The 1,057,588-nt window shown below is 39.3% G+C and overlaps 99 protein-coding genes and 1 long non-coding RNA gene across 151 annotated transcripts; 46 read left to right on the top strand and 54 right to left on the bottom strand.

Annotated features, from left to right (window-relative positions):
* Positions 1–1,428: 1,428 nt before the first annotated feature.
* LOC115633337 lies at positions 1,429–2,359 on the top strand. Its single transcript, XM_030530769.1, has 3 exons — positions 1,429–1,705; positions 1,767–1,940; positions 2,007–2,359. The coding sequence occupies exons 1-3, from the start codon at positions 1,487–1,489 to the stop codon at positions 2,235–2,237; spliced, it is 624 nt and encodes a 207-aa protein (XP_030386629.1). The 5' UTR covers positions 1,429–1,486; the 3' UTR covers positions 2,238–2,359.
* Positions 2,360–7,725: 5,366 nt separating this feature from the next.
* Positions 7,726–26,731, bottom strand: LOC115633285 (myc protein). Its single transcript, XM_030530694.1, has 3 exons — positions 25,755–26,731; positions 22,903–24,243; positions 7,726–8,894 (listed from the first exon to the last, which is right to left on the bottom strand). The coding sequence occupies exons 2-3, from the start codon at positions 24,182–24,184 to the stop codon at positions 8,044–8,046; spliced, it is 2,133 nt and encodes a 710-aa protein (XP_030386554.1). The 5' UTR covers positions 24,185–24,243; positions 25,755–26,731; the 3' UTR covers positions 7,726–8,043.
* Positions 26,732–56,256: 29,525 nt separating this feature from the next.
* Positions 56,257–57,378, top strand: LOC115633294 (probable cytosolic iron-sulfur protein assembly protein Ciao1). Its single transcript, XM_030530706.1, has one exon. The coding sequence runs from the start codon at positions 56,293–56,295 to the stop codon at positions 57,301–57,303; it is 1,011 nt and encodes a 336-aa protein (XP_030386566.1). The 5' UTR covers positions 56,257–56,292; the 3' UTR covers positions 57,304–57,378.
* Positions 57,370–58,494, bottom strand: LOC115633295 (DNA excision repair protein ERCC-1). Its single transcript, XM_030530707.1, has 4 exons — positions 58,372–58,494; positions 57,860–58,253; positions 57,630–57,803; positions 57,370–57,577 (listed from the first exon to the last, which is right to left on the bottom strand). Exons 2-4 carry the CDS (start codon positions 58,250–58,252, stop codon positions 57,389–57,391), a joined length of 756 nt encoding a protein of 251 aa, XP_030386567.1. The 5' UTR covers position 58,253; positions 58,372–58,494; the 3' UTR covers positions 57,370–57,388.
* A 638-nt stretch (positions 58,495–59,132) lies between these two features.
* Positions 59,133–61,114, top strand: LOC115633293. The gene is made up of 2 exons (XM_030530705.1): positions 59,133–59,269; positions 59,337–61,114. Exon 2 carries the CDS (start codon positions 59,768–59,770, stop codon positions 60,986–60,988), a length of 1,221 nt encoding a protein of 406 aa, XP_030386565.1. The 5' UTR covers positions 59,133–59,269; positions 59,337–59,767; the 3' UTR covers positions 60,989–61,114.
* Positions 61,115–61,584: 470 nt separating this feature from the next.
* LOC115633317 (ATP synthase subunit delta, mitochondrial) lies at positions 61,585–62,662 on the top strand. Its single transcript, XM_030530747.1, has 4 exons — positions 61,585–61,697; positions 61,920–62,121; positions 62,189–62,400; positions 62,461–62,662. The coding sequence occupies exons 2-4, from the start codon at positions 61,923–61,925 to the stop codon at positions 62,521–62,523; spliced, it is 474 nt and encodes a 157-aa protein (XP_030386607.1). The 5' UTR covers positions 61,585–61,697; positions 61,920–61,922; the 3' UTR covers positions 62,524–62,662.
* A 2,898-nt stretch (positions 62,663–65,560) lies between these two features.
* LOC115633385 (loricrin) lies at positions 65,561–66,949 on the bottom strand. Its single transcript, XM_030530829.1, has 2 exons — positions 66,661–66,949; positions 65,561–66,574 (listed from the first exon to the last, which is right to left on the bottom strand). The coding sequence occupies exons 1-2, from the start codon at positions 66,664–66,666 to the stop codon at positions 65,561–65,563; spliced, it is 1,020 nt and encodes a 339-aa protein (XP_030386689.1). The 5' UTR covers positions 66,667–66,949.
* A 9,170-nt stretch (positions 66,950–76,119) lies between these two features.
* On the bottom strand, positions 76,120–77,054 carry LOC115633386 (glycine-rich cell wall structural protein 2). The gene is made up of 2 exons (XM_030530830.1): positions 77,049–77,054; positions 76,120–76,947 (listed from the first exon to the last, which is right to left on the bottom strand). The coding sequence occupies exons 1-2, from the start codon at positions 77,052–77,054 to the stop codon at positions 76,120–76,122; spliced, it is 834 nt and encodes a 277-aa protein (XP_030386690.1).
* A 6,263-nt stretch (positions 77,055–83,317) lies between these two features.
* Positions 83,318–118,400, bottom strand: LOC115633304 (phospholipid-transporting ATPase ID). Of its 4 annotated transcripts, none has more exons than XM_030530723.1 (20): positions 118,292–118,400; positions 103,619–104,026; positions 95,242–95,300; positions 94,966–95,178; positions 94,369–94,905; positions 94,059–94,280; positions 93,696–93,944; positions 89,732–90,022; positions 89,496–89,669; positions 89,159–89,435; positions 88,921–89,094; positions 88,662–88,848; positions 87,113–87,259; positions 86,890–87,041; positions 85,860–86,083; positions 85,575–85,800; positions 85,413–85,516; positions 85,098–85,346; positions 84,912–85,034; positions 83,318–84,822 (listed from the first exon to the last, which is right to left on the bottom strand). In XM_030530723.1, the coding sequence occupies exons 2-20, from the start codon at positions 103,650–103,652 to the stop codon at positions 84,496–84,498; spliced, it is 3,969 nt and encodes a 1,322-aa protein (XP_030386583.1). In that variant the 5' UTR covers positions 103,653–104,026; positions 118,292–118,400; the 3' UTR covers positions 83,318–84,495. The 4 variants fall into 4 exon arrangements, with proteins under 4 accessions (XP_030386583.1, XP_030386579.1, XP_030386581.1 ...); XM_030530719.1 differs by lacking the exons at positions 103,619–104,026; positions 118,292–118,400 and adding exons at positions 95,969–97,055; positions 98,846–98,885; XM_030530721.1 differs by lacking the exons at positions 103,619–104,026; positions 118,292–118,400 and adding exons at positions 95,969–97,055; positions 98,846–98,884 and having other exon boundaries at positions 88,704–88,848.
* Positions 118,401–122,342: 3,942 nt separating this feature from the next.
* Positions 122,343–128,750, top strand: LOC115633307 (regulator of nonsense transcripts 1 homolog). The gene is made up of 4 exons (XM_030530730.1): positions 122,343–122,480; positions 122,588–123,149; positions 123,210–126,590; positions 127,249–128,750. The coding sequence occupies exons 2-4, from the start codon at positions 122,982–122,984 to the stop codon at positions 127,288–127,290; spliced, it is 3,591 nt and encodes a 1,196-aa protein (XP_030386590.1). The 5' UTR covers positions 122,343–122,480; positions 122,588–122,981; the 3' UTR covers positions 127,291–128,750.
* Positions 128,751–129,743: 993 nt separating this feature from the next.
* LOC115633306 (poly(A) RNA polymerase gld-2 homolog B) lies at positions 129,744–137,458 on the bottom strand. Of its 5 annotated transcripts, none has more exons than XM_030530728.1 (10): positions 137,188–137,458; positions 135,589–137,124; positions 133,799–135,522; positions 132,525–133,122; positions 132,255–132,456; positions 132,027–132,194; positions 131,637–131,946; positions 131,459–131,574; positions 131,029–131,390; positions 129,744–130,268 (listed from the first exon to the last, which is right to left on the bottom strand). In XM_030530728.1, exons 2-9 carry the CDS (start codon positions 136,489–136,491, stop codon positions 131,101–131,103), a joined length of 4,311 nt encoding a protein of 1,436 aa, XP_030386588.1. In that variant the 5' UTR covers positions 136,492–137,124; positions 137,188–137,458; the 3' UTR covers positions 129,744–130,268; positions 131,029–131,100. The 5 variants fall into 5 exon arrangements, with proteins under 5 accessions (XP_030386588.1, XP_030386586.1, XP_030386589.1 ...); XM_030530726.1 differs by having other exon boundaries at positions 132,255–132,459; XM_030530729.1 differs by having other exon boundaries at positions 132,027–132,170; positions 132,255–132,459; positions 137,188–137,457.
* Positions 137,459–137,598: 140 nt separating this feature from the next.
* Positions 137,599–139,018, bottom strand: LOC115633388 (NADH dehydrogenase (ubiquinone) complex I, assembly factor 6 homolog). Its single transcript, XM_030530831.1, has 4 exons — positions 138,816–139,018; positions 138,644–138,758; positions 137,953–138,578; positions 137,599–137,757 (listed from the first exon to the last, which is right to left on the bottom strand). The coding sequence occupies exons 1-4, from the start codon at positions 139,016–139,018 to the stop codon at positions 137,676–137,678; spliced, it is 1,026 nt and encodes a 341-aa protein (XP_030386691.1). The 3' UTR covers positions 137,599–137,675.
* Positions 139,019–140,145: 1,127 nt separating this feature from the next.
* On the bottom strand, positions 140,146–141,062 carry LOC115633314 (glycine-rich selenoprotein). Its single transcript, XM_030530743.1, has 3 exons — positions 140,919–141,062; positions 140,773–140,857; positions 140,146–140,714 (listed from the first exon to the last, which is right to left on the bottom strand). The coding sequence occupies exons 1-3, from the start codon at positions 140,935–140,937 to the stop codon at positions 140,498–140,500; spliced, it is 321 nt and encodes a 106-aa protein (XP_030386603.1). The 5' UTR covers positions 140,938–141,062; the 3' UTR covers positions 140,146–140,497.
* A 93-nt stretch (positions 141,063–141,155) lies between these two features.
* LOC115633308 (anoctamin-1) lies at positions 141,156–150,763 on the top strand. 5 transcript variants are annotated; one of them, XM_030530732.1, is made up of 10 exons: positions 141,165–141,261; positions 143,090–143,190; positions 144,149–144,600; positions 146,486–147,151; positions 147,206–147,261; positions 147,348–147,936; positions 147,998–148,607; positions 149,261–149,466; positions 149,532–149,804; positions 149,882–150,763. In XM_030530732.1, exons 2-10 carry the CDS (start codon positions 143,178–143,180, stop codon positions 150,116–150,118), a joined length of 3,102 nt encoding a protein of 1,033 aa, XP_030386592.1. In that variant the 5' UTR covers positions 141,165–141,261; positions 143,090–143,177; the 3' UTR covers positions 150,119–150,763. The 5 variants fall into 5 exon arrangements, with proteins under 5 accessions (XP_030386593.1, XP_030386592.1, XP_030386594.1 ...); XM_030530733.1 differs by lacking the exon at positions 143,090–143,190 and having other exon boundaries at positions 141,156–141,261; XM_030530734.1 differs by lacking the exons at positions 141,165–141,261; positions 143,090–143,190 and adding an exon at positions 141,327–141,436.
* Positions 150,764–152,094: 1,331 nt separating this feature from the next.
* On the top strand, positions 152,095–154,054 carry LOC115633313 (phosphoglycolate phosphatase 1B, chloroplastic). The gene is made up of 6 exons (XM_030530742.1): positions 152,095–152,172; positions 152,237–152,333; positions 152,973–153,136; positions 153,210–153,344; positions 153,413–153,623; positions 153,677–154,054. The coding sequence occupies exons 1-6, from the start codon at positions 152,140–152,142 to the stop codon at positions 153,973–153,975; spliced, it is 939 nt and encodes a 312-aa protein (XP_030386602.1). The 5' UTR covers positions 152,095–152,139; the 3' UTR covers positions 153,976–154,054.
* A 3,269-nt stretch (positions 154,055–157,323) lies between these two features.
* LOC115633310 (BLOC-1-related complex subunit 5) lies at positions 157,324–159,529 on the top strand. Its single transcript, XM_030530740.1, has one exon. The coding sequence runs from the start codon at positions 157,922–157,924 to the stop codon at positions 158,993–158,995; it is 1,074 nt and encodes a 357-aa protein (XP_030386600.1). The 5' UTR covers positions 157,324–157,921; the 3' UTR covers positions 158,996–159,529.
* An 84-nt stretch (positions 159,530–159,613) lies between these two features.
* On the bottom strand, positions 159,614–161,305 carry LOC115633312 (AH receptor-interacting protein). Its single transcript, XM_030530741.1, has 3 exons — positions 161,098–161,305; positions 160,837–161,013; positions 159,614–160,737 (listed from the first exon to the last, which is right to left on the bottom strand). The coding sequence occupies exons 1-3, from the start codon at positions 161,170–161,172 to the stop codon at positions 160,039–160,041; spliced, it is 951 nt and encodes a 316-aa protein (XP_030386601.1). The 5' UTR covers positions 161,173–161,305; the 3' UTR covers positions 159,614–160,038.
* Positions 161,306–162,141: 836 nt separating this feature from the next.
* LOC115633309 lies at positions 162,142–166,226 on the bottom strand. 3 transcript variants are annotated; one of them, XM_030530737.1, is made up of 7 exons: positions 166,017–166,226; positions 165,860–165,922; positions 165,622–165,750; positions 165,244–165,533; positions 164,566–164,640; positions 163,348–164,496; positions 162,142–162,592 (listed from the first exon to the last, which is right to left on the bottom strand). In XM_030530737.1, exons 1-7 carry the CDS (start codon positions 166,056–166,058, stop codon positions 162,310–162,312), a joined length of 2,031 nt encoding a protein of 676 aa, XP_030386597.1. In that variant the 5' UTR covers positions 166,059–166,226; the 3' UTR covers positions 162,142–162,309. The 3 variants fall into 3 exon arrangements, with proteins under 3 accessions (XP_030386597.1, XP_030386598.1, XP_030386599.1); XM_030530739.1 differs by lacking the exon at positions 162,142–162,592 and adding an exon at positions 162,943–163,242 and having other exon boundaries at positions 163,333–164,496; XM_030530738.1 differs by lacking the exon at positions 164,566–164,640.
* A 1,109-nt stretch (positions 166,227–167,335) lies between these two features.
* On the top strand, positions 167,336–205,982 carry LOC115633305 (Ca(2+)/calmodulin-responsive adenylate cyclase). Its single transcript, XM_030530724.1, has 19 exons — positions 167,336–167,554; positions 169,698–169,815; positions 191,110–191,378; positions 191,441–192,175; positions 192,632–192,759; positions 192,821–193,124; positions 193,246–193,494; positions 197,804–198,274; positions 198,336–198,502; positions 198,568–198,678; positions 198,753–198,993; positions 199,544–199,690; positions 199,766–199,850; positions 199,918–200,052; positions 200,119–200,293; positions 200,429–201,746; positions 202,203–203,419; positions 203,481–204,157; positions 204,472–205,982. Exons 3-19 carry the CDS (start codon positions 191,178–191,180, stop codon positions 204,786–204,788), a joined length of 6,678 nt encoding a protein of 2,225 aa, XP_030386584.1. The 5' UTR covers positions 167,336–167,554; positions 169,698–169,815; positions 191,110–191,177; the 3' UTR covers positions 204,789–205,982.
* A 4,537-nt stretch (positions 205,983–210,519) lies between these two features.
* Positions 210,520–211,416, top strand: LOC115633389 (venom allergen 3-like). The gene is made up of 3 exons (XM_030530832.1): positions 210,520–210,657; positions 210,716–211,122; positions 211,182–211,416. The coding sequence occupies exons 1-3, from the start codon at positions 210,520–210,522 to the stop codon at positions 211,414–211,416; spliced, it is 780 nt and encodes a 259-aa protein (XP_030386692.1).
* A 1,935-nt stretch (positions 211,417–213,351) lies between these two features.
* On the top strand, positions 213,352–214,416 carry LOC115633267 (venom allergen 5-like). Its single transcript, XM_030530672.1, has 3 exons — positions 213,352–213,508; positions 213,584–213,978; positions 214,063–214,416. The coding sequence occupies exons 1-3, from the start codon at positions 213,380–213,382 to the stop codon at positions 214,319–214,321; spliced, it is 783 nt and encodes a 260-aa protein (XP_030386532.1). The 5' UTR covers positions 213,352–213,379; the 3' UTR covers positions 214,322–214,416.
* A 3,628-nt stretch (positions 214,417–218,044) lies between these two features.
* On the bottom strand, positions 218,045–218,924 carry LOC115633390 (scoloptoxin SSD976). The gene is made up of 3 exons (XM_030530833.1): positions 218,790–218,924; positions 218,357–218,736; positions 218,045–218,297 (listed from the first exon to the last, which is right to left on the bottom strand). The coding sequence occupies exons 1-3, from the start codon at positions 218,922–218,924 to the stop codon at positions 218,045–218,047; spliced, it is 768 nt and encodes a 255-aa protein (XP_030386693.1).
* A 1,632-nt stretch (positions 218,925–220,556) lies between these two features.
* Positions 220,557–221,215, top strand: LOC115633392 (uncharacterized transmembrane protein DDB_G0289901-like). Its single transcript, XM_030530835.1, has 3 exons — positions 220,557–220,562; positions 220,631–220,816; positions 221,009–221,215. The coding sequence occupies exons 1-3, from the start codon at positions 220,557–220,559 to the stop codon at positions 221,213–221,215; spliced, it is 399 nt and encodes a 132-aa protein (XP_030386695.1).
* Positions 221,216–225,494: 4,279 nt separating this feature from the next.
* Positions 225,495–234,726, top strand: LOC115633393 (loricrin-like). The gene is made up of 5 exons (XM_030530836.1): positions 225,495–225,500; positions 226,388–226,475; positions 226,551–226,598; positions 226,650–226,801; positions 234,220–234,726. Exons 1-5 carry the CDS (start codon positions 225,495–225,497, stop codon positions 234,724–234,726), a joined length of 801 nt encoding a protein of 266 aa, XP_030386696.1.
* A 2,196-nt stretch (positions 234,727–236,922) lies between these two features.
* On the top strand, positions 236,923–237,561 carry LOC115633394 (loricrin). Its single transcript, XM_030530837.1, has one exon. It carries the CDS (start codon positions 236,923–236,925, stop codon positions 237,559–237,561), a length of 639 nt encoding a protein of 212 aa, XP_030386697.1.
* Positions 237,562–238,290: 729 nt separating this feature from the next.
* LOC115633427 (loricrin) lies at positions 238,291–238,933 on the bottom strand. The gene has a single exon (XM_030530887.1). The coding sequence runs from the start codon at positions 238,863–238,865 to the stop codon at positions 238,437–238,439; it is 429 nt and encodes a 142-aa protein (XP_030386747.1). The 5' UTR covers positions 238,866–238,933; the 3' UTR covers positions 238,291–238,436.
* A 3,249-nt stretch (positions 238,934–242,182) lies between these two features.
* On the bottom strand, positions 242,183–242,560 carry LOC115633395 (protein FAM98B). The gene has a single exon (XM_030530838.1). The coding sequence runs from the start codon at positions 242,516–242,518 to the stop codon at positions 242,183–242,185; it is 336 nt and encodes a 111-aa protein (XP_030386698.1). The 5' UTR covers positions 242,519–242,560.
* A 4,774-nt stretch (positions 242,561–247,334) lies between these two features.
* On the bottom strand, positions 247,335–248,825 carry LOC115633425 (vitellogenin-1-like). The gene is made up of 3 exons (XM_030530885.1): positions 248,514–248,825; positions 248,185–248,444; positions 247,335–248,127 (listed from the first exon to the last, which is right to left on the bottom strand). Exons 1-3 carry the CDS (start codon positions 248,761–248,763, stop codon positions 247,453–247,455), a joined length of 1,185 nt encoding a protein of 394 aa, XP_030386745.1. The 5' UTR covers positions 248,764–248,825; the 3' UTR covers positions 247,335–247,452.
* A 2,537-nt stretch (positions 248,826–251,362) lies between these two features.
* Positions 251,363–253,054, bottom strand: LOC115633396 (vitellogenin-3-like). The gene is made up of 3 exons (XM_030530839.1): positions 252,871–253,054; positions 252,546–252,805; positions 251,363–252,040 (listed from the first exon to the last, which is right to left on the bottom strand). Exons 1-3 carry the CDS (start codon positions 253,052–253,054, stop codon positions 251,363–251,365), a joined length of 1,122 nt encoding a protein of 373 aa, XP_030386699.1.
* Positions 253,055–258,260: 5,206 nt separating this feature from the next.
* LOC115633397 lies at positions 258,261–258,861 on the top strand. Its single transcript, XM_030530840.1, has one exon. It carries the CDS (start codon positions 258,261–258,263, stop codon positions 258,741–258,743), a length of 483 nt encoding a protein of 160 aa, XP_030386700.1. The 3' UTR covers positions 258,744–258,861.
* A 1,763-nt stretch (positions 258,862–260,624) lies between these two features.
* Positions 260,625–261,698, bottom strand: LOC115633426 (glycine, alanine and asparagine-rich protein). The gene has a single exon (XM_030530886.1). It carries the CDS (start codon positions 261,696–261,698, stop codon positions 260,625–260,627), a length of 1,074 nt encoding a protein of 357 aa, XP_030386746.1.
* Positions 261,699–266,043: 4,345 nt separating this feature from the next.
* LOC115633398 (glycine-rich protein 5) lies at positions 266,044–266,607 on the bottom strand. The gene has a single exon (XM_030530841.1). The coding sequence runs from the start codon at positions 266,605–266,607 to the stop codon at positions 266,044–266,046; it is 564 nt and encodes a 187-aa protein (XP_030386701.1).
* Positions 266,608–267,074: 467 nt separating this feature from the next.
* LOC115633315 (probable tubulin polyglutamylase TTLL1) lies at positions 267,075–269,476 on the top strand. The gene is made up of 5 exons (XM_030530745.1): positions 267,075–267,538; positions 267,592–267,794; positions 267,856–268,238; positions 268,304–268,644; positions 269,139–269,476. The coding sequence occupies exons 1-5, from the start codon at positions 267,204–267,206 to the stop codon at positions 269,338–269,340; spliced, it is 1,464 nt and encodes a 487-aa protein (XP_030386605.1). The 5' UTR covers positions 267,075–267,203; the 3' UTR covers positions 269,341–269,476.
* An 826-nt stretch (positions 269,477–270,302) lies between these two features.
* Positions 270,303–308,777, bottom strand: LOC115633268 (partitioning defective 3 homolog). 5 transcript variants are annotated; one of them, XM_030530674.1, is made up of 10 exons: positions 288,204–288,244; positions 278,267–278,642; positions 276,185–277,774; positions 275,905–276,114; positions 275,259–275,833; positions 274,777–275,070; positions 274,052–274,701; positions 273,538–273,997; positions 273,091–273,195; positions 270,303–271,341 (listed from the first exon to the last, which is right to left on the bottom strand). In XM_030530674.1, the coding sequence occupies exons 2-10, from the start codon at positions 278,444–278,446 to the stop codon at positions 270,765–270,767; spliced, it is 4,641 nt and encodes a 1,546-aa protein (XP_030386534.1). In that variant the 5' UTR covers positions 278,447–278,642; positions 288,204–288,244; the 3' UTR covers positions 270,303–270,764. The 5 variants fall into 5 exon arrangements, with proteins under 5 accessions (XP_030386534.1, XP_030386533.1, XP_030386535.1 ...); XM_030530673.1 differs by having other exon boundaries at positions 275,905–276,117; XM_030530675.1 differs by lacking the exons at positions 278,267–278,642; positions 288,204–288,244 and adding an exon at positions 307,383–308,777 and having other exon boundaries at positions 275,905–276,117.
* A 465-nt stretch (positions 308,778–309,242) lies between these two features.
* LOC115633286 (protein xmas-2) lies at positions 309,243–314,734 on the top strand. Its single transcript, XM_030530695.1, has 3 exons — positions 309,243–309,477; positions 309,544–311,104; positions 311,499–314,734. Exons 1-3 carry the CDS (start codon positions 309,431–309,433, stop codon positions 314,475–314,477), a joined length of 4,587 nt encoding a protein of 1,528 aa, XP_030386555.1. The 5' UTR covers positions 309,243–309,430; the 3' UTR covers positions 314,478–314,734.
* A 1,060-nt stretch (positions 314,735–315,794) lies between these two features.
* Positions 315,795–319,392, bottom strand: LOC115633206. Of its 3 annotated transcripts, none has more exons than XM_030530589.1 (6): positions 319,374–319,392; positions 318,437–318,734; positions 318,142–318,373; positions 317,301–318,074; positions 316,224–317,243; positions 315,795–316,137 (listed from the first exon to the last, which is right to left on the bottom strand). In XM_030530589.1, exons 3-6 carry the CDS (start codon positions 318,307–318,309, stop codon positions 315,928–315,930), a joined length of 2,172 nt encoding a protein of 723 aa, XP_030386449.1. In that variant the 5' UTR covers positions 318,310–318,373; positions 318,437–318,734; positions 319,374–319,392; the 3' UTR covers positions 315,795–315,927. The 3 variants fall into 3 exon arrangements, with proteins under 3 accessions (XP_030386449.1, XP_030386447.1, XP_030386448.1); XM_030530587.1 differs by lacking the exon at positions 319,374–319,392 and adding an exon at positions 318,935–319,212; XM_030530588.1 differs by lacking the exon at positions 319,374–319,392 and adding an exon at positions 318,795–318,879.
* A 330-nt stretch (positions 319,393–319,722) lies between these two features.
* Positions 319,723–321,681, bottom strand: LOC115633251 (probable fumarate hydratase, mitochondrial). The gene is made up of 5 exons (XM_030530652.1): positions 321,513–321,681; positions 321,323–321,457; positions 321,053–321,256; positions 320,196–321,000; positions 319,723–320,130 (listed from the first exon to the last, which is right to left on the bottom strand). Exons 1-5 carry the CDS (start codon positions 321,651–321,653, stop codon positions 319,793–319,795), a joined length of 1,623 nt encoding a protein of 540 aa, XP_030386512.1. The 5' UTR covers positions 321,654–321,681; the 3' UTR covers positions 319,723–319,792.
* Positions 321,675–326,851, bottom strand: LOC115633252 (fumarate hydratase, mitochondrial). 2 transcript variants are annotated; one of them, XM_030530653.1, is made up of 5 exons: positions 326,650–326,851; positions 323,512–323,643; positions 323,240–323,440; positions 322,378–323,182; positions 321,675–322,139 (listed from the first exon to the last, which is right to left on the bottom strand). In XM_030530653.1, the coding sequence occupies exons 1-5, from the start codon at positions 326,743–326,745 to the stop codon at positions 321,877–321,879; spliced, it is 1,497 nt and encodes a 498-aa protein (XP_030386513.1). In that variant the 5' UTR covers positions 326,746–326,851; the 3' UTR covers positions 321,675–321,876. The 2 variants fall into 2 exon arrangements, with proteins under 2 accessions (XP_030386513.1, XP_030386514.1); XM_030530654.1 differs by lacking the exon at positions 326,650–326,851 and adding an exon at positions 323,716–323,734.
* A 173-nt stretch (positions 326,852–327,024) lies between these two features.
* LOC115633254 (NADH dehydrogenase [ubiquinone] 1 beta subcomplex subunit 8, mitochondrial) lies at positions 327,025–327,907 on the top strand. The gene is made up of 3 exons (XM_030530655.1): positions 327,025–327,179; positions 327,268–327,497; positions 327,559–327,907. Exons 1-3 carry the CDS (start codon positions 327,095–327,097, stop codon positions 327,769–327,771), a joined length of 528 nt encoding a protein of 175 aa, XP_030386515.1. The 5' UTR covers positions 327,025–327,094; the 3' UTR covers positions 327,772–327,907.
* A 663-nt stretch (positions 327,908–328,570) lies between these two features.
* Positions 328,571–331,383, bottom strand: LOC115633361 (DNA replication licensing factor Mcm6). The gene has a single exon (XM_030530802.1). The coding sequence runs from the start codon at positions 331,269–331,271 to the stop codon at positions 328,812–328,814; it is 2,460 nt and encodes an 819-aa protein (XP_030386662.1). The 5' UTR covers positions 331,272–331,383; the 3' UTR covers positions 328,571–328,811.
* Positions 331,384–332,453: 1,070 nt separating this feature from the next.
* Positions 332,454–340,034, top strand: LOC115633362 (luc7-like protein 3). 3 transcript variants are annotated; one of them, XM_030530805.1, is made up of 7 exons: positions 332,454–332,726; positions 333,014–333,927; positions 333,989–334,059; positions 334,127–334,670; positions 336,377–336,479; positions 336,557–336,730; positions 338,921–340,034. In XM_030530805.1, exons 1-4 carry the CDS (start codon positions 332,625–332,627, stop codon positions 334,249–334,251), a joined length of 1,212 nt encoding a protein of 403 aa, XP_030386665.1. In that variant the 5' UTR covers positions 332,454–332,624; the 3' UTR covers positions 334,252–334,670; positions 336,377–336,479; positions 336,557–336,730; positions 338,921–340,034. The 3 variants fall into 3 exon arrangements, with proteins under 3 accessions (XP_030386665.1, XP_030386664.1, XP_030386663.1); XM_030530804.1 differs by having other exon boundaries at positions 336,377–336,730; XM_030530803.1 differs by lacking the exons at positions 336,377–336,479; positions 336,557–336,730 and having other exon boundaries at positions 338,921–339,300.
* An 818-nt stretch (positions 340,035–340,852) lies between these two features.
* On the bottom strand, positions 340,853–353,025 carry LOC115633363 (high affinity copper uptake protein 1). 3 transcript variants are annotated; one of them, XM_030530806.1, is made up of 8 exons: positions 352,945–353,025; positions 352,048–352,174; positions 346,297–346,395; positions 344,525–344,599; positions 344,282–344,451; positions 343,968–344,215; positions 343,507–343,536; positions 340,853–341,822 (listed from the first exon to the last, which is right to left on the bottom strand). In XM_030530806.1, exons 4-8 carry the CDS (start codon positions 344,556–344,558, stop codon positions 341,621–341,623), a joined length of 684 nt encoding a protein of 227 aa, XP_030386666.1. In that variant the 5' UTR covers positions 344,559–344,599; positions 346,297–346,395; positions 352,048–352,174; positions 352,945–353,025; the 3' UTR covers positions 340,853–341,620. The 3 variants fall into 3 exon arrangements, with proteins under 3 accessions (XP_030386666.1, XP_030386668.1, XP_030386667.1); XM_030530808.1 differs by lacking the exon at positions 343,507–343,536; XM_030530807.1 differs by lacking the exon at positions 352,048–352,174 and having other exon boundaries at positions 352,945–352,963.
* Positions 353,026–353,308: 283 nt separating this feature from the next.
* LOC115633320 (zinc finger protein 593 homolog) lies at positions 353,309–354,124 on the top strand. The gene is made up of 2 exons (XM_030530750.1): positions 353,309–353,358; positions 353,437–354,124. Exon 2 carries the CDS (start codon positions 353,560–353,562, stop codon positions 354,049–354,051), a length of 492 nt encoding a protein of 163 aa, XP_030386610.1. The 5' UTR covers positions 353,309–353,358; positions 353,437–353,559; the 3' UTR covers positions 354,052–354,124.
* A 2,407-nt stretch (positions 354,125–356,531) lies between these two features.
* Positions 356,532–362,396, bottom strand: LOC115633220 (cell division cycle 7-related protein kinase). 2 transcript variants are annotated; one of them, XM_030530609.1, is made up of 4 exons: positions 362,183–362,396; positions 361,446–362,109; positions 360,759–360,981; positions 356,532–358,406 (listed from the first exon to the last, which is right to left on the bottom strand). In XM_030530609.1, exons 2-4 carry the CDS (start codon positions 361,861–361,863, stop codon positions 356,864–356,866), a joined length of 2,184 nt encoding a protein of 727 aa, XP_030386469.1. In that variant the 5' UTR covers positions 361,864–362,109; positions 362,183–362,396; the 3' UTR covers positions 356,532–356,863. The 2 variants fall into 2 exon arrangements, with proteins under 2 accessions (XP_030386469.1, XP_030386470.1); XM_030530610.1 differs by having other exon boundaries at positions 362,173–362,396.
* Positions 362,397–363,094: 698 nt separating this feature from the next.
* LOC115633300 (protein swallow) lies at positions 363,095–365,657 on the bottom strand. The gene is made up of 3 exons (XM_030530711.1): positions 365,348–365,657; positions 364,436–365,275; positions 363,095–363,729 (listed from the first exon to the last, which is right to left on the bottom strand). The coding sequence occupies exons 1-3, from the start codon at positions 365,586–365,588 to the stop codon at positions 363,284–363,286; spliced, it is 1,527 nt and encodes a 508-aa protein (XP_030386571.1). The 5' UTR covers positions 365,589–365,657; the 3' UTR covers positions 363,095–363,283.
* A 223-nt stretch (positions 365,658–365,880) lies between these two features.
* Positions 365,881–366,948, top strand: LOC115633319 (calcyclin-binding protein). The gene is made up of 3 exons (XM_030530749.1): positions 365,881–366,012; positions 366,083–366,261; positions 366,324–366,948. Exons 1-3 carry the CDS (start codon positions 365,998–366,000, stop codon positions 366,817–366,819), a joined length of 690 nt encoding a protein of 229 aa, XP_030386609.1. The 5' UTR covers positions 365,881–365,997; the 3' UTR covers positions 366,820–366,948.
* Positions 366,949–367,012: 64 nt separating this feature from the next.
* Positions 367,013–367,789, bottom strand: LOC115633400. Its single transcript, XM_030530842.1, has 2 exons — positions 367,454–367,789; positions 367,013–367,378 (listed from the first exon to the last, which is right to left on the bottom strand). Exons 1-2 carry the CDS (start codon positions 367,706–367,708, stop codon positions 367,013–367,015), a joined length of 621 nt encoding a protein of 206 aa, XP_030386702.1. The 5' UTR covers positions 367,709–367,789.
* A 2,824-nt stretch (positions 367,790–370,613) lies between these two features.
* On the bottom strand, positions 370,614–473,273 carry LOC115633210 (GAS2-like protein pickled eggs). 3 transcript variants are annotated; one of them, XR_003996327.1, is made up of 12 exons: positions 473,176–473,273; positions 465,958–466,007; positions 444,913–444,979; positions 418,825–419,172; positions 383,208–383,404; positions 382,347–382,465; positions 381,995–382,284; positions 376,850–376,957; positions 376,588–376,778; positions 374,702–375,387; positions 372,877–374,209; positions 370,614–371,293 (listed from the first exon to the last, which is right to left on the bottom strand). XR_003996327.1 is itself a non-coding variant. In XM_030530596.1 (11 exons), the coding sequence occupies exons 4-11, from the start codon at positions 418,990–418,992 to the stop codon at positions 372,951–372,953; spliced, it is 3,018 nt and encodes a 1,005-aa protein (XP_030386456.1). In that variant the 5' UTR covers positions 418,993–419,172; positions 444,913–444,979; positions 465,958–466,007; positions 473,176–473,273; the 3' UTR covers positions 370,614–372,950. The 3 variants fall into 3 exon arrangements, 2 of the variants coding, with proteins under 2 accessions (XP_030386456.1, XP_030386457.1); XM_030530596.1 differs by having other exon boundaries at positions 370,614–374,209; XM_030530597.1 differs by lacking the exon at positions 473,176–473,273 and adding an exon at positions 470,323–470,478 and having other exon boundaries at positions 370,614–374,209.
* Positions 403,433–405,265, bottom strand: LOC115633318 (ATP-dependent RNA helicase p62). Its single transcript, XM_030530748.1, has one exon. It carries the CDS (start codon positions 405,263–405,265, stop codon positions 403,472–403,474), a length of 1,794 nt encoding a protein of 597 aa, XP_030386608.1. The 3' UTR covers positions 403,433–403,471.
* A 724-nt stretch (positions 473,274–473,997) lies between the features above and the next one.
* Positions 473,998–476,589, bottom strand: LOC115633277 (anaphase-promoting complex subunit 7). Its single transcript, XM_030530688.1, has 5 exons — positions 476,449–476,589; positions 475,880–476,378; positions 475,155–475,816; positions 474,703–474,983; positions 473,998–474,640 (listed from the first exon to the last, which is right to left on the bottom strand). Exons 1-5 carry the CDS (start codon positions 476,530–476,532, stop codon positions 474,280–474,282), a joined length of 1,887 nt encoding a protein of 628 aa, XP_030386548.1. The 5' UTR covers positions 476,533–476,589; the 3' UTR covers positions 473,998–474,279.
* A 292-nt stretch (positions 476,590–476,881) lies between these two features.
* On the top strand, positions 476,882–478,412 carry LOC115633284 (required for meiotic nuclear division protein 1 homolog). Its single transcript, XM_030530693.1, has one exon. It carries the CDS (start codon positions 476,960–476,962, stop codon positions 478,334–478,336), a length of 1,377 nt encoding a protein of 458 aa, XP_030386553.1. The 5' UTR covers positions 476,882–476,959; the 3' UTR covers positions 478,337–478,412.
* A 166-nt stretch (positions 478,413–478,578) lies between these two features.
* On the top strand, positions 478,579–479,133 carry LOC115633330 (ribosomal protein 63, mitochondrial). The gene is made up of 2 exons (XM_030530763.1): positions 478,579–478,789; positions 478,851–479,133. Exons 1-2 carry the CDS (start codon positions 478,619–478,621, stop codon positions 478,998–479,000), a joined length of 321 nt encoding a protein of 106 aa, XP_030386623.1. The 5' UTR covers positions 478,579–478,618; the 3' UTR covers positions 479,001–479,133.
* A 1,141-nt stretch (positions 479,134–480,274) lies between these two features.
* LOC115633263 (vacuolar protein sorting-associated protein 26) lies at positions 480,275–483,039 on the bottom strand. Its single transcript, XM_030530667.1, has 2 exons — positions 482,653–483,039; positions 480,275–482,429 (listed from the first exon to the last, which is right to left on the bottom strand). Exons 1-2 carry the CDS (start codon positions 482,797–482,799, stop codon positions 480,954–480,956), a joined length of 1,623 nt encoding a protein of 540 aa, XP_030386527.1. The 5' UTR covers positions 482,800–483,039; the 3' UTR covers positions 480,275–480,953.
* A 102-nt stretch (positions 483,040–483,141) lies between these two features.
* On the bottom strand, positions 483,142–485,674 carry LOC115633264. Its single transcript, XM_030530668.1, has 4 exons — positions 485,502–485,674; positions 484,224–484,580; positions 483,484–483,617; positions 483,142–483,396 (listed from the first exon to the last, which is right to left on the bottom strand). The coding sequence occupies exons 1-4, from the start codon at positions 485,658–485,660 to the stop codon at positions 483,204–483,206; spliced, it is 843 nt and encodes a 280-aa protein (XP_030386528.1). The 5' UTR covers positions 485,661–485,674; the 3' UTR covers positions 483,142–483,203.
* Positions 485,675–486,040: 366 nt separating this feature from the next.
* Positions 486,041–487,155, top strand: LOC115633228 (gametocyte-specific factor 1 homolog). Its single transcript, XM_030530621.1, has one exon. The coding sequence runs from the start codon at positions 486,156–486,158 to the stop codon at positions 486,603–486,605; it is 450 nt and encodes a 149-aa protein (XP_030386481.1). The 5' UTR covers positions 486,041–486,155; the 3' UTR covers positions 486,606–487,155.
* A 319-nt stretch (positions 487,156–487,474) lies between these two features.
* Positions 487,475–531,636, bottom strand: LOC115633224 (apoptosis-inducing factor 3). Of its 4 annotated transcripts, none has more exons than XM_030530615.1 (5): positions 531,620–531,636; positions 497,756–497,836; positions 497,514–497,689; positions 488,596–489,569; positions 487,475–488,522 (listed from the first exon to the last, which is right to left on the bottom strand). In XM_030530615.1, exons 1-5 carry the CDS (start codon positions 531,625–531,627, stop codon positions 487,770–487,772), a joined length of 1,992 nt encoding a protein of 663 aa, XP_030386475.1. In that variant the 5' UTR covers positions 531,628–531,636; the 3' UTR covers positions 487,475–487,769. The 4 variants fall into 4 exon arrangements, with proteins under 4 accessions (XP_030386475.1, XP_030386477.1, XP_030386476.1 ...); XM_030530617.1 differs by lacking the exon at positions 531,620–531,636 and adding an exon at positions 502,241–502,388; XM_030530616.1 differs by lacking the exon at positions 531,620–531,636 and adding an exon at positions 498,277–498,447.
* Positions 491,075–491,896, top strand: LOC115633366. The gene is made up of 2 exons (XM_030530810.1): positions 491,075–491,354; positions 491,385–491,896. Exons 1-2 carry the CDS (start codon positions 491,075–491,077, stop codon positions 491,894–491,896), a joined length of 792 nt encoding a protein of 263 aa, XP_030386670.1.
* Positions 502,684–504,492, top strand: LOC115633227 (GATA zinc finger domain-containing protein 10-like). The gene is made up of 2 exons (XM_030530620.1): positions 502,684–503,225; positions 503,844–504,492. Exons 1-2 carry the CDS (start codon positions 502,838–502,840, stop codon positions 504,470–504,472), a joined length of 1,017 nt encoding a protein of 338 aa, XP_030386480.1. The 5' UTR covers positions 502,684–502,837; the 3' UTR covers positions 504,473–504,492.
* On the bottom strand, positions 504,824–505,301 carry LOC115633230. The gene is made up of 2 exons (XM_030530624.1): positions 505,184–505,301; positions 504,824–505,061 (listed from the first exon to the last, which is right to left on the bottom strand). Exons 1-2 carry the CDS (start codon positions 505,294–505,296, stop codon positions 504,824–504,826), a joined length of 351 nt encoding a protein of 116 aa, XP_030386484.1. The 5' UTR covers positions 505,297–505,301.
* Positions 517,805–521,704, top strand: LOC115633231 (probable insulin-like peptide 6). The gene is made up of 3 exons (XM_030530625.1): positions 517,805–518,023; positions 521,118–521,322; positions 521,389–521,704. The coding sequence occupies exons 2-3, from the start codon at positions 521,118–521,120 to the stop codon at positions 521,517–521,519; spliced, it is 336 nt and encodes a 111-aa protein (XP_030386485.1). The 5' UTR covers positions 517,805–518,023; the 3' UTR covers positions 521,520–521,704.
* Positions 523,283–523,972, bottom strand: LOC115633229. The gene is made up of 2 exons (XM_030530622.1): positions 523,753–523,972; positions 523,283–523,684 (listed from the first exon to the last, which is right to left on the bottom strand). Exons 1-2 carry the CDS (start codon positions 523,915–523,917, stop codon positions 523,445–523,447), a joined length of 405 nt encoding a protein of 134 aa, XP_030386482.1. The 5' UTR covers positions 523,918–523,972; the 3' UTR covers positions 523,283–523,444.
* On the bottom strand, positions 528,790–530,423 carry LOC115633225 (T-cell activation inhibitor, mitochondrial). The gene has a single exon (XM_030530619.1). The coding sequence runs from the start codon at positions 530,365–530,367 to the stop codon at positions 528,892–528,894; it is 1,476 nt and encodes a 491-aa protein (XP_030386479.1). The 5' UTR covers positions 530,368–530,423; the 3' UTR covers positions 528,790–528,891.
* A 2,463-nt stretch (positions 531,637–534,099) lies between the features above and the next one.
* On the top strand, positions 534,100–587,630 carry LOC115633255 (putative mediator of RNA polymerase II transcription subunit 29). 2 transcript variants are annotated; one of them, XM_030530657.1, is made up of 2 exons: positions 534,100–534,478; positions 585,661–587,630. In XM_030530657.1, exons 1-2 carry the CDS (start codon positions 534,465–534,467, stop codon positions 586,622–586,624), a joined length of 978 nt encoding a protein of 325 aa, XP_030386517.1. In that variant the 5' UTR covers positions 534,100–534,464; the 3' UTR covers positions 586,625–587,630. The 2 variants fall into 2 exon arrangements, with proteins under 2 accessions (XP_030386517.1, XP_030386516.1); XM_030530656.1 differs by lacking the exon at positions 534,100–534,478 and adding an exon at positions 569,971–571,527.
* Positions 536,069–539,104, top strand: LOC115633367. The gene is made up of 2 exons (XM_030530811.1): positions 536,069–536,302; positions 538,534–539,104. The coding sequence occupies exons 1-2, from the start codon at positions 536,069–536,071 to the stop codon at positions 538,951–538,953; spliced, it is 654 nt and encodes a 217-aa protein (XP_030386671.1). The 3' UTR covers positions 538,954–539,104.
* A 7,939-nt stretch (positions 587,631–595,569) lies between the features above and the next one.
* LOC115633333 lies at positions 595,570–598,476 on the bottom strand. The gene is made up of 3 exons (XM_030530765.1): positions 598,103–598,476; positions 595,770–596,307; positions 595,570–595,701 (listed from the first exon to the last, which is right to left on the bottom strand). The coding sequence occupies exons 1-2, from the start codon at positions 598,415–598,417 to the stop codon at positions 595,780–595,782; spliced, it is 843 nt and encodes a 280-aa protein (XP_030386625.1). The 5' UTR covers positions 598,418–598,476; the 3' UTR covers positions 595,570–595,701; positions 595,770–595,779.
* Positions 598,477–602,120: 3,644 nt separating this feature from the next.
* On the bottom strand, positions 602,121–604,013 carry LOC115633272 (DNA-directed RNA polymerase II subunit RPB1). 2 transcript variants are annotated; one of them, XM_030530681.1, is made up of 2 exons: positions 602,988–604,013; positions 602,121–602,588 (listed from the first exon to the last, which is right to left on the bottom strand). In XM_030530681.1, the coding sequence occupies exons 1-2, from the start codon at positions 604,004–604,006 to the stop codon at positions 602,144–602,146; spliced, it is 1,464 nt and encodes a 487-aa protein (XP_030386541.1). In that variant the 5' UTR covers positions 604,007–604,013; the 3' UTR covers positions 602,121–602,143. The 2 variants fall into 2 exon arrangements, with proteins under 2 accessions (XP_030386541.1, XP_030386540.1); XM_030530680.1 differs by having other exon boundaries at positions 602,121–604,013.
* Positions 604,014–606,982: 2,969 nt separating this feature from the next.
* LOC115633316 (uroporphyrinogen-III synthase) lies at positions 606,983–608,101 on the bottom strand. Its single transcript, XM_030530746.1, has one exon. It carries the CDS (start codon positions 607,870–607,872, stop codon positions 607,051–607,053), a length of 822 nt encoding a protein of 273 aa, XP_030386606.1. The 5' UTR covers positions 607,873–608,101; the 3' UTR covers positions 606,983–607,050.
* A 750-nt stretch (positions 608,102–608,851) lies between these two features.
* On the bottom strand, positions 608,852–613,850 carry LOC115633265. The gene is made up of 4 exons (XM_030530669.1): positions 613,544–613,850; positions 613,096–613,470; positions 611,769–612,420; positions 608,852–610,368 (listed from the first exon to the last, which is right to left on the bottom strand). The coding sequence occupies exons 1-4, from the start codon at positions 613,648–613,650 to the stop codon at positions 609,439–609,441; spliced, it is 2,064 nt and encodes a 687-aa protein (XP_030386529.1). The 5' UTR covers positions 613,651–613,850; the 3' UTR covers positions 608,852–609,438.
* A 556-nt stretch (positions 613,851–614,406) lies between these two features.
* On the top strand, positions 614,407–617,984 carry LOC115633287 (protein MAK16 homolog). Its single transcript, XM_030530696.1, has 4 exons — positions 614,407–614,545; positions 614,605–614,651; positions 614,732–615,542; positions 617,616–617,984. Exons 1-4 carry the CDS (start codon positions 614,531–614,533, stop codon positions 617,745–617,747), a joined length of 1,005 nt encoding a protein of 334 aa, XP_030386556.1. The 5' UTR covers positions 614,407–614,530; the 3' UTR covers positions 617,748–617,984.
* Positions 617,985–621,434: 3,450 nt separating this feature from the next.
* Positions 621,435–622,176, bottom strand: LOC115633221 (enhancer of rudimentary homolog). The gene is made up of 2 exons (XM_030530612.1): positions 622,006–622,176; positions 621,435–621,945 (listed from the first exon to the last, which is right to left on the bottom strand). Exons 1-2 carry the CDS (start codon positions 622,028–622,030, stop codon positions 621,602–621,604), a joined length of 369 nt encoding a protein of 122 aa, XP_030386472.1. The 5' UTR covers positions 622,031–622,176; the 3' UTR covers positions 621,435–621,601.
* A 294-nt stretch (positions 622,177–622,470) lies between these two features.
* On the bottom strand, positions 622,471–624,785 carry LOC115633222 (protein enhancer of rudimentary). The gene is made up of 3 exons (XM_030530613.1): positions 624,642–624,785; positions 624,076–624,178; positions 622,471–623,044 (listed from the first exon to the last, which is right to left on the bottom strand). Exon 3 carries the CDS (start codon positions 623,031–623,033, stop codon positions 622,719–622,721), a length of 315 nt encoding a protein of 104 aa, XP_030386473.1. The 5' UTR covers positions 623,034–623,044; positions 624,076–624,178; positions 624,642–624,785; the 3' UTR covers positions 622,471–622,718.
* A 611-nt stretch (positions 624,786–625,396) lies between these two features.
* LOC115633401 lies at positions 625,397–628,457 on the top strand. Its single transcript, XM_030530843.1, has 3 exons — positions 625,397–625,502; positions 625,996–626,231; positions 628,382–628,457. Exons 1-3 carry the CDS (start codon positions 625,473–625,475, stop codon positions 628,455–628,457), a joined length of 342 nt encoding a protein of 113 aa, XP_030386703.1. The 5' UTR covers positions 625,397–625,472.
* A 289-nt stretch (positions 628,458–628,746) lies between these two features.
* Positions 628,747–629,306, bottom strand: LOC115633223 (NEDD8-like). The gene is made up of 2 exons (XM_030530614.1): positions 629,290–629,306; positions 628,747–629,224 (listed from the first exon to the last, which is right to left on the bottom strand). Exon 2 carries the CDS (start codon positions 629,189–629,191, stop codon positions 628,946–628,948), a length of 246 nt encoding a protein of 81 aa, XP_030386474.1. The 5' UTR covers positions 629,192–629,224; positions 629,290–629,306; the 3' UTR covers positions 628,747–628,945.
* A 29,694-nt stretch (positions 629,307–659,000) lies between these two features.
* On the top strand, positions 659,001–659,662 carry LOC115633424 (protein FAM136A). Its single transcript, XM_030530883.1, has one exon. It carries the CDS (start codon positions 659,081–659,083, stop codon positions 659,543–659,545), a length of 465 nt encoding a protein of 154 aa, XP_030386743.1. The 5' UTR covers positions 659,001–659,080; the 3' UTR covers positions 659,546–659,662.
* Positions 659,663–752,463: 92,801 nt separating this feature from the next.
* On the bottom strand, positions 752,464–753,371 carry LOC115633422 (farnesol dehydrogenase). The gene is made up of 2 exons (XM_030530881.1): positions 752,766–753,371; positions 752,464–752,695 (listed from the first exon to the last, which is right to left on the bottom strand). The coding sequence occupies exons 1-2, from the start codon at positions 753,336–753,338 to the stop codon at positions 752,519–752,521; spliced, it is 750 nt and encodes a 249-aa protein (XP_030386741.1). The 5' UTR covers positions 753,339–753,371; the 3' UTR covers positions 752,464–752,518.
* Positions 753,372–772,626: 19,255 nt separating this feature from the next.
* Positions 772,627–773,291, bottom strand: LOC115633402. Its single transcript, XM_030530844.1, has 2 exons — positions 773,202–773,291; positions 772,627–773,139 (listed from the first exon to the last, which is right to left on the bottom strand). The coding sequence occupies exons 1-2, from the start codon at positions 773,289–773,291 to the stop codon at positions 772,627–772,629; spliced, it is 603 nt and encodes a 200-aa protein (XP_030386704.1).
* A 33,281-nt stretch (positions 773,292–806,572) lies between these two features.
* LOC115633419 (eye-specific diacylglycerol kinase) lies at positions 806,573–857,925 on the top strand. Its single transcript, XM_030530878.1, is given in 17 exon segments — positions 806,573–806,662; positions 807,960–808,785; positions 808,873–809,497; positions 836,227–836,365; positions 837,879–838,287; positions 844,872–845,232; positions 845,297–845,477; positions 845,513–845,946; positions 846,039–846,332; positions 847,259–847,485; positions 848,772–848,990; positions 849,928–849,979; positions 850,847–850,900; positions 851,270–851,333; positions 851,529–851,686; positions 853,089–853,252; positions 853,571–857,925. Coding segments are annotated over 17 exon segments (4,341 nt in total). The 3' UTR covers positions 853,615–857,925.
* Positions 857,926–863,049: 5,124 nt separating this feature from the next.
* Positions 863,050–868,383, top strand: LOC115633403 (protein phosphatase PHLPP-like protein). Its single transcript, XM_030530846.1, has 6 exons — positions 863,050–863,124; positions 863,341–863,436; positions 864,670–864,823; positions 864,916–866,336; positions 867,183–867,977; positions 868,011–868,383. Exons 1-6 carry the CDS (start codon positions 863,050–863,052, stop codon positions 868,272–868,274), a joined length of 2,805 nt encoding a protein of 934 aa, XP_030386706.1. The 3' UTR covers positions 868,275–868,383.
* Positions 868,384–869,710: 1,327 nt separating this feature from the next.
* LOC115633404 (SWI/SNF-related matrix-associated actin-dependent regulator of chromatin subfamily E member 1) lies at positions 869,711–872,035 on the bottom strand. Its single transcript, XM_030530847.1, has 2 exons — positions 870,071–872,035; positions 869,711–869,995 (listed from the first exon to the last, which is right to left on the bottom strand). Exons 1-2 carry the CDS (start codon positions 872,033–872,035, stop codon positions 869,711–869,713), a joined length of 2,250 nt encoding a protein of 749 aa, XP_030386707.1.
* LOC115633405 (transmembrane protein fend) lies at positions 870,985–901,998 on the top strand. Its single transcript, XM_030530848.1, has 6 exons — positions 870,985–870,994; positions 872,662–872,665; positions 890,060–891,654; positions 899,315–899,362; positions 900,073–900,324; positions 901,474–901,998. Exons 3-6 carry the CDS (start codon positions 891,385–891,387, stop codon positions 901,996–901,998), a joined length of 1,095 nt encoding a protein of 364 aa, XP_030386708.1. The 5' UTR covers positions 870,985–870,994; positions 872,662–872,665; positions 890,060–891,384.
* On the top strand, positions 872,336–873,167 carry LOC115633423 (frataxin homolog, mitochondrial). The gene is made up of 2 exons (XM_030530882.1): positions 872,336–872,677; positions 872,764–873,167. Exons 1-2 carry the CDS (start codon positions 872,375–872,377, stop codon positions 873,022–873,024), a joined length of 564 nt encoding a protein of 187 aa, XP_030386742.1. The 5' UTR covers positions 872,336–872,374; the 3' UTR covers positions 873,025–873,167.
* Positions 873,715–878,949, bottom strand: LOC115633420 (uncharacterized protein CG7065). Of its 2 annotated transcripts, none has more exons than XM_030530880.1 (3): positions 878,802–878,949; positions 876,324–878,432; positions 873,715–875,361 (listed from the first exon to the last, which is right to left on the bottom strand). In XM_030530880.1, exons 2-3 carry the CDS (start codon positions 878,392–878,394, stop codon positions 873,806–873,808), a joined length of 3,627 nt encoding a protein of 1,208 aa, XP_030386740.1. In that variant the 5' UTR covers positions 878,395–878,432; positions 878,802–878,949; the 3' UTR covers positions 873,715–873,805. The 2 variants fall into 2 exon arrangements, with proteins under 2 accessions (XP_030386740.1, XP_030386739.1); XM_030530879.1 differs by having other exon boundaries at positions 878,527–878,949.
* Positions 901,999–910,312: 8,314 nt separating the features above from the next.
* LOC115633336 lies at positions 910,313–910,985 on the top strand. Its single transcript, XR_003996334.1, has 2 exons — positions 910,313–910,442; positions 910,506–910,985. It is a non-coding gene; the product is annotated as an uncharacterized LOC115633336 (long non-coding RNA).
* A 3,040-nt stretch (positions 910,986–914,025) lies between these two features.
* On the bottom strand, positions 914,026–926,957 carry LOC115633417 (AP-1 complex subunit gamma-1). 11 transcript variants are annotated; one of them, XM_030530867.1, is made up of 17 exons: positions 925,874–926,217; positions 923,805–923,960; positions 923,313–923,737; positions 923,102–923,163; positions 922,854–922,995; positions 921,665–921,853; positions 920,273–920,511; positions 920,120–920,196; positions 919,411–919,428; positions 918,529–918,785; positions 917,575–918,170; positions 917,367–917,505; positions 916,641–916,923; positions 916,142–916,582; positions 915,897–916,064; positions 915,710–915,817; positions 914,026–914,765 (listed from the first exon to the last, which is right to left on the bottom strand). In XM_030530867.1, the coding sequence occupies exons 3-17, from the start codon at positions 923,327–923,329 to the stop codon at positions 914,658–914,660; spliced, it is 2,844 nt and encodes a 947-aa protein (XP_030386727.1). In that variant the 5' UTR covers positions 923,330–923,737; positions 923,805–923,960; positions 925,874–926,217; the 3' UTR covers positions 914,026–914,657. The 11 variants fall into 11 exon arrangements, with proteins under 11 accessions (XP_030386727.1, XP_030386731.1, XP_030386732.1 ...); XM_030530871.1 differs by lacking the exon at positions 923,805–923,960 and having other exon boundaries at positions 925,971–926,217; XM_030530872.1 differs by lacking the exon at positions 923,805–923,960 and having other exon boundaries at positions 923,313–923,666.
* Positions 926,958–927,459: 502 nt separating this feature from the next.
* Positions 927,460–928,698, bottom strand: LOC115633418 (ADP-ribosylation factor-related protein 1). Its single transcript, XM_030530877.1, has 4 exons — positions 928,308–928,698; positions 927,998–928,250; positions 927,757–927,928; positions 927,460–927,694 (listed from the first exon to the last, which is right to left on the bottom strand). Exons 1-4 carry the CDS (start codon positions 928,398–928,400, stop codon positions 927,610–927,612), a joined length of 603 nt encoding a protein of 200 aa, XP_030386737.1. The 5' UTR covers positions 928,401–928,698; the 3' UTR covers positions 927,460–927,609.
* Positions 928,699–928,902: 204 nt separating this feature from the next.
* Positions 928,903–941,442, bottom strand: LOC115633244. Of its 3 annotated transcripts, none has more exons than XM_030530639.1 (9): positions 941,344–941,442; positions 940,789–941,144; positions 936,377–936,470; positions 936,175–936,278; positions 932,130–932,273; positions 931,839–932,073; positions 929,536–929,656; positions 929,339–929,455; positions 928,979–929,273 (listed from the first exon to the last, which is right to left on the bottom strand). In XM_030530639.1, exons 2-9 carry the CDS (start codon positions 940,879–940,881, stop codon positions 928,979–928,981), a joined length of 1,203 nt encoding a protein of 400 aa, XP_030386499.1. In that variant the 5' UTR covers positions 940,882–941,144; positions 941,344–941,442. The 3 variants fall into 3 exon arrangements, with proteins under 3 accessions (XP_030386501.1, XP_030386499.1, XP_030386500.1); XM_030530640.1 differs by having other exon boundaries at positions 940,789–941,102; positions 941,344–941,432; XM_030530641.1 differs by lacking the exon at positions 941,344–941,442 and having other exon boundaries at positions 928,903–929,273; positions 940,789–941,200.
* A 5,938-nt stretch (positions 941,443–947,380) lies between these two features.
* LOC115633406 lies at positions 947,381–950,160 on the top strand. The gene is made up of 2 exons (XM_030530849.1): positions 947,381–947,414; positions 949,099–950,160. Exons 1-2 carry the CDS (start codon positions 947,394–947,396, stop codon positions 950,158–950,160), a joined length of 1,083 nt encoding a protein of 360 aa, XP_030386709.1. The 5' UTR covers positions 947,381–947,393.
* A 938-nt stretch (positions 950,161–951,098) lies between these two features.
* On the top strand, positions 951,099–952,530 carry LOC115633407 (gustatory receptor 8a). The gene is made up of 4 exons (XM_030530850.1): positions 951,099–952,023; positions 952,075–952,223; positions 952,300–952,389; positions 952,456–952,530. Exons 1-4 carry the CDS (start codon positions 951,183–951,185, stop codon positions 952,528–952,530), a joined length of 1,155 nt encoding a protein of 384 aa, XP_030386710.1. The 5' UTR covers positions 951,099–951,182.
* A 661-nt stretch (positions 952,531–953,191) lies between these two features.
* LOC115633258 (protein GPR107) lies at positions 953,192–956,925 on the bottom strand. Its single transcript, XM_030530662.1, has 7 exons — positions 956,813–956,925; positions 956,501–956,732; positions 956,237–956,347; positions 956,032–956,177; positions 955,153–955,972; positions 954,539–954,672; positions 953,192–954,478 (listed from the first exon to the last, which is right to left on the bottom strand). The coding sequence occupies exons 2-7, from the start codon at positions 956,669–956,671 to the stop codon at positions 953,635–953,637; spliced, it is 2,226 nt and encodes a 741-aa protein (XP_030386522.1). The 5' UTR covers positions 956,672–956,732; positions 956,813–956,925; the 3' UTR covers positions 953,192–953,634.
* A 137-nt stretch (positions 956,926–957,062) lies between these two features.
* Positions 957,063–957,735, top strand: LOC115633259. 2 transcript variants are annotated; one of them, XM_030530664.1, is made up of 2 exons: positions 957,063–957,100; positions 957,187–957,735. In XM_030530664.1, the coding sequence occupies exon 2, from the start codon at positions 957,190–957,192 to the stop codon at positions 957,502–957,504; it is 315 nt and encodes a 104-aa protein (XP_030386524.1). In that variant the 5' UTR covers positions 957,063–957,100; positions 957,187–957,189; the 3' UTR covers positions 957,505–957,735. The 2 variants fall into 2 exon arrangements, with proteins under 2 accessions (XP_030386524.1, XP_030386523.1); XM_030530663.1 differs by having other exon boundaries at positions 957,075–957,092.
* Positions 957,736–957,777: 42 nt separating this feature from the next.
* On the bottom strand, positions 957,778–962,249 carry LOC115633408. The gene is made up of 6 exons (XM_030530851.1): positions 962,168–962,249; positions 961,954–962,103; positions 960,139–960,533; positions 959,900–960,079; positions 958,333–959,850; positions 957,778–958,275 (listed from the first exon to the last, which is right to left on the bottom strand). Exons 1-6 carry the CDS (start codon positions 962,247–962,249, stop codon positions 957,778–957,780), a joined length of 2,823 nt encoding a protein of 940 aa, XP_030386711.1.
* A 1,723-nt stretch (positions 962,250–963,972) lies between these two features.
* On the bottom strand, positions 963,973–973,249 carry LOC115633409 (pneumococcal serine-rich repeat protein). Its single transcript, XM_030530852.1, has 8 exons — positions 973,144–973,249; positions 972,768–973,040; positions 972,328–972,712; positions 971,893–972,265; positions 971,566–971,797; positions 967,556–971,506; positions 965,771–966,614; positions 963,973–964,650 (listed from the first exon to the last, which is right to left on the bottom strand). Exons 2-8 carry the CDS (start codon positions 972,811–972,813, stop codon positions 964,545–964,547), a joined length of 5,937 nt encoding a protein of 1,978 aa, XP_030386712.1. The 5' UTR covers positions 972,814–973,040; positions 973,144–973,249; the 3' UTR covers positions 963,973–964,544.
* Positions 973,250–973,925: 676 nt separating this feature from the next.
* Positions 973,926–976,248, top strand: LOC115633276 (la-related protein 7). The gene is made up of 2 exons (XM_030530687.1): positions 973,926–974,293; positions 974,360–976,248. Exons 1-2 carry the CDS (start codon positions 973,966–973,968, stop codon positions 976,042–976,044), a joined length of 2,013 nt encoding a protein of 670 aa, XP_030386547.1. The 5' UTR covers positions 973,926–973,965; the 3' UTR covers positions 976,045–976,248.
* Positions 976,249–976,524: 276 nt separating this feature from the next.
* On the bottom strand, positions 976,525–977,623 carry LOC115633324 (TM2 domain-containing protein almondex). The gene has a single exon (XM_030530753.1). The coding sequence runs from the start codon at positions 977,454–977,456 to the stop codon at positions 976,635–976,637; it is 822 nt and encodes a 273-aa protein (XP_030386613.1). The 5' UTR covers positions 977,457–977,623; the 3' UTR covers positions 976,525–976,634.
* Positions 976,572–979,392, top strand: LOC115633209 (decapping nuclease DXO homolog). Of its 3 annotated transcripts, XM_030530594.1 has the most exons (5): positions 976,572–976,687; positions 977,930–978,520; positions 978,590–978,728; positions 978,794–979,001; positions 979,074–979,392. In XM_030530594.1, exons 2-5 carry the CDS (start codon positions 977,983–977,985, stop codon positions 979,311–979,313), a joined length of 1,125 nt encoding a protein of 374 aa, XP_030386454.1. In that variant the 5' UTR covers positions 976,572–976,687; positions 977,930–977,982; the 3' UTR covers positions 979,314–979,392. The 3 variants fall into 3 exon arrangements, with proteins under 3 accessions (XP_030386454.1, XP_030386452.1, XP_030386453.1); XM_030530592.1 differs by having other exon boundaries at positions 978,794–979,392; XM_030530593.1 differs by lacking the exon at positions 976,572–976,687 and adding an exon at positions 977,110–977,227 and having other exon boundaries at positions 978,794–979,392.
* A 52-nt stretch (positions 979,393–979,444) lies between these two features.
* LOC115633323 (rab-like protein 3) lies at positions 979,445–980,713 on the bottom strand. Its single transcript, XM_030530752.1, has 3 exons — positions 980,605–980,713; positions 980,037–980,534; positions 979,445–979,890 (listed from the first exon to the last, which is right to left on the bottom strand). The coding sequence occupies exons 1-3, from the start codon at positions 980,642–980,644 to the stop codon at positions 979,589–979,591; spliced, it is 840 nt and encodes a 279-aa protein (XP_030386612.1). The 5' UTR covers positions 980,645–980,713; the 3' UTR covers positions 979,445–979,588.
* Positions 980,714–983,739: 3,026 nt separating this feature from the next.
* On the top strand, positions 983,740–986,481 carry LOC115633410 (probable ATP-dependent RNA helicase DDX43). The gene is made up of 4 exons (XM_030530854.1): positions 983,740–984,270; positions 984,343–984,839; positions 985,457–986,092; positions 986,160–986,481. The coding sequence occupies exons 1-4, from the start codon at positions 983,776–983,778 to the stop codon at positions 986,479–986,481; spliced, it is 1,950 nt and encodes a 649-aa protein (XP_030386714.1). The 5' UTR covers positions 983,740–983,775.
* A 1,782-nt stretch (positions 986,482–988,263) lies between these two features.
* On the top strand, positions 988,264–992,574 carry LOC115633274 (succinate dehydrogenase [ubiquinone] iron-sulfur subunit). The gene is made up of 2 exons (XM_030530685.1): positions 988,264–988,371; positions 990,126–992,574. The coding sequence occupies exon 2, from the start codon at positions 990,172–990,174 to the stop codon at positions 991,330–991,332; it is 1,161 nt and encodes a 386-aa protein (XP_030386545.1). The 5' UTR covers positions 988,264–988,371; positions 990,126–990,171; the 3' UTR covers positions 991,333–992,574.
* A 1,404-nt stretch (positions 992,575–993,978) lies between these two features.
* Positions 993,979–1,011,970, top strand: LOC115633302 (dual specificity protein phosphatase 3). 4 transcript variants are annotated; one of them, XM_030530714.1, is made up of 7 exons: positions 993,979–994,137; positions 994,589–994,855; positions 1,006,306–1,006,365; positions 1,009,198–1,009,367; positions 1,009,875–1,010,003; positions 1,010,458–1,010,582; positions 1,011,510–1,011,970. In XM_030530714.1, exons 2-7 carry the CDS (start codon positions 994,838–994,840, stop codon positions 1,011,713–1,011,715), a joined length of 708 nt encoding a protein of 235 aa, XP_030386574.1. In that variant the 5' UTR covers positions 993,979–994,137; positions 994,589–994,837; the 3' UTR covers positions 1,011,716–1,011,970. The 4 variants fall into 4 exon arrangements, with proteins under 4 accessions (XP_030386574.1, XP_030386575.1, XP_030386576.1 ...); XM_030530715.1 differs by having other exon boundaries at positions 993,979–994,186; positions 1,011,510–1,011,715; XM_030530716.1 differs by having other exon boundaries at positions 1,010,485–1,010,582; positions 1,011,510–1,011,715.
* On the top strand, positions 996,458–997,732 carry LOC115633301 (probable nucleoporin Nup54). Its single transcript, XM_030530713.1, has 2 exons — positions 996,458–997,470; positions 997,536–997,732. Exons 1-2 carry the CDS (start codon positions 996,543–996,545, stop codon positions 997,583–997,585), a joined length of 978 nt encoding a protein of 325 aa, XP_030386573.1. The 5' UTR covers positions 996,458–996,542; the 3' UTR covers positions 997,586–997,732.
* Positions 1,011,971–1,057,588: the final 45,618 nt, after the last annotated feature.

Genomic DNA, 1,057,588 nt, shown 5'->3' on the forward strand with positions numbered 1-1,057,588 from the left:
TATTTCGGGCTGTCCGAAGAAAATGAAATGCTGCAACCGGTCGCTTGACATACTCCTGAGTGGTATTTTGTTCCCCCGTCGTCGTTTCTTTTATATACAAGTATGTATATACATATATTATTTTTTTGGCAACAAACACAGTCGGGTATTTATTGTACACGAATAGTTGCTGTTGTTGGCGAAGACACGCGCGTTTTGCAGAATTGTTCATCTGCATAGATATATGCATATACCTACATAGTATATAATAAAAACCGCAACCCAATCTGTGTCATATTGGTGACATACATACAAGTATATTCATCAATATACACTCATACATACTTCTGATGCATAGAAGAGACTGCTTGCACCTGAAAGAACTTGGAAGCCGCGTTACATTACCAATAAAGGATGGCTTTGGCAAATTTGGCCCAGAAAGGGGGTAGTTTTAAAGATGTCAACAATACGTCATATTGGGGACAGGTAGCTATCCACCTTCTCTCATGTTTATGTGTTTCACAGAATCCTCAAATGCTGATCACTGAGACAACATTTTGAAAGGTTTTTGTGCGTGTTATTTTGAAAAATTTGACCCACATATGGACTAAAATTTCATTTGAAAAACAATGAAAATAGATGAAACAGTTGTCAACAATGTGTCATATTGAGGACATCTACTTATCCACCTATTCTTCGGAAGGCACTTCACGTCTGACTCTTTATCTGTTCATGTTCCTTATAGAATCCTCAAGAGTCAAAAGCTTTTGAGAAAACTTAAAAGCAAACACCTCTGTGTCTTATAGGCGACATCTACTTAGCGGTTTATGTTCATTATAAAGTCCTCATCTTCAAATCAATCATTAGAATCTTATTTTGAAATATTGTGCGCATGACGAGTTGAAAAATTAATGTGTTTTTTTAATTTGACCAACAAATTGGTTAAAATTACAGTGAAAAGCCCCTGATAATAGGGTATCATGGGTGTAAGGCTTTAAGAAGAAAAATTATTTTGTGCAAACAAGTACCAACTTATCACAATCAGCCACAAAATCTCAAACCAGTTTTTCGCACTTGGATTAACCTTCGAAACGAAAATATCCATGGTATCTATAGAAAATAATAGACATACACATATCAAATTTGTAATACACTAGATGAGTGCATGATTAAGAGACGGCTACATGCCAAGTTTGGCATCCCTTGCTGCCATGGCTGAGCAAATATCGAGGCTCATACAGTCGCACAGAGGAACAGACGAACAAACAGCTAAAGATAAAGCGCTGCTCCTGTCTAGAGCAAAGCTCCACTTTTTCGCAACTATAAATGTCAAATATATATTTATTTGAAATACCTTTGTAGAGAAATATTGGAGCAATCTAGTTATCTGGTCATCAGTTGTCTCGCCAGCAACAGAACAGTTTGTGCATTGTGAACAAAATTTACGTGTAAATTAAGCAAAAATTTTACAAAATATTTTCGTTAATACATAATTTTAAGCGACAAAATGTTCAAAATTACGCCATTCAATAACCGATTTTGCCGCCTGGTGCGCAAGTCCTTTGTGCTCGGCGGTAGCGAATGTAATATGTACTCGATCTGGAACTTCTGTCCCATGAGTCGTTGGAACACACTCAAGGACTTGTTATTTAGCTGTGGCCTATGCCGATCCGAATGGTTCCCCATCATATATTGGCTGGTCCTCTCCCTAAGCCTGTTAGGGGCCGTAAGTATCGCCGAAGGCTGTTCATTTCCAGCCGGAATCTAACTAGGATGTTGGCCCCCAGATCTCCAGTTTGGTGGAGTTCGTGCGCATCTACTGCTGCCCCAATTATCGTATCAGCATGTGGAGGGAGCGCAAGTTTTATGTTCTCAGTTACGACGTGTTGCGAAAGGGGCGTCTCGTCGGCTCCTTCATCATGATTAATGCTTGGATAATGCTTTTCTATGGGCTGATGCGTGTAAGTAATAAATGGGGTGTCCTCTTACGTAACATTATCGGCTGTAATATCGGGAGATTCTCTTAGACTTCGCCAATACATATGGTACCCTGGATATCGTTGAATGTTTTCATGCTGAGCTTCGAGTTCACTCTGTGGATCATCGAGGTAATGTCCGGCCGCCTAATTTTGGAAATGAACATGCTTGTATCCCTGATGCTACCATTCGGCACTCTATTGCTAGTCAAATGCATCAAAGGCGTATTCGAGAACGCCATCAGGGATAATGCCGTGGAGTCCTTGCGCCTCTTCTCGTAGCACAATCCAGCCTCCAATCACGGTTATTGTCCACATTATAGTTTTATTTAGAGCATTTTTTACCCATCAAAACGTTTTTATATAACACTTGATATATTTATTAAAGAAGTGTGACTCCATTACTCGCAACTTCTAATCATTTGTATTACAAGTAGATAGGCTGGTGGGTGGTTTTCATATTTCTAATTACTAGATGAACAAAGGCTGTGGAGTACCTGCGTTTATTCCCGTATTACAATCGCTATATCTTTTATTACAAGTACTTCCATACATCTTTTCAAATTCCCCAGCATTCGAACGCTCTTTTAGAAAATAATCTTAAGTATTTTGAAATCGAAACTGAATATACAAGTACTTAGCAATCTGCCAGATGTTCATGTTCTAGAAAGGGAAAGGCTTCCACAACTCCATAGTAGAACAGCCATATCACAGCTGGATCAGATTTAAAATCTAGAACTAGATCATTGTATTTCTATTGATCAAAATATTTTCTCATCCATTTAAGAAAGAATACTTTTCAGAATACCTGTAGAAAATCCTAATTAATTTAAAGAAAATACATCTTGCTGAAAATATGTTCTGATTTCAAGACACAATTCAGTAAACATTTGGAAAAGCAAAAAACATCTATTTAAAAAAAACTCATTAGTTTTTAAGGAAGGATTTCTTAAATTCTATATAATATTTGAGAATTTTTTTCGTCTGAGTGTAGGAGGGCTGCTTGTAGCTGAAGATTTTGAGGCCGGTATGACGCTACGAGTCTATATACATAGCTATATATATAGTGTCTTTCTGTCCTTCCGTTGGAACGCAAGGAACTCCCCCGCTATTAGGGTTATTTCTAAACTCCGTATGTAATTTAATTATTTCACCAAACTTAGTGCGTTCTGCTCAAGTTTCTTAGTGCTCTTAATTGGTCTTTTTTTGATAGGACATTACGCGTGAAAATGTTCAGATCGATAGCGGTTTAGTAGCGCGAGGCGGTAATTGAAAGAGCTGATTAATATCGGGGTTGCTGAACGGTTTTGCACCTATGGTTGGTTTTCGTGCGAAGCACGTAAATGTAATTCCCTAAAAACTTATAAAGAATATATAGCTGTGTAGGTATAAACAAGTATGTATGTATATAGTACGTACTTACGAATGTACTCTGTACTTGATTAGAACCGGCGACAACCAATTATCGTTAAGCACTCTGGCTGGCCGGCCGGCTGACTGCAAAGCCAATGTGATTCATTCCCGGGCATGAATCATGCCTTACAAATTGAAGCTCTGATCATCAGCCATATACTATACGAGTATGGTATGTGGAAGATATATCTTTGCTCTTCTGTGTTCTGTATGTGTGCATGAATGTGGAATTTAAAAATATACACATGTGGGGGATGCTTCTGAAATGTCAATCCCCATTCTGACCATTTCATTGCGCCTAAATTTGGTTCGAGAAACTAATGAATTGAATATACCCGTATATACATACATACTTGTATGCATCCAAATTTGCACCCTTGTCGGCGCTTTTGTTGTATGACGACAATACAAGTATGTCCAGAAATAAACTCCAGCAGGCAGTTCAACGCAAAAGGTTCCAAATAAGAAATATAACATGTGAAGGACGCCCTTCCCAGGAGATTTATAATCTATTTTCAATGGAGTTTTAGTAGAAAACACTGGGTACGCAATCTAAAATCCTATATAAGTGGATTTTGGGTTTTTTTTTAGTCGTTTGTGTTTCATCTTTCATCAAATGATCATCGATTCCTTTATACCCTGAGTACTTGTCGGGATACTGAGCCATCCATAATATCGGGGGTTCCATTCATCTTTCCACTTCATCCTTAAGCAGTTAAGCAACTAATTATTGTTGGTTGAATACCAAGTAGGAAATACTATATTCCAATAAATCTATCGAGCGGTTAATGCAATCTAAAGCTCAGGGAACTACTTACTAGCTTACCATTATGGTAAGGGGGGCCTCCATTAGTACAAGTAAATAGGTAAGTACGACGATATGAGAAAATAAACAGAGTGTACAATCTAGCGCTCTATATAGGCGCCGTAGTGTTCGACAACCGAAGAAGCTTCTAAAGCCGTCTCATTAGGCAATTTTGCGGTTTATTTTTTATTCCGAGTGTGTGGTGTGGTTTAAGAATAAAACTCAATTGGTTTTCGTGGTATTTTAAAAATTTTTATTGTAAAACACCATATAAGCATAAGTTCGACACAAAAAAAAAGGTAATAATAATAGTATAATATTAATAATGTTTCTACATAGGCTGTATATGTACGTGTATGTGCTATATAAGTTGAGCTCGTAATATACATATTCATTGGGTAGATAGATGGATATACTGAACATATAGTATGCATCGGTCAATCCATTCCATAACGAGTTTTAACAGTTTCCAAGTATGTATGTGTGTGTGTGTGTGTGTAGGTGTGTCTCTGTGTGTATACGTTTAATAGAGCATAGCACATATGTATAATAATAATTGTTGGTTAATTTTTTTCGCGATTCGTTTCTAGTATGCAAATAAAAAAAATATATTTATATATTTATATATGTGTGTGTAATAATAAATGAAAACAGTTTTAAGTATCACTAAAGGGGTTACCGAAACAATATATTAATAATAATTTTTAATAATAACTGACGAAACAAACCAATTATTACTTATTGTTTCAAACAACTACTTGGAAGCGTTACCTCCCAGTGTTTTATGTAACAAAAAAATAATTTTGTCTTCTTCTTCTTCTTTTGCAAGTACTGCTCTTTTTTCTTGTTTTCTTTTTCTTTTCTCTTTTTTTTGTTGCTATTACAATATTTTTGAAATAATAATAATAATAGTTTTTTGTTGTTTTGTTTTTAAAAATTTGTTTAGCAACTCTAGTTAGATACTTAGTTGTATATATAGATATATATATATATATATATATGTATATATAATGTGTGTATATATATTTATATATAATATAATTGTAAATATGTATAAAAATTAAAATAAAACATAAAAATATGATTTTGCAGTTCATTAACTTTTTTGTTTCGTTTTTGTTTTGTTTTTTTTTTTTTGTTTTTTGATTAGTTTTAAGATTTCATATGCGAGGATTTAGAGGTTTTGGTTGCGGTTTGTAAATTTGTATTTTTTTTCCATTGTTTTAACGATTTTTGTTGTTGTTGTTTATAGTTGTTTTGTTTTTAGAAACAAAGCGTTTGTTTATGTTAATAATATAAACTTAGAGAATAAAATGCATAAAGTTTTGTTGTTGTTTAAAAGCTAACAAATGGTATATATATATATACATATATAATGTATATATATATATATTTCTGCAAATGTTTTCTCGTCGTTTCTTTCGTTGCGAATTTGTTTTAGCGATAAATTTGTACGGTTGAAATGGTTTATAACTAATGTGTTTGTTTAAATTCTAGGCTGAAAAATAGTGTGTGGTCTGAACATTGAACATTCAGATCGAATCAACTAAATAATATACAAGAAGAGCTAAGATCTAGGGGTCAAAAAAAAAAAGAAACACAAACTAGAAACTAGGAAGCTATAGAGCGGATAAAGCTGTGTAGCATGCGAAAAAGTGTGACTCTGTTTGAATTATTTTTGAAATCTAGATAGTTTTACTTCCATTATAGTTAGGCTAGAGCTAGATCGGGTATAAAACTCTAAGCATATAAACCCACCTGCAAAACAAATCCAACCGACCGAAGCAATTGCTATTACTCTTTAGTTCGCTATTATTATAATAATAATGTTGTTTTTTGTGTGGTTTTTTTTTTCTTCTTTTTCTTCTTTGTTGTAAATATTATATAATATTCAACGAGATTGCTATTTACAGTTATAGTTTGTGGCTTAAACGTTTTTAAAAACATAACATATCTGTTTAAGTCAATAGATAAGTGCTTGTTTAATAGTTTTAGTTACACTATATAGTTATAGTTTAGAATTAGAATTCCTTTTCCAACTTGCGGGCAACATTTTTCATTTCTTTTCCATTACAGTTGCTGCTTTTATATTTTATATAAATGCGTTATTTACACAATCGTAGGTTATATATATATATATATATAGATATAGTTACATTATAAAAAAAAAGAAAGTGTTGGAACAGCACGCCAACGTTTGTACAAACAAACAACAATCCAATCCGACCAACTAATCAACCAACCAGTCAAGCTATATCGTATATATATATATCTAGTATATATGTCTGTTCGACTGACCACCAGCAGCTAGTCAATAGAAAAAATTTGAATAGAAAAAAGAACGTTGTCATTGCTACATATATATTTTATAATGGTTATAACATTTGCTGTTTCGTTCTGTTTTCGTTTGTCATACTCTCTATATATCTAAGTAACAGTAACTCCTAACTATTTACAACTCTATATATGTTTGTGGATTCCTTCATATATCCTTTTGCCCGTCTTACCAACTAACTAGTTATACCGGAGAGTGGGAGAAACAAAGACATCGTCTTACTACGCCTAATTCCATAGCATATAGTAATTCATAATCCCTAACTATCTAGCTATCTTAATATTTATCTGAAACATTGAAAGAGCTTATTGGCAAAAATCGACAGTTAAACAGCTGACAAGGTTTGCTTTGCTGTGCAAAAAAAAACTAGCTAACTACAACTATCATCATATTTCCTTCAAATCTATATCCTACGTATATACGTGTATGGGTTCTATATATATATACAAAAAAAAATTGAAAAAAAAAGAAAGAAAATACACACTTCTCTTGCTTGCTTGCGTTGCTTTTCCATTTCCATTCCTGGTTTTAAAGTATTCCATTTACTGAACATTTCAGGTTCTGTCGTTCCATAATACCTATATGACTTCAATAATCCTTTTCTTCTTCTACACCTATCCACACATCCCATCCTTTCTATACTCGTATGTAAATACTTGTATTCCTTATTCAACTCAAATTCACTTTATTTCTCTCCTGATTCCAACTTTCTTCTCCTCCTTCGTGCTTCGTCTCTTCTCCCACATTGTTCTTCACGTCTACGCACTTGTTCTTCATACATTTAAGTTTGTTGTTTCTTTGTCTGTTTGTTTGCATCTGCTCTTTGTGGCTCATTCGTTGAAACTTCGTCTGCTTTCCGTAATTTGCATTTTTCTTTTTAAATGTTTTTTTACGTTTTTGTTCTCTTTTTCCTTCGTTTGGTATCTTCTTCATTTCTAAGCTAACTATTTAGGCTATATATATACGATCTATCGATGCTATTTATTTACATATGTTTATATGTAGTATGTGCGAACAGAGAAGGCAAATTTCTTGCTGCTTTCTCCATATCCTTCGCAAATCAGAGTCAGAGGGCGACACAGAGAGATAGAGAAAGGGCGGCGGACGAGAAAGGATAAATAAAAAGCATAAACAAAAAATATATCACATTAGAAATCAAATGTAAATCACCATGTTTCTTCAATATATATATATATATATATATATATATCCTGTATCGAAAAGTCTGAAACATTAATAATAATATCGATTTTCCCCCTCACCCCTCTCTCTCCCTCTCTCTCAATTGTTTTCCCATCTCCTTTATGTATGTAATACTTAAACTGATATTGAAGTTCAAAATGCTTACAACTATATGTCTCTATATCTATAACTTTATATATATCTGTATATCTGAATATCTGTATATATATATATATATTCAATGTACAAACGCTGCGCGCTATTCCCCTCCTCTTCTCTTCCCTTACCATCAACTCCCTTCACACCCACATTATATGTCATTATAAAATATACTTAAGAATCATTCACCGCCGTTATGAATCTGCCTTGCCGAGACGGAGACGGGCGCACATATCCTGTCGCCGCTTCAGCTTCTCCTGCAGGAACTGGCGCTGCAGGCTGAGTTCGTGCTCCTCCCGGGTCAGCTGTTCGCAGAGCTTGGCCGCCTCGCGCAATATGTTGACCTTGGGGGCGCGCTCTTTGTCCTTAATGCTGGGTATTTGCTTCTTGAGTGCCTCGAAGAGATTCTTAAGGCCGATCCGACGCTGCCGTTCCATGTCGTTGTGCAGATTCCGCTTCTCGATGGTGTCCGCCTCGTCCACATTGTGGCTGAACTGACGCTTGAGGGCGTTTTTGGCGCCCGAAGCGGCCGCATTGCTGCCACCAGTCGAGGCCACGCTCTCGTCGGGCAACATGGTCGAGTTGACAGCAGCCAACAAGGACTTGCCCCGCTTGCAACGATACTTCGACAAGCTACACGATCCCGATGTCATAAAGTAGCGCTTGCGAGGGTGTCTCACCTGCGAGCTGTCGGCCTTCAGACCCAACCGGGCGATCGGAATGCCTATGCCGCTGTCGTTGCTGCTCTGCGAGGAGGGGGGCGAGTACGAGGGCTCGTGCTGGTAGGGAGTGCTCGAGGGCGAGGGGTAGCGGGAATTGGCCACCGATTTTACTGGACTGCTGCTCGCCGGCGTATATGGCAGATCGAAGGAGACTCGACGAAATTCCATCGCAAGGGGCGGTAAGGTTCGCACCCCCATCTCTGTTTTCACAATGCGATTCGAAAACTTGTCTGCCACTTGGAATTGCAGTGCCCGCCGATCCTTTTCCGAGGGATTTGTCGGCAGTTTCTTGTCATTCAGCGAGACAACATCGATTTCCTCGTCTGCAAACAAACAGAGAGCACAAATTAGCAACTTTTGGTATATCAAGAAGGAAACACAAAAACATATTGTATGCTTGAAAGCAATGCTTCGAGTGGTAGGCGAGGTAGCGACTGTAGAATACCCCGCCCTCTCTCTCTCTTCCTCTATTGCACCTCCTGTTCATTTATAGGGTGTAGAGCTGCATTCCTGGTATTCGTTCAATTACTTACATAAGAACTATAGCATTTGCCCAATTTCAAACTTTGAGACAAACCCTACAAATACCATACTTTAATTCTATCCAATTGTAATTCAAAATAGATTGATGACAAAATACATTTGGACAAAACAGTCTTACATGCCAAGTTTGGGGGGCCTATCTGTTATGGTTTGAACGTTAACGATGTTCATGCAGTCGAACAAACAGAACTACTTTTAGTAGACGTATCACTTTTTTCAGACTACTATATAGGACAATCTGAAAGGTAGAATAACCCTTTTTTCTAGTCAAATATTGATTTTTTCAATAGATGAACATGTCACATTTATATGCATATAACTTGGATACTGCCAAGCCTGCTGACTATTAAATATATTCATTCGCTCCTCCTGGAGTATTTCTTTATATCAAGTCTTAAAAATTAAATTCCTAGAGGCTAATTTAGGTCGTATAACTTGAGAGTTACTTCTTTCAGACATACGAATAGAAGGACACACGTTGATTCTATTTAGAAATCCGCCGCTGTTGATGTTTCTATAATGCCCTGCTGTGACTTTTCATGTTGGGTGTAGGGCATAAAAAGAGCAAAACGTGCACCGCCTGGTACCAAAAAACATAAAAAAAACACTCAGCAGAGGGGGGAGGAGTGGGAACTGTTATATCTCTGTTCCTCGTTCCTTGTGAGTGTGTGTGTGTGTGCCTGCCTGCCTGACTTTGGCCTCACAAATGTCAACGACAGTTCAATGTACGCGCCGCACTACACGGTATATATAGATGTATGCATATATGTATGTGTGTGTGTGCGCATGCAATTCTTAGTGGCAGCATATTGTTACATTATATGTCTGTATTATGTCATCGATGGCTGGCATACGGTTTTCTGGCGCCACCGCGACTAAAGAGGATTACTGTGTCAACCACGCCAACGCCGAAGCCGATGACAGCAACAACGCCAACAACAACGCACCGACAACGCCTATGCACCGCCAACGTCTTTAAGGCCCCCCCCCCCCCCCCTCTCTCTCCTTCACGCCACGACGCGCTCTATTTATGCTCTCGGACATATCAAAATTCAGGAAGCTATAGATTTGCACAGATTGTGACTAACAAAGGGCAAAAGGAAAACCAATTCCAAATACACGCCACCATAAATAAAGACCTACCTATCCGTAAATATATACACAGTGAACGCTCGCTTTGGAAAATGAACAAACGCGCATGATTTAATAGGAGCATTTTTTTTTAAATATCAGATAGATAACTGTTGTAAAGTAATTGTTGAAACATAACTTGTATTTTAATATCATTTCATTTAAAAATATATTTTATTTCCATATACATACAAGTAATTTTAAGCAATTGTCTTTAATGTTCATTCTAACGAAAGATAACTGTACTGCAAGCAAACAACAGAGAAAACGCGTCGCGCCTTTTTCTCTCCCCCTGTCCCTGTGTCCCTCTCTCTCCCACACTCTCGCTCTGTCTCTCTGCTGCTCTCTCTCTCTCTCTCTACTAGTTTGCAAATGACGTCATGGCCGTTAAATGGCAACAACCGGCGTCATCAAAGATTTCGCTACGTTGCGACGCCCAACACACACACGCAAAAATATATCTGTATTCGTAAGAAAAACTCTGGCATGGCAACAGCAAAAATATATGTGAATACAAAAAAACTACTCTACGCCACAAAAAGAATGCGTGACAGAATTTTTTGCGACAGCGACCGTCGTTATGGCGTCGTGGCGCTCTGTTTCCGAGTTGGTGGACCAACTCTGCTGCCAGCAAGTGTGTGTGCAAGTGAGATAGACTTACAATAGTGAAAGTAACAGTTCAGGCTCTCATTAGTTTTTAGTTTTGTGATAAACAGCTGCAAAGTTATCTCGCACACACACACACACATACAACGCGCACATGCTTAGCACACTTATGTTCGCTGTTAAGCCCTTCCCTTCCCACTGCTAAATTAAATACATACATACATATGTACGTATGTATATGTACATATGTATGTAGGTATGTGTTGAAGCTTTGAAATTTTGCTTTCTAAAAATCCTTGCTACTACCACCAAGTTATGTGAAAATGATATCTCTGCCTTATTGCCAAATCAAATCAAATTGATTATAAAAGTGGGGCCTTCACATTCCTTAGCCGGTCATGATTATCTTTTAAGTGTACGGTGGTGAATGGTTGGTTATGTTTCGCGACAAATAAAAACACATTCAAATTTGGCATATCATGCACATATGTACATATATACAGTATATGTATATGTATCTACAAACACACATTTGTGCAACTTCCGGTACTAATTTATAGCGCGCGGTGCGTTGAACTCACGATCGTTGCACTTTTTTATCAATTTAAAATTCTTGCATTTGACGCGTGACTTGACTGCCCAAAAACAACATACATGTATGTATATACATATGTATATCCGTACGTATACAACATACATACATGTATGTACATTCATCTCTATGTATAAATACATGTGTGTGTGTATGTTAATGATGTCTGACTGCAAAAACCTCTCAACGAGGTAGAAGCCTAGTGGCGAAAGCAAAAATGCAATTTCAAATTTCTTGAGGAAAAATATTAATGCAAATGGAATTTTAATAGTAATAATTTAATTAGGAAAGAAACTTGTACAGTGTACACATAGAGGGCATATGTGTGCAAATTTTGGTGTCTATAGCTGTGAGATCTAAGTCGTAAGGCAAATCGACTAATTCTTGTCATTTTTATTAAGAATAGACGCACATAAATATGTATACTTTGTGGGTCTGTCATGCCTGCTTCTACCTGTTAGATTTTCCATTTTACACAAATCTACGCCCTGCACCTTACAGGTACAGAGCATCCTTTCAGGTTTAAAACAATAGCGAGTGTCAGGTCGCGTTATTCCCGATCACGCAAATCACGGATTCGTGCAGTGCCCGTCTCTACTCCAAATATTTCAAATAGTTAAATACTCAATGATAATCAAACACACACACACATGGCCAAAATAAAGCTGCACGCCTCAACAGCTTTGTTTTTGTAACTGTGTAGAAAAAGCCGGCGAGACAAGCATGCGCATGTGTATGTGCGTATGTGTGTGTGAATGTTGGACATTGCGATATCTGCGACGTCGACGTCGGCATCAGCATCGCACAAACAAACAAACCTGCCAAACCCGTTTGCTAGACATGTACAGATGCAAGTATGTATGTATGTACGGATGTGTGTGTGTCTGTGTGTGTGAACATATGTAAATACTAAACCAAACACAGCGAATTTTTTTGTCCCTGGTTGTATGTACATATATACATACATACATATGTATGTATGTATGTATTTTAGTCGGCCAACGTTTGTTGCTAAGCGCGCAAAATTTGAAATCGTTAACTAGCAACTATCATATGTATGTATGTATGTATGTATGTATAAATTTAGTTATTGGTATTGCCCGTCGACATAAGAGGCACAGCCAAGATTAATTCATAATGCCAATACCGTGAATACAACAAAACATGTGAGTATGAAGGCGAAAATGGCAACACAACGACAACGACAATAAGTAATAATACATACAGATATTTACAAATACCTCTGTATGTATGACTGTAGTATGTATTTACGTGTGTATATCAAAATAAAGCGAATGAATGAAAGCTCACGCTTCACGCCTCACACAACACGTCATGCCGGTTTTTACAATCCACAGGTTGCGCAATTTTGTTGGCGTGTGTTGGCCGCCGCCGCCGCCGTAGCCGGTCGCTGCACGTGGTTGTTGGTCCGATACATTGCACAAATACACACATACATACATGTACATGTGTACATGCATGTATAAAGTATAGAGTGCATTATCAACAACGATGCTGCAGTAAAAGCTCTCTCTCTCTCTCTCATCGCTCCCGCTCTGCCGCACTCACCCACTCACCCACTCACGACACAGTCAAGAAATTCAAAAATACTCCAAAGATAAAAACAAAACAGACGTTCATCAACATTGAAAAAACAAATTGTTCTTTATCGTAAATACAAAATGTAGTCAGTTTTGAAAACTGAAGTTTTGGTATCTCTAATACTAATTGCATCTCAAATACGTTGTACTTTACGTATACATACTAGATCAATAGCTATTGATATGGAGATAATTTGTTAATCATTGAAATTAAATTCATACTACAAAAGTGATTAAAATTCCAATACTAATTATTAAAGATGAAAATAATCAATTCAAATAAGTTATTAGTTTTTGTTTCATGCGATTTCATTAAGTAATTATTTTTATTAATATAAGATATGGGTTCATTAATTATTTACTATTTATAGTTCCAATACCTTAAGGATCATTTTTGTATATTAGAAATAGTTGCTCATATAATGTTGATCAAAAGTTAAAATATTTAAGTTTCTTAAGTAACTATTTGAAAATCTTTTTCATATTTTAAAACTTCATTTAGAGGCTTGACTGTTTAGAATTCTGGTACTGTACTCTATCTTTCACAAATTTGAAAGAATTACTGTTAAAATCTTAAGTCAATATTTCAGTTCTTAGCTTATATCTCTGTCTTTTGCGTCATCCCCAACTGGCCTTTGTTTTGAATTTAAACTGTTTAGGCAGCTGGTTGGATGGCTCTACAAATTCTGATCTCTTTTTTCTGGCAATACGCAATTTGTGCACACATTATTAATAATTTTCTTATCAGTTTCCACACTTTAGTCCTTAGGGAAAAATACATAATTTTAATTTATACAAGTATTATTGTATATTCATTTATATTTAAGTATGACCCTCAAGTTATTTGCAAACCAACCACAAAGTCTGATAAAAGAGTGCAAAATGTGAAATTACAATGAACTTAATTCTGATAAACACTTCCGCGAAACTGCTGGGGAGGACTGTGGATCGGTTTTCCCACGCGATAAGCGCAGCCATGGAAGGAAATCACAGCACGGCATACACCATAAACTATACACACCAATACCACGTTTAAGACTCACGCTTGGTTAAGAAAAAATCCGATCCACAATACCAGCTATATATGAGAAGCTGGCTGCACAGACATGTTCACATTTCCCGTCATACTCGTAAATATCATTTCTGGCATTCGGATCGAAAAGAACATATGTACTTGTATGTCTTTTTGTCTGTCTGCTGCCTGCTCCTTTGCTTTCTTTTTGCATTTAACGCTTCAGTGAGAGGAGGACGAAGACGAGAAGGAGGAGGAGGAGGAGTTGAGAACAAGATTTGCTCTGCGGGAACCCGAAAGCCGACCTCTTACCCTTACTGATCATAAAAACTGAACAGCAAGTGCAACTGCATGGCAATATGGTCGCATCGCTTGAATCTCAATTAGTTGGGCTGTTATTCCATTTTGTTTCCATTTCCAAACTACACTGAAAAATCATTACTTTTTATGGTGATTGTTATCTGCTCTAACCGCTAGATTTAGCTCTGGTGTTTGGACGAGTAACCCTGACCCGAGAATTCATTCTCGAAAGCAGCTAAGCAGCTGATACTCGTCTGTGTGCGCTAATCGGAGGAGATTGGGAAACGACGACGACGACGACCTGCAGGTCAACCCAAAATGGTGACGCCACAGGCTAGAGCAGCAGATATGCCAGATTTATAGTATATGTATATGAATGTATATTAGATTAATATATATGGCCTACTAATAGAACATTTTAGATTTATAGCCTAATTCTAATCACTTTGCTGTACGAGTATGTGCTTATCAAGAGAGTCTGTTCTGTGTAAATGAACTTTAAACTTGAAGATACTGCATTTTATTTCCGCTTAGGGAAATTCTCAATTGCATCGCAATCAGGCAGGTGTCAGTCGATCAGTCGAATAGTTTGTATTACTAAGCAAGCATTCAGTTGAGATTTGTTTACAAAGCTGTAAGCGCATGTAAATATTTATATACAATCGTGCAAAGTCGTTGTAATAGTATAGTGTGAAAAACTGTGTTTAAAATTCTAGTTAATTTTTAAATATGGCATTGGGTTTTTACTTGTATGTTGTTATTGTTTGCCATTTTCTAAGAAGCGCCGTCGTCGCTCTGACATATGTACATGTGTCTGTGAATGTGAGAAATTTCTGCAAATGCAACTTTTGAATGCGTCATCAAAACAGCAACAGCAGAATTAGGGAGAAAAGCCCCTCAATCAGACACGAGTACAACAGATTTGAAGCTCGATTGGCATACATAGATACACAAATAACTAGAATTTCGTCGCATTTACGTCAATGAGTCATTGAATCGCCAATTCTGAATAAATGCAGGCCATCAACGAGTGTATATACAATATGTATGTAGATATACACAATATATACAAATATAGAAATACCAGGCAGGCAGGCAGGCAGGCAAGCGCGGGCCTAGTGTCTTGGGCAATAAATTTGCAGCATTGGGCAAAAGTAATAAAAACTAAATACATTTGCATGTACATGTATTGAAGACAGCTTTTACACGTGTTGATTGCGGAAGCGAATTGTTTAGAAAAGACGCGCCGTACACACACACATACATATGTACATCGTACATGGACAATATATACATATGTAATAGGTTAAAAGGCGATACGCAAAAAAGGCAGCAGCAACGAATGTTAACTTCCGATTGACGGACTGACGGTGCGACGTCTCGTCACGCGCAAAAGCAAATATGGAGGCTCGTTGGCGTCGGGTTGTTTGCTCAAGAGAGCAAATACAGAGAGAGCGAAAGCGTCGCGCTAGAGAGAGCGGGAGCTGTAAAGAAAAAAAGAGAGCATAACACTAAGGCGCGCGCGTAGTTGAAATTTTGCGCTCGACCTTGAGCATAACAATTTATTGCTCCACGTGTGCGAATAAAGACACAACAAACAAACAAACGAACGAATGAGCGCAACGCAACGCAAGCAAGCACGCGGAGCACACACAAATTTTCAATGAATATAAAGCTAAAGCTACAGATACAGCAGATACAGGCCCGGCGACGACGACAACCGCATTAATGTTGAGACGCGAGGCGTAAAACGCGCATAGCAACAGCAATAGCGAGAGCGCCAGTAGTGGAAGGCCAGCGCGGTCCATTTACAATATGTACAGACACACACACACACATACACACAGACACATACAAAAACACACAATATACATTATGAAATGTTAACACACGTGTGTAAGCGCTGTTGTATTTATTTATTTGTTTGCAACTGAAACGGTCAAAGAGCATGAGAAAATCGTCCAGATGTGAAGCAGAAGGAGGTAGGTAGGAGGAGTAGGAGGAGGGAGAAGAGACGACTCGATTCGCAAAAAGATATATTCGCGACAATAAAGCTGTCTGATCTGTTCTGATAAGTTGATTTATGTGCCTGTGTGTCTTTTCGGCTGATTTGTTAACCCAACTCCACCTCCACCAGTGGGTGGAAGTGTCCATCTCCACCACACTATTAAACTCGAAGTAAAGTTGCACAACTGTTTTTTTTTTTTTTTTTTTTTTTTTTTTTTTTTTAAACTCTCATATCGAAGGTCTTATAATAATGCATTACATTACAATTACATAATATTATTGCAACATTTAACAATGAAACGCATCTTCTTGAAGTTGTAGACAATGTCGGAAGTGCTTAATGAAGAAAGAAACTATGTCGTAGAATTGTGACTATTTTTAAAATTGATTATTTAATAACGAAATATGAAATCACGCTCCAGTCAAAAAAAGGAACTGGGAAACTACTTTTCAGTCAAAAATTGTGTGGATTAGATTGAGAAAAGTATCTAAAACAAACAACTTTCATCATTTCAGCTCAGTATAAGAGTGAAAGAACGAATATGGAAACTAAACTAATAAACCAAGTATGTTGAAAGTCTAAAAATTGTTCAACTTTCCTACTGCTGGCGGAATGAAATTTAATTCTCATGGCCGTCCGTCTCATTTGTTTGATTTGCTAAAATTGGCGGGAAATTCTTCTCAAGGTTTTTTGTGATAATTTAAGAAATGTTTGTGTTTGCAGGCAACAAAAAATAAGAGAGGAAAAAGAACAACAAAACCCGATAAAGATACATATATAAATGTTTAGTGGAAAATAAACATTTGCGTTATTTCGAATGCGAATTCGTTATGTAAACAAAGAGTAGAAGAGGAGAATGCCGCACTGTTTATGTGTAAGGGATGTTGTTAAACAATTTGTTAATTTTCTTCGCCGTTTGAAATGTGTAACTTTTCTGCTTCTTCTTCTACATTTATTGTGTTAATTGCTGATTATCAAATTTTTGGCCACAATATGCTGCAATTTCAGTAAAATAAAAGCGGCCTTTGGACAATCTGAAGAAACAAACGAGTTTCTTTTTGGAAATGAAAACCTGTTCTCTGAACAATCAGTAGTCGTTGCCATGGCAACAATATAGTATATTCACATGTCTGCATACTAAATTTGTATTTATAAATGCAATTTGATGAGACAGTTTCCAGTAAGAGAAATTAACATTCTCTCTGCTTATCATCGTGCAATACATTCCGTCCATTTCCTGACTGATTTATGCACATTTTATACATATATACATATGTATGTTATATGCCCCTCTCACATTATTATTTGGCATTTCTGCCAAGTTGGAGAATGCCTTTTAATTGAAAGGAGGTTTGAGTTTTTTGTCAACCATTTCACTTCACTTCTTGCAGATGCCCGACACATGTCGCCCGTCGTCGTCGTCGTCTGCACAAAAAACTACATTCAAACAAAGCTGTGTACATATGTACTTATCACACACACACACACACAAACATATGTACATACATATAGATACATACATATGTACATACATAAGTATGTACATACATTGTACATACAATGGAAATACCAAGAGCAGCTTAAAATAACATGAAGCTTTAGAAGAAGCTTTTAATTTTTGCTTTTTTGGGCAATTTATGGCCAAGCGTCGTTTGTTCTCTTGCTGTTGTTGTATTTTTCGACGCTTTGCGACCTTGGTTCAGTTCATTAACATTTTTGGCCAAAGCGTGGCCGCGTTGCGAAGCGCAGACAGAGGTGGTTTTGGTTTCTCAGTCCCTCCCCCCCCCCCCCCCCCCCCCCCCTTCTTCCTCATCATCGTCTCTTGTTGAATGAAAAGTACATTCAAACTAGAGACTGTACGTGAGTGTACGTTGAGAACACGAACGGCCAACATTATCGTGATTCACAACTTCGCAAAAACTTTCAAATTTTAAACTTTAATTAGACTAATACCGATATTATTGTTATTAAATATCAATGTACATAAGTAAATAAAATATCGTATTATATATAAATAATGCAAATATTGATAAAAGTATTTAATAAGTGTTGAAAATATAAATATTATAAGTATTCAAAAATATTATTTAAATTTGGCTTTTCAGCATCAAAATATTAAGAAATATCGATATCTTTTATTGCACAGTATACCTGATATATATTGAAGTGAATTTAGTTTCTACGTAAAATCTTAACAAAAAACTTCCATTTCACATTTTGCCATATTTTGTTTGGGATCCATTCATCCATCCATAGTTGAAAAATGAATACCGATTTCTTAGAACTTTCAAAACTTACGTAAGCGCTTCATTTGGAAAGGGGAAGGGGGGAATGGAATTCTTTTTGAGAGGCAGAATACACACAACACACGTGATACAAACATACTACACGCCATTCGACGCACACACCTCCCTGCTTCTCTCCCTCCCTCCCCCACTGATCATCGCCCACCAAAGTCAAGTCAAGTCAAGTCTGTGTGAATCACACACACACACACACTTGAGAAATGGAAGTGCCACTTCTCCTAATGAACCAACGCACTTTGTAAACACACACACATTCATCCACACACACATGTGTTGGACAACGTGCTAATCTGACACACGCACCACCTGCTCGGTTATTGTTGTTGGTATTGTGGGCTGTGTGCGTGAAATTAAAATGAAGAAATTATGTATGTACGCAGAATGGAATCGGAATTTCGGTTTTTTTCCTTATTGCTCGGCTGGCGACTGTTGCTGTGCTATGTTTGGGGGTACATGTGTGCGTGTGTGTGTGCTTTGCTGATAACAGCAGACTACTTGAGAAGTTTGGAGGCGAGGCGTGCTGAGGTGTGTTGTGGTTGTTGGCGGGTGTCGGATGGGGTGGGGTGGGGTGCGGTGAGTTCAGTTGAGTTGAGGTGAGACGGTCGTTCGGCAACAGTTGAAATCGTCACATCAACAACGTCTTTTTGATATGACAGGCGCCAACAACGACGACGACGACGTTGTCCCCCCAATTGAACACACACTGCATACATACGCTACATAAATGTACAAAAGATTTTGGTTTAAACCAAACTGATTGTTGATAGCAGCGTAGAAAAGGGCAAGGAAGGGAAGGGATTGGCAGTAGAGGGGGCCCTCTTTATGGCTACCATTTATATTTTGTGGCGCTAATAAAAATAGGTCTTGCTTGTTGCACGTTTTAATTATCAAGTCAGAAGGCGGGCGGGCGTGCGGCACTCGTCGGTCAGTTAAAAATACAGACAGGGCCAATGATTATCAAGTTGGCGGGGAATTATCGCGAGCTTGATATACCTTTAATTTTTGACGACCGAGAGGTTCTCATCAACTAAGCTGGCTGATCACAGCCGGCAAATAGTGAATCATACAAACATACATACGTCCATACATACATATGTACTTACGTTCGTACACGAATCAAGTGATAAATAAATAAATATAAATAATATAAAACATCAACGGGCAACTGCTGCCGAATACATATGTACATACATATTTATGTGGGCGTTGCTGCGCGTCGTTAAATGTCTAAAAACGTGGCACGAAAAGTATATACAAACTTATATGTATATTTATTGTATACAGAAAAGCACATAAATGCGCATAAATTCATAAAAATAAACGCCTGGTAACAAAAACACACGCCAGACAGACATCATCCAAAAATAATAATGGGAGCAGCCAACAACGCCACCACCACCAACACCAGCAACACTATCAACAGCAAACCTGGCTGGCGGGGGCTGCTCTGTGCATGTATGAATGTGTGCGTGTGTATATCTCTAGAGGTATGATTGCATGATAGCCCACAGTGGCCCCCACAGTGGTTTTGACGCGCGCCCAGCATTTGCAAAGAAAACGGCACTGTTCAAGGAGGAACATTTGCAAAAAAAAAATATATCACCATTTCCCCTAAAACATTCACCTACTAATCTTTTCCAACAAATTAAATTGGTTTTACCCAAAAAGTATTTATTTGAGCCACTTTTCTCTTTGAGAACATCAAGTTTCGGGTACACAGTTTCCGATTAATGCATTTAATAACAACTCAATGGTAGTAGTTTTCATTTGTTCGGAAAGCAAACAATCCGAACACACTGTGCCTGCCAGACAACGCGAAGCGAATAGACCCGACAATTTGCAATCAACGCCGACCCGGCATCAGTCATCAGCGCAGTGCAGCACGAAGTCAAGCCAGTCAGTCACATTGTGATATTGCAGTATATGTATGGGTGCATAAGTGAGAGTGTGCGTCTGTGTGTGTGCATTGCCGTCACAACAAGTGCGCTTGCTGACGGAGCTTTTACGATGGGATGCTTGCTCGCGCAGACGCCAGCCAAGCTTGTTTGTTGGTGACGTCTACTTTTACCCTTCGGGTGCATAGAGTTTACTAGTTTAGCGCAAGTGCATGTAACATACGGACAGTTACGAGGCGTGAGTGCATGAGTGCGTGCATAAATGTGCGGAAGAGGACGATTTTAGTTCTCAGCTAAAGACGTTTTATTTTACAGTGGATTCTGTAAATCTTCGCATTCACATTGTTTTGCAGCTCATTTAGCTACATATGTAAAAAGTTGTATGCACACATTTATAGATTATTATAACTATTATATTTTGTATTACTATTATTACTGTATTATTTTTTCAGTTTACGTTTTAACATAAAATTGAAAGCCTATTTCTGAACCGACTGCAGTGTATTTTGCGGTCGGACTAAGACATTTTCGCTGTGTTTCCTTTTTATTATTGCTTTTGTTGCAATTTGTATTTGTGTGTTTGCGTGTGCGTGCTAGTGTTAGTGAATGGAGCGAGCTTTGCGCGCCAAACCAAGTTGTACTCACTCGTAAGTGCAATACTACTACTACTACTACTGCGTACATTGTACCGTAATTATACGGGTAGAAGAGTACAGTTTAGTAGTAGCCGACGACTGCACCACACACATACCCATACATATATACATGTACATATGTATGCATGTTCGCAGCTATGTGTACATTTGCATGCGAAATGTGTCGCCAGTTTGAACTTTGTGCAAAAATCGTTTCTATGTACATATTCGTGCATATAAATATATATACATATGCAAATACATATGTATGTGTGCACATATGTGGAGGAGCCCGTTGACTGTTCGCGCCAAAAAACACCTACACTCTTGGCCACAAAGCAATGGCAAGACAGACCTCCTGCATGGAGGGAGGTGGGCGGCAGAGGGGCATGGACGCAGACGTCTCTAAAAGTAGGGTGTTGGCTGCACACATATTCGAGAAATAGAGAGAGCAAGATGTTAACGCGAGAGAGAGAGGATTTTGTTGGGCGTAGTATAGCATTGTTGGCAGCCGGCAAACTGCGCAAGACGCCGGCCGGCTAGCGCCTGGGGCTAGTGCTGCTGCTTCTGCTGTCTGGGACTGTGTCGAAAGAGAGAGGCATAGAGAGAGGAAGTAGTAATGCTGGCGCTACCAAAAAAGGCAATTTTTATGCGGGCCGGCTAATAGTCTGTTAGATGATGACGCCATGCTTCCTCCCGGGGGGTGCCGCCAGTTGCCCCACCAGTTGTTGGGCATAATGAGCCATGAGCGACACGCGCCATGGCAAGCAAAAGGCATGTTGGTGGAGGCCAAGGATGCGTTTGGCAATAAGCACAGCCCGCCCACCCACACACAAATACATGTACATACATCAGCAGCCGACAAGCCGCCGAAAGGCCGTAAAACTTGCCCTTTTGCCGCAAGGAAAAAAAATCAATAAAAGGCAATGAAAGAGAGAGAGAGAGCGAAGAGAGAGAGTACAGGGCGGCAGACATGGTGCATACATATAATGTATAAACATTTGTCTGTGTACGGGTGTAGGAAATTAAACAAGTTTACTACGTTTACTGTTGACGTAGGCGTCGTCAGCAATGGGGGCGAGCCCGAGCCCGATAGTGGTCCACCATGTGCGTATAAGCATCGATTTTTGTCATTTGGGTGCGTCATGGTGGTATGGCTGTGTGGTGTTGGTGGTGGTGTGGGCGCACAGCACTAGTTGCACACAAAAGTCAATTAAGAGGAGAGGCGGGACGCATGGACGTGCTAGACGGGCGTGCAAAATGCAATATAGAAACATATAATTATCTCTGCTGTAACTATTTTTAATGATCGAGCAGACCCGGCCATTCAATTCACTTACTCAGAGATCTTTGAGTATTTTCGTTGGTCGATCACACAAGTACTCAGCATGCTGTTAGTTTTAAGTTAATTTTTAGTTGATTTTTTATTAGCTAAATATTCATAATTTGCCAATTGCTCGAATAAATTCTAGTTTCAGAAATAGTTAAGATACTAAGAGATGACATTTTTCAATTCACTTTGATTTTTAATTTAAATTTTGAATGGATAAACACTTTTTGACGGAGGTAGCAACAAAAACTATCAATATGGAGGGGTAGGAAGGTAGGAGTGGCTTTCAAATGAATCAAAATAAAAGCGATGATATCAAATAGATGGGAATACAATAGGTTAGTTTGGATTTTTGAAAATATTTGTATTTACCGGAATCGGAGGGTGTCTCTATATTGGGGCCATCGTAGACCATATCTTTGCAACGCGTATAGCTGTGATCGCTAATGTGACGCATGAAGAGGCTGTTGTTGCCATCCAGAGAGGCTGCGGATCCACAGCTGGAGTCCATCAGGGAGCATTCACCATCATCTGCTTCCACATCCGGATCGGCGTCCACTTCCCCATCCGAATCACTGTCCGAGTTCAGCGCCGTCATTGTTGATGTTGCTGCTGCTGTCAGGCTGCCATCGATTGTCGACTGCTGCTGTTGCTGCTGCTGTTCCTGATGCAGGACGTCGAGCACCTCAGTGATGGACGGCTCGATGCCAAGGCGATAGGATAGATCTATGTTCTGTTTGCTTGTATTCTGAAGCTCCCGGCTCAGCAGATCTATGTAGGTGTCTCCGGCGCTGGTCAGCGATATGTTGTTGCTGCCCATCACGCAGGCACGCAAATCGACATTGTGATGGAAGGGGGGCAGCGGCGTCGCCTCATCGTACAGACTGTGGGGGGTATCGGGACGGACGTAGGCGTATTTATTAAATCTGTCTGTTATACTCTGCTCTAATGGCGGGAGGACCCTTCTACCATGCTTGTTGTTGTTTGATTTGCGCAAAAGCGAAGCACCTGGTGGTATGTGTTGTTCGCTTTGTTGTTGCTGCTGCAATATGCTGTGCTTCTCCAAATGCCGTTCATAATCTTCGTGCAGCTCGGACTTGATATGAAGGGCAGAATCTAATACGACTGTGCGGTCAGGTTGGTGGCGGTAGTTGTGGGCCATCGGGACAACCACCACTGGGGTGGGGCCGACTCTGGGCCTGCCACCATCTGACGGCATCGGCACTGTCATTATTGGATTTGGACTCATATCATCAGCATCCCCATCCGGATCCCGCTTAATCGACACTACGGAGGGTGGCACAGCAGTGCTCTCGGAATAGCTCGAGGCTGCGGAATTCGTACCGCTGGCATTCCCATTACTGTTGTTGTTATTGTTGCTGCTGTTGCCACATCCGGCACCACCCGACCACATGCAATCCGCATTACGTATCTCAGATTTTATATCAAGAATATCGCTCCTCGAATCGAGAGTTGGGTGTCCCAACTCCCACTCATGTTCAATTACCTTGGCTATATCGTCTTCAATGGTTGAATTCGGTTCGAAATCGAAAAATTCATCGAAGTACATGAGCTCATCCAAAATGAAGCTGCCGCTAAAAGTACGCTGCGGGCTGTTGTTGTTATTACCACTGTTGTTGCAGGTCTTCGCCATGTTTCTGCTCTTTTAAACGATTTATGCTGCTCTGCGATCCTGCTGCTGACGCCAATTGGCTGCAAGAAAACAGATCGAAATAATATTGTTTTTTGAAGAGAGAGCAGAACAAGATTAACATTCATTCATTTATTCAAGTTGAAGTTGAATAATGTTATTAATAATTACATTTGTATTTACATACGAGTATGTGCTGCGGTTGCCGTGAGTCGCGTGAGTCACACATACACATATGTACATACATACATTTAGTACACATAGAACATACGTAATTAGGTAAAGCTGCTAAAATTATCAACAACTGACATTAATGCTGACTGATGCTGACATCAATTCATTTCTCATCTATAAATGTACACACACATATACATATGCAAGTTCTTTAATCTAATTATTTGAAAGCGTCACTGTATTTGAATATATTTCCTGTCTTGACAACAGTTGGCGCCGTCTACATACGTATGTATGTATATGATTGTTCCGAAAGTTGCAAAAAATATTTTAAGAATTTCCACCCAACCAGAAGCAAAAACAAAAATAAATCAAAAGCTGCGGTCTAGTTCATGCTGATTAATATAACTAAAGGATATATGTAATATATAAGAATTACTAGAAAACTTAACAGAATTTCAAGAAATGTTAAAAATTGTGAGCACAAATTTGCAAAAAAAAAAAAAACTGTAAAATGTCCCCCCCTCTAGTCTCGTTCTTTTTCAATTCATTGATGACGCATTTTGGTATTTCACCATTCCAAGTCACAGGCATTGGGAGTAGCTTTTTAGCTTTCCACAATAACAGTAACAGCTGGCGGATATTTAATGAAATGCATGTTGTATTTATTGTGCAATAAAATTGTGCAACAAAATATGCATTTATCTATTAATTTACACACACATATGTACATATATGCATACATACAAACATACATAGGCAGACATTCCCGCTCTACCATTACACACTACCGGCTACGAATGGCAGGAGAAAGGAAGCAGAATCAAATGACCGCAACGAAATCAAAATTAAGAGCGGACGATGACAAATTTGACAAATAAGGAATGCAAGTGCCGTTATGACATACAGACACACATGCTCAAAAGTAACGGTAAGCTTCCAATCTGACGCCGAGACCTGCCGCCAAACATTGAAAGCTGAAAAAATTCCTTCTGCATATGTATGTATGTGTGTATGTACCTCAAACAACACTGACACATGAGAAATAGTTATCTCTTCTTGCGCCTAGCCTACGTTCTCAATTAAAACCGAAAGTACAATTCAATTCCATTTGACATCACACACCACAGATTTTCCTCTATTCTATTTCTTTTTCTATTCTAAGCTAACCCTATGGCCTGTAACTTACATATTGTACATTTGTGTGCATATAAATATGCGCACATACACACACACACACACAGACTTGCATGTCAGTCTAACGGCATAGCCTTTGACTCTGCTGTAATTTTGCGACATGTCTGTCGCATGCATGTACGAGTATGTGTGTATGCATGTAGTCACACTTACTCTCTATATAAATTGTTATGTACTTTATTTTATTTTTGTTCATATTTACCTTAAGTAGAAAACTTAAACATTCATTTACGCTATGCGTATTCAACTTGTTTATTGAATGAAAAAGTTGTTTTTCTCTCCAGTAGGCACCGTTTTCGCGCCACACGTATAATTATTCTTTAAGTGTTGTTGCACACTTCTTGTCAAAACGAAAACACCAAAAAAATATACAAAAAAATATATACATACATATGTATGTACGGTGTAGAGAAGAAAAACTAGCGCGTAGCTGATCAAAACAAAATTATATGATTTTTGCGTATTTCGCTTTCGACTGCCTTTTCTCCACAAATGCACACGCACCGGCACCGACAGACAGTTCGTTCTTGTTTTGTGGCGGCTAGCAGTTAATTATAATGCAAAATGTTTGCGGTTCCGCTTTAACAGAAATTTGTTTTTTTTTTCTTTCTTTCTGCAGTTCGAGTTATTTAGTGTTACACAAGTTTTCAGCGATTTAAGAAACAAGTTATTAAACAATTATTTTACATTGGTTGTATTTCGGCTTAGTTGTTGCTCCGGGCACGGGCACAGCACCACGACCACGTTAATCGAGATTGGGGGCACCCAACAATCTCGCAATGTTGTACAAATTTTTTGTGTTTTTTAGAAAGACGAAAATGTCTGGCAAAGAGCAGTTCTATGTCTCGAAAATTCACCTTACTTTTAGTTTTTAATGGGAATTTAAATAGAAATCTTTCCGCTCCTCTTTTTTCTTATTTCTATGTTTGGTATTTTTGCGCTCTCTGCATTACTTTTTTATTTTATTATTTTGTTGAATTGCTGCTACAATTAGTTGAGTGTGTGTGTTTGTCAGTTGGTTTTCTGTTAATATGTGTGTGCATACATTTCTTTTATAAACAGCAACTATTTCTTCTGTGTTGGTTGCTGTAGTTTCTTACTTGTAATTTCTTTAATTAATTTTTATTTATTTATTAATTTTTTTTTGGTACGGGAAACAGCAATTTCTACGAAGAGCCAAGTACGCGTCGCACGTTCGAACGTTGCGGAGTCACGAGTCGAAGTGTAACAAACATGCCCGGCATTGAATCTAAAATCTAAAAGCACTAGCGGCCGGCATTTTCGACCGTCTCCGCTGTTCTCAGAGAGCACAAAAAGAGAGAGAGAGCGAGAGCGTGCCAGCGTTTTTTTTTTTTTTTTGAGTGAAAATGATTTGAGTGTGATCCATGGCCTTTGGTTAATCTGGCTGGTGGTTGGCCACAAGTTGCCAAATGCAATTCAGTTAATATATACATACGTGTATACATATGCATAAATATATACGTACATATAAATACATACATATGTGTAGAACAAATATTTTGTGAAATATCATACTCAAAGCTCAAAAAGCACAGCATTGCATTTCCCGGCGTAATTCAACACACACTTGCATACACATACACACACATTTGTATATACATACATGCACATGCATATGCCAATTTCGTTTGCCAACGCAACAAAAACGTTTTTGCGCTCTCTGTTTACATTTGTTTTTGGTTTTGAGTGCATTGTGTTATTTCTTTTAATGCCGGCACATGTGCATTTACACATACCCTCTCATGCATATTATATACATATGTATGTATGTATGTATATGTGTGTGTTTTCATGCCTGCGATCGCGGACCACAACCAGCGTGAGAAATAGCATGCCCGCTTTCGCATTTCATGTTTTTGTTTTGCTTTTGTGTAAATATATAAATATCTACATACAATATAAAATCCACCGTGTTTACAAAACACATCGTTTATTTTGCACGTTGCTTGTATGTATGTATATGTGTACATACACAAATTTGTGTTTATGCATGGTACAGCCAAAAGAGAAGTAATTAGAGATCTAGTTCAAATATTCTTATAAGAGTGCAAGATTTGCAGAAATGTGCCCTGGTAAGGATATTCATTTTTTTAAATATACATACATATGTATGCCTATATATGTACATGCATGCATATATAAACATTGATTTTACATATGTACACACACACACACACATGAATAGAAATAGACAAGACCCTTATCATAAACAACGATCTAAGACCATACAACGGGAATCATTTAAAGGAGATCAAGATTTTTAATTCTGCTCTATTACTGCAGAATAAAAAAGCGCACTTTTACAAAATCAATTCATGGACGGTTTTTAACATAATTTTAGTAAATTTTTCTAGTTTCTAAAATGTTTGTAAATTCGTGAATGTTTCATTTTTCAGCCTTCTACACACAACTCTAACATAAGGTGTTGGTGGTCAAAAAAGAGCTTCTAACGGGATCTATGTACATATGTATGTACATACATATCTCTATAAACACTTACATTGGATGTATGTATGTACATATGAATGTACATACATATGTATGTATGTGCTAAGTCTGCAACAAGTGCTGTATGTACATACATACATATGTATGTATGTATATACTTGGATCATTTTGCACCGCCAAGTTCTTTCATACATACCTGTTCATACATACTTATGTATGTACATGCATACATACATACATATGTATGTTTTTATTTCTGCTAAACTTTTATTTAGAATCTGCTGCGCGTTTTGCTTGTTGCGCTTTTTGAAATTGTTATTGTAAAGTGGTAAATGCGCGAAAAAACACAACTGCGTAAATAATGGCAACAGCAAGCAATGCCGCTGGCTAGCTTGTTGGGGAACGGGAACAGGGCTAAGGAGGAGGTAAGAAGTGTGTTGAGAGAGAGACAAAGAGAAAGAGTGAGTGGGAGAGAGCGGGGAACTGTTGGCACTCATAAAAAAAGTCGTCACAGACATCTCAACATCAATAGGTTTTTTTTTCAATAATTTTAGTTAAAGTGTGCGACTAAAAGAATTCGCTGAGCTTTCGAAATTGTGCTGTCGATCGACGGTGGCAGCGGCCGCAACGGCAGCGTTGCCTTTGCTTTTGCAACTAGAGATGGGTAGAAGCCGGTTTTTTGTCAGATCGACACGAAACGGCCTAGAACTGACCTTTTCAGAATAGTTGTTCGTAACATGGCCCATTGAGAAGTTTACGTTAGTAGCACATGTATGTACTATGTGAAAAATGGTTATTAATCGAATCATTGACCGATCATTGTAATCACTATAATTATAAGAATCATAAATGTATATAAAGTTAGTATAAATCCAGATTCTCCCAGGTCCGAGAAAGCACGAGCTTGTGTTTATTTTATAATCGACCGTACATTAAGTGAATTTTTATAACTCCCATAATTCTTGAACATGAGTCATAAATTGGATTTAATTTATTATTAATTTAATTTAATTAAACAATTTTAGCTTAAATAAAGTATATTAGTACTGTTTTTATACAGTTTTTTTTATAGAGTTGTGCCTTCTCAATTCTAGCTTTCCATTCTACTTTTACATTGAAAACATATGTACATATATATTATATTAATAGATATTGAATTTATATTTAAAAGAAAAAAGTAAGCAATTTTATCATCAACCGTGTTAGACCTTTATTTTAATTTCAGTGATGCTTAAATTCGAAGAATTTTACATATCGGTTCTGTAGAGCTAAATCGAGTTTTTTACATATGTATATTCAAATTATTTTTTAATTATATTTTGTACAAAAAATAATAAACTCATCGCTTAGTACGTCATTTTTCCAAAAATTATAAATTCATTAAAAATAAAAATTTAATTATTGATTAAAATTAATGAAATTGACAAAGTAAATATTAAAAATGATGTGTATAAAATTAATAAAAAAATAAAATGTAAAACACGATCACATAACAAGGACGCATGTCCACCACTACAGCAGCGGCATCGGTAGTGGCAGCGACGCCAGCGTCCGCATTGCTATTGCTACGTAACAGTGGCAGTATGTATACTTGATATTTAACGGTTTACACATGCGCCGCTTAGCAACATTGTAGTCGCGCCAAATGCCATTGAAACTGTTGCTGTTGTTGTTCTTGTTCTTGTTGTTGCTGTTGGCGATGGCGTTGGTGTTGTTGTTGATGGAAGGGGGTAATGCATGAGAGGGATAGGTACTGTTGCGTGCGGTAATTGGAGCGCCGCTGAGGCGTTGATAAGACCTCGCTGCCATTGCTGTTGTTGTTGGTGTAGTTGTCCATATTGGTGTTGCTATTGTTGTTGTTGTTATTGCAACGTACATGCATACATATGTACATCTAAATGTAATTTAAATGCGTCGCAGGGCGCCCATGCCTAGTCTAATACCAATACATACCATAGGGTATAGTCCGGTCCCCCAATTGCGTGGTTGAAATAAGTGGAAAATGTTTTTCATTTTTGTTTTCAGTTTTTTTTTTAGGGTGATAAATTTTACAAAATAATAATTTAAGTTTTTAAATAAAATTAAATGGAGTCTTCACATACAGTCGTGCGAAAAATAATAGGGACGCTTGCATTAAAAATGTCATAACTGGAATGAAATTAGGGGAAATGAACCGTTACATCACTTCCTGGCGGGGCTATTGACAAAATATCGAAATAAATTAAATGTCGATATATATTGAAATACTTAACTTCTTTGATAATATCAGCATCGATATAGTATGTACAAGTATGTATATTCATAGGTATTTCTCTGATAATTGAAAATGATCAGTGACAAATCTGCCTCCAACTGGAATGACTTGATGGGAAATGCACCGTTATATCATTTCTTAAATACACATAGGAATTAATTCTTGACCTTAAATTTTTAGTAATTATCAAAAATATGGAAGATATTAATAGTTTTAAAACCAAATATTCTCAAATATTTTAAGTATATCAATAAATTACGCTATAAGTATATTCGCTATTGCTATTTGTTATCATCAGCACTACTCGCTGGAATGTCTATATAGTTAAGAATATTGCAATCTAATGTCAATACCTTGATAATAGGACTACTCGACGATACGTTGGTTGCCTTTTACGATACCCGCTTGTTTGAAATTATGTACTTCCTGAACATTTATTCGTAAGCTCTTATAATTTACAACATTTAGTTGCAGACTACTGAGAAAGTAAGCGGCATCTGCTGCATCCACTTGAAGTGGGAATTCATATTTTTATTATTTATAAGCATTAGTACTAATTTTATAATAATAATATATCAAGTTCATGTTCAGCTTAAATCTGAAAAGTTAACACTTAACTATTAGGTGTAGTTGTAAATAACATATTAAATTTGAAGTTTTACTTTAGATATATGTCTTCTAGAAATATAATTGAAAAAAAAAGGAAAAAATTGAAGTTTGTTATACATAGGTCAAATTTTCCCCGAAAGTTAAATTGGTTGGCATCCAAGAAGTACAAACACAAGTGTTTTTCAAAATGAAAACATCACTTTAGACGCAGTGGAATTATGCGCTTCGTGTGAATTTGTGTGAAGTGTCCCTACTATTTTGCACAGGACTGTCCAAAATTGAAAGTCTGTTATCGTTAAGAAGTTCTGTGTGTGTATGGAATACTCATTTGCAAATGTTAAGTGGTGCTGGGTGGAAATAATCTGTGAACCACTTCACTCCGCACACACACAAATAAACAAATATATATATGTACATACATATGTGCATACATTTGTGAAGATTTGTGTACCAGTTTAGTGTCTTAAAAGAGTTTCGCGCCATTTTTTAAGCTTTCGAAGTCGTCTGTTTGGCATTGCTTTGTAATTCTTTTGAATGTAACGAGGACGGATCGGAAAGTCGTTTTTTATGAGCACCATGCAACACAATTGTGGGTCCAACTCTCTAACGATAAAAGTTCGATAACTTCTTGAGATTTTGTAAGTTTCTTAAACGATCGCTCATCACTTCAAATTCATGTTTGAGTATTTGAAATTTTTGAACGAGACGATATAAAATTAATCGCATTCCCAAAGAATAATGTATAATTACAATTTTTGGCTTGCTTGTTGAAAGTTTGTTAGATTTTTGAAACGAAAAAACTGTGAAACCCCAACATTTTCATGGGTTCTTTATTACACAAAAGAATAGAGCGCCTAAGCTTCTGTTTTCTTTTAGCTTTTATTTTATTTTTTAATTGAATTTTTCGAATTTTCAAATAAATATTATAATATATTCTAAATACATTATATAGCTGGCAGATTTCAAAGTTTATTACGTTTGTAATTGAAAAGCAGCGGCTTTTCCGCTGTAATCGAATTTTTGCCGCACGTTCCTATCGCATGAATATATACCATATTAATACATACAAGTACATACTTATGTACATATATAAATGATATTTATACAGAGATACAGCAGCAGTGCAATTTTGTTCCGCAATGTTGGATTAAACACCGAAACTCCGGCAAATTTTTTAATGAGATGATAAGTCTGTAATCGTTTCAAAAGATCTGGAGTGGCCACTCCAGTGGTATCTATTCGTTTGTAGTTTACTCAGCTCAGAGAAATTATTAGTATTATCTAACGCTGAGTGCCATTAAATAATTGCACCCCAGATATGCTCAAGTATCTGCATATTTATAGTTTTTTGAGCAACCTACAGAGCAGAGCAACACTCTGCCCAATAGATAGATACTCGATCGAAGTTGTCGAGAGTAGGGCCCATATATACTATGTACATATGTAAATATGTACGAGTATGTGGAAAGCTCCCCTCTCCGATACAATACATATAACATTTTTGAAGAAGAATAATAAGTAAGCTCCCAGTATTATATTATAATTTATTATTATTTATTTTATAGTTAAAATTGTTACTCAATTCTGCCAATTCCAAATAGGTGTTTTCACATATTCACGAAACTAATGAAATTACGAATTTTTTTTTTAATTTGCCTCTCAGATAGAAAGTTGCAACCATTACCAGAAAGCTTAGAAATCTTTATCGGGACAATCCGCTCATAATGGGTCTGGTTTATATTATACGGATTGCAAATATTGATTTCTGATGCCTTTCATGATATACAAGTACTTGCTATTTAAAACCTCATTGTTTCATAATACTTTTTTTTAAGTTACACAAATCATCTCTCTGTGTTTTGTCAATTTTTGCAATTGCGGCCACGCAGCTCCATGCCAGAAGCTAACTATGGACGGATAGAAACCACATACATACATATGTACATATGTAAATATTTGCGACTCCCCAAGCAATTGTTTATTTATTTTTCAAAACTAACGCCTTTCCTGACGAGAGAGAGAGGGAAAAGAGTGACGCATCTGGCGGCGCAACTTGATTATACAATCAGGATAATGATCGAGCCAAATAACTATATTTAAACATAGCTCCACATGTTAATACATATGTATGTATGTACATATATACATATACATAGTACATAAATATGTACTTTGGCACAAACATACATACATACATACATATGTACTTACATACAAATGAATGTAACTATGACGAACGAGAATAAGAAGGTTGAGGAGAAGATCAAGCAGCTGCAACAGCTGCTGCGAAACCTACATACATAAATATATACATACATATGTATGTATGTACATGCAAGCATACGAAGACGGCCCCTATAGTACAGTCGCGGCACATTGAAAAACAGGAACAACACATGTATGTACATACATACATACATACAACTTATTTGCAAAATGTGCAAAGATGCACACACACATACATTCATACAGGCACACACACATACATACGTACAACAACTACCAGCTACCACAAATGCACACACTCTTCATAACGGAAGGGACCTGCAGCAGAAAAATAACACACAAGACTTACGCACACAATCGGGCTCTACTTATTTGTATGCCCTGCATCCAAAGAGTGCATTGGGTTTGTGCAAAATATACATACATACATACATACATACATACATATGTACCTATATGACAGGCAGTAAGGAAGCATCTCCATCTCTAATATCGTTACCAACTTTAAAATCAAATGAACGAAATTACGTACACGTAATTTATATTATTAATTATCTAGCTTCATTCCATTTTCATTCATGCATATAGAGTATTTCTGTGTCGACAGTCGTCATGACTGTAGCATTCTCTCTTGTTGTTCGTTGTTCGTTTTGTTTTTATTTCTTGAGTAAAAACACGCTCAAAACAAAAACGAAGAACGTGGTGTTTTGTTTTCTCAAATAAGCTTGCCAAAGCTTGACGTCTATCTCTGTCTAACACACTAAATCGAAGGCAGAGAAGCGACGCCCGGCATTTTGTCTTCTTCTGCTTTCCGGTATTTCACAATATTGCGCACAAGTGTCTGTATACATACACACATACCTAAAGGCATACAATATGTGTATACGTTGTACCTTCGTATGCGTATGTGTGTGTAAACACGTGGAATTACTCGTATTTCACTACAATTGCGACTGTATGGGCGTTAACTAATTATACATGAACTCACACAATTAAATGCCTATAAACATATTTACATAGGCCTTCATATTCGTATTTACATATGTATGTACATACATACACAAAAATTTACGTTGAATCATTGCAAATATCAACAGGAACAGCTCATTCGAGCGCAACCCTTAAGCGACAGATTCGCCACATATTTAATGAAAGCGGCGAATCTGGCAGCGGCAGTCGAGTGCCAGTGAGTGGAAGAGGGTACGAATGTAAGAGAGCAAGCAGCATGAGCAAATGATTTTTGAGTGGCTTTTGTATTTGTTTGAGTGATTTTTGATTGGTGCGCGTGCACCTCATCAACAATGCTGCTGCAACATGTAATGAAATACAACACGGATGTTATAGTATAGGAATTTTGCGTGCATACAAAAAACTCAAACTATGTACATACATATGTACATAAAAATGTAGATATGTATTCAAAAACACTCTAATTGAATACTTAAGGAGTACTATTTTTTTAAAAAGAAGCGGGTAGCAACAAAAACTAACGGCACAACACAGCAATGTTGCCAGACAACAAAGAGGACATTCAACAGTGGCAACAAAGTTACCAATGTGTGTACATATGTACATATGTATGTATGTATGTGTGCAAGTGAACAGACAGTTGCATTCCCGCGTAATTCGCAGAACCGTTAAGCCTTTTACTATTCACGAAATACTTACATACATATGTATGTATATACATACATATGTATGTAAGTACACACATGCATATGTACAAAGTTAATGCAATAACCAAAAAAATGTATATTAAATAAATATACACAAGTAGCATTAATATGAATTACATGCATGCATATGTATGCACATATGTATGTACATATGTATATGTATATATATATGTATGTGTAGGTAGTTCTTACATACACACATTTTTATTGAACTAAATTTTTGGCTTCTAGTGGAAACTTGTTTGGTAAAGAAAAGGTTAAAACATCGGTTGATACCAATTTATGCTGCCAATTTTTTTGTTCCCAAAAAGGTGAAACTTTTGGCAGACTTTGAACTTACGCTCCTTGTGGACATTATTGGGTACAATTTTTGTACCCAAACGGGTACAATACCGTCTACTTGTAAATAAATGATTGTTTGATTCTAACTGTACAATACACTGCTATGTACAAATATATGTACATACATATGTATGTATGCTATTTCGAATCTTGGTTGTACCCAAAAGGTACAATTTATTCTTTGGCATAAGAAAGAGCCCTTTTGTACCCCAATGTATGTACATATACAAGTTTAGTTGATTCTGAATATAGGCAGCAAGTTTTGACTGATCGGATCTGGAACTCATAAGGGCACACTTGCGGCTGATTCCAAATATAAGCTGTCATTAGCATTATTGGAAACCCCAAACATTCGATCGCTTCTAAATAAATGCCGTTCACTGGCATAAGTGCGAATTGTGTTGTAAAGGGTACAAAAGTAGGGTACAAGTAGTTAATATAGATCGGATCGTGAAATACACTGTTCATAGATATTGGTGTGAAGATTTTTTTTGCCTACAAACGTCATTTACGATTACAATATCTCATGATTAGGGGATACCCAACAAGATTACAGTTTCGTTTGTTTCTGATTATACACCATCCGAAAATGTAATTGTATCTGCTTTTGTACCCAATTAGTTCTAATTTCGACACAATTAGGTAACCTTTTTGAATTTGTAAAGTTCTGTTGTACCCAATAGGGTAACATTTTGAGACAATATCGTAAAAGTTGAAGCTATATACAGCTCGTGGGTACCCAAAAAGCTACCCCATTCACATGAATGTGAGTGTATGCTGCTTTTGTGGACCCAATAGGATACAGTTCGGACTGACTAAGTAGGGTATTGGTGTATTGGGGCTGGTCGGTCGAGAGGTAGAGTTGTGAGGTGATTGTTGTTGTTGGGCTGATGTGTTGCCCGCCCAAGTCGGGGTGCGTCGACACTATTCGGACCCATTGGAATTACGATGTGCGGACGCGTTCTACGCATTCGATTTGTACGTAGAATGTGGAGTCGCGCGATGCAGACCTTGATTGATAACTAAACTACACACTACATACGAGCATACATATGTATGAGGTTCGGTTCGGTTCGCTTCGGTTCGGTCACATAAATAGGTAAACTATAAAAATTTCAATAGAGGAAGCGTTAGAAACAAACACAGTCGCCATACGCCATTTGCCATTTGCCATTCGCCAATGCGATATGAGGTTCGTGAGCGTTTTTTTATTCCAATTTTTTTTTTATTGACTAGCAGCGGAAAGCCGAGACTTGAAATCTGTCCTTGTGCGGTTGCGCAGAGTACTGTTTAAGGTTTTCTACAAACGTACATGCGTACACTTATATATATGTATATATAGATTCTTGAAATTCGAAAAACATTAATGATAAGATTCGCAGTGCCCGCATACATTTATTTAAACAAACATTGCATGTAGGATTGCGAAAATGTGCAGATATGTACAAATTAAATGTGGGTACTGGAATACTTGTATTCGCATCGCTCGGCACTTCTTATTCAATAATTTGAATAATGCTGACTATATCCCCCCATAATCAGCGACAATAAGTTATAATTCATTTTTTTGATTTTCGCATTTTTGAAAAACTGCAACGTTTCTTTAAATTGTAGACTGCAAACGCTAGCAAACAATTTGATATATAGCCATACCTATGTATGTATGTACATATATCCATAAATACAAACATATATAATGATTTATATTTAACAAGTATATACATATACATATATATACTTGTATATATGTATCCTCATATCAGCGCAAAAAGCGCCAGTTGTGTTCATTCCGAGAAATCACAGCAAAGAACTGCGAACTAAACCCAAAAATTACAATTTTTCATTTCATGATCATTTATACAATTGCGAATATACAAGTATACCCTACATGTGTACAAGTATATAGTATTCATATACATACATACATGTGTATATCTGTGTGTGTATTTCCGTTTGCAGCAAATCGAAAGACATGTTTGATTACAAAGCTGATTTGAAAATAGAACCACACGCCACGAAGCTATTAAAAAAATTAGCGCCATACCCGCCCATAGGACTATTTAAATCTCAAAAATCCGTTAATAATAGGCCAGAACGTGCGGATATACACACACTCACATACATGCATATATGTATATGCATAAATGACTACACAAATACATACATAGTATATATACATATATACGCGTATCCATGCCTACATAGACGTTTTTCAAGGGCCTCATTAAATAAGTAGAATTGTATACTTATGTAGATATTTATTAGATAGCTCCTACGCAGATACACAGCCCCACACATCCCGATATTCATCTTCCACTGCCCCCCCCCCCCCCCCATCTTGTTCTTCACCGATGCCCGAGGCATTGTTTAAATATTTCAGCGATTTTTCAAAAATGTTTCCAGCACCAATTCAGGCCTTTGTTGCTATGCGCTTCGTCCAAAAACATTTGGGGGCGTAGGTTTGACAGGCAAGTGAAGATTTGGGATCCTCTAAAAAGGGATGAATTCTAGGCCAGTAGCTAACAAAAATTATCTGTCTGTCTAGCAGTCATCATGTGGTTATACAACAGGGTATGACTTGGTTAGGAAGTACTCCCCCATTTTGGGGAAAAAGAGAGTGTTCTTTCACCTGAAGTATTTCAACAAATTTTACAATATTTTATCTCAATAATCTGATTATTTCTAAAGCTACAAGAGATTCATATTTCCTCTTGTTCTTTACTTCATTAGCTAAGGCCTGTTTATCTTATATATCTCATGGTATTATATTTTTCTGTAATGCTTCCAAATTTTGGTGGAATCGTATTATACAAGTATAGTATTAAAATAATTAACTATTTCTACCTACCTCAGGGATAGGTTTAATTTGAGAAGGGGTTCGTTACGTTCTGGCACTTAAAATCACAAGTGTTAGTAATACTTAATATTACTGTCTGAAAATCGTGCTCTCACGTTGGGGTAGAATAGTTGATGTGCGAGGTTTTCTTAACAAACTTAAGTTCCAGTTCAAGATAATATTCGCACTTGCCACTCTCTTTTTTTTTTAGTGCAAACATTCTTACTACGCATCGTTTTATAATAAACCTAACGGGTTTGGACACTATGATAGGTGTTAATACTAAGTATTACTTTGAAGAACAGAACTGTTAATCAATTGGGTTTTTTTTCTCATCTTGAGATGAGGTTCTATTAGTATGACGATAAGGTTTTCCCAGCGATCAGTCTATAGAAAATCTAGACCTTCAGTCTTTATAGAAGTTCTTGGATATAAATGGCTCTTGATCTGAATGTGTTTTCAGACCGTTCCGTACAGTCTTTACTGCTAGGTGTTCCACTTAGCAGAGGTTGGCGTTTATGGGATGGCCTGCAGGGCATCTTAAAGTCGCATATGCCTGACCTTGGCGTTGCTGTTCGCTGCTTGTTCTTGTCAGCGATTTGTTCGCTTCCTGGTTTCCTATTTTTGGCCGCCACTGGATGCCACAACCAATACTATCAAGCACTACAACTAGTGCTGGCGTGTCGAGAACGATTCCATCAAAAACGCATAAATCCAAATGTCTGAGGCTGCGAGCAGGCCGGCTCCGCTTCAAAAATAGTTTTTGATTTGCTGCCAAAATGAAAATGTCGCTAGGCCTATACAGGGCACATCTATTAAGCGAGTATACGAGTAGAATATCCATCCACAAAACTCTCTGCATTAAGTTCTAAGTGTTTTATACAAGTATTGTAAACGTTAGGAGGCAGCAAAATAAATTGTTACTTATGTTTAAAAGCTAATCAGCTTGCAAATTTTTACGGAATTATTGTCACAAGCAACCTCGAGCCCCCATCGCTTCGCACATTTATATGGGAATGTTTTATCTGCTATATAATATTCTGATTATGCGGGCGTACACGCGCTTTAAGTTTTGCCAAGGCTATCGTGAAGAGTAATAGCCTCACTAGGAATTAGTGGTATTTGGAACTCAATCTCTGGGAAGGAAGTTATTTACAAATATGGTTTAGTTTAGTGGTTTAGTTAAGAATCTTTGACTGGAATTCGAATAATTGCAGTTCGTATGAGTTACAGAATTAATGAATGCTTTTTTGTTTATCTGCAAATATATGTTTTGTATAGTGCTGTGTAGCTTTTATCAAGTTCCAAAATGTTGCCAACCTATTCTAATCTAATCAGGTGTGTTCCAGTTTTCACGTTACTTTTGCGATTCGCAAATTCTTTGAAATTTTGAACAAATTCGCAAAGCTGTAGTCTGCATGTGAAGGTGTCTGCTAACTTCGCTATACGAGTATGCAATAGTTTATAGGCCCCAAAACTCGACTTCTAAAGTTATTGACACTATCTACTATCTATTTGATTCTGAGCTTAGTTCTACATTTAAATACGGTTTCTGCAGACTGAGAAAATTGGCAGTTAGAAGAAATATCGTGAAGCAAGAGTAGAGAATTATATATTAATTAGGTGGGAATTATGTAGCTGGAGAAATCAAAGAAATAAAATAAACTCGTGTTGCCGGGGGCTAAGAAGGGTCTACATACCAAGTTTGGTGAATAAGGGTTCAGCCGCTGACGAAATCTAGGCGTTCATCCAGACAGACGGACATGGCTATATCGACTCGTCTCCTCATGCTGATTAAGAATGGATCGGCGATGTACAAAACTAATATGCTCTTTTCACGCTTCGGGTACAGCGTATTAATATATATAAATACGATTAAATGGAATATATATACATTTTCGAACGATTTGCAAGCAATTCAAGAACTAATTGCATGCCTTCGTGCCGGCATAAACGTCTTAATTGCGCTTTTTGTTTAAACCACCTGGTCTGTGGGGTAATTCAATTATTATATAACACTCGAGCGAAAGCTGATAAACGATTTAGGCGAGTTGGGGTTCCCCCGGCCCATCCGTACCGCCCGCTCATCGACCCATGCCACGAAAGGGCCTTAAAACAAAAACAAACGAAACTTTATTTTTATATTTCGGCATTAAGCGAATGGACGGACGGTGGGACGGTGGGACGGTGGACTGACTGTCTGCCTACCGGGGGTGATACATGACGCCTCTGTTTCGGAAGATTCCCAACCCAAAAAGGAAGAAGAAGAAGAGTTCTTGGATAAGCATTTCAGTGCTCGTCACTTTTTTGAAAGACGTGAGAGTTTTGTCTGTAAACATTGTATGTGTGTGTGGTGTGTGTGTGCGGGGAAATGTTAGATCAACACACACACACACAGCCGGAGCTAAATTAAGGGGTCTGATAAGAGGAGAGTGTGTGTGTGTGTGTGTGTGTCGTCTACAACCAACGGTGGTGACAAATATTTGAAAACTTCTAAAAATGATGAGGCGAAGAAACGAAACTTCTTCTATTTTCTGCCCAAAACAGCTGATATCACAACATTTTTGGTTTTTTCCTTTGCTCTAGTGCTTGCTGCTGCTGCTGCTGCTGTTGTTGTTGTTGTTGTTGATTTGATGGGAATGAATGTATGTATATTTGATTTGTTTTATTTGTTTAAAAATTGTTGAAACAAAATTAAAGAAAAGGAGCGGAACAGAACATGGCAGAGCAGAGAGAAAAAACGCTGCGTCGTTATCTGAAAATGCTTCGGAACCGAAGCGCGCACCTAAACGTTTAGAGTTTCGTTAGCGATATACCAATATATATACAAGTATGTATATATATATATATATTTATTTATTTATAAGTGTGTGTGTGTGTGTGGCAATGTAGTTATGTGAATAAATCATATAAATATGTATGTTTCTGCCTCCAAAGTGGTGTGCGCTCTAATTTCTTGATTACACTGCCATGCTCCCTTAACACAGATACACACACGCGCAACTGCACCTACAGATACATATGTATGTATGTGTGTGTGTGTGTCTGTGTGCATTAATTGTAGCACAAGTACAATATTTGTCTTACATATTTACACGCGGAATTATCATTCACATGCATGTTGGCTGCTTGCATCAAAAAATAGAAAAGCCAGCAGCAAAGCCACAGAAATCAAAATGCATTTAGCAACTGGCAACTAATGAATGCACGATTTAGATACAGATACAGATACAGATACATATGTATATAGCTGGTGTATGTTAAGTACACACATTCATACGCGTACTCTCCTATAGTGGCAGAGTAAATATACTTTATCTACCCATCACTGTACCTCGTACCACTATGAGGGATGGCTCCAAAGCGATCAGCCTTAACGGCAAGAAACCAGATTTATACTTGTAGTAGTTCCTCTTCAGTCTGTGGAAAACTTTCCAAAACACTTCGTAGTACTCAACTAATTTTAGATCGAAGTAGCAGCAGCTGGCCCTTATTCCTCGCATTAGCGGCAACAGGAGATCGAATGGAAAATTTCAACAAAACTCAGACAAATTTTTAATTTTGTTTTCGAATTTAATATCGAACTTAATCATTCGAGTAAGTAAATAGTATAATACGTACATATATTTATTGGGAAATACAAATAAAATCAAATAAACTAAATAGTATTCTAATAAAAAAATACTTATGTACTATATACTGGTTAAGCCAAGTCTGGATATGTACATATTTCCATTCATGATAGGGAAAAGCCAAAGGTAGGAGCGCTCTGCAACAGTAAATCAGCCATGATCTGGGATCTGCGATCAACTCTGAGTGGATCCACAGCCCCAAGTCTGATTAACGACCTTTGGTATTGAATCGATTCCGAATATATTCCGGTATCCCAGGTTCCACCTGAAATTTTAAATAAAGGGCAGTTCTTTGTTCAACAATTGAAGACCTAGTCTTCTAGAGGATATGTATCGGGCTTCAAGATCACTATGCGCAGCTGATGGAGCTCTGTTCACCACAAAAGTATGAGCCGCTGCTTGCCTTTTGGCCCATTTTTATGAAATATCAGAATATTATGAGGCACTACGAGTATAAAAAACTTCTGAATACCAAATTTCTTATCACATCTTTTTTAAGAAACAAACATTTGGTATTAAGAGTGTTTCTGCATCGATGGTTCCTATGGCAGCTATAAAAAATAATGAGGCTATATAGGCTTTGGTATAAACTTGCTATGCACAGGGATGAGACAAGTCCTGGCACCAAGTTTGGCGTTCCTTGCTGTTACGGCTTAAAAGTTCTCAATGTTCATACGGACGAACAGACGGTCAAACGAACAGATGGACCATGGGGCATCTTTTCATTGCTATATCGGTATATTTATAGTAGTATGGCACTTGGATCGATTGCATTGACTCTTTAGCATACCCTTTCACCCTTTCGGGAGCAGAATAGCCATATTATATATATATATATACATATATACTCGAACATTCAATTATAAATTCTAAATAGCTACATACATATCTATACTATAATCATGTATGAATACATAAATTCGAGACAACTTTCGATCGCTTCAATTCCACACACACACACACACACACATACTCGTAGATCGAAACGAGTCGAATACATATGGTATGTAAATTAAAATGAAGAAAGAAGCACAGAAAAACCAAAAAAGAAACAATAACAATAACAAAAACAAAGAGTGTGGAGTGGAGAAGAAGGCAAATTTCAATGTACCTGTTACTAACCTGTATTTCAAAGTCCAGCCGGTTGGGGCCGAACTTTAAATCTCGGCGGCATTAGAAGCATTTTGATTATCTAAATCATATGATATGTATGTAAATATATTTAGTTTGTTGCTACAGGTTTTTATTTTCTCTACACCACACACTCAGACTCTTCATCCGACTCTGACTCCGTCGTCATGGAATCCACTGAATCCATTGAGCCGACAGGTGGAATGAAGTCGGCTTCGTCGCGTCGCGTCGCGTCGGGGCTCGTCTGTCTGTCTGTCTGTCTGTCTGTCTGTCTGTTTGTTGGTCCGTCTGTCTGCATGATTATTATGCTTATGGCCGGCCATAGAGACAAACGTTTGTCTCAGGAACCGCTTCGTTAATTATGTGTGGTATGTAAATGCCTATACAGATGGACAGATGGACAGACGAACATACAAACAGACAGACAGACAGACAGACATACATACATATGTGTCTTTGTGTGGATGTTTCGCTTTTAGCGACCGGTCTATATAAACGGAATTTAGTGAATGAGTTAATTTGATTTTATCGCCTAATATACATGCCGCGATGCTACTTATGTGAAGGCATTTAGTGCCAATATTTGCAACAAATTAATTGCCTCGTTCATAAATACTATATACTCGATCTATTCCGATTTCAACCTGTATCATGATTTGGCAAAGGCGCCGTTTGAGGATTAAAAACTAGGGAGAATCGGTTAAATTTTTACTATAAAAGGGGGTGTGTCAAAAGGCAAATAGCTTCGAAGTGGATTTAAGCAACCACTAAATCCCGACTCCTCCAACAGGTTTTAATTTACAGTGAGTGTAGCAGTAATAGAATAATATTCCCGACTTTATCAGCCTTGTAGAAAATATGCCAAAGGAATCAATAATGATAATATAAATAAAAGACCCAATCCAGAAATAACATTTGAAATGGACTTGACAGTTAAAATTTCTACACGACGGTGATTGAGTTCGGCAGGATCTCCAGCGGGAGAAAATGTTATTGAAGTATTGTCGGAAGTCTTCAAGCTTAAAGGAAGAATCGAAGGGGGGATATAGTCCCTCACACTCTTCCTGAGCACAGCGGTGTCTTAAGGTAGTGGAATTTCCAGTAATACAGGACGCCTCAAGACTCCTCTCCCCTTCCCAACTATTGTTAGTAGCAGGTCGGCTTAATAATTCTCGAACAGCCAAGGCCCTTGATTCTGAAATAAACAAATCCAGAAGCAGCACTGACTGCCTTAGAGTTCTTGATTAGATATGTATTAACCTCTTGGCATGGACCAAACAGCTCTCCCAGCTGCGATCGGAGACTACAAGTCTGTGTGTTCGAGTGAGGCGAACTCTAGACATCAAGACTCATACAGCACTCCTAAACATAGAGAGGATTAATATTTCCATAGTAGATATTCAATTATTTCTACAACAACTGGACCACCTTGCCTTAAAGATCTCATAGACTTACCAAAGAGAGGCCTATTCTCTATTAATATATCAACAATCAAAGACAACAGATATGCTTAATGAAGGACTTTTCGGAGATCCTAAGGCACATTCATAATCGGCAATATGGATGACGATCGGTCCAGAATTGTTCGTTAGAGGAAATATTTGCCACAACAGATCTGCCAAGTGAGGGACGTTTCGGAGATCCCAAAGGTCTGCTAATACATTTACATACAAGTATAGATACCAGGTCTGCTAAGTGAGGGACATCCGAGAGATCGTGAGGATCTCCCAATGTATCAACAATATATCACTAACAAGGCGACAAGGAATCCTCATATATTTTCGAATGAGAAACAAACTTTCTGCAGAATCCATAATACAAGTAATGGAATAAGGAAGTGTTCCAGCCCGATCGGACTATTCCTACTACGAACTACGTGTACTTTTCGCTGAGTGTATGCATTTAATGCTTCTGGAATTTTCAAAAACGCCTTATTTTTGGACTTGCCACAAATGTGGGGGGATGGCGAGCTGGGGAATGTTAAGCAGCGCCGCAAAGACATATACTTGTAGTTATGTGTGTGTCTAGATGTTGTGGTAATCTCCATCCTTGCGGCGACCCCCGCGTGTTCAGTTGGATGCGGTTTAATGCTCCGCCGCGTTCTGCGACGGCCGCCTTTATAGCCGTCTGGCCGGTGCCTTTAGGTGTTCCCTATCTTAGAGCCGCGTGTTTACGAGTGTGGGTCTGTCCAGATATCGAATGGCTCTACTTCTGCCTCTGTCTTGGGCTCTGGTCGAGGCACGCATGTCTGTGCAACAGCAAGAGCACCAGAGCCATGGCAGGGCATGTTTGAAGATTACATTTCCCCAACTTAGCTAAGATATAGATAAGCAGGGTAGGAATGCGATTGGAAGCAACAACTATTGACTGAACTTTATAGCGGGTGCAGTGAACAATCGCCAACTAGCTCGGGGGTCAAAGTAACCTTTCCCTCTTCCATATATGCCACCTTCTTCTTCTCCTTCTCACACACACACACAAGCGATTATGTAGATATAACTTGTATGGCAGCAGTTTTTGCCGCGTGATAATGACTCGTTATTTGTGGCTGCTGATTTGGAATCGCCGAAGATTTCGTGGCCTTACACTTTACACTTCTTTCGAATTTTAGTTTCTCGACTCTGTAGACATCGCTCTTGAACTGCCCTTGCTTTGATTCAGATTGTCATTTAGAAACAAATAGAAACTAAAGCACTCCCCCAATTGAGGACTTCTATCACACGTGGTCTATAATAATTCTCAATGCTTAATCGGTTAATTGCAGATCGAGACTAATGATGGCTGAAAAGGTGTACTCAACTCGTTTGAATAAGAAAGTGTGTAGCCACCCCTTTCCCCGCTATGGCAGGTATAGCATTTGATTTAAATGGAACTTCAGAACATATATAAAGACACTATAGAAAACTCAAATGAATCAAAACATTGAGGAATATCTGGTCCCATTAAAAGAAGTTTTGGACTGGCAGCTGTATTAAATAATGATAATAATATATATACACTTTTTAATGAATGCGTACGCACCTAGTCTAGAGTCCCTAGCTCTCATAATTAAAGATTTTACAAAGCTCATACAGTCGAACAGAGGGACGAACGAACGGACGGACGTGTCTCGGATTCGTCGTAATGCTGATCATATAATTCTTTTTCAATTACTGGTAAGCACTGGGTGTACAAATGCGTGGGAATTTAGGACTCTGTCCATCTAAGCAGTATTCTCATAATTATCCAACTTTAGACCGAAATTACTTCACTTTTTCTGAGTATGCATATTTTTCTTGGAATAGACCTTGAAAGTAAACAGAAATGGTATTTCATTAGCACCCTTCATTTGGTCATTTCATAGCCATTACCACCTCCAAATCTATTCTATGAAATTATAGTATTTGCCTGTCCAACTGTGGACTGCCCTTTCAAGAACTCGCTGCTGCGATAGTGGGGTTGCGATCCCAAAAACTGTAACTGCAATAAAACATTCATACACGTATAAGGTGTGTATATATAACTACATATACTACTGCTTATCGTAGCGACCTACTTAAAGCAAATTATTTGTTCACTTTTGGCGATATGGATTCGCCGACGTCACGAAACTTTAATTGAACTCTACTTTGTTGCTAAATTGAATTTATGTGTATTTTTAGACCATTTAGTTTGTGACTCGCAAAATTTGTTTAATGTGCTCATTGGATCACAATGGGGGCTCTTTAATTATTGGGAATGTATTTCCTCATATTTCAAATTGTAATAGCGTTGAAAAGGTGTGTAAAGCTCTCGGATCTACTATACTGTACAGTTCTCAAGTATGCTCCGTGCTGTAATAATTCTCATGCATTGGAAACGGATCGGGTCGGTCCACAAAGAGTTTCTTTTTTGTGGTCTAAACTTTGCTCACAACCTGCTTAAGCGGACTTCTTAGCCAAGTGTAGGACTATTATTGGAGTTGTGTTGGGGTTTCCAAAAAGAGAGACTGATCTCTACTATACTTAGTGTGACTAGCTTAGTGTGACGGCATGTGGAACACCCAGAAGGAGGAAAGTCTGTCTGTCCGTCTGTATGAACGCAAGGATCTCGGGGAGTATAAGAGCTAGAATAACAAATCTTGGAGCCGAGGTTCTCCTTGTTACATTAATTCTAAGGACCTTTCAGGGGACTGGGATTATTGCCCATAGCTACGATTAATACAAGTATACCAATTATTTAAGCACTTCTATTTTGGAGAAAGGCCAAGTTTTGGTGATATTCTTTCGATCCACTTTATTCTCACCTCTCAAAAGGAATCTTGTGTTTCTGAGTTTGTGGGCTTTTGGAGGTAGAGAGAAAGACAAATTCTACAAAATGTCGCTTGTGCCCAGGCTGGGGTACAAAACATCATCTGAGTTTTCAAAACAGTTCTAATTGCCTTCAAATGGTTGGTTCGCAATAATTACGAGCGGCATTGTTTTACGATGCGATGATGGCAGTCGTGGAAGGGAGGGGAGTGCTGGCCTCTGGGGACAATATTTTATTGAGCTTTTACATAATTTCTTAAATTAATGTAAACACACACAGACACACACAGACACGTGGATAGACAGACTCGTTTGTGTATGTGTGTGTGTGTGATGATCTCATTTAGCGCTAATTGAATTAATTTTTTACGACCTTTTGATTTAAACACGCACTCCCCAAATATGTACAGACGTGTACATCTGTATGGGTAGTCGTCTAGGGGCGTCTCTCTATATACATAATACGAGTATGCGCCCAGACTGGTGCTAATTAGCGTACGACTAGTGTTGCACTTGTTCCCTTTGATTCCGACTTGGCCAGACACTCTGTTGGCCATTGTCTTTGTTCGCGTTCCTCCTGTTCCATAATTCAACCAATTGGTCATACTTCAGATACTTAAGCATTAAGCATTAGTAAGTATATGTATCTATATTTGTGTGTGTGTGTGTGTGTGTGTGTGTCTGTACTCGGAGGTCTTTGAACTGTAAACTAATATACTCGTTCAGATCGAAGTGCTTCTAGTGAGAACAATTTTGGGGTGCTAATACTTTGGAGTACTGCCAAATGCGAAATTCGAAATTCAAATGTTTGATGAGCCAAAGACTCGACTGACACCTCACCTCAAATAGCAAATCTACACACACACACACACACACTCATATGTATGTATGGTCCAGATAGTGTGTCTGTATGTCTGGTCCAAAAAATCATTAATCATTAGTGTTTGATGAACACATAACTCTTTGTTGTTGTTGTTGTTGTTGTTGATTTTGTTTTTGTTGCTCTTTCGAGTTTAACGACTTGAGCGGAAAAATGTTTAAGCCAATTGCTATTAATTGCTAAGAATATTTTCTGAAATCAATGAAATTATCTATTTATATGCTATACATATACATAAATATCGTCCAAAGCTCTTATCTTTCCTATCAGCGACGAATAGTTAAGGGTTTGCGATTTATTTTCCAAGATCTGTTAGAAAGCTGTTGTGTTTGGGGTTCCTTGGCGCCATAGGGGAGAGTCCAAAGATCGGCACACCCTTAAGGGCCGACTACTATACATATGATATATCTATTTCCAAAATGATTTAATTACTGTAATGAAGTGCTAAAAAATGAAGGCAAGCTATTCTATATACAAGTATGTATAGTTAGTACAAACTATTTATAATCCACTCGTACTTGTATCTGTCTAGTGTTCTTCACATCTAGGAAGAACATTTCCAGAACATGTTCTGCAGCTCTTTTCGAAAGGGGTTGAAGATATCTGCAGAGGATATTTGATTCAAATACGAGTATACTTGTATATAAGACTTATCGCCCTATCGTTGCAGTCTTGCCTTCGCCAGCAGGTTCTTAGAGGCGTCCAGGGTTACGGGTATACTGTATGTATAGCATGGGTTTCTGTCAATCCTTAGCCAAATATTGATTTCCTTCAAGCGCCCCACTCATGAACTATTCAGTTATACGCCTATGAATGATGGGTGTGCTGGTGATGGTTTATATGGCTTTTATGCTTTGCCTGCCTGCCAGCCTGCCTGCCTGCTCCAATATTTATGATTTGTTTTAGTTGTTGGACTAATTGGTGCCCTGTGCTGCTGATAATAGAAGTAAGCGATATACATACTTGTATACTATACTATACTATACTATACTATACTATACTATATAGTATATGCATGTACATAGAGTAGAGTGTGCGGTGCGAGTAGTTGGTTGGTTGATGGCTTTCAATTTTCGAAATTTTTAAAGGGTTCAATGACTCTGCGGCCACATAGCGCGCACAGACTTTTCTTTTAGTTGCCAACGCCGTGTCACTATCGTAATGTCCACAAACAGACGACACAGATACGCACACACGCATGCACATACAAGTATAGTATATACTATAGTATAGCAGATATAGATATATGTAGAAGTAGATGAAAGTGTAAAAAGTGGCGAGAGGTGGCGAGAGGTGGCGAGAGGCGTCGAGAGTGCCCCCGCACCTACCTATGCTGTTGGCCTATTGTGGAATTGTACGAATAACATTGGCAACTGAGACAGCTGTTCACAGCTCATCAATGCGAGAAATGGGGCGCAGCGGCACAGCACAGCACAGCACAGATACAAGCTACAAGCTACAAGCTGCAAGATACAAGATACACATGTATAAGAATGCCTCTTAACGAGCAATTTCTATAAATGTATGCGACTCGAAAATGGAGTAAAACAGTCGCCGAAAACAGTTTTCTTTCCGAGAGTTTTTTTTTTACCAACGCAAAGAAAGTTTGAACCGCTTGACTTGTGGGGCACGCACACATTGTTGTTGTTGCTTCATATTTAATTAGTTTTGACATAATCTTCTGTTGCCATACTTCCCCCCCCCCCCCCCCCCCCCCCCCCCTAAATCTAAATTCTAGTCGTATTAGCACCGCCGAGATGAATGAGAGATGCTGACTAATGGAAATTTTCCACACGTCTACGGTTAGACAGGCAAATAATTTGCACACAAATTTATCGAATCACTTAGAGGAGGTCGTGGAGTGAGTTTTTTCTTTTTTGTTTTGTTTTTTGTTTCATCCAAAAGATTCGATTTGAAGGGATTTGTGTGCAAACTATTTGTCTGTCTGTCTCAATTCTAACGTGCGAGCAGGTACTCGTATTTCCCAATCACCACTCATTAGCGGCTTAATAAAGTTATAAATAAACTAAAAAAATAGTTCTACGATTTCTTAGAAAAACATTCCTATTCATTGACGCTGTTATAAACAGTATTTGATAAAAATTAATGTACGGAGCTAAAATGTTAAAATCGTTCCCAAGGATATAAGGATATATGTATCCTGTTGCTTGTCCATCTAAGTATTCAAAATTTCACAAATATTTCAATGGTTTTATTTATATTAATTAATGTATATAAGAATAAAAAATACTTGTATAGAATGCCTTCTCATTAACTAAATCAAATAAATAACAAACAAAAATACAGAATTCGTTGAAAACAGAAGCATTCATGTTCCTAATATTTACAAGTATTCCAAGTGATAAGTTGAGACCAGAAATGGCATTGATTTGACCTAAGTGGAAAGAGATCTTAATCTCAAATAAATGATCAGAATGTCCATCTGAGTGTCCTTCCATCATTGGAAATTTCTGAATTATAACAACTAGGGACACGAAGCTCAGCATGTAAGTCTGACATAAAGAGACTCTTATATTTCCTATTAGAATAATAATAATTTTTTTTTTAATTTTCAAACTAAAAACGTGCTTTTTGATCTCGTTATAAGCTTCTATATATTATAATTTATACTAGACACATATACACCTGGCCTTACAAGTAGAAACATGATTTCCTTGTATTACAAAGTGTCAGTAATTTCTTTTACAAATACAGAAATTTGTATTTATTATTTTTTATGTTTATTTTCTCTGTTTAATAATTGACAACATCTCTTCAGCGGAGTACAAGTAAAATCGCTTTTTCGGATACTCATTAGAAAAAGAATGCATTATTGTAGGAGAGTATGAAAGTATTGGGTAATAATACTTGTACTTACTTGACAACAGGCGGTAGAACCCGTTGAGCATTACATTGTGGCATCATTTGATATCTATATTGGAGAGATTAAACTACTATCTCTAAGCTATGTTCTGGCGTTAATAGAATTCAGACACGCTTGACACTAATGTTAATGAGTTTTTTGAAAAACTGAAACTAGTTTTCTCGTATGAGTAGGAAATCGTTAATACGCATTTCTATTTACATAAATACATATGTATGTATGTACGAGTATACATACATATGTACATGCATGCATACATATGTACGTATAGTATTTGTGAGGGGGACTGCATTCTTTTGTTAATTACACTCGCAGTTAGCGAGTCGATGAACATTTGCAAAATTAATAGCACCAGCACCAGCAGCGGCTGCAACCTTAACATCGACTTTAACTTCAGCTGTAGCTTCGGCTTTGCTGCAACTTCAACTTCAACTCCAACTCCAACTTCGACTCCAACTTCGACTCCAACTTCGACTTCGACTTCAGCTTCTACGGCAGCCATATGGATAGCCAATTGGAAAAACACGCAATTTGGCAGGCCGGGGCATGATTACAGACCAAAAACGTAAAACGTAAAACACAAAAAACGAAAAACGAAAAACAAAACCGGATAGGCCAGCACGAACCGCTTTATTATAATTTTATGTTGTTGCTGTTGTAGTTGTAGTTTTTGGCTTGCGGCCAGATGTCAGCTGTTATACTTACTTAATGACTGGTGACTAATTGGCCGATCGACTCGGACCAAGCCTCTCACACACAAATGTGTATATACAAGTAGTAGTAGTATAGTCTATGTGTGCATTACATACTTGTACAATCTGATATTTGTAATAAGTACGTTCCGTTCTCAGCTTCCGAAACCCACCACCCCCCTCTCCCAAGCCGCACATATGAGTGCATACATGAGTGTCCAAAACATGCTCCAAACATAAATACACACTCACATAAGTACCTATACGAGTGTGTGTGCAACAATTCTTAATTCCTCGGCCTAAGCATACACACTCACTCCGACTTACGAGCATACTACTCACATGTTTGTATGTACGAGTATATTAGAGCTCTTCATGAGTCGTTTTCCCCCTCCTTTGTTTGACAACAGTGATTCGAAAGTGCACCAATTAACAACAACAACCACAGAAAAGTCTAATTACAAAAAAAATACACTAGAGTCTGCATGAATCGTTCTTTCTAGCTTCTTTCGTTACAGGACTGATTCAAAAATAAGACTTAGCATCAAAAAGACAGTCTAGTGGTAAAATAAAGCATATATTAAAGGTGTGCGATTCGTTTCTCCCCTTTCCTTGCAACAGGACAAATTCAAATTAAACGAAACAAATTTAAAAATTAGGTAAATACGAGTGCAAATAAAATAAATAATTATAATACTCTTCGCACATCAATTGTTGTACTTTTTTATTTCGAATTCGTAAAGCATAAGGCATATAGTACGAGTATATTAGAAGACTGCATGTTAAGCTTTTTCAATTTTTGTTGGTACAAGATTCATTCAAAACTGCACGAATTAACAACAAAAAATCCAAATCTAAATTTTTCATATTCCGTTTCTTATAATTCCATTACCAAAGCATGAAAGTATTTCTTTAAATTAATTGTCATAAAGAAAAATTTATATGTTATATGCCTATGTTTGATTTATTTCGGTTGAAATTATTATTTAAACATAACATTTTGCCATTCGTCCCCTTGTTCGACTGTATGAACTTCAATAACTTTTGAACTATAGCAGGGACATCATTATTTTACTTAGCCGATCACGAAGTTTAGTATAGTGTCTTATGAAATGCTGATGTTGCATTAAAATCCGCTGACTATCTCATACAAGTATAACATACATAGCTGCTATTGGAAGGATCAGCGCTGAGTTCACTCTGAGTAGTAGTTTCTGTTTATTTCGATATTATAAGAAAGTTTGTTTTAGTTCAATTGCTGGAAACGAAGAGGGTATTCAGTAGTCTGACTGGCACGACTTTAAGATCCTTCTAGCTACAGAGATATTTTTAAAGCGTTTGGACAAATCCACATTACAAATAATTGAGTCCAGAAGAGAAAATGTCTACATTTTTCTTAGCTTCACTGAAAATATAGCAGTTTGTGATTGTGGGCGGACATAAATAAATGAAATGATTTTGAAGGCGCTTATAAATTTCGTGTAAAATGTTCAAAGTACGTTTCTTCGAAAATCTTTTTATGTTCGGGTCGGTCGGACTAAAACAAACGAGATCTGTCCATCTCTGCGCACTCGTTTGTTCCCCTGCAGGTACGAGTATACATAATAGGACGCTTCATTGGATATTTATGACAACAAATGACAATTTCAAGTGTTGTCGACATCTCCACTTACACTCCACTCCACTCCACTCCACTCTGCAGTCACCAAGAAGGGATCATGTGTGAAAACCAATTGGAACCCAGGCCAGCAAATGATCAGATAATGAAATACAGAGCGGAAACTATGGATCAGAAGCGATTTCTTTTTGTAACCGTAACACGCACAGGCAAATAATTTGCTCACAAACGCATCTCATAATGTGATCATTAATTCAATAACTTAAAAAAGGTTCAAATGTTAGGACATTTTTATAAGCAAAAAAAAACGCTTCGAAATCTCATATAGAACTCCTCATTTCCTTTGTGCCAATCATTCCTACAGCTGCTATATGATTTAGTTTATCAGTTTTGATCTAACTTCATAAACCATATTTGATTACGATAGCACAATAGACAGAAAGGTTGTTAGTACTAGAGGGATTTTGGCACTAATTATTCCTATAGGTGCTGGTTGATATAACAAGCCGTTTTTGATGAAATCTTAGATAAACGGTGAGGCACTATGTATAATGGACTTTTAAATATCAATATCTTAATAACTAAAAGGTTATAGAATAAACTTGCTATGCGTATGGATAGGACAAGTCTGCACAACAACTTTGGTGTCCAAAGTTATTGAAGTTCATACAGTCGAATGGGGGGAAGAACGAACGAATTTTGCTGATAATAGAATTATATACATACAAGTAGTATGAAGTATCTGTATCTTACACGCCATTTCGCGCTTAGACTTGCTAGTGTAGCCTTTGATCGAGCGGGTACAGGACACTCGTAGGCCGACCCACACACACACACACACACACACACACATGTACATACACAGGTAAATAAATTGACACGAACGGTAGAAACCGCATTACTTACTTATTTTATGTGTTGATTTTAGTTTGTTTTTCTCCTTCTGGTTCTTCTTCTTCTTCGTGTACTTCTGGGTTTTCTTAAGGGATGGAAAAGGTGCATGCGGAAAGATATAAAGATACTAGATAGTTGTTGTTCACACACTCACACGGACACTAATCTCGAGTACTAAGCATTTCTGAGTCTGTCTGTGTGTGTGTGTGTGTGTGTGTGTGTGTGCTTACGCAAAATACCTAATCAGCGACAGCAATTACAACAACAACAACATTAGAAAGAAGAAGAATAAGAAGAAGAAGCAGGAGTAGCAGAAGAAGATGAAATCAACGCCAAGTAATTTTTTGACCCCCTACTGATTAGAAAAGAGCGTTTTTAGTGTCCAAATGAGCAGCAGAAACATGTCTCAGGCATTATACACAGATCGACACACATGCAGGCAGCTGCCTCACACACACGCACCGCACACACACACAGCACACATAAATATCAGTGTATGTGTGGACATTTTAAGTGATATTTGAGTACAAAACTCAGTGAAGTGGGAAAAGCGGCAAACACTTTCGGACCCATTTACATAAGCCTCGGCACTAAGGATGAACATGGTGTGCGTGTGTGTGTTGGTGTGTGTGTGTGTTGGTGTTGGTGTGTGTTTGTGTGTCTCATTGTAATGAGAATGCCACACACTTGATGCCTGCCGAAGAGCACATTTTACGACTTCAAGACCACCGCCAGCCGGCCGCATAGATAGGTACGAGTACTCGTACTATGTATTAGGAATTATGGCAATAATTACTCGTACGCTCAGACCCAAGCATACATACATACATGCCCGTATGTATGTATGTCGTTCCCCAGAAGCACCAGGAAAATTGCTTAATTCAGCTGCAAACGTATTCCCATGAGATCCTCAAAAAACAACAAATGTGTAAATTAATCCTTATAAATACATATGTCCATACATATGTATGTACCTACCCTACCCATAAGTAGGAGTTAAGGTCTCTTTTTTACACTAAAACATGTTGAGATCATGCTAGTTATGAATATTCGGTGCAGTTTTTGAATAGCGAAGGGTTCTTGAATGGGATTCCGGTCAGCTTACAACGGTCGAGGAAAGTTTTAAATTTTTGATTTGAAATGTATGAAAAGAAGTCCAAAATACTATCAAATATCATAAAATTCAGGAAAATTTTCATTTTCTTTAACCATATATTTTGTACACTATTTGCTCTTTCCAAGACGAGCAGTAAGTTCCCAATTATGTTATGTTAAATCGCTCATGAACCGGGGCTTTCCGGGTTGGAAGATTAGTATGTTGGTAGCCAGGCTAGATCCTTAGATGCTTATCAATTAATAGATACCCTACCATAGGTTGTAGTACTACTATATAAATATGTTGAGATCATGTCAATTAGGAATATTCGAAGCAGTTTTTACCTGGCGAAGGATTCTGGTAAGCTAACAAGTATCACTAAATAATTAGGGGTGTTTACAAACTTTAGAGTCAGTGACAAGTGATAAATAATTACGGAAGAGTCAAAATTGTAGATTGATGATGATTTAAAAAAAAGTGTATGCCCCAAATATATGCAAATAATTGTGAAACCCCTCTGGGAGCATTTCCCAAATCTTAAGAATATCCTCCAGTTGCAAGAATATGTTGCTTACGCAGCCCTTGGAACAGATACTGGCTCGGGAGAAGCTAGGATCTCATTTAGGGCCACTATACTTGCTATGTATATGACCGACAAATATTTTGAGACGATCTCCACAATATTTCGTTTAAAATTAATGTTAGGTGAATATAGTCAGTGTGTTTTAAGCAGCTAATTGTAGACGGTCCTAAAATTAAATTTTCATTTGACTAAATATTTATCACAATTATCCCATTCTCCAGTAATTTTATGCTCTTTGAGATTTCTTTGGGGCAACAGTGAAAAGTGTTTCATAAAAGTTTTTTAACAAAAGTATATATTGCAGACGCAAAAATGTGTATATAGTTTATATAAACATATAATTAATTAAATAACATCTGATTTTGATCAATCATTTACAATTTGTGCATTTATTTAACAAGAAAGTTTAAGAAAGCTTTGTGAAGGCTCTAGCTGGCAACGGTATGTATTTGAAATGCGATAGAATCGATACTTTTCCACCAAAGCATCTTCAAGTGTACTTCAGTGTTGCACAACGGCACACAGTTGCAATCGTCGGCGTTGCCATAGAACTTGAACAGCTGCTGTTGGTATCATGCGCTTTTATTATCAACAAGAAGAGAAGTATATATATATTTAATTAAATCTACTGATTGCGCCGATCTAATTCCATGGGTCGACTAACTCTGGAGCACACGCTGCAGGGCCACAAAGGACGCATTTGGGGCGTTGCTTGGCACCCAAATGGCAACACGTTTGCCTCTTGCGGAGAGGATAAGGCGATACGGATTTGGACTTTGTCGGGTTCAGGTACATGGAGCACAAAGACCATATTGTCAGATGGACACAAACGCACAATCCGCGAGATACACTGGTCACCATGCGGCCAGTACTTGGCATCGGCCAGCTTCGATGCAACCACAGCCATTTGGTCGAAATCTGTGGGGGAGTTCGAATGCAATGCCACGCTGGAGGGGCATGAGAACGAGGTGAAGAGCGTCAGCTGGTCACATTCTGGCGGGCTGCTGGCAACCTGTTCGCGTGACAAGTCCGTTTGGATTTGGGAATTTGCTGGAGACGATGAATTCGAGTGCGCCGCAGTCCTCAACTCGCATTCGGCGGACGTAAAACGTGTTGTGTGGCATCCTAAGAAGGATGTCTTGGCTTCGGCATCCTACGACAATACCATTAAATTGTATAGTGAGAGCGCGCTGGACAGCGACTGGGACTGCACGGCCACGCTGTCCTCGCATACCAGCACAGTTTGGGGTATTGATTTCGACGGAGATGGCGAACGGCTGATTTCCTGCAGCGACGACAAAACTCTAAAGATCTGGCGCTCGTATCCCCCAGGAAATAATGCGGGCATTGCCACTCCAGAGAATATACCTGTATGGAAGTGTGTCTGCACCTTGGCTGGTCACCATTCGCGTGCCATTTACGATGTGACTTGGTGCAAGCAGACGGGACTGATTGCCACGGCTTGTGGCGATAATGCGATTAGAATATTTAAGGAGAGCAGTGATTCCAACAGCGATGAGCCGACATTCGAGCTGGTTACCGCCGAGGATAGTGCTCATGGCGAGGATGTCAATGCCGTTGACTGGAATCCAGTCACGTCCGGCCAACTGCTCTCCTGCAGTGACGACGGCACCATCAAGATCTGGAAGGTGGTTGACTAAAAAAGATTGTCTTCTTTTTTGTTTTTTTTTTGTTTAGACACTAACTATGAAAATAAACAATGTTTGTAGAAATGAGAGGATCCGTTTATTTGCTGAGAAACGGTTCCTGCAGCGTTTTATACAACTTTTTAGCCTTGCGCGGCCCCAAACCCATAACCTGCGAAAGGCGTTCCTCGCCGGCATTGATGAGGTTCTCCAAGTTCCCAAAATTTTGCAGCAGCGTTACAGCATCCGTTTTGTTGACCGGTTTAATATTAGTGAGAGCGGCCACCAGCTGCAATGAAACATATTATGAGATGGATTATAATTAAACCTCTCAAAAGCACCTTTTGGTATGGTTTCGATTCCACGCGCTCCATAATCAAATCCGGCGCACGTTTCTCAAACTGTTTGTAGGTCTCAATCAGCTTGCCCGCCTCCTCTGCGTTCCAGGCCAGCATCACCGTAAGGTCTGCCAGCAGAGCTATGCGGGTGAGGCTCTTCAATGCATTGTGTGGTTCCTGAGACAATTTGTGTTTCAATGAATGTGGATACATAAAGCATAGAGTACCCCTACCGCTGTGTCTACCTGCACGAGCAGGACCCGAAGCTCATACATCTTGCCCAAAATCTTCAGTCGCTGACAGATGTAATCTGGATTCAAATTGTGGTACTTAAGCGACAAATAAAGCACACAAGTGGTACGACCGACAACATAGTCGGGCACAATATCATCTCGAAATTCCAGCGGTACATTTAGGATCGATTTGAGGATAGGATTTCCCCGTTGCTTCGGATGCACCAAAATGCAATGTGGATTCGCTGGAGTGTTCGACGAAACGCTGGCGGCCACTGGATCCGCGCCGACGTCAGTGGACGGTGCCGGTTTCTGCACCTTTGGCTGCTTTGGCTCTGTGGGCATTTCTATTGAAGCCAAAACCTCATCAAATGAGTCGTCGTCGTCGTCCATACTTAAAATAGAAAAATAATTTTAAAAACCAACCAAGTTTGGCGCTTACTTTAAAAGTCTTAAAAATAGTACTAAATGAAATATTTCATCATGGTGGCACTATCGTATCGATAGCCTACCTTTTTTAATCGATAATATTCCGAGGCTGTGATAACAGCAGAATCAGCAGTGCAGCGAATTTTAAAGTTATTAGTGATGGTATTTTCATGTAAGTACTATAGCTATCTAAAAGTTAACATTCTGCAACGTAAAAGCCATTCACAACGAACGAATAATAATTAATTCTTATTGGTAAATCTGCGCAGCGAATGATTACCATTCGACAACAGCTGACACCTTCCCTGAATGTTAACAGCATTTATTTGGTGGAATGAGCGTTTGACGCACTTTCAAAACAAAATGTCGAAATCAAGGAAAACTCAAATTTTATGTTACTGAATCTCTGGAGTGGGAAGAGTGCCACGCTAAATGCACGAAGTAATTGTCGCATTTAGAGCCAAATGTCGGAGAAATTAGCAAAGCCGGATACTGGAGTAGTATATAATCGTACAATAAGTATGTTGGAAATGTTAAAATTTCTAACTGGTTGCTTGCTATCGACTCTTTTGTCCAGACTTAGCTTCGCCTCTTTCTAAAAAAAATAATATTGCAGTACAAATTAGTTACGGGAGTATAAAGATCAAACCAATTTTATAAAGTGTTGATATTAGATTCGAATTCGATTAGAATTAGAACAACGCAAATTCTTCTTCAGGTATTTGTTGTAAAAAAAAAATCGCGCACATAATGGAATAAGCTGAACTAGCTTCGAGGTTGAATAGTTTAAGCAGCAAAGAGCGTACTATTTCTATAATATCGGCACGATCGATACTGGAAAATCATCGTTTCTTTCCAACTATCGACGATTTATCCATTAGTTCTGCAATCTACCATTTGCGGTTAGAAATTTTCATGGAATGTGCGCAGAGCGACCCGCAAACATTAACACGCGACGAAATAATATTCGCGCTTGAAAGGGTACGTACACACACATACACACAAAAACATGCTTAGATTCCATGAATAAGTGGGAATCCATCCACAGCGCCAACTCTTTCTTCCCAATGCCTATGCGCTGCCTCTTCACGAGCTGCTTAACATCTATTACGACTTTATAGTGCCGCGTGCTCGACGCGAGCGTTCCAGATCTGCCAGGGCTGAAGCGGCAGTTGCACCGGCCAAGTCGCCCCCCTCCTCGTCCTCTTCACCGTCTCCATCATCTTCGCTGAAGCGGAGCAGCCAACAAAGCACGGCGATGAGCACAGATGTGTGTTTAAGCGACGCTACAAAGCGGATTAAAATTGATTATGCCTGATGGGGAAAAGCCTACGAAAATAATCATTGAATGGATCTATATATAGCTCTATATGTATGGAAGAAAAGCTGCGATCTGAGCTTTGAGACGCGCTTATCAATGGCCCCTAGAGTGGTGTTAATGGCCGTGAACGGCATGTATCAGTCTAGAAGCAAAACAACATGCGGCTGGAAAGGTATCTGCTGTGGGTATTCGCTGCGTTCGTGCTGCTTTGGGACGCCACTGGGGCAGTTTTCATGGAGGAGCCCGACTTGGATGGCTACCAGGTGGTGCTAAAACGCACCGCCAATCGAGGCGACAAGTTGCAAATCTTTCAGAGCATTTGGGGCGCTATACGCGCCGACTTCCCCGATGACACCGAGAAGGTGAAAGGTCTCTACACGCAACTGAACAGCTTTATACAGAATGAGCCGAGCCAGTGCAGCAGTGGCAGCAGCACAGGACGCACAGCCTGCGAACTTCAGCAGGAGGTGCGTCGTCATCTGCGGCAGCTGTTGGTGCAGCGTTTGGGGAATCTGCTGAACGCCCAGGAGAGCATTGCAGCTTATGGCATGTATATCGCATCAACTCTGGAGCCAGCGCTGGTTCGCGACATTCTCGTGCGCGTGGTGGCTGACGTGTATTTCCATCGCCCCACCGAGGCATTGGCGCTGCAGCTGCAGGATCTGTTCACCGACAAGGACGAGAACAGCTTCAAAACGATGATCGAAGCACAGCTCGCACTCTACTGGCACCATCGGTCGATGCACGATTTAAGCAACGCATATTTGTTCAATGCGGCCTACATCCTCAGCAATATCCGCACCCATTACATGTACGCGAACGTCGACAAACCATTGCAACGGCGCGTCAATGAATTGCAGCAGAACCTGCCCCAAGCGCTCAGAAAGCTGTTTGACTCGCAGGGCTTCTGCCTGTTGAACAAGGCGCATCACGAATATGTGTACACCACAATTACTGACGAGTGGAACTATGGGCTCAATGGACGACAGGTTTTCACGTGGATTCAGCCGAACTATACTGATAGCGCGGGCTCGATGCGAGCCTTCGTTCAGGAACAGCAAAGCGCCGGCCAACGTACGGGGCCTTCCACGCCAATCTTCCTGCTGCGCAACGAACAGTTCCAATGGTACTTCTTCATCGACGCCAGCCAAGGCAATCGGCTGGCTGCGCTTCGCACTGGCAGCCCCAGCTCCACCAGCAGCGCCTTCTCCATCAAATATGACGGCGATGCGGATGCTCTTATCTTCAGGCAGCGCGATTTAACGCTCTGTACCGCTGAGATGCACGACAAGGAAAGGCGGTTCATTAAGCTCCTTTCCGGCCAAACGCAAACGCATCCATCCGACGAGTGCGTCTGGATGCCCGTAAACTGTGCGTAGCCCCCATAGAGGCAGAGATGGCGCTCATTTTAGAATTAGAAAGAGAGCGCATATTAGCTCATGTTCACAAAGCTTTTCGGGTAACACTTTTATGCTCCTAAATAAATGAAGTGTATTTCTCACAGATATCTAAAAGCGTTAACTATATATACACACGTTTTCTGTATAACGCTTTAGGGGAGGTTGCATTTACATTTAATAGCGGAACGCGATGAGGATTAACTAAGAAGCTCGGCAGATAATTGTGTAGAAAATGGTTTGTCAGTCGATATAAACTAAAGTTTTTTAAATATACATATGTATGTATGTCGGCTCAAAGAGAATTCGTTGTCTTTGAAAATAGCAAATTGTGTTGCTTTTTATTGCTTTTATTTGTTCTAATCTACAATAAGTATTACATACATTACATATTAGATTTATTTAATTACTTTTTTCGACTAAAGTGATTTCACGATTCCTTTTAGTGTATTTAAGCCAGTTTAAATTCGGCAGAGGACTGTTATCGTTGTTACTAGTATTAAAATACTTTATGGCTAATACTGCTTTTGGTATTTTTGAATCGTCTGACAACACTGCTGTATAAGCACTGTCGATAACAATAGTTCTGCCAGAGTAGACATATTTACGTATCAGCGGTGCAGTCTAGGGGTTTTGGCAACGAATCGCAGCGTATTCTTTTTTTTCGCAACACTCCAAACAAATTAAAAAGGTAAGCTGCAGGCTAAAAAGGTAGTAACTGCTTTGAAAAGACAAAATCAGCGCTGCATTGTTATTGTGCAGCTGATTGTTGGGCACTGTAAGCGTAAAAAGCCGCCACCTGCCTAACCTACAAAGTTATATAATGTTTGTTGGTTTTGTTGTTCAGTTTCTAACTGGATGCTTTCCAACAATTGCTTCATTGTTTATCTCACCCATGTACTATTTCTTGCAGAACATGTCGTTCGTAAAGAATGCGCGTCTGCTGGCCTCACGCGGCTCCCGTCTGGCCATGTCGCGTGCCTACTCCGACGAGATGAAGCTGACCTTTGCTGCCGCCAACAAGACCTTCTACGATTCTACCGTGGTGCGCCAAATCGATGTGCCCTCCTTCAGCGGAGCCTTCGGCATATTGGCCAAGCACGTGCCAACGTTGGGTAAGTCTGTCACACATATGTATATGTATCTGACAACAGTTTCATCTTCATCCGTCTTTGGGTGCAGCTGTGCTGAAGCCAGGCGTTGTGCAGGTGTACGATAATGAAGGCAAAGTGTCCAAGTTCTTCGTCTCCAGTGGATCTGTGACTGTAAATGAGGACTCCTCCGTGCAGGTGCTGGCGGAAGAGGCGCACAACGTTGAGGACATTGATGTCAACGAAGCCAGACAGCTGCTATCCAAATATCAGTCTCAACTCAGCTCAGCTGCTGATGAGAAAGCAAGTGTTTGTTCTTTATAAATAATTATTGGTTAATAATGTATCGTTTTTTTGTTGCAGGGCAAGGCAGAGGCTGCCATTGCTGTGGAAGTTGCGGAAGCGCTCGTCAAAGCTGCCGAATAGATTTTTGAATAGATCTTAATTAACAACAAGAGATGAGTTTTAAATACCAACACACATAATACAAAATATGATGAAGTGCCGCATTTAAGCTGGCAGCAAAACTGTTATGAAACAATAAATGAAATTAATAACATCCCAACTATGCCACACAAAACAATAATCCAATAAGTGCAGGAAACCTCGTCGCGGATCACAATATCAATTCCATTATATTCTTCACATTTCAATCACACAAGACATTCATTTTGGCGTTGGCATTGGCGGTGGCGAGGTTTTATGCTCCACACAGTGCCTGGATAAGCAGAAGCTTTTATTTTAATTTAAAGAGGCCAAATCGGTAAGATTTTCTTGAACATTTTCAATTTCCATGCTGTTGTGACGCCTCACAGTAGCAAGAATATTAACTGTTCATTACTTTATGGGAAATCATTAATTATATTGCGTAACGGCCTTAAGCCTCCAGGTCTCTAAACAGATGAGTACAAATCAAATTTTGTAAAGTGTCGCAGTATTGTCATTCGAAATGACTTTGCCTTGACTGCCAGAAAGCCTATTGGCGATGTCGGAGGCTGTTGGATCTTCGAGTATTATAATTCGTGCGAGCAAACTTCGGAAGATAGCAGCTAACTATGAACATAATTGTCGCCATCACAGTTCCGACGCGATGCCTTCACTTCTCTGCATTATTCTGTGTCTTTGGTTGGACATTCTATAAATATTTGTAAATACGTATATGCTTGATCAGAATGCGACGATTAGTTGTCCGTCTCTGCCTCCAAGTGTGTCTCATCTGCGTGAACGATAAAGGATTCTGAAAAGTATATCAGCCAAGTGGACTAAACTTGAAATGCAAATTCTCGTCGTCGGTGCGCAGAACCAGTTTGTGGGTTTTTTCTCGCTTCCGGGCTTCAAATTCTGCATAATCCATCTCTTTGTGTAATTGTTTATATTTTAAACAAAATGCTGCTATGCACACAATGCTTAAGATATTTGAACGAGGTTCTTGATTATTATTTAAATTTGAACTAATTTTCTTACAATTAAAAAGCGGACTTCCAGTACGACTATTCTATACTCTGTCAGCAGACCCTATAGGTGCTCGGTTGAGTTAAAAACTATACAAACTATTGAATTGAAAGACGACACCAAATCTTGTAGAGCACTTATTCTGTGTCTCCATTCGAAAAAGAAGCAAATTGTTAAACAGAATCAGTCTGTTTTCAAAGTTGTGCGCTTTAAATTGTCTTTCGTAAATATCGGCAATAGAGGGTTGCATGTAAGCATTCAGACATTCGTCAGCAATTTAAACGAATACTTCTTCAAAGTGTAATGAGAACGCCCCTACAATATTCTTCTTGCAAAGATCTCCACGAAATAGAGTCCGTGCGTGTTAGAGCGAGTAAGAGAGATCTTGCTATTGTCTGTCTTGCTCGCCGCCTAACGCTGCGCTACTCATAACACAGTAGGGCCCTATGCTCTGCTGCCTGTTCTCTTATTTTCCCCACTTGCCTTCAACTCAGTCAGTCAGTCAGTCAGTCAGTCAGTCATTCAGTAGTGTTTTCTCATATTTAACCAATAAATGGGTATTTCATCATTCAGGTACTTATATTCTTCTAAAGCGAATGAGTAGAATATGGAACAGAACAGACTCCAACATACAAATGCAGTCATGCGGATCTCTAATACCAATATTTAAGAATTCGATTGAACTGCGGATTCGAATTTGTACAATATTCGAAATTCTGAAACACGAGCTCTGGAGCTCTCTAATCAGTTATTTGCGATGCTGTAGTAGCAAATTTAGAAGATTTGTAGATAGATAAGGCCAATATCAATCCATATCATATCCATAGCCATATCAATCAAGCGCTATTATTCTATAGCTTGAAGAGAACTGTAGATATGAGAAACGTTGATAATGCTTTCAAATTTAGAGCTTTAAGAGCCAGCAATTGATTTCGCATGTAAACATGAAAGATATATTAATGCGGTTAATGTCGATATGTTGGGAAAACTGCGAGAATCTACAAAAAATTCATGAGAGCTGTAGGAATATTTTTAGCAATGTTTGTCATTGAAAATGGAGTTGGAAAGCGAATTTATTATTATTTAATACCTGACAAATTATTGTGCACAGTAAAAAGGGTATTTTTAGAATGCATCTCCGACCCCATTCTTAATCTGCATCATTAGACAAAGCGATTAAGTCATGACCGTCCGTTCGTTCGTCTGTCTGGATGAACGTCCTGATTTCTGCAACCGTTGAGTCCACATTCATCAAACTTGTTATGTGAACATTACACGTTCTTAGGCAATACGAGTTTATGTTTTGATTACAAACCTACAGAAACTTCATTTGTAAATATATGTTAATCTCCATCTCTCCAAATTGGGCAAATTGAACTGTATTTCAGGTTTAACTTGTTGCAGGCGCAAAGCCTAGTCAGACTCCCCAATAGCAGTAACAAATCGGTTACAGAGATATTAGTGGAATCCGTTTTTGTTGAGTCACTCTTTGTGAAACGAAAAAACATCAAATCAAATTCCCTAAGACGGATACCCTGCAATATACATACTTATGTTTTATGTACCGATTCAATAGGTGAGTTAGTCATAACGCCATTGAAATTCTTCAAGCTGGTGTTATTAATATACGAATTATTTATTGTTGAGAGTTTGGTGAACGGGAGGACCATTATTATGATTTGCATTGTTTCCTATTGAGAGACCTGTGAATGGGAAACCATCTGTATGGCTCTGGCCATGCCGGTTATGCAAAGTAGGAACCATATTTTTTAAAAATTCTTTTTAATTTTCTTTACTTTTCAACTATCGAATTATTATATAAGTGTATATATACATACATGCAAAAAAAAAAAATTAACAAATAATTTATGGCATTATGTTGGATTGTCGTTTGGGTGTTTTGTGGAAGTCGTCGGAGGTCCAAGCAGGACGGTGTCTGTGCGTGTGAATTGCCGTTCCTCCGTAGTTTGTACTACTAAGATGGTTAGGGAGTGGTACACCTGCGAGCCGATTAGTAGGCCGGTGGTCCATAGGTTTGGGCGGGCACGTGACCGACGGGCAAGGCTGGCTCCGGAACGGGCAGGCTTAGGACCGGTGGGGGGGCGAAAATGGGGGCGGGCGCAACATCTGGAACGCTGAGAGCAGGTGTAGGGGCATAAGTCTGGGCGGGTGCGCTGTAGACGGGAGCTGGAGCGGCTACGGGAGCGCTGTAGACGGGAGCTGGAGCGTTATAGATGGGAGCTGGTGCGGCAACGGGAGCGCTGTAGATGGGGGCTGGAGCGGCCACAGGTGCGCTGTAGACGGGAGCTGGTTCGGCAACGGGAGCGCTATAGACTGGAGCTGGAGCAGAGATGGGAGCGCCATAGACCGGACTTGGGGCTGCGATGGAAGAGCTGTACGCCCCCGATGAGGTATCAATGCCAGCACTATAAACGGGAGCAGGTGCGCCAATCGAAACACCACCCGACGCCGAATGCTCGTGGATGACGCGCACCACCTTAGTGACACCGCCGCCGATACTGCCGCCGCCAATGAAACCGGTTGCCGGAGCCACATTGCGTTCGTGCAACACCTTGATGACCTGCGGTGCACTCTCAACGTAGCCGCCGGCATAGCCACCCGAAGAAGATTCCTGGTGCAACAGCTTGATGACCTTGACGGGGGCGGGCGCACTGTAAACGGGTGCCGCCGCTGCGCCACTGGAGATCACCTTGACTTTGTAGATCTGGTGGGAGGGCTCGTAGCCGTAGCCGCCGGCGTAGCCACCGCCGCTATAACCACCACCCTGCTGGTGAATGACTTTCACGACTTGGACGTTGCCGTGTCCGCCGTGGCCGCCATGTCCGTGACCGCCACCGCCATAGCCGCCGCCGCCATGCCCGCCACCACCATAACCACCACCGCCGATGCTGCCACCCTTTAGGCTGCCACCACCGCCGCCGCCACCACCGCCACCGCCACCTCCTAAGAGACCCAGGAAGCCGGCATTGGCCACAGCGAACAGTGCACACATACACACAAACACCTGCAACAGATGGGGTGAGAGAGAAGAGGATTAGTGGATTGGGGGGATTGGAGGATGTGGACCAGCGGTCGGTCTTGAAGACTCACCTTCATGTTAACACCTTTCCTTGACTATTTTCTTTTGGGGGGAGGAGGAGGGAGACTAGACGACTTCCGACAGATGTCCCAGCTGAGGTGCCAAAAGTCTTACTGATGTCGGTTGGATGGCGCCAGCACGCTTTTATACGATCCACAGTTTCCACAACATGATCGCCGATGTTAATGATAATGATGATGATACATAATTATTCAGTTTTTACACACAGACATGCCGAAACATATATTTAAATTAGCAACCACACACCACACCAGCAGCCGTACGGATTTCCAATGCACCCGCAAACAACAACAACAACAACAACAACGATGAGGCAAAACAAAAGCATTTCATTAATAAATTCAACAAACACAAGAAGCAAAGTTGGCATCATAATCATCTTACATCCATCCATCCAGCCATCCATCGAGCCGGCCGTCCATTGATGATGCAAATACGCCAGCGGCTTTCAATTTCATTGAGCGGCCAGCGCTGACGTCGCTGCCGCAGCCGCTGCCGCTGCCGCCGCCGCGCCCATTTGTCGACGCCGCGGCATCAAAACTTTTTATGCGCCTCATACAAATTCTTCTTCATTTCCATTTCCAATTCCAGTTGGCCGGTCCCCGATTTCGTAAAGCCTTGCGTTACATCCACAATCGGCCATAATCGTCTCTTCGATCAGGTCGTGATCATAACTTAGTGCTCCCATCCCCATCGCCATCGCCATTTCCCTCCTAACTGCATTTCCGAAATTCCGAAATCTCATTATTATCTCTGTTTCTGTTTCTGTTTCTGTTTCGAAACTGTGATTGTGATTGTAATTGTGGGGGCTGCGACTGCGACTGCGACTTTGGCTTTGGCCAACTCGATTCGCCTCGACTCTACATTTGAATCTGCATTTGCATTTATGGCTGATAAGGCGCGGCGATAACCAACAACAATGGGCTTGTCATGCATTTACGCACACACACACACACACACACACACATACATATTTGTATATACTTATTAACAATTTAATGCATGCCGTTTGTTGTTCAGCCACTGCCATTGCCACTGCTGTTGCCTCACTGCCCCCTGCTCGCACAGTGGGCCAAATGGCAAGTCCAGCTGAAAAAGATTGCACATTTTCGAAAACAACACAATTCTGTTTTTACACGGTAGATTGGATCCAGAACCAACCGTGTAAAAAAAGACATCGATCATGTGCAAAAATAGGTGATTGGTTCCTTATCTCTAAAGAAATACAAGCATATAGGAAATTTTTCATTTTCAAACCGTGTTATATCAAAATCGTGTAAAAAAAGACCGTGTAGAAACAGAATTAGGTGTATTCCGGTTTGCTACACATATATTATCAATTAAATGAAAACACAAACGTGCTTTGGAAATTTATTATTTGTTTTTCTCATTTTCTTTGTTATACTAAATTTATTCATGCTTTCATTAAAGTTTTACTTACTTTTTTATTATTCACTTTTTTTATGGTTTATTTATTTTCGTATTTTTGTTTTCATTTTATAATGCTAGCTTAAAATCCAAATCTTAAAACTAATCGTAGTCGTTGTGTTAGCAATAGCTTCCGGGGTCTTCAACCAATTTATTGTACAATTATGTTTTTATTTTTTTTTTGCATTTTTTTAATTAAGTTATATTGTTGTATCAACCACTACAAACCGATCAAACCGATAGATAGAGTCTAGGGATTCAGAAATATTTGCCGCAGTTCGTGATCGACTGTGTGGAATCAAATATTCAGTCGGCGATCGATTCGGCCCACTGTGGAGTGGAGGCTCGTTTGCTGACCATTACGGCCCACATGCCAACACATTTTCAAGGTCTGCATCCGAATCTGAAACTCAGCATGCGCCGCGCTTTTGTTCCCAAAAATGTTGTCAACCACACACATACATACAAGGGACAGACAGACAGACAGACAGACTGGCAGACAGATGGATGGACAAAGAGACTCGTTACATAAGATCGACGCGCTTCAAATTTAATAGACGTGCCTGCAGATGCGCCACACACATACCCACACATGTCTGTCTATCCGTCCGTCCGTCTGTCTGTCTGTCTGTCCGCCTGTCTGTCTGTTTTTTTGTAATCGTAAAAGAGCCCAAAAGCCGCCTATAGTTTGTGTTGTAAATCGTAAACGTGGGGTGTTAGTGTTGCCAACAAAAAGCGATTGCAACCTGAGGCCGGCTGGTCGCGCGCCCCGAGGGTCAACAACTGGCTGTGTGGGAAAAAGCGAGATTTATGCAACTTCGAGCACCAAGAAGCCGACGCTGAATGACCATCCATCTTGCAGGCACCCTATGTAGATCCCTTGTAATTGATTATGGGAAAGTATGCTCCACTTTGAAATTGCGCTTCTATTACTTCCCATTATTTTCCCATTTCAAAAACTGGGCTCAGAAAGATAATTGTTTCGATTGACGGGAGCTGGTTTCAATAAAACTTCTGTTAAGCATTGAAGAAGTAAGTTAAAAAAAAAAAAAGATTTCTAATCACTCGCAAAACTAAATTAAGAACCTACGCATCATACTTGTATGTAAAATCGATTCTACCGTATGGATGCGAAACGTGGCGACTATATGGAAACGATCTGAACAAACTCCTGACGCATTCAATAACAAGTGTCTGAACGATATAAACCGAGCTGCGTTCGAATGGAGTCCCCAGAGAGTAGAGGAAGAGGGAGGAGAACTGTGCCTCCAGAATTGGATACCATTCGAACCACGTGGGTACAACTAAAAACATTAGCTTTAAATATAATTACTTGTACAAGTAGATTTCGTAGTTGCTTCCAAGTCGAGTGAATAAGGGGATTTGAGAAAAAAATAAATCTTTTCAGATTGAAGTTTTTATCAGCCAAATGGGGTAGATCCCCACACGAAAGAATATAAAATAGAAATATTATAGTCGAGCAGCCCAGCGCATAGCAGAAGTACTCTTATATAAGATGAAGAAGAGGAGCGAGCCCGGTTCCTATAACTATCTGATTTTAATCAGTTTTAACTAGAGGTAGAGAATTAAATATGGAAAGTCTAGTTTTTGTTGCTTTGAAGTTGTGGGCAGGAGGGCGAAAGGGCGAAATAAATAAATTCGTTTGCCTGCGGACTAGGCGAGTCTACATAAGAAATTTAGTCAAAATATAGTAAGTGTAACAGTTTCAGAAATCCAGGCAGACAGTCGTACCAACGGACAAGTCTAGGAATATATGTTATTCATATATCTACGAAACTAAAAAACTATTTCATTATTAATTAATTGTACTGCGTTTATTTAAAATAACTTAAAAGCGTGCTTATGGAATTAACAAATTCATTTTATATACTCATAGTGGATAAAAATCTATTGGTAGTGTCGACCGGATGGGATCTCTTTAGACTCCTCCTCATGGGTCCGGATTTGCCCCATGTTCTGCGCAGCTAGCTCGTTCCTGACGTCACCAACTTTGGATACTCCTTGGATACTCATGTAGCAGTCAACAAGCGTAATGTTTTCGCTTGCAGGATTCGCATTTTCCCTAGGTGGGATTTTGTAACGATTCCGTAAACCTGAAAACCATGTCGCCAGGTAGGAGCAATACACGATTTCAATAAAATGACTATTTTTTCTAATTTGGTTTATTCTGTCACTCGGGGTCCCTGTTCGCCCAAGTACTTGTAGCTGTTGACTTGCTCCAACAGCTGGTCCTGCAAGCAGACGCCAGGACATAGTTTCACACTCCAGCATAATATCTGTGAGATGAGCACGTCCTTCGTACTTTCAATGGGGATCCTAGAGCGTATCGTATGTGTACAGGGTATACAGAATGGGCCCCGTTTCAGAAAGGAATGAGATAAGGCCATTTGCCAAGGACATCTACTATGCTGTTCTTATCCTTGAGTATCAGCCACAGAGACCCAATTAAAACGATGTTCCAAAATGGATTTCTGTGTGTGCAAAACAAAGCGAGTAATAAAGATTCTAATGATAAGAAATTAAAAATTACTATTATTGTAAAGTACAAGTATGTTAATGCAAAATTAATTGTTATTTTACTTTGTAAACAAATTAATTTATTAAGTAATTAAAAATACTTATAATTAAATAAGTGTTTAGTAATAAGAAATTAATCAAAACTTTTATTATAAAATATGTTAATACAAAATTAATTGTTTATTGCTGTTCCTGTTCTTCTATTTGTAAAAGGAGCTGTCATTTATCCTTAAAATTGTCAGTTACATTAAGGCAAATATTTTATACAGTTCTTTTTTTTCAAATAAAACAACTTTTAAAAGATAACAACCTTTCTTATTTGTTTTTATTGATTTGCTGCAGGAAGTAGGTCCTGAATCCTTCAATTTCAGGCAAATATAAATCAGCAGCAAGTCCTAAAAAGTGACCTTTTTTATTTGCATTCATTTGTACCGCTGCAACTTATTTATTTTCTTATTTATCTAATAATAAATTGGTTTGGAACCGGCTGCAGTTAAAAAAAAGGGTAGCATATCAAACAGGGGCATTATTAAATGTGGAATTTTTAGAAAATTCCTCTTGCTGCTGATTTATGTTCGCCTGGTACATCAGATTTTGGATTTTAGCATTTGCAAGCGATTTGATAATTTTCTTAAAAGCCGCAGCTGCCCTCGGTTTTAGTTTGCAAACTGGCATATTTGCTACGTACTAGGCGAACATAATTCAGCAGGAAGATGATTTTTTAAAAAATTTAAAAATAAATGTAAGCTAGGCTTCAAACCATTTTTCAGCCGGACCTCAAACCAATTTGACAGATTGGTTTGAGCCCCAGCTGCAAAATGGTGTGGAGCCCGGCTTACATAAAAAATTGTGGCATACTTTTAGGCAGCCGAATTTAATTTTAAATTTAAAAAAAATTCACCTTGCTGCTGGTTTCTGTTCGCCTGGTACTTCAGATTTTGGATTTTAGCAATTGCAAGCGTTTTGGCCATCGGTCAAACTGAATATTTTGTATTTATGAGACAGCTATATGAGTCCTTTCTAAACCCACCCTCTTCACCCCCCCTCACCAACCACAATAATAAACACATGAAAAATTTATTTTTAGTCGTTTTTATTTTCTTTTACGCAAAAATTTAATCTATTAAGTATTATTAACGTAAATTAAATACGGACATAGCAAAATTAAAGATAGGAGATAAATATACACGAAAAAGGACATCATTATTTTATTAATATTATACATTTTATTATTATTATAATTTTTGTTATTATTTCATTTAATTTAATTCCTTCGTGTTGCCAGCCCTTCGTGTCGAACATGAAAAAGGACATCCATTATTATAAATGCATTGTATACATATAAATAAATACATACATATATATTTTATTATTAATTTTATAATTAATCTTATAATTATTATAATAAAATCAATTCCTTCCTGTTGCTCCTCGTGGCTTGAACTTTCCATGGCCATTCTAATTAATAAAACCGGCTTCAGCTCGAGACTTAATCTGCCGTTGGCTGATCGCAGGATTGTCCTTGGTGTTTTGTTTGAAAATTTGAAATTGTCGGGGAACGAAACTGTACTGTACTTGCACTTCAGAAGTAACTCACCCGTTGTGACAATTGGCTTTTCGTACTCCTGCCAGCAAAATTGATTGAAAATTGTTGGAAAATTTGACAAAAATATTCTTCAAAATGTTGGAAAATTCGTTAACAAAGAGATGCTATTTCGAAGAAGGGAGGAGCTAGTACCAACTAATTAGCATTAAAAATGCTTTAAATTATTAGGAATAATTTAAGCCATTGAATAATACCTGCCCATTAGTATGAACTAAACGATGTAGAAAGAGGTGGAATTACCGAAACATCAGAGTCCAAGGAAGGAGATCTTAATGTTTTTATTTGTGTGCTTTTAATCCCCGATGCTCTTCAAAAATTCAAGGCATTACTATAATCCGCTGTTTCCTTGCACTTAATATAGCAAATGTTCTGCCTTAACCCTCGAATCGTTTCTATCCTGCAGAAGTATCCTTTTCTCTTATTCCTATGTTAATCCTTTGACAGACTCTGAGAAAGTTTGGCTTCAATCTATGATCTTCATATTTACAATCATTTTATTGGGGGTTTCAAAAAAAATGGGTTAGTTGGGAATAAAATAAAGGAATACATGTAGAGAAAAAAAATTGATAATTGTCGACTTCTTCGCTGCTGCTTTACTTCTGCTTCAACCAGCCGCCATAGGAGAGGGGACTCTCGTAGACATGGCCGACGTGTCCGACGCGGACCACCGAGGGAACAACGGAGCGACGCACATAGACTGGCTGGACAACGCGAACGGGGACGGGGACGGCCACAGGCTCGACCACGCGTTGGACGACGGGCACGGGGACGGCCACTTGGCGCACCACTGGCACTGTGGCCAGAGACAGGCCACCGCCGTAACCACCAGCGTAGCCACCGCCGTAGCCGATCACGCTGCCGGATGTCATGGCCAGACAGAGGGCAGAGAGCAGGAGGCAGACAGTGTAGAACTGGAAAAGAGAAAGGCGCTGAGTCGGGCTTGATTCGAACCCATGGATCGCTGTACTAACCTTCATGATGTTGACTCAATGGATTGTTTGGATACTGCCTGGTAGTTGGCTTGATTGCTCGGAGATTTGTGATGAGCTGTGAATCAAACATTCGCTTTTATAGACCGCAGCACCTAGAACCTTGTCAACGATTCGACTGTAGACTGTAGATTGTAGATCATTAAAATCGGCAGAGCGCAGAACCAGCTTTACTTTCAAATCAAAAGAAGACTCCCAACAATGCTATACATGCGATAGATATATTCAATATTGTGCTATACATAATATGATTTTGATGGTCGCATTATTATTTGTATTTGTATTGATTGATATACCCTTCACTTAAAGCCGACAGGTAGCTGTATTTCGCTTGTAGTCGCTTCTTACGACAATTGTGGGGACAAAATCGTATTCAAAAAGAAGAATTGCTTAATTGCTTGATGAAACAATTTGCCTTGATAGGCACATTTTTGTGGTTTTCTATATTCATATTTAATAGAACCCGACATTGCTTATTTGTTATTATTTTATTATATTATTAACAATTACATCTAATTACCAATGAGCAGTGTTATTGAAGTGAATTTTATGTCTCCTTTCATCCCTATGAAGCGATAACAAAGATATCAACAGATACTTTTGTTTGCTGTAGTTCAAATAATTCTAAAAGTATTTTCAATTTTGAATTCTATACTCGTATATTATTTCTGGTAATTGAGAGACGAAGTGGTCTGGTGTCTGGTTGAAGAACAGCTTAAACCTTCTGCGCCCTTCCTAACAATGAGTTATCTTAGAAGAATCTCTGCTCCGCCTTTGGAGAAAGTTAGTCATTTGGGTGGCTTGGGAAGAACTTAGGCTCATACAAAGGAGACATAACTCCGGCAGCGAAGAGATATACGAGTAAAACCTTCATCAAATATGGACAATAATTTGTTTTAGGGACTCTCAGTCACAAAGGTTTCTTCATAAATCTGAGCTAAGTTTAGCTTCTACTCCACTGAGCTAAGACTATTATGAAGAGTTATGAAACGATGTTGCAACCTGTTGTGCCGATGGTGAAAAGATGATCGAAAGTTGAGAAAGCAAACAACAAACAGAAGAGATGACAAGAGAGAAGTAAGACAAAGAAACTGAGAATTAGCCAAAAGCTTTGGATGCTTTGAACAACAATTAATGATGAAGAAATTCGTCTCATAATTAATAACCGGGAGGGTACTTTATTTCGGCACAGCCGGAGGTAACGTTCTAGATTTGTATTTGATCTTGTTTTTGATTTCTGACGTCGCCATCGCCATTGCATATAACTAATCAAATGTTTGACGCACTCCCAACAGAAGCATACAAAGAAAACGGAAAACAAAAACCAAAAACCCACAATACGCCTAGAATAAAAGAAGAACTCGTTCCCGCCATCATTTTCCGTTCCGTTCTGTTCTGTTCTGTTCAACATGAATATCTGCGAATGGGCGAAGCTCATTTAATTCATTCTATTCATAATCGAAGCTGCGCCAATCTGTATTCCTTATTCTGTAGGCTCTTAAAATGAATATGTAAATAGGAAGCACACACTTTCAAACTGAAAGATGAAAATCAAAAGTATCTACGCTATTTTTGTATCCAACGACTAGGCGAATAATCAAGAGTTTCATCTAATTGATTTGTAACATTGGTAGCTCCGAGTTTCAGCTAAAGATTGGAGATGAATCGAAGTGTAGTCGGACATCTGTCTAGGCTAGGCAAAAGTAGAAGGTTTCCTCTTCTCTATGAGAAGAATGTTGTATGAAATGAGTCCAAGGCTTAATGGAGAGATGAAGATGCCTCTAATGTCTCTAATTGGATTGGATCGTTAAGTGCAACTTTCTAGTTGCTACCTACAACTAAATATGACCTCAGAGGCAGTTGGAATTGTGTGGGCAGCTCTCAGCTTTCAGATCAATTATAAAATAAAATCAATTTCAATCAGCGCTAATTAAAAATTACTTCAGTTAATAATGAGAAACGGGTTCACTATTCGGCTGTTAAAACGTGGTCGGTAATCTAATTGTTGTGTACAGTGGGCCAGCAAATTCAAATCAGTTCTCAAAAAAATGCATTACTCCATAAAATGAGGTAATGTTTTGAAGCCTTTAGTCTTTTTTTCCATTCAGTATAACTATTTCTAAAATGAAAATTGATCGATTGATTTTTTGTTGCTAAACTTGTTTCTTTTCTCGATGTGGCCGATTCCAAATAATCCAAATGCTATAGTGTAGAAAGAAAACTACTTGTATAACTAGAAAGGTTGGGAATTACTGGATACGAAGGGGGAAAGAGCGAAACGACTTCGAACATGCTTTGAAACGAACGAATGGACAGTCGGACATGTCTATATCGATTCGTGGCATTATGCTGATCGTATACCTATAAGATGGAATCTGCCACGCCTCCAACTGCCTTCTTATATACCCTTGAAACGTCGGGTTCAGGGCACAATCAATTTCTGTGGAAACTATTACATGAATGGCATTTGATGAGCACCTACTTGTATGTGTTATACCATGAGAAGATATTTTTGTTACCCAACGGACCGATCTTTCGATCAGTTGAGAACCCAATAGGTGTTAAGAAACGAGTAACGCCCTGAAGCTAAGCCAACAAAGATAATTTCTCAATCTCAATGCAACAATAAAGACCATGAAACAGTTTCGACTCATACGATTTCTCTTTTCTTTAATAAATGCATAACTTAAAATAATTTAAAAGGTGACGAAAGTGAGGTTGAAGTTCAAGATGAAAAAAAGAGTATAGGAGGGCGATGGAACTTACAAGCTGTTTTGTACTTTGGTCACAAAGTAATGATGAGGATGAAAAAAAAAACAACACTATAGTATAATAATAATAAAAAAAAAGTTATCAAATTTGTTTGAACTAGCTAACTAATGGGGCGCCTACCAGCCGGAGGGCGCTGGGGCGGGGGCTGGGTGCGAGCTCCAGCCAGAAGGCGCTGGAGCGGGGGCTGGGTGCGAGCTCCAGCCGGAACCGCCGCCATAGCTTTGTGTCTGGTGTGACTGCTGATTGTCCTGGACGCGCATCACCTTGAGGGTGCCGCGTTGCACCACATGGCCGCTCTTGAAGAAGGCGCCCTGCGCCTTATCGGCGCGCATTATGATGGCCTTGCCCTTGAGGCCGAAGGTGTCGATGAGCTGCTGATTGTAGGCGGCATCGTTGCCTCCGTAGCCGCCGCCACCACCCCCTAGGGCGTCCTCCTGCAGCACCAGCTGTATGATCTGTGGCAGTATGGCGTTGAAGTCTTGGCTGCCGTGAGAGCCATGACTGTGGCCCGAGTAGCCGGAAGCGTACGAATAGCCGCCGCCGCCTCCGCCACCACCTCCATAGGCCACATGCAATGGTGCGGGTGCAGCTTGCTCGATGATCTTATAGATCTGCGCCTGGGGCTGGGGCTGGGGCTGAGCATAGCTATAGCCGTGGCTGACGGCGCCAGCACTGCGGCCGCTGTAGCCACCATAGCTAGGACCGTCCTGGAGGATGACTTTGATGACTTGGGGGGAGGAGGAGACGCTGCTGCTGCCATGTCCATATGCTTGAGCATATCCTCCACCGCCATGTCCGTATCCATGACTAGGCGTGGCTATGACATTATAGGTGGTCTTGCTTCCGCCGCCTCCTCCTCCACCACCACCACCGCCACCGCCGCCGAACAGCGATAGAAATGTGGCATTGCAGAGACAAACTGTGCTCAGTAGACAGATGAATACCTAGACGGAAGAGGGCAGGAAGTGCAGGAAATGCATTTATAATCCATCGCATCCGGCAATTGAGTTGAATGGAGTGGAGTGGAGTTGGGTTGAAAACTCACCTTCATGTTCGTTGCGTTTCCAAAATCGGGGAACGGACTCTAAAGCGACTGTGTGTGTGTGACCGCCGCTGCTCGACAACCAAATGATGGCACTTTCACGCATTTCCTCAACTTTTATACAGCCTCCAATTCCGTCTACCCTACATCTGCAACTTGCAACAACTCTGCTGCCTCCGCTGCTGCTGCTGCTGCCCATGCTGATGATAATGATGAGATTATTATTGACGAAATTGGCCAGCAACAACCACACAAACAACAAGACCAACAACAACGAGCAGAAGCAGAAACGTACCCGTAACTCGGCCGGACCATGCTTGAAGATGCGAACAGAGCGATAGAGATACACGCGATACACGAGATATACACGCATAAGTGGACGAACATTGTGGTAGGTTAACGAAATGCCGCTGCTCGCACACATAATTTATCCGAAATGTTTGAAAACATTTGAGCTGCACCATACAGGGTGATGCCCATAGATGTGGGCCCATTCATTAAATATACCTGTAGTATACTCCATAAATGAGCTCAACAGCTAGCGCAGCAATACAGTTCCTCTAGCCAAGTGATTGATGAACTTTCATTTCATTCCAAAATTCTGTCTCTCAGCTTATCTATTTTCCTTACTTCTTCTTTACAGCAACTACGCGTACACGCCCCACAAGAGTCAACTTGTGCCTTCTGTTCGACTGTATGAGAGCAAGTTGCTCGGAAGGTAGTGAAGATGAAGCTACCAGAACTTATAAGTAGGCCCTTCAAAGCATTGTAAGCGGCAAGTTTATGTTTTTAAACGAATTATGCTTTAAAACTCGCGTTCGTTCAACAAATACCAAATCAACTGGACAGCGACTGTTTGAACATAGACAACTCGAAAGGTGTCAGCAGAATTGGTGTACGAACTCTTCTAACCAAAGTAACGAACAAGTTTAAGTTTTCAATCGGAAGTGGCATCTAAAACTGCGCAGTTTCTCTGCTTAGAAAAGTAGAAAAACAGCACAATTTTAACTTAATAATTCCTTCACTGAAGTTAACCCAACCCAAAAGACAGTTGCTCTGTGCAGCAATGGTTTCCAGATATTGGCACCTACAGAAATCGCCCTAAAACTTGAAAAATTTGCCTTGAAATATATGGGTATGTAGCATGTTATTGCTTCTTGTTTCTTGTTAAAAATGAGAGGTTTTTTAGTGGGAATAGTCCTGGGAGAAGAATTTACGATAAAACTATAAATTTATAAGAAACACGATATAGGGTATAGAAAGAGTCTATTTTATACATCATGTATAAGAAAGATAAAAGGTAAAGCGATATACGGGATAAAAGAGCTGTACGAAATATTATAAATAATATAGATACTTGTATGTATAAGACATATACGAGAAGAGATATAAGAGATAAAACATATGTAAGAGACAAAGCAGGTATTGAAGACAAAAGACGAATAAGTGACTTAAATAATAAATTGCACATAAAAGAGATATAAAATAATACTTATATTTAAATCAAATAATACAAAGTAAGTAAAACACTAGAAATGAAACTGGGCCAAATTTCAAAGAAGAAACAAATTAGGTGAATCAAAAAAAAATGAATTGGGAGAAATGAATAATAGAATTACAACTAGCTCGATTAATAACTATTGTTTACGGGCGCCAAACAAAGTCGTTGAAAGCTCACCCTATATGCTCGCCGAGATGTGTGCTTCGGCTAGAAATGCTTCGAATAACAGGCGCACACATTTTTGTTAGCGAGCGACTGAAGGGCCGACCAACCGGATTTTTGCATATAATTATTGAAACTTATTATTGAAACTGCGGAACCATTGGTCCAATGGTCTGTTTGTTGTTGTTGCTGTTGCTGTTTGTTGCAACAACTTAACTGTCGATTGGGCCAATGGATTATATCATATGTATTTATATTGTGCGTCGCGTCGCGTCGCGTCGAAGCTACTCACAAAACTCGTTAGTTTTGTGCATTTTTGTAAAAATTATTTAACGCTTTGCCTCTCTTTTTCGTTTAGGGTCAATACAACAACAAGTTCAACAACAACACCAACATCAGCAGCAACAGTTATTGGAAGCTATGCAAGAAATTAAATATGTACAGGGGTTTGCCATTTTATCACCTTATGGTGTCACAGCATCATTCCGACATCAATTATTTATCTGACAGACTGTATAATTGAAAAAAATAAGAGGCTAATGCCTTCCCCTTTGCTGGTGTTCTCTGCGATTCTCAAAATAAGTAAAGCGCTCTTTGAAATCTGGTAATCCGGTGGACTGAGCCACCCAGTTTCCCATAAAATATGAATATATGAAATGATCAATAAATTAATGGAGCTATGACATAAGCTGTCATCCATTATGGATGCTCAATGTGAAATATTACTCTGATTATTACGAAAATACACATTTTAGGCAATCAATATTGAGCGGAAATCGATATGCAAATAAATGTTTCGAATTAATGGCACTTTGAATAGCACTTGAATGGGGTGGAGCCTCAATTTTAATGATGAAATCAATTCTTTACTACCAGAGTCATCAGCTAAGGAATTACAAACTCATTAGCATACATTAAGAGTAGATGATTATGAACTATTTTCGAAGCTAGCTCTAACTTTTTTGAGGCAAGTAGATTAGAGATGAGAGACGTAGATCTGTTGTTGACGAGTGTAGAACAGTAGATGATCTGAAATATTGACAAACGTTGAAAGGGGTGGAGAATGTTAGGCTCCTAGTGATGAAATAAATTCTTTACTACAAGAGCATTCAGTTGAAGAATTACGAACTGATTAACATACATGAACATTAGATGATTATGAACTATTTTCGAAACTAGTTGCAACTTGTTTGAGGCAACTACAAGTAGATTAGAGATGAGAGACATAGATCTGTTGTTGACGAGTGTAGAACAGTAGATGATCTGAAATATTGACAAACGTCATACTGTACTAGTGTTTACAACTCTTCCGTTTGTAAGAGCCAAATAATTTACTGTCTTTCTTGTAACTAAATTCCTTATTCTAATGATCTTATTGGATCATAAATAAATCATACATCGTTACCTTCTTAAAATATAAAAGGCACGCATTGCCAAGTCGAAGTTATTTATTAGAAACACTTAGAGTTCCGCGTAAATAAAGACTTGACTATCAAAGTATCATTATATATGTTGAGACACATGTATGTTATACAAGTACATATATACAATTTAATAGCTACATATGTTTTGGTTACGCCGACCTCCCCCCCTCTCCATCTAAATAATTTAATCAATAGCGCTCCATCAATTGCGTTCTATGTATGTTGTTTTTTATTTATTTTTTAAAGATCGGGCCAACGCGCTGTTGGTTGACCTTAAAAATAGTCGACAATTTTGTTTTAAAAAATATATTGCATTTATTGTAAGTACATTCGTTTTTATTTGTCAAAATTTTGTAGAAAAAAAATAGTTCTCTCCTTGTATAGCTACTAACAATGAACAATGTGTTTGTTGATTGAAAAACCAGTTGCCATGCAAAAATATTCTCAATACTTGTAGTTTCTCATATTCGGTTTCTCGGGTTCTTCTTCTTACTTATAGTATTTCATTATTCTATACACATAGGCGTACTACTTGTATGCTCGTAGTATGTAGGTATTATTGTTTGTTTAGTTTCCTTGATTAGCGTTCGAGGTACCCACCCACGGCTCCCTGATATACCAAAACCAGTTTTCTTTAGTTGCTAGCCTTAAATAGTTTTGTAATTCTTACAAGTATGTGTAGATATACACGTACTTGTATAGGTTGGTATTTCGCGATTCACTGTAATTTGTTGACTCAAGCAGTGCCAGTCTAGGGGCAATATCTCTAAGCATGCCAGAGTAGTGCTCGTTAATACTACTTGTATTTACAACATTTTAAAGCTATGTAAGTACACTTGTTTCCTAATTACACAGCACGGCAGTACGCTCCGGTACCAAGACCTGACATTCCCAAACTTAAGATAGTAGTTGAAGCTTCCTTAATCCTTAATCACACAACAGTACTTACAAATAAACGCCAGAACGAAAACAAGAAAGGAATGCTAAAGTCGAACAGGCTCAACTCTTAAATACCCTGTACCACCCCACAAAAAAGTAATTTAATTAATTAATTAATTTAATTTAATTAATTAACTAAATTAATTTAATTAATTAACTAAATATTAACTAATTAAATATAAAATATTCCATGCATGCATACATACATTTACATTTACATCAGAATCGTGCCTTATGCGTGTTTGTGTACTTGTACATATGTATGTATGTGTGCATTGGGCCTGGTTATATGGCTATAACTTTCTTTTTGATCATTCTATCATAATGAAACTTGGTATACGGATATATAATTACTAACCTAATGTGACTACCAAATTTAAGTTTAAAATTCCAAGAATTATGGGAGTTATAGAAAATTGGTAATAGGGGGGGAGTGGGGGGTTGGATCAGAAAAAATGAACAAACTTGTCCTTTCTCGGTCTCAGGAGAATCTGTATACCAAGTTTGGTTATTCTAGCTCTTATACTTTCGGAGATCCTTGCGTTCATACAGACAGACAGACGGACAGACAGACGGACAGACAGACGGACAGACGGTCAGACGGACAGACGGACATGGCTATATCGACTCGGCTTGTCATGCTGATCAAGAATATATATACTTTGTGGGGTCTACCAAGCCTCCTTCTGTGTGTTCCATGTGCACTCGCACAAAACTAATATACCCTTGTACCCTTTGGGTACAGGGTATAAAAAGACAAACGAAACCAACAACCCTAAGCTATAAGCGACAAATTTCGTAAAGCTCCTACATGGGTGCAGATTTGGCATTGTGAAGGTCTAGATCTATGCTCTATAAAGTAACTGCTCCTAAGTCTTAGTACGAGTATAAATGCTAAAAAACGAAACCGACTCTATCAAAAGTTATGCCTACATAAGTACTACAGCGACTAAGGGGAATACCTATTGTGAGTTCAAATGGCACCAACTTGAACAGATTAGAAAATTATTGTTTAAGAAAAGCAATTATGATGCTTTAGAAGGTGTTGGTTGGGAAATTTATGGAAATTATTGTCTATTTGCTGATATCTGCGAAATTTTTGTTTCCATCTGGGGAGCATACATTTATCGTATACATTATCGAGATAGGGAAAGAAGTTATACAAGTAGAGAGGATTGTGGCAATTATTTTGTATTTTCTGACAACTTCGATTGAATTTCAAGAGTTTTTTTAATTTGAATTTAAGTATAAGACTGTGTACTCTTTGGGGAATCGTGCTTACTATATATACTTGTATTCTATATAGGTACCATAAGAGTGCACATAAAGGCATTCATGAATATTGTCACTATACTTTTTACACAACCTTATACTAAAATGTAAGTAAATTGGCCCTGGGAATGGTATTGAAGGGAGAAAGGATTTCTGATTTGGAAAACATCTTCTTTACGTTATCCTCTTCATTTCGTCGGTCATTCCGATATTTTTGATTTTTAAATTGATATCGCATTTGCTGGTCCCTCCCATTTCATGAATAAAAATAAATAAAAAATATAGCTTAGCAATTATATAGCTGCATTAAATCAAACCTTATATACTATATACTTGTATATGTGTGTGCCACAATTCGTAGTGGTTATGAATTGTAATGCGGATGGCTGTATAAATGGGTACAAAATATTATCAGATGGGAAATAAATACTTGATAAAAAGTAGATTTGGTGGCATAATAAATTAAATTTAAAACAGAAACTTAGGCATTAAGTTTAAATAAAATCACTTTCATTGCATTTTCCTTTGAGTAGTAGGTTTGTGACCAACATATCTATAAATAGAGTACGCACCGACATCAAACATAGATATAGACGTTGATGGGGAAAAGAAAAGGCATGCCGCTCTTCGCTTTGATTAGGTCTTAAGCTGTCTTTAAAGTAAATATTTCATCCAAATTTGTCAATTATTTTCCTTTAAAATTCTCATCAAGTAATATCGTGCATTAGAACCAGTTCTACTTTGTTTCTATATTCCGCAAATATTTAACGGCAATAATTGTTTTAAAAATTCTCCACTACCTCTTCTTTTAAAAGTTTACAATTCTTCGAATTCGATTAGGAAGTAATATAATATCAGAAACTGGAGTCAGCTCAAATGTGATGAAGAAATTAAAACAATATCGAAGTTTAGGAAAATTGGAATCTGTTCCTTTAAATACTGTTATTACTGATGTAAATAATTGTTTTAAGTTCATGGAACAAAATCAACTTGGTGAAGGAACTAAAACAATATTGGAGTGAAAAAAATAACACCAATTATATTTTCTAATTATTTGTTTTCACTATCTTCAAAGTAAATATTGAATAAATTAAATAGATTTGCTGACGGAACTTAAAAATGCGGAGTGAAAAAAGAGCCTGTATTTTGTTGTAGGTGCTATCGAAAATATTTGACGCCAACAAGAAAAATTAGGTACTTTTAACTAGAAACGTATTTATTAATCGAGTAGGTCGTTCAAGTGCTTCCAGCCCCACTCTAACTTATAACTTAACTGAAATAAATTTTATTGTACCAACCAGCCCTGATCTTTAGATGGAATTTGCCTCAGATATTTTTATAAATAAAAAAAAGTTCTATATTATGCTTTGTTTCAGCTCTGTTCTTTCCTATTATAGCTGTATCGTGTAGTCCATCGATGTGGATGAAAATTTAGAATATTGTGTGGTACTCTACAAAATCTATAAGGACTACCTTGGACATCTTCATAGGTTATCTTACGAAGATTGATTTTCCAGCGATCAGTCCTGTAGCATCTATATAAAATAATGGTGTGCAATAAACTTGCAAGTTTGGTGTCGCTAGCTGTTAAAATTGAAGAGTTCTCGAAGTTCATACATTCGAACAGGAGAGCAGACAACCGAACAGACAGACGTATCATACGTATTACCTACATTTGACATTTAAGCTTTTTAGTATAGAATTGGAGCCTTGCTGGATATACAATGTGGAAACCAATGGAAATTAAAAGTCGAACAACATCCAAAATTATCCAAAAATATCTTAAGCCAACAACGAGAAGGTAGAAAGGACTGTTAGGGACTGTTACGGGTAGAGTTTAAGAGAAAACGTTCATCATATTATGGGGCAACTTAATTCACAGACACACAGTCATTCACTCCCACATACACACAAACCATTCATACCTATATCTAAATATATGCTAGTATACTATATGTGTAGGATACTTATGCACTATAGGTAGGCATACTAAACCTAATTCGGTTTGGGTTTTCAATTGTTTTTGCTTCTTGTTAGCAACTATTGCACCACAATTCCAATTTTTGGTGTTTTAAAATGTTACGGTTACGCTTACGGTTACGATTACTTCTGGTTTGTTTGTTTGTGGTTGAATTGTAACGATTGGTCATCTCTAGAGATTGATTGTGTCCAGGTCCTGGTAGGGAGCACGCGGACTTATGTCATTTGTGCCATCACTATTGCCCGTAGCGTTATCGCTGCCGCTGCCATCTCGAACAGCCGTTATGTCCGCCATGGACGAATGGTTATGATTGTAACGGGCATTGGTGTTGTTGTTGTTGTAAGCGTGTACCTTGCCCTGATTGTCCTCCGGGGGCTGTGAACTAAGACTATTGTGCAGCATTTGAGTTTTTTTGGTGCCCAGTCCGAGCGGAAAAGCAAAATCCTGTGGCATTTTGTGCATTATCTTGCCAGAAGTGATCAGACGGCCAAAGCCCTCCTGAAAGTGTTGAAAAAATCGGTACGCGTACGGGTACCGGAACCAGTATTGAGTTTAAGGACTCTCCGGAAACTTGTTGGCATACGTACCTGATGTGCGAATGCATAGCCCGAACGAACCGACCGGCGGGCACGTCGCGCCGAAGGCGTTCGTCGCACATCGCTGGAGGCGCGCGAGTGCGTTTTAATGGACTTCTGTCGTATCTGTAAAAGCTAGGGATAAATAAACGGGCTGTACTTTAAACTGGAACTGAACTGAAATTGTTTTGCCTTTACCTTATCCGACAAGCTGGGATATACGTCGAGTAAGTAGAACTTGTAGGCCAATACGGGCGCCATTAGCACCACAACTGTGATCAAGAGGGTCACCCAGAAGGTCAGATCTTCGATGGCTTGGGTCAAGGAACCCACATAGGGCCCGCCTATAACATAATTATAGAAATAGTCGAGCACGAAATACCAAATCAGACTGCCCCAAATGGTTACGTGGTTCACAACAGTCCAATAGCTGGTGTATAGAGCGATCTATGTGACAAATAAGCGGATCAGAAATGATACCAAATGGGGATAAAAATTGTAGGTACTACCCACCTGTGCTGTATTGTCGATGATCAGTATAGTGGCCACGACAGCGCCCAGCGTCATGTGATCGCTAACTATGAAGCCATTGGAGGAGACGCCATCCTTGTAGGTTCCTTCAGAGAGAGTCGGTTAACTGAGAATAAAACCGAAATGGGGCATAATAGAACTCACCATAAGGTATAAGGAACAGTATCAGGGACGTAAAGGCGCCGTGCAGCACGCTGTAGATAAATTCGCGAATGTTGAAGAGTTCGCTCTTCAGACCCGGTGTGTAAAGTCGCGGATATTCGACACTGTCCTTATCCGATACATCCTGCTCGAATACGCCCAGCGCCAGCACCGGCAACGATGTGTAGAATAGATTGTACACAGATATAAACATGGGATCGAACACAGTCTGCAAAGGAACTCAAATTACTAAACTATACTCGTGTACTCCAAAGATATCGGCCTCACCTGTGCGCTAAAGCCGCAAAACAATGAGTACCAACAATGGCAGAGCGTAAATGCAAAGTTCTTATAGAAAAAGTAGCGCAAAAATTTGCACATGCGATAGTAGGACCAGCGACCGTGCACCAGCAACAGACGTTCCAGATATCGAAACTGGGCGATCGCGTAATCACTGGACAGTACCGCCTGTAGGCCCTCCTGGCCAGAGATTCCCACTCCAATATGGGCCGCTGTGATGATGGGAAAATTATATATTATTTGGAATATACGAAAATATATACAATGTACAGCTAGTTGCTTCTTCTTCCCGGATGATGGGAAAATTATATATTATTTGGAATATACGACAATATATACTAAACTTATTTTCGACAGAAAGAGGCATCTGCGACCCCATAAAGTATATATATATTTTTAATCAGAATGACAAGACGCATTGATCTAGAGTCTAGACAGGTCCTTCAGTTTGTCTGTCTGTATGAACGCCTGTATTTCGGAAACGGCTGAGCGCTGGTTTATGTGGTTTGGTATGTTAACTCCCCTAGTCCCTAGGCAATACGAGTTTATTTAATTTTTTTATTTTTATTTTTCCCCCCTATTCCCGCTACAGAATTTTGTCAACACTCCACGTTTCAAAAGCTACATAAACCAGACTTTGAAAACGTCTATCTTTCTTTATCTATCTTTCTTTTAAATTTCATCCAAATCAATCCATTTTAAGAAAAATTATTATTACAATTTAACTCCAGTATTATACTGCAGCATCAACTTTTTATTTTTGCTTCTGATATGAGCGCATACAAGTATATCTCAGTGCCCGGCAGTTTGCTCGACTGTAGCCTTTTCTCTGGCTCTAAAATTAATGGTGGTCGAAACAAGCTTATTGCCTTCTTAAAATTTTAAGTGGGCCCCGATTTTGACTAAACTTTGGATACGACTTCTTGTTCACAACGCTTTCGATGAATGCTACTTCTCTTTCTTGCCTCGTCTTTAATCCGACGTCATTTCAAAATGTAAATCAGCTTTGGATACGTACCCTTGATCATGGAGACATCGTTGGCACCGTCGCCTATGGCCAGAGTGACGGCGTTTTTGGCACGCTTGATCAGTTCAACGACCAGCGCCTTCTGAAGGGGCGTAACGCGGCAACAAATTACGGCCTTACACTGGGAGGCGATTTCGAGGAATCTGAAATGGGACATTTGTGGGATATTTGTGGAGTGCACTATTATCCTGACTATTTCAGCTTCTCTACAAACCTTGTCTCCAGTTCGGGTGACAAGCAATAGACCAGCGAGTGCCCATTGACGACCAAAGCGAATCCGTTGGTCTCATCCAGCGCTAGGGACATGGTTCGGGTGTTTGCGCTTTTCTCGCTATCGGTGAAAATTTCGTTGCATTCGGCACTGTAGTGGCGGCGTGTGTTGGGGAAAGAAACACACAGTTATGGATGAGAACGGGAAAGTTAACATTGAAAATATATAGAAAACAGTAAACTAAGTACAAGTATTTACAGAGCGCAACACACACACGGGTGTATGTGTCATATGAGTATAGTTTGTAAATACATATGCATGTATGGATATATGGAGGGGGGAAGATTATGAGGGGTGTACGAGAATGAATGCTCGTTCTATTGGTACAACCAATTGTTGCAACAGACCGTAAGCATGTTCTGTGAAACAGACAGCGACAGCGCGGCCACTATTCGCATATATTCGCATTTCAAACCCCTTTGATCCGATTTTTCCGGCAGTCGCTGTCGATCCACTTGTGCATTGAGGGAATTCCCACATTTAACTCGTTTGCAGAATACGCTTTTTTTTTATCAAACTGCTGATGAACAGCTGATCGTAGAGCTGTGCTTTCTAGTTCAAATTTCTCTTCGCAATTCTTTCAACTGAATCATTTTTTAAAATGAGCTGAATAACAGAATACGATTTTTACATTGCACTTCATTAAAAGACCCATTTGGGAGTCATACTTGTATACGAACGATTGAACTAAAATGCCCAACTCTAGTTTGTTTGCATCCAAGGAAATCAAAATAAGCAACAAAAAGTGAGCCCTTCCTTTGTATATATATGTACATTTGGAGATCAGTGTTTCTAAGCGTTAAAATTGTTGCATGTTGAAATTTTGGGAAATTTTTTACACCGAATGAGAATGAGGAATCGATCGATAAACAGAGAACAAATGCAAAAGACGACGACAACAACAAAGAGAAAGCCAGAATTTGTTTTGTGTGATTTTTAAAAAGAAATGTTCAAAACGTGTTTTGTTTTTTGTTTTGTTTCTGTTTTACGGGCGGAGCAAGTACCAATAGAGGGTATAATCCTGGGAATACTAAGAAAGTGTTATTAAATATAATTGTATATTGCTTGGGCTGAACGCAGCTTACAATATTTACCACTAGCACTAAAAATATTACGTACACCCATGCTATATTTATACACAGTTTCAATCGAAGAAGCACGGTTAAAGAAAAGGAAATACCATTTTAAAGAAATAGAAAAGAAATTACCAAAAAAAAAAAAAAAAATAATCAAAAACTAAGTTGGAAAACAAAATATATACTCGTATATATTTTCAAAAACTCCTTTGGGGGGAACCCAAAGCTAGCCAGGCAGCCAGGCAGCCAGCCAGCCAGCCAGCTTTTAGAAAGGAAATAATATTGAGAACCGAAAAGAAAAATAATTCAAAGAAGAGCAAAGATATAGAAAGTTGATGTTATCGGAAATTCTAGCATCACTTCTCGACTAGGGAGTGTATATTCTTGAAATTTAGTTTGCTTGGATTGCCCTCTACCTGTCCGGTCCGCCCTTATTATCCTTAATTTTGGCATCCCACCTAAAGGTAACCACCGATATAGCTGGCGGCGGTGGCGATATGGGCGCACTATTCGAATCCTGCATAAATGCGGACGTCTGCGTCATCGTAACGCTCAAGGGATCCAAGTTATTGGCACTGCTCAGATGATTAAACGCCTCGCTGCCTGCAAAGAGTGGAAAAGACGAAAGGAGATCTCAGCCAGAGAGCGGACACATTTAAATTGGCTTGCACGTACCACCAGTAGCACCACCCACACCACCGGGACGAAAGCGATTGAATATTTTGATTGACTCCTTAAATTGCCGAAGCTGCTTCTCCACCTCCTCCATCGAGCTGCCGTCTGCGATGAAGACATCGGCCAACTCATCGGTCAGCAGCTGGCAGGAGTAGCCAATATTGATGGCCGTCTCTGTAAAAATTGAGGCTTAACTGTGGACCTACTGGAACTACAAAAGGGCGGGATGGACACTCACCCTGTTTGTCACCGGTCAGCACCCAAATCTTGATTCCCGCATTCTGCAGGTTGGATATGGATTTGGGTACGCCGTCCTGTAGCTTGTCCTCGATGGCTGTTACCCCAACCAGTTCCATGTTGCTCTCGATTTCCTCATAAACGGCATTCAGCTTCTGTTCCCGCAACTCCATGGACAGCGCCGCTTCCTGTTGCCGCGCCCTCCATTCATTATAGAACTGTTCAGTCAATCGTCGCTCGGCGAGCACCAATGTACGCAGACCCTCGCCAGCGAATCTCTGTGAACAATTTAAAGGGTTTACAAAAGTTTCAGTTAGCACAGGACAGGATTGGCTCACATTCAAATGGTCCTGCGTGCGCGCCTTCATATCCTCTTGTCCACCATGCAGGCGATCGTAGATGACGTTGTCGGCACCCTTACAATAGAGCACCACCGTATTCCCACGGCGCAGGATGACGGACATGCGTTTTCGCACATTGTTGAAATCCAGGATATTCAGCAGCTCGTACTCCTAAAGGGTATCGGGCTAAATAAATGGACTCTCTCGGATATGTGTGACTGTGCTCTGCTCACCTCTAGGGTACCCATCACCTCGATGGTAATACTGTTTGGAGTGCGGGCACGAAACACAAAGCCGAAGTTGCGAGCCGCCGAGACGAGAGCAGCCTCGTCGGGACTTTGTGCCTGATACTCCAGACTACCGTCCACCATCTCGGCCATAACCGTGTGGCAGAGCGCCAGGAGGCGAAAGAAGTTGTGCGCGTGCTCCTCATCCGAGCGCACGGCATCGAGCAGCGTACGATCGTACCAACGAAATTCGGCCTCGTGGTGCGGATTGGCCGAGAAATCCACCGACTCGAGTGCCTTGAAGTAGACGACAGTGAAGGATTAAAGTTATGGTGACCCCGAGGCAGTCATTCATAATATTAGCAAAGAAACGATCTTAACGATCAAGGCAAAGCAACAGTTGCGGGTTAATACAGAGAAAAATGTTTATGGTTAGGAATAGTAGTGATCCAGAAATGTTAAGTATAATATATATAAGAGTTTGGCTTAGCTTGATATATATAGTATGTATATACGATTATTTGGAGGCAATATCTATGTACATATGCATTTGGAAGCGATTCATAGTATGGGATATTCGAACTGCGACATTAATAGCTGTGTTTCGATCACAAATGGAAAGTGCCACAAATTTCATGTACTGTTTTATAAACCCGATATGTTTTTTGTGAATTAAGGTTGGGGGCTAATTTCAGAATATAAGTGTGAAAAGGATATTGTACTCTACGTTCTTGGACAACTTTTATTCGGCTAAAAGGCTGTCTAGATTCACAAAATGTTGGCTGAACAAGACTATTTGTATACCCAGCTATGCAAAACCACTTCAGAATATATGCTTGTAACCAAATTATTTATAAACACGTTATAATGTTCTGTGATTTGATTCGAACACATATTATAGAGAAGATATTATTAGGCTTTGGCTATGACAGTCCTAAGAAGATTCCTAATGCTTCAGGCTATCCTTTCTAAAGGCTTAGCTCTACAAGTGTTTGAAATCTTGAGTTTTGGCTTTTAAACAAATTATTTCCAAACATGTTATAATGTTCTGTGATTTAAATTAATTCCAACCCATGCTAGAGAGATGATATCATTATGTTCTTTTCTTAAGGCTTAGCTAGCTCTACAAATGTGTGAATGCAGCGAAATCTTGGGTTCAATGGTGTTCTATATGTGTATAGTTAACGTTTTACTTGTGAGGGATCGAGCACTTCAGGGATGGAATATATGTATAGCTAGTAGATATAGTGCTCGCCCTAAAGCTACTTTGTTTGTAGTATCTGTAAGTAAGTGACGTCACAAGTGCAGCGCAGGGGAGAAAGGGCTTCGCAATTTAATGCGCCACCTTGCTATGATTACAGAGTGCTGGCTTGTATGTAAGTATGCACTTATAGCTAGGTACGAGTATGTCTGATTATAATCAAAGTAGCAGGGATTTATTTTGGGGGACGCGTTTAACAATCATGCATACGTGCACTTTTTGGTGCGACGATCCCCAATTTGTGGCAACATTGTGTGTGCTTTTGTGACGACTGTGGTTGGTGCTTGGAGGGGGGGTGGTGTTGAAGGTGGTGGTGGAGCTGGAGCTGCTACCGAGGCAGTGTTGTCGGCGCCTCGCGCCCTCCTCCGGTTCAGGGGCAGTGTCCTTCAGGCTGCTGTAGGTTCGTTGGCAGCGCGGTGGCCAACAACCGTTTGAATTTGAAGCGATAGCCGATAAACTGGCGCACGACTTCGACTTCTTCAACTTGGTGCCGTTGCTCCCAGTGGCGATTGTGGTGCTGCTGTTGCTGTGGCCGAGAGCAATGGCGCGTTGGTGGTTGCGGTTAGCAATGTGGCGGCTGATGAGTGTGGTGGCATGACTGAGCAGCAATCTGCCGGCGCTGCTGTGGCGTTGGTGGCGTTGGTGGCTGTTAGTGGCTGTGGGCCGAGTGCTTTTTTTGTGAATGTGGGTGCTGGTATTGGTGTTGGACGTGGACTTGGAGTTGGTATCGTGGTCGTGGTCGGTGCTGCTAATAAACTCATGCAAGATTATTACTTTGTCGCTGCTGGTCGTGGATAAGGTGGAGGATAGCTGGCGGCGCATGCGGACACCGCTGCCCGTTAAATAGCCACCTAGTGTGCCACTTTTGTGCGTAGACGGTGATGGTGACCGGGACGGTGACCGGGACGGTGACGCGGACGCGGACGATGGTGATGGTGTTGGCAATGCCGATGAGGTGCCCGCTTTGGCTCCACTGCTGTCATCAGCTGTGAGTGACGCCGAATAGCGGACACGTTTGCGCTGCACCTCTTCCTGTGGCTGTGCATGTGACTGAGGCTGAGCGTGAGCCTGAGCCAGAGGCAGAGGCAGAGACAGCTGCCCAGCTTTGGGAACCTCCGGCGCCTCGATATCCACTGGACTCTTCTTCGGATGCACCTCGGCCCGGTGGACGAGTATCGTTGGCGGTGGCGGTGGCGGTGGTGCTGGTGTTGGTTGCTGGGGCTGTATTGGTTTGCTTTCTGCTTTGTCACCACTTGCTATGGTCGCTGTATTTGTCTCTACGGTTGTTGCTGTTTCGGTTCTGGTTCTGGTTCGGGTTCTGGTTTCGGTTTCAGGTTTAGTGGTGCTCTTGCTGTTGTTCTTGCTATTTTGGAAAATTGTTTGCTGCTATAACAAATAATGTGAGTTTTCCATTGGCGCACAAATTAAGAACACAAAACACAAAAAGCATTGTTCTCTGCAATACATCTAAGAATGTCACGCCGGTTCCCGTCTCCGATCGAGTTATTCGACTTAAAATAACTAATTTACTTATTTCGATTCCGCATGAGCTGATCCGAATTGGAAACGGGAACGGACCTGTATATTTATGCTATCAAAAAGTGATTTGTGGAAAGACAATTACAGTCAGAACTCAAAATGAATCTAAAGGTTGCTAATCAGCCTATTTATTGAACATTACAATGATAATTGCCGTTGCTTAGGATTAACAATTTCAATAAATTACTGTTTTATCTTTCAGCTGCCTTATCAACTATTTTTGTGGAACTAATTTGTGGTCCGACAGACAAACAATTGGCACACAAACTTGTATTATTTGACAAGTAGAATTATGTTATAGGTTACACTAGTTATTCCGAAATTTTAACAATCTGCACAAAAACAAGGCTATTTTAGTCAAAAAGTCATAAGTGCATTCCATCTGAGATTTACTTTTCATTTCACGAATTTGTGTGCAAATTATTTGCCCAGCCGACCATTTGTTTAATTTTTCATTAAGAATGTAGTATTTAGGCGAGAAAAAATGGGGGGGGGGGGGGGGGGGGGGGGGCATGCTTGTGAACAAATGTTCATTAATTTTAGGAGCAAATCAATGTCTAAATATGTATTTGTATATATAAGCCGTATTAAAACAAATATTAGAAAGATACCAAAATTAGTTCACATCTTACTTATATAAACTAGAAAAGGGTTTAAAAAATATCGTACTAAGTAAAGATAATCAGTTGAAGAACACTTATTGGCACTTATTGTCACATCTGCATATAAAATCCTATTGGAAATTGCAATTCAATTAAATTAAAGTATGAGATATTTAGTAACAATTATTATTTATTAATAAGATCTACTTGTAGATGTTTTGATTAAAGTGTAATGCGTAATCGTAAGAAACAACGCTTCTTCAATTCCCTATTGTCAAAACGTAACTCGTTCTACATAAGTTATTTAATTAATTTAATTTAATGTGAAAACTATTTCGAATTTTCATTTCTTTTTCAATTTAAATCAACAATTAAACGTAATATTAATTGCTATAAGAAGTATTTTGATTTGTAAAGACTGATTGAATTCATAAACTCGTTGACTGGGCAACGGAAAACCACCATTTGGGCTGGCTGATACCCAACAAACGCTAATTAACATTCTTATTGGGATTACCAGTAATAAAATAGTGGTAAATAAGTAGCACTGAGTGACCCATTTACTCACCTCGGTTATTTCGATTAGTTCGCCGGTGCGCAAATCAATGACATCACCATAGGTACGCCCATTAATACTGCACTTGTTGAAAGTCATGATGTTCTGGGTGAGGGTGCCAGTCTTGTCCGAAAATATATACTGTATCTGGCCGAGTTCCTCGTTGAGGGTGGTGGTGCGAGCTTTGGCATATGTATTCGTTCGTTCATAGTACATTTCCTCATCCCAGTTGATAAGGAATGACTGGACGAAGCGTATTACCTGTTGCGAGAGAATTAGTGAGTCTCATTTATACAAGTACATGCAATATACTTGTAGTATTGGGTGGGGTTGCGATTGGGATTGGAATTGGGATTGGGGCGATTTGATGCTTACCTCTACTGAAACGTAGAGGGAAATTGGCACAACAGTATTTAAAACTATGGCGTAGGAGAAGAATACGAGCAGACCAATGACAGTGGCACCGGAAGCCACCAGATCCTTCGGTATGATGTTCTCCCATGGCAGATACACTTGAAAATACTGACCAATCAGGCCCTCCCAGATGGCGCACGCTATCGCGAAGAAGGCGCAAATCGACACCAGAAACAGAACGATCTACAAGGGAGTACAGTACAGAGTGAAGTGAGAAAATAGTTCGTCCATTACGGGACAGGACAGGACAGTACAGGAACATTCGGCTTACACCAATGATAATAAAGTTGAGGAGGCGGTCGACGCCCGTGCTCTTGAACTGCGTCTTGCCCGAGTTCTGCATGAGTTTGGTGTCCACACCGGCAAAGATCACGACACCATAGCACCATTGTGTGTTCCGGAGCACACAGCCACGCAGCAAAATCTTTTCGTTGTCGAGGGCGAACCGTTGATTCTTCCAGATGAGCGTACCCTCGAATTTGTTGAGCAAATTGTTGGGTCGCTCGCAAATTATTTCACCATTGAAGGCCCACAGAGCGTCATGTTGTTGGCCCAATTCCGTAGTCTCTGGCAAGCACTGCTTGGCCTTCAGATTCGTCTCCCCATCCAGCTCCGCCGTCTCAATGAAGCACAACCCATTTGGCTCGGAGGTGGTCAGCAAGAGGATGTCGGCCGCCACAAACTGATTATTATCCAGACGTATAACATCCCCCACCTGCACCTCCGACCACTTGGCATCGATGAGCTTGCCATTCCGCAACGTCTTCGACTTCCGATTGTTCACCTGCGAGTCCGAAATATGTCGTTGCTGGCAGGAAGATAGGATAGATACAAAGCACGTCTAAATGCTACAAATCCTTCAACCTACTATATCATCGTAAGCGTCCTTCACGGCGGTCAACGTAAGCACCCCAATCAAAGGTATAGCTGTCGTCACCGGCGTCAATGAGGATATGGCCGGAATAAGTTGCAGGACCAGCAGACACAGGAAATAGAAGTTGGCCAAACGTTGAAACTGCTCCAGCAAGTTGAAGGGCAGAAATGTTAACAGCGAGTATTTAGAGGTCTTGATGTAGTTGTTCTGAAAAGCCCCGGAAAACCCATAAGTATGCTTTCGTAATAATGCCTAAAATATTACACTTACGTGATATTTAAACTGAGTATTGAACTCTTTGTCATTGGCCCGAATTCTGCGTTCATTGTCTGCAATCAAAAATTCAAAGAAATATATCAGTGGGATTTATGCATTTAATATACTTGTATAAATAATAGCTACTCTATATATATTTGTCCTTAGATATAGCCACATATTTATCAAATGCTCGCATTATAATTGATTGAAGAGGAATTTATGCATGACATTGATTCAAAAAGCATAATATTCTTCCACATTTTTGATTGAAATCCTTTAGGGATACCATTTTTGTGATTATACGCAACCAGAACTTACCCGAAAGGAGGTACTTCTGAAAGATAACTTAAAGCTCTTTTGGTTTTCTTCAGAGTTTTATTTGATTTGAAAGCCCTCTCAGAGTGTTTCCATTCCACAATGGGGCGTTTACTGAGTCTTGTACTATTATTATTATACCTCTCACTGATAAGTACAAGGTTCTATTGTTTATGGTATGCTTGTGAAACCCAGAAAGGAAGAGTGGAGGGTCACACGTTTTAGGGAGATCTATTATCAGCAAGACGAGACGAACCCGAATCGTGATCGAACTATGCAACGAGCCTTCTTTCAGATACAGTTAACTAATATTATGTAACCAGATTCATGTTATGCAGATGGGGACCTGTACGGCTGGTTGGCAGGAGATGCATGTCCACCCTGGGAAAATTCATAGCCCTATTTGGTAATATCCCCACTTTACCTGAAAAATAATAGGAGCTGCGACGACATCGCAATTGTGACAAACGCCTCAGGTTGCGCGCCGAAGATGACCCCGAAAGGGGCTCAAAGTCGCTGGTGACGCTGCGGCTAGTCTGGTGGGGCAACAGTGTGGGCTCTCCACTCGAGTTGCTCTCAGTGCCACTCCGCCTTCTGCGTTGGCGACGTTTTCCCTGCTTCTGGTGTCGCCAAAAGGCCAGCTTTCGCAATACGGACTTAAGTCCGCCAGCGCCCCCGACAGGGGTATCTCTGTCCGCAGGCACTGATAGCTGAGGGGGCGGCTTATACTTCCTCAGACTGCATGGGGGCTGCTGGTGAGTGGTCAGTCTGTAGGGACTATCAGTGTTCTCGGCGTATTCGGGGGTTATGGGCAGCGGAGTAGCTATAGTCTGAGAGGAGTTGCCTATGTTGGTGGCCTCTGGTTGCGCTAAACGGGCCTCGTTATTGCTGGGAGACTGCAGCTGGCGTCGATGCCGTCCCTCCTCGCACTCGTCATCGCTATTGCTTTGGAGCGACCGCCTCTGTCTGCGGGACTTTCGTCCAAAATGGAACCAACGCGTGTGGGTAGAGGCTTTTGGCTGTGGTATCGAAGCAGTTATAGTTTCAGTTTCTGCCTCGAATGTTGCGGCCATTTTGGGCCCAGAACTAGGTACGGATTCATCATGATTTTTCGCAGACTCTGGTACTCGTAACTCATCCTGTGGCATGTCTTCCTCTTCATTGCTAAGTCTTTTGTGCCCGCCTAGCACAATCAGCTCCAACGTGTCCGGTCGATGGTGTAACTGTGTGGACCCCTCGCTGCAATCCTTGCCATCAGGCATGACCGCTTCTTTTCATTTTTTTCGCAACCCGCACCAAACTTATCGTTTTTCGTTTTAAACTAAAACTTTTCCACACAAACAAATCACAAATACTGCCGGCAGTTCGACGACCGACGGTGCGAGGGCACCGCGTTGCACAGCATGTTTAGGCACAGTTATGTTTCTTGAATGTCTATCATCGAGCAACAGTTAAAAAGCAGCAAAACACCGCCTAGGTGAGTCGTTTGGTTACTGGGGGGATCTGTCTATCTAATACAAAATAAATGGGCTTTATTAAGAATGAACCACGGCGATAGTTTCTCGAGACATGATATTTTCGCGAACGTTATACTGGAGAACGAAGTCTATTTAAACTTGCTAACTATCGGCTATATGCCTCTTCTGTATTTCTTTGAGGGGGTTAAGGAGACTAATCGAGTGTTAAAACACATATGCCTATATTCTTACTAGAGAGCAAGTGCTAGAGTCTTCAAAACTTGAAAGAGTTATTTTATATCTATTCCAAAGTGGTTCCACTGTATTGCCAAAAAGCGTTTATAATCGGGCTATTTGCTCATCCGTCTCTCTATGCATTTCTCTTATTTGAGGTGAGGTATTTGAAAATAGGGCAGTGGATAAGAAGTGTCACTCTTGAAAATTGCAGTTTCTTTACTAAAGGGGGTCCACTGTCTTCATTCGGCTGTTGCTATGTCTGTTAGTTTCCGTTTAAGTCTAAGAGTGAAACAAATTCAAACAAATTATTAATTCCTATTACGGACAAGAAGAGACACTATATAGTACTTATTGGTTTCTATTTTTCTAAACTTGGATATATTGTGTAGACGAACTCCCTGCCAATGCATAATAATAACAGCCCTAGCCGTGGCAGAACCAACAGAACTAACAACGAGGTCGTTGCCAGACCCTGGGCGCTGCCTTCTTAGTATGAGTCACACACTTGGCTCTTTGGGGAGGGCGCACTCATAGCACTACTTGGGTAGCTTTCGAGCAGTGCGTCACCTCTGGGGTGGTTCAGGCATCAGCTGGCGGGGCTCTATTGTTCCGAACACGACGACAATTACAAAATTCAATTACAAGACGTACTGACAAGGCCCTTCAGTGGTAAAAAGATCGATGAAGGTGCCAATACTTATGCTACAGCAACAACAAAAGCAACAACAATTCAAGTGAGCAAAGAATACAAAAAAAAAAAACACAGCAACAAAAAGAAAAGCGCTCTTGAAAAAGTGCGGCGCGACTTTTGACTGAAACTTTGCTAAACATTAGGTTTTCATTGACTTTGTTGTAGTCGTTGTTGTTGTTGTTGCTGTTGCTGGTATTGTTGTTGTTGTTGCTGATGCATAAGTACAACAACACAAACAATACATATATCGCATCGGCAGCAACAAGGGAAAGGGGGAGGGCACGCAATAATGACGCTGGCTGCGCTTTTCTGACGCTTTCGCGTAAGTTATTGTTGCTGTTTCTGTTGGTATTGTTGTTGTTGATGTTGTTATAGTATTTTGCAAGTGTATGTTGATTTATATATTCATTTGTTGTTTGCTATTTGGTTATATTTTTAGCACATTTCTTGCATATTGCTATTTGTTGCTGGCGATAGGCGATGGGCGATGTAACCGCATATTGCCGCCGCCTCTTACAGTCAGTCGTCGCTGCATATTTTTCACAAATACGAGTATTCCACTTAAATTTGTTTGAAACAACACTTTCACTTCACATTCCAATACAATTTTTTTATTTGAATAATCGTAATAATAAATAAAAAATGAACAAAACAAATCAGGAGCTGAGAACTTTTAGCAAAACGAACGCAAGGCATGCAGAGTCGACTGACGACGGACGGCGTTGAGTGCGAGCGACCGACCGACCGACCGGACCGACCAACCGCTTGCTCGCTCGTCTCTGAGGAATGAACGGGAACGGGAGCCGAGCGCACCTAACCGAACGACGCGAAGCGACGTGAAAACGAATCCGATAAACCAAACAACAGAAAACCAAAGCAACCATTTCCAACTACTAGGCAATGGCAATGGCAATACCAATATCCACAATATGATGGCGGCCATGGTCGTGCGAGACACGGTCGAGAACCCGAAGAACACCACGCAACAGTCACAACAAGCAGACACGAACTAAATAAGTGAGCGCTAGAAACGGCAACCACGAAGATGTCGCTATTGCTGTTCTTGTTGTTGTTCTTGTTGTTGTTGTCATTGTCGTGGTTGCATTCGGCGTCAGGACAACGGTAAATAACAACAACAGAGAATGAACGGTCAGTGCCAACAGCAATCAAGTGTCTAAACAAAGAGCCTCACGAGAGACGTCCAAGCTAAGTCAAAGCCATGGGCGTAGTGAAGGGGGAAGATGGTGCAGTTAACCAAATCCCGCACCCGCTGCAAATACGTTTTTCTTAAAAAAACACACACACATCTAGTTGTTGCTTGATTAATATAATACATTATTTATGCAAAAGCGTCTCAATTACTTACAGAGTATTTGTTTTCACAACCTTTCTGAATTTAAAGAGAACTTAATTCTTTAGAATGTTACTCATCCTTTATAATAGTCGCAGTAAAAACTTTTAGTGAAACGGAGGCGGGGCAGACCTTACAAAATATACGAGTATATGTTCGTCACGGCATTTGTATAAACAACTATATCTCGGAGAATATAAGAGTTAGAAACACCAAATGTTGGTTCAAGATGCCTTATATGAGTACGCAGGAAAAGTGTATTTTAAAATTTTTCCACTCCCCCGCTATTAAATTTGGCAAATACTTCCAATTAGTGACTATGTGCCCGTTGCGTACATGCTGACACACATATACGCACAGACATAGGTATAGAGTATTTAAAACTTGGGACACTTTAGCTTTTTCACTTTTTTCAAATGAATGTTATTCCTTTCATGTTTATTGTTGAAAATTTTGAGCGTGCATCAGGGAAAATGAACAAGCTCGTCCTTTCTCGGGCTCAGGAGAATCCGGATACCAAGTTTGGTTATTCTAGCTCTTATACTTTCTGAGATCCTTGCGTTCATACAAACAGACAGACGGACGAACAGACGGACATGGCTATATAGACTCGGCTTGTCATTCTAATCCTGCCACGCCTCCTTCTGTGTGTTCCATGTACACTCGCACAAAACTAATATACCCTTTTACCCTTTGGGTACAGGGTATAAAAACGGACCACTAACTCATCAATCACTGAAAATTGACTTGGGAATTGTAAGGAAAAACCGTTTTCAAAAGCTCTTTATATTATATTTGTAGTTCAGATCAGTTAAATAAAATGGCAAATGAACAGGTTCTTAGAAAAAGTATTAGTATAATATATCATTTATATTTGAATGTACTCCAAAGAATCAAAATATGTATATAAATGATTAATGTTCAATATCTGATTGAAGAGTGTCCGGCTCGAGGATATGGCATTACATTGTGTAGCTTTATTAGCAAATTACATTTTTTGTAGACCCGTAAAAACCCAATGAAAAGTCCGGCATCATTTCCGCAAACGTACCGGAAACAGTGCCACAGCTACAGCACTGAACTTCCGGCGCACGCAAACCTACGCCTGCCTCGCCACCTCAGTGCGACTACACTCGATGTGGCTTTTGGGAAATGCACCAACCATTATTGTGACGTAATTCGCAATACGCTAAGTATTATGAACTGAAATTTAGTTTAGAAATGCCGTCGCGCCCTCTGTTGCATCCAGCATGTGTTAATGTTTAACAAAAGGCAGCGCACCCACAGACCCACAAAACCCAAAAACTTTTGGGTAGTCCCTCAAGTCCGCCAGCTGCTCAATATGTACTAATATGAGCTTTTAGCTAATTTTTTTGTTGCGCACTGTCGCTGCGGAAGAGAGCACCATCACCAACACAAATGCAACTGCCATCGCCATCGTAGGCGTGATGTGTCGCACGTGAGACGAACGTGTGTGTGTGTGTGTGTGTGTGTGTAATTGTGTGTGTGAGTGACCACATGAACCTGGCAGCGAGTACTCGCGCTCTCATTACTCATTACCAACCAATTGAGGGCACTACGACGTCAATGTCAGCGTCGCAGTCGGCGTCGTCGTCGTCGTCTTCGTATTCCTTGCCACCCGTTCTCCTCAAATACAAATATATTTACACATGCATACATACATGGACAATGTATATGTATGTTCGCATATGTATTTACACAGGCCTCGCACACAAACACACGTGCCATTTGCATTTGTTGTCATCGCCATTGCCCTGACTTGCTGAGCTGTTGTTTCTTTTGCGGTTAAAATGTATTAACATAATACAACACTAGTCTAAACAAGTAAAAAAGCTAAAGTCGGGTGTCCCGACTTTGAAATACTCTGCACATATGCTTAGAATAATTATAGAAATTAAAAAAAGTAAGAAAACTAAAAAAAAAATTTTTTTATCGATTTTACCTCAAATATATTTATGACTATAACTTCTTGTTAAATCGGTCTATCATGATGAAACTTGGCATACGGACACATAAATACTAACTGAGGGTACTTGCAAATTTAGTTCGAAATTCTAAGAATTACGGGAGTTAGAGAAAATCGCGATTTGCATGGGAGAGAGGGGGGGGAAGGGAAATTCCAAAATACACATTTTCTGCATATTCACATAAGGCATCTGGGACTAAAATTTGGTGTCCTTAGGTCTTATAGTCTCCAAGATATAGGCGATTATACGAATGGAAAATCGGGAAAACCCCCATAGGGGGGAAGTGGGGGGAAAATCAAAAAAATAAAACAAACTTACACTGCGTACACACATAACGCATCTTTGTGCAAAGTTTGGTGTATGAACACAGACGGGCAGACGGACCGACTGACAGCGGACAGACAGACAGGGCTAGATCGACTCGTCTCGTCATGCTGATCAAGAATACTTGTATATATACTTTGTGGGGTCTGCCATGCCTCCTTCTGCCTCTTACATTTTTCACTTCCCACAAACCTAATATACTCTTGTACATTTCATGTACAGAGTATAAAAATTCGAAGCAAAACGAATTTGAATAAGTTAACGGAAACTTGAAAACACCTTCAATAAACTAACGAAAAACAAGTGAAATACTCTGTACATATTGTTGTATGTACATATAAGTATGTTGAATAATTATGCGTGTCCATGCGTGTTTAAGTGTGCATCTCGTGTGCCTGTGCAAAGCAGCAATAACAACAACAGCTGCTGGCAGTGATTATACATATGGCAATAACTTGCTATTAAATCCGCCTATCATAATGAGAGAGGTATTTAACTAATTTGAGTTAAAAATTCCAAGATATACGAAAGTTATGCAAATTTCCGAAATACTAATTTGCTGCATATTCACATAAGGCATTTTTGTCTCTGATATCCAGCTAGACCGACTCTTCTTGTCATGCTGATCAAGAATACATATACATACATATGTACATACTTGTACATACTTTGTGGGGTCTACCACGCATCTATCTGCGTGTTACATTTTTCAGCTCCCGCAAATCTAATAGTAAACTCTTGAATTTTTCATGTCATTATTATTATGGCTATAACCTCATTTAAATGTGACTTATCATGATAAGCACTAAAAGTATGTAATTGTCAAAATTGTAGGTAAAAATTCCATGAATTACGGGAGCTAAAAAAAATCACTAATAACTTGATCTGTCTTAGGGGAACCTGAATACATACCAAGTCTGTTTATTCTAGCTCTTGTACTTGTGGAAATCCTTGGGCTCATAGATATGAATATACGGACAGACGGACTTCGCTTTGTCGACTCATATGTCACCCTGATCAATAATATTATGTATGTAAATACTTTGTGGAGTCTGCCACGCTTCCTTCTGTATGTAACATACATACACCTAACTAGTACACCATTTTATCGTTTGGGTATATGAAACCAAAAAAGACGGTCATCTTTATTAGAGTTAATTGGTTATGTACAAGAGGGAGGAAGCATCGCCGGCCCCGCCGATAACAGTAATCGGTAACCGATGTCACCTATCGATCACCGATACAAATAGTCGAAATTCGACAACTCTATTGGATAACCGGTAGCATGTATCGATCATCATCAACATTGTCGCAGCGAAGGATGTGAGTATTACGAAGGGAAATCTCTATCTGCCACGTTCGTAAGACGACCAGTACCTGGGCTTCTACTCGACCGGATGGTCACTTTCAAGTCTCATATTAAAACCGGCTAAGCTTGACTGGCTACTAGCTGGCAGGACTAGATAGCCACTGCATTGAAAAAGGGGTGGATTGCTTGCAGAAGGGTGCAGAACAAAACCCCACAGATTATAAATGGATACGGCTGATACGTAAGCGGTGATCTAAATCTGGGGACTATAGAGCTTCAGATTAATCAACACACACAGTCGGTAAGTGACCGATTAAAAGCGCACCGCAGCAGGCTGGTCAGATGCCTTCCAGATGCCCTTACTAACCACCCGTCTCAAAAGGAGAGAACCTTAGTTCTAACCTGAAACTTTGTTCAGTGGGGTATTTTGTCAATCAGTGGTATTTTTTGATGGTATATCCAGCACGGAAAAAATTAATAAACATACTTTAAAAAATAAACCACTAAGTTTTTGGAATTTCTTATTAAAGTGTTACTTTAACGAAAGGCACTAAAAACACTTTTGTGGGGCGAGAAACTTAATTACGGATTACTTTTCATAATCCACTCATCAAATTGGACGAGTGTGCGTGCAAATTATTTACAAGTCTGACCGCAGACGATGAATGGGTCACAAGATTACGATAATATTTAATTGAATTTCATTTAAATACACACCTTTGGCCAATTGTGGTTGAGTTTTTGTGCCCATTATGACATGAGACGACCGGCTCCGAATAATAATCACACTCTAATTGGTATTTGAAGAGCGCCAATTGTTGCTTCAGGTTCAGCAGAATATAAAGTACTGGCATGTGCATAGATATGTGCGGTACAAATATGCCGACATCGTAGTATTTATGTAGTTATATTTGTATATATTTGAAAAACTAACTGCACTCATCTGTAGAATCTGTAGGTCCACAGCTACATAGCTGGTGCATATTGTATCTGAGTTCTCAGGACTGAGATTCCTGGTTAGCTTTAACTATTTCGCTGCATAGCGGAGCTTTGTGATTACGTGTCCTTGCTGTTGGGGTCCTTATTTTTTAAAGAGCATCGCAGCTTGCCGTTCCGCGCCGTCAGCTGAAAACACAATAATGGAAAGTCATCGGCATTAGCATTCAAATTTCGAATTTCTGTTAAGCTTTCACAGAGAGATTAAACATTAATAGATAGCTTATAGATACACACTTATACGAATATACATACTTGTATATTATACAAATTTATATGTACATATACATACTGATATTTGTGATTGAAAAGTCATTGGGTAGCCGAAAACCCTACGCGAATAATTTAACAGTTCTAGAATATTCGAGGAGAAATGTTCGCGTTGGTTTGATGGCAAACAGCGCACCTGTTGTTAAAGGACACGCTTTCTCCGCTGGATATATACTCATACAAATATACATACATATATAGACTATAGTGTATCGGACAGGTGTTCTCGTTTCCACACACACGCTTACATCAACCTCGAGGTGGAACTTTTTCTTAATCAACTTTTAAGTGCTTAGATGAGCTGTTAAAACTTTTATTGGGACATCCGCTAATTGTCACACGCTAGTTGGGTTTTCCAGACCCCATACTCTGCTCACCTTCCCCTAAGGGGCGTGCGTATATCCTTTTATATAAATACATATATGCATATTCATAGTCGGTGTCAGAGAGCTGCGTGACTTGCATTATTAAATCAGGGCTTAATTATCTCTAAAAAGATTTCTAAAAATGGTTCTAAAAGAATCCATTTTACTTCTCAAAGATTGCAAAAATGGTACGTAGTAAGATTCAGAGAAAAGATATACTTTTAGAGAGGAAAGAGATTGATTCTCGTTATTAATGGTTCAGATCGTCCAGTAGATATTCCAAGACAAGATCGTTTAAAAGGGGAGCGAATATTATAAAGGCAAAGACCAAAAGTTACGTTAACAGTTCTGGAATTACTGATATTCTTGAAGATATTGAGAATCCGATAAAGCTTCATGTCACATATGTTATATATACTAGTTACTTTGAGAGCTCCAAAGTATATCTACAATATACGAGTACATATTTTATAAACAATCTTTGAAGTGTAGATTTCTCTTACAGATAGCGACCATGGTATTGACAAAGATATTGTTTGAAGTATTGATTCTTCTGTATTGATTCTTCGACGGTGTTTGGTATTTAAAGTACCAATTCATCTAAAATATTGCAAAAATAATATTTGAAGTATTGATTCTTCTGCATTGATTCTTCAACGATGTCTATGTTTCTTGCAATCTTTCCCCTTTTTATCTACGCACTGATTTAACACAATTTCCCACTCAAAAAGCTATATATTTATCGGAAACACTTGTACGCCACTATTTGCTTTTTTCCAATGACAACCTGTTGCCACCTTAACATTTAATTAACTGACAAAAGCGGCAACCGCAACAACAACAACTGTGCTGCGAATTTTTACGAAGCAAATTTTATGGCGTTGGAAAAAAATTAAAAAATACCTCTGAAATGATTACCTGATTATTCACATATTGTGGGGATTTCTGGAGGTTGAACTACGCTTGTCTCTAGTAAAACGAACTTTGACTTGCTCAGTACTTCACTTCCACACATGTTCATGACTTCAATGTAAATTTTACAAAATCTACTGCAATTTACAATCAGGAATTGTATTTAAAAATTTGATGAACATTCCGAAACCAAATAATTCTTAGATATCTGAAGGAGAAGTGCGTACGAATATTTTTTAAAAGACTATAAAACTTATATATTCAAATCCCAATCCTAACAATTTTAGTATTTCAGTTTTTAGGGATAAGAAATATTTTGGTCATCTCTAAAGCTCTTCCTCTTCAAAGATTTCAATTTTATTTAGCTTGAGAGGGTTTATTCGAAATTAGTTTTGAAAATAACAGAAATTTTGTTGCTACACATTACTTTCTAATGTTTTTGTCGCATAAAAGAAATCAACAACCAGCATATAGACAGCATATAGCATATGGGAGTGTGATTGCGTTTAAAACTTTCGTTTAAGAATATTATTAGCCAAGACGGAAGAAAATTGGTGGGCTTAATTTTTGGGCTTCTTGGGTTTACTTAAACCAATTATTTTGAGATCTTTAGATTCAGAATTATCTTCTCGTAAATAAGCAAATATTCTCTGGGACTACTTACAGTTGATTGGATAAGTGGTTTCGAAATTCGACTAACCACCAAATATAACATCGCTTGGAAGTACGCCGAATACAGAAACCAATCGAACAAAGAACGAATAGAAAGCTTTTTAGCGAATTTTTCCACACACCTCTCTCCTACCCCTCTTCCCTACAGCACAATTTTAGCAGCATGGGAGCCACCGAAAAAGTCAAACAATGTTGGCCTTTGTCGCCGCGTACCACTTCGTCTATATAGACAAACCTATAAGCATATTTGTACACATACAAGTATAGGTATGTACAAGTATATATGTATGTGGACGAAAAATATCTAGCCATGGCTAATGAGCACTAAGACATATTCCTATTTAAAGTTTGAAAGACTGGAGTCAATAAAATGTGCACGCAGTTGTAACCATTATAGCCAAATGAATCGGACACATTCGAATAAAAGCGCCCCCGTAGCAAATAATGGATCAATATGTAACTCCCCGCTAACCAATTTTCTTGGGTAATGAACTCAGACGACATCAGCATTAATTACACTCTAGTTGGGATTTGGCTTTTTGAAGTAATGGTGTTGTGCCAGAAATTCCCGATCGCCCGTTGCCATTTAAATGTCAGTCGAGAGATTATTTAACGAATATGCAAAACGAAAGAATTGAATGTGTCGATATCTCTAATCTATTTATACGCGTACATATAAATTTACTCACGCTAAACGGATAGTTCGGAACAAGGAAGAGCACTTAGCGATGGACAATTATATGTAATTGCAGAGATAATTATAATACTTTGCGAACTCTTTACAACTGTTCGAATGGTCGATACATACAAGCATATGCCTCTATACACAATATATAGTATGGCATGACATTATAAGTATACAGGGACGTGTTTGTTATACAAAATGAAGGCACGAGTAGAAAGGTAATTGTCTAGAGTAGAGTTCTCCATTACAAATAAACAAGGTTGCTATCAAATAAGTATTGATAAGTAAGAAAGTGTACAACACCTTCCTTCTCTGGAGAAAATTCATAAACAACACTGAGCAGGATGTAAGAATTGATGCGAGAAACAACCAATAGAAAATACTACAGTCCACTCAAGAATATGAGAAGGAAATATGTATAATCTTAAATCACATTTAAAGAGAAATAGAGAACTAGAGACAACGTTAATGTAGATCGTAAAAAATATTGTAGATCTTAAGTAGCTTCGTAACAAAATTAGTTAACTTTGAATTCAACTTAACTTATCCTATAAAGGCAGCTCTCTATCTGATGAATCAGTGTATAAACAAATAATAATAATAGTGTGCGTAAAGTAAAAAGAAATTTACTTAAAATGTTCCCCCACTTGTGGGTTAAATTTGTTAACCAAAGTTCTTTATTTAATTAGAAAATTTCGAAAAATAATAATAATAACAAAAGTGAAAAGTTTGTGTACAATTATCACCCACTTCTGTGTTGAATTTTTCCAAAATATGCTGTGTATGAAACAAAAAAGAACAACCTTTATTATAATGTGTGTAAACTGAAAGGAGTTTGCTCACAGTTTTCACCCATTGGATTGAACTTCCCACCCAAAGCTCATTATCTACTGAATCAGTTTACGAAACGGTCTTTCAGTCACTAAATTAATAATGTATTGGCTCTTACTTCACCGAATATTTTTATTTAAGCTGACCCGCTTTTGTTCGCTGCTCCAACTATTTTATTTGTTGCCCCAGTCTGAGAATTTATTTATATTTCATAAAATAATAAATATTGTAGCATTAGAATGTTCGTTCGCATCAGAAGAGAAGCATAGGCGTGTCCTTTCCTTTCGTGCGTGCCATTAATGATACAAATATAAATATATGAGCAGCACTGAACCTTTATTAGCCCACTTGGCCCGACTGACATTGCTTGGATTTCATTGTTGGCCTTCAGGTCCTCCTGATGGGTGTAACAAACAACTTGTTGGCATGGCAGATGGCACAAAAAATAAAACTAAAACATTTTCAACGCAATGTGACGTTTCACTTAGCCATCCATGCCCATATACCTAAGTATATAACAATGTATGAATAAGAAACCTATGCTCGCCCATCAATTATTTATTTGGTCGTTAAATGAGGCAGTCGGCACACGGAAAACAAAAATTACAAAACGAAAAACTTATTAAAAACTCCAAAAGTACTAACCCATTCGGAATGGGTATGTGGGTTGTATTTTATAAACATATACAAAACAAAACGTCTTTAGCGAAAGGTGTATCGCTGAGAAACTCAAAGCGTGCTCCAGAGCTTGTGGCAAGTGTCTTAAGGGTCATATATGGACATATGGAGTCATATGAGGCTTTAGAGAATTACGCAAGTTCTTGACTGCCTAAATCATAAAAGGCTTGAAGGATTAAAATCCAATTGTCCCGCTTTTAAATGGCTGTGAAGAGCAACTCAGTGATTTAAAATTGAGGCAGTGTTAGCTTCTCCAGGCTGTATGATAAGGAAGCTAACTGCAAGGTTAATAAATGACTTGGCTTCTGTAAAGCAGAATTTATTTAAATCCTAATGCTTGTTTTGCGTTTTCCTACCGAGAATATATGACGTGAGGCCTAGGAGCATTCGCTCTACTTTTTATCAACCAATCAATTCGTTGTTTTACGAGCATTGCATGTTGATATGTTGTAGCTTGTATGATGTTTTACTCTAGCTCCTACATTTTCGAAAATACTGGAGTTCATACAGGCAGACGAACGGGACTCGTTTTGTTATACTTACTGATCAAGAATATATAGTGCTAAGGCTGTGAAAGTCTCAAATAGAGATTATGTGGAACCCTTTCCTCCCTATTGGGAAGTGTATGCAACACCCGTTTACGGCAAAAGAAAAGGCCTTTACGTGCCACACGAAACCACAGTAGCAAAAAAGAGAAGCAAACACAAGGAGAGGGACTAAAAGCTAGAATGGCGGCACAGCTAAGCGGCAAATGTAAACATTATAACACATATTGGTAGGCCTGTATGGGTTATGGGTTGGCGCCAAAGAGTTTCAAAAATCCGGCATTAAAATGGAGGTAGGAATGTAGGCTAAGTGGGTCCCCAATTACACACACAGGAGGGTATTAAATCGAGACTACATGGCCTTGGATTTGCATTTATAATGAGCCTACTTAGTGCTGCGGTCTAATCGACATATAGCGCCCGAAATGTGACGAAAATAGGTGTACTTTCCTTTCCTAATGCTCAAGTGTACGTGTCGTACATATGTAGGCAACGAAAGTAATGACATATTTATGGATACATCCGAAATATCATTATTGGAGTTACAAATAGTTTCAATAAATTGCCATACTGTTTGGTTAATTGTGTCATATCAAGGAATTCCCATGTGCATTATTCAAGGAGCTAACCTCCAAGCTTTAGCACAAGTGTTTGTATCTTCAACTCAAAACGATGCGGTCTTGAAAGCAAAATTATGGATAATAGCTCCGCGGTAATTACACTTTGTAGCTTGCGTTCGGTTATCGTTCGGCTTAATGGTAGTTTATGGTTTATGGGCTTACGTCTCATTGTAAGCACATCCCTCTTGTACAATCAACGATTGTGAATCGTTGCACATGACAATCAAACGTGCCCCTAATTAATATACACATATATATATTATATATATTATATATATATATATATATATATATATATATATATATATATATATATATATAGATATATATATATATATATATATATATATATGTATATATATATATATATATATATATATATATATATATATATATATGTATATATATATATACATATATATATATGTATATATATATATATATATATATATATATATAATTTTTTTTTTCTTTTTTTCTTTTTTTTTGGGTAGCATCGTTGATGTACTGTCCAAGAATGTCACTGACAACGTTGTCCATTTCGTCAGGACCTTCTAAACTTACTGTCGCTAAGCTCTTCAATTTTCAATTCTACACAAAATTCATAATTAGGGAAACTTTTATTATTAAAAAATAATAGACAAGCAATTTTTTTATGCCATTCTCTTTCCATTTCAGAACGTTTCCACAACAATAACCACCCATTGCATGAAAATAAAACGGCACAAAACTAAATGAAGCTTACTTTTGGAACTCCCACTACGATTGTGCTGCCGCCTATGCTATGCTTGGGGATTTCAATTCAGGACATTCAATTCATCCATAAATCTCAAATAACTGATGCTGCAATTTTGTAATTTTTTAATGTCAAAGCCAGAACAAGTGGAAAAGCTAAGACGGGTGCCTCGATGTTGTGATACTCTGTATAATAATTATATAAATTTTAAAAATAAACAAAATTGAAAAAAGAAAAATACAAACGAAAAGAAGTCCTTGGGCGAAGATAACATTTATGGCTATAACTTTCACGAAAATTAAGCACTAAGTGGAAGTAATTGTCACATTTAAGCTAAGCAGAAAATCCAAGAATTACGGGAGCTATAGAAAGTCACTAATAGTTGGGGTGTGGAGGAAGGAGCAATATTTGAAATGCAGTTGTATTGCGTACACCTATAAGAAATTTGTGTACAAAATTAGAAGTTTTGTGGAGTCTGCCACGCCTCCTTCTTCCTTTTATAGTTTTCTCTTTGCAAAAGGCCAATATACTCGTGCACCTTTCCGGTACAGAATCGAACAAGTAGGGAAGCTTAAGCCGGGTGCTTTGATGTCCCTACGTCTTATAATCTCCGACATATAAGCGATTATACGAACTGTGTTACGGAAAACCCCCCATAGGGGGGAAGTGGGGGAAATCAAAAAAGTAAAACAAACTTGCACAGCGTACACACATAAGGCATCTTTGTGCAAAATTTGGTGTCTCTACCTCTTATAGTCTGTGAGGTCCGGGTGCTCATACGGACGGACGGACAGACAGACGGACAGACATAGATCGAATCGTCTTATCATGATGATAAAGAATATATAATATACTTTCAGGGGTCTGCCACGCATCGTTCTGCCTCTTACATTTTTCGCCTCCCGCAAACCTAATATGCTCTTGTACATTTGATGTATAGCGTATAAAAACTGATTTATGAGGTAAACGAGAAGTGAAAACGGAAACAGGGCTGATTATCAGCACTTCAAGTATAAAGGAATTATTTGGGTTTTAAACGAGGCCCAATGAAAAATATGATATGCAAGCCATATACAAATTGTAACTCCACTCAAAGTATATAGCGCCCCAATTTACGAGTCTATCAGTGTCCGTTGGGAATCGCGTTTGTTGAAAAATGATTTGTGATTTCTATAACTTGATTCAAAATGGGACCGACAAATCGCATTTTGAATTAAATCGACCGCCGATTACTTCGATAACCCACTAATCCAATTCATGACGATGTCTGAGTTTCGGAAAACTATTAGACTTTTTTCATCGGCACTCGCACATTCTATATAATGCGCGGCTTGTCGAAATCCCCGAAATCAAACATGAAATGTGCTGCGATTACCGCGGTAATACGGGGGCATGGCCTAATTGCGGAGAATCATAATAAATGGAATGAAAATGCTGAATGAAATATTTAATAATGTGTGCAGGGTATTTGTTATTCGCATCGGAAAACGGTAACTAAACCGCCATTATACTGCTTGCTCGTTAATACATTTTCGTTGCCACTTCTAACTTTAGGTCAATGCCAATAACAAAGCCTCAGTGAGCCAGTGAGTGGATGAGTGAGTCAGTCAGTCGGTCATTCAGTCAGTCAGTCAGTCTGTCAGTCTGTCCATCTGTCACTCTGCTGGTCAGTTGGTCAGCAAACAGCAAACCAATTAGCCGCGCTGGCCATTAGGGAAACACATACCGCTGGCCGGTATGTAACTGTAAAGCTAAAGCTATGCTCCGACAGGCAATATATATATATATATATATATATATATATATATGTATGTACATATTTGTATGTATGTGCGTGTGTGAGTGTGTGTGTATGTGTTTATGCTTAACATGCAATCAGCTGATGCTCGAACTGTGCCGTGCAAGCATTTTGGTTGTGTGTGTAATTGCGTGAATGGTCTTCAACAATGTCGTGGCGGGCAGGTATTCGATTTTTCACCTTTCTATGCTTTTTTTTACTGTAGCTGTTGTTGTTGTTTTTGTTGTTTTTGTTGTTGTCGTTCGAACTTTCGTTTCGTTTTCGTTGGCCGCGACTCCATTGGGGGCCAAGTGCAGAGCAGACAATCGTGTCGGGGACGAGCAATTTGTCTCTGACACTGACTGGCATGGACTGGAGGCCGCCAATTCGATTGGCAGGATAAACAGACAAACGCTTATGTTCAGCGACGCCGCATAACCTCAACCCACTGCACCCATCAATCATACTTCAAACGCGGAATCAAGTTAACAAAATAATCAGCAGCAATAATCCCAAAGCAAAACATAAATTATTATTATTCCTGTTTAATTTGTTGCATTTGCAACAAGACCAGCGACATCCCACGAATACCTTGCTGCCTTAATAGACAGGACTCTGACCTTTAAGCACACAACCATGGTCCAGCGGTTGGTTCCGACAAAAGCTGGAGAGATAGTGTGGATGTTTAGAAACCCTCTCTCTGTTCATTAAGATGACAATTTACTAGGATAGACTATCCTATATCGAAACACGCAAATAAAGCAAAGAAGCGCCTTGGTTGTCACCCAATAGCATCCTTTATTGGCATTTGAAATGAACAAACTTTTGCGCGAGCTGCGAATACGTTTGCAACAAAGTTTATTTAGAAATTGCAGTACTCGTACTTACAAAGGGAAATGTAGAGCATGTACGGCGGACTGATGTGTAAGTCGATGGACAACATACAACAGAAAATGTTAGAGTACTTGTAGTCCTGGTGCTAGTGGTTACAATTACTGCTTGGGCTTGAAGGTTTCAAGAGAGAGGGTGAGTGACCGGGCGAGTCCTAATTTTCATCCATTTCTAAGAAGTATAAAATGTGTGTTTAGTAAAATATTGCAACTGCCCCAAATTCAAAAGTAAATTTGTTTGATTCGCTGTTTAGAACTAAGAGGGCATTTATAACTTATCTCTTATCTTAGATGTCGAAACCGCTCTACAAATATATTTGAGAGCGTACTGCTTAAATACACAAAGGTGGGCTGATACCAAGCGCAACGATCTTCTCCTTACGCTAAGACTAAACTCCTAGTTTAAGCTGTATTTGTATTTTTCTATAAGTTTAATTTAAGTTATTGGAAATAAAACCAGTATACTTAAAGTTTTAAAATTAAAATAAATCTCTTTACGGAAATACTAATCCAAAGTTATCGGAGCATACTTTTGGGGGCAGTTGCCATGCATCTTTCAGGAAACTTGCGGCTGATTTATTGATTTATGCTCGCGTGATATTTGGGTTACAGACAGAATTCACACACATCATTAAAAGAAATAAAAAAATTGAACGTTTCTTTGGTATTTTGCTATTTTTTTTTTTTTTTTGAACAATTTGGTCCTTCCGCTCTTTTATTATAATTTGAATAAGACCTTTGTAGCAATAATCTGTTATATCCTGTGCTTGAGATCCGGCGTTCACAAAACAAGGGAATTTCTTATTAATAAATATTTGCACATCTATAGGAATTAGGAACAGATTTCCTACTTTGAAGGAATCGGGATATGCAGCGAAATCTTTTACGGAAAAATTGAATCGGATTCGGAAATGTGCTTTCATTTGGTTCTTATAACATAGTCTGTTCTAAAATAAGTTGTACTTTCTCTAAAACAAAACTGTAAAGCTAAAGCTATGCTCCGACAGGCAAATAATTGGCACGCAAATTTTTCGAATCTTACAAGTATGCTATTTTTATTATAACTGGAATTAAAAACTTCAAAAAATAATGTTTTGCTATTGGAAACGGGCTTTGCGAAAGCCCACTAGTGAAAAACGATAAATTTGTGTGCAAACTATTTGCTTGTGCGACCGTAGCTCAACACGTTTCATTGAAATTGTGTTTGAAGTGAAGCCTTTTTGAAAAATAATTCAAAGGTTACACCAAATACGGGTTAGGTTTGAAGAAGAAACGGGTTTGGAAAATACTTTTGGATACAAAAAAGTGCATTTTTCATCCGAATAACATGGAATTGAATAAATTACAAAACATACTGCATTCGTAGATTTTTGAAATATTTTTCGGGGCCTAACTTTTTGGGGCTTTCCCGTCGCAATCGTCGCAAAACTAAGAGCCAGTAAAGTCATTTATTCCTCAAGACAACTAGAAACTGGCAACGGAAGACACAATTTCTGAATTCAAATTTCAAGCCCTATTCTGTCTTCAAACATGCCAGCTGCGCTAAGCTTTCGTGGGCGTGACTGAACCGGTATCTGTATCTGTATCTGAGCTTCTCACAACGAAATTCAACTCTGTACTCGCCGTGAACTGAACAGATTTGTATTATTATTGCGATGCTCGAAAATATGTTAGGAGTACTCACATACTCGTATATATAGTATTTGAGAGTATTATGGTAATCAGCGCAAATGTCAACCTGATGTGGCAAAGATTGTGTCGCAATTGCATCTGATTAATCACCAATTCAGCGACTAATTGTGAACTTATGAAGGTGACGACGCGCTCACTGATTCACTTATAATTAACACTTGGCCCCACAGGTGAGTTCTCGTTCGAGCACACATATACTATACATATATGTACTATATCTACATATTCATATATTCGCCCACCAATTGAAATGCACCTGTGTGTGGCACATTCCATTCCATTTATATGTTGGAGATATTTATAACAAAGTTTTCAAAAATGTAAAGCCCAAGACGAACTCGTCACTTGAATAGGAACATGCCAAGATTAATCATTGAGGAGGGGATAAAATTAACAGCATTGCTACAGTATTTTGTGTTCTTCAAAATCCATCCAAGCATGAAAGATTTCACTGAGAAAAAACAGCATCGACAGCAGAGCAGCCTCGAATTACCACAAGTCTGCATCAACAACTAAATCGGACCTAAAGCGGACAGCAAGCGCTTCGCCAGTAACGCCTGTTGTTCAAACTGCAAAACAGACCAACCACTGAATACCCTGTAATTTGGGATTTTACGAGAAAAAATCATTTATTAAAGCTATGCTTAATAAATAGTTGGCCCGTTCTAGAAACAAATTTATTTGAAACGCTCTTAGTAGTCGTACCAGCTTAAAGAAAGGATTTTGGATATGGAAAGATGATCTTTAATTGGGCTCATGGGGCATGTGTCTTGGGAGTGAAGCATTTCTATGGAAAGAAAAACAAATGCTTTTCTTAAATGCAATTAGAAGGGAGAAGATATATTTTTGTTACTTAACCATAAGTTAAGTTAAGTTGCTCGAATTTCAGAACAACATTCTACGTAAAAGTAGTCATCAAATGCAATACATATAGATAACACTTTAGTGGGGTAGTAGCTATTGATATAAACTAAGCGCAACTATCGCAGCAGCCATACCTCATTACTTTTCTCTTCGTTGCTAATTAACCACAGTGATGGTGTTGTAACATCGTTGTTTTTTGGATAACCCTTTCAACTTTCAATATTATGATACCATTCTTCTATGCTTTCGTTCTCGTTTGAATGACTAAGCAAAATGATGTGTTCAGTACCCATGTACTGCCTCCACATTCCATATTCCCCATAGTTGTTTGTGTTTGGCAAACACTCTCGGAACAAGAGATAAGGATGCGACAGCAACCATTAGATGTGATTGCTTTTAATTAAGGTAACTCAGATAGTGGCAGATAGCTGGGGAGAGACACGAATACTTTTCACGATCGTAGATACATACATATAGAGTGCGTGCGTAAATTTTGAAATGACAAACTGCTGAAAACTTGTTGTATTTCGAATCTCGGTTGCTTGGGCATAGCGGGAAGGGGGGAGAGTCCAACATTTGAACAAATGCAAACTTGTAGGGCATCGGTTTGCAACATTTGGTGTCTCTTGCTCTTATAGTGGCTGAGATCAGTAAAAAATAAACGCTAAATCGATTTGTCTTGCTATGCTGATCAAGAAAATATATAAGAACATTGTGGGGTCTGCACAAACATAATATACTCTACAACCTTTCAGATGCAGAGTATAAAGTGGAAAAAGCACTGCACTGCTCGATTGCAGAAGCAGGTCAGGGCGCCCTGCGATTACGTTTATACTGATGGGCTAGTGCTTGAGAGTTCGGCTTGCAGTTGGAACATTCTTTTGAACCCGGCTAAGTGCAAGAATGTCTGAACCACAAGCAAAAATTCTGAATCATCACGCTAGACAGTAGACTGACATTTAAGCCACACATTAAGACCATAGTCTCCAACTTCCGACAAAAGCAGTCCAGTATATGAAAGCCGGCCTGCAGATAAGGTTTTCAGATTTGGGGATTATCTGCAGCGTTGAACCACAAACAGGTCCGAACAATGCGGACTAAAGCCATAGGGCTTATCGCAAAATACCTAGTTAGAATAGTTAGCCTTGTACTCAATTTTACATCACGATGTAACACTTTTTTCTATGTTTCTATGTAGTGTTATGGTCAATAATGCGGGCTTGTGCTTTAGCAATTGGTTAAAAATACACAAAAAACAGATTTGTTTTAAACATTTCTTTTTATCAGAAGCTTTTCTAGTTTTTTGCCTGTTTTCGCGAATAATATAACTGTATAGACCTAGTCGAAGAAATAGGGAAACAACTGGCTTTTAGGCAGCTGCTGTGTAACGCTGCGTATGAGTAATGTCATCATGCGAAAGCAGCGGACAAACAAGCTCAACAGATAAAAGCATATGCGTTTCGAAACCGGAAATAGTTGTCGTTGCTCAAAAAAAACTGATGCTTTTATTAGCTTTTAGGTGACAATGTAATATATTGTTCTTAATTCATTTTGAATGCACTATACTATGCATGTGGAGAACCTTTGACATTTAAATCATTTTATAGCATCGTCGTAATTTCCACCAAGATGGTAGAGTCGGCCGACATAACTCTTGAATATCCTGTACCCAAAAAAAAAATAAATAAAAAATTATCTGTCTGTATGAACGCAAATATCTCTGAAATAACCTAACCTTGGTGTTCAGATTCTCTGAAGTCCGACTAGTATTCTCATACCAAGGGTCTGCCACGCCTCCCCATATATTTGCACTGAACTGCTTGACCTTTTTACACTTGCGGTTCCAGGTTCAACCTTTATGCATAGAACGACAAAGTCAAGACCTTTGTGCCACTACCAGACATCATTGAAAACAAGAGGGAATCCTACAGTCCAACAAGCCCGACAGAGAAATAACTTTTAACCTATCCAGACAGGCGAATAGATGAACATGTCTAGATCGATTTGTCTCGTCATGCTGATTAAGAATTTATATACTTTATGGGGCCGAGATGTTTTCTCCTGCCTGTTACATGCGTGGCCCAAACCTAATATGGCCTTTTTACCTTTTGGTTTTACCATCTAAGGTTAAGTATATACTAAATAGAATTAACATGTAAATCAGCATGGTCTGTCGATTTTATAAAATATTAGAAACATAAAACAAACCACTTTAATCGACTTATGTATGTACATATGTTTCGTTTCACTTAAGAGGCCGGCTTAAAGCTTTTTGTTTAGATGTTTCGAATCTCACTCTCCAGTATTACTTTGTAGTTTCTGTTACTGCAATTATTATGCTGCCATTCTGTTTTTTTCTCTCTTCTTTTGCTTACTGTCGCTGTTTTCGTTGTTGCCAGCATGTGTCTACATATGTATGTACGAGTATGTGTGTGTTTGTTTGTTATTTGAGAGTAGCTTTTGAAATTTGTATATTTCAGAGCTCAGCTTGGACGGCCACCACAGTCGATTTGGGCTGACAAACCAACATGTACATATGTATGTAAAAACTCATACTTACATACATGCATATGTATGTATGTATGTATGTATATAAGTACATACTTATGTTTGTGTGCGTTACAAATCGTTAATGGTTAATTACACTTACTAAGCGGCATTGTTGTTTGTGCGGCAAAAGGGCACCGTTTAAGCCACACTCGTAAATAAATACATACATGCATATGTACACATAAATACATACATATATATGTAAGAGTATGTACATAATACGAGTATGTATGTATGTATGTTTTTTTGTGGGCAATTGGTAAGGCGTATTAAAAGAAAACAAAAGCAGAGTATGCTGCGTACTTACAGTGAGTGCCAAAACAGCAACAACTAGCGGCGCGTCATTCACAAAAACTTCACACAACAACAACAATAGCAACAATAGGCCGCACAACAACTCACTCACACTTGCATATGCGTATATATATATGCACATATACACTTGTATATGTATGTAGGTAAATTTATATATTCATTATTTTGTGTGTAAAAAAATTAACAAAATGCAAAAAAAATTGTACTACAACACGCAACAACAAATAACATAAGAAGACATTTGTTGTTTTGAACCGCAGCAGCAGTGGTGGTAGCGGCGGCAGCAGTAGCAGAGCAGAGCAGCGCAGCCCACTCACACACACACCCGCGACCGTGCAGGTTCAAACTTCGATTGTAACTGAATAATAACTTGAACTGAAGCGGCGAATTGCTGAAAGCGCAATGCGAAACGACATTGAATTAAAACTGTGTACAAAGCTTTTGGCGCGACGCTGCTGCCATCGACGACGATGCCAACAACTGAAGCACCAACAACGACAACGACTACGACTGTGTTGTACGAAGCTTTCGGCTTTGGTTTTCCCTTTGCATTGCCTCTATGTCGTATTGCCGTTATCTGTGCCGCCCGCCCGACCAATGAGCGTAAATCTGAGCCCGGTGTGTAGCCAAATACTCGTACATACACACCTACGTACATACATAAAAGGTAGGTACGCATGTACGTATATATTGCTCCCCTGTAGTACTGAAAAATTCACTAGTTGCAGTTTGTTTCGAAAGGAACGCTGGCTACGATCGTCGAATTACAAAAACATCATGCAATCATGTTGCTCTTTCTGTTCTGAGAGCGCAGAAAAGCATTTCAATATCAGCAGTAAAAGCAAAACTCAAATGCACAGTTAGAGCTGGGAAATTTTAAAAAATTAGGTAAACAACAAAATAAAGACAAGGAAAGAAAATAGTTTTTTTTTCATCGAGTTGGAAAATCAGTATTAAACGTCGATCAATCTCTCGTCGCTCGCAGTTAAAGTTTTATTTGCTAAAGTTCTAACCTTGGAATTGCCCCCAAATTATGGTACAATCACCTGATTTCATTGATACTTTCCGGCTTTATTGGCGTATAACATAAAAACGCAGGATTGCTAGCAAAAAGAGTGTAAGAACGCTTTGGAATGGGAAAAAAATCACACCAGAATCAAGACAATGTCTACTGGAAGCTATACATCAATGAGGCTATAGTTTGAAAGTATTACAAGTAATTATGCTGCGTCGAAAAGGTGTATGTTGTTTTGTTTTTTCTAAAATAAGTTCGCTTTTGTTGAAGTAAATCAAATAATTGACTTTAACGGATGAACTAACTATAGAAAGTAAATGAACGATGAACGACTGAGCTATATCTTCAAAGTGAACTGATTAGAGAAAGTTCACTAGGGAAAACGTCGTGCTGACGCCCATTACTGCGGGGTAAGTACACATGTACGTACATATTGCGCTTTTGTGGACTTTAACATGCACACACCTTTTTCAAACACACAACTGCACGTGTATTTGTGTACACACGTGTGTTTGTATGTATGAATGTATGTGCAGGGGCACCTATTCTTCAAATGTCCTTGACAGGAGTTGTGGTGTGAACGTGTCCAACTGTTTCGCTGTCGATTCAGTTATTTATTTATCGTCACAGTCCAATTATATTAGGCTGGAAATTTTTAAAAGCATTTACACTGTTTTAAAAATTTATGGACCTCCATCTGTGTATAGTATGTGTGTGTGTGTTTGTCTGAGTGTGTGCCTTCCCCACTGTCAATGGCAGCATGAAAAGGTCATTGCAAAAACAAATGTGTGTCAGCAATGCAAATATTAAAACACACACACACATACAATAGCAACGATAACCGTAACGCACGCGCTTTACGCCTGTGAATCACGTATTCAGTTTCCGTGAGTCGGCGCAGCTGTTTTTGAAACGGTTTTCTGTGTTTTTCAGGACCGTCCCCCTTTTTGATTTTAATGAAATCATTCCTCTTCGTATTCTCTTTGACTGCTTAAATTCAAAAGGAATTCGCAATTTTCAGATTAATTTATACATTTTTGCGGTTTTCGGCTTACAACGCTTATACTTGCCCAACTAGTATCAAAAGTAATTCGCTATTTCGGATTCCCGACTTTTCGGTCTTAAACGTTTTAATTTTTTTTTCTTTTGCTTAAGCATTGTTATATTTAGAATTTTTTATCCCACATAAAAACTATAAATAAATTGGATGAATTAATTTCGTAATTTCGATGTCACGAAATTTATTCGAATTCGGAATTCGGAACAGGTCTAATTGGCACGCCCCTTTCAAAAAAAAAAAAAAAAAAAGCTAAAAGAAATGATTCTAGTTAGACAACAATTTATGAGTTCCACGGCATTTTCTGGGAGCAAAAGGATAAAACGTGCAATTATCAAATGCCAGCAATAAAGCAGGTTTGCGTGTTTATTACGCCATTCTGTTAGTCTTAATTGTTGGCCAAAACTCAAACCACGCGCTAAGCAATCAAGAAAATCGTGTTTGTTTTAAACTATCCGTGCTTTAAAAGACTAAGAAGTGACCAAGAAAGTGTAGAAACGTAGCCAACTAAGCTAACGGAATTTAATTCTGGCATGCTTTCTATAGGGCTAGTATTCATAATATTATTCGTAGACTGAGTTTAAAACAAATACTACAAAGCTAGCCGTACTTAAAGGAGTGCCTAAGCAAAAAATTATGGAACGTATTAAGTGATTTTTTCTGCCTTATTATTTACGGAAATACGGAAAAAATTTATTAAATGAAAAAAATGTATTTTTTGTAGAGTTTTCCACGCATTTGAAAATTAATTTGAATGGAAAACGCATAAAATAAATACATATAATTAATTAAATATCTGAAGTCTGCGGCTTTAAGTTAAAATTAAATAAATAACTATTAAAATGATTAAAATACTTATCAAATATACATATGTATGTATTTGCTACTAATTCTTAGCTATTGAATGTAGCAGAAACACGAAATATATTGATAAGTACATACAATAAAATTTTCACCATTTTATACAAAACTTTGAAAAATGTCTATGTTTTTCTGTTTGAATAAAGGAGCACTTACATTTGTGACGTCACAACGAACGGACGAATGTAACGATCCTGTCCTACATTTCTGACGAAACAACACTTTCTTGCACATACATGGTGGTCCTGCCTTTAAGTGTCACTCGTCGATGCATCCTGGTTTCTGCAACGAAGCACTAAAAGTAGAATGGATAATAAATAATAAATAAATATATATTTACAAACCATTCATTCATTTTTTTTTTTTAATAAAACAAGAATGGATATAACATGTTTTTCAGCATATATTTTTAAATGTAATGAACTATTCCACATATGTACATATGTTAGTGTCAAGTTTGTAAGCAGCTTTTCCCAATGGGTTGGTGGTGGGGACCCAATAAATTAAAATGTTTAAATAATGCACGATAATCATTTATGCATATGATCAACAGAAAAAACTCAACAAATCCAACGCAGTTCCATTTTAGGGCGAAATAGTACGCCATAATAATGAATGTGTCGACTTCAGATTGCGAAATTTTTTAAAGGGGGTGGGGGGAAAGGTAATGGGCAGGCGTACAAACGTCTTGTCATCCTGATCAAAAATATACTTACATACATATGTATGTATGTATAAAATAATATACTTACATACATATGTATGTATGTACATACACATATACTTTGTAAGGTATGCCCGCTGCACACATTCACATTAAAACAGTATTCCCTTTTACCCCTTGGGAACAGAGTATAAAAAAATAAACAGCAATTTGCTTAATATAATCATATTTGCATGTGCATAAAGAATCGAAATGGTTGTTTAATTCGATGAGTAGTAGTCGTTCGACCGCCTTTGAATATAGATATGACGTTTATTGTTTTATTGTGGCGGTTTGCAACACTGAAACAACACTAATATACATATTTACATTGGGGTATCGATGCTTAGTTTACGCGCATATTTCCGTCGACTGGGCTACGTTCAACGTCAAATGTCGATTACAATTTACTGTGTTTTTATGCCAAATTGTTAATGTCGGAAGAAATCACAGCAAACGACGTAAAAAACAGAAAATAACATTTATTTCTATAGTTCGTTCGTGACAAATTCAACCGATGGTCGCAAATCGCGGCACGGACTTTGGTAAGTGGCCATTCATTCGACAGCTGAACGCAACCGAATATTCTGACGGAAGTTATTTCACGCGCAAAACACTTTTTGCTTGCGCGCTGATATTATTTTGTATTTAGTGGCAACTATTTGAGGTTGCAGTTAACGCACGAGTTGTGCAGACGTCCATTGGATTAAAACTGTGAGCGTTGCGTCGAACGTTTTTGTCAGCAAAGGGCAGCCACCAACAACAACAAGAACTACACTTGGAGTGGGGAACGTGAACGTAGCAGAAGAAGTCACTCAGCCACGATCGCACAACACACATCTAACAGCAAACAACACACACTACACACAAACACACACATATATATACATAAATACATAGACACACACTAGAGCAGCAAACGAGACGTATATTGCGAAAAATATCGCATCAGTTGCATTGCCAGTCTTGGCTTGCATTCGCTACTGTCGTCGTCGTCGTCATTGTAATTGTAGTTGTGGGTTCCAAAATACTTCACCCGCAACGTCATGAGCGTTGACACGTACGCGCCGAGCTCGGCGCTCTCCTTCCTGGATATGGATGACAGCGAACTGCTGCGTGGAGCGGACACGCAGCCAACACAATATGATTTTCGTGACTTTACCATGCCGTCCACGCCGCAAAGCCAGACACAGAGCGAGCAACTGGAGGTGCAGGTAAGTCGTCTGCCTTTTAATAAACCTGATTGGTAGATTATTTTCGAAAATCTGTTGCAGACGCGTCGCAGCACAGCTGTGAGCAGCAATGCAAACGATATACATCCTCGACTGGTTTCCATCACCAACGATCTAGCCGATCTGCAGTTCGAAGAGGAGGACGAGGATGCTGGCTCGTCGTTTGTTAAGGAGCTGCCACCGCATGCCTGCAAATACTGTGGCATACACGATCCGGCCACGGTGGTGATGTGCAATAATTGCAAGAAGTGGTTCTGCAATGGACGCGGCAGCACCTCTGGCTCGCATATCATCAACCATCTGGTGCGTGCCAAGCATCGTGAGGTCACACTACATGGTGACGGACCGCTGGGCGAAACCATACTGGAATGCTATTCGTGTGGTGTCCGCAACGTTTTTGTGTTGGGCTTCATACCGGCGAAGGCGGACTCTGTGGTGGTGCTGTTGTGCCGGCAGCCGTGCGCCGCTCAAAACTCGCTCAAAGACATGAACTGGGATCAGGACCAGTGGAAGCCTCTGATTGCCGATCGCTGCTTCCTACCCTGGCTGGTTAAGCAGCCCAGCGAGCAGGGACAGCTGCGAGCGCGTCAGATATCTGCGGCGCAAATCAACAAGCTGGAGGAGCTATGGAAAGACAACATCGAAGCGACATTCCAGGATCTGGAGAAGCCGGGCATTGATTCCGAACCGGCGCAGGTATTGCTGCGATACGAGGATGGCTATCAGTATGAGAAAACGTTTGGGCCGCTCGTCCGGCTCGAGGCCGAGTACGACAAGAAGTTGAAGGAGTCGGCAACGCAGGACAACATTGAGGTGCGCTGGGATGTGGGTCTCAACAAGAAGACCATCGCCTACTTCACGCTGGCCAAGACAGACTCGGACATGAAGCTGATGCACGGTGATGAGCTGCGTCTGCGCTATGTGGGCGAACTCTACAATCCATGGAGCGAGATCGGACATGTGATTAAGGTGCCCGATAACTTTGGCGACGACGTGGGTCTCGAGCTGAAGACATCCTCGAATGCGCCCGTCAAATGCACGAGCAATTTCACCGTCGACTTCATCTGGAAGTGCACCTCCTTTGATCGGATGACGCGCGCCCTCCATCGCTTCGCCATTGACAGGAATTCGGTGTCGAATTACATATACTCGCGTCTTCTCGGCCACGGCCGTACCGATGGCACCGACGAGGTGCTCTTCCGGGGCCCCCAACCGAAGATGTATAGTGCGCCGCATTTGCCCGATCTGAATCGCTCGCAGGTATATGCGGTGAAGCATGCGCTGCAGCGGCCATTGAGCCTCATTCAGGGCCCGCCCGGCACCGGCAAGACCGTCACCTCGGCCACCATTGTCTACCAGCTAGTGAAGCAACACGGCGGCACAGTTCTGGTGTGTGCGCCCAGCAACACGGCCGTCGATCAACTAACCGAGAAGATCCATCGCACCAATCTGAAGGTGGTGCGTGTCTGTGCCAAGAGCCGTGAGGCCATAGACAGTCCCGTCAGCTTTTTGGCGCTGCATAACCAGATCCGTAACATGGAAACCAACTCGGAGCTGAAAAAACTGCAGCAGCTGAAGGACGAAACTGGCGAGCTTAGCTCAGCGGATGAGAAGAGATATCGTTCGCTGAAGCGCGGCACCGAGAACCAACTTCTCGAAGCGGCCGACGTCATTTGCTGCACCTGTGTGGGTGCTGGAGATATGCGTCTGTCCCGCATCAAGTTCACATCGATTCTTATTGATGAGTCCATGCAGTCCACCGAGCCAGAGTGTATGGTGCCCGTCGTTCTGGGCGCCAAACAACTCATATTAGTTGGCGACCACTGCCAGCTGGGACCGGTGGTTATGTGCAAGAAGGCGGCACGGGCTGGTCTCTCGCAGAGTCTGTTTGAACGACTGGTGGTGCTCGGCATACGTCCCTTTCGACTGGAGGTGCAATATCGCATGCACCCGGAGCTGTCGCAGTTCCCATCCAACTTTTTCTACGAGGGCTCGTTGCAAAACGGCGTCTGTGCCGAGGATCGACGACTAAAGTTGGACTTTCCGTGGCCGCAGCCGGAGCGTCCGATGTTCTTTTTGGTGACCCAGGGGCAGGAGGAGATCGCCGGCTCAGGCACCTCCTTCCTCAATCGCACCGAGGCCGCCAATGTTGAGAAGATAACGACACGGTTCCTCAAGGCCGGCATCAAGCCTGAACAGATCGGCATCATAACGCCATACGAGGGCCAACGCGCCTATCTTGTCCAATATATGCAGTATCAGGGCAGTCTGCATTCGCGGCTATACCAGGAGATCGAGATAGCGAGTGTGGACGCATTTCAGGGACGCGAGAAGGACATCATCATTATGTCCTGCGTGCGCTCTAATGAACGCCAAGGTATCGGCTTTCTCAATGATCCGCGCCGTCTCAATGTCGCGCTGACACGTGCCAAGTACGGCATCATTATTGTGGGCAACCCGAAGGTCCTGTCGAAGCAGCAGTTGTGGAACCATTTGCTCAACTTTTACAAGGACCGTAAAGTGCTGGTAGAGGGATCGCTCAACAATCTAAAGGAGTCGCTCATACACTTCCAGAAGCCGAAAAAGCTGATCAACACCATGAATATTGGCGCCCACTTCATGTCTACAATGGTGGCCGATGCCAAGGAAGTTATGGTGCCGGGCTCCGTCTATGAGCGCAGCAGCGGCTACAGCCGTTTTAATAGTGGCGGCGGCGCCGCACTCTCCGGCCCTGGACATGGCCTTAACAACGGCACTCCCTATGGCGCTCCTTATGGCACCTCCAATTTAAGTTATGGTGCCTCAGCGGGCACTAATAGTGGCGGCGGTTATGGCTCTTATGGCTCCGGTTATAGCGGCAACGGCGGCGGCAACAACAACTACTCTCCAGCTGGCGGCTCCAACAGTGGCAACTGGACCGCTGGCCATTTGCATCACGACTCCATCGGTTACATATCCAACGAGCATAGCGCCGCCGCCATGACCAACATGCCCGTGCCCGTCGGCATGTTCATGAATATGAGCAATTTGCCGCCTCGTTTCTATAATCAGCATCAGCAGGCGATAATGGCTGCCAAGCAGAATCGTGCCATGCATCAGCAGCCGGGCTTTGGACCAGCCCTAGTGGGCGCTGGCAGCATTACTGCCTCCTCGACCAACAAGAAGAACAGCAAATCGTCGAAGTCGAGCGCCCGCAGCAACGCCAATGCTGCTTCCTCATCGGCCAACACAAACACCAACTCGAACGCTAATACGAACGCCAGTGTCAGCGCTGCTCCTTTCAGTCAACAGCCCGGCTCCCTGTCCCTGCAGATGACACAGCCGAGCGGCTTTGTATTGTCGCAGCAGCCTGAATTGTCGCAGGACTTTGGTCAAATATCGCAAATGGATGGCCTACTCTCGCAGGATGTTGCATTCAATGTCGTAAGTACTATTTTATGCGCTCTACACACCCGACACGTAGTCGTCTACTAGGAATTCGAAACGCCTAGTGTATGTAAAAAGCCTAGATAGTCGTTGTACATCTTCAACGAGACGAATCGATGTAGACGAATGTCCGTTTGTTCATTTGTCCCTTTGCCCCACTCTATGAACTCTTCAATTATAAATGCTGGGGCCATAACAAGTATATTAATAAAAACCAGTCTAATTATTTTATATAGCTGCCATAGGGACGATCGGGGCAGAAACCACTCCTAGCAGGACTAGTTGTTTGTTTGTGAAGACGTCATAACTTAATTTGGTATTCATTTATTTGTTGCAAAAGTTACTCTGTAACTTTTGCTTATGGAGATATTTTAGTTAATTTAGTATTTATATGATCAGCAAACCCATCGATATAGAACGGTTTCTCCGTTTATCCACCCGTCCGCTCTCGTGTGCGACTGTATGAACCTCGAGAACTTTTGAGCCATAAGGGCAATACACACCATACCATATTTATCCGCAAGATTGTTAAAACCATAAATTTGTATAATGACTTACAATAATCAGAATTTTTGTATTCAAGAGTCGGGCAGGCTCGACTTTCACGTTCTACTCGCTTGACAATTTATTAAAATCTTTTTGAATTGCTTTTTAGACCGGCGAGCGCAGCTTGAACCCGTTTTCACAACCCTATTGAAAAGGCTGAGGCGGCGCGGCACACAACATGCAAACATTTTTGAAAACAAGAACAAGAAAGAACGCAAGAAAGATAGAAAAACCACAACAAACAACAACAAACCAACAACACACACAAACGAAACATTGAATATGAACGCAACTTTAAGAAGTCAGCAGCAACAGGAGCAACAAACAAATACATGTATAGAAAGCAACAACAATGAGGATGATAAGGAGAAGAGGATAAGAGCGGGAAACATCAACTTGACGACTGCAATATATATACAAATAAAGTGTATGAAAGAAATAAGGTGTGCGCCAGCCACACTCTCAAGGTGAAGATGGAATGGCGATCGATCTGTAGATGGAAATATAGTTGGAACAGCCATCCATCCACCGTTGTCGCTCAGCAGTCAGTGAGACACAAATGGAATACAAAACATAGCCAGCCAGCCAACAAGATGATGCAGCGGCAGCAACAGCAGCCGATTAAGAACCTATCGATCTTATATGCATGCCGGGAGAATAGTAAACAGGAACAGGACAGGAACTGAAACACTATCCGTTTTCGTGAGCTGCTGTTGAGCTGGAGCTGCAATTTTCGATGCTCGGATGCGGGGGCACAAATGCATTTCGAAAATGTCCAGCGGCCGTCGAAGGGACGAAGGGAGCATCGTAGCTGTGTGTTGGCCATTTGCCGAACCGGTCAAACCGGCGGCCAATTGGTGGCGAAGCGAACAGAGAGAGCCGTTGAAATTGCAGGAAGAAGCGAACAACAACCAACAGCCACTAGTTGTTGTTGTGTTGGTTTTTGATTTTAATTTTTAAAATAACCTTTTCGTTTCGTAAACAAATGTATATGTATTCTATTTTTTCTACCCAGCCTTAAGAGCCGAGCCCTCCAGCACACCCCAAAATAAAAAACAAAAACAAAAACGAAAAAACAACAAGAAAACCAACCTCCTGTTAATTTACACTCGAAAACAAAACCACAAAACTGTTTTACATACATCTATTGTATTTTGGAACGTTGCTTTACACAATTTATAAAGAAATTTATGCCTGAAAAGAGAGAGAGTGCGGGAAGAAGAAAGAAAAGAAGCGAGGTTGCCAAACAATGTGTGTGCCACAAATAAATTGCTTGAGAAAATGTTGTTTTTCAAATTAAAAATGAATGCATCAAACACTAGAAGTTACCCACAAACACATACACACAAACACACACACACACATACATAAGGCAACAGAAAATGGAAAAATTGTTAAATAAAACAAAACCGATGTGATTTAATTTTTGTTTTCTCTTCGCGCAAACACAAGTGGAGTATGTTAATTGTTTAAAACAGAAGCGGAAGTGGAAGCGGAAACAGAAGCGAAGCAAACGGTATATTTTTTCTATGTGATTTTCCCCCCAAAACTTTTGCAACATTTCAAAAGAATTCTGAAATAAAGAATTACATTATTTTGTTTTTGCTAAAATGTGTAGTTTTTATTTTTAAAATAAATATTTCAAGCCCACCAGAAAATAGAGTGGATGCATTTCAGGGTGCAATTGCTTTATAATGAAAGCGGAAATAGAATCAAAAGAAATATGTTATAAATATTTTCTAAAGAATTCTGATGGTTTCTAACTAAACACAAAAAATATTCACTATATTTGGATGGTAATTGAAGCAACTGTATACGTTTAGTTACAAAAACAATCGATCATCTTTTAAATTTTTCAGAATCAAAATCATCTTTCTTCGAAGGTGATTTCACAAAAATCGGTATGATATGATAACGCTTTTAACATTTCCAACTTTCTATAAAAATCCGCTTTGGTTTAGTTACGAAAAACAATCGATCATCTTTTATATCATCTTTCTTTGAAGGTGACTTCATTGAAATCGGTATGATATGATAAAGCTTTTAATATTTCCAACTTTCTATAAAAATCCGCTTTGGAGATAACATAAATCTAAATCTTCTTAGCACTTCAAATTCTCCATTGCTTTATTCGAGTTGATATCAGAGCCATTTATGATCTTTTTAACTCACCATGAGAATTGCGATAATGTCACAGAAATCAGTGAACCTTTTAACACTCCGATCTCTTAATAAAAATCGGTTTCATTCGACATAACATCGCAGAAATTGATCAGCGTTTTGAAATTCTAAGAAAAAAGTTCAACCTTCTTTCACAAAAATCTACCACGAAAATCCCCTTCCTTTGATATGATTTCACAAAAATGTACATGGAAAAGCGTCCTTTCAGAATTCTTAGATATTTCCATCGCGTTCTTTCGAGATGACTCCATAAAATTTGTAGTTCTTTTGAACTTTACACAAAAATGTACCCTTTATTACGAAATGATATCACAGATGTGTTCAAATTTATTTTTAATTCAATAAACATAATCCCGACTTGTTGCCATCAGTACTACAGTACTAAATTGAGAGATGAAGAAAAACGCATACTTTTTGTACGAATATGTATTTCTTTTTTATTTGGGTGTGATTTTACAATGCTTTTTTCAATTACATGAATACTCGAAGGCTGATACATCTTTTGCGGGGAAAATAAATTCACATAAATATATAGTATTATAAAAAAGCAAATACAACTTTAAAATGATATTGTGGATGTTTACAAAAAATTGAAGAGGAAACATGATCATCAAACATTCCGATGATATAATATATAAATTGTTGAACTTTAGACGAACTTATTCAAATCCAACTTAGTGGTGTGGTTCCAAATGTTAAATTTGAATTTACATACTTAGCTTTGGGTGCCATTTCATGGACTTTACATAAATGGGTATTTCAATAGCTGGGTGAAAATGAATTTAAAGTGCTCTCTCACGGATTGCCCGCACCCTTTTTAGTTGTTGAAAATATATGTGTTTGTATAATATTTGGTTTACTCTATAAAATTTGGAATTATTAACATATTGCATAGCCAAAGTCCTTCTGATTTCTTATAGATCGCTCGCATAAACAGCATTTACCAGCCTAATGATAAGTTCGAGTATATAAATAGTTAATAATGAGATCGCATTTTTTATCACATTTATGGACGGATTAAAGACAACATAAAAATATATATATATATACCTATAGCACAAGATGGAAGTTAGGGTGTTAATACTAGGGGTTCACGATTACGCACATTTACGAAATACTTTTTCTCTCGCACGACATTTACCGAAATTTACGGACATTTCACAGGCACGCACACATATCTTATAGTTCTATTTTTAAAACCGCTATTTCGAACTTTAGCACTTTTATCGTTGTCGATTTTAAAATATAGCTTGAGTTGGTCGTCCAAAAATACACATCTGGGTAGTAGATTTTATGGAACTCATACTACTCATACTATATTTTTGTGTTCAATTTGAGGAACTTCTCTGCTCTGGCTACGTTTACAATAAATTAGTAGAAACTGTATTAATTACGATAATATAATTTAGAGAATTACACATAATTCATATTTGATTAAAACATTTTCTAATTAATACTTTTTTTCAATTTTCTTTTTGGCATATTTTAGTGAACTCACGAATTGCACAAAAATTTCACTAAATCCTTTGTTTTCACTAAATTCACATAATTTTCCACTCTTTTATGGTACAGTCACGCACTAATGCACAACATTAAATCTCGGCTTTTGATTGATAAAAAAACCCACTTAAAACCACTATATTCCACAAAACATACCAAAATACAGAATATTATACTACAAAAGTATGGTAAAAACACACACACAAACCTCTGGGCCAGTAGTTCTTCATAGAGACATCGGTGTTGCGATTATTGTTGGTATAAAGGATCTTAGCTGCTCTCAGGCAACATGCGACGCCGCTGGCGGGTGGCTTCCTAGTGGTGTGCTTCCCATTTTTCCGCCAATACCATCATAATTTTGCATGAAAAATGTCTGTTGTTGCTTCCGTTGTGTTGGATGGTGGTATTGATGCAGTGGAGGGCGCGAGATAGGATCTATGGGTGCGAATATGGCATTGAGATTCAGCGAGTGCTCCAAACGTCGAGCCGAGGCTGCAAAAACACTCTTCACGCGCTCAAACGTAGCGAAATCGTAAACCGAACGTGCAGTATTCGACAGATCGAAGGGCTCTGCAGAAAGCGGTTTGTTCATAAGAATGTACAGATATCAGGCAGGCTCTGCCTACAGTTTGATTTACCCTCAATGTTCAGCTCCTTCCACTGATGCGCATCGTTCTTGTAGCTCTTGGCCATGCGACAGACGGCCACAGGCAGCACTCCACCGGTGCGTACGGATATCGCATAGTTTCGAAAACTGTACGGTAAAGAGTCGTATAAATATATATGTATATAGTTCATCGATGCTTAAATGCATACTCGAAATTGCTGTAGTATTTGAAAAAGCCCAACAAATGCTCTCCCAGAGTCTGGGTGTTGTGCGTAGCATACGTTTCGATGGGCTCGATGAGGTCCAAATCTACGCAGTCCTGCTGCCCCAAATTGAACTTTTCCGGATAGAGGGCATGCAGGCAGGGCAGGACGTGCGGCACACAGCCGTACTGCAGATAATGGAGCACCATTAGGACCAACGAATAGCTTGATATCGTCATACGTTTGGCATCATTGATGTCATGGTACTGGGCCCAAAGTTTCACAATTACGACTAGAGGACGCGTTCGCCAATCCACTGTGGCAGACAATATATACATAAGTATATACATACAGGTATATCGGTGTACATGCTATACGCTATATAATATTACTTACACTGCGCATACAATTGCAGCAAATAGGTGTTCTTGATGCCAACACAGTTGTTGTAATTGAGATCGACTTCGATGCCGTTGAAACCGTCCTTGAAGCGAAGGATCGGCACACGCGCCTCAATTAGATTGAATTCCTGAAATATTTCTACAGATAGGCGGTTGGAAACAACTATTATTTTGTATGTACATATATCCAATAGGGAGCTATGGAATGATTGCAGCAACGTACCCGTCTCCTTCAATACTTCGTGGAACAGGTTCAGGATAATTAACGCCTCGGTGCGTTGCTCGTTATGGTAATGGTACTGATGTGGGGCCGGTTGCTGGGGCTGTTGTTGGGGCAGGAGACACATATCGATATCGGAGGAGTCGGTGCCAAATCCGGTTATTGTCGAGCCAACTAAACAGATGCGGAACCTCGAGAACATTGGCTGCTGCAATGGATGCACCCCTTTCTATGGTCAGGTAGATATATAAACATTCTAAGCTCAACACCTACGTTAATCCAGAGGCAGAGATGACGCCACAGACGCATCTTCAACTTGAACATCTTGTGCGTCTGCTGTGCGGAGCGAAAACGTTTCCAAATATCCACAGACAGTCCATCATATTTACAGTTCCGCACCAAATGCTCCGGCTGCGCTGTCAGTTCCACGTTACGTGCCTGTACCAAGTACCGATCCGGTGGCAGCATCGTCTCGTACCAGCCGGCGAGGGGCATGTTGCTTGAAGATGCCATCGAAGATATCGACGCATTCGATCCATTCGAGTTCGAGCCGCAGCCGCAGTTGTTGCCGCAATAGTGCGGGTGGTAGTTATGTCCACCAGCGCCCAAAAGTGGTGGCGGCCCATACGAAGATTGTTGTTGTGGTTGCGGTGGTGGCGCCTGTAACTGTGCTTGTGGCATTCCATGCATTCCACTCATCCCAGCCAATTGTGGTGACAACTGTGGCTGCGGCAGCGCCTGATGCTGAGGCGAGGGTGTGCTGCTCGAGGATGCCATCGTAGGCGACAACAGATCCATATAGGGCTGCGGCTGAAGCTGGTGGTGCGACTGATGTTGCGGCGGATGACGCTGCATTGTTGGAGCCATCAAGCTGTTTTCGAATTAAAAGCGAAATTATAACAAGTTCGCGTTCTTTGCTCGGCGCGCAAAGCCCTTGCAGATCAAATTCTACGCTCTTTAATAACAAATAAAGATATATGATATATTGTAAAATCGGGTGTCCCGACTTTGAAACTCTCTGCAGATATGTATAGAAAATTAAAAAAAAAAAAAAATCGAAAAACGTAGCGAAATTTCAATATTACACGAAGAAGACGGAGGAGTGAGCGAAATTCCGAAATGTGAATTCCAAAATACCAATTTCTGCGTATTCACATAAGACATCTTGGAGTACAAATTGGTGTCTCTAGCTCTTATACTTGTAGTCTCCGTGAGGTATTAAAAAATAAAACAAACTAGAATAGCCTACACATATAGGGCATCTGTGTACACAATTTGGTGTCTCCATCTCTTATAGTCTCTGAAATCCAGGTGTTCATATGGACGGACGTCGTTCGGAAAATATGATGAGATGAGGCGCTGTAGCCATATAGCATAAAAGGTCAGATATACTTTCTTCTGGCTGTTACACAAACATCCATAAACCTAATATACTCATGTACCCTTTGGCTACAAGACATAAAAAGAAATGGAGTCTGGAAAGCTTTCTTTCTCTCTCTCTATATATAATAGTACATTGCAACAGAAGTTCAAATTTTCAAACATACCGATTGCGATTGCTCCAATGTGGTTCACTGAGCGAGGCCAGCGAGCAGTCGGACGATGCGGGAGATATCGAACTACGCGCGGAACTATCACGCAGTTCCACCTGATTCGGATTAAGATTTTGATGGTGGTTGTGACTGTGGGGCGATGCGCCGAGAGCAGCGAAAGGCGTCTGATAGCACGGCGAGGAGACATGATTCCAGATCGCTGCCGTCGCCGTCGGATAACTATCGGGAAAGCCAAAGATCAGTTGCTGTTGTTGCTGCGGCTGCTGCTGTTGATGGCCGATTGGAGTTGCGGGCAACAGCTGCGACTTAATATTGTTTTGTGACTCCACAGAGACGGGCTGCAGCATTAGCGGCACAGCAGCATAGGTGGGACTCTGCAGCGCAACAACAGTGGCTGCAGCGAGCGGTAACTCTGCTGCTGCTGCTGTAGCATCACTAGCTGCTGCAGCGGTAATCGCCTCGTCCAGCTGGGCACATCTAATCATGTTGGCGGGTGTGGTTGGCGACAGAACGGCAGCATCTCCCGCACCACCGACCTCGGGCGACATTATGACGCGACTCAGTATGGCGGCGTTGTATTGCAATGTGTTTGGCGGCGGCACAAACATGCCGACACCATTCGGCTGTGGCGTTATTGGCTTCGTCAGCGTGATGGCCGGTGTTAGGAGCAATGCTGCCGTCTGTTTGTTGGCCACACCTGTCATTGTCAAGGCCACAGGCTCTCCTCCTCCTCCTCCATCCACTCCACCAGCAGCAGCGGTGGCTGTTGCTGTCGTCTCAACCTGCTGTGGTGAGGCCGTGAGGTGCGTTGCTGTTGGCAGTTGCGGTTGCGGTTGCGAGTCCGTTACATCGACCTTGACGTAGGTCAGGTTGTAGAAATTCTGATGATGTGCCGTCGTAACGGGCCCGCTGGTGGCCAACATTAATGGATGATGCCCATTATGATTAAAATTGTTGGAATAGTTGTTCTTCAGGCGTCTATTGAAGTTGTTTGAAGTTGTCGCTGCCGCCGAAGCACTGGATGTTGTTGCTATCGTTGAGGTTGGGGTGCCGACAGACAAGATTTGTGCTCCTCCTACGTTGCCACTGCCACTTCCACAACCACTTCCATTTGCATTTGCATTTACGGCAATGCTGTAGCCGAAATGCATCTTCTTTCCGATTCCGATGCTGTTATTATTGTTGTTGTTGTGCTTGCGACGATAATTAGCATGTTGCTGATGCATCTGCTGCTGCTGGTGTTGCTGGCAGCTGTGGCTGTTGTTCTGGCTGTGGTTGTTGTTGTGACTATAGCTGCCACCAATATAATGTGCATTTCCGTAACGTTGATATTGTCCCTGTTGCTGCTGCTGCTGCTGGCGTGAATAGTTGTTACCGCTGTGCCTGTTATTGCCAGCGCTATGACGGTTGTTGCTGCTGCTCTGCTCGCTGGCAATCTCATTGTCAGGCAGCAGTTCCTTTTGCAGAAAGGACGCAATTGTCAACTGCTTTGGCTGTGGATAAGAATTTTGATAGTAATGCGACTGCTGCTGCTGCGGCTGCTGTTGTTGCTGATAGTTCGTGCGCTCCAGCTCTGGACTACGGTGCTTGTATTGCAGGCTACGTTGCGACTGTTTATTGTTGCTGCCTACCTCGATGGTTGTGGGCGTTGTTTTCGACATTCCCGATAAGTTGCTAGTCTCCAATTGTTTGGAGGACAGCGCAGACATATGTTGTTGCTGAAACGAAGTGAGAGAGTTGTGGATGAGGAGGAATTATGAAGGAATTGTCAGTCGACTGCTTACCGTTGTCGTTGTCACATATGCTTGTGGCTTCACATAGACTTGATCGCTGGTGTTCCAAAAGCACAGCGATTGCTGGCGAGGTACCTGTTTCTCATTGCAGTTGCTGGTGCCGTTTTGCAGTTTCGATTGCGGCATTGGTATTAGCTGATCTATGACTGCTGAATAACACGATTCTGCGCCAATATGGGCGAGCGCGTTTGGACTTGTTGAAGCTGTGCTCGCGATTGTCGCTTTCTCCGTGCCAACCGCGGAGGACTCTGAACAGCTGCGATAATACGACGACTCCATTGAGGAGGATGAGGACAGCGCATTGCGCTTTTTGTGGTTTTTCGACGTTTTTGTTGTTAATTTGATGCCCGAGTGATTGTTGTTGTCGTTGTTGTTGGCATCATTTGTTTGAATATTTTGATTTTTCATCAAAACGCTGTTGTTGTTGGTGGTGGTGGTAATGGTTGTTGTTGAAGCTGCCGAAATATGTTGCTGCTGTTGAAAATAATGCGGCGACTGCAGATTGGAGTCGTTGCCGCTGTTCTTACGCACTATGGAGTGGTTGTTGCCACCAAAGAGTTGTTGCTGTTGTTGTTGGCGCTTGTTGCCGGTATGATTATGAAACTTGACCGACTGTCGCAGCAGATTCGCCGACTTGTTACTCATTTCATTGGCATTATTGTATTTGGCAGACGTATTATTGCTCACATTCTGCTGTTTCGTTTGCTGCACCAGCACTGTTTGGCTCGGCATGGCAGCAGTTGCGGCAAAACATTGCCTGAATTTCCGCTGCTGTTGCTGCTGCCGTTGTTGCTGTTGCATCCCTGTGGATGTGGCTGTGATGCTCTCATCAGATGACGGAGCATCAATGTTGGTGGCAAATATCTTCATGTCTGCTCTACTCGCTGTGTACATAACTCTTTGTTGATTCTGCTGTTCTGGCCTTTCCTCGCTGCTTCTTTGCTGCTTTTGAGCGTTTGTTTTAGTTCCTACTTAGTGTTTAAGACTAAATATTTTTTGTTAGGCTTTTTGATGTTTAAATTTTTTTTAAATGTTTTTTTTTCTTTTTTCTTTTTACTGAATATTTGTAGTTTTGCTTAATAATTATGATTCAATGGGTTTTCAATACAATTTCTCCCACCGAGTTCGATTATTATTTCTCTGATTTCGCTTTTGAAATTGAATTGAATTTTTGATAGCTGGTGCACTCTTTGTTGTTCTTTCTAACTTTCGCTTAAAATATTATAATGTGTAGTCAGCTCCTTGCCTCGCCGCCGACTAAATACGAAAATATTTAACTTACAGACTGTCACTTAATTACGGCCGCTCTTGTACGAATTTACCGTATTCTTTAACACAAACACAAATTTGTTCGACATTTCACTATACTCGAGTCTCGAGTCGATCTTGATGTGTCCCTCCTTCTTTGGCAGAGCTTTTTCTTTTATGGGGGGTGCGAGTGCGAGAGTGACGGCATTATAAAAACCGTTATAAATCAAGAATGGGCGCAACAAAGTGTACGAGATTAAAAGAAATGGCTTGTTTTTGCTGAAAAAAGTGCTTTTGTTTTTAGCAGCTACAGAGATATTGGAAGAAAATTTTTGGACTCACCATAAATTTCAGCTTAGTTTTAACAGAAATAGAAAAATAAATATATAGCTAATTTCTATTTCACTGGATTCTGCCTCTACAACTGCAAATAATTCTCAACAAAACGGTGCTTCAGCTTGTTGTGCATCCTGCACGGCTCCGTTTTCCTTTTAAACACACAGTGGCACATTTATTAAAACATTTACTTTCGAGTGTGACGCCCTTTTCAAAGATCCCAAACACTTGCTAAACTAAAAACTAAAATTTAAACCGGCGTGCGCAAGGAGCAGATAAGAACTGTTTTTCTCTCTTCTCCTTTTTTTCGGTTTCCTTTGCTAGATCTATGCGCCCACCGGCACTTGACTAATTTGCTTCTTTTTTTTTTTTTTTTTTTGTTATCGATATTCACAAATACATATATACATATACATATGTGTTTGGTTTAGCCTCACAGACTTGACTTGATCGGTCAGTTTATTTCAACAATAAAAGGAACTTAACTTACAGCTTCAAAATTTATTGAACAGCGACTTCCAAAAGAGTCGCGCCGGCAGCATTGAATCGCGTTTTATGCAGCTCGCATGTGTCAGCCTGGAACGGTATTATGGACACAATAATTTTCGTAACAATACTCCCACAATGCTCTGACATTTGCTTCGAATGTTGCTGCAACTAGTGCAATCTGCATATTCATATCTTAACAATATGTTGAAGAAATCATTGTTGCATTGTTTGTTAATATCTAAAGCAAATGCCTGAGCACTCATCAAGCTGACGTTGACTTACTGGAAGTGTGCGCGACGCAGTCTTTCCAAATAGGAGCCTGTGGCAACGGCAGATAGGAAGATTTTACGCGCCACTCGTGGCATTTGCGGCAATAGCTGCCTTGCCAGCTCCAGATGTGTATTTGCCGCACTAGCCACCTCGAAGACACACTCCTCCACAGCCTTGTCGTCGGGCGCGCCTCGTAAAATTCGTTCCTGACTCACGCCATGCCGCACCAACACCTCAAGGGGCACTGCGACCGCCTGCTGTCGTCCAGTGTGTGGTATAGCGCGCAACAGCATCACAATACCTTGCGCCTTGCCCACATGGGAGGCGGCATGGTCCACATTTATGTCCCGTATTCCACTCAGCTCCACCAGCAAATGCATTAGCGAGGCGCAGGTCTGATCCGCGTAATCTTCTAGATCACGCATCACATCGAAGGCCTGGTTAGATGGACGTTCGCGCGCCGTCACTAGCCGACGCAGGTAGACTTTATTAAGCCGCCGCACGCCCACTGTGCGTTGCAGCTCGCGTAGCACAGGCTGGTCCTGCACATATGATTTATTCGTCGCTGGTTCAAAGCATTTATCAATCGAGTCGTACCAGAACTTAAGCCGCATTTTGGTTATTTGAGGCTCGAGGTGCTGCAATGAATATATTGCATATTTATTTCAGTTATTGCAAGCTGGAACCGTGATTTCCCACTCACATGGCCAACAACAGATCGGGAAACTTCGACGTTGAAGGCGCGCAGTGCAAATGCCGCTTGTCGGAGCTCCTGGGGCAGCAACAACGTACTCAGGTAGTTCTCATAGTCGTATTTTCTGTAAATATTAGCCATTAATGTCGCCGGAACGAGCAGAGATTATTTCCCCACTTACTCCACAAGACCCATGCAATATTTCGTTGCGAAAGCATCGCCGTTTTCCGCCGGGGATTTCTGCGCAGGCTGCCGCTCTTTTCCTGGTTGCACATTAGCGTCCACTCCTCCACTTGCATGTCGTTCTAAGCATTTTATTATTATACTATTTTTGTTGGATAACAGTCTGCCGCCATTTTCCCAATTACTTAGTAAACGCCGCATTTGTACTCTTGAGGGATGTGCATAACATCGATGTATCGAGCAACCACAATGTTATTAAAACGATGCATGCATGTTTTCCGATGTTGTTTTGTTTGCGATGAGTCGCTCAAACATGGAACATTTTCATGTATTGTGAGACGGTCGCATCACACAGAAAAATCTATGCTCTACCGGTATAGGTAATTTTGATCATACTGTTTTTTTGTTTGTTTTCATTAAATTATGAATTTTAAGGTATATATTTCGTATTGTTACACATGTTATCTGTGGAAAAGTTTGTGTGTATATTTCTTTGCTTAAAAAGTATGCGTACAGCCACACTTAATTTCTGATTTGCATAAATGTTGAATTCCCCCCTTTTTATCTAATTTTTCGAAACATCGACGACGCATGGTTTTTTTTTTAACCATCGAAATTGATGTATTCACTGCGACTTACATCCCTAGTACTCTCTCAGCTGAGTATTTAGATCGCGTAAATGTTATCGATAACAAATCACATGTTCTCACACAAGTTGGGACAGCGCAATAAGCTGATCATAATGGAAAAATGCTTACTCTGTACATGAAATGTACCAGAGTATACACATAATTGGTTCCAAAAAGAACCGTGTAAAAAGACATTGATCATCTCTAAAAAAAATATGCACTTGTACATACAATGTATACCAATTTTTAATTTTCAAAATCGTGTAAAAAAGTACCATGTAAAAACAGAATTAGGTGTATAAGGTTTGCGCGAGCTTAAAAGTGTAACATGCAGAAGAAGGACGTAGACCCCACAAATTATGTATATATATTATTGATCAGCATAACAAGACGAGTCAATCTAGCCCTGTCTGTGTTGTTTGTCCGTATGAACACCTGGATCTCAGAGGCTAGAAGAGCTAGAGACTCCAAATTTTGCACAAAGATGCCTTATGTGTGTACGCTGTGCAAGTTTGTTTTATTTTTTGTAAGTCCGTATGCCAAGTTTCATTATGATAGGCCAATTTAGCAGGATGTTACATACATATATCATCATCATCATCACAGACACACACATAGACACGCATAATTATTCTACATATGTATATGTACAGAGTATTTCAAAGTTGGGACAGCCCATTTTAGCTTCTCCACTTGTTTTATATTGCATATGTATGTACATATATATTTGTTCAATAAAAAAGTTGCTTACATTTGTATATAAGTATTAGGCATACGTAAGATTCACTATACCGATTCGAGGTATGTATAAACAATTTGAAAAGTAGTACAAATAAAAATCCAAAAGGAAACTTATTAATTTAAATTATACAACTATGATTTGATGTAGCGCCCATATTCCCCAAGTCCAAATAAAATGTTCGACAACACTCCACTTCGGGTAGAGTTTATGAGTGTTGCGTCATAAGTGCAAAATATGCGATAAAATAGGGCTTGAAAATATGAAATTCATGTGTCCAGGCATCATGGCTCGTGGACACTACCACTAAGATCATCCACCTGCGTTACAACTCAAGCTCATTTGTTGTGGTATACGTCCTATGCGTCTGTTAGGTCTAGGGCCGCCGCCGCCGCCCCCACTGCCTCCTCCACCGCCGCCTCCGCCGCCACCTCCTCCACCACCCCAGCCATTTCCCCAACCATTGCTACGGCGATTGTCCCGGTTTTGGCCGTTGGGATTATTAAACGGTGCTATCAGCGTCTGAAAGCTGCATAAGCATGTTAATGATAAACATAATCTGTATAGCAATCCGAAATTATACTTACAACTGAATAATTAGGAACCACAATGCAATAAATATGTCTTTGAAGCGCTGCAAGTCCCAAGGACGTTTCTCCCACACGCGCCCATCTACATAATACGATTGAGAGTTGGACAAAACACAAAACAAATGTCTATTTCATATACTTACTTCGGTCTATATAGACCATTTTCTACAGTTAAGATGCTTGCGGCTCAACTAAATGTGTTGTTTATGAGTATTAAACATTATTGTTATTGACTATTCAAGCTCATTGGCTTGTCAAAATACAATAATGACGTGTCTAAATAATTCCGATAGCTAGTGCTATCGACTAGAAATCGCTTTAAGCGAACAGCTGCTGTTGCCGACGGTATTTTCCAACACTGCAGTGAATTGTTGACTACTGCTGGAATACTCACTACACCTGCGTATGTGCCGGTCTCATCCGCGTAATCGTATTACTAGTATGAATTAATTCAATGTCGGATCGTGGAGCCATACAACTAATAGTGTAAATACCAAACATGAACAAGTGTATATAGATTGGTGTATTCATACGAGACGTAAACATTTGTAGTGTAGAGTCCAGAGCTAACTGTTTCTAGTATTCAACAACAGTGGTACAAAACAACAACTGCGGGCGGAAAGTTAAGCTAGAATAGAAACAAAAACGTGGGCGGCACATGGTGAGACATTAAGGTGGGGGACCAATTGGTTAACGACTCGCACTAATGCGTTCTAAATAAAAAATTCAGTTGTACAAACCAGCAATGCAACTAACTCTTAATGCCATGCCATATCTGCACACCTACATACGTGCATACATACATACATATGTAAATATTTATATGCTACTGTGCACACATAAATATTGGCATACACATATGTACATATTTATGTATATGATACGTATGTTTGTATGCACATGTGTGTGTAAATTTTTGGAATATAAATTAGTCATAGAGGCGGTTACAGTTCGATAGAATAACACAACAACGAAAGGGGAACTCAATTAAGGTGCCAATATTAACTTTGCTTCTTTCCCCAAAAATGTGTGCCTAAAGCACGTAATGCGTATATGTATATACATATATGTAGATTGGTATGTATGTATGAGTTATTTTATCATTCTCGCTTTGGTGAACATACATGCATACTATATAAACAAATCTCAAGGTTCAGAGTGCGGCCAGCATTAGTATTTTATTAAAATTTGAACACACATGTACGTTTAACGAAAATTAAATATTAAATATTAAAGTGGCGCATTCGACTTACGAGCAAATAACAGATATTTGCATTAATTTCACCTAAACAAATGCCTACATATATGCATATAAAAATTTCCATATGTTAAAATAAAACATGACCTAATCGTTGACTTCGATGAAAGCAGAAACCCATTACTGATTCAAAACCGATTCGTTGATCTACATACATATGTACATCTAAGTATTTACTATATATGTATATGTATCTACACAGTTCAGTTTATGCAAAATGTATCTATATACATATGTATATATAAGTTATAGAAGAAGCATTTATTGAAACAATTGTGTGTGCGTTTGAGTGCCTCGGTCTATTTACCGTCAAAAGTATAGGGACTGGCGTTCTGATAAGAAAGCTGGGATCCTATAAGCTGCCACCAGATCGCTTAAGCATTACGCAAACGCTTTCTATTTCTACTTCATTCACTATCTACTACCAGTACCCATGGTAGTCAAATGCCCTTGCACTTGCTACTTACTCTACTTTACTGCAGGGTAATCGATTGGCTCTTACAATAATTTATTTTCTAATGTTATCTCATTCAAAAATCTCTAGCGAAGTAACTACTTATGGGTAGCTAGTTTAGAATGTATTAAATGGTTACTAGCATCCGCAAAAATTCGCCAGTCGAAAACATGGGACTTTTCATTCACTAGCTAGCTCTTACTGATGGGTTTACTTAAGATCTGTATTAATGCGTTTATTTTGTAGCTTTATACTTTGGCGCAATTCTGCTTCAGTAGACGTAGTGCGTTGATTTTTGTCCATAAGCCGTTAGGCTGCTATCAGAAGCGACGAATATTAATAACTTTGCAATCGCTACAACGCCTCAGTCCTAATCTTGTAATGATGGAAACAATAACAAATTTGTTCAACAAACACGCCAATAGCAGCTTTTGGTAAACGTATTGGTATTGGTACGCATTGGAAAAAGTCTGCATAGTATATATACTTTGGCCAACTTTGCATTGTGATGCCGTAAGATCTTCATGTTAGAGTTACGAAATGTTTCGGTGCTTCAACACTCTGCTAGCTTCATGCGCTTACTAAATTGATCATCTTTTCAGGCTCGCTTACCACAGGCCCAAGTCCCTTCTCAGCAACGGCTCCTTTTTTTATTTGTCACATCCTTAACCTTTTCTACTTACAGCCGATATGTATTCTGCGGGTAAATAAAAACTACATAATATCAATAATAATTAGCAAACAAACGCACCAGCACTAAAGCTTCCTCGCTTTTAATAAGTTTATTTAACTTTTTTTTTTTAAGTTGCTTGTTCAGCAAAACGTTGGTATTATTCGTTGCATTCATCACTACATCTATGTGTACTCATTTTTCGACCTAGAGTAGTTTTTAAATAGAACATTATTGATCTAGATATATCCGTCATTGTGTTCGCATTTGTGCCAAAAACGAGAAGAAAGTACAGTACGGGTATGTTACTTTAGTTCCCTGCTAATCTTCTGTTTAGAAAAACTCGCTCAAATATTTGCACTTAAATGATTGATACTTGAGCCGGTATTGCTCAACGAGCTATTGCGGGTATAAGAAGCATGATATGAAAGGCAAGAGTTCTCATAAAATTTAAAAAATTATCCAACCCAGGCCTGATCTTAAATAAAGAATAATACATAAAAAAAATTCATATAGGTTTAATTTTGTCAGTTTCGATCATTCTATGTACATACTTGTATGTCTGTTTCGGGGGCATTTAAGTTGAAACACTTCCTTTTTGATCTTCAATAGATTAGTAGTACGTTGCAGCTATCAATGCTATTTATAAAAAATTGACTCGATAAACCTCGATCTGGATTTATGAACTTTGCCTAAACTTCAGTCATAAATGTTTTCGTTGAACCCCTAACTACTATCCATCTTTTTGGAAGCTCCGTGTTTTGATTTCGATCTTTTTTAATTGTATTATTGTAGCAGCCTGTGAATACGATAAGAATTCGTCTCATATTGGAAATATTTTGTGGCGTTCGATCGTTATGAGCCCACCTTATTTATTTAATTGTTACTCACATTTCGCACAGCTTGAATTTTGTTGTCGGAATTGGTTGAAAAAGTCGAAAACTGATTCGCTAATATCTCACTCTTCTTTTTCACGCTTTCACGCGGACAGTTCGCACCCACGACTACGACTACTATCCCGAATCGGAAATGGATGAGCGCGAGAGCCTATATTTTGACACGATATCGCTGGCCGAATCGGAGGCTGCCGCCGCGGCCGCACATCGCAAATCACTTTCACAATCCCGCAACACCATCTACCATTCAGCCGTGGATTTGGCCGCTGATGAGGCTCGTCACATGCGTCTCGCCTGGCAGCCGGGCTATAGGCAATCCACTGCCTTGGAGCATCTCAATGGCTTCACCGATCAGACAGATTCCGGACGGATGTCGCTGCAAAATGGGCGCACCAACCACGACTATGGCAGCGGGAATGGCAATCGCAATGGCATTGGCAATGAAAACGCGGACGATGAGGTCTCTAGACGTCTTTTAAGACAAAGTAGCACAGTTTCTAACAAAAATAAGAAATTGCCAATTACATACTCCCAGTGGAAACTTAGGGTAAACAATGAATCCAACATCTTACCAACAGCACAAGTCATTCTTTTACAATGAAATCAAGAAACAAATCCACTCACCGACACCGACGACACATGCTTTATTATAACTAGTACGCTCTCTCTTTCACACACACACACACATACCCAGTCTCCCTCTCTCTCTCTCACTCTCTCCTGCTTTCTTTCTCTCTCTGCAGATATCTGATATGCATCATTAGAAAGATGATCTATTCACATACATATCGCTCACTATTCATTATCGTTCACAATGCATCTGTAATCTGTGATCAGATCGGTGATCAGTGATCTTTCAAAAAATCCCCATCACCATCATCAATATTCGACCTGAAAGTGTGCTATTTGCGCGACCGACCTCAAGATACCAGTTGTTTAATGCACATTTTTTCTCTTTTCTCCAGTTTGCTTGCGGGAATGGGTAATGGCAATTTTTTAGTACATAATACATACAACATTCATATATTTACTTAAACAAATATGGACTAGCTTTCACATATTGTTCTACCAACATTTTGTCTGCATTCATGAAATCCGTTGTCCTCAGAATTCGATCGATTTTTACCTACCTATGTATACCTATATATACACGAGTATATGCCCGTATTTCTTATTTTGCATTCCATAATTTTTGTTTCGTTTGCAGAATCATTTACTTGTTGTAGTTCCAAAAATATTACGTGTAGTATTTGTAAGCACTATCAGTATTTAGTTAATCGTTTAATGAAATTATTTCTATATGGATGTTGGGAGTAAAATGTTTCTTTCTATATATCTATATTTATCTATCTATGTATAAAATGAAAGTCAATCTCTTTGTTTACGTGTCCATTTTAGAGTCTGAAAATTCAATCCACAAGTGGGGTAAAATTTATATTCAAAATTCAAGTCACTCTGTTTTTTTTGGGATAACGGACAAATGGTTTCCCTTGTATTCGAGAAATTTTTGGGGTGAGGGCCAAGTAGTATTGCACACGAAAGTATTATGTAGTTTAAACAAATTTATATACAAGTACATATATGCCTATTATTTGTAAGTAGATGCAAAATTATTGTCCCACTTCATACGGCTTTATCGGAGAATTCCACTCTTATCTTAAGGAAGTGAGAACGCATTGGAAATAACACACGCAATTCCTAAAATCAGAAGGTACAGCTGCATAAATACGCCCCACCCTTTATAAAAAATACCACCAGATAGCACATATAAAATATTAGGATGCAGATTTTTACGTTTAGTGTGCGTTAAGCTTTAAAGGAGGTAACATCTCTTAGACCCATGATCTCCGAAATGTTTATTTCGTGCTATCAGGCGCTGAAGGAAGAGCGCCGTATCAACCAATCTGATACTGAGGAAGGAATTAAAAATTCGAAAGCGGTGAAGGAAGAGCGCAGTATCAACCAATCTGATACCAATACCAACCAATCTGATACTGTTACTACGCAAGGAATTATAAATTCGAAAGTAGTTATGATTGTTATTAAGTATAATTGAAAAATGTCTTTGTACTATAAGCATTCCTAGTACCAATTTTTTTTGTATATGTATGTTTCATATAATACCTTATCCCATTATGAAGCTTGGGAGCTTAACCTTTTTTGTTTGAATAATGAATTTTGAGTGATGTTTCCGTATTTAGTATTCTGCAGCTCTAAAAAATCAGTGCAATGTATCATAGAGTTACCATAGAAATAATAACTTTTATTTAAAGGGTCAGGTAAAGGGGTTCCTTCTTGTTTGCGTTACTTTTCTCGTCTCTTTTATGTATACAATTATACTTTAATTTAGATATGGCAACTAATGCTTAGTTTTCGATGCTATTTATATGTATATATCATTATGTGTTGCCATTATTTTGATTGCTTTGCAGACGTACCGCTTCTTTGAGGATAAGAAGCGGTCGGTCGACTTTGTGTTGGCCTACGACAGCAACAATTGTGGCGGTAGCAAGCCCGTAGTTTACGAGGCGAACATCAAGGGGGATGGCCTACAATTGGAGGAAGACCAGAAGCTTGAGTTGGGACGCAAGGCGAAGGAGGAGGAGAAACGCAAACGGAAGATATTCGAGGCGAATATGAAGCGGGAAGGACTGCAGTTGGAGCTCTGTGGGACGCAGTTCATGCAAAAATTCATTAAGATACATGCGCCGGACCATGTTCTCTATCACTATGCCGAAATACTCAAAATTAAGATGCCAATGAAGCCGATACCGGGCCAAGAGCTGATATTTGATGGCAATTTTGAGTTCAAGACGCGCATCACTCGCATGTTCCGACGCCTCTTCAGCTCCGTGCAACTCAGCACGAAGGACTTTGAGGAGCGTGAGCCGCGAATACATATGGAGTTCGCCCGCAAATATCTGCATTTGTTCGATAAAAACCACCGAAACTTTTTCGACGCCAGCACGCGCTATGCAATAATTAACTTTATAATGCAGCGCCAGCATTTTGTGGAGGGCGAGGAGACGCCGGACAACATTGGGATCGAGAAACTGCTCCAAGATGGCGTCTATTCTTGTGCGTATACGCTACACGAAGTGAGTGGATTGTACCAAGCGTATTGTTTATTTCTCAAAATCTTTCTATTGCAGAAGAGCGATCGAGAAAAATTGTTAAAGGAGTGGGCCAACATACGCAAGTGGCATAAGTGAGTATCCGTATAGATAGATATAGAAGACATCGTCTTGAGGAACGATAAGGTTTACAGTAACATGCAATGGCAATTCAATTTAGACTGCAGCCGCTGGACTATATCAAGGACTACTTTGGAGCTAAGGTCGCCTTATACTTTGCCTGGCTCGGCTTCTATACGCAAATGCTCATTCCGATCAGCATTTTCGGCATATTGTGCATACTATACGGGTTTCTGACCTGGAGCAGCGATTCCATTAGCCACGACATATGTGCGGACAATGGCTCGACAATTATGTGCCCGCAGTGCGATCGCAATTGCAACTTTTGGAAGCTGAGCGATACGTGCACGTCATCGCGTTACAACTATTTGATTGACAATAATGTGACGGTTGTGTTCGCGCTTGTTCTGTCCGTCTGGGCAGTCATCTATTTGGAGTTTTGGAAGCGCTATTCTGCAGGTCTGGTGCATCGTTGGGGCCTTACCGGCTTCACCCATCACGTGGAGCATCCGCGACCCCAATATCTGGCAAAAATTGCGAACTCGAAGCTCGCAAAAAAAGGCACGACGGAAGCCTCACTGGGCGCTCAAACAAGCAGCAACGGTCGAGTACCCTTGGACACCGAGGTGCCTTTCTGGAGCTATAAATTCCTGCCAAACTTCACCAGCTACAGCATCATGGTGCTCTTTGTGAGTATTCCGATTTCGTCCACAATTTGCAGCGAATAATTCTCATTTATCCCTCCGCTAGATTTGCATATCAGTGATAGCTATATTTGCGGTTATAATTTATCGCATGGCGCAGAATGCCTCGCACAGCATATTGGGGAACGAGAACTCGACGACCCACAAGATAATGGTGCTGCCCATAACGGCAGGTATAATCGATTTGGTTGTCATCTCAGTGCTGGATCTGGTCTATTCGAAGCTGGCAATTAGTCTAACCAACTACGAGTACTGCCGCACCCAAACGGAATACGACGAAAGTCTGACCATCAAGAATTATTTGTTCCAGTTTGTCAATTACTACTCCTCGCTCTTCTACATAGCCTTCCTCAAGGGCAAGTTTGTCGGTTATCCTGCCAAATACAATCGCATCCTCGGCTTCCGCCAGGAAGAGTGCAATCCGGGCGGCTGTTTAATGGAGCTCTGCATGCAGCTGGTAATCATTATGGTGGGCAAACAGGCAGTTAATTCCATTGTCGAGATGCTCATACCGTATTTGATACGCAAGTTCCACCGCTTGAACAACTACAAGAACAGTCATAAAGAAAAGGTGGTTGTGTGCAGCCAATGGACAGAGGATTACAATTTAATACCCTTCTCGAATAGTTCACTGTATGAAGAGTATTTGGAAATGGGTAAATATTTGATTCTCCAATGGTTGAAATTAGTCGTAGAGATTCTACATAATTTGTTAATATACTTTGTTAAGACGAATTTCCTCTCAAAAGGGGAAGGGAAGATAATTGTCATTTTAAATGAAAAGATGAATGTCATCTTTGAACGGATGATGATTGTCATCCTAAAAGGGAAGATGATTGTCATCTGAATGAATTATATTGTCATCTAAAAGGGGAAGATGAGTGTTATCTTTAAAGGAAAATTATTGTCATCTCAAAAGTGGAGATAATTGTCATTTAAAAGAGATAATGACTCTCATCGCAAAAGAGAAGATAATTGACATTTCAAAAGAAAAGATGACGGTCGTCTTGAAAGGTCATATGATTGAAAAAGCAAAATTATTGTTATTTTAAACAGTAAGATTGTCATCTCAGTAGAGACAATAATTGCTGTTATTAAGATTAAGATGATGATTATCTCAAACGGAAAGATGATTGTCATCTCAAAAGGAAAGATGGTTAGAAAGATGGTCATCTAAAACAATAGATTCCTTTTATTTATAAGCAGATCAGCACAATAAAAAAGCCCTCGAGATATGAGTGTTAACAACTTTACGTAACGATCTTTTTAATCTTTAGTTGATTAATGAGTTCCTAATCTCTCTTTGCAGTGATGCAGTATGGATTTATAACGCTGTTCAGTATCGCCTTTCCGTTGGCTCCGCTGCTGGCTCTACTTAACAATATAATCGAGGTGCGTCTGGATGCCATTAAGATGTTGCGATTTATGCGAAGACCCGTAGGGATGCGAGCTCACGACATCGGCGTCTGGCACAATATCATGTATGTGGTGACACGTATTGCTGTCGCCTCAAGCGTAAGTATCCATACAATAAAAACAAAGTGAGATGATATTGTTTTAGCGATGACTTTCCACGGCAGGCCATGATAATTGCATTTAGCTCCAACCTTATACCGAAACTAGTTTATAGTATTACGAAGGAGGAAACACCCGATCGCTATTTAAACTTTACGCTCGCGTACTTCAACACCAGCGATTTTGAGATGCCACTCACGCTGAATGCCACCCTAAACATTACGCAGTGTCGTTACACCGAGTTCCGCAATCCACCCGAGCACCAAAATCCATATAAACGGCCCATGATTTACTGGAAAATACTCACCGCTCGCTTGGCTTTTATTGTAATCTATCAGGTAAGCGGCACAACAGACATACTATCAATCCCCTCTATACGCCTTTCTTCATCTTCTCACCCTTCTCGTGTGGATAGAACATCATCGGCATTCTGCAGGGAATACTTCGATGGGCTGTCCCAGACGTGCCGGGCAAGCTGCTGAAGCGCATCAAACGTGAAAACTTTTTGCTGCGCGAACATATAATTGAATTCGAGAAGCAACATGCCGCGCAACTCGCTAAAGAAAACGCTTTACACACACCGGAGCAAGAGTTACGACACCGCCAAGTCCCTGCGGAAGATAGTAACGACCAGGCTACGACTTCTGTTTGAGATTTCATTGAACTTCGTGTTGAATTTAAATATGTCTATTTTTTTAACGTTGTGCCCCATGAGTAGTTGAATATATATACGATTATATGTATATATACATGAAATGTCTCCCTCGAATTAATGATTGCAGAAGAATGAAAAGGCATACCATGTTTCGAAATACAGTCGAATTTGTATTAAAAAGTATTCTTATATTTGTTTATTGTAAGACCTATATAAGACTTTTTATAAGACTAACATATATACTGCCCTGTGTGCTTTTTTTTATAACATCACAATTGTTCAGTGTTCAATTAAAGATAAATATGTAAATACTTGTAAAATTTGACACCTATCCGGCTGTTAAAGGGACAATCAGTGCACCATTTATATATGTATAATTTATAATTATCCACACGTTGATTATTATCAAAAAGAGGGGAGGAAGGTTCATTTAATTAGTCATAATTTAAAAATAAAAGTATCTTTTCTTTTGCATCCATTAACAGTTGTTCTTAAATTGTTTCCTTGCCGGACCTCAATCGCTACATACTCGTATACTTAAGACATATATACATTGTTTGTTCTGTTAACCACTTTGAAAATTATTTATAATGTACCTGGTCAAAATAAAATCGAGCTAAAGTTTAGTTATTGTTAATGCAAGTGCCTATTTTTAAGTAGACCCGTAGACTCTACGTCAAATAATAAAAATGTGTTCAAGTGTAAAACAAGAGATTAAGAAGAACTAAAAGAATCGTAAGTATGTGTGGGCTGTAAAATTTTCAGTGTGAAGAGTCATCTAAAGTGGAGTTTTGACTTAATTTTAAACATGAAATCCCATTTCTCCTGGAGTTTATCTACTAATACACTCAATAGCATAGCTACCTTTGCCCTTTAGATTGCGCTTTGCCATCCCAATTGAAAAGATTTGGGCATTTATAAAGCAGCGGTTGGCACGCAATTGTAAACTACTACTACGTGGACAACTGCATGTATTTTGTTTCTTTTGATCTTCTGCTTGTGCGTCTGGCTACCCATATCCTATTTCTAACGCAAATAATATATTCATTTCTCCTTTCGAAATTGCTGACATCCTGCATGGTTTGCTTTCCCTAGATAATTGTTTTCCAGCTGTACACTCCGTACACTACGAAATCATTGTGCATATCCTTAGTTCGCCCTATCTTGGAATATTGCTCTGGTGTATGGAGCCCACAAAACAATGAACAACAAATGTTGATTGAATCTGTCCAAAAACAATTCTTACTGTCTAAACTGGGACCCATAAAGCCGCTTGCCTCCTTATACTTGTATGTACATATACACAATGTCAAACGATACTCGGCTCAAAGTTAGGATTTGCTTCACCCTTTTTTGAACCAGGCAGTTTCATATTCGTTCTCACTGGATGCAGCCTCGTTTTTAACCCATTTGGGGGTTAAATTTGCAAAAGCCCACATTCAGTTTTTCAACTTCGTATTGGGCTTGAGTATTTTCTTTTAAGCAGGCAGAGTTGTATTTACGTCTGCACTAGATTCAGATGTAACTCGAAGTAAAAAACAATGTTAACCCGTTTTGGGGGTCGAATTTCACAAAACCCCAAATACATTTTTCCAGCTAATTCTCAGACTAGGCCCAGTTACATACTCGTATACGTACATATTTTCTCTTAATTCTTATCAAATTAGAACGTGAATATGCGTCTCAATATGTGTTACACCTTTTTACATTTGTAAATATGTTCATATATGTATGTATGTGTATATCTATATACAAACACATATGTATGTATATCATTGAGAAGCGACGTACGCATAATTGAAGCCTATCAACTGTCTGGGCACTCGTAGAGATGAGAGACTCAGTTGTCAAGATGTAATCTAATCTGCGGTCAAATAAATTAAGGTTCTAGCATTGTTTCACGTCTAGTTGCGATTCGGACGCGGTTTAGTGCAACACGAAGATACGCAGGGCGCACGAGACTCCTTAGCATGGGTGTCTAGTAAGTAACCATTGTTAAAGCTAAAATTTAAATCAACATGAATTACCTACAGACCAAAGGGGGGAGCACCGTAAGTATGGGTTGTGATGCGGCTTTCAAGTAGTGATAAGTTTTCATTTTATTTTCAATGACAGTCGACGCCATCAAAACCAAAATACTTGAAAGATTTAAACGCAGAGCAGCTACAAACGTTTTGCACTTCTTTTGATACCGTCTTCTGTGATTGTGATGGTGCGTACGAATTCATACAAATGTACATACAAACATACGTAGTAGCTTAAGCTTATGTTCCCTGTAGCGGAATATTGAATCAATATATTACTTAGAAATAAGTGCTTTAGATAAAGTATTTTCTTCCTATCAGCAATGCAGATTTATAAATTCACAATTTTCGAGCTGGAAGACAATTTTACCCCTTTATGGGGGTCGAATTTGTCCCAATCCTCGAATTTAGTGTTTTTTGGGCCAAACACAGTTGAACATTTATTCTCACTCACTATGAACAGCCTCAATTTAAAAGTTGGAGGACAATTTTACCCCATTTAGGGGCACAATTTTTTCAAATGCTATAATTTAATTCCCAAGCTGATGAATATGAACAGGCTTTATTTCATGGCGATTGGTCCATTGTCGGAAAAGAAAGTGAGAAGCACCGATAAATAGAAGTTTGTTTTTATAGCCGTTAAGTACTTCGTTTAAAATTCCGAACTTGATAAATACTGAGCCACATCCTACGCCTCATTTTCACAATTCCATAATACCCCTTCACTCCTTTTTTTTGGGATAGTCCAAACTCAAGTCTAGACAAAAGCGTGAATTGAACCCGATTTAATGACGTATAGTATATATCCCCGCAACACACTCATGCAGGCGTCGTGTGGTACACGTTGGGCGACTTTATTCCCGGCTCGGCGGATGCCATTAGGCAGCTACAGCTTCAAGGCAAGCAGCTGACTTTTGTGACGAACAACAGCATCTGCTCAGTGGAGCGACATATTCAGAGATTTGCTCGAGCACAGCTGAAAATAGACAAGGTGAGTGGGTCTAGGTAGTTACTGGTAACTTAATGCCCATCACATCACATCCCATCCCATCCAATCCAATTAGCAACAAATTGTACATCCGGCGCAGACCGTTTGCGACTATCTAAAGTCGCAGAACTTTGAGGGCCTCATATATTGCCTGGCTACGGCTTCCTTCAAGGAACTGTTGCTCAGCCAAGGCTTCCACCTGGTTCCAGAGGTGGGTGGCAATCTACATATAAGCATTTTCCATGCTTATACTTTTCAAACTTTCCAACGCAATTTTAGCAACAGGATGGCGTCCAAATCAAGAATCTGTGCGATTTGCGAAGCGCCATCCAGGCAGAGCATCAAGTAAAGGCCGTCATCATTGATGTCGACTTCAACATGTCCCTAGCCAAGATAATGAGGGCCTACCAGTATCTGCAGAATCCTCAGTGTTTGTTCATAGCGGGAGCTGCAGACGGAGTCGTTCCTTTTGGGGCTGGCGAAGTTATAGGTGGGTGGACGCTCTTCCATTCTCCATTTCATGGTCTCAGTATTATTTTGCAGGTCCTGGCGCATTCATTGACATTGTGGCTCTGGCAGCGGGACGTCAGCCTGTGGTGCTTGGCAAGCCTGGCGCCGGACTGATGCCAATATTGCGAGAACGCCATGTGGGCAGCCCGCCCGCTCGTGTTCTCTTCATCGGCGACAGCCCAGGAAGCGACATCGTCTTTGCCCGCCAGTGCGGCTATCAGACACTGCTGGTGCTGAGTGGCGGCGTCTGCGCAGCAGATGTGGCATTGGATGATCAGTCGGCGCCAGACTATGTTACCGATTGTCTGGGCGACTTGACTAATTTTATATGAGGAGGGACTGGCTGGATAATAACCAACGCTATAAACACTCTCCCAAATATACCATCCGAATCGAGAGCCTATTACAAGAATGTCTCTAATAATAATGTAAACCTCTATATCGTAGATTGGCATGTACTCGTGTGTATTTGTAGCTGCGGGTCGAATGAGTTTGTTTTCAAGAAGTACGAAAGTTGTATTCCCTTTTTTGAAAATGTACCTTTTTTAAATAACATACTTATAATCCAATCTGATTCACATTTATCCAATTTGATTTTGATAACTTTATGAACGAACATGTTTGTAATAGATCGACTTTTCTTAGCCTGACCGTTCCTAGAAAACTCGTCCGATTTTACTCAAACTTTTCAAAATTATTGGCTGTACAAAAGTATTTCCCCATCCCTAAATTGGTTCGAAAGCCTGAAACCATTTGCTTCGCATTCGCAGGTATATGTTTTAACTTTATTTGAAACCTCCTCGTTATAGGATTTTGTTAGAAATAGTTTAAGAAACAACAAAGTTATTAGAAAGTCTGTCGATTGTTCCTCTGGCCGCTATATTATATGACTGGGTTTGACCATTCATTTGATTGTAGAACTAAGAAGCCTTTCTACAAATCTGCAAATGAATATCGTTTCGAACAGTGGGGGCCTGCCATCCGGACTTATCCCGAACTTTATAGTTTACGGAAGAATATTTTATTTTTGAAGCAAATTTAACATATACTTATGATTTCTCACAAATAAAACTTATCTAAAAATCTATCTGAAGAAATGGTAATCCATACTAGATCTTGAACATATTTCCTTCTATGGAGAAAAGCTTAAAAAGAAAAGAAAATCTCACATCTTCCAGACAGCGAATAGACTTATTTTCCAAGATTCCCAACTGATGTACTTTTGTAGGTTTCGGAAATATAATAATTTCGGAAATATAATATGTTATATTGTAAGATAAAATTAGAACTAATATAGGCTTAGTTTCTTTAGTGAAATGTGTCCTAAAGGTATGCCACAGTATATCATCATCGCCCAAGAACAGCACTTCTTTGTTTCAGTCAGTTTTATTATAAAAGCGAAATATTTTAGTGCATGTAAAAAAAAGTCTTAGGAACGGGGCATTTTCTTATTCTTAAACTTCTTTTGGTTAATTATAGGCCATTCCTGAGCTAATTGATATTCAATTTCCTGGGGAGTCATATTGCCTAAAGACTGTGGTCCATTTGGAAAGTTCAGCCTCTTGTTGTGGGATCCCGGACGAGCCGAGTTGGTATTCGTATTTCCCGACATGTCGGGTGCAGGTCCTAGTCCACGCTGCGACTCCTGGACGGGTCTATCGCCAAACAGAGACTTGACAGCCTGAGTCGCTTTTTTATTGGCCTGCACATCAAGACGAGTGGCGGGAAGGTGAGACGGCTGCGCATACAACCCAAACATTTCAGTAACCCCGCGCGGCCTAGGGCGTCCTTGACGGCGTTGCTGACCAGCAGGCTTATTCCGCTTTTCACCGCCACCCGATGGATTCGTATCTCCATTTCTATTAGGATTTCGATTGGTAGCAGCTGCGTTCGATGGGGGCTCTACGGTCACAACTAATGCTTGTCCATTGACAGGTTGCTCCTGATCCCGACAATTATTGGAAGCGTGCGGCTTTATCAAACCGTAAGCCTCTGCATTTGCCCAGCGATGTTGCATGAGCAACGTATAAACGCCGCGGAGATGCGGGCAACCCTTCGGCGGCAGCACTTTCTTTGGCTCAGCCGGCTTTTCATCCTCCTCCTCTTCGTCCTCGTCGTCAGTAGCCTGAAAGTTTGGATTTTTCAGGCAAATACCGTAAATTTCGGGTATGGCCTGGAAGAGGGAAAATTAAAGGAACCCTCAAATGTAGCGTTGAAGTGTACCTTCTCCGATCTTTTAGCGCTGTCCTGACGCCTGTCATGAGGCACAAACTCCTCAGACGCAGCACGCAGTCCTTGACCATGATCTTGCCCCTTAAAATCGCTGCCACCTGCTGCCTCTAGGTCGTTGTTCATGCACAAGCGATTGTATAATGTGCCATTGAAATAGAAGTACTGCCCATTATCCTCCCCCGGCTGTATTTCACCAGCCATCGAGCCATTGGAAGCCGGCTCTCCTTCAGGAGACATTTGGCGCAGAGTCACGCCGCCTTGGTGTTGAACTTTCCGAAATTGAATAACGAGCAATAAAGCCACATAGCTCTCCACGTCTTTGCGAATTCCGTGCATACGGTCCAAGAGAGACATACTAGGTAATTCCTGGATTGGTATCAGCGGTTGGATGCGCGGCTTTGGGCTCAGTGACATCATCGTGAAAGATTCTATTTTACTTAAAAAGAAACTCTAGATGCGTTTACCAAAAACTTTCATTCTTTTCAGAAAAAGCAAATCAAACTATTCTTGATGTTGATCTTTTTAAAATCTTCAATCGTATGTCGGAGTCGTTTTTATGTTTGAAGCAAATTTTTACCATAGTTTTTCAAACTACGACCAATTTAATATAAACACATACATACGTACATATATATGTATATAAAACGCAGTGCTATTGCTATGCGCGCATGGCATGCCGGCGACAAAATGTCTGTGCATATGCACGTGCATACACACGTACATGTATGTGAGTATGTACGTGCGTGCGACCGTTTGTATGCGTTTTCATCAAAGTTTCCAAATGCCTTTTCACAAAATTTAAATCCATCAAATTCAAATTTTCATTGAATTTGTCGCTTACAGCAAGAACACCCCTTTCGAATGGTATATGATTTATCAAAATTTGTTTGCTTTTTCATAAACATGTGCGTTAAAAGGAGTAAAAGAAATACATTTTTCTTTCTCATTTCTTTTTACTTTTTTTTAGCCGTACTATGTGTAGAGAAGAGAATTTTTCTATTAATTTGTGTTCTATTTAAGTTTTCTGGTATTCATTAATACATATTTTACTTACAATTCGGTTGGGGCAGTTTTGTTTGTTCTGAAAAGCCCAATTATAAAAATGCAAACCGCTTTTTAAACCTACTATATGCCGGCACACGGGAAACGGACCTTCTGGAAGCAAGTGTTCGCAAACGACACAAATTCATCGATATACACAATTACAAAATATAAAGTAGTGAGTAAAATACCGCCACCAAATACCTTTATATCGAGTACTGAGTAAATATAAAGAACACTTTATTAAGACATATATCGCGTATCGATAATGACATCTATTTTCGATGAGTAAAAGTTTTCCGCAGTAGCAACGCTGAAAGTTTACTTGCGATTACATATTTAGTTCTTAAAACGCACGGGTTTGCGCCGGCGCAAGAGGGGTCTCATTAGAAGGATCATTTGTAGCATTAAAGTGGACATCAACTTAACTCGTAAATTAATCCAAACTAAATTGGAAACAGAATACTGGAACTTTACCACATTTATAAATAGGGGATATACCGCATTCTCTCCCAGCCTAATAAAAATTCTCTGCTTTCAACAATCTAAAGGAAATATTTCAAGTACATAATGTACACAAATAAATAGGCTAACATTAGGCCACTACCTAAACAAGGCCCAAATAACCAAAATGAACGTTATAAGCTGTGATATATGAGACGTACATATGTGAGGTGGTGGAAAGCACCATATAATATACAGCTGTGCAAAAAGGAACCACTTCCCAACACTGCTAAATTATGGCAACATTTGTAACTTCATTGCGAACGAACGAATACATCACACAATTTTGAACCAAAATCAATGCTTATATTTAAAATCATAGTAAATACATAATCGGTGATGCCGTTTTCCTCGTAACTAACGTCGACGGCCAAATAATTCTTTGCAAAAAATCTGCACACCTGACGCAATCTGGTTGAGAGCTAAAAGGAATTTAAAGTCCTGAGGGACATTTAAAAAAAACACATAATCAATACACTCAGCTAAAGAAATCACAACCAAATGGGCGCCGAGCACTCCCAGCAACGCGCCGAGGGAGATGGGCACGAAATATTCGAAGGTCGAAACAGCAGATATGGAAATGTGAGCATGGCTCAAGCCGAACAGCAGCTCAGCAATGCCGCTGCTGCGTTCGGAGATGGCAGCACGATGGCCCTGACAGCAGCCGCAGCAGCTGCAGCCAACAAACGCCGAGGAGCTGGCGCGCAGCGGCAACAAATGCATGGCAATAGTATGGCTGGGAACAGTCATCAATCCAGCATAGTGATTGCAAGCAAGCAAATCATATCGGACACGGCGTCGCCCACAAGCTCCGAGCTGAGTCGCCCGCCGTCGCCACCACTCAGCGTCTGTTCCGACCTACCCTATGTATCGTACACAGATCGACCTATTGGAGACTCGCCTAAGATACGCAATAAGCCGCATATGCTTCAACAGAGTTCCGCCAATCGCGCCGCTGTACGTAAGTCCCATCCAGGCGGTCTTGCCAGCGTGAAGCCAAAGCGGCCACAGTCCACAGCCTCTAGTCATAGCATAGTCATTGTCAAGCCAGGGGCGCGGGATACGCACGACGATATCGATCCGGATTTGGCGCGGTTGCGCAAAATTCCGCAGTTCCTGCCCGTGTTGCGTGAAACCATTACATCGGCCACCTTTACGCGCGATGCTGAAATTCTGGAGCGCCTGCATTCGGAACATCTCTTGAGCATTTGCGTGCGCATGCAGACTCACTTAAATCTTTGCGCCAACCATGTGGCTAGCGAACAGAATCATTTGGTCGAACGCACGAAAGTGGTGAGCAACTCCATTACCACATTGTTCGCTTCGTTTGTGGACATGCAGAAGACCTATGCCTCCTATGCGGAACAGTTCGCCAAAATACGCGGCGTATCCCAACAGCTGAGTCGCTGTAATTCGCTGTTGCATGAAAATATTGCCAGTCTGGAGGCAATCAACAATTTCCTAGACGATGAGGATCGCTTGGAGCCCTTTATTTGGCGCACCGATGACAACAAGCTGCGCGGCGAGGCAGAGGGCGCGGCTGGCGGGAATAGCAGTCGGCTCTGGCGGCTCTAAAATGTTCATATTTCAATCCCATTACGTGTTGTAGTTGTAAGCATTTTATTATTACATTGAATCTGCGGTGTTTCACGAACATACATACAAATTTATGCACTTAAACGCATTAATTGTTAATAACAATAGAATTATTTGTACAAATAGGTACACAAATACTTTTACTTCTACACATAAATTGGACTAGACGAGACTTTGGAACACCGTAGTACATTCATATATTGTATTTCTATTTAACTAATTATATATGTATTTATCCGGGTGATCTCATATTTCATGTAACCTTGTTAAACATTCAGTTATGTATGTAAATACAAATACAGCACTATGTTGTGCATATGTTTACACATAAAAAGACCCTAAAAATGTGAGTTTTTCGTTTCCCTCATTTTCTAAAAAAAACCAATATACATATATACATGTATGAGTTTTTCCCTTCTTCCTTGCTTTTTGATTCTCAGAGAGAGAGTATGCCTATTGCGTATAAATATTACACATATAAATACATTTATATACATAGAGGTATCAAGTTTTGCACTACAGTCCTAATTACTTAATCGTATAATTATTTGAAAAAACCAAACACATTTATATATGGTTTATGATAAGATACTCCGTATTTAGCAAATTAGCAGCAAGCATACATACATATACACACTTAGTTATATATATACACATATATATAGTGATACTTACGACTTAGTTTGAATGGCGAATGTAAATAACGCGAAATGAAGTCATTTTGATGAATCGAAGCTATCTGAAGCTTGCTTGTTGTTCTTCTAGTTGTGGTTTTGGTTTTTTATCCGATTTTGGTTAGCCTACATTCTTCGCTGCCTTATTGTTTGGTAAAGAGCGCGACAGCACAGCACAAGATTAAACAGAGTGCAGACTACAATGAAGCATTGGGAGCAGAGTGGCACGAGACGACAGAGTAGTCCGCAGTCTAACAAAAAGGGAAAGTGTTTGGCTAACTGCTATCGCTGCATAAAACTGCTCCAATAGACGAGGAGCATGAGCATTATGTTAGCGCAACTTATCTTCTAGAAGAGCTTCTGCATGTACACTCGTTCTTGCACGTTGCGCTCCCGCTGCTGATCCTCAATGGCCTTCAGCTCTTTGGCCACTGTGGATTTTAGAGCACCATCCAGACTGAGCGCCTCCTTAAAATCGCGTCGCGCAGCATCGGGATTCCAAGCGCCCGCGTTTGCTTTGGCGCGACGAAATAGTGCCTTCACATTGTTTGGATCTATGGTCAGCACCTCGTTGCAGTGCTCGATGACCGCATAGTAATCGGCAGCGATTAGGCGACACTGCGCAAAGTTCAGTAGCAGCGGTGTCTTCATTGAGGCAAGTTCTTGCCATTCCGGATCGTGTGGTTTCTCTTTTAGCATGAGCTGCTCGATCATGCCTAGAGCTTCGCGATAACAGTTCTCCGCCTCGGTATAATGTTGCACTTTATAGTGACGATTGCCACGCTCGCGCAATGTGTTGGTGGCTAGTAATTTCTCGTCGTCGGACATTTGCCAACGCTCCTTTTCATATTCCTCGGGAAGCTCGATGGAGAAAAGTTCAATAATGAACTCCAGATCGACAGGTTTCTTCAACAGGTCATCCAAATCATCGTATCCAATGCCCTCATTCTGCAAAGTCATGCCGCAACAGTGACGTCGCTCCTCATTTTTCTTGCCAACGCCAATATCCCGCAGGGTCTTCGATATGAATGGATACTGTGTGCACAGCTGTGAAATGTAGCAGTGGAAATTGTGAAATTATATCTGACTTCATCTGTATATGCACATATGCTTGCACATATGTATGGCTGAAGGTCATTCGCTCACCGATTTGTGCACTGTAAATTTTGCAATCTCATTCAAGGACATTTTCTGTACAATGACTTCCCACACCTCCAACTTAAATTTTTTGCCCAGCACCAGCTCCATGGGCTTGTCCATCTTGCGGCTGTCATCGATAACGTTTGTGGAGTTGACACGGCGTGTTTGGAAATGGAACTTCACCTAAAATATTCCGCCCCATGAGATATTTTATACGAAAATTGTGTGGGGGCGGGCGGGCGTTTGCGCGAAGCTGTTGCTGCTTACCCTGGTGCCTGGCTTTAGTTCGATATATTTTTTACCAGCACTTATGATTTCTTTGCGTATAAGCATCGGCTCCATTTTGTTTACGATTTCTGATTTATTGAGCTTCCAATCAATAACGCACCAATTTAAATCAACTATTGATTCTGTGTTTGTCAGCTGAACTGCGTTACCACTTTGGCAAAAAAACACTTGTTGTTGTGGGCGAGCTAGTGATGCACAAAAGCGATTCGATGTCGCTTTCGATAGCGATTACTGCAATCGCTATAATATGTGCACATATATCGAGTCAGTTAGTGCTGGTACGGCTAACAACTGATGGAGAATTTGAATCTGCGAATGAATTGCTTGATATGTCCCAGTATGGACGGAATTTATTCTAGTTAGAAAAAAAAGTGTAAGGAGTGTAGAAATTCGTAATTCATGTAAGCTACGAACGACATGTTTCCCATAGCAAATTATTCAATCATTGCCAAATGTGCATGTGTCAAAGGAATTAATTCTAGTTAGAAAAAATTGTGTTAGGAATTCGAAATTCGATAGCAATTACCTTTAAAGCAGAAGAAGATCGTTAACGGTGTATTCACTTTAAATATAATTTCATTTTCTTGAATTTATTTCTTCACTTATTTACGTCTCCACTGCACACTTGACTTTAGGTAGTTTACACTTTTCAGTTTATTTATTAAGAAATTCGAAACACACTCTGCGTACGAATCGCAGATTATATTTTGATCAAGAAACTTGTAAGTAAATCCTGCAAAGTTGACTTGTCTGCTTGAAACGGGAAATCAACTGCAGGAACAGAGAAAAAACACCATACAGGCTGTTTAAAACGTAAATTGTAAAGTTTAATAGTTTATATAATTTATACAGCTACATGTACATATGTATGTATTTTAATGTAAATAATATGTGTATAACGTGTCTTCATATTTTTAGATCTATTCATTTAATCAGCTTTGTTTGTTTCCTTTTTAATTTGTAGTTTCTCCAATGATTCGATTTGATTTGCTTTTATGAAGAGCATAAATTGTAACATTTTTGTACATGCTAAGTAAACATTATTATTGCACATGTTAGGACATAAACAAACAATCTAATATTTGCTAAATATACTATATAAGTGTATATATATTGTGTGGTGCATGAGCTGATCGGCTTGGCTTTAAGGATATGGTGCACATGTCTCTTGAAATGGTCAGTGGCGTTACTTTAAAACAGCAAAGGCGCACGCGTTGCTCCACCCGCCACGCTAAGCGGATGACGATGTGTTTGATCCTGCTGCTGCTGCTGTTGTTGTTGTTGTTGTACTTCATTCGCGTGGTTGTGGTGCAGATGATGTGTGGTTGTCTTAGTAGTTATTGCTGTTGCAGTTGTTGTGGCCATTGGCGACTTCAGCTCTTCAACAATAATAGCACCGTGCTCGTCCACCAAATGGTTCAACAATAGGTTCTCCACCTGCTCATCAGATAGTAATTCCTTCGGCTCCGAGGATCTGCAAACAAGTGAGATTAGTTTTGATTTTTGAGCAATGAAAACGAAACAACTACAACGGCCCACACAGTTTACAGCACAATGACAATTAATAACGAATGATTAACCAATCGAGTGCGAATGAAGGATTCTCTTGATGATAGTTGCAAATGGAAGTGCATGCAAAAAAACCAAAGAAGAAAAGGAACGGAAACGGAAACAAACAACATACAAAACACGACATACAAAAATGTTTCGGTACATACACCTACGATTTTTGATTTTGTTTTGTTTTTTGTTTTTTTTTTTGAGTAGAATTAGTAGAATTAGAAGCGTGCGTGCAAATGCTGTACTTTAGTAGAGATATGCTTGTTCTTGTAGTAGTAGTAGTTGTTGTTGTACTTGTTGATTATATTATTATATAGTTGTAGTTGTTGTTGTTGTTGGTATTGTGATGGAATGTGTTGTTATTTTTTCAAAGAGCAAAGACCAAATCAAAGCAAATCAATCAATCAATATACGCATACATATTGTATGTATATAGTTATTGTTTGTTATATTGTTGTTGCATTGTTGTTGTTTTTTGTTTGAAATTTTGGAAATGCGTTCGTTCAAATGAATTTGCTCAGACGATTCTGCAATGTGCATATGAGGCCGCCATTTCGACTGCCAGCCGCAACGTCAGTGCCAGGATCAGGAACGCTAGCGACAGTGTCGGAGCGTTGTGACTGCGACTGTGACTGCGACTCTGACTCCGGCTTCTTCACCACTACTGACCTGTTGAAGAGAAAGAAATCGCCGGCACTGGTGCTGCTCACTGTGGACGTCGTACCCGCTCCCAAACCCATTCCTATTCCCATTCCCATTGTGGAGGAGGAGGAGCTGATCATCGATTCTGGCGTTACAGCCGTGCCCTCGCAGCACATCTCCGATTCGCTATTGCGACGCTCCAGACTACGTCCCACCTTCTGAAAGCCGTAGCTGAACACATCCTTCACCTTATCCCCAGCGTCGATGAGCAAATCAAAGCTCTGGCGCCGGCCCGAGTTTTTAAAGCTGTTCGATCGTGATAGCCACTGGCTGAGGCTCTGTTTGCGGCTTACTTGTTGGCCAAATCCACCACCACCACCACCACCGCTGTCATCCTGAAATATGGTTGTACAGGTAACTTTGCGCTTTGGCTCATCCGAGGACGAAGTCGAGTGTTGGGACTGTTCGTCGGCATCCAGCATGGCGCCGCCGCCGCCCCCATGCCTGCCATCCAGCCCGTGTTCGTCGTGCAGCAGCGATTGATTCGAATAGCTGGAGCTGGTGCTGTCCGAATGGGAGAGCCGTATCTCCGTCCATTGCTCGATGTCGTTGTCGTCGGCAGCAGCCGTGGTGGGCGCATCTTGCTGCGACAGACTGCTGCTGCCCGACTTGGCGTTCACATCGTAGGGACCGTGCAGGTCCTGTCCCTGTAAGTCCTGCCCAAACAGATTGTCGCTCGCCGACTTCGGCATGCCAGTGGCCAGCTTCTGCGGAAAGGTCAGTACGGCATCGAAATCATGCAGCAGATGCGGACAGTCGTGGACGTCATAAGTACGATGCGAGGGCGAATCAATTGCCAGGCTGCTGCTCAGGTTATCGGGCATGCGCAGGTATTCCTCGTTCACGGCAGCTTCCGCTTCCAGCGCTGACGTCACACTGCTAGTATCCATACTCGTGGCCTCCACAGTCCCCACCTGACGCAGCATAGCCTCGTAGTTCAGGAGATTTTTGCGCTGCTGCCGCTGCCTGTGTATGTCCTCAGAGATCTGCTCCAGATTCTTCAGCGCCTCATTGTAAGTCAGCTTCGCGGCGGACACCTTCGCCTCCAATTCGTTGACACGCAGCTTTTGGGCTTTCAGCAGTCCGTTGTAATTGGCGCGGGTCTCGTAATACGGCCTGTGTGCAACAAAATGAGGCATACTATATATACTATTTATCCACACAGTTGTGCTCCGAAATACTCACGAACATAAGGGACAATATAAAGCGTGCATAATGCTAAAATATCTCAACAAAAGTAAATTGCGTTTATATTGCAATCTATAAATAAAAATTATGTTGCCGAAAAGGATAAATATTAAGGGAAATAAATCGAGTAGAGTGTTAAAGCCGAGCTGAACCGACTTTTGCATACCCTATACCCGCCACAAACTCCTTAAGCTACACTCAAGCTTGCTGTACAAGGCATTTCCATTTTTAATAAAACTTAATATTATAGTGAAGCATAATACTGAAATATGAATGATTAAGTTCGGCTAAAATATTGTTCTTGGTACTAAGACTGGTTTTTGGAATAGTTTTTTTCCTGGTCTCTCGAAATATGATGATTACACATTAGATTACAAACTAACAAGTTATCTGGCGAAGAGTGATTTTTCAACGGTCCTTCCTATAGAAGGTATAATGAAGGATAATGAAGTAATACATGTTTTGTACTTAACATGCTGTGCGTTTGCTCCAAATAGGACTACATACGAAGTTTGACGTTCCTAGCTGTTTTGGTTGAAAAGTTCTCGAGGTTCATACGGACGGACAGAAGGTTCGGCAGACGACTACATGTTCCTCTGCCTGTTACCATCGTTTGGCGTTTTACCCTGCAGGTACAGGGTATGGAAAAAATGTGGAGGGTGGAACTATCTGTACCTAGAGGCGCGCAGTGCTTGCTTTAGCTGCCCCTGTAGCTTGCCCACCCGATTGTTGGCAAGCTCCAGCTTTAGTTGGCACATCTTGAGCGCGTTGCGCGTGTCCGTGACCTCCAGCTGCGACTGGTTGACCTTGCTGGCTGCATGACTCAACATTTCCTGGCAGGCTGTGTCCAGCGTCGACTTCTCGCCCAATCCCTGTTCGGCCAAGTAGACCATTTCCTTGGCAGCGGCGTGTATGGATTTGGCCTTCTCGTGATTCGAGGCGGCCTGCTGTGTCTCCTTGGCCAGCTATATACATACATGCATACATATATGGCGAATTCAACAATCTGATCGATCCAATGGATTTGCTATTTGTGGGCCGTGGGCCACTTACCTGGGCCGCATAGATGCGAGACTCATAGTAGGGTTTGGCGGCGTCTATGGAGTTTCCCAGCTTGTGCGCGGCGGTCTTAATGCGTGCCACACTCTCTGCCAACAGGCGCTTGAATTCGCATTTCGCCTCCTGTGTGTGTGTGGGCGTGGGTGTGTGGGTTACGGTAAAGGTAAAGCAATTAGAGGGGGTTGCAGTTACATAAAACGCCTACTGGAGAAAAAAATCAATAGCTACTCACATCGAGCTCCACTTCATATTTGTTTATATTATCCGTGGCCGTGTTCAGTTTTTCCAGCTCGATCTGCCAGCAAGAGAAACTCATTCATTAATTTCAAACCAGCTCGACCGACCGACCGACAACCCCTCCTCCATCCATCGTATTATCTCTCACTTACCTGAACCCGCGGATCGACGGGTGTATTGCTTTCCGTTGACATTTTGTGGGCCACCGTTGCTTTCTATTTGATTATCCCCTGCCACTGGCATTTGTCTTACACATTAAATAACGCTTAACTTATTTGTTGCATAGCTCTGCCTTCTTCGATTGCAACGCGTTCTGCGTTTTCATCAACTATGCGAGAGCGTCAATAGCAATAAAAGTAATATCTACATATACATACATATATGTACATACATATGTATAGAAACAGTTAGTTGTGGGGAAAAAGCTTCGCCATATGAATAGCTTTTTCGCAAATCGTTAAGATGTGCAAACCAGCTGACTAGGCTCTCTGCCCCAAAGCTTCCGCCATACAAACATATTTAAGTATGCTGCACAAACATATTTAAGTATTCTGCACATACATATATGTATGTATGTGTATAAACAATTGAAAAATGTTTACATTTTATACCGAATCTGAACACAAATTTCCAACTGGCTACTAATTACATTGCTAGCTGCCAGCCATGGTACAAAGTGAGAAAGCATGGCACTGTGCGGCTCCGTTCTTCGCCGTTCTCTAAGTGACGTCATCATATGTGCAGTGCTGCCAAATACCACATTGTTCCAATTGTGTGTAGTCAGACTGCGTTTAATTATTTATTTTCCTATGCCATTTTATTGGTTTAATGTAATTTAATTTAACAAATTTTTATTTCATTATATTTGTTTTTCATTTAAAATATCCCTACTCTTAAATTTAGGCCCAACCACGAATTTTTTCCCAGCTAATTAGGAATATATGTACTTTATGAAATCGTTGATGTGTTCTTCTGTCTGGCTCAAAAGCCTCATATATCATTTCAACCTTTGCTATAACCCTGTATTCGGGGTATACAAATTACGCAACTCTTTGATTTCAAATTTAGCGCCATAGCCAAAAACTGGCACAATTTTGAACAAAGCACGAAAATCAAATGCCTGTCACAGTCGGAGGAGCAGAGCACGTAAATTTATGGCTGACGCATATAATGACGTAGCTATGCAATGAGCGTAAAAATGTAGTAGTATTTAATTGCAAGTCTTTCAGTTTCTTTGTACTAGTTACCAACGGCCAGCTGCTTTTTTCAACAGTCCGGCGAATTAGTAAAAGCTCTCTCTTACAACTAGGTGGCAGCATTATGCCGTAAAGCGATAGCAACGCACAAACAAAAAACTTTAGATGCGCGTTAGTCTTCATTTTGTTTTTGTTGCGCGCGTGTGTATGCGTTCCGTTGTTATACGCTGGTGTTGTTTTTACCAAAAAAAAAAAAAAACACAGAGTTAAATAAAAAATAAATAAAAAGATAGTTAACGCGCTACCAAGAGGCAGTAAGACCGCAAATGTTAGCTGCTTGCTTGGCTTAAGGCTTAAGCTGCTGAAGGCAGACGCCACCATCGTGCAACATTCTTGTTCTTTAATTTTTTTTTGTGCTGGGGTTGCGTTTCTTGTATTGTTGTTTTATTTACGTATGCGCGCGCGCATCTACAAAGTTGTAAAAATATATTCACGTAAGCCTTTACAAATCAAAATTTGAAAAAAGAAGAAATTAACGCGTAAACTGCAGCGACAACACGCGCGTAAACATACTTGAATTAATTGACTGCACAGCCTGCTGCCACAGCCGCTATTGTTGTTGTTGCTGCTGCCGTAACGTCGCTGCCTGCACGCTGTCAGCAACATTGTTGTTGGTTTTATCTGCTCTTCTCGTTGCTGCACCAAATGACGTCGGCGACGCATTGTCTTCGCCGCTCTTCCTCACTCGATTCGCTTTCGTGTAGTTTTGGGTAGAAGGAGACTCAAAAAAAAAACTATTTCCAAACTTGCAAAGGTTCTTTTTTTGTGCCCTGCATCCAAAATTGTGAAAGGTTATGTTAGTTTGGTACACATGTATGTAATACTTGGTGGAAGCATAAATAAATGCATGCTTGAGATGCTATGAGACCTAGAATTCCCAAACTTTGTATACATTAATTTGTAGGCTAGAGCAGTTTGTGGACCTCTACCACTATTAGATAGATCTATGTATAGGGATTATTATTATTTTTTTTTTTTTTGTGCATATATTGCTTCTAATATTAATCTAGATAGTTCAATTTGGCAATTCGAAAAGTATAAAAGTAAATTACATATGTATTTCCGTTTTTTAATTTGTTTTCTATAGTTCATTAAAAACGAAAATAGAAAAAAATATATACAAGTATTATAATTTGGAAAAAAATGGAAATAGAAAAATATGGGTAGCTATATTTATTTTATGTTGGTCCGCCCCATTATTATTTTTTATTCCTATCCTGCATTTAGTTTAAAAAACTGTTGAAACGTACTTTTACAATGTTTGCAGTTTTGGAACAGTCAGATTAATTCGCCTCTAACTTTCCTTTTTTGTTTTATATTTATATATTTATTTCATTAAAATTGATAGAAATTAAAAAACAGCATCTTTTTAATATATTTTGGTTTTTAAGAATTGGCTCCACTCACAACATTACAACAAATAGTTTTAGAAATTGAAATACAATAAATCAAGAACTAGAAAAACTAATAGCAATTTTTTTTAAATTAATTAAATCGAAATACAGATCCAAATGGATGACTAAAAGAAAACATCTGCATTTATAATTGTTGTAATATTTGAGTTATGTATATGTACTATATTTACTGCGTCTTCATCTTGCTAGGAAAGTTGTTAGGACTGTTTTGTGGTAGGGCATAAAAAGCTGCACCTGCACCCACGGCTGCTGAACCCGCAGACGTCAAAGTTGACGCCGCTGGTGACGTCGCTGTCGCTGTCGGCGTCTTCGTCTTCGTCGACGCTGCGACTGCTGTCTCGATTAGCTTTTATTGGTTTACATTGCAGTTGCAGCAGCGCACAAACCGAAGACAACAAGAAGTAACCAAAAGGAATTTCATTTACCTCTCGCACGCACACAAGCACGCATCAATGTGTGTGCATATGCATGTGTCGTGACGCACACACATGGACAGGGAGAGAGAGACAATCACGCAACCGAACACGGGGCATGGCACTGCAATTGTGATTGTGATTGTGCCGGTGCGTGAGTGTGTGTGCGTGTGTCCCCAACTGTTTGCTTGCAGCAACGCATTAACAACACAGCAACAACAATAATAAGAACTTAAAAGTCGCCAAAGTCGCGGCAGCAAAGAAAAAAATCAATAGCACTATGGGCAGCAACAGCGAAAACGACAACAACAACAACAACAAAAGACACGAACGAGATAGAAAAGTTCGGTTTTTCCTGTACATGTGTGTGTGTGTGTGTGTGTGTCTGTGTATTTTTGTTCTTGTACTTGTACTTGGCCTTGCGCTTTCGCCCTTTTTTTTTGGAATTCAGTTGCATGTTAATACAAATCCGAGTCCGATTCCGAAGCTGCATATTCTACGCCCATGGTGGGGCCTTCTGGCAATGCCTTTTAAGCATTCCATCTCAATATATAGTATGTACATATTTCCGGAATATTATTACATGCCTATGTAGTGTTTGTGTGTGTATGTGTGTTTACAAAGCTAGCGGCAATGCAGCAACAACAATAACAAAAAGTGCCTGACTGCGTCGGTCACAACTATGTTGACAAAAAATAAATGAAATGTGTAAATTTTTTTATAACTGATTTCTTAAACAAACATTTTAGTGCAAATAACTCGCCAACTTTTATCGATTGAAATATCAAACAACAACAACAACAAATAAATAAATACAAACATATTAAGAATTAAGGAAATACATAGCAACACATTTTGTTGCGTTAGGTGAGTTATCCAATTGGAAGAATTTCTTAACAATCGTGAATTAGAACTTTCTTTATGATGTATTTGTACTAGAAGAATTATCTTTTCACTCCTGATAGTGCTCTGAAGGCAATTGAAAATCAAATTACCCTTATTTTCCCCCTTTTCAAGATTGCAATTTCATTTCGAAAATGAAATATAAGGTTACATATAAAATTCCAATATATACTATATGTATAGCTCCCACAAATACATTGTCCAGTCCCAAAGGCGAAATTGATGGAAGGGCATGTTCTTCCGTTTTCTCCTATAAAAAATCTGACTCGATTGGATTCAAAAATGCCCCTATTTTCCTCTTTTGAGGGTTGCATTTTCCAAGAAATTGTTATAAGAGAATGGTGGGGAGTAAGAGTAGAGAAAACATGGTTTTATAAATAACTTTTATACTCTGACCTCAAAATTTGTTACCATTGTTTTCCGGAAATGTTTATATTCCAAGCGATTTATATTTAAATTACCAGATACGCCTGTATTCAAAGAAATTGATTTTAAGCAAATACTTGTAGTTGGCCAAACTTATTAGCTAATTAGTTTGCATTTAGATGTTGAAAATAATATTTTTTAGCTTTTATCCCGTTGAAGTCAAATTCACCTTCTGGTGAATAGCGTTTCTACGGTTTATTTAAAGGAGCTGTTTAATGGTAATGATTGGCATAAACCGATTAATTATTGTAAGAATAAAATTTTATAGTCGACGAGTCAGAGAATATATATTTTGTAAATAAACCCTTTGGAGGCAAATTTGCCAAAAACGCTCTTATAGCCAGGGGCTGTTTAAATTTAAACGAATTAAAACGATGTATTAATATTAGATTACAATTTTCTTAACAATAAGACAGCCAATACCCATTTTGTAAGTAATATTTGGAGGCAAATTTTAGGAAAATGTAAGAAAGCACTTTTATAATTCCTAAGCAGAATTGATTTGCTTAAAATAAGAGATAAATGTATTTTTTGTTTAGTTATGTGGTTTGTATGTAGTATGTGCTTGGCAGACAGAATTTAAAGGCCGCTGGAGGCCGCAGTTTTCTCGGTCGTGCCCTCAGCGAAGACTCGGCACATCTCTCTAAGTGGCAGCTGTTGTGGCTGCCACAACACACATCGCACATCACACATCATCACCAACACTAGCAGCAAAGAAGAAGAAACTCAAAGCGCATTCTAGCGGTTCAATGAACTGCGACCGCTTTCTTGACGATGCGTCGCGAGGCTGAGCGCTTCTATTCTTGCTGCTTAAGTTGGGGCTGCCTTTGCACGCATTGCAAATTTACTCCAAAGTTGGAGGACGTTCGGTAACGACAGCTATGAGCTATGAGCGCAACGAGGCGCACACTCCAGCTAAAAGGCAGCAACAACAACAACTAAAAACTCTATAAGCATCATAACGCTTCATCTATCTTTTGCATCTGAATTCTTTGCAACATGTAGAAAGATATATATAGTACATATGTACATATATAGCATGCGAGTACTTGCTTTTTAGGCAGTCTCACAGAATTCAAATCTCCCTTGAAAGCGAACATGCTCGGAATATTAAGCTCAATATAATACTTAAGCATGTTATTAAAATATTTAACAATATACATAGGTGTTATACAAGTGTAATTGATTGTTCCTCCAACTCATAGCCGACGCTTTTTGTCGTCAATCTACTCGTCTGTTCGATGAAATTGATTAAGCTAGAATGATTAAAATAATAATATTAAATAATAAAATTTGGGTTAATTGAATAATTATGTTTCGATGTCAGATGCTAGTTCAATCTATAGCTGTCTGGTTGTGTCTTTGATCTACAACTATGATTAAATATTAAAATTGGCGTTAAACTAATGAAATGGAGATGAATCTAATTTATTATAATTCGATTGCTCTAGGTCTGTTCATCAAGCTTTTTCGTAGTAAAGAGAGTAGTTGGGTGCTCCAATATTTAGCTGAAATGTCGTCTATGATGTGGAACTATGATTAATTATAATTTGATGAATTTTGATTACAAAATGCTGAGATTAAATATGAAAAAATGTAATGCACGAATAATAAATTATGATTCGATTGCGTCGGAAAAGTTAGAGTACAAATGAATAAAAAATACAATTCATACAATACTTTGATTGCTGTCGATCGCAATGGAGGTCATCTCTTCATCAAGTTCTTCGAATTTAATCGAGCAAGTCGATGTTTCTAGAAATTGCATTTCTGTTGATTTGTTTTTCTTAAGAAATTGCGTTCTCCGGTTTGAAGTTTCTGTGTGTGTTTGTTTCTAATTTGTATAATAAACAATTTGATTTCCGTCAATCACGGCCATAATTCAACTTAATGGCATATCAAGAATGCCAAAGTTTTGAGTCGAGCTCATTTCAATTACTTTTGTGGCGCTGTCTTGTGGGGCTTTCGGATCTAGTAGTCGGCTGACGAAGCTGTTGTTTCTACATACCTATCGTCTTTGGTTCGACGTGACATGTTTCGAAATGTGGCATTAGAAGCACTTGCGTTTAAAAAATGAGCCGAAACGATGGTCCAACCAAAAGCTATATAGCTATATGTACATATATGTATGTGCGTCTAAATAATAATATTTGCATATATGTACACATGCCTAGGATATTGTATTTCTATATCAAAATATAATATAACATTCTGTTTACACATTCTGTGTGCTAAGCAATGAGCAAAGATTTTTGTATCCAATTCTGAAGTATCTTATGAAACACATTTAAAACTTGCACTAACTCTGAAAAACGAATGTGTTTTGAATTGAGATTAACGGCTGAATTAACAGAGATCGACAAAGTTGTTGAAACTCTAACACAAGGTAACAAATCTAGCGACTACAACTATGTAAGTTTAGAGCAGAATTTCTTTCTCTTTCTACAATTGCAATTGTTGATTGCTTGGTCTTCGCCTTAAAATTCGATCGATCTTATAAGGAATTTCTTTCTCATTTTTTCCAATCAGTGAAAACTGTTTGCTACATGTATGTACTTGTATGTATATCTGTAAAGATCTATATTCTAACAGTCAATTGGCAGATCTTACCCATATACAAACTGTATAGCCGTAGCTGTACCAAGAATATATTATCTAGATTTATCTAGAGTCGCTGTCCTGAATGTACTGAAGAAGTCATAGGTCCAGAAGTAGTGTTGTTTGGTATATATATACAAGTATATATATATATATATATTTTTTTTTTTTGGTTTAAGTTAGAAGTTATTGTTTGTTATATTTATACAAATTTCTGCCACGTTCTGTCTGTTCTCTGGAACAAAAACTTCTTTCTCTATATTTGGACATATTTCTACGGATTTTTAATGAATCTTTAAGAAACAGTAGGCATTTGTTAATTGGAACATATGGGATCTCTGCATCTGGAACTGGTTTGTAATTTCTGAAGGTAGTGCTCTTTTGGGAAGCGGTTTGTTGACCCTTCAGAATCAATAGCCATTTCGTAAACGAAAGTAAGAAATGTATATATGTATATTCTCTCGAAGAAGTGGTATGTCTGGGTATAAGTGGTCTGCCCGTAGTAACTGACGTATCTGAGGCAACTTAATCAGATCCGAATCCAATCTAAAGTTGATAGAAAAACTATCAAAATGCAACTTGAACAATTACACATTTTTTAGATATCGTGCGCGCTGTCGCAGCAGTTTGTTGGCGACGAGACTAAACGCAACAGCAACAACAAAAACAAAAACAACACTAACTGGTTCTCACTGGCATGTTTTGGAGCTGTGGTTCTTGTTCTTGTTGGTGCTGTTGTTGTTGTTGTTGTCGTCATCGACTGCATGGTGAGATGCTGGCTAACTGGCGGGCCTATTTGGGTCGCTTACGCGACACACAAACACACTAGAGTTGTGCGCGTGACAACAACAAAAAATTAAGTTATACTCGTACCATTGAAGCATAATTTTCATGCTCTGTTCAGTTCTGTTCTCTCCTGTATTCAAGTTCTAGTGTTGAAAGAAAAATGGTTTCATTTGGTCAATAAATAGATATCTGTTTCCTAACATTATTGATATTCAAAAATGTACCTTATTATTTTAAAAAGCTCTTAGTAGTATTTAGTTCTGGTTAAATTTTGTTGGAATTATACCAAGTCATTACTACAAAATACATCTTTATTTCTTAATAATTCAATAAGTTACAATTCAATAGGTTATAGCTTCAATTTCTTCGCTATAATTATAGATGAAATGTTGGCTAGAGACGAATTTCTTAATGAAATATGTAAACATATTTATATTTATGAACTTTTTTTATGAACTTTTTTATGAACTTTGCTTTTATGGCTTTTCATGCTCACGCGCCGCACTCACGCACAGATCTATGGCACACAAACGTATGCATGATGTATGTATGTATGTATGTACGTACAGATGTATGTTGGCAATACATACATACCTGCACATAGTACATACTCGTACATACATATACTTACGTACATGCACAAACATGCATACAAATACGTTCCAATTGATTTCTAATTAATCAATCTAATTTGGCATAGTTTTCGATTCTCAAACACGCCACACACACACTTCAAACCAAGGTATGTATGCCACCCCCACCCTCACCCTCACTTGCCACCTGGCACCTGGCACCTGCCATCCCCAACCCCACATCTTCCACTGCATTTTAATATCGCATCATTGTCGTCGCCTTCTCCTTCTCCTTCTTCTGCTTCTGCTTCATCTTCTTCTTCTTTAAGCTGTGCACTTGATCCGCTTCCGTTGTAGTTGTTGTTTCTTTTGTTTTGCAGGTTTTTCTTCTCTCTTTTTTCACATTTGATTGCGTAGCCCACAATTACCGTACCGTGCCGTACCGTACCGACGACAACTCACGTGTCTTCTGGGGTTTAACCTTTATTGGGGCGTGGGCGCATGTATAAGCATATGCAGATATACATATGTATGTATATATATATATAGATTTGTGTGTGTGTGTGTGTGTGTGTTTATCCATTACCTGTGGGCCAGTCAGTCTTATTTTGAGGTCAAGCGTTTTTGTTTTTAAGTTTACCGTTTGAATTTCAATTTAGCTTCGTTGTAGGTGGCGCCACTGAGCCTTTTGTATTCCATATGCGATAATGCATTGATTTTGTTTTCTGCCAAATTGTGCCTACAATGTGTGTGTAGGCGCAAAAATTAATTCATTTGCCGCCAAATGTGGCAGACAGCACAACAAATCGACAAATGAGCTAAACGGCCCGACAAATTTTAATATCTAGACACACACATACATACATATATATATATATTCAATACATCTACATATGTATATCTACATAAATACATCGATAGACAGCTGAACAAATTTCACAGATTTAAATATTTGATTGGAGCTACCTACCATTGGAGATTATCCCAAATTGCAATCTCTTTTTATTGTTTTTTGTGTTGGCGCCACCTATGTACATATGTACGAGTATATGCGATCTTGTAACACTTTCCGGCACTCAGTAAAAGTGTCGTGAAAGCGAAGTCAGCCCACAATATGGTGTAATCGATCGATGTTTAAGGTTTGTTCTAAGTTTATTATTTAAGAGAATTGCAGAGCTTACGAAAACCGCGCTGAGTATGCGAATTCGTTGAGAATTCCGACAGCCAGGAAAGGTTTCGTGAAAGCGAAGTTATCGCACGATCGGAAGTTTAAAAAAAAACCTTAAAACTAACTTGTAATGAGTTGGCAGAGTTATTGCTTTTGTAGTAAAGACACATTAGTGTTATAGGTCTGTCGACGAACCCATAATTTAGAGCAAGTACAGACAACTTCAGTAAATTTCAAGTAAATTTTGTTGCCAAAAAGAGCGCTATTCCGCAATATGAAGGCCATTCAGAGGGCTGTGTTAAAGAAAGCAGCAAAATACAAGCTGAGAGAAAACAATTGCGAAAAGAGTATCCTTCAAAAGAGCCACAATAATCAAACGTAATTTTACAAATATATTCACTAATAAGCTAAAGTCAGGCATCTGCAAAAGAGCAATATATATATATATATATATAGCTTCGGTTATTTAACATGCACATACTATATATCAAGTAAAATATGAATATACATACGGTATTCAAAATAGTACATATAATGTAGTAAAAAGCTTTGTGGCTTTATGACATTATTTATGAACACTCGTACGATGTATTTCTTATCTGAAAATGAGGTAATTTTGTTTGCTTTGTTATTTATTAACTGACTGATACATATATAGTGTGCAGTGGTTTTTTTATGGACTTGAATTCCCATACAAATAAATAAACTTTTCTTTGTCCATAGGCAGGAGGAGTAGCTTTCCAGCATCATCTAACCGTATGAAGAGTACTACTATGGCTGCTTTATACTATACATATGACCTGTAATTATTTTATTTGTTGTAGCATCAGTTGGATTAACAATTATTTTATCTAAACAAATCGTATGCGTAGTGGATTTTATAAGACTTGTCTCTGAATTAGTTTGTGAGTTTAATGTAAAATGCAGTACTGACTGAGATCTGTTCCAGATATTTAAAAATCAGTAAAATTCCATTTAACAATGAATATTTTTCAATATTCGAATAAATGGCATACAATAAATGTGAGTTGTCAACGATAATTTGATTCAGTACATTAAAATTTTGGTTTAATTCACTATAGTAATTATTTACGATCCTTAATTTGTGGTCATTCTTTTCATCTATATCATATTCGACTATCACTGGATTATCAATGAGTATAGTTTAGCTGTTACGGGATCTTGTTTTATGATCGATCCTTAATTTCGAGTCATTTTTCTTATCGATATTATTTTAAATCTTTGCATTCTACATTTCTTTATATTTTTATACGGAAATACTATATTGTTTAATATTAGTTAATTGTTGTTAAAGCCCTCTGGAAATTGTTTACTTTTTAGCACTTTCCAAAAAAAAAAAACGTTTCCCAGTTTAGCTTCTGAAATGTTCAATTGAAAAGCTATGCAAAGTTTCAAATTCCATTACATCGATGAACTTTAAGATGAAAAGGCAGGTGAAGAGGAATGAAGAATGATATTATATGCATAACATGTTGCGGGAAGACAATTTTAGTAATAATACTTAATTACGAAAAATAAAAAAACATTTTTGTAAATATATTTATTGCCTTTATATATGTTCTGGAAACGTGTTATCAAACTACTAGTGTGTAGCTATGCTGAAAGCAAACAACTACCCCCCTCTTAGGATGTGAAACCAGTTTTCTTGTCAGGTTCTCTCACGTTTCGGCGATGGAAATCGCTTTCTGCCCACACAAATTTTATAGATTTCCACTCACACATAGTACACATACATTTAAAGTTATGGAAAACGTGACTTTGAAAACTATGCTGTGCCAAGGGGAAAGCAACCAGTTCCGCCGCTCCTAAGCCCATTTCCACCTACCGATGCAGCTATCAACACTTGCAATTCGATTTAAATGGCTTACGAATCATACGAATGAATAATATAATTCCAATATGTTTAATAATCGAAGGTGAAATCATTTTTCCCTGCTTCTATATATCATGCTATCAGATAATTAAGTCAGAGGGATAGGTCCCAAACGTTGGTTAGGTTAGATTCTATAGTCATCTATTCTTTAACAGTATCGCACCCATCAATCACACACAACTAGAATGAAGAATTCTGCAGAATTTCGGCAACAAAAAGTCAGAGCGAAGCTGCCATCGAAGATTTTATTAAACGAACGCGGCTTGGCTAGCAACATTACTTTTGATGATAAATTCGACTTATTGGCTTTAATTAAGCGGCAAAAAACAAAAAGAAAAGTCGTTGGAAAGCAGTTGAAACACAAAAGAGGACTATTTGCAGCAATTCTATTACTATTTTAATTTTTTTCTATCAAAAGAATTTATTCTCGTCAACCTAAAATCTCTAAAACTGTTATTTTCAATACCATACAGAAGTAGAAGAACCACGAAAGAAAAGTAATTTATACATCCTAGGAATGCTTTCAAGAGCTCAATTTAAATTTTCCTCTAACTTGGGCAACCAATAAGTTATCTTTAACTTAAAATCTTTAAATCGTCTTTTAAATAATATTACCTGTCCAAATTTTTTTAAGAACACCTTAATAACTCCTCTTTAAAAGAAACGTCAAATGAAATTAAAATCTTAACTAAATATAAAACAATATCTTCCCCAAAAAAGTGGCGCTAGTCGTAATATTTTGATCTCTTCATTATTCTATATGGGGATTGTAGGATTATAAATATAGGGGTATTGATACAGCGAATGATCTGGGAGAACATTTTTCTCATTCTTCATTTATCATTACATTCAAGGAATTTCATTATGTATCATATTTCTGTAGAAACTAATTACTGGCGATAATATTTTGCGTACATTTATAAGTATTAGTTAGGAATACCTGGAGCACTTGAGCGTTAGGTCTAGAAGGGGCTTTACATTTACCCTTTCAAGTTATTTTGTCGATTTAGAGTCTGCAACCGTAGGTAATGCAATTAATGATCAGCTTGATCACTATTTCATAGGGATGGTTTGTACAACAACGTTTATTTCAGTTATTTTTGTTTAAAACACTCTTTACTCTTCAGGGTATTTAAGAGTCTGGCTGGCAGCATCTTAAGGTTTTACTCATTCAGAGTTGTACCGATTAATTCACATTTTATCTGTTCACTCCTCGGTTAGTGTTATTAACAGCATTGTAGTCTTGTTAATTGTTTTATGTCTGGACAACTATTAGCTGTGAAACGAGTCATAACTGTTGTATAGTTGTATAAATTCCCCAATGGGTTGATCTATTTAATGCTAATTAATTTCAATTGTACACTAATTTTGTGAACAAATAGATGGCTGCACATACTCGCCACATACTACATATCCACTATATACTCTTATGGTAAGTACTATTTGAAAACGAAAGCCAAAAATATCTGTAGAACCAACATCCATCATCCAATCATCGATTGGCAATCGCGCTTACGTAAAGAAACCGCTTTTAAAAAATCAATTCAGCAAACATTTTTATAACACGAAACTACGAATTCATTAAATCGGATGCGCGCGCTTTATATAGAAATGTGAGCCAAAAACTGTAACACTTTGCAACATCGGTTGCCGCAGCGGCCGACGCTCACGCTGACGTCGACGTTGCGCACGCGCAACAAATTTGTAGAGTTCGCGCTTTAAACACTCTCCGTGATTCGCCGTCGCAAGTCGTCTACGGAGACAGACATACTTGTAGATAGACATACTACTAGCTGAAAGGCTGAAGCTGAATAGGGTTTTAAGAGTAGATCTGTTCAAAGATCATCAATAATTTGAGCAGGTTGGAGTGCTCGAAGCGGGCTTATGGAAATACTCTTGATCAACAAAAAATATTCTATTATGATCTTGGATAGTACAGAAGCTATGTTTACCCAATGTGGCATAAGGGTTGTCCCAAAAGCCGCCTTAAAGGATGGAAAAATATTCTAGATTGTTCAATTAGTTTGATTACGGAAATACTATTGATCGATGGAATAACATTCTATTAGAAACTTGGAAAGATCTTAAAGCTAAATCCAAGAAATGTATCATAAAGATTTTTTAAAAGTTTGTTCTATAGCCGTTCTCTTTTATGCGATTTCATTGTACATAAAAATAATCAAGAAGATGTTAGTAAATATTCTCTTAGATTCTTTTTTTCGTGTGTGTGTGTGTGTGTGTGAAAGTTTTAAAGGGTATTACTAGAAAGTGTAAATGCCGACTCATCTACATATCCGTCTGTATGAACACCAAATTTGCAAATCTGAGTACCAAAAATGATTTTGTTTATTACGAGTTACATTGTGGTGTATAGTAATTAACGCTTCTTTGTTTACGCCGACATATTTTGTATCTATTCATTTCGAATAGGTTCGCACCATAATCTGATCAGTCGGTGGAATAATCATTCCTTGAATTTATTTTACTTGTAGGACTGTAGTGGGGAAAACGGATGGGTGCAGTGATTGGTTGTCTGGTCAAATTTTTTTTTTTAATCTGTGCAGTGTATGCATTTGATGGAATGACCCAATTTTCAAGTGTCAAAACATTGGATCTACGCACACACACAAACAAACATTTGTATGTAGATATGAATGGGACCACCTTAGTACTAAGTACCGAGAATATGTGGCTAAACGTGCCGGTGTGCCAATCGGTGAGTTTTTAGAGCGTATTCGCCCTGCCCCAGAGCCACGTAATGTGCGTCATTAAACTAAAACGAAAATTGAATTCCATGTAATTAGCTGGCGAAATGCCAGAAATATGTGCAGCAGCCGCCAACCAACCAACCAGGCAACCAGCCAGCAGTCAAGTGTTGGACAAACAAACAAACCCATAACGGGACAGGCAAGGGGAACGATTCTTATGTTGACGGCCTCAAGTGTGGTTAACGGCCACTCAAACAATCATATAGTATACATATACATACATATACATATGTATATATGTATATACAGCTATACAGATATACACAGATATAAAGTGTTTTGAGGCACAAGCTGCTGGCACTCAAGAGCTCAATTCGTGAATCAAGTGTATACAAATAGAATGCTGCTATCTTCAATTGACAGGCACAAACATGTTACTCTTTGTTATTAGCCCTTATTGCTGATTGGCTGCTGACTGACCGATTCGGTTTTGATTTGAGTTTATACACTTGTTATTAAAACTGTCAAGATCTTTAGTAGAAACAGTCCAAATACATGGTTTTCTGCAAAAGTCATCAGTAGCCGATTCGACTTGAATCTCCTCAATTGCGTTAAAACGCTGTCCCCATAGTGGGATTTTCAATTTATTAAGCTGCCAGAGGTCGCACGGAACTGAATCAGGGATTTATATGCGTCTTTTGTTCGGCGATATGGTCACGAACAAGAAGTCAAGATTTGACTTTTACGATTCACACAATGTTGACTGATCCATTAGAAATGTCGACAGTCGATTTTGAAGCACCAATTCTTTGATTTGCTTATCGTGTTGTTTATTAGTTGATGTTCTTGGTTTCCGTGGATGTGGTTCTTGGGTTGTTTTCAACACTTTTCCGACCCCTTCTACGCTAATAATGAGCTTAGCTGTAGAAATTCCCTTTTTGCATAGCATTTTGCGGAACTTCTTTGTTAAATAATTTCGGATATTGTAAAAATTGAGTTTAATAATATAACATATAATTGTTTATGGTGATTGTATCAACCTTCCGACTTTGGTGTTAACGTAATTCTTTTTATACTGTTCTTCCTACAAGTGGTGGAGAAGGGTTCCCCGGATGCTTCGTTTGCAACTGGGCTCTTTTTGAAGGGCATGGATCACATAACAGCTTAATCCGGGCTCAGTTGGCATTAGTCGGCAACCTCTGGCAGGGTTTAGCCTTGGGAGGGTATACAAGAGTCGTTTACAATTTCAATTTAAGCGCAAATTTTACAATTTCTGCTAAAAACTGTTCTCTGTGCGTCTGCATGGATCTTTGCATTAATTTCGGGTCATAACTATAGGATCAAAGAAATAAATTGCCAATAAAATTGAAGGCAAATTCAAAGAATCCCGGAAATTATTGTCTGTGTTGATTATCAAAACCCACTCATGGCACTCATACCCAGCAGTGAGCAGTACCCAGCAAGTTTTATGTGCTTTCCGGAATCTTGGGAATGGCAATGTCTATATCGGTATCGAAAGAAACAACAACAATCTTATTAGCTAACAAGCGAAGTGCAAGTAACAAATAAGTCAAAGGAAAATACATTTATTTTTATAAATATAGGCATGTGCGCGTGTTGTTTAGGTTTTGTTTTCATCGCCGCAGCAGCCCTCCCCCCACCCCTTGCTTTTCGTCCCGCGACACGTGTTAACCGAACAGAAGTCTATTGTCACAGTCGTAGAGCTCATAAAAATAACAACAAAAATATGGGCAACATATGAACGCAACTGAACAGAACCCTCTATAATTAATCAATTTGTAGTTAAAAGTGCTGCATCCATCTTAAACGTCGCTTCGATAATATTTGTTTAATTTATTACGACTTTTAATAGAAGTGCTCAAGAGGGGAACGGGACGTTCTAAACACCTATTTTATTTAGTTACCCCCTAGAGTGCATCTCTTCGCGGGAGGCTTGTCATTTTTTGTCAAGGTAAAAAGAAAACAATTAAATGAAAAAGTAGCTGAATATATAACTATGGCCCGACTTTCTAGTTGACTCAAGATTCTATAATATTACAAATTTTAAATGAGGAGAAAAATTGTATTTTCTAGAAAGTAGTCTAACTATCTCAGATTAAACACAGATAACCATTTTGCGAGTATTACGATTTAATAATTTGTAACCAGAGCTAAGAAAGTAGAAAAGGAAATTTTTTTCTTAGCCGCCCACTAATCTTCTGATATTTAACAGAAGAAATAAACTTAATTTATTGTGTTGTGTAAAGAAAATGGCCCACCATAAAAACAGTTTTCTTAACAATCCACAAATCTACTGATTTTTAACAGAATATGACAAATTTATTTTTATAGCCTGTACCCAAAGGGTGAAAGGCTATACTAGTTTTGTGCGCATGTATGTAACACACAGAAGGAGGCGTGGCAGACCCCACAAAGTATATATATTCTTGATCAGGATGAGAAGACGAGTCGATATAGCCATGTCCGTCTGTCCGTCTGACCGTCTGTCCGTCTGTCCGTCTGTCTGTATGAGCGCAAGGATCTCAGTAAGTACAAGAGCTAGGATAACCAAAATTGGTATCAAGGTTCCTATAAGCCCTAGGCAGAACGAGTTTGTTTATTTTTTCTGATACACCCCCCCACTCCCCCGCAATTCGTATTTTTTCTTATAACTTCCGTAATTCTCGGAATTTAAAAATCAATTTTGGTAGGTACATCCAGTTAGTACTAATGTGTCCGTGTGCCAAATTTCATCATGATAGGTCAATTCTGAAGAAAGTTATAGCCATAAGTAAAATCGCTGCTCATGCGCTGCCTGCAGCTCTGTCGGCAGCGCTGCCCGCAGCTGTTGTTGTTGCTGCTTTTGTTCAACTTTGCGCTGCATACATACACGCATATGAACACGCATAGGTACGTGATGTAAATGTGTGCTGTTAAAACTGAACATAAACATGTATTCTAATTTAATTTAATTTTTTTTTTTTAATTTTTCCTTTTTGTGGAGAGTACAGGCTATTTTACTGTCGGGCTTGCTCGACTGTAGCGTTCTATCTTGTTATTAAATATCTTTAAGCTAAGAATTCGAAAAGGTTGACGACAGTTGATGGTGGGTTGTTAATCTGAAGAAAACTTTTTAAGTATTCTGGCACTTCTAAAAAGGCACTTAGTGTAACCATAAAGATTATTTATTGAAGAAGAATAAATAACAGAGAATTAAACCCATTCCTTCTTTTTATTTTGTTGACTATTCTTTTATCTGCTCTACAACTCTTCTTCAAGTTTTGTTCGTACTATCTTTTAAGAGGGTTTCGAAAACAAAACTCGTTGGAGTCCTTCAAAAATTGCGAGAAAAATAAAAATAAATAAATAATGAAAAAGAATCAATTAAAAAAGAGTTGTTTATTTTTTTTTTACTAAACTGCCTCGGTAGTTCTTATAACAAACAAACTGGTTGTCTTTGAAACCAATGCCTATTTTTAGGGTCTTTCATTCATACCTTAGGGTGATTTTTTGAAAGAATCAATTAAAAAATAGACCCTTTACCTGTAATAAAATAGCTTCTTTCGTTTATTTTTTTTCATTAAGATCGATTCGCAAATATGCTCGCTTAGAACATATTAACTGTTCGACTGCTTCGTTGTTTGTCTGTTGCGCATGCGCGCTTATTAACCTTTATGGGTATTTTTTGCAGCACATATTTGACATTCAACTAATGCGATGACCGCGAATGTTATGTATATACATACATATATATAGATATGGGTATTTATATGTTAACGTTTGCATATTGACTATTTTTGTAAGGTAGCCGTAGCCGTTGGATCCGTGATCGGCATGCGATACTGCGAACACGTGGCGTATACCGAATGCGAAGATATGCACGAGTCACAGAGCTTATGCGAAACATCGTTTATATTCACGAACCACCCATATTATTAAATACCATTTATATTATTCAATAAGCATACAATCTACAATGACTATTATAATCGGGTTCGATGCAAGTTGTTGCGAAAAATATTGGATATTGAACTCTTTGGAGAGCTTAGTACTTAGTACTGTGCAGCGAAAGTAAAAATCCAGTTCAATTGATGGAACGCTATTATATATAATTAATGAACCTTAACCCCATAGGTCTACTGTTCTGTTTTATGTATTTGTTTGCACAGCAAAACCTTCAGAAATATTTCAGATTACTTCAGAAATCAATATATATGCAGCAAAAAGGAATGTGTAGTATTAAAGCTCCCAGAACTTAAAAACTACTTACGGCCGTACTATGATTACAATTTCGCCGTTAAAGCTGCAATTTAGCCACAAACCCAATTAGAAGTGCAACTGCAAAGTTGCGTGCAAAAACGTAAATATGGGCTTCTGAATTATACAGACATGTGTACACTATACATATAGTATATGGTATACCTATAGATATGCAAATAAATAACCTCTAGACAAGGTGAAAACCTTTAACACAAGCAACTCATCAAATTTTATGACGAACGGAAATTTTTGTAAACAAATTTTCAAATCAAACCCTTGAGATTCGCGGAGGATTTTCGATAAATATTTATGAATAGCGGCATTCTTACAGATCCTCCTCCATTAATGCCATTGCTAGTGTTTATTGAAATGCGTGGTATATGTTATTAAAATTTTGAATTAACACACTTACCCCAGACTTATTGAAGCGTGGTGTAGTTTCGAGAGAAACACATAAATAAAATCGGTGTTGAATAAACATTCCATATCGATATAAAATTTGTACTACACGTATGTTGGTTTTCTTTTTTTTTTTTTTTTTCTTGAGATTTTCGCCAACGTGCATATTTTCTGCCGTTCCCCAAATGGCTATTTGCCAATTTGTTAATTGCAAATCATCGACGTCAGCTTTACGTTATGGCAAGAGTCTAAACACACTAATTGCACAAACACCGCAAATAGGGGGGCGGTTGTGGTTGTGGATGTGTCGATGTCGATGGGTATACTCATTGATCTGAAACCAAAATGAATTCGAAAAACTATAAATGAATGGGGAAAATGCAAGCACGTTTGCAGGAGTAACAAGAGAGAACACTACAGTCGAGCAAGCCCGACAGTGTAATACCCTGTACCCAGGTAAACTTCCGTCACTGAGTTATATGCGCCCATAGCAGCAGCAAAAAGAGGAAGAAGAAGAGCGAACTTGTTGCTGCAGTTTGGGGAGGTTGTACTGGCGAGAATTTGTTTCGCTAATAACTTTTCTTAGAATTGACCAAATTGAATAAAATTTTGAACAACAGTAGACAATTATATATAAATTATGTGTGCAAAGTTTGGTTTAGGTAGCATTTGAAATGTGGACGCTATTGACGAAATTCTGTAGCGGGAGAAGGGGGGGAAAATTCCAAAAAATAAAATAAACTCGTCCTTTCTCGGACCTAGGAGAATCTGGATGCCAACTTTGGTTATTCTAGCTTTTATAGTTTCTGAGATCCTTGCGTTCATCCAGACAGACGGACAGACAGACAGACGGACGAACATGTCTAGATCTATTTCTCTCGCCATGCTGATTCAGAATATATATACTTTATTGGTACAGGGTATAAAAAGCGAATTACATTTATCCTAAAACGTTAAACACAAATTAATTCAAATATTCAGAAATCAATTTAAAATTCCTTTTGATGAGGAACTATTCACAAAAATTTGTGAAAGAACTAAGTCTGTTGTATTCTTTTACTATGAATGGGAAAGGAAAATATATATTTATTAACTCCATTTTGAAAGTTGCTTTGCCTTTGTTATAAATAAATAAACAAATTATCCAGAATTATTTTAATAGGAAATTTTTTATTCCAAATTGTGAAATAAATTTGAATATCAGTTGAAATTTCCAAAGCTTTAAAAATCTAGAAAAGAAACTTCTTCACATTTCCATTTAGGATGATTACTGTTCGAATAAAATAAAATAAGCATTTCTTCATAGAAATCTATAAAACTATTTCCAAAAGCCGATGAAGCAATGCTTCTTCAAGTTGAAAAATTCAGTCTTTCGTCCCTAGGTGGACTATCTATCTAGCATGATAACTGTCCGTAAGATGTTTTATAGATAAACAAGAAAAGCATATTATTTTTTGCAAATTCAGCTCGGTACAAGATCTTTAAGTTGGAAATGGAGTCCTCGAGCTGAACTGCCACATCCAAGCTGGTGGAAAAAAGGCGGATAAAAATATTAAAATTTGTCTTGTGCCTAAAACGTGCTACGAGCTGTTATTGGAATACCAGCAGCTGTGCAAACATGAAATATATCAGACAAATATTTAAGGAAATTATGAACCAACGGCAAATAATCCAATATGTGTGTGTTGGTCTATTTTTAGGCGTATGTATAGTATGAGATGGGTTTGTAAGATAAGCTCAGAGCAGTTTTTGTAAACATCAATGTACATTTTTAATGTATGATCATTCATTTAAATCGGCCGATGTAAACCTGTTCCAGAATGAGCAGCCGAGACGGCATAAAACGTTTGATGTGTCTGCAGAGAATCGAAAAGCTGGTCATGGGTAGACCGACCTGTTTCGACAGCTTTGTGCTACAAATTTCTACCTTTACCCTTTCGGGCACTCAATACTATAATGTTGTATTTTAATATCGAAGTGACGATTTGGATGAATGTACATGAAATTTGGATTATAGTTTAGATCTATAAAGGTAGATAATGCAGCACCTTAATATAGAAGTGGGGATTATGTGAACAATGGATTATTTTATAGGCGAGCTATAAAAATTGATGGAAATGTAACCAACTGCATAATTTCCCAGTCCAATTTATTTTTAGAACCAATATTATAAAGTGAACACATAATCAAGAAGATATAACCGATTGTATTAAAAACTCAAGAAGAATTTGCGATTTTATGCTAGCTAGAGAGCTTTAGAGATAGGGCAATAGGGTAGTCATTAGAGCAATTATGCTCTAGAATCTCTCTACATTCTATATAGTATATAGTATATTCCATTCATAGTTCAAAAATCGCCCTATCTTCCAGTAAAATTAATATTTCTTTAGTAAACTACTGTTCTCTCATTCTATATAGTATAGTATAGTATAGTCCTTTCATAGTTCAAAAATCCCCCCTATCTTCCTAAAAAATTCGCATTTCTTTAGTAAACTACTGTTCTCTCATTCTATATAGTATAGTATAGTATATTCCATTCATAGTTCAAAAATCCCCCCTATCTTCCTAAAAAATTCGCATTTCTTTAGTAAACTACTGTTCCCGTATCTATATACACATATCACATCTAGAAAATCCATTATTTGCTTTGCTAGTTATCGCCTCAACAATTGATTAAATGATTATCTTTAATTTACAGCATGAGCTGCTAATTGTCATTTGACATTTGTGTGATTTTCATTTATGTTTAAAAAAGCTCCATTAAATGAAAATAAATTCGACATTTATGCTAATTAATTATTCATCATAAGCTCATTTGTTTTATTTGACTTGTTTACATGAGAAAAACACAGAGTGTCTCGTAAAACTGTTTATGGTTTTTTATGAATATCCATTCGTTTGATCCAAATTGGATTATCGTGTGTTTTTGCATTTTGTACAGTGTTTTACCAAAATCAAAAGGTTCTACAAAATTGGTGCACTACAAGTATATCATATAGCTGTCATATTAATATGATATTTATGCGATTTTATAGAACCCCACCACAATTTGAAAGTTTCTGCACTCAACCACATACTTGTCATAGGAACGAAAGGTGAAAAAATCGCAGCTAGAATGGATCTTCTTACTAATAGCTAACTTTTTTGTCACCTTATTTGTTATTTATCCTAGGTTCCCACCATAATTAAAGCGCTAGGTAGTATATATAAATGATTGATGCGACAAAGTTGATTTTGATTAAAGGAATGTGAAAAAAGGGGGCGGACACAGGGGCTAGAAGAGTTGTCCTGGCGCTGGAAAAAGCATACACACCTCCTAAACACACCCTGACACGTGGGCGGAGGTGGAATTTATGGAGCAAGCTTAACACGTTTTAAATATAATTTCATCGAATTTGAACTCAACTGGAAAATTTGCTGTGTGCAACAAATGACCTTGATTATAATTAAATGTTAGCAAAGACACATACACATACTATATCATTAAGTATATATATATAGTACACACATAGAGTGTGTCGTAGGAGGCTTAGTATACGGGTATTAGTATTACCGATGAGGAAATGTTACATAAACGGCCTGAATCTGGTCCCTATTTTGGTTCCATTTTGCCATTTTTCCGTTTTTTCCATACGGTAGAGTGTTCAATTAGAAGCTAAAGCTGCTTTCACCCTTTACTCTTTAAAGCACCACTATAATCTGGTCCCTAATTCCATTTTGCCATTTTTCCGTTTTTCCATACGGTAGAGTGTTCAATTAGAAGCTAAAGCTGCTTTCGCGTACACGCAAAGGCCAATTTGAAAAATATAAATACAGCAGCTTTTTAAGCTGATTATTTGGTTCGCTTTGACGCTGACGGTGTGCGGCGAACATATTTTTATGCTTAATTGATTGGATTATCTCAGCATCTACCTCTGTGCGAGTATATCGATTTTGTAGCACGGACATTGGAGATTGTGCAGAAATCAGATTCACTCGCAATCAAATTACTGGACAACATTATTGAAATTTTAAAGGCACTCTTGTGTACTTTGCGCCCTCCCCGCCCATCGTCCAGAGTCCTTTAACTAGAATAAAATTTGTTGCATCAAACATTTCTTTGACAACTGAGGCAATATAACAAATTTTCGAAATAACAAACTTAGTTGCGATGTTGTTGTAAAGAAAAAATTGGTTAGTTCTATCATTGATTTCTGGCAGCTATATGATATAGTGCACCGATTTTAATGAAACTTTATATTAAATACAAACTTTTTCCATTTTAAAATATATTAATGAACATTATTTAGCGCCGATTTTTTTAAAGATGATGAGTTACGGAAGAAACGATCGGTTCTATTGAAGCTACATAAAATAGATAAGCCAAGTCCATATACTGAAAAATTTTGGTGTTCCTAGCTATTTTGGTTCAAAAGTTGTCGAGGTTCATACAGACGGACAGTTTAAAACAAACAAACCAACAAATCTATATATTTTCACGTCACGTCATGCTGTTCTTCGGGCATTTGCCTATAAGAAGGGGTATAAAAGGAAATATACAAAGCATAAATGCCTGGATTTTTGTTTTCGACCACTGTCATAGCTTTGGACAGAGTTGTGGGACCAGATGGCATACATATAGACACATGTGTGCGTATTCCGCGCGCTGACTATGTTCAAATGTATTCATGGGCGGAATATGTGGTGAATGGGAAATGGGATGGAGGCAGCGGCATCTGCCGCAAAAGAATTGATTGATTTCACGTCAACCAAACAAGCAGCCAACCAAAGAACCAGCCAGTGGCGAACACAGAGAGAGCACTGCCCGCTCGCTACTTGATGTCGTTATTTATAGCTAATATCTTTAGAAAATGGGAAATATTATTTTTAAGTCGCATAAGCTGTGTGGCACTGACATAGCGTGTAAAGTGTATAGTATGTTGGCAGTGGTAGGCACAGTATTTTTGTTTCCATGGATTTCGCGCATTGAACATTTTTAAGCATTAATGCAACCCCGTATATCTACATCCTATATGTAAAATACTATATATCTCATCGACCTCATTGCGTTAAATAATTAATTCCGCGGAGGAGCATATGCCATAAAATCAGTCCATGGAAAGCTCTCATAAGCATAACTGATAGGTGAGTTATGGGTATGATGAGACAAATCCACTTAATAGGCACTTAGCCGGTCCCATTTGATTACGTCTGCCATCTGGGATATCCAGAAAAGAAACTATTGAATGATATTTTTTGTTTCGTCGTTGCTTTACATGGAAAATTATGCTGGACTCAACCTTGACCTCTTTCTTCCATTTCCTAAAGAATACAGAAGTTGTGTCGGTTTAGAGTAAATGGAAGTTAATGTTCTATATGTTCTGCAAAGTAGAGTTCTTTGTATTGTTGCATAACTGAACACTTGAAGGGCTAACACATTTTTAGTTTGGAGGTATCGTTAATAACCCTAAAAGTGGCAAATCCGTTAGTTGACCTTGATTTTTTTTAGAATCTTCATATATTTTTCTAAATACTAATGCTTGTTGGACCCTTGAGGTCCATGGTCAAGTTGAAGAAGGAAAAAGAATCTGGTGGTTTCTAAAACCGAAACGGAATTATCAATTTCTAATAAAAGAAATTGTTCCAACGAACTTTTTTTAATATAATGATTTAATATAATTTTTGATGATTTAAAGTACCATAATAACCAAAAAACTGTTGTTCCAATTATAATGTTAAGAATGTAATTGAATTCTGAACGACTGCTGATCTGCTTTGAATATGTACGAGTATATATTATGCAGGATAACAAATTATATGAAATAGTGAGATCAACCGCTGGTAGTCATTCATCCATCAACCTCTGGTAGCAAAATCATCTGAAAACCTAAATGACATTTTCGCTTAAGCAATTTCGAAGTGAACCTATTAATGGGTACTTGAAACCATCAAAAACATGTTTAATTAACATGGGTGTTGAAGAAGCAATGGGAAAAAGAAAGGCAGTCAGAAAAGATAAAAAGATTATAAAGATAATAGATAATAAAACACTAGTACTTAGTCATTTCAAACAGCAAATGATCCATGAGCCATTATTGGTTGTGAATAAAAACTAGGGAGAGTAAGATCGCTAGTAATTGCTTCAGTATTAGATGAGGTGTGTGTTTCAGACCATTATTTAGTGGTTGAGCACTGAAGCTAATCCTAAGCTTTGGTTTGACTGTACTTCGAACTTCGATAATTTTTGAATCGTAACAGCTATGGACATCGGAATTGGCGTGTAGACTTCTCCTATTCTTATGCACTTAAGCAAAGAAAATATAATCTTAGGAAGATGGAACTGCTCATTTGGTCGTTCCTTTTTTCAGTACTTTGAAATGATCGTTCTTCTATATATGTACTATATGTATAGTGTTATCAGATGTTGTAATCAAGTGAAATAATGAACGTTTGTTTTTGTATTTTCAGGGGAAGTGCGTCGCATCTGCTAGACTGAAGACTGGTCGCCGCTAGCGGATTGCCGCAATTGCGGCGCCATGGATCATTCCGTGAATGCGACGCGCGGCCGCCCGCTTAACACGCTGCGGTTCGAGAACGACGAACTGGAATGTCTGTACCAACGGTATACGCTGAAGTTGCAACGCTTCTCGGTGCTGGGCGTTGTGGCGCTGGTCGTAGTGCTGTGTGGGGTCATGGCCGCCCTGTCATTGGCCTTCAACAATGCCCCAACCTTTCATGTGAGTGTCGTAATCGCTGGTCTGTCGGAAGACTTCTCTATATTTTCGATGTTCGATTGCAGAACATATTTAATGGCATTGTTTGCCTGCTGTTCGCCATTGTGCTGGTGCTGCTACAATGCTCCATCATCAAGGATCACCATTTACCGATACTGTGCTACGGGATTTTGCTTTTCACCGCCAGCATCTGCATTGTGTCGATGCCGACACTGGGAAGTGTCTTTCCCGTCGACACCAAGGAGGTTATGGCCGAGGGCGTCTGGCAAATTGTGTTTGTAGTCTTTCTGGCCTATGCCATGATGCCGCTCCAAATCTGGGAGGCGGTCACCTTTGGGATTGTTGTGCCTTCGGTGCATATTAGTCTGACGGTGTACAAAATCTTCACGGACTCGTTTCGCTATTTGGAGTACAACCAGCTGATTGCCAACATTGTGGTATTCATTGGCGTCAATGTCGCTGGCTTGGTGGTAAACATAATGATGGAAAGGGCACAGCGTCGCGCTTTTCTCGACACGAGAAATTGTATTGCGGCGCGTCTCGAAATACAGGATGAGAATGAGAAGCTCGAGCGTTTGCTTTTGTCCGTTTTGCCCCAGCACGTGGCCATGCAGATGAAGAACGACATCTTGTCACCAGTGGCCGGCCAATTCCATCGCATCTACATACAGAAGCATGAGAATGTGAGCATCCTCTTTGCAGATATTGTCGGCTTTACGGTACTCTCGTCTCAGTGCAGTGCACAGGAGCTGGTGCGACTCTTGAACGAGCTCTTTGGACGGTTCGATCAGCTGGCGCATGTAAGTGTGGGATTGGCTCCCTTGCCTATCATTTAAGTCCTTTGTATGGGAAGGGTGAAGCATGTTATATATTTGATCAGCAAACACGAGACGACTCGATACAGACATGTTTCTCTGTCTGTCTGTTCTTTCGTTTGCTCTCTTGTTCGACTGTATGAACCTCGATAACTTTTGAATCATAGCAGCCATGGACATTGGAGTTGACGTGTAGACTTCTCTTATACTTATGCAGAACAAGTTTTTCACAAATCCGTAATTGCTTCATTATAAGCTCACGTTTCATTAAGATCCGTCTGCCATATCGTATAGTTACCACAGGAATAATTGACACTAAATTAGTTCAAACCATTAACTTTTTTGGTTTATCACGACAACATAAAGTTGATGAACACTCTCTTTTTCGTAAATTACTCCCAAGTTGTAAATAATGGTATATTATAAATATTTGTATTGCAGGACAATCATTGCCTACGCATCAAGATCTTGGGGGATTGCTACTATTGTGTCTCTGGGCTGCCGGAACCGCGCAAGGATCATGCCAAGTGTGCTGTGGAAATGGGACTGGACATGATTGATGCCATAGCGTAATGAGACCCCTTTTTCTCTGTCTCCTGGTCTACTGCAATGCTTGTTTTTATTTTCCAGGACCGTTGTGGAGGCCACAGATGTCATACTGAACATGCGTGTGGGCATTCATACGGGTCGAGTGCTCTGCGGGGTCCTAGGTCTGCGCAAATGGCAGTTCGATGTCTGGTCCAATGATGTGACGCTGGCCAATCATATGGAGTCGGGCGGGGAGCCAGGACGCGTGCATGTAACTCGCGCGACCCTGGACTCGCTGTCCGGTGAATACGAAGTGGAGGCAGGACATGGGGACGAACGCTCCTCCTATTTGCGGGACCATGGCGTGGACACGTTCTTCATTGTGCCGCCGCCGCATCGGCGCAAGGTCAGAACCCTCTCTCATTATTATTATTGTCTACCCCTTGAAGCAATTAGTGCTAGTGGACGTAGTTGCTCATTGGCATCCTGTTTTGTTTTCTTTTTCCTTTTTCGTGTCTCTCTTACAGCCATTAATGCTAAGCACGCTAAGCGTACGCTCGGCCATCGGTAGTCGCCGCAAACTCTCATTTAGAAACGTTTCCAATGTGGTCATGCAGCTTCTTCACACCATCAAGTTCTCAGAGCCAGTGCCGTTCTCCAACATAGCCACCGGCTCGTTTCCACCGTCGGCGGGCAGCGGCGTTGTTGGGGCACGTGGCAGCACAGCAGATGCCTCCGCTGCCAGCGTTCAGGTGGCAGAGAAGGGGCTACGAAAGGTAAATTCAAATCACATTCTCACCCAAACGCCCACAAATACAAAAGTAAAAACAAAAACAAAATAAAAGACTAAATAGAAGCACACAGATGAGCTCTCCTAGCCTAGCCTAGCCTAGTATTAGTAGTTTAGTTTTGCATGTCCAGCGAGTGAGTCCCAGGCTTGGATGACCGCCAGCCAATCGGTCAAGGCTATGGGGACCACCAACACCCACACACACCTACTATATATATACTTATAATATATACAAACATTTGGCATTTGGTTTCGTTTTCAATTTCATTTGTCATTTTCATTTCGCCCCATTCGCTTCGGTTTCTTATTGTTTTGATTTGCTTTTGGTTTGTTTTGTTGCCGATTTAGCGATATAGACAAAGTATTTTATCTGCCAGGGACGGTTTTTTCTCAGGTTTTTTCTGTAATTGCTAAAAACAAAAAAAACACTCGAAAAGAAACTCGAATTTCTGCCACTGCTGCGTATTCTTCTTATGATTTCTTTCGTTGATTTCTTTCTTTCTGTTCGTTTATTTACAGGATGCGGTAAGTGTGCCTCTCGCTTTTCCTCAACTAACATACATACTCACATGACATGCATACATACTATATACAAGTATACAATACATACATACATCAAACATTCTCGTGCTGGCTCCAAATTTCTCTCCAATGAGCCCTAACTATACACCACTCCCACCCCATCATATACAATACTATATATATCTACTTTACCACTTTCAAACATAAACTTATATTTACTATACGAGAATATATAAACAGTTCAGTATTGTCTGTATTAACAATTAGCGTAATACTCGTATGTACAAAAAAAAGAAAGAAGAAGAACATCAACAACAACAACAACAACAAAACAAAAAGCGTTATTTTCTTTCCGTGCGTTTGCATAAATGTTGTGCGTTTATTGTGTAAATTACAAATTTGTAAATTGTTAACTAAGCTTTTCAAAATCAGCAGCCAATTGTTCAGCAGCGTTGTATATTCTTCAGTCCCTGCAGTCCCCGCCGAACAGCTAAACGGTCAGACACGCAAATATTTTGCTCACAAATTACAGAAATAAGTATTACGTATCCTTGGTTGGGTTCCAAGGCCGAGCCTTTATACTCGTAGCAATCGTAGTAATCCGGTATTCAATCAAATAGAAATCTGATTGTTCCTCTAGCATATACATACATATACTATATAAAATGGGAGGCTAGGAATAATATCCAATTAGTTTTTAATACTATCTTCACTGAAAAGAGTTCAATAATATCTTATTTTATTGAAACAATTTCCTATGCATGATACGGCATTCCAATTTTCTTGTCCAATTTGGTTCAGATACTTTACAAACAAAACACACTTCTGTCCGATCGTTCTTATGGCAGCAGTATGATCTAGCTCTCCGGTTTGGTTCAAATTGAATATTATGTCCCAAGAATATGTATAGCCTTGGCTTAGCTTTAGAAACAAGGAAGTTATTGATAACTCGGTGGATCGTTCCTAGATAGCTATATGATATAGTAGTCCAATGTGCGCTACTTGGAATAATTAATTGACTAGTATGGCTAGTATGGAAACAGAAGACTGGAAGTTTCTACTATCTGTATCGAGTCGAGGGCTCAGCCACGCCTACTCCAACCTGTTAACCATGGCTGACAATATGATGCCATTTTTTTTGATAAGAAATTTTCTTATACTTCGCATGGCCTATTGCTCGCATTCGAATTGAATGAGTTTGTATGCAGATTGTTTGCCAGTCTGACCGCAATTAAGCTGTTGTGTCTTTTACATTTGTGAAATATTTGACCTCATAACTTAGATTGTTACTTGCTTTTATTTTTGTTAACCTATATCTATCTACAATCTATTTATATCTATACCTTGCCATATTATCTATAAACCATACCATGCCATACTATATGATATACTGTACTATATACTATTCGATATATACTATACCATACCATACTATACTACACTATACTTATGCGTATGTATATGAAATATATATGCATATATGTTGTTCTTCGATTTAGGTAATGCGTCTACAAAAAATTTTACACGCTACCCCGCTACCGCTTGTCGTTGGGGTTGGTGTTGGTGGTGGTGGAGGTGGAGGTGGTGGCGGCGGTGGTGGCGGTGGCAGTGGCGGGGGCAGCGTCCAAGTGACAGTAGGCTCAGACCCCAATTCAACAGCGAGTACGATTAGTCGCATACATAGGCACAATCACAAGAACAAAAAAGTGAGCAGAGCAGCTAAAAAACAAATGATTTATTTCCATTCTGTTGACTCGTTTATGTCGATCGTTTGTTCATCCTTAATTGTGCTTTCTTGTGCTCGTCCTTGCTAATGCTCAGTTGTGTTCCTTTCTTTTCTTCGCTCGTTTGCTTGAAATGTTTTCGATATTATGGAATCGTTTCTATTTTGCAATGGCTTTCCTAATCAGCCACTGGCTTCTATATTAATTCTACTTTTCTTTTCAAATAAAAATAAAAACCATCTTATTCCTACATTTGTTGCTATTATTTTGTATTATTGCAATTTCTTTCGATATCGCCTTACGCAGTCATCATAGATTATGTTAATAGCTTAAGTGCCACTCAGGGTTCATATATTTTTTTTATCAGAACTGTACATATCTACTGTCTTGTATTCACGATGTCAATTTGTATAGCCAGTACCTCAGAGGTGAAAGTGTATACTATGTAGAAGGAGAGGGCAGAAAGAGGTGTGGCAGACCCCATGTTGCAGGTATATATTTATATAGTCGTATGTGATCAGCGTGACGAGACAATCGATGGTTCATACTTCGTACTCCTGTCCAATTGTATAAACTCCAAGACCTCTTAAATCATAATCTGGTAAGAGCAGGTTTATTGCAAATCATACATGCATATAGCCGTGGAAAAAACATTTTTTTTTTTTTTAAAATAGAAAAGGACTTATGGGTACAACAAACTTTATTTTAGTTGAATGTTTGCAACCGGAAAAAGGCTGGGTACAGAGTATTTAAGAGTTGAGATGACACGACTTCAACGTTATAGCTTGTCTTTAATTAGATACAAGTATTATTTATAGAGGAACTAGGTACTTAAGAACCAGTCGCGTGCAATCACATAACATATAAGTAAGCTAATTCTTCTTTTCTTTTTTAACATATCTGTTGCATTATTATATTATTTTAGTCTTCTTGGGTAGTTTGGGATGTTTTCTTGATTTTTCTTTTAGAAATGTGCTAAAACCGACGCCAACCGATGTTTGCAATGCATGCAATTTATCAATTTTAGATTTAAATGTTTTCTAGTTTTTGAAGTAGAATATTTCAGTATTACATTGGCTGTATGCAGTGTTTGGAAGTTTCCATCAACACTACCCTTACCTATGTAGTAAATGAATGCCTATTCGACGTTCTCTTATCTTACTTATTATACGTAGCGCAGACAGGCAAATCATTTGCACACAAATTTGTGGTATATTTTTTTTTTTTTTGGTAAAAAGATTTCTTGTTGTGTAGCATTGTTTCTTGTTCAAGTTTGCATGAGTTTGTGTGCAAATAATTTGCCTGTGTGACCATGACTTTAGTCGCTCTGAGGATTTGCCATTTTGTTAACTGATAGCTGTTGTCTTCTAATCCCGTTTTTACGCATAACTTTTGCAACTTTTTGAAAACACACATAGGTGTTCAGCAACAGTGTAACAACAGTTATATTTAATCAGCATGAAATTTGTGTTCCATACTCAAACACACACACACACACACATATATATATATACTCCCATACACACACACACACACACAGTTATTAAATATACAAATGTATGTACGAGTATGTGTCTAGATCAATAAAATGAAAATTATAAAGCTGCAATTTGCATTTCTAAGCGAGTCCATCCAATTGGTGTTGCTGCAATTTTGCCTTCAAGCACAATCAAGAAAACAGTTTTGAAATCGGTACCCATACATACATAGTATATATAGTACATACGATTACATGCCATCTCCCCTCCAAACACTACCTGCACACGCCACAGAGAGTGGCAGGCATTCACATTTCCAGTCAAATTTGGGAATAGGAAGTCTTACACAATTTCTGAACTGGAAATGTGAATGCTGCTCAGTAGTATCACAACCGGTACACAACAGTATCCAGTACTTTCTTCGATTTTCCCACACACACAACATAAGCATTCAATAGTCGCAGGAGCAGGAACAATTAGAGAAAGAACTAATCCGTTTCAATTTAATATCTGTTCTCGCACTTCCCACCTACAATATGCGCCATCTCCCCCATCCTGCGACTCTGTGCAGTCGTCCAAGGTGGCCGACAAATTCAAGCGACCCTTCCGTAAACGACACTCGGTGGCGGCCCACCATCAGCCCACCAATCGGGTCAATCGTTTCCTCTCGCAGGCCATCAATGCACGGTCCGTGGACTGCGACAAGTCGGAGCATGTCGACAGGCTGACGTTGCGCTTTCGCCAGAGCGATAAGGAGCGCGAATACCACAAAGATTTCGACTTGGGCTTCACCACAGCCATGGGCTGTTCCCTGCTGTTGCTCATCCTAGGCGCGGCTTTGCAAGTTACGGCCTTGCCACGCACCCTAATTCTGCTGCTGCTCTTTCTGACCGCCTTCATTTGGGTGAGCGCCATTCTAATGCTGCTGCTGGCGGTACGCCTCAAATGGATTATATGGGACATATCCGAAAGCTTCACTCTACGCATGGCCATCACGATTTTCACGATCATACTTATATACTCCGTGGGGCAAGTAAATGTGGTAAGTAGACGATGAGTTGTTTTAGACCAGCCGGACAGCCTTTAGTGGCCCTCCATTGCAGTTCACGTGCGTGTCCGACCATCCCTGCTCGAGCAATGGGACCATTGGCACGCTGCCCAGCAAGGATCAGGACTTTATGCAGATCGAGTCACATCGGAAGTGCTCGTTGCCACAGTATGTCTCTCTCTCCGCAGCGTTTGCTTTTCTCTCCGTGTCCGTCTTTCTCAGGTGAGTGGAAATTCCTGCGGGTGGTGGGGTAATTTTTCTACATCCCACTTCTATTTTTTTTATAGACTTCCTATCGTTTTTAAGTCGCTGCTGGTGCTCGGCATGGGCATTATTTATGGCCTCTTCATTGAGCTTTCGCATCAAAATATCTTCGAGTGCTACGACAGTCGTGTCAAGTAAGTCTCTTCCTCCCCTCCCTTTCTCCCACAATGGCAAGAATCCGAACGAGCCTGTGTTGTTACCATTTCAGCGCTTCCATTCCGCTCCATTTGATCTCATTGGCGCGCATTGTCATCTTTATGATTGCAATTTTGGTGCACGGCCGGATGGTGGAGGGAACGGCACGGCTTGACTTCCTCTGGCAGCTGCAGGCCTCACAGGAGAAGAAGGAGATGGACGTATTGCAAGAGTCCAATAAGCGTATTCTGCATAATTTGCTGCCCGCTCATGTGGCTGCACATTTTCTCGATGCACAATTTCGCAACAACATGGTAAGACAACATAAAGGGTGTGCCAACTAGAGGTGTTGGACTGGAAGGCTAGTTGGTTGACAGTTATCAGATATCGATATTTGTGATCGATGATAAGCTTAGGAAATATAAATCATTCAATCAAGAAGATTCTGAGCTCCACGGAACTGGCTCAGCATGACATTAAAAGGACTTTGGCTTTCGTTCCCAACACTTCAACTCAACACCGTGCCTAAGAACTTGAACCCTTCACGTCCTCACTGTATCGGCAAGCAATTAATTGGGACCCGAGATGGCGCATTTTAAAACGAAACGATCTCTACTTCCACTCGAGTCGCAAAAAATATCTTTCGTTTTGGAAGCAACAGCTGACCACCACTGTTGGGTTTCTATCTTTGGATAAGCTTTACATCCTATTCATCCGCCAAATAGAGGCCTAATTGTACAAAACAGTAATCGAGAATTTCGAAGTAGAGTTCTCAATTGTACCCTACACCACTTGTTGAAGCACCCTTTACATATTTGTTTGCACAAACCTATAATGTAATTTCTTTCTCGTTTGCTGCTGTAGGAGCTATACCACCAAAGTTATGCCAAAGTGGGCGTCATCTTCGCCAGTGTTCCTAACTTCAACGAGTTCTACACTGAAATGGATGGCTCCGATCAGGGACTGGAGTGCCTGCGTCTGCTTAACGAAATTATTGCGGATTTCGATGAGGTAGGAAAGACGTTTACATTTATATTAGCTGCCGAGCTCTATTTTTTCTACGTCGTATTTCGTTAAACACTTTAGCTGCTTAAAGAGGATCGCTTCCGAGGCATCGACAAAATAAAGACCGTGGGCAGCACCTACATGGCAGTGGTGGGCCTGATACCAGGTAAGCATCGCACCGTTATTTCTTCTCGTCTCCCTACATCACCCACACTTTCGTATTCCCTTCTCAGAGTACAAGATACAGCCCAACGATCCCAATTCGGTGCGTCGACACATGACCGCTCTCATTGAATATGTCAAGGCGATGCGTCTGTCTCTTCAGGAGATCAACAGTCACTCATATAACAATTTTATGCTGCGCGTGGGTAAGTAATTCATGAAATAGGTCTGTAGACGATGCTCGTACATCTTCAACCATTCCTATAAACCAGGAATCAATATTGGACCCGTAGTGGCGGGGGTAATTGGAGCGCGGAAGCCTCAGTATGACATCTGGGGCAACACGGTCAATGTGGCAAGTCGCATGGACTCGACTGGCGTACCTGGCTACTCACAGCTAACCCAGGAGGTGGTGGATAGTTTGGTCGGTTCGCACTTTGAGTTTCGGTAAGTTGCGTTTAACGCATTAAAGGTCTAGCGGGATATACTTGTACTTGTATGATTATAATCTCTTCATGAGATGCAACTAGGATATTAAGTGCTTTTAACCAAGAGTCTAAAATTGTTGTCCTCTTCTTACAGCTGCCGCGGCACGATCAAGGTGAAGGGCAAAGGCGACATGGTCACCTATTTTTTGTGTGATAGCAACAGCAATGCGCTGAAAAGCGAAGTGCGCAATGCGATGATATCGAGTCGGCCAGCGCCGAATTCGAAAGCCCAAGACACCCAGGCGCTACAGATGTACGCACACCCCACAGAGTATTATCAGAAGAATACTGGGTTCGGTGACAAGAGCTTTCACAATGTTAACATGGACACCTACAGCATTAATAAGGAGAATAGTTTGGGCAATGGGGACGGTGGAAGTATGATGATGGCCAGCGAGGAGCAGCAGCTGCTGCCCAAGCACCAGCAACAACAACAGCAGCAGCAGCAATCAGTTCCCCAGTACCATCATCTACATCAGCAACAGCAGCAGCGACTGAACAGCAAATTCCAGAAGCAGCCCAACTTCATTGCCAATGGTGGTCTGCCGAATATACGAGAGAATGGTAACCACAATGGCGATCACCATGGCTCGGAGTGCGGCAATTATCAGCCTCCGGCACCCTACACCGGCAGCACCAACTATGGACGCGGCTATGCGCCATTGCAGCATAATAATCACCAGCAGCAGCAGCAGCATCAGCAGCATCAGCAGCATCAGCGCTCGCTGTCCTTCAGTTCGATGGGAGCGTGTACAACAACAGCAGGACATAACTCCGGTTCTGGATCCCCACCAGCCCTGATAGCAATTGCACCTCAGTACCAACACCAGCACCAGCTTGAATTCCAAAACGAACTCCAATTAAAGCAGCAACTACAACTACAACAGCAACAACAACAACAACAAGCACCTCAACCCATTCCTCTGGTAACGTTGCGAGAACAATTTAATATTATTGAAAACCCCAGTGGTAAGCAGCAACAGCAGCAGCCCCCCAACTATGGCGGCAGATTTCATGCCAGTGCTGGGCCAACGCTGGGTATGGGTGTGGGTTTTGGTGTCGGTGCCGGTGTCGGTTTCGGTGTCGATGTGCCCGACATAACTGGTGGCATGGCGTTGAGGCACGATATGCATGCATCCCCCGTGGGCGTTGGGGCGCGCAATTTCATGACACCATCGCTGCAGCATGGCCAACTTAACCAGCCTCAGTTCCACAAGCATTCCCATCCACATCCGCATCCGCTATTACATCATCTGCATCACTCACATCAACCTCAAGCATCTCAGCCATCTCAGCCATCTCAACCATCGTCATCGTCGTACAGCATGAGCGGCAATCTGAGCTTAAATTATGGCAACTGCCGCGAAAACGAGCCGCTATTGCATGCCAACGCCGGTGCACCGGTGGCCAAGGTGAGTGATATCGACTTGATGTTGTGGAGCAAGGAGATACTCCTTTAAATGTCCCCCCCTCCGAGACTTAGATCATCATAGATACCATACATAGCGTGCGCCCAGCTGCCATGACAGTGGTTTTGAGGTTCTTTTCTTTTTTTTAACGTTCGTTCGGTCCACCAAAACCCTAGTAGTTCCGACCACACCACACCAGCTGCTACCATATATATCCAACCACAATCCATCACATCTATCCGACACTCCACCTGCTCTGCGGATCGTGTAACTAATTAATGTCTAACTCTATACTCTTTGCATGAACACACCCCCCGCCTTATCTGTATCTGTATTTAACTATATCGTATATCTCTCGCTCTCCGTCCACATGTCTCTCTCTCTCTCTCTCTCTCTCTCTCTCTTACTCTTGCTCTCTCTCTCTCTCTCTGTGTGTGTGTTTAACTCTGCACGTCAAAGATAATACCAATGCAGCATGCGCCAAAGTATGAGCCACCTCGTTACACCTGTCCCAACTCCATGTTGTCACTGCAGCAGCAGAACCAAAAACACCAGCAACTACTACAGCATCAGCAGCAGCAGCAGAAGGCATCCCTGCACTACCAACCGACACAACATCAGCAGTACGCGCTTTACTCGCAGCAGCCACCGCTGCCCGTGTTGCCACCTAAGCCCGCCTCCACCGTTTCCACCGACGCTGCCAAGCACCATACGGCGCCGCAGCGCAACTGCAATTACTTGAAGCCGTTGCCAAAGCTGCCCACCGAAATGGAAGAGAGCCGCGATATGTCGTCCAACGATGATCTCAGCTCGCGTCCCCACTCCCCTTCCATGAGTTCCTCCGATGAGAGCTACTCGAAAACGACTGAGGGCGAGGGGGAAGGAGACAGAGACTCACCTCGGGTAGGCAGCACTCATCTGCAGCGCAGTGTGCTCCCAAGCATGCCAAATCCAAATCCACTGCAATGGCTCTATCCCTGCGACATACAGGTTGATCTCGATGCCACCTCGCCCGTAATAAACATTAACAACCTGAAGGATTACGAGGTGAGCTCCACAACGGAGAGCCACGGCCAGCTACCAACCACAAGTAGCATGCAACATAAGGGTGGCAGCTTTGACTATGAGAGTGCACCACACAAAGCGCTGGTGGCAGCGGCAGCCGCTGCAGCAGCCTCAACTTCGGTCAAGTCACCATTTGAGAGGGAATTACAAAGACTACTAAATGGCTCGGCCCGCACACGACCCGGCGTACCAACGACCTCACCAGCGTTATGTGGTGATGGCAATGCAACCACATCGGCCTCAGCCGACGGCGCTGACCTCACGGGCAACCACAGCAGCAGTCGCCCCAACATGGAACTTTGCTACTCGGCCAGCAACAGCAAGCTCAGCTCCACCAATGGAGTGACGGCGGCTAGCAGCAACGGGAATCTCAGTGGCGGCAGCAATTCAATTAGCGGAAACAATAACCACAAGACGACCAGCACGACATCCATTATGGATGACCTAATGTCGCCCACAAGTGGCACCAGCGGTGTTGGGGGCAGCGTACGACATCCTTCTGGCTCCAAAATAGCGTCCAGCACCAGCTTCATGATATCCAAGCATCCTGTGGGCCTGGAGGCCATCAAAGAGATCACGCGCAACAAGAATCCCTCAGAGTCTAGTCAAATGTAAATATCCCCCAATATATAACCATATTTCAATCACTCAATCAATCATTTGCAATTGCAGGCAGACCTCCGACACTGAATCCTGTGAGATTCTGCACGAGCAGCAGCAGAATTCGCTAGCCATGCTGGATCTGGGCGGACCCGGTGTCGGTTTTATGCTCAAGGAGCACAACCACCATCGCGTGCACAGACAGCGACCGCGCTCCAAGGAGCTCAATCACAGTCATGAGAGTCTGGAAATGTTGGACGGTGGCAATCGTTTCGTGCGACACCACCACCATCATCAGCAGCAACGCGCTCGCTACAATCACGCCGACTATGGTGATCGTGATGATACTGAGGATAACCTAGCCGATGAGGAGTTCGAAGATGACGAAGTGGGTCGCGACGTGTTTCATAAGAGGTCGGAAAGTATTTCCAAACAACAGAGCGAATGCAAAGCATCCAAAGATGAGGATAACGCGCACGAGGAACTCGAGGACGACGATGACGACCAGGACCACCAAGTCGGGGACGTTGCGAAGGCATACAATAATGATGCCCATTTACACAACGGCCAACGGCACGACGCCGACAGCGTGGCGCTGCTCAACAACGTGGCCTCGCGTCTCGAAGCGAATGTGATAAATGATGAGCTGAAGTACGGCGCACCACATCATAACCATCAGTCCATGGACTCTAATCCGCTAGAGAGTCAATCGGAGTGGTCAGACGATGATTGCCGCGAGGAAGCCACGGGTGCGTACTTAGTCTTCCAATAATCACTCATTTCAAAAGCTTATACTAAGAAGTCTGAATGTAATGGAACGATTGAAAAATGTGTAAAGTGCAAAAAGAGGTGTGTCAGATAATGTCTTGAAGGCCAGCTTGTCTCCCTGTTTGACTGTACGAGCTTCAATAACTTTTGATCCATATCAGCTAGCGATAACTAACAAATTACTCCTAACAGGCTACTTTTTTCTGTTTGCAAGAATATCTTAAGCAAATCTTACCGGGTATACAGAAGTTGGTTTGGCACCTCCCTAACACTCTACTCCTTTTCCTTTTTTCAGGTGGAGCCGAATCCACTGGCTATATTACAGACGAGCCCGGTCTGGAAAACATTTCCTTGTTGAACGAAGCCGGTCTAACTGACGCTGAGGGCGCTCTCTCCGATGTTAACTCGCTATATAATGCGCCCGATGTGGACGACACATCGGTTTCCAGTCGAGCCAGCTCGCGTCTTCTCAGTCTCGATTCACTGAGTGGACTCTATGATTGTGATTTGGACTCCAAGCACGAGCTGGCCATTGTAAATGCCTCGCACAAAATTACCAGCAAGTTTGGACCTCAGCAACAACAACAACAGCAGCAACAACAACAGCAATAGCTAGAAACCTCAATACTGAACTGTACTTAAATGATTTGCAGAAAACTTATTTCCATAAGTTTGTGTGCAAATTATTTGCCTGTCCTAAGCTGGAGCGCCATAGACAAGGGTCGCTGGGTCGTTGAAGACCTCAGCCCCCAAACATTTAAACATTCAATGCAAAATGAATGATTTTAAAAATTGAAAAACGAATTAAACCGAGTTTATTTCAAAAAGAAGTTAATATGAAAATATATAGGAAATAGGTAAAAAGAAAAATGGAAAAAATGTGCAAACAAAATCAAAATTAGTTTAAAGTTCGGTATCTCAATGTTAACTCGAAACCTACTTATTATTAAAACGATAATTACATGAATACATCATACACCTATGTATGTATATCTGCACTTTTAAGGAGGATGTGAAGTTTAACTAAACGCATACTAATGATGTTGTACCATCTGATTTAAGATATTATGGTAATTTGTAAGCAAAAGTAACACTCTTAAGTTTAAGTTTATGCTTTTAAGATATGCGTATCTTAAGAGGCAGGTAGATCTTTTTTTTTGTATATTAGTGGCATATGTATGTATGTATATCTCTAAGAATATGTATGTACTTATGTATGTATATATGTAAAAATAAATAATAGAGCGTACAGAGTTGGCTTTAGTCTGTAGAATGTGCTAGATCCATGCCTTTGCGAATATGCCTTTTGTTGGTATTACGTTTATTTTTATACCCTGTACTCAAAGGGTCAAAAGGGTATACTAGTTTAGTGCGAATGTGTGTAACACACAGAAGAAGTCGCAAGTCGATATAGCGTTTTGATAGCAACTGTCCGTCTGTATGAGCTAAATGATCTCGGGAAGTAGAAGGGCTACATTAACACTACTGGGTATCTATGTTCCCCAAAGCCTTAGGCAGATAGAGTTTTGTTTTTTGCACTCCCCGCTCCCGCGCTCTAAGGGATTTTCCAGAATCCCCTCAAGGCTTGCAATTTTTAATTTGAATTTATGTTTTTTTTTTTAATATTATTTTTTTGAATTGGGTACAGGGTATTTAAGAGTCCGATTTTAGCATTCCATTCATGTTTTGTTTTATCTCTTGGTTTAAGGTATAGGCACAGAATAATCCATTTAGGTGACTTCTTCATAATTGATATTTATATCTGGCAATAATTGAATATTGACAAGCTTGTTATTTGAAATAAAAAAGATTTAAGTGTCAAAGCAACACCTATATATACCATAAAATACATTAAAATGGCGAAACTATAAAGAACAACAATTGATTCCAAATAATTGATGTAGGCTGTAAAATGTAGAAAAAAGTACATCTTATTGTGAACGAATTTATTAATTATGGATCAGTGAATATTATTTAAGTGGACTTTGTAAGCACAAAACAGCTGAATACATGCTTCATTTTTTTCTAAAAGGGTAGATCGTGTAGGAGTTGGGCAGCTTCCACTAAGTCTATGCGTCTGTACGAATGTCAAGATCTCAAAAAGTTTGCGAGCGAAAACCGTTAAGCTTGGCAAAACGGCCAACTAATTCTTGGTATACCCTGCACCCAAATCTTGAGGCTCTATTAAAAAGTCTGAATACACCCATGCTATAGCTATATATGTTTGTGTATTTGAACAGCATTATGATATAGCCATGTCCGCCTTTCTGTTCGTTAGCTTTTCTGTCTGTATGTATGAACTCCGGGATCTTTTAAATCAAAACCGAAATGAACATCAAAATTGGCATGCATACTCGTAATTTGCTTATACATATGCAGAACAAATTTACTACAAGCTACATATAGTATATATAGCATAGTATATAGCTCCATTATTTTATAAAGCTGCATAGGAGGGATTGGTGCAAAAGTCAATTTTATAGATACAGCTGTTAAAAACATTTTTACCGAATTTGAAATTTGTAAGTGTTATTTATTAATGTGCCACCATACTCAGAAGTTCTATGCACTATATATCAAAGGTCCTACAGGAAAAATCGAAGAAATATTACTACCATCAAGCTTGAACTGTGGCGAGAAGAGGAGCCGGTACAAGAGTCTTGACATTCTATTAATTTTCTCATTGTTAGTTTCCAGGGGGTAAAGGGTATGCAATAGTCGTGCCAAGCCAGATATAACACCACAAAAAAAGTCCAAAAAAGAGACATATCGTTTGGTCTGTTGACTTCGACACTCATTGTTCGCACGCTGCGTAAACAAAATAAAGCGTATACAAATTTAGAAATCTGACAAGTTCTTTAATTTCCCCATCCGTCGATAAATCAATCGCTTTTTCGCAGATTATCTTTAATTAAATTCATTCACTTTCTCTCAGAGTGGTGGGGTTTGATAATGGGTTTCAATAATCGGAACTGGTGCCTCTGCTTTATCAATATTCGGAAAGCTAAAGCTAAACTAAAGTTTTGATAACGCAACTCATCTGAGACTTATAGAAATGATTTTTTGAAAATTGCAATTGCTGATTCGATTCGCAGCGAAAGTTATTGGAAATTAAAATAAAATAAATTAAATAAATATTGATATTATTATTATTATTATTATTTTTATTTTTTTTTATGCCAAACGTGCCACTCAAAAAATATGGCTTTGAGCTTCTTTTTTTGCACAAATTTCGAATACGTATGTATATTTCGTGGCGCTTCATAGATGTGGCTAATATCTTTAAAAAAGTATTGTATGTATAATTAATTAAATTAATTGCGTAACATTATTAAGTTAATTATGGAAACAATGCACCATTTCTAGTTTGTATAACAAATTCGCTTCATTCAATAATATATTTATGAAATAATGGCTTGTGAGATGTCTGCGTTGCATATATTTGCACAAAATATATACATAAATATATATTTATATATAAACTGTATCTGTAACCCAAAAATATGAGCATAAGTACAGAGTTGAAGAGAAAAGAAATCACAAAACACACATATTTTTGTGCATATAAATATATGAATAATTCAAATTCAAATAAAGCCAAAAATAAACAAAGCAGCAGCAAGCAAAAATAACTAAATAGATGTGTGCAAGAAAGCGTATTATTATTAATATTATTATTAAGCAAAGCATTGTTTAAATATTTCTGTTTTCAAAACTAAATTATTGAAAGAAAAAAACACAATTCGCTAGTTCCAACACAAACAAATACTTAAGAATATGTATATATATATACATGTGGGTTTGCAGAAATTGCTCATGAGCAGATTTGGAAATGGGTTGCTCATGCTCACTTCTGCACATTGCTCAGTGCTCACTTGAGCACACGCAACCGATTCATAAACTTGTCACCCGCCTTTGTTTGTGAGTTGCCGTGTACGAGCAGAATGTGAACCATGGTTTGTGTATACAATATAGTATATATGTATGTATGTATATTTGTGTGTATGTATGTATGTATGTATGTATGTATGTGTAAGTAAACGATATTAAAAATATTTAATTTAACTAATCAAGAGCTTAGCAATGAGTAAGTGAGCAAGAAAGTAGAAAATAATGAATTAAATCAAAAATTTTTTTTGCCAGAAATGCAAAAATGACTAGAGAGTATATATACTTAAGCACGCGTACTTACCCTTTGAATGGCATATCAATGATAAAAGATATTAACACAAAATTTGAAAACAAATATTCGAAAACAAATAAAACATACTTGACTATGAAACCTCTATTGTATATACACATATACATACATGCATACATATGTATGTATGAGCAGATATATAACTATATATATATATATATATATACATATGAATATTATATACGATACTTATAACCCAACAGAAAGTGTTTGCTGTAAATCACATATGGGTCACAACCGACTTACCCTATATAAATAAATATACATATATACAAATATATATTTGTAAAAAAGGTTGTTAAAATGAGAAAATACATTCTTATTTAGCCTCGTAAACGTTTTGGTGTGTTTTTTTGAGATAGTCCCAGCTCCTAAAAAGAGGTTTCAGGCTTTTATCGACCGACCTCTTTCCAGTAATGATCAACCAGGGGCTGCTCTTTGAAAAACGTTCCATAAGTTCAAAATCGTGTGGCTTGATTACCGATTCGACTTCTATCTGTCGAGGTACTTGAAATATATTTCATATATTTGAAAAAAGTTCCCATTTAGCCGCCCAAATGGATATGAGTGTTTTATTCAGATAGTCGAAGCTTATGGAAAGAGGTTTCAGGCTTTTATCATCGACCTCTTTTCAACGCCTTGTGAACGCGACCTACTCGTAAATATTTAGTCATATGTTTGGATCTAGCCGCCTGGTGATCGATACCAAAGTGTTGGGCTCGTTTTCGCCAATAGTAGGCCCTTTCTAAACGCTACCCTGAGTTATTTTATATGTCATCACGAAAAATTTCTAATTTAATATTTAATTTCTCGCGAAGCTATATCGGGGCTATGGAAACGTGCTCCGATTTAACCGTTTAACATTATGTGTTTATAGTTCTACTTATGTTGTGTCTTTATTCGAAAATTTATAATATTTACCATTGAACCCATTGGGTAAATACTTACCTCGTGTGTTTGCTTTTCTTTCCATCGCTAAAAATAAATGTTAAGAGCGGCTTCTCTCCATTCTCTAAACAGTAAGAGAAACTTGCACTTGGTTTTGTTGTTGCTTGGCTCCTAAAAATAGTAAAAAGTTATGACATTGAAAAGCTATGTCTGCGTTTTTTCTTTACTTTCGACACTAATTGTGTGACTATGACAAGCTGGCATAGCGACATATCTCCGGCGACATATCTCCGACATATCTGCGCGGGGATATGTCGCTTTTAGACATTTGACGCTTTCCGTATCTCCGCCTTACTAAAAACGGTCTATCTCCGATCGGAACTATGTCGTTTTAGAGTGTCATAATTTAGTTTGGAGATAAGCCGAGATAAGTCGCTATGGCTGACAAGGTATATGTACAAGTAATATAAGTTAAAAATTGAATTCTTAAAAAAAAACAAGAAAGGAATGCTAAAGTCGAGCAGGCTCAACTCTTAAATACCCTATACCACCCCACAAAAAAGTAATTAAATCGCTTAAAGAGATGACCAAACGAAGAAAGAAGACTAAAAAACAAAGTCTAATCATTTTGGACTTGGTCTTTCATCGTAAAGCTTGATCTTTCATCGAAAAATTTGGATCAGGAAGCGTTTTCTCAGACCAAGTGTACCGTTTGCTGCCTCAGCTAGCTGTGGACAATTATCGCTTTCTGGCGGGCATTGACATAGCTTCCGATTATTTGCCATATCCACATCTGTTTTAAAGTAAAAAGCCAAACAAATACTCGTATGTGAATATCATTGCATCATTTGAAATCTACGTCAGTCGTTTAGCAAATACCGATTGTAGACCAACTGTGCATACGGTCAACAAATCTGTCTGTCATCTCCGACATAGTTATATTGCAATCCTGAAGTTCCTGTGGTTCTCTGTAATATTGGCTGAGTCAGCGCTTGCTTTGGATTTGATTTCTTTTTAAGAAAGGTACAAAGAAGCTACAAAAACAATCCAGCTAGTTGTCTCTATGTTGAGAGAGCGGAAACATAACATTTCTACTTATAGAGTACTTTCTTTTCATTAGCATTTCATAAATCCAGACTTTCCAATTCACAAATACCCAAGAAACAATGTCAGCGAACAATAAAGGACAGGGATTGTCGCTTATTGCTGCAGAAAAGCCTATAAATAGTAATGGGAACTGCCGAAATTTCGTAAATGACTCAACTCTGGAACATGCTGCTGCACTTCTTGCTGTTGACTCTGCTTGTGGCGCTAATTGCGGCGCAGACCAACTACTGCGATCCGGAATGGTGTCGTCGCGGTTCACGGCACATAGCCTGCAACAATAATGGGGTAAGTACGAGCGAGGCACAGCCAATTGGTTCCCCCACAACTACATTGCCAAACGTAGAGCTGGCATGCAGCCTGTCCGACCAGGCCGGCACCCGTACTGGTTCCCATGACGCTGGGTCTGCGTCGCCTCATCCTAAGGGCGCACAATACGCGGCGCAATCAGTTGGCGGGCGGGAATCTGCGCGGTTTTCCGTCGGCGCTTCGCATGGCCACCATGCTGTGGGATGAGGAGCTGGCGCGGCTCGCCGATCTTAATGTGCGACAGTGCACCATGGAGCACGATGACTGCCACAACACGCCGCGGTTTAGAGCGAGTGGCCAGAATCTGGCCTATATTGCCTATCCGGGTCGGCGCCGGGCAAGAAGCGACGCCCAACTGAGTGCGCAGTGCATCGCAATGTGGTGGAACGAGCACAGAGGCGCCACCATCGCCCAGATAAACCGCTATCCAGAGATCTCAGCACGGTGAGTGGCATAATAACGCATGTGAGAATAGCCATTACTTTGATTTGTGGCCTTTATAGGGTTATTGGCCACTTCACGGCCATGGCTCAGATGAACAACACCCATTGTGGCTGTGCGGCGGCACGTTATTTGAGGAATCGTCGTAACGTCTACCTATTCGCCTGTAACTATGCTACGACCAACTGGATCGGTCGACCGGTTTATGTGGCGGGTCGCAGAGCCTCGGCCTGCAGCACGGGCAGGAATATCAATTTCCCAGCCCTGTGTAGTCTGGCGGAAGTCTACAGCGTCTAAAGAAGTTGTTTTTTAATCTTTAAGATTCACATTTGTTTATGAATAAGCACTTGTTATATGTATGTATATAAAGGGTGCTTTTTATGGATTTTTATTTGTATAATAATCTATAATCTTAAATAGATTGCATAGTTCGGGGGAGATCAAAAGGTAAAAAAAAAACTCGTGTAGCCTAGCGACTAGGAGCATCTGCATACCAAGTTTGGGGAATGTGGGTTCAACCGTCTCCAATATGCAGACTTTCATCCAGACAGACGGACAAGGCTATATCGATGCAATAGGCAATTGATATGACTTCTTTCTGTCGGAGCCAGCTTCGGTTTAGGGCTCCGAAACAAAGACGTTCTTATAACATTCTAATATCCTACAATACCAGACTTTGTGAAATAACATTTTAGCCCATATACTAAATGCAGTTACTGCACTCTTGACCAACTCCCACATATATATGCCCTTCTTCTGATATTTAAGACATACTATATGTGCTCCATATTTCCATCAGATAAGTCTTTACACATCTGCCACTTATTGACTTAATGATTGTGGCTGGAGATTTGAACCTGAGAAACATTTCTCGGCATTCTTCAATGGTTCGACCCATCCTATTTTCTAAATAGAGCATTACTTTATAGAATGCCATTAAAATTGTAAACCCTTAAATACATTTCTCAATATATGGTTTGTTTAGTGTCATTGTCTCTAGATATTTTCTAGAATAATGCTTGTGTAGCAGAGATTTATATCAATCCACTATAAAAATTTCTATTTTTTTTCTTGATTCTTTTCTTCCATCTTGTTTCACGTGTAATAAACAATCGAGATACGATCTCACACGTTCATGAAAATGGCACAAAATTTGCTCTTCATTCCAAAATAACCCTCCAAATTAATTTCTTTTTTTGGTTGGTCTAGTTCTATAACTATTAAAAACACCCTATATCACTTTGGAATTAGCAAACCCCTCATGCATCTCGTTACTCACCAGCCATTGAATAAATAGCGCATGGCAAACTGCAGCTGTGAGTTGACTTATCGTTTCGAAACATACACACCTTCGAAAGTGCCGGTACATATACAAGTATGTAGTACATTGTGTACATGAACTTCTATAGGTTTTGTAATGGAAGGTACATATGTAAAGAGATAAAGCTCCATAGTCGTGCACTCCCGACTTTGGGATACCTCCACCATACGTGCAAGTAAATGAATGCCCCTCTCCAGGTTCCCTAAAAGAGATCATACGAAGGTATAGATTTCAAAACGTGCTTTAAATATTAAAGCGTTCTTCGTTTAGCAGATAAACTTTAGAATTTCCACAATTCTTCGCGTACAAAATTTGACTTCCTTTGACTTTGACTTCGACTTCCATAAGAAACAATAAAATTCAATGGAAATTTCACAACGTGAATGCGATTTCGATTAGAATTATCAGAATTATCAAAACAAATAAACAAGACCTCTTATATACGTACTCTCAGTTACGGAGCTAGGCAAAGCGTCATACTTGGGAGGAAGGAAGAAAAACTAAGAAAGAAAACATTCAAAAATATGCCTTCTAGATTGCCGTAAAGAGATAATAAGAAGCAGTGAATTTTAATAGAAATTTCACAACAAAAAAAATGAGATTTCGATTACAAATATCAGTAGATACTTATGTAGTACGTAATCGGGTATACCCGAAATAAATAAACAAGATCTCTTATATATGTACGTACTCTCAGTTACGGAGCTTGGCAAAGAGTAATACTTGGGAGTAAGAAAGAAAAATACGCAAATATTTAAACAAATGTTCCAACAACAAATCAATTAATTCTCCGCCGAGTTGTGGGTGAGCGTTCAAATACTTCCCATTAAGTTGTGTAAGTAATTAGATAAAGCTTGAAAATAACAAAAGAAACGTCGTTCGTTGGCCATATAAAGCAGTAGCCGTCCGCTTGCCAGGCAATTGCTTTCTGAACTAATAATGAGAAAGAACACCAACTTAGTCATCATCAGCTGTGTGGTAGCGATGGCATTCGGAGTGGCTTCGGCCACCGACTACTGCGCCACCACCTGCGGTGGCACACAAAACATTGGTTGCAACAACAATGAGGTAGGTGTGGACCCCAGTGGTTACGTTAAAATATTCATCATCATCCAACTCATCCACTTCATGTTCCCTACCCAGAACTGGGACTCGGCCTGTCCGAGTGACAAGACCTTATTGGATTTGACGACAGCGGATAAGAATCTGATTGTGGCGCTCCACAACGAACATCGCGACTACATTGCTGGTGGCAATGATCCGGAACTTAATGCCGCCTGCCGCATGGCTACCATGAGGTGGAACGACGAACTGGCCTATCTGGCCTCCCTGAATGTGAGGAGCTGTGCCATGAGGCACGACGCTTGCCACAACACCGACGCCTTCAAATTTGCCGGCCAGAATCTGGCCTGGGTGGGCTTTTTCCCCCCCTTGAACGCGACCTCCAGCATCATCACCAGCGTCGACATGTGGTACAATGAAGTCTCTAACACAAAGCAGGCCTACATCGACGCCTATCCCTCCGGCTATAGTGGACCGTAAGTGTTTCCTCTTATACGAGTATGCCTATAGCTGCCATCCATCGATCTATCTATCCATCTTTCCATCTATCCATCTATCAGCACCATTGGCCACTTCACCGTCATGGTTGCCGATCGCAACACAGACGTCGGCTGCGCCGTCTCCACCTACTCTGTCAGCGGCCAGTCCTACAAGGCCTTCCTGATGGCCTGTAATTATGCCACCACCAATATTCTGGGCGTCAAGATGTACAAATCCTGTTCGAGCTCCGCCCAGGAATGCACCACTGGACGCAATTCCCAGTACAGCAACCTATGTAGCGCCAACGAGCAATACGATCCCAACAACCTCAGCTATTGAGTGACGTACTTGCCACAGTACACCCATAAGTATTCATACTTATGACAAACTTATTTGCAAACAATAAATAATACCTATCTAGAAGCTACAAATAATGATAAGAGATACCTAAATTACGTTAGCAGGAAATCGTCAGAACTCAACTTCATAATAATATATGAAGCCAAACGATAAGATCACCGATTTGCCGAGAGGGTTATCATTTATTTATAACTAGCAGGTCTTGCCCGTCTTTGCTGGGCTACGTATCTTTTGCATACAATTGATTTACTAACAGTGTGCTTATTGCCAGACGGGTTTCTAAAGGATGTAATGATATCGGAAGCCAAATTATAAGATCACCGACTTGCGGGTTATCATTTATGTAAAACTAATAGGTCTTGCTAGTCCTGATTGATTTACTATATGATAGTATATCTCTTTCGACACTGTGCTTAGTTCCAGATAGGTTTCTAAGTGAACTATCCGTTCCGAAAGATAGATAGTTACTATGTATACGTACTTACTCTTATGAACAAATATGCATATACTATATGATAGTCAGGTCAATCAAAATTGATTGATTGATTAATTGATTGATTAACTTGTGTTGATTGACATATGATTTTTAATCTAACAAGAGAGAACGAGGGAGAAAAAGATAGAGGAGGGGAAATGTTCGAGTGTGAAGAGGTGATTGGCAATTATCCAGCCCATTCATTGTAGTTGTAGAATTCGTTGCTTGAGCAGAGGTTGGGAGAGTTGGGCGCAATTGGTGCACTCAGAGGCAGGTGGGCCCGACCGATAGAGTATAATTTGCTTAGCTGCCTCCAATACTTTTGAGGCAGCTATGCTGAAAATGCATCTAACATAACTTTAATTATACCCTGTACCCAAAGGGTGAAAGGGTATACTTGTTTTGTGCGAATGTATCTAACGGGGAGAAGAACATGGCTATATCGACTCGGCTTGTCACACTGATCAAGAATATATATACTTTGTGGGGTCTGCCATGCCTCCTTCTGCCTGTTACATACATTTGCACGAAACCAGTATAGCCTTTTACCCTTTAGAAGTGTACCTTTATATGCTTCTGTGTCTATGAACGTCTATGGGTGTGTATCTGTACAGTACAGAGAGAGCTGCTGACTATAACTATTAATCGTAATTTCTTTAATTGTGCAAAAACCGGACAAAAGGCATCGTCTCGACTTGCCAATTATTTATTAAGTATAATTGTGTCTTCCATGCTTACTTCATAACCTTACATTTTGTAAGAGAATTCGCACGCTCTCTTGCGTCTCTGATTGATCTAACTGCGCTCTCTTGGTCCTTTGCGACAAGTTGGGGCGCTCGACCACCAAAAGCTCCAACTTGTTGGTATGTCTTCATACAACAGGCTCAACACACAAATGTAGGACAGTTAGCAATCTGTTATACAACACATTCGGCAAGTTCTGTAAATTGAGTTTTTTCTTTCTCTTTTTGTGCATCTGTTATGTTATGGTGACGTTTTGTCTGCTAATATAAAGGCCACTGAGAGTGAAACCTATTCATACGTGTACATATGTACACACATGTGTATGTACATGCATGAAAAAAATCATTAATATCAATCGCTGCGTACTTACATTTACAAACAGATTAATTGCGATCGCTTTAATAACAAATTCTTTTCAAATTAAACACATTTACTTATTTAAATCACATTTACAAACACTTAAAAAAAAAAAAATTAGGCACACACATACATAAGTATATATGTATGTGCGCAGCACATTAATCGCGCGGTATTTTCGCATTAATAAACACTTGAAGAACACTTCACACACAACTTAATACGTACATATGCTTTTACATAATATTTATAATATTTAAACTATTAATTAAAATTTTCTCACACTTTTCGGCCACTCGAAAAACAAACGGCGCGACGCTTTCAGCAGTTCGAGAAAAACTAAGCTTTGCTCTGCAGACTGCAGCTGCAAGCAGAATGCTCTCTCTTTAAGAATGTAAAAGTGAAGGCAAGGAATCAAAAATCATAACTGTAAATCCGCTCACGCGTCTCCCATACGTATTTCGCTTCATGCAAATTGTCTCACATGAATTTGTTGGTTGATTATTTGTAATTTTTCAAAATGTTTATATAAATCAACAATTAATTCAATTAAAATTATTAAAGGAGCAAGGGAAAATCCAATAATTATGCGAGTTTTGGAAAATCGCTAATTGCGTTGGAGAGGGGGGAGGGAGGGAGTATAAAAACATTTCATAGATGGCGCAGCTAACTTTGAAAATGGCATAAAAAAAATGACTGCCGATATGAGGCGCTTAAGTGCAAAAGGCTATTAAATAGGATGCACCAAACGTAATTATTTTCATACGAAATCCCGTCTTAATGCTGCCAAAAGGAAATTTCATGCAGCTAAGTATCGGGGCAGCTAAGCAAATTATACTTTATAAGTTAATACATTAGAGTGGAAGCCCCAAAGCCCCGATCTCAATATTGTACATAGGACGTCATGCCTTCGGTTGCGATCGTTTCTTTAATTTCCCGCACTGGGGCCACCTTCAATGGCACTTACAAACAAATGCAAAGTTATAAAATAATGTAACGTAACTTCGACTCCATTTTCCACTTAGCAGCTACTAATCCTACTTACAACCTACTTCTCACCGTTCTACTCTAGTGGCGACGCCCTGGGCCTCGTTACATACATATACTTGTAATAGAGAATGCTTGGGCTTATACCCGTATAAAAAGAAAAGGAAGCTCAGACTTATCAAGAGCGCGCGAGGAGACGATTGCTGAAGTTCAAGGACTTTGGCAGGATATACTTGTATCATTGGGAACATTACAAAATTTGGTCAAATCAATTGCTGTACGGTTGAAAAAGGTCATTGATGTCAAAGGTATACTTTTATTAAATTTTTGTTATCCCCACCAATAATAACTCTTTCTTTCAGCCCTGAAATAAGGTGTTGACTAATACACCACACAGATGATAACCGGACACGGCTACTTCAGCTCTTTCCTCCATGCTACTGAGGTGAGTCCACAAAGTAGCTGCGAGTACAATGAAGCCAAGTATGATACCGTAAGTTACCATTAATTTATTATTTATAAATTTAAGATGGATGAACTCAATAAATCAATAGAAATCGCCGCAACAGCCTTATTGTTCTTATGTCGAACTACTTTTGTCCACCGTTGTAATTCCCTGTAAGTTGTGCAAGTAATTAGATAAAGCTTGAAAATAACAAAAGAAACGTCGTTCGTTGGCCATATTGCCGCAAGGCTACCATGAGATGGAACGACGAACTGGCCTATCTGGCCTCCCTGAATGTGAGGAGCTGTGCCATGAGGCACGACGCTTGCCACAACACCAACGACTTCGACTTTGCCGGCCAGAATCTGGCCTGGGTGGGCTTGCTTATGACAAACTTATTTGCAAACAATAAATAATACCTATCTGGAAGCTACAAATAATGATAAGAGATACCTAAATTACGTTTAGCAGGAAATCGTTTCAAGATACGCAAGTTCTCAGAACTCAACTTCATAATAATATATGAGACCAAGCGATAAGCGATTTATTTAAAACAAGCAGGTCTAGCTCGTCTTGATTGATTGATTTGCTATATTCTTATTTCCAGACGGGTTTATAAGGGAACTATCTAATAGTATATTCCTTTGGCAGGTTTCCAAAGATAGATAGTTCCTATCTATCCTATGATTGGCAATTATCCAGCCCATTCATTGTAGTTGTAGGACTCGTTGCTTGAACAAAGATTGGGATAGTTGGAATGACGGCCCGTGGTGCACTCGGAAGCGGGTGAGCCCGACCGATATACGGGATTGTTTATGACGTTCGTGACGGCGTAGTTGCACGCAAGTAGCGTACCCTGCGAGTTGTTGGCGTCCGTATACCGTAGAATGGCGCATCCGATGCGATTGTTGCGTTCATTAATCATGGTCGTGAAGTGTCCAAAGGCGCTTCGAAAGGAACGGAACAATCTTCAAAAGGATTGCACTTCAGACGACCAACTACTTACGGTCCGCCACGCGGCTGATAGTTCTCTATGTCGGCGCTGGTGGCATAGCGGTGCTCATCGAACCAGGCTTCGATGCGCTGTCGCAGGAATGGCTCCACATCGATGTTGCGCGTGAAGAGGACGCTCAGGTTCTGGCCGGCGAACCGATAGGTGTTCGTATTGCGGCACTGATCGTGCTCCATGCGACAGCGCAGCGTGTTGTAGGCGGCCAGGGTTGCCAGCGTCGAGTCCCACGACATGCTGGCCATGTGGGTGGCACTCGGAAAGCCACTCAGGCCACCACTGGCGATCCGATTGCGACGTTCGTTGTGCAGACCCAGTATGAGTGCAATATGCGGATTCACATTCACGAGCTCGGCGCGACAACCATCAGCAAAGCGCTGCACATTTCTTAGGGTAAACAATCAACCACTTAATACAATTAGCAACTTACGCCCGTGCTCTGGCAAGCCACATGCCGTAGCCCGCCGGGGCACAATTGCGGATCGCAATAGTTCTGAGCCAAAGCAAGGAGTAGACTGCTGCCTAAAAGGCAATACCAAATCCAAAAGCAATCCGATCGTGCCATTTTGGACTTAACTGGAGTGCTCTGACTATGCGCCGGCTATATTTATAGGCGAGGCCTAGCAGTGACTCACCAGACTCCCAACTGCAGATGTTCTGTATGGAGCAATAAACAAAAGACTGTTGTTCTTGAAAGGAGCCCCGAATTACGAAAACAATTTTCGTGAATTGCGTGAGGTAATTGCATACATAGGTATGTTCCCATATTTTCGGATAAATAATTCATAAACTGAATAAATTCTGAGTGGTAACTGCCCCGGAATTCATTGGAGAAATCGTTCGTCGCTGAACCTATGACCTGAAACCAAATTATTGTCGCACATAATGTGATCAAAATTTGCCATTTGTTGAGTAACTTAATTGAGTTTATATCAGTTTTATGGTTTTTCTTTCACTTTTTCCCCCTTTGTCTCTCGCATTCACAAAAGTTTTATGTTTATTTCTTTCCATACTCTTTCCTCAACTACGGTAAAATGGTATGCTGGAAGCGAGCAGTCGTTCGTGTTACTTGAAATTCTGAGTAATATATAACTTGTTGTTATGCAAATATTGTTGATAAAATATGCAAATATTGTTTATAAGTCAAATACTTAAAGGAGGTATTTTTTGGGTCTAAGAGATTAACATTTCTTTTTCAATTCAAAAAACTTCAATTAACCAAACATTCTCATGGAAGCTATATTATATAGAGCGCCGATTTTGAGCAAACTTTTGAAAAAAGTAAACCATTATTTAAAACAAGGTTCTGTATGGTAAAGATATTCCGATAAATCATGATGAAAGCTATATTCTCGTACCGATCGTTCCTATAACAGCTATCGAAATTAGTGGGGATATATAAAGATTACGAGAAACTTGCTTTGTGCGTGGTTAAAACAAGTCTACATGCCAAGTTTTGTGCCCCCAACAGTTAGAGTTTAGAAGTAATCGAGGTTCATATGTACAAACAGATGAACGGACGGTTCTTTCTCGGCTCGTCGCGCCAAGCTGATCTTACTTGTATACATACAATGGAGTTTGCCGCGCCTTTTCCACACAAATGAAATATAATTTAACTTTTATTGAAGATTTTTTTGAACTACCTATTTCAGAGTATTCAAGAGTTGAGAACTCACGCCTACAGCTCGCACGACTTTTACTTTTCAAAATTAAAACACTGCGTGGAGGGCATCGTCAGAGTTGTGAAATATAAATTAGGTTGCGCATTAGGCATTCAAGCATCAAGTTAGACTAGGACTAGTCTTACAAGCAACATACTCTCGCCGGCGAGAACCCATCTGGCCGTGGATATGTAGGATTTCCAACTATATTAGATATAGGTTTCAGATCGGGAATAGAGTCGCCAATTCCCAACCACAAATTGATGGCAAGCTGGCTTATTGATCCGTTGATTTAAGCTCAGTTACGAAAGCGCCGATGTCGTTGCTTTCGAAAGGTCAGCTTCATTAGCCTCGTGAACTAGTTAGTTTGTAAGCGGGTCTCTGTTCGAAGCGGGGGTGGAGGTGATGGTGCCATTAACGCGGCGTGTGACCTTTAGGTTGAAACAAAAGTATATATACTTTCGGGTCAAAAGATTAGTAACTAAACTCGCTTCACAGCTTCAACAGCCCCAACAGCAAGCAACCAGCGGAACAAAATGAAGGTAAGGAGTAGGATGATAGAGACAATTCTGGAATGATCTTTCATAAAAGTATTTTTTCTACTTTAAAGTCTCAGCAAATCCTTGTATGCTTTCTGGCCATCGTGGCTGTAACTTATGCTGGCAGCATTGGAGGCGGCGGCTGGAGTTCGGGCGGCGGTGGCTGGGCATCAGGATCGAGTTCTGGCGCTGGCTGGGCATCAGGTGGTGGCTCTGGCTGGGCTTCAGGAGCTGGCTCTGGCGAGACGATTATTAAAGTAATAAGCGAGCTGGGATCAGAAGACCATGGCCATGGTCATGGACACGATCATGGACACGGACAGGCTCAAGAAATTAAAATCATTCATGTGATCAGCGAAGCGGCCGGCCACAGCCATAGTCACGATCATGGTCACGATCATGGTCACGATCATGGTCACGATCATAGTCAAGGATCTGGCGACATTAAGATCATCAAAGTAATTCATGAAGCTGCTGACGATGCGGGCACACAGCATGATCATTCCGCTGGAGATCATCAGGCCAAAATTATTAGTCTTATCACCTCTGATATTGGCAACGCGGGCCCTTCTAATGGTGGGTGGGCAGCAGCGCCAGAGAGCTCAGCCAGCGGCTGGAATGCTGCACCCGCCGGCTGGAGCGGCGGTTGGGACTAAACGTCTGGCATCATCTTGTAATAAGGTTTTCCGTTTCATCCATAACATTTTTTTTTTTATATTTTTAAATCGATCATTTAAAAAATTAAATAAAAAGCGATAAGCTGAGTAGTAACTAAAAATAAACTTTTTTGTTTACTATTGTGCCAATCAGAAAGCAGTTAGGCGGTGGTGTAAAAGCCAGAGGGTCGGTGGATCTGTTTGAAAACTGAGCTGCAATGGTTTTAAAAGATATTTTGAATCTCTTTTCCAGCTATTCCGCTATTCCAGCTGGCTTAGAATTCGATAAGAACAAAGTGGTTTAGGGGCATATTTATTACACTGATAAAAAAGTTGCATTGTACAGGTGAATATTTTCACATTAAATTTCATGTTCTACTATTTCATATTCAAATCAAATATAAACATCGTAAATTTTACTAAAAACATATGCAATTACTGATTTTAATATGAATATTATTCAAAACAAAGTGTAAAACTTCGTTATTAAAGTGTGTCATATTCAATTTAATGTTGAACCATATTAAATATTAATATGCACACACTTCAAAAAACAAATAGTTAAATTTACTATGTATATTCCGTAGTAAATTATAATATTTTTCTCAACTTTAAGTTGGAGTTTCTTGTAGTCTTTTTAAATATACTAGAAATAAAATTCTCAAGTCGGTTTTCAGCGGTTGTGTGGTATAAATACAAAGTGTAAGCGATTGACATACAGATTAGGTAAGTGTTATTCAATCAGATGCTCCTCACTTTTGATGTTAATATTGATCCAAACTATATATCCTTACTAGGCATAAAAACATCAAGATAATTAATTCATAATAACAAAAGACATTTAAAATTACTCTCCGCTAATAAATGGTGTTCTATAGAAAAATAAATTATATATATAGAAATAAAATATGCATCATGGAAATGTTAATATTGAAAAGAGTTAAAAAAAAAAACACAAAAAAGTGGAAAAAATATTTTATAATTGTAAAAAATAAACCTTGGCGCGAATCAAACCCACGTCTCCACATCATCACTTGTGATTTAATATCGTCACACTTTAAATTTAATATTAAATTTTTAAATTTAAGTATGCACACTTTATATTTACTAAAACACACGATGGTGCAAAATCGATGGTAAAAATAGTTAAATCTACGTGTGAATATTGAAATTTCCGTGGTTTTTTTTTTATCAGTGTAGAGAATTAAGGCCCTGAATTGAGTTAAAAAGTGGGTTACAAGTATTGCGGCCAAACTGGAGGCAAAACACATGAAAATATGTTATCTAACTATTTTGAAACTGGTTCGGAGTTATCTTTGGAGACAAAGTGATTTAAGATGATGTTTCAGATGGAAATGAAGTCCTTTATTGGGCTAAAAACTGTGCTACAACAGTTTCAAATGGACAGGTTTAGCTGGTTGCTAGGCCACAAAAGAAAGCTACCCCTACGATTCGAAAGGGCAGTATACAGTATACATTGCCGGAATACTGGCAATCACTCTATGCACTAGATATTTGCTTTGTTCTGATAATGATATATGTAATGATCCCCCCCTCCCCCCTCTCCCTCTTCGACGTCATCTCAGCTGATAAAAGCCCGACCCCAGACGGGAGTTTGGTGCGGCTTGTCTTTCGGTTTGGTTTTTTAAAATTTGACTGCCACTCAGGTCCAGTTCCATGCATATTCCGCAACTTTAAAAGCCAAATCAAATTATGTAGTTCATTTCATGTCATTTCACGACACAGATAGACACATTCGTCCATTTAATTTGATGCTGCGGCAGATGCGTCAGCGCCGGCGCCAGCGTTGGCGTTGACTTTGGCGCTGGCAGAGCCAGTGAATTGGAGTTTGCCGCGTCGGGTGCTTACATAAATTATCGGAGCAGCAACGCCCAGTTAAAAAATAAAGCACGAAAAAAAAAAAAAAATCAAACATATGTGTGTACATACATACTCGTATACTATATGCATAATTTCAGCGAACACATTTGGATAATGGGAGTGAAGTGATTTAGTAATTGGCATGCCTTTAACCCAGCAGTGGTGCCACCCACTCCCTTGAAACTACATTACTACATTTATTACCAAGACCTTGCAGTAAAATGGGCAGCTTTGAAGCTTTTTGAAGACACCACAGAAAATCATCATAAGGGGAAAGTACAAATGTTTACTGATTGATGCAAATCCAATGCCTTCTTGGGGTTAAGGAGCAACGATAAAAGAAATCACAGCATCAAACAGTTCGTAAAAAAGATTATTAAGATACAGGGTTTTGAAGACGACATTGAAAATTATGTTAAGAGAGCAGGTACAAATAATTACTGCAAATTCTATACTATCCTGGGGTTAAGGTTTAGTGGTGATTTAGTGGTTGATATATAAAAAATGTGCTACGTAAAGAGCTACTGAAAATTAAAAGGGTTGATCAGTTAAGCAGGAATTCTTGCAGAACCATTAGATTCTTTTATAAAGAAGAACATTGTATTCCTTCTTCTAACATAATATAAGGCTTAGCTAGAAGTCGAAGCAGAACACGTTCCTACTATAAGAGATACTACATCAGATTATTTGTGCAAACCTCATTTAAAAAGTTGTGTGAACTGGCAACTTCTAACTTCTCAAAAATATATTAAAGTCCTGTTTTATACAAATAATGTAAGATTCCAAACGCATGTCTGCATTGAATATAAAATGTTTATATTAAGATTTTGTAGCAAGATATTAGGATATATAGTTGAAGATATAGTTAAATAAAAAACGCCCACGTGGAAGACAAATGAGAAAGCTATTAAGTGCTCTTCTAAAGTCTAGGCTTCTAGTATTATTTTGTGAAGAAATTTCCCTTTTAATGCGGTATTTGATTTGCGTTGGCATTTCATTCTCCCCAAATTGTAAAGCCTTTGTCGTTGTGAAAAAAAATATAAGGGCTATGCATATTTGGAAAGTCAATTTCCGTACATATTGAGAATTATTTGTTATTACAAAATAATATTATAACTATGATTTATTTATTTATTACCACAATATTATAAATATATCTTAATGTAATACCTATATTCTTTGTCCTGTTTACTCTGTAAAGTGTAATTATAAATAGATAGATAGATCGAAGGTTAGAAAGAAGCATTGTGGTTTTACCTCACCTTAGGGCTAAATTGGTCAGAGAATAAGGAGAACAAACTATAATTCTTATATGTGTAGATATAAACACATAAATAGTTAGATTGAAAGCTAGATAGATAGACCATATTGTTTGCCAGCATTGTTTGTTTTAGGTTCGCAATTCTTTCTTTCTGTCTATTTTTGTACATTTTTTTTGCAATTACAAGGTTTGAAAAGTTTTGAAGAGCCGTCTGCTGTTCGTTCGGTCGCGTTTCGGGTCGACCAATTATAATTATTGATCATTGAGATTTTTCGCTGTAGCATAAAAATGAGTCAAATGTCGTGACTGCGTGTGATTTCGAGCCTCCAACATCGAGTACTTAATTAACGAAGCGAAACGAAAGATTGGGGAAAATTATGTATCGCCCATTCATCCATCAAGTGTCACAGCGAAGGTTTATGTTTTCGGCGGCCCCAACGATTGGCAAATAACGGAATTTATGTATAATGCTTCCAGGTTGCCAGCTTCCAGCTTTATAATGGAATAATGGGTGTTGGGGTGGTCGGCCGCTGTTGCGTTTTGGGCGGCTACTGTTGGCAATCTCTGTGGGTTTTTCTTTTTGTTTTGAGTTTCGGCTTTTCGGGTCATTTGTTTGTTGACCTTTTGATTAATTGCCCATAGAGGAGGGGAGGGGACCATAAAGTAAAATTTCCGTCAAGATTGTTTTAAATTAGCTTAAGTAAAGTCGGGCTTGGGCCTTGGGAAATTGGTAGTGCATGTGGCTATGGGTCGCTTAGCTGCGATCGATTGTGGCCCTGGTGGTGCACTGGTCAGACAGTGGTTGTGACCGAGGCGGCGTCGTCGTGTGGACAAGCAGTTAGAGTGTCATAAATTAGCATATGCTTGTATGCTCGTTGGAGCAGCGGCGGCAACGTCCACGCCGACGCCAACGCCTCAGTTGCGGTAACCACCGCTTCATGATGCTTCATGATGGTGCGATTATGATGATGATGTTGCTGTTGCTGTTGCTGCCGACGGCTGCTTGAGGACCGGCCGCGTTTCATAAAAGCAGACCCAACAGCTCTACAGGGCACAGTTGTAAGTCGGCGCTTGCGTAGATCGCTTAAGGCAGTTACAAACCCAAAACAACCAACCCAATCGGTGCAAAAGTACAACATGAAGGTGCGTATTCCTCCTGTTGTCCTGCTCGAAATATCGTGTGCATGGCTTGGTCTCTTTTCTTTTCTTTTTTTTTTAATGTGTGTGCTCGTGTGTGCTTTTTTTTAACTCTGTGTATCCCGAAGGAGGAAAGTTTTTACTAAAAATGTCAAAATGTATTTGAGAGGCAGAAGAAGGCGTGACAGGCATGCTATGGGTATATATATATACTTAGCAGGACGAAACAAAGCGAAAGAGACATGTCCGATTGTCCGTCTGTATGAACGTCGAGAACTTTTGAGCCATAACAGCTAGGGACACCAAACTTGGTATGTAGACTTGTTTCATCCTTGTGCAGAACAAGTTCATTAAAAATCATATGTAGCTTCATTATTTTGTGTAGTTATCATAGTAAGGATTGGTGTAAAAACAAACTCATAAGGGAAGAAATTTCACTGTTCATACAGAAATTTCTAGCAAACTGGCTATTTACAAAATTTTTGTAGTATCTCATCATAAGCTGTAATTTCGTTAGAATCGGTGTACATATAGTATGACAGCTACAGGAAGGATCGATGCCGAAAACATTCTTAGTAGTGAAAGTTTTTTTCTTTATACAGATATTGTTAACAAATTGGATATTTTTTATGGTCGTCCACTATAATCTAAAGTTTTATCGAAATTGGTATGCTTTATCCTATAGCTCCCATAGGAAGGATCGGAGCGAAAATTAATTTTGCACCAAAAACTTGTAGTTCTATCACCAAATCGAAAGCAGACTTGGTATTCATGAGTTTTCAAAATCATCTGCAGTTATATCATGTACATAGATGTCGGTGCAAAGGAGGCTTAGTTTAAGTATAGGACTATGGCACTAGATTTTTAATATGCCTAATCTTTTCGTCTTTCAGGTATTTCTTTGCTTGCTTGCCGTGTGCGGTGCGGCCCATGCTGGTTTCCTAGGAGGTTCCGGCTACGGTAGTGGCGGCTGGTCGTCTGGTGGCTACGGCGGTGGTAGCGTTGTTAAAGTCGTCAAAGTGGTATCTGACGGTGGCTATGGAGGTGGTTATGGAGGTGGCTATGGCGGCGACTATGGAGGTGGCTACGGCGGCGGCCATGGTGGTCACGGAGCTGCCATCAGCGATGTTAAAATCGTAAAGGTGATCTCACAAGGCTCTGGTGGTTACGGCGGCGGCGGCGGCTGGTCATCTGGTGGCTACGGCGGTGGCTACGGCGGTGGTTACGGTGGTGGCGCCGTTAAAATCGTCAAAGTTATTTCCGATGGCGGCTATGGCGGCGGTGGCTGGGCTCCACAAGGCGGTTGGGCACCAAGCTGGTAAAGCAGCGGACTGTCAGAAATTACCTGAAATGTTTACTTTCGCAGTGGTATGGTTGCCGAAAGATTTAACATACAACTTGTTATTTCCCGCACTCTATTAATTATTTTAAGTTGATGGAATTGTTTATTAAAAAAAATTAAAAAAAAAAACAAAAAACAGGGTTTTCTTATTAATTATTATTAATGTTTGTTATTAATATCAAAGACCTCTTGGCAAGATTAGAGACTTAGTAGCGAAAGTACGACCATAACTCATATCTCACCTTACGTTTTCCTAGCTGGCCCTTTTTGGCCTTACCTAACCTTAGCTAATCGTACCTTTTTTTTTTTTTGGTAGAACCACATACCGATGAGTAACTGCTTTAGTTAGGTCCATATTTTATCGAACTTCTTAATAACCGGACCGATAGAAGGAACTTTGTGTTTGTGACCAATAATTGAACATAACTCAAACGTGTTGTTTTCAATACGATCCTGAAACCAAGCGTCAAAGTGGTTAAGATATCTGCATGAACAAAAACAATTTTATTACGATTTTTAATTCCGGATTGGTTTGGTTTGTTATAAACTTGCAATGTGTGTGGATTAAACAAAGTCAGATACCAAGTTTTGTACCCCCGGCTGATGTGGTTTAAAAGTTCTCGCTAATCATACAGTCGAACAGATGAGCAGGATGACGCACGAATATGCTCTTTACACCTGTGCCTATCACATGTGGTTTGCCCCGCTTCCTTCTATCTGTTGCATTTTTAATTTTAGATTAATTAATTTTAGATCATTTCAGTTATTCAGTTGAGAATAGCGAGCGCGCCTTTTGAAATTAATTAAATTAAAGATATTAGAAAAAAATTAATTTTTATATTTTTTGTTGTCAATTTATTTTCAACATTAAAACGTTAACCTTTTTCGGTGAATTCCGTATTTAATTAACAATTCCTAGTCTGCTTTTCATGCATTATTTTGCCAGTGTTGAGAAATTCGACAACCGGCTGAGTTGTTAAGCAACAAATACTAGCATACTTTTAGGTGCGGAGTCTCCAAACTCGTTTTTCCCAATCAGAGCAAGAAAGTATCGTTTGATCTTGTAATCGATGTAATTCTGTTTATGTAGATTATTTATAATTGTGTTGCTCATTCTTTTTTAGCCCTTGTGTTGCGGCTTTCCTTCTAGTTTTGTAGATTGTCTTATCATCACAAGAGTCTTATTTGCCTTGACAGCCTGAGTTATCATAACTTTGTCTCTACGGTGTTTAAACAATTATTCAGTATTTTTCTATTATCTCGTATTTTAGAAGGAATTTTTTGCCTAAATGTCTACAAAGAGTTCTGAAGCAGTGCTTCATTTTTCATATAGTTGAACCAATGTGCCCTTAATAAATAATTAAACTAAGTTGAAGTTTTATGGTTGAAGAGCAGTCCGTCTTTTTTTCAAACAGCCTAAAAGCAGTCCAACAAAACCGTCAACAAAAAACAAGTAAACAAAACCCTTCCCTGAGCTAAACCAGTTTGGTGCTCTTTACCTACAAATATACATATACGAGTATACGTAAGTACGTGTGCACTGGATTCGAGGGGTTAAGGCAGTTCAATGTCAGGTGAAGATTGTAGAAAGTGAAAGTTGCGTTCAACTCAGTTGCTTGTCAGGAAGTTAAGCTGACAGCGACGTCGTCCTTCAGAGTAGGATTACAAAATTCTTGTTAATTAATTTCAACCAAACCGGTACTAAAGTTGCAGCAATATTTTGTTTTTAATAAGTATAGTAATGCCCTACTTGCTTTTATGTGTGTGGAATAGTACAAAATATTATTACCGTAACATAAAAAAAAAAAGAAACCTTAAGATTAAATCTGCCTCAGGTCTCATGCAGACTTAATTGAAATTAAGGAAAGGAAGTCTTTTGATTTATTATGTTTGTCGGTTAAATCAACATAACGAGTAGAACTTTAAATTCGTGCCATTGCGACTCTTGCATACTCTGAAATCACCCTTAAAACTGCAATAAACTGTGTCCATTTCTATGGCAGCTTTATGATATAGTTAGCCGACATAGATTTACTTAAGACAAACAAGTCTTTTGAGCCAAGATTCATTTCTGCGACAATCGTTATAGAGCACCCATATAAAAGAAAGTTTAGGATGATACCCCAAAGAAAAGATTTGCGTGAACAAACAAGTCATCATAGGAGTGATTTTTTTCATCGTGACTTCATTTTGATGCAAATTCAAGTTTAGTTTTCTCAGCTGCTGTGGCTCAAAAGTTCTTGAAGTTCTCTCACACAGTTGAACAGTTAGAGGAATGAAACGTTTCGATTCGTCTTGTTATATATACATACTTGTATATGTAAGTAAGTGTAGTAAGTATAATTTATTTTTGAAAAATGTACATTTGCGAAACATAGTCATTGCAGCAAGATGAAATACGACGGACGATATTTTTTACCAAATTTTCGATCTTGGGAATTTCACAAAAAATCATTTTCTAATCGCTACATAAAATGTCTTTTTCTCGATAGTTTTTATCCGTTCTCGTTTGACGCTAAGGTTGTAAGCTATGAATGGCTATTTCGCATTGGAATGATTTAATATCCGAGCATCCAATAATTGATAATTTCCATTATTTATTGGTATATGTAATTTTTTCTTAATTGCTGTTGTTTTTTAATATGCCTTTCGCGTGATTGTTTGGTAATAAATAAACCAGAACCGAGGATAAGAAAATATATTGCATTATTCTGCTTGCTTCTAAACATATTTTGCATAGCCTACACATATTACACTGCAAAAAAAAAGTTGTACAAATTCAAAGAAATATATTTTTAAAATAATAAATAAAAATTGTCTTTTATTCTGCTCAAATTTTTATAAAGAGAGCACTTTATTAAGCCCTATATGTGAGAAAGTACAAAAGCACTTTTTCAGAGACTTGCCACTTTTGATCCGTTGATCAGCGATATAATCAGGCGACAATATAATACAACAGATCAATACACTGGGTCACGAACTCGACTTAGAAATAAAAAATAAAGTACATAAATCACAGCTGTTGCAAAGGCTGGTAAGGTGGGAAATAGGGTGTTCGTCAAATCAAGCAGGGGGTAACGAAATAAGCGGTAGAAGTCGCCCTGGGGACCATGGTCTTAATATATGGAAAGTTAATCCTTCTAAGTAAAAAACTTTGTTGTAGGATTGAAGTGATACTTCTTCTCTAATTATAGAATAATTCAAACACGGACTACATATTAGTTACGGACGGAGAAGTGAAAATTCGAAAAGACTTCCAGTAGTTTGCTGAGTTTTTGACAGGAATATTGAGAATAGAACGAACATTTGAACAGTGCATGGCTAATTGCTATTTATAGTCACTTCGCTGCAAATCATCAATTAAATAACTGCAAATTATAGATGCAAATGTTGTGATTTTATGCCACAGACACAAACACAATTTATGTGTGCCATCAACATATGATTGCCTTTTAATCTGCTGCTAAGCTGATTGAAAAATACAAGTCATCAACAACGTATTCGTTACGGCTTCGTTTACGGTCTTGATCGGATCACATACAAGTATATCGCAGAGAAATGGGCATGCTAGCTTCTAGCTTTGAATGCAGTTTGTAAGCAAAATTTTTGAAAATCTTACTTTTTCGATATTTTTTTAAGGAAGATTGGAGTTGTTCATACAAAAACTCTTTTAAGTCCGATTTGATTTAAATTCTAAAATACGTGGTGACGTCATTAGAAACGCTATATATTAAAATTGGTGGAGATAGCTTAAGAGACAAAGAAGTTAATCCGCCTATGGTAGCTATAATATATAACAGCCTTGTGTAAAATTTGATGAAGATAGCTTCAGGACCAAAGAAGATTAGATAGGTCGCTGAATTCTATATATTAGCGGTAAGTGCTATAATATTCAATATCCGGACGAAGTACTAAAAATAGAATATTGGAGAATTAACGACAGATTCTTTTATATTGCAGACATCTGCTTATCGATAGAAGACTTGGAAACACGTAGATCAAATTATCCTATCAACTGGAGACCTCGGAATTGCAATAGATCTACAATAATCATTTGTAGCCAGAAGACTTGAAGACACGCAGCTCAGATCGTCATATCAACTGGAGACCTCGGAATTGCAATAGAACTACAACAATCATTTGTAGCCAGAAGACTTGAAGACACACAGCTCAGATCGTCATATCAATTGGAGACCTCGGAATTGCAATAGAACTACAACAATCATTTGTAGCCAGAAGACTTGCAGACATGCAGCTCAGATCGTCATATCAACTGGAGACCTAGGAATCGCAATAGATCTACAAGAATCTTTTGTAGCCAGAAGACTTGAAGACACGCAGCTCAGATCGTCATATCAATTGGAGACCTAGGAATCGCAATAGATCTACAAGAATCATTTGTAGCCAGAAGACTTGAAGACACGCAGCTCAGATCATCATATCAACTGGAGACCTAGGAATCGCAATAGATCTACAAGAATCATTTGTAGCCAGAAGACTTGAAGACATGCAGCTCAGATCGTCATATCAACTGGAGACCTAGGAATCGCAATAGATCTACAAGAATCATTTGTAGCCAGAAGACTTGAAGACACGCAGCTCAGATCATCATATCAATTGGAGACCTAGGAAATAAAATAGGTGGGCAGTAGATTGTGCGGCAGCCCCCTTGCCGAACCAATAATACTGCTCGCTTAGCACACCTCACAAGATGAAGCGTACGGGTATATTTTACTCAGCATACTAATTGTTGGAAGCTGAAACAAAGAAGCTACAAAAAATCTTCTCATGCTAAGCTCACATATGAATGTATGCATAAATACATATTCATGAAAACAAACACACAAACACACACAAATATATATATATGTGCGTGCGTATGTATGTTTGTGTAGAAAAAAATTATCCGCATAAAACGGGCTGTGAAATGGGACAGTTTCCATAAATCAATATCAAGTGCATTGAACTCTCAAGCGTTTAAACAATTTGAAGTCTGTGCCGACCCAGCATTGTTGCTTTATTTTTGATCCCAAAACAATTTTAGTACCTACTATAACTAAAATACAAACAGATAGATATACTCGTACAGTATATACACATACTTAGTATGTATATATGATTCCGGTACATGTGGCGAGTTTTTCAAACGGCTATGCAAATGTGTGTGCAAAGCTTAGAACGTTTTCGGGCCACACTTCTTTCTGGCTGAGAAGACCTAGAGACCTACGAGCGAGCAACTGGTTTTTGGCATTAGCATTAATTCTAGCAAAAGATACAAGCAAACAAATTGTTGAATGTATTTTTAAGTGATGATGTGCGCGCAACAGCAACAATGGCTACTTATGCTAAAAATTGACAGGAATTATGTGTTATGCTAATGCCAAACAGTGGCCGCCATCTGTCTAAAAGATTTCCTGTTTAGTGCCGACCCTTATGGTAGCCCGACTGATTGCTGAAGGTTAGCTATCGCTATGGCAGCTTCTCCCTCTCTCGCACTGTTCTAATTTCATGAACCGCACGATCATACTACTTTTTATACCCTGTACCCAAGGGGTAAAAAGGGTATATTAGATTTGGGCAAAGTATGTAACAGGCATGGTTGTCCGCGTCTGTCTGTATGAACGCCTGGATTTCGGAAACGGTTGAAGCCACATTCCCCAAACTTGGTATGTAGACTCTTATAATATTCAGACAACACGAGTTTATTTTACTTCTTTGATTTTCACCCCTCTTGCCCCTTTTGCCACGCTACATAATTTCGTCAATAGTGTTCGCATTTCAAAAGCTACATAAACCAAACATTGCACAAGTAATCTATATACAATTATCTACTTTTGTTTCATCCAAGGCGGTAAATTTTTAGAAAAACTTTTAGCCCACAAACTGCAGCATCAAGTTCGCTCTTCTTATTCTTCTTTTTGCTTCTGTTATAGGCGCATACTTGTATAACTCAGTGCAGGGTGTTTGTCTGGGTAAAGGGTGTTTCACTGTCGGGTTTGCTCGACTTTATGGCGTACGCTCTTGTATTAGCAGTGGCGCTGTTATCGGACTGTCTCCTCTTTGAAGTCTCGCAATTTTCCCGCTTGGCGCTGGCCACCGCTTCTAGCAGCAGTCCAGCTGTGCGACAAGTTAATTAAGGCTATTGTTATCGCTATCGCAGCATCTAATAGGCTGCTCCTCTTCTTGTCCCACTTGCTTAGCTGTTCTAATTTAGTGAGCAGCATGAAGACATTGGCACGAGCAGCTGACGAATAGATTTCCTGCTCAGCGCCGGCCGTCCTTCTTATTGATGAAGGCTAACGTTATCGTTATCGCTATCGCAGCATCTCGCAGCCTGCTCCTCTCCTTTAACGTCGCCTGCCCATTACAATTTCATGCACAGCACGAACAACATTAGATAAGTTGACAAACCACAAAGAGAAACAGCAGACAAATAACACTTGGCTGGGTTTGGCCCTCAATTAAAACATATTGTTTGAAAACTACTTGTATTTGTACAAAAGAGCAAACACTTGTCCGGCAAGCGCACTGTGACTGCAAACTGTCCATTAATCAATGGGCCACCAAGTCACTGCTAATGGCTGCGCCAACTCGGCTGCCACTCAGAAATTTGAAAGAATTGTGCGAGCGAGCGCTTCCTCTCGCGGCTCACAAATGATTTTAAAGTGTTTGCCACTGCCATGAGCCTGTTGTGATTAAACGCTAACACTGTTAATTTATTTGACTTTCAGCCAATCAATTGTCAGTCAGTCCGTCAGTCAGTCCGTCAGTCAGTTCCTCAGTCAGACAGTCAGCCATTCGGCCGCGCGCGCGCGCCCGCGATCACTCAATAATTTGCATAAGCTGAGCATTGAGCAGAAGAAGCCGCCAACACAAACAATGCCCGCCAGCGGCCGGACAAGGCACTCACAAATACACAGCACACAATGGCCCACAGCATACATCTGAATGTGGGTTATTATGAGGTGTGTTGTGCCGGCACCGGCAGATCGGTATCGGATCGGATCGAATCGAATCGGAATGGGTATCGCGCATGCGCGCGTGTCCATCAATCGCTTCTAATTGCGAACTTGTTGCGCTGTCTCTGTCGCGCCGATTTGTCTGCCGTATCCAAACAATCAAACAAACCAACAAACAAACATGAATACAGATGTGTGTACACATCTGCATAATATGTGTTAGAGTTCTGCAAGATTTCTGAATATTGAATTTCGAAATTTGAATATTGAATTGAGTATAAATGTGCGTTGATAGTGCGGCTGTAGAATTAGTTGAACTCTTCCGCTCGATTGTTCGCATCGCTACGCACTCGACATGAGATCCTTTGCTGTTATTTTGATCGCTTTCGCGGTTGTGGCCGCGACGAACGCGCACAATGTGCAGAAACGCTCCTTGGAAGGCTTACTCGGCGGCGGTGGTGGTGGCGGCGGCGGCGGCGGCGGCGGTGGAGGTGCCGGCCTGGGCGGCATCGCACAATTGCTGCAAAGCAAGCTTGGCGGACTAGGCGGTGGACTTGGTGGTGGACAAGGAGGCGGCAGAAGCTATTCGGGCGGTAGCAGCTACTCTGGCGGTGGCGGCTACTCCGGTGGTGGCGGCTACTCTGGCGGTGGCGGATACTCCGGCGGTGGTGGATACTCCGGCGGTGGTGGATACTCCGGCGGTGGTGGCCACTCTGGTGGTGCTAGCTATGCTGCACCCGCTGAGAAGGTTATCATTGTCAAGGTCATTAGCGAGGGCAGCAGCGGTGGCTACTCCGGCGGTCATTCCGGCGGCTACTCTGGCGGTTACTCCGGCGGTCATTCCGGTGGCTACTCCGGCGGCTACTCCGGCGGCTACTCTGGCGCTCGAGGCGGAAGCAGCGGTGGCGGCTGGCAAAAGGGTGGCTGGTAAACAAAAAAGCGCCCTACCTGGAAAATCCACATTTAGTGCAAATCGGGAGCCAAAAAGCAACAATTCTTCTGTAGTGTTTAAGCAAAAAAAAAACCACTTCTATTTTTTTTTTAGTTTTTAGATTGGTCCGTTAAGCATTTTAACCACCTTTTTTTTTCAATTCAAATACAAATTGGAGTTTTTGAAACGTAACCTAACAAGTATTTAATTGCTTACCTTCTGATGGTTGGGCTGGTGCCTTCAATTAGAGATGTACGATGCTATCGCACAGAGATCACGAAAAAGAATTGTTATGCCAAATACTTGAAAATATCATTGTCTTAAGTGCGATTTTTCTCTACACAATTCACCAGTTTCACCAATTTCAAAATCGCTCGAGAGTTTATCGGTATTACATTTCTTTTACCTATTTTGATTTCACATAATTTGATCACAGAGCAGGAACCTGCCACGCATATGCACCTCAAACCTATAACACGTTTTTTAGATTTTAGTTGAATTCAAAAAGAATCATTTACATAAATAATTTTTATTATTGTTGGGTTTTAAACTGGAAAAGTCTGCATAGTTCAGAATAATGGTAACAAATAAAATTGAAAAACGCCTCTGCTTTCCTAAAATGGTAAAAAAGAAGTCAACGAATTTTAAAGATTTCATAAATGTGCGTGATCGTCACATCAGTTTCTGTCACGCGAGCAGCTCTACTGGCGATGTCACGCGATCATGATTTGCACCTTTTGGCTTTTGGCAACAGAAATTCTCAAAGATTGCGTAACTCTGACATCTGGTGCAGTTTTTTATTCGAAAATTGATTGATAGTCCATTAGTCAGTCAGTCAGTGAGTCAGCCATCCATTCAGCCATTCAATCAACGGCTTAGTGCACTAAACTGAAGCTGTGCATGGGGCGTGTTGGCTAGCCTCGAACGTGCAAGAGTCAAGAAGTTCACATTTTTAATTTAACTCAACGACCTGATTTGTGCTCCCATTTGGCAACAAGAAAATTGTCAGTAAAGTTCAATTCGTTCATAGAGAGAGAGAGAGAATACTAGATCATAATAACCACTATTGTATACTCGCATAACCACTAACCATCTGGGTCACTAAATAAACAACAATGCTGGGTAAGTGGCATTGATGGTTGGATCCCACCACGTGTGGCCGGCCGCACTTGAATGTTAATTTTAATGTTAATGGTCGCAGGTAGCATTCAAAATAATGGAAAGCGATAAATAAATCCATTTGTCAGGCAAGCGGCTACTCATTTGGTTTGACAAGAGTTTTTACATAAAGCAGTGCGCCAATAAATTGAAGATCGTATTGGCAGTAGAAACAAATTGCTCACAAGTCAGGTGCGCATGCGCATTCGCGACTGCGTTCGCTTTGAATTTGCTTTGGGGGCGATGCAATGAGACGAAATGGTGAGCTGGCTGGCTGGCTGGCTGGATGGCTGGTTTGGGGGGCGTTGCAACGCCATTATGTCGTGCCGTCGTAACAAAGCGTTTGAGACGAAGAGTCGGCACAATAGGCCCACCGCATAGCTTTCAAGCGTCGCGGTTAGCCGATTGCCAGCCAACGCCAGCTCTTCGGTAAGCGAACATTACATTACACTGAGAGAAATACTCAAGACGACCGCATCTTTACAATATTCTTTACAATATAAACGACTCTTCTCGCCGACACCACAGTTATTCATCTAAAACGTACTATATATGGTTCCCATGGGAACTAGAAAGCAGATGCGGCTACCTTATCAGTTTGATGTCCCTAGCTATTTTGGTTTTAAAGTTATAGAGGCTTATACCTACAACTTGGAGTGTGCCACTCCTACTCCTGCCTGTCGCAAGCATTTAGACTTTCTAGTAGACCCTTTCATCTTATAAAGAAGAATGGCACAGACCGAGAAAGTGGGGTTAGGATCCCCTTGAAGAAAACCTACCTTCTTGGAAACTTCAATTCTTTTTCACCTCTGAGCTGCGTCGAATTTCAAGTTCTTTTTATTTTGGTTCCGTGTAGACGCATGGTAGCACTCTGGCTCGCCATTGTAAGCTGCTTGCAGATTTGGCAATTACATTTGATTATACGACTGGGGCTCGCGTCTAGACTCGGCTAGAATCTAATCTCAGATGTGCGCTGCAGTATAAATAGCCGGCTGTGGGCCCAGCAAGACTTTAGTTGTTAACAGAAGCAGAAGCAAGATGAAATCAACACTTCGTCTGGTCGTTCTGGTCGTGATATGCGTTGCCGCCGTCAGCGTCTATGCCAAGCCTCATGGCAGTTGGAGCAGTAGCGGAGGTGGAATCGGTGGCATTGGAGGTGGCGGTTGGTCATCAGGCGCCAGCAGTTGGCCCAGTAAGATCAGCATAAGTGCTTGGCCATCCGGCGGTGGAGGTGGCGGCGGCGGTTGGTCCTCCGGAGGCGGTGGTTGGCCCTCAGGAGGCGGTGGAAAGTCCTGGTCCTCTGGTGGTAGTGGTGGTGGCTGGCCGAAAAGTTCGAGCGGTGGTGCTTCATCCTGGAAGGTCAGTTCAATAGGCGGAGGCCATGGTGGAGGCGGCAGCGGAGGTGGTTGGTCCAGTGCCCTCTCCAGCTTGAGCGGCTGGAAGTCACAGGCTCTGTCCAGCTTGGGCGGAGGTGGCTGGAAGAGTGGTGGAGGTGGCGGCGGTGGCTGGAAGAGTGGTGGAGGTGGCTGGAAGAGTGGTGGTGGTGGCGGCGGTGGCTGGAAGAGTGTTGGCGGTGGCGGCTCCGGCTGGAAAAGCAGTGGCGGCTCCGGTTGGTCCTCTGGTGGAGGTCTCGGCGGTTGGTCTTCTGGCGGAGGAGGTTCCGGCTGGAGTTGGTAATCCCCACAACTTTGCAGCAGACTAAGAGACGTAAAGGAGCCACAATCTAAGCTATACTTAAAGTACCTGGCCTGTGGAATTTATGACAAATTGTACAAGCATTCTATCTAGGAATGTTATATGTAATTAGGGTTTGTAAATAACTTCAGCTCCCAAATGAGAGCTGCAAAGTCTGGCCCCAAGTTGAGAGTTAAACTTTGAAAATAAACAATAAATATTATTTTGCATACAGTACGGGGACAATACTTATTATATATGAACTCCTCATAGTGATGGAATTGCACTTAAATTAAGAGTTCCATCTCTGACTCGACTAGATGAGGACTACTGCTAATCGTTTGGATCGAAGCAAAAGGTTACCTTCTTTCGGAAGCAATCGAAACTAGTCATGAAGACCTGATAATTAATGGTCCTGCCCATCTCAAGAACTATATTTTTTGTAGGCTAGGTGTCGTTCGTCGGATAGTATTGGATCATTGTCCTTCTCTCAGATAGAACTCAAAGCCATTATCAAATCAATGATTGACCATCTCATCTCAACAGCCACCTTTTCAGTATCATAGCACTACGATCGTTGGATTATACGATGGATATTTATGACAGCTTCTTGGTCATCGTTTAGGCCGCCCACTTCTCCAGTTAATAGGAGTCCAGATGTGCTCCGAAGCCAAAACTTTATTGAAGTTAGACTTGGTGTTCCGTCTCCCATTCCTTTTCTCCACCTTTTTTTTTCAAATGCAGAAATACTTTTTATTCAAAGCACAGACAAAGAGCTTAATCTAAGAGTCTCCTTAACATGAGTATATATGAGAATTGACGGAGAGGCGAGTGGTTTGCGTTCTGGTTTCTCGTGATCGTTCAAATTGTTTCTTCAATTACCAACCACCACCACCGCCGCCGCCGCCGTGTTTACCGCCCTGTCCTTGCCAGGAGGTTGAGCTACCACGATGTCCGGCTAGCGATTTGCCACCACCACCTTGTTGCCAGCCTCCTCCACCACCACCTCCTTGCTGCCAGCCTCCGCCACCACCGCCTCCTTGCTGCCAGCCTCCACCCCCACCTCCGCCATTCTTCTGCCAGCCACCGCCGCCGCCTCCACCACCGTTCTTTTGCCAGCCACCGCCTCCTCCACCACCGCCGTTCTTCTGCCAGCCACCGCTACCGCCGCCACCGTGTCCGCCGCCACCCTGTTGCCAGCCACCTCCTCCGTGGCCACCACCACCACCGCCACCTCCAAGTAATCCAGCCGAGGCAACGGCAAACAATAGTCCACAGACGAGCGCAATGAGCAGAGCGTGCCGCATTTTAGTCCTTTGTTGTAGAAAACTTTGTCGCGTATCGATTGTCCAAAAACTGCTAGAACCTGAGCTCCACAGATGCTGATGATGAACTGAGGGTATCGCGGCGCTTATATACCGATAGTCAGAATGGAAATGCAGCGGATCTCTCGACCCAAGCTGAGTCACGTCTGGCATCATGCGGCAATTAAGCATAAAACTGAAGCATCTGCTGCCCACCCGATCGCGGGGGTGGCAACCACTTAACGATGTCTACACCACCAACTAACCACATAACCAACTCAGTAACTCAGTAACTCAGTCGCGCACATCGATTAGCGTGAGGCGCACCCAAAGGTTGCTCCAAAGGCTGAGAAATGCAGAATGCTGCGAACAATTCGAACAATGCTAGTCAAGTGGACTTGAAGTGCGAGTGCGCGGCACACGCGTCGCATACACAGTATCGTCGTTTATGTTGGGAACATTGCGCATACGCCACCGAGCAGGCACTTCAACGCAAATACGCTGAGCCATGTTCGAGTCATTAATTACGGGCAAATAGTGGCGAGGCTGCCTCTGCCTTTGCCTCTGCCGCTACCACTGCAATTACAATTTGTTTTTATAGTTTATATTTAAAAAATTACGAGTACTTAACAACATTTCAGACGTAAACGTTCAACATCCACAATGCACTTTCCCAAAACTATTCATTTGAATATCAAATAGAGGACCACTGCCCTCCGTTTTTTGACGCTTGCTTAAGACTTCATCTCTGGAATAATCCCATTAAACGCATTAATCTACCCACCTTATAATTAGAAATGGCAGAACGTTGCTTTGGTGGTGTTGCGTCTCACTGCCTTCTGGCATTTTACTTCACACTCCGAAGTTTATTTCATTTCATCAAATATTTTCTCATGGACTTGAGTTTAAATTATATTCGAAATTGCGGGCCACATATTTTCTCTTTGAGTTCAAGATAAACATGTCATTAATTTAGAATTCGAATGCTTTTCCTTTCTTTAAAACATACATACAACAGACAAATATTTAAATGAACGCCCTCAATTCTCCACAAATAAATATAATGCCGAATGAAAAGTAAATGTATGTCTTCTTTTCTCTCTTCCTATTTCCCGTCTTTCTCCTCAGGAATCATATCTGTAAGCATTCTATTAATCTCAAAGCCATATTTTTATTTGTACAGCCCTCTCCAGAGACCACTCGGAACATTCTTCCCAACTATCCTTATGTTCTTCTCCAGCAGGCATAGTTTCTGAAATCATCCGAACAACATTAAATCTATCTGTCTATTAACCAATTAAGTTAGTCCCTTCATATTTCCTGTTTTTTCCTCATTCATTTCTGCAAGCATTCCATTAACCTCAAATCAATGGTTTTATCCAGAGAGCACTTCGTAGTTATGTTTCATTTTCTTCTTCGCTTTCCTATCATCCGACAGACGTCTCTGGAATCATCCCATCAACCTTCATCTCATTTGTTCTTTTCCCCTCTCCTATTACCGATAGGCATCGTCTCTTGCATTATGCCATCAACCTAAAATCCAGCTGTCTATTTACATATTCTTTCTGCTCAGAGAGCACTCCCTAGTCGGTGTGACGGTTACATCAGCCAGCATATGTTGCAAATGTGTACAACACGATCTGCGCCAGCCAAACCTCTCACACAAGCACACTCACTCGGCTAGTTCAATGTCAATTGGCAAGCCACACATGGGAAACATCTCCAAGTGCAGTGCTTACCATAAATCTGACTAACCTTGCTTGTGAGCGGCACAGAGACACCCTACCTGGCAGCCATGACACCGACAATCTCCCTCACACAAGCCCCAGAGACATGGACATTACTGCTGACCCTATCTATCTGGTAGAAGAATTATTAATAGGTTGAAGGTACATAGTTGACTAGAACTGTATGTCCGCGCTGCTGGTCTTGAGTCGCTCAGCATTGCTCATAAAACTTTTATTACTAATCTGTTAATGTAGTAGTTTGAAAGCTCGCACATTCATGGACTTCTGGCTGCATCTAAAATGTGCGATTACTTGTATGTGAGTTTCGAGATCAACCAGAACACAAATCGCGCTGCTGAGCAACAATTAAGCCAGCAATTCGTATGCATCGTTCAACGGTGGCTGGCAATTTTAAATATGGAAATGTTTTTAGTATTTAATTGCTCGTCTGTGAAATAAAATATGGCACAATGAACGTGGCTAGAATGCTCGTCAATCATAAGTGCTGTGGTGGAAAAAAACAAAAACAAAAAAAAAACATATTCATACACAAATAGAAAACACAGGTTTGCGACTTTTTCATTTTCGAAAAATGTATATATTTTGCTTGAAAACCCCAAAAATTATGGTTCTTAAAGTGCAAAGTCAACATTTTTAGTTTTAATATTTAGAAAATGGGCAAAAAAATATCCAATTTGGTGGAAAATTAGGGCGATTGATTAAAATAGATTTGTCTAGCCCATATAAAATATCTGCCTCTTGCACTGAAACTATTATTTTTTATATCTATTGCTAATTCCCAAGTGGGGTTTCTGTCAAATACAAGGGATTTTAAATCATTCAAATTAATGATTTGGCAATAATATGCCTTAACTAAAATATAAGCAGGGCACTTGAACGAAATAGGTTTTACTTCAATGTTTTAACGATTCAAAATAGTACCAATGGCTAATCAATCCAAAATATGTCAACGTTTTAAGGAAATAGGTTTTTACGTTGCAGAAAATATTTTCTTCTAAGTATTAAGAAATATTTTCTTGATTTCCTGAGCAATTATATGTTTTCTTTGAGAATATCTGAAGAAAATAGACTGAGAACATTTTTGGATTTAGGTGAGCTGAGGAACACCACAAAATAGAAAACTATTTTGTGTTGCAGTTAGACCTTCGCCACTAGTTCTTTTACTTCGTCGTTGCTCTAGAGCTAAAGGAAAACGTGCTAAGTTCAGCTTCGACGGATCTTCTTCCGAGACATATGTATGTATATGTATGTTTATAACTTTTCTTTGTACGAATATACGATGCTAATATTACTTTTTTAAGGTGCAGGCTGGATTTTGCCACTAGCTCGCCCATTTTCTAAAGTTTCAATTTCAGCTCTGCCTCTTTCGATCCACCAGGAACATATACTATACGTAAAAATAGAAATCATGGAAGGTGTGCCTTTCATTTTAAATGCAGGTTTCGTAATTGTATTTGGTAAGCGAAAAAAACGAGTTTAGTTTAGTTTTACACAAAAAAAAAATCCCTTTTAAGTTTACAGTCTGGCGTCGCAATGCCTTTTGAATGCTGGTAAGGGCTATCAAAAGAGAGATCACCACCAGCCGTCGCTGCCGGACCAGCCACTGTTCCAGCCGCTGTTTCCACCTGACCAGCCACCGCCGCTGCCGCCGCCTGACCAGCCACCACCGGACCAGCCGCCAGTGTTACCCCAGCCTTGGTTCCAGCCGCCGCCGCCTCCACCACCTATTTTAATCACTTTGATCACCTTGGGCGTGGAGGACCAGCCGTTGCCGCTCCAGCCACTGCTGCCGCTGCTAATCCAGGGACCTGAGCTCCAACCGGAGCCGCCACCCCAACCACTGCTGCGTATCAAGCCGGCCGAGGCACAAGCAACGAGCGCACAAACCACAATAAGGAGCTTCATCATTTCACAAATATCGTTGTGGGTATCCTGTTGGTATCCTGCTGATATCGGGGGGCTTCTGTGTGTTAAACTGTAGCACGAATGGCATCAAAATGATACCAAAACGCACGCAGCTGGGGCTATTTATCTGACCGAACCGAACCGAACCACATCACATCACACCGCATCGCATCGCACTTCAAGTTGAGAATCCACAAAATAAATTGTAAATTAAATTTGCATCAGTGCTGCTGGTGAAGGTGGTTTGGGAAGCTGAATGGGTGGAGTGATAAACAAACTAGCAGCAGCGGCAGCGGCAGCGGCAGCAACAAACCACACAACTGGCGGCGCAATGTAATTGCAGTTTATTAAACCACTCTGGCCGATTCTTGACCAGGGTCAACCGCTTTAAGCCCCATCTGCAGAAGCCACCGATAGTAACAGTCGCAACAACCACAATCCGCAATTATAACAACAACAAGTTCAACAATAAAACACAGTCAGCAGCAGGTCGGTCGTTCTCTGAGCCGTTAACACCCGTTCCAAGTAACGCCACCAAAAGATGCCATTCTTCTGCCACACTGAGGCAAAACTCGCAAGTTTCTTCCCCAAATAAAAGGATTTCATCATGATGGAAACGAAAAATCGATCACAGAGGATTCACGCATTGTCTGGACTTGTGGGGATAGAAAAGATATGTACCTTGTACTATAGAGTTTTCAATCGGAATTAAATCGGAAAGAAACGCAGGAGACAAAAGAATTGGCCAGGTTTTTTTTAAGGTTAAAAAAGCGTGGAGACTACAATCGAAAACATCACAGAGTAACTGAATTAAGGCACATGTTTGCACATAGACGAGGCAAATTTATTAAGACTCGTTCGTCTGTCTGGATGAACGCCTGGTTTTCGGAAACAACTGAGCCTATATTGTCGAAACTTGGTATGCGGACTCCCTTAGTCCTTAGACAGCAAGAGTTTTTTTATTCTACACTTTTAGCGAAATTGTGGTACACATGGAAACATATTGCTCATCGTTACTGTATTAATACAATACTATCGCTGAAAAGTTTGAACCAATATCAAAGACGACCTAGATTCTACTTAGGGGTGCTTCTTGTAAACAACAGTCAAATAGTAAGTAACAGGCTTTAATCTTACATCCTTTTTTGTTAGGATACACCTATCCTATGTACTTCGTGGGGTCTTCAGTGTGTTACCTTAATATTATATTATTATTATACCGTAAAATGGCTTGTGTGCATTTTCGAATGCTTTTGTATGTCACTTTGCAGATAATTAATCAAACAAATAACTGTTTGCCCAAATAATAAGAAGGCAGCTTTGAAAAGTATTTAAAATTTTGACTGAAATGCTTGAGGAAATCAGTTTTTGTGATAAAAAAGTGTCTTTTATTGCAGCTTAGAAGTAGTTTGTTTGATCGCGACTTAGAAAAATAAATAGTGTATTTGAAAATGTGGCCAGTAAAATAGTCTAAACTCTCCACAAAAAAGAAAAATTTAAAAAAAAAAAAATTTTTTTAAAATTAAATTATTAAAAAAAAATAATTAATTAATTAAATTAAATTAGAATACATGTTTATGTTCAGTTTTAACAGCATACATTTACATCGCGTACCTATGCGTGTTTATATGCGTGTATGTATGCAGCACAATGTTGAACCAAAGCAGCAACAACAACAACAGCTGCGGGCAGCGCTGCTGACAGAGCTGCAGGCAGCGCATGAGCAGCGATTTTACTTATGGCTATAACTTTCTTCAGAATTGACTTATCATGATGAAACTTGGCACACGGACATATACGCACTAACTGGATGTAACTACCAAAATTGATTTCAAAATTCCAAGAATTACGGAAGTTATAAGAAGAAATACGAATTGCGGGGCGGTGGGGGGTGTATCAGAATAAAAAAAAAAACTTGACCTGCCTAGGGCTTAGGGGAACCTCGATACCAAGTTTGGTAATTCTAGCTCTTGTACCTTCTGAGATCCTTGCGCTCATACAGACGGACGGACGGACGGACGGACATGGCTATATCGACTTGTGTTGTCATCCTGATTAATAATATATATACTTTGTGGGGTCTGCCACGCCTCCTTCTGTGTGTTACATACATTCGCACAAAACTAGTATAGCCTTTCACCCTTTCTTCTAATTGTCATACTTCATACTAATATACTTCGTTATAGTTCGCGTACAAATGTTAAGTCAAATTACAGACCCGGAACAGTGGCATATATTCTTGGATGGATCCACACCACGGTGCGTGCGCGACGGCGTTCTACGAAACTGACATGCTTGATGGATCATTTCCTTGACATGCGTGGCGGAAAGTGTTGCTGCAAAAAAGCCCATAAACATGATTCATCTGCTATAGCTGTTGGCGTACTTATCTGCATGCCTACACATATACATTCCTACATACATGTATATACAAGTAGTATGCTCACACATACTATACATATGTATGTATGTGCGAATGTGCAACAGCTCAGCCGTGCTTAATCACGAAGCTAGCCAGCCAGCCAGCTGTTAAGACGTCACTGCGATTTGGAGCCACCGCGTAAGCTTAACTTGGCTGTAATGATTGCGGCCTACTTCTCACTGCTATGGCCAAGTAACTGCGTACATAGGAAATGCCCAAAATTAAGTGGCAGAATATGGGGAACTTCAATTTGTATGCAAAGTAGACATTCTTAAAGTGCTGCTTAAATTCATGCGCAAATCTCAATTCAAACGGGTTTGCTTTTCAAGAAAAAAGTGTCCAGAACTGTGCCAGGTACACGATCAATTTTCGAAAAATATTGGCTAAAAGCGGTAATTGAATAACAGGCTTGGGTTATAAAGAGTACACAGATTTCGGCGTGTCAACACTGGCATTCCTCACATCGTGTTTTGCAATTTTTCGAATAACAAATCAAAAATAATTAAATTGTCATTGCGCTTAGCTTGCAAAACTAGTAGATGTTGTTTTGCCATATTTTCATAATTTTCACGATGCCACCAACAAGTGAATAAGATTGGAGATATTTCAGCACAAGCCCCTATGAGTCTTTTCTTTACATCTCTCAATTAATACTCCTAACCGAAATAACTATTTATTCTTGACCAATTAAGTTCCTTTAATCATTGAAATCTTTATTCCTTCTAGCCTGGCAATAGAAGTGACATTTTCAATTTCTTCCAACAACAATCATCTCAATCACAATCATTCAGCACTAAGGCAAGAACCTAAAGCTTCATTTACGTTTTGAAGATGACACGTCTTGAAGCTGATAAGTATTATTCGTTTTAATCATATACTGACATTCGTCCCATGCCAAAACTTTATTTCATCGTCTGCATATTCCCAAGACACGTTTAATTCGAACCCAACAAAAGAACATCATTCCGTTTTCAGTGATAACAATAACAACAATCCAGTTGCATCTAACTCAATCACAATCAATCGAAAGTTTGGACAAGCATTAATTAAGATCATTATTGATGAACGTTTTTTTTAATACTCATTGCGAAAATGATAACGCGAAGAAAAACGCAAAACGCTGAATGCAGATTGCCAACAAATTATAAAGAAGTCGATGCCAAAGGGTAAAAGGTTATCTAGAATAAATTTGAATTTTGATATTCAGATTCTCGAGTACCTATTTCCAGCAGATATAAGCAATAAATTCTAAAAGGAAGCATGATTTAATACAATTAGAGCAAAACAAACTTCATTTATAAAATCCCAACTGCCAAAAGATAACTCTCACGATCATTCCAAATATTCTAAATAGTTTTAATTTGGCATTATATTTTCCCAGTGTTCCCAGCTTCCTATATGTACTCGTAAAGAATATTTTGTGAAATTTATTTGTGAAAACATGTAATTTCTAGTCTGGGTTGACTGATCTTAGATAATCGAGCAAACTAATTTGCATTCAAAGTTCGACTTAATGTCCATAAAGCAATTGTTTATTATGTAACGAAATTATCAGAAACAGTTGCATCGCATCTTAAGCATTATTTTGAATAGTGTTATGAAGAAAAAGGTAGGTCCGGAATGCCAACGACTGGTTATACACAATATAGAGTTCCGAAATTATTGAAATATACAGGATTTGTTAAAAATACATAAATATAACTCATAAAAAGCTAAATACCTATCGAATAACGAGTAGAACATTTTCTCTAGCAAAGATTTTCTAGTAAACTGACGTTTGTTGCACCCATTGAACCTACAAGATGGTGAGCCAATTTCTACGAAACTCTGTATTATATTAGAGTATTATAAAAAGGTTGTAAAATCGTTCCTATGTCAGCTATATGATAGTAAACCGACTTTGATGAAACTTCAGATTGTCACAAAGCACTAAACAAACAACACCTTAAAATACCAAACTTCGTTCCTAAATATTTCTTTCATAAGGCTGCCTATGATATAGTGCTTATATGGCATCTAAAAAAAATAATGGGGCTTACTATGATTTTCGATAAACTTTATCTGCACATGTAAAGGACAAGTCGACATGCCATTTTTGGTGTTCGCAGGTGTTATACTTAAAAAGACTTAGAGGCTCATACAGTCGAACAAAAGGACGATCACACCTTGGACATTCATCTCGTCATGGCTATTCTATCTGTTACATAAATATAGCCACGTAACTATGTGGTATACGCTTTTAGCATCTGGCTGCACAGCTGAAATCTATTTTTTCAATGCATAGAAAGCAAGTTATTATTAGCTGGACATTTGATCTGACAATGAGATTACCAAACACCTATCAATTCAGCTTACGCAATTACCTGGCCCTGAGCGCAGCCTCAAGTTCATATCAAGTACGAATCACCAAAACACACAATGTGGGCTGATCTGTATTTTCTTCAACTTAAGATAGTCACAAATTTCTTATATAAAATATATAATATTCGAGTCTTCGAAGGTAAACACATAACTATTATTTTTTCGGGCATACACCGCAATCGGCGTGCCGGGCGGCACGTGTGGTTGAGCCTTGTAAGCCAAAAGGCTCCTTGGCGTTCACCTCCAGAAAATAGTTGCCCCGCAAGTCGTGCGGCACAGCATAGCCCATAGGCTGTGCAATTCCCGGGCAGCGATTCTCTCGCAGACTTGTTAGCGAACTGCAGCGCTTGCCCAGAAAGTTGCGTTCGTTTCCTGGAAATATGGTCTCGGCATAGTAGCGCCAGGCCCTGGCATGGGCACAGGTTACCGAAAGGCAGCCGGTGGGTAGGGGGCTGAGTCCACTAGGATAGAAGTCGACATCGCCGAGGGGATCCCGCTTGCCTAGAACTCCCGGATTACTGTGTATGACGTCGATGAATTTGGCATCGCCGCGCAGCAGACCCGACAGCACCTCACCCTCGTTGAAGCAGGGCTTTGCGGGGTCCAGGCCGGTGATGCGTGGGAGAGTTTTGTTCGTCAACAGCTGGAGGTGTCTGCCCGCAGCACCCACAATATGCGCCCCCAGACTGTGCCCAATCAGATGTATATTTTCCACCGGCACTATTTCCAGCAACCGAACCAGACCCTTCGCAATGCTCTGGCCTATTTCCTCGGTGTTGAAAGCGGACCAAGTGTAAAGAGTATCCACAAAGCTGGCCGCATCCACTGCCTACGAAGAACAATACATAGTGGCAGCTCTACATGGTCAGTCACTTTTTGGACTTACCACAAAGTTCACATCGCCGCGACAGTTGTAGGCTTGGGATATCAGATCGATGGCGTCGGTATCATTAATGGTTGTTGTCCAGCCAGTCGCCATAATGACGACCTTCTTCTTAGCATCGAACTCGGGACTGCGCCACATTCCATCGGCCTTCAGCAGTGGATAGTTGTATTTATTGCAGGCTGTCCTCAGCTGAAAGTTCATCTCTTCTATGTTCGGCGTCACCTTCGACTTGATGGTTTGAGAGGACAACGCTGTGGAGCCTGCAATTGAAAGCATTCAAGACATGGCGCTGCAGTTCGGGCTCAACTTTTACTTTCGCTTTCACTCACATAAAGAATTGATCGAAGTGGACACAAACTCGAAGGGGTAGCCCGCAATCAACTGCTTGCTACCATCCAATAAACCCTGTGGGGTGGGCAGCACATTGGAATTGACAATGCCGCGACCAACACTGCCCACAGAGTCCAGTACATCGGGTAATGTGAACTGGACAGCAGCCCCGGGCGCCGGTAACAGCAGCACCAGCAGCACCAGAAGCTGGCACAGCAGCACTCGAAACATTGGTAGTTGCTTTTGCATTTTGGCTCGATTGGAAATGAAATGGGAATACGGGACTATCAGCGACTAAATTGCAACTGAATGCCGGAAACATCTGACAAAAATATTTATAGTGCGATGCCGACAACGCCGCCGCTCCCACCAACCACTGACGTCTACTACATCCATATGTTTCGCGCGCATCAATCAGATAAGGTGCACTTGTCACTTAATTAGGTTCTACATCTAAAACCGGAATGTTCCCATATGGTCGCTCGCCTTGGCTCACGGCGTCAGTCGCCGGCTGCCAGCGGAGTGGCCTGCAGCCGCATGCCTTACGCTCATCTGAATACATTTCAATTCTAATCGCACCGAAATGGATTACGGCCTGAATCACCACTGCTACGATTACTTATTTACCTGCGTATATATAGTACCTTATGTTCATATGTATGTGTGAACGTAGAGCTCAGATTACGAGAATCACATATTAATGCGCCGGCGTACTCCCCAGATCTGTCCATCACGTAAGCGCCCCTATTATCATGCCGCAAGCGTAGACAGACACACAGCAGCAGAGAAACAATTTAAAATTTGCCTTTATTTCTGTTACCAGTTTTCAGTTCAGGTAGAACATAAGATTATTAAGAGAACATGACTGTACTTAGTGAAGTCTCTTCCAAGAATTTTTTAAAACCCGCTGCGCAAATGAACCCCTAGTGGGAATTTATCAAATTTTAAAATAAAATTGTTTTTGTCAAACCTTTTCTTATGAAATTGAAGAATCTTGAAGTCCCATCTTGAAGTCCTATCTGGAAGTCCTCTCGTAAATTTTTGCATTTTTGACTGCTCTATAACAACATTCTACGTTATGATAAGAATATGAAGCCATAGTAGTAGCTGGGTATGGAATATTTGAAATGTGAATTCGGAAATAGAAAGTGAATTTTTTCGATACAGAATGTGAGATTTATCTCCATGAATTTTCCAAGCTCCTCCGAAAAATATTTGTTTATGCTTTTCATTTGAAAAGTTTTTACCCATGAGCTGCTAAGAACTTCCATTTGTACTTTAAGCATATGTTCAATTTTTGTCACTTTGCAAATCCAAGGTATTAATGATGATGGTGATATTATTTTAAATTACTTTTATATTTTTCTAATAACGATATTATCTTTCAGAACAGCATGTTTTATCTGTTTTGGAACCTACCCTTCTTACCAAATCTTTCCCCAAAACTTTATATTCTTCATTCTGTTAGATCTAACCACGTCTTTCGCTGTACCCGTAGGGTAAAAAGGGTATATTAGGTTTGTGCAAAGTATGTAACATGCAGAAGGAAGCATCTCCGACCCCATAAAGTATATATATTCTGAATCAGCATGACGAGAGAAATCGCTCTAGACATGTCCGTCCGTCCGTCCGTCTGTCCGTCTGGATGAACGCAAGGATCTCAGATACTATAAAAGCTAGAATAACCAAAGTTGGCATCCAGATTCTCCTAGGTCCGAGAAAGGACGAGTTTATTTTATTTTTTTTAATTTCCCCTGGGTACAGGGTATTACACTGTCGGGCTTGCTCGACTGTAGCGTTCTCTCTTGTTCTACTAGATATTATTGCAATTTTATAGGCGTTTAGTTTTATTCACCTACGAACATCAGTGTGTGGACTCGTCACGCTGTGCTGATCACTTGACAGTGAGATATATACAAATGTCGAATAACAAATTAATTGTGGCATATATTACTTCTATTATTAAGATACTTGTTTTGCTCATTTTAATTGCAAATGATGTTTACTCCAATTTGTTGCATTAAGGCACTTATCGAGCCTGGGAAATATATTGTACTAGCCCCATTTTGATACAAAGAAATGAAATTTACACCGATCGTTCCTAAAGTAGCCGATTTCTATGAATATGAATTTCGGAATATAGTGAGATATTATTAACATCTAATAAGTATTAAATGTGACCACAATTTCTCCATAAATAAACAAGTTATTCTACTAGGTGTGCATTTACAGCCGATTGTTCCTATGACAGCTATAGAATACAGTGCTTTGATTTTTTACAAACCGTCAGAATACAGTGAAGCAGTAAAAAGAAAACATAATACCTTATATTTGGGTTCGATATCTCAAAAAGAAATAAAATTTTCGTTCCAAAAATAAATTCTCCATTAATTCTTCCTATCCTTACATACCAGGTTTCTTTAAATATCTGGATCAACAAACAAGTTATTCCTCTAAGAATAATTTATGCACCGATTATTCCTATGACAATAATTCCTATACAATAATGAAGCTACATGTAATTTGTAATAAACTTGCTCCGCATATGGGTAATGCAAGGCTACATGCCACCTTTAGGGTCCCTAGCTGTTATGGTTCAGAAGTTCTCAAGGTTCATACAAACGAACAGTTGGACCGATGGATTATTTCTGCTATGTTTACATACATTTGCTAACTTTTTGGTTTACACTGTAACAAAGTCTACTTGTAAAACAATAATCTTTATACTCAAAATATATGATATGTTTTTATTAAATATCACGACCGATCGAATTGAATGCGTGCAGCAGACTAAGAGTGGAAACAGTTCACATGACAGCTAGTGGGCTCCATCCAACCCATACAGGTATTACTCACAACGCCCGCATGTGGTGCCAACTACATCTATGGACCCTTCACCAGCATTTTGTCCGTAGGGCCGACGCGAATTCACATCCAACATGTAATCGCCCTTAATGCTCATTGGGGTGGAATAGCCCATTGGATAGGCCATGCCTGGGCATTTACCTTCGCGCAAACTGCTCAGCGAGCGACATCGGACGGCCAAGAAGTTGTCTTCGTTTCCCGGATAGATGGACTCCTCAAAGTATTGCCAAGCTCGCTCATGCGAGCAATCCAAATCCAGCGCCAAGCAGCCAGGTGCGATGGGACCCAGGCCGCCGGGATAGAAGTCCACATCGCCCAGTGGACCGCGCTGGCCCACCACACCCGGGCTGCTGTGAATGATGTCAATGAATGCGGCATCGCCACGCAGCAAACCGGACAACACCTCCCCCTCGTTGAAGCACGGCTTGGCGGGATCTAGGCCCGTAATGCGCCTCAGACTGCTGTTGGTTAGTTCTTGATAGTGGCGCCCAGCAGAGCCCACTATATGAGCGCCCAAGCTGTGGCCAATCAAGTGCACCCTCTCAATGGGTACTATGTGGGATAAATGTATAAGACCACGAGCCAGGTACTCGCCAATAATTTCCGTATTGAGTGCCGACCAGACGTACAACGTATCTATGAAGCGTGCCACGTCGAGTGCCTGAAATGTGAAAGTAACGCCAGCCCGATTATTAACCATCCTTTCTCTCTCGAAATAGCCATGTCTCTATGAACACAAAGATCGCAGAAAACTGTATACAACATTTGGCGTCTCTAGGTCTTATAGTCTGTGAGATCCAAGTGTTCATACAGACAGACAGAATAAGAATATATATATTTTTCCTTCTGCCTGTTACAGTTTTTCCCTTCCCGCAAACCTAATATACTCTGGGATCTTTTAGGTACAGAGTTCAAAAGTTGTTGGTATAACATGTACTTTTAAGATGGTCGGCCTTTTGACCACGATATAAGGTCTGCAATAAATTTAATCTGCATAAAAGGAGTCACATACCAAGTTTGCTATCCCTAACTGTTATATCCCAAAACATCTAGTATTTCCCTAGAACATGGGATCTGAGACGCCTACTCAGATGCATTTCCTTCTTTACTCTTCAGGTACAAGGTACGCTAACTTCTTGGTGTGGTTCTTTGGCTTAGCCACTCACCACAAAATTAACATCGCCGCGACAATTGTAGGCCTTCTCGAACGCATCAATGGCCTCCGAGTTGTTGATATTTGTGGTCCAGCCGGTGGCCAAAATGACGACCTTCTTCTTCGGATCAAAGTTTGGACTGCGCCACATTTCTTCGGCTGCGAGCAGCGGGAAGCTATCGCGGTGACAGTTGTTTCGCAGCTGAAAATGCATGCGACTGACATTGGGTTGAACCTGGGACTGTATAATACCGGTGGCTACAACATTGGAGCCTAGACAACGGCGAGGCAGTGTCAATCAGTGTTGGGATCAATCCTCGGACAGGCACTCTACTCACATAGCTTATTTATTACGCTGATTGCGAGAGCAAGCGGCACACCCGCCACATACTGCTCGGTCTGCAGAGCCAGCTCCTGAGCTGCCTGAGTGATGTTAGCCAGAGGCAGGCCCGGCAGGGTCAGCTGAGCTGCAGCCAGAGGCAGCAATATGGCGGCCAGCATCGGGAAGTGTGACAGCAGCATGGTGTGTGGTAAGTACTGGATGGCGTACTACCATCGCAGCCCTATTTATGCACAGAATTATGAGGGTGTCTCCGCCCACATGCAACATGAGTTGTTATCTTTCTAAATTGAGCGACAATATACCCCCATTGGGTTAAAGGGGAGTTTCTTCCACTCAAAGAGTGATATGCAACGGAGAAAGTTTTTTTATAAACTATGCCAATTCTACCCTCAAGTCTGCAATAAAGTTTAGCGCTATGTTTAGTCCCCTATTCTGAACAAATAGATCACAAACTTCCTATGGGTATGTTGAAATGGCCCCGAAAATATGATCCCGAAAAGTGATCTTAAACATATATTCCACTTTCAGTGTGATTTTTATTTCGGGGAATAACGCCTAGCTAGACACTGCATTGCCTGAACATTATATATTTAAATATTATCATAAAATGTGATTTTAAAAATCAACCGAAAGACTTAAGCCTGACATTCAGCTCTGATATTATATAGATCGGTTTTCACATCTCAAATCTTCATCTCACCCACTTCAGATCTGTTAAAAAACCGTTTAGGATGCAGAGACTTTGGGAATTACAAAATTATTTCGTTGAAATAAGTACCACACCTATAACGTTATTCTTCCACTTTAAAAGCTACGCTATTTTTGTGGTTGTGTGTCAGATACAGGAACAGAAACCCGCTTTGGCTTCAATTAACGTGTTTGCTCGATTTGTTGCCCAAAACTGTAGGTATGTTTACACACATGTCACACATGAGTTGCTGCCATGTTTTCTGAGTTGCATGTTTTCATTTCATCCAGATGGATGGATCGACAAACAGACGGATATGTCTAGATCAACTCGACTCAAGGCAAGGCAGTACAAGCTGTGTATGAGCGCAAACGCCTAAGCAATCACATAAAATGTACTTATTTGTAGAACTGAGGGACGCTTCAGTTTAAAAGATAGCTAGACGCTACAAGGAAGTTTATGGAACGGGACGGAACAGAAAGAGAGACGAAAGCTTAGAAAGAGAAGCTCCAATTTCGAATCTTCGGAAAATATTCATTTTAAATTAGAAAATAAAGAAAATATCAAAGAAGTTGATATATGGTTGATATATGGAGGGTTAGACGTCTCACATTAAACTATCTTAATTTCAGGGAAAACAATTAGAAGCCGGGTGTCCCAAAAAACACATTTTCTGCGTATTCACATAAGGCATCTAATATTCAGAAATATATTACTCCAATTGTAAAACAGCAGCCCCATTTCTAGGAAACTAAGTGCGTGGTTGATTATATTTTACTCCTCCACCATCCCAATCCAACCTAAGCGAACCCCTTTGCCAGGCCGACTATTAATTCCTCGAGCTATAGAATGTTTCGAAAACGCTGTCTTAGGTACGGTGCAGAAATAAAGCTTAGTGTCAAGAACTTGTTTATTTTTAAAGATTTGGTGGCAATTTGTTTTAATGATTTTTATAATACCTGGCCATAATCTGCACCAAAAAGAAAAGAACAAACACATGACTCGTTCTTCTCGTTACGTTACTCATAGTAACAGACATATATATTTTATATAGCCGCACCAATAATGTCTCTCCATTGCCATTGAAGTGCACATATGCACATGCTCATTGATTCGCTAACCAAACGATCCACACCCGATCTTTGTTACTAAATTCGTCAACACAAAGCATTATCATTCATTCGTGACCTTCAAATTTTGCAACATTGTCAGATTTGACAGCTACCCGAATATATAGTATATTATAAACATGTCGTCTGAGCGCAGCAATAAAGCCTCATTGCAAAGTCTTAACTAAATATGTTTAGTTGTAAAGTTATGGATGAAATCATGTGGGGCTCTCATATCAAATACCCTACACCATTTTCCTTGAATTGATAGCAATACCCAGCAATTTGTTGAAGAATAGTATCGCTGAGTCAGTCCTCAAGAGCTAAAGCGCTATTAAATAATAGCATCCAATATAAAACGAGAAAGGTAACATCTTAATGGTTATTTCACGTAAAACCAACGAAATACCCTACACCCTTTTCCTTGAATTGATGGAAATACCCAGCAATTTGTGGAAGAATCGCGTCGAAGAATCGGTTTTGCTCAGTCAGTCTTCAAGAGCTAAAGCGCTATTAAATAATAGCATCCAATATAAAAGCGAGAAAGGTAACATCTTAATGGTTACTTCACGTAAAACCAACGAAATACCCTACACCCTTTTCCTTGAATTGATGGAAATACCCAGCAATTTGTGGAAGAATCGGATTTGCTCAGTCAGTCTTCAAGTGCTAAAGCGCTATTAAATAATAGCATCCAATATAAAAGCGAGAAAGGTAACATCTTAATGGTTACTTCACGTAAACCCAGATGTCATGAACTAATATCGAATATGATACAAATTCGGCAGCCTCCAAAAAAAATATTGGCAAATGTATTATACTTTCATGGACCTCCCACCCTCCGCTTACGAAACTCACTTATCTATGTGGGCATTTGGCAACAGTAGCAGCAAACTATTTGGCTGGTCTATATAAATATTTGCTCTAGCTATACCCCCGACATACCTACATTTGTACGTAATTCATTCATACTGATATATATATACTATAAATATACACATACTATATATGTTAGTAGACTCGCGTCGTATTATGAGATACATAACAAGTTGGTCTTTGTGCAATCTTTCGTACATACACACACGCTTTTCGGAGCTACAGCTACAGCCAGAGTCTACAGCTCTGCTTCGGTAAGCTCAAGCGTGTCACGCACCAGCCCAATATACCCATTCCCCACTTATACCGACCGTAGACCCGCATTTCTTATACTCATATTTGCAGTCTGCTATTGACTGAATTACGCTCTTAATTGCTCCCAATTATGAACCAGCAATAACACTATCCAACAGCTACTTGTATTTTGGAGTCGTAGTCATTTTTTCACGACTAACATTATATTATGAAGTGAATAGAAAATACTAAGAATACAGAATAACCCACTACCACAGTCCTTCAACTCTAAGAATTGTTAATATAACAATATAATAAAGTAGGCCGATTTTGGTGAAACTTCAAGCCATAGTGAGGCATCATATAAAACCTAGTACTTGTATTGTGACGGAATTATGGTTAAGAAGGAAGTTGTTGGTCGGGCCCTTTGTAGCTATACAGTAAGATATAGTGCGCCAATTTTGAAAAAACTTCAGACTATAGTGAGACATCATAAAAAAGTCATGAATATAAATAAAACATTGTAAGGATATTAAGATAAATTAAGAAGTTGTGCGTAATCGGAATGTTTTTTACCCTGGTCCTATAAGATATAGTGCGTCGATTTCAATGAAACTATAGTGATGCATCATATAAAGGTCATAAATATCAATAAAGCTCTGTACGGATATTATGACGAAGCCTACTCAGCTTATCGTAATGAGAATGTTTTTGGTAATACAGAGGCATTGAAAAAGTAAATATTGTAAATATAAATTGTAAATAAATTTGGTTATCATAATTTTCAAACAATTTGTTGTGTCAAAACTTGGTTTTAGCACCGATCCTTCCTTCGGCATCTTTATAATATAATACTGCTTTCTTGCTCCTCTTATTCAAAAGCTCTCGATATTCATAAAGACGGACGTCTGTTAGTGCGTAGGTTTCTTTCGCGTCTTCATACTGATAATATATACCCAGATCATGGACTAAGTATTTGCCATTTTTCGTTGCTGTTAGTGTTGCGAATGCGGAAGCACATCATACATTTGTGGCGAGTTGCAAGTGCAAATTAATGGCCAAATACTACGAACACAAAGAGATATTTACGGGCTATACATATGCGAGTATGGACAAATTGTTGCTTTCAGATATACTTGTATAATGGAGCGAGGGCGTTCGAGAGTATGGTAGATAGTTGGATGTATAAGTATGTCTTTTTAATCAGCATGTCAAACCATGCTCGCTATGTTCGTCTGTATGAACGCAAAGTTCTCGGCATATATGGGAGGTAGAATCACAAAACTTGTTGAGCAATCGAATGCTTCTATTTTGATTCCAGCTATCTCTCTCTCTCTCTCTCTCTCTCTCTACTCTAATCAAGTCACCATTATTGGCTTTTTTAGAACTACTGTAATACTCCGAATTAATCGCTACAGCCTCAATATGTAATAGTGCATAAATATTACTTATCGTCCGATCAAATCTAATTGAAATATCATTTGTTGCAATGTCACGCAGTTCTGTTTATTTTGCATAAATCAATCAAAAATATTACCTAGAACATAAATAAATCGAATTCCCGGGACAGAAACACGTTGCGAATTCACGAATTCAATATTTTGCCGAACTGACAATTGTGATAGACTCGTAGCAGTATCAGCTGAAAATGTGTGTATTTCTGATTAATAATGTGGGAGGCCTAATGTGAGGCCAAACGCATACTAATGTGTGGCATAAAGAAACAAAATACCGATTACAAATTACACATGTGAACAAATTTGGTGAACATTTGTTGCAAATGTTTACCCATTTAATGGCCTATTTTTCAGAAGATATGGCAGGGTACTCAGGTCTCAGCAGGATGCCAATAAAATTAAGTTTTTGGCAACACACGTCATGGGGCAGGGCAGGAGCTGTATAAATTATAATGCAATCGAATGTATCGCCGAGTTATATTCATGAAGGCAGCCATGTAATGCTGATGTGTTCGTATAATCACAAATTATCGGTATGCTTGTCTGTGTGTATTGAGGCGAGCCTTTTACATCACAGCCAATCAAAGAGAAGACAGGCACATTCAACGAACCTTCAATACTCTTCACAGGCATATCAACAATTCTATACAAAAGATATGATTTGTAGTTGCCGGAACCGATCAATAAATCGACAGTGAAGGAACAATTTCAAGAGATCTTTTCAACTCCAGTCGCTTGCGGATTGAAATTGTACTTCGTCCAAGCCCACAGTATTTTAAAGAGTATAGAAAGCCAACGAGCCGAATAGTTAGCTATCGCTGGTATTGCTTTTTTGGTTGTTGTTGTTGTTGTTTTCGTCGGTTTTGTTATTGTTGTGGGTGAAGAGAAGGAAAACGAGGAAAATGTGTGCGAAAACAAAGTATATAAGTGGTACATGGTTTGTGGAAAATAAATCAGTTGACTTAAACCAGTTCGCCGTTTCGGTTAGCCCAGCTCTCGAGTACTGAAAAATCTTTGAAGGATGCACGCCCATTGGTCCAATCTGACGAAGCTCTGCATTGTGCTGATGCTGCAGATCCAGCTATCGCGTCAGAGCTATGTCGGCAGTGAACTGCACGCCCCCAGTGTTCATGGACTGGCGGCCGGTATTCTGGGAAACTTTGCGGGCGCTCAGAGTGGTGGGGAGGCGCTCCTCGGCCTGGAGAGCGGAAGTCCGTTGAGCTCAGGACATGAGGAGGTCAGTGAGCACGAGATATCAGGGGCGACAGACTATGGCTATAGCGGTGGCGAGGAATATGCCGAGGCGGCTGCCAGTGAGGGGCATGAGCAGTACGAAGCACCCCAATTTCTGGGCAAGGAGTACGATGCCATCGAACATGGCCATATCGGCGGCCTGGACTTGGAGCTCGACAGTAAGCCGGTGCCAGGCATTGATCATGGCAAGAATGCCTTCAGCTATAGCACGCTGTACGAGTTCAAGGATCGAGAGCACAGCTTCCATTGAGCAGCATACATGTCTCTAACTGGTTATAGGTTTGCTTGCACTCTTTAGTCCTACATTGTTTTTTTTTTCTCGACGCGTATTTAGTATAAACAATAAAAAAACGAACAGAAAGCTGCAAGTCAGAGTGCAATTATTTTGCTTGGAATAGGAATCGTTATGTTGTGGGGATCTCAAGATTCCCAGTATGCCGAGACTGTAATCATTTCCTTGACACATATGTATCGTAGTAAACGGATTTCAATCAAATTTCAGAAAATATTTTAGATAAGGTTTAAAGATTACTGAAGCATATGGCTAAGACAAGTCTACAAACCAGACCAAACACCAAGGTCTCCTTAGCTGTGATTATTCAAACGTTCTCGACGCTCACACAGACGGACAGTCGGAAATGCTATTTATAACATTATGCCATTATCACTTATAAGTAGAATAAGTAAATCTATTAAAAAAAAATTAAGAGTTAAACGTATTAGCCTATCAGCAACCACTTCAATACGTGATACTTTGTATACCCTGTACCCGTAGGTAAAAAGGGTATATTAGGTTTGTGCGAAGAAGGAAGCATCTCTATTCTGAATCAGCTGACGATATAAATCGATCTAAACATGTCCGTCCGTCGGTCCGTCCGTCTGTCTGGATGAACGCAGGGATCTCAGAAACTATAAAAGCTCGAATAACCAAAGTTGGCATCCAGATTCTCCTAGGTCCGAGAAAGGACGAGTTTATTTTATTTTTTGGAATTTCCCCCCCTTCCCAGGCGACATAATTTCGTCAATACCGTCCACATTTCAAAAGATACATTAACCAAACTGCAAACATTGCACAGATAATTTATACATAATAATCTACTTTTGTTTCAAATTTCATCTAAATCGGTTAATTCTAAGAAAAGTTATTAGCATCAAGTTCGCTCTTCTTCTCCTTTTGCTTCTGCTAGGGGCGCAGATACATCAGTGTCGGAAGTTTCCCTGGATACAGGGTATTTCACTGTCGGGCTTGCTCGACTATAGTGTTCTCTCTTGTTGAAGGTCTGTAATAGTGCGGTACCTAGGCAGATTAAAAACCAGCCATTGGAATTGGAAAATGGATCTACAGAATTACATTTTTTGATCCAAGCTGAGGTATGAGTTCGGGTTAATAGCGGGGTAGGCATGCGCATTAAAGTATTGATTTAAAAGTAATTTTTTATCAAGCAGTACACCTTGATATCTGACGCTGTTTTCCCACTTCACAGCAACAGAATTAAGATACATATAGCCACTTGGAAGGTAGATACTTTTCAACTATTTTATTGCAGTTGCAAGGGTATACCAATTAGTCTATAACCAACACCAGCAGATCGTGGAAAAATTCGTAAAGCTAGTAGAGGTTTCTTTTATCGTCGCCATCGTCATCATACCGGAATTTCCATGGCCACCAGTAGTTTGGCGCACGTTCACATTAGCATCTATGTGCTAATTCGTAGCTCACTAGAACACTATGAACCCGACATCGGTGGAAGAAAAAGAGGAAAAGAAGAGAAAAAAAAACCCACAGTGACACAACGTTAAGCGTTCCGGTTCTTCATTACGCAACTTTAACACATTTTTTAAATAAGGTCAAAACAATTTGAAGCCTACTTGTATTATACTTAAAAGGAAGAGGGCATTCATTGCTATTTTATAGGTATTTTTATTACTTGTGTACACAGCAATTATATTGCAAATAACAAAAATAAGCAAAGTACTCGAACTAAACATAGAGATTACAAAAAAAAAAAAAAGGACCACAAAATTAATAATGAGTAGAGAGTGGGGGACAGTCACGCCTTTTTATCGTTAGGCGTAACTACAATGGTATTCGTTTCGTTGGAATTGGGCTCGCAATCCCTCGGATAAGCGCCTAGCAGCCCAATTTTTCCCAGATGCCGCCGCTCTTCCAGCCACCATTGTTCCAGCCGCTGCCACCACTGTTCCAGCCGCTGCCGCCATTGTTCCAGCCGCTGCCGGCGTTGTTCCAACCGCTGGAAGCAGCCGCCGAAGAAGAAGCTGTGGAATAGGTGGTGGCTGCCTGTGGTGGGGGGCCATACGACTGGCTGGGCACATTATTGTAGCCAGCACCGGCACCGCCCTCATCGACAATCAGCTTAATGGTCTTCACATACTGCTGGGGCTGCGGCTGTGGAATGGCCTGTGGCACCACAATTGGCTGTGGGGCAGGGGCGGGTGCTGGGATGCTATAGCTGATGGGTGCAGGTTGCACGCGTACGACGGGCTGTGGTGCGGGAATCGATATTGGAACTGGAGCGGGTGCCGGAGCGGGAGCTGAGTAGGTGATAGCGGGAGCCGGAGCCGGAGCTGGAGCTGAGTAGGTGATGGCGGGCTGCGCGACGGGGGCCGAGTAGCTAACCGCCGGTGCAGAATAGGTAACAGCAGGGGCCGAGTATGTGATGGCGGGTGCGGGCTGAGGTGCAGGGACGCTCACGACGGGGGCGGGAGCAGGTGCCCAGCTTGAACCGGCGCTAGAGCCAGCATAGGAGCTCGAGTAGCTGCCACTGTTGTAGCCACCGCCAGAGTAGCCGCTAGAGCGAGCATAGGACTGCGGCTGTTCAATGACTTTAATGACTTTGATAACTTGCTCGCCACCATAGCCGCCGCCATAGCCGCCGCCGTAACCGCCACCATAGCTGCCACCACCGCCGTAGCTGGCACCACCACCATAGCTGCCACCACCGCCGTAGCTGTTGCCGCTGTACACTGGCCGGCTCGGCTGTGTATAATATCCCTGATTATAGCCACCTGAGTAGCCGCCGTTGCCGTAACTGTAGCCGCCACCGCCACCGCTACCACCGGAACTACCGCCTCCCAGTCCACCGCCGCCAAGTGCCCTTAGAAGCGCCAACTTAGCACCAAGCAGCGCCTGTGCGGGTACTGTGAGTGCCAACAAGGCAACTAGAACACAACAGTATGCTTTCATCTTTCGTTGCAATGTGTGTGTGTGAGTCTCTCTATTTGTATGTATGTGTGTGTATGGTCGTGTGTGTGCTTCCAGGGCCTTCGCCAAAACTAAACTGATGTCCCAAGCATCAATACGCACAAATTTATAGGCCAACCGGTGTGTGAAGTCTCTTGATCGCCGGAGAGGCTGTGACAACCGCAGTGTGTGTCGTTCTAATAATACCGAAAAAAAAAAACATCGCCGCGCCCCTCGTTAGGCGCTCAATTTGGGCTCTTCTGGCATCGACGCCGGCACCGACGCCGGCACCGACACTGACACGCACAATGCGCACACTGTCCCAGAGTCGGGCGGTCAGTCGCGCAGTCGCGCAGCCGCGCAGTCGCAGTCTTTAGTTTCAAGTCGTTCCATGCCCCTGCACCTCGGTCTGGTTATCATTTGGCAAACAAATAGTCTGTTGTTTGTTTAATTCATAAATATGTATATAGTCTCTACACATGTACCTTCATTTATCTACTCGTATATACATAGTATTACTGAATAGCACGCCAATACTGAAACGGCCCAACCTAACTAGCCATCCATCCGTCCATCCATCCATCCAACAGACAGTCAGTCAAGCAGTCAGGTAGTCAGTCAACTCAACTATTTAACCATAAAGTGAGATATTTTACCGCATCTCTGTGCAAACAAAACGTGCACGCGCTCTGCTGTACACCGTCAAACAATTCGCAAGATGGATTTCGTGGGCCCAGCTTCAGTGATTCCCAAAATCATAACTACAGTACCTATACGAATATGCGAGGCACGTTTCAGAGATATAGATATACTCAAATAATGGAATTGGTGCTATAAAGATACGATTTCCTTTCGTTATATTGAACCAAAGCTATTCAAGGAATATACAGCATTTACCATGTTTTTAGTACGAACTTGTCCATATCACTCGACTCGATTTAGAGATTAGGTCTAACTTATAAATACCTCGGATACGAAATCATGATGCATCAAGGAGGTAATTATACTTTGAGGGAATTGTGGACCGACTGTTTCTATGACAACTATACGATATGGCCGATTTTGTGAAGAATTCAAAGTAAAGACAACTATTATATAAAGACCTTAAATACCATGTTTAGTTATGATAACGTAATATACATACAAGGATCTTTGCACTGATCGTTCTCATTGTACAAGTATCTGTATATTGAACTGATTCTGATGAAACTTGGTTGGACACCATAGACAAATCAAAATACCAAATTTATCTTTAAAAGCAAAAAAGTTTATCGTCTATGCTTGATTTTTGCACCGAGCGTTTCTACGACAGCTAAATAAGTATATATAAGGCTATGTATAATTCGTAATCAAATAAATTTGCAAATGTATAAGACAAATCTACTTAAGAAATTTGGTTACCGTAGCTCTTATGGTGGAAAAGTTATCGCGGTTCATACAGACGAACAGACGATCAGGCATGTCTATATGGACTCGCCACGAAAAAAAGTAAAAGTCTTCAAAAATAATTACTCAGAGAACAGTCCTCGTACATACGTGTTCGTATACATATGTAGAGCTGTAAATATACTCAGACTTATATTCACATATTGACATTCATTCAGCGCACTCCCTGAGCCATCTAGCTTCTATTGTAGGTATATATCTCCATACACAAGTATATACATATACATACAAACATACATAACTACACGTAGCATTTGGAGATGATGTGTTAACTCAGCTAACTCGGCAAATAGTAAATCGGTCGGTCTAAGATTGTCAACAAAGTTAACGTTGCGGCTTGGAACGTTTTTTTTTTTTTTTTTTTTTTTGACTGTGCGTAAAGGGCATTATTTCTAAATAAACCTACTGTTTAGAGCATATTAGTTTTATGCTTGAATGGCATGCTAATGTACATGATCTGTATGTATGATCTGAAAACCGATTGTTGTTGAGACACATTTCGAGGACATTACGAGCTTTGAGTTGAAGTTTAGACAAAGCATAGCCAGAAAGAGAATATTCAAGTCCATGCAGGCAAGCAAAGCAGTCAATAAAGTTATATAGTTGTGTCATAATACAGTTTTAACTGGAAGCGGTGCAAATAAATCTAGTCAAGGCTCTATAATGAATGATTTGTGAGTTTCTAAAATGTGGTAGAACATGTCACAAAAAAATGAAAATATATCGCGCATACTTGTATTATTAGCTTCAAATCAAACCAATACGATCGCATTTACTGTGCAATTTTTTGCAGTTAGTTAGATTGCAAAGTTTTTTTTTGAAGTGGGGCTCCTCAACAGGTTTTTACACCCAAGACTAGAGAGAAAAGTAATTTTTTTGGTCTAAGAGACATTGCCTAGGAATACCGTTCATAAGAATGGTGGCGTGGAAGAACATACTCTCTCATATACATAGGATAGAAAAAGACATATTTATTACCAAACAGAAAACACAAAAATAGCAGACCATATGTTATAGAAAAGTCAACATACCTACTATTTGTTACTTTCGCCTTTTAGCTTAACCAAATTATTAAATTTCAAACTAATTGCTTAATTTGTAAAATTTGAAGCCATGTATGGTTGTTTGTAAGAAACTTAATACGCAAACAGATCAAACAAGTCTACTTACCCCAAGCTAACTCTAATGGTTGAGAAGTTATCGAGGTTCATACAGACGGCTAGGCAGCCGATCAGTCTGGCTTGCCAATATCGATTCGTCACGTCATGATGATCATATATATATATACTTGTATGCCTACAACAAAGTGTATAAACAAGTTCTTGATTAATTATATTATTTGTATTTTGTTAAATATGTAGAAATCCACTTTTTAAACATTTTTATGAAGACTTTTTCACTATTGATAATACAGGTAGGTGTTCTACCAATATTGACACTAACACTGACGTACAAGTATAACTACATAAGCAGTATTTTAATTGACTCATACCTCCGACTTTGTATGTCTACGATATAACCACTGAAAACATACTTGGGAATTCTAGTCAATTGTTGTCTTCATGAATGATTGATTCATACTTGATCCCAGAATAGTCAAGCATGAAGAATGGCTCAAAATTGCAATCAGTCTGTTTTCTATATAGATATATCTGAGATGAAAGACTTGGATGTTATATACAGAATTAAAACACCCCTTTTAAACCCTGTACCCGTAGGGTAAAAAGGGTACATTAGGTTTGTGCAAAGTATGTAACTTGCAGAAGGAGGCATCCCCGACCCCATAAAGTAATATATTCTGAACCAGCATGACGAGAGAAATCGATCTAGACATGTCCGTCCGTCTGTCTGGATGAACGCAAGGAAGTCAGAAACTATAAAAGCTGGAATAACCAAATTTGGTATCCAGATTCTCCTAGGTCCGGGAAAGTACGAGTTTATTTTATTTTTTTTTTTTTGAAAACGGGTACAGGGTATAAAAATATTCCATGGGACTATATTTTTCGCTTAATTATTTCTTGAGTGTTCTGACATAATATCATTCATCATTGGATGAACGATTTATCATAGTAGGTATTATTATTTACAGCAAAAGTTCTGTGTTCTGTTACTGAAGCATATCCCAAAGATCATAAGGCACCTCCAATTTATGAAGACTCTTAAATTTGACCAAAAATCGATTTCGAATGAAAAGTACATTTTTGCGTAGCACTTTTTATGAGAAATTCCCTTGGGCTTACGAGCCAAAAAGTTTACAGCCACACATCTACAGCTATAGATCTAAGCAGTGTCCCCCCCCCCCCCCCCCCCCTTCAGTAATAGTCGGTAAAGGCAATAAAAAATCAGCGTTGGATGAAACAATGCGTTCCGATGTTTCGGGGCTTAGCGCCTCATTACCGTGTTATGCCATTGCCAGTACGCTGTGTTTGAAATTGGTTTTATATTTCGACACATTTTTAGCAAGTCGATATGAAATGCTCTTGTGGCTTTATGTCTGCAAGTAGTTGCCGGACACTGGCTAAGTGAATGTGCAAATAGGTGTTGGGGGAGAACGTGGGCGTGGCACGCGGGTGATGCTCACAATTCAATTGGACGTTTTGAAGGTCAGCCTTGTTAGATGGTTGCATGTTTTCCGATTGTTTGCTATTGAGACTTGCAGCAAATTGATGCTACTAGGTGTGAAAAAACTATTCGAAAAGTGTTGGTGGGGGGTGCCATTGAAATTAAAGCTATGGGGGCTCTGATAATTATTGCCCAGCAGCGAAACACGGGAAGCGATTAAAACTATACGACTTTATTTACATTTTATTTATGTTCGTTATAAAATTAGGAATACAAAAAAAAAACCGCACACATTAAGATTAGCATTCAAGTGTAAAAAGTCCATTTCGTTATGCCATTATTAGCACCAAGGGCCGCCACCAAGACCAGCAGGGGCCCCATAGCCCAGACCGAAGCCGCCTCCAACGCCATAGCCGCCACCAACGCCATAGCCGACTGGCAGCGCCGAAGCACCGACGAAGCCGGCACCGCCGGCTAGCACGGGAGAGGCCACGGATGTCACTACTGGTGTGACGACTGCCGATGTGGAGACGGCAGGCAGGGCAGCGCCGGCAAATCCACCGCCGTAGCCGCCATATCCGGCGCCATATCCACCGCTATATCCACCGCCATAGCCGCCAATGCCACCAATGCCGCCGCTGCTGGGTACCACCGATACCTTGATGACCTTTATAATGTTCTCGCCGCCGTATCCACCGCCATAACCACCGTATCCGCCGCCGTAGCCGCCATATCCCCCGCCGTAACCTCCGTTGTAACCACCTCCATAGCCATTGCCATAGCCCACTCCGCCTCCACCAACTGCTCCAGCACCTAGCAGCAGACCCAACTTGCCAAAGGTGGCCTGGCTCGGGGTCACCAAAGCAGCGAAGAGGAGCGCAGCGGCGTAGACGTATAATTTCATATTTAACCTTTTAGTCAGACTCGGACTGGGACGGGATGGCGACACTTCGATACTTGCTGGTTCACTGTTCAACTCTGCAGACCGACCGCGACCATTTATAGACCTCTGTTGGCCCGTAAAGACAATAACCGCATATTGTTCTACTTGGCGGCTGCAATGTGTGAAACAATTACTCAATGGCCGAGGGCCATTTGGCGACCCAAGCACTCGTATAAGGCCGACGGCACACACACAAATATGCCAAAGTCAATAAGCCAAATAGTACTCGTATTTGGTCTGTTTGCAGTTCTCGCTTACCCAGAACTGTGCGACTAACTTGTGATTGAATAAAATTAGCGGTCTATTTTTGTTTGTCAACAATGCAGTGTGCTTTTTCCCTCGTAACCGGAAATGGCCTAAAGTTACGGAGAACATTGCTTTATCTATCACTGCTCACTAAACTTTCGGCTCTAAGCAAACTAAATACAAAAAATATAAATTCAAAAAAAAAAAAAACAACAAAATCAATAAAGTCTTCTGTTAGCACCCTTTGACTGCCTACTGTTCCAAATTGTGGCGCGGCCAATCATACATCTATCTATGGAGGCTGCCTCAAAATGACAAACAACAACAACACCTACGGAAGTCTCATCAAGCTACTGCAAAGCTATCACCACAAGACTGACATCAAAGCCAGCACTAAGCCAAACACTTTGTCGCAGAACAACATCAAAAAGCAAAGGCAGGGGAAGAGAAAAAATGTGAGGGCTTCACAGAAGCAACTGCTTTACAGCACCGACTGGGAGAAGTCGGCACTTGTGAATAATTTCCGTAAGCGTGGCTGGCAGAACGTACCGCCCTCCGATGGTGAATGGAACTTCTATTGGGCAGGCATACAAAATTGTCGTTACATTTTCTGCGTTGATCATCCCTATCGCATGCGCAACGATCAGTGAGTTCCCTAGCATTTAAACCGATCACTCACCGTACCCAGACCCCTTCTAGGATGATCAACCACTTTCCGAACTCGACGGAGTTGTCACGCAAGGACCTGCTGCTGAAGAACATTAAGCGCTATCGCAAAGATTTGGAGCGCAAAGGCGATCCATTGGCCGCCATGTATCCGACTGACGACAGCAAGCTGGGCATAGGCGGTACGCGCTACATCCATTTGGACATAATACCCATGACGTTTGTGCTGCCCGCAGGTAGCTACGAACCACCACCACATCCGTAGCGTACCAATTCAGTTTCGCATCGCATCCGCAGATTACAATTTGTTCGTGAAGGAGTACCAGAAGAGTCCAAGCAGCACCTGGATTGTAAAGCCGTCCAGCAAGTCCCAGGGCGTGGGCATCTTCCTGGTCAATAACCTTTCGAAGCTGAAAAAATACGCCTGCGATGCTCGCACCCTCCATGTACCACACCTCAATCGGGCAACTTGTGTTATCTCCAAGTATATTGACAATCCCCTGCTTATTGGCGGCAAGAAGTTCGATTTGCGACTATTCGTGCTGGTCACCACCTACAATCCACTGAAGGCCTACCTCTACAAGGAGGGCTTCTGTCGCTTCTGCACCGAAAAGTACGACCAAACCGAAATCGATAATCTATTCATGCATCTCACAAATGTCAGCATACAGAAGACGAACGTAAGTATCTCTCCCCCATCCTTTCATGACCACATTTCCATGTGCTCATCTATTGGGGCTTGCAGAAAGAATACAATGACATACATGGCGGAAAATGGCCCATTCAGAATCTCTGGCTCTATTTGGACAGCATTCGCGGCGAGGGTGTCTCCGTGCGACTATGGTCTTTGATTACAGAAACCATACTCCACTCCCTGAACGCCGTCGCTCCAATGATGGCCAACGATCCGCACTGCTTTGAAGTCTATGGCTATGACATCATTATCGATAACAATCTCAAGCCTTGGCTAATCGAGATCAACACCTCACCTTCGATGCACTCGACAACGAACAATGATCGCACACTCAAGTATCGTCTAATCGACAATGTGTTGGATGTCGTATTACCGCCTAGTGGTCTTCCGGAGTGAGTAGTTAGCCCCAATCCCATTATCTGAGTCCAATCATCTGAATATTATCTCTATGCGATCATCTGATTCCCATCATCATCTCAATCCTATCATCTCGATCTTAGTTCCATCATCTCAATCCTATCATCTCGATCTTGATTCCATCATCTCAATACTATCGTCTCGATCTTGATTCCATCATCTCAATCCTATCATCTCGATCTTGATTCCATCATCTCAATACTATCATCTCGATCTTGATTCTATCATCTCAATCCTATCATCTCGATCTTGATTCCACCATCTCAATCCTATCATCTCGATCTTGATTCCATCATCTCAATCCTATCATCTCGATCTTGATTCCATCATCTCAATACTATCGTCTCGATCTTGATTCCATCATCTCAATCCTATCATCTCGATCTTATTCCATCATCTCAATCCTATTATTGTAATCCCATCGGAATTCCGCCATCTCTTAAAACTCTGCCCATCCATTCATCAACAGCATCCACTGGGACAAAACCCCGGACAAAGCTGCTTTGAGAAATTTTACTCTATTGACGTCAGAAACGGAACAGCGCTACAAGAGAATAACCGGCCAATTACGCAAATCCAAAGGAAGAGCGATCACCGATATCAGGAAACGCGTCCTGGTCCGAAAGCTGGCCCGTTCCAAGCCCAACAATCTGACCAGTCGAAAGAAGTAATAATGATCAATAAGCGTACTAGGATTGGATTCTCAATTATCGCATTTAATTCGTAACTTAAATGTAAAAATATTTCAGATAGATTTCGTTATTTACAAATTGGTAAATAGTACAAAACATAATTGGTATCTTTCAAGAATTTTTAATATAGCTACAGCTATAGCTGCCAATACATACTATATGTTATATATATATATCGTATGTTCGTCCGAATGTTTAAATAGTTCGTTCTTTTTTTTATTTTGTCTTCTTTCTTTCGTTCGTTTTTGCTCAAAATATTTTGTTAAGTAATTTACAAAGTCAAAGTCAGAGTAAACAGAACAATTTTAGTTTCACTTATAAATACATATATGAACGGGTATTCGTACCTAAGAGTTATTATATATATGTATGTATAAATAGCAAAAAATATATATATATATTACGAAAAAAAAAAAAAACGCGCTGCAGAAGAAGGAACTGATTTATACAAAAAATATATATATTTACAATGGTTAGCTTAATTGTTAATAATAATTATTAGGTATTATTGTTTCGAGCTTACTTTTAAGTACAAACAAACTGCTTAAACAATTCTTTACAATGCTTTAATAAACTTCTTTGATTCTTTGATTTGAACGGAAACTAAAACTGAGTTCAACAAGAAAAGATTTGCACAATTATTTCTCTACATATATATATATATATATATATATTTCTATGCATATATATATAGTATATGGTTAGCTCAACGTTTGTATTGAAATTCTAACTTATTTGTTAAACTAAACTGAATTTTTAATATTTTAAATTTTTTAGTTTTTACATTTGTGTGAACCCTAATTATTTATCTGACTCTGTAATTCTCACATGTATGGAATGGAAAATTCTCCTGATCCTACAGTATACTCGTATATTTCATGATATCGTCCTGCTATATGATGTCTGTGTTATCCTGTTCCTCTTAAAGCAAAGCGCGTCCCTTTAATAGCTAAATAATTATTGCATTTACATGAAATACTTTGAAGGCTTACAGATAATTTACAATTAACAATATGTTGGTAATGAAGGGTGTGTAGAAATGTTGAAATATGTATAATGTATGTATGTATGCTTAAATACTTAATACACATACATACTACATGTATGTATGTATGTATGTATGTATGTATGTGTATGTTGGTATGTATGTAGTATATCTATCGTTAAATGGTTCATTCGTTGGACACAAGAAACGAAGGCGCAGTCGCAGAAGCAGCCCCAGCCACAGCCGCAGCCACACCCACTTTACTTTGTAATCAACACTCGGTGGCGTAGTAGAATACCTCCACCTCGGTGCTGCTAGTGGTGCTGGTGGTGGTGGTGCTGGTGCTGTTGCTGCCCAGCGGTGTCTGGCAACGCTCCAGAGCGTCCCGTGTGGCGCGCGCCTGCGCCAACACCTATAGTCACACTTTCGAGGCATGCGGCTGAGATCCACCGGTGCCGGAATATTGCGAATGCAAGTGTTGTTGTTGCTGCTGCTGTTGTTGTTGTTGTTGTTGCTGCTGCTTCTGCACCGTCTGATAGGTGGCCTGGGGACCAAGCACGCCGCTCTGTTCCCGTATGGTTACTTGCGTGACGAACGGACCCCGACTCCGGGCGCTGCTGTTGAGGGAAGCGGGCGCATAGCCATTGACTGCTGCTGCCTTCCAATGGGGCTGCGTCTGGGGCGACTGTCCGTGGCTGTGCCCGTGTCCGTGGCCGTGCCCGGGACCGTGTCCGTTGACTGTGATGGGCGAGCCATTCACTTGGGCGTGGCTGTGCTTAATGCTGCCCGCCCGCTTTTGCACCGTCTCGTACTCATAGTAGCTGGACATGGGACGCAGGGTGTTGGCTGACGGTCCACCACCGCCTCCGCCTCCGCCGCCGCTGCTATTTAGACTCGAGGGCGGCAGCTGTTGCTGCACGCTGGCTGGATGATTGTAGAGGCTAATGTCCTGGGAGCGGGCGCTGCGTTGCGAATGATAATGCTGATGACGGCGACTGCAGAAAGAATAGCATAGGCTCATGTATGAATTCGAGTTGTCTATATACATATGTATGTATGTCTATGCATGTACGAGTATGTATGTGAGTGCCACGACCAGAAACCAAAAATCACAAGCAAAAAAGCAAAGCCTACAACGACTCTACGGCAAATGAACGCGATGGGTGTTAGTTTTATGAAATGCCAATTTCCTAGAGTACTTCGAACACACATTTAAACCAAAATGGTCATCCTCAACAGAAATATTTATAAAATGCCAATTGACTCTATTGCCAATTCTGTAGAATACTCTAAAAAGCATTTAACAACTTAAATGGTTAATCCACATTTTCATCTTCAAATAAAACATACATGAACGAATTTGAGTTTCATGAAATGCCTATTTCCTAGAATATTGTGATAAACATTTACAGTGGTAACTGCTTAAAGATTAAACAAAAGAAGCCGTAAATGAGCGAAACTGAACCAAACTTCATCAACCCAGATTCTTCTTTTTCTAGTTATGGCATTCATTTCTAAAATCGGAATCCACAAATTTTTCGTAGTCACAGCCCAACAAAGATTAAGTTTAATTTCATCATCATTTCATAGTCAATAAATTTATTTATTTATCGTAATCATAGAGAACTTTGAGGAAACGCAAGAGATTCTTTACAATTCTTCCTCTCTTCTCATCCGTTTAACAACCACCTAAGTAATTAAGTTGGTTGGTTAACTAAACTGTGATTTAAACTTAATATTTTATGACATGAAGAGACGATTCCCTCAAACTTCACTATTTTTTCTTTGTATGGAGATATATTTACCATTCGGACAACACCTTATTTAACTATTTATTTGTCATCTGCAAACCTCTTTCAAACCTTTCATTGAAAGGTTTATTTGAATCTCGTTAGAACGAACACTTGTGAACTGAGCGGGATCCGGACACTCGGATTGGGTATCTTGTTTGTCTTTAATAAACAAATTATTCTTTTGTCTCCTGGAATCGGATCCTCCACTATTTCTAATCTATACAACTATTTCGTTTAAATTTAAAAAGGCCCAAGACCAGACACTCTCTGATGCATGCGTCTACAATCGCAAGCATACCAAGCGTCTTTAGCTGCAAAAATCTAGACAATTTGTTTATCCCCCTGCGCCTATTTCAGTGAAATCTCATCAATGCGTACGCTTTTTGCCTCTCAAATCTGAACAATTCTTGTATCTACTTGTCGAAATACATTTTACGTATGCATGAGATGATATTAAGATATGATTAAGATATTAATAATCAGATGAATGTGCATAAAGAAGTAGTAAATAAAAATGTTAAATGTGCAGAAGAAGAACATAAATTATTAAAGGAGTATACATATATTTAAGTACTTGTTAGTCAGCGAGATAAAAATCGAACTTAGACAAATGCATATTTGATCAAACATATTAAAAATTAAGTAAATAAGCATGAGCAATTGATATTTATATATAATAACAATTCAGAAATATTTGTAATCTACAATTAGTGTACGGACTATAAGGATATCACAATTAAAGATCAACATTTCAGTTTTGGTTGATGTCTAAACTACAGACAACAACAAAAAAGAAAGTACTTTCGCGCTGTAATTGCGATTCCTTGGCTGTTTTCTCAATACTTCTCAGCCAACTGATGGTGAATTCAAATGGACACTTGAGAAGATAAGTGGGTAAGTAGTGGAGTGTATGTGTATGTGTGTGTGTGTGTGTGGGTGCTTGTGCTTTACCTTTCAGTCTCGACCTTAATGCGTTGCCTGATCACCTGCTGTCGCATACATTCTAATGTGGACTCCGAGAGCACGTCTGTTTGAGAGCTAGAGTCGCTGGCAACGCTACAGGCGCCATTGTTGGAGCGGATCAGCAAGTGAATGAGCGAGCGAGACGAAATGATATTTTTATAGTGGTGTTGTTATCGACAATTGATTATATTTTTTGTGTAAGAAAGAACGTGAAAGAATGGGAGAGTAAGAGAGACGGTAGAAGACAGAGATGAGCCAAAAAACATCCTCCATTGTTATCGTAAGTAATGTAGTAGTAGTAGTAGTAGTTAGAACAAACACAAATCAAAAACCGAACAATATACATATATAAAAGAGTATATATATGGTTATATAGTATATGGCATGAGTTGTTCGTTAGTACGTTGGCAATATGGGGGTAGGCGGGATGCTCACCTAAGCTGATGCTGATGCAAATCTTCATAGTTGGCATAGTGCTGATAGCGATGATTGAAAATATCATTCTGATGTATGCCACCCGCATTGGGACTGACAGAGACATTGCCTGAGATGGGACCGCTGCCATTGGGTGCCGGCAGCGGGGGTGGTGGTTGGTAGGCTGGTGGCTTCGGATTGCACTCCAGAGCGGCGAGGGCCGCCGTCGGTATTTGCTGGGGCGTGGGGGCGGCAGCAACGGCTGTCTCTACGGAGGCATAGGTCTCTACGGGCACAACACCATCCTTGCGGTTTTTGCCAAACCGAAACATATGTCCGATGCCGCGCAATATGCTCGGCTTCTTGGCGCGTGACTTGCCGTGCTTGCCATCGTTCAACGAGCTCTGGAAGGGACCGTTGCGTTGTGAAGCGAACCCACCTTCGTGGTCGCCGTCCTCCAGCAGCCAAGTCTTGCGCGGTTCTATCAAACGATTTGTGTTAGCATTTGTTTTGAAATCGGCAAATCTTTACTTACTGTTGGCATCCGGTTCGCTGACGACAGCCGCCCGCAAACTATCCTCGCGTCCACGTCCGCGTGGCGCCCGCAATGCCGTATGACTGCGCGGCTCATCCGACATTTGCAGCTCCTGCACCATCGTCTGAAGCGACTCCAGGGAGGAGGACTTCTTGAGACCGAGCGAGGGACCCAAATCGCCCACCTGATCACGTGCCTCGGCGGCTAACAGCTGCTGTGTCTCAATGCTAGATGCTGTCTTGGCGTGCTTATAGCCTGGTATCTGTGCATTGGCGCTGGCAATGCGCGCTGTCAGAGACTCGATGGAACCGCCGTAGACCGCCGACTTGGTCAGTTGAATGCGACGCTCCCGTTCGCGCTCCTCACGCAGTTTCTTGTTGCGCTGATAGGTGCCAGTTTCGCGCGCGTCTAACGCAGCATGATGTTTCTCTGAAATGGAACGACGACCGAGTGCGTCACGCGAGAAATGCTCGACACCCGAGTTGTTCGTCTCCAGGCTGAGCTGGGAAGAGTAGGTGGCGTCAAAATTGGGGCATAGGCCAGCACCCGAATTAGAGGCAGTTTCAATGCCACCGCCAGTGGTGATTTGTGAAGCGTTTGCGCTGCCTGGATTGCCATAAGCAGCTTCGTGGTTGCGCATGGGCAGCGTGCTGTAAAGGATCAAGGATCAGGATCGCTCTCTCTCTCTCCCTCTCACTGTCAGCATTTCAAAGACATTTACTTACGGAGACATGGGTTCGGCATCGTCCTCAATCAGCACCGCCGTGTTGCCATGTCCGTTCAGCAGCTGCGCCGGCGACCAGTTGTCGTTGGTGGCCATGCAGTAGCTGTCGTTGCGCAGTGCCACGTTGGCGGCATGGGACGGCGGTAAACGACGCGACTGTGTCTGCTGCAGCGGCTGTGCGTGCGGCTGGGAAAGCTGCTGGGGATGGGGCTGTGAGTGCGACTGCGACTGCTGTTGCGATGAGTTTGAGGAGCAAATGCCACCGGTTAGACGATCCAAAACGGGATTGCTCCATCTGTGGAAGAAGAGTTTATGACTATAAGTAGTTGCTGATGATTTCCGACTCTAGGTAGCCACTTGTACCCGAAAGGTAATGATAATACGGTTTTGTGGAAATGTATGTAACAGACAGAAGGAAACCCTACCGACCTAATAAAGTGGTGGCTTGGCAGAGCGCTGCTTGTAACTAGTACTTGTACTCACCTGTTAACGTCGCTGCCAGCGCTGCCTGTTGTACAGCTACCGCGGGATTCGCGTTTCTCGGGACTCAAATAGATGACGGTGGCTCCAGAGTTATCGCTGGCATTGGAGCTGCTGTTGTTGTTACTGTTGCCATTGCTGCTGCTGCTGCTCGTGTGCTCCAGAATGTCGTTGGAACTAGCGGAGCGCAGTATTTTGCGGCCGACCAGTAGGGTAATAGTGCCCGGATGCTTTCCAGGATTATTAACCATGGCACGACGCAAGGTCTCCATGGCCTCGGCATTATTTTGGCCACGCAAGGAGACGCCATTAACGCTCAGCAGCTGATCGTTCATGCGGAGTCGACCGTCGCGTGATGCCGCACCACCATGAATGACATTTTTCACAAAGATGCCCAAATCTCCGTCGTGTTTTAAGAAGGCGCCTCCATTGCCGCTACCACTTGAGGCATTGAGGTTGGAGCACGTCTTGCCCTTTACGCTAACACCCAGGCCAGCTTTCTCTGTGTCGTGCACGGGTATGTGGAGCGTGAGCTCCTCACGCGAATGCCAAGTGCTGCCAGTGGGTGGGAGGCTCTCCTGTTGAATTGATAAGAAATGAAGGAGTAGCAACAATTGATCAGCTATTTGCCCGTGTGTTAGCTACTTACGTTGGAGGCCGCCGACTCGCTGCCCGCGTCTATGAAATGGTGAGATTCGTTAAGCTGCTGCTGCTGCTGCTGCTGCTGTACGTTGTGTTGCTGGAAAAGGGAGCGAGCACTGCTCGACTTCTGGACTTTGGAGCTGCCATTAGAAGCGGGCACAGACGATTTTGGCGGCGTGTTCGTGCTTGCTGTCTGAACATCCGACTGCTCGGACTGCTGCTTGAAGGATGAGACAGAGACGATTAGCAACTAGGTTTTATCAAAATCAAAAGGATGTCACACTTACCGGGAGCGGTCCACGCACCTCCACCTCAGCGAGCTCCTGCTGGCGCGACACTACAATGCGCACTGTTGCGCCTGATGGCATGCCCCGTAATATGGCCACCACATCGGTTTGAGTCTTGCCCGTCATGGGCGTTCCATCGACCTCAAGCAGCCGATCACCTGGTTTTAGGCGTCCATCCTCAATGGCAGCACCACGTGGCAGAATGTTTTTAATGTAAATGGGGCAATGGCCGCCGGCCGGATTGTCTCGTGTGGTTACCGAGAATCCCAGACCGTTAGCGCCTTTCTTCAGCAGTATCTCGATTTTACGACCAAGTTTCCGGGTGTTTGCCACCTGCAATGAGGTGCCCACGGGCGCCGCATTCGGCTTGCGTGTGGGCGACACCGTCGCCACCTTCGACTCCACACCCGATACCAGTTTCTCTTCCGCTTCAATCATTTCAGCCACCTTGGAGTCGCGACGCCGCTGCTTCTGGTGATGATCGGCGCGCAATACTCGCACCCGCAGCTCGGAGGACTCTAGTGCTCGCCGCAAATACTCCTGCACCTGGCCTTCGGTCAACCCAATCAATTTGGTGCCATTGATCTCCAAAATGCGATCGTTGCGACGCAGACGACCGCGCTCAGCCCGACTACCCGGCTCCACGTGCTGCACCAGCAGTCCTCCGCCGTGCTCATTGTCTGGAATGGCGGTCAGACCCAGCGGACTGCCATACTCATTGATGATTAGCAGCATCTCGCCATCCTTTTCGCGTATGGACTCGTAAGCCTGCCCCAGCGGCTCCTTTCGTTTGCTTTCCCGCGGCAGGGACTTGCTCGAATAAATAGGCGCACCGGCAGCTCCACCGACGTACTGCACCTGCGACTGCGTCTGCAATTGTGACTGTGACTGAGACTGAGACTGGGATGCAATGTGGTTTGGCGGCTGTTGCTGCTGCTGCAGCTTCTCGGCCGCCTCCATCCATTTATAGCCATTGCCATCGCCCAGAAACTGCATGGACAGACGGCCGGAGCGTGCGAATGGCTGATGTGGCACTGCTGCGGCGTGGATGGCGTGTTGTGGCTGCTGTTGTTGTTGTTGTTGTTGTTGGTGCTGTAGCTGCAGTTGCAGCGCCTCGTCATCCTCTTCCCACTGCGGCGACAAATGCCCGCCGGCCTTATCTAGCAGGATACGCTCTGGCGAATCGCCACCTGCATAATGCGGCGCCGCTGCTGACCAACGTTTGTTGCTGCCCTCCGCCTTAAGGGAGGCCAACAGATTTGGATCGCTGCTGCGACGCACTTGGAGGCCCAGTCCGGTCATCGGGCCCGATGTGGTGCTGGTGACCTCAATGTGTGGCGTCGATAAGTTGCGTGTGGGCGCCTCCGTGTTGGTGGGATCGCGAAAAATATCTGGCGAACCGGTGCCTACTGATGAGCTCCCAGAGGCACCGTCACCGCCACCCTGAGGCACACCCGGATCTGGTCCAGAGTCCTCAAAATGTGCCAGTATTTGTTCGCGATCGTCGGCCACATCACGCACACAGTCATCGGGATCCAAAATGCCAGACTGTGTTTGCAAGTGATGGACAGCGACCCAAGAGTCCGGTTCCTGTAGTTTATGAAAAGAAACGAAACAACAAGATCCAAATTAGTTTATTTTCTTTTCTCGAGAACTAGTTAACCCTAGAGCTGCAGCAAGAGGCGTGCAAAGGCCGACAGCTTTAAAAAAATTGCACAGCAACCCACAAAGTCGTGGCGGTTGGCATTCCAGCAAATGCCAAACGCCGAAAACGAACAAAAAAAAAAGAAAAAAAACAAATTCAAAAAAACGCGACTTAGCAAACAAAAAGTTGCATCATGCACGAAACTAGTCAACAGACTGTATGCCCCCTGGTTCCCTAATTCGGAGAACTGGAATAGAGCGAAACATTCCAAACTGTTTTTCCCTACAACTTGATGGCCAGCATATGGATGATTAGTTTGTAACGACATTATAAATGGCTTATGTTATCTCTAAATAGACAACTATACACACATACTTGTATTTCGCATATTTCTCCATTTTAAATGTAACCCCTGAAATGGGGAAAATAGTATTTACCTTCATACACGCATATAGCGGAGAGGGGGGCCTCTTGGGCAACGTCAGCGAGTAGGATTTCTGTAGAGTGCCGTGCGGTATGCCTTCGTGCTTGGCCGCCACTTTGTAGGTGTGGCGCCAGCCGAAGAGGCCGCTCAGTTTGTTGGCGATTACCGGGCACTTGGGCGGTACATCGAACATTTTAATCCTCTCTCTCTCTCTCTCTCTCTTTCTCTATTTTTTTATCTTTGGTTAACTAAGCACTTTTTCACAGTTATTTATCATAATTGTGTATTGATTATTTGTGAATCGTTTTGCATTTTCGACAGTTTTCGCCGCATTTTATATCGTTCTAGTATTAATACTTTGGTTTAAGGAACATGGTGCCGTTGTAGCCCTATAGATGAGTTATACATATATGTAGTGTCAGATCAATGTTTTTAAAAAGACACTTGTCGCCCCAAAATCAAGAACAGGCAGGCAGTAAAATCAGTTACAAACCACTAGACTAGTACTACGTCATAGCATGGAAAAAAATCAGCCACCCATAGATGATGGTGGGTGCCGTGAGGGTGCTGAGGCATGACGAACTAGGAAAGCCAAGCCATAGACATAGCCCGGAAAGTGTTGGACCCATCCAAGCACGATTTTTATATTTCGTTTTGTACACAAACAAACCAACCAACAAATGAACAAAAAGTGCGAAATAAAAAGAAAAAGAAACATTCATTCATACATTATTCATCAGCGTCTTGTTGGGGAATGTCATAAGCAATCGAAAATATTTATTTACTCCATTCATAAAACGAACCATCTAGGTCTTCTTTTAATACTATATTAATCATATTGACTCTACCAATAGATTGCCGTCATGCCGTTCCCATATAGCTATAGTATCTGCCTTGGCATGACCAATAATGTAATAACCAAACGACGCGTCATGCATATAAATATCTTGTGAATGTTTCGCTTCAAGAGAACGAATCATTTTTTCAAACAAGAATAACTCTTTTTTTCTGTTGAATTATTTTGATGGAACTACAAGTATGCACGATCAAGAGGCAATTAGGTTTTCTCATGGAGAGAGTACGAAACTCTGTTCCCCTCCTCCAACCACTTCTCTGCTTCTCCTCCACTCCATTCAGCAATGGGTTTCAACAACCAACCCATCGTCAAGCCATGCGGTGGCAACTTTTGCATACCGTTGCCATTGTTACTCGCAATTCAAACGACGACTACAAGAAAATCCCACAAGACATACAATATCTATGCATAGAAAAAGAAAGGCCGCGCACTGCTGTCATTATAATGCATGTAAGAAAAAAAAAAAAGCAGAAAAAACAGAAAGAGCTACAGCATTATAAAGTTCGCCCATGCAGGTTGTGTGCAACATTTCTGTCTCTCTGTCTGAGCCTAAGGTGCGCATGAAAGGCCAATGCTGTAGGGGTTTTCAGCAATTGCGAATGCATTGGCCATTCAGATTACAGACATCGCTGACACTAACAATCGATGCCCGTCTAAGCATCATGTGTCGAAGACAGTGAATTATCATTCATTCCAGCTGTCTCTGCAATTCTTCGCAAGCCAAGAGAATTGGACATTAATATTACCAAGTAGTTGAGTCGGCAATGAAGAAAGATTTATTAAGCTAAAGAACTCTGCTCAAACTAATTTCAAACCAAAACGCAAATAGAAGTGATGTGTGAAGTCATTATCTTCAATTCTTCCCTACTAATATCTCTCAGATAATTACTTTCAAACCTCAGACTAAAGGAGACCTTTCTGTTGTTATCTGAAGGAAAGAGTATTAACTGCTCTAATTCAATGGAGATCTTTGAAAACTCGGACACTTTGGTTTGTGATTACGAAATTATCCTCAATTCTTCTTATACTGCTCTAAGAGAGTATTTGGTTAGAGTACAGCTTTGAAATCTGTGATATCGTCTGCTTAAGGCAATACCCATTTATTTCTTAATATCTAGCCACTTTGTTTTGGTAATTGCTTTACTTTCTACTTTATCTAAAAGCAAGAGCATGTCTAGCTCTGATAAATCGGAGTGTTAACTGCTTTAGTTTCAAAAGTCTTCTGATGTTATTTGATCTGAGAGGATCTCTGGATTATTTCAAGCCAAATGCTTTCGAGTTATATTTTAGCTGCCAATTAGTTTTCTTTGATCCCAATCTGATCTGAGATCTATCTATCAAATTAAGAGACTCCTACTTGTAAATCTGATGGTGTTTTTGGTTCAAGTCAGTCTTGTGCTTCTCCTTACTTTCTAAGATCTAAGATCTATCCTCATGAAACGTGAGCATCCTTAAATCTCTTAGCGTTATCTGTTTTGAGAAGTTATCTAGATATCAGTTTTAAGATGACTTCTATGACTTTTTGCTTTAATTTATTAGAGTATTTGTGCTGCCTTTTGCTAGCTCGAGCACTATTCTACTTTTTGCTCTACAATAAAGCTCATCATTAGGGTTTTGTTTGTTTGTTTAACATCTCTAAGCTTGGAGTTGGCTTTAATCATACATTTGCGTTGTGTGTGTTCGCCATTTCCGCCAATGTTGCTCCCGCTAGCTAGCTTAGCTCTGGATTTTACTTTGACTTTAAGTCTAAGTCTGGCTGGGCTTGGCTCTTTTATCAGTGCTCTTTGGCCACATTGCCATTCTGGGTTGTGGAAAGCAAGAAAGCAGCTGAAAACACATGGCGGCCGGTCGCTCTTTTTATCAGCAGCCTAAGCAGAAGCGAACAGCGAACACCACCTACCTGTCTCGTTTATTAGTTTACTCAGCAGAAATGTTTTTTCCTTTTATTTTTTTCTATTTATCAGCCAACTGGCATCGCATCGCATCGCATTGCATCGGATCGCAGCGACGCTACTTATCAGTTAAGGTGAAAGCCAAAGTAGTCGGCAGTCATTTTCCATTTAAGGCTATTCATTAATTTCTTTGTAACGCTTTCTACCAAACGTCGTCATTACCACCACTTCGATTGCCGTTTTCCTACACATTCTATATACATACTCGTATACATATCTACCCATTTGTATTTACATAGATGGTGCAGATAAGATCGATGGATCGGACTCCATAGGAAAAGAATTCCGCTTACATCATCAGACCAACTGTCGATTCATTCATTCAATGCTATGCTATGGGGCCGCAGAGTTCACATTTTTTCATTTTTTCAACCGAAGGGTAAAATGGGTATAAGTCCTTCATTCTGTTATTATTTGAAGGAAGCATCCCCGACCCCATGAAATACTAGTATGTATAATCAGATAAATGATTTCGCCTAGATTTCGGATGGTCAAAACGGAAACTCAAAACGTTTAACGGAATCAGAAGCTAGTCTATTTTTTAGCTTTAAATGATTGAAAAAATCGTTCAAATCAAAATTCCGCAAAAAGGCGATTCCTCAACCATTTCGGTACTTGTGCTTTCTTCTTCTTCTTCTTCATGTAACTTACGAAATCTGTTTGCTTAACCATAAAAAAGTAATGCTCTTTGCCGTTTTTTAGCGTCATTTAAATGAGTGTAATAAACTAGAGGCACTTAAAATGTTGAAAACGCTGCGACAGCAGCAACAGAGAAAGAGGAAAGCCGCTTACGAACTTTAATTGCAACAACAAAGCACCGAAACGTCAAGCGCTGAGGGGTAACTGAAGGGGGAAATAATACTGCTATACCTACAACCGACTCCCTCGATACCCATAGAGCAAACAATACGTACAAAAGAAATGCCAACAGACGCTCAGTTGATTGAACCTGCGATTGGGCAAGACGCTCATTAATTGATTTCCACGACGCGGTTTCTTGACCATATCTCCAAATTACGCACTTCTCGTTTATACAAGTATATAATGTACACATAGTATATACTTAGATGTGGGAAAGAAAGTACTACAATTACACTGAAATGGAAATCGTTAGGAAGTTTGAAATTACTGCATCAACAGCAGTTCCAATAACAGTTGAAAATAAAATACGGACAGGATGGAATATTTCAACTGTGTGTAGAATTCTTCAAGGACGTCAAACGAATATAATGTTCAGACTCTTGTAAAGCCTGTAGCCATGCCAGTTATCGAGAACCGATTTCAACAGAATATAGAGGGGTATATCAAAGATATAAATACAGTACCGCAATAAGCATGTGGTACAAAAATCCGAGGCATTAAAAAACCTCAAAAATATCAAATATATTTATGATACTATAAGCAATCGTTTAAATGGCAGCAGCTATATGAAATAGTAAAGCGATATGTGATTTGTAATAAACTTAAGTTGTACAGTTATAAGGCCAGTCTAGCCGCCAAATTTGACTGCTCTAGCTGGTATGGTTCAAAAGTTCGCGAGGCTCATACAGACAGACAGAAGTATTGTCCCTTAACATGACTCTGCCACTACTCCTTCTACCTGTATACACACATTACCAGCTTTTTAGTATACCCTGTTAACAAAGTCGCTACCGCCGTTCAATATTCCCATTTAGATGAGCTTACATACTTTTCTTTTTCTTGTGCTGCTGAGTCTGTTATCTGGCTTGACTGTAAAAAGCGTAGCTGACCTGTAGTCTGTGGGTTCAAAGTCGGGCTAATTGCTATCTGCGGGCCCTTAGCCAAGATATAGTACGACGAGTATATCAAGCAGCGCGCCAGTTAATAGCAAGTGAGTGTAGGTTGGCGAGCAAAACAAGTTTAACACACGTGCGACCGGTCAATGAAGTTAACTGTTACTGTCACTGTCGCTTTCACTGACCAGCTGCTGCTCTGCTGCTCAAGTCTAAAAATCAGATTGAGGTTCATGATGCTGATGATGCCGGGCCAGCGACATTTGTTGGATTAACAAGTTTCGCCGAATGACGAAACGTGCACCAACTTACTTGTATATATATACGAGTATATACCATACGTACATATACATATGTTCGGAAGTATTTATTTTCAACCGCATTTGGTGGCAAATTAGTCTCGTTTTGTTTGATTCATTTGTTCGTCCGATCGTTCGTTCATTTGTTGGGTCGTTAGTTTGGTGCACAGTTACTTTTGTTGCGAGTTACAATGACTTTTTGGTAAGCCACACAATGTGTGGAGCAAGAAGGCACTTAACGGTATTACTTGAACATTTATCATTTGCCCGTTCTGTTCAGTTTCTAATTCTGATTGGCATTTATGTGTAAGGGGAGAGCACGTTGGTCGAGCGGTTGCTTCGAAACACACACAATAAACCACATTCTTTTGTGAAATTCCTATAATGTATTTCTGCGATTTAGCGGCTTTTTTAGACGCCGGAAGGTTCATAACTTATCCAACCCCTCTAAATGAACTCTCTTGTCGTTCGAAGTGACTAAGAAGCCAATGCTGGAATTATCTCCAACACTCTTTTAAAATAATCACACGATTGTCCAAATAAGACCAAATGGAAAACACCATCAGATTACTTATAAAACCCCCTCTGTTTAACGATAAAGACAGTCTCACTACCACTCATTTATATGACTAATGAAACGTCTTTTCGGAAGGAAGAATACACAAATACTATTTGAAGATATCTTGAAATTGAGATTCGTTATCGAAAACACGAGTAACATTCACATGAAATATATTTATTATTAATAATATTTTACTATTTCAAGAGGATTATGTGTCGTTAATGACTCAATGAGTGACTGATTTCTTGATCAAGGCATGCCTAGTAACCTGTGAAGCGATCTTGGAAAACTTCAGCCTCCAAATGAGGTAAATGGTGGTAAAACTTTGTTTAGAGAAAAACTGTGAGTTCATATTTGATCGACAAAGTGGTCGACTAGTGGTCTTATTAGGAAACTTACTGCCGGATATATATACATTTCTTTCCAATTTGTGCAAATCGTTCAGCTTTACAGCCTTGTACAATACTTTTCCATCAGCTGATATTAAATCAGTCAAAAAATATACAGATATCCTCAGCGCTCTATGCAACTTTTAATTACAAAGTAAAAAAATTCCGACAATTGCATCCGGTTGATATTGAAACGTACACCCAGTCTGTGAATGTCTTATTGCAATGACCTCATTGGCAATAATTCAAATACCTTCACCACCTAGAGGGAATTTTGTTTATACGTTCAACTGCACCGTGATATCTGTGGACAGGCTACGGAGCTGAACGCATGACATAAGCCACAAGTATTTTATCAACAAGTAAACCGAAAGTTATTTTATCTATGAAGGACCCAGCCCCGATAAGATTAAACAAAAAGCCAAAACCAGCAGCACAGACTAAACAAACTGGTTGACTACCACTAGGTCAGCTGGGGCCGGGGCAAATCCCAAACATAAACAACTAAAACAACACCAACATAACAGCAGCAACAGCAACAAGTGCTGCTGCCATTAAATCTTAATTGGTAGTTGCATTTCTGATCCGATAAAGCACAGGTGAACAATCCGTATCTATGAGGTTTAATCATATTTTGACAATCTAATTTACTTAGTGGTACAATGGGCAGCAAACTGAGTGTTAGCAATAGGATTCTTCACATGTTAGTACATAGGGTAACAGTTCTGATATATTTTGGTCTCCTAAAGGGTTAATCTAAGGGTGAAAATTTACAGACTAAATGCTACAATGGGGCTACAAAGTAAGTGCTTGCAGCAAAGGTGGTTCCAATATATCTTTTCACATAATCTAGCAGTTCTAATATATATAGGTCTTAGGTGTTGAATTGGCAATCTAATGGGAAAAATGTATCGATTAATATCCACAATGGAGCAGAAACTTAGTGCTAGCAGCTAAATTGGTTCCATCAACATTGAATCCTTTTTTTTGGGACATAAACTAACAATTCTGATGTACAGACCTTAGTCTTTCGAGGGATAGAATTCTTTTTTAACATGAAATCAAACATTGCATCGAATCTTCAAATGTCTTTAGTATGGTCAGACAGGCTAAGGATTTGCGCACAAATTCTGTTAATTACTCAAACCTATTTCTACATCTGAATTCCAAACTTTGGCAGTGTTTTCAAACAGCAAACTCGTTTTTTTGCGTAAGGATGGTAGAAGTGTTGAACTTTGGTCAGATAAACAGATTAGTACGTTCACGAACTCCTTCCTCTCCAGTTCTATGGGGCCGCCTAAAAATCAAAACTTGGGGATTTCATTGAAGTTAGTTCATTTAAACTTTGCTAACAACTAACCTTTCTTCAATCTCAAAAGTTTCTACGACTACCTATTGTGGAGTTGAAGGAAACATGTCGGGTGTAAGTAGTTTCCTTATTTACATAAATACATAGTTATACATATGTACGTACATAGTAATATTTATGTGCGAATAAATATTAAGGAATGCATCAAAGGCAAAGCAAAGCTAATGTCTACACTCACTACCCATTAATGGATATAGAGGGTGCATGTACAGATCATTGTATATTTAGAAAAAACTATTTTAGTCGGATCGTACTTCTAACTCTTAAACATCAATATAAAAGTCTATATAAAAATTGGATTGAAATTGGATATTGGATAAAAGTTTGACCTGATTAAGCTGAATATATGTATACTATTACTAGCTCATATAGCTGGCATACAAAGTTTATTTTTGCACATCTGATCTGATAATAATATGTATTAGAACATACGGATGAAATATACCTTTACTTATGCACAGTTTGTCGCCTCTTTTCCCCCAAATGGGGGCTGAATTGTATTAAATCTCTATCTGCGTCTTACAAATGTAATTCAAGCCATAAAAAGGCCCCCTGTATGGAGGTATTATGGCTGCTTCCTCTTTGCATTGTCTAGGAACAAGCCGAAGGCAAAGCGCACTTGCAGCTCTCTTTATTTTTTACCTCTATGGCATGCGTGTGTTGTGTGTATGTGTTTGTGTGTGTGTGTTTGTGTGTGTGTGTTTGTGTGTGTGTGTGTGTATTTACATGCTTCCTGTTGCACCTTCAATGGCGTTTCGTCATGGGAACATGAGCACAACAGCTACGAACGGAGACAGAAGGCGAAGACAGAAGACGAAGGGAACGGCAAAGGTAATTTGCTTTTTATAAATTCGCCACGCCCACCCCTAAGACAATGGCAGGGGCAGTGCAGGCACTGCATAGCTAGAAATGTACACATACACATGTGTGTATGTATGTGTATATGTGTATGTGTATATGTACTGGTTGGCTGGCATGCTCCAACAACTTTTCAAGTAACCTGCATAACTGCCTGGCATGCCGATGAAAATACTCGTACACACAACCATACCTATGTACAATGGGAATACAAGTATGTATGTGCATACATACGAGTATATGTATCTCTATTTGAAAAGCAGGGCTAACAGCAAAAATTCCGATCTCGTTGGCGATTCTAACAATCTCTCTCAAACGAATCAAATCAAATAACTTGCGGCATTCTGAATGTGAATTCGCTTAAACTTTTGGACCAAGTGGAAGGATATCCAATTAAGCCCTTAATTGAGTTGAGAATCCACCAAATTCTTGTCGATTCTATGAATAGCAAAAGCCTTTCTCGAATCCACAAAATCAAACAGAATTTGAAGAATATGGCCCATCTAAAAACACTTCTATCTAATGATACTAGGGTCGGGCGACTTAACAACAGAATAAATGAAGAATTTGGCAATAACGCCTTTTATGTGTTCAGAAAGAAACCGAACAACTTGAGAAATTACCAAATTATTTCCATGTGATTCTACAACACTTCAATCTTAATATAGCTCCTGAATTAATGGATATGTGGAAAGAAAAACTTAATAATTAAGTTTTGTGGTTATATTTTATACCGTGCACTCGAAGAGTAGAAAGGGTTAAATTATATAAAATATTAAATTATTCAAAATAGAAAATAAACACGACGACACAGTTTAACAGATTTGTAAACTTAATTATCATATAGTAAGTAGTATATGACAGGTGTAATGGCAGGGCTCTTTGTCTAAACAACTATGCTGTTTATAAAGAAATGGGATTCCAATTGGTGGGTTACCATTAAAAACAATCGGTGCCGCAACTTTTTTAAAGAGAAATATAGTATAGCAAGGGGTGCATATAGTGTCGATGCAGCTGCAGATAACTTTCTAATGTAATAGTATCTATGTCTGTAACTTGAAAAGATGAGAACGCCTTTGAAAACGTCACATATTTTGCATCAGATTGCACCAGATAATTCCACTCTTCAAATTATAAAGACCTCGAACAATGTTGCGGATAGATGGTAAAAAAAAAGTCAACCTTTTATATATATACAAGTATATATAAAAGAATTACAGCAAAGGGTGCATATAGTGGCGTTGCAGCTGCAGTTAACTTTCAAATGTAAAGAACAGTTTGGGAATGCGATTCAAATTCTAAGTAGCATGTACTATCTATGTATGTATGTGTGTAACTTGAAAAGTGTGATAAATGGCATCAAAACGCGTCATGCATATACATTTACACATACTTAAATATGTAGAGTATATCGCATATGTGTATATGTGTATGTATATTATCACAGAGATTTTGAGGCAACTTGTTAAAGCTGCGATAAGAGCCATTATTGGCCGTAATTGTTGCCAAAGTTTACATAATAAAGGGTAGATGAGATTCATCAGAATGCAATCAGTTATGAATTATAATAACGAGCGGGACACGAAACTATAACTCCTAACCACTTCTCCACTTTCAAGTTTCAAAAGTTTTCCAGTCCTTTTTGCAAATTTCTTCTTCCAAACACACGGTTGATTTGTTTCTTTTATTTATTTATTTATTTATTTATTTTGTCACCGAGTGCTGGTTGGTTGGCAATAACGAATGAATGAAACAAAACAAACAAACACAATATTTTCGCTATTTCAGCAGCAAAAAAAAAGAGCACAAAAATCTAAATTAACCGCCAACAAAACTGCGTAACGCGACCCACAGGTAAGTACATATATGTATGTATGTATGCACGTTGGCATCATGTATGTATGTAGGTACATAAGTAAACCAACAAGTCGCTGCGCCGACGGCGGCGTTGCTGCGACCGAACGAACGAACGACGGACGACGAGGTACGCTGCGTTTGCGATTCGCTTTGAAACTAAAATGGACTGCGATTGTCACAATTCAACAGCAGCCGCCGTTGCCGACTGGCTGTGCAGTGAAAAACATAGCGAACGAGAGAGAGAGCGAGTGAGCGAGAGTGTGTGTGTGAGAGAGACTGTGAGCAAGATCGCGAGAGTGCGGCTGCACTTGTTGCCATTGCTGGCTGGCTAGCCAGGTAGCTAGTAGCTAGGCTGGGCTGCAAAACTGTGCAGTTTGAGCGCCACAATGGGCTTCACTGTTGGAAACTGGCATGGCATGTGGAAATGGCCAGAACTCAAATGGCCATTAGCAACAACAACAGCAACAGCAATAGGAGAAACACAACAAAAATTCGCTTCAACATAAAAAAAGGTTTGTCAAGCGTGACGCAAAGGCAAAATATTTGAACAAATGCATTCGCCTCAGCATTTACAAAATGAAGTCAAAACATTGAGAACTGGTTCACATCTAGTTTAATGCCAATTATTCGTAACATTGACAATTCTTTCATTTATAAATAAATACAAATCGAAACACGATTAAAAAATGTCAAAGTTATCATAAAATGTAATAATTGTTCAACATAGAACAAATCTTAAATAAAGCTTAAAGATTTACAAACAAACAAAAAAGATTAAGAGCATTTTTCTACATAATAAAGTTGCTGTTTACTAGTCAGTTGGTTTAATATAGTTTATTTATTTATTTATTTATTTATTTATTTATTCGTCTGATATCAACAACTGTAACATCACCCTACCGCGGAGCATAAAATTCTGCAAAGTAAAAGTATGTACATCACAAAAAAAAAAAAACTATGAAGGAGAGTAACAATAAAAACAGCTGACTATTTAGTTTGCAACTTTCGGTATAGATAAGTGTTGACTAAACAGACAATTGCAAACTCTTTAAGATGCCTTCACTTGGAAAGTAAAATTAAAAGTGTTACTTAAAATCGCCAAAATTGTATTCGTCAGTATTTCGAGAATTGCTTTAGGCAGATTATTTGTCATATGAATAATGCGTTCTTTAAAACACCAGATATCCGCCAGATTTTGGATGTGGATAGAAAAATAAATACAAATGCACTCCTAGAAACGTCAAATATTGTGCGTCAGAAATTATGAACAAAGTGTGTATTTTCATAGTTAGTTGCTGTGAAATTTTTAAAACATCTTTGTGTTTGTTGATTTTTTATTGATCTCTCAACTCTTTTCTTCATTTCGTACAAAAGCTATAATTTTAAATAACGAAAATGCAAAAGGTTTTATTAAAGCAATATTTAATCATTGGGTTTATAGCATATATGTATGTATGTATAGTAAAGGGTATTTCAAGTTCAGGGGTTGGCCAACGTTATGGTCCAATTAAACATATATAAAAATATAAATTAAAAATGTATCTGTGCAGCCGCATCTTTCATCAAATCAAATACATTTATTACATACTTTTCTGCAGTCCCTCCTCCTCTTATTCTGCAGCACCAGCGAAGCGCAACATGTGTTGCAACTTTCGAGCCATTGTTTGTGGAAAAGCAAAAAAATATATACAAGTATGTATATATACAAGTATATTTCCAAAAGGCAAACCTGTAAATACTCGTACTACTGACTGCGAAGTGAGGCCACCACAACCATTGATGGCACATTAGTGCTGCTGGGGGGGAACGAAAGCCTCGGACGCCTGCTAAACGGCAAAGGAAACAAACAGCACAAAGAGTGCGGCAACTAATGACCTATGGTGAGGCAATGAGGCAGCGGTCTAAACAAAGTCAATGCTCCAGCTAAATCGTAAGTGTTGAGGTCAAGCGCAAACGGCTATGCAATACCCTTTCTTCAACCAACTACCTGGGCACAACCAGAGAGAAAATGCACAGCTCTGTTTATCTCAGAAGAAGAACTGGAGGAAGTTACACAGAGACAGAGAGAGAGAGAGAGAGAGAGAGAGAGCATCAACAGCAAATGCTAACTCCTCTTGTTCAAATGTAAAACGAATTGAATGTTAAGAGTCGCAGCCGCTCGACTATTAAATACCCTATAACCCTTTTGGGTTCGAAGTGAAGTTAGTTCCCTCTTTCCCAGAAATATTGACATAAATAAAATTTTTTTTTGGTTTCAACATAATTTTTTTTGGAAGCTACTATATAGTAAATAGTAGTTCGATTTTGCTGAGAATTCCAGGGAAACATACAATTTGATTCTTACAAAATTTGTTAAAGAAAAACATATTGTTTGGAGCTCGGAATGGAGCTCAAACTATGTGATATACATATATGCTCCGATATTGACGAGAAGAATTTGGAAGATGGTGATTACTTTTAAAGAGCTTTAAAATATCATATATAGAAAGTTATTTCATTATGATGAATAATATAATATAAATTTTCGGTCTTGATGTCTCGATGCTCTATCTTTTACAGCTCAGGAGTTTTTGGTGTTGATACAGACGGGCAGTTTTATATAGATTGGTCATCTGAAAAAAGAGCTCTGCCACACTTCCCACTGTCTGTTACGAAGATTACAAACGTAATTATACACCCTTTCAATTTACGGGGAAAGAAAATCATGAAAAAAGGGCACCTCTAATGTTGCCCAAGGTTTGGAGTTATCAGATCTCGAAGTACAAATGTTCAGTTCTGCAGACCACTCGATAGGCAGCAACTACTATTAAGAATGCAACATATTTACGTTTTGAGTGTCAGATCTGTAAACTGATTGTTGTAATCTGATTCGCTCTCAATCAATCGGCGCCGTACCTATAATTGGATATACAAGGGAGTACATACATGAAAAGGTATGTGTTTTAATAACAGGGGCAGCAATAATTAATGATTATTTGTTGTTGTTGCTGCTGTTGTTAAAGCTTAGGTTGCTTTGTTTTGGACGCTTCCGTTGCTCGCTGCCTGTTGGCTGGTGGATGTTGCCTCATTTTGCAGCCTCGGCTTTTGTTTCGTTCGCTTTTTGTTTATTTTCAGTTTTCATTTCTGCTATATGTCCGAATGGGTTTTGGGCACTTCAGCTGGACTCGAAAAAGTCGCGTGTTTGTGTTCAGCCGGTGTGGACCGGCTGACCACCGATTGACTGACCGACTGACTGGTCCATTGTTTTGCCATCGCAGAGTGGAAAAAAACGAACAAAAAAAACAGAAACTCAAGCACAAATAAACAAACAAACAAATCATCGCAGTCGCAGTTCATTCACCATTTCACCTAATTTTAAATTTTCGGTAAGATATTTGTTCATAGAACTTAATCACTTCTTGCTCCGATTGACGATGGGCATTGCAGTTAAAGAATGGCTTCACTTGAATGATTTTTTATAGCAAAGTCTAATAATAATAGTTTTTCAAAATTAGTACCAGCCTAGCTACAAATTGCGAGCTGGAAACATCAATTTTGTTGTATCGGCTAACAAATTAGCAATTCTGGACGCTCTCATATTTAGTTTCCGATTTTAATGTGATAAGCATAATCGCATCTACTCAGCAATTTAATGACTCGTTTAATCTGTAAAGTGGTGGTAAGATCTGAACTATTGGATACTACATCTACTCCTCAACTTGTTAAATAAAATAATAATTAATAATAAAATTAAACAGAAATAATAAAATAAAACAAAAGTAATTAAAACAAAGCAAAATTAAAGTAATAAAATTAAAATGCCAAAGTATAATTAATAATATTAAAGTATAAATAAACACAAAAAAAATAACTAAAATTTAAATATGAAGAAACATAAAACAAAACTAAGATTTAAAATGTAAGCCGCTCTTGTAACGTACAATCAAAAAGCTTACGAGTTATTGGAGCCAGCTTTTAAGAAAATATCGAACGCGCACCTAGCGGGCAACTCTATAACTACCGAGTTGCGGAGAGAATATCGATTATTGCTGGCTTCAGTTGGAACTGCACCGGCATTTGTTAAATTAATTATATTTTAATAATAAAGTTATATTTTTAACAAATACTGGGTTTCATTAACAATTAATAGCTCGAAATTTGCCAAACAAAGCTAAAGTATAGCAAGCGCCACCTATCGGTCTGTGAAGCACAACTCACAGCTGGTTGCTGCATGTGCTAAGCTTTGAAAGCCAACAGTTTGCCGACTCGCGCTTTTATCTAAGCTTTTTGTGGTTCAAAAATAATGTGTGGTGTGTACGAATGGTTGGTTATATCGGCAGATCGGCCTGAACAGAACAGAACATACACATATAGAATTCAAGTTCGTATTGCGTGCGATACGTAAATTAAATTCTTGATGGCATAGCACTGCAGCATTTTATTCGTAAACTTATAGTTGAAAAGATATGCCGCTTTATGCAGCAAACAATGCAGCAAATAATCTGGGTTTTTGTTTTTACCACTCTAGTGGCCCATTTACCCCAATAGTTGTACAACTTTGTTGTTGTTGTTGTTATAATTGCGCCGTCACTCTTGCAACATTAATTGATTTGACATTTCGAGTGAAAATATGCGATAAGATATGGAAACCGCCGACTGCAACTGCGACCGAAAAAATTTATATGGTGTGTCTAGATGTGTGTGTGTGTGTGTGTATGCATATGAGTCAGGTGTACGGCAGTTTAGACGACTCTAGGTACCAAATAGGCTAGCACTTGCAATACATTTATTAGCAGGTGTAGTTAGTTCTTTTTTTGTGCTCAATTTTTCTAATACAATGGCGGCATACATACATGAAGCACATTTCGCACTTCCCACTGCCTCCAATACCTTATTGTTGTTTCATTACTTAAAAGGAACTACTTGCGCCAGCTTCTGCCACTTAAGCTGTATACCACTACCGCTCCCGTCCCGCTGGATTGCCGACAACTTGAAGTCGCATTCCTTACTGGCGAGTCATCCCGAATTATTCAAATTGAACATTGCGGACAATAGTAGTTTCTTTTTCTTTCAGATAACAACTCTACAGATTTGAAGCTGGTTTTTTTGGCCCCACATTTGTAAAAAAAAAAAGCTGTCTATATGTATACAAAAAGAAGTGAACAATTAATCTAAGCCCGTTGACAATGTTTAATCGCAGCCTTATAACATGATATGAAATCAAAAAACTGCTTCAAGACACAATTTCTATTCAAAAATTAAATAATAAAAAAATAAGTTATATACATACATATGTATGGTTTGAATAAAACTCTATGTCCATATGGATAAGACAAGTCTAATTTCTCGAATATATATACATTAATGTTCAAAAGCTCTCGAGATTCAAACGAAAATGACTATATCGATGCAACATATTCGTATCTCATACGTATCTCAGACAATATACCATGCTTCTTCTGGGTATATCGTAGATTGCGAACTTAAGCCTATACCTTTTTCCACCCTCGGGCGAAACAAATTTTTTATAAGAACTATAATAATAATATGTATAAAAATATTATATAAAAGATTAAAAAAATTGACTCCTGTTATGTTTCCCAAAACCTGAATGTAGTTAAATATAATGAGGTTATATTACATACGCGTATGTATATGGTTTGTACCACGATGACTACGATAGATCTAAGGCGATTTATCGATCGATATTACGAATGGAGCTTGATACGATGAAGCAAACACACGATCGATAGTCGTTACACATTATCGATAGTTACAAGTTACACATTATGTACTATCGATAGAAGATTGCTCCCAGATTGGTTCGCTCTGGGCGAAAAAACTTTTTCATTAGATACATTTATCTATAGTAATATCTATTGTCTATAGTCTCAATTGCTGGCAAGCCAAGAAACTACTCTCTGCTGCGCTATGAATAAGTGAAGCTATCGATAGTGTTTTCAGCTCATCAAGTCGTTGACATTCCAAGCAATTATTCATTTAACATTTTCCATTTTTTCGTTTGAAGGTGGGCACAAAAATGTAACGCAAACACGCCAGCCAGGCAGCCAGCCAGCCAGCCAGCGAACAATTGCCAATTCTAGTTGCCAACTGGTGCGCGGTGGCAAAAAAGAAACAGTCATGTATGACATATGGCCGCAGACTTGCAGGCGAGTGGAGTGCACGACAAATCCACTTAGGCGTGCAACACGAGCTCAGGGGTGGGCGTGCTGAGGGGCGCTCGAATGTGCCGCAGGAAGCCGCACAAGGTACGCGTACGCGGGTGAAATGAGACGTGCCCGCAATCGGTGTCGGGAACAGCGAAAAGCAACAGGCAAAACCCATTAGAGGGGAAGCCCCCGCTTCAACTAAATAAATCGTCCAATAGCCCTGGAAAAACTGATTTGATGTCAACTTTCTTAAAATACATGTCAAGACTTTGTTGATTTGTTCGCAGAACTAAAAACTTTTTCATAGAAAAATGTGGCGCCTATTGAAGCACTCGAAGTTAAAACCAAGCGTATAGCATAAGCCCATAACATTGACTTTTTGTTCATTATTTAATACCGTTCTCAAATTATAGGAAACACATTTACGATCTGTTTCCAAATTTGATTATACCACGGCGGTCAAATTTCGTTTATAAGCATCCCTTAAGTTACTCAATTTGTATAGTTTAAGCAGCTCTATATTTGGGGGAAAAAATTAAGGCACTAAACATATTTTGCATCCAATTTTTCCCAAGTGGTGGTCAAAATGTCAGAAGAAAATGGAAAGCTAGTCCAAAATCAAAATATAACACATATTCCTAGCCCTAATGGATTCCATTATCTATTTGGCGGAAAATATTTAAGCACTTAACACACTTTGCATCAAATTTCCCCCAATCGGAGTCGAAATGTTAAAAGAAAATGAAATCCCAACCTTCACAAATTAAATTCCAAATATAACACACATTTATCGTGTATAGCTTTGAGGGAAAATATTTAAGCACTTTAAGGGGGGAAAAGTAATCGATACTAAGGAAGGAAATAAAATATTCTTGTGTAGGAAATAAAAATTTAAAAAATTGGCAGTAAAACATATTTCTTGCAGAAACTCTCAACTGGGAAGCTTATAAAAAATATACTTCTGGAGCAAATAAGAGTCATTCCCTCAGTTACTTCATCTTTAAATACTAAAATGTATGATAAGCTGCTGCCAAACAAATAGCCACTGTTGTTCGTGTGTGCAAAAATCAGCTATAGCTGTTACCAATCGGATGTTGCGCAACAAAGCTCTTATACTCTTGTACCTCGATTTCCGCCACGCACAAGAAATAAAAGACTTTGACAATAACAATAAAGACCTACAAAGTCAAATGATTAAGCTAACTAACAACACTAAGCCGGCCCAACAGACACGGGGCACAGCCGGAAAGCGGGGAAAGCGAAGCCTGAAGTTCATTGCAAAACAAGAGCTCACGAGCTGCCTGCTTATGCAAAGCCTCAAATGCAACATCGCCGGCGGGCGAAAGTGTCACAGCATCAACAGGTGGTGGTGACGGAAGCGCTGAAAAGTGCGCCTCTCGTTACATTTTCAAGGCAGTCAACCATTCAATCAATCAATCAAGAAGTCGAGGAAACTAATAAGCCATTGGATAGAGCGCAGTCTCGTAAGAGTTTGGTTTTTTATGGAGAAAAACTTATTCAAAATAAATATCGGTTTCTTAAAAATTAAGATGTCAGTAACTAAAAGGAAAAAGTGTATGTCTTTTTACTTTCGTGCAAATTCCACAAAATGATTTGAAAACCAGCAGAATCTAACTATAAAAATATTTTTTTTAAAAGTTGGCAGCTCCGCAACGGAAAAAGTATATTTATTTTTACTCTTGTATAAAATTCACTTAATATTTTGAAAACCGTCAGAATCTGTCTACGTTGCCAGCGCTTTAATAAATTAAAATAAAAGGTTGGCAACTCTGCAAAATTAAAAGTTGCCATAACAAATTAGTCAACATGGATTTAAGTCAAGCTTTTCCTATTAATTTTTTTAACAATACGTTGGCAGCGTGTCAATGAAAAGTTGGCAGCGCCTCAAAAATATGATGTCTACCTTTTCCTGAGAGCGTCTTATTAATGTTTAGTATTCAAACAGCTAGGCAGTTAATCAGCCTCTTGACATCATCCCATTTGTATATCAATATTCTTCCCCAAACTTTGTCATAAAAGTTGATCTTTATTGGCAGATAATGAACCAAAATATCTTAATATTTATATAGGGATGAGGAAGTGAACAACAAAAGAAATAAATCTTATAGTTATAGAGGAAGGGCAGCGAAATGATTTGAGTGCCTAACCACAGCCTATCAATCAATCCATCAATCAAACTGGCAATCCCTACTACAACAGCAGCAACAACAACAACAGCACGACGCCACACGCAATCAGATAGAGAAAGAAATTATTGTCTGCATATAAAATGTGTAACCAGACTCGGATCCATTTCTGAGAGCCAACAGGTAGAGAGAACAAAGAAAAACTCAGCCGCTCAGAACTCTTTTGTTCAGAGGCACATCCCAAAGCACAAGCTCGAAAAAAACACAGAAGAATGTACACTCTTTAGAGTATATTGGAGTTACTATATTTATTCACAAGCTTTATATCCAGGTAGACACACACAATTAAATCTTATACATTTTATATTGGAGTGCTGTTCCGATATATCATATGGCTGGAGATTTTCAGGAAAGAGATATCCTTCTATTAAGATCCAGTTCTAGCCAGATCCAGTTGGACCAAAAGCAGACGCGTGATGATCATCTATTGTGCTGTTTGTGATGCTTCCTTCCATGCGTTACAAACAGAACTCTAAACTCGCTTTACCCCATTCAGGGATCTCAGATTACGAGACGACAGTCACTGATCGGGATTAAACGGGCTTATGTTTATGTGTGTTTGAGTGAATAGTTGTAGGTACCTTTTTTTTATCACAATGGCGTGCTCTGTTAAGAACTTTCTACTTGAAATATTTCACATATCTCGCACTCGAAAGCTGTCAACATAATTGTTTAGATAGTCAACGAACTGACAAGTGATATATTGTTCCAGTATAAGAATGTTGGTAATAAGTAGAGTCTTGCTGCGCGAAATTATATTAAATGATAGTCAGGGCAGACTTAACCCAAAACCACTAAATCCGAAACAAAGGGCTGCACTTTCGCATGACTAAATACTTTGAAAATCGACAAATTTATATGATTTGTTGATATTTTAACAAACATCATTATTAAAAAAATGCGTCAAATTTTTAGTATTTTAATTGATTACAATTTCGTTTCAAAATAATCAAATATACGCGATAAAATTTTAAAGGACTTGAAGAAAGTCCAATATGTCAAAAATGTTCAATGTTCAAAGAATTTCCCATTACTTAAGCCTCAATTATGGATATTTCGTTGTAAGATACTTTCTGAATTAAACCCCCTTATATTTTATTTGCTGCGTGGATTGCCATTTTCTAGCTTCTTCCATAACTGTACAGTATTTATAATTCGAAAACCTATTTAAAGTATTTTACGAATGTCATACTGGAAATCAGTCTTCCTTCATTCTGTCTTGTCTTGTCTTGTTTTGTCTTCTGTTCATAGAAGTAATTACAAAAAAAAAAATAACTCAAATATTTCGACAAAATAGTTTTTAATATTTGAGATGGATATGCAAATAGTTTTGTCAAATTGTTGTTAAGTATTTTGAATGAGACAATTCAACAGTAAGCAGTAGAGGGTTGCAAGAGAACGCAGGAAACACATCTGCAGATGAGTTAGATTTGTTGGAACTTCAAGTTCATTTCCTAAGTCTTTCGTTTCAGCTTCGAATATCTTGAAGATACTCAATAATGCTTTCAAAATCAGCGAAAATCTCTCATAAAAATTTAAAGTAACAAAATATGTGTTCTACGCTCTTCTTCTCTTTCCCACCTATGGATATTTGTTTATGGTTAGTCAGATTTTTGAGCATACATTGGATTCTTTCAAATCAGTTAGAGGTTGTCTTCCTTGGCTGGGAGTGGGAGCTATTTTTTAAAAAATCGGCCAAAATCTTCGGTGATTATTACTTGAAATGGAATTAAATAACTCAAAAGCAACGATCCATTGCGTTGAAATCGAACAATTAGGTCTGATTCTTGCTTTGATCAGCACAAATTGGCAAAAATGGGGCTCATCGTTCGACACTTGTGACTGATGTTTTGACAAAAATATAATATAAATAATTGATTTCATAAAAGTTATGAAAATAAGTCATAATTGAAGAATGTCAAGAGGTAGTTTATAAAGAATATTAATTTTGGGGAATTGCCAAGATTATATTTATACTCCCCCTAGAAGCCATCCGAAAGGCTTGAACCAACCTCTTCGAGGCCATCCCGGCCAACGAGCTAAAACACTCGTTCGACATGCTTTTAAGCTCCACTCTGCAAGGCCACTGAAGGGGGCGACTATTTTGAATAAAATAAATTGAATTTGGCAAAAATAATTGTTTGGTTTTCTTAGTTTTAAAAATAAAGAAAGCAACTTGTATTTCGTATTTGAAGAAGGATTTGAAAATAGCGAGCTATTCGAACAACTTGGTTAGTCTTTTGTTACAGGTTTTGTTTTGTTTGTTTTTGTAATGCATTCAAAAAACACTCTAGCTGATAGAGAAATCTCTGAAGATCTGTCTTTTCATTTATATAAAACGAATCGGCAACAATGTTGGCTTGAAACGGGAGAGAATTGCTTCCGAGAATTGCCGTTTTGTGTGTAAACTGACAATAGTTTTGGTTTACATTGAACGTTTGATTACACATTACACTCATTTACTTGTATGTCTAAAAGCAAATGTATACATATTTTATATACAAACACTCTATAAAGGGGGGGACCCTGTTGCATGGGTACTCGAGCTTGATACGAATATGGCGTTTCTCCAACTACTAGCAAGTATATATGTACGTGTGTGTGTGTGTGTGTGTGTGTGTTTTCTCGCTGCCACAGTCATTGTCATTGCTTTGTGCATTTGGTTTTTGTTTTTGGCTTTTTACTTTGCCGCCGCATGATTCACGCATAAAATTTCACGTTTAGAGGAAACACCTGGCTAAATACATATGTATACTCGTACATTCATACATAAACAGGCGATACATACACACACACACTCATACATGCGGGCTTATACTTGAAAAAGTTGTTTTGATTATGTTGTTGCTTGCTTGTTTGCTTTTATTTCATTTGTAGTGTCATGGCATGACAATTCGTAGTGCCGCGAAATTGTTACTCAGCATCGGCGTTACAAATCTTTTATCATAAGAGACACACACTCTGACACACTCTGGCACCCTCTTATACCCTCTAATACCCTCTTAGCTGAGAACAATTGTTAATGCTTCCGCATGACACGCTCTTTGATAGAATTCTTCAATTTTTCTTCTTTTTTTCATAAACATATTTCTCGAGCCGTATTATTCTTGTAAGTGGGCCACACAGAAAGCAACAACAAATTGGCCAGATTAGCGGGCGAGCAAAGAAAAAACACTTTCGTCTAAACATTTTTTTAGGAAACTTGAACTCTACTACCAAGAAATTATGAAAAGCCTGAGGGACATCAAGGCAGAAACCGGCTCCTCTTCAAGTCCATTCTCTTAATGCATTTCTTCAGATAGCTTTTCTTGTTACTTCTAATGATGACTAATCAAGATACAGCGGTTACATCGAGGTTAGTCCTTCCTCTACACATATGTATCTCCTGCTGGTGCAAACTAATCCAAACTATGCTTCTAAAAGCGCCGCTTAGTTGTCTGTCTTTCAAGCATTTCCCCTGGACGCTTCGCCAACTACGATCGTTTTTTCACAAAAATTGTTTCTGAATATCGCGTGGAGGGCCAGCTTGTCTTAAGTATATCCTTCCTGATGTAAGCAATGCTTCTAAAAGCGTAGCATAGTTGTCATTTTTTAGCATTTCCCTAGGCAGATAGTTTATCGATAGATACTCTTATTTTACATTTAATGCTTATTTTGCGGTTATAGTCAGGGCTAGCCTGGCATATGTCCTGGTATATATGTTCTGCTGGTCAAAAATAATTAAATCTATGCTTCTACAAAGGCCGCAGTTGCAGCTTTCCACTAGAAACTAACAGAAAACTTATGACTAGAAACGAACATTTGAGTTCCATGAAAACGAGAACTGGCTTTAGAACTTTATTTATAATTTCGGAAGAAAATATGATACACATATAGTTCAATATATATAATCTATACATCAAAAAGAGGTTAATGTATATATTGTGCGTAACCAGACCGAAGACACCACATTGTTGTGTACATATTCCTTAAGGTGATAGCGATATACATTTTAAGCAGAAGGCGTTTTGAAAACACAAATGCTCGTATATTGACAAACCAATATGAAACTTTTCAGTCATTTTGAGGCATTTCCTTTCTAGTGACTTCTGACTGTCGAATCAGACTCAGAACGTATGTACGCTTTGAGAAATTTTCGTTGGCTTTGGCGAACCTACCTCCACAAATGTGGGAGGGGGCATAAACACTGTAACCGGAGCATTTGTCGCAATTTGTTTTGCAGTCAAAGCGCATCGTCGCACACGTTTGTGCCATAAAACGGGTCAGCAAGTCTGTCAGAATATGTCGGGCCAACCAAAACGTCGGGTCGTTCCAAAAGCATCTAAAAATCTCAGTTCCATCACACTTTTTTACTTGCTTTTTTCTTAACTCATAACTTTTCTTTCATAACTTATTCTTCAAATAGTTTGGTATAAAAAAAAATATTTCTAGCCCACATTTGCACTCCAGGAATAAGTGGCTGTTCTACATAGCTTTTTGCCTTCTTGTTCTCGGTATTATTTGTGATAAGAATACTTGTATATGTCTATATATTTACATACAAACATATCATCCTATTAGCCAAGAATATATATTATGGTTTCACTTGAGGGGGAAAGTAAAGAAAAAACCACTTCGACATATTCGTCACCACAAGTTATTGAGTATTGAAGAAGAGGAAGAGAAATAGAACACCGATATGGACGGCATGGGTGGAAAAATCAATTGCGCCCACCTTGGCAAACGGCTGAGACAGTGTGAGCCGAGTTGGCTTTTATGGCAATAGCGTTGCTTAGCAGGCCGTTGATATTGTTGGGCTCCGACTGTTGTCATAGCAACGTGTGTGTACGGATATATATGTACAGGTATATATGAAATATATATACTATTTAGAAGTGGGTAAAATATTAGCTCGTCTCGTCTTGCAAATCGAATGGACAAGTTGGCTCAGCATTCAAATTACTCAACAATCTAGTAAATAAAATAATATTTCGATATGGCATGTTCGTCTGAATGAACCTCGACAGCTTTTAAGCTATAGAGGCTAGGGACACCAAAGCTGGCGTTTGGACTTATCTCAACCAAATGCAAATGAAGTTTATTACAAACCAAATATATCTGTATTATTATATGAACAATCGGTGCAAATAACTCTCGTAGTAGGATAGCTTTTCTGTAAATTAATTTGGCATTTATACCTTTTATATATCGCCTCGCCATAATTTGAAATTTCATCAAAAATCCTTTAAGTAAGTTTAGGGATGCTTACAATTCTAGCCAGGCCACATGATTTGCAGGGCATTTTATTAAAAGAATAAGTTAGAGCAGTGTGTTTATTTAAGCGGAAAAATTAAGAACGAGTGGTATCGTCGGACTCGTTGAACCACTGGGGGCAAAAGAGCTGGCCAGAGTTTTTGGAGTTTGTTGTGAAGATGGGCTACAAATGTTCTAAGTCGTTTTATCCTAATAATTCTGTTCTTTAGTTCGTCTTCTATCAGTTTATATCAATCTAAGTACACAAACAACTTTTCTGTTTAATAAAAACTGGTATGTAGATTAAGATCGAAATCGTCGCAACATATCATAAATCTTCTGTAGGCTAATGTTAGTTAAATGCCTGGCAGAGAGAGGGGGCGATTATGGGGTATACAAGGGCTTGGGCTAGCACGCCTTCTTACAATTCAATTCTCGATTGTGGCGTGTTACGCCACTCACTATGATTTGCTTGGTCGACGTGTCAAGGAACAGATTCCTGCGATGTCTGCGACTCGAAACACATTCCTACACGTGCGGCTCGTTTTTCATTGGAAAAGACAAAAAGAGTTGAGAAGTTCGGCTTCAGGTTGGCTTCTGGCCATTAGGGAGCATGTATTTGTAAGCGTTTATATAGTAATGAATAAATGGTAAATGAACGATGCATACCTTTCTATGTAGATAGATGCATGCCTGTCTCTGATTGATTTAACAATGGGGAGTGTGTTTAGGGAAGGCCCCGAGTGTGCGTGTAGAACAAACGATGTTCCCACTGGAAAGGGAGGGGGAGTGGGGTGAGGAGACATATTGGTTATCAATTAGAGTCACGAATATCTCGAGCATCGTGCATTTGATTCCCCTTCGATCGTAGTGGAGCGTGCTGAGCTCATTTCAGAATATACTTGTAGCCCACGTGCGTGAGTCGTGAATTGAGAAACGCATTTCTTTTTTTCATGCACGTAATTGATGCGATCGATGGATGTACGACTTTGTCTTTATTAACTTTTTCATGAGGGAATAGATACATTTATATAAATATATATGTACATAGAATGAATTCCAAGTGAAGTGTTGGTGTTCTCCTCTATATGTGTATGTGTGTGTGTGTGTGTGAGTGTGTGGGCTGGCACTTAGACTTTGGCTTACATGCAGCAATAAAATGTAACAAAAAACGTAGAAAAACCAACATTTTATTCAATTAAGTTTCTTGCCCAATATGGTCATCCAATATATCAGCCATCGCCTGAACAAGCAGCAACAATAAATAGACACAATCACACACACATACACCTATATAACTATAGTATATAATATACTATATGTATGTATAGCGCTGAGTTGTGGAATTGAACTGCGCTCTAAGCATTGTATCGTAATTGAATAGTTTTGTTATTACAAGGAGCTCAGATCCGAAACCGAGCCATACAACTTAACCGAAATTAAGCGATTGATACATATATAGAGGTAGAGTCGTTGCCAGTAGAACCAACCTAGTATTTAACTTTCCTTGCGTCTGTGCTCAGAGCCTAAGGGTGCAAGGCCCATTGTGCTGGGCAGTGTAGTGCAGCGCACCTGGGCGGGCACGGCATTGCACGCTAGAATTATTACTTCCACTGCAGTTGTTGGTGTTGTTGTTGGTTTATGATGCGTCAAGTTTTCTGCCAACAAAAACAACAAGAAGAAGAATAACAATAATCAGCATTATTAATTGTTGCCATGGCAATGGGCCCAACATTGCTGGACTGCTGACTTTTCATTCAAGTGTCTGAGTAAGAAATTCAAATGCCGGAAAGAGTGTTTCAGGAGCACAAAGGAAGAAGAACTCATTTTTATATACACTGTATCCAAAGGGTATACTACTGGTAGTTTAAGGGGAATGCATGTAATACGCAGAAAGAGGCGTGGCAGACTCCACAAAGTGTGAGTATGTTCTTGATCAGTATGAAAAGACAAGTCGATATAGCCGCCTGTTTGTCCGATCGTCAACTTCAAGGCAAAGAAAAGCTATCCATCTTGCTGAAAATTCTTTAAGGAAACAGCTGATGAACTATTCTGAATGATGACGTAGCTACCTATCTAGTCACCTATCTACCCACCCATCTATGTACATATTTGCAGAGCAAAAGGCCACCCGGAAGCTGACAAATTTCTTCCTCTGTGGAAGAGACGCACGTTTAAATGGGCCTAGTTCCATTTTAGTGGTAACTCTGCTACTGTTAGTAATCACCACACCTATCTACCCACCTTACTTACACAGCTGCAGCTCTCTTCCTGAGCTATACTGCATTGGCAGGGGAAGGGAAGGGCCATTGTGGCCACTCCTGTATTTACAGAGAACCGAAGCAGGGGACGAGGCAGGCATTCTGCGTTCTGATGGTTAGTTGGTGGTGCTTTCCACCATAATCATGGGCCAGTCATGAGTTGGCCGGCACCACCAAACACCGAAAAACCACCACCGTCACCACCGAGTGAGGGAAAGTCATTCTAATTAATTTGATCAAACGACGACTGCTTCGGATCATTGACTGTAACTCTATCTGTGCGGAAACAATTTGAATATCCTTCCTAAACATTAGGCCTTACGCTTTCCAATGGAGCATACGTATGAATTGTATATTTTAATGGCAACAGATTTAAAAAGCTTGTCATGCCATCACATTTATTTATATAGTTACTATATTTAATGTTTAATCGAATAATTCTAGAGAATCTATCATTAGCACAAAGTTGAGAAAACGCTTTGATAATTATACTTATGTGCATATGTCTATGTATTTATAAATCAATCGATGTATGTGGATATGTGTCTGAATGTTTTACGAATTGCGCCAAACAGGTTTTCAGTTGCACCGCCGTCCCCAAGTGTGTGTATGCGTGTATGTGTGTGTGTGTGTGTGTGTGTGTGTGTGGATTGGAATTTAGAACGGCGGAGCATTGTATAGTAGAACCGATCAATGAATTCAGGCTAAGCCCACCTTATGCCAATCCATAGTAGTCGTAATATCTGAACAAAGAAATTGCCATGAAATTTGCATGCCCCGCGCACATACATATGTATAATGATAAGCAACAACGCCCACCGACTGTTAAAACACACATATATACAGACATGACAATATATACAAGTATGTCGAGTATATATTAGTTTCTCCTGAGTCAGTCTAAGCGGAGAATATGATAAGCTTATATGTAATTCGCTGAATATAACAATAATTCAAACATTTGGTGTAGTCGAGAAGCTATATGTTTTATCGATATCTAAAGCTGAACAAACTATAGATTTCAACTACGTATCTAGTTGGAAATTAGGAAATGCTTGAATAATGAAAGAGTAGTCTTTGAAGAAGTTAACCCATCACTTCCCCTTAAATCTTAGAGCTCGACCAAGCCACCTGTAGGGTCAGGTATGGAGTTAGAGAGAATGTGGTATGCCGTTGGGAAACATTTAATTAAAGTGTACAGGATTTCAGAAGACCTGCGCACAAAACATACACTCAGAGCCTTCTTATGAGTATTTCAAACAATTCTTAACAATCGAAGCATATAGTATGTTTCCACATAGTTTTCGACTTTGCAAAGGAGCATGCTCCGAATATTTATTCAACATCAACTAATTTTGTAAACGAAACAAAATGTAGGTATTCGAAGCTATGATTATCAGTGAATCAATGCTACAAAGACAACAACAATATAGGTCGGCATATTTTTGAAAACAAACATTGATGGCATAATATTTGGCTTTAAAAGATAGTGTCGCGTAAGGTACAGCATTTGTTTGCTTCGAAAAATGATTTATGTACATTTTGTAGAGCACATGGTGTTTGAATTTCTCACAAGCATATACATACATATGTACATAGGTATTAATTATATGTATGCTTTCGAAGGTATGCTGAGCCCGTGGCTATGGCTGTGGATGTGGATGTGGCTGTGGTGCCTCGAAAAGCGCTTCGTAATCCATGAGTGAGTGCTCGTATATATTAATTAGCCCACTTCCGGTGCTGGGAATCGGTGTATATGTATATAATTGTCATAAAAGCACACATTCCAACAGCCATAAAAGACTCATCTTTTTTGGCCCTTATAAGTATATCTGAGTTGCTTTCAATAAGCGATCTAGACGGGCCCTTAGAAACATTTTATGTCTTCCTCCAAAGACGAAGAGTTTCTGTCCTTGTCTGGTTCTTGATTAATTAATGTTGTGTGTACGTGTGTGTGTCTGTGTCTTGTACCTGTCGTGGCACGGCCTGCCAAGGCCCTACCGTAACGTTTTTGTTACCCCGAAAAACAAAACTATGCTGGCCGGGTTCAAATGAGTTCAACCATCCAATGAACAATGCAACATTCTGTTTCAATTCTGAATTGCTTTCTGAGTTCGCCTTTTGATTTGTTTGTGTTTGTTGTTGTTATCAAGCAGATCGGTGGCGGCGGCGGTGTGGCGTATCATTAGAGTTGTTGTTGTTGTTTTTTCAATCCCTTTTATGCTTTCATTTTATCTGTCTGCGGTTATCATTATTCAAATATTTTACCTAGCCAGGCCTGGCAACCAGCAGAGAAGAACTCGAACACATTTTCTTAAACGCAATCGGTCGAAGTTCGTCTTCATTTCTTAAATCTACGTATGTGTGTGTGCGTGTGTATGTAATTCTGAGCTGCACCCCTCTTCCAAATTTTTAGTTGTTTTTTGTAATTACGAACAAGGCTCAAGTGCAGCATTTCCGCTCACATACACGAAGGGCAGGGCAGTGCTGCCAATACTTGAGTTACAAAAATGGCTAAAAACAAGGCTAGATGACGCTAAACATAGCTGGCCATGAGGCTAAAAATAGCAAAACATAGTAAGAAATTACTAATAACAGCTAAATATTCCTATATATATAGGCAGAGATAAATAGAAATAGCTAATCATTGCTAGACATAGTTAGAAATACGCCGTAAAATAGCCAAACGTAGCTAGAAATATATCGCAACAACTAGGTATACCTACATATAGGAATATAGGAAGGGGTAGCTAGAAATAAGACTAAACTAAAAGACCTTTTTATCATTCAGCTTCATTCTTGAAAGGACACCAAACTTTTGCAGCAAATTTACTGAACGATCCCCAATACAAAAATATACCAAATATAGCTAGAACACATTTCTTTTTTTCAATATAAACTTAAATATTTTAAAATTAAATTGAACTTCTAAAAAACGTTAAGATTCAATTTTACATTTTAAAAACTTCAGAGCTGGCGATAAAATAGCTAAATTGGCGACACATATGATTCCGAAGAGGTTTTTATTTTAGAATAAAACTATTTTCAGCATAGAGTTCTTATTGGTTACATTTATAGTATTTATCATTTATTTATTATATATTTATAATGCAATATTATTTTTTATTATGAATATTCATTTATTATTTATTTATAATTTAATATCATTTTTTATTACAAATATTTAGTTCTTATTTGTTTAATTTTGTTGTTTTTTCATTATTTATTTAATATTTTGATTGATTTGACGACAATTTATGACTTCCCTGTGAAATTTCATTTATTTGTTCGCAAAATATTTGCATAACTGTTTAAACCTCAAGCAACGTCAGAGTGGGCGGTGGTAAGGGGAAGGGTAAGTAAACATTTGACTCTAAGACTTACCTTGCAGGCGGCTTTCTTGTAGCGACGCGTGGCCTCGATGATCAAATCGCGAACAAGCAGCTCACCAGAGCCGCAGGGCACCAAAATCCGCACATCCCCAAAGCAAACGGTAACTTTCATTGTTGTTGGTGTTTTATAATTATATGGGGCACACTGTTTTGAAGTATTAGCACTTCTTCGGCCAATTCTTCTTCTTCTGCTGCTGTTTAGTTTCGGACGATTCTATTAATATTTTTTGTTTCTCTCACATTGCAAATGATTGGCATTGGAATGTTGGAATTTATTGTTGACGCTGCCAATTCTGTTGCGGTTGTTGTTGTTATTTATTATACTTTGCTTTGGCTTCTGCTTCGGCGTCATCTCCTCAATCGACCAAAAGTGCAGTTACACACACAAACACATATACACGTGCTTGTCTATTTATGGCGTCGGTGGTGTGGGAAGGAAAGAGATAGCGCTCACAAAAACGAAAAAGGACTCGACGTTGCGGCTGCGCTTTCCGCACTTGACAGCTGTACCACACAGTGCCACCACTATTGTAACCGACAACAGCAAAAATATACACACGCACACACCTTAGCTATGCATATATGTATGTATGTGCTGCGGCTATTGTATTGTTCTTTTTTGTTGTATTTTTTAAATTTGCCTCGCGCTCTCAATGCAGGATGCACGCGTCATGTATTATTTTGTCTGCCTCCCTCTCTCGTTCACTATCTGAGCACGTTTACTTCTTAATATTTATTTATTATTTTTCTTAGTATATTTTACTGTATTTCATTTTGCAGCCGTTGTTCGTGGTCGTCGTACATAGTTATATTTTTTTATGTTGCCTTTGCATGAATCACACGCGCATTCGTCGACGTCGCGCATTCGTCGTTATTGTAGCTGCTTTTTGTTGTTGTTGTTGTTTCGCTCGTTATTGTAGTCGCGCGCGCATAAAACGAGTTACAACAAAAAAGGCAAACAACAGGCCAAGATCATCGAAACTTCGTAACAAAACGCAAAACAAATTTCAAAAAAAAAAGATACAAAAAAATAGCGAGCGTAGGCAATTTGCACTGCTGCTGCACCCAACTACAAAGTTTTCTATAAACATTTGTATATTTTTATTATTATTTCAGCCACATAGGCTCTTCAAGCCAACTTTAAATTTATTAGTTTTTATGTCAGCGTTGCCGTCGCAACGTCGTTTTATGGCTATCGCTTTGTTAGCGTCGTTTTGCTTTCGCTGTTATACACTATCTTGCACTTCCACTAAACGCTTGTTTCAGTAGAACCTGGTTCTACAATTAGCGTTAATTCGTTTAAAAAAAAATTAGAATGCATTCGTTGAAGATATATACAAAATGCTGTATATTAACCAAGTTAAGCATGTAACGCAATTCGATCCGAACACACGCGCGCCGCACTACCGGACGACTCCATGTCAAAAACTTGTTTGCCGTATCAATTGTGGTCGCAAACTAACAACTCGCCGCAAAACCAAAATACTCATTCCCTATATGGCGTCAGTTGGCATGGCTGGCAGTAGAGATGTGCCAAATGTGTTGTCAAATATCACAGCATAAATATATATTGTAGAGTTAAACGAAAGTTAAAAGCAAACTTATTCAATTAATAAAAAATCATTTTACAAAACCGAAAATTATGTATCTTTAAAATTAGCCCATTGCACACGATACGAACATAGTGGAGAATGTCAAAAATACAATGCAGTGTATTCGTGCTATAATTCGTGAGAAGCACCCTTCGTTTAAATTCGCAGTAAATATATTTAAATATACAAATATAGCCCTAAATACAGTATGTACTTTAGATGCATTGTGTCGGTCGTATAATAATTAATATCGTGTTTGCTTGTCGTTACATTTCGTTTTGTGTGTGTTGGTGACTAAGTCACAAGTCACACGTGTTGACTCTCCTCTCTACTTAGCGCACACTGCCGACTTGTTTTAATTAGTGTATAAGTTCTGATCCGTATACTTGTTCGCCTTTACGTTATAATTGTTTGTGCAACGCCAACTAAATCGCATGCCCTTGACTCAATGGCAGATTCACGTCCAGGCGATGATTACAACTACAAGACTCTGCTGTAAGTGAATCAAGTCGAATACAGATTTCCATTTGTAATTCGCGCGCTTAAATTCTCGCCTTGCAGCTGCACGAACATACCTGAGTTGTTTTTGGATAAATATGTGGCCCGATCGCACTTCGGGCGGTTCGGCACTTTGGTGAACTTTGTGTTGCGTCCCCGGCGCATGACTTGCACCGTCAGCTATGCGAACGAATCGGAAGCGGCATTGGCCCTGCGGGAGGGCAACTACTATAATGGGCAAAAGTTTGAGATGAGTTATGCGGAGAATGAGACGACACCGGCGCAGAAAACCGAGGAGTGGGTTGACTCGGAGGTGCAGGCGGAGCTCAGCGCACTCTCCGCCGGCTGGCGTTCAGAGTATGGTAGCGGCAAGTCGATGTGGGGCAGCACAGCCGCATCCACCCCTGCCGGAGGCAGTGGCCTCAGCTCAACAAAAGCCATGACAACAAAGTCAACAGCAACGGCTAGCTCTGCGTCAGAGCGACAACGTTCGACCGCCCAATATAATAGTGCGAAAAATGATTTGGAAACGATTATGCGAAAGCCTGCCTTCAGCAGTGAGGAGAAATATCGCGTATTGGACGCACGCGACAAACTGTTGCGCCAGCAAATGCGACGCACCACAGACATAGCGAGTGCAGGCAGCACGTATGGCCACTGTCCCGACATGTGCCCGGAGAAGGAGCGCGTGTTGCGCGAATTCCAACGCCAGGTTGCCGTCTACGAGCTAAAGTCACATTCGGATGAGCTGATCGATCATCGGCTGGCAGTCAAGGAGTATTCGCGCAGTAGTGCCGATCAGGAGACGCCGCTGCTGCACGAGTTGCGCCCGGAGCCGGTTCTTCACATGACCATGGCATACCTAATGCACGAAATTATGGACCGTAGCGAGAGTCGGGAGACAAACATGGGCGACTGGTTCCACTTTCTGTGGGATCGCACCCGCTCCATACGCAAAGAGATCACCCAGCAGGAGCTCTGCTCCCTGGACGCTGTGAAACTAGTGGAACAATGCGCCCGTTTCCACATACACTGCGCCGCTCGCCTGGTGGCCGAGGATCCCAGCGTCTTCGACTCAAAGATCAATGCCGAGAACCTGACGAAGTGCTTGCAAACCCTCAAGTATATGTACCATGATCTGCGTCTCAAGGGCGTGCAGTGTCCGCGCGAGGCCGAATTCCGCTCCTACATTGTTCTGCTTAATTTAGCGGACGCGAACTTCCTGTGGGACATTGCGCAGCTGCCCATTGAGCTTCAAGGATGCGCCCAAATCAAGCATGCCATCAAGTTCTATCTGGCTCTGCAGGACACTAACTTTGTGCGCTTCTTTGAGCTTGTCCGCGATCCCGAAACCACTTACCTCAGTGCCTGCATTCTCCTCACATACTTCACACGCTTACGTGTGCTCGCCTTGCGTCGCTTGGTTCAATCGTATCGCGCTCCACGCCTGCAGGACTCCTCCCTGCCGGTTAGGTTTGTAACCAAGATGCTTGGCTTTGTCAGCGAAGAAGAAGCTATCGATTTCCTGGAGTACTACAAACTTAAAGTCTGGGATGCGCGTGTGGTTCTCGTATGGAGCGCAGAGCCCCCTGATGTCGAGTATAAGCTGCAGCGTCAACTGGAGGTGAGCAACGAAATTCGTTTCATTTCCTGACCTGAAACACTTTGGATTATATAGAGGCCCAGTTCGGTTACATGCTGTTGTTTTCAAGAAGTCTTACTCCATATTACATATATCTCTTTTCATTTCTCATTCATTTCATTTGATCTGAAACTATTAGGTTTATATAGAGCCCCCGTTCGCCCAAATACCGTTTTTTTCAAGGAATCCTACACCATTATTCATATCCCACTATTGACCTCTCTACCTTCTTCCTTCCCTCTCTCTCTCTCTCTCTTTCTCTCAAAGTTTTGTTCTCACAAATAGAACTTAACATTATAATGATATTTGAGTATTAGATGTTCTCGACACCTATTTGCTTCGCAACTAATCCCATTTTCACGTCTTTACCTCACAGCTGGTGGAGTCGAAGCGAAGTCAGAGCGTTGGGGAATGTATTTGTGGGGAACCACTGCCGCCAAAGTCGTTATATAGGAATCATCGGCCACACAACAGCTTTAACGAGCAGGGCTACTTGAAGAGCAGCGCTTGGACGGCCAAAGATCAAATACAAAATGGTGTGGTGGAGCCAGACGAGGAGCAGTATCAGCAGCAGGAGGAGGAACTGGAGGATGAGGTGCACCAGCAGCAGCAACCGGAGAAATTGCTACGCAAATCACCGACAGATAATCTGTTTAAGGTGCCAAAAGTGTCGGTGGTAATGCCGCAGAAGAGCAAAGCTTTTGGCAACCCATTAATGGAGCAAAAGGTGGCGACGTCCGCCAACCCGACATCCATATTCGATGGACTGAGAGCGCAGGCGCCGGCAGAGACGACATCAAAGTGCACCTTTAATGGCAACATCTTTGGCATGAACCCGAGACCGACGACACCCAACATGGCACCCTCAATATTTAGTGCGGTTAAGCAGTCGGAGGACCATTTACTGACCGCGGAGATGATGCGGCGGAGGGAGGAGGAGGCCGCAAAACTGGAGAAACTGCATCAGGAGATTGCAAGAGCTAAACAGCGAGAGGCGGAGCTGTTGGCGGCGAAAGACGAGCGACAGAAAAAACAACGCCAGCAGGAGGAGCAGAGACAACGCCAGCTGGAGGAGCAAAGACAACGCCAGCAGGAGGAGCAGCGACAACGTCTGCAGGAGAAGCAACACCGCCAAAAATTGTTAGAGCAGCAACAGCAACTGGAGGAGCTGCAGCGTCAGAAGCTGCTGGAAGAGCAGCAGCAACAGGAGGCGGCGGCACGGGAGCAGCGAGCAGCTCTCCAACGAGAGGTCGAACACCGACGTGCGCGCCAGTCCGACCAGCTCTTCAATCAGCTCCTGCTGGAGAATCTGCAGGATATCTGCGGCGAGGAGGTACGACTGCATTGCAGCGCCACCGCGGAATACACAAAGCTGCTGGACAGCATCACTGCGCAACTGGTGGCGCAGGAGCTGCACAGAGCCCACTATGAATTGGGTTTGATGCAGAGATTTTGGAATAAGTGGCGCAGCTATCGACGCGCGCACCAGCACAAAGACGAGCTCTTCGCACGTCTGCCACTCAACTTTAATGGCGAGTCGAGCAGCGAGCTGGTGGGCAAGGAGCAGGTGCCGCTCCACATGATACGACGTTATCGCCAGGGCGAGCCCTGCAATTATCGTACACTGCTCGAGGGCATGGAATACGATCATTGTCTGAAGCTGGATTTGTGGCAATTGCTGAGCAAATCGCTGCCCATTGCGCCGGGTGAACGTAAATATTTCAAACTGCTGCTCTCCCTACCCAGCGGTGTCCAAGGCCTGCCTTTCGAGCATGCACTCGATCGTGGCCTGCTGCGCCACCCATTAGAGGGGCCATCGGACGCCAACGATGGCACCTTCTATATACGCGGCTTGGCCCACAATGTGGCTCTGTGTGTGCACAAAATTCAGGGCCTGGACATGTCTGCGTCGCAACTTTTGCATGCCGATGGCGCCGTCTTCTTCGCTCGCAACAATCCTGCCCAGCTGGAGGCGTTGCGCCTCCGCGTGCAGCAGTTGTGCCAGCAGAGTGGCATCAGCTATTTGGCGCTCATTTTCCAGGACGCCGACCAACTGGATGAGATTGCTCTGGGCCGAACGCTGCAGCTTCAGAGTCTCAATCTGCACGCCTATCGCATTTACGGCCATCGTTCTTCGGCCAGAAAGGGAAGCTATCAACGCATTGTTATGCTCCTCCATCGTGCCGTCAAGTTCCTGGCCAGCCAGTCCCAGCACAGCCGCAACATCCTGCAGCAAGTCGAGCTGCGGGAGTGGCTTGTCGGCAGTCTGGGCAATGAGCTCTTCAGCCGTCTACAGCATGCGCTCGAACAGGATGTTGCCTTGGCCCGACATTGCCGCGCCGATCCACAGCTCCCGGTCGCACTATATAACGAGGCGGTAAGGCGGCTTCAGCTAGTCGCTGGCGAGGATTTACACACACTGCGGCAATTTCCCGAGGAGCTGCGTCCATTTGTGGAGCCACTGCCGCCACAAGCGCCGCTTCCCAACCGTTTGGAGTACTTTGTAGCCGACTGGCAGACGGCGGCTTATCGGACGCGTATAGTACAAATTCTGGAGCTGGCCAAGCTGCCTGAAATACCGCCGAAGCCCAAGACATCCGATCTCGGCGAGCATGACATTTGCGAGTGGCTGCTGGCCTACGCTCAAGCCAGTCAGGACGAGGCTCTGGTCGAGACAGTCGCCCTCAATGCCATCCAAAGGCTGGCCAATGAACGGGAAATGAACTACCTGGCCATGGTGGGCGTATTCGCCAAGGAGCGCCTGCAGTTTGTCCTGCGAGGCGCCCGCTCATTGCCGCCCGCCTGTGTATTCAGACGACGCACCATGCAGGCCTATTTTGAGTCCCAATGGTACTATGATTGGCATCGTTCGCTGGACAACAACATCGATGGCAGCTGTCATGAAATGGAGGAGGAAGTGAAGGAAGAGGAGGAGCAAGAGCTATCGCTCAGCATTGCAGCAGCCACTGACGGAGCTGACGAGGATTTGGAGCTTGACTACGAACAGATCATAGCTCATGCCAAGAGCGTGCTCAGGAAGTGCGAGAAACGGCGCGAACGCAAAACACTGCAAGACTTAAATGACACGACACCGACATCCCCCCTCGAAGCCAACGAAGAGACGACGCTAAACTATTTCCTCGGCTCGATCGATGAACCAGAGAACCACTACGTTGTGGGTGGGAACACGTCGACACATCCACATGCCACCACCAAACGCCGTCTCAGCTCACCCACACAAAATGCCTGCAGAATAGGTCCAAATGGCTATGACAACCACGATCTCAGTCGAAACAACAGAAGCCCTAAGATGCGAAAGTCCAGGAACGAGTCTGCGAACTCCTTTAAAATTTAGTCAACAACTTTAAACCGCTTTTCTTGTGTTTTCGAACTTGGCTTCGATTCAGACTAGAAAAATTTACTTCCTCCGCAGCAGTAACAATACAATTTGTGTCTAACTGGTCTGGTCATGATTACGATTGTATTAGTCATGTGAGTTTTTAAGTTTAAGTTAAATGTTTTATTTAAAATTATATTTCAATGGAATTTCAGTTATCAGAAATGTATTAAATTGCCGAATCGCATCTAATCTAATAAAAGAATTTGCCTTAATAATGGGGGAATTTTATATAATCCAATAGACATTTTCTAATTCCTGAATCGCATACCATCCAATGGAACAATTTGCCCTAAAATGAGGGAAGTTTAACAAGAAGCCGAATTGCATGCAGTCTAATGGAATTCTAAAGAATTCTAAAGACTTGACGATGAGGGAAGCTTAATAATAAACCGAATAGCATCTCAACTACTCAGTAAACAGAATTTGCTCTAAAATAAGCTTAATAAAAAGCCGAATTGCATCCGCTGCAATGGAACCATTCGCCCTAAAATGAGGGAAATTTGATAAGCCGAATGGCATCTAATCTAATAAAAGAATTTCATGAATTGGTCAAATCCTTTTCAAATTCCTGAATCGCATCCAATGAAACAATTTGCCCTACAATGTGGCTAATTTAATAATGAGTCGAATTGCACTGAAATTAATGGAATAAAACAACATATTTGGTTGAGAAAGCTTTACAATCAACGGAGATATTGCTGCTCGAAAATATAAGTAGTGATCCGATTTGGTTGGTTTCACAAATGTTTTGCTGACAGAAATAAAATGTGTAGGAGCGAAAATTTGAGGCAATAACTTTAAAGCTGGGATATCGATTTTTGGAGGGTAGAGACCAATTAAATTAATTCTATAATGATGAAAAGCCGCAGCAATATGGTCTATGTACAATCTATAACAATTTGGTCTATAATTATCGGAATATATATATATATAAAAATAACTAAGCAATAAGCCAGAATGAAAGCATGATTATGAAGAGCAGAAGATCTTCGAATTCTTGTTTTGTTCAATTACAAAAAATCAACTTAAATTTAGAAATACATCCAATATGAACTGAGAAGTATATGTGGCAGTCCATTCATACCTACCCCAGGTGAAACTAAAGCGAAACTTTTGTTAACTTTCGGATACAGAGTCGCCGTCTTTTGATAAAAGAAGAACTGACTTAAGACGAAGAGGAGTCGTTATCTCTTGAAGGATTGTTAATAGAAAATGAATATTATATAAATATATATATACATACTCTATGAATAACGCTTCATTGTATGCAGCTACTGTCGAAATTTTATATAGATATATGTATATTATAGGTATCACACGCGTTTTCCATTTGATTTTTTAAGAATAACAAAATAACATAACGCCATTCGGGGCAGCTGCACTTCAAGTACTTGTCCTCCTACGCCTATGCCGCCACCACATTTTGGATCCAATTGAGGGCGCCACGTATGCGACGCAAACGGGCGCGTGCCAGAAAGCTGCAGATCAGCAGATACTCAACGTAGGCGCGTCTTCCGGTTTGCGAAAAGTTGACGCCCGTATTCCCGGTATCCTGATACTGGGGACGGCCCTCGCACATGATTTTCGTTGTAAGAGAAAGCAGCCACTGCAGGATCTTCGGAATAAAGAAATGAAGATGAGAAAAATATGCAACGTGGGCGAGCGCCTTACGCATCACAAATTTGGAACGGCGTTACTTACCTCTGGACTGTTCGGCATGCCACCAGCCTTAAGCCAGTGGGAGGGGGCCCAGAGGAAGAGCTGCAGGACATTGGCTGCAATGTCGGGACTGACGCGCTTCGATGGATTCGGATTGAGTATGTTGTAAATAAGTTGCTGCAGGATTGGCGGACAGGCGTCTGTAAGGGGCGGCAGCTGCTCGTGCTTGTAGTCGCTGTTACGTAACGAATATGTGAGCTCGCCATTGGCATGGGCGAGTCCGCCACTGGACGAATAGAAGGGATTGGGCTGGCCAAAGATCTCATAGGCTAGAGCCCCGCACGCCCACAGATCGGCCTTGCTGTAGTTGAGCACCGTAAAGGGCCCTGGCTGCGAATTGATTATCTCTGGCGCCATAAGCGCCGCATTTCCGCCCTTGTCGATGTCATACGAGGCATATGGGAGACGCAATCCATTCACCTTGTCGGCCAAACAGCAGCCAAAGTCCGAGAGCACAAGAACCGGCGGTGTATCATCATCGTTTAGTTCGATGAGCACATTATCGGATTTGAGGTCACGATGCGCCACACCGTGTCGATTGAGATGTGCGACTGCTTCGAACATTTGGGCCAACAATAGAATTTTTGTGCGCGTGCTCAGCTCGGTGGCGTCCAAAAGGTGGCGCAAGCTCATATCATAGCGTTTCATTAACAAATAGAGCGACATATTCCTGCCATAGCCCTGCGGATTAATGCGCTGCGGCTGAGCGATGGGATACAGCAAATGGCCGTCGGGAAAGTTGCGCACCTCATCGCAAAAGAAGCCAAACATGCACACAATATTAGGGTGTGGAGGCAGACACAGCGTCTGATTCTGCAGCAGACGCTCCCACTCCTCGGCTGAGGCGTTCATGCGACGCTGTCGCGCCGGTACTGTCTCCTTATACATGGCGCGTAGAATGGACAAGGCATTGCTTTGTATATCGTAATTAAACATCATTTTGAGAGCCAAGGGGTAGCGATTAATTGAGGCGCCTGCCGTGCTCGCATCATCTAAAGTATGCTGTCAGTGTCAAGAGTTATGAGCGAACTTTTTTGTTGGGGTACACTGTTCACTTACCATGCCGTAGGCATTGCCATACATGCCGTCCACAGGCTGCTGCTCCTGCTGTTGAAGGATTGGAGTGTCACTTTTGACGCTTTCCGAATCCTCTTCATGCTTAGCCGTTGCCAAGCCTTCGACAAATGCGCTAGCCGCTGAGCGTTGACTATAGCTGTAGACGTTATCGACAGAGCCGCCAAAATTGTGCACGAAACGTGACATATTTTGCAGAGGCGACATCATCTCATGACGCCAACTGCTTGGGTAAGCGGAAGGCAAGCTCTTGTTGTTATCGGCGCTGGTGCTGCTGCTGTCCAAGTCACCAACATCCCCACCCCCAGCCATGCTGCTTTCATTCTTGAAGGCGGCTGCGTACACAACTGCCGCACAGCCCTTTGCAATGGGCGGCCCCACATCCAGATTGTCAATGGTAAAATCCTTGTTTAGCTTCTCAGATACCTCGTCCCGATTCCAGTCGGCCTGCAAACGACTCGCCGCCTCACGTATCTCCCAGCACACACCCTCCAGCTCATCTTCCTTGCTTAAGACGCCCGCTCCAGAGGCCAAACTAACGCCAATGAGTGCAAAAAATGGTGCAGAATCTCCATAAAAGAGTTTGCGCGTCGCACGTTGACGCAATTCCTCCGAATAGTTTGTAGTCACGCGACTCAATATATTATCTATGAAGAGTTTGCGAGCATGCTGGCCAAAGCGAAAGAGACCAGTGCCCGCTTTTGGCAATGCACCTGCAGCCGATGAAGGCGCCGATCTGGCCACCTGCTGTGTAGTGTTCTGCGAAGCAATAATTAATAAATAGAGATTTATATTTATTTATTAACATTTGAGTTAACGTTCTTACTCGCAAAACATTGGACGCTGCTGATGTTGCGACGGGAAAGCCTCGCTTGCTTCGTGTCTTCAAATGACTTTGTTCCAAAATGTTGGTGTGTATTTCACGATTCCAATAGCTGCGCAGAATATAACGACCATGTTTCACCAGCCGCACCGTCAATAGTCGCACAGACATCTTCTTGCCCGCCCTCGCCGACGGTACCCCAAACTACAGCAGATCCGAAGTGCAAAACTTTCAACTGGGAAATATAGAATATATATAGATGGTGGAGAATTTAATGATATCGCAGACATGAACTCACATTCTTTTTTAGCTACGGTGTTTCCTCGCCCTCCTGCTCGCTGTTCACAACAACAACACCCACACAAATTGTGTTTGTTGTGCTCGACATGCGAAGAATCTAAACGATGATCGAAGGGATCGATGGATCAATGAACAACCTTAGTGGGAACCGTATCGGTAAGCTGGGAATCGTAGAACAGCTGCTACCAATGACTGTTTTGCTCGCTTGGCCTTCCAAATATTTGTTTTTGCGTCGCAAAAATGTTTGCTAATTCGCCGTCGTTGTCGTTGTTGTTGTTGTCGCCGCTGCCGTCACGCTGCGTTTATAAATACAGAAGACGTTAGGTTTGGGGAATGGGGAAATAATGCAGAATTACATATGCATGTACACAATTTCCAAACGGTCAAGAACTTATTGTAATACTAGTGTATATTGTAGATGGATTTTGCATTTTTGTTATGGACAGATAATTTTTTAAAGTCAATTAACTTTGCTGAATTGTTTCACTGTGCTTACTTTTTGTTCGAAAATTTGCTTCTCGTGGGAATAAAATGTTCGTTCGCACAATTTGTACGTGTTATGTTTGTTTGTATGTATGTGTTTTTATCGACTACTTTTTCGCTCTTTTGTTTTTATTATTTGTTGCTCCGTTAATACTAATGTTAATGTAGTCTCATACATACATACATACACATGTACTTAATTAGGTAATCGCGACGATTCACGCTTTAAGCCGCCTACAATCTATGTAACTGACAAAAACGGCATGCTAACGGTAAAAGCATGTAAGTAATACAAAATAATTATCACTTCATACAACTAAGTCGACTAGACAGAAAAAACAAAATGTGATGGGGAAAAATAACACTGCACGCTAGTGTTGGATGATACTCATCAAATGAAATTCACTGTCAAAAATATATAACCACACGTACATGTATGTATTTATACCTACTATATATGTAGTTTATTTATTAGATGGGACAGTATTATTTTATCTAGCGACACTGGCTATGTTTATCATGTGTTTGTGGTAGTCTCTGACCCGAACAGCTGTGGCTATTGGAGTGCTGCCAGTCGGCGCACGACAATAATCGTTAAAAATGTATCGAAGTGAAATCGTTTTTAATTATGAATAAGAAATGAAGCACTTTAAATGATTTTATGTATTTTTAAAATGAAATTAAATCAGAAATATGGAAAATAATTATCATTACATAAAACTAAAAGTTTTTCGGTTTAATAGTCTACCACGAACTCTTGTTAAAGTGCTGCCAATCGATCCTTGAAATTTAACAAATCGATAAGTATTTGAATGAAGCGCTTTAACTATTTTTAATCAATATTTAAATTGGTATAGCATGTTTGCAAAAATTATTTGGGCTTGGGTTTGGCTGGTTCTTTGTCTGACTTGGCTGGATCTTTGTCTGACTTGGCTGGTTCTTTGCCTGGTTCTTTGGGGCCAATCATCTTCTTGGGATCAACCCATTCCTTGAACTGATCTTCGGTGACACCGGCCTTTAGGGCTTCTTCCTTCAAGGTGGTGCCGTTCTTGTGAGCAGTCTTGGCAATTGCTGCCGCCTTGTCGTAACCAATGTGCGGATTCAGAGCCGTAACCAGCATAAGCGATTCATTCATGATCTTGGCAATGCGTTCCTTATTGGGCTGAATGCCTTCCATGCAATTCTTGCTAAATGTAACACTACCATCAGCTGCAATGGAGAATATTAGAAATATCATTTATACCATTAGAAAGAGGTTATTTTCGGTCCCTCACCCAACAAACGTATGGAACGTAGCACGTTGGATACAATCAGCGGCTTGAAGACGTTCAGCTCGAAATGTCCGGTTGCACCGCCAAATGATACTGCGACCTGATTACCAAGCACCTGAGCACAGATCATAGTGAGAGACTCGCACTGCGTTGGATTCACCTTTCCAGGCATAATGGAGCTGCCGGGCTCGTTCTCGGGCAGCATCAGCTCGCCCAGACCGCAACGAGGCCCTGAGCCCAGAAAGCGAATGTCGTTGGCAATCTTCATCAGACTACAAGCGATGGTGTTCAGCACACCGTGCACTTCAACCATAGCATCACGAGCGCCAAGCGCTTCGAAGAAATTTGGTGCCGTCACGAAAGGCAAACATGTTAGCTCGGCCACGCGCTTGGATACCTTTTCGGCGAAGCCCTTCTGGGTGTTTAGGCCAGTGCCGACGGCTGTGCCTCCCAAAGCCAACTCATAGACGCGCGGCAGACAGGCATTGATGCGCTCCAAACCATTGGTTAGCTGATGGGCATAACCACTAAACTCCTGACCCAATGTCAGCGGCACAGCGTCCATCAAATGCGTGCGGCCGATCTTGATGATGTCCTTAAAGTCCTCCGACTTGCATTTGATCGCATCGCGCAAATGGGTGATGGCCGGAATCAAACGCTCATTCAGCTCCATTCCCACACAGATGTGTATGGCAGCCGGAAAGGTATCGTTGGAGCTCTGCGACTTGTTCACATGATCATTGGGATGGACGGGTTTCTTGGAGCCCAACTCGCCGCCCATGTTTTTGATGGCCGCATTACTGATAACCTAAGCGAATATTTTATGCCTAAGGATAGCCTCAGTTAAGAGAGGACCTTACCTCATTGGCATTCATGTTGGTCTGGGTGCCCGAACCGGTCTGCCAAATGACCAACGGAAAGTCGCCCTTCTTATAGAATTTACCCGAAATGACGTCGTCGCAAGCACAAGATATGGCGTCGGCTATCTTTGCGTCCAAGCCAAACTCCTTGTTCACCTCGGCACAGGCCTTCTTCAGTATGCCCATCGCTTGAATTACGGGCAGCTATGATTGGGGCATAGTGGAGTATTTGCTAGTTGGTTGGAGGGCAAGAATTTTAATGTTAGTTACCGGCATGCGTTCGCCAATGTCGCCTATGGGAAAGTTGAGCTTGGACCGCATTGTTTGTGCCCCAAAGAACTTATCGGCGGGCACCTTTAGCTCACCGAAGGTGTCCTTCTCAATGCGAAACTTGCCGTCGCCTCCCTGCCAGAAAAAGGTTCCTTACGCTTTGGTAGAAGATAGATCCACAAGTACTTACATCCTTGCCTCCGCCTTTCTTGTCCTCTTTCTTATCCCCGCCCTTGTCGCACAACACAGAGGTTGTGGAAAGGGTGCGTGGCAATCTGGCGTAGGACACCAGATATTGGCGCACATTTACAGATCGCAACGACCGAAACATTGCAAATAATTCAAATACAAATTTTTCTTTTCAATTTTATTCCGGGCTATGTTTTCTGATCGAGTTTGGAAAGGCGAAAAAAATGTTTACCAAACGACGACAATGCTTCAACTGACTAATCGACTGAGTCGAGTCGAGTAGGTCGACTTTGTCGAAGCCTGCTGCCGTTCCCAGTTGTTTGACTTTTTGCTTATGTTCTAGAATGTGTCTGTTGGTTGGACGCCTACTTGGGTCCCAGCATTTCCTCGGGCTTAACCCAATCGTTGAACTGCTGTTCGGTTAAATAGCCCAGATTGATGGCCTCCTCCTTCAGTGTGGTGCCATTCTTGTGCGCCGTCTTCGCTATTTTCGCCGCCTTGTCGTAACCAATGTGCGGATTCAGAGCGGTGACCAACATAAGTGATTCGTTCATGATCTTTGCAATGCGATCCCGGTTGGCCTGGATGCCATTTACGCAGTTAGCCGTAAATGTGCGACTGCCATCGGCTGCAATGAGAGAATACGTTGTTTAAGTCGCACCAGACCGACTCTTACATATTCAGAACCCGCCCTTTTCCCTAACAATGTTAGTTGCCCCCATGGAAGACAATATGTGAGACAAGTCCTGCTGTCCCTGTTGTGGTTCTTGGAGGGCAATCGGTCCGATTCTTTGCACACACTTTCTAGTAAGTCCGTATACCCACTGACGTTAACCCCCCCTATAACGAACCGTTTTTTTACTTACACAGCAGTCGAATGGAGCGGAGCACGTTGGACACAATCAGTGGCTTGAAGACGTTCAGCTCGAAGTGTCCATTGGAGCCACCGATGGTAACAGCCACCTGGTTGCCCATTACTTGGGCCGACAGCATGGTTAAGGACTCGCACTGTGTGGGATTCACTTTGCCGGGCATAATCGAGCTGCCGGGCTCGTTCTCGGGCAGCATCAGCTCGCCGAGGCCGCAGCGTGGTCCAGAGCCCAAAAAGCGTATATCGTTGGCAATTTTCATCAGACTGACGGCAATGGTGTTCAGCACCCCGTGAACCTCAACCATAGCATCGCGAGCGGCGAGCGCTTCGAATTTATTAGGCGCTGTTACAAATGGCAGTTTTGTGAGTTCGGCGATCTTGGCGGCGCACTTCTCGGCGAAGCCCTTGCGGGTGTTCAGACCGGTGCCGACAGCTGTGCCACCGAGAGCCAATTCGTAGACACGGGGAAGACACGCGTCGATTCGCTCTAGAGCATAGGCCAGCTGCTGGGCATAGCCACTGAACTCCTGGCCCAGGGTGAGGGGCACAGCGTCCATTGTGTGGGTGCGTCCGATCTTGATGATGTCCTTAAACTCCTCGGACTTGGCACGGAGCGCATCGTGCAGCGTCTTGATGGCCGGCTTGAGGTTGTTGTTCAGCTCCAGAGCCACCGAAATGTGTATGGCAGTGGGGAAGGTGTCATTGGAGCTCTGCGACTTGTTCACATGATCGTTGGGATGTACGGGAGTCTTCGAGCCGAGCTTGCCACCCAGCAGCTCGATAGCCCGATTGCTGATCACCTGAGCATATAAATAATTGCGTTACAAAACTCTCACAATTAGGCGGTCGCCCCTCACCTCATTGACGTTCATGTTGCTCTGGGTGCCGGAACCCGTCTGCCAGATCACCAATGGGAAGTGGTCTGCATACAGTTTTCCGGAGATAACATCATCGGCAGCTTTTGAGATGGCTTCACTAACTTTCGGGTCGAGGCCGAACTCTTTGTTCACCTCTGCGGCGGCTTTCTTCAGTATGCCCATGGCTTGTACCACCGGTTTCTAAACGAAAATCCACATTATAAGGTCAATTCTTCTGCTGTCTGTGCGGAGGGAAAAGGGGAGATACTTACCGGCATACGCTCCGTGGCTCCGCCAATGGGAAAATTGATTTGGGAACGCATCGTCTGGGCACCATAATATTTATCTGCTGGCACCTTCAACTCGCCAAACGTGTCGCTCTCCAAACGAAACTCTTGTGAGGCCTGAAAAAGTTCACGAAGAAAACATGTTAATTTAAAAAAAGAATAATAATAATTTTTTTGCGAGTCACCAACCATTGCAAAGATTTATGGAATCTTTTTGAAATCAGCTTTTTATTTAACCTGACACCCCTGTTTATTGCTCGAGCGATTGTCTCAGATTGCGGGACATGCAAAGCAGATAAGCCCCGAAACACTAAAACATGAAAACTAAAGTGAAATGAATGGCGAATTCTGCGATCCGAAAGAGCGCGAATACAGGCAGATTTCTCTGCTCAACTTAGGAGTATGGCCTTGCCGAATCTCAGTGTGCGGTGCGACCTCATGGGGCGCTCTGATTTACAGCTGCGCTCAGCCAACAATTAGCAAACACATACGGCAGGGAGGTACCGGACGGAGGGACGGAGGTGTGGAATGAGCGTTACAAAGCACTCTTTATTAGCGTTTGGATTATCTTTAAAAAGAAAAACAACCATAAGAGCGGCCTACATTTCTCTACAAAACATCAGTTGGGACAGGGGAGAAATCATTTCAAGTGCACAGCACTAAAGAGCTCGCAAAGAGTATATTGCCTGTGCCCTGAACTTTGTAGCAGAAATTAGTAAGATGAGACAAATTCATTTAGAAATGGTCGTCTTTCGTCCGTTTTCAGTAGAACAGTTGTGGCAACCAGTCGGAAGAACCACTATATTCTAGAACTGCCATAGGAAGTGCCGACCGATTTTGTAATAGTGTCTATCTCAACCAATATTTACATATATGTTTAGGCTTTATATAATGTTGTGACTTATATTTTGATTTGAACCGACATCGGACCACTATATCTTATAGCTGCCATAGCCACTTTCGGCCTATTTTGCAATAAGTGTGTTGTTTTTTTTAAAGCTATTTCTGCCAAATAATAAACGTGGTGGTTTAATATAATGCCATAACATACACTCTGAAAATGACCACCATAGGAACTTTCGACCGATTTTGCAATATCTTCATTGCTTGCTTTGGTTCCCTAATATAAATCACGAGTAGCTGTCATAGGAATATACTAATTAATTATGTTTATAAAGATATCTGAGCCAAATGAAATAATTGAAAGTCTATTAGTGTTATCAAATACCAAATCTTTCTTGAAAAGCCTTTCTGTGTGATATCGGAATGAAGAGTTTATTGATATAACTAATAATACAGAAAAATTAAAACTTCTTATTTTATAAATATATCAGAACTAACTGAGGTGTTGGGAAGTTTGTCAGCTATAATGCTATAGTAATACAAAGTTTAGATTAGACATAGCTGTCATGGGAACGATTCAAAAAAGACGAACTATTGCGAGGGTATTTAAGCTTCGGCACCACACAGCCAACTTATGTACTTGTCTTAAAATTCAATTAACCAGTTTGGGGAGTCGAAAACCAAAACCGGAGCGTTCTCAATTGCGAGTCGCGAGTGTGAATGTAAATGTCGGCAGTCTGGCTGAGAGTTGATTCAAAACTTGATAAAATTTATTACATTACATGGCCATGACCATATGGAATTGAAAGTCAGCAGTTTTGAAAAGCTTTATCGCAATATAGGGTGGCCCGACATGTAACAATTGCTATAGTTTTCTTGTTTCCAAGCTTCAAAAAAGTTACCCACAAAGAATATGTCGGCTATTCGATCAAATCGTATTCTGATCAAGATACATACATTTAATCAAAATCTTCCAACTGTGGCTTAGAAATAAAAAATTTTTTCACCTATTCGTCCGCCATTTTCAAATGATGGATGGTTTATCTTTCTGGCGTGATGAAACTATATAACTATTTATCGACTGTGAGAAAACTCCTTGTTTATAACTTAAAGCTTACATTAGCGTTATCGTAAGAAATTCTGGGTATATAAAAGTATAGTGTTTTTTCGAAAATTCGACCACTTCGTGGGGTGAGAAAGCAATTATAGTTTGTATAGTTATATTCTTTGTTACTTAAACTAACATTAAAGCTAGGACAGTAAAAATAAAATATAAAAAGTAGGTTTCAGAATAATAGAGCCCTTCGTGGGGTAAAAATGCGGTCATATTTCGTATAATTATATATTTTTTGTAACATAAAGCTTATATCAAACCTATTGTAAGAAAGTCTGGGTATAGAACATTACAAGATGAGTGGGTTTTGCACTTCTGATACCAGTTAATGGGCTCAATATTTTGAAAATTTGTATATATAAATGAAAAAAGTTGGTTTTTGAACTAACGACAAAATATTTATTTATTTACAATCTCATCAAAGTAAAAACTGTCTTTTTATGAAATATTTTGATAATAACGTAATCGAAATATATCAAGAGTTAGGAACAAAAACCTCTTGGAGGAAAAAATTACCATTTTTGAAAAAACCAGCCTCCTCTGTGAGAAACAATTTAGAGTGCAGCAGAAGCAGATATTGTTATTTCGTCCAAATTTTACAGAAGTTACCGTTAATAGCAAAAACTATTACATATACACATTTTTACACTTTGTTAAACCGAAACAATTTGCGGTCGCGTTTAAGGTGCGTGATTGAAACGTATGGATAGAATAATGATTTAACATCGATTCGTTTTTAGAGTTCGATTCTCGGATTTCGAAATTGCTTCGTTTGGCACTAAGATCATAGTTATGAGTATGGTACGAATTTTGGGTCACATCAGAGATTCAGAAATTGTATCACTCATATAATACGTACACGATACATTTTTATGTACATATATATGTATATGTACATATGTTTATAGTTATATATATATTTATGCATACATACATACATAGGTAGTAAGCAAACGTTTGGTTACGAAACGCCGGCGTGTCTTCTTTGGGCTTAAATATGCATTTTCTGGCGAAGTTACGCATTATAGATCAACAATCTTTTATTTAGGAGTAACTTTCTTTATTTGTGTAGATAGAGTGAGAGCTAAAAAGTGCATTGGAAGCGACACAACCAAAACAAAAATTGCAACAATTACATAAGCATACGATATAAAGCCATATCTTACCATCCGGGAGCTGGTAATTGCGGCCAACCATGGTTTATTCAGCTGTTGCACGCTACGGAGCGTAGCTGAGGTGCGCTGCAATATTGGTAGCACCATTTTTCTAGTATTCGGTATTGCTTCGGATAACAAAATAAAGCTTAGACCAACAAAGCCGATTGCCAAAAACCTATCCCCGTTCAAGAACTGTTGCTGGGGACGGACAACAACAACAACCTGGAGGGCTCGATGTGCGATAGTCCGATAGATTCCTAATCGAATGTGTTACATCTAAAGAACATTGCGCACACAACAGCAATCTGTATGATACGATATGCGATTGCCCGATACATTTTGTTATCGACTTTGACACATCCACAAAACAGCTGGGCACGATAATTGCTTCTGCTTGGGAAAAAGTTGTGGGTGATTGAGGTTTTTTTTATTAATTTAAGTCAATCAGCTCATAATGTCCGCATTGATGAATTCTCTGCGTCTGGCACAAAAGCTGGGCGCCTGTAACCCTTTCGTGCAGCGTCAAATTGCGCGCAACCGTAAGTGTTTGGTGCAGCTTTCTGTTTTGTTTACGTAACTTTTTGTGCTATAGCCTGAATAGTGCTCATTCAACACATTGTTTTCTAGTTGCCGGATGGAACAAGGACTACAAGCCAGCTCCATATCCGAAAACTGAAAAGGAGCGTGAGGCAGCTGCCAAGAAATACTATCTACTGCCAGAGGAGTATAAACCATACGCTGACGACGGCCTCGGCTACGGCGATTATCCCAAAGTGGGTTACGGCTTGGGTGTTGAAAACAAGGATAACTACTATCCGTGGGACTTTCCAGAGCACAAGCGCAACCTGCATGAGCCTGTAAGTAAAGTGTAAATTAAGTGTGCATTTGTGTACATATTACATATGTATGTATTTTTAGATTTCGGCAGATCACGATTTGTACAGCGAGGATCGTTTCTCACAAGCCGAAAAGCCACGTTTCAGCAACGCGGAATACTGGCTCTCTTTCCTAGGTGTTATGGCCGGTTGCTTAGCACTTTACTATTGGCTGGACGACAAGAAAATGTATCGCCCAGTGGCTGCCAAGCAGTATCCAGCTGAGGGTGTCAAGCACTACACCTTCGAGCAGTAAGCTGTTAAAGGTTAATGCTGACAGACTCCTGGATTCCCTAGGTCCTGTACATTATGTTTATCGCCATTTAATGAAATCGCACCCATGTATGTAAAATTAAAAATTCAAATAGAAAATTACACCAAATTCGTTATTACACAGTCGTGTTCATTTTTAGTGGCCATAGAATAAAAATATTCAGGAATAAAGGAAATATTTAAACAACATAAAAAGATGCGAGTCGAGACTCTAAAAGTACAACACTGAGTTGAGAGCATTATAGTAGAAGTAATTGTTTAAATATTTAGCTTAAGGCCTCGTAGCTATAGCTAAATATTTGTTCGCCTGTACATTTTACATTGCAGCCGAACTGTTAATAATAAAAAAAATATTAATTTGACCGTGTAGGGAAGTCTGCCTTCAAATGCTGCTTCACTTTGTAGAACGGCGAAAGGCTTTGCAGTTTTCACAACCATTAATTTTGTACAGAGTGGAAATTTATATAATATATGATTTATTCAATTTTTAGCAATCTAAAGGTTCATTATTTTTATAAACAAATTTTTCACGAATTGAATATATATTTAATAAATATACAAAGGGCTAAACTACCCTTTTCTTCATAAAAATATAGATTTTTTTTTAGAATTTAAAAAATGTATTCTCGAATTTAAAAATGAATTTCTTTTTGATAAATATTATTTATGTTAAATTAAAGTAAAATTTTTAAAGTAAAAAACTTATAAAAGGATTGTTTGTTCCCGGAATAGAAATTTTCTACAATAAATAGAGTGTACATTTGAGTAAATTTTGAATCATTCTTACGTCCATTACATTTTTTAGGTAGACCCGTTGATTCAGTTAAAAATGATTTTTCTTTCAATGAACTGAATTTACATAAATTTGTAGAGAATTTATCTATTAAATTTTAAACGCGTACTATATAAATGCGTATGGGTTTTTGTACTTAGGCAAGTATTATTAAAACAGATGAATAGAAATTGCGGCCAAGTAGAAAATGTAAAAAAAAACATAAACTTAACTAACTATGCTGATAAATATTATTCTACAATGTAGTTGGGATGCACAACCAACAACGGATCTTCTTCCTCCTTATCTTCATCGGACCCCCGCTTCGGGCTCTTTCCGAAGGGCTTCAGATCGGATGTCTTGAGCGGTATAATAACTTGATCGTGGTAGATGAGGCGATCAATCAGCTTCTCGATGAGGTTCTTGCGTGAAATTAGCTCATCCTCGGACTCGATTTGCTCGGCCACCTGCTCCAGATACCAGGTGACTACATCGCTGCGCTTCATGCCGGTGTCGGTGCCTTCGACCTCGCAACGGGCCTCTTCGCCGCGCATATGGAGGACCAGCATGGTGGACAGATTCTTGTAGTCCTCGAAGGAGAGCGTAAATTTCTTCTTCTGTACGCCACCGCCCGACTGATCGGCTGCACCAGCATCGGTATTTGCTGCCGCCCCATTATTCTCCATGTCGATGTCACTCTGAATGCCGTCATCGACATCCAGCTCCTCGTCATCGTCCAGATGGATGTCGGGCTGTTCCACCCGTATAATTGATTTGTTTAGCAAACGGAATGCCTCCTTGACGTGACGCTCCATTACTCGATTGGAGCACTCCAGTTTGGCCATAGCCTCGCTCAGACGTATCATGGACTCCAGCTGTCGCACAGTAATGCGCCAAGTGCTGCGTCCGGCCGTGCCAGTGTCCCGCTGCCGCAAATGACCATAATTCTCGACCAATATTTTGCCCGCCTCCTGTCCAATGACGGGCTTGAATTGGCGAGCAAAGGTCACGTAGCGCAGGACCTCCTCACGCGTGTAGGCGCGCTCAACAGACTCTTCAATATTGGAATGCAGGTCCACGATTTTTCGAGCAATGGCATAGTCCACCACTTCGTTGCATTCATCAACGAGTATGAAGAAAAGATCGAAACGCGACATGATGGGCGCCGACAGCTGAATATTCTGCTGCAAACTCTTGGAACGATCGTATCGACCGTTGATCGGATTCGCAGCGGCCAGTATGGAAGTGCGAGCATTTAGAGTGGCACGCACGCCAGCACGAGCAATGGAAATGGTTTGCTGTTCCATGGCTTCATGGATCGCCACCTGATCGCGCTGATCCATCTTGTCGAACTCGTCGATGCAACAGATACCATTGTCAGCCAACATCAGAGCGCCTGCCTCGATGACAAAGTCGAAGCTCTCCTCATCGCGTACAACAGCCGCCGTCAGACCAGCCGCGGATGAAGCTTTGCCGGAAGTGTAAATAGCGCGTGGCGAGAAATCCGCCACTTGTTTGAGGAACTGCGATTTGGCTGTACTGGGATCGCCCACAATGCACACATTGATGTCGCCACGTAGCGAAGTCTTCTCCATTGTGGTCTTGGCCACGCCACCAAACAATTGCAGCAATATGCCACGCTTAACTTCATCGTTGCCGTAGATGGATGGGAAGAGGCTCGTGATTAGGTTGCTGTATAGATTGCGATCCTTAGACATTTCATAGATCTTATGCCACTCAGCATCCGTCATTTGTTTCTTCATATCCTCAGCAGTGACCTCAGACATGGGCAGATCTGTGCCACCAAAGCGAGCGGTTGTCGCCTGCACACTGCAGGCCAGGAAAGCCATGCGATAGTTGAGTTCACGCACACCGAGTGCCTTCAAGCCGGTGATGCCTTCCGAGCCTTCGCCAGCTTTGTGACGAGAGCCGTTGTCAGCCTTCGTGCCTGGAGTGGCGAGCACACTAACATCGGGCACCACAATCAAGGTGCCGGTAAAATCGTAGCGATCGCCCGCCTGCACTGTCTCGACCAACTCAGAGCGCAAGATTATCTCCACGGAGCGTGGAATACAACCGCGCGGCAGCTCTGCTTGCGTCTCCTGTATGCGTATCTTTTGGAAATCCAAGAACAGCGATTTCTCCACATCCAGCATGAAGCGACGACGATTGGAACAGACGGGATTGCGGCAGATCGTCGGATTGGTGAACTTAAACTGCTGCTCAACATTGCGTATCTCGGTCTGGCAGTCCAGGCACATAAAGGTGCCCGAAACTAATTCTGGATGCACTGGATGGGTGCGCACCACCTGCCCGGATATACGAATCAGAGTGCCGATTTTCGATGTGGTTAGATCTCGAACTTTGTGCCGCGTCGGCACTTCCGTAAAGGCTACATAACAATCCTTGTTCGTCTTAAGGCCGATACGATCTTTCACATAATTCGATACGGACTGGCACAAAAACGGATAGACGTGGTAATATTCCTCGATGATGGCAGTGGCCAGATTCTGATCATATTTCTCAACATCTTCGAAGCTTACTTCGAGGGTGCAGCGATCGGGTGATTCCAAATTGGCTGCCGGCCGAGTATATTTTATCTCACCGTCCTCCTTGAACTCCTCGAGGAAGTCTTGGAACAGCTTCTGGGTTCGTATACCCACCTCATCTTTGACGCGCAACTGTCCGATCTGTGCATCAGCAACATCCATGTTTTTTGATTTGCTTTTAAATTTGCACTAACAATACCTAAACAATTGCTTTTGACGGAATAATAAAGCCAGCACGAAAAATGCCGATAGATGCCTTTGCCAACTGCGTGTTTCGCGAATTCGCGCCTTTTTTTGACAACCCCCGGATAGCAACACTGGCCAGATGACAATTCCTGAAGAAGCGCTATGGACGGATTCGAAATTGTCGATGAGCCTAAAATGCGACATTGGTTAATCGAATTTACAGTACTAATAATATGTTAATTTTTGACTAAATTAAATTATTTTTGAAGCATATAACAGACAGATTGCTAACAAGTGCGTAACAATTAATTAATAATTAGCTAGTTCTATGGCTAACATCCGAATAAAGATATTGTCCAGACTAATATTTCGATCCTTTTTTGTACATGTTAGTGGATTGTACAAACTTTTCAAGCTTATTTTTATGTTTTAAAGGCTTTACAGTACTAATAATCTGTTAATTTTTGACTAAATTAAATTATTTTTGAAGTTATTTATAACAGACAGATTGGTAACAAGTGCGTAAAAATTAATTAATAATTAGATAGTTTTATGGCTAACATCCGAATAAAGATATTGTCCAGACTAATATTTCGATCCTTTTTTGTACATGTTGGTGGATTGTACAAACTTTCCAAGCTTATTTAGTTTTAAAGGCTTTTCCTCATTCATGAATCAGGAATAGCACCGAGTCAACTGTTCTCTCATATTAGATGTGTTGTTTGAGGACTTGTACTCACGAATGCAATGATTGCATACAACAGCAAATGGTTTTCCAGCGAACTTTATAAAATGCTTCCACATAACACAATTTTCTCTTTTTGCTGTTGCGCTTTTAACTTCGGGTTCAGAGTCTGTCGTTTTTTTTAAAAGAAGGAAAACACACATTTTATTAACATGAAACTTACTCACTGAAACACTTTAATGCAATTAAATATTAATACTAAAGGCACATGCGAAATTGTACTTTACCAATTTTCTGAATTCCTATTAACGTTCAGTTCTACGAATGAACTATCGATGCTGGCCGTAATTCCATCGATAGTTACAAGAAATTTGAAACTATCGATAGTATCAATAGTGTCATCGATATTTCTCATGCTTTAATCAGCTCTATCGATGTGTGCAAGTGCCATAACATCGCTAACGCGTGTGGCTGCAGAGGAACGTGAATCAATAAATGTGGAGTTACTTAAGATTTGGAAGCTAATCAATCGCGCAAACTGGACATTTAGAACTTTAATCACCCTCTGATTGTGATTGTTTACGTCTAGATATAATCTTGGTAGTAAGTCCCGCGACGGCCTCGTCAAATTTCGTGTACAGAAAATGGTGGACGCTGCACGCCAAATGCTCGATGAGCTAATGGGGCGCAATCGAAATTTGCATCCTTCGGAAGCGGGCCTTAAAGTTAACTGGGAAGACCCAGAGGTGAGTGTATTCTGTAGGTCTTTTTCATTATTTGATATATTAGTTTGCTCGCATCCTTTACCGTAATCTCCCTTTGCTGCTGCGCACATAAAGAAAAAATGTAAGGTGCTCTTAATCTTTTCTTTTTTTGCCGGCAAACACGCGAATACGTATGCATGCGTTCGCATATACATATATGCATGCACATTCATGTTTGTATGAATATGTGTGCATGTTATGTGCTGACCTTGGTAGCCGTTTTCCTTTTTTTTTTGCAATAGCGTTAAACACAATTCGTTTCATTTCAGTTTTGTCAATTTTACAACGTAAAATTCTGCCCACACGATCTCTTTATAAACACTCGAGCTGACTTGGGGCCGTGTCCGCGAATCCATGACGACGAGGCTAAGCACTTATATGAGGACGCACGGCCCTCGACGCGCAAGCGTCAGAACGAAGATGATTTCCTACGCTTTTGCAACGTAATGCTGCATGATGTGGATCGCAAAATACAGAAAGGCAAGCAACGCCTTCAGCTCATGCAAAAGGATCACCCGTCATCCCATCCGGTGGCATCGAAATATCAGGAGCAGCTAACTAATTTGAATGCCCGCATCAACAAATTGCTTGTAGAGGCGGAGGAGGCGGGGATTCGCGGTGACGTGGATCAGGCGCAAGGATTAATGACCTTGTGCGAGGAGCTGAAAGAGGAGAAAGAATCTCTGCAGCAACAATACGAGGCAAATCTCAAAAGCAACAAGCGTGCTGCCTCGCCATCACAGCAAGTCATAAATCCCAATGATAGTCCTGCAATGCCTGCAATTGTACACGGCAATGAGGCATCCACCAGCCCCGGCGCAAACTCAAACGATGTACCCGGCAACGATAGCACAGAATCCAATGAGGCTGCTGATGCAACAACAACAACGGCAACAGCGTCGCTAGAAGATAAATCAGATACAAAATCCCCAGCCAATTGGTCACACGACACCTTGCCCGAGAAACAGATGAAGGTATGTGAGATCTGTGGCGCATTTCTGATCGTCGGCGATGCTCAGCAGCGCATCGAGGATCATTTAATGGGCAAGCAACATTTGGGATATTCCAAGTTGCGTCATGCCGTGGCCGAAATAAACGATAAGCGGCAGAAGGAGCGAGAAGAAGACGAACGGCGTCGTCGCGAAGAGCGCCAACATCGTGGCAACACATACGAGAATAGACGGTAAGCTGACAATCGAAAGTATAACGAACACAACTAAAACCAATGCTCATACACTTTGCAGCGATCAGCGTGATTACAGAGAGCGCAGTCGAGACTACACATCCAGTCGGCAGTCGTCAGAGCGAAGACATCGTAAGTAGGCAGCAGCGCAATGCAAAAACCATGGACGTATTAATTACAATTATCATTTCTATGCCAGATCATCACAAGTCACATCATGGCCATTCATATTCGCGCAGCAGCAGCAGCAACAACAATCGCAGTCGCCACCATTACCGACATGATAGTCGCGAGCGGCAAAGCCGCAGTCGCAGCCGCTACTAAATGCGCCCAAACGGCCATCACACTGTACAGATAATAAAACCAAAAAACATAAAAAACAACAGAAACAAAAATTTGAAAAAGCAAGCAAACAATAAGAACAATTACAACAAACTATGTAAACCTTGGGAATGCAAAACAGAAATACAAAAAACTGCGTACATTTTAAGGACGTAAATATTAAATCAATCAGCAAGCATCATCCTCACATCCACAACTTCGAATGCCAACACATCTGTCGATCACATCGTCAATCAAGGCGGCTTTCAACACCCAAAAAAAGCAATGAAATAAGAGAAAAGGCACCCAAGCTGCCTGTAAAGGATTGAGGTACTCCAAATAATTAACACATTTCAATAATATAACAGACAGTCTAAAAAGTACACATGTATATTCACGGTGAACTTTCCATATGCCAATAGGTGAGTCAAACCTTCTTTTTTTTGATTTATAAAAAAAAAAAAAACAAAATAAAAAACAAAAACCAACAAATATAACCCATAAATATGCCCAATGTGTATTGCACAGCTAGGCGGCACATCTCTCATACTGCTTCCTCTTAAGTCTGAACCATAACTTAGTGCTCCATCCAGTTATGTAGAAAATTATTTATGAACCTAAATCTCTCTTTTTTTGAAACATTGCTCAGTGTTCCTTGGACTGGAACTTTAGTCAAGCCCAAGTCCCCATTTTATACCGTTTTTATGGCGCTACAAAATGTTACCCATGAAATAATGTTATTTATCAATTTTCCAAATGGTTGAAAGTTAAATAGGCAGAAACAAATGTGGTTTTAAATTAAAATGAAAGTATTGGACAAATTTAATTGCATTTTAGAATCGGGCTTTTATATACACGTATATATTTTGATACTATAGAGTTCTTGGCATTTCAAGTTATAAAACGATTTTCTTGTCCTATGCGTAGCATTGCACCTCAGATAGAGTCGTCATGAAAGGCTGATTAACAGATTTAGCTTAAAATTAAATAATCAAACATGAAAATGAAATGTTTATGCAACTAATTAATAAATAATTAGGCAGAATAGTTTGTTGCGTCATCATAACTTAGCTGATTTTATATATTTAATGCAAACATTTGTTATAAGCAACGGAATTGCTTAATGATTAATCAGCTAATTTGTAGTTAAATATTTACAATAGTTTGTTACAATGAGAGACTAAAACGTAGATATAAAAATTAAAAGCAGTATTCGATCATATTTCATATATTTCTCAATGTATTTAAATAAATCGAATATTTATATTAGTAAAGTATTATTTATTGTACAAGGACATATGATGGTGTCAAAATTTAATTTGATTTAACATTTAATCTTAAGAGAATAATAATTTAAAATACTTGGCACCAAAAGGAAACGCACTCGATTAAAGGGTGTTCATATTTAAGCAGCATTTTGCGGTAATTTTTATAGCAAAGACAAATTTCGAATGCTCTACATAGGCCACTAACACTATTCAAAAGCTGCACTCTTTAAGGAATTAGGAACTGCTTTCATCTTTAAGTCGCATTAATGATATTCAATATTTCGTCCCTAATATGTAACCAAGCTTCAAAGCCTTTAAAGCTCTTTTAAAAACTGACCATTTACTTTATAGCATTAAACACTATTAAAAAGCTATATTTAAGTCTCGTTATAAACTAAATCCAACTAGTTGTAACTAAGAATAATTTAAAATACTCTTCAGTCTTTACTTATGCAACTTTATAATTATATATTGTAAATTTTTCATCTTTAAGCAGTTAATCAGCCTTTCGTAAAGAGACTTACAATTCCCCTTGTCTTACGCTTAATTTGTGATAACAATAATGCCACATAACCAAACTTTAAACCCAAGACAATGGTAGCTACAGTTATAGGAATCGATAGTACTATGTATATACGTATATACAGTATTATATCAGCTGTTTGTGTACGTTTTTTTTTATATATAGGGAAACATTCACATAGCAGGTGGTGCGACGGCTGCGAAAGCGACAGGTTAGTTTGATGCTGCGGCAATCGCTTCACAGTTACCATAGTAGAAAGTATCGGTATTATTATTTTGTTCTCTCACTCTCTCTCTTTCTCTATATCTCTCTCTTGCTGCTTATGCATATTTTCTAGTGAGTCAGCCAAACAAACAAACAAACGATTAAATGATTTAAATGAAAGAGAGGGAGTACTTTGAAAAACGTGTCGTGGGTTGCTTCGGGATCAATCATTCCAGGTATTTACCATGCAGTTTTAATTAGTCTAAAACGAAACATTATAACCTGACACACACGCACACACACAAAATCACAGACACATACAATATTGATATGCATGGGAATGCTGCCGATGCTCTCTCTTGGGCTACAATCATGAAAGTCGCTCCTTCGACAGAGGCTTTCTAATTGTTATCTCCCCACCACCACTCCTCACGCTTAACTTCACTTTCCAAGAGCGAAAAGTGTTGTATTGCCAATGCGCCCAGAGGTACGTAATCCTCTCTCTTGAATTTAAGAAAAATATTCTTTAAAACAGACACCACTCAGACACCCACACACACATACATCCCACACCCCATAAACTGGTTTCTCAGATATCAAAAACCCAGGTACATTTTGCTAACAATTAAACCATATTCTTTCCAAGAAAAATAGAAAACGTTACATATGCATATCATTTTTCTTTCTTCCGATATGTCAAATCATATTGTTCGTATAAATCAAGTTTCCTTTAAGGGGCTTTTCAACAGAGCTGCGAAATTGTCGATGCATTAATGATATATTTTAAAATTAATTATTAAGTTCGTTGAAATTGATTGATTTTTATTAATTCGTTGGTCTAGAATTGATCAATTATTTTATTTACTGTCAGCACTATCGATCGTCGTCTAAATTCAACTATAGCCATTGATAAATCGACCATCGATAATTTTGCAGCTCTTTATATCCATTGATAATTGCTATAAGAGCTATCGATAGTTTCCAAAATCGAATGATAAAAACATTGACATGATCGATAGTCTTAAAAATTCAATGATGCTTCCACTTAAATTCAAAGATAGTTACTTGAAATTACACAAATTCTTCTTACCATTTGTTTTTTTAGTTGGAAGTTTATATCAATATGTTTTTTCTGTGGAAAGATTATGGGAAAGCTTCGGCATGCCGAATACGTTTTTGTTCTTGTTTATTGTTGTTGTACTCTCGTGTATATAATAAAATTAATGAATGTGCTGATTAAGCAGCTTCGACATCTGTTTATATACATACTAAACATAGTCGAGTCGAAACATCTGATACACACATTGTTTGTGAGAACATACATACAGTTGAGGGCCAGCAAGCCCTTAAGACACGTTAGACGATCTCAAACTACAACCACACATATAGAACAAGCATAACGCATAATGGCAGCCACGTAATCGAGCAATTGAGCCAGTCAAGAGGTAATTGAAAAACTAAAAAACCAAAACCAAACAAGAAATTTATTTATTTTAACAACGTCCATGTTGAATCGAAAAAAAAAACACTATCCAATAACTAGAAAAAAACGAAGAGAGTGAGAGACTACACAACCACAACAATCTAGCCCTTAGTGATATATATACTACCAACAATCTGTGCATATATGTATATATACAAATATATATCCCACAACAGGTAAATTTATATAAAAACTTAACCAATCGCTCTGGATGCTGTAGAGTTGAGAGCATTATAATAGAATAGTTTAATCATATATCGGCACAATTAACTGTGATTTTAAATACCAAGAAGTTCCGTTCGGGGAATCTAAATATTTTAATTTCTTAAGATTTCATAATCATCACTATTTTTCGTTCGTCTTCGCAATATACAATGATATTACGAGAATGGTTCAATAAGTCTTTACAAAATCAAGAAGATTAGTTAGAAAGCTTTATATATATTCATAGTGAGTTGCCGATAACACAATCGATAGAAATAATTCACTTTAAAAAAATTCAGATACAAAATAAGTTTCGTGCTGTGAATGGAAACTTGTATCTGAAAGACAAGATAGTGAGTGATATTAGAGCCGATTCTTTTAAATCATGCTTCGAATTGGATAAACGTGTTGAAAATGTTGACGGAACGCACAGAACGCTTATCTTACATAGAGCTTAAATGATAAGTGGGTAGCATTAGGCACAAGTTTTAGATCAAATGAACAACCAAAACAAAGAAAAGAAGTGCTCTTCCACCCGAATAAGCATTCGCCTCGAACGAGAAGGCTATCTCCGTAATAGCAACTGAAGAATCAATTTCGTGTTTCTATACTTTTCTGTAAAGACTTATCGAACCATTATATATACATACATATTAAGATTAGTAAACTAGTTTAAGGGCAGACAACAGATACCCAACAACAGAAAAATGTAGGTTCTAAACAGGGAATGAATTGTGGGTTCAGGCTCTATTAAATTCCATAAACATACATATTTCAATTTGTTAGTCAAAACATTCGCTAATGAACCCATGTAGATTGCGTATGACTTCGTTGACAATCCAATCCGAGGTTATATTTTCCGTTCATTTGTTGTTGAGTATGGGATGGGAAGGGGGTCTTTAATGATTACATATGTACGTATTATTGTGAACTGAGGAGAGTCCTTTTTAAAGCGCTGATTCCATTCATTCTTTTTCTCAAACTTTACAGCAAGGCTGCGACGCGGACCAAAGTTTTAAACATACACACACATAAAGTAATGATGTGTATGTGAAGCGACCTCGATTGAACAGAAGAACCAGGTAACTTCTATGCACAGTAATTTCTCTTCATGACAGACAAAGATGGCGCGCCCGTTGATGTCTACACTGTGGTTCAGGATTAAAAAACCGAACCACAACTCCTCCAATACATACATACAACGATTTGTATGTGAAAACGTACTTAGCACGAAATACGAGGTGAATTACTATCGATATTATTCACATATGTCTCCTTCGTTTTCTCTATCCATCACCCACTCTCTCTCTGAATATATCCATCTTAATACCTTCTTCGTTCAAAGTTTGAATAAAATCATTATTGTCACATTTTGTTTCGACTGCCTTTTCTTGAATGTATCCTTCACAAACACCACACGCAAGCAATTTGTATTCCTCAAAACCACCGAAATACCCCGACATATATTTTAGAAGCGTGCACCCAAAATTGGCAATGGGGAGACACATGCGTTATAATGTGTTCTTCTAAAATCATGCTCTTACCTTTTCGGGGACCAGCTCAACATACAGGCCTGTTCCGTTTCCGCGTTCGTTCAAAATTAGCGGATATGATTTCAAAAGCAATTTAGCAATTCGGATTAAAGAGCTCTAGTCTACGCACTCCACTTCTTAAGCCGAATAACTTCAACTTTGTACGAGATTTGAAAAATGTATCAATTACGATGCCGCGCGATTCGAATTCCGTATGCGGAAATGGTAGCCGGTCTGAGGTTCTTTTTTTTTTTTGAAGTTTATAAAAATTCCCCTACATGCAACTAGAGGTTTGTCTTTCGAAAGGTTTGTGAAGGATATCATCGTACTGTGGCCATGCCGTATGTTTCTCGATTCCCTATTGTTTGCATACATAATAATAATAATAATAATATTACAACTTGGTTTAGTGCAGTAATTTAAACAAAAAGAAGAAACCCAGCAAATAATGTAGTCATGTAAAATTGTTTTTAAATTATAAAAATATGAATTATAAGTATCTGCTGAGACTCGCAAAACATTTTTAATAAAAATAATACAAAAAAATATATAAAAAAATTGAATAAAAAGTATATTACAAGGCGTTTTTTTATGGGTGGAATTTGAACACTAGTATATAAATCTGGGAGATGTTCAGACCAAAAACGCGACTATTAACAGATCTGATGTGATGATAATGATACTGGACCTGGCAGGGTACCATCCACGCATTAAAATAAAGAAAAAAGTATGTTTCAAGTGAGATTGAAAGTCCGATAGTACAGATGTTTTTTTTTTAACAATTTGTATATATATATATATTTATTGTTTAGTGTATAGGTATACGTAATTTTTGTATAAATGTATCGTTGCTATTTACTGTATTTTAATATCTACAACATTATCTTTTTATATCATTTTGGTGAAATTTTAACAAAAATTATTTTAAAATCAATTTTCCACTCGCTTGTAAATGTTGAAAAACGGTAATAACATAAAGTCTGTGACATGTGACAGGCACTATTGAAAATATACTTAATATATCTGTGAATATATAGTACAAATTTGATTAACAAAAAACATGAGTGATTCAAAAATATTGTGGATAGTAAGAGGTAGGGGAGAGAAGTGGAAACAAATATAATAAACCAGTTCTAACACTAAATCTTCAGCATTGCTTTAACAATATATATATAGATGATAAATCGATATTGAGCAAATGACAACGAGCGTTTGTTCCCTAAATTTAGACAAAAAAAAAATAGTGTTAGTTATTTATCTAAAAACTTATATACAATCTTTTATATCGCTCTTTCAACAAATAGGTATTCAGGCCTGTTCGCGTTATCGAATTCGATACAATTTATCGTAATGGATTCAATTTATCGAATTCAATAGCAGTTTCTTTTTCTTTTGTACAAATTGGAAAACAAAATAAAAAATTTCCAGAAATTTGATTGCAATTTTAAGACTTGGGCAATGCGTGGGCAAGGCCTAATTCCGTTTTCGAATTCGATCCAATTATTTAAGCAAATTAATCGATTTCTCATTTTGTGCAAATTGGCCAAATACCGCTAGCGGGAACAGGTCTTATTATATATGTATTTTACAAATATGATGGGATATGGCTGGGTTCATAAATTCAAACATTTTCCTGAATCTGGGAGTATGGGTGTAGTTGTAAATTGTCTGTTGGCAGGGATGGTAGCGCCGGGAAAGCATTTGTTCTTTGCACGTTAAGCTTCGAAGTTTTTATGTGTTGGTTAAAAAAAGAAGAGAAATATAATGCCCTACTCTGTTTCACAATAATTGTTGCTTGCCCTTTCTTTTTTTTTCTTGAAAAATTCACAGTTGATCGTATTTGTATATTGTAAAAATATGCTAATATCTAAAATTAGGAGAGTTGTGTTCTTTTTTGTTTGTGATATATATAAATGTGTGTGTGTGTGTGTGTGTGTATAAAGTATATGCATGTATTGTGTTTGTGTGTGTGGGTGTGTTGATATTTCGACAATTCAGGCATTTAGCACAGAGAACATGGCCACCTTACTGGAAGTCGCTGGAAGTCCTCCTCATCCTCTCCTCCTTGTGGATCTCCTCTTCATTCGTTCGCCGGCGCCAGGGGCGCTGTCATGAGACAGCTCTGGCTAGAGACGGCCGCCTCATCGATGGCACTGTGCTAGTGACAGTGTTCGGTGACATCCACAATAACGGATTTCTTCCAGCAGAACAAAAAGTAACCGACGGCCGCACCCAGTATGACCATCAGGCAGAGCCACACATTATAGGTCATGAAGATCAGCATCAGCAGGAAGGAGAGCGTTACTTGGAGCAAGTGGAGCAGTGTCTGGCAGATGTGATTCACCGACAACATTGATGGTCTGCGATGGAAAGAGCGCCAAAAACATATTTCAATTTTAACTCTAATAAATATAACTATATAGTATATATATATAAAACACATACAGAATTAAAAACGCAGGCTGAAATTTAAATTTAATAACTAAAAACATCAATCAAATTAAGAAGAAAATAACAACGTAACAACAAATCTCGGCTGTAATGTGTGTTTTGCCAGCCATTTCATGCGCAGTTGGAGATTTTGATACCAAACAGTGTTCGTTATACACTTTTATTAGATTTATGTGAGATTCTAAGAGTTCTGAAAATGGAAGTACAATTAAAAACGTTGTTCTTGAAAACAGTGAAAAAGAAAACTGCCTTCAATTTAATTTTAATCGAAATTCAAATAATTAGTGCGTTATACGGTGATTTTAAAAGAAGTTTCTTTACAAATACACGCTTATTAGATTTATGTGAGATTCTAAGAGTTCCTAAAATGGCATTACCATTAAAAACGTTGTCCTTAGAAGCCAACTTCCTTCAATTTAATTTTAATCGAAATTCAAATAATTATATGGTTTGAAATATGGTTATTTCGGTTTAGTTTACACTTTTAGCTCAGCTGCATGCCTAAGTTGGTTCTTTAACTTTGTCTTAAGCTATGTTCGGCAAATTTCTTTGGGATTTACTACAAAAAGAGCTAACAAAAAAAAAAACTGAATTTAAATGTAAAATGAAAAGGAAATAATTAAACCTATTGAAAAAATATTTAAAAAATTAATCACTTAGTTTTACTTTCCTTAAATTCTATAGTTGGTATTATTGTTAAATTGTTTTTACTTTACTTTCATAATTGGATTTGACTGTCGTTAGTTACACTTCTTACTATATAGTCTATAGACTTTCTATTTAGTTACATTCCATACTATAAAGTCTAGAGTTTATTTTACTATTGAGTCTTTCTTGAAGTACCTCTATACATAGACATGTGTGTGTTATATATGTAGCTATATACATAAGGATTCTTACAAGATTAGTACTACAGTTTCAACTCTCCCTAGGCAAAAGAATTGTTTCCGAGCTCAAAACTCGGAACACAGCTTACATACGTTCTAAAACCGAATATCTGAAAATTTTCGGAAATTTAAAACATTTAACCAATTAGATTCTGTATTCAGAAACGAAAACATATCTTCAATTTTGAGGACGTTATTCAGAGTAAAGAGGATACTACGTTGATACAATCTGTGATATCTTACAAGTGTTGTTTTCCCAACTAATAGCCATGATTTAAATTTTTGCAGATTCAGTGATTTGCATAAACGAAATCGGAGCCGTTAGTTGGATTTTTCTTAATAAACTGTACAGTTGTTATTAAATAATTTTAGATTGCGGAATAAATCACTACAGGTTCTATTTGATTAGTCAACGAATATTTTAGGCATCAGTGATAACGGAAGTCGCCAGCGATATGGCATCTAATTAACCAAAAAATAGAAACCAGCCAACACAATATCCAATTCCACACTCAATTAGAGGCCATCCGACCAAATGGGATTGCACGAATTCAAATGGAGCGTCTCGGACAGTGCAGGTGTGTGTGTGGATAACAGATTACATTTAACTTAACTTAAAAGTGTGATTGTGTAATTGGAGAGAGAGAGAGAGAGCTTATAATAGGTACGAATAGGAGGATTACAGGATTACAGACTAAGTACTTACGGTTGTTTGTGCACAACCTCGCCAACGTATCTAAGGGAGCGGTTGAAGTGTGTGGCACAAAAAATGAATATATAGATACAGATACAGTCAATCGTTATAGATATTAGTGATCATTGTCGATCGGTTGTTCAGCATAATAATCATAATCGCAAATATTTAAAAATGGTGATTTGTATTTTTTACATGTGGTTTGATTGGTGGTTTCATGGATGGTTTGGTTGATGGATTTTATTTTACATGGACGCCGCATTTATTGTACAGATGATGGCGGAGAGCGAAAGCGGTTGTTGGTGAATAATACACAACAAGATACAAGAACGGCAACGAAAACGAGAAAGAAGAAGAAAGCATTATGATTAATATTTACAAAACAAGAGGGAGAGAGAGATAGAGCGAGTGTAGGAACCAAAAACGAATTACAACACAATGGTGGCAGCATGCATGGACCCCTAAATACTCACTGTACTGGAGAGGCGGCCGCAGCCGCGGGTTGGGGTATCCGTGGTGCCTCCGGATTGCGTTGTGGTCCCGTAACGGGTCTGTACTCCAGCAGGTTATACGTCTTCCAGAACAGATACTCGCGATAGTATTTGAGGCCCTCGTAGAGCAGCGCCAACAAAAAGATGGCAATCATGGAGCCTATCAGGCCGCCCACAGTCTCGATGTGCCACCAGGAGAACAGAATCGTCTCATTGTAGCCAAAATGGAACTGCAATGATCGAAGAGAAGTCAGAATAGAACCCTATAGAGCGATCAGTTCCTCCTCTATTCTTACAGCCATCGACATCATGTGCTCCATGCCAGTGCCTGTGCCGCCGCCCATGTGGTGGTGTCCTGCATGCATTCCCATATCACCATGGGAAGCGGGTGCCGCTAACGGACTGACCGTTGTGGGTAACGTCGTACCCACGGCACTGTGATCGTGATCGTGATGCATGGAATGGTCTGAAAGTACGCAACATATTTAGAAAGTTCGCTTTTCCGAAGCACCCGTAGGGTGATCTGCTGAATTACTCACCGACATTAGGTACAGTATGGTGTGCGTGGTCCATTTTTGAGTTCCCGGCGATGTCGTTCAGTTATTGTGGTTGGCCTGTTTCGGTGAAATTCAAATGAAATTGTAATTAAAAATAAAAGCAACAGTCGATCAATTGCACGAGAAAGCAAACCTCCAAAATAGCCAAACAATGAAAGGCACCTTTCACCTGCCACTAACAATTGGGTCAGAGCGCTGATTTATCCACAGAGGTGGTATCTAGCTCTATCGACATGAACGCTGTTTGTGCTACAATACCACAATGTGGAGCCCTGCCCCTGTTACTATCCAACCAGTTGCGTATGCGCCCACTTTCGCGCCAAACCAAGCCAAGCGATTTCAGCTTCAGCTTGAAGGTCACGTTGCTGGGCCAAGACCAGAAGGCACAATACAGAATTCAAATGAAATTGCTGGCATACTTGTGCGTGACTTTACGGAAAGGTGGTGTGGTGTTGGGTTGGGTGGGCGCGTGTAAGGAACAAAGGAATTCGCAGAATGTTCGCACTATGTGCTTCGAACATTGTCGGTTTTGAATGGGGAATTTAATTGATTATGATATTACGTTAAGTTGAGAGACAGAAGGCAAAGCAATTGTAGAAACTGTGCCAGAAATGAACATTTTAAACTGTGTAGTGGATTTAAGCCTCGGAATTAAAGTACATACGAATATTTATAAGCTGACAGACTGCCAGAGAGAGAAGAAAGGTTGGCTAAGAAAGCAAAAAAAAAAAGGGTTTCAGGACTCAAGAGTTCCCAAAAGCCACATCAACATTGAAGACATATTTCCGATGAGGAATTGTGTATTCAATTCATTAAGTTTCGACATAGCTATATAAATACTTTAGAAATAGACAAAAACGAAAAACACGATTCTAATGCCACACATTTCGCATTTTCACATAGGGAACTCCATTGATTTAAGTGTTGCATGTACATATGACTAAGCCGTGAAAATATATAGTACAACGAGAGAGTAGGCTGGCAAAGAAGACAGGTGCAGCTCTTATTAAGGGGACATACAAAGGGTTATGAGAATGAAAAGAATGTGAAAGATAAGGTTGACAAAAAAGGCAGGAACGGTGTCCATTACAGGAGGCCCAAAGGCGGACATTTAAATTCAATTGGGAATTCAATTCATTATGTTTTCTCTCTTAGCTTATAACGGCACCAGAAGAATAACAAACTTCTTATCTATAGGAACTTTAGCTTCAATGAGAAGCAGTCAGAGTCAGTCAAAGTCTAACAGTGAGCTGAGAGAGGAGACAAGAATCTTTTCTTGTCTTTGGCGGGAATTGGTAATTCAATTCATTATGATGTCTCTTTTAGCTTTTAGGGGCTCTAAAAAGGATAGGAACTTTATTTTCGATGAGAAGGAGGGAGCATTTTTTAAATTCGAACACTGAGCTGAGAGGGGAGACAAGAAAAGAAGGCAGTTCGTATCCTAATTCTTTTCAAAGGGCAATTGTCCTTCACTGTCTTCAACTGATTATGAGTTGCGTTTCAAAAGTAGAAAGATGACAGGAGCTGGGTTTTGTATTCTACATACATCTTATCTCCAACTTGTTGTGTTCTCTGGCAATAGAATGTCTTCAATGAAGCTAGTAATGTAGAGTTATGGAGGCCGGAAACCGTCACTATCATTTTGTCTTTTTATTTCCAAGTTGTTTTGAATGGAACGACAAACTCGGAAGAGTTCCCACGACACACTGACTTAAGTACGTCTTGGGAATTAATGTTAATGGCGCGCAACTTACCGCAAATCGTTGGTGGTGCCTAGTGGTTGGCTGCTTACTGGTAACCGTTGGGGACTGACTGGTGACTCGTGACTTGCCACAGACAGCGCCTTCAAGTGTCTGCAACGAGAGAAATGAAATCCAAAATACATATAGTGCCAAACATTTGTCAGGTCGTTGTAAATGCCGTTACAGAGCACGGACAGAGGAAGAGAGCGAAATAGAGAGACAGAGAGAGATATGAGCTCGCCTCGAACGCTATGCAGACTTTTGTTTTTCTTTGTTGCTATTGTTGTGGATGCCGACTGTGTGGTGCGGTTCACCGCATTTTTTATTATTTTTTTTTCATATTCTGTTGATATCAAGAAACAGCCAAAGCCAAGCAAATAATGATAAGGTACTGTAAGAGGCCGGGTGTGAGGTGCTGCGATATATTTACAAGCAATCAACGGGCTCTGGCACGTAGGAAGAAATGTTAGACCGCACACAAAACACACGCATGTACATATTTCGTGGCCTATCACACAAACATACATATATGCATATATGGGAGCTATTAATTAAATAAAATTTAGGCGCTTTGAGATTTTTGCAAACAAATACGATTCAGATTCGGAGGTCCAAAATGAAGATCGCAGAAGACCTTAAATCAGCATGTTTCAATGTCTGAACGTCTTAAATGCCGGGAGTTTTGGAGATACATAGTAGATCTACAATATATGATATGAACATTTCTCAAACGGGTTGCCATATGAAGCTTGTAAACTAGTCCCTCTTGAGAGCGAATAGCCTTTTGAGCAATAGTAGATCCCATTTGTTTCAAACTTTGTATGTACATAAATATGTATATGCGTACAAGTACATGTTTGCAAGCATGCAATGTTTGAATGTCTGAACATCTTTATCAGAAAGTCTGTTGAAGAGAGAGTTACAATATATGATATAAGGACTTTATATTTATAGTTTGTTTCATAATCCATTTAAGTCTCTGTTTAACTAAATACAAAAATATATAATGTGGCAACCATATTATCATAATTGACTTAGATTCGGAGATTCCATGATAGGAGTCAACAAGTTCAAGGTTAAAGAAGATAAGCCAAGAGCTCTGTGTTTGATTATCTGAGCAACTCAATCTCTAAGACTTTTAAAGATGCAAATACAAAATGTCGCTTGTGCATTCCTCAAAGTGGTTTGTAAGTATGTGCAGCTTTTTTTTGAATATCATCCTTAAATCTATATTCCCTAAGAATGAGTAAATGAAAGCGTTTTGGGCGATGTTGGATATGATTTGTAAAAATAAAATCATATAATGTTAAAAATTTATCAGTTGGCGCAGAAGTTATGGATCGCAAAATCCCATAGATAACATTTTACTGAGCTATGGAGTGTTTGACTGTGTGAACCCCTAAATCTTGAAGACTATTGAAGCCATGCTTGTATCTCAGATGTTTTTATATGAAGCCTATTTCAGATTCAAAGAAAGTGTTTATTTACTTCATGTACCTATAAATAGGTCGGAATACACAACCTTTTCGGACAATGTAAAATATCAAACCACATGAACAAATGGCTGGCAACTTCAGGCAGTTGACCCATCGAGGGGGTAAAAGACTGCGCAAACAAAGTATTGAAACTTGTATAACATTTTTTTACGTACATACATATATACTATATGTATGTATGTATGTATGTATGTATGTGTATGTATAATTAGCCTTATTAAAAAGTGAAAAAGGCAAGCAACTTGTGCAAAACCAGTATGTTGAGCATTGCTGCTCCACCTAGGCAACAAACAGTCGTTTATACCAACACGGAACAGTGGTTCCGGCAGATAAAACCATTAGTTAAAATTTAAGTTCGTTCCAAACATTAGAATAGTAAGCCCAATGAAAAGCCAACATTTCTAAACATGTTTATTTATATCTTCAATCACGCTCTCAACATTCCACAAAGTTGCACATCAGCAGTAGTTTCTGTGACGACTAGAAAGAAAGAAATATTCATACTATTTATTCTATTTGGGCGTAAGAACTGAGTGGCAATAGCAAAAGAAGCAAAAATGTTGAAGCGCGAAAGAAATAAACCATTTCCTCTTAACTTCTCTGTATCTGTTCTATCTTTGGAAAAAAGCCCAAACATTTTTCGGACTTAGGAGATCTTTAATGCAAAGTTTGGTTATTCTAGCTCTTATACTTTCGGCGATCCTTGCATAAATAATCGTAAAACCGGACATGGCTATATCCACTCGTCTTGCCATACTCACCAAGAATGTCTTATCTATGTACTTGTACATTCGGGCGATGCTAGAATGTCTTTTATAATTTTGGTTGCAATAAGCCTTTGTTACAGATAACGTTGAACACTTGAGAGAGTGTTGAACTTTATAGAAAATTGCGAAAAGTTTACAAAATTATGCGTTCCAAATAAAAAGATCTGATTAAACTAGAAATGTCGATCAAATTATAAATCTGATTGTAATCCAACGATAACATTGCACATTTTTAAATAAACAAAATTTGTGGACAATGAAAAACAAATTTTTATCACTGTGCAACGGTCACTCACACTCGATCGCCAGTTCGTGCCATATCACCATTTGGCTCAGACCAGACCAATGAGGAACAGCTCGGCATCAACAATAAGTAGCAGCGAAGAGATAAATAGGAAACCAGTTCTAACCTCTCGTTGCGATAGTTTTTTTAATGCTTTGGCATGCATCCAAATATTTGTTAAATGCCAACTTTGGAAACTGAACAGCAATCAGATTTGCTGTCCACTGTCTTTATACAAAAAAGAAATAACACTTCAACCCTGGGTTAAGCCCCATTTTTGCATTTAATGATCATTTCATCAAGGCAACAAAGAAACCTCAGACATGTGTAATTTCCCAACTAGAATTACGATTGCGCCAAAGAGATAGGAAAGCACAAATCTGCGACACACAACATACATACTATATACCTATACGAGTATGTACTTATTTGTCTACCCTTCAATATGTAAAATGTGCGGTATTAGCTGCGGTCAGGCGATATGACTTCCATTCCAATTCTTGCACAATCAAAAGACACTTGCGGTCTGCATAAAGATATAAAGAAATATGCATATTTCTTGTCCATACACACTTTCCTAAAAATAGCACGCATGTTCAAGGTCTTGAGAGGAATGGCAACTATTTGCAATCCAAACTTAAGCATGAAAAAAAGAATCGTTAAAGCGTTAAAGTAGGGCCAGTTCGGTTCTTGAATACCCTGTACGCCTGCCCTACTTCCCGCAACAACTTTTGAACTAAAATAAACTTTGTTATACCAATCACTTCTATGGCAGCTATACGATACGAGTTTAGTCAACTGGCCTTAACAAAATTTCAACCTTCTTCAGCTTGTATATTTGTAATTGGTCGATACTTAGGTTGTTCGTGCAATTTTGGCAAAATCATGATACTTCCCATAGCCTTGGCAGAGCTAATAATTTTAAAACTACAAGTATCTTTGAGATAAGTTGGCTGGGAAATGGATCTCTGCTTGGGGATATTGTTTGTAGAGCTACAGCAAAAATGATATGTTCTTTTGAATAGTCGGATCATTAATGTGTTTATTTATAATTTCCTTTGTTATATTCAATTGATTTTCTTTTTTGAAGTATCTTTAGTTCATTGTATTTAAATGCTTTTAAATGTTTATGATTATAAAATTGCTAATCGTTGTTTGGCATTTAAATTTTATGGACCTAATTATTATTACTTTCTACCCTAGAAGTTTGTTTTTAATGGTTTCTTTACACCGACAAATAGGGCTTGTCGACACAAATAAACAACACTTTGGTATTTCCCGTTGTAATTGCTTTTATTTTAATTAAAACGCAATGCATGTTTGTTTCTTAAGATTTTTCCCCACCTGTCAACAGCACAACAAGCTCATTATATATTTCCATATAATTTTTAAAATGAAACTTACTCGCAGCATTAGATAAATATTTAGACTTGAATGGAGCGACCAAACTGGTTGTGGAACAACGAAAAAATGAAAGGGCGTGGAAAATGAACGGTTAGAGCCCTAGACACGCATATTGTTATTGTCAATATTAAAGCTTAGCAATAAATTATGCCTTAGCATAAATATACTAAGTTTAACCTATTCACAATACACATTCATTTTTATATTGTCGCAAACAACAACAAATTGAAAGTAAAATTGGGCAAAGTTGCAATAAACCAACAAAAAAAATGGTTTTGGCCCCCATAATAGTTCAATTATAGTGCTAACATATTTTGCAATAGGTTTTTGGGTTTCAACTTCATCTCTTTCAATTATTGGCATAGGATTTCACAACAACACGCAAATGAATATGGGACAACAGCAGCAGCAATCGAACCCAGCATTTGGGTTTTGCAATAAATTGGTGGTTCGACCGGTTTTCTTGCTTTTCAGCTCACACAACACTTTCGATTTCAAATACATAAATATGTAGTTGCATTAACAACTATTCACAAACATACATATCTACATGCACACAATTGTTTGCAGGTGTACATATGTAATTGTATATTGCAGAATGACATTTTGTGGCTATTTATTGAATTCTTTAGTTGCTTTTATTTTATGCAGATATTACAATCGATAACAGCATGCTAACGGAATTCCATATCGATGACGACTGAGTGCAAGGATGACTGCAAAAAGAAAGCACGAAACTCATAAAATGGAAGGCCTTCAGCAGAATTTAAATCAATTGAAACTGTTTTATTTACAAAGTGCAGCAATAATAAACAAATAAATACGAAGCAGCGTTTCAAACTTCAAGTTTGCAATGTATATAGGCACTCATACAAACATGTGTGCATACCCATCCATATGAATAAATATAACGGTATTTGAGGCTGGCTGAAAAGTGTGCAGGTGACACACACACAATGCAACGTAAATTATTCGTAAACGGAACAGACACCCCTCAGACAAATGCAGAGTTAACAAATGTTGGCAGTGGCAACGAACTCGCGATCATTTAGAAGTACATTTTATGTGGGTACGTACATACATACATATGTAGTTTAAATGTTAAATTGTTGCAAAATGCTTAGTCCGTTGGTTAGTAGAAATAACGGAATGCCTTTATTGAGAGTATGTCGCTCTCTTTCGATCACAGTCGCGATCTGCAGTTGCTGTTACATCATATGGCACTGCTCTCGCAGCAGACAATTGCAAATGCGACGCGTGCAGCAGTCTAATTTCGAAAATCGATCACAAAAGATATAAATAAAGTAAACACACACACGTAACATGCGTACGTGCGTGAATATACAACATTCATACATACATATGCATGCACATTTGTATATGTTGACATAATATGTACAAATGTATATATGTATGTATGCACGATTAATGTTGTATCTACAAAGTTAAACTGTTAAATGGGCGAATCAACTGATTAGCCACAAACGCCGCTAGTAATCAGCGTGCAGAAACGTTCTTCGATAGTTGATAAAGGTGTAGGTATGTATGTACATATGTATGTATGGCAGAGGTAACGGCAAAACTACACAAGTACATACACATGTGTGTTGGTCGGTATGGTACAAACTAGTTCCAATATTTAAAAGGAACTACTGAACTGTGCTTAGTTCCTTTAAGTGCTCTAATAAGTTATTTTGATATCTCCTGAACTTAATCCGCAATATAGTGAACTGAATTTACGTGTTAAATTAAATATTATAGTTGTGGTTGCGCACATACATACAATACAACACAATAAAAAAAATATACTTACTGAACTGATTTTGAGAGCTGGTGCGATCAGACGACGCGAACGTTATTGTATTTGAGAATGCAGGCGATGTACATACATATGTATTTATTCGCGAATTATACATATAAAACTTAAGCGGAATGTGTAGCTAAAACAAAATCAACAATAAATAAATAACCAACTACAACAACGACTGTGGAGCGCACAATTGTTGTGGAAAAAAAACTTTTATTCGTATCGTAGTTGGGGCCCGCGAGCTTATAATCACTGCTTTTATACATTGTATTGCAATGAGCTGTTGTTTTGTTTTTGTTTTGTTATTATTCCATTAAACCAGCTCGCACAAATGCACACACACACACACACACCCGAGACAAGAGCTTTTATCATTTAATTTTTTATGCTTGCCGGTTTTTGCATTCAGCTAAATAGGTAGTGGCAGTGGGAAGGGCGATTAAATGGCAGATAATAAATGCATTGGAATGCTACAAGTTGGATACCACATATGTACACACATATGTGAATAAAAGTGCTCCCATTAATATCGCAGGATATCAGTTATGTAAAAGAGTTCATCTATCTCGTAGTAAGCAATCCAGGCACATGCACAGCTATATAGTGAATGGCTCAGCAGACATTGTAAAATCAACAAATTAGAATATTATGCTTGCACACTTGTGAAAATATAATTTTCTAGTATGCATATCTATCTGGCAGCCAAACGCCCCCTCCACCACAACTGGTTATGGCAACACAGCACTTGAAGTTCGTTTATGTCTGTTAAATATTACTTCACTGGGGTCCTGCCTAGAAGGTTTAATTGTTACTCAATCACATAGACATGCTGATCCACACCAATTAGTAGCCTTCATATTGCGCTGTTGTTTATATATTTATCTTATAATTTCGGTTATTTACTTCTTCTTGCCGTGCTGATAAAACTAGAAAACGCACGAAGTCCGCCCGCAGACAACTTGATCGCACGAGTGAATGTTGTATCAATTTGCGAACATATGTTTTATATGCAAAACCGCGATTTACTATGGGCATAGGGGTGTAAGAGCAATCGATAAATCGCACAATTTTATTTATCGCTGCGGCATGGAGCTTCATATTTCTTTTAAGAATGCAAATATTTTGAATAACAATGAATTAAGTTCTTGACTAGTTAGTTAATAATAATAATAAGTGTACATCCACTTGATATCGTAAAAATGTTGACAGTCTGGCAACTTTCATGACAGCTCACGACCAAAAAAAGTACATCTCTAGCACATGCCCAGCAGTGTTTTATACGCAGTTGATAGTTTTTCTTGTTATTATTTGCCACAGGTGGGTTTTCTGCATTTCCCAAATAACTACATTTACTTTAATATTGAAATCTTTGTTGATATATTCACTTGGCCTTAGCTGAATCTTTTGCATTGCACTTTGCTGGCAACGCAAAACAGGAGAAAAAACCAAAACACGTGCAACAACGGTGGTATCAGACGGAAAATTTCTTTTTTAACGTTCAAGCAGCAATAATTCAGGATGGGCATGTGTCAAAGGCGTAAGAAGATGCATTATGGCGACACGCATCTACAGCGTCGCTGGCGCGTACGCAACCGCCGGCGCGATCTCGACCAAATCGATGACGACCTCCGCACCCGGAGCGGCGAACTGATCAATCAGAGCGTCGATTTGGAAAAACCAGGTTTTGCACAGTTCTATTGTGTACACTGCGCCAAGTACTTCATCGATGACACGGCCATGCAAGCGCACTTTCGTACCAAAGTACACAAGCGTCGTTTGAAGGCGCTCGAAACGGAGCCTTACAGCATTGAGGAGTCGGAGCGTGCTGCTGGACGTGGCAGCTTCCAGAAGCCCAAGAAGCGTGTGATGGAAACGCAACCATCCAAGGAGGAAGTGTCGGCTGGCAAACGCATTAAAATCGAGGAAGTACCAGAAGATAGCAATACCAATGATGAACAACCCACGACGTCGACAAAACAGAGCAAAAGATCGCAAAAAATGGAAACATAGTGACACAAAACGGACTTTAAAATCTATTTGTAAATAAGATATAAATGCTGTGCCTCCTAACTAACACACAAAATCGACTTTAACTACAGTCTGACTTGGAAATGATATGGGCACAAATTTTTGAAAAGCGGAAAAGTAAATTCCAGAGTAGGTTTATAATAGAATACTTCTTTTTTTACATAACTTGTAAAATTGGACAAATTTGAGTGCAAATTGTTTGCTTGTCTGACCATACCTTTATTTGGGAAGCTCTAACCAAGCAACATATACTTTGGCAGTCAATGTCAGCCCGATAGCAGTTTCGCTCAGGCATTCATTGCTGTTCATAAACCTCTTACAACCAGACGTGTATAAAAAAGTTTAGTAACAAATTTCGGCTTGTTAAATTGTTTTCTGTAAAAAGTGTTGGACATTGTTTAGATATTCCCATTTCAAATCCAAGATGTACAACCGTTATAACTCGCGCAAAAGGTCCTTCTCGATGGTCAACACAGGATCAAACCATCACAACTCTCTGGTGCAGTACGATATCAATGGACGACGAGTTAGACCCAAAAACCTCGACATGGCGCAGGACATTTCAGAATATCGCCAGGCAGCTGAACAGCAACTCGACCTAAATGCGTCTGACAGCTTACTGAACGAAACGTGCTGCAGCGTGGTTGGAGGTGGAGGCCGGCACGAGCGGGACGAGCGTCCACCGCGCCACAGATCTATGCCGGGCCTGAGTCTGCGACATAAAACCGTTCAGCCACAAGTCGTTGCCCAGTTTTCGGCCACAGACTATATGCCGGCCACTGCCAATGCAGCGAATTCCAACGACCAAAATCTGCACTTGTTACCTTGTCATCGCGTATCCCAGTCCCGGAACTTGCAGCGCTTCGACTACCAGCCTAGTTCGCAGAGTATTAACGTTCTCACGAGTACCTGCGAGTTAGAGCGAAATGACGTCGAGAACATAGCCTTCGAGAAGGAGCGCAATGTCCTGGTGCTACGAGAGGCTATAAAGGAGTTACAGGATCGCATGCGCCAAGCTCGAAGTACGGCCCGAGCATATCGCTCCGTTCTCTGGAACTACGAGGAGTCTATTAAGCTTTTAGAGCTCAAGGTCGCCAAATTAAAGCGGCAAAATAGCTAGTGGCAGTGCTAGGGAGTGAAAGGAGGAAACGATGTAGACTTGATTAGAAAATTTTGAAATTGAAACCTACCATATCAATAATTGGAATCGAAACTTCGTTGAGTATATGTGTGTATGAATAATAACTATTTACATTTGAGGGAAGTTTCACTCGTCTAAATTTAAATGAATTTCCTAAATTATCCCATTGGAAAATATATCCAAATTGATTTCGTCAGATTTTATCGAATTCGGAAAAGGAAACATCTATATTTTTTTTTGAAATAATATTCTTGTTAGGGATATGGGTTGGTTTATCGAAATAAGAGGCTTTCTAGCACATAGAAAATGGAATTGAATTCCCAAAAGTAACCAATTTGTTTCCGGCGTCTTTGTAGTAACTACTTTAAGCCCGATAATTCCTTTGTTAGTCCGGATCGGCTAGAATTCAAGTACATATTATAGAATTGTATAGATTTCATAAATATCTAGTTGAGATAGCTTTCGAAGCCAAGAAGTTATTGTAAGACCGGTGTATTGTTCCTATAGCTGATAAGCTACGCTGGCTAGAAAGAAAGAAAGAGATATGGCTGTACGGCTCGCCAGGTCAAATGTTTACTTACCTGTAACATGGGTCTTGCCATGCCTCTTTCAAAGCTAAGCTCACCCTTTCAGGGCTATAAAAACCAGACTTAATCAGCTTTCCCAGACTGATTCAATATTTCCACTCAAAATTAAACGCAATTTCTAAAAATATTATTATTCGATTAAAGCCAAGACACTCAAAGCTTGATTTCTCGCTCTTTTATCTTTTGTTATTTTTTTCAGTATACCAATTGCATGTGTACAATAAACTCGTAACATGCTAATTGTTTTCACTTGGTTGGTTGGTTGGAGTTTTGGTCTATTCAAACTATACATTGCACATAAATACATCTAATATATGTATGTATATTGAACCAAGAGTTAGGGCAACAAGTTAAATGGTTTCTGTGAAGAGAAGTGGGCGGTGGAATCGCAAAAACTGAGTTATGGAATAGAACTCACATGGAAGATAGATAGATAGATACATTAAAGTCAATTCAAACCATATATATATATATATAGCTCAGTAGTTAATTCGAACTTAATTGAATAAATTTAACAATTTTGACTTCACATAACTTGAAATCGTGGAGGAAATGTGAATGTTTTCATGTCCAAAATATATATGAGTTATGGAGTAGAACAATAGTATAATACTAATTCTGATAAAAAGCTATTGAATTCGATTAATTTAATAGTTTTGACAATTTCGATTTCACTTTATCTGATCGAATTCGGAAACCGGTTTGGTTGTGTTTTCTAATAACTAGTAATCATCTGATAGGCATACATAATAAGTCTTTATTCTAAATTTAAACAAACTTTATATTTAATTAATATTTTTTTTATAATATACATATTGCGCACGTTGTACGGATTTCTCTCACGGATTTCACTCAGACTTCGTCGATCGTCATTTTGCGGCTCTTCTCTCTCTCCCCACCTCTCTCTATCTCTTTCTCCTTCGTAGGATATGCATTGGGTGATAACTGGGCAGTAATGATGTGTATGTGGGTGTGTGTTTTTATGTACAGGACGAATTATTAATATATGTATGTATGTAGGTACAGCTATAAGGATGAAACATGGCTGGATGATAAGACTAGACTTTCACAATTTGTTGGCCACAGGACGTTGTGGAGCGACTCCGACTACGGTTATTGGTCTCGTGTTTGCTTTGGTATTTCCGGGGGATTGTGGTCGCATTTTTTGTGCTGCCACCGCCATGGTGTGGCGTTTACGTGGCGACAGTGGTGGCGACTGTGCCGGCTGGTGGGCAGCGTTTAAGGTGGATCGCTTGCGTGGTGACATCACGCCGGGCTGCCTTGTAGCGTTGCTGGTGGTGGTTGTGGCTTTCTCAACCTCGGTGAAAAAGGGATGTCGGAGTGCTTCTTCGGCCGTTATCCGATTGTGCGGGTTTACTTCGAGCAGACGCTTCAGGAGATCGTAGGCGCTGGCCGGATAGCATTCGTAGGGATCGAGTGGTTCCTCCGCATAGACGCTGTCCTCACAGAGGCAATTGAAGAAGTACTGATCACAATTCCGGCAAAGCTGGCACTCGCCATTGATTGTCTCGTGCTTGCATACCATTTCCGGATCGCTGAAGATGGAACGATAGCGGAAACGGAGGCAAACTTTTCGCAAATTTAGCGGTCGCGCTCGTTGGCTGAGCGTGCAGGTGCGATCAAGGGTGGCCGCCGTTTTCCGTATGGCTCGATCTCCAAATACTGTGACGATCTCGGCCAGCGCCATAAAGTCATTGGGGGCTTTGAAAAACGGATAAACCTGTGAGAGTATGGAAATAAAAATAACGCCGGCGGCCCAAATATCGACTGCTGTGGTCTGATCGGCATATTTCAGCAGCACCTCCGGCGGACGATAGCCGGGGGTGCCGGCCCGGGAGGCATGCATTTCCTTCTTCATCAGACAGCTGAGGCAGACGCTCGGATTGGCGAAGCAATAGCATTTTGTGGTAGCGCCGCCGCCGTTGTTCCGACTGGTGTTGTATTTGTGATTGTTGTTGGCGGGAACGGGTGGCTGTGCTTGCCCCTCGGCTGCTGTTTGGAGTGTGGCCTGCACCTCTGCCGCCGCATTCGGCTTAGCACTGACGACTTCCAGAGCGTCTGCGCTCCTCGTGCCCTGAGCTTTTTCATTGATGGGCTTCAGCGGCATTTTGGTGGCGCCCTCCTCCAGCAGGCGCGGCCGCTTGACGCCCTCCACCACCACATTCGTCGGCGGCTGTTCCACAATAGCCACCTGATCGCCGCCCGCAATTTTTAAGCTGTCCGGATCGTGCGGACGTTTGTAGCTTCCAGTGGCAGCCGCAGTCGCAGCTAACCTTCCAGCCGCTGCTTTATTCTGTTCCATCGACGATGACGGCACATACTGAGCCAGTCCGAAATCGACCAACAAGAATTGGCCCTGACGTCGATTATAGAGGAAATTGCTCGGCTTCACATCCCGATGTATTATGTTGAATTTGTGGACGTGACGCAGCGCGATCAACAGATTTCGCATGTACAGTCGGATCTCGTCAACGTCCATTTTGGTGTAGAAATCGTGGAATCGGTCGTGCGGCATGTACGGCATCACGAAGGCGGCCGAAGAATTGCAGCGCAGGCAACAATTGATGCCAACGACGTTGTCAGTTCCACTGCGAAAGAGAGAGAGAGAGAGAGATTAGTGGCTTTCTTTTCCAGTTCAGCTTATGCTAACGGTACCCCGTTCAGTGTGTGTCTACAACAATGCTGCTGCCTACGTCACACACACACACATACAGACACAAAGCCACACAGACAGTTGGTACTCTTCATCATTATCTACATTGTGACGCAATTTAACGGTGAAATTTGCGCAAATCGCAATACTCAAGGCACGTAGAAACAGACAGCCATCCATATACGTACGTCTACATACATATATGTATATGGGTGTATGTATGTATGTATTTGTTTGGCCGGTCTGACTAATGTCATGCGCGGCAAGTCGAAGGTATGCACACAGATACACACATACATACTTATCTGCGTACGTACTTACGCCTACAATCCACCCAATCATCACTACCACTAAAGACGTCGGTGAATAAAAAAGAAATATGTAAGGAAAATATGAGAAATGCCTTAATGACTGCTGCCAACCCCACACAGTAGTTCGAGCACACAAATAAATTCATAAAAATATTAGCATGACTATAGCATTCCGTTATCAAGGGCTTTTGTTTTTTTTTTTTTTTTTTGGCAAGCCATAAGATTTAAGAATATGATTTTAAAAACTTGAAAAGGTAATGATTAATTGCCCAATGTGCTCAGATATTGGATCTCTACATCCTGATTCTGATTATCTTTCTAAATGTAGATTTTCATTTTTAAACAACGTCACACGATATCGGGTTTACTACTCCTACATTCGAGTACATACATTTATACACTTATTGAGTAATCTTTTGATTTATTTATGTATATTCTTTTCATAGACATATAAACATGCAGCCTATGAGTGCTGATAATTTTTCGTTACACGTATGCATGTACATACATACATATGTACATACTATAGACAATTGCGTAATCATTCGATCTTTTAAAATTGCTGAAAATATACAATTTTGTCGACACTCATCTGAAATATGTGTAATCCTTAACGCTTGTTTGAAGGCACACTCGTAATCAACAGTATTTAACTCTCGCTTCCTATCATTATTTAAAAGTTCAATGGAAAACCTGATTGGTAAGGGCAATCAAGCCGGTTCGTGTTCCCACACTCGAACAAAATATGCGGAATCGAAATTGCTAATGTATATATTTCTTAAAAATAATACATTTGTCTTTTTTCAGTTCGATAATCAATCATGTTATAATCGCCAAATTTGATAAACAAATCGGGAATTTGAACACCAATAGTTTTCAACTTAGTTTTTGTTTAATTATTGGTCGCCTTTTTTTTTTTGGTCAACATAGTAATGAGGCAGAAGCTTAAAATGTTTATTGTTTAAATTTTGCAAAGTCTTATAGTCTTTCTTAAGTTATTCGAATACCTCTTATTTAGGCAGATTTTATTAAGGGGAAAGATTTGTTGTGAAGTAAAGAATGTAAACTTTTTGAAAACTCATATAATTTCGTATGTTATTCAAAACAAGTTTTCCAAAAAGTTTTCTTAAGAACAGATTCTTAACGAAGTCTTCTTAAAATCGTTTTTAAAATATATATTTCAAATCTCTCTCAAAATATACACAGTCGCCGAACCACTGTGCTTAGCCCTCGAGGAGTATTTACTTGCGTGTGTTTTTGCCAGCCTGGCGTTTTATTATTATTTTGGTTCGTCCACAATTTGCCATAAATACGTAAATCCAAAACACCATTGCATGTCCATGAAGCGAGCAAGCAAATAAAGCAAATAAAACCAATTTGCTAATAACACAATAGACTCGCCCCAGTCCCAGTCCCAGCCCCAGCACCACCTCCCCCTCCCACTATCTATAATGCAACAAATGTTTCACATGTGTGGGACACAGAAAAAAAAAGAGAAACAGAGAAACTGACGTCAAATGATGACGATAACCTTGCTCAAGGTAGTTTGGGTTTGAGTGCCTGGAATCGGTGGATATCTAATCAATGAAAGGGTTGCCTAGGAATTGCGACTCTCTCTCTCTCTCTTTAAAGGGGTTTCACTCCCAATTGCCGGCCTTTTTGCCAATGATGTGTAAATGTCAGAAATCTTTGTAAACAGTATTCGAAATGCCGGATAGGGGGTGCAGGAAGCAGACAGCGACTGGGCACGTGAATAGCGTGTGTCCCTCTGTTTGTTTGTGTGTGTGTGTGTGTGTGTGTGTGTAAGTGCAATAAACGTTTTAATGATTTAAATAAATTGCGATGACGTAGATGGTAGAGCGAGCCGAACGCCTACAGCGACGACTGACGTTTGGCGGCTGACGTCGCTAACAAGTTAGGCTGTGACGCAAGCAAGATAAAATATTGAACAGCCTCCTAGTCTGCCTAGAACTTACCCCATTCTGGTCATGCATTGCAGCTCTTTCATAATCCGATCAGGATGACTGGTGGGTATATGATGTTTGATCGCAAATTTGCGTCTCGCCGCCTCCGGCATGCGACCCTCCTTCTTAAGGGTGGCCAAAAGGACGGTGCTGAAGGTGCCATTACCGATCCGGCTATGCACATTAAAGATGCGATCGATGTCGGGTATGCGTTGCAATAGATCCTTTATTGCCTCTGCAAATAAACAGAAAAACTTTCAAATGTGAATCAAAAATTAACAACAAGTTCAGTTAACATCTCCAACTGGAAATTCGACTAGGTCCGTCCGTCTATCTGTCGTCTGATCTCTAGAACTGCGCTTAGTTTTCAATTTACACAAATAGATATCGATATGAATATATGTATATGTACGTGTATATACTATATGTATGTACGTTGGCAGCTGAGGCTGAAACTGAAAACAAATTTAGTTAACACCTTCAACTGGCAATATGACTCTGTTTGTCTGTCTGTCTGCCTGTCCGTCTGTCTGTCTGTCTGGTCTATAGAAGTGCGTTTGGGGGGCAGTAATATGAATAATTTGCCACGCACTCGTCGAGTTGAGTATTTGTGCATAAAAATAGATTTGAAAACCCACACAACTATACTATCTTAACACACACACACACATGATGTATATAAATTACTCTTGTGCGTACCATCGTTTTTGTTGCGCGGCTTTTGTTTCGACGGCAGACCCGTTAACTGATCCAACAACAATGCCGGATTCCTACCCGCTCTGCCAGTCGTGCTATTATTGTTGTTGTTGCTATTGCTATTGTTGTTATTGGTAGGCTGCAGTCCTACGTGAGTTGCCTGCTGTTTGCCGCCAACAAAAACGGCTTTTGTGCTGCCGGACTGATAGGCTCGCACTGGCAATGGCTGCTCCTCCTGCCGGGCACTGTTCCAGGAGTGAACACCACTGCTACCGCTCTGGATGGTTTGTTGTTGTTGCTGGGCAGCCAGTTTGGGACTGGAGTTGCCGGCAATGTGGACCTTCTTTGTTGCCGCTACAAAGGCGTCGTAGGCGATGTGCGTGGCCAGTGGATGGCTGGTGGAATGAATGCGCTCAGCCATTGCCTCTGAGGGACAATCAGCAGTCGTGGTGGTGGTGTGCTGATGGTGGACGGATCGCTTTCGCAGCGCATAGACGTGAGCGTAGCAACCGGCTTTGCTAATATTATATCCTTCTACGTCCTTTCACTCACTCACGCGCACGTCCTTTTTGTTCCGCCTGCCGTCTTCTGAAAATATTTTCACTGCCGCGGATTCCGGTTCTTGCGCCAATATATTGTCAATTTTGTCCTCACGGAGAATTTTAACCTGAAATTTTGTTGTGTTGTGTTACCAAAATTGTATTTTCCACTGACAATTCTTTTTTTGTACCCCAACTCACACTTTCGGCTCCACATTCGTTGACGGCCGCTTTCCTTCTCCCGTGCTGTCGCAGCCGGTATTGTTGTTGCTGTTAGTCTTTTAGCCACAATGTATTATCGTAAGAAATTGCTTATTGGTAACCCAATGCAAAAATCGGCGCTCGAATAAAGCATGCAATTGACTTATTATCTAATTAACAATAAGCGGTGTGTTAACGGCAGCGACTGATTTAGGATTAATCACAGCTAACAAAACAGTATCAGCACGTAAAATGGATGGATTCTGCAGTATTAGATACTGCATTCCGAAACGGTATTTAAATACTTAAATGTTATTTAGCACATTTTCTGTGCATAACGCGACAGACTATCGATAGGCATCGAATTGCTAGTGGAAATTTTGGCTATTAGGCGCCAACATTGGTTTTTTTTAAACGATAGTAAGATTTGCATTTTAATTCGCGTTGTACAATCGATACCCGAAGTTTTGAAAGGCATTCATCCGTGCTTGTTGTTGCGGTGCACCATCTGCTATGTGTAGGCTTTGATAATTATGCGCCATTCTTGTGGATTTTAACTCTTTTTTTTTTGCGTATCATCACATTAATTATCTCGGTAAATATATGTATGTATTTTCAACTTAATAGTCTTTTTACAAACAAAAATTAAGCAAACATTCAACTGTGTTTTAAATCTACAATTAATATGTTTTTAATCGCAACCTTATCACTAAGCTGAAAGCCTGCTTTAGCTTTGAAGCGAATAACACTTTTTAACAGGCACATAATTATTTAAACTTTAAACTAAAAAAAAATCGAACTTAACAACCACATAAATATTGGACTAAAACTTACAAATAATTACAAAAAGATATATTCGAGCAAACAATATTTTTTTTGGACTAAAATGAAATCCGACATTTAAGTGTATAATCGACTAAAACTTGTAAACTACACTAATAAATGTAATAAATAAATAAATTAAAATATAGGCATAGACCAGCAGCACGAATATAAATACAAATAGAAGCATATATACAGAAACGATTGGACAAATACTTTTGCTAACCACAAAAGTTATTCCAATTATTGTCTGCGAAATGCTCGGAAAGAATTGGGTATTCAATGCGAACTGCAGTTTTGTGCGTAACTTTTTCCCAGCAGCGGCATCTCTGAATAAGTTGTTTGATTGAATTCAGAGTTATTCGCATCCTGGCAGCTCACACATGGTCCAAAGATGCGCAAAAAACGCGATCGCAGCGAACGCTTCCTGCGGAAGAATACAACATTTTCCCTCGACGGATCCTCATTGCTCAGGGAACTCACCTTCTCCAGCTCAATGACGCGATTCGAGCGCTTGTCAAAGTAATAAACGCGTTCACGCTCACGTTCTCGTTGATCGGCCACCTCCGTTGGTATAAATATGATAGAATTACGTCGATATCGGGATGCATCGGGTGTCGGCGATCTCAGCTCCACTTCCACCTCAATCGCCGAATCATTGCTGCTCGGATGGCTGTTGCGATTAGACGAGCTGGCAGCTTGAACTGTCCCGGCATTGGATTCAACTGCAAACAGTAGAGATGAGAGGAGTTCGTAAATTATGTTTATACGCGGAGGCTGCCTTTTATATGTTGCGCCTAAAAAACATATCAGTACGCAGACATCAGAAACGTTTTATGGGTATTTGAAATAGTTTTTCCTTCGCTTGAACCATTATTTGAAGCACGTTTTATTTCTATGTTTTGAGACCGTTAATAGTCGGTAATTGGCGCTAACTTTCCTACACATACTATTTCAAGAGTACTCCTTTGCTTGAAACATATTCCTGTCGGGATCGTTCTACGCTCCAAGGGTAGAATCGCAATGACTTGTTTGGAAGTCCTTTCTGGTGTTGGGCTGACTTGTAGTATCAATACAGTCGGTGTTTTTTTTTTCAGACTCGTCTGCTTTGGTCAAATTGTGCTTCAAAGGTCCAGAATGCCCTTATCTCAGCGTAGTCCTCAATTAGACCAGATATGGTTTGGTTATGAACAAGACAAGGCTACATACCAAGTTTGGTGTCCCCAACCATAATGGTTACAAAGCTATTGAAGCTCATACAGTCGAACAGGGGGACGAACGGGCAGATAGACAAGTGTACAACGATTCTTTCTGCTTATTATATAGACATAGGCGCTTAGGCTAACGTGTATTACATTTAAACCAAAGGAGAAGACACAATTTTTAAGCGCAAAATAAAAAAGGAAAAGCGCCCGTGTTTTGAGAACCTACCATTGCCGTGGGAGTCCATTTCGACGCTATCGTTGCTAAAATTCAATGCAAGCGGTTGGATGTTGGCATTAGTTTTCCTGTTAGCATTATTATTATTATTGTTAGGTGCGGGGCCCACACTTAGGAGCGCCACTTCGCTGGAGCCAGCGCTTAAGCCGCTGCTGTCGAACGTAAGATTCTTGGCGCTGGGTGGCAGGGTTTCGGGCAGACTCGGCAGCTGGCCTGGCATCGAGATGTGTTCGGTTTGTGTGCTTTTCTCAATACTGACCGGACAATAGATGAGGGAGCCGAGCGAATGACGTTGTTGGCCACCCCGGGCGTAATTAACACAATTCTGGCGCTTCAGCATCAGCTTGTGGTCATCTAATTCGATACGTACGGCCTCGAAGTTGCGTCTCAGTAATATTTTCTCGTCAAGTTCCTTATGCAGCTGTGCCTGCAAATACTCATTGTAGCTCTGCATGCGATCCTTTTCGTTCAGGAGACGCTCATAGCTCTCGTCTCGATCCGTTGACGTCTGCGCGTCACCTTCGCTGCTATTGTTGTTGGTCGAGCTCGACTCTTTGGCGGTACGCAGCTCCTCGGCACTGTAATGCACCTCTCGGGGCATTGCCTTTGGCGTCAGCGTCTCTGGCATTGAGCGATGCCTCTGAAATGTGTTTGGTTTGGTGCGACGCTTCTGATCCTGTGCCTGTATGGCAGCAATGTATTGCGAAACTTTGCTCGTGACGTGCTTGTAGCGCCGCTTCGTCGCCTTCGAGTGTATATCCTGATAGGAGAACGCCTTTGTGCTCCGACTCGTACCCAGCTGAGCATTGACGTCCTTTCCATCGTCCTCCCCTGAAATGCCAAGGATATATTTAGTTACGCGCACAGCTCTAGACTGTAGGCACCAGCACGGCTCGGACTCACCATCTTCGCCATCTGCATCCGCCTGGTCGAGGCCCGTTGGATCGCTCACACAGGTCTTTCCACTGGTGTTCGCCGCCTCCGTGTAGGAGTGGTCCGCCTCAGAGCAGTCGCTGTTTAAAAATGGCGTCAACGGTCGTCGTCGTTCGGGTATACTACTAAGTTGTGACTCGTGATCGTGCTTTGATCCGTTTAGTTTATTAAATATATCGTCTTCCGGAAAACTCTCATCTTGCAAGCTCATTTTCTCAAGTACAAACAATGCGAATGCGGTTTACAAAATAAATTAGCGGAGCAATCTGCTGATACGTACATACAAACACGCATAACAATTTGAAGAGTATTCGCTAACTGGAAAAGCGCCGTTATAATGTGCAGTGTGGCCACATTTGAAAAAGAATTGGCTCCGATAATTGTTTTTAAATTTTGTTTTTTCGTAGAACTAGCTCCGCGGGTTTAGCTCCAAACTAAACCATCATCATTTGTGTAAAGAACTAGTTCCGATAACAGTAACAACGCGCTTGACATTTTTTAGCACGAACTCAGTAAGCACCGGCGTCATTAAACTTGCTCGAAGTTTCCTTGCATGTTTTTGAAAATTTTGGTTGCACAAAGAAATACATAGAAAAAAATATACAATAAATAAAACAAAGATGTCGCTCGATGAGGTGAGTGCGGAAATTGCCGAAAATACATTTAAGCATCGTTGGTAAACCCATTTTGTTCGATTTCTTAAAGCTGAAAGCCGATGTCGCAGAATTAACCAAATTATTGGAGGAGGCGCAACGTGCGCGCGTTAAAGGCATTCTTACGCAGGCCAAGGCGGAGGCTGAGCGTGAAATTGTGAATTTGGAGATGAAGGCTCGCATTGCAGCCGAACGGTTGGCCGCTGGCACTAATGGCGGCGACGCAAAAAGGTGAGACATACGCACATACATATGTACATATGTATATAGTTGCCAATTGAATGTGATTGTAGATATCTCCATGAGCTCACCGACTATGGCTGGGATCAGAGCGCGAAATTTGTGAAGCTGTTTATAACGCTGAATGGTGTACAGAATTGCTCAGAGGATGATGTCGTCATAAACTACACGGAAACATCCATGCAATTGCATGTGCGTGATCTGAATGGCAAGGATTATGGGCTGACGGTCAACAATCTGCTGCATCCCATCGATATTGAGAAGAGCTATCGCAAACTGAAGACCGATATGGTGGCCATTTACTTGAAGAAGGCCGACGAGGGCCAGAACTGGGATGTTCTAACTGCCATACAGAAGCGCCTGAAGCAAAAGCAAGACAGTGATTTGGCTAAGGACGGCGAGAATCCCGAGAACGCGCTCGTGAACATCATGAAGAAAATGTACAATGATGGCGACTCAAAAACCAAGCAAATGATTGCCAAGGCTTGGACTGAGAGTCAAGAGAAAGCTCGTTCCGGTGGTAATCCCGGAAACTTTGGCGATCTATAGATCGACCGCCTCAACAAATTTAATTTAGTTTTATAGTTATCTTTTTTTCTTCTTGTGCTTACAAGCTAAGCTCCAATTCCAAGCACGACGAAAAATAAAACTTGTGCGCCACATAAGTTAAATAACATATTTATATGCGTATTTTATAATATGAATGTATGTATGTATAAATGCATTTAATCGTTCAACTCCATTAACAGAAGTAAGTGCTGAATCCCGCCTGCAGCAGCGGCGGCGGTGCGGCACAGAATGGATCGCTGACACTCGTGATGGCTGTGGGAAAAGCTAAGATGCGCATATCGCCCGATTCAGTTATCTGCAGGGCATTCAAAACCACCGGCGGAACTGTCCCCACAACCGGCACTGGTCCGACATTGACAGGCCCGCCCGCCGGCGGTGGCCGTATCAGCGAATTCTGTAACTCCCCCGTAATAGGATTGTATTGCGAGCAGCGCGTTTTGGCCAAAATACACGACGTAATGTTGGTGAAGAAGTATATTTGGTCCATGCCCGTTGTGAGATCGAGCGTTCCTCGAGTTTCATTGTAGCAGGACAATATCTGTGGAGGAAACAACAACAGCAATGATGAGAAACCGTCGACTGTCGGCTTGAGCTATTGAAAGCGCCTTCTGACCAGTTGTTGGGTGTTAATCCGCCGCACGCAGCGCACAAATTCGCAATAGCCGCCGTAGCAGAAGCCAGCAGATGCGGGTCCAGCATCGGGTACGGGCCTGTTGCCATCCACAATGGCCTGCAAATTGGTGGCACAAGCCGAATAGTTCGACTGTTGTATGTAGAGCCGGGCGCAGTCGTTTAGCGAGAATAGCTGACTAGGTCCATCGGGGATGCTGCCGGCGCGAAAAAAGCAGCCGTAGCAGGCATCCCGCATCTGCACTGAGCTCGTCTGCGTGGTGTTACACAGCAGATTCAAAAGGGACAATAGTTTGGTGCTTAATAAGGAAGAGGTTTCATTATTAAATATAATTCCAATTCAGTTTAAAGACGCAGCAAAGCATGTCAACCAGATCTAAGCCGCAAGCGATTGAAATTCGGTTTCAACAAATGCTGTGTGGCCGTATCTGCCGAAGGCTTTTTGATCACCTGCAGGAATATCGTTACAGATAACCAGCTGTTGTCCTCAATTCGATAAGTGCGAGGAGCTAGCTATCGATATTGTAGGCGACAAAAAGCTAGTTGTTACGGCACCTGCCTGCCGCATTGTGCTCGCAAATTTGCATTTGGAACTTACTTTTGAAACGCGCAGATCCCTTCCTTATTAACGGACGCTATCTTTGGCCAAAAGCTCGCCTCGCTCTGCTCGCAGTTCACCTTAAATAGTAAGTCCAGCCAGTAATTAGATTAACAAATAGAAATGAGTGTGTGTGTGTGTGTGTGTGTGTGTGTGTGTGTGTGTGTGTGTGTGGAGGACAATATATTTTAATATTAATCACCAGTAGTAGTATTATGGCCGCAAATTGTAAACCAAGCTTAAGCATCGCAGCGCTATGTGGTTTAGAATCATCCAACGCTCGATCCCACTCTGAATATGCATACTTGTACATATCTGTGGACTTGCATATGTTCGCCTATCGTTCCGAACAGTGCGGCCCGTTCCGAGCCTATAACTGTGAAAATTGTCGCCGTGCGCAATTATTCAATGATCTGGTCAGTGCACAACAACAGCCCCAACGGCAACAACAACACAGCTGGTAGAACTATTTAAATGATAAGTTCAAATACCGCATAATTTCAACTTACTCGTCAAGTAAAGTTCTTAACAACAATTTGAACCGAAGAAGTTGTGGCGGTTCCAACCAACCCAACCCTCCCCCACTTCCTAATCCCAGCTGTTCTTTTTATACCCTTTAACCAAAGGAACGAATCGATACAGCTCTGTTCGTCTATCTGTCTGTATGAATGCAAGGATCTCGGAATGTATAAGAGGTAGAATAACGAAACTAGTACACTGACTGATTCTCCGAAGTCCGAGAAAGGACAAGGACATATAAAGGTTTGACATATGCTCGAGCTTAAACAACATCAAACAAGTATATTATGTAGCTGTCATACAAAAGTTCGGCCAATTTCGGGATAACTTCTTTGTTCTTAGAGCCTTCATAATCAAATTTGATATGACATATACTCGAGCTTAAACAAAAACAAACAGCTATAGCTATCATTCGAAATGTCGGCCAGTTTTGGGATAACTTCTTTGTGTTTTAAGTTAATTGAACCAAAGTTTCTATGCGCTAGTAAACATTATTATGGAAGGATTATGGAATTATGGAAGTTATGAAAAATTGCTATTAGCGGCCACGCACAAAGAAATATCGTTATAATGTAGCATATTTTTATGATATTGTAATCCCGCTTGGTCAGACAATGCTAGGTCATATTTATTTACACATCCAAAATAATGTTCCAAAATGGTCTCTTTTCGTTTTCCGCAACCATTAAGAATTTTCTAACATCAACCACGCCTGATATACATAGCTTTTCTTTATCGTTGCCATTTTGCCACTGATTTTCGGCCTAAACTCTCAACATTAATACTTAGATAAACAGCAGGAATATGTTCTATGTTGTAAATTAACTTCAAATCATATTACTTAGTATTTATGTACATATGTATGTTAAATGCAATTGAAATCAAAATCGATTTTAATTTGCATTATAATGCAAAATAAAAGCTTAAATTAAGTTTAGTTTTTATTTTGGGTGCCCTCCTCCGTCGGGCCTTTTTATCGACATTAAAACAAGTACTATTACCTACCAGGTAAACAAAAATGAGTAGTAGGTGAATAAATTCCATGTTTATTTGATGTTAAGCAGCTGATTTTTGCTTAGATCGCTTTTGTTTACGTTTGAAATGCAATCAAAAGGAGAACTTCAGTTTGTTTACGTTTCGAAATGCAGCTGATTTTTGTTTACAAATAAAATGCAGGCTGTTTACATTTTGCAGGGCACCGTAAGGATCGCTTTGTTTACATTTTAAAGGAACCAATAGGAGGGCTTCATTTTGTTTACTTTTCGCAAAGCACCGTTAGGTGCTATTGTGAACCACTGCTTTTTGTATGCATTCACAATATAAATCCCAGCCAGCTGGTTTACTTTCTGCTGATTTATGTTCGCCTGGTATTTGATTATATTAAGTGTACGTAAATTTAAAATAAAAACCGACAAAATTAAAATCCAACAGAGTTGGGTGGGCGTTCTTAACGACACTTAAACCAGCCCTGTCTACCAGGCACACATAAATGAGCAGAAGGCAAATGCATTGCTGGTTTATTTAATGTTAGTCAGCTGATTTTTGCTTAGATCGCTTTTGCTTACGTTTGAAATGCAACCATTTTGTTTGTTTACTTTTCAAAATGCAGCTGAGTTTTGTTTACAATTGAAGTGCAGCTTGTTTACATTTCGCAAAGCACCGTTAGGATCGCTTTTGTTTACTTTTGAAATGCAACCAATAGGAGAGCCCCAGTTTGTTTACATTTCGCAATGCTTCTCACATTCAGATTTTAAAACCCAGCAAGCTTGTGTACTTGCTGTTCACTTATGCGCGCCTGGTGTATAATTCTTTGTGTATGAAAATTTAGTACTGGGAGAGAGGCTGTTGAGGAAACGATATCCGATAACAGCATCATATAACGGCCAGTTAAGATGATTTCCGCTTTCCGAAATTATCGCGATGCTTTTCGGCATAAACCCAAATAAAAAGACTCGCAAATGCTTTTTGGTTTGTTGTTGTTTGTTTCGGTATATTTTATTATTACTCGTACATTGAATTCTCGTGATTAAAATCAGTAATCGCTTTATTTATTCATTCCTTTTTTTTACAGATACATGTCTCGTACTCTATTCCATTTTTAATAGTTAGTTTGCTTGAAATAATTTCATAATAACGGTTAATTGTATTTAAAATACCTTTTATATGTTTTCGATACATGTATGTATGTATGTCTGTATATGTGTTGTTTTATTTTATTATCAATTCTGCCGAAAATATAGTTCAAAAATCAACACCAAGAATAAAAAAGAAACATTTTCTGATGCAAAATCTGATGCATCGAGTGCAGAAGCGTGTGTGTAAACAATTAAATTGTCATTTTGCTTAGTGGCTTACTTAATAGTTTTATAAACAAATCATTTGTGTTTGATTCTTATGATTTATTATGCTTTAATTGCTTGATTTGTTGTCGATATTATTTTTATTTTTATTTTTACTTTACTTTTACTTTCGTTTCATTTGGTTTGCAGTAAAAGCTGAAAGACTTGGCGACTTAAAACTGTTTATCGAAGAGACAAGAAGCATATATGTATGTATGTATGTACTATCTTTATGTATTTGTATTTAAGGGGATATAACATTTAAAACTAAATCTCTGGCCTCCAGTTGTGTGTAGAAATCAAAATTCATTGCCTACATGGTAATTTTGAGAAATATTAATGGCCTTCTAGAAATTACAAATCATATCTGAAGAAAGAATATAAAAAGAATAAAAATTCGTTTGCAAAATGCGTTTTGTGACTCTCGTTTTGAAGTTATAGTTATAATATATGATTATATATATCGTTAGTTGGTGTTACTGTTAGTGTTACAATAATTGTATTGTTGTGTATAGAGGGGTGGTTATAGGGGCTTATTAGCTTAGCATATATACGTATATATGGGGCTATAACTTACGAAACTGTATGTGTGAAAATGGCGATATCAAAGGGCATTTTTAAAACGGATTTAATTATTTATTGTTAGTGTTATTATTGTTATTATTATTTTATAGCTCGGAAAGCACCTAGTTTGTGTCGCTATTCGCCCTTTTCCCCCACTCTCTTGCCCCATTTACTAACTACTATCGATAACTGCAATCGATTTTTGTTAAAATCTTCCCATTAGTTATCGGATCGTACAAAAATAAATGGTTGCTCTATAAAACTACGTCCCAGCAAATAAAAAAATAATAGAGTAATCATAATTTTCGATAACAACAGTCATATTTCATATTTCGTTTCCCACTTCACCATCAAGCGATCGCCTTCTCTCCCTCTCTCTCTCTTTCTCTTTGTTACACATTTCCTATACATTATATATTATGTTCCTTTTATCCATCCACTCTATTTACAAGCTTCTACGGTAGTAGTATCGGTATTCGTAAAAAATATACATCGTTATACATACGTTCCAACACAGTCGAGTCGATCGATTGCTGTTGCTTTGAAAAACTTCTAGAAAACTATGCGCGCATCTAAAACTTTTAGGCAACTCTCTTGAGAAAAGAAAGAAACAGTGAATTGATTTTCATATCACGACGACACATTCTAATGCTCTTTTAAATACATACTTGTATATGTATGTATTATAATATATGTATGTATATAATGTTTAGATCGAAAGTCTTTGTATATATATGTATATACGGCTTATTTGATAATTTTGGTAAAAAAAAAAATGGATTAAAACTTTTTTGCTGCAAGTCTCAATTTTCGGATTGTAATTCGGTAACATTATGAAGCACAGATGGATCCACCAATAACATAAACAAATCGAATCACAATAAGTCCGACTGCCCAGCTATATAGAAAGAGAGAGTGTTAGCTTAATTTGTATAAATAGTACGCTTTATATGGAGAGTAAAGAGAGTATTGAGAGAGAGGATTATACGTGTATATATATAATATATATATGTGTGTATATATTTTGGTCAATAAAATCTGTTCCGAGAGCCGGACTTGGACCTTCGATTTGCATGATTTTCGGAAGATATCTGTGCGTGCATTCTATGTTTTCTATGAGGCAGTTCTGATTCTGATTATAATACTATTATTTAATGATCGTGCGATTACAAAGTGATATACATATATACTTGTATGTATGGAACGGTTCGATCGGTACGGATCGAGTCAACCTAACCTATTCATTTCTTTCCTTCTAGATCATTTGGAGAGACCGAGCGAGCGACGACGACGACAATTCCAGCTTGGCTTTAACACTCTTAACATAGTGGCTAACCTAAACACCCCAGACTCCTACAGACTCCTCGTCCACCCGTCCACCCTCACCTGATCGTTAACATATTCGAAACTTTGGCGCTCTAACGCGGTCTCCGGTGGACGCTCAGCGCCCGTAGACGCTGTTAATAAAGCTCGGTATGATGGCGAACCGGCGCCGGAATTTTGGAGGCACCACGTTCGCGTCTGGGGGACACCACCACAGTCATATCCCGGGAATTGTTGCTCTCACAGGAGGAGGCCGCTGAGCTGCGCTTGGAGCGCGTTTTGGCTGGCGGCGAGCAGCTATTGGAGCGCTCCAGATTACCATTACAGTGCACCCACGCTGTGGTAAAGTCCTCGTAAACGGGTGTCTTCTTGCCCGATCCAGAATTGGAACCGTTTTGGGATTTGGCGCCTTTCGCCTGATTGCTGGCCGCATAGCGCGACAACAGGGTCTTCATCTTCTCGAGTATCTCCGCTTCGTTCTTGGTACTGTTGGCCGCCTCGCGTAGCTGCTGGATCAGTGGGGAGGAGGCGTGATTCTTCACCGGTGAAGTGGTCAGCGAGCTGGTGCAGCCACGCACCCGTCTTCCATTGCTGTCGTAGAGAATCTGCGAGGAGCGTGTCTTCACATTCCGCTCGAAGGGCGATGGAGAGGCGAAGGTGTCCGCATTGATCGTTGGACGCTTCTTGCTGGCCGTTGCCGCCACAGCGCTCCGACCGCTCCATGTGTTGGTCACATCCCGCACTGTCGGCAGATACGAGGCTTTGGTTCGTGGCGGCGGCGTTGGTGTTGGCGTTGCACGTCCCGAACGCTCAGCGGACGGTGGTTTGCGCACCGAACGATAGACGGGCTTCTTGCGATTCAGAGACGATGACGGCAGACCGGTGCGTGACGTCAGATCCTGTAGACTGCCACCGGCACCACCGCAGGTGCTGTTGTCAATGCTGCTGCGACGACGCGGCGGCAGCGGGGAACGCGGAATTTTGCTGCCACTTTGAGCTGCTGCTGTTGCTGCTTCAGGCTTGCCACCATCAATGACATCCTCTACAACAGCACGAATGTTCAGAATCCTGGGGTATAAGACCCCGCGGCGCAGTCCAGTGCGGCGCAGTCCAGTGCTCCCTGCAATATCCACAGTGATCTCATCGTCCGTAATGAAGACGCCCGACTGCTCAAATTTGGAGCTATTGTCGCAGTTCCCTTCCTCTACCTCTACCTGCAGCTCTTCCTCTACCTCCTCCTCCAACTCCTTGGGCAGCGGCAACATAGTGGGCAGCGACAGAGGGCCATCAGAGGGATCATTGGTTGTGAACTCGGCATCAACTATTTCCACCACCTTGGTGGCTGCATCGTCCGTGGGCGAGATCTGCGAGTCGCTGGATGTTTGATCGAGACGCGCTGCATAGCAAAAATCGAAGAAGAATAGAAAAAATATATTAAAAAGGTGAGTTTTTATATTGTATTATTACTTATGATTGTATCATAAAGCACAGATCGAAAGGTATGGAAAGAAAATTTCAGAATTTGTGTTCAGATTTTAAAAAAGGCAAAATGTAACCCCTTGTTATAGTTATAATCATCTAACTGGTTTGTACCAGTTGTAATTGTTTATAATCCTAGAAGAGAACAGTTTTAATTCAGCACTATTTTCTTAACTCTTCGAGGGGTTCTTTTTGTTGCTATGATTATGCAAAAGGTCTATCGAGTAAGGTCTTCATCATACTTCAATATCAGAGACGTATTGAGTCCAGAGGACCAGAAGCAATTCCTAATGCTCTCAATGGTTTAAGCTGAGATCCAAACGTTCTCTTGTCATCATTTTTTTCACTTAATCTCAGCAAAACTCTCTCTCCTAAAATGGGAGGGTTAGGGAGGTAAGGGTGTTCTTACCATTGCTTTCAGCATCTTCCATGGAAGCCTGACTGTGCAGGGACTCGCGTTTCTGTGCATTGGACTGAATGACTCCGAGGCTGCGATAACCCTCGTCGCTGATCTCGCTCCCATTGTCGCTAATGTTCTCGAACTTGTTGGTCTGCTCCCCTCCGTTGCCACCAGTGGTGCTAGTTGTGGTGCCATTTGTGGTGCTCGCCGAGACTGCCACGCTGGCTGATGGAGTCGAGCCAGCGGCGCCTTCGTCCAGCTGAGCGGGGAAGTCGCTGACAAGGGGTGTAGGGGTGTTGTTGTAGGACTCGAGGGAGTTCTGCTTTTTGCGCATATCTATCAGACGTCGGGGACTCGGCGACATGGAGCGTCTAGGAAAGCTGGGTGTGACCAACAATTGGCTTCTGTTCGAATTGGAGCTGGAGTTTAAATTGGTTGATGGCGGTATCTCCTGTGGCCGCTCAGTGGTCGATTCAATGGCAAGTCCAAATCCATTGATGTAATTCCTAAACTTGCGTTGTGGTGTGGGACTACGACTCCGATACTTAGCGGGGCCGGCAGCGCTCGCCAAGCTCGGCGACAGGCTGTTGTTGGTCGTGTTTGGAGAACTCGTATTTCCTGCTATTGTTGTTGTTCCGTTAGGGGATGCCGGACTGTTGAAATTCGATATGATACGACGTGCTGTGGGCGGTGATCTGTAAATGACCAGCATTTCATATAGTCGGGAGTGTATACTTATATATTTATGTGTCTGAAGCACTAAAGATTGCCGTTTTGTGGTTCAGGACCTGAAATATTTGTCCTGACATAAGGTTGACCAAGTTTTTAAGAAATGAGGCGTACAATGTATTCCGTATGCGCTCAAAAATACTGCATGTTTTCACAAGAATTAGGATCCGGGCCTTTTGCTTGCTTTATTAAAAGAAGTGTACTTCATTTTTCAATACACTGTTGGAATTGCTCTGCCACATGGAAAGGATAAATACCCTACCCTAAGAGTCGATAATTCTTTCTTAGTTTTACATATTAGTCGGCGCTTTTTTTCTCTGCGCTGGGCATGCGATTATGGCGATGGTAATTCCTATTATACTGTCTGCACCATCCAGATTCAAGTTTAAGCATCACACTATTTTTTCATATCACAGAGATTTGCTTAAGTGTAAAGTTTGTTGGATGCCTATAAAAAGTTTGACCCACGTTTTACCCCATTTCGAGGTTAAAATTTCCAAAATAGCTTGTTGGCTTCTTTTAAAGTTAGAGTTCAACAGCAATCTGTCGGGACAAATAGTTATAAATAGAATGTTTGACCTACGTTTTACCTCATTTGTGGGTTTTTTAATTTGAAAGTAGTAGTTGAAAGTTGTTTTTGGAAAGTCTTTCTTTTGAATACAGAAGTGTGTTGTGAAGTGGATATAATTATAATTTACAATCTCTTGGTATGTTTTCAAAATTTGATTTTTATACGAAATCGAAAAAATGCATTTACTCCTATACAAGAATTCAGCAAGCAGGATTAACAAGAAGCTTCCATCATGCACACAACTTGAAAGGAGGACCGTCTTGAAATTTACGTCTGTCTGAAATCTTGGTTCGTCAGTTGACAAAAGCCGCACATCTCATCACTTGCCTGGCTGGTCCGCTCTGTTACTGCCGGCCTTACATTAATTTGCGGGCATTTACAAGTATAATGCCTCAGCATCTAGAACTGTGTAAAGACATGTCATTATCGGCTCTATGCATGCAATTAGCGGGCGATAACAACTTAATGCATGGTAATGGTAATGGGCGCTATTTTAATTGCGACAGCCACTTGGCTCCATCATCGACCAAATGGCGGAACATTAGCTGACGAGTCAGTCACAGTTTGGCCGACCATACCCGACTTGTTCACTCACCGCTCGAATATCACCTGCGCCTTGTGTAGCTCGATACCATTGCCAGTTGGGTTTGTGGAGCGCGGTATGAGGCGGGCGGCCACAGATGTACGATGCTGGGCTCGGCAGCGGCACGGATCGTGCTTGTCCAAGTAGTGGGCGAGCGTGTCCCAACCCCCGCCGACGCGCACCATCACATGGGAGCGTAATATCTGCAATGGAGATCCAAAATTCCAGTCTTTCTTCTCCTCTCTATATCTCTATCTGTTCATCAAATACTTACGCGCACAAATATCAACACTTTTGTGTCTCCAATGCGGTATTTGCCCTCCGAAACCCGAACCATTGGGAACTGAGAGGGACAGGTGCACTTCTCAACCAAATCCCTGACCTGTAGGCGAAGAAAAGAGAGGTGGTATTTAAAATATATATTATTTTACGCGTCTAAATCACCGAAAACTCGTGTCTAGAACTTGACAAAAACTCTGTGTCAGCGGAAATAGGATTTAGTACATCATTGCCAAGTTCGGGAATATCTTTTAAGTTAGAAATAAACCAAACAGTTATTTTCTTTTCCGTATAGTCCTTACTAACAATGCTTCTGTTATTGCTCTGCTAGTTTAGAAGTAATGTTAAAGATCGCTGTGAGTGCCAAAAGCATTTACAGTAACATCGTTTTGTTAAACTTTTAACAGCAAACTATAGTTGTTATGATGTTATTATAACATCTCTAAAGATCGCTCTTTTAGCTCTCAGCAGCAAACGCAATCAGAGCGATCCTTAACAGAGCTACAAACGTTTATAAGCTCTGTAAGAAGTAGCTGTGATTGCGATCGCGTTAAGCGTTAACAGAGCAGTGCTACTGTTAATTATTTGGAATAACAGTGCCAAATTCTGTGGTGAGTTCATTTTCCTTCCCGTTTGCGGTGTTTAGGATTCTTGTTTTTCAAAATGTCAATAAAATATCTACGAATTTGTTGAAGAAATATTGGCATAATAATTGCTAAATTAACTCGCAAAGCAGTATTAAACTTTTTCGTTCTTTTTAAACAGTAGGTTTCATAATTATGATTCTTCCTTTTCTAAAATATCTGAGAGTGTTGAGCAAGAATTATTATTAGTTAATTGGAATCGCTAATAAAGTTTGATTGGTGATTGAAAACTCGCAGATTTCCTCACCACTACCGATAGAGCACCATTATTGCGAACTCTGTTTCAGTCCACTGTTTAATCTGGCCCTCTCCCCTTCCCCTTGTCCATTTTTTTTTCCCTTGGCATTGCATAAGATCTGTTTTTTGGCAACAGTCGGCGGCAACTACTTGCTGGCGGGGATCGGGGAGATCGGGCTGTGGAAGCGAGAGTGTTGGGCGAGAGTCTGGTCTGGGCTTTTGCCTACTCGCAGACCTGGGCATCGGACATCGGGCATCGTGGGTCACATTATTTTCACTGAATAATTTCACGCGCCGCCATTGTCCAAACAAATGATCAAGCAAATGAGCGAAATGGAAACGAGTCGACGTCGAAGTCAGATGCCAATTCGGTGCTTGGATCAGTCCCCAACGAATAGTGAATGCTCTACAATTTTGAATCTCCTTCAATGTCTTTTATGACTATTTGTCAGTGATGAGCTATTTTAGGGGTATTATACCCCAATAAACATAAATTAAATGAATAATCTATTTAAACGAAGAGAAGTGGGGGAAAACAAATATAATAAATAATTTTACATTAATGGATTGGTTCTTTAATTCCTGTCCTTCCACTGTTGACAAAAGTCAAACTTACTATTTACACAAACAATAATTAATAAATTTCCAAGCGAAGAATATGAACAAGTTTTAAATTGCCAGTTGAAATTTATTGGCAATTGGAAGAAATGTTGACCTAGAAACCTGACTTCAAATATTATTATAAATTATTTTACTATATTATTTTGATCATATTTTGAAATATGTATGTAATTCTGAAATACATATGTGAAAGGAGTTAGAGGAGAGCCCAACTGCTTGTAATATGAATTTCCCAGATACGTTTAAAGTCAACAATATGGTGATGTCTTACAATTACTAAGAATAGATTGCTATTCATAGCAGCAGCAAAGAAGCTGGCAGAGATTACATTTGTGGCTTTAACTTTCATTACCTTTTAAAGCAAGCCATAATCTTAATTTTGATCATGATTTGTTGAATTCAGCTTTTAATTTTTTGGAGAGCCCTAAGGGTCTAACCTTTTTAAGACCTGTTCCAAATTTGAAGAGAAATTGCAAGAATATACTCGTAGTACTAGGAAGTACGTATTTTCCCAGTGCACAGTTTTTTGAAGTTGTGCTCAGTATTGAAGAAATTCTGTAGCGAAGAAGTTAAACAAACTTGGCTTCCTTTGGGCTTAGTAGAGTCTACAAGTACTTACTGGGTTTGGTTAATATTGGCTTAGTCGTTACCAAAATCCAGGCGTTCATACTGACAAGCAAATACGGCTGCTATATCGACTTATCTGACCATATTCATGGACGTGTATTCAGTTTGTTTCCTTTTGCACTAAACTTGTAATACCCTGCTACCCTTTTGGGGTACAGGGTACAAAAAAAGAAAAACAGCCTATCGAACGAATGCCACTAACAACAACAACAACAACAATAATAAACCAACCAGCTAAGGCCCAAACGATTGCTACTGTGTTGGCGGCATTTTTCTGTCGATGAGGCCCTGTGTCTGTGGCCGAAACTTCGGCCACCACCCCCACCCCGCTGCTGCTGGAGAGAAAAAAGAAAAACTAACCCGAAAATAACAACAACAACAAAACGATGGACAGACAAACAGACCGACAGACAGACAGACAGACAGACAGACATAGCATCGGACAATAGGCAAGAGACGCGTTTGCACCTTTGAACTCAGTTGTTTTGATGTTACATGGAGGCCCGGGATAGACACCTGGGAACTGTGTCAGCGCAGCGTACCGGTGAGTCGATTGGCGGCGGGGCAGGCAAAGGTAGCGCCTGTTGCGAAATGCATTACAGTTGTTGTTGCTGTTGTAGTTGTTTGTTTGTTTGTTGCTCCTGTAGCAGAAGACATAACGATAAATCTTCAGGCGCGATAAGGCAGCGATATGCGCGAACCGCAACGATGATCGGCCGCCGCCTCTGACGCATGCGAGATTAGCAAACAGATCCTGGACGGGGCTTGGACGCGGTACAAACGATTGTGGCTGCTGCTGCTGCTGCTGTTGCACACATAAATCGCATGCGCAACTACAAGGCGGATAGATGAACAGATGGACGGACGGACGGCCGGACGAACAAACGAACGAACGAACGGTCAGGCAGACAGACAAACAGGCATTGGAAAAGACGTCGACGTGCCGTAGTTGTTGAATTGGCAAGCAACGAGGCAGCAACAGCGACAAATGATCGTGGCTAGTTTTGGTGTCTCAGTCTGTCCCTCTGTCGCTCTATCTATTTGTCCGTCTGTCTACCTATCTGTTTGTGGCTGCTCCCTCTGCTGTTGCCTGCCATGGCACATCATTTGATTTTCGACAAGTTGTTGAGGCTATTTACTGATTTGGCAGTCAGCAGCAGCAGCACCAGCAGCAAGCAAATTGATTGGCTGCCTCTCTGTCTAACTGTCTGCTTCTCTGACTGATTGTCTGCCTGTCTGACTGTCTGTCTGACTGACTGACGAGTGGTGGCATGCTTGTAATGTCCATGCGACTATTTGAGCGCCAGGCGTAGCGCGAACTGCAACACTGGCAACACTTTATTGTTGTTGCTTTTGCCTGATGTTGTTGACAATCTTTTGTCAGCATGTGCTATTGCTGCTGCTGTTGTTATTGTAATTGGTACGGTGGAAGAAATCAAAGAAACAAACTGACTGTACCCTGCAAAAGAGTTTACTAGAAAGTCTAAACGCCAAATGCAGAAGGAAGCATGGCAGACCCCATATTATAGGTAACTGCTCTTTATAGCATAACGAGTCGGATTGATTTAAACACGTCCGTCCGTTCGTCTGTTAGGTTGCGCCCCTGTTCGACTGTCTGAACCTCAAGAACTTTTTTGCCCTAACAGCTAGCGACCCCAAAATTCGTGTGCAGACTTGTCTTATCCATACGCAGAGCAAGTTTATTACAGATTTTACAGAGCTCCATTATTTTATATAGGTGCCATAGGAATGATCGGTGGAAAAAAACTCTTGTTCAATTGCTTGCGTGTTGTGACGTCTTAACCAAATGTTGTCTTGTATAGCCTCGTGATAGTCTGAAGTTTTATTAAAATCGGTTCATAGGAACGTTTGGCACAACACAGTGGTGACGGGGTCGTTTACTTTTGCAAAGAGATTTCGTTTGAAGTCCCACTGAGAGCTTCAACGCCAATAAAAAAGCGCAAGCAGGCAGGCAGGCATTTAACGATTTATGCATTCATCGTCGGCAACTATTTGTTGGACCCACTGGCTGGCGGGATGGTTGGTCGGTTGGTCGGTTGGTTGGCTGGTTGACTGCTTGGTTGGCCAGCCTGGGAAGACACACACAACAGCGCATTGTTTTCATCAGTTGCCGCGTTGATGTCAATGTTGCTGCTGGCGTAAGGAAATGTTGCTATGGCTCTCATTAGTTTGCGTTGCCAGCTACGACAACTCCAACACCAGCACCAGCAACAACATTAACACCAACAACACCAATAAGCCGCCGACCTACGATTTGCATTGTCTGCTCATCCTTGGGCGCTAATGTTGCTGTTGCTGTTGCAGTTGCAGTTGCAATTGTTGTTGCTGCTGCTGTCATCGGCTGCAATCGTTGCAGCCATCGCACACACACTTGTAATTGCATTGGTTGCTGCTGTTGTTGTTAGTGTTGTAATTGCTGTTGGCATCTATCTTTGAGCGCCACTGGACATAGCTGCCTGAACATCTTGTCAAATTAATTTACAATATAATGAGCGCATGACATAAGCGGTTCGGCTCTGTTTGGTTCGCTTCGACTTCGATAGAGAGAGCAAAGGGAAGAAAACAATAATGCACAGATGAAGAATTGGTCTCCCCAATGATGATGAGATGTGTCCAGGACATACTCGTATAGAATATAACATGCTTAGCAGATATACTTGTAGTTACAGAACCACATGGCACGACTCCTTCCCGTTAAAGAAGAAGCGCTTTGAGACAAGGACATGTTATTCCTATCATCGTGATATAAGCTCTACTTTCAACGCTTCATTTAGTTTTTAGAAAGCGCTGTATTTCTCATGAAAACAAAGCCTCCGTGTTCGACAGGGCTTTAGAGCCCCACCACATCATCAACAAATCCGGCGAACCTGCTACTTTCTCATTTCACCAAAATTATTCACACGGAACTCGGCTAAGTCCCTCTTAAAGCCCATTTCAGTATCGAATTGTTGGTTAACATTTTGACGTTTTGCAGATTGTAATTCACTTACCATTTCGTCGAGGCTCTTCAGATCGTTTGTTATGATCTGGGGTTGGGGTCCGTACATTAGCATCGGCCCCTCGTCGCTTGTGTCCTCGTTGTCCGAGTCTGTGTCGTAGAGTTCGTTCGAATCGCCCTCGTTCGCATCAGTCACGCCGATCGCATCCGTTTGTGTGCTGCACTCTGTGGCCACGAAGGTGGTCGTTTGGGTGCCAGCGTTGCCTCCGTTTGCTTTGTTATCGGCCGCGATTTCGCGATCGATTTGTCGCTCCATTTGCACGAGCATTGGCGCAAGCATGCCTGCGCAAATCAAAGGCTGGTGTTATTAAGACACGATTTAGGGTTATGGGTCCGAAACTTACCGAACTTGGCACCTCGTCTGGCCACCTCCAGAAGGCAGAGTATAACATGCTTCTCGTTTTTGCGCATGATGAGGTCGTCGGTTTCAAATAATAGGCACTCGATTATTTTAAGGCTCTTTCTACAAATTCAGAAACAGATTTGAGCATGAATTGAGGGACTTCAAAGCGCGGTTTCTATTATATACTATACTCGCATAGATGCTTTTCTACATTCTGAAAAGGCTTTTCCAAATTCTATATATGCTTTTCTGTTTCTTTTCTCATTCATTAAATATATGAAATTCCTTCCAGTAATCTCTACATATTCTTGTTTAATCAGAGAATTCGTCTGTTTATTAAATTTGAGCTCCAAAATGTTAACTGATCTGATTAAAGATCTCGTACATTATTTACAACTACTCTTATTCTAGAGTACCTTACCTTTTTTGGATAGTACCAGATCCGATTTATCACTTATGAACTTTATATACAACTTTTAATAGATCTGTTCCTTAGAACTTTTGAGCAATAAGATTTATGGTTTAGGGCTTATATCTGACATTATAAGATCCGATTTTATCATGAGTTCCACACACTATTCGATAAAACTATTCTAAAAGTAGAGTCCGTCCCTGAGACATTTCAATAATGAGCCCTCATGTCTCACATTAGATTCTCGTAATGTAAACAATCTGAGACCTTGTCTGATTATGGATTTCATATAAGACTTTTATAGATCTGTTCTAAATGTAGAGTATCTTAGAGAATGGTTCATGCATTCTATTCCCTAGAACTATTCTTAAAGTAGAGTTCCTGCGAAACTTTAAATAATTCGATACCCGATCCAATTATGGGTTGGGGAGTTCTTTGGGGGGAACTTACCTGCACCAGGTTATGAAGTTGGAGACGTTGTCGCGTGCAAAGAAGGTGCCGCTTTTGGCCGCCGGCAAGTAATGGACGTTCCCCATAGCAAGTATTGGACCCGCCAAGCCGGAAGTCATTGAACGTGTCATTGATTTGTTGCGCGCCTGACGGCGGGCCAAATAGTCCTCCGCTGCTTGCCGCACATAATTTGCGTGCTGAAACGAATTAAAGAGAACAACAACAATAAATAAATGAGACAACTGCAACAACAACTGCACAACAACAACAACAATCACGCACGCACGCACGCAATGCAACGTGGAATCGCGAGTGAAAGTCAAAAATACATATATATATATATATATGTATATACTTGTATTTCTTTTAGCTTATTTTAAAGCGCGACAAAAATCTAGAAAAAGTTTATTTTTAAGCGCCTCAAGAATTTAGCGCGGCATTTTTAGGCTGGCAGTTGCCGTAGCCGCCGTAGCCACCGTAGCCACCGCAGTCGCACCACCTTAGCTGCCGTCGCGCCGCCATGCATTCAGATTTGGATTCAGATGCCACGGATTGGGGGCGGGGCGGGGCGTGATATTCGCTTAACTGGCTATATGGCTATATGATAATTATAATCATGAGGATGATTATGAGGATGCGGATGCGGCTGGCGCCACGTTTTGCATAATTAATTGACACGCACACACACACACACACAGAGATTGGGAGAGAGAGAGACAGAGAGACATTGTTGCCACCAATTGGCAAACATTGTAATCATCATCGCTGCTTTGCAGGGAGGGGGTGAGGGGGAATTGTTGACACAAATACCAAAACTCATTTGAATACGAGAACGACGGCAACGTGTCGTAGATAGTCGGCCGATATGCTAGCATATATAGTACTATATAAGCCCTAATACTCATATCAACTGACGCGTCCGCAAATGTTGCCACCAGTCAGCTCAGCTCAGTTCAGTTCAGCTCGGGTGAGGTCAGGTCAGGTCAAGTGTCAACCCAATTGTTGGAAATCAATTGCAGATAATAATACTTTGCGCTCATTTTGTTCGCAATTTTCCAAACATTTAAGGACTTTGAGGAAACTTCTGCACATAAGTATAATAATAATAATTGGAAGAAAACTCAAATGCCAAATCATCAGCGAATAATTGTATTAATTTTATCCATTGCATGGGCTTAGTCCAGCAACTCATATAACTCAAAGGATGGATCAATAAATAAAGCAGTACTATCGACCTTCTACTCGAAGAATTCCTTTTTCATTTGGGAGTAAAAAGAGTGCATTAGGTATAAGGTATTTATATATTCTTAATCAGAATGACCAGATAAATCGATCCACCGATGTCCATCCGCCTGTCTGTCTGGATGAACACTTGGATTCCTGAAACGACTGAGCCCACCTGGACCAAACTTCGTATGCAGACTCTCCTAATCCCTTGGCAATACGAGTTTGTTTTACCTTTTGAATTTCCCCCTTTTCCACCTCTTAATACTCTGCCCAATTAAATAGCCACATAAACAAAACTTTTCCATAAGTCTCTATCCCTATTTAAAATTTGATACAAATCAGTTATTTCCAAGTAAAAATTGTAGGCAAATCCATATTACTTGTATATCTACAATACTACGCCCCACAAATTGCAGCAGCGGGTTCACTTTTCTTCTTTTTGCTGCTTTTGGATGCAGGGTATTACTATACTATACTAGCGGGCTTGCTCGACTCCAACATTCTATCTTGTTAACCATTTTATTTCATTTCGAATCGCAATCCTTCCAATTCATCTAGATGTAGTGTTGGTCCCATATGTTTTTTCTTGATGCGCATGGTATATGCAACTATTCTGATTGGTTTATGGAACGAGTGCCCCTAAAGGGCACATAGGGATTCAACAACCGAAACCCGAATCTCCATCAAGCACTTTACGGGTGACTTCAAGCTTGAAGGGAGAGCCAGAGGAGGGACCTACTTCCCGGGCTTCTTGCGTCCTTTGGTTCAGGGGGTCTCGTCTACCCATTCATGGCAGAATACTAAAATCTACCTCGTCTTGTGTTAAGCTTCAGTTCTCATTTACCCTGAGAACAAAGCGCTCATACAGAGAGATGTACTATATAAACAGGCCATGCTTCGATTGACTCTTATTATATTACTGACATATGAATTATTTCATAATTACTCTAAAACCTTTGAGAAAGCTATAAAAAGTTGTCGCATGTCCGTTCTGGCCAGTTTCGTGAGTCTAGCTTTGGTACATTCCCAGTTCTAGGCGTTCATACAGACAGACGGCACTCTGTTACAATTTCTGGCATAGCCACAAATAGAAGAATATTTAATTTTGTAAATTATATTACTATTAATTATGGGTTGGTGGTTTTGGAGCAGCTCCTCTTCCTCCTCCTCCTCCTCCTCCTGGCAGTCAGATCCTGCGATCGTTTGTTGTGTGCGATTGTCTGCCAAATGCGGTCATACATTATAATTGCTAGAGTGTTGCTTGATAACCAACCTCCATGCTCGCCACCCGCTCCGCCCCCTCCTGCGCTCAGTAAATGCCAAAGGCAAATTGACGTTTGAGAGATTATGTCATTCAGCGAGCTCGAGCTCGAGCGACAACAACAACAACAACAACAACGACAGCGACACCATCCCATCATCATTGCAACGCGCTGCGATGCCATGCGATACGCTGCGCTGCACGACGACAACAACAACAACAACAACAATAACAAAAACAACAAGCACTTGCCATGCATTTCCATTTCCACTTCCATACTATACATGAGTGCAGTATATTCATTTATATGCACATTTTTGTAATAATTTTATATTTTAACAGTTTTTTTTTGTGTTTTTTTAATAAATATGGTTATCTCACAAAATGCTTTATTTGGTGTTTATTGTTTCACCTTTTCATACCCTTACTATGCTCCATATAGGGCGACATCGTTATCGCGTGACGTTTGCAGTGCATAGAAGGCAAGATTTCGAGTGCAAGCAAATAATTTCAATGTGTGAGTGTCTGTCTGTCTGTCTGTCTGCCTGCCTGCCTGTGTGTTATTAAGCTATGGGTAGACGGGTAATTAATTTAAACACAAATTTCTCAAATTTCGGAGAAGAATTCCTTACTAAGCCAAAGAGAATGTTAAGCGAAATTAATGTTGAAATGCTTAAGCAAACTTGAAACAATTTTATGAATCCTCTGAGCTATCGGCAAGTCGAGAGAAACAACAATTCTTAGCCAGAATTGGCATTAGAACCTACAGATGTTATATACTCCTATCATATATACATATATACATATATAGTATCAGAATTGTTTGTGAACAACAATTGATGGCTGTACCGCCACAGATTTGCTTCTCATTTGTAGTTTCTCTCCATTTGTGTGTTCAGGCATGAACGATTTAAGCTCTGATAGTAGCTGTAAAAATTTAATGCGAATTAATATCGCAGCTGATCGGCGACACGTTCAAAGTACCGTAATGTCGTAACGCTATTCAAATAGCGTAGGCTCTACTTGTATATAAACATAAGTGTATAGTATACATATGTGTATAGGTTTCTTTCTTACTCCGCCAAGTATAATCATTGAAGCGTCTGCAAAAGCAGTAATTATTATTCATTTTACATTTCTGCAAATCGATTTAAGCAGCGCATCAGAACCGAATGCAGAAACTAGTATACCCTTTTGGGTATAGGTTATACAAAAATTATAGAAACTTACAACGAAAACGCAATAAAAACATAAGAAAGTTAAATGATTGGTGGCATGTTTGTGCCTTGCCTTAAATCAATAAATCTGGTTCATTCTATTCTAAATATATGACTTTTCAAAATTCGAGATAATGAAATCATTTAAGATGATTGTGTGGCATCGGTTTTCATTTTGAGAATTTGTTTTGCGAACTCTTAAGTAGAGCTGCACCCAAAAACCTTTCATTTCTGTTTTTAAATCTATCATTCAACTGATTTTGTGAGTCTCAAGAGTTATTATTAAAAAAAATAGTAATTCCAAAATAAGACCGATATAATATAACTCTTGTATTATGATCATCTGACTAGATTCGTAGCACTGACCTCAATAAATTTAACTGATATTTTCAAACAACTCGTTTGAATCCCCATATCTATTATGCTCATGTGATTAGTTGCCCTACAAAAACGAAGAATTATACTAGTAGTTCAGATTCTAGCTTTCTCCTTCTTCCTATTGTAAGGTCTCTTATATTATGACTATCTCACTCTGCTCATCTCTCTGCAGTGTATAATATAACTGATTTCAGTGAAATATGATGTTGCTATAATATATGTTTTGTTAGGATCATCTCATTAGTTCCTATCCCTAAGGGCAGTCTTTGATCATCTTCCATTGATTCTAGTGTTCTTGAAAGGGAAAATGGGTCTTCACAATAAAATAGATCGATGAATTTGGAATATTGCCGCTATAATATCGATTATTTTGTGATCATCTCACTACAGTCTTTGTTCATCTCTCTTCAATGTATAAAATAATTCATTCTAGTTTTCTCAAAACGCAAGAAATAGTCTGCAAATATATTCAAATGTATCTGTGAATCCTGAATGTTGCTATAAAATCGATTATACCATGATTGTGTCTTCCATTGATTGTAGTATTTTTGAAAGGAAAAAAGGGTCTTCATAGTAAAATAGATCTGGAATATTGTCGCTGTAATGTCTGTTATACATATTGATAATCTCACTATAGTCTTGGCTTATCTCTCTGCAAGCACCAGAGAGCACATCGCCGGCGGTGTGAGGCAGCCATTCGGCATTGAAATACAAAAAAAGGTAAACAAAGAGCTGCTCCGACGATCGGACGATGAGCCGACGGATCGCAAGAGACATTGAGGTCGTCAGACGCCCACGTTGCATTTTGCCAGAGGCGTTAAATGGGTCTGTCTCTGCGGATTGCGCTACGAAATGGTTGGTGGATGGGCATGTGGAGCATTCAAGACACGATAGACACAAACACCGACACCATTGACAATGGCTGTGTCAAGTGATCGGATCGCACACAAGCAGCCCATGATCGGTTCCCCAAATGCCTGCTACCAGACACGTAAGTGTGAGTGTACGAGTATGTCTCGCCCGATCAGTGTCATTGGCTGTTGCGCATGCGCATGCGCATGCTCCTCATCTTCGTTTTCTTCGTTTGTTCGTCTTCTTGAATAATGCATAGGTATGCATAGATCCATAAATATGCATGCGAACAAGCTTTATAGTATTTCTTTTTCGGTTGTCGTCCCGCATTTGCACATCATTTTCACTTTCTGTAGCATTTCACACTTGCATTCGATCTGGGTGGGGCCGCGAATTGGAGCTTATGGAGCGGAAGTACAAGTGTGCGAATGACATTTATTATTCAATCAATCGAATGGGATTTATTTTATGATAGGCGACGTTTTGGGTCGAAACGCAAATACCAAAGAGCGTGATATTGAATGTTTCAGAAGTTAATTCAAAACATTTGCTTTACTGTTGGTATGAGAGGGGCAGTTTAGGTCACAAAAGGGAAGTATAAAGTATTTGTCTGTTGTAGGCTGCAGTTGCAAAATCTATAATGGTTTGTTCAATAATGTACCATTCACCCAAAAAGTTAGATAGTAACAATAAAATTTATACAAATGAGACCCGCACCTATAATTAAACCTTTTGAAATCAAAGTAATCCCTATTCAATTTCCCATCTTCGGAACAGTACGATTCGGCTTGAATGTCCCCAGAGAGATCTTTCAATTTATTAGGAAGAAGAAGTCACACTCGCTCAATCTATTGATTGACTGATTGATGATCAAATATGATGAAATATTTTGGCAAGAACAAAAATGTAAAGGACTACTGAACAATTTTTTGTCAAGAACAGAAAATGTTCATTTAAATACCTTCCTACTGGTAACTAATAAGGTGAAAACATAGGGGCAATAAATACAATTTGAAACATTACATTGTGCCGGGCTAAGACGGGCAATATCTGCTAGCTTTAAGATAATTTTCCTGGAGTTATTTAACAGTCTTGGCATTGCAATGGGGACTGGATGTAGAAGCGGCTCTAAGAAGGGGTAATGTCTACAATTATTGAAAGGAGTTAGGAGTTCCATTCCGGTGCCAAGAAATTGTGTGATAAGCGAGCTAAAACACTGAAATATATAGTAGTAGAGTGGCATAGGCTTTGACTTATGCAACAGTCTTAGAATTGAGATTAGGGGAAGGGGGAGGGGGAAGTGTGGCAATAGGGGTAATTGTAAGGCTAAGAAGGAGCCCTAACTGGCCTGCTCTATGGCCCGGACACAAGGGGTCAACGACAGCGTCAAGTGTTGAGTGTCGAAACAATTAACGCCTGTCTCCGTCTCCGCTCTGTCTCTGCTTCTGTGTGGCAAAAAAGTCGGCTAAAGCGAGGAAAGTGGGTCTAGCACTTGGCCGTGCCAACCACATCCACAACCGCAGCGCAGCATCGACGATGCTCACGAAGATGGCGATGGCAGATGCTGCTGTCGACTGATTACACGCCGCCCACTGAAGGTAGGGGCTAGAGCTACGGCTATGGCCATGCACGTCCATATAACCATTGTACGTGACACAAAACACAGGTAGGCTGGCAGGCAGGTACTAAGTACACACATATATGTATGTGTATACAGAGGCATCGGGAGGATGGGAGGATGGGAGGACTGGCAAAAGCGAAAGCGGCAAAGGAAAAAACTCTTCTCTTCGCTTTGCGAGCTTTATTCACCAAGTGGGAGACGAGGCGGCGAAGGTGGAGGTGGAGGCGGAGGCGGGTGACAAATATTGTTGGGTAATTAGCTTAGATTCTCTTTCTTTTCTTTTCTTTTTTTCTGCTGCTGCTGCTGCTGCAATGTGTGTCAATATGGCGTTAATAACGTTAGGTAAAAAGCAATTGCAAAAAATGAATATGCCTCATAATACCACTTACACATGTCCGAGTATGTGTTACAACAACAACAACAACAGCAACAGCAATAATGGAATCAACGACAAAGTGTTCGCGCGCACAGTGGGAGAGATTGCAGCCCAATGTGCAAAAATTAGAAAAGTTTCAATGAAAGTTTCAAACCAGTACTGATCTTGAATCTATAGAAGAACGGCCCAGGACACCCTACACTGCAGTCAAATCAATGGTAGGTGGGTAAGTAGATCGACACAGAAAGAGGTAGCTTTTTGAATGGAAGAGCAGGACTACGTCAAGCTGGAGCTTATCAGAAGAAACCAGGGTGAACAGGAACCCTCTCTGGATGAACTTGCCTCTCTTGATGGTCTGTAGGAAGGACGGACAATGAAACCACAGCGCCACACACATGCGATTCTCCAGCTCTAAAAGGGGGACGAGGAAACGAAGGTAGGAACCAATTAAATCTGCTGTCCTTCATAAGGAAGGTAGAAGTGCAACACCTATCCCTCTAGCAAGCACATTATGTGGAACACAAAAGACTGCAAAGGGACAGTGATTGGACTTTCCCATTATTATTATTATTATTTATGTATTGTCGAATTTCTTAGTGATATTTAAATTTGTTTAAAATAATTTTTTCTCATATATGTGTACTTTTTGTAAACAATATTTTTTATGCTGTTTGACATTTTTATATATGAGGAGACCACTCTTATAGAGTTTTAAAAACTGCAAGTATTTTTTATTTTATTTTAAAAACCATGCTTTATGCGTAGATGGTAGCGGCGTGATTCGAACCGAGTTCATATTCTCAGGAACGAACTCACATCCTTGTTAGCCCTAATGATTATTTTACAATTAGAAAATAAGGAAAATGAATTTTTGCCAATTCGCACCACTGTGCGTCAATGTGGCTTTTTTGCTTCCGCAAGTGGCAGCCAGCGAGAGAAAAGACAAATTAAATAAGACAAAATTAAAACGAGCATGCGCGCCACACAAAAAAATGACATTGCGAAAATGGCAAATTAAAAATAAAAAATTAGATTTAAAAAAAAAAAACACACACACACAAAGTGTGGAGGAAGAGAGAAGCAAAAAGCATAAATATTTATTGTATTTGATTTTTTTAAATATTTTTTTCTGCCACTGCAATTACAATATAAACACTTTGTCGCCGCGGTATGTGCGTGCGGTGTCTTTCGGCAGCGGGGGGTGTGTTGCGGGGGGCGTTGAGGAGGGGTGTTGAGGAGGGGCTGGGAAGTTCGGTGACTTGGCCGCCTAAGCGGATTTGAACCGCGATGGCGGACCGTTTTCTCAAAAAAAATTCATTCAATTTTATTTGCAGCACGCGGCTTTGTTGGAATTTTGCGCATTATTGTGTGGTTATGTGGTTGACGACGATGTGGTGGTGCTGGAGGTGGTGGTGGTGGTGGTGGCGGTGGTGTTGGCTGCTGCCGCCACCATCCTCACCTCACTATTGGCCATAACACTTGGCATGGCCAATGGCCAACGATTTAAGTAGCTGCCGCCGATTTTGACGGCATTTCTTGTTGTTGTTGTTGTTGTTGCTGTTGTTTTGTTGCTTTGTTGTTCTCCGATTTCCAGTCTCTGATCGCGCAGCAGAGGCGACAACAACACTTCAAAGTGTTAGGTTCAAGGTGGTTCTGAGAGACTTCCTACAACATACATACTTGTATGTTCGTTTGGACATTTCGACATTTGGACATTTGGACATTTGGTGCAGTTGTGGATATTTGGCAATGATGGATTGATTGCCAGCACATTCGACACGCTCGCAAATTGTTTCTGCACATATTCCCACTATACAAGTATGTACAATAATAGCAATGATAATAATAGTAGTAATAATAATAGAAATCATATCGAGAAAAAACTGAGCGGTCACCTACTCTAGCACTGGCACTGCTACTGGCTCTGGGGCCATTCGATCATGGCTAAAACTGTGAATTTGTCTATTTGGTATTGATTAACGGTAATCGCATATTGGCCATTGAACGCAAAAAATTCTGCGTGCATGACTCGTGAGAACAGAGGAGCTCGGCAGCTCGCTGTTATTTGTTTTCAATGGAGAATAATGACATCATTCTTTAAATAACTACGAGTATTCCACCTGGCAGATATTTTTACCCAAAAGGTATGCAAATTTGTGACTGTGTAAGAAAAAGGCTTTGTCTACTTGTACACCTTCTGGATCATTAATTAGGGAACTTTGTGGTTGAAAGAGTGCTTTTTCTGGCATATTGACAATTGTTTAGTTATTGTAACCAACATAAGGATGCTTTGCAAACTCCTCCCAAACTCCACAAAGTGTATATCTTTTTGAAAATCAATTAGTCGGAGCTTGTGGCTTATGGCAGTCATTTGCACCCAAAAGATATCAAATGGTTTGGTTACTAGTGTAACAAGTTATAGGAAGTTTTGTAGATCCCACAAAATGCATAGCTTTTTGATCAGCTAACAGATGAGCTTGTCGAGGAAAGGGTGTTTAAAAATGGGTATAACAAGCATCCTTGCACTCTAAAATATTAAAGACACCAGTTCTTTTATGATGCCACGAAAGTTTTTAAAAGATATGTTTAGACATCATGTGGGGCTACATATGGCTTATATTTTCTGATATGATGAATCCTTTTTTTTAGGTGGTTTCACAATTAAAATGCGAAATATATTATCGATCTATAATTAAAAAAAAAAAAAAAAATATTGAACAAACACCGACTATGTAGTTCATTTGAAATTCTTTCTTAGGAGTTCAAATTTTCCATAGCCTCAGCTACACTGTGAAGAGAAACATACTTTAATTTCCTTGGGGCGTGTGTTGATCCCCAATCAGTCAGTTTATATGTAGATTTTTATAGACAGATTCACTAGTTAAAGAAAGAAACTATATAATAATTGATGTCGAGTGTCGTTTGAATTATGTAATAGCTTTGTGGACGACATTTTCCGAATTGTTTCGGTTCTCAGCTCAGTGAGGTAAGAGAGAAGAAAAACTGCAACAGCCATCACGAATGGCAACCAAAATAAAAACAAATAGGAAAACAGATAAAACAGATAACATTGGGAAAAAAGAATAAAAGTAGTTAACTAGGCAAAGGCAACGCCAATTCCAACTGAACTGAACTGAGCTGAACTGAACTGGTTTTCAGTTTTCGAAGCCAAAGCCAAAACGAATTTTCGAATGTGGGTGAAGTTGTTAAAAATGTGGCAAACGCAATCGAGGCCAGAGCTTTGCCGCTGCCACTGCCTTTGCCTTTGCCTCTCCTCTTGGTTTCTGCCCCAGCCCACAAAGCCGCAAAGAGGTGTACACACAAACACACACATCTATACATACATATAGTATGTATATAGTATCTATGCACTTATTTATGTAAGTACAAGTACGAGTACGAGTACGAGTGTGTATGTAGTGCGCCGCGACTTGTGCCGAATTCGCATATTTAGTTATAAACTTGAATTTAGTCGCTGGTCAAAATTAGAGACTAGAGCCACGCACACCATTAGCAGATATGCCGCAGAAACACAATTAGACATGAATACACAAATTGTACATAGTCTACATACATATGTACATACTTGTACATACCCAGCTAGTAGTTCGCATACACCGTGAGAAGAATTTGGACATTTTTGACTAAAGACGTTACGAAATGGTGATCTATTTTTTCCCCATTTTCATTAACTTGTTTACTCTCGTAATGTTTAACGTTTGCAAGAATAAAACAATGTTTAGATTTTTGGACCCCTGGTTGAATAAAAAACAGGCACCTCAAATAATAATTATTTTTTTAATATTACCTTTTTCGTAATATCCTTCAACAATGACAAAAAGCAACATCAATCAAAATCAACATCCACAAACGTATTCGCTCTTTGTTTAAGGATATATATAAATTTGTATGTAAAGTTTAACTCAGAATTAATCATTATATTCTGAGGGAATGAATATAATTAAGAAAATATCAATATTTTGTAGTTTTTATAATTTGAGAGTTTTGAGCACTTTTTGAACAACAACTGCTAGCAATTGAGAAAACCTAAATGAAAATGGTTTTAAACCTCTTAAATGGGAACTTCTGTATCCCGAAATTTTTTTACAAGTTCGTCCGTTTTTCTGCACTTTAAAATTTTGTATTTCCTCTGTCTAAGATATAATCGCTTCATATAGTTGAAAAATGTTTAAAATACGCAACCTGTTAAGTGAGATTTTTCTTTTACAAAAATATTTCTCAAATTTATGTTGCCCTATGTTAGTTCTTGTAGTTGTACTTATTTCTTCTGTCCTGGGTATAATTGTTCTGTTCTATGAAAGATTCAAAAGGGTATGCTTAGGGTATGGAACCAATTTTAATTTTGATTTAAACTTCGGAGGCATTAATAGACCATATTGCACATTTATTTTTGAGTCTTTTATTTAAAGTTGAAGTTATAACGTTATATATTTATCTGTATCTTTATTATGTAGAACATCTTTATTGTAATTTGTATCGACAGCACAATTAGTTTATCTATCAAAAAATATATATATACGTACATACAGTAAAAACAAAAATGTAAGTTGTTGTTTCCAATTTTCCATGTTGGTGTAGTTTAAGCCTTTGTTCACTCTTTTAAAGAAATGATCTATAGCTTTAAGAAGTGGGTATTGAATACTATATTTGAATACTAATTAATCTTGAAATGAGATGCTTTTGGTTGGCAATTGTTGCTATGCATCTTGTGAAAATATTTGTGCTACAACAACGAATTGATGAGTTCTTCAACATTTCAAGAACAGATTTCTATCGCACTTTTTGAAATTTGGCGTGCTTCCTCTTTCGAATAGCTGTGTTAGTGATGTGAACTCGCCGGTTGAGCTATCCAGTTTTGGACAGAGAATACGCCAACCAAATATATATTATTTAATTGAAACGAAACAGCTCTTGATTTGCCATATAAAGCGATTGGCTGTGCTTAGATTAAATCAGAGCTACTAAGAGGGGACATGCGCTCTATACAGTGTGACTTCCCTAAAATGAAGCTGGAGCTGATTCGAAATTCGAAACACTAACAAATCAAAAAATATTTCATATAAAATATTAAAAATATAGACTTAATATAGAAGTGGACACGAGAAACCATTTTAGGGGAGTGTTGTTGGAAATGTGTTGTTTCCCATCAAGAAGTTTGACTTTAAAATGTACAACACATACAGAGTGTGTGTATGTGTGTGTGTGTTGGATCGTGCGTGGCTTGCATGGATCGTGCAAATGTCTATATATATTTGTCTATTTGTCCATTTTGGACACACACGCAAAAGCGTTTTGTGCTCTCTGTGTGTAAATACGAACATATGTAAATATTAATTTTATTAAACAAACGTGACTTTAACGGAGCTCGCCCGGAGACGTTGACACGATGGAGACGGACACGGACACGGAGACGATGACAACGACGACGCCGACGCCGACGACGACGACGATGACAACCCACACTCGCTAACACACACACTAGCAAGGCTTTTCATACACACACATCCATATTTGGTTTTTCGATTCACAATATTTATGCAAAAAACAAAAAAAACAGAAAAGAAACAACTTTTGTTTATTGTTACTTTTATTGGCTTGACTTTTGGCACACAACAGCGCATGGCTGTTGCTTGAAAACTGACTTTGGCTTTATCTGCCAGTCGTGGTCTCGTTTTAAAGAGAGAAAAAAAAAACAATCTAAGGGGCAGGGTAGGCGGGACTGGCGGGGCAGCCGCAGCGGCAAGAGCGAGCGATGACACCGTCAGCAGCCAACGACGTGCTTCTCAGCCCAGAGTTGCCGCGAATTCGCAGCCGATTGCCACTCAGTCAGTCAGTCAGTCAGTCAGTCAGTTAGTAAGACAGTTAGTCAGCAAGTCAGTTAGTCAGTTAGGCAGTCAACTAGTCCATCAACGTATCAATGCGTGGGAAATGTGTCGGCCTTGCTTTGATGTCAACAAACGCTTTTTGCGGCATTTACAAAAAACAACAAAAATAAACACAACACCAGATTTATTGCACATAGTACGAGCCGAGGGGGATTTCGCGTACAAAGACTGTGCTTACATGTTTCCAAAAGTTTTCAACTCATTATTAGCTCATAAGCTCATTACTCATTAAGTAATATGAGTTACAGTTTAGAAATTAGGGTACAATCATTTTTAAACTGGATGTCCGTTCTAAGCAAAGAAACCCACGCCAGGCAGGCTACAAAAGTCTTCTCACTTAAAACTATTGAAGAAGTATGAGAGGTAGTTGCTGGGAGCGTCACATTACAGCAAGAAATTTCCGGAAAATATTGAAGTACAGAGACAGAGACAGAGAAAAGAAAATCCAAACAGTTCCTAACCTTTAAGGGTAATTACAATAATTGAGATAGCTGGGAAAGAGTGTACAACTTACATATATGAAGATAAGAAGCAAACAAGTCTTCACGATCGGGTTGAGGAACCCTTTCCCTTTTTATTCTATTTAATGTGAAAGATAAATACATTTTATATGAGAACCATATGTTGGGAATGAGTGTATCAACCAGAAGAGGGTGTAACTTTCGAGGGCATTACAGCCTCTCAGCTCTGCATTTCAATTGAATTTAAAAGGAAATACTTGAAAGTTGGGAATGGTTGTAAAGGTGGTTTTATAGACTGGTTTAGGAGTAAGGTTAAGGAGTACTAGACTAGAGAAGTGTATGGCACAGCATTAGACCTATGTCTTCACAAAAAACTATCAGAGTTGGCAAAGCTTCCCAGATTTACGATTTGAATTAAATTGGAATGACGAAAGGAACTGCTAGATGGTTGGAAATTATTATTATTATTATTATTGAGAACCTATTGGACTCTTCAATTGGATTTAAATTTTCTATTGAATTGAATATATCTCAAGACTAAGGAGAATGAACTCGTAGAAGACACTATGGAAGACTACGCGACGACTTTACTTCTTTAATCTGAATGGTATTTTTCTAAGAAGTACAAAAAAGGATAAAAGGGAATTCTAGACTATTGGGGAATATATATATAGCACGTGGAAGAAACAATGACTTCACATAATATTAAAGGGAATTTCGAATAGGAGGGATTGAAACACTTAGCAGAAGAAGGCAAGCACAATTACACAATTTATGGCTTTGCGGTATTCCAATTCTTCGATATAAATAGAATTTTCTAAGAATAACATTTGTATCAAGGGCAGGGCTTAAGGGAATTTACTAGATGGTGGGGCATATACGAGTATGTTAGAAACAGAAAAGAAATGTGGGACTTCATAAGGAGCTATCGGTGGAGTAATATCAAGTCTGCACATGAAACTATCGTAGCTGGCGAAGTTTTCAATTTAAGCAAATAGTTGGAATTAATTTTCTACCCAACACCCCCCTTTGCAAAACGCTTTCTAAGCAACATCTTTTAATTAGTGCTACGCAAGGCGTTGCAGTGAAAGCAAAGTCTTTAAATATTTCTACACATCATTGACGGAGGCCTGAGACCATGTTCAATGGCTAAAATGTAACTGCAAATTGCTGCCATCATTTGTCATCATTAAATCGACAAACTGCCAAAACATTTGACAGCCGACACACACATATATATATAGATATATATATATATTTATCACAAATATGGTATGCCATGATTATACGAATAATTGTGTACTTGACGACGGCGACGACGACAATGAGTGAGCGCTGTATGGCTAGTCCAATGGGAGATACATGCGAGTACTATATAGTATGTATGTACGAGTATGATTCATCAGTGCTGGAGTCCACCACCTTGTCGACAACAACCACAACATGAACAACAGCAACAATAACAATTAACATTGGTTGGCAACCATGGCGGCAATTCTAGAGTTTGGCACGACACGATCGCTTCCGACGACTACGACATCGGCGACAACGGCGGCGAACAAACGAATAGACGAGAGTCGTGCATGCGATACTTCCTTTTTCGGCGATACTTTGGCAACCTATTAGTGAAGTCGTCTCGCCTTTGATGTTTCGCTAACACACACACACACACACACACACATGCATACATACAGCAGATCTATTGTGCCTCTCCCACTCCCATACAGAGCGCAGCTACTCCCTTTTCATATCTCTTCTATAATTCAATAGTGTGGTTATTCTTCTATAATATATACTAGATCTTATAACTTTAAAAGAAGTGTTATACTGCCTTTCGGACTCATTCTGAATTCGAAACTTCAGTATTTGAATAAAATTTCCGCTAAAAGGTCTGTATTCTAGTTTTCTGATATTTTTACTGAGATCAGCTTTAATGCCACATTCTTATATGGCGTTGAATTGTGGAGATTCCTCTTCAATATTATAGCATGGTTTCTATTCTTAAGTTTATTTGTTTATTTAAAAGAAAGAACTATTGAAATTGGATTAGTCGATCGTGTTTGGAAAACAGGAACAAATTTAATCGAAATCGGAAACGAGAATAGGCCTATGAATCCCAAAGAAACGTCGACAAATTCACTTTCTAAAATGTCTAGCAGATTCTAATTGACAGCTTCCAATTTAAATTAACATTTACAAGAAATTTTCATTGAAAAAATTTATACAAGATATGGAAATAATGATCGATTTATGGTATTTACAAGTTCTACATGAAATGGATAAATTGTAACAAGCAGAGGGAGGCGTGGCAAACACCTAGAACACCTAGATTTTAAAACCTTCCTTCTTCTCCCACTCCGCAGCTATTAGTGATTTTCCTTAACTCCTGTAATTCTTGGAATTTGGAATTTGTTTTAGTATTGAACTTGTTAATCAATTCCCATTAGCGTTGGCTAAAATTTATTTTATGCTTTATCTAAACGAATTTGTTCTGTATTTATATTGCATATATAACATTTAGTTTCTAGAAATAAATCTAGACAATATGAATATGAAGGAGCTTTAAGTATAGTTTTAAACGGCACAGTTAACATTCGAATATGAGATTTAAAGAATGCCTCAGACAACAATCTACAGGTTTCGAGTTCGGATAGAGCTCGGCCCCTTTGAGTAAGAGACTTTAAACTTATGGAGATATAATATGACTTGAAGATTTCGACGAAGCTGTCTATATCCCCAACACATTTTCTTTGGAGAATCACCAGCACGCCTTTGAGACATTCTATTTTAGATACGAGCATATGATATACATAAGAAATTCCCTTCCATTTCCCACTGATGAACTCTGGCAATGGTGACGAGACAAGAATGCATTAGATGGGAATTGAAAATGCGCCCATGGAGCTTAAAAATAGATCATGCATACAAGTACGAGTATAGTATATATACAAAGATAGATAGATCAACACAAATCACACACATTAGCAGCTCGATCTTGATCTTCACGGGCCACTGTCGCGACGGCAACGACAAACGGATTTAAAAGTCTCCAGCTAGGTGAGTGGGCGGAGACAAAAAAAAACCGAAAATAGTTTTGGATGGAAGCGATCGGTCACTATTTACAAGAACTTTAACACCCAGAAGTTCAAATTAGTCAGCAACACTCCATAAATCAGACAAGACTAACAAAAATAACAACAATAACAGCAACAGCAACAGCAACAATCATAAAGAGGGGGTCTAAGGCCAAGCCTTGTTCGCCACACGAGCCACACGAACCGAACCACCACCACACGGATAGCGGCAACTTTTGGCCATAAACCAACTTGGCCGATAAGCGGCGGCAGCAGCTGCTGCCCAGTAGTCCCAGCTTCCAAGCTTCCAAGTCTCTTTTACTGCCTGGCTGCCAAGCTCTGGCTCTGGCTTGTTCGGTCGAGCGATTAGCATACAATTTGTGTTGCCGCCACTCGTGTTGTTGTTGTTGTTTTTGTTGTTGCTGCTGAACTCACAGCAATAAATAATAATCGCATAACTGCGAGCTGGCGCGCATATTTTTGTTGTTGTTATTCAAGTTGGCACATAAAACAGAAATAGCTGCACTCAGCAAAAATAAAATTAAAACAAAATTGAAAATGTTCCAAAAATCGGCATTTAATTACTTCTTATCGATATCGATACTCCTTATCGATACCATTTTGCGAAGATATCGATTATATCGGATGAGAATCTGTTAATGCTGTAACGGACTCTTGATTGACTTCTAAATTTTCTTGCACTCGTATTATAAATAAAATCACATGGGTATTCTAACTAATACTAATAACCAAACAAATCTCAGAACTTACTCTATCCAAAGAGTACGAATGTTTCCATGACTCTTAGATTGCAATCGATTCAAAAGTGTTATGTTAACAAAGCTTCTCTAAATTAAGGAACACCAATTTCTGGGTTTAGAGGAAAGATTCTCTCATTTTTAGAATGCTATGTATTGCTAAATACAGTGGAAAATTTCACTCTAATTTGAGAAAAAATATGTGATTTTCTAAATTTTAGAAAAGCCTTTTTTGGGAACTTGAAAAAAATATAGTCATTTCGTAATTAGTAAGATTTCACCCTAATTTGGGGAAAAGCAAATGTGTTTCGTCGGTTTTTAATTTTTCATTTAAGAAAAGCATTCTTTAGGAACCATTTCTAAATTTCAGAATATTTTCTATATTATAACAAGAACAAGCATTCATTTTTCTGAGTGTGGCCAAGAAGGGGAATGGGCGGGGAGCGATCAAAGCATGGTAAAGTGTCGCGGGCGTCGGTCGTCGTACAAATTGCACCGTTAATAAAGTCAAAATCGGATTAGACACGGCCTCGCCCGCTGATCTGCTCAGCTGCGATCTGTTAGTCCAGTTGGCCGGCCAGTTGGCCATTTGGCTGACGGCTGCCAGCCTGCCTCCTCAGCTGAACCGAACTGATCACCTGTGGCCACCACAGATACTGGGCAGCACACACGTACGAGTGTACGAGTAGATACATAGATAGGTGTCTTAGATATTTGATCTTAAAATACAAAACAATAAATTGTTCGCTAATGAATTTGATTCATTTGCTCGTTGCTCGCAACAACTAAATCACCGGTAGGTAGTGTGTGAAAAGCTGACTGAGCCGACTGAGTTGGGGGAGTGGCGACATCTGAATAACAACATATACTCGCATGTATTGCGACAGTCTGGTAATGCGAGGAGTGTACTATACTATATGTATGGTGCTTGGCATTTTAAGAAATCCCTCAGACATTTCCCAAACGTGTTTTGTGCACAAAGGGTATGATCGGTTTTGGCAGCAGACCCTCCACAAAATATGCGTTGGTACGGGGATATTCTAGATCAGAAAGGGAAAGGGTTCCTTCGAGCCGAAAATAATTCCTTACTCCTGTAATAGCCTGAGGAGCCAAGTTGTAGGAACTGTTCAACAGATGAGAAAAAAAATTCCACAGAACGGTGCTTCATTTCCGCCCCCTCTCGATATATATTAAGGACAGAATAAGGCGTGTCATTACAGGTATATGTATGATTTGTATGAGCCTTACGAACTTTTGAACCAGGACGGTTAGAAATACACCTCAGTGTCGGAAGTTTACCTGAGTTTAGGGTATTTCACTGTCGGGCTTGCTCGACTGTAGCGTTCTCTCTTAGGTTTGCGGGAGGTGAAAAATGTAACAGGCAGAAGGAGGCGTAGCAGACCCCACAAAGTATATATATTCTTGATCAGCGTTACAAGAGGAGCCGATCTAGCCCTGTCTGTCTGTCCGTCCGTATGAACACCTGGATCTCCGGGACTATAAGAGATAGAGACTTCAAATTTTGCACAAAGATGCTTTATGTGTGTGCGCTATACGAGTTTGTCTCGTCCATATGCAGATCAAGTTCATTACAACTCTAGCAGAGTGGAAATTTTTTTTTATAGCGCTGTGATAGTGAAGAAGGCACTATAATATTAAAAACTTTGAATTACTTAGCTATTGTACTAAATTTGGTATTAGGAACTTTTTCTTAATCCATAATCCAGCATAATCTAGGAACAATTGGAGAACTCACTTTTTTGTAATAGTAATAAAGTTGATAAATAGAACAAATAAACATATAAATCAGAATCAGATACTATTCAATTATAAAGAAAATATCGTTGAGAGCCCCTTCCTTATAAAAACACAAATGAGCTTGTCATCAGGCTGATGTCTGGCCCATTAGTTATAGTCCAATCGGCAGTTCGAGTAACTCCCATATGGAGAAGCGTGAATCTGTTACCAATTTGGCAAAAAGACAGCGAAAATTCACAATTGCAGCATTGTCTCACGTCTCCGCCGCCAATTGCTCTTTCTGTTTATTGTGGCAATAACTTCTAAAAGGCGACAACGCACTCACCGTCCATCCATACCACTTGGTATGCAAAGGAGTTTCCCAAGCAAGGTCCAAATGCCAAGAAAGTCAAGTAAGCCAAGTTAAACGAACCCACAAGAGCAGTTGAGAATCAATTAAGGCAACGATGGCGATGGCGGCGATGGCGACAACAACGCCAAAGTCCGGCACAATAAAATTGTATGCAGAGGCACGACACAGTCACGATGCAAACGATTGGATTGGGATTGATAAAGAAATATCACACACGATTCGGCCATTACACAATGGGCGCCATAAACAGACGGAGAGTCGACCGCCTACTTTAAACTGAAAATCAACATCAACATGAACATGAACATGAAAGTTGCCACCAAGCTTCAGGAATGCACTTTTATTTTAGTTTCTGAGACGTGAAGGCAATACTGGCAATTCCTTTGGAACAACTCTCCTCCTATCACTGCAATCAGTTCAAGAGCCTAGAAAATGATGAGAATATTGCTAACGAACATTTTTGTCGGATACTTGAACATGCAGTTTAAGGTATTAACATAGAGTTCCTTTACAGTCGAACCTGGAATCTTTCAGTTAAAACCGCTAAACCAGATTACTTCATTTATCGGATACTTGAACATGCAGTTTAAGTTATTAACATATAGTTCCTTTACTGTCGAACCCGAAATCTTTCAGTTAAAACCGCTAAACCAGATTACTTCATTTAGGAGGAGAAGGTGGACTCGGCGTGTCGAATTCTCTTCTCTAGGAGCGCAGCTAAAAGAATTCATCTCAAGCAGCAAAAACAAAACCTACCTTGCTCAAAAGCACACGAAATATATATGTATGTACAATGCTTTTTAAATAATAGCAGGGAAACAGATCCCTACCCAGATGTTAGTTCTACTAAGAAGTATTTAGTTCCCACTGCTCTCTCTTCGGCGTGCGTCTTTTAAAGGCGCTCGTCAATCTTTATTTAACAAAGTTCTTCAATCTGAGTTGAGCCGGCATGTCGCATATAGTATTGTATATATGTGTGTGTGTGTGTGTGTATGTGTGTTTGGGAATTTTGGAGCGTAATGCTTATCGCCGACTTGCGAACGGACGACGCCATTTACTGGAGCTATAAACATCGGCTAGACGACGCAGCTGAGGGTTGATATCTTGGTTGGCCTCGCGGAGCACCTCGATGAGGGGCTGGGCCAAACGGACATTGTTGATGGTAAAGAGGCTGATGGCAGTGCCTTTCGTATTACTGCGTCCGCTGCGCCCGATGCGATGGATGTAACCCTCGGTGGAGTGGGGGAAGTCGTAATTGATAACAAACTTGATGCCGGGCACATGGAGGCCACGCGATGCCACATCTGTGGCCACCAGAATGTTGCAGAGTCCGTTCCGGAAGTCACGCAAAACGAAGTCACGCTCCATCTGGCTCTTGTCACCGTGGATGGATTCGCAGCGCACATCGAAGCTGGCTATGTACTGAACCAAGTCGTCCACGCGTCGTTTGCGCTCCGCAAAGATCAAAATCTTGCCAGGTTCGTCGCTGATATCGTAGATTTCGGTGAGGAACTTCTTCAGTAGCATTAGTTTCTCCTTCTCCTCGCAAACTTCCACCATTTGGGTGATGTTAGGGTTGGCCGTTAGGTCCAGGGATCCCACATTGATGAGCGTAAAGCTCTTCATAATGCCGCGTGCCAATCTCTCCACATTTAGAGGCCAAGTGGCGGACCACATTAGGATCTGGCGATCGGGACGTGTGTCCGCCAGGATGCGCTTGATTTGCGGCGCAAAACCCATGTCCAGCATACGATCGGCTTCGTCGAGTACCAGATAGGTGCAGCGATTCAAACTAATCTGGCCCTGGATCAGAAAATCAATGAGGCGACCCGGCGTGGCCACCACAATCTTGCAGCCGCGGTGAATGGCGCTCAGTTGAACCGTAGTTGAGCAGCCGCCAAAGACACAGATGCTGCGCACCTTGTGCGGATCCGTATAATCGAAGACCACCTTCTGGATTTGCTGGGCCAGCTCTCGTGTTGGCACCAAAATCAGGGCGATGGGTCCCTCGCCACGGCGCAGACTAGGCTGCGCTCTAATGTGCGTCAGAGCCGGCAGGATGTAAGCCAAAGTTTTGCCCGCGCCGGTGCGAGCGATGCCCACCATATTGGAGCTACTCAGTGCCACTGGCCAGCCCTGGGCCTGAATGGGTGTTGGCCCGTCAAAGTTTTGGCGGCGCAGCTTGTGAAGCACATATTCCGAGAACGGTGCCTCCAAGAAGCTCAGAATGGGCTTCAATCCCTTCGAGATTGCATCGCGGCGGTGCCCGCCGCTAATGTGAACAAAAATGTCGTGCTCCTCACGATAGGCGTTTATGACGCTCCTGTGGCGGCTCTTCGTGTACGGATGCTCATCGTAAAAACCACGATTGAACTCCACTAAATTAGCAATCTTGCTGCCGCTGCGTGACTTTCGTAGCGGACTGCGACTGCGTGGCCGACTGCATGACTTGTCGCGCCCCAATTCAACACGATTCTTATCGTCACGCTCACGGCGAAAATCGAAAATCAACTCACGCCGCTTGGGCGAAGACGAGAAAGTTGAGGAGCTGCGCTCAGTGTTGGTTCTGGATGAGCGCTCATTATTCCTCCAAGAGGAACGGCTCGCCAACGATGATGCTACGATTGGTGTCAGCTCACGAGCTCGACTGCGGGCCTGCACGCGCAGCGCTGCGGAGCGCAATTGTTCCGGCACCACTGGCGACACTTTTTCCATCGAACGCTTTTCCATCGATTTGGATTTTCGATTCTTCTGCAGAGCACGTTTAATTGCATAGCCCCTCAAACGCAGCTTACGTCGCGAATTCCGTGGTGCCATTATGTTACAGAACCTCAAATTGTACTATTTTTGACAGTCCAAATTTGTCGTTTGCCGTTTTAAGTTCCTCTTTTAACCAAAATTTGTAATCAGTTGATTGTGTGATGCAAAAAAATTAACAGTCAATCCGTTGCGTTGGATGGCAGCACCGTTGTAAGAGGTGCGAGCAGTGTTGGAAAATTAAGGCTATTAAGTGTTACACAGTTGCGGTTTTCAAGCATCGATACATATTTGGAATCGATATAAGAGAATTTTTGGCCAATCTCTTCGTTCATTATTTTTTTTTAGACGAAATGAATAAATCTTCAGTAACTTTAAAAGCAATCAATCATCAAACTGAGGTTATAAATTCTTAGATTTGAACAATATTGAATATGGTTCTTATATAATTCCTACACTAATAGATTTCGCGTGTACGATGTTAATCATCAAGTTGTTTCACCAATAAATCCCGAAATGTGATTTTTAGGAAACAATAGACGCAATCCCTACCCTTGCTATATAGGAAGTCCTAGGCTTTTAAGAATTACTAGTTTTCGTTCTTAAACCTTCCAGGATTATTTAATGGATAATGTTCAAATATTTGTGGAGCTAATCGTAGTTGCGTACCAATTGAGATTAAAAGAGTTCCTCTTAATTATTCGATTAAATGAATTTTGACGGCAGTAGTGTAATTAAAAAAAATAACCGACCGATTTACATTTTTACATCATGTACGAGAGTATGAAAGGTATATAAGAGTATGAAAGGTATATAACAGGCGAAGGGAAGCATCTGCGATGCTACAAGTATAATTAATTATTATTTAATTATTGAATTTTTTTAAAAATTGCTTTTATAATGCAAGAGAGATTTTAATGTTAAGTTAATGGTAAATCGAGCAACAACATACTAGGGTTTCAGTGCAGAGTCTTCTTATCTTTTTGTTAATATTGTTTTTATTGAGAAATGAGAACTCGCTTATGAGTTTACCCAAAAATAAAAAAGTGTCAATAAATGTTATGGATTGGCAGAATAGTCATTATTTCTGTGTAATTTTACACAATGAATTATTTATTTATTTCTATTTAAAATTCAATGGAATTGAGCCTTGCTTTTAATTATGTTCTTAGCGGCATCTCCAACCCGCTCCTACCGCCTGTGGCGCATTGTAGTTTCTTTTCCTCAATCTATGTGGCAATCAGGGCGCGGCAAGTGTTTGTCTGTTTCGACTTGGACACACCCCACGGGGACGGACGTGCGAGGCGACAGAACAATGCGGCAGCCGATGAAGGATTGCTCTGGTTGCATGGTGCACGGACGAGCTGCATCTTGTGTTTATCACTTAATTGCCGCAAATGAATCAAACGGCAATTGCCTAATAATAGTATGACAATAAATGCTGTAAGCCATAACGGCATTTCCACATACATACTCGTACACCCGAATGCCGATTTATTAAGGGGGAATATATGCTTAAGAAAATTAGACTTTCTCACATACAGGTTGCTCTCTAAAGCAGCAATGACTTTTATAAAAGGAGGAAAAACCAGTTGTAATATTCTAGATTTTCAGTATCCAATAAAATGATAAAAAACTGTTGCATATTTATGGCTGGATGGATATTTCCCTCGGGAGGTTGGTTTATGACTTTACGATTACTTTTATCATGAGAAAATGCCTTTTTAGGATAAACATTTCGGTTCAGCGAATCACTCAAATATTTATTAATTAATAGTCATAATTAAATTTTACGCCAAAAATTTGATCAAAATTGTGAGAATTCCGAGAATTTGTTTGGTTTTCGTACAAAACCGAAACCTTGCCGTAGTCCAAGTGCTATAAAAATGGTATTTTGAAACACCAATTAAATAGAAAATCTTGACTGATCGTTGAATCAAATCACCTCAGACGCAATTATTAAGCTTCCAGTGAGCCAACATGTTTAAAATGGAAACTTGTGGGTGACATGTGGTACATTATTTGTGCTTTTGTGGAACCTTTCTGGAACCTATCATGAAATCTTGGAAGGAAATAAGAAACATCACCATAAACTTGGTTCAACAATTAAATTAATTGTAACTAGAAGCTGGAAAAGCCCTCCAGTGTTTTAAATGAAATATATACATATAGGTGGCGCCACCCTCAATTCGCATCCAAAATTTTTGTTTAGTATTTGAATCAACAAGGCAGTATTGTATAAATTGAAGCTACGTTCCCTGTTCCAGCAATCTCCACTCGACAATTAAATGTAAATACATATCAAAAATGCCAGGTAATTATTAAGAAATTAGCGATATCTCAAATGAGATATGCGAGTACTTGTATTAGCAGATTGTTGTTTGTTCTTGGTTCGCATGCGTGCGTTTGTTCGTTTGTTTGGCAAAATGTTTCCACAAATAAAGTGCTGGAAACTTGCTCAAGAGTTTCAATTAAAGTTCCATTACCGCTTCGCGACACGCACAATTATCAAAAATTAAATTTATGGTTATGACATTTCCGGCAGCATCAGCGCCCAGAAAGAGGCTGCTCCGCTCCGGTCGGTCCCTGGTAGCAGTCCACGCCCAGTCGACAGACAGCCAGTCCCGTTCCATCCCGTCCCGTCCCGTCCCGTCCCGTCTTGTGCCAAATCGCAAAGCAAAAGTGACGCAACGAGCGCGTGTGTGACTAAATAAATAAATGCCATAGTATGATGCGGCGTCATTGCATTTATTTAAGGACAGCAAACTGTGAGAAGATCAAAGAAAGCCCACGATTTGCACAGCATCGTCATGGAAGTGATTGCAACTGTTTGCGACGTGCCGCGTACGAGCTAACCAATTGCTCCAAGGGTAAGGGACCGGACCTCCTAAGAGAGGAGGGCGACTCGAAGTCAGAAAGACACTCCTGGCTTAAGGTAATCGGAGGAGATTCTGAAGAAACTGTTTCGCCCAATACTGTTGAGCAGCCCAATTGCTCCAAGGGTAAGGGACCGGACCTCCTAGGAGAGTCAGTCCTAGGAGTCAGAAACATAATCCTGGCTTGACGTATTCGGAACAGATTCAAGAGACTAAACCAACTAATGCAGGGATACTCTCAGAAAAGACACTCTGGAAAAGATTGGTTGGCTGTGGAGGGAATCCTATTAAAAAGAAAGTCCTAGTGCAAGTGTTTGTTGCCCCCCTCCCTACAACAGCCAAAAACAAATTGGGCTAGTTGGCGCATCTTCGCTTTACATTGGACGAGCGGATTAGAGGGAGGTACAATATGAGTTCTTAGAAATAAAGGCAATCAATCAAAAAATTCGAGAAGAACTTGCATTTCAATAATTCACGAAAAATTGAAATTATAATATTTATAATTTGGTTAGTCAAACATCCCAACAATTTAATTATTCTTTAATTAAAACAATGTAGAGTTCTAGATCCCAACGAATTTTTTGTATATCTTCTTACTGGATTTAAGAAACTAAAGAACAATTCTTATACGCATTCAAGTACAATCCACACTAGAAATAAGTAGTTGAACGACAGCATTAGACAACATTTTCAAAAATACCTTGTACCCGAAGGGTGAAGGGTAGAGAGTCTATTGCCAAATGCGCCTAACGGGCAGATGGAGATCACATATATGATCAACAAGACGAGACGAACCGAAATGATCTACGCAAGTTCTTTCGATTGTTCGACTGTATGAACATCAAGAACTTTCGAACCATAACAGCTAGGAACAACAATCGTGGCATAAAGTCTTATCCATGTACAGTCTCATTACCCATGTATATAGCTTGAGAGCGATCAGAGTAAAAATTACTCTCAGTAGGAAACAGTTCTATGAAGATATCTTAATCAAATCCGATAAAACCGATAAGCTATATCACACAGCTGGCAACGGGCTACTCGCTAACATTAACAAAATTTGTTTCGTAAATGTGCGCCATATCTTTTGTAAAGAGCACAATACTTAATTAATCCTAAATCACAAAATTTGATACATATAAAAAGTATATGTATAGCCAGAGCAACGAAGGCCTTCAGGCTGGTTTTTTTGGACCTAAGTAACAACGAGATGATAAATAATAGTCAAAATATAGCAATATACAAGTAGTATGGTTTAAAGACAGTCTAAGAATGGAATGTAAATACGGCAACGAGTGGTGTTCTTTTGAGCGGCATCTTTCTTGTTAAGAGTATGCTTTTACTTTCGGAATTGCAGCGGCAGTCCATTTCCCAGTCCAACAACAATAACAACAACAACACATACAACTGTGCACACTGCGGGAGACCCTTAGGCGCGATATATGACGCGATGCCGATGCTGATTCCCCGATACAACAATTCCCCGTCTCTCTCTCCCTCTCTCTCTCTGCGTCACTGTCTCCACCGCTCTTCCGCACTAACTGCTTCCTTCATGCCTTTTTTAGTCGTTCGTTCGTTCCGTTTGTTTTATTTTTTTCGCTCGGCTGTCTTCAGCGTTCAGTTGGTCTGAGCATGGGTCTGGGGCCTGGGGCCTGAGGTCTGGGTCTGGATCTGGGCATCCGTCGTCTCTTTTAGCTTGCCGCCAACAACAACAACAACAACTGAAGACAAATTGTCTACGCGTTGAGGTCTTGCTATTGGCCTCCAGCGTGACGACAATCGTTCGTTCGTTCGTTCATTCGGGTATTCGTTGGCTGCTTTGGAGCAGTGTTGGCGCCAGTAGCCACAGGCTGCGCCACTCAGCACCACAATCACAGCAACAGGAACAACAACCACTCTGCGTCATGGTGGCGCACAGGTGGGGGGCAACGATCGTACTGAGGAATAGGCGAAGGAGCTAACAATATACCCTTCACTGTAGGCCACTTGATTATGGGAAGCGTTTTCCATAGAAACTTTACTGTCTACCCAGTTCTACCTATCTATCTATTTGATCGACTAGGAAGCGGTCTTGATATTCTCGGTATTCTACTCGCTTGTAATTGCTTTGTATACAAAAATGATTTGTGGAATTGAATCAAACCCAGTTATATTTCCTAAGCTTGAGGGAGCTATTTGTATTCTTAATAAGTCCAATGGTTCTGAATTTCATTTGAGAAAGTTTCTTATTTTGTAGGAATTGGAAAACAAAATCACATTAGTTGAGAAATATTTGATCAAAATTGAAGAAATATCTGTGTCCATAAAAAAGAAGGCTCGTTGCCAAATATATACCCGATAACTCCCATATTGTCGGTGGAGTGGAGATTGAAACAGACAGACGACCATTGGACGAACGGACATCGTGATTTTGATTTGTCTCTGTATGATAAAAACATGGATACTAACATGCGTACATATGTTTTTTTTTTGGTCTATTACTTGTGGCTACGTCGAGTAGACACCAAAACAATATACCCTTCTTACACTTTTCAGCGAAGGGTATTAAACACAAAGGCAGGGGGCCTGTGGCTGGAACTGGGCTGGGGTTATGGCATGCGCCACAACCACGACCACGACCAGGCAGGCTGGTAACGCATCGGTAATTAAAAGTGGCATAATGGAATTCGCTAAGGAGTTGCACTTTACTCCACTGGGAGGGCTTGCCTGTCCGCATATATCAGCTCCTACACATACTATATGTGTATATATCCACTGATTGCTCTCTTCTAATTAGTTGTCTGTTTATTTAACAGACCTTTGTACTTTTCATTAATATTCAAATATACTCTCCCACATGCGCTTTGCCCTTTTGACCCTCCCCTTTGCCCTTTCGATGAACTTGGTAACTGCTGGCTGACCAAATATCTTTGAAGATATAAGGGTACTTGGCTGGACGCCTAATAGAAGTGATATGTCTTAAGAGTTCTTTAAAACAAAACACTTTACTGCACTGACAAATACATACATATGTACCTTCTCTAGCACAGACTTATAATAACTCCAATTTCATCGACAGTTCCTCATATACAAGTACTGTGGAATTGATTTAAATCGACAAATCCAGGGATTCGCAAGCCGTTCTCGGCTACAGCCGTCGCTGTGAACAATCCATTTAGAAATAATAATAATAATACCAAACAACAACGGCCAAAAACACTCCCTATAGAACAAATGCGATCGGATCGGTCGACCTCCATTTGGTCAAGAAGAGTTGGAAAACAGAACTGCACGGCAAATAAAAAAGGAGGTTGCATCGCACTTTTTTCCAAGTACAATAAGAAGTTCGCCCATTTTACAAGAACAGAAGGCTTCGATAAATCCCCTTCACCCAAAGCACATCTTCTGTGACACGATTCCCAACACTGCTTGCATTTTAAAACACTTGCAGTGGTTTCTGATTTAGCAGTGCCAACTACAAATAAAGCCATTGATTAGTTTAGTCAAAATATTATTAAATAATACAGTTTTATGGCCATAAAAGGACGACAAATTACTTGCAGTCTTGTTGAGAATGATAACGAAATGAATGCTTTTTTTTGGTTTTACCCGTATTTTCCATTAATCCATTGGATCGTAGAACACTATTTAAGACTTCTATGAGCATTACTATTTGCAATCTAAAAAGTTCGTTCAACAAGACTACCAACAGACTAAACTAAAGATGTAAATATCGGTGTTAACGAGTGCCATGCTCCTTCCAGACATTTTCCTCCTGAGCATAGATAATGTCTAGAATAGCCGAGCTATATACGCCCTGATCCATGGCCGCAATACAGAGAGCATTAATGCGCTCGATCTTGTCGTAGAAGTATCCCAATTCTTTGGACAATACACGTCGGGTTGCCTGTAGATCCACCAACTCGGCATACAGGGCATCTCTCTTGGAAGTTAATTCCCCATTATCCTCGCTTTTCTGAGGCTGCTGCCCTGGTTGCGGATGTTGCGGACGTGGCTGATATTTTCCAAAGTTTTCCTCGAGTGCTTTCTTCATGCGGTCTCGCATTTCAATCGGATCGAAAATTGTGGAATTGGACTCTGATTTTTTCAAACATGGGCGCTTTTTCTGATATAGTGGTGGATTATATAGAACAGCATCCAATTCACGTTTACCTGTTTTACGTTTTTCGATTTTTGGAGCCGGTGGTTGTGGGTACTCATCGGCCAGGGGAAATAATTCCATATATGTTCTGATTCTATTCACGTTGTATGTCGTCGGAATGACTTTGATATTCGAAGCACGAGTTGATTGCTTCGTGGCTTTCGATTGGTAATTCTCTTCAGCATTTTTTTGGGTTGGTAAATCGTTCATATTTATATAAAAGGACAAGTTTCGTCGCATCTGCGAGTTATTAGCCAAAGCGTTATCATTCTGTTCTAAGCTCCATGTCTCCTTTCCTGCAGGGGAGCTTTTTGTTGCATTAGTCCAACTCTCGGATTTTGGGGACTCTGGATATTTATCGTGTTGATTGCCAGCACTTTTCTCATCGTACCCCAGAGACTCCCAGTCTGATTCAAATAGCGCCGAAACACCATCGTTGCCCAGCTCCAAAGTTTTAGCTTCGGGCTTGCTGTAGGTTTTTAGAAGCGAGTCTGGGTGAGACTCCTCAGACTCGTCAGCTTCTGAGCCTGAGGGAGATGGCAAATCTACCTTCCGCCAGCTGGACGTTTCAGATGTCATATCAAGTTGTTTCCTGAAAGCTGCGGCCAGTTTTCGCGAGTTGTTGAATGTATCGAAGAGAGCATCCGAGTCCACAGAAACACATTCTGAATCTGAAGATACCGACATTTCTTTGAATTGATTGTGTAAGTCGGCAGCTACATCCTTAGATGATCCAGAAGGACTCGCCGATTTGATAGAAATATCTTCAATATGGGTTGAGTCTGCCATGGGACCGACTCCCCAATCAATTGAAGAACTCATTTCGTTTTTAGGCTCATTTGCGTCAACCGCATAACTCTTTTTCAAATCTGCCTTTACTTTCCGGCTGCCTTGGTACGAATCCGACTGCGAAGATATCGGCGAGCCATTATCGTTGTTCTCGTATTCCGCGTTGAGATCATCGCTCATTTGAGCCTTGTTATATGTCTTAAAAGACGATCCTGCATCCGGTTTTAAAATTTCACCATCTTCATCATCTGAGGTGTATGACAAAGGAGTGCTCCGCCAGCTGGTTGCATTAAATATATCGTCTCTGTTGCTTGCATTTTTGGCTACTTCCTGAAACTTGTTGCATAGTTTTGCGAGATCATGTGACTCCACATAAGCACGTGTGTTCTGCGAATTCTTGTCGGAGGTCTCGATTGGAGCTAATTTAGAGTTGCTGACCGATTTTATTTCAGCCGGAATGGCTGAACATTGCTGTTCGGTGAATGATGATGGTTCACGGCTTGGGTTCGTATTTTCAGCCAGATTACATTTCCTAAGGCCCGGAGTTTCCGTTGAAGAAGACGTGGCGTAGATTTCGTATTCTTGGGAAAACAAGACCCTAGTGGCTTTGCGCTTTAAACACGAGCTATTAGTTTCATAGTTTGGTGCCTCAGCGGCTGCAAGAGTTTCTTCCGGAAGTTCGTTGAACTCGCAATCTTCAAATGCTTCTGTCCTGTTGTACTGATCGAATAAATCGTCGTACATAAATGCTTCTGTTGTAGCGATTGATGTGAATCGTTTGCGTTTCTCGGAAAACGATTGGGAAGAAATATTATCGCTCTCACTGCGTGAATTGAAAAACTCCGATGATGACGATTTGTATTTTTCCCGGTTTTGGAACAAAATGCGAGCTTCTGAAGGATGTTCAGAGTCTGAATAGAAGATGCCCTCTTTCAAATTAACTCGCTCGGGTGCCAAATCTTTTGGACCGTCTGTAACTTCGACAGTTGCATTAGAACGTGCAGTATATTGATTTGATTCCTCCACTGTTTCAAACAAAGGAGCGGCAAGGGCTTTATCGGGCTTTGATTGCTCTACGCTTGAGTTAGCTGCGGATTCCAAGAAGGTTTTTAGTTGTTCAGTGCTAAGAAATCAGTATAGATACCTTCAGCTAATAACACTTGATCTAGATTTAAAATTGGATCTCCCAAAGACTGGGATATTTCGGCCAACGAGACCTCTTGGGCCTTCGTACGAGAATGAGAAGACTTGGGATCTATTAGGAGTTGAATGAATGGTTGAATGGTTGTGTTTTCAGTTTTCTAAAACTCTTGACTTTACCAGACTTCTCTAACGATTTGAATGACGGCGTAGCTTTAGCAGATATCTGCGTCTTCGATTCCTTGAGAATCGAGGAATTGGCTGGAAAACCCCAGAATTGTTTTAGTTGTCGATTACTAGAACCCACAGAAATACCTTCATTCTCCTTGGAATATTCGAAAGTTTCAACTGTTGCCATTTGGCTCGATTTAGTATTGATCTCCGTGGTTAAAGGGATTTCTTGCGCATCCCCATGCAGCTTGGTCTCTTCTTTCTGTTTAGAAAGTGCATTTATATCGACATATTTAGAAGTGGACTTGAATTCGTCCGGTTCACGAGCCTGAGAGGGCGTGGCATCGGTTGGGATTCCAAGAAGCGTTTTAAGCTTATTTTCTGGAACCTTAGAAGGTTCCTTAATCATTGATTTGTCGACACTCGAGTTCGCTAAAAATTTCGAAATGGGCTTAACTGTTGAGCTGTAATAGTTATCTAGAAATACCTTTAGTTGTTGCAACCAAGTGTGGATTTTCGGGACTAGCGGTTTCCGGTACATCCGTACGCAGCTTGGTCTCTTCTTTCTTTTCAGAAGGTGCATTAGAACCAACGAACTTCAAAATTGGCTTTAAGCCTGCTGGGATTTTAGGAAGGGATTAGCTTTTTGGTTTTCTGTGCCTTATGCAGTGCTTTGCAATTTACCAGACTCCTCTTTCAATCTGTATGAAGTAGGTTTCTTGATTTTCGACGTCTCGAGACTTGATTTTGCTAAAACAAAAAATGCAGGCGGTTTTGTTAATTTATACGCATGATATCCATATACTTATATGCACCTTTTTCCTTATGGACCAATGCAATAGCGTCAGAGACTGCCTTTGTTTTGTCTTGAGACGATGTGGGATCTGGTTCTGTCTGCTTTGCGATTTTCTTGCTATCGCCATCAAGTGGGCCTTTATCAATTAAGGTAAGACGATCGAATTGGTTCACCAGTAGCGAGACAGGCGTTAAACACGTCTCTTTAGCTACTTTGCCTTGAACAGTCGAGTCTAGTTCCGTCAAATGCTCGGACCTGCCACTTGGACCTTCATCCAGAGATGAGTCGCTCAATACTGAGGAAGGAGAAGAAGCACGACTTGCGCTTACTTCTGGAGTTAAGACCATTTCCCTTTTCGCGCTTAGATGCTCAATCTGGGTGTCTGGTTTTAGATTCTCTTCCTTTGGAGATCGCATCTTAAGAACCGTACCCAGCAGCTTAATCTGTTGCGGACTTAGGTTCTTAAGCATTGTCGGAGGTGGTCCTATTTTGGTGCGAACATTGCAAAAGGCCGCATCCTCATTCACTTTGGACTTAGGCTGAAGTTTCTGCAAGAGTTGAAGTGCCTTCTCGTTCTCGTCGACAGCACCTTCGATTGGGGGCTCCTCTTCAGCGGATGGTCCTGCGGTGGCGGCAGATTTCTCTGTTGATGCCTTCCTTTTCTTGTCAGGGGTGGGAATGCCCGTTTTCTTACCTGGCTGGCGAGAGGCTCGCTCAGCTACGGTTGATGTTATCGGCCCCTTCTTCTTTTGTGCTGAAGAACTCTCAATTTTTTGAGATGCCTTCTGAATAGCAACCGATTGAGTCGGTTTTTGTTTCGCTACCAACTTTTGCCCAGGATGTTTAACGGGCCGCTTGACTGGCGGCGACTTAACCAGATCGGACTTCGACTTTCGCAGCAGAGCCTCACTCTGCGGTGCAGTAGACTCCGACTCCATAATCAAACTGTATGCCCTAGCGAAGGTGGGTTTCCTACTTATAGGCGGACCACGACCAATTGGCATATTGTCTCGGGCAGCTAAGGCATCGTATTCTTCAGGTTTGAGCGATTGATTGGCTTCGTAAAACTTTATTAGCCATTGCAGGAATTGCAAATTGTCTAGGAAACGTCCTTTGCAAAGCTTCTCAATCGGTATCTGTTTGTCGACTCCAGCCTTCTGGAAAGCCGACTGAAGTATCTTGAAATTTTGAATATATTCGTGCTCTATGTTGGTCATGAACTTGACGCGCCTTAAATTAATCGCCTGCGGACACAGCGAGTGGAAGATTTGGCAGTACGCGGCGCCCGTACAAAAATCGTCAACTCTACGGATACTGCTCCGAATCAGACGATTTACCCATTCCAAAATCTCATGCCGCGATTTGTCCGGCGTCGTATTACTAGTACAATACACGTTCTTCAACATATTGCGATACTATTTCAAGCTTTTTTAAGCTTCTTGAAACTCCTTCAAGCTGTTTCAAATTTCTCGAGACTTTTTTAAACTTCTTTAAACTTTTGGAAACTTTTTTCAAATTATTCACTTTTTTACTTTTTGGAGAAAAAAAAGAAAATATTCACAAATATATTTCAACACGTCCGTAGTCGATGAGAACAAATAAGTGAATGACTATATTAATGCCTCGAAGTGAGAACGTCAATTCAATGCCACCTATGTTTAACACTTAAAATATATCTAAAATTTTTCATGAGCACTTTTGAGCACTTAGGTGCTCGTCGTTATCACAGAGTTCAGCATTTCACAGCACTGCTGCATTTCAGCAGTGCATTCCTCATCCCTTTATGGAGTGCAGAAATAAAAGTAAATCCAAAGTAGTTCGGCCCCAAAGGAGCTCAATGTACGGCAGTAACCCCACAAGAAGCAGCAGCATAGCAGCACTTCAGCGTCCTTCCCACCACACCCCCCATCTCCCTCCTGCGCTCAATGAGCGCACAAAGTGCAGGTGCAGTACCTCGCAATGTGGCCTATAATAGGGGCATATGGATAGTGGCAGGAGGCGCAAAAATCAAAGAGCTGTACAGGACGAAAGGAACAGGCACTCGCAGAAAATAAAGGAGAAACGTTTTTCGTTTTTCGATAATGCTTCGATTAGGAAAAGCGGTATATGACTTCCACATATATATGTATTACCTTTCTAAAGTGATAATATTAAACTGGTGATATTGTTGTAAGTAGTATTAGTGTTAAGATGCTCTCTTCTCATGCAATTGCATTTTAGTATTAAAGGTAACACTAGAGGGTTACACTAATGTAAAACCTAGAATAAGGAAAGAAGAATAAACCGTCCTACAGTGAGAGCCAAACCAATCAGTTGTACCAAACAGTCGCCTCCAAGCTAGACTTTTATTAATGTTGGTATTGTTAATTATTGCTCTAATTGGAACCCCCAGCTATGGCTTAATAAAAACACTCTTAGTCCAACTGACTCATGTCATCATTTGTAAGGAACTTCTTACACTTACGAGTTCTTGAAAAATAGTAATAATATTAAAATCTTGCCTACAATAGTGGCATTTGCTTTGTTCTAAAATTTGGTTGTCTGTGTAAAGATCTGGTCAGACATACAAACTACAATTTGCAAAATCCACAAGTATGTCATAGTGTTTTTTTTTTTACTTTTAAATAAATCTCAGTTATTATAGAAGAGTAGGACCTTTCTTGGTATGTTAACAAAATAATTTATATAAAAAAAGATTTGTCCTGGCTGCCTGATCAACTCACAGCCCAAATGGTAAGAGCTAGGAAGCTGAAATCTTGACATAAGTTTTCGTGCACAGTGCAGGTGAGAAGCTGTTGGACAATTTAATCTCGAAAACGGTGAAAGGAACTCTAACAGTTAGCAGCACTCGATACATCGATTGGATGCATCGAGGCACATTAACATCAATGTTTACTTTCGAGCTTTATGGAATGAAAGCAATTTCACCTTAATTACAACAGTTGTGCTGTTTTTTTGTTTTCGTCACTCCTTTGGAATCCACGTCGGAAATAGATTTTGTGAATGGTATATAGTACAGATCTAGTAGTTGAAGTTTAGCTTTTTTGATTTTTTAAAACTTGACTGAAATCGGAAATGAAAGACGCCCGCTTCGAGAGAAACCAATCCCCCACTTGCACTTGATCTTCAAGTGTATACGTTTTCTTTGACTCGGCACAGGACAGGATGAATGCATGTCGAAAGAGGAGGAGTTGTCGGAGAGCAGCCAAGAGCTGAGCACATCACTTGGATATGCCATTTACAGAGCAGCTTAGCTGCATTGCCAACAGTTGACGAGTTGCCTCAATTTGCGGCACCTTGCTTTGAAGAATAAGCGATTAAATGGCCGGACTTGGATTCTAAAGCAATAGTCCCCCCCTCTTGGATGGCAGTATAAAGGCTATGTGCTAAGGCACACTGAAATGAGAATGAATATAAGCTTTTAACACCTCTGGTAGTGGCACATCAATGAGCGGCCCGCCCACTAATCAGCTGCATGTGTGAATTTCTTTTTATGGCCCTCAAAAGCGCATGCAAATAGGTGAAAAGAGGAAAACGGGGAAAAATCTGTGATGGGGGAAGAACGGAAAGAAAATCACTGCACCCACTTGTGCACGAAATGTGTGCCACAGCCTCTGTTTTTTATGGGCTTTTAAAAACTTTAGTTTTCGAACGAAAAACAGCTGCCCGACATAAATAATACTATTCTGGTCTAAAAAAGACTCACCTTGCACAGTGCAACGCCCGTGTCCAGGCGATCCATGAAGTTATCCGCATTGATTCCCAATCCGGGATATAATGTGTTCATCCATTCGGCCAAATCCTCCTTCATGGCCTCCAAATACTCCTCGCTGGACTTAAAGGGCCTGTAGGGCCGCGCCTCAATGATGGCCATTGCGCCGTCTCGTGTGTCGCAGTGTTGGTAAACGTTAATTCGTTTTGCAGTTTCGTTATTAGTTAATTTCAGACTCCTAAATACTACAACAACAATATATTTCGGAACTAAACGTCTCTATGGGGTCTCAGCACAGCACTCTGCATTGCTTTTTGTCGGACGCTATTTAACTAGAAATAACTGAAATGGGAAAATGTTACTTTTAATCAACATATTGGTATACTTGTATAGTTTTAACATTAAGTACTTCCTTCTTAAATAGATTGCTTTCTTTCTAATGCAGAAATAAAGGCAAACAATGCTTTGATAAACCATAATATTTTTATGAAATTGAAGCGAACCCTAGCCCTAAAATTATATATAGTATATACTAATATTAAGCATGAGTTCATAATATATTTAAAGGGAGTAATATTTTTGTTTTTTATGTTAAAAACAAACCACTTGATGCTTAGTTCTCGTTCTTCGAATATCTTTGTTGTTAAAGTTCAAAACTGAAGCTCTCAGCATGATTCGATTGTAACCAAGCCTGGTATTTCTACGTTTTTTTTTTTTTTATAGTTCCCTAACACATACTTAGAAATGATCGGCTTGAACACTTTTTTGCTTGTTACGATGATATCGTAACCATATTTTTTCATTAATATAAATGGGGTTTTAAAGGTCCACTATATTCTAAAGTCAGATTAAATACGTTCGCTATATACTTATTTTGGTGCAATAATATATCTTTCGTTTACTGTGCAGATATGCATTGGCACTGAATTGATTTAAAGAATATGCCCCCATTTGGGGTAATTGGGCATGAAAGTGAGCGTTTTCCAGACGTAAAACATAAACCTTTATAGTTTTGTTTGCTAGATAGGTAGCCTTTAAAGATTATTATGGTTTTCTGTGCAGATGCTCATTGGCATTGGTGTTGCAGGCATAGAGCTTTGTAATGGTGTTAACTTTAATATACGAGTGTACACATATTTGCAATAAACTGATTGGCCGATGGGATATGGGAAAGGTGCTTTGTTTGCGCAGCAGTCGATGTAATATTGGACCGACTATTTGTCTGCCTGTCCGTCTGTCTGTCTGCCTGTCTGCATAGCTGTAGGTAGGCAGGAATACGAGTATGTAAGTATGTATATAAGTGTGTGTGTGGGGTACACATTAAAACACGGCGAAAATTTATGACTGTGGCAATGCAGCTGACATAATTATGGGATACAAAGCCACAATGGCAGCAGAAACAAGAAAAACAACGACAGCAACAACAACTGCACAAAAGTTATACAAATAAAATCAATAAATAAAACATAACAGTCACTCGCCGTAGTGGCAGTCGGTTACTTAAAAGCCTCCAGCAACAACACCAACTACAAGTACAATGTAACCTCATAAAGCTCTTGGGTGCTAGGTTGTCAGGTTAGTGCCACCAGAGAGTCTCCATCCAATGGCCAGCAGACACGCAGCTCTTTGTGCCGACTACGACTTGAGTACGACTATCACTAATTGGCGTTAAACTCAATTGAACGGCAAACTTATCAGTGTTTCCACAAGAAGGAGAAGAAGAAGGTAGAGGAGGAGGAGTCGTGCCGACGCCCTCATTAAACATATACTACAAGTATACCCGTGTGTAGTTAATGGACCCATCCCGTCCCATCCACATCCATCTGTGGCTGAATATGCCTTAAGAGCTTAATATCAAGCTGCAAAAAGTTGTTCCCCACACTTTTTACTTGTAAATCCAACCAACTACTAATAGGGCCAAGGCTATAAGGGTCATAAACAAAACAGTCTTGGCGAGCAATTACACAGATTTTTCGCACAGGCAGACAGACAATTTGTCAGAGCTAATCTACAGATAGCATCATCAGCACAACTCAATAACATCATCACGACACTTCGAGTGAGACGATATTTCGCGAATGAAGAGGAGCGATTTTACATTGTCAAAATTTGAAAACTTTCTTGTTCTAAGCATTTTAGAAAATATTTTTTAAAAAATCCCATTAATATGGTTGAAAATAATAAATGCTTTAGTGAGAAAAGACCGACTTAATGTCCAGCGTTTGTTAGTAACATATATTTCTGTCAGATCTGGAGTTGAATGTTCCTACTACAGCTGCAGACTGCTCGAACAGCTTATCAAAGGATTTCATAGAACTTATTAAGCACAACAATGACAATTCTTGCCACATGGGAGAGAACCCAAACACTACCCGCACAACCCAAACTCTCTGCTGCCTGTCCCACTAATTTGAAAAGCCGGGGCTCTGAACTTAGTGAGACAGAGATGATCCCTATGTAAAGCCTAGACACCCGCTTGACTACCAGACGTGGTCACTGGAATTGAAAACCTGTCTTAAGGATAAGGTCAAGTCATATCCTAGAGCACTACACTACCGACTATAACCTGTGGGAGGCCATCAAAAATCTTACTATGTAGCCCTAAACCTATTTTTCAATCTGCACCGCCTCTGGAGAATGGTGTCGCTTGGCAAAAGAGAGGAAAAAAACTGCTTAACCTCAAAGCAACTTGTCCAGCAGACACTTTTTCTTAGACAGACAGACAGACAGGGGGCTAAGTAATCTCAGCAGGAGTCCCTTAATCATCCTACTTACTGCCTATAGAGCGGATATGCCCAACCCATTCTCCACCAGCACTTCAGCCACTTTTAAGTTGCATTCTCTCTCATTTCAATTATCTGACAAATGTAATGGTGTTTGGATATTAACAACCATTATTCGATTATTCGATTCAGCCTTCAGAACGATATGCCGAAAGGTAATTTTCCATGTTTGAATATTTTTATGGACTTTCGTGACTTTCGATTTGGGCAAGTCTACAACAATTGAATGCAATATATTGAGCATTAATGAGCTGTGCATATTGCCTTCTCTTTGCAAAAATAATTGTTTTCATATTGAAAATAATATTGCAAAGATCGAAAAATAATGTAACATAATGTTGGCAACAATCAAATAAAAGGCTAATTTCGACAGACAGACAGACAGACAGATAGTCAGACAGTCGGACATGTAACCGTTCGTTAGTTTCTGGGCCATTTATGTAACTCGGCTCGATGACGAGGTCTTAATTAAGCGGCAATCCATCCACTATCCATCCACATGCTACTTACTTAACACACATTGGCGAATTAAAACAAGCAAACCAAATGAAACAAACAAACAAAACCAGCAGAGAAAACAGTCTCGGGTAATTTTTGCTCACTTCATGCACGCACACTCAGATAATATATATACACCGATATTAGGCAGATATACATATTATATGTTTGTAACTTAATTACTGCCATTGATGAGTGCTGACGAGGCAGACAGCGAACTAATTGTTCAACTTTTCTCCACCATGTTTCATTAGTTTTGCAACACAAGGCCCGATTTTTGAATCCGTAATAAGCGCAGATAAAGGTATCATGGAGTCATTGAGTTGAACTTACGACTCAGAAGCAGGCGTGGCAGACCCAACAATCATCATCATTTATCTAAGCGTTCGAAAGCATGAAAATTTGCAGAACTGGAGGTTTTGAAAATTGGGAATAAGTTTCCAATTGAAACCAAAAGCAAAGCACTGAAAAATGAATACGATCTTAAAGGACCCATCCAATTTTTGGATTGTTGGATTAACGCCTATTGTTTTGTGGCTTTTCGATTTTCTGTCTTATACCAAAAATCGATCGATTCACATCGAATGATCAAAGAAAATGCAATCGCTTGTGCGAAAATCGATAAATATTGCAAGATGTTGTATTTTGTGATTTTTGCACCAATATATTATAAAAGCTTTTCAAATACCACATACACTTGCAATATATTTGTTAACAAAACGTTTCTCGTACTAAAGTAGCTATATACTTGTATAATAATGATCTCTTGTAGACTTAGTAAGCATATCTGTAAGAAAAGTCTTGACGCCAAGTTTGGTGTTTTTAGCCATTATGGTTTAAAAGTGTTCAGTGTTCATACAGACGGACGGAGAATTGATCTTCTCATCATGTTGAAGATTTGTATACCTACGGAGTTTGGAATTTGCCATGTTCATAGATTCCCAAAGCAGGTTCGCAGGTTTCCCCCTGATTTACAAATCTATAGAAAGTATTGAAGAATTGTGTGGGAGGTTTATAGTTGGAATGGACTGTACGATTGGCGTATGCTTTGCATGACAAAGCTATAACCATACATAACTACATACATGCTATACATACATACTATACATTGCTGTAAGCGATCGGGCGATCAAAACAAACAAAAACAAATAAAACTTTGCATACTATTGTTTTTGTTTCTGCTTTGATAAATGATTAGCGGTATTTTTGAAAGTAAATTTAATTAAATATGTGAAAAGGATGCGCGCGCCTCACAAATAAGGCGTTGGCTTCGGCTTCGGCTTCAGCGGCGTATACGTAATTGAATTTTGGCTTTTTTGGTCATTTAAATGGGCAGCGACTTTCGAATTGTCGTCGAAGTCTAAGTCGCATATATAGCATGTAGTCTGTACATATTAGCAGCCATACACTTGGAGAAACGCAACTCACATACTTGTATTACACTGAAGGAAGAATTTGTGACATCATTAATCATAATCAGTGATTAATGTTTTAAGTCGTTTTCTATGACCTAAAATGTAAATATGGATCGTATTTGAATATATTTTTTGATGCAGAAATGTATTCTAGCTAGACTATTCTTAATAAGAGATAGACAATTTAATGTACAGATCTGACAAAACGAAAACTATCTCTAGAGACAGTCCCAAAAATACGATACTTATGCAAAAATTAAATGAGTTTTTAAAGATCGGTTTTAAAACAAACAAATGTTAATAGTTGTTCAATAATGAGTATGAAGCTTTTTATTTTCGGTTTTTTATTTATTTAAAAAGGAAAGTCTTGAAGAAATGGAAAAGTTGCATAATAATTCAAACTAATCATAAGAATGTTTTATAGAACCCGTGTCAGGGCTAGCATCTCTCCTAGCTTTTGTTTACAGTAACGGATATTGGATTAGGAACAGTTTTGTATACAATTTAGCGGAACCATCTTGCTCATCGCCTTCCATACAAACGATTGTACCTATTCAAAAATTTCCTGTCGCTCTTCATTTTACAAATCCAGTAGAAAAGCGTGAACTGGTCCCGAATTACAACTACATTTCGCCAATCGTTTAAGCTACACTGGCAGAGAAAAGGATATTATGTTGCTGAGAACAATATACAAGTATATCCCTTATAATTGTTCTTCATTCAGCGTCAGTTTCTGGGAGCTACAAATATTTGAGTCAGTTCGGTTGCTGCTTCTCCAATTAATACATTATTATTAATGTTTAATATCATGGTGGCGCGAAGCTTTTGTTTTCACAGATACGTAATAGCCACAAAAATATAGGGCGCCAGCCAAACTCTTTTATTATCAGACCCCCCACCTCTTGGGTTCGAGCCGTTGTCAAAATGACAGCAACAACAACAACAAAAGAAATATGAATTGAGTGCAGCATTCGAGTTGAAGTCGATTTTTCACTTCGTTTTGTTGCATTTTTCAAAGTTGAAGTGTGAGTTCAAATGACAGCAACAGCAACAACAGCAACACACAATGCAGCTCCGAAAATAGGGAAAATTGTTTGGTATAATGATCATAAAAAAAGTTCAGTTCAATGTTTACTTTTTCAATTAACAATTACAAATGAGTAGAGCTAGAAAGACAGGTGGGGTTGTTGTTGTTATTGTTTCCCAAATGGGTCAAAAGAGTTGCATAATTCCAAAAGTACGAGCATATATTAAACGATCAGCGCGACACTTCACATACGAGTATATAAATAAGATTCCAGAAACAACATCAGTTTCAATTCCATATCAAAGGCACTATATGGTAAGAGAACTTCATTACAAAATCGAGCACAATCATTAACTAGAAAGATATATAGAAGATATGTGTATTTGATGTCATGGCACTTGAGCGGAAGTTAAAGGGGTTCCCATTTTACCAATTGGCGTCAATGGCATCCGCTTGAGAGCTAACACATATATACATACATAAAGAATGCAGTGCACATTCGATAGAGAACTACAAGCGGGAGTTAAGTGCTCGATGGAATGAGTCACTTTTATTGTAGTGTATTCTGCGAGGAACTTATTAACTTTTGACTAACATCTAGAACATTTTGCATTGTGTTGGGTAAATAATTTCGATATTCAGTGATCACTAGGTATAAATAATGTTAATGTAATGTTTTAAAACCATATTTTAAGACATTACCAATACCTACACATATCACGTTTTATTCTGCTTAAGCACAAAAGTTATTCTATGAAGTGAAATAATAGAGCTATGTCTGTTTTGTAATAAACTTATCTATGAAATTAACAAGATAAGACTCAAGCCTAGTTTGGTGTCTCCGGCTGTTATAGTTTTAGAGTTCTCAAGGTTCATACAGACAGACGGCTGAGCATACAGACAGATACAGACACTGCCATGCTGATTACGATTTTTCTACGATTTAGTTTCCAGTTATTGTTGGAGCGAATATTCTCGTCGCTTGGCTTTAATATAGGTTCACGGTATTGAAATCGCACCGTACTTTTGTGTGCTTACGCGCACCGACTCACTCCCACTCCCACTCCCACTTGCCGTTGCTGAGATGCTTCGATGTGGAGCAGCAGCGCAGCGGCAGCGGCAACATTGGCGGCATGAACTTGAAGCGGCGTTGCACTCACATCTGTCAGTTTTCAGTGTCGAGGCTTTTTATTGCGCTGTGCTTCCAAGCATTGACGCCGTTGACGATGACACCCATGGACCATGATTTTGACAGCGTCTGCTACACTATATACTCGCATGCTTATATGTACACACACACATGTGTGTATGTGTGTGTGCCACACAAGTGCCATTGAGTGCGGGAATTGCAGCAACAATGACGATGACGTCGGCGATGGCGACGGCGACGGCAACAATAATCGTCAAGTGCAGAAAGAGTTATTTTCACAAGTTATTATCTATCCATTTATCCATTGAGTCAACAGCACTCCACTCCAGCCCAGAAATGCCTGTCTGCCTGTCTGCCTTCTTTATTCAGGCATCAGCAACATCCCCACAAGATGCACAGTGGTGCCAACTGGTGGACAAAAGGCGAACACATTTAGTTTCCACTGAACTATCAATAGTGTGAAAAATCTAAGACTGCACCCCTCATATAGAGCGCTTCTAGCCCCTTTCATAGTATATCTTAGGCAGGAATATGAGTTATGATAGAGCTATGGATGATAGCTAAGAAGAACAAACGATTGTGAAATAATAGAAGAAACTTTGTAAAAATAAAGGAAATAAATGCAACTAGCCATCCTTCAACACGGACTCTTTTAACGCGTTCTTGAACGATAGAAGTATAGAATAGAATAGAAGAATATTTTAAAAAGAAGAGTATTACTTTAACTCGCTTTTGTTGATCAATACAAATCTAGATAACAGCAACTCTGAAGAAACTGAACCTATAAATCGTGTAACAATAGAAAAACTTCAAGAGGATTCGCATATGCTAGTAGCTTGGAAAGACCATTCCAGTTTATGAGAGGGTTGGATAAAATATTTTTACGAGTACCTTATAAGGTGTGGTAGAAATATGATTTAAAAGCCACTAAGCAATCGAACAACACTTTCTTTTGCAAACAAGCAAAAAAGTTTAGTTTTTACATTTTTTATATTAAGCTACTTTAACGTTTTTTACGTTTGAACTATATTTTTTTTGTTTTAATTAGATTAATCTGTTTATGATAAATATTCCCTTGGAGTTAAATTTGAAATTGTTTAGACCCCTTAAAAAAGCAGCAGAACTCTTCTTTTAGGTGTACTAACAGACGTCAAGCCTCCATCTACCTCCCCAAACTTAAGTCAGTTGGGTGTTGGCATGTGGAACCACTGTGCGACGACGCAAAGCCGCAAATCTGATGGATGCGCTCTACTGGGTGCTGGATGCTGGATGCTGACTGTTAGCTGTTGCGCTTTTTATGCCAATTTTTTTGCGTCTCGTTGCACACTTCGGTTTGCATTCTACGGCGGCGCCCGCCGGCTACCTCCGGCCCTCCTTGCTGCCTCACTTGGCATTGTCATCAACGCCATTAGTGTCGTCACAATCGTTTTTAGGGTAAATGCACTGGGGCCGCGACCGATGCACATCGCAAGAAAAAAAAAAAAACATAACAAAAAAATCAATAGACTGAAAGAGCTCGTCAGGCGGCCAGAGCCAGACCCAGAGCCAGAGCCAGGCAGAGACCCACGCCCACGCCGACAACGGAGTCAGGCAAAGGACAACGACCACCCAGCGATAGCGCCTTCTTGGCTAGTCAGCCGATTTTATAGTTCATGCTTTTATATACTACATATGTACATATGTAGAGAACCGACTTTTATTTTTGTTGTTTTGGCCCGTTTGACAATTTCATTTGCGAATGTCGTCGGCGCTGTTGGCGGCGATGTCGCCGGTTCCGATCCATGGAGATGGGGGTGGAGGAAATGGCGGCAACTTTATTATAATGTCGCGTAGCAGGACAATTGATGAGTAACAGAACATATAGAGTTTTCAATATAGACGAGCAAAATGAATCATATGGAACGGATATGACTGCTTTTCCGTTTCCTGATAAATCGCATAATAAATACATACATACGTATACTCGTATATGGGTGTGTTTGTAAAATGCTCTAGAGGCGTTTCAAACTCACACATATAGGACACAAATATCAATATCGTGTGGATATTATTTGGTGAAAATAACAACAACAATAACAGCAGGGATGCCATTTCGTTTGCTTATGAATATGCTTATGCTAAAAGTGTAATGTATAGTTTGACATGAAAATTGATTAAAAACCACTTAATAATAATATTATCGCTTCAGTTGTATAAGAGAAAGGGATAGGAAACTTTCGTTTACTTAGCAGTACCTTTTGTGTTTGTTTTTCTCTTTACTAAAATTCCCAACTGGTTCTTTCCGAGTGTGTTATAAGAACATTATTTTTTTGCAGTAAATCTAAGTGCAGACATAAAAATAATAAAGAGTGATGGGATTTTAAAGTTATTTATTTATTAATTTTTTGATAGTTAACTTAGAACTCCTAACTTAGCAAGAACAAAAAAATATATATTTTAAAAAAATATATATTACAAGGGAATTTAAGAAATTACATAGCATAACTTAAAATGAAATAAAAAAGGATAAAGGATAAAAGCAAACCATTATCCGTTGATTATACTTGTATATAACGAGGTAACGAGATGATTTGCATGATATCACAATTTCTAATTTATTCAAAAAAGTTTCCATATTACACAATTTTTAAATTTGTTTGATTTGTTTCTTAAATGAGCAGCTAGTCAATGATTCTATGTCAAACCAATGTTATTCTGAACATTTCCAATCGAAACTGCGATTGTCTATTGATTGACATACGTATAAAGTCGTGAATAGATAAACATTATAAGCATCTTTCGACACTGTGGTGGGCGATTGGTTAATCGGATATATACGACATACGACGTGTCAGGGGTCAAGATCGATCAGTTAACTTGCTCGCTACAATCAATGACCCTCCCTCGTCTTAACTGAACTGTATGTTATGTTAAAGATACTTGACGTCGCATCAGATTACAATTATCGCGTGTACATGTTAACCTTCCTTTAGGATCTTGTGAATGGTTGTACAGCAACAAATTTGTTAAGCCTAAAAGCCTATAAAGCTCAACAAGAATAAACACAACGACAACAAGCCATAAACACACACACACACACACACACACAAATATATCTGTAAATAAAAACTTATAGATATGTATGTATGGTGCTTATAAATGTCGCAGAAAACTTAACTTACGATGTTGTATTTGAGTTCAGAAAAGAAAAAAATCAGACAAGTTAAGAATTCGAAACAAGAAACGCAACTTAAGCTGCGTAGGTTGGTTTCTTAAGTAACTTCAAATGTTTTGATTAGACTTTAAATGACAACAACAACAACAACGGCAATGGCAGCAGCAGCAGCAAAAACAACAACAGCAGCACAATAGCTGCGAATGTCAAATGCTATGGCAATGGCTGTTGTTGTTATTGTTGTTGTTGCTATCGGCCAGTCAAGTCATTCGCGCAGCCGCCACCATCGCCAACGCCAACGCACAGTAGTCCGAATTACCCAATCAGTTCGACAGTTGCTTTCAAACAAATACTGGCTGTTCATTATAAGTTTATCTTTCATTGATGCAATTAGGTTTCGATCACAAGAAGATATGTAACTCTGATTGTCGGTTCCAAAGACTCTGAAGACCATTCTTCCACTTATAAACGTCTCTCCTATGCGGCATCTCTGACCCAACACAAAAAAGGGATAGGGACTTTTCGATAAGTGTGAAACGCTGTCTTCCACATCTCTTCTTCGCGGAATCTCTCCACACCTGGTCAGAGATTATTCTTTTTATTATCACTGTATCTTATGGGGTTATCACCAATAGATATAGGACTTGCGACAAAATCTTCAGATCATTTCTTCTACATAAGAAGTTTCTCTTCTTCTTTTGGGCTTAATTTTTGTCGCTTCCTCTCTCTCTCTCTCTCTTTTATTCAATAATGCCCTATTAACATATTATATTTTAGTTACTATTTATTTAAATTTTAATAAAAACAAAAAAAGTTACATACATTATCTTTTACGTTTTATACATAAGAACTAAGATTTTCCCAGTAAGTCAAATTTGTTGGTGATAAACTGATAATAAATCTGAGATGTTATAGGAATTACACATTACTAGAATAACTTTAAAATCATCGTTTTCACTTTTGGGACTTTATTTATTTATATCAATATTCTGCGAATTGTAGAAACCATTCGTACTTTGAACTGATCAAAAACTTCATAAATCTAATTTTCCTTAGTACAATAGGAATACATACTCGTATAATAATTTATTTTAGGTAAAATAGGAAACTTTAAATAGTACTAAAATATTATTGAAGCGGTGCTACTTCCAACGAAGCGACGCTAATAAGAACTATCGATAAGCGTTTATCTTGTTATCTGAATTATTAAATTAATAATCTTTATTTTCCAATCACCAAATGATTTTTGAACATTTGAACAGAGCAACTTACGGGTAATTTTTATCAGATACGATTCGAATTCTAAGCCACCATGCACTGTTAGCGGCGAAGTCGGAGGCGACTAGTGTGGGTTGTCTCAGGAGACTTGAGATTGTCGTTCACAACGATCATTAGTTACCCTTCCCCCACACCCCGTTGGTTGACCGTTAAACAGAGCGACATATGTACATACTATATAAACATAAGTACATATGTATATGCATACGTATATACATACATACATACATGTATGTACAGCATATAGATAAACAAACACACATCCATCGAGTGTCTTAAGTTTAAAACTGTCGCTGTCAACTGCCAAGGCAGTCGGTTGACAAATTGTGCGTTGAGTGGCCAAAAATTTGGCCAAATATGGAGTGATGCTGTTGTTGTTGTTGTAGTTGATCCCATCGCTAAGCAAACAAAAACAACAATACCAACAACAGTAAAAAAAAACAAACGCCAAAAAGTTGTATAGCTGTTGTTTTTTCGTTTTTTTACTCGCATTTCGCATTTATTTGATTGTTATTTCGTTGGTTTGTTGTTTTTGTTGGTTTTTGCGTAATGAGCTGACAAAACCAACAAACAACAAATCGAAAAACGAACGGCTCGCAGAAGTATTTGGCGGGTCGTGTCAGAAGCTTTATCTGAGCGATAAATATTCGATAGCAACAGCAACCACATGGGTGGCATGCAAAAAAAAAAGAGTCAAGTATTGTTGTGTGCCTGTCAGAGGCAAGGAGGGAAAAAGTTCCACCAGCAGTGTTGCTAATACCCAGAGATAGTAAGATCAGCAATTGAAAAAAAGCTAGAAAGAGGATAGCTAATTAAGTTTTCTTGCAATTAAATTTTCTATTCGCACTTGTTTTATGTAGAAAAAGAAAATTTAAAGAATTTAAGAACTCTTACATAATCTTCAATTGTTCGGCAAATTTAAGAGTACTGTTCGTGCGGATGACCTCCATATTATTGAACTGAGCTGTTAAGAGTCGGTCGAGAGTCACAGGACTTAATTGGAAATGCGACTGTCCTTTTTCAACACATTAAGATAGGGTCCGCTCACTTTGAAAGATCGCAACTATTTTCCCGTGTTCAAACACTTCGAAACTAGGGAACAAACTTCATCAAAATTCTTCTTTTTTTTAAATATTATTATATTAATATTTAAATTATGCGCATAGTGTATGAGCAACTTAATAATTGCCATCTCTTGCAAAAACTTTAATTCTGATTTTTTCATGGCTTTTTCTTCCATACTTGCTTTAGAAAAAGTCAAAAACATTTGCATTTTTGTTAGCCCTTTGGAGCTGGCGGTAAAAATAGAAAAAATAGCTAAATAGGCAACACTGGCCATCATCAGTGAGGGGCGACCAACAATTGAAGATGCAAAACGTTTACAAACACATTTACACACACACACATACACACGAGCACATAATATTTAAACGTGAGGCGTAGCTTGGCTTCTAATGCCAGAGGCGTACGAAATGTCTGACACACACACACACACACACACACACACACAGACACGAATACACACACACTGACAAGGTCTGCTCCAGAGCCGACTCGAACCCAAGCGGCGGCGGCATCAAGATGTGCCTTCTTTTGCCACTCATTTCTTGGCTTATTTCATTTTTTTCTGCTTTTTCGTAAAACATTTTATTTTATTTTTATTTCTGTTGACCGTTGTTGAGGTCTGTGATCGTTTGCGGCTCTTTCGACCAACCGCTGCACATCTTTAAAAACGTAAATAAAAAAGCATGTTTAAGCTCGAGTGTGCGTACAAGTATATGAGTGTTCGTGTATGTGTGTGTGTGTGTGCAGCAGACCCGAAGAGCACAAAGCACAGAGCGCAGCTTCGCACTTGACCTTGAACTTGTACAGGTTTTTTACTTTTGTTTTCTTTGGTTCCCCCTGCCCCTGCCCCTGCCCCCTTGGTCATATGCTTCGGATGCTTCGACGCCTGCCTGCTTTTATTTTCTGTTGCCTTTCTTTTGTTGTGTGTTGCTTTTTAGCTTTTTTTTTCCCCCAACTCTGCCTGTCTGCCTGCCTGCCTGCCTGGCCTGCCTTTGTGCTGAACATATATAAAGGCCTAATCGGACTTAATGCCGTTGTCGCTTTATCAGCCTTATGAACGAACGAACGCCGACTACGCCGACGCCGACGACGACGACTCTCTGACTGACTGACTTTTGTGGTCTTTCTAAGAACCTCAGCTTTATGCAGTACTCAGAAATCGTATCTTGGCGCAAAAAATAAAACATCAACGACATATGCAATTTACGGCAGGGCTACATAATTATATGGCAATAGATTATCAATTTTTGACCTCATTCAAAGATATATTTATGATCGATTTCAAGTTTAAAAGTTTTTCTTTTGCAGTTTCTGAACGAATTACAATTTTTCCGAAGTTGTTGGGAGAACATTGACCAACATTTTAGGGACAATGGAATTGGAAGAAATAAAATAAACTTGAACTGCCAATGCCAAATTTTGTCACTCTTGATTCCGCCATTTACGAAATATAGGCGTTCATACAGACAGACAGACAGACGCATGGACAATCAGCTTTTGCATTTTCTAGAAGAAATAAACGATGTTCTTGCTACTCTAAACGTGCTGAGGGATAGGGAACGCATTTTCCGGATTATATTACAGCCTCTAATATCGAATATCCAGTTAAACAAGCTCGAAACTATCTTTTCACTTAATGACTTGCAAGCAGCGAAGGATCTGTGCTCGAGCTTCCAAAGCTCAAAAAGAGAGGAGGATCTAGGGATTAAGATAGAAATCTATACACACAATCGGATAGGTGTCCCTAAACCGAACACGTTCCTGGCCCAATAACGAATAGCAATCACTGCAAATGCGAAACGATTTAGAATTACGAAGGATCTGCTTCAGTTGCGCCTTTCCAGCCCACAATTGTTCTCCAGAGTGGCAAAAACATGTATTTTGGGAAAAGCCTAACTCTGCAAAAATTAGCTGCTCATTCCGACTTCATTCGTAGTGATCAGATCATTTGGATGTAAAGGTAGAACCCACACAAACAAACAGACAAGAGGTGAGAGAAAGAGACGTATGGAAAAATTGATGGCTTACGCTCAAAGGTCGGCGGATTTGAATTGTGACAGCAAGGCGGAAGTGCAGGTGATGGCTTTGTCATCTCCACATTCTCACCGGGGATACCGAAACCGATGCTGTGTCCGGGGTTTGAAGTGACAACATATACATAGATATATGTGTATATATGTGTGTGGCTAATAAGTGGAGCGAGAAGGTTGCCGCGAGCGCGATTCGTTTTCAAGTGCACGATGACGAATGACATTAGAAAACGGACTAGCCAAGGTATGGAGAAGCAAGATCGCATATCAAGTGAGAAGCGAGAACAAAGAGCTGGTGTGACACAGTTTCGAGATATCACCATATCATCAGGGTACAACGAATTCGAAGTCGTACGGTCAGCCAGCAAGTATGGCATCGATTTGATCTCACTACGAAATAAAAGAATTAATTGCGCATAAATAGTTTCTCAAAACTATCACATACTTGTACATAGCATGTAAAACATTTGGCTGTTTATCAAATTTTCACCTGAAGAGAAACACAGATGAAGCAAAACTTTATCGATACAAGTACATTAATATTAAGTTTTGATACGGAATTGATATTTGTAACCGATTTCAATAAGTATTTAGAACTGATCTCTGTTCGGGACCCCACAGTTCTCATAATCTACGAAAATCCACTCGACAAGAAGCCGTCATTTGTGACGTCACGTACGGGAAGATAGAAGCTCGTATAATCTCATATCCACAACTTGTTTAAATCATTGCACCGTGGCACCAAGATATCAGATGACAAACATAACAGCAACAGCAACAACAACAACAACAACAAGAACAAGCGTTTGCTAATTCGCGCAGACCATAGCCAGAGATTGAGATCGAGATTGAGAATGAGACTGGACACGAACATAATTGGCATTGTTGTGAATTGTGAATTTTGTCTCCTGCTCTGCTCTGCTCCCCTCCATCTTTTCGCATGGCTGCCTGCATCTTGAGCTCTGATCCGAACCGATCCGATCTGCTCTGCCCAGCTCAGCTCTGCGTACCACTGTGGTGCAACATTGGCGTGGCGTGGCGTGACATGGTGGCTCAGCTTAGCTCAGCTCAGGTGAGAGTTATGCGCTGTTGTTAATTAACCATTTACGGTGGCATTGCAGCGATCGTTCTATGACTCTGTTTCTGCTTCTGCTTCGGTATGTGTGTGGTAATGAGGTCAGATTTGCTGGCAATATAACCAGGCCATAAACGGTGACCAACTAGCCAAATGCAGGCAAAGTGGAATACAAAACTTAATTTAAACACACTCGGACTATATTTACATATCCATGTACAATTATGTAGTCAGTATGAGCTTTATCTGATCTGCAAAGCTGCGCATCTGGTTTTTGGAATGCCTTGAATTTTCTTTGAAACGTAATCTGCACTTTAAATCCGGCAGATATGATTGAGTTTTTTTGAAGCTTTCCGAAACTTTCAAGAGTTTCATTTCCTTTTTAAAACCCTGTTTACTTTCTTCAGATTTGAAGTGTGGTTTGAAACATATTGTTCACATTTAAAATTGAACCCCATTATGCTTTCCACAGTTTAATATATTTTCTGCGGATTACAAATTCTGCCATAATTATTTAATTCTCGGCTTTCCAAGATGAAAATTTAATCAAAACAACTCAGTCACATGTTATCCTTTTAAAGGTTTCTTAAGTATTTTAAAGGTACCACCTATGATAACCATGGCCTGACAAAGTTACAAGTATATAGATACATATGAATGTCTCTGCCTGCTCATCCATCTGTATATTTATCTGTATGAACGTCAACAACTATAAGGGCACGATTCGTTGAAAATAAGAGTGCGTGTATCCGAAATAGAACGGGAAGAAACCCAAAAGTCCCCATAAACTTTATTATAAAAACAGAAATGGCCCTTTAAATAGGTAAAACAAATATGTACCTTCGAAACATATAACATGAACTGTTTCAGAATTAATTTCATCTGGTTGCATACCTGTTCGCGAAATTCTCGGTCAGGAGATACCAAATTGTCTGATTTACTTTTTAATCGGTTTGTGATTACTTCGACGGATTTAATGGAGACGTGTTGCGTCTGTGAAGAAAAATATTTCTGGCCTAAAATACTCCGCTTTAGACGCGCCCAAAAATGGTGTGCATGTGTTAAATTTTGTTGTTATCTTTCACAAGCATTCCAAGATGTGCAGCGCTGATAATTGAAATGTTTCGATAGGCAGTGGTGGCGCCTCTTTATAATACAGAGATAATCTTTTGAGGCCACAGATATACATATGGTACATATATACATATATATGTACGTATGTATGTATGTATGTATGTTTATGTGTTTGTGGGGAACGCATTGATATGCAACGCGCATACGATTCACTCCAATTTATGCATCGATATGCCACATATCAGCCGTAGAGGAGGAAAACAATTCGAAATGTTGACACTGAGTGACGAGTGCGCGTGACAAACGGTTCTATAAATCTGTTAACTGAAATGTACATTTCAATTTATGGCACTCGTCGACTCCAACTTTTCCAAAATCCCGATACACGTCTTAAATGAATGCATTTTGTTTTTCTTTGCGGGCCAAAACATTATAATAACTACCATACGAGTATCTCTTCTTCTTCGTTCTTCTTCGTTGTTGCTGTCGCGTCGTCTTCTTCTTCTGTCTACCCGCCCCTGCTTTAAAAGCTAACTTCGTGATAGCGCGCACGTGATTTGTAGACAGAACGAGGCATCAGCGACAACAACAACAACCAAAACTACAACAACACCACTGACAATCCCACTCTCTCTCTCCCCAACCCATGATGGCCACAAAACACCGTACGAAATCTGAATGAAGAATTTATGAATGAGAGTGCGTTGTTCGTTCAGTTTTTAGTGCGTGAGCGATGCCGACGACGACAGCCACACTCACACACACACTCGTATATCTATGAGAGTGTGTGTGTTTGTGTGTGCGTGTGTAGAGAGCCACATGTTCCAGACTACTACGCACGTTTTGGCAGCGAAAAGAGGAAGCGCAGGAAGAAGAAGACGACATCGACAAGAAAGAAGCAGCAGCAGCAACAGAATTTAATTATGCGCTACAAACTAATTCGAATAACAGGGAATGTTATAGTCGAGCATGTCCGAAATAGCTAATCCGAATCCGCTCCTGCATTTTTGGGGGGCATACATTTCTTTCGCTTAGAACCTCTCTTAGGGCTCAGGCTTTCCCCAAGGCGGACCGATGAACCGACTAGACCGATCTGTCTTCGTCATGCTAGTATCAGAGATACTTATGTACTTCCTTCCTTTGTATATACCATTTTCAGCCTTCTGGTACATGGTATAATATTTAACAACTACAAGCTGATTATTTTTAAAAATCGCAGGTTTTTGGATCATTTGTAGAATGTGCTGGAGCTATTTCTAGACTAGAGTTGTCTGACGATTTTAGGGATTTACAGTTGAAAGAGAAGCACAATGGTTTGAGTTTTCATAAAAAGAAGTCGAGAAAAATTGTAACTAACAGAAATTGGTACCCCTTTGAAAGTCTTTTTCATAATACTTTTACTTTTCACGACGCCAAGACTTACGTGTTTTATATCCCGTACCTAAAGGCTTAAAAGCTCAATATAGTTTGTCCGTCTGTATAGGAAATCGGCAGCGATAAGGGCTAGTATAGAAAAGCTTGGTATACATATTCTGTCAAGCCCTAAACAGAAGAAATTTTTCTGTGATACACTCGCCCTTCCCCACTCTTCCGCTACCAGTAAACAACAATTTTGAAAAAAAAAAGTTTTTGAATGTCTATAAATGCAGTGCTCTCAGAAATATTTACTAAATTCCTACTCCAAATTGAGTTTAACATATAAGAATCAATTCGAGTTATAGATATAGCTCGAGATGGCTTTCAATTCTACTCAAAAGGCTAGAGAGCAACAGTGTGTTTGTTTTGCAGACAGCAAAAGGTCAGATAAGTTTAATTTGATGATAGCGACGCATTGGCATCGAAATGCTATAAAGCTGAGGTTCCAGCGACAGAAGAAACATCAACAATACAGCAGCTGAGATACGGGTTCATTGGCACGTGATGAACTCCCACACCCGTACACTCGTACACTCGCACAGACGCATTGTGGAGCTATCTCTCAAAATATTTTAGCGTGCATAGTCAGCTGCAGATTGTAAGTGTCAATGAATGAATGAAGTGCCACACGAGCAATAATTAGTAGAGTGCATCAGATATATGGACAGATCAATAACAAATAGCTGCCACCGATATTTTATTAGTTTTTGTGAATGGAAATTGGAGGAGGAGACACGATTTACTTTAACGGGAGCTCAAGCAGAAGCTTAATTTGTTTTATGGTCAGACATGCAAATTATTTGCACACAGCTCGGCTTTGAAAAGCAATGAACATACAATACTATATTTTAGTGTAGAATTCTTTTTAGTTTTCATTTAAGAGACATTCATAAACAATATTTATATTCCATTTGAATGCAAACTATTTGCCAGTCTGACCACAGCTTAACCATCGATGTATCTTAGATAAGGCTTCTAATAATTCTGTAAGATACCAACCTGTCTACGAGTCAGCAATATGCCTTGAAATGGAGACTGCAGACTGCTTATAATTTCATCAAATTACCTGTAAGAAAGAAGAATACATATTTTTAAGGAATTGTCGGATTGTAAATGCAGTAATAAACTATATATGTTTTAGTCCAGAATTCTTAACAGTTTTATGAAATAACACTACTCGTATATCAACAAATTATTTGCAAGTATGAACATCGATTAAGCCTGACCTACGCACATACAGGTATGAAGACTTTGCAAAAAACCATCAAAATACTTTCGACAAGTACATACATTACAATTCTGTCACATATCTGTTATTTATTGTATATATAAATAGCTTGGAAAATCTTCGGTTTTTCAATTCAGAACTTTTTGTTCCACAAAAGGCCATCGAAGTGAAATCAATTGCAATTTCTGCAGTCTTTCAAGAGTTGAACATTGCTTTTTTACAGGAACTTTCCAGAGATCTGCAATCCATTGATGGATAGGTAAGCACACATTTGTGTGTTAGTATCTTTGTTGTTGTTGTTGCTGCTGATGTTAATGCATCTGTATCTGTAGCTGCTTAGCACGCATGTCTCGCGCCTCGCCTGACGCATTGTCGTCTGTAGTGCGTGGCGAACAACTTGAAATTGTGGCATAAACACGTTCTACAATTTCCGGCATGAGTGTTGGCCGTGTAGCTAATGTTGTTGTTCTTGTTGTGTTATTGTTGTGTTATTGTTGTAGCTAGCAACAATAGTTGTTGTTGTTGTTTTTTGTAGCTGCTGCCTGCTACTGTCACAGCTCCTGTCGCTGCTGTTGTTATTTATTATTAACTTGTAGTTTCATTGATCATCATTAACAGCATTTTTTTTGGGCGTATATAATTATATAGATACACGTATGTATCTCTCTTTATTGTATAGCGCATAAGCCGGACTCTTGAATACTCTGCACCCGCCACACTTTTCCCAGCTATAGCCTTTCAACGAACATGAATATTTGTTGAGGCTAAAAGGCTATAGAAAACTTAAACCAATAAGTTATTGGTACCAAGAGTCTATACATAGGATTTGTAATAAACTTGGTCTAGCTATGGATAAGATAACTAGATAGGACAAGTTTGGTGTCCCTACTTGTAATGGTTCAAAAGTTTTTAGAGTTCATACAGTCGAACAGGATTGCTTCTACAGCTATTTCCCTAAGAAAAATTAAAGAAAAAAGGAAGGAAAAGTGATCTTCTTTCATGAGGATTTCAGAATTGTATCAATGAATTTAGTCTTAAATGATTAGTTGTAGTCAAAGGAAAAGGAATTTTCACTATAGATACTATAAAGATACTTTAAAAGAAGTGGAAAATAATCTATACTACTAACAACTATTGGAAACTCACACAACACTGCAGCTGCACTTTAGAGACTGAGACTTAGAAAGCGTTTATAAATCCCCCTTCATCATAATTACTCAGTATTTTCCCATCTTTACTAAACAGCCTACACGAGTGTATTAAATGTACGATGATTGTATGTACGAGTATGTCTGTATTTAGTTTTGTCGCTTTGTTGGCTCTGCACACTTCTTGAGTGTAAACAATAGAACCCCCTTTTGGGTTTGGATCCATTAGCACCTCAACTAAGTACGTGGGACTGAGCTGACTAATTGAAACGTTTGTATCTTTCACACGCAAATCCGTTTGCTTAGCGACAACAATCGCACAAAAATGACGGAGAGAAAGATTTTTAGCTTTACCCCTACTGGTGGCGGTTAGAAAGATCCAAACATTTGACACTTTACATTTCAGAAATATTGTTTATTTGTTCTGTCGCAGCGTGAGAAACGGACGCAAAAGTCCCCCTCCCCTAAAGCCGCTGCTAATGAGTGCTGCGCGTTTAGAACAATTAATTAATGTTTAACTCTCAAGTATGCCCGATAGTTCGATGACAATGGGCGCTTGCTGATCAGATAATCGCTGGCTAGGGCCGACGACCGCTAAACTAGCAAGTGATTGACCTTAGCATCCGCCAGCACCACCGCCCCCGCCCCCCTCTGTGGCGCGCCCAGTGAGCGGTCCAGACTCAAATCTTGACAATAGAGGCTTCGGCGGACGGACGCTAACTGATCGGCAAGTGCTGCGCATGTGCGGTCAGTCAGACATTCAAACAAATTAAATAAATTTACTTTCGATTTTATTTCTATTTAACCAATTTGGAAACAAATACAAACACGCACACACACATGCTCGTATGTGATCCGTTTTAAACGAATTTATGACTTTGAAGTCAATTAAATGTTTGTTTTTTTTTCATGCATACTCGTACATGTATATGTTTTTATCTTTTTAGAAACTATCGTGTCAAGCAGCGACGACAAAAACAGCAACAGCAGCTAGTGGGGCGACATCATCTTCAATCACAAAATAACAATCGGCAGCATAACTTTAACCCTCAAGCCGAGTAACATCATTTGCGATAATGATCCGACAATCAAATAAGCTATGGTGTGAATGCCAAGCCAATGGCATGTCAAATGAGACGACAATCCCCCCTCTGCCCCCTCCTAACCTAGGTTTCAATTTCAACCTTAACATGCAACCTAGTTCGGTTCGGTTCAGTTCAGTTCGGTCAGTTCGGTCCGATGTCGAAACTCACTCACGCACTTAATTTGATTTAAAGTGGGAAACTGTCCAAAACAGAGAAACCCAACCAAACCAGCAATCAACCGAGCGACCAACCGACCGAACGACCCAGCCAATCCTAAGATACCAACAACTTAATACAAAAACTTCACTTAACTAAAACAAGAAAATGAAATAGGGAAACGCCGACTACGAACAAACCTTGCCAAAAACTCTAATATCAAATGTTCTTCAACTGCTCCAATATAAAAGGAAGCGATCCCTTTGATGGCTCTATGGTGGTAAGATCACTCAAAGGCTATTCTTCGGTCGCCATACTTAGAATCTCATTCAATAATTATCGCAGAAGCTGTAGAGCTGACGAAGGCAACCCTTTCTAATCGACCCCATGTAGATACCATAGTTAGAGATCGTAAAAATAGCTAAGTTCATTTAAAAAACGGGTGAATAAAAGCACTCCCAAAATCTATCTCTCTGAAAGGGACATACTTCTTTGCGTACGTGGAGTTAGGTCCATCCTAAACTGTTTAAATATAGACACATTATATTTAACCCACGCACTACGGTCCAATATTTCTGGTTCTCAAGTACATATGTAAGTACAAGTTGACTGTAAAAATTGACAATTAACGCAGCAACAGTTCACATAATTATAATTGAATGATAGTATACTGGTATAAGACTAGAGTTTCAAAAATCAGTTTAGAATTTAATTCAACGAAGAAAAAGATGTTTTCCTTAAGAATCCCCTTCATAGCTGTCATGATGGACTGTTATACCCAGTCATGCCCGTTATCTATTTCCATTGATTTGCTTATTTAGAGTTGGTTGTGGAAAATTCGACCCTAAGTTGGGGAAAAATGGTGCCGCTTGCAATATATTTTCAAAATCATTCTTTTACAACCAATAGATAAAAACTCCCTTGAAACCTCTTTTATATATTGAAGAGCTGCAAATATCGAATTTTTATTAAAACAACTGACGCATCAAAAAAACTCAGTCCGATAACTTGAACGATAACAAAAACAGAGTGTAGATCTACAAAAATGGGGGAAAAACTGAACCTAAACTAAAGTGGTGATAAATCATATTTTCTGAATAAAGTGCTACATTATATATAAAGTGTCACATTATTGATTTTTAAGATTTCGCTCTATCGCTGCGATAAGAAATCGATAATGGTTCTATTATTCTATTAGCAAAACAGTGGGGCGTTTTTATGAGGGCGGCAATACCTGTGTGTATTTTCGCTGATAACTTGCACATAAAATGCAGTGCTATAAACAATATATGACCATTGCCTGCTTAGTTGGCGACTTGGGGCTATCAATTGTTGACATTCGCTGCGGAATTTTCAATTCATTTCCGTGTTCCCCATACCCATTCCCCAATGCATTCGCCAGCGAAACGCGCGCATCGATAGCTTTACCATATTTGCCAACGCCCCATGCCTGATGCACAATGCCCGATGAGGCATTGGGCAGCGAGAGAGCTTTATCATTGTTTGCACTTCTGCCCCTCATTTATCACCAGCAATTGGGCGTCCGACCGACCGTCTCCCTATCTGACAGGAGAGAAGAAGGAGAGGCGATTGGCGCCAACAGCGGCGGCGATCGAAGCGACAATAATGCCCAACGAATCGATTAATTGCCGGCACAGTGCCTGCATAGATAAACAGATGCCATAACGCAATAATACCTCCCTCCTCCTACAAATGAATATGCATGAACTGTGGAAAAAAACTATACTATATAGTATATATATATACATATATATTACAAATTTGTCTGCGGCTGCAACAAAGCTTTTCATCCTCTACTGTATGTTTCATGAAATGAGATTCGAGTTAAGGTACTTCTCTCAACTGAGTAATATTCAAATAAATGCGATCATACTTTAAACATATTACAGCTGTCCCAAGTGAAGGCAGCGAGGGCCAATTAACTGCTTAAAGATGAAACATGTTGCACCAATTTCTCTAATCGGTTTTTATACAAGTTGAGTCTTATTTCGATTTATTATTGTTTCACAAAAAACTTATCTTTTTCTTTCAAAATAATATTGCGAAAACATTCTGCACGTCGTTAGTGAGTTGTATATTCTATTTCTGTGATGAACATAAAATTCCATGATAAATCTGCATACCAAGTTTGGTGTCTCTAGCTGGCGGGGTTAAAAAGTTTTCGGTGTTCATACAGTCGAACATAAACTTAAACAAAACTCGTATGTATGTTTGAGTACAAACTTCCAATTAACTTTATTTCTTAGCAATCTGATCTTGTCGTTTTCAATTTAAGGTAAGGAACTTACGCAGACATATCTATGTATATGGTTACATCTCGTTGTGTGTTACAAACACTCGCACATTCCACACACCCCGCTCTTTATCTTGAAGTACAGGGCATAAAAAAGCACCCCAGAGAGATGAAATAAATTGCTGGCGCTGGAACGAAATGTGCCGTGCGAAATAACAAAGAATTGGCGACGTGAATTCGCAACGCCCTCAATCGAGACGAAAGTGAAATGCCTAAACAGGGGGTGAGGGCAGGCGTAGGAAGAAAATTACATATCCAGCAAAGGATAAATGGGTATCGTAACAAATCAGCGAATGCTCACTTAATGCATTAACAGGATAGAAGTAAATAAATATGTTAATTTAGTGAAAAACTTTTTTCCTTAAAAGTCACATCTGAAACATTGTCGTGTCGGGTCTAAATGTGATTGGAAAAATCATATGAGCTTTATACTTGTAGAACCTTTTTCATATATATTCTTAAGTCGATTGACAAGACAAATTAGCTCGATTGGACAAGTCCATCCATCTGTTCGTTCGTCCGTCTGTCTGGGTGATGAAATTTTTGTTCATCATGAATATATTATAAACTTAGTAATTCTGTTAAAAACTAGTTCATTTGAATATTTCAGAAACATGTACTGCTGAATAACTAATATTTGATTTTTCTTATTCTTTTTTTAGGTTAAATAAAATCTTTGGGTTTGTTTAATTGGGATATACTCGAGGTGGATCTACCACTAAGTACATACTTGATTATTATTGTAGATGTTTTGTTTTTATAGCCTGTACCCAAAGGGTGAAAGGCTATACTAGTTTGTATTTAATTATTGTTTGTCTTTTAGCTTAGCATAGTCTTCTAAATATAAATACGTATGTAGCTCGGCTTGTGGCAACTTCAAAAAATGTGTGTGTACCCCCTCCCCCCCTGAAAACTGCTGCAGTAGGTGTTGAAAATGCAGGCTTTATCGTTCCCTTTGACGTCAGTTGGTGGCCGCTGCCTTAAATGGAGGCCCACCACCAGCAGCACTGCAGCAGTTGGCTGCCAATTTGCCGCTCTCTATTCTACGCTCTCCCTCTCCGCCCTCCTCTCTCCACTCTATGATCTGCTGGCAATGCCGCAGTCGATAAAATATAATCGAATGACGTGCGCGGTAGTTTGTAAGCCGGCCGGCTGGCCAGCCGTCCAGTCGACTGCAGTGACAACCAAAGGAGGGAGGGAGGGAGGTAAGTGGGGACACACACACACACACATGTGTCGGGGCTATTTGTTTGTTTTGTTTTTGTTTTGGTACAAATATTATTCACTTAATGGAATTATTTATGCAAATTTTATGCACAAACGCAAAGTAAGAAAAGTTGTTGCGAACAAAAAGAAAACAAACTTTTATTTTATATTGATAACAACATGCATAAATCACAACAAAAGCAACAACAGCCACAACAACTACAATTGCAGCTCTGTGCGTGTGTTTTTGTGTGTGTTTGTATGTATTTGCATAAAATGCACTTTGCAAGCAAGACGTTCGCAACTTGTTGACTTCAAAATAGCAAACGACCAGGAAAGGTTAGAAGGAGCGAAGGAGGAAGGGAGGGACAGAGATAGGGAGGAAGAGCGATAGCTATAGAGCGGGCGGCAGCGTCGCGACGCCGGCATTTGTCAAAGCATTTGTTGTTGTTGTAGTTGGGGGGGGGGGGCCTGCCAATAGTTTTCCATTTTGCCAACAAATACAAATTGGTTTCAACGAGTTCGACGGCCAGTATTTGTAGTTGTTGTTGTTCTTACGAATGGGACGCATGCGCAGCAAACGCCCGCAAATAGCGCCAATAAATGACAAGCATGCAATTTGAAAAAAAAAAGGAACTAGAGATGTGCGTGAGCTGCGTGACACAGGGAAGTCATTCAAAAGAAATTACATTCTTGTTCATAACATTGAAAACTCATTCAGCATATATGTATATAATAACAATAATAATTATTATTAATTGTACATTTCTGTACATATGCATATAGTTTGCACGCAAATTTGTCTTCTTTTTCAAGTAGATAACTATATCTGAGTGCAGTATTCTTGAATTCTTTTAATTGAGGACACATTTTATTCCATCACTTGTGAAATTTAACAAATTTATATGCAGACAATTTGTACGATAACTCATCTACAATATACAACATTTTAAATTGTTTGATAAAATTAGATTTCTAACCTGTTATGAGCCAGCAATAGAAAACTTCTTTGGAGAAGGTAGACTGCTTACAATTTCATCCAATTACCTGTAAGAAAGGAAAGCGAAATATATTAAATTGGAATAAATAAATAAATAATTAAATAAGATTGATATTTGCAACCCTTTAACAGAGAAATAATTGTATTACTTTTTTATTATTATTGCATTTATTTTTGCTAACTTCATATCGAATATCGATTAAAAGGCAATCAGACCTTGCTTTTAATCCATTCTAGAACTTTCTATTGATTAATATAATTATAATTATAATAATATAAGAATTCCTTTTGTGCCATAGTTATACTCTATAAAAAGGTGCCATAGCTTTTTCAAATGGTTTCAAGATAACTAGAGCTCATAGTTGATCTCATCAATATATTTTCAGAAGAACGTTTTACTAACAACAAATTAGGGAGGTCATATAACCATTGGCCCCAACAAGAACACCTTTTTCTACACCATACCTAAAAGTAAAAATAACTTAAAAATATATTTACTTGCTAGACTGGTATTATAGCAGAAACTAAATTATACTGCTGTAGCAGAACTAACAATAGAGTGTTAAAATAAAATCATTAAATCATCATCTCTTTTTAATTTGATTCGAAGTAGGCTTAAGGAGATGACCTCCAGGTCTTACGACCTTTGATGGACTACTGGATTATCGGTCATTGAGCTTATAGTCTATTATTAGCCTAATGATTTCATTGTCCAACTATATTGGCTTTCGCATAATTACCTAACAACCTAACAAATTAGCATAATTTCATTTAAATCATGCCTTAAAGTAATAAGAAAACAGCTTAAAAATACATTCGATTATCAGATAAGACTGATATTGTAGCGGTTGAAGCAAAAGAACTAACAATATCATCGTGATTAGATTCAATTCGAAATCATTATATCATTTGATTTCAGTTCGAAATATACTTAAAGAGATAACCTCTATGTCTTACGACCTTCGACAGACACGTTGGATTTGTGTGTCACTTTTGGATTTGGTCGGTCATTGTGCTTTACGAGTATAGTTGATTTATTAGCCTGAAGATTCTATTGTCTCTATATATGGGTTTTCGCCAACTTATTGTGAATAAGCCTTAGAGCCTTTGATTCTACAGACATGTTTGAATAAATCTGCATACGTTAACATTTGTAGATTTGTTTGCACATTATTTATATTATACTTGTACGAGTATACGAGTATATATCGTAGTAAAAATTTAATATGCATAAGTATTCGTTTTGCCAATGGCCAATGGACAGTGGCCTGTGGCCAGTTAGTTAGTCACCCAGCGTTATCGTTAATTAATGCATAAATAGCCGCACAGCCAGCCACTAGTCGCCAACCGCCAGCAACGACAAGACAAGAAAAAAAAATCAATTTTAAAAATCAACGACTAAAAACGCAGCGCGACAACTCTGTCAAGTTTCAGTTACTAAATTGAACTTTTGAAATGATTTAAGCCAAATGGCACTTTGCATTCAGGGCCATCGACTTGGCCGGCTCGTGCATGGGTGTCTTGGCTTATGGAAACTCTTGGCTCTTTCTGTTTATGTTTCTTCTTCTTCGACGTTGTCACACATTTGTCTCTTTATTTTAAAATTTATTAATTTTGTATTTGGGGGCAGCTTAACTGAAGCGAAAAGAAGCGCGATAAGATTGTGTGGCGAGCGTTTGTCGTAACTGCTTTATGTTACCCACGGATTATTTAACGCTTATAACGTAACGGCAATTGGGTAATCGTTTAAATCTGAGAACCATATTTTCATTAACGAAGCCAACGTTTTATAAGACTTAAATACGGCGCCTTCTTTCATTATGGAAACGCTCTTTTAACATTTCGGGCTGTATGTACGTTTGTCTGTCTGTATGGCTTAAAAGCTGCAGTCACAAACCGGGCCCTCATCTGAAGTTTATGCAATTGGGAGATAATCATATTTTCATTAACGGAGCTTACATTATTATTAATGTTAAGAAGCTAACCAAAGTATTTCAGTATGAATTGTAGGACCTAGGAAGAACTTGGTGTGTTGATATTAAAATATTTACAACCGTTAAATTGGAAGTTAATATTTTCTCGTCGCCGCAAGCTTTTCATTCAACCATTAACTAAAGGGAATGCAATTTGAAATGCTGTTGAAGCATTCCGTCAACTGAGAGCCATGTTTTCATTAATTTGTATATAACTTTGAATGTTAAACTTATGTACATCTGTTTGCGGAGGTTTTAACGTTTTAAAATATTATTAAAATATTAATTAGCAGTAGCACCGTACGTTCTTTTTGCTTATTGTTATTCAACACGGGCTTAAGAGTCCAGGAGCTGCAAAAATATCAGTATACCCTCCCAAGTATCTCCCTACTATATATTTCGTGAGAAGTAATAATAAATTAAAATAATAATAAATAAAAATAATAAATTAAAATAATAATACCGAATTATAAATAATACTAAATGCAAGAAAAAGAGAAACGTCGGCATAAACTTAAATATGAGGGAGGTAGAGCCAGAAACCTAGGCAAAACAGGTAGCAAACGATTCGAATCCCATAAGGGAGTATCGAACTGGAACTGAAAATTGATAATAATATTAAGAAAAGCCTGTCTTGGCTTAGCAACTAACTTGCTCATGAAAGATAGAGAACGATTCAAGTCCCTTGAAAGAGCACCAGAAGAACTGCTTTGGTCGCAATTCCTCTTTCTTCGCTCTATCGTAAAACTACCTCTCCCATTATAGCGAATATTTATAGAGAGAGAAATGCCTGCCTCGAACGGATCTTCTTTATGATTAAAGTAAGTGGCACGACTGTAGTTCGTTCAGCGAGCTCCAAACTAGGCCCCAAAACTGTTTTCAAGACTCCCCTCGGATTGGAACACCTGCTTAGATAGTGTCTGCGTGAGTGGGTGGGTGTGGGGGTAGAGGTTCATGGTCCAAACACACGCACAATAGCAACAACAACAGCGACGAAAAAGAAATTCGCAGTAGCAGTGAAAAAATGCGTAAAACGATCATATCCGGCAATTTGTCTGATCCGTGCAATCGTTGTAGAATAATATATAAATGGTGCACAATAACAACAACAACTACAACAACAACTACAACAAATATGTATAATGGTAATAATAATGAGAGCAACAACAACAACACGCTGTTCTCTCCCCTCCAGAGCCCAGCGACTGCATGTCTCCCCGACTGCCTGCCACCCTGCCTGTCTGTCTGCCTGTCAGTCTGGCAAGTGGCTTAAATGAAATAAATGCAACTGCAATTGCAAACTGCAAATAGCACGACAGACCAAACAGACAGACAGACGGATGGACGGACAGACAAACAGACAGACAGACAGATAGGCTGACAGGCAGCGCCATTCTGTCGTCGTCTCGTGGCACTTTGCAGTAACTACCGTTTAGTCAAAGCCAATTTTAGTTGAGAGACAACAACGACGGGATGACGAGATGACGGGATCAGCCGGAATGAGTTGGCTGGGATGGGGAGGGGGGAGCCGTTGGCAGGGGATGGGTGGGGTCGGTTCGGTTCGGTTAGATTCCATTCGATTCTGTTCTACTTTTGAGCAAAGGGCACACATCAGGGGCGATTAAATGAAACGAACGAAAGAACCAATAAACTGCAGCGCACGGCTAACTCAATTGGAAAATAAATTTCCATCAATGTAAGATTTCTGGTTACCACCGCCCTGCCCCTCCGAAAAAGGCATGCCAACCCCCTCCTTACAATTTGTTGTAGTTCTTGTTGTGGCAAGCTCACCCCAACAACAGCCAATGGAACTAGAATAGAAAAACTGTTTTTTTTTTAATCTTTCCAAGTTTTGGCACACGAGGAATTCAAGGAATGGCGGAAAGAGCCAACATGCGATTCATTAGAAAATGTTTTCATATATTTCTCAACTCGGCAGCACAGCATCAGGCATCAGGCATCAGCACATCTCATAAAAAGGGAAAATTCTTTTGCGGTGCTGAAAGGTAATAAATAAATGCAAGATGCGGACACGTGTGCCGTTAATCCAAAGGCAGCAGCAGCAGAAACAGCAACGGCAACAGCCACCACCACACCATCACCAGCACCATCAGCATCTTGCCCCGGCCACGCATGGTGCGTCGTTCTAATTAACGTCGTGCCACACACACACACACACACACACACACAGAAAACACAGAGTGTGTGTTCTTGCAGCTTTACAAAAAAAGATGAAAGCACGGAACAGGAGCAGAAACAACCCAGCCAGTAGGGTCATGGAAATGCACAAATGAGTGTGGAGTTGGGACTCGGAGTCGGGTCGGAGATGCAGATGCAGATGGAAATTGAAATGCAGTTACAGGCCGAGTCCAAGTCACACACATATCTACAAGTACTACACATATACGAGTGTTTTACAAGTATATAGTACACACATGTTGGATGCGAGTGAACACTGCTTATAGAAGAACCAGAGTAGAACAGTCCACCAATTATGGTATTAGGATGGTTTACTGCACCGATCAGAATATCACGAGGTACTATGTAATTTATAATCTACTTAAGATATCTTAATAAATAATCAAGTCATTCCAAAAAGAGTGGTTTTTTACTGAAGCTTATATCATTTTTTATAAACTTGCTCTGCATATGAATAAGACAAGTCTATGTTCCAAATTTGATATTTCCAGCTGTCCTGGTTCAAAAGTTCTTCGGGTTCATACAGACAAACGGACGAACAGGCAGGTGGACATGTACATTATATTTGATTCGCCATGCTGATCATACATGTATTTATCACAAGGAGTCTGCCTTGCTTCTTAGGTCTATTACATATATTTGCTGTTTAGATTTTCTGGATCACGCCTCGAGTAAAGAATTTAAAAAGCACCCTACATGCCCAGTTTGGTGTCCGTAGCTGCTATGACTCGAAAGTTATCGAAGTTCATACACTCAAATACACGGGCGGACAAACGAATGTGTCTCTATCGATTCACCTCGTCATCTGATCATACATCTACTTTCTTTTGTCCTAAATATATATCGAATGGGGCGGAAATGTAGCGCCGCTCTAACTGTTAGTTTCCCAATTTTGTTCACAATTCTCAGAAGATGACTCCTATTACAAGAGTTATTTTTCGGCTCGAAGAAACAAAGGTTTGAAAGAGTGCTGGAAGTGAGTTTATAATTTCCAAACACAATTATTTTCGGTTTGGTGCTCCTTCCAATTTACTCAACTTACTCAATTAAAAATTGAATCATTTTTATTGTAAAATATCCCACAAATAACTATTAGAACATTGTAAACTTTTTAAAAAGGTAATTACGATAATTACCGCCGATTAATGCGATATAATCGAATTATAAACAAAGCGAAGGAAAGAATTATAGGTATTGTAATAAGGTTTGGTTGAAATCAACGTTCTTTTGTTTTCCGATTCACACAAAATATGAACGTTTATGGAATTATCTTAGATATTATTATTATATAAAGATTTGCTTATGATGAGAACAACAAATCAATTGGGATATGGAACGGCTTAAACGATTCGGAAACAGAAGGAGGGCTGACGGTAGTTCTAGGAAAATGCTCAGCTTTCGAAACACTTCATTCTTTCTCTTCAATTCGAATCACATTTCAGTTCAATAGACATTAATACTACATTTTACTCCATTGTGCCCTTAAAACGAGCAACTACTGTACGCCATATATATGTATATGTATGTACATAAATATAAAGCATTCACATAAGTAGTACATATGTATATACATTTGCATGGGCATCTTTTGAATTGAGATTTATGTACTCATGTACTATTCGAGTATGCAAGTATGAAAGCAAGCAAGGGGTATTTGGGCATGCGGTTCTGGTGGGGGTCGCATTCGGTCGGGCTCGGTTCGGTTCGGTTCGGTCCGGGAAGCGTGCAATTGACATTCCTTTGCCTCTGCGCAGTACATCTTCAATTAAGGGTTCGGGGCGAGTCAAACAAACAAATGTCAGCAGTCATCGAGAAGTAATAAACACTTCCATGGGTGTGTGTGTGTGCCTCCAGCAGTTGAGTTTTTTCAAGATCCGACCTGGGGGACCAACGCAGACTTCGATGATAATCTAGCTAGGTCTGCTGGAGTGTCATAAATATACGAATCTATTTACATTCGAGTATGTATTTTTCTGATTTCAACTATATTTGAAACATTATTGAAAGAAAATGTTTGACGACGTCCTCAGATGCCACCACTCTCTCGTCTAAGCCCAAACTAAAAAATAAAACGCACCATTTATCTGCCAGCAATCTTGCAATTCCAAGTTAGTCTGTAGGCCAAGTTCAATACAAATCTTTATATCCAATTTCATAAAATTCCATTGCATTTGAAATAGGAATTTGTAATACTTTAATAACACTAAAGATTTTACTGCCAACTGTCATTTATGTCGAAGTTCTTGTAATATATTCTATATCAAATTTCTAGATTATAGATTAAAATTAAAGCTGTTTTCAAATTCCATTTTAATCCGAATAGGAACAGCATACTATTCTGTCATCATCTAAGCCCAAAGGACCTTCCTTTACCTTCAAATATTGGTTTCTAATAAGAATGAGACAAATACTTAATTAAGTTATTTTAGATTTCTAAATGTAATTTGAAGTACTTCTTTGAACAACTTGCTTTCGAAACTGTTTGTGTTTTATTCCATTTTTCACATCAAAGTTATTTCATTTCGGGTGACTGTAACGACGCACAAGATGTCCGCACGAAGCAGTAAGTGGTTTGAATGCATTTTTTAAAAAATACTCCAATAACCCGCTTGTTATATTTCCTTTGAGGCACATTCGTTGCATACCTTAAGGGTTGTTACAGACGTTACGTTGATAATAAATTCTTTTGAAATCATTCTATTGGAATTTGCAATAAAAAAGTTGATTGTAAACCCGACATCTTCGTATTACTTGTATTTTTTTAGAGTTTGATTTGGTTTGGCTTTGAAAAAAGCTTGAGCCATAGCAAGCAGATAAAAGACATCGCAATATTAAGGCAGAACAGGGAGTAAAAGGGCAAAGAAGAGATAAAATAAATAATAAAAAGGTCTGGACGTCTAAAAAGATGATCAAATCTTCAAGAAAGGTACAAAAAGTCGAAAAGACAGAGCGAAGGGAGACTCAGCTGATGAGTAGTCAGGATTGTCTAAAAAGATGATGAGTGTTAGCTTTCTGCATAAGTCCAAAGAAGTTCAGTTCAGAAGCTTGCAGTATCGCATCTGCTCTGAAGAATGTTAGTTTCTTTGTAGAGCTGATTGATTTTAGATGCTTAACATGCAAGGACACTGCTATAGAGCTTCTTCAGAAATAGAGAGAGAAACTACAACACTTCTTTATTAGCCAAATATTTCATTTTAAAAGTAGGAAATAATCTCAATCTTTTCACACTCATGATGACTTGAGACGACTAGCAAATAGACCATAGATAAAAGAAGTTTGCAGCATCGCATTTTCCTCTCGAGAATGTCAGTTTCTTTGTAGAGTTGATTGATTTGATAATCTTCACAAATGATAGCAGATGCTATGGCATTGCTAAGGGGTCTCAATGGGAGAGAATCTAAAACATTTCTACAGTTGCCAAAACGGAACGATCTGCACCTTTCGTGTCAGATGCCTAGTGAAGACGCCAAAGATAAACGCATTCTCTCTTCATTCAGGGCACAACATAACCAAATAGGAGCGGGCCATGGTGTTGGTTGTAAACAGTTTACAAACACTTCATAAACACACTCAGACATGGAGCACACCCCTAGAAACAAACAGATTCATCGCCTAAGCATTGAAACCTTAAGAAGATAAATTGAAGAGATCTGCTGTTGGGATGGGCTGGGCTGGTCTGGTCTGGTCTGGTAACCTTGACCCAAAACCTAAAGATTGTGGTATGTGCTGAAAGCGTGCTAATTGCAAAGAGTTTTCAACACTAAACGCTAGCGAGATCATTGAGTCGAATGTAAACATAATAAAAATGAAAAGCATAACAAATATGTATCCGCAAGATGCTTATGCTATGTGAAAAGCATAACAACAACTACTCGCCTGCCTAAGTGGCTCTGAGTTGTGACTGTCTGTCTGTCTGTTTGTCTGGATCGATCTGCATAGCCTAAACGAAGCAATTGGGACAACAGAGAACAGACAGCAGACAGCAGACAACTCAGCTCAACTCAACTCAACTCAACTCAAGTTAACTCAACTCTTGTTGATAGATACACGTACAGAGGCAGCAATCCAATTAACCTCATAGGGTGCCTCAAATAGAACCACCGATTGAGTAACTCAGATGATGAACATATAGTGCGTAGGAACGTGTGTGTGTGTGTGTGTCTAGTCTAGCGCACTCATTGTCTAATATTTATTGTCTTCGCATGCACACACATCCAAAATACGTGTCTATATAGTATGTATATAGATACATCTAGTTTAGTGTGGAAACCCAATAAACAAACTTAGCCCAAAATAAATAAAACGTTCGCTGCTTGTGATCGACAAAGAGGCGACAACCATTGGCTCCGAGTGTTGGCGTCGCCATATATGTATGTATATGAACAATATAAGGGACACGCACATATATATGCTTACTATACATCCATATACTACATAGTTTTTCCAATAGAGATAAGATAAGAAAGAGCCACGCGCGTTACCAAACCAATATGTGTTTACGTTACACTTCCCATGCAAGTTCCAATGCTGTTTGCCTTGCGGGTCGATTGATTGCTACGAATATAATTCTTGTGGGACAAAAAAAAAAAAAAAGAATGACAAAAACGAACGGGTACTAGTACATACACATGTATATAAGGCTACAGCTATGTACATAAGCATTTAAAAGGTAATGCAAAAAGAACACAACAAATAGAACCTACTGTGCGTTATCAGAGACAAAGAACAGCTGCCGTTTGTCCCAGGACTGTCCATAGCATTAACGGACGGCACCTTTTGAACAGGAAGATTTACTATATCTATATTTTTATTTACAACTCTGTCCTCGTCTATCCATCATGACAGAGCCCTAAATTTGGACACAAAACTCTTGACAACGTTGTGCAAAATGCAACCCGTAGGTGAGGAAATTGGGAGTCGTAGCAACGATTTTACAGTCGTTTTTGTATGCTCTGCACAAAATACGACCCGTAAGTGGGTTAATTTCGGGTCGTAGCAACGATTTCACAGTCGGTTTTGTATGTTGAAGGTGGCTCTACATACACTATCTGAGAGTTTTAGAGATATGGAGGGAAATGTTTGTGTCTTTTTATCCAATTGTGCTTCCTTTCCTGATTTGCCAATTTGATGCCATTTTGGTAAGCTAATCGGAATGAAACATGCTCTAAGATCAATCAATTATCAACGCCTAATCGCAACATTAATCGACTATAATCGATTTGTTTTTGGTATTTTAAGTTATTTTAAAGTTTGAGTGAAGCCTTTTTTGAACGATTTTATCTTTGCTCCATAACACAAGACCGAAATAACTGAAGCTTCTAAAAAATGGTTAGCTTCAAACCCCTCTAAATGGGGGGTGTCTTAAGAATGCCTTTTATAACGATTGCTAGTTCGAAAACCAATCCTAAACTATTTAATAGGCGCATTACTATTTAAATGCCTATCCTACATTTTAACTAAAATCTTAATCAGCTAGAATTTGTGGTTCACACAAAGGGTTTCAATGAAAACTCGAAGTTTATCAATAAAATTCGCAGGATACCATTTTAGAGGCTTTTTATTAAAATTCCCCAATCATAGACTCATGACACGGTGGCCTTATTTAGTTTTCTTTTCTTGGTGCCCATTTCATATCTGATGTTTTAAATTGAAAAACTACATTACACTCAATTTTATCTAGCAGTGAAAATGAAATCGCAAATGTTGAAAAATCCGCCACAAAATTGAATAAAGGTCCAAGAATTTTCTAAACATTTTTAAGGCCTTTTCTTAGAATTCCCCAATCATAGAGCCGACGGCTTATTTAAAAATTTTTTTTATTTTTTCTTACTGATGTTTTAAATTGAAAAAGTACATCTACACACAATTTTATCCGGCAGTGAAATTGAAATCGCAAATATCGCCACAAAATTGAAGTAGCAATTGAAATAAAACTTAATTTTCTAATGAAAACATTTTCAGAAATAAAATGGGAATACTTTACGAGCTGGACATGGATGGAAATGAATGAAAAATGCAAATAACCTCGCTTAAGTAGACGATTGCGGGTTCTTAACTGCTTTTCCCAGACACTGGTTCATTAGGGAGGCGCAAGAGCATGTATATGATGTGATAATAGCTAGTCTTCGTCCATTCAGTCGCTAATGACATGATGTTAGAACTAAGCATCATTTAGACAATAAACTGGATACGTCGAAGCCAAACAGTGGTCCAAAATCAATTCAGATAACTCAACAAATCAACAAAAAAAAAAAAAAAAAAAAAAAAACAACTTTTCTTTGTGAGATACTTGTTTGATTTCCCATTTTGATGGGCTGCTGCTGCCAGCGCGTAGTTTTATGTTCATGTTTTCATTTTATAACTCATATTCGGTAACATTTTGAGTTATTTCTTTATCAGTGAGCAGTGAGCGGTCATTGAGGGAATGGAATGGAATGGAAAGTTGGTCGAATATGCAAATTCAATGGGGATAGTAAAACATCCACAAATAAATAAATTTAATAGACTGGCTGGCTGGCAGTTGTGAATGGCCGAACCGGGCCGGGCCGGACCGGACCGGACCCAATCCGAAACTGTCAATAACGGGGAGCGCATTAAACCGATCATTAAAGTGGGAGGGCGCGTCATCGGCGCACACTACGAATTCATTTCGATGACTTGAAGCCAGTTGCAAAACTTTTACATAACACCTCAGATTCATACGCACTCCCTCCCTCTCCATCACTCATGTAAGCAATGACAAAATAAAAAAACTCTTGTACACTCAAGAATACTTCGAGTAGTTTCGTAAAAACTCACATGAAAGATTTTAAAATGTTTGCTGATCTTTTCACACAACAATTTACAATTTGCCGAACTTTTCGAATTGAATTTTGACGAACTTTTCCAAAATACTAATTTCAATGCGTCTGTCTAATTTCAGATAAATCTGTCACCTAAATGTGTCTGACATATATCGCTTACAAACTTCATTAAAGATCGCTCCTTGAATCAGCTAAGCTACTGAGAAGCAGAGTTCGAAGGATGGACTGATTAGCATGAAGCGGGCTGGAAAGGAAGGCACTGCTGGTCAGCAAATTCAACTTCGAAAGGAGTTAAGTTTTCCCAGACGAAAGCCGAAGCTGCTTTGGTGGATCGCAGAAGGCAGCAATGGTCCTGCCTCGACTAACAACTCGTAGCACGAATATATCTACCAAGCGTGGAAAATTCGCTAAATCTGTTTTTTTCCTAATATTTTGAACAGATGACTACCCACAATAGTTTATGACTAGAATGTTAAAGCTGCAATCTTAATCAACTTTGTGAAGCTATATCGATTTTGTGATGAACCCGTTTTGTGTATAAATAAAACAAGGCAATACACCAAGTTTGGTGTCCAAGGCAGTAATGGTTCAGAAGTCCCGCAGGTTCTTACATGTACCTACTATAACATAGGTGCTGCCCCATTCCTTCCTTCTGCCCATTTAATATCTTTCGTATAACTATTATTCAATTACTATGAATGAAGCTATATTCTATTTTCCCATACTGGTAACAACTTAATAACCTTAGTCAGAAAAATGTATTCCTATCGCTTAGTTATAGTCACTTTTCAGTTCCTTGCAGACCAACAAGGAAATATGTTTTATTCTCTCCCCCTCTCTCTCTCTCTCTCTCTTCCTATTCTATGAAAACTATTTTCAAATTTTCCCCCGCAAATGGTGGCAGATTTTCCTTTCTCTTCTTAAGTAAGATCTTTATTAGAATTAAGTTATCTTGCTTTTCTTACTATTCTTTTTAATTCGTTAGATCTATAACGTCTCTGGCAAAATTGTGAGCATCTGTGAATCGGGACATTGCTGGCGAAATGGCCAATAAAATTCCTTAAAAGACATTATTGTAGACTTATTTTTGCGGCTTTCTTGTTCTTTAAGTGTAAATAATAACTTATTTTTAATCAGTTTAATTTATTGCAATCTGTATCGACAGCCCATATTTGTTGATGTTATAATAATAATAATAAAACACACCCATACTGATCTCAACCGGCTCGACAGAGATTGCTTTTGGGTCCTGCTAGTATTGGGGAGGCCGGCAACAACCTTGTCAAGTAGTCTGTCTCTTTAAAAGTTCAAGTATATTATTAATATGATGATTAACACCATGATGGTTGCACCTTTGACTGACTGCCTGACTGTCTGTCGGTCTGTCGGTCTGTCTGTCTGAGTGGCTGGCTGGGCAATTGTGAGTATCATTATTATTATATTATTAAGTTTGCACTTGACATTCTCAAGATGCCGGAAAATTGGCAAACAACAAACAAACAATTATGTTGAAAAATGAGCAGCAAGGCGGGCCAAATGGCGAACTTAGCACAATGCCAGGCGTAACTCTATATACAAGTATGTACGTAGCTAGCTATATACTTGTTAAAGAATAGAATGGAAGTTGGCTTTGAAGTTAAGTGAAGGCAACACAAACTAAATACAAGTACAACAACAATAAGAAATCCGAGTGTTAAAGGGAGTGTGGAGTGGAGTGGATTGCAGTGTCGCTGTCGGCGGCGGTGGCGGTGGCAGCAGCCCGCTATTAAAAAATATGAGGTAATTCAAGCAACAGACAACAAATTAGATAAATAGTTATCCACCCGGCCGTACAAACAAACAAAAGCAACAACAAAAACACGACCCGCATCGCAATAACAACAACCAAATGACATTGACATAATGATTCTTAGTTAACGTTTACGATTTCAACGTTTTGTTTCGCCAGTCTCTGTCTGTCCGTCTGTCCGTCCGTCTGACTGACTGACTGTCTGTCTCTCCATCTGTCTGTCTGTCTGTCTGTTTGTGCTTACCTATGTATATTGTTGTTGTTGTCTTTGATTTTGTTGTCTTTCTTTTTGTGGGCCATCCGTGTTCCAACATATGTATGTTTGTCTGTCTGTCTGTCGGTTGCGAGATTTTTTCACAAGCAGTTCGTATCTCCTCTTCGATGACTTCAACAACTTAATGAGCAACACTTGAGCTCGAGGCAACTCCAAGTCCCTCCTCCTACACACCCTAACCCCCTGGTGACCCACACCTTGCCAGCACCTGCTGCTGCCCGCCCACCTACCAACCTGTCTACCGCAGAGCAGAGCACAGCAGAGAGGTGGGCTGAGAAGAGGAGATGAGAGGAGAGAAGTGTTACAGTAATACGAAAAGGCCAAAGACAAATTCTTAATTGCGGGCCTTTGGCAGTATTTTTGTTGTTGTGTTGTTTCTTTTTTTTTGCGCCAATGCCGCAAATTTGTACGATCGACCAGCATCGGGTAATGATCAGCCAGATTTCTAATTCAAATCAAAATAAACAGAACCATTTCTGCACCGATCTGCATACTATATGATATAGTCAGCCATTTTCAAATATAACAGACTGTGGTGAGGCATTATAAAAGACTCCAAGACAACAAGATTTTACAAGTAGTATGAAATTTGTATAAGCAAAAAAGTTGTTGGTACTAGGCTTGCTTTCTGCACCGATCGTTACTACGGCAGCTATATAATAAAGTGCCCCGAATTTGATAAAAACTCTAGAACAACCTGAGATTCTATACAAAACTCATAAATACCAAATTTTCTTCAGATATCTTTAGGGACAAAAGTGCTATCACACTAAGAGTGGGTCTTACACCGATTATGAAGCTCTATAATATAATGAAGCTATACATGGTGTGTAATAAAACTGCGTTGCGTATGCGTATACCCGTGAGCCAAGTCTACGTACCAAGTTTCGTGTTCCTAGCTCTTATGGTTCAAAAGTGCTAAAGGTTCATACAGTCGAACAGAGGGACGAAGTGCCAGACGAACATGTTTATATTGATTCGTCTCGTTTTGCGATTAGATTATAGGTACTCTATAGTGTCTGCGATGCTACTTTCTGCCCCTTACTTTTTTTTATTCGTTTAGACTGTTTAGTTTTAATATGCTTCTTCCACCGGAAATAATGTATAACAGAGAGATCCGAATTGATTTGCATTTTTGCTTGTTTGCAGTCTTGAATTAATAAAAAGGGAAATGATAAAGCTGTATTTGATATCTGTCTCTTGATTGATGTCTTAATGGGACAATTACACGAGGTCAGCAAAGTGCCTGCTCTTAAGAGGGGTTATGGAACATGCTCGTCTAGTATAATGTGCTTTGACATTTTAGACATTTCCTTCGACTGACTATGGAATGGACGGTATTTTTCTAGCTCTCTCATTGCTAGTTGCAGCAAAGGTCTAGAGTTTTTAATTCGATAGAGTAGGCATATCTGGAACTGTTCTTTTAAACCGTACAAACAATTCCAGCTAGCTTGTAGTTATTTTGAAAATCTTCATCATGGAAAGTAGTTGTAACTTTTGGCAAATGGTTGCAGACGACTGAGCCACAGTGCCCCTCATGTAGTGATGTAAGCTGCCTAATATATAGATATATGTACATATGGTATATTCATGAGGCTGTACGGTTGGGTTCGGTTCGGTTTGGTTCGCGTGTCCACCATAATTCATAATTTTTGCACAATTTGGCGGCTGCGCATGCGCAGTGATTTCGTATTCGTATTCATCACATTCATTCATCCATCCATCATATGCCATCTATGCCATCCAATATCCATCACAGACGAATGAAAATTGCGTCTATTTCGTATGCACGCAGGCATCTAAAAAACAAACACACACACACAGAGTCGAATGGAATTCGTGTTTTGTTTTTTGTGTTTTTTTTTTTGCAATAATATTGTATTTAATTTTTGTTTTGTTTTTTAATGAAGTTACAACACTTTCGCTCGCTTTGCTGCACAGCTTCCTGCTCGTCGTTTTACAATTGGGACAATCCCCTGAAACAACAACAACAACAACAACAAGAGCAGCAACAAAGGCAACAAAAGCAACTAGTGGCAGCGGCGAGAGAAGAAAATCCGTTTATGATTATTAAACGACATTAAATGTAATAAAATATTTCAGTTTTTGTACTTTTGTACCCCTGACCCAGTAAGCTCCGACAAGCGACGACTAATAAGCGCATATGTGTGTATGTGTAACTGTGTAAATGTGTGTGTGTGTGTGTGTGTGTGTGTGTGTAGTCATCTAAATGTGCTGTGTAGTTAGTTTTTTTTTTCTTATTAGATGCGGCAGCCGCCCGCATTGTGGCTGATTTTTTATTTCTTTCATTTTTTTAATAAGCGACAATCGCTATCGTCATAAACATTTAATCGCCACCCCCTTCCCCCTGCTCGACCGAATTAAATGAGGCTTGCGAGTTAAACAGCCAGAGTGTCGAATTAACGGCATACCATAAAGATTTCACAGATACAGATACAGATACACACACAGATACAATTGGAGGCACGCGCTTCCCCATGACGAATTATTTTGATAAAACTTTATGCTCATCCTTTTATCACACAAGACTACTTAGTATTTGTGTAGGTAAGCAATTATAATTAAATCAGAGGGCGTGGCAACTCCCAATTATTCCATTGTGTAAATAATGTGGAAGCTAAAACTGGGAAAAATCACATTCTCTTCTTATTCTATTCTCAATTATACGATAAAGACTGTGGACGGAAAAGCAAATAATTGTGTTTGACTTCAAATTAATTTCAAATTAATTTGTTGAACACAAAGAAGGATTCTGCTTCTTTCTTGACTTCTATGTACTTTTTTAACTTCCTTTTAAAATTTGTGCATTTACATGCAAATAATTTGCCGGTGTGACCGTTATTCTAGCCATACTTCAGCATTGAGTACACTCCCGGAAATATAAAATGAAAAATTCTAGACCTATTGGGTTGGAAATTAGATCACCTCGTACTTCATATTTTGAAATTTTTATCGAATTTTAGTTTTCTCTACTGTAGTAAGAATCTTAAATTGTAACTAGAGGCGAAAATATAAAAATATAAATATCCCCATCATTTCAAACTCCGTTTACGAATCTGATTGAATTGTGCGCAAAGGAATATAATATATCTATATCTGTACATAAGAACATGACTCCATTTTTGGGTTTAAAGCAATACTGAGAGATTCAAGCGAAATCTTTGCACATAATAGGCACGAATGAGGCTTTGAACTTTATAATAAATGGCTAAATAGTTAAGTTTTCCACAATCCATGTTTCTAATTCAGTGCAAGACCAAATCTCGGGTAATCGGTTGACGGTTATTTTTTGATCAACTTCAGATTAATTAAGCAACTCAGTAAGGACAGTGTGAACTCTTTTAAGTTGGGATTTCGAAAGCAGTCTCTCATTGGTTGACTCTCAGATCCTGCAAAGGCTATTGCTGCTCTAAGGTGATTCGCTGCTTACACTTATCATTTTAGTTGAATGAGGAAGAGTAATACAATATTTTTATACCCAGTAGCCAAAGGGTAAAAGGGTATACTAGTTTTGTGGAAGTGTATGTACAAAGTATATATACTCTTGATCAGGTTGACAAGCCGTGTCGATATAGCCATGTTCGTCTGTCTGTCCGTCCGTCCGTCGTCCGTCTGTATGAACGCACGGATCTCAGAAAGTACAAGAGCTAGAATAACCAAACTTGTTCAATAGGTTTAATGTTCTTTTTGAATTCTCTGCTTTGAACTAGTGCTTCCATTATTAGTAGTTTGCTTAGCCATCAGTCAACTCAGTTTGAAGTATTACAAAAGTGCAGACAAGTTTCTCGGCCACATTGTAGTGTCTTGCTATAAATTCTTCCACTATCGTTCCACTATTGTTATGTTTAGCAAAAACTTGACTTTTCAAAAGAAAATCCCTCACCTGCAAAGGCTACGGCAACTGCTCTTGCAGTTGAAAGTTGACATTTCTTTGTCATCTTTATTTATATGGATGTGTATATGCACGTAGATATAGATGTATGCGGCTTGTTGGCAACTTCAAGGGTTTCTCGCCCACAACCCACACGAGCATCGATAATGAGACTGATGTCTCGATGGCTCGCTGGCAACCATTTGAGCTGCGAGCTGTGAGTTGTGAGCTCTGATCTGCTGAAGCTGTGAGTCGTGTGATCGGGCCAGTAATTAATAAACAAATGAAATGGCAACAACAACAATGCGGGTCCATGACCACATTGTGCCCTGAGGGCGGAGTCGGCGAATTGCGTGCGCCAACAACTAAATTCACAAGCTGTGCGCGGTTTATCCTCCGCTTGGCGGCTGATCGTTGGAAATTGGTGGCGGCTGCTAGCTGCTGGCTGCTGGCTGTCGGCTGGCTGTCGGCTGGCGGTGGCAACAACTGGCGGGCGGTTGCCTGTTGGCTGTTGGCTGTGGCGGCACCAACAACTGAGATGCGTCTGCGTAATTAATTTTAAGCGCAAACAAAGCAGAAGCTGCGACAGCCGCGACAGTGAAATCAGACAACAATAACAACCACGACGATGACGACGACGACACCCGGAGTTGTTGCCATCATTGACGATAATTTAATATTGTAATGCAGAGAGCAATGAGAGATTGGAGGGTGGGGTTATGGCTCCGCAGCGCCATCAGCGACATCGCCCAAGTAGATATCGACAGAGCTGTACAGTTGCGACAAAAAATGGCAAAAGTTATGCGGGCAACTATAATTTATTAATGAGCGAGAAACTCACAATTCTTTCCAATTAAGCACCACAATCTCCATTGAGCTTCAAATAAATTTAGAAGCGTATGCGCCGTTTCTAACTTTATTTGAGGCTCAAATGAGAAGTGGGAATCACTTGAAACACTTGGTTTAATGCTGTTATGGTTATGTTTTGCCAAAAAAGAAATCCAACTTTGTAAAATAAATTCACAATGACGGATCAACCGACTTACTATATACTATATTGTATTAATATATATATTGTATATTCATTTTAAATTCTGCGACTTGCTAAGAAGATATCAAGAAACCTTGAAACAATCTATATACGATTATTGTACCGATTTGGTTCTTCATAAGCTTATATCCTCAATTTATCCTCAATTCTGTGGCAGGAATTGGTTCAAATTCAAATTTGTTTTAAATTTGTGACAAATATTTAATGACAATACTTTTTTGAGAGACTGTCTGATTGCCAATGTTTTTTTAATGACAAGTATAAGCATGTTTTTCGTATCTGCTTTTTGGCACAGAGATTGTGAAAACACAGCCTCTGATAATTATAATTATAGAGCTTTTTTTTTCGCAGCAATTACAATTAGCTCCAGAAATGTCGTGTTCCTTCAGTCACCATATCTGTCAGTCTGAACGTTTGCTCATAATGCTTTAATCGCAGCTTGACATTTACAATCTAGACAACGATCTCTTTAGATTATTGGTGGTCATCCGTCATCCGACAATCATTGGACATTTGAGCCCCCATTGGAGAGTCTCCAAACGCAAACGCGCAAGAAAAGGGAAAACATTCGACGCAATTATTCAATTGATAACAATTAATAAATATTGAATGAAAACAAATCACTTCCCGCACAGTAGTTGGGCAAGCAGCCATCCGGTACACACACACACACACACACACACGTACATAGATACGAGTATATGTCGTTATATCTTCGTTGTACGTGTACTTGTATATGTTCGCCCAAATTGTCTTTAAGTTGGTCGCTTGAATGACAATTCTTGCAATACTCGTACTGTGTTGAAAGTTAGAGCTGTACGCGTGACAAAAAGTTGTTCAGTTGCTGTCACGCTCACGAGGTTCTCAGACTTTCTTTGGGACTGAGGCGAGGCAGTTCCCAAAGCCCCAGATACATACATACTATATGATCAGCACGACAACACGAATCGATAGACAAGCACGTCTCTTCGTCCGAACTGCCGACTGTTCGACTGTACGAACCTCTAGAACTTTAAAACTACAAGAGCTAGGACCACCAAACTTGGTATGTAGACTTGCCATTTCAATACGCAAAGCAAGTTTGTCACCATTTTATATAGCTGTCATGGGTTCAGCACTATGGGTGCATAAATCACTCTTGGTGGCATATGTAACTAAGTTGTTTATGTAGATGTGTATCTGAAGCAAATTTTTTATACAAGTACATGTCAAGCTCATGTACTAATGCCGTACAATAACTAACCTTTCACTATGCGTTAAAGTTTTTATAGAGTCGATAAGTGCAAAAAAAAAAAAAATATATATATATATATATATATTGCATAGTACTAAAAATTTTTTTCTGTGTATTCAGTATGTCTATGGCACTATAGCCTATAGCCTATAGCCATAATATTCTGATCATCAAAATCTATATATCGTATAGCCTCCATAAAAGCGATCAGTGCAACAGAGTTTTATTGTGAAGAGTTGGCGGTCGTAAGTCACGCACGAAAGTCACGCACAGCTCTAATTTAGATATAGAAATAGACATAGACTTGATAAGGCAATGGAATGGTGTGGAGGGACAGTGTGGGGGGGACTTTGAAGTACAGAAATGCTTGCACACGAAACTGTGGAAATGAAATTCGAAATCAAAGTTGAAACTGAAACTGAAATGTGAAAATGCAATAAAAATTATTTATTGGCTTCTTCTTTTCTTGCTGTTGTTGTTGTTGTGTCGTTTTGGCAATAAGTAATAAATAAATAATCGACTGATGGAATGAGTGACTGAATGTGTTAAGAAATGCTGCACCGATATTTATTTACAGTATTTCTTGACCTACACCACACTTATGTAGTATATATCTACGTGTATATAGATATATATATATATTTTTTAAAAATATTTGCTTGTGGGGGGCGTCGTCATCGTACCGTCTTGAAATGACGACACATTTCGTATTTGAATTTATTTCGGTCTTTGCCAACGCACTGTCGAGCGCCACATGGGAATTATGTATATGTACTCGTGTTTTGTGAATCATGCCAACATATCTGACGATTTTCGTGGAATGAGCGATTAGTGTGGGAACAAGCGATTGTTAGATCTACAAATATAAACACAGTTAAGGCTATCTTTGCCTGTTTTTTTTTGCCGTTTACAGATAAAACTTACGCGAAAGTGACGCCAGACTAAGTGGTTTATTTTTCTAACTTCGATAAGCTTGTTAGTCAATCATGTTCTATTTATTCTCCAATGAGGAAATTATGGCTACGACTTGAAAGGACACTCTACAGAATGCCATCATAGAATGGAGGTTCTTTGTCAAAAAAAAGTCATTTGCATTTCTCTATATGGGTTAGATATGTATGTATATACTTGTACTACAGCTGAATCGGGCCTGAACTTATTGTTTCCAAATGAAATTTAAATTACATTTGAAATTGCTGATGTTCTGTCGGTTCTTGTGTTTAGGGATAGTCCAAATACATTTTTGACATTTTTACGCATGCCTGTAGGTCAGACTAAGAGTCCTTAAGAATAACATATAATTTCTATAGCTCAAATATTTCAATATAGCAACTAATATTTGAATATAGGTACTGTATATTATTCTTAAGAGTTCTTGTACGGTCAGATAGGCAAAAAGTTTTTACGCAACTTCGGCGGGTTTTTGTAATTTTGACCACATTTGAGGGCTACATCTTATCTAACCATCTTTGCAAGAAAACGAAAATGAAAAATGCAAGCGTAAATGAAAAATGTCAAACAAAAAAAATGCTATCAAATATTGATTATATATTTTAAAATCTCAATGCTACAGATATGTACATACCTACATATAAACAAAAAATTATGATGTTTGTTCTGATCAAATATTGAAGTATTCATTTCTTACTTCTTCTTTTTTAATTATTGAAGCTACGAGCCACACTTATGTTTGCGTCTTACGAAGTACAAAATGCATGGAGTGGATGATATCAGGGGGATCCCCAAGTGGCAGCTCACACCAACGATTTAAGAGCTCAAGGACAAATATATAACTAGAATCCGCACTTACCGATCTTTTGATGTTGCCGTTAGGCTTTTGCTCGCCCCGCTCAGCCAAATCTGTTGGAATGAAATAACAAAGAAACAGAAATGAGTGAAGTGAAAAAAACGTTGGTACTTGAAGTCAAAAGTGTGACATCAGCAGGCACCACACACACACACACACACACACACACAGGCTGATATGTATGTGAGAAAAAAACGCAATTAGAAAACGGTAAATGGAGTTTTATTTGCTTTTTGTCATTGAACACGAGTGAGCGTTACACACACACACACACACACACACACACACACACACACACACACACACACACACAGATATATACATAGAGACATAGAAACGGGCGCTCTAAACAAATAAGTCAATAAATAAAGGCGTTAACTTGGCTCAAATGGCCTACGTAAATAAATACGTATGCGACGAAGTGCGCGAAAACTTTGATGATGAATGCGCCGTGGGACCGACAACACTAAAAACAACAACACCAATAGAGCTCTCATGTAGGCTTAATTCGCAATCACACACACACACACACATACACACATATGGAGAGAGAGAGAGCACATGTTAAAAATTGGTAATAAGCTAAAAAGCTAACAAATGTTTGACAAGCGGAAATGGCAAAATAAACATACACACACGCACACATACCACAACCATAACAAGAACAACAAGAACAGGAAGTTATTGTCGGATCGTAAATTTATCCTGCAACCGTAGTGGGTGCCCTCCAACCTACCTGCCATCTCACACTTTTACTGTTAAAGTGTTCCATTCGGAGCAGAACAATTAATTTATGTTAAGCAATTATGTTATCTTTCTGTTAAGAGCCCTCCCTCTCTCCCCCGCTCTCTCTTTCGATCTTTGCAGGCAGAGCAGAGCCTTCTTATACCCCGCTTTCAATAAAGTAAGGCTTAATTGAATTCATCGTGAGTGCTTGTTTCTTAAGCATAACTTTTTAGTTATAATACGTGAATGGGTAAATTTAGGTTTTGAACTAATATAATTGTATGTGGCAACTATAATCAATTGAGCCATCGCTTTGGCCATGAGAGCTCTGTCAGTTCGATTAAATCATGCATACTTAATTTCTTAAGGCCTGAATAATATTTTTGCTGCTCTTTAATATATTAACTTTTTTTTAAAAAAATTATTGTAATTCTATTTAATATTAATTTTAATTTTTTTTGTTTCTATCGTTTATATTTAATATCTGAATGCATATCCCATATGTTTTTATGTTATTTTATGTTTCTTGCTTATGATATTGACAGATATTTGTCAAAAATAAATAAATAAATAATAAAAATTGCATACGTTATAAATCAGTAACTTTGCGAGTATAGCTCCTATAAGCACTTTCCGAGATATTTGCGTTTATGCAGACAAATAGATCAACGGACGAACTCTAGTACAAACTATAGTATATGGACATGGTAATGGTAATAATGTTTATAAAGATCGAGCCAAATCCAGTCGGTCGAATCGCATAACAATCTTCTGGGTTATATCCCCATATGTAAAGAATTGCCAAAAATCTAATTTCTCTCCAAAAAAATCAGCTTTCCAGCTGTTAAACCAGATATTTGCGTTCATACAGACAAACAGACTAACGTAATTTAGAAAATAATTAATATAATTAATTTGGGACTCTACAATCTCTAGTCATATCTTAATATGTTGGGGATTAAAATCTATACACTATTCCGAAAAGGGACATACATATGTTTATGAGAAGTCGCGTTTGGCGGTCATATCGCTATTCTCAACAAGGCAAGGTCAGTGCCACGAAAGGCTCTGCTCGTTGACCTTTTATCGGGCCTGCCAGAAAGGACGATGTGTGAGTGTGCGTGCTGTGGGAAGGTCCTGCTAAATGCCTACACATGCGGTCATCAAGGACGCGAGCATGAGTGTGAAGAAAGGCCATAGTTTTCGGCTTTAGTCATCAAACATACTCGTACACGCAACACCCACAATCCAAACAGCTGTTATGACTCAATGCCCCGCTGTGGCTCATTGCACAAATACACACAAACACTCTCGCACACACACGTGTATTATACAACAAAAACAACACTAAGAGGAACTTTTACCGCGACATTGCGTGCTGGGCGAACAAACAGGCGACATATATATACGTATAATGCCCAACCTGGTAAAGTATAGATTTATGACTCATACAAGTTTTCCCAATACTCAATGTCTATTGTCTGCCAAAAAAATGTAGTGTCTATGCTATATCTGAACAACAATGAAGGCAACTATATGTTGGAATTATATGTATGTACATACGTGATTCAAAAGGTTTGCGAATTTGGGCAGACATTTTAAGAAAATGTCCATTATAAAAGTTGTTGAATAGCTTTTCTATAAAAGCTACAGAGTTTCGCTTTTCATATGGGAGACAGATATTTTGAACAACACAAAGAAGTTATCTAAGACAGTAGACTCCGCACTATCTAACCTAGAAATACATTCGTACACATTCGCAAGAAAGGGATTGATCAGCTCTCCAGCAGATCCATTCGTACCCATTGACAAGAAATCTAGGGACTCATCAGCTCCTTAGAAGACTCTGCACAATCTAGCCTAGAGATACGTTCGTTCCCATTAACCATTAATCTAGAGATTTGTCAGCTTACCAGAAGAATCCACAGGAATCCTAGAGATTCCTGCGTACCCTTTAACAAGAAATGTGGCGTTTCAACAGCATTCAAAAGACTCCGCACTCCCAATCTTACCTAGAGATCTATTTAATTTAAGAACATTTTGAAGCTTCCTTAAAAAAAATCTTTAATATTTCCTTTACTAATTTAAGCTGAGTCGAAGGCCCGAGTAGCTAGTATTCGTTAATATAATATTAAATTTAGTATTAGATACTAGATTTAATTTGTTAAAATAAAAAAAATAAAATAAATTTAAGCTACTACTACTAAGTATAATACCATTCACAACTACTAACTAATGTTTCGTATTCATACGTTTTTTTTACTCATAATGCCTTATTGGTGTCTTATTGGTTTATATCTTGATAGCAAATTTGTCATTTATAATTCTATTACTAGTGCCTATCCACAATCCAAAGTTTTATCAACATCGGTAAACTGGATCTGTTCTGTCAAACAAATAAATGGTACAACATTTTACCCGGAAGACTGTAGACTGGGGAGAAACGTGTGGGTGGGGGGTATTTAAGAGTTGGGCAGGCACGATTGTAACGTTATACTCTACTTTTTTTTATTATATTTTATTATTGAAATTATATATTTCCGCGTCCCTTTTATGAGAGAACATTTACTCGCATATAAAAACCAGCATTAAATTTGATCAATTCTCTTGTTTTGTAGAAATCGGAAAAGGCGAGCAGATTTCCACAAATTTAGTTGCTTGCGAAATTGGGAACATATCTGAACATTTCTAAAGACTTCCTTCCTTTTTGCTTCATAATGGTTTCCCATATGCAGCCGACATTCTTGTTTGTTGACACAAATGAAATAAAATAGAATAACATAAATTAAAAATGTTTGTATGTAGATTTGGTTGGAGGGTTCTTGTCGGCTTCTTGTCTGTTTATTTGCATAAATATACATACATACATATGTATACATGTGCATCTGTGTGTGTGTGTGTGTGTGTGTGTGTGTGTGTAAATGGAGGACCGCGCCGAATGGCACTGCTGAGCTGGAACTGAACTGTTAACTGGCAATTGAGAGCTGAGATTGCAATGCGTGGTGTTATTCTTTCTCTTTGTCATTGTTGTTGTTATTGCAACGGCGCTGGCTTTGTTATCAGTTTTGTCTGCACACACACACACGCACATGCACCCATATCTATAGATGTATAAACGTATACGCATGTAAGTATGTATATACATATGTATGTATACTTTATAAGGAATGGGCGTATTTCTTTGCGGTGTAACGGTCCTTTACTCTCAAAAACATAGTTTTTACACACAGCCTTACAATCATTCCATGCATGCGCCTATGTATTAATCGACTCATTGGCTATTCCGTACATTCCTTCACACACACACACGCAGATTTGCACACAATAAAGAATTAAAATAAACGCAACACAACAGCAACAACAATGTTAATGAAAAATTGGGCGTTTGCTTGCCCATTGTTTTCATTTCTTTTTATTTGCAATTTTCGCAATTTTCTTTGATTTGTTGAATCAGATTTTATTGTTGTTGTTGCTGCTGCTGCAGTGATTGTTGTTGTTGTTGTTTTTGCTTTTGTTTAATAACGCGACACGCAAATCGATGGTTGTTACACCAGCCCTAAGAAAAAAAAAAGGTAAAATAAAACGCAAGCAGCACAACAACGGCAGCAACAAAAAGGAAAATACGTTATATTCTGCGCTTACTTTTTCTGCACGCGACGTCAACGTCGGCGTCGGCGTTGGCTGCGAACAGCACAACGGTAAGGAAGCACGTTATTATAACGGTAAATGTGCTAAATTTTTTTATGAACTACACGCGACACACACACCTACACTAACACCCAAAAAAAAAAACAAAAAAAATACCAAACAAAAATAACAAAACAAGAAAGAAGACAACACGACTAAACAGCAACAACAGTGTCGGCGGCGTCGCGGCAATAGTGACGACCACGGAGACAGACAGACGACGACGACGACGACGTCCGTGCAAAGCCGCAGACAAATCGCGAAAACTATGGCGATTGCTCGCAAGGTTTGCAGTAAGGTCCCAGGCTGGACGATTGCCGACCATATGACTGCGACTGCGAGGGCAGCGCCGAGTATGATTCGGGCGGAGGGTCGCAACGCAACATCCATAAAGCAGCTTCCGCGCAAGTCCTGCCGCTCCCCACCATCCATCTCTCTCTCCATTTATAAGGCTGTAATAATAGTTGCCGCACAGTGGCACAAAACAACTCATTGCCCCAGAAATTAACCGCAAACTGAACAAAAGAATCGAAAGCGAAATTGAAGTGGCATTTTATTAGTCAGTTGTTATGTGACACAGCTGTCATAAAATAGGTACAACTCCTCCCAAAAAAAAACACACTTTGTTACAGCTTGAGTAACAAAGAATCGAAAGTAAAATTTAAGTTTCGCCCGCCTCGTCATATCCGTAACCCTTTATTTACTTTTAATTAGTCAGTTATGTGTGTGACACAACTGCCATAAAAAGAACAACTCACCAACCACAAAGAACAAAAATAAGAACCAATGTTTTCCTACTCCCCCATATGTATGTATGTATGTTGATTAATTATAAACATCTTCATCAGCGGTTTAACTCTGATTCTGTTTTTATTATTATTATTACTGGAAATTATGCTATATACTTTTTTTATTTCCTAATCTAGCACTCTCTCTCTCTCTCTCTCTTCCACAATATCCATAATAATCCTAATAATCCATTACAGCTTGAAATATTGTTGAGTCTAAGGACTAGTTTTAAGTATTCATTTTATGTATTATGCTCTCAATTTAATGTTTTAAATGAAATAAATATATATTTATCTTGAGAAAATAAATAATATATATTTATATATATTTCAAAAATACCAGAGACGCTTGAACCATTTGAATAGTAGTTTATATTGCCAGCTTTCAAACAGTTGCTGAGCAACTCAAATATTTTTACAAATTGAAGTCATTTGTTTGTAAATCGTCCTAAGAATGACAGACAATTGCTACTTTAGTGCCACGGTGCATTGATTTCATGCTCTTGTCGAAAATTATTGTATACCATAGGCGCCATCGCCATCTATTTAGTTCTGGTGTGTGCGTGTGTGTGCGGGTGCTCGGTGGCACTGCGGTCCTGGCAGAGCGCATGCGCTGCCAAACAAAAAACATATGACGGAGGAAGCAGGCAGTGAGGCTCAGGCTAAGGCTCAGCACAATTGAGCGAGCAAAGAGCGCTCCATGGAAATCTACGAGAATGTACAACACATGTGTGCATGTGTTTTTGTATTTATCAGCAAGAGTGTGTGTGTGTGTGTGTTTGTGTTTGTGGGCGCATTTGTAACGCACTGCAGCGAGTAGCCAGCGGGTCGTTCGCTTATCAGCTGCATTCGTTCCGTTAACATTTGACGAAATTGACACAGCAGCCGCCCCCTGCTCGGCAACTTTGTGCTCCAGATTCTCTTTGGCCGCTCTTTGACGAACTCTCAACACACTCTCAATGTACTTGTGCGTCCAACAGGCGTAAACAGCTGGCAACTGCTTGACCCACACACGCACGCACGCACGCACATACACACACACACACACATTCAGGCGCAGACAAAACACGCCTTTTTGTTTTGTGCTGTTCTTCTTATCAAAATTGATCCGTTATCGGTTTCTGTTGTTCTCATTCATTGTCAGATTGAGAGAGTCGGCGAAGTAAATGCGTCTCCCCCACCTACCGCAAATCACTTGTTTTATTTGCCGAGCACAGGAAATATTTTGCAAGCTTGCGCAAGCAACAAAATAAACTTTTTAATAAAAACTACAATTACTAGGAATTCTAGTATTGTGCCAGTGTCGAGACCTTCCGAAAGTGTCAAGCCACACATATGTATGTACATATGTCTTTCATGATGAGCTCATGAGCCAGCATTCTTATAAAAAGTTTTGCAAATTATTGAATAGTAAATGGAAACGAAATTTAAATTAATGTACACATGTTTGCACTTGTGTAAGTCGATATGTAAGTATTGTTTTCAATTTTTTGGTGTTCGCTGAGCACGCATCTGTAGTTGGCTGATAAGTTGTATCCAATATACTGACCTGCTAGAAAAACCTACCTATAAGATAGCGGGAAGTATGTACAATATTTTGGGTTTGCAAACGTGTGCGAGCCAAAGATTTTGCGCAAACGTTTTTGCACCACTTATCAAGAATAAGAAACAAACAATTTTTGTTTCGATTTCAGTTTCTGGATGCTACAATCAAATCAAACATGTGTAACCACACATAAGCCGTTACATTTCAGCGTTGCGGAATTTGCGAGAAACCAAAGAAGAAGATCAAAAACCAGAGCAACAACTGTACATAAGCAGCAAAAGAGTTGAGAAACCGTTAATGCTTTGAAAAGCGAAATGAATAACAAATTGCGAATTTCTAAAGCAAATTCACAAATTTTACATAAATAAATGATTCTGCAATCAAAAATAACTCTTAAGTAGGAACAAAACCTTAAAACAATATTTAAATTCAGAATTTAGCATACTTTATTGTACCGTTTAAAAAAAAACTTACCTTAAATCTTTTGATTGGACAATTGATTTTATGTAAATGTGTTTCAATTCAAATGTTAAAAAGACGTTGCGAATTTATGGACACAAAAAGCACAACAATTACAACAACAAAAACACACGCCAACATAAAAAGTAAACAAAAAGTCGTGATCAGGCTCATAAATATTTAATCATCGCATCAAATCTAATTAATTGCAATATATTCGCACATTTCAAAATTGATATTTCGGACTGTGAAATTTAATATGTCCCGTAATTTTTGTTTGCCCCCAGTTTGCAATTTGTATTAAACTGTATTGTTTAAATAATGATCGATTGGCACAGAAAAAAATATACAACAAAAAAAAAGAACACAAATGTCGATTGAAAACAGCGGCAACTTGCGCTCAGAGCGGTGCGCACACATGTACTCGGCGACGCGTTTGATAAACAACTGACTTTTGGCGCGCCAAATGCTCTCGAGTCTAATTAAAGTTAAAGTGTGGCTGCGGAGCGGAATGAGCGTAAATACCAAAAGACTGGCGCACATATGGTTAACGGCACTATTAGGCGCAAAGCTGTGTGCTACGAAACTTCTGTGTGTTAATCGATAACATCGATGAGTGGTGCTACTGCCGCACGATAAAGATTACATTTAAATTTTTAAATAATTCTAACAGATTATTCGAACTTTACTTTAAGAAACAAAAGAATTTTACATGACATCATGGGTTTGGTTTTTGTTTGCCGTTGACTGGTACAAAAATCGAGCAAAGTAAATTGCACGACACTTATCAATAACATTCGATTGAAACTAGTCTGCGAATTAATGTTACACATTTGCTTACATTTTAAAATAATACTATCAAAACAGTTCATTCGAACTACACAAGTTAAGGAAAAATATGCCTACAACTAAATACATACATACATACAATATGATTTAACATGACAACATGGGGTGGGCTTTTGTTTCGTTTGACTGACACGAACTTCCAGCGATGGAATAAATACAGAATGGAATGTGAGATGAATGGGGATTGCAGGAATATCAGAGCAGCCATGCTGGCAAGCTGGCAGAGTCTGGGGGTCGAGCACCATTTCAGAATAGCAAACGAACGACAAATTAGTTTGTTATTTCGCCATCGACATCCTGCCAGAAAGGTTCCGAGAACGTTTCCGATTCGGCGTCGTCCTGCGGCACGGCTGGCGAGGAGGACATTTCCAAAGCATCGTTCGATGTCTCCTCACAGTCCAACAGCCACTCATGGTTTGGTGTGCCACAAGGCGTGGCCATTGTCGCCGCATTACTGCAACTCCCACCAGCTCCTGTGCTGTTGCTGTTACTGCTGCTGCTGCCTTCTCCACTCGCGACCCCGCTCCCACTCCCACTCTGCTCACTTGGTTTACTCGTGCTGCTGGCCGTGCGTGCTGCCTGTCCCAAAGCATTTACACCTTCCAAAGCACGCTGGCAAGTGGGTTCCAAGCTGGGCGATGGAAATGGAAAACTTTGCATTTAATATATCATGCCAAGTGATGTCAAACCTACCCCAGTGCTAGCGTATAATAGTGGAGGGCACTGCTCAGTTCTTTCTCGGCGCTCAACAGATCTCCCAACATGGTGAATAGCTTTGGATGTGGAAATCCCGATACCTGCTTCTTCAGCAATACAATCGCCTCCTGTGTGGCGCCCTCGAATTGGCAAATCTCAACCATCAGTGCTACTCCAGGTGTATAATGCTCGTCTATTTCTAGGGATTTCTCAACAAATTTTTTGGCATTCTTCTTGGCTGTCGGATTCGTCGAATGGAAGAGTGTGCGTCCAAACATCTAAACAGCATAAACGAGTGAAATGTTAAAGTACCTGTCCCTCTCTAAAATAAAATGTAATCCACCGATCGTTCCTAACATTTATATAGTATACCTAGCATTAATGGCTCAAAAGTTCTCGAGCTTCATACAGTAAAACATATGAACGAATGGACGGACGTGAACACTCACCGTGTAGCTGCGCGGCGATGTCCGAAAATAGCGTACGGCCAGGGCACACATATTCTGAGCATCTTTGATGCGCTTCAGATTAACATAACAGTGGAAGAGTCCTTTGTAGACCTCGAAGCGGTAGGAGGCAAAGCACTGGGCGCTGCGAAAGGCGCTGATCGCTTCATTGTGACGCGCAACGACCAGAAAGAGCTTGCCACGCAACAGCAACGCCTCAATGTTCCGGGGATTCAATGAGAGCGCACGCTCCGTAAAGGACAACGCCCGATCGAACTTGGCGTTCATATAGAGCTTCTGGGCGAGTATGAACCAATGTTCAGAGCTAAAATCACCGGTGGTTGTCATTTGGGTGACGAGTTTTTCATGCTCCGGCTTCTTCTGTATGTTGAACGCATAGACAACGGCTAGAGGGCACAAGGCGTCCATGTTGTAAGGATTTATCATCGCCACCATGCCCAAATAATGCTCCGCTTGTGTGAAATTCCCATAATAATACAAACATTTGCCAATGTGGGTGAGCAGATGCTCGTTCTGATGGAAGTTGGTGGTGTCGTTCAGCTGCTGGAATGTTTTGGCCGCCTCCAAATGCTTACGGCCGTACATCTGGGCATGTCCTTTAATCCACATGCTCAGCCATTCAATGTTCTTTGGCGAGCTGGCGGCTGTAGTTGGGGGAGGAGGACGTTTAATGAAAGTCTGAATTTCAGTTTTTCTCTGTCACTTACCATTGACCACCAGCGAGTTTACTTCGTTGCCATCGATGCCCAGCTCCAGGAGCGCCTCAATTGACTTCATGGACATCGGGCAGTCGCGCAGCACCTCCTTATAGACGAGCGCCGCCTCGTTTTTGTTGGTGCCACACCCGTGATGGAGCAGCCGAGCCAGCATCATGTTCAGTTTAGGTGTGCGGGATTTGGCTGGCACCGCCTGCAGTGTGCTGATGGCAATATTCGGTTCACCCATCTCCCGATAGCAGACGGCAACTCTGTAGCGCAGCTCGACATCCGCGAACTCCCTGTAGGTGCTCTCGAGGGCCGCCAAGTAGGTGGCCTTGAAACGCACCATTGTTTTGTGCATAAGGACGACGGCTTCCAGTTGCTTGCAGGCGAGACGATAGTGGCGCTCCTTGTAGTTTGCGCTGCTCATATAGAGCATTACCTGGTACTCCATCTCTAGGGTGGCCAAAGTGCGATCATTCTGCAGCAGAGTACTCAGCAGGCTGGCCTTAATGGGGGACAGAGAAGGATACGGAATTATAAATGGTACTTCCCACGTTCATCTCTTCGTTACTCACAGCTGGGATGACACACTCGTATAGTTGGTGATCGTATAGCTTTTTCACATTGGCCAGCAATGCAGTCTCCATTTTCTCCGTCATATGAGAGCCCCGTTAGACGAGGAGGACGCCGAGCAGACAGAAAACACAAACAATCGACGACAGCGCCAAGCAGTTGGGAATGGTACACAGATTTATCGATTACAGCGATAGCTGCAGCAGCGGCGCATTTAAAAAAAACTGATTATTACTGTTTATTTTAAAAGCACAAAATATATATAACCTAAATCCTGGGTGTATATTATAATTTCCGTATATATTGTTGTAAAGGTTCCTATGATCATTAAATATGCTGCAATAGGGCAGTAGAAGAGAAATTGCCATTGCTGGATGGGTAGCACTACTAATGCAAAAGTGCTGCCCAACACACAGTTTTCTTTTGCCGGGCACAAATGAGTCTACAGTTGCAGGCGCTGTCGTAATTCCATACTAGACTGCACCAAATTATGGAAAATTAACAGTGTAATTCATGAATACAATTCTCAACATGAACTTCGTACGCCTCACCATTCAACAGACGCTCTTAAAGAGTATACGCCCGTCGCTGCCAAAACCGCAGACTTACCTGCATACCCGTAATGTTGCATCAGTCGTGGCCAGCAGCTGCTGGTTCCGAACCACATGGCTACCGTTAGGCAGCAGGACTATGGCAACAACCACAACGCCATCCAATACAGTCGCTATCACTACGCCAGCTAGCGATTCCACTGGAGTCGCCGAACCAAAGCTCAAGACAAAGCAGATTCCGATTGCCGTGCCAGTGGCGGGGGAGCCGCATGAATCCATTTTAACAGCGAGAACGCGTACGCAACGCAAGAAACGCGTTGCCGTCGACGATCTGTCCGCATTGGGTTTTCTCAATGCGCGCGGCTTCACCACCGCCGAGGAATATAATCTGGATGAACTGCACGCGGCACTAAAACTGCAGAATCTGTACGAGACAAAGCGCTATTTCTCCACCGACAACTTGGGTGTGGAGCAGAACGTTTTGTATGTGACGGCCAAGTATCCGGTGGGTGAGCAGCCTCGCGAAATATTCTTCTTTCGCGAGGGCTCTGTTATTTTCTGGAATTGTAATGAGGTCGAGATGAACAATGTTCTGACCTTTCTGCGCCCCTTCGAGCGCGAATCGTACCTGACGGCGCTCGTCCACGGCGAGAGCGAAGCTATGCCCTACACATATATCCCATCGACGGCGGTCGATGTGGAGGGCGATTTGATTGCGGAGACCAGCGATATAAGTACAGCGTCACGTGCCTTTTTCCAAAATGGTAAATTCTTTGTGACAGCGGACGATGATAATTTTTTGTACAAATACACATTCTCCAATGCGATGGCACAGTCCATCAAGCTGGGCATATGGGAGGCCACGTTGGATCGCTACATTGATTCCATGGAGTTCCTTACGGAAGACTTAAAGCGTGGACGCCGGCTGCGCATTTCCCGAGCCGCAGTGCTGCGCAAAACCGGCGAACTATTCGCCCTGCGTCATGTCATAAATCTGTCCTCCGATCTGTTGGATGCACCTGATTTTTACTGGGACCGTGAGGAGCTGGAGGGCCTCTATCTGCAGGTCTGTTCGTACTTTAGCATCTCGCGACGCACCAAAGTTATGAACGAGAAGATCAATCACTGTGTCGAGCTGGCCGAGCTAGTATCGCACAATCTGAACGATGCCCATCACATACGCCTGGAGTGGATGATCATCATACTGATCATGGTCGAGGTGGCATTCGAAATATTGCATTTTATCAATCCTAAAAGCGAGAGTGATCCCCATGGAGCTGGCAAGCCCATGCTGCTCAATTCGGACAGAACCCAATCTCTGTCCACCGCGAATACATAGCTACTACATTGATATACATAAATGTATAAACAGACACAAGAGTTAAGGTGCAAATAAATGTTTAAAAAACAACTTATTGAGTATTACTTTTAATTTTGAAAAATACAAAATGCGCGCTTTAGATAACCGATAGCAGACAGCACTGTCGCGGTACGGTGAGGTACTACCGCCACTAATCGGAGTTATCGATAAGTCCAATCAGCTGTCAGCACGAGCTCGTTGTTACATATGGCAATTGTTTTTTTTATCATAGAGTAAAATTATATATAAATTTAGTGCACAATGCATTTGACGCTAATTAACTTCTTCAAGAAAACCGTTCCCGGTCACATATTTCGCGGCATGCGGCGTCTCATCAAGCCGGTGAGCAAAAACGCGATGGAGTCGCTAAAGCGGGAATACGAGCGCCAGGATCAGATAATGCTCCTACTCAGGCATCCTTACCTTACAGTGGTATGTTTATGCTCTCTCATATATCATATTCGAATTTAAATGATTTTTATCATGTGATTAGGAGGAATCATCAGGCCATGCCAAAGAGCTGCAGAAACGCGAGAAAATGGTGGCCAAGTGGACCGAGGCACAGACATTGAGCAAATTGAAGCCGCATGTCACCATTGAGGAGCGCTTGAATCACCTGAAGGTCAAAGAAACTTGGGATTAACTTTTGAGTGTGTGCGCCTGTTAATTTTTGCATTAATTCATACTAGCAATTAAATATTGATACAAACATATTTACATAACAATTGTTCAAATGTTCCCGTGTCAACTATACCATATATATACCAACAAACTTCGCTATACCCCTTTTGGTTCCGATATACATACATATAAACAAATGTGCGCTCCTATGGCAGCTACAGCATATAGAAATCCGATTTGGTTTAACCACAAGTATATCTTGTAAGTTATTTTAAAACTGACTCACTTCGACATTCGCTAAGATATTATTTAATAATATAGAAGCTACTGCAGCTTTTGGAAACTTATTATTCCCTACCTTTGTCTTCAATTAAATGTTTCCATTGCTGTTAAGAAGCAGTGATCAGCTCTCAAAACTAAAAACGAACCCCGATATACAAGTAAGATCATAACAATATATTTGATATTTGAGTACATATAGAATAGACCCTCAATTGCTGCGAAAATTAGTCCGACTATTTTGAGATTGTATATACTTGTACTACTTGAAGAATTGCTAAGACAGCTGATATAGAAATGATCGCTGTGAAGTATAGTATTTATTATGAGACTATACGAATAAGTGAAGATCTGAGATCGATCGAAAAGAATTGTAATTTGTCGGTTATATTCAATATGTATCCCGACTGGGCACTAATTGTTCACAGTGTGGAGACAGAGCTCTTATTTGGAATGTTAGGCAGTCGGAAACAGTCAGATTGCCTCTAATCGGAAATTCAAAAGAAGTTTGTATTCGCATTTCATCAGAAAAGGTTGGAATATTCTTGGCAATTGAAAATGAACTATTTAGAGCTCTTTCTTGAGGATTTTTGATGGGATAACAGCTCTTGTATTCGTATAAAATACAAGTTTATATGCGTAGGTCCGATCAGGAATAAGTTGGGATATATATATTAGTGTATATCCATTGAACACGTTGTCAAGAATAAGCTTCCCTTTTGAAGATGTCGGGAATGTTTGAGAGGGTCGGAAACACTCTGATTGCCGTCTATACACATCTGCATCCGTCTCGCTCCGTTTCGTGAGTTTTTCTGTTTTGGATTCGGTTTGTTTCGCTTATTTGTTTATTAATTTGATTAATTTTAATACAATATGCAGGGTATATACATTCGTATACACATTGTATGTACAAATGTGCATTTAACACTAATTTATGCGCATCTGCACACACAGATGGTATATTTATATATATATATACTATATAGATATTAATCGGCCCAAATTGTTGAGTTGCTCTTTCATTTGTTGTTTTGTTTTTATTATTATTATTTTCTAAACGTTTATTTAATTGTAGTTATACCCACGCATCGGTTCGTTTTACTTTTAGAAAGCAATTGTTTTTTGTTTTGTTTTCAACACTTCGAATTGGTTTTCTAATTGAAAAATCAGATTTTCCAAGGGGAATGAATGAGTTGGTTGCTGGTTTGGGAGTTTCCCCCCTCTTTTTGGGGCTAAATATGACAGGGCGGGGCAGGGCAGGAAGGTACAATACAATACAATTATAATTTCAATACCAATATTAATTTCTAATAACATTTATGCTCCAACAGAATACTCTTAAATGGGCTGCACGCTCGAATTTGCTGACAGAGATTGGTGATTAGTAGAGGTGGAGCTGGCTTATTGAATTGGTAGTAGGAGTGGGCCAAGTTAGGAGTGCGCGCATAACCGTAATAAAACATTCGTAACAATTTTAAATTAACTTTAAAAAAATAGATATATGCTGCATATTTGTCTCGTATGCGATTATATGCATATGTATATAGATACATATATATATATATATCTCGATATATATATATACTATATACGTTAATAGTTTTTGTTGTTGTTTTGCTGCTTCTCTGCTACACACACACACACGCACACACATCTATCATCGTCATCTTCATCCTCCAGTTCTGGTTTCTGCTCATCAATCGGCAGTCAACGGCGTGGCTGCCACTTTTTTCGCTTCATTTGTCGCCGCCGTCGACGCCACCACTGTTGCTGCCGGCAACGCCACATCAGTCAAATCAGCATCTTCATCATCATCGGCTGCTCCCTTGAGGTTCAGGACAGGGACAGGAACAGGCGCCGCCGCCGCATTATCCGTTGGCAGATCGAAGCTAATCGAAGATAATTGGCCATCGCCGTCGGCGGCGAGTTGTTGAGGAGGCGCCTCAACGAAGTCCAGAGGCAGTAGCGGCGGCGGCGGCGTGCGTGACATAATGGCCACTGGGGAGGCGCTCGTTGTGGCCGCAGCGGCACCATCGCCCATGCCACGTTCGTTGCCGCCGGTCGCCGGTGCAGCGGCGGCGGCGGCGGCAACAGGCTCGTGAGGCGTCAGCGGTGGCGAGCTGGGCAGAGGCGGCGAATCGAGCTGCTGTTGGCTGAACTCCTGGTTGGGGCTCTCGCGCGTAAAGAGACCCATTTTGGATTCGGTGCCCGCATGGGAGGCGCCAGTTGTGGGCGAGGTTGCTATGCCGACGCCGGCAGCCGCTCCCTCGCTGTCAGTGCTGCTGCTAATGAGGGAGTGGGCCACTGTTGGGGCGGCCGGGCCACTCACAAGATGGGGCGGCGCGTGCTGTGGCACATGCTGGTGATGCTGATGATGCACCTGCTGTTGTTGTTGTTGCTGTTGGGCAGCGGCGTGGTAGCGCGGTATATCCGCTTTGCGCCACAATGTGATCTCCTGCTGCTTGAAATATCGCCGATCCTCGGTGTCCATTAACACCAGATTGAGAAAATATTTGACGCTGAACTTTTTGTTAATGTCCCGCATGGTGGGCGTTAAATTATAGCCGGCGAGAAATACACGTATAGGTATGCTTTCGCCCTTAACGGGCGCACCATCCATAATCTCGTACTTGGCGATAGTTTCGTTCTCGTTGAATATATTGGGGCCAGTGCCAGTGGATTCGCGCTTTATGATCGCAATCTCCATGTGTTTGATTTTGATGCGCACGAGCAGGAAATAGATTTTCCCAATGATCGTGTCCTTTAAATGATATTTGCTTTTGTTGTACTCGAACTCAATGTGCAGACAATCCTCGATGCCCACCTCCATCTTGATGGGGTTATTCATCTCCGGGTAGCTGCAGAGTGTGTGCACCGCAATGTCCACCTCGCGAGTAATGTCGCTGATGCGACGCACTATGGTGGCGCGCAGAAAATAGCGCAAACGTACATTCGAGCCGGCATAGACCTCGAACTGTTTCTCCACATTGGGGAAATCAAAGGGGTAGCTGGTGTTCTGTATTAGGTCGCCAGGACGCGCTAACGCCTTGGCTAGGCACTTGAACTCATGATGATTGCCACGATCGTAAAACAGCTCAATTTGGCCAATGAACTCGATCTTGATGCCTTGATGCTCCAGTTTGCTGCCCGGCTTTTTAAGCGTTACGTTCACCTAAAACGAGGACCAAAAAAAACGAGCTTCACTTTTATGCCAGCTACAAAGCGATATCGTATATACGTATACATATATATAGACTGTTATTGCTGATAAACGTTGAATGCGGAGCGGAAATGGCCACCAGCGGGCAACACAATGCAGCGCGGCGCTTCGTCACAAACAAGCAAAGAAAAGAGAACACCTCTTGTGGGAGGCGGCGCCGGCATTTGTCACTCACCTTGCCGGAAACGGTTTCGCCATCGTAGAATAAAAGCATCTTCTCCACTTTGCCATCCTCCCCCTTGACTTCGGCAGTTTTTTTGCTTTCCGCACCATCAAAAACAATTTCGATTTCGGCAGATTGGCCAAACCCGAGAAAATTCATCGTTATGTTAAACGCAACCGTAAATATTCACTTTTAGTTGGAATGTCGTCTGACTTTGGTGTGTGGCTTTTGTATGCGGCCGTTTTTCCTCTCAATTGGTCTATTTTGTTACAAAACTTGTAATTATTGGGCGTTTTGTATGTGTGAAAAAATTGCTATTGCTTTCCTTTTTCCATTTTTACATAGCGATGGCAATCGCAGCGGCTCCAACGCCTATCGATGTGCCTATCGCTGCTACCCGCACTTATCGTCATCGATGCAAAGCCAATTGCCATCGCAGCAGTTACAGCCCTATTGGTACGTTATTTTTTGCTGTCGTAATCAAAAAAAATAACACTCCAATGCTAATTTCGTTAATTATAATTATATGAATTGTTGAACGAATTGACATTGACATTGTTGCTTTAAGGCTCGCGCAGCTGTTTTGTGTACCGCCATCTGTACACAATCAATTCGAATATTCTTCGACAGTTCTGCCACCAGTATTGCATATAATTTTGCATTGTAATGGCCATTCTCAGAAATAGTCCACATTCTTTCTTGCCCCCATTGCTGTCGCTTTGCTGTCGTTGCAAATATTTCAGCATTGCAATTCTTCTATTCAGATGCGAAATTTGTGTTTAACAGCACAAAAAAAAAAAATTATTTTGTTTTTTCTGCACACTTACAAATATTTATGCTTACCTCTTAAGCTGCGCGCTGATACCTTCAATAGCTTTGGTTTTGAGATTTACACCATTAAGCTCCTCCCCCATATTGTGAATCATGGTGTGCATCATAACTGTACGGGATCTCAAAAGCTCCGACTTTTCCTTAATCTGAAAAAAAGGGGGGGAAAACGAATAGAACCGTAAGGTCAAGGCGGACGATCATTACCCGCCCCCTGTCCACCACAGTTCTACAACTTTACGAATGAAATTGATTTATACTTAAGAATATCCGCAGGCTCTTTGAAACAAAACTAAAACTATTAAATGGCAAATTTGGTTACAATACTATATGTAAGTAAATAATAATTTTTCTAATTTTTCTTTCTTTCACCAATCTTTCCTATGGCAGCTATATAAATATATATATGTATATATATATATATATATATATATATATATATATATATATATATATATGTATATATGGTTTGAAATAAAATTTATCTGCATCAGGATCAGACAAGTCTGCATGCGAAGATTGGTGTCTGCAACTCTTATGGTTTAAAAATGCTTTAGGTTCATACAGTCGAACAGACGGACGAAAGAAAGATAGAGACGATTCAACATAGACATGGCCCAGGCGGTCATGTAGAATCTTGCAGATCTACTTTAGTTTTCATATACATTTCGACTTTTTAGTATGGCCTCTCATTCTTTTTGGGTACAGTCTGTAGAAAGGGAGATGGGTAAGGAGCAACTGCTTTATATATTGACCTCTTCGGCCAATTTTTGATTGTGCTCCCTCAAAATCTCGTTCTGTTTTTTGCGCTCGTCGAGGAAGGTGATCATTTTAGTCACTTTCGCTGTTGCTTTAAGCAATTCGGAAGTTTCGCTTTCCAGCCAATGCTTCGTAACTTGCAGGCTTTCGGTTTTGTCGTGGAGCTCGCTGGCCAGTCGACTGTGCTCCACCAGCTGCTTCATCCGTTGAATTTCCAATTCATGCTTCTTCAAGCACAGATCGTACGAGATTCGTTCATTTTCGCTAATGCTTGCATTGCATCTCGAGTTCAAGCTTTTTGTATCGCACAAAATATTGGCATACTGCTGGATCTGCTGTCCCGCCAATGTAATCTGAGAAAAGTGGGGCATGGCCATAAGATGTAACATAAGCAAGTAGCGAAGTTAAAGTCAGCTGTCCCGACTTTGAAATACTCTGTATATAGTATGTGTAGAATAGTTATAGAAACAAAAAAAATAAAATTTTACCTTCCCTGGTATTTCAGGTACTAAGTACACATGTATAGTATGTACATAGAAATTGTGTCTATGTAAGTATATGCGTGTATGCTGCGGGCATTGTTTGGCCTGAGATTATATAAAAATTTGTTGTAGGGGGGCATCGGGCCCCCCTGCGTACGCCCTTGTATGTATATATGGATATCATTTCCTTTTAAATCGAAACTTGGCATATGGACTCATAACTAACTGGAGATATTTTCCAAATTTGAGTTATGAAAAATTACTAATTGCGGGGGAGAGGGAGAGAAATTCCAAAATACACATTTTCTGCGTATTTGGTGTTAATAGGTTTTATAGTCTCCGAGATAGAGGTGATTACACGAACGGAAAATCGGGAAAACCCCCATAGGGGGGAAGTGTGGGGAAAAATTACAAAAATAAATCAAACTCGTATAGCGTACACACATAAGCCATCTTTGGGTAAAATTTGGTGTCTCTAGCTCTTATAGTTTTTGAGATCCAGGTGTTCATACGGCCGGACAGACAGACGGACAGACAGACAGGCAGGGCTAGATCGACTCGTCTTGTCACGCTGATCAAGAATATAGATGCTTTGTGGGGTCTGTCACGCCTCCTCCTGCCTGTTACGTTTTTCAGCCCACGCAAACCTAATACACCTAATTCTGTTTTTGCACGGTAGATTGGTTCCATAACCAACCGTGTAAAAAAAGACATTGATCATATGCAAAAATAGGTGATTGGTTCCTTATCACTAAAGAAATATATATGCAATTTTTCATTTTCACCACTGACCAGTTCCTCGGCTTTATCAGTTTTAGTCTTCAAATTATAGCTCAGTCCACTGAGCATACGCCACGCGGCCAACGAAGCTCGCGATAGACATTCCATAGATTTTCTTCGCTGATCCAAATCATTCCGATTTCCCACAACTATTTCGGGGCTTAATGCCATGTTGTGCAATATACTTGAATATGGACAGAAGTAGACGGTTTAATTTTGAATTTGGAAATGGAATTGGTTTATGCTGAACAGTTTTTCCAAATTTGTCGGAAATAATGACAAAAAATTGAAATATGGCATCTGTACATCGATCACAATCAGCATATAATGGGAGCTCAGTGGAAGGGCTGTAAAGAGTGGCTTTTAATTAAGGATTTGACGTTGCAGTTCAATTTAGAAGGTCGCCAGAGGGTATCTCTGAAAAAATTTAGATATAGATAGCTGTATTGCCAACTCTTCTCTATATATGTATGATAATCCAACTCATCCCTGAGCCAAATCGATTAATGGTCGCCAAGCGATAACTGAAGCTGTCAAAAACCAAAAGATCCTTGTCATTGTTCAAAAAAGTTGAGCAATAAAAGTCCTTGTCATTGCTTCTGTGCAGAAAAAGTGTCTTCGGAGTCTTTTGTGTTTTGTGGTTTTTGGTTCAATTTATTGAGAAAAATGTCGACCAATAAGAATCCAAATGAGCTCGTTACATGTCCTTACAATAAGGCGCATAAGGTTCTGCGCTTGCGACTTGCAAAACATTTGGACCGTTGCGCCCGCACCTCAAACAAGCCGTTGGAGTTGGCGATCTGTCCCTTTTCCACAATCCATCGCATGCCGGCTCACGAGCTGAAGGCGCACATGTTGATCTGTGAGGATCGCGGGGCCATGAGCGTCGAAGAACCGCAATCCGCAGAGCTGCCGGCTCAGAAGGCGCCCAAAATGCCCGACCTGGAGCCTGTTGTTGGCTGTGAGGATTGGGATAAGGACGAGGACGTTCCAACCTACAATCCCCAAGCATACTGCGAGAAAAGTTTGATCGTCCGCTCCAATCCGGGCCAGCCGCTTGCCAAGCGTCGCGAATTCCGCGAAAGCGAGCGCCGTCGCCTGGCTTCTCTACAGTAACGCAGACCAGGATGCGGACCAGTATATGGAGCCTGTTCCATATATATGTACATACATATATAAAGATGTATATAAATATGTATATGTATAACACACATAGACACACACGCTGGCAGCTATTTATGCACCAAAAACTTTGTTTCTCATGGAATACATATGTACATATAGTATACATAGAAAAAACAAAGCCCTTAATGCAATACTATATACATTATATACTATATATTACATTTGTTTACAATAGAATGGAATAGAAACAACTCTACTTCAACTGATTTGTGATAGTTTGCCTAAGAAATTGAATAAATTTTTACACAACAGTCGAATTTTTGTTGCCTAACAATGGATCTGTTATTATATCAGATATTACAACTCATTTTGTGGTCTCAGTTTCCAGATATTCGCCTGCGCCTATATTTCATGATCCACAATTTTGCCGCATATGAGGTATACACCAAAAAAGTAGCTGTCTCTGAACTACTTATACTTAGTAAGCACATTTTTAACATAAAGTGTTGGGTTTAATTTTAAAATAATCGCAAGAGGTTGTTTCTTTATAAAAGCATCTCTAATAACATGATGTATGATGATGATAAGCTTTTGTCTATTATCTAACCCAATTATACTGCAAATACTATATGGACCAGACTTTTGTCACACATAAGGTATATACCCGAAAATACAGTACAATGAAACCTATTTAGAAAACTTATTTTGAGCCTCAAGTGTTGGGCCTAATTTTGAGATATTCGCAAATAGATTTTTGGTCGCTTATGCCTTATCGGCTTTATAGCTTTTCATATCTTCCTATAGCTGTACTGTACAGTATTTCTCCAGGCAATGTAAATAATGAAATGCCAAATTGTAGATGCCATTAAATGCAAATATTTTATGTACACGACGAATACGGATATGTGGCGCATACAAATCCAAAAAAACAAAAAAAAAAAATTACCACAATATGCCGGACAAGGACGCAATTGTGCAATTTTGAGTTTAACAAATCATTAGATTAGAGCTACATATACTGATTACAACATATGGGACGCATTATGGGATATTTATGAGTAGTTGGTAATTATAAAGAAAATATATAAAACAAATCTCTTGCAGTTTCATGCCCAAACGATACGATATCGTCCAGCAAAGTCGACTAACGATGGATCAACGAATTTTGGGCAGCGGCTTCTTAAGCTCTGCAGTCCAGGCCTGACGATCCGATTCGTTTTCGATTTGGGAGCGTCCCAGACACTTGCCCTGCGACAACAGTTCCGAGAATTGAGCAACAACGGGATCGCGACCGCAAGAAGCCACTGCTGTGACCGTATCAGCCGCATTAACAAAGTAGGCGACAAACTTGAATTCCTCGAGGCTGCCATCGATGATGACCTCCTTGTATGATCCATGGCCGGCATATCGTATGCCCTTGCCGAAGAGCATGGTAAAGAAGAAGGGTACAGCCTCTAGTTTCTTCACCGATCCGGTCATGTTGAGAGCCGCAATGCGACCATGATACTGGGCCAGCTGATAATGTCCAATGGTGACACGATCGTGGGCTAAGCCATAAATATGCGCATTGGCGATATCTCCGCCGACATAGACGTCCGGAACATTCGTCTCCAGGAAATCTGTCACATCTACCGAGCCGTTGCTATTGACACGCACCCCCGATTTCTGCATGAACTTGGTGTTGAAGGTGGAGCCCGTGCCCATGATGAGAAGGTCGCAGGGTATGCGCGTCTCATCGGTCAGCTGCACTTCCACCACCTTGCCGTCTTCGTCGCCAATGATTTCGGTAATGCCGCTCTCCATGCGCATCTCCACATTGTTCTCCTGGAATAGTTGCAAGACGCGGGCACCAATTGCTTCACCAAAGGCGGCCTTGAGCGGCACATTCTCGCGTCCGACGACGGTCACCTGCAGAGGGGATACAAGAAGGATAGGAGGGGTTATCACAATCCATTTTTTGTATTGTTTTTTTGTTACTCACACTGGCGACCTTCGACACCAAGAAGGAGGCTGCCTCCAGCGCAATAAAGCTGGAGCCTAGGCAGACCACCCGCAGATCGGGCTGGACCAGCTCCATAATGCTTTGGGCATCCGCGAATTCGCGCACAACCTTCACATTCGCGAGATCAGCGCCTGGTATGGGCGGCTTAAAGGCCGAACAGCCGGTGGCTATGTAGATTTTATCGTACTTAACCACATAACCGTTGGAGCACTGCAGCTCCTTTTGTGAGGTGTCCAGTTTTGTGGCCGCCACATCCTGCCACACCTCAATGTCGTATTCCTTGTAAAAGTCGGCGTTGCGGAACTGTATGGACGCGATGTCGGCGCTCATGTTCTTGGAAACCTTGACGCGATCGTAGGGTAAGAAGGCCTCGCGGCATATGAAGATCAAGCGGCCGCTGTAGCCCTCCTGACGCAAAGTTTCCACGCATACCGCTCCTGACGGGCCACCACCGACGACAATGTAGCAACGTTCGTCCCGGGGATTCCGCTTCACCATGTTCTTCAAGCGCTTGCTCTGCTCCAGATCCTTGCGTTTGGCACGCACCAGCACCTGACCCTCGTCGTTGACCTCCACATTGTAGCAGGGTAAGGAGTCGAGGCCCGGGAAGTCCTCGATATCGCCCGTCTCCAGATTGAAGCAGGCACCATGCCAGGGACAACGCACCCGTCCCTGGCCCAAGACCCCGGTGTGCAGGGGAGCCCCATAATGCGTGCACTTGGCACCCACCGCTTGCAAGCGACCATTCTGCTTGATCAGCAGAATGCGAGTGTCCTCATCGAAGTCCAACTGCTTCATTTCATTCTCCTGGATGTCTGTTGCTTGGCAAACGGACACCGGATCCGTGTATTCCTTTGGATCGAAGACAGGTGCTGCTCCCATCGCCTGGCTAGCCATCGTTTCCTTGTTCCTCTTTGGCGAACTGCACGACTGATACGAGCCAACAGTACCTCCTAAAGAATCGGTGGGGGTTAAAATATAAATCGATTAACGAACGACTGGACTGATTTCTTTACTCAAATATAAAATACGAAATGCTCGAGCTGTTATGGCTTGCTTTTCTTTCGTTTTTATCGCCCATCGAATCTGTCAAGAGCAGGGAAAGTCATCCCAATGGCTTGCTATGCCGATTGAGCAGGTAGAAAGCGGTCAGCAATCAGTGCTGTCTGAGCAGCGAATTTCCCGCTAGGGTTAGCGGTTTTGCCTATCCACAAAAAAATGGCTGCGACTTAAAAGAAAACCATATCTGATTGTATTCCAAAACCAAGCTAATTCGAAGTCAATTTCAACTATCTCTCTCTGGGATAGTCCAAATCAGCGTTTAGGATATAGTTAAGTTTCAATTGGGGATAACAATAAATCGGGACAAGCATAGTTGCGCTTTCTAGGACTTAAAACCATTATATCTCATCTTCAATCATATACCAATGAGATTTATTTAACATTTGTTTGGGGATATAATTATATTGACTGGCATCCCTAATATAAAAAAAAAATTTTTTTTACTTTTCTTATGTATTCTTGGTCTCATCAAGCTATAGCTATAAGATTCTATATAAACATAGCTTTCTTTCTTTTCTTTTTTCTCGAGTGTCCTTTTTCTCTCCATAAGTTATTTGTTAGAAACAACGATTCCCTCCACGTAGCGAAATCATTTCTGCAGTTCCTCAAGAACAAAGCTTAGCTCTATATTAGCTCCCGAATGTTTAAATTTCTTTCGAGATCTTAGTTATTTGTTTTGTTTTGGGGAAAAATCCGCTTAAATGGATCTGTAATAGACTCGCGTACATGTACGAATCTGCCTTATCTAAATATTTCTAGCATACCATATTTAATTCTTATTTGATGTTATTTTTAGGAAATCTATAAAATACTTAGAACGTTACATTATCAGTATCATGCCGATTCTCTCAATAACAAATTTCAAAAACGAGGATACAGGATATAATTTAGCTTCTTCTTCTCAATATTCGTTTTGAAATCTTTCAGTTATACAACATATACTTCAGTTTCTAATAACGATTTGCGATTTATAGCTAAAAGGTATATTTCTAAATAGATTGTTTTAGTAATTATGTGCTGGGATCAGCAAACTGTTGGATAGATAGAGTTTCTAGAGTTCAAATTTAAGCTATTTGGGTTCCTTCCAAGCTGGATTACCTCTTTAACAATTGCTGGAATAACCCGTGTCGACTATTTACTACGTATTCGTTCGGCATATAGCTGAATTAGCTAAATCGGTACGAACCCTATGTTGGATCAGCTATTCCGGATTTTTATTTACGCTAATTCGAGAGTTAAAGTTCAAGCTATTAGAATTATTCTCCGGCTAGTTCTAACCGCTTTTGATGGCCAATCTATGGCAGCACTGTTTCGGGCGCCCTAACGCACACAACCCATGGGTTGGCCGAAGAGATAAAATTTGAGGCGTTTCTCGAACTGTTCGACAGTTTGAAAAATGTCGTGGAGTCGTTCGAACCTAGTCGCTATCATATTCACATTCTCAGGTCTGTTTGTGGCCACGCAGACGACGGGCAGCGGTCATGGCCATTTAACCGCCAGCGGTCTTCGTGCTTTGGAGCTCAGCGCTCTGCGCAGTCACAAGCAATTGCTGCAGGACGAGCTGGCGCGTCTGCTGATGGAACCGGCCAGTCTCGAGTCGCCAATGCTGCTGGAGGAGCTGCAGCAGCGCCAACGTGACATACAAATGAAAATCGACAGATTGGAGACAATGCAGGGTCCCCCAGTCCAACATATAAAGAGCACAGAATTGGGTAAGTCAGAGCAACTGAGCGTCAACCTGACAGCCGACTTTGAGAGACTGCAGCACAAGCTGGACGACCTGAAGTCCCAGGTGGAAGCAATGGACATGCGATTGACTTCGACGACGCATCCGGAGGACAAAGGCTCCGCTGGCCAGTTGGTCAAACAGGAACATGCAGCGCAACCCGCTCTACCAACGAGCTTTCTTTGGACTCCGCTGCTCTCCATGCCCGAATTCCTGCCGGCCAGCGTTGCTGCTCAGCCCGGCAGCAGCGGCGGTGCAGAGGAGAGTCCCTCGCTCATCAAACGTCTGCTGGCGATTCTGCGACCAAGCTCCGCCACAAATCTGCGCGGACATTGGACATCCTCGCCGGCGGCGGTTCAAAGCAATCCCCAAGCAGATCGCGTACTGAGCGCCAACGAACTGCTCCCCCATTTGCAACTTCAACGCCACTATATCAACGAAGCTATCAAACGTTTGGAGCTCCTCAGCTCGACCAGACATGCCAAGGATTAAGGAAGGAATAACTATAGAAATTACGTGCGATTCTAATGAAAAGTTCATCAATAAATTTAGAACCGATATGTTTACGATATGCTTCAATTGGATAATTGGGAAAACCAGCAGCGGCTCTTAAAAGGAGTTCTTTTTCGAGAGTTTGCTAAATTCGATCAATTTCTGGCAAATCATATAAAGCTATATTATTTAAAGCTTAAACTATCCAAATAGAAGTTATAAAGTAGTCCGCTGAAAAAGATTTCCGTATAAAACGATTTAATAAGTTCCTTCCAAGCATACTGTTCTCTACAAAAGTACCTCTAGAAACTGAACGTATACTTCAACTACTATATAATAAGTTTTGCTCTTCACTTTGATGATATTGCTTCTTCGTTGTTGATTCATCATCAATATCAACTAACGTCCTTGTTGAAATGCAGAAAACTACGGAAACTACGTACAATTCTAATGCAAGTTTCATCAAGAATATATTTCAAACAATATATTGGAAAGTTTTCGATTTTGCGCTAAAGTTTCGTAAAATCGGCCTTCGTCGCCTTCTTTCTAAATCAGTTCCCCATCATCTTCGACATTTTGACCGTTGTTTTATAAAAGATAGCTAAGGTCTTGCCAGTAAGTCCCTTTTTTAAATATCTTGGCTTTAACATTAATGCTACTACATGCTACTTCAACTTCACCGCCATCTTAAAAACCTGGAGAAAGTTTGTTTGTTTCCTAACTCGTCTAGGATTTCTGCATTAAGAAATCTAAACTTAATTATGGAAATCCATAGCCAAGAAATCGGTTCTGCTTTGGTTACCCAGCCAACAGGGAATCTTCAGTTCATTTCTCATAACACAATTGTCACAAATTACAACCCCATCGAAGTTGGCATTAAATATCCACCAAATATACTATGTATACAATATTAATGAACTAACCTCCATGTTGTACATGCCCTAGGTATTCAAATTCATAAACCGTTTAAATGATATGCTAATGGATGGATTCATCATCAGCTAGAAAACCCCAAAACAAACAAGTTTCTGCGTCATCTCTTTACCAAACACACACGTCTAAAAGCTAGGCGTGTTTTTTAGAAGCAAGTTTATAAATGACTTACAGTCTACCGTTCGTAAATCAGCATGTACGAGTATATAGTTCGTATCTTGTATGAGTGTAGAGATACATATATTCATTGACGATTTCTCAAGACTATCACCAATCTAATTGAATTTTAATCACCTGCAATAGAATCTAAAGGATCTCCAATTAGCAAGAAATGCTTACTTTATTTCTTAAAATTCTTAAAAGTTTCATAAGTATTTGTTATAGAAACAGAAATATTCTTCATATTTGTGATTTTTTTCAGACAAGAACTGATAAAGGCAACTAATGTGGAGTTATGTTAGCTTCAAGTTTGATCCTAAAACCAATCATTCCTAAGACAGCTATACATATATGTATATGATAGTAGTGAACCTATTTCCAAAAATGTCAGATTGGAGTGCGGCATTATACAAGAGAATAAGACAATCGAATAGATAGAGAAATGGATAAAACTAAATAGGGTTTGTATAGACAAGGCAAGTCTGCATACTTAAAACATTTGATGTCTCTAGCTTTAGTGATTCAAAAGTTGTCGGTGTTCATACAGTCGAACAGATGGACAAACGCATATATCCGTATCGATTCGTGTTGCCTGCTCATCATATATCTACGTACATACTTGATGTTTCTACCCAGCATTTGTTTGTTAGACTTTACAGTGTACCCTTTTACACTTCGAGTGCTCCTGCACTATCTATATAGTGAAGTAATAAGTCCTGCCTATTGACTGCTTTTTGGCAATATCTATATACTTGTATATTAAGGAAGCACGCTAAGGAATGGTCAAAAGTAGAATTCCCAGCTGGCACGCAAATTCTAAATTAGCACTTGACGCAAATTTTTTTATACCACATATAACAGCTGGATATAATGCACTATACATGTGTATGTACGTTTATATGGCGCTTGTTTTGAATCATGTTTGTAAGCGCAAAATATTCCAGATCTGTGTCTAATTAGTTGAACGACTTTGTCTGAGTGGGTTTGCCTGTTTTTGTCAGCTTTATGTTATTTGTTATTTTTCTCTCGCTCTCTCCTTCTTTAATAGCACAAACACAACTACACACTCGAACCGGTTGCCATTGTCACACTCTTACACACACAGAGCTTGAATATTTTGAAACAATTGTTTTTTGAATGCCAGTTGCTTTTTCTTTTTACCGTAAGTTCTCACGTGAAGTTGACGAAGGATTCAGAAGAAGAAGAAGAAGAACTTGCTCTACGCTCCACTCGTTCTTGGCACTTTGAAATGTGCCAGCCGACTGACTACTGAGCGAGAAAATGTTGACACGCGAATAAATACAAGTAGAAGCAGTAGTTGCCGGCAACTGACCTCATCGTGCAAAGCAGTTAAGAGCAGATAAGTTTTGCTCTTCGTGTGATGTCATTAAAACACACTGCTTGCATTGTCATCATTGTTTTTATTTATTTATCAACAAACAGAGCTCTCATTGTAACAAAAGTAATTAAACAAAACTATTTAAAAAAAAAAAAAAGTAAGGCGATGAAACTGCAATAATATCTCAAAGCAAATCCGATACGCCGGCTTTGCGTCGAAGAAGAAGAAATTCAAATAACAAAAAATTAAATAATAACAAATATCAAATAATTGATTTTAAATATACACCTACTAGCGTACTCGACTTTCGTTGGACGCCTTTCGTTCTCAACACAACTTGGATTTATCGGTTCTGCATGCATAATTGTATTTTATATATACTCGATGGATTTTATGCCCCAATAGATAGTCTTACTGGTCTGTTTGTCCGCTTGAAGCTGAATTCATTATTTTCATATTGGAAAAAAAAAATCTAAAAAATCCATTAATGGAGTAATTTACAAGGAAAGCCAAATTCTTGGAAAAATTGAAAAATTCTGTTTAACCAATCACCACGAAACTTCACAGAAGCATCCACCGGACTATTTTGAATATTACCACAAGATTTGATCAAAATCAGTTGATCGGCTTCGGAGTCTGTTGAGAAACATAAAAAACTAAATAACAAGAAGCAAAAAAAAGTAAAAACATTTTTAAAATACAAATTTCTTTAGACATTGATTTTGTCGAACATATAGTACATACTATATATGTAGTTTATAAACATCGAAAAATAACATTACACATGATTATGAAATACAATTCGACACAAAAAAGACAATTCATTGCTCTACTGAAACAGAAGAACTAACTTGAAGGCGTTGATTAGTTGATGTAGACATTTATTTTCGTATTGAAAATAAAATACTTCTACTAGAAAAAGCCCTCATCCATTGCACTTATCTGCCATGTTAGAAATTTATTAGTCTAAAGAAAAATTGCTTCACACTAATTATAATGAAGAGATTAACCTGAACGCTGGCATACATTTTATTATAAATGTAAGTATATGTCTGTTCCCTCTTTTTGGAAAATAAACTGACCACCTAATTAGTTTGATTCCATTATCGAAATTACTTCAGCTGTTTTAAAATCAAGTCTCTTGATTACAATTTGAAACGGATAATCGTAGGTGCCAGGGGAGTTTCTACGAAACCAGGAACAAACTGAGAAGCTCATCTGAATGAATGATCAGCAAGAGCAGCTAACTCGGTATAGATAGACCTCAGAAATCAGTTGCATTAATACCAAGAGAGCACAAAAATCAAATGCCAGCCACAGTGGCCTCCGCTTGTGACGTACCTGCGCAGTGAGAGTACAAAAGTGCAGTCCTTAGTGCCATATCTGCTCTCCTTTTACGTTGTTGCCGGCAACCCCTTCGGCTGTAACGGCCAAGTAAATGAGAGAAAAAAAACAATTACGGACAAGTGTCCATGCGGAAAGCCTTAAGTATGGAGCAAGTGAGTGGCCAATAGACGCCCTGCCCTAAATTAAGCCCCACAAGTCACAATGTCATGTCAAAATATCTACATTATAATTGACTTATAATGGTTGTGGATTTACAACTCGTTTGATTGCTCCGCAAAATAAATTGAAAGACGGAGCGCACCGAACCACACCGGACCGATTGCATGTCCGACAAATGGAGCGCCTTTGGGGCCACTTTCGAATGTTTGCGTGTGACGTTGTTAAATGGCTTGGGGCGTACTGGGGGAGGGGAAGGGGTGCATATGTGTGGCACAGGCGCACTGTGCGTGCGAAGTGAGCGGCTTGGCAGCACAACAGCTTTTTGCTATTAAAAGTATTACAAAAAAAAAAGCGCCACACACAAAACCAATCGCTAACCTTTCTACAAGCCGTCGCACCACCTATTTACATACACATATATATGTATGTACTCGTATGTAAATTATTTCACTTAAAATTTAACAAAAAATCAATTAAACATGTAACGAAACAAATTACTTTCCTATTGTGACTATAAATCAAGAAATATCTTAAGCTATTCCTGAATATAGTTTGTTTTGTAAGCCATCGTGTAGAGCCCCTTTTCCCCTTTTTGGAGTACGAATTTTCTTCACCTATTCATTTATTATTTCCTAGTGCGACCAGAAAAATTCTTATAAATTACTGCTCTAGTCACAAAAACAAACAATTTCCATAGAAAAACATTTACGAAGATTTGATTAACCTACTTAACCTATTTTAGAAAATTTAGGGATTATTTAATGTATTATTTATTACTACGGACATTTCATATTGTTGGTTATTTATTTTTTAAGAACAAATTTAATTTATCCCTGAATTGCGATGCACTAGCAAGAATAAAGGATTGCTTTACACAGAAATGGAAGGAAATTGGAGTGGTTTCGGTTAAGTTCTTTTTATAAGAAACGCGGAAGAGGGGAAATAACAACTTTTTCAATTTACGTATTAACAATTCCTAAATAGCTACGATCATATTTCGGGACTAAAACTGTTAACTTGTAACATCTAACGATGATCTAATTGGTAAACAATTGCGATATGCTATGGTCCTTTTTTTATTGAGGTAGATGACCTGATAACTTGTTTGCTCTTAAGACAGATTTCTATCAGACACTAGAGTTTTGAGAAAACAACTGTCCTCTTTAAGGGCAAAAGTGATAGACTGTAATAGACTTGGGTATTCAAGCTGTTAGGACATCAAACCTAATCGATCAACTCAGAAGAAAATTGAATCAAAAAAATAGAGGACTATTATCCAACTTTTGATGATTTTGGGGATTATTATAAATAAATACTTTAAAGAAATACTAGAGTACCCACAAAAAAGAAACAATTAAAAAGAAAACTGATTAAAGATTAACTAAATAAATAAATTTAATTAAGTAAAATATTTTTTTATTATTTGCTCGACTTTGTCTCTTTCTCTGTGTTTCTCTTGGAATCCAATGCCGATAATCCCACTTTCATTCTGTTAGGGGGTTTACTAATGGTTTTTCAAAGTGGTTTAATTTCAGGATCTACATAAATTTTCGCACACTTTTAGGGAAGAAATGAGGTCTCCAAAACACCTACATATAAATATGTATCTAGGCATCTAGTTTTTACCACATTCATAAATTCTGTCTCTGAAAGCTTTTCCCTCGCTCTCTTCGGGCTTACCTGCTGATTCCGTTGTTTTGGGCGTTGCATTGCCGGTTGTTTTGTACTCTTTGCAATTAATGGAGCCCATGATGTGAATCTGTCGACTGTGTGTAAAGTTGGTGTTAAAATTTCTGAGATCAGGCTTGGACCAATGGCTGTTCCCGAACGCGGCTGTATTGTAGTGTGTCTGTGCCCTGTACCATAAAAATGATCAGCTATCCAATTTACTGCAAATACACACGCTCGTATTTCGTAATTACCTTACGTGGGGGCCAACTTTTGTGTGAATTTGTTTAAATAATTGGTTTTTAAACAGCAGCCGACAGTAGTTGGGTTGAAACCTGAAAAGGGCATGCAGGAGAGAGAGAGAGAGAGAGAGAAATTGTTACCACAATTTACAATTAATAAACATTTGTATTCTCTTGTCTCTTTTTTTGGCACTTTCAAATGTTTTCAAGGGCACTACCAACTCTTTAATCTTGATTAGATTTGTATTTAAAGTGCTGAGTCATTCGGCATTTAATGTTGGCTGAGTAAGAGGGAGGGAGAGGTAGAAATATTCCAAATATGCATTCATAACCGACGACATTGCCATTTATTGCGCTTTTTTATGAGCACAAAATTCGCGTTTTTTGTTTATGCCTTCGCACAAACACGCTCTCTCACTCCCTCTCTATGCTGGAAGCACACGCTGTTGTACTGTTCTTTGCACACACACTCACACACACACACACATTGATGCCAAAAAAAAGAAGAAGAACAGAATAAGGCAAAAACAAACCGGCACAGCATGCAACAGGTTTAATAACAAAAACAACTCAACGACCGCGAAACAACGAGATGCCGACGAGACGAGATGCGATGCGGTGCTCGGCGAGAGAACAAACGTGGACGCGGCGGCACAAGGCGTGTGCCTTGTGGGTTGTTGTTGCAGCGACTGCCACGGAGAATCGGGAGAGAGAAAAAACACGTCCGTCGACCGGGAACTCTGAATTGTATATGCGGCGCGTTGCTTGGAGTCTGACGCACTGCCACTGCCTGACGTTGCCACAAAACTTCGATAATAAACTTGGCCAGAGCCAGTTCTATAGCAAGAGCACACACACACACACTCGCAGACCCACAATCGCACACATGTGCATGCATGGGCACGTGTAAACACAATATATTCACATATATGCTCAGACATACACATTTACACATATATGTACATATGTACATACATGGAGCCAAATAGGCTTCCCCTTGTACTGTGGAATCGATGGCAAATATGTTCACCCAAAAAACGGAAAAGTATGTACTACTGTGCGCAAATATGACTCGCACTATATATTTATTATGTCTAAAAATCCCTATTTATTAATCAAAATATATTTCGTGACAGTGTTGCGAACTTCAAAATATAAATATATGTCCCTGTCGAATCACCCGCTACACAGACTATATATACGAGTATGAACTTACTTATGATATAGACTGTCCAATCCGAATATATTTCTATAAATCTATAGACTGTGGGCGCACTATAGGCCATAAATTCCTGCTAGTATACGAAATGTTCAGAACATTCAAATCAGCCTGTTAGAGGGGGTTCTTGATCTTACACACCCCTAACACCCATACTACATTATTGTACATTATTTTAAGGAAATCCTATTACTGGTACATAACAAACATGACGAAACAGGAAAATAAATACCATATATAAAGAAATGAAAAGTAAAATACAACTGAGAAATAGCTAGGGCAGGAACAGTACCTGCTTCTGCCCTAATGACAAGCAAAATAAGCTACTTCGCGTACCTTATCCCGAAAAATAATGGAAATGGTTTATAAGTATTTCCAAAACTAAGTTAAGTTGATTAGAACTGGCTGATACTTCGATAAAACAAGCCCTCAGAATTTATTTTCTGATTTAAAATAGCGGAACTATACTAAAATTTTAATGAAAAGCATCCTTAAATCTACAATCTAAAGATTAAAGTCAGCCCAGTCGCTAAAAAGTTATGTCTTGATATTGTAAAAATAGTTTATAGTTTGGACATACGAGTATGTGTTCCCGTGCTTTTTTTTTATATTAAATTATCTACTTTAAGAAATGGGCGTTTACTTCCGATTTCAGTTGTAGTGGAAAGTTCGGCCATCCATCCCATGGTAGTCACTTTTTCATCATATTCGTTTGACTAACGAATCGGCACGACCTTGCCGACTATACTCGTAACTGTAGGTACATTATATACGTATGTACCGCCGGTGTTGCAACAAATTTCTATGCCAACCGACCACGTACCGGTTTATAGACAAAGACTGGTGAATGGCCAACAAGCATAGTATTAGCCAGTAATAATAACAACAACTATAATAATAGTGTTAACAATAATGGTAACACACTTGACAGCTAACATTTGCGTTTGTCGGGTCGTTCGAAGAAACTATTCCCAAGGCCCTGCACTGACTCTCCAAGTGTTTCGCGGGCTCTATGGCTTTTGATTCGTACCTGCTGATCCAGTATTTAGTATTATTTAGAATGTTAGCGTACATATGTAAGTCTATTGGAATAATTTTAACCTGATTACGAAATAAGAAGTATGTACATACGTGCGTTTATTGCCTGTCTTTATATTCGTGGCGATAAGAAAAAAAGCACTATCAGACATCACTCAGTCGGTTAAAACAGAAAGCAACACTAAAAACGGTTAGGTTCCCAGCAAAAGTTGGGAATTATCAGGGACTGAGACAACTAATATGCCTTAATTATGACACATCAATAAACATGAAAAAAAAACCCAGTCCACAACAGTATGACTACGACGTTTTACAGTTTATAATTCAGTCCGCGACACAGCGGTATTCTGTGGGGCTACACTGGGTAGTATCTGAAAGTTTTTTCTACTAATTTGAAACATTTTCAGAAGACTTTATTGACCTATGTGCCTTACATAAATAGGTGGTAGCTTTACCAATAGTTTAGATAGATTTTAAAATCATCGCGGCAGTAATTAGTTATATTGTTAACAATTCATATATTTCTATTCAACCTGTATATTAACGCCCCCTAATCAGCTTAAATTTGCAACACTGGGGCTCCCACTTTTAGAAATTATCGAAGAAAAGACTTGGCAGTTTATTTAAACATTCCCCCACTTGTGCGTCGAATTTTCCATACTCCCATCACCAAGGATCACATTTCAGCTACAAGTGGAAAACTGAATAGGTTTTATCGTCAGCTAATTGGTAAGTTTGTTAGAAATATGAACATTTCCTCGCCATTTTGAATAAAAAATATTAACCGTGATCAGAAGTATGTATTCTTAATTTTTCTATGAATTTTCCGACCTTTCCAAAGTCATGATTTATTCACTTTCAGGAAAAACAAAACCATTTGAAAATCTATCAAAAATGTAAAGACCACAAATATGGGAAGCCCATAGAGGAAATATCAGTCATTTTGCTTTTTCAAAAAAAGTATTTTTAATGTACATACATCAGGTAGTAATGCCGCCTGAAAGGTGAAAGCCCAACCCATAGTTAACGAGACTATATAGTCGGTATGCACGTCGCTGATAGTGCGGCTCATGCGGATCGGATACTAAGATAATTATAGATAACTAAGCTAGGTACAAATTTGTCAAATTCAAACAAACAAGTGACCATGGCTTGCAGTTACCTGCTACTTCTACTATAATTTTAAATGTTTATGTTATTAAGGTTCTTAATATTGAAAAGGAATTATTATCCAAAAAATAATAAGAATTACCTACAATACAGATTTTACATTTCAATTTTAATTTTTCACCGAATATACTCATTTATTGCTTATTTTTTGTGTTTTTGCAGTATAATTAAAGCAAATATTGGGAGATAATATTATTTATTTTCAAAGTGGCATTTACATTATCTTTGCAGCAAAAAGTGCCCACAAATATTTGCTAAGAATACAAAGTTGGTCGGCTATTATTTCATTGATTGGGTAGACAGACAAATAATTTGCACACCGATTGGTAGAATTTTACTGAATAAAACAATAATACTGCAAATAAGTTGGATTCAGTAAAATTGATAAAATTGTGTAGAAACATATTTTATATTTAAATTTTTACGAATTCTACCTCATACCTGTTTCCTTTCTGTTCGATTGTATGAACCTTAAGAACTTTTGAATCAAAGAAGCTAGGCACACAAAAATTGATTTATGGAGTTATCTTATCGAAATACAGGACAAGTATATAACAAATCACATATGTATATCCTATCTTAACTAAATGTTGTATTTAGAGACTTGTGCATATTATAAAATGACACAGTCGATGAACTATATCATATATAGTATCTGTCATAAGAACTGGTCCAAAAGGTACTTTTACTAGAAAAGCTCCTAAGTTTCAGCAATTTTTTTTTTGTGAAAAATCTCAAAGTCAGTGCACCGACTCATATAATAAAGCTGCCATGGGAAGGATTGGTAACGATTGGATTAAAGGTTCTACCCGTTTTGTTTATTTTCTAAGGTCGGGGGTTATCTTAAGTTGAATGGATTTTGTTCAGTAAAGCCTATTTAAACTGTAAATTAATTTTTGTTTAAATTATATATACATATATATACATAAATTATATATGCAGTCACACAAGGTATGTATATGTATGTATATTATATATATTGTGTATATTTCGGCATGTGTTTGTGGAGCTTTTTAATAATAATAGAGTTAACAAAAACAAACAACAACAATGTGCGATTTGACACTCACATGCTTTTGCCGGCACAGAGATGGGAAGGTTGCTGCAGTTACGCTACATAGGCTTCGATTGGTGAGTGGATTTGTAAGTAAACTCGATTATTGAATGTATTTAAATAAAAAGTTATGCGTTAAAAAGAAACCGCTCTATTCGAACTGCAGCTTTTAAGACAAAACACATGTTGTGGCAAAATGTTTGTTTCTTTAATCGCCGACAACAGCTGACCGCCCCGCCACGTATAGTGCGGTAAAACGTTGTGGGTGGTTGAGTTTCAGCGCAGCGAGCATTTGTCAGCGCCGTAGCTTGTTTAGTACCTATTTGCACCGCTAGGGGGCACCCCTTCTTGTAATTGAATTTTGAAAATACTAAAAGCGTTGCAAGTTTTCGAAATCATAGTAGGCAGTTAGTTTGTTGGCAATCATCATTTCAGTTTCGCAGCATAGTTCGGGTTCATTATATTTAGTTTTATTCGTAGGCACACACACACACACACAGTCATAAATTTGTTGTGGTCAGGTCATAATCTTTCCTTTCTGTCCCTTGGTTTTAAATTCAAGTAATCAAAGACATCCATCCAGTTGAAAAAATACACACATAAAGTCACGGAAATGTTGCGCAATTTGTGGTATATGCTAAATCCTGGTGGTGTTAACGGAACGCAGCGTCGCCACCAGCAACAACAGCAACCACAGCAGCAACCACAGCAGCAACCACAGCAGCAACCACAGCAGCAGCCACAGCAGCAGCCACAACAACAACAGCAGCAACAGCAGCAACAACAGCCGTTGCAGCCCGGTCTGCTTCGTCCCGATATTGGTGGTGTGCTCAATATTATCGGTGAGTTGCGCCCGGCTCGTCCCGTTCCCAGCAACAACCGCCAGCCACCGGCACAAATGCAGATGATGCCGCACCACCGCATTGATGAGGGCTTGGGGCGTCTACTAGGAGCGCACCAGCGCTTTATTATTGTTGATCTGGAAGAGGGTCGCCAAGCGGGTAAGTGAAGTGTTTTCGAATGAAAACAAATATTAGAGTTGTGCAGCTTAACTCATTTGAACCAGTTTGGTTCAATTCCGATGGAACTAGCAGCTTGGAAATTATGTGTTAAGGCTGAAGCCAAAATGTTTAATTCAAATTTATAATTCACAAAATATCGGGAGTAATTCAACTACTTAGCGAAGGTAATATAAATTTGAACTAGTTCGCATACAGTTCGAAGCTGCAAGCTTTGCTTCGATTCAGATGGAACTATTTAGGAATTAAGAAATGAATGAAGTTCAATTGAACCAGTTTGCCAGAACTTCTAGTAATGAAGCTTAATGGATTGTTCAGGGGAACTAGTTCGCCACAACTTTTACAAATGTGATAGATTAAAGAGTTTTCACCCAACAAATATTGCAGCCGTGCAATTTAGTTCATGTTTCGGAACCAGTTCGGATTGGTTCCGAAGGAACTAGTAATTTAGAAACCTCGTTCCATGGGAAACCAACTAACATTTCGCTTACTTTGCAAAGTGTAAACAAAGAATGCTCAATTGAAGCTGCAATGAATGGCTCAGTTGAACTAGTTCGCCACAATTTCTACTAATATGATGGTTGTAAACAAATTTTTCAGCCATGGCCGACAATTTGGCACGTCTGGAGATGCTTCCGCCGATACCAGCGATTCCGTTAATGCCTCAGTTGCCAGCCGTGCCACGCCTTCGCGTGCACCCACTAGATCAGGCTGTTGTGCCACAAGTTCGCCTTGCCGCAGTGGCACACGCACAACAACAACAGCAGCAACAAGAACCACATGATGTCGACGCTCCAAGTGAATCGGACGAAGAAGAAGAAGAAGAAGAAGAAGAAGAAGGCGATCCACTGGAAGAGTGCCCCAAGCGGCGATCGTGCCACACTCTGCCGCCTCGCGGCATCGATGAGCACGTGACTCAGCCCATATTATGGCTGGCGTTGGAGGCGTTCGAGAAGAAGAAGAAGCGCATCGAGGATCGCAAAGTTGATGCCGCTGCTCCGGCGATCATCGATGGGGCCATTGAGTCTGGCAGAAAAAACAAAAAGGACAACAACGACAACAATAACAACATGAGGAAGAACAGCAGTGAAGACGACGATCACGATAGCGATCTGGACGAGTTCGATAATCCGGCCGAATATGTGGCCAATTATATGTTCAAGCACATGACTCTGGAGGTCTTCCTTGAGGGCAATCAGCCGCGCTACGGCAAACGGTCAATACTTTAAAGGAGACAGCCGTTGAAAATTTGTGTAGTAGTACCCAGTAATAGCCCCCGAACGCCGCCCAATTGTGTCTCCATTTCCCCCAAAATCTCACTTTCTGCCCCCATCAAATTCTAAAACAGTGTATGAAATTCTTAAGCAACTTAGCCAACTTCGCCACAGATGCCCCGACACTTATTTATTAGACAAATAGACGACATTATATATTAGATTATTTAAATCCGAGGCTCACAAATGCCGCCGCAGAATTCACAAATCAAGTCAAAGCATTTATGATTATAATGAATAAAAAAACCAAAAAAAAAAACCAAAAAATTAAAAAAAAAAACACTTAAAAACCTTTGCACTTTTTGTTCAACCAGTTGCCGCCTTCAGCGCTCCATTGCTCAGCCGTGTCCTTGGGGTAGTAGTGGACTCGTAGTCGCTGTAGCGATAGCTAGCCTTATAGCCCCGAGCTCCTGCCTCATACTCCACTATATACACAGTGTTCTGCCCCGGATAGACGTGCTCCAAGATGCCCTTCACATGTGGCACACCCTCAGCGGAGCTGGTCACCCGTTCCTCGCGCCTGTTGTTATCCTTCAAACGAATGCTGCAATACGAATGATAAATCGTCAAAGTAGGTCCCTCCCGATCATCCCTTTCTTAGATCGGAAGAAATTCTTTTGCTCCTTCCTTTTAGTCGACATTATTATTATTATTTTTTTTAATTACTTGACGCTGTACTCCCCATTCTTGCTGGGAAGGACTCCTGCTTTATCGGGCTGGGCCCCAATCAGACCACATAGGCATGCTAGCCATATAATCGTCACTCGACGCGACTGCATTGCTTTGTTGACAGACACAAATTGCTAAACTACGTCTGAAGCGCGTACTGTCTAAGCCAACAATTATAATTTTTTTAAAACACTCTGCAACAAAAACGCATTTCAATCGAACTTAAATGAAAAGTAATCCAGACCACTTAATGCTTTAATTTAGAAAAATTTGCTAGCACTTATAGTTTCAGGGTTTTTAGAGTTCATACAGTCGAACAGACGGTCAATCTCTCTCGCGCACTCATAAACTAATCAAAGCTAGGCTAAGCTTTTGAGTTCATACTGGCAAACAGAAAGACATGCGGACGAACTCAGCTCATCTTTAAATTTCTGCCATCTTGGAGAATTTACAGACCAAATTTGTGCTTGTCGACTTTTTTTGGGGTCATACAGTCGAACAGAGAGACGGGAATGGCTGTATCGAGCACTCTGCCACGCTTTCATTTTTACATTCAATTTATTTTAAAATTGCGCCTTTAAGAATTAAGAACAAGTTATTATCAACAAAACAAAAACCAAACCAAAAACAAACGAAAATCGTGCTGCTTAGTGTTATTACTTTTAGTAACGTCTTGGTGGCATGCAAATAAGAATAGATCCGGTTTAGGATTTTATTTTTTTTTTAAATTTCATTTTAAAGACTGACTGCGCACAACAATATCCCGTTATATGGCATTGGGATCATATTTATGGTGTTAGGTACATTAACACTAATTTTACGCAAATTTTGTGTGAAAGAAATAGGTCTAAGACAAGCAAAAACAATATATATAGTATATAGAGTGGGTGGGCTCGCTCCCCCAAAGAGGGGAGGTTAATTAACTTTGGAAATGAAATATTTTCGTTGAGGAGAGAGTTATGCTATTTATTCTTCATTTATTTGAAGTCCGTTAGTGTTATTATACATATATTTGACATTTTCTAGTGTTAGGAACTTTTAAGCTTACAGAACCAATTTTCTATAACTTTGTAATATTTTTCTTCAATTTCAATGACCATGATAATCAGTTTCTTTCTTCGACCCAAAACTAAGAGGCAGATCAATACGCTTTTTGAAAAAAAAAAGGATTCAGCAAAATACACTTTCTTGATTTTATTATACAAGTATATAATATATTGATTAAACCAAATGGATTCAATTTATCGACCGTATGGATTTTTCCAGCTTTTATGGCGAAATCTTCCGTCCGATTTAGAAACAAAATTTCGAAAAATGCAGAACCTATAAAAATTCCTCTCTTCCTCCCAGACGAATCGCTATAGACAAGCCCGTCTATCTCTTCAACTGTTCGACTGTATGATAACCGAGAACTTCTGCAGCACAAGTTACAATTTTTTTTTTACAAACCATATATAACATCAATATTTTATATATAAGTAGCTAAAAGTCACTCTTAGTTGCACAACTTTTTTGTTTATTAAGTATCTTAAGCCAATCTGGTATTTACGACCTGCATATAGTGTCTAATAATATTCCAAAGTTTCAACACAAAATCGGCTAGCTTTATCACATAGCTGCCATAAGAACGAGCGAAAGAATTGGGGAAAATACTCACAAATTCATGTATGTTGCTATTTGAAGAAATCATTTCCTTATTTCCAATGAATATATTTGGAGAAACTTTCCCAAAAGTGGGCCTAGTTGCCTTTTGAGTGCAATCACAGGCATTCCGTTTTTCTCTGAGTGTAGATGAAAAACAGTTTCTGAATACGAATATAGATTTGTTTTTCTTAAATTGGAACTCTTTGCAAAAAGCTGACCTACAAATGGCGCTGGCCATGGCGCTGGCAGACGAATCGAGTTCACAATTTTTTTTGATAAGAAACTGACAACATTGATGTCGTCGGGAACACTGGCTGGTTGTGGAGCATGACTGATTTGTCAGGGTTTCCCTTTTCAAATCGGAATGCAGCGAAAATTTAATTTCGATTAGAGGCGGCTATTATAATTAACATTTGTTATTGTTATTATCATTATTTGTATTTACAATAATTACAATATAAATACAAATATATGAATGTATATTCTTAAAAATATATTTAGATGGGAAGAGCGAGAGAGAGAGAGAGAGAGAGAGAGAGAGAGTGTGTGTGTGTGTGCCTCCGCACTGCCCGCTTTCCCTTTGCCAATGATTAATTGATGAATGCTTACTTGTATGCTGGAAATGCGGTTAATGATTAATCTTAAATTGTACGACGACGTGGTTCTAATCTATCATTTGTTTACTCTGCCGCTGCCATACATACTATATACATAATACATACTATAATAAAGGTTGCTGTTTACAACTTGTCCACGCTTTGATTGCGTGACACGAGTCGTGCCACCGAATCCTCAGCCAACTCAAATCATGGTTTGTTTGCAGTCGAGTTGGAAGGTCAGCAACAAGCGATGACAACGAACTTGCAACAACCCGTACACTCGACTCTACACGTAACACCATCGACTAAAGTGGCCTGCCCCTGCCTCCGCCCCTGCCGCACATCTATCTGAACAACATTTAGTTCAATGGCCACACTACGACCGCCTACGTACACTCGACAAAAAAGGTGAGTTCTTACGACCGCCTACGTACACTCGACAAAAACGAGTGGAAGAACGGAAGAGTCGTGCCAGTTCGACTCTTGAATGCCCTGAACCCCCCAGCTCTCCCCAAAATAAGCTGATATAGCGAGCCGATTTTTACAAATCTCCAGATTTAATTGAGATGTAAAGATACAGACAAAAAAGTTATTGGTACCAAGTTTAATTTTTTTCCCTGATAGTTCCTATGACAACAGCTATACGCTATAGTGCACCGATATTGATGGGACTTCAAACAATTATGCGGCAGAATACAAATCGTATAAATTGTATATATTAAGATAGACGAAAAAGTTATGCCCAATCGAGTGTTTTTTTTCACCGATAGTTCCAATTACAGCTATATGATATACATAGTGTCATATTTTTAATTAAATTTCATTTTATGATGAGGCCCTATAAAAAACTCATAAATACCTATTTTCGATACGATATCGTAATGGAGAATAAAGTTTTTGGTGCTGGAAGCGATTTTTGCCCCGATCGTTTCTATGGCAGATATACTACGCGTATATACGAAATAATGAGGTCATATGTGGTTTGTGATAAACAGGGTCTGCAAGTAAGTACGATAACTGTGCATGAGAAGTTTGGTTTTCCTAGCTTATTTAGTTCAAGAGTTCTCGCTGTTCATACAGGCGAACAAACGACCAAACATTTCAGGCATATTTTAATACTTGTATTAAATAATTTTTGCTATTTAAGGGCTAACACACGGCTCGTCAATTTGAATCAAAACCTGATATTTTCAAAGCTATGTGTACTAATTAAAAAAGTTTATATTTTTATTTATTTTATTTAAGTTTGGCCGCAAATAAGTATACATCCCGAATTAAAATCGACTGCACTCCTAGGATTTGTATAAATTGTTTATAAAACATTCAAATATAATGTCATAAAATTTGTGAAATCTAAACTTTGATATATGGATGGTACTGATATGTTAGCACCGACTTAATAACCCCCTTTATAAAACAGTTTGCCACGGTTGAGGATTTTTGGAGATAATAACTTAAAATTAAACGAAGGAATAGCTTCTATGGCCTTCAGCTCTCCCAAATAAAAAATAAAATATAACAATTTTTTAAATAAAATAAAAAATTTACAGTATTGTATGTAGCTTTAAATGAAGAACAATAATTTAAGTAATTTTAAAAGTGTACCCTTTAATATAAAGTAGAAGAGCTTAAATAATAGGGACTACATTTTCTGGTTTAGGTATTTAAGGAGTAAGGGATCAATATTACCAAAAACTTTTGATTCCCGATTTCTTCTAGACTTTAACAATTTTTAAGAGTTTATTGAAATATCGTTATATTCCATTGAACTATAAATTATAGAAATTTTAAATACAAGGAAGTCATAAACATTTTTAAAACAATATATGTACTTTTTAAAAAGCCTGTGTAGACACCTTCCTACCGAGATATATATTTAGGTAATAAGAATAAGGGATCAATATTACCACAACTTTTTGATTTCTGATATCTTCTAGACTTCACAAATTTTTAATAGATGCATAAGGCCAACATTTTGATTTATCGATAACACAAAGTTTATTGAAATATCGATATATTCCATTTAACTATAATTTATAGATATTTAAAATACAAAGAAAAACGATATACTCTTTAAAAAGCCTCTCCATAGGCTTTCTAACGAGATACATATCGTGTGGTGATCGGTAACTGTTATTGACTTTTGGGGTTTTTTTTACCGGTTTAAAAAAAATCCTAAATTTTATAAAATAGGTTAAGTTAATGAAATCATTTTTTTTAATGTTTTGTGACTAAGAATTTTTCTTGTCGCACTATGTTAATAATAAATAAATAAGTCCAAAATCCGGTTATGGGCCACTTATTTGAAATCTGAAAGATCAGAAAGTTCTGAGATTCAAAAAGACGATTGCAATACTACCTTTTGATGGGCGATGGGCGACGGGCTGCATAATTTCTGTGCGTGTAGATGGGCTGTTGGGTGGGTAGCTGGGTAGGTGTGTCGTCGTGTATCTGTATTCCAAGGTCATCGCCAGTCGTAACCGCAGTCGAGTCCTGCTACAGCCGGCATTGGTGTGAACTGTGTAGGCCAGACATTGGAGCGTCGCGTCGCGTCGCGTTGGGTTGGGTTGCGTCGCTAAGGACAAGGACGACGCCCCCGTCAAGGCCAGCGCTATCCAACGAGGATGATGATGTCTGCCGCACGTATTGATTTTTCAATGCTCTTGGCACATATACATACATACAAGTATGTATATATATATGGGTGTGTGTGTGTGTCTATGGAGGAGGTGCCGAAAAAAGGCGCCTTCATATTATGCCGCCAGGCTTGCGTTATATTTTGTGTGCCAGACATTGACTTTGACGGCATTTGGCCAACTGCAGTTCATTGCCATTATGGCCAGAATGCCTCTCTCTCTCTCTCTCTCGCTCTCTCCGTCTGTCACTCCGTCTGGGGCGGGCGGCATCCAAAATGCCTGTCTATGTTGGTTAAGGTCGGTCAGCAGCCCAGCCAGTCGCTTCTACTTATTATTGATATTATTGTTGTCATCGCAGAGTCAACGACGCTGCTACCTATACCCATACCCATACCCCTCCTCGTACCCCTACCCCGACCACCAGCCCCAAAAGCTGTGCACTGCGTGCTGACCCCACAGTCGTTTTGTCAGTTTATTGACACGGCCGGCGATAATTTCGTTTCATTTACACTCGCATATACTTGTACATATTCTCTGCTGTTTGTGTGCAAAAATCAAATAAGCTGGCATTGAATAAATAAATAAATATTCAAATAAATAGCACGAGAAATATGAGGATCAACAATTATGAGTAGTATGTTATTCAAAAAATATCAACACAACATGTGTATATTGTTTGCTTTATAGCTTTATGATATACTAGTGAACAGGTCCGAATACAAAATGCAGGTTCGATATCTTTATAAACAAACAAGTTGGTCTTTAAATCAGATCGCTACTATGGCAGCTACACCACTAATATAGTTCGATGAAGTTCAAATTCTAGTATATATTGAATCTTTATAGAAAACCATAACATAATAATTTTTTTTCACGTAGTCTTAAAAGTAAAGAAGCCCCTACCATGCCAGGCTATCTGATATAGTAATCCAGTTTGATTCGAACTCAGATATATATGTAGTATGGTTTGGCATTATATTGTATGAATCTACCAGACTTAAGAGATTTGATAAAACTTACAAAAGAATTTATTTTAAAATCTGCCCATTGTTGCTATGACAGCTATATGATATAGTATACTGATTTGGTTACATTATAGTATATATTATATATTTATAGAAAAAGTATAGTAGTAGTATAGTATCGTTTGCCATTATATGAATCCACCAGATATCAAATCTAGTTGATAAAAAAAAACTTACAAAACAAAAAAGTTATTTCAGAGCTATATCATACTTGTATAGTAGACCGATTTGGTTAAATTCAGCAGTTAATTCAAAGTCGGGTCATATGTAAATACTGTAGATTTGATGATATAAATAGCTGTCCAATCTGGTTTTAATATGAGTACTATATACTTCTAATCTATTTACAGGAATATAAATCCATCTTCGGCAATCACCCTGAAACTGTACAAGTCGAAATTACCAACCATACTCACAATTACAATTCCAATTGCCTTATGTGGGGAAAAATACTTTGTAGAATACTTTGCCAAAGAGGCAAGTGAAAAGATGATGAACTAAACAAACATCGGATACACCGAGATAGCATTAATAGGAACAGAGCAAGTCAACTCAGCTTTCCTTACCTTCCTATCATCATCTCTTAATCTCATTTCATCTCACCCCACCAAAACCCCATCGCAATTCCAAACAAACAAGTGTTCATTTAAAACTGTCAACAGAATGAGAAAAAAGCAAAAAGTTCAATTTGAATATTAATTATAGATCTATTGGGTCTGTGCAACAAAAGGTCGATAAACTGCGAATATGTTACGGCTATTGACATGGCTATAACCACTGACCGGTTTTTTAAAATCTTGTATTTTTAGCTAGCCCATAAATTGTTGATTGATTTTGATTCTGAGAACATTCCTATAAAATAATGTGTGTGGATAAGTCAGTATAAAGCATATTAAACCTTACAGAATTCGGATTCAAAATTAATTAATCATATTTTTGTCTGCCTCTCCCTGTCTCCCTTTTGTTCATTTTTAGTGAACCTATCGATTCTTGAGGCGTTTGTAGGATAATAGATAAGAGTGCTTTTCGAATTGTATTCACAAGTTGTTTCTCCTCGATCTAAACGAATAATTTGTAAGGGTTATAGCCCATTGCCAAAACTGGAGTTGAGTTGAGTTGGCGGGCCTTCAACTCTCTACTCGCTGGTATTATATAGATAGATATTAGATACATGTTATATTTTGTGTGTACTTTTTGGTGGAGATGGAACTCTATGTGAACAATATGCAGTCTAATTGTAATCCTTTGCGAGCCATAAGAACCTTGCCTTGCGGTAACAACCGTATTTATATTGGAATCAAGAATAAAGGACTGTTGGTAGAGCCCAGGGGTGCGGTGTGAAGCAGATCTCTGATTCGGAAAAGGATTCTTTCTGGAGAAGCGATACCTTAATGTAACGATGCAAGCAAAAGGAGGAGAGAGAAATATGAAGCTTTGTTTTATTTTCAAATTTCGACTGAAAACCACACCCAGTCGCTTGGCTATCGTCCCAAAATCGATCAAACAATTTATGGGATACTTAGAATCCAATTTATGGACTACTTAGAACACAATGTTTTAACAAACGGTCAGTGGCCATAAAACTATTGACGTCGACGTACGAAAGGCCCATTTGAAGATGAGTTCAGATTAGCACGAGAAACGGAATGGGTTAATCGAAGCAAGTTGAATTAAGTTGTAACAGTTTTTAAGGTCGATAAGTCTTAAACGAATCTATATCTTTCTGCAAGTTAGTGTGTGCAGACATTTTTTAATAGTTGTTTGCAAAGTTTATACCTTTTTCGAACAGCTCTAAGTAGGAAAAGTGGATGTCTACTCTTTGGAGCTAGGACAGGACCTCAGGCATCTCAGGCTTGTACTCAAGCGATCCAGAGCTAGTACCAGAGCCAGAGCCCAGAGCCATCAACTACGCGCTTTTAGGTCAACAATCTGCGTCTGAGCTGAAGTATTGCTGGCGCCCGTTTGTCGCACATGTCAATCAATGGAGATCCAATTTTAGCACAAGTAAACAATATTTGCGGAGTCAACATTGCCGTCATCGATTCCGATAGATCTATTCGTATCATCAATGCCCGCCCCCAACAATAGTATCAGCGCAAACAGCGTGATAAGCTACGGAGCCTCTGCGAAGACTCCCAGTCTCCATTTTCATTTCAGACCATTGAGAGTGGATGATGAAAAGTGGGATCGTTGTAAATAGGTACCTAAAAACCAAGTCTTTCTCCCTCTTCATCTCTTATTGAAAAGTGATTCTTCACGATGCGCTCTCTTCATTAGAGCTGCGCACGCGCTTTTCTAGACGCTCTCTTAAAATTTTAGACTAGACTTTGCACCTTACACATCGTATATTGTGGCTCTCCCTAATCAGAGGCTTAGCGATAATACTTGAAGAACGTCAATGGTCCCACGCTCTCCCACAGCCAGCTGAGCCAAGACTGTAGCATTTAGAAGAATGTAGACTGTAGAGTGAAGCTCTCTTTTGCACATTGTACTAAAAATAGGGGTCTACGATTGGGCGCGCGCTGTTATTTTTAATTGAAACTGGATCACGTCTCACACACGTTGATGTTGTTTACGTTTTCAACAACAGCAACAACCGTTATCAGACATGGGAGAAACAAAGCTATAGAGGCCGTCTTTGGAGAGCAGAGCTGCATTCACAGAGAACACTCGTATTAATGTTTTAATATCAAGTAGTTTCCAAGGCAGCGTACTCGTAGGAGTGGAGAAACCGAACAGGACCCAGTCTTAAAATCAACCGTAAGACTATGCCGGCCAACAGCCAAATCATTGTTGATTTGTTGATTCAATAAACAATAACAATACTGATCGTTTATATTGCTTATCTTGCGACGACATAGACGACCCATTCAACAGTAATACAAAAAGTCCAAATTAATTGTTTACCTTATTATATTTTTATAAACAATAAAAGCACTTCGAACCATATACGCTGCAGCGTCGACAATGAATCAATCCATGACATCCTCTCCTTCTTTCATTCACTGCTCTTTCCGTTTTAGAGGCTTTTGGGCTAAACCTTCTTAATGCGATCAATTCTTATAATTCTAATTGATCTGCTTGAAGATTATGATTATGCCATGTACCCGAAGCCTGAAACGGTATACTAAGACGTTCGTAATATAGGAGGCGGACGTCTGTCTGTATGAACCCCTATAGCTTTTGAACCATGACAGCTACGGACACCGAACTTGACATTTAGACTTGTCTCATTCATATAAATAGCAAGTTTTCGACAACTCTAATTATTTCGTAAAGCTGCCTATACAGCTGCCTTAGAGGGTTCATTTTCATTCATTTTCTCTATTGAGCGACTGCTTTCATATTTAACTAATTTATTTAACTGTTCTACTAATTAATGTGGTATGTAAAATATAACATTTAAGCGATAATATAATATTTACTAACTGTTGTTTTAAGTTTAAGTATAGTTTTTCTCTGTGGTTATCTGAAAATCTGCCTGTCTGACTACCCGTGGACGTAATCTGATTTCAATAGAGATACTATAATATATAGTAGTGCCGCACAGGTTCAAAATCGTCGTTGTCTATTTCTCTTTTGTTGTCTGTGATGGATTCACTCTAATTGTTGTTCCTCTCGATTGTGTTATTTCTCGGAAACTGATAACGCGCTCATCATTACATCTGTTTGAACCCCTACATATGTATGTACTATGTACGTATGTATAGGTATCACTAATGCATCAGTTTCTATGAAATGATCGCACAGTTATTTATCTATGTACTTATATGATAAATAATCGTATAGTGTTCAATAGAGATTATGTTGGCATTAAACATTCATTCGAAAATTTGAGTTTTCTTTTGGGAAACAGCTATTTATATAAATCTATTCACGTTTTTTTTTGTTTTCAGCTTTTTTTGGGTGTACGATTTTGCGAAACTTGACAAAACAGCAACTAAATACTCTAGAAAGATCTCTAAAACCAAATAAATACGAGTATACGAGTACAATTTGTTTATAGCAAGTAATATTTTCGACCAATCTGTCATAGGTCGACTGATTTTAATCAGTTCGAAGCAAGTGTTTTTCCCATTTCTAGCTAATCATAACATGAAATGTGTTCTTAGAATGTAATGTAGCCTTTAGTAAATATTGTATATCATTGATGTTGAAAACTTAAAAACAACTTTTGAAATCTTAACATCAAACTTGGCACTTCTAGCTGCGAAAGTTTCCAAAATCAAGGCATTCAGACGGACAAACAGATTAGGGTACACGGCAGTCTTAAAATTGCAATGATTTTATGTAAGAAGATATTTCCATTGATGTACATACATACATACATACAATGTATGTACGTATCAATCTTGCCGCAGCTATAGAGGAGGCACATCAGCAGCGACATCTGAAAAGTCGCGACGGACCAGGCGCCGGCAGCTTGATTGCTGACACTGCCAGTAAATCGCTGAGAATTGTTTTTCAATTTGGCTGTGAAACAACAAAGAACTGGAAGTGAACTGATTTCGTGCATATAACAATAACAATATGTACATGCTATACACATGTACATTAGCATTGAAGCCCCAAAGCATATGTACGAGTATGTACTTACATATGTATGTATATACTTCGGCCAATATATAGTACATAAGTACTTAACCAATGGCAGTCCGATTCGATTTCTTTGTTACTTTGAAAAGTTAGTTCAAGGAAAGACTGTCCTGTAACCCGCTCGCTCCCATTATAGCTATAGAATATAGGCTTTTTCATCCCTATGTATATTGTAAGAATATATAGAGCCTGAAAAGGTATTGAAAATAACAAAGCTATTGCAAAATTATCCTATAGTTCCTATGACAGCTGTAGGATATAGCAGTACTTGTTTAAACATAATTTAATATCACGACACGGCGAATTTACTTAACATAATTGTAGAAGCAATTAAATTAATTCAAAATCGTTTGATCGTTCCTGCGACACAGTTATGACATAATAAATCCATTTATGTAGATCAAATGATATAATATCATTACATGGAATATTCCACGCCCCTTATTAGGCATTGGAAAACAAAGGCAAACATTTGCAATTGAAGAAGCTTAGAGAGCATGGACAAGAATACAAAAATACATACTAATACATGTTTTGTTAATTTTTAATTTGTGCGGGCAACACTTTTCGTTTATCTTTGTATGTGTGTGTGTGTAAACGATAATCGTTAGGCAGCGGCAGGAAGTGACAGTGTTGCCAAACAAACAACTGTTCGCTGCAAATTGTCTTTATAATATGTAATAAACAAGAAACATACATATGTATGTATATACATTCATACATACATACACAATTCTACAAGTGCGTGCCCATTATCCATGTGGTAAGTGTATGTGCGATTGTGTGTGCGTGCGCGTGTAACCGATAACGAAGCAATCCAACGAAGCAAGCAGCAGTCCCGGTTCCCGTCCGTCCCAAGCGAAGCCAAACAACTTTAGTCTAATTATAGAATATTGAGCGCTAAAAATACATATGTACATATGTATGTATGTACATTTTTCAATTCACGCCAGTTTCAAACAACTACAAACAATCAACAATAACAACAGCAGCAACAACAAATCTGACTGTGCGTGCGCGCGTGTGTGTGTGAATTATAAGCTATTTCGTAATACGCGTGCGGCTCAGCCAACGAACAGCTGTTGAATTATTTTTACAGAACCCAACAGTGATAACAACACTCGTTGTTGTCGTTGTTGACTCCAAATGTTAAACTTCGGCCAGAGTGGCGAGAGACACCAACGAAGAGAGAGCGCAGCCCGAGAGAGAGAGAGAAAGAGAGAGCGACCAAGGCTGCAAGGGCAGGCAGTCAGAGCGCGAGACTCATAAACGGCAGCGAAGTGGGAGTTTGCGTCGCAGCAGCAGAAAACCAGCTGATCATTAGCAAACTAACTGAACACTTAAGTGGGGGTGGCCACACTGGTTACACGGCAATGGAAATGCATATGGGAATGGGACGCACGTGCAACAAGAAGAAGAAACCTAATAATAACAACAACTAACAAATTGTGAGTGACGGACAGGAACAACAACTCTCACACTCAAACAGCAAGAGCTGAGCTCAGCGCATGCGAGCCGAGCCGAGTCGAGCTATTGCCACTGAGCGGGATTCCCAAAGCGCGCTTTCAAATCAAACCCAGCCGCCAGCCGCATCGTCGTGCGTTCGCTCGATCGCTCGCTCGCTCGTTCGCCCGCTTTCTTTAATCGGCGAAGGCAAGACAATCCGCACACGTCCAACAACCCCATAAGCTAACGCGGCGCTCTTAGCCAAGTTCATAAAAAAAAACACGACAACAGCAAAGAAGTGTCGATACAAAAAATTTAATTTAAATAAATAAAATAAATAATAAAATAATAGGCCCGATGTACCGACTCCTATATTAGGCACGAAATGCACAAAAATCGGAACGCAACACGCGTCGCAAATCGCTGCCATCGCATAAAAACACGCCTTTCGATCGCAAAAGACTCTCTTAAGTAAACATAACATACTATATCTAACATAAGTATTGTTTTATTTTTTATCTTTTTTTTTGCACGTATTACATACGCTTTTCACACAAACTTACACACGTAGCCACATATGATTATTTTTTATACACTTATTGTGATTTGAAACTTTGTGATTGCAAAAGAATTATCTACGAAGAAAGCAAAAAAAAAATTAATAAAGAAAGTTCCTTAAGCAAGTGATAAGTTTCTAAACCGAAGAGCGCACATAAATACGAATACGCCTAAGTATATCACTTAATAACCTCAGCCCGAAACTCAAACGACAAGCGCGACTAATCATCCAAAATACAGGATCAGGATAACGCAGCAACTGATATCAACAGATCAGGCAAGAAGAATTAAAAGATATACCTAATCGACTGCTCTCACATTAAGGATGCAAATGTAAGTACATATAGTTCCATTCCATGCAGAATTACGGACCAAAATGTTCCAAAGTTGTTGTCTCTTTTTTTTACGAAATACTAAAGCTTATTGTACCTATAATGGGATTACCGTTTTTATTTTCGAACCATTTTTTCTCTGCGTAATCTCTGTTTTTTATGCCCTCTACATATTTCCTTTTCGGTCCAAGTATTTTCGTAAGACCCTCCGAAAGAATCGCGGAAATGAAACAACCTAAATCATGAGGGACACATTCGAAAAAGTATATACAATTTTGTTGGTATTTTATGCAAGGATCTTAGAAAGTATAACAGCTGTTTTACTAGTATTTTCAACCAATTTTTGTTAATAACAGAGTGACATTTCATAAGAATATCTCAGGTAATGCAAGAGCCCCTATTGTATCGAATAGTGCTATGACTTTTCGTATTTAAACTATTAGATCTAGCATGCAAACGTCTATAAATAAATTGAAATAACTTTGAAGAAACAATCTACGAAGTAATAGGTGTACTTAACTGAATAATATGGAAATCACATACCACAAAATAAAGATCTAAGTATAGCTGAAGGCCCTGGCAGCCATTGCCAGAAACTATCAGTAAAACAAAATATAAAATTATTATCATAGGTTTTAACAATCCTTTTCCCTAATTCTCTTCAATTACTGCTGCTTTCCATCATTTCACAATATAAACAATTTTTTCGTAAATATCTCTATTTCATCCAGAGGCAATTATTAAAATTAAGAACATAACAAAAACTTATTAATATTCATATATTTTACTTAAATATTTCTTAAATTATTACCTATACCTCTATATACAGAAATATAAGGTAGTTAAAAAACAAGAAAGCATTCGGAAAGCATTTACTTCCCAACATAAAGTGTATAGAAATAATAATTTTCCCATACTGTTCGACTGTATGAACAGCGATAACATTTGAACCATAACAGCTAGGGACACCAAATATATAGGCTTGTATTATACCTACAGGGAGCATTTTTATTACAAACCATATATAACCTCATTACTATATGTAACTGCCATAGGAACGATCGGTGCAAAAATTAAACTTAGTACCAAGCTAGTTTTTGTTGAAAGAGATATCAGAGTTTCTTTTGGTTGAAAGGCTGTAGTGGGAAAAGGGAAAAGGAAAGCTATTCAAGATCGGCAGGTCTTTAACGTTCAACCTGTTTTAGAGTCTTCTTTTATATTACATTCATTTCTTTACTTGTATTAGCATTTAGGACGAAGGATATATAACCGGACTTATTTATTTCCACCAGCTGGAATAATTGGAGTCATTATTTGATAGGAAACGTTCTACCATGAGGTCAAATATCAAGAACATATGTCTGTATGTATTTATATTTATTTGATCAGCAGCGGCAGCAAAAAAAAAGAAGAAAAAAGAAAAAACATTGAAACCCATTACATGCACACCATTTACCAAGTACGAGTTTGTTTATGTATTTATGTGTACATATGTATTGGTTTAAAAAGAATACAAAACAAACATAATAGACGCACACACGCATTTTTATTTCGATTTTATTAAATTCATGTTCCAAATGATAAGAGCTGCTCGGTTTATTTTTAAACATTGAAGTTTATGTAAATATTTCCTGGCCCGCGACACAAACAAAAACAGAATCAGAATCTGAAGGAATGGAATGGAAAACACAATATTTGATACTGATAAGCCCGACCCGATGGCGAAGAGAGCAGGGCAGGGCTGGCTAGACGCGTGCAGGCATAACCCCAGGCGGAGCCGCAGACGGCGTGTTGTCGCCAACGAAGCTCTCTCACGCAGCAGCAGGGCACCCGTCTCTCAGTACGCATACACGTACACCCGTATATATCTTTATCAACACACGCGGGTCGTTCCTAAAGTCCTTAAAAGTCAATCGAAAATTATACATTTCTGCTTTGTTTACTTTTATATTGACACGTTCGCTTTATCGGATACTCTGTCCGTCTGTATGTACCTCCAGAACTTTTAAACCAGCGCAGCTAGATACCCAATACTTGGCTGGTAGAGTAGTCTTGTCCAGCTTGTTTGTTTTATATATATTTTTAGACAAATTTTTTGAGTATTTGCTGCACTATACTATATCATTAGCGTCCATACTACACGTATTTCACAATATTTCACATAATAGAGTCGGACTTGTTTATTTTTCAGCCCTATTTACGATCTCCAAAACATATGTTTGCTCAAAACAGACATATGTTTGTTTCAGAGACAAGAAGACAATCTTTTCGCTTGATATGAGTCTGCTTTTCGGAAACAAAGCTAACAGCATTTCTTGACCAACTGTTTTCCCTGCAGTTCTTTACTCCATTTACCGTTTGACCCTTTTCTAAGAATTGATTAGAAAAAAATGTGTCCTACACTCTCTTGGAAGCCGGATCTTCTATAGAAAACCACCGTTTTGACTGTTCCTTCGTTTCGGAAGTGTAGTGACGAGCAAGCTCAAAAGAAGCGGCCACACGAATGTATTCTTCACTGTATCTTTTTCACTGATTTATATTATCTCGAAAATCTTTCTAAATAACTGTAACCTATAATCTCTTGGGCCTTTCATCTTAAATCAAAGACTCGTTTTCCACTCTTTCTAATCGCTAAATTCGCTCCAAACATTTTAAGCTAAATATAATCATCTTTTTCAAATTAGTACAACATGGGAAACGCAAAAGTAAGAATAAATTCAACATATATCTGAAAATCTTCTTAAAGCTAAGTTCATCTCCAAAGACAAATCAATTTTACATAATTTTTACTAAGAATAGTAAGATATTTAATTCCGTCTTCAAATATCAAGAGACACTATGATCTTCAATGAATTGTACACAAAACTGTTTATCTTTTTTAAAGGTATTTTAATCTTTTAAATAAATTCAATTCTACATAAAACTGTTAAGCTTGTTAATCATCAAATATTATTTTTAGTAGATAATATGTTTGCGATAACAAAACTCATGTAGACTGTAGAATTCGTAACCCGTTTAAGATTCCCCCAACTGGAACTCAATAGACTACAATTAATTGTTATATCCAAATATAAAATACCTTATTTCTTTCTCAGATGGTTCACCCGTTGCCCAAAGACAATCTTTTCCTCCTGGCCACTGTTGTGGTGTTATGCGTAAGCATCATGTGTCCCCTGGCGGTAGGAAAGCCACTGACTTCGAATACCGATGCTGAGCTCAAGAGCCATTGCAGCAGTAATCTGGCCGATGCCATAAATATAATTTGCGGAGGTCGCACACGCTCCCTGACGGATAATTATCGTAAGTACCACTAAAAAATACTGACAACATGGGAATGGCAGCAATAATATTTTTATTCCAAAACAGCCCAGAGTTTCGGCCGGCGGGTCAAGCGAGACGAAATTTTCTATAAACCACAACAATACGGTCCAACCCATAAATGCTGTCAACGTCCCTGCGGCATTACGGAGCTCAGACAGTACTGTGCACCCGATTAGGGAAACAAATGGCGAGGAGGAAGACGCGTTTCCTACGCATCACTCATCAATCACCATCACCCCATAAACAAAACAATTAAACAATATCGAAATACGAACCAATCATTATAGATACATATAAGTGTATACATCCACTAAGTATATTATACTAATTTAAACTATGGTCTAATGCAGTTTTTGAAAAATATAACATCAATTTGAAAACCCTAGACAACAACCAAATCAGTAATGTTGAGGTATATTCCAAATCTCCCAATTCGAATGGCGAATCTGCACCCTTCATGAGCTCCAACCATCAATCCTCAGTCGATTCTTTTAGGGAATACACCCTAACTTACAGCTAACCATAATCAGTTGAACTCTTTTTAGGGATCTTCATTTTTAAAACTCTAAATTTTATATAAAAATTATATATTCTGAAGACTCGAAACCTTTGTATAGGTAATTTATGTTAATTTATCAATTTCTCAATTCAGGCAAGAAAAAAAAAGTAATTCTGAACCCTTCATAATTCTCAACCATCAATTGGTACTTCATTCAAGCATCACCAATTCAACTCCTAAGAACCTTTCCTTACTGAACCTTTGAATGTGTATTTAAGATAAACTTCCCAAGTACATTTATATATTTTTCATGCAGTAATAGTTTTAACAGCAGCTACTGTTAAATCTTAAAATAATATGTCAAAGTCGTTAACCCACTTCACGTGGGGTTCTCTAGATATCATCTGACTAATCGGGGGTTAAGCGAACCGTAAAGAAAAAAATTCAAGAAACAAATCATTTTTATTTTCCACCACCAAAGAACAACTTCTGCCACCTATCCGTTTCTTATTATGGAAGGACAAGGGCTGATGACTTCTACGCCCGACAGACACATTTTTTTAGGTGGTATATAGTAGTGTTATCAAATGAAGGCCATCGGAGTAGGCTGTTAGAAGTTTCGGCTGAAGCTGATGGTCTTTGAGGACGATTTTTTGAGGAATCTTCAGGCTTGGCTTTCAGTGAAAATTACGGATATTATTGGCTCCGCTTATCCCTTAGCTGTTCTTATTGATTAAAGCTAACCGCAAACAGGCATAAATTTGAGTTTGAACAGACTCCGGTCCACTCCCAGATACATTTTTATCCGTCAGAGTCAACTTTTGGCATCGTTAGAGGATTTGCTATGTTCGGTTGTTCCTTAACTAGAACAACCATGGTCCTGGACTAATTTTGAGAACTATTTAAAAAGCATTTCTTTGATGAATCAGGACTGTCTGTTGTAATACTCTCTATATCTCCGCAGTTGGATAGTTTTAGCTTAAGGACTGCATTTCTTGGCTGAGCCAATCCCTTAATCGCAAAGAAGGACGTCTGAGAGTCAATTTCTTGTTAAGCAAAATGTTCATCATCATTGATTTGCGTGTTGCTTATCAACATTATACACATTGTCGATGTAATCGACCAAATGTCATGAACATGCCACGAGTATATAGAATTTGGGGCGTATGCTCGTAAAAAAGGGGGTGGATTGGCATATCAATTGAATTTTGAAACCTATGAAAAGGACTTGCTGACGGGCACTTTTGAGCAGGACACTTTATGTGCGAATGTGGTGTGGTGTGGTGTGGTGTGTGGGTTGCCCGGAGGGTTGTGTACGTGAGCTTGTAAATGGGGTCAGACATGCAGACACCCACGATATACGAGTATACACGACTAGTATGATGGCGAAGAGCAGAGACACATCACATCATCATGATTGAAATGAAACTATTTCGAGCATTTATTAGCAAAGTCATCTTTAAAACGTTTATTTCTGATTAGGCCGAACATGAAAAAAAATGACTGATCATCATAAGTGTGTGTGTGTGTGTGTGGTCGTGTAAAGGTAATGGACTTCGGTCAAAACATCGAAGGCACTTCCTTTCACATTAAATGGTCGCCTCAGCGCTTAGCCAGCACACGGTCGGGCGTACTCTGGGGTCCGAGACGCATATAATAGAGTCCTCGATTGCAAACACCATCCCGTATGCGCAAGGGAGAGTCATTTGTTCGGCTCTTTCCAGCCCTACGAGCCGATCTGAGGGCAGCAGTCTTGGCCGCATCAAATGGTATCATCGGCTCCGATGGCGCCACCGGTGGCAGCAGCAGCGGCATTTTCGACAACTCCAAGCCCCGCGCTCCCTGCCATCATCACACACGTTATATACATATGTATTTAGAAATCTGTTCACTTATCCAATGGAACTTACCGATTTGCCTCGCACGAACAGATGCCAGACGTTCCTCATCAATGCGGACATTCCGAGGCAACCGCCGCATACTTCCTTCTTCACCTCCACCGCATGAGCCGAGGGGCGACGTCGAAGGACACCGAACGCCTGACTCAGCCAACGACGGATAGCACCTTTTGCCATTTTGTCTTATTGTTGTTTTTTAAACGGATAATTTCAATTTTTTAACTTTAAAAAACACATAAAATTTTGCTAGTATTTATAGAGAGAAGAAACCCGAACGAATAAAACCTGAAAACTGACTCTTTTTAGCCCCGAACGGCTGATACTTGCAAATTTTTAAAGCCAAGCCTACTTAGCGAAAAACATTTGTATTCAAGGTGCGTTCCAAAGTAAACAGGACTTTTTGAAACTAGCGCCCCCTGGTGGCGCTATCTGTATGTCGACTGGTGCGTTAGAATCTGCAACCTTTATCGATTGTCCAGTGAGAATTTCATGACATTTCATCGATTGGAAGTGAAGTTATTGCGTTTTAGGTGTCAGTAGGTTTGTGTTATCGGTGCGAAAATGAGCTTCGAACAAAGAGCCAGCATTAAATTTTGTTTTAAAATTGGTAAAAACTTTTACCGAAACGTTTCTATTGATGGAACAAGTTTATGGCGATGATTGCCTATCCCGTAGCAGAGTGCACGAGTGGTTTCAACGTTTTCAAAGTGGTCGTGAGGACATAAATGACGATCAATCAAAATTCGTGATCACCGAAAATTCCATCGAAACTGTGCGTGAATTCAAAAAAAATCAGCCGAAATCATCATTGAAATTGATGGAAATGGAATTGAACATCTCCAAAACATCGATTTATCGCACTTTGTCCGAACATTTGGGCTTACGAAAGGTGTGTGCACGCTTGTTCCAAAAATTGTGACCGATTATTTGACCAAAAATCACATTTTAACCATTAACCATGAAAGAAAAGCGTTATGCAGACGTAGAGGCCATTCAAAAGGCTTGCACTGGCATACTCGCGGCCATACCAGCCAACGAGCTAAAACACTCGTTCGACATGCTTTTGGATCGTGCAAAAAGCTGTATTGAAGCAGAAGGAGACTATTCTGAATAAAATAAATTGATTTGGCCGAAAAACCTGTTTACTTTGGAACACACCTTGTACTCTGTACATGAAGAGTATGTACAAGAGTATATTAGGCTTGCGCGAGTTGAAAAATGTAACAGGCAGAAGGAGGCGTGGCAGACCCCACAAAGTATATACATTCTTGATCAGCATCACAAGACGAGTCGAGCTTTCTTCAATGCTTATCATTAAAGGGGATGTGGCATGCCTCCTTCTGCCTCTTTCAAATCTTCAACCCGTTAAGAAACTGAAAGAGCTTTGACGAAAGACCAAGAACAATACCAAGAACAGTCCCACGGATTACTAGGAATGGAAGACTTGAAAGCCTGCCAAAGTACAATGAATAGCACCAAAGTTTTGTTCTGCAGGGGGACAAATAGTGAGTTGCTTCGTATACCAAAGGAGTTGTAAATCCGAGTGAAAACTTGATTCGTTACGGCTTTGATTTCCCGCAGATTTCTTGGAATGAAATGTAAATGCTGTTTATTCGCACAAACAGGAGACAATTTGGAAATTTTTAAACGAAAAGAGTATTTATAGCAGACAAAGATTTACAAGTACAAATGAATTGGGTGGGACCTTTTGGGAGATATGCGAGGCTATTCTACTCCTAAAGTTACAGTTGGCCTGCAAGAATACTGCCAACGCAAAGCAGAATAATAATATTGTCAGACACTTCCAACTAAAGGCTTTAAATTGCTGTCCTCCTATGCGTATATTGAGCATTATGAAAACGTAAGAATCGTAAGTATTACTACCATGCTAGCTAGCATTGTATGTATGTATGTATGTGTGTGGTTCCTAGATCTGTGTGTGTTTAACACAGCATTGCTTTCAAGTGGTCGTGTGCGGATTCATGCTTCATGCAATAAAAACCCATTTAGGCAAATGATTTTGTTCCCTAAACCTAAACTCAGCTCAGCTCATGCTCATGCTCATAAAACAAAATGTTCGACACCCAAGGCCCATTCCAGCATTGTGCAACAAGCTCATCGCACCCCACATGCCATGCAAGGGAAGCAACAAGAGCCAGGAGCTAACAGCGACAACCACTGTGGTGTGACAGGGAAGAAGCTTTCACAGTTGATATGCGCAAGGGGCGACTCGGTAATATGGCACCCTTTTTCAAGGACTACGGACTTGTAAGCGTGTGTGTGTGTGTGTGTGTTGCTCTGTGCGGAGGAGGCAGACTGGTGCGCACAATCGTTGTTGCTATGAATACGGAAGTCGCGGCTAGGGTGCACAAAACGAAACGAAACGACAAGAAAAACGAGTGTAACTTTAATTCGCGAGAGTGCGGCTCTTGTATACTCTTTAACCTCCCCCAAGAAACTTCAGGATATAGTATTTGCGTAAATAAGGAAGTTCTATTACAAAGAGTTGATTTTACACCGACCTTTGCAATGGCAGCTATGTGATACAGATTCTAATAAAACTACATGTCGTTTGTAATAAACTTCATATGCATATGGATAAGGCAAGCCTAGATGCAAAGTCTGATGTATCTAGCTGCATTAGTTCAAAAGACATCCAAGTTCATACAGTCGAACAGCAGGACAAGTAGATGGAAGGACAAACGGACAAACTTATATAACTTACAAATACTAAATTATGTTGATATACGAGTATCTTTATCTTTGTTCCACTAAGAGGGAGAGGATGATCGTCTCTATGGGAGATCTGTTAAAGTATGAGTCTATATATAGTTTGTAATAAACTTCATATGCATATGGATAAGGCAAGCCTAGATACAAAGTTTGGTGTATCTAGCTGCATTAGTTCAAAAGATATCCAAGTTCATACAGTCGAACAGCAGGAAAAGTAGATGGAAGGACAAACGGACAAATCCATATACCTTAGAAATCCAAGATTTATTTGATATACGAGTATCTTTATTAAAAAATTGTTCCACTAAAAGGGAGAATCGTTTCTATGGGAGCTATATAAATACATGAGTCTACATATGATTTGTAATAAACTCAGTCTGTGTATGGATAAGGTAAAGCCACACGCCAAGTCTGGTTTCCCTAGCTGCTACGGTTCCAAGGCTGTCGAAGCTCATACAGTCGAACAGATGAACGGAATGGCGAACAGATAAACAGACTTGTCTATATCAATTCGTTTCGTCGTGCTTGTCATAGGTATATCCCTACCACGCCTCCATCTGCCTGTTACATACACTCGGGCCTTGTTAGGTATACACCCTTTGCACCCTTCGGATACAGGGTATAACGAGAAGTTTGCTTGTTGTCTGTGCGCCAGGACTATACACAGGCAGCACAGTGAACAGAGAACAGGAAACAGCGAAGACTAAAAGGGGTGTCAGTGTCGTCATTAGAACGGCAACGTTTTTGCTAGCAACTTGTGGTAATGGACAATGGCCAGACTCAGACTCAGAACCAGACCCAGTGGCAGGCAGCCCCTCACAGCGGATATAATCGAACGTAAGTCATATTCTATGTTCCTTTGGAAAGCTGGGAGTCGGTTTCTTAATCACAACATTCGTAGCACAAATGCGCAGCAAAGAAGAGAACTGTGAGACGCAAGTGGAGACCTACTAGCAGTTGAAGTTGAAAGTTAGACTAAAATTTATGGTTAGAGCCATAGAGCAGACGTCGCAGTAGAAGCAGCAGGCAGCAGGCAGAAGTCCTACAATGATGGCAATGCGCAAATGTACAGACAAACAAATATACTCCCACACAGAGCCACAGCCACAGTCCTCCTCACACACACACACACACACACACACACACACACACACACACACACACACAAGCACGCAGACACATATTTTCTTGACTTTTTGGGCAGGGCTTACACAAGCCATTGAAAAGCACTGCATAGGCAAGAAATCGTTAGAAGGATAAGCTTCACAACACAAATACAAACAAACATCCACCTACGTACATGCATGAACATCCAGTCATACATACATATATATGTACATATGTATATGTACATCTGTGTATGGAACATAAGCCCTTAGCCCCAAGACTTACCACCCAAGCCCGCCCCATCCAGCGCGTCCCTGTCGCCAGACAGTGACAAGGTTTGCTTTGCTTTGCCTTTGGATCAAAGGCGACTGACTGAGCGCTGCTTTTCACTGAATAGACTTTAAAATAGCGCCTGGGCGTGGTCGTAGAGGGAACAATTATGGCCTATAATACGTAGTTAACTGCCAATATTACGCAAATTTGGCCAAAAGCCTGAAGTGTCCTGCATCTTGAGTGAACTTTGTGAAAAGAGAAGTCAAAAGCTACTGATTTTCTGAAATGGGGGCCAAGGTTAATACTTTACGAACGATGGTATGGTATTTGAAAGAAAATCTAGGGAAATCTATACTTTGTCTAAAGTTTATCATCTGTAATCTCTCCTGACAAATTATGAAATGTGGAACATAGTGTAGACCAAATTTTACAAAATGTGATCGAATAAACATCTTCTGGTAATAGCAACATCATAGCAAGTGATTGGAGGGTTCCAAGCAGCCTATAAATTATGAAATTTTGTACATTTCCATTAAGAAGAATGGTAAAAGGAGGTCACAAGAGCTAGACATAATTTTAAGGAGCGCTTAACTTCCTCACAAGGCATCAGAATATACAAAGAGAGTGGTAATAGTAGTCAGAACTCTCTAGTCATTTGGAGTTATAAAGTCTCAAGCTGTTAGATAAAATATAGACTTAGAACTTGTGAAAACAGCCAAAGGTCTTAAGATTCCATTATTAAGGTCTTAGCTGAGCTTTGAAAATGTATGCTTACTATATTTTAAACTTCCAAGCAAACCTCGTCGAGAACTGATATATATTGCCCCAAACAAAGATTCGAAATGGTAACAATATCACCAAACAGACTTCCAAATTTGAAAGGCTATATCTTTGGAAGAAAGTACTTTGAGTCGAGATACCAAGAACTTAAAGGAGCAGGGTCTGAACAACATTTGCTTCATTTATTAATCTCATAAACAAACATCATCCAAAGTTTCATCTCAGAGTAAAACTTATTCAATTTCTTTGAACACCCAACTATTGAGACTTGCGCTCTGCTTTCCTGTACATGAAGTCCCAAGGGATGCAGACAATGCCATCCGTCATAACCGAATAGTAGTTGGTCACATGTACGCTAATGTCCCGAAATGATTTCGATTCGCTTTTGAGCAGATGGCGTAGGGTGAGGATCATCTTGTCGGGTGTCACCGAATCATCTTTGGTTAGATTATGCAGACACAGCGTATCCTTGCACTGCTTCCACAACTCGCGCTCAACGGCTCTGTCCTTTTTGTAACGAATCACACGATTGCGCGCTATTTCCAGATTGCTCGCAATAAAATCGATTAGTTCCTGTCCCGAACTCGTCGCTGGCACCAGAAAGAGGCCCGTAAAGCTAACCTTTGGCTGCTCGTCCTCGGGCACAATGGCCAGTTTGTAATCCTTTAACGATTCCGGCAGTTGATCCAAATATTCTTTGGCATTCAAATAGTCGCTTATTGAGTTAATAATCCTTAGCAACCTATTTGCATAAGTCTTCGCCTCAGTGCTCGGTATATAGTTGCGTCTCTTGATCTGTATGCCGCGCAGAACGGCGGACAGAGCCTGCTCATAGAGCGGGACCAGCTTCAAATAGGTCTCGTGCTGTCCCATTGCATTGATGAACCAGAACCAGCATTTGGGCTCATCGCCAGTGAAAAGCATAACATCTCCGTCCAGACTTATGCCCGTATATGGCGCAAACGCAACGATACGATTGCGCAATACCTCCAGCTCCTTAGCATGCTTTTTGGCCAGCTGCTCCAAGCTGATTAGACAGTCGTGATAACGCTCAAGATTCCAGCCGCAATCGTAGCGCGTTGCACGCAATCCCAGTTTCTGCACCAAAGACTTTTCCAAGCCCCTTACTTCTGCCTTAAGACCGGTCAGGTCCTCCGAATTTAGGTGCGCCCTGGCCGCCGTCTCGTTCAGCCACTTATCCAAGTTACTTTGTATGACTTGCTTTTCTACTACTGGCCCACCCTTAATCTCCTTTGGCATGAAGTTGCTTTCCAAACCGGGTTCCGCAGCCGCTGTGGAAAACTCCTCCAGTGCTGGCTTTTCAACCTCCGTGCACTCAGCCGTCAGATTGCAGGTCTCCAGTATTTCCTGGACGACAGCCTTCGGATCCAGCAGATTATTGTTCATCTCAATCAGCACAATGCGAAAAGCCTCGCAATTGGAGCTTCCCACTCGCATGTAGAACTTCAGCACCTTCTTTTCCGGCAAAGTCGAGAACTTGTGATCGCTCAGGGACTCCAAGTGGGCGTTCAACTGCTTCAGCGACTCCTCATTGGTGTGACGTTGTACGGGATATTTGCCAAAATAGTCTGGATGCACTGCCACGACGAAGGGTCGCAAAGCCATCGACAGATCGGTGTTTAACGTCCGACGCAAAGGATAAAGAACGCCTCTATTACGCATCAGTAGCGACGAGATTTGCTGAAAACGTACGAGTCCAAAATTCCACGCCATTGCCCCAATTTCGATACGAACCAATACACTTTGCGAATTGAAAACTGATCTCGGATTGCAATAAAATTAGAATTTAGATGTGCTTTACTTCGATACCGAAATACATATGTATGTGTGTGACAAGTTTTGTCAGCAAATACCAAAAATCTATATGTACATATATCGAAATCGTTGACATAAAAAACAAAGCAAGGCCGAAAATTGTTAATTGTTGTTGGGGATATTTTATTAAGCCTGACTATTCGAAGTACGATGAAGAAGATGCAGATCGTATGATGAGAATACTTTCTGTGAATTAACGATCTAAAACTACGTACATATGTACAGTTTATCCTGATTAACTAACTGTTGAGTAATCAACAAATAGGCCAAAGTTTTGGAAAATTCAAGCTTAAAGGTGAGGAAAATGGACTTCAAACTTTGTCTGCATTGTTCAACCGATAGATGGAATTCAAAATAAACTGCAATCGCCCTCCTCGCTCCACTTTGGTCGCATTGGTCCTGCACACACACACACACACACACACTGTTCTGCTATCGTGTATTGTCCTTATTTTCGTTTGCTGCGCGCAACGAACAATATTAAATTGGATTTTGTGTGGAAAAAGCGTTTTGCTAAAAGTGTTATTTAAGCGGAAAATTTAATAATTTATACGAAAGCCCAGCAAAAGCCTTTCGACGAGTTTTTGGGGACAATTTAAAGCTCTGAAGGGCAGCGAGATGGATGGAAAATTGTTTCAGTGCAGTGCTTGAATGCACTTCTTTTGTGCTTTAATATTTAATTTATTTCATTTCAGTCATGGAAATATTTGCAAACTCTTTTAAAACACCCACTTGAAGGACTACTTAGCCACAATCACCCCGTTCTCGGCATTTAAAACGCTCCAGAACTGGCGGCAAATTAGCAAATGGGCAACACTGTTCCAGCTACTCACAATTAGAGAACGCCACTCGATTAGTATTCATTTATAAGGCTTTGCAACAAAAAAAAAATGCAACACATAAAATATAAAACATAGTTTAAAGGAATAAATTTGCATTTAACACATAAAGTATTAAACAATAATAAAATAAAACATGAATAAATCACATACATATGTATGTATGTAATTTTTCATTGTCCCTTTTATTCATAATGGCGTCTATGAAGCCAATTGGTACACACTGTCATGGCAGTTGTGTAAATAAATGCATGCGAAACAAATGTACAAATAAACATAATAAGAAACGCAATTAATAAATGCTTACTTACACATACATACATACATATGTATGTATGAATACATGTACAAACGAAGGATTGATTTGCATTTATGTACATATTTTTAATTTATTGCATTTAGGCGCCAAACACTACAAATCACATTCACAACAACAAATCAAATCACAAACACAACAAAAAAATGATCAAAAAAAAGGTCGGCATACACACACACACACACACATTTAGGCAACAATATGATTTCAAAAAAACATTTTCATATACAACGACACATTTGTTCTACTAATATATTGTATACCAATATTAAATAATGAATTAAAACATTTATTAATTTTTGTAGGCAGCCAAAAACACACGCGAACCGACGCGACCCAACGTTTCAAACAAAACTACAAGCCATCCATGTTGCAGTCACAAACACACTCTCGCGAGTGTTGCTCTCTCTTAAGATAAAATTGGCGGCAAGCAAATAATAGACAAAGCAAACACAGAATAACATAATAAACATGGTTGTAGGCGGGGTACCAATGATGGTTTAATATACATAATTAAATAGTTATGCTGAAATATTATAAATAAATGAATATAACATCATACATTTTGCTCTTTTATTTTTATAAACAACAATTCATAAATACACATCACATTAATACATGTACATACATATGTACATCACACTAATGCGAAATTTATGCAAATTATCTTATATTTAATTTTATGATTTCTAAAAATATTCACAACTCTTATATTTTGATTTGAAATAGTTTAAAATAAAAGATAATCGCATGAAATCAAACCCCTTTGCTATGATCCTTGGCTACGCCCATACGCCAATACGCCATTAGCGAAGTTGATTTACAGTTATGATTTTTCATTCTTTGCTTTCATTTTTGCATTCTTATGGAGAGCACAGCTGGCAATTGTAGGTCAAGGCTTAGTTTTTCGCGGCATGATCAGCGCATCGGGTCGCTTTTCGTTGGCATTGCCGAGAATTATTGCAAGAAGCCAAAGTTAAATATTAGTAAAATTTTGAGTGTATGAATGAAAAAGAAGTGTTTAAAATTATGTAATTTTTGTTTTTGTTACGCGTCGGATTGCTGCGCGAACTACACCTGCATACATGTACATATGTATGTGCTATGTACATGTGTATTGCTATATGTATGTGTGTGCAGTGTATAGATGTATGTATGTAAATGTATGTATGTATGTCGATGATTTCAAATCAATTGAAGCGCCAAATTTGTAGTTCGTTTTTGTTTTAGTTCTTAAAGTGATTTTAAAAATGTTCTATAGTTTAATGATTATGAATAAAAAGATCGGAATTCATCTGCATATACATTCATATTTATGTACATCTGTTTGTATAGTATGTGTAAGTGTGCAGCTCTTTATCTTTTAAACAAAATTTGACTTTTATGTTTACTTATTCTTATTACTGTTTTAATGCGTGCAATTTAATGCAGCTATTGCTTATGCCTTTTTGTTTTGTTCTCTTTCTTCAATGTCGTCACAGTTGAGCAGACAAAATGTCGCTTTAATAAAACAAACGAATATAAATAAATCTAAAATACATTTAAGGGTCCCTTGCATCAATCATCAACAAAGTATATACATACATATGTGTACATTCATATACGTATGAACAAAAATATTTGTACTTCCATATCTACTTAGTATTTAAGGTATGTAGCTTTCAGTACCTAACAAAGTAATTTGCTACTGCTGGGTAGTTCCTATAGAAACTTCTCTGGAAATTAGCACAGTGTGGAAAGAGAAAAATGTAGTACATATATGTACATATTTATTAAATAAATTATAAATATACTTGTATGTATGTATAGGGCGTAGGCAGGGAACCATTGCTCCCTCCCACCCCCCGTTCCACCACAATAATTTTCGCAATATGAAGTTGGAAACATTCATTATAATGAAGCACTATTTCGCCTTAAAATGGAGCTAAGTTGGATTTGTTGCAATTTTTCTATTGATCATAACCATAACTTATTATTTAAACGCATCCGGCAATATTTCTTCGAAATTCTTTTTTTTTGCTCCCCTCCCTTTGCCAAAGCTGCCTATGCCCTTGGGTATGTAGATACATATGTAGCTGGCATTCAGCCGACCGCAGCTTAGGTATTTCTTTGTTATACTATGTACTCTACGGAAGAATCGGATCTGTTTTTCTCTCTTTAATTGGGTTTCCTTTGAATGAGAAATATTTAAAAGTTTTGCAGCGATACAAAAAAAGTGCAACACCCGTTTTGAACACATTTCCTGTGGCAGCTTCAATCAGCTGATTTAATGCATTTTGTTGTTCTATTCTTTGCTTCAGCAGAAAAACAAAAAGAGCGAAACCTCAAGCGCAATTTTTGCACTTTTCCACACACACACATACACATATATATATATATATAAACACACACTCACACATGCACATGCATATAAAATGTACATTTACGCATATAGTTGGTCGCGAGAGAGCTCGAGAGAACCGCTGCCGGCCGGCGAAGCCGACAGAACCGTTTCGTTCAGTTCGGTTCCATTTGGTTTCGTGAATCTGCTGTTTCGTGCATTTCGCGTCTTTTGTACATGCCCTGTCTGTCTGACCGACTCAGAGGCCGACGAATCGACTATTTACCTCTCGTTGCGTACCAATCGAGTTTAGTACGTTTTTGCGCTGCAAACCTTGCCAAGATGGGTCGTCCGAAGACTGTGAATTTGTCGTCTTTGGTCGAAATATTCCCAGACTCGAAGCGCTGTCGCTGCCTCTTGTGCGGCAACACATTCGTCCTTCACACCAGCAATATACGTCGGCACTATCGCAAAAAACATCCTCATAGAATCATCGAAAAGTTGGAAACGAAACCAGCAAATGCAGCAAATAGTGTAAGTGCCGTGTTATTTCAATTCACATATGGACACAGACATGTATGTACATACATACATAAAGAATGATTTGTTTGGGACAAAAGTCACAGGTCAGTGCAAAGCACGAATAAATCTCGACTCATGCACAGTGGGCACATCAACAATAAAAGAATGCCAAAACTAAAATTTGCAAGGGCTTATTGAATAATTATCAAATAGGTATATGCACATAAAATTTCATACCGTTAAAGTCAGTCTTTAGAGCATTTTTGCTGAATGTGCGTACATATGTGCGATAAAAGATGAAAAGGAAATCAAAAATCACCTCAGACGGACTACAACACTCTCGCACTTGGGTTTCAGCGCAACAGCCGCCAACTGGTGCGCCAGAGAGCCGAAGAGAGCGCGAGAGAACCGTTTGAAATCACGACCGCTTCGTTATGTACTGTTCGTATTAATTTTTTGTTGTTGCGATTTTTGGTACTTGCTGAGAAAATTACTTCAGTTCCGTGCGTTTGCGTTCTTAACGTTAGTTCGTATTATTATCGAACAATCACAACTACGTAGGTATATCTTTATATAAAGGGAAGTGGGGAAAAGAACAAAAAAGTCAACGAAATTCTCAAGTTGACGCATCATTATTTAGTCACTATCTTATAAAGTCTTTTCATGAACTTAACTGTTTTTTGTTAACTTTAATTTGTTATACCAATTTTATGGACTCTTTAGCTACAATACCTTACAACTCACACAGAAAACAAAATAGATCAGTTCACCATTAATTAGTGCTCGACACTGTAAAGTTCCTAGCTCTTACTTTTTTTGCACATTCATTTGGTACCAAAGGAAATACCGTTTTTCGTTTTTGAATGACGTTTACAAGTATAGTAATATAACTGAACAAATATTGTCCTGCAATTAATCTCATTAGGAAACACGCGATCTTTATAATCATATTTAATAGTAATTTAGTAATGGAAAATAGTACATACAATTATTTTGAGAGGATTTCGTACAATTTGCTTATTATATGTCACACCAACGATGATTCCAGCGGTTCTTTTGCTCCAACTTTTCAAACATTATTTAATATTTTTGAACTAACCTAAATATCACAACTTCAGGGAATATTCTTTTGGGACAGCTGATGAATTAAAAACCCCAAAACACCTAGGCCTCTAAAAAACATAACTAGTGACAAATTTCTTATTTTTTTCGTTTTTTTGCCACGCCGTTAGCGAAACGCTGAGCGTTTCAGCTGAGCGAAACGTTCTAAACCGGTTCGCACTGTGTGTTCTTATGTGTGTTGATTCGTTTCGCTTTGCTTCGCTGTGTTGGTTTTCTGTGTTAACGATTCGGACCGTCTTCGAACCGCTCTCTTTACGGTCTGAACGGATGCACACCGAAATGGTTAATGTGTGTGCGGAAGAGCGGGATAGAGAGCGAGTTATAATGTTTATGGTATACTCTGGTATTGGAAGTGGTTCGTGAACCGGTTTAGGTTTGGCTCGCGTTTCATTTAGTTGATGGCCGATATTCAAAGACGACGGTTCTACGTTGCACCATTTTTTCTTATTACTGCCAAACTATTTCTACGATATATGCGAAATGGGCAAAGCGACATTTAATCCAGTTATGGAATACTTCAGCTTTAACCATGAAACATTTAAGAGCACCTGCATGGTGTGCGGTTTTGCGATGGCGGGCAAACATTCCGAAAATTTACTGCGCCATCTGAAGCGTAAACACGTTCCAACCTATGAAGCCGTGATGCATAAGAAACTGATTAAGAGCGGAATGCTGCCCGAAGACGGTAGTTCTTCGGAATACTTTAGTAAAACGGTAAGCGTTGGCGACTCAGCTTTATCAAATATCTTAAACAATTGTCCGGAAACCGTTCCATTAAACCTTGAAATAGTTCTATGCAAAAAATTCGCTCAGTTTCAAAGCTATCGTGCTGAAATTCATCACTTAGATTTCTTCGAAACTACCCGGATCGGACTGTTATACTATATAGTTGTTATAGGAACTATAAACCGAATCTATAATAACTATTTTGTTTAGAAATCTTTTTTAACTACATTTAAGATATATAGAGTTGGAAATACTATGGAATTTCAACCAAATGGCGAGATACTATACTATATATATAGCTATAGAAACGATCAAATAAATAAATAAATAAATAAATTCTTTGTTTCTAGAACTAACTTAACCCTGTAATGTAACCAACTATACTAACTGTCGTTGAAACGATCGGTCAGTTTTGCAAAAACTACTTTGTTTCTAACGCTTTCCAAATTAATTTTAGATATGGTGGTCTTCTAAAGAATTTTTAAATATACGTTAATGTCAACCAAATCCAGCTACTATATATAGTTGTCATATAAACGATTAGTTGCAATAGGTTCTTAGTTTTCAGAGCTAAACCAACCAATTTAAATATGAACCAAATCGAAACTATATCGTGTAACTATCTTTGCTTCCTCAACTTAGTTCGATGTGTTGTGGTCCCGTTAAGCGTTAATTTAAATCGAGATCTATAGTATATAGATGCCATAGGAACGATCAGAAATTGGAATAACAACATGTTTCATTGTTAGGATATCTAAAGGAAATTAGCATCCAAGATCAGATAAGATCGCAAGATACGAGAATTTAATTTTGTTTGAACTGGCTGGCTGCATTTTTCGATAAGGCTGGCAAAACAATAGCGCAGAGTTTCGGCCTTGATTGTGGTCGCTGAATATTTGTAACTTCTGCAGGTAGTACTTGTATATGCGGCTTCTGTATATTTTATTGTTAGAAGCGGACGGACGTACTTCGTTTCTGTGTGCAGATGCGAGTCATGTCGGGTCGTCCCATGCCTGAACAATTTCAAAATATTTAGTGAATCCGCATTTACTGTGTGATGATTACAAATTATAGGCATGGCAACAGGCAGTCTAGTAGCGCACATGAGGGCTTAAGAAATCAGGCAATATGCTAATAAAGATGCTTGTATGATTTCATGTTAGATGGACGAACTATGAAGCAGATAAATCGGCTTTAAGAATTTTATTACAGTGCCTGAAAAAGTAAATAAGATGAATTTCAATCGACTATTTATAAGAAAAAGTGGTTCTATTTCTTGAGAAGATATAGCCATATCCGTCCATCCCTCGGAAAGAACTCTGACACTTTTCTAGCCAAACATCCCCACACGTTCTCGATGATATTAGGATCAGACGAGTATGAAGTAGTGCTTTTCACAGACCAGGGGTGTGTGAATTGGTACATTATCGTGCGGGAAACGATAGTTCAGATTGCTATAAACATTTTGAAAGTGGGAAAATTCAGTTTTTTGAAACGTTGTTGAACGGTTCTGCAAAATTTCAGTTCAAATGTATATAGTAATAATAGTTATTAATATAGTAATAATAGTTATTATTATAGGATATTGCTCTTCATCATATTCCCACCCGGCTGTGGTGGTAATTCTTTCGATTATCCTGAATAGAATAATATTTATATCCTTCGGGACTATGTTCTCGTAAAATCGTTAAATCGGCTTACAGCAACATCTTAACATCTAACATTTGATTAAAATTTCGCTCTCGAAGCGATTGAATTCGTTTCATGGATAAATATGCCTAAAGCACTGCAAACATTGAAAAGGCTATCCATTTTCAAAATCCGCTTGCTAGTTTTATTGAAACGGACTTTATTCCTTCTTCATTGCTATCGAAAGATACTGCTTCAAACAAAGGATCTTAGAGACTTCTTAAAGTGTTCTTTATTGGCTCGCAGTTAGAGGAAAAACTGCTTCAAGTGGTATCCAGATATGTGTATTCAAGAAAAATCCCCAAATCGGATTTAGCAGCATATTTTAGAGCATTACATGGGAAAATAGTGTGCGTGGAACCGAAAAGTAAAGGACACAAAATGTTAATCAGAAAATGGCTATGAGAGAGATTTTTATAATGTCTACATCATCGAAAGCAGTACATTTTCGTCCCTAAAGACTTCATATTTATTTAACAAACTGTACTATATGTATAAAAAAAAAAAATGTTTATATTTTTTATAATCAGAGCAATGGACTGAACGATACAAATACCGAAGAAGAGGAGGCGTCGAGCCATCAATCCTATGAAGAGGTATTCATCGGTAAGTCGGAAATTATCGACATAGAAGAGCCGCCCAATCATTCCGACCAATCCGGAACGCCCGATATTTCAACCACCAACAACAATGCGATCAGCAATGTCAACAACCTGGGGGGTGGAGGTGGTGGTGGCATAACAGTGAAGTCCTTTGCTTCTTCTGCCTCCCCATCCACCGATGATACCTATTTTATGCAATATCTGGAGAGTAAATTTCGCAAATATTCGACACGCACCAAAAACACCGTCCAGTTCCACATCCATCGTGTGCTCTTCAAGGCCGACATGGGCTGTTTCGATAATGCCGAGCCCGGAGCCAATATAGCGGACGAAGTTCTAAAATTGTAATTGAAACCGGAACACGGAAAAGTATTGAATATTTAAACACGAATCCACAAAAGACATTTAATAAAGACGTGCGGAGAAACAGGATTATGTGGTTCCTATATGTATATGTTTATGATAATCTACATTTGTAATACACACATACTATATGATAAAGAATTTAACGTGATTTCCAGCAATAGCTGGTAAGCCAAGAAATTTTGAATTTTCTTGACACTTTTAGCAACTAAGTTCTGTCCCGTGTTGGGAGCCTTATTTGATTAATAAAAAATAAATAAATGATATAAATTTACTTAAGATCTAATATAATATTTTTATACCCAGTACCTGTAGAGTAAAAAGGGTATATTAGATTTGTGAAAAGTATGTAACAGGCAGAAGGAAGCATCTCCGACCCCATAACGTATATATACTTAATCAGCGAGACGAGACGAATCGATCTAGACATGTCCGTCCGTTCGTCCGCTGTCTGTCTGTCTGGATGAACGCTAGGATCTCAGAAACTATAAAAGCTGGAATAACCAAAGTTGGTATCCAGATTCCCCTAGGTCCGAGAAAGGACGAGTTTATATTGTTTTTTGGAATTTTTCCTCCCTTCCCCCGCGCACAGAATTTTATCAATACTGCCCACATTTCAAAAGCTACATTAACCAAACTTTATACAATTCAGTTTCATTTAAAATTTCATCCGAATCTGTTAATTCTAAGAAAACTTATTAGCGGAACAATTTCACTCGCTCGACTGTAGTGTTCTCTCTTGTTTTATTTAGAAAGCAATATCAGTTCCCAGACTCCACGTGTAACATCTCCGATGCCATCGACGAGCACTTTTGCAATACAATAGATTGCTTTGGTTCCGATTTGAAGGAGAACCTAAAACAGAGAGCCATCTATAATAGCTAAATTTTGTAATAAATTATTATTAAATTAGTTCGTGTACCTCGATTAGTGGCAGCTTAAAAAATACAAAATTAAATGGGGCTTTGAAGATTACAATTAAAATTAAATAAGAAGGTCGAGTGGGTTGAGTCTTTCGAGACGTCTGTTCTGTTCGCTGCTATCGAGGAGAACGTTTCCAATAGACTGCTTTGGTTCCGATTTGATGGAGAACCTAAAACAGAGGGCCGTCCAGGCTGAGCTAAATGAGAGAGCACTTTTGTCAGAAATATCAACAATTTATATAAAAAGAAAAAGAATAACATCGGCCTCTATTGCCTATAACCTATGATATGACACTTTTATGGAAAACTTGCTGCCCAGATGCGCTCACTGAGCAAAGGATATTGGCGAAGGGGAGTCCTGCGATAAGTAAAGAGCCACAAAGTGGTTGCTGAATGTTATACTCTGTGTGTGTGTGAGTGTGTGTGTGTGTGCTTGTATCTCCTGCAGCCACACACGCTCGCATTCACACTCGATACGTGTATCTTGTATCTCTGCAGGACTGTCGGACCGACCGAGTGAACAAGCCGGCCGGCCGGCTGTTTCTGCAAAGTTCAAACCTGTGTCGACAGCAGGCGACACACATTCATACATATATATAGTGTGTGTGTGTGCAGTATAGGGGCGCTCTGTGTAGCACGCAGGACCAACAAGGAGAACAACAGCAAGCCTGAAACGATTTTGTGCAGCTAAACGGATATTAAAGGTACATTATCAAATAGGTCTCTGTTTCACACACACACACACATACACACACACACACAAAATACTAACACACAAAAAATACCAAAGCTACTCTTGTGTGTGTGTGTGTGTGCGTGTGCGTGTGTAGGTGCATTTACCTCAGCCTCGGCATTATCGTCACACACCTGCCGCCTTTGGTAGCTCGAACCTGCTGCTGTTTATTTAGCCTTTTCTCTCTCTCTTTCCCTCCCTCTCTCTCTCTCTCTCACTCTCTCTCACACACTCTTCTATAGCCTTCATAAAAGGCCAATGCACCGAAAGGACTACGAACTCCGCTCCATGCCACTCGACTTTGCGTTTCGGCAAAAGAATTGAGGGACGCATTGAAACCCACAAAACAAATTTCATAAAAAAAATAACGAAAACATTGAACTCGAAATTTAGAACCAAGGTATCCCTATCTTTTGTTATATAAAGCTGTGCAAGCCTATACTTATCAGTGTTAAAATAATTTCAATTATTGACATTATTTAAATTATTTACATATATCCTTCTTGTTGTAAAGTTTTTAATAAAATGTTGTGAAAAAGTATTTCGAAGGGAACCGATCTCCTCTCTATGTATGTTCTTCAATTTGTACGGTATATATATATATGTATATATAATGCATATTTCTCAATTCTTAAGGAATACGATAACAACTTTTAAATAACTTAAAGAAATAAAATTAAAAGAATTTGCTTTAGTTTTCCAATTTTGTAATTCCTTCGGTTGTTTGCTTCGCTTAAGAGTAGAAAACAAAATGTCGATGGGAACATATGTGTTCTTAAATTTTTACTCGTATACCTATAAATAATTCTTAACTCAATTCAATAATGCAAGGGAATAATTGTTGATATATATTTTTTCAAACTGATTCTTTCAATTTTATGGCGAACTTCAGCAGGATGGAATGAAAAAATGAAAAAATGAAAAAATCCTGCTCCCCTTACCGAGTTGTTTTGGGTGGAGAGTGGGGGAACAAACTGCTCTTTTGAATTAGATCAACCAAGATGCGAAGACAATCTTCGCGGCTTTGTTAAAGCCAGATATAAATGGGGCAAAATTTGAACCTCATTTAGGGTTTCCTCTGCATATCAGGTGATGTGTGCTGGACTTGAACGTCTCGTCTACTGGAAAACAAGAAGAACTGTTGAATTGTACCGACCAGAATTATTCGCTTTGGCGAATGGCGATCCTATACATATATGGGACTATATATGGAACCACATTTTCGAGTATAATGGGGGAGAGAAGCGAAGGAAAAAGAAGAGCTGGACCATCTGCGGAACCTCATCTTCAAGTCTTCTCTCTCGAAATTGTAGCAATAGGGCAGGTGGAGGAACTTAGTGTTATTACAGCAAAGGATTGGGTTACTACAGGATGTAAGGAGCATGTTGTGGTTCATCAGCTAAGTGGTGTGAATAGCGGCGAATGGGAAACTAACGTTCACGGCAGGTCCACTGTTCGAGCCGGATGGGGTTCTTGTAAGCGACGTGCCTACTTCTGAGGTTGATTGCGAAAGGCTTAACGGCTTAAGGTTAAGGTGATGAGTGAAGTGTTGCTGCAAGCTAGTCTCCTGAAGCTACTATGAACTATCATATAAGGTGTTTATAATATAGGGTTAGAAATAGTTTCAAGCTTGTCATAAATGAAGCGATTTCAAAAGACATATCTCCAGGTACGGAGAGACCGTCCTCCCTTCTGTCGAATGGAACATATAAGTAGTTCTCCGCGGACTTTTCAGCAACTCCAAAAACTGTCAACTGCTTAGATTGAAAAGTAAAATAATTCAAATTTTTGACTCGCCCGCATTTGTTTTGAGCAATCTTTTCCATGTTCCTTCTTTGTTGGATCATATTAGACTTGTGTTTACCTCGAGAGCTCGTTTGTTTTCATTCAAATGGCAAAAAGATTGATGTAATTATGCCACCCCTAGTGCTCGGTAAGTTCAATATTTTCATTTTGGTGGCACAAACGCCATAACGCGCGTGCAGAGCAGTTTTTATTTTCTCCCCTCCCCAAATACTTTATACTTTGTACATGAATTCGAGTTTATTTCCATTTTTCCCATTGCCCTTTTTCCCCGGTGCGCCCGATGCCCTATTTTTCGTGTGTTTTTGTGAAACGAGTTCTTTAAACCGAAAACAGAATTCAAGACACGTCAAATTGATTTTCATCTATTTTATTTACAAGAAAGTAAAGCGAATTACATGGAAACAGCGGGAGAAATGTCAGGCATGCATTCTATATACATAGGTGTGTATGAGTGTGTCGGGGTGTGTGTGTCTGTGTGTGTGTGTGTGTGTGTGTGTGTGTTGGTCTCTCGTCAAGCTACTTGCCATCACAATCACCATGAACCTCATGAACCTTACCACCATCCCTTTTCGAACAGGCTTTGACGACAAATATCCACATGGCTGTCTGGACTGTCTGGGATGCGTCTTTATGGCTGACATCGCGTTGGTTTTAGATTTATGTGAATGTGTGTTTGTGTTTGTGTGTGTGTGTGTGTTTGTGTGCACATATGTGTTTTTATCCCCTGGCGTCGTCATCACCTTTACGAGCTGCTTGAGGAATCAATCACAGCTCTTTTCCACTTCAGCTAAACGCCAATCCAAAGAGAATCGATGCCTAAAATCACAGCAATTTAGACACAATATTTATACATAGATATAAATTAAATATTGGGAGATTGAAAACAATTCAACTTTTATGAATAACCTACATATATACTTAAAAATACTTACTAAATACTTACTATTGTGTACAAGTTGAAAATCTATATTTATTTTTCTTTTGTTTGTAAATCTTTAATCTTCATTTAAGATCTGCCCGAGGCTGGACCATTATTCAATTTTATGATAACTTTGACAATTTTTAAAGATTTATTTATTAAAATCTATTTTTCGCCTTCAAAGTAAGTCGGGTAAGGCCCCTTTTTGAAATGGCCTTCAGTGTCTTCGTCGATTCGGCTTAAATCTGTTCAATCGTATCAATTGGTGTCCTCGGAGTTTTCGAACCATATGCGTCGTGTTTTTGACGAAGTCTGTGTTTTTGGAAATCTGTGAAACTAAACGAGATTTGACACAAAATTTCTCTTAAAATGGTGTTGACAGATCTACAATTATTAGAAATTCCAAACAGCGTCCAGCAATGTCGATGATTTTGGAGCAGAAATTCTTTGATACGCTTAACGTGTTGTTCCACAGTTGAAGTTCTTGGTGGTCTTCAACGCTTTCCCGACACTTTATAATAAAAAAGCCAACTTCTTCGTTCAATAGTTTCGGAAATTGAAAAAACAAACCTTTTTGAAAATCCACAAAACACAAGCAATGAAGAATTTAGACTTATAGTTGTACGCAATATGTTTAGAAACATTGCTTTCAGTTCCATATCTGTGACCACTTTCTCCTAAAACCTAGAACATTTATTCCAGCGTCTTTTATGAATATGCACACATATACATATGTATGTGCATTACTATCTGAATAATTATATTTGTTGCAATTCCAGCTACATTTTCTGTTGATTATAGTGTAAATATATGTATATCAAAAAAAAAAAAAAAAAACAAAAGTTGCCAACAAATTTTCCTTCCCATCACACACACACACACACACGCACACACACACGCACATATACACGCACATGCACACAGATGCATACAATTATTCGTTGAATGATAAATTGTGTAAATAAACGGCATTACTTAAAACTGATTTACCATGACATTTTGATCCAATTCTATAGACAAGAGATTTCATGATAAACTGCCAAATCAAAAGTGGCGATATCAATTAAGGCTGCAGCAACACACACACATACACACACACACACACAAATGTGCATACGAGCATTGCACCCTACCCACGCAGGGTGAAAAGCCAACAACAACTACGAAAAAGAGAGCAAAAAAAAAAAACAAAAACAAAGCTGAATGACAACAACACGACAGTGGCAGCGGCAGAGGCGGAGGCAGAGGCGGAGGCAGACCCAATGGAAGCGATGCTGAAGACGAAGGGAACGAAGGGATGGCGGCGGCGATAGCGACGGCAGTTGCCAGCAGCAATGAACAAATCGTCATGCACTGACACAACAACAACAGCCAGGGCTCTCAGTAGTTACAACAATAATGCTGCTAACATCAGCATCAGCAGCAGCAGCAGGAGTGAAGAGCAACGCGCCAGGGCCGAAGAGAGGAGAGTGTTGAAGAAAACAATAAAGTCGAAAAATGTTCGCGACATGATGCTTGGTAACGGGAATGGGTGCGGGTACGGGCACGGACTCGGCCACGGGCACGGGAATGGCGACGCGGCAGGGCGGGAATGTCTCGAGCACAAAAAGCAACAAATACCAAGAACAACAACAGCTACATACATACATACATACAACCACAAAGCAGGCCATGCCCAGCAGCTTGACGACGAAAACGACGGCACTGAACTCCCCCCTCTCCTTTCTGCTTTTCAAAGTGTCTGGAGTCTGAGCAGGCCGAGAGCCGAGAACAGTTCCCAAAAAAAATAAAAATAAAAACCAAAGGATGTTTGATGAAGCAACTACAAAGAAGCGAATGGGAATGGGAATAGGAATGGGAATGGAATTGCGATTGCGATTGCTTTGCTCAAACAGATTCCTCAACTCCTCAATTCCTGTTGCTTTTGCCGCAAAGGCGCACCAACAACAACAACAACAACAGCAACAAAATTGCAAACTTTTTTACTCAATGTGCCGAGCCGGCTTATCCGGACGAATGTGTAGGTAGCAGCAAAAGAAAAAAGACACAAACACACACTCGCGTATCTGAGTTTTGTAATTTTATTAGCAAGTTGGGCAATACCTGTTAATCACACCTGTCCTTTTTTGCGGCATTGTGACCTCTGACCCTTCTGATGACACATTTTTGGTGAGTTATGTATTTTAAGATTAGAACTGGGAAGGATTCGATCTGAGCGAATGCAGAAATGAAATAAAAATAAAAGGATAGTCTACATAGTTTTGTTAATGAGGGCTCAGGCGTTGATTGAATACGTTGGCGGGTTAAGGGAGGGTTAATAAGTCCTAGAACACTCTTAGCTTTATTTACGATAGTTGAGATGTGAAATATCTTTTTCCGTAGGTCCTGAAATCGTGCTTCTTTCGAAAAACTGTTGCCGCTCAAGTGCGAGAAAAACATCACAACAACAACAACAACAACAACATTAATATCCATGTCCTTTGTGGACACTTTCGTTCCGTTCGGCATAATTAGTGGGCCTTTAAATAAGTGGGTATGTGTTGATTTTTCACACTCGAATGAGCACCTTATGGCCCACGGGCCATGGTCGCCGCAAGACCCTAAACCACCACCACCACCAGCACCATTCTTGCCAGCTGAATGTCAGGCGGTCGCTCACTCTTTCGCTCTTCCGGTCTCCCGGTCTCCCGCTCTCTTTGGCTCTCATGTCTTGCTTGCATTATTGTTGTTGCTATTGTTCAGTGTTCAGTTTAGCTCAATGAGTGCATTGGCATCATCAGGCCGCAAAATCATTTATAGGGCTTTTCTCTCTCATTACGCCCCTTGATGCATGCATGTGTTAGACTGTGTGTGAAGTGCGTGCGTGTGTTTGTGTTTGTGTGTGTTGCTGTTTTCGTTGGTATGTTTGTGCATTCGCTGCGGGCTATGAACCAATAACGGGTGACAGTCACGGATTTAATTGGTTTAAGTATGTCTATATTATGTGAATTCCCTTCTTTTTTGTCAGATGTGATTGCAATTGCCTCGTCGTTGCCAGAATCTTTTCTTTCACACCAACACCTTTTTAAAGTCCAATCATTTCTACGTTATACATACATATGCATATACTTGTATTTAAGTTTGATGAACATCATTGGGTATATCAACTAACTCTCCAATGCACGATTTAACACTAAAAACTAGTTCATACAAAAACATTTTCTAAACCTGATCGTATCTGTGACAGTTATACATACTTGTATTATGTACTCGTACTAGTCCGATCTGAAGCAGACTGTGCAACAGTATGTTTTATCAAGCAGCTCCAACGACTCCTACTTATAACTGATCCAAAAAACCAATATAAACTACACTTTCTTAAAACTATTAAGATATTTTATAAGCTTCTATTTATTAATTTTCAGCTGTGTCTCCTAACGATTTGTGTTGATTTCTAATGAGTTCATGACAAGGCAGCAGCTCCTTCGCCGCCTTTACCTTTGTACTCTTGTTCAAATAGAGCACCATTACATTCCTCGTAGATGTACCCCAACTAAAGTCCAGTCCCTTCATCGAAAATGAAAATAACTATAAATTCTATACAGTACATATGTAGGTTCCTTATCATACTTACAATATTGAGACATCATTGAATTCAATTATTTTTTGTAGAAAATGCAGTTTATTGAAATTCCTGAAACTAGTCAATATAACTAGTCTATAGGTGCTATATTATGTCTATTCGTTTTTATAATCGCCATCGTCAGCCTGTTTAAAGACGCAAACCGAACTAACTCAGCAAAACAGAGGCATAAACATCTCGATCTCTGATGGATTTATTGAAAACTAACCGCTTTTAATATTAATAACTTCTGGAGCTATTTCAACTTGTTCCGAAATCTAACCGATCTTTTCAACGTGCTAATGAATTAGCTAAATAATCCTTCTGCAAATCATAGAAGTTAGCATTTCCCATAAACGTAATTACCAAGTCTCACTGGCGCCGAAGCTCTGAACAATCAAGATTTGTTTTAAGAAACAAATTAAATTTGAATACTAATTATGGATAAATAAGGGATTTGCAGCTGCAAAGCCGATAAATCGCAAATATGTGACGTCCATTGAACGGATTTTTTAAATTTTGCATTCTTAGCTAATCGTAGCTCATCTCTCTTTTGTTTGTTTTGGTTACACTGAGATTTTCGGTGTAGAGAAAGTATCGCACAATGTATTTAATCTTTGTTTCTTCTCCGGATCAGAGGTCTGCTTGAAACACAACTGCACGCCGAACCACAGGGTTCTTCCCGTATTGGAGGTTAACCAACAGTCGTATATTGTAGATTCCAACTTAAATAATACACAATTGGGCGCATTATATGAAGTGACATTCAACAAAATTGCAAATTTTTGTATTTATTAGTTGTATCTTTCAGTACCCTTTTCGGTTTATATTTAAATTTCCTTTGGCTATACTATTAACGTTACATAAAAGGTCAAAATCTTTGATAATTTTACACATTTTTATAATTATTTTAATGAATAATTTCGAGCGTCACCCAAATTTTCTGGAGATATTGTCACCTCTCCAAGAATGTCACGGTCGCAGTCGTTATGTTCGATGTATTTCAGCTGTTCAGGATCACGCACGCTCTCTCGCACAGCTCCCGTACGTAGCCGGCATAACGGCATCAAGTCCGACTGCGACGCCAGCAGCGCAGCTGATGCACCACCAAAGCAGCAGCTGTATTCATTTTTGGGAAGATTTATAATTTATCAGAGAGAAAAAAATCATTCCTATTCGTACAAACAGTGCGCTCTCTCTTTCGCAGGTACTCTCTCTCTCTCTCTTCAAGTGCCTTCGTTCTCTTTGTCAATTTTATTACGTGTGTGTGTGTGTGTGTGTGTTTGTGGTTACATGTGTGAATGTTTGATTTGCTTTTGTTGCCGCCGCTGTCACTACGAGCGCATCTCAAACGCCCACCCAAGCAACACATTTTTGACAACGCGAGTGCCCCCTCGCCCTTCCTCCACCTACATACATACATTTGCTTTAACCACCTCTCTCATCACATGTTTCACTCAAAATCTTCCGAAGCTGCAACAACTTCCGTAATAATGCTATAATAACCGAGCGGCTGGGGGGTGATTGACTGACGACTTGTCTGACCACGGCTGTTGCGTCTGTGTGTTTGTGTATTGGTGTGTAGCTGTGTAGCTGTGTAGGTGTTGGAAACAGTTGTCACATTGTTTGCCGCCTTCCTGCGCGCATCATTTTTTGTTTTCCTTTCTCTTTGTTCTTGTGCTCGAAAGTGGAAACGTTTAGCAGGCAGCAGGGCCGAACAAAACGTTAGTGATAACAAGATATGGCTAAGGAACAGCTGACAAATGCCGGCTGTATAAAGATGCTGCCTTTCAATGTGTGTGTGTGTAAAAATATGTAGCTACCTGCGACTATGTAAGCATTAGTTAACAGCTGCTTATATAGCGCTCTGCCAAGCCACGCGGCATGCCACTTCCCCCTATCGACAAAAACATGCATACACACACATATGTACATACCTATTTACTTATGTATGTTTATGTACTTATTTATAAATACTATGTTATGTTCAAAAGTTCGACTTAAATTGTCAGCGCCTGACAAAGTCAAATGAACTTGTGCCCCACAATACGCGTAACACACACACACACACATATTATATACACACACACATGTACGCTAGCGCTTCGTGTGATTGTGTGTGTGTGCGATCGTGAATTTCGTCACTTCGTCATCAAATTCTTAAATCCCCCAACCCGAACATAATAACGATAATTCTATTATCGATATTAATGAGTAAGCTCCTTTTGTTGCAAGTAATGTCACAAAAATATTTTTAAAACTCTGCATAAGTAGAAGCTTTAAATCAGGCCAGCAGTCCATACATATATACATATATCAATGATAACAATTTTCTAACGATTTCATCTAAATTTAATTTAAAAATCAGCAATTTATCGATAACAATTTACCTCACAATTCAATTTTGAAAATAATAATGTAACAACAATTTGTTAAGTGTGCCAATGCGAAAGATAATCGAAACACCGTATTATTGTTGTTCCCCCATTCAAGGCCGAATTGCTGAGATGACGGGCCATTACGACCCCGACCCCAGACCTTTACCTCACCCCCCCTTCCCCCTCCCATCCTTTTTCCCACCCCCTTCCCATCAGTTGAACGGAATGGAACGCGAGTGGCTTTGGATTTGGCTTTTTCACCTTCGTGTCTGTCTGGACAGCACACGCACTAAATATCCCAGTAAATGCGCGTCAGGCCCACCATCCGTCCATTCCTTCGTTCGTTCGTTTGTCCTTTCATTCATTCCATCCTCTCATTCCTTCAGCCCGCGCGTCCACGTCCACGTCCAAGTCCTTCGCAAACCATACAACGGCACGTCAAAGAGCGCTTTGCCTTTGGCCGCTGGCCTACGTGCTTCAGAGCTCGTTTTGTATGTCGTCGCCATTCTCCGTTCTCCGTTCCCCCCTTTCCCCTTCACACTTCCGAAAACCATACAGAGTTGCCTTTGCCTCTGCCTCCGCCTCTGTGGCCCTTTTATTTTAATGCCGCTATATCTTTGAGTTTGGTTGTTGCTGTTGTTGCCTTGCTTCTACATATCTGTCAGATATCTAAGTACAATACCAAAAACACATCTATAAGATACCCAAACGCATAGCGACAGTTGATTGATATTAATTATGAGGCCCACGATACATACACACACATGCATACATACATATGTACATATCTATATGTGTACATACATATGTACATATCTATATGTGTACATACATATATGTACATATGTATGTAATTGTAGCTACAAAGTTATGTACTATATGTACATATGTATATATTGTATTTATTATATTTTCAAATGACTGAACAAATGAAACCTTAGAAAGTATTTTGCGTGCTGGTCTGGGGTTGGAGGGGGACCCACCTGCTCGCAGGATTAACTCCTCAATTCAGTTTCCTAAGTCTGTCTCGCAGGCGAGAGAAGAGGCAGAAGTAATTCAACACCAAAGCAGGCCAAAAGCCAAGCGCAAAAAAAAACAATAATAAAGAGCAAGACAAACGAACTGAGCTTGGCAAAGTAAGTTTAAAGCGAAGTTGCTGCCTGCACTGTTGCCATACATACTATACATACATACATGCATATGTATCTATGTAGATCGATTGAGAGCGTAGTGATGAGAGAACGAAAGAGAGATAGAGAGAGACCTGTGCAGTACTAGGTGATGGCAAAAAGGCAAGCAGTGGAGGAAGCAATATCGGTGCATTGTTGCAACAGCACGCACACACACGCATTAACATACACACACCCATGTACATACATACATATACATATAATTACATGCTGTTACACACGTTACATACCCAGGCATTTGATTACCGCTCCGTCAGCATTGCCTTCGATTCCATGCTGAGGTGGGCATGGGCCGTGCTTTTGTTCGTTACCCAGCGCGTTCCAAAAAAACACGAACTAAACAAGTATTCCAATACTCTTACTTGATTAATAATGATAATGCTATTAACATTTAAAATAAAATAGAAGCATTAACAGTAACTGTAATAGATTTAACATATTATAAATACTTGCTTGATTAATAATGATAATGCTATTAACATTAAATATAAAATAGAAACATTAACAGTAAGTGCAATAGATTTAACTTATTATAAATAGTATATATGTACATGCGATGCATGTAATGTATAATTAATTTTAAATAATTTGCGCTTTCTGTAAATGCTTCGATCTAATATCAGTATTTACTTAATATCCGTTAATACATGAATTGTTAAACATTTTCGAAATATATGTACATACATACATATGTACATATAAACAACCTCATGTCCATCTCTAAATTCGTGCACAACAAACCAGTATAATTGTACACACACACACACACACACTCAGCTATACGCTCTATAAGTATGCATGCGCTTGTGTTTGGATTTTCTGCGAATTTGTGAGTGAAGGGCGCTTTGCTGGCTGCCTTCCGACAAAGGACGAAAATTTGAAGGGAAACGCGCACTCAACAGACACGCAAGTAAAATTAACAAAAATAATAATCAAATAGCTGCTTTATGTTAATAGTTGCGACTAAGTTGTTGTTGATGTTGTTGCTTTAGTTCCCCAGCCGCGTCGTCCCCGTCTCATTGTAGGCAGTGACGGCCCCACGCATTTGAAAAATGTTCGCTCGTTTGTTTTATTTTGTTTGTGTTTTGACCTCGCGGTCAACGACGACGCCAACTACGACGTCGCTTTGTTTTGCACTCTCTTTAACGGCACGCGTACCTCTCTCTCTCTGTCTCTCTCCCTGCCTCTCTCTTAGCAGCAAACATTATTTATGTTTTCTCTTGCTTCCGCCCTTGTTGTATGTGTGAGGCAGGCGGTTGGCAGCGCATTGACTTGTGCGAAGTCGTCGTCGTCGTCAACTTCGTCATGTTCCGAGCTGTATGTGTGTGTGTTTGTGTGTGTGGTATGGTCTCATTTCAGATAATCGCCACACAAATGTTGTTGTTGTAATTTAGCGGTTTGCTTTGTTTTTCCCCCCTTATGTTTATTTCACTTGGGGATTTTTTAGTTGCTGTGACGCTACGCTACGCACCTTTTGCTGTTTGCTGGTTTTTGTTATCGTCAGTCATATTGCTGTTGTTGTTTTTGTTCTTTTTCGCTATTTAATGTTATAAGTATACATACTATATTGGAATTGTTTCTTTGTCTTGCTGCTTAACCCATTTAATAAAAAAAAAGGTATCTCAGAAGTACATCAATACATAAGTATACATACATATACATATGTATATGTATGTATGTGTGTGTAGCTCTTAGTTAAGGTTGAGCTTTGTTTAGGTTTTTTTTTATGTCAACAGGTTTTGACCCAAATTTAAAAAGGCACATACATAGTATGTACATGTATTTCTTTGATTGTATGGATAAACATACATACATAAATAATTGTACAACATTGTAGATAAATTTGATTATGCATCAAAAATAAACATTCAAGAATATTTGTACGCTATTTTATGCGTGTATGTATGCATGTGTGTATGTGTTTCAAGCCATTTAGCCTGCTGGACTGCCTGCTTCATAATTAACGGCCATCTGAAAATCATTGAAATTTTGACAGAAAAGGACAGCACTTTAAAATGTTGAAATCCCAAGTGAGTTGAATTGGGGTTAAAGGTCATAAAAATAAACATACTACAAACTAAACGCCGCTTACAAATTCAACTCATTTAATACGCACACACACACAGATGTCTCTTCACGCACACAAAATTGTTCTCCTTGTATAGTATATCTGCTTGTGTGCGTATAGCGAGAATTTAGATCAATGCTTTTGATTTCTGCATCATCTACTGCTTTGTTATTGCTACATCTTTTACATTTACACACGTACATATGTATGTATGTATTTATGCATGTACATACCTTACAATGTTTTTGCTCTTACATTTCAGTTGCCGTGCACCTTCATTTTTGGTTTCTTTTCGCCAGTTTCTTCTGACCCGCTCCTCTCTTCTCGCTCACTCCATCTCATACTCTTTTATGCTCTTTCGCACGCTCGCTTGCAGACCTATGACAATGTTATGTAGGCACACACATACATACACACAAATATTCAGCGGCTCACCACAGCTTATTTATGTAAATCAGCTGCTGTTTTATATTAATAATTGTTTCATTTTTTTCTGAGCCTGTGGCAAAATGCATATGTGTGCCGAAATAGTTCACTTGTATGTTTCAAAAAGCCAAAAACTTTGATTTTTTTTTCAAAAAACATTGTACATTGACTGTTCGGTTAGGGAAGCGATCTGTGTACATTTGTTTTACATATTTATGGAATGCTTTTGGTATGTTAAAGAAAACACCTGTCGGAAAACAACTATTATTTTGACATTTGAGTTCACACTAATTTCTTTTTAATACCAACACTGTACTCAAACATAGAAGTGGTTATTTAAATCAACATTATTTGATAATTTCTATGCTTTATTTCCTTTTAGAGTACGAGTATATCGAATGCATCTACTGTATAGCTCGCAAGCTTTATTAATATTGTTTAACCAACAACCGAGAAAAAATGAGGCGTTGGATAATGAAGCGATGGCGATTTTACAATCAAACAAACAACTTTTCTGGATTTGTATTCAATTATAGTAGCAATTTAACTATGCCATGTTGTTGTTGTATATTTGCATGCACTTACAATTTAGCGCACAGTTTCGTTTCCCATATTTATTAATCAATTTGTTTATTTCATTTTTTGTTTTTAAGCCAGATTTTCATGAAATGTGCGAACAGTTTGCTTGTTTATGTTGTTATTGTTTTTATTGTTATTGTTGCACATCGTAACAACAAATAACAGTAACAGACAGTGAAAACAACAACAACAATGAAGATGAGCAAGAAAATGCCGGAAGTAATCGTTGACGGCGACGTCGACGTCGCTGTCACTGTAAGTGAACGCCAAAGGCACCGTTTCGTTCACGTTCACGTTAGCGTCGGCGTCAACGCCAAGAGCGCCGCTTAACAAGAAGGTGCCTTAAGTTGTTGTTGGCAATGTCGGTGACGGTGACAGCGACGCCGACGACAACAGCACTGCTGTTGACAGACGTTGCTGATGCTTCCCTGCAGTCTTCTTGCCCAGCCAGCCCCACTCATTCCGTTCTCTCTCTCTCTTTTTCTCGCTACCCGCTCTTTGAAGACGAGGCTGACGATAACGTGACAATTTTGTTGGCGTTGTTTTCGATTTTCGTTTGCGTTACCGCTTTTTTGCTTGAATGTTTTTACATATGTATGTATGCATATGTACATAAATATGTACCTATATATGCATGTATGTATGGACCTACTATGGTTGCGAAAACAACAATGCACGAAACAGTTATTGTGAAAAACCGATTGAATGATTGTTGTTGCTATCGTTGCTGGTTTTCCTTCTTGTTTTCAAAGTTCTTTATTCAATTGTAAATATGTGTGTATGTTTGTGCATATGTATGTGCATGTATGTATGTATGTACAAGTATGTACATACATACATATGTGTGTATGTATGTATATTTGAAGACATGATTTTATTATTTATTTATTGATTTAAATCCTTTTTAAAATGCATAGGGTCTTAACCAAATTTTTAATTACTATAATTTTGTTTTATTATTATTATTATGAGTTACTACATAATCATTGGATATTCTTTTCTTTGGAGGACCTCTGCAAGATGTGCAGCCATAATTGCCTCATTGAGCATTGTTTCGAAGTTATGATATCTTGCCGGATAATGCCGAATATATGTATGTATTTATCCTTCTTGGTCCATAATGTGCATAGTTTATTTACATTTAACAGAATCATAATTATTTGAATTGTATGTATCTACCTGTAAGCTGTAAGTTAATTTAATTGTTCCATTCCATGTGCATACATATGTAAGTATGTATGCATATGTACTCCAAATTAGTTTCCTTGCCACAAACATTAAATTAAAACTGTTACGTCATTTCTTATTTATGCACTTTGCGCTTCCTTTTCCACTACGTTCGCTCTTCTACGCACAGACCCCCAAGCCTTTACCTTTCCCTTTTCAACACTTTATAAACGCCGTTTATTTTTTGATTATAAGAGCAGCCAATACAACTACAAGTCACTCACACTCATACATACATACATATGTACATACATACGTACATGAAATAGTAACGGCAACCGCATGAAACAGAGATATCAAATGAAAATGGTTGTAAAGAATTTCATAAGGGAAATAAAAATCAGTCGGCCACTCCAAAAAGATACACCGAAGATTTGAGGGGCAGGCAAGGCAGCCGGACATTGAAAACAGTTTTTCACGCGACCACCAAAAAACAGCGGCACTTGTAAGCGCAATGAAGATGGGGACGGACAAAAGCAAAACGGCTTGGGCACTACACACACACGCGAACACACATACACTCGTGCGTTTAGTGTTACAGTTTCAATTCGGAATGAAAAAATGTTTTTACACACACACACACACAGACACGCGGGCGCACGCACTATAAAAAACACCATCATCAATTTCTAAATGCAAAACCGCAATAAAAGAAAACAAGTAGAGAAAAAAGAGGCGCAGCATACAACTTTAGTCACAACGCACACTAAATACTCTGCATAACAGACACTGTATATGCAGCACAATTTTTAACAGACCGCTGTTTCTCAGTCCCAAAATTAGTAATTTAACAGTTATGGTGGGTTATAGAGGGGTATAGAGGCGGAGACGACATAGCAATGAAGTGCACATTTAAAGACACACTCATAGCCATGGCCCAAGGATTGATGAAGACCAAAAAAGCTAGAAATCAAAACATTTAAATAGAATCTATTTCTTTGTTGTGATAGTAGGAATAAAGGTTTTTGGGCCATGTCCGTTACAAACACTATAGCCAAGTGTTAATTGGCAATTCTTGCGAAAGGGTAGAGAGAAGAGCATACGAAAAAAAATACACAGCGCTAACATGAGCAGCGACAGCATCTAAAGCCGAAATAGACATGAATTTCAAAGTCGTCATTGTTGGTTCCGGTGATGCCAATTCTTGACGGTCTGAAGAAGCCAGATTATCAATTGAAAACAGCTAGAAGATAGCAAAAGTAAACTCGTTCGTTTTATTGCTATCTAATTTAAAATTAAAATCATAGCTGTTCAAAGGACACTATAGCATAGTTAAAAAGTCTTATTATAACTTTCTCTAAAAAAATACGATAATGCTTTAAGTCCCACCAATCCGCAATCTGCATTTGAAAAACTCCGAAGCTGGCGGAAAATGGCTAAACTGGCAGCACTGAAACGTGTGGCGACGTCGTGAGTGTCAAACATTAAGAGAGTGAGATGGTGAGAAAGAGAGAGTGCGAACAGCTTCTGTGTGTCAGAGAGACGCGGTTATGGTTGGTTTTGTGTTTGCCTCAGGGGGGGGCTCAGAGGTATAGCATAACGATGCCAATGTTGCTGCTACTGCTGTTGTTGTTGTTGTTGCTGTTGTCATCGAGGGCAACGGGCAGCACGCACGTGTACCGTAAAAAAGAGTAAAACACCATGGATGGTGGTTGGGATATTTGAAAGTATAGTGTGCGGGCGCATTAGTATTTGTTTATGTGTTTGTGTGTGTGTGTGTTGGCATTGCTTCGCAAAACAGTGCCGGGCAGTCAAAATATGTAGCAGGAAACGCGGAGACAGGGTGGCCGTTTAGTGGACAAAATAATTGTTATCTAACGTTTTAGATACGAAAGTGCTTGCTAATAAGGGCCATCCCCCCTATACAAGGCATCTGTTTGACAATTTATGTATGTATGTATGTATATTGTTTAATAAGTTTTCTCCACTTCGCATTTATTGTAGTGTGGGAACTACAAACAATTACCGTTCGATTACACGACAGCTTTTTTTCACAAGCGATTGCTCGCGTGTTACCCCACACTTTTTAACTCAACGACTGTAATATCATATTGTTAATCGAATTATCGTGAAACGCTGCTTAAGATCTATTTTGGTTACATTTCTAACTTCTCATTGCCACTCTTTTTATCCTTTTGAGAAACGTAACAATAATGGCACACAATAACATTATTTTGTCACGCACCCAGCACTTATCGTAGCCAAAATTGTTTCGATTCTTCAACTCAAGCAGTAGAGTATCGAGTTTTCATCATTGGTTGAGGAAAGTATCAAAAGTTTATAAAGAAATTTTCACACGCAATCATATTTACATAGTAAGATGTATACATATGTATATACATTTGTATGTATGTATGTACACACATATGCATATAAACAGACAGCTACACAAGCACTGAGCTTCATTTATAAATTGGTTTCATATGCATATGTATGTATGTATGTATGTACAAACGAATGTAGTATATCTGTTTTGTGTGTGTGTGTGTGCATTCGATTTCAATGTCACGTATCGCAGTTCAATTTCGTGTTTATGCTACAGCCAATATATACAGACATACGTACACACACAGCCGTACGCAAGTACACATAGACACTATCGTTTACATATACATACATATGTATGTATGTATGCAAATGTATTTGTTTGTATGCGAGTGCGTCTTCAACGGCGACTTAATTATTAAATTAAATGCGTTAAATGGCAGCACACGCAAGTGGCAATGAAAATGGAAGACCAACAACTACGACTAAACAGCCGCGCCGTTACACGGACGCACTCACACAGGCATTCGTACATACATACATACATACAGGCAACGACAGCGACGGTGACGGCGACAGCGCCACATGCTTACAACCTTGTCCGTTAAAGCTTCCACTCAACTCCCGCCCACAACAACACCCCGATGCCATTAACAGCGGCAACAACAACAGCAACAGCCAGGCGCTACCTTTTCAACAGCAAGGCAAATCAAATAAATTGTCAGCGCGCATTGCCATATCGCTGCCAACGCTGACGTCGGCGTCGACGTGGACGCTTATATGAGTTCGCTCTCTCTCTCTCTCTCCGTTTCGCTGTTGCCTCATACGTTGGCTCTCTTCAACTTTTTGGTGCTCACTGCGCTGATTATGCCTGCGTGCATTGTGCTCTTTATTTTGACATTGTTGCTTTTGTTGTTGTTGTTGTTGCTGGTGTGTAGCCTCTCCATGCTTTTTATGGCTTTTATGGTCATAAAGCGGCTTTGGCTTTTTCAAATGCGGCTACAGTGGCAGCAACAACAACAATAAGCTAGAGCCAGACAGTGCATAATGAAGGCACAAAAACAAACGCCAGTCAGTCAGTCAGTGGCCTGGCTAAGCTAAATGGCTAAATGGCAACATATGTATGTACATACATACATATGTACATATGCATGTATGTCCGTATGCACAGGCATAGCGAAAGGGGCCCGAGCACAGGTATGAATACAAACATATGCTTATACATGTGTGTGTGTGTGTGTATATTAACGTATCTTTTTTTTCTGTAGACAAGCCAAAGTAAAAAGCGCGCGCGAATACAGGTCGACGCTCGTTGCTCGTCGTCGACGTTGGACGTTGGTAGCGGCAGCAGCAGCAGCAGAGGCAGCAGCTGCGACTGCTGTTGTTATTGCTGCTGTTGTTTTATGATTTCGGAAATTCCATTTCGTGTGCTTGTTTGCTTGCCTGCTTGCTCGTTTCCCCAGATTTTTCGTATAAAATGTAATTAAATTAATTTGTAACAAAACGCGCTTAAATGAATGGCCAATTGCAAAAGTGACGGCATGACGCACCTCCGTACTCACAAAAAAAGAAGAAAAACCAAAAAGGACAACAGCAAGGAGTGCAGAGAACAGAACTATGCAGACAGCCGGACACATTTTTGCCTATGTATGCATACGTATGCATGTATGTATGTATGTGTGTGTACACTTAACAGGCACGTATGCATGTGTGTGTGTGTGTGTGTGTGTGCCTTGCAACTTAATGATGTTGTCTGGCCGTCTGGGGTCTGAGCTCTGTTGGTGATGTCAGCACTGCCTGTCAGTCTCAAAAAGAAAAAATCGGTTGAATTAAAAAGAAAATAAGCAGAAAGGAAAACAATGCACAAAGACGCTCATGAGTTTTGATTTTGTTTTCATTATTGAAGCGCTTTGTCAGAACAAATTGTCATTACGAGGGCGACTCTTTTGTTTTTCATAAATAAATATGCATCGCATAAAATAATGAAACATATACAGTTATTACTCAGTACCTTTACCCCTATTTGATCAATATATGTACATATGTAATTTATAAATAGATTTAAATTTTTTATATGCACATTTAAAATGTCTCATTTACGCGGGGTTTCTTCAACATTATTTATTATATTGATTGTTTTAAATATTGGAAAACCCAACCGATTTTTCATATCAAGAAATTCGACAGAAACACCAACTGTTTAGACCACATAGGAATCAAGACGAATATACTGATGAGTTCACTTTTCTATTGCAGTTAAAAGATTTAATATGCTGTTCCAGAAATGATATGTTACTCAGAAATCAACAATTTCTTATTATTAAGAAAACAACAGTCGTGGTCTTCACGCAATCGCGAATTTTCTCTCTGTGGTTTTTATTTTCTTTGCCAAAAATAGCAGCAATATTGTGGGAAGAACGGGGAAACGGCAATTAGACAAAACAATTCTAGCCAGAACATGATATTGTAATAATAGAAGCCGTAATTACGAACCCCATTTAATTCAATTATAAAATAAGTAATAATCATTTTACGTGCATATGTTAACAACATTCCATTCATTCGTCACCTTATCATAGCATACAAACATATCTAACGCACACAGACACACACACACAGGCACACCCACACGAAGTATAATAATATAACATGTGTGCATACCTGCTGACTCGCTGCTAATCATGTAATTGTTTCTCTCACTCTCAATGTCAATGTCACTTAACCTCTGCTAATCCTTTTGGTTTGCTTTATTAACAGTGCATACATACAAACATTCACATACATACATACAAACATTCTTGGGGTTGCAATGACTTAATTCTGTTTGTCAAACAAGTTCGATACGACAATTGCTTTCATTCGCATGACTCCTTCAATTTGAAGTTTACAAACATAATTTGCGTGTTACACTTGAATATCTGTGTACATACATACGAATTTGATTTGAATATTTCTGTATGTATTTAGTGTTACACATACACACACACACACACACATGTGTCGACATGATTTCCATTTTCATTTATTGTATTCTATTATTGCTTTTACCGACGACGCTGCCTCTACTGTTGCTTTGGCTGTGTGGCCTGCGGCCGCGGCGACGTCGTCAACGACTGCGAACGCCAGTGCGTCTGTTATTGTAATTTCTGTTTGCTGTTTGCGTAGTTTAAACCTGTTGGCTCTGTTGTTGGTCTGTTGTCGGAGCTGTCAGTGCTGTTGTTGTTATTGTCTTATTTTTTTTGGATTATTTGTTCGTCTTTAAAAAGCGAACATCGCAAACGAATGAGCAACAACAACAATAACGAGAGCAACACCATCAAATAGAAACAGACGCTGACGTCAAAGTTGACGGCACAACATAAGCTGCACACACATACGCATCTATCTATCTATCTATACATATGTATGTTTAAGCTTACATACATACATACATGCGACGACTGTAAAACCGACGCACATACACACATACACAACTTTTTATCACCAAGCAGGCGTGCCAATATGTGCAGAATTGTGTTTTTTTTCGGCCGTGCTAACAATTTAAGAAGCTCTTGCACATGCATCATACACATACATACATACATATGTATGTATGTAAAAAGAGCTCGTGCATTCGTTCATGAGTGCAACTACGAATCAAACGCGTTATACAAGTAGAAACTCTGCTAGAAACGTCGGAGTTGGGTGGAGGGTGAAACAACGTCCTTTAAGGTTTAAGGGAATCGACGTTAAGTGTACAATTGTTATTCTACTTATGAAACATTAGATATTGTTTATGAAAAAGTATACATACATACATACATATACAATGAAAACTCCCTTAATGGACACCTCTTTTATCCGGACACTCTCTTCGGCGGACACTTTTTCTAAAAACATTCGATCGTATAAAGTATTTAAGTATCCCCTCAAGCGGACACTCCCCTTGGGCGGACAAAAATTGGCCGACCGTGAGTGTCCGGCCAAGAGAGTTTTCACTGTATTTATGTAAGTTTTATGAAAAGAAGTGGCTTCTTTGTCGATCGAAAAATGATGAGTTCAATAGTAAAGTTATAGTTTTTCTTAAAATATTGATTTATTTAAGGTTCCTTTAAGTTCATTGTATGGGCCATATATTCAATGCAACACTTTTTTTTTGTAATACAAATATAAAGTCCTAAAGTAGTTAAAGGATCTATATTTAAGATGAAGAATGGATCTATAATAAATCTAGTAATATTATTACAAACATACCACAAGTAATATTATTACAAACATACCACTAATCATTGATATACATACATACATACATACATATCTACATACCTATGTACATACATATGTACTACATATACATACATAGATATAACTTGTAATACGAAACAGATGAAACATTTTAAAAATCAAGCAAACCGGTTTCAGTGTAAATCCCGAAATGTGCCTCAACATGTACATACATACAATACATATGTATGCACATATGTATGTAGTACATACATATGTTCGTACATAAGTTTATGCTTATCGATTTGCTTACTTGGCTCTTTGAAGGTTGCGTGGGTACGATAAAAAGTTGAAAAAACGCCTAAACAGCAATTAATAAGAAATTGAATATTTCTTTCTGTCAAAAGGCAAACAAGTCTATAAACATTGTCGCCCCTCTTTCCAAATGACATTTTGATCTGTATTTTTTGTATTAATTTTCGGATCAATATTCGTATTTTTAACATCAATTGCTTACAAAAATATTATTTATCGAAGAACCTTACTAAGTTCGTGGGAAAGACTAAGACAAACCTTTTTAACAATTCATGTTTTCAAGATCCTATTGATTATTAATAACTCATTACAATATGTATAATCGGAAGTATTGGTTTTTGGAGCAAGTTGTTTAAATTCTCACTAGGCCCGCATATGATTATTTAAAAATTCCGCTCACATTTACAAAAATATAAGCCTGCATCATGATTCACGTACGTGGTAAGCGCGGTTTTATAATTTCGATATTTATACATTTTTGGAAATTCCAATTGAAATGATTATTTAGTGATTTAATGAATGCTATGTATGATTATTTATAAATTGGCATTAACTATTTTATATTATGAAATTAAATTTAAACATTAGTATAGTTTTGTTAATAAGCTAATATTTTTAAAAAAATGTTTAATTTACTGATGCTAATATTTGTTGTGTTATATTTTTCCTTGTTTTCCATCATTATTATAAATTAAATAAAAAATTATTTATATATTATTATTTTTATGGAATTAAAAATGAATTTATAAATTGCTCTTGCTGAAAATTTTATTTTTTGTGAATTTTATTTAGAAATTATTCTCTTTTAAATTATTATTTTTATGATTTTTATTTATGTATTATTAAAATTAATTTCATTTTATATTAATTTTGTTCATTTAAACAGTTATTGTGAAATCATTTAAGTTTTCCAATTATGTGATTACGTTTTAAGTTTAAAAAGAGACATTTGTTAAAATAGCTTTAATAATTAATAATAAATTAAATATGTAATAAGTATTAAATTGTGTTTATTTTTAATTAATTATTTGTCAATAAATTCATTTTTGTTGTTATTTGTAACATGGAAACAATTTTGTGAGAATCGTGCTTTCTTCACAATCCACCCCTAGCGCTCATATTCGTACATACATATGTTCATATGTGTGTATGTATGTGTGTATGTACATACGTATGTATACATAAGTAGTATGGCATTATTGCACGTCACTTTGCGGCTATTTATTTTGGCCGTGACTTTATTGAACGTTTCCCAAAACGAATCTACACTCTGCTGACCATCATGGGGCCTTGAACCATTTCTGCAGACGCATTCGTTGGCCAAGTTGTATGATCAGTTATGCGTAGAATTACATACAGACATACATACATACATATGTACATATGTATGTACATACATGCTCTGCTCATTTGCAGATTTACTGCTTAAATATATGCATAAATGTGTAAACATCACACCTACATACATACATATGTACATATATATGTATATGTACATATGGATTTCCATATGTATGTGTGTACATGCGTTTGCTTGCGTTCACTTCAAATCAAATGAAAAAAAATAAAATAAAATGCCCAAGCAAAACAATAACAAACTCAACAGCAACGCAACAACAACAATAATAATAACAGCCAAGCGCTGCAGCAACTGCAACCGCAGCAGCAGCAGCAGCAGCAGCGACAGCAACAACAATAACACCAGCAGCATTGACGACGATTGCCAAAAGAAAATGCGGCAATGGCAATTACATGCTACACGCACACAAGTGCAAACTCACACACATATGTATGTATGTATGTATGTACGCTTACACAGTCGGTCTTGACAATACTTTGCCACCGCGATAAGCTATGCCATGTAAGTAATGGTTGTGTGAGCAGTAGGAGAGGTGGAGAGGCAGCAAGATAGAGCCAGAAGCAAAGCAGACTAGACAACAGGCACAGAGACAAAGAGACGGAGATGACAGCCTAAGCGTACAAGCAAGTGAGCACGAAACGAAGCGCAGCTTCAGCACCTCAAAGCCACAAACACACAAACACACACACACACACAAGCACTCATATGCACGATAAAGCATCCCTGCAGCGAACTGCACTGTTCATTGCCACTGGACGGATTAGTTAACAGAAAGTTATTAGTTGATAAATAATGTTAAAGTTGATTAATTTGTTGTAAATAGTCTATTTCGTATATCAATTAGTTATTAATATTTATTGACTTCCATGCAACATAATACTTGTTTCGATCTGTGGCGTGATTGTTTTAAAAGAAATCCCTATTCCTCTCCATTTGAATTGAACTCTAAAGATGTTTAAAAACAAATCCCTATTCCTCTCCATTTGAACTCTAAAGAGACTAGTTTGAAAAGGCGCTGCAGGGTTACAAACATACATACGTACACGTTCGTATGTGGAGTGCAGTGCAGTTACATACAATAACAATAACAACAACAGCAACGTTAACAGCAACAGCAGCAGCAACCACGATAGCCCAAACAGACATTCTACATGAATATGTACATACATATGCATGTATGTATATGTATGTATTTGTATTGCTTAGCTGTATGTGTGTGTGTGTGTGCAGCTGAAATGGTTTGGAATTGAGACGATGGTCAATGCAGGGAAGGAAGGGAGGGGGGCTTAGCCCAGAAACTCGCCTGGGGTGGCCCTGCAAACAACTACAACTCAACAAACAATTAAAAGTGTTTTCAAGATTTCTGTTAAATAACATTAACAAATCTCTCTTAACGAAAAATGCTTTAAATAGCGACCTGGCGATGGCGATGGCAATGGCTTTGAAGAGTGATGGGAATGTTGTGAGGGGGAACAAAAACACCAAACCAACAACAACAATGTGATTGATGAAATCTGTATGCATGTACATACACACATACATATTTATGTATTGAACGTTTAACGGATTTACGTGAGCACTAATTGGAATTAGAGTTGGAGAAAAAAATGAGTTCGCTTCTATGGTATTAGCTCAGTGTCTCTGCATCCTAAAATATTTCGATTAGAAAATACAGTTTAGGAAAATACACTTTGAAATTAAACATCATCATCTATTAAACATCCATAATATAAGAGCAATGGCGCTACGCTTTCTCCAATGCCATGTTTCTCAGTCATTGAGCTTAGTGCGAATGTGTGTGTAGACATAGAAGGTGGCCTTGCAAACCCCACAAAGAGTTGAATAATACAAATATTTAAGGAATACAAATTTGTACATACAAATACATACATATGTATATGTTTGTATGTATGTATGTATTTTTGAAATAGCCCGGCCTTATTTTTTTAAACCCTCACAATTCCGCAATCCCTCATACTCCAATCCACTCAACTCATAACTCTGAAGCTTAGCAAATGATGCGTTTCCACACCAAAGTTTGCCGCCAGTGTGTAGTCAGAGTACAAAGAGAGAGAGGCATGAAGATGTGGATGGAGGGACGGAGAGAGATGGAGAGGAACAACAAAAGAGTGCGCAATGGTGGGCAGCTACTGCTACTACATACACAGATTGACAACGGTTGGAAGGGGTACGGGTACGGGTAAGGGTTGGGGAAGGGGAAGGGGAGAAGTTGCACGGGGAGACAAAACGCGCTCGACTTTCCCACGTCCACATCCACATCCACACGCACACATCCACTTTTACATCCCATGTCCGACGCCTCGCTTGTCGTTTCGCTTCACTTTTGAAACGCATGCCGATAAAGAAAAAGGGGTAGATGAGAGCGGGAGTGGGGATAGAGGGCAGGTTAAGCAGCTGGGGGGCGGTGTGTGGCAAGGCCGCAATTAATTACAAACTTACCCAGCTATCTGCCTGCCTGTCTGTCTGTCTGTCTGGCCCGTTCAGTCCCTCTGTCCTGTTTATGGGCCTGTGGCTCTCTATGCACGCCTCAGTGTGTTATACTTGTGCCTATACACACACAAACACACACATACATATATGTATGTACATCCATATGTATTCATGTAAGTGTATGCTAGCGTGTATATCTATGTACGTATGTATGTATGTATATCTGTGGCGTCGGCTGCAGCAGCAGCAAAAAGTGGCACGTATCAATGTTCAAAGCATAAACATGAAGAGTAGGTGAGCGAGAGAGAGAGAGAATGAGCGAGAGAGCGAGAGAAGGCAAAGAGAAACATTGGAAATGCTTTCGCCGGCTGCTTTGTCGTTTACCGTTACCCTTTTGGGCCGGCTGAGGCCAAGGTAGAGGCGGCGCCTCCATTCCATAGATTCTGGCAAACTTAGTTGCTGCGGCTGCCCACTTTTTGGCCAAAATTATCATATAAGCATGCAAAAATACAAACATGCTTGATACATACATACATCCATACATATGAATGTACATCTGTATAAAGCATAGGCAAATGGCAACATTTAATATACATACATACATATGTACATATGCATGTATGTACATTGTATGTATGTACATACAACAATTTTTTGTGAAGGGCATGCAGAATTGAGAAACGCGCCAACGTCAATGCATCGTCGTAGCAACAAAAACATTGCTACCTACACTCAAACTCGAAGCCCAGAAAATGAGAAACAAGTTATTTAAATCAAAAAATTATCTGCAAAGTTCAAATGCAATTTCCCAATACTCAAATATGTCTTCATAATATATTTTTTTTCTAAAATTTGTTTGTATTATTTGTGCCTTACGAATGGCAACGCCAGCTTTAACAGTGTTCCCCCAAACACAATTCATTTTTAATGCACACAAATCAACAACAACAACAGCAACCGCAGCAGCAAAGGCAACGCACAACGTGCCAACACGCATACAAACATATGTATGTATGCGTGTACATGCACATTGAATCTGCTGACGCATTTATCACTGATTCTTTATTATTGTTGTTGGTGTTGTTACTGCTGCTTCTGTTGCTTTGACTGGCTGTTATTATTGGTCTTGGTCTCTGTTTCTGTCTCTGCCGCCGTTGCCGTTGCCGTCGCCGCCACCATCAACTTAACAAACTGTTCTCTGCCGCAACGCTGCCCAGAAAGCGCAGCTAAACTCCACACGACAAAGTTGTGGACAAATTTGCTGCTAGCGGGGGAAGAAGACGCCAAAGTCAGAGTCTTCATACATACATACATACATACATACATATGTATGTTTGTATTTAGCAACAACAAAAAAAAACAAGGCAAGCAATGGCTTTGTCTTTTGGAGCACGGGCGCCGCCGCGCAATGGGAGTCATTGATTTTCGTTTATGAGCGCGACGCTCGCTCTCACTTTTTATACGTTCATTCACACGATGCACTGTGGGGCAAGTAGGTAATGCATGCATATACCTACATACATATGTGTGCATACTAGCAGCTGCACAAAGCACATGTATATAAATAATTTTGTTGATTATTAACATTGTATAATTTAAAAACACATACATACATACATATGAATGTGCACCAGCAAATTATTCACAATTAATTCAGATTCAATGCATTCCCACTGTGCATATGGCTTGTTAAAAAAAACGTCTGCTTTGTGGCGTCCGCATTCGGTAAATTCAAGAGAGCGTCGTATAGTCAACTTACTGCTAAAGAGCGGTGAGTAAAGAGAGAGAGTTATGAAAAAGAAACAACAATGACAACGATAACAGCGACGGCGACGGCGACGGCAACGGCAACGCTTAAATATGTTATTGATAATTACGCTAGACTGGCTGTTGTTGTTGATGCTATTGTAATATTTTCGTTGAGTTGTTTAAGGAGGTGGTCGGCGACAGAGGCGGCGGCATTTGTTTATTTGATTTTTACAACATTGATGTGAAAATTGCTGACCAGCAGCAACGTCGAATGTCGGCTTTACGTGATTTGCCTTTAAAAGTGCGAGATGGCCAAAGGCAGACAGCACGAAGAAGAGACTGAAACTAGTGGTGGGAAGGGGCCGTGTATTTATTCACTGCACTGTCTTCAGACGCGCATTCGTCGTTCATGGTACTTCACTAATAAATCATCTTAATTTTAACTAGAACGCCTTAATGGGAGTTATAAATATGTACATACATATGTACATATACAAATAATATAAATAGTATCGACTTGTGTTATTGCTTCGATTTACAACAGAAAAACTATTTACAATTGTACATATAAATCCATAGGAGAGTCCATTTTGTGGCCGTGTCGTATCGGCCCACGTCCATCTCTACGTCAGACTAAGAGACTGAAACACGTCGCAGCCAGCGTCGCTGCCTTTCAACGGTTTTTGTTGCTGTTTTCGTTTTCACTTCCTTTATATTTGTTTGTGTTTGTGCTTCTTAAAAATTTAGCAAAGCCAGATCCTCGCCCCTCGACCGTGTTACCTACTTCACAAAAGTCAAAGCGCGTGCCCCGCTAATCTTGCAAGCAATGGCTAAAGAACCATTAAGAGGAATGTGGCTTAAAAAAAATGAAGCGAAATTAAATAAAATGCGCTGATTTCTTTTTGCTCAGTCAGACGTCGATGTCGGCGTCGCCGTTGTCGCAGGTAGTCGCAGACATGCGTCACGGTTTAGTGTATGTGTGAGTGTGATTTTTGTTGTTTGTTTGCATGTATTGTTGTTGGCTGTGTGCTTTGGGCGCTTATCTTGGCAGCAAATTGAAAGCAATAAATACTTAATTGTTAGTTAAGTTTTCTGCCTACTGCCTAATTACATAATTTGAATTTATCTGCCCAAGAGTGCTTGGGGACAGGGCGAGCGGCCATTTACAAATTCCAACAGCAACAACAACAAACGAACGAAGCACAAACGCACACAAATGTACACATCTATGTATGTATGTATGTATGTATGTACATATGTATGTATGTATATATGAGTGTGTGGTTTTGTACATACAAATGGGTTGAAATACTCTAGTGGGTTATAAACGCGAGTTCAAAAATTTGGGTTAAAGACCCGAACAACACTTACAAAAAATGTACATAATATGTACATACATATGTACATGTTTGTATGTTACGAACCCCGCCCCACTAAACCGTTATGCGATTTTCCATCATTTTCGTAAAGTGTATTAAAATTTGGAAAAATTATGCAAATGAAAGTATACATCTAAAGAAGCATGTGCATATGCATGTACATACATATGTATATTAATTATATTTAATTAAAATTAATTAAAACTAGAAAAGTCAAAAAAGGTTTTTAGAAGTGCACATAATGTGGGAGATCGATAAATTACAGTTGTTGTAAAAAGAACCTCTAGGCTGTGAATCATGCAGCAAGTCAATGATAAAGCTTTTATTTCTGCAGCTAATTTTATGATCATGACTGAGTCATTGGAACGGGGGGATAGTTGTCCATTTAATATCCATTAATATACATACTCATACGTACATACATACGTATGTATGTGTGTATATGCATTCATATGTTTATCATTTTCCGTTTCTTTTCAATTTTTAACACGCAAACAAATTATCACAAACAAACACACACACACACACGCACATAAATACTCGACATCAATTCCAAGGAATTAAAAGTGAACGAAAAACGAGCGAAGCACTAATAAAGGAGGAGGAGGAGGAGAAATAAAAGAATATGTATGTATGTGTGCGCGTTTGTTTGAATTTAGTAGAAATTTGCATTCTTAGTATTTTTTGTATTTGCTCTCGCAGATAAAAGTTTAATGGCAAGTTACAAATTAAACAATAACACACATACATATATATATCCATACATATGCAAAAGCATGTATGTATGTATGTATGTTAGATTTATTTTGTTTTGAAAGTGCGTCCATAAAATTTATAGTCATTGGCCTCAGTGGTCGGTCAGGCCGCGTGCCAAGTGGACAGGCTCTTGGCTATTTCTTTTTTTGCGCACCCCCTCTTCTAGCCACACTAGCATCATAGCAACAATGATTATGTGTGTGTGAGTGTTTGCATTTTTGCTTCCGTTACAAATGGCACAGCAGCGGCAGCGGCTGCGGCAGCAGGCAAACAAAGAGGGAGAGTGGAAAAAAACAAATACAACACCAACTACCAATTTTTCTTATAATTTTCTTTTTATTTTTTTTGCGTCACTTGCATGTCTTCAAACATGAACACACACACAAAACACACACACAACACTCACAAGCACACACATACACGTCATGAACATGTTCGCACGTACGCCACTCGCTCTTTTATCTCTTTTCCTTTGGAGCTGCGCTCTTGCTTCTCTTCGGCTGGTGCTTTTGCAGTAGCTACGCGACGCGACGTTGGCTGCTACTTCCGTTTGTTGCTCGTGTGCCGACTGCGACGCCGGCTGCGCGGCAGTCAGCCGAAGTCAAACATCTGGCTGGCTGTGCGCTTCATTCATGCAGTGTTTTCAGTTCATTTCGAACGCGAGAACCGTGTGGACGTGCTTGACTCGTAAGCGCGGTGTTCGGTCCATTTAACAGTAAAACACAGACAACCAACAGCAGCACCAGTTACAGTTGAAGTTAAACAGAGTCGCGCGCTCACCCCCCCCACTCCAAACCACGACGCTTACTGCACACTGCACACAATTGAAAAGCGAGGCCTAAGAAAACACAAACAAAATTGTCTCAGTTAGTAGCATAATTAAATTGTCGACTCTTTAGCGTGTTGTGACTTTGTGTATGTGTGTGCTCTGCCCCTTTGCTTCCCTCCTTGCACAGTCGAATAAACAAAGCAACAAGGATAAACTTATGCGTTAAAATCTGGCATTTGTTGTTGTAAAATTGTAAAAAGCGTGCCTACATATATCAATTTTTTTGTTATTTTTTTATTGTGTGTGCATCAGCATCAAAACGTTCAGATTCAAAAGTCCTGGATTATTTTGAATTGAAAACGTCAAAGATAGAAGAGGAGATAAAAACACATTACAAATCAAAAGGTTCAATGCAAGGTCAATAATAGGCTGTGTGTTAAAGAAGTATTAAGAGGAAATCGTGCATAACGGTAAACATTGCAATAACTTATACAATAATAATAATAACAACACGCTACAAATGCTACAATTACAACAACAACAGCAAGAAACATAACGGAACAGCGCCAAGTGAAATCTCACGCAAAAAAAAGAAGAAAAACCCCAAACCAAACTAACAGCAGCAGCAGCCAAAGCCAAACGTAAAAAGAGGGGCCAGCAACCAGACGCCCTCTGCCAGCGTCGACGTAGTCGCAGTCGTCGCGTGCCTACCACCGCATAACTGTGTGTGCGTGCGTGTGTGTCAAGAGAGTGAGAGAGAAAAGGAGAGAGGAAGAGCAACACTTGCAAGACTTTATAATGCAAAAAATTGCCTCCTAACGCAAAAGAAAAAGAAAACCAAATAAAAAATTAAAAAACGCCACAACAAGAAATCAATTAAAGAAAATCAACTCGCACTTCGATATATAGATATATGTACATATATACATGCACACGCACACACACACTAAGAGAGCAGGAGATAGAGATATAATCATATGAACAATTAGTGCTGGTGGTTTACCTTGTCAGCATAGAGTTGAAGAATTTCGGCGTTTGCTTTTCCTTTTGCTTTTTGTGGCTGCAGCAACACAAACGACAATACCAACAACAACAACAACAAGCATATAATAATAACAGCCGGTCGCGCAATGACCTTGCCAACCACAAGCTCTGCAAATGGTGGCGCCGGCGGCGGCAGCAGCAGCAGCAGTGACGATGACTCGGACATGTTTGGCCCACCACGCTGCTCACCCCCCATTGGCTATCATCATCATCGCTCACGCGTGCCAATGATCACGCCCAAGCTGCGGCAGCGGGAGGAGCGCAAACGCATCCTCCAGCTCTGCGCCCACAAGCTAGAACGCATCAAGGACTCTGAGGCAAACCTCAGACGCAGCGTCTGCATCAACAATACTTATTGCCGACTTACCGACGAGCTGAGGCGTGAGAAGCAAATGCGTTACCTACAGAATCTGCCCAAGTGAGTAGCCAAACAATTGTCGTTATATCCATTACACATACAAACATACATACATACTATGTACATAGACACATACCTATGCATATGCTAACAGTTATTCATGTGCAGGTGAGTGTTTGTGTGTGTGTGTGTGTGTGTGTGGTTGTGCCTTTTATTGGGCACACACGCTGCCTAATGAGGTCGCAATAATTGCGATGCGCAACTTTTTGTTGCTGTTGTTGTTGTTTGCTGCCCACGCCACCCCACGCTTGTTGATATTGCCCTTTAAATGTCACGCCCTAGTGGGCGTACGGGCTCTTTGTAGCTGAAGCTAAATTGTATCTGACATTTGGATCTCTGAGGCTGTAGAACCGAGCCGAGCCGAGCCGAGAGAGAGAGTGGTGGACGCCGATAAATAGAGTGCTGAAAATGCAGATTGCAACCTTTTATGGATTTACAAATGCATTCAGCTATCAATTGTAAGAGGCGGGAAGGGAATGATATTTATGAGGCCGCCCGCCGCCGCCTTCTTTAGCGCATTATTAGCATATTTTCGTATTTTCCTATTTATGTTTCTGTGTGGGTGATGAAGCCCTTTATTGCGCCCTTTGCCCTTTTCCCTCATCTGTGCGGTTGATATGTGTGGGAGACTTGCTAATAATAGCATTGGAAAAAAACACATCTATTTTCATATTCAATGAATTATTTCTAGGCACGCCACTCGCAAACATAACTCCTGTTTTCCCCTTCATGACTGAATTGTTGTTGAATGGCAAAACATATCTAATGGCACAGTCGCCCCAGTTAGTCGCCTCTACTTAACTTAATTATTTGCTTATAAATTGTTTGATTTTGCCGATTTGAGAGTTTAAAAAGATGTAAATGAAAGAGTAAATATTTTTGATACTTTGCTTTTTAATCAGACATGTTTTGAAAACGTGTTTGCTTACATGTTCAATAGTATTAAAAAATGTTTGCTGATTATATTTATTTATCAATTTTATAACTTGTCATAAATGTCATAAGTATCATAAAACATTTTTTAATGATATTAAAAAACTTGTTAAAGCCAACTTTTTACTTTTTTATTATATTTTTCAATTCAAATTTTTGTTTATAATTTTTCCAATAACATTTATTTCTCTTTTTTTTAACATTTTTCTTAAACTATCTATTATTTTAAATGTTAAATTATTAATTTTAATTAATTAATTAATTAATTTTATTTAGAATTTTTCATTTATGAATTTTTAGTTGATTTTTTTAATAGTTGAAATTTCAAATATTTTGTTTTTTCAAAAGATTTCTTTTGCAACAAAATATCCTTAATATGTTCCTTGTGTTATTTCGGGTCATGAGCAGAGCTCACTTATAAAAGCTTTTACATATACTTGTATACATATGTACATACATATGTAAGCCTGCGGATGGATACGTAATAAAATGAAATACATACATACATATGTACATAAAAATGGCTATTTACATACACATGTACATATTTACATGCACACGCACGCTGCGACTGCTAGTATGTATGTGTGTGTATGTGTGTGCATTTGGTCATCTTCCTGAGCACCACTCCCCATCCACCCCCTCTTCCCTGCGACTTTTTTAACTGCAGTAGTTGCAGCAAAAAAACTACAACAACAAGTTACATTCGACATACATACATACGTAAATAAATACACACAAGCACAGGCAAAGTTACACGTACACACACATAGACAGACAGATAGACAGACAGAGAGACACATAATGACGACTGCGGCATATTTCATAGCGCTGGCGGCAGAGCCGTCGCGGCCAACATTCAGGCCAAGCTCAGGCCAAAGCAAAAGCAAAACGAAGCATAGCTAAACGCAGATATACTCGGAGACATACAAAGCGACAGCGGCAGCAGCAACGGCAACAATAACAACAACAGCAACGATAGTCAAACAGAAACAGAAACGACAAAACGAAACTAAAAACGATGGCGCAGAAAGCAGCAACAACAACAACAGCCAAGAAGAAAAAGAAGGCAACCAGCGACGATGAAGTCTCAAACAGCAAAAAAAAAACAACACACACACACAAACACAAAAGACGAAAATGAAAGAAACAACGAAAAAATAGTTTGTAAAAGGTATTTTCTTTCCACATTGGCAATGCAAGAAGGGCGAATATTGCAGCAGGCAGGCAGCAGAGATTTTGCAGGAAAAACTACAACCAAACAAGGCAAGAAAAAAACAACATTGTTTAATCAGTCAGGAAAGCTGAACAATTGTGCTGCTGTTGTTGTAACGGCGGCGGCGCTTTTCATCTCTTGAGGCCATAATCATCTCATAATTTCGAACCGATAAACGAACGTCGTCGATTGGCGTCATCAAAAACAACGAAAGTTATGAGCATGTTTAACAGCATTTAAAATACATACATATGTATGTATGTACATACATAGATGTAGAATAACATGAATATGTTATGGGTTTATAGTTGGTGTTGTTGTTGTTGTTGTAGATAACAGCAGGCAATTTGTCTTCTCGCATTTATACACATGTATTCTAAATACATACATACATGCATATGTATATTTATGCGTGCGTGTGTGTGTGTGATGCCATATTTGAACATAAATAATAGCTCAAAATATTTAAATAAAATTGAGCATACAGGAACAAAAACAAAACAACCTTCACACATAGAGATTACAAAAACAATAACAACAAACGCATGTCAAAAGAAATCACTTGAAACATACATACATATGTATATACATACATATGTACAATATACATAAAACAACGAAAATAATAAGACAAGAGCGCAGTGCTCGTTGAAATAATCACGTTCCACTTGCAACAAAAAAGCAACCAGCAACAACTGCTGCTACAATAATAACCACAACACAATAACAGCAGCAACAGCAACAACAACAACAACAACTGCATACAACAGTGATAGCTTTACCTGCGCGCACATGCCAAGACAACAACAACAACAGCAACTACAATAAAAGAGAGACGACAGACACACACACACAACCAAATACAAATACAAACACATACGAGTGTAGCATAAGGCGTCGTAGCCTCTCAGTTGATGTTAACGCTGCTTTGGCCAACGCACTGACAGCGCCAGTGTTGCCGTTTTGTAAATCATTAATTTATACCAAAGTATACATACATATGTACATACATATACTACTCTAGCTCCAATCTTAATCGATGTATTTATTAAACTTAATGTTAATACCAACAGAAGAAAAACAAACATTTGATGGGACATTCTTCAAATTTAATTTTCAGATGAATTAGGTTGGCAAGTTCTTAATTGGATACATGGGAAAAGGAAAGAATTATACAAGTAGTTTCGCTTTATTGAAATGACAAAAGTTATTTTAACCCATAATTAATTAATCAGTTGGTTTATTAATTATTGTTATTTTCTTTTCAAATGATGGAGCAATTATTGCTTCTGCAGAGATTTACTATATACAATTGTATACAAAAAACTTGACGATTTACGAGTTTCAATATCAAATGTACAATAAGGCCGAATTCTGCTCTAAAATATACTGAAAAAGTATAAACACATACATATGTATGTACATATATATGGCGTGTACTATAAACGGCAACACTGGACAAAGCACTAAACTTTCAGAGAGTATGCAAACAGACGCACACTTACACACACACACATGCACACTCACAAATTTGGAGAGACGACACGTGCACGCGCGTACAAAATTTAAGCAGTGCTGTGCATTGGTGTTGCTTTTGTCTTACTTTTTGGTGCACGTCCGCCGTCGAACAGTTTGGCCCACTGTGCGATTTGATGTTAAGGCACTCGCGCTGGCGCTGTCTCCGTGTCCGCTGCCTGCGCTGCCTCTGCTGCCAACGCCAGCGTACATTATTGCTGTTGGCTGGTTGGCTGGCTGGCTGGCTGGTTGGCTGTGTCTATTTTTTCTTCTTCAACTTTTTCATTTTTGTTTTGTAGTTTATTTAATTGTCTTGTTGTCGTTGTTGTTCCAGTAGTCACTGTTATTGTTGTGGCTTTGGCTGTTGCTGTTGCTTTTAAGCAACTTCGCTATGCTACTTCCTTTACCGTTAACTTGTAATCTTCGACAGCAGCTGCTGCTGCTGCTGTTGCTGCGTCGCGTCGCTGCCATCGCCACATTATTCGAATTGACTTGTATTTGTTTTTGCACTTGATTCTTCTCTCTCTCCCTCTCTTTTTTTGTTGCGTTATTTCTTTTGTGGTGTGTTGTGGTGTGCTTGTGTTGCATTGCATTTAACGAACGCATGCCAAATTGTATCTGGCAGATAGTCGGCTGTGTCTGTATCTGCTGTGGCGCCAAATGGTGTGGCATTCCCAGCACCTGTACTCGATTAAAGCCAAGCATTGTTGACCACACACTGCACGCCTAACTACACATACCTTTGCTTTCTTTTCTCTTTTTACCTTACCTCTGAAAACCATACATACAATACATATTTCTTACTTGTTCGTTCGCATCTTTCATATAAAGAAACAAAAACAGTTGCCGTTGGAATATACGCGTGCGTTGTAGTCTTAGCTGTTGTTGTTGCTGTTTCTGTTATGTATATGAAGGGAGTGTGTATGTTGTGGGGAGTAGGGGCTAATGGCGTTGGCGCTGAATAGGAGAAAACAAACCAAGTGCCGTTACACACTTTTAAGCTCTTTTTGCGTGCACCCGTCACACCGCACCACCCTCCCGCCCACCAACAAACGAAACAAAATTGTGCAAACTTAATTCGTCGGAAGTTTTTCCTTTTGGCTTGCTTCGCTTGCCACGCTTACCTGTCTTCATTTTCGTTGCTGATGGCTGTTGTTGTTATTTTTTGTTGTTGTTGCTGTCATGCTATTACGTTTTTTCTGCTTTGGGTTTGTTTGCCAGGAAAGCAATAGATGCGTGGAAAAATGTATTAAATTTGTTTGCAATGCATTGTAGAAAGATGTTATATGAATATTGATTCAAATTTACAATTTCAATTCCAAAAAATAAAAATCGATCGGCAACGCTAGTCATAAAATTAATTCTTGTTTAAGTAGTATACAATCGGTATGTGGGTTGTTTACAATTTTCAGGTATCTGGACAGTTTTTGAAAAGCAGGAATTTAAAAATAGTAAAATAATAGAGGTATAATGAAAATCGATATGACTATCTATCGATATCTATCTTGATGAATTATTATAATTACTTTTGAAGAAACTGCCTCACCACAAACTACATTCGATATTCCGTTATCGATTTTCAATTGATAACGTATTTCAAGGCATTTAAATATATGTGTGTTTAGGGAGCTTAAAGCAGATTAAAATATAATTGCAATATCTCTATCGCATTGCTATCGATAGGTGCTATCGATGTTTAAGGCAGCCAACTTTAGAAAAAGACACAATGGAGTTTAATGCAATCGTATCGATATCGAGCATATCTATAACTTTCGACGTGAATATGTATATTCTTAAATATATATATATATATATGTGTGTGCATGAATGATTATGTATGTATAAGAGTGTGTAATAGTGCCTGCAAATTTGTCATGCAATTAACAGAACTAATTGGGGTGAAAAGAACTGGTAGCAGCCAGGTAGCGGTTATCCCCATTAGTGTGGCGATGATCAACTTTGCATACAAGGTTAATCCACTGACCTAGAAGTCTGATCTACATCTACAAAGATATGTATATGTACCTATGATGTATGTGTGCATATATGTACATACATACGTATTTACTAAAATATATGTATGTTTGCTCTTTCTCTTCGTTTTTGCAATATTCAGTCACTTGGCTAATCTCCCTTTCGCCAACTGTCTCTCTCTCTCTCTCAATTTTTCTCGCTCCCTCGCTGCTCTTTTCTTTCTTTTTTTTTGCACACACATTTTGTAACCCAGCGGCCCATTTAAATTTTTTTCTTTTCACTTTGTTGTCGTAATAAATCGCAACGACAACCAACGGGCGACGTTTTATAGTTTTCTGTTATCTTGTCTTTTGTCAGTGCTGTTGTTGTTGTTGTTGTATTTGTAGCCAGGCGTTGCGAAGCGATGATTGTCATGATTTGTTGTTGTTGCTGTTGCTGTTGTTGCTATTGCTGTGTTGCGCATCTCATCTATTCGGTAACACTGCAACTATTGCACCACAACATACATACATACATACACACATACATACACACATACATACACACACACATATATATACATACGTAGCTAAATGGCTGCCCAGCCCACACACACTCATATGTATGTATATATAAGTACATAAAAATTATACACTCGCCCGCGCTGCTGCCACCACCTCTCCTATTAAGCATCTTTATAGTGAGTGCCAGTGTGTGTGTGTGTGTGTGTGTATGTATGTGCATGTGTATGTATTTGTATTTAGCATTCGTGTGCGCTTTTAAAATGTTGTTCAATAAATATCTAGAACAATTAGATTATACAATAGAGACAAGCTGCTGCCTCGTTGTTGTTGTTGTTGTTTTTAGCACTTCCTATATGTTCTGCTGATCGTTCGATTGAACCTTTTAAATAGGTTGTAGCAGAGGAAGGAGGCCAATCAAATGGCGTTCATTGCAATGCTTCATCGTAATAATCTGCTCTTAATAATCTTAACTTGTCTTTGCGAATTCTCTTCTTATTTCTTATATAACAATAATATTGAAAACGGTAGAGGAGGCAAGAATTAAGTGTCTGCTCTCTGTCTCCCCCCTTTCTCCTTGCTGCCTGTTAATTTTCACAACTTAAGCGACTCCCTCTCTCTCTCTCTCTCTCTCTCTCACAGTTAGTTTTTACAAATTTCATTCAGAAAAATAAACAACATTTTCAATATTAAAAGCCAAATTGTGACTTAAGACTACTTCTCTCTTAAATATTAAAAAATTATATGAAAAAAAAAAAAAAATGAATAAGATGAAATTATACAAAATATTAACATTTTTAAAATATAAAATAGCATTAAATATTAACTAAATAAAAAAACAAACTATAATTAAAATGTGAAAAAAATTTAAAATATAATAAATAATAAAAATAAAGAAAAATAAAGAAAAATAAAAAAATTAAAAATATAATAAAAATATATAATAGATAATTTGAAAAAATTATAAAAAAAAAGAGCGGACATGTTTTAAAATATTTTCTGAAATGAAAACATAATTTGGTTTTTTTTTTTTTAATTGCTAATAAAGGCCTCTCTTTAACGCTTTCTTCTTCTTCTTCAAGATTTAGCCTCTTACTGCCGATATTCAGCGTAATTTTTCTTTACATTATACGTCTTTTCTGCCTCTTTAACTATTTCCCACTCTTCTCCATTAACTCTGTTTCTTTTGAAACGCTTTTCTTAAATCGCCATTATTTGTGGCTTGCCTTCAAAAATCAGCCTATCTGTCTGTCGCTCTCCGATATTTGCGTTCTAGGTAGCGTTCCTTTTCTCATTAAATTAAACAAACCTTGAAAATTTGTTGACCCATTTGAATGAGCAATCATCATTTTTTATTTTGAGGCTTTATCCCGTCCCCCCTTTCCCAAGTCTTTCCTCTCTCCACTTTCCTCGCTGGGCATGGCACGCGCGCTGATTTTCTGACTGACTGTTGTTGCTATTTGTAAATGCTTATCTATCAGCATATAGCAAATAATGTTGATAAGGCGGATGGATACACACACACACACACTTATATACACATACAAATGTATGTATGTACATGTACATATGTATGTATGTATGTGTAGGGAATATGCTAACTAACTAAATAGTGGAGCCAGAGCCGCAACGAATTGATTTCTTAAGACTTATGTATAATTTAATTTGCACGTCAACGTAGCGCTTAACGCTCCACTAACAAATTCTAGGGGGAGCACTCGGTCTGACATTATACAATTTATTACTACTCTCGTGCATATACATAGATATAGTATATAGGGAAAGCGCAATGAGTTTTTCTTTGAGGTAATAGAAAATTACAGACTCCTTGCGTTCGCCGTCCCCTATTCTCCTTGTATCCTTTCGAACAGATGCTGTGAAGGCAAAATATATATTGCAGCCATAGATACATACATATGTAAATAGTTTGTATGTGTGTGTGAGAAAATTGTCTGCAGCAGATGTGTGCGTGTGTGCGAGTGTGTGTGTAGATGAAAGGGTGGCTGAGTGGCTAGCAAGGGAGGGAGGAGGGTATAGACCGCGTTATGTTGGCAAAGTCTGAGCTCAGAAAATGAGGCGAACAACTTGCACATTCAGCGTGTGCCCTACATTCATGCCCCCTGCCTTTTTCCCTCCCACCCTCTCCCCTCCTCTCTTCTTTGTTCTATTGCTTGACTGCTTTCCGCCTTCGTTTACTTGCCTCCCTTCTCCCCTCCCCCACTTCCATATTGTGGCTGTACTTGGCTTTGTTTCTTTCGCCGTTTGATTGTGTCATTTCATATTCAAATCAAAGCCCTGAAGTCGCCCAATTAAACAGCCCGCCTAACCCCCACTTTTCTCCACCTCCACGTCTCCACGCACCACTCTACCCAACAACCAGAGACTCCTTTCAACTTTGTTTGCAAATGCAGTCCATAATGCTGGAGGGGGTAGAGCAACAAAGTTATGAGATAAATAGATACGTATCGTATCTGATTCGATTTTCTCAGCACTATTCAATAATACTCGTATACTATATTGTAGGATTATTGATTATTTTGGATATGAGCTTAATGAATTGGAAATATGGACATGTCGATCATATCTCATTCAAACAAATCACTGTGCAACAATCTATTAATAATTATTTATGACATTTTAACGGTTTAATATCGGTTGAAAACTATCGAAAAGTATCGTTATCATCGATGTGGTATTTACAACAATTCTCGATTACTCATTAGTTTCCCCAACTGGAACGTTGTTCATGATTTATTATTTCTCTCCAACTTTTCTATGTTTCGGGAATTAGTTTCGATAAAATATCCACAATATTTATGTAGCGATAACAATAATTCTAGCTTGTTCTTTTTTCGGAAATTTTTTCGATATAACATACTGAGACGAACCGAACAGATATACAGATACATACATATATGTATGTGTATGTATAAAGCTGTCAATTTGCAATTCCAGAGAATAGCACGAGTTGTTGTTGTTGTTATTTGATGATAGATTTGTTTTTCAATATCAAACAATAATAATAATAATAAGAATGTTTTTCTCAACGCTGCTCATGACGTCACTAAAATATTTGCGATTTTCTTGTTGATTAAATAACATACTCGTAAACACACACACACATACATTCGGCCGTACCGCCTGGGCGCGGGCTCGTCTCAACCACTTCTTCACAACCTTCTCTTTACTCCTCTGCTCTACATCATATTACTTGTATATCCTTTTCTTTTCTTTTCTTTCAATAAACGAATTAAAAAAAAAAAAAAAAAAAAACACACACACATACATATATACATACTATATACCTACATACATACATGTGACAAGTTAACGGCTCGCCAGCCCCAATAGGAGGAACAACAACAACAACAACAGCAGCAGCAAAGAGTGCCAACTAATTAACTGAGTGGTGTGAAGTGGTGTGGTGCCCATCAGTTGTGAGTTCCGAGCCCCGAGCTCTGAGTTCTGAGTGTGTTATGTTCTGAGGAGCGTTGATAAACACTGACTGACCAAATGGCAGACTAACTGCACGAGTGTATAACTGATTGAATGATTGACTGACTGAATAAATGATTGACGAATGAATGACTGACAAAATGATTGAACGACTGACTGAACGAGGGAAGGGCTGACTAAATGATTAAATGAGTAAATGATTAATTGATTAAGTAAACTAATTGACTGCCTAGTAAAACTAATTGACCGACTAAATGATTGACTGTCGAAATTAATGATTAACTTAATAAGTAATAACTATTTAAAAAATGAATGATTGACCAAATGATTGACTGACTGATGATTGAAAATGAATGATTGAGTAAATATTTGAATGAAATTAATGATTAAATTAATAACTATTTAAAAAAATGAATGATTGACTGACTGAATAAATGACTGACTGATGATTGAAAATGATTGATTGACTATTCTCAATTGACTGTCAAAATTAATGATTAACATAATGAATAAATGACAATTTAAAAAAATGAATGATTGACTGATGATTGAATGATGATGAATGACTGAAAAAATGATTGAACGACTGACTGAATGAGTGAAGGGCCGACTAAATGATTGAATGAACAAATGATTGACTTAAATGACTTAAGATAATAATTAACTTAATAAATGAATGATTGACTGACGCTCGACTTAAATAAATGAATGACTGGCTTAATGAAGGAATGGTTGACTAAATAATTGATTGACTAAATAATTGATTGACCAAATGATTGAATGAACAAATGACTGATTGACCAAATGATCGATAGACTAACGAAATTATTGACTGACTAAACTGATTGACTGCCCAAAAACGGATAAACTAAGTGATTGACTGTCTAAATGAATGATTTACTTAATGAATGAATGACTATTGAAATAAATGAATGATTGACTGACTATTGAAATAAATGAATGATTGACTGACTAACTAGAACAAGCAACCAAGCACCGACATTGTCTCGCATTTGACGACAAAAGACTCCAACAGTCACACATACACACACCTCACACTTAGACGCATGTAGTGCTTATGTGTGTGTGTGTGTGCGTGGCATGCGGCTGTTGAAACGCTCGTTCGACCGATAAGCAGACGACGCTGTCAATTCGTCGAGGCCCAAAGTGACAATATGAGTGTGCATGTGTGTGTGTGTCCGTGTGTGTGCGTGCGGAGTGTAAAAGCGGGTGGGGGTGTGCGTGCGTGAGTGTGTGTGTGTGTGTGTGTGTGTGTAAATGGCATGGGCAGCTCTTATCTCTGTTTTCGTTTTGCGCACGTTTTTTTTCGATGGTCCGTGGCCATGCGACGGTTTGGCGAAATATGCCAACAACAACAATGTCTACGACGACGGACTGTCTTTGTGTGTATGAGTAAGTGAGTGAGTGTGTGTGTGTGTGCGTGTATGTGTGTGTGTGTTTGCATTGCGGGACAATGCCACACGCGCACACAGTTCAAGTGGAAATTGGGGCATACTATGACGCGACCGACCGCGTGTGCCATATACGCCCCATAAACGCGCTACCCTCTCCCTCGGAGCGAACGTCCTCCTCTGCCTGCTCCGCCTGCTCAGCTGCTCCCCAGCCACCCACCTCCTCCTCTCTGCTGGACAATAACAGCACAAGAGAGGCGTGCGCGAACTCATCGTGCGGTTTCTTTCTTCTTTTTTTTGTTGTTTGCTTGTTAGCTTCTCTCTTTTTTTAAGGTTTCGAGTTCAAGGCTGTCTTTAAATTTCCCTTTTCGTTTATTCAATATTTATGTGCTTATTGTTTATATGTTTGCACTTATCATCGTCGTCTTGTTTTGATTGCTATTTTTAATAGCCTTTTTTTTTTTTTTTTGTTTGCTTACACCACCCTCTGATGAAGGCCGGCCCGTCTCGTGTGCATTCCACTCACATAAAGTAGAACAACAATAATTACCTAAAATATATGTATTCTGCGGATCAGCTTGAAAGATAGATATGCATATGTACAATAATTTTTAATACTTGTAATATTTAGTTAAAAACAACCTATTAACATCAAGAGCTCAGTCAATTGTTCTGCCTCTCTGCCTGTTTGTTATTTTGTTTGTTTGCATGTTTGAACGCCTCGATTTCGATTACTGTTAGAGTTAAAGGCACCAAATGTTGCCTGTGGAATCCTCAGCTTAAGCTGTTGCATGGAACATATATGAAAAGAAAGCAAACGTCTTCACAAAGTTTTTACATGTCAGTTGACTAAGTAGCCCGCTTATAACAGCAGAGCAGGCAACTTTAAATGTATGTACATACACACTGCTTCACTTTTTTCTGGAACCCACCCCCCCTTGCATTTGCTTTGAATGTCTATAAAGGGCTATTCTGTTTGTCTGACTCTGTGTAATCTCATTTGTTTTTGTCAGATTGTTTGCATGTATGAACGCCTTAATTTTGGCGAACGTTAGAGCTAGAGGCATCAAGTGTTGCACGGGACAGTCTATAACAACAATGGCCTAGATATGCTGGTTTTAGGTATATTCTACAGTTGGGTGAGATCGCTGCGTGCAACAACAACAACAAGTAGCAGCAGCAAAGCTACTAACATACTTTTATTTTACTTGTAATATTTCTCTTTACTGCCACCGCCACCAAGTCGGTGGCAAACACGCCTGCCTGTTGGCTTTTGGCCCCCCTCGTCCCGCTCTATTCCAAGCAATCAAGCATATGTATGTATGCTTTCTGGTTTTTGTTTTTATAAGCTGCGCGATTTTTATATACATACACACATATATATTTTATTTTTTTTGCTGTCTTTGGCATTTCGCTTTGTTTTCTACCGATTCCACCATACTTTCGCTTTTTTTCTTTTTCAATTTTGTTTCATGTGGCAGCTGTGCTGTGCTGTGTGGCTGCTGGCTGCCTGTCTGCTGCCCCTTCGACTGTTGCTGTTGTTACTGTTACTTTAATAGCCAACATTGACATGCTTAGCTGCGCATTTTAATGCGTTTGTCGTCGTCGTAGCCGCCGTCCCCGTCCCCGTCGCCGTCTCGCTGTCATTGCCGTCATTTTTTCTACCTTATTTCACATTTCTATTTCAAATGCTTGGCACATTGGCTAGCTGGCTTGGCTGTTGCTATGGCCAAGAGGGGCTTGGAGTGCAGAGCGGCGAAGGGTGGTGGTGGGGAGGGATGAAGCGCTTCTAGCTGCTGCTAGTGTTGGCGCTAGGGCCGGTGCTGGGGAGGCAACTTTTATTGAAAGAGAAATTAGATGAAATTGACTTTGTTGCCGCCTATATAGTATTCGTTGTAGTTGTTGCTATTATTTAGGTATCTTGTAGTGCACAGTTGGCCCAGCTAATTAACACCCCGTCGTCGTCATCATTGCCGACGTCATCGTCGCCATTGTCTTTTCTTATCTAAACAGCCACTAAACCTTGATAGATTCTTGTTTCTTGTTTTCGACAAACATTAAACGGCAAGGTAATTGCTTGGGTACGAAAGGAAATACATACAGACAGACATACATATGGCCGTCATCCAAAATGTGGGACAAAACAGTGCAGGAATTTGCGACATAACGCATACTTGTACTTATCGATAAACTGTAGAATGTAGCGGCACGTACTTAAGTCATTATTAAAATAACCACAAACATGTTTTGATTCCACATTGATTTGAATTGCTCAAATCTATCGACAAATATTTGAGGTCTTCTAATGCGTTTTTTGGTTAGAAACACAACCTAAGAAATGTATGCTTTCTAATTTCCATAATTCCAAACATATTTCAATACATTTATCGTTGATATCGTATGCTAACTATCTATGTAAGCATTTATTGATGAAGGATTAAATAAATCCATCCTCCTCGATTGCATAAATGCCCAACATCCTGTGATATCGATATTCATTAAAATATGTCAAAAATTTTGGAATGTATGTTTCCTATTTATAAGGTGATACTGCGATAAACGTGTAGATAAATGCAACCTCCTCGATTGCATAAATGCCCAACATCCTGTGATATCGATATTCATTAAAATATGTCAAAAATTTTGGAATGTATGTTTCCTATTTATAAGGTGATACTGCGATAAACGTGTAGATAAATGCAACCTCCTCGATTGCATAAATGCCCAACATTCTGTGATATCGATATTCATTAAAATATGTAAAATAAGCTAAACTGTGTGTTTCCTTTTTATTAGAAGATTTTGAGATAAAGTAACAAAACTATGCATTTCTATAGCGATACATATATCGATTTATCGGAATGTCCTTCAATGAACCTATTCCCTTTTATCTTTTCATCGATAAGCTTGCTGTAAGATCTATAAGATTTATCGATGCGACGTTCTCCGACTTATCGATATGTTTTCGTTGCGTTAACTGATGACATACCAGCAGAAAATGTTGCATAGCTACACATATCGATTGTCACAGCTATCGATATATATGTATTTGAAAATGATTATATTTGTGCAGCAATTGTGCAACACACTCATTAACATTTCGCTTGGCTTTCTACTCTTGTTGCAGAACCGATAACACCGGCACTGAACTGGCCCGTGAGAACATCTTTCAACACAATCTGGACGATGCCAAGCCCGCGAACAAAGCAACCTATGGTGATGGCAGCGGCAATGCCAATCCGAATTCCGCCACCTCTGCCAATGCCGCCACACGCACCATTTGCTCCATCGAGAATCAACCGCAGCTCGTCATTGGTATGACGCGTCATGCCAACAACAACAACAACAGCAGCAACAATATTAATAATATTAACAACCACTCGCCCGCCGCCACCGCCAACAACAACAACGCCAGCACAGCCAATGGACCGAACAATGCCGTCGTCGCCCCCGTCGCCCCACGCAAGCGTCATCTCTCGAGCAGCAATCTGGTCAACGATCTGGAAATACTCGATCGGGAACTGAGCGCCATCAACGCGCCGATGCCACTGATCGATCCGGAGATAACGCAGGGCGCCGAACAGCTGGAGGCGGCTCTCTCATCCCGCAAGCGACTGCGCAGCAATAGCGAGGATGAGAGCGATCGCTTGGTGCGAGAGGCGCTCTCCCAGTACTACATACCGCCGCAGCGCTTCATTTCGGCCATCGAGGACTGTCCCCTCGATGTGGTCGGCCTGGGAGTGGGTATGGGCATGGGTGTTGGCGTTGGCGTTGGATTGGGTGTGGGTGTGTGTGCGGGCGCTGGCGCCGGTTCCGTTATCAGCAGCAGCAACAACAACAACAGCGGCGGCGGCTGCAACGATCACGGCCCGAATGGCAAGCGAGCCAAACTGGGCGGCAGCAGCGATCATCTGGAGCTGGTCGACTTCGATATGAATCAGAATCAAAAGGACTTTGAGGTCATTATGGATGCACTGCGTCTGGGTACGCCCAGTCCGACAAGTGCCAGCGATTCGTGCGGCCAAGCGGCAATGATGAGCGAATCGGCGAGCGTTTTCCACAACCTTGTCGTCACATCGTTGGAAACATGAAAGTATCAATAGGCCCATCCGCATCCGCATCCGCATGGGAACTATTCTACTAATCTATCTACACAAAGAGCAGGCATACATATAGTAGTAATGGTAGTACATACATAGGAAATATTATACCTACATACATACATACATCATACATACATATACATACATACTATATCTAGAATCTAGTGAATTAAGTTGAAGCCAGCAATGTCGCTCCAAATCGTCGGAGATGGTACTTTTTTTTTTAAGAAATGCTTTTGCCAAAAACTGTCCTCTCGACCGACATTGGAGACGTTTGTACAAAAAAAAAAACAAACAAAAAAATCACTATTTTTTGCAATTAGCAACATAAGGCGGAACAACAGCAACAGCAGTAAGAGCAACAAAAAGAAAAAATACAACAAAAATCAAAGAATTTGTAGTCAAAAAAAAAGTATGAGACAAAAGAGGAGCAAACAAACTTTCTAAAGGAGTTATAGAAGGAGAGGAAGAAGAAGAAGCAAACAGATGATAACACTAACTATGCCTATGCAATATTACTATCCAAAACTATGCAGGACACACACTATGTACATATATATACATATAAAATACCTATGTAAGTAATGTGTCTGAGAAAGTTTTTTATTTTAGTTATTTTTTTTTTTTTGAAATCCCATTTATTTCGCCTTTCTGAATATGTCTCTGGCCGTGGGCTAGTTGGCAAACACACCTCCCTCCCTCCCGTACACAGAACCGTGATAAAAACTAAATAAATTGCAAATATACTCGCATACATACGATTTATATTCCAAGCTAGCTTTCCCCCAAAAATTGAAAGAGAGAACCGAACTTAATCTCAATTTTTAGTTTTATTTTTTTATTACAGTATTGAATTGAAGTCTCGAGAAAGCATGAGCTTAAGTTAAATAGAAAATTTGTTTCGATCAATTTAATCAGCAAGGGAAAATCGAACTTAATTGCAATTTCTCCTCTATGAGGGAGGCAAGACTCTTTTATACAAGGTTATATATATGAAGACACGTCTTAAGTTAAATTAATGATTGCTTTCGATAAATATAATCGGAAAATCGAATTTCATTTCGAAAATTAATGTGCGTGATAATTTTATTTTATTTATTTAGCGAAATGAATTTTGAGAAAATATTGAGCCAAATCGATTCCGATAAATTGATTCGAAATCGGAATATCAAATTTAATTTCAATGCCCCAGTTGCCAAAATTTAAAAATAACAAAAGATGAAGCAAATTCAACTTTTTTTATTTAGAAATTTTTTAAAATTTTTTTTATTAGACTGAAGCACTTGTTTAGAAAACGCTAGTTTGGTGTATTATGAGAAATATTTGTAATCGATCGCACACGCATGCATTCCAATTGGCATATTCCCCAAACATCCAATATCCAATCAAAAAGAGTTTCCAAGTTGCGCGGCAAAACATCTTGAAAGTTTCACGCCCGCTCCACTCTGTTATTTTTTTTTTATTTATTTTTTTATTTTTTATTTTAACAATTTATTATTTTTTTCAATAGTTCCTGCTGTTTCAGCAACAGTCTGTTTTTTATTTTTCGAATTTGTAATTAAAATTGTTAGTATTTAGAGATTTTGCAGCGTTCAATTAAATAATTAGATTTTAGTATTTACACAAAAACAAAAAGTAAACAAAGCAATGAGAAAGAAGAAGGAGGAGCAGGAGGAGGAGAAAAGAGCCTTCAGCATCGTTCTCCTAGTCACAATTTAGAAACGAAGGAGTAGGCAGGAGGGAACACACTTGGGCCGATTTTTTTTTTATTTTGAATTATTCTTAAAGAGAAGAATGATGAAGTAGAAGAAGAAATTAAAAAAAGAAAGAATAGAAAAAGGTTTCATTTATGTAAGTTAGGAGCAGCTTCTCCTCATAACGCATTTAGTTGCCGTTAGTTTCCGCGCTTTCCGTTTTCGTATGTTCGTATTCGTTGCACAAAGTCATAAAAAATAGGAAATAGCAAAAAAGAAAAAAAAAATACAAATCAAATAAAAACGTAAACTGAAGCAAAACATGGAATATACTAAATAGCAATTTAAATATATATACATACATACTTACTATATACATAGTACATATACATACATAAAAAATATATATACAAAAGTGCAATTAGAATTTTTTAAAATATGGAAAAAGCCTCACGAAAAACAAAACTAACAAAAGTGCATTCAAAAATTGAAAAGGAATTTAGCATGTAGAGAAAAATAAATAATAAATACATAGAAATTTGGCAAATTGAAGAATTTGAACAGAAAAAAAGAAAAAATTGTAAAAGCAAATTGAAACTGTATTGTATTTTTTTTTTTTCATTGAAAATCAAAGGCTGTGATAGAAATTTAAGTTTGGCTAAAAAAAAGTTATCATACAAAAAACAAAACAACAGAAACATAAGAGAAAAGGAAAGCAAAACTTACAACAAAACTAATGTACATATAGTATACATACATATATGCATTATGATCTATATACATACATACGTATATGAGAATTTAATATTAGTGTTAATTCATAAAACATGGTAAAAAAAAAAAAAAAAAAAAAAAAAAAAAAAAAAATGAAATCGAAAGCAAATCAAAGCTAAAGCATTAAACACACAAACAGACGCTCTCAGCAGCTCTCCCTCTCCCGATCTCTCGAGCAACAAAGAGCGAGACGATGACAGGTGGGAGAGCGGGAAGAGCGGGCAGACCAGAGCAGAGCGCCAGCTCTAGCCCAAAAGTTGTGTGCAACTTTCGCTCGCGTCTTTTCTTTCTTTTTCTTTTCGCATATTCGCATTTAGTCAGCCTCCGTGGTGAGCTTTCCATTTTGTTTTGTTTCGCTTCGTTTTGTTTTCGTTTTCAGTTGCAGCGCCCAAAACGTCTTCAAAATAAAAATTAAAAAAAAAAAAAACGAAAAACTTGAAAAAAAAAGTTTAACACATGCATACTTAGCTGTATGTGTGTGTATTGCAATTATGTCTAACTATGCAACTATTTTGATTATTAATTACTACTATTATGTATTAATTGAATGCCTATGCTAATGTTTATTCATTTCGTTGAATCAGTGGCTGTCCCAAAGATTGTATCGCGTTCTGTACAGCCCATACAAACAAACAAACAAACATACCTACATATAGGCATAGTTCTATAACGTTGATTAAGTTGATTATGATTTGATGAATGCTTAGCTATATACAAACATACATATATTCTAAAAAGAAAAAAACAACAAAACGAAAAAAACACGTAACACTTAAGCAATTGTATGCTGTTAATAATTTGTTTCTTTTTTAAACGTTTATTACCTTTTTTTTGCCTCCTTTTGTTGTATTAGAAGAATTTTAGGCGTACGCTTCTAGTTTATGGCAATTATTTCCATTTTAGTTAATAATCATGCTTCGATCGAACGAATTGCAATTCGGTTCCAAAACTACAAAATAAATTATAAAAAAAATAATATAAAAATGGATAAATATTTGGTTTTTTAATTTCAATTACTTATAAGAGTATGGTTTTATCATTTCTACAGCTTTTCATTTATACTCGTAGTCTCTCTATTCTATGTCTATGAAATGGCGATTTAAATCGATTCAACAATCGCTCCCACGATAGCCAACTATTGGAGGACTTTGGTCGAGCTCAGAGATTTTGATAAACGAGCCTTCGTCTGCTTAGCCAGTAAGTAGTGGAGCCTACGTATTAGAATTTCCATGGCAATGGACAAAAGGCTGCTTCAAGTGTATACTTAGCTAGAGCCATAGGGAAGCTACTTTTATAATATTTTCTGATGGCTAGACTGCCATAAATGCTATCTTCTACCGAAGATTGTCATCAGTGTACCACTCCCACGGAATTCCTGGAAATAACGCTGATCAGGCGACACGAGAAGGCTCGTCAATCCCTCCGAACGAACCAGAATGGGGCAAGAAGAAGACATAAAACCTATAAGAAAGATATCCTTACATCCTTGTAGAAGTTGTATTTAGAACGACTACTAATATAAAAAAACTGGTAGAAAGCTAGCACAACTGACCTATATTTTCAGAGACTTTGTCTTAACCTGTGCTAATTAGTTTAAGTTCTCAATTTCCATATTAATTATTAATAAACTACAAGAAAGATCTCCTTAGAAATCTCCTCGTGGTTCTTATGCTTCGATTTTCGGGTCAATTCCTTTTTGAAGTTATTAATAAATGTGATCTTTTTCCACGTCTGGATTCCAAACTAATGTTTCCATTAGAAGGGAAAAATCTACGTACATTCTCGTAGTGCTCTCTTTTTCTCATAACTCTTACAATTCCTACTTTAAACTTTGAGCTTTCGGAACCTTAAACTCATTCTAATCATTTCAAGAACTGAATAGATCTGGAAATCTAAAACCTATTTGAATATTTAAAGTTCTCAATTTTGAGTGAACTTTCAAAGTATACCAAAGGCCTTATATGCCCACGTAGTAGCACTGATGGCATCAACAGTTTTCGACGAAAGTGTCCAAATGTGTTTTTCCTTGAAATTGCCATTGCCATTGAATTCATTAACGGCTGTCTATGCCTTTCGATCAGACACAGAGACACACACACACACACACACACACATGTGCACATATAAATTATATGTGTTCCTATAATATATGTAAAATAAATATAAAAAAAGCCACACATTGCAAACAAATTAAGCAAATTTCGCTGAGCTGAGCCAAGCCGTGCTTTTGACCTGTCTCAGGGTTATACAATTTTTGGGGGTCAGCAACAGCAATAGCACCAGCAGCACCAGCACCAAAAAAAAAAAACATTGTATTTAATATACCTGCTATGAACGAAATCGAGAAACAAAAACGTGCCACACACAACACACACCACACACTCAGAGATGTTTTCGCATCAAAATAAAATAATAACAATAACGAAATTGTTCCGTTGACTGACTGCATGACGCTATTTTGAATGCCAAATTTGTTCGACTTGGGTTAACGCTCTAGCGTGGTGGATTTTGGTTGTTGCTTGTTGGCTGGCTGTTGGTTTTGGTCGCGGCTGTGGCTGTGGCTGCGGCTTCGGCTTTGGTTGGCCAACATCATTTATTAAGTGCTGTTGACTGCTGTTCAATAATAATTGAGGTTAGACCTTTTCAAAACAAAAGCAGGTTATTGCACATTTTTATCTTATTTCTATTTTATTGGCATTGCCCTCAATCCGACGAGAACATGCTCGGCGTAGATGGACAGGAGCTGGCTGCAGGCTGCGTTTGTTTATTCGACTGTATGAACTGCGATAGCTTTTGCGCTATGGCAGCTGGAGACACAAAACTTGTCAAGCACACTTGTCCCATTCAAATGCAGGTCAAGATTATTGCTAAGCAGTTATTGCCCAATTTTTGTATATAGCTGTCATAGGAACGATTGGTGCAAAAATCACTCTTAGAAGCAAAAACTAGTTGGTTTCTTCAGGATATCTTCACCAAATTAGTTATTAGTCTGAAGTCTTATAAACAGCGATCAACCACACATCATATAGCCCTACTATGTTCCTGAGCTCATTGTGTCTTCAGAGCTTTATTTTAAAGCATTTACGTGTACGGTGTATAGTGTAGGAAACCGCTACTATTTTAAATCTGATTTGAAAATATCTATATTTGTGTCTGTCTGGAAACACCCCATTGGCGAAATTATAACCAGCAATTAAAACTTTTCCGATTGCCCTTGTTCATTAATTAGCCGTTTTGAGCTCAGATTAGAATGTTTTCATAAAACGATTTGAAATAATTCCGTTAAGATATTAAAATATGGAATCTTTCAACACCCCAATGGTTTAGCTATCGAGGGACATCTGCTATGGGAGATTATCTCAAGATAATGAAAAATATTGGGACATTGTAGGCTTTTAAAATCGATTTGAATACTTCCGTTAGGAAATGTGAAGAAAGAAAAAATCTGTTAACAGCTCAATTCTTTATTTATTGACTATGAGAAAAACAACTAAGAACAAAGATTAGAATAGAATTTTGGAAAATCGAAAGCCATAAAAGGTTCGAATTCGTTCTGAAGGTGTATCTTCATTAAGAATATAAAACTGCCTAAATAGTTTAATATTTTATGTTCTTATTGGTTTATTAAACGATTACCTTTTTTTTGATCACGGTTTCAGAAAATAGTTTCAACTCGTTTCGTTTGACTTTTTAACTTTGCCTTCAAAGCTTCATTTCGGTTTTCAAGGCATTTGTTTTCGTTAACATTTTCATTTGCATATCACAAGTAATACCTCCTAATCTATGGACCAGTTTAATGAATTTTCTCTGCAAAGATCTATTTGAGTTCTAAACTAAACAACCAAATAAATGTAGAAAACAAAAAAAGAGACAAAACTTAGCTGTGGGCACAAGGTCTACTATCTAGTAACTACATATACATATATAAGTATGTATATACAAATATTGAAAGACCAGATGAATACAAAGATGAAGAAGCAAGCGTAAATGTTTGTTCATCTCTTTGTTTTCTGTTTGTTTTCTTAGAACTTAGTAGCTGGGAGGAGTAATGGAAGATTTAACTACAGACAAGTATATAATCGTAGTTATACAAGGTAGATACCATAAATGCGCATACCTAAGAGAGTTAAGGATACATAAGTGCTTTTTACTGAAAAATATAGACCGCAAAGAGGATAATGAATAAAATAGTAACTAATATTTGTAAAATAGATCAAGAAAATGAATAAATGCAGCAAATGAATAAAAAAAGACAAACATATGAACTATATATACATACAACATACGAAACATATATACAACATACATATATATAAATATATATATATATATATTATACACATAATTGTACGTATTATTATTATTATTATTATTATGAGTTGCTTTTAGTGTGATAAAAAAATATTAAAGAAGAATCCAAACAAAACAAATAAGAGAAATTTGCAATAAATTGTAAGAGAATAAAAGAAAACCTGTTATTTTATTTGAAGGATACCCATAAAATTCATAGATAGTTCTGCACTCTTTGGGATCTTAATCGTTGCACAAACGATTAAAATATTAACAGATGTCTCAAGCTCTTAGCAGCTAGAAGTTGTTGACTGATTGGAGATGAGCTGCTGAAGATGAATTTAAATTTCAGAAACTAAGCTAGATTTCTCTTTAAAAGCTTGCAGTTCTCTCTCTTTCTCTTAAATAAGTAAGTTTCTGGTGATTAATATTTAGTGATGAAGGTGAAATAGATGAAATAAAAATTATTATTTTTTTAATTTATGGGCATACGCAGGAAATTGTAAGACAGTTCTGTATTCTCTCGGGCCTTAATCGATGCACGAACGATTAAAATATTAACAGATGGCTTAAGTCTTCAGTAGCCAGAAGCCGTTGACTGATTGGAGATGAGCTGAAAAAAAGCTCACAAGCTAAGCTAGCATTAACGGCTTCCAGATCTCCCTTTCTTTTAAATAAGTTAGTTTCCGGTTATTAATATTTAGTAATGGAGATGGAAAATGATTGGAAAAACAATAAGCTTGTTAAGATTTAAATCTATAGCTCAAAATCCAAGCGAGCACTCTATTTATATTTTATTTTATTCAGAATATCAACAATAATACTGTCGATTATATTATAAAACTTAATATAACAATTTAAACTAAACTTAGAAGATAAGAAAGCCTAACACAAAGCTGTAGAATGACGTCTATTAATGCCTCCGACACGTTGGGGGAATTTTATTTGCCAGTTGGCCAGCTATGCCCCGATTAACAGCCATATGTGGTCAGAGACATTAAAGACCCAAAAAACTATACAAAAAGTAGATAAAGGTGAAAAATTATGAAAAATTTAACAACTACATACTTAGAAAAAGTACGAAGTAGAACGAGACATAAGTTTTTTCTGATTAATGTTTAGTGATGAAGATAAAAAATGATTGAAAAAACCATAATTTTGGTAAGATTAAAAATCACAATGGACGAATGGAATCATCTTTTGTGATGTACTTTCAAAGAACAGGCAAAACGCGAAGAGTAATTAGTCCGCTTGTTTGTCCACCTATCTGTTGAAGGCCTTTTCCTTTTGATTCTCTATCCTTCACATAAGGGGTAAAAAAAGTATACAACGAATTCCGAAATACGTGTTGCAGGCACAAGAAGGTGTCGCAGATCCTAAGCCCATTTATGTCCCACTGTTCGACTGTATGATCAACGAGAACTTTTGAAACACATCAGTTAGACGCACCATACTTGGTATACAGACTTGTATTATACACGCGCAGATAACATTAATTACAAACCTTATGAGCCACAATTTCTTATAAATATACCAGAGGAACGACAGGTGCGAACATCGCTGTAAGTTCCAACAACTGATCTGGTAATTACAATATCGTAACTAAAAGGGGTACTTATTAGTACATATATACTGAAGTTCCATCAAAATTGGCTGACTATATGCTACAGTACCTTAGGAACTATTGCCCAATTTGTTGAAACGCAAAATGAAATAACTTTTTTGGTTTTTTAAGCTACTCCAATCAAAATGTTTTGTGAAATTGGAAAACATAAATTTTGTATACCTATCTTTAAATAAAACTGTACAGTAAATGAAATTTCTGATGATATATCATAGGAAAATATTAACTGTAACTACATACTTGTATACTACGAGTATATATTCAATATTTGATTACAAACTTGAAGCAATTTACAGAAATTACAGAAATAATAGAAGAAACATTGACTTATCACTTTTTACACCCAATGCGGGCACGTGTAATTGTTTTTCAGCTTAAATTCTTAGATTTATACCTATCTATACAGAAAATTTGATAACAGATGTGGTAAGGTTACACGTCAAAATTGTCAGACTACTTATAACAAAGCAAAGATTACAGCTTAACTATGAACTGAAATCATCTCGGAGATACAGGAGACTTCCAGACTGAAATCAAAATAAATAACTTATGGGAATCAGACCAAGTCTTATAAGCTAACTTAGTGTAACAAAGGATTCTTAGGCATATTTTAAATCAAATTCTTATAACTTATCTATATTTTAAAAAGATGTATTGAGTGGCCGGCGTCATGTGTATATCATCTGTAAAAGTGAATTCGAATAGATGTTACATTTCTAAAAATATACCCTAAAAGAGAGGAAATACTTACAAAAATGTCATTAGGAAGAATATGGTTTATCCAACAGTCCCATATCCGCCTTGTATAGTATGCGATTAAAGTGAAATTGAATGGCATTTCTGGTGCGAGTAGAGTACTTTTTCATTTTACACTCCAAATACTGTATATAGAGCGCCATATCATCGTTTTCCTTACTCTCGTTTGGGACTTGGGGTTGGGGGCATGACGTGGACAATGCGGAATTATTAATGCTGGGCTCCGGCTTGATATCCGAGTCTATTGGCTCCCATTTTAATATCTTATTGTAATTTTTGTTGTCGTTGGGACTCAGTTCTGTAGAGCTTCTTTTTCGGGCATTAGTATTATAAGTCGGATACGCTACATCGTGCGGTTCCAGCGGTTTCATCTTCATGGCTTCAAACTCGGCACGAAACTCTTTAAACGCAGACTGAAACATTTTACTATTTGGTTGGGAATCCACAAATTCACAATCGCTCTCGTTTAGATCATCGGACAGCGACATGATACTGTTGTCCGAATACAAATGGCTGGTGTCAGGGCTTGCAATCTGTAAAAAGAATGCGAAGGTAAATGGTATGCAATATGTTCTTGTATGATCAAATAATATATATCAACAATTCTTTCACTACAAAAATAATTCCAATTTTTTAAATGTTTTCATTTCTCAATGAAGAATATGATTCTTAAAGAATCCTGAAGATTCCTACTATCGGTTCGCTTATACTTTTGTTTTTTTTTATCAACGAACTATATTGATGTATAATTTTCCATATAGTTTTTGGATATGTATTATAAAAAGCATTTAATGTATGTAATATGTTCTTGTGAGATCAAATAATACATATCAACAAATCTTTCACTACAAAAATAATTCCAATTTTTAATATGTTTTCATTTCTCAATGAAGAATATGATTCTTAAAGAATCCTGAAGATTCCTACTATCGGTTCGCTTAAACTTTTGTTTGTTTTTTATCAACGAACTATATTGATGTATAATTTTCTAAATAGTTTTTGTATGAACAGTATTGTTTCTCTTTCTTTTCACCAAAGAGTTATGAGTATGTCTAATTGTGAAAGTTATCTTTTAGTTAAGTAATATACATATACTCGTATATTTTAAGAATAAAATATTGGACTGCATTGTTTCGTTTGCATTTCACGAACTACTCCTATATTCAAGAATATTTCTACTGACAATTTTAAACTTTCTTTGGTAAAAGCTTTAACTTAAGGCTGTTTATGAATGTTATTGGGTTGAATGGCATCACTTAGGTCTTCCAGTTCCATTATATTGAAATGTGTCGATGATAAAAAAAAAACAACAACCGGACTTAAAAGGATCCGAAATTGCTGTTTTAAGCATAGGGAGAAGAAGAGGAAGACGCAGTTCCTATATTTTGTGATTTAAATGAAATATAACATTTGTAATCGTTTTCTAGTTTCATGCACATCCATGAAATGATTTCAAAATTAATAAAATTGTAGCATTTTTATAGCTATAAAGGTTTGGATGTCCGAATCGTTCTGATAGGGTTGTTAACTAACTACATAATAATACTCATATTATTAGCTTTAAAGTTTTCTAAACTTCTTCAAAAGTAGGAGCACAAACAAGTTTTCCTAAAATATACAGTTTTGATTTAAAAAGCTCTTCGATACTGAGAATTAAATCAATATTTTGTAGGGACACTTGAAGCACTTGATGGAAATTAATACAGGGTGCGCCATCTTTTATGTCGGTATGTAAATATTGAGTAACTTTGTCATTAGTGAACCGATTGACTTGAGTGTTGAAAACCTCAGTTCAAGAAATTGTACAGAACCAAATTAAAGAAAAATATCTCATACTTGAAATATCTCAATGTTTACATACCGACATAAAAGATGGCGCACCCTGTATAAACACCCAAGAAGTGATCACTAACTGATCGTATTATTTTTGTGATCAGTCGATCACTGATCGTTCTATTAGACAACGAGATGATCAGTACTTAGTCATGGCACAGCTAAAAGGTCAGAGATATGTTTATGTATATACATAGGTCTATATAAAATAACAAATTCGCAGCTACAAATACTCACGGTCACTGCTCTCTGAATATCTCAATAGAGACTGAGTAACGTAAATCACAGCTTCGCTCGTCGCTCGCCTAGAAAACATTGCCTCTCATGTGTGTAAAAGGTATTCGTGGCAGTTGACTTACTCAATTCTATTTGCCACCTCTACTCTCTCTCTCTCTCAGCTCGATTATAATTTATCAAAGCTCTCTCTCCCTCCCTCTCTCTCTCTCACTCAAATACATACATACACAAGAATAGTAAAACTGTTTTACAACTTACCTGCATTGTTGTAGTATCGTTAGTTTTTAGCAGGAAAGTCATATGTGATGCCCACCAGCGAGGATTCGCGACGCCCTTGCGATGCTGACATCTAAAGACAGCCATAAGCGAGTTCATCTTTCTCTTTATCTCCTGGAAATTAATGCCCATATCATGGGCAATCGCTGCCCACGCAAGGTTCCTCTCATAGCGGTTCTGGTGGCCGCGGTGTTCCGTATCCCAAAGCACCCTATTCAGTTCGTAGAGCTGAATGAGCTTCACAGTGTTGTCGCCATCCCAGACTACAGAACTATTCTTCTTGTTTCTACCATCCATTGTTTCTGGTGGCCTAGTCTGCCTTTATAGTTTTTCAATTCAATAAAGTCACTCGTGACGACTGAATCGAACCACCAACCAACCATTCAACTCAAGCGGAGAACACAAACTGAAACTGAGAGTTTGAATGTTTTGGTGCTGTTATTAACATACTCGTACACACCCGCTCACTCACACACATTCAGGTTGTTATACATACGAGAAGGAGAGAGGGAGATACACACAGTGGGCCTCTTAACAAGATTTCGTAAACGAATTGCTGTTCACGCGGAGTAAAAAGTAGATCAACTTTAAAGCGGCATTTATTTTAAGAATATTCATTTTCTTTTGAAGCTTGTTTCTTTAGTCCTTATATTAAAAGCGAGCTTAGGAGAGCAGTTACGTTCTGCTAAAAATATAGGAGATGTAGTAATAACTGCTTATTAAAATTTCTCTGTATTAATTATTCATTTAAACATTAAATTAAATTCTGAGCAGTTAATTTGTGATTAAAATATATAAAATAATTGTAACTGCTTCGAGCAGTTTTAAAATTTCTTTGTATAAATGAAAATTAATTAATTTTTGAAATATTTAATAATACATACATCTTCATTTTCCATTAGTAATAACTGTTTAAATCAGTTTTTAAAATTCCTCTGTATTAATTCATTTAAACATTAAATTAAATTCTGAGCAGTTAATTTGTGATTAAAATATATAAAATAATTGTAACTGCTTCAAGCAGTTTTAAAATTTCTTAGTTGAAATGAAAATTAAAGCAGTTTAAAAATAAAAAATCATGCATATCTTAAAAATAATTAAGTTTGGAAATTAATTTTTCTTAATATTAATTTATTTTCGTTTCCTTATCCAGAGCTGTGATTGTAAAGAAACTTATTTTTCGGTTTAAATGATGTTAGTTGACTTTCGCCAACCAATACCACTGTGCGGCGTTATAGACAGTCGTGTACACATAAAGAAAGAGGCAGCTATCGCTGTTGCTTTTTAATACACAAACGTTGGGGGTTGAAATTGAATCGCTATGCTGTGTTGTTGTTACTCAGTAAGTGCGTGAGAGAGTTCTCTCGCGTATATGAGAAGAGTGTACACAGTGTTGTTCTCTGTTTATTTTCTCCGCTAACTTACAAACACGACATGAAATACATAACTGTGCTTGCGGGTCGAAAATTGCAGATGTTCGTTTGTACAAGTATGCTTATTTCTACGCACGCTCCATTGATGTTGTTGTCTTTGCTGTGAGAGAACCAGTATACTAATGTATGTAACCGTTGTCAGTTGCAACTATACACACATGTATGTACATATACGGATATCAAATATTTTATTGCTGGGAGAGAGAGACAAAGAGAGAGATAGGGATATAGTGAGAGTGTACGTGAAATCATTTACTCATAACAGACGTACAGCCAAACATTCGAGAGAGAACATACTTACAAGTTCTGTCGTACACTCACATCAGTGGTTTCTTAATGCCCTACACCACATGTGCTACGATTTATTTAGAATTTTTTTGAGCTATCATACGATACATGATTTCAAAATAGTCTACAATATATGTACATACAAGTGATGCAATATTGAACAGATTTTGTAAAAATATTAAATGGAAATACTTTTTAATGTATATATTATGTGAAAATCCATCATCCTATCCTAGTCATTAGTTCGTTGCATTTAAATTGGGAAAGAAGAATGAAACGTGTCTTGATTATTACTTGTATAACAATTAAATTATTTAAGGTTTCAGTTGCCGAAACTTTTCAATTTATTCATTGAGTGTTTTATGGACGGGGATTGGGAAATACAACGAAATATACCTCTTTTAAAATACTAAAAGGATGATCTGTACAGTCACCTTGGAAAGCTCAAATTCTTTTCAAATTAACGAACTTTGCGAAAACTAAACCATTTCCCAAAAAAAAAAAATTTTTAAACTTAATCTGGAGACGTTCTGGCGTTACAATTGAACCTCAGAAAATAAAAAAAAATTTTCGTTGAAAAAAGTGCCTGACTGGAGGGAAAGTTACGACCAACTTCTAAATAATACGAATACTGCTATATTCATGGGAACATTGGCAACGATTGCATTTCATTGAAAAACTCTATTCCGAAATAATTTAATAAAAATATGGATTTGAAAACTGAAAACCAGCCAACCGATTCAAAAAGTTCCATATAAGTATTCGAAAATTGCATCTGCTCTAGATACATTCTGGCATACAGTATTTCTTAGTCGAACACGTCCAACCATTTCGGCTTAAATATTATGCGCATATAGAAAAGAACAAAGTGAAGTGTGAATATTGAGATCAAAATTGTGTCTACACACAGATAGTAACTATGTATATACATACGTATTTACTGATTCAGACACAGACGTACGTTTATAGCATTGGATAAGAGCGAGAGAGCACGAGTTTTTGTCAAAAGTTTTGATGAGCACAACGGCTCTTGCTCAGTTTCGTAAGCTTGGTAGAGTAGTTCACCAAACTGATACCATCATCCTCCAACTTTTTTCGTACATTAAAGCAGCGCCTTCTCTCTATAACAAAAATGCCATTTGACTATTTCGATTTACAAAAAGAAATACATATGTACATATAGTAGACATGAATGCATGAATTGGAAAACCGTTCCAGCCACTATAATTACTTTAGAGAAAGGAATTCCGCAGATTATTATACCCTTCTTCGTTATATCCGCTCGTTCCACACATCCTGTTTAGAGGAACCTCTTAAACTAATATAAACAAGTAAAAAAGCTAAAGTCGGGTGTCCCGACTTTGAAATACTCTGTACATATGTTTACAATAATTATAGAAAATAAAAAAAATTAAGAAAATAAAAAAAAAATTTGATCGATTTTACCTCTCTCGGTATTCGAACTCACGTAAAGGGTGTATAATTGCACATTTACATAGCAATTGCGTCTGTGTGAGTGTATGTATGCCTATGCGCATCAATTCGTGTCTGTGTAAGCATTTTCGCAGTCAACCAAACAGCAACATCAACAACAGCCGCGGGCAGCGCTTGAGCAGCGCTGCAGCAGCGCTGCATCAGCAAATATATTTATGGCTATAACTTCTTGTTAAATCGGTCTATCATAATGAAATTTGGCATACGGACACATAATAACTAACTGGGGGTATTTCCAAAATTTTAGTTCGAAATTCCAAGAATTACGGGAGTTACGATTTGCGGGGTAGAGGGGGGAGGGAGGGGAATTCCAAAATATACATTTTCTGCGTATTCACATAAGGCATCTGGGACTAAAATTTGGTGTTCCTAGGTCTTATAGTCTCCGAGATATAGGCGATTATACAAATGGAAAATCGGGAAAACCCCCATAGGGGGGAAGTGGGGGGGAAAATCAAAAAAATAAAACAAACTCGTATAGAATACACACATAACGCATCTTCGTGCAAAATTTGGTGTCTCTATCTCTTATAGTCTCTGAGATCCAGGTGTTCATACGGACGGACAGACGGACAGACGGACAGACGGACAGACGGACAGACAGACAGACAGGGCTAGATCGACTCGTCTCGTCATGCTGATCAAGAATATATATACTTTGTGGGGTCTGCCACGCCTCCTTCTGCCTGTTACATTTTTCAGCTCCCGCAAACCTAATATACTCTTGTACATTTCATGTACAGAGTATAAAAACGTTATAAGACCCTTGTGTTTGTTATGCGTTTCAATTTTTATTTTCCTATTCTATTTAGTAAGCGGGGGCCGATCCCTGGTTGTTGCATGGAGCTGGTTTTAAAACGCTGTTGCAACTAAGAATATAACTATTGGAACAAGGTGGAGCCGGTATAGATAAACCACCATCAGCAGCTTGGCCGTAATTTGAGCTTCTAGGTGATCCCAACATCTGGCGAGGGGAATACGGTGAGAAGCCTTGCGGTGCTGAGTAACTTTGAGGAGCAGGAGCAGCGTAGCTGGGAGCCGCAGGCGCTGAGTAAGCAGGTGCCTTAGGTGCTGGAGCTGAGTAACTAGGCGCGGCAGGCGCAGAGTAACTTGGAGCAGCTGGTGGAGCGGCTGGTGCTGAATAGCTGGGAGCCTTGGGTGCTGGAACTGAATAGCTTGGCGCCGATGGTGACGAATAGCTGGGAGCCTTGGGTGCTGGAGCTGAATAGCTAGGCGCGGCTGGAGCGGAGTAACTTGGAGCAGCTGGAGCTGAATAGCTAGGAGCCTTAGGCGCTGGAGCTGAATAGCTTGGTGCGGCTGGAGCTGAGTAGCTTGGTGCTGAATAGCTAGGAGCAGCTGGAGCGGAGTAAGCAGGAGCCTTGGATGCTGGAGCTGAATAGCTTGGCGCGGCAGGAGCGGAGTAACTTGGAGCAGCTGGAGCTAAATAGCTAGGAACCTTAGGCTCTGGAGCTGAATAGCTTGATGCGGCTGGGCCTGAATAACTTGGTGCGGCAGGTGCTGAATAGCTGGAAGCTGCTGGAGCTGAATAGCTTGGCGCGGCAGGTGACGAATAGCTGGGAGCTGCTGGTGCTGAATAGCTAGAAGCAGGAGGTGCTGGAGCTGAATAGCTAGGCGCGGCTGGAGCGGAGTAACTTGGAGCAGCTGGAGCTGAATAGCTAGGAGCCTTAGGCGCTGGAGCTGAATAGCTTGGTGCGGCTGGGCCTGAATAACTTGGTGCGGCAGGTGCTGAATAGCTGGAAGCTGCTGGAGCTGAATAGCTTGGCGCGGCAGGTGACGAATAGCTGGGAGCTGCTGGTGCTGAATAACTAGGAGCCTTTGGTGCTGAAGCTGAATAGCTTGGTGCGGCAGGTGCTGAATAGCTAGGAGCCTTAGGTGCTGGAGCTGAATAGCTTGGTACGGCTGGGCCTGAATAGCTTGGTGCGGCAGGTGCTGAATAGCTGGGAGCTGCTGGTGCTGAATAGCTAGAAGCAGGAGGTGCTGGTGCTGAATAACTAGGAGCCTTTGGTGCTGGAGCTGAATAGCTTGGTGCAGCTGGGGCTGAATAGCTTGGAGCGGCAGGTGACGAATAGCTGGGAGCTGCTGGTGCTGAATAGCTAGAAGCAGGAGGTGCTGGAGCTGAATAGCTTGGCGCGGCAGGAGCGGAGTAACTTGGAGCAGCTGGAGCTGAATAGCTAGGAGCCTTAGGTGCTGGAGCTGAATAGCTTGGTGCGGCTGGGCCTGAATAACTTGGTGCGGCAGGTGCTGAATAGCTGGGACCTGCTGGAGCTGAATAGCTTGGCGCGGCAGGTGACGAATAGCTGGGAGCTGCTGGAGATGAATAGCTTGGCGAGGCAGGTGCTGAATAGCTTGGCGCGGCTGGTGCTGAATAGCTAGGAGCAGCTGGAGCAGAGTAAGCAGGCGCCTTGGGTGCTGGAGCGGAGTAGCTTTGCGCCGCTGGTGCTGAGTAGCTTGATTTTGAATTATAATTTGGTGGAGTTCCGTACGCTTCTGGCGGAATGGAGAGCAAGGCACGGATGAGACGCTCACTGAAGTCGTTATAAGCCGCATTCACATCTTGAGTATCCTGAGCGCTCTCCGCCAACTGTTCCGATGCGACAAACGCAATAAAGCAACCGGTGGCCAAAAATGTTAATAATCGCGCTCCGTACATCTTTAGGCTTCGATCATTAAACTACAACTAGTCGGTGTATGAGAGTTGGCCAATTCTTATAATCACTCGAAGTACGAAAGTCAGCAAAAATAAAAATGTGCCACCGAATAGTTCTTGCGCAAATATGCGTTGATGGTTTCACTTCGATCCGTTCTCTACACTCTATAATGAATATACTTTTGAAGACAAGAAGAATTGATATATTTTGACAGCAGCTGGGGACAGGGCTCTTCTGTAAAATGCTCTTTTAATTATGGAATACCCACGATTTTATATGACTTTCTTAGTTTTGTGAAATATAACTGAAACAATTTAGGATTATTTTCCTTAAAATCAGTATCGCAGAGCATTTCATAGTCGGACGAACTAATTATACCCTGTACCCAAAAGGGTACAAGGGTATATTAGTTTTGTGCGAGTGCACATGGAACACACAGAAGGAGGCTTGGTAGACCCCACAAAGTATATATATTCTTGATCAGCATGACAAGCCGAGTCGATATAGCCATGTCCGTCTGTCCGTCTGTCCGTCTGTCTGTCCGTCTGTCTGTCCGTCTGTCTGTCCGTCTGTCTGTCTGTATGAACGCAAGGATCTCCGAAAGTATAAGAGCTAGAATAACCAAACTTGGTATACAGATTCTCCTGAGACCGAGAAAGGACGAGTTTGTTCATTTTTTCTGATCCACCCCCCCACTCCCCCCCTATTAACGATTTTCTATAACTCCCGTAATTCTTGGAATTTTGAAGTCACATTAGGTTAGTTATTATATAACCGTATACCAAGTCTCATTATGATAGAATGATCGGAAAGAAAGTTATAGCCATATAACCAGGCCCAATGCACACATACATACATATGTACAAGTACACAAACACGCATAAGGCACGATTCTGATGTAAATGTAAATGTATGTATGCATGCATGGAATATTTTATATTTAATTTAGTTAATTAATTAAATTAATTTAGTTAATTAATTAAATTTAATTAATTAATTTAATTACTTTTTTGTGGGGTGATACAGGGTATTTAAGAGTTGAGCCTGCTCGACTTTAGCATTCCTTTCTTGTTTTAGTTATTATTTATTTTTGCCCAAATCAATTCTTTCGATCGGATTTTGTTTTATTGGACGAGTTGCTGGTGTTGAAATCTGCTAAGGTAGGAAATGATTAATACAGCGTATGTCAGCAATGCAGTTCTACACAGAAAAAAAACAAGTAGTTCTAATATTATTTGCATCGGATAAGTCTCACAAAAGAGAAAGCAGAAGGTACTGCGACCATATGTGACCCAATGGTGCCTTTCAAGTTAATCCAGGAAGGATTTCTGGTCGCTCTGGTCATCGATAGGCTCATGAGCTTAGTATAGTACTGATCTTGGTTATTTTTTAATTAAAGTACTTTTAAATTCAAATTAAAAGTAATAAAGCAATAATTTCGGTAAAGTGCTATCTGTTTTAGAAAATCAAAATATCATTAAATAAAACAAAAATTGCCCCAAAATGGGTTAAAAATGTTCTTAAATTGAATTTCTTTGTAGAATATTTAAGTGAATTATTGAATAAATTAAAATCATCATCAATTGCAAAGTTTATTAAGTTAGTAAATATTTTTGCAGTGCAACGATCTGCGAACGGCCAATAATACTGCTGATTATATGATTGAAGGTATGTCTATATCTTTATTAATATTATAGCTTTATGGGTTAATAATTTACATTAGTTTATTCTTATTAACATATTTCCTCGGGTCCCCCACACACATACTATATGTAAGCATATACAAATCGGTGTAAAGATTTCTGGGCAATGTTTTTTTTTATTGCTTATGAAAATATGGCATTTTTGACCCAGTCGCTGAAAACCGCATACAAAGCACCCGCTTGTTTATAATTTGTCAAGAAAGTGTTTTTACTGCCCTTTTTCCCCCAATTGGCGATGTATACCATAGTCAGAACTTTTTTATATTAATGTACAAACTTAAGAAGTGAAGCTTTTCCATCTTTTCATTAAAGAGAGGGCTGAAGCAATGTTTTGACAAAAGGGTCCCAAAATTTTCAACTTGGAAAGCGAGACAAGGTTTTAAATATTGAAGTCAGAGAATACTAAAAGGTTCAAATTGTGTCCATCATACGTCCATCTGTTCGACTGAATGAGCTTCGAGAACTGTTCAACCATAATAGCCAAAACAGCTAGAAACATACAACTTGGCGTGTAGACTTATTTTTTTATTTTTCAGCTATATAAACGGGACGATCAGTGGAAAAATCACTCTCTTAGTAGCAACAACTTTTCTTTTTAAATAATAACTAGTAACAACATTTTGTTTTTATAAGTTTTTATTAGTGTCGGTAGATACTTTGAAGTTTTATCGAAATCGCTGCTTTATAGGAACGATCGATTGAAAAATTACTCTTAATACCAAATAGTTTGTTGTTTAAAAAGATATTTTTACCCAAATTCTTGGTTATCAGTATTTAATGATGCCTCACTCCACTGTAATGTTTGATCGCCATAGGAAAGTTGACCTTATTTGAAAGATTATGGTGGACATAGTCACATGGATTTATAAATCCGAAATTGGAGGTATATTTTAGTGCAGTCCATCGAGAAATTTGTTTGATGTTTATATTCTAAACAACAAACAGCTGTAACTTTCCGGTAAATAATCGTTCTTGGCTTTCTAGAGATTGGCTCTTCTCAGCTATTCGGGTGCTGCCTTTCCTAAATATCTGGCGCTATTACTGAGAACAGTTAAAAAGGGTGTACAATAAAATATATTCAACAATTTGTAAAGGTTGTAAAAAAAATTGCATTTAATGCTGGGCTCACAAAATTTTGTACTCAAGAAGGTCGGCCGATCGGGCACAGAGACAATATATGTAAATACATATATCCTCTATGGGAAGATATATATATATATATATATATATATATATATATATATATATATATATATATATATAGAGAGAGAGAGAGAGAGCGGGAGAGAATGAATAAACTTGAATATAATATAAATTCCTAAACAAAACAATTAACAATTAAATTAGGCTGTGTCGGCAGTGGCTGCTGCGCGGTCTCTCAGCAAACGCTCCCGACTCTCCTGCGGATTGAGCAGCACTTTAACCAAATGCTCCACCGTGGGACGCTCGGCGGTGCAGAACACTTTCAAGCCCTGCGATTCGAGTGCTCGCCTTGTGCTCGGTCCAATGGCCACCAGCTTCCAATTGTCCAGCGAAATGTTATGCGCCTTGAAGTACTCATTGGCACAATTAACGCCCGAGGGTGAGAAGAAGGCCAGGAACTCAATGTTCTCCGCCTTGAGGGCCCGTTCCATGCACTCTGCCAGCTGTGGACTGCACTTTGTCTCATAAACCTCGCAAGCATCCACACAGAAGCCGTTCTCCACCAGCTTGGAGAGCAGCGTGTCTGTCGCCAAATTGCCGCACGGCAGCAGCAGAGGCAAGTCCCGCGATCCATCGAATGTGTCCACAATGTATTCCGCCAAATTGCGCGCATTCCCCGTCTGCTTGCCGTGCGTGAAGAGCTGTTGCAGCGAACTCAGCGCCAGATTGTGCGTAACCTCGCCAACGGCATAGTTATGCAATAGTTTCCAACCACCGGGCAGCGGCTGCAGTTGCAGCGCCTCGCAAACAGCCTCCACACAGCGGGGACTGGTGAAGATGATGCCCGCATATTTGTCCGGCGTTTGGAGTTTGGCGCGCAGCTCGACGAGATTCTTGTAACCGAAACTGAGGGTCGGCACGAACAGCGGCCGAAAGTTGTGACCCAGCAGGGTCTCCGCATATAGATCAGTGCTTTCCGATTCCGATTTGAAAATAATCACCGTCCGCTGTTGACTGCTCATTCTGTTAATTTGCTTCTGCACCTTGCGGCCCGATGTCGACGATGCTCTCTGCCGTCTTCGTCTTATTCGCGATCGATCGTGGATCGATGTGGCTTCGATATACCTTCACCAGTCACTGCACTTTGTTGGCAGTGACCGAAAATTGTTGTTCATTACTTTTATAGCGCGCCGGGTCGTGCTAATTTTGTGCAGGCAGCGGTGCTTCAATTTCCCTTGCACTGTGCAGGCCGGTGCTGTTACAACAACAGCAACAACAACAGCCAAACGCACCAGCTGTCCGAAAAACAGCAGTTGCGTTGCAGGCTGGCAACGCCACGAAAGCGCGCCACGCTAAATGGGAATACAGCGGGACAGCTAACTGAATATTTAGTTTATTTTTAATGTTTAAACGTCGCATGCATACTTTGTTTGATATTGGGCCGGCTTGTGCTTATTTTGTGTCGTCTCTTGCAGTTACAACCACAACAGCTCGCCACCTGTCAGCTTTTGAGCGGTCGCCACGACAGCGCTGCCAGCAGCCAAACAGTTTAAGAAAGCGCGCGCTTTTCTGTCGCCATTTAAAAATTCAAAAGTACTGTAGTTTTAGATTGCAAGTCAATATACAAGTACATGTGTATGTATTCCGAATATGAAATTCGAATTGCGTTCATAAACTCGAATGAAAAGTTCATTTAACCAATCAATTTTATTATATTGTATTGAACACTCATTTTACATTGTCATTATACATTGTCTTATTTATAAACTTTTTGTATGAATTGCAAGAAAAATAAGGAAATTTATTTTAAAAATAACAATTGCTTAGTCTAAACATTGCCGTGCCACAAAAAAATAATCTTAAGCCTCCAGTTAGCAGAAAACGAAAGCAATAAAATAGTTAGAAACCAAAAGTAATAGATTCATTAAATAAATTGTATAGAAATCTTATATATTGTTTCTTTAGCTAATTAGTGTACAAATTGATGCGGTAAGCCTCCAGTTAATCGAAGTCCATACTATATGTATGTATATATATTTTGTTATATGTGTAACCAGCTAGAATACATATTACTTAAGGTACATATTTTGTCTTTTCAAATAACAACTATAGCTACGGCAGTATAAATAATTCGTTTGTTTAAATGCATGCAACCAGAGTTTCAAGATTTGTTTATTGTTTTAAATGTTAATAGTTTTGTATATACTGGAAGTTTCAAAAATAAATATATGTATTTATATATTACATGTATGTCATCATATCGAGGCAGTGAATCAATTTCTTCAATCTAGTCACATCCAGTAATCATATCAAGTTTAAATTGGTCAAGTCCGTTCCACAGGCTTAGATCGTAACTATTACAACTAAAGGAAATTTGCAGTGGTTTTCTATATTTGAAGCAGGCCTATTTGTAATAGAATTCAACAATAAAATAATTTATACATAATTTGTCTCTAGAATTGTTGCTAAATTGTTGCATTCCTTTCATTTTTTAGCCTGTCAAATCATAAAAAAGGGGTTCTATTTCAAAATTAAAAGGCTAACAAGCACGTTGATAATCCTTTGAAATACAAACATTTGCCAATCACTTAATTTTTTGACTGCTGCGTTAGCCAATTACGCAACAGATCGCCGGGTTTAATACCCGATTCTGTCGGCATTGAATGACGCTGTGTGGACCAACCATAGACGCCCCCACTGCTGGCCACCGGCTTGAAACCCAAATTCTGCGGCGCTGGTGTATCCATTCGCGGTGTCGCCTGACTCTCGAAGCCCGAGGATTGCGATGAGGTGCGCGAAAGTTTATCCTTACCCGCCGCCGCTTTGGGGTTGTCGCCCTCTCCATTGAACATCGGCCCTGTTGTGGCCAACCAGGCGCTGATTTCCTTATGAATCCGCTGTTGCTGTTGCTGCTCCTGTCTTTTCGTTTCCTGCCCCAGACTGCTAAAATGTGATTGCATTAATACAGGCGGTCTGTGCATGCGCGATCTGAGGCGCTGGTCCAGCACCCGCATGCGACGTTGTCGTCGCTGCTCCGCATCTTCAACCTCATTGCAATTCCAGCGGAAAGAATTTTCACCGCGAAAGGGTCTCTCAACCATCGTCGAGCGCACCGAAGGACAGTCTGGCGGATTGTTTGCCGTCATCGGATCTCTCAGATCAAGGCTGGATCGACTATAAATTGGCGAGCGCAATGTCTTGAGTGGCGATTCCGACAAATGCAACGCGTCTAGGGACAGCACCGACGCATGTTCTGACATTCCCACCCCATCAAAGCAGCTTGCTGGATACGCCGATGTGGGACTGCTTTTCAAACCGCGCTGCTTTTGCTGCTGTACTGAGGAGTTCAAGTTCGTCGCGTTGCTGCAGTTGAGCTGCTCACTCAGTATGCTGATCGACTCCTCGTCGCTAAAGCAATCTTCTGCATAAAGCTTCTGAAAGCTGACAGATTCGTTCAACGCCCAACTAGAGCTGCGATTGCTGGCCAACAGAATGAGCGTAAGAACGCTGCCCAGCAGCTGTAAAATACAAAATAAGATAAAACCGATTGTTATTAAAATAGCGCTTTGCCCGAATAAAACTAACTGCCTAACTCTTTAGGTAAAAATCCCAAACATATTCAACATTTCCAGACCCAAGTGATCCCACCCGAATGCTCAATGTCTTATAATCAAAAACTAATTATGTATGCATTTTAAAGGGAGACAAATTTTGTTATGGTATTGTTTCTTCTAAGATTGGTGGTTCCAATAGGATGTATACTACATCCTACTTCAAAACAAAGCGAGGCCTTACAAATGCTCATAAAAATCAAATTTGGTTAAGATACCTCAATAAATAATAAAGGTATTTTAGTCAAAATGCTTTGTCCACTGGTAGTTTCTATAAATTTCACCGATTCTGACGAAAATATAATGCAGCAATTTAAAATCGTTAAACATCAAATTCGGCAATGATGTCATTTTAAAAAACTGGCATTAGGAGTGATTTTTGCATCTTATTTTTCTATGACAGCTGCAATATAAGTACTCCGATTACAATACAACTTTTGGATATTATGAGGATTACAAAAAACTAATTTAAAACTAATATGGTTAAAATATACTAAAAAACATTAAACTAATAGCAATCTTGTCATAGTGTTTTCCTATGGCTGCCAAATAAAATAATGGGCTAGATATGGTTTCTAATAAACTTGGTTTGTATATTAACTAGACAAGACTTTATTTCAAGTTTGAGGTCTCTAAGTGTTTAAGTTTAAAAGCTTTCGAAGTTCATACAGACAGATGGACTGAGGGGCCAACACAATTTCCACCAAATTGCCTTGCAACCTTCGAAATATGAAATTCATTTGCCATTGGAAGAACTTGTTTTCATTGTTGTCAAAAAAAGGGAATATTTAGAACAAAATGAAGTGATTTACTTTGTAAAGTACGTGGTTTTCGTATTTAGGGAAAACCTAACTATAATAGGAGTTGCCTGGTTAATAAGTTCAATTTAGATCATTTCTATCAAATCATTTAAATAAGATGATAAATCGTACCCTTATAAAAAATCTTCGTCAAATATTTCCCCAATATAGATGAATGACTTCATTGATTTTGTATCGCTATATATTGTTTTGAAATTAAAAACTAACACTAAATATTGGTCAAATACAATATATATAATAAAACGAATATGAAAATAGTTGAGAAATGCCTAAAGATGCTATCAGGCTCTCTTCCTTAGAGGGAGAACATTTTTAGTCTTTGGATATTTTTCAAATTCTACAGCCTTGTTTCATATTCTAAAAACTGACACTTAATGATAAAAAAGGTATTAATAATAATGTTGATTATTTTGAAATGGAGTCTAATGTAGAAATAATCCAGAAAATACTCTATATCTGAAGAAAGTTAATAGTTCTGATACTTACGATGAAAGTTACGCTATTCATGGCTGTCAGTAGGAATTGCGATCCATTCGCATAGATACTCCACAGAACTAGCAGCAATGTGAAGCGGGAAAACCTCAGACGATCGGTAATATTGTGCAGGAAACTGAGCGCCAGCATCACATATGGATAAATGTTGACAAAGCACGAGCTAAACGTGGCATTCTGCACCTGGGGCTGTGTCAGGCCCAAGGAGTAGAGCAGCATTTTGGCAAAGGTGCGAGAGTAGGCTAGAAGTTTGTTCGTAGCGTCGTAATCCAGAGCAGTGCCCGCATAGGAAAGTAATACTCGCACGAACGCCAAAAAATGGGAGTAGCCAATGAAAATCGGATTCGCCAATGTTCCGCCAAGGATCGAGGCAAACTGTTCCCGGGTGGTATGTGGAAGTCCGCACAGCAGACAAAAAATGTTAACCACAGTGAGGAGGGTCATCGATTGCCGGAAGAGACGTAGTTTTCGTTGTTGTTGGGCCTTCGCCAGGCGGTTGAAGTGGGGCTGCTTTAGCAGCTCGGCGCCTTTAATTATAAAATTGAGAAACTTGGACCCCAGCACCATTTTCTTTTTCTCACGCAGCACGCGTTTGACGTGGCTCTCACAGCTGCCGCATAGTCGAAATTGTTTCTCTAGTTCATTTCTAAAAATTAATGAAAAGACCTATTAGAAATATGACGATAACTATGGATATACAGAGTAAATATCGAAAGGAAATTTAATGTGGATATTACCAAGCAATATTCTTGTACAAAGTTTGTTGTCTATAGCGCCTATGGTGGTGGAGTATAGAAAGTTCATACAGTCGAACAATTTGTAATATGAAAGATATAAAATAAACTTGATGTGTTTATAACTAAGAGTAATACTTGAGCACATTTACGCGCTTGTAGCATCTATAGCTGTCTCGAAAAATACGTTCATATAGTCAAACAGATAGTTGTAAGCTCTGAAATTTCAGTGCCGATATAAGAGGGGAACATTTGTTGTCTCTACTTTTAGTACCTATGGTGCCCAAGCAAAAGACGTTCAAACAGTCGAACACTTGCAGGAATCCAAATATTATGTATGTAATACTACCTCCTTTGCTTTACCTAGTGATACAAAATTACGATTACGCTCGATATTTGCTGTGCCTTCTCCACATTAGCCTGCCTATAAAAGGGATAGTATTTTGGTGTCTCTGGCGTCTATAGTTGTCGAGAACAAGGCGGCTATACAGTCAAGCAGTCGCAGATTTCTAATTAGGAAGTCCATAACGACTCTTTTGATATACCTACTGATTAGTACGAGGTACAAGATTGTGGCAATGGCTTACATGTAATGTTTGATTTCCCACTCAAAACGCGACTCGTGCTTGGGCTCGAACTGCGCCAGCTTTTCGACCTTTAGACGCTGCGCTTCGTTGCATTGGTCGCACAGTCCGTTTGATTGGACCGACGGGGCCGAAACCTCCGGGTAAAGGGCATTGGCGCATACGCCGATACCGCTGCTGTGGCTGGGCGATGAGTTCTTGTCCGATTTTCCACTGCGATTGCATTGTAGTGCGCTCATATCCCGATTGTAGTCCCCATCCTTGGTAAATCCATTGTATTGCTCACATCTGCGACATGTCCAGCTGTTTCGCTCGGGATAGGGAACGCGCGAGTTTGTATTGCAGAACCAACAATTTACGCTCGCACTGTAGCGGGAGCTAAGGGGAGAAAAGAGATACGCTATATAGCTCAGCATTGTTGACATCAGCGTCCAGATTTCGTAACACCTACCGCACAGTTATATATAATTTATGGGTGAGCATCGCGGCTACGAAAATTAATGCCAAAATTGGCAACACATTGGAGACTAGTTTCAGCCCAGAGACGCTGCCGAGCATAGTTGATAATTAAACAATAGCGCCAGATCCTTTTAATCCTGTAATAATATCCAGTAAATATTTTTCCCAAATACCGCGCACTATTGCTAATTTTAAATGCAAACGAAAGCTAAAGAAAAAATAAACGCGTCACGACATACGCGGACAAAACAGCACCACGATGCCGGCTACAATTACGGTTTCGCGCTCACACACACACTTGCAAACACATATGTGCATAAACAACATGTGTGAGAGCAAATTCCGCTTCGTTCAAAATACCGACATTGCCCGCCATTTCCATTTCAAAATAGCAACGCGCTGATGCAAGCAACGTGAAATGATGGAATTGAATCAATTGCTATTTTATTATTTTTCATATGTGGTCCGATATTTGTTACGCCCAGAGCGGTATATGCATACATTTAGTGTAAGTTGAAAAGACCTAAAAAATAGGGTAAAAATGCTTCCAGTAGCAACCGCCCTGGTAAGCGTTTTCGAGTGAGTGAGGAGGCGGTCGCTATACCGGCTGCTGTGATGGCTTAACTTTTCCCAATCAAAATGAGTTTAGAGGCATTGCTTCAGAGCCACCACGATTTTTGGTAATGTGGGTAGATATCAGGAAGGGTATAAAAATGCGCAATGTTTCAATTCTAGAACACCAAGATTGTGCGTTACTATTTTGACGCACGTTGTTTCGTTCCCGTGGCCAGAGTTGGCCGCAGCTGGTCACCCTAATTGCTGCTGCCGCTGCTGTGTTGGTGTTGTTGCTGCTTTTGAATATCCACACATTGCACGTGTTGATGAAGTATTTGGTTTGGTTTGGATTGAGTTGAATGCTGAATAGATCGGTGATTTGCTATTGAACAGTTATAGGAGAGAGTATAAATAAATCGACAGAATGCAGACGGACGATGTAAGTAGGAGCGATGGGTGCTTCAATTGTTAATTACAGTATTTGATTCGCACATACAGGTCGTTTGGAGCATCATCAACAGATCCTTTTGCTCGCACAAAGTCAAGTAAGTCTACCCATCAATGGAAATCATATATACATATGTATGTACACATAGTAGTACGATATATTCTATGCGTTTTGCAGAACCGACACCCGCACCTTTTGCCGCCATGAATACAATTTGACGGGTCTGTGCACGCGACGCACCTGCCCGCTGGCCAATTCGCAGTATGCGACGGTGCGGGAGGAGAAGGGCGTCATTTATCTGTTCATGAAGACGGCGGAACGGGCGCATACGCCGAATAAATTGTGGGAGCGGGTGAAATTGTCGCGCAACTTCGAAAAGGCAATCCAACAGATCAATGAGAATCTGGTGTTCTGGCCAAAGTTCATTGTGGCGAAAAACAAGCAGCGCTTCCTCAAGATCACACAATATTTAATGCGGATGCGAAAGCTGAAGCTGCGACGCCAGAAGCTGATAGTGCCACTCTCTAGAAAGATTGAGCGGCGGGAGGCGCGACGCGAGCAGAAGGCGCTGATTGCGGCCAAAATCGATAACCATATTGAGAAGGCGCTGTTGGCGCGTCTGCAGGATGGCACCAACAAGGATATCTATAATATTTCACAGCATGCCTTCAATAAGGCCCTCGAAGCGGAACGCATCGATGGCGAGGAGGAGGACGAAGAGGAGGAGGAGGAGGAGCTGGAGCAGGAACGGGAGAATGAATCCGAACGTAGCAGGCAAATGCTCGGGGACGAGGACGATGAGAATGAGGCCAATGAGCTGCATAACGCGCTCCTAGCCGACGAATTTGTCGAGGCAGATACCGACGACGAGGACGACTATGATAGTGATTCGGGTCTGCGCGAGGATGTGGAAATGGACAGCGATTTCGGCCATTCCGATGATGATGATGACGATGATGGCGGCGATTCAGATGTGGACGATATTGAGGTATTATATATATGGCCGGCGACAAGAAATCGACAACAATTTGACATTTTTCGCGATAATAACTATTTATGCATCGCTAACGTCTGTCTGTCTCTTTCTAATGGCACATCGGCGCTTCTTATTTAATTGCGAATACCAACAACAAATAGTAGTAATAATAATAAGCTGCAATTGCCGTGCCAGCACGTCATTTAATTATACGCCCATGCGGGCGACACGCCCCCTACGCCGGCTATATGTTTGTTTTTGCAATTCATTGCACATTCATGCGATTTATATCAGACATGTATTATTTCGAATTACCATAATTAGCAATCAGAAACGGAACTAGTTAATATATCCAGCTGGCTAGATCACTAAATGACGAAGCTAAAAACGGACAGATTTTGCGGACTAAAAATTCACTATTTAGGTAGGGTTTCCCCAGAATATGAAATCCTTAGAATTTTCAAAACATTATTACGTTATTGACCCAGCAAACCACAAATTTTCGAACAAATCTTTGATTCAAAGCCATCCCCAGAAGTTTCTTTCTTTAAGAAAAGCCAACTTTTATGTTCAAAATGTTCTTAATAAGTCAAAACTCGCTTCTATAACTCGTTGTTAGATTGTACTTTACAGAATTTGTGAACTGAAAAGTTCATTTTATGTCGAGACTGTCCGAAATGTGGAAATATTGGAGTTCTTAAGGCATGTACAAATTTTTAGACAACTGATCAAATCTTCGGTTGCAAAACAGCCCAAAAATAACTCAAAATTTCCATTTTATGTCCCCGCATTCTATGTTTAAATGATTCTTTGTCCGTCTGTTTGAACCACAAGTTTTTCTTGAATAATAACAGCTCGAGACATCAAACTTGGCACACAGCCTTGAGCAACCTACATGCAGAGCAAGGTAATTACAAATAAGCTATGGCTTTCATAGAAGAGATTGGTGATCAAAACAAAAACACTGTTGATTATGATGAGATCGTTAAAAATTTCGTATTTTTTTACAAAATTATAATCGGTTGCCTATACCTAAAGCTGTCATAAAAAACACTCTCAGTAGTTTATGTGAATAATAATTTCAAATCGTTAGTTCCATAGGTATGTTCTTTGCAAAAAAAAAAAAAAAAATCATTCAGTTTGTAAACTATAGGGTATAGGGAAGAGGAGGAAATCGAGTCGCGCTTCTTCTTCTAAATAATCGTAATCCATATAGGTCTCTTTAAGTTTATCCAATGATTTAAATGAATTTTCCTCAAACACAAAAATCATTCTGTTTGCGAACTGTAGGGTATAGGGAAGTGGAGGAAATCGCGTCGCGCTTCTTCTAAATAATCGTAATCCATATAGGTCTCTTTAAGTTTATCCAATGATTTAAATGATTTTTCTCAAACACAAAAATCATTCTGTTTGCGAACTGTAGGGTATAGGGAAGTGGAGGAAATCGCGTCGCGCTTTTTCTTCTAAATAATCGTAATCCATATGAGTCTCTTTAAGATAATTAGTGATTTAAGTGATTTTTCTCAAACATTTTGTGTTCAGCTAAGAATTTTCGCCGCCATTTAAGCTAATTTTTTGAATCATACTGACTGGTCGTGGGAATTAATGATATATCGTGAGCATAGTTGGGGTTCGCACTTGACAGATTAGCAAGCAAAGCACACACGCCTACCTACCTGTGTGCTGCTGTCTCTGACGGCGCCAACAACAGCAACATCAGTACAAACAGCAGCAACGACTTTATGGTTCTTGGCTCGAGTGGGGTCTGTTGCCATAACCATATCGGAGTCTGTCGAGTGAGCGAGCGTACGGGCGAGCGAGCAAGCGCGCGCGCATCTTGACCGAGTTCTGTGGGTCTTTTAGCTTTTAGCTATTGATATCAAGCTGATACTGCGGCGACTCGCAATTCTTCTCGCTGTTGTTGTTGTTGTTGTTATAATTGTTGTCTAATCGCGCCGCGCTGATTAGTGTTGCTACTCTTACTAACGTGTTTTGAAATGTCAAATTATCGTCATTGCTGGATGTAATACATATATGTATCTTACGAATCGAAATTAAAAACGAAAACTGTACAACAATTCACAGGACACGCCCGTGCCTTCGAGCTCTGGCGCGACAAGGAAATCGACTAAAGTACCGGCGAGAAGCAGCAAACCGAGACGGCAAGTGGAATATGAAGTTGAAGTTGCTGCAAAAGGGAAAATGCGCGATTACTGAGGTATTGATATTGATATTGGCACAATGGCTTCGATAATCAATCAATCAATCAGTCAGCAGCGGCGCAAATGAATCAAATATTGAACATATAACTGCATTATGTATAAAGTTATTCTTCTCTCCCCCCCAAACCCAAACCCAATCCAATCCAACCCAAATTTTTTTTATTCATTTATTCATTTGCGTCGTCGCTGTCCACCACAGCTGAATAATAAATAAATGTGCACGCAGCCGAGAGATCATGTCTATTTGTTAGCTAATTAAAGTTAATAATAGTAATAATAATTAAAATAATGTATGTACGAAAGTAAACAGAAAATTGTCCAACTTTTGGCGCTTCAAACAAATTCAAAACGCACCTCCATTCCAGTTCATTTCGTCGAAGCTTGAATGCTCTTCCATAACAATCCAAGGCCATGTTGAAGATTTATAAAAAGTGCTTAAAAAAAGTTGAAAACAAAATGCTCTTAAAAGCGTCGGAGGGTGGTTCCTTCTCTATATAAAAATCTATTAATCGGGTTTTTAAAATAACAAATTGTTGAGATATGATGCATATTGTTGTATAGGTTGAATATTTATCAAAATTTGCTGATATAGACGACCCCAATTAGGCTTTATTTTGTCGAATATTCTATATAATTAAGCAAAGCAGATCGTGTGTGTTGATTGGATTAAAGATTTTTGAAAAGTGCTCGTTAACATAACAGAACGATGCAAAAACTAGCTTGAAACATTTATAGGAAGTGCAAAATTTATGTGATAAGCAAATTATCCTAAAACGAACGCAAGGCGGTTCCTGGTAGTATCTGGCTGTTCCTTCCTATATAAGTAAAATGTTACTTGAAAATATGTTCTGATGTAGCAGAACGATACGAAGAATCGAATGGAAGAAAGTGTTCCTAAATGTGTAACATTGTGTTGGAAGTTATCTTTAAAATGTCTGATATTAAAAAAAACTATGCGAAGAATTGCTTCAAAGATTTATGAGAAGTGCTTTCAAAGTGAAGAATTTGAGAATTCTCTTGAAACCGTCGCGATGGTAGAAAATCTATTAAGATGGTTTTTGCAAATGAAAAGATGTAAGATTTATTAGAAGATTTTTAATGATGCACAATTAGGAAGCAATGGTTTCAAATATTTGGTATAGAAAACCGATGGAAGAAATCAAATAAATAGTTCCATTAAGTTGGATTTTAAAGTGAAAACTTGTTGTGAGCTAAGATAATTTCATGGACTTAAAATATGACTGCAAAACAGTGAAGTGGAGATGAAATTTAAATCCACGTCTAGTTCTTCACTACGTAGAATCGTTTGATAGAACGTGCAGAGAACACATTGAGAATTTGTTCAAAGACATTTTTGGATAGATTGTTCAACATAAATAAACGATCAAACGGAAACATAAGAGAGCTCTTTTTCATATGAGAGAACGAAGCAAAAAATCATCTCAAAATTAAAATGTCTTTTACAGTGAAAGTTATTATAAAACAATGTTCTCAAGATGGTATGTTAAAAGCTTTGCTAATAGAACTTCGTTGATACAAGAAATCAAGATTTCTTAAATTTTATTTAAACATTCTTTTCATGAAAGATTTGTAAATTTTTTTGTTTGTCTGTTTTCGAGTCTGAATCAAATCTGCATAAGTTGGCCAATATTTTCAGGACATTATTTAGGTATTGTGCATGTCCTGGCAATGCTTGGGCAGTAAGCAGTTTTGTTGCAAAATCGATCGAACCTGTTTTTCCTGATCATTCATTATTGCTTTACTATTCTATTCGCAATGGAATGAAATCTAAGTTATACAAATGGTTCGTGGAATTCCTTTTTATATAACAGAGTGTTAGAAAATGAACCTGAAACTGGAAATATGACCAGCTTCCACGCTCGTTCACCCTGAAACGAATCTCGGCATACATATACATACATATGTTTAGACATACAGACGTGCATGTTTCGCTCGATCGGGGGAAGCAGGGGGTTGTAACCAACAGTCAGCCTCCATTGAACTTCAACTTGGCATTGCCAATTGGTGGTTTGGCACACTGTTTATAAAAACAAGTTCTAAGCACTGTTACCTAATTGTTTAAATACTTTATATGTACAAACAAACATACGTACATACGTACGAGTACATAGTAGTAGTAGTATTTATGTATCTGCAATGTCGGGCACTCGGTCATAAGTTAGACAGCTTCAGAGATCTACGAGTGTACGAGTATGCACAATATAAAGCGTAGTATGAAAATATATTTTAGGGCAATTTTTGCCGCTCCATTTGATAGCCTAATTAAAAAGCGACGCTTACGTTTGTAACTTAATAAGAAAATCTGTTGTGCTTTGCAATCAAGGTCGTAATTCTCGTAACTCGCTAATCGCAACTGCTGACAGTAACAAAAACTGAAAACTGTGGTCAAAGTTTCTGTTGTCACAGTGCTAGCCGTAATTGCCATCGAGAGTTCGTCACAATTATGCGAAACAAAATATACATTTAGCCGGCAGAGCACTGCCGGCAAAAGTATAGTGGAAATCGCGTGGCTTAAATCCACAAAAGGTTTACTGTAGTATGAATGACTCGAACGAGTTGCTAGAGAAACTAAAAAATTATGTTTGAAAATAAAAGTTAAAATAAAAGTTTGACTGTACAAACGTCTATTATATTCGGCAATCAATGGAGTCATAAGCATCTTGTTTTTTCATAGAAGTTCTTCCACTTTTATTCTGTTTGACTGTATGAACGTCTGTTACTCGGTAATCAAAGGAGTTATAAGCATCTTGTTTTTTCATAGAAGTTCTTTCACTTTTATTCTATTTGACTGTATGAACGCCTGTTATTCGGTAATCAATGGATTTATAAGCATCTTGTTTTTTCACAGAAGTTCTTCCACTTGAATAGCAATGGCATAGGTTTTATTTATAAAGAAAATAATAGGGGAAAGGAAATACACATATGGTTCAATTAAAATTCTCCACATTTGTAGTTACAATTGATTAAAATAGGTATTACAAATGATTAACTTTTATAATCAAAAGTGTTATAGAATAGAAGGACTTGCAAACGAATTTGTTTACATTGTGGACTAAATTAGTATTATGTTTTTATTTTATTCGTTAAAAAGTGATGTTTAAACCATATTTCAGTTTCATTCGTATTTCAATATTCATATACATATGTATGTATGTATGTACATACATACATACCTTCCAACTTCACAAAGGTGGCCGCAAAGAAACTTTTACGTTAAATCGCAATGAAACATTGTTCATTTGAACTGCTGAATATAAAGATATCGAAAAGGAGCTTGAATTTGAAATCCCTACACAAAATTTTTCATTGCTGCAAAACATTTTTGTATTGAAATGATTGAGTAAAGATTTTAGGAACGTACTTAACCTCACAAAAATGCTTTAATTCAATATAAAAACAGCTACAATAAAAAATCGTTTACAAATCACTGAATAAAATTTTTAGCACGTACTTAACCTCACAAAGATGACCGCGTTACGAACTAAACTCCACTTGTTAACAATTTTCATACACATTTATAAAAAAAGCGAAATAAAGATGCCGGAAACGGAATTGTCAAAGAAAATTATCGTCGTATAGAGCACAATGTTCCGAACGCACTTAACCTCACAAAATGAAAATGGCCGCCACATCACTCAAGAAACGTTAGAAATTTCAAATATTTTCAGGTGTAAAACTAACGTTTTATTGGTTGATTTTTTTTCGTGTAAAAAAACCGAATTGTCTTTTGGGTGTGTGTGTGTGTGTGAGAGAGAGAGAGTGTGTATGTGTGTGTGTACTAAAAAAGAAATGCTCATTCGGGAATGTCCATGGTCAGGCCTGTTGAGCCTAATTGTTGTTGGGGGGCTGTTCATCGAAGGTCTGCAACTCCTGATTCAGCATCTGATATAACTTACTCTTGACCCAGTAGCGATCGTGGGACACATAGGAATGGGTAGACTCCTGCAACACCATACAACTGACATCCACCAGGGAGTCGACGTAGTCCAGCAGCTGACTCATCGAATATGAAAAGTTCGAAATCGGGGAATACGAGTTGTGGACGTGATCCTCAAACATGTTGCGGACCCCGTCCATGCATTCGGCAACAGTGTCGTAGGTGTGGAAAGTGCGACTCTTCGGATCCGGAGCCATTTGCACAAATAACATGACGTGCGACATCTCAACGAAGGCTGCGAACAATTCCAAAACTTCAACACTAGTATTTTGAAAAGCATTTGCATTTTCGTTACCCAAGCCCGGCAATGTAGAGGGCATTTTTGCGTTTATTTTTCAGGAAAATTGACTTCAAAAAAATGGATGCTTTCCTGCCGAATCTGGTACGTCTGTTCGTCAGCTTCCCTTGCAAATGAATGACCCACAAAATGCAGTTTGACAGAAAGGCTCCAAAAATTCGGTCTGTCAGGACTGTCAATGCAGCTCGAGTCTGGACAGTCGTGTTGGAAAACGAGGCACACGTGGCATTAGTTAGACACTTGTTTTTGGGGTTTTCAAGTTTTACGACTTTATGTACATTAGATTAGATTTACATTACAAAATAAAAGAAATCAACGTTCTCCCAAATTCTGCTGTTGTGTATAAATTAATGCTTCTTTTGTTGAAAAAAGGAGACAACGCGCTTTTTCGACAATCTAAGAAGCGGCCTTTTCTTAAGGATTAGTTTCGAGCCCAGCGCCTGTCTTAACAAACACAATTCGTTTCTTTTTCTTCTTTTTTTTTGTACACAACTTATTTACTAATTCTTTAATGACAAGAGAAAAAATATATTTATTTAAAATTAAAAAAAAAATAAACAGCTGCGCCGCACGAAGAAAATGCTCAGTGTTTGAAGTGTGTTGTAGTTGTTGCTGTTGCTGTTAATTATCTCCATGCCGTGCACGTTTATTTGGTTTTACGAAGTCCTTCAGCTGCCCATTTCGCTCAACTGTGATGTGAGTACAGGTGCTTATGCGTTGGGACTGAACGCCGCCTGGCGTAGCAGCACATAGATCTTCTCCTTGATCCAGTCCTTGTTGTAGGGAGCATAGGTGTTGGTCGACTTCTGGTACACCATGCAGCTGATGTCCATGAGGGTGTCGATGAAGTCAAACAATTGGCTAATATCATAGGTAATGGTCGGTGTGTTTGGATTGCGACGCTTCAGATGCTCCTCATAGATCTTACAGACGCCCTCCATGCACTCATTGACGCTCTCATAATCGCAATAGGTGCGAGTTTCGGGACGCAAGCCCGGCTGCACCAACAATATTGTGTGCGACATTTCCGCAGAGTCTGTAAAGAAAACAGATATATCCAAATTATTATATTTAATTCACAACTAATCGTTTCTTAACGAACATTACCCAATTGTGACATTTGCACAAAACTGCAAAAAAAAAAAAACAAAAACAAAACTAACGATTAGCTCGAGGCAACGAACTGTTCGCCGACAAAAATTGAAACGTAATGACGTCTAGAGCCTTTGACAGCAAACGCAACGCCTACTCTAGCTTTAGACTAAAAAGTAAAGAGTGTTCGAGTGTACGAACTTCAAGTACTTTTGAGTCATAACAGCTAAAAACCGCACTTGGCGCATATAATAAATCGAATATAGCCACATAATTTAGAATACTGAGCTGCCATAGAAGCGATCGGTGCAGAAATCGCTTTTAATATAATACATTCTATACATCCTTAGCCAAAATTTTGTATTTCTAAGTATTTCATATTCTGTTGTTTCCTTCAAATCGCCGCACAGCATATACATATGTAGCAGCCATAGGAACTACCGGAAGTAAAGCCACTCTTAGTAGAATTCTTGCTGTGCTTATGAAGAGATCTCAACCCAACTTTTTGTATGTTTATAAGTCTTGTAGAACATCTGACTATCCTACGCGCTTTCATTGAAACCGGCGCATTATACATATAATTAGCTGTTATAGGAAGGACAGATGAAAACGAATTGTTATAACGACATCGCAGCTGAATTAAGTATTTGTGAATTCTTTATAATGTCTGATTATATATTTCGGAGTTTTTGAAACCTGAGCGCAATATCTTATATCTGCCATGGAAACAATCGGTGCCTGGTACAAATTGTTTGTTTCTAAAGATTTCTTCACAGAATGTTGTAGGCATGCCTTTTCGGTATTATCTAAAGTTTCATAGAAACGACCGGTGTAAGAAAATTAATTTCTGTCGAAGCGTTTTGGCGGTGATAGCGTATGCGAGAGTCGTTCTCTTTAAAAACTCGAAGGTTCTACTCGTGTTTGCTTTTTCTGTTAACGATGCTGTTGTTGTGGAGGAGGGGGGCGGCTGCTCACCTTTTTGACACAACTATAATGAATCAATCCGAGACTGCACCTGCACTGGAAATTTGGTTTTGGTTGCCTCTTTCCACCCAACGTTGGACGTTCGCTGTAGGAGCTGCAATTAGTAATTAGGGCAAATTAGTTTTTTGAAGCACTAATAGAACAACAACAAATATTCGCAAGGTGCAACTAGTACGCACCCACACACACACATGCACACACCCACACACATGCATATAATCACAGCAAGCCACACGCACAGCACACAGCTATGCCATGTAGCTGCAAGCTGAGAGCTCCATCCGACACATAATTGCTGTTGTATGCATGGCCGCAACAAATTCAATTTTACATCCTAATTTCGTTAATAGCAAAACATTTACGCCGAAATGCATCGAATTTCGCATGCAGCTGTTTTTGCGGCTCTTGTTTTTGCCGCTTTTCATGCGTGTGTACACACACACACACACGCACAACCGCACATATATGCGTTGTATGTGTGCGTAAATACATAGAAATATGTAGATAAATGCTGCCGTTGGAAGTTTCTAGAAACGCATCGCTTGATATACACTTACCCTCTTGTAGTTGACAAGAATTTAGTACGAGGTGCAAGTTAATTGCAATGTTTTACGCAAAAAATAAGCAATAGCGCTACGCTTCGTTTGTTTCCTGCCTCTTTCTTACGATAGCCAGTTAGTGTTGTACACCGAGCCTGGTGCTGTGGGAAAAAGAGGCGCGGTGCTGCCAACTAGGCGTTTGTTGTGTGGTTAGTGCTGTGCGCAGTGCTGCCACTCACCAGATATTCGCTTGTTTTTCCAACCGGCTGGCAATGTTGTTTAAAAATGATCGACTGGACCAATTGCGACGACTCGACTCGGTTGGGGATAAGTAGGTGGCGGGCAGCGTCGGCAGTTGGTGAAGGCAGAGCGGCAACGGCAGCGGCGCCAGTAGTGTAGTGTAAAATCTTAATTCGGCTGGCTTTGTTATTCTGTGTTTTTTTTTGTTGGTGTTGTTGCTTTTTGTAACAAGTGAAATGTGCATGTGGCAGAAGCATATTAATTGAAAAAGCAAAAAGCACACAACAACAGTTAATTGTGGCGCTGCATGGTGTTTCTGTTTGTTTGTTTGTTTATTTGCTTTGCTTCATCTTTTATTATTGTTTCCCTTGTAACGCCCGCGCAATACGCGCACGTCGGTCGCGCACGCGTCAAACATTTACCGTTTTGTTTTGGTGTCCGGCTAAAAAGTTACAGCGAAGATACAAAGTGTTCTCGTCGCTTGCGTTTGTGTTCGTTGTTGTTCTCGTTGCGGCTGTGCGTGTAATTTCTTTCAATTTACACTTTTTTTTTTTTTTGTTACATACATATTTATGCCGTTTTGTGCTAGCGTATCGCTTGTGTTTCTCAATGTTCTCCGCGGCCAATGGCAAAATAAAGGTGCGCTTTCATCTATATATTTACATATTTCATTTTGTTGTTGGGCAAATAACTGTTCTTAACGTACAGGACGTTAAATGGGAACACACATACATACACAGATATGTACATTTGTTGTACGGCTATATGCAACTTTTCTTTTCGTGAAGATAACTTTGCCTTCCTCGACATTAAATTGCCTCTGTTTTAAGTATGCATCAGAATCGGTTCACTATATCACATAACTGCTATAGAAAAGATCAGTGCAAATATCACTCTTAGCACCAAAAATTGTAGTTAAATATTTATTTAATTATTACGATATCGTAGCTAAATTTAGTTTTTCATCATAATAATTTGATGTTTTAACAAAATTGGCTTACTATATTATATGTGTACATACCTGCCATACCAACAATCGTTGCAACAAACTTAGTGTAGGAAGGGTTTGGGCTTAGTGCTAATAAAAACTGTGTCTCGTGTGACTTAAACGTCCTATTCGTTTTGCTTGCAGTTGCCGCCACAGGAAACGGCCGCCTCGTCCGCCCTCCGGTGTCTGTTGCATGGTGGACCCTTTCGGGATTTACATTTCTCCGTTTCCGATAATCGGCTAATACCCGTCCATGATGTTGTCTTCCTGGACGACGACATCGATCGCAATGTCAAGCCGCTCATTTATCGTCCTGTTCACGCGGAGAGTGCCGACTGGGCAGCGAAGTCGACGTTACCAGCTGTTGTGGTTGCCGCCAGGTGAGTTCTTACTGTTGTTGTTTTTATTCTTATTGACATCATTGGCCTTGAACTTGTTTACTTAAGTCGATCTCCTCTCAGAGAGGATCCTCTCTCTTTTGCTCTCACACACGTTCGCCTCTCAATGCGCTCCAAATTTTTCTTCCATTGCAATGCAATAGGAAGCTTTACCTGGGAGAGAAAGGGAGAGTGAGAGAGAGGGTGCAGGCAATTAGTCGTTTTCAGCCGTGTCCAGTGCTGTCAGTTTGTAGGTTTTTCTCGCCAACTCATTAGTTTGCTTGAAAACAAGCTTGAAAACATGGATTTACAAATAATTAGATTAGGAAAAAATAAAGCGAACCAAAAAAGAAACAATCCAAAAACGCTCAAGTTGGAAAACTTAAACAATCTTAACAATATACATACATATATACTCATCAGTATATCATCATCTTTTATAACAACTGAAAAGAAATTGTACAAAAAAATATCATAATTGAAATATTACTACAAAAGATGTTTAAAAGACCGATAAAATAAGAAAAACTTCGTAACAAATTTATGCTGAAACAGTAATTAAATAACAAAAAATCGCCTTAAAATATCTGTTAAGATGCTGATATGTACTTAAATTAATCATTTTTTCGATAACCTGAAAACCAAACTTATGTTTAAATTTTCTTCGATTTTTTTGAATACACATAACATATTTTTGTTATTAAGTATCGCTGAAATATAACTTATTTTAAATCAAAAAATGTCATTAGCGATCGCTAAAATTGAAAAGACACTACCACGAAAGCTGGGAAAACCGCTGAAGTTTAACAAACTATAGAAAAATTTGACTAGAACTTAAATCATTAACCAGCGCTGTAATTAAGAAAAAACTGTACCTAAAAGAAGTTGAAATAAAATCGAAAAATCGTACCATAACTTAACACAATTCTATTTATTTTCATTATTGGGGTCCTTTATAATTGCAAAATCAGAGGTCGCTAAAATCTATGAAATCGTATCCCAAAAAGATTTTAAAGCAGCTGAAGAGCCTCTAAAATTCAACAAAATATATTTTCATCAATAGGGATCTGATCTCAGAGTTTGTAAAAAAGCTAAATTCGTTGACATAAACACCGACGGAGCTGCCGTAATAATAACTAATTTATTTTTAATTTGTATTTGCCGCTTTGGGACACAGCTGGGGGCGTTTTTACTTCTCGCTGTAGTTGTTGTTGCCGACGCGTTGTTCCCTCACCTAATTATAAGCGTTTCACATGGAGGAGCCAATCCATATCTCATGTTACTCACCATTCATAGTTTAAGCTTATCATTCATTTTTTTGCCCTCGGATTTTCTTGTCGTCGTTGTCTTGGCTAGTTTGTTTGTTTGCTTAGCTGCGAGTGTGTTTTGCTTATGTTTGTTTGTTTGTTTTTATTTCTTATTTCTCTCTTCTAGCATGATTTTATTTACATAATTACTTGCGTTGCTCCATTATTGCGTTTAGCTTCCATTCCCCCTTCCACACGCCCACCTTTTGCCCCAAAGCCCTGCAAGCGTCATCATTGTTTTAACATTTTTCTATGCTTCTTCTGCTCATTTTTTTCTTTCTTCCGCATTCGGTTTTTATTTGCTAGCGTCATTGGATTTGAAGGCTGTCTTTTTTTGACACCTTTTTTGGATGTTTGCTGTTGCTTGTTGTTGTTGTTGTTATTGCTATTGTTATTATTTTTCTTATTGTGATTATATGTATATGTACATATATATTTGTATACACATGTAGGTATACATTTATAGAATGTATTCATAAATTGTCATTTTATAGCTTCACTTATTTAGCTCGATCGCTATTGTGTGTTGCGCACAGTAGCCGGCAAAAGTATATGCCCTTGACATTGAAAAAAAAACTGCCAAACCGGCTCGGCAGTTAAAATAATACATCGACCGCATCAGCAACAATAACAACAACAACAACAACAACAAGACAAGGCCCGATAATTGGCATTAATTTAATTGTCAAACAAAATTGTTGCCCGCCCGGATCGGATCGGCAGTTATCGCCCTCTCTGAACTCCCTTGAATTGCCGCTTCCCATTTCCCATAGCCGATGACGTTAGACATCAATAATTCAACATCATTTTGATTGAGAAAAGAATGCTCTCATTGTCAATGTTCAGCCACTCAGCCACTGAAGACGATTATCGTCGTGGTATCAACTTTCCAGCTCAGAATCTGCAACTACTCATAGAATGACGTTTACATTTACCGATGATATTCGTTATACACTTTGTAGACGTCGAAGACGGCTCTCAGTAAAGATGATATGTTCTTTTCAAGTCAGAATCTACAGTCAATGACATACAAGTAGAATGACGGTTGGATATTTTTGAACAAAGCATTTCTTTTTAACGCTTTAGATATCGAAAGAAAGCTCCTAATTCTCATGCTCATGGTATCATATTTTCAACTCAGATTCCACAGGCAGTGATGTTTATATATCATCAGACACAATGCGTTGAATAGAGCTTAGTTAAAGGAAAAGTATGTTATAATAAGTGTGATATATTTTGTTTATTTGTTTGTCCCACTTGCACTAACAATTTAATTTTGCAGCTACCAATCGCGATGTGTTGTGGTGTTGGGGCAGCCCGAAAAGGGGGAATGGAAATCAGTAAATCTAACATAATTCCTTAAACATTTAACTATACAGAAATTTAAAACGAAGTGGAGCAGTGTATTCTCTAAGGCGTGCCGCCACGCAAGGCCAGTACCAGATGAAGCACCGAGCCTCTTTGCACCTTGTAGTCGGCAACTGTCCGGTCGTCGTTTAGCTGCCTGCCGGAGAAGATCAGACGTTGCTGTTGGGGCGGTATGCCCTCCTTCTCCTCAATGCGCTCCTTTATGCGATCGACGGTATCGGTTGGCTTGATGTCGATCTCGATTTCCTTGCCGGTCAGAGTCTTCACTTTGATCAACATCTTGCACATTTATCGGTATTCACAGTTTCTAAACGTTGAGGACTTCAGAATAAAAAGTTAGTAAACATTTTATTTATTTGATTTTTTCTTAAATATATTTTCCTTACATGTTTATAGTTCGAGTTTTAAATGTAGACTGAAAATATTATTACACAGGCGCGCTGAAGTAAGAGTTTTGTTTGATTTTGGTTTCATAGGCTGCTTTGGGAATTGAAAATAAAACTGAAAAGCGTTTTTTTGCAGATAAGAAGTACAAGAAGCAGCGACATAGTAAACAGACTTAGCACGTGGGATTACTATAACATATAGCTTTCATAGGAACTATCAGATTAAAACTTTGGTTTTGTATGAGTAACTTTTTTGTTTATCAAGGTATCGGATAGGTAATAGGTATTAAAAAGTTGTTGGGTATATCTTAAACTGTTGCAAAATTACAGTCAGATCGGGTTACTATATTATATAGCTGCCATAGGAACGATCAGCTTGAAAAACAGGCTTTGTGTGAACAAGTTTTTGGCTCATCAAAATATTGAAATTAAAATGAACAATAAGGATTTTACAAATAAAACACATTACATTATATTTGAAATTAATCATATATGCTATCGTAGGAACGATCAAGCATAAAAAAGGTGAACAAAATATCTTAACGAAATAAATGGAAAATATGGTAATGGGGGAGTTCTTAATTACAATAAATAACGCTGTGAAGTTTGTATTATATCATAAAGCTGCTATAGGAACGATTAGCTTTCAAGAAATTCTTTTTAGAAGAAATTCCTTCTTTTTTTGTTTATGAAAAAACCGTAATGGGATGAGTGGTCTGTTGGATCTGTGTTTTTATGTTATTTAAAGGCTGAGAAGTGCATTTGTCCCGCGTTTTAAATCTCACGCACACTGTATTATCCGTTCCATTCAAATTTTTCCCTTTCTCCATTATTGAGCTGCCTCAGCAGACATAATGATAGTTGGACTGTGTAATTAAATACCCGTATGGGACTTTGGCACAACACGTCAGCTGTTCTGTTCTGTTCGGGGCTCGGAGCTCGGAGTCAGAGGCACACAACCACAGATTACATTATACTCTTTGCGCCTAAGAGTATACGGTCGATTCCAATTATGCCAGGTATTATTAATTTACTTTGCCACTCCGATTTCAGTTGCATCGCTTGTAATTGCAACTTTGACGCTCTCGGCCCAATTATGGAAATTCGACTGTCCATAGTTTGTGCCTTGGCATGGAAGCCGCTCGATAAATATATGTACATATATACGAGTACATATGCACATATATACATTATGACATAGAAATGTAGTATCTGCGCCTACTGGCTAGCTAAAAAGTGATTTAATTTAATGTTCACCGGAAGCTCAACCAACTGACAATAACAGTTAAAAGTATTAACTATTTGTTTTGGTGTCGCTTTTGCTTTTGCTTTTGATTTGGATTTTGTTTTTGTTAACCTGTATGTCTCATTTCGCCTATGATTCAGATTATGGCTAATAAGCCGGCAAAAAACAAAAGCAACAACCAAATAATGAAGACGACTCACGCAAGGTTCATAAATAGCTTGAAAATCAATATGTAAACACAAATAATTGCTTGCCGCTCATTTGCATGCATGTGTACGAGTACGGCTATATAAATATTTGCGGCAAATCGAGGCCTGTGTCGTCGGTATGGTATAATACTCGCAAGCTTTCCTAAGTCTATGCGATACTACACAATATACCTGATATTATCTAACAACACTTTACTCCTCGAGTTAATAAACAGATCGATTTTATCGCAGACCAACATTCAAAATACATCGATGCTGATATACCTAATACTTCAGACTTACTTCTAAATACATGCTTAATACATAACTTATAACTTATACATAATACTAATCCATAATCCTATACCATAAACATAGGAAATAATACAAAGCATACAACACTTTTAAAGCGTACATCGTATTTTTATTTAACTCCATACAAATTCATGTACAAATATGACCCGAAATTTAGGTATCTCTTTCAAAATTATATTTATTCATTCAAATTTTTTTTTATCGCCCTCCGAATGCAATGCACATAATCCAATGTTTTTTCCCATCCTCGAAGCAGTCCGATAACTCCGTTTCTAGAAATACATTCAGTACCTTCTTCGATCCGGCTTAAATTTCCTCAGGCGGGTGGGAATTATGTTCCCAGAGTGGTCTTTTCAATTTATTAAATATTAAATTTAAATATTGAATATTATTTTCTTTCCGGAGATTGCTGAAAATTATTAAAGAAAAGTATAAAATGTTAAATTTTTCATTTGTACAAAATGCTGAAAAGAGAGGGTTTAAAAGAGAGATTTCGATTGAGAGCAGGTGGAAATTTTCATTACAACTTCATCCTAAAAACTGAAAAGGATTCAGTTGTACACTAATCGGGGAAAAGAGGAAGATAATTTCTTGTAGTTCTGCAAGGAACTGAAAAATTAATACGATCTAAAGGGCAAGGGAATTAATCAATTTGTGGAGGAACACAACTCCAAGGACAGTCTTCCGAGATTTGACTTAAGACGGACTGGACTGATTCATTCCTCCAGAAATGCCAAATGCGTCAGCAAGTGTTCCTGGTTGTCAATCGATTTTTGGTGCACCAATTCCTTGATTTGTTTAACGTGTTGTTGATCGGATGATGATCAGTTCTTGATCGTCTTCCAAGTCTGCAACGCTATCTCGCTTTCTCCAACGCTCCATCAATGACTATTAGACGAGTCGATCGATGGGAGTTCGCCGTGACGGCCAATGAAGTTTTATGATTTCAATTTCTTCTGTAACAAAAAAAGTCCATATATTTGCACTTCATTCTAATTATTATTTACCAAAAAAACAAAACATAACTTGTATATCGAGAGCCTTTTGCATTCTGAACGTTTCGGCTGTAAAATTTTGTTATTTCTAATCTTTTTATACCCTTTACCCAAAGGGTAAAAGGTATATATTCTTGATCAGGATGACAAGCCCAGTCGATATAGCCATGTCCGTCTGTCTGTCCGTCTGTCTGTCCGTCTGTCTGTCCGTCTGTCTGTCCGTCTGTCTGTATGAACGCAAGGATCTCGGAAAGTATAAGAGTTACAATAACCAAACTTGGTATCCAGATTCTGCTACGCCCGAGAAAGAGCAAGTTTGTTCATTTTGGTAGTCATTATATTATTTATCCGTATCCCAAGTTTTATTTTGATAGGTTGATTAGAAATAGAGTTATAGCCATATAACCAGGCGCAAGCTCTGTGCGCCGCTGTATTTGTTGCTGCTTTGACATAAGTATGTATTATTAATAATGTATTTTAATAATTTTATTCTATTTTATTTTTTTTGTAGGGTGGTACAGGGTATTTAAGAGTTGAGCCTGCTCGACTTAAGCATTCCTTGCTTGTTTATAATTTAAAATAATTAGATTTAATTTAAATATTAAGGATCGCAACACCCGCTCGATTTCCGTGTCATTTTTGCACACAATAGTAAGTCAGATCATAAGCTTGGTAAGCTCTAGAAATATTTGATCGCATAGAAGCACCAACCAACCAAGTTGCTAAGCCCATTCTTATGGCCACCATCGCAAAATTGTTGGAGGCTTTCTGGCTCGTGCCAATGTCAGCCGAAAACGAAAATCAAAAAAATCGCTGACCCATTTGAAATTTGAAAGAATGAATGAATAGAAAAAAAAAAAAACAAAACAAAACAAACCAAATCGCTAGTGTCTTTGGACACTTTTTGCGGGCTTTGTCGATTGGCCAGCCAAGCTAATTGAATTAGCAGCTCCAACATCACCTGGCTGCCTTTTCAGGGCAGCACGGAAGCCGTACGACAGGTATCGGCTGTTCGCCACTTGGCGAATAGTCAGTTCAATTGCAATTTCGAGTGCGTTCGGTGCAAGTCTCGTGAGTTGCGTGTGAATCGGTCGGTCGTGGTATCGTAATCTCTTACGATTTGTTACTCATTCAATTTTTTTCTTGTGCCTGCCTGTCTGCCTTGCGATCTATTGATTGCGATTCAGTGAATTGAATCTTTGAATTGACAAAACTAATTATCTAAATAATAATAACAATAACAATGCCTGAGCGAAGCTTCAGTCAACGCGATGCGGATGAGATTGAGATCGAAAGTGATGAGGAGGAAGAGGAGTTGGAGCAGGGCGTGGGGGTGCGGGTGCAGCCATCGCGACGACGTGGCGTCTCCCCGGCTCGTGGGCGCGGCTTTGAGGATACTAGACGGGGAGGCGGTGGAGATAGACGTGATGGGCGTGCCAGCACCAGCAATGGGGAGCGTGAACCCAGCCGCGAAAGAAGTCGCGAACGTTTTGGCGGCGGCGGTGATTGTGACGAAGAGGAGTTCTACGATGAAGATGGTGATACCGGTGATGGGGATGATATTGAAATGGTCGAATAGTGAGTAACAGTTTCTGAAACTTTTACTTCGTTCTCATCTCATTCAAATATCCGTTCTCAAGCTGAGCTGCAAACATCAGTTAGATTTGCTGAACACTCCTTACAATTGCAATTCTTCTAAACACTGCTTTACATAAGTTTATATTTCTTCTTGCGTAAAAATCTCTGTGTTTATCAAAATATTGAAAATATTGAATTGAAAACATAGTTTTTAAAAATGTCACATTTATTTAGTGGAATAAAAATATTAGAATAGTAGAATAGTACTGCTTCTTAAATCGTCTATTTTTTCCCATCAGTATTTATATTTGGAAATAAACGGTTGGCTGCAATAGAAATTAGATTTTGGGGAGAGCATTGTTATTCTTCTCTGTTAAAAATATTATTTTTGCCTGCGCTCGACTGCTCTAACAAGCTTTAACTTTCTTTCTTCTCCTCTTTTTCTCAGCTTATTACTTATTCTGTACTGCTCTCTTACAAGGATAACAGAAGAATCATCCGTCCTCTCTCATTCTATCTCTCTATATAAACCTTTCTTACTATATCTCTCTCTATATACTCCTTCTCTATTACTATACTCTTCTTCCCTCTGTGTCTCTCACATTCTCCATATCTCACTTTAATTCTTTTTATATCTTTCTCTCTCTCCCCCACCATCTCCCCCACTCTTTCTATCACTACATATTTATCACTCTATCTCTTGTCATTTTATTTCTCTTTTGACACCCTATCCAACTCTCTCTCTCTCTCTCTCTCTCTCTGTCTGTCTTTGTGTCTTTCTATCTCTTTCTCTTTCTCTGTCACTTGATCTCTCCCACTCTATAACTCTGTCCCACTTACATTTTCTCTCTTACTCTAGCTCTCACTCTATCTTTCACTCTACATATCTCTGTGACTCTCCATCTCTCATGCTCTCTCTGATACTCTTTCTCAAACCCTCTCTCATAGTCTATTTCTCATATTCTCCCTCCAATGAAAAATTTCTTTGTCATCAGGTCGCTGGTGGGGGTAGCAAGAAGTCCAAAGAGGACCCCACCTTGCGCATGAATTTGACAAATTTTGATTGTTGACTAATTTTAATTAAATTAACGCACTCGCTTTCTCTCTCACACACTTACACACACACGCACGCACACACACAACGATGCGTTTGGCATTTCCTGTGCTTTAACGTTTGGCTTCCTGGCCCATCGTTGTCGCTGTGCTTTTGCTATTGTTGTTAAAGTTGTTGTTGTTAGTTTACATTTACATTTCCATGACTTTTGCGTCTGTTTCAATTAAAGAAATGTGCCTTAAACGGATTTTCTTAATGCGCAGAGTCGTCGTTTTTTGCGCTTTCATTTGTTATTTGATTTAGGCTGCATCGTAAGTTTTCAGCTTAAACGACAAATTGTCCTTGAACTCGAAGGTTTTCTTGGCAATGTGATGAAACTTTTGCTTTCCTAAATGTACGTTTTTGTTGAAAATAATACTTACATTATGGAATTAATTTAATTTCAATCATTCATATTCTTGATACTCCAGAGAATATATAAAAAATCCAAAAGTAATCCAAATTCGCTATGTTATGAATGAAATTCTGGTTGGAAGTATAATTTTTAAAATACAGTTACAGTAAGAGTGCTCATATATATATATATACCTCTAACATGGGGTGTACTACGCCTCTTTCTGCTGTTTACACACATTTGGCATTTAAACTTTCTTTAACCCTCTGGCTTAAGGAGCGTAGAGGCATTCAAATTTTCCAGAAATTTGTTGTGATTTATTTTATTGAAACTTTACAATTTCAGAAAAAATTTTTAAAATAATGATTTACGATTAAACAAGTACTTTCGTTTTTATTCTTCGTAGACTTTTCTAAACTAATGCTTCATAGTATCGACAAGATTGCAGCTCTACTGTATACCCTTTTATTTAAGAGCTGAATGAATGGCAACGTTCTTGCAACAAACTTAATTGAAATTTGAGTAGAATTTTCTGAATTTAAAAGCAAAATGAATTTAAGGAATGTTTCAGAGCCACACACAGAGACATGAATGTTGGACAACATTATAATTATGCACTCATTTTTTATTCATTATCGCAGTTATAGAAATAAGATAAGTACACACACACACAGACACACACACGCACACGCACACACACAGAGACACAAGAAGACACTCGGTGCATATCAAACCAAACCAAACCAAAACATGGGCCAAGTCCAAGGTCAACAAAAGGCCAACGCTGAGTGGCTGCAACTTGATGTTCCGGCTAATACGAGCATATGCATATAGTGTAGGTATAGTACAGGTCTGTGGTTTATGAAATTATGATTAATCATCGCTGCACCAAATTGAATGTTCCTGCATGACATAGAGAGAGGAGAGAGGAGAGGAGAGGAGAGGAGAGAAGAGGAGTAGCCCCGAAGCAAATTATAAATTGAATGCTGCACTGAAAGGCCACATGCAACATGCAAAGGCCGGTCAATCAGTCGGGCGCACAGTGGGCTGAAATCAACAAATAATAATGTGACATGACAGCAAATTAAACTGGTTTGTGTTTCTGCAAATTTGAAGTCAAATATTAAATAAAATTGAAGGCAAAGAAAAGCGTACAAGTACTATAAGTGTGTAGACCTGTAGACCTGTCAATCGCCCTCCTAATGGGGGAACATCCGCAAGCACCTCCTGTACTGTTGAATCAATTTTTGGTTAAGACTTGTGGGATTTCAAAGTTTCCCAGGATATTGATGGTGTGGTATGAAAGAATATTTATTGAGAACAATATACAAGACCAATCATTAACATTATACAAAAAATCAACATATAGCGACTTCAGCTTTAAGTAGTTTTCTTTGTAATCGCAAAATTTGGTAATAACAATTTTTTGGATATAATTGCATAAATTAATTAATAGTTGTATAAATACTAAAACCAATGAAGCAACTTAGTTTCAAAAACAATTTTTCATATTTTGTTAAAAAAAGTAACTTTTAACGGAGCTTGTTCAACATCGAATCGACGACGAAAATTGTAGGAATTCCTATTTATGGAAGGGCTAGTCATCTGCAAACAAAAACAATGAAAAAAAAAAACACTATCTAGGGTTTAATACATTTTACATTTATTTATTTATGTATTTATTTTTTGCGAGCCCCCGGAAATTTCTTCTTCTTCTTTACATCAGCTTCGAGCCTAAGGTGTTAATTGTGGATTGCTACTCCTGATTGTTGATCTTTTTTTATCGCAGTTAACTTGACATTTTTGCTCTGGAATATGTCCTTGCTGGATTACCAGGATTCTACCTATCGAATCGTATATACAGTTAATTTTGTTTTTACACGACTTTTTTAAATGGTTTGAAAATAAAAAATGTTATACACCTAATTCTGTTTTTACACAGTCTTTTTTTTGCACGATTGTGATATAACACGGTTTGAAAATAAAAATTGCATATATACTTGTATTTCTTTAGAGATGAGGAACCAATCACCTATTTTTGCATATGATCAATGTCTTTTTTTACACGGTTGTTTCTGGAACCAATCTACCGTGTAAAAACAGAATTAGGTGGTGTATGTGGTTACACGACTTTATTCCATTTAGCACGATTCATTTTGCATGCGATCAATGTCTTTTTTTACACGTTTTTTTCTTACACGACTTTTTTTAGGAACCAATCTACCGTGTAAAAACAGAATTAGGTGTACAGGGAAACCTCTGTAGGTCGGACACTTGTCGTCGGCCAACTTAAGTCCGAACTTGCGTTGAAAAGTAGACCAAAACGAATGTTTCAAAAAAAGTGGAGTGTCCGGAAAAAGGAGCTGTCCATTAAAGGAGTTTTCACTGTAGGTTCGCTCGATATTAAAATGGGTAATCCTCATGTCAGCAATTATGCCTATTTTTGAAATTTTTCATTCACATTTCAATTGGTTTTTTTTTTGCATTTGGGTCCCAATGTGTGGCCGCCAAGAGGGCCACGTTTGTCAGTCTGTGGCTGCTGCTGCGACGCTGTCTAGTCGAGTGGTGGGTGGTTGGGTGGTTGCTTCTGTGGTTCGATCAGTCAATCTTCATTAAGTGCAGTGTGCGAAATGCTCTTCATGACCATCTAGGGCTGGCACCGCCGCCGCTCGCTACGGCCCGCGTAGGTGTCGCACCCCAATTAACTGACTAAAAATATAGCCGCTTGCAAATATTTACGGTAGCTAACCACACTGGCATCGGCGCGGGCACCGGCACGGGCACCGGCACCGGCACGGGCAGCCGCCGAAAGGATAAAAAGCCGACGCACTTCATTAATTTTAATTAAGCGCCCACAGCATGACAAAAACCGAAACCAAAGCGAGCGACGAGCCTAAAATGGGTGACAGAATCCAGAGCCAAAACCACAGCTCAAAAGTAGATAAACATTTTTGATGTTTGCCGTTTGGGAATGCGTGTGTGTGTGTGTGTGTGTGCATTTGTGTGTGTATGTGTGTGGGCTCCTGCCACCAAAAGTGACAAATTTGGCGCGCAACAACATTTTGACATTGCGCTTTTCGCCTCTGCTTCTACTCTTTAGTTGTTTTTGTTGTTGTTGTTGTTGTTGGTGGTGGTGGTGGGCAACCTTGAGCTTTTCCAGAGAATATTAATTTACATTTTGCACCTTTACATGTCCGCTTCCCCTTCTTCATGTGTGTGCGTGTGTGTCTACTGTAATTAAAACACAACAAGTTTTTTCTTCCTTTTCTACACAAAACAAAACAATATTCATTTGGCTTGTTGGCCACACAAGCCGCAAAATCTTCAAACATTTCAATTTGGGAGCAACGAATGCGTGGAAGGATAGGGTTTTCGGATCGGCAAGATAATCCAATTAGTTATCTTAATGGAGTTTTAAATTAAAAAACATTAAATATCAATTCAATTTGAACTGAAAACTGCCACTATGGACCAAAAGTTGATTCTTTTCTGGCATTCATTTGAAAGTGAAACCATGTTTACTTAGGACAACTTGGCTTTCAGATTGTTTAGACACTCATTAGCCTGCAATGCCATAGATATGTAGAAATGCCTTTAAAATTGGAATAGCAATAGATAAGCACTATGAGTAAGATGCGGCTAAACTAGTGGCATAAAAGAGCGAAAGAAAATCAGTTAAAGATTTGAAAATTATGGAAGTTCTACGATGGCCTAACCCAACTTTTAGATTAATTCATTAGAGTAATAAACGTGTTTAAGGTTGAATTGGAATCTTAGATTATAAAGCATTATAATGGTATTAATACTTTTTCTGCAGAGGACCCTCAAAAGGAACTTATTGCCCCTCTGTCTTCTCTCTGTATAAGCTTGTTTCTAAAATTTAGTTTTAGAAATTATTCCTTTATACTAATGAGGTATACTAATAAGTTGTCTTTATCATTAAATCGTTGAAAATAGAATTGAACGCCTTGTTGCAAACAGCAGTTTTAGTGGGAAACTTATAGCCCGTTATTGAGAATTGAGTTCGTATTGATCCTTGATGTACACAGCAGCCTTATAGACTTCATTGTGGGGGCTGGCTGGAAAGCGGACACCGTTGTTCGATGCGTGGGCACTTGTCATAAGTTTGGCGCTCAGCGTGTGGGTGTCTGCAAATGAAAGCGTGGCGTATCGTATTTCAGGTGAGGCCTCGAGTAGGAGTTAAAAGCCTTCACTGCATTTCTGTTGCTGATACACCGACGACGGCATCTTTCAGCGCATTCGGCGGCACGCGCGAGCCATTTCTGATTGGCCGGCCAAAGGCAGCTGCATAATTCACGAATGTGCCATTTCAATTTCAATGCTCCAGCTACTACTTTCCAACTACTTATTGCTCATAAATATATTATTTTCAACATACTCGTAGAGCTAGAGCTAGATGTTCGCGTCTGCTGCCCAAAGAAGTATGCTATGCTTTCATAAGAAATGCGTACATGTTGCTGCTGCAAGGAATAAAGCACACACACACATCTGTCGACCACATCAAAGCGCTCCTGACAATGTGACTACGAGCGTGTGCATGTGCATGTGTGTGTGTGTGTGTGTGTGTGTGGCTATTGTTGCCATTTACGGGCTTTGTGCGTTGTTTATCAAATTACATAAAATGCGGGAATGCCGTGAAATTTTAAATGCACAAATATAGAGGAGCCGGAGCGGTCACAGAGTTGCTGCCACAGTAGTTGCATGGCAACAGCAACAGCAACAACAACAACAACAGCAATGTTTGCCTTTGCTATGCATCTTGCCGAAATTTTAAGTAAATATGCGCTTAGAATTTGCCTTAAACAAAAAGCGGGCAACGTCAAAGCGAGTAGCAACTAACTTGCCGCTTCTTGTTAGTTTTCACTTGGCATGCACTGCCAGAAAATCCCATCACGCAGAGCGCAAAAAAATACACTGCACAAACATATATCAGTACTCTGATGAACATAAGTTGCAGACTTGTGTTTGTTATTTATCATACCCTGTATTCAAAGCCTAGAAGCAGGCCCCTGTGTACAAATGTGACCCGAAAATAGGCGGGTGTTTCATTTTATTTCCAATTTGGCAGCTGTGTCAAATTTTGTGCTCCATTTTCGTCAATTCTTACATATGTGGGTGTGATTTTTATACCCTGTACCCGTAGCGTAAAAAGGGTATACTAGGTTTGTGAAATGTATGTAACAGGCAGAAGGAAGCATCTCCGACCCGTTGGTATCCAGATTCTCGTAGGTTCGAGAAAGGACGAGTTTATTTTATTTTTTGACTTTTCCCCCGTTACAGAATTTCGTCAATACTGTCCACAAAATACTGTTTCAAAAGCTACATAAACCAAACTTTGCACACGTAATCTATGTATAGTTATCTACTTTAGTTTAAAATTCAATCCCACAAGCTTCAGCATCAAGTTCGCCCTTCTTCCTCTTTTTGCTTCTGCTATGGGCAGTGTCGGAAGTTTACCTGGGTACAGGGTATTTCACTGTCGTAGCGTTCTCTCTTGTTTCGATCTTACAATGTCCGAAAAGATTCCACATAGGGCTTCGGTTAAATGTTTTGAATACTTAGAATGATATTTCAACGTGTAGTTGAAGTATTTGAAATGAAAATACAAGTACTTTGCAAATGTAATCAAGTTCCTATGTTTGCTGTTCATAAATATTAGTGTTATATGTATTTTCTTAATTTTTTTCAAAATTATTCAAGTCTTCTCTGTTGAACAAATTGTGTGATTTTTGAAAGCAATCACATTTCATTCGCACTTTTAAGGCTTAAACGTGTGTGCTATTTATAACAATTTAGTTTTGCTTATCAGTTAATTCGGAACACATTTCATTCTGCAATGCATATTTTCTCGATTATTTGAAAATAAGCGCATCACTTGTACAATGAATTGGTAAGCCCGAAAACACTTTAATACCCATTCAGCAGCAATCGTGTTCTAAACTTATTTAATATTATGAGATTAAACAAAGCGATGCACGACACAACGAGCATCAGCTTAAAAGTTTTAAATTCCAAATAAAATGCAATTCGCCACGCCAGTCACGAACTGACTACAATGATTGGAAGGTAGGTGTAAGGTGGATGAAGTGTGGGTATGTGCTTGGACGTAGGAGGCTCCAAGTATTATATAAATAGTATAACATAGTTTCGTTCAAATCAAAAAAGAAAGCAGTTGTGTTGCTAAGAATAAACAAATATTAAAGAAGAACACTGTTTAGCTCAATTATTGTTTATAGAATTATAGTGTTGTTTTCATTGTTCCGTTCTGGTGGAATGCGTGCTGCAATATAATTCTATAATCTGCGGATCAAAGCATTTTGTCATTAAACTGACACAACTTTCCAAAGAGATGACAGCCAGAGAGTGTTATGAGATTATAGATTCAGAGTTTCAGATTCTCAATTTAAAGATGATACAATGAGTTATCTTTATAGAATTTTAGACAAAACTGGACACGTTTTAGATGATTCGAAAAAGATGAGAGTCACAGAGTTTTATAAAATTGATACACTTATGCTTTAGAAATGTTTAACATTTCAGATTACAAATGATATATATAGTATATATATGAGATATGAGAGTATTATAAAGCCATTCGATTCTTAGAGTTAGTCACAATTTTGCGTGATTCAAATAACTTGGTAATGTTTCTTTGGGAAGAGTTGAGAGTCGCCTTACAATTTCTGAATTTCTTCTTGTTAGGTATTCGATACCTTGTTAAGTATTATTGTAAAAGTGTCACTTGGTCAGTTTCTTTGGGAAGAGTTGAGAGTCGCCTTACAATTTCTGAATTTCTTCTTGTTAGGTATTCGATACCTTGTTAAGTATTATTGTAAAAGTGTCACTTGGTCACATTGATCTTGTGCCCTTTAGCTACACATTTGAATTGTAACACATGCTGGAAATATACGCGGCCTAATACACAACACTTCTGTATACTGATACTGTTGGATACTGTTCCAAACTATTGAATAATTTGTAGTTATTTTTTAGTTATGTATATAATAATGGATTGCTAGTCCTAGTGGTATCATCTGATCTAATAGCTTATACTTATCTCTTTCGGTACCTTGAAAGTCTAGCTTACGTTGCTTTTTAGCTCAGCCCAGTAAGTGGTGTGAAGACTTCTGTCAGCTCTTGTGCGGCAGGACTAGAATTTCGGACAACATTTCTATTATTTGTATTGTTTTATTAATTATGGTTTAAGAATGTTTGAGCTCTGCCTACTAATGAATGTGAATATTGTGATTGCTTAAGCCAGGGACGCTTCTACTTATTGCAAAAAGTTGAAGGAATAGGAAATGTTATGGTTTTTTTCTCTTTCAAATAATTACTTTCCTGCCGACCCTATTGTTTAAAATGCTCTTCAAATGTTTAAATAATTGTGACACGCCTTATACCTATATGAAGTTTCTCTCTAAGAATGAGAAGAATTGAATTAAGAAACAAAAAGTGCAGCCTATATGTTAATCCTGATCGGCTAAGATGCTGGAATATACACAAATAGCATGTTTTTCTCTATGTGTGTGTGTGAATGTGCGTTGCTGAGTGTGTGGGTGTCTTTCAGCTTTACTTGCCCCCTCCCCTTTCTGCCCCAGACTGCATGCCACACATTTTTCTTGGTTGCCAAAAATATTTCATGCCGCCAGCGGCCGTTACGTTAAAGCGCAAAATGGCGACGGTAGTCAGCCATTTTGGGCTGCCAAAGTTGTTATACATATGAACTTATTACAGACACACTCGCACCTACACACACACACACGCGCACACACACGCGCACACACACACGCACACCCACTCCTACATGCTCAACATTTTAAGTGAAATTGCCCAAAAGCACAAAAATTTGCAGTTCAAAGCGCTGGGACGTCGACGTCAATGTTATTTCCACCGCTGCCGTAGCTTCAATGGATTTAGAGTGTGCGCTAAAATGCATTTATTATTGCCCGAGTGGTTGTGTGCGTGTGCGTGTGCGTGTACCTGTGCCTGTGTGTGTGTGTGTGCGAGTGTGTCTGAGTGTGCGTGAGTGTGCTGTGTATATGTTCGCTGTTATTAAGCAAGTGCACATATTTCTGCTACAGTATATACTCGTATTGCTTTAATAATCATTATCTAAAATGTTGACACAAGTTTCCTTTCACAGTGTAGGTGAGTTATGGAAAGAGAGGGGAAAAAAAGCTCCACCGTTTGTATGAAAAATCTACATTTTGCAAGGGGCGGCACACATTTTTATTTCGATACATGGTATTCCTTACTTCTTTACAATAGTTTTATTTAAGAAGCCCAATACATACTATTTTTTGCTTGTTTTTCTAAAAGCACACATGCCACATACAAGCATGTGATACCAAATAGGTTATTTAATTACAAGATTCAAATATTAATGTCAACTATTCTAACACGACATCCACATATACACATATCTCAAAATTTTTCATACGCTTTACTCGTGTACTCTAAGAAAAAATATAAAATTCAATGAGTTGGTTTATGTTTTTTTTTTGATATTCTTTCTTGAAACCCGAACCATTCGAAAAAGGGAATTTAGAAAGTATATGCAAACATGCAGAAAGCAGAAGCTTTTGAACTGCTTTTGATCTCGAAAGAATCCAACTGTCAAGGTTGCTTGCATGGTTCTCTGGAATTACCTCAGTGGTTGGTTGCTAATCAGCAATATTTTGTTTTCAAAAAACCTTTTTAAACTATGGAAAACTTCTTATATTTCTGGTAGCTTTGTCTTGTTGTTGTAGACTAAAGAGAAATTATCCCGGAAGGGGAACCACAGGGCACCACCTCTACTGTGTATACTTGTATATATGGCGGCTTCTAGGGATGGCATTATTCATGAAATTAATCCTGATTTTCTTGGGGCACTATTAATCATTGATAGTTTTAAACAATTTTTTTGTAGACTAACATCTACAGGTGCAGGACTCTAACAATGGTAAGAGGAACAATATCCGGACTTGTGTTTCTGCCTCTATATAGCTTAAGCTATCAGTTTTTCAGAACAATTAAAAACTATCGATAGTGATGAAAACTATCGAAATTTCGTCATCACTATCGACAGCAGTGCCGCTTAGCCAATCTCTACTGTGCAAATCTATGTATAAATACATACTCGTAGATTTGCATGCATGTTTGTGCTTGTTTGTCTGGTCTGGTTTGGTCGGGTCGGGACGGGACGGGACGGGTTGGGGTTGCCTGCCTTGGTTGATATATCAATTTTCAGTTTTGTCGAGAGAGCACCCCAATGCCATTCCCATCCCTTTGTGGCACATTCGTTTGTCAATTTAAAGCCATGCGTTTTAAATGCTGTTTGTCGCTGTCAAGCCGGGCATTGAGCGTACTATTAGTGGCCCAGATGAATGGATAGAGTTTTGTCTTTAATACTAACCAATTCTCTTCTCGTTCTCATGTCCTTTACAGCGCACACATTGAAGGCTTTATCCTTGCTGAAAAAACAGCCAAACTGTTAAATACAACCGTATACGAACAGTGTGGTGTGTTTTGTTTTTGTTTTCGGATAAATCTTTTGTCTGGCTTAATCGTCTATATTGTTTTAGACACCTTTATCTGCCATTCTGGCTGATTGTTTGACCGTCCGCCCGTCGATTAAAGAAATTATATATAGGAATTAAAAAGTACTGCAGCCAGCCTGTCTTTTTGCTTATCAAGAGCTCTTTGAAAACTGAAAACCTTGCTTACGTTTTACGCTTGAGACATGTGCCATCAACTCAAGAAATTAATTTGTTTTTTAGTTTAGGCATTTAGATTGTATGTAACACACAGAAGGAGGCGTGGCACCCCCCTTTCAATTCTTGATCAATATGACAAAATGCGTCATGTCCGTCCGTCCGTCCGGCCGTCCGCCTGTATGTACAGAGGCATCTCGGAAAGTATAAGAGCTTGAGTAACCAAACTTGGTATTCAGATTTCCGTAAGTTCTAGGCAAACCAAGTTTTTTTTTCTTCTATGACTGGGTGACTTTTTTCGCTGACTTTATGCTGTAAATAAATGCTACAAATAAAATATGTATTCCACTTATTAGAGATTAAGTTTTACAGTACGGCAGCACGTCTTTCATTTGCTGCTTCATTTTTATTTTCATTTAAAGTGAAGTCTTGACTTACTATTATTGACATTTATTGCCATTGCTGCTGCTATGATACTGCCATGATTCTGTCGTGATATATATTTTCTGAAGCCAAACTAATGCCTTATTGATTTTTTCTTTCTTTTTCGTTACAGCGATACGTGAGTAACTGTGCATTTCTCTAAATACGAGTACTTAGTATACACCATACCGGATGGGTGAATCGGGTATTAATTGTATCGCAACTGAGGGGGTGGGTGGGGCATCCATGCGCTCATGAAATATGCAACTCATTGCTCAACAGGTAAATAGTACGAGAACAAAAAAAAAACACAACTAATATGCACAAATATGTGAAATGCATCGAATTGTAATTAATAAAATGTTTACGCCATTTTGCATTTATAATGCAGTGGAAATGTAAATCCGCAAGCTTACAACTTGGCCCTATTCTGGGTGAAATGCCAGCAAAATATTGCGTGGGTTTTATACATAAAATCAATTTTGTTGCTGCTGTTGTTGTTGGTAGGAAAATATTTGCTGTTAAGTCGCCATTATTGTTTTTGTACATAAAGCCACCAGAACGTAACATCCTCGTTACACCCCCCTCTCCCACCACATCCCTATCATTGCCGCCTTTCCCCCACCAGGCCAGACCAGACACACATATCTGACAGCCTTCACCTGGCACGTTCTGTCACCCATTGTAATCATATTTCCTCCTGACACACAAAAGCTAAAGCCAAAGCGTGCGACCAGAACCCCAACAACAACAACAATAACAACAACAAAGCCAAAAAATCTGTTAAAAAAGAAGTCTACGTGTGCACACTGGTTCCAAACCCTAATCTTTCTTTAGCCAGAAATTTGAAATGAAAATCATACTTGTAATACTTCGGAGGCCTACTTAGAAATTATTATTATTATTATTTATTAAAGTAAATTATTAACTGATTAAAAACAAATGACTAAATGAAGAATAGAAATTGTGGATACGAAATGGGCAAGTCTTGGGGAAGAAGATTTCTTAATGTTTAGTATTATCTGCCTCACTTTCTTCTGGTTTTTCAATTTTATTTATCATTTGAGTTTTTTAAATGTTTTTTTCCCACAGGGTCGATCAGACACGAATTCCACCTTGTCGCTGTCGACCATTCTTCAATACTCTGCCTTACTTTCTTTTGATTTTTCGGTTTTAATTATCATTTGAGTTTTTTAAATGCTTTTTTCCTACAATGTCGAGTCCACCTTGCCGCTGTCGACCATTTTGAAAGCATTCGTCAGATATCTTAAAACGGATTTAGATCTAGGCTTACCACTGGGCACGCTATTATGGCAATATTTCTATATGTAGGATTGTTATCTTTTTGGCATCATACCTGAAAACCACATCGCTACAACAATAACAAATTATATTTCTAATAACTGAACATAAATATCAGCATTCGCCATAAAAACATTCCTCGGAAATCTTGAATCTTAAGTAACGGCCACTCGAAAACTGACTTTCTATTTTTGATTTTTGTGAAATTCCAAACGTTGAACAAATGGATTATATAAATTCGTTCAAAAACCTTAAAAGGGTTATCTTTAGACAAATATGTATGTATGTAGCTGAAAAGTTTAATACATAGTTTCGGAATCAGAATTCTTATTGTTCGTTTCGATAATAAATGTTTGTCAGTTTTCAGACAAACTTTTCGCCTTGCTGCCGCAAGCACAAGTAGTTTAGATTTCAGACCACTGTGGTTGGGCTGGTGTTGTGTTTTGGGTGGTCGGTGGTTAACGTGCGTTAAAAAAAAAAAACTGAATAAAAGGGCATAGAAGTAATGAAAAAATGTATAGAAATTCAGCGTTAAAACGTTTGCTACGTTTATTCTTTCGTTACGCATACGCCACGTGTGACAAAGAACGATTTGGTTTCTCTTATTTATGTTAAGTTAGCTTTGGGACTAGGCTTTGCCCAACCAAAAAAAAGGTTGAATATATTGATGATATTTTTTAAATAAGTAGTTGGGGCACAGCACTCAACAAAAAAAAAAAAAAAAAGATTCAAATTATGATATGAATGTAAATAAATACGACTTACAACTTTTGTAATTAAATTATTTTTTGTATTTATTTATTTATTTATTTTTATTGTGAATCGCACATAAAGCCACACAGCTCTAGAGTTAAGGAAGTTTGAAGTTTTAAATATTGGGCGAAGTAGCTGCAAGCTCTAATAGCTCAGGTGCTGAAAAATGTCTTCTATACGGAAAAGTTAAGTTTTTATTGATATATTGATGTTTTTCTCAGATAACTGATAACTTGTATATCACTTATACTACTTATAATAGCGTATACCAATACTAGCCTATATACATACATACTATGTAGTATTCTGCTTCGACTTCCTTATTTTTCAGTGTACTATACTACAGAGTCCCTGCCTTCATAAAATCCTAAGAATTTTGCAATATCCTATTCGAATATTCATTACAAACTGTACATTTGAGTTTTTGCTTCGGTTGTGGGTAGGACCATTGGTATTATCTGATCAGCAATTCTTTATCTCTCCAGATAATCATTACAAACTGTTCATTTCTGGCTTCTGATTCGATTCTGAATAAAACCCAGCGTTTTAGCGGATATACTCGTACGATGATGTCTTCTTTGTTACAATCATTATAATGATTCTTTTGCTCTATTTTTGGATCATTTTCATACCTTTGTCAGTCCAGAGACACATACTATATTGCTATAAAGGTACAAAACAGCTTACAGGTTAACCAACTTCTTAAATATTATTTCTATATTTGATGAAGTCCGCAAATAGGGCAAGTAGGGCCTCGCCCACGTTCGTTATCACTGCTCGTGATTAGTGTTAATAATAATTAAATTCCTTCTCTTATGACGAGAAGAATACAATTGCTGCGAAATTGAATTATGCAATACAAGTACGGAGGCTCTGTGCCGCAGCTAGCATCGAGTCTCAAATTGATATTAGTGTGTGTGTGCGAAAAGAAAACGAAAAGAAAATTTAGCCATGAGCGTTTATTTTACGAGCGCCAAACATGGCAGAAGCCGCCGCGACGTTGTCGTGAAAAAGAAGAAGCACCGAGCCACCGAGATACTTGCATGCCGGAGGGAGCTGAGGTGAATCGAGTCGAGTCGAGTGACAAAGCAGGCCAGAAACTCAAACAGGCATGCACACTCACGTAGTGTAGCAGACAGCGCAAGGGTGTTCGAAACGTGTATTTGAAAAAATTCGAATAATTACATATATTACGGATCACTGCAAGAAAAGCAAAGTTTGTTGTCTTCAAATGCTAAGAGAAGTCATTTATTATAAACCCTTAGCAGCTGCTCCAAAACATTACATTGGCTAATAGTTTTCATTGTCTTTAATTTTAATTTTTTGATCCGAAACATTTATGAAATAAAACCACAAACGAATAATGAAGTCTATTTAAGAGAGCGTGTTAAATAGGCTGATTAACTGCTTAATAGATTAAAGATAAGCCCGGTTATTTTGTATCTAGAAATTAATTGTGAAACAGGCTGATTTACTGCTTAAATGGTTAAAGAGGACTAAGTAGTTTTGTAGTATCTGATTAAAGAGAACGCCTGACAAGAAAATGTTAAGAACGGCTAACTGCTTAACTGATAATGTTTCTTGTATCTAGGAAGTAAATATGATAAGAGGCTGATTAACTGTTGAATTGATTAGAGATGGCATGGTTTTTTTTTTAATATCGAAAGGAAACTTTAAACAGAACTGATTAACTGTTTTACACATTGAGGACTAATACGTCTTTTTTAGTGTCTATAAAGCGCTAATTAACTGCCTAACTGGTTAAATGTTAAATGTTAAATGCTTACTTAAAGATGAAAACCTTTTCTTTTTCCAAGGATAAGGAAGTGATTAATTGTTCCTGAATAAATATATTATTAGACTATGATTCACGATGAAAGCTGTTTAGGAATATATAGAATGGACAAGGTTGACTAACAACCTGCCAGATTAAAGATGAAAAAAGTTGTTGTTTATAAGCTAGCCAGAAGTAGCATCGCGTAATTTTTGTTTCTCCCTTTTCATAGACCTCGGTCTTGTTTATGTACGAAAAATTAATTATAAATGAATTAATAGGCATGTGAAAATATGTGATATTAAAATCATTTTAGCTAAATAGGAAAAATGTAACCAAATCACAATTTTACGTATATTTCAAAGCGTATTTTACTATTTTGTGCGAATTGATGTTAAAAATGTTACCAAATTGTTACTGCACTGTACTTTAAGCCTTATTGTGCTTTCAATCGGCTTTTGGAAACTATTTTAAGCAACTTAACAGTTCCCTTAATTGCTGCAAAACGGTTCCCATCTGTTGGGGACGCACCCTGACTCTGACACTTTTTAATGTTGATGGCCGGGAAATGGGAAGGAGGAATGGGGAGGGGGGGAGGGCTCTGGGTACTTCCTGGCGAGTTGGGTCGACAAATGCATACGCAGATTCTGTGACTGTCAAAAATTGTGCGCTTCAGCAGTCCCCAACCCCTACTCGCGAAGCATCCAACCAACGTTCCCCATCGACAATTTTGGAGCCAGCACTCTGGATCTCTGGCTGGCTGGCTAGCTGTCTGTCTATCTGTCTGTTTGTCTGTCTGCCTGAATCGTTGTTTGCCTGCCGCCTGCCTGTTTGTTGATTTGCTTTTGCATATTGCGCATACGCCACGTTGTTCGCAAATTTTTCGCACACATACACATACTCGTATAGTGTTTATGTGTATGTATGTTTTTTTTCTACGCTCTTGTTGACATTGCTGGCGCGTCGTCGTCGTTTGTTGCTGTTGATGTTGATGTTGTCTATTGGATTTAAATTGCACAGAAAACCAAACAGGGACTGTGGCAACAGGCAATCAAATTATGAGCATTGCTCTGACCTTTGCCCACTTTTGTTAGGCTTGTTGTTAGACATGTTTTTGTTGATGTTGTGGTTGTTGTTGTTGTTGTTGTTAATGTAACTGTGTAGTGTTGCCGATAATTTTGACACGCGCTGATTTGATTTTGTTGCGTTGTCTCAAATTTGGATTCAAGTTGCCGAACATTTTGTTTTTCCCGCCATCAGTTTAAATTTCCCTCTGCAGTGAAATAACAATCATCCACACACTCACTCACTCACACACACACTCACACACAGACAGACATATACATTTTTATGTACCTACATATATATATGTATATATATATATACATACAGCAGCTCTTTGATATGTCACAGCTGAACACTTTTGGCGCCCCTAGCTTTGCTACACAAATACGCGCGCACACACACACACACACACACACACGTAAACTCACACACACTCATACTTAAGCGAGAGGCGTGCCTAAAAAGTTCCCCAAACTGAACTGTTTGTGGCTGAAAATGGAGCTACTATTGTGAAAAGCAACAATCTGTTAAAAGGATCTTCAAGGCTCCAAAAATGGTTGTATTAATTGTTGTTTTTTTCATTATTAAATTTATTTTGTCTTGAGTAGTTGAATTAGTTTGTTACATAAATCTCTTCTATTTTTAATATGAAGCTATCCAAAAGAATAGATGCTGCTAACAGTTTATGTTCTTCTGAGATATTTCGGAGTGATTCTTAGCCTTGCACCGAAAGTTAAACAAAAGAACCCTGCATAGATGTCTTTTGAAAATATGCATTGAATTTCATAAAATATCTTGCAATCATTTCAAATAAAAAGATTAAATGCTACAGCCAAGCAAGCCCAAATGGACAGAAAGACGAAAGAGCCCGGCGCTGCAGAAATAATAAATATCACTTTAAGCTGCAAAATATTGAATTTTAAACAACAGCTCCTCTTTTTTTCTGGAAGCCGTTTTCATTTTCAAATTAATGTGACATCCAAACGCAAGAAAATAGGTACAAGAAGCATGTGTAGATGTTTTTACGAGATGCATTTCGACTTTTCAACGAGATATATGTCTGTTTGTGGTATGGTATAGAGGACTTTTGTGGAATGGTATAGAATATAAATGCTTATTATTGTGAAATGTTAATATAAGATTGGAATGAAAGCAGCATAGCAGCGAAAATTGTCGCAACTAACACCAGCACTGACGTTCTTGACTTCCTTATTGAATATTGGGACTTCCATAATAAGATCGAGTCTGCTGTCAATGATTATTATAAGAAACTCGAATGGGCTTTATAGTATAAAGCCTTAACAGTTGCAGTAACGAGTTGTTTTGTATACTTTTAAGTTTAAGGTCTTAAAGCTGTTTTAAAAATATGTTAAAAATGATTGAACGTTCTGCCGCCATTCCTTACAACGTAGGAATGCAGAGAATTTTCAAGAGGACAAAAAAAGTCATTTCCCAATATTTTTCTATGGCTTCTGTGTTAGTTTGCGAACATTCAGAATTGCCCTCTATTCTATACATATATATGTATATGTTTGACGGCTGCCTTCGTTTTTTCTGGGTTAGCATTGTAAGACATTAAAAATTGGCGCCCGCTGCCAAGGCATTAAAAATGCATGCGCTTTAATATTTAATATTACGCATACGACATGAGTTTGGGCGCCTTTAGACGGTCGGCCGTCGCAATTTTTGTTGTCGCCTAACATTGAAATGAATTTTCAATAATTTTTTGGCTCTCTTTTTTTATATTTATATATTTTTTTATTTTTTTAGAGTTAAGGGCAGGCTAGAGCTGCCAAAGCAGATTGCTAAGCACTTAACAGCATTTTTTGCCTCACCGCGCAGCGGGACACTACATGTGTGTGTGTGCGTGTGTGTGCGTGTGTGTGCGTGTGTGTGAGTGTGGCCCCAAAATGGCATTTGTGCAAATCTAATAAACAGCCAACCGCATTAAATTTGCCAAAAGAGAGCGATAAATAGGGAGAGGGAAGCCCAGATGGGCAAGTAGAGCGCCGCCAAAGGCCCTGCTGTACACAAAAATTCATGACAAAAAATAAAATAGAGGCAAATAAGTGCAAAGCTACCTGCGGCCGTGTCGAAGCTCTGCATTTTCTAAACTGTATTTGATTCCGTTACTTTCCCTAGACTAGTTTCGCAGCTCAATTCTCGAAATAGAAAGCCCTACTGGAAGGGCCTTTATAATAGCCATGATAGTCAGTCTATGATAGTCCTACATGGGTAGCTGCTTTACTTCCTAAAACTTCTTATAAGGGCACCTCAATTTGAAAAGAAGCAGAAAGCGAAGACAGCTCCTATACTAGTCGCAACGACTACTATGCTCATACTATGTTTTTTTCTATGCTAAGTATTTCCAGTCATTGTCTAAAATCATATAAGTCTTTGTGCCGACTATAGTTTTAATAAAATAAATACAATAATAAAATAAATACAGCTTTTCAACACTCGTCGATCCCATATCTCTATATACGTGTATACAAAAAGTTGGTCCCTACTGATTTGGGATCAACGCACAGCCCAAACGGCAAGAGCTAGGAAGCTGAAATTTGGACAAAAGTTGTCTTTTATGGTGTTGGTGAGCACTAAAAAGAAAATTACTTTTAAATATTTAAAAAGTTCGAGTGCCAAGGGAAAGAAAACAGGCTCGAAAAATTGTTTAAAAAATCGTCAAACTTGATTTGTGTAATCTGTTAAAGAGTTCAAAAAACTCTGAATATATATGAACATATTTATTGAACTATATACCCTAGCTCTCGGAATGTAATAGAGTACTTTGTTTTTTGGTAGTTCCTTTAGAAACTTTACAGAGTGTCGGAATGCAGAAATACTTAGCCCAGCAAAGACGGGCAGCAGACCTGCTAGTATCTGTATAAACATATATATTTATAATTGTACGAGGGTCTAGCTTGATGACGAAGTTCTCTTTTCTTATGCATTTGAAATGGATATCAGTTTAATTTTATTTTTCCCAAACCTGTTATTAATCTCCATACATTGCGTTCACAATATTAATGTGTTTGGATTAAAATAAATAATAATAATACAAATCTAGGATTTTGTTTGTGAAAAGCGAAGAAATGTACAAGCGCGAATAATTTATATAAATACCTAGCTTTGTGTTCGATTTTTATCGAAATCGGACTACCTTCAAAAAAGTTATTAGCGAAACAATCTTTCGCCCCCCAAACTGCAGCAGGAAGCTCGCTCCTCTTGCAATTTATATTTCTGTTCTTACCGCATATAACAACGCATATAAAAAAGGACATTTTAGGGGTAGAAAGTACGAGTGTTTTAGTGCCGGGCGTGCTCGACTGTAGCCAGTGCTGTCATTTTAGCTTTTTCCCCGTTAGATCTGGCTTTTTTTTAATGCCAGTGCGGAAAAAATTTGAACATAGCTTGAAACAAATTTACTTAGCCTTTTTCTAGCTTTTCTTTATTTTTCACCATATAGTTTTTTTCCTTATCCTTGTCAACACTTCAAATCATGAATATAAGCAGTGATAAACGACTTTCGATAATAAAATCTATCAAAATCACCTCCAGACTCGAGCATAAGCCGTTTTTTAAGATATGTCTAAAATGTATGATCAAAGTGTTCGCGAAGTGGAGCGGGTCTTAGCTTAATCCAAATTAGGAAATGGAATGAATTTAAGTACGCTTAACTCCATTTTAAGCTTAAGTTAGGGTTTTTGTAAGCAGAATAAACCATATTCATAGTTATATTAATTAATTTGCAATTTAAGATACGGACTTAATCGTAAAAACAAAATTATCCTGACGAACAGGCAGTGAGTTTAGATGAACAGCTGTAGAATTTTTAGCTTGATTTTAATGTGAATTTTCTATTATTATTTTTACAAGAATCTCATATTATTATAAATTATGAATTAAGAATATAGAATTAATATGAAAACATTAAAACAGAAATTTCCTTAAATTTAACCAAGAAAATAGTGTTTTCAAAGCCGGCTTGTTTTTTTTTTTTAGCTTAATTTGACTTCGATTTAGCTCTTTTAGCTTTATTTTTTTGGCAATCTAGCTGTTTTTGCTCAACAAATTATGACAGCACTGCAGACTGTAGCATTCTATTTTGTTTCTGTTGTAGTAGTATATGTAGTTTGTGCGCCTGTCTGTCTGTCTGTCCGCCTGTTCGTGTTGCTGTATGTTTATAGCAGCTGTCTGCATATATAAACGTGAGCTTGAAGAAAAATTATCATATCATATCAGGCGTGTCAGTGCCGCAGTGTCACTGGCAGTGTTTGAGGCAAGAGGCGGTCTCAGAACTCAGAACTCAGACCTCAGATCCTCTTCAGAGCCGCATTTGGGAAATGCTTTTCTTGGTTTGTCAAAGTGTTGCGGCTCTGCAGTTGATGTAGTTGTTGTTGTTGCTCTAGTTGTTGTTATAGTTGTTTCTGTTTCTGTTTCTGTTGCTCGAGTTGCTCTTGTTTTTATGTGTATTGCCGTGAAGGTCTAGTTGGCCTGTTTGTTCTACTGAATTGTCCGCGCCAAATGGATTGAATGCCTCGCTGTGAGCATTTGGGACAGAAAATGCTGCAATTTCACTTCCGTCTGCCGACGGAAACTTCTCGAGAGCATTTATTAAAGCCTTATGGCTTTGACATTCGCTTGACAGCTGGCAGAAGTTAATTATTTTCGTATTAGTGTGAAAAAAGCCTTCCTTTTTATACCCTGTACCCGTAGGGTAAAAAGGGTATATTAGGTTTGTGCAAAGTATGTAACATACAGAAGGAAGCATCTCCGACCCCATAAAGTATATATATTCTTGATCAGCATGACGAGAGAAATCGATCTAGACATGTCCGTCCGTCTGTCCGTCTGTCCGTCCGTCTGTCCGTCCGTCTGTCCGTCTGGATGAACGCGAGGATCTCAGAAACTATAAAAGCTGGAATAACCAAAGTTGGCATCCAGATTCTCCTAGGTCCGAGTAAGGACGAGTTTATTTTTTTTTTTTTAATTTTCCCCCCCTTCCCCCGCTGCAGAATTTCGTCAATAGCGTCCACATTTCAAATGCTACCTAAACCAAACTTTGCACACATAATTTATATATAATTGTCTACTGTTGTTCAAAATTTTATTCAATTCGGTCAATTCTAAGAAAAGTTATTAGCGAAACAAATTCTCGACAGTACAACCCCCCCAAACTGCAGCAACAAGTTCGCTCTTCTTCTTCCTCTTTTTGCTGCTGCTATGGGCGCATATAACTCAGTGACGGAAGTTTACCTGGGTACAGGGTATTACACTGTCGGGCTTGCTCGACTGTAGCGTTCTCTCTTGTTTTTTTTTTTAAATATGTTTAATGTTAAAGTTTTTTATGTAAATCGCAAATGAGTTTTATCCACCTCCCCCTCTCCAATTATTGGGTAATAAACATTGCTATTAAAATTATTTGATGTGGAAAATTAGTAAAACACAGAGAAAAATAAAGCGCGATATCCGGTTTAAAATGAAAAGTAACCGCCTGCAATACAAAACTGAAATTGAAGTGAAACGGAAAGGCAAGAAGAGGCACACAACTTTAAGGAAAATGAAAAGCAAGGCTAAAGACTTTTCGTGTGAAAAAAATATTTATTGGTAAAATTTTATTTTATTTAAAAAATCGATTTTTTTATTTTATAATTATTTCGTTTATTGTCGATACAGATTAATATAAGATGTTTTATGTTAACTTAAAATATAGATATAAAATAATATTAAGTATAATATGAACTTAAAACAATAAGAAATCCTCGAAAGAACATTACAATATTGTCTATTAATGCCAGCGACACGTTGGGGGAATTTTTTTTTGCCATTTGCCAAGCTATGCCTTCTTTTATGGAGCTAAAAAAAATGAAACAAATAGATATAGATAGAAGAATAAAACTTAATTTTACTTAATAGCTGTCAAGATGAAGCGAGGAGCAGAAAGAGAAAAAGGAAAATCTATGAAGTTTTAGCCGCAAGTGTGTTAGTAATTACCAATGATTTTAAAATTATAATTTAAAAATTATAATATAATATATATAAATGTTTTAAAACTTGTATTATGTTGAATAGTTTCTTTTTATTTCGAGATGGACCGTTTATCGCTATTTTTTATATCAATTATTGACTGTGTACTATTTTATTTAACACATTCCTAATTCATATTAAACTTATAAAGCTTACAATAAAAAGCCATGAACAACATTTTCTAATAAAATGTCTCATTTTATTAATTTTTTTAAAGTATTAGTAATAGATGTATGTGTGTTTTTTCTGTTTTATTTTACCTTACATACTATATGTACCTTCCAATCTAAATTCCCTACATGTATACGAGAGAATTATCAAACCCAAAAAAAAAAAAAAAGAAAGTATGTACAATTCGGTTTGTTTTCTTTGACTGCATTTCATTTTACATTTGAATTAGTTTTGCAGTTATCATTATAATGCTGCCACTTCGTATCAATTGTCGCTGTCTGTCTAACTTTTCGTTGATTACAACGCCCACACAAACACACGCCGACACACACACACACACACACACACACACACACACACACACACACACACACAAATGCACACACGCGCATTTTTAATTTGTGACATTATTTGATAAGCGCATAACTTTCATTTCATTGTTGTTTTTGTGTGCAGTTGCCATTTCGCATTTCAACTGCTTTTGTTACTCTAGCACTTCCTTTGTTTTCCAGAAATGGAAGCATATACTTACATACATATGTGTGTGTACAGACATTTTCTATTTTCTTTATTTATGTGTGTGTGTGTGTGTGTGTCCCTTTTAACCAAAACAGATTAATGAAAATTGAAATTGCATTTATCGGCGATCAGTTGGGTGTTTTTCCCTCTCTCTCTCTCTCTCTCTCCTATTATTATTCGCCATGACGCCCCCAAAATGTCTGCCACACATTATCTTTAGCAGCTGCCACATGATGCCGTTTTGTTGTTGCCGTTGTTGTTGTTGCTGTTGCTCTTGTTGTCTCTTGCTTCGCCACACAATTGAAACAAAGCGCCAAATGATTCCATTTTAAGTACCATGCATTGAATGCAGGTAATATTTTTGTTTGCTGCTCTCCTTCCATTGTTGATATAATTTTGTTGTTGCATGTAGTTGCTGTTATTATTATTATTATTATTATTGGTATTGTTTGCAATGTTGGTAAGCAGACAATGAAAAGCATTTCATTTGAATAATGTGAAAACATTTTGTTAGACGACGAATCGCCACAGTTGCCATCTTTTTTCTCTATTTTCTTGTTGTTGTTGTCACTGTTTTGTGTCACTTGTTGTTGTTGGTTTTTTTTTAAACTTCCGCCTGTAGCTTTTGTGCTATTCTCACAGCCACTTCCCGCCTACCCCTACGGCCATAGTGTTTTTGGCCCGACGCTTGGCGAAGCGCAGGCTGATTGCTCATTGATAGTGTAGGCCGGCGACTGCCTTCTGACTGACTGACTGGTTGACTGACTGGCTGAATGAATGACGGACGGAGCAGGCCGCATCATATGGTCATTGTGCCATTGGCTGACAGACAGGCGGGCAGGCAGACAGTCTTGTGCAAGATTTCTTTTTGATGTGCGGCATGAATTTTTGTGCGCGCCCCCAAAAGTATGCCACACACTACAAACAAAGACCAAACACCAACACACACACACACACACAAGAATTTACACATATGAAATATGAATTATGTATGTTTGTTTGTGTTTAAGGAGTTATTGTTGTTGATGTTGTTATATTTTGTCATATCGATTGGCAGGCGCGCATATGAATAATTTCTACATTGGAGCATTGGGGCGAATCTAAGCGGTTGCCATTTGCTCTGATTGGGTAAACAAGCACAACGATATAATTGTTTATAAACGATGTTTGCGGGACAGCATTCATTAATAATTGATTACAGCCGCGGCGCGCCGGGGGAAGGGAATGTCGTCGTTGGTCGTTAGACTAAGCATTGACAGTTTGATGATGCATGTACTATATAGTACATATAGTCTTTTTTTTGACACTTTTACTTAGTTATCAACCTCTTTATTGTATTAGAAATGATCGATAACATAGCGATAAATATTACATGATTGGCTAAGATCACCCTTATATCAAAAAATGTATGGCCTAAAGTGCGAAAAGCAATGTAAGTACGTTTATTTTTAGCATATATGTAATCGGTGTATTTTCCATAACGTAGAAAAGTATGTTTGAACGTTCGATAACTGCTGCACCATTTTTGATCGCAATCATATATGTATGTTATCGGTGTATCGATTGCACAACAAATTGTATGATAGATTTGATACATTTTTCATTACATATAAAATTCCAACTTCAATTAAATGGTATATATGTCATAGGGGTACCGATTATCGATATATTAGAACCCAAGCCTAACTGCCTGCATATCTATTAGATAATTGCACTTACTTCCACAACTCTAGAATTAATAGCAAACCCTTTGGCTTGCAAAACACCGAACTAGTTATAAAATGTCTTAAAACCTTTCATATTTTCCATAAATTATATATAAAATGTCTATAATCTAGAAGTCGAGTCGATGGCCAAGGTAGCTAGCACTCCTAATTTGTAATTAGTTTTTATTTTATAATCTCTGTATACCAACTAATGTAAATAAATAAATGTAAGCCAATGTTGAATTATTGTGATGTAAAAAAGCAATACGCTAAACGACTTAGTAAGTTTTATAAAATGTGTGATTGAAGTGTAAAAAAATTCAAAAATTCAATCAAATTTCACTCTTGTGCCTTTTAGCCGACTTCCGTCCAGACCTCAGTCAACAACACATTAGTTAAGTTTTTGAAAAATCTTGGCACTGTGTTTACAGTTTTTTTTACGTTTCATACCTCTGCTTAGTAGTATTATTTACACCCGACTTCCGTAAATAAACACATGCGTTAAATTTCACATAAAAACTCACAGAGACAAATTCCCAAAACAAAAATTGAGTTTGTGGCCGCAATGCACTCCATGGACGACAGGCAGATCTTTGAGGAGCAGCGGGAGCGGATCGACAAGGCGCTCTCCACAGTGGTGGATGACATGGACCGCCAGCATTTGCGGAAACTGCAGCTGGACATGCACAAGTGTGCCTCGACCTGCTGTCTGGATGTGGAGGCGAGTGCTGAGAACGTGCAACGATGTGTGGACCGATGCCACTTGCCGTTGGTGCGGGCCCGAAATTACGTGCAACAGGAGCTGTGCGATTTCCAGACTCGCCTGCAGCGCTGCGTCCTGTCCTGCAACGACGATGTGAAGATGCAGATGCGTCTCCAGGAGACTGGCGAACAAAGGCAGAACATGGCCGTCCAATTCGAGCGCTGTGCCGTCGACTGTGTGGACAAGCATGTCGGCCTGCTGCCGACCATGATGCGGGCCATGAAGGTGGTGCTGGAGAAGAACAACAGTGCCAGTTCTAACTCATAAAAGTTAACGACGGGTAGCGTCTGGGAATTTGCACACATAACGAGACCAGAAGTGTTCCACTTTATAATAATTTTGATTATCAGTTCTTCACTTTAGCGAGTTGTGCAATGAATGTTATGCAGCAACTAATTAGCGAAAATAATAAATAACCCGCTTATCAATGCATTTAACTGACTTCCCGACTAGTCAGTCAACATTATACTTGTATACAATGAGTATAAATAGCTCGACCTACACACTTCAGACCCACACAAAACTTTTAGTCAACATGCAAATTCCAGTGTTGTTTTGTATTGTTTGGGCCTGCGCTGCTTGCGGAGCCGCTGTTCCTGCTCCTGGGCAGAAATCGAATGTTCAGGAGAAATTATATGGCGTCTATCGTACCGCTTGTCAGCGTCTGCTCGAGAAGCACCCCAGCCCTGAGGAGTTTCTGGATCCCCACCTCCAGGCCAAATGGTTGGCGGTTGAGCGCATAGCAAAAAGCCCATTCGATTCCTTTGTGGATGGCACAAATGCTGCTCTGGAGGCCCAGCTGGCCTTCAACAACTATATGGACTCTTCGCGCCTAGCTCGACAAAACCAACCCCAACCCCAACCTCCTATGAAGCCGAAAAAGAATTTGGAAAAGCAAATTCTGGAAATATTGCGCAAACATGGCATCCTCGGCAACGAGGCTAAAAACTTAGTCGATCAGCTCGCCAAGGATCCGGAGCAGCTAAGACGTTTGCGCCAACTGTTGTCGGCCATTGACGACGATGACGATGATTGTAGCATCTGGGATATCATACTAGACAGTCTCATCTAAGTGTCAGCTCTCGAAAAACTTTTCAATATTCTCGAATTATATACGGGTATATACGGTATATACAACTAGTTCAATAATATTCTTCTAATATTTAATTATAAATTTGTAAAAATATTCAAGTTGCACGAATAAAGCGCGCCACGCATTTTCAAATTATATTTTCTGGTACAGTTGCCATAAAGTTTTTGGCGTTTCTTCCTTATTTTTTTTTTGTATGGCATTTTATGGCAACAACAAGTAGCTTTGGGCATAAGACGAACGCCCACACGCTCCTGTAATGTGCCAACTGTTGAGTTTCCTTCCGCTTCCGTCCTGCCGACCAGCCTGCCCGCCTGCCTAGTAAGCGATTGCGCTCTTCGTCCTTATTGGCGAATTTCGTGCTCTACTACTCTGGCTAACAAGCCAAACAAGAGAGAACTGTAGTAGCACCACTAGGCGACTATGGAGTGCTCTTAATCAGCAAATAAAAATGTTTGACAACGCTCTTACTGAATAAATAGCTCCTTAAACTAAGTCTCTAGTGTTTACTTGTAATATTATTTTCAGGCGACTATCGAATGTTCTTTGTTCAAGTTGAAATTGTTTAGAGCGAATTTTACTCTTTCGAGGATTACAATTATCTTTTTTTTTGATTATCCAAACATTAATCAAATGCTGAGTAAACGACAACAATTTTTGGTTTATTTTCTTGAACATAATTTATTTACATATTTTATAAATGAGACCCATTTCTTGGCTGCTCCTTCACCTTCGATTTAAAGCCAAATGTAAATAAACAGGGGGGCAAAAAAAAATAATTGAAATTTGAATAATTCAAAAAAATACAAAAAGAAAGAAAAATAAAAGAAATTGAAATTAATATCAAAATTTTATTTTTTGATTCTGAAATTCTATAATTTTAAAATAATAATTTTGTATTGTTTTAAGAAAATATAATATGAAGATTAAGAAGATTGATTAAGAAGAATTTCAAAATTTGTCCACAATTTCAAAAGTTAATGCCAAAATGAAATAAACAAAAAAGTAGTTTAGAATCTCATCTTTAAAGTCGTTTTTATTTACAATCCCTTCTTATTAGAATCTCAAACATCAAACGTACTTAACCGATTAAATTCTAGTCGTAATCAAAACCCATATTATACCTGTTTTAAAAACCCGATTGCCGCTTATCGATCTATATCCGAAATTAAAAAAATTAACGTAAACATTAAGACGATAGTTTGGTTTCTCTTGAGCACTAGTTTCTCAACTTATGAGTCGATATCATATCAAAAAACGCTTCAAAACGCTGTTCTAAGCTTTGTAACAAATTTTTATGGAAGTTCATTTTTAGTTCATCAAAAATAGGAATTTATATATGGACTAGAACCTCAGCTGAGCATGTAGTTTTTGAGCCGAATCCGAAAGTAAAGGGTATATTTTATCAGTACACTGTTAGCTTTGCATTTCTCCATTTACACAAGAATCAGAGAATTAAGCAAAACAAATGTCTCTGATGAGACAGGTGTGTGTGTGTGTAGGACTTACGGCCGTAAATGGCTGAAATGGGTCTGCTCTTCGGGTCGCTCTCATGAGTAGAGAGTATGAAAAACATTAGGCCGAGCCGGCATTGCTTACAGGTGTTTATCGGGCCGTGCGAGCACGCTTCCTCGCTCTCCCACTCGCCCACTGCCACGCTCCACATACTCTTACATAGTGGCAGTTGCTGGTTCGTTCGTTTGTTCGCTTGTTGGCTCGCTCTCATTGCAGGCGTTATGTTATTCTCTCTTTCTCTGCTATAACCAGCAGAGCGCCGTCGCTCTCGTTGGGCTGTTGCTGTTGTCTTTGTTGTTGCTGCTGTTGCTGCTGTTGCTGTTGGTGGCGTCACGACGCGACGTTGTCGGTGCTTTATGGCAGCCGCAATGTTGTTATATTCCTTGGGCCAATTCTGTTTCACATCAGTTTTATTCGAACGCCCGACGACGACGCGCGTTGTTCGGCCAACGGACAAGCGAGGAACAGAACTCATAAAAGCAAACAACAAATTTTTATTAAAAAACTTTGAGACAGCATTCTTATTTATTTTTTTTGGGTGGCTATGGACCATGTTGAGATACAAGAACAACAACAAAATCCAACAACAACAACAAGAGCCAATAACCAAAGCAACATTAATAAAAATCCAACATTTTGTTTTGTTTCTTGAAAAACTTTAGTCAAAAAAGTGTTTTGAAAATTTAAATTCCAAGTGCGGCGCTTAGTATTTTCCACTTCTCGATTTCTGAAATATTCAGCACAGTAATAGCAACAACAACCTAATCTAAACCACAAGAAATAAAAACAAAACAGAAAATATTTACATTTGGCGCGTTTCAAAACTTTTTGGCGATTGTTCCTATTGTTGGTTTTGTTGTTTTTTTTTTTTTTGAATTTTTTATTGGTGTAAATCTTCCTTACAAACAAAATGTGCACAAAATTCTCGTCGGATTCGAACGACTGAGCAGAGCGTTCCTGGAAAACAAGCTTCAGATTTGCAAATTACGGTAAATATATTTAATATTTTAAGCCAATTATCTGTTGTGTGAAATTTGTTGCGAAATTGTTGAAATTTTGTGTGCATGTTAAGTGATTCGAAGACGCTGAGAATTTTTGAATTTGTTTTAAGTGTTTTTTCGTGCTTGAATGCACAAATGTTGGAAAACAGGGTTTTCAAATTAAATTCCATGAAGTCTGTGCAAATTTCATGAGGTGCTCGTAAAAGTTTTCCAATTTTTAATGTGCTCCTCTGCAATTCCCGGTAAAATAGCAAACGTTTAGTTCGCAATTCTGCTTGCTTTTCAAATTCTCATACCAGTTTTTTGAGAAGGCTACAAAGGCAAGTGCGATCGACTCAGTGTTTCGGTTAAGGTGTGTATGTATTTGATTATGTTAATGAAAATATATATGCAGATATTTGCGATAAAATGTATTTACAAAGTTTAAAAACGCAGTGCATGTTGTATTGTAAAGATCTCTGAGCCAAACTGTAATTTTCTTTGCAGCTACGGCCAGACATGCTAATAGCTTACACACAAATTTGTGCTACACAGATTTTATAATTTTAATTCATTTTCACATCCTAGCTTAGCTTAAAGTGATATTTAAATGCACTTCATGAACCCGGAAATTTTCTGATTTGATTCAAGTGATCGACCGAGATCAGATCGAGATATGTTGAGACAAACAGTCGGAATTTGTATTTACATGAGATTTATTGCCATTAAATGGTTTTTTTGAAAGGGAAATTCCCAAATAATTTGGTGTGGGAGAAAACTAGATTTATTTCGTACTTGTTTTAGGGGAAATAATATTATATTCAAGAAACTGTGCATATTATATGATTTTAATAGATTCAAACAAATTATATTTCATAAATTATATAGTATGACAAAGCAAATATTGACGAGCTTTGAAAGGTAGTTATTAAATTGATAAATGCATGACTAACAGTTGACACTAATTTGTCTCTTTGACGACCTGAGTAGCTGATCCAGTTGCCGAGACTTTTGCGATCATACAAACAAGCACTAAAAAAATGTCAATTTGTAGCAAATATATCTGAAGCATAATAGTATGATTATTCTGATGATAATTTAAGATATAGAGCTAAATCTGCACCTAATGTATGTAATCAAAATTGAATACTAAATATTGGAGAAGACGCTATGAATTATACGGCTAACATTAAGGAAACTAATCAATTTTTAAGTCCATCAACTTTAATATAAATTGTTATAACCATTAGTAAATCCCCAATTGAACTTTCGAAACTATTAATGAGTAGGCTCGTAATATTCCAAAACTACATTAAAACCACCAATATTTCTACAATTGGGATTTAGGCGATATATTGTAAAACTGCCTATAAGAGTCAATTATTTTAAACATTTGGATATTTTCAAAGGTAGATGTCTAACAGTTGTGACTAGATTCGTCTATTTTGAGGCTCCAGCTGCTTCACTTGCCGAAATCTTTGCGATTATACAGACAAACAGAGTAGCAAACAGATAAACGAGCACTTAAAGCAACGCTTTTAATCTTTGATTGTTCAAGCATATATTTAATTGCTACCATATCGATATATGAGGCGAGATTCGGCCATTTGGGGGCTCTAGCTGCTTACAGCCATCACTATGTGTATATTTTTTTGTTTCCCCCTAAAATCTCATATTATTTCTTCAATTCTGTCATTTTGTCTCAAGTGGGCCAAGGCGAAGAACAAATTCATCAATTTTTGATTGGGGCAAAGGTTTGAAAAAGGTGTCAAAAAATAAAAAAGGTAATGATGACTCCGACTCTGACACCCACACTGATTAAGTCTGATTTCGAGCCCTTCCTGGTCCATCATATTAAAGATTGTCGAGCCAATTATGAAGCTTGGGTATGGAAAATGCAATGCCAGTTTGAAACTTTGCCAGTCAGCCTGTTGTAATTTCAACTTTGACTTTTTCGTTGATAACAAAGTTGTAATCTTGGCATTTGAAATTTGGAAATTTTAACTGATGGCTTAAACTTTTTACATTGCATTTATTATGCAGTGAATTCCCAACATTAATTAGCGGCTGCCAAAACGCTGCACTTGCTGATTAGAATTGCCAGAATTGTGTGTGCATTGAATAGTTGACATTTTAAATATGTTTCCCTAATGGGAGCACAAAACACAATTTCTCTTTCTGACAACAAAAGATCAAATTAATCCCTATTCCTATCGTGAAAATTTCTTTCATGACCTGTCAGCAATCGTTAAAAAATGGTTTAATTTATTTCGCTGATGGAAATTCGAGCAATAAATCGTATCGAGCGTTTCTTAGATCCAGCTTTTTATAAGTAGTTGAACACTGCTTTGTGGCAAATTTTGAGACCATTGAGTAATGCTTCAGCTGCTGCCATCCACGATTTTATCGCAACGACGGAAAATTTCCAAATTTCCGACGGGACTAAAATTGCGTACAATTACCTGAGACAATTAACATATTTTATAAAGTTAAAACCACAAAGGAAACATGGTTGTTTCTAGCTGCGACTGCCGGAGTCGTCAGCTCTCTAAAAATCCGGTTTCAAAAGAGGAAAATCTGTCTGGCAAGATGAGCAACAATAGCTTGCAATCGCCACTTTTCATTTCTCTCATATTTTCCGGAGCGTTCCCTTAAAGATCGAATCCTTTCGTATGTTCATTTCATAGAACTCTCCAGGGCTGACACACGCAGACCTAGCAAATAAACACAATATCGTTCGGATTCTACGAAGAAAACTATTAACTATAAAACTAAACTATAAATTATTTATAACTTCTTCAATTTTTTTCTTTCCGAGAGTAGAAACATTTCTGTTTTATATTGCTAGATTCTCCGATCCTGCTCATTCCGTTCCAACCATAGACCCTACTCAAAACTTTATCGTCCAACCCTTATCTTCTTTAATCTTGCCCTAGAAACCACAAAATTAATTGCACAATTGCTAAGAAAATCTCTCAGGAATAGTATGGTAATCATTTGCTATGAAAAAAAAAACAATTGAAAAGGCAACTGCAAATGTTAAACAAAAGCGACTGCAAATATTTGCGCGTAAATCGTTTTGCAAATTGCGAAATGAAATGAGTTGAGCTTTTGTTGCATACTTTCGGGCTCATAGACAGAACACCTGCATCTGATGAACGAATTGGCTATACACGCTATACACTTTTTAGCTCTTTTTACGTACAATTTGTCTTTTTAATTAACTTTGCCAAAACTGTGAAAATTCCAATTTGCATGGCGGCGGTGGGAAGGGGTCGCTGGGAGGGGCAAAAAAGATGAAGAGAGCTTTAAGGCCGATTTGGCTAAAGTTTGAAAACTGCATTGTGCACGTACATACATGTACTCGTATAGAGTGAAAGAAAAACAAATGCTGACCAGCAGGAGCAGCAGCACCTAAGCGGAAATGAACCAACCAACCAACGAACTAACGAAGGAGAGTGAAAAAGTAAGAGAGAAAAAAGTAACAAGCAGTAACGAATGTGCAAAGAATGAAAGTCCCCGAAAAAGGTCATCAAAGTAATGGTCGTTAAACCAGATGGAGGGATGTGATGTTAAACATCAAAATAAATACACATCACGTATACGCCGCCGTGTGCATGGACTTCCGCTGTTGCTTTGCTAAAAAAAAAAACGGCCCCCATTTGTTTGTGGGACAGCAGTGGTGCGGGGGTGCTTAGGGGATGGCGGCATCAGTGTTTGTCCTCTCAACATTGTCAACATGGTATTGAAACTGGCGACCAAGTTTGGTCACGCGCCAAAACGCGCACAATCTTCAACAGACAAGCCTGTGGCAAATACTTATGCGTGTGTGTGTTTTCGTGGGCGGCGTGTTGCAGTTTTTCGTGCAGCCTTTAAACGCAACGATTAGCAAAAGGACACGTACGTAGCAGGCCGCCAACAAACACACACACGCGCACACGTCTCGGCACATACCGCACTCTACCTACTACATCAAATAAACGGCATATCATTTGCGTAGTTGCAACATTTGCGTTTATTCTTTTTACGCCTCTTGTGCCACAAATGAGCAACAGCTTAACCGCAAAACCCTCTATGCTCGATGAAAAGTGAAATATTTATAACTGCGCTAGCGTTATTATTTGACTTGAATAGGCAGCACCATAACAACTGTAGCCGTCGCTTGTGCATACAAACATAAAGGCATTAACTTTATGAGATTTAATGCGTCCAATTAGTGGTTTAAGCATCTTTTACGACGCATAAAAGTTTCCTTTAAAAATGGTGTAGATGGATCCAGCAAGAACGCCTCTAGTTGGAGCATTAATTTTCTGGTTTAATGTTGAGGTTCTTGCCTGTCTTAGAAGTGGTTCGAATATTTCTCAATCCCCGTTAAACATTTCTGCCATTCAGAAATTCGATAAAGCCTGTTTATTGAAAACCTTTCCGATTTTATATTGGGCTTCTTCTTCGTCTTAGAAATGGTTCGTGTTCGCCTTTAATGATTCCTCTCCCTTTTATAAACTTGTTTGCCATTCAGAAACTTGTGTTTTTGATAAAGCCTATTTATTGAGTGCCCTCTGCAACATTCCTAACGTTTTGGCTGCAGACATTTCATACAAACTCCTCTTTTTTGCTCAAAAAAAGTCACCTTTAAAACACAATATAAGCAGCGAAAAAAATGGAATGGAAATGCGGCACATCTGATGGTGACAGTGCTGGCAGCTTACAAATAAAAATACTTGCAGCTTTCGAGGCACCCGCTCGTATCTGTACAGTGCAGAACCTATCAATGGTCCACCCTCAATGAAAGACAATGTTGCTTTAAAAAGTATAATACCAAGCTGATAATTGAAGGCATGTATATACTTTTCCTATTCATTATGTTTAATCTTTAAAATTAGATTAGAATTGGCTTTGTTTAAAAATAACTTTGCAGCGTTGTGATTCACTTTTTTCACAGCTTCTAGAAAAATGAATTGCGTTGAGACTTACGAGAATTAAATATTAATTAGCATTTGGATGGTTAGTTGCAAAGTAGATTCTCTAAAACAATAATTCAAGCAATAATAAATAAAATAAAATAGTAAATTAAAAATGATAAATGATAAATGTTAAAAGATAATGACGGCAAAGGTGTGAAAGCAAAACCGAACGTTGGATTTTTAAACAAATTAAAAAGAATCCCCAAACCAGAAGGAAATTTCTTACATTTAAGCAACCTTACATCAGTGAGAAAAACAAACTTAATTCGTCAAAGAGCAGTAAAGCAATTTCAAAGATTTCAAAATTAAACATGTAGGACCGCAAAAGTAATTTGTAGCTGTGTTCTTTAAACTGTCTATTTGCTCCTTAAAATATGCGAGTATAGCAAATTAATTTCGCACATGAAAGAAAGTCCTGCCAGCTTTACAATTTTCACATTGCCTGTCAAAGCAAAGTGCGCACAAATCTCTCTCTGAATCACATTCCGCCGTAAGCCGCAAATGTGTTTTGTCACAACTGGCCAATAGTTTACCTTATCAGTTATTCCTTCTGACATGGCTCAAAAGTTGTCTACACGCACACACACAGACACACACACTCGCACAGACTCAAGGTCAATCATTTCAATTGAGATCAGTTAAGTGTCAGCATCGTATCCATTTACTTAACGTGCGGCTTAGTGAGTGCTGCAGCTGCTTCGAGTTGGTAATTAGTTAGTTATTGTGGCACCTTTGACTTAGCACTGGCAGTGGCAAGTTACAGTTATTCTCCTATTCTGTTCGACATTGTTTCGTTTCGTTTTGTTTCGGAATTGTGTTTTATGTGAAACACATGTCTTGCTTTCAGACTCTTCGATAAGCCTTTAGACACACACAAAAGCAACAAACTATTACCTGTGGATATCAATCGATGTTTAACAGTTGAGGGGGCGTTGTTGGCGGGCTATTGTCTGCCGAAAGTTTGTGCGAAATGTGCAAGGATGTGTGACTGAGAGTTTAAGTCTGAGTAGTGTCAAGGAAAATGACTGAAGTAGTTGAAGGACCATACATACTTATATACTTAGTTATTAGAGCAAAGCAAAATATAGGCATCATGATTGGTAAAAGCAAGTCGGCCCACATTCTTGCAACAAAATCAAATTAAAAGTTGAATAGATGTTTGAATTTTGAAGCCTAAGCTTTAAGCAAGATTTCTAAGAAATATCTTTATCCGTTTCATAGTTCAACTAGCTCGGAATGTTAAACTAATTAGAAAACTAGTTCTTAGAAAAATGTAAGCAAGGCTACAAAAGAAATTATTTATTTAAATCGTTTAAATCGTTAATCAAAGCGATTCCTTCTGTCCTAATTTGTTCTCTTTTAGCCAGCAATGAAATAAATAAATAATGTTATTTGTATATACTTTTTATTAACCTTTATAAAGTCTTAATTTATAGTCGTTATTATTGGACTTGGAGAAAATAGTTGATTGAAAGCTCTTCACACCTTCCTATTACAACGTGAGCTGTCCTTCTTGCACTTTGTAGATTAAACTGAGCTTCTAATTTCTAACCTTTAGCAAACCGAGCTGTTGACTTCGTTTTTATGTTCATTAATGGTGATGTGAATTAATCTGCACTATTAGGTCATCATAACTTCTCTGTGCCCGGCAAACAGACTAGGAACTATTTACCATTAATATTATGTATAGTAGATGCATAGCTTACTTTCATTCGCGCTGTTCTCAGCTTTTAGTCAACTTTATCAACAACTATCAACATGTAATCTAAAAACATATCCTTTTTAATATTTTCAATAGGGAAAGTACTCGAAATGGGGCAAACGGGCTGCATCCCATTTCTTTGTGTGTATAAATAAATGCGAACTCAGATTCGAACCGGAACATTAACTTAATTTGAGTAATTAGTGGATAAGACACTTATGGACATTATTCACGCATTCATGAACATTATTGAGTTAGTATTATATCTGTTCGATCTCGCGCAGACATTGCGAGTGAAGCGAAGGAGAGACCTCAATGTGCGCCCCACCACATTTGGGTATCTACTTGTATAGGGTATATGGAATGAAAAATAACATACATATGTGTTTGGCAGCCATAACTTAAACGATGCGAGTATCCTCCACAAGGCATTTGTTTCTATGATATACTCGTACGTACACGTATTTATGGATATTATTTGTAGATGGTGTGCAGACCAATAAATTACGTTCCGCAATTATATTTCAAGTTAATTTTCAATTTCTATTAATTGACTTTCGTGTGTGCTTGTGCGAGAGTGTGTGCGAGTGTGTGTGCACCTGCAGTCTTTTTCCTTATTTTTTTTCTCAGTTTTGCCATAAAAACTTGTGCTTGGCAAATATTTGTTGTTCCGCAACGTAAACTTTTGGCCCCGGCGCGATGCATGCAACACACACTTACACACACACACACACACACATGCACACACATTATGGCAACGAAATACAATCCGCAATCAAATGCGGTGCATGTGTTTTCCATTTTCCGCTGCGCCGCCCCGCGGCCACAATGAGCCAAAACACACATTGGGTTGTACGGCCACAACTATTGGCCAAAAACAAATGCCAAAATTCCAAATATCAAATTCGCCATTCAAGCGAATGTGAAATTTCGCAAAATTTAAGTGGATTTCCACCAAACAATTCCGCAGAAGCCGCAATGAACGCGATGGTGAGTTTGAAAAGTATTCGATATACAAAAATATATCCGATACAAAAATATTAAAAAAAAAAAACTCGGCTAAAACTAAGTTTTGTTGTTGATCTGAATAATATAATAACATATAAAAATATACTCTTTCCTTGATAGCCAATCCGATTGAATTAATCACGTTGTTTTGTAGAACTCACACATTTATGATAATATTTGAGATTTATGCTTGCGAATAAATGCTTGAAAGTAAGTTTCGATGCTTTTTGATACTACTTAAATGCTTTGCATTATTTAGTTTCATTAATAATTATTATTTTATGAATTCGAGTGAATTGGGAAAATATGTACTATATCTATGCTTGAAAATAGTTTTAGAAGTTCATGGCGCTTTGAAAAGCATTTCTGCTCAGTCGCTACTCGATTGATAGCATTTCTCGCGACAATTTCACAGTTTTCGGTAGCTTTGAAAAATGTTTGCGCGATTTCTTCGAATCTTGTCGACTCATTAAAACAACAAGTGGAATTTAACAGAAATTTTAGGGCATTCTAATCCAAAGTGCGGGGCGGCAACAAGTAACAAGTAACAAGCGACTAAAGCGACAGGGCCCTGGGGTGAAAAGAGCTCATGTGGTTCAAAAGCGAGGGGCGACGATACCGGCGATAGGCGATATGGTCTTTTGCCCCTGGTTGCTGGTGGTGGGGGAGAAGTGTGTGTGTGTGTGTGTGTGTGGGCGATGGGTGTGGAGTCTGTGGAGTAGCCTGTGTAGCTGCAGCCGCCGGTTGCTTCAAGGAGTACACGAAATTTTTTTTATTTATTTTATTATTATTATTATTTTGTTTTTTGAGAATCTTTATGCGTACTTTTATTGGATTTTGCATGTCAACGTAAAAAGTGGAAATTGAATATTTTATGTGAAAATTCAAACAAAAGCAAAAGCTGAGAAAGAAAAGCAAGACGACGGCGACGTCGAATGGAAAATTATACAAAAACTTTTCAAACGCATTGGGCAGCTGCTGGAAAGCGGGACAGCGAGACAGCGGGGAAAGCAGTCGGGCTGTTGCTGTTCTTGTGGCTGTTGCTGTTGCTGCTGTTGCTGCTGTTGCTGCTGTTGAGTGTGATGTGAGTTGCTTGAAAACGCATGAGTTTTTATAGCCGGCAGGCGAACAAAAATGCGACGCTGTCGACTGCTGGATGCCAACTGCAGCCAACCAGGCAGCTAGCCAGCTAGCCAGGCAAGTGGGCCAGGCAAGCTGCCCACCATTGGAATCACCTTTCGATGAAATGAATTTCATGCTTTTGGGCATCTTTTCACACACAAACAAAGCTTCCCTTCCTTGGTCTGGGGTTTTTTTTTTTTTTTTAATATTCTTTCGTAGCTTTTATTTGGTCAGCAGACTACTGTTGGATTTCGTTATCAGTCTGTCAGTCTTTGTTGCTTATCCTTCGGCAAAACTTCCATTATGCCAGAGACAGCAACAGGAAATGGAATTATTTATGCACACATACAGACACAGACACAGACACACACACATACATATGCAGAAGTCAATGATGTGAATGTGTTCTGAATGCAAACCTACAACCTATTCACATTTTTCAAAGTTGGCAAAAGTTCTTTGAAGTTCACACACACCCACACACACACATACATGTATATATGACACATACATATATCATTAAGAGGCAGAATTTATTGGAGCTTAAGGCAATTCATTGTGTGCTGCCAAAACTGAGCAAAGTCTGCCAATAAATTGTATCATAAGAGCAGAATTACAATTGCAAAACATGTATATTTTAATAAGTTAACAACTTTTGTTTAGTTTGACAACCGATTCGAAATGGCAAACAATGTCTTTAACCTACAGAACATAGTTAGTTAACAAAGCCATCAAATATACATAAATCAAACTCTGTTTCAATCGCAATTCCATTCAGATTTTAATCAGTCGATTGGATGGAACAATTTTTAAAGCAGCTATTTGCCACTAGACGTAGAACTAAAAAACCATAAATCAATAATAATTTAGATTTTCATTTGTTTATTTATAGAAGAGGTTAGTTTAGTTTTTAAAATATACATACCAGGGACTGTAATAATTATAAGTGCTATTGTAAAAATCACAACATAATAATTATTTTTTAATTTTATTCATTCTCTCTTAATATATTATCAATACTTTACAACTTAATCATTATTTTTGAGCAAAACAGTAAAATTCATAAAAAATTGATCATTCTTTTCAAAACTCGTTTTATACTTTTGTCTTTTTCCTTAAACAATGAGTCAATAATCATTATTATAAAAGTTTTATTATTTTTAGATTATTGGTTGGCTTGTAGAGGATGACTTAAAATTAATCGTTATATTGCGAGAGAATGGAAAAGAAATTACATTTTTAAATCATCCTAAAATAAGGATATTGGTATAATCCACCTTTTTACCAAAGTTATTAGAAGTGAATGATATCTTCGCTTCAAAAAAAAAAATCAAAATAATCATTATTTGCGGGCTCTTATAGTCGAAACCTCAAAAACCAGCTTAACATTCAATTAGTTCATAGAATACTCCACTTTTGGATGACAAAACTAACTAAATGACTTTGAACATTTTTATAGGTAGGGTCCCTGTAATTGTGGGGCACTCGATATTAGCTTCCTATTCTTCTATTGAAATATAGTACCAAACTTTTTGGATGTTTTTCTTCATAGCTGAGTTTTTTTTTGACAAGCAGCCTTGGCCACTTCTCGCTTAAGTTCAGCCCAGAGTGACTTGATTCCTCATAAGAGAAAAATGTTATCCTCATTATACGGTAGCCTTACAAATCTATAAATAGTGACAAATTTAATGAAATTCCTTCAGGTCGACGAACATTTCTCTGGCCATTAATACCAAAGAAAAAAAATGTTTCACCTTCCAATATGCACCAAAATCTTGAAAGTCAGTTTACTTGATAGTCGAAATTTCATTCCTTCTCTTGGGCAGCATTGGGAGTCGTTTGGCACTCCAACTCTGACATAATCGCAGACAGGGACTATCAGTTCCTTATCATTTGAAATCAGGCAATGTAGTGCAACAATCAGTTGTTATACTATATGTCAGTAATGCCCATCATATATGGGCATCATACGATAGTCAACTGTCCCCACAAACTCGTATACAAAGTGTTCGCTCAACCATCCGTCATCAATCAGTCGAAATCGCTGATAAAAGCCGCTCGGGCTTTGGACATTTGTATGTATATGAGGTTTTAAGTGGAAAATAGTGTTGTTGCCGATAAGCAAGTCAGGTCGCGTCTAGTCGAACTGATAAGCAGAAAAACTAAAAGTAACTAATGCTAAAATAATAATGATGATAAAATAAATAATCAAAGCAAAGCTAAGCAAAATATTATGACAATTGCATAACAATTTGTTTTCAATTAGTTGCAAGTGCCTCGGGTTTCAGTTGCACAATGCAGCAGCACTTGAGTTTGCAATTGCACGGCTCTTTTGGTGTTGCCTAGCTTTAGGCGCTTGTTCTGGCTTGTTGTTGTTGTTCTCGAGTTGTCACTACTTACTAATTTGAACGTAATGCGACAAAGGTGTGTGCGTTGAGCGAGTGACGTTTATGTAATTCGAATTTGCGAAAGAAAATGTGGTCTTTAGCTTATGGGTACTTGCTGTTATTTAGTTATTGTTTTCTATTACTTGACATTCTTCCCTTTATATTAGGCTTAGGCTAACAACCACTCAAAGGAATTTCTTAGCTATAATATTTAATAATTTTGTTGGATCTTATATGATTGATAACAGCTGAGGTCGCTTACAGGATAATGGCTGAGTCAGCTGGAATTTTAACCTGGCTTGTCTGTCATTTGTAACCTGGTGTTGGGGCTTTAAATTATAAGAGATTTAATGATTTGAATACAAAAATGAACTGATTTTATTCTATTCTTCTATTTTCTGTCTCCGATCTCTACTTTCCCTTCCGGAAGTTCCCTTTAATTTATTTTTATTAGTTGTTTTTTAATTTTTTAATTGATACCTGATGCTTTCACGAGTTTCACGAATTCGAATTATTTGGTATTTCTTAATAATATTATTTTATATTTTCGTTCCATCAACCAATTAGAAAAACCTCACCCCATCTTTATTTAATTTTTAGGAACAGAATAAAGGCCGTTGTATATTTTTTATTTTCCTCCAGTACTCCATTCTCTGTCAATATGTATCTAGTTTTGCAGAAAGAAGGGACTTTAGTTAAAAAGAAATCAGAGCAACTAAAACAGAATTTGTATTTATTTGATACGAGAGTAAAGAGTAAAGGTTTGTGTTTGGTTTTGAAGCCAAATACGAGTACTCCATGAACGCGCTACGTGCTGGAAATTGTAAGCTGATTGAAATGGAATGTGTTTGTTTGATGTTTGCTGCTTTGCTTTGTTTAGCTTAGATTTATGATAGACAAATGAATCCAATTCCTCCACTCGATGCTATGTGCGGCACACATGACGTATACTTTATATGCAGCACCACAACGCCGTTGGCATATGGATAGCCCGATAGAATGAAGACAAGACAAGACAACATTGAAGGAGGTACGACAGCAATGTTGGGGATAGCAAGGATGATGGCAGCCACATTGAAGCAGCCGCGTTGTGGCTCACAACTGTTGTTGCCAATGCCAATTATGAGCCTTTAACAGGCCATGGCAACACAGACAGGATGACAAACGCAACCAACTGGGATAGGTAGCTGGAGTGCTGAAGTGCTTACGCACAGCTGCGGTCAAAAGCGTAGAATGATATCGCCTTAAAACCTGATGTTCCACTATAAGTACTTTCTATTTCTTAGAAAACTTGCTCTCATCTAAATGGCGCTTAAGAAATAATGCAAGAGAGCTGCTATGTTTTGAGTACTATTCTCTTGACCGCAACTGTGTGAACTCATGAATGTGCACGACTAGCCGTAGATGCTCGTATGATGTGTAGTTTGCTCCAACAATTTGGCACTTGTGCGACACGTAAATCCACAAACGGGACAGCGAGCAGCGGGCAGGATGGAGATGAGGAGGGCGTTGTCGACGACGCCATGTCGGCACACATTTGTTGGCCGATATATATTTGCATGCAAAAGTGTTGTTGTTGCTCCCCACATTCATTGTCATTGTTGTTGTTTGTATTATTGGTGGTGTTGTTGTTGCCGTTGCTGCTACTGTTGTGTCGATGCTGCTGTTGCCAATGATAAATGCAAATGGGCGACGCACTGATATAGCCCAGCAACATAACTAAACATTAAGCATACGCCATGTGCGTCTATCACTATGTGTGTCTGTCCCTCTCTCGCTCTGCACCTGCTCTGTGTGTGTATTTTGTTTGTGTGTGTGTGGGTGTGTGTGTGTGAGTCAAAAGCCAAGCGCAACAGCTGACAAAAAGGGGTCGGCGACAAAAAAAAAAGCAGGCGACTTTAAAACAAAAAACGTAATTCAATTGAATACACCTTAAGGATTCATAAAAAATACTGTATATGTGTATGCATATGAGTAGTAGAATATTCTTTCCAAATTTATTTGTCACATATTAGGGGCTTCTTTTCTTTATATTTATTTATATATAATGTACAGTCGGCTTAGAAGAGCGTTAACAGGTTGCGACAATTCAAAAACTGCTTATCTACTCTAGCAGGAAAACAAGGATATACCTAAATTAAATAAAAATTATTTTTCTTATAGAAAAATATGTAACTAATAATATAAAAGGTTCGACAACAAAATTCATTAAGTAGGTTAATCAAATCATTTTAAATTTTATTTGATAAAATTTTATATTTTGTGACTAGTGCCTTAATTTATTGGCATTTTTCTTGCCGCACTAGTAAATAATATAGGGCTGCTGGTCTTCTTTAAGTACACTTTTTTGCGTCTTTAGTTTTGTTTTTTTTTTTACTCTTTTAGCGAAAGCTGGAGGCCTTTCTTTGCACAACAATGTAACCCCAGAAATTTGGAAAAGTAAAAAGTTGAATGTTTATTTTTTGAATTTACAATTACAAACGACAGGAGTCCCACAAGCGTGTAATTAATCACAAAATGTTGGCTCTGTTATTTATTAGTGGGCTGCATAAATTTCAAAACCCTTTTCGCATATTTTCTTAAGTCGTGTCTCAGGACGAGCCAAGCAGACTGCGGCGCAGGACAATGCCCCTGTCAGGCTGTCATTCAACGTGTCGGCAATCTGTGCAATTTTACACTTTCCGTATGGTGGACTGGCATCGTATTACGATATGGCGGTGATTCCGGCTATTTCCACAACTGAATGATTGACTGAATAACCGAATAACCGACTGCCTCACTGACTGCCTGACTGCCTGACTGACCAACTGACTAAACAATAAACCGCTTTAAGCACGTACTGGGGACGCTGCTATTTAGGTGCGATCTAATCGCTAATCGTTAAATATTACACAAAACACTTTGCGTGCCAATGGTCACACAATGGGGACTCACCGCTCAGCTCAGCCCAGCTCAGTTCAGGTCAGGTCAGGTCAGCTTAACTTAACTCGGCTCGATTCGGTGTGGTGTGGTGTGATGTGGTTTGGTTTGGTGTGGTTCGGTTCGGTTCGGTTGGACTCGGCTCGTTTGTTTGCCCAATCCAAATATGTGCCAAACAAAGTATCCAACATTTCGACAATAATCATAAAAAGCAAAGGCGAAAGCGAACAATAAAAATGAAAATATGGTTTGGCTCGCCATTTGCCGTTTGCTCCCCCACTCCGTCGTGTTGACAAAAAAAGAAAAAATATGCTCCAATATGCCTGCACTGCCCGCAAAAAATGGTGCCTGAAACATTAATATTGATACAGTTTCAAAGAAGCGAATGCATACATACCTTTAATTAAATTTTTAATTAGCTAGCAAAGCAGTCTACTTGCCAGAACACAATGATAGTTATAGATGCTTCTCGACATCGATGATAGATGAAGACTTTCTGCAGTAGCTCCACTTTTCAAAAAACGAAACCTATCTCTATTTGTTAGAAAATGCAAAGCTGAAGATGAAGACGGGAGTTAACTTTCGAATCAAATGCGTTTCGCTGAGTGTATGAAACATTAATATTTATACAGTTCCAAAGAAGCGAATGCATACATTTCCATTATTAAATTTCTAATTGGGTAGCAAGGCAGTCTACTTGCCAGAAAACAAAGACATCGATGATAGATGAAGACTTTCTTTAGTAGCTCCACTTTTCAAAAAACGAAACCTATCTCTATTTGCAAAGCTGAAGACGGGAGTTAACTTGCGAGTCCGATTCGTTTCGCTGAGTGTATGAAACCAAAAAAATGTGAAACTCATGGCGAGCGTTGGCGAGTGTTGTGTTGTGCTCTGCTGTTTGCAACAAAATGTAACTGAAACCAGCAATAACCAAACAGCTGGCAACCACCCTACCACCACCATCAGCACCAACACAAGCACCACCACTATGCGCCACAAAATACAGTAACCCCAAAAAGCTGCCCCCGTTTCCCACCTCCGTCGTGGTCATAAGAGACCGCTAACGAATTTCCACAAACCCCCGTGTCATATTTCGCGTGGCTTGGGATTTTCCGCAAAAGTAGCCATCGGGAAATGGAAAATACTTGTATTTGTTTATACATTTTTGTCTCACTGTATTCTTGCTGTGTCTGATTTGTGAGTGTTTGACACTGACATACAAGTACTATGTATGTGTATATGCTGGAGACATTGCCCGACCTTCCTGCCTGCATAAAATCGAGCCTTGACTGGATGGTTAGGCGACGGTTACTTCCTTTCTCTTAGCCACGGAATTCGCATTTTGTAGTTTTTCTCACCTGGCTGGTAGTTTTAGGATTGCCATCACGGCAATTTTGCAGTATTTCGGGGGCGTAGTCCTAGATGAGCTGCACTTAAGCCGAGCTACCGAGCTACCGTCTCTGTCGTTGTATTGGGGCTCTCTGTGAGGGCGTTTTTTGTAAGCTGTAAGCCAACTGAGTGGCAAAGAGTTGAGACGCAAAAAGCAAATTGCAAACAACAGCTGACAACGGTGAGGATAGCTTGGTAAATACTCCTTTCAAGCAACACCCTTACGGGCCAAAAGGACAAAGAGGGGCATTTCGAATATGTGATGTCAGCTGCAAAGCAGAGAATGAACACAAAACTTGCAAAGCAGAGGAAGAAGCGTATTATTAGAGAGAGAATGCCAAAAGCTCATTAACAACAGAGTGTAAGGTGTGAGAAGAAGAGTTTGAGAAGAGTAGAAAAGAATAGAATATTCATTTTGTATTTGAAAGGGATACATTTAACTTTTGATGAATTTTATTTTTAACAAAAGATAATGACAAATCGACAAATGTGTATTCCAGTCTGACCAAAGCTTCAGTCAAGGTCTCTTCATCAATTGATTAACTGAAAATTTTTCATAAATTTCAATATGACTTTCTAAATAAATTTGTATTAAAGTTGTCAAGTCATTATGACATAAATTATGTGAGTACTAAAAAAAATGTATATTATTTTATAATTGAAAGATAAAGCAGACTTCGCATCATCTCCAGATATTTGTGGCTGAAAAATTAACCAAATCACTAATTACTAGTTTTAAATGAAATGCGAATTTTTTGTGGCTCTGCTATGTCTTTATTTAGCATCAATCCTTGATAGGACTTGAACTTACAAATACTTAATTTATGCAATGTTTAAAAAGTTTAAGAGTTCGTTATTACGGAAAGGTGGACCCAGTGAATGGTGCCTCTTTAAACACCTTTGATGTTAACTGTTGCCGATCAGGTTCTGAATATAGACGTTTGGTGATTTTGCAAAGTAATTATGGCTCAAAAATTCATCAAATCACTTCTCACGAGCTTTATACGAAATGTAAAAAGCTCTTAGCATTCATTTTATTTTATTTGTAAATGTACTTTAATTTTTCTTATAATTTTTTTCAATCATTCATCTAATAAATTAATTTTGAAAGTAATATTCACTTTTATTCAGTGCCAAAGAATCTTCTTCAAGTATGCTTGTTATTTGCAGCTGCAATTAAGCAGAATTCGCGTTGAGCAAATATTGTTTGTTAAAGCCTTGTTTTATTAACATAACAAATGCTTCACATTTATGTGATTATGTTTTCAAAATTCCTCGAAAAATTGTTTTCAATTTAAACAATTATTATTAATTTGTGAGAAATTAATTATCGTTGCAAATTTGTGTTATTTATTCAATGATGAGGAATTCAGATTTAACATTCAAAATGAAAATCAGTTTATTATTTATGCCTTGCAGAATCTCTGCAGTAAACCAAAAGTCTACTCATGTCTTTTAATAGAAGAGGATAAATGGGGTATACCTGTTCCTGGGTCACCTGTTCATCTGTTCGATTGTATGAACGCAAAGAACATTCATCAAAATCGCCTCACTATATTATATATCTGCCATAACAATGATCGGTTCAAAAATCAATCTAGGCATTTTTCTGTTTCTTAGAATATTGTGACCAAATCTGGTTTTTATGAGTTTTCTTTGGTGTCTCGCCGAAAATATGTTTACTACTTATGTACATCATATAATTGTCCTACGAATATTTTGTACAACAATATTTCTTTGAGTTCAACACATTTTTGGGGCAAAAGATTAGGTCCAGGGTATTCAAGAGTAGGTATGGTACGACTTAAATGTTATACTTGTTTTAAAATTATAACATTTAACAAAAATTGTGGAGACGAAACAAGCTCCTCAATTTTAAAATATTTTGCTTACAACTTGCTATTCATTTTGAAATTTAGAATCTTTTGTCCTGAAATGTACAATCGTACATATTAATACAAATATTTTCATATTTAATATTCTGGTGAACAAAAGCAATAAGGAAGACAGACAGGCAAGCAGGCGAACCGGCATTTTATTGTATTTATTCAGCAGCATATTTAGACATATTGGTATAATTTATTTCATTTGAAAACGTTTTATTACGACTGTCAATCAGGGCTTAAATATCTAATAAATTATAATCAGTATATAAGTTCGTTTTCTCATTTCATGTGGCCATTAAGTTGGATGCGCTTTGTTAGAGTTAGAGTATGTTGTTGGCTGCGGCATTGTCTGGCAGATGCTATCTGCAAACATGTCTTGTCTTGTCTTCCAGCTAAGCATTGCCAGCTTAAAGCAAAAAACAAAAGGAAAACGAAAATACTTAGCATGCTTTCAGGCGCACGTTGTAAATGTCTTGTTTTATGCAATGCCGAAAATTCTTTAGACTTCGGACGCCTACGCCCAGCAATTTGCGCACATTTTTCACACACACACACATTCAGCTGTAAAAATCTATAGACGTAGGTAAAAAGAAAGAGAGAGAGATAGAGAGAAGGGGGAAGGGAGAAAGATAGACAGACATATGTACACATTGCTTACAAAAAGCTTGTCGTCTATTTTTGGGGCCACACTCATTAATTTTAGAGTCAATTTTTGTCACTTGAAAAAGTGTTCTTTCTTCTCCTTTCCTCTGTCTTTTGTGGGGGAATCACGTAAGGTAGTGCTGCGACAACTAATAATTAGCAAGCGTTGAAATGTCCTGTCCAGAGTTCCATTCCATCTCGTTTTTGCCAACGTGTCGTATGATTGTTTTTTTGTTTGTTTTAAATTCTGCTTGTTTTGTCCACTTGACAGCTACTTCCACCACTTATTCGCATTCTTCTTCTTATTTGCCTGTCGTATTTCCTAACAGCTTATATGCAAATTTTATGAGCTGTCAACGTGCGTGGCTCATGCGTTTAAGCCACGTTTCTACGAGAGCTTCAGGTCTGCTTGCCTCGGGTCTCGAGACTTGTGTGCCGACGCTTTCTAGGCATTACATGTTCAACGCTTTTACTTCAATTATTCATGCGCTAAGCAAAGGTCAAGTGTGTGTCTCGCTCTGTCTCCCTCTGTCCCTCTTACCCTCTCTCTTTCTCTCTGCATGTGTGCCTTTGCAATTAAGGCGCAAAACAAGACACAAACATCACTACATGCATTTGCATCGATGTATGTACGCTGCATATAAATTGGATGGAAATATGCAAAAAGCATATTCACAGCATCCTGTGAAGAGTTGACCGAAGGAAAAACGGACAGAGATAGCGCGAATAAAGAGAAGGCAGAGTTCGAAGAAACACAAAAATGGCAAAGCACTCTTCACTAAAGTGAAGGGCCAAGAAATTCAATGGAAGTAAAACGTTCATTTTATGCAGAGTTGTTCTCCTAACATTCAATAATATTAGTTTATGCTAAAACTAGAAATACTTGTGCAAAAAAGTTCGGGCAGAAAAATTTGCACACATATTTGCTAAATTTATAGCAAACTTTTTATTGAAAAATGTGCCTGTCTCACCGCAGTAAGGCTAAAGCAGTACTAAAATGCAAAGCACTTCACACTTCTACAAATAAATATTATTAACTATGCAATAAACACCGAACACTTTGGATGCTTTGGGGATTCAGATTAAAAAAAATGGAATGTAATGGAACGGTTAATAGTATATGTTATGAGGCAGAATTGAATAGAATGGAAAGGAATTGAATAGAATGGCTAGATAAAATAGATAATAGTATAAAAATAGTATCATAAAATTAAATGGATAGAATATTTATATGGAGCAACAAAAAAGATTAGAATAAAATATCATAAAATTGAACAGAAAAATAAAACCGAAATAAAATGTAAAAAAATATAATCGAATGGAATAGAATAGGTACGAGTATAAAAAAAGAATATATGCATGGAGAAGCTGAATAGATTAGAATATAATAACATAATTGAAAATGAAATGGAATAGAATATATGTATGTTTGGAGAAGCTGAACAGATTAGAATAGAATATCATAAAATGGAACAGAACAAAATAAAATAAAATTGAATAATTTGGAACAGAATATAATAAACTGTAATCGAAATGTGGTCAGAATAAATAAATTCATCGCGAATTGATTTAAAGATACTAACTTTCGGGAGTAGCTCGAATTGCTGAGCTAAATTTGAGAATTAATTTCCAACCTTGAAGGATTCTTGAGGAATTTTTGTTTGTGCACTCAGACACATTCAGAATCCATCCATCCATTTATGCCACATCTTACACACACACACATATATATATAAATTTATATATATGTATATATATATAGTACATTCGTTAAGAAAACTTGCGTAGCATACTTTAAGGCAGCGAGCGCACAATCACTTCTACGTCGAGTCGATGCGATGTAATAGGCTTAAAACGGCACTTTTACTTTCATCAATTACGTTATTGATAGGAAGTGGGCAACGAAAAGAGCGTGTGAGCTGAGACCGAGAGCCTTAGGGGCTCTGCAAGCTCTGCAAGCTCCGCTCTCCGGCTTGTCCGGCTGTCCACCTGCCTGTCATTTGCACACGTTTCAATATACAGACGTGTGTGTATTGTTAAGTGGTTTGACGAGTCGAAGAGACGAATGTGAGAGCACAAATAGACAGGACAGTGAGCTCAATTCACTGTTCGACCAGGTGTGTGTGTGTCTATGTCTATTTGTATGTGTGTGTGTGATTATCAATTTGGTTATGGCACATTATACAATCTCTCCACAATGATTGTTATTTCAGTTCGAGCAATGGAAACTCAATTAAAGCTCAATTTGAATGATATGGTAATAGGCGAGGAAATGATTTCAACGCAGCAATTGCTTCTAACAATGTAAAATAAATTTACGCAATATGAGAAATGCAAAGAGCCATCTGTAATCGAGGTTAATTTTATAACTCTGCACTCCATTCAAACATTACCATCACCTTAAGAAATAATAGTTCTTTGATATTTTTAAAATCCAAAGTCATAAAACCTTTGACTTTCCATTCAAAAATAGCAACTAGAAGTGCCCAATGGGGGGAAAAAGTCATTAAAAGCGGCCCAGTTTTTAAATGCCAAGTTTTATGTCCCCCCAGAAATTGACTCTTTGGTTTACTTTAATTTAGCTTTCCATTCCGAAATCTTGTTCAAATTTAATGTCTTGACAATTTAATGGCTTTCCAAATATCATAAACTCTCGCACATACCCACATATGTCATACGAACTTCTGATTTATTTATAAAATGCCCAATGTGCCTATAAAACAAAATACTTGTACAACCACTGCCGAACTGAGAATAAGGTTTGCTTGGCAAAAGCCATTAAAACTGCGTAAATCAAAGGCTATGCTGATATATAGATATATTCATGTATATAGATATATGTTTAAAGACTAAAGTTGTGGATCTATTATTCATATAATGCTGCAAATGAAAATTTATGTGCCCCAACGAGAGCAGCTCCAACATTTCTGCCAAAATCGAGGCATGTAACTAAAATGTTAAGGACTTGAATGAAACTGTGAAATGAACAGCCTTGGAGTGAACGAATTAAATTCAAGGCTGTTCAAAAGCAGTTCTTGGTGTGATTAAGCTATTTATAATATTTAATCTTATTGCGCTTGTATCTTTTCTTAGAATTGTACCGATAGGATGAAATTGAAAAGAGAGATTTAAATTGGGTTTAAGTTTCTGTTGCTTTGGAACTGTGCACAATATTTAAGAAACTCCGTATCGATAAAAGAAGAAGGGGGAGAATTCGAAAAATAAAATAAATTCGCATTGCCTAAAGTTTGATTATTTTAGGATCAGCCGTTTCTGAAATTCAGGCGGACAGACGAACGGACACTTTTAGATCGATTTCTCTCGCCTTCTTCCTGTTACTTATGTACATTATATACCCTAAGGGTATAAAATGCGATAAAAGAAATAAGTGCTTTCGCTCTGCTTTTAAGTATTTCGAGTTAGTTTAAAGCGCCTATATTTTTTCAAGTATATATATATATTTTTTTTTTTTGGTAGAACCAACACGTACAAATCTAAGTTGAAATTTTAGTTGTAGAATCGAAATAATTATTGCCAAATGTTGTTGGTTTAGCTGCTTACTTTCGCTTTCGCGTAGCTCAGCGAGGTAACAGGAATCCCAGAATGTGAGTTCGTCGCAGTTTTAAATATTCTGTAACAGTGGTCTCTGTCGTGTTATTGCACAAAAAAAAAAAAAAAAAAATTTCACTTAAAGATAAAAAAGCCTTCTTCAATACTCAGTAAATGTTTCAGCCTACCCTCGTTGATATCGTTTTGTAGCACCTTTGGAACTGTCGCAGATAATCCTGACTTGTGATATCAAGGTGACTTTTTTCGTACTTCTTTTTTTTATACAAGTATTCACAATGTCGGCGCTGACATGTGCACAGTTGTATGTCTCTGTTATGGGTGTGTGTAAGCGTACAAACAATTTGCATGCATTTGCTGCGTGCTCCGTGCTCCGTGCTTCATGATCCGTGCAACATGTCGCATGAGTAATTTATTAGCTGCCTGATTTTGGGCTCTCCCTGCAAAATCTGCGGTCATTGTACGCTGACGACGAGAAGACGCTGCTGCTGTGCTGCTGCTGTGTCGCTGCTGCTGATGATGATGATGATGACGACGCCCCAAATATTACACATACGACGCGTTGTCGTTGGCGCACATTAAAATAAAAAACACATTTGTCACGGCCATTGTCTGTTGTTGCTGTTGTTTCTGTCATTCGGCTGGCTCGTTGCCTTTCATCCTGTGTTGTTTTTAGGTGTTTGTTGCTATTGACAATGTCATGGCACATTTTGATGCTTTGGCGGCCGGCCTCCCTGCTGGGGCTCAACTATTTACCCAGCAATAACAATAATAAGAACAACAACTTTTGTAGCCCTTGGACAAATGCTTTGTCAGTCTGACAGACAGCGACCTGCCAGGCCTTATCCTACAAATATACATACTCATGCATATACTTGTACATTTGCGTTCAACTGACTAAGAACAATTTCTCATGTGTACGAGTATTTCGAATGCCAAGCGATAAATTAGAAGGCATAAATAAGTTCACTAAACTGAACAATGTTTTATTACTGCTCTGGTCAAAGGCGAACTGATCAAAAGGCAGACTGACAAAGGCTCGCTACTTTCCTTAAATGGTGCGCAGATGAAAGCTGAAACCTTTGACCCTTTTTGAGTATAGGTATAAGACCTCCTTAACAGCGCCAAGGGTTCTTCCCCGGCAGGTGACAGTGCCGTCCAGCTTATAGTTCAGGCAGCCAGGACCAATCGGGGGTAGGATTAGGAGCACTTGTCGGTAAGAGTCGCGCCTCAGTCTACAGCTACCACCCCAAATATATCATACCCTGTTCCGTTTTTTTTTTTTTTAGAATTAAGGGCAGTGAGAGTTGTTGGTGTCTGGCGACCTCCTTTAGTTCCTCCTCAACTCCGATTCTCACATCAAATGTGAAGCCGCATTGGCTGTTCCCGATTCTTAAATAAATTATTAGATAAATAAATTTAAAAATAATGTTAACGCAAAGATGAAACCTTATAAGACATTATAATACAATTTGTCAGCACTTGCTTTTGCCTTATTTTAAAAATACTTTCATATACTCGTCTATTCGTAGGTTAGATTTCATCATATAAGCAATTGTTCCTATTCAGTTGTGCGGCACTGTATATGATTTTGTCAGCTTGTGCTTTTGATAAATTGCATGTGAGTTCATTTTTTAGTCATGCAACAACAATGTGAGCCGCGTAGCTACAAACATCACAACTACGAGTATGTGGCATCTCGCTCGCACAGTTCAATGTCTCGCAAATCTTTTTAGTTTATGTGTGTACTGTCGAAGGCAACGGCGACGCCATCGTAAAGTTGCCAAAGCAGCGGGTTAGCCAAATAGTAGCTGATAACACAAACATAGGGCGCTCACAACAAACAGCGTCGCACAGTGGTTGAAAGCACAGTACTCGATGGGAGAAGGGGCTCACAAGAGAATCCATGCTATGCAGATCCCATGCCCATAACATGGGCATACATACATGAACAGAATAAATAGCTGGATAGGTGTAGACAAGTTTGTTTGTCCGACCACCTGTTCGACTGTATGAACGTAGAGAACTTTTCAACCATAACAGCTAGGCACACTAAACTTGGTATGTAGACTTGTCCCATCCATACGCAGAGGAAGTTTATTAAAAATCATATTTATATAACTCCCATTGGACTGATCGGTCTATGAAGATATCTTAAGCAGACTTATTACAAAGTTCATTTTAGGCAAAGGATGTGTGCACTCTATTCACTTAATAGTATTCTAAGTGAGCCTTATCTTCAACCCTTTTGTTTGTGTGCAGTGTTTGTCTGTATGAACGCCTGACTCTCGAAATGTATTCAACTCAGAGTCCCGATAAGCGTTTGGTGGCAGTTGTCTTCAATTAGAACTGGTCTAGCTTTGTACCACGGTGCGGCATACAGCTGTGCTTGGTTTTTGCGAATGTAAGCATGTGTGTGTGCGTGTGTGTGTGCGTTTGTGTCAATAAATTATCTGACAAGTCTAACTAGAAAATGTGGCGATAAAAGCCTGGCTAGCTGGCGCATGTCGAAATGTGTGGCAAAGTGGCATCAAAATTGCTGCCAAAAGTGCACAAAGGCGTGAAGAAGGGGAAGGTACGAGTATACTAAGTACATACAAAAAGGCAGAGGAAAAGGGAAAAGCGCAGCAGTAAGTGTGGCAGTAATAGACTGTGTTGCTGGCCGTAATACTCGTATATGAAGTTTGATTTGGCTGCTTGGACGGAAGAGCTGCTGCTGTCATTGACATTCAAGTTGTTGTTGGGGCTTGGTTCGGCTTAGGGTTGACTTTTCTGACCATCTAAGAGTCTCTCTCTCTCTCTCGCCATCTCTTCTTCTAATATTTGTACGATTGTCCAGCCCTGCCTGCTTCGGACCGCACTTCATTTCGCCTGAAGCTACTTGAATGCCTTTCAGCGTTTCATTTCATTTGTTCGTTTATCTATGCGACTGGGTTTGCTTAGAGCTTGAAATTGTAAATGCTTTGCACTTAGCGGGCGAGTTGTTGCTGTTGCTGTTGTTGTTGCTAAAAGTCGCACAATTCAATTTTCCCTCAAAGCCGTGCATTTCATGCACTTTCTAGGTTTGCAACTCATAATGGCTAATGGTGGCCGAAAGGATGCTTTCTGCGCTTAAATTTTTATTCAAAATAATTATAATAATTGGAAACAAGGAGACACATATTTTTTTTTTGATACCTAAGCTTAAATTGATCAACAACTTGATTTTCATTGAATTAACCATATATTTTTCATTTATTACTCTTAAATTATTCTGTTATTACTCTCGTATTTTTCTTATATTATTCCTATTACGCCTATATTACTTTTATATTATAATTTTGGTATTACTTTTATATTTCTCCCATAATATTCTCAACCTACTTTTATGTTTCTTGAATATTACTTTTAAATTATTCTTATATTACTCTTATATCTCTCTGAAATTGCAGCTTTATTATTCTTATATCGATGCTATATCAATTTCATATACCATATTTTATATCTCATTTATATTATTCTTGTATCCTCTTATATAGCTTTCATTACCCAGTATATAAAGCTCTGATATTATTCTCAATCTCATATTACTCTTACTTAACCATAATGCATAATTTCTAAGCATCAAAAGTAAATATAATTCTGTGTAACTATGATAAAATATTATGTAAAGAATCTATTAAAGTCATTCAATAATAATTTCATTGCAATTAAACAAAAAAAAAATCTTAGAAACAATTAAAAAAAAAATGCCGACTCTATTAAAGCTGTAATTAAATTGTTATTAATTTATACATCGTATATTGTGTCACCATTTGACCGCAATTTTAATTTATTTTTTTTCTTTCAATTATTCGTTTGGCTTCACATTGACTTCAACAACAAAAGCCATTAATTAAAGTCATTTAATATGCATCTCTGCTTAGCCATGAATAATACAAGAGAATAACATTATTTTAATCAACATCCACAACATTAAAGCATATTATTACACTAAGTTTTTTGCGCTTCGGGGTACGCGTGGAAGCTCATTTTAACTCTATTAGGTTACAAAGGCGCTGTTTTTTTATGATTGAAAATGATAAAATACTGGCTTCAAATATCGCCGCATCTTTGCAGCATGCAGTTGGCCCACAGGGCGTATGAGTGCCATAACACAGCAGACGAGTTTGTGCAATTTACGTATAAACAACTAAAGGGAAGAAATTGAATAAAATATTTTTCATATCTCTCGATCTTTATACTCTGTAACCGAAGGGCTTAAAAATCCAAATGTCAAATGCAACAGGAAGTAGGAGGACCAGATGTTGATATATGTAAGTTCGTGTGTCCCTTTGACCGTGTTTGACTGTATGAACACCGAGAACTTTTGAAACAAACCAGCTAGAGACATCAAACTTGGTCGGTATGACTTGTCTAATTCATATGCAGAGCATACCTAACCTCATTATTTTATATAGCTGACATAGGAACGATTAGTGGAAGAATCTATGATAGTAGGATAACTATTTGCTTTTGAAAATATTTTAAAAACATAATTTTATCAGTCTATAATTAGTAGTCTAATAAATATTAGACGGTTTAGAAGGTTTTTTCTGGTTTCAGAGTCGACTTTGGTTACTTTCGTCTTAACTCAGTTTGTTCCCCATTTTGGGGTGAAATTTTATAAAAGAAGCTCAGGTTTTAAATTGATTGTTCTGTATAGTAGTATATCCATAAAAGATACACGTAGATTTCTCTTCTTCTTCTTCTAGTAGTATGTTATCAAGATATGTATATATATATGTATATATTTATATACATGTACTTGTGTCTATAATCTTATCTGCTTAATCTTTGAGATTACTCGATTAAAGTTGATGGGCTTCCCATCACAACATTATTTAACATTTATTTCACAAAAGCATACTCGTATAATTTTCTAAATGCCCGCAATCATTTGTTTGTGATGTCTCATATGTGTCCGCATAGTTCTTGTAATCGAATGCGCCAAACAGTAAACAGACACTCAGGGAGTATGGGAAATATTTGAAATGGTGGCGCGTTGGCACATCGATGCGAATAGATCTCGTCAAACGTCCTCATCACTCACAATAAATTAGCGCCGAGAAAACATTTTTGCATGCGAGAACGCTTCATTGACAAATGTATTTATCATTAAAAATTACAGCGAAACAAATGCGATATCGAACGCTTTATATATATATATTTATTTATTTCTCTTCTGCTTCCGCACATTGATTGATTTATATTGTAAATATATATGTTGTTGTTGTTGCGCCATCGTACAAAAATCTGCTGACGCCCAAGTGGCTTTGTTTCAATCGCAAATATTTTGACTATAAATAGCAAAATGACTGCTGACGACAAAATGCCAGAAAGCCCGAAAAATGCCGAGAGATGATATTAATAAGTCTAACAAAGCTCTCGGAAATGTGTGTGCAGTTCAAATGTTGCCATTGTTGGCTTAGCAACAACAGCAACCACAACAACAACAACCGTGGCAACAATCAAGCCACAAGGCATTCAAAAAAATTAGTTGGCCAGCCTAATGAAAATAATGCTGCTTTCCGACATAAAGATAAAAAGGCAGACGGTAACGCCACCAGGTGTTTAAATCATGACGCGATTAAATAGACGAACACGAGTAGAAAGTTCACAGAATAATCCCATTCGAGTGCACACGACAATGGGGATACTCTATACGGCAGATTCACAAGCAAAGCATTGGCTATTGTTGGCAAAAAAAAAACCTGGAAAGTTACATTTAATTTTTTTCTTTTTTTTTATCAAACTAATCCTCAGTGCAACATTTTGTAGTTAAACAATATTTTGAATACATTTTTGGGAATCAGAATCTTTTTTTACATCATAAAGCTTTAAAATTAAAAATTGAGAAATCTGAAAAGCTATTTATGCCTTCCAACTTAAATCTATAATTTGTAAATGCATGTTGTTTTTACAAATTTGATAATTTATTCTGCAATGTCTCAGAATAAATGATATACGATTTAAAAATAAATGTAATATAATTTATGTTCGGTTTAACAATAAAGTTTGTTTTTCCGTTTTACAACACTGTTCCCAATAGTTAAATTGCGGTTCTTATACTAATCCAGTCTTCTGTACAGTCTGTAATGCGTGCCTTCGGCGAAACCTCTTAAATCCGAGTACAGAGTATAAAAACGAATAAAACAACAACTAAATAAACACATAATTTGAAACACACTGTCGAGATCTTAAAGATCGAACACAAAAACAAACACATGAACGGTTCTAATTTTGGACAACAATGCACAACAATGAACGAACGCCTCAATTAGTTTCGAATAGATGGGATAGATGAGTAGATGGATGGATGAAAGGGTGGATGGCTGAATGGCTAAATGGATTGATGAATGTGTAAATTGTTTGCTGCTTGCATTGCACCTCAGTTCAAATCGGATCAGATCAGATATATGCATGATAATGATGCTGTCAATGAGATCGCTCAGCACGCAGTGCCAAATGGGAACAGGTCCGAGTGATTTAAGAGTGACTGCACAGATACTTGTATAAAGGTACGGTTTTAGCAAACACTTAATGCTAGAATGAACATCTAGTTCAACAATTGACAATAATTATAAGAGGCAGAGAGACGCTCTCCTCAAAAAAGAGAGCTTCCCTTTGATTTTTATGTTGAAAGAAGTTAATGAATAGTTTGCAATTGGCAATTTTAATGATAATTCGAATGAAGGATTAAGTAATATTTATAATGTATGTATGCCTATATACAGCAATTTCGATCCACTTAAGAAAGTTTTACGGATAGATTAGTTTTCAATGAGTAAGAAATATTGAGCAAATTATTGGTTTTACTAGAAAAAATAATCATAATTAAATACAAGAAATGTAGAAATATGCGTGACGAACAAAGAAATACACACACACTCACATACACTCAGGGACAAATAAATGAAGGGTATCAAATTATTATTGAAAACAATTAGAAACACGAATTCGAGAAAAAACAAAATTCGATTTAAACAATTTTAGATATAGTATAATAGTGTCATAAAAAAGTGAAACAAAAACGAAATTAAATTTAATTATTTAATTAAAAAACAACAAATTGTAAAATAATACAAATTTGTGAGTAAGAGTTAGTAGAGAGTTATTCAGATTCACATCAGTCTGCCTAAGATTTAAGATTTAAAACGTTCTATTACTAAATTATTCGAAATATACTTGTATTTTCGAACTTACTCCGACCGATCGTATTTGTTTTTATCCTCCAATTATCAACATCCATATGTATATGTATGTGAGTATGTGTGTATGGTGTAGCATCCAAAAAAGAGTGAAATATTAAAACACCAATAGCAGCAACTAAGCACATTGATGCCAAAAATAAATTTAAATATACGTTTATGTATAAATACAATTATGTTTTGCATGCATTTCGAAAAAAAAAAACAGCGCCACAATAAAAACAATAAAAACCACACGTTCAGCAGCTATAAGAGCAACGGCAACAACAACAACAACCACTATAAAACAACAACATTGGGGCACATCCCACAGCACGCGAGCGAGCTTGCGCGGCGGAGATCAAAAAGTTTTCAATGTAAAGCATTTGAGCCAAAATGCCGCACAAAACGCAAAATGCAAAACGCGAAAATTGTGCAGCAGAAGTTGTTGGGAAGAATGCTTCGCATGTGCCCATTAGTTGATGTTGTTGTTTTAGTTGTTGTTGTTGTTGTTGCTGGCCGCTGCATTGAAAGGGCGCCCGCACAACTAACAAACTGTAATTTGGCATAACAAACGTCAGTAAGTGTTGGAGAAGTGCGCGTGACAAGCGACTGCATCCACAATCACGCACGTTCACGACCTTTATTTATTAATTGAGTTGCTATAATTATTATTTACTTAAAAAAGCTTTGTTTTTTCATATTTCCGTTGTGATTTTTAAAAATATAATACAATTAAGTTCGAAAAAAAAAATGGTAAAAATATTGCTAATTAAATGAAATATTGAATTTTTTTTTTATTTACCAATATTTTTTTGTTTTTTTATTCTTGCTTGAGCCCAATTTTCATTTATTGTTAAATTCATTTTTTGTACCTTGATATTCGTATTCTTAAAACATTTTTAAACCTATTTTTACCTTTGATTTCTTGATATTTTTATTGTTATTTAAAATTTTTAAATTTTTTTATATGTTTTTTAATAAATTTCAATTTTATTATATTTTTGTATTATATATTTTTATTTATATTGTTATTAACTTTCACATGTTGACCTCGTCACGAGACTTTTGTTATTTTTCAGAAATTCAGTATCACACAGTTTCGCTCCAACTTTTCTACCCAACTCTAATCGGTGTGTTAGTTGGTGTGTGTGTGTGTGTGGGCGTGGGTGTGTGCGAATGGAAGCTGGTGCACAAACATTTGCATACTTTGCGGCGCTTTCAACGTTGACACCGCACTGCCAAGCAACCTGCAGAACCAACATTCGTATCCGTGTGCAATTGAAGAGCTCAATGTCTCATATTGCCGAGCCCTTGCGTAAAGGGGTCGCGTTGTCTTGACGCCTTCATTATCGTCGCCATTGCCATCGTCTTCGTCGTCCTCATCCTTGTTGTTGCTGCGGGTCCCCTCAGCACGTTTCTCCCGATGTGTTGTGGGTTGCTTTGTAAATAAAACTAAGCTGAGCTGATTGAATGAAACCAGCGCTAGTGGCAGCGTCAGCGCCATCGCCAGCTGATGAGCTTACAGTGGTCCGCATGAGGACACTACGAGGAACAATTTTCTATAATTTGTCTAGCAGGGTGGTTGATATTTTCAAAACTATTATCTGAACTATCAATAAAATGCCTCAAAGTCATCCCCTACGGATGCAATGCAAACAATTTTTCCAATGTTTGGAGTAATTTGAAAAATCGTTTATGGATTTCAGCACTTTCTTCGATTCGGCTTGAATCTCCCCAATTGGTATGCGATATGGGTCTTGTTTTTGGCAAAATGGCTACAAAGAAAGAGTGCAGTGGTGCAATGTTTCCAGAACTAAACGAGATTTGATTTTTACGAAGCACAACAATTCTCCTAAAATAGCGTTCACTGATCCATTAGAATTGTTAACCACATCAGCAATACCTCTCGTAGTCAATCGATTGATCATAAATCTGGAGCACCAATTCCACCAATATTTCGATATAGTTTGTTCAACTCCGTAACGCCAACAGACCCACCTTTAAGAAAATGTACACGAAATTTCAACAAAGTTGCAATTTCGGCGTCTTTAAATGTTTTCCCTGACTTTTTGTTCACTTAGGGCGCTATCTGCTAAAATTTTGCATCAGCTTAGCCACTGTTGGAAATACGATATGCGATTTAAGTTTGTTCTCACTTATTTGATTTTTTTTTTTTTTTTTTTGTTGCTAAGTGTTTAACTGTATAAATAGAGTAGGGTGCGAGGGTAGGGGTGGTAGGCAAGGCACGGGAGTCGCCTTGAAGTGCGCAGCAGTATCTTCTTCTTTTTCGGCGCTAAAGGTTTTTTTTTTTGCAGCTGCAGCTGCAATTGAAGTGCTCGTCAGATGCGCCAGCAGCGATGTCTAAAGTGACGACAAGACGAGGTCGAGCTTTTACTGTTAATCACAGCAACATTCCCAAGTGCAATAAATGCCGCGTTGATGTTCATGTGACGTGTTGACGAGAATGGCGATGAAGATGATGGGGATGGCGATGGCGATGGGGATGGAGATGACGGTGAAGATGAAGATGATGATGAAGAAGATGATGAAGAAGCAGCATCGGCAGACAGACAGAGCAGATGGCAAAACGTTTGGTCGAGATGATGGCATGGCGTGGCATGGCTTGGCATTGACTCTCAACTGTCAACGCGCTGTCTCTGCCCTCGCTCTTCACTCTCTCACACTCTGACTCCTGCTCTCTTGGTCTCACTTTTCAGTTGAAATGTGTGTTGGTGTGCGCCTTCACGCGCTTGTTACAATATTTGCATCATCAATTTTGCGAGTAACAAGAGCAACAACAACAATAACAACAGCAATAGAAACAACAATAAGAGCAATAGGCTACAATAAAGCCATTAAAAAGACTGCGGCTGAGACTTTAAGGCTGTGAGACTGTAAGACTGTAAGAAGACGGCGTTACTTTGGGTCTGACAGTGAGACGACGCGACGTCGCAACTAAAAATAACAAAGTGCTGCACTTGAGCTACAAATATGGCAACGGGCGACAACAAAAAAAAAGCAACAGCAACAACAACAATGACGGCGACTACGCTGTTAAGATGACGCTGACGAATGTGTTGAGCCGGCGGACTGACGTTCCGACTGACACTGAGGCTGACGCTTGGACAGGGCTGTTGTTGTTGTTGTAATGCAGCCCTTGCCATCTCTGAGCATCTTAATTACTGCAGACTGCTTATCCTTATAGTAAGCATAACAGACTAGTAAATAGATCTGTTCTTATTCTAAATTGTTTTTTTAACTTTAAAATTTTGAATGTGAAAACATGTTCAGCGATGGTGAAAGGTTTTTATTGCTTATAGTATATATATTAGACTCCAACTTCAGAACTTCAAAGGTCTGTAAGCAAGCAATTTAATTTTTTTTTTTTTTTTTTTTTTTTTTTTTTTTTTTTATATCGAAAAACAGTAGATTTTAGGAAATCTAGTTGTCCCATGCTAAAATTGGAGAGACTTAAAAAATAATCCAACCCAAAATCTCTAGAGTTTTCTGTGGCACCCCAATATAAGTTTAAGAGGGTAATTGGTTATGAAAACAAACCTAAAACTCATGCCTCTGCTCTACTCAGGGCATTTTTCCACTGATGTGAGTTTGAAAAAATATGTTTTATTCGAAAACATTTTGGCTTTTCGGAGGATTCACGTGACTTAGAATTGACTGACTAATTATTTATTGATTGAAGAATTTTTTTGGATGCACTTCGAAGTGCTTTGTTTTTTGGCACATCTGAACATCGAAGTATACCTCAGCAAATACTGTAGATTCTTTTATTTTATTTGTACAAACTGTATAAATACCTTTTGGATCACAATCCAAGTATTTTCATTGTCTGCACGTCTGAACGTCTACAGCGCGATAATTTTTACAATTAAAGCCAGGATATTTGGTCTGTTGTTCATTTGAAATCATTGTATTGCTATTGAGAGATAACTTTTCAATCTTTAAATGATAATTTATTGCCCTTTTTAGTGTTATGAGAGAGCGTATGAAAATCTATGCCTGGCACTTAGACACATTCCTCTTTCCCTGTTCGTTGCTAAGTATTCTATTCTACTTATTTAGCCCATTTATTCAGACAGACGCGTCGTTCGCTATCTGTCTCTGTCTGTTTCTGTTACACTTTTCAACTGTCAGTCAGTCAGTCAGTGAGTCCGTCATTGTGTCTGTCTGTCTGACTGTCGTTCATAGCTTACGCGTGACATTTCTGCTCGTGCATTTCTCGCTGGTTTTCCCTCTCTCTCCCTCTCTCTCTCTGCGCTCGTTTCGCTGTCTCTCTGCTGTCAACTTGAGCGAATTATTCGTCGTATTTGCTTAAGCATGCAATTGCTTCAAGGGTTCCACTTCCTTCTGCGCTTTAATTTGCACAATTTTGCATATTCTGCCTCGCCCTACTCCCCTTAGGCCCCCCCTATTCAGCCTTAGCCAGCGAGTCAGCCCATTCGGGCCCCAACTTGGCTGTCGCATCATTAAAACTAAAACGTGAATGGCTTTTAGACTCGAACGTTGCAACTACGTTGGCCAACATTGGAGGTAAAAGGCGCGCGTTTTTTAACGCTCCCAAAACGCGCGCCGTTCTTCGTTTAATTTTTTGCGTTAATTACATTAAAAATGTATTAACAGGTACAGCGCAATGAGGTGGAAGTGGGAGCGTTGACGATGGGACGGCTGTAAATAGCAAATTAAAATGATATTAAACTTTGTTCGCTACACCGATAGCTCCCGGCATGGTAATTAATTTTTAATGGAATTATTGAAAATGCATTGAGAACTCGTGGCGGTTAATTTTCAATATGAGCAACAAACAAAAATGAAAAAAAAAAAAAAAAAAACAACAAATTGAGCAGGTAAATATTAAAAATGTAAATACAAATGATTTTCATAAAATTCTGTGCGGTTTTTATTGTGTTTGTTGCTCCCATTGTTGTTGTTGTTGTTGTTGTTGTTGTTATTACTGTTATTGTTGTTGCTACTCCTACATAGTAGCTACACATTGTCAGGATATTTAAATTAACTTTAGCAAATTTTTTGTGACAATGTCAACAAATGACAACGTGCAAAATTTTCAATGTGGGCGCGACAGCAAAAAGTCAAAAAAAGAAGAAGAAGAAGACACAAAAAAAGAGAAATGCTTTAAGCACTTTGCCACTTGAGTTTTCCAGTCAATGATTGTGAAGGAATGCTTCCTGAATGACTCAAGTTAATGCATGATTTTATACTTGACATTGTTTGATACATTTTTCAGGGATGTGCGATGCTTTCAAATCAATAAAAAAAAAATTAAGATAATTGTAGTTTAAATTCGAACCCCATTTTATAGATATGGTGGCTTACTTAAAATACTATATTCCTAACTATTTTTATGGTCAGTCTGTACATATGTATAGAGTGTTTTTAGATAGCAAAAAAAATTAAATTCATTATGTCAAGAAAAGTTCGAGGTTCAGGAAATAGTATTGCTGATATATTTGATATCTGTGCACGATTTAAATTATGAAAAGCGTAATGGAAAATGTTAGTATTACAGATCGTGGAGCAGTCAAAGCTTTTATAAAAGATTTCTGAATTAGCAGGAATTTTTGACTTATCAATTTAACATAGATTAGAATCTAACTTTTGGACAAGAATTATATGCTCGTCGAGAGCAAAATATAGCACAGTAGTGGAAGAGGATAAAAGATCAGGGCTTTCGTGATTATAATCATTTCAAGAAAGATGCGTTAATTGTAAAATAAATAAATAAGGCATATGGTTTTGAAGGAACATAGTATTATACTCAGCTGAACCTACAACAACACCAGTGACTAGTCGGAATTCACGAAGATAGTAAACAGCCTAGCCCAAGTGGGCAGTCGATAGACAAGCCTCCTAGTCATCTTGCAGGTAATTCTATTGACGATTCTGAAATGCAGGAACATGTTCAAGGACAGAGTGGATCAGGTCGTGGAACGAATACGGGAGCGAGGCCTCTACTTCAAATATTTTGAGCTTAACTTGGATTGGACCAAGTAAACCTTATAAAAATTATATTTCATCATTTGGTAAAAGTCGTATATTATTATCATATCCGATTCATAATCGGACCACTTGAAACCTTAGGTTAAACCGGACCATTGAAAAGTTCGTATGTCTATTCCTCAAGCTGGGACTTCTTCCGAATTTCTATTTCTGTTGATGTGCGATTCGGTGCGATTTTGATAGATTTCGAACTTGTTATCCATCCCTGAAAATGTCTTATGTTTTTTCCTCAAGTTGGAGCTTCTGCTGTATTTTTTTTTTATATATATATTTTTGTTGATGCGCGTTGCTCGTTTCTCTTGGCATTTTTGTTTGCTTGGTTGTAGGTTGTTTTCGCCGATGTTATTGTTGTTGCTGTTGTCGTCAGGGTAACGACACACTCTACACTACATCCTTGTATGTACGTGTGTGTGTGTTTGTGTGTGTGTGTGTACAGCTCAGCTCAGCTCACTCGCATCCATTTGCAAGTCAAATGAAATTATTTGTTTGGTGTGCTGTGCTGTGCGTAGCAAGCAGAATGGGTGGAGTACCACTGAAGGGGATTCGTGGCTGATGGATGGGGCTGGGGCTGGGGTCATTGAGGTGGAGTGGTGCGCTGCGCTGAGAGCAGAATATGGAAAAATATTTCTAAATAAGCATATTAAAGCGTAGATAAGTGCCTACAAAATCCATATAGCTGATTGTGCACCTGTGTGTTACCTTTTAGTGCCGACGAGACGAGTGAGCCAAATGAAATTCGTTGCAACTAATTAGTAGAGTTACTTTGAAGTCAAGCGTTGAGTGCAGTGTGGTGTTAAGAGTGTCATAAGCTCTCATAAGCAGTACCTACTTAAATAACAGTCAGTTAAATACAGTTAACACGCCTCGGTGGGGGTGGGAGTGGGGGTGGGGGTGGGGACAGTGGAAGTGCTAGAGGTTGGCGTAGGTGATAAAAGGTGTAACACGTGCAGAGCACTTTTTGGTTTTATGAATGCACATTGCTGCATTACATACACGCGTACACTGGGCGAAAAAACGAATGCCCTAAGTTACATTCAATTTAAATGCAAATAAAGCAAAAATAAATAAAAAAGTAGACAACATTTAAGGCGCAAGAATGCTTTTATTTGTTTTACTGGTAATATGATGGCATAGTTTTTAGTTTTAGGAGGGAAAATGCATTTTTCTGAGTGTGCAGTATATTTTTATGGCATTTCCGTTTTATGTTTGAGTTTCCGTTGCTCGAGAACTCGACGAGTGGAAGGCCGCAGTGCACAGATTTTTGCATTTAATTACTTCATCAGAAACCCACATACACACATCCACACATCCACACAGAGGTGCTGTTGCAAAGCCTTTAAGCTCCTACGCTGCATATGCAACAATTGCCTTTGTCTGCCAACTCTGGCACCAGGAATATACCAAAACCCAACCCAACCCAACCAAAGCAAAGCAAAGCAAGCAAAGAAACCCAACCAAACCGAGCCGAGCCCAAACAGGAACAGCTGCCAGCTACCAAGGTCGTCTAGTTGCTCTCCTAATGCTGGCCAAAATGTATAAATAATTAGCGTGCGGCAATTAGTGTGTGCAGGTGTCCATATCTGTGTGCATACGGGTATGTGTATGTGTGCATCCGGAATCAAATCATAAACAGGAAAAAATGCTGACAACAACAGATCAGCTGCTGCAGCAGCAGCATCAGAGGCAGGAGCAGGGACAGGGGCAGCTTGCAGTGGCAGTGCGAATGGTAAAAACTAATTAGTGCGCCTGCAAGTATGCTACACAAAATAAAACCTACACACGAGCAGTGTTGGAAACTGCAACAATGCATAGCAGCGTCAAGCCCAGAACAAAGAAATGCCAACACTATAAGTATCTACATATCTGTCAACAATCAAATGAAGAACTTGTGCAGTTTCGATTAGAAACGAACGCTTCAATGCGATGAAAACCATCGCTTACCTTCCGCATTTATCCAAAAATCAGTCTGCTGTGAAAATTTGCATTTTTAATTGCGATTCCGAAAAGAGATTTTAACGAAACCCCAAATCTATTCGTTAGCTCAGCAAATTAAACCGCAACTAACTTTATATGAACAACTTTAATTTTTATTCAGCATTTCGTTGTAGCAGTAAACACTTTTTTAAAAATAAAACTAATACCTATTTGTGATCGCGATTTCCGATTTAAAACGCGCTGGAATCTGAATAGTTTTAAATACCGTAAGGCTGCAAGGATTTCATAAGAAATGATAAATTAAAAATGAGCAGTGCCTTGAAGGCTTGAAATATTTTTACGTCTGCTTCGTAGTTAGTTAGTTTAGTTTGAAATTACCCCATTGAAGTCTTTCTATTTAATAGTAAAATTATAAAATTGACAATTTTTCTTGCTGATTAATTGATTTTTTTTTCTATTTTCTTGTATTTATGAGTGCGATGCATCAAAATAACTGTGGCAAGTAGTGTATATTCCACAAATGTTTAATTTCTCAAAAGACGATTTATTAGAAACAAAACCAAGCAACTCCAACTTTTGATTCAAAATTAATTCAGCTTCTGTGCATTTAGAAATTATTTTTCGTTGTTAGATCAAGCTTGCTGGCATGGTCGACTGATTTCCTACCTTTGTAGCTCAGGAGGAAATGTGTGAGTCTTTTGCCTTTGAGTTGGTAGGGTTTTCCAGCGCTTACCAGCTTCACTTCTCTTTGGTTGTTGTTTTCATTTTACCTAAAAATCTTACTAAAACATTAGCAATGATTTGTAAAATTTTTGCATTTCCCTAAAGTGGTTTTCCATACACCCTTTCACTAATGGTTGGCAATTTTTCGTTTTGAAGCTCTTTACAAATTCCCTTCTACACATTTTTTAAGTTGAAACGCTCAGAAACAGAGCTTACACTTACAGGAATCCAGGAAAAGAAAACACCAGCAAAATAATGAAATTCCTAAGTAGTAGAAGGTGATGGCAGGTTGGATGAGACAGAGTAAGAGGAGTGTTAGATGCCATCAACTTAATGTATTGCTGAAGACAATAAACTGCCTAACGCTCGAAAGTGTGCAACAATTTTTTCATCTACTTGATTCTGCCGCTTCCACTTCCTTCGCCCCCTTGTCTGCCGTCTGCCGTCTGCTGTATGCCCAGCTGCTTGACTGCCTGTCTGCTTGGCTGCCTGGTTGCCCGATTTTAATACATAATTCACATGCACGTCGCATGCATTCTCCTATGCTCGTACTGAGGCATTAAAAGGGGAATGTGCAGATGGGCCGGCATGTAGCTTTATAACAAGCCTTATGGCGATTACTCATACGCACCGTGTGTGCCAAACGGATGTCGCCCTGACAGCTGTTGCCTGCCTGAACCCGAACAGTAAGTAAATGCTACATTTTATGTTGACAATGATGAGCGCCACACTCGAGCTAAAATTTTGCTAATTAAGTGTTAAATCATGCCGAAAATGTGCCCACTCATCGTTCCCGGAAAAAACACATTCTATGCAGGCATGCATGTGTTCGTGTGCTTTTTTATGTATATAGTATGTATATACTTTTTTAACTGTGTGTCCGCTGCTGCTGCGTTTACGTTGTTTACGCCTTGAAGCGCCTTTGCCAAGCGACCTTAACCCGTAATTTGTGAGGTTTCTTCATTCTATATTTAATTGAATTTCTTTTTTTTTATCTCTTAATAAATTAATTATATTAGGTTTTTATTATTTATTTATTTTGTCTATTTATATTTATTTGTTATTTATTTATATTTTATTTATTCTTTTTTGTTTATATTTTATTTATAAATTTTTATTTTTTTAAATATTTATTTTAATTAGTATTTGTGTATTTCCTTTTCTTACATACTACACATACACATTGTTTATGTACACCTCCTTCAATTTTATTTATTTGTATTTTTGTATATTTAAAAAAATTGTTTTGTTTTTATTTGTTAATTTTTAATTTTTTTTTCTTAACTTTTATACTTTTTGTTATATTTTTCTTTCAATTGTTGTTGCTGTCGATTTTCTTTATTTTTTCTTCCTTTATTTTTAATTTTTGAATAATTCCAGTTTATTAAGCTGAAAGTAGAAAACAATATTTTTCCGAGTCCCATAAGCTGAAAGTAGAAAACAATATTTTTCCGAGTCCCATAAGGCAAGCTAAGGTGTATTTTAGTTTCGGTTTTACATTCCTCCAAAATAATCGAATAGAATTGGACGTTTTAAGCCTTTGGAACGTCTCAAGACATTTCCGAAAACAGGAAGTACAAGTACTGGCCCTCTTGACCTTTCGATTGTGTGTCCCTCAGTGGGTTAATACCTTGCGTGCTTGTGTATTTATTAATATGCCCCAAGACCGCCAGCTCATGCCACGTGTGTGTGGCATGTCCGTATATACATGTTTGTACATTCTCCTTCCCAATTTTTTGTTGTTGCTTTTTTTTGTTTGTTTGTTGTGTTTTGTTTTTAATGACTTTGCGCTCTAAAGTTTTTGTACACAAGCTGCTGCTTCTGTGTGTGTGTGTGTGAAGTTTCTTTTTCCTGCTTACGCTTTTACGGCCAATTTGAAACTCATTTCATTTCTCACACACTCACGCATACAGGAACACGCTCTCATATACACACACACACACACACGCATACAGCGCCAAAAATAAAACATTGCCTACTTTTTCGGGCGCACTCTCTTAACAATTGCCTGGCAGCTGCCACTGCCACAGCCACAGCCACTGGCGCCGCATCCACTGTGCCGCATCATTAACGTTTGGGTTGAGCTCTTTTGTCTATGGCATAGCCTCTGCCGTTGCCTACTTAAGTAAAATCGTCTTAATATGTTAACAACTCATGTGGGATTTGGCCAAGCCCTACAAGTTGTTACCTTTTCACATTTTCTGCCGCGTCATAGCAACATACGCCGCACCAAAGTAATGTATAATTCCGTTTGCCGAAATGAGAATAAGGCGTCAGGCCAATAACATTCCTTTGCCTCAATATTAGAGGCTCACTTATTAGGGCACCATACTCGTACATTTATTAAAGCAAATGCCAAATGTTTAATGTGCGGCTCAAGTTCTTCAACACACAAAGCTATTAATTTAGCTAAAACGACATTTCGTGATGAGGTGCATTATTTTCTAGTTATAATTGAAGATCGTCCTTGAATATGTTCGATCGTTTTAGTGTTCCAATCACTAAGGATAGTTTTGAGTAAAAACAAAAACAACGTGCTTCTAACCTATTTTCCAAGACAAACAGTGCCTCTTCGAAGATCGCCCTTAAATATATTCGATCGTTTTAGTTTTTCAATCAGTAAGGATAGTTTTGAGTTAAAACAAAAACAACGTTCTCTTAACCTATTTCCAACACAAACAGTGCCTCTTTTCGACACAAACAAGTTGTCTTTGGCTTAAAGCTGAGGAGGAAGAGAATGACATGAATTGTTGACAATGCAATTTATCAAAATATATATGCTGACCACTGTATATTCCAGTTCTCGCCACCGTCACAATTTTCCCTGCACCCACAAAATTTGGTATCGCTCAGTCTGCGCATTATTTATAGACATCACACCACTAGATGGTGGCACTCGGCACTCGATGGGGCGTGGCTGCCGCCTGTTTTGTATGCCACGTGTTTCAAGTGGCAAATCCGCGCTCTAATGTGCATATATAATTTTTCATATACGAGTACACCACGCACAGACCATATCTAGTTATGTTTACAGATGTGTGCGTGTTATGTTTTATTTTGCAGATTTTATTTTTTGTTGTTTTTTTTTTGGTTACGGCGGCACTTAACACTCCAATGAGTTTTGTGCAAGCAATTGACAGCTTTTTTTTTTGTTTTCTTCGGCGGGCTTTTGAAGGTAAAATGTTCACTTGACTCCATTTGCCAGGTTGGTTTGGGAAACGCAGCTGCGCATAGTGGCATTAAAGTTAGTTTTAAACAATGACTAGCATTCTTACATCGCCACAGTAAAGAAACTTACTAAACTTAAGCATCATGGCTAAGACTTCGCACAAAGTGAAGTCGTTTTTGCCTTAAACTTTAATTTATGTATATTTCTACGCTGTTCGGCATAGATTCAAGTATGCTAGAGGTGGTGAGCTCGGAAACAAGATCTTCTACTGCCTACATAGTTGAGAAAGTTTCAGTTTTCTTTGCGGGTGGCTTGCTTGTACTTGGTAGCGCTGTTATAAGTTGTAACTATGCCCACATACGCTAATATATAGAGAAACCTTCCTAAACTCAACTATCATTCAATAGTCGTGTTTTCTAAGGATTTCGCTCATGAAGACACTATGTAGATTACCTCTGTGCTCGATCTCTTATTGAGAAGCCTCTATTCTGGCTTTTCAGAATAGTGAGAAAATTTACCCACGATATGGATGTCGATATAAGTATGTACATCCTTTTATCAGCTCAAATGGAACAGGCTACGTCCGAAGTTGGTGGACTTGGTAGAATAAAATGCCAACTTTTATTCCTACGGCAATATTTTAGTTATCATAATGGAATTAAAGCTAATTTTTAAAGCGGCAAAACAGCCTACAAGGGCATTCAGTAGACCAGAGCTTACAAAATTTAGAATTGAACTTTAAAACTTAGTGAGAAGTTAAAAAAAAAAACAATATAATCGACCAACTGCTTGGGTCAGAGCTGATATACTCGTACCTTTTGCCCATATTGAGCGCACTATTCGAAATAATTGGAAGATTGGTCATGAAGTTTTGGAGATGTGGCATATTCATTTCTGAAACCTTTAATGGTTTTAAATTATTATTATTATTATTATTGAAAATTATCTTACTCGTAAATAGCAGATATTTATATACAGTTGGAAAGAAGTGGCACCATTTATAAATAGAAAGAAGTTCTTCAGAAAAATACGAAACCTAAGCCAAAGCGTAATCCTTTTTTTTTGGAAGTAAATCAAAAATCTGCTGTCACTGTTCAGCGCCCGAAACTATGCAAGATTGCCAATAAAATGAAATGTGTTGACTGCTGTCTGCCTGAAGCTCAAAGCAAAAGTGTGGAGCTGTGGGGCTGTGGAGCTGGCGGCGACGCGACGTAGGCGAGAAACAGACAGACTGCGAGACAGGCAGATAGACGGACAGCGAGACAGGCGCATTATTAAAATTTGTAGCCGTCCTTTCGTCATTCGGGGGCGGACTCTTCGAGCCACTGTTGCTGTAGATGCGGCAACTTTATTAAATGCGCGGCAGGCAGCCTAAAAGTATGCTACTTACTTTGATTTGATGTAAATGTAAATACGCCTCGTCATCATGCTCGTCGTCAACCTGCTTAATTTTTAATGAACCGCCAACAAAAAGCGATTCCCAGCCACTCACACTCACTGGCCCAATTTTGTAACGTAAATCTGGGCTTTATGTTTCATTCGCATTCGCATTCGCTCGCATCTGTCGCGCCTTCTGCTAGCTATGCATCAGTTGCTGCTTCTATTTTGTATATTGATTGTTGCCTCATCAGCAATACATCAGTCTACTTAGTGCGTGTGTGTGTGTGTGTGTGTGTGTGAGTGTGCTCGTATTTATACTAAACATTAGCCAAAATAGGCAGAGCAAGCACCGGAAGCATCGCTTAGCACAGCTGATGCCTGATTAATCATGAATGATTTAAATGAAATTTTCTGCGTTGATGCCGCAGCCGGAAGTGTGCGCGTGCGTGCGTGTGTGTGTATATGTTTGTGTGCGTGTGTGTGTGTGTGTGTTTATGTGCGTGTGTAGGCATACACTTTTCAGCCCAATATTCCACTCTCCTCCTCTTTCTTCCCTCTCTCTCATTTATTCTCTTCCCATTAAGTTTTTCAGTCGATTTTTACTGCATTTTATTAATAGACAGCATTTGTTTCTCGGATTGTGACCGACACTGTATAATGGAATAATTAGAAACACTTGCCTTGCTTTCGATATAGTTCTACCAAAGACAATGTTTCAATGCTATTAATAAAATGGGTCTCAAGTGCTCGTTGATTTCATGCCACAAATAGTCGCTCTGTAAGCATTGCCTTTAGTTCCCTATTTCACCCACTTTTGAGGTGAATTTTTTCACTACCATTCATATTGGTGCGTACTTTAACCCCCAATACATTCTGATGTGATTTTATAAATAAATATATTATAAAATAATCAACTCCTACGATTATATTTTATCGAACAGAAATATCCGCTTTGTAAGCATTGCCCCTAATATTATATTTTATGATTAAAAATCAGCTGTTTCATTTAAATATCGTATTCTGATCAGATCGGATACATTATCTGCATGCAGCAAATAGAAGCGAAGTTTCATTCTTTTTTTTTAAATCGCCCTTGATTATAAATTATTGATCATATCTGAGAATTTTATATTATTTTCATTTTCAATAAACACCCTGCCCTATGTACATACATATGTATAGTATGTATATACATATTTTTTTTGCAGTGTTTATAACATTTTTGTACGTGTCAAGTGGCTGGCAAGTAAACGAAAGTAAGGCATGTAAAGCCAATGCCAACACACATACATGAGTACTCACACACACACACACACACACACTCATACATAGGAGCACGCAAGCACAACGGCACAAATCTGACACACACACACATACATACATGTATAGGCGGCGAAAGCCACCATAGTAGGTCAAAAAGCGCATTCACCTAGCAAAAGGTTTTCAATTGCGGCAAAGCAGAGGAAAAGACAAAAACAAAAGGCGAACACAAAAACAAAGTCGACGCTGACGCAGACGCAGGCGTTGGCAGCAATTGCACAATTCGGTTGAGTGCATTGCACGCTGCCCTGCCCTGTTCCGCTTGCCGCTTGCCGCCTGCTGTTTGCTACATGCCACTTGGCCTAACCGGCATCGTGGCACCAATTCCTCTATACTGGCTCCCGCAAGCCTCAACCTCTACGCCTGCCTCCAAACCCTGCCTAGCAACTTGAAACTTTGCTTTCGCTTTTTCGGTCGGCTTGATTTGGCCTGCGGCTTAAGGTTCTGTCTGCTCTGCAAAATAATTAAGTAAATGTTGCGCTGCAATTAATTAACAGCTTCTGCAATTTTGCGGCTGTCGTCTTGTGGTCGTCGAGTACTAAGTGTGACCAGATTGTTTAAAAACTATTTTAAAGTTAAGGCAACTGCGAGGAAACTACTGTCTAGCTCATCAAGAATGACATCTCCCTCCACTCTTCCTATCCTTTCAACCAGAAACAAGACAATAGAGTGGCCTTTTAGTTCTTATCGATAACGAAACAGACATTGCTTAAAACCTTTGCTGAAGTTAAACAGCGCAGAAATTAATCTGCAACTGTAATGCCATTGTAGTCGATCGAACTATTTGACATCTCCCTCCACTCTTCCTATCCTTTCAACCAGAAACAAGACAATAGAGTGGCCTTTCAGTTCTTATCGATAACAAAACAGACATTGCAGTTGAAAAGACATCCAGCATAGACCTAAAACGCACTGGAAACACATTACCAGATTTCGTGCTAGACATTATGTTTTAAGTATATAATCAGCATGACAAGCAAATTGATAGAGATGTCAATGTCCTGTTCACCTGTTCGACTGTATGAACACCGACAACTTTTTAAACATAACAATTACGAACGCCAAACCGGGCATGTACACTCGTCTTGTCCATATGCAGGACGGGTTTATTACAAACCATATGTATATACCCTCAATATTTTATGTAGCTGCCATAGGAATCAATTTTAGGTCAAAAAACTATTCTGCTTATTTTGGTATCGTAATCACGCCAAGCATTTGGGCAAACTCATATTTATTGGTAGTTCCATGTTTTTATAGTTTCCATGTAAGCGAGTCTAAGAAACAGCCCGCAAAGCATAAGCTTTTGCTATTTCTAAAATCTGGCCACACACACACACAGACACACACATACTAAACACACACTTCAGTTTTATGTTGAAAACTTTTAAAGGTCGTTTTTGCCAATTAAAAAGTTTGGGCTCTTAACCTGGCCGAGAACGGCCTCGCAATCTACCTCCACAAATACTTTAGTCGGCCGCACTTAATTGTTAAAATCTTGGCCAAGTTTATAGCCACACACACACACACACACATACACTTGAGTGCATAGGGTATTAGCCTTCAGCTTGTTGTTGTTTAACACAATTTCAGCTTTCATAATTTAATAATAAAGTAATATGTTCAGTTCTGAAGTAGGTGAGGCAGTTAACAGATTTTAAATTTCGAAATAAATTTAACAAACTGTTAGCAACTAATTAATAACGCAAAAATGTTAGTCAAATGTTAAAAACTGTTTAACATCTTACTTTTTAATCAATAAAGGTTGAGTTTGTTAATAGAATGCGTTTCAAACCTGGCAAGTTTTTTCTATATACTTGTCAAAATATTCGGTCACAACTTAAACCTCCTTCTTACTTATCTGATATAATATTTTATGAGGAAGAAAGGAATGGAAGAAGAATGCGTTGATCTATGTAGATATGTTTTCTTTAAACTCTCCAAACTGGAATTAGTTATATCACAATTAATCTCTTCTCTAAAGTATTATCATGGACGAATGAAAGAATGAAAAAATGTTTTGAAGCAAATAAGAGATTACGTTTTAAAGGCTTAAAATGAACATTTCGTTATAGTTGGGTTTTTTTTTCCGATATGATCTTGATACTGCTATTCGATACTATGACGTTTCACCTTGTATTCGATTAATATTCTGAGTGAATGGGAATGAATGAAAGAATGCTAAGAAAGCATTATAAGCAAAAACCCAAAGAAGAGAATAGGTTCTTTCGTTATGTTCCGCTTTTATTCCACAACTTAACTCTTCTTCTTCGTTATCATCGATATGATTGTCTGACTGAAAAAATGAAAGAGTGCGAAGAATGCGTTCTAAGCAAAACTCTGAAGAATATAATAGTTATTTAGTTATTTTCCGCTTTAATTCCACAACTAAACTCCTCTTCTTCTTTGTCATAAATATTATTGTATGACTGGAAAAAAATTAAAGAAGGCGAAGAACGCGTTTTAATCAAAGCAGCTTAGAGATTAGCTCTTTCTTTTCCATTTCCAAAGGATTCTCTTGGATGGATTCTTAACAACTCAATCCTTCTTCTCTCTACTTATTATGGATGCATTTTTATTAGATTAATACTTTCTAGTTGATTAAACTTTGTGATCCTATCTCAAATAAAAAAGTTAGATTTTCCGAACCTTATATTATTTATAAATAAACAAATGCAAGAGTGGAAATGCAATGCTCATCATCTGGCTTGCTAGTTTCCAAGATAGTGGCTGATGGGAATGTGGCAGACAACGTGCCTTGTTTGTTAGTTTTTGTGTTGTTGTTTGCTTGTCAGTTTAAGAGTTTGAAGCCTTTGGTCCCTTATTTGTTTGTTGACATCGCCCATGCCCCTGTCTTAGTTTCATTTTTTTTTGTCTTCTTGTTTGTCATTGTCTTAGATGCTCAGATGCTCAGATGTTTAGACGCTTAGTCGCTCAGACGGTCGTATTTATTTCATGTCATCCATTCGCACATGCAAAGGAGATTGCTTAAAACATTTAAGAGTTTCCTTTCTGCCGCTTCTGGCTGCCAGATGTTGCTCTCTCTCTCTCTCTCCCTCTCTGTCGACGCGTCGGCGGTCAAATCACGTAGAATGTTAAAGGCTAAAAGCGCATAAATTTCCTTTGTTTTTATGGCCATGCAGGTGTTTCTGCGTACTAAAACAATGGCTTACTTGCCTTTACACAATGGGATCATTTGCCAATACACTTTGACAAAATATGTCAGCCGTATGCGAATTCCGGGCTTTGCGATTCTGCGTGTGCAAAGGACGGTCGTAAAGGGATTTGGCTGCTGAGGCTGCTGTCTTCTCTGATTTGCAATCTTCCCATCCACTCGGAGTCTATAAAGCTCAACAAAATTGTTTAATTTCCCTGTAAGGAAGTAAGTTATTGTGAAAGTTTGTCTTAAAAGTAGCAGAAATCTCAGCTGTTAGCTGAGGTAAAAGATCGGTTAATCAGTATGAGGTGTAAAGCCCGAATCCCGAATATAAAAGTCAAAAAAATAAAAAAAGACAATCTTTAAACCGATGGGGAAGGTTGATAAGCCAAATCGGCAAGCTAAGCTAAGTTGGCTTAGAGATTCCAGAGATACCTGAGAGGAGAGGCTTTAAGAAAAGAAATGATTATTAAGATTAAATTAGGCATAATTAGGCAATGCATCACCAGTTGTAAGTATGTACATAAGAATAATATGAGAATAATTTCTTGCTGCTGTGCAAGGAAGTGAGAAATAAAGACGACCCAAAAGAGCTAAGGAACCTACACGTCCACAAATCCAAGAACAGTCCTCCCATTAGTTAACGATGTAAGGTTAATGAGCAGAAGTCTTCTTGAATAGAAAAAAAAACAAACAAAGGTTCGGATCTCAGATTAAGGCCAGATTAAATCACCAGGAAGAATTGCTTCGAAACCGACTCAACCCGACCCTGGTGACATTTATATTTCAAACAACAAACACATGAGCATTATTCCAAGTGCAGTAGTGGATTGTTATTGGCACTAGTTCATCAAAACTACATGCTACCTTTTTGGTCAATAATATTATGCTGTCCATTGTCTGTGGCTTTTTGTTGCTGTTGCTGTTAAATTTTTTATGCTGCAAGTCGAAATGTGAGCCCAAATAAGAGCCCTAACCCGTTGCTAATGGCATGCAGCCACTGCTGCCGCAGCAAGTGTGCATAAATTGTAGCCCTCAAGCAGAGTTGTGTGGCAGTGTGTGTGTGTGTGTGTGTGTGTGTGTGTGTGTGTGTGTGTGTGTGTGTGTGTGTGTGTGTGTGTGGCACGAAACGCTGCCACTTTATCTTGTTTTGCAATTTAGAAGTCATTCACTTGGCCAAATGAGCAACGAACTCGACGCACTGGCAGCCAACCACAACAATTTCAACAGCAGCGGCAGTCAATGACAGAACAAGGAACAGGCACACACACACAGTTATATACATACATTGTTGTTGTTTGTAGTTCGTTGTCTATTTTATTGTATTTTAATTTATGTTATTTACGCCAGAGTCTGTCTTTCTAAGCAGCGCCCGGCAGTCGCTGAACTTTTTTCCACTTTCTCTCTGCGCTTGTCTATGGCTCGGTGTCGGTGTGTTTCTATTTTTGTGTGTGTGTGTGTGTGTGTGCGTGTGATTGCTTATATACTTGTGTGTTTGTGTGTGTGTGTGTGTGTGTGTGTTTGTTACGGTTGGCTTTGCCGTTAGTGTCACCAAAGGGATTTGTACTTTAATTTCTTTGCTAATGCCAACGCCATCGCTGAACGCACTCTTGCGGCTTTGCTCTCCTCCTGCCCTCCTTGTCCCGTGCCCGTCCCTCTGTATTCACCCTCTTTACGTCACTTGGCGCAGTTGTTCCTTTTGTTGTTGTTGTTGTTGTCCGTTGCCATAAATAAAGACGCGCGTTAAATGGCTGTAAATAACGTTCGCAACACATTTTAAAGTGACTTCCAAACTAAACAAACTCCGGATTAGGCCCGCAGCGTGCGTATTTTGCGGCAAAAAGTCACGAAATGGCAATCATTTACCCAAGTGATTAGATGTGCGGCCTCTTGAGTGCCAAGGATGTGACAATCTTACTTCAAATTATTATACAACTGAGCGATTGAAATGGGTAGACGAGTACAAGTATGTTGATTTATTCATCAGAAATGTGGGCAGCACAATGAGTTGAAGCCAATTTCAATTTGTTGCGATGCGAAGTTAAATTATGAATTGGGTTCCTCTCAAATAAATTGCCTTAAGTTCTATTTAGTTATAATCTGACCTATGAGTTCATGGTTAGTTTATTGACTGTTTATGATTATTATTATGTCCGGGACTGGGAAGCTTTAATTAACTGAACTGAGTCGATGTCTCCAATTCTATATAGTTTTCATGAATACAGATATTTAGATTGCTAGAAAAGCTTTAAATTGAAGAACAGCGTCGACTTGACGACAACAAAGGATAACACGATAACAGTGAAGGTCATTTGTTTTGTATTCACTCTTAGAATATTAGAATTATTAAAACCAAGAGCGGTCAATACGCACTTCAAGAATTAGGGTTACTAATCAAGCAGAAAACACACCTTGCACTACCTTTGCGAAGGCAAATCCTTACTAAGCCGCCCAGTTTCTTTTTCCACACCTGTGGGTTGCATTTTTTATAAACCGTGTCAGCTTATTAGTCTTTATCTTTACCACCTTGACCAGCACTAATTAGTTAATTATTCGCTCAATCAGAAGAACCGTCATATATACATATAATTTTGTTTATCATTCTTCAAATTATCAAAAACTTCATAATTCTTGGCAATTCTTTGGAGCGTATTGCTGTTTGCTGACTGCATATATTTAAGTTTTCTCATTTCTCACCTGCCTGAGTCGCCCTTCCTGGTGCAGCCTTAAAGGCATTCAGAGGAGCATGACGGCCACTTAAAATACCTTTACCGAATGTCAACTTGTTAAATATTTTTGGCCTTTCTTCCACCACCACCACGCTGCTTCCTGCCCGGCTCCAAGTGACTTTTTAATAACTTTTGCATTATGTCTGGGCGCATAACAAAATTGCGCGAAATTCTGACATGCAAATGCGCGTGGTGGGCGACTCTGTTTTTCATAGCCAGGGCTGGAGCAAGCAGCAACAATATTGAAATGAATTATTAATTTGGAACACGAAAAGAAAAGAGAAATGGCCAAGGAATTCCTTTAAAAAGAAAACGAACTGCCTAGATCTCAGAGAATATGTTCAAAAAGAATTCAAGAACAAGAAGGGAAAAAGATGTGACTATAACACAGACACGTTTGACAACAAAATGAAAATAGGACTCGGAAAAAAAGATTTGAAAAAAAGTGTTATTTTTGAATGAGTTCCCGTCGCATTTTACATTTTTGCAAGCGCTGCAGCTGTTCGAAAAAAGACAATATTTGGATTATGTTTTTAAAGCATATTATTTAGTTAGTAGTTGCTGGATGAGCCCAACAAGTTTATAGGCTTTCTAACAAATAAAAAATAATAAAGAAAATTAATTGTAAGAATAAGTATTGCAAGAGGTTTAGTATTTATGAAGAGGTCCTGTACTATCAAATGCTAGAAATGTAGATAACAGACTTCTTGTTATCTGAAACAAGAAAGCTTCCATGCTTTGAATTTTTTTGTTTTGTTTACAAAATTGAATTCCTATTCTAACGCTGCTTGCAGCCCTGGTTCGCTGTTGTTGGTTCGACTCTTTATGTTTGCAGCACGCGCAATGGAAATGAAAATTCTTGCGTTGCGAGCCAACTTGCTGATTTCTTTTGCTAACTATATTTCAACTTTTGCTCGACTCGAGGCCCACCAAAGGGCTCTACGCTCGTGTCACGCTGCCGGCAGAGGCCCCCTCCCCCCAACCCCTACTGACTGCACTCAAAAATACAATGTAAATATTTTTGTGCGTCTCTGCGTGCAACTTTAAAGTTTTTCCTCTATTGTTTCAAAGGCAAATACACGGCAATTGGCAGAGACAGCCAGACAGACAGAAAGGAAGAGAGAGAGAGAGAGAGAGAGAGGGACTGGGTGAGAGAATCTAAAATAGAGCGGCGGTGAGGGACTGCAGAAGGAGCGAATAAAAAACAACAACAATGTTGTCATAAAACAAAGCAGACAACAATAATAACAACAACAGCAGCGACAGTAGCAGCGACAGTAGCAGCAGCCGCAGCTATGATAATATTGGCAAAGTTTTTGGTCTGCTTTTGTTACCTTTCGCTGTGTTTCTAAATTAGAAAAACGAAACGAGGAAACAACATAAAATTAACTGTAAATAAAAGCGGCCGAGACAGTGACCGAAAAACGGCAACTCAAATAACAACAACAACAACAACAAAAATAATAAAAAAAAGAACCCACCCACCAACATGAAGAACAAACAACAACAGTGCTGTGTGTGTGTGAGAGAGAGAGAGAGAGTTGTGGATGAGGGGGAAAGCGGGTGGCGGTTGGCGGCTGGTGGGAGGCCGTTTTGTTGGGCAGACAGGGCATTTGGCAATTTGCGCGGCATTTGTCACACGATGCGCGATGCGCGATGCGATGCGAAACGAAAAGCAAAACGCAAAACACAAAAATTGCTCTAAAATGGCTCCGAGCAGTCAATAACAGCAGCAGCAACTACAACAAGAATAACAAGAACAACAATAACAACGGCAACAACTTGTTGTAGGCATAACAGTTAGAGGCGTCCACCTTCGTTCATCTTCGCTTGCCAGGCTCACTTGTTCCCACGCCCTCTAAGCCGCCCAGCCGCCCAGCCCCACAGACCGCACCCCACTCCACCCACAGCTGTGTCTGTTGACTGTTGGGCTGTTTGGTTGCGCCTACACACGCCCACTGGCCACGCCCACACACCCACCAACCCACCAATTCTGTGTGTGTGTGTGTGTGCGTGTAGGGCCACTAATTTGGCCATTACGGCTTTGCGGGGCGTTGCGGCGGGCCTTTCTGCCATTCCGCACCTGTTGCGGTCGGTTTAACTTTTAACTTGATTTTCATTTTTTCCCTCTTCCTTTTGCTGCTCCTCTTGCCGCTATTTTTGGACTATTGTTCGTATTGCTGCTGCTGTTTTTTGCTTAATGAAAAAAATGTCTTTGCCAACATATTTGGAGTTATTGTTAGCATTGTTACTGTTGTTCGTTGTTTGTGGCATGCAACGTGCGGCACGTATTAAAAAGTTGTCAGCCGGAAAGTATGCTATAAAATTGTTTGGCATCGCACACTTCCTTCAATTCCTTGCCTTCTGACCCACACATACACACTTAATTAATGGAATATATACAATATGGCATGCAACAGAGTGCCTTTAAATTGTACAAAAAGAAAAAGAATTAATTTAAAAAGTTCACAGCAAATATGTTCTGGAATTTGGTTATACCTTTCTAAATTTTTTAAGAACCCATGTTGACTTTTTGCTATACTCGTAATAGAAGTTTGAAAAATGAATGTTCTCCATCGTGTCGCAACGCTAGAGTGTCTGCGGAGTGGTCTTTTCAAAATATGAAATAGCTAGAAGTCACACGTTTTGGCGAAATGGTCTGGTGTTGGTGTTCGAACCAATCACGATTTCTCTTTTACGAGCCACAAAAATTCTCTTGAAATAGTGTTGACAGATCCATTAGAAATGCCAACAGCATTCGCAAAAACTCTAGTTAGTTTTCTTATCGTGTTGTTCATCAGTTGATATTCTTAGTCGTCTTCAATGATAAGATCGCTTTTGTTTATATTTAAAATGCAACCAATCTATACCAGGAGAGCTCTAGTTTGTTTACTTGTCGAAAAGCAGCTGATTTTTGTTTACAATTGAAATGCAGGTTGTTTACATTTTGGAATGCACAGTAAGGATCGCTTTGTTTACGTTTGAGAGATACGAGAGCCCCAGCTTGTTTACTTTTCGAAATGCAGCTGATTTTTGTTTACAATTGAGAGGCAGTTTGTTTACATTTAAAAATGAACCAATAGGAGGGCGCCAGTTTGTTTACTTTTCGGAAGGCACCGTTAGGATCGTGCAGCTATTGTGAACTAAAGCTTTTTGCCTGTGCTCTCAATTTAAATCCCAGCCAGCTGGTTTACTTGCTGCCCATTTATGTTCGCCTGGTATATGAGTACACGAAATGTATTATAAAATGCGAACAAATTAATTCCAGTTGGCGTGTTTAACGACTCTCGAACCAGCATTATCATCTAATCGATAGCATAAATGAGCAGTAGACAAATAAATTCCGTATTTATTTTATATAATCGCTTTTGCTTACATTAAAAATGCAACCAATATAGGAGAACTTCAGTTTGTTTGCTTTCCGAAAAGCAGCTGAATTTTGTTTACAATTGAAATGCAGGTTGTTTACAATTTGGAATGCACAGTAAGGATCGCTTTGTTTACGTTTGAGAGTTTGTTTACTTTTGAGAGTTTGTTTACTTTTGAGAGTTTGTTTACTTTTCGAAGAGCAGCTGATTTTTGTTTACAATTGAGAGGCAGTTTGTTTACACTTGAAGTGCAACCAATAGGAGAGCGCCAGTTTGTTTACTTTTCGGAAGGCGCCGTTAGGATCGTGCAGCTATTGTGAACTAAAGCTTTTTGCCTGTGCTCTCAATTCAAATCCCAAGCAGCTGGGTTACTTGCTGCCCATTTATGTTCGCCTGGTATTTCAGTATGTTAAGTGTACGAAAATTTAATATAAAAACCGACAAAATTAAATTCCAACAGGTTGAGGCGGGCGTTTTAACGACTTTAAACCAGCATTATCTACCAGGCCAACATGAATGAGCAGTAGGCAAATGAATTGCTCGTTTATTTAATGTTAAGCAGCTGATTTTTGTTGACATTTCGGGATGCACCGTATAGATCGCATTTGTTTACGTTTGAGATGCACCCAATAGGAGAGCCCCTGTTTGTTTACTTTTCGAAAAACAGCTGATTTTTGTTTACAATGGAAATGCAGTTTGTTTACATTTCGGGATGCACCGCAAAGATCGCTTTTGTTTACGTTTGGAATGCAAACAATAGGAGAAGACCTAGTTTGTTTATTGTCTCATATATACTTTGTTATGCATTTTATTTTCATTCTAACATATAAATCATTAAATTTAATATAAAACTTGCATTTAAACAATACTTGAAGTACATAGTAAATTTGTCTTATTATTATTAGTTGTGTTAATATAATTTTACATTGCAATTTAATCATTATTATTTCAAATATAATTAATGTATATCTTAACAAAGTGGACAAAGGATTATCTGTTTGAATTTAATTTAAATGCAGCAACAGGATGTTTAGGACCTTAGTTGCTCCCAAGCATGTTCCAGCCAGTCGAGTCGGCGCAACAAGTGAAGCGCTGAGTGATGCGTGCGGATCGGGTTATGCTTATAGATATAGATCTATATAGCATGTATTTATGTTGAAGTAGGACTATGCTTGCCTGCAGGATTGGATTTGGCAAAGTGAGTTCAGACTTCAAAAATGCGACGGAAGTAACAGCTGCTCCTCTCTCTCCCCGTCTGTTCGTCCACACCTGCAAAAAATGTAATTAAATTAATTAAATAAAATATAAAACATTCAACACATAGGTAGAGACATATGTGTATATGTTTATGTGCAATTTTTAATAGAATACACATGCTTGTGTGCATTGCAGAGTTGAGCGAAACAGCAACAACTGTTGGTAGAGCTTGAACGGAGATTATCTATTTGTGCAGGGTAAACAAAACGGAATCAAATGAATACCCCCAATTATGTGAGCCTCATAGTGCATGGGTGCATATGTGTGTGTGTGTGTATGTGTGTGCATGTGTGGGTGTGTGTGTGTGCGAGACTGGCTCATGCTTATTTGTGTTTGCTTTTGTGCTGCTTAAGTGGTTTTCAATGTTCTACCTGCGCCTTTGGAACACATTCGCGCACATCTGGTTGTGGCTGCTGCCACTGCAGCTAATGGCTGAAGTGAATTGAAGTTCGGCCGTTTTGTTATTGATATATAATATACAGTGCATATGTATAAATTGTTGCATAGATATATGTATACATTAAATACACTAGGTTTGTATTTTTACTGAATTCGTTCACTTCGCTTTCAACAATTCAAACACGCCACAAAATACGATATAAAATAATATATTTCTGTTGGTGTAAATAAAAATTCCTAAAAAAATAAATGCACCTAAAATTGTCTTAAAATATTTCCAAAATATTTCATCTGGAATGTAGTGTATATATTACAGTATTTATGCAATTCATGAAGAATGCAGCTACTAGAACACTGGAAAGGAACGTGCACTTTAGCCGAAGGCCTTGCAGCCAACGCTATACCATCTGAGTTAGTTAAGTTTTGTAAACTTTTTCATCTCTTATAATAATAAATAAATAATTAGTTTAGCTTCTTGAAAACTTCTATTTGCAGTTTTTATTTTGAAAAATATTCTTCTTTCTTAATGGTCTTCAACGGAACATCCTTGAACATTGTATGCCATTCATAAACTAATGCTTTTGACATACCCCGCAGAAAATCCATACAACATTGAACCCAACTTTTTTTGTTGAATAATTAAAGACTTGTTAAAAGTTGAAAAACAAAAATCACCTTTTAAGAGAAGTTTATAAAACACAAGCCCACATATTCGTGTGCTCGTAGTATAAAAGCAATTAAGAGAAGATTTGTCCCAATCGAAACACACGCTCGTTAATATGTAGATATACATTTCGGAATTGTATTGAAATCAATTTGTGAATACTTGTTCCATGCATTGCCGTAAATATATATGTACTTATATATATATAAATATTTTTTTACATTTTTCAAGCTCTCTTCAAGCTGCTACAAGCTGCTGAATTGTTTGTCTCCACTGCGTACTGTTCTGTAGCCAATTATTATTGGCATTGCATTTAATAATCCTCGGCATTGTATACTTTGCTCCCTAATGAGGAATCATAAGTACCCGTACATGCTTGTATTTATTATATGGCTTACCTTTGAGGTTGCTCATCGAATGTGGCTCACAAAAAGAAAGGGCAGGGACAGGGACAGGGACAGGGGCAGAGGGATGGTCTTAAATTAAGCGCTTTACTATAATTTGGCATAATTAGCATGGCGCGTGGCCTATTCATTCAGACATTCAATCGTGTATTCATTCATACATTCATAGGTACTATATATGTATGTATACACATACATATGTGCACACGTCTGAGGTTCTCAATGCGCTTATTTCCCCATTACCACTCATAATGAGTGCGCGGATAACGAGAGCACCACAACAACAACAACCGCATCAGCAAATAGTCTATATCCAATGTTTGAGTTTCGAAAATGAAGCTGCCGCTGAGCCGCTTCTTCCGTCCAATCGTCCATCCGTCCGCTCGTCTGCTCGTTCGCTCGTCCATTCGAGAGGCGCGTGTCAGGTGTAATGCGAACAGCAACAAAGCGAGAACCACAACGGCAACGGCAACCTTTGCATATCAAAAGCTGACAGCAAATTAAATTGCATGTGGCGAGACGAAGGCAGTGGCAGTGGCAGAAGCAGTGGCAGAGAGGCAGATGCAGAAGTGTGGTTAGCTGAGAATGGCAACAAAGGACTCGTTTGAAATATACGCGTGTCGTTTATAAACTGACCAAAGGACTTTACAGCAGACGTCAACACTTCTTTCCATATCCGATACAAATTCACAGGCCTATTGATACCCTTCTCCCCGCAATTTTCTATCAGCTTTTGAAAAATATAGTAGATGCCATAGAAGTTTGTTAGTATAGTATTCTGGGTAGATTTTTTGCCCATCAGACCATCAGTTTCCCGACATACTTTTGTTTGGAATGGTTTTGGTCTGCAAGTCAAAAATCGTCTCAAGTAGACGCTAAAAAACTGTTTCTGTTTCTTTATTATTTAGATTATTTGCTCGTCTGGCCATGGGTCGTATGAGTGTTATTTTTTAAAAATAAAGTTCTATTTTTTGGGTGAAAAAAGTATTATAAATAAAATTAAAAAACATTTTTTTTAAACAAACGCTGAACGCTTCTTCGGAGCGTGTAAGCAATAATATACATACTCGTGCAAACTCAATTTGAATAGGCTTGGCATGACCGCTGGGTCGTATGAGTGATATTTTATAACGAAAACAAATAAATAAAACTTGTAGATGAAAACGAAAAGGCTCCAGGCAATCATAAAGCGTAAATAATTAGCAGCACCCAGAGTGCTCCAACTAACTTCCAAGAACTTATTATTGCCTTCTGGAAATAAATAGTGGGCAGACCCCCTTTGTGCTCAATGAGGAGGGAGGGAGGAAGGAAGAAGGAGAAATAGCAAATATATAGCATAAGTACATTATATATGTATGCACATACTCGTATATTTCAATCCGTATATCAGCCACTTAAGTATATGGCAACCACATTTAAATCTTTTTTGTCAATTCCAACACAGGCTTTCGCACTTGGGAGCCGAACAATCAGAATCAATCGAGCATAAGTCCCACAGTAACTATGGCAACATTTTAATTAAGAGAGTATTCTCAGTTCGCAGAGTAGTCGTCGTTTGTGTTTGAATTGATGGCAGCTCGTGAGTTTTTGTTTTAATTAATTTATGTGCACAGTATATGCGAGTACATGAGTGAGGCGTGGTGGGACATATAGTCGTATATACTTGTAGTGTTTGGGAACGCGGATCGCGGGCGGGCAGGCGGGCAGGCAGGCAGGAAGTTGTTGGTGGCCCGAGTCTGAGTGCCTGAGTATGTTGCGGTTTGCGCGCGTTTTAAACATTGCGAGCGCCCGTTAATTTCTCATTAACTTGCCTAGCGAAATGCCCGCCTTTGCCTTTGCCTTTGCCAGGCAGGATGGCAGGAAGGCTCTCAGGCAATGAATTCCCTCGAAGAATTTCATTTACACCTTTGGGCTCCTTCCACCTGTGGTCCTTCACATCAGCTTGCGTGCTCAATTCTTGCCACAGCCGTCAATGTCAATTATGTCAAAAAGCTTACACACACACCTGCACACACACACATGCCTGCTCGAATGCAACTCTGGACGGCAGAGATAGCGAGTGGCCATATGCCTTGGAAACTATTTATACATAATATATATGCACATATGCGAGTATAAATACGAAAAGGAAACAAATGTGCTGTCGAGGCATGTCTTTATGTGTACACTCAGCGAAATAATCAAGTACTAAGCAACTAATTGTTTCCCAATCTCAAAATACTTCATAATGGACGCTTTCTTTTATCTGAAGCAATCGTCTTTCCATTCTCCTTCAACAATATTGTCGCATGCCCACTTTTCTCTAAAGTCTAAATTGAATATTGCGATCAAGATCAACATCAATATCGTTTATAGAAGGCAAGAAGCATTACTGCATTATCCCATATTCTTCATATACTTGCGAAAGTATTTTAAACCAAGCCTCGCTGTCCGAAGCTATGGAAGCTCCACTTTCTGAATCAAGAGGAATTTATAGTTTTCTTCTTCTTCAATTATTCAAAAATATTATTTATTTGTTCTCCAATTTAAATTTCGCTCGTTGCCTATGCAGATGCTGAACAATTGGGAGCCACTGTGGGGGTCGAATTCTGTCGCACTTGGCTGCACAAAACTATTTCATTTAATTACGACGAAAGCTCGTGTAAATGTGTTGGCCAAATTAGATAACGGGACAGGCGAACGTAACGGCACAGAGAGCGGCCGAACACGACGGAGAAGAAAGGAAATGAGACACACTCGTCCAGGACATAAATGGAGACATGTTTGAAAATGTCAAGGCGTGGGCTTTTGGGTTCTATTTAGATATGAGCTGCCTTGCCGCTCCAAGGTGGTCGAGGGGCCGAGCTGCTGACCTGCCAGCCACAATATTGTGACAGCACGCACACACAAACAGACACCCTCCCACACCTACACACCCACACACACACACACACACACACACACACACACACACAGTCTCATCAGAAAGCATGTCAGCTGGAAGTCCCAATGAAAATGCCGGGAATCGCCATTTTCAACAGCTCGGCTAATTAGCATTGATAAACAAGAGTACAAAATTGAAAAGAGGCGCGTGTGTATAATGAATGCTATTTGTGCTTGTTGCCACTGTTGCTGCTGCTGTTGCATGCGAATGTTGCACGCGAAAGATAAGCCCCGCACGGACTACACTCAAAGCAATGCATGCCAACTTTTTCTCAAAACAAAACTCAACAGCGGCAGCGGAAAATTCCGAGAAAATGCATTCTCAAGAACTCGGCACTACAAGAACCCGCCCGTACGTGCGGAGCATTTATTGTTTGTGAGAAAAGCTTTTGCTATCTCTCAGTATTTACAATACTTTTGAAAAGGACACAAATGCCATTACTGGCACAATTCCTGGTACCAGCTTGATATTTCATTCACTGCTTTGACTTTTCTAGTTCAATTGAACTCGGCAATAGGCGACAAGCCGATGTGCTTGAATACAAAGCGATTGAAAAGTTTGAATACAGACACGAGTCAAGAGTGCAGTAATAACAATGGCTACGCATTTTTGTGAGCTAGTTTTGTTTGCATTAAGAAAAGAGCACAAAGTATTGTATTCTGCACTACTATACACTACAATACTATACTTTGATTTAACACGGTTTGAAAATGAAAAATTTCATCTATATGGTTGCTCAATGTGTTTTTTTACACGACCAATCTACCGTGTAAAAACAGATTTAGGTGTATAAATATTTATTGATCAAAGCCTCCTTCAATAATGTTGAGGGCTGATACCAAGCTATAAGTTTTATTCATTTGGAGACACATGTATGTAGAAGTACAACAACCGAACTGTATGAGATTTGAAAACTTTTAGACCATTACATTCCTTTAGGAATTGAGAACGCGATTTCAAAGAATTGTGGCTTTTAAAGGTTACTTTTTCTTTGTACTTCCTGACGCTTGTATATAGACGCTTTCGGAATATTCAAAATAAACGAAATCATGATCCCCAAGTATTTTGCTCTTTAAAATATTTGTTTTCTAGGATGTATGGTTCCAGTAGTTCCGAAAGGGTTAATCAACTATAAGAATGAAAACAAAAGTAATTTTTAAAAAGTAAAAACAGATTTAAATTTTTTATGAGGTATCGTCCCAGTAGTTCCGAAAGGGTGAATCAGCTTAAGGAAAAGTTATTCTTAAAGGTTGGTCAACATTTTTATAAGAAATTCGCTCAATTATTGTCCACTTTGTTGTGTAACTAAATCCGAATAGTTCAGCAGATTTCATTCTCTGCGTGAACTCCTATAATTATTTATAATATTTATTCAATAGATTTTCCATTTGTCTGCTAAGAGTGAGTCTGGAAGGTTTTCATATTTGGAAACAGCAAAGAGAAGAGCGAATAAAACACATTCCTTTATTGAGTTATGAAAAAAGGAAATTTTCGAATTATCCAAAAAGCAGAAATGTTGTCTTCATTCAGTCTCTCAGTCTCTCAGTATCGTAAAGTTTTGGGCAAATGCTTTTTATTTGAAAATGAACACAAATCATGCTGTGGACAACATCAATATTGAAAGCTTCTGTCCTGTCCTTGTCTTTGCAACATTTCAAAAGGATATGTTAATTGTGTGTGTGTGGTTGTGTGGCGGTTACGCACGTAAATGTCATAAATAAATAATTATTTATCGAATGTTTTCAATAGACAGCACAGCACGGCACGGCAAAGCAAATAAGCCTCCCCCACCAACACCACCAACACCACCAGCACCACCACCCCCTAGGGCAGGTCTCAAATATTGAACATTGAACAATTCAGGCAATAAATTAGTCAAAAAGGGTCGTAGCGAGGCGTAAACCGAAAAGCAAATAGAAGGACTTTAGCTAAACTAACCAACTAACCAGTCAGCCCGAAATGTGCGCCTTTTTCCATTCCATGTTCATGTCCATGTCCGTATACTCGTGCTTTCCCGTGGCCGTTGCGTCTTTATTTAAGCTCTCTGTCTGTCTGTCTGTCCGTCCGTCTATCTGTCTGTCTGACTGCCTTTTGGGACTCGCTATGTGATTAATTTCAACGCCTTGCTACAATAAATACGCTGACGTGCGCTAATAATTGATGACAGGCCAGTGAGGGCAAAGGTATGGCAACGGAATTGGAATTGCTGGTAACGAGCATCTATGCCAGCCTTCTCATGCGATCCAATTGTCTGTGCACCGTGGCGTATGCGTAATTTTAGGAATTGAAATTTGTCAAAGTGCAGTCGGCCTTCAATGCACTTTCAATTGCCAATTAAATGAGGATGGCGTTGTTCCTGCCAGAAACCGATTACTGATGGCAGTTATTGAATAAGGAAGTGTGTGCGAGAGAGAGAGAGAGATAGAGAGAGAGAGAGAGAGAGGGAGGGGGAGAAAAAGAGAGTGAGGTGGCGAGCCAAGGAAAAGCAACACATTGTGTAACAACATTATCGATCATTTCGCCATTAGGGTTATTACAAAAACATGACGCGTGTATCGTATGTAAATAGTCAATCAGGTTGTGACTAGAGCTAACCAGGTGTTTTTTTATACCCTGTACCCGTAGGGTAAAAAGGGTATATTAGGTTTGTGCAAAGTATGTAACATACAGAAGGAAGCATCTCCGACCCCATAAAGTATATATATTCTTGATCAGCATGACGAGAGAAATCGATCTAGACATGTCCGTCCGTCTGTCCGTCCGTCTGTCCGTCTGTCCGTCCGTCTGTCCGTCTGGATGAACGCGAGGATCTCAGAAACTATAAAAGCTAGAATAACCAAAGTTGGCATCCAGATTCTTCTAGGTTCGAGTAAGGACGAGTTTATTTTATTTTTTTTAATTTCCCCCCCCTTCCCCCGCTACAGAATTTCGTCAATAGCGTCCACATTTCAAATGCTACCTAAACCAAACTTTGCACACATAATTTATATATAATTGTCTACTGTTGTTCAAAATTTTATTCAATTCGGTCAATTCTAAGAAAAGTTATTAGCGAAACAAATTCTCGCCAGTACAACCTCCCCAAACTGCAGCAACAAGTTCGCTCTTCTTCTTCCTCTTTTTGCTGCTGCTATGGGCGCATATAACTCAGTGACGGAAGTTTACCTGGGTACAGGGTATTACACTGTCGGGCTTGCTCGACTGTAGCGTTCTCTCTTGTTTATACTATTTATATGTACAATAAATATTGTATACACTGTGGGGGAAAACCCCATGACACGACGAGAAGAATCGATAAAGATATGTTCGTCTGTTCGACTGTATTAACGCTAAGAATTGTTGAACCACAACCAGAAGCAGAATAAATTTTTTTTATTTGTATAACTGTGAATGGCATGATCGGTGGAAAAAGCAATCTTAGTACGTTATTTCTTTATAAAGATATCCTAAGAATATGTGGTATTTAAGAGCTGTTTATAGTGTCGCATAATATTCGAAAGATTAATCAAAATCTGTGTAGCTGTCAAAGATCGTAGCAAAGATCGGTGCAGAGTACGAACAGCTCTTTTGTTTATAGAGATATCTCAAGAAAATTTAGTATTTATACGTCTATTTATAAAGCTTCATCATAATCGGGGCTGTATATCATATAATAGTCATAGGAATGATCTGAACTGCACGCAACTTGATCATCAACACCTTGTTTGTTTATCAAGATATCTTGATTAAATAAAGCATTTAACAGTTTGGAAAAGTGCCCCATCCAAAGCTGAAGTTTCATCATAATCGGAGGGCGCTCATATCATATAGCAGTCATTGGAATGATCGGTGCTGCAATTAGGCTTAGTACCAACAACATTTTTGTTCATAAATGTATCTCAAGTACATCTGGGATTGACGAGTATTATATAATGCCTCACAATAGTCCGAATCGGGGGGCTATATCATATGGCTGCCATGGGAACATGCATATATTGCCTTGCAGTTCTTTTCACAGTTGCCCTCAAATTGTTCCATTTTTAATGTTAATTTGTCCGAAGCAATTAGCATTGCTATAATTACTTTATTTTCCAACCATTTCCACTTCCAATTGTGACACTAAGTAGCAGTAATTGTGCTAGGGTGTTATAAATACGTTATGGCTGGTGTTGGGCTTAAGTGCAGGTAATTAAAATCAATGACCACATTTGACAACAGGTCAGCCAATTAGCTGCTCATTTATCTGGCAGCGCGGTCCACTTGGTATACAACTTACGCAGCTAAGAATGCAAAACAAATATTGAATTCGATGTCAAGTGCCTTAAAGCAGCTCCAAAGTCATGAAGAAGAAAACGTCCAACTTCCCTTGACTTTCAAATAATAATTACCTAGTAGCGGCAATATCTAAAGTACTTCTTACAAGTATTCGTACCACGCACGCGTATCGATGAGGTGTATCGATTCGAAAGAACATCAGAAATGCGGAATGGACAGCAAGTACTATTTCCAATTGGCCCATTACAGTTCGATTTGTGGAAAATGACGGGGCGAACTTGAGCGATAATTGAAGGACGCCAAGCGGTTATAACTTTCAGTGTCGATGTGATGCCAACAACAACGACAACGACGTTTAAATTGCTTACCAGCTGCTGCTACTGCTGCTGCTGCTGCTGCTGCTCCCTTCTCCTTAACTCAACTTATTCAATTGGCCAACTTATCAGCACGAAGTGTCAATGTTGCTCTAGAAATTGCTTTATAACAGGCCGCGGACCTGCGGCGATTTATGGCACGCAATCACATAAAAAAACGAAACACAAAATAACGCAGAACACGAAAAATAAAATGAGAAAATGCGCAGGGAACCGCAACACGAAACTAAGCATAGAATACAGGCGAACTTGCCGATAAGAAACAAAGTCGACTCAATTCGAACTTTTGAGTTCTTTTCCAATTTGTTCTCTTTTTGCGTTTTGGCTTTGATTTCAGTTTTGTATCTTATGAGGGATCGTTTGAAGCAGTTTTAGTTTCTTAAGCTTAAGCTCAAAACTTTAACTGGCGATATATAATGTTTAAATCAACCTGCACACCAAGTTTTTTGTCACTAGTGCCTATGATTTCCGAAATTCTAACGTTCATACAGTCGAACGCCTGTTGAGACAGACAAATGAGAGTTAAAACTTATCCTTTTCTTTAATCGAACGATTCCAAAAATAGCATTTTTACTCTGCACTTAACATACGTATGTAGGACATGTGCGAGCATTTGTATAATAAGGTAGAACTTGTGGGGGAATGATTCCAAAAATAGCATTTCACGTGGCAGTATTAGGAGTCTTAGTTATGGCTAGTGATAGACTGAAACGAAAAGAAAAGATCTTTCATCGATTAGTATTGCTATCGAAATTGTTAATCATCATCACTACTTATAGTAATAATGTAGAAGTTCTTGCTTTCTTTCACAAAACAATTCAAAAAAGAAGAATTTTACGAGTTCTTCAGGTTTTCAACTACAGAGAACATAAGATCTTTCATCGACTAATGCTCTGAGCGAAGTCAAGGGTTCCTTGAAGTCATGATATAGGGATATAAAAGCAAGCCATTTAGGCAGCTACAGCAGACAAATAAAGCGCTTGCTTCAGCGCTCTTTATGTGACAACTTATTTGGAAAAAGTTCGGCATATGGAGGTTTTCTGTGTTCGCTATCCGGTACTTGCGTTTGGTGCGTGCGTGTCAGTGAACTTTCGCAATGGCGCCAACAACTTCCGGCGCGCAATTTAGCAGTCTTAGTCCCGGAAAGTACGGAGTGCTGGCGGCTATAGCCGCAGCTTTGAAACATAATATTAGAAAGAGGAGGGAAAAAGATGGAGAAAAAAGTCAGTTGTTGATTATTAAAGCCTTTGATTGAGGCACACGCTTATTATCTTTGCCTTTCAATTGGCAAAAATCAATTAAGAGACTTTTGCTGCTGCTGCTGTTGCCTCTAAAACTTTTCATAAGCGGCCAATTTGTCTAATTGAAAATTTATGAAACTTTCTACACACACACACACACAGTGTGTGTGAGTGTGTGCCAAAGGCTCTGGCGTTGTGTCGTCGACTGCTCGAACTTTAAGCCTGAGGCCGAGGCGACAGAAGTGAAAGCGAAAGCTTATTTCAATTAACTCATGCAGCAGCAGCTTTAAGCAAACACAGCCGCAAAAGCAAAACTTGCCACAGAAACAACAGCAACAACAACAACATAAATAGTCACAGCAGTGGCAGCATCGGTAAAAAGCCACAGCACCTGCCACCGAACCTCTAGCCCAAGGCATTAAATAGCCCTATCTGTCCCTACCCTTGCCTGACCTTGCCACCCCACCCCACCCCAGGCAACCTTCTACTCTCAGCTAGCTAGCCACATTTTTGTTATTTTATAATTGCCGTGCTGTTGTTGGTGCTGCTGCTGCTCATTTCGCCCTCTTTGTAGTTCTCTGTAGGCCATCAGATCATGAACCACCACCACCCCCTTTCTGCCTGCTGGCCCCGCATCTGTTTTCTTCCCAAGAGCTCAGAGGCGAGCAAATTACGACTTACAAGTAACTAACCTAAAAAAAAAAGTTAATATTTAATGCATTATAAATAAAAGATGAGCAGACGTCAGCATTTTTGAGTGAACGCTGCCAGAGAAGGGAACACAACAAAATCAAAACTATATCTCAGCCAATGTCCAACTAAAATATCTTCAGCAGGCTTAAGTACTTGTATATTGTGTATCGACATTGATGTGAACCATAGTCCAAGCTAGAGGCTTTAAAGCTCAGATTATAATTAGTTAGTTAATTGTTGGACCCAATGAGTATTAATAGATTCTTTTTGAAATGGGAACACTACCCACACCCCTGAGACTGCAAATAAATTAAGAACAAAGGGTGCTTGAAAATTATTGTGACTTTTGCAACCAAATAAATTAAATTAAAATTAAATTAAATAAATTAAAATTAAGTAATTTATTAACTACAAATTAAATCAATTAGACAAATTAAATTCTTTAAATAAGTTCGATAAATCAAATGAATTAAATTAATTAATAAATAAATGAAGTATGTTGAATTTATTAAGTAAATTTACTCAAATAAGCCAATTAAATAAAAAAATAAACTAGTTTAAATTATACATTTCAAATAAATAAAATGATAGAAATCCAAAAAATGAGGTAAATTAAACTAAGAAAACAAAAAATTAATTATATAAATATAATTGATTCAAAATTAAATACGTTTTATAATTAAGATAAATTTGATATATAAATTAAATGAAGCAAATTAAAGAAACTAAATAAATAAAATAGATATGTATATAAAAACAATAGATATATAGATAGATAATTAAATAAATTTAACAAATGAAATCAAATTTAATAAAATAAAATGTTACTGCTTATAGTTACTAACGTTTTCTGCAGATTATTATCAAGTACTCTCAATACTATTAGTAGAATTTAACGATTTAGGCGTACTTTAAATGACCAAATTCTTTTCGAGAATTCTTATCGCTTTATCTTTCTTTCATAATAAGTATCATTTTTCCTGAAGTTTCGCAGTTAATCAAATATATATTGCAAATAAATTGTTGTTTAACGTACAGCTAAGTATTAATTATTGTAAATGCAATATGGAGTGATAGCTTAGTGAATCCTATTATTAAAACCACTACGTGTATTACAAACCATTTGTAGTAGCTTCATTATTTGTTGTAGCTACAAAAATCACTCCACTTTTTTTTTTTTTTTTTAATTTGATATTTCTATTATTCGCTATAAAAATTGTTTCATCTAACTACAAAGCTGCCATAGGAACGCTTGGTGCAGATATCTAGCCAAGTACAAAAAAAAAAAAAAATTATCGGCATCAAAATTATTGCTTAGTTTATTAACGATAACTTAAATTTTATTAAAAGTTATGTGTCATTAAAGTTAATTTTCTAAAACTTAAGTAGAAGCCCAGCTGAAAAGGATTTCTTTCCACTTCTCAAACAGACAAATAGAATTCAAAAGTCAAATGAAAACTTTGAGGAATTTACTTGTACAAATTTTCCCAAATTTAGAACACTGCTGATTTTCATGATTTTGAACCCAAAGTTTATTCCCATATTTACGGCATTGTGCCATGAGCTTTAATTGAAATAATATTGAGTTTTTGCAGTATTCTCGAACATACTTGTATCCAAGTGTTGACAATGCCTGTCTTGCGTTTTTTGCTCAGTTTTTCCTGCAAGCTATGCAGCTCAGCTCTACATGTGTTTGCATATGCAAATCTATACGACAGCGGAAATGCCTTGAAACTTTCCCCCCCAAGTCAGAAATGTCAACGACAATGCCAGAAATGGGAATGCGAAACTCTTTAAACGCTTATACATATGTATACGAATGTATGCTATTTATATAGCGAGTTCACGAGGCACGCATCGCTGCATTCGTCGTCTATTTGGTTTCATTTATTTTTTTGTTTTGGTTTTTGTGATTTCAGCAAAATGAAATATGTTTGTATAATAAATTGTCCGGGCACAAACACACACACACACAAATATCTCTCTTTATAAACAAACGAAACGACTAGCCAGCAGTAGCTTAATGTGACATTCAGTGGCATTCGTGCTACTGCGGTTTGGATGGATATGCGAGTATGTATGTAAGTTTGTGAGTTCAGGGACCCAAAAAAGTATGCTATAAAAAGTGACTGCTTTTTGTGGCTACCCGTGTGTGCGTGTGTGCTTGTGTGTGTGTATTTGTTAATGTAAATCACTTAATTACATGTCATGAAAATTCACTTTTGACCAAACACACATCCATGTATGTACATACTCGTACTATATATATACTTTATGTACTATATATGCCAATGTTTGTATGACAAATGTTTGTTTGTCTCGAAAACTAATTCGGGGGCGCTTTCGGCAAAGGAAATCAATTAAGCTAAGTGTTGCAATGAAGCGCCTACAAACAGCAGACAGATTTTGCTTTTCATTTGAATTTTGTTGAACTTTAGCGCCAGACAAGAGTTTAAGACAAAGCAAACTTAGCTGCTGCACAATGGCCCGATGGCCCAATAAAGACTATAGTTTCTAGTCTCCAGCTGTTGTCCGAAATAACAGACACAGCTCAAAGCAATCAAAGCAGCTACAGCAAACAAGCGTTCAGCAGAGCAAAGAGAACCAACAAGAAGAACAGAAAGAACAAGAAAGCAACGTCAACGACAACGACAACGACATGAAAAATGTCTATGAATTTAAAACACACTGTAACTGTACTTTTTCAGAAGCTCTCTTACTTTGTCGCTTAAAAAAAGAAACGATCGAAAAGATATTTGAAAAACTAATCTGTTTAAATGTATCAGAATAGAAGTGGCAATAGAGTATTGGAAGCCCATTGTGAAAATATTATCAAAGATTCCAAGCATAAAATAGAAACAGCAATCTCTTGAAATATATCGAAATTAAAGTGGGAATAGACTACTGGAAATTGAAAATGGAAAATGTTCTCGAAAATAGCAAGTATTTTAAACAGCAAATATATCAGAATAGAAGTGGGAATAGAGTATTGGAAAACCATTATATCTAGAAATGTAGTGGGAATAGAGAAACCTATTGAAAATTTAACCGAAAATTCAAAACAATTCAAACAGCAATCTCTTCAAATATATCGGAATTAAAGTGGGAATAAATGGAAAGTAAAAAGTAAAAGTGTTACCGAAAATTTCAAGCATTTCAAATAGACCAGACAACCAGACATCTTTAGACATAAATATTTGTTATCAGGAGCATCAATGAACGAATAATTTAATAATTGAATAATATTTGCCTATCATTTAAGCTATCGTCTCTGGATTTTTGCTTATAACTAAGTACTTAAAATGCTATCGATTAGTACCATAACTATCGATTGTTTCAAACTTTATGAGTATTTGTATTTGATTTCAGCTTATAACTAAGTACTTCAAATGCTATCGATTAGTCCCATATTATCGATTGTTTCAAACTTTATGAGTATTTGCATTTGTAGTGCGTAAGACGATCAGTTAGTGAGCCTCAATTTGTGGATTTCAGGTACAGCCCGCGTGTCTAATTTAATTATAAATAAACATAACATAACTAAATATGTCTGTTGTGATACAGATTCGCTGATTCATTTAGTGATTCGTTTTCAGTTTGATGTTCAAAGCAGCAATATACTTGTACGTCACTAATCTCCATTGCTTCTGGCCAACTTTGTAGGGTATCGAGGGGCAAAAAACCTATTATTATTTTTTTTCGTGCGCTGATTGTTTCACAAGACTTGTTCAGCAACGACAAGGAACACAACAGCAACAATAGCAACAATAACTACAGATGAATTTAACGAGAGACATTTTTGTTGCAGAATTGTGATTCGTCTGTTTTTTGTGGCGTTTATTTATGAATTTCTTTTTGCCCCATTTTGGGGTCAACGATATGCGTAGGCTGTCGTCCCACAACAGTCAACTTTTTGCAGATACCATTTGCTCCTGCTGCTGCTGTTGTTGTTATTACTAAGTGTGTTTGTGTGTTTTTTTCGCTTATCAATGGCAGCAATGACGCTCATTGACGCTCACTGCCGAGTTGCTGAAGTGACTTTTTTCTCTCTTTTTTCCCACATTTTCTTTTATGATGGCAATTGATTTTGCACCCCCGAAAATGTTAAATAATTATGCAAGAGCCAGCTGTCAGGGCGCGGCAATGTGCTCTGATTATTATTATTATTTGTATGTTGGTTTTTTTTTTGTGTGTGTGCTTTACTGGTTTTAGCTTTTTGTTGCTGCTGCCATAAATTTTCCAAAGCTTGCGAGTCGATTGTAAAACACTTCACATGAATTATTGAATGGCAGGATTGGGCGAACGTAGCAGCTTGATTCAAAGCGAGAGTCTGAGAGCGCCATCCTGCTGCCTGCCAGTCAGCCAGTCAAGTCAGGCAGGCAGTCAGGCAGGCAGTCAGCCTGGCTGTGAATGATTGTCTGCCATTTGAATTGTAAAATGTGCACTCGAGTGTGTTGATGCAGTGAGCATCATACACACATTCAGAATCCACAATCACACATATACTCGTACACCCACAGAGAGAGATATAGACACACTCATTGGCACACTCAGTCAGAATTGGAAATTGATTTCGTTGAATGCTCGTTGTCGATGCGTTGCGCCCCAAACTCTAGTCCCGTCCCCCCGTCCCCCATTGAGCCTGTGAGTGAGCTCTTCAAGTGCGCGCACTTCATGGCTAATAACAAGACATTGGCCGTGCTTATTGGCCAGCTCAAAGCGAAACTCAAGCGTCGAAACATCAATAAACAACATAAGCCCCCGGCCAACAGCTCAATGCTGGCTGGCTCTCCTCTTTATTATTGTACTGTCTCTGTTTCTGTTGCTGTTGCTGTCCCTGTCCCTGTTCCTCTTCCTGTGAAGAGGCCATTCTCGCTGGCACCTTTGTGCTGGCAATTCCAATGCAAATCGCTAGACAGGAAGTGGGCTCAAAACTGTCCCGCTCCACTCCGCTCCACTCCGCTCCGCACTGCACAGCACAGCCGCCAACTACTTGTACATAGTTGTAGGTGCAAACAAATTTTCCATAAATGTGTTGCTAAATACTTAAAGCAGAACCAATTTCCACGAAATTACTGCTTTTTCTTTCAAGCCAACCTCCGACAAATCAACTGCTTTCAAGTAAGGCTCAGACGGGCAGATAATTTGCCAGCATCCTAGGGCTTATTCAATTAAATTAAATGTCTTTTCTATTTAAGACCAACTAACTATTTCGAAGCTAATACCCTTGTATAATGTGGCGCTTTTTCCGCAAGTTATTTGCTTATTTTTATACACATTTGTAATTTTTAAATATTTGTTTATAGTACAATTTTATTTTCCTCTCATATAGTATTTTTGTAAGCAAATTATTTGTTAATGTGTAGCTAAATACTTAAAGCAGAAGCAATTTTGAAGTAATAGCATTATTAGTGCTTTTTCTTTCCAAAAGAAAGACACTCTTTCCCACCGATCAACTGCTTTCAGACAGGCAGATAATTTGGGCTTCTTCTTAGGGCTTCTTCAATTAAATTAAATTCGAACCTCATTTTCATCTAATTTTTAATTTTTAAATATTTCTTCGTATATGTTTATAGTGTTTTTAAAACTTTTTAATTTAGTTTTCTTGTTTTTTAGTTTTCTTTTAAACAATTAGTTAACATGTGAACATACAATAACACCAATTAGCAATGAATCGAACGACTATATAGTGCTCGGCTTATATGCTCATTTAAAATCAGATTAATTCTCAGACCAGCTGATTATCTCTTGGCCATAAAGCTTGAAAGGGCAAGAGAGAGAGAGAGGAAATCACGTTTATATATATGTATATATATATATATATGTATTTTGTATATATAGTATAAGGCTGTGCAGTATTCTTTGGAGCTGCGCTATCGGGTGTTTTTCTCTCTATTTTTTTTTGGACTATTTGCCGTGACGTTGTTATTGGCTGCCAAAATTGTTGTTTGCCTACACAGCGCTATCTACGTAATTGTTCCGGCTTATGTGTATGTATGTATGTATGTGGACTTTTTTCCGGCAAGTCTCGGACATACATACATACTCGTATAATGATGTGTTGGTGTTGGTGTTGGTGCTGGGTGTGGAGAGCAGTGGCCAGAAAACAGCCGCCGACTGAGGCGTCGCTCGTGCATAAAGGACGATGGCGATATCATTGTGACATTGCTCATACGCCCCGTGCGACAAGAAGTCAAATAAGATAACTAATTCTATGGCTAGCTGGCTGCCGCCGGCGGCTCTTTCAAAATGATGTTTGAGCAGGAAGACGACGATGTTAGGCAGGCAGGTAACCACCGTTCCAGCACTTCAGCATATTTCCGATATAGGTTTTTTTCTTCCTTTTTTTTTTTTTGATTTATGTGCGCACTTTGCTAGCTGCTCTTTTTTTCCAGTTTTTGTCCACTTTGTAGCTTGTTCTTTGGCCAATTTAGAAGTTTATTTGTTTATTCAATGTATTGAAGCGTTGTTTTGGGGTCAGCATGGATTTCTTGTTGTAGTAGTAGTTGTTGTTGTTGTTGTTGGTGTGCTCCCAAAGGGCACACAAGCGCACAAGAAAATTTCATTGCCTGTGCCCTGGACATTTAACCCAGCGTCGAGCCAGCTTGGGACACAGTAGAAGCAGCAGCGGCAGCAGCAACAATATTCATTGAAAGCTAATGATGTGAAAAATAGAAAGATGGCCTGCAGTTAGCACACACACACAGAGAAAGAAAGAGAAAGAGAGCGAGAGAGAGAGAGAGAGAGAGCGAGAGAGGGAGGCTGCTTGCACATATTTGTGTTTTGTATTCCTTGGCGCATTTTTAATATAAATACAAAACTTAATACCATATACATATTTGTGTTGAATTTGTTGATGCGCCAAACAACAATGGAATTCAGCTCGAAGGCAAATTCGACTTGGGCCCAGCGCTTTTCCCGAATTGAAAGAAAAGTAAAAACAACAACAAAAATGAATGGCAATTCGTTGCCGAATGCCGTGCTGCTCCTCGCCCTCCTCGCTTAGGCGCAAAGTGTTTCCTCATTTTGCAGCACAAACGAAATGAAATGAAAATCACAAGCAAATGAGCAAATAAACAAAACTTCAGTCAATGCCGCTGCTGTTGCCGCTGCTTTTTGACGAACTCAACGCTGATTGATTTCCAAATGTGCGTAATCAATAAAAGCTCCCCCCCAATAACAACCTGAAGACATTCTATAACAGCATGACGTCAAGCGAAATTAAATTTAAATAAATAAATAGCCTAAAGAGCATCACTAAAACAACAGCATCGCATAAATATCGTATTCGAATTGTGATATCTGTTCGCCTTCCCATCGCTGCTGTTTAAATATGAAAGAATTGTTCCCACTTCAAGCAATTCGGCTTAGTGGCTGCGAGTGGTTCCTCAAGTGGCTTTTCCATTTCCTCCTCGCTGCCCCCCCCCCCCCCCCCCCCCCCCCTCCTCTTCCCCTCTGCCACATAATTGCACGTTTTTGTCAGTTTTCGGACAAGGGTTCCACCCACTCGTCCAGTCGGGCAGCGGGCCATTTAGCAGCCATTCGTTATTATTATTTTTATAATTTAGTATTTGCCATTTAAGTTCTAATGAGTTGTGCTTTTGGCAGGCGGTTCGCCCAAAGGGGACACTCGTCAAACCATTTCTAGTTCAAGCACGGCCTAATTACCCGCCCCTCCCTCCTTCCTTCCTTTTTTTTAGTTTAGTTTGTTGAGTGATTGTTGAATTTTACCCTTCAAACTATAATGTGTCTGTAATTTGAGTTCAGATTGCAACCCTAAACCTATTAGGCATTACGAAGGTAGCTGACAGGCATTTCATTTTGGGGGTATTATACAAAAGAAGGCAGTGCACCCGAAGGACACGTTCTCGTCCGTCCGTCTGTACGTATGAACTTTGATTAGTTTCAAGCCGAAATAGCTAGGGATACCATACTTGGTACTTGGCGTGCAGGCTTCTTCTTATTCATTCACATTATTATTATATGATTGTTGCCTGGTATTTCCATAATCTTTAAAAGCTTCTCCATAAATTATATCTATATACGCGTAATTCTACAATTTGCAGACCAGTCCAATCCCAAGTACTATAGGGAGTATAATTATTAACTATTACGTAAAACCTGCAAGAATTTCAAAGTATTTGTAATATAGCATTAAAATTTATTAACCCAATTGTACCCAGATTCTTAGCTTTTTTATTTAAAATTGTTTTCTCAATTCAGGCGAGCTCAAACGGATAATAAAGATGGATCTTTGGGATCTCTCGCGAGTGGGATTGTGTACTATTTTCATAGCGAATTACTATACTTTATAGCAAGCTATGATTCCGAAATTCTGAAGATCGACGATTAACTTCTAAAGCAATGTTTAAACAAGCATGCGCCTTTGTTGTCTAAGATTTGGTTTATATATATAGTTATACAGTTGTGTTTATTATCACAATACATACAAGTATATATCGGTCTTGTGTGAATGTGTTCTTAATTTTGTTTCTGTTTTTTTTTTTTTGCGTCTGACGAATTTCTAAAAAAAAGTTTACAACTTTACATCCGCCATTTTGAAATTTGTTATTTCAGACTTTAAATCAGGCAGCTATTTCAGTGGCGAAGGTGCCATCTCAGTCTACTTGTAACAGATAAACTATCACAGGTTCGTAAGCTACTGCAGGCACCTATTTGGCAACAATTTCAATTAATTTATTAACAAACTTAATATTCAATAAAAGTTATTGACTCTGAGAGACCGCAAACGGGTGAAAGTGTATGACAGACAGAGAAAGAGTGAAAAAGCCATGTTAATAATGAGCATGGATAGAAAAATTAATATACGAGTATATGTCCGTCCATCTTCGACTGTATGAACTTCAAAAACATTTCAGCTATGATAGCTAGGATTAACGAACGACCTGCTAAATATTCGCACCTGAAATCCATTATTTTTTAATATCTGTCATGGGAAGGAATGACGTTAGAAAATAACTCTTAGTGGAACTGACAACTTTTATTAAATTTACATACCTCTACTAAATGTGTTAGTTCGTTATATAGACATGCTCAAGTCTCTGCTCTCGGTTCATCTCCTCTGTTCAACAGTATGAACTACGATTACTTCTGAACCATACTAACTAGGGTTTGTGAACTTGGCCTTTAGATTTATCTTATCCACACGCACCCTCAAAATTATTAATAACAAATAAGCTTAGCATTTTGAAGATACGTAAATGTGCTCGTTTGTCTGTCCGTTTAGTCCCAAATCAGGCCCAATAATAATACCTCACATTTTGTTTTGATGCTCGTTAAAAATCAGAGTACCATACCGCGTCGTTCTCACCGGACCGGTTAGTGGAAAAATCACTTTGTAACAAAATCCGTTACCAGTACCCGTACCAGTTATTGTATAACAAGTTTATTACGGAATTTCGCTTCACCTAGTGCGCTCAGCGCTTTGTAATCACATTGAAACCATAGAAGGGAGGTGTGACTTCAGTTTATAAATATAAACAGATTAAATGAATATTTAAAGTTAGTAAGACATTTAATAAGAATGTGGATCTCTTGCCGTTCCTGACCTCTTTCTAGAACTTAATGTGCAATGTGGAAACGTCCTGTAGCTTCGTTTTAAATTTGTTTGAAACATAAATGGCAATTACAATAATTAGCTGGGGCCAGGCTACTTAAAAGAGTATTTTTTAATATTTTAGTGCACAGACACACACCCATAGAGAGGTCCTGCCCTGCAACTCTCTTGGCGATTTTGAACAACTTCATCATTGGCGATGATGGTTGAGAAAGGAAGGGAGGGGTTGGGCGGCCGATTGGCAGGAACACGTTACGTCCTTCACGGCGTTATTAGAAATTAAGAACTTTTTAACAAGTTCTGACGCCTGTGCAGCTGCCTCTGCCTCTGCCCCTGCCCCTGCTTCAGATGCTGATTCTGCTGCTCTGCTTCCCACAAATCGTGGGAGTGACAGAACCAAGCCCACTGAGGCTGTAACTGTGGGTGTGACAGAACGGCGAGAGGTCCAATGAGTTGGCCAGTGGGCTGTGTAAATGATACATGACCAACTTGGCAGCTACTGCAACTTTTTGAACTTTTTCCTACACTTTTTTTCGTGCTGCCACTGAATGGTCTATTGCTGTGAGGACGACGGACACATTTCCCCTTCGTTTCCTCCGGCTCCTTCGGCCTGTGCTTGAATGGCGGCTATTTTTGCTCGAATTACATGGAAAGCGCTTCAAATGAAATAATTTTGCGAACATTTGCGCACTTCATCGCAAATGTAAAGTGCGTATTAGAACAGAACGGAATAAACTCAAAACCTAATAGGTCTATGTAGGCATTCAAGTTCTACTCACAATGTTGTAAATGGACTTAAAGCCCACTTATACAGCAGAGGACTGTTGGAGCTGGAGATGAGCCAAGGCACTAGCAGCGATATCTCGCCGACAAAATGCAACGCTGTATTTTAATCGAAAGCAACATTTGACAGCGTGGAATAAATATGTATGTACTATATTGAGGAAGAGACAGAACATCTTCAATTATTTTATCTTCCAAAAATGTGGACAATCTTCAGTTGCTTTAGAGAACGCTTAAGACTCCACTCAACTCCACGACTCAACGGCTTACACTTTCTAGTTATCGAAGAAAAGAGAGTGGAAGACAAGCAGCGAGTTCATAAAATAAGTTATCGATTAATAAATACTTTTGTAACAAAAAATGATATTGACTTAGACTTACAGTCTACATTCATATCAAATCTGAAATTTGTATTCAATTTATATATTTTCCAAGCTATATTTAAATTATCCATATTGGCATAAAGACGAGTATACAAAGCGACTACAAATCGACTCACAAATAGTTCACTCAATTAAAGCTTACTTACCCAAGTGTTAGGATGAACATGATGTTTGTTTGTGCCATAATACTCAAATGCAGGATAAAGTTGTCCCTTGCCGTATGCCTTATTAATATCTGATTCGAATGGGGTTCCGAAAGACGATTTCAAGGTTTCTTTAAATGATTGCAGTGTTTCATTATTTAAATGGTTGATATAGTTGTCCTTCCCTTACATCTCATACATTTCAGCATGAATCACATGATTCGAATGCAATTTCGACGTGCTTTTTTCTTTAAGAGAGTCTGCAAAAGAAGAACTGGTCATGAGTTTGATTTCACTTTTGTTTTTCACTTTTCACATTTAAATGATTGCAAAAACGCTTTTAATAAATTTAAAGAATTTGTAAAACTGCGAAGAAACCAATGTGAAATGAAATGAATGAAAGTGTTTTTTAAATAAAGAAATTCTCATTAAGATTAGTTCATATCGTTTCTCCTCATCTTAATGGCCTTCTTTTTTGAATGTCTAATTCAGTATTAAGTGGTATGGAAAATTATAAGTGTTTCCTTCAAACTTCTGTATGGATGGAAAGTATGGCTGATTCCATTAAATATTTTCGATAGTCCATATTTTAGCCATCGATAACAATGGTTCACATTTTAATTTTGTAGCACAAAAACCTAAAAGGGATTTTTAATAAAAACTACAGAAGAAATCGTAGAACGTTGAAGAGAGAAACATAAAGAGCAGGATGGCTCGAACGATCGCAAACATATCGAAAAAGGCTATCATTCGATAGATTTATCGATGACGCATTCGTTCTGTCTGATGGGTCATAACAATTTACGCAGGCTCGCTGATAATTTGCATTTGCAGCTTTTAAAGTAAACACCAAATAACTTTGGTTCACAAGCTTGGCTCGGTTGGCATTTTAAGTGCGGAATTTACGGCAAAAGGCATTCTCATGCGAGTAGAGTACACATGATAAATGGGATTAAAGCAGCGAGTCAACAGCGATGGTGGCAAACGATAGACGGACACAGACACAGACAGAGTTCGAGTATATGATGATGATAATGGTGATGATGATGAGGATGTGGATGTGGATATGAATGAGGACGAGTGGGGCAGTGGGATGGGGGATGGATGAGGCTGAGAATGGTAGCGACAAGGAGGAATGGCGACGCGTGTTGCAATTGCAATGTTGCTGCCGCCATTGCCATCATTGTCGCCATTGCCGACGACATCGTCTTTGAAAATGGGACGCGCCCTTTCCGTTTCCGCCATTGTTTGTTGTTTGGCTCGTTTAGCCAGCGGCATGCAGACATGGCGTCATCTTTTAAATATAATAAATTTCCAACACTATTAGTAAAGTGTCTATTGCGTCGTTGCACACACACACACGCAGACGCACACACGCAAACATTTACCCACTGGAGAGTGGGGGAAGGGAAGGAAAGGCAGTTGTTCGAGGTCCGTGTTCTTTGCATTGTTGCGACACTTTTTTTTGTTGCGACACTTTTTCTTTTGCCTCCTCTTTTTTTATTTTGCCTTTTCTTTCCTGTGGCAACCAACCTGTTGGTATCATCGTTGCAGTTGCTGCTACACTCGAGAGTGCTGCCAACGCATTAACAGCAATAACAATAACAATAGCAACAACAATAACAACAACAACAACAACAATAGCAACAAATACAAGTGCAGCTTTCCTTAGTGGTTGCTTGTGCCATTTGAGCGTTTCGAGTTGAAAAGTTGATTTATGCAATACTTTTGTTTATTTTTGTTGCCACTCAAGCACCCGCTCGACGCTCGACGCTGCTATTTTTATGCCACAAAATGTAGCAACTGTAGCAGACTCTCCCCGCCCTTCGCGTCTTGCATTGATTTACACACAGAAGCAGCCGCAGCCACAGACGCAGAGTGTGCCTTTAGTCTTTTGTTCTTTTTCCGGCTATTTGCGTCGGCAAACCTTCTTTTATGTCAGCTCTCAATTATCTCCGAGCTAAATATATAAATACACCTACGTATATAGATTTCCGTATTTGGAAAAAAAAGTACTATAATAAAAATACCATTTAGCCCACAGATAATAACGAAACTTCATAATAGGAAGCAAGCAGTTACAAATTTATTTACATTTTATGCCGCTTAAAAATTTTTAATCGATCGTTCCTATGGCAGCTATATAAAATAATGGGGCTACTTTAAATCTGTAATAAACTCGATCTGTAAATGGATTACGCAAGTCTACACACTAGTTATGGTGGCCTTAGCTATAATAACCAATAAGTTTTCGAAGTTCATACAGACAGACGAACATTAGACTCTCTATTTCGAGACCATTTAATGAGCTCTGGCTTCTTCGTATACCCACACATTTACGCTTCGGGCACTGTTTAGAAAGAGTACATTTGTAATTAAAGTTGTGAAAATGTAATCAGCATTACGGATACGCCATGTTGGCTGCATTGAGAATGCTCGTTAAATCGAAAAACGCTGCAAACGCCATTCAGGTGCAGCGAAGCTGTCAGCAGCAGGAGCCGATGCTGATGCTGACGCCAATAATTGAAATGGAGGCGATGTTAAGGCCCCCATTTCTGCCACATCAAAAAGCCAAAAAAGTGAACGGATAAGGAGGAATCCATTACGCGTATTCCAACAAACATTTCCCCTGTTGTCAAGCCGGATGTCCCACCGACAGCAACAACAAGCCGGGGGCGCTGCGTTTACGCAACGGCCGGGCGGACAGGCAGACATGCAGACAGACAGACAGACAGACTGTTAACACTCCGAGCCCGTTTCGATTCGCCAGCACTTTTTTGTGCGACTTTTAAAGGCACGCCAAGACACATAAGCCGCTGCTCTCAGCTCTTTAGACTGGACTCGGCCATAGTTTTATTTAAAATAACATTTTAACAAATGGTAAAAGGTTCATTTTCAATGATTTCTGTGAGTGTAAATGAACACCCGTATAGATTGAGAGAGAAGTTTAAGCTGGCACGAGACAAAGACTTTAAGACTCAAGTATAAAAGCAAGAACGAACTGAAAGTGTCATTCATGAAAATGTCTTTAATGAATGATTAAAAATGCTTTATTTTTAAAGACAGATCTTAAATAATGAATAAAGATTCAAAACAGACAAAACATTTAGCATCCATCATCATTTAATAAAAATAAAAAAAATCATTTAATGTATTATGAAGATATCGGCTATAAGGTATATCGATGAAATGGCAGAAGAAGGACGGATATAATGTACATTATAGAAATACCCTTTCGAAAGTAAATATAAGTGGGTGAGTAGAAGCGATTTAAAAATGTAGAGGAAGCTATGTGGTTTTAAAATATTAATACTTTTTTATACAAAATCTATTAATTGATTATTTTATAAATGGACAAAAAGGTGCAGGGCTATTGAAAACATACTGTTCACAAATGGCGGATCAAAAATATGATTCTAATGATGGCAATTGATGTAATTTGACAAAACTATTAAGAATCAGAAATCATGACGAATCTTTCAGTAGTTTATTGAAGTCTTAAATAAATATGCCAAAGTATTTGGAAAGAAATGTTTTAAATAAACAACATTAATTGGAATGCCTCAATTGCTAAAGCAACTTAAGTATATAAGATATTTGAACCTGTTCGTACAATCTAGAGCGTAAAATAATTGCCTCGAAAAGAAGAATAGCAGTTTTTTTTTCTCTAGGAATAAGTTAAAAATCAAAAGTCGTTAAACCGGCTTAGATCTTTTCGGGAACTGAGCTTAGATCGTAACACCATTTTACAATAGAAGCGAAGCTCGTACGTATTCGGCACAGCCCCACATTTAACACAAGATTATAGTTGAAAGCGTTGAAATTGATTATTGAATATACATCTAGGCGACTATATTTTTTGAGGTAAATTATTGCTGGAACTTTGGAGATCTTTGGACTCTTGGGGCACTCCGAAATGTTGCACAGCTTCAAGATACTATTTAACCTAACGATTTGATTTTGAGTGCTCTGGGCGCTCTGAAATGTTAAACTGTTAATCGAACCGAAAGGATGCTCCTTCAGTAACATTGTCTATCGAATTAATGAGTGCTCCCTCAGTTCCTTCCGAATTGCTTCGCAAGCTCATTTGTGTGCGAGCTCGACACTAGTTTTGAAAACTGAAAACCAACACCTAAGCTCGTTTGAAACGTGCTTACTTGCTTGCCACTTTCTAGGAACCTCAGTGACGCGCTCGTCCTGGAGGGGCTGCAATGCGACTCCGTTTGTTGCAACTTTGAACGCAACGCGGCTATTAGTTGGCTGTGTGGCCGCTGATTTGTGTGTCTTCAAGTTTGTGCCACAAAAGAAGAAAAAATACAGATAGAGAGAGAGAGAAGTAAACCGGAAAAAAATCGACTCAAGCATGCTTGACTAACACCACCAGCGCTGAAAAATAGCAAAGTTTGCGGAACAAGGAAATGGATGTAGAAATACGTATTAAGGAAATGCGAATAGTTTTTGGTTGTGGCGGAAAACTTTTGCCATGCTTCGGCTATTCCCGTACATGTTGGACTGGGGAGGGGGGGTCTGTTAACAATATTGGCAACTTTTGCCGTTATTCTCATTCAGGCAGTAGTACGTCGTTTTGCGCTCCACAGGCCCAGCAAGTCAATGAAAAACTGTTGCATATAGGCAGGCGCGTTGCCAATTACATGAATTATTTAATTAGCTTTGTAAAAGAGCTGCAAATAATCGATAGCACTATCGATAGAGTCGATAGATGAATTAAGCATCACTTGGTAAAAGACATTGTAACTCCCTTTAGAAAAGCTCGGCGCATAATTTCAGAAATAATTAATTTAATCTTCTATATTTGAACTTTCTTGTGTATTTTAGATATAAAGATATAGATAAGATTTAAATTTATGTTTCTTGCAAAAAATGTATTTTACTTTCGACAGTATTATGTATAAATAGTATTTTTTCTTTTGAAATACAGAATTTTGAATAAAATTTCCAGCGAACTTAAAACGAATCGCAAAGACAAATACTTTGAGATTTTGCCTAAAAGTGCAAATGGAAGGCAAACTTCTGTGGCATATACAATGCACAAAACTAGAGACTGTAACAGGCAGAAAAAGGCATAGCAGATCCCAGATGTTATAGATCCACATATCGTCATGATAATACAAATCGATATAGACACGTCCGTCTGTGTGTTTTTGAACCAGAACAGCTAGTTATGTGGACTTGTGTTCAATATTTTCTATAGCTTCCACAAGAATGAATGGTGCAAAAATAATTTTTTTAGGTCTATGAAGATATCTTAAAAACATGGATGGACTATATGATATAACTATCGTAGAAATTATTGAATATATTAGAGATATAAGAATACTTTTGTTTAAAGGCTGCAGCGAGGAACAGATTCCAACTGACACGAATTAAACGTTCTCCTCGTTTTTTGTTTTGCAAAAAATAATTAGCAATTATTTAGTATTCAGTTGCCAGCATACAATGCAGTATTTATTTGGTATTATTTTTTTAGGTCTAGTTTATTTATTTCTTTTCGATTCTCTTAGCTTTTCAGTCGAACTGCATGCGAACAGTTCATAAGTATTTGTGGAGTCAATAAATAAATAAATAGACATTTCCAAATGCAACAGACGGCTTTAACAACCAATTTGTATGCTCTTTGATTTGCTTTTCTTCTTCCTCTTCTTTTTTCAATTATTTTTCATATTTAACTTTGGGGAAATTTGATTGTTTTAAAATATTTGACCAGAGCAGAAGGTCGCACACACTCGCACATAGACAACTGATCTGTATGTACATATACTTGTATATAAATATATATATTTATACGAGTATATATGCATTGTGTGCTTCATTATATAATGCACTCGACGTTGACAATGAACAAATGCCTGCTTGCCAGCCAGCCAGCCAGTCAGCCAGCCTGCCTGCTTGGTCCGAGTGGCAAGGACATTCTCGGCATTGTCAATGGCTTTGTTAACGTCAAGCAATTTTCTCCTACTTTGTTTGCATTTCGCTCACTCTTAGTTTTTCATGTATGTGCGCATGTGTGTGTGGGTGTGTGTGTTTAGCCTAAATGTAGGCAATGAATATTTTATAAATTTGAGCATCCCCCAGCCTTTGATTTTCTCAGTACTCTTAGTACTCTTAGTTATTGCATTCATTGCCATTAATTAAAATATCTGCACCTTAATCACAAAGTGCTTATTAAGCATGGAATTCTTTCATCTCCTCATCTCTTCTACTTCGGCTTCTCCATTAGCAAAATAAAAATAAGAAATTTTAAATAAAATTGAGTTACGGAGGCAGGCTACACTGCAAAAACAAAAAATAAAAATCACTCAAATTTCGTGTGATAATAATATTAAGCAAATTATTTGAACGTTCTTAGACGTACTTATGTGGAATCTGGATCGGACTAAAAATATCCAACAGAGCTGTATAATAAATAATCGAAAAAAAAAAATTCAGTCAAATTGAGAACCGCCTCCCTTTTAAAGTCGCGTAAAAAGTAATTCTCAAATCGATTTCTAAAAATGTAATACAAATGAAAACTAAAACAGACGTCGAATCTGTAAAATAGGTGAATAATTATATTTGTCGGATTCGATAAAGAACTGAAAAACCTGCCTAAGCTATTTTTGCTATTTTTGAAGAGTTACACATATTTGCTGCTTTTTGTTTGCTTCTCCAAGAAGAATTATTATATTTATATTGAGAATAATTTATAGTTTCGTTTAGAGTTGAAGTAGAACTAAATACATTTTAAAAGCGAATGTATCTCTCAGCACTACTGAAACATTGCAATATGTACAAATGCTGAAATATTTTGTATAAATAAAATTAATATTGAAATCGATACTACAGTTTTGAGCGCGCAATTTTCTCTCAGTGTAAATGGTTGAAAAATGCCAAAGCGGCAAACAGGCTGGAAGGCAACCACCAGCATGTGAATTGTCGTGAACAGCACTTGGTTTGGTTGAAAATGCATGTGTGTGTGTGTGTGTGTGTGTGTGTGTTTGTTGTCATAAAGTATATGTCGATAGCAGCAACCGTAGAAACAAGAAGAAGAAGAAGCAGAACAGCCAGCAACAACAACAACAACCATTTAACTGAACTGCACAATTTCGTTGCATTTTGTGCACAGCCGCCTGCTCGCTTACCCGATCTTCTCTTTGTTGGGTCCATCGGCATCAGGCATCCGATGTGTGTGTGTTGTATACGTTTCTGAGTATGTGTGGGTGTGTTTGTGTGTGGGTGTGTGTGAATGAGGGTGTGTGGGCAGCCCCCAGAAAAAAATTGCCTAAAAGTATGGCCCTGCCACAGGCATGACGGCAATAACAGGCCTGTTTCTTTTTATATCCAGCAGCCAGTAGTCTGGGTCTAGAGTCTAAAAGGATATTGGTAGCTCGTTCTATGGATTGTAACATTTTAATGGAGCCATAGCCGACCACAACCAACCGCATCCGCATGTCATGACCAGTCGATCTAAGCATTCTCGTCGTCTATCCACCTGCTGTCCATCTGTTTGTCAGTAAAAAGCAAAAGAGGAACTCAAACTTGATGTGCAGGCTCTTCTAGTTTGGATTTAATTGGTCACATACTACAATACCTTTTAATAATGCCTATGCTTGGCTTATGTGCCTAAAAAAAATGTTTAATGCATTTTTAGTTACAATCTCCTTTTTGCAATGTATTTCATTACTGCTCACATTTTTTATACCCTGTACCTGTAGGGTAAAGAGGGTATATTAGGTTTGTGCAAAGTATGTAACATGCAGAAGGAAGCATCTCCGACTCCATAAACTATATATATTCTGAATCAGCATGACGAGAGAAATCGATCTAGACATGTCCGTCCAACCGTCCGTCCGTCTGTCCGTCCGTCTGTCCGTCTGGATGAACGCAAGGATCTCAGAAACTATAAGAGATGGAATAACCAAAGTTGGCGTCCAGATTCTCCTAGGTCCGAGAAAGTACGAGTTTATTTTATTTTTTGGAATTTTAATCCCCTTCCCCCGCTACAGAATTTCGTCAATAGCGTCCACATTTCAAAAGCTACCCTATAACCACATATAATTCTATATAATTATCTACTTTTGTTTTAAATTTCATCTAAATCGGTTGGTTCTACGAAAAGTTATTAGCGAAACAATTTTACTTCGGTACTACGCCCACAAGCTGCAGCATCAAGTTCGCTCTTCTTCTTCTTTTTGCTTATGCTAGAGGCGCATATACCTCAGTGCCGGAAGTTAACCTGGGTACAGGGTATTAAACTGTCGGGCTTGCTCGACTGTAGCGTTCTCTCTTGTTCCCCTTTATGCCTATTCGCTTTGCGCGCCTTCTGCTTTGCTCTTTGCTGGCCACACACACTACAATGGCAACAGTTGCCATCACAACAACAACAACAACAACAGCAATAATAGCAGCACATCAGCATCGGCCACAACAACAAACAACAGAAAGGACGCTTGACCGCAAACCAGGAAAATGCCATAAACAAGTTGCATATGCATGCGCCATTAGCGTCAGCTAAATTGGTTTACACGCTTTTTTCCTGCCTCGCCTAGAGAGAGAAAGCGAAAGGGATTGTGAGGAGAGTGGGGGAGAGAGAGGTGCGGTGGAGGGGAACTTTTTCTTAGTTCCTTCATTCATTTTCCTTCTTTTTTTTCGCATATGCTGATAAAATGAAACTGAATATGGCCGGAAAGGCTGGCGTTCGCTGCTGGCGGCTTCAAGAAGAGTTGAGCAGCAGCAGCCGCCTGTTAAGGACATGGAAAGTGCGTGTCAGTGTGTGTGTGTGTGTGTGAGAGAGAATATATGCTGACTCATGTTGATTTAAGTGCAATTCCAAAAACTTCGCAGCTCTGCGCGTTGTCATAAAACAATTTCGGTTTTTCGTGCTTTTGTTGCTGGTGCTCTTCTGCTGCTGTCCAAAAAGTTTTTCCGTATGACATTTGTTAGAGAATTTTAATTAAAACAGGAAACAAACACAGCAAAAACAGCACCAACAACAACATCAACAACAAATCGCGTTCACATTCACGACACAAAATGCAAATGCTCTCGAGGTAGAAAAATAACAACAACAAATTATACCACTCGTAAAATAAAAACGCTTCGAGAAGTCTCTCTCTCTCTCTTTAAATTATTAGAAAAAGCAGAAACAATCAAAGGGAATCACGCAGGTGTGGTTCTATTTCGAGGCTGCTTCTAATCTGTTTTCCAGACATCGATGAACCTTTTTATTATACAATATTTGCACTAATTTATTGCCGTACTTCCTCTATCTTATTCAGTAATGTCTTAACTATCGATGCTGTTCATTTCTACTTCATTTCATCAACTTCGACAATATGGAACATGAGTTTTAGAAATATAATTTACATTTATAATTTAAATATAATTTTTAAAAAACAAACAAAATATCATAGAAGTTGACTGTTGATCGCAAACAATGCATTGGCCAGAAGGGAAAACCAATTATCTCCTCATAATAGAAAGAAATTGCTGGAAAAAACTGGAAAAAACTTTGATAGTATCGCTGCTATCGAGTGATGGCACTAGCGGTAGTTTGACAGCTCAAGCACTAGAGATAAACATTACTTCTAATTTCTAAACAATGTATCGATAGTAATAGATATGGCAAGTCAATTCATCGGTATAATTTATGATAGTATTCAGTGAGATTGGATCGTTCTTGAAACAATGTACATTAGATATATCCTCAGAAAAAGCAATCGTTGTTCTTTAATAATCTTTCCTGCCGAATTTGAAATAAACCAAAATTATTGTATTGCTTAGTATAAATATTATTTTCTATAGTAAAAGTTTTATTTACATGTTACTATAAGAAATAACAGTAATACTACGAATTCAGCTCAGGAACAAAGCTGTATCGTTGATGAAGACTGTTCGATTGTATGAACGCCTACAATTCAGTATATTTCTAAATAAAAAGAGAAAGGCTTCCACATGAAGATCTGTTTCAGTCCCTTACTTATCGTTAAAAACTGATATAGAGTGTTAGTCAGTGTAACAGACTGTGCGACTGTATGAAGGCCTACAATTTAATAACTTATTCACCAAAAGATGTCAAGCTACGAGAAGGGCTTCTGCATAAGGAACTGTTTTAGTTTTCTATTTATTCAAATGTTCGTATCTAAGTACATCCTACTATTTGCTTTGCAAGCCCAACAACCAATATAAATTATTTAAGAGTTATATGGAACAACTGTACTTTATTTTGTGAATTTGTATCTTGCTCCTTCTGCTCCTTTGAGTCACACTATTTGGTGTGACTGTTGCCTTTCTTTCGGGCCACATATGTCTTCAGCTGTGTTGAAACTTTTGTAACTGACTGACTGACAGCCAAGCCAGTGGCAGTTGTTGTTGTTGCTACTGTTGCCTAGACCGTTTAGCATTTCCTGCCACATCTTCAGCATCGTCATGAACACGGGGGGAACAGGGGAAACAAGGGGGACAGGGGGAAGCAACAGCCGCAGTCGCACCAAAGACTGAGCAGCTCGAGCTTAAATTTTTGCGGTAGACACACGCAAAGGGCTTGCAAAGAAAAGAAACAAAATTATAACAAGTTTAAAAAGGGTTGCGAACAGCAACAACATGGAGCAAGGAGCATGGGGCATGGGGCATGGGTTATGGGTCTTGGGGCATGGGCCATGGGTCGTAGGGCTGTCATTAAAAAGGTTCAGAAAAAAAATACAAAAACAAAAAATGAAACGTACGAGCACGTGAGCCACAGCGCCCGAAGCAGCCATACCCTTTCTACTGTTTCTCTTAGAAAATCCAGCTCAAATTTTTGGAATATAATAACTATTATTCGAGAAAACTTTCCAATATTTAAATTGATTTCGATGGCTTTTAATAAAGTTTTGTGTGTAAATGCGAACTAATTGCTATATGATGTCGTTATCCGATACAAACTTTATTACATCGTTGATTAAATCAACAAACTTTTCATTGTCTTTTGAAAGATATCCTTAAATGAGCTTTCAAGGAAGTTCATGCATAATCAGCAGAACCTTTCCACAAGTCCAAACAAACAGATGTGTTCCTTCAACTGTTGGTCTGTTTGAACGTACATAATACTTAGCAGGATATAGGACATATCCTACCCTACATCCTAGTATTAGAGGTATAGGCGTAACAGAATGACAAGTACGAGCAGGTACTAGAAAACTTCTGTCGATTTGTCCCTTCAATCTGACCATTTCATGGGTACCATCTCACCCTAAGCCTTTCAAGCATCCCGTATGCCCATTTAAAGGGTATCTAAATGAAGGAAAATAAAAAAGTTTGCTTTTCTCGCTCCCTTGCAACGAAAACACAGACACGTAGATGGAGGGAGCAGCGCGAACAGCCGCAGCCCTCGACACGCTTTTCGCTGGCGGCGCCACAGAAACAGAAGCTGCAAGGAAAGGAAAGTGTAGAAGGAAAGAAAGGTAAAGGAAACGAGCATGTTTAGTTAAATTTAACACACACACACACTCTAACATAGATACATACAAGTATATATGCGTTGCTACATATGCGCCATTTTGGCCGCCATTTTAGACGCTAATGTTGAAAATTTGTTAATTAACATGACGCGACCATTGGCTGTTAAGTGCGAAATTTCAGCCCAAAGGCATCGCTGGCAACTGGGTGGGAATGTGTGAAGGACTCGTGGCCTACCAGCTGTTGGGTTACAACAACAAATCTAAACAAATATTGTTAAATATTCGCGTATATAGACGAGCATGTATATGATGTCTTCAACCATTGCGTGAATTAAAAACAAAACAAATAAATAACAAACCAAATGAAATGGCAAACTTGTGCTTTTAAAGACCAGAATTTGTAGCCTCAGAAGGTAATTCGATGATGACAAATGTTTGTTGTATTTATAATTTAACTTAATTTGATTCAAACTATCGATAGTCTCCAGAATCTATCCATAACTTCGATCATAATTTTTTCAAATAAATATATAATATTAATATTATAGTATCTCTCTGTGAATAGCTCCACATTTTTGGCTTGGTTTAATTTGCAAGAATGTATGGGTATTTATTAATTAATTCACTAATTAACTACTCAGTTGACAATGGGATTGCGAATGACAATTTATTCTTCTTCCTCTGATATTGTTAAGTCACATTTTTAATTGTTTGCTTCAAAAGATGTTCTTCTTGCTGGCCGCTGGCCATACACTGCAAACGATATGTAATTGAAATACCGCAAGGATACTACTTGAATGGAAATAGTCAATGCATTTCAACTCAACGCTTGCAGCAACAGACTAAAAGACAAAATCCTGCCAAGTAGCTGGAAATGTGTTCATTGAAATTGCTAGTTTGCTTTGTGAATGAAACAATTCGATAAAAGTGAATATACTTAGAGACACATTGTTCTTGAAAATAAAAAGAATGCTTATTTAAAGTGTATAAAGCGAATAATTGCCTTAGGAGAAGAGACTCTGTAAAGACATACTCTTGGATTAAACTTAATTTCTTGCATAGAACCATTACTCGAAGAGAACTGAGTTATGTAAACGACAAAATCGAATTTACTTCATCAAGAAGAACTAATAATAAACTAATAATGTTCAGAAAGCTACTTCTTCTTCCCCATACCTTAAAAATAAACAGCAGTGAAATGCAAGAGAATGCAATCTTAAATTTAAATATCTAAATATTTAATGACTAATTTAAAAGTAACCTACATACAACTTGTAAAGCAAGGATAGCGATTACAAAATAAATAAATAAAGCAAATTGAGAGTAAACAACAAAGAAAGTTCACAAATGTATGAAAATATTATTCCATTCAAATGTTCGAAACGCGATGCACTTTTTTTTCGATTTTTATGCACAAAACTTGTTTATTGAATAAACACAAATGTTTGTGTAAAGATTATAAATGTTTAAAACATTTTCACTTCAATAACAAGCTTTAATTGAAATTTTGATTCATGCTATTTCGTTTGTCTTCGAAAAAGAACAGAAAAGCACAAATGTGAATTTTTCCTTTTATTTCCAACAAGTTACAAATTTTGTTTTAATTCAAATACTATTTTGAATAGGTAGTATGCGAATTCACGAACAACTTTTGAAGGCGAGCAATTTACACGAAACCGCTAAGCAATATTATATTTTTGAAAAACGCATTCACATGCGAAAATGGGAAAATAAATGTATAATTTGTGCAACAAACAATCGAGTCTCTAAACGATGTTTGAAATACAACAGGTACTATTATGTTTCAATACAAAAACGGCACCCATGAGTTCAATTTTCCAAATCGCATGTACACTCTCTTTTTGAAAACCGAAGCATATGCGAGGAACTTGCTCGAAGAACAATCGAATCTGAATTGTGTGCTTTAAAGCACCGGAAAATGTTGGAAAACTTAAAGTTTTCCATGAAATTGATTTGATTAAGCAATCCATCATGTTGTGTGAAACCGAAGGCGAAATAAATGAAATGCGGAGCGTGATTTTTCATAATTAAATTTCGTGAAACTTTTTATGCACATATTATCGAAGCGATCTTATGAATAAAACAGCATATTGTTGGCAACATTTGCGCTGTTCTTCGGTTCCGCATAATAAACAAATAATTTATGATAGTGAATTATTTATTAAGCGTGGTAGTTAAACTGGAAAAAGCCAATAATCGTAACCATGACAATAAAGAGCGAAACGAAATGAAACGAAATGACTCGAAGAGACGCAACACGGGAGAGGAAGTTCGAATAGTGTTGGATTCTGAGTATTTGTAGGTGGTTGAATGGAGGGGAGTCTTACTTTTATGTGCGATTGTTATTAAGTGTTGATTACTGAACAGCAACAACAACAACAACAACAACAACAATAATAATAATAAGTACAAGAGACACAACAACAATGGCCAGCGCATTATCTATCTCCTCATATTTGACTTTATTAGTATTTCTATATCAGTTGTTAGTCGCTAGAACCACTCGCCCACCGCTCGTAATGTTATCTCCTGGACCTGGGCATGTGGTGGGGTGGAGAGCGCATATAGCACCGCCTGGGCGATGTCCTCCGCCTGGAGTATAACATCGCCGAGTTGGGCTTTCGTCTCATCGGGCACAATTTCCGTGGACACCCAGCCGGGGCTGATGTTCTGTAGCGTGAAGAAGCGACGAAACGTTTTTATTTGAAAGAGAAAAAAATGATGGAACATTTTCACTCACTGTTGTCTTGATTTTCGTCTGCAAAGTAATCAGCTCCTGGCGGCAAATCTCATTGACAGCCGTCAAGGCAAACTTTGTGGGTGTGTAGACATTCAAGCTGGGGTCCTCCCGTCCCGGATTGTAGCCCGCTACGCCGGCCGTGCTGTTGATGAAGAACAAATGGCCTGCAACCTGACGCTGACGCATGCTGCGGCAGGCCTGCTGTGTGCAATAAATGACGCCCATCAGATTCGTTTGCACCACATCCCGAACATCGCTAATGGGCATGTCCACCAGATGACCGGTGCGGATGGTGCCCGCATTGTTGACCAGCACATCGACACCCCCCAACTGCTGCTCGATCCACTGGAAGGCGCTGCTCACCTGCGACTCGGCACTCACATCGCAGGTACGATAATGGAATCGGGCCTGCTGCTCTGCCGGCAGTGATTGACGCAGCTGCTCCAGGCGCTCGGTGCGTCGCGCCAAGCCCACAACCTGCAGACCGGCGGCCACAATTAGCTTCGCACAGGCCGCTCCAATGCCCGAACTGGCGCCGGTTATCACAGCCACTCGATTCTGCCAACGTTCCATCTTGCTACACTCCCTCTTCTTTCTCCCACAGGGGTTCGATTGCCTCTGGCCGGCCTCAGCGGCGCGGAGATCGCTTTTATAGCTGCGCAGCCGAGCGCTCTCTATCTCCCTTTATCGCCGCCGATGCGCTCTCCCTCTCAGCGCTCTCAAGCTATCGCTCGGTTTTCATGACGTGTTGCTCGCTCACTGCTCGGTGATCGCAACATGCCACCCCATGCCACCTAGACATTCGGATTTTGATTGTTTGTACGTTTATTCCACTCTCTAGCCGTGGGTTAGAAGGGTATAGCGAAATCGATCAGCAAGCTTCTCAAAAAGTCTGGCATTCAGATTTCCCTAAGTTCGGGGAATTTATTTTTTGCAAACATTTGAACACATTTCCAAGCAATAATTTTTAAAAATTAATACGCAGCTATAAAATGTTGTGAACAATTTCAATTACAGGGTATTTAAGAGTCGACTCATTACTTTGCTTGTCTTATGTTTGTTTGGTTCGGCTCTTCAGTGCTGGGTTGTCTCTGAGGCCGGTGGTCGATTGGTTATCAGCACGTCTGGGGGTTCAACAAACGCCGCGCGATAAGCTTTTTGCTCGCCAATGGGTTAAACAGCTTTGATCGTTAGGCAGCGATCACACCCTCAGTTCTTATTTGGTTTAGCATTTTCACTTCGCAAATCGAATGAAACTATCAATGTTTCTGCTTCCAAATCCAATATATGAACAAGATTCGAGCGAGATTCGAAACACATTCGAGCCAAGAAATTTGTAAACTCATTAAAAATACCGAAATACGATTTATATGCTTGGGTTGCAAGTTTTGACTCGAAGCTAGTGTTTAAATTTTTTGTCACTAGCAACTTTTTAAGACGAATTCAAGAATTAGTTTTTTATATTCGGTCGATTTCAGAAACGAAAAATAGAATGTTTCATATTTGTAGTTCGTCAAATATAGTGTAAACATAGCCTATACATAGCAACATACTTGTATTTAGTCTCAAACGATAAGGTTACAAAATTGAAATAACATTTCATTGAAGCAAGTTTCATTTCAAATTTGAAGCAAGACTCGGAATACTACAAGTATTTACAAGTTATAGAATATATTTCAAATTTGTTTTGGTGAAGTATGTATTTATCCCAATCTGGGGTTGCCTTTTCTTACCAAACTTAAACAATTAATCAGTTAAACAATAATGTATGTAGAAATTACACATCAAGTTTTTTTTTTCAAAACAAAAGCACCCTTTTGAAGAAAAACTGAGCCAAACCGTCAGACATCCTGCCCTCTCTCCACATATTTTTATTAATTCATGATTTTTTGTTTTCATTGCCTTTGATCCCCATTTTTTCCCACTAAGAGATTGAACTTCCCTTTCAGCAAATAAAACAGAGCCCCTCTGTTAACCCGAAAATGTTTCACATGCAGTGCGTCTATAAAAAGTTTTGCTGATTTTATATACTATATATTTTAAAATACGTCAATATATTGAGCGATAAAAAGTGAGGCAAGATCGTTTAAACACGCGTACGGGGATATAGGTTTCCTTAATAAGCTGCCGCACAATTACACACACATTCCTTCATGCATGTGCATGTGCATATGAGGCATTAAAAGGGAACACGCGGCACAGTTTAATGGCGTTCAAAGTACCGCACGCCCATATCCTTGCCACCACTCCACTCGTAAATGGTTGGGCTTTATCATACGACACGCTTACAATGTTTATGCGCGCTCATAACATTCAAGAGATACTTAAAAGCCAGCAGCGGCAACGGCAACGGCAGCGGGAACGGGGACGGGGACGGCAACAACATAGCGAAGAAAGTAAAAGCGACTACAGTTTTTTATGAGAGGAGCACCCTTTGATAGTCGTGCCCCACGTCTGCATATTGCAACATGTTGCAGACACTGTGTATTGTGTTGGGCATCAAATCACGACCGCCATTTTGTAGCACTTTATCATGCAATTACAGCAAAAATGATGACCGACACTTAGCAGAAAGGCAAAAGAGAACGCATGCACACAAAAAAGAACTAAAAAATATATCACTACAATGCATAAATTGCTTTTGGACGCCATTTTGTTGTACAAGTAGACAGCGGGCCAAATGTTCATGGTCAGGCCTTCAAATCAGATTAACGCCACGCTTTTGCCGGACCATGACGTCCTCGTTGTCGTCGATGCAGTTATCGTTGTCGACATTGTCGTCTGACGCGTCACATTCTGCTGACACGTGTATCCGAATTACTTACACACTCTGACTTGCTCGTAAATCGCATAAATCGTAAAGTTTTCAAACTACAAGTACGTACGATATTCAAATTGTGTTCATACTGGCACAGTTATTCTATAAAGTTTTTCATCAATCTCACTCGAAATTGGATTCAATTTCTATTGCATTTTAAAAACAATTCAATTTTGCTTTTCTTTTTCCCTTTTTGTCATCTCTTTTATTTTCTTATAAATATGCAATCAATTTTTTCCTTTAATTCTACTCAAAATTCGGGTAAATTTCTGTTTCATTTTACAAAGAATTCAATTAAGTTTTTCTGTCTCCCTTTTTGTTATTTCTTCTATTTTCTTAACATTTTTCAATAATATTCTAAATCAATTTCACTCAACATTGGGTTGAATTTCTATTGTATTTAAAAGCAATTCAATTTTGCTTTTCTTTTTCCCTTTTTGTCATCTCTTTTATTTTCTTATAAACATGCAATCAATTTTTTTTTTAATTCTACTCAAAATTCGGGTAACTTTCTGTTTCATTTTACAAAGAATTCAATTAAGATTTTCTGTCTCCCTTTTTGTTATTTCTTCTATTTTCTTAAAAATGTTCAATAATATTCTAAATCAATTTCACTCAACATTGGGTTGAATTTCTATTGCATTTTAAAAACAATTCAATTTTACTTTTCTTTTTCCCTTTTTGTCATCTCTTTTATTTTCTTATAAATATGCAATCAATTTTTTTTTTTTTATTCTACTCAAAATTCGGGTAAATTTCTGTTTCATTTTACAAAGAATTCAATTAAGTTTTTCTGTCTCCCTTTTTGTTATTTCTTCTATTTTCTTAACATTTTTCAATAATATTCTAAATCAATTTGACTCAACACTGGGTTGAATTTCTATTGCATTTTAAAAGCAATCCATTTTTTCTTGTTTTTCTTGAGTTTTACTTGCATTAGTAAACAATACCTTACTTGTATTTATGTTTTAGTTTATTTTAATATTTGCGACAATATTCAATGACATTTTGAAAAATTCTCAGCTGCATTTTGAATACAATTCAAAAGATCACAGCTAAGAATCAGTCAGTGGGGTGAAATGGGGGTGGAATATATTTCTTGGACTTGGTCTATACTTGGGGAAAATTGTTAAACATCAAATAGGAAACCCAACAACCCTGATCCAATATTTCTCATAAATATTGTGCAGACAAATTCGATCAAGTTTTTAACACTTTTCTGCCAGAAATGTAAATATTTTACCAGCGATAGATTTATAGTCTTCATATAGAATCATTGCTCCTAGCTCTAGATTCACAGACATGTACTGCTGATTGAGCAAATATCATAGGAAAATGTTAATGCTCATCTAAATGCTAGCTAGATGTACGAGTGAGTATTCCAGCCCAACTCCAGCTGCCCTCTCACTAGCTGCTGCCCCCCTTCCTTGCTGTCTGAGCGCTGTGTCCTGCTAAGCTGCGTTCATCAATAAATTTGACGCAATTTCTTCATATTGATGCACGGCAATTTGTATGGATTTTGGTGCGTCTTTATTGAACGTGACGGCAATGGATTCGCTCGTTGGATGGATGATGGGCGTGGATTCAGCCGAATGGGGGGCGGGATAGTGGATGGATGGGTGGGCAGCGCAGACACACGTGCGAGTCAAGACTAAAAAGCGAAAGCACTGTTGCGGCCTAGACTTAACTCTCTAGGACTACCCACAATCCACAATCCACCTGCTGCCTGCTCCTTTCCACTTGCCCCCTGGCCAACCATTTTGGGGCAAACCTGCTGCACGTGCCACCTTTTATGTGCCGCCTTCGTTTTCGTCTGCGTCTTCGTCTTGGTCCTTGTTGGCAACTTGAGGCAAAAGCTTAAGAGATTCCATTTAAAGCAGCATCCACTTGGCTTTAGCAGCCTCTCTATCATCATTGCTGTTGCCAAGGCGCGTGCTTTTTACCACAAACGCCAGCCAACACGCACACAAATACGCACCACAACCGAGCGTGCTAATAGACTAGACATTGGCGCCTGCAAGTATGCAGCAGTTATGTAAATTATGAACATACCCCCCAAATGTTTATAATAATAATAATAATACAACAAAAACGGCATCAATTGATAAAACGCTTCTTCATCCTAGTCTGCGCTCTTGCGTTCCATGTACGGGTATTTTTTGTTTTAATTTATTTTATTTCATGCTACACAAAAAAAAAAAAAAAAAAATGAAAAAAAAGAAAAGAAATGCGAACAATTTTTTGTGCTCGTTGGCTGCCCTTCAGCATCAGGCAGGATAACAAGGACAACAGCAACAACAACAACAACAGCGCGAGCAGAAAAACTTCATTGTTGTTTTTGTAGTCGTGTCTGCGCTTGAAACGTACACAAATAGCAACAACAACAACAACAACAACAATAGCGGCAACAACAGCCATTGGACGCATTTTGTGTAGATTTAATTTAAAAATGTTCCGTTCCTCGCAATAGAAGTACAGCAGAACAGCAGCAACAACAACAATAACAATAGGCGACAAACGAAACGAAACGCAGCGTATGACAAACACGCACACATACAGACACACACACGCACACACACACTTTATTGCACACATGTGTGCATTTTAATAGTATGCGAGGGTATAGTATGTGCAAATTTTTAGGGTCGTCATGACTCCTCGTTTCTGAAACTGAGCCGAAAATGGCAAAAAATATTATTTGCAATTCAAGCTTTTTTTCTCTCTGAAAACCCTTGTCTATTTTCAAGAAATTGCAAATGCAAGGTCTATGGCTATGGCTCTGTATAGGTCTCGAAAGCGAAATTGGTAGCTGCAGGGTGAATGATAGATATCCATGATAGATATCCATGTTATGATCAGCCATGAAGAGATCAATCCATCTCTCATAGACTAGTTTGCAACTCCGTTCGTTTATCTGGCCCGTTTGTTCGACTGTATGAACGTCGAGAACTGTTGAACCAGAACAGTTGGGGACACCAAATCCATACGCAAAGCACGTGTATTATTTGTTATAGTTACAAAAATCACTCTTCTGTTTTTATACCCTGTACCCGTAGGGTAAAAAGGGTATATTAGGTTTGTGCAAAGTATGTAACATACAGAAGGAAGCATCTCCGACCCCATAAAGTATATATATTCTTGATCAGCATGACGAGAGAAATCGATCTAGACATGTCCGTCCGTCTGTCCGTCCGTCTGTCCGTCTGGATGAACGCAAGGATCTCAGAAACTATAAAAGCTAGAATAACCAAAGTTGGCATCCAGATTCTCCTAGATCCGAGTAAGGACGAGTTTATTTTTTTTTTTTTAATTTTCCCCCCCTTCCCCCGCTGCAGAATTTCGTCAATAGCGTCCACATTTCAAATGCTACCTAAACCAAACTTTGCACACATTTTATATATAATTGTCTACTGTTGTTCAAAATTTTATTCAATTCGGTCAATTCTAAGAAAAGTTATTAGCGAAACAAATTCTCGCCAGTACAACCCCCACAAACTGCAGCAACAAGTTCGCTCTTCTTCTTCCTCTTTTTGCTGCTGCTATGGGCGCATATAACTCAGTGACGGAAGTTTACCTGGGTACAGGGTATTACACTGTCGGGCTTGCTCGACTGTAGCGTTCTCTCTTGTTTAACGTAATTTAATTATTCTTCTACTGTTATTCGCTATAAAACTTGTTTAATCTAAATAGGAGCGATGGTGCAGAAATGAAGCCAAGTACAAAACTTGCTTCTTCTTTTTCTTAAATTAAATTTCTTGTATTTGTGTTTTCGTGAACTACCTCGCATGAACTAGGCACGTGTGTCTGCCCATTTGGCCCATTACTATATCTATGCATGTGCTTGCATTTGCCGGCTTACCAGCTGTTTATCAAAGCACCAACAACAGCAACAAGAATGCCAAATATAATTAAATTCACTCGACTGTTTTCTCTGCCTCGGCTTCTGCCTGCACCCTCGCGTGTACAAACACAGATACCTACTTGTATGTACATGTATATAGTATGTGTGAGAACACGCCTGTGTGTGTGTGTGTAGGTTTCGAATTGTTTATTTAGCAGCGAGCAGTTAAGGAGAAACTCTCTATGTATTTTGAACAATTAATGTAAATACTGTGCAAATTATAAGCAATTTTATGATCAGATTTATTGAGAAATTATGGTAAATGTGGGCGTGACACCGCCCATTTGAGCAGAGAACGAATTTCTAGTCGCTCACTGTAAGAACTTCTGGCCAATCGGACCAATAGTTGAGCTGTATTTAGAGAACAAACATGCAAACATTCTATACATTTGTGCATCGAAATATCTCTCAGCAATTATTCAAAATCAGAAATCTTAATTGATTTGAATTAAGCAACTCCACTTGTTGCACTAGGAAGTGATAAACAATAAATAAAAGAAATAAACAAATGAAATTGCTGTTTCCCCCACATAAGGGAACATATTTTATAGCTATAGTTATATTCCACAGCAAATCAGAATTTAAGGACTTGAAAATGTTTGGATTTATTCGAAAATGTAATGTCGCAAACTTTTTGAAATGTGTTTGTACATAAATTGAGTTCAGTGTACACATAAATATAGCATGTTAGCATTATTTGGTGGCGCAGACAACCTTGGCTGTCATCCAATGCCACATATTTGTAGTGGTTTTCAAATAAGCGCGACAGGAACAGCAAAACGGAGGACCACATTTTAGCTGCTGCTCTACTTGGCCATTCATTTCCTTTGCCTCCGCAATTCCTCTCTGCCTGGCCTTGGGCATTGATATTTCGGCTTTGGCTTAACTTAATTAATCATTTAAGTGGAAGCATTACTCTTTCTTTTGCGGCCATTACAACCGGTTGTTGGCCGTGTTAAGAAATCCACGTCTGAGACTCCTAGTCCGAAATAAATACCATTTCGACTAAAGCAGTCGAAGTCATCCAGGAGGAGGCCATTGGCCAGCACAGAAGTTGAGTTTAAAGTAGATACAAAGTATGCAAACTTCAATTTTGAGTTTTATATTCACGTCCTATATTCAAATTGTGCCGATATTTAAGCACAAGTGCTTATATGTGAATGTGAATGTGGGCTGGATTATTAAAAAGTAATTTTGAAATCCGTCTTGGGAATTCTAGTCAATGCTTGTCTCTATTTTACATTCGAATTAACTATCTGTCGAGCTGGATTGGCAATGATGGACCAGTTTTCTAAGAGCACGTCACAAAGCTTCAAACTTTACGGAATACATATACAAAGGATTTTAATGATGATACTCCAATGATTAATAAATTCCGATTGTTTCCGAAATTATATAAAAATTCCACCACATAACTTTCTCAAGTAGATGTTTTTCGTGTTGGGGTTGGATTGCAAAAAAAGCTTCCTTTGACATTCCTAGGGGGCAATCCAACAATCTCTTTCGTTGGCTTGCGAACACACTTTAAAGAAAAGGGTTTACACTTTGTTTTGAATATTATTCATATTTAAATCAGTAATTGAATGGGTTTTTAGTTAAATTTACGCTGTTCATATTAGATTTAAATACGAAATATTATAACATAGCATTGCATGTGCAAATGCTCGTTTTTAATATGCATTCTTTTTTTTTAGCGTGCACATAATTGGTCTCACGAACTTCCTCTCGAGGGTTTGTTTAGTGAGTCGAGAGAAGAGTCTACTACTGAACTGCTGATTATTCTAATTAAAAGATATTCACAAAATTTGGAGAAGTAGCTTTCTTGGCGCTCTCCGCTGCACCTTTTCCTCCGCTGCAGTTTGCTGTTTCTAATGAAATCGTTGCAGTTTTTACAACTTTGGGGCAACAGCTGAGCTGGGCTGGTGACAGAAACAGAAACTTATGGATTTTGAACGCTGTCGGCTGCCGGCTGCCGGCTCCTGGCCTGCTGCTATGGCCTGCAATTTGCTGTTCTGGCCATATATCCATTTAAGTCACATGTGCGCTCGCCAAACTGCAGCTCGCACAGTTTATAGTTTCAGTTTTAAAGCATCCGATGTAATGGCGCCACAAATGACATCACTAAGAGCTTGAACGTAGGACAACAACAAGAACAACAACAAGAATGGCAAAAGTAGAAGCGGCAACTACATTTCACATGCTCGTATTTCCCTTACACTTTTCCCACATATTTCAATACAAAGTAAAGAAGCGAACACTTGGCTTATTGTTTGGCCCCGAGCTGGGCATTTGTTGTTGTTGTTGCTGCTGTTGACCGTCATTTGTAAGGCACACAAAACAGCCATCATTTGGCGCTTGAGTTTACAGGATCTATAAAATTATCATGAACACAAATAACGACGCACTGTCGCAACAATGTGAGTGGCATGCTGTGTCTCGCCTATCTACTATACTTGTATGTATGTGTGTAGTACGAGCAGGGTGTATGCGTGTTTGTGTGCTTGTGTGCGTAATAAAGGAAGTGAAGTAACTAAAGCTAACAATTGCCAACAATGTTGTGCGCGTTGGTCATTTAATAAGCCTCATTACCAGCTTAAGTAAATTTAACAGCCTGGCCCAGCAGCACATTTTGATGGCCAGCATTTTCTCTGTTCCCCTCATCAGCTGCTGCTGCTGCTCCTTGCCTCCTCCTTGGGTCCTCCATCTAACAAATGGCTATAATCTGGACATTAGACCCAGTCAGAGGGAAGAATATCATTTGCAGTTCACGTGTACTGCCTACTCAAGATTTATGCGCAATTTAATTTGCCAAACAAATCGCCAGAGACAGACAGAGACAGACAGAGAGACTGGGTGTTGGAGTGTTGGAGTGTTGCTCGAGAAATTTAGCTTAGATTATCAAAATGTGCAGCGTGTTGGCTTTTAATTAGAGCCCGAAAACGTGCTGCATCTGAGAGTAGCTATTTGATCAGAAAAAAAGCAATCAAAGCTGACATGGGCTTTGCTTCAGCCTGGGCGTGAGCGTGGACTCGTGGGCGTGGACTCGTGGGCGTGGACTCGTGGGCTTACCAACGCCCACAAATAACTGCAAGTGACTGTTCTTTAACCACAAAAGCTAATCAACTATTAGTGGCTTCAAAATATTGCACATACGCCCCGTCACACGCACACATAAACACTCGGAGACATGGGCGGGCGCCAGCACAGTCCACAGACAGGCTAAGTAAGTCGAGCCGACGACCGATAAAGCAGCAGCAGCAGCAGCAGCTGCACCAACGCCTATACACTGAGAAAAACAATTATTAAATGCTTTGTTGGGTTTATTTTAAGCCAATATGCAAATCTCACTTCTTAAATCGAAAAAAACGACTATTGAGGATACATTTATTAGCCTTCTACCTTTCACTTGGCGAAAAAAAAAAAAAAAAACTGCTCGAAAACTGCTGGTATTTTCAACTCCTTAAGGATATTTGAAACAATGTCAAGGAGGGCGTTTTGAAAGACAGAAAAACTAATCTAAACAACCGCTCACTAAAAGAAAATACAACTTAGTACTTTCTTGGCTCATACAGAAAAGGTCAGGGATCGCAAAAATTTGTTTTTTAAAGCGAAAAAATCATTCACTTATAGTCGCTTTTATATCGAAGACGAATCCTTAAAGTAAAGTTTTGAGCTAAAAAAAAACACCCTTAAAACATATTTGTAGGCAAATTTTCAACTTGAGTTTTATATTTGATCAACAAAAATAAAAATTAAAGAATAATCATCACATATAATAATAATCATTATTTTATTAGCTCTATTTTGTTTGCACAAAAACTCAAAATTATTCATTATATTGTAAGAGAATGAATAAAATTAAAAATATCGTAAATCGTATCGTAAGGAAGGAGGGTTTTGAAGAGCCGCGCGCAGCCCTAGTCCTTTTAGTGCTGTTCTTTAGTTGAAACAAAAAATAAAGTCGGTTAATTATAATTTATGATCGCCATTAACTGTGGTTTATTTTGAATCACAGAGATTTCGAAGTTCCATTTCCTAACTTGCATTTGAATAAGACAGAGAGAGACTCAAATATTACAAAAAGGTGCAACTATTAGGGGTTCAATCAGACACCATTTATGGAAGTGATGTTCCCAGTAACACTTGCTCCACTGCTTGATTCGACTTCAGTTTCTTCGAGCTTGCTTTGCCTCATTTTCAAAAATAAAGAATATTTTAGGGAAAGCCCTTCCCAGCTGCAACGAGTTTTTGCTTCGCTTTCACTTTCTTTTTGAATCGTATCTTACATTTTCTAGCTTTCACTGAGCGAAAATATTATTCTTCATTCGCTTTAATTTATTTAGGCTCCGAAACAGTCGTAACTAACAAAGCTTGTAATGAAAGGTTAACAGCGGGTGGTCAGCAATCTCTTCGGGGTCGACATTTTATGAAAGAAGAAGAAGAATGTGAGACTTGAAGAATTCATTGCAGGCTCACAAATTGTGGAGTCCTTTGGTTGCGAACTTATCTTAAGAAATATCTTAACAAATGTTTGAAGAGATGAAGCAATTTAGAGCTTAAGTTGTTGGCCATTTATTTCTCTGAGTGTGATGGTGATGGCAGCACCATCAGCAGTTCTTGCCAGGGCTTGGCACTTTTTACACTTAACTCAATTTGTGTGCCAAATGGAGCAAAGTCCGTTCGTCCGTACGTCCGTCCGACCATTCGTCCGTTCGTCCGTCCATTCGTCCGTCCTTCTGCCCGGCACGCTTCGCATGCAATGCAAGGCATTCAGGCAGAGACAGAGTCTGGGTCTGAGTCAGAGGCAGAGTCAGTCATCCACATAGCCGACCTGGTAGACCAGCTTTATGGGCCAATGGGCCAAATGCCAAGGGACTTTGTTGGGGCGAAAAGGTATAGAAAATTATTGCTCAACGGAAAACAATTATTTCGTGCCGCTTTTTGCCATGCCATTAAAGTGAGACGATGCCAGAGCTGGGCGTGGCACTTGCGATGGGCGATGGGCGTCGGGCGTCGGGCGATGCATGAGGGGCTAGAGGTCGAGTGTAATCTGAATATTGCCGTGACTCGGTTGCAGTTCGTATTATTGTTATTGTTGTTATTGTTGGATGGCTGGCTGGCTGGCTGGCTGGCTATTAAATTGCATTTGGCTTTAAGGGGCGCTTCGCTGACTGCTATTTGGGTTATCGACTCGACGTTAAGTAGTAGAGAAAAAAAAGTATGTGCAGAAATATGCTTACAGTAAAGCCTGTCTATGTAAGACGTTTCTGATGCGCTGATGAAAATATTTTCTATACGAAAGTAAAGCTCTAAGCAATAAGGGAAAATTCGGGAGAACTTCTTGCAATAAAAATGTTTTCAAGACGAAAGGGAATCTCTAAGCAATAAAGCATAGATTTTAGGCCTTCTTGTGGATTTCGGGCTTGCCAGGAATATATTTATTGCGAAATAGAACTGCATTGTCTGAGGCTCTTGAAACCTGGATCGGCAACCATCGATAAGGCCGCGTTTTCCATCTATTTTTTAGCGGGTTGTACAGCTGTTTTTAGAGGGTTTCATAGCTAATTAAATGAACTAAGGTTTTCGTGCGGATTTTCTACTTTTTCCCTAGCTACTTATTATTATCTTTTTTCTTGTCATTTTGTAGCGAATTTTTTACTCCTTTCCTAACTAGCTATTAATGTTTTTCTTGCCATTTTTTTACGGGTTTTCTAGCTCGATAACTGAAAGCGATAACCATCGTTTAGCCTTTTTTAAAGCCAAATTTACATCAACTACAGAAGCAATAGGTGCTAAAAAAAAAGCAGAATTGTAATAACAGGAATGTAAAATATTCTTTTAAATACATATTATTAAAGGGTTTCTCTGACAGCAATTATTGCAGTAGAGAAAATATATCAGCTAAATGTTGTACTATATATTCGTCAGTTTAAAGCTTCGGGTTGATTCCTTAAATTAATTGAAATGGTTTAGCAATTCTGAGTATCAATGCATTAGTATTCTTTTTTTTAATGTACACAATTCTGCTTTATGCCAAATTTTTTGCCTGTCTTTCTTTTTTCAAAAAATAATTAAAACTTGATTGCATTGCCCGAAAGAAATGTATGCGCATGTTTAGTGAAACTCAATATCCTTTCAATTTATTGAGTTTCGCAATCGGCATGCGACTGTTTTAGCCATTTTCAGCACGTGTTCGGTGTTAGGTGCAGTTGAAAGACAATGAATGGATAATTATTAAAAATTTTAGAAATTTTCAATTGAAAACTTTTGAAAAAAATCTGCAAATCGCATAAGCAGAGCTTTGTTTAGGAGAGAAAATATAAGATATAGGGCGGTACATATATCTAGTTTTGAATGTACGGACTTTCGACTGTGTGCGAGAAATGTGTATTCATATACTCGTTGCTGCAATTAGGCGACCACATGGCGTATGTGTGATATTTTGGTAATGCGAGTAATTAAGCAGCTATGGCAGCCGCAGTGATGGCAGAATTTTATTGCTAACATAGCGACGACTTCCGCTTGTTGTTTTGCAGCAAGAACATGAAACTCTAATTATCATAAAATGGCGGAAGAACAAAATAAAGGTCGAAATAAGAGTAAAAGTGAAGCCGAAAAAAAACTATAGCATACATATGTGCGCACCTGGTCAGAAAGGCTCCATTATAACGAATTGCAGACAAATGGCAGCACACACACACACACACAGCCATATAGACATGAGGAACGACCTTCAATTATCAAGCTACGACTTGTTGTCATTATAATTTGCCTAATGTTTAATGTTTGTTCACACGTCGCGCTCTCTTTCTATCTGCTATCTCTGTGGACTCTGATGAGTCTTCTCCTGACTCTCTCTCTCTCTCTCTCTCTCCCCTCTCTGTCTCTCTCCTGGGAGCACACGCAAATCTTTTTGTCTGGAGAGAGAGTTGGGAAGGCGGATTCGTTCGCCTGACCATATGCATAATAATAAATGTTTAATGCGCGTTTAATTCGCCAGCGACGCTAATGACAGCTAAATTGTGTGGTGCTGGTGGTCGACATAATGGACACGATGCCATCTTCGCACACACACACACACACACACGTTTACACATAGTGTATGGCAGCAGTGAAGGTTTAAAGAAGTGGCCAACTAAAATATGCCTGAGGGAAATTAAATGTAATGGCAGACGACAACGATGATGACGACGACGATGATGATGATGATGATGATGATCATAATGATGTGGAAAATGAGAACGATATGTGAGATTGTAATGGTGGGAGGGGGGGAGGGGGCGGACGGGCAAGTGTGTGGTTTTTGCTCGAAATTAGATGGAAACGTTTGCTTTGACAGATTTGCCGTTTGTTACCCCTTTTTTATGGGTGTGTGTGATTGCTGTTGTTGTTGTTGTTATTCTTGCTCTGAGCACAGCGCTTGTTGCACATTATTCATATGCACATTCGTATGACCAGAAAAAAGGAAATAAAATAGAGCGCAAGAAAAACAGCGAAAGGAATGCGAAATATGAAATGCAATGTGCCGGGTCGTGCCTGCTCTTTGTTGTCGTTTGTCTCGCCTTCTCTCTGTTTGGTTGTTTAGTCGTTTTATGGCATTTTATGCGCTGCCAGCCACACACACACACACACACACATACGCACACATAACAACAATATGTAAATGGTGTGTGTGCGAGCTCTTAAATTGCTCTGATTTATGTTTTCATTTAGCGCTGTGCAGACCAAGCACTTATTTAATTTTTTATTCGTTATGGTCCCCTGTTGCTCTCCATTTCTTTTTTCCACTCTAACTGCAAACTGCATTTCAGTATTTTCCGAGCATACACTCGTATATAGTATGTAAATATCTATCTGTATGTAATATTATTTTTTTAAAGGCAATTGAGAAAAAATATGGCATGTGTGGGAGCGCAGCAGTAATTAAAAATAAACGCCCAATAGCATAACAAAACAAACCTTTTATGTAAATTTTCAAGTGAGGGCGTGCGATAAAATAAAATTTCGCTAACTACACAGTTTTGGAAAAAAAAAAACAGCGCATAAATTTTGTGTATACTCGTATGGTATATGCGCACTATTTAAACAACTATTCAGGTAAAACTGATTTGGTCAAGCTGACCTTTTCTAGTTGCTGCACAAAACAAACTTACTCTCATTTAGAAAGCATTGTTTTTAGGTATACATTTTGTACACTTTATGATTTAGGAATAGTTTTCCTTTTTCGTTTTCTAAGTATCCCTAAGTCCTTAAACATCTTGTATTGCTTTCTTATTTAGAAAGCATTATTTTTAGTTAGAGCACCTAAGCCCTTAAGTTTATATACATTTAATGATTTGGGAATAGTTTTCCAGATAAAGAGTAATCTGAGTTTATTTTAGAAAACAAAACTTGTACGATTTTTGAATAACTTCTTTGTTTTTTAAGTATGTTTAGGTCTTTAAATATTATTTTTTGTTAAATTATATAGCAATCCTATATAAAAAACTTTTTGTCTCTATAGATCACTTTAAAAAGTCAGTCAAGAAGCCTTTAATTTCATCATTTGTGGGGGGATTTTAGTTGAAATAGTATTAGCATTTATTATAATTGATTTGCTGCTCAAACCAATTTCTTTAATTTTATTTTAAGATACATGCTCCGCGTATGCGAGTATTGTTGAAACAAATGCAATGTGAATTCCTTGCAATGGCCTTTGCTTGGAAGCATGCCATGGCGATGTGAAAAGGATAATAAACAAAAGGCCTTGCATACCTCGAGGCGTTTAAGTTGTAATAGATTGCCATAAGTTGTGTATCGGATTCTTAAATGACATTATTTTATTATTAAATAAATGTTTGTGGAAGCCTCAATGCGTCCATTTGACTTTACCAAAAATTCCTCAAATTATTCTGTTAAGCAAATTTAATTAAAGAGGTGTTGTTGTTGCTGCTATTGTTATTGTTATTGTTGTTGTTGTAGAGTATTGGTGTTGCAAATGCTTACAATCGAAATGTTGTGGTGACATTTATGGAATTTCATGCGCTGGCAAACAAGTTGTGTGAAGCATTTTGAAATGCACTTTTACTGGCAAGCGACTGCGAAGCGACTCGAGACTGTGATATTGTTGTTGTTGTTGTTGCTGTTGTTGTTGTTGTGGCATCTTTGTTTAACGACAGCCATAAATAACTAGTCGAATTATTTGTTTAATGCCTTTATTTTACGCTTTTGCTGCTGCTGAGAAAGTAACGCTGGCGGCCATTATTGTTGTTGTTGTTGTTGCTCCTGTTGCTGTTGTTGTTGTTGTTTTTGTTGCGTTGTGCATTATTCAGAAGTTCAAATTGCCCTCAACTGCCGCATACACAAATATTCGTATATATAGCCCCATATTTATGTCTCCAGCCACAGCCCATGTGCCTTGTATTGTTCGGTGCCGCAGCTCAGTGGCTCCGTGGCTTCGTGGCTCTAGTGGCTCAGTGGCTCTGTGGCTTGCATGCAAATTTTATGTTTTAATAATAAGTCTCAGGCATGCAAGCGGCGCATATTTTATCCCAATTGCGACGTCGAAGATGGCGCACATGCAGAGCATAACGTCAGGAGTGTGGGGGGAAGGGAGAGGGGGAGCGAGAAAGGGAAGGCGCGACCCATACACCTGAGCCGAACCATTCGAGTACTGTATGTGTGTGTGTGTGTGTGTGTGGTGGGTGTGTTTAGCTTTGCAGCCCACCTAAAACCAAACGTTCGTCCTGCAGGCAACACTTTCAAACTGCAATCGCCATTATGTTGCTTTCCCACTCGCATAGCTGGTTAATTCCAATACGGAATATTAAAGGCATATAAGAATTTGAAACCTCAATTAACTCAAATCGATTAAAGGAATACAAGTTTGTAATTCCTTCCTTCTCAAAGTTGGCTTTTCTTCAATTAAGAATTCTGTCTACAGGATATACTTGTATGTAGATATGTTAGTTCCTACAGTCTAGGGAAGAAAAAGTCGCTTTGTTTTATTTTCTATGCTTTTCCATACAAATTGGGATAATTATTATTTTTGGGTAACAATAGTTTATCAAAAAGCGCAAATCAAAATATGCCCCACAACTAGGAAGAGTTATTCTAATTAAACACTACTTAACCGTCTTTCGAATCACAGCGCATAAAGCATGGCTTTAAAAATTACTTTTAGTATTATCTACAAGAGGTCGAACTGTCGCAACAAATTAATAATAAAACAAAAAATACAAATAATTAATTTTTTTAAATATAAAAAATATATATTTAAGAAATAAAAACAATACAAAAAATATATAAAAAATAGCAAATCGTCATACAAGTAGAAGCGAACTTTTGGTCGGCTGTACAACTTCGTTTCTATTCCGTTGGCTGGTTTTCTTCCTCTTTTTTTTCGCTCACCCACTCATCCACTTAGCCATGCTCTTGCCAATTTCTATGCTCTTTATGTCTGTGAGCAGACATCGGCATAAGCTGCTTATTTTTAACCCAATTGTTTGCGAGGCGTGCCTCTCCCCTGTTCTCCCCTATTCTCCCCTATTCGCCATTGCCGGCTGTCGGTGCTTATAAATCAGACGGTCCGACAAGCGGACAGACAGGCTGCCAGCCACAGTGCTTGCCAAAATTTATATACTCCACTCGCACATAAACAGGTAACATTTTGGGCCCTCCTCATAAGTTCATTATAAATATTTGATGCTGCAGTTCCCTAATCTCGGTGAGTGTGTGCTGACGATTAGGCGTGGCATTATCTTTCATTCTACTCCGGCAGCTGCTTTCCTCTACTCGTCTACTGCGAGCTGTTGTTGCTGATGCTAATTATTATACAATACGAGTATTTCCAAGCTGTGGCTGGAAAATGGAAAAATCTAAGCAGCTTTGCGCTGCACAATAAAAATGTCAAACACGAGCATTTGTGTGTAGTGTGCGAGTGGCGTGCGAGCGGCATGAAAAAATGCACGCAAAACAATATTTTCTTTATTGTTAACGACATCGCCAACATCCGACAGTTGCTCCCAATTCGTACTTCTGGAGGGAAAAGTGAAAGGTGGGAGGGAAATGCAGAGTGAAAGTCTCAAAAGGAACAATATGGCATGCCATGTACTGGTTAGCACAAAATTGTTGCAAATCATGGTTTTAACTCTAAGTGTTTTAAGAATTAAATACAACTTTAAGAAGAGAACGTGTCACTTCCTTTCAACGAACTTGAATCTACTTAAAGAGTTTCGGGATTGTTGGCGTGCTCTCTTGTCTTTCTTTTCTTCTTCTTAACTCTATGCTCTATATGCTGGACGAGCATAGTTTCTTCCATTGCTGTTTGGTTAGCTTCACAATTTGTTTCTCATAAAAGCTCTGATCGTTGACCAACCGATTTTTGGATGCACCTCCCTAACAAGCTCCCTTTTCTGTTGGCCAATTCTGATCGCTTCTTGGCAAGCTCTAGCTTCCCGGCGCTTGATTGTTGACAAAAGAGTTTTGAATTCAATGTCTGGTCATGTGGAAGTAGCTTCTGGTAGATGATGGTAGGCACATCCTGCCCATTCCTGGCTGCTTCGCCGAGCTCTGCAGCATGTGCTGCACTTTTCATCACAAGAATTGGAATGCAAATTCAATCCATTATGTGTTCTGTTGGGATCATTCGTGTTCGTTTTTAGATGAGCTTTTCGTAAACCTGTTTTGTGGTCAATTTTAATCTAGAAAGCCCCGATTTCATCGACGACGACGCAGACGGGTATTTCAACAAACGAGCATTTCTTCTTCCCACTCAATGCTGACTATGATTTGTAAAGCCACTGCATTGTCTTTAAGCTCCCTCTCTTGAAATTGTATTCACTACAACCTCTAATCAGCCCATTGTGCAGACAAGTAATGAAATACTAGAGGAAAAGTTTTGCTCGCAGTTGCTGCGATTTGATGTCAAATGTGGCGGCGTTTGTGCGGCTCTTGCTTCGCATCTCGCTCACAATATTTTGCACTTAATTAAGAGCTCGCGCTGACGTGTGGCACGCACGCGAGGCAAGTGCAGGCCACTGGAGTTGCCACCCTGTTGCACACAGTGCTGAACAAGATGGCATTGTTTGGTTTGGGCAGAAAAATGAAAAACATCGGCTAATCGAAAAATAATAATGACTAATGAACAAATAATTACGTGATTTTTCAATCATGATTTCATCTTTCACATTAAATCTAACGCAACACCTACTTATTACACTGGAAATATTGTTAAACATAATAAACAATGTTTAGAATTTGAATTAAAACCAAAAAAAAAAACTCTTCAACATTTTGTTGATTGATTCTTGACACGATTATAACAAGGTTTCCCTGGATTTTAGAAACGTTTTTTACCAGGTTCATACTATTCTTTTTCTGGTATTATTATATTACTTTGTAGCCTGCGGAAAATCATTCTAAGAACTTTCAAATTGTAGTTCAGCGCTCACATTGTCCTGAAACTTCCCAATTGATTATCGTTCTCGTATGATTATGACTTTTACAATTTGACAAATATTTGAGTTGGCACACAATTTAAAGTACGATGAGAAACCGATTGTAATCTGAAAATAATTGTTAACTTCAGCTTCAATCCTTCTTCGGAAGTATTTTCAGTGCTTAATGAAGATAAAAGGAATAAAACCCCTCCCCAAGAATAATTTTATAGAAATTTGGCAAACATTTCGAATTCACAAATAATTAAGCAAATAAGAATAATTATACTCTTTGGTAGGTTCTTTTAAGTTCGTTCTCAATAAAAAAAAAAAGACGACATATTCAAACATCATTCCACGTATTGGTTTTATAAAAATATGAAAAGCATTTCGAATTCACGTGCAATTAAACAGGAAAAGTGAGTTAAGAAAATTATTTTAAAATAAGGAAGAATTTAAAAATAACTAAGCAAAAAAATAATGAAATAAATAAACTTGCAATACTTTGTGGTACAAATTCCATTTAGGGGGTTTTAGCTTTGAAAGTCCTCGAATTGTATTAAAAAATTTTTAGAGCCACAATACGAATACATAGTATTTAATTGCTTGCTGCCTTCTTGCAGTTTATTTGTAGCTGCTTCGAAAAAAAAAAATTAAAAACAATTAATAATAAAAACTGAGCACAAAAAAATTGTAGTGTATATAGGGAATGGTGGCATCGTCCCCTCAACATGTCTTGAAAATGGTGCCATTGACCTCGTAGCGGCAAAGGCGCGTCTTGGTGACGCCATCCTTCGGACTGAGGGAGTAGACAGTGCCGTGTAGTGTGTAGATGGTGTTTGGATGATACATAAACTTGAGCAATCCAGTATCTGGTGGCACTTGAATCACATTCAGGGCATAGACGCCGGCCTTCAGCGGACAGTCGAGACTGAGATTGCTGGATCCGCTCGACAGCATCAATTGGGCGACATTGTTGAAGACACGTACGCGTTTAATATATTTAAAGAACTCGCACGTTTTCGTTGTCGAGTTGTAGAGAGTGCGTGCGGTCTCGACGCGTCCACTCCGACCACGTGGATGCTGCATTATCGTCAGATGCCACAATGGTATCTGCACATCCTCGTGCACAATGGTTACCGACGACAGCGAGTTGTTCTTCTCGTGCAGGATCATGTGAAGCTCATATTTTGGTGTGTCCCAGACCCGCTGGCCCAAGATCTTCATCACATAGCAATACTACGTACACATATATCTTTAAACTATATATCTCTGGATACAACACCGATCCCATTGCTTACCTGCACGGCCAGGTGCAGCATCGCCGAGACCAAACAGAGCCGCAACATGTGTCGACTAAAGAGGCCCATGGTGGGGTCACAAATGTCCATAATGTGCCACGTTTGGCAACAAACGATATTTCGTACCAACCAACCACATCGGGCCTAATGCGTTTTTAAGCGCTTTATCATTGTTTCGCGCTAGCATTGCTTTGCTATTGCTATTGTTTTTTATCTTTTGAGTGTCTGTCTGTCTGTTTGATCATCATAATTCGTCGCTCGGTCCGGGCTAATTGTTTTCTGCCCTTTGTGCGCTCGCACATTAATTTATTTTATTTAATAACTTACTTCCATTTGCCGCACGCACTCCATTTGCTGCCGCCCACTTAGTGGGCCGCCCCTCTAATTTAAAACACTCCTCTCCCATAACAACCATTTCTGGATAGACAGAGAGGGCGATATTGTTGATATATTTAATATGTTTTGTTTAAATTATGTACAAATTGTTTAACTTTGGGATTAGTTTGAACTATCCATCCCATGCAAAACTCCAAATAAATGAAAAGGAGTGGACATTCGATCGCTTGTCCACCTGTTCGACAGTATGAACTGCAAGAACTTTTGAACTATACCAGCAAGAAACACCAAACTAGGTAGATAGACTTGTCTTATCCATGCGCAGTGCAAGACTTCTTCAAACCACATAAAGCGGCATTATTATATATAGCTCTCATAGGACTGATCGCTCTGAAAATAACTGCCAGTACCAAAACCTGTTCGGTTAAGCCTAACCTAGATTGGTACTTATAAGTTGTTTTCTTTTCTAGTCCCCCACTAGAATATAAAGTTCCATCGAAATGGGCTCACTATATCATATACATAGCTTCCATAAGAACGATCGGACTTAGAACTAAAAACATTTCTGTTTATTTCGACATTGTATCTCTGAGTACCTTATCATTATTCCAAGTGGGATAAAGGTATAAAGGTATTCACGAGTCGTTTGATATCTTATAATGAATATTGTAACTGTCAGTAGAATATTATTTGCTCAACTTTTTAATACAATGATATGATATTATAGGAATCGGCTTGGAAGCATTATTGGTTGGCAAAGGTACAATGGTGCTTTGGCTTTCCACGTTAAATACAGAGGGAATTATGAAGGATGCATAAATTAACTTTGTGCATATATCTTCCTAACCCGAATCAGCAATATAACTTTTAACTTGACTTTCTCAATTCGCAAATACATTTCCACTTTGTTGTCTGCCTCTTGGCTGCAAAATCGAATAACGCTTGACAAATGAAAAAAACAAAAAATTATTTACCGATAAAAGCCGAACATTGTCCCATGCGGGCGTATTATTAGACGTCCTCCCACAGATCGGCCCAACCAGCTAACAACCCAACCAGACAGTCAGCAACCATGAAAAGTCACTGACCACGCGGCAAACACAAACTATAGGGTCACATTTGAGCAACAGCTTGACGCCCTCCTCCCCATCATCATCATTAGCGAGAGCTAATGCCGGGAGCGACAATATCAATATCTCCAAAAATGGATGGCAGCCTCTTCATTTGCAAAAACCGCTTTGCCACAAAACAAATAACTCCCCCATCCCCGCTCTCGCCACAACTCGCATAGTTTTTATGACGTCGAGAGAGAAAAGTTGGTGCGTATATTGGAATGCGAATATGAGACACATAGTATATGGGTATTTTTTTGGTGTTTTATTTTTTAGAGAAAGTCTGCGTCTGAGTCTAAGTTGATTGAAAGTTATTTTTGAAAAATCCAAGAAGTCGTAACTCACATAATCTCTCCTTTAAAATTGAAGAAGTGAAATCCATGGGTATTTGTACTGCTACTCAGCACTAGTATTCATTTTTGCTTGTATTAAAAATTATATGTCTCTGCAAATTAAAGCCCTTTCCCTTACTTTCTCTCTCTCCCGCTGCTTGGTGTCCTTCCTTATATTTAGTTGTTTGGTTTGTTTATTTAGACAGAGACTGTCTGAGCCTAAGTTGAAGATTGGAACATATTTTTGATGGATTCAAGAAGTGTAGCATTAATTTCTGCTTGTATTAAAAATTAAATATGTCAACAAATCAATGCGTGGTCTACTTCTCTCTCTTTCTCTCTCTCCCGCTGCTTGGTGTCCTTCCTTATATTTAGTTGTTTGGTTTGTTTATTTAGACAGAGACTGTCTGAGTCTAAGTTGAAGATTGGAACATATTTTTGATGGATTCAAGAAGGGGAGTATTTATTTCTGCTTGTAGTAAAAATTAAATAGCTCAGCAAATGAAAGAGTGGTCTACTTCTCTCTCCCTCTCTCTCTCTCTCTCTCTCTCCCGCTGCTTGGTGTCCTTCCTTATATTTAGTTGTTTGGTTTGTTTATTTAGACAGAGACTGTCTGAGTCTAAGTTGAAGATTGGAACATATTTTTGATGGATTCAAGAAGGGGAGTATTTATTTCTGCTTGTAGTAAAAATTAAATAGCTCAGCAAATGAAAGAGTGGTCTACTTCTCTCTCCCTCTCTTTCTCTCTCTCCCGCTGCTTGGTGTCCTTCCTTATATTTAGTTGTTTGGTTTGTTTATTTAGACAGAGACTGTCTGAGCCTAAGTTGAAGATTGGAACATATTTTTGATGGATTCAAGAAGTGTAGCATTAATTTCTGCTTGTATTAAAAATTAAATATGTCAACAAATCAATGCGTGGTCTACTTCTCTCTCTTTCTCTCTCTCCCGCTGCTTGGTGTCCTTCCTTATATTTAGTTGTTTGGTTTGTTTATTTAGACAGAGACTGTCTGAGTCTAAGTTGAAGATTGGAACATATTTTTGATGGATTCAAGAAGGGGAGTATTTATTTCTGCTTGTAGTAAAAATTAAATAGCTCAGCAAATGAAAGAGTGGTCTACTTCTCTCTCCCTCTCTCTCTCTCTCTCCCGCTGCTTGGTGTCCTTCCTTATATTTAGTTGTTTGGTTTGTTTATTTAGACAGAGACTGTCTGAGTCTAAGTTGAAGATTGGAACATATTTTTGATGGATTCAAGAAGGGGAGTATTTATTTCTGCTTGTAGTAAAAATTAAATAGCTCAGCAAATGAAAGAGTGGTCTACTTCTCTCTCCCTCTCTCTCTCTCTCTCTCTCCCGCTGCTTGGTGTCGTTCCTTATCTGCCTTTTTGGTTGTCAGTTAAACATATCGCAGATTTCCGTTACAGTTTCTATGCTAACAGCTCACATATGTATGTGCTTGTGTGTGTGTGTGTGTGTGGGAGTGTATGTTTGAGTACATTTGTAAGTAGGTGTGTAAATACATTTGCCGCATCCGCTTTGTTTGGCTATCTAGCCCCGGCCGTGTATTCAGGCTACACAAGTGTCGGTCGGCTGCTGCGGCCAACTAGCCAGTCCCATCATTTAGTCACTCAGTCAGTCACTCAGCCAGTCAGTCATTCGTTCAGTTGGGCAGTAAGCAAGAACAGCAACAACAGCAACAACAGCAACAAACACAATGGCCACTTTTGTCAATTGGCGCGCGTGTGTAACATGTTGCTGTTCTTGCTCTTGTTGTTGGTGTTGGTGTTGTTATTGTTGTTATGCCATGGCTCTCGAAAATATCCAATGTGCAAACACATATGTGCCCCTTTGTGTGTGCGTGTGTGTGTGTGTGTATCTGTCTGTCGTCCAATTTTCATATTTACTTGTGAGTTATTTTTAACAAATATTTACATTACATCTTTGGCATTGACTTTTCTGCTCTCCCTTGCTCTCCCTTCCTCTCCCTTCCTCTCTCCCTGTCGCTCTCTTTGTTCTCGCCCGCGCTTTGTTTGCAATTAGCATTTGTGCTTTGAAGCATTGCAGTTTTTCGTAGCATACTTTGCGACTGCATGTTATTTGCGATTATTTGTGTTATCTCTCTTCTTAGCCACTTTATGTACAAATTAAATCCAGGCTCCTTGTTGTTGTTGTTGCTTATTGTTGTTGCCCGCTGGCTGTTTGCCGTTTTCTGTTCTCTGTTGATTTATAATGTAGCATCATAAACTGCTACACTCAATTTTCAATTCAATTTAACACACACAATGGCGGACACGCGCGGCTGAGCCCCGCTACAATAACAATAATAGCAGCAGCAACAACAACAACAACAATAATAACAACAACAACAAAGACTACATCAGTCACAACAATAATAACGGCAAGCGGCAATGCAAATGGCAGTCAGTTGGTTGGTTTGTTGGCCAAAATGATTGGCCCTTGTCTGGCCAAAAAGTTTTGCTGCCTTAACGGCCGTGAACTGTTTCTGTCCTCTATATATATTCATATACATATATACAGTGAGAACTCTTTTAATGGACACCCCTCTTAAGCGGCCACTCTTTCTAGAGCATTCGCTTTGAAATACTATTTCGAGCAAGTTGCTCTCTCTTTACCGGACACGGACACTATTTTTTGAAAAATTCTAACTAAAGAGAGGCTCTTGACTAGACGCGAACCAGCTTGGAACGGACGCTGTCATCCAATTCTCATTAAAACCTTTCTTGGCAGGGCGCCAACACTTTTCAAATGCATGAAAAATAATTATAATTATAAATAAAAAGTGATAATCTTCATTAAGTGTGGTCATCCGTATCATTCCTTTTATTTCTGGTTGTTTCTTGCCACACATGTGATCTAACTTTAAGATTTTCATAACATTTTACAGGACATCGTTTTTAAATTATTTCACAAGCAGGCTCCGTTTCGCAAGATCAAAATGATGGACAAAAAATGCAAAATAAATAAAATGTTTTGTTATGTAGCTTAGGTATTTTTGCAAAAGGAAAATAGTATTATTTTAGAAAAATTTGCAATACTTAATGAATATCAGTTGTTTTTTTTTTTTGGTCAAGCACTGAATAAAATAAATTAAAAAAAAAAAAAATAAAAATAAATAAATGTCTATGTGGGCTCTTAAGCCGGCACTCCCCTGGGCCGGCCAAGAGAGATTTCACTGTACATATAGTACATATATCCTAAGCAGGGTGCATGTGAAATATATTTTGAAAATAAATATTTAAACAATATCGACAATCTTAGTGTAAAAAATAAATTTAAAAAAATATAGCTTAAAAAACTGATGAAACCGTAGAATTCTAAACCATACTGTCACATATTTTTTGGAATATCTAATATATGTGCAAAACAGATATTTTGAAATATCGACTGACCCTAGTGGGCCGGAACTTTATTAAGCGTTGAATGGCTTTGAATGGCTCTGCGATTAGAGCATAAACAAATTTGGATCTCATCTATTTGGGGTCAAGTACGAGTATTTCTGCCTATTAGGCTTTTTTGCATTTTCGTTGTTAATGGCAAATGAAAAAGATGGGAATGATGGGAATTATTTATTTTATGGTTCGAATGTGCTTCGAATTGTGTTGCCTGCCTCAAGGCGCCTCGGCAGCGGCAGCTGCTGCTGCGTCGAAACAAATCAAGAGCTTTTGTTGTTTGCGATTTAAAGAAAATAAAAAGCAAAATATATGGCTGTGCACATTCTGTTACGACAGCAACAGCAACAACAACAACAACAATAGTCGGCTATATTTTTTTATTGTTGCATTTCGCATTTCTATTCAATTCGTACAATCAATCGATCGCTTTGTGTTTGCCCAGTCATTTGTATTTTGTTGTTGTTGTTGTTGTTGTTGCCTCTGTATGTTTGCTTGTATTTCTGTTGTTGTTGTTGTTGTTGTTGGGTGGTGTGTCGTCATCATACACTCGCACTCCTGCAGCCCTGAAGTATGCAACATTTTATGGCCGGCAGTGCTAAAAGAGTGCTTTAAATAAAAAATGTCAACTTATTCCCTCCCTCTCTCTCCTTCCCTCTGTCTCTGTCTTGTTTTTAATGCATTTCTCACACGCAGCATGCAATATTCATGCAAACAAACACACACACACACTCACACACACACACCTATGTATGTATTTATGAGTGTGTGTGTGTGTGTGTGTATCTTGCTTATCGGCAAAGCCTTGAGCGTTTTATGATTGCACTTTTGAGCAATAAAATGAAAACATATACTCGCGATACAGCAACTTAACACGCCAGGGCACTGAAACTTTAATAGCCCTAGTCGGCCAAAAGGCCGAACGACTGACTGGCCGGCCGTGCCAACAATCCTTCGCATCGGTCTATCCTCATGACTGCTGTGGCTGTTGCTGTTGCTGTTGCTGCTGCTGCTGCTGCTGCCTCCTCTTGCAATAAAATGAGTGCCAGTCGTAAAAACGAAAAACGGGGGGCAAAAAAATGAGTGAAAATAAATAAAATAAACAGCAAGTCGCGCTGCGCTGCGCTGCGCTGTGTTCCTCTGTGCTGTGCTGTTGCATGCTCATGAAAAATAATGCTGATGACACTCACACCTCGCACCAGCGCTTCCTCTCCTAAGCGGACTTTTTCCCACTCCCCAGTCTCCCCATCATGCCAACCTGCAAATCCCCAGATCCAAACACAGTGCAGCCAGTTGTCAACACGTCGCCGTCGCCGTTGCCGTCGCTGCAGCTCATAAACATGACTCGATCCCCCCCCCCTCGCCCTCTCTCTACCTCTCCCTGCTGCCAACACTTGGCAAGCTGTCACTTGTAGTTTAGTTTGCTGCCCTGCTCATTGCCAACTCATTTTTATGACTGGCGAGCTATTTTAGTTCACATTGCTCAGCCAGCCAGCACTTGCAAAGTTTTGAGCGACGACCCCGCCGCCACCTCCTCCTCCTCCTGCTCCTCGTCCTCCTTCTCCTTCTCCAGACTCGTAAAGAGGTGAGCTCAGACATCTTCAGAAAGTATTTCTCTTCAGAAATATTTCTTGAGATAAACCCATATTTCGGGATTTTGAAATTAAAGAAACAAAATTTTCAATTTTGCGGACATCTTTTTAAATCAAGAGAATGTTTTTCTTTCGAGTTTGCATCATTTAAGTAATTTGCCATTTTTCGCTTTAATATTTAATAATATATTTAAGCTATATACGGCAAATGCTTATATACTTAAACATTGCTCAAATAAAAAGATGTTATTCCAAACTCTGATTTTGTAGGCAATTTTAATTAAATAATAATGAAATTAATTAATAATTAAATAAATACATTTCTTATGGGGAATATGTAGATGTTGCGATTTGGAGAATTTAAGGGCTTCTATAGTTTTAGAACGATTTTCTGACCTCTATCCTTAATTACTTGGGGCAGCATATTTTGTATGATTTATTGTTTGTTGTTTTCGAGTTCCTTACAAACATTTGGTTTATTTACCCGTACTGTTTAATTTATTCGCACAGTACGCATTATGAACAGTGCTCCCCCTCCCCTCGCCTCCCCTCGCCACCCCCCGCTTGCCAAGCCAACATCCTTCCTAATCCGCACTTATTCATTCCAACACTCCATGGCCAGAACTAATAAGTGCACATTTGCAGCGCAAATTGTTGCGGTCGTCTAAGTCCCAATACACACACACACACACACACACACACACATACACACACACACACGCACACACACACGCACACACTAGCACATAAGTACCTTTCAAAGTAGGCAAAGGCGGTTGGCTTTTTGGCCTTGACGGGCTGGCATTTTCTTATTCTTTTGTACTGTCTGTGCCACTGTTGTTGTTGTTTTTGTTGTTGCTGTTGCTGTTGAAGAAGAAATTACGCATACGCCACGTACTTCATTAGATCTGCAAAACGCAATTTGTTGTTGCTGTGCTCGGTTTAATTCCCCAGCGTGTGCCCCCTGGCCGAGGCGCAAGAAGACAGAACACACGTCATCAATCACTGACAGCAGCAGCTCCACCAGCAGCAGTAGGAGCACCACCAGTAGGAGCAGCAGCTGAAGCGCAACAGCAGCCGTTCTAGTACCTGAAGACCCGATCCGACCCGCTCGCCACCACCCTCACGCCCCTGTCTGGTCTGGACTGGACTGGTCTGGTCTGGGCGCCCTCTCGCCATTGGGCCATTGGCCGAACTGGAAGTTTGTAGTCGTCGCACCTAAGACCTGAGGCCTATGCAAAATGTTGAGCACCTCTGGTGGAAGGGGGCCCCTCTCTCGATTGATTGTAGACGGACGCACGATAAATTTCATTTAATCACGTGACTTTGATGGACTACGCACAAATATTTAAGTGGACGACACGATACTCCTTGCCACATGGCCATTAAATTGCTCGCTCCTTGCTGTTTGCTAACCGTCCTGTCGCCTCCTGCTGCCTACCTCCTGCACATAAAAAGCAAATTTATTGGCAAATCTCGCCCAACGCATCGTTTTCAGTTCCCACAACTCAACACGATGGGCTTGCTACAAAAAATTGGGTCACCATACGAAACCGATACACTCATCGAAATAACTTAGAAATTTAGGAAATATCAGCAGGTCAACAATCCTAAACATTCATCGAGTCATAAATGAGGGATTTCCAAAATAAAACGCAATTAACGGAAAATATTCAAAAGTTGGGTACAACATTCCTGTCTTGCCGGAAGTCGGTATCATCTATGTCTGCAAGAATCCGAAAAGTCATCAAGAAGAATATTTATTACCAAGTTCTGATCAACGGATAACATTTGTATTTTATGAATTAACCACAAGCTATGGTTTGCAAAGCTTCTTATTACTTGTGTTGAGGCTAAAGTACTGTTATGTTGAAAACTAACTTATTATTATTAGAAAAAAAAAAACGGAAATTCAAGCTCTTTTGAAAAAAAAAAAAAAAATGTTCACACCATGTGTTAACCAAATGTTTTTTTTTCTCGTCTGTTGGTTGGTCTGATTGTTTTTGAAATCATATTGCAGGAGAAAATTCGAAATTGCGGGAAGCGGGAGAACTGGCTTTTTAAAAATACATTTCACTTCTCTTATTCCGCTCTTTGTAATTTTGCCAACATATGTGGCAGCTTTATCTTTATTTTGTTAACATTATTTTCCCATAACAGCGCTATTTTAAGCCATCTTTATCTCAGAAGCTACGAATGCATTTATGTCGAAAGCAATTGCAGGAAAAAATGCTGAGATGTTTGGCTCACTTTCAAAGAAACCCACACGCGTTTCAGCAGAAAAACAAGATTGGTTTTGTTGCTGGCCTGCGTAGCCATCGAAACAAAGAGCAGTTTTGTGCCCATTTGTTGCTCAGCATACAGAAATAGTGAAGCAACTTGTAAGTATTAGATGTTCACCAAGATTATTAAAAACCCGTGAAAATAACATTATTTCACTCATCTTAACTTCTAAAAAGTGGGCAACACAACTATTATTTTGTCCAACTGTGTACAAAAATTGAAACCAAAAGTTCTATACCCACTCGACTTCAATTGAACGATGGCAGCACAGATTGTCCTTTTAGAAGAGGAGTTTAATCTGCTGGACTGCAGCCATCTTTTGGTTCATCTGCTCGTTTATTTGACGTAAGAACACCAAATCCTTTTGAGCCATACCAGCTAGAAGCACCAAGAAGCTACACTGCTAACACGTCCCCCCTCTATTTATATATTTCTGCACTTGGCCGGATCGAATGGATGTGGAATTCGCTCAGAACTGTGTGCTGTAGGTGTTGGTGGTTAAGTATTTTCAAACACCTAGTGTTTCTCCGAGTGTATGAGCAACAGCAACAATACATGCAGCTTCGCTTAATTGCGAGACGACGTGCAACAGTTGGAAAAAGTGGCATCGCAAGGTCATGCAAGTAGGTGTGTGCGTAGGTGTGTGTGTGTGGGTGTATATGTGTGGGTGTGTGAGTGCAAATTTATGTTGAAATTAATTGCAACAAGAGCAACAGGAACAGCAACAGTAACAGTAACAATGACAACAAAAGTAAAAATAAAAGCGGCCATCCAATCAAGCAAGTCAGCGACTTTAATTAGCAACAAAACGTCAGCAGATTCTAAGCAGCAGCAGCAGCAGCAGCAACAACAACAACAATTGGAAGAACAACAATCACACATCCTTGTCATTTCACATTTGCTGCCGCTGCCGCTGCCGCTACCGTGCACGCTAAAATGTATTCATTATGTCCCATGAATAAATAAAAAGCATTACAAATGCAATCATTTCAATCAGCCATTTTCAATTTTCCATTTGCCCCACCCCCCTTCCACAACATTCCACAACAACCAACTTATTCAGATTCCTTAACCACCCACAATTCTTAGCTTTATAGCCTTTTTTAATCGATATCAATTAGAAGGCAAATGCATAATTGATGTCAAAACTGTGCCTAACATTTTGCACTGCCGGCTAGGAAATCGAAATGAACGAAATGCATACGTCGTGAAAATAATTTAAGACTTGAAGTACAAGGTTTGCAATATTTAAGCTAAAATTATGTGCAATCGTTCAAAAGTGTTGTCCAAATCCTTATTTATTTATTCAAATCTATTTTATCGCCAAAAACAAGAGTTGCACTTCCACAAATCCTGCTTTAGCCAAATAGCTTAAAAAACAAAAACAAATAAATAATTAAAAAATTTAAATGCTGCAATATTTAATGATTGTCAAAATCTTTATTTATTTATTCAAATCGTAGCGCCAAAATCAAGAGTTGTTCGAGTTCCCTCAAATCCGCCTTCCTTACACAAATAAACTACACACAAGACTAAAACAATATTCCTTCCACAATAATCGAAGAAAACTTTAAGCAAAACCTTGATTGTTTCTGGGTCGTAACAGCAACATACAAGTAGATCCAACTAACTATGCATTTCATTTTGTCAGTGTATTGCAGACTTTTCCAAAAAATCGAAACAAACAAGATGTGACTTTAACGAGCCACAAAAGTTCCTTTAGAATGATATTGATGGGTCCATTAGAAAATGCAACAGCATCAGCAGTATGTCTAGTTGGAAATCAATTGCCCGATTTTGAAGCAACCATTCTTTGATTTGCTTAACGTGTCTTGGTCTTGGCTTCCTGGCTTTCTCGACCCTTTTTGAACGCCTTATGTCATTCAAACACGTTTGCTTTTGCCTTCTTCTGTTGAAGCAACATTCTAAATATTTCGGCTGCAGAACTTCAATGCTTAAACCGACCTTTTTTGTTGAATAATTTCGGGGATTGTGGGAAAATCATTATTAAAATTAATTTAAGCGATATATAATATATTTAATATAAAAAGATTTGTCCCAATCGAAACAACCGCCCCATATGCTGGTCATTACCGTTCATATTTGTAAAAAAAAAAAATTATAAAATTTAAAAAAATAAATAATATTTTTATTTATAATAAAAAATAAATAAATAAAAAATATATAAATAAATAAAATAAAAAATGTAAAAAAAGAAAGAAACAGAAGAAAAGAGAAAAGAAGAAAAAATAAGAAACAATCAAATAAATTGTGAAACAAATTTTCATCATGAAATGCAATATGTGGTGCCACTGTGCATTCTAAGCCTACAATTATATGTTCACTTTTCAAATTCTCAAACATTTATGAATGTGCATTTGTATGTGTACATATGATATGTGGTTATCATATGTAATGTGTAATGTATAATGTATCCGTTACGACCAATTGTGCTCATTTCAGTCAGCTTGGTGACTATGGTGATGATGACGATGATGATTGCTATCATTATATTAGTATTGTATTACATTTGTATGTATATACTATACGAATCAATATGTAAATAAATATGTTTGGTTGCACAGAGCGCTGGCTTGTCGGTCTATCCTTTAATGCGGCAAATTAATATTGCATACTTATGTGCGCTGAACCTTAATGTCCCCCAAACGCAACTGTGTGCGTGCCCCGCATCCGAATCTAAATGCGACTAATTCCAATAATTTGAGAGCAAACCAAGTATTTGTTGCCAATATTGCCAGCAAAATGCAGTCAAAAATACGCGTTCACGTTTCGAAATTTCGAGTTTCTGGCTTATTCGCATACAAAATAATTAAACGCTGCATGCGTGTGTGTGTTGGTTTTAGTAATTGAATGTATATTGTTTGTATCAGAGTATGAAAATTTATATTTCTTTTTTGCATCTGACTTATTAATAATTCTGTTGATTCACATTCTGTTGCACGTGTGGCGGCAGCTAATGAATGAATGATTTAGATCGCAACTATTTGCATATTTAATTCAATTTGTTGGTCCTCGAGCGGCACGCGACAATTTATTTTTTAAATAATATATAAATGGATGAGAGTGGTTGGAGCTGAAAGCTGTTTGAGTGCATGCCACATATGAAATGAATCATTCAAACAAAATACTTGTAGTTGCATACATAAGTATATGAATTAGAATACTGCGCAGTCAAATCTATTCATTCTGCACCCTTTCTGTATTCATGTTATTTGAATGACTATTCATTTACTTTTGGAATGGATAATCAACGCTAGTAGTATTTTAAACATAAAAGTAATATCCAATAAAATTAGAAAGGACAGTTTTAAAGGCCGAATAAGCGTTGAAATCCGTGTATAAACGTGGAGTGTGTAAGTGAATGAATTAAGTGAATTATTGGCACATGGAACAGTGAATGATCAAATGTATTGGAAAGAAAGAAAGAGAAGGGAGAGATACATATATCTAGATATATAAAACATAGTAAGAGAAAGGGTATTCTATATTGAATTCTTTCGTAATTATAATTATGTACATCATCTGGTTATTAGTCGATGTACTATTAAATGAGTGCACATTGGGTGGAGACTTTAAATGAAAATTTGTTGTAGTGAATGAATAAATGAATCAACATGAATACACTTATAAGTTTGGTTTTTTTCGATTGCTCTCAATATTGCAACAAAGAAATTGTTAATAACAATGACTCAGAAACTTCATTCAATCTCCACTCACTGGCACTCACTGGGATTCATTGTACGAGTAGCTATTCACTCACTCACCTGTCTTCTTCGCAAAGTTACTCAATTACTTGTGAGTAGAGAGCTCGCACTCCATGTACGCAGAAACGCAACTGATATGGTATTTATTTTCCTATTAAAATGCAAAACAACAAACAAAGTTGGACCAACTTATTTTTTCTTGCTTCGTTCGCGTTTTGTTTTTTTCCGCTGCTGCTTCTCTGTTTTCGATTCGGCGTCGTGCAGGGACGGGAACATGGCATAAATATGCCAGTTATCCAGGCGGGCAAGCAACAGCAACAGCAATAACAACAATTGTGTGCCGGTTGAAAAGTTTGTACAACAACTGTGCCGCCACACAAGCTCTCTCCTTGCTCTCAGACACCCACACAAGCGTGCTCTCTCCCCGCTGTGGTGTTAATGGAGTTTGCTGCATACTTTTAGGTGTTTTCCTGAAACTAAGTAAATAGAAATTAAGCGAATTTCTGTTAAAAACTAAACTAAACAACTAGTATAAAACAATAAATGGTGTACAATTGTAAATAAACAGAAACACAAAGTTGATTCCTAGTTGCAATTTTTTGCCACATCTTCGCTGTTAGATGGTTTGCAACAAATTGTAAATAAATGGCCATAAAGTTGCCAAGGACTTTCATTAAAATTTATTGAAGTGCTTGCAAACACACACACACACACCTATGTACGTACGTGTATTTGCATATTTTTTTGTATTTGTTATTGCACATAAATGTTTGGGAAATAAATTGTAACAGAGAAGTTGCTACAAACAGCTTCCAATTTCGTTGCATAAATTCATTTATACTGAACATAAATAAGGGGACCAATGCGAGAACTTGTTTCTTTCTCTTATGGTTTTTTTCTTTTTTTTTGTTTGTTTTGTTTTGTTTTGCCTTACTGTGCGAAACTTTTAATCAACAACGGCACAAGCTGTAAGCAAGGGCGCAGCCAGCAAAAAAATATTTACGATCGAGCTTCTGAAAAATGAACATCGGCTGGTGGAACTTTGCCAGAAAATGCGAAAAAGGCAATAGTTAATCGGAAAATGGAAATGCCAAGTCACATCTCTAATCAGTACATTCAAAAAGAGCTCCGATATGGCTCTACGGTATTCAAATTTGGTGGATCGCCGCAGAATCTAATTATAGGCGCATCCAGGTCCTGCAAAACCGTGCATTGCGGCAAATTACCAACTGCCCCTGGTACCCTTCACCGAGACCTAAACCTGTTCACCGTGGAGGTGCAGATTGGAAGGCATACAAGTAGGTACAGTGACAGGCTTCTGAGGCACCGCAGTTTGCTTGCAAGAGGACTCCTTCCTGCCAGACCTTTGCGAAGACTGAAACGATTAGGTTTTTTCAAAACATTTAGAAAAGCATAAGCCACCACTAACTTATTAATCCTCGTGCGGAAGTGCTCGAGGTTGGGCCATTTTATATTTGTAAAAATGTATTGTTAAGGTGCTAACCTGAATGCACGGCTTCAATGCTTTGATTAAACAGAAAAAACAAAGTACATTCGAATAATAATACAACACTGTTATACACTCTCGTATCTGCAATTGCACTTCAAATTTTGGGGAGTCCTAGATATGCCTTACCTTTCTGCAAATTTAAAGCTCAAAACTCTTGGAAAGAACACCCTTTTTTTAAATTATTATTTTTATTATTTTTTTTTACCTTTTATTATTTGTACATTATTATTTTATTTGCTTTTTTAGTATTCTTTATTATTTTTTTCTTGAATAATATATAAGACTAATGACTTAAGTCCATGCGCTACAAAATGAATAAAACGCAATGTTAACTCGATTTTGGCGATGCTGACTTTTTTAGATTGATGATTTTTGCTTGAACAAGACTGGAATTAGAAAATAATCAACACCAAGGTTGGCACATCAGTCGAAATATTGATTTTTAGCATTACCTCATTTTCTTAAATCTTCTTAAATAAAACTTTTTTCAGATACATTTATTAACGAGGTTAATCAGTATAATTAAAATGATAAATGATTGACTGTGATTGCTACTACATTTTGAAGCCCATTTGAATCTGTCGAACCGAATTATTCTCTCATTCCAATCCAATCCAAATACTGAATGAACTAATCAAGAAGAACTTTGACACTTAAATGTCACAATGTAAATTTTCTCAATCCATTTAAAGTCCTCAATTTTACTTCTGAAGAGGTATACTTGTATAACAGGGTATAAGTCTTGGTAGAACTTACGGCATAAGGTCGAACTAAATTGTCTATAAAAGTGCTATTTAAATAATTGCTACTACTTTTTATTTTCCGTTGAATCAAACACATACTCTATGCTGATTGAAATAATTAAAAAAAAAAAAAACGCTGACCCAGAATTGGCGAGATATTGATTTTTTAAATGACTCCATTTTCGCAATTATTTTTGCAATAAAATATCTCGTTTCAAAAGATATAGAAGAGGCGAAAAGTCTGGGTAAAATAAGGAAGATAATGAATACTGTACAATCTCTGTTTTCAGTTCAAAATTGATGATGCTTGTTGCCACTTAATGGGACATGCTGCGTAGTAATATATGTATATATGTGTGTGTTTCGACACTGCGCAACATAATCTGCAATTCGATTGTGCCGCTGGTCATAAGTTTTGTGAACAAAGAAAAGGGGGCGAGCGAGGGAGAGAGAGAAAGGAGGAGGGAGGGGGCGACTTAATTTGAAAACTATTTGCCAGTCTTTTATTTTATGGATATACTCGTATACTAGGGAAGAAGTGCGCCAGCGGCCAAGTGGTTGGTCAAAAGGGGCTGTTGGGCAAACAACTGGATGGCACTGAGCAGGGCGAATGAATAAGTTAACAGCAAAGGCTGTGGGGAGTGGGGGAGAAATCAGAAATGGAAAACAGATGCTTGGTTGGTTGGCTGGTTGGTTGGACATGTTCTTCTGCTTGATTATGCGCTCAAACTGCTGTGTATGTTTATGGAAATTATTTTGTGGTATCTATATGATGATGGTTGGGCGGCGGGTGCCGCCTAGACCTTCTGCCTTCTGAGCGCTTTAATCCGACTCTCTCGGTCGGATTATCTTCATTTTATGCGTTAATTGTTGTTTGTTTTTGCGCTCTCGGCCTCTTCCATTTACAAACGATAAGTAATGTTTGTTGTTTTTTCGACGGTCGGTCGGTCGGTCGGTCGGTCGGCCGCTCTCCTTGTTATTGTTGTTGTTGCTGTTGCTGTGCATGAGAAATCAAAATATAAATAAAAATATCGGTAATGCGTAGCATGCCACAAAAAACAACAAAAGCAACGCACACAATGAATTTTTCGCTTGAGGAGAAAACGGCAAAAACTCAATGCAACTAAAATTCAACTTCAGCGCTCATTATCTAACTGTTTGTTGGTGTGTGTGTGTGTGTGTGTGTGATGGTGTGTATGTGTGTGCGTGTCGAATGCATTGTTAGTTCATAGTCCTTTGTGTATTGGGCCATATTAATGGAAAAAGTTGCACGAACGAGTAGTGTCCGTTTCTCCTTTTCTACAACCCGTTTGCGACTGCCTTTTCAATAACAACTCATTGTTGGTTAGCCCCCATCTGGCCCCGTTCCCCGCTCCCCTTTCCCCTTTTTCCCCAATCCCCCATCCACCATTATCGCTCAAATAATGGACTATTATTAGTTAGTGTATTGCTCCCCCACCTCTCAGTAGTTTTGCCAACTCTTTTCCTTTCATGTGTAAGCGCTGTGGGTGTTTAGGTGTGGGTTCGTTCTAAAGAAAATCAACTGAAAAATATTCTATAGAATGAATACCTTGTCGACATGAATTCAAAATGTTTGCCTTCTTGGTAAGACAAAAAATGTTCCACACATTTTCAGGCACTCGTTCTGAGAAATTGCATTTACTTGTCTTCAAAAATAGGTTACCTTTGTTGTTAAAACTGATTGAAGCGTTGAGACAAAGTGTTTCGTTCGGCTGTCTGTCTGTCTATCTGTCTTTCTGTCTGTATGAAGAACGCTGTCTGGAAAATACCCGTACTCCCATCCAATTATAGATTTGAAATACCTTATCACACATTTAATTGGTATATAGTAGACGATCGGCGCAGAATGAAGAGCTTACACATATTTTTTTTAAAGTTGTCTCATCAAAATGATCAAAAGCTAATACTAAAAACTAATAGTGCTTTCTTCAATTTGGAACGGAATTAGATTGCTTGTTCGCTATTTGCAAATAGCTTTCTGTAGAAGAGAAAGCCATTTTTCTCAGCGTGTTGGCTTTTGGCCAGATCTAGCGATGATATTTAGCCTAAATGACTTACAAAGACTATACTTTTTGACTTAATTATGATTAAAGTTCTAAAACCAAATAAACCAAACATATTAATAAACAAAAAATTGATTCTATTATGAATCATCTAAAGAACATAGTTGAGTTGAGTTTGGTTAGAAATTGTTAGCCAGATAGATGAAATGAAAGGAAAACTGGCTAAGGAATGTAGCCTTTCTACTGCCCAAAGAATTGTTTAAACAATCTTCAAGTTTCAAATCTAATAAAAAGTAAAAGCAACTGCCGTGTTTTTTATTTTATCTTACCATCTGAAGTAGTTTCGCTTAAAAAAAAAGATGAATTATTTAATACAGATTCAAGTGAGTTTCTTCACGAGATATCCTGCAGCAACGATTTCTTCACAATTCTTTACCTCTGATCAGACAGACAGATTCTTTCATCTAAAGCAATCAAACACAAAGATAATGCAATAAAACAAACGTCCTTTTTATTGACCTTAAAGTTTGTTGGCAAACTATCTGGCTGTCTGACCATAATTTCTGTTTTCACTTTGAGTTTTCACTTGATTCGAAGTTGTGCCAAATGAATGCTACTGACTAGATGAGGCATAGCCGCTTTACTCAATACCACACAAAACTGAATTTGGATTTTGCGCTCAGCTATTCCGACATCTTGCCAACACCATTATTTGTGTATACCCGTATAGTTAGTTAGTATGGCAGGATCAAGATTTTTGAAAGCCAAAAAAAATATATATATATAACTAAAAAAAAAATAGATATAGATTTGTATATTATTAGACGCCTTTCAACCGCTCGGGCTGAAAATTGCCGCACAACTGAATCAACTGACCGGCTTTGGCGTCAATTCCAACTTGGGCTTTGAACAATTTGTCGAGATATTTTTCCATTGCTCATCACAGGTTGTTGTTTACGTTGAATTGGTTTCTTTCTTTCCTTTTCATTTTTTATTTGTGATACTTTTTTCTGCTTCTTTTCCCCTTGTTATAGACATAAACACATGCCAAGCCAACCAACCAACCACATGCAAATCCATTTGCACAATTGTTGTTGTTACGCGGTAGCTGCTTAAAAATTGATTAACGCTTTTCGTATAACAAGTTTCAAATTACCAGAAACTCAAACGGCTCAAATTCTCGACACTCGCACAGTGGTGCAGCAGAGGAAACTATCGGCCAGAAGCAAAACTAAAAAAATACCAATGAAAATGTAAATAGTGCTGAAAAGCCTAGGCGCCGATTGTAGAAGAAGGTGCATATTTAATGTTCGACTGTATGGACCTCAGGAGAATTTGAACCGTAACAGATAGAGACACCAAATTTGGTATGAGCACTTGTCCTATCCATACACATGGCAAGTTTATTCAGAATCACACACAGCGGCAATATTTCATATAGCTGCCAAAGGACTGATGGGGGAAAAATATCTCTTATTGCATAGTTTATTTGTTTATTACGAAAATTTTAACCAAAAGCGTTTAATCAAGCGTTTTATATATTCTATAGTTTCATAAAAAGCGGCTTACTATATTAAGCTTCTGCCATAAAAGCTACAGGTTATGAAAATAAGCTTAGTGCGACCGAGCGCATTTTGAATAATCCAAAATCCTAATTGAAAGAGGTCGCGTTAGTTAATCTGTCTTTTCTTGTTAGCTTTAATTGCTCTTCGAGCAGGTGGCCCTTTATAGGCTACTCATTTGTGGTTTGTCTGCCCCTGAAAGACCTACACTTTGTAGCTTTCTAAGAACTCTAACAAAACGTTGAAAGCTTTTGTTGTCTGATCCAATGTGGGCGTTTCCATATTGCTGCCATTTGATTCCATTGTTCCATGTTTACGATTTTACGACATAAATACCCTTTTATTCTTCTGGTAAACAAAAGTATTAAGTCAACCGCTCAGCATCCCGGTAAACAGAAGAGTCCAGTTAAGAGATTGCTTGCAATTTGTTATGAAATTATTTGCGAGATGGACTTTTGTGGAATGAAAAGCCATTCTACGCCACTGTCCGTCGTTGATTTGTTGGCCACTCTTGCTTCTGCTGCTGCTGTTGTTGTTTTTGTGTGTTATATGCACAACTGTTTAGCACATTTGGTCAGAAGCTGTGTGTGAGTGTGTGTGTGAGTGTGTGTGTGATGTTCTCGTTCGTTAAAGAAAATCCATTGATGCGTCCCGTCTCGTCGCCTGTCGTTGCCGCCCGAAACTTCTCACTTTTTAGTTTTATTGCCCCAACTTTTTAACATACTATTTATTTTTTTGGTCCGTCCTATGCCTAATGCTTTTGTTGTTACTCGTGTTGTTATTGTTGTTGTTATGTTGCCACATTTGTGGCCCCTTTATTTGCTCTGCCTAGGCGCTTTATGCCTCTTCTTCTTCCCATTCTTCTTATTCTTATTGTGTTCTATCTGTTACCAGAGGCGTGTTAAATGCCCTAATTTCTTGCCTCTGCCCGCAGACGTCACCACCGTTAGCACCTGAGTGCGATTTGGTGATTTGGAACTACGAGTATACGTACAAGTATGGCTGGCCAATGGTTAGCTCATACTCGTACCCATTTGTGGCTCCACAAATGCACAAATAACAGACACTCGTCGCCAGAGTCTGTCGGGGCGCTAAGGTCGTCGTGCATCGATTAACCCCTTTCTAGATGTTTCGCAGCTCGCAGCTCGCAGGTTCTTGACTCCCTTGCTGTGCGGGTCTTAGATAAACAATGATCAGAGATCTCATCAATTTTGAATTAGAGAATTAAATAAAACAAAATCTGGCTGCCCGTTTATTTTCCTCCCAGTTCTCGAAGCTTCGTGAAGAACATTGCTGAGAACGCCTACAACTTCGGTTGAGAATTCCCTCAAAATTGTCGAAATAGCAGAAAATACTTCAGATTCTATAGAAAATCTGACTGGCATTTTACTCCCAAGGTTTCGTGAAAGTTCATTGTCGAGAACTCATAGAATTTTGATTTAAAATTCCCTCAAATCTGCTGAAAAAAAATTTAACAATTTGTCGAAATAAAATAAAATAAAAAAAACTTCAGATTGCATCGGAATATTTACTCTCATTTCATTCTCCTCCCAATTCCCGTAAAATTGTCGAATCAAATCTTCTATAATTCGGCGAAATGCAAGAAAATACTTCGGATTGTATAGAAAATCGAACTTTCTCTTCACTTTACTCCCAATTTTGACGCTTCACCAAGAAATCATAGAATTTTAATTGAAAATTGAAAATTAAATTGTCAAAATAAATCTTCTACAATTGGTTGAAATAAAAGAAAATATTTAAGATTTTATATTCCATTCATTTTACTCCAAATTCGAAGCTTCGTGATGGAAAGGTGTCTTCAAATTGTCGAAATAAATCTTCTACAATTTGGAGGGGCTTCATAATCTGACCTATACTACGTGTATATGTCTGCACTTCCAATTATTGTTGAACTGGATAAAAGGTTCTACTATTGCTACGGAATTAAGGAATTCATACGATTTAAAACCGCATTTTATTTTTTTAATTTCTTACATTTTTTGACGAATTCGCAGCACCTTCAAAAATGGATTCCCGAAAGTAAAGAATCGTCTGCATCGATTTGAATTCGACTCTAGAGCCTACGCGGCTTCCTACTTATATCCAAAAAAAAAATGGTACACTAAGACTGCCACGCTCCTCCTCGGATTTCGCCTCTTTCGCAACAGATAGGGTTAATTGCTGCCCAATGCCTCTTTCATGTCACCTGCCACATGCCTCATGCGTCATTTTGTGGCCTTGTTCATGGCCATGACGACTTAAGCCTGTCAATAAACATGAACCGCGGGAATTTGCGCCAATTTGCATAATTGTGGTGCCTGGTGCCACACACACACACACAAACACGAGCACAGAAATATGTGGAACCGCCTTGACTTGTGATTTATGTCTATAAGCATCTAACTAATGCCCATTATGGCACTTGAGATGCTGCGACCTGTTCTCCTTCATAGCATGAGCAAATAAACAAAGTTACCAAACACACTTGACCCAACCGCCCCTTCAATTTACAGGTCCTTAGTAAGAGATTGGGGGAGGTGAAGCCACTTAGAGAAATTGCATGTATCTAGCAGGAAGTTCATAACGTCTTTTTTCTTGCACTGTATTCTTCCTTATACCCTGTACAGGAAGGATATAAGGCTATAGAAAAAGTCGAAGAGCTAAATAGATAGGCTCGTACGTCTGTCCGTTCGTCCATCTGTCTGACTGTATGAACTTCGATAACTTTTTAGCCATAACAGCCAGGGGCACCAAATTTGGGTTGTGAAGGTGTCTGATCCTCATGCAGCGGAAGTTTATTACAAAATAAAGATAATCTTATCACCCATTATTTTATGCACCTGCCGTCCGATCGCTACAAAAATCACGCTTTCTTGCTTATTACGATATGGTTATTTAAATTTGGTGCCATTGATATTTATTTTATTTAAATCGGCTGACTATATCATCAACTATAATAATCGGTGCAGAAATGAACCTTTTATAAAGATATCTCATGAAAATGTGGGACTTATGAGCATTAGTGTTTCATGATATCCTAAAATTATATCATAATCGGTTCACTCTGCAATAAAACCACACAGAACACTAAAAACTCTTCTGTTCTTTCCAGTATTAGTATCTACAAGTGTTCTTATGGGCTTTGCAATAATCTATAGTTTCATTCAAATCGGTACAGACAGCCATATATAGTATATATATAGTTAAATGAAACTGCCATGGGAGTGATTTATACAACGTAGTTTATTTTAGTGGAATGGCCGTATTGAAAAAACAGTGTATTCAACAGTCGGGCTGCAACGACGTCGTTCTGCTCAATTTAACTTACCAGTCTTGCATTTTAATTCAGTCTTTAGTCAATGGCCATTAATAGCATCAGTTGAGTTATTGAAGATTCGAGAAGAAGATGGCTGGGCGGACCATAAGATTAAGTGCCCGAAATGAGGATGCTCTAGAACTTTAAGCTAGACGGTAATTAAGGCAATTTATCTTTTTTTGTACGAGCAGGTTGAGGTCAAATGCAGCAGTTTAAAGCTGCCTTGTGATTAAATCTATGAGTCCATGAGGTTAACCTTCACTTGAAAGCCTTGCAAGCGCACTTCATTTCCACAAAAAAGGGAAATTTGACACGCAGCTGTACAGAGAAACAATTCTCAGAAGCATATTAGCGAGTATATAGTATAGTATATTAGTTGAAGTCTTCAAGTTTCCCTGCTTATCTGGAAAATTATATAGTAGGTGTTGCTTTCAGCCATTATTTTTTAGATAACTCGAATAGGGGTTAGAAGGTAGCCCCGCACTGATGAGCGTCAGAGCATGGCTTGGCGGCTGGAGCGGGTGAACGTCAGGGTTTGAACAGAAACACACACACACACACACACACACACACAAACAGATATAGATACCCAAAACTGTGGCACGTACGGCTCGACAATTTGATTTCCAGGCGGTGCGGCACTTTGAAAAATTGAACCGAAATTATCAGACTTGGGCTTGGACTAAAATTATGCCGTCCTGTTTGTGTACCGTTGTCAAAAATGTTTGCTTCACACAATTATATGTGTGCATGCGTGTGTGTGTGTGTGTGTGCATGAATGTGTGTGTTAACTTACAATACACATTCTTGTGAATCGATAATATACATTGCTAAATATTTAATAGGAGGCAGCCATGAACTTTTTTTCCAAAAAGCGTGCGCTCCTCTTTTTATTTCATTTTGTCAGCATACATTTTCATGTGTGTGTGTCTGTGTGTGTGCGCTTATGTGTATGTGTATGTGTATGTGTATGTGTATGTGTACGTGTATTTGTGTGTTTGCATGTTTCCAAAAGCTTTGCATACATATAATCTACAAGACTGGAGCCCACACACACAGCCACCAAAACAAACAAAAAGTCAAGTAAAAAGCTAAAGACAATTGGAAGACGCTCATTGCTCAGTCAGAACTGACAGCCTATGAATATATAGAGCACATAGACCTACACGTATATATACATATAGTATAATAGGAATGAAGGGGTCAAACAGTCAGCTGTTGTGGCCGAAATCAGCTCATTTAAATGCATTTTCTCTGCCAAATGCCAACTGGTATACATTTTTCCCTCACAGTAGAGAAACGTTTTATAAATCCGATAAAATAGCTTATTAACTATACACCGATATCGAACAAGGAAGTGTTTAACCATATAGATATAACACTGGATTTTTTATGTATGCCACTAGAGTGTTTCGCCAGCCGTAAGACTCACTCAAGAAGGTAATCCGCAATAATAGTAAAAAAAAAAATAATACAATTGTTTAAATATACTTGTATAAATTTATTTTTAAAAATGTTAAAAAAAGAACAAAAACTTGTCATTTTTGAAGTTTCAGTAGAGCGTGTAGCGCCAATTCGAAAAGACTAGCTCTCAAGCTTGCTGAGATACTAGCGTTCATACAGACAGACGGATGGTCAGACGGACAGACAGACAGACAGACAGACAGAAGAAAACTGTTTAACAACAAATTTATTGCGAATCGCTTATTAAAAATCTTTTGTAAATTCCGTCATGGTTTTATTATTTTGTTTAAGAGCTGAGAATGCAGGAAAAAGGATTGTGAAATTCAGACCAAAGGCCTTCCCCTTTCCGCATTCGCTAGAATTATGCGGAATTGAAGTTCATGAAAGCATATAAGTAGTTCTACATCCCAATTGAGTTACTATTTGACAAACAACTTAAAATCGAATAATCGAATTTCTCAAACATTTACCAACTTCCCCTCCGTGTAATGAAAGCAACTCGAAAACAGTATATTTCAACCGATAAGCCTTATTGTTTCCCATCTTGGGGTTCAACATAAATATTTGCATGTCAGTCGGTTGTAGCTTTAACTGAATTCGTTCGCTTTAAGAGTAAAAAGTCCATTACGGCATGTCTATTAATACCCCATGAAGCATGCATAATCATTTTAAAGACATGTGTACCTGCAGAGGAAATATGTGCCAGGTCAGGTGTCAAAATGTCAATTGCATTGGAAGGACTACGTTCTGTTCGGTTCGGTTCTGTTCTGTTCTGTTCAATGAAAAAACTCAGCCAAACGAAAACCGAATCGCTGAAATATCTGCCCTGCCAACAGGCATGCAAACAAATATAAAACCGTACGTATGCATATAAATACATACTTATATACATATATATATATATATATGTATATATATATATGTGTGTGTGGGTGTACATTGTGTATGTGTGTGTGTGTGTGGGAAGCGTATTTATAGGTTGTATGTATATTGCATTTAAGTATTACTTTTTATATCCATGGCCAATGGCAGTAATTTGCGAGCGCGTTTTACACGCGACTGCGACGCGTTTTAGTCGCGACCCTGCAGGATACTGTCCGTACCATACGAATGTTTCAGAAGGACAAGCAGCAAGTCAACAGATAAGTATTTATTATTTTTCATATACATTTGCCGAATGATGATGCTTGGTTGTGGTGCTCTCTGTTGTGGTTTGGTGGTTTTCTGGCTTGGTGGCTGGCTGGCTTGGTGGCTTACTGGTGCGCTTACTCGAACGCTGGCTTTATGCCAAAACCAGCTCACAAATCGATTACGACAAGATTTTCCACTTAACCTGCTCTACTTGCGAAATGTTTTTAGTTGTTGGTTTTTCACGTCACTCTCCTCCCTCCCCCTCTCTGTGTGTGTGTGTGTGTGTGTGTGTGTGTGTGTGTGTATGATTTGTATTCAATGTCTCCCTTCTGCTCTTTCATTTGTTTCAAACACTCTTCATTGCTGGCCTCCACTTGTGGCTTTTGTGGCAACGACTTTTGGCAGAGCATTTAAATTGTGCCACAGGCTGTCGTCGTCGTCGTCGTCGTCGTCGTCGTCCTCGTTGTTGTTGTCCTTGTCGCAATAATTTTGTTGCAAGCTTCTGCTTCTGCTTTTTGTTTGGCTTCAAACATCGTCTCTTTCCTATACCCTGCACCTCCGTTATAGCTACATACGAGTACGAGTACATCCATATACAATCAGCAAGGCGAGACGCATCGCTGGAGGTGTACATCTGTCCATTCGTCCCCCCGTTCGACTTTACAAACTTTGAGAATTTTTCAACCAACATCACACAGAGTAAGCAGAGCAAATTGTTTTTACAAATTATATAAAATCTCATTACTTTATAAACTTAGCTGCCATGGGAACGATCGGTTCGTTACCTGAAAGTTCATTAGAATCGACCAACTATATCATATAAGTATAAGTAAGCTCTCACATGGCTTCTTTTTGTTGAAAGCGTTGAATACAGGGTATTTAAAAGTCAATGCACATTAACACTCTCCTCGTTCTATAGATATGCACTTAAGTTTGCTGTTTGACAGGAAAGGGATAAGCAAACACTAAGAGTATGTGTTTGGCAAGAATTTGTAAGTCAATTTTCAAGCATTTTTTGGCAGCTGGCGACAAAGAAATTGTCGGGGGTTGCTTCGAAAATAAGAAATGTATATAAATAAGCTTGATTCGTCTAGAGGACGAACAAGTTACAGATACATTTAAGATGGCAGCTTTGGGACACAAGTCCTACCTACTACCTACTACAAAAAAGAGTTGAGCATTTTCTGTGTTTGAATAATGTCCGTACTCTGTGTCTCTAAGTAGGTGCCATTCTTTGAACCATTTACAACATGCTGAGTTATAGAACAAGCCATAATGCCACATGCAAATAAACTAATTAAAAAAATATAAGTCGCACAAAAACCTTGAGAATCAGAATCATAAATCGAAATAATATAACAATATTAAGAAAAATATAAATAAAATTAAAAAACATCATATTTGTCAGTTCTATGCTTACCAGAATCCACAATTCGGACATTTACTGGGGTAACACAGAAATCTCTTCCCAAATTTCGCACCACAGCCAATTCTGGATGCCACAGAAATTTTTCAGTTCTTGTCTAGAGATTTGGTTCAAAACACAAACAAAGAGATTTTCCTAAATAAAAGAAAAACATCGACATGTAAACCCTTTGGTTTTTCCCAAGAATCTACCTTAAACATATTTCACTTTTTGTCTTTGTATACTTTTGAATTAGATGCTGAGATGAGTCTTTTTTGTTTGTGAATTAAATGAAAGTTAAAATTATAAAATATTTTTTTAATTAATTTGTGTGTTCACGTATAGTAAGTACCAATAAAATGTGTATTAATTACACAAAGATTGAAAAATGAAATATCTCGCAGTTCTGTGGCAGCGACGAATTTTTCGGGGAATTTCAAAATCAATCCAACCAAATTAGTTAATTAGCAAATTAATAGGCAGGACGCTAACTTGATGTCATGTGAAAAAATGTGCGCATGGTAGAAGAAGGGTATCGACGTTGAATATAGACTACAGCATATATTTATTCCAAAAAAATCCCTCTTATTTGTTGTTTGTTGATAAACATACAAAAGAGCAGCAACGAAATAGGAACAGAACTACTACTGGAAAATGGATAAGGCGCCTTTAAAAACCTTCTTTAGCGCCTTGAACCTGATGAATTGCGAGTTCGAAGAGCGGCTTCTGCGCCCTGAACAATATGAAAAATAAATGACAATTGCAGATCCACAATGCTACAATACAAGTACCTTCGCGTAAGAGTGGCTCGCTGTCGCCCAAGCTTAGATGCCAAAGCATTTAATTTTCAAATATAAGATGTTTTGTATTCTTAATTTTCTTCAATGGACGCACTTATGCATGTCCCTTTATTTTTCTGATTTGCTATATTTTTAAGATGTTTGTTTTTTTTTTGCAATTTTTCAATTGCTTTCGTCAATTATGCTTCAATATTTGACTTGTTTGTTTGTTGGCAAATAAAAGAAATTATGGCCTACTTTCGGGCGTTGTCGCAACACGCCGCATTCAGCTTGCTAATGGCAACAGCATTTAAATAAGTATTTTGCCAATTTTCATGGAATTCTGCCGCATTCTTTGCTCCATCACGCTTCTTTCTTGCGGTCTGCCATTGCCCTACCCCGCCCACAAATCGCCCGACACGCCACGCCCCTTTGTCGCCTTGCCAACGAAATTTTTGTCTGTCTGTCCGACGCTTCGCGTGCTCTTCTTAATAATGATATTCCGGTATGCAAAACGTTGGCGCGTTGAATAATTTTCCAACAGTCATTAAATGCTGCGCAAAAAAAGCTTCTCGGCACTTTATTATGTGGCAGGGCGATTGGGGCAGCATTGGCCCAATGAGTGCCCCACACTTTCGCTCAGCAATTAATTGAAATTAACATTTTTACAATACCCTTCCCCCACCGAACAGCAGGGCTACATTGAGTTGGAGGGTGCATGTGTTTGGAGAAATACAAATAATCACCAGCATGTCGGTTGAAGATTCGCTTTCTTCCTGGCAGCAAAGGATAGCCTTGGGATCATATATAGATAAAGCAGTCCTATTTTTTGTTAACTGTTAATTTATTTTAGATCTGTTCTAAAAGGGCAATTATTCAATCAGTTCTTACAAAATGCAAGATTAAAGTGAGCTTCGAAAATTAAAATTAAAAGTTATTTGGGCGACTCTGGTTGACTCGGAAAGGAAAGTCACGCGGGTGGAGTCTTTGGAGACGTCCAATAAACAGAACTGCGATTCCTTCTCCGGACAAACACTGAACAAACGTATTAATGATGCCAAGATGTAAATGTGGATGCATATTTGATGACCTCTTCATGCTGAGGATGCATTTTTTCTCCATTGTTTTGGATTTTATTTACTCATACGATTGGAAGCACCAAATGAAGAGCTGCAGTTTTTACTGATTTATTGCCAGCCATCCAATATTTAAGAATAGTTGTAGTGTTTGAGGAGGATTATTAGAAGTATTATTGCCACCACTTGCCAGCTGCTAGTTATAACAACAATTGATTTGCCATTTCTTCAACAAACATTTTTCTTCATCAAAAAAAAGGGGACCTAAGGAATAAGTGTGAGAGCTTCAAAAAGCTTGGACCAAATTTCTTTCAAAATTAAAGTTAAGTAATTGAACCACAACTAAAAGTTTGCCTAGAGATCCTGTTCATGGTACCAACTGTTGCTATTTTGATTTTTTTTTTTTTTTTTTTTTTTTTTTTTTGTTTTTTTGTAAATCTGCAATTCTTATTTAAGAGATATATTCTGAATATATACCTCGGCATATTAAACACCATTCGTATAGCCAATAAAATGTTTCAAATGAGCTCGACATATGCACAATATCTAGAGTAGTCGTCGTCCATTACATGGGGACAAGCTGAAATGAAGAGCATATGGGTTCGGCGCAACCGATTATAACCTTCCAGATATTTACGTTTATTTTTGGAAGCAAGTGGCCATTAATGTTCACTGAACCCCCTCTTTGGGCCATAATTCAACTGTCAAGTTGATTTCCTTACGCTGATTTCTCGCCTTCTTCGCGTCCATTTTATTTTTTTTTTTTTTTTTGCTTTCGCTTTCGCTTTGTCGGGCCCCTTTTGCGCTTCTTTCCCTTTGTTCTTGTGCTCTTGTTCTGGCAAAGTGAAAAGTTTACTTTGGCCAACTTTGGTGGCGCATTTTTCAAACGAACCCTACCCTCCCCCCGCACCCCTCAAGAGGGGTAGGCGGGTAGGCGCTCGCTCCACAAACAAAGAACTCAATTAAACCCTTCCGAAGTTGTAAATTGAGTTTGCCGGCCCAAGATATACAAAATAGTTTTCCGAGTGGTTTCAATTGCTCAGCGCTCTTAATTCAACCGTAAATAAGCTAAAAACGAAAAAAAAAACGAGAGAGAACGCTACAGTCGAGCAAGCCCGACAGTGGAATACCCTGCACCGAGGTAAACTTCCGACACTGAGGTATATGCGCCTCTAGTAGAAGCAAAAAGAAGAAGAAGAGCGAACTTGATGCTGCAGTTTGTGTTCGTAGTACTGGAGTGAAATTTATTCGCTAATAACTTTTCTTAGAACTGACCGATTTATTTGGAATTTGAAACAAAAGTAGTTAATTATATTTAGACTAAAAATTTGGTTATGTACTTTTTGAAATGTGGAAAATAAACTCGTATAGACTAGGGACTAGGAGCGTCTGCAAAACAAGTTTGGTTAATGTTCGATCAGCAGTTTTCGAACTCCACACGTTCATTCAGACAGACGGACGGACATGTCACGCTGATCAAGAATATATATGGGGTCGGAGATGATTTCTTCTGCCTGTTACATACTTTGCACAACGCGAATATACCCTTTTTACCCTACGGGAACAGGGTATAACAACTGTTTGCTTTCAAAAGCAAGCAAAATGCAATGCCGCACAGTGTCTCTAAACGTGTCGAAAATGGAATTATTGTCTGGACAAGCAATGCATAATAGGAAAGAGAAGAAGTAACATTTTGAGGTGAACGGATCATTTCAAAAAAATCCTCTCTAGGCGCGTCCTGCCTGGACTTCTCAGCTAAGCGGCTTATCGACAAACAACATTAAAATCAAGATGTTCCCGTTAAATGTGATTGTGGAAAATTCTACTCATTAATGGGGCAACTCTCCTTTCTTTTGCATCCGTCAACTGCAAATCAAACTGAATTTATTATTTGCACCGAAAACAATTACCAACCGTTTGTAAATTCCATTACAAATTTTTTCCAAAATATAATATTTAAGCAGCTATGCAGTTAATGCAAAACAACAATTTTGAACCACTGTACAGCGTTGCCCTTGCTAGTAGGCTCAATTCCCATTCAGGGTACCGCACAAGGACATACATATGAGCGATGTGGTACATAATAAGGCCATTGCTCATACGCACAAGCCACTCAACACTCGAATCCCGCTCCTCTGCCCTCCACCCTCCCTTGCTCGCCACACTGTATAGCTCCTTGGCGCTCGGCCCCACGAGTGCTGCTGCCTCACTAAATAGGTTCAGTTGCACCATTTCCCTCGCTGCTCCGTTCTGTGTAGTTCCTCCGTAGTATTTTACTGTTGGCTGTTATTGTTGTTTTTTTGCCGCCGCTGTTTTTATGAAAAATTATACAAAACTTTTTACTTAGTGAGCCGGACGCTCAACAATTATAAGGCCCTGGTGGGGGGGATGGAGCGGTAACAACGCCAGTCTCTTCCACATACGAGTACACACATAACTAAATGTGTATGCTCGACATATGTTGTGCTTAGATGGATAATGACTTCAACAAAATTCAAAAAAATTTAAATTTAAAAAAAATATTGCAAATATTTGAAAACTACATCGATTTACGAAGAGAAAGAATTAATGTTTCTGAACGCTTTACCCGCAGCGTAAAAGGATATATTACTCTAGAAAGGCTAAACTACAAATTTATGTAACAGGCAGAGCCCACGGAACGAATCGATAGAGATGTAGGTCTCTCCGTCCGTTCCACTGTATGAACTGCAAGAACTTTTGAACCTTAATAGCTTAATAGCCAGTTAATAAGTATACTAATGAGACAGCCTTCTTTAAAGCGATTTGGAAGTCCATCTGATTGCCTTTTGGAGTCGTCTTGATTTTGTAGGAAATTGTAGACAACTGTTTAGCAGTTTCACTTACTCCCACACTTTTGTTTGGGACTAGAAGACAGTGTTGGAAGGCGAGAGTATAGACCTCGCAGTTAAATAGAACACTACTGTTTTGTATTCAAGAAGAAGTCCATTTCAATTAGCTGCGAATGCTAAAGATGCCTTTCATATCTTTAAAGATTGTTTGACAGGCCGCCCAAAAGTAGGCAATGCACTTAAATTTACATTCAGTTCACATTCAGCTTACAGTCTTCTATACATAGAGCTCTATGGTCGCCAAGACAATGGCTTTTTAGGCTCAACTTAAGACTTGCTAGCTCTTTAATCCGCAATAACTACGCGTCACTTGGCTGGTTGGCTGGCTTACCCAAGGCAAGGCACGGGCATTGTCAAAACTTTTGGCATTTCTATGGAATTCAATTTCAAAGCTATATCATTTTCATTTAATTTCACGCTTTCAATTTGCGAGCCGCAGACCCATTGTCCAATCCCTTCTGCGTCTTCTTCGTGTGTATGTGTGTGTCTATATATGTATATATGTGTATGTGTAGCTGACCTTGTCGTCGCGTACTGCACATGCCTAAGGTATGCCATAATAGATTCTGGCACCCATTGTCTGTAAACTGAAACCGAAACGAAACGAGTCGGAGGCTGTCTCTCGCACCTAACTGCTAACCTAACCTCCCTCCTGGCCTCCTGCCCTCCGGTCCTCCTACTCTCCACCCTCTCCCACCTCCCACAGGCCCTTTTATTTAGTTCTACTTGTATGCTCAGTTGTCGTTTTGGTTGTTCGGTTTTGGTTTTTGTTTCGCTCTTTCTTTCATTCATTTTTGTTCGTCATTTGATATAAAATACAACAGCAACAGCAACAACAACAACAATTGGGAAAAACTTGGTAGTTTTTCACATCAGGTGGCCGCAAATGTTGATGCCACTCAACGACGCGTCATCGACATGTTTGTTGTCAGCGATGTTGCTGTTGTTGTGGTTTATGCGACTGCTGTCGAAAAAACAAAGCGCAGCTCTACCTACAAAAAAAGAAGATATTTCTTTTTTCTTTTTCTGCAGCAGTGCTAGAATTTATGGAAATAAATTTGTCTGCTCTGTCAGCAAATCGTGGCTGTCATGTGTATATTATTGGTGACAAAATCAGCGATTTATCCATTCATACTTGTAGTTATAGAGTGTTAACTGAGATTATTACACCCTCTACCCCTGGGGCTGAAGGGCTTGCTAGGAAAAAGGAGGCACACTGTATCCTCAGCAGTACGAAACGAATCAACAGAGTTATGCGTCTGTCTGTCCGTTCAACTGTTCGACTGTATGAACTTCAAGAACTTTTGAAGCACAACAGACAGGGACGCCAAACTTGTTAAGAAGAGGGGCTTATAGGCTTTGTGTAATATCCTGACGTTATATTAAAATCAGTACACTATATTATATGGCTGTCATAGGAACGATTGGTGCAGTAATACAGCTCAGTGTATATCCTAAACAAATTGCGGATGCACTGTGTGGCATCAACATGTGTATAAGATATAAGAAATGTATACATTTATTTATATAGTTGCCTTGCATTCATTGGGATAAAATCACAGATGTCGATTTTATCGCACAACACCACATAGTTGGTGTATAAGTATGTGAGTGTGTGTGTGTGTGTGGTTGCGAGTGTGTTTTCTAAATTGTTTGCAATTTAATTTTATATGCAAACAAATTTAAATGAAATTTGCAATTTTTTACTAAAAAATATATAAACTAACGCCATAAATTCTTGTTCTCTTTTTCGTCCCTTTTTCTACCTCCCATCACGGTATCTAATAAAAAATAAAAATAAAAAAAAAACAACTGAAATCTCATCTCTAGACAACAACACATAATTTGCATTCATAAACAACAATCACTGAAGAGGCAAAACAAATTTTTAATTAAAAAATATATATTTTAAAAAAGATGTCAAGCGTTGAAATTTTGCTGACAGTGCTTTGAACAACAGGCGATTAAAACCGCCAGCAAAACGCTACCAATTTACAACAAACAAAAGTAAAGCGTCCAAAAAAATAGAAGTAATTTAAAAAACGCGTGCGAAACGCTCGATATTCTATTGCATGGTGTGGCCTGCCAAATGCATGGGTGTGTGTGAGGATTGCAGCAAATCAGCGAAATGGAATTAAGCATCGGAATTGATAAGCATTTAGCCAGCTACAGCACCAACAGCAACAACAATAATAACAGTTTCTACAACAACAACAGCAATTCACAGAATATAACAAATACAAATACAAATCAATCCACAATCTACAGCAACAACGACGAACTGTGGCAGCTAAAGCAACAGCACCAGCAACAGCAGCAACAACAACAACTTCAACAAACAGTAGAAGAAGCCGCAATAGCAGCAACAACATCGTCAACAACAACAGGAGGCTGCAACGCAGCAATACCAGCAGCAACAGCAACAACAACAACAACAGCAAGAAAAACCAATAAAACAACAACCTGCTTTACAACAAACCAACCAGCCGTGACAAATCCAATAGCCAGACTTACAACAACAACAACAACAACAAGAACAGCTAAAACAGCTAAAACAGAAACTACAACGACCGTCCATAGAGCAGCTGCTCAGAAACAATTTACTAACAACAACAACAACAACAGCAACAACTAAGCCCCCCAAAGAAAGGAGGAATTCAGGATCTCGCGAATCAGGCAGAAGAAGACAAAATAATATCAACAAGATGCAACGACTACGTACAACATTCACGCGTTCGCGCACACCAACCGGAGCCGAAATGAAAATGCAGAATAGTCTTGAAGTTCCTAAACAGGTTAGCCACCGGTTATCGATAGCGATAGCACGCACACGCACAATACTCTTTTTATTTGTATATCGTGCAGTGAATGGAAGTTGCATGTTTTCTTCCATCTCTCTCTCTCTCTCTCTCTCTCTCTCTCTCTCTCTCTGTGTTGTGCACCGCTTTTTGTTTTCTTTTGTTTACTCGCTGCTGTGGTTCCTATTGGTTTTTATATGTGTGTTCCAATTTTACGAAAAAATGCATCGATAAGCCATGTTATCGACCTATACAGCCGACAGCGGTACGATAATATTTGAAATTGGTTTCCATTTCGTAAGCAGCTAACACGTTCTTGTAACGTTAATCTTGCAATCGATAATGCAATAATCGATAGCATAGCTTCATATAAGCGTTTGTTCTTCAGCGATCTTTAACACAAAGTTAATGTTGACGCTAGTTCCGCAACTATCGATAGTATGAGGTTAACATTAACATTAATTCTTTAACTATCATTAACAATCGATTACATTAACTCAATATCAGACCGTTTCTTTTCAAGCCAAAACAAAAAGAGTTATATGTACAAGTATATCGAACTTATCGTTAAAATTTTTCCCTACTAAGCTCTCATTTATTAGTTATATAAGCCAGCTACCAATGGCATAAAAACAGCTTCTTCGTTTACGCCATATGGAATTTATCGATAGTTGCATCGTTTACTTATCGCTGTTATAACTTATTAGAGCCAAGATATGCAAAATTAAGAGTACTTGACTTCTTATTACTGATTACTGATTAGAGCCATCTTCATTAGGAGCATATCCTTTATCAATCGATTATTGTTAGTTTATTTTGTTGCTAATTATTTTTTATCAGCGCAAAATAAAACTTAATTTTATTTTATTCATCGATAACAGAATTAAATCTAATGATGATTTTGTTGTTGTCAAAATTATAGTGATGTATGTATATTTAATTGAAAGCCAAAAAGCGGCTCATATCGATAGATTTTGGTAAATCTATCGATAATATTTTGCCCACCTGCATGTTTTGAAACCTAGTTTTTTTTACATTCCTGTTTCGTCTTTTGTGTTGCTTTTGTGTTGTTCTCGACTCCGCCCTGCGCCCAATCCGCCCACCATATGCCTTAACCCACACGCACAGCTTTCATGTTACGCCCAGCGAAGGACATGTGCCCGCCCCCACTTCAATTTCTGTTGCTTGCATGCATCGTTTGTTGTTCGTTTGTCACTTTGTTCTCTGATTTACTGAAGGATGGCGCTCTCTCTCTTTCTCTCTTCATTATTGTTTTTTTTTTTTTGCGCTGCAGGTGCGCTCGGCCTCCTTTGATGAAATGCAGTTGGAGGCGCAACGCGTCTCGGCACACCTGCTGAAGCAGCAGTCGTCCTCTTCGGCAGACGAACGGTCCTCGGAGGGCGGCTATCTGCAGGTACCGCAGGCTGCGCATGCGCAGCGCTCGCACAGCTTCGACTCGGCTGCCGCATCGGTGGGAAGCGATGATTCCGGCACGTTTCTCGAGGTGCCACGTCGGCTTAAGGCGCGTCGCAGCTCGTCTACCAAGACGCCGCCGCCGTGCATCCATTGCTATTATGTGGAGCAGTACGAGAAGCAAATGAGCGCCGAGCAGCGTTACTTCATTGATCATCGGGAGCTAACAACCCTCAGCTATAGCAACACCAGCTCGGAGGTTAGCGAGGATGCCGACGAGTGCGAGGACATAACCGAGGCACTGGAGGACGAGGATGAGGACGGTGCAGAAGCACAAGTTGTGCGCGATAGCAGCGTCCCGGAGGACGATGATGATGCAGCCGTTGAAATGGACATACGCATGACCAATCTCAGCATGGGCATAAGCATGGGCAGCAGCATTGAAGAGTCCCGTGCCCGGTTGCCGCGTCAAATGCGCCGCCATACCATCGGCAGTTCGGTCACCACCTCGGAGGACGAAGGTCTCGAGGAGTCGGAGCACGGCTCGCCGCATTTTGGCAACACGCTGCTGCCCCCGCAGCCAACAACCCCCTGTGGCATCACCTTCACCCTATCACCCACCAATGGCGATTACCCACCCTTTCCCTATGTCTTACCCATCGATCCGGGCACTCCACCCGCCTCGCCCTCCTTCTCGCTATCAGTTTGTGGCAGTCCCGTACTCGAACTACCGCCCGGCTCCGGCCCCAGCACCTCCAGCGCCGCCGGCTTGATGGATCATTTGGGCGCCACAGCAACGGCTGCGGCAGCCGCACTCTCCCTGCCCTCGATCAGCTCGCCCGGAGGCGCTGCAGGCACAGCCTGCGCCAGCGCTGATGCCGACGATGCGATCGCTTTGGGAATGGGTGCACCACCACTTTCGCCGACCATGCTGCGTCCGAGGCGTCGCTCCATCTCCCGGCAGGAGGCCATATTTGTGGAGCCCACTGGCAATTCTTTGGAGAATGTGTCGCACGAGGAGGTGGACACTACGAAATCATCGGTGGACACGGCCGATTCAATGGATGAGGCCTCTAACATGGCCACCTGTGGCTCACCTATGGCAGCAGCGGCTGCTGCTGCCGCAGCCACCGGTGGGGCACCGCATCATGCGTTCGTCGTTAGGGACATCTATTTGACCGTTCCGGATCTGAAGCGGGATCGCGCCGCCTCTGTGGACTCGTGCTTCTCGAAGGTATCTTCGGGTGGCAAGACCGAGGAGTTGCAGCCCAGCGAGGATGGCTGTTTCCTCACCGTACCGAACATCAATGCCACTCGCTCCCGTTCCGTCGACATTGTCCTCCCCACGGATGAGCAGGCGCGCTACAAGGCGCTTGCCATGACTGGCAGCGGAGGCGCCACAGGCCTCTATGCTGACGGGTATGTTGCAATCTCCTTTCTCTCTCTCTCTCTCTTACACACTCTCTTGTGTTATTTGTTTCTACTTTGGTTCTGTTTTTAAATGTGAAATATGCTCATATTTGAGTGATCGATGAAAACTCCGTTGTTTCAATTAATCGATATATTTTTCTCCTAATACTTTCGATGAAAGCTTCGCTATTTCGTTAATTGACGTTTTTGTTTTAATCTTACGTTCGTTGAAACAGCCGTTAATTAAATAATTAACCAATAATTAATCGCTGCCAATAATTTATCTATGATTTTGTTTTATTAATAATAATGTACTACTTGTATTGATTAATACAACAAATTAACACAAGAAATGCTTACAGCCTTAACATAATCTATAAAGTGAACTTGAGACATTAAATTTAATTTGTGATCCCTAAAAATTTTGTTGATAGCCCTTCCCATGGGACTTACTGAGCCCCGATTGACAACTTGAGTTGATTATTGAAAATGAAAGTTCTTTAATTTCTGGATTTCTTTCAAACCTCATTCACTTCAAATATTTTGAGAGTGGTAAATAATTGATTCGAATTCAATTTAAGGTAATATTTTCATTATAGAAAGTGGAATAGAAATATAAAACTGGGGTGACATACCAAGAAGATAGAATCACCTCCAAATAAGCAGAATTTTAAGAAATTAAATGTTTTTGAAGATCTTATTCCTATGCAACAAATTCCTAGTAGTAGTTTGCTGATAAGTGAAACACTACAATACCCGAATCGTATATTCTTTACAGCCCGTTGATTATCAGAACAAACTTTCATTTATTTCGGTATAAGTGGAATTTTCTTATATATTTTTATATGCTTTGCATATTTTAACAGGGTGAGGAAAAAATTTGAGACCCACTCAATTGAAACCTTTACTATAACTATCATTCGGGCATGCTTCCACAAAGTGAATATTGTACTTGTAGTTCAGTTCAGAGAGGGGAAAAAACATAAATTTAAAACCTTATCGAAATACCGAAAATTTTAAAAAACTATATAAACAAATCTATCAATCACATAAGCCATATGTTAGGACAGAACTTCTTTTTTGTAATAACTGGGTATTATTATTGCTTTCTGAGCGTTGGCCTTAGCATCAGTTTTTAGCCCGGTTAGCAGCTATTTTTAGCCGCTGCTCAGCCGTCCGCAAACTTTTAAATCGACTCATTAAAACGAGCTTTGCACGGGTTTTTGGCGCACCAGGATTGTTGGTCGGAGGTAGATAGCAGTCTGAACGTGTGCAGGTGGGAGTGGGGACAAGGACTCGACCGGGTTAAGGCCACGACCGTTCTCAGCACTGACACGTCGCTAAGCTGCAGCCGCTTTAGTCGAAAGGCTTTCGAGTAGGAAGCACTTCCGCCTGAACGTTGGCCACGTTATAAAGCGGGCAGGCGGGTTCAGGAGCCGCGGGCTTAAGCCGCCCATTTTGCTTTGTAAGCCCTTGCCGAGGGTATCTGCATTTAGTCTAATATTTGTAGAGCCCAGAAGGAGGCGTGACAGACCCCGTGTTGTGGGTAAATAAATTATTAGCAGGATGAGTTGCTCCTTTTTTTGTTTGCAGGCACATCATTAGGGAAAATGGGACAGATCAGACAACATATAGTTGTCCGATTTTGCAGTTACTTCTTTGTTCTTTAAGCTACCTATTCCATTATAGGAACTCTTTGCATCAACAACTTTTCTAAAGATATTGCAACCAGACAGAAATTCGGAAGTTTGTTGAGATAACCAATGATGTTAAATCGAAATACTAGACGTTATAGTTGTTATAGGATCGATCAACTGTAATGAAAATACTTTTCGAGACCCAATTGGATAGAAAGAAAGAAAGTTTCCTCGGGTAACCAACGTATTGTAAAGCACCAGTCGAATTGGGCGACTATATCATATAGGAACAATAGAATTATATCATATAGCTGCCATAGGAACAATAGATTTATATCATATGGCTGCCATAGGAACAATAGATTTATATCATATAAGTATAGTACTTGCAATAGGAACAATCGACTTAGCTGTGATTTAAAAGCGTGTATAAGCTTTCGGGTACAGAATTAAGCGACAATTGTTTTTCTATCTGAAGTTTATGCTGGCTTACAAGAGTAAAGTTATGGAACCTTCTTTATGGGTGTATCTGGGTCTGGAACTGACAAAGGGTTGCATAGAAGTATGCCAACTAATTGTGGAAAAATGCAGGTGGAGTTAAATATTTGTTGGCAGTGGAATGACGGAGCACAACAAGAGGCAAAGACTATTTACCCATACTCAAGTACTCGTACAGACTATACTTGTATGAACAATGTAAGCCTCACATCAGTGACCAGCTCGGTATAGTTTATGCATAGGTATTGCTGTTGTTATTCTTGTTATTGCTGTTGTTGTTGTTGTTGTACACGTGCCCACATGTAGATGTAAGTAAAGGAGGCGACACGACGTGTGAGGAGGAGGAGAAGAACGACGACAAAGATGTCACCCAAGGCGGCTCTTTAGCTTAAGACCTAATTAGAAGGACAGGATGTGCTCTGTCCATCATAATTCGTTTCATAATTCACGCGCAGGAAAAAGTTCAGTACACTCAACCACCCACACCCACACACCCACACACACACACACACACACACACACACACACACACACACACACACACACACACACACACACACACACACACACACACCCATGTCCATCCTCCTTGTGCATACATAATATATTTATGTGTGTGGCAACATGGAAATGGAAACAAAAACAAACAGGAGAGAGAACTGAAAAAGGCTCAGCCAAGCGATTTCGTTGAATTACAACAAAAGCGAATGGAGGCGCGGCATCTTATTCAAAAACTAAACACAACAACAAACAACACAGCTCACAAATAACATTCAAATGAAGTGCCCGCCGAGCGCACAGTGCTTAGGCATTCATTTAATTTGAAGAGGCTAAACAGAAAAACTTAAAAAATTATTTAAAGATTCGGCTTTTCTTTGATTTGTTCTCCTTCAAAGATTCAGAAAAACAACAACAAATATTCAAGCTCTATGCGTTCGCACAGACAGACGGACAATCGATAGATCGGGAATATTTATATAAAGCATAGTGTCTTACCTAGAAATGGGAAATATTTTCAGTTTACAGGATACATCAAATATTAATGAATCAGCATGAGAAGTTTTGTGAATCTAGTATTTATACTTTTCCAGATCTATGCGTACATACAGACAGACGGACAACGGCTAATCGATCATAATCTTTTACATTCAAATGGGGAACATTAACTTGTCATACATTTATTATTAGTGAATCAGCCTGAGAAGTTTGGTGAATCTAGCTTTTATACTTTTTCAGATCTATGCGTACATACAGACAGATGTTTAACATTCAAATAGAAAACCTGATCATTTGAACCACTGTGCTTTGGAACTAGAAGTCCAAGACGTTACAAGCAATTTGTTTGAGTTTAGCTGAGCCGCCGGGCAACTGCTGGCCGATCGGCAGCTTAGGGCCAATTATTCTGTGGGCATGACATGCGCATTTTTTGTATTTATTTATTTATTTATTTTGTAAATGCAGCATTTCGTTCTCTTCACTAACAGGCCGCAGGATGCCTTTGGCTTTTGCCATACGAGTATCTGCTCGCCCGGAAACGGATAAACCGCTCGGCAGCTCCTTACTTAGTAAGGCTTATGTAGATTGCTGCGAAATTGATGAGCAACGACAAAGTTCGATGTCGTCATGCATAGGAAAGCAGCTTGTTGAGGCATAAGTTGGCTGCGATAAAAGTTCTCCACGATAATCGGTAGCTTGCTAAACTGTTGGTTATGAGTTGGAAGCAACCGGGAACAGCTTCAAACTAAGATTAATGTACACGTATACGCATATATGTAAATCCCCGTTTTCATCACCACTTATATGTGTGGAACATGCAGTATCAGTTTTGTCAATATCCCATAATTCGTTGAAAAGCAAAAGTGTAAACACAAGTTATCTAAACAAATCACACTTCAATATGTTGCCAAATACATGTAAGAGCATTAAATTTGCTTATTTGTGGCACAAACAGCATAACAGAAATGTGAGCCATAAAAGTATGTTGCTCTTAATTTCAATTGTTTCCTTTCCTTTTCACCCAAATCAAAAAAAAATAAATAAATAAATAAACTCGCGTTGCATGGATATTAGGAGAGTCTGCATATCAAGTTTGGTGGCTTTAGACTCAAACGTCAGCGAAATCCAGGCGTTCATCCAGACAGACGAGCAGACATGGCATAAAAAATTGCTAAAAATAAATAAATAAACAGTCAGACAGACAAATCGATGCTCAAATTTGTCATATTTCTTAACTTAGAACAATTCTAAGGAAAACGTTGGTTTTCTAAGCCTCAGTGAGATTTCATTTTCATGTTGAACTTGTTAAATAGAAAGATTATTTGCCTGCGAGGTAACTTTTTATAATTTTATTGTATTACAGTCAATTTGAAGGGAAAAAGTACCATGGGCTCCAATTGGCTGCCAAAGAATGAACCTATTTTCTATTCCAACAACAGAAATACATTAATTTGTTTTTCAAAAACTCTTTTCTTGTTGGTTTAATTCATTTCTAAGCAATTAGACAATTAATCGGTTATACATTTAATCGGCATTAATCGATCATTGAACTATTTTTTTAGTTGTTATATTATCAATTGATGTTATGATTACAATTTAAACGGTTACACAATTAATCGTCCATCGGTAATCGATAAGCTACACTTTTCAGCTTTTACTTTTTGATTACAACTCAATACTTTATCAATTAATCAGCCTTTGTTTATCATCAGGCTACTCTTTTCAGTTTCAGGTTTTTTATTATTGCGATTTATAAGCAAATAATCGTCCTTTATTAATCTTAAATCAATTTCTTTTAGTTGGTACATATTTTATGATTACAATTTATTTTAATGATTTTTAAACGATTAATCAGTTAATCGACGGCTGTTAATCATTAAGCAACACTTTTCAGATTTTACTTTTTGATTACCAATTTACATTTATCCAGTTAATCGTAATTAACCATTAAACAATTCTTTACGATTAAAATTTTATAATAAAAACCTAATATTTTAAACGGTTAAGTCAATTTTGCCGCAAAACCTTTTTAAATAGGTATTTTTTTTTTAAAATTAATAGTTTGTACGATTTAAGCAATTGATTTCTACCACAAACTTTTGAAATGGCAAACATATGTTAGAAATGTCGCAAACTCTATAACTGATTTATATTCTTTGTGTATTTGCAGGTATGTACACAATATCTACCTTACACTTATGTAGAATGAAGTAAAGCGCGTCTGCACACACACACACATGGATAAGTACTGAAAAAACTAGATTTAAGCCTACATATTTTCAGAATCAATACAAAATGAATGGGTCGAAAGTACCAAAGTTTCTATAGGTAACCCCCTAATACATCCTCCTTTTGAAAACGCTAGTATAGCATTGAACTGCTATAATGGTGAGAGGTGGCTGGCCATATGAAGCAATCTTTTTGGAGGTCCATGCTAACGAAATGTCTGCCGTTGGAAGTCCTTTAAAATATCGTAGGATTTGTGCATTTAAATCTCTGGCATACTTGTATAGTGTGTAGTTGTTGTTGGCGTTGCTATTATTTTTGTGGCTCCAGTTTAATTCGCAGTTCAGTTGCTCGCCATGCGGTCTGCATTTGGGAGAGCAGAGCGGCAGGCACATTTCCTTTTTAATTTCCGATTTATGTGGCTTTGGTCATTCACCGTATTGAGTCACTCACTCACTCATTCAGCCATTCATTTGTGCATTCATTCATTGCATACTTTAGAGCGGCCTTTAACAGCAATTCATACACATTTTCGTTAAGCAACTTTTTTTGAAATCTCTGTGCCAAGCGAGAGAGTCTATTAAAATGTTGGCCACGATTTGGATGTCGCTCGTGCAGTCCAGTCATAAAGTTGGTTTTTGATTAACGATGCCCGACCGTGACATGTTTTTATCCATCGCACTGGTCCCCAAAAAATACTGACCCCAAAATCCCACAGTTCCAATATCGAATACCCAACACCCAACACCCATGCCCAAGTCCACGCCCACGCCAACGCCCAGTCAATGATATGTTTAATTTGCCGACGACCCTTTGCCCAATAAAATGGAAAATATTATAAAATCATTCAATCATGCGACGCATGCCAGCAATGCGGTCATCCAGACATACCCATCCCCTCCTCCCCTGCCCCCAACCCCACCACCCAGCCCCGTTTATTTTGCTCCACTCGCTCAACCGTGTGGCCCATTCATGCGACTTACCCGTACTTGCCCATTGTTGTGGCTTTTCGTTGTCTGTGCGCCTTGGGCGCGTTTTGAGTTATGAACAAAAACAGCAACAACAACAAAATAGCGACAACAAACAAACAACGGCAACAAATGAAAATAATTTGCATCACTTTTATGACAATGCCGCAAATAATTTATCAATTCTTTGTCGTCTATGTGCGACATGGGGGAGAGCGGAAGCGAAAGAGTAGAAAGAACACAGCAAAGAATAGCGGGAATATAGATTCGCTTCTGAAATAGAACTTGTTCTTCTATTTGTTGAATAATTTTAGAAAAGTTTTCTGTTATTCCTAGGAATTTCATTTACAATTTATTCAACAAAGCATTGCACTGTGTTTCTTATTTACTTATACGAGTAAAGAGTACACAAACCAAGTTTGTGGTCCATCGGCTGATTAAAAATATTTGTTTGTTTTTTTTTCGGAGAAAACTTTGAATTCCCTCTTCTTTCCCCCATCTGGGGTTTGAATTTTCTCCAGCAATGCTCGTTTACGGGCTTCTTAAACATTTTATAGCGCAATCAGTCAGGACAAACTGCAGTTTATAAAGACAGGCATTAGAATATGGACAGATATTTCAATAGTTTTCTTGGATTTTTATTTATTTATTTATTTGTTCTATTCTGAAGTCAAACTGCTTACATTATCTGGTGAGTCTTTCATTAATTAAAATTATGCAAAGAATTTATCTTCCGACTTATCAACTTTTTTTATTTGTAGGAAATTTGTATAATACTCAATAATTTAACAAATTGGATATTCCTTATTTGATAAACAAAAAAAAACATTTTGAATAGAAATTCGAAGCTTTTTTGCGAATTGTTGCATTAGCGGGAAGCCAAAACAGATCATTTGCATTTCTAAGAACTAATTCTCTCTGATGAAAACTGCTCACATTTATGTTGCCTTATAATGCCAACTATCTGAAATACTCTTCGAATCTTCGCTATATTGTATGATTTAATCAACTTGAAGTGTTTGAACAACTTGGTTGCCTTTTTGAGACCTTTTAAAAGTTGTTTGTCGGCAACTTTGGTTGCATGGCTTGTTGGAATGATGTTGCCATCAACATTACTCGCAACAGCTAGCAACATTTATTACAGAACGTAATGTTTTTATCAAATAATGTAGGTTTCAAGCAATACTTGTATGTTTCATCATCACTTATTTTCGGTGTTTTGGGAATTCCCTAAGCACTAATTGCCTTGAATATCGAGGGCGTGCTTCAGATAATTTTGCTGAGTGTAAAGCGGAGGCATGTCATTGTTTCATTTCGCCAGAAAATCGCTAATTCAGACTACCGAGAAGCGTTTTATTAATATTAATCATACGCCGCATAAGGTGTGGAGAAGAAGCAGAAGAAGAAGACGAACAGTAGAAGAACTAGCAGAAGAGGTATGTACTCGTAGCTTTCGAGGGTGGCCCGCAGCGGCAAACGGGCTTATCAGCAATGAGAGAATAATGCCAACAACAATTGCACAACAGCCGCCCAGTAACCAAATATTCAAATAAGATAACAAATAAAAGCCCAGCCAGAGATGGAGATGGGAAGCGGTGGAAACGATGGAGCAGAGTGGGGGCGAAGAGCCAGATGGAGCTACAAACAGTAAGAGATGTTGCTGTTGCCGCTGACGCAAGTCACGACTTGCAACAAAAGACGAGGGCAGCAGCAACAACAACAACAACAACAACAGGCATAGCAATAAATTCTCCTGCTGCTGCTGCTGAAAAATAAAATGATTCTTTTTTTCAAATTGTTAACGTCAGCGTCAGTGCCGCAAGGTTTTGTGTCTGCGGCCAACGCAATTAAGTTTATTTTAAAAAAAAATACAAAAACAAAACACAAAAAACGAAAATGCAGAATGAGCTGCACGCTGGCTGGGGGCGTGTGAGTGAGGAAGCAACTACGTCACAAAGACGGCGCAAAAAAAATGTTGAAATGCAGATTGAATGGCACAAAGCAAAACAAAGCAGTGGCGGCGTCGGCGTCCGCATCTAAAAATGTCACCGAAAGGAAATGTGAAGAAGAAAGAAGAGAAAAAAATATAACACATGAAAAACGGGCGCGACAAAACCAACCACAACAACAACAATAACGTATTAAGAACGTCACACACAAAACTCACCACAGCGCTGCCACCAGCATCGAAGCAGCCGGCAGCTGATCAGCAGCAACAACAACAACAGCAGCAATAGAAGACAGCGCACAGTGGAACATTGCGACAAAGCAGATGTCAGTCTCATTGAACACTCTATAAGCCCTTTGCAACATGTTGGTATCAACATTAAAGACAATAGTTGGTCAAATGCTGCCAGCAACAAAAAACTGAAGAGTTAGCAGCATGTGCCATCGACATGAAACGCCATAGTAAGCAACATTGCTGAAAATTAAAAATATCGACTAAAACAAGAATTGTTCTAATCTGAATCCATCAATATGACTTAATATGCAGAGTAGCACAAGTTGGGTGCCATTTGGGGACACTATAAAACGTAAGAGACTCAAAAATTGAGCATGCAAGCATAAGTACAAAACATAAATGGCAACATGCTGTCATCAACGTTTACTAAATATAAAGCATCTTAATCATTATCTACATGCTGTCATCAGCATTAATCCTAATAAGTAGTTGGAAAAATGTTCCCATTAACATGAATCGCAATAGTTAGTAACATTGCAGAAAATTAAATATTTCTGAATCTACTAAATATGATTAAAAATGCAGAATACCACAATTTGGGTGCCATTTAACTTATTATATATAAATGAAGATTATTAATTTATTTAATTCCAAGAGCAATTTAGTAATAATTAAATATGATTTTCTTTTTTTGACATTTTGAAAACCTGGCTTAAAAAGTGGCTGTTCAAAGAAGAGTGAGCTTGACGGAAGAACTATTAAGCGAGTGTTCGACTGTATGAGCACCTAAAACTTTTGAACCATAACAGCTAGACCCTATCCAAACTTGCTATGAACTTATATAAAGCCTCATTATTTTATACAGCTGCCGTAGGACCAATCGGTTTATCAAAATACCTGAACTCACAGAAATGTTAATGTAAGAATATTCGACTATATTGTGAATTTTCTTTCATAAAGTTTATTTGAGTTCAATGGCTGTTGATGGTGGATACAGAATATTTGAACTATTTACTTGATCGAATCGGGGGAACGGGGATAAACGTCCGTTTAGTCTGTTTGCCCCACTGTGCCGCACCGAGGTGACAAAGCGCCAAGTTCGCCTGCTTGTGGGTGCCCGTTGGCTGTTGGCGACTGCGTCACAGCACGCGCTGATCCGCTCTGTTGCTGTCGCTGCTGCTGCCTACGCAGCTGCAGACGCTGACGTCGACGCCGACGTCTGCCGGCTGACTGGGCTGCTGACTGTGGCTAGCTGGTTGGGTGGCTGGCCGCGTCTCGTTGGCGGCTGCCGCGTTCAGTTGCTGTGTGTTGTTTGGCGCGCCGCTAGCAAAGAGCAACAAAGTGAAGAAACGTGCGTTGAGAGTGTGGATGCGGATGCGGACGCGGGTGCGGGTGCGCTCTCATCTCCAACGCGATCGTGAACGTGAACGTGAGTGTCGTCTCCGTCTTAGTCGTCGTTGTTGTTGTTGTCAAATGTCGCATACAAATATTGTGGAAAACAAGTGAAAAGCTGTGTGCCTTTATTCTTTTCATGTGCCGCGCAGAGTGTCAAAAAATAGTCAGTCAGAAGCGACTCGAAAACAAAAGCCGCAGACCTGATGGTGGAGGCGCGGAGGTGGGCTAAATTGCATTCAATTTAACGATTGAGAGAGTGACAGAAGAGAGAGAGAGAGAGAGCAGCGATATAATTATTGTTCTTCTGCAGTCTCTAATGTCAAATGAATCAAAACAATTTGCAAATGTTTTGTTTGTTGTTTATTGTTTGTGACGTCATCCGCGCAGATTTTTCTTCATGTCAAAGTGCGCGCACATGGGTTAATTGAAGGCGAGCACTTGAATTTTTGAAGCGATTCGTTATGGTTATTGTAGGTTTAGTTTTTTCTGGTTATTATTGTTTGATTGCATCAATATAGTGGTTGGCAACAAGCTGCCGTCAACAGCATAACAGCGTAATAGTTGGCAGCATTTGGGTCTCAACATTTGCCAGCAGTTGTCCCAATTGTTTAGCTGCATGCTGCCATCAAAATCAATCACAATAGTGGCAAAGATGCTGTCATCCACATTAGTCGCAATATTTGGCAGCATGTTGGTCTCAACATTCACTATTCAGTAAGCAGCATGTTGCCAACAGCAGTTGTCCTAATTGTTTAGCTACATGCTGCCATCCACATTATCACAATGGTTGCAAAGATGTTGCCGTCAACATTAATCGCAATAGTTGGCAAGCAGCCCACCAACAACAACAACTACAAGAACTACAAGAACAACAAAAACCGCTCAACACAATAGCATTTTGGGCGGCATGTGAACCAACCGGCCAGGCTAACTGCCAGCCATGACATTTCAAGAATTTCGCACTCATTTAAAACGCCGCAATGTTGCCGGCTTCCCACACAAAAAAAAACACACATACATACTATACATATGTGCATATATAAATAAATATAGTACATGGCACCATATGTATGAAAACATATAAACATGCAAATCAACATGCCAATATACATATGTATGCGTGCATCTCTCCCCCTCCTCTATACCCTTCAGCCAAGCGAAGGAACAATTGTTATCCGGTCATCTATGTAAGAGTATGTCCTGCAAAAAATCTGCCTGCATGAACTCCAATATCGTTTGCACCAACAACGTCACCGATTCCAAATGTTTACTGCATACTCTGCTTATTAGTATGCAGCTCAAGTTTTCTAATAGACCATATCTAAAGCATAGAAGCGACCGCTTGAATAATCCTATGTTATAGAGAAATACAAGTATTCATTATTGCGGAAGAACTTTAAAGTAGTTGACTTTATTATAATGCTATGAGCACTGTATTATGTTCAATCCTTCAAAATGTCTCTGTATAACTGAAATATTCTGAAACTACAACAGCTAAAGACTTTCTATAGACTGTCTATGCTATACTGTTCAATACTGCATTTTGTCTGTCTGTATGAACTTAAATATTTCTAAATCTAAAACAGCTAAAGTCGGCAACTGGACTGTCTATAGTATACTGTTCAATGTCTGTCTGTATGAACTGAAACATTTCTTCATCTGCAACAGCTAAGAACTTTCTATGGACTGTCCATAGTATACTGTTCAATACTGCATTTTGTCTGTCTGTATGAATTGAAATATTTCTTAATCTGCAACAGCTAAAGACTTTAAACTCGGCAACTGAACTCTTTTAACCCATATACACATGAAGTGAAAGCAGACTTTCAATAGAGTCCACTATTTCGTTAAGCTGCCACAACAATGATCGATGTGGACACAACAAATGTAATATGAAAGCCTTGAGATGTACAACAATATAATCTATGGCAAATATTCCTATCGTTTAGAAACGTTAAGAAACTCTCAACTCCAGGATATTATATCACATCAGCTAATTTTTCAATAAATCTAACCAAATTACTATATTACGAAAGTCCGAAATTAGGCCGCATGAATGTAACAAGCAAAAAATATTCCGTTGAGAAGCAATAATTGCAACTAAATATAGGGTCAAAAGTCTGTGAAATCTTTCTCAAACCATCACTGTCTTATGAAATCTTTAAGAGAGATTCCCAAACTGAGTAATACTTTGGAGACCACATTCGTAATTTTTGTAGCTTTTCTGGAATTATTGAGTTAACTTAAATGGCTTTCGGAATAATTTTACAATTGAATACCCAGTTTTTTTTTTTACCATTTCGAATCGTCCATTGAAGTGAGTATTCCCGAACCTAATAGTAATACATAAAATACCATTCCACACTTTTTGTAAAATGTTTTTCGGGCCAGAATTTCTTTGGTGTTTGGATCCTCAAAAAAAACTTTTGTTTTTGTTTCCACTTTTTTGTGAGTTATTTAAAGAATAGTTGTGCGGAATCGAAATTGGTGAATGTTTCCATATCCAAAAATTCAACAGTTGAAGTGTTGTGCCAGGAGGAGATGCCAGAAGGAACTCTTAAAACGTTCCATTTAATTGATTTGCGTAATTGAAGACATTTAACAATTTCGAGGATCAAATACAGAAACGGAAAAATACCTTTTTATTTTCAGAATAGTAACAGTACTTATAACAATTCTCTACGTGATATCTGAACATAATGGCAATAGTATGGGGAAGGGTATGTGATACTAGATATGCTCGGCTGTGCTCGACTCGAGCTGTCTTACGTATTGTTTGATTTATTATACTATTTTTGGTTTTGCTTGTCGCCGCTATATTTTGCTTGCTGCTCTTGTTGTTGTTATTGTTGTTGTTATTGTTGTTGTTGTTGGCATTGCTGCAGCAGCTGTGCTGTGATAGAACATCACGAGGCAGCAGCAGCAGAAGCAGCTTTCCACTTCTCCACTTTCCATATTACGCATACGCCACGTGCTGCAATCTGCCGGCACTCCCCCCTCGACAGCCGCCATCTCTTAATCTTTGGGCAGCCATCGAACCGTTTCATTTCCAGTTCAAATTTATGAGCACATAATAAATTTAATAAAATAATATACATTTGCACAATGGCCGCCCTTTCGGCGCTCACCTGTCGACACGCTTAGACGTCGACGTCCGCGTCTGCGTCCGCGTCCGCGTCGACGTTGGCGGCAGCGTCGCGTGCTTTTTGGCAGCCAAAAACAACAAAAACAGCAATAAGAACAACAATCATACAAAAACAAGTAGAGAGAAAACAAAAATTAAAAGAAAATATTGTATGTTAGGTTTTAAAAATAAATATCAAGTCACACACATGTTTTAGATTTTAAATGTTTAACTTTTTGCCAATGCTGTTGTTGTTGTTGCTTCTTATAATTAACTTAAGTATTTTTAGCAGAGAAATTAACAACAACAAGAAAAACGACGCCGTGCTGCTGCTGGCAACATAAATTAAAGAAAATAAAGAAAGCAAGCAAAAATTGTGAGAACACAAAGTATTTCAATTAAAATGCAAATAGAAATTGAAAAATTGAGCAACGGCTAAAAGTTGCAGCACCACTGCAGCCACCAACCACACCGAACCACACCGATCCACACCCCAACACCTATTACCGCATTCACAGAACTTGCTCGCATCGCAAATTTCTAAATCGCAAAATCGCGAACGTCGCCACAGCAAGAATTATGAAATGTTTTAACCGCAATATCGTTTCCCCTTCCCCCCTCTTTGCTCGCAGTCTCTTTCTCCCTCCTCCTCCCCCCCCCCTCTCTCTCTCTCTCTCTCTCTCTCTCTCTTGCATGTGATTCCTCTGGTTACCGTTTTGTGGTCGCGCCACATGTAATTGCAGCCATTTCATCTGATATTTATGTGCCTAGTTTTGGGCGCTTGCCCACGCGCTGATCATTAGGGGCGAGCAGCCGTACGACCAGGGAATACCCTCTAAAAATAAGAGTATTTTTGTGACGATTTCTACTCCCTCTACTGACTCTCAGTTCTGTGATAGTCTTACTAAATCGACTAATAAAGTAATCTGCAAAGGTTAGAACGTAAAAAAAAGATCTAGGGGTTCATACATGCAAACAAACAAACGCTTGAATATTAAAATTGTTGTATAGAAACGACATGAAAAGTTATGTGCTTTTCTTAACTCAATAATTATTGGGTGGAATCCTACTCCTGATTACTACAATCAAACAGCCTACGAACATTCAGTTCAACCATGGAAAATGAGCCTTTTGAGACTGGTAGAATCCATCATCACCGAAAAGTATCCATTAAAAACAGTAATACAAGTTATTGTTATCTTCTTACTTAATCTATAATTTTACATGAAATAGAATGATTCTCTATATTTTTTTTAATAAGCTCACATTTCAAATTGCAAAGAAGAGTTTGATACAGCTAGCTCTTTTGATCGCAGACTAATTGTGGTTCTTACAGTCGAACATAATCAAAGAGGCACCTTTAACCCATTGAGGGTATACAAATCTGGCTGTTTGTTCAACGAGCTCATTTACCACTGACTGTTTGCGCCCCAAAACCCACACGCAGGAGTCAAATTGCACAGAAGAGTCCACATACCAGGTTTGAGACTGCTAGCTCTTTTGATCGCAGAGTAATTGTGGTTCATACAGTCGAACCGTATCGAAGAGGCGCTCTATCTGCACCTTTAACCCATTGAGGGTATACAAATCTGGCTGTTTGTTCAATGAGTTCATTTACCACTCACTGTTTGCGCCCCAAAACCCACACACCCACACACACAGGAGTGGGGAGAGGCAAGCGCGTGACATTTTTATGGCAGACTTTTTACTCTTTTGCTGTTTTGCTGTTTTTGTTTGCACTGCGCGTGTTTTTTGTTTTACTTTCTGTGTTGCTTTTCTCTTCTTGTTTTTCATTCATAAATATTTAGGAACGCTGCTTTGCCTACTTCTATTATAAATTTTATTGTGCAATAGAGTTTAAACCGTTATGAGTTGTATATGAGTCTTTGTGTGTGTGTGTGTGTGTGTGTGTGAGGGTTTGTTTAGACAGCGTGCACGAAAAGGCCAAAAAAGCGACCGCTTGCCATTGGAGATTTGGCCTAAAAGTAGCCCCAATATGTATGTAGAGAATGTGTTTCCGGGATTTGGGGAAGTGGCAGAGGAAATGAACGCTTCAATTAATTTCCTATTGCCGTAATTTGTAATAAATGTTTTATTTTTTTGGGACAGAAATTCCGACCAAGATTTAGGTGCATAGGCGAGTGGAAATTTCTTTGAAAGTCTTAACTTGAAAGCTATTTTGACTTTTAAGCCTTCTTTAGAATGCCAACAAACTATATTTGTTTTGTTCAACGATTTGTTAGGCCTTAAACCAATTAATAATTAGGAAATGCACTCTTAAGTCTAATGTTTGTGTTTTGATAAACCTGCATTATTAGAACGAAATGTTTATTTCTAATGATAAGTGACTGTTTAACCAACAATTGACAGGAGAAGAATTGAATAAAGTTTATAGAAATCAAACCAAGCTGTAAACAATAACTTTTATTTGTTGCTGTCGCAATTCAACACATTTCTTGACCGTAACTCGAGCATTAGAGATGTTGTGGATATGTTTGGTGGATTTGGTAAAAGTCCATTAAATTCTAACTGCTATTTTGGCTATTCGCTAAAAACTCAAACCGTACACCACCTTCTTTGGTATTATATTCTGGTGTTTTATGCTCATTAGAATGTCTCCTCCCATCATCTCCACACATCATCTCCTCCCATCATCTCCTCTGATATCATCTCCACCTCGAACATCTACTTACCCATCATCAACTGCCCCATCATCTTTTCTCTCATAATCTAAATAAGACAGCTAAGGAAAAACAGACAGCTATCCTTTTAATTTAATGTTTCTAGATGAATTCCCAAACCTGAAAGTATTTCGAAGAATGTGAAATAAGAAAACTAACACTGCAAAATTCCGCTTTTTCAACAAAGACTTTAAACAATAAAATGTTGTGTTCTACATGCCATCCTGCTTTCACCACAGCATGAGCATGTTTCTTGTCGCACTAGGAAATAATAAATAATGAAATGGTTTTATTCGACGTCAGCAGACATTCGCATGAAAATTTCAAGCTCTGTAAAAAAAAGCAGATTATAGGAAAATGCATCCCCTACCACTCAGCAGTTAGCCGTTTAAATAGATGAGAAGCAGAAGAAAGGAGTCAGTTGCAGAAAGGAGTCAGTTGCAGTTCAGAAGTCGGTCGTCACAGTTTAAGCAGTCTAGATTTGATCATCGTCTTTAATATCTTTAATTAGTAGAATTCCAAGCCATTTATACCTTTTCTCAAGTAATATAATAAAACATTACATGTATGTACAATCGGAAACTACATTGTTTTTAGATGCAGATATGCGTTTCATCAATAAATGCAGATTATATTTGTATATGCCATCATCTCCTTAATAATTGTTTACCTTAAACAAATTGAAACTTATTTGCTGCATCTCGGAACACTGAGCTCTGCATTTCAATTAGGATTTACTCACGGGAATATATTCAGCAGGCTGGCCGCTTTGGCAAACAACCGTATTTTCTACTCAGAAATACACTTATTAGGCAGACTAATCAAACAATTCTGATGAACGCGTCCAGTGATTGATTCTTGCATCTTCTGGCAAAACCTATTTTGTTTCCTCCTTTAACGCTTGCTTGCATTTCTTTCTCTTGCACCGCTCCTCTGCTCTCCGTCCATCCCCATTTCAATTTCCTCGTCGTCGTTTGAACATCCTGCGCCATAATCTTGAGCACTTGAGTTTTGCTTACCTTGCTCGGACTACCTTCCTTGTTGTTGCCGTTGCTGTTATTGTTGTTGTTGTTGCTGGCCGGCCGGCTGGCATTCAACAAAATTTATCTTTAATTTTGCTAATTGTTGCCAAAGTTTCCCAAGACTAAGAATGTAAATCCGAAGCAAACAACAAATAGAAGAGCGAGGAAAAAGGAGCGCTGCAAAATCACGAAATGTGTCCTGCGCTGTCCTGCCCTGCCCTGCCTCTAGAGTCTAGTCTCCAATGTCCAATGTCCTGTGTCCACGACAGTGAGGGCAGCCTCAGTCTGTTGCTCGCTATCTATGAGCCGGCATCGTCCGTCCATCCCATCCCTTCCCGTCCCATCAGCGCGGTCGTCTGAAAAGTTTCTGCAAAATCTGAACGAACCTCCCACCGTCTTCTCAGTGCTTGTGCCCTGGTGTCTTGCTTATTGAAATGTTTGCCTGTCATGAGGCGTGTTGTTGTTGTTACTGGTGCGGGTGGTGGTGGCATCATCTCCCATCATCCCCCCCCCCCCCCCCTCCCGCATCTTCTCTCCCATCATCTTATCTCATTTTCATTGCACGCCCACCCAAAACGCTTAATGCCAATTAAGGATATTAATGTCGTTTGCAGCGATACTTGGCGCTCGTTTATTGTTGAGCTCCACTTCTTGCTAGTCACAATCCCCATCCCCACCCCCTTCCACTTACGCCCCTGCCCCGCCTGAAGTGTCGTTCAATTGCAGAATCGTATAAAAACGAAAATCGTAATGCAAGCCACTCATCTCCATACCTCAGCGTTCCATCCTTCCTTCCGTCCTTCCACACTTACACACTTGACAATTCACGTCTTCCGCTTCTTCTTCTGCTTCAGCTGGCGAATTTGGCTCTCATTCGGCCATTATTAATATTCATTAGCCCCTGAAAAATCTTTTCTTTAGTTTTTGCTTAGCGCTGCTCAACTCAAGTTGCCACCGTTTTCAATTGCAGGCAGGCAAGCTGGCTAACCAGTTCGCCAGTTCGCCAGTTGGCAGCCCATTAATCGCAATCTCAAAACCAAGTCACCGTCCGGATCATTTTTCATTCTCCTCGTCAAGCTCTCAAATGGACTTTTTCGCCAGCTTAAGACCTGCTGCAAATGATTGCCAACAGTTGTGGAAATATTCAAAAGTTCTATGCTATTGAATGGGAATAGAACTGACACATCAGCTTTGCATGGATGTTGGGTGGCAGGAGGAGTGGGAGGTGGAGGTAATCCAATCCCTCAATGGTTTAGGCCAAGAGCTTTCTCACAATAATTCAATGCCCAACAATTTCAATCTGTCTCTTCACATACGGATAATTAAAGCCGAAAGCATATTCGAATTGACAATCAGAGCTTTAAACAAATACAATTTAGGCGTTGAGGCAGCACTCTCAGTCATATTTCAATAATTTAGAATATATTGACAAACGACTAAAAAAAATACTGGGTCTCGCTTGATACCCTTACAAGTCTATGCTACGAAGTTTTAAATGTATGGAAAAGGAAAGTGAAAGTTTTGGTTTAAAAAAAAAGAGGGAGAATTCCTATTGTAGCACTTATTTAATACTATTAGAGATGTGTATTGTATCCATTGAAATTCTGGCTGATATTTTAATCCATATATAGTAGGAACTGAATGAAGGAGATAAAAACAACACTGCCTACCACCTTCTTAGGTTTTCTATTCTGGTGTTTTATGGGTATTACAATATCTGCTCTCCCATCATCTCATCTCCTCTTTCATCATCTTCTCTCCCATCATCTCATCTCCGATCATATTCTCTCCCATCATCTGTCTCTTTCTCCATAATCTTAATTAATTTTATACAACTTAGTTAATATGTGAAGATTTCACAGATCAGAGCAATTTAACGTCTAGCTGGCATGTAGGTTTACAGGGATCCTTGGAAAGTTGGTGATTAAAGGCAGGTAGCAAGGCTAAAAAATCTCTTCAGATCTTAGTATGTAAACACAAAAATAGTTCAGGAAGAGACATTTGGAAGGGTATACAAATATGGTACACTGATGACATCAATTTGAATAGTGTTCATCCTCTTGTTGTTGTTGTTCAGCTGGTTGGTTTCTTTCTTCTTCTTCTTCTTGCCGTATTCTTGTTTGCTATTCTTTATGTATAAGTATGTACTACTCGTACTTACATATAGAAATACGATACTACTTATACATCATATTAAATGTTAAGCCGAGTCGGTGAGCGTCGTTGCCGGGCTTTGCGGCTAAGCTGTTGCTGTTGCCGTTGCCTTTGCCTTTGCTGCTCAACGTTGCGTATACGCCACGTAATAATACAAAAGCAACAACCGCAAATGCCGTAACTGAGCTCCGAGATAATAAAAAAAAATAAAATAAAATAAGTGAAGAAAAGCAGAGAACGAACAAAAATAAAAATGCAAAAAAAATAAATAAAATAAAAATCAAAAAAAATATATATATTAAGACACACATTTTTATTTATCCATTTTGGCCATAGCCCCACCCCCACCGCCCTCACCACGCCCCAAATCAGATTCCACGTTAAACGATAATATTTTTATTGCGGCAAAGCAAACGGAAACGCAAACTGAGAAGGGGAAGGGGCGGTTAGGAGGGGGGGGGGGGGCGTGGCGCGGTAAAGCTCAAGATTTATATGTCTATTGAAGAAGAGGCGCAGCAGCCCATCGAAACGGAACGAGACGCAATGAAACGAAATGAAACGAAACGAAAAAATCAACTCAACTCAACGCAACTCAGCATAGAAATGCATAGAAAGTGTCATCATTATTGAAACGAAAATGTAAAAATATTTCAAGGTTTTTATTGATTTTGTCAACCCCATGGAGGGGGGGGGGGGGGCTCTAGGGGTGCTGGGGTGTTCTGGCTGGGTATTGTGGGTGTTAGGGTGGCTAGGTTGCCAATTGATGTGTCGTGGTCGTGGACGCGGTCGCGGTCGCCTTTCATTAATGGCAGCCAACAGCGTGCAGCATCAAAGAAAAGACAGGTGAGGGTCGCGGGGAGTGCGACGCCATAATTTAATTAACTGAATTCGAAATTAATCATATTTGAAATGAATTGCGTTCTACGTCGCTCTTTTTGCTGTTGTTACTGTTGTTGCTGTTGGTGTTTTTGGTCAGCTGCGCCATATCTAGACATAATAGCGCAACTCATTTTGGACGGCCATTCAAACACATCGAGCACGTGCGTGAGCGAGCGATTGTTTTGATTAGATGTCCAAAACAAATGTGCCCAAAAACAACAACAACGCGTAGAGCGCTTAAGTCATGCCAGCCCAACTCTTGAACACCCTGTACCCAGCCCCTAACCCACTGCAGCCATTTAGTTTTGAATTTATCGAAACATTGTGCTTAGATTTCGAGGTCTTATATTTTCAATTGCCTTAAAACCGAATCATTACTAATAGGAAATATTTGTGGTGAAGTAAAGAAAGTAAGGCTTTCTTCAAATTTTTGCAATTCCTTAAAACCTTATTACTAAAAGGAAATATTTGTGGTGAAGTAAAGAAATTAAATAAACGTAAAAATTTCCTCTAATTTTTGCAATTCCTTAAAATTTTATTACTTATTAAGAGGAAAGATTTGTGGTGAAGTAAAAAAAAATCAAAGCTTTTGAAAAGTCTTAGAATAATAACTCTGAAAAACATCGAAGCTATCGATAGCTATCAATTGTCTGCCAACTCGAGAAGATGCGTAATGCGCTTATAATTGAAGCTAACGCGATTAAGTAAGCAATGAAAAGCAAATAAACTTATTGAAAACTTTATGCTGCACGGTTTTGACTTTAAAGAGTTTCAACTTTTATTTGATTTCATATTTTTCAAGATTTTTCACACTTGGCTTGAATTGAAAACTACTTGCCAAGCAGCCAGCCAGCCAACCAGCCAGCCAGCCAACCAGCGAGCCAGGCAGATATTTGAAAAGTTTTCTCGTGTGCAGGTGAACGAGCTGGAGAACGCTCTCAACACAACAGCAGGACATAAATACCTTCTGATACATACCTACACACTATATATACTATATACATACAAGTATATATATAGCCACATAAATATGTACACACAATGAGCTACGCATTCCACTTGCGATTTGTTTTGTGTGTTATTGTCTGACCCTTTGTTCGGGGTCTTTCTGTTGCCTTTCTGCTACAAAGAGGGAGAGATGTTTCTCTTACTGTTCCTGTTGTTGCTATTTCCATTGTGTTGTTGTTGCTGTTGTTGCGCCGTTAAATCAATCCATTGGCGACATGCTTCAGTTCAAATGCCATGCCAGATGTGGCCCAAAAAAGCGACTATATGTACGTATATACATACATACATATAGCTGTCTACTTTGTTATGGTCGGCAACTCGACCAACTCGACTCAACCAATTCCAATTGGCAGCCCAAGAGTGCTGTGCAAGAATGTGACTTTCAAATCACAGTCAAAGCTGCGACTGCTACTTATCAATCAGTGTGATTGAACAAATCTCAAGGTTACACTAAGATTTAATAATTGTCCTACCTAGGACAGATTTTTAATAGAGATTAGAGAAATAGGAAAATAATAAAGGACTGTGTCAAGCTGACATATATGTATATATAATCATGGGGCTGGAGATGCTTCCTTACATTCAGTTTTTTCGAAATACAGATTAAAAATTAATTAGAAAACCTCACATGGATTAGCACATGAAAATTTAGAAAAACCTTTTTAATTAGACAGTTTTTCAGTTATTTTGAAATATATATTGGAAATATGGTTAGAAAAACGTCTGATGGATCAGCAGCTGACAATTTGAAAACACCTATTTACTTAGAGACTGATTTACTCGTATGCAGGGAGGAGAATTTGCGGACTTCAATTAACACATTTTAAATTAATTTAAATAAATCTAGCTACGCTTTAAATTTTGCTTGGCTCAGTAACGTATGGAAATGTCTTCAATAACAAAATATACTAAACCTTTAAGTGAAGCAACAACTTTTCATGTTTCATTAAGGGCTTAGAGCCTAACCAGTGCTTACTTTTTAAATACATATTTTCCACAGTTTTAGGCTCTGAAATGTAATCATTTCTTTATCCGGCTATATGTTTTGAAGCCTGAAACTTGATAGAAACGGTTGGACCCACAAGAACCAGACTTGCCATGTGGAGTTTTTTTTTTTCTTATGTTCAGGTAGTAGAGTAGAATAGAGTATAGGGTTGTTGCATTCAAGTTCTGCTATTTTGGTCACAGCTGGTATTTCAGAAAAACTACAGCACTGGGCATAAAAATTGCTAAAATTGGCAACACTGCTGCTGCTACTGCTGCTGATGGTGATGATCGTCTGTCCAGTTGTCTGTCCAGTTGTCTGCCTTGTGTCATTCCAAGCATTCTGATATCAACACCTACATAAGCCGCAAATTGATTTGCAATTCAATTTCAGAACTCTGCCTTCAACGTTTGTCTCCTGCCTGCCTCCCTTCCCGCCATCCCGCCATCCCGCCAGCCTGCCGTGACTAATGTCCCCAACCACTCACACTGTCGCACTCACACACTCACACGCTGGCATTGTTTGAATTATTGCGATTTGAAAGGCATTGCGATTTGAACCTTTGACATGATGGCGGGCATGAATGCTAAAAATAAATGCTTCCCTTCCCCTCTTCTCTCCCTTCGCCTGTTTAGTCATTTAACCCGGTCTGGGGTCAGGGTTCAGGGGTCAGCAGCGAGAGCTACTTAACGCAAAATTGTGCAAATTATGTTCATCATTATCGTCATGTGTCTGTCATTATGCGCGCCACATTAAGCCACAAATCAAGCATGATTGCCAAAAATAAACAACAACAAAATACGAATAAATAATTGAGTGGTTGTGGGTGCGACAAAAACAGCGCGTAAAACGCGCCGAAGTCGCACCGCTCACAGGTGGAATTGAAGTGCCTTCGCTTTCTACACATATACGTGTGTGTGTGTGTGTGTATAAAAATATGTAGATGTGTGTAAATACATAATGTTTGCCACCAATGTGGACTTTGCCTTCTGGGTGTTTCGGGAGTTCTGCTCCACTGGCTTTGTTGGCTTTTGTTGGCTTGATTGGGCTGATTGGACCGATTGGGTTGCTCGGGTTAGTTGGAGTCCCTAACTGACTGCCATAAACGCTGGCAAAGTGTAAAGCGTGTGACAACCCAATTGACATGCAAATCAGATGTTGTTCTAGCGGCACCCTGCAATTTCGACAACAATTGGATCAACAATTGCCACAGTGGCGCTCTCCTATGACGAAAAGCACCATGAACCACCGATGATATCGTTCGTTACTGCGAAGTTCCGCTGTTCGTTTTAAAGGGTTCGAGTGGATGGCGGGTGTGTGGGTGGCGGGTGGCGGGTGGCGCTTGCTTGTTGTGCTCATGTGAAATCACAATTTTTGTTTTCATCTGATAAGAATTTAATTACAATGCATATACAAATGTATACAAATGTATTAAGCACTCGCGCACACACACACACACACACACACTGATTCTTTGTGTATGTGTGTGTTGGTGTGTTGGTGCCGTGCAAATAAAGCAAGCGAACAAGTCTGCGTGTATCTCTAGGCTATCTTTATTCGCCATAATGACAGTCCCAGTCAGAGTCAGAGCCAGAGCCAGAGTTCCAATCAGAATCAGAGACAGCGCCAAAAATCGAGTCACCAATGCCATCGTCAGAGCCAAAGGCAGAGAACGATAAATGCGCGAATTAAGCGTCGGCCGCACAAAAATGTGCAACAGCAACAATAGTACAACAACGAGCGGGAAATAAAAATACAAAAAAAATATATATATAAAAAACGCCAGTGCAAGAGCCAAGCAACAAGCAAAAACAAAAACAAATATTCAAACAAAAAACCCAAAGCAAAGCCAAAAGTGTGTAATGAAGTGAAGTGAAATGAAATGAAATGAGCGTGGATCGAAACAAAAAGGCGGAAGGAAGCAGGACCAAAAGGAGCAGCTGAAGCAGCGCAACGGTAGTAACAACGGCGTTAAATTGGAAAACGTAGCGGCAAAATTGAAACGCAGCAGAGCAACAGCAGACAGAGAGAGAGAGAGAGAGAGAGTGAGAGAGAGAGAGAGAGGGGCGAGCAGAGATACAGACTCAGCCACCTACCTGGACAGACGAAGGCAGCAGAAGGAGGCGACGGTATTGGGGCTGCAAAATAGGAAGAAGAAACAGCAGAAGCAGCTGAGGAAGAAGAGAAGAGAGGGGCTAGAGGCTAGAGCAAGCTGCCATGTTCATATCTTATTTGAACTGTGACAGCGACAACAACAACAATAACAACAATAGCAACAACAACAACAGTATCAATAATTCGCATGGCAGTCCACAGCTGAGCGTCGGCAGTCGCAGCAGTGCTGGCAGCGGCAGTTTCAGTGGCAGCGAAACTCCACCGCCGCCACTGCGACTGTCAGCGAACAGCAACAGCAACAACAACAATAATAACAACAACAGCAACAGCAACAGCAACAATGGCGGGCTATTATCCATGGAACGTTTGCTGCATGCAGTGCGCGAGGAATTTCAAACGGAAGATGAAAGCGAAGGAGCCACCAGTCGCAGCAGATCCAGCAGTAGAAGCAGCAGCACCAGCAACAACAATAACAACAGCAATGATAACGAGCAACAACTGCTTGCATTTGCTGGCTGCTCTGCCACCAACACTGACATCGCTGCCTGCGCTGCTGCGCCGCCGCCGCTTGCGTTGCGTCGCTTTCGACGCAGCTCGATTGGCATGCAAAGAAAATCGGCGTTTCGTCAAAGGAAACTCGACTCATTGGGCGCCTTTCGCCGCAAGAGGTGAGTGGAGTGTGTGGAGTGAAAAGGGGGTCGGGGGTCGGGGGTCGGGGGTGTGAGTGGCTGTGCTGACACATCCAATGGACAGCAGCAATTAACAATTCCGACAACATTTTTGACTAACATTCAAACACTTTAAGTAGAATGGAAGCTAAAAGCCACTCTTCACCACAAAACAAGCAAAAGTAAAGCTTAGCTTAATATTTGCTACTTTTCCACTATTAATGGATATTAAAAAGTTTTCAAAAATAGTTGTACTATCACGTTTAAAATAATTGCAAATCTTCTCGCATTAATGCAATGGCAATAAGTTTTCGAAATGGCAAAACACTGACACAAGTTAGCAGCACCGCAGGAGAAGCTTATGCCCTTCTTTTAAAAAAAGCTCAGGATGTAATTTCATTTATCAAAAAAATGTCTTCATTAGTCTTATTTCAAAGAAACATATTGTCAAATAGATCAATAGATCTTTAGGCTAAAAGCACTTTCTCTGACATTTAAATGCGATATTTGACTAAATTGGCATCCCAAATTGTGTTTTGAAGCCGGAAACATGGCTAAGTGCGCATGAAATCGAGAATTAATGCCTTTTGACTATCGGGTTCTATAAAAAAAATTCGCTTTAATCGCTTAATGTTTGCTAATTACAGCGTTCATTTGGAGGGGACAGCTAAAGCAGATTAAAATTATTTTCCATACATATCTAAAACTCATTTAACACTAAAAAAAAAACAACGAAAAACACAATCATCCGAGCCATTTCGCTTCACAGTTTCGAAAAGAAACGAACTTGCAGTTTTTGAAAACGTTATTCCGCCGCGAAAATTGTCGGTTTTGCGTATTTGTGAACGCGAATCTATTTTATGGTTCAACTATGGAGTCAATAAACGAAACAAATTCTCCACCAACAAAAGTAGCTCAGTAAGATTAGATTATTATATAAAAATCATTTTTTAAAAAAACCTTAAATGCCATAAGAACTGCGTGAAAGACTTGACTTCGCTTGGAAAGTTTTTCTCACGAAGGAGAACTTGCTGACTTTACTTAACAAGTTATTAAGAAAAAGAGCTATTACGAGGGATTTATCAGTTACTCAGAAATGTAAAGTGAAGACGGTAATTATTTCTATATACTCGTAGGTCGAAGGCTACCAAAAAGACTGCAAGAAATAGTAAATATAATAAAAAAATACAATACAAAATCCAGGATACCATATATGCCTTAAACATTTATTTAGATTCCCTTTCCAAATAATGTTATTATCGTACTTAGAATCGATTTCAATTCTCGTTATTTAATGGGAATTGTCATCAAGAGATTTATCCTCACCTCCATTCTCATGGAGCCGTGTACTTATATTAAAAACTAAAAGTCTTGAGTCTTGTAAATAAAGCTTTAATTAAATTACATTTCTATTAACTTAAAATGTATTTTAAAATCTTTGACTACTTAATTATAATTTAGAAGTGGTTCCGAAGGACTCTGATTGTCAAAGCTATTTCTTTCACTACAAGTAGTTTGGTAAATTCTACTTAGGAAAAGCAGATCATTTTTTCAGATCGCTTTTCAGTGAAAATGAATTTCCTATTGTTATTTAAAAGCTGTTTCAAAATTTCGATTTACTTAGTTTTTCTTGTGAAACATGTGTTTTCCTAAAATGTTTTGTTACTTGTGGTTTTTTTTCATAAAATTAGCTACAAATACTTTCAAATAAGAATAAGTCATCACTAGACTCGTTCTACGCAGTGACGAAGTGTGCTGTAATTTTTCAGAATTTCCATCGTTCTGGCGATTATTTCGTTTGTCGAAAGTTGGCAGCAGATTGGTGGGGGGAATGCGTTCCTGCAGTTTTGCCAATGAATGCACGCGCTGTTGCCATTCCAGGGAGGGGATGGGGGATGGGGGATAGGGGATAATGCCAAGCATGACTGACAGGCAAAAGCAAAGGCAACAAATTTTTGATGCGCTTCAAATGACAGCCACAATCTATCTATCCATCTATTTTCAGTGCCAATCCAGCTGTGTGTGTGTGTACATATATATATATATAAATAGTCTTCTATATATATATTTGTATGTATGTATGTATTTACAAATACACGTATTTATCAATCATTTCGATTATTTAATGCGGCAGTCTTGAGCTCACACTTTTTGCACCTTCTCACCCCCTATCTGTCTCTCTCCCCATCTCTATTTGTAGACGCACGGCCTCATCGAGCAATGCCCGGCGACCGATTCGGATTGTGCCGGACTGGACGGAGAATGCGGTACAGGGGGAGCATTACTGGAAGCCCACATCGGCATCGGGCGATTTGTGCTGTTTGAACGAGGAGTGCATTGTAAGTGCTGCCCCATTTGTGGGCCAACTATCTGGCAAGTACACAAACACAATAATGACAGTGGCCCACGCGACGTATACGCAATATATTTCTGCGTGTGTCTCTGTGCGCCTGTGTGTGTGAGTGTGTGTGAGTGTGAGTGTGCGTGGGTTTGTCGATGTGTGGGTGTATGCTTGCTTGGCTTGAAGTATTTGCCAAATTCAATTAGCTGAGAAAAGAAGCAAACATGTGAAGTTTACATGTGTAATTTATTTATTGCGTGTTCATTCAACATTTTAGAGCTGCACGCACACACGCGCACCTCTCTCTCTCTACACACACAAACACACACACACATACGAGCACATACTGAGGCATGTCAGAGGCATTGAGAGAGAGGTGTCAAAAGTTGCCCGGTTTCTGTCCAAAGTTATAAGTGCCTTGTCACGCGGGCAATGAGCGTGTGTGTCCAAAACTTAAACGTGAGTTACAAATAAGGGACATCCATCGCGCATCCTTCCTTCTTCCCAGCCATTAATTTTGAATCATAACTGGGGGGGGGGGGGGGGGGGGACTCTAGAAATGTCTCCTTGCTTTAGTAGAAGTAATTCTAAGGCCTTCTTAAAACCTCGGCAACCCAATAGGAGCAAATACTTAATAAACTGAAAAGTTTATAACAAATAAGGGACCCCGACCAACCAATAAGTCCATCCAAACCCAAGAGCTGAAGTAGAGGAACATTATCCCTATTTTGAAAATAAGGTGATTGCAAAAAACCAAAGAAAATCGGCAAAAGTAACTGGAGATCAAGAGTGGAGGCTTTTTAGTAACATGCTAGGACGGCTTAAAAAAGATATATTCTTCTTCCAAAAAAACATATCACCCCACATAGTAGTTACTTGAAATAATGGTGGAGTCGACGGCACAGCAGCTAGAGTAATATATTAAATATATTATATACTTGTATGTTAAAGGGGTAGGGTAAAAATTATATATTAGCTTTGTGCAAGGAAGAAGGAAGCATCTGCGACCCCTTAAAGTGCATATATTCTTAATCAGCATGAGGAGAGAAATTGATCTAGACATGCCCGTCCATCTGTCCGTCTGGATGAACACCTGAATTTCGGAAACGACTGAGCACACACTCACCAAACTTGGTGTGTAGACGCTCCTAGTCTCTAGGCAACACGAGTTTATCTTATCTCTTTATTTTCATCCCCAGAATTTCATCACTACTGTCCACACATAAACTACATAAGCTTCATGTAGTAAACCAAACTTTGCATACGTAATCTATATACAATTATCTACTTTTGTTTCATCCAAATCGGTCAAATCTGAGATAAGTTATTAGCGAACTTTATCATCAAGTTAGCTCTTCTTCTTTTTGCTTCTGCTATGGGTGACAGGGTACAGGGTATTTCACTGTCGGGCTTGCTCGACTGTAGCGTTCTCATATATGTATGTGTTTTTTTTTATTCAAAAAAACCTTATGATCCATTTGGTAATCGGAACGTTCGGTAATGTTTTGCAGAAGAGCGGTCAACGCATGAAGTGCTCGGCCTGTCAACTGATTGCACATCAGAATTGCATTCCAATTGTGAATGAAAAGACTCAACTAGCATGTAAGCCAACATATCGGGATGTAGGAATAAGGCAATACCGGGAGCAGACGACAACACATCATCATTGGGTGCATCGCAAGATGGAGAAGGGAAAGTGCAAGCAGTGCGGCAAGGTCGGTTTCAAGACTATACTCGCATATTTACAAATAAGTATTTTATTTGACATTTTAAATAACGATAACTTCCTGCAGGCTGTACAAGGAAAGCTTTTTGGCTCAAAGGAAATTGTCGCATTGTCCTGTGCCTGGTGTCACGAGATCTATCACAACAAGGAGTCGTGCTTCAATCAGGAAAAAATTGGCGAGGAATGCCGACTAGGTAAGTAAATAGAATGTGTATTTTAGAAACTTGAACTGAAAGCTTGGACTCCCATCATCCAATCGTTAATCAGTCGATCCGTAAAGCTATGATCACACTTGCAAATAATTTGCACGCCAATTTGTCTTATTTTCCGAGTAGGCTTTGAAAAATATGCTTGTTGCGAAAAAAAAACCATATTGTAGTGTAGAATCCTATTAGTTCTAATAGAAAAGAATCAAATAGTCGTTCATTTCTAGCCTCAAAAAGCTACATTTAAACGTACAATTCCTATTAATTCTAATAGAAAAGAATCAAATAGTCCTTCACTTCCAGCTTCGAAAATGATCCTATAGAGTGATTTTTTTAAATTGAGGTTTTTCCCAAACGAAAATTATGTTCGTTAATGCACAAAAGTGTAACCAACTTTAGTTCCTTGATGATAGCTCTAAATGCTTAGACAACTTGGCTGGATAGATACTGACTTCAAGCTTTGATTGATTCCTAAACAGACTGATTCCTTGGCTCTAATATCATTATTTATTCCGATTTAAAATATTGCAAAACTTAAGCTTAGTCGGTCAGATTTAGATTAGATTCATTTCTAGAAATGTTACATGAATGCCAGGCTAGTGGTCCATTGATTTGATTTTCGTTCATAATTCGGGTTCTTCCAAAAATTAATAACTAAAACCTAGAGGTGTTGCAGGAAGTCGAAAGTAACACCAGTTCTCGTATTTATACTTGTATGTTGCTGTTCAAAGCCTCGTTTTTGTATCGATCGACATGCCTTAAAGCTTAGTTTTGCGATGAACTTTTTTCCATAAAAAAAATTGAGCTCTGTCCAGAAATGTCTTAAATAGGACTTTACACAGAGCTAGTACTTTCAGGCATTAGGTTCATTTGCAGAAATGGATGCCAGGTTTAGTGGTTCCTTGATTTGGTTCTGCTGATACGAAAATGTTCGTTCATAGTTCGAGTTCTTCCAAAAGCCACTTTAACAAGATCTACTTGTAGATGTGTTGTTGTTGTTAAAATAAAAACACCAAAAATTTAGCTCACCAGCCAGTCATTTAGTCTGTTAGGTTTTAGGCAAAATGTTTTCCTTGCTAGGATTTGACACAGTGCGCGAATTTTCGTACAAGTCTAGAGATTCAGGCTTCAGAGCCTTGGACCTTGCTGCTACCCTATCTTTTCTCTATTAAAAGTCCCTTTGACAAAAGAAAACAAGAAAGGAATGCTAAAGTCGAGCAGGCTCAACTCTTAAATACCCTGTACCACCCCACAAAAAAGTAATTAAATTAATTTAATTAAATTAATTAATTAATTTAATTAAATTAATTAATTTAATTAATTAATTTAATTAATTAACTAAATTAATTTAATTAATTAACTAAATTAATTTAATTAATTAACTAAATATTCCATGCATGCATAGATACATTTACATTTACATCAGAATCGTGCCTTATGCGTGTTTGTGTACTTGTACATATGTATGTATGTGTGCATTGGGTTATATGGCTATAACTTTCTTTCCGATCATTCTATCATAATGAAACTTGGTATACGGATATACAATTACTAACTGGATGTGTCTACCAAATTTTAGTTCAAAATTCCAAGAATTACGGGAGTTATAGAAAATCGTTAATAGAGGGGAGTGGGGGGGGGTGGATCAGAAAAAATGAACAAACTCGTCCTTTCTCGGTCTCAGGAGAATCTGTATACCAAGTTTGGTTATTCTAGCTCTTATACTTTCGGAGATCCTTGCGTTCATACAGACAGACAGACAGACAGACAGACGGACAGACGGACAGACGGACAGACGGACAGACGGACATGGCTATATCGACTCGGCTTGTCATGCTGATCAAGAATATATATACTTTGTGGGGTCTACCAAGCCTCCTTCTGTGTGTTCCATGTGCACTCGCACAAAACTAATATACCCTTGTACCCTTTGGGTACAGGGTATAAAAAGTGAAACTGTTCGCCTTTTAGTCACATTCTCCGTTAATCTTGTGTGGTTTTAAAAAATAAAATAAAAAGCGCAGAATATGGCTTTGCCTTTGGCCTACACTCTGCTTCTCTCATACGCTCCTTCCCGCTATTGTGTCGCTCCTCGGACACACACACACTCACACACACACACACATTCGCTCACTCACTCACTCACTCACTCACGTGCCTTATCTTGGCTGCACACGCCCAGCGTGCTGGCCCGACGCGTCGGTCGCGCCATTGTCCTTTGATTAATTATGTGACGCGCATGCAAATAAATTGCGGTCCGTTAACTTAATTAAAATTTGTGTGTTAAAAGAGCCGCAAGTTGCCACGAATTGTGGCACAGTTGGAAGTGCAGAAGCACACGCTCCTCTTTCTTTTTTGTTTTTCTGTTTGTTTGTATTTTAATCCTTTTTGCTTGTCCGCTCAGTCGGCTGGTTCGCCAGCTGTCATAGTTCATTGCATAGTTTCGGGGCGCAAAGACTGTGACACCCACCAGCCCCCCCCCCCCCCCCCCCCCCCCCCCCGCCTCTATCGGAGGCACCCTTTCAATTGTTCTCAAATTGTTACCTTTCGTTCGCTTGTACTCTTTACTTTTGTCTTTCTATTGTCTGGCGCTGTTGCTTCACAGATTGAAAGCCCACTGGAATGTATTTCGTGGAAATTAAAATTTTGTCCCACTAAGTCAATATACTTGTATATTTATTGTGCGTGTGCCTATGTGGGTGGGTGTGTGTGTGTGTGTGTGTGTGTGTGTTGCAAGCTTTGCTTGAGTTTTTCTTTGCATTGTTTTGCGACATCACAGCGGGCGCTCAGTTGACTTTTGTGTAATTGAGTTTTCTTCCTGCCAGTCTATTTTCCACTCCTGATGAACTGTCGTTGCCATTCATTGAGCTTCTTGTTAACACTCTCGAAAGTGGCAGCCGCCGCGTCCTGGCACCAGTGACCAACGAGACAATGTCAAGGCAATACAATGAAGCTCCAAATACAATTACAGTCGACACTAATTCCCTCTCTCTCTCTCGCTTTCTCTGCCTCTGCCTGGACAGCTGGCTTTTGAGCTAGGCATATCTCTTTCTCTTTCACTGTTGGAAAAATTCATCAAGTTTTGCGGACCCCTACTTGGCATTTGTTCGCAACCCTCTCCTGCAATTGCGAAAGTTATTGCTGCTGTCGTTGTCGCTTTAAACAGTCAAAAATTAAATTTCTGTCGTCGCCGCAACACCAAAATAACTCAATTAGCAGCAACGCCATCGCCGCCATCCATCGTCCGACTCGCATATATTTGTGTAATCAAATGCAGGAGCTGCAGAAACATCGACAGGAGCAGCAACGGCACGCAGCCAACATTGCCAACCATTTAACAGCCTTAATTAGCAACCAACACCCTCCCAGGGCCAACAGAGACGCTCGCAGCTCAACACACACACACACACACACACACACACGCACACACACACACACACACGTACACAGTTGTTGTTGACGTTGTTGATGCACGCCGCTGCGGGAGCGCCGAGCCATACACTGACAGAAAACGAATGTAATCCGAAATAAGCAAATAAGCCAGTAGCGCAGAGGGAAGCGGAGAGAAAGCACAATACAGTCCATACAGGCTAGTGACGAAATCACACTTCAGATTCTACTCTTGCAAAAAAGCGAAATGGCGAACCCTTCTTTTTTAGCTCAATGCTCATAACAGTTCGTCTATAAGTCCGCCGCCTTTAAGTGGTTCTACAAGTATATCTATATCCGCACTCCATTTCCAAGTTGGCCGTGAACTAAGGCCTCCCCCACAACCAAGAAGTTGCTAAGCCAGTAGCGAAGAGGAAAGAGAAAACATTTCGATACTTGTAGAAAAATGGGAAAGAAACTCAAAACAGTTATTCTATAAGTCTGGCGCCTTAAAGTGGTTCTACTTGTATATCAGCAAAACCTATTCCTAAAACCCTGTTGTTCGTCACCGTGTTTCGTCACTCCATTTCGGACTATGCAGAACGACCTTTCCCAGAACCAAGACGTGGAAAAGATGCAGCGAAAATAAATAAACGAATCAAGAATTTACACCGAAAAGGTTATCTTTTGGAACTTAGGTCTGATTGAATGGTTCGATATATAATATTTCCCTTTAAAGGTCTTCAAAGTAATTGGGACTTCAAAAAGCTTCCTTTGATTAGAGAGTCTGGGCAGGACTGCTTCTACAGCATGTCCACAATATCCGTTTTGCAGCAGTTACACCGAAAAGGTAACCTTCTGGAGCTTAGACCTGATTAATACTGATACTCACTATATCTAAAAAAGCCAAAAAAAAAAAATGGGTTTAATGGTTCGATATATAATTTATGTATTTATTTATTTTAATATTTCCCCTAAAATATTTTCGAAGCAATTGGGACTTCAATAAGCTTCCTTTGATTAGAGAGTCTGGGCAGGACTGCTTCTACAGCATGTCCCCAATATCCGTTTTGCAGCAGTTACACCGAAAAGGTAACCTTCTGGAGCTTAGACCTGATTGATACTGATACAATAACTAAAACAAGATAGAACGCTACAGTCGAGCAAGCCCGACAGTAAAATAGCCTGTACTCTCCACAAAAAAAGAAAAATTAAAAAAATTTAAAAAAAAATTAAATTAATTTATTAAATTAATTAAGACAAGAAAGGAATGCTAAAGTCGAGCAGGCTCAACTCTTAAATACCCTGTACCACCCCACAAAAAAGTAATTAAATTAATTAATTAATTTAATTAAATTAATTAACTAAATTAATTAATTAAATTAAATTAATTAACTAAATTAATTTAATTAATTAACTAAATATTAACTAATTAAATATAAAATATTCCATGCATGCATACATACATTTACAATTACATCAGAATCGTGTCTATGCGTGTTTGTGTACTTGTACATATGTATGTATGTGTGCATTGAGCCTGGTTATATGGCTATAACTTTTTTTCCGATCATTCTATCATAATGAGACTTGGTATACGGTTATATAATTACTAACCTAATGTGACAACCAAATTTTAGTTAAAAATTCCAAGAATTACGGGAGTTATAGAAAATCGTTAATAGGGGGGGAGTGGGGGGGTGGATCAAAAAAAATGAACAAACTCGTCCTTTCTCGGTCTCAGGAGAATCTGTATACCAAGTTTGGTTATTCTAGCTCTTATACTTTCGGAGATCCTTGCGTTCATACAGACAGACAGACGGACAGACGGTCAGACGGACAGACGGACAGACGGACAGACAGACGGACAGACGGACAGACGGACAGACGGACATGGCTATATCGACTCGGCTTGTCATGCTGATCAAGAATATATATACTTTGTGGGGTCTACCAAGCCTCCTTCTGTGTGTTCCATGTGCACTCGCACTAAACTAATATACCCTTGTACCCTTTAGGTACAGGGTATAAAAAATGGGTTAAATGGTTCGATATGCTCGTATGTGCCTTGGAAGATTGTCAAAGCCGGCTCATGTGTACGTACTGCCCCTAGCTAGACCTATTTAGCACTGCAATTGAGGCTTCATTTAAATAGAGAGTCTGGGAAGGACTGCTTTTTTTGCAGGGGCTACTCAAATAGATGGTCTGGGAAGGAGGGTTAAATTTCTTTTTACTGAGTTGTGACTTCCTTTTTTCGCACTGCATGATATTTTATTTGCGTTTTATGTCCGCTAAATTGAGTTAAAGATTGGTGCAACACTTTTACTCGCATAATGCATTAATTTGGTTTCGAATTAACTCGCTGACGCTTTAATCTGTTTATCTTGGAAAAACGTGTATTTTGGGCTTTCCACGGTCAGTGGTTAATCTGCTTAATTGGTGAGCAAATTCAATTCAAAAACTGTTTACAATTCAATTATATAAATTTCATTATTTTCGTATTCTTCTTCATGTCTGTATGTGCTGTATTGCAGATATATCATGCGGAAAAGAGTGATATTTCGATATCTCGGAAATATGAATCTGAGAATATTTAATTTGCTTAAGCTTCGCTTCGGGTTTGTTTTAATATTTCTAGTGTGTAATAAAAAAAACAGGGGGATACGCAACACAATAGCCGCGTCCACTACATCTTTTTGTAATTAAATTCCTAGTCACTCTTTCAAAATTATCGATCACAAATACCGCTACCAGGCAGCTAGCAAATAAGTAGATTTCAAGTAAGAGTAGATTTCTAATCCAAACCCTTTACTTTTTGTTGAAATTGAAAATTGTGTTTAACCTTTGCACTATTATAGCGAATTCCCTATTCAAATAATATTTCGTCACTATGCAATCACTGTTTGCTCCACTACGGCGCCCAACGCGGGGCCCAGCTCGCGCTCAAAATTTAGCGTCTTGCCTGTCACTGGCAGGGCGCGCATCGAGTGGTGATTGCTGTGACTGTCATCGATGCGCCACTCGCTAGCAGCAACTTCCTTTGTTGCTGGTTCGACTAAGCCCGAATTCAGTTCAGCGAACCGTAAACGGTGCATTGGTTTATTTGTATGTGTGTGAGTCTGTGTCTACTCGATGGATGCCTGTTGGGAGGAGCAAACAAAAGACAACATGAAAGCAATTTACATTCTCAGACTGTTTTGCAGGCAACTATGCGCCCATCATCGTGCCACCATCATGGATTGTGAAGCTGCCAAACAAGGGAAACTTTAAGTCGTCGATTCGTGTGAGCAACAAGAGTGGTGCGGCCGCGGCTGGTGGTGGTGGTGGTGGGGCCACTAAGGGCAATAAAAAGCAAACCCAGAAGCGCAACAAAGGCAAGGACGAAAAGAAGGAGCCGCGTGCGTTTATTGTGAAGCCCATTCCCTCGCCCGAGGTAATACCTGTCATAGTGTTTATCAATCCAAAGTCGGGTGGCAATCAAGGCGTCAAGTTGCTGGGCAAGTTCCAGCACCTACTCAATCCACGGCAGGTGTTTGATTTGACACAGGGCGGACCCAAAATGGGGTAAGCACGAGATTGATTTCTCATCTCGTCCTATCTCAGTCAATATTTAACTCTTCCTTTTCAGACTCGACATGTTTCGTAAGGCTCCCAATTTGCGTATTCTGGCCTGCGGTGGTGACGGCACCGTCGGCTGGGTCTTATCCGTGCTCGATCAAATACATCCGCCGCTGCAGCCGGTTCCAGCTGTAGGTGTTCTACCTCTAGGCACAGGCAACGATTTGGCACGCGCCCTAGGCTGGGGTGGAGTAAGTATTTGGAGTTGCACAGTCTAAGAAGAGAGCATTACCCTTTCTTCCTTCACTAGGGCTACACCGATGAACCGATTGGAAAAATCTTGCGTGAGATCGGCATGTCGCAGTCCGTGCTTATGGATCGCTGGAGTGTTAATGTAACGCCTAATGACGACGTCACTGACGATCATGTCGATCGGAGCAAGCCCAATGTGCCGCTCAACGTAATGAACAATTACTTCTCGTTTGGCGTTGACGCGCACATTGCTTTGGAATTTCACGAGGCGCGTGAGGCGCATCCGGAGCGCTTCAATTCGCGTCTCCGCAACAAGATGTATTACGGCCAAATGGGCGGCAAGGATCTCATATTGCGCCAATATCGAAATCTCTCTCAATGGGTGACTCTCGAGTGCGATGGCCAGGACTTCACGGGCAAGCTGCGCGATGCCGGCTGCCATGCCGTCCTCTTTCTCAACATACCCAGGTATTAAGGCAGCCGACTCAACGCTTCCAGTCAGTGCTAATTAACTTAATTCTCCCTTTCTCTCAATCTTTTCTCTGCCCTCCTTGCTGCAGCTATGGCGGCGGCACTCACCCCTGGAACGATTCCTTCGGGAACGCGAAGCCGTCCATAGAAGATGGCATGATGGAGGTAGTCGGTCTTACCACCTACCAGCTGCCGATGCTGCAGGCGGGCATGCACGGCACCTGCATCTGCCAGTGCCGGAAGGCGCGCATTATCACCAAACGCACCATTCCCATGCAGGTGGATGGCGAGGCGTGTCGCGTCAAGCCATCCATTATCGATATAGAACTTCTTAACAAGGCACTAATGCTCTCCAAACGCAAGCACGGACGCGGCGATGTACAGTGAGTAGCAAACGAATTAATACCCTACCCTGACCTCTCCCATCAAATCATTTACAATAGAAACGAATATTCTCCTGACAATTCGGCTTGACATAAAGAATAACTAGAAAACTGCTTAAAATTATCTGAAACGAATATATGTCTATTGTCGGAATCATCGTTATTGTCTGAAATTTAATACGCACAGACTTAGTCACAGTTACAAGATAGATAAAACAAATACTATATACTAATAAACGTGTAGACCTGCCTTTCGTTTCCAACTCATCAAATAATGGGGAATCTTAATTACTTTTCCCGGAGCTAGAGCTATCTTCCCAATAACATTCCCTAACAATATATTTCCAAGTCAGTATATCATTTAATTCACAAATAGTTGGATTAAGTTTATTTGTAAAATTAAAAATCATTAGCTTTAATTTTTGGAGCTTTTTCTTGGCTGCACAATAATTGTTTTATTTCGTGAAATTGTAGATTAGGGTAGCCTTTCTTTTGGATTTGTAAAAATCACAGCCAGCAGTGATTAAATCACCATTTGCATACAACAACAAAACACATATTCGCGTCTAAATCAGAACGCACTCAGGTCTCTAGACTCTCCCTCTCCCTTTCTCTCTCTGGACTGTCCTCAATTGCTAGCCAGCCAAGTGGCGTAATTTGTATTTTATTGTTCGGAACCACACACACACACACACACCCATTCCCATTCCCATTCCCATTTACATCCACATTACCAGACAGCCATTCCCACATTATGAGATTGCATTTCTTTGGCGCCTCGCATATATTTTTATGGTGAGGAACACGCGAACGTGCGTGTGAAGCGCAACGAATGCGTGTCCTGCCACTCAAAACTGCATTCCCTCACTCACTCATATACTCTCTCTATCTCTCTCTCTCTCTCCCTCCCTCCCTCCCTCTCTCAGAGTAAATCCGCTGGAGAAAATGCAATTGAATATACTGCGGGTAACCATGCAACAATATGAACAATACCATTATGACAAGGACATGCTGCGCAAGCTGGCCAACAAGCTGGGCAACATTGAACTCGAATCTCAGTGCGATTTGGAGCACGTGCGCAACCTACTCAATACTAAGTTCGAGGAGTCCATATCCTATCCGAAGGTCTCGCAGGATTGGTGTTTCATAGACTGTAAGTACTGCACCGTAAATAAGTCGTAGCACTCGTCTTTCATTCGTAATCGAGCAAATGAATCATAATATGAATCTAGTTCAAATCTTTTGAATGGATTCAGTAGCTAACTTAATTAGGCAATTGGTCAATGAGCAGTTTAAGGAATTACAATAGACATACAAAATATATAACTCGAAACACTCATCTGCAAAGCTTTGGATGTAACGGGCAGAAGGAGGCTTCGCAGATTCCATGTTAAGACGAACTTAATCAAAGCTTCATCGAGCAAATGAATCATAATATGAATCTAGTTCAAATCTTTTCAATGGATTCAATAGGTAATTAGTCAGTGAGCAGCTTGAACAATTACAAAATATGTAACTCGAAACACTCATCTCCAAGTTTTCATGTTATGACGAAATTAATCAAAGTTTAATTGAGCAAATGAATCATAATATGAATCTAGTTCAAATCTTTTGAATGCATTTACTAGTTTTACTTAATTAGGCAATTAGTCGGTGAGCAGCTTGAACAATTACAATAGTCAAACATTCAGCCCCCTGTTCGACTGTATGAACTTCAAGAATTAAACCTTAGAGCATAAATAAAAATTTGAAATTCATTAATTTCTCATTTTGTTTAATGCTTCATAATATTCTAAAGTTTCAGGAACATTAGTGCACTATATCGCATAGCTACCAAATAAACTATTGGTACTAAGATGGATTCTTAGTTATCTTATTTGTTTATTACGAATGGTCGCCCTAACTGGTATTCAAAAGTCTTTTATAGTGTCTCCGCAAAGTCCAAACATTGATTACAATCGATGAACTATATCATATAGCCGACATGGGAATGATCGACGCAGAAATCACTCTTAGTACTAAAAATGTATTCTTTATTACGGTACCTTAACCAAATTTAATTATTTTGCCGTTAAACTGAAGTATAGTTAGTTGTGACCTCAGACTTGTCCTTAGACTTGATCAAATAACTGAACTGGGTTCTTTTAAGAACTAAACTAATCAAGGCTTAAAGTAAGTAAAAAGAACGTGGAAGAAAATATAAGTGGACCGAAAGAGGGTTACGCAAGCTGTCAGACATTATAAGATATTGGGAATCCACGCACAACGCTTGCTAATCTATGGTTTGACTCTTGAGTCCAATATGGAAGTCTATAATTTTTGTATTTAGGGTTTATTCATATTTTCAATGGTGGATACTTTGATAGAATTTTGGTATTGTCTTCAGAAATAGTTGCTGCTCAGATGAATAATGTGATTATGAATTGGTATTCTTTACAGCCTGCACTGCTGAGCATTATTTCCGCATCGATCGGGCCCAAGAGCATTTGCATTATATCTGCGACATTGCGATCGATGAGCTATACATATTGGATCATGAGGCGGCAACAATGCCACAAACACCGGATCAGGAGCGCTCCTTTGCCGCCTTCTCGCAGCGACAGGCGCAGAACGAGCGCCGCCAGCTGGACCAGTCCGGCCGCGGCACCGGCAGCACGGGTATGCTTGCTAGATGGCGAATGCGATTGACCCAAAAGAGGGCCACAGAGCCGCTGCCGTTGCAGCAGCAGCTGCACATTTATCAGCAGCAAGTGGCGCAACAATTGCCGTATCTAGATAGGCGCATGTTCTGTCACCTCCACTTCCGTAAAAAGCGGATCGAGCTTTAAGGCGTCAGCTTTAAGTCTCGGGTCTTTAACGGTGGCCGGGGGCCGGTGTTGTGCTTTTGTTTCTCTCTCTCAATCTCTCTCTCTCTCTCTTTGTATAACTCTTGTGTTTGTTTTTTGATGCATGCCTATATAGTTACTAACACACACACACACACACACATACACACTTACACAAACACATGCATAATAGGCAACTGATTTATATTATAATTTATAAACAATCGCGTCTCATATTGAGACCACAAGCCAAACCGTAACCGTAACCGAATACAGCTTAGTCCTTGCCACGTCCGCATGTAAGTAGTGCATTAAATATTTCTATTTGGTATATAATCCAGCTTACATTAACATCACAACAGTTAACAGCAAAGACTAAACCGTATTCCGTTCACAAATGACAAAACTAAATTCCCACCCAACCAACCAACCAAACAACCAAAGAACCAACCAATCAATCAGACAACCAACCAACCCACAAACTATATATGTATATATATGTATAAGTATGTCAAGTTTTAGTGACGGGTAGGTTTCAATTTCCACAACGTCCGTAGTTTTTATAATTCTTGTTGTTCTTCTTCTTCTTTTTGTATTTCTTATAACTTGTTCTATTTAGTTTTTCCAGTTGTTTATTGCCGAAATCTGTTGTACACGACGTACTAACATTTATTGTAAATTTCTTTTCACACAACCACGCACACACTCACACACTTAAACACACACTCACACACTTACACACACACACACACGAAATTTCACAACCAAAGATGATGATTTGCAAATCGGCTCGAAGCCCATTAAAGTGATGAAGTGGAAGAGGTAAAAAGCTAAAGCCATCAAATCTCGATTTTCAAAAAAGCTCGTTCATGTATCCATTTGTCAATCAAATCAAATCAAATCGAATCGAAAATCGAACCCATCCATAACTATTAACCCTCATGCGAAGCAACAATTTTTTTTGCGCACAAAAAGTGCAGCATACATTTGTGCGCCCCGAACTCTGCAGCCATTGAAGCCAGCACAGCAAGTTCTTTAAATAAGCTCTCCCACCGTCACACACCAGTGTTGGAAAATTAATAATTATTTACTCATCATTTTTATTTTTTTGTATTTATTTATGATGTTAGAAAATTTATTTATTCATAATAATTTTCTATTTATTTTTTATATATATATATATATATATATTTTTTTTATTATTATTTATTATGTTAAAAACCGTATTATTCTTCATTCATAATAATTCCCTATTTAATTTTATTTTTGGTTTTATTTAATTTTTTTAATATTTAATATATATTTAATATATTTTTTATTCTTTTTATTTTAATCTGTTGCGATATGCGATTTATATGGAAAAAAAAGGTTCCAAAATATTTGCCTCCATTGCACATCTGCAGTGCGGCCGGCCTTCTGTCGTTTCCTCTCGTCTTCACTCTTCCCTTCTCTACCAATTGGCTGAAATGCTTCTCACGCTTCCTTGATATTCAAAAATTCAATATGGCTTCACTTTTTTGCTTTTTTGCTGACTCCCCCTCTCTCTCTCTCTGTTTTTTTTACTCACTCACTCATCATCTTACTCTCTAAACTTAACTCACTCGCTCTCACTCTCACGCTCTTTCTGCTTTCTGTTTTTTCCTTTCTTACTTTATTTTCCGTTAATCGTTTGTTGTTCAATGCATGCAGCAACAAAGATCGTTTATTCAGTTTCAACGAAGATGTTTTTGGTTATGGATTCAGGTACTCTGTGTATACTCCTCTCTCCCTCTCTCTCTCTCTCTCTCTCCCCCCACCCCCCACTTTCTCGCTATCTCGCTCGCTCTCTACATCGAAGACCCGACTCCCATTTGTGAATGTGTCTCTCCAATCGTATTCCATGCCAACAACCCTCTCTCTCTCTCTACTCTCCTTCTATGTTGTATCAAAGACTCGATTTATATGTACAAATTCTCAACTGATGCTTTAACGTTTTCTTTTCATTTTTTTCTACTTTCTATGCACACACCCACACATACGAACATCTCGAACATGAATGCACACACACACACACACACCGACTCAAAAATATGAACATATGCAATAAATAAATCCAACAATACAAAACAACAGCCCTATACTGGAGCAAACTTCCGATGCCATACTACTAGCGGCCCAGAGCGGCGATCTAAATATGGTAGTTTATCTTTAGATACCTATGTAGATATATATAGCACATACATACATATGTACATGCATACTTTAGTGTATGTATTTATGATTAGAGTAAGCCTTATTAGGCTGTAATATTCCCCGGCCAGATAGTCCAGATAGTTAACACCCTTACAATTCGGCAAGCAATAATTGGTTATCTGCCATTTCACTCTTCCAGTTACGTGCTCTACATGAACAAGGATACTCATTACAATCAGTGAACAAGAACGGACAGACGGCACTGCATTTCGCTTGCAAATATAATCATAAGGACATCGTCAAATACATCATCTCGTGTGCCACACGTCGCGTCATCAATATGCCAGACAAAGAGGGGTAAGGAAAAGTCAATATATTTCTTAGACAAACGCTCTTAATATTTTTCTTTTAAATATAATCTGATTCAGATTACATTGAAACTAAGTTTAGTCTAAGGTCAGACATACACACAAACTCCTTCTATTCAACAAGAGGTTTGATTATAATTTGCTTGAGAAAAATTGTCCTGCGGTCAGAACAAGAATTTTTTATAGCAGAAACCCATACTTGGGTAAATTTCTTTATTTAACATGAAGGACGAATGTAATAACCATGCGTCAAATTATTTGTCTGTCTGACCATAGCCATATTAGTTATCAGAGCCTTTATATGGAAATCAAATGAAAAGAGATTTTGTTATAATCTGATTGAAGAAAGGCAGAAACATATATTTTTAAGAATTAGAATAGCTTTAGCAGATAGCCTTCATATGGAAATGGAATATTAAAGCTTTAAAGATGATACATAAATGAAAATTTTGAACTTAGTTTAAAGCTTTAGTCAAACAGGCAAAGAATTTGCACACAAACTCCTCCAGAAACCCATGTTTAGGATTAATAATAACAAGAGAGAACGCTACAGTCGAGCAAGCCCGACAGTGTAATACCCTGTACCCAGGTAAACTTCCGTCACTGAGTTATATGCGCCCATAGCAGCAGCATGAAGAGGAAGAAGAAGAGCGAACTTGTTGCTGCAGTTTGGGGGGGTTGTACTGGTGAGAATTTGTTTTGCTAATAACTTTTCTTAGAATTGACCGAATTTGATAAAATTAAATAAACAACAGTAGATAATTGTATAGAAATTATGTGTGCAAAGTTTGGTTTAGGTAGCATTTGAAATGTGGACGCTATTGACGAAATTCTGTAGCGGGGGAAGGGGGGGGAAATTAAAAAAAAAAAAATAAACTCGTCCTTACTCGGACCTAGGAGAATCTGGATGCCAACTTTGGTTATTCTAGCTTTTATAGTTTCCGAGATCCTTGCGTTCATCCAGACGGACGGACAGACGGACGGACAGACGGACGGACAGACGGACGGACAGACGGACGGACATGTCTAGATCGATTTCTCTCGTCATGCTGATCAAGAATATATATACTTTATGGGGTCGGAGATGCTTCCTTCTGTATGTTACATACTTTGCACAAACCTAATATACCCTTTTTACCCTACGGGTACAGGGTATAAAAATGTATTTTATGTACAAGGTATTTAAACAATTTGCGTGCAAATTATTTGTCTGTCTGAGCGCGCTTTGATAATTATTCATAAGTCCAAATAGCAAATCGAGCCAAATAGTATAAAGAGAAAGGATATTCTCATTCACTCTTCTGAAACAATTAATACTAATGTTCTTTTCCCTCTCTCTTTCCCCTCTCTTTCCCTCTCTGTCTCTCTCTCTCTCTCTCTCTCGCGTCTAGTGGCCAGACGGCTTTGCACATTGCTGCGGAGCAGAATCGCCGCGATATTTGCGTCATGTTGGTGGCTGCTGGCGCCAATCTTCAGGCTCGGGATGTGTGCGGCAACACCGCCATGATGGTGGCATTCAACAAGAACGCCAACGAGATCGCAACCTATTTGGAAAGTAAGCAACAAGGCGGCTGGGCCGTGGACATCACAACAAACTCATCGCCACCGCCACCGCCACCCCCACGAACACCCATGTAAAAAGCTAAAGAAAACATCTCCAAGGCAAAAAAAAAAAAGAAAAAAAATTAAACCACACACCCACACCCCAGTAGAGTTATTTGCAAGCAGAAGAAAGAATGAATTATTAATGTCCGATTTCTTTTCTCGCTGCTCTCCAATGGAAATTGAATCAAAAAATATATAAATATTTACCATACATTCCAAATACTATATAATTGTAAACGAAACTGATTGAAACAAATCTCAACCAAAGGTCAAGAGCGTTTCATGCATTTGGAGGTGCAAACCAGAAATTAGAAGGCAGCACGTCAGCCCAAAGCAAAACCGCCCTACACTAGTTTTAAGTGCAAACTAACTAACTAAACGAAAACAAACAAATAAATAAATGAATAAACCCCATACAAGAATATGAGACGGGAAGCGAGACGATGCGATACGAAGCGAAGCGAAGCGATGAGAGATCGAAGGAAGAGTATGTGCAGAGTGTGTGCAGAAAGTGCTGAAAACGATAGTCAAGTAAAACTAAATAATAGTAGAAACCGCAGCAGGTCAAGTCAAGTCAGGTAGAGGAGGTAGGAAGTGAAAGCTACATATTTTTTTTATCACTCAAATATATATATTATTAGTGTCGTGAATATATGAAATATTTCAAATTATTTACCCTTAGCTTAAGCAACAGAAACGAGAAATCTCACAACAAAACAACAATTTGCAGCACAGCTCCTGAAAGCTGAAGAAGCAATTTATTTAAAATTTTATTAAACGCAAATAATGCAAAAATAAAATATGCAGTACAACAATTAATCAAATGCAATTTTCCCCCTTCACACACACACACACACACACACTTTGAGGTTAGAAGAAATAAATGGAATTCGTTTTGAAGTTTATGACATTTTCGACTTTTTTGACTTTTTTTCGGCAAACAAAATTGAAATTGTAAACAAAATAATTATATTGTGATATCTAAATTTAATTGAATTATCAAACACTATTAATTACTACCAACTACTACTACTAACTAAAGGCAAGGAAGCAAACAAACTAACTAACTAGCGTGGCACCCCACGGAACTTACAATTGATATTATCTCTGAGCTGAGCTAGAAAGTATGTAAATAATTGAGAATACAGAGCTATATTATCACGCAGCTATATATTTGATATCCAAATATCCATAATAATAATCACTCGTTGTTGGTTTTTTTTTTTTTTTTTTTTTTTTTTTTGAATACAGTTAGCTTTAAGAGAACGTAACGAAACTATGGCCAAGTAAAGCCCATACAATATTCAATATTCACACACACACACCCACACACACACACACATAATTATGATATTAACCCTTCCTACTGAGACCGCCCGAACCTAACGAGTTTCAACTGCAATGAGCAGCCCCGACTTAACCTCAAACTAACCACATTGTGGGTATATATTTATAGTAAATCAGTCGTTTCATACGTTGTTTCTATATACTAGCTGCAGCCATGAAACGAAATGGCATGAAACAGAACTCTACACATACGAGTAGAAGTCCAGTTGGCAGCACTGTGCAACGAAATGGCTTCAAACATGGCACTAACTTGTCAGCACTTTTCGCCCCACCCCCTCTGCCCAAACGAAAAGCACCAAAAACAATACTAAAGACTATCTATCGACTTTGAAACACAACAACAACAACAAAAACAACAAAACAAATACAGCAGAACAACAGAATTACAAACTAAGCTTAAAATATACGATTATACACATATGCATATAAATTTAATCAAACTTAAAATATATACTAAACAATACTTATATGTAATTGTAATTTTTTTTTGTGTGATTAGAACAGATCTTAAGATAATAATTGTAAAACCGCGCTAAAGTCAATTACGTTTCGAAAATGTTTGCTTAGAAGCAAAGAAATCTCATTGCACCTATTTCTAAAGCAACGCGTAATCCACTAGAGTGCATAATTAGCCGCTAAGTACCATATTTATATATTATAGACGTATTACATATGGAGAAACAGAAAACTTTGTTGTCGCCCCCAAATTTCTTTCCCGCAAAAAAAATATATAAACTCTTCACGTCTGTACGTCAATGGCTCTGGCGTATCGAGAACAGGCGAGGGCTGAGCAGCGGGAATAGCAGACCACAAAGTTTTTTCGTTTTCCAATACAGTTAAGCAAATTGGTAATTATGTTTTGGATTCTTGCATGACACACACATACATGTACACACACACACACACACACACACACACACACACATACAAACACACATTTGATTATATAGTATATAACACGATTTCCAAACAAAATGATTTGGGGCAACTTTTCGGCGCCGCAGCAAACTGCCCCAAGTCGAACGTCAAAAGTAGCTTCAAATTGTGGCAAAGAAATCGTAATAAGAGATATCGGAGAGCTAAACTAAAAACTACAAAAAATATACCACACTCTATATACTATAGATACATACTATTTATACATGTATAGCAAATGACAATCTAGACAATTTGGCATAAGACGAAACAAAAAGAAAAACAAAAACAAACAACCCTAAGTGAAAACCTAACATTTGCTAAATCGCTGAAAACGCCGCAGCTGCTGTCAGACACGCAAATAGTTTGCTGGCAAATTCAGCATTCTCTTTTCAAATTATGCATTTGAGTGCAAACTGTTTGCCTGTCTGACCAAACCGAGGCAAACTTCTCCTCCGCACTCTATACACACTCCCTTATGCTGGCAACTTGAAATTGTAGTTTGTGCAACATGAAAGCTATATATGTACCAATATATAGATATCTATATATATACTATATACTATATGGAGTGCGCGGATGCAAACCAGAATTAGAATATATGCTAAAGAAAACGAATGCAAAGCAAGGCAAATGCAAGGCAAATGCAGTGGAGAAATGAAATGAGTAAACCTTATAGAGACTAGAATCTGAGCGATTCTAGTGTTATGCATATACATATGTATGTTAAAAGTTTGTTACTTTCACCTGTTCGGAGAACAACCGGGTCCAAGCCAAACTGAGGAATATTTTTGTGCATTTTGTGTAAATATTGTATCGTAGAAACGGATAGGAATGAACAAAAGCAACAAACTGAAACAACATAAATGCCTAGACTTTTTTGTAGCTGTACATACAAACACACCCACACAGAAACACAAGCACACCCATACACACATACAGATACATGTAAAAACAATGAAAGGAGAACTCGAATTCACAAACCCAAGAAAGCAGACAAACAGGCAAATTATTTGCACACAAACTTCAGCCACTTCAACAAACCAGCTCTGAAAAGTGCTTATCGAGAAGTGTTATTGAAATTTGTGCGCAAATACATAGTTTGCTAATGGGAACAGCAAATTATTTTCACACACATCAGTTCGCAAAGTGCTGAAATCGAAATTTGTGCGCAAATAGTTTGTCTGCATACACTTAACATGCACATTATTTGCACACAAACTTCAGGCACATCAGCAAACCAGCTCTGAAAAGTGCTTATCATAAAGTGCTGAAATCAAAATTTGTGCGCAAATAGTTTGCCAGTGGGAACAGCATACACTCAACTCTCAACATACCCACACACACACACACACAAAACACACAGACAGACACATAAATATATATAGAAATACATAGATATATACATATATATATTTTTTTCAAGTCTTTTAAGTGCAAATTGTTGAACAAAAATGGAAAATATGAAACGCAAGTCTTATGAAAACCTAGCAAGTAAGGCAAATGAAAATTGTAAAGGAAGCAGCAGCAACAACAACATAAGTGGATTGCATTAAACTACGACTAGAGATTAGCTGGAAGTATATTATACGAGTATACACACATAGGTACATATGAATACATACATACATCTATACTAGATCATATACGATACTGTAATTTATTTATTTATGGCAAAGAATAAACATTTTGTTTTCGAAACGTATGCATGCTTTTGGAAAAAACAGACTTTTGAGTGTGTAAATAAATTCATTTACTTTCTTCCCCATCATTATTATTGATTTTTATGAACAACTCTAGTTTAGTTTAACACTCATTTTCCCCACATTTCAACCCACAATTCAACCTCTTTGCTATTCGAACAAACAAATACATGCTTTTGGAAAAAACAGACTTTTGAGTTTGTAAATAAATTTTCTTACTTTCTTACAACTAATTATTTCAAAATTCCCCCACATTTCAACCCCTTTGCCACTCTGTACACTTCTGTGGATACATATGTACGAGTACATCGAATACAAAGCGACAGAACGCTTCCTGTATTATTTCTTTTGGTTGTCGTACTCTACAAACAATACAAAAAGAAAGAAAAAAAAATAAATATCTTACGCAAGTCTGAAAGTATTTCTATCGAAGAGTTCTAAACTGCTTAACTGTAAATTGTAAATAGTAAGCGAGGGATATTTGTAAACTAATCTTCAAAAATTGACGAAACTGGACTTAAAATTAGCGCTATGCATCCACGAAACTATGAAACCTACACATATACTATATACATACTTATATAACTAAAAACAATATATATACATATATTATATACAGATAAAGATATACAGATATTACTACAAAATAGCATTAATATTAATACGAGTATTTCTTTTTATAGACGTAAGCCTAAAGGGAAAACCCAATTTGAAAACGATAACAAATGCAAACTAAGTACGATATGCACTGCAAGCACTGAGGAATTTGATTCAATTTTACTTAGTATTACGAAAAGAGAAATTGAAATAGCATTTAAACTAAAAATATGGCATAATTATAAAATTTAAAATTAATTTTTATCAAAACAATCGAGCGTAGGCGAACCGCAAGCAATGGGCAAAAGTTTTGAGCGACAGACACACACCAGGCAGAGAGTCGAACACACAGTTTATTTCTCTCAGTTCCATTTACCATTTGGCAGAAGTATGGTTGGACTCGAAAAGTCACAGTTTTTGGATTATTATTATTATTATATATATTAGAACAGGCCGACAAGAAAGCGAGTCAATGGCGTATATGTGAAATACATAAAAATGAGAAGGCAAGCATACGAACGAACACAAAGTCCACGGCAACTGCTCGTTTACAGGACTATCGAACACCCGAAAACATACTTGTATAACACCGAGAGACAAACTAGAGCCCTGCTCGATTGTAACCAAAATAGGCCACCAATGCGAGACAATGAATTGAAAGATGAGCCTGAATTATCAGCATTACTAAGCAGTGGTTTACTTTCAATTTCAATTATTTTATTCCCGAATGCAACAAGCTCTCCACCTTAGCTTTGGCCCCCATTTCACTCATTTGGGGGCTGCATTTTTCTATAATTTGTTTACTAATTTAAAAAAAATATATATATATTATTAATGCAGTTCACACTAATTCATTTTTTGCTGATGCCGAAACAAACCAACGGAATGTTTTTATATAAAGATTTGAGTATTGAGAAACGCTTTGCGATGTCTACAAGAAGTTTCGATGGACTTCAGTGTTGAGAAACGCTTTGTGAAGTCTGCAAAAAAATGTACATCATGCTTTTCATCCGATCATATTTCTATTGGCATTTAGTACATTTAGACTGCAGTCGAATTATATAACCTCTGCTTCGCATGGAATGCCTCGATATGGCACGACTGCGACTCCAATTTTAAAGATATTATTTCATGAAGCATAAAAGGACGAACGTGAAGGTGAATATGCTGGAAATTTTGGTTACAATCGTGTAGTCTACTGATAATCCCATTCAAAGTTATCTATAAAGCAGTACATACTTACCATATTTAAAAAAAAAAGACACACTTGCAGAAAAATAAGTGCAAATAAGAAAAAAATAGATGTTGCACATTGAAAAATACGTGTTAAATAGTGCTTCGATGTATGTAAATGTTTATGCCGATAACCGAATTATGATAAACTCAATATATATACGACCCGTACGCGTATACACACTGTAGAGCCACCACCAACAACACACACTAAAGGATTTCAATTAAAGGACATTATCAAAAGAAATTACAAAGAATAAACCTAAAGAATAACTGCATTGTATGCCCAGACGCTAGCAGAACTTTCTACACTAATGTTTTGGTCTCCTATGTAAAAAAAAGTAATGTTTCCATATTTGTCAGGTCTCATCAAAATCGCTAATAAACTCATTTCTGATACTCAACGAAAAGAGAATAAATTTTTTTTTGGTATTTCAACTTAAATTTTGGCCAAAACTGTTGTTTTATTTATTGGGCGGCAGCGGGATGGCAATTCAAAACCAAAATTGTATCGTCGGAAAGGAGCTCGAAGTAAAATGTTCGGCGAATATAAATCACCAGATTGTTGCCAAAAGCATTTCAAATATGTTTATTGGTTTCATACTAAAAAGGTTTCAGTCATCTACAAATCCTTACTCCCATAAGGAAATTTGTTATTAACTTCAAAAGGGAATTTTCATTTATACTATAAATTTACTTGTTACTCCACTTTTTTGACTCCTTACAGAAGAACATCTAAATAAATTTACGATTTTATGAAAATTATGAATGAAAATTTATGAATTTTTAAAAAGAAATGAAATTATTATTTCCTCCTTAAGGGAAATTTTTTATTTACTCCCGAGAGCAATATAATGTGACTACAAACACAAGAAGATTCAATTTACTTCTACAATTAAATACTCGCAACTAAAAGAACGAAACATTTGTTTACCATCAAAAACATAGGAAAGCTGTCTTCTGTTAAAAAAAAAGGACAAGGTTTTAAAAGAACAGCTGCAATAAGTTTCCCAAACAAGAAAATGTATTATTTGAATATTTAAAAAAAAAATTTTTTAAGAATTTGATTCAATTGATTTAATTTTTGAATAAAAATAATGAATTATTTTTATTTTTGAATTCGAACAAAAATACCCAAAAAAAAGATATGATTTATATTTTAAAATAAATTTAAAGGACATTTTTTTCTCATCAACTAAAAATAAGCCATGGTTTTTTAACTCATTCGAAAATAGTAAACCCCACAATAACGTGCTAAACAGGACACTGACCTTCAGGAAGCACACAACCATAATCCAGCGGACAGTTCTGACAAAGATGGCTGGAAAGATAGCATGGAAACAGACTATTCTTGTTAGGTAAAGAGACAATTTACGAGTCCATCCTAAGCCCTATATGGAAACATGCGCTACAAATATATGATATTTCTGCAGAAACAAACTTGCCTTTGAAACAACATAACTTCGCTGCTAAAATGTACTATGTGGAAATAAATTGCCGGAGCTACGGGTATGTTGCAATGGCAAGTTTTTCGAATAGATACAATTTTCGAATTGAACAACCAATAAAATGAATAAGTAAATGCATTTGTGAATCACGAATGAATGATTTCAGCAACTGTTCAGAAACTCAAAGAAATAACAAACGAGTGTATATGTGGACATTATAAAAAGTCTTCAATAATATAAATGCATCACAATTGAGTGTTTCTAAATCGTTCTAAGTTGAAGAAAGTAATGCTTTCCTGAAATCGTAAAATATTAACAATAATCCAACATTTAAGAATAAGGTTTTTAGGAGTTAGAGTACGTAAAGGGGCCTCAAGATGCTCAATTTTAATTTCTACAATTCAAACATATGGCGATGTTGTAGTTTTATTTTCATTTTTTAGTATTCTTAAAATATATATTTGGCCAACTGTGGACAAAAAGACATCCACAACATTCCTAAAACTGGAGAGGATCGAAATATGTGCAGTGGTACTTACGATTTAGATGGCTTGTCTTAATCACTATTTTTTCCACTGATGATAGGTTTAGACCGACTGAGTCAAATAATATTGCTGTTATGGAAACGATATGATTTAGAAATAGGCTGTGCATCCATGACTTGTTTACTTACAAAGTTTTGGGGACCCAATCCAATACTGAGGAAGCTAAAGAAATGCTTTCTAATCAAAAAGAAGCTATGTAGTACGGTCCAAACAGTAGGACCCATAGTCATGGAGTACTACGCTAAGGAATTTAACTTTTTAGCTCGTTCTAGGTGCCGCCTGGTAAGTCAGTTTAAGCAAGTGCTGTACTAAATATACTCGTACTCACTGCATTTAGAAATGAAACAAACATTGAATTTAAGTTAAATGAAAGAAATTCGAACGAAAATTGAAATACCTCTGAATGTTCTTTGAATTCTTCGCACTTCTTCTGCTTTGTGTATCTTCGCCTAGTGTATTCCATAAGATTCCCAATTAAGTGTTTTAATTCGCAGATATGAGTGTGTATGTATATGTAGAGCGGATCTGATCGGATCGGATCGGGTGCTCGGCGCTCGCTTGCTCAATGGTCGAGAGTTAGGCGTAAATATAAGCAGAGTGGGAGCTTTCGAGAGACGTCGATGTGCCAACATGGTAAGCGGCTCTAAGTTGCGGCAACAAGTGGAACCCTATGGGTCTACGGCGTCAGTGATGTGCGACTATTTGGAACTGGATTTTGCTGCGAACGGAACCGAAATAAAATAAAAAAAAAAATTAAAATGAAATAGATAAAGAAATACAAATTAAATTTTCTCAATTTTTAAGCAGTTTAGTTTGATATCCATTCTGTAAACATTCTATATGAAACTGATGTTTCGATAGACAATTCTTTTTTGGTTCTTTTCGTAGGCTTTTGGTTCCGTTTTAGAATCCATTGAAAAAAGCTTTGGAAGAAACTTTAGAAAAGCATGAGAAACTATAAAAAACGTATAACTTCATTAGCAAAGAAATGAGTGATTTTGTCACCAATCGATCCTATATAAGCTATGTATATAAAAGAATTAGGCTGCATATACTAAATGGTTCACACAGTCGAACAGACGGACGGACAAATAGAACTTGGTGCTTATACTTTCTAGTATACGTTTCCATGTTTCGATAACTATATTTTTTGGATTCAATTACAATAAATTTCATAGTTTAATACGATTTTATGTATTATAGTAAGTTTTTTCTGGATTTGACTTAAACATACTTGAGGAGTGAAGGCTGATTCGACCCAAATATCAGGCGCTTAGGGACACCAGAGGAACTGTCAATTCTGGTTTGGAACAAAGATCCCATTTCAGTGCTGGAACTTGCTTGTGAACTCAGTTCAGTGGCCGGGACGGACACAACTCTGTTGGGTTTTCGACGCGTCGCATATGTGTGTATGTGTGTGTGTGTAAGGGGGTGTGCAAGTGTGTGCAACCTCTGGCAGACGTCTGTTGCGTGCTCTCAGGCGTAACTATTTTTCGAGTTGCCGCAACGCCAGAGTCGAAAGACTAAAGACTTTAGTTGAGCGAAGACTCTAATCTGGAGCGGTTCAGCGCGATACCGATTTTACGAGAAACTAAAATCCAATTAACAAACATATTATTTTCATGTTCATGTGTGTGTGTGTGGAGGAAAAGATTACAAAACAGTTAAAAGAAAGAATTTTAAGAATTAACACTCGAGAATATAAATTTGAATAGAAACTGAAATTCTTTGCAAAACTAATGGCATACGAATGAACTGTATATGTGTTCATATGTATGTATGTGTGTGTGTGAAGTTCAAAACGAGCGTTTTAGAGTCGAAGTCGCGCTGCGTGCAACTGAGTTGAGCTGAGCTGAGCAGAGCTGCTAAGACGTGTTCGTTCATGCATAACCAATTGTTGCAGCTGTGAGTGTTGAAGAAACCATACCGAAAAAAACGAAAAAACGGGGGAAAAATACAATGCTTAAAGCCACAAAGAAATCGACCGATATATACAAATCGAAACTAAAAGTTAAGGCCAGCAACGGCAGCTCAGTCCACTCCCACACCCACACCCACTCCAATTCCAGCTCCAGTTCCAGCTCCAACTCCAGTCCCAATGCCAGCACCATGGCTGCTTTGGGCACTGAAACGGATCTGCCACCGGCCATGTTGAGCGTGAAACGTGCCTCGATCGCCACAATAGACGGCAAACAGCAACTACAACAACAGCAGCAACAGCAACTACAGCCACAGGCAACGGATAACGCCAACAACAACAACAACAACACGTCGAGTCCGCCACTCAAGAAGCTCAGTCTGAGGGGAAACCAACTCTGCGGCAGCATTTTGATAGGCAATTACAATGTAAGCCAAAGTCAGCAGCCAACTTGGCTCTTGCACCGCCTAACTGTGTCTGTCTCTTTGTGTGTGTGTGTGTGTGCGCGTTGGTGCTGCACATTTAGCTTTTTTTCCCGCTAGCTATGGAGGTTTTAGAATAACAAACAACTTTAACATTGCATATACATACATATACTATATGCCTATATATGTATGTGCATGCCAATGCCGCCAACTCAGCTATTTTCCCACTAAATTTGTAGCCCTCCAAAAGCTGATTGCATTTACAAATTTTGAATTGCAAATGCCACGATTTCTGGCCATTTATGAAGTTTCTAATTCTGTGTGAGCTGTTTACCCCGCTAGTTATGGAGTCTTTTTGATTGCTGATTGGCAAAATAATTTCAAATTTGCAATTGCATCTGGGTGTGTATGTGTTGCAAATTTCGATATTTTTTCGGCTAGTTCAAAAGCTGGCAGCATTTTTAACAAAACTAGTGAAGAAATGACAAGCTATAACACATACATCCATATATATTGTATAAAAATAGTTTGGTTTTCGAACATGCAATCCTAATACAAATAATATTCCCATCCAAAAATATTACAAAATATACATACATACATACCTATAGTTCATATATGATCGTACCATACTACTAACGTTTAGCACGTTTTGATTATAACAATAATTATAGAATCCCTCTCCTTCATTGAAGCGAATTTTCAAAAACACAAACTTAGAAATTAATATCTTGGTATTTGGATTTCAAATTCTGTCAATATATTTTATTAATGACAAAGCATACATAAGTATGTATGTATGTATGTATAAATTTTCTCAAGAATAGCTTAATAAGACGAACGAGAGCTAACAAAATCAAAACACTGATAAGAATAAAACAGTTATTAGCTTTCTGAGAGCATTATAATTGCTTAAGCTGTTGCTAACTTTTTCTAACTGGCAGCACTGGCGTATGTGTGTGTGGCCGAGTGTTGCCAACAATTTTCAACTTCGCTGCATTTCAGCAGGCAAACACGCACACACACATACGCACACATGGGCAGGCAAAAAACGTAAGGAGGGTGGGGGAGCGAAAGAGGAAGGAGAGGAAGAGGCGCTCTTGCGTCTGCAACGACATCATCGCATCATTTTTCGTATTTTATTTTTTTGAATTATGCAATTTCTTGTAACTGCATTGCGGTTCTTACTGTTGTGTTTTTGCTATTATTGTTGTTATTTGTTTGTTGTTGTTGCAGTATTTGACCCAATTGGAGGTATGCGAAAACGAAATGGAGGTCTTGGACCTCAGCTCATTGGCACAATTGGAAACCTTGAAATGCAGCCGCAACAAGCTGATGGAGCTCATCATAAATGGCAGCAATTTGCAAACACTTATTGCGGATCATAACTGTAAGTGCACTCACCTTAACTACGAGTATACATATGTATGTTGTTTGTTTATTTATGTAAATATTTAATTGTGTGTGTGTGTGTGTGTGTAGGTCTGCACAGCATTACAACGAATCCCGTGCCCTTGAAACTGCAACACATTGATCTATCGCACAACTATTTTAGCGAACTGCCGAATTGGCTGGGCGCCTGCGTGACACTAACAGCACTGGTCGCCGCACACAATCAGCTGTGCAATGTAACGGTACTGCTGCGCACCTATCGAATAAATCGATTGCGCACTCTCAATTTGGCGTACAATGCGTTGCAACATTTGGAACGATTGCCAGAAGCTGCATCCAGTCTGCAGGAATTGCAATTGCAGAGCAATGAATTGCAACGTTTGCCGGAGAATTTCTTTGCCGTCACACACGCACAGCTACGCACAATGAACGCGTCCTGCAACCGGCTGGCAACGCTACCCCGTTACGAGCAAAACAACAATGCGGCACTCGAGCAGCTATCGCTGGCCGGCAATCAGCTGAACGACAGCATTTTCGAGGCGCTCATCCATGCCGGGAAGCTAAAGGTCCTGCAGCTGGCCTACAATCGTATAGGCCAGCTGCCGCCGGATTGTGTGCGCAATTGGCCGGATCTAGAGGTGCTAGTGCTGTCCGGGAATATGTTGCAGCAGCTGCCCGAGCATGTGGCCACACTTAATCATCTCCAGGTGCTGCGCGTCCACTCGAATCTGCTGCTGACGACACCGCAGCTGGCGAAGCTCAGCAAGCTGCGGGTGCTCGACTTGGCCCACAATCATCTGGATCGGGTGAATCTGCTGTCGCTGGTGCCGCGTAATCTTAAGTACTTGGATCTGTCGGGCAATTTGCAGCTTCAGGTGGATGAGCAGCAACTGAAGGTCTGCCAGACACAGAGTCAGCGCCATTGGAGTCTCATCGATGTCTCGGGCAAGAATCGCGCTGCTCTGCCCACCAGCACGCGCTCCTGTCGCCCTCAAGAGGCCAGCACCAGCGCTAAGCTGCTAAGCTCCCCTCAGAAGCCGCCGCCATGGTGCATGGGCTTTGCGGAAACGCCCGGCGATTGTCGCAAGCTCTTAGTTAGCCAGCTGCGTCTGTCCCAATATCGTGGTATCGATGAGGCTCTCTACGGCATGTTTGAGGCTACCGATGGTAGTGCAAGCGTCGCCCAGCAAATGACTCAGGTGGTGCCCCGTCTTCTGCAACAGGAGCAGACCGTCAAGGAGACGGCGCAGGGAGATTACATGAAGTACACACTCCTGGCGGCTCAGCAACAGTGTGGATGTGTGCGCGGCGCCACCCTTCTCCATCTAACGCGGGCCCCCGCCAAGGTGCGTCCGCTAAAGAGCAAACGTTATGTGCTGCGCGTGGCCAGCACGGGCCGCTTGGACGCCTATCTGGTGCGACGCACCACCCAACTTCGTCTCACAGTGCCCGAGACGAGCATCGGCAGCAATGGACGCACCCACGCCTTACCCGATCCCGAGCTCCTCGAGGTAAGTGGCGCCACACAAAAGTATAATGGAATTTCCCTTATAGTTTTAATTATTGCTTTATTCGTATCAATGATATGATAATTCCACGGATTATGTATGTATGTTTTAGAGATATTGTAATAGAACGCAGGTTGCTAAAGTCATCCAACCAAGTAATATAATAAAGGAGCTGTTGCTGTTTCCGGATTCAATAGAATTGTTCGATATCGTTATAAGACTATTGTAGATGAGGGACTTTTATAAATGCACAAATCAGGGAATACAGTCGTATCGACTGTGACGTTTTTAATAAAGCCCCGAAATAACGTTAAGTATTACTTTAAAAAAAAACAAGTTTGGTTACGACATCGTAATAAACAAAAGCAAATTAAAATTGAAAACAGCTCTAATTCTTCTTAAAATACATAGTGTTCCGATTTCGATAAAACTTCAAAATAAAATGAGACACTATTTTAAAGAATTTTAATATCAGATTTGGTTTAGATATCTTCATTTGAAAAAAGTGAATCTAATAAAAGTTCGCACTAATGATGCCATATACATACATACATATACATGTATTTATATATGTCAGTGTATGCGTAGCTTGATTGTCCTATCTATTAGGATTCAAAAGCTATTGCAGTTCATACAGTCGAACAGACGGGCCGACATGTCTATATCGATTTGCCCTCTACAGCTGCTCATATAGGAAGGAGCCTATAGAATGCTGGTTACTTATTTAGAATAAGGGTCAAAATGGGTTTTTTAATAAGGTTTTAAAATACCTGCTTTTGAAAAGGGGCTCTTAATTTCCTTAAAGTAGTTTCAAACAATGCTAAGTTATGGTCCGAAATATCCTTGCAGATAACCCTTAGCAACGACGACGAATATTTGGTGCTGGGGAACGCGCAGCTTTGGGCAGTCATGGACATTGGAAGGGCCGCCCGGGAGATACGCAAAGAGGAGAACGCACTGCTGGCTGCCAAGCGATTGCAGGACATTGCCCAAAGCTTCGGCGCCAACGGAAATCTGAGCGTGATTGTCGTCCGATTCCGGCATCTTGGCACCGATGTGGACCACCTGATACGGGAGCTAAAGCAGAGCGTGCGTAAGAAGCCGCCGCCGGTGGTGGCCCTGCCGCCGAGCGTCTGCAAAAGGACCTGCTGTGATCGGAGCAATGCATGCCGACATCGTGCGCTGGAACGGGAACCACCGCTGGCTGGTCGATCCTCGCCCAGCGGCCAAAGCGATCAACTGCAGAAGGATAGCAGTGGCCTGCCGGGGGCTAACGATGAGTTCATATTGGCGCATGCGCGCGTTCTGCAGGAGGAGCAACAGCTGGAGATGCTGGACGAAACCGAATCCGTGCTGTCCGAGGAGCAGTTCAAGTGTTGGGAATACATGCTCGAGCAGAACACCCAACTGCTGTTCGACAAGGAGCTGAACACCATCTCCAAGTCCTTCACCAAGCAACGCAAGCCAAATACTCCCTGCAACGATCGCTATGACTTCAAGTCGAATCTCATGAAGAGCGTCACAAACAAGTTCATCTCAAGCAGCACTCCACAATTGCTGCACCACAGCCACAAGGAGCCACCGCCGCCACAGACTCTGATGCCGCCCTATCAGCAGCCACAGCCGATGGCTGCGCAGGCGCAAGCGCAGGCCCAACAGTTGTCCTTTCTCTCAAAGCATTTCGGCAGCACACGCTCCTTCCAGCAATCCCACGGCTACAATCTCTTCGATGCCAAGCCCCGCGAGGTGAAGTTGGCTGCCGGCGGCGGTCCTCATGCCGCCTACTTCGGCTCCCTGCAGCGCCTGATGCCCTACAACTTCGAATACGACTTTGCTGTCACCCAGGAGCGCAACATTCTCGACGAGGAGGACATCGATGAGTACAGCGAGCACGAAAGCCGCATGCGCAAGTACTGGGGCGTGGCCACAACGGAGCTTTAGCGGCGTCTCCAGGATAAATTTCTTTAAGCGTTGTTTGTTTTCCATTCATTTTTTTTTGTATTATTTTTTTAATGAGAAAGAAAAGAAAAATTCGCCGTTGTAAGCTTAACCCAAGGTTGTTTTAACTCTGTTCAACTCTTACCTTTCGAAAGTCTCCGGAAATACACGTACACAGGCATCCGTCCGTCTATGGAGCTTAAAACCAATGGATCAGGCGTAAAGTCTTCCAGAAGGAGCTTTAGATTTTAGACTCAGAAATGTTCCATTTGCTGTATTTAAGATAAAATAGAGAATGCTTTAGCTAGTTTTGTTAAATAACTTTCATTTATTAGTCGAAAATAGAGCTGCGTCTGATCATGAAAGGCCAAAATAATAGAGAAGAGCTCAGGAAGTCGGTATTTTGTAGCGAAAGTAGAGTTAAAGTCGTGTAGACCATACAACAGCTATGAAAAATTCTAAATTATTGAGCGAGGATAACATAATTGCAATCAAACAATATTTAAAACGAGTCGAACGTTGAAGTCGCGCCAGCCTCTGTATACTCTATACTCTAAAATAGAATTTGTTGTATCTATAATTACCCTGACAGATACATATGTATATAACTAAATACCCCTTAAGATATATTTCCAAACCAAAAAGTTATCAATTAAAGAGTGATTTTTCCACCAATCACTCCTACTCGCACAGCACTGTTTAATTTCAATTCGATCGTACAAATGCATATAGAAGTGTTTGGTTATCTAAAGTCTAGTATTAGATATTTCCTACACAATAAGTGTACTTTCGAATTAAATTTCTTCAATTATTTAAGAGTTGTCAGTTTTGAATATTTATGCATATTTGTGTTTTTTGAAACCACTATATAGTTTCGATCTACATTGTCATCATTGTTGCATACAAAGGAAAAATTTATGGCCGATATCAAAAAATCAGAAGAGGCGCATGAATTGAAAAAGATGAAAGTTTCAGTTATATTTTCCGTCCTTTTAGAAAATATCTTATACGAGTATAATGGAAACTCAACTTCAGTACAATTGTTTCGGTATATTCATAAAATCATATATATATACTACATATTCAAATAATTTGTGGGTGTAAAAAAATTGCATGTACTTGTAAAATGTACGTGTGTGTGTGTGTGTGTGTGTGTGTGTTGACAAAAAGGAGTCCTTGGAAAGGATATACATCATTACAAACCAATTAATTATTATACAGTTTACGCGACAGAACGACAGATTGATTGACAGATTGAGATGATGAGGCGCAGCTTATGTGTCTATACTTATTCTAATTCTAGGGATCGACGCTCCAATGTGCAGTTATTGCAAGCCTGAACATAATCCTTGCATTTAACTGAACTTGATTGATAGAGCGACCCCAAGAGTGGTTTGTCTGTTTTGGTTGCCCGCAGTATTATCGAATGGTGTGCCTTTCTAGTCGGTATCGTGTTTCTCGCTCTCGTGCTTGCTGGCCGCCCCTCCTCCATCGCCCGCTGGTCCCGTCTGACTCGTCGTCATGGGTGGCAGCGCTGTGGGGGGTGGGCCACCGGCTGGTGGTGGCGGTGGCACGGCTCCTGCTGTTGCCGACGCCGCTGCACCACCGGGCGTTGTCAACGTGGGCTGCTGCGTGGCCGTCGGTGGCACCGGGTGGTGCTGTGGTGGCTGCTGCACGTAGACGGCCGGATCGTGCATGTGCCCACCTGGTGGCGGTTGCTGTTGCTGTGGCGTCGGCGGTGGTTGTTGCTGCGGCGGAGGCCCCAGCGGCGCATTGCCGTGGTCGGGCGCATAGTGCACCGGTGGTGTGCCGTTGTGCTGTGGCGGCGGACGAGCGTTCATGTAGTGGGGGCTAAGCGGTGGTGCGTAGGACTGCTGGTAGGGCGAATAGGGAGCGTAGTAGGGCTGTGGAGTCGGATGTCCGCCATATTGGGGCTGATAGTAGGGCGAGCGTGTGGGGCCAGTGGGCGGTGGACCGTGTGGTTGGCCATAGTTAGCATAGCCTGGTGGCATGCCGGGCAGTCCGGGCGGCGCCTGGTGTGGTCCCATGTGTGGCGTCATGTGCGGGTGACCAGGCGGTGGTGCATGATGTGGATGCATGCCTGGTGGCATACCCGAAGGGGGAACTGCCGTTGGCGGGGCACCACCACCACCCGGCTGCTGTGGCGTTTGCTGCTGTTGCACCGCCGCTGGCGGTGGCGTAGGCGTGGTTGCCGCTGAGGGTGGTGCACCAACAGAAGGTGGACCACCTTGCTCGTTGCTCGATCCGCCACCTACCGATAGTGGAGGCGGTGGCGTTGGTGTAGGCACCGGTGTTGGCACTTTATTGGGTGCCACTTGCTTGCTCACATCCTTGGGTGGCTCGCTGCTGCCAGGGCCTGCCAGGCCACCAGCTAGTGGGGCTGCTGCTAACATGGGCGCTGTTTGTGGTGGCAGCGCGCTGGCCATATCAAGCTTCTCGTGCTTTATGGGTGGTGGCGGTACTGAAGGCTTTGGCGGCGGTTCGATATCCATGGGCTCCGGATCCGTTTTGCTGCCAGATTCGTGCTGATGTACTACTGGCGCTGCCGGCAGCGTGACTGGTATCGTTGCATTATTAGTTACCGGCGGCTTTGCGGTTATGGCGACACTAGTGGGCTGAACTTCCTTTTGGGCTGCAGATGTTGGCGGTTCTTGTGCTGACGCTGGAGTGGCGCTTGGCTGAGGCGGTTGCTTGTGCTCTTCGTTGCGATTGGCGGCTGCCGCCGCTGCTGCTGCTTGTGCTGCAGCCGCTGCTTGCGCCACCGCCGAGTTGGGTTCGTCGAGGCGTTGTCGATCGCGTTTTATGTCCTCGTACATGCGATGAACCATTTTCTGGAATGTTTCCTCATCGACGGCGGGCTTGCAGTGTCGCTTTAGCTCCTCCTGAAACGCTTCGCTCGACTCGACCATGCGCAGCTTCTTGGCCTCAAATTTCTCCTCCATCTGCTGCAGCTCAGCTTCCAGTTTGGTTTGGTGCATGGTAAGAGAGCTTACCTGACGCTTCAGCACCTGCATGCGTTGTGTAGTGACTACAGAGCGCACATCGGGGACAACTGCTTCGGAGAATATCTCGTTAATGAGGCGATGATTGCGCAAATAGCGGGCATAGGCCATGTGCTTGGCTGTGTAGCCCTCGTCTAGGTCATCTTCATCTTCTGCGGGCTGTATGTCAATGCGACGTTCGTGCTGGCTCTTGCCGCCACCACCGCGCGATGGCGTCTCGTGCACATCCACATCTGATTTGACTTTGCTCTTGGCGGACATGTACGCCTGGTAAGCGGGCGTCTGATGGTACGCCTTCAATGCCTTCTCATACTCCAGTTTCTCAGCCTCGTATTCGTCAATGTACTCCGTCTTCTCCTCTTCGCTCAATTGCTTCCACATTGCACCGATCTTCTTGCCCAGCTCCCATAATTTGAGCTCTGGGTGTTGGGCCTTTACACTGTCCCACACCTTTTTTGAGTAACGCATATATGGCAGAATGGGTTTTTCTGGCGGCTTTGGCGGTTTCGGCAGACGGGATTCATTTTGGTTCTTGCTGCTCGACGATTTGGTGACCTTTTGCGGGGTAAACGCTGGATTCCCATAATTGCTGTGCGTAAATATGGGCGTCTGGTCCTTGTTGCGGTCCGAGCCGCCGCCACCGCCAGACGAGCGAGACCGGCTCCCACCACTGGGTATCGGTGTCGCCGGTCCCGTTGGCGCTCCAACAGCTATTTGCTTATAGTTGCTCGGCAACGCCATTTCTACTTGAAAAGCGAGTTAATAATTCTAGCCAATGCTATTGCAGATGCATTTAAGTCGTCAACTCACAATTTGCTTTCGTATTTTTCTTTTTCGATAGTACAACAACAATTCTGCCGACTTCACGCGGACGCCATTGATACTTTTCTCTATACCGAAAACGAGTGCGACACAGTTATCGCTATTGCTAGTACTCGATAGGCAGCGATACGATACTAAAACGATTTTTTCACACTCTCACAATCATTTTCGACAAGGTGGCAACCATGGCAGGCACATTTCAGTTGTGTGGCAACTGAGGTTGCGCTCGTACAAAACAAAAACAATAATTGCTCGAAAATGAATTTAACGCCGCGCTGCTTTGCGCGGTTGTCCAACAAATTACGATATGGACAAATCGCAAATTTGTGTATTCGCAGCTCGACGTTATGTCAACAAATCCATGCAAACAACGTTCAGCCGGCAGCTCCGGTTATTCCACAGCCATGCAGATTCTACAGCAGCCAAACGGAAGTGGACGCAAGTCTGGACAGCGTTACCTACGAACGGGTCTGCACAATAACACTGGACTCCCTAACCGACTACTTCGAGGAGCTGACCGAGAACGACACAAGCTTGACCGGCAGCGATGTGGCCTATGGCGTAAGTATAAACACACACACACGCACTTTGAACCGAATCGCAAACTCATGCAACAATGTTACATCATGTGGCAATTAACTTTCTAGGACGGCGTCTTGACTGTTAATTTGGGCCACACACATGGCGTGTACGTCATCAACCGGCAGACGCCCAATAAACAAATCTGGTTGAGTTCCCCCACCAGCGGGCCCAAGCGTTTTGACTTTGTTGGCTCCCGTACCGGCAGCGAAGGCAAGTGGATTTACAAGCACACTGGAGAATCCTTGCATCACCTCCTCCAGCAGGAGATACCGAAAATACTGAAAGCGCAGGCTGTGGACTTTATGCAATTGCCCTACGGCAGTTAGAAGAGAGGAGAGTGATCCATATAGAAAGAGAGGGAGATAGAGCAACAACAACCAATTCGATTGCAATAACAAATACCTTAAATACAATTATGCAGAGTTATAAACAAATTAGAATGAAAAGAATGCGTGTATTTTTCTTTTAAGCTGCGTATATGTAATTTATTTACCTGAGAAGCTCAGGGTACAAGTCTGAAAACATGTTTACAGAGATAAAAAAGAACCCAAGTAAGACAAATGAAACCAAAACGTTGATTTATTTCAAATATTTATAGAATTAAATAGTACAGTATGAATGACTCGTTTATTTTATACCTACGCTACATAACACAAAAAAAAAATGGGGATATTATTTATACGTTTTCAGCTCCCCAGTGCAGCACCCAGAAGCACTGAAATGTACATGTTTTGTATAAATTTCAACTTCGGTAGAGAAACAAAATACATTATTCATCATTGGACGCATTCGACGTCCGTTCGTAAACAAACCGCATAATATTTCTTATATATTATTGTTATTATAGTTTTTAGCTAATTTTATAAATCTTAAAAGTCAAACTTAACTAACAACTCCTTTGGGTGTTGCTCTCTCAATACAATACAATAAAATAAAAGAAAGAAGGCGCGCTCCGGCAGTTTATTTTTTGCTCATTCATGAAATTTCGTTATTTAACTTCTTTTTTTGTTTTTTTGTTTTTTGTTGGCCATGGCAAGCAACGAGATGTACACATGGTAATTACGTTTACACCCCACACACACGCACACACACTGAGTGAGTTGCACATTACATGTTGTAAGGCTGCTGTTGTGGGTGCATATAATTCTGTGGCATGTTGTTGTACGGTTGTTGGGCGGGGGGGCCATTGGCCCAGGGATTGATGGGGCCACCTGAGCCACCGCCATACCCACCAAAATTCTGCTGTCCCATTGGGCCCGGCCCTTGGTTATAGCCTCCGTAGCCAGCCTGCATATTATATGGCTGTTGCATGTTATATTGTGGACCGGCAGCCGGTCCAGGACCCATTTGTTCATTACCATAGCTGCCGGGATAGTAGGGTCCATTGTTGTGTCCGACCCCGGCCATGTGATTCATATTTTGCGGTCCACCGCCACCACCATAGTGCTGTTGCATTTGATGTGGATGTTGCGGCTGCTGTTGTTGTTGTTGTTGTGGCGGGTTTTGGGACTGCGGCTGTTGTTGTTGCTGCTGCTGCTGATGCTGCTGTGGACGTTGCTGGCTGGGCATTAGGTTGGAACGCATCGGTGGACGCTGTGCGTTATTTCTGGACATCTGTGGAGCTGATCCTGGGACGGAGCCCTTGCCGCTGGTGATGTTGTTGCCGCTGGCATTGGACAGCGTTCCCATCAAATTGGCAATGATATTTTGGGTGTCCTTGAGCGATATCTTCGATGCTGCCGGCTTGAAAGTCAAGGCGTTCGGCGATGATTCCACAGGCACAATGGGAGCACCGGTCTGCTTTCCATTCGAGTCCTTTGCCTTCATGACAAGATCATCGAAATTGTAGTCATCATCGTCGTCGTCGTCCAGCATGAATTGGGGGGAGTTACGCATCGGGCCACGACGCGACTTGTCGCGATCCATTGAGGGGATGCGCTCGCGGTCGCGTTCGCGCTCACGGGACGGCGGACTCTTGCGACGGGTGGGAATACCGGCAGTCGATGAACGTGAAGTTGAGGGCAGATCGTTGGTGCCGCCATGATTGGCGTTGGCCACGACGCGAGTCAGGAAGTCGCTACACGACTCACCATCGCCGCACAGCTCCGCCAGGTTGACAAATTTACGTAAACGCTCCACGCGCGGCGGATCGATGACCTCCAGCTTGCGAACATGCGATATGAGATGCAACTGCTCCTCGCTGGACAGAAACTTAAAGTTCTGCAGCAGTGTCTGTAGATCTGAATCGGTAAGCGATTCCATGCCGTTGCTTGACTCACTATTGGCCACACTGGCCTTGACAGCCTCGACAGCTGCCGTTTGCTTCCTTGCCTCCTTGGACAGCTGTTGCTCCACCTCCTTGACCAGCTCGTTCAGATCCAGGCCGATCGGTGTGGCGGCCTTCATCTTCAGGCCCAGTTGCTCCACAACTTCGCCAAAGTGTAGCGACGAGTTATTCTCAGCCTCGCGCATCCTATTCACCTTAACCAGCAGGGTGAAGAAGTGGATCATTTTAATCATATCTGCGGTGGTCACGTTATCGTATCCCTTCATCAGCAAGGCGCTGGCCAATTTCGTGGACACAATTTGCTTATCGAAGGGCAGCTGGTAGTCTTTTTTCTTATTGACTTCGTCGAGTTTGTCTTCAGACGACGCTGTGGCACCTAGGAGGAGGGGGCGGGGAGGTTAGAAGTGCGCCAAGTGTGGGGAGAGAAAGAGAGAGAGAGAGAGAGAGAGAAAGAATGGGGGAGGATGTAACACAAAAAGTTTAGTTAATGCCATGAATTTTCTCTGATTCGGTTTTCTAATTTAATTTTACACACATTTCTTTTCAATAATAAATACATATATAATATATGTATATATATACATATATATATATAGTCGGATACTTATCGGACACGAAGTTGGACTGCAAAACGCCGAATCTAAAAACACACTTCACGACAACAACAAAAAATAGGCAATATGTGCACTTGATCGCAAGAAAAACTAGATGTCGTACTTTCTTCTTTCACACAACGCTAGACTTTCTTTATGCGCGAATCGGATACGGCGGAATCGGGCGTCGCATTACTGGACAAAAATACTTACCCCGCTCGCAGAGGCAGATGACGGTGGTACTCAAAACTGAGCTCTGTACTCTGATCTCTTATCTGACTGTCCCTCTTTTTTATACATACATACATGTGTATATAGTATATATATTTTTTTATATGACAAATAGAAACTGTAACTCACGTTTTTTTTTTTTCGAAGCAATATATTTGGGCGGTCGCAAAGCGGTTTCGAACTAAAACCGCTCCGGAACCAAATACCCAAGAGAACGCGTGTTCCGAACCGAACCGCCAGACATGACTTAATTTTTAAATATATGTAGTTTGATTTAATTACTAAATAAGCTTCTACTTAAAACATACGAGTATACCCATCGATTGGGTTCAAAAAAGTCCTATACAAAACCGATTCCCGAAACGGAATGAAAGCGTTATCGAATCGACCCAAATTTGTGTTCAAATTCGAAATCAACAAATCACCAAAGAGTCACTCGCGATTTCTCGACAACCGGACGCGACAAATGAATCTGTAAGAGACGAACTGATTATGGTACTATCATGAAACTTACCACGGGAATTCACTTGGAATATGATGGCCGCAATATTAGAGATTAACTTTTTCACAACACGCACTTTTTGTGGATCATCGAGCACTTCGGCAATAACAAGACCCCTGAGCTTCTCCTTGATAAGCTCCATGAACACACAGTTGTCCTCATTGAGGAGCAGCTCATCGGCAGCATTCGCTTGTACTTTCTCCATGGCCAGGGCTTTTCCAAGCAGATTGAGGGCCTTGGGTCCTAGGCTGCCCAAATGATCCTCCAGAGCGGCCAACATACGCAATACACTTACAACAGTCAATGGACCATCATCGGCCGCTTTATCGTGATCCTTGCTCGAAGCGGCCGGTGACGTGGAGCGGGTTGGCTGATTATATTCCGGATAGATCCGAGAGTCAAGCACACGGAAAGTCTCGACCTGTTCGTAAGACCGGGACGGACGATAGCCATCGCCTTTGAAGTACTCGTGTTCTAAACTGCGGCGATCGGCATAATCGTCGCGACTGCGCGAATGGTTTGACAAATTTGAGATTGTGCGCTCGCGACCATCCCGAAGACGGGCATGGTCGGGATCGCGGCTATAGGGCGATCGGGAGCGCTTGTTACGGGGCGTGCGGGAGCGGGAACGTGTGATTCGTCCTGATCGTCGCATATCACGCCTTACGGGCGAACGTGTGCGTGATCGACGACCATAACGTCCGGCCATCCGAGCACGCTTCGGTGTTACCGAACGCGATCTGGAGCGACCATAGGGACGGTTATTGGAGCGACGTGGCGGTGAGGAATGTTCATCGTCACTGATGTTAATGACCGCCTCTTGGCGGTTGCTGCGAAAATTTGGTTTGCGACGATCGTTTCTAGGCAATGGCGGCGAATTCTCTCTGGATGTGAAACGTTCATTATCAGGAAGGGGCGAAGCGCCTTCCACGCGTATTTTATAGCGGTCCATCAGTTTCTTGGTTTGCTCCTCATCGTCGTCGCCCAGCTTGAACTTCTCCTGCAAATCCTTTTTGATCTTATTCACGGCTATGTTGAAAAGCTCGACACGACGCTCCTTCCAGTAGGCTATCCATTCAGGCTTATAATCATAGCGATTCGGATCACAGGTCTTCTCCTCCTGCAGCTGTTTGTAGCGTCGATTCCAGAACTGCTTCCACTCATCGGGATAGTCCGGGTGCTTCTCGGGATTGGACTCATAGGTTTCTGTCTCATCACGTAGCTGCTTCAGCTGCAATTCGAACATGCTGCGAAACTTCTCCCACTTGTAGCGTTCCTGAGCAATGTGCGAGGCCTGTATTGACAGCTCCTTGGGTGTAGGCAGTTTAATTTTAATATTGGACTTGACCGTTTTGTCACCGCCAGCTGGTGGCGAACGATTCGAGTTACGATTGGTCGACTGTTTCTCATCTTGCTGAATTTTGTTGCGCAACTTCTTGCCATCCGCCGGCCCAAAGTTTTCATCGTCGCTGGAAATGGCATCTAAATGAATTGAGTTCTCATCGTCCAGAGGGACCGCCTTGTCAGGATCTGAAATCTTGAGCGTTATCTTCAAAGTTTCATCAGTTTTGGCAGTGGAGTCGGGCTGCAGCGCCTGTATAGCAACGTCCACGAAATCGGGACCGGAACACTCATCGAAATGGAATTTGTTTTTGATTTGAATGCAAATCTTGTTTTGGTTACGACGGAAATCCTCCCCCGCTATGGACAGGAGCTGCATAGTCCGTCCATATTTCTTCTCAATGGCCTCCGCCAATATTTCCGTGGCCTTGGCCAGCTCCATGGGCTTTCTGCGTATTTTATTCAATACCCCATAGGCCTTCTGGAAGTGCGCCTTCAGGAAATTGTTGCGATGTTGCATCGAAGCCCAATGCATAAAAATCGATCGGCTGTCGTTGCATGTCTCGCATAGCACACAAAAATAATCGGGACGTGGCTGATTATTTTCATGCAGCTCCACGGCGTACTCAACGCCAATGAGTGGTCCATCGATGTAGCTTTCGATTTGCTTGTGAATGATTGGAGTGCGCGCCATTTCTTCTTCAAAGCCGGGTGGTACTGGCTCTCCCGGCAAAAAGCTCATAGTGATTACCACCGTCACTGTTGTTGTTGTAATTCAACCTGCAATTGAAAAGCGTGTGCGTGCGTGCGTGAGCCAATTGCGGGCTTATAAATGATCATCAACTCTGGCAAGTATATGTATGTATATTTTTACCTTCTCTTCTGCACGGTCGTGGCCACAATGGCGCCGTTTCTTTTTTTCAACAAATGCGTATTTCAGTTAACCAATATATACATATGTATCTGTACATAATATATGTATGTATGTATGAGACACACAGCAATAATAAAAGAGACGGACGCAGCACACACCAACACGACACTAAAGGTGCGCCGTGCTTTATCGCCGCAACCAAGCAACGCGTTTAATTTAGAGCCTCTCTCTCTTTTCTGTCGCTGTCTTCGCTGATTATCAATTTAGTTACTTACAATGCTACATAATCGGCTGCCAACTTAATGCTAATTGTAAGTTTTGCACTGTTCTCTACTTTTCTCAGTATTACTTTTTGCACAAAAACTGCAGCAGGCGCTGCCGAAAATTCACTTGTAAAATTCTCACGAAAAAAGAAAGAAAAAATCATGTACAAGAAAGTGCTGCCAATATCTGCATGACACTCGACCAGTGCTGACGAGTGCGGCTTAATGTACTAATGCACTAATTACAGTGTTGTAAGTGGTTTAAAACTGAGTTGGCAGCACTTTAATTTTGAAAAACATCTGACTGACAAATGACTGTTAAATTTATCATCGAAATGTGATTTATAATTATTATAAATAACGACACAGATTTTGGTGCTTCAAAGTTGAAATCACAATAGAATAATTAAATAAAGATTCTTTTAAGCTATATATGTAAATGTAATTTTTCTACAAATTGGTAGACAAGTTATGTAGGGAGCTGGAAATATTATTCAATTCAGTATTATTTATTTATTGAGCTAGCCTAGAGTCAAAACTGAAGCCAACATGGAGTTTATAGCCTGGCTAACAGGGCTTTAAGCTATATGAGTTTGTGAACGTTGTTAGTTTTAGAAATTTTAAGCAATGTTCATTTGTGAGTCTTGTGTGGCCCATTCTTTGTTTAATAATTTTAGTTTGATGCCACCTTGAAAGGTCATTGTGTTGTAAATTTTATTTTATTTTATTTTGGCGTACGAGTTGGAGCAAAGATTGTAGCTTTGTTGGGCCGAAGTATCATTCAATTCAATATTCTTCCAGTAATAATACTATATAAGTATTAAAACTAATGTAAATAAATTCTATAAAATAATTGATGATTAATTTTAAGATACTTGTAGCATTGGGATGTCTAAAACAAAATATGTAGGAAAAATAAAATTTAAACATATCAAGCAATCATTTTCAAAGCACACAAAGTATAATCTTCATATACATATATTTACTAAAAATGTTGTATAACGTATATACAACGTATATGTACAAAATTATAAAAGTCTTAAGATTTTGTTTTTCTTGAGCTTGAGCAAAATTTAAAAATATTTAACAGAAAGATTGCCCACACAAATACATATTGGACATGAAATGAAATTATATCTTTGCGAGTTCAATTTACAGAAATGCTCATAAGGGTTGATGACATTCCCACAAACACGAAAATAGACGGCCCTTCTCTGCTCAGATGTTGTAATTCAATGTTCCTCCCAATTTAAGATCCCTAAAATATAACCGACATAGCACTCGTACTAGTCAGGGGACTAGAAGTACTCGTATCTGGATGAAAGTATCTGCACATGTGTGAGAATAATTGAAAAACAAGTCGTCGAGTCACTCCTCATTAAACTTCATCAAGATTTCATTCATAAATTGCACTTTGATGGTTCAGAAGTGGCTTTATCGTCTGTTTCCTAGAAACCGCATCAAGCGCAAATGACAAATGTACGAATGGATGGATGTAGGACGAGTATACGAATATGTACAGATTACAAACACCCGTCAAATGTGCGAGCGCGTCCCAAAACAATTTTGCATCCCACCCCCCGCCATACCCTATGATAGATGTAACACGTATCAGTCGCAGCCGGAAGAGTCACATTAATCGGTACATGATGATGATAATGGCAATACAAGCGACTCTTCACAATGAACCGACCATATGCGCACATAGACAATAAAAATACGGTGCCGCCCCGCCTCCTGCAGTGCAAACCAACTAACAGACACTCTCTCATACTTGAGCGGAATAATTCGAACTGCTGGGCAGTCCGTTGGGAGCAGGTTGGTGGTGTGGCAGTCGGACTGGGACTGGGATTGGGATTTGGATTTGGATGGGCCAGCAGCATTTACACATTCGCAATGAAAAGTTCATTAAATGAACATGCTGACATGAGTTATGGCCCTTTTTTGACAACGAAAAATTGCGAATCAGCCCAGCTGTTCCATGCGGTGAGGTTTTTACAAATGCGATACGCGGCAAGCGGCATGCGGCATGGGGCATGAGGCAATCGGCAAACAGTAAGCGGTAAGCACCAAGCGGCATGAATGTGAATGCTATTTTGCATTAACTTTGCAGGCTGAAAGAAAGGGGCACTCACACACTCACACACACACACAGACCCCCCCCCCCCCCCCCACACAGTGGTCCAAAACGGGCATTCTTTCATTCATTTAACGTTAGTAAGATACTTCACCTGCATATTAATAAGATAAGTCTGCATATCGGATTTGGAGTGCCTAGCTATTATGGCTACAAAGTTATCAAAGTTCATACTGTCGAACAGGAGGGCGAACGGACGAAGAAATAGACTTACATGCCTATATCGATTGTTGATCGTATACATTCAGACCTTTTAATATATATAATATATATAGCCTAATATTCTACGCGTACACAGGGAGTATACAAACAACAGCGTACATAAACTTTGTGGCCCGAAGCAATCACACATAAGCATATCGTTCGTAAAGCTGTGCATTCTTCCTGCATATTTCTAGCTTCCCCAAGTACAGTATGAGCAGCCGTAGTGGCCGGTAAGAAGCACAGTCTAGTCCATTATTCCTTAGTTGCTTTCACTCTCTTGAATCTTTCGATATACTCTAAACTCCTAAAAACCCAACTTTAACCGCAATGTTTTTTGTAATTTCTTTGGAATTTTGTCTTGGTTTAGGTGGAGTGCTTCTAAAAACTATTCTTTGATTGTTTAGGGCTTTAGGATGCTGCACTAAAAACTGAAACTAAAATCTTAATTGGTGTGCTAGATACAGTTTTTTTTTTTTGGGATTTATCTTTGATGATGATATTTTGGCTTCTCCAATTCCTCAATCAAGAAAAACTTCTAGTCTGAGTAATCAGTGCAGTGCCATTAACGATTATTGCTCTGACAACTACTTAAACAAGTAAGCCAAGTTCTTTTATTTTGTTTGGCGTCTCTAGAGTTTATGGCTAAAAGAATATGGACAAATATTTAAATTTTAGCCTTTTGCTTTTGAAGAATAAACTACTCGTACATTTCTGCACAGAAATGTGTTTTAAAAGTCCATCGTTTTGCAGCAAGCTGGGGAGTTTTTCAAAAAAAATACGAAATTTCTAGACATATATGATTTTTGAAAAACTTGATGTGCATAGCGTTAAGATAAGTTACAACGCTAAGTTTGGCATTACTAGCTTTTGTGGCTTGAAAAATATCGGCGTTCATACAGTGAGACATTCGAGACTGTTTTTTGACTGTCCTTTGTCGGTCGCGCCCACTGTGCGGCTGGCAGATGAGAGTAGATGAACAGATATGGGCGCAGACAGTGAAATGGACGACAGCGACACCCCTTTCAGATGTAGCTCCGATATGGACGATATGGAGGATATGGACGTGCAATGAATGCCTGCGTGCGTGTTTTTTAGACAAAGTGCCAGACATACATGTGTAACTTTTAAGAGTAAGCAGCATACTATACATATACATATGGACATACATATATACATTTTGTTGTACGTTTGTGCGATTGTTTGTGCGAATGTTTGTACGAATGTTTGTTTGTGTGTGTGCACGTATTTTTGTTTTGCGCAAATATTTTCTTGGCAAGTTGTGTGCAATTCATTAAATGAAACCCGCCAGATAATGCAAATTGCTTTATTTTCGTGCCACGGCCCACAAAGTGTTGCAGTTGCGGCAGCAACTGTTGCAACTTTGCCAACAGCAACAATTTACAATTTGCCGACGACAAATTTATTTGCGGCGCAAGCGAATGGAAGAAGCATCAATGAAATGAAAAGCGCACCACGTCTACTTACCTCTCTTACCCACCGCTGCCACCGCTGCCACCCATGCCCCACACACACACACACACACACCTATGCCTTGCAACGTATTCATGTTGTATGCCACAGCACAGACATTTGCACCGAAAGTTCAAAAATTCCATTAATTATTCTCTTAAGAGTTCTGTGCGGCATTTTTCGAGTGCTAATTTTTAAGGAATTTCAAATTTCTTAATGGCTTTGCCAGCCAGTCAGCCAGTCAGCCAGTCAGCCAGCCGGCTGGCTGCTGCTGTTGCTGTTGCTGCCACAGCCACTATGGGGTTGCAACTGCAGGCAGCAATTGCTGGGCTATTAGCTTAGATTTCGTTTACAACTTCGACGCCAGCCAGGCACACATTTGCCTCAATGTGGTTGATTTTTCAACAATTGTTTCCCCCCCAACTAGTTCCCAGTTCACCACAATTGGGCGAGCCTGCTGAGTAGTTTAGGAACAAATTAAAGAATCAAGCAACACGAATCAAGAAAACCTTGAATCCTAGCTTCCTTCAGCTCTTTTAAAATTATTTGTAATCTGAATGGATGAGAGAAAACTTGCACACGTTTATAGTTTTTGCGGAATCAGACAAAATAGCACTTGCTTGTTTCTAGTAGAATACGATTCTTATTCGCGTAAGTTTTTTAGCAATTGTTTTTCATCAATCTAGTTCGAGCTGCTCACCACATTTGGGCGAGCCTTCTCAGTAGTTTAGGAACAAATTAAAGAATTAAGCAACACGAATCAAGAATCTTGAATCCTTTAAAAAAATTTTGTAATCTCAATGGGCTAACTATTATGGAATGGAGAAATATTGTAGGGAATTCCAGTACTGGCGCCAAAGATTCTCCTTCGATATAATGTTATTTCCCTTCAGAGTTGTTTTTGGTTGTCAGGTTTGTCTGTCCGTCCGTATGAACATCTGGATCTGAGATACTATAAAAGATAGAGACACCAAATTTTGCATAAAGATGCCTCATGTGTGTACGCTATACGAGTTTGTTTTATTTTTTTGATTACCCCCAGTTAGCGATTGTGTGTCCGTATGCCGATTATGTGTCACTATGATAGACCGATTTAAAAAGAAGTTATAGCCATAAATAAATTTGCATCCGAAGCGTTGCTCAAGCGCTGCCCAACCGCTGCCCGCGACTGTTCTTGGTGCTACTGCTTTGGTTGACTGCAAACATGCTTACACAGACACGAATAGACGCGCATAAGCACGTGAGTTTACGTGAGTTCGAATACCGAAAGAGGTAAAATCGATCCAAATTTGTTTATAATTTTCTTAATTTTTTTTCCTATAATTATTGCAAACATATGTACAGTGTATTTCGAAGTCGGGACACCCGACTTTAGCTTTTTTACTTGTTTTTATTGATTACGTTTTGTTTTATTTATTCAAACAATGTTCAGTGCCTTGGGCTCTTATTTATTTGGATCGTAGGTTCCCATAAACCGTTGCACACGCCTCCTTCTGTGTGTGTCATACATTCGCACTGAACTAGTATACCCTTTTACCCTTTGGGTACACGGTATAAAAAATCATCAAAATAATAATATCCAAACTTTGTTTATTATTTTACTTTTTTTAGTAACTCATAGCAAAAAGAAGTGTGTACAAGTATATGTGTGAGTGTGGGTGTTATAAAATTTATAATTTTTTTTTAATTTTGTAAAATACCCGTGCGAATGTTGGGGAAATAAATGAATTGAAAATATATCGCATTGGTTTCTGTTTCAATTCCAATTCAGCTAACTTTTTGAAACATTGGTTTCGATTTGTTATCCTGTATTCGATTTTCATTTTTCTTGAATCTCCGATAGCGAAAATTGGGAGAATAAAGAGCAAAAAGAGCGGTAAGTGGAGAAAAATACTCATGTTATAATTTGTATTGCAAAAATGAGACGAATAACAGAATTAAAATTAAACAAGAAATGAGGGGGAGTATGCTGTGTAAGAAACTAGATGGGTTGTTAACCCAATAAAAATCCACCCTTTATGAGAAATATTTAATTTGTATCTGCAGCATTCTACTTATTATATTCTAACTAATGGAAAGAAAATGAAATTAGAATAACATGATGGCGGCAGGGGGAAGAGGGTGAGGGGAGCCATGTGAAATGGTTGGGTTAAGTCGACTCTACTCGACTTGACTCGACTCGTTAGTTACCCCCTGGTGGACAAAAACTTTGCCGGATATGCCCTCATTGTAATTCCGAGTACTTATCGTCCGGAAGCGCCCAATGTTGGGTTGTCCAGCTGCCGCTCTTGCTTGTTGCTGTTGTTGTTGCTGTTGTTGTTGTTGCTGCTGCTGCCCAGCTTTTTGGGTGCATCATTCAAAAATGCGTTATGCTCTGCTCATAAATTAAAACAGAAAACAAGAGCAACTTTTTCTTAAAGTAAATTTAAATGCGCGCCAAAAAATGATATTTTAATGGGGAGGCAGCCCGCATATATAATGTTGCTGTTGTTGTTGCTGCCCAGCATCCAACATCACTTTGTTGCAACAAAGTCAATTTCGGCCACAGAGCACACACATATATCCCTTTCAACACACACACCCACACCCACACACACACGCATGGAGCATGTGTGTAAACATTTACATACATATAGTATGCATGCATGGGCAAAAAGGAATATTTGGCCCAGGAATAGAAATATACGCAGGATGCTGAAAATGGCTCGCAATAGGCGCATAAATTTGAATGTTGTTTCTCATTTTTTCGTTTGTTTTCATTTTTCTATTTTTCAAACATGCAACATGTTGCAATGAAGTTATAGGCCAGCCTCCCAAAAACTCAAACTTTTCACACGACTTACCCGAGGGGGGGTTTGTATAACAAAAGCGTAGAACATTAAGTTCGTCCCAGTCCGACTCTTGAATACTTTGCGCCCATTCTTATCTTATGAGCCAATAATAATTTGGATACAACTTTCCAGTTTTGGTTAAAATTTCGATTAAACCAACCAGCTTGATTTCTGCACGGATCGTTCCTATGGCAGATATATAGTGTATCAATTGTGATAAACGTTCAGGCCATGGTGAGGTCATAAATACAACATTTTCTTGAGATATCTCTATAAGCAAACCAGTTTTGGTATTCCGATTGATTTCTGCACCCATCGTTCCTATGACAGCTATTTGGATATAGTAAGCCGTTATTGTTGAAACTTCAGAATATGTGAGAATATTTAAGTCACATAGCTAACAAATTTTCTTAAAATACCTTTGCAAAGCAAAAAGTTTCCTACTTAGTAAGGGTGATTGTTCCACCGATAGTTCTTAAAAAGAATTAATTCCATACATGGCTTAAAATAAACTTCATCCGCATATATATAAACCACGTCTACATACCAGATTTGTTGTCCCCAACTGTTATGGTTCAAGAGATATTAAAGTTCATACAGTCGAACAGACGTCGAACTTGTCTCTATTCATTTGTATCGACAGCTTGACGATCTTAATTGTACCCTAAACGTGGAATCTGTTACATACATTTGTACATATATAGTATACCCTTTTCCTCTCTACACCATACAGAACTGCTCTGCAAAGCGGCAATAGCAAACCTTAATGCAATACATCGATTTATAGAATTCTGTAATCTGTCTAACGTGTTGAAATTGTCACGTCCACGGCCCTAGCTGCTAGAACGCTTTAGACAGATTAAGATATATCTTTAAAGTTGAAATTAAAACGTGTGTAATTTGTAAACCTCTGCTTATAAGAAACCCCTGATAAATCAGGCATTCTTAAAAAAAAAAACAAAAAAACAAATTTGAAGGCGATCAGTTAAAAAAAATTCCGATTTTTTATACAAACTTTGAAGTCTGTTTTTCCTCTTTTGAACTTCGAATTTTCCAAAACAGCTTTTATTGCTCAGCATTAGAGAAAGCTTGTTTGAAATTTCCCCCTACTTGCAATTAATTGGGGCAAATTGTTTTATATATACTCAGTATGTATATATTAATTATTTATTTGGAAAAATATTATCCAATTATTAATAATAATTATAGCAAAAGAGCCAAATTTTTGCGCCAAAAATTTGCATCTAAGTATCCAACATATTGAAAAGGATCAGATATATTATAATTCTCTGATGTTGTGGCAAATGTTTGCTGAAATACGTTTTTGAACTCTGCATACAGGCTTTGAACTTGTGTTTAAATACCCTTCCCACATTCAAAAACACACACTCCAATGGGAATAAGTTCCGCAACTTCTTTCCAATAATAACTCGAAATCGGTAATTTAAGTCTTATGTATGTACAAGTATATGGTTTTTCTTATGGATAGCATTGTCAGAACTGGACCACATTACTTTGGAAAGCACCAGCTTTCTCGAAAGTTCTGAGGTAATAAGCCTAAAAAAAACAAATTACAGTCGAATTGAAAACCTCATCCTCTTTTGAAGTCGATTAACAATTAGGGGTAATTCAGATTGGTCTATTTAAAAGTTACTTTTAGCATTTGCAATTGGAAATGTCAATTTGTTTGCAATAGGCAATATTTAAGCGAAAGCGATAGATAGCTAATCGAATAAATACATCTTTTTTTAGTTTTGGAAAGTGATAAATTTTTTCAAAATCCATTTGCTTTGATCGACCGATTTTGGCAGCATGAGCGAATTTTTTCGGATTCATTTTATGAGGGATTTTTGATTACTTAGAAATGAATTTGATAAATTCGGTCCACAAATTTGATCGAGCTCGGGACTGCCAACCGATATTCTGCAGATATGTATATGTATGTAGTACGAGTATGTATGTAGGTTTGTTTACGTTTTGTATGGAACCGGCGCGTCGTTTCGACATTTATTTTCTAGCGGATGGATAGTGGCACTTATTTTGGCTCTCCTCTTTATTAACGTTGCCTTCTTTTCTTTGCTTCTTTTTTTTTGCATGCAGCTCTGCCTTTTTTGTTTATGGTCGGATTGGGGAGGGGGGTGGTTGGCTTGCAGGCAGGCAGGCTGGCAAGCAGGCAGCGCAGCCTGTAATATTTTTGCCGCATAAAAGTCAAAATATGCAAATAACTTTCGTTGTTGTTCTTGTTGTTGTTCTTGCTGTTGTTATGGGGCGCAGTATTGTATAAGGGCGGCTAATACACACACACACACACACAGGGACACATATAGACAGACAAGCGAACAGATAGACAGACAGATAAGAGCAGCCTAGAACAATGCGCATTGGAAAAGTAGAAGAAGAAGCAGCAGTAGCAAACGAAACAAACCGAAAACGAAAATAATGAAAAAGAAAAAAGCAAAAGCAGGAGCAGGAACAGAAAAGGCAGCGGCAGCAGCAGCAGCAGCGGCAGGAGCAGAAGCGAGCGCATGGCTTAAATAATAAATGTAGTACACGCTTTGAAAGAATTTACTATACTTTGGCAAATGGAAGTTATAAAAACCAAACGCACACACGTGCCTACAAACATATGCATATTTGTATTTATGTGTGTCTCCCTGTGTGTACATGTATGTATGTATGTACATATGTATGTGTGTGTGCCAACTACAGGCTTGCAAACACACAAACAAACAAGCACACACACACACACGTCCATATATGGAGCATGGCATATAAATAAACGAGTAAAGCGTTCGAGTCGCGCGAGACCGACTCTCGCATATCCTGTAACCGTTCCCCTCTCAAAAAGGACTTCAACTAAAATAATATTTGTTGCACAAATCATTCCTGTGTATTATATTACGGCATTATGTAAAGAACCACGATGTTTTAAAGCAATCTTTGCAAACATCCATACGGATCGTAAATATACATACTATATCACATAGTCCATCAAATTAAAAAATAACTTCAAATAAAGTTGAGGCTTTAATGTTTGGTTATAGAAACTAACATAAAACCTATTTCAGCTAGAGCAGATTGTTGCAATGACAGCTCTACTTGTATAATGCACTGCTTTTCATGAATCTTACGAATATAGTGAAATAATAGAACCACATATGTATGGTTTAAAATAAACTTAATCTGCAATTATGTAAGACACGTCTAACCAATAGGTTTAGTGGCCCTACCTCTTCTGATTCAAGAATTTTCGAAACTCATACTGTCGAACAGCCGATGTACATGCCTCTAACATTTATTCAGAAATATGATCATAATCATACATAGGCGAACTGAGAGCCCTGTCAGCTAGTGCTCCAAACTTTAAGTAGGTTAACAATTAATTGTTAACCTTATTTTATATAAATAAATAAATAAAAACATGCCTACAGCAATATGTCTTGTCATTTCGATCATATGTGCACCTATAAGATCGGGTCTTCTGCATATGAACATAGTATATTTGACACTTTGACTTTCTAGCATACCCTGTCACCCTTCGTGTACAGGGTATAACAATGCCCCTATAGAACAGAGAGAAAGAGTCAGCATTTCCATATTGTTGCTATAATCAGCGGCTGCTTTGATTCATCTGCATGCGCGGCAAAGGCGGCGGCCACCACCAAACCAAAGCTGAAGCAGCAGCCACCACCAAAGTCAACCCATTTGGGTGGTGGTGTGACTGTGTACATGTGTGTGTGTGTGTGTGTGTGTGTGTGTGTGTGTGTGTGTTTGTGTGTGCATGTTCGCATCGAGCAGGTCTGCAACAGCAACCACCAACAGTGCGCACACAGACTCCGGGTCTGTGTCCGTGTCCGCGTCCGTACTTCGCCACAATTTTCGAATTCGTTTCAAACATGTTCGTATGATTCCGAACGACGACCACCGACTCGACTGTCGTTGTCGTTGCCGTAGCCGTTGTCGCTGTCGTCTATCGTCAGCCAACCATGTGTGTGTCTGCATACAGTGAGACCTAACATTGAGTATCGCAACTCCATTATCCTAGATCAGAGACAAACTTCTTTTTCATTGGAAATGCTTAAAAAAGTGTTCAAATATTCTTTTAAAAAGTTAAAGAGATAAAAATGTGCTGCTTTTTAATGTAAATATAAAATAAATAAAAGCAAATAAAAATGTTGATTAGCTTCAAAATTTCAAGAATGTCTTTGAATTTTGTTATAATTACCTATATAATGTACTTATACATTTTTTATATTTAAAAATAAACATTTTTTACAAATTGTTGTCAGGGAGTCCATGCAAGCGTTGATCCTTAAAATTCGTTAAAGCGAAGTTCCACTGCCTATACATGTGCGTCTCTCCCTCTGTGCGTGTGTGTGTGTATCTGCATGATTTTTCGGTCGCAGTTCGCCTCCGCCTCTGCCTCTGGCTCTGCTGCCGCTGCTTCTGCTGCTGCTGCTTCTGCTGTCGTCGTTTGCCGTTGCCTTTGTCGCTGCTGCGTGTTATCTCAGTTAAGAGTCTCAGGCAGCTTGGTTCCGTTTCAGTTTTCGATTTCAGTGCAGCATTTATCCTCGACGACGTTGGTTGTACGGTTCACACACAGAAATTCCACTTAACCCGAGTCTGAGACACTGAGCCTGAGCTGCTCTACTGCGATAACTGCTGCCTTTCGTCGTTGTCGTCGTCGTCGTCATTGTCATTGTCACAGTCACTGTCGTCGGCGTCGTTGTCGTCGTGTGTTGGCCAACGATAGCGTCAGTGTGAGCCTTTTGGCATTGCCTTGGCATTCTGGTGCGCTGCTTGTTAACCCGGCCAGGCGGCACATATACTGCTCCTTATACCGTGTCTTTTTTTTCCTGTTGTGTGTTGTTTTTTTTTTGCGCCCACTCTGTGCACGTTTTATTTATTGTTGTCAACGTGTGTGTGTGTTGTTTTTGTTTTTGTTATGCTGACAGCAAGTTACCTGTGTCTGTGTGTGTGCGCGGCGTTCAAATAAAAAAGTCAAACAAGCCCCAGTCAGCATGTAACTCACCGCCCCAAAATATATCAACAACAACAACAAAACAAGCAAAATAAAAGAAATGCAGGAAAAAATATAAGGCAAGAGCCAAAAGCTAAACAAAGTGGCAGCTCAGTTAACAAATAAACCAAACCCAAGTCGAAAAACCGAAGAAGCAGCGAAACGGCAAGGCACGATACAGTAACAACAACAACAAGAACAAGAAAAGCAACAAAAGTTACAACAACGACAAGTACATACTAGAAGAAGAAGCGGTAGGAGGGGAGGAATGCAACAACAATCACAGCAAGAACAGCCCAGTAACGTGTATCATCATCCGCAGGCATGTGCCGTTACCCTACCACCTCCACCACCACCAACAACAACAAGAACAATACCTTGCCCGATACACGCGCTCAGCGACAACAACAACAAAAGCAACATCAATAGCAACAGTAACTGTAACAGTAACAGCAAGAGTAACTAGAGCTCCCAATTGTCAGATATGTACTCGCATGTTGTTGTTGCTGCTGTGAAAATAAAGCAATCGTTAAAGTAAATACTCTCACATAAACGATAAACGCGTCCGCCTAGCGACGTCGTCGTCGCCGTCGCCTGCTGCTCCACTAAATGCAGTGACAGCGCTGCCAGCGCGTCAAGCTCTCACATTCTTCCATTATTATTGTTGTTGCTGTCAACGTCAACGTCAGCGTCAGCGTCATCGCGTATTAAGTATTATGGGCCAAAGCCATAGCCAAAGCCAAAGCAAACACAGCACTTGATACAAAAATAAACAAACAGCAACAGCAACAAAAAAATCAATCAATTAATCAATCTGAACAACGTGCCCATTATCGCGCCCTCTCTCCAGCATATTGTCATCGCACGCACATTTAAGCATTAAACAGGAGGGCTTCCAACAGTTTTTACTCCAGCATCTGCTCCAGCATCAGGATGCACGCCCACACATCATCCTCCACTTCAACCTCCTCCTCTTCCGCGGCGTCAACATCGTTGGCCGTTCAAACAATGTCAATTGCACTCCTTGCCTGCGCACTTGCCGTAATCCAAGGCGTTGGTTGTCAGGCTGAGGCTCAGGCTCAGGTTCAGTTACAGGATCCGACACCGCCTGCACCTCAGATTGTCAGCGAGCCGGCGACGAGCGCAGCAGCACCATTTGGCAGCAAACAGCTCTACAGATGCCGCCAAAGCTGCTATCATCAGGTAAGCAATTGAGCCAGGAAGCCACTGAACCCTAGAGATAAGGTTGTCCTCAACAATTGCTGTTGATGGACAGTTGTATGGGAAGGGTCGCCAACTCTTGAAGTGCGTTGGCAACTCAGGGATGCAAACCAAATGAACCGGTTTTTTTTCAACTTCAATTTCATTTTCAATTAGTTTTCTAAGGTCAGTCCCAAGGTAATAGAATAGTACCCGTAGGGGTTTTCCCAAAAAAATGCATTTAAATATTTGATTTTAGAACCAGTTTTCAATTATTATTTCCATGTTTGAGAACAGGAAGTAACAGAATAAAAAATGTTATGCAAAGGGAGAAGCAGATAATTCCTAACAGATCTATTGATTCGTTTGAAATCAAAACACATAAATGTTTCTAAAAGAAAAGTAATGTACGGTTTTTGTAGTTTTTATTTAATGTTTGAAGCAGGAAAGATTATTTGTTTAAAAGCTACACTTAGTCGATTTAGCCTTAAATCAAGAGTCCTAGAGGATCAAGTGAAGTCCGCAAAACCTAAGTTGGATCCCTCATAGTTACGTCAACATATCTGGAAGATTAAAATTTTTAGAAATTCACTAACAAATCCACAACAATCTGTTTTTTTAATGTACAAATAAATTTATTGATTGTATCCCAATATGTATTAGTTAAACAAACTACATCTGTCTCTGATAATACTTGTAGAAGGTATTGAAAATTATGCAATTTAAGAACACTTTATTAGAATCGTAATTGTATGTGTTTGGGTTTGAATAGTTTACAGAATAATATTGAATAAATTCTTGACGAACCAACTTTGTGGCTTTGAATTTAAAATTTTTGGAAATTACGACATCTAAAATCTTGAGTTTGAAATTTTTTAGAAGGTTTTAAATTAAAACAAGCTTTTTTACAATCCTTTAAAATATAAGCAAAGATTCGATTTAATTTGGAAAACTATCTTGAAACTAGAATCGTTCCATTCCGCAAATACTTTCTGCTTACAAGTTTTCAAATGTCCAAGCTAAGCAATTAAAATCTCAAAGAAGATACGGTATTAAAAATTAAAAGAAGCTTTTGAATTTCCCCTTTAAATTGAGTAAATCTTTGAATCTAGAATCGCTCTATTCCCCAAATATTCCCTTTTAGACAACTATCGCTACGAAATTCGGAAAACAGTAATCTTAAAATAGTTTTAAAGAACTTTAGAAGCTATACAAAAATACAATATTTGCTTAGATTTAGAGAAATTTGGCTAGTAATAGTTTATCTGCGAATCATTGTTGGCAGTGAAAAATAAAATGTAATCATTACGCCGAATATGCTTAGCACTTAAAAAATTATTCTTCTTGCTTTATACTTGGGTAGGAAACAATTCTGTAAAGGAGTTATTTGCTTGGTCAATTTATTAGCAGTCTTATCGTTCAATTACTGCCTTCCCATCCAAGCACAAGAAAAAAAAATCAAATCTCAATGCTACATATTATTTCCCTGAAAAACTTCAGACTATCTCAGCAGAAGAATCGTTTTATACTGAAAATTACTGAAACCTCAAGGCCTTGCCTACATATTGTCGAACAGATTCAGCAAAAAAAACCTCAATTGGGAAAGTCCGCACCGAAAATAAATTAAGAGAGTTATTGAAGCAATACAAATAGATGTTCATTTCCAGCTAGTTATAGGGACCCGTTGAAATGGGAAAAATGAACATTTTGCTTGCAAATATTATAAACTGCAAAGCATTTAAATAGCATATCCCATAAAGGGAGTTACATTTTGATAACATATGACCACTCTGCAGACAATCTTGAACTAGTACATACTACTATAGTAAGTAGAATTGTTTCGTTCTGCACATGTTCGAAAAAATGTTCACATATCCAAGCCAAGCCAAGCCATTCAAGGTCTCTCATGTGGGGAGGGTGGGAAATTGTTTCGAACAGGTTCAGCAAATGAACCTTAATTGGGAAAATGGGAAAACGTGTGCTGAGCACTGAGGCCGTGCCGTGCCGTGCCGCGCCCAAAAACGTATTTTTCGTGTGGCTCGCATCCCTGCTGCGTCTAGACGAGGTCGACGACGACGACGATGACGCTGACGACGAAGACGAAGACGACGCAACGAAGTCGTCGTCTCAAGGTTAAGAAAATGACAATGGGCCATGTTTTTTATGCTGCTGCGCCTTTTTTTATCTGCTCGCTGACATCGCTGGCTGGCTGCTCAGGTAGCAGCAGCAACAGCAGCAACAACAACAATAACAACGACTGAAAATTTAGTGACAATTTTGGGCTGCAATGTGAAACGTGCGCGCTCGACCACCCGAGCAGTTGGTGGACATTTTTCATAGCGTCGCTAATGCGATCTGTCCATAAATTGTTGGCATCGTCATCGCCTCAGTCGGTTGCATTATCGGGGATTGCCCGGACATGGGGGGTTGCTGCCGCTGCCGTTGCTGTTGCAGCAGAAACAGTGGCAGTGGCTGTGGCATGGGCAGCGGCAGCGGCATGCTGCTAATTTCACGCCACACTTGCCTAATCCCGGGCGCAACCCCCAACCCCTGGCCTAACACTTCTCCCCTTACTTCCAACATTCCCCCCCTTCCCCCAACCCTCTCAGGCTTCATGCAATTCGCATTTAAGTAAAACGAAAGCGAGAGCGGACCAAACCGGAACGCGTCCCCGTCGCTCAATCAGCGCAAAATTAACACCATAAGAAGTCAAGGCGTTGGCAGGATGGTTGGGGGGTGGGGGGCGGGGGGCAAGGGTCGAAGGGCATCGCACAGCCAGAACTTAAGAAAGCGGCACAAATTTTGCTTCTCTGATTTTTTCCTTTCTTTCTTTCTTTGTTGCTCATGCCAGGCACGTAGCTTTTTGCCAATGCAGTGGTGGCTTTACTGTTGACTTTGTTGGCTCGTGATGGTAATGGTGGTGGTGGTGGTGGTGGTGTTGGCGATGGTGGTGGTGTTGGTGAGTGGTGGGTGCTTACTAAAATGTGCCGTTAGTTGGCTCAAGATGAACACTAAGCGGACGAAGTAGGCGTTTGAGCTCTTCAATAATTGACAATCGAAGCATTTGGGGGCTACGTGCCTGGCTTTTTTCAGCGACAACTACTAAGACCGACCCCCCTTCCATTCCCCCACTCCCAACACCCATGACACCCATAACTTTGACAACTTTTCTTCTTGCTGATGAGCGGCTTTGTTTGAACTTTTTCTTCCGTTCGATTATACACGCGCCGAAAAATAAAGACATTCAAAAAACCATCGACTATAAAGACTTTAGAATAAAGCTATTTCGAAACCTTTTACTACAATTTGACTACGAAGCGTTAGTTTCTGTTTTTAGTGGAATTCAACAAATTAAAATTGAGATCTCAAAATACAAGTCTTACAGTCGACCCATCAAAGAAATTGTAACACAAAAACTCTCTCCAATACTAAAAAGCTTCAGCTCGGTAGGCTTTTAATTTATAGAGTTCAGTCGTCTTAGTATAGCTTAGATAGTATGTATGAAAACTTTCTAAAATACATATTTCATTTACAAGCGTAACTTTCTTACATCTGTCCCAATTCTGTTATTATTCGAAACTTTACATATTTAAGCTAAAGCCCCAAAATTGTTCAAATATTGAAACAAACAGGTTTGAAAGCTTTCCGCCTATGCTCCTACTAAGTGGGTTTAATTGATGAAAAGTCAAAAGTTGTTCGAAAGCTTAATCTTCAACAAATTTTGAAATATTATTTCAACAAACTTAGTTCACTTCCTTTCGGAAATTACATTTGATTTCAAAGGCTTGTCATCTCTTGCTTGTCTTATTTTACAGATAAAATAATCTGTTGTAAGCCAACTTGAACAAATTTCTAATTGATGTTTAAACTTGTAAAGAAATTTTAAATATTATTCCACTAACTAAGACGACCTTAATTTCCTTTTTGTAATTGGCACTTTAAGTTCAAAATTTTGGCATGTCTTATTTTACAGATTCAGGACTGTTTATATCATCGACTATAATCGTCTGTGCTCCCAATTTTTCCTTCAAAAATGTTGCCGAACCCATTAAAAGGGAGCTAGATTTTCAGTTCGAAATGGGGCAGCTGATCGGAAATGAAAAGAGGCTATAAATGATAGAAACGTGACCCACAAAGCAACATAAAACTTGAGAATAAAATAATAAAGATTGTCTTCCATGCATTAAAAGAAGCATATAGAGTTGGTATGTCTGGCTATGTGTTCTGATGATAAGCAACTCAAACACAAGTCTCACTATCTCCAATTCGGAGGGGGCTGTGAACTAAGTGCTTTGTGGTCTACTACTCTCTACTGCCCTCTGCTCTGGCCCTCTAAGCTAACCTCTTTACCTGGCCAACTATCAATTTGTCTAGGGCCTATGCAGGAGGGCGTCTTAGGTTGAAGTGTAATTTTTTCAAGTGCAGATGCAGGTGCTGGTGCTGGTGCGGATGCCGAGGGGTTCGTTTATTGAGTCCCAGTGCTGTGTGGCACGCCTCCAACTGAAGTCGAACTACTCGAACGGCTCATAAAAATGCTCAAAACTGGCCATTGCTGGCAATTTATGTGGCCAGTGAGTGTGAACTGCGTCGCGGCTTGACGCGTCTCCAGACACTTTCCAAGTCGGCGCAGGTCGCCCATTCAATGGGCATGGAATCGGAATGGCTCATCCATTTCTCACACACACACATTTACACATTGCGGCAATTCTGTGGGCAATTGCATGTAAAAGTCGCCGCCGCCTGCACTTAATTTATACGCTCAGCATGCGAAATTGTGGGCAGGTAGAGCGAGCTCAGCATTTTCTTTCATTCAGCGGAAGTTGTCGTAATACCCTGCCGTCCGGCACCGTCCTGTTCTGTCCTGTCTAAATCGACAGCGGGCCATTCATTCAATTTTTGCCATATTGTTGTTACTTATCGCCCAAGTTGTTTCCCATTTTTGCGAAAGGCCAAAAATTCAATTGAGCGGAAAATATGTTGTCTTTGCGATTTTCCTTTCCTCTGGCCATCGGTCTCTTTCCCTGTTTTCCCTCCTCTCCCTGCGCTCTCGCAATTTGTCCGGCAGTTCAGTTCAGCTCGGTTCGGTTCAGTTGAGTTGAGCTGAGTTGAGGCGACCAGCTGCTGCTGCTGCTGCTGCTGCCTTTGGCTCACCCGAACCAGTGGTATACCCTACCCTTACCCGCTTATCTGCGCGCCTTATTGTGTAATGATGACAAAGTGCTGCTCGTTGGCAATGTGAAAAGGTGGCACAACTTGCCGTTTGCCTTAACATATTTCATTTGACATACTGGACCGGACCGGACCGGGCCGGATCGAGAAGGAGACGAATGCGAAGACGGAGACAGAGACAGAGCGGAGTCTCTAAGCATCATCGAGGTTGAGGTTGAGGTTGAGACTGTGGCCGAGGTTCGAATTGAAACTGAGACAGAAACAGAAACAGAGACTGGGACTGGGACTAAGACTCAAGCAGAATCAACGTCAACACATTCATATTCATTCATTTGTCTGCCTGCCTGACTGCCTGCCTGTCCCATCCCATCCCATCCCTTGCCGTCCCTTTTTTTCCAGCACTGTCGTCTGTCCAGCTGGCTGTTTTGCCTGTCGGTCTTCATGTCTGTCCGTGGCCGTCTCTGTGTGTTCATTCATAAACTAAAGAGACAGTCAGGTCGTCCAGCTGTCGCTCAGCCGTAGCTAAAGCGACAGTTGACAAAGGCTAAGCAGGCAGTCCCTGTCGCCATCATCTCTCTAGTGCCATTCTTAGTTTCCATTCACAGTCACATTTACAGTCCCATGCCCATGCCCATGCCCATTCCCATTTCCATTCTCATTCGCATTTTCTCATTTTGTGATGAGCGTGAAAATTTCGATTCGCAATACAACTTTGCGGTCATTTATTTGGGCCTTTTATTACAGTTACAAATTTGCGCTATTGTGACTCGGCCATCCATATCCCCGTTCGACTCAGCTCGGCCCAGCTCGGCATGTCCTGCACAGGACAAGGCACCACAGCACACCACACCACACCGCTCAGCCAAGCACAGCACAAAACAGAGAACCTCGACCGGCACGCCTCGTGCTCGGGGCACTGTTGCTGATTACTTTTGCTGCTTATTTAAAATGAGATTAGGCCGCGTGCTCGCTCAGTTTGCCAAACAACCCACAATCTACCACTCCCTAGAACTACCCCTACCCCTACCCCCACCCCCACCCTACCCCTAACTCACCCATACACTTTGCACCCACTCTGCTTTATTTATGTGTGTGTCTGTGTGTGTGTACAGTAAACAATCGTTGGCATAGCTTAATCATTGACTATTGATATTGACTGAGATATTATCGCAGATAATGTACAGCTTGACAGCCCAAATAACTTGCTTCCGATTTTAAACGAGCGGTTTAAAAGTTGAATGATTGAGCAAGTCAGCTGGGACTAAGCTCTTTTTCGATTGACAGCTTTTCGTGGGACAGCTCTATTTCTTCTACGTTGAAAAGCTGCGACGGGCTTTTGAGAAAAGTCGAAGTTAATGAAGCCTGCTCAATCCGGTATCTGAATTAGTAAAGCGATATTTTTGTGAAAAAGATTGCTATTGGGCTTCAAAAGCGTATTGTTCTTCATCCGATAAAAAATCCTTCAAACTAAACAGTTTTTTGAAATGAATTCCACAATTCCACATAACTTGATTGAACTCGAAAATAGGTACACAATGGGGGGAAAAGGGTAACCGACCGATGTATATAAGTAGCAGAGAATAAATGAATTTGCATTTCGAACTTAGTTAGGACTGCGTTATTGTCCAGTTCCATGTTTTCTTTTGGACTGCTCTCTCTTATCCGACGGAAAGCTATAGCTGTGTGGGGTATTGAAGTAAACTGATATTATCGGAGAAAGATATACCAATACCCCTATATACGTGTATAACAGAGATTGCATGAGGGAATAGGCTTTTGACTTATCAGTTTTTCTTTAAGTCGCTTAGGGAAAAGGCGCTTCTTCACTGCAGGGCCTCCTTTTACAATTGCCATCATATTGTGTTGGTTGGGTAGATTTGTTAGGTCTTTTGAGTTCTAGGCACAAACATACGTTTTATTAAAATCTCCGTTCACTTCATTTTACTTTCTTTTCACAAATAGTTTATATACAAGTAGAAAGCCTGAAGCCTAGTTAAGGCTGTGGAGCATGGGGGGAAGTGGTTTTCAAACATTTTGGTAGCATTCACACTGCTTGTCCTAAAGACTAAGAAAGATGATGGGAAAGCTCTTTCAAATTCACATTTTCTTATTGTGTATTCGGGAACTAAAAGTAGAAGAGTAGAATTCTAACACCCTTTAATAGAAAGTTATTTTTGGTATTTCTATCCAAATCTGTTCCATTGCAAAAAAAATTCCCAATAGTGTTTTACAAAACAAAAATATTATGACAGTATGTACTTTTAAACGCACTTGATAACATTTTTCTAGAAATATGAACGAACTTGTGTGTAAATTATTTGCACGTATGACCGTAGATTTACTATCTAATATTTAAGAAATTTAAAATATAATCCTTTTCAAAGTGTATTGCTATTAGGGCCCAATTAGTGTGGAAAGTCTTAGTACTTGAGAAACTCTTTATCCAGTATTTGCTGTTTATTGTATATGCGCGTCTATTCATTCTCTTTTGCAGTTCGCACGGGATTGGCATTACTGCACGGACTTTGCGGATTGCAGAGACGTAAGTACACACATATACATACCATACACATTTATACAGATATGTACACATATAACTGAATAGACCATAAGCATGACCAGGGGTATGGGATTGGGCAGTGGCTGTGGCTGTGGCTATCACTGCGGCTATGGTTGTGGCATCCACATCAGTACGAGTATCAGCTTCAGCATCAACATCAGTTAGTGATGGCCATCACAGCAGTCGCTTTTTATCTACGCTTTATGCTGATTGCTGGCTGCCAATGCCCTGTCCTGCCCTGTCCTGCCCTATCCTGCCCTGCTCTATATCTTGTCCTGTCCTGTCCTGTCCTAGGCTGTCCTGTCCTGTCCTTTGCCCTTTTCTGCTGCCATTGCCTTGCATCACTGGCATCTCTGGCATCGCTGGCATCGCTGTTGTTGTAATGTGTGCGAGATAATTTTCATCCAATCGCTAACGAGCGCGCTCGTCTTGGCGCTGCGGGCGCTCGCAAATTGTGTAGCATACTTGCGGGCGCAGTAATTACAGTTTAAGCACAAAGCGCAGCGGCAGCGGGGAAGGCCGCACATGACACTTTAACGATAATTCCGAACTGTTGTCACTCCTGCCACACCCCACACTCTAATCCTCACAAACACTTCCTCCCCCCCCCCCTTTCTCACTGTCTCTCTAAATATACATATATATGTATGTACATACTATATACTTATCTATCTATATCTCTATATTCGCAGTGCTGGCAAAACTGCCAACAACAATTGACGCCCTTTGCTCTGCGGGTCCACGCGGCACAACGCCAGGGGGCTTTGGTCCTCACCGACATCGGCTGGGACGAGACAATCGCGAATGCCTCGCGGCAATGCCTCATTACCTGGGAGGTTTCGGGCGGCGGCCTGATGGGCAACCTCCTGACGGACACGGCACGCGCCGAGCTCTCCCTCTGGCCGGACACGGTCTACAACATACAAGTGACCTGCAAGCACAAGGTGAGCAACGTCACTTTTCCAATTAAATCAGGCCCCCCTGACCCTGTCCCTGCCCTTGCCCCCAATCTCAAAATGAGCCTGAGAGTCTTTAGAAGTGGAGTCGCGTATCTCATGGAGTTGATTTACGTCTAACTTCACATTTATGGAACTTTAAATAGGGTAATGAGTTAGCTTAAGGGTACCTTAAAGACTTTCTCATAATAGTCGCACTTGTAATAATACAAGAAGGACACTACTACTTGTATACGTGTAGTATTCCGAGCTTGGGTAAAAACTTCCTAGAATACGGATCTTTGCAAAACTTGGTGGGTAGAGAATTAAACAGACTTGGAAGTCAACCTCTCTATGGAAAATATAAATTCGTAAGACAATTATAAAGTGAAGTAATAACACACTGAAGTGCTGATTCCGAGCTTGGGTAAAAACTTCCTAGAATACCTGGACAGTGTAAACTTGGTTTGTAGAGAATTAAACAGACTTGGAAGTCAACCTCTCTATGGAAAATATAAATTCGTAAGACAATTATAAAGTGAAGTAATAACACACTGAAGTGCTGATTCCGAGCTTGGGTAAAAACTTCCTAGAATACCTGGACAGTGTAAACTTGGTTTGTAGAGAATTAAACAGACTTGTAAGTCAACCTCTCTATGGAAAATATAAATTCGTAAGATAATTATATAGTGAAGTAAATAAAACACTAAAACGACGAATCATCTTAATAATCTCTTTCATTAAATGATAGATGTAGCCAAAGATTTGAAAAGATTCTTTAAGATCCCGGGCCCATTTACCGATCATCCAGGTTTGTCCAAAATAAAGATCACACTTGCTTATTTAGTACAAGCATCTCTGACCACTTTTGGCTGTCTCTGGATCCAGCCCCCGTCTGTTCGTCTGTATGAACGTAAGCAGCTTGGAGAGTTAAGGAGATAGAATTGCCAAACTTCGTATACATATTCTTCTAGCAGCATTATTGTTGAAGTGCTAAGTATAAGTAAGGGAAACATGCCTGATGTTTATCTCGACTGTAACGTTTTGTTTGTTTTAGAAGTGTGTTTAGTTTTTTAATAGTTAAGCACTGGTCTATACGTGTTACCTATTTAAGATTTTCTACAAGTATTCTCGATTTCTCTCACTCCCTTCTTACAGCTAACTGGTTTGATGCGTCGCTCCGTCAAACTGCATGTGGATACGCGTCAATTGACTGCAACATATGCTTCCACTGCCAGAAACAACAGCAGCAACATCGATAGCAACAGCAACAGCAACAACAACCCGATTAAGACAATCCCCACAACAACACAAACACTGACGACTCAAGCGTCGCCTTTGAATGCGATACGAACAATGCCAACAATGGCACCCACAACGCCTAGCCCCTCGGATCGGGTGTACATCATTAGTGTCCTGCCGACAGCGACGGGCCATTTGAGCGGCGTCATCTATCCGGCCTTTGGCGCTTTGGCCTTCTTTGTGGCGCTCCTGGTATTGTTCCTCTTTCTGCGTCCACAGCGTAAGCGTCTCGATGTCGATACCGACACAGCTGCTCTGCTCAGCAGCGCTGCTGGAGGTGGAGGTGGTGGTGGTGGTGGCGGTGGCGGTGGCTCCGTGATGCCCAATCGACGTCGACTGCTCGGTGCTGTTTTGGACAACAACTCGACGCTTCATGTCTAAGAGGATGGGCGCTTCAGCAACAACAATGAGAACTAGTAGTCGTATATGTCTGACTATGTGATATTCTGCACCCAAAATTGTACATACAAACATGCATACAAACACTGACTAAAGCTGCAAAGGCTGCAAAGGACACCTTTCGATTCTGTAGAATCGCAGTTGGCTACAAAACAGCAACAACTACATCAGTTTATTACAATTAACTAAACTAAACCACAACTAAACTAATCTCACATCAAGTCCAAAAACAAAAACAAATATTTAAAGTAAATATATAAAAAAGTCATGTTATGGTCAGACAAGCAAATAATTCGCACACAAATTTGTGGCATTATACACACACAGGCTTTTACAAGTAAGCCTCAAAAAAAGTTTGCTTCCATTTTAATAGACGCTTGAAATATTACAGTAATCGCGTGCAATTATTTGCCTGTCTGTACATAGCTCTGGTCAGACAGACAGATCAACGATTTGCACAAACAATTTTTGCAAACAAGCATTCAAACTAAGTCCCAAGAAAGAAGCTTTCTTAAGTTTAGAATTTGTTTTGCTTTAAATTTAAAAATTTGCCTGCAAATGATTTGTTTGTTTGAACATAGCTTTGGTCAGACACGCAAATAAGTTGCACAGAAACGTCGTTTTTTTTTTTAACAAAACTTTAACGAAGTTATTTTCAGTATTAATTTCCCAGATTTGCGTGCAAATTGTCTGCCTGTGTGACCAAAGCGTTCGCTCAACTCGTAACATTAAGTTTTACCTTCTACCTTTTAGCAATTAGGCCAAGCAAGCAGTCATACATATACATCTATATATATATATATATATATATATATATTGAGATATATATATATATGGATATATAGATACACATTAGCTATACAATATACACATACAACTAACTATATATATATACAAGCTATGCATTATATATACATACATACATACATATATCATATATACTAGGGGCCGCGGCCAACAACTACATACACCAAACTAAATGCAACAAATTGCTACAAATTTTACGTAAATCTTTTTTTTTTACTATATACATATATATATATATATATATATATATATAAATATAGTATATTATTGTCGTCGCGTCGCTTTTTTCAAGTCGCAAATGGAAAAACAAAAAGCAGAGATATTTAAACAAATAGTCTAGTGAATAATTAATTAAAAGTAAGAGCAGAGGGCGAGCATAGAGAAGAGAAATCAAATTTAAATCGCATGCATATATCAACAAATCGAAATCGTTTTCAATTCGTCGTCTTTGAAAAAAACCAAAAAACAAAAATCAAAATGAAATATTTTTCAAAATTTTTAAATGTTTATACATAATTAGCTAAAAAACTCAAATTTGCAAAAACTAAAACTAAATCGCATTACAAATCGAATAACGACATATGTACTTGAGAGAGCGCATCGGAGAAGCTTCGCTAGAAATGCCTGTAAATATGTAAGCCGTACCGTATCGTCCCGTCCCGCCCCCACCTCCACCCCCTCGCAATTGGGGCCAGCAACAAATCTATGTGTTTTTTTTTCCTGCTCGCTTTATTTATTTATTTTGTTATCCTAGTTGGGGGGCGGGGCGGAGCGGAACGGAACGGGCAAAACGTTTGGGCGTGCCACACTAGACTGCCAATATTTGTTAGTTGGATGGCGCTTCGATTTAATACACACACACACACTCGCTTGTATATGTGAATCACAATTTATTGTTTATTTATTTAATTATGTAAATATATTATGGCTTGTTATTCGTGGCGTGTTTTTGTTTATTTATTTATTTTGCTTTTGCAAAACAGGCACAACACACCCCCCCCCCCCCTTCCCATCCTTGCTCCTGCAATTTTGTTTATTCGGGCTGGGGTTTCGGTTTGTCTTTGTGGGTGTGTCGGAAAAGGGAGGCACAGGTACTAGACGGTACACCGCCGATAATCGCTTAAATAACCAAAACACTATCCCTCCCCCACCCCCACTTGGTTGGAGTGTCCTTAATTGCTTCGATGTTGTTCGTCCCCTTACTAAACAACATCAAATTGAATTTGTTGCCCCTAAGCCTTTAAGAGATAGTTTAGGAGTGAAATGGATGCGGATGTTTGTCATTTAGCCAACATTTGGCCATTCCCTCTCGTCCTCAGGCCGATATCTAGACAATCTAGATATGCAATTGCATTTGAAAGGAAGACATTTTATAGGTTACTTCCTAGACTACTTCTTAGGCTTCAACTAGGGTCTTGGAAGATAGCTTCAAATGAAGTTGTTTTAAGACTGAATTTTTCTAGAGCCTCATATAGACTCAAGATGTTACATTAAATATAATTGAAGCTTCTAATGCACTCGAAATATCTCGCTTCTCATGAAATATCATCAGCTTACGGAGTTATGTATCGAATATTTTACTTATCTACTTACTTACCAATGGAATGGATATAGCGACCTCGTAGTTTATCGAGTCAAGCCGGAGATATACAGTTCTCTCAGAATTCGATGCTTTCTTACATTATTCAATTTCTTGAGAACATTAGCACTTGAAAAAGGAGATCAAAAAAGTTATTATATATAGACAGCCAGTCTCCATTCTAAACTTGCGGAATTGTAAATGGTTTTGAAGACAAGATAACCCCCTTTGCTTCAACTTCGTTGCAAATGCTCAGCCGCAACTAAAACCAGATACCTTCTGCGAGCTTGGCTTACCATTAATTAAGGCATTGAGAGTGTATTGGTGAAGAGGAAAGAAAAGAATGGAACAGCTTCCTAAATAGCGGAGGCCTTATTTACCCTACTAAGACAGACCTTTAGATGTCTGGTGGCCCATATAAAAGGCTCTCTCTGGTTACTCTCTTTCTTCAACCTTCCACCCGACAACCACATTAGGGGGAGGATCCATAAGCCATACTTTTGAACACTTCCATTCCATTCAAGAGCTGCTAGGCCCTCTTCTTTTGCACAACTCGATCATAATCTACACTCAAATTCGTAGGCTTATTGTAATGGCGCATCCATTTGACGAACTAAGCCTACTTGTCGGCACTTATTCCGTCTCATTTATAATCTTTTCAAGAGATGGTCGCAGTGTCTTCCCCTTTCTTGCTTTCTTTCTTTCGTGGGACTTGAACTAATTGCAATGCTGGGGCTAGACTGAAGCTCAGAAAACTGAGCTCAAATCAGTCTGTTATGGAATTAAATACTATTTGTTGATATTGAAAGAAATGGTGCATTTAAGAACCCCAAGACATTATCTTTGACGAGTGAAACAAATTTCCCTCAAGTGGAATCGCTATCTAATGCCTTTGAAGCACTGCTTCTCAATGCTTGACCTCCTAACCCTGCTGGAGTGTTCAATTAGGCCCCCTTCCCTTGTTCACAATCTGAGTGGAATCTTCGCTCTGCCCAGTTGGTTGGTTCCCTTCAATCTTGATAGGAATTTCATTTCAAAAGTTGGCGAGACTTTATAGTTGTTCTCGAATGCTCGGCTCGGAGTGTGTGTGTGTGTTTGTGTTTAAAGGCCTGTTGATTAAAGAGTATCCCAACGTATCTCTCGCCCATGGAAAACAATTTTCTAATGGCTGACAACATGGCACTCCACAGTCGCAAAGCTTTTACCTCTGATTCAATCTGATGAAAGCTAAAGGATTAGTGCTGCCATCCCCAGCACCAGCCCCAGCCCCATCCCCATCCCCACCTCCATACCCATCCATAGCTCCACTCGATAGCAGCTGCTTGCACTTGCCGGCTATTTGGCTTTCCCCCTCCACTCTTTGCGCACAAAATTAAGTTTTCCAGTGGCCCCAACAGTCGCTGTCATGTGCCAATTAGTCGAGCATTTTTCAAAAACATTTTAAATTGTCTTCAAGTGCGTGCCCGGCGAGCTCGCCCGGCCACTTGAGTGAGACGTTTTACGATCCACACACACATACACACATATATACTCCACCTCCCTGCGTTTTATGATTATATACATATGTGTGTGTGTGTGAGTGTATGTTGGTATTATGTTCCGGAACTGTCAGTTGTGCGGCGCGTGCTTCATTTATCAAAAAGCAATTACAATGTTATGGCACTTCGATGCTCCCGTGAGGCTTCGGGGGATCCGGAATTCGGCACCGGCTGTTCTTTGTTTTTGTTTTTTTTTTCTCTTGTTGTTTTTTAATGTTTTTTTTGTTGCTGTTGCCATCTTTTGTTTTTGAATTTATCAGCCACACCTTGACGCAACGGTAGTTTTCAACAACTGTCGTCGCCGCCCATATCATTTGTCTGCCAGCCGCCGCCTCCCCCGGGGGCGTGTCACCATCCCCACACCAGCCCCAGCCCCATCCCCACCCCCATCCCCCATTCCCCGTTCCCAAACCGCAATTGGAGCTCAACTAACAACATTTTGTTCGCGTGTAAATAAAAATATTCAAAAAAAGAAAACAACAACAAAATCGTAAGACAAATGGAAATGTAAAACGGGAGAAGAAAAAAAAAAAACAAGAAAATGATAAAGAAATGAAAATGCATAGCGCGTACCTACAAACATATTGTATTACAAGAATTATTATTTTTAAGTAGACGAAAATGCAGAAGAAGAAGAAGCAGATGATGAAGAGGAAGAGGAAGAAGCAACAACAAATAAAATTACAACTCCACAAAGAGCAGAACGTGTGGCATCTATCCACTAAGCAGCAGCATCCCAGGCTATGGCCGTGGCAGAAGTCGAGCAGTTGAGAAAAAAACCGAGCATGTGTTTGCGCCATAAAAGGTTTCTCATTACAATTTTTGGCCAAGGGTCGTCGCATCGTTGCACAAAATTACTTTTTTGTTGGACGCGCGACGCTGGCGGCGTGGGTTGGATTGGATTGGGTTGGACTGAGTTGGCTTGGCTTGCTCTCTTTGAATGGATTTGGGCGTGGGAGTGGGTGTGGGTGTAGGTGTAGATGGGGCATGGAGAGATGGAGGGAGGCAGGGAGGGAGGGAGGGAGTAGGTCGGGACTCGACAGCAACAACAAGCAATGGCTGGCAGCCGCCCAAAGGGCGATTGATATACAAGCAGTTTGTGGCAGAGAGTGCCGAGAGGGGGTCCCAGAGGGGGCCCAACACGAACAACGCATAGCTGACATAGATGCTTATGCTGTTTATAGCCAGCTATGCTACAAACAAACATAGCCAGCCAGCCAGCCAGCTAGGCAGCCAAACAGCCAGCCAACCAACCACCCACACCACCCAACCACACACCCAACCCAATCGCACAAAAGGAACAAAAACACACGCAGCGCGCACAGTGGTGTGCGAACCGGACGCGAACCGGTTCAGTTCAGCAGCTGCACAGAACTGTGTTGCTGGCTCGCAGCCTCTTCGCCTCCCACATATTAATAGAAGTGGGCCAAGTAAGTCTTAAGCTGCACAATGATCGAGGTATTCCATCTTGATATCTGATTTGAAGCTGACGTAATTATATCTAGATCAGGGGCTACCAAATTTCGATGGAAATATATCAATTTAAAGTATATACGTAAGTATTTTATCTGCACAAGCCCCTTTAGGATTAAACAAATCAATATCTAATAGAAGTTAAAGTTTTCCCATTGGGGTCACATAAATTGTGCTCAACTAGTAAGTATTTTCAGCACAATTCCAATTATACCTAAAACAAAGATTCCCAAGCTGCATTGGAATATAACAGTTCTAAATTTCATGGCTGTATTCGTAAAAAGCCTTTCAGGAATCGCGAATAAAAAGTGATAAAAAAAAGCAAGTAAGTATTTTTAGGATAAGAGCAGAGCTTGACAAAATTGATTGGAAAATAATTCACACAATACTACAAGTGAATTGGTATATATATAATTATTACCATTTGAAGAACCAACGTAAGATTATTCAGGGATTATCGACGCAGAGAAGTGCCAGAAAATAAAATCAAAATGATAACTAATCCAAGTAATAGTCCTATTACCCTAACAATTCCGCGCATCGTCGATTCCGTCATCAAGCCATGTCGGCCTATCGTCCTCCCCCACTGTAAGGGATTTTTTTATAACTCCCATAGTTCTTGAAACTGTTTGCCAAACTTAAAAATTATAACCGGCTTAGCATTTCATTCGTGTCGTTTATAAAAAATATATATTTTAATAGATGCCTTTTTTATTAAAAAGTAACCAAATTTGTAATTTAATATACTTGAATAAATTAAGTGCTTTGAGGGTTGTATTTATTAAATCGAAAAAAAATAGTTTGTATAATAAGTATAATGATTAAAACGGCTGAGTGCTTTGTATGAGAAGCGTGGAGAAAGGCTCTAAAATTCTCGCTAGCTTTATTGCTGTGAAAGGAATGCTTTTATCAGACATTTCAAAATATAGAAATATTGCGTAAAGAACTCTGGGAGATTTCGTATTCGAACCCATAATTGTTTCTATGGGCAGTTTTCGATGGCTTAAAGCTGAAAAGAAACATGCGCTGAATACAAAAAATTCAATTAAAATTATGATTTATTACTAGATTGTAAACCTAATAAATCTTTAAACAGACTTACTTTGAAAAAATAAAACAAAATTAAAATATTTTATACCACAATTATACAAGAAATAATAATTATAATTTACTGCCAGCTGATGCACATTTCATTCGATTCTTTAACATAAATAATAAGAACAGCTTACATGCAAGTTTATTTGCTGGTGGAAATTGAAATCCGCTCACCGAACTAGTTTCCTATCAACTAATCCGCACAGCTCTCTCACACGCACACGCCCGCACACTCACACATACATACTTGTATATACTCACATGGCGCGCACGTTGCACGTGACAGAAGAGTAACAGCGAAGGGGCAAAAAGGGAAAACATCATTGAGCGAACATGTTGGACAATGATGTTCGAAGCGAGCGGTCGCGGTCTCAGTCGCGGTTCGTTTAAAAGCTTGTGACGGAGCAACAAAGGAGCAGCAACAAAAGGCAGGAAATAGGCAAAAAGCCAGCGACACAATGCCCTGCCTTGTTGCGGCGAACACCACAACGCCCCCACCGACCACGCTCGGGAATTTGGATTTGCAGGAACTTGAAGTACGCGCCCAATATATATGTATGTATGTATGTATGTACTTGTACATACAACTTCACATTTAACCTTACCAAAGGTTATCCGAGAGACAGAGAGCATTGAAGTCTTTGAACGCCCGCCTCACCCCAACAGCTGCAAGCGCTGTGCGTGCGTATGGCTGTGTGGAGTAGAGTGGAGTGGAGTGGACTGGACTGGAGTGGAGTCAGCGGCAAAGGTCCAGGCCAGGGCTGCACTCAAAGGACACCAACTCCACAAGCCCGAACGAACGAACGAGCCTTCATTAATTCAGGTCAAAAGTTGCGTTGATATACGAGTATAGGAAAACTATGCATGTTATATTGTTTTTGTTATTGATCTGCATAGTATGCAGCTATATTAATAGTAATACTAAATAGTAATATTCTGTTTTCATAAACATAACTACGATTTTGCAAGTTATTATTTATGCATTAAATGGCAATAAATCATAGTTTTAATTGAATTTTTTGTATTCAGCGCATGTTTGTTTTCAGCTTTAAGCCATCGAAAACTGTCCATAGAAACAATAATGGGTTCGAAAACGAAATCTCCCCGAGTTCTTTACGCAATATTTCTATACTTTGAAATGTCTGATAAAAGCATTCCTTTCACAAAAATATTATATTATTATTATTATTTATGCATCAAATGGCAATAAATAGTTTTAATTGAATTTTTGTATTCAGCGCATGTTTCTTTTCAGCTTTAAGCCATCGAAACAATAATGGGTTCGAAAACGAAATCTCCCAGAGTTCTTTACGCAATATTTCTATACTTTGAAATGTCTGATAAAATTATTTCTTTCACAGCAATAAAGCTAGCGAGAATTTTAGAGCTCTTCTCCGCGGTTCTCATACGAAGCACTCAGCCGTTTATTATACAAAATATTTGTTCGATTTAATAAATACAACCCTCGAAGGAAGCCTACATTTATTTATGTTGTATGTTTGTATCTAAATTTTCGCATAAAAATATACAAAATAAGCTTTGCCCTAGGCCGTAAATTGTAAATGTTTTCCTTTGGAGAAATTGGAATACGAAAAGTATATAAATAAATAAATAGAAAATTGTTTGCACAAATATTTAACCCAGCCAAGACGTAGGACCCCAATGCTTTGTAAATATCTATGTTTGGACGAATTTTGAAATTACAAAGCAGGCCTTCGAATTGAACTAGTAGGCTTTGATATTACTTTTTAACTTTTCCACATTTACAAAGCCTTTATTTCTCAGTACTGTCTTGAGAGTTGTACACGTTAGTTCGTTCGGAACATAAATATATTTTTTTAAATTATTTTGAAAGTAGTCATCTTTCTCTTTATAGTTATTATTTCAGATTCTTTGTGCTTTTACGTTCCCATAAGGAGGTCGAAATTTTATAGGTAATGCATAAGAAGAAACTACATCATCGCGCATACACCATTAACTTTGAGTTCTGTCTACAGTTATTCAGTGATGGCAACTCGTCCCAAACGCCCAGGTTCTTCATATATGAAATGGTTTACAACGTGTGGCCGACAACTGATGAAGGAACGGTATCCCAACGCCACGGTTACGGAAATCGCAAAAAAATGTGGGGAGGAGTGGGCTCGGACGACAGATGCGGAGAAGGCGGTCTGGAAGACGCTAGCAAATATTGCCATGCACAAGTACAAACTGAGTATAAAAGGATGGAGGGCTTACCAAGCAGCAAATGGCTTAAAATGTCGTCAATCGCCAAAGCGAAAGCGTAAAAATAAAAATATTCGCCGACGCAAACGGTCGCGCCAAGCCGAGGACCCTGCAAGCCCAACTTAAACTATTCTAGTCCAAACAGAGTCGAACTAAGCCTTGAAACCCCTGTCTACCGAATCCCACTATATTAATTGAACGAAGAAATGAAAAAAAAAAGTTTTTACAATGAATATAGTTAATGCATAAACGAACTTTTTGTTTTTTTTTAGTAACAACTATATATATTGTTGGTAATCCATCTAAATAGTAGTAAAAACCCCGAAACCGCTCAACCGATGTTGATCAAATTTTTTGACAATAATCAAAATACTTCTATGGGTGCACCTGTGAAGTTTCGTGCCGATTCGTCGACGCGATCAACCATCGTTTTCCGGCTTATTTCTGCTCATTTTCATTTGTTCGGCAGTCAATTTTTACTCTGTAAGTGATTTATTATCTATTGGTAAAAAACAAAAAACACAATATCAAAGAAGATGAGCGAAAAAAGAGCAGCAAAATACCGATGAACGCGAATCAGGTTTGCAAGATTTTCGCGAATGAGCATCTACGTTGCGAGCCATAGAAACAAAAGAAGAATGGGACTGCGCGAGAGGGCATCCACAGCTGATCCAAGAAAGACAAACAGGAGGCGATGGATATCCCTTGTTCAGACGAAGGAATGTGGACGACAGTGGACGTAATCGAAGCCATAAATAGTGAAGGACATTTTGGGAGAGATGTGACGTCGGAAAGCTTGAAAAGCACAGCAACGCAAGCCGGATACACTAGTACTTTTATATATATATATTTCTTTTATCATAATAATACATATGTTAATATATTATCTAAACTTTTTCATACAGTGCATGTGTTTTTTGTTGTCTTGTTGCTGTTGTTGTTTCAGTTACCATATATTGGTATATAAAAAAAAAAAACAAATTATACTTTACGCTTAATTTTTGTTGATTTCAGTTTTTTAGTCGTTTTTTAAAAATCATTTGTTTTAAGTACGTGCGCACATGGAATAACAATATGTATGTTTGTATATATGTGTGTGTATAAGCAGCAGCAACTATTTTGCATGTGTGTGAGTTTGTTTGTTCAATGAAACTGTCTGGCGCTGATTTCACAGCCAGGCACTCAGGCGCCCACAATTTTAAAATAAAAAAAAATACACCAAAAAGCCCACAAACTTGCAAATCGAATTGCGAACTTCACAAAATGTCAGTTAGAGCGTAACGGTATATTACATATATGCGTTGTGCAACACTGTTGCCGGCACTGTCCACTTGCCACCCCAATTTGCTTGTATTCAATGATTTTTCGATGCAGATTTGAAAACTATAATTTACAAAACATAACATACTTGGATGAGACTAACAAATAGTTTACAAACAAGGGCGAAACATACCTTAATATACTAAATATATTACAAATTATGTGATAGCAAACCGCTAGAACTCGTATAGCTAAAATATGATATCTAAACACTTATGTAGAGTAGTAGATTGGTAAAAACTTTCAACTTCCAACCAGACCTGCCTGAATCGTAGCGGATTGCGTTGGCCAATATATGTATGAGTAAAGCCAACTCTCATAATGGAACTGAAAGCCGAGAAGTCCTATATCTATTTTTAAAAAAAATCTAGTTTTTGTCAGAAAAAAAAAATAAAGAAAAATGATTTCGGAACACACACAAATTTTATTCCTAAAATCATATAAGTAAACCGCCTATATAGTATAGCTAAAATATGTCAACAACCATATAACTGCCTACGAAGTTGTAGTTCTGGAAGTTGCTAAGAATCCGAGTGAGCCTTCGTGAGTCGAGAGTCGGTTCGACCAGCTTAACGAAATTTAAAATATACAAACACAAACAAACCTAGCTAGAAAACATACATTTTCTAAATTTCATCTCTAATTAATGTGATGATAGAAATTTATATGAAAAACAATAACATTTTCGGAGATAATTAAAGCAAAATGGGAAAGAATGGGCAACAAGACATTAGTTTTTTTTTAAAGACTGGTGCCAGACAAGATTCTTGATACTAATAGCAACTAAACGGAATTATATGTATATTTGCGAACATTTAGGGATAATATTAGAAAGCAACTTTACAATATATATCAGAAATATTTTTAAAAAAGGAAATCAGTGTTATAAACCAATAAAAACATAACATAGCGCCTCTACTTTCCCCAATGCTCCGATTTTGTAACATTTTCTTATCCTTTCTCAAAATTAAAGATCAATTAAGATAAGAGAAGAGTTGGAAATTGATAATATCAGAATTTGAAAGCGCTTCCAAATTAAGAATGGTTAATATGGGATTTATGGATATATTTATATCAATTTTGATAATATTAGGAAGCTAACTAACTTAAATTTTCAGATACGAGTATCTACGGAATAATCATTAAATAAAAGCATACAATTTCAACTTATTCCCCAATATTTTACTTCAATATTAAAGAGTTGACAAATTGATAAGATTTTCAGAAATTGAAAGAGTTTTTGAATAGTATTTCGGAGCACCAATAATTCTACAGGTTTATCAACCAATAAAACCTAAGTAATGCTGCAGCTTTCAACCCATTCCCCAAGTTTTAGGCATTATTTCAATATTAAAGCCAAATAGCATGAGAAAATATTGTAAAGTTGATGAAAATATCATAAATCGAAAGCACCCGAAAATTATGAGGGGTTTTGATGGGATTTGCGGACATGTGACATTCCTTCTTTATTCAAACAATTCTCAACTAAATGAATACGAAAATTAAATTTCGATCTAGAATTTAGTTTCGGAACTCAATGCCTGTTCGCTGTTAAGCACTTAAAACAGAGTCGACACATTAAATTGACAAAAAAGATTCACAATTAACAGGCCATTGAGGAAATAAGTACGATTTATGTATAAAATAAACAATTTGACTCCTCAATAAATATCAGAAAAGTGAGCTCTAAAAATCACTGTGTAAGCAAATTGTTGTAGGAATTGGGGCTGGAGGGGGAGTGGCCGAACACACACACACGCACATATCGTATGAATAAATACAATGTATGTATATATAACAAATATAGTTTCTCGGAACTTGCATTAAACTAAACTGTAAACTTAAATGCCACGCAATCGCGTTTCTCGCTCTAATTAATACAAATTTCGAAATTTGTTAGTTTTACAATAAAATGTTGCTGTTGTTATTGTAATCGTAATGTATATAATTATTATTATTTTAATGCAGTTAACATAGGCTTCAAAAATGACTTTATTGTCTTACAATTAAAACGCAATGTCTTGTCTTTTAAACACAAAGTTACAAGATACGAAAAAGAGGCATATTTTTAAGAATATAAATAAAATTGCCATAAAATAGTAGAAGGAATTGAACGCGTCACTAATGGATACAAAATTGTTAATCGTTGGACAAACCTTTCAAGAGTTATGCAAGCATATATATGTATATGTATGTGTGTGTATATAAATTATAAATAAAAGGGCGTTAATTTATACTATATATCTTGCTTAAGAATGTGGGTCGGCAAACGGCAAACTGTTTCTCTTTCTGCTGCACTCTAACCAAGTGTAAATGTGTGTGTGTGTATTTGTTAACCTATTTTACAATATTTAAAGGTATATTATGTATGTATGTGTGTGTGTGTGTGTGTGTGTTGGTGTACATATGTAAGCATTTATACCTTCAGACTGACGACTGACGACTGACGATAACGAAACAGTTGTGTGCCAAACTGCGCCTCTTGACTGTTCAATGCAGAACCATAAGCTGTGTGTCTGTGTGTGTGTATAAGTTTTCTTGTTTTTGTTGTTGTAGTTGTATTTAAACATTAGACTAACGCTCGCATCACTCGCTTTAATACACTTCTATTCGTTCGATGGCTGCTGCTCCGGGAATCCGCTCACCTCTGTCTGCTCCACCACCTGCTGGCCATCCAGTTCATATGATATGCGCAGACGCATCCGCAGAACAGCCTGCAAAGCAAAAACAAATTTAAAATTTCAATTTAAAAACATAACAACAATTGGTTAACAATTAAAATAAAAACTTAAGACATGGGCGAACAGTCCAAACACTGCCAATATTAGGAAATGCAATGAAATGAACAGCATTTGTGGCTCAACATTGTTGGTTAAAAATAAGAACTTCTTTTATCGATCGAAAACAAAAAAAAGAACCTCAAGAACACACCTAAAAAGTACTAGATTCCTCAAATGCTTGCTATCATCAAAACTGAAATGAATTTTTGAAAAATCCCCAACCTTTTTATCAACATAAACTTTCAATAGGTAATAATAATTAATGAAAATTCCGTAAATCGAATTATAATGCTCACAAATGTTAATTTGTTGCACAGAAACTAATTATAAACTATAAACTGTTTGCAATAAGCAGTTTCTCAACAAACCCAAAGATAATGTTACGTCTTGGGCCCACTTCTGAAGTCGCTCTTTACTGCAGAAAGGAAGAGGAGAACCATGAAACAGTCGAGGGAAAATTACTGCCTGCCTGATATAGATAAATAGATGACAACTATTTCTTCAGATGAGCAGATGAGCTGCAGCTTAAGAGCTGGGCTCGCAGGTGAAACATTCGTCCCTACGCCCTGATTTGCAACGTCGAACCGCAAACGGGTCCAGATGCTTCAGAATAAAGCCAAACAGCCCATCACTAATTGTGACTGCTGCATTCGCAGTTTTACGCAACACTACGACCTAAATCTGAAGATGGTCGCCCTCCAGATCAATCGCCACACGAACAGAAACGGCGATCGACTACTGGTCGAAAAATCGGGCTGGCTCTAGAATAGAAATCGGTGTCAAATTGTCTACAATTTGGACTGAATGCTCCTATACTCGTACATAAAATGTACAGCCCTGGTATTACTCTAGTAGCCTAGTATTTTTTGGAAACTCACATTGGACGTGGCAACGACTCGCATTTCCTGCGTTATAACGCCGCCTGGGGGTAACACTGAGTCTGATGGCGTTAACATTTGCAGCCTAAAGCTCTTCTGCACCGCCGCCTGCAAGAAGACAGAGAGTTTGTGATTATTAGTGTTAATTCTCTCTATATATATATATAGCCAATGATTGAGAGCTTACCTGCAGAAGATACTGCTCCAATGTATTGTCTGAGCTATTTGTGGTTGTCATAAAGATTTGCATGCAGTCGTTGCCCGTCACAGGCTCTAATTGAACAAGCAGCCCATTCTTGTTTAGCGCAGTCATCTGGAGAGCTGGTTGAGCCTGAGGTGCTGGTGGCTGCTGTTGCTGCACGAAATGATCGCAAAATTATGATTATAAATTAGGGAAACCAATCGGGTTGCAGTTTTTGGAATTTAACGCACCGCTGCCACGTTATTTGATGCCGCTGTGGGATTAAGGTCGCCGAGCAGTCCGCTTGCGGCCACAACTGGCGCAGGCGCAGTGCCGAGACCGCCCAACATGCCCGTCAAATCATTGCCATTTGTGGGATTTGGGGGCCCATCCATAATGCCGAAGCCCAGGTCTAGGCCGTCGAGCATATTATTCATGTTGGCGGCACTGCTGGGATCTGTTGCCAGACTGCCGCTCGATGGCGTCGACATATCGAGGCCGAGTAAGTCGAGCAGATCCTGATTATTAGAGACGACGGAATTATTGGTAGTGGTGGTGCCACCGCCGCCACCACCATCGTTCGCATTGCGTGTATTCTTTTTATGCACAGCATTGGACAGATCTGTGGCTACGGCCGCATCACTGACGCCGGACGATAGATCAGCACTGCCCAGCAAGTCGAGTAAAATATTCTGCAATTCCAAATTATTTATGAGTATGTTACTGATGTGAGGAAGTAGAATTGCTTACCGTATTGTCGCCAAGGGTGTTCATATTGCTTTCGATTAACTGATGACCGCTGCTGTTTCCCTCGATGCCATTTTCGATGACATCGGGACTGTTGTCATCGAAGGAGCCGCTGCTTTCGCCATTCTGTGAGCTGATGCGACTGATCTGCATGGCGGGCATCTTCTCCAGCAGCGGCGGACGCAAGTGTTTATAGTTACCAAACAGTTGTGTGAACTCCACGCCGCGCTGTTGCAAATCCACATTCAGATGGCTGCCAAACGAGGTGATCAGCGCCTGCACTTCTCTGCAATAAGAATGATGATGATTAGAAGATATTGATTGAATGATTTGAGATGATGGTGAGGAGTCGACGATTTGAATAGGATAGTTAGAAGATGACGTTTAAAATAGAAAGATGATGATTTAAAGATGATGAAAAGCATATGATAAATAGAAGATGATAATAAGGATAGTGAACAGAATCTGAATATTAAAACACGACGATTAAAACGTTATGATTGATTAGAAGATATTGATTGAATGATTTAAGATGATGATTAGAAAATAGCAATTATAAAATTAAAAGACGAGGAAGAAAACATAAATATTTAAAGCAGTTGGTTCAACAGCTCCGATTCAAAGATTAAGATTATACGATTAGAAAACGATAGTTAACTAAATCCAATAAAAAATTATAATATGATGAGGATTAGAAGATGGTTATTATATAATATAGGATCTACTTACTCCACACACTGCTGCAAACGTGTGCTGAGCTTGGCCAACGAGACCAGCGCATATTGTTTGCTTGTGGTAGAGACTTGAGCAGAAGTTAAAAACTTATGATACACTGCGATTAAATCGCTCTCAGTGGGACGTTCAAACTCTGCATTGAAAAACAAGTAACGATTATTGTATAAGTAAGACAATTCAATAAGTAAGAGCCGTAACTCACCATCATCGTTGGCGCCGTACATAAACAAGTCGCCGTACTCGCCTATGGCCCAAACGGCAACCTGTAGCAACGGCTGCTTGTCCTCACAATGATTGGTCACCTGCAACGACTCCCAGAACCGATTCGTGATGTACGTCTGTTCCGACACGGGGCTGCTCGAAACCAGCTGTATGGTGGAGGAGACCACATCATCCCGCACATAATTTCCGGCGGCAATCAGCACACTCAGCTGCGTGTCCAAGTGCCAGCGTGTGTTCGGCGAATAGCGCTCAGCGGCCAATATCATGCCCGAGCTGCACTGCGCCTTAAACTCTGCATCGGCCTTCTCGAGGAAGAGCAGCAACTCTTTGGTCATTGTACGTATATTTTGTGCATTGATCAGCGCAAACGACAGCTCCATGGCCCGACGACGTATCGACACATCCGGGTCCTTCAGACACTCCAATATGGTCGTACGATGTCGCTGAACGGCCGACGTATCCGCATGCACAGTCCTCAGCAGCGTGTTCAGAGCCACATATCGTATATTCTTGTCTGAGTTGAGTAGAAATCGCCCCAGAATATTAACTGCCAGCACACGCAGACCGCCCTCGGAGCTATAGCCGATGTGAGAAAAGAAAGGGAGATAGCGAGATAGATAAGTATATTTTCGATTGCATTTTCAAATCATCTTATCTTGACTTTAATTAAAAAAAAAATAATATTTAAAAAAGGAAATAAATCTAAACAGAAATTGTTTCAAAAATGAATCATAATGTTGGAAGAATTTAGGATTCAAAATATTTCAACCTCCTATGAAATGGAAGCTCCATTTATTCCAAACATGAATTAAACATTTGAGTTAATCTTATGGAAATGAAGAATTCTCCATATATACTAAATATTTACACTTATATTTCGGGATGATAAATATTAAACGAATAATATTATATATTCACGAATATAGTGTCTCACCGTATATCCATGATGGATAGCACTGTCTCATAGAGTATAGTGTTGCCGACATTCTTGCTCGTCTCTGTATTGGTGGCTACCTGTGCCAATATATCGTTCATCGCTTCCGATGCATCTGGATCGTTGTGGCCGAGGATGCGCAGCAGTCGTAGAATTTTGACTTGCAAGAACGGATCACTGACTCCGCTCACATCGTGCTCAGGCGAATAGCCGCCGAGTATCAGATTCTTCAGTATGCGCACGAGGTTCGGCACGATCTAAACGATGGATGGGAGGATGTGGATAGACTTTTTAGTTAAGAGTGCAAACGTAGAAGATAGTGGGCTTAACAGCAGCAGCAGCAGAAGTGAAAAGTAAAAGTTGTGGGTATTCAGGGCTTATGTGTAGTCGTATAGGTATATCAGAAAGGGATAGAGCTAGCGAGTGGATGTATGTGTGTGTGTGTTTGTGCAGATAAAAGTTTATAAAAAGGTGTTAGAGAGTGCAGAAAAAAGAACTAAATACAAAAGTTGTATAAATATGTACATAGGTGGGACCCTTTAAAGGGCACTTGGCAACTACTAGAGCTCAAAATCTATGTACAATCATTTCGATGTGTGAAAAAGATTACATATTATATAAGTTTTTGGGTTATCTTCAAGCTTTATGTCTTATGCTCAATATATTTTGAATTATTGATAAAGAACTATATTCACAGTCGTTCTCCGCACTTCTCAGAGCTGTTCAGACATGAAGCTGTTTTGAGAATACCCTTGGAAAAAACAAAACTAACCAAAAAGTTGTGTGGTTTGTGGGTGTTTAGAAGAAAGTTTTAACAAATATGCAAATATATGTAGACATATAGAAGAAGGTATATACTATATGTATACACAACAATCATACCTCTCGATTTCCGCTATCCTGGCAAGCAAATTACAACAAATTTCATTTTGTGTTTTCGTATTTCGTATTTTGTTTTGGCGATTTCGATCAAAAACAAAAAAGCGTTATTTTCAAGTAAGTAAATACATATGTAAGTGGTTAACAAAACAGAACAGAAAATAGAACAAAAAACAGAGATGTTTATAAAAAAAAACAAATTCAATTTAAATTCAACTAAAACCCTATTAGCGCAAAGGAAGAGTCACATAAATCGATTGATGATAGCATAATGTACTCGTATAGTATGTTCTAGTTAAATCGATAGCCTCGATATTCTTCAAAATACAAACTGGCAGCCCAGAAAAGTGGGCTAAAAAGGTTCTTATGTACATACATACACATGTACTACAATATACAATATACATACATACATATGTATATGTATAGCCGCTTTAAATATAAGTGTAAAAGTGCAGGAAATAGAGCAGTAGAGCGCTTTGGGTTCGGGCAGTTGGCAGCCTTTGGGGACCCAAATGCTACTCGAAAAAATACATTTAAAGCACCGCAAGCGTTCAATTTAGCAGCGGTAGGTAGATAGATACACATTATCTTTGTTGTTGTCTAAAATTGAGCTTTACAGAGAGCGAAGGACACGCACTCGTTTGTAGAACGAACCTCCAATGGCTTTCGTATCGCATAAACAAATGAGGTCCAATTCCCCACAACTTACCTTTTTGAAATGCAATAAAGTGTCCGCACTATTCTCGCACATCTCCGTAATGAGCGTAACGCCAGTAATCAGAATGCCTGAATTAAAAGAAGCAGAGATGTAAGAGCTATCGATCGAAGGCAGACCCGGCTTTACAGGTATTCTCCAACTCACCATGATTCTTCTCGCTGAGCAGGGAGCGCGTGGCCGGTAAAAATATTTCCATCAGCTCTGGCACTCTACGTATGACGCGGAAGGCGCACAGCGTCGCTTTTTTCCGTATATACGTGTTCGGGGACTTCATCAGACGCTCCACCTCGCTGGCCAGATCGCGTGCCATCTCCGGCGAGGCAATCGCGCCCAGAGTGCAAAGCGCCAGACCCACAACAAATTGCGTTGAGCTGTTCAAATCGCTGCAATAACAAATATGAAAGAAATAAAATTAATATCATCTATAGGCCAATGGTTTAGTTCGTGATTAAATTGTTATTGTCTCTGAAATTTACAGGTTTAAATGAAACTTGTCTGGCAAATGCTGTTTAAGTGAAGCAAGAGAACAGATTCTGGTTAACTGCCAAAATATTAAATGTATGTATAAACTCAAAGCTATATTAGAGAATCATTTCATAGGGAGAATAATTTAATACTCGCATTTAAATCTAATATTATCCGACAGACGCTAATTAACTGCTTAGATATTAAATTATATTTGAAAAATTAAAGCTAATTGAGAGAGAACTTGTATAGAAGTAATATTTTAATACACAAATGCTGATTAACTGCTTACACATTAAGTATAAGTAGTGCTACGAATAATTTTATAGAGAGACTATTTTAATAGTCGCATTTAACTCAAAACTGCTGATAATAATTTCACAGAGAGAATAGTTTCTGATTAACTGCTGAAATGTTAATTATAAATAAAAATGTAATTATATATATTAGAGAATCATTTCTAATACTCGCATTTTAATCAATGTTTATCTGGCCGGTGAAGATTAACTGCTTAAATATTTAACATGGAACTCAATTTTATAGAGAGAGCAGAAAAATAATTGCACACACGTATTCCAATTGATGGTTTATGGTTTTACGTAAGTAGTTTGTGCAAACAAGTTATCACTTGTGTAAAGAAATCCATGTGTCCATTGTAATTAATCGTTCATCTCTAATCCCTCTTATTTAATCCTTAAAAGCCTCGAGGTCTATGAAACATTGTTGAAATTTGATTTTGCATAAAAGTTTCTCTTAGCACTTAATTAAAATTGTTAGTATACCCTAGTCTTATCTTATCCTTCTAATCTTTATTATTATTGTTGACTAATAAGTAATGATTTCACACTTTATGCGATTTATAAAAACGTATTTAAGACCACATATCTGGTATCAATTATTTATAACAAGCTCTTAACCGAATCGTTACATTAAAACTATTTTTTATATTATGAATCTTTATAAATCTTTATGAATTTTTATCTTTTTTTTACTGTTCCTGAATTATGATTAGTTCAAGTTTCGACTGCAATTTCGACTTCAGAATATTAAATGAGGTTGTAAATCACTCACTTTTTCAAACAATTCGTAATCAGCAGATGCACATCTTGCCGCTCGTCAAGCAACAACATAGCGCCCAAATATCCAATTCGCTTGTCTGTGAAACGCGTGCTGGCAGTTAACTTCAGGCATTCCAATTGACCGAAGTGCGCCGGATAGCCGAGCATGTGTATGTAAAGCAACTTGGCAATATTCCGGCAGCTGTGGGGGGAAAGGCAATTGATTCATAGGTTGTTGTCTACAATTGATTGTAGTTCGTAAGCAAGAAAATCAAACCGAACTCATAAATAAAACAATAGAGTGAATAATTTTCGTGGAAAGATGCTTCCAACATTTCGTTTTGAAGCACCGAAGGGGCTCTGTTATATCAGAGTTAATTATTGGTTAGCATTTGTCTTAATATCTTCCCTATTTAGTGTTTTTCTTCAATACTGTTGGCTGCAATTCTACAAACCGATAATTCCTGAAGCATCTTCATATAAGATGAAGTTTTCCAATTTTAATAGTTGTTCTGCTATTGCTTCTAACAACAATTTCGTTTACATTTTTATTGGAGTTCTATTGTAATTGGGTTGGAGGCAGAAGTCAGTTTCTTCCTTAAAGCTAAACACTTTCGCAGAGGCTTTCAAGCTGAACATATGTATAGCGATCGATGAATGCTATAGCAATCAAATTAGATAAGGATAATGGTTCCTTACAGCAGCCATGGCAATGAACAGAAATTTTAAAAATCTTTGTATGAGAAACCTTTTTGTTTCTGAATATTGTTACAAGGTTTAAGTGGGATCGGAATATAAAGAACTACTATACATACGAAATTGAAAAGGTTGTTTGTCGAAGCGGACTGTAACGGTAAATATTCTATTACTATAAGCTAAGTACTTGTTCAACTTTTTTTTAAGGATATTTTCGCACATCAAAACTAAGTAGTATCCACGAAAACTTTGCGTATTAATTCCCTGTTCCCCTTTCCGAATTCGATGCAATTGTGCGGAATCGAAATTGGTGAATGCTTTCATACTTGTATTCAAAAAACGGATTGAGCTATGGGGCTTCAAATGGAAAACTTTTCAGGCCGAATAGCTCAACAGTTCTACGGAATTAAATACATTTACGAATTTCGATGTTCGGCAATGGGAAGCTGTCTGAGTATGTTGCGATTTGATTTTCTCTTGCATGGATGTGGAGTTCTTCTTCTTACCGCCAGACCGAGTCCTCCTCACGAAATGTGCTGCGTATGTAGGCGCATTCCTTGTTAACCACCGCCCGCTCCTCGGCGGCGGTGCGTGCGGCGCGTATCTGTCTTATGAGATCGCGTAGGCGTGTGGGTGTCGGCATTCTGACTATAAAGGGACGGCGGGGGAGAGAAGCGAAAAGAGGGTGAGAATGTGAGTGAAAAGGAGGCTGAAGAATGGACAAGATAGAATGGCATTGGCATTATGGGCTTACCTCTTTCAACGGCCTCTGTGAATGCCTGGCGTATGGTGGCCATATTGAAGGCTGGATTAAATCTGTAACGAGCCAACAACAACAATTACAAAAGGTTTAGTGACAGCTCAGCAGAATTTCTCTATAGCCCTTACTGGACTATTAAAGGTAAAGTTTTATGTGCATTTATGCATAGTTTTTTTTTTTTTTTTTTTATTCAAAATGCATTTACCCATGCTCAGAATTCATTTTGAGACGACGGCGACGACGTTGTTGTTGTTGTTTTAGCTGCTGCTGCTGTGAATCACGCTGGCAGTCTGATTGACTGCTTTTTGCTGTTAACTGCTGTTGTTGTTATTGTTGTTATTATTATTGCTTTTTTGTTGTTGTTTTTTGTCTACGGATGCTTGTATGCGTTCGCCTACGCGTTTTGTTTTTCTCTCTGTGTCTTTTTTTGTTGCTGCTGTTGTTGTTCAGTTGCTGTTGTTACAGCTGTTGTTGCTGATGCGTTGGCGATGTCGGCAACAACAGTTTTTTGTAGCTTTGTAGCGAATTTTTTTCTCAACGTTTTTTAGCCGGTTTCGGTCTGTGGAACGGCCGCAAATTAGCAATTCAACGACTGTCTCTCTTCCTCTCGCTATCTCCTTCTCTATATATCTATATAGATATATATTTATATATATATGTATATAGTAGGTGTGTGTATGTATCGTTACACACTCACTTGTGGCACACACAACAAGCTAAGCGTAGTTGTTGCTCTTGTTGTTCTCGACAACCGGCCTCAATATTGTTAATAGTTCTTATTATTATTGCACTTTTGACCGCTTTAAAGTATTTCTAGTCTAGCCGGCGCATTTGCATTTGTTGTTGTCGCTGCCTACAATAACAATATACAGATGTATCTTAATCGTCTAATTTGTTTATACACACACACACAATGCAAACAGAGAGGGCTGAAATATTAAGAAGAGTTAGCAACAGCAACAAATTGCCGTATTCTCTGATCTTTGTCGTTTTGTTTGTTTGTATGGTTATGAAACGCAATCTGAATCTGTGGCCCCGCAATGATACACTTACACACATATGTATATTAGTGTGTATACAGATACATACATATGTATATACTAATGATCAGAGCAGCAGTTTGAGGGTCGATGCCAAATGCAAACAGAACTGAATTGTGCGTGGATTTAGTCTTGATTAGATCCTTGAAGTCGCGCCAGCCCGAATTTGGAATGCTCTGCACCCGCCCCTCTCTCCACAGCAGTCTTTCAATCAAAATAAACCATTCGTTCCAATGCCAGTGCATCAATTTCAATGAAACTTCAGATACGGTACAGCATATAAAAAACTTACAAATACCTCATTTTTCAAGAACAAAACAAGTTATTCATTTGAATGTGATTTTTGTACCGCCTAATCCCCACATAATATAATAATAATAATAAAGACTGCCCGCCAAGTTTGGTGTCCCTAGCTGGTATGGCTCAAAAGTTCTCGATGTTCATACAGTCGAACAGAAGGACATGTCTATTTCGATTCGTCTCGTCGTGCTGAGGTGTGCCACGCCTTCTTCTATCTGTTACACACATTAGGGGCGCTTAAGCTATATAGTATAGCCTTTCACCCTTCTGGTACAAACTATAAAAAGGGCTTTTGTTGGCTGGCCAACAGAGCGCAAAACAATAGCCATATATTTGCGTGTATGTGTGTGTGTACAAAGAGCCATACACATAAATGGCAAAAATCGTAGCTTAGAAGCAGAGAGGGAGAGGGGCTTGAGAAACTGGGCCGTGCCGAGCCGAGGAGGTGTCGGTGTTGTTGGTGTTGGCCGTTAATTAAGATGACAAAAGTGGGAGGCAACAACACTCAAATGTCAAGTAAATGTAATTGTTGTTGTTATTGCTGATGCTTGCCGCTAAGCCTAAGCTAAAGCTGCTGAAATGATTAATATAGCTACGTGAATAATACGAAAACCGCAGTTTAAGTGCACACACACACACATGCATAGATTCAAACATTACTTATGTACATATGTATGTTCATATATTTAAACACTGTGACACAAATGTTAATGCTTGACCACGCACACAAGCACACACACACACATTCATGCACACGCGCACGCTAAAAAACACTATGAAAATCCAATTGGAACAGTCATGTGTGTGCCTGTGCCTTTGAAAAGAGCTGCCGTTCGGACACAACAAATAACAACAATATCAGCGCAACTGTAAATTTGTTGTAGAAGTCGGAGAGGCTTACGGCCGAAAGCCACACTTAATAAATGTCCGTATGTTTAAAAGTTTTAACTACACACAACCGTTGCCTAAAAGCCAGCTAACCACGGTCAAAACCAAAACAGCTGCCGTCATTACAGGCCACAGCGTACGCGTATCGATATACGATAGATAACTACGTTTTGTCGGGTATCGAGACCGACGACACTGCATGCGTTGCAAAAAAAATATATATTAAAAAACTCTACATACATATATGTATGTACGTGTATGTGACAATTGTTTGCACTGCAACTTAACACGTTCTGTTGTCAGAACTTATTGTCCATTGTAATTTTTTCTTTGCTAATTATGCGACTCACTGGAAAGCATACACACACACGCACATACACGCAACATATGCATAAATATGCACACATACACAACTAAGCGTATGCTCCTTTTAGCCAGATCTTTGTCTTTAATAACGAAATTGCATTTAATTTAATTGTACAATTGAATCGTTTTCAACACTTTCATACTCGTGCCACTTGCGCACTTCAGTTTCCACCTTTCGTTTATTGGCTTTGCGCGCTTGCAGGCTCTTTAGCCACCTGCCTGAGCCGTCCTCTTCCAATGCAAATTTTAACAACGCGACAAAAAATTACAGCTTAGTCGTTCCGTTTTGTTTGGGAATGCTTTCGATTAGGCGGTTCAACTTTTCAGCTTCGTTTTGAACACTTTCTCGTGGACTTTTGCGTATGCACTCTTTTTTAATTGCCGTCTTTTTGCCACAAAAATTAACGTAAAAAAAACAGTTCGTGAAGTGTTGGCGATGAAGAAGAGCGAAAGGTTTGAGCAGTAACAGCAGCAACAGTAGTAGTAGAGGTGCAAGCGAGAGGGCCCACCTTGCGGTTGACATTTCGGTGACAGCGATAGCAGTGCTATCGTGTCGCTATCGATAGTGCTCAGCCAGTGTGCTTATTTCATGTATCGACCGCTTATCGACGTATGTATTGGCCGGCATTGGAAAGCATTTATTTTAATATAGCTCCACACTTGTATTCTTTCTATCTAAATGCTGCAATTAAATTTGACCTTCTTACGCAATACCATATTTCCGTTGCGGAAGTACTTGCCCCCATTCACATCGATGTATCGATACTAAATGAAGTCCCCATCGATGCAGACAAAAATGTAACGTCATTATTCAAATATTTGTGGAGGAAGTGTTTCTAATAGGTTTACAGAGTTTACATTATGCGAAACTTACCTGCGATTATTTTCCGGCGGTAAAACGCTCCAATCTTGCTCATAGTATGGATACATGATTAATTATGCGTTTTTAATCAAATTTTTCTTGTTTTTCTTGCACGGCAGTTTAGACGAAGGCACCAAATACAAAACACTTTATAAAGTAACTAAACACACACACACTCCGCACGGCACTCACTAGATATTGAAGAGGCGCTGACACTGGAAAAATGATAAGCAGGCCCAATGCTCCAAATACGTACGCCACCTTATCTAATATGTGTGTACATACAAACATACATACATGTAAAGGTAATACCATATAGAAGAGTTACGTTACTCTCTAAACGCGACGCCTTAACCGCTGAGGTCGATCACACTCATTTCTTAAACGGCGACAATGCACAATTTGTATATACTTCGTAGGTATGTTTGTAAATCAAATGTTTCTTGTTAAACTATGATTAATTGTTGGTAAAAAGAAAGAGCTCGAAGCGTCCCGTGTTCGTACGGCTCTGGCAAAAGACTGAAATCATGGCTCCCCGGGCCATCAATTGCAATGAAACACTCACCTTCCTAACGATATTTATAAGCCAGGCAGTTGAATGACGGCGGCCATACCAACCAACCAACCAAATAGCGATTCCAGCAGTCGACCGAACGTTTGCAGTGGGCGGCAATAGATAGAGTTATCGTCGGGAATGCGGGAGAAACCATTCATAGACCACAGAGAACAACCAAATTGTGTTTTATCTGCTCTACGGCCGACTCACTGATAACAACTCAGTGACAACAACAAAAAAGCAACAAGAATAATAACAAGAACTGAACAGCGACCGCCGCTGTGGCTCTCTTTGTTTGGATAAGCGTCATCGATAAGCGGGTACGGAGGAACATTGTGAATGGTGGTTACATTAGTATTTACATATTATTATGCTTTAATAAAAAATATATATGTGTGTCTATGTATTTTATACAAAATTATCCTACTTAAAGCCGAGGAGCTGGTGTACACGTTGCTGGATCTCTTAAACTGGAACAGAATTCGTTGGCTCAATCGTTTTCACGGGGCGGTCGCACAAGTGCGTGTCGCTTGATTGCCTCCACCAACCATTTGATGCCCTCATCGACGCCTTCGCTGGAATTGGATGAATTGCTTACAATTCGATGTGAAACATAAAAAATGCAAAGCTATCTTACCCGTTAAGTGCCGACACGGGTATTGTTAGACAATCCCTTCGTCCTATCAATGCGCCCGCCTGCTGGAACACCGGCTTGATCTCACGCACGCCCATAACATCGGGCAAATCCTGCTTGTTAGCCAATATGAGAAGCGGCACGCCGGAAAGCAGTTCGTTCTTTATCATTTTGTCTGCAAGCAAAGACCGATTTGATTAATTCTTGACAATCTAATTAGTTACTTGAGGTGTTGCGGACAAACCAAAAATAAGTTTGGACTCCTCCATGCGTTCGCGGTCATTGGAGTCTATCACATAAATAACACCATGCGACTCCTGATAGTATTTGTCCCACAACGATTGCAACTCCTGCTGACCGCCCAAGTCCCAGAAATTTAGGCGCACGCCCTGCACATCAATCGTGCCGATGTTGAGGCCAACCGTTGTGGTTATTTTCGTTGGATTCAGGCCCTTGTAATTCTTGGTGAATTTTGTTTTGGCCGCCTCCAGGTATGTCTGCAAGAAATGTCGTCTACAGACGTGTCCGCTTATAGGAAAAATTGGTGGACTTACTGTTTTGCCTGCATTGTCCAAACCCAAAATAACAACGCAGTACTCATCCTTTTGTGTGAGATATTTGTAGAAACCGTGCAGTAGTGTGTACATTGTGTGAAGTGCCTAGAATACGAACAATACAACACTAAGCCAACAAACACATCAGGCACAGGTGTGGGACCAGCATTAACATTTGCTAATGGAAATGGAAGCTACGACGATGGCGACGTGGTAATTCTGTTGCTTGGCACAGCGGCCTGTAGTCGCAAGTGCTGGTTCGTTGGCAATGCGCGTGTGTGTTTGCTGGATTGCTTTTACGTTACACATTTAATTTAATTTTGATAACATGTGCTCCAAATACACGAAATACACCATTTATTAGAAGGAGCGTTTGCCAAAAAAGCAAAGGCTCTGATTTGTTTGAATGGTAGCACTGCATGCAGACCAGCAAGCGCATTGGCAGCACAGTTTAAGTTACGCAGTAGTGCTGTAAAGTGGCACACAGGTGTTGTAGCAGGTAACTTTTGTTAAGTGCTTATGTCAGCGACTAGCGGAAACTTTTGCCATCAGATAAAATTAATTGTGAAAGAATTGCAACAGGTGGCGCCACGAATATTATTCCAAAATTAAAACTTTATTTTGAATTTGTTCGAATTTAAGTACAATTTCTATAGATTTGATGTAAAGAACTACTTGAGTATTAAGGGTAATGTGCAGTGTGCCTGCGTCAAGTGCGGATTGTCCGAATAGAGCGAGATCGTTTTCGCGTTCAAATCGAATATTCCAATGGAAATTGTCTTCACCAACTCATCGCAACGGCCATTCTCCCGATAAACGCAATGATATCCGCCGCTCACATCCCCCAGCATGGCACACACATCCTTCGCATCCTTCGGCTCGTGGTGGTTATTGAACGTCTTCATTCGCGAAACGCTCGACTCAACCATATCCGCATTGGCCTGTTCCGCCTCAATCCGATCAAACCTATATATAATTTAATTTAAATATATCATCACACTATACATATGCATATAACCAATATAACTGACTGATTGGTGTGGTAATTGTGACCACCGATGGGTATTTCCTTGATGTTCAGCTGCGACTCGTCTTTCCCCTCGACCGAGGGCGCCATTTCCACATTGTAAAACATTTGCTTGGGATCCCTGGATTCAGAGACCAAAGATCGGAGAGTTGAGCTTTCAGATCAGGGTCAGTGTCAGTGTCAGTATCGGACAATACTTACGACAGTAGTGTAAAGTTTATGGAACAGGCATCGGCCGCACCCACGCCACAATCCTTAAGCACCCGGAAGGCAGCGTCCACATTTTCAGCCGAGAGCAATGCCCGCGTCACAAAATGTCGTGCTGGAAATGATCGGAAAAGTGGTTCTTATACATACATATGTATATGATTGATTCTTATTGACTGGCGAACTACTTGTAATTCATCTTAAGCGAAATGCTAGAGAACTGCATTTTGATGCCAATGTTCCAATATTTTGTTGCTGCGACAATGCAACCCCTACTTGGAAAATTCAACCCTCAATTGAAGAAATATTCTTATCCTGTTGTGATTTGCTGAAAATGTAATTGTGATTTAAGCTAAAATTTTAATGTCATTTTTGTTGACTGTTGTTGCCCTCCTTTTTTCAAAAATTAAACCCCCTATTGGGTGTCAGGGAACTTGAGTTATTGTAAACCTACGAGTAAAACTTTGAAAATTCAACCCTCAATTATGAAAATATTCTTATCCTGTTGTGATTTGCTGAAAATGTAATTGTGATTTAAGCTAAAATTTTAATGTCATTTTTGTTGATGTAATTTTTGTTGTTGCCCTCCTTTTTTCAAAAATTAAACCCCCTATTGGGTGTCAGGGAACTTGAGTTATTGTGAACCTACGAGTAAAACTTTGAAAATTCAACCCTCAATTATGAAAATATTCTTATCCTGTTGTGATTTGCTGAAAATGTAATTGTGATTTAAGCTAAAATTTTAATGTCATTTTTGTTGACTGTTGTTGCCCTCCTTTTTTCAAAAATTAAACCCCCTATTGGGTGTCAGGGAACTTGAGTTATTGTAAACCTACGAGTAAAACTTTGAAAATTCAACCCTCAATTGAAGAAATATTCTAATCCTGTTGAGTTTTGTTGGAAAACTAAAACTTTAATGTAATTTAACGTGACTGTTGTTTCCTCTTTTTTTCAAAAATTAAAGCCCCAATTGGGTGTCAGGAAATCCTACAGATACTGTTTAGTTAGCATTAGGAGAACAAAATACAAAAACCCTCAAATGCTAATTAAAATTATAAGACATCACATACAGATCAGACCCTGTATGGTTTATTAAAGAAGAATTTAGATGCCATGTTACATCTAGATGTGATGTACAAGTATAATAGTTTTTTTTTAGTCTTTTGTAAATTTCTTCTGAATAATTGTTACTCCATTTCTATTGAAACAAGCTTTCGATCACAAATGCCAGTTAAACTTTGGGGAAGGTTAAAAAATCATGACAGTTTCTCAATACAATACTATACGTATATGGAGCATATAAATATATATTACTTTTGCTGTCATGTAGAAGTTTTTGATTTCTTCACATATTTATTGAATACTTGCAGAAGCTCAAGAGGTAATAATAGACGAAAGAACAGCTCAGAAACAAACAAATCCAGCTTTCTAATTAAGAGACCTATATATGAGAGATTGTCAAAAAGAGAGCTTGTGTCTGTGGGTCACCAAAAGTTGAGGAATTTATACGACATCTTACCTCTTGGAGGGTAACAGAAGACGAATGAGTTGCTCTCTCTTTCACTTTCTTGAATAACTGAGGCTGTACTCAGACAGCAAATAAATTCGGAAGAACACGAACACAGAAATAAAGAACGAAGAGACTCGACTAAAAAAGTCACAGACTGCACTCCCCTTATTTGGGACATCGGGGTCACCAAAATTTAAGATTAAACTCATTGCAATGTGACTAGAAGACAGGCCATAAGCGGTACTTGTACTTGAACCCCAATGGAGGTAGAATCGACTTGTAGTGCAACAACCTTCTTTCAAGCAACTACGAACAACCGAACACAACTGTCGATCTCTTATTTTCCAGCCCCCAACTATTAACTTATGCTTGTCATATACGCTGCCGATCTGATCGCAATCGTTAAACATGTATGCGTGACCACGCGATCAAGATAAAAGCATGATTTGGAGCATAATGTTTGCGTGATCGTCGACTATGAGGCGACATTGAGTGATCAACATCGGGGCCTTTCTAGAATGCTATACTACTAATAATGGAATGTTTCCATATAATCGCAATAAGATTGATGCGTTGAAGGTGCCTTTTTTACAGAGCTGATCGCAATAAGATTGATGCGTTATATAATGCTGTTTGATATCATGATGATGTACACAGCTATGCTTCAAGTTAATGGAACACTTTTATTTCTGATCTTACTGGACAATCATAATTGGTTTGAAGCGTTAGAGAGTATTTTCTCTGATACTGGTCGCATAAATTGATTGAAATTTATTTCTGAACTCACGTGTCTTGCCGCTAACCAAATGCTCGGCACTGATCGTATTGATGCTGAAGACGAGTCCATGATGATTGTAGCTCATCGTATAGCCGGGCAGATGGCCCGCATAGCAGAGGGACATGAAGCGCTCCTCCTTAACATTATATTTCCCCTGCGGCTTGTCGCTGATGATGTGAGCGACAACGAAATAGTAATGATTGAGGGTCTCCGTGAGTGCGTCCTCAGTGTGGCCCAACAGACGCTGGAGGCCGAGATGGCTTAGAACATTGAATGCCGGAAACAAATTTCAATACTCACACAATTCTCATGATTGACAATGATTGATGAACAGCCGGTTGGCTGTTTTTTGCAATTCGTCACCTTGCAAGCCGTCTTCTCCTTGCTGCCGGACTGATGTTTCAAGGCCTGCGGCAAAATCTCGTCCAGATGTAAAAGAAAGAGCTGAAATCGAAATTAAACTATTCACTTAATGTCTAAGAATGACGTTTACATTATGGATAGGCAGAGGATGGTAGAATCTCTGCTATGCCGGGAATCTGCGTTTTCCATCTACAGGATTTTATGAATCTTTTGGAGGTAATGTGACCCCGAGGCACTTTCAAATGTCACGTGCCAGGTGTGTTAACCCGTCACTAACTAGCTTGCTTTCTGCCTTCCTAGCTAGTCAGCCTGTTCCTATTCTCGAATGCTCTCCCATCACCTTTTCTAGGCTCTCCTTTGCCTGTCAAAGGAGAATCGTATAAAAGGCATAAGCGAAGAATTTAAATATATAGCAGGCTTTTCCATCATCTATGCTAAGCTCCTCTATATTTTTCGAAGAAAACTCATGTCCAACCATTGTCGTCACGTCTTCTTTGGATGACACTTGAATACTTCATAACATATAAGGGTAAGGGAAGAAAAAAGCGAAGAATTAAGAAAAAAAGGTAGCTTTTCCATCATCTCTGCTAAGCTCCACTGTATTTTTTCAAGGAGGCTCATCTTCAGCCGTTGTTGTGATCTCTTCTCTTTTCGGATAACCACTTTGGATGATCACTTGAATATTGCATAAGGGTAAGGGAAGAAATAAGCGAAGAATTAGGAAATAAAGCTAGCTTTTCCATCATCTCTGCTAAGCTCCACTGTATTTTTTCAAGGAGACTCATCTTCAGCCGTTGTTGTGATCTCTTCTCTTTTCGGATAACAACTTTGGATGATCACTTGAATATTGCATAAGATATAAGGGTAAGGGAAGAAATAAGCGAAGAATTAGGAAATAAAGCTAGCTTTTCCATCATCTCTGCTAAGCTCCTCTGTATTTTTTCAAGGAGACTCATCTTCAGCCGTTGTTGTGATCTCTTCTCTTTTCGGATAACCACTTTGGATGATCACTTGAATATTGCATAAGGGTAAGGGAAGAAATATGCGAAGAATTAAGAAAAAAAGCTAGCTTTTCCATCATCTCTGCTAAGCTCCACTGTATTTTTCCAAGGAGGTTCATCTTCAGCCGTTGTTGTGATATCTTTTTGTTCGGATAACCACTTTGGATGATCACTTGAATAATGCCTAAGATATAAGGGTTAGGTAAGAAATGAGCGTAGAATTAAGAATTTCCATCATCTCTGCTCTGCTTAAAAGGAGACTCGCCTTAAGCCATTGTTGCTAACTATTCAATTTGAAGATCAATCCCCACTTGGCTAATATACAAATATACTTACTACTTAACTGATCGATATACTGAAGCAGCATAAGTCTGTGAACGAGAGAGTTGATTTGTGGCATCTATTGGCAGTACTTGAAATGCTAATTTCGAGCTAATGCCGTATACTCGCTGGGGCCAAGGTTAACAGACACTCTCAAAGGTGGGTGTGAAGAGGGGCGGAAGAGGAAGGCTGGGGGGCGAACTTGCTTATGCGTTCAATTAATTGGACTGAAAAATAATGAACAACTAATTTGAACGTAAATATTATTACATATTAGCCGCAGCTGCTAGAAGAATTCGCTTCTAGATATGCAAATACATAAGTCCATATCTAAGTATGTGTGTATGTGTGTTTGTGTCTGTCTGTCTATCTAATATCCCCCTCCCGGCCCCCACCCAGCCACTCGTCTCTGCGCGGCTGCTGTACAAGAAGTCGCCAAAGCAGAAGAATAAGAAACCATAGAGGCGGCTGACATTGGCATTTTTTTTTGGCTTCTTTTTCACTCTTTCTCTCTCTCTCTCTTTTGGCTGCTGCCGTTTTATAATTATTGCGTGCTGTTGTTGTAGTTGTTGTTGTTATTTGTGCTTTTTCTCACAATTTTGGCCAACACTGGCAATTACAAATTGGCTTAAAAGCCAATCCAGTCAAGAACGTCAAATTAGCTAGCTTGCCAATTTTTTGGTTTCTTTTATTTTTTTAAATTGTTTTTTCTAATTCTCTTTATTATTTGACGCGTCTGCGTGTTGGAAGACCGTAAATCAACAACTACTACAACAACAATAACAACAAATTAACAGCTAACGGAACTAGTTCAATGTCTGCGCCGCACGGTGCACGACAATTGTTAGCGTTAACTTATTTATAACTGAACTACAGTGGAAGTTCCTTAAAGACGAACAATTCGCTGCTAACCCACTAATGATTTCAGTTTTCCCGCCGACTCTTTTAATCCCAAATCTAACTGGAGGACAGGAAGAAGAACTTAGAAATGAGGAAGTGTTTTCCCATCGTCTCTGAAGAATATTCGCAAGAGCACAATTTATAAATAAAACATCTGCCCTATCATCTCTGCCTACTTCTTTTGTGTTTCTCAAAATATAAATCTAAATGGAAGGAAAAAGAAAGAAGAACTTAGAAATAAAGAAATCTTTTCCCATTTTCTCTACTTACCTCTTCTTCACCTTTTAAGGGCATATGATTTTAAGCTACTTGGTTACACTTAAGGGTAGAAGCTATACATAAGGGAAGAAATTATAAATAAAAAAGTCTTCCCTATTATTTCTGCCTGCTTCTTCTTTGTCTTTCACAGGAGACTAATGGAAAGCTATTGCGACTTCTTCCAAATTGAACGATCATATTAGATGCATCTAAGGGTAGAAGAACTAGTCTTTCCCATCATCTTTTATGACCACTTTCTCGTCTTTCTAGAGAGAACTATTTTAAATGACTTGGGAAGGGTTACACAAGCGACGAATTTATAAATACAGCAGTCTTCCCCATCATCTCCGCCTGCTACTTCTTCGTCTTTCATATTGAATGGATCTAGAGGTAGAAGAAATAGGCGGAGATCTTAGAAATGAAGCAGTCTTCTCCATCATCTCTATTGACCACTTTTTCGTCTTTCTAGAGAGAACTATTTTAAATTACTTGGGAAGGGTTACACAAGCGACGAATTTATAAATACAGCAGTCTTCCCCATCATCTCCGCCTGCTACTTCTTCGTCTTTCATATTGAATGGATCTAGAGGTAGAAGAAATAGGCGGAGATCTTAGAAATGAAGCAGTCTTCTCCATCATCTCTATTGACCGCTTTTTCGTCTCTTAAAGGAAAATGAGTTTAAGCTGCTTTTATTGGTTGGCCTATTAAATGGTCACATTAGATATTGATGACCTCACATTTTGGACATCAAGTTAGAAGGAGAATCATTTTAGTTCTTCTAGCAATTTCCATGATCTTCGCAAGGAAGAGGAGAGCTGTTGTGGTTCCTGCGAGTTATAGCTTTTGACATAATACAGAACATACTTGTAGAGTTATACTCGATCGAACAGATCGTCAAACACAGTGTTGCTGTATAAATAACTCGGCTTCTTCTAGGTTTTTCGACGACTTGACTGCAGAGGAGTGGAGTCGAGTGTCGCGTTTAGTGAGTGTGGACTGTATTGTTGTGGCTCGTATTATTGTATTCAATTGCATTTAGAGTTGTCATTGATTGGCTTGCAACTGCCGTGGCAACGAGACATGCAACATGTTTTTACCGTTTGTTGCACACACAGACACACCTTTGGAGAGCTGAGATTGCGCATACGACGCGTATGGCAGGCGATCAGAATTTTATTTGATTTAATTTAACTATAATTTTTTAATTCCATTTTATGCTTGCTTTTTTTCTCCTCACAATATTTAAGTCCAATACCAATGCTAATACAACTGCATTTGCAACTGCACTTGCGACTGCGACTGAGGCAATTATGTGTTTTCGTTTTAATAGGCATTTAATTGTTGACAGCTGAGGCGTTTTATTTGCTTAAACAATCAAATCGCCAGTTGTTTGCTTGTCTTGTTGCATAGCATTCAGTGTTAATTGGCACTGCCTATTGCCCCCTCCCCCTCCCCGCACCTCCACCTCCATCTCCACCTCCACTTGCTATTTCGCACTCACCTTATGGAACTCCACCTCCGCCCCATCTGCCACGCCCTCCAGCTCGCGCACATACTGCGGAAAGGAGCGCTTCACCGACTCCAAGGTCTCGTTATACACTTGCTCTGCAATAATAGAAAATAAAAATGAAACAAATATTAACCCACATAGATAAGCACTATTATTATTTCTTTTTTTTTTTTTTTGTTGTTTTCGCACTCACTGCCTTGGGGCGTGCCATATAACGGTAAATAGCTGTCGTTCAACGGCGACGATAAAACCAAAAAGTTCTTAATCATGGAGCCAAATGTGCGACCCTGTAAATAAAATTAATAACAACAATTATAAATATTTAGAAAAAAATTTATGCAAATTTCTCTAGTTCTAAAGGCCCTCCCACTGTGCCTCGTCGACTCTGAACTTTTATTTAAATTCTTACTCCCAATCTGGCTGTGGCTTTGGCTTTGGCTTTGGCTCCGACTGTGGCTTTGACTTTTGCTGTAAACGTTTCGCGGATGCTAATACATAATCGATCACGACCAATCGAACGTTTACGCTGTGCAAACAAAGCGGCGGCAACAACGAAAACGCGACAGACAAACGAAAAAGGAAAAAAAACACACAAATCACAAATCAGTTAAAATACAATACTTATGAATAATGGTCATTGTAAAGTAAGTGCGAGTAAATGGGCGCCCCGGAGACAGACAGCCAGATAGCTAGAGATCAGACAGACAGACAGACAGACGGACGGACGGACAGACAACCAGACAGACAGATAGACGCTCGACGGAGCGTTCTGTAAGTGAGTTTTATGCTCTACAAGAAATCGGCTATTGTGGTAGAATGCTTGATTCTGCTGTTACCGAACCGTCTCCTTAACATGGCATCGTCAGTTCCTACGACTATATATGTATGCATATATCATGATATACCATTTCATCTCTTCACAGCATCTTCTCATAATTCAGCATTCATATACGACTATATGCTCCACAACTTGTGATCGTGACCGAACCGCTTTAATGTCATGGGATCATCAACAAATGTATAGTATGGTATAACCTTTACTTCCTTCACATAGTGTGGCATTCATATATATTTTCTGGATCCTCTTCCCTTGACCGAACCGCTTTTATATTATGGTATCATCAGTTATTGTATAGCATGGTTTACCTTCACACTTTCTTCACAAAGTGCCAATTAATAATAATATATAACGTATTTAGAATCTGTTTTCTCCATAGTATATCCATATAGTTTCGTAACGTAGTTTTCTCAAGTTCAAAATGGTCGTACTACGTGTTTTATAAACATACATATCAGTATGGTACAACCTTCACTTCCTTCACATAGTGTGGCGCTCATGTATATTTTCTGGATCCTCTTCCCTTGACCGAACCGCTTTAATGTCATGGGATCATCAGTTACTGTATAGTATGGTTCGATCATTACCTCCTTCACACTTTCTTCACAAAGTGTCAATTATATATAAATATAGTAAGTATTTATAATTATCTGATCATATGATTTCAAAATTGTTTTAAATTTTTAAAAAGAATCCCAAAACGGATGATCGGTAGGATAGCGCTGGTTTCTCCTTGGTAGACAGCATAGATCAAACTCTCTATTACAAGAACTGCGCAATGGAAGCAGTTATTATGCCAGAGCTATTCAAATTGAATCGAATCATATAACACTCAGATTTAAGGTTTTATTAAGTAGGTGCTGAGTAAAATGCTTAAGGCTTCGCCAAACCTCCACCAAGGTAAGGAACTTTGAGAACCGGACTTTAGGAACTGATGTCGTTGTTTTTTTGAAAAAGCAGCCAATATATAATTGGAAAGTTAGGTCGTGTGGTATAAACCATAGGGATATGGGCTTATTATATGTGATATTGATATTTATTCGAATTCATGCTATGATTGTGTAATTCGACAATGTTGTGTGCAAATTATTTGCCCCTCTGACCATAACATAAGCTTCGTTCTTTATTGAAAGTTCTTTCTATAGTGTATTCGAATGTCGGTGACAACAAAAACAAAAGGAAAAAATTTCTCCTTGTAAATCCGAGTGTGCTGCCTTAAATAATATTTTGGGGTGGGACCAAATCGAACCGAACCGCACGCTAATTGCTTGCCCTTGATAATGGACCTGAGCATTTGCAGTTTTGATTCCGCACACATGATCGATCGGGGGACGGAGATGGAGATTGTAACTGCGCCCTTGGTCCAAACCAGGTTAAGCTGTAGCTCTGCTTTGGCAAACGTAACGAAATACCATATATTGTTGGCATATTACACACATAAGTTCTAAGCCCGGCCAACCCCATTAGCAGCTACCTAATTAGAATCGGTCTTATCTGCAAGCTGAGCATGAACCACACCGATAACAGGTTTACTTTTGTGGTGAGCATAAATATTTGGTAGCGCTGTAGCATAATTTTTTTATGTTTCGGTGGCACGTCTTGGTGATAAGATATCACCACAGAACCCCAAAACTATTCCAAAAATGTTATCAGGAATGCTTTGATGTCTTACGTTTCGAGAATTCTTAGACTTGTGAAGATTTTATTCGAAATGGAGTGCAAAGATTTGAAAAAACCTGATGGTTTGTAGGATTCGAACAATATCTTTTTGAAAAGCGATTAGATTTACGGATCCAGCGAGGACAACAATCGAATTCTAAATACGAGACTAGAGCTGCTTTCTAGGGAAACTGGAACGGCAATATACTTGCAAGACTACCTCAGGATCTTCAAGGCGGAAGAAAGCCTCTTGGGAGATTTTTAAATTTAAATTAAAATTTTGATTAAATAGTGCACGATGCATTTAAAAAATAACTTCTGCGTATGATCAATGAAAAAACTTCAACAAATTACCTCTCCTTGGAAAAGGCGGAGCAGTATCCTCGACTGTGAAATACTCTGTAGGCAATCAAAAAAATTAAATTCACTCGTGTTATAGTTAGAAGCAGCTCGATGCCGATAGAGTATATAGCTATGGAAAGAAGACGACTATGGATGACCGATGACCATAGCAAGAGCGAGACAGCAACAGTCAGGGAGATTTACAGGGAGACTAGTCCCCGACGGGGCGCAGCGTCAAATAAAAAAGTTAGGGATGTAAATGAATACTTTCCGAAGTAACTGAACAGAATGGGAAAATGCAGCGATGCTGAACACGCAATATCGAAGTGTTCTAAACGGAGTGAGAAGTGGAAAAAGTTGACCACGCTCGAAACTGAAGAGAATTGATTGCCGACATCCTTATACCCTAAGGGACGATAGAAGGTCGCACTCGATGCGACCGAGGCACTGCACGGATTAGCTCGACATTAGAGAAGTTGGACTCCACTCCGCAGCAATGCCAAAGGAGCTCCGGAATGGAGCAGATTAAGAGATACTTGAAGATTAACAGATACTTGAAGATTAAGAGATACTTAAAGATTAAGAGAGACTTGAAGATTAAGAGATACTTGAAGATTAAAAGATACTTAGAACATTTCCGCTACTCCCTCCCACCAAAAAATTAGCTCGAAATTAGAGAAGTTGGACTCCACTCTGCAGCAATATCAAAGGAGTTCCGGAATGGAAAACCGTGCAAGGAGCAGATTAAGAGAGACTTGAAGATTAAGAGATACTTGAAGATTAAGAGATACTTAAAGATTAAGAGATATTTGAATATGAAGAGATACTTAAAGTTTAAGAGATACTTGAAGATTAAGAGATTCTTAAAGATTAAGAGATACTTGAAGATTAAGAGATACATAGAACATTTCCGCTACTCCCTCCCACCAAAAAATTAGCTCGAAATTAGAGAAGTTGGACTCCACTCTGCAGCAGTATCAAAGGAGTTCCGGAATGGAAAACAGTGTAAGGAGCAGATTAAGAGATACTTGAGGATTAAGAGATACTTAAAGATTACGAGAAACTTAAAGTTTAAGAGATACTTGAAGATTAAGAGATTCTTAAAGATTAAGAGATACTTGAAGATTAAGAGATACCTAAAGATTAAGAGATACTTAGAGCATTTCCGCTACTCCCTCCCACCAAAAATTAGCTCGAAATTAGAGAAGTTGGACTCCACTCTGCAGCAGTATCAAAGGAGTTCCGGAATGGAAAACAGTGCAAGGAGCAGATTAAGAGATACTTAAAGATTACGAGAAACTTAAAGATTAAGAGATACTTAAAGATGAAGAGATACTTGAAGATTAAGAGATACTTGAAGATTAAGAGATACCTAAAGCATTTCCGCTACTACCCCCCACCAAAAAAAGGAACTATGATCCATAAAAGCTAGCCACCTAATCACAATATCTAGTTTAATGAGCTCTATTTTTAAACTGTTTTAATGCCATAAAACAAATACGCCTTTATCTCTATTGCTGCTGACATGTTTGAGGTAAAATTGTGATAAATCGAAGCATGGTTTTTTAAGTATATACATATGTATATAAAGAATAGGTACAATCGATTCTATAATTAAACAGTAGGCTAGCACTTTGCGTGCCTTTTCGAGCGTGTGGTTTGTGATATGTGGGGGGAGGGGGCGGCACTGCCACAGCGACAGTGCTATAGAGAGAGAGAGAGAGGGAGAGAGAGAGGTCAGGGGTCGAAGGACCCTCACCACTTACCATATCGAAGCCGACCTCATAGTGGGTGCCTCGGGTGTAGAGAACGGGCACGGCCTGGCGACGCGGAAGTATTTTGCCGGAACCCAACGACATGATTGCGATTGCTGGCGGAATAATGTGGTTCGGTTTGTTGGAACGTTTTTGATAATATTGTATTTGTTTATTTCAGACAGATAGACAGACAGACGACATACAAACAGATTGACAGATAGCTCTATGTTTAATCAGATTGTTTGCTTTTATGTTCACGGCACTATCTGATGTGCGGGCGGGCGGGCACAGTCAGGTCTTATCAACAGCAAGCCGGTTGCCACCTCGTAAAACAATAAACAAAAGCTAATTTGCACAAATCAAAACTATACGAAAAAAAAAACAAACACACGTTCAATATCGAAAAAAAAATTAGTTATGCGAATTGAATTAAAATTGCAAATGTAACAAAAAACAAAAAAATAATGTGTGCACAGAAAATTGAAATTTTGCAAAATTATTGAAAACTCATGTAATAGTAATTTAATTAATAAATGCACATCGAATTCTGAATTCTAAGTTTACAATAATTTGTTGTTGCTATTGTTGTTGTTATTGTTGTTATTATTGTTGTGTGGTTTTCTCAAAATTTGAACGGTCGCTTCTACTTCTATGGCCGACTTTTGTTCTAGAGCGCTTGAAGGCAGAATTCAAACTGAATTTGCTTTGTTTTGGAGCCGCAACCAACAGTGAGGTGCTCGACACCAGCGGCGGCCAAGCCAACAACAACAACTACAACAACAAAAGCAACAACAGTAGCAGAACGTCGCCGTCTTAGACGCCGCACCATGGGCCACAACCATCAAAGCATTACTCGAAAATAAATGACTAATTACCGCACTTTTTTCCGATTAGATTTTTATTTTTTTTATTTTTTATTCGATTCGGCTGCCCTCCTAGCGCTACAGCTGTGCGTGAGTGCGTGCAAGAGCGTGCGTGATTATGTAAGACCTTAAGCGAGTCCTACGAATTGCCAAAAATTATCGTTTAATTCGTGAAGTAAATGAATGAGTAATTCCAGCGCTTTTAAGCGATTTACTTGACTCGATTTTTTGCGATTCGGTCACCTTTTTATGCTGTGCGTGAGCGTGCGTGAATGTGTACCGAAATCCTTACGAAAATCGTACGAATTGCCGAGAATCAACGTTCAAATCGTGAAGGAAAGGAATGAGAAAAAACCGTGCTTTTAAGCGATTTACTTGCCTCGACTTTTTTCAATGCCTACATCTGTGCGTGAGTGCGTGCGTGATTGTGAGGCACTATAAAAAAAACTCCTAGCTAGTAATTTTGGTTACGATATTGTAGTACACTAAAATTTAAAAAAAGTAATTTTTTCACCTATCATTCTAATGGCACTACGTATGGATAAGACGATCACAGATTTTCATGTAAAAAGACTCTGCAATTAAATGCATCACAATGCAAAATTTTTCATAAGGATGTCAAGTAAGTTCGACATGCCACTACACCTAGGGGATCGCTAACAAATATTTAGCTATCTTACTGCACCAGAACGTATTTCCTTTAAATACATAAACTATCTAACGCTGTAACGAAATACATTTCGGAAGGAAAACAATTGACAGTTTTTGCGTGAATAATAATTACTGTCCCCGAAATAGTTGCTACTGTTTTGAAAACGCAACTTTGAACCACTGTGCGGCGCAGCAATCGAAAGTCGTTGACGTCGCTGTCGCTCATGCCGTCTTGGTTGCTATCGCAACAGCGTAGCGGTTGACGGTTCGCGACGCTGCAGCGCACAGTGGGAAAAGGCAGCGCAGCAATTATTTCAGTATTTAAGGATATTGAAAATAATTAATAATAAATATTTTTTTAATAAAGAATACATTTTTGGACATAGAATAATTGGAGCGGACAGATTGGAGTTTTTCTGCAAAGTGTTAATTAAGCAAGATTTTATGAAAATATTATACAAATAATTATTTATTTATTTATTAGTTTACTAAAGGTAGCATATAATTACAAATTAAATGCTAACTTAAAATTTAACGAAGCAATATTTTCAAACCATTTAACACTACATTTTTTATTATTCGACTTTTAATAAAGAATAATAATGTCATGTGTGAGCGCTAGAGAAAAAGAGCTTTAATGGTATGGACTCTAATTTGGAGTTTTAAGAACTTTAATATTAATTCAATATTTTGGCGGGCTGGTTGGGATATTAGGAGTTAGAGACCAATGTTACCAAAGACTTGTTTTCTGACTTGAAGACTTGCAGACTTGAAAAAATTTTATGCAAATGTTGGACTGATTTTCGAATAGGTTGGCACCTTTTAGACCCGTATGTAGAAAGAAATCTTTGCATATATTCTTATCAGGATTTATGTGTTCGTACCTTTCGGGCGGTTAAGGAAGTATACCAACGCATGGTATTTAATAAATTTTGAGCTTTTAATATACATATTTTTGAATTTTCATTTTGTTGAATAAATATTAATATTCGCTTATCATCCCCATGTATCATTAATAGTTCATTCATCTCACGACAAGCGGTCCATAAATCAATATGAAGTAAAGTATTGAAACTACAGGGTGAGCCATCTTTTATGTCGGTATGCAAACATTGAATATCCTTGAAAATAAACAACCGATTTTCAAGTATGGGATATTTTTATTATTTAATTTGGTTCTGTACAATTTCTTGAACTGAGGTTTTCAACACTGGTCTACTCAAGTCAATCGGTTCACTAATGACAAAGTTATTCAATATCTACATACCGACATAAAAGATGGCGCACCCTGTATTGAAATTTTCTTAGTTTCCTCATTAAGCTGAGAAATACTGGAGAAACCTTACACCCATAACTTTCCTCCAGTATTGCGCCCACCCTGTTTGCTCCTGCTATGCGGAAATTCGTTTAGGTACAGTCGGACTTGCACGCCTTCAACATTCTCTCCTGTTTTAATTTTAATTTCTGATTCGGAAATAACAGAATTTTCGGCCGCTGAAAATGCAAGCTGAGCCACTGTGCGACGTTCGCCGCTGTTGCTGCTGTTGTTGTTGTTCTTGTCACCAACGTCATTCGCATTGCGGTTATCGTTATTGCCCGTTGTTGTTGTTCTGCGGTCTGTGCGTGCTGTGGGTGGTTGGGTGGTTGGGCGGTTGGGTTCGTTGCTGGTCAATCGCTCAGTTCGTGGCCTATTCTTAGCTGCGTGCCACACTGCAACAGTGGTTGGGTTGTGAGAGAAAAAGAGAGAGAGAGAGAGAGGGGGGTAGGGAAATTGCAACGGCAACAGAGGGTTAAGTTAATTAGCCAACAAGCAAACGCCATGCGCTTAATGGGCTTCTGGCCACAATCAAATTGTGCATTATTTGCCATTTTTTGTTGTTGTTTTTTTCGGAAGCGTCGTCGGCTTTTTGCCTTCCGTCCATTGTGGGACATATTGCACGGATGGTTATACGAGTATTGTTGTTACGTATACGCAATATAATGATTGTTGTGTTCCCCTCTTCTTATTGACGTTATTTCCTACTGACCATGAATATCTTTCCAATGACAATGACAAGCTGTGGCCGCCGACGCTTTCATGCAAACACGTTTGGTTGTCTTTGTTGTTGCTTTTGTTGTTACAGGCCCAAACAAATTCTTAATGTATTTTCCATTGTTTTATCGAAGTATAGGCTTTGCATGAATAAATTACTCATACGACCCGAGAGAGCGCTTAAAAGTTTCCACGATCTGCATTAATTTTTATTCGACAGGCCATTATTTGATCAGAAATAAGGTATAAGGCAGAGAATACAAATTTCGCCCACAATTGAAAGCCTTTTAAGATGTCAAAACGTACCAAGTTTGATGTCCCTAGCTGCTATGATTCAATATCTGTCGCAGTTCATACAGTTCATACAGTCGAACAGACAAGCAACGGTGTGGAGGATATTATATATGATATTACAAGTTTATGCAAAATAGCCGGAAGATTCGAATATTAAATAATGGAATTCCAATTTTGTACCACTCGTGTTGGCTGAGGACTAGGAAAGTCTACTTACCAAACTTGGTCAACGCGGGGTCAGCCGTTTCCAAAGCCCAGGCGCTCATCCAGACAGACAGACGGACAGACGAATACGGTTGAGGCAAGCTCTTCTTTATCAAAAGACACTCCTTAAGTACATAGAGTAAATGGCTTCAACTGGATATTTTTTAATATCTCGTTTGCAAAGCCTAAGTATATGAGAGTATAATTTGTAAAGTGTCTGTACTATTAATTTTGGATATTCATTCATAACGGAACCAAAAGTTGTAGATCATAAGAACAAATATCAATGTAATAGGAACAAAAACTGTAAATAGATTTGAAATATAGTATTAAAAGAGAGAGAATTATTATTTTTGTGAAAGTGCGTAATTATGTTGCCACGCAGCTCTCGTTTATGCAAAACACAAATAAAATATGAGCAGTACTGGGCGTACTTGATATACTTGTATTCTCACTTTTTATTTGAGTTGTGTGCAATGGGAATATTTTTCATTATCCAGGAAATACTCGCATAAAATATATTAATATAGTATTCTAGGATTGTGGTGGGTGTGTATTGACAAATCGGCTACTCATGTACAAGTACCTGAGCGTATGTGCATTTAATTCGCATTTAATTCGCTTGCTTAATTAGTTGTACTTGTATGTATGTATATTGGAGCTCAAGTTGAAAGCATTAAATCGGACGAAAATATTGTATTGAAAAGCGTAAGCAATCTTTGTAAATATAGACATTCATTAAAGGCGTATTCTAGTCTATCAAAATGACATCACCAGAGCCACACAAAATAGTTGTCGCTGGCGATCGAACTACGGGCAAGATGTGCTTGCTAAACTCATATATTAATTAATAATGCATTCTCCGAGGATTATGACGTACACATTTTGAGAACTTTAAGACCCGGATAGTTGTAGATGACAATGAGGCAGGAGAGAAGGGTTATGATACTTAAAGAGCCCTATACTATTCCAATGTATGTTTATTTAATATTAAAAATATATATAAAAATATTCAATACCGGAAGTATTCGACGCTATTCGCAAAATGCTGCCATTGTATTAGTGGGTTCCAAGAGCGATTTGCGGGAAAATAATTCAAGTAAGTTCATCAGAACAATCGAGGGCCTAGTGCGGAGTGTTTTGTCGACTTATCGGCTAAATACTACAAACTTAATGTTTCGAAAGTATTCGTTACGCTCTAAAGAGATCACAAAACAAAATCTAAAATTTCATTTGCAAAAATAATTTATTTGTATTGCTTTCAATATTAATTTTGCTTATGACCTTCGATTTTTGAATTATCCTTTAGTTGGCGTATTATCAAATATTTTGTGATTCGCTTTTATCATAAAATCGGCAAATATTGTCAGTTACTCGTATTACTTGTAGTTGAGAATCTAAATCAATTGGTGGCAAGTTGACAAAATACAATTTTTGGTTGAAATAGAGGGGAGAAAAAACTTTTGTTTACTTCCAATTAATGTCAACGCGAATGTTTTATTTATGCAAATAATGTAAAGCGTGTGGAGAGTGTAAATATCATAATAATGATGATGATGCTGAACTTAATGATGTTGTTGTTCAAACTTTCTCAGTGTCTCGCGATTAGCATAACAATTAATAGTTTATGTTACCACTTCTTCTGTTACCATTGTCCAACAATGAGTGAAACAAATATCGATTAACTATTATGTAAGTGCGCAGAAATGCCTATCGATAGCAATTGCAGGACAACGGCAATGCATGCTCACAAATATGTATGAATGAATGAGAATCCATCATCTATTGAGAAAGAACTAAGAGAGCGGACAGCGATGAGAAGAAGCAGCCGCCTTGGATGTGCTTTCCATCCCATCCACAACTTTCGTTTGACAAAATGCATACCACATACATACATACATATGTATATACATTTGTATTTATGTGTGATTTTATGTATGTGTGTGGGATTTCTTTCTATGCTACAAAGTGTTTGTATGTAAATGCCGCCGCCAACTGGTCCGAAAAGAAGCTGCGACTTCGGCTTCAGGCCAAGATTTCGGTCTTTTGCCTCTTGGCTGGAAACACATATGTACATACATACATAGATACTTGTATTTGTATGCGTGTGTAGCACAACATATTTTAATAATAATGAAACTAAAAGTTAACTTAAAACAAAACCAATGACAGCAACAATAAAACTACCGCTAGCCTGCCGCGCAGTTAGGAATGATGAGATGAGAGAGAGAGAGAGAGGGAGAGAGAGAGTGCGCGCGCGGGAGAGAGCAACAGATGGTGGCCACAATAGATAACTGGGCAGATGATGGCAGCGATTACAGCGGCTTCCAACTACAGTTGCTTTTCGGACGTAGGTCAAGAGCGAGCGTCGAGCGCGGCTGCTATATAAATTTTGACAAAATCAAGATTTCGGTTTAAACGAATATTGGCAATGCGGCGGCCCTAAGTAGCGGACACACAAAAGGAATTAAAACACGCGCTTTAGTTTAAAAAAATTCAATCCAGACCAAAAGGCCTTTTTCAATTGGAAATACTAGCCATAGGCAGAAAAGTGACAAAAGTTTTCAGAGATGCTTCCTGGAAAGTTAAAGGTAAGACGCGAAACGGAAAAACATTTGGAAAAAGTCAGAAAACGGATTTTTTAAAAAGTGAATAATTAAAAAGGAAAAATAGTTCTATATCTATATAGTTTATAAGATGTTGTTTACAACTCAAAATTGTGTTTCTAATCGCGAGTTTGGATATACAAAATAATTCAAGCACCAGATAATGAATTCTTCACTCTACAATTTTTAAGGAAATTTTTAATGATGGAAAGTTATTTTTATAAATCAGTAAATCGTGAATTAAATCCTCATATTCAAATAAATAGTATTTATAAATAAAATAAAAATATATTTTCAATTATGTTTCTCAGTTTTTAAATTGTGAATTTCGATATTAAAATATAATTGTTATAAAACCTTTTACCATACCGGAACTATTATTAGAAAGTCTAATCGGCATATGTATGTTGTTACAGAAGGAGCCGTAGCAGACCCCATGCTATAGGCACTTATGATCGGGAAGAATCGATCTGGACGTATCCTTAAGTCCGTCCGCATACTTGTTCGTCTGTTTGACTGCATGAACTTCAAGAACTTTTGAACCGTGAACCTGATCTCTAGATAATAGATACAATAGATTGCAACCCCTATTTAACCTCAAACCTATATAGCCTTAATATTTGATATGGAGTGATTCGTACAACAAAGTTTATTCATTGAATATTGAAGAAAATTCGAGCATTGATTTAGAATACATAGATTAAATGATTAGTTTTAATCAGAGTACTAAAGCGTATGATCAGTCGAAGAAGTGTGCTATAATGTTTAATAGACATTATTCGTGATAAAATGGGACGTTTTCAAACACAATATTTAGTTTTTTAGTAAAAAATAGGTTTGTTTCAAAACTTCTCTACTACATCACTATGTATGTATTTGTTTTTATTAAATTTTTTTAAGATAGACCACATTTTGTTAGCTCTTGTAGAGAACCATGTATTCTCCAAATGCTTGTCATTCAAGCAATATGTTTTTATGTTATGATATTGACGGCGATTTGTCAGAAATAAATAAATAGTCGAACAATAACCTCTATATTGTCCATTAGCAGGGGCTATATTTTTTGAATATGGGAGTATACGAAATGTGTGCAATTTGAAACCTCAGAAGGCTAAAACTACTCTTTAATAGATGGAGGAAACTTTCGAAATTCTTGCGTTCCAACAAACAGGCATGGCTCAATTAATTCTCTCCTGTCGTGTTGGTAAAGGATAAATGACGTTCTTTTAGTCTTAATTTTAATCCTTGGCTTAGTTTGATATCTAAATTGTAAGACAACTTCAATTTAAAAATGTAAATAACGATTTTCCTTAAAGATAATTAAAAAATACTCTTCAACATATAAATAAAAGGTAGAAATTTCTATTTTTGGATTTTAGTTTAGAATCAAAACAATTCAAGACAGAATTCTCTTTAGATGCATAGGAAATACCTTCTCAAAATGGATCGAAAAAAGTTTCTGAAATATGAAATATTGTATATCTTTGAAAAAAGCATTTAAAAGGTTCCCAAGATTAGTTTGGTACTTTCAAAGATCTATATTTCTGACAAATTTCGGGTGCATTTTCCTATCTTTAGTTATCGTATCTTCATTTATTAGAATTTCGTTCGCTAAGTGAAGAAATTCAGATCTGACTAGATACATGCTTACAACTGTGTCTCTTTGCAGCTGTGTTCCTCAGCATCCCTGCTATTATTGATCCTTGCCCAGTGGCTGTCCCTCACAGACGCCACCTTTGGCAACGAGTATGTGCACATAAAGGTTCATGTGCCGAAGGAGACGGTGCCTGTGCTAATCGAACCGGAGCCGCACAAGGTAATACATCACTATCATCATCATCCACGGGCCCGTGGGCGTGGACCACCCAAACCGAAGAGCAGTCCCGTACTGGAGAGCGTTATCCTTTCGGACTTGGACAATCCGCTGCACATGAGCGAGCATGCCGAGTACCTGAACCATGCCAAGGAGCTGGCCGATCATTTGAGTGAAAGCTATGCGGCGAAGAAGCCGCTGCCGCTGCCGCCACCGCCAGCGCCGCCCAAAAAGAAGGTCAACACCTACACGGTTATTGAAGAGAAACACCGCCCGGTTCCAAGCAGCAGTTACGAATACGACGACTTGGGCGAGGGCTCGCCCCATAGTGTCGAAACGTACCGCGTAATTGATCAGCGCCCTCAGCACCACAAGCACACAGACTACAAGTATTCGCAAATGGACAGTGAGGAGGGCTATCAATATCCGGCGCCTGTCAGTCGCTATCATCGAGGCAAACCCTCCTCCTCCTCCTCTTCCTCGTATCATGGTTCGTATGCGGAGCCAGCTCCCGTAGAAGAGCCACAGGATCTGGAGCAGGACTACCAGCCAGCCCCTGACTATGCTTCCTATATGCAAGCAGCGCGTGGTCTGAAAGCCGCACGGTTTCCAGCCCACACCCTCGAGGCACCCGAAGAGTCGGCTTCCAGTCAGTACGGCTATGGCGGCGGAGGTGGCTCTGATTTTCGACCCTCGCCACAGCTGCACCCAGAACTGGATGCCTATGATGATGAGCCGGATAGTTATGTGACACCTTTGACGCCCAGACGACGTCGACCGGAGCTAGATTGGTCCGAGTTGAACGGCTACAATAGGGCAGCTGCAGAGAGCTATAGCGGCATCGATAGTTACAGTGCGGGCCACGTCCAGGGTCTGGGCAGCAGTGGTTACAAATATGCGGGGCCCTACGCTCACTAAGCCTAGTTTATACTTGTAATGTTATTTATTGACCTTTTTTTTTATTAATTCTAAGTGATTAAAACTACCGAAGAAGTTACCACCGCTATGTGTTTATATTTCCGAGACTAGAGGAGTTGGGGTGGATTCTCAGAATTATTTGGTACTGATTTTTCGCACCCTTTTTAAAATTCAAAACGAAGCCCCAGAAGAGATTTCATTTTTAGAGATATTTAGAACATAGTAGAGGTAGTATATTACGACTGCCTTCGATGCTCATCTTGAAAAGTAAGATGATGTTTCGGGGCACCTTTTTGAATGGAAGATCAAGGCAATATAAAGAAAAGAGACCAATTCTAAAAAGTTAATGGATTCGTCGAGGAGGAAACTGCTCTTCTTAATAAGGAAAGTAAGTCAGAGGAACTGAAGGACCTGCCGATAGGCAAAATAGTGTATTCTTCGATAAAAACACAGCTCTTCGGTCAAGGGGAGGAGAAGCAGCTCCTGTGTCTGTTGGGAGAATGTGGATTTTTCCGATTAACCCTAGATTTTCATAAGAGCCTTATAATTTACAACAATAAATTGAAGTAAATGAAATGACACTCTTACGTCATCACCCCCGGAGACTGACTTAACTTCTGGCACAAGAATCCCATTCAATAATTATAATAATAATCGTTGATATTTTTGTTTCCAGTTCGACTTACCTTACCTCGACTGACTCAACCAATACATTCCCGTCCATCACGTACAGCACAAAGAAAGAGACAAGGTGCTTTATCCCGTCAACGATCTGGGCGTTCCTGCCTTGCTGTTGTCGCTGTGTAGACTGTGGGTCTGCATTCCTTAGCCGTTCATAAAATTAAATTGAATCCTCTCTCGTATTCATAATTCTTAAAGATGACAATCGCATAGCGCGTGCTTAACCCGTCGCCATCAGCGATTAGATGGGTGGGAGTGTACCATGAATTATGCGCATGACCTCAGATCCATCGATAAGTCCGCAGACTTGCTGACTCAGTTCTCAGTTCGCAGGCTGAGGCATGATGAGCGGTCGATTCGGAGGCGTGCTGCAATGCCATTTGAGGTTCTATCAGCTTTGTGGCTTCCATACGCTCTCGCTGCCGCTGAAGGATTGGCAGCGGGGTGGGGAGAAGTCCTGGTTGCTGCGCGGATGGGCTGTGTGCCTGCTGGTTGCCTTTAGTGCTGTCACACTGTTGGTCTTCACCAGCAATGAGGAGTATCTGTATCAGGGCGATCGGTTTGGTCAGGTAAATGATGGCCTGAAGTTTTGTTTTGCCGAACTGGCGGTGGTGAGCATTTATGCTGAGTCCTTGTGCCGACATAGACAGCTTGCCCGCTTCTTCTCGCTGTATGCGTCACTGCACCATGGTCCTGCGTTGGGTCTGTGGCAGCAGTGGCGGCAACATGCACGCTACCTCATCGTCTTCTATGTGTTGGCCGTAACGGACTTGTCGCTGTTGGCGCTCTTCTGGGATCAACAGATTATGACCAAACATCTGCTGTTGTTCTGGACCACCTTCCAGCCGTTTATCTGTGCCGTACATCTGCGGAACATGCAATTCGTGCTCCATCTGGAGCTGTTGCGCCAACAGTTGGTGCAGATGGAACAGGAGCTGGCCCTCTTGGCCGACTATTCGCTGTTCGCCAGCACGTCGGCCACTTTTGTGGGCTTCGAGGACTATGTGCGCAGACGATTGCGCCAGAAGCAGTTGCAGTTCGGACGCATCTATGAGATGTCCAGATGTTTTCAGGAGGCATTCGGCTACTCAATTCTCTTCGTTCTGCTGACGATCTATGTGCGGGTGCTGGTCGACTGCTACTTCATGTACTACACTCTGTATCAGGGCATCAATGAAAAAGGTGTGTTAACCTCTTGCCGATTTCGCTACCTTCATTGGATCTGCTTAACAGACTACTACATGCTGCTACCGGGCTTTCTCCAAATACCGGCCTTCATTCAGGTCTCCCAGAGCTGCATGTATTTGGTGAAACGCATTGCCTATCGACTGCACAGCATTGTCGCCAGAAACTCCATCGGCTCCTCACCTCTGTCCTTGCAGGTGAGTTTCTATCTGAGAGCACCTATGTGGCATTCATGGCTTTCTTCTTCTCTCTCTCTCTCCCTCGCTATTTTAGATACAAAACTTCTCACTACAAATATTGCATCAGAATATTCGCATACATTGTCTGGGCATAGCCACCATAGACGGCTATCTACTAACACGGGTGTGTTCCCGCCACCCCCCTCTCTCTCTCTCTATACGATTCTCACTCGATTACCCTTCCTTTCAGATTGTCTGCGCAATTTCCACTTACATGGTGTTCTTCGTACAGTTCATGCCCAAGTTGACGAACTTCAGTAACTAGCGCTGGGTTAATATTTCGGACGGACAATGGACGTTATCGTCGCTTAAGATTTCAATGAGCATGTAAAATAGCTTTCAGGGACTAACCAAACATCCCCACCTATTTTTTTAATTTTTTTAAGCTCTATAAAATGTAAAAAGCTATCAGGTTCTCCCTTAACATTTCATTTATACATTTTATATTTAAACCCCATTTTATGTTATATTTATATGCCACTTTGTAAACTATACCTATCATATTATTAACATACCTGACTTCTTGATCTTCTGATCTCACCTTTGATATCCAAAATTCTATCTACAATTATATCCAACTCTCTTCCACGATCTTATGTGCTCACCTTTGATATCTAATATCCTTTATATTCAACTCTCCCTTCCTGCTCTATTTCCATGATCCTAGATATCCCACGCAGGTTTATTTATTTTATAGCCAACTCCATCGCTATTTGCACGATCTTTTTCTGGAATTGAGAACTCTAGAAAGTGTTTGAATTTAAATGAATGACCTGTTTATCACTTATACGGTCTATTCATACTTAACAAATAAAAACATTTTACAAATAGACTTCATGTACCCACAGTTGTAGAACCTCAGGATCCTGCCAGCCTGCTCTCTTCTCTCTCTCTCTCACTTGGAAGAACAACAACGTTGGAGGAAATTTCGTCTAATGTAGATACATATATTAAAGCTTTGTTATACTCTTGAAATTATATTATAAATGTCCTAAACAAACGGAAAAAGTTTAGCATTAAAATAACACGGTCTAGGGAGCGCCACGCGATGCCACACGCTGCGCTGCGCTGCGGACAACCAATTGGCCAATGATGAGCAAATTTTGCAGTGATTGGGCGTCGGTGATCATGCAACTATATGTATATACACCTATGTGTGTGTGTGTGTGTGTGGGTGTGTGAATGGCTGATCGTGGCACTCTCGATCCCGTGTCCAATTCCCGATTGTTGGCTCTATTGCTTTTGCATTGCACACGAGAGGGAATTACAAACTAGGCATTATTGTTCGGCTTTGGGGGGCCGCTTAAAGTACGTGTCGAATGTGCAGCACATCTTTGTTAAATATATATATATATGTGTATATGTATATCTAATCGTATTCATGACTTGATTCTCGTTTAGCAATCAGATTCTCACGCTCATCATCGTTGCCCTCGATAATGGTTGTGGTCGGTTGGGGTACACGATTGAGCGTTTTGGTGCGATGCAACGTCTCGGTGAGGCCGGATGCGGTGAGCACCTCGACCTCCTCATCGTCATCGTCGTCGGGCACGGTGAAGTAGGGATGTGAGGAGACGGGCCGGAATTTGTAGCCAGTCAGCACAAAGAACACATAGGTGGCCATCTCACGGAACATCTCATCCAGCCAGGCATATTGGAACACCACTGTCATCTGCAGCAGATCCACAATGATGCGCGTGAAGTAAATGTAACAGACAATCATGATGTAGAACTGGCGGAAGAGCTTCAGCTTCCGCAAGTTAATTGCCGCCTTGCCATCGGTGGCGGAGGCCTCGTGCAAATGTCGTATCGACCAAACAATGGGAAACAATATGGCTCCACAACAAAGCAAGTCCACAAAGAAGAAAATGTTGCGCCAGGTGCGGAATTCGGCATCGCTCTGGTCCGATTCGTCGGTAATAATTTGTGCGACATTCGCCAGCACCTGCAGCGGTATTACAATCATAAATATCTTCTTATCTTTGTCTGATAATATGTGCTTAATAAATGTCCATCCAGTGCCGATTAGTACAATGGTAATGAAGAGCACAGCCCCCTTCAGCAAATGGGCTATGTAATAGAGTATGGCCCAAGTCTCGACATGCTCGCCACGCTTCTCAATAAAATGATAATTAATTGAATGGAACATCAGCGAAAGCGACTTAAGGAAGACCAACACAGCCATTAGGTAATGTATTTTGTAAACAGTGTGCCTGTAACGAAATAAATTATCAATTGAAATATTTTTGAATAGCTATTAAAAGTCTACATACTTGCTCTTCTTCAGAATAAACACCCAGAAGAGTCCAGACAAGAAGAATAGTAGACTCATCATAAAATATAAAGCAGGTAGCGGCATTTCGCCAGCCGATAAATAATTGCCATTGTTATTCTCCTCAATGTCCACCTGAAAACAAATTAAATGTATAAATAAATTGGTGATTAAACAATTCTAACTTTGAAGGCAGCTATATGATATAGTGAGCCGATTTTAAAGCATTACAAAAAAGCGTTCAGGTCCCAAGCTTATTTACGAAATGGTTATAAACAAGCAAATTTTTTCACCACACCGTTTGTTTCTATGGCAGCTATATTACATAATTAAGCCGAGCATATTTCATTTGCAATAAACTCGAGCTGCGTTAGCATATGACGTTGTGGGTTCAAGAGTTATTGACGTTCATACAGACGGACAAACGAATGGTTGAACAAACACTACGAACTTTTAAAGGATATATCTTTTCATAAACTTCGGAAACGAATTATAAGTTTTTGGAATACAATATATTCAATTGCTATTCTAGTTCAATAAATGCTGAAGAATTATATTAAATAAATATTATTAAAATAAATATAATAATTACTCAATGGTTTCGGTGACACTTACATTGAATGAAACAATTTTGGGATTCCGATAGTTGGGACAGGCATGGAAATAGAGATTATAGAGGCCTTCCTCATGCAGCGTAGTCACAAACATATTAAAGCTGAAATTATAATAGCTGACCCCATCGATGGTCTCTTTCTCCAGGGGCAGAGTAAAATCGTGGCACAGATCACCTTGCTCGGGCTTGTACGAATTGATCTCATCAAAGTTGAGTTCCGCGGAGGATTTGCTATTCATGATGGTTTTAAACGAAGGCTGTGCAGGAACTGGAGCGGGCGCAGGAGCTGAAGCTGCAACAGGTGCAGGTTCATTGCTTTTGGCGCTTGACGGAGTGGCGCTTAGGATGCTACTTGATATGGCAGCAGAACCGGCAGCAATTGGTGGCACATTGGGAGACTGTTGAGGTGCAGCCAACGGAGCATTTGCTGCCGGTGCTTCTTTGATGGGTGCCGCATCAGAAGCCTTTATGGAAGCTGCTGGTTTATCAGGTGACTCCTCATTAGACGATGAAACTATGATGGGTACTGCTTCCGCTGCCTGTGCCTCCAAAGAGCCAGGTTTAGCTGAGGGCGTGATGGCAATTTTGCCCGCCACAAGTGGCGATGATGGCTTATAATCTGGGCTTTTGGCATCATCCGCTTCGAGAGGCTCCTCGTTGAAGTGTTCCTCAAGATCGTCAGCCATATCCTCCGAATCAAGATCACGACGTCGGCGGCTTTGCATGAATAAAGCCGAATCACTGACTTGGGTCACATGCGAGTGACGCTTTCCGCGATAAATGTGCAAATTCGACCATTCTGGTGAGCATTGCACGCGCACCCTAAAAACGCCGAAATATTATTAGTTGTGAAGAGCAAGATAGCCCACTTTTTAACTTACTTCAATTCCTTCAGGTCCAGCAGAAAGAATAGTATGGGACCGCTGGTTTGCTTTGCTGGCGGCTCCTCCAATATACATTTGTTTTGATGCGAGTCCAAGTACGGATTCAGTTGATCTATTGTTGTTTTGTCCAGCGAGAGTCCGAACTGGAAATTACAATAAGTTAGCAACGTGGAATACGATTTCCAATCCCCTCTAGACATACCAAATCTGTTGAACGCTCCTCATCTATTGTAAATTTACTGAGCTGCACATCCAAGTGGCCATTTATGTAGAAACCAAAGGTGCTCAGCGCAATATATGGACGCATATCATTCTGTAAGGGCGATAATTAAAGTAAACACACATATGAGTCAGGTGTTTGCATATGCGTGTGTGTGTGTGTGTGTGTGTGTGAGTGATGAGCCGTTACTGGCACACGCATTCGTTTCTTCAATCTTGTTCGCTTTTTGCGATGTTGGCGACTTACGCGAACTTCCAAGTGATGTTTGCGCGACAGCACCGCATCGGGGCTCAGCAGTAGTGTGGCCAGTAAGACTATGAATATTGATTTAATATTTAATGATGTATGTGCCACAGGCGGCAGAGACAGCGACAGTGGCAGCGGCAGCGGTGGCGGCAACAACAATTGTGCACACATTGTGTTTAGTGCGCGAGGCGCTCGTTCACTTTGCTCCGTTGTTGGACTTTTGTCAGCGATGCTATCAACAGAAATAACAGATATTGTAGTATTCGTATATACGCCTGCTACGACCGATTGCATATAATTCGCTATGCTTACCGTTTATTTTGCTATTATTCACATTCACACCTGAATTTTTATCGCTTTTCCAGTTGAAGCAGCTTCAATCAACTTTATTTCGTCCACAGGGCACACACATCGATACACACTGGTACACGAGTAGGCTGACAATTGCTGGCTGTTATTTAACGAGCAACGATAGTCAGCTTATTGTTATCGATAACAAAGCCAAAAGCCTAACTGTCAGATTTGAAAATAAAATTTATCTTTCTTTCATAGATCTCTGTTATTTAGAAGTTCAACTTTCTCATGAGCAGCTGTACATAAGTATTATTATTAGTTTATCTTGAAAATACGAAAGTCTAGTTTACGAAAATAATTCTCTCATCAATTGTTTTTGTTCATCGTTGCAGACAATGGCCAAAGTATTCCTTTTTCTTGTTGATTTGGCCTGGCGCAGCCGCTTTACGCTGCCTCTGATGGTGGCAGCTAGTTTTTTTGCACTGGACATGCGCGTGCAGGTGGACATGAGCTTCCAGAGGGGCCAGCTAGTCGCCGGGACCCTATTCGATGACTACGAGTACGATGATGAGGATGAGGAGGACGAGGACGAAGACGAGGGCATTGATATAATTCCCATCGCTGAACGCAGCGATGACGCTGATGGCGCCTCTACCTTCCTATCCACCGACACATCCGAGAATGAAGAGAGTGATTCGTCCACTCACTAAACAAAATGACTAAAATTCTACGATTAGAGCCAAGTCTTTGGCCATCCATTAACACAACCAAAGAAACCGTTACAAACACCACAGTTCCAATTCGCCCCCCCTTAAAAAATACATATGTACATATTTTGGATAACGTTTATTTGCAAGCACGTGCATGGCAAAAGCAAAAGCAAAAAAAAATGCAAACAACTGGTGCTATACTCAATTAAACAAACTGATGAGCAAAATTAAAGAAAATATTGTTGTGGTTCTTTTTGTTTTTTGGCCCTAGAACTATTCCATGTAGCCGGAGTGCATATCTGGCTCTGCAGTGTCCAGTTCTCGACGCGATTGTAAGCCATGTTCGCGCAAGCGCGGCTTGAATTTCCCGTCACCCAAAGTTATTTTCGTCGGCAACTTCTTGCCACGAAATGTGGCAGCCTCGAAGCTGGGCGGCGGCGTTAGATGCTTAGGCTTGCGTTTGTCCCCTTCGGTATGCCAGGCACGCTTGATGGCAGGCGCAGTATTCGTGCCCAGTGGCTTGACCTGCGTAAGAGACAATTGCTCCATGCGTTTTTGATAGTACATTACCTCAACGCCTAGGGTAATCATGGCAAGGACGAGGCCGAAGAGCGTGGCTATGAAAACGCCACCCAAACTCTCTAGGGTAATGCCCTCCTGGTCCTCGGAGGCGGGACAGTTGCGTTGGTTCGATAGATTCCAATACTTGGCCTTCAGGTCTTCAAAGAACCGATCCTTCTGTAGCTCCAATATGGCGTAGCTCAGCTCATCCTGCGGTTGAGATAAAAAGAAAAGTTAGACTAGAAACTGTGTCGCGATTAAACTCACCCCCAGATGACTGCCCTGCTGCACGGCAACGGCGTACGGCTGCTCGGCGAATACCTCACCCACCTCCGTGAAATTGCAGTTACGGGTGAGCTCGTATTTGATTTCGGCCGCATCGTGTATGAAGGCGTAGTCGGCATTCAAGTGCTCGTCAACTTTGCGAAAGCCTTCAGACGCATTACTGACCGGGTCGGAGCCATTGATGGCCAGCAGAATGTGTCCATACTGCTCCTTAATCGGATAGTCCCAGATGCGAAACTTGTGATAGTCGTCAGAGGCATTCAACGCCAGCTCCTTCCACATGCGATACAAGGTGTCTTCGGCAAACTTCATGTTCATGAAGTACTGATGCGTATCCGAACCCTCCACGACTGTATAATTGATGCGCGACTGCCGAGCCAATTGCTCCAAGGACTGCACTGGCGTCTGCATACGCTCCACCGTGAGAAAGGCGGCCAGATTGGCTGTGAACGTGGCCAACATAAGCACCACAAACAGCCAGTAGGCGGCGACGAGAATGCGGCCAGAAATGGCTTTGGGCGCCTCGCCACCACCCTGTGGGGTAAAGGATGTTAAAGCGAACCAGAAACTCTCGCGCAGCGTAAACTCCCGGCACGGATAGGGATAGGCATCGCGGTTGTTGCGCGAACTGTACGGCGAATATCGATCCATGAACCAGAGCATTAATGCCGTGCCAATGAGAGCCGCCACAATGCTCAGCCACACCTCCAGACGCAGCACGGTCATGAACTTAAAGAGCGAGGTGCGACGCACGGGTTTACGCATCACAATCGAAATGCCCGTCTGCTCGTAGTATGGTGGCAGGAAGTCGACCACCTCCTCCCGATCCGAGTACATCTTGAGGGCGGCAATGACGAAGTGCGTCTCGCCGGCTATCAGATCACCCACCACACCATCCCAGCCACCATGCCCATCGCGCTCTCCCATGTGACCTCTTGTTGGTCCCACAATTTCGTATTCAAAGTTCAGTTTGCGGGCCAGCGTCTCCATGAAATCGATGCAGTAGCCTTCCCAAATCGGCTGACCGTGAGCGTCGAGCACCAGCTCGTTCGTGTTTGGATGGCGACGATAATAGCTCCAAGGAACGGACACTGCTGTACCTATGCGAAAAAACCGCTTCGCCGGACTGATGGTATCGTTAAGCAAACGCAACTCGCCGGCACTCCAGATGGCCAGATCGGTCTTGGCCTCATGCTCATTCGAATAGAAGGAAGCCGAAATGTTCGCCACAAAGCTCACGAGCGGCAACTCAATGGCATCTGGTTGGGCCTCCAACGGCTCCTCATCCACCACCTCATCATCTTCAACTGTCGTATAGCTTAGGAAATTGCTCAGCTGGACATGTTCCAGAAACTCTTGGGAGGCGGCGCGCTCATCCGCTGAACGGGTAGTCGCATCGGTCGCATTGCACTCCAAAAAAATGGGCTTGGGAAACTGAGGACTTAACTGGGCCGCAAAGATCAGAGTGCGCAGAAGATCCAACAGAACGGCGCGTTGAATCTGCAAGGAAGTGGCCTTAGGGTGAGGCAGAAAAGGACTCCAAACTCACCGTAAAGCCGCTCGTGCAGTACTGATCCCGCATCTGCATAGAGCGGCACAGCGCACGGCCATTCAGAGTGAACCTGGTAGCGAGCTCAACCTGCCGCTTGTACTTGAAGACGCGATCGCGTGTGTCCAGAAACACAAAATGCCATTCGGTGGGCCGCAGAAAGGCGTCAGCCTGTTGCAGCTGCAAATACCAGGCATTATCTATAGGGGCAACGGCAACTCCTCCCACTCTCTACTCACACGCTCGAATATGGAGTTCATGGCTGAGCCGCGTCCAAAGACGGCATAGTACGTGGGTCTGGGACGCAGCGAGAGAAGTCTGCCCACAAAATCGCCCGCCTTGTTCGTATCGGCCGGCGCGCTGGCATCCAGGATCAGCGTACGAAAGGTATAGCCCTGCATCATGTGACGCACTGCCTCCTCGGTGTCGCGCGCATTCTGAAAGATCATCGCAACATTGTTCGCCACCTTCTTCCGCATAAAGTCGCTGAACATTTCCAGAAATGGGCGCAGCATTCGACCGATTCGCACATATGGTATGCCTTGGCTACGCACCAGTTTGTAGCCCTCAAGCCAGCGACTATAGCTTAGATCTATAATCACAGAGCTGCCCCTATTGCTGAGAATTTCACAAACTGATATCACAAAAAAAAAAGATGACCATTCAGAAGGGTTAAGAGAGGCGAAAAACTTTGCTTAGTTGGTTTATAGAGTTCAGGGGGGAATTACTGTCAATACTAAATATACATATGTATGTATTCAGCCCATTTCACGTTTTCGAATTTGCTTAAGCTGAGCGGAATCTGAAAATTTTCTTAATTCCGAATAACAATTGAATTGTTCTTGGATAACACTATTTGTAAAATCGCTTTAAGGTTTTGGAAGAGCCCATAGTAGCAATATAGATTACATATATACTTAAAACTCGTGCTTTTGAGACCGAATTGAAAGATTGCATCTAAAATTCGTATAATTTCTGAGAACTTGAAAACGTTTGAGGACATTTTTACTTTAAAAAAAAAAAGAAGTCTATATACCCTATTAGTTGCGACCCCTAATCAATGCGAAGTCGTACATATATGCCATGGATTCCCAACGAAGCTTTAATTATATACCCCGTACTGGAAGGGTCAAAGGTTATTCTGATAGATCCAATATCCTATTATTGATAATCATAAAAAGGCGAGTTATAGACATGTCCATCTGCCCATTTGTTCGTCAGTCTGTCTGTATGAACGCAAGGATAGTCGAGAACATAGGACATAGGGTCACCAAACTTAGTTTTCATGTTCTCCAAAGTCCGTCGCAACGTGTGAAAGCTTTGATCTACAAATTATATAGCTTCAATAAGGGGTAAGCTTTAAAAAACTGCCCTACTTCATAAATTGTACTGTGACTTATCTATTTCTTAAATTCTTCAGACGTTCTTTAATATGTTTCTATACAAACAGATCAGTTTATTTTATTAAAACTTGGGGCACACCAATTTTGGTTACGGTATCTTAATAACGTAAGCACGTTTTTGGTACTCAGAATTGTGGAGCATTATACAAAACATATCAACACGCAATTGGTTACGAAACCCAAAAATGATTGCTCAATCGATCGTCCCTTTGACAGCTAACTATTTAAAATAATGAGGGTTGAGTTGATGTGTAAAAAATTAGAAAGCGAGTAGCCCTAGCTATTGCGGCTCAAAAGTTCTCATTGTTCATACAGTCGAACAGACGGACGGTGGAATAATTCTATATCGATTTCTCTCGTCAAACTGAAAGCGATTCTTCGTAAAAAAAAGATTCTGCCTAGCACATATTGTACATTCCAACTTCTGAATACATATATGTAACCTTCAAAGTATGCTTCTGCCTAGCACATATTGTACATTCCGACCTCTTTGTATACCCTCTAAAGTATAGTAGAAAACTAACTCCATTTTTGCAAATGATGCTAAATTTTGAGAGCTATTGCTTAGATTATTTTTGGTTTTTGACACTACCACTTAGTATCCCCTAGCTCGATTTCCCAAAAGAGATTGTATTTATTCTTAAGACTCACATTCTGCCATATTTTTATCCTCGTTATTGGGCGATAGCTCCACCACAGCATCACTTATGCCCATGTCCAGCTGCAGTGCATCCAGTTCTTTCATGACGGCCATAACATCCACATCGAATTCGGGTTTCTGCACGGGCTCTATCCAGAAAGCTACAAATATATGCATATATATACTTGTATGGCGCAGGCCTGAAGCCAAAGTGTTATAACCCACTTATTTGAAGGTCCTCGGCGCTGCTCAGTGTCGGTTCCAGACCCAGGAACAGGCACAGCAAAATGTGTGGACCGAACAGCATTCCTCCACGCGATTGTATTGACGGCTGCACAACAATTGGCCCCACGCTGGCCTAGACATTACGCAGAGACCGTCGATAATTTAGACCGCCCCATCATATAGACGTATAGATATATACACATATGAATATAATTGAGCATAATTCACGAATGTCAATGATTGCGCGCGTCCGTCCATCAAAGAGTTATGAATATTTTAAGTACCCCCCACAACTTGGCTCAGTCACGCAGCCCAAGTTTTAAAGTAATAGTCGGTCGCGACTGAAAGAAATATATATACATACATATGTATATATAGATACCAATCAGCTGTCTCATTATTCATAGAATCGAATCATACTAAAGACAGAAAATGCCTTCACAATCGTCGCATTTACGAAGTTTTAAAATTCTTCTACATACCTTGCCGAATTTATATTCAGATTTCAAATAATTAATGATTTGAATGGCGATTTGTTGATGCTGGGGAAGGGTTAAGGTTCGGACGATCCGTTAAAATGCTAAGGGGCTTGAAGAGAACCGAAACTAATTGGCAATGAAAATTAAATAAAATTGAGTTTCGTAGGATAGCTGAATCTGAAAAGGTAGGCTACGCAACAGCCTAGTGCTGAATAGAGATATGATCCGGAGACAGTAGCGAAATCACAATAACATGAGAAGTCTCATTGAGGGACTCGATTAAAAGATCAATCCTTGCGACAACAACAGAGACTTGGATAGCTCGGAAGAAATCAGGTGGGATGCGGAAAGGTAGACTACAACCGAGCCTAGTTCCGAATAGAGATATGATTCTGAAACAATAAGCATATCACAATAACAAGTGATGACTCATTGAGGGACTCGATTAAAAGATAGCTTTTAATCCACCAATCAACAGATTTACTATCGAATCGAAAATATACCTATGTATAATTTCCCATTTGTTATATGTTCAATTATTTACAAGATTCGTCTGTTTTTTCTCTTCGATTACATTTAAAAACTCATTAGTTTGTAGGTTTTTTTACAAGTTGCCTCTATTCCCTGAGCTAATATGTGCGTTTCTGCATTATCTCCATTTGATTATTCGTAATTTTGTTACGATTTCACCTTTAGGTATAACAGCAAAGGGTGTGATACTTGTATCCACGTCGCACTCTATCCATCAGGGATAGCATGAGTCCTACCTTCAGGCGGTATTATAATAAGTATAAAAAGTGAGAACGCCTTTAACGGGCAACTTTTTCGATCGGTGCATAAAATAATTAGGCGGACACTCCCCTTGAGCGAACCACTGTATCTGTTTTGCGCAGGGTTCGTAAAATGCGAGCACGACCCATTCGGACTCGCGGCTTCTGCAGGCCGGCGCGTACGACCCACGGGCTCTGCTGGCAGCGGCTCACTAATACCCGCGCCAGCATTGCTTATGGGTAGCAGCGGGTAGTGAGCACATTTGACGAACCCTGGTTTCGAGGGAATTTAAAGCATCTTTGTCATCTTGAGGTTGCAGCAAATTACAAGCCTATAACCCCCATAGACAGTGTGGAATAAGCCACGTTATATAGACGTGTACATAACTTATTAGTTAGAGTTAAATCACTGCTTATTAATTTCGACAGGAGTTCCGGATTAATAAAGATACAATACAGATAAGGTAATAAATATTTTGCGAGAAAAACAGTGACATTTCCTCGCCTATACTTTATTGAACTTAACTTTTATTTTGTTTAACCAATATACATTAATACGTACCTACAATACGCTCCACTTTTTTACAAGACCATTACAATTGTACAATATGAGAAGTATGTATGTATATCAGAAGTGTATTGCATAGTTGCGAGACACAAGGCTCTAAATAAATATATATATATGTATATACAAGTATATACGTATATAGTACAGGGTGGAACTCGATTAACTGAATTGCCAAAAAAAAGGAAGAAAAAGAAAACCGACTGTTTCTAATATTTCGATTATAGATGATTATAACGAACGTGTTATAAAAGAGATAGCGCTGATGGCAGTCGAAATGTGCATTAAAACCAAGCTCCTGTTCTCTACTAATTAATAAAAACTAAATACAAACTACTTATTAGTAAATGGGTCGAGTTCGATGTGGAACTGTTAAATTTCTGAGGAAAATGCTAGAGAACCTTGAAATGATGGCTATTGACTGCAAATTGAAAATTCTCTTCTTTAATAGACAGCGAATAGGAAACGTTACACGTGTAAACGATTCCCGATTATATTTTTGTGAGTGTGTGAGTGTTGACTGGGATTGGGAGGCGGAGTGGGGGAGTTTACTCGACTACGCTTTACGTTCCATGTAGATGTGAGAGTATAGATTCGATTTCGACGTCCACCATCATCTCATCTTCACCGGCTTGCTCGACGCCATCACCTTTTTTCGCAGGCGCATTGCTGCAGAGAGAAAAAGAGGCAGACAGATATTAAAGCTGCATTTTTGAATATAATATGTTAGTTGGTTAATCATTTATTTTATATTTAATTTATTTTGAAATGAGGAATGGAACTTAACGTAAATAAATGGCGTTTGTTTTAATCAAGTTTTCTGTGCTCGAGCTGGAATTAGAATTGAGGATCTAAACGAAAGACTGATTAACTGTTTAACTGTTTAAAGATAAAAACATTTATGTTAAGTGTTTTTTTTTTTTAAATTAAATTTTTGAGAACACAATCAAGTCTTGAGCTGGAGCTGGAATTAATATTGCGGATCTAAAAGAAAACCTGATTAATTGCGTAAAGATTAAAATATTTACGTTCAGAAACAACATTAATTGCTTGATGTAATTAAAGTTTCTGACACTGAACTCGTTCGTTGTGACACATTAAAGATAAAATATTTTAAAAACAATTAAAAGTTAGAAGTGCATTTTTTGCCGAAAATGTTTTCAACTAGTACTACAAGTATATTCAAACGTAAATTAATCATTAGGCCGCTTTATTTGATTAAAATATTATTAATATTTAAGCATTTATGCTTCGATCCTAATCTTCGATTGCGATCGTATTCTAGCAGACTGTTGGTTATAAACCCTTCCTTCATTAACAATTCGTAGGACTGTTCTTAGAGTAGTTTTTCTCCACAAGCTGGTTATTGCTGAGGTAGACTCCTCGGTCCAATTGTTTTCGGGTCATTCCTCCTATAATGATCTGACACATTTACTTTCGACATAACTATTTCTCTCCCTCTCTCTCCTTCTCTTTCTCTATTCGATAAAAGATGCCCTTTATATTTATCTCCGGGGAAGAGTCTGACCACTTACAGCTGTGAGTGGCAATCAAGTTTTCCCCCAGAGAGATTTTCCTTTTATCTTTCTATTTCTTTTATATTTCTCTCTCTCTCTCTCTCTCCCTCTGCTCCTTACTTCATCTAATTAGCTCTTAAGCCCTCTAGGAAAAACGCAAAAGTCGTTGAAGGAGAATGCCTGATTATTATCAGTCGGAATGCTTTGTTCTCGATGATCACACAGTAATACGAGTTATAAGAAAAGGTAGTAATACTTTGGGATGAACTTACATGGCAGCCACTTCCATATCGGCCTCGTCACCATCGCTCTGCGTCGCCGTTTTGGCCAGTGGTGTCGAAGTGGCTGAGGGATTGCAGGCCTTCTCCAGTGAGGCGCTATTGCTGCTGAATCGTATAATTCGCTTCTTGGGTATATTGCGTATAATGCTTTTGGCGGCGCTAGCCGGCTGCGCCTCGTGAAGCGTTTGGGCCTGTATAATGCTCATCGTATGGACCTCATTGTCCATCATGACGCGCATTTGGTAATGCTTGAAATAGGCGGGTGGCATGCGGGGCATTGGATTGGATGGCTTGGGTCCATCGTCGGCATAAGCAATATTTAGGATTTTGGACTCTTGACTGGCGGCCAGACTCATGCCCAGCTCGTATTCGTTGCTGCCACCACCATCCATATTGTTGTCATCGCTATTGTTGTTCATAATGCTGTTGTTTTTGGTGTCGCTATTGTTTTTATTGTTGTTGTTGTTGCTGCTGCTGCTACTGTTGGTCGCTGGAGCAACCGCAGATTCTGCTTCGTTTGTCAGCTCCGGCGATGGCTGCGTGGTCTGCGCCTCCGCCACGGCAACGAGTGGGGGTGGAGTCGCCACTAAATGTGACGGCTGAGGCTCAATGCGTGCCTCGGCGCGTTTTTTGGCAGGTTTTTTGGTCACTTTCGCACTAGATTTTGTTGCTGCTGCTGTTGCTGCTGCTGTTGTTGTTGCTGTTGTGGCTTCGTCCAAGGATTTCATCTCCTGCTGCTGCTGCTCAAGGCTCTGCTGCGTTCCACCGTCGTTTCGCTTGGAAGTCACTGTATTGGCCTTTGACTCCGCCTGTCTCGCATCATCTAGCAAGGGCGCTACAAAAAGCAAAGTACAGATTTGTCAGGGATATACTTGTACTTAGTATTGAGTAATAATGCCTCTTCAAAGTATTTCGATCTGAAACAATATCGTTTTTCCAAGAATTCTCACTGACTACAAATGGGAAGCCAGACAGACAGTCGGATAGATGTGTATAGCCTTATATCTTTATAGAATCATCCTAGTACCTATATAGCGTCTGTCACGCCTCCTTCTTGCTTTTAGAAAGATCGGCCCAAACGCCCGAGGGCAATATGTTTCTCAACTAGATCAGTTGCTTCTGATAGACCTTGGTACCATACTCCGAATGTGAAGCCAAAGAAACAGACAGACAGCAGGATAACCGTATTATATATAGCTTTATATTAATATAGAATCTTCCGACTATGCAGATTTATGTACCATTATAGATCCGCCCAAGGGCAATGTAACCATTTCCGAGGGAAATATGTTGTCATATCCTGTACCCGCAGATCCGACCTCATAAAGTACATGCATATATTCTTAATCAGCGTGACAAGATGAATCGATAAGGTCATGTCCGTCCGTCTGGATGAACGCCTGCATTTCGGAGACGGTTGAGTCCAGATTCTATAAACTTCGTATGCAGACTCTTCTCATATCCAGACAGCACGAGTTATTTCATTTTTTTTAGATTAGGTTCCCCCACTGTTTGGGCCGAGTTTCTTCTCATAAACCTAGGTACCATGGTTTTTTGATTTCTTGATGGTTTAAATTTTGATTCAAAATCGAGTGCAATACAAATGTTGACTTATAGTAAGCAATAATCATACATTGCTGAATTTCCGTCTCTTTTCAGAATGGATTGGGTTTTGGATTTTTGATTGCATTCAACTGTACTTGAGATTTATAGCTTATTATATATGTAGTTTTCTATGGCCTTATGATGGATAGGATGTGGGGCAACTCTACTTACTCTGATTGTCGATGATGCGCGACGAGCGACGCGTGCTAATGGCACACACTCCCACTAGCTTCTTCGGGCGGCCACGGCGCTTCACTTTCTCGTTAGTTCCCTCCACAGCACTTTCGGTGATGGGCTCTGGTGGCAGAGCCGCTGGTGCCACAGTGGTGACTTGATCTTTTGGCGCCGGCTGCGTTTTAGATGGACGTTTCGTAGATGGACCCGGTTGCGCTGCAATCTCCACAACTTTGCGTGCGGTGGGAGCTTGCGTTGATGATTGTGCCATTATTTTGGTGCACTTTTCGAGCTTCTCTTTGGCCTTTTTCGCATCCAGTTGCTGCTTGCCTGTATTTTTGGTGGCAGCCAGATTTAAGGCGGTTAGTAAAGCAGCTCCATCACTGGCTGTGGGCATTAAAGTCGGCTGAGCTGATGGTGCAGCTGAGACCGGTGGCATCATTGCAGTTGGCTGTTTACTCAGCTTGGCGACCTCACGTATTGCGCTCATTTTTTTGCGTGCCAAGGCGGCTGCGGTTGGCTGCGCCAGTTGTTTCTTTTTGCCCTTCACCTCCGAGTTCTCCTCCTTGACTTTGTGCATCACCCGATCGCGTACCTCGGCTAGATTTTTACGTTGCATGCTCGCAGATTTTGCTGATTTGATGCTGGCAGGAACAGGAACGGGTTCGGGTATGGGATCGGCAGCTGGTACGACTGTAGGTACAGCTGGTGGCGCACCTATTGATTCGCCACTGGTATCGCTGGCCTTCGCCTCCTTGTTGGGTGTCAGCCAATTGCGCAGCGGATAGCGTACTTCGCCGTCCTGACTCACCAGCTGCGCGGGCTGCTGATCAATGGAGAGGGGCGTGGGGTGGAGGCGCTCATCGAGTGCACCGACTCGAAGCCATTCCTCATCCTCAGCGCTACTGATGTCCGAAAGAATTTGTGGATCTAAGAGTACGGCTGCCGGCTTCTCCGTCTTGCTGCTTGAGTCCGAATTGGATGAGGAGCTGGAGGATGAGGAACTCGAGGAGGATGAAGATGAAGATGACGAGGAACTCGATGACGATGATGAGGAGGAACTTTCTTCCACTTGCGCTATTGCATCGGGCAAACCAGCAACCAATTTGTAATGCGGATCGATGGGCACTTCTGTGGAGGCAGCAAAGGCGGCGGCGCTCTCCATGCTGTCCACCGCTTCGCTGCCGAAGGAGCGAACACGACGCAACACAGTCGGCTCCACCGGCACACGCTCGGCCGTCAGCTCGAAGCGGCCGCTGATTTGCTCGAAATGTGAGGACGACGACGGACCCGTCGTTGCCACCACCGACTCTGGTGGCTGCAACGCATATTGGGCATTGGTGTCCATGTTGTCCACCTCATCGGGCCGGTAATAGGAGCTGCCCGAGCTGTAGTCCGTCTTGGCGGCGCTGCGGGGTGTGCCTTGCAATAACCCAAAGGGTGTACCACGGATGCCCGGCGTTATAACACTTGAGAGGGGCGTATCGATGATGCTCTTCGTATCCGAGCCAAATAGAAATGAAGTGGAGGGCATGAATTTGGCGTAGGGTGTATCCATTGTTAGTAACATGTGTGTGGCGCCCGGCGTCGGTGGCACATGGGCGCCCAACAAATGCGGCTCCTTGAAGGGCGTATCCAGCAGCAAAGCTATATTTGCGGTGCGCTTCTCCTGCTCGGCACTTAAATCCTTTAGGGAGCGACTGGTCGATGGTTGCGGTTGTGGCTGTGCTGTGGCTGCTGCTGTGGTTGGCTTCTCTGCCGCCTCGTCGGCTATTGTAGTTGCCGCCTCGGTGGCTTTTATAGTTGCCGTATCAGTGGCTGTTGTAGTTGCCGTCGCAGTGGCTATTATAGTTGTCTTCTCAGTGGCTGTTATAGTTGCCGTATGCGCCACCACAACGAGCTCTGCCGCCGTTTCTTTGGATGAAGACGACGCAGTTATAGTCTCAGTGATAGTTGTGGTGGTGGTTGTGGCGCCTGGTGCTGGCCTTGGCAATATCTTGCACACCTTTTGTGGTGTCGTTATTTTAATGTTGAACTCACCAGCAGCGGCAGCGGTTTTGGACTTCTTTTTCTTCTCCACAAGTGGGCTGGATTTGCTCTTTTTTGCACTCGGACTTTTGACAGTTTTAAGCGTTGTTTGCGTTACTTTTGCGTCCTGCGCCTCCTTCTTTACCTTTTCCTGTGGTGTCTTGGACTCTGGCTTTTTCTCAGCCACCTCATCAGCATCATCGTCCTCATCTTCAACATCTTCGTCATCCTCTAGCATGCTATTCACAAATGCTTTGGCCAGCTTTTGTTTTCTGCGCAAAGATGTGGAGAGCTTCGCCTTCTTGCTATTCATATTTGTCTGACGCGACTTGCGTGAACGTGAAACGGTCTTAACGGTTTCCAAGCGCTTTGAATTAATTTCCCGCAGACGCATTTCTAGATCGTGCTTGGAGGCGTGCATCTCACGTTGCCAGGCAGCCATTAGATCTTCGTTGTTACGCGATGCGGCTTTTACTGTTCCCTGATTCTCTTTGGAGGCCTCTGCGCTATCATCGTGTGCTTGATTCTCATTAGCCATTGGCTTCTCTTTGCTCTTATCCCTTTTCGTTGTAGACTTTATGGCTTTTGGCTCCACCTTGGGGTCTTGGTGGGTTCCGGCATCGTCCTCCGTTGTCGATTGGGAAATAATGCGCTTGCAGGCCTTGACAGCGGCCTGTCGCTTCTGTTTTCGTTTCGGCGTTTGTGGCATGGTGGTTGTAGTTCCCTTTGTTCCCTTTGTTGCCGTCGTCTGCGTCTTGTTGCCAATGACTGCCTTTATAACCGTCTGATTGCTGCTCTCCTCCATGGCAAAGAGCGGTGGCACACAGCCGTTGCTCTCATTGGCGCTTACATCGCCGCTGGATGTTGCGGCAAAGCCAGACAATACCTCCACATTGCTTATGATCGGCTTTTCTAGCTTTTGCTGGCTAGACGATTCTTTTCCATTTACAAGACTCAACTTTTCCCTTTCCTTGGAACGCTTTTGCTGCTGATCGCGACGTGTGGACAACGGCGTAGTTGTTTCGCCATTCCCATTCGCCTTCGGGGAGAAGTCGAGCGTACGCACATGGGAGGTACGTCTGCGTGGCGTGGAGAGGCTGCGAAAGGCCTTCAAATTGTTAATGCCTGATGTGGAGGGTGTGATGCGTTCGATTTGTATGCGCGAGGAGTCCAAAGAGGCGGGCACTGCACTGCACAGTTCGCCTACAGGGGCGATCAATGAATTGTCTTCCGTTGTTTTGTTCGTCGTGCGTAGTTGTTGGCCATTGTTGATCGTTGGCTGCTCCTCCGCTGCCGCAGCAAGCAGGACGACAGGTGGCACTGACGCTGGAGCGTTGACTGTGGATTGCGCGTCCATTGATAGCGACAGCGGCGGCGGTGGCGGCTGTTTCTGAGCGCTGTTGATGATAATGGAGTTCGGTGGCAGCTGATCAGCCGTCATTGTGATGGGTTCTGGCAGTGGAATCTCGACGTGGGAGACACAGCCATTGGCAAAAACATCGCCGCGCAGCTGCTGTGCCAGCCACTCATTGTTGATGAAGAACGGGAATTGGGAGAGCAGACCATCGTTTGATAAATACATGGGAAACGTCAATTGGCCGGTGGTGGTATCAATGCACACCTGGCCGGTGTTTGCATCCGTTAGCATGCCGTCGCCAAAATTAATGAGCTGCTCGCTGCTTAGACTGATGTTCGTCGAGTCCGTGCTGGCTGCCTGTTGCTTCTGCGCGCTCTCATTCGAGTTCAATACAATCAGTTTCGATATGGAAAAATTTGGATCCACCAGTGTGCCAACATTGAGATCTGCAGTATCCGCAACTGCTGAGGCCATTGCCGTGCGTATGATGAGTGGAGTTTGTGGCGGCGTTGGCTCTTTTTCCGGCACCACTGCAGCGGCTAAGTCGGTTGACGGACTGGGCTCTGGAAATTGGAAATTGTTATGATGTATTTTTAATTGTGTTTCTTGTGGCCCCACTTACCTGATGGGTCATCAATTGTTGTCTTGGACGACTCCCCGCCCACGACCTCCTGCAGTACTCTGTCAAAAGAGGGATCGTTCTCGGTTGCCTGCATGACGTTCTTTACTAAACCATTCAGCAGCGTCTCGGGATCAACGGTGTCGGGTGCAACATATGAGGTTAAAGCTAAATTTATGTTGTTCACAAACTTATCCTGGAAATCCTTATTGGATAATATGGCCTGACTAAGCACCTGGGAATAAATAAGAGTCATCTCTTTGTCTCACTCTTTCCTCTCTCTCTCTCTCTCTCTCTATCTCTCCCTTCATCCTTACTCTCTGAACTCACCGGCATTGTTTGCGGGGCGGGCACAACATGAAGTTTGTTGGCTGAATTGCGCGGCGTGGAATTCCGCGGTCTATGTACAAGCGGATCCGGCTGCTCGGCGCCATAATCCTCGCCATCTATGGTGCTAATGGTACTGGCATTGACATTCGGCAGACTACTGCTGCTGGTAGACGCCTCACTGCTGCGATCATCGCTGCTGTGCTGCTCTGCGTCGCCGGCATTCCCACTGGCGGCTGTCAAGTTAACTTTGTGCCGCTCCGTATTGCAAAAGAAATGCGGCAGCGTCAGACGCTTGCTGGCGCGGGCGGTAAGCAGCTCATTTTCCTCCAGGGAGGCATCAGGAGATAACGAGTCCTGCTGTTCATTGCATTTGCTGCAAGAACAGAGCATTAAACGTTAATATACAATGTGACAATGGGCACAATATTTACACACCTTCGTCGTCTTTTACGCTTCAAGCGTGAGGACAAGCCCACTGCTATTGCCGGCGCACAGCTGCCATTGACTGTGCTATGCTTTGTCGCTGCCGAGCCGCTGCCCGTACTGGTGTTGCGCTGTTCCAGCTTTAGCAGCTCCTCGACGCGCTCAGACAGTTTTAGCTGCTGTAGCTGTTGGCGTGCATCCAGCGGCTTATGGCGCACAGCATGCTCCACTATGCTAGTGATCTTCACATGCTCCCTGATGATCTCCTCCAGTCCGCCATTGAGAAAATTGTGCGTCACCAGTCCCTGTTTCAGGGCAATGAATTCGTGCTTCAGATGTGGCGAAGTGCGGCAGAAAGTGTTCGCCGCCCGCGTCAGGTGTTGATTGTTCAGATAGCCTATTCAATTATATTTTAGTGGACGCTATTTGGCTTGCATTTTTAGCCAACTTACCCAGCACCAGACGCGCTAGATCTGAGTGCAGCACAATGGACTCCATTTCCAACCAAAAAAAAAAATTCCGTCGCTTCCTTTGGAAGCGTTGCGTTTTCCGTTTAAAAAAAAATAACGAAATTGGCGTAGCGTTAGATTTGCGGCGCACGCAGCATTTGGCGAGGCTTCGTATTCTTTAGAATGCAACAACTCAACGATTTGTTATCGTTGTTGTGTTTAGATATATTAATTGCTCGTACAAATTACATATTTACACTGCTTGGCAAAATATTCCTTAAAGAAAACAACAACAATGAAAATAAACGCAAATTAAGTTTCGTTCTGTTCTCTCGATGGCAAGCGATGCCTTCGTTCTTACACACTGGACTCTACTTACTCGGTTTTTTTTTTCTTTCGTTCTTCTTCTGTCTGTCTATTCGCGTGTGTTTTCGCTTGCGCCGCAAACTAAGGTGTGTAACACAGAGAGCGCGATTAAAAGTATATTTGTCGCCAGTTGTATGCCTTTTTATTACAGTGATTAGAATTCTTCGTTTTATTTAGTCCACTTGGTTAATTGTATATCTGAAAAACGTAAATAAATTTTCTGAGTTCTACTGTACACATCTAATATGAACAGCATTTGTTTGCCGCCAAAATGTCAATCTCTTGAAATGTCCGCTGTTAACATTTTTATTCATATATGGCAGCCTCTGGTAAACAATTCTGTAAGCAAGGCTGCCACTGTATTGATTCGCGTCAATAGCGAAGCATTAAAACGTAAGTGAACAGAGCTGCCAGACCGTCGATGTTTGCAAAAAAATGATTTCTCTCGCATTAATAATATTCTGCGAAATTCAAAAATTAATAAACACATTTCATTATCTCAAACTCGTAGCAAAGCACTTATAAATAAGAAAATTAAATATATCGTCTAATAAAATATCAATGCCCTTGCATATTACAAATGTCCACATATTTTGATATAATTCATATATTTGTGGTATTATTCAAATGTTCTTCAACAGCAACATTAGTACATAAATTTTCACTGCTTTCAAGAAACACCAATTCATCGCAAACATAAAAAAAATCAAAAAGGTATCGATGCATCCTACTCAAAAATTGTTGAATGCTCAATGTATCGATGTTTTCTTTCATCCCTAATTGACTGTCTGTTTGCAAATTGGCTTTTGGGTGCTATTAAAGAATTTTTCGTATTATGGCTGCCAAAGTGTCTGCTGCCAAGTTGCCGGAGCTAAGCAAGATGCAGGCTTCCAACCCGGCCGAGCAGCTGGACGCCGCACAACCACCAACAGTTCCTGCTGCCAATGCCAATGTTGCCGCCATTGTCAGCGGAACCGGCTCCGAGGCTAATACCAATGCCGAGCAGAGTTCGCCGGGAAAAGGCAAACGGGAGGGTGGTGGTGGTGGACGCAAAAGAAAGCGTCATATTTACAATTCGATACGCGCTCAAATGGAGTTCTATTTTGGTGACTCGAATCTAAGCAAGGACCGCTTTCTGCGTCGCTATGTGGATCAGGATCCATGTAAGTTAAAACAATTATCTTAATTATATTATTGCTATTAATGTTATGAGTACCCCTTCATGTTAGACGTGCCACTGGACGTATTTCTATCGTTCAACAAAATTAAGGCACTTACACAGGATGTGGAGCAGATTGCCAAAGCGTTGTCCAATTCCCAGCTGCTGCAACTCGATGAGAGCGGCCAGAAAGTGCGTCGCAAGACAGCGCTGCCCGAGAATTTTGACGTGGCCGACAGAACACTGTATGTGGAGGCGCTGCCCGCAACTGCCAGCCACGAATGGCTAAAAAAAGTATTCAGTCGCTATGGACCGGTTGCTTATGTCTCCTTGCCCCATTTTCCATTGTCGCGCAAGATAAAAGAATTTGCCTTCATTGAGTTCGAACGCAAGGCGTCTGTGGAGAAGGCCATAAAGGCGTTTACTCAAATCCAGGGTGTGCTCTCCATGGAGCACACGGATCCTGCCAATCTGGCCAGCGTGCGTTCCTTTCAAAAACAACAGCAACAAGAACAGCAGCAGCAGAGTAAGAGCGGCGACGAATCCGAGCCAACTGCGACAACTACTCCAGCAGAGCCACAACGCAAAGGCGCTGTGAAGCGTGAAGGAAGCGGCGAAGAGAACGAGCCCGAGGTCGAGGCTGTGCCGACAAAGCGTATTAAGCTAGATACGAGTGAGGTGGCCGTTGATGAGGCTGATAATAGCAGTGATAGTCCATCGGAGCAAACCGGCTCCGAACCGGAATCGGATAATGACGATGAGAACGAAGATGAGGAGGACGGCGAGGCCGAAGCTAAAACTGCAGGTGACGGTGCGGCTGAAGAAGGTGGAGCCGAGTCTGGCGGAGAAAATTCCAAGAAACGTCGTCGCAAACGCAAGAAGAAGGCAGCCCAAGGCATACCTAATATAGATCCCACTGCATTTGAGCTGAAAGTGATGCCCAAACCCATCTGGAGCGGCTTGCGCAACAAATATCTTAATTTGCAGCGTCGCATGGTCAACGAGGCGAAGACTAAGTTATGGTTGCAAGGCCAACAGCAACACAATCCACAGCCGCAACAGAAGCGCACGCCCAAGGATCATGTTCAGCAATTGGCCGAATCGAAAGCCAACAACAGCGGTGCCAGCAGTGAAGGCCATGAAGAGAACGAGCCGCTCAGCGATAACGGTGATCCTGCCGCGCCTATACCGCCCAAGCGTCGCAAACGCAACAAACAGGGGGGCAATAGCGGCGGCGGTGGCGGCGTCCATAAAATGAATATGAACTTCTACGGTGCGGGCGGCAACGAAGCCGATGACAACAAATCCATGCCCAAGTCTGAGAATCAAGAGCAGGAGCGTACGCCACTCTTCAAATACGAGCCGGGCTTAATTGTTGAATGTATCTTACACGAACCCTGTACCAGCGTCAAGGAGTTCAAAGCTGACATGCGTCAGTACACGGACATCAAGTATACAGACATTAAGGAAGGCGCAGAGGTGGCCCATTTGCGTCTCTCCACGCCCCAGGCAGCCGAGGAGCTGGTACGCAAACTGAGCTGCGCTGAAATGAAGCTGAAGGTGTTGCGCGGACAGCCGGAGTCCAAATATTGGCGCAAAATCGAAGAGGATCGGGAGGCGAAGCTTAGCAAGCAGGTGCGTGTGAAGCAGAAGCGTGGACGCGAAAAAGTCGCCAAATTGCTGGCCAAGCACATCAAGTTCGATGATAACGAAGAGGAAGCCAACGATGCGGGCGTCGGTAGCGGCGATGCCTGAAAATGAGGCTACCGAATTGATTCCCGAGGGGAGGAGTAAAGCAGAGCTTTATTTATTTATCCAACAACCGGGGCGGGAAAGGGAAAACTCCATTTTAACTAAATTCCCTGCTCCTGCAGAATGTTAAGCCTGAGTATGACACATATACATACACAAACGTACAAACAACTGAGATATTATGAAAAATAAATAATATGTACAATATACCAATATAGTATTTATTTATCTTTCAGTTTGAGGACTGATTGGTATCAGCACCACTCCAGACATACAAAAACAACGATAATAAATAAAGAATCTTCTTAGAACACTTGGTGATGGGGAATTAAACATTATAGGCGAACAATTTAAAACACAATTTCTAGATACACAGACAATTATTGATCTATATGTATGTATGTAGTACATAGCTCTAAAAACCTAGCAACAATTATTTTTATAGCAGCCATGCACTGCATGAAATTTGAAATAGAAATAACGTTTTTTGGAATTGAAATACACAAACGTCAAACTTTTTATTTACAAAACATAAATATACAATTAAATTTTGCCTAGGGATTAGGCTTTACAGTCTTTAATCTAAACGATACTTAAATATAAAGGGAGCCATCGGCGGGTCCCAGATAATGCATGGATATGAGCAGTACATCGATAATTGTCCAAACGCCGAGGCCGCCAAAACTGAACAGCTTGCCAATGCCCTCTTGCCAGTGGCCTAAATAGAATCGGTCCGCTCCAAAGCCGCCCAGAGTTAGACTAATTAGGAGCGCCGTACTCCAACTATAGCCCTGCGTCCAATTGCATTTTAGGTTGCGCGTAAATGAGCGATTGCCCAGGCACAGAACATCCGGATAGACGGTGCAATTGGTGCGATAGTATTTGTCCGCTGCCGAGTTACAATTGGCGCGTTGGACGCAATTCTGCTGCCACATCTCCGCCTGATAGCAGTAGCGACAGACCATTTGGCGCTGGAACGAACGTTCGCCCTGGCATTGGACATTGTTGGCCACCTCGCAGGTGATGTTCACATCGCGGCCATAGAGACAGGAATGGTCGTAGGCACAGCGTATGCAGGGGAAGTGCAGGCGAGCACATGGCGTGTCCTTGTCCAGTGGACACAGGAAGTTGGTGCTGTTCTCGTTGCTGTTCGTTGTCGATTTGCTGAGCATGTTGCTGGGATTGGGTATGAAGGCTTCGTTGTCATTGTTATTATTATTATTGTTGTTGTTGTTATTGTTGCTGTTGTCCTTGCGCGGATGCAGTTGCTGATCACTCTTTGCATCCGCCAAATCCATCTGGTTGCCACCCGTTGCAGTCTCGCTGTTCCTAATGCCCGTCGACACGAATAGCACAATTAGTGCTACGGCCGAGCGCATATTGACAACAATGCATTTACGTTGTTGTCGTCTCATAATTGCAATATTTGCCCAAATCAAGCATAAGCTACAGTTGTTTTGTTGTTGTTTCTTCTTCTTATTTGTTTCTTTCTTAGCAATCAATGCGCGCAAGCACAGCCGATAGCAAAACTGTATCGGTTTTAATTAAGGAACTTGAGCGTTAATTCACACCATATATACATACATACACATATAGTATGCATATATGTATATGTATATACATATGCATTTTCACAGTCATTTTAAAAATCCAAGCGGACTGCTTTTAATTGCTTCTGCTTTTGTTTACTATTAAATCGTAGTTATAGCTGTAGTAGACATCTCGATAAATTTATGCTCAACAGATGGCAGGTAGTCCGCGGCCATCGGCGTTTTCGATTGTTTTGGAAGACCTTTTATCGATGCCCTAACTACACTGCCAGCGTTATTATTCGGCGGAAAAGCCGGTGGTTTACCATTAAATTTTTGTAATGTTTGGTGTAATTTAGGTGACAGAACTGCTTAAATATTGTGCGGTAGGGTTTTCCATTTTGAATTAATCATGAGCACTTATCTGAAAGTGCCCCTCGATAAATATAAGTGTGGGCAGGGAAGATCGGCGCCGCCGTTCCCTCAGTTCACAAAACCGGAACCGATCGGCTTCATGAGCATAAATGGAGATGCACGCGAGTATGGGAATGATGCAGGTCATCTGGGGTATTTTTGGCGAATACCCGAACCACCGCTTGATTTATCGGCAGGCATCGACCAGGTGCATCGTAAAGCCGTTGATCCGGAGTACTTCGATATACACATGTTTTGTAAGTTCATACAAAATCATCGAGAGTTGCTGCATCCAACTGAGTCTGGAGCTTTGAAATTGGACGCCGATTTTGTCACTTTCCGCGGCATTTTGCGTCTAATTATGTGCCTGCCATATGATAATAAAGAGCTCTGTTTGCGAGCTACACAGCTGAATGGCACCATTTATCTGTCCAAGTTGGAAACGGACGCTGATCGTGAGGACCGTGCGAAGATGACGCAGCACCATTTGAATATGTGCTCGTGGGGGTATAAATTTGAGCAATACTGTCTGTCCGGTAGGATATAAAGCAATCAATTTATATATTACAGAGGTACGCTTATTTATGGGTATATTTTCTAAATAGCCGAGCCAAATGTGGAGCCGACTACGAGTGTTCCAGTTAATGAGAACGATGAATTTAATTGCTTCTTTCGCACTAAATTGGGCGGACTGCGCGTAATATTTGGAGCCGAAATGGATGGCATAAAAAGCGACAAAAGCGTGTAAGTAACTCATAAAGCAACATCGTTCTGGGAATATTAATTTCATTTCCATTAACTTCTTGCAGAGATCTCAATGATCCGAAGGTGCTGGCTAACTTAAAGTTTGTTGAACTGAAAACCACGTCCGTAAATATGACACCCAAACAGTTGCGTACTTTCGATCGTTATAAATCGCTCAATTGGTGGGCTCAATCATTCCTAGTGGGCATCGAGAGCATTTTTGCGGGATTGCGCGATAACAATGGCATTGTGCATAATATTCGTGAATTTATAGTAAGTGATTTACCCAGGAATAAGTATTGGAGCCCTGCTTCCATGATGCTATTCCTGCAACATGTTCTGCAGGAGCTGAAAATGCTCATGGATATTATCAACGATCCCTATGCTGTCGTGCAGTTGGACTATAAGCCAGGATATTCCGGCATTAAGTATACTATTATAAGGAGATCGGATGAACCTCAGCGTACTCCTAATGGGCATAACGAGCTGAACAAAGTACATCGGTTTATTCCTGATTCGTATAGGAACCTTCTGAATGGCACACCGCTATCAGCCACTGCAACCAATCTAACCAACTCCGATTAGATATAAATAGCGTAATTCTCTTTAAGCAAATCAGTTGTAGAAATATCATATAACCAATATAGACACGATTAGTACCTAACTTTACGTGTACTTTCACTTCAAGTCATAGTCCACCTGGTTACAAGTGCCGGTTGCGACAATAATACTGCTACTAGTTTATTTGCTAACAACAAAAATTCAACTTTACACCAATAAATATATGTGTATTATAAGACGTTAACAAAAATATGTACGGTACATTTACTTAAGCTATATACATTGTTAGATATTGAATGTCATTTGAGATCTCCTGTCTCTAATAGCGGGCCATTGCTCTCTAAACCGATTTTACTTGTAGGCGCATATAACGAAAACTCTGGACTATTTGGCAATGATGCTGAGGTAGATGGGCCCCGCCGCCTGTCTGCTTGTTGTGTCATGCCTCCGTACACATGGGAGGCGGTAGAGCCAATGCTCTCTCTTTTCTCAATAACACAGTCGAAGAAGCGCGACAATTTTACAGCATCTGTGGTACCAGCGGCCAGGCTGCGAGTGTCTCGGCAATTCAGCCATATCTCCTCGGCCCCACATTTGTCAGCTAAAATTGTATAGAATAACATAATTAGAATAGATTGCATGTAATGAATGTGCAATAGACCTTTAATATAGCACTCTTGAAAGGAATTTGTTCAAACTATTTTTAAAAATGCTTTGAGACCAAAGGTTTGAGTTAATAATACCAACCAATGCCGCCCGCCTTCTTCACTGCCGTCTTGGGCTGTCGTCGCTCATCAACCAAATCCAGTTTGGTGCCAATCACCAGAATAGGCGTCTGTGTGGCGCCCAAAAACTCCTCCAAGTCGAAGCGCAAGTGCGCATCTGCCTGCCCATAGTTAGGCAATGGTGTTGTTGGTCGCGATGTCGCACGACACTTGTACGTGTCCTTGCCCTCCTTGTTCACAATCTCGAACAGCCATTCGAGGAGCTGCTCCTGCGACTTCACATTGGTGAGATCGTGCACGAGAATAATGCCGTGTACGCCTGTGTAGAAAATGCTGCGTGTGTTTTTGTGACTCAGCGAGCCGCCAATATCGAATAGTTCCACAAAGTAGGGACTCTGGCGTGCAGTGCCTTCCTTAAATTCGTGGATTTTCACCTGGATATTGCAGCCAACTGTCCAGCCGGGTCGCGTTAGCGACTCATTGTGGGCAATCAGATGTGTCAGGCAGGTCTTGCCGACGCCTTCAATATAAAACGGAGAATGGAAACATTTGCAGTGACGTTATTTGTGGGTTGGAAACCAAATATCTACCTGAATCGCCAACTATTACGATGCGAACACGATTGTTCATTGGCAATTGAATTATTTACTTGGCATAGCACAACAAAACAAAAACAACACAATGCGCAAGTGGTTGGTCACAAAACCGATAGAGCTGTGACGATAGCACACTATCGATATATATTGCCACGTACTCGATAGCAGTGCAAGGAACATGCCGCTAATTTTAAATCGCATTTTTAAATAGTTCAACAAATAAAGATGTTAGTTGCGAAGCTAAATGACATGTTATGAAATGTGTATTGCAATAAACTAAAAAACAGTATTAAGAAAAAGTTTAAATGGAAATGAATTTATCATATAGAAAAATGTAATAAAGTAACTTGCTTTTTGATGCCTTAATTTCTTTCTGACTTAAGCAAAAAATATTATTATTAAGTTGCTGGGAGAAGCAAAATTTAGCACCTATACCTGTACCTACTTCTTTAAATCCTTTGGCAATCAAGTAACTAATAAATGGTTGGCTTTGTTGGTTTATTTATTATACTATAATGTTGTTACTATCAATACATATTTAAAATAAATTTGCTTGGCGTATGGGTCAGACCAAGTTTGGTGTCCTTAGCTGTTAGGGCTTATAAGTTCTCGCACTTCATACAGCCGAATGAACAAACGTATAGACTGTTATTTATTTTGAGTACGCTTCAGGTATTTTTTGTGTTTAATAACTAAACGTATTTTAAATGATTAATTGGATTTCCTATAGGATGGTTTCGGTTTCTCTTCATTTATTTATAATATAAAATAATATGTATATTCGTTTTATGTTTTATTTGTTGTTCAAAGATAACACAAATTTATATTAAATGCTATGCATTCTTTCCTACATTCCTCAATCAGGTGATTTTTGCTTGATTTTCCCGTCGTCTGCTGACCGAAGACCTGTTTTATTTACTTATTATTATTATTTTTTTTTACTGTGCTGCTTGTCTTGGACCCATGGGCCTAGGCCTGAAATTGAATTCGTGACTGTGCCTCATGGGAGAAAATTTTTGTTTTAAAAGACATCTTTTGGAAATATGGTATGAATATTACGTTTTGTGTACTGCCTTATGATATTCTCAAGTTTCATTAAAATGAATGCGTAGATGATATAGAGATGCCATAGGAACGATCATTGAGCTTAGCACCAAAAACGGTGTTGCTTATAAAGATATTTGAATCAAATATTTAATGCTTCATTACAACTCTTGAAGTTTTATTAACATCGGTGCTCTACTACATATCATATATTTAGCTGCCGCAGGATTGTTTATTTTAGTTGTTAGGCTATAGCGGGGATAGGGTGGGTATAGAGTATTCGACATAACACCCTTTTTGTACAGATAAGTTATAAAACAAGTTACTGGAAAGACTTAATATTTAGCCAGTTGTTAGAAAGAAGATTCGAAAGCTCAAACTACTCGCATTAAACATTCAAATTCCCAGGCGAGTAAGAATTTATTTATGTTATTGTTTGGACAAACTTACTGTACATAAGTAATTCCTATATACATACTATACATACAAGTATGTACTTCTTGCATATGCAATTGATTTGTGTATCCGGTGCTGGAAATTGATAACAATAATCAACAGTTGTTGGTGCTGCTGCTGCTGCTGCTGTCGTTGTTGTTGCATGCCACCAAATGCAGCATGAATGAAATTTAAAAGCCATAAATCTTACGTTTTTATTTGAGCATACTCGTACAAGTATAGCATAGTAGTGTGCTCGGCGTGGCAATCAAATTAACTGAGCAGAAAGAACAGGAAGACAGACAAGCTCGTTGTAATACAGACTATTACTCGAGTATTTATTATGTCTTTGCCTCCCCATATCCAACAATGGAACAATTCGTGGCATCGCATCGCATCGCATCCCATGACGTTGCAACAATAATAAAAAAAAAACATTTTCAGCACGCGTCTATGACGAAATGTGCAACAAATGTCTGATGGCACCTGTCAGCCGTCAACGGCGGACTTCTAGTGTTGTGTCTGTCCTGCCGTCTTCGCAGCTTAATAGCTTAAATGGCTTGAAGCTGCTGCTTTTCCTGCTCCACATTGTCATCAGCATCAACACCTTGCCACCGGCAGCAGTGCTGCCCATTTGGCTGTTTCTCCCGCCAGCTTTGAAATACGTAAGAAGAGCGTAAAAGTCTTGTCAGTGGGCGCGTTCAGCAGGTCGTAGCGATTTGCGATCATCACTGAGAAAAAGACGTGAAAAGAACCAAACACATTTCTAAAATATCCAGAATTTCCATCATTTCCACATCCCGCAATTCCCAAAATTTTCCCGCAAACAGCCAGATTTGACGGCAAAAGACGGAATTGTTTGCCACTACTCTGCTAGTCCTATCTAAACCTTGCCATCAACAACTACCAAGGGTGTAGGCAGGGGGGGCAGAGGGCAACAATTTTTGCCATATAAAGTCGACCACACGTTCATTATTATGACACACTATTTCGCCTTAAAATGGATCTGAGTTGGATTTGTTGAAGTTTTGTCATTGATAAGTTATATGCATAAGTTATTTTTTAAATGCATCGTGCATTATTTAATCAAATTTGTAATTTTTTGGTGATTAACAAAATAAAACTTGAAGAATAATCATTATTTAATGAGTTTTATTTTTTGGGTCAAAAAAATAATGATTATTAGTTAAGATGAAAAGTAAAGTTCAAAATTAATCATTATATTGTGAATGAATGCATAAGATTAAATGATTATTTCATTGTTTTGTAATTTGTATAATAACACTTATAGTGATTACAGCCCTGGTTTTTTTCTTCAATGCACTCTCATCCTTTGACATTTTGTCCAGAGCTTCTGTCATTGTTATGACTTGTATGTTTCAAAAAATTAAAATTGCCACTGTCATTGTATATTGTGAGTTCAACTTGTGCGGTTTTCTTTGGAATTGATTTGAAATAAAAGAGTGCTTAATTCACATGCCAGTTTAAAACGATAATCATTTTTGAAACAGCAGCGTTAATTCTCCAAAATTTATTTGTGACTCGAGCCAGCCATTTTGGAAGAAATTTTTCTCGACATTTGCCGTCTTTCGCTTACGTCAGCAAAAGTAGACGAGAACGTGCTGGAACTTGATAACACATTCAAGAAGAAGCTATTGGAAATCAGTCGCAGAGACCGGAGTGAGCATGACGACTTTAAATTGGGATGATCCCAATTATGTTGACCCGGAGCCGCCCAAGAAATGTCCTTATGACCTTTTCAACGAGAAGTACAATAAACTTAGCTTGCGTGGGGGCGATGGTGACTCACGAGGCAATCGTAACGGCCATGGTCCTGTAAGAAATGATGGGGGGTCGAACAGAGGAGGATCTGGACGCTTTGGAGATAATCGTGTTCGCGAAGACTTTTGCGAGACAATTCATATCAGCAATGACATGGTGGACCGTGTGGTTGGGACCGGGGGATCGAACCTAACCTGTTTAGAAAACGTCTTCTGTGTACGCATTAAAATTGAGGTGAAAGTTTTGGGCTCTTCCATTGGCAATATAGGCGATGTTGGTAGGGAGATACGCGCCCTTGCAGATGGACGACCCAGTGGGGCGCTTTTTAGCTTGATGAGAGAATCTTATGAAAACAATGGTGGCAATCCACCACGGAAAGAGGATGACTTATACAAAGCGGTTCGTCAAGCAATTTAAAAATCAAATCATAATGAAACGAAAATAATTGTTTTTTATCATTAAATTCCTTAGGCAGCTGCGCGGGCGGCACGTTTGGCCAAATTGCCGCCGTTAACTAAGGACTTTTATAAAGAATGGCCGGAGGTGGCAAATTTGCTCCAGGCAGAGGTGGAGTGGCTTCGACGGGAAAACAAGATAACAGTATCTCATGTTTTTGAGAAACAATCGTCGGAATTGATTCCCAACCCTGTTTGGCGGTTTGATCAATGCTTTTCCGAGTACCCTGACCTATTACATGAGATTGAAAAGCAGCGTTTTCCCAAGCCAAGCCCAATACAGTCACAGGCTTGGCCCATACTCCTCAAGGGTCATGACCTAATTGGCATTGCTCAGACGGGCACGGGCAAAACGCTGGCGTTCTTGCTGCCGGGCCTGATACACACGGAATGTCAGAGCACCCCGCGTGGCCAAAGGGGCGGGGCAAATGTGCTAGTAATGGTGCCCACTCGTGAGTTAGCCTTGCAGATTGAAATGGAGGCGAAGAAATATTCCTTCCGCGGCATGAAAACGTGAGTAACTTTGTTGTCATGCCCTACATTATTATACCCTGTACCCGTAGTGTAAAAACGGCAGAAGGAAGCATCTGCGACCCCATAAAGAATGGCGAGAGAAATCGATCTAGACATGTCCGTCCGTCCGTCCATCTGTCTGTCTGTCTGTCCGTCTGTCTGTCTGGATGAACGCAAGGATGTCAGAAACTATAAAAGCTAGAATAACCAAAGTTGGTACCAAGATTCTTCTAGGTCCGAGAAAGGACGAGTTTATTTTATTTTTTTGAATTTCCCCCCCCCTTCCCCCGCTACAGAATTTCGTCAATACCGTCCACATTTCAAAAGCTACACTAACCAAACTTTGCACACATAATTTATACATACTTTTGTTTCAAATTTCATCGATGTCGGTTAATTCTAAGAAAAGTTATTAGCGAAACAAATTCTCGCCAGTACAACCCCCCAAACTGCAGCTACAAGTTCGCTCTTCTTCTTCCTCTTTTTGCTTCTGCTATGGACGCATATAACTCAGTGACGGAAGTTTGTCTGGGTACAGGGTATTTCACTGTCGGGCTTGCTCGACTGTAGCTTTCTCTCTTGTTCTGACTTTATTGTAATTCGTCTAATTTTGTCAGCGTTTGCGTCTACGGTGGAGGAGATCGTCAGCTACAAATTTCGGATGTAGAACGAGGTGCGGAAGTAATAGTTTGTACACCGGGACGCCTGAACGATTTGATTAGGGCAAATGTTATCGACATATCATCCGTTACGTATCTAGTGTTGGATGAGGCCGATCGCATGCTCGATTTGGGCTTTGAGCGACAGATTCGAAACGTGCTTATGGATATACGTCCAGATCGACAGACGATTATGACCTCGGCCACCTGGCCGCCAGGCGTGCACCGTCTCGCCCAAAGGTACATGACAAATCCCATACAGGTGTGCGTGGGATCACTAGATCCGGCTGCCACGCATTCGGTGAAGCAGCTAATCGAAATGGTCGAGGACGACAAAGAAAAAGACTCCAAGCTCTTGTCGTTTATCAAAAGCATGAAACGAAGCGACAAAGTAATCATTTTTTGCGGCCGCAAGGGACGTGTTGATGATTTGGCATATGATCTCATGGTAAATCACTTTTACAACCGGAGCATTCACGGCGGTATTGATCAAGGTGATCGCGAGGTGGCTATTGGCGATATCAAGTCCGGCGTAGTTCAAATTTTGATTGCCACCGATGTGGCTTCGCGTGGTCTGGATATTGAGGACATAACGTGAGCTCCAAAAACTAATATTACTATTATTATTACTATTATTTGTTCAATTCATTTGTTGTTTCAGCTATGTTTTAAACTACGATTTGCCCAAAAATATCGAGGACTATGTGCATCGTGTTGGACGAACAGGCCGCGCCGGGCGCATGGGCACCTCGATTAGCTTTATAACGCGCGAAGACTGGGCCATGGCCAATGATCTGATTAAAATCATGGAGGAAGCCAAGCAGGAAGTGCCGGAGGAATTGCGAAAAATGGCGGAGCGTTTCAATGCAATGAAACAACGTTGTGCTGGTCGCGGCGGTGGGGGAGCTGCTCGTGGTCGTGGTCGTGGTCGCGGTCGCGGACTTGGCCGTAGCCTCTATAGTCGTGGCTTCCGCTGTTATTAAAAATAATTTCAAATGCAATTTTTAGTGTGTCCTAATACACGAAACACAAAACACAAGCTACATGTATTCTAATTAGGCTATTACTATAGTTAGTCTAAATCGCATTTGGTCTCTTACTGCCCAACTATAATAATAAAATGTAATGAAATGGGAATCTTTGACCTCAATGGATTCCATCTCTTATTTGGATTTATTTTTATGAGTAATGCTGACAACACTCTTAATTTCGGAATAACCCATACCTACTTGTAGATTACGATATCGGTATACTTTGATTCCTCGATTCTTGTGAAATGCAAATGAACAAGAAATAATATAACATAGCGCAAAAAGTACATAATTAGAGTTTAAACTTTGGAGGAATGAGTCAAGTGAGTCAGAAATAGGTTCGACAAATCTCTTTACAAAACAGAATAAGTTTCACGAATCCCTATATTATGTCTATGACGAATCGTAATTGCTGAGAGGGAAAGGGCGATGAAAAAATATTCCATTCTTTTATTAAGCTGCTCATCAAATACAAATTAAAGTATCGATTTTGTTTATCCAAAATTGATGAAATGGTTTTGGTTTTTTTTATTATTTGTTATATAGAGATTTTGTTTAGAGATATTGTTTAATTTTTGCAAATTTTGGTTCATACATATCTTAATACAAGCTACAAGAATAGTTGGAACGTAAAGTAAGAGATTACAAATGAGCAGTTAAGTATACCATTGATCTAGGGATGTTCAAAAAACGGTATAAGAAATATTGATCGATTTACATTGAAACATTAGTTCCCTGCCCCATACCTATTAGATCATAATTCCTCTACTATATTAACGGTTATACGATACCGCAATACCCTGACCAGATTTAACATAATTTGTACATAAAAGCTTAGGATACAAATCGTTTGAAATATATAGTTTTGCATTTAAATAGAGGGACGAATGTCCAAATTTAATTTCACTTACATTCCGCCTTAAATAGGAATTCAATTACAGAGCGCGAGAGGGAGAAAGAGAGTCGTCTGTTAGTTAACATTAAGACAAATGTAGAACAGCATTGCGGCATCAACATACATACATACATACATAGATACTCATGACAAGACGAGTCGATATAGCCATGTCGGTCTGTCCGTCCGTCCGTCTGTCTGTATGAGGGCAAGGATCTCAGAAGGTACAAGAGCTAGAGTGTCCAAACTTGGTATCCAGGTTCCCCTAAGTCCTAGACAGGTCAAGTTAATTTTTTTTTATTCTGATACACCCCCCCACTCCCCCGCAATTCGTGTTTTTTTTTTCATAACTCCCGTAGTTCTTGGAATTTCGAATTAAAATTTCCCGTTAGTGAACAAAAAAGTTTGTTTTTGATGCTTTCTCATTTATTTAGCCATTGCTTTTCTGATCTAGCCTTTTTGATGATTAAGAGTTGGCAGCACTGATTGCTTAACAGCAGCAGCAGACAGGCAGCCAACACACAAGAGCTCGCGACAAAGTCTACTCAAACTTACAACTTAATTTGTTGCAAGTTCTATTACTGCTTCCCATGTGTGTGATGCATTTATTTTTAATAATCGCCGTCATCATCATCATCAGCAGTATCAGCAGTATCAGGCGGCATTAGCTTGATAGCCAGCCGGCAGGTGCAGACACAGCAGATCTCCTTTTTAGTTGTCAGTCCACTTTGAAGTTGGGCCATCCCTGGGCGGCTGCTGGCTCGTGACAGACAGGCCCGCCACATTTGGTTAATCTAGTGGGCTTTACGTTTGCTTTCAAGCGTTCGTTTGGCTGTCAGTCAGAGCAGGCAGTTGGGCATATTTTCCATTTCATAATCACACAGTTTCCGGACAACACGTAGCGCTCCGAAAAAATAAAACCACAGTTCAGAACTAATCGGATTTGGGTGAGTTTTCGAATAGAAAAATTCAAATAAATTAAAAGTGCAAGTTTGTGCGACAAGTGAAAACATTTCACGGCGACTGTGCTTCTGTTTGGAATTGGAAAAAAAATCAGAACACAAATTCCAGAACAATCGTTCGCATTAGTCGGATATTTATAGCGTCGCGTCTCTGTTTTCACAGTTGGTTTCCATTCGTTTAGGAGTTGAGGCTTTCAAGTCACAAATTTCTCGCCTGATCTTTCGCATGTGCCGTGACGCCCCACACACACACAGACACACACACACACATGCACACACACAGGCAGACACACACGCAGACGAGACATTATATGTTCCTTTAATTGCAGACAAACTAGACAAATATTTTGCCGGCAATGACAATTAGTAGATGTACACGAGTGTGATGTCTCAGCGGCTGTCAAGCACGTCCACGGCCAGGGCCAGGGCCAGTACCAGTGCCAGGGCCGGGGTCCCTGCGGCAATCGATACCACGCCGTTTGAGGTTAGGTTTTTCTTAATTCTTTTCAGTGCCAGCCTGCCATGTTTGCCAATGCTTCTACAAATTGGCTAATTTTACACGAAAGATAAATAAAAGCCGTCTAAATTATGAAGTAAAAATAATTGAAGAAAATAGAAGAATGTTTCAATGCTTTATAATGCTGGGAAATGTACAAGAATTCTATCATGCGGAGGTCACGGCAACAGTTGTTTTTCAAATCTCCAAAAAATTCTGTCGGTGCTAGAGAACTTCGAAAGATTTCATTTTTTCGAACGTCCCCTCCCATCCAGCTGTCCGCAACAGCTGACTGTCGAAGCTCACATTTGACTGAGTAATTGTTTTTAAATTCTGTAACGTACTAAGTTAAATAAAAAACAAATATGCCATTTGCATTAATACTAGCTCGCGAGCATTTGCGGAAACGCCAATTAATTGTTGGCAAAATACAGCGCATCTGATCCCACTAAAGAATTCCACTTATGTATGTTCAAGGGCGTACGCAGGGGGGGAGCGTTGCCCCCCTAAAAAAAATGTTGCCATATAAAGTCGCACTATTTCGCCTTAAAACGGAACCGAGTTGGATTTGGATTTGTTGAAGTTTTTTCATTGATCATATGCATAAATTATTTTTTAAATGCATTTTAATTTTTTGGTGATTTTCCTAAAATGTAATGTTCTATTTCGGCCAATGGGGCATCTTTATTGTGCGGTTGTTTTGGTGGTTTGTGTATACATTTAGTAATTTGCTAATTTAATAATATTTACTTGGGATATGCAAAATATTTTTGATGCAGATTTTTCAGAAAAACTATAAGGTTTATATTCCAATGAATTTTTTTTATGAGGAAAAATGTCTTTGTTAGTGTTTTTAATTAAAACTCCTGGCAAAACACACAAGAGTTCTGTGGCACCGAGAATTGGTTTTGAGACGAAACTGGGGCGGAAGAGATTTCTGTGGCACCCCTGATATTCAGGGATGCAAAAAATGTGGGGAACCACTTCTTAACAGCGTGTATTTCCTTGGTTTGTGAACGATTAGGAACATACAAGTACATATACCAGTACATAATTATAGCCTTGTTACATCTAGTTAGCCTTGTGTCTGCTTGTCAGTGAACTTTTCATTCCACACACCTGGGGACTCAGTATAAATTTGTAGCTTCAACCATTCGCATGTCGTCTGGCAACAAAAAAAAAAAAAATAAATAATTTGTAGAAATTCAAAATTTTTTGATTTTGGTCTTGATTTCGTCCTCAGAAATCTTGGCGCTGCAGCTGCAGCAGCACCAAGTAAAGCAACCACCATGCTTATGCTAAGGAGCCATCTGCGACCCTCGTTGCTACGTCGCTGCATGGTAAGTGTGTCCGTTCAGTTGGAGCCGCAGTCGGTGGAGCCTAGCCGGACTGTGCGTCCCGCACTGCCCGTTCGAATGGATCGCCTAATGGCTGAGCAGCTGGTTCAGCCAAGCGTGCAGACTGGCCTTTTAGTTGGGGACCCAAAGAGGCAGCAGTTTGATGTTGTGGTGCACTGCAAGGAGAAGTCAAAGGATGCCGACAAGAACAAGGGCAAGGGCAAGGACAAGGACAAAGGTGGAGCTGGGGGCGATGCCAAGGCAGCGGGCAAGCAGCCGCCCGACAAGTGTAAGAAAGCAGATAACAAGGGTGGTGATGATGCTAAGAAACCGGAACCGAAGAAGGAGAAACGCATGAAGAACTTCGAGATCTATCGCTGGAAGCCCGGTGAGAAGCCACAAATACAAACCTACAAGCTGGATCTAAATGAAACCGGCGCCATGGTGCTAGATGCCTTAATCAAGATCAAGAATGAGGTGGATCCGACCCTAACGTTTCGTCGTTCCTGTCGCGAAGGCATTTGCGGTTCCTGTGCCATGAACATCAATGGTACGAACACCCTGGCCTGCGTCACAGCCATCGATACCGGACTGAGCGCACCTTGCAAAATCTATCCGTTGCCGCATCTGTATGTGGTGCGTGATTTGGTGCCCGATCTGACGCAGTTCTACGAGCAGTACGCCTCCATAGAGCCCTGGCTGCAGCGTCCGAACTTGGCCAAGGAGCTGGGTAAGGCACAGTACCTGCAGGCGATTGAGGATCGCGACAAGCTCGACGGACTCTACGAGTGCATACTGTGTGCCTGTTGTCAGACCGCCTGTCCCTCCTACTGGTGGAACAGCGATAAATATTTGGGACCGGCAGTTCTCATGCAGGCCTTCCGTTGGGTCATCGATTCACGCGACGAGGCTACCGAGAAGAGGTTGTGCTATCTGCAGGATCCCTGGAAGCTCTATCGCTGCCACACCATTCTCAACTGCACCAACACCTGTCCGAAGGGCCTCAACCCGGCCCGGGCCATTGTACAGCTGAAGCAGTTGCTGGCCGGCGCCAAAAAGAAGCCGAATCCGAAGATCAAAACTGACACCATGTTCCAGGCCAACAAATGCTAAGGAGGCGGCTAACACCACAACCACACAAAGAAACACCAGAAACAAAACATCTAACCCAACACCTAATTGAAGCCCGGCTAGAGACAGTTGCTGGTCCGGTACTAGAATGAAATAGATAGAAGAAGAAGAACAAAGAGGAGAAGTCCAAGATCAAGATTTGTTTATTACACATCATCAATGTTTTGCCTTCGTTTTTGAATTGTGAAGTTAACAGGCAAAATTTGAAGTTTGGCATAACGTCTGGGATGTAACAATCCCCATGTGGCTAAAGTGGAGGGGGCCCTCCAATAGACACCACCCCTACTACATTCCACAAAAATGGGCGGCCCACTATTTTTTGGAGCGTCTTCTACGACTTTACACAGACACAACATCTTCAAGCAAGCCCAGGAACACTGACGGATTGACACTCCACCCCCATTCTTTGACTGGAGCTCCCTCCCATCTATTATCTCATGATAATGTCCTCCAAAGTGCGTAACACACACAGACACACACACGCAGATTTGGAAAACAAATCTGACCTAAAATAGTTATGACTTAACAACACAAAACATAGACACAAACACAGTTCGATCTGAAGAGTTATCATATCAGACCTTATTGTCCGATTAGTTATGGTTTTATTGTAAAATTGCATGTCTAATGGGTTGGACTGATCTACACGGCACGTCTTGAGTTCTTGACACTGACACACTCACATCTACACTTCTACCCTTGAACTTGAACGGTTCTGGACTGATCTGATCTGATCGAATCACACGATTCACACCAATTTCCCTGACTTACACACATAATAATGGCGGAAGAATCAACGCCCATTATTATTATTAAGATTAATATGTATAACCAATTCTCAATGGACTTGAGTGTTTCGCTTCGATTGTAATCGCAACTGGCACAATCAATCATCAAACAATCTATACTTATGTATAACCAATTCTCAATTTTTTGGCCAATTTGTTGCGCACAACCTCCCTAATACGAACATTTGATCATAATGCAAAAAACACGCACCTGCGATATATGTACAGCAAGAACAACAACAAGAATAAGCAATTCCCATTTGTTGAGAACACTAAAACAAACAAAAAATACACACGTGGCAGATAAATCACAACTCACGCACAATACGCCTAAATATTCGATTGTTAAATATTTGTACCTTTTCGTTTTCTTTTTGATCATTCCTCAAATGTATTTAGCAAACATATTAAAATTGTTCAACGTGAAATAGAAAAATGATCTTGTGTTTAACATATACGCATATTCGATTCGAAATTAATTAGCAAACAATATAATTGAATAAATGAATGATTCAATAGGAAAATAGATATTACTATAATATATATAAAACGATGTTTATGTTTTTGACCTCAAAAAGATCGGCAACTAGCGGGGGGAGTCGATTTCGAAACACCCTAATAGCATGTTGGTAATGATTCATACGATTCGCTTTAACGATTCGAGTCATCCGCCAACTGAAACGAAATGAATGACTGAATCATTGCTTACATCAATGGAGCTTCCTTTTATGGACGCTCGAACTTTTTCGTAGGGCGTAGAGGCGTCAAAGCACAAAGCTTATTCAGCAACTGCGCTCTTTGCTGCTGCGTACTATAATGACTAGCAAGGTATAGCTAAACCGTAAGCTGATTCATTGTCGATGCTCTTATAAAAACATAAATAAATCGTTGCATGAAGAATAGTTCCATATTTAAAGTGTGTGTAAACGAGTGAAGGAAATTTAGGACAAAAGAGAGTGTGTTTTTCATTACTTTTCTTATTTTCTTAGAACAGAAAAATGTGGGGGTAAGCACCATGTTAGAATAAAGTTAAAATGTATGGCGTAATACAGGTTTTGTTAACTGGTGCTCTCATCGCGTGACGTAACAATAACAATTCCCGGCGATGTTGCCAACATACTTGTAGACCTTGTTCTTCTCTTTGACAAATCAGGGAGTAACCGCATTCCAGCGAAGGCACAATATTAAGACCAAATCAATCTAACACATTTTCAAATTATTGAACACAAACTTGCCGATTTCGATAAAAATACATTTAATAGGAATTTTAATTTCTTAAATATTAAAAAGCTTAGCTTTATACCACTCGTAGCGTAGTGAGCCGTAAAGAAGTAAAATATACAGCAGACGTTTGTTATCAAATTTTGACCAATCCTAGGTTTTATTCTCAACCGAACCGAGAGGGAGAGCCTCTGCTCTGTACATGACCTACGCGATTCATATTATGAAGTTAATAAATTGCAACCTCGATGGCCATGTCTGCTCTCTTTTCTCTCAATCGCACACTGAACAGCCATTCTCTGCAATTCTTGACATCCTCCCTCTCTACAAGTATTACGTATGAATACAAAAATATTTACATTCTTTTCAGTGGGTGTGTGGCCCTCGAATACCAAAGGCAAAGCTTAAACACGTGCCGTTTGAAATGAAAGCTAAACGACAAAAGCTTTTGCCAAACACTAAACACGTCACAAATAATACCCGCCGTCTAGGTGCCGCCGATGCCGATGCCGACGCCGACTCCGACGTCGCTGCCGATGCGAGCGAGGTGGCCAAAAAGAGCTTTCGGACGCCTACAAAACAACCCCAAAGCGGCTTTGCAAATCAGTCGCAAAAAGTACGTCGCCAGAACGCAAAAAAACACAAACTTGGGCGAAGCAAAGCAAATAAAACGGACAGACCAGATCAAAAAAATTCTATTAAAGAGGAAAAAAATAAAACGCAAGCAAAATTTTGAATTTCCATTTTGTTGCTAATAAATAGTCGGAGCTGTTAAAAAGTAATTATAAAGCCCGTGCAAGATCTCTCAAGTATATGTATATGCATAGGTAGTGCAAAATTTGAAATTATTTGTGAAAATATGCAAATACAATTTTTTTTATTTTTTAAATAGAATCATTTAATATGATGTTGCAAGTGTTGGTGAATGTGTGGCAAACTTTAATGAGATGTTTTTGTTGCTTCTGAATTGTTGTTTTGATAGAGGCGTTAAAGCGTATGTGTCTGTCAGTGTGTGTGTGTGTGCGTGTGTGCGAATAAGGAAGGAACCGAACAGAGGCGCCACCTGTGCGTGGGCGTACATACTACGTACTTATTTACATACATATATAGGTACATATATATGTATATGTACGAGTATGTGTATAGAGGAAGAGTTTTTTTTTGTTGCTGCTGGCTGCTGCTATTGTCTTTCATCTATTATTTATATTTACTCAACACCCAAATGCAAGGTAACCAAACAACAACAACAACAACAACAATAACAGGAAAGCAACGCGTAACGGTAACGGGAGCAACGAACGAAGCAAACGAGACCAAGGAGCAAACCCATCAATCAAGTGTGCAAGGAAGAGGCGCTGGCGAGTGAGTGAAAGCGAGATAGAGAGAGACGCACACGTGGGCTGGTAATTGAGTGAGAGGGAGCCGAAGAGTTTGTGCTAAGTAGTAGAAGAAGAAGGAGGCGCCGCAGTACTACAAAGATGTCATGGAGATATGCGGTAAGTGTGAATGCGTCGCCCTATAACCTCCTTTCGAGCACAAATTCTTATCAATAAGGGCATTATAGATTAGAGTAATCTGTAAAGATTTGTTAAGATTTGTTTTTAATTTGGCCGATCAGCTGTTCGTAGCTGTGTGAAAACACGGCCACACACAATTGATTTGGTGACCATTTTACTTGCAGTATAGTAAAAGGGATAATCAGGACTTTACTATTTAAAGATTTTCTTGTGTCAATCAGCTTTCACCGTTGCTACATGTTTGTGAAAGAAAAAATGCATTGATTTGTCTAGAGATTCAGATTCAGGATTTGATTTTCCGGATCAGCAAAAACGAGCTGTACGGCAAAATATAATCTTAAAACTCGTATGTTTTTTACGCTAAATGCAATATTCTGCAGCATTTGGGAATACCACAAAAGAGCTGATTAAAGCAATCAGCTAACAAGTTTTGACACACTACCCTGACCTCAACCACATTAGCTATGCAGCCCCGGGCCATTGATGCAGTAGGCTGGCAGTGAGAGCCGCTCGACATTTTCTCACATCCACATCCCTATCCACGTCTACATCAAATTCCACCTTCATGGGCATGTTCATGTCCATGTCCTTTGACCTTGGGGGCTTACACACGTGCAACTGTGCTGCTGACCCAAATTTTGCCGTTGGTTAGGTTAGATGCCAAAAACAAAAACACTCACACATGACGCGGACCAAATGTGTGTACAGAAACGTTAAAGACAGGGCCTTCACTTCACATTTAAATGCGCCGCCCACTTCAATGTGCAAAGCAGCGAGTGTGTGTGTGTGTGTGTGTGTGTGTGTGTGTGTGGAGAGGTTGTGCGCCATTTTTCAGCTGCATAGCCAAGCTCTACCTTGCATTTGAGCCTTGGCTTACACTCACAAACACTCAACTTCAAGTGCTACACTGAAAAGAACACGAGCTGGGAAGCTTTATATATTTTTTTCAACAAACCTTATTCGGTGACACTGTTTTTTACTTTTGAGTACCGGTTTTAAAAGTCGGGAACATGCGGGAATATGTGTAGCTTTAAATAATTGCAAAGTTTAAGAAAATTACATTTGAAAAAGTAATCGTGTGCATCTTTCAAGATTGTTTTAAACGGGATTCTTAACCCGCCAATGGTGTAAACTTAGAGATCAAAGTTCAATTTTTAAAGGCCAGCACCACCTGTTTTCAAATAGAAAACATCTTAAATTTTAAAGTTAACATTTAGTATTACCTTTAAAAGCCATTAAGCTATGTTTTTTTTTTTTTTTTAATTCAGCCCGCTTAAGGAGTATATGTACAAGTATTCATTCATAGAAGGGCGAACAAATTGTCCGTTTTTAAAGAGCAAAAGGAAAATAAAAAATAAGGCAATGTCAGGGAGTAACAGTTTTATAGTCAAATAAATATTTTATAAAAAATACTCGATTATATCGCATCGCTACCTTATTAGATTCATGTGTGAATAGGCAACTAGTTTTCTTATGTCATTCCTCATTTATTAATACATATGTATGTTACATTTTATATAGTTTTTTTTCTTAAATTTGAACACAATTAGTTCATTGTCGCAAAAATTGTTATTATTTTATTTGTTCATCTACAATCGTTGCAAAATTTGTTGGTGGAAGAAGAATTCTTTTTGTCCTATAGTACCTATAAATTAAATTATCAATCATGTCCTCTACTCGAGACAAGACATCTGAGTATGAAACGAGCATGCGGACAAAGCGAGAGCTCTTCTTTGGCGACCTTGAAGAGGCAGGGACATCGTCGTCTTCTACCTCTGTGGAAGCGGCTTCTCGTATTTTCGGGCCAAGCCCCACCTTGGGCAATCCAGTTGCTCCAAAAGTAGGGGCCCGATTTGCCGAAAATATACCCACTATGCTGGCACAGCCTAACATGCAGATGCCTGCACTGAATGACGAAAAGATCGCGCATGCTATTTCGAATGTCACCATCTATGGGGATGAGCGTGACAATATTGTGACCAAGTGGAACTATTTGCAAGCTCTCTGGGGCGTTGGTAAGCTCTTCTACTCTTCCTGCGCACCACCCGTCGAAATAATCCAAGCGAACCCTGATAATATGGGTCTGGTTGCACTGAATTTCAATGAAAGGCTCGCTGTCATCGCACAAAGGCAGCAGGAGCTGGTGCAGACCCTGTATATTTTGATTGGCAACAAGCCCCAATATACCGTGAGTGTGGACACGATGAGGGAGCTGGAGAACGAAGGGTGCCAGATGATTATCTATGTAGAGATGACGGATGGCAAGCGTTTATTGTCCACTACGCTGGCCCATTTCCTAACTCAGACAACACTTGAGGCACATCTCAGGAACTTGGGTATTGTGAAAGTTTTCGAGTTGACGCAACCGGATGAGACGCAAGTAAAGAATTATCTGGAGAGCGGGCAGAATAAGCTTAGGGGCCATAAAAGAATACTCACTCCAAAGATCAATTTCCACGATTTAAAACGACGTCTGCAATTCTTGAAACGTGAGCACGAAGATCAGGCGCATCAAGTCGACAATTTTAGCAGTGATCTGGAAAATGTGCAGGCAAAACTTGATGAGGTCGTAACAAAGTTACTGAATCAAAAAGGTAAATGGGCCGAAATCGACCATCGCATATTGCAAATTATGATCAAACAGATCCACTTTCTAAAGGTGACAGCATCGGTGTCGCCCGAACTGAAGACGCTGGTTCCCCAAATTAAAGATATTATTGCTGAGCCCACAGAAATCGAAGAAGAGCTATCTAATGAGTGTAGTAGCTGTGACGAACATGAACTCCTCGAACACGTTGATGATGAGATAGAAATATATGACAAGCTATGTAGCGAAAGTAGTGGCTCTGATGAAGATGAATGCGTCGAACACGATGATGATGAGGAAGATCAGATCAAAGAATTGCTGACCATTCAACAGCAAGGCATAGAGACTTTGAAAGCAATGATCGATAAGGACCTGAAATCGCTGGAAATGATCAAAAACGGAATGACGGAGCTACATCAGACATCAAACAACTCCAAACAAGATAAAATGAGTATGGAGACCAGAAACTAGAAGAAAATATGCTAAAAAGTGTAGCCCGCTTCTTGTAAATTTGTTTTCAGTGCAACTCATATACAAGTAGATAAAAATTTGATTCTCAATGCAAATTTGTTGTGGCCAACGTAAAGTTCAGGGGACATCTCAAATATATGGCGCCTAATGTGGGGCTGTTAAGTCCAAGAAGTGTCTTGAAGTATCCGAATTTGTAATGCTGTTCTATTTTCAAACACATTTTAAAACACATACGGATATGTTAAACTGTGTCAAACTGAAATTAAATTCAAGTGACTTTTCTTTAAAAATGTCGCCTAACCTGGGGCTATTTAGCCCCAAGAGATGTGGTGGAGTTTCACAATTTTTAATGCTGTTCTAAAGACATTTTTTAAACCCACACACGGGTAGGCATAACTGTAGGCTATATTTGGAACATCTAAAATGTCTCAAACAGAATTTAAATTTCGAGTGACTTTTCTTAAAAATATGCCCCCTCAGCCCCAGGTTTAGCCCCAAGAGAGTTTCATAATTTGGACTGGACATACACAGAGATATGTTTACAGTTACTGCAAATACGTTTAATTAGCATTGCGACGTCCATTGTAGGTCAGCTTAAATGTCTTAAACTCAAATAATCCTCAACGAATTGTTTCTCACACACACACACATTGTGGTGGTCAAACCTATTGTGGGCCACCGCCGCTGGCCAGCTCATTGTAATAGGCTTTCCAGTTAAAGCAGATTACTCATACGCCAGCGTGGCCAATTAACTTAATTATAAACTAATTTCGTTGTAACACGGTCAATGGAAAGCACAGCACCTTCAAATCAGAGCGAGAGAAGATGAAGAGGGTCAATAATATTACGCCTCAATTCATTCCATTTTACACTCCCCCCCCTACCTCTCCTCCCCTCAACCCCGCCTATCCATCCAGGCAACGTCACCCTCTTATGAGTCAAGCGTTTGGCATTTTTGCAGCGACTTGGCGATGTCGCATCAATTGAACTTGAAAAAAAAAAAAAATGAAAGAAAAGTGAGCGAGGAGGTGGATGGTGGGAGGTGGCAGGGGAATGAATGGAAAATTAATTAAATAGCTGGCTGGCTTTCAGATTTTTCCTGGCCTGTATTGTTGATGTCGTTGGGGGCAGTCAAGCGAGTGAGTTCTTCTTGCGCTTCTTTGCCATTAGGGCCCCAGTGGCGTTAGGGGGGAGTGGGCAGAGTAATTGGCTCGCTGCGCTGCTTCCGTGTTACGTGCATTAAAATTAAAAAATGTTTTGCGTTTCAAAAGGCATACATATATGTATGTATGTATAAAAAAACCACACACACTCACAACTACATAAAACAAACAAACTATGTACAACAATAACAAAGCGAATTACAAAGCACAGAAGCTTAGCTGAAATGTCAATGTCGTGCTTTGTTGTAGTTGTAGTTGTTGTTGTTGTTGTTGTATATTCTGTTCAGTGTCAAGCCCAGAGCGCTAATTGAACGATCGATAGAAGGACAGGCTGACTGGCCAGCATTTGTACATCTCCCAGCCAGCTGTCTATAGATATAGCAAACATACATACAAGTATATACTCTTACATATAAGGCCAATCCATATAAACTTATACGAGTATGTATGTATACGAGTATGCATATATAGATGTACCTCTCTCTACATACAAGTATATAGTTTATGTATATTTTGACGTTGTGGGCGCGCGCGTCGGTGCTGGCAGCTGTTGCGCTTGATTAAACAAAAAGCATAAGCTTTGCGGCCACTTGAAAGTGTTTGCGATGTTCTATTTTTGAAATTGTTTTTCAAACAATTATGCCCAAAAAAGATGTGACAGATATGAGCAGAGAGCGTATATCAAAAATCGATCAAGTAAGAAGCTGTGACAGTGGGGTAGTTGAGTTGGAATTAATACGATTGATGTCCCATGTTGGACCAAGATACTTGGCCCCATGTTGGGCGCCGTTTTCTAACATTACTGCGATTTGAAACAAGCTCCCAAACAATATTTAATGATGCATAAAAATAACTTATATTACATAGAAAAAAGTAAGCAACCCTTTAAAAAATGTAATTTTCTGCTGGAAATCTTTCCATTTTTGTTTTGTTGCGTAGTTAAAGCATTTACATGTAGCCCCATATTGAGCGGCATTGTGTAAACCAACCAAATGGAGTCTTCAAAGGCTTTCAAAAATGTACACTATATTCCAGCTCAAAATCCTTCCTCTGATTTACTTGACAAGAGAAACGTTTTATTTGAGATCTTCTATAAACAAGCCGTGCTCCACAATATCGTTTGCCACAATTTAGCTAACAGTATGAGTTGCTGTGCCCCCCGTTGGGCGCCATCGGCCACCAGCTGGCAGCACTATAAACTGTACAAATTGTGAAATGGGCAGAGTAACTTGTTTAATAATGTAATCAATTTGATTAATTTGCGCCCGTACCTTATGAAATCGCTATTTATCTTGGCATCACAACAACCTTTCGTTGCAACCTTGCGCCCAAGCAAGCTACTTACTCGTACAAACACATAGTCCCAGACCGCTGTGCATGCCATAAAAGGCAAATTAAAAACTACTGCGCATTAAAATTTGTTTTTCAAATTTAATTTGTTGACTTTTCGTGCAAATGACTTACGGCGACAGTTTTCCGTTGCCAATATTTTGCGTTGTTGTTATTGTGAATAGTTGAATGGGTGTGGGGGGGAAGGGGCCCCCTGTTGGGCGTCCATGCAGCATGTTTATGGGGAATCTGCACGTGATGTCCAATGCGGCGCATAACCATTGAACAATTTTAATAATTGTTTCCATTTCTACCACAACACTATTATTGTTGTTGTTTGTTTGCTTGTTGTTGTTTTTAAGTCGCACACGACTGTCTGTTTAATCAATAAACTTGTCTGCTGCGTCAACATCAACTCTTTTCTTTGCATGTCAATGCATTTTTTGAACATTCCAACCTCGTATGTCGAAATGCGTTTGCCGTTTTGTTTTATAGCCTGTACTATATGGTAATATTTGAAGCGGATATGTATCGTTGAAAGGAAAGGAAGGAAAAGCGAGCGACATAGCTCCCCGTCTATTCATAGGTGTCTTTATTTGGGTGTGAGCTAGAGCTATTTAGTGTAATTTATTTATTTAATAGCTCCGACTTGTCGTGTGATGAACTTTATATGCCCGTCTAGCCAGCCACGTAAATGTTAGAGAGCCCCGAAAAAACTTTGAACATAAAAACCAAGACATTAATAGAAGACAATCAAGTAATATTAACCTAAATGGCAAAAAAATAAAGACTGATAGGAAGAAACAGGAAGGACTATCGCGCATCAGCTGGAGGACAAAAATAAATTTTACTTCAAAGGAATAATTTAACCTAATATTTTTCATACAAAATTCTATCAAATAATTATTTGTAAGTCAATTTTATATTATGATAAAAATTGTGAGTTATGTGAAAACAAATCATTCAAACATAATCTGGATTGATAGCTATGGACTTAAATGGATTTAACATTTTATTAACCATGTCATCAATCAATTTTTCTTTTTAATCTTATAAAAGCTCATGACAAATATGTAGTCGTACAAGTATATGTTGGAGATTATCATAAATTATCGAAACATAGTAGTCTTAGTAGCTATCCAGCTGTTACTATAAATGGATCAAACTTTGGATTTATGTTCATCAATTAAGTCAATTTGAATAACTTGGTTATCAATTAAGTAAACGACATTTTCGACATGCAACAATTTTATAAAATTTTGATTCACACTGACATAGTTTCTACTTTAATTTGATAACAAAAATGTTAGACTATATGGATATTAGAACAATATAGCTATTACTGCCATCGAAAATTATATACGAGTACATATTTAAATTCGTAGTTTATGGCGGAAAATAAAAATATTAACACATTTTTTTTTAACATTTTCTTACGGCAATTCTCTAATTTTTTTTTTTTATGAATTTTAATCATCTTTTTGTTAAAGCTATCTCAACAAAATCGAATGTGTGTTGGTAACTTATAGTATTGTACTGTTTCCTTCGATTTGAACCAAATCGGATAACTAAACTATATCATATAGTTGCTAGTGAAAGATTTGCATTAAAAAAACTGGTGTGCAGAACTCTTTTGTTTATAAATTTAAATATATAGTAGAGCCTAGTTTCAACAGCAATTTGAATGTAATTGTAGGTTGGAATTGTCGCTGAACTTTGCCTTTCCTTTCCAGTTGTTGTTTGTTGCATGTTGGGGGTATTTTTTTTTTTTTTTTTGGAGGCCTTGCCACAAGTGTGCCAATGCCACTATGAGTAGCCCCGATGGACACATATATATGTGCATATGTAGTAGTATGTGCGATAAATTTGATGTGAAAAGTGGCCGCCATTAGCCAAAGTGTGCAACGAAATTAATTACATAGTCGTATATAGGCATGCTGTTCTTCTTCTTCTTCTACTTCTTGGTGTTGTTGTTGCTCTTTTCTCCACCCATATGCTCACACTTGAGTGCTGTGTGGTGTGGTGTGCTAGAAATGTAAAAACATTTTCATTGAAAATTGTTTTTCCGTTTTTGAAAAATTTCATGTTTCGCTTCAAGGCCTTGGAAAATAGCAAGCAAATTTTTATTTCTAAGAATTTACATAGCACATGTGCACATGTGTTGTTGTTGTTGTTGTTGTTGGTCTTCTTCTTCTTCGTACTCGGTCTAGTTGTTTTTATTGCCTCTTTTTTTGAAAAGAAATTATTGTTGTTTTTGTCTCTGTTTGGATGAGCGCAGGACAACAAGAGTTTGTTGCCACCTTCTTGATTGATGTTTGAACTACTTTTGGCCGGCTTGACAAACACTTGGCACACAAAATCTGATTGACACAACTCAGATATGCGCACAAATCTAGGGTGACCAGCTGTCTGTTTGTTTTGATCGAAATGCAATGCTAATTACATACATACAAGTATGTACATATGTATGAGGCTTTACAGCAGACAGTCCACAAATACAAGTATGACTCAAATGATTTGTGAAAGAATGTTTCTGTTGATAGTCGAAAATGTTTGGCATTGTAGCCGAGTAGAGACACGAACATTGAATTAATCACAAAAAGCAACAATAATTGAATGATGAAGAGTTGACAGTTAGACAGACATTAGCCATATAATCCAAATCAAGAATTTACGAATTTTCAAGTGAGCCTTGAATCACTAAGAATTTCACTTTGTTTCGAATAAGCGGGAAGCTGACTGCAAAATAAGCTAAATAGTTAATTAGAGTGAAAGAAATGCGAAATTCGCGTGCTCTTAAGTTGAATTTTCATCCCAAATTTTTAGCTATACTAAAAGGAGTTATTATCATAATTAATTCACTTTTCCATCGCTGAGCAAATTCGTTGGCAAATATATGTATATTTAAAGAATTCAGAATGTAATGCCCTTTTGATTACCCTATAATTTCTTTATGCATAATCGCATACGCCCTGTTGTACGTTGCGTGCTCTGCTCTTTGCCTGCAACAGTTTGCCGCTCGACCTCAGCTGACACAGTTTTGGCCACACGGTCGATGGCAGGAAGTGCAGGAAGCGCTTTGCCAGCAAAATGAAGTTGCAAATAAAACAAAGGATAATGAAATGCATACAACTTATACGAGTCTACTCGTGTATACTATATGGCAAGGCTTCTCGTTTATGCCTAGGGGTTGTTCCTGAATCTGAATTTGCGAACATTCGAATGAGTTTGATTAAAAGTCTCACAGTTACTCACAATTTTATTTGAATGTCTGACCGTCTTGATTTCAAAAACTATGGGCGGTTTTCTTACCAAACGTTATGTTCTAGGCATATCAAGTTTGATTCTACTTGGACAAAATATGTATATATCTAAAGCAATCAGTTGTCTGTTTGTATTTATACTTTTTCCCCTGCTTCTCAGTCAGTTTGTTTGACTGTCTGAACGCTTTGATTCGATAAACTATTATAAACTTTGGTCCCAATTTTTGGGTATACATTCTTCTGAGATCTAATACATCAAATTTTTTTTAAATGCAGTTATAATCATCTGTTTTGCCAATTTGCAGAAACTTTTTTACTAACATTATTATAAAGAACTGTCTGCTTATTGGTTTGACTGTCTGAACGCTTTAATCTCAGATCTATCACAAACTTAGTTTACTTAAATTTTGTGTGACGATTCTTTTGGTATTTAGGCATATCGAGTTAAATTTTAGAGCCCATATACTTGTATATACAAAGATTGGTTTTTGTTCGCTTTGAAAGATCTTTTCGGCCAATTTAATGGACTCATGATATTTTTGAAAATATAAAATATATAATAGACATTATTGTACTTTTATTTTGGATGTTTCGTATCTCGTTGTAGTCTATATTTGTCAATGAAATACAAATATAGCTTGTCGTGACAAAATGTGCGTGATTCATTTTCAGACATTTTGGTGGACATATGTACTAAGTTAATAAACAAAGTAAAGTAATACTATAGCTGAGTTGCATCGCATAAGCTGACCTAATGACGCACTCTGGTTGTACAGTCGAGCACAATGCAGGCTGGCCGCCTGGCTGGCTGGGGGGCAGGTGAGCAAACTAATAGATACATTGCCAGCCATTGAACGCTCTGTTCTATTCGGTTCTATTCTATTCTATCTGCTGAAGGCAGAGCACGTTGTATAGGTTCGTTCGTTCGTTCGTTTGTTGAAACAAATTTAGACACACACCTTAGTAGTGTGTCGGTTTCTGCCAAACGCTAATGATTGAGTTCAGGCCCACATACTATATATACATATGTACATATAGTATGTAGCATGTGTGTGTGTGTGTAGACCCGCGCCCACCTGCGCCCCAAAGTGCGATGTGATTAACATTTAATCATAGAGAGAAAAATATACACGACTGCTTTTGTCGTCGGGAAAGCGATGGTGCTGATGGGGGAGGGGGGAGATCGCCAGCATTTGTGTGGCATGCGGGCTGACTCATAAGCTAAATGCCTAATGGGTCAGCTTAAAGTTTTTCCAAAAACAACAACAAGATTGCCTTAAAAAATTTTCAGTAAATTGTTTTCCCATTTCTTGTTTTTTTTTTTCAAAAAATATTCATTTTTGCTTACTTGCAGTATTTTCACTGCATGCGTATTTTTAGAGACATGTGTATTATGTACTATATATAGATACGGGTATGTACATATATTTGGCCAACACATATGTATTTGAGACAAGGTCAAGGCATCGCCAATAGCCAACACCGAACGTCAAACGCCGACGCCAACGCCAACGCCTTCTGCCCACCTGAGCGCACGGCAACCAAAGAATTTCAAGTTTTGTTTCTTTTTTTTTTTTCTAAGAGCAAAGAGAAGAATTTCAATATTATGTTACCCATAGCTTTGACTCAGGAATTCTGAAATGGGCTAAAAATACGGCAATTACTAGGCAGCAATCACAGGGCATCTCTTCTGATTTTTCGCATTATTTATTCTTCCGATTTAAGTGCCACCGCACGAGTATTTATAACTTTAGATTTCTAGTCAGTAGCACGCTCTTTAAGCAAATTTGTCAGCTTATAGATAACACTGAAGAACTTCTTGATTTAAGGGTATCTGTCTACGGTTTTTTTTAAAATAGTGAATACCCTACCAATCAATTGTATTTGTAAAATACTCTAAAAGTAATAAAATATTAGTTCTTATTGTTAGGATATTATACTTTTTATTACAGTCCTGACTATCACTCACGTAAGTATTTACAAGTTTAAGGTTTTGGGTAAAAAGGAAAGGAAAGTTAGGCCCGATACTACCTTCTTTATTCTGTTTGTGGTTCAGTGCTTTCCCATAACTGCTCTAAGAACTTTCGAATCACAATTCAAAGCTAACAGTGGTTTTATTGTAGTCCTTTTTAGCCACAATTTCGCCCCACTTGTGGGCTGAATTGCATGAAATTAATAAATTTTTTTTAAAATAATTATTGATGTTGATAAAAAACCGATTAATAATTCTTGTTGAGTAATCAGCATATGAGAAAAGATAAAAAGAAACCGAATGTGTTTCAACCATAACTGTAAAATACATTTTAAATAAATTTGGATGAATATTCCTTTTGAGTAAAATCTTTGACAAAATTTGTTAATATCATTAAGAGTGAAGGCAATACTTATCTGTTTTAGTTTACAATTTTATCCCATTTGTGGGTTGAATTTCCATCAAATTATTATTTTTTCACACATGTAAAGTTAAAGCAGAGATAAGCCCAATATTTGCAAATTATACACAACATTTGTACGCCTATTTGAATGTGAAGTCAAATCCTATTCAATAAAATGTTTAAGTTTTCCCTTAGTTATATTCTTTATTGATTTGTATTTGTATTGCAAACTCATTTTCAGCTTCTCACCGACAGATACAGCAGCAGCATTGGTGATAGATACAGTCCCCACTACTATCAGGTTTGTGAGCTTTGTGTCCCATTTAATTGGTCCATTGTCTCAAAAGCAGAAAGCATGTGCGCTCACCTGTTTATTGTTTAACATATCCGCTTGCTCGTTGACATAACAACTACAATTAAAAGTTGAAATTTGCATAATTTAATTGCATTATACTAAAACAAGTAAGGCTGCCAATTGCCGCCATTTTTGTGAACATTTTTCTAGCATGACAGACAAAGCTCTTTAAGGCAATTTCTAGATATAGAAAATTATGGCAAAATATTCCACATAGAACTAAATCATTCTTAATTTTTTGGAGCTAATAATTGGTGACCATACATACATAAGTAGTATCTATGGTATATTTTTGGTATCTCATGTTTGCTTCAAAGTCCTTACAGACTGTGCTCTTTAAAGAAAAATCAAGATAATTTTCAGAATTTTATCAGAAATATTGGATTATTCTTGTTACTTTCGTGTTCTTCAAGGTTTCAAAAAATCATTTAAACAATAATCCACAGTCGATAAAGGAGCACTGCAGAGTGGCACAGTGGTTAAAATGAGTGGGTTTTGCAGATCATCAATTTAATTCATTTTATTTATTTAGTTAAGGGAGTTATCAGTGGTATAAGATATACATATAGGTTTATACATTTTAATATTATTTATACAATTTACATTATTATTATTTTCATAAAATATTGTGGTAGATTTTTTTGTTTGTTTTTTTTTTTTTTTTTGGGTTTGAGAGGTTTTAGGTAGTGTTATTATTAGAGAGGTATTTCATTTGTGGGCTTGCTAGTACGGGACATTCAATTAGTTTGTGCTCGATATTTATCGTGGTATTTGACATAATGGACAGAATTTGAAGATGTTTGAGTTTGAGTTTTGGTTTGTTCCAGTCATGATAGTTCTTGGATGTTTGACTTATTAGGATTTAAAAACTTATACCAATATGCTGGTTTTATAAAATTTATTTACGTCATTTATATCGAAGTTGTTGTTTTAAATATTTCTTTTAAGTAAACCGAAAGCTGGTCCCTAAAAGCATGCAGCTCTCATTTCTACGTAACGCGAAATACCCGCTTAATTAATCCCAAATGTATTTAAGAAAAATAAAAAGTTACATTTTATTTGTGTGGTTTTATTCGAATTTGAAACCACTGTGGCAGCATCTCGTGGCCTTTGCCGCAGATCAAAACGATTTCAAATCACATGCTGCCCGACAAAAGACTTTTTTATATGTCATACTTATTTGCCATACCATGTATGCAGGCACACAAAAATATGTTAGATAGATGTATAAATATGTATATAATATATACAAGTATATAGGCTATAGATCAGATCACCAACAATAGATCAGCGGAAAATGTGAAAGAACTTTTGTGTGACGACTTTTCATTTCGTTTCGTTCAGGGTCGTATGCCAAGGCGAAAAGCAAAAGTTTTTTCTTTTTTTGACAACAACAATTTATAATTATATAGTATAGCAGTATTTAAAAAAAAGGAAAAACGAAGAGGAAAAGAAATCTCTCTCTCTCTCTCTCTCTGTGGAATGTTATGACAAGGCAGACGAACTAAAAAAAGTTTTACTTTCACTTGCGCCGCAGTTTAATGTTGTCCTTGGAGCCGGCACTGAGGGGAGAGGAGAGGCGGTGCTGAGTAAATATGAAGCACACTGAAGGATGAGGGCACGACCTTCGCCTTTGCCATAAATCTGCGGCCCTAGCTCAGTTTAATTTAATTTTTCTATATATGTATGCATATATATATTATATACTTGCATTTTATTTTTTCCTTTTTTCTGTATAACAATAATTTCGACGTTTTTGGCAGCCTGCAAATAACAAAGGCCCCAAGCGACCAGTAAATACTCTATAATGTCTAGAGTTTGATGACTTTTAGGTGATATGATAAAGTTAGATGTGAGCGGATTTGCTTGGCCATGAGACTTTGTGAAAACTACCTATACATTTTCGGGCAAATAAAATTAAATGATTCGGTTTATACTTTTGCTTTTGCCGAGGCAATAAACTTGAAAAGACATTGAACAGTATTGTTTGGCATTAACTGAAAATTAAAGCAATGCAATTTTAAGAGGAAGCTTCGAAAAACAACTGAGAATTTTTGCTTTGGTCCTTTTATGGTCTCTGAGAATTAGCCTGACAGAACTCTTTCGCTAAAGTTCTCTCCGTTGTCTCTATAGCATAAATAAGACCTTTCTACGTTGTCTCTGTAAAATATTTTAGACCCATACGAGCATTGGAAGGATATTTGTAGAACATGAATGCTCCTTATTCGACTTTATATACAAATATGTTTGGAACTCCAAACTAACGTCCTCAAAACTTCCAATGTGAGTTCGCCTTACCTTCCATGATCTATGGGTAAAGCTTTCTCTTCCATCTGAATTACATATGTATATTATTAGGAAATGTATCTACCCTTTTAGACCTTAGGCGAACTTTATGACTATAAATAATTGCCACAGGCAATGCTGTTGCCAACAGAAAACCCCCCCCCCCCCCAAAAAAAAAAAAAAAAAAAACCCGCCAAAATTGAAAGAAGAGGGGCGCAAAATTTACATTTGCGTTCTGGCCAAATTGCTTGCACATTGGGGCGCATGTAAACATGCCGAAAAGTGCAGAACAATGGCTTCGCGCCTGACATACAACGAGAACTAAAGTGTAGTCACATGTCCTACACAAAATGGCTGTCAATGTCATAGCCTTTGTGCCAGCCAAGCTGTCGCATTGGCGCCCAACGTGGGGCCCGCCACATACATACTCGAACATTGCCACTGATTGTAAATCATGATGTTTTGACGTTCTCTTTACATTTCCATTTGCAGTCACCCAGCCGCCTGGAGAATTCTGAACAGACCACAGGACGTCAGTTGCAGCGCGTCCTGCACTACTCTATGGCTCCATGCCGAACATTGCCGGGCCTACGCCGATCCGAGTGTGCCATACACGATGTTGACTGTGATGAAGTTTATCCGGGCATCTACATAGGTGATGCGTAAGTATTCATCATGCAAAGAGTTTCCAAATCTACAGAGAATCAAGTTTGCAGTTTCCCCTTTTTAGACATAAAAATGCGGGGAAATGCCTCAACTGACAATTAGTATATTTAGATACAAAATATTAAAAAGATGTCATACATGCTCAATAAATATTCATTCAAAACTAGTGACGAAATGATAATTAAACATTTATGCAATGAGCTTTTAGTCGGAATACGCGACTAAGCTGACTTTTTATGAACCTTTACTGGAGATACATACAAGTAGTGTTTAAAATGAATTATTAATTCAAAACTAGTGGCGAAATGCCATTGGGATATATGTTCTATAAAATTTAATTATGACATTGTGATTATTTTGTTGTTTGCGTAACGTTTCTAACTATAAATGATTGACTAGCTCCAAAATTCGTTGTGCTCAGTTCCTTAAAAGTTGTGTTATTCTCTATAGATTTTAGATGACACTCTCTACCACTGCTAACGTCCTAATTGTTTTTTTCACAGTGCGGCAGCAAAGAATAAAACTTATTTGCGTCTGATGGGCATCACACACGTCCTGAATGCCGCGGAGGGCTGTCGTTATGGCCAGGTGGATACTGGGCACAGTTACTATCGGGATATGCCAAGCATTAGGTAAGTGTGTAAGGCACACAGCTCCAGAACAATTACGAATGCAACAATAAAGCATAAAAGTCACAAAACAGCCCACGCTCATCTACGTTTATGATTATTGCAAACGAGCGGCTCATTTTGATTTTTAGTATTCATTAGTTCCCTTTGGATTATAAATACTTTTATTTTAAGCACTCAAAATTCCAAATTTTTTTCCAATCTCTTATTTCTCACACTCTCACGAACACAACAACACTCACGCACATCGTTTGTCTGCTGTCGTCTCTCGTCTCTCGTTCGCCATCTCTCCCTCTCTCGCTCTCTCTGTAAATATGCACTCTCTCTCACATACTACGCATCATGTGCACCATTCGCCATTTCACTCTGGCCAATTGCATTGTTGTTGCATTGCTATGTGCGGTGTTTTGTGTCGAAAAAAAAAAACAAAACAAAACAAAACAAAAACTATGTGTAGACGGAAACATAAGGAATGCCCTTTTAGGTATATGGGATTCCCGATGATCGATGCCCCCACCACAGACATCTCGCGTTACTTTTATGTGGCAGCCAAATTTATTGACAGCGCCATCAGCAGCGGCGGTGAGTATCAAAACTAACCTGATTAATGTTAATCTTTTAACTGGAGATATTAAAAGCTATTTAAAATCCTGCTAGATAATACTTGTTGATGCCACAAGAAAAGAACTTTATGAGCACGCTAAAATATAAATTGTTTAAGTTAATATTGGAGATATAGTTACCAAATAGTACACACATTTAATTGAATATTAATTGAAGCTAGTGACGAAATGCCGCTGTGAATACTGTATTTAAGCAAAATAAATTAATTAACTAATTAAAGACGGTGAAGGTAATTGCCTTCCTCTCTTGATACGTAAACCTGAAAACTAGTGACGGAAAGTCAGAACTGAGTTCTAAGAAGAAAGAGATATGAGCTGCAACAATGGAGCAACATGGGGTATACTATAGTTTTCATTATCAAGCTAGTGACGAAACATGTTTGATTATGCATTCAACAGGAATTGTATTCGAATTCTATTTGATATTTTATCTGTTTGTATAAGTTATATATGTCGATTATTTATGGTATGCTTATGAAGATTTAGCTAGTGACGAAAACATATTGTAATAATGAGGTATAGTTTTCATTATTAAGTTAGTGACGAAACATGTTTAGGAAATGTATTATATTTCATGACAAATTCAATTTGATATCATATCCACTTGTATGAGTTATATAACCCGATTATCTATGAATTTCTTCTGACGAAAAAATATTGTAATGAGATATAGTTTTCATTGTTAAGCTAGTGATGAAATATGTTTGTTTAAACATCCAACTATAATTGTATTTTATCTATTTGTGTGAGAATATACCACGATTATTTATGGTATGCTTATGAAGATTTAGCTAGTGACGAAGAAATATTGCAATACTGACTTTTGGTATCTCCTCTTTCTTACTCTCGCTGTCTGCTCGAAATACTAATTACCTCGTACTTGCAGGCAAAATCCTGGTGCATTGCCTGGTGGGCATGTCGCGATCGGCCACCTGCGTCCTGGCCTATCTGATGATCTGTCGCAAAATGTCTGCCGTCGATGCGATACGCACGGTGCGCATGCGTCGTGAGATTCGTCCCAACGATGGTTTTCTGCAACAGCTGGCCGACCTGGACATGGAGTTGAAGCGCAAAAATTTGTATCCCTACTAAGAGGCACCCGCAAACCATTTAACAGAAGTACTTGTACACCAACACAACCAAAGATACTCCTCCACACACACACATACACACAAAACAAAAATAATAAGCTTCGTGTTATATAAATTAAGACCCGGAGTTCCACGTAAAAAAAAAAACAACAAGAAATCGAAACAGATGGAAACGAAAACCCCAACCAAACCAAATCAAAACAAACTTGTTGTATAGAATATGACAAATACACACAAATATATATATATATATATATATATATATATATATATATATATATATATATATATATACACAGACATTTACACACGAGGCGTTGTTCTAAACTATTTATATAAAAAGCTAACTAACGACTTAACGGTAACTTGGTCTTCTCCTTGCCCAGGCGGTTATTGAATCGCCCCAGGCACAGTGGTAAACAAATAAGCGAAACAACAAAATATTATGAAAAACTGTAAACTGTATAATCGCAGCAAAGCAAATGGATGGGCAGTATATATAGTAAAGTGCCAGCGTAGTTGAGTAAGTCAGTGAGATCATAATATACCCTTTTTTTTTGATACACATACTATAGTATATACATACATATACTGTATATAAAGGCGCTACTTTCAAGTAACTCCGCACAGACACACACACACACACACACATAGCGACCTTCAGAATCGTCTAGCGATTCACAGCAAGTGCATCCTAAATTGTAAAACAACAATCTCTGATTCTGATACATACATACATATGTATATGTACTACTATTTATAGATGTTATGTACGAGTATATACCTTTACATACATACATTTGACTAACATGACATGTTTTTTATACGCAAACGTTATGGTTTATGTTTCTCCTCTACACACCCCTCCCCTCCCCCCACCATCCGAACACCCAAACACTCACCCCTCACAGAACCCATAAAACCGAGCTGAAACAAGGAAATTACTAAGAAAAACCAAAAACCAAACAAGAATTGATGAAACAATGTATAGTTAAAGAAAAATTATATATACTATATATACACTGCATATACACTGATATATAACTGTGTGCTTGTGTATATATACATACATACGACATGAGTTATATACATTTATTATATATACACATATTATATATATACATACATATATATTCAACTATTGTACAATGAAATAGCAAAGCTAACGACGATGAAAGCAAAAGCAAAAACAAAAACAAAAAAATGAAATTCATATTTTCTAGAACATGTATAAGCAAAAAAAAAAAAAAAAACCAGAAGAGAGTAAGAAAGAAAAACAAAAAACAACAACAACTAAAAAAACTAAACTAATGCTTAAGAAGTGATTAATAAAAAATAAAATAAAACAACCAACAACAACAAAAAACAAAGACTACATATCCGTACGTCTCTATTGAGCCCATCTTTGGTTTCATTTGCTTGCTTTATCGGAAGTCTCCAGATCTCCCCCAGATTCCTTAATTAAGAGCCGCATATCGGTCTAATTAAATGATTTTCATCAATAAGATTAACTGCTTCCTAGCTGTCTAGAGAGCTCTCGGCTTAAATATGCTCAGACAGCTTATATATTTTACTTCGCTTTCACTCAATTAATCAAGTTTTCATTGAAACTAATAGCATCTCTTTCTTTTCAGAATTTTGATTTGTTTGCAGATAAGCTTTAATCTTTAGATAGAGATTTTATTGTTTGTTACGGTTTGACGTTAAAAATTACATTTTTGCTTAGAATCCCTCGAGATCAGCCTCCAGAGAGCTTCTATTTGAATACTCTTGTAAACAATTCATCAAAATTTTAAGCAAACGACGAAGTTTTCATTTATAGTATAATTGTATTACTTCTAACTTTTAAAGAACATTAACATTTAAGGGAAATTATTTGTATTCATAGTTTGATTGAACAAAAGTAATAGATATGTAAATATTACATTTAAGCTGATTTTTTAGCTACCCAATATTTTCAGAATATTGTAAAGTAATCATTATTTCAATCACGATTTGACTAAAAATGTAATTTTATCAAATTGGTTCTGATCTTGACAGCTTAGAGATTTTATTTTCATTTGTTTTATCCTTTCCATATAAAGTTGTTGGACAAACCCTACTTTTAGAAATTTTAGACACCCTACAGTGTAGACTTTAAAGAGAACAAATTAAGAAATATAAGCAGTCTTAGCCTTTGAAGTTTACTTAAAGTGTTAATCTTTAGGAAATCTTGCAAAACGGAATATTCAATCGCTCTAAGACCCAACACAAAAAATTATAAATTCGAGTCTTAATTCTGTTGTTTACTTTTTCAATTTATTTCTAAATAGTTCCTCCATAATACATTTCGGGCTCTGCTATACCTATGTAAATGATTTCGCTGTATGCTAAGTTATAGATTGTCTTTTGGTTTCCAATATCTCCAAGCTCCGGCAGGTATATTCCGCCCCACATATGAGCTTAAACCTCAAATGGTGCTCTCTAACTAGAAATTTCTCAAATCGCGCAAACTACACCACTACTCCAATTCATCTTTCAGATATGTTCGAAAAATCGACTTTGAAGCCAGTCGAATAGAAATCAAATTACCTAAGACCCCTATTTGCCCCACTTGGGGGTTAGAATTCAATAAAGCCCCATTTTAGTATGCTTCTAAACCTTGAAAGCAAACGTTCTCCAGTAGTTAAGAATTAATTATTAAGGCCACAAACATGAACCCTTCAAGTGTACTTTTTCTAGTTTTTAACGATATTACAACTACACTCAATAACTCATTTCAAATAATCGGAAATGGTTTTACGTGGAATTAGGATTTTGTCTAAAAAATGTATTAATTCATAGAAGAGACGTTTTAATGTTGTGACCCATGTGGGTCTATTTTTTGAACCGTATACCATTACTAAATTTATACTAATACACCCCGTACACGAAGGATAGTCTAAGCTAAGCATCAGAACGTGGGAGACGAATAGTCCATTCGACCGTTTGTTCCTCTGTTCGACAGTATGAACGTCGAGCTCTGCTAAACTATAAAAGCTAGGGGCACTAAACTTGGCATATACATAGACTTTCATTATTCATATAAATCATCCTTATTTTGCCCATCATTATTTGCACCGATCTGTGGAAAAATGACTCCTAATACGACCGCTCTTTAATTTGGAATACGTCAGCAATTCTGGTATTTATGAGTATTAAATAGTACCCCATGATAATCTGAAGTTTTATTAAAATCGGTACACTATTTAGCTGCCATAGGGACGATCAATGTACAAATTATTCTTAGTATCAAAACCTTGCTTGTTTAATAAGATAGTTTGGGCCAATCTGAAAAACAGGGGTATTTTTCATTTTGTCTCATCATAATCTAAAGCATTATCAGAATCGATAAGTTGTATCATACAGCTGCCATCGAATTATTAAAATCGGTTGACTATATCATATAGCTGTCAGAAGAGTGACAAAGTCAAAGATCGTCTCGTTCCACTCGTTCTTGATTCGCCGCCTGTTTCAAAAACTATAAATAGGTTGGGAGACCTCTCCGGGATCTACTATATTGCCTGCTAGAGTCGCAGGTATTGGCCATCTTGTCAGCAATATGCAAATGCTTGCTTGCCAGTAATTTGTTTGTGCCAACAACACTTGCTCTTACCTCTGAGCCGAATGGTTTGAGCTGTGGAAGGCGGTGAGGGTTTGGGTTTGGGTGAGGGTTTGGGGCGCAGCTGTGGATATGTATGCACACTATTTGCTGAGCTCAGGCTTACAAGGACAATTATAACTACCCCTACGATGTGTCATCCACACACATACGTTTGTATCTATGTGTGTGTGTGTGTGTGTGTATTCTAATTATTTAACTCTTTTGCAGGAGCACTGTCCCGCTTAATTCCCCGGCAGCACACAGATGAAGATTAATTACCAGTAATTCGTAACATTTTTCATACTTAGAAACTCCAGCCCCCATCCCATCCAGACGCGTACCCCGCAAAGTGGTTGCACGTGGAGCACAACTAACTATATTATTAATAATAATAATAATAATTGTTTTCTCTACCTCTCCCCCCACCCGCTCCTAAAACACTCACATGTGTCACAACAACCGGCAGGGCAGTCGAACTCCAACTCCAGCCCTAATCTAAATGTGTTTTGAAAAATGATTTTTGGCAGCTTAGCCAAAAAAAAAAAACAAAAACAACACAACCAACACAAAAAATAAATAAACAGAGAAAAAATAAAAACCAGCAGCATTTTTTCGGGCATGAGAAACTAGTTTAACAATTTGAACTATTGCCCTGCTGGATGCCGACATCGTTACCACAACTGCCGACTTCGCCTTCTGCCTTTTGCCATTTGACCAGAGACCCAGACCTAAAAAGTGTACGTACATAAGTATTACTAGAATTGTTGTTGGTGTTGCGCGCGTTTTAACGACTTTTTACGACTGCTACCTGTTGGAAATGTTCCTCTTCCATTTCGAAACCCATACCCTAATCTCAATGGCCAGCTAGCAGGTACATTAGTCAACTGCCGCGTCAAGCAATGAACGATATTTCTATTTATCAACATCTCATGTTAATATGTGCATGTTTTGATCTGTTTGAAGGTATGATCGTCAATATTCTAGAGTATCCAGATGCAAGTCCAACCCAAACTATATGTAAGCACACCTCTGACTTGTGTACGAATGAAGTTTGTTTTAGATGGTCAAAAATAAAAACCTGGATGGTCAACACTCGTCTATTACATTCCATTAGTTAACTGAAGCAATGAACGATATTTCTATTTATCAACATCTCATGTTAATAATGTGCATGTTTTGATCTGTTTGAAGGTATGATCGTCAATATTCTAGAGTATCCAGATGCAAGTCCAACCCAAACTATATGTAAGCACACCTCTGACTTGTGTACGAATGAAGTTTGTTTTAGATGGTCAAAAATAAAACCTGGATGGTCAACACTCGTCTATTACATTCCATTAGTTAACTGAAGCAATGAACGATATTTCTATTTATCAACATCTCATGTTAATAATGTGCATGTTTTGATCTGTTTGAAGGTATGATCGTCAATATTCTAGAGTATCCAGATGCAAGTCCAACCCAAACTATATGTAAGCACACCTCTGACTTGTGTACGAATGAAGTTTGTTTTAGATGGTCAAAAATAAAAACCTGGATGGTCAACACTCGTCTATTACATTCCATTAGTTAACTGAAGCAATGAACGATATTTCTATTTATCAACATCTCATGTTAATAATGTGCATGTTTTGATCTGTTTGAAGGTATGATCGTCAATATTCTAGAGTATCCAGATGCAAGTCCAACCCAAACTATATGTAAGCACACCTCTGACTTGTGTACGCATGAAGTTCGTTTTAGATGGTCAAAAATAAAAACCTGGATGGTCAACACTCGTCTATTACATTACATTAGTTAACTGAAGCAATGAACGATATTTCTATTTATCAACATCTCATGTTAATATGTGCATGTTTTGATCTGTTTGAAGGTATGATCGTCAGTATTCTAGAGTATCCAGATGCAAGTCCAACCCAAACTATATGTAAGCACACCTCTGACTTGTGTACGCATGAAGTTCGTTTTAGATGGTCAAAAATAAAAACCTGGATGGTCAACACTCGTCTATTACATTCCATTAGTTAACTGAAGCAATGAACGATATTTCTATTTATCAACATCTCATGTTAATATGTGCATGTTTTGATCTGTTTGAAGGTATGATCGTCAGTATTCTAGAGTATCCAGATGCAAGTCCAACCCAAACTATATGTAAGCACACCTCTGACTTGTGTACGCATGAAGTTCGTTTTAGATGGTCAAAAATAAAAACCTGGATGGTCAACACTCGTCTATTACATTACATTAGTTAACTGAAGCAATGAACGATATTTCTATTTATCAACATCTCATGTTAATAATGTGCATGTTTTAATCTGTTTGAAGGTATGGTCGTCAGTATTCTAGAGTATCCAGATGCAAGTCCAACCCAAACTATATGTAAGCACACCTCTGACTTGTGTACGAATGAAGTTTGTTTTAGATGGTCAAAAATAGAATACCTGGATGAAGCATCGCCTATTTCTATTAATAAACGTTTAATGCTCTGATGCTGATAATGTATGATCTTTTTGAAAATGACAATCGAATTCAATGTTGATCAATTAACGATTAATCGATTTATTTTTATATTTATTTGTATATATATTTTTACAAGCCATATGCCGCCTTATTTTAGACACATACTTAGCTTCCATAGCAACGATCGGGGAAAATCTTTGCTCTTCATAGAGTAAAGTTTTTGCTTATGAAGATTTTGTAAATATTTATGGTACTTTTTTTTTTGATTACTGTCTCATAATGTTGTGAAGTTTCCTCCAAATCGGTTGACTTTTTAGTTATTATCTCATGCAAAGAGTGAAGCTGAGGGTGTTCATTAGTCGACTGTGTTTCATTCGTTCTTTCTTCATCATTTCTTTAAATGAATTTCTTGTCTTTGTTGTTGCTATTGTTGTTGGTGTGTTTCTTAAGTGGCCGCCAAGCGCTCGATGAGGCATTCGGGAGACATTAATTTTATTGTTGAGGCGCGCGCGATAGAAATCTTCGCTTGGCGCGCAGTTATTGATAGTTTTAAATTAAGGTCGACTATGCGGTTCGTTTTGTTGGGGCTGGAGGAGTAGGTGGGGTAGCGGTCAGTGTCAGGGTCACTGTCAGGGTAGGGGTATAGCCCACCTGGGCGCCAAACAATTCGAACAATTTTGATGGCCCAGGTAGCGATTTGTTATAATTATAAGCTAGGCTTTTAGCGCGTAGCTTTAACGATAAGTTGATGGCTGATGGGCCGCCACCTGCGTGCAGGTGTTGGCCATCCGCGGCCGTTAGCAGCCGCATCTAATGCCAGACAATGAACCCCAACGATGGCCAATCCGAACAGCACAAACGCCCGCTGAGCAGCCAGTGCGCCACACAATTTTTTGGCCGCTTTGCGGTGCAGTTAAGGAAATCATGAGGCCCGGAGTTCTTCTGAATTGAACGGAAGTATGGGCTCTGAGAGAACCATTAGTTGATCATCTTGAGCTTTGGCGAGCGCTTTCGAGGAAGTACGTTTTAATCTAGATTTCAAATTGAACTTCAATCTTTATATCTCGACGATTGCTGAAGACAAGGCTTAGAGAGTTCTTGGATTAATAAATCGGCGGTTCAACGAATTTAATTATTCTTAGACAATCTTAACGTTTATAAGCATTTTAAGTACGCCCTGTGACTGAATACTGTCCGCAGTATTTAAAGCATGGGAACGTCTTGAGTTGGTTCTACATTTTGGTCTCCATGGCTTAAGCTGGTATCCCAATCATCGCTTGCTATCATATTCCAGCAGACTTCCATGACTGATTATGTATGGCTATAGCCATATATATGTGTCCTCTGCTTTCTTAGATCGTCTGCATTTTTCTTATCCTTGTAGAGCAACTAAGTAGAAATAACTGTTCATTTATCTTGCCGTTTCAGGGTTTCATATTCATATTTGAATCATTCTCTCTGGTTCTCTATAACCAGCTCCGGGGTAATCTCTGACCACACACGACTGTGAGTCGAACTAGCTGAAATTTTTATCATTTCTTTTCTTTCTCCTAATCTCCTTATCTAATTAGCTATTAATTAGAACTAATTTGTTGTCCTCTTTTAGACCAACTAGGGGTTATTTTTCAGATTTTGTTTTCGGATTTTGTATTTAGATTATAATGATATTTCTCTTTTATTCTCTCTTTACTGCATCTTTAATTATTCATTAAAATGTCGCCTTGAAAGTACTCCCATCAGGATACAATAGATGCCAACACTTTTTTCAATCCTTGAAGTAGTAGTTCCCTGGAATACCCTTCAGTACCGTCTGCGACTGGGCTTGAATCTCCTTAATTGTGTAAAAGCGGTGTCCCAGGCGTGATCTTTTCATTTTGTTGAGATATCTCTTCTACGAGCCCAAAAAAGTACTCCTGGAATGGTGTTGACGTCAGCTTCAGCAATATCTCTAGTTGTCCATCGATTGATGATGATTTTGGAGCATCTGCTCTCTGATTTGCTTAATCTGTTGATGTTATTGGTCGATTCAAGATGTGTTTCTTGGTGGTCTTCAATGTTTTCTCGACCCTCTTGCTTATCGAAAGCCTTCTGCAACATTCTTAACGTTTCTTCTTCTTTCTCAAATAGTTTTGGATAGTATAAGAATCGAAAAAATTACTTTTAGAGGCAAAATGGCACGAAAATTAACAAACAGCTGAAAGTGAGAGTGTTGCCAACACACAGGAAAATGAAAAGATTTCTCCCCAAAGAAACACCCGCTTGATTTTAAGATGAATCTTAACATACATATAGTACATATGTATGTATATCCGGGTCATATCTGTGCACAGTACATACATGTGTTTAGTAAGGATGTGACAGGTGAAATATCCAAGTTTATAACAGTATTTTCGTATGTATATATGTTTCTTAGGAAGCATACATACATATATTTGATGGCTAACATGTTTGGTCAGTCGAGTGCGCTTCCATAACCTGTGTGGTTACATGTGTGTGGCTGTGTGTTCAAATATTAAATGTGTTTTTGAGTGGAGCAAATTTTTCACGCTTTGACGTTGGTGTTGGTGTAACGGTATACATATGTATGTAGGTGTTGGTGCTGTTGCTCCCGTTAGTTGCTCTCTGCGAAGTGAAAAACAATAAATAATGCAGCCAATTAAAAGTTTGGCTGTTTGGGCAGCACGCATAGCTCACACACACACACACACACTTACAGAGTGTGTGTGTGAGAGAGAGAGAGAGAGAGAGAGGGAGAGAGAGACTAATTGACAAACAACAGCAAATTGAATGCAATAAAGCACACAGAGATACTGAGGCATGTGCATTAACAATGTGATTGACTGACAACAATCAATTAAAAACGGAAAATCAATGCAGTACGGCAACAAACTCAGCCACTCACACACACACTCACACACACACACAACGGCAGCGTCCGTTCAAATTATTATAAACTTCTTCACTTTAATGGAATTGTTATCAAAACACATTATAAACGGCAACGAGCGCCAATAAATGCACTCTGTCAATGCCAATTCACACAATAAATCTACGGAAAGATAGCAGAGACGACGACGGCGACGTCGATGCTGATGTCGACAGAACCAGTAAGAGAGGGAGAGAGAGAGAGAAAGAGAAATAGAGAGAGACAGCAAAAAACAAGCTAAGAAGTCAGTTTCGTTTGCGCCGAAGCTACATACTCTGCAGTGTGGCTTAGTTGATTGGTCGGATGAACAAGCCGCTCGGACCAATGAGCCCATTGGCTCCCCCGATCACGATCCGCATTTTGGAACCATCAGGTGCAATCAAAAATGGCGAGCCTTGCCAGACAGCGCAAGTTTTCGTAGAGTGGTTGTTGTGTTAGTTTTGTAATTCAGATCGGCTCGACCCAACTCTACAAATTTCATAATCTAACTAAATTATTTGCCCATTACATTATAACAACGATTCAAATATGTATTGCAAAGAGTCTTAAGAAATACAGAAGCACCGAATTCACATACGTCTCAAATCCGCAAAAAGCTTTCGGTAAAAAAATGTACTATTTACTATTTAAGTGTGACTTTGAAATGCAAATCAATTCAATATTCCCATGGATCTTCAATTTAATGTTCTGTTTAAGAAAAAAAAAAGCGTGGTCTCAAATCCGCAAAAAGCTTCCGGTAAAAAACTGTACTGCTGACAAGCTGTTAACTGTGACTTTGATTTGCAAATCTATTCCATATTCCCGCGGTTCTTCACTTTTAAATTCTGTTAAAATTCTTATAGCAACTTTTAAGAAATAAAGAAGGGTGGTCTCAAATCCATAAAAAGCTACTACTGGCAAGCTTTTAAGTTTGATTTTGAAATGCAAATCAATTAAATATTACCACAGATCTTCACCTTATAATTCTGATAACATTCTTCTCTCAACGATTTCAAACTGCATTTAAATGAGGGCGATTGGTTATTGCTAAAAGAGACGGACGGAGACATTCTCAAATAGTTTTCAATTTCGGTTAAAACTGTTTTTAAAATGCAAATCCTTCTTCAAATGTAAAAAGGCTTCGAAAGGTAAATCGAAAGCATGTTATAGAATTCATATAACAAACAAATAAATTCACGGCATGAAACTGTTTCCGAAAATATTTTAGACTGCTACCGCCCATAATATAACAATCCTTTAACAATTTCTATAGATGTCAACTCACTTCCTATTTCACAATTTTTCTCGTTTTCAAATCACTACCTATTGTCCGAGAACTGCTGATGAATTATGTGACATCTTAACACTTTATATGACGATCTCAGAAATGAGATATCTATTTGCAGAGTATGTGTGAGAAATTCAATATTTTAGAAAGTGTTGAATGAAAATATGCATGTTTCTCAACATTTGTTCAACTCTACTATATATAATTAACAAAACAACAACATACCCTTAAACTTGCCCGTGTAGGGTATATGTGTGAGTGCTTAAAAAAACAAGCAACAGAAAGCTGATGTAAAGCAGACCCGCTGCAGTTGAGTTTGGAAAGAAAAATAAGAAGAAGACGCAGCAGAGTGTGAGCAGAAGAGAGGGGGCAGTGGGGAGAGGGGAGACGCGAGATGTTGAGAGTGGAAATGAAAGGCCAACGTGTTTGATGTTTTCTTCATCTTCTTCTTCATCTTCGAACATGCATTTCGGCTTTTAAGCTGTTTGGTTAAGCTTCGATTTCCGGCAATGTGGTGCATGCAACGACTTCCAAAAAAAGAAAACGAAAATCGTCATTTGGACTGCCTACGAAGCCAAGAGATGAAGGCAGGAAGTGCCAATATTTGGGCAACTGTTGCACTACTTTTGATTGACTGATTCAATTGCTTTCTGGGAACTAGTTTACAGAACGTTTGCCAAACACAGCTTGACATCAATGAAGAGCACTTAAAAGATGGCACAATCGATTTTATTTAAAATAAATGTCGTGTCAAGAGTTTTGTGGAATTTCTTTTGTTGGAGTGAAGTGGAATACAATATTTCGTTGTTTAAATTTATTTAAGTCCTAGGAATTTCATTTTTTCGATGCCAAATGGAGCTTTAATCTTTCCAATTGATTCTTCACTAATAAATTCTAACAATAGTTTCAAATAATAATTTCAAAACAATATTTCTTTAAAATATTGCCATAAAGCAATTACTTTATACAAGTATGTAGTAGTGTAGACATGCTTATGACTTTTATTTTCGACTAATAAGCCATCTGTAGATTAGAATTTGTATTTTGTATTTTGGATAACTGGCACATTCGAGCTTTAACTTATTGATAAGGGATGTGTGAACTGGTTCACTGTATTGATGAAACAATACTTTCTTTTGGGCCAAGTGCCATTTCTTCTCATCTTGCCATAAGTTCACATCTATTTTAAAGATAATCCATAAAGATTATGGCACTTGCAGATGGAACTGTCTTCGGCTTCTATGGAGACGATTCTCCGCCTTTCAGTTAATGTTTTGATTATTCCCGAGTGTCAGCTGTGAAGTGATGGTTTCATGGCCTAACTTTTGTGCAGCCCTTCTTCCCGTGGGAGCAAAGCCGCACAGTTTTCTCATCTCCAGATTGTTTGCCTGCCTGATTGAAATGCCTGCCAATTCTGCCTTTTCGCGTACTTTCAGATCATTTCGGATCATTTCTGGCATTGTCAGCTCGTTTGGGCGACCTCTGCGCTGATCGTTTTAGTAACTCGTCAAAAAATATATAACGAGGTAGAGTCCCTAAACTTTATCATCATCAGCTTCTGTTCAGGCAATATTCGCAATCTGACCAGATGTCAGGGACTACCTCGTATTAATAAAGCTTTCTATGAATAATAAATAAACGCATAAAATTCGATATTGAATAATTGAAATACATCTCTAACTGTATTACATATATTACAAAACAATTACAATTTTAATTAACTCAATTCGAAATTAAATCCGCATTATTCTGTCTGAGGTAATTAGTAATTATGATTTTTTTTTATAAGTTTCCCATCGATGCCTCTTCAGTACTGTAGTTGCTATCCTGATTCGAAGTTGTTTTGCTTCCTTCCTTTTCTGTTAGCTTAAATGTGAAGTGAAATTGTGAAAAAAATCCCTTGGCCCCAATTTGAAATACCTTTGTTTTTTTTTATCTCTACAGCTTCTTGGGCAGCCAAGCGCTGATCCCATTTAAAAAGCTCAACCACAATTTAGCCACGTGCCTGTGCCTTGAGTTGCGGGCAACCTTTAATTTAAAGAGGTCTGCGGCTCTGCGGTTTATAAGGCAGTTGGAGCTCTCCACTCGCAGCTGGCTCTAAACGCACAAACACACGCATAAACATCAAATACTCGTATATGCTTACAGGTCCATGGTCGATGCTTACTCCATTGATTTGGGGAGCCTTGACAAGTGTGTCTTACCTGCTCACCAAAAAGAAGAGTCCAGCAATAGAGACGTATCAGACCGACTCGTGAATAACCTGTACGAAGGGTACCCTTTTGCCCCGCTAAAGCCTTTCAATTAGGATCAATTTTGTTTTACCAATCATTCCTATGGTATGATATATTAGGCCGATTTTCATAAAACTTCAGATTATATCTTTATACCAAGATAGCTTTTTGCACCGAGCATCCCTACCATCTCCCAAGATATACAAGTAGTGCACGCATTTGGATGAAATTTCCGAATATGGTTTATGGTGGAAACTATACTGGTAAGTACCCGATTTTGCTATCTTCATAATTCGATAAAGAGTGCGGTTTCCTATGGCAGCTATATAAAATAATAAAGCTGTATACGATTTATTATAAACTTGCTCTGCATATGGATAAAACAAGTCTACTTGCCAAATCTGGTGACCTTAGCTGTTATGGCTGAGAAGTTCTTGATGTTCATACAGTCGAACAGACGAACATTGCTTCATCTCGCCATGCCTATGCTCAATATATGTACCTTTATGTCTCCTTTGGCCTACATACATTTGACGGTTAGACTATATAGCGTACAATTTCATCCTTTGGATAAAGGGCATAAAAATACGGATCTTGGCAAATTGCAGCCACGCCCCAACAAAATTGCGCGCCAGCACGCACGACAGTTGGACCATCATGGGGCGAGCTCAGATCAGATCTGTTGGGATCAGCCTGCTGCTTAGCTACCTCTCCTCTGGCCGCCACTGAGCCGACACCGTGCTGGGGCGCGCATTTAATTTGATTTCAGGTTCAGGTTTGGGCTTCGCCGACGTGTCAGGTGCTGCCATTAGAGCTCATTATGGCTGCAGAGCCGACACTTTGTTGATTTCTGCGCTGACATTTGTTGATTTTGCGCGACTTTTGGTCCCAGCCCAAGAGCCCATGAACCGGGTGTTGTTGGACAGGCAACAAAGTATCTGAGTCTCGCATCTTTTTGCATTTCATTGCGACGCGACGCGAGGCGACGCGACGAGAAGCGTCGAGTTGGGTCTCTAGTCGAGTTTGTTGTTTTATTTTCTTCTAATGCGCTTCCTGTTCCACGCTTCGACGCCTGCGCGCCGTTCCCTGCGCTGCGCTGCGTGCGAAATAGAAGAATTGTCCAAATTAAAGGAGAAAATTAAAAACTTCACACGCACTTCACACATAAAAAATGAACAGAAAAACGAGCAGAGTGTTTAAGAAACGCGCGCATCCGACTCTTGTATGCCCTTTCCACATCTCTCTCTCTCTCTCCCTTTCTCTCTAACACAGTTCTATAATTTACATAAACTTTTAGTTTACTTATCGTTTTATTATGTGGTTATAGTGAGTGAGAAAATGTTAAATAGGGAGTGCGATTTATCACCGATCTTTCCTATAACAGCCACAATTTGTAGACCACAGATTTTGCTGCAAATTCGGAATAAAGTACGGGTAAGTCTTTAAAAAATATAAGCTTTGGTTGCGTCATCAGCGTAAACAAATAGCAACTTTATTAACAATTCTTATTCTTATGTCGATCATACACTGTATAAAAAAAAATCAAGCTATGCATATATAATATGATGTGAAAACTGGGATTGTTTATGAATCGGACAAGTTTTGTAGACGGACAGGTGGATTAATCTACAAGGATTCTTTCTAGTCTTATATATGTACACCTAATTCTGTTTTTACAAGGTCTTTTTTTACACGATTTTGATATAAAACGGTTTGAAAATTAAAAATTACATATGTATGTATATATTTCTTGTCATATAATGTCTTCTTTTACACGGTTGTTTCTGGAACCAATCTACCGTGTAAAAACAGAATTAGGTGTATATCCCTTCATTCTATTATCAAATCATTGAAGTAACAACAAAACTCACACTATTCATGGATGTTAACTATACTATAATGCCCAACTTTGCGTGAACGAAAAGTAAAGTAAAATAATCAAAGATACGGCTGAACCGGAGCTGTTGCCTTTCCAAACCGAAGAATCCATTGATTATAGAAACAGTTACAATAAAACGCTCTCTCTACAACTCTACGTATTAACAGCTAAGTTTCAGAGACACAGAAAGTCGCTCTCCCTCCCTCTTTAACTCGAATGCGTTGCAAACAGCATGAATAAGTCGTTGGATCCATTTGCAAGTAAAGTTTGTTGGTAAAGTGTATTTAAAAACGAGGAGTTCGGCCATAAAACGAAGTTTCCAAAGTTTTCCAAAGTCAAGAGCCTGCATTTTGATTGACGAGAACAAAATGTTTGATAACGCATGCTTGCTGGCTTGCCCCTTCTGCCCACTACACTGGCTAAAGTAATAAAATGCGTAAAGGGATAGAGACGGCGACAGAGAGTGAGAAAAGCATGAGTGAGAGATACGCTTAACAATTAAGCAAATCGACTTCGACTGCGTGTGTTCGTCGTGGTGTGGAAATTTTCAAATGTGTCATGCCAAAGGGTGTCATGCGTCAGCGGACAAAAGACAACAACAACAACGTAACGAAATGAAACTTAAAAGAAAGAAGAAGAAAACTTACAACAATGCCAGTGCGTGGCTGATGAATTACCAAACGGCAATGCATTGCAAGAAAACTTGGTCAAGTGCCTCTCGGACAGCCCCTGCCTCCTCCCCCCCCCAGCCGTAAGTCCTAGTGCCAGACCCTCCCTTCTCCTAATCGTATGCAGTTCGCAGCGCACAGTCCGCAGTCCGCAGTCCGCAGTCCGCGTCCGCACTGCGTCGCTCTCATTGTTCCAAAGAGTGACGAATTGTTGTTGCCCCCCACCCGCAACTGAAAAAAATGCAGCCGCCCGCTAAAGAGTGAAAAAGAGCGAAACTGAAAATAGAAAAGTGAAGCGTGTGCGGAGAGCTCGCAGCGAGCAAGCAAGTGAGCGGAGGGGGGAGGAGAGGTAGGTGAGTGTTGATGACGACAACAGCAACAACAACAACAACAATGCTGGGTGATCAATCTTCGAGAGCTTGCGGGTGTGCGTGTGTGCAGTGAGTAGTGTGTGCGAGTGTGTGTGTGTGTTATAGATCCTGTTAAAGGCACCACCGCCAACATATTTCACATGTCTGGCAGCGCTTAATAATTTGACAGCTCGTTTGACAGATGAGCCCGCCTGCGCGCTCAAAACCCCTATAATAAATTAGCCAAAAACTGTAAATGCAATGCGCAATGGCGGCGGCAGCAGCAGCAGCAGCAGCAACAGCAACAGCAATAACACAACAACAATCAGCGACAAACGCAATTTGGCCAGCAAATAAAAACTTAGCTGCAAGCAAGCAGCAGCAACAACGGCAGGAAAACGCATTTGAGGGGGCTGCCTTAATAGCCATTAGCTGGCAATTTTTACCAACACACGCACAACATGAAAAATTGGCAACAACAACAGTAACAGCAAACAACAAAACAAAAGAGCACGACAAAAAACGCATAAAAAACGCGCGCGACTTTCAATGCCTGCAACGCAAACAGTGGCTTCAAATCGACAAAAAAATGCAATATCCAAAAATTCAAATCCATTAAACAAACAATAAAGATTTTGCCACCAAAAAAAAACTTTTGGAAATAACATTTCCGCTTTTACTTTTTTTTTAAACATCGAGAGAAATAAAATTGGTAATTTATTTCGCATTAAAGCGGTTCATATTTATATGGAAAGACATTACTTATTATTTGATTTATAGTATCAGCTGCCTACGCGTTTGCAAATAGGTGTGCAGACAACAACCTATGAAGGAATTGATTAACTAATTCCACAGACGTGCCAAGCAGACTACTTGTATGTTGAAAAAAAATTTCCTTCTAAGTACTTATTTCCGACTTTTTGTTGATATACGCCATAGAACATATTTCATTTCCCATTGCCATTTTTGAACTCCGAAAATATCCAATTAATCTATCATTCTCATTTCAACTTTACGACGGCACATAATTGTTTTCTTCATTTCTAAATATTACCACAAAACAGTTGCAAGATCAACATTTCGAAGTGGAAAGATGGCCCGAAAATGCAAAATTCTATTCTGCTTATGGGGAATATTTTGAAAGAGAATTACAATAAACAAAGGCAGCTTTCGTGAACTCTGGAACGCAATTCACAATTAATTCAACTTTATTTTGCAAGAAAGGCTCTTCAAATTATTAAAATTATCTTTCCCCTTTTATATTTTTCAGATAATGTAAGCTTTAAACAATGCTAAATCCTTTAATTACGTACTTACCTCCGATACGTATGGCTATGACAATAAATATATACAAAATATGTCCTGTTACCTGTTTGCAGAAAAACTCTATAAATCCGCACATTAATAGATTTAGTAAATTGACTTCGGCTCGAACTTTTTGCAGTCTGCTGTACAATTGGATTTAGTCTGAAAAGTAAAAAAAACGTCCATTCCGACTCGGTTTGACTATGGTATTCATTATTTAAAGTGAGATTAAATCGAGTTGATGAAAAAAACCAAATCACAATAAAATGGAACGTTTCTCACAACAATTTTGGTAAGTTGAATGTTTTTTTTTTTATTTCCTACTTGAGTATTTGGAGTTAGTGCAAAAGGCAAACTTCACAAATTTTCGGGAAGAGAAGTGAATATAAATAGCATTTTAAACAACAAAATATTAAACATTTAACAAGATATAGCTTTTAAACTACAGAAAATATATACAAATTATACTTATGAACGACTTTTAAATTTAATTGATGGAAGGGATAATTTCACAAAGTTTCCAAAGCACCTAAATACATATTACTTTAAAATATAGAAATTATAACATGAGGTCTTCCGACTAGTTTTTATACCCTGTACCCGTAGGGTAAACAGGGTATATTAGGTTTGTGCAAAGTATGTAACATACAGAAGGAAGCATCTCCGACCCCATAAAGTATATATATTCTTGATCAGCATGACGAGAGAAATCGATCTAGACATGTCCGTCCGTCTGTCCGTCCGTCTGGATGAACGCAAGGATCTCAGAAACTATAAAAGCTAGAATAACCAAAGTTGGCATCCAGATTCTCCTAGGTCCGAGTAAGGACGAGTTTATTTTTTTTTTTTTTAATTTTCCCCCCCTTCCCCCGCTGCAGAATTTCGTCAATAGCGTCCACATTTCAAATGCTACCTAAACCAAACTTTGCACACATAATTCATAAATAATTATCTACTGTTGTTTTAAATTTTATCCAATTCGGTCAATTCTAAAAAAAGTTATTAGCGAAACAAATTCAACAAAGATTAGAAGGAGAGCTTGACAAATTTTCTGGAGTAAAATCATAACACCTTAGCTACGAAATATTAAAACGAAAATAAGACGTTTATAGGGTTGTTTTTTTTTCGTGGAAGCTTATAAAATATTTTACATCATTTAAAAACCTGTCTAATGATATCACTTATGTATTTATCGACTTAGTAGAGCTAGGAGAATTAATTCACTTAGTTAAAGTCGAGTTTGAAATTTGACGATGTTGATGGAATTTTAAAAAAAATTTGATCAAGTCCAGCAGAGTTAGGTGTGACGTGCAATGTGCAACTCATGGTTTCAATTTCGAGATCTGGCCTCCCACTGTGCGACGACGCTGGCTTTGGACCATGGTTTGCATTTTCGGCCAGCCAGCTGCCATCTATCATGCGGCAAAACGCCTGCAGACAGAACAGAAGGAAGCAAATGCATGAACACACACACACACACACACGCTCACACACACACACACACACACACAGACACAGGCACATACTCCACATTGCAGTCGAAAGTCAATTTTTTATATTTATTTTGGTGTGAAGAGCGAAAGAGGGGGGAATGGAGGGGGAAAGTCAAAATGCGTGAAATAAAAATGCAGCGTAAACGTCGCGTCGCGTCGCGTCGCGTCGCAACAAAACCAAACATAAAAAACGAAAAAATTGGAAGAAAACTTGATAGCTAATGGATTTATGTAAATATGTTTTTAATAAAAAGCCATAGAAAATTAAATTTTATTTGGCTTTCCGTTAACGCTGTGCGTGCGAGGAATAAACGAATTAAATATCGAATAAAATGCCAAATATTATGAACGCTTTCCACATTCGAATCGACACAAATGCGATCATAAACTACACATAATAATTACTTAGCAGATAAAAGTAGCAATACAAGTATGCTTAAAAAAAACCTCACAAATACCACAAATACTGGTACTGATAAGCGGTAAATGATTGCCATATGTGTGTGTGTGTGTCTGTGTTAAATAACAATTACAAGATTTTTCATAATTTAGATGACAGCTTATTTTTCTGCCCAGCACCCCCAAATGTCATAATCAAATCATATATTTAGGCTGATTAGTTGCTTAACTGCTTAAAGATGAATGCTAAAGATGAAAGCTTTAGATGGAGGCTGTAAATGAAAACTGTAAATTAAAGCTATGGATCGAAGCGAAGGATATATGCTTAGGATGACAGCGAAACATGAAATCTAAATATATAGTACATAAGAGCGAAAGATGAAAGCTATAAATGAAAACTTGAATAAAGGCTAAGGATGAATGTTAAAGATGAAAGTTAAATATAAAGTTTAATGATAATTGCTAAGGTGAAAAGCTATTGATGAAAACTGAAGATGTAAACTAAAGATCAAGACTTTGGAATAATGCTATACATGAAAGTCAGATTTGAAGATTAATGATTTAGGCTAAAGACGAAAACTATATAGCAAAGTTAAGAATGAATTCTAAAGATGAAAATAATAAATATGCACACTCAAGCTTTATTGACATTATTTTCGACCGATTAAAGTTTAATATTTGAGCAGTTAATCAACTAATCTGATTAAGTGATTAAAAATGATTGCTTAAGCTAACCATGACAGCTATAGACAAAATCTTAAAATAAAAGCTATGGGTCCGGACTACGGATGAATGCTATAGATGAAAGTTAAATATTAAGTTTGATGATGAAAGCTAAGAAAAAAAGCTATTGATGAAAACTGAAGATGAAAACTAAAGAACAAAGCTAAGATAGAATGGTAAAGATGAATTTTGAATACAAAAACGAAAGATGAAATTCAGCACCCAATCATAAATTATTTATTGTTAATTTATAAATCAGCTGGAATAGTTTTATAAAACGTTTCTGGCACCTCCAGGTATATTCTTAAAGGAGGGTCTGGTCGACCTTTTAGTAAAGCTGAAGCTGTGCCAAGCTCTCTGAAGGAGTAGGAAACTAACATGCTTAAATAATACTAAATACAATGAAGGACGCCTAAATGCATTAACAGTTGAGTCTCTCTCTTCCTCTGTATGCTTGTAGGTACGTGGCGGTGGTCTTTGTATATACTATACATTTGTATCTGTATCTGTATCTGTATCTATATCTGCATGTGTGTGTCATTTGAGCGGCATTTATGCGCTACATTCAACATTATCAGCATTCTTCTCGGGTTTTATTTCGCTATTTTCCAGCGTAATTTCTTAGCCATATAGCTGCTGCCGATGCTTTTTATTTTCATTTCAACAGAGAAGGAGCAGTCGCAGTCGCAGTCGCACAGTGGGCCAACAAGCGCCACATTTGCGCCAACAAATTGTGAAAACCAAGATTTGCTAAACATTCGCTCCGATTCAGTTGAGTCAGCTGGAATGCAAATACTATATACAAGTATGTAGTATCGCGCCATTTATTTTTATAACGCCATCAATGCATTTAAATACTCAATCTTTCAATAAGTACTTTCCCAAAGCACTCCTGCTAGGTAAATTATACTATATTGTGGTTCAGCTAATGAAATATTATTATAAATTTTCTAAAATTCCAAACCGCATTATCCGATCTATTTATAATCATTTCCCGGATGAATACAAAATTCTGTAGTCGCTGTGCAATTGGGCGTTTGCTTTGAAGTCAGATGTGTTCGCTTTATTCCTATATATACATAGATAGATTTTGTTATATCTTTTACATTTCGCTCTAATTGTTTGACAATCTGTTGCAAATTGTTTCTAAAAACTGAGAATTGAAAACAAAAACATAGGGATTCCAGTTCATATGTACATATGTTAATATTTCACTTCTTTTAATGTGCTTTATAATTTCGAACTCTATATAAAAATATTAGCCCCTAATATCAAACAAAATTAAATTTTTAAAATATGAATTTTGATCCGCTAACTTGCTATGACAAAATGTACATATTAAGGAGACCTACAAAATGGTCGCAATCAAAAGATCGCTCGTAATAAGCTTAGTTGATTTACGACCCCAGAATTGGGCTTATTGGCCCACGGTGCGTAGTCGCCGGCTCAGTGAAGTGAGAGCGGCGGGTGAGCGTTCCGAGCAAGAAAAGTGCTGCTGTTGTTGTTGCTGTTGTTGTTTTTGTTGCTGATGCTGGTGCTGTTATAGCTGTCGCTGATAACAATGTTGATGATGAAAGGCCATTGATGTGAGTTGATGATGACGACTACAAAAACGAGGAACACGACCACGACGTTGGCGATGACGATGCGATGACGCCGCCGTTGTCTGCTTGTCTGCCGAGCGACAACATTGGACACACACTCTCTCCTACACACACTCAGGAAAAGGAAATGGCCGAAAGCGTCCCCAATCGACCTTCAACTAAAGGCTACCACAACAAGTGTTCATTTTCTTTTTTTATATTAAATAATTAGAAAAATATTTCCTATTTAAGCATTATAGTACTTTCGAGAACCATTTTTATTTTGTTCGATGTCCTTATCTGTTATAGCTCAAAAGATTTCGAAGTTCATACAGTCGAACAGAGGCACAGACTGATGAACGGACAGGCGAACATGGCCTGGCGCTTAGACTTTCACCTTTCGGTTCTAATATATAAATATAGAGAATGCTGTTTGTGACACATTCTTAAAATTGGGGAAAATTGTAAACATATTTCTTAATACTAGAACGGAATGTAATACTTGTAAGAAAAGAAGAAAAGAATAGATTAGAATACCACGAAAACAAAATAATGGAATAGAGAGAAAAAGTATTAGAAAGAATTGAATAGAAAGGTATAGAATAGCAGGAGATATAATTAAATAGAGTACAATGGAATATAATAGAAGGGTTTTATATGGAATGGAATATAGAAGAGCAGAATAAGAAATGGTTCTACTTTTGAGTACGTTTCCAGTGCGATTTTGAAGGGCGCTTTTCTAAAATCTAGAACCATTTTTTTCTGAGTGCACTTACACACACACACACATACGCACAAAGATGAGCAGCAGCTCTTCATATAAAGCATATAAAGTTGCGCTTTATCAACAATGTGTCCAATTTATTGTATGGATGTGAGCTCCCGCCGCCACCGCCACCGCGACCGCCACCTCCCCTCTCTGCCACCAGCATCCACTCAGACTGCCATTTCGCAGGAGCATTTTTATTATTTTTATTACGCGCATTGGCAACGCGTTGCAGCAAAAGCAAAAGCCTTTTGCACATGGCCATTAGGCAGCTCAGCCCCTGAACCCTCTCCCACACATAACCTCTTTATTTGAGAGCAGAAGGAGCTGAGAAGCAACAGCCGCCAAACCAAAGAACGACCCTCAAACCAAGCTGCCCACCAGCCGTCCCCCTTAGTCTATGAGAGCAACAGGCAACGAAAACAATAACAATAGGATCGCCGACAATACAAAGTAGATGACATGACCTGGTCATAACTTTTTAAACTGCATCTCCACACATCGACGGTATAATGGACTACGTTTTCAGAGGAGAGTTCTTTTACGTAGCATTGAATGGAAAATTCTCAAAACCGCACACTTAGAGGAAAGCTCTTCGTAATTTCACGTATAGAGATTCAAGGGGGTCAAACGAGAAGTGTTATCCTAAAAACATCAGATATAAATGCGTCAGAATTTGGTAATGCACTGCTCTCATGCTCTCATTTCAAATTAGATTATGCTTGGAGGGATGTTCTTTCTTAATATCTTTTTACATATAGAAAATGAAAGGAGAAATTCTCTCTTAAATACGTCAGAATAAAACATCAGATATAAATGCGTCAGAATTAGTATTATTATTATCATGCTCTCATTAGAAATTGGATTATGCATAGAGGAAAGCTCTTTCTTAATAGATCTATATGGGAACTGAAAGGAAAAGTGCTCTCATAAATAGGTCAGATAAAAACATCGTATGTAAATGCGTCAGAATTTTGTAATGCACGCATCTCATGCTCTCATTTCAAATTGGATTATGCTTGGAGGTATGCTCTTTCTTAATCCCATTATATGGGAACTTAAAGAAAAACTGAGAGAGATTTAAGAGATTAAATACGTCAGATTAAAACATCAGATATGAATGCGTCAGAATTTTTCTAATGCGCGCATATGTATCATGCTCTTATTTGAAATTTGACTATGCTCAGAGGGATGTTCTTTCTTAATATCTTTTTATGGCAAGTGAAAGGAGAAATGCTCTCTTAAATACGTCAGATAGAAATGCGTCCGAATTTTAGTAACGCATGGAATTGGACTGTGCTTTGAGGGAAGCTCTTTCTTAATATCTTTTTATGGCAAGTGAAAGGAGAGATACTCTCTTAAATACGTCAGATATATAATCGTATGCGTCCATTACCATTGTCTCATAAATTTAGTAATTAGGAGATTCATAGAATTGTTCATCTTAAAGTAAATTGAAGTTGTTTTTAAAATGTACAATGATGTAAGCCCCTTGCTTATTGTTTTTTCTATAAAGTTTCTTTTATGATGATATCTCGAACGCTCATATTATTAGTATATTAGCACCTTTTTAAGAGCATTTCCTATGAATAACAGAGATCACATATTCTATGAATATTTATGTTATATATAAATTCTAAAGCTTACAAAGTGTGGAGGCAAATGGGTACCAACGTTTCTATGAAAAAGTATTCGTTCATAGTCGAATTAATCTTGTTCTCAAAAAAATAATAAAAGAAATGGTGCATTCAAATATTTCAATATAAAGCTAGTTATTTCTAAAGGCAGGCCAAAATAACTTGGCGATTTCTGAACTTGGACATGCAATTTTTGGACTATAAGAATATTTTCCATGTTATTTTGATCATAAAAGATAGAACTATTCATTTCTGCGTACGATCTCTTGCAACATTTAAGTAGAAGTAGTGATTAGAAATGTGTTTAAAAAATGCAGAACAAAATAAAAGCTTTCCAAAATAAAAGCTTTATTGATAAGAAAGTTGCTGGGGTTTTCCAACCAGAACCATGATTTCGATATTTGTTGGAAGATACCTGAGGCGTATAGTAGAGTGTACAAACAAATGAGTACCACGAATACCAGTCAGAAAAAAAGTGGGAAAAAATTGAAAGAAAGCGGCGTGGAAATTGATTTCATCATAATTGATTTTTGTTGCCGCCAACGTCGAAATGTTGTTAGTGCTTGCCACCCGACCATAGAGCGCCGACCGCTCCTCCCTCCGCTCCCCACCATCCTATCGCTGGCTGACTTGTGAGCAAGCGTTTAACACCTTCGACTGGTGAGGTGTTAAACGAAAAATCAAGTCGAGCATTGCCTCCAACTGCAACAGTACATACATAACTCTGGCATTTATGGCTGCTTTCAAACGAGCTGCTGCCGTCCCAGACCCAGTCCCAGGCCCAGTGGCAGACCTCGTTGCAGCTGCGCTAACAAGCCGCCAACAATGCGCCCAGCAATTGACTCAAGACCCGGCCTTTTCGCTTCACTTCGCTCACCGTCCCCGTCAACGTCATCGCCAGCCATCCACTACGTAACTGGGCCCGTTTTCGCGCCCCATCGAGCATGCTGATGGGGAAAACGAATATCAGACTCTATGCTGCGTTTCCCAACTTCCCGCACTTCTGCGACACCTACTTGTGGGTAACAAATTCTGGTTGAGAAGAAAGCTGTAGAAATGTTTGTAGATCCAATCTGGGTGGGGAACCCAATGCTAGATGGGCAGTGTTATATAATAAAGTATTATATGATATAATATAAATGAGCTGACAAGTCAAAATGAAGTACCCTAGAAAATTATAGATATATTATTCATTAGGTTCGACGCATCGATAAATCGATAAAGATGTCCTTCCCCCAATAGCATTGAAACATCGATGTTTTTTCTGCTCTATTATATATTATATATTTTGTTGTTGATAAAGTATTATATGATATATTATATGACAAATCAAAATGAAGTACCCTATGCATAGGCATCAATAAAATCTTATAGAAAATTCATTAGGTTCGACGCATCGATAAATCGATAAAGATGTCCTTCCCCCAATAGCATTGAAACATCGATGTTTTTTCTGCTCTATTAGAATTTTTTTTTTTTAACAAATCTTTTATATTATTAATCAGCAAATTAAAATGGAAGAACATTGGCATTATGTGTGACTTAGTAGGGAAAACAGCAAGCGATTTGTCTTCAAAATTAGTACTGGAAGTTGGATTTGAAGTTGACAGCTTCAACTTAGTCTTCAGCTTCGTCTTCGTCTTCGGACGCACTATGAACACTTTCGAGCTAACTCATATGTTTGCTTGTGCAAAGTTTTTCGTCTTCAGCGCCTACTATGTTTGTACCCTTAAGCTTCATTGGGAATACAAATATACAAGTACTATATACTTGTATATATAGTTGATCGTCAACAAAAATCATGCGTTTTTAAAACAAACTTTCCCAAAATCCAGTTCGATGTCCTTAAAAGATAATTCCTATGCAGGATATATATTTATGTTAGCCTAACAGATCTGACACTTTTAAAGATAACAGTTTTTTTTTTTTCAATTAAGATTCCAGCATCCGATTCGGTTCCAGTAAAGGATAGTCCCTGTTAGCGGTATATGCGGTAAGCATTCCCGCTGGTTTTCACAAATGATCTGACTGACTTAGATAATGGTTAGTTTCGTCATGATAGGTATTTGTACAAATCGAACATACGCGACACACTTCATTATAGCTAACATATTGTGTTTCTTTCTAAGGACGAGTCCAGAGACTCGATATATTAATTTGTAGACGAAAAATACGGCCTTGTTGCCAACTGCTAAGAATAGTCATCGTCAGTTTTCAATGCTGGCAACTCTACAATTTGGAAAAGGAGCAGAGCACGGAAGCAACGCAGAGTTCGGTCATAATTAAACAATCGATGGCCTTTTTTAGTCACATTAAGTATATATTCGTGCAAATAGTTTCCGATCTGTTCAGGCTTTTTGATATGGCCGACAATACCAACGATCTGTGTGTTATATGCCTCGAACCGAAAAGTCGTCCCGCCAGCATCTGCTGTAAACACTCTTTCTGCGAGACCTGCATCAAGAACCATTCGGAAAAGTCCGTGAATCCGCGCAACTGTCCGCTATGTCGTCGTCGCTTCGATTATATTGTGGTAAGTGGGAATATATAATATTCCCAATATGTATACATATGTATGTACTTGTATATTGTTTTCGCTAAAAACAATTTGTTATGCGCAGACCAATCGTGGCGCTCGCACGACTTTTTTACTTTTGGATAGCTTGGATAACTAATGGATGATTCGGGCTGCTGCTGTGCCGATTGCTTTTAGTTTTTAGTCGAATAAAGTTTTGTGCTAACACTTATTGGCTGCAGTTTCGATTTGGCGTGTGGCGGGAGGGGACGGGTCGGTCCGGGCCGGGCCGGGCAGGGTCCCCGAAAGCAGCTGACGAGCGCCGGTGGCACAATGTCGTGGCTGTTGCTGTCAATTAAGTCAAATATGATCGAGTGCCTGGCATCATAAATCTCATAGAACTGTCAAAATTGGACAACTCCGCCAGCCGTGCTAGCTGCAGGCCCGCAAATATGGGCAAACAATTGACAGACAGACAGACAGATATCTGTGGGGAGAAACGCGCCTCCACTCCACTCGACTACCTCCAGTCAGCCAGCAATTAAACAGCCAGCCAAGCAGCCAGCAATTGGCATAATCAGACGGCAATGGCCATAAAATGTGCGAGCCTGTAATGCCAAACGGAACGCGGTGGGGCCAGCAGAGCGTTGCCATTCAGTTGGCAGTTGGCGCTGCTGTATCGCCGCAAGTCTATCGGATGGCAAGCTCAACATTCGAAGGCGTGCCATATTGTTAATGTTTATGTTTCTTTTTTCTCCCCTCCTTGACGGCAATGACTTTTCAGCATCGTATTTAAATCAATTTCCATTCAAAGTGCAGTGGAAGTGCAAGCTTTCAGCCAAGGTTGCCATAGCAACATGCAGTGTGACCCTACAATTTGAATATTTATTAATCTCCGCCCGCCAGAAACTGTGCTAAGAGAGAGAGAGAGAGAGAGAGAGAGAGAGAGAAGGGAAAATAAAACGAGAGATGAGAGTTGCCGAAATCAAAAATGACATTCTCTACCAAAATATATCATGTCGATTCATGCACAAATTTAAATTCATTTACTTATACCGTTAACTTTCTATATACACCTTATTCTGTTAGATTGGTTCCTAAAAAAAGTCGTGTAAAAAAAGACATTGATCATATGCAAAATGAATCGTGCTTAATGGAATAAAGTATTGTAACCACATAAACAATTTTTAATTTTCAAACCGAGTTAAATCAAAACCGTGTAAAAAAAGACCGTGTAAAAACAGGCTTAGGTGTACAGCTGATCCCAAATAGCCTTCTGTCGGCTGTGACCTGACCATTCCATTAATATCATTTTTCTTTTTCCATATTATTACAATACCTTCACAATACCTTGGAGAGCTAAGAAATGTTTAGCTATACATTGACATGTACATTTAGAAATTACGTGTAATAGATATTATTCAGGAACCGCAAAAAAATATTAATTTGTTTTTTCATAAAATAATGATTTATTTTTTTGTGTTGATCAATAATAAAACGTCATTTTATCTTCTTCGTAGGGAATAAGAACATTTTTTATTGATAATATTTTTTAAGGATGTTTTTTTTTTTTTTAGCACAAAGCTATAGTAGGGGTTCGTCTTGGCTTATTGTATATATTGGATATATGTATAAGAATTTTGCCCTTATACCCAATGAAGAAAAATGCAAAATTACAACTCATTTTTGATAAATAAATATAACTTTAACTTTTGCTGAAAAATAATGATTTTTGATTGGTATTGTCAGAGAATAATATTTAAAAAAATCATTATTTTGTAATCTTTATAGTAATATTTATAATGATTACCGTCCCTGATATTATTATTTTCTTTTGTAGATAGATAGCTTAGTGATTAGTGATAAACGGATTGGCTTTGGATATTTGTTTTACTGTTTTGCAGGATTGTAACGTTAGATATCTTGTCCTATGTTTTATTTGTTTATGAACTTATCCTAGCGTTACAAGTACTAGATTACTTTAAAGTTATTGCGCTAGTCATGACATATTTATTTCCAATTTAATTCAGTTTAATTTAACTACAAATTTAATTTAGTTTTATTTGACGATGCATTATATTACAATTATTAATTTTTGTTTATTTTCCCCCCGTTTTTTAAATATTTTCCTTAGCTCTAATTATTATTATAAATACTATTATTATTTTTATCTTTTTTTTTTCTTATTTTATATTATTAATTTTATTTTATAATTTTTGAAATTGTTCTTCTTGATGTGGAGAAAGTTATTCTTTCGGACAAATAATTTGGTTCCAGACTGCCTTGACAATTAGTTTGTACTCTTGGGTAGTACGAGCTTGTTTCTTAGTTGAAGCCTCGAATTTCCACCGAAAAGCCATCCTCGTTCATCTTTCTAAGCTTATCGTTAATTTTTTTTAGCTTTCAGATGAGTTTTTCCCATTTAAGAGCAAATGTTGCTTAAGGAGAGAATTGCATTAATAAATGAATGCTCGTAATACTCATAGGTGTGTTGTAATTGTTATTCAGTGTGTGTGTTTGGCTCCATTTGACTCCCTCCACAAGTAGCTCTCATATAGGTGTATCAATTACCGTTTACCCACAACCCATGCCCACAGCCATAGCCTGCGACCATAAGGAGCGAGCGAGAGGGAACGGCAAGTGCTCCAAATTGTTTCGACTCTGCTTAGTGAATGGCACTAAACTGCTAAAACAAAGCCCGTGTCGTAATTGAAACAGCAAACTAATGACAAAAGCGGACACTGCCAGTTGGCACTATAATCTTGTTGTTGTTGTGGGGTGTGAACGTGTAAACAGCACATGAGGCAAAGGCAAAGGCGAAGGCGAAGGCAGGCAAAGCAACAAAACAGACATGAATACAAAATTTGAATTTATAAATGCAGGCGAGTACCGACAAACACACACATACTAAGTACAGTTAAGTGTCGCTATTGCTCATTTTTTTAAGCTCCAGCAGTCTCCAAAAACAACTTGTTCCTCTCTTTCTTGCAACAGTTCTTCAAATGAATCGATTATTTCATCGATGTTCATAATTTTCTTTGCATTTAGGGCAGTGGAACAATGAGAATGGTATGTTAGTGAGCTATGATCTCGATTGCTCAAAATGAGGCGTACAATTTTTACCTCTGAAATCATTGAAACATACTAAGAATGATAAGCTTCGCAGCATTCTTTCAACAAATTCAATATTCATTTAATGCTCAGAATTCTACAATCGACATATGCTACCATTTTGTGTAAAATTCGACCTCAAAATGGGTGAATCAAAGGTGATTTTTTAAAGCTATTATAAAAAATAAAATAATATATTATATTTAGGGAATGGATTCAGCGAGCAAGCTCAACTTGCCAATTATAGTATTTGTGGAAAATTCGACCTCAAAATGGGTCCCAATTTCGGCTGCTTTGATTCGTAAATTCTCACATCTCTGCTTATTTGGACTGTCGTGGTGATCAGCCTAGTCCCGCCAGAAGTGCGGAACACAAAATCCGGCGCAGAGGAATGGCGTCTACGAGTACATAGACAATGGAAGAGTCCGACTTCATTGTCGCCTATTTCTTTCAAGTATTTTTTCATAATTGAGCAATTTATCGAAGTGTAAAAGAAGGTCCTGGTGTTGAATGTTTATACATATACCAGAAATGAAACTATGTACTAAGCACTATAACTTTATCATCAAATACGGAACAATTAAATAATATATATAAATAATGCCATTATTATATAATTGTCTTCCAAATCATATGATATTGTTATAGGATGTTTTTTAGAAACAATATATCTGCAATAAAAGAAAAAGGATGCACAGTAATTTGTTTTTAATGGAATTCTTAGGAACACATTTTCCAACACTTTAAGGAAGGGTTAATTATATTGATGCAGTTTTTTTAAAATTCTTTTGATACTTTTGAAGTTGTAAAATATTTAATAATTAAAAATATTTAATTTGAAAATGGAAATTTAAATGTTATCCCAAAAATATACAACAATTCAGACCGCAATGCGGGTATGTTTGTATCCATTTTGTTCTCAGACTTATTTTTATTGAGATTATGCTGTACATATAGTCGAATGTGTGTGTGTGTGTGTGTACGTGTGTATGTAAATTTGTATTTGGTAGATAGTTCTGGCGTTGTTTTGTTGTCCGCAGCCAACGCCCAGCAGCTTAAGCGTAAATGTTGCGTGGCCGCTGCGGCCGCTCGTCGTGCAGTCTGCCACTGCAGCGGAAATGGCAGCACAAGTGTTGCTGTTGCTGTTGTTGCTGTTGTTGTTGTGCTTGTTGCTGGCCCTGATTGAGTGATGGGCCTCAACTTTCAGCTAATCAACGTTTTGGTACCACTTAGTGCCTAGACAGCATGCAAAAACTTTGGCGCAACGAGGCCAAGATCATAGCAGCAGCAGCAACAGCAACAACAACATATACACTATAAGAATCCGATAGCATCGATTGTAAAGTGAATGAACCAGCAAGCAAGTCACAGAGCGACGATCGTTTGATTGAATCACAAAAACCAAAACAAAAAAAAAAAGACAACAACAGAGGAAAAACTGAAACCAGAAAGTCACATTTACAAATCAGTCGAATAGTTTATGCCCTTGCCATTTCCAAAGATGTTTCTAAAAATACAAAGATATACGTATATCAGTAGCCCCCTTCTCAGATAACTAAAAACCACTAGTAACGATAATTCATCTTGATTTTAAAAACTAAATTAATTCAAGCAAACGATACAATTATTTTTAGAGGCGAAATTTGAGCTCGAAATTGAAGAATAATTCTTAAATAAAAATAAGAAAATCATATTTGGAAAATGTTTTTTGTATTCGTTTAAAATCAAGTTTTTTTTAAACAGTAAGAAAACCTTTTTTTGAAATTGAAGAGACACTTTATTTATTGGCCTTAATGTGAGGAAGAATTTTCAATTCCAAAATCCCATGCAAGAAATAATTAATTAACTGAATTTGAAGAATTCGGCCTAAATATGAGGAAAACTGATTAATTGTCTGAATCGCATCTAATATAATACAAAAATTTTCCCTACAAATGAGGGAATCGAGGGATAGTTTTCACTTAAAAGATGTTAATTTAATAGTATAGAATAATTTGCACCAAAATTGAGGAAAATTTGCCAAATCGCATTCAATTTAATGGGTAAATTTTCCACAATTGATCAGACCGCACTTAATTTAATGGATGAATTGATTAATTGGCTAAATCAATTTAACATTATATGAACATGTGCCCTAAAGATGCTGCGTATTAATCACATCCAATCTAATGGGATAGTTTCCACTTGAAAGAGGTTAATTTAAAAAATGAATGAACTAGCTAAATCGCAATGAATTTGATGGGGAAATTCGCCCCAAAATGAGGAAATAATTTTTCCTTTTTCTTATCTAGTGTCCTCCTTAGACTTTCTCCGGCAATAATTCTTGGAGAAAACTAACATCTATGGATAGGTAGGTTTTCTTTCAGGTGGTGCAAGCGTAATGGCCAAGTCTGTATAATCTGCTGTTGGGAGAGTGTATTTAATACAGAAACATGTCATGCCAATGAGAAGTGCGGAGAGCGGCGCTTTGGCCGATAGGACTTGAAACGGTTTACTAGTCATGGCCATAAACAGCGCAACAATATGCATGGCTTTGGATTTTTATAGACTGAGAGTAAAGTGAAGGCAGCGCGTCGAGCAGTGCAGCATGCTGTGTGATTGTCCAATGCCTTTCCAAGATTCCAAGTCTGCCTCCCAGCCTCCCAGTCGCCCAGTCGCCCAGCCTCGTCACCATTCGAGAGCTCCACAACGTTTGACGCTCGCTTCAAACGTTGCGCTCGCGCTTTTGTCGTTTGGTTAGGTTTCTGTGTGTGTGTGTGCTTTTTTTTTTTGTTTTTCGCTTGTCGGCCGGCTGCTGTGAACAGCATGATGCCATCAGCAACAGCCACAACATTGACCAGTGAGCCAAATCCAAACCAAATCTAAAACCGAAGCCGCTAAGGCTAAGGCTGAGGCTGAGGCTGTGTCTGAGGCTGTGCTTGAGATGAGATGAAAAGCTCGTAGACATAGAGGGATAGGCTGGAAGTCGAACGAAGTTTCGAGCCCAGCGCGCGTTATCTGTGCAATGTGAGTCTGGCCTTCTATCTATGCGGCGCTGTAAAATGAATTGTTGCCAAAGAAAGACAATCCGACCATGCCCGGCAAAACTCTCATGCCATGCCCATGCCCCTGCCCCTTAACCCCGCTGTTGGCCACCATTGGCCTTGGACGGCGCACCGTTATCGCCACGCATATTTGCATAACTGCCATAACATGGTCGTCGCCCCGAGTCGACCCGCTCTACTCTCTACTCTGTACATAGTCTCTAGTCACTAGTCTATAGACTCTAGTCGCTAGTCTTCAGTTGTACTCGAACAACCACATATTACATATTTCACATTACTCGTTCATTTGGCTGCCCTTTTCGCTGCGCTTTTCATGTTCGCCGTGCAACAAGTTCAATGTGTTGTTAATTTGACTAACTGTTGGCTTCGCTGGCCAGGCCAGGCCAGGACAGAGCAGGGCAGGGATGGCCAATTGCTTGCCAACCAGCCGGACAGGGTGGGGGTTTGGGGGAAAACGTGTGACTGCGCCTGATTGTGCAGAATTGTAGATGGTAGATGGTTTCGATGTCGATGTCGCTGTCGCTGTCGATGGTCAGCAGAAGCTCAAAATTAAAACTGCCATTTACATCAGTAGAGAAACTTGTGAAGCAGATTGGGTTGAGAGTAGAGAAAATACTATGCGAGTATACCTAGTTCGACGGTTACACGCTCAACGCTGTCAAGTTAACAGGCACGCCCAAAACACGCAATCGAAGTTTAGGCAGTACGTATACCTGTACGTGTAGAAGTGGTATTAATAGTAGTAGACGTAGTGGTAATAGTAGTAGTTGTATTAATAGTAGTAGTAAAACAAGACATAATAATATTATGAGTAGTATTATTAATTGAAGTAAAAGTACTAGGATTGGTAGTATAAAATGTAATAATAGTAGTAATATATGTAATAGTAGTAGTCGAATTTATAATAGTACTTGCAGTATAAGAAAATATAATAGTATTAGTTGTAGTTACAGCACTAGTAGAAGATAGGATAGTAGTATTAATAGTAGTATTACTAGTAGTAGAATATTGAATAGTAGAGTATTAGTAGTAGAAAGAGAAAATGTAATAGTAGTAGTATAATTTATGATAGTAGTAGTATAAGAAGATATAATAGAAGTGGTAGTAGAACATATAATAGTAGTAAAGGAAAGGAAAATATAATAACAGTTGTAGTAGAAGATAAAATTGTAGAAGTAGCTGCAGATTTGCTTGCGAAATTGATAAAGTAGTTGAAAATATAACAATAGTATTAGTTGTAGTTACTGCAGTAGTAAAATATATGATAGTAGTAATAGAAGTAGTATTAGTACTCAAAGGAGTAGGAATAGTAGTAGCAGCAGTAAAAAAACTTGCAGTAGTAGTATTAGAAGTAGAGCAGTAGTAGTAGAATATTGAATAGTAGAGTTTACGATAGTAGTAGTAGTATAAGAAGATACAATAGAAGTAGTAGGAGAACACATAATAGTAGTAGAGGAAGAAGAAAATATAATAATAGTAGTAGTAGATGATAAAATAGTAGAAGTAGCTGCAGATTTCGTTGCGAAATTGATAAAGTAGTAGTACATTTAATGGTAGTTGTATTAGAATTAGTAGTAGAATATATAATAGTAGTAGCAGTATAAAAAGAAAATGTAATAGTAGCATTTATAATAGTAGTAGTAGAAGAAAAAGAAGATATAATTGAGGCAGTAGTAAGTATTAGATGATGTAATGATAGTAGCAGTAAAAGAATACAAAATAGAAGTAGTAGTTGCAGATTTAGTAGTAAAAGATGTTGCATTAAATGGGATATTAGTAGTGGTAGGAGAGGGTTAACATAGCAATGATGAAATACCTTTTGTTAGTAGTAAGTAGTATAAGAAATAATAGATCCCGAATTGTATTAATAATTATTATTAATAAATGAAGAGCTACTGGTTGTAGTTGATGACAAAGGAGTTAAAGATGCTGTAGTATAGATATAAGGGTTTTGTTTAAAGTAGTAGTATTACAGCAATAAGCAGTGTTAGTATCATGGGTAGTATTGAGGTAGGAGTAAGGAGTAAGTGGTCTATTCTGTAGTATAATTCAAATAAGTTATATAGCAATATAATAAGACGTATAAGAAGAAATAGTAGTACAATATGTAGTATTCATGGAATAGTAATAATAGATGTTATGATAGTATAAGCTGCAGCAGACGCAGTTGTATTAAAATGATTAGTTAGAGATAAGGTAGTGCTGGTAGTAAGAGTGTAATTCATCCTTTACAGAAGTATTCGGGGTAGTCGTACAAATAGTAGAAGTTTTATTACATCTCAAGAGTTATTCCGGTGTATTATAAATCGACTCTACAATTTCATCTTCTGAACTTTTTTTAACGAAATCATTTCAAACCCGAACTTATTATTTAACATTTGTACGTTTCTGGCTTTATTAAGACAGTATTACAATTTTCAAAAAAGGCAAATTTTATTTCGAAAATCACAGTTTCAGCGCTACCATAAATTTCCATTGATTTGTTAATGATGACCAAATAAAGTGATGTTAATAATAATATGGGAGTCTTAGTGGCCATTTTATTGAAAGCGTGCGAAAAGGAATGCTGCAATATTCGACTCCTTTATGGGCAAATCGCATAAAAATATTTGCACAATCAGCGACGAGTAAGTATTTCGATTGCTCAGAGCTCCATCAAAGCAACGCCATTTGCATAGTTTCGAAAGTGCAACTCATGACTGGGCCAAAGCAGTTTGCAAATGATTCATAGGCAGGCCCATAATCTTCGGGCAAACGGCAAACACACACAACAAGCTAGTCAGCCAGTTGGACAGACGGGCAGACAAATCGACAGCCAGTCCATCAGTCAGTCATTCAATGAACCAACTCACTCAGTCGGCAATTGCGAAATGCCCTTGAGAGTGGCAAAAACACATGTTCTTTTGTTCTCAGCTAGATTGTCTGCTCAAAACGAGTGCGACTGCGAGTGCGACTACGAGTGCGAGTGAGTGCGAATGAGTGTAAGCGAGTGGCCAACCAACGCTGAAGATGCGAGTCAGGTCAGATCGCACAAATTCCAAGCGCTATAAATACACGCATACGACTTTTTTGTACTCTCTCACTGAAACCGGAAAAAAACTAGCGACGATTTTATGTGTGAGTTTATAGCGAACATACTGAAATACTCACTTAAAAAGTAAATTTAAAAAAAACAGACAGGCACTATTTCGGAAATTTCGGAATTCAGAAAATTAATCATTAAGCAAATATTTAATATTTAATTTTGTTTTATATTGAAGCAATTAATCAGTTGCAAGAACTATCGTAGATCCTATGCTCGATAACGAACTATCGTTGCTTTATCTTAAGTAAAACGGCTTAAACATTGCTCTTTTTTTGTTTGAAAATTCAAAATTGCAATATACATTTAAGCAGTTAAGCTGTTAATCGGCTTTTCGAAAATGATTCAATACGAAACTGCTGCTATTTTATTTAAAGTTGAACTGCTTAAAAATTAAAACCTGCCTCATTACAAACAATCAAAATTTTTTTTTTAATATTTAAGCAGTTAAGCTGTTAATCGGTTATCAGTGACGACCCAAGCTGTGCCCTATTACATATAATATATTATCTAATTAGGAACTATCGCTGTTTATTCTAATTTAAAGCTGAGTTAACTTCAATTTGTAAATATTGAATACACATTTTCAAAAGCAAAAATGCTGCATTGGTTTTAACACAGAGATCGGTACACAATAACTAGGCTTTATAAGTATGTATAAAGATTATTGTAAATGCGTCCTCTATGTGTCCTCTTATATAACGTTTTAAAAGCTCTCAATCTGTTTACATCATACTAAGTGAACAACTTGGCAAACCTCTTAAGTGTAGAGTATATAAAAAACGTTAATTGTATAACACTAGACTAAATTTCGCTTTTGGGGTCCCCAAGTATTACTGTTCAAAAGTTCTTAAAGATCATACAGTCGAACAGCGTAAGAAAATTATGAAATTGCATCTTCTGCGCATACCCCTTGGGTGTAGGGTATATACAAAAATGGTAAAAGGAGAAGCCTATTCTAAATGGTGTCCCCAGGTATTACAGTTCAAAAGTTATTAAAGTTCATACAGTCGAACAGACTAGGAAGCGTAAGGAAATTATGAAATTGCATTTTCAGACTATGCTGAGCCACGCCTCCCTTTACTGGTTACATGCATAATGAACAAATTGGCGTACTCCTTGGGTGTAGGGTATGTATGGAGAAGAAAATCGGCAATTACTTGACGACATTTTATGCGCAGCGCTCGAATGCAAGCAAAACAAATATAATCATAAATAATACGATTATGATATTTTTCGTCTCCCTCTGCAGTCTCTTTGTTGTGGACTGTTCAACATTTTGCGCATGCGCAGCCAGCCACAACAACAACAACAAAAACAACAACAATAATAATAACAACAAACTCGAATGCAAGTTGGTTGGCATTTTAGAGACGCGACCGCGCGACTCGAGCGCGACTCCTTCGTGCGGCTTAATACAAGTATTTGAAGGAGGAGGAATGCGACGGCGTTGCTGCACGTTTGCACGAATATATACTTGTATATATGTATATGTATATACTCGTACACATATATATTGTACTATATTTCAAAATGAAACTCGCAGCGCAACAACAACAACAACAACAACAACAACAACAGTAAAAAAGAAGTTATTTCATTATCGTGCCATGACAATCAGTCAGCGGACGGCTGCGTTTTCGACGCGTTTTAAGTCGCGCACTTCTGAGGCTTTTCAATTTGGTTTTTATACGTATTTTTGGGCCCCGACGTCACGTTGTTCTTGGGTGTTAGCTATGCTGTACAACATGAGTGCGCCATGAGTAATATTTGTTTAACAGCAACAACAACAACAACAGCTACGCCCTTTTCGTATTTATTCTTGTTTTTCTTGCTGTTGTGGTGGTGTGCGGCCCATTAGCGTTTCGACTGCGATTTATTTATGGCCGAGTATAGTTTAATTTTCATACCCTGTAGCCGAAAGTTTAAGCGTCAAATGAAGGGACACGCGCTCGTATGTATATATTTTTTTTATAGCTATCATAGGACCGATCGGTGCAAATGTCACACTTTGTGGGATAGCTTTTGAACAAGGTGGTGGTTACAAGTTTTCTATTTTAAAGTGAAACTCTTATGCGAGGGTTTTCAAAGCTGGATCGCCAACCTTTTTTGTGACGAAATTAATTTTTAGTAGATTTTCTATCTAAATCTAGCGGTTTTGTATACATTTTCTAGCATATTCTTTTTCTAGCCTTTTTCAGTAGACTTAATTTTGAAAGCTGGATCAGCAACCTTTTTTGTGACGAAATTAATTTTTAGTGGATTTTCTATCTAAATCTAGCGGTTTTCTATAAATTTTCTAGCATATTCTTTTTCTAGCCTTTTTCAGTAGACTTAATTTTGAAAGCTGGATCGCCAACCTTTTTTGTGACGAAATTAATTTTTAGTAGATTTTCTATCAAAATCTAGCGGTTTTGTATACATTTTCTAGCATATTCTTTTTCTAGCCCTTTCCAGTAGACTTAATTTTGAAAACTGGATAGGCAACCTTTTTTGTGACGAAATCAATTTTTAGTGGATTTTCTATCTAAATATAGCGGTTTTGTATACATTTTCTAGCATATTCTTTTTCTAGCCTTTTCCAGTGGACTTTTTTACTATTTATAGCGGGGTTTCTAGTCATTTGAGTTTTTTTCTAACCTTTTTCTACCAACTTATACTATACATAGTTGTTTTTCTAGCCATTTTTATCCGACAGCGATTGCCATTCTTTTCAAGCCAAATGCACAGGCACAGGTCAGCCTTTAGAGGGGAAAAGGGTGGCTGCAGGGTATTCATGAATTCACATTCCCTACCTTTTCCAATGACTTTTGACGCCAGCCAGTCGCCCGCACTCGGCCAGAAGCTTAGCTGCTGTTGCTGTTTTTGTGGTTGTTGTTGTTGTTGTTGTTGCTGGTGGCATTTTTCAAATTTGCGCATTCGCGCTTTTCTGTCTGTTTTGCATAATTTGTGCAAAATGTAGAAACTTATTATTGTTATTTATTTTATGATTTCTGTTTTGGTTTCTGCTGTTTCTGTTTCTCTATGCTTTGCTCATTTTTTCATTTTTTGGGGTCATATTTTTAGCGCAAAACACAAAAAACTGCAAATATTGCAAGACTTAGAAGGTAGCTAGAAAGGTAGGTGGGGCGGGGGTTCCCCCGCCAACTTGGTTGCATTTTCTAAGCAGCTAAGCCCTCGTAATTGGAGCGCTAGTGGCATTCGTTATGAGCTGTTGGTCTATGGCGAGTTTTGGGCATCAAATGGGGACGACTCAGATTGTTGTGCTTCTTGTCCCGGGACTAGTGCAGCGGAAAAAAAACAAAAGAAAACAACGTGAAATTGAAATAAAATACGAGAAAATGCATAGAAGGCAGACGAGGAAGAGTCGAAGGCTCGAGTTAATTTTCGCGAGACGAACTTCTCTAGAACTTTGCTGCTCTTTTCTGCAACTCTCATAAAAATTGCATAAACACACATTTATGGCCATAACTTCCTCTTAACAGCAATTCAATCTCCATGCAGCTAAGCGGAGGGTTAAATAGCCAACGAAAATGTTTGAGAGCTGCAGTACCAAGAACTGCCTGTTAGGATGGGAGGTGCTGGATGGGAGGTGGCGGGAGCGAGTAGGTGGCCAGGTAAAAAAACCCATTAAGCCTTCAGTTAATGAGAATCCTGGTAGTTCGAAGGCGAACACAAATGCCAAGCTTGTCGGCCTTTTGAAATTGTAGCGTTCACAAGGCGAACATATTTAGGAGGAAATTGAAAGCTAAGGCTGCCATTTATTCGCATTTTCCGGGGCATCTGAATATAGTAGAGTAGCTTCTCAGCCCACTCCAGCTTTTGTAAATGTTTTTAACGATTTGGTTTTGATGCTTCCAATATTACTTTCTCAATTTATGTGTCCTTTGTTATGTTTCAAAATTATTCCAATATTCTTACTTTATTACAGAGTTCCTAATAATAATGAAAACTACGGATTTTTCTCTTCGAATTAAACTAAGAAATCAGTCTGCCTTATTAACTATCCATCGTTGTAATAACTGAAGTAACTCGTTTACTTCTATAGATACCCTAACCAAATTTGATGAGTGGTGGTTTTTTGAAATGTTGTAAGTGATATTTTAATTTTAGACAAATTGGACCACTATATCATATAGCTGCCATAGGAACAAATTATTTGCTCATAACGATTTCAAAACGATATTATTTTTTGTCAAGTGGGAGTTTAATCTTTGATAGTTTCGTTATATCTTCAGTTTGACTGCTATGTCATAGCTCCATATAGCTTGATTTCGATCAGTCTTAAAAGTTTGAGGCAAAGAAATTGTCTCTGAAACTGTTTCAACTAGAACTCAATTTATTAATACCATTATCGCAAGGTGATTAAATTTCTAGCTCAGAAAATTCTTTAAAATTCTTTCTTTTGATGAACGTTTCTAAAACTTCCTCTTCCATTTTCAATTTCAACAAATATATTAAAGAAGAAGAATGAAATGAGGCAGAGTTGAAAAACCCTAAACCCTCAATAACTTCAAACTTTCTTTCTAACTAATGTGATCTTGACACTGAAAAAGAAGAGGAGAAAGAAGAAGGAGTTTCATCTACGGCTCTTACGATCTGGCTCATCATTGTTCAGCTCAGTGTTCGGAATTGTGGAACTAACACACATCGATATGCCGTACAGAGTCCTTCTCTGTTTGCTGCATCTTCTGGGACCAGAGATCTGGTAGCATCTGTTGCAGATCGGCCTTATAGGTGTTGTCCATTTCGATGATTTGTTGAACAATTGGACGGCCGTGCTGGTGAAGGTGTTTCATAATTTCCGCCGGTTCGAGATTGGGGGACGGATCCGGAACCAGCTGCATGGGCGGCAATTGCTGCAACTCCAATTGGTATTCGGTGGCATGTAGAAGGCGCAACTGATTGGCTATGGCGGAGACAAACTTGGCGCCGGGAAAATCAACGGGCTGTACTTGCGGGGGTGGCTGATCGGCCAGCGGATGGGTTTGCAGATCGCATTCCGACAGCGAACGTGGCACAAAGTCTGAGGTCAGCAGACCAAGCAAATCGAAGGCGCGCTCAATGTTGGCCATATGGCGGATCGGCAGACTGGGATGTTGCGTCCGAGGTATATCGTAGAGATCGAGCAGACGAAAGGCCTCGATCGCCTGTTGAGATCGCCATGAATCGGGCGGCCCCGACGTATTTATAACCACAGAGAGTACTGTGGAAGTATCGGATGTTATTATATGGCATAACTGTTTGCGGAGATTCCGCTCCGATCTCCGCTTACTCTCCTGCAGGCGCAGCGAGTAGAACTCCAGCAATGGCAGTGGCGGCGGTGGACATCCATGTGCGTAGAATATCACTTGGATTATCTTGCAAAGCTCCTGCTCGTACCGATTCATGTTTGAGGCGAACAAAATGGGTGCGAGTTTTTGAGTTTGCTTCGAAAATTTTGAGAATTTCGTTACATAAACAACGTTTGCTTTGATTTCAAATCTTTTCGATCAGGCGCCCCAAATAGAATACACCTGAAACTTCTTGGTAAAGCTTTTTGGATAAGCTTTTGCTAAATTTCAGTTGATAGCCGATTCACTAATACATTTTTATTAAAAAAACTTTTATTGACTTTTTTCGAATGCATTTTCCCTTCTTTAATAGATTTGTCCGTTTGTCCATCTGTTCGACTGTATGAGCCTCAACAGCTTTTGAGCCATAACAGCTCGGCATACCCAACTTGGTATGTGGATTTGTCTTATAGATATGCAGAGCCAGTTCACTACAAATCATATATATCCGCATTAGTTTAAATAGCTGCCATAGAATCGATCGGTAGCAAATTCCAGCTAGGTAGAATAAAGAATCTTAAACAAATTTGGCATTTACGTATGTGTTGTGTATTGTGCCTTCCCATAATTTGAAGTTTCGTTAAAGTCGGCGCAATATATCATACCATATAGTATCCATATGAACGATCGGTGGAGAAATCAATTCTTGTGTCTGTGAAGATATTTTAAGCATGCGCAGTATTTATAAGTTCTGTATAAATTGTTGCACTAGACGAGCACTATACAGCTGTCATAGGAACTAGCCGAATTTCGTAAAAATCTGACTATTTGTGGACAATAAAAATTAACAACTCCGTATAGTCGCCTAACTTGGGCCCGTCTGAGTTTTACTCGATCGGAAAATTGTTTTTGGTCATGAAAAGAAACAAATGTAATTAATTACAGGCAACAAAAGTAGTTCACACGCATATGCACAGTTTCTTTACACATTACTAATAATATGCGATACACAAATGAAATATCAATAAAAATATATTTACATATATATAAATATATGTATAGCTGTGACTATAGTCAGGATTTTATTATTAACTTAAATAGCCAAATGCTATGTGTTTTACTAACTTAATATTATCCTCAATTCTTAAGACCAGACTTTATTTTTAATATACATATGCGGGCTTGTGCCGGCGTTCGAACTCGATCAAAGTTATTGAAATCGCACAAATTTATTCCGTAATTCCGAAATGGTAAAGAAAAGTCTTTGATACTATGGAAAGAATTCGAGAAGCATGCCGAAAAGCTACAATTTTCTCAAACTTCATGCAATTTCAAATCCCAAAAGCAAAAGGAAAGTTCTTCATACAATTTCTTGAAAATGAATTCGAGAAAGTCTCTCATTTGGTAGAAATCAGTTTTGAAAAATTTTACCAAAACCGAAAATAGCTGTTTTATATTTTAACTATTTAACTATTTTCTGGGACGCGTGTAGTTTTTAGAAAAAATTATTGAACCACCATTCTGCAGGACAGCATTCTGTTCGTAATGCTTCTGGACTGTGCAAAACATTGCATGGATTCGAAGGGGAGTTTCTATATCTATGTATGTTTGTAAGTTCCCTATAGACTCCATAAGCGCTCAACCGATGTTGATCCAATTTTGTGGAAATATTAAAAATAGTCCAGTGAATCAGCATTCTGTTAACTAGCGTGGCGATTGAATAAACAAATTTTTTTCTTTTTTTATTTGTCTATTTTTTTCAAGAATTTTGGTTTTCCTTATAAATTACTCCTTTAATGGATTTTTTCGATTTTCCTTCCATGGTTTTTTTTTCGTTTTAATATAAAAATAATGAATTCTATTAGTTGTGAATCTACATTCTGTTAACTAGCTTAGCGATTGAATAAGCAAATATTTTTTTTTTATTTGTCTATTTTTTTCAAGAATTTTGGTTTTCCTTATAAATTACTCCTTTAATGGATTTTTTCGATTTTCCTTCCATGGTTTTTTTTTCGTTTTAATATAAAAATAATGAATTCTATTAGTTGTGAATCTACATTCTGTTAACTAGCTTAGCGATTGAATAAGCAAATATTTTTTTTTTATTTGTCTATTTTTTTCAAGAATTTTGGTTTTCCTTATAAATTACTCCTTTAATGGATTTTTTCGATTTTCCTTCCATGGTTTTTTTTTCGTTTTAATATAAAAATAATGAATTCTATTAGTTGTGAATCAGCGATTGAATAAGCAAATATTTTTTCTTTTATTTGTCTATTTTTTTCAAGAATTTTGGTTTTCCTTATAAATTACTCCATTAATGGATTTTTTCGATTTTCCTTCCATGGTTTTTTTTTCGTTTTAATATAAAAATAATGAATTCTATTAGTTGTGAATCTACATTCTGTTAACTAGCGTGGCGATTGAATAAGCAAATATTTTTTCTTTTATTTGTCTATTTTTTTCAAGAATTTTGGTTTTTCTTATAAATTACTCCTTTAATGGATTTTTTCGATTTTCCTTCCATTGTTTTTTTTTAATTAATTCTATTAGTTTTGGAAAAAAAAACTGCACTCGCGCCAAAATATCGACTCCTTGCTGTTCTTATTATTATGTAAGAAGTCCTGTTTAGATGGGTTTGCACTGCTTTGCGGAAACTCTCAGGGGGCAGGGGGCTTGTTAAAAACTGCACTTGCCACTTCCCCCCTATCCACCTCCTCCTCCTTCTCCGCCTACTCGTGTAATCTGTTGTGTGCGCGCCACTTCCGCTGCCGCGCTTTCCCGTTCGTTCGACAGTCCATTCGGGCCCAGCGCTTGACCCCAACACACACACACACACACACACACAGACACACACACATGCATGGGCAACGTATATTGTAACAGTACTTTGGTTGGTTGTCTCGTTTGCTCGGGGGGTGGTGGTGGTGGCTGGCTGGCTGGCTGTTGGAAATACGAAGCAACGCAAAGCAAAAGAGTTCGTTGCCTAAGTCTTTTGTTTGCCACGCAGATTTATGTCATTTAAGCCAAGTCTGCAGGCAGCCTACGACCAAAATACAACAATTTCTGTAGCTCTTTGATTTTTGTTTGTTGTCTCAACTTGCTGTTGTTTTCGTTTTTCTTGCTGTTCTTGTTGTTGTTGCAATGCATTGCTATTGCTATTGTTGTTGTTGTTGTTGTTGTTATTTTGTGCATTCCTTTGCTTTGCGGGTAACCGGTTTTTCCAGCAGGCCACGTCCATGGCTCGCTGACTGCCTAACTGCCTAACTGCCTCACTGGCTGGCTGGTCGGCTGGCCGGCTGGCCAAGCGCATGCACAAGCATTGCCGTTTTCGAAGCCTCCGTCCAGTGCAGCGCAAAAAAACAACAACAACAACAACAATAGCAGCAACAGCAACAACAACAGCAAAAATTGTTGTCAGGTTACTTCACTTTAAACGAACGGCATCAAATTAAAGAACACTCCCCCCTTCATCCCCCTCCCCTTCAGCACCCCTTCAGCACCCCTTCAGCACCCCTTCAGCACCCCTCCAGAGTACTAGTCAGCGCGAGAGAGCCACACATTTCATAAGCCCGCTTCATTTTTCGTCTTTTGTTTTGGTTGCATTTTTTGCGGTTTTCGCCTTCCAGGCGATCGCCACTCGCCGCACGTTCCACTTCCAATGGCAGTTGGACGTGCAGCTTCAGCTTCAGCTTCAGCTTCATGCATCCTGTTGAACCGGTTCACACACACACACACACACACACATATAGGTGGTTAGTTAGTGGCTCCTGCAGCGACGCGACTGCGGTTCGTTCTTCTACCCTGCAACCATAAAATGGCAAAGAAGGGCTCATACTTTTTGGCTCTCAAGTGGGTGAGGATTAGAAGAGATCGAAAGCTGGCATCGCCCGCGTTTCTGCAAAACATTCCTTCCAATAAGGACCAATAATTGCATTATTGCTTAAAGATATTTAAGAGAGTTCCTAAAAAATCCAACTCTTGAATATGAATTGTATGTTATTCTAAGGGAGCTAGAGAACGAGAAACACTGCTTGAAGATTTTTGTAGAGAATTCTTTAAATATGCTTTTCTAACAATCTACACATTTCAAAAAGTGAATAAAATCCATTGTGTTGCTTAAGATAGTAATTAGGTATATATATTTTAAATATAGCTTAGTCGGGAAGCTACTAGCTATGCCTCAATTGTACCGTTCCCATGAAAAAATGTCACTTAGTTATTGGATATACCCTGGAACGCTTTCTTCTCTGCTCCCTGAAGGCACGAGGAAATCTCCCTGAATCTTTGTAAGCTCATTGTTGCTTGGAAAATTGGCGAATCATCAAAGTTTCACAGAAATATTACCACTCATGTAAATCAAACACCAAAAATAATTAGTAGAAATGTATAAGAAGAATTTTACAAGAATATAAAAGGAAAAAAAAGAAAAATATAAGAAGAGTATAAAAGCAATAGGAAAAAATAAACGAATTTAAGAAGAGTATAACAAGTGTATAACAAGAATCTAAAATAAATAGATGACCAATATAAATATGAAATAATAAAAATATGAAATGAAAAATAAAGGAGTGAATCAGAGGAGAAAGAATACAAGAAAAATCTACGAAGACTATAAGAAGAATTTAAGAATAGTATAAGAAGTATAGAATAAAAGAATACGAAGAATAAAATAAGTCTTTGCCTGGAACAAATTGAAAAGTTAACGTACAGCCAGTTGAAATTGCAATTCCAAAATAAAAAGTTTAGTGTTAGGACTAAAACGTTTTGTAGATAGGATTAGAAGAAATCGTAATGTAGCAATGCTACGGAAAGTTTTGAAATTGAATTTCTAAAGAATATTAGACTATTCGCATTGAAATTTCATTTATTTAGTTATATTTTTAGAGTTTTTTTTAATAATTTTCCTTTTCCATCAAATGATTCATTATATGATCAGAAAAATATTCTCACTCAGTTTCCGACTTATGGGACTGATGCGACGCAGAGAGTTTGTATATTTTAAAGATTACATTCACCCTTCTATCTACTATGTTTCAAAAAGTTCAATTCGATTCGACCCCTTCAATTTCTACATGTGCTTACTTCAAATATGGAATCACAATATGGGAAAAATACGATTGTTAGAATACTGCCGGATTCTTACCGAAATTTTTTTGAAATGTTCATGGATGTTTGGAAAATTGACCAACCATTATTTGCACGCTAAATAAATAGCTTATATTTATTTTGGGGATACAAAAGTTTTGTACAAATTAATCCCAAATCAAGCTTTTACGATGAAAAAAAAAAACAGCGCATTCTTCGTATATTTTAGATTGATTTCAAAAGCGTTCATGTTGGTTTCATTTTTGATTTCTAAGTATTTACATTTCTTTCATTAGTTTGCCTGGTTTCTTTGCTTGGTTTCTATTTTGTTTAAAGCTCAGTCCAACTCGAATTCCAAAAGTGTTAGCTCTTTAGAGGGCATTAGATGCAGAACGAAAAAAATAAACAAACGATTTGCATAGCATTACTCATTTTTTTAGACCTAAAAA

This window comes from Scaptodrosophila lebanonensis, unplaced genomic scaffold (genome assembly GCF_003285725.1).
Source record: "Scaptodrosophila lebanonensis strain 11010-0011.00,11010-0021.00 unplaced genomic scaffold, SlebRS2 tig00001418-arrow-arrow-pilon, whole genome shotgun sequence".
Lineage (NCBI taxonomy): Eukaryota > Metazoa > Arthropoda > Insecta > Diptera > Drosophilidae > Scaptodrosophila > Scaptodrosophila lebanonensis.

Excerpts from the sequence above, each read along its gene's own strand:
- LOC115633305 (XM_030530724.1), top strand. The coding sequence starts at position 191,178 with ATGGATCATTCCGTGAATGCGACGCGCGGCCGCCCGCTTAACACGCTG. Across the intron at positions 193,125-193,245 it reads CGCCGCCGCATCGGCGCAAG|CCATTAATGCTAAGCACGCT; the intron begins GTCAGAACCCTC and ends TCTCTCTTACAG. Across the intron at positions 193,495-197,803 it reads CAGAGAAGGGGCTACGAAAG|TCGTCCAAGGTGGCCGACAA; the intron begins GTAAATTCAAAT and ends GACTCTGTGCAG.
- LOC115633420 (XM_030530880.1), bottom strand. The coding sequence starts at position 878,394 with ATGAGCTTTTTGCCGGGAGAGCCAGTACCACCCGGCTTTGAAGAAGAA. Across the intron at positions 875,362-876,323 it reads ATTCCAAGTGAATTCCCGTG|GTGCCACAGCGTCGTCTGAA; the intron begins GTAAGTTTCATG and ends CCCTCCTCCTAG.
- LOC115633258 (XM_030530662.1), bottom strand. The coding sequence starts at position 956,671 with ATGTGTGCACAATTGTTGTTGCCGCCACCGCTGCCGCTGCCACTGTCG. Across the intron at positions 956,348-956,500 it reads AACATCACTTGGAAGTTCGC|AATGATATGCGTCCATATAT; the intron begins GTAAGTCGCCAA and ends TCGCCCTTACAG. Across the intron at positions 954,479-954,538 it reads TTTATTCTGAAGAAGAGCAA|GCACACTGTTTACAAAATAC; the intron begins GTATGTAGACTT and ends ATTTCGTTACAG.
- LOC115633225 (XM_030530619.1), bottom strand. The coding sequence starts at position 530,367 with ATGGCGTGGAATTTTGGACTCGTACGTTTTCAGCAAATCTCGTCGCTA.
- LOC115633210 (XM_030530596.1), bottom strand. The coding sequence starts at position 418,992 with ATGGCCATCATTGAGGCGCGGCCCTACAGGCCCTTTAAGTCCAGCGAG. Across the intron at positions 383,405-418,824 it reads CGGGCGTTGCACTGTGCAAG|CACGCAAATTATGTGCGGCA; the intron begins GTGAGTCTTTTT and ends AATTCGTTTCAG. Across the intron at positions 375,388-376,587 it reads GCGCAGGTGATATTCGAGCG|ATCACCGCCCACAGCACGTC; the intron begins GTGAGTGAACAA and ends GGTCATTTACAG.
- LOC115633307 (XM_030530730.1), top strand. The coding sequence starts at position 122,982 with ATGAGCGTTGACACGTACGCGCCGAGCTCGGCGCTCTCCTTCCTGGAT. Across the intron at positions 123,150-123,209 it reads GCGAGCAACTGGAGGTGCAG|ACGCGTCGCAGCACAGCTGT; the intron begins GTAAGTCGTCTG and ends AATCTGTTGCAG. Across the intron at positions 126,591-127,248 it reads AGGATGTTGCATTCAATGTC|ACCGGCGAGCGCAGCTTGAA; the intron begins GTAAGTACTATT and ends ATTGCTTTTTAG.
- LOC115633406 (XM_030530849.1), top strand. The coding sequence starts at position 947,394 with ATGCTTCCTGGAAAGTTAAAG. Across the intron at positions 947,415-949,098 it reads TGCTTCCTGGAAAGTTAAAG|CTGTGTTCCTCAGCATCCCT; the intron begins GTAAGACGCGAA and ends GTCTCTTTGCAG.
- LOC115633410 (XM_030530854.1), top strand. The coding sequence starts at position 983,776 with ATGACGACTTTAAATTGGGATGATCCCAATTATGTTGACCCGGAGCCG. Across the intron at positions 984,271-984,342 it reads AGGATGACTTATACAAAGCG|GCAGCTGCGCGGGCGGCACG; the intron begins GTTCGTCAAGCA and ends TAAATTCCTTAG. Across the intron at positions 984,840-985,456 it reads TCCTTCCGCGGCATGAAAAC|CGTTTGCGTCTACGGTGGAG; the intron begins GTGAGTAACTTT and ends TAATTTTGTCAG.
- LOC115633389 (XM_030530832.1), top strand. The coding sequence starts at position 210,520 with ATGACTCAACTCTGGAACATGCTGCTGCACTTCTTGCTGTTGACTCTG. Across the intron at positions 210,658-210,715 it reads TAGCCTGCAACAATAATGGG|AGCTGGCATGCAGCCTGTCC; the intron begins GTAAGTACGAGC and ends TGCCAAACGTAG. Across the intron at positions 211,123-211,181 it reads TATCCAGAGATCTCAGCACG|GGTTATTGGCCACTTCACGG; the intron begins GTGAGTGGCATA and ends TGGCCTTTATAG.
- LOC115633393 (XM_030530836.1), top strand. Across the intron at positions 226,476-226,550 it reads TAGTGGCGGCTGGTCGTCTG|GTGGCTATGGCGGCGACTAT; the intron begins GTGGCTACGGCG and ends GTGGTTATGGAG. Across the intron at positions 226,599-226,649 it reads CTACGGCGGCGGCCATGGTG|GCTCTGGTGGTTACGGCGGC; the intron begins GTCACGGAGCTG and ends TGATCTCACAAG.
- LOC115633397 (XM_030530840.1), top strand. The coding sequence starts at position 258,261 with ATGCACGCCCATTGGTCCAATCTGACGAAGCTCTGCATTGTGCTGATG.
- LOC115633324 (XM_030530753.1), bottom strand. The coding sequence starts at position 977,456 with ATGAGACGACAACAACGTAAATGCATTGTTGTCAATATGCGCTCGGCC.
- LOC115633259 (XM_030530664.1), top strand. The coding sequence starts at position 957,190 with ATGGCCAAAGTATTCCTTTTTCTTGTTGATTTGGCCTGGCGCAGCCGC.
- LOC115633315 (XM_030530745.1), top strand. The coding sequence starts at position 267,204 with ATGACAAACAACAACAACACCTACGGAAGTCTCATCAAGCTACTGCAA. Across the intron at positions 267,795-267,855 it reads GACGTTTGTGCTGCCCGCAG|ATTACAATTTGTTCGTGAAG; the intron begins GTAGCTACGAAC and ends TCGCATCCGCAG. Across the intron at positions 268,645-269,138 it reads CCGCCTAGTGGTCTTCCGGA|CATCCACTGGGACAAAACCC; the intron begins GTGAGTAGTTAG and ends ATTCATCAACAG.
- LOC115633294 (XM_030530706.1), top strand. The coding sequence starts at position 56,293 with ATGGGTCGACTAACTCTGGAGCACACGCTGCAGGGCCACAAAGGACGC.
- LOC115633425 (XM_030530885.1), bottom strand. The coding sequence starts at position 248,763 with ATGCAAAAGCAACTACCAATGTTTCGAGTGCTGCTGTGCCAGCTTCTG. Across the intron at positions 248,445-248,513 it reads CACTTCGATCAATTCTTTAT|GCTCCACAGCGTTGTCCTCT; the intron begins GTGAGTGAAAGC and ends TTTCAATTGCAG. Across the intron at positions 248,128-248,184 it reads GCGGCGATGTGAACTTTGTG|GCAGTGGATGCGGCCAGCTT; the intron begins GTAAGTCCAAAA and ends TGTTCTTCGTAG.
- LOC115633427 (XM_030530887.1), bottom strand. The coding sequence starts at position 238,865 with ATGCGGCACGCTCTGCTCATTGCGCTCGTCTGTGGACTATTGTTTGCC.
- LOC115633265 (XM_030530669.1), bottom strand. The coding sequence starts at position 613,650 with ATGCTCGGCAGCGTCTCTGGGCTGAAACTAGTCTCCAATGTGTTGCCA. Across the intron at positions 612,421-613,095 it reads TGGGAAATCAAACATTACAT|AAATGAACTAGAGAAACAAT; the intron begins GTAAGCCATTGC and ends ATTAATTTTTAG. Across the intron at positions 610,369-611,768 it reads TGAATAGCGTAACTTTCATC|CTGCTGGGCAGCGTTCTTAC; the intron begins GTAAGTATCAGA and ends TGTATTTTACAG.
- LOC115633220 (XM_030530609.1), bottom strand. The coding sequence starts at position 361,863 with ATGGCTGAGCGCATTCATTCCACCAGCCATCCACTGGCCACGCACATC. Across the intron at positions 360,982-361,445 it reads GCCGCGCAACAAAAACGATG|AGGCAATAAAGGATCTATTG; the intron begins GTACGCACAAGA and ends GTTTATTTGCAG. Across the intron at positions 358,407-360,758 it reads CAATGCATGACCAGAATGGG|TGGAACTGACAACGTCGTTG; the intron begins GTAAGTTCTAGG and ends TCTCTTTCGCAG.
- LOC115633409 (XM_030530852.1), bottom strand. The coding sequence starts at position 972,813 with ATGGAGTCCATTGTGCTGCACTCAGATCTAGCGCGTCTGGTGCTGG. Across the intron at positions 971,507-971,565 it reads AACAATTGATGACCCATCAG|AGCCCAGTCCGTCAACCGAC; the intron begins GTAAGTGGGGCC and ends TCCAATTTCCAG. Across the intron at positions 964,651-965,770 it reads GATATGGAAGTGGCTGCCAT|CAATGCGCCTGCGAAAAAAG; the intron begins GTAAGTTCATCC and ends TTCTCTCTGCAG.
- LOC115633263 (XM_030530667.1), bottom strand. The coding sequence starts at position 482,799 with ATGAATTTTCTCGGGTTTGGCCAATCTGCCGAAATCGAAATTGTTTTT. Across the intron at positions 482,430-482,652 it reads GCGAAACCGTTTCCGGCAAG|GTGAACGTAACGCTTAAAAA; the intron begins GTGAGTGACAAA and ends TCCTCGTTTTAG.
- LOC115633286 (XM_030530695.1), top strand. The coding sequence starts at position 309,431 with ATGGCAGATTCACGTCCAGGCGATGATTACAACTACAAGACTCTGCT. Across the intron at positions 309,478-309,543 it reads TACAACTACAAGACTCTGCT|CTGCACGAACATACCTGAGT; the intron begins GTAAGTGAATCA and ends CTCGCCTTGCAG. Across the intron at positions 311,105-311,498 it reads AGCTGCAGCGTCAACTGGAG|CTGGTGGAGTCGAAGCGAAG; the intron begins GTGAGCAACGAA and ends TTTACCTCACAG.
- LOC115633426 (XM_030530886.1), bottom strand. The coding sequence starts at position 261,698 with ATGAAAGCATACTGTTGTGTTCTAGTTGCCTTGTTGGCACTCACAGTA.
- LOC115633306 (XM_030530725.1), bottom strand. The coding sequence starts at position 136,491 with ATGTACACAGCGAGTAGAGCAGACATGAAGATATTTGCCACCAACATT. Across the intron at positions 132,195-132,254 it reads CGAAGTATTGAAGGAGACGG|TTGTTTCCAACCGCCTATCT; the intron begins GTACGTTGCTGC and ends ACAAAATAATAG. Across the intron at positions 131,391-131,458 it reads GAAGGAGCTGAACATTGAGG|AGCCCTTCGATCTGTCGAAT; the intron begins GTAAATCAAACT and ends CGCTTTCTGCAG.
- LOC115633316 (XM_030530746.1), bottom strand. The coding sequence starts at position 607,872 with ATGAGCAGTCAACAGCGGACGGTGATTATTTTCAAATCGGAATCGGAA.
- LOC115633320 (XM_030530750.1), top strand. The coding sequence starts at position 353,560 with ATGGGCATGTGTCAAAGGCGTAAGAAGATGCATTATGGCGACACGCAT.
- LOC115633244 (XM_030530641.1), bottom strand. The coding sequence starts at position 940,881 with ATGTCGTTGGGTTCCGGCAAAATACTTCCGCGTCGCCAGGCCGTGCCC. Across the intron at positions 929,657-931,838 it reads TTTGGTTAGCGGCAAGACAC|CACGACATTTTGTGACGCGG; the intron begins GTGAGTTCAGAA and ends GATCATTTCCAG. Across the intron at positions 929,274-929,338 it reads CACAATTACCACACCAATCA|GTTTGATCGGATTGAGGCGG; the intron begins GTCAGTTATATT and ends AATTATATATAG.
- LOC115633229 (XM_030530622.1), bottom strand. The coding sequence starts at position 523,917 with ATGGCAAAAGGTGCTATCCGTCGTTGGCTGAGTCAGGCGTTCGGTGTC. Across the intron at positions 523,685-523,752 it reads TGTTCGTGCGAGGCAAATCG|GGAGCGCGGGGCTTGGAGTT; the intron begins GTAAGTTCCATT and ends TGATGATGGCAG.
- LOC115633407 (XM_030530850.1), top strand. The coding sequence starts at position 951,183 with ATGATGAGCGGTCGATTCGGAGGCGTGCTGCAATGCCATTTGAGGTTC. Across the intron at positions 952,024-952,074 it reads TCAGGGCATCAATGAAAAAG|ACTACTACATGCTGCTACCG; the intron begins GTGTGTTAACCT and ends TCTGCTTAACAG. Across the intron at positions 952,390-952,455 it reads ACGGCTATCTACTAACACGG|ATTGTCTGCGCAATTTCCAC; the intron begins GTGTGTTCCCGC and ends CCTTCCTTTCAG.
- LOC115633388 (XM_030530831.1), bottom strand. The coding sequence starts at position 139,018 with ATGCGGCGTTTACTAAGTAATTGGGAAAATGGCGGCAGACTGTTATCC. Across the intron at positions 138,759-138,815 it reads TATTGCATGGGTCTTGTGGA|AAAATACGACTATGAGAACT; the intron begins GTAAGTGGGGAA and ends TAATATTTACAG. Across the intron at positions 138,579-138,643 it reads CCCGATCTGTTGTTGGCCAT|CACCTCGAGCCTCAAATAAC; the intron begins GTGAGTGGGAAA and ends TATTCATTGCAG.
- LOC115633417 (XM_030530875.1), bottom strand. The coding sequence starts at position 926,631 with ATGTATCCATACTATGAGCAAGATTGGAGCGTTTTACCGCCGGAAAAT. Across the intron at positions 918,171-918,528 it reads CTATCCATCATGGATATACG|CTCCGAGGGCGGTCTGCGTG; the intron begins GTGAGACACTAT and ends CATCGGCTATAG. Across the intron at positions 916,583-916,640 it reads ACACCCTTGGCGACAATACG|AATATTTTACTCGACTTGCT; the intron begins GTAAGCAATTCT and ends TTGGAATTGCAG.
- LOC115633394 (XM_030530837.1), top strand. The coding sequence starts at position 236,923 with ATGAAATCAACACTTCGTCTGGTCGTTCTGGTCGTGATATGCGTTGCC.
- LOC115633223 (XM_030530614.1), bottom strand. The coding sequence starts at position 629,191 with ATGTGCAAGATGTTGATCAAAGTGAAGACTCTGACCGGCAAGGAAATC.
- LOC115633362 (XM_030530804.1), top strand. The coding sequence starts at position 332,625 with ATGGTGGACGCTGCACGCCAAATGCTCGATGAGCTAATGGGGCGCAAT. Across the intron at positions 332,727-333,013 it reads TTAACTGGGAAGACCCAGAG|TTTTGTCAATTTTACAACGT; the intron begins GTGAGTGTATTC and ends GTTTCATTTCAG. Across the intron at positions 333,928-333,988 it reads AACACATACGAGAATAGACG|CGATCAGCGTGATTACAGAG; the intron begins GTAAGCTGACAA and ends TACACTTTGCAG.
- LOC115633422 (XM_030530881.1), bottom strand. The coding sequence starts at position 753,338 with ATGGAACGTTGGCAGAATCGAGTGGCTGTGATAACCGGCGCCAGTTCG. Across the intron at positions 752,696-752,765 it reads AGACGAAAATCAAGACAACA|AACATCAGCCCCGGCTGGGT; the intron begins GTGAGTGAAAAT and ends TTCACGCTACAG.
- LOC115633405 (XM_030530848.1), top strand. The coding sequence starts at position 891,385 with ATGCACGCCCACACATCATCCTCCACTTCAACCTCCTCCTCTTCCGCG. Across the intron at positions 891,655-899,314 it reads GCCAAAGCTGCTATCATCAG|TTCGCACGGGATTGGCATTA; the intron begins GTAAGCAATTGA and ends TCTCTTTTGCAG. Across the intron at positions 899,363-900,072 it reads ACTTTGCGGATTGCAGAGAC|TGCTGGCAAAACTGCCAACA; the intron begins GTAAGTACACAC and ends CTATATTCGCAG.
- LOC115633268 (XM_030530673.1), bottom strand. The coding sequence starts at position 278,446 with ATGTTCGATGTACCGCCCAAGTGCCCGGTAATCGCCAACAAACTGAGC. Across the intron at positions 274,702-274,776 it reads GATGCCGAACCCATGTCTCC|CACGCTGCCCATGCGCAACC; the intron begins GTAAGTAAATGT and ends GATCCTTTACAG. Across the intron at positions 273,998-274,051 it reads CAGCGAACCGGATGCCAACA|AACCGCGCAAGACTTGGCTG; the intron begins GTAAGTAAAGAT and ends ATCGTTTGATAG.
- LOC115633366 (XM_030530810.1), top strand. The coding sequence starts at position 491,075 with ATGTCGTGGAGTCGTTCGAACCTAGTCGCTATCATATTCACATTCTCA. Across the intron at positions 491,355-491,384 it reads CAGATTGGAGACAATGCAGG|AATTGGGTAAGTCAGAGCAA; the intron begins GTCCCCCAGTCC and ends TAAAGAGCACAG.
- LOC115633317 (XM_030530747.1), top strand. The coding sequence starts at position 61,923 with ATGTCGTTCGTAAAGAATGCGCGTCTGCTGGCCTCACGCGGCTCCCGT. Across the intron at positions 62,122-62,188 it reads CAAGCACGTGCCAACGTTGG|CTGTGCTGAAGCCAGGCGTT; the intron begins GTAAGTCTGTCA and ends CTTTGGGTGCAG. Across the intron at positions 62,401-62,460 it reads GCTCAGCTGCTGATGAGAAA|GGCAAGGCAGAGGCTGCCAT; the intron begins GCAAGTGTTTGT and ends TTTTTGTTGCAG.
- LOC115633319 (XM_030530749.1), top strand. Across the intron at positions 366,262-366,323 it reads AATGGCGGCGACGCAAAAAG|ATATCTCCATGAGCTCACCG; the intron begins GTGAGACATACG and ends ATGTGATTGTAG.
- LOC115633333 (XM_030530765.1), bottom strand. The coding sequence starts at position 598,417 with ATGGATGGTAGAAACAAGAAGAATAGTTCTGTAGTCTGGGATGGCGAC. Across the intron at positions 596,308-598,102 it reads ACGATACTACAACAATGCAG|ATTGCAAGCCCTGACACCAG; the intron begins GTAAGTTGTAAA and ends TTCTTTTTACAG.
- LOC115633408 (XM_030530851.1), bottom strand. The coding sequence starts at position 962,249 with ATGCTGTTCGGTCCACACATTTTGCTGTGCCTGTTCCTGGGTCTGGAA. Across the intron at positions 960,080-960,138 it reads TGAACTCCATATTCGAGCGT|CTGCAACAGGCTGACGCCTT; the intron begins GTGAGTAGAGAG and ends TGGTATTTGCAG. Across the intron at positions 959,851-959,899 it reads ACTGCACGAGCGGCTTTACG|ATTCAACGCGCCGTTCTGTT; the intron begins GTGAGTTTGGAG and ends ACTTCCTTGCAG.
- LOC115633308 (XM_030530732.1), top strand. Across the intron at positions 144,601-146,485 it reads ACTCCCAGTGGAAACTTAGG|ACGTACCGCTTCTTTGAGGA; the intron begins GTAAACAATGAA and ends ATTGCTTTGCAG. Across the intron at positions 149,467-149,531 it reads GTATTGCTGTCGCCTCAAGC|GCCATGATAATTGCATTTAG; the intron begins GTAAGTATCCAT and ends TTTCCACGGCAG.
- LOC115633404 (XM_030530847.1), bottom strand. The coding sequence starts at position 872,035 with ATGGCGTTGCCGAGCAACTATAAGCAAATAGCTGTTGGAGCGCCAACG. Across the intron at positions 869,996-870,070 it reads AGCACAACGGCACACCACCG|CAACAGCAACCGCCACCAGG; the intron begins GTGCACTATGCG and ends CCGACGCCACAG.
- LOC115633401 (XM_030530843.1), top strand. The coding sequence starts at position 625,473 with ATGTTCTCCGCGGCCAATGGCAAAATAAAG. Across the intron at positions 625,503-625,995 it reads CGGCCAATGGCAAAATAAAG|TTGCCGCCACAGGAAACGGC; the intron begins GTGCGCTTTCAT and ends TTTTGCTTGCAG. Across the intron at positions 626,232-628,381 it reads GCTGTTGTGGTTGCCGCCAG|CCACTCAGCCACTGAAGACG; the intron begins GTGAGTTCTTAC and ends GTCAATGTTCAG.
- LOC115633423 (XM_030530882.1), top strand. The coding sequence starts at position 872,375 with ATGAATTTAACGCCGCGCTGCTTTGCGCGGTTGTCCAACAAATTACGA. Across the intron at positions 872,678-872,763 it reads GCAGCGATGTGGCCTATGGC|GACGGCGTCTTGACTGTTAA; the intron begins GTAAGTATAAAC and ends TTAACTTTCTAG.
- LOC115633251 (XM_030530652.1), bottom strand. The coding sequence starts at position 321,653 with ATGTTTCGGTCGTTGCGATCTGTAAATGTGCGCCAATATCTGGTGTCC. Across the intron at positions 321,458-321,512 it reads AGAAAGGCGGAGGCAAGGAT|GGAGGCGACGGCAAGTTTCG; the intron begins GTAAGTACTTGT and ends TTTTTCTGGCAG. Across the intron at positions 321,001-321,052 it reads CCAACATGAATGCCAATGAG|GTTATCAGTAATGCGGCCAT; the intron begins GTAAGGTCCTCT and ends ATATTCGCTTAG.
- LOC115633402 (XM_030530844.1), bottom strand. The coding sequence starts at position 773,291 with ATGGACATTTGTGACCCCACCATGGGCCTCTTTAGTCGACACATGTTG. Across the intron at positions 773,140-773,201 it reads TGCTGCACCTGGCCGTGCAG|TATTGCTATGTGATGAAGAT; the intron begins GTAAGCAATGGG and ends ATGTGTACGTAG.
- LOC115633424 (XM_030530883.1), top strand. The coding sequence starts at position 659,081 with ATGCACTCCATGGACGACAGGCAGATCTTTGAGGAGCAGCGGGAGCGG.
- LOC115633323 (XM_030530752.1), bottom strand. The coding sequence starts at position 980,644 with ATGAACAATCGTGTTCGCATCGTAATAGTTGGCGATTCAG. Across the intron at positions 980,535-980,604 it reads CGTAATAGTTGGCGATTCAG|GCGTCGGCAAGACCTGCCTG; the intron begins GTAGATATTTGG and ends TTTATATTGAAG. Across the intron at positions 979,891-980,036 it reads GAAGAAGGCGGGCGGCATTG|CTGACAAATGTGGGGCCGAG; the intron begins GTTGGTATTATT and ends ATACAATTTTAG.
- LOC115633267 (XM_030530672.1), top strand. The coding sequence starts at position 213,380 with ATGAGAAAGAACACCAACTTAGTCATCATCAGCTGTGTGGTAGCGATG. Across the intron at positions 213,509-213,583 it reads TTGGTTGCAACAACAATGAG|AACTGGGACTCGGCCTGTCC; the intron begins GTAGGTGTGGAC and ends TTCCCTACCCAG. Across the intron at positions 213,979-214,062 it reads CCCTCCGGCTATAGTGGACC|CACCATTGGCCACTTCACCG; the intron begins GTAAGTGTTTCC and ends TCCATCTATCAG.
- LOC115633390 (XM_030530833.1), bottom strand. The coding sequence starts at position 218,924 with ATGGCACGATCGGATTGCTTTTGGATTTGGTATTGCCTTTTAGGCAGC. Across the intron at positions 218,737-218,789 it reads TGGCTTGCCAGAGCACGGGC|CGCTTTGCTGATGGTTGTCG; the intron begins GTAAGTTGCTAA and ends AGAAATGTGCAG. Across the intron at positions 218,298-218,356 it reads TATCAGCCGCGTGGCGGACC|CGCCTTTGGACACTTCACGA; the intron begins GTAAGTAGTTGG and ends TTCCTTTCGAAG.
- LOC115633302 (XM_030530714.1), top strand. Across the intron at positions 1,009,368-1,009,874 it reads GGCATCTACATAGGTGATGC|TGCGGCAGCAAAGAATAAAA; the intron begins GTAAGTATTCAT and ends TTTTTTTCACAG. Across the intron at positions 1,010,583-1,011,509 it reads CAGCGCCATCAGCAGCGGCG|GCAAAATCCTGGTGCATTGC; the intron begins GTGAGTATCAAA and ends TCGTACTTGCAG.
- LOC115633395 (XM_030530838.1), bottom strand. The coding sequence starts at position 242,518 with ATGATGAAGCTCCTTATTGTGGTTTGTGCGCTCGTTGCTTGTGCCTCG.
- LOC115633252 (XM_030530653.1), bottom strand. The coding sequence starts at position 326,745 with ATGGTGCTACCAATATTGCAGCGCACCTCAGCTACGCTCCGTAGCGTG. Across the intron at positions 323,441-323,511 it reads GAGCCACGGAGCGTATGCCG|AAACCGGTGGTACAAGCCAT; the intron begins GTAAGTATCTCC and ends ATTTTCGTTTAG. Across the intron at positions 322,140-322,377 it reads CCGCTCCATTCGACTGCTGT|CCGATGGCAGTCGCACATTT; the intron begins GTAAGTAAAAAA and ends CTCTCATTGCAG.
- LOC115633277 (XM_030530688.1), bottom strand. The coding sequence starts at position 476,532 with ATGACGGAGAAAATGGAGACTGCATTGCTGGCCAATGTGAAAAAGCTA. Across the intron at positions 476,379-476,448 it reads ACGAGTGTGTCATCCCAGCT|GCCAGCCTGCTGAGTACTCT; the intron begins GTGAGTAACGAA and ends TCCCCCATTAAG. Across the intron at positions 474,984-475,154 it reads CATCGCCGCGCAGCTACACG|ATGTTTGGACGCACACTCTT; the intron begins GTGAGTGTTCAC and ends TATGCTGTTTAG.
- LOC115633313 (XM_030530742.1), top strand. The coding sequence starts at position 152,140 with ATGAATTACCTACAGACCAAAGGGGGGAGCACC. Across the intron at positions 153,345-153,412 it reads GCTTCCACCTGGTTCCAGAG|CAACAGGATGGCGTCCAAAT; the intron begins GTGGGTGGCAAT and ends ACGCAATTTTAG. Across the intron at positions 153,624-153,676 it reads TGGGGCTGGCGAAGTTATAG|GTCCTGGCGCATTCATTGAC; the intron begins GTGGGTGGACGC and ends ATTATTTTGCAG.
- LOC115633318 (XM_030530748.1), bottom strand. The coding sequence starts at position 405,265 with ATGGCACCACGGAATTCGCGACGTAAGCTGCGTTTGAGGGGCTATGCA.
- LOC115633363 (XM_030530806.1), bottom strand. The coding sequence starts at position 344,558 with ATGGACCACGCACACCATACTGTACCTAATGTCG. Across the intron at positions 344,452-344,524 it reads CCATACTGTACCTAATGTCG|ACCATTCCATGCATCACGAT; the intron begins GTGAGTAATTCA and ends GCGTACTTTCAG. Across the intron at positions 341,823-343,506 it reads GAGGTTGTGCACAAACAACC|ACCATCAATGTTGTCGGTGA; the intron begins GTAAGTACTTAG and ends TTTCCATCGCAG.
- LOC115633293 (XM_030530705.1), top strand. The coding sequence starts at position 59,768 with ATGCGGCTGGAAAGGTATCTGCTGTGGGTATTCGCTGCGTTCGTGCTG.
- LOC115633287 (XM_030530696.1), top strand. Across the intron at positions 614,652-614,731 it reads TTTTGCTCGCACAAAGTCAA|AACCGACACCCGCACCTTTT; the intron begins GTAAGTCTACCC and ends TGCGTTTTGCAG. Across the intron at positions 615,543-617,615 it reads CAGATGTGGACGATATTGAG|GACACGCCCGTGCCTTCGAG; the intron begins GTATTATATATA and ends AACAATTCACAG.
- LOC115633310 (XM_030530740.1), top strand. The coding sequence starts at position 157,922 with ATGGGCGCCGAGCACTCCCAGCAACGCGCCGAGGGAGATGGGCACGAA.
- LOC115633227 (XM_030530620.1), top strand. The coding sequence starts at position 502,838 with ATGTTGCGCAATTTGTGGTATATGCTAAATCCTGGTGGTGTTAACGGA. Across the intron at positions 503,226-503,843 it reads GGAAGAGGGTCGCCAAGCGG|CCATGGCCGACAATTTGGCA; the intron begins GTAAGTGAAGTG and ends CAAATTTTTCAG.
- LOC115633330 (XM_030530763.1), top strand. The coding sequence starts at position 478,619 with ATGCATTTGACGCTAATTAACTTCTTCAAGAAAACCGTTCCCGGTCAC. Across the intron at positions 478,790-478,850 it reads GGCATCCTTACCTTACAGTG|GAGGAATCATCAGGCCATGC; the intron begins GTATGTTTATGC and ends TCATGTGATTAG.
- LOC115633206 (XM_030530589.1), bottom strand. The coding sequence starts at position 318,309 with ATGTCTGTGCGACTATTGACGGTGCGGCTGGTGAAACATGGTCGTTAT. Across the intron at positions 318,075-318,141 it reads CAGCGTCCAATGTTTTGCGA|AACACTACACAGCAGGTGGC; the intron begins GTAAGAACGTTA and ends ATTGCTTCGCAG. Across the intron at positions 317,244-317,300 it reads ATGGCAATGCCTACGGCATG|CATACTTTAGATGATGCGAG; the intron begins GTAAGTGAACAG and ends TGACACTGACAG.
- LOC115633418 (XM_030530877.1), bottom strand. The coding sequence starts at position 928,400 with ATGTACACACTACTGCACGGTTTCTACAAATATCTCACACAAAAGGAT. Across the intron at positions 927,929-927,997 it reads GGAGTCCAAACTTATTTTTG|ACAAAATGATAAAGAACGAA; the intron begins GTTTGTCCGCAA and ends CTTTGCTTGCAG. Across the intron at positions 927,695-927,756 it reads CCCGTGTCGGCACTTAACGG|CGAAGGCGTCGATGAGGGCA; the intron begins GTAAGATAGCTT and ends ATCCAATTCCAG.
- LOC115633312 (XM_030530741.1), bottom strand. The coding sequence starts at position 161,172 with ATGGAGCCGATGCTTATACGCAAAGAAATCATAAGTGCTGGTAAAAAA. Across the intron at positions 161,014-161,097 it reads AACTAAAGCCAGGCACCAGG|GTGAAGTTCCATTTCCAAAC; the intron begins GTAAGCAGCAAC and ends GGAATATTTTAG. Across the intron at positions 160,738-160,836 it reads AATTTACAGTGCACAAATCG|CTGTGCACACAGTATCCATT; the intron begins GTGAGCGAATGA and ends TACATTTCACAG.
- LOC115633276 (XM_030530687.1), top strand. The coding sequence starts at position 973,966 with ATGGCTGCCAAAGTGTCTGCTGCCAAGTTGCCGGAGCTAAGCAAGATG. Across the intron at positions 974,294-974,359 it reads CTATGTGGATCAGGATCCAT|ACGTGCCACTGGACGTATTT; the intron begins GTAAGTTAAAAC and ends CCTTCATGTTAG.
- LOC115633400 (XM_030530842.1), bottom strand. The coding sequence starts at position 367,708 with ATGCGGGATGCCTGCTACGGCTGCTTTTTTCGCGCCGGCAGCATCCCC. Across the intron at positions 367,379-367,453 it reads GGATTAACACCCAACAACTG|ATATTGTCCTGCTACAATGA; the intron begins GTCAGAAGGCGC and ends TTTCCTCCACAG.
- LOC115633272 (XM_030530680.1), bottom strand. The coding sequence starts at position 604,006 with ATGTACGGAGCGCGATTATTAACATTTTTGGCCACCGGTTGCTTTATT.
- LOC115633224 (XM_030530616.1), bottom strand. Across the intron at positions 497,690-497,755 it reads AAAGTTGGCCCCCACGTAAG|GGCACAGACACACTACAATA; the intron begins GTAATTACGAAA and ends TTTATGGTACAG. Across the intron at positions 488,523-488,595 it reads TGGTGTCGAAGGTCGCCAGT|GTGACCGTCGTCGGACGCGA; the intron begins GTGAGTAACAAA and ends TCCCCTCTGCAG.
- LOC115633222 (XM_030530613.1), bottom strand. The coding sequence starts at position 623,033 with ATGTCGCACACAATATTGTTGGTGCAGCCGGGCTTGCGTCCCGAAACT.
- LOC115633264 (XM_030530668.1), bottom strand. The coding sequence starts at position 485,660 with ATGGCATTAAGCCCCGAAATAGTTGTGGGAAATCGGAATGATTTGGAT. Across the intron at positions 483,618-484,223 it reads ATCAAAAATTGGCCGAAGAG|ATTAAGGAAAAGTCGGAGCT; the intron begins GTCAATATATAA and ends CCTTTTTTTCAG. Across the intron at positions 483,397-483,483 it reads ATCAGCGCGCAGCTTAAGAG|AAGAATTGCAATGCTGAAAT; the intron begins GTAAGCATAAAT and ends GCATCTGAATAG.
- LOC115633285 (XM_030530694.1), bottom strand. The coding sequence starts at position 24,184 with ATGGCGAAGACCTGCAACAACAGTGGTAATAACAACAACAGCCCGCAG. Across the intron at positions 8,895-22,902 it reads AGAGACACCCTCCGATTCCG|ACGAGGAAATCGATGTTGTC; the intron begins GTAAATACAAAT and ends GTTTGTTTGCAG.
- LOC115633304 (XM_030530719.1), bottom strand. The coding sequence starts at position 96,806 with ATGCCTGATGGCAAGGATTGCAGCGAGGGGTCCACACAGTTACACCAT. Across the intron at positions 89,670-89,731 it reads AGGTGATGGGTACCCTAGAG|GAGTACGAGCTGCTGAATAT; the intron begins GTGAGCAGAGCA and ends GATACCCTTTAG. Across the intron at positions 86,084-86,889 it reads CGATGTCTCCATGATCAAGG|CGGCCCATATTGGAGTGGGA; the intron begins GTACGTATCCAA and ends CCATCATCACAG.
- LOC115633231 (XM_030530625.1), top strand. The coding sequence starts at position 521,118 with ATGGTTCACCCGTTGCCCAAAGACAATCTTTTCCTCCTGGCCACTGTT. Across the intron at positions 521,323-521,388 it reads CTCCCTGACGGATAATTATC|CCCAGAGTTTCGGCCGGCGG; the intron begins GTAAGTACCACT and ends ATTCCAAAACAG.
- LOC115633254 (XM_030530655.1), top strand. The coding sequence starts at position 327,095 with ATGTCCGCATTGATGAATTCTCTGCGTCTGGCACAAAAGCTGGGCGCC. Across the intron at positions 327,180-327,267 it reads GCGTCAAATTGCGCGCAACC|TTGCCGGATGGAACAAGGAC; the intron begins GTAAGTGTTTGG and ends ATTGTTTTCTAG. Across the intron at positions 327,498-327,558 it reads AGCGCAACCTGCATGAGCCT|ATTTCGGCAGATCACGATTT; the intron begins GTAAGTAAAGTG and ends ATGTATTTTTAG.
- LOC115633403 (XM_030530846.1), top strand. The coding sequence starts at position 863,050 with ATGCTTAAAGCCACAAAGAAATCGACCGATATATACAAATCGAAACTA. Across the intron at positions 864,824-864,915 it reads ACTTATTGCGGATCATAACT|GTCTGCACAGCATTACAACG; the intron begins GTAAGTGCACTC and ends GTGTGTGTGTAG. Across the intron at positions 867,978-868,010 it reads CGATGGCTGCGCAGGCGCAA|CATTTCGGCAGCACACGCTC; the intron begins GCGCAGGCCCAA and ends TTTCTCTCAAAG.
- LOC115633209 (XM_030530592.1), top strand. The coding sequence starts at position 977,983 with ATGAGCACTTATCTGAAAGTGCCCCTCGATAAATATAAGTGTGGGCAG. Across the intron at positions 978,521-978,589 it reads TGAGCAATACTGTCTGTCCG|CCGAGCCAAATGTGGAGCCG; the intron begins GTAGGATATAAA and ends TTTTCTAAATAG. Across the intron at positions 978,729-978,793 it reads ATAAAAAGCGACAAAAGCGT|AGATCTCAATGATCCGAAGG; the intron begins GTAAGTAACTCA and ends AACTTCTTGCAG.
- LOC115633300 (XM_030530711.1), bottom strand. The coding sequence starts at position 365,588 with ATGAGCTTGCAAGATGAGAGTTTTCCGGAAGACGATATATTTAATAAA. Across the intron at positions 365,276-365,347 it reads GGATGCAGATGGCGAAGATG|GGGAGGACGATGGAAAGGAC; the intron begins GTGAGTCCGAGC and ends TTGGCATTTCAG. Across the intron at positions 363,730-364,435 it reads AATGGACTCCCACGGCAATG|TTGAATCCAATGCCGGGACA; the intron begins GTAGGTTCTCAA and ends TACTGTTTGCAG.
- LOC115633301 (XM_030530713.1), top strand. The coding sequence starts at position 996,543 with ATGTCCTCTACTCGAGACAAGACATCTGAGTATGAAACGAGCATGCGG. Across the intron at positions 997,471-997,535 it reads AAAGTTACTGAATCAAAAAG|GTGACAGCATCGGTGTCGCC; the intron begins GTAAATGGGCCG and ends CACTTTCTAAAG.
- LOC115633284 (XM_030530693.1), top strand. The coding sequence starts at position 476,960 with ATGAATACAATTCTCAACATGAACTTCGTACGCCTCACCATTCAACAG.
- LOC115633361 (XM_030530802.1), bottom strand. The coding sequence starts at position 331,271 with ATGGATGTTGCTGATGCACAGATCGGACAGTTGCGCGTCAAAGATGAG.
- LOC115633221 (XM_030530612.1), bottom strand. The coding sequence starts at position 622,030 with ATGCCCTCTACATTGCCGGGCTTGG. Across the intron at positions 621,946-622,005 it reads CTCTACATTGCCGGGCTTGG|CCTTCGTTGAGATGTCGCAC; the intron begins GTAACGAAAATG and ends AATTGTTCGCAG.
- LOC115633314 (XM_030530743.1), bottom strand. Across the intron at positions 140,715-140,772 it reads TGGTTCCTAATTATTCAGTT|CTTTCAGACGCTGATAGCAC; the intron begins GTAAGTATAATT and ends ATGCTTATGCAG.
- LOC115633274 (XM_030530685.1), top strand. The coding sequence starts at position 990,172 with ATGCTTATGCTAAGGAGCCATCTGCGACCCTCGTTGCTACGTCGCTGC.
- LOC115633396 (XM_030530839.1), bottom strand. The coding sequence starts at position 253,054 with ATGCTGCTGTCACACTTCCCGATGCTGGCCGCCATATTGCTGCCTCTG. Across the intron at positions 252,806-252,870 it reads CAGCGTAATAAATAAGCTAT|GCTCCAATGTTGTAGCCACC; the intron begins GTGAGTAGAGTG and ends GCCGTTGTCTAG. Across the intron at positions 252,041-252,545 it reads GCGGCGATGTTAATTTTGTG|GCACTCGACGTGGCACGCTT; the intron begins GTGAGTGGCTAA and ends TTCACATTTCAG.
- LOC115633337 (XM_030530769.1), top strand. The coding sequence starts at position 1,487 with ATGTTCAAAATTACGCCATTCAATAACCGATTTTGCCGCCTGGTGCGC. Across the intron at positions 1,706-1,766 it reads CCCTAAGCCTGTTAGGGGCC|ATCTCCAGTTTGGTGGAGTT; the intron begins GTAAGTATCGCC and ends GTTGGCCCCCAG. Across the intron at positions 1,941-2,006 it reads TTTTCTATGGGCTGATGCGT|ACTTCGCCAATACATATGGT; the intron begins GTAAGTAATAAA and ends AGATTCTCTTAG.
- LOC115633255 (XM_030530656.1), top strand. The coding sequence starts at position 571,196 with ATGACCTTGCCAACCACAAGCTCTGCAAATGGTGGCGCCGGCGGCGGC. Across the intron at positions 571,528-585,660 it reads TACCTACAGAATCTGCCCAA|AACCGATAACACCGGCACTG; the intron begins GTGAGTAGCCAA and ends CTCTTGTTGCAG.
- LOC115633309 (XM_030530737.1), bottom strand. The coding sequence starts at position 166,058 with ATGTCAACGGAAAGCAATACACCCGTCGATCCGCGGGTTCAG. Across the intron at positions 165,923-166,016 it reads CCGTCGATCCGCGGGTTCAG|ATCGAGCTGGAAAAACTGAA; the intron begins GTAAGTGAGAGA and ends TCTTGCTGGCAG. Across the intron at positions 162,593-163,347 it reads GATTTCTTTCTCTTCAACAG|ATCCTCGGAGCCGAAGGAAT; the intron begins GTCAGTAGTGGT and ends ACTTGTTTGCAG.
- LOC115633228 (XM_030530621.1), top strand. The coding sequence starts at position 486,156 with ATGTCGACCAATAAGAATCCAAATGAGCTCGTTACATGTCCTTACAAT.
- LOC115633398 (XM_030530841.1), bottom strand. The coding sequence starts at position 266,607 with ATGAAATTATACGTCTACGCCGCTGCGCTCCTCTTCGCTGCTTTGGTG.
- LOC115633295 (XM_030530707.1), bottom strand. The coding sequence starts at position 58,252 with ATGGACGACGACGACGACTCATTTGATGAGGTTTTGGCTTCAATAGAA. Across the intron at positions 57,804-57,859 it reads TCGTGCAGGTAGACACAGCG|GAACCACACAATGCATTGAA; the intron begins GTAGGGGTACTC and ends AAATTGTCTCAG. Across the intron at positions 57,578-57,629 it reads AATCGAAACCATACCAAAAG|CTGGTGGCCGCTCTCACTAA; the intron begins GTGCTTTTGAGA and ends GTTTCATTGCAG.
- LOC115633367 (XM_030530811.1), top strand. The coding sequence starts at position 536,069 with ATGGGCAAAGCGACATTTAATCCAGTTATGGAATACTTCAGCTTTAAC. Across the intron at positions 536,303-538,533 it reads CGGAATACTTTAGTAAAACG|AGCAATGGACTGAACGATAC; the intron begins GTAAGCGTTGGC and ends TTTTATAATCAG.
- LOC115633230 (XM_030530624.1), bottom strand. The coding sequence starts at position 505,296 with ATGCAGTCGCGTCGAGTGACGATTATATGGCTAGCATGCCTATGTGGT. Across the intron at positions 505,062-505,183 it reads AATGGGGAGTACAGCGTCAA|CATTCGTTTGAAGGATAACA; the intron begins GTAATTAAAAAA and ends TTCGTATTGCAG.
- LOC115633392 (XM_030530835.1), top strand. Across the intron at positions 220,817-221,008 it reads CTGGCGAGACGATTATTAAA|ATCATCAAAGTAATTCATGA; the intron begins GTAATAAGCGAG and ends GGCGACATTAAG.